The 1,153,433-nt window shown below is 41.0% G+C and overlaps 2 protein-coding genes and 2 pseudogenes across 2 annotated transcripts; all 4 read right to left on the bottom strand.

Annotated features, from left to right (window-relative positions):
* Nucleotides 1–245,126: 245,126 nt before the first annotated feature.
* Nucleotides 245,127–710,675, bottom strand: AFF2 (ALF transcription elongation factor 2). The gene is made up of 20 exons (XM_059157826.1): nt 710,091–710,675; nt 556,803–556,923; nt 545,851–546,711; nt 422,273–422,317; nt 387,116–387,152; nt 386,746–386,779; nt 349,973–350,069; nt 336,205–336,242; nt 287,968–288,127; nt 285,287–286,291; nt 284,034–284,155; nt 280,048–280,270; nt 274,959–275,254; nt 274,149–274,212; nt 271,159–271,295; nt 266,932–267,003; nt 266,509–266,602; nt 264,084–264,136; nt 258,736–258,926; nt 245,127–254,815 (listed from the first exon to the last, which is right to left on the bottom strand). The coding sequence occupies exons 1-20, from the start codon at nt 710,603–710,605 to the stop codon at nt 254,694–254,696; spliced, it is 4,287 nt and encodes a 1,428-aa protein (XP_059013809.1). The 5' UTR covers nt 710,606–710,675; the 3' UTR covers nt 245,127–254,693.
* A 276,084-nt stretch (nt 710,676–986,759) lies between these two features.
* LOC131822007 (large ribosomal subunit protein eL31-like) lies at nt 986,760–987,334 on the bottom strand (annotated as a pseudogene).
* A 94,033-nt stretch (nt 987,335–1,081,367) lies between these two features.
* LOC131822393 (small nucleolar RNA SNORA70) lies at nt 1,081,368–1,081,476 on the bottom strand (annotated as a pseudogene).
* A 27,210-nt stretch (nt 1,081,477–1,108,686) lies between these two features.
* FMR1NB (FMR1 neighbor) lies at nt 1,108,687–1,134,365 on the bottom strand. The gene is made up of 6 exons (XM_059158418.1): nt 1,133,993–1,134,365; nt 1,126,170–1,126,289; nt 1,122,267–1,122,407; nt 1,120,586–1,120,682; nt 1,110,332–1,110,483; nt 1,108,687–1,108,817 (listed from the first exon to the last, which is right to left on the bottom strand). The coding sequence occupies exons 1-6, from the start codon at nt 1,134,309–1,134,311 to the stop codon at nt 1,108,801–1,108,803; spliced, it is 846 nt and encodes a 281-aa protein (XP_059014401.1). The 5' UTR covers nt 1,134,312–1,134,365; the 3' UTR covers nt 1,108,687–1,108,800.
* Nucleotides 1,134,366–1,153,433: the final 19,068 nt, after the last annotated feature.

The raw sequence follows: 1,153,433 nt of genomic DNA, 5'->3' as shown, positions 1-1,153,433 counted from the left end.
TTGTATAAATGAGTGTGTATCTTTTATATGTGCCTTATATTTTATAGTTTAGAAGGTAGGTTGACGTATTATTTAGTTTGATTCTCAGAGCAACCATTTCAATCAAGGCTCCTTGTCTCTGTGTTATGAATAAGGAAATGTATAGGCTCACCTTGGTTAAGATGCTTGCTCAGGCTTACCTAGTGAGTTGCAAAATGTACGCCCAGAACTTCCGATAGCGAGTTCAAGGTTCTTCCCCCAAACTGTCACTGCTGTCATCTCTCAGTGTGAGCTGTAACAGGGAACCATAACTGGGATATTCTTTGCAACATATTAATATGTTACAGAAATATGACTACAGGAACATCTGAAGTTTAGAATTGTGCTTTGTGCTTAAAGCCTCAGGACAGAAGCGTAATAAAGCCATTCATTAAAATATTTAGATGAACTGACAGCCACAATAATTAAAAACTCATAGCAGCATGAAGCTGTGTTTCAGATTAATCTTCTGAGTGGACAGGGTTTTTTAGAGAAATTTGTCCTCACTGTTTTAGTAATAAGGGCTTCTGCTGAGATGGTCATTGAGGTTGGGGGCCAAAGTGGTGGAAGGACATTGAAGGTCTATTAGTTTAGGTTTTTCATGTCCCTGAGGACCAAAAGGTAGGAGATCCTAGGAGACAGATCTTTCCAGTGGTGGCATCTTCCTCGCACCCAGGAGTGGTCAGATCTGAGAGGACCTCCACCTTTCCTACTCCTTCTCCACTTCTTCATTTCTCATGGCTTGACCTTTTTTTTTTTTTTTTTTTTTTTTTTTTTTTTTTAAGAAAAATATAGCACATTTGTCACCTGAGTGGCTAAGTTTGTTGAGTGTCTGATTCTTGATCTCATCTCAGGTCTTGATCTAAAGGTTGTGAGTTCAAGCCACATATTGGGTTCCATGCTGCGTGTGGAGCCTACTGAAAGTATATATATGAATTACAAATCTACAAAGTTGAGAGGATAGTTTGGTAAACCATCACATACCGATTATCCAGCTTTAATATTGGTCAGCTAAGAGCCAGTTCGGTTACAGCTCGGGCTCCATTACTTCAGCCCTCCCGTGTTACTTTAAAGCAAATCCTAGCCTTTGTAGCACATCATCCATAAATCTTTCAGTATGTATCTCTAAAAGATGTGAAATATTTTTATAATATAGCCCCGATACTGTTATCAAATATAAACAGGATGATGATCTCTTCATGTAAGCAAATATCTGTTCAGTGTTCAAATTTCCAATCACACACACACACACACACACACACACACACACACACACACAGTTCATTTGATTCAGCGAATCAAAAAAAAGTCCATATATTACAATTGGTGAATATGTTTTTCAGGACTTTTAAAAATTATAGGAATCCTTTCCATCTTTTTTTTCTCTCATAATTTATTTGCTGAATAAGTCGATATGTTTTCTTTTATTTTTAAGGCTTTATTTATTTGTTTGAGAGAGAGAACAAATGGGGTAGAGGGAGAGGGAGAAGCAGACTCCCTGCTGAGCAGGGAGCTGGCCATGGGACTGGACCATGGGACCCGGAGATCATGACCTGAGCTGAAGGCAGACACTTAACTGACTGAGCCACCCAGGTGCCCCAAATTAAGATGTTCTCATGTAGAGTTTCTCACAATCTGAATTTCACTGATGGTTAGGTCAAGATATTCCTCTGTCCTTTGTATTCCTTATGAATTGATAGCTGTATTCAGAGGCTTGATGTGATTTCGATTTAATTTGGGAGGAAGCAGGAGTAATATGTCATCAGTGGTGTTGGTTACTTCATTCAGAAGGCACATCCTGTCTAGGTCTATCCTTTTTCTGTGATGATAGCAATCATTGAGCAATCATTATTGCTCAATGCCTGCATCCATCACTTTTTTAGTGATTGCATGGTGGCAATATTTTAACTTGAACTATTTCTCCATTTGTTCAATATATTCTTTTTTTATTCATTTGTACTCATTTATTCAATATATTCTTTATTTAGTTAATACATGTATTTTTTCATTTATATAGTACTTCCATAAAGAGAAATTTCCCTCATCTACTATTTGGTTGTCCAGTAATGTAGTCCACATAGAAACCCAGGATTAATACCCGATTCTTTCCTTTTGATTATAAATTTCCAAAGTGATAAATTGATTCTCTATCATTGTGCTAAAGTACGTAATTAGATTTTCGTGTAATGAAGTTATGGATTTAAACATAATTTATGTGTTTAATCCACTGCAGTCATTTTTTTGATACTCAAGTCGTCTTATCTTTGGTCAGGTTGTTTCCTTCTTCAGGTTGGCTCCTGAGTCCTTTTGCCATGACCCCAGTAGTCTTTGGTAGTTTCCTTGCTCTCTGGTAGGACAATATGCTCCAGGCTCCTCTTGTACATTTCCTGCCCCAGACCTAGAATCTGCCATTTCTCCAGGAAGCTCTTGTTTCTTCTCGTGGTGAATGATATTTCAAGACAGTCTGCATTTTAAGAGTGCTTACTGCTACTGGGTCTATCATTGTTTCTAGAGCTTTTCAGTGGGAGAGCTAGGAAATGTATTTTTTAAGAGAAAATATATCATGAATTCATGCTGATATTTCCAACTCAGATTCAGGCTGTAGGGTGTTCATGTAACATCTTCTGTTGTATATCCATATCTCCTGACTCTTACACTAAGAATCCCAGTTTTCAAGGCCACTGGGTGTAATAGAATTAAAATGTCACACAATTACTTATTCAATTTATCTCATCATACAAATAGAACTGGCTCAGAATACCAATACTGAGGCTACCACCACAATATGACTACTGTAAATAGTTAACAATTTTTTGGTAGTTCTTGTACTTAAAGCAAATCTCACTGGGGATATACTATCAAATTACTGTGTTTAAAAGAACAGTTTCTCTCTGCCACCAACTACATAAACAATTAGATTCATTTATTTCATTTTGCTTTCAATTTGGGGGAATTGCTCTTTTAGTGTTCTTAGTGTTCTTTTATGATTGTGTAATATGGCTATGTGGTTCCAGAGTCAAACCTATAAGCCAAATTATAGTCAGATAAATCTAGCCTTCTATCTTTGTCCTCTCCACTCTGTTTCTTCATCACCTTAGAGGCAACCATTTCAAAATTGATTAGAGTTCACCCTTCCATTTTTTAACCTTCTAAGTATGAGAATATTCATATATATGTATATATATATATATATATAATCCCTCTTAGATAAATCATAATATAATATACACATTTTTCTATGTCCCCCTTTTTAAAAAAATTTTATTTATTTGACAGAGAGGAGAGAGAGAGAGAGCATGTACACAAGCAGGGGGAGGGGCAGAGGGAGAGGGAGACACAGTCTCCCTCTTGAGCAGGGAGCCTGACTCGGGGCTTGATCCCAGGACCCTGGGAACATGACCTGAGCAGAAGGCAGATGCTGAACTGACTGAGCCACCCAGGTGCCCCTATACCCTGTTTTTTTTTTTTTTTTTCCCACTTAATGTATTCTGGAAATCAATTTATAGTAGTACATGGAAATCTTTCTCATTTATTTAACAAGTGCATAACACTCCACTGTGTGGATGCCCCACAGTTTGTTCAGCTGATTCCCTCTTAATAAACATTTGGGCTGTTGCCAGTCTTTTGCTTTTATGAATAGTTCTGCAACAAATAGCTCTGTGTATATGTATATTCATGTTTTTGCCAGCATATCAATGGGATAGATTCCTAGAATTGAATGGATTCCTAGAACTGCCTAGAGAAGGTAAATACACACATAGTTTTGCTAAATATTGCCAAGTTTCTCTCTCTAGATGGGCTACCATTTTATACTCCCAGAGCAGCAAGGTTGAGAGCATTTCCATCCTGTTCAGTGACTGCGTTCAGCCTTCCATGCTTGGTCTGTGGCCAGAACACTGACAATGAATGTTGATGGGGAGAGGCAGGAGAGGGGGTGGGCAGATACGCAGTCCTGGGGTTGGGCTGCCTGTAGCCCCAACATTGCTCTGACCCTTAGTAGCTGTATGTTCTTAAGCAAATGACAACATCTCTGTGTTTGGGTTTTCTTAATTATAAAGTGAGGATAATGAGAAAAACTTCTCAAGAGGTTGTTCTGGTTATGACATGGGTTAAGCGAGCAAGTGAGACATTTCATGCTACACCTGGCACCTAGTAGACTCAGAGTAAATGCTAGCACAACTAGTGTTATTTTAGTAAATCCTTATCGGAACCCTGTGAGCTGCATATTACTGGCTCCGGTGTATAAATGAGAAAACCCAGGCACAGAGCAATGACATCCTTTGTCCTGGGTCACATGGTTAGAAGGGTTTTGCTGAGGCTTTGAGCTGTCTGCCTCCAAAGTGGAGATGTTACAGGCAGGCTTCCTCTCTAGAGCCAGTGTGGGATGAGTTGGTGCTCCGGCGGTAAGGATAGTCTAGGTTCCAATCCCCTTCTCTTAACCTGTTGGGTACCATGGCCTTCTAGGCCTGGTGTGCTCCCTGCCCCTCCCTCTGAGGCCAGTTGGCCACATTTCTGCTCTCCCTGCAGATCCGTTGGGCTCTTGTGAGCAGGGACAAATAAAGAGTGAATACTGAACTTGGGTTTCTTGGCCAGATTTGATCTCATTGCTCTGTCTTTTGGACACTCTTGCCTGGCTTGATCCCAAGGTGACCTGAAGCCTTACATGCTCAGTAAATATTTTTTTGCTTTGAATCCACGTGCAAGAGGGTGTGTGTGTGTGTGTGTGTGTGTGTGTGTGTGTTGGGGGGGTTGAAATTCTTTCTGTGTGTAATTGAAAAACTGTGCTCTGAGTGATGGGGCATTTGTTGCTCCCAGAGGAGATGATTATTTCCTCCTTGGTGATGGCCCTTCAGGGCTGAGGGCTATGCTGTTCAACTTTTCTGGATTGGCTTATCAAGCAAGCCTTTCCCCAGGTGTGGGTAACTGAGACAAGACAGGAATTTAGTCCATAACCCATTTTTTTATTGTTAAAAATGATTTTTAAAGTACCTACCCAAATCATGAATACATCTAAAAATCTCGACTATCTTTGGTCTCCTGCCGGAAGCAGTTCCAGATTTGTGGGGCCTGAAGCATACCAGCTTTATGCGACCTTCTTTAAGAAAAGAAACCAAAATAACAAGTTCATAATTAGGTACAAAAGTCAGTATTTATTTAGGAAGGGGAAATAAAGCACAGAAATCACAAATTTGGAAAGGCAACAACTACCATGGATACCATAAAATCCAGAAAATAACACAAGATTTTAATTAAGTAACTACCTGACATGTTCTTTAATCACTTCTACATTATGACAATTTTACAATATTTTCTGTGGAGAGAGTCAGAAGATAATTTTTTCCCTCTCTCCCATTGTTGGTTGAATTTTGTTTATATTGGTGATAGTTTAGAAAAACTTTTTTTTCCAGCTTCATAGCTCTTTGTTGGAAATTCATCCAAATTGTTGGTATTGTTTTCTGATTCAGGAAAACATTTTTCTCTTTTGAAATCTGTATATAAGATCTGAAAGAGTTTTCCACAGACCAGTTTCTAATTTGGCACACGTGAGCCTTGTCTGTTGTCTTCCACTCTCTGTACACTTTTGGTACCAGCTGCTATGGGATGTGTGTGCGAGCAATGTGACTTCCTGGTCTTTATGTCATGGCTCCAGGTGGGTCAGCCGAGTGGGTGGTAGGAGTGTAGGAAGCCATTCCTAGAGCAAGATGCTTAGGAATAATTTAATCATGGAAGTAACTGCAAAGCCCATAAATATATCTTGCTAAACTCAGAATGACTCTATCTCACATCACCTTGCCTTAACCCTTACCCCACAATGCCTGTGACCATTGCAATACCACCTGACAGGAGGGGAAATGGGGTTGGAGGGCAAGTTAGAGTTGAAAGGGGCAGGACAGTAGGCTTAACTGGGTGTACTTAACACATCTTACTTTTGCAAATTTTACAAAACAGAGGGCCTTGTGAACACATTGTTGGGGACCTTGTGTACACCTATCCCCTCCCCAGCCCATTAATCTCTGGGTCCCCAGAATCTCATACACAGCCTGTTGAATTGTTGAGTGAATGTTCTGTAAGCCTCACCAAGGATATCTTGTGGACCAAGATTCAAGGAAAATAAAAAGCTCTCTTCTCTCAATGTTTTTTCTAACTTGAAATCTTTGGACTTTGTCAGAGATAAATATTAGCCTTCTGCCTCAGGGCTGGGATTGGGATGTGGCAAGTGAAGCACTTCGGATATATAATTCAAGGAGGCTCTAGATACCTCACTTGCCTCACCCCTAGCCTCAGCCTGGTCCCTGGCTTTGCCTGTTCTAGGAGGCTCCTTCAGGGAGTGAAAACATTTACTTAATATTGAAAATGGAATGTGGGTTCTTACCGAGTAACAAAATGGCTACCTCTTTGCTAAGAGAGTCTATAGGAATGTAGTGTTCTTTTTAATCTAAGGCACATCATTCAAGATACGGGTTCCCTGAATCTATAGCACACAGAGCTAACACCGCCAACAGCCAAGATCCTAGCTCCAATAGCAGAGTGAAGAGCATATCTAATAATCTCAGTACAAATGCAACAATGAGCTGCTCAACTTCGGAGTTCAGAGTTCATCTAGATAGCTGAGAAAAGAGGGTGAGCACGCAGAGGGAGGCTGTTCCACCTTTCCTTCCTGGCTCCAGAGATGATGTGATTACCCAGGAGGAGTCACAACCAAAGCTCCCTTTGTAACTTCTGACCATCACGTCACTGGAAAGACAGAAACGTTCTCTAAAGGATTCTTGCCTTTCTTTTGGGTTCCTGGAATTTCTCTTAAAATCCAAGTATCTTAGCACCAAACCAAAATGTATTTTAACTACTTTTTCTTACTAAAAAGTAATACATGTGTGTTGTATAAAGTGTGTTCAGCAAAGGTAAGTATGAAGAAGGAAGAAGCATTACTCAGGATCTCATCACTCATAGAGAGCCACAGTTGATATTATAGTGCATTTTCTTCGAGAAGGTTTTGTACACATAGGCACATGCACACACAGGGCTCAGATAGGTTTGTGTCCTGCCTCTTTGACTTCATGTATCATGAGATACCCTTTGAAAGTGTGGCTTTAGGCAGGGATGTACTATTCTCATGTATTGAACTGCCATAATTTAATCTTCTGTTGTTGAGGGTATAGGCTAGTTTCAAATTTTTAGGAAAATTGTCACAATGAACCTTCTCGCACATGGGTATTTGATGATCTAATAAACTTTTTAGACTAGATTCCTAGAAGTCAGGTTGTTAGGTAGGTCAAAGGGCAAGAGCATTTTTCGGGTATTGATACTTCACTGTTAAATTAGTTTCCGAAAAGATTGTGCCAGCTTGCGTTCTACCCAGCAGTATAGGTGAGTGTCTCCAGAGATGTCTCTCAGTGTAAAATATTATAATTAAAGTGTGCTTTTAATTTGATAGGTGAAAAATATTTCCTGTTATTTTAATCTCTAGCTTTTTAACTACAAATATGATTGAACACTTAGTGTTCATTGGACATTTGTATTTCTCATTTTGTGAATTGTTTATAAGTTCTATTTTTCTTTTGAAGTTATGATGTTCTTAATGGTTTGGAGTAGTAGTTGTGACAAGAAAAAGATGATAGGTAACATTCACTGAATATGTACAGTGTGGTGGTCTTGGCTCTAAGCACTTTATATTAAACTATTTAATCCTTTAAAATAGGTACTATTATTACTTCCATTTTACTGATGAGGAAAACAGGAACAGAGCAGTTTGATAACTTGTTCCAGGTCACATAGCTGGTAAATGGGAGAGCTAGGATTCAGGTAGAAATAGTCTGACACCATGGCAGCCACCTCAGCGTCAAGAGACTATTAGCTCTGTTTTATAGTGGCCATAGGTATTTTCCTACTCTGTCATTTGTGTCTCAGATTTTGCTTATGGTGTTTTTAAGTGGAGATTTTAATTACATATCTGTAGTCAGATTTACCAGTGGTTTTGTTTTATGCTTCAGTTTTTGGCATGTTTAGAAAATCTTTCCCCATTCCATGATCTGATCAATATTTGCTTATATATTGATGTGCTGTTTAATAGCTTCATTTTAAAACTTAACTCTTTAATTCACTGCCATTTATTTGAATGGGAAGTGTGGGGTGAAAAAGTTTTTTCTTCTAAGTAGTTATTTGACATTCTGCCACTGTTATCAAATGCTGAGAATAGAATGGAGATCACAATGGCCTCTACCTCATAGGCTCATTGTAAGGATTAAATAAGCTAAAAAAAGAAGTTAAACACACACACAAAGTGGATAGCCAACAGGAATTAATTTTGTTTCTCCAAGTCAGCAGGCCTTACTTGGGAAGTGTTTCTATGGCAATCATATATTTATGTGACTTTCCTCTCTACTTGCTTCCTGGTCTACTTAGACAAGAGGGGTCCTTCTCCAGGTTTGAAGCCCTTAGAATTTTATGTTCTCCCCTTGAAGCAGTTTGTGAACACTTTGAAACAATTTGAAAAAATCTGACTTCTATGAAAGAAGTTGTATACTTCAGAAATGAGGGTGTACTTTTGCTGTTTTGTCTGAGGAATGATATTTAAACAATTGATTCATTAATGATTATGAATCATTACACTGTTAAGGAAATCAGTGTGGGGGTATCTGGGTGGCTCAGTCAGTTAAGGATCTGACTCTTAACTTCGACTCAAGGCATGATCTCAGGGTTGTGGGATTGAGCCCTGTGTCGGACTCCCTGCTCAGCTCAGGATCTGCTTATCCCTTCTCTCTTCTCCTCTCCCCCCTCCACTTGCATAGATGCGCTCTCTCTAAAATAGGTAAAATCTTTATTAAAAAAGGAAATCAGTGTGTTCCAGTTGGTTATACCAATTGTTCTGATGGGAAAAATGATTTTGTGTTTACCTGTTTCTGCCCTCTGATGAGTATTATACTGTGGAATGATCACAATTGTAATCAGCATATGACTTTAATAATCACAAATGGGATGATCATAAACGAGGTGGCAGGCTCAATTCTTCCCTCTCTCACTCCTCGCGTTCAACTCATCTGCAAGTTCTGTTGGCTCTACCTCCATAATAGAGTGCATCTTCATCTGTTTCTCTCCAACCCCATTGTTCCTACCCTGGTCAGGCCACTGTCGTCTCCCCTGGACCATAGCCATTGACTCGCTGGTTCCCTGCTTCCAGACCTGCTGCTTAGCAGTCCATGCTCCATGCAGCAACTAGGGCTTCCAGTCATAGAAGTGGTAGCTCATCACCTAGGGCACATCCTATATGTTAGAAGTAAGTTCTAGGTACTACCACACCCAGGGCAAGGATATTATACACATGTGGACACTGGGTGGTGAGAATCACAGGGGGTTGCCACAGAGTTGGCCTGCCACACCCTTGGCCTAGCATTGCTACTGGCCCAGCAGCTGCTTCAGAGAAGTTCTGGCCCCAGCAGCAGCAGCAGCAGCACAATCTTCAGTCGTCCCAGCCTGAGCCATTGACCCTTCACGCCCTAAGACTTCTGCTGGGATGTGGAGTTACTATGGGGTCTGGTTCCTTGGGCACATCTGGGTCTAGCTAGTTGAATTGGTTACAGCATGGTGCCACAGGCCCTGCCTCCCTGGGGCACATTAACCTGAGTGGTGTCAGTAGCTTCCAACATGCATGACTTGTGACAAAAGTGACTGGGGGGAGTCTGTGTGTGGGCAGTTTCATGTATAGGGTATGTCTCTGTCCTCCACTGGTTAACGTAGTGCTGGGTTCAAGGGCCACTGCTGGGGTTACTCAGATCTTGTTCTTGGGTGTGGCCCAACTAGAGGCGTTCTCAGAAGCTGAAGATTGTGGGGGAAACCTGGCTTCTGAATTCATGGAGGAACACAAAGCTTACAAAAGCATTCACAATTGAGCACCAAGTAGGAAACCCAATCCAGAAAGTGGGAGAAGGTAGCACAAAAACCTGCCCATGTGAGGCCCCAAGGCACACAGTGAGAGCTGGGCTGCAGGGCCTAGCACAGAGTAGGCTCAGGAAGTCTTGGGGTGATGGCATGACCTGTAAAATGCGGAATGACCTCCCCATTGCTCAGACACAAGGACTCCTTTGAACATTTAATTAAAAAAATTATTTTATTTTTCCAGTGTCTGATAAAATCTCTGTGGAATAAATGTGTCTCCTGTACTTAGACATACTGTATATATAGGAGTTTGATGTGCTCTACAATCTATGCTTGGGGTCAATAAATCAATAAGTGCTGAATAAAAAGAGTGCTAAAGGCAAATGATCTTGCTTTATGGGAGCAAATACCTCTTTGAAGGGCCAACCTGCTACCATTCTGTTCAGGCACAGATTGCTCAGCTTGTTCTTTCTTGATAGATCCATCTCGTAGTCACTGGGCTGTTAAACATTGAGCTTGGCACAGTCCAGTCCTTGCAAGCTCCTCTGTCTTCTCCTCTGTGGGCCTCCAGATGGGTTGGCCATTAGCCAGATCAGTTACAGAGGGTAGATATTCTAAAATGCCTCTATTCACTTGAAGGTTTCAAAGGTCTTTAAAAAAATCATTGAACAGACTGTGTGAGGCTCAGACAAACACTTGGGCCCATCAGTGGTGGTTTTTCTGCAGTTTCTATTCACTGAGCGCCAGGGGAGTGGGGGTGGGGGGCAAGTCCGGGAACCCTGGTGTTGACACCATGGAGAGCCCCAACAGGTTTGGGCTGCTTACTGATGGGGACAGAGACATCTCTGACAGAGATGTCTCTGGGACACAGTTAGCATCATTTGTAAACCAAAGCCTCTTGGTCTGTAACCTAAATGGGTGTCAGTCCTCTCCTGTTCTGCCTTGAGAATTTCCATTGACCAGATACTTTCCTGAATTTGAATATTTCACCTCTAAAGCTGGTGCAAATTGCCAGGCCAAGGATGGATTGCTGAAAGGGATTGCCTGCTGGGATGTAGAGTCACCAGAAGCCATGGAGGCAGAATGTTCTCTGTACTGTTCCAGGCCCTGTCTCCGTGGAGAGCACCTCTCTCCATTCAGTTGCTCAATCCAGAATCTCCCCACACTCCACAATCCAGAAGTCCCCCCACACTCCCTTCTCCCTGACTTCCTGCAGCCAATCTGCTGACTAGCCCTGTCCATTCCATCTGCCATCTCTCTCCTCTTCTCCCCCTTTCTTTACCCTCCCTGCCATCCCACTTCCCCACCATGTCACCCAGCTTCTCCCCTTACCCACTTCCAACCTCTTATCCACTCACTATCAAAATGAGCACTAGTTACGCTGATCCTATCAGGACTCTTCACTTAAAACCTTTCACTATCTTTCCATTATTTCTAGGCGAAATCCCCATATCCTGACCAATAGCTTCGTGGTCCCTTAGGCCTGTTGCAGTTTTGGCTTGGGCCCCTCTCAACCCCACTCCAATTGGTCCTTCAAAGTGTTACTCAAATGTCACTTTGGCAAGGAATCTTCTGTGACCCTCATCCAAGATAAGGTTATTTCCTTCTGTTGCTTGTTCTCTTAGGACGTGGGCTACTGCTCTGTGACCCTTACCACCAGCGCAGCCATGTCATTAATTGGTTATTGACTGTTTAATGACAGCCTCCTCCTCTAGATCACTGGCTCTAGGAGGGCAGAGAGCCTGTGGCAAAACCCAGCACCAAGAATAGGGCCTGGTGGGTTGGGGCCTCACACTGGATAGTTGTGAGATGGATGAATGCGTGCATGGTAGGTAGGTGCCTTTCTACCAGTTACCAGCTGTGTGCTCTTAGGCAAATCGTTTAACTTTTCTGAGGTTCCTTGCTTATAAAATGGGTTCCCAGTGAGAACACAGGTTAAATGATAATTAGCACATGGTAGATTCTCAACAAATACTCGTCTTGTCTCAGAATGGAGAGTCAGAATTCTAGAAATTGGTCACTGGAAATTCTATCAACCTGGTCAAGCATTTTCAGAATCCATCCTGCTAACAAAATGCAGTCTCCTTTGGACAGACCGATATCACTCAGAGGACAGGATTAGGAGCCCATCCATTGGGCCCTGCAAAACTGAGTGATGCCTGCCTTTGCCCATTCCTTTCCATAACAAATGTGGTTGAGCACCTGCTGTGAGCTAGGTGCTGGGACGATAACAGTGACCAAAATTGTCTCTGACCTCCTGCAGCTTGTAGTTTGTTCCCTTCAATTATCTACTTTTCACACCACCGGATTAATAGCTTGACTCTTCAGGTTTGGCTTTAGCCAGCCCCAGCTGTGGCCTGTGGCATGGCGGGGAGGAAGACTTAGCTCTCTTGACCCTGTTAAGGCCATTTGTCTCTCCAGACAAACTTGCACTGGGATTTTTTAAATGGCCATCAGCAGCATGTCTTCTTAATTTAATGTCTTTATATTCTGCTCTCTACCCTCATCTTCCCCTGAACTGCACCTGAAATCACATCCTTTCTCATGACGTGAATGCCAATGGGATATTTGCCCTCGTCCCCAGAATGGCAGTTATCTGCAAAGTGCCGGGGGAGAAAAGGTATCAGGCCAGTGGAAAATGCCCTCACAGTACATTGAAAATTATTCCATTTGTTTTTATTCTGTACTGTGTGCCCAAGCTGGCAGTGTGGTCTTGGTCCTGAAGTCTGCACGTCTTGGTGACTGTAGCCCACTAAAGACACCTATCGAAACATAAGAGAAACCCATAACCATGAGGAACCAGAGCCCCCCTCCCTCTGTGATTTGCAAAGACACTGATTCATGACCCTCCACATGGTTGGGGATGCCCTGGTTAGGAGCCATCATGAGCCAGGCTACTGACTGGGACCTGTGTGAGCTGCTGGGGGCCCCTCCCAGCAGGAAAGGAAGACAGCCTCAGAGCCGAGAGGCTCTTGAGATGGTAACACAGGAGGGCTGGCCAAATCTGGTATCTCCAGGTCATGTGAAGTGTTATCTGAAGCAGGGAGAGGAAGAAACTTGTCAGAACCCCGCGTATTTATTTTGGAAAAAGGTGACAGAGTGCCCATGTGTATCTCTGGGGTTGAGCTCACTGGCTTTGAGCAGGGAACCTATTCTCATGGGAAAGATCCCCAGTCTTCCTCTTTCTAGAAACACAGGGGCCGCTCCTGTGACAGAGCGAGTTCCACAGCTTCGCCTTTAATGGAGTGAGCAGATTGCAGGAAGAATGCGATGCTGCTCAGTAAATTTAATGACTTTATGAAGATAAATGTTTCCCTTCCGAGGCTCCTTCTTGTCAGAATACATTTAATACCGCCATTCCTTTGAGAACGAAATTCCTGTAGCACTTTGCAGCATATTAACATGTTTCTCTCACCACATGAAATTGCACTTCAAGCAAGAAATAATAATGTTTCTGCCTCCCCTTGTACATTTTTATTACTGCCAATGAATAGGAGTAAATTAACTATTATGGCTAACATTATTCATGGGGACAAATTCCTAACTCATTTTACAGAGAATAATAAATAACTGAATGAATAAGATGCCTTTAATTTCACATGTGAATTATCAAAGATTCCTCAGAGTAACGGGAGAGAGGCCGTCATGTTTATACACAAAATACAAATATATAGCCAGTGTTTAGCATCACGAACTACGTCATCCAGTCACCCAGCCACTTTGGGTCCCAGAGACCACAGAACCCTGTTCCCATTCAGCGGTCAGCCTCAGCTAGCCAGCGCGTGCTCTAATTTTATACTGGGAGGACGGTATTTAGCTTGCAACAAAATCTACTTACAGTTTCTGTCCAGGCATTTATCACTTCATTCCATAGGCAACCTCAGGACTAGGCAGATCTTGTTTCCATTAATGACATTACAAGGCAAATTCCACTTTAATGGAAACCACCAAAGTCCTGGCCAGTGGCTCTTTCATTTGGAGTCGCCTTCAACAACCCAAATTCCAGCACAGTGATGTAATTCCAACACCTTCTTGTAGCCTGTTCTAATGGGATTTTTGTTGCGCCATAAATTCTTGAGGACCTGAAAGGTACAAGCAAGCAAGATAATAGGGAACAGAGCAGCATATACACCCTTCTGGAGTATTATTCTACTTAATGACCTTCCCAGATCTCTGTGGCTGCACTGCCACGTCTGTGACCTCCCTGCCAGACGTTTTGGAACAGGGCCTTTGCCAGGATACAGGATACACATTTGAGGGGGAGGGGTTTCCAGACTCTGAGAGACTGTACCCTGCCTGGTATCCTTGGCTAGTTGCCTAAAGGGGGCCACGGGCTGAAACTGTAGGGTGGGATAGGCCTTTAGGGAAAGAGAATCAGTTCAATGAAGAGATTCTAGCAGGCAATCTCAGAGACCCTTGGAACTCCAGGGATCTATATTTCTGTCAGAAGATCTATGGGCCCCAGACCTCTACTAGGCTAAGAATAGCCCTGATTCATTGGCCATAAAATTCATGAAACTGATTCACAAATGCTCAAGGGAATTTTGTATACTTTGCAACTCTTGGCTCTATGACATGCTTGCCAGTGAGGAGGGGCTAGGAGGTACAGGAGCAAGCCTCCTTATTCGCTGGCCTTGATTCCTAATTAAAATCCCTTCTGGGGCTCCTGGGTGGCTCAGTCAGTGAAGTGTCTGCCTTTGGCCTAAGGTTGTGATCCTAGGGTCCTGGGATCAAGTCCCATATCGGACTCCCTGGGTAACTGCTTTTCCCTCTGCCTGCTGCTCCCCCTGCTTGTGCTCTCTCTCTCTCTCTTACTGACAAATAAGTAAGTAAAATCTTTAAAAATAAAATAAAATAAAATAAAATCCCCTCTGTAACACAGTGTGCAAGTACCACCTCACAGGCCCCTTCTACTCAACATGTCTGAACTGAACTCAGCTTGTTCTCTGGTCCCAGAGCTAGTCCTTCTAGAATGACATCCTGGCTCCCCCTCCTAGCATTTCTCAGGGTTTGTTATTGTGCATAGCTTGGTGATATTATTCGCTTGATGTCTGTCTCCTTCTGGGACTTCTAAGATGGCTAAGATGGGCTAAAAATCCCATTGAAGAGGTGAAAATTGGGCCCTCAGTATAATTATGCATTTTGATTCTGCTACAGAATGCTCTACGCCATTGCACTTATTGGGCTGGTTAGTTATCTATCTCTTGCCAAAGACTATGAGCTCCTTAAGGACAGGGCATGCTATGGACTGAATTATATCCTCCCACAAAACTTGTATGTCAAGATCATAGGCCTTAATGTGATGGTATTTAGAAATGGAGATAATTAGGTTTAGATGAGGTCTTGAGGGTGAGACCTTTATAAGAGTGTCCTTAAGAAGAAGAGACACCAGAAGGCTCACTATCTTGCTCTGTCCACTGTGTGCACACTAAGGAAAGGTCATGTGAGCACATGGTGAGATGGTGGCCCTCATCAAAACCACCATCTGGCACCCTGATCTTGGACTTCCAACCTCTAGAACAGTGAGGAAATAAAATTCTGTTGTCTAGCCCCCCCCCCCCCCCCAGGCTATGGCATTTTGTTATGGCTACCTGAGCTAAGACAGGGAAGATCATTATTACCTTTGGTCCCCTGGTTTCTACCACAAAATGGCTACTCCGTATTTTTTGAGCTGGCATAAAGCAGTCTCCCAGTAAAAAGTAGATGGCTGAAGGAAAGACTGTCTAGCTGAGAAGCCCAGCTGTTCCTCAGGCTTGAGCCTATATCGCAATCCCTTCCATAAACATCATATCTATCATTTAGGCTGCTAAGAAAGTTTGACTCCGGGTTCCCACTGTATAAAGGATTGAAAACGCCTCCTCCATGTGGAAGTTACCATAAAGCAAAATCAACAACAAAAGTATCAAATTCCATTAGGCCTCATACAAGCTTGCCGGACACCATCCTCTCCTATCGGAAGATCTATCTGAGCTGTCCAGGAGAGAGCCAAGAACTCAAGAAGAAGACACTACGAGGAAAGATGGTTCCCTGGCTTTGGATGGTCCCCAAACTATGTCCATAGCTTGCTAACTATCCAACTCTGGTGAGGAAAGAAGCCTCTTCCCTTAGCTCCTTGTGGCAAAGCTGAGGCAGCCTCCAAGAGAATGGAGCACCTAAAGAGCCTGGCTGGGAAGCCTTGCTAGATGGGCCAGGAATTCTAGTTCCGTGGCTTCCCCTTAGCCACGTGCAGGCTCAGGCTCAAAATGGCTGCTTCTCCTTTGACCATCTGGCCTGTGCACTTTAGCTCCAGCTGTCATCACAGTGCCAACAGGATTCAGACCGCTGTGTGGTGGCTGTCCCAACAAAGATGCCCTGTTATTCCCCAGCTTGGAGGTTCTGATTTCTTGGAGTGGGGAATGTCACCCAGAACCTGTGGGCCAGATGAACTCTTTGCTGATAGGGGGTCACTACTGCTTGCTACTTCCAGTGGAGAGAGATAGGAAGCACTGATGTATGCACATGACCCCTCATCTCATTTTATTTTTTTTTATTTTTATTTTTTTAAAGATTTTTATTTTTATTTATTTGACATATAGAGATCACAAGTAGGCAGAGAGGCAGACAAGAGAGAGAGCGGTGAGCAGGCTCCCCGCTGAGCAGAGAGCCCGATGTGAGGCTCGATCCCAGGACCCTGGGATCATGACCTGAGCTGAAGGCAGAGCCTTTAACCCCCTGAGCCACCCAGGGGCCCCCTCATTTCATTTTAAATCGCAACCTTGGTACTGATACTTTGAATCCCAACCCAAGGTTCTTTCTCCCTTCTCTCAGTTTCATAACTGCATGTCTTTTCTCCCACAGTGAGAAGTTTAGTTTTCAACAACATCCGTTTATGTACTTGTTTGCTCCATACACCAAAAGTAGTTTGGGATTCGTCATGCCAACACCGTTACCAACAAGCCTACTGAATCCGGTTCAGCTGGACTGGGAATGGGGTCCTGCCTCGTTACTGCTAGCTGAGGATGGAATGCTGAGTCTACCACTGGGACTTTGTGGACACCCAGGCTGGGGCCTCTTGTCACTGCTGGGTAGGGGTGGAAGTTCAGGCCTCCAGAGAAAGAAGGACCCCATCACTGCTCTCCACCCAGCCTCTGCTGACATGGCATAGAGGGAAAAGCTGATCACTCTCTGGAGGGGGTGAGTTCTCACTCTCCACTTGGCCATCCAAGAGCTCCACCGAACATGGAGTGGGAAGAGCTCCTCATGACTGCTGGCTCCCTCTGTGTTCTCCACTGACACCTTGTGAGGGTAGTCTAGTCTGTCAGTCAGGGCTCACCAGAGAAACAGAACTAATAGGATGTGTGCGTGTGTGTGTGTGGAGAGAGAGAGAGAGAGAGAGAGAGAGAGAGAGAGAGAGACTGTAAAGGACTGGCTTCTGTGATCCTGGAGGCTGGTAATTCCAAATCTGTAGAGTGGGCTGGCCAGCTGGAGCCCTGGGAGGGCCCATAGTGCAGATGGAGTCCAAACACCATTTGCAGCCCTCTTTCCTAAGACAACTTTGGGGGAGTCCTCACCCCTTTACCTCGTTTGTGCACCTTGCCAGGAGTGAACAAAGCCAGGTACTTGAATACTGAGGCTGGGGCTGAGGGAGGTGACAGGGAGGGCCTCTGTGCTATGTGCTCTCAAACAAAAGCCAGAAAATAATAAATCGAGAAGCTGCTGAGACCAAAGGTAGGGATTGTTTGGGACTGAGAGAATGACGGTGGAGCTTCACAGGCAGTATCTTCCGACTTTATGAAGAAGGCAGGGTACATTTAAATTCAGGATCTGTCATCATATCTAAAGGTTTTAACAGAAAATACTGGAGCCGGTGTTAAGACTAAATTGCACTCAGGTGTGGTAGACATAGCCTCCACCATCAGAGAACCCCACAAATGTTCTTCAGTGTCTTCAGCCTCACTTTGCCACCCTTGGTCTGAGTCTGAAACCCCAGATCCTGGCTCAGTGGTCTTCAGTCATTTTTCTATCAGTCCCCAGTGACTCTCATTTAGAGTTGAGAAGCACTAACTACAGGATCACTAGCATTCCAGCCAGTAGGAAACATCCTACTTCAAAAACTTGCCAGGCTCTGGATCTTATCGCCCATGACCTCCTATGCCCAGAATGTCCCTGCCTCCCTCCTGATGGTTCTCAACAGCCTCTTCTAGGGGACCATTCACCCCTACAGTGGAGCCCCTTGGAGTCCCATGCAGACTTTCCCCCAGTTTTTCCTCTATTTTGTTCTTTCATAGCTCTCAGGGAAGTGTTCCTTGAGGGCAAGGATTATGACTGATTTGTCTTTAAAGCTCTAGGTCCTGGAACGAGGTGTGATGAGGTGGCAGACCTGGGAAGGAAAACAAAAGGACTCAAATCGTGCATTACCACTGTTGTTGGTAGTTTCCATCAATGTCATTTTCATTTGCTAAGTATACTGTCAGACTCTAAGCAGTCAATGGCTAAATGTCACTTGAATCAGCAGGATTGACCCACCATGAGCAGGACTGGTTGGTTTTCCTGTTTTTCGGAGAAATCTTTCTGGGAATAGCTACTTGGGAGACTTAGTCATTTCCTCAATGGGTCAATATGTGGCTGATTTTATTCCACAGAGCAATGTCAGGGACTTTGAAAGAGCTTTCAGTATTGTTATCAGATCCTTCCAGGCCAGGTTTCTTCTTTTCTTTTCTCTTTATTCTTTCCTTTCACTTTTCTTTTCTTTTCCTTTCCTTTCCTTTCTTTTATTTCTTCTTTTCCTTTCTCTTTCTTTGCTTTTTTTAGTACTACCATTCTTGGTCTTACATTTAAGGCAACCATACCTTCTTTCCTCTTATATTTTGTTTCTTTGCTTCCTGGATTAGTACCAGAGAATTATATTAGAGGTTTGAATTGAAAAACAGCAACAACAACAACACAACTCTTTGGGGTGCCTGTGTGGTTCAGTTGGTTGAGCGTCTGATTCTTGGTTTTAGCTCAGATCATGATCTCAGGGTCATGAGATTGAGTCCAGTGTCTAGCTCAGTGGAAAGTCTGCTCAAGACTCTTTCTCTCTCCCTTTGTTCCTCCCCCCAGTAGATAAATAACTGAATAAGAATTTAAAACATTTTAAAAGACCCCACAACTCTTTGAAAGGCTATATCAGCCAAACATGACCAAGGTCTTTTGATCTGGGAGATCCGGTGTTCTTTATCAGACCTGATCTTTCTGCCATTTGACTTTGGCCTTCCTTTGGCCTGTATGCATCCAATTCTTCCTTCTCCTGAGGTCTCTTTCATACCATAACTACACTGTCACTTTTGGACCAGATAGGACTCCTTCAAATTGCCCTGGCATGCAGGAAAAAGTTCTGCACATGGATGCAGGCTCAGTGGCTGTGGCTGCCTTGCCCAAACTGTACCCCAGGAGGACTATTATTCAAAGGATCTTTACAGACCACCTGACTTCTTCCTTTCCTTATTTTAACAAGCACTGTTTCTGCCTGACTTATATTTCTACCCAGAGCAATATCCTCTTTTTTACTTAGACGTAGATGGCCAATAAGTCATTTGCTCATTCTTACATATTTCTTGAGTACCTATTATGTGCTGGACTCTGTGTGAAGTGTTAGGTTATGAGCTCAGAGTTTTTTAATGCAGATATTCCTAGATGTTAATAGAATGGGTAACAAGATCTTAGGAGCTTTGGGAATCCAAAGGGGGGAAGTGAAGGTGGAATATTCCATATCTTTAAAAAATTTTTCATGTACATTTATTTCTTTATGGAGAAATAGTTGACAGCTTCGTGAAGCTATAATTGACATACACCATTGTGTGAGTTGAAAGTGTACAACCGTGTTGATTTGATACACTTACATATTGCAAAATAATAACCACCTTATGGTTAGCTAACACCTTCATCACATCACATAATTACCACTTCTTTTGTGGTGAGAACATTTAAGATCTACTTACTCAGCAACTTTCGAGTATGTAATACAGCATTAGCTAATGTTCCATATTTTTACCACAACACTTCCTCTGTTGGAGAATTCTGACTTCTCCCCCTTTTCCATGGTAAACTCCTTATCCCTCAGGTTTCAATCTGCTGTCACGTTTTCCCTAAATCATCTCTTAACCTTCTCATTCTGGCTTCAGTGTCCTTTGTGCTTCCATTTGTCATCCTCTTCTAATACCAATCAGCTGTCTTTTTAATTGTGCTAGGAACACTTGATGTGAGGTCCTCCCTCTTACTAGAATTTCAGTGCATAGTGCTGTGCTGTGAACTCCAGGCACGGGGTGGAACAGTAGATCTGTCGAACTCATTCAGCTTACAGAATCAATGCTTTGTGGTCATTGAGTAGATCTGCTGTGTTGAAATACTAGATGACTTCCCTGTGTCACCTTTCATAGATCTTGAGCTTCTTGAGGACAGGGACTGTGACCTCAGTACCCTGAAGTTTGGTACTGTGTGGTTGTTATCTGGGAGGAGTCCAAACAGAGAAGCAGAAGCAACAGTGAGAGGATTGTGTGTGTCTCATTACTCCACTATTGTATACTGTGGGGGGGTGTGTATGTTTACAGGGAATTGGCTAATGAAATGTGGGGTCTGGTGTAGCAAGCCTGAAGTCTATAGAGCAGGAATTTGAGAAGGGAAGATGACAAGCAGGCAGGAGTCACAGCTGAAGCTTGTTATCCTCAGGTAGCTGTCAGGGGAGGGTATGATGGGCAGGTTGATACCCTATGGGCAGGAATTGTCTGGAGTCTTTCTGCCTCAGGAAAGGCCTAAACCTGCCTTTAAATGGCTCTCCTGATTAGGCAGGCCTACTAGGATAACCCTGCCTCTGATTAATTTAAGTCCACAGATTAGGAAACTAAATTACATCTGCCAAACCCTTCTCACCCCTTCATTGTGGCACCTATATTACTGTTTGAATAGCTGGGGACTGCTGTTGAGCCTAACCAAATTGACCTATCAAAAAGCTATCAATCGATGATTATGGAAGGAAAGAAAGACTGGCTAGCTGAAGGAAAAGGATAGGTTATTGTAGACTGAGGCCAGACTGAATGTGTCTGGTCCTGCTTTGCAGTGGGACAGGGACACGGGAAGGCTCTGGAGTCACTGACTCCAGCAGAAGAAAATACTAGCATGTGGAGTTATTTCTACAGCTCTGCACTGAGAACTGACTTAAGGCCAGGTTCCTTTGCCTGATCTTCCTGGTTTCCGGGGAGAGGCCCCTTTCCACCAGCTTGCTTGTGCACTGCCTCTGCCACAGCTGGGCCTGACTCGGAGGTTTCTGAACTGGGCCCACTTCCACCTCTGCTACTTTGCTTCTGTCTGCTGTTGTTTTTGCCTCTTGTCTCTGCCAACCCACACGCTTGCTCCCTTTTGGTCCTTTAAGCTCTTCCTTTAGAACAATCTTGACTTCTTCCCAATTAGATGAGACTGCTGTCCCCAAGGGAATGTGGCCTAGGGCAGGAGGCCTGGAGCTATAACAGCTCCCAAGCAAACCCTGTCTCTTGCTTATTTGTGGCCTTGTCTTCTCACCCATACTGGACCTCAAGCTCTGGGCAGGCGGGCTCGATGCCCTTTCCTTCTCTGTGTTCCCCGCAGAGAGCCTGCCCTGTGCAGCTGCTCGGCGGCCCCCGGAAGTTTTGAATTAAAGCGAAGCATTTCAAATCAACCAGCCTTATTTCTTAAGCTGCTGGATTCTGTCTCACATGTTCAAATGCAAGATAATTTGTCTTCTAATTAGGTTTTAACAAATTTCACTTGACCTTTGAGCTCTATTTTCAACCTTGAGAGTAGGCAGGGAATGTATACATTCTCAGGCTTGATTTAATAATAAAAATCACTTCTGTTTGTGGAGCGCTTTATGGTCTTCAAATGACATTGCCTCCTCTTGTCTTGCATGAGCTTGTGGGGGAGGGGGATATCCACCCCATATCACAGATGAGGACCAGAGACTGAGAACCAGAGAGGTCAAGGCCTCTGCCCCAAATCACTCAGCTTGTAGGAGGTCATCTAGCTGAGATGTCCTAATGCCTGGTCCGGTGGGCTTACTCTGAAGAGAATAGTGAGCTCACCAGTGGGAAGGCTGAGCTGGACAGGACTCATTAAATGTTGTGTGGTTTTCAGATACGGGCCTCTCTGGGGAATGGACAGGAACTTCTGTCCCTGCTCTTTGCCCTTTCTATCCCCCAAAGCTTACAGCATAAGCAGGGTCTCCTTGGGGGGCTCACACCACTTGCTGGGATGCTTTGAGATGTTCCTCAGTATTTGCCCAAGCCGGTGTGCCTGTGTTTTCTGACAGCAGTGGCCCTCTTGTGCCTGTGGCAACTTTTCCTTTCAGTTCTTGGCTCTTGCCATAAATAATTTGATATGTTTTCTTACAAAATAGTGAGACTGGGATATAGAGAAACTGGAACAGTAAGAGACAGAAATGATGGCTTTGGTCCCCAGACCACTGACATTGCTTTAGGATCTGGCAGCCCTGTTGGACTGTTCATTTTCTTTCCAGCACTGGGCGTTTGATAACCTGCTCTCAACTCTGAGTGACCCTGGAGTAAATAAAGTGGGAAGGACTGTTGTCTTGGTCATAGAGACAGCCACAGCTGGGTGGTTATCAAGGGACAGATTTGTCTCTTTGGTGTGCACTAAGCTTTGGGAGTCTGGGAAGCTCCCTTTATTTTCTTTCTTACCTAGTGAAATCCTTGCCAAGCTTGCAGGTCACAGTCCCCTTCCTGGGAGGCCTGTTCAGAATTGCTGAGGCCACAGGGACACCACTGTTCCTGGGTGCAGCGTTTCATAGTGGATGGAGCCCCCTCCTCTGTCTGCATAATCTCCCCTGCCCCGAGTCTGGCTACACTTCCAGGAGATGGGTGGGGCTGTCCCTTTCCTAACCATTTTACAATCAAGGAGCCTGAGGCCCAGAGAGGTTATGTGCTGCTACACACAGGTGGTGTAAATGGTCTGTTTTCTGTAGCTCCTCCTCAGCTCCGATCGCAGCCCATGTCATGCCTATCATATGAGAGGACCAGTGAGTGCTCATTGCCTATGTCCCTGGCGCCTACCTTAGGGGCAGTGTCTGATGGTGGGGTACCTGCTTAGGAAGTACTTTTTCACAGGCTCTGTATTTTCTGAATCCTTTTCCAGAGCACTTTCCATGTCACTCCCATAGCCCTCAAAGAGTCCACTGAGAGCATTTCACACTTCGGGTGGACTTGGGGCTGGCAGATCCATCGGAACTTAAGTACAACCCCTTCCTGTGCCCAGGACAAACTGAGACCCAGAGTAGAAATATGAATTTCCAAGGGTCACACAGCCAGACTGGGATGTGAGCCCAGATTCTGGCACTTTTCACAAAACCATATGGCCTCATAATTAGTGATTGTCTTCTTCTAATTGCCGTATGCATGCAAGAGAAGTAAAGGTAACGACTGTTTGCTTTTAAAAGACAGGGTCCAGATCATAATTTCACACTGGAAAATTACTAGGCATATAGTTGCCATTTTAGTTATCTATTGCTGGGCAACAAAGTGCCCCACAACTTAGTTGTATGCATTATTTCTCACAAAGCTGTGGGTTGGCTGGGTGATTCTCTTGCAGGCCTTCCTCGGGCTCCCTTGTGGCTGCATTTAACTATTGGATTTGCTGGGGGCTGGGCTCACCTGGGATGCTGGAGTGAGTGTTCACCTCCTATTGATGGGAGGAGTGGCATGTGTTTACAGGAATGAGAGAACTCAGCTGCCATTTTTGCAGACAATCTGCCATGGTACTCAATTCATGCTCGTGAACCCTTTCAGTAGAGATGAGGGTGGAAGTCAAAGGAAGAGAATGAATGAATTCATTGATGGGTAAACAGAGGGTGATATGACTTGGCACATGGAAACAGGAGAGTTGAGTCAGGAGAGGTAGGTTGGGCCTGATCAGGTGGGCCTTGTGGGCCCCACTCAAGAGCTAAGCCTTGATTCTGAAGATGGTGGAGGGCCGATGAAAAACTTGAAGCCGTGCAGGGACACGGTAAAGTGTGCATTTTATTTTGGAGACATTTGTGTTTTACCAAGATCTCCCTAGTGGTAGAATTAGAAGGAGAGTGACAGGGCAGCAAGAAGGAGATATTATTATGGCCACTGAAGAGAGTACAGGCCACTGAATATCTTGCCTGCATCTCAGGTCCGGTCTGCCCTAGTGTTCAGAAAGCAAACACCTGGCTGTACGTCTGGAAGATATTCTACTTCCTGTTTAACAGAGTTCTTCATTGGCTTCTGGTAAATGAAAAAAGTGGATTTTACAGGAGTGGTGGGCAAGAGTGACTCAATGCTTGTCCCTCCTTGAGGCTGTGGCCCTGAGAGCCAGGAGTCGCAGTCCTACCATCCAGGCTTGTGTCCATGCTGGCAGCACAAGAGGGGACACTGGGAGCCACCTTGTCCAGTCCATTCATTTTGAGGTGGGTGTATGGGGGAGGAGGTTGAATGGGAAACCGAGGCAAGAGAGTTGTATGGGAAATTCATGCAGACCCCAGAGCCAGAACTGACTGGGGTGTCCTGTGTTTGTGGGCAACCCCCAAATAAGAATGACTATGAGAAACAGCAGAAGGTACTCAGGGCCCCGAGGCCAGGCAAGGAATCCGTGGCTCCCGAAGGGATGAAAAGTTGGTCCCCTTCCCTGCACACCACTCCAAGTCCACAGTCCAGAGTGTTCAGACATTTGTAGAATTGTCGAATGAGTGAAGGCTTCTGGGGGAAAAGCCTCCTGTCCGTACAGATGGGCTCTTGGGGTCACCTGGTCTTACTATGCCTCTCACTCTAGAGAACAGGTTTCTGGGGCTGTGGCACAAGCTTTGATGATTGGTGGAAGGAAAGCAGGAGAGTAGGCAAGAAAAATATTGGCATCTGCTACATTTGTCCCACAAATCATGGGGCTTTTATGTCTAAAGGGAGATCAGAACCATGTTTACAGAATGACTGTCAAGGAATAGAATGATTTAAGCACATAGGCATCTGGTTTATTTTATGTTTGGTGTTTTCTTGTAAGATTTGTAGTCATTGGGAATGACGGGCACACCAAGGCTGGAAAAGAAAGAGAAAGCCCCCGGATCTCCAGAGAATACAGAAGGAATGATGGAAAGCCAGTCGTCAGGGGTTGAGGGGTGCAGGCTCCATCCGGAGTTAGTGGGGGTGATGGTGATGCTAGTCCTCACTGCCCTGAGCTGAGCACTGTCCATATGTAATCTTGGTTTTCTGTACTGCGCAGTGAAGAAGCCAGGTCAGTTTCCCCTTCTGATGCATAAAGAAAACTGAGGTAACGTGGGGTTAAATCATTTCCCCCAGGACACGTGAGTGGTAAGAGACAGACAGAGCTGGGATTCCAAATCCTGCATAAGAAAGGGGTTGGGCACTTCTGTCCTCCTGGGCAAAACGTCACTAACCTGATTCCCTTGGCAGCGTGGAGAAGTGGGAACCTGAGACCTACTTCTGCTAAAGAGAAGCTGTGTGATATTCGGCAAGTGGCTTAACTTCTCTGTGTCTCAGGCTCTTCACCTATGAAACCAGAGTTTAAAAGTCCTGCCCTTCCCTTTTACAGGATGAGCATTAGGGTATAATGAAACAAATTAAAGGCATTTGGAATAGGCCAAGTACAACACATATGGCAGGTAGAAGAGTTGATTATAGACTTAGGGTCCCATGAAACCCTCAGGAGCTTCGGTGCATGGGGCTGGTGTAGATCAGGGTGTCAGATGCAGGAGGGGGTCCTCAGAAACCACGTGGTCTCACCTGGCATTGCACAGATTGGATCATCCTGATGAGGCCAACAAGGGCCCAGGAAGAGGAAGGGCCTTGTTCAAGGTCAACCAGCAGGCACTGTTTCATTTACCTTTCTCCAGTACAAAGTATTTCATTTCACCATGACATTGCACAGTTCCCGTCTCACTGAACTGCATGCTTGCATCTTGCATGATAATCAGTTCTGAAAAATTTTGCAGTACAACTGAAAGATAAATGGTCATGACATTTGTTAATACTGTAAACACCATTTATTGGCAAATGATAAGCTTTATTGATACCCCTAATGTATGTATTAGCAAGAACAATGCACCACAAAATGTTAACATCTGCCAACGCAGTGCAAACAGTTACAAGTAACTTTCGTGTAATGCAGAAATTATGCAATAACAAAAGGTATGGCTTCCAATTAATGCGACACAGAGCCAGCTTTATGCATTTTAGAGGCATAAACACTAATTTCCTACAGAAAACAAGCAAAAGTTCTTTTAAGCATCTCTTTGTCAAAAATGACTCTCTGACACCAAATACAGAGAAAAGTCAGGGAATTGAGATGGTTATTAAATCTGACCTTGATCAGATTTTTATTATGTCAGAAAAAAAATGGTTCTTAAGAGAGAGAGTTGTCATGGGATTAGAGTCCATCTACAGTGAGACGTTTCCATGGCAACAAATCAAACACCATTTCCTCTGACTGCAGTCTCCTGCTTGAGAAGTATGAACTTAGCTTTAAATAATTAGAGCGAGACACAGTAATGTTGTGTAGAGACAAAAAAATACAGAATAATCAATCTGGAGGCAGTGAATTATTTTAAAATGGCAATTAACCCCATCAACGTGACTGTCTGCTACTCACACTGGCCAGGACTGGTCCCATGTAGGTATTTGGTTTTACAAATTGAAAGCATAATTTTTTGGTCACATGCCACCTTTTAAAAAAAAAAAAAAGCCAAAGCCAAAGCACAATTCTCCCCAAATTAATGAAGTCTGAAAGTTATGGATAAGGCTGTAATCGAAATTCAGAGCTGTGTCTGAGTCTGCAGTAGGTAACAACATACGATGCTCTACCTGAATTCTCCTCATGTTTGAGGGATCTGCAAACATACTTGATACTGGTGCGTGGTTAGTGTCCCACAACCAATGAGCTATCTAAATTCATAGGCTCCAATGTCACACTCCTAAAATCTTGGTGGAAAGTTAAACTGGTACACACAAAGCCACTTCAAACTTAGGGAGATGCCTATGTCTTTTTGCTCCTTGCTTCCTCACGGCCCTGTGGTCTAATTGCATGAAAGGTGTATTGTCCTTCCTCAGAAAATGGATACCAGGAGCTAATCTGGTGGATGGCATCTGAGGTTCACCACCAGGATGTGTGTTTTTTTTTTTTCTTTTTCTCCAACTGTTTTCCATTTCTTTCAGAAATGTCTCCTACCCTCAGGGAGAGAAGAGAATCCAAGATCCGAGCTGGAGCTTTAGGAGAACATGTTGTCCACCTGTGTCCATTTTTGTAGAGGATCTCAGGGCTGGGGGCCCTGGGTGCTCCTGGAGACACACTTGGATTCCTTCCCAAAGCTTTTTCATCCTCTTTGGGCCTCATTCAGCTTGCTGTCAGAGGCCTCTCCCCGCATAACCCTTCGTCTCCCTACTGCTCTTTCTTAGCTGCATGGAGGCTGGGGCCATTTTTAATGTAGATCTCTCTCTCTCTCTCTCTCTTTTTTTTTTAATCTGGAGGAACGACTTTGTGCAATTAGATATCTAGAGAGCCCTGAACTCTGAGAGAAATGGGAAAAAAAAAACCTTATTGGTAAACTGGGGCCCTAGATTCAGAGGCAAAGCTGGGGTTGTCTTAATGTGAAGTTTCTCAAATTTTCCTTCTTTCCCTCTATTTCCAGGACTCCTTTGTCCTCACCTCTCTGGTGCACAAATCCATGCCACTGGGCTGGACAGCGTGAGAGAGCCCTAGAACCTTCTGTACAAAATAGGAAGCAAGAGGAATCCATGAGCCCCCCTCATCCATTCATTTTTTTCTTTCTTTTCTTTTTTTTTTTTTTTTGGTTCTCTCATGTATTTATTCATTCAATAAATACATATCATGTGCTCTCAGGTATGAAGCACCCCAAGATGTTAATCCAGAGAGGAGGATGAGTCATAGAGCCAGGCTACCCAGACAGGGCATGGTGGGCCCCCATTTGGGGGTGATACAGACTAATTTTCATTAAGTTGATATTCCCACCCGTTATGTCTCATTCGTTGGATGAAAGTGTTGGGCTGGCTTCTCAATGAGACTAGATGGGAGGTGATGTTGGAGAGGCCTTTCCTGCTTTATATGGCCGTGAAGACCAGTCAGTCCCTCATCTACACAGAGGGAAAGCACCCTGGCCAAGTGATTCCCCAGGGCAGTCTGTGCAGAGTCACAGGGCTACTATTGGTTGATTTGGGGACAGAGAGTAGCCCACAAGAGCACAGGCATTGGTTCAAGTTCTGGCTCCATCTCTCACCAACTGTGTGACCTGGGGCTTATCACTTCCTTTCTCTGGGCCTCAGCTGCCCCTATTGCAAGCTGGTGTTAATATTTGCTTCACTGGGTCATTGCTCAGAGCACAGGAGCTAAAATACAAGGTACCCAGTGTGGGGCCTGCCATACCAGCTTGACACATGTTAATAGGATGCCGATGAATGGGTTGTTAACTCCATTTTCTGGTTCAACCTTAACATAAGGATGACCCTGAGGAATTTCTGATGATGGATCTAGGAGAGGTATTATTGAAAAGTCCGTGTAAATGGGTAGCTTATAAAAATGCATTGTGCTAGTGTGACATTTTAGTACTCTCGTACATTTTGTGGCTTAGCAAGGTAAGATAAACATTATGCCCACCTTCATTTTTCAATTCACTTTTACTGCATGAAATCTCTTACATGCAAATTGTTAGATACTTTAAAGAATGGAACAGCCACTCTCTTAGGTGCTTGACCTCATACATTTGAATGGTCTCACGATTTCTTTTATTCCAGGACAACTTAAAAGCCATCTCTATGTTAATGGTGAAATAGTTACTCTAGGTCTATTCTAATGCCTTTAATAATAGTTGGCAGTTAGAAAGGTGACAAATGCAAGTGTCCCGAGACAAATTGTGTGTCGTGGGTCTTGCTGAGGAGACATTTACAAGGGCCACCTTTTAGTCAAATTGCTACGTGACAAACCTCTTGGCACGGGAGGCATTGACTCCCTCAGAGAAGAGGACATCCTTCTGGAGTGCAAACTGTCTCTTAGGACTGTCAGTGAGGGCCCAGTGTCTCCTGGGGAGCCCTCAGTGGCTGGCACTCCTGCTGTGCCCTCAGCTCTCAGCACCTGTGAGGCTTGGAAAATGCCCTCTATAGACCCTTCCTTGCTCACCTTCTAGGCTCCCAAGCTCAGCTACCCTGCCACCTGTTGAGTGCCCACTGAAAGACCAGACAAAGGCCAACACCCCCATTCCTGCCCCTCCATCCTAGCGGCTGGAGTGTCCGCCACAGGGTCCTTGCACTAGTCCATTAGGGCCACCTCCTAAGCCCCCACATTGTAGTCTTCGCTTGATGCTCCTGTCCTTCTGTACCTACCAGCAAAGCAGAAGCAGCCCTGAGATGTCAGGTGACACATTTCCAAGGGCAGGCTGCCTGAGAGTAGGAAGCAGCAGTTGTCTCCATGGGGAAGACGGGGCATACGACTTGCACAAAACTTGGACTTCCACCCAGCACTGGGAATGCACCCTCTTCCCGTGCCCATGACTAGGAATCCCTTCTTTGGTGCAAGGAGGTATTTCTAGGCGGCCCCTGTAGACAGTTCCCAGGGCCTGCAGAAGGTGGAAGGGAAGTGGTAAAAGGACACTAGGCTTGGTCATCCCCCTGATCTGGGAGTTCTTGTAAGATGCTAGAGACTGAGGAGTGAGATCTTGGTCTGTCGAACTGGCTGTGTGACCTTGGGTGAGTCCCTTCTGCCTGAGCCACAACTTCTCCATTTAGGATCACATAACCTCTGCCACCAGGTTTGAGAATCTATGGAAGGTGAGAGCGGCAAGGACTTTCTGAAGCTTTGTGTCTTTCGTGCCTCAGTAACTCTAGTCAGCTGTGCTTTCCTGTCAGAGAAACACGAGCCTTACTGTCTTTGCCCCCAACAACCCAGACGGAGGCAGGGTCACCATCCCTACCCTCTTTCCGGCACCCCATTCTCTGCCCTCCTTCGGAAAGCCTTTTAGGCTCTTGTGACCTCCCTGCTCATTGCTGATCTCTGTCCTCTGACTACAATTTGCCATTATGGGTTGAATTGTGTTCACCCTAAATTCCTATGTTGGAGTCCTAACTCCCACTGCTTCGGAGTGTGGCCTTGTTTGGAAAGGGAGTTTTTGCAGCGGGTTTAGCTGAGTTCACAAGGGTGGGCCCTAACCTGGCATGACTGCTGTCCTTATAAAAAGGCACAATTCAGAAATGGAGATGGTCTGTAAACAGGGAGAACGCCATGTGAGCCTGAAGGCAGAGATCGGGATGATGCTTCTGCAAGTCAAGAAACCCAGCCTACCAACACCTGGAGCTGGGATTTCTAGCCTCCGGAGGTGATACAGTACACTTATTTAAGCCACCTCATTTGTGGTACCTTGTCATGACAGCCCCAGGAAGCCTTCTCCTCCCTCTGCTCCTCAAGAAGTCATGAGGGAACACATGCTTCAGCAGAGCTCTGAAGGGATGGGATAGACCTGTGTGCATTTGCTTGGAAATTATGGTTCAGGAATGATGCTCAAGCTGACCTCAAAGCCTCAGGGCCTTGCAAGTAAAAATGAGATCAGTCTTCAGGCACTGCCCGGCAGAGATTTGCACTCCCCAAGGAAGTTGTGACATTCCCTGTGGGAGGAAGACCTTGGGCTCTGGAGTTGGACATCCTCCACCCCCCAGGTTGCCCATTTGTTGACTCAAGGGCTTCTGTCCTGAGAGCTGGTGCTGGCTAACCCCTATGAAAGGCTCTAGGGGTTCTGAAAAGTGGAGAGTGGGGCCTGATCACAAAAAGCGGATCAAGGGGAGAGGCCCAATGAATTGTCCTGAGATGTTGGCTGTTCCCTATTATGTGTGTGGTGTGTATGTGTTGGGGGGTCATGTGCAAAGTCCAGTGGGGTGTGGAGGAGTGTCTGGCACACAGTAGGTATTTAGTCTATGACAGCTGTTAGCAATCCCACCCCAACCCTCCACAGGTTTTGAAATCTTCATCTCTCTGGGGAAGGCATATTCCTACAGGGTCCAGATGATGCCTCAGAGTCCTTAACACAACATTCCAGGCAGACACTCCCAATCATTCCGGACTGGAAAGTGATATGGATCCCATTTGTCATTCCCCATGTAGGTAGATCACTAGGTGCCCTTTAGACTCGACAAGGTAGAACTCCTTGTTGGTGATGTCCCAGGATGTCAGGCCGCCGAGCCCCCAGCCCTTGCTCAGCCATCTGAGGCCTCCAGGGGCCCTCTTCCTAACCTGCAGGGGTGGGGGGGCTTGTGGGGTGTGCAGTGGAGAAGCAAACATAGGAGAGAGTGTGATGAGGCAGGCTGCTCCCCACTGCCCACCCCTCTTGCCTGAAGACCCAACCAGAAAGATCATCTCATCAAATAAAAGAGAAAAATGATCCCTACATTACTCTTAAACGGGTGTTTATGTGATTTTGGGTAATGAGAGCAATAATGATTATATGACTCAAATAATAAAAATTGAGGACTGCTGCACATCTGAGCTGACCATATGGGAAGCATCAGGCCTGGAAGCAGGGGCACTGAGCCGGCCACCGCCGCATGGCGAGAGCAGCCGTGTGGAGGAGCCTCTTGTTCCTTGGGGGCCACACCGCTTCCTCACTCCCTTGGGAGACCTTGCTGTTTTGCTCAGATTTTCTTAGAGCCCAGAAAATGAGACAGAGGCTCTTGATTCCTACGCTGCTGTGTGCATCTGTCTCGGCACAGCTCTGGGACTGCCCTGAGAGGGTGACAGCGTCAGGGGCAGGAGGTCCTGGTCAACAGCTGACCTGATCCCTGGGCCAAGCCTCAAACGGGACCTGTTCCTTTCCCAGCTGCAGTGGACTCCAGCTGAGCCGGAGACCCTGCATCCTTCTGGGCCTCCTGTACTCCAGGGGCGTCCTTCTGGGCCTCCCGTGCCCCAGACTATGCTCTTCACTGCTGTCTGCCCTACCTCATGCTTTCCTGCCTGCAGATCCTTGGCTCATGCTGTGCATTCTGACAGGACCTCTGCCTCACTGCCTGCCCCCGCTCTTATTGCTTTCTTGCTTTCTGTCAAAATCTAACTTGTTTCAGACTTGTCACAAGTGACATTTCCTCAGGCACCATCTCCCCCCACCTCCCCACCCTGCCGAAATCCATTTCTCCCTGTATTTTTTTGAACCCTCTTTAAGAGCTCAGTAATTCTATTTGGAGATTTGAAACTAGGCCGTGAGCCCATTGCCTCCCCTGGATTGTGAGCTGCAGGGGGACAAACTCTCAGCCAGCCCTGTCCCTGGAGTTCTTCAGGGACGGGCCTGGCCTGGCTCAAAGTGGAGCTTCGAAAGTGAGCTGGGTTGTATTTTGGGCTTGGTGGCCTGGTGGCAGGCCTGCTGAGCAGGGGTGAGGTGTGGTCCTTGATGGTGTTGTACTCCTCGGCCTCCCGCCTGGCAGGTAGGCGTGCGTGGTTTTGCGGGCAAACCGCAGAGTCTGACTATCTTTAGACCAGGCCTGTGCTTGCCAGCTGTTCCCTGGAGAATGATTATCTCCTTTGCTCCCTAATTTGTGGGTGACAGTGGGCTGTTCTGTGGCCTCCGCCGTCTTCTTTCTTGCATACATGGCTGAAAACGCAGGCCCTTTCTTAAGGTCTCACCTTTGCAGTGTTTGGTCTAGGAAGGGGAAGCCCCAGAACCTCCTTAGGTCTAGTGATCTTGGCAAAGTCCAAGACTGTCTGATCTAATAAAACTAATAGAACTCTGGTTTTAGAAGGGCCTCGGAAAGGAAGTAAGCCCTTCAGTTTAGAAGGGAACAGAGAGGGCACGTGACTTATCCAGGGCCACAGTGCAAATTCATGGTAGGAATAGGAAGAAAAGCCAGGTCCTCTGACTCCAGGTCAGCTGTTGGTTCAGTGCATCCTCCTACCTGTTCGCTGATCACTCAGTCAGCCGGCATTGGCCAGAAATGCATGTGGATGGGACATCGGTGTGCCCACTAGAGGGGCTTGGTGGTTTCTGGATTTCACATGTATAATTTTTAGAAAGCAATTTATCACAACTTTTAATTGATTAACGTAGAATGCCCTTTCAATATGTGGAGTGAAATTGCTATAAATAATTCACTAGAGTCTACATTTGACTGAGTATATAAATTGTGAAAGCAGTTGGAACTCAGACATTCCAGAGCAGAATGTCAAAAACCTCCTGGCCAAAATTCTCTTGAATACTGGTTGTCAGTGTTGATGAGAGGGTGGTAAGACTGGCACACCAGAATATTCCAGGGATTGTGTAAATCCCCTGGGGTTCGCTCTGCCTGTCACTCGCTGACCAACAGACTCACTCATTCATTCTCTTGCCCATTTATTCATCCACTATGCATCTGCTGTGCCCTGGCTCAAGGTCAGGCCACCCTGCCCTCTGAAATCCTGCCTCCCGTAAGCCAGGCCATGGCCTGGGACTTGGTCACGGCAGTTCTCCCTAAATAACCCCGGGAGAGACAAAGTTCTATACTCAAAAGTAGCCATTACAGCATTATTATGAAAGTGGCCCTAGACGGGGCTGCTGAAATCACTCAGGGCCCTTCTGCTATATGATGTAGCTGTTCAAACAGCGGGCTATGAGGACAGTGTGGAAGCATGTAAAATGCTTATGATCTGTGAAAAAAAAATGAAATGCCTTCTATGACACAAGACTGTCTAGAACACCATTATGTCCATGCAAAACTGTGGGTGCCTGTGAACAGGACCTAGAAGGTGTTCCTCAAAACGGAAGTGATGGCTTTGTTGGAGGAGTGGTGCTCCTGAGTCCTTCTCGTACTTTCCTAACCCCGGATGCTGTTGCTTGCTTGATTTTATTTATTGGCTTAGAGGAAAACAAAGCCTAACGTCTGTGGCCCAGGCCATGTGGTGCAGTTCTGGTCTCCTGCCAGCAGGTGGGGATGCCCTGCTTTCGGTTTCCCAGCGGTCACACAACCACCAGCTGCAGGAGAGCCTTGGTTTCAACCTGAAGGTCCTGCACATTCTGTACGTTTTCATTTAAATATCTAACCATGACTGTTCTAGTACCCCTGGAAGTGATTTCTGATCAAGCTATTTGGCTTCCAAGGAGCAGATCCAGATTGCACAGAACCTGAAGCTTATATAATTTGGGGTACCTCTTTGAGAAAAAGAATTCAAAATTATAAATACAAAACTGAGTGCAGAAATTTGGAAGGGGTTCCTGCCAGTAAGGACCACTTGGCTGAATCTTTATTACCTTCCCAACCAATTGACCTGAGACTGCTGCTTTCTACTGTCTGGCCTGGGGAGTGAGTGGCTTGCCCAGGGAAACAATGAGCTCCTGGAGGGAAGGGCCGGGTCTTCATTCTCATCAGGCATTGGTAAAGAGTCATTGTCTTTCCTGCCCTTATTAGTATGATCTTTCGTGTCTGATACAAATGTTTCGGGTCTTATTATTGTAACCACCAGCAACTGGATGTTAAATGAATGAAGCAGAAGCTGTGGCTAGAAGGAGGTCTAGATCTCAAATTCTTTCGTAGGGAAGGGGAAGCTTGAAAGTGATGCTTCTTTATTTAGGTCTTCAGAGGGCAGTGGCCAGAATGGCTGCTCTATGATCTAGTCTCTTTCCTGCCTGTCAACTACATGGTCTATTTCAATCTGGGTCCCAGAAAGTCTGGACAATGCAGCCTTATTTAAGGGTAGAAACTTTAACAGCTAGAAGACCCCTTCAGCATGAAATAGGTATAGGAAGTTTTTCCTTTAAATTCTCTTATGGGCAAAGGGTTATGCCCTTGATTCACCTTGATTGCCCTGTCCTATTTCCTTCCTATATTTAATATACAGGTAGGCTCCCATCCTCCTTAATGTAAGGATTCTAGTGGTTGGCTACTTAGCTCTTACTTTTCTGTCCATAGCAATGGTCAGTCTCCCTCTCATAACTATGGCACCTCTTTCTGGCATCATATTACTGTTTATTCTGGTTAATGTTGGGTCAACTAGCATTGGTGTTTGATCCTTATAATTTTTATAATCATCTCTAAGGATAAATATACACTGAACAGCCTTCCCTGTTGTCTTGACTCCATTCATATATTGTTTAGGTTAGGTTAGGCTGCACTAATAAACAAACCCACACTTGTAATGGTTGAACAGAATTGAAGTTTAATTCTTCCTTGTGTAATGATCCAAGATGGGGGTACTTGGGTGGCTCAGTGGATTAAATGACCAACTCTTGATTTTGGCAGAGGTCATGCTCTCAGGGTCCCAAGATTGAGCCCCACATTGGACTGTATGCTTAGCAGGGAATCTGCTTGAGGATTCTCTCTTCCTCCACCCTTCTTCCCACTTACAGTCTCTCTCTCTCTCTCTTTCTCTCGAATAAGTAAAACTTGAAAAAAAAAAGGCAAAACAATCCATGGGAGTCTCAGACTGACCGAAGGCTTTGTTTCTCTATTCCACAGAGTCATTCAGGGGTGCAGGCTGAAGGAGGCTCTGCCTTCTATAGTATATGGCTACCATGTCACTGTGACTATCTCCAACTTAATTAGGCAAAAGGGGGAAATTGTAGAAGAATGCATGTTGGAGTTTTTAATGGGCCAGGCTTAGAACTGGCACACCTTGCTTCTACCTAAATTCCATTGGCCAAATCTTAATCATGTGGCCCCAAATAACTGCAAAGGTAGCCAGGAAATAGAGTCTTGTATAATCAAGAAGAGGAAATACATTCTTATGAACAGGTAGCAGTCTCTGCCAGGTTATGTACAGCACAACATATCTAAATGAGCAGTCTAGGTTCCTTCTAGACATTAGTTTTAAGATACTGGGTAAAAATGTATTTTCTTTGAAACTGAATTAGAAAAAAAAAAAGAAAGAGAAACAAAGACAGATACTCTAATTTTTTTGAAACCAGGAAATACCTATAATCATGAACTACAAAAATTAGAGGGGATGTCACATGCAGTGAACATTGGACTGGAGTGATGGGGACTTCAGTAGTGGATGAATGTCTTTCCAAATCTTGGGGATAGCTGGCAAAGCACAAAATTCTCCAAATTAGTTGGTCCATCCTGAGGGCAAAACCAATAGTTCTTTATTTGGAACAGTAAGATCTGGGTGCAATTTTGATTGCAGGAGCCTTCCAACCCCTTTTAGATACTGTAAAATGGCAGAGTAGATAGAAATGAATGAGAAAACTCACAGATACTCCATCTTTGTAAATGTACAACATGTGAAGGAACACTTATGGGTGTTAAGCAGCTCTGCGGTAGCCGTTCTTTGTGTACTAAGAGGAAAGAAAGTTTAAGCTGCCTCTTCACCACTCTCTGTCACACACAAAACACATCCATAAAACACACCCCACCATCTTCTCCCACAGGACCATGAATTGTAAAGAACTTTACTAGAAGTCAGGGGATTTTCTGCTAACCCAGAATGTTGTTGTGGTCCCTCTTCCACACTATTCCTTTCCAATACCTGGTCTAGGAAGACTTCTGCTCACTTAAGGATGACTAATAATGCAAGGGGAATTGGGAGATTTGTACAAATATATCACAAAATGGTGAAAAATAATAGGAGAAAAAGGGAAAACTAAGCCTATATAGTATGAACATTTTGATGTGGATCTGATGAATATTATGATTAAATATTTATCTTAGAATTCAAAGAACTAAAAAGAAATCATGTATGAATTAAAAGTTCAATGCAGAGCCATAAGGAATCAAGAAAGGCAACAGAAGGAGATTAAAATTAAGCTGGCTATGTCTAGGACACAAAGTAGAAGAGAAAGCTAAAAGCACAGAAATTATGACTACTTTGGAAATTGTACTAACTGATGACACAGTATCATCATACTACTAACTGATGTAATAGTAAACCCGATGACAACAGAAATTTGGATGGAAAACTTGAGACATTTTGGTAAAATAAAATGGAAATTTAAAAAATAATAACAGAAAAATTGTAGATATGGAAGACAGGCAAAGGAAAGAGAGACAACATAAGCAAAAATGTTTTCTTCTTGAAGAAAAAATTAAAAATTAGAAAATATTCAAAGATAAAATTTTAAAAACTTTTTTATATTAAATAAGATTTGCATCTAAAGATTGAAGGGGGGGGGGTGCCTGAGTGGCTCAGTCAGTTAAGCAGCTGCCTTCAGCTCAAGTCATGATCTCAGGATCCTGGGATTAAACCCCATGTTGGGCTCCCTACTCAGAAGGAGTCTGCTTCTTCCTCTCCCTCTGTGCTCTCTCTCCCCATGCCCTCTTTTCAAATAAATAAATAAAATCTTAAAAAAGAAAAGGTTGACAGGGCACAGTATGTCTTAAGAACAAAAAGATTAATTGGCAAAGAACCATAGTTTAGTAAAGTTGCCTGAATTAGAAGATAAAGGAAAAAATTCTATAGGAAACCAGGCAAAAATGATCCAACCATCAACAACAATAAAATAAACACAAATTGGCTGAAGACCCATCCATGTTCAACACTAAAAGACAGTGGAGGAATGCTTCCTGAGTCTTCAGGAAAAGACTGTGTAGGCCAATAATTTTTACCTTCCTAAATTGCCTTTCTGGTATAATGGCAACAGACCAATATTTCCAAATATGCAAGAATTCAAGGAGCATAATTCTTATGAACACTTTACAGAAGGTATTAGCAGATGAAGTTGAACCAAAAAATGAATGGGAAAGCCTATGACAAAAATAAATGTAAAATTATGGTTAAAGGTTAAAATAATTGTGGGAATGAACATTAAAAAATGTAAATGTAGTCAACAATGACAGTGGAGAAATATTAAAATAAACAACAAAAGTTAGGGGTGAGAAGGGGAGAGAAAGTGAAATTGTGCAGCTGATTTTCTTATTTTTCATAATAAATGGAGGCAGACAAGTGATATTTTTAAGGATAGCCATTAAATTTTAAAAGGCATAAATATATATAAATGTATAAAGTTAACCAATAAAAAAACTAGAAAAACTAGGACTAATGGCTACCCCACAAAATTAAGAGGTAGAGGGAAGAAGTTAGAAGTAGGGGTATATTTATTTAGTTTATTACTATTAATAAATCAAACTAAATAGGTAGAGGATTAAGTATAGTATCTACAATTATTCTCATAAAGACATCCATTAGAATTGAGAAACAATACACCTTCCAAAGTAACAGAAGGAAACACTCTACAAAACAAAGCAGAAGATCAAATTTTTTTAAAAAATTATAATATTCATGATAAATGCATCTACCACATCAATGCACAGAAAAAAAAGAATCTGATATTGAATTGACAAAGCAAATTGCAATTGAATACTGACTATATGATACTTACCTAAAATGAAATGACTTGGAAAAACTGAAAGTAAAAGAATGGGCAAATACATATAAGACACATGGAAATAAAGGAGACATCTGAAAATTGCTATTAGATAAAGTTGAATTCAAGAAAAAAATGAGACAAAGAAGAGCAGGGTATAATACATAATAAAGGTCTAACAGCAATGGATATCTATGCACCAAGTAACATGCCATCAAAATTTATAAAGGAGAATTTAGAGGAATACAAAGAGAAACACATATGAAGTAGGATTTTTCAATTTAGCTCTACTATTCCTTAACAAATAGTCAAAAATAATTTTAAGGATTATAAGCAACCAAACTAATAAGGTATATTATTAAACATAATTTTAAAAATCTACCTTATTAACACCTAACCAATAAAGTAGATTGATTCTGTATGCTGAAATCAGAGAATACGTCCTTTTTTCATGGGCCCATGGAATAATCACAAAAACAGATTATATATTAAGAGCATAAAGAAAGCATTGGTACCAAAGCTTTAAAAAGCTGTTAGATTGTCTGTTGTCAACTTGGCATCATACCCATTTCTTGGAGAAACCAGGGACTGTATTTTCCAGAATCACCTCCCTTGTACATGTTCTGGGTTAGAGGTGGTCAAGTGAGAGGAGCTCTCATGACATTTAGGAGGCAGAGGGAAGTAGAAGTCATTTGTCTCTGAGATCTAGTGCAATCAGACATAAGGACAGATGAGAGATTCACAATGACTTCTTGTCAGTAGCTTGAGAACCACTTCTTTGTTGCTGCGGAATGGAAGCTTTCTCAGAGGTTGTTGAGAATTCCAACAGTTTCATGGTAAGACTTTGAGTATCCTTCACCTTCGTGCTTCACACTTGGATCTTCAGTGTCTGCTTCCCAGACCTTCCAACTGCAACTTTCCTGATCTTCTGCAGTGATTCTGCTGACTTGCTCCACTAGCTTTACCAAAATTTAGTCTCCATGTATTTGGGTTCTTTCCAAACTTCCTTTTGTGGTTGAGTTCTAGCTTTAGAGCATTGTGGTCTGAAAATATGCAGGGAATGATCCCAATCTTTTGATACCGGTTGAGTCCTGATTTAGGACCGAGGATGTGATCTATTCTGGAGAATGTTCCATGTGCACTAGAGAAGAATGTGTATTCTGTTGCTTTGGGATGAAATGCTCTGAATATATCTGTGATGTCCATCTGGTCCAGTGTGTCGTTTAAGGCCTTTATTTCCTTGCTGATCTTTTGCTTGGATGACCTGTCTATTTCAGTGAGGGGAGTGTTAAAGTCCCCTACTATTATTGTATTATTGTTGATGTGTTTCTTTGATTTTGTTATTAATTGGTTTATATAGTTGGCTGCTCCCACATTGGGGGCATAGATATTTAAAATTGTTAAATCTTCTTGTTGGACAGACCCTTTGAGTATGATATAGTGTCCTTCCTCATCTCTTATTATAGTCTTTGGCTTAAAATCTAATTGATCTGATATAAGGATTGCCACTCCTGCTTTCTTCTGATGTCCATTAGCATGGTAAATTCTTTTCCACCCCCTCACTTTAAATCTGGAGGTGTCTTCGGGCTTAAAATGTGTTTCTTGGAGGCAACATATAGATGGGTTTTGTTTTTTAATCCATTCTGATACCCTGTGTCTTTTGACAGGGGCATTTAGCCCATTCACATTCAGGGTAAGTATTGAGAGATATGAATTTAGTGCCATTGTATTGCCTGTAAGGTGACTGTTACTGTATATGGTCTCTGTTCCTTTCTGATCTACCACTTGTAGGCTCTCTCTTTGCTTAGAGGAACCCTTTCAATATTTCCTGTAGAGCTGGTTTGGTATTTGCAAATTCTTTCAGTTGTTGTTTGTCCTGGAAGCTTTTAATCTCTCCTTCTATTTTCAATGATAGCCTAGCTGGATATAGTATTCTTGGCTGCATGTTTTTCTCGTTTAGTGCTCTGAAAATATCATGCCAGCTCTTTCTGGCCTGCCAGGTCTCTGTGGATAAGTCAGCTGCCAATCTAATATTTTTACCATTGTATGTTACAGACTTCTTTTCCCGGGCTGCTTTCAGGATTTTCTCTTTGTCACTGAGACTTGTAAATTTTACTATTAGGTGACGGGGTGTGGGCCTATTCTTATTGATTTTGAGGGGCGTTCTCTGAACCTCCTGAATTTTGATGCTCGTTCCCTTTGCCATATTGGGGAAATTCTCCCCAATAATTCTCTCCAGTATACCTTCTGCTCCCCTCTCTCTTTCTTCTTCTTCTGGAATCCCAATTATTCTAATGTTGTTTCGTCTTATGGTGTCACTTATCTCTCGAATTCTCCCCTCGTGGTCCAGTAGCTGTTTGTCCCTCTTTTGCTCAGCTTCTTTATTCTCTGTCATTTGGTCTTCCATATCACTAATTCTTTCTTCTGCCTCATTTATCCTAGCATTTAGAGCCTCCATTTTTGATTGCACCTCATTAATAGCTTTTTTGATTTCACCTTGGTTAGATTTTAGTTCTTTTATTTCTTTTTTTTTTTTTTTAAAGATTTATTTATTTATTTATTTGACAGAGAGAAATCACAAGTAGGCAGAGAGGCAGGCAGAGAGAGAGAGAGGAGGAAGCAGGCTCCCTGCTGAGCAGAGAGCCCGATGCGGGACTCGATCCCAGGACCCTGAGATCATGACCTGAGCCGAAGGCAGTGGCTTAACCACTGAGCCACCCAGGCGCCCTTTTTTTTTTTTTTTTTAAAGATTTATTTATTTATTTATTTGACAGAGAGAAATCACAAGTAGGCAGAGAGGCAGGCAGAGAGAGAGAGAGGAGGAAGTTCTTTTATTTCTCCAGAAAGGGCTTTTATATCTCTCGAGAGGGTTTCTCTAATATCTTCCATGCCTTTTTCGAGCCCGGCTAGAACCTTGAGAATTGTCATTCTGAACTCTAGATCTGACATATTACCGATGTCTGTATTGATTAGGTCCCTAGCCTTCGGTACTGCCTCTTGTTCTTTTTTTTGTGTTGAATTTTTATGTCTTGTCATTTTGTCCAGATAAGAGTAAATGAAGGGGCAAGTAAAATGCTAAAAGGGTGGCAACAACCCCAGGAAAATATGCTTTAACCAAATTAGAAGAGATCCAAAATCGTGAGTGGGGAGAAAGGGGATAAAAAGAGGTTCAAAAAGGAAGAAAGAAAAAAAAAAAAAACAAAAAGAAAAGAAAAGAAAAGAAAAGAATTTAAAAAAAAAGAAAACACCTAAGAAAAATGTAAAAAAGAAAAAATATATATATTAGATAAACTAGTAAAAAATCGTTAAAAAAGAAAAAGGTAACAGTTAAAAAAAAAATTTTACCCGAAGGCGAGAAAAAAAAAAAATGAAAAAGAAAAAATTAAATTAACTGCAAGACTAAAAAACATCACAGGAAAAAAGCCATGAGTTCCGTGTTTGGCTTTCTCCTCCTCTGGAATTCTGCTGCTCTCCTTGGTATTGAAACCGCACTCCTTGGTAGGTGAACTTGGTCTTGGCTGGATTTCTTGTTGATCTTCTGGGGGAGGGGCCTGGTGTAGTGATTCTCAAGTGTCTTTGCCCCAGGCGGAATTACACCGCCCTTACCCAGGGCCGGGGTGAGTAATCGGCTCGGGTTTGCTTTCAGGAGCTTTTGTTCCCTGAGCGCTTTCCGTAGAGTTCCAGAGGACGGGAATACAAATGGCGGCCTCCTGGTCTCCGGCCCGGAGGAGCCGAGAGCCCAGGGCCGCACTCCTCAGTGCACCCTCAGAGAACAGCGCCCAGTTACTCCCGTCTGCCTGACCTCCGGCCGTGCCCCGAGCTCACCGAGCCTGCGACCGGTTCAAGGTAACACGGAGCTGCGAGCTTACTGTCGGCTCTGCCTCTGTAGCCGGCTTTCCCGTTCCAATACCCGCAAGCTCTGCGACACTCAGACACCCCCGATCCTTCTGTGACCCTGCGGGACCTGAGGCCACGCTGACCCCGCGTGGGCTTCGCCCCGGTTTAGCCTCTGGAGCGATGTCCCTCAGCGGAACAGACTTTTAAAAGTCCTGATTTTGTGCACGGTTGCTCCGCTGCTTGCCGGGAGCCGGCCCCTCCCCCCGGGGTCTATCTTCCCGTCGCTTTGGATTCACTTCTCCGCCGGTCCTACCTTTCAGAAAGTGGTTGTTTTTCTGTTTCCAGAATTGCTGTTCTTCTTCTCTTCGATCTGCCGATGGATTTTCAGGTGTTTGCAATCTTTAGATAAGCTATCTAGCTGATCTCCGGCTAGCTGAAGCAGTCTCAGCTTGCTACTTCTCCGCCATCTTGACTCAGTACCGCTTTACCAAAATTTAAATAGGCCTGGATTTCTATGTTAATTCAAAAACTTCAAATTAATCTTTAGTCATGTTTATCAATCTTTTGCATAATAAACAGTTGTTGTTTGCCTATTCAGAATTAAATTTTGGTTCATCCAGTAATAGGCCTCAGTTTTCATTTGAAATCCACCAAATTATTACAGTAATAATTATTACAGTCATAATTCAAATAATTTGGAGAATTCAAAGAATTCAAAATTAAAATAAACCCAGATTTTCATAATAACTCTTCTGGGATAGTTAAGGATTAAGTACAGTAGTAGTAAACACTGACTATATGTGTTTACTACCTGTGGCTCTGTTTTTCTGAGTGAAACTATGTTGATAAACACAAAAAGGAAGTTAAAACCAATTTCTCATTGTGAATATAAATATAAAAATTCTAAAGGAAAATTAGCAAAATAGAATTATCGGTATTTGCAGATGTTGGTCGAGGAGTCAAGATGGCAGAGAAGTAGCAGGCTGAGATGACATCAGGTAGTAGGAGATCAGCTAGACAGCTTATCAAACCATTGCAAACACCTACAAATCCAACAGGAGATTGAAGAGAAGAAGAACAGCAATTCTAGAAACAGAAAATTGACCACTTTCTGAAAGGTAGGACCAGTGGAGAAGTGAATCCAAAGCGATGGGAAGATAGGCCACGGGGGGAGGGGCCAGCTCCTGGCAAGCAGTTGAGCAATGGAGCACAAAATCAGGATTTTTAAGTCTGCTCCACTGAGGGACATTGCTTCAGAGGCTAAACTGGGGTGAAGCCCATATGGGGTCAGCGTGGCCCCAGGTCCTGTGGGGTCACAGAAGGACTGGGGGTGTCTGAGTGTTTCAGAGCTTGCAGGGATTAGAGTGGGGAAGCCGGCTACAGAGAAAGAGCCGAGGAGTGAGCTCTCAACTCAGGGTTACCTTGAACTGGTCGCAGGCTGGGTGAGCTCAGAGCGCAGCCGGAGGCCAAGGAGATGGGAGTTATTGAGCGCTTTCCTCTGCAAATGGTGGCCTCCCAATCTCCGGCCCCAAGCTCTCCGCTCCTCAGGGCCGGAGATTGGGAGGCCGCCATTTTCATTCCTGTCCTCCAGAACTCTACGGAAAGCGTTCAGCGAACAAAAGCTCCTGAAAGCGAACCCGAGCAGATTACTTAGCCTGGCCCCTGGTAAGGGCAGGGCAATTCTGCCTCGGGGGAAGACACTTGAGAATCACTACAACAGGCCCCTCCCCCAGAAGATCAACAAGAAATCCAGCCAAGACTAAGTTCACTTATCAAGGAGAGCCACGGAATTCCCAAGGAGGAAAAAGCAAAGCATGGAACTCATGGTTTTCTCCCCATGTTTCTTTAGCCTTGCAGTTAATTTAATTTTTTTAAACTTCTTTTTAACTTTTACCTTTTTCTTTTTTAACGTTTTTAACTAGTTTATCTTAACAATACATTTCATAAAAAATAATAATCTTTTTGAATCTTCATTATTATAATCATATTTTATCCTTCATTGTATCTAACTATTTTTTGTATACACATGGGGTTTTTTTCTTCTAAAAATTTGGGGTACAACTTCTAATAGATCAACCAACTGAGCAAATTCTCTCCACTTTCTTTTTCTTTATTCCCCCAACCAACTTACTTTATCAAATTCTTTTTTAGAAACTAAAAAAATTTTTTTTTCATCTTTATAAGCATATTCCATCCCTTCATTGTGTTTACCCTTATATACGTTTTTCATTCTTTAAAATTTTGGGAGGTAGTTTCTTCTAAGAGACCAAAATACTCCCAAAATTAAGTCAGTGAGCCTGTTCTAGTCACCAGTCTAATATATATATATATTTCTTTTTTGTATTTTTTCTTTGTTCTTTTAAAATTTTTTTTTCCTGAACTTCTTTTGATCCCCTTCCCCTCCCCCCACGATTTGGGGTCTCTTCTGATTTGGTTAAATTGGATTTTCCTGGGGTATTTGCCACCCTTTTAGTATTTTATTTGCTCCTTCATATACTCTTATCTGGACAAAATGACAAGGTGGAAAAACTCACCACAAAAAAAAAAAAAAAAGAGCAAGAGGCAGTACCAAATGCTAGGGACCTAATCAACACAGACATTGGTAATATGTCAGATCTATTGTTCAGAATGACGATTCTCAACATTTTAGCCGGGCTCGAAAAAGGCATGGGAGAAACCCTCTCTGGAGATATGAAAGCCCTTTCTGGAGAAATAAAAGAACTAAAATCTAGCCAAGATGAAATCAAAAAAGGTATTAATGAGGTGCAATGAAAAATGGAAGCTCTTACTGCTAGGATAAATGAGGCAGAAGAAAGAATTAGTGACATAGAAGACCAAATGACAGAGAATAAAGAAGCTGAGCAAAAGAGAGACAAACAGCTACTGGACCACGAGGGGAGAATTTGAGAGATAATTGACACCATAAGATGAAACAACATCAGAATAATTGGGATTCCAGAAGAAGAAGAAAGAGAGAGGGGAGCAGAAGGTATATTGGAGAGAATTATTGTAGAGAATTTCCCTAAAAGGGAAAAGGGAGAAAGCATCAAAATCCAGGAGGTGCAGAGAACCCCCCTCAAAATCAATAAGAATAGGTCCACACCTCATCACCTGATAGTAAAATTTACAAGTCTTAGCAACAAAGAGAAAATCCTGAAAGCAGCCCGGGAAAAGAAGATTGTAACATACAAGGGTAAAAACATTAGATTGGCAGCGGACCTATCCACAGAGACCTGGCAGGCCAGAAAGAACTGGCATGATATATTCAGAGCACTAAACGAGAAAAACATGCAGCCAAGAATACTATATCCAGCTAGGCTATCATTGAAAATAGAAGGAGAGATAAAAAGCTTCCAGGACAAACAAAAACTGAAAGAATTTGCAAACACCAAACCAGCCCTACAGGAAATATTGAAAGGGGTCCTCTAATCAAAGAGAGACCCTAAAAGTAGTAGATCAGAAAGAAACAGAGACAACATACAGTAACAATCACCTTACAAGCAATACAATGGCATTGAATTCATATCTCTCAATAGTTACCCTGAATGTTAATGGGTTAAATGCCCCAATCAAAAGACACAGGGTATCAGAATGGATAAAAAAACAAAACCCATCAATATGTTGCCTACAAGAACCTCATTTTAGACCCGAAGACACCTCCAGATTTAGTGAGTGGGTGGAATACAATTTAACATGCTAATGGACATCAGAAGAAAGCTAGGGTGGAAATACTTATATCAGATCAATTAGATTTTAAGCCAAAGATTGTAATAAGAGATGAGGAAGGACACTATATCATACTTAAAGGGTCTGTCCAACAAGAAGATCTAACAATTTTAAATATCTATGCCCCTAACGTGGGAACAGCCAACTCTATAAACCAATTAATAGCAAAATCAAAGAAACACAACAATAATACAATAATAGTAGGGGACTTTAACACTCCCCTCACTGAAATGGACAGATAATCCAAGCAAAAGATCAACAAGGAAATAAAGGCCTTAAATGACACACTGGACCAGATGGACATCACAGATATATTCAAAACATTTCATCCCAAAGCAACAGAATGCACATTCTTCTCTAGTGCACATGAAACATTCTCCAGAATAGATCACATCCTGGGTCGTAAATCAGGTCTCAACCGGTATCAAAAGACTGGGATCGAGTTTCATTCTTCTACATATAGCTGTCCAGTTTCCCCAGCACCATTTATTGAAGAGACTGTCTTTTTTCCACTGTATATTTTTTCCCATTTTGTTGAAGATTATTTGACCGTAGAGTTGAGGGTCTGTATCTGGGTTCTCTACTCTGTTCCACTGGTCTATGTGTCTGAACTGCTCTATGTGTCTGTTTTTATGCCAGTACCATGCTGTCTTGGTGATAACAGCTTTGTAGTAAAGCTTGAAATCAGGTAGCATGATGCCCCCTGTTTTATTTTTGTTTTTCAACATTTCCTTAGCGATTCGGGGTCTCTTCTGATTCCATACAAATTTTTGGATTATTTGCTCCAGGTCTTTGAAAAATACCAGTGGAATTTTGATCAGAATGGCATTAAAAGTATAGATTGCTCTAGGCAGTATAGACATTTTAGCAATGTTTATTCTACTGATCCAAGAGCATGGAATGGTCTTCCATATTTTTGTGTCTTCTTCAGTTTCTTTCATGAGTGTTCTGTAGTTCCTTGAGTACAGATCCTTAACCTCTTTGGTTAGGTTTATTCCCAGGTATCTTATGGTTCTTGGTGCTATCGTAAATGGAATCGATTCTCTAATTTCCCTTTCTGTATTTTCATTGTTAGTGTATAAGAAAGCCACTGATTTCTGTACATTGACTTTGTATCCTGCCACGTTGCTGAATTGCTGTATGAGTTCTAGTAGATTGGGGGTGGAGTCTTTTGGGTTTTCCGTATATAGAATCATGTCATCTGCGAAGAGAGAGAGTTTGACTTCTTCATTGCCAATTTGGATACATTTTATTTCCCTTTGTTGTCTGATTGCTGTTGCTAGGACTTCTAATACTATGTTGAACAAGAATGGTGAGAGTGGGCATCCTTGTCGTGTTCCTGACATTGGAAAAGATTATGCTGAGTGAAATAAGTCAAGTAGAGAGAGTCAATTATCATATGGTTTCACTTATTTGTGGAGCATAACAAATAGCATGGAGGACATGGGGAGTTAGAGAGGAGAAGGGAGTTCAGGGATATTGGAAGGGGAGGTGAACCATGAGAGACTATGGACTCTGAAAAAACAATCTGAGGGTTTTGAAGGTGCAGGGGGTAGGAGGTTGGGATACCAGGTGGTGGGTATTATAGAGGGCATGGATTTCATGGAGCACTGGGTGTGGTGCAAAAATAATGAATACTGTTATGCTGAAAATAAATAAAAAGTAAATTAAAAAAAAAGATTGGGATCATTCCCTGCATATTTTCAGACCACAATGCTCTGAAGTTAGAACTCAATCAGATGATGAAGTTTGGAAAGAACCCAAATACATGGAGACTAAACAGCATCCTTCTAAAGAATGAATGGGTCAACCAGGAAATTAAAGAGGAATTGAAAAAATTCATGGAAACAAATGATAATGAAAACACAATGGTTCTAAATCTGTGGGACACAGCAAAAGCAGTCCTGAGAGGAAAATATATAGTGGTACAAGCCTTTCTCAAGAAACAAGAAAGGTCTCAAATACACAATCTAACCCTACACCTAAAGGAGCTGGAGAAAGAACAAGAAAGAAAGCCTAAACCCAGCAGGAGAAGAGAAATCATAAAGATCAGAGCATAAATCAATGAAATAGAAACAAACAAAAAAAGAACAAATCAATGAAACTAGGAGCTGGTTCTTTGAAAGAATTAATAAGATTGATAATCCCCTGGACAGACTTATCAAAAAGAAAAGAGAAAGGACCCAAATTAATAAAATCATGAACGAAAGAGGAGAGATCACAACCAACACCAAAGAAATACAAGCAATTATAAGAACATACTATGACCAATTCTACGCCAACAAATGTGACAATCTGGAAGATATGGATGCATTTGTAGAGACATATAAACTACCACAACTGAACCAGGAAGAAATAGAAAACCTGAACAGACCCATAACCAGTAAGGAGATTGAAACAGTCATCAAAATTCCCCAAACAAACAAAAGCCCAGGGCCAGACGGCTTCCCAGGGGAATTCCACCAAATATTTAAAGAAGAATTAATTCCTATTCTCCTGAAACTGTTCCAAAAAATAGAAATGGAAGGAAAACTTCCAAACTCATTTTACGAGGCCAGCCTCACCTTGATCCCCAAACCAGACAAGGATCCCACCAAAAAGGAGAATTACAGACCAATATCCTTGATGAACACAGATGTGAAAATTCTCACCAAAATATTAGCCAATAGGATTCAACAGTATATTAAAAGGATTATTCACTATGACTAAGTGGGATTTATTCCTGGGCTGCAAGGTTGGTTCAACATCTGCAAATCAATCAATGTGATACAATACATTAATAAAAGAAAGGACAAGAACCATATGATACTCTCAATAGATGCTGAAAAAGCATTTGACAAAGTACAGCATCCCTTCCTGATCAAAACTCTTCAAAGTGTAGGGATAGAGGGCACATACCTCAATATTATCAAAGCCATCTATGAAAAACCCACCACAAATATCATTCTCAATGGAGAAAAACTGAAAGCTTTTCCGCTAAGGTCAGGAACATGCCAGGGATGTCCATTATCACCACTGCTATTCAACATAGTACTATAAGTCCTAGCCTCAGCAATCAGACAACAAAAAGAAATTAAAGGCATCCAAATTGGCAAAGAAGAAGTCAAACTATCACTCTTCACAGATGATATGATACTATATGTGGAAAACCCAAAAGACTCCACTCCAAAACTGCTAGAACTTGTACAGGAATTTAGTAAAGTGTCAGGATATAGAGTCAATGCACAAAGATCAGTTGCATTTCTCTACACTAACAAGACAGAAGAAAGAGAAATAAAGGAGTCAATCCCATTTACAATTGCACCAAAACCCATAAGATACCTAGGAATAAACCTAACCAAAGAGGCAAAGAATCTATACTCAGAAAACTATAAAGTACTCATGAAAGAAATTGAAGAAGACACAAAGAAATGGAAAAATGTTCCATTCTCCTGGATTGAAAGAACAAATATTGTGAAAATGTCTATGCTACCTAAATCAATCTACACATTTAATGCAATCACTATCAAAATCCCACCCATTTTTTTTCAAAGAAATTGAACAAATAATCCTAAAATTTATATGGAACCAGAAAAGACCTCGAGTAGCCAAAGGAATATTGAAAAAGAAAGCCAAAGTCGGTGGCATCATAATTCCGGACTTCAAGCTCTATTACAAAGCTGTCATTATCAAGACAGTATGGTACTGGCACAAAAACAGACACATAGATCAATGGAACAGAATAGAGAGCCCAGAAATAGACCCTCAACTCTATGATCAACTCATCTTCAACAAAGCAGGAAAGAATGTCCAATGGAAAAAAGACAGCCTCTTCAACAAATGGTGTTGGGAAAATTGGACAGCCACATGCAGAAAAATGAAATTGAATCATTTCCTTACACCACATATGAAAATAGACTCAAAATGGATGAAGGACCTCAATGTGTGAAAGGAATCCATCAAAATCCTTGAAGAGAACACAGGCAGCAACTTTTTGAGCTCAGCTGCAGCAACTTTTTCCTAGGAACATCGCCAAAGGCAAGGGAAGCAAGGGCAAAAATGAACTATTGGAAATCCATCAATATCAAAAGCTTTTGGACAGCAAAGTAAACAGTTAACAAAACCAAAAGACAACTGACAGAATGGGATAAGATATTTTCAAATGACATATTAGATAAAGGGCTAGTGTCCAAAATCTATAAAGAGCTTAGCAAACTCAACACCCAATGAACAAATAGTCCAATCAAGAAATGGGCAGAGGATATGAACAGACATTTCTGCAAAGAAGACATCCAGATGGCCAATAGACACATGAAAAAGTGCTCCACATCACTCCGCATCAGGGAAATGCAAATCAAAACCACAATGAGATATCACCTCATACCAGTCAGAATGGCTAAAATTAACAAGACAGGAAGAGACAGATGCTGGCAAGGATGCAGAGAAAGGGGAACCCTCCTACTCTGTTGGTGGGAATGGAAGCTGGTGCAACCACTCTGGAAAACAGCATGGAGGTTCCTCAAAAAGTTGAAAATAGAGCTACGTTATGACCCAGCAATTGCACTACTGGGTGTTTACCCTAAAGATGCAAACGTAGTGATCCAAAGGGGCACGTGCACCTGAATGTTTATAGCAGCAATGTCTATAATAGCCAAACTATGGAAAGAACCTAGATGTCCATCAACAGATGAATGGATAAAGAAGAAGTGGTATATATACACAATGGAATACTATGCAGTCATCAAAAGAAATGAAATCTTGCCATTTGTGATGACGTGGATGGAACTAGAGCGTATCATGCTTAGTGAAATAAGTCAATAGGAGAAAGACAACTACCATATGATCTCCCTGATGAGGAAGTGGAGAGGCAACGTGGGGGATTTGGGGGGTAGGAAAAGAATAAATGAAACAAGATGGGATTGAGAGGGAGACAAACCATAAGTGACTCTTAATCTCACAAAACAAACTCAGGGTTGCTGGGGGTCGGGGGGTTGGGAGAGGGGGGTGGGGTTATGGACATTGGGGAGGGTATGTGCTATGGTGAGTGCTGTGAAGTGTGTAAACCTGGCAGTTCACAGACCTGTACCCCTGCGGATAAAAATACATTATATGTTTATAAAAAAATAAAAATAAAAAAAATTTACAAAAATTATAAAAGTATTTGCAGATGTTATACCTAGAAAACCTAAGATAAATGCTATAAAACTATTAAAAAAAGGTACACTTTTAACAAGGTAGTTGGGTGTACAATTAATATGTAGGTATTAATAGCCTTCTTTTATTCAACAAGCAGATCAAAAACATAGAGCAGAGATGGACAAACTTGTGTAAGAGGCCAGATAGTAAATATTTTTGGCTTTGTAGGCCACAAGGTCTCTGTTGTGACTACTCAGTTCTGCCCCTGTGGGACAAAAGCAGCCATGGATGACATGCACAGGACCGGGTATGGCCTTTTAAACTGTATTACAAAACTTTATTTACAAAAATAGCCAGTGGGCGGGGCTTAACCCATAGGCCATAGTTTGCCTATTCGTGATGTAGAATAAATAGAGAAGAGGCCACATTGAAAATAATTTTTAGAAAGGATATTTAAAAAACAAGAATAAACTTTAAAAATGCAACATTTATATGAAGAAAACTGTTGAGGGACTTAAGAGAAGAGTGGAACATATGGAAAGACATATCCTGCCTTTGGATAGGATGTCAACCTTATACCAATGTCAAATCACCCTACATTAACATATAGATTCAATGCAACTTTTGATCCATAAAAAAATTCAAATAAACAATGCCTCTAATATTTAATTGTGTTTTAGAAAAAAAGTAAACACAGCAAAAAGTAATGTAAAAAAGTGGGTCTCTTCCAAAAAGCAAAACCAAAAATACAAAGACAATGGAAATAAAAAATCAGATTGGTTAAGCACCAACAGACAATGTCTAATTTCTCACAAGACTGTAGAAATGTAATGCATTTTCACACAATTGAAGGAAAAGCAGCTCTATTAGGATTGTCATCAAAGAAGGACTGCTCAGGCACTTAAAAATCACTGAAGACACTAAACCGCTCCCCAAATGAAAATGACATAATTGAAGAAACTAGAAGCATCAGCCTAAACATGGTCTTGGAAGAGGAGACAAGGTAGGTCCACCCTAAGGAAGCACTTGTTTGATGCAGGCCCCTGATGGTTTAGATATAATAACTGATTTAACGCCTCCTAACTCTATGAGGTAGTTATTATTATTATTTTTTATAGTACTTTTATAGCTTTCTTTTCTACATTTGAAGCAATGTAATAAACTTGGAAAACAAGGAAGGACAATGGGAATAAGAAAAATCACTGCCAATCCACGACCTAAAGATAACTGCTATAAACATTTAGGGTATGTCTCTTCACATGGTTTTACAATGATGCAAGATCAGCAGCTGAGAGGTAGTTATTATTTTTATACACTGGGTGGGGAAACAGTTATTGGGAGCCAATAAAAGTATTAAAGGAAAGAGGTATGTATATTTTGTATGTATACGCACAGTTCAGTCTGAAGGCTTGAGAACGTTCTGGGTACTGCTGACTTTTCCCTTTTCCCTCTGATTTGAGTTGAAATAATATAGATAATAGATCACGAGGTTGCTTATTTCTATTCATATATGAAAGAGTTATGGAGTGGAGAGAGGCAGAATCTGAGTCCCCCAGACCTTGCAAACAGATGGGCTCAGGGTAATTTAGGCAGCCTGCTATGGAGTTTGATCTCCTGTTCAGAAGAGGATGAGGAACTGGAAGCCAATAGCTGGGTTCTGGGATGAGCTGAAGTTTCACGTCTGTGTTAAACCAGTAACTGTTGACTGAGGAAAGCATGTGCCAGGGAATGCAGTATTTGACATTGCCAGGCCTGATTATTTCCAATAGACGTCAGGCTCCTAAAACCATTCATATTACAAGGAAGGAGGAGTGGGGAGAAGGATGGATTCCAAATGAAAATTGTGGCCTATTACTGGATGAAGCAAAAATTCATTCTGGGTAGGCCAATAACTACTATCCATTAAGAAAAAAAAATTGATAAATTTGACTAAGTCAAGATTAACAAGTTTTATGTAAAGAAACATTATAAGCAAAGTTGAAACATAAGGTAAATGGGGGAGTAATAAATATCAAAACATATGGCAGATGAAGTAATCTCCTTAATATTTAAAGAACACCTGCAAATTAACAAGATAAACCTGTCTCTCTTCTGATGAACCCTCCTCATCACTCCTCATTCTCACTCAGAGTCAAAGCCAAAGTCCTCATAGTAACCTACAAAGCCTATGTGATCTGTTGTCTGTCCCCACTTATCTCCTATTGCTCCCCTCCACTTGCTCATTCTTCTCCAGTGACACTGGAGACTTCATTCTCCTCCAACAGAGCTCACCTCAGGGTCTTGATGTTCCCACAGCCTATAATGCTTGTCCCCCAGATGTCTGCATGGCTTATTCCTTCACCTCCTTTAAGTCTTCACTTAAATGCCACCTTCTTGTAAAAGGCCCCCATGACCATCCTATTTAAAATTGTAAACCTCCAATCCCATACACCCGCCCTTTCTTACTCTGCTTTATTTTTCTCTATTGCTTTTATTATCATCAGAATTAATGTGTTTGTAATTTTTTGTTTATTGTCTGTTTTTCCCTACCAGACATCACTGCTGTGTCCTCAGTGCCTAGAACAGTGCTTGGTACACAGTAGGAACTCAATGAATATTTATTGAATGAAAAAATGAATGAACAGTTCACAGAAAAGGAAATACAAATGAATTTTACTTCTAAATGCATTTGTAGAGCAGTTTCTTTGTTTGTAAATGTGCCATGAATTTCCACTGAATAGTTGTGCTGAAGTTTATTTAACTGGTCCTCTATTAATGAACATTTATGTTTTCAATAGTGTGCTGTTACTGCTGCATTCATAGAGAAAAGGTAACCTTTCCAACAAGTGGTGTTGGAACAACTGGATATTCAAATGCCAAAAAACAAACAAAAAAAAACCCCAAAAATCTGAACCTTTATTATTACCTCACCTTAATCAGAAATTAACTTGGAATGGATTACAGACCAAAATGTCAAACCTAAAACTAAAACTTCTAGAAGAAAACATAGGAGAAGAAAATCCATGCAGCCTTGGCTTAGGTAGACTTTTTAGATATGACACCCAAAGCACAAACCATAAAAGAACTGCATGGTAAACTAGACTTCATCAAAGTATAGTAATTCAGTTCTTCAAAGCTCACAATTAAAAGAATGAAAAGACAAGGCACAAAAAATATTTGCAAATTTTTCACTCTCAGAAGTATAGAGTAAAACAGAATAAACAGCCTTCTTCAGGCAACCTAGGAGTACCTCATGGGGCTGTGGCTTGTGTTTTCCCAGAGACCTAAAGCAACAAGTTATGTCATTCATTCATGCAACAAATATTTGTTGAGTATCTACTCAGGGCCAGACTTTATTTGGGCATGGGGATACAGTGGTACACAAAACAATCATGGGGCATTCATTCCTGTGGGAGGAGATGCACAAAAACAAATGAACAGATTGTTATATAGTAGTAATCTACACAGACTGAAGTCTCCCAGATAATTCACTTCTTTAATGCTTCCTGTGGCCCACTAAGAAGGGACAAGAGCCTCAGTAACATGAGATGTTCTTTCAAATTGGTAGATATCCATAGGCATATGAAGGCAGTCTTTCCTCCATTGTCATTTATCAGAGATATTTGATAATACATACCTCTTGAGTATGGTCCTCAGAACCAGTGGCTGCCAAGCAAAGCAAATTCAAGCCCCTTGAACTTAAGATATGACACATGAATCTACTTTAATGTGTTTAAAAATCATATGTGTAAAATGACCTAATTCAACCATATGTTTTGCTATATTCTACACAACACAATCAAGGATGAATAGCTGGCCACAGGATTTGGGGTTTCAGTCCTTAATTTGGAAAGTTTTAATGAACCCTTACATGTACTTGATGTAGGATCACTCTCAAAAAAATCAAGGTTCATTCAACTTGAGGTTCTTTTACTTAACTTGAGTCTAACCTATGTTTCGTTGATGGAAGTAGAAACCTCATTTCCAATCCTACTACTATTCAGGAGCCAGGAGATCCCCATGGGGAAGCCACTACTCCAGGGGAAAGATAGATGGTGATGGTCCATGTGTTTCTGTAGGCACTGGCATGTAGTACTGGGCTAAGAAAGCCAGTTGGGTGTTCACAGTCTGTAGTTCCAACAGCACTCAGCTAGCACTTTTGAAGGATAGAAGTTATTCCAGTCATTACTAACACTATGTGTATACCTCCTGAATCTGGGTACCAATTTAGTGGGAATCTCTACCTTCCTACTGACTTCCACTGCCACCTTGGGAATATCCAGGCTAAGTCTCCATGCTTAAGTTAAGTCACCTGGGCCTAACCCCATCTAATCCCTGCAATGGATGATGTTTTGATCATCCCAGGGAAGACTGGAAATGGAGATACAAAAAGAACATTTTGGGGAGTCTCTGGTAGTCAGTGATTACGTATCCTCTCCATGGGGCCAGGGGATCTGTATGGTGTATGAAACTACCTCATTGGACTTCTGCACCTGTTTAAGGAACACTGTCATTGGACTGCCATGTCTCTGTGATACATGGGAAGTATCTGGTTTTAAAATAGCATTTGCTCTAATCACGTCTGTCACCTTACCCTCCTCTATTTTTCTTCACAGCACTTTCCAATTCCTGAAATACTGTTTTTTTTTTGTTAATTTCTTTTTTTCTTTAAGATTTTATTTATTTATTTGAAAGAGAGAAATCACAAGTAGATGGAGAGGCAGGCAGAGAGAGAGGGAAGCAGGCTCCCCGCTGAGCAGAGAGCCCGATGTGGGACTCGATCCCAGGACTCTGGGATCATGACCTGAGCCGAAGGCAGCGGCTTAACCCACTGAGCCACCCAGGCGCCCCTTGTTAATTTCTTTATAAATATCCCCTACCTCACTTGGAGCTCAGCTCCTTAGGGGCAGCGACTTTTATTTGTTCACGAATGTCCTTCCATTATTTAGTACAGTGCCTGGTACATAGTAAGTGCTCAGTAAATATTCTTGAAAGAAGAAAAGGTGGTAGGAAGGGAGAGAGAAAGGAGGAAGGGATGGAGAAAGGGAAGGAAAGGATTCTGTTAAATAAGAGCTCTCTCACCTTTTCACTTCTGACTGACCAGGATTGGTGGACCAAAGGTGGGAATTTGGCCAAAGGTCAAATCCCTGCTAGAACCATGTGCATTTCCCTCTCTCTGAAGTTCCTCCCTTTGGGTGCCAGATGGCTCCAAGGTATTGCTGCTCCATTGTTTAGTGAAGAAAAGCATACATGTCATAAAAGAGCATCTCACTCCTTCTGAGGTTTCTGTGAGTGACTCCCCTGTGGCTGTGAAGCCAGAAATGCCCATATTTCTAGAAAACTCTTTCTTTCCCATGCTGCTCTTCTTCCCTTCCTAACTCTCCAATGTTATGAGCTGGGGCTTCCCCCACTGTGAGTTCTCTGAAGATGTTGACTGACTAGCTAAATTATGCTACTGATGTGGCTTAATTAATACTAATGACTTATCATGAGAATTACAGATATGTATCGTGTCTAGAAGGTATCAGTGGAAAGAGAATTAAGGTGTCAGTTCTCATAAAACATGAGCAAAAAAACTCCTCAGGGTAATTGGAGACAGTTACCTTCTCTCCCAGCAAAAATGCCCTTGAATTATATCAGCACATGCTTGTGAATCTTGAATCTCTAGTCTTCTTAGGTTTGGAATGAGCATGGTGCTGTTTTCAGTAAGGATAACGAGAACGATGCAGATCAAGCTGTTAAGAGTGCCTGTGTTCAGGAGTGTGTTGAGTGGTGCTGCAACATGGTTGGCAGTATAGTATACCCAGGCATCCACGGGTAATATATATCCAGGCAGATGAATGTATAGATTAGCATCATGGGGTTACTTTCACTCTGCAGATAATTAACATGTCCTTATTTTAGAAATAAATGCTTCTGCAGTTAAAATAAATGTATTTAATTAGTAGAGACATTTAGTTCTGAGGTGGGAAGTGAAGATACTAATGGAATAAATGCTTGTGTAAACATTTTATAATCCAAACTTAAGTTAAATGCATCTCCTCCAAGCCATACATAAGGGAAGTAGATCTTAAGTTGGGAGAACTCATCGCTGTCAGGCTTCACGGCATGCACCTTTTGCCAAGTTGAAGGCCATGATTGCCCAATCTGTCTGAGCCTCTGTTCTGGGTCAGTGATGTTGTTCCAGCCCAGCTTGAGGATTGAGTCATCTCATGTGGTCAATGTCATGTTGTTCTCTCCTGTGCTGACCTCATTCCAACTGCCTGAGAGGCATTTGTACTCAGCCGACCACTGAGACCTCCAGTTCCAACTGGTCAAGACAGTGTCTCCAAATCCCTCTACCCACACAAACATCCCCCTGCAGCTCCTCTTCTGTTCATCATTTCTGTTCCTGGCTCTTAGCAAAGCCATGGCACCTCTGACTGGACTCTTGCTTCCCACAGTCCAGACTTCCTTCAAATCCAGCCCATCTTCCATAGCTTCCCATCATCTCCTTGACATCTAGGCTGACATTCCAACCCCTCATCACTGCCCCCACTCTACTGAGTCTGTCTCCTAAACATCTCCTCGATCTCACCCTCTTCCAGTCTGTTTTCCACACCGCTACCAGAGTGTTCTTTATGGGCCCAACCAATCACACCACAGCCCTGCCTAAACCTTTTCCTAGCCCACTCTCACCTCCCGCTCACATAACACTCAGGATGGAGCCCCCCCACCTTACCACACTTCTTACACCTGCCCATCATGTACTTCCAGAAAAACTAAGCTCCTCATGATACCTGTGGAGACTTTTACATTCTTCAATGCCAGTGCCTTTGCTGAGGCCACTGCTTTGTCTTAGGATGATGATTCCTTGGGTCAGTAAAGAGAGTATGTGACTTATAGATGGGGCCATTGGCAAGTGTGGCTATGGATCCCAAGATGGACTTGCTCTTCCCTGCCCCCTTTTTTTTTTTTTTTTTTTTTTTTTGGCCCTTTGTGAGTCATGTTCAACCTTTGGCAACCTCTCCTTTGGATGGGGCTATGAGCATGGTGTTGTCTCTTCTTCCTGAAGCTCTCTCAGGGGCCTGAATCTCTTCTATACCTATTCCCAGACCCAGTGTTCCTAAAGGCACCACATTAAATATGTCCCAGATACATCTACTTTCTGAGTTTGCTTTGGGTTCAAGGTTTCCTGCCAGTCTGGACTCTGGCCTAGTGGTGAAAGGAGACTGAGGCAGCTCTGCCCATTCTTAACCTCCCCCCCCCCAATCAGCAGCACAGAAACTTTGGTTTCCTCTAGTGCTCCGAGGAGAGCCCTTGGGCTCAGCCTCCTCATCCTCTGCGTGGTAGAAACATTCTGATTTTCCCTGCTAGGATCCTGCATCACACTCACACATGCCATTTGCACACTTAGATCTGCACATGTGTATGTAGGCGCACACACTCACAGCCATTCCTCAGCCCCAGCCTGGGCTGGAGATAGCTGGGGCAAGCTGAGGTGCAGGGTACCAGAAGGTTTTGAGGAGGAATTGTCCTGTCCCTTGATTTGGACAGCTCAGGTGGGCAAGCAGATGGCAGAAGTCTTTGTGGGCCCACAGGGTCAAGAGGCTTGGCCTGCTGAAGAGCACTTTCCTCAGGGTTAGGGGCAAGGCCCAAGCCAGAGACCCTGGATACAGTGTAATTCATTTCTTTTATAAATATTTAGGGAGTACCAACTACGTACCAGGCACTGTTTAATCCAGGCCATAGGGAGGGAAATACGAATAAGACAGATATGATCTTCCCTGGTGCTTATGTTATTATGGAAATGAAGAAACATTCAGGTCAGTTGCCAAGTCCTGGCAGTTAGTTCGACCTCATAAATGGCCCTGATGCCTGCCAGCACTGCTCCCCTCCACTGCTGGTCCTCTGGTTCAGGCTCTTGTTCATCCCATTTGTTCATTCACAGTATCAGCAAATATTTATTTGATAACTGTAGAGGGCTAGTTGTATACAAAGCAGACAAGTATGTTTTCCTGGAACATAGAGCCTTGTTGGGGGAGCCTTGTTGGGGGAGGCAGGCATCAGCATGTGACTTCACTAATATTTTACATGTCCTCAGATAAAAGTCTGTTCAGAGGCCCTTGAGGACACAGGAGAGTAAGGTCAATTTTTCAGGGTTAGTTGATGGTCAAGAAAATCTTGCCATGAGCTGAGTCTCAACAGATGAGTAGATGTCTTCTAGGCAGACATAGAAGTGGACTTTCCAGGCCAGGGAGTGGGAGGGGAAAATGCACAGGGGCAGGACCCAACCTGGGGTAATTGGGGAACTGCTAGTACTTCAGCATGGCTAAAAGACAAGGTAGATGATGAATATGAACACAGCCATGAAGAAGACTGAGCTGGAACTTTGCCTGTTGCCCTAGAGGGATTGTCTGGGAAGGACAGCTGAGTAAGGAAAGCAAAGTACAGGAAAGTGTACACAATATGATCTCAGCTCTGTAAAATAATGACCAACCTCCCCAAATGTGTGTGTATGTATGTATGTATGTGTGTGTGGACACGTGTGTGTGCATGTATCCAAATCTGATATGAGCACATAGAAACATATGGAAGGATGCCATCAGCTCAGTGCCATGTGTCATAGGGGATGAGGCAGAAGTGAGAAGGGTGTGAAAGGACAGGGAGGGAGGGAGGCAAAAGAGACAGAGTTCTTAAGTGAATGGATGGCGCCATGGATTTCCTTGTGAATGAAAGAGCAAGTGGAGCAGAGATTATAATGGTAGGCATTGATGTGACTCTGGCTTCGTGAGTTCAGTGGATCTGGTTGAGTTCAGCCTAGCAGCAGGAGTGGGCTGGCATGAGTCATCTAGCCATGAACATGCAGGGCCTTACCAGAACTGAGGATACTGGAATTTGGGGTAAGCTGAGGCTTCTTTCAGGAGCCTGTATAATACCCAGACTTATACACCCTTACTGCTCATGGACAGGAGTGGATACTACGTAACAGCTCACATGGATCTGATTCAGGGTTTTTGGGGCTAGAAGCTGTGCTTTGCCCCTTATCAGTTGGGTGACTTTGGGCACCTCAACACCTGCTTCCATTGCTTCATTTGCAAAATGGAGGTGAAAACAGCACCTCCCTGGTGTACTGTTGTGATGCTGGACTGAGTAAATGTGTGTGGAGCACTTGGGGCCATTCCTGGCATGCAGCTGGCCCTCCATTTGCACCTAGTGAATAAGAACAGTAATAACTAGTTCAGAGTGGAGCATACCAACTCTGAAGAATCATCAGAACTTGACTTTGTCATTAGACTTGGGAGAAAGAACAATAACATTTGCCCAATGCCAAACACATGTTGGGTAGTAGCAATACTTCTGCTCATAGAAATTTCATGGCAATTCTAGAGATATTATGTCCCTTGTGCAGGTGTTCACCCTGAGGCTCAGCAAAGGGAAGTAAGTGGGTTGAGGTTTCACAGCCAGCAAGTGGCTGTGCTGTGAATGTGTCCCTCAGTGTATCTGCTTTTAAGGCCCTCTGTCAAGTGACTTAAGACATATGCAACTCTCTTTGAGGTCCTAGATTCAAATTAAAACTAGAGCTGCGTTCTCCAGAAAACTCTGCCCAGGCACATGCATACAACATTGCGTGGACTGTTTCAGGGTTCAGTAGCTCTCTTGAAGCCTGCCCGTGGACCCTAGTTAACGAGTTGCTGTGACAGGAGAAAGGAAAGTCTTATGAATTTAGAGACCTTCCACCCCATTGCCTTGCTGCTTTCTTTTTTCTACTTCACCTGCCAGCAACTCAGTGTTTTGGAGAGGGAGACTTGGGAAACCAGTCCCATTAAGTTATGGGAGAAGAAACTGAGGTCTGGGGAGGGTAGTTCCTTCCCCTGGTGCCACAGCTCTGCCACCATGTGGGAAAAGTGTGCTGAGCACTGTCATCCATGGAGCCCTGCCTGGTGGCCTGCTGACTCTTCTCACTTAATCCTCATTGGAACCTGGATTCCAACCTGGCTCTGCCAAATGACTACCTATGTGAGTAAATTACCTAATATTCCCAAGCCTCGGTTTTTTTTTTTTTTTTTTTTTTTGATCATAAGTTGAGGATAATTCCCAGGGCCATTGAGGACTGAGATACTATGCCTGTGCCTGGGGCTTGTGGGGGTCTAGGGATATGATTTCCAGGCCTGTTCCTCACTGTCCCCTGTCGTAGAAGTATATGTGGCCACTAACAGAGTGAACACATCCTGGCTGGCACTGGAGGGGGCTCTGAGTATTGGGGTTTTGTTCAGCATATTTCTGGGCACATATTTCTGGGCACACACGATTTCCAGGACTGTGGGTGAGGTGTAGGCAGGATGCCCAGACTCTGTACTCTGAAGCAATATCCCAATGGAGGAACCTACAGCAGTAGTAACACAGAGGGCACAGAGGGTGCAAGTGGTAGGAAAACACAGGGCAAGGGCTATGGGACCCTACATGATGGAGCTAGGCAGAGAAGGCCAGAGTACTTTGGAAATCAGGTTTTAGGCAATCGTTACAGGCAGCAGAGTGCATGATGGGAAAATCCCAGCAGAATTAGCAGCTCTGTGCTCCAGCTAGTAAAACTGATGGTTCCATTTTTCCTTAGGCCCAGCCACTGTCAAGTGAGAACACTAGGAGCCCAGGACATGAGGTCAGCTGGTGGTTGGGGCAGAGCTGTCCGCAGCCACCCTGACACCATGGTCCCCACATAGTGCCCTGCCTCCCCAGCCTTCTCCTCTCACCTCTCGCACCCAAGTAAAAGCTCCTTGGCAAATGAAGCTCCAAGTTAGAGGCAGTCATTCTCAAATCACTGGCATAAGTTCTTGGAAGACATTGTGGTCACGGAGTATAAAGGAGGAGCTGAGGTCTGTGGTGGGCTTGGGACTTGAAAAGCACCTGCCAGCATTCGGCATCTGAGATGACCGGGCAACATAGAGGGTGATGGCAGAGATTGGCAGCCATCACAATGCCAATCTGTGTGAGGGGTACATTAACTGCAGCAACAAGGGGACCCCAGGTCAGATATGTTGGCCTCCCAGCAAGGTTTCCCCCATGCCAGGCTGGAGTTTCTGTGTCACCTGTGCCTTAACGCTGAATGCAGCTGCCCTGGCAGGGTTGCAGTCCCACAATGAGCCTGGCTTCCATAACCTTTTTTCCTTCCTCAGCATCCTCCCAGGACATGAGCAGCACTCACCAACAGAGATCTTCCAGGACCAGGCGGGAGTGGGGAGCATTGAGAAGACCCCTCATGTAATTGTACTTTCTACGCTGGTCTCTCCCTCCCCACCATGTGGGAAGTGCGGCCCTGGTCAAAGGTATGCTGTGGCCTATGGTTTGTTCATGTGTGGCTGTGGCCAAGCTACTGGCTGTTCCTATCCCTTGTTTCCTCATTTGCAGGATGATGGCTTCCGCAGTCCCTTTTCGCTCTGAATCTCTGTGATTCCCAGAGTTTTGCTCTGGACTTGTCTGCCTTAGCAATCACCTGGGGTTGGAAACACGTGGATTCCCGATCCCTCCTCACATGCTGAACCAGAGCCTCAGCCAGAGGGGCTTGGGGGCCCTCCTGCCCAGCCAACTGCCCAGGTTATCGGTAAGCACATGTTCCTCATGTCACTGATGCGGTGGTTTACAGCCTTCTGGGAAATATAGTCTTTGCAACAAAAACAGCTGAGAAGATACCCCTTCCCCACACAGGTGAGTTCTTACAGGGCGGGGAGGAGGGGCAGCCAGGAGAGAGTGGTGCAAGTGAAGACTGAGGGCTCCTGATGGGGAGGGCTTCTTCTGACTGACTTTTCGCTTGTGCCTCGCCCAAAGTTTTTGTTGAACGAGTGACTGCAGATCTCTTTGCAACCAGCACCTACCGGTAACACAGAGTGTTGGGCCCTTATTAAATGGTCGCATGAACCAGGGCACAGAATGGAATCTCCAGTGTGTCAAGCGGAGGAATGAAGGGCAAGAACCAGATACCAGTTTCAGATAAAGGCCCACTGTCCCTCACAACCCCCGAGTCCCACACCTGCATTTTTGTTGCTCAGCGCTTTGTTTCTTAGCGGGTTGTCTGGGTTGGAATGGTCCACAGACAACCCAGATTCTCGGACCTGCTGGAGGCAAGCTGTGCCCGAATCCATCAGTGCCTGATAATGCTGTTTGGTCCACTCTTTGGACTTGTGGCAGTTGCAGGCCAGTGTCCTTGGAAGGAAGGAGAACCAGGATACACAGCTCTCCTCAGACCTTCCTCTGCACCCCCTTTTCCCTTGCTAGGAATCCATAAATACAACTCCCGTTAGCCCAACAAACTACTTGCAGAGTCTGCTGCTGATAATCAAAATTGTAACAGTATCTATGTGACACCTGACATTTATTGAATGAGTTGGTTAGGTACCACACTCTGTGTGAAGCATTTTCACAATTCCTCTCACACTCACACCCTCTACACACCCAGGGTTGTATACAACCCACACAGATATCTGCTCATAGACACACAAAACGTATACAGACCACCCTCAGCCCTATGCTGTCTCTCACATACTTACACATCCAGTGAAGTTACTTAACACTACACACATAAATACACAGCCCACTCAACCATATCCTCACAAACACACCTATGCATACAGCTTGCTAGTACACACACACACACATACAGATACACGTACAGATACATATAAAGTCCACTCAAACATACATATACACAAATACACCCCCTTTCTCTCTCTCTCTCTTTCTCACACACACACACACACCACCTCATGTGTATACTGACACACAGGTACATATACACTCATGTCACCTATATAGCTCCAAGTTCACACATGTACACATAGCCGCCCTTATCCACACTGGAGCTATTAACCCCTGACATACCATGCACTTCCATAAACTGCACACACACACTCAAGCACATATGTAGAAACCCCTTATCCATATCCTCATGCACAGACATGCAAAAATCAGTTGTCCATATGCTGACATGTATATGCGCCCCTACCCTGTGCACTTTCACACATGAAGTATGTGACCCATCACACATAAGTGCCCAAATATATATACTTCACTTTGTGCACTCCTAAACATCCATATACACATACACACAAGCCCTCAACCATGCAGACATACTCATACACACAGATTTGACCCATCTACACCACTAGAAGACAAATACACAATGACATGTAAACTCCCTCACCCTATCACCAAAGCATGGACAGACATACGCACCCCTTCACCTGTGTATTCAAACATACATATGTAGAATGTAGAAACTCACTATTCACACTCTTACTTTTGCCTGCACCCATAAACACACATACACACATGTGTAGGTATATGCACAAACATGTGTAAAAATAAATACATGTGTCCATATATCCAACCATACATTCACATACATTCACAAGTACATATAACCTCCTCCATCCATACATTCACACACAGGACATAATCATATAATCCCTAAGGTATACACTCACACACACTTAAATACATATCCCTCACCCAGAGTTATAAACACACACACACACACACACCTCTTGACATAGACTCACACAGTGACAGGAACACTCTCTCCACAGTCACACACTTTAACATACACACATGTACAAAAATATGTCACCTAAACACACACACATATCTCTTTATCCATCCACTAATGCACACAGATACATATAGATCCCACTTGGACTCATGCACATACCTGGACTCCTCCTCCATACATTTATGCACATATATATACCCCCTCACACACATACATTTATACTCAGTCTCTCATCATCACATGTATGTACACATACATATAAACCTACCTGTGCCATCATCTCACTCACACATGTATGTACATCTCAAACCCATAATCTCATAATGTGCACCCACATATTTAATCCTATTATATTTACACTCACATACACAGACCCATGGACTTACAACTTCAACTATGTTGCACATGCACATACTTTTACTATCCCCTCAACTGTCCACTAATGCATATACACATGTGAATCTGAACTTTCTACCCTATACACTCAAATGCATACACATACACACACACACACACTGGCCTCATCCATGCTCTCTCACAAGTACACGCTTGTAGACCTGCCTCATGTATAAACACACATACACACCTATGCCTCTACACACCCTTCACAAACACACTCACACACATTCACATGCATCTATAGCTCACTCATAAAGTTAGACACCAACAGAAGTACATATACAACCATTTATCCATTCATGCACACCCTCTGCAATGGTAAACTCACATCCATATCCTTGTGCATTCCATTCACACACACACACACATAGTCCACGTTTACCCATACATTCTCACACTCAGATTGTGGCTATATCCTTCACCAGTATACACATGGCCACCACCAACACACCTACACACCTGTACACACCCCACTTTATAATATGCTGACCATGGACACACATGTGCACACACATACATATACCCCACCCTCACCCATTCTCTCACGGGCATACACACATGTACCTCCTCACCTGGATGTTCTCTCGCAGACATGTACATATGCTCATTTAACCCATGCCCTTCACATATGCATACATATCATTCCATACACATTCCTCCGTGCATCCCCAAACTTGCCCTCATGTGCACACCACCCCCTAATCATATGTTGTCACATCCACATTCATATATACACTCTCACTTGTACATAAACTCATCCACATTATCTACAGCCTCCTCACAAACACCCAGACAGCTCCATGTATGTATACACCTCACAGACATATTCACAAACACCAACACAGCACTATGCCCCGCCCCCATACACTAGTGCACTCAAGGACACATACATATATGTTTCCTTCACTCATATGCAAACAGACATGTCCATAAAGCCCCTCATTGCTCCTTACATACAGCATCACACATGTACACACCAACTCACCTCACTAAGACACTCTAACACACATTTATATTTGGCACACATTTATATCCAGATCTTCCCACCTACACACTCACATACACATATAGATGCCCTCCTTTACCTATGCATTGCTCTTCCACACACATATACCTTTGTGCTGCCCATGTGCTCACATATACATGTATCCACCCCTTCATCTGTACAGGTATCCACTCCTGCACATACCTAGCTGCTCTCCTCATCTCTCATACACCCACATTCATGAATATACAGCCCTCCCCCCAACTCATACATTTACATAACAGCCACACAGACACACATCCGTACATATCCTCCCCTTTGTGCATTCTCTCTCACACCCATGTGTCCCTGTACAGATATCTATGTACTCTACTCCCTCCTTCTCTCTTCACACACACGTACCTGCAGGTCATCCTCATACACACAAGTACATATATGCCCTCATTCATTTTCTCTCACACCCCTGACTACCTGTGTAACACATATGCATACATGAACACAGAGGTACAAAGATACTCCCTCACCCATTCTCTGTCACACCCACAGAGATAGCTATATGTCATCATCACCCACACTCCCCCACACACTTTTTCATATACTGGGGCAGCCCCATGCTGAGCCACTGGGGACTGCAGGCGTGGGGGCAAGCCTTTGCCAAGTGAGGTAGGGGGGGACTGCCCCTTGTGCTCTCACCCTGCTCTTTCCTCCCACCTTCTCCCCTTCATTCAAGTTTCCCCTTCCATGCCTCAGGACACCTGAAGAAAGTGAGTGACTTTCCTGTTCTTCTCTTTCTATTTTTAATTACAACTAACTGGGGACCAGAGTGAAACATTTTAGCAATTTAATCTTAGTGTAAAATGGTGTATTTTCACTTCATTAACTAAGAGGGAAATCAAATGGCTTATCAAAGGTTGAGCTTCACATTTGCATATGGGTCTGGGATTCATGAAGCAGAATTTTAACAGCTATAAAAGCCCCTTGACTGTTTCTGGGGACTGCTGGCTCTAGCATTTTGACTGCAGCATTACAAAATGACATTTGGACATGAAATAGGAGGGATGTGCTTGCACCTTTGCCAGCTGGCTAGCTCCCAAAGCCAGTGGCATCACTTCTCTTGAGGCAGAAGCATGCAAAGGCTTCAGCTGTGTATTAGTTATCTATTGCTGCATAACAAAACCATTCCACAATTTAGTGGCTTAAAACAACAATTATGAGCACATGGTTTTCCTGGCTCAGGAATCTGGGTGAAACTTTGCTAGGGGTCTTGAACTTGAGGTCTCCTATGAAGTTGCTGTCATCTCAAGGCTTGACTAAGATGGGGGATCCTTTTCCCAGCTCACTTGTGTGGACCTCTCCAAATGACTGTGTCATGCCTTGACAGCTGGCTTCCCCCAGGGTGAGAGAGTATGCATAAGTGAAAGAGACCAAGATAGAAGTTGGACTCTTTCAATAACCCAATCTCAGAAGTGAAAGCCCATCACTTCTGCCATGTTCCATTTCATTACAAATGAATCAAAAAGTCCCATCCAAATTTTAGGAGGAAGGCATTATACAAGGGCATGAATATCAGGAGGTGGGACCACTGGGGTCAACTGAGAGGCCATCTTAGAGACTACTTCCTGCAAGTTGCAGGGGCCATTAGAAGAGAAAGTATCATCAAAGATGGAGGATCAATACAGGGTCCTGAACCCCTCTTTAGTCCTTCCTTTAAAGTCTCTTCTTTTCTTTTCTTCAGGACTTACCTCTTCACCTCCAGAAGGCCTTTACAAGGTATCTCATTGTTTGATGGTGGGAACAAACAATTCACTTTTTAAATTTTGGCCTCTTTAGAGACTAGGATGTGCAGGCAGTGCCTGGGATGCAGTCATGGGGATACTTTGTTGTGTGCTGTAATATGTTTTTCCTCTTTGCTCCTCCCTATTCACTCCAACTTCTCATGGGTCATTTGTCAAAGTCCTGCTTTACTCCTCAAAGCATTCTGGAATTGGGTGTGTGATCCCTTTGCAGAGACACTGGTCTGAGATTGGCCTCAAGGTAACTCAGTTTCATTCCACTTGCAGGTTGCGCTGTTATCATGGGATCCCCTGAGGACAAGACTGATCTTAGTCATTGCTCTAGCTCCATGGTCTGGCCCAGTCCTGGTATAGATAGATGTCATAGAGTAGAGAATGTTTGCGGGGTCAAGCTATTCTCTTATATCCAGTCATTCCTGTGGAACACTTCATATGTGCCAAAAACTATCTAGGCCATGTGGAGGGAAAGCAAATTTCACAAAATAGCTCTGGTCCTCCAGAGATATAAGATGGTGGAAGGAGAAGCTAAGACATGTGCCATAATAAAAAGAAAACAGGCATAATATGGCATGTACCAAAAGGGGTAGGAAGTGCTGTGGATTTTGCCAGAAGCAAGATCACTCTCAGCCGTGGGAGTGGAAGTAGTGGTGGTAGGGATGGAGTTTGGGATGTCAAAGGAGTGGTATTCAAGGCCAGTGGAGACACAGATGGAAGCAAAAAGTATTGTGGAAAACTGGGGTCCTCAGCGTGGCTCAGGCTTAGGGTTTACACTCAACTATGGGAGACCAGAGAGGTGGTGACATCATCATGTTGGAACTTGACCTGGAAAGCTTTGAAGGCTGCATTAAGGAGCTTAAGGAGTATTTGGAGGGTTTAGAATAGGAGAATGCCTTGTAGTTTGGTCAAGAAAAAGTCTGGAAGTCCTCTGTTGAGTGAGGTGAGTAGAAATTTGGTCATGATCTAGGTGAGAGGGAATAAATAGGCTTTTGGCTCAGGGTGGCAGTTGAGAAGTAGAGAAGAACAGCTGGATGGGAGAACCAAAGCAGATGCTAACACTCTGGGGCTTGGTGATATATCGGACAGGTGAATTCTCGAGAAGGGCTCCAACCAGGAACAGTAGAAGAAAGTGACATTATATAAGCAAGGGAAGTACTGGGGCAGAGCTAATCAGAAGGCCTGGTGGCTGGCCAGCTCTGTTAGGATAGTGCTGAGGATGGTGTGGGCTGATCTAGCAAACACAAAGCCAGATGGATTTGAATTTCAGATAAACACTGAGTATAAGTTTAGTATGTATAAGTATGACCCATGCAATAGTTGAGATAGGTATAACTTTGGGACACACTGTGCTAAGAATTTATTCTTCATTCATTTGAAATTCAAATTTAACTAGGCCTCCTGTGTTTTTTTCCCTGCAATCTTAGGGGGATAACTATCATCCAGGCATCTTGGGTCTGGCCCCCTGACATTGACACAGTCATGCCTCTTTCCAGGGAGGCAGTAGATAAGCAGTGGTTAACTGCATGGGTCTGATGCTAGACCAGCTGAGTTCAAATCCAGGTTCCATAGCTTATTAGTTGCATGACCTTGGGAAAGTGACTCAACCTCCCTGAAAACTCATTGAGGAAGTGAGGAGAATGGCTCCTGTCTTGACCTCCTACCAGGGTGATTGTGGGGGCCAAATGAAGCAAGTAGCATGCAGTATTACTTTGAAAACCATGGGGCATCATGAGGCATTATAATGGTCCCTGTGTGGGTTGGATATGGATTGGAGAAGTAGGCTGAAGAAGATGAATACATTGGCCTCATTAAGAAACCTGCTGGCTGGTGTGGGATTTGGGGCTCTAATTAATTCTAAATATCAAATGCTAAGCTGCAGCTTTTTCTTTCTTCTTTCTGGAAAGTGGGGGATGGGAGGAGGGGGAAGGAGACAGTGTCCACACACTCCCATCTCTGAGATTTCATAATGTCCTATGGAGAATTATTCTCCAAACAGCTTGCACTTCATTTCCCTGAAGCTGTCACTCAGCCAAGACCAGAGCTTCGGGTCCTCCCAGATACCTGTGTAATTGTCACATTGGCATTCCCCAAATCCATTTCTGCTCAACAGCTGCTGACTGCTGGCTGGGGGAGGAGTGGATAGAGAGCTCTGTGCACATCTCTCTGAAGGGGCAGGGCCTCTTACACAGGCAGGGTTGTCATTGAACACAGGGACAAGACAGGCACCAGAACTGATCACAGCCTGGCGTTTGAATAAAATTCTAGGGAAAGGGCATATTTATCAGAAAACAAATAGAGGGGTGGCAGGTATCAGCACTGAAAGGGTGTGTATAATTGTGATTTTCCTTGAAAGCTTGACAACCAAGTCAGGGCATTGTGAAAGACAGAGAGAAGGCAAATGATTGCAATCCAAATCCCTTTTATTCCTTGAGATTACAGCAGCCATGGCAAAACCAACTACAAAACAATGCCACAAAGCACAGAACTTCTCCAGGGCTGGTAGGCTGCTGCAAAGGTTCCCTAAATCAAAATGCTCTGAATCTAAACCTGCCAAGACCTGGATTGATAGGTGTGTGTGTGTGTGTGTGTGTGTGTGTGTGTGTGTGTGTGAGTAGGAAGGGGCAATATGTTTCTTGCAATAAATTCAGTGGGGGAATTTTTTGTCTTTTGGCAGCACTGTGGTTATCCCTGCTCTTATGATTACCTCTGGGGTTTGTTGTGGGCTGAATTATGTGTTCCATCCCCCAAATTCATATATTGAAGTCTTAACTCCTGGGACATCAGGATGTGAGTGTATTTGGAGACAGGGCCTTTAAAGAGGTGAGTAAGACAGAAAACGGTCACATAGGGGGGCCTTAATCTAATCTGATGGCTGTCCTTATAATAAGAGGAGATGAGGACACAGGTGTGTACATACACAGAGAGGTGGCTGTGTGAGAACACAGAACGAAGGCAGTTGTCTGCAAGTCCAGAGGAGAGGCCTCAAGAGAAACCCACACTGCTGACATGCTGATCTTGAACTACTAGCCTTCAGAGCTGTGAGAAACTTACTTTCTTTTGTGTAAGCCACCCACCAACCTGTGGAATTTTGTTATGGCAGCCCAAGGAAACTAATATAGGGCCCTGGAAGGTAAGGGGCATCTCTGCCAGGCTTTTTCCAGTGGAGTAAGTTTACCACACAGTTAGTCAGGGCTTACAGGGCTTTGGGGCTCAAACCTTTGCACTTATGCCAAGCAGCATCTAAAACCATTGGATAAAGGCAGGGCATCTTCTTGGAATAATAACTGTATTTAGAGATTCCAAGGGAAACATTCTAAATTTAAACACCCATGAGTGTATCTTGGATATATGCCAAATGTCAAAAATTTCACATGAATATTTAAGATGAAGCAAATTACCTTAAAAAAATTTGCTTACTTCTGGGGGGAGCCTGGGTGGCTCAGTGGGTGAAAGCCTCTACCTTTGGCTCATGGTCTCAGGGTCCTGGGATCGAGCTCCGCATCAGGCTTCCTGCTCAGTGGGGAGTCTGCTTCCCCCTCTCTCTCTGCCTACTTCTCTGCCTACCCGTGATCTCTGTCAAATAAATAAATAAATTCTTAAAAAAAAAAACCAAAGTTGCTTACTTCTAGAGATGTATTAAAACTTAGATCGGAGGAATAAACATTGTTAAAATGTCTATACTGCCTAGAGCAATCTATATTTTTAATGCTATTCCGATCAAAATTCCACCGGTATTCTTCAAAGAGCTGGAGCAAATAATCCTAAAATTCGTATGGAATCAGAAGAGACCCCAAATCGCTAAGGAAATGTTGAAAAACAAAAATAAAACTGGGGGCATCACGTTACCTGATTTTAAGCTTTACTACTAAGCTGTGATCACCAAGACAGCATGGTACTGGCATAAAAACAGACACATAGACCAGAGGAACAGAGTAGAGAGTCCAGATATGGACCCTCAACTCTATGGTCAAATAATCTTCGACAAAGAAGGAAAAAATATACGGTGGAAAAAAGACAGTCTCTTCAATAAATGGTGCTGGGAAAACTGGGCAGCTACATGTAGAAGAGTGAAACTCGACCATTCTCTTACACCGTACACAAAGATAAACTCAAAATGGATAAAAGACCTTCAACGTGAGACAGGAATCCATCAGAATCCTACAGGAGAACATAGGCAGTAATCTCTTTGATATCAGCCACAGCAATTTTTTCCAAGATATGTCTCCAAAGGCAAAGGAAACAAAAGCGAAAATGAACTTTTGGGACTTCATCAAAATCAAAAGCTTCTGCACAGCCAAGGAAACAGTCAAGAAAACAAAGAGGCAACCCACAGAATGGGAGAAGATATTTGCAAATGACAGTACAGACAAAAGGTTGATATCCAGGATCTATAATGAACTCCTCCAACTCAACACACACAAAACAGACAATCATCAAAAAATGGGCAGAAGATATGGACAGACACTTCTCCAATAAAGACATACAAATGGCTATCAGACACATGAAAAAATGTTCATCATCACTAGCCATCAGGGAGATTCAAATTAAAACTACATTGTGATATCACCTCACACCAGTTAGAATGGCCAAAATTAGCAAGACAGGAAACAACATGTGTTGGAGAGGATGTGGAGAAAGGGGAACCCTCTTACACTGTTGGTGGGAATGCAAGCTGGTGCAGCCTCTTTGAAGAACAGTGTGGAGATTCCTCAAGAAATTAAAAATAGAACTTCCCTATAACCCTGCCATTGCACTTTTGGGTATTTACTCCAAAGATACAGATGTCGTGAAAAGAAGGGCCATATGTACCCCAATATTTATAGCAGCAATGGCCACGGTCGCCAAACTATGGAAAGAACCAAGATGCCCTTCAATGGACGAATGGGTAAGGAAGATGTGGTCCATATACACTATGGAGTATTATGCCTCCATCAGAAATGACGGATACCCAACTTTTGTAGCAACATGGATGGGACTGGAAGAGATTATGCTGAGTGAAATAAGTCAAGCAGAGAGAGTCAATTGTCATATGGTTTCACTTATTTGTGGAGCATAAGGAATAACACGGAGGACATGGGGAGTTAGAGAGGAGAAGGGAGTTGGGGGAAATTGGAAGGGGAGGTGAACCATGAGAGACTATGGACTCTGAAAAACAATCTGAGGGTTTTGAAGGGGCGGGGGTTGGAAGGTCGGGGTACCAGGTGGTGGGTATTAGAGAGGGCACGGATTGCATGGAGCACTGGGTGTGGTGCAAAAATAATGAATACTGTTATGCTGAAAATAAAAAATAAATTAAAAAAAGACTTATATCATGGGAAACCTTGTAAGCCAGTGTGATAGGTAATGGGGAACAGGTAAAATGTTTTGATCAGGGAATCTGACCTGGATTATGTTGTGCATGTCTTTAGGCATCTACCTGATTCTTATCCAAGATACCAGTAACTTAAAACCCCTAACTCCTATTTGAGATCAGGAATGGTAAAAGTAGGGTATTTGTTTGATTAGATTTCCCATTGGTACCTGTAATGGTTAACTTTGTGTGTCAACTTGACTGGGCCAAGGAATTCTGATAGCTAGTGAAGCATTTCTGAGTGTGTCTAGAAGGGTGTCTCTGGAATAAATTAGCATATGAATCAGTAGACTGAGAAAAAAATCCAGTCTTTTGAGGGCCTGCATAGAAAGAAAAGGTGGAGGAAGAGTAAGTTTACTCTTCTGCTTAAACTGAGACATCCATGTTCTTCTGCCTTCAGACATTGGTGCTCCTGGTTCTCAGGCTTTTGGACTTAGGCCAGGACTTACTGCATTGGTTTCCCCATTCTTAGGGCTTTGGACTTGGACTGAATGACGTCATCGGTTTTCCTCATTCTCCAGCTTACAAATGGCAGATCTTGGCCTCCATGACCATGTGAGCCAACTCTTATAATAAATCTGTCTATCTATCTATCTGTCTGTCTGTCCATCCTATTTTGTTTCTCTGAGGAGCTGTAATATAGTAGCCATAGTTGTAGAAGATGGTCAGTTATAGCAGAGAGTATGGCACAGATGGACCAGATACTTGCCAGTCTTGTTTTTTCTCCTAGGACACACGAGATGACTACATATCCCAGCTACCCTTGTGGTTATGTTGGGGCATGGGACTAGATTCTGGTCAACAGAATGTGAGCAGAAGTCACAGTGTGTCTATTATAAATCTGGCCATAAAATCCCCTGCATGACTATCCATGTTCTCTCTTCAACTTCTTTGGAGACTATGAGGTTATATGTTGAAGATGGCAGAGTCACTAGATGGAAGAAATCTGGATGCCTGGATCATCACATGGAAAGGACCCTCCAGTGAGAACTACCTAGTCCACCTTAGACCGCAATGTGAGTGAGAAAGGAATCTTTAGTTGTATTAAGCCACTGACATTTCGGGGTTGTATGTTATAGCAACTAGTGCTACTTGTCCTGACCAATACAGGAACATAGAGCTTGATGACTCATCAAATGATTGTTGAATGTCCATTATATTCCAAGTACCATACTAGGTGCTAGGGATATAGTGATGAACAAATCAGAAATAGTCCCTGCACTCAGAACTTCCAGTTCCATGATTGTACAAATATAAATAAAATTTCAACGGTGACAAGTTTTAAAACAGAAAGGTACATGGTGTGGTAAGAATGTATAACAAGGTGCTTTGACCTATTCTGTGGGGAAAGGGATTAAGGATGGCAATGACAGCTATCCTAAGATCTGAAAGATGGCATTAGAAAGTAGGCATTAGATAGGTAGGGAGCAGGCAAGGGGAAGAGCTTTCCAGAAGAAGAAGCAAATAGCACGTACGTCAAACTGAAAGGAAGCCAGAGAATTTGATTCTTCGGTAATTTTTAGCTATAGTAACCTGCTCATTAGTTGGAAATTTGCCCATTTGCTTCTTTTAATAGCTTCCTTCCTCATCAATAGGGCCAAGCTGCAGGAATGACTTCATCCACATTTGTTATTTACCAGTGATTATAAGACAGAAAGAAGCACAAATGTGGTGAGAGGGAACTTTCTGAAGGTATCCCCAGGCATAATCAGAGTTCCATCTTAATGATAAACAGGAACTTCTCATTGGGAGTGATTATAGTTTATCATATCAGAGTCTACCCCAGGATATACCGACACTAAAAGACTCAACAATGTGTCACAGTCTATTTGGGGACTCCTTAATCCATGGGACATTGATACCATCAACCATAATGACTTCTTCAGTGGGAAAATAAAATAATTGCATGATATTGTCTCAGCACAATAAAAATGGGAGTTGTAAACTTCACATTGTGAAATAGTTAATTTCTTTTTTATACAACAGATGTTGTTTGACCTAGAAGAAGGAATAATATTTTAGAAATTGTGATCTGTCTGAAAGAAAAAAAGATATCTAAAAATAAAATACAAATAGCAGCTGCTTAAATTATCTTCCTAATATATCAAAGTTGACAGCTTTTAATTTTTTAATTTGAGTTGGGATTTGCAAGGAGGCATTTGGATGAGCAGATTGGTTCAGGAGGGCATCCACCTCCTGAACTGGAGGGCACATGGCCCTTCTTGGCCTCATAATCTCAGGAGATTTCTGCAGGTTTGGTTTTAAACCCTGGGACCAAAAGCCATATCAGTTCTGTGACTCAGGGCCTCTCAAGAGCCCACATCTCTTGCCTTGGCATACCTTGTCTTCTTTTGTCTGTCTTCCCTCATGACCACTGACTTTGAAGACATGCTGACATGCAGATTTCCATTTTTGCACATGGTCCCTATTCTCTACCGCAACCTTATTTCTTCTTTAGTAGAGGATCTCAGTGAAAACTGTAAAGAGGCAGAAAACATAATCATAAAATCAAAACCATAAAACTGTTCAAAATATCAAGAACAGAACATGCCACACAATTGGGTGGTATAAACTAGTGGAAAGCTACAATTTTGAGAACTATGGAGAGACCTTCCAGTTCATGGTTTTCTTTAACTGAATTTTGCCATTAGTTATGGGGAAATAACAGTTATTTGTGTACCCACACAATGTTGAAATATTGCCTTGCCTTTGTCTCCTGCAACTGAATCTACTGAAGCTTATCAACTCCTGTCCCTGAGATTATCTTTATTGGAACAGACAACATGGAAGAAGTGTGGTGTAATCTGGAGTCCTGTTCCTTAGCCTGAAAGAGCTAGCTGTTCCTTGAGAACACAGTTCTTGACATCCTCGACCTCCTGTCAGCCAGATCCTGCTCCACAGTGGTTATTCAGATCACAACTTCCCTGGTTCCAACTGTGGCCGATTCCTGTTGCTAGCTTTTGCCTACATGCACCTCTTGATAGCAACCATCTGCTGATCAATGTCCAAACTTGTTTTCTTTTCTAGACATTGCCTCCAACCTCTCACTTCAGCCCTGGAGAATGGGAATACCAGTCCTTTGTCTTTTCCTTCACTCCACATGTCTTGCTGAATATAGCTCCTGAAGCACCTCTTGAATCTGTCTACTTTTTCCCCATTCCCCACTGTCTCCATTTAAGTTCAGGCCACCATCATCTCCTTCATCTCTCCTCCTCTACTCTGCAGCCAAAGGGATACTTCAAGGGTGCAAATATAACCAGCTACTTCCTTGATCAAAACCTTTCATAACAAATAGCATGGAGGACATGGGGAGATAGAGAGGAGAAGAAAGTTGGGGGAAATTGGAAGGGGAGGTGAACCATGAGAGACTATGGACTCTGAAAAACAATCTGAAATGTTTGAAGGGGTGGGGGTGGGAGGTAAGGGTACCAGGTGGTGGGTATTATAGAGGGCACGGATTGCATGGAGTACTGGGTGTGGTACAAAAATAATGAATACTGTTATGCTGAAAATAAAAAATAAATAAAAACACCTTTCAACAGTTTCCCATTTCTGCAATGATAATTCACACTTCTTAATATGGTTTGTGATCAGGGTCTGGTCTGTTTCTCCAGCCTCATCTCTTACATCCTCCTGATCAGTCAGACTAAACTTGGCTCTCCAGCCAGACTAAATTTCCTTGGGTTCTCATAACATGCCTTGCTCTTTTTCATCTCCAAGCCCTTGACCATGTACTTCCATTTGCCTTGCAGCTGGCACACCTTATGTGCTCTCTGCTCTGATCCTATATGCCACTGCACTCAGGAAGCCTCCCACCATCTCTTGAGACCAAGTGCTATGCCTACCTCTAGCACCACACTGGTCATAATGAATTTTAATTGGATTATAGATCTCTCCCTGCAATGCTGTTTTCATGGTCCTTCACAGCAAGAACAAGACATGATTTCTCCCCACAAGCAGATCAGTGTTGTCTGCCATTGTAGGTGCATTAAATGTTTGTAACATAAATGGAGAAATCAGAGGAGGAGCAATTTCAAGGCATGATAATTGATGCTCCACTCTTGCCCCTCTCCAGGGCCCAGGTGCTTCTTTTCCTTTTCTGGAGGCGATGATATTGGACTGTAGACAAGCCCTGCATTGCAGAAATAATTGCCTTGCTATTAGCCAAAGGTGTGGGGATCCTTTTGGAAGTTAATTCACTTAGGCTTATATTTTCACTAAAAATTCCTGATAAGCAGTCTGTACTCTGAGGAAGATCAGTAAGACATTTTTAGATGCCAGGCCAGCTGAAATTCCAATTGTTACAGAACATATACCATCCATTCTTATTTTTATACAAATGTGCTGAACTTTATTCCTTTCTCTGGGTTGCCCTGTCACAGGGGATTCATGATGTTCACTGGCCATTTTTTGTCTCTGGCCTTGCTGTTCACAGAGGGAGGCATGTCCTTTGGATTGATGGTACAATTGCTGCAAAGGGTACTATTTTCAAGTAATATCAGGAAACCTATGTATTCTGTGGTTCAGTTAAACCACAGAGATGCAGCTTTGGTCTGAGGGGAAGGAAGCTTTGGTGATTGCTAAGTAGACCCCCAGGAAATTCTGCTGCTTCCTGCTAAGATGGAAATGAGCTGGATGGCAGCTCCCTTTGTCAGAGGCTGACCATCTTGATGCCACAGGTATTTCCTGAATACCTGATAAGGTATTCAGCACAACTAGAGGTGAGGTCTCCAGTATACTCTCTGTTCTCAGGGAGTCCCTTAGTCTTTACAATATGTCTCTTCAACCCATATCTTTCTTTTCCCCAAAGGGAATGCCTATTTCCTCTTCTCTGTGCCTCAAGGGAACTGGAAACCAGAAGACTTTCTGAGGACTATACAATTTAGGCCAATCACAATAGACTCCTTAGGGTACCTGGATCCCAGGGAAGTTAATGGAAAGGTGGCACTGCCAGGTGCCTGGGAACTTATTGAGGAATTGCAGTGCACTGATCCTTTTCACAGCTGCTGGACATCACAAGCTCCCTCCCACAGCCAGGCGGGGTTCATTTGAGGACTCTGTATGGGCTTCTTGGCAGAAGCTTTCAGCTGCTTTTGCCCAAATAAAATTGCTTGCTGGCTTGTGCCTATGTCTTTGAGTGGGAGGGAATCCTAGCAATTCTTCATTCAGGCAACACTCTTTTTCTTAAAGGGTTCCCCTCAAATTGTATAAGGTACAGGCAGAACAAAACATGGAACCACTCCTGGAAAAATAGTTTGATTGTTTTTTTTCTGTCTGTTTTTATTACTTTCTGTCTTGTTTGTTTTTACCAATACTCAGTATTTTAAATCTTTTAGTCTTTTAAAATGAACTTAACCAGACTGTATCAAAGAAGGAAGTTGAGTTGCTTGTTATTCATCCCTGCATTCATTCATTCAAAAATATTTGTTGAATCCTTTCTATGTGTCAGGCACTGGCACAGAGGTGAAAAGAGAGTCAAGGTCTCTGCCCTTAAGGAGGTTTCATTCTGGTAGGGGAAATAGATAATCAATTGTCACACCAATAAATGTAAAATTGCAACAATGATAAGTGCTCCAAGTGAAAGGTCTGTAGACTCTCACTAGTCTCTAAATAAGGGATTTGTCCTGATCTGAGGATTGGGAAGAGCTTTAGAAGAAAGCACTCTCTTCATCACAACTTCTAGGCCCTCAAAGATCTTCCTCTAGGCAGTCAGAGATGCTAGGCCTGGCCTCAAAGACAATTCCACAGAGACAGATGTCAGTTTTATAAAAAATATCACTGTCTTTGGCAAGCAAGGGGGATGGCCATATATCAAGAACATGAAGCAGTCTACAGCAGGCATTAGCTTCCAATTATGCATGCATTCTCCATCTAATATTCTATCTGATAACAACTTGAACCAAACTTGTGGGAATATTCATTTTCTGTGAGAATGTGGGCCCATCTATGGTACTCACTTATAGCCTCAACTAGTAACTACCCTTCTAAATCTTGATTTTGATTTAGTAGACTTTCATCTTGATCTTACCATGGAGGTAACCTGGTATGGTGGGAAGGAAATATTCTCTTCAGTTAGACAGGACTGAAGTCAGATTATTGTTCTGCAATTTCCAAGTATGATCTTGAGCAAGTTATTTAATGTCTCCAAGAAATTTTAAGTGTACCATTCACAGGTTTATTGTAAGTTTGCAGTGTTACACAACCATCAGTATAATTCAGTTTTAGAATATTTTCATTAATTTCCCCATCTATTAAAGAAGAATAACCATATTAAAAGGGTCTTAGCAGGATAAAATGAAATCTTTATAAAGACAGATATTTCTGTGCTTGTAACACACAGAAAATGTTTAAAGATGGTATGAAAGTTGACATCAGCAAAATGTCAGAATGAGGAATTTTAAGATTCTGCCCCTCCAGAAAAGCAATTTAAAAATAGCAGTAACTGTCATAATGAACTTTTTTTGAACTCTGGGAGTTAAATAAAGGTTTGCTGCAACCCGGGGGTGGGGGGCAATTATTTTTAAAATTACACAACTGAATCTCAGTAAGAACAGCAAACTTTATGATATTTTCATTTACCCTAGTCCTATCCCCCACTACCCAGCTCAGAGGTAGTCTTGAAAATAACAGCCTACATTCCTGATTCTGGAGAGAACAGAACAGATTTTGTTTGCCAAGAATTGTCATTATTTCATCTGTCTGATAGCTTCCTGGAAGACCTACTCAAAAGTCTTCTCTTTATTTCACCTGACTCAAAAGTCACCCAGTCCTGAAGTTGCTGCCCTGGGGGTATATGTCAAAAACATTTACAGGAAAGTATTTTAGTATTTGTTGCTTGTGGCAATAGATAATGATTGGGACAAAGAATAGACTAACCACAAAAGTTTAGAAAGCTGTAGAATAAGATGTCTGTAAGGCTGTATAAAGCTAAAAAAATTGAGATTGTTTGGTTTTGGGACAATAAAGAAAAATGAAGGAAGGAAAATGAGCAGGGCCTCAGAGACCTGTGGGATACCATCAAGTCTACCTACCAACATATGCATAGAGGAAGTCCCAGAAGGAGACGGTAGACAAAGGAGCAAAAAGAATATTGGAAGAAACAATAGCTGAGAATTTGCCCAATGTTAGGAAAAACATTAATCTGTACATTAAAGAAATGCAATAAACCCCAAGTAGGATGAACCTCAGTAGATCCATACCTGGATACTTCATAATAAAACTGTTGAAAGACAAAGACAAATATAAATTCTTGAAAGCAGCAAGAGAGAAATAATTCATCACACAGAAGAGAGTTTCCATGAAATTAACAGGTTATTTCTCATCAGAAACTAAGTAGACCAGAAGATAGTATGATTACATATTAAAGGTACAGAAAGAAAAAAAAAAACCTTCAACCAAGAATTCTGTATCTAGGAAAACTATCCTTCAAAAATAAGGGAGAAATTAAAACATTCCAAGATAAACAAATCCCGAGTCCATTGCTAGAAGATCTGCCCACAAGAAATTCTTAAGTCCTATAGGTTTAAATGGAAGGACACTGGACAGTGGTAACTTATAACCACATGGGAAAAAAGAGCACCAGAGGGTTAAAATAACTACATAGGTAAATAAAAAAGACAGTCTAAATGTATATTTTATTTATAAGTCCCTATTTTATACCTGTTTGATTTAAAAGACAACTGCATAAAGCAATAATTATAAATTTGTGCTGGTGGGCACACAGCATATAAAGGAGTAATTTGTGACAATAACAGCATAATGTGGATGTTTGGAGCTATATAGGTACAAAGCTTTTGCATGGTCTTGAAGCAAAGTTGGTATTAATCCAGACAAGTTCTTCCTAAATTAAGGTTAATTTTTAACTAGATTAAAATGAACCAAAATGGTACACTAAAGAATATCACAAAAGAAGATAGTAATAGAGGAAATTAGGAGCAAAAAATATAAGACGTATAGAATCCAAGCATTTTTTCATTTGCAGTTACATTAAATATAAATTTATTAAACTCTCCAATTAAAAGGCAGATATTGGCATAATAATTTTTTTAAAAAGTAATCCAACTACAGTAGTTTTCCATTATCCATGGTTTCGCTTGCCATAGTTTCAGTTACCTGTGGTCAACTGCAGTCCTGGAAGCAGATGATCCTCTTTTTGACATAATGTCAAAAGGTCATTAATAGCCTACTGCTACATCACAATGCTTACATCATTTACCTCATTTCATCTCATCTTGTAGGCATTTTATCATCTCACATCACAAAAAAAAGGAAAGGATGAGTACAGTACAATAGGATATATTGAGAGAGAAAGGAACTATATTCATATAACTATTATAGTATATTATATGTTATTATTATCTATCATTGTCAGTTTCTTAGTATACCTCATTTATAAATTAAAGTTCATCATAGGTATGTATAGGAAAAAACAGAATATATAAATATATATTCTATATATTCTATATATATATAGAATATAAACTTTATATACATATATTTGATGTAATATATATATGCATATATACATATATACATATATTTATATATATGTATTATTTATATATATTTATATATATGTATGTATGTATATATATATATATATATGAGGTTCAGTACTATCTGCTGCTTCAGGCATCCACTAGGGTCTTGGAATATATTCCTTAGGTGAGGGGAACTACTGTATATACTTTCTATGAGAGACTATATTCAAAAACACAAATAGTTTTAAAATAAAATGATGGAAAAATAAGCTATGCAAATGATAAACAAAAGAGAGCCAGGGTGGCTATACTAATATCATATAAAATAGACCTTAAGAAAAAAGTTACCAGAGACGAAGGACTTAAAATTTTTTTTTAAAATATTGTATTTGCTTATTTAAGAGGGAAGGAGAGAACACAAGTGGGGAGTTGGGAGGGGTAGAGGAAGAGGGAGAATCAGACACCCCACTGAGTGGGGATCCCAATGCAGGACTTTATCCCAGGACCCTGGGATCATGACCTGAGCCAAAAGCAGATGCTTAACTGGCTGAGCCACCCAGGCAACCCAAGAAGGACATTTTATAATGATAATGGATCAATCCCACCAAGCAGCTGTTGGCAATGTATGTGTGCAAATTAAGTACCCTAGTAAAATGAACAAATTCTAGAAAGATACAAATTACCAAAACTGATTCAAGAAGAAACAAAGAATCTAAACATAGCCAGGGCAAATAGGTAGGATGAAGAAATAAAAAGCTTTCCAGATTAGAAAGGAAATAGGAAAATATACCTATTTGGCAATGACATTATCTCATATAGAAAATCCTAAGGAATTCACACAAAAATATTCAAACTAATAAATGAGTTTAGAAAAGTTGCAGAATACAGGATCTGTTTACAGAAATCTGTTGTCTTTTTACACACTGCTGCTGAACTATCTGAATATGAAATTAAAACAATTCCATTTACAATAGCATCACAAAGAATAAAATGCTTAAGAACAAATTATACCAAAGAAATACAAGACTTGTTCTGAAAACTATAAAACAGGCTGAGAGAAATTTAAGAAGTGTTGAATAAATGGAAAGACAGCCACGTTCTTGGACAGGAAGACTTTATATGGTTAAGATGGCAACACTCCCCATATCGATGTATAGATTCAATACAATCCCCATTAAATGTGCATCTTTTGCAGAAATGGACAAACAGATCATAAAATTCATATGAAAATGTCCAGGAACATCAGCAGCCAGAACTATCTTGTAAAAGAAGAATAAAGTTGCAGGACTCACATTTCCTGATTTCAAAACTTAACTACAAAGCATCAGTGATCAAGACAATGTGGTACTAGCATAAGGATAGAAATAGATCAGTGGAGTAGAATTGACAGTCAAGAAATAAAAACTTACATATATAGTCAATTGATATTTGAAAAGGGTGGCAAGAAAATTCAATGGTGAAAAAGTAGCCTTTTCAAGAAGTGGGAAAACTGGATATCCATGGGGAGGTGGGGGAATGCATGTGTACTCTTACTTTACACTGTATACAGATATTAATTCAAAATTGATCAAAGATCTAAATGTAAGACCTAAATCTATAAAACTTTAGAAGAAAATATAGGCATGAGTGTTCGTGACTTTGCACTAGACAATGATATCATAGATATGACACCAAAAGCATGAGCAACCAAATAAAAACATAAATTAGACTTCATCACAAACAAAACTTTTCTTTATCTAAGTAAACTATGAATAAAGTGAAAAGACAACCTACAGAATGAAATAAAATATTTGTGAACCATATATTAATATAGGATTTTTAATCCAGAATAGAGCTCAAAAATAAAAAGACAACCTCATCAATAAATGGGCATATGAATATTAATAAGCATTTCTTTAAAAAAATACACAAATGACCATGGAACACGGGAAAAGATGCTTAGCATCATTAGCCAGTGGGGAAATGCAAATGAAAACCATAATTAGACACCACTTAACACTCTCTAGGAAGGCTATAATTTTTTTAAAAAGGAAAATACAAGTATTGGCAAGGATGTAGAGCAATTGGAACCCTCATACACTACCAATGGGAATTAGTAGTGGTGTACCTGCTGTGGAAATCAATTTGCAATTCTTCAGAAAGTTAAACATAGAGTTACCTTGTGAGCCAGCAATTCCACTTTTAAGTATACATCCAAAAAAAATGAAAAGGTGTCTTCACAAAACTCATATGCAAATATTTATAGTAGCATTATTGATAAAAGATAAAAAGTAGCAACTACTCAAATGTTCATGCAGTGGATTATTATTATTTTGTTAAAGATTATCTTTTAGAGAGAAAGAGAGAGTGTGCATGAGTTGGGGAGAGGCAAAGGGAGAAAAAGAATGAGAATCCTTACTTAAGTAGATTCCATGCTGAGCACAGAGCCCTATGCAGGGCTTGATCCCAGGACCCTGAGATCACGACCTGAGCCAAAATCAAGAGTCCAGCTGCTTAATCGACTGAACTATCCAGGTGCCCCACAGACAATGGATTATTATTCAGCAACAAAAAGGAATGAAATACTGATCCATGCTACACCATGGGTGAACCTTGAAAACATTGTAATAGTAAAAGAAGCCAGTCATAAAAGTCCACATATTGTATGATTTCATTTACATTAAATATCCGCAATAAGCAAATCCATAAAGACAGAAGGTAGATTAGTGATTGCCAGGGGCTGGAGGTGGGGAGAGGGAAATAGGAAGTGACTGTTAACAAATAAGATGTCTTTTTGAAAAGAGGTAAAGAAAATATTCTAGAATTATATAGTGGTGATACTTGCACAACAACTGTACATACTAAAGTACACTGAATTGTGTGTTTTTAAATGGTGAGTTTTGTGAATTTTTACATACTTTAATTTTTTGAGAAATTGTTGATTCATGGCAAGATTAAGCAGAGGTACAGAGATTTCCCATTAATCCCCTGACTGCCCCCTGCCCCCAACACACACAACCTCCTCCACTATCAGCATCCCCCACCAGAGTGGTACATTTGTTACCATTGATGAACCTACATTGACACATCATAATCACCCAAAGTCTATGGTTTATATTAGGGTTCTTTCTTGTGTACTCTATGGGTTTAGACAAATGTATGATGACATGTATGCACCATTATAGTACTATACAGAGTAGTTACACTTCCCTAAGTATCCTCCATGCTCTGCTGGTTCATCTCTCCTTTCTAATCCCTGGCTATCACCAATCCTTTCATTGTCTCTATAGTTTTGCCTTTTCCAGAATGTTGTGTAGTTGGAACCATATAGTATATAGCTTTTTCAGATTGGCTTTTTTCATTTAGTCCTATGCAGTTTATCTCAATAAAAAGTTGCAAAAAATGATGGGAAAATTATAGTGATTTCATGGTGTTGGTGGTTACTAGTAATAAAACTCCTGGAAATACTTTTTTTTAATTTTTTAAAAAGATTTTATTTATTTATTTGACAGACAGAGACCACACGTAGGCAGAGAGGCAGGCAGAGAGAAAGGGAAGCAGGCTCCCCGCTGAGCAGAGAGCCTGATGTGGGGCTCGATCCCAGGACCCTGGGATCATGACCTGAGCCGAAGGCAGAGGCCTTAACCCACTGAGCCACCCAGGTGCCCCAAACTCCTGGAAATATTTTTTAATTCAACATTTTTTGACCAACCACAATATGCATGGAATAATGCATTGTAAGTATAAATAAGACAAGGTAGCTCAAGGTGCTTATAGTTTAGTAGGGAAAACAGACAGAAACAGAAAATTAAAATATCAGTCATTCTTCAAATATTTCTTGGGTGGCTCCTAAAAGCCAAGCATGTACAATGTGGCAAGTGTGGTGATCCCATAGGGCATTATGGGAGCACAGTGTGGGGGAAGAGGCAGAGAACCTTGATAAGATTCACTCAGTGGTGGGGTCAGTCCTGGACAGGACACTCTGGGATGGTTAGGGACATACTGGAGCATGTCTGAAGCAGAGGGTCCAGGATGGAGAATTTACATGAGGTCATGAGCTAACAAAGAATATTGAAGTATTTGAGGATATTTAGTCCAGTAAAGAGAAGACTCAGTGAGATTTAGTTGTTTTTCACTAGTTATACTATTCCCAGTGGGGAGACTGAACAAAGAGCAATCCCAAGGGGCCTGGTCCACAAGGCCAAGGTAAAGTTTGGCACAGGGGGCACTGGGAATGGGTGTGATGAGCGGTCCTGGGTAAGGACGTGAAAGGCAATTCTGAAAGGAGAAGGCAAAGGCCAAAGCAGAAAACAAGTCCAAAACAAGGCAATAAGCTTTAGGGCAAGGTGGGAAATGGGAGCCAAGGTACAAAGCCAAACAGGAGTTAAATCCAGGGAAGGTGAGGGGGAGGATTTATGAGTGAAGGGAGCAAAGTGATTAAGCCTGCATGATGTGGACACAAATTGCCTGCATTTGAATTTTGGCTCTGCCACTTGCTAGCTTAATGACCATGAGCAAGTTACTTAACTCTTTTGTCCTTTCCTCATCTGTAAAATGGAAATAGCAATAGTATCTGCTGAGTAGGGTGTTGTAAAGATTACATCAATCAGTATACATAAAGTATTTGATACTTGGCAACATGTAAATGTTAGCTATTATTATGGCTCATGTTTCTCATGCTCCTAAGGTTATGTTTGTGTTAGCAAGCCGAGGTCATTTAAAAAGACTGAGACAAAATATCAACTCACTTCTCAGCCTGGAGGGGTTTATGATACTGGACTTGTTCTATGAGGTTCCCCAAGGATACCAATTTAACTCCACAGCTTGGAGGAAAACTTCCATGCTCTTGCCACGCTTTCTGCCAAGCACACTGAGCCTGTGTTATCACTGAGAGCTTCCCAAACACCTGGAGTGAAAGAGCTGTGCCAAAGAGGGACTCAGGGCTTGAAGGACTTACCTCAAGGACAGCCTTAGGGCTGACATTGGACTGCAAATTTCTTTTTTCCTCCCAGCAAAAGTTCTACCAGTAGAGATTTCTTTGGAAGGCTAAGCTCCTCCCAAATTATAAATCCATTCCTACCAAGTCCGAATCTGAAATTCCAAATGACATTGGGGTTGGAGCAGGGGTCATGGTGATAGAGTAGGAACATCCATTACTGTGGTCAATCCAGAGGTACACTCTTCAAGCATTCCAAACTGCTACCATGAGAATACTTGAAGAATTTTACTAAGTGAATGCTGTAACTCACCCCTAGAGAGTCAGAGTTAATCCTGTTCTGGTGTGGATTCTGGCCATGGGGGTGTTTTAAAAACTCCCCACGTGATTCTAATGTGCAACCAGGATTAAGGACCAATGCACTAGAGATATTGGCCAAGCAAGAGCAGGTGACCTAGACCAAATTGACAAATAACCTGGGAGCTTCAATAGTCTCCATTTGTTTCAGTACACCACTCTTATCATGTGGCATGCATGACCCCATCCCAGAATAGTTACCCAGCTGCCTGGATGCATGGGCAAGCAGACACCACTAAGCTTCAGACACCCATGAGTCTCTGACCACAGACTGGAACATTGATATGTGCTTCCATGGAGACTGTGGCTGGTAGGAGTAGTTATCTCAATAGGTAAATAATAAATTTATAATGTTAATTTGCAAAAGGATTTATTTAGCTGAATTTTCATTTATTTTGTGTGATTTGCCTTAAGAGTGTTTGGATGTGTTTATGACAGACAAGACTAGCAAAAAGGCCTCATTTAATTTATTAGGCATATAATTGGTTTGGATGGTCAAATGAAGTTTGATTGTCTGATATGGCATCATATGGCCATAATCTGATTATCACAATCTTCAAAAATGCTGATGTGATATATGTAGGACCATCAGCTACCAATCTTATAAATATGAGCAAATGGACAACTGCAGAATTCTGGCCTCCAATCTACAAAACCATAAAGAATACCAACTTTCTAAGCCAAGAAAAAAAAAAAACAACCCACGACTTGCCAAGATTCACAAAATTGACACTCTGTGACTTCTACAACATTATGCTAAGGATTTGGACCCAAATCATCAGAATCTGAGATGATAGAAGACCCATCTGAAACTTGCCATTGGCAGCTCTTTTAAAAATGTTTGCAATTTGGTTGAGGGTGCCTTGCCAAAGTACCACAAATTTCCCAGTCGAGAAGGCAGATGAGCAAATGAAAGTCCCCTCAACCGGCTCAGCAAGAGATTAGTTTATCAAGATTCAGAATTACTTAGTGAGACCACTTCTGTGATGGGATTATCCCTGAGTTCGGCTATTGTGCACAGCAATTAAAATATGGGGAGTTGAGAGAATGCTTAATCTTCTTTCAGGAAGATGTGCTGAAACAGTTGCTATTTCTGGGTATTGATAGCTGGACATGTGTGGGTGTGAAGGGCCATGACCTGGTTTCTATTTCTCAAGCAGCCCACTTGTGTCTTGTGTGAATTTAGAAGCCATCCTTCTTCCATCCAGGAACTTATAAGGGGTGTGTACTCTGGCAAAGTGTTGGAGGTTCAAATGTGATATGGCCATTGCCCTTGAAAGACTCCTAGTCCAGTGGCAAGAATAGGCACATAGATTAGTGTAACAGAGTAGAGTGTCTAGAACTTAATACCATTATACACTGTTCTTCACCACTAATGCTTTACCTTTTGGAGAGTGTCATATAAACCAACCATACCTTTAAGATTCATCCAAGTTGGTATCTGTATCAACAGTTGATTCCTTTTCATTGCTGAATAGTATTCCACAACATGGATGTACCATGATTTGTTTTTCTGTTTGCCCACGAAGGGATATTTGGATTGCCTTCAATTTGTTCTTATAATAAAACTATTTTAAGCATAGATATACATGTTTTTGTATGAACATAAGTTCTAATTTCTCTGGGAAAAATGCCCAAGAATGCAGCTGGTGGGTCATATGGCTAGTACATGCTTAACTTTATATTTAAAAAGTGCCAAACAGTTTTCCAGAGGAGCTGTAGCATTTTGAATTCCATACAACATGCCCAGCATGCTCACCAATACTTTATCAGTATGTTTTATCATAGACAACCCTGATAAGTGTGTAGTGATATCTCATTGTGGTTTTAATTTGGATTTACCTCATGGCTAGTGATGCTTAACATGTTCCCATGTGCATATTTTGTCATCTATATATTCCCTTTGGTGAATTGTCTGTTGATATCTTTTGTTCATTCTCTAATTAGGTTGCTTGTTTTCTTATTTTTGAGTTTTTGTTGAGCTTCTTTATGTGTTCTCAATAGAAGTCCTTTATTAGATATGTGATTTTAAAAGTATTTTTCCCAGTCTCTAGATGGTCTTTTGATTTCCTTATAGTAAGTTTTCATTTTTGATAAAGTCCAGCGTGTCAATTTGTCCTTTATGGATCAACCTACTGGTATCATGTCTAAGAACTAACTGCCTAATCCAGATTACTAAAATTTTCTTCTGTTTTCTTATAAATGTTTTATAGTATTATATTTTACATGGTTGATGATACATTTAACATTTTCTAATAAAGCATGAGGTTAGGGAGAGTGAGATTTTTAGATATTTTGGTGTGTTTTTTTTCCCTATACATGTCCAAATTTTTCAACACTATGTGTTGAAAAGACTATTTTTCTCTTGTCAAAAATAAATTGGATGTATTTGTGAGGGTCATTCTCTGGACTCTTCAGGTCCATTGATCTATGTTTCTATCTCTCTGCCAATACCATGCTGTCTTGATTACTGTAGCTATATAATAAGTTATATAATTGGGTAGTGTGAGTCCTCCAACTACTTGACTATTCTAGTTTCTTTTCCTTTTCATATAAATTCTAGAATCAGTTTGTCTATATATACAAAATATCCTGCCAGGCTTTTTATTAGAATTTCATTAAATCTGTAAAACAATCTTGGAAGAATTGACACTGTCAGTGTGCTGAGCTTTCCAATCCATAAATACAGTTTGTCTATTTAGATTGCCCTTTATTTTTTTCATCAGTGTTTTGTAATTTTCAGCATACTCATTCTGTACATGATCTGTACATGAATGTACATATCATTCTGTAGATTTGTACCTAAGTATTTCAGAATTTTGAGCTATTGGAAATGGCATGTTTTAAACATTTTGGTTTCCAACTCTTTATTGCTAGTGTACAGGGGTATAGTGGATTTTTTTTGTGTTGATCTTGTATCCTGTGACTTTGATGAACTCACTTATTAGTTCCAGGGTTTTTTTTTGTAGATTCCTTGGAATTTTCTATATAAGCAGTCATGTCATATGCAAATAGGGACAATTTTATTTCTCCCTTTCTAATCTGTATGCTTTTTAGTTCTTTTTCTTTCTTTATTGCACTAAAGATTTCAGTATGATGTTGAATAGTAGTGAAAGTGGACTTTCTTGTTTTATTTCCAGTCTTAAGGGGAAAGCATCTAATCTTCCACCATCATGTGATGTTAGGTGCAGGTTTTATGTAGATGCCCTTTTTTAGTTGACAAGATTTTACCATGAGTGTATATTGGAGCTTATCACATGGTTGTTCACCCATTGAAAAAAATTGTGTTTTTTTAAATTTATGCTTTTAATATTCTGGATTATAGCTATTGATTACTGAATACTGATCCAACCTTGCAATTCCAAGATAAATCCCACTTGGTTGTGAAATAATTATTTTCTCATATTGCAGAACTTGATTTGCTAATATTTTGTTGAGAAACTTTGTATTTGTGAGGAATATTGGTCTGTACTTTTCTTGTAATTACGTTGTCCGGTTTTGGTATTGATGGTAATGATGGCCTCATAAAATGAGTTAGGAGATATTGCCTCTTCTTATTTTGGGGAAGAGGTTATGTTAAATGGGTTATAATTTCTATAAATATTTGGTAGAATTCACCAACAAATCCATCTGGGAGTACTAATTTAATTTCTTTTTTGGAAGTCTTAAAAATATAGATTCAATTTTTTTTATTGTAAGACTTTTAAATTATCATATGGTTTCACTTATTTGTGGAGCATAACAAAAAGCATGGAGGACATGGGGAGTTAGAGAGAAGGGAGTTGGGGGAAATTGGAAGGGGAGGTGAATCATGAGAGACTATGGACTCTGAAAAACAATCTGAGGGGTTTGAAGGGCCAGGGGGGTGGGAGGTTGGGGTACCAGGTGGTGGGATTAGAGAGGGCACGGATTGCATGGAGCACTGGGTGTGCAAAAACAATGAATACTGTTACGCTGATAATAAATAAAAAAATTTTAAAAAAGACTATGTTATGTGTTTCGTGTTTGGTGCATTTTGTTAGTCTGTGATTTTCAAGAAATTGGTCCATTTTATCTAAGTTTGTTGAATATATGTAAATGGAGTTTTTTTATATGATGTCCTTATTTTCTTTGTAATATCTACAGGTCTGTAAGGATATTCCTTGATTTAATTCCTGATATCAGTATGTATCTTTTCTCTTTTTCCTTTGTAAGTCTTACTGAGAGGTTATCAATTTTATGGGTCTTTTCAATAAACTTTGGGTTTCATTGAGTTTTTTTTCTGTTATTTTAAATTTCATTGATTTTTGTTCATATCTTTATTATGTTTTTCTTTGGTTTGATTTTTAAAATCATCATGAAACAGAAGCTTAGATTATTGATTGGAGAGCTTTATTCTTTTCTGAATAAGTGGTTAGTGCTATACATTTTCCCCTATGCACTCTTTTAGCAGTATGCTGCAGATTTTGATATGTTGTATTTTTATTCAGTTAAATACATATAATATATATTATGTCTATTTACTTTACTGAGACTTCTTTTTTGACTCATGGATCATTTTAAATTTTGTTATCTTATTTCCAAAAGTTTAAGGATTTTCCAGTTATTATTGTTATTGATTTATTTCTTGTTTAGTTCCTCATTCCTTGGAACAAAAGCTCTTCCAAGTACAGAAGAAAGTCTATCTCATAGGCAATTATTAAACCCTACTTTCTACTTTCGACTTACTTGAAAGTATGCTGAGTGAAATCAGTCAAGCAGAGACAGTCAATTATCATATGGTTTCACTTATTTGTGGAGCATAACAAATAGCATGGAGGACATGGGGAGTTAGAGAGGAGAAGGGAGTTGGGGGAAATTGGAAGGGGGGTGAACCATGAGAGACTATGGACTCTGAAAAACAATCTGAGGGGTTTGAAGCCTTGGGGGGTGGGAGGTTGGGGGAACCAGGTGGTGGGTATTAGAGAGGGCACGGATTGCATGGAGCACTGGGTGTGGTGCAAAAACAATGAATACTGTTATGCTAAAAAAAAAAGAAAAGAAAGTTCTACTTTCAAGTATATCCAGAATCTCAACCCTTCTCACCCTCTGCATTGATACAACTCTGGTCCAAGCTGTCATCATCTCTGGTTCCCCTGACTGCAATAGCTTCCTGAATGGACTCCCTCCTTCTGCTTCCATTCTTACCCCTACCCCCTTAAGTCTAGTCTCAGCATAGCAGGCAGAGTGGACCTTTTAAAGCAAATCATAAGGGAAATAAACTGAGTGTTTCTAAAGAGGAGGAGAGTGGGGGGATGGGGTAAGTGGGTGATGGGCATTAAGGAGGGCACTTAAAGTAATGGGCATTGGGTGTTATATGCAGCTGATGAGTCACTAATAAAACACTATGTGTTAATTGAATTTAAACTAAAAAATTTAAAAATAACAGATCATGTTTCTTCTGTCATTGAAACTTTCCATCTACTAAAACTAAAAGTTAAAGTCCTTACCAGGATCTATAAGGACCTCCATGGTCTGGTCCCTTGTTGTCTGTCTGACTTCATCTACTACCACTTTGCTAATTCCCTGCACTTCAGCCATACTGACCTCTGTTGCTCCTCAAACAAGTTAGCCATGTTCTGCTTTAAGGCCTTAACAGTTGCTTTTTACCTTGCCTAGAATTCTCTTTCTTTAGATACACACTTGATTTCCTCTTATCCTTCTTATGTTTTCACTCAAATGTCACCTTCTCGGGGAGACCTCCCCTCTCTTAAACTCCTTATTTTCCTTCTCTGCTTTATTCTTCCCAGCAGCACTTTCCCCCAAGTAGCATATGATGTGATGATTTATTTACTACATTTATGAGCTTCCCAAACCCTCACTGGAAAATAAACTCCCATGAGGGCAAGGATCTTCATTTTGATTGTTACTCTATTCCCAGCATCTATCACAATGCCTGACATTTGGGAGATGCTCAAAAAATATCTGTTGAATTATTAATGGGTGAATGAATTCTTCTTACTACTCCTTGATGCCTCAGCAAAAACACTAATTATCCCTAATAAAAGCGACTATTTATTGAGGGTCTGCCACTCAGGTAGTATATGTGCTTGATCTCATTTAATCATCCAAACTTCCCATAAAATGGGCTGTATTTTACAGAAAAAGGAGATTGCTAATAGATAAAATACAAGATGAAGGGGAGGATAGTTATGACAACCATTTATTGAACGTCTACTACCAAGTGCCAGGTATTATCCCAAAAGCTTACTTTGCTCTCATTTAATCCTCTTAAAACTCTGTAAAAATAAGTGTTATTATTTGCACTTTGCAAATGTGAAAACTGACTCAGATATTTTTGAATGACTTGTCCAAGATCACACAACTGATCAAAAGTGGTCTTGGGGTTAAAACCCTGGCAATGAACTTCAAGGGCCAGGCTCTTCTCCCCTTATGTTCTACCATCATCTCAAAGAGTAGGAATCAAGGGTAAGGACTCCCAGCTTTCTGGCTTGAGCAGTTGGGAAGATGTTCATGCCGTATACTGAGATGGACAAAACTGGGAGAGGAAAAAATTTGGAGAAAGAAAAAAAAAATCAAATTTTAGTTTTGGCTATGTAAGATTCAAGGTGTTTTTGAGACATCCAAGGGGAGATGTAAAGAGAACAGTTGACTCTGCAACTCAGTAGCTCAGGTAAGAGGTCTAGACTGGAGATAGCAATTTGGAAGTCATGAGCATAAAGTTGGTATTTAAAGCCATTGGAATGGATGTGATCACAACCCCTTGTATGTCTGTGGTGTGCACAGACATATGTTGTAGCTAAAGGCTGGCTGGGGAAAGAGAGATTACATCCCAAATGTATAATGAAATGCCCTTTGAGATGAACATGGACCCAGCCTGCAGTTGATATTCTGGTTGCTGAGCTGGATATGGATTCTCTTTCTGTCAACATTGAAGAGCACCTCCTGTTTTTTCCAGCCATCTTTCAATACCTCTAGTTTGAATTATCTGCATTACGGCTCCTGTCAAAAACCCAAAGAAAGCTGTTGATATTCAAGGATGCCAGTTTTAGGGAATTCTTCCAAATTTTCAAAGCTTTATCCCTGAATCATACCAGAACTACAGGAAGCTTCAGACCTGGTCTCTATCACTCTGTTCCCCAGCGGATTAGCCTTCACAGAACTCCAGCTTAACGTTATGCTTTTGGATTTTCCTTAGCGTCTACATAATAGACATCATATGTGGTGTATCAGGACACTTTTTGGGTAAAACTTTTGTCAAGTATACCATTCACTATGTTGTACAAGTTTCCTTAAGCAGAGAGCTAGGCAACAGGTTTTTCTTAGAGTTGTGAAATAAGAAACAGGTTATCTTTCTTGAACTGATCTAGTTGCTTTCTAGCACTGCTGAAGAGACTGTAGCTACCCAGCTTTGCTTTGTCTTCCAGGAATCTCAGGGCCAAATTGTTGCTCATTTTTAAACTTCTCTTCATATGGGTCAGGAGTCAGAAAAGAGGGGGCGAAATGTTGACTGTTGATGAGTTATGTTTTGTTAGCCTTGTGTTTAAAAATAATCACGTGGCTTCTGGATACACACACACACACACACACACACACACACACACAGTATGCATGTATATACATAAGAATGTCATACACTCTATACATTCTACTGTTTGTCTTAAGTCTGACCCAATCCCCACATTTATGCTACCTGACTGGTCCCTATAATCATCTGAGTTTGTGACATTTGATCTAGATCTTCCTCCCCTCAATTCCTTTTTATTACTTGATCCTTGTATTTTTTACTCTCCTTATATTTTTACTCTCATTTAACAATTTTGGTTTCATGGGATTTCCTCTAAAATATTGTATATGAAACCAAAAACTTCTGGAAAAGTAGGTGGGGTATGAAGATATAAAAACATTGCTTGTACCTCCATGCACATTTGTTCCCAGGCTAGTGATTTAAGTGTTCTTTTTGATCACAGTGCCAAATGAAATTGTATTTAAATTCACATTGAGACTGAGTCAGCAAGCACATTTAAAGCTCAAAGGTAAGGTTGGCTAGCGATCAGATGGCAATGTGGGGACCCAATTCCTCGGGAGGATGAGAGGTAAGTGAGGTAGTGGTAGTTTAGAATAAAGAGCACCCTTCTTAAAGATCCTATTATAAAGCGTGAGGGTGAAGAGTAAGATTTATTAGGAGCGCCTGGGTGGTTCAGTCGTTAAGTATCTGCCTTCGGCTCAGGTCATGATCTCAGAGTCCCGGGATCGAGGCCTGCATCAGGCTCCCTGCTCAGTGAGGAGCCTGCTTCTCTCTCTCCCATTCTCCCTGCTTGTCTTCCCTTTCTCACTGTCCCTCTATCAAATAAATAAAAATCTTAAAAAAAAAAAGACTAAGATTTATTAGCTAGAGTAAGACCTGTGCCTTTTGGAAAATGGTCAATTGGTGAAAATATCAATAGGTCCCATGTCTCACTTTATCCCCCTGGACCTTTTGCAACTGTTTTCAATGCTAAACTGCATATCCAGGTTGGACCACCTGTCCCTCTTTTCCTCTATGGACATTTTTCTACTTGCCTCAAAGGGCAAGAAAACAGAAGGCTGCTGTCAAATTAGTGAACTTTGTGAAGTGGGTAGTAAATAACCTCTGGATTAGGAGGCTAAAGGAAGGATTTAGAATGATTTGTGAGTCATTGATCTTGCCTCTTTCTAGTTACTGGGGATCAATCCGGGATTTATTTACAACATGTGCCCCACCCACTTCACACGTGCTTTTGAGGTGGCCAAGTCCAAACAGCTCGGTGCTGGTAGGGACATAAGTGGTTATGTGGTCTGACTTGTACCTAATGTCTGAATACTTGACGATTTTCCTCCAGCTTCTGCTTGAATGTCTCAAATACTAGAGAATTCAGTACCTCATGAAACCTAGATTCCACTGTAGCACACTATAAATGCTGAGTGTTTCTTATATAAGATTAAAATCAATGTGAAATAATGGAGAGAGCATTGGCTATGGGACAGGACAGAACTGAAGTCAAGATCCAGTCTCGCCTCACTTGACTCTTGGCAAGTCACTTTTTCTCTCTGAGCCTCAGTTCTATCAACTTAAAAAAAAAAAAAAAAAAGCATGGGGAGAGGGGAGGGTAATACCTTCTTTTGCAGCTCTGATACTTCATGGGATGATTTGGAGGAGTAAGTGAGACCATGTATGAAAAGTGTATGTCCATTGTGGGTGACAAGAAATGACTTAGACAGTTCTTGGTTTTAAATGCTTTCAATGTAGTTTTCGCTCTTCCTCTGGGAATCTGATGACTCTTTTCTACCCCTTCTCCATGTGATGTCCCCACTAAAATAACCACAAATGCTGACTGTACCGATCTGGAGCCATTGCCTCCTCAGCTAAAACCCTGGCCATCATACTTCAAGGCTCTTCCAGGTTGGTAGTTCAGACCCTTCATTTCTCTGATTGAGCTCCTGCGAATGTGCTCTATTTTGCGAGACCAATGCCAATAGTGGGGCCCAGCCAGGGTCCCTGTGCACCATGCAGAAAATCCTACCCATTCACTGGTATCCCTCAGCTGTAGTTGCGGCCCTCACTTAGGAGACAACCCCTCTATAGAACCCCCATTGACTTGTTGAAAGGCTCTTCAGTCATATTATGGCCTGATAGCAAAGAAGATGGCCTGGATCCTCAAGGGATAGACCACTTGCCAGCATATCTTTAATTTTAATACTTCAATTATCCTCTAGTGCCTCTTTATGGTCACCATCACTTTCTGCTAATTTCTTGATTATTCTGCCCAGGCAGTAGTAGAAGCCAATCTTCTTTCAAGCTCCTAATTTTCATATTCCTTAACTGTAATTAGCTGTTATCAGACTCCAGATACTTCTCATCAGAACCTAGTCTCTAAATTGCAAACCTACTGGAAAATAAGGGGCTGTGGTTCTAAGCAGCCCAGGATTCGGAGGCCCTGTGGAAATATGCTATTCATCAGTGACAACCTGGCTGATTTTGAGGCAATCATGGTACATGGCTTGTAGAAAAACCTGAAAACTAGGGTCTAGGCCACTTTCCTCTGCCCTTGACAGGTTGGGTAGCCTTAGGTCGAAACCTCTCTCTATGCAAGTGAAGGTAACATCTGCCTTACCTGTCTGAGATTTTCTGTGAAGGCAAAAATGAATTCATCAATGAAGAAATGCTTTGATAAGCCCAAGCTCTATATTTATGCCAGGCTTGCATTATCATCAACGATCACCATTCTGGCCCCCGATGGGCTGGTTGTGAGTGTGACTAGAATCTTTGTGCATAAAAATGGACCATTATTTGTATAATTAAATAGGCCTCAGAGACTTGGATGATCTGAATCTGCCATTATTGCTGTGGATTTAGAATTATAGGCTCATATTCCTTGATAAGAGTCAGCCCATTCAGCTTTCACCTTACCAGGCCTGCCTCACTGGGGTGTTTGAGCTAATGGCCTGAGCTCTGATCCTTTCTGTACAAACCATTATTAACCACTGGTAATTCCACCCAAGACAGAGCCACTTCTGCTGTGTCCAGAGCCTGAGCTCCAGATATACCCTTTCTGTGGCCAGAAACCCATTTCTCTGGCTGATCCATCAATGGTCAAAACCTTCTCTCTGATTTCTTCATGTTCTGGTCCATCCTGTATCCAACATACATCTCCAGCTCCATGATACACCCAGACACACCCAGAAATAATGTTTAACCAGATATCTGAACGCCCCATGGCCCAGTCAAGTTGGCACATAGAATCATCCATCAAAAGTTCATCTCTTGTCAACTTGGTACCCATACACATCTCTGTAAACCATACTTGATCTTCAAGTAAAGACATAACAAGATCATAATTCCATCAGGATAGTACAACTATCCTGTGTACAACCTAAAGCACATGACCCCCTTCCCCAAAAGAGAAAGTCAAGTCCTTGACTGATGTTTACTCTATTCTTCACATCTTGTAACTTAAATACTATGATGTCAAATTAAAACTATGGTATCCTCTGCAATTGTGGGGCTTCCACATGACATCTGTATACTGTGTAGTATGGACCTTCCTTTACTTATGGTAGTGTTTAGTCCAGATTAATTTGTAAGTTGAAAATATCATTAAGTTGAAAATGCATTTAACTCACCTAACTTATTGAATGTCGTAGCTTAGCCTGGCCTACCACAAATGTGCTTGGAACACATACATGAGTTTATAGTTGGGCAATATCATCTAACACAAAGCACATTTGATAATAAATGTTGACGCATACAATGTATTAAATACTGTACTGAAAGTGAAAAGCGGGATGGCTGTGCAGGGACAGAATGGCTGTCAGTGTACAGGTGGTTGACCTTCATGACTGTGTTCTGACTGAGAGCTGTGGCTCACGGCTGCTGCCCAGCATCATGAGGGAGGATCAGGCCATGTATTGCTAGTCCAGGAAAAGATCCAAACTCAAAATTCCAAGTACAGTTTCTACTGAATGTGTATCATTTTCACACCATCATAAAGTGGAAAAATCTTAAGTCGAACTATCGTAAGTCAGGGACCATCTGCACTCTATGCTCTACCAAGTGTTTGCACTTACGTTATTTCAACTATGAAACAACATCTAATACTTTTCAGAATTAGCCAGAAGGCTAACTTCTAGAGAAGGCTTTCAGTAATGCAAATGTCAAACTCTCCTTGCCTTTTGATAAGCTGGGCAGATCCCCTTTGAAGGTTCCCGTAACACCAACAGATGCTGCACTGAAGATTTTGCAAGACAGAACCACAGTGCCCCCGGAGATGTTCATTATAGTAGCCTCAAATCAAATGATAACAAACGGAATGGATCATAATGACTGACTCAGGGCCTCTGGGTTTCAGAAGGCTTGTCTGGCTGTTCACACAACGGGAGCTAGACCAGCAAAGAGCTGCAACACACAGGTCTATGATACCCTTTTTCCTCCTCTTTGTTTTAGTATCATTGGTAACTGGTTTTGCTGTTGTCAAGTTCTGTTTTTTTTTTTTTTTTTTTTTTTTGTTGTTGTTGTTGTTTTGTTTTTTTGTTTGGTCACAAACCTAGTTATTGTAAAATTCTCTGAAGTCAAAAAAGTGCAAAATAATAAAACCTTAAGGGGAAAATGGGCTACTGGCTCAGAAAATGGATTTGTGGAGGGCATCCTAGGGTCTTGGCTTTTGTGGGGGTGGACATCATCTTCCACATAAGTTCCCACTCAGGATGTGGCTTGCTTCCTAATGTACAGTCTGGTTTGGGGAAGGTCACAGGCCTGGGACGTCCGTGCCTCAGCTGAGAATTTGGAGGCTTGTGTCAGGGTCCCATGGCAGCACCTTGAGCTTGCCGAGTTAATAAGCCAGATTTGCAGTGCTGAAGCCTTTGCCTCCACCCAGAAAGTCATAAGGCCCAGTGGAGTTTTCAGGTCTCCAAGTAACTCAGCCTTCTCTGATACTAAAAGGTAACACAGTTACATATTCTTGCCCAGAATCCATTATTTATGCAAATTGAAATTCTTGGTACAGCAGAAGGATCATTAGCATACAATGAGATTTTTTCTGTGGCCCTTTTGTGTCTGGTAGGAGAGAAAATTTCTCCTTTAGCCCAGATTCAAACTCTAACTTAATTCACACATTACTGAAAACATTACAAAGCATAAATCAGTTCATGTTTTAAAGTTCCTGTATGATATTTTGAGAGCAGCTGAACTCCCCTGCTTGTCTGGACTCTTTCCCGCTGCCTGCCATATCTTGTGGCAGGCTACATAACTGGGGAGAAAAAGCAGGTTTTTGGCTGCGGCTCACATTACTCTGTCACCCTTCCTGCATGGCAGACAGACCTCTGCTGACATGGAGAATGAAGACAAGAAAATTACTTCATCATAATGTGTCCTGATCAATTACAAACCTCTAGGAGCTGGGTCTGTCCATCTGAGGCTCTGCTCCAGGTGTGGACATAGCCCTGGGTTATGAAAACAAAGAGTGTGTTACCGTACCCCCCTGAAAGTAGCAAGTGAGAGGTTTTCAGATCCCAGTCAGGGTTATTCTGCAATAGGTACCTGTTGGAGTCCATGAGTTCAAGCTGGACAGTCTTCCGAAATGGTTTAATTTCCCCCTTCATATTCCAAAGGTCCAGAGAAGGCAAGTGGCTTGCTCAAGTTCACAGTGTAAGTTCAGAGTACAGCCAAGTCTGGATCCCAAAAATATGTCAGATCTTAAGCATTGTAGCCCCAAGTGATGGCAGTGATGTTTAGTTTGGCAAAGAAATGCTTCCCTTCAGTCTTTCCTAGTGCTCATCTTTTTAACCACTGTGTTGTAAGTGTCTGCTCTCCCTTATCTGAAGCCCTTGGAGCCAGGTGTCATTTACAGCTTTTAAACATTCCAAAATTTGAAAAGGAAATATGTTGCATATATCATATATTTCATAATACTTGGTCAGCACCCTATCATCAAATGGTGTTTCTGCAGGGGAATTTATGAATATTCACAAACACCACTACCTCCCTACCCCCAACCTTGCCACCTCCAGCTCGAGTCAGGATTTTCCACAGTTAACAAGAAATATTCCATACTGTTCTCAGCATGCCTTTCATATTGCTCCTCTACTATTTGTCCCCACAGCTGGCTGTCCAAGTCAGGGCCACCATCATCTCTTGCCTAGGTGTCGCAGTAACCTGTCGGGGACAACAAAGCTAACAATGAGGGGGCTTCTTGAAAATAGGTGACTGGCTGGCATTGCCAGGTGCTTTCCAGCCTATAGCTGTGTTGAGTTAGTCACTTATATCCAGTTTACTCGAATGCCATGCTTTATCTTTAGAGAATCATTCTTCCTGTTTTCTAGAGTGTCAGTTGCCAAGCATGTGTTTTATCACTGGACGAAAAAGAAGCTATCAACTTAGCCACTCTCTGATTCAGTTTGTTCTCGAGCCACTGAATCACATTCACTTGCTTCAATGAGGTGCATCTGTACCCCAAGCAGCTATAGGACAAACAAACTAGGTCAAGTTCATTTGGCTTGGTAAATCATCAATTATGTCCAAAGCCCCTGTGTCTGTGCCAGAGAACCCTTCGCAGAACTCAGCCCCTGGAATCTGAGAGGGGTGTGCACCACCCTGCTTTTAGCAGCATGGTAGTGTGTGTCTTCTTTCTGAAGCTGGAAGTTTGATGCTTCCTGTCAACAGTAGGGGTAGCACGAGGAAACATGAGTGTTCATGTGTGGATGGCACTGCCTGGAGCAAAGACAGTCCCTGTGTGGCTGTATGTGATTCCCACAACATACAGCCCCTGGCAACCTCACTGCAGCTCAGCTGGCTGGCTGGCTCTGGGATGCACTCAGAAATAATGTATTATTTATAGAAGACAAAAATGAAACTGTCCTGGCTAACTTCTGACATTCTCAGTGGATACATTGGTAGTTTATCAGTAAAATTTGTTTTGAAAGGAGACCTAGTAGACTCCGTAAATTCAGGGCGTGATTGAACAAGTTATATTTTGTAATGGTAGAAGAAGTGGTCTGGCTATTAAAAGATTACTAATAGAGGGGCCCTTGGGTGGCTCAGCTGGTTAAGCATCTAACTCTTGATTTCAGTTTAGGTCATGGTCTCAAGGTTGTGAGATCAAGCCCTGCATTGGGCTCTGCACTGGACATGTAGCCTGCTTGTTCCTCTCCCTCTACTCCTCCCCTGGCTCACTAATTCTCTCTCTCAAATAAATAAATAAATAAATAAATAAAACATTCAAAGGAAGATTACTAATAGATCTAAAAATATTATTATCGGGATGACAAAAAAACACAGATATTTGTAAATGGATGAAAAGAAATGTACGTAAGTAAAATGCTTCTAGGTTATCTAAACCAGAGGGAGAACTAAGGAAAAGCTAAACACTAAGAGGACAACTACAAAGTGTTCCTGAGCAGGGTCCACATGAAACAGTGGAAATCTATGACAAAGAAATGTATACAGAAAGGTAACTGACCAGATGAAGCAGGTATAGAAAAGCCTCGTAACATTTAAAGTGCTCTTATATACTCAAAATAAGAGTATAGCTTAAATAAGTGCATTTTGTTGTATATCAATTCTACCCCAATTACAACGCATGAGAAGAAAATTCTAGAGACATCCAGAGATGCTCTTTGTGGGCACTTGGGTGAAAGGGCCCTATACGAGTAGAAGCAGTGAACACGTGCCACACTCGCCTTTGAGGCAGCGCTAGAGGTCCTCACACATAAACCACAGGCCACTTATAGATGGCATTCCCTATAACCCATTACATTTTAGCTCTCAGGAAAATTTTTCCAAGGGTATAGTAGTTCAAGGCTGAAATAGTTATTTTTACAAGGTCCATATCCCATGTCTTGCACATATTTGCAACTGGTCAGTAGCCAGATTTGGCCCTTCTATTCTCCTCCCAAATAAGACATCTGGGAGGTGACGAGGTGACTTCTCCAAGGTCTCAAGGCCAGCCAAGGGTTAGCACTTGCTTGCCTCTGTTTATTCTGCTTCTAACAAAGCAACAGCCCTGTGAGGTATAAGACAGACAATATTATTCCCATGCTACAGATCAGGATATTGAGACCTAGCAGGGTTGAGGCTTTTATCCAAGATCCACCCAGTCAATCTCTAGTGTGAGCAGTGGACTAAAGCCCTTTGCACTCCATCATACTGCTTTGATTTGCAGTTTTGGATGCAAGTCTCTCATCTGTGAGGGCAGAGCTGGACTACAGCAGTCTCTGAGGGGCATGAACCTACCACAGTGTCTTCCTTACATACTTCAGGTCCTCAATAACGATCTTTCCTTTCTTTTTTCTTTTTCCTTATGCTTGGAAGGGGAGTTGAAATGTTTCATTGCTCGCTCATTAAAGCCATCCATCTTTTACTTCATTAAAAAAAAACAAAAACCCACCCCAACAGGGTTGCATCTTTCTTGCCTTTAGGGTTAATCATGTAACTGGAACATTTTTAAAAATAATTTCTTCCCAATCACTTCACAGTGGTGTCAGCCCTTCAGAATGTTGTCATTGTCTTTTCAAGCTGACACCTCCAAGTTTATCCTTTATACCATCCAGCTGTCATTTGCTTTTGATGAAAGGACTTGACTACATGAATTTAAAAAAAAAAGACGGATACACATTTTGACTGAAACCAAAGAAATGGATTCCTTTGGTGAGCAGAGATCTACTGTTACTGATGCATCCATTCATGAGTGGAGGCTTGCTGGGAACCCTAGATTCTGTGCAGACTTCTTCTGCCTGCTAATGACTAGTTCCAGAAGTTTGAGCAGCTGAACCATGACAGAAAATACCACAACCCAACCAGGGAGAGGAACATCTAGCTCCTGCTCCTCTGTGGGGTCTGTCACCAGGGCTGCCTCTTTGCTCTTCCTCTGCACAGCAGTGTGGAAAGGGCTGAATGAGCAGACGTTGGTACAAAACGGATTTGGGTTCAGATCCTTGTCCCTCCATTTACTAATCGTGTATCTGAATTGAGTTACTAAATCTCTACGAGTCTTAGTTTCCACATGAGTATAATGCGTTAATAGCAGTAAATGGAAGAAGGATGAGTGGAGAACGTAGCCCAGCTCCCCTTGCTAATGGTGGGTGCTCTTAGCTGTGCTGTGAGCAGAGTCACGTTGAATTTGTCTAGTCAGATTTTATGGCCAATGGCTAGGGCTAGAACGTGCAACGCTCTGCTTGGGTGGTATTATGGCCAAGTTAATTTCTGTCAGCGTGAAACCACTGGGTCAAGTTTAAAATTGCCATAGATAGTACCAAATTGATTCCTAGAAAGACGGCATGTATTTACACTCTCACTAACACTCTAGGAGAGGTCTGTTTTCCCTCCCATTTGTCAGCTCCGGGTATAATAGAGCTTTGTGTTTTGATGATCTGCTAAGCAGAAAATGGTATTGCATTGTTTTGATGTACATTTCTGTCCTTAGGAGGGAGACTGAGCACATTTTCTTATGCCCATTTGAAGAGAACAGTCCCTTTGGGTATGGTGGTTGTGGGTTGGGTCGCATTGAGATGATACCCTCAGGGTTAAGTGTTGGGGATGCCAGACACAGGTGGCCTTGGAACATTGCATTCCTTGGCGCATAGGGACCTCAAAAGACAGAGAGGGCTGTTTCCCACCTGGGATGTCCTGAGAATGCTGTGATCCGGTCACAGTGAGTGACAGCTCTCCCGTCTCGTCCTAGGTAGAAGTTGAGGAGGCAGAGGAGCATTTAAAATCACTCTGCTAAGAAGTCACAGAAATGATCTGAATTACCAACTGTGCCATTTTCTTACCATGTGACTGCGGGCAAGTCACCCATGCTTTCTTAACCAAGCCATATCATTCTTTTTGTGGCAGGGGCAAGAAGGTGTTAGGACTTCTCACTTTGGAGTCCCACCATACTTCAGGTTGTCAGCCTAAAATACAGGATGCCCAGTTAAATAGAATTTCATATAAAGAGTGAGTCCATTTTTAGTACAAGTGTGTTCCATGCAATATGGTTTCTTTCTTTTTTCTTTCTGTCTTTCTTTTTCTTTTCTTTCTTTCTTTCTTTTTTTTTTTCTAAATTTGAAAACTCCAGCTACAGTGCCAGCTCTGTATATACATTTTCCCTTCTCATATCAGCCCCTGTGAGCCTCAGTCCCCTCCTCTGGAAAACAGGACTGATAGCATCAGCCCTGAAACCCTCCCAAGACCCATCATGGGGAGCAAAAGGGGTTTTGCAGATGACAACATTCGGCAAATCACAAAATGCTTTTCAGATATTAGCTGAGAGTGTCAATATTTCTACATGAAGAACTGGCATTACAGAGGTACTCCTCAAGTGGGAACCACCCCCCTTTCTCCTCTGCCTCTACCCAAAAGCATGTCAGGAGGTGGTGGGGAGAGCACAAATCACATCTCAGGGACTGTAGTGTTCTAACATGCATCACCATTATCCTCTCCAACACAAACATAACAACATTTCATATGTTGCAGTAAATAAGCACTTGGGTTTAAATATAACTTTCTGTTAAATCGATATTTAAAAAAAAAATGTCTGCATGGGGTAATTATTTTCCCAAAAGAGCACCAGGAATACATTGCAGCCTCCTTCCTGCTTAACAGTGTGTAGTAATAAAAGGTCTATCACCCTCAGAATGCTTATTACGGTGACAAATCACTAGGAGAAGGGAGAAATGATTTAGTACCTGCTCAATTCCGTTTATTCAGATCCTGCACATTCCACACCAGAGGCATGCAGCCCCATGTGGAGGGCGTGCGGGAAGCAGTGTGATTTGGGAGAATGGTACTAGGTCAGTTTTCCACCTGGATATCGTTTTCAAATTGTAGCTGAGCAATTAAATTTTTTATTACTGAAGTTCGATCACCTCCCTCCCACCACCACCTCTCCCCAAATAACAATTCTCTTGTCTTCTCATCGAAGTGAGCCCTGCTATAACTTTAAGAGCATGAAAGCGAATGTGGGAAGGAGGTCAGTGTGTGGGGCACCCAGCAGGTTTGATGTGTCAGTGGATAAATGATGGGATCACATCTGGAACAGTTTGGTGAATAAATAAAATGTGAAACCTCATATATCACTGCCCACCTTCCAATCTGTAAGGGAAAGAACAAATAAATTCTCTAATGACCTTGTAAAGCACATAAAAGATATTGAGTCAACTCTAGAAATTTTGTGGCTAAAAGTGTCCCATATTAAATAACAAATTTAAGAGTGGGAAAATGCTTGAAATATAGGATGGGTCTTCCCCATAAATTGCTGTTTTATTTTATGTGTTATTTATTAGTCTGTACTTATACAGCTCTGAATAATGCAATTTAGATTTTAGCTCCATGTTATAAAAACACTCTTCCTTCAGATATGTTCCCAAAGGAGTTTTATATTTACACCTAGGGAAGCTTGTTCTCGATTTTTATGGCTTTGCCTGCCCTGAGATCCTGCCATCGACAGCCATCATTGACTTATGCATATTTCCAGTGCGGTTAACTTTAGGAAGTCTTTGTGACAACATGGGTACAGGAAATTCCATCTGCCAAATATTAATCAGGATTGAGGTGCGGCCGAGGGCTCCTCAGGACAAGTTTGGAAGAGGGAGGAGGGCAGAAGTGGCCTGTCTTGCGTCATCTCTGTGCATTGCAGAGACCTGGGTTCTAGTCTCACTTGTGCCCCTGACTTTCCGTGCAACCTCAGACAAGCCTCTTCTCCCTACCTCTCCTTCCTCCTCTGCAAAATAAATAATGGGGTGGGGGTGGCAGTAGTGAAGTCTGGTATGCTGGCCAAGGGTTCTCCCAGATCTGGTATTTCTCAATTCTCTGATTTGTCAGGTTGAACAGGCAGCAGCTGCCTGACCAACAGGTAAGTTTGATCATGGTACTGAGAGAGACAAAGGCCAGTGAAAGCCCTTCTGCAGTTCTTCTCTTGACTATAAAAGGGGAGAGGAGATTATTTGAACCAAATCTTAAGTTTTGCCATCATTGTCAACTATCACACGTTTCTAGGCAGCTCTGGGGGTAGATCCAGCCATTTATAGCAACAGCCATGCTGCAGAGCCAGAGGATCTGACCCAACTTTACATGTGTTCAACCAGTATTGTCTTTGGGACAGGTCCAAGGATGTGGAGAACCAGGGCCCTCCCTCCATCCTTCCCCAACCAATGCCCTGAAGCCACGTCTCTTGCAGTAAGTGAGGCTGGTGGAGCCCACTCCAGAAGCCTGGATTGGGCCATTGGAGAAGAACAGGGCTTGCCCCCTTTCTCTCTCATTCTGTTCCTCCCTGTCCCACTAGGATGGCTGAACTGGGGCAAAACCGCTGACTTGTGGGTCTTCTCTGGTTGCTGTGGAAGGATTTGATAATGTGATAATGAGGCCCTTGGTCAAGGCTCTGAGTGGCTGCCTTTTTTGCATGTACTGAACACATCTGCAAATACTCAGTTAAGGATGTAATTAGGCAGTTGTTTCCCCAAATGACAGATGGTCATCTAACTGCTGTAATTGCCCCAGCAGCTGAGTATTTACAGGTGTATTCTGGACATCTCCAGCATCAGACTGTTGTGGGAACCATGACTGCACCCAGAGAGAAAGTTTGCCAGGGAGCTTTCAATGCTATGTCCCTTAATTACTCTGTCACTCATTTTCTGTGCTTCCACGTGGGGTATTCTTAGACTCCTGTCTAGTTGGCTTTGCCCTCTGATGTTCCAGTGATTATGTGTCCCATGGGTCTTGGAAATGGGAACATGCACCGTGTTGCTGTTGTGTCCACTCACTGCCTTTTGAAAGGATTTGTAGCTGGGACAATTTGTTTCCTCATCTCTCAGCCTTCATTAGCACTTTAGGATCCTCCATTCATGTTCAGCCAGGAAAGGGAAACAGGGTAAAGCCAAAATGCAGTTGCAGGAAGAGTTGAATTTTAGGTCTAGTTTTGGGCATGTTACTATGCATACATTTGGGGATTTGGAAGAAAATGTCATCCATTGGTCAGACAGGACCTTGTTTCCTTGTCTATCTAAAGTGGAGATAATACTAGGGCCACTTCTTTATTGCACAGGGACTGCTGCTGTGTCCTGACCCTGCGGTCTCTTCTGTCAGCAGGAAATGACCATGTTTTCTGGCTAGATGAGGAAATTGTGTCTACAAAATTGCGCATATAAGAATCCATGGGCTAAATTAATGCATGAACAAAACATTATTCCTTGGATCAAAATAAGTTGTTTAACACGGGTTGAGATCAGATAGAATGCACATATGTCACAGCTTTGAGTTCGTCCCAAGACACTGGCTACATGTGTGGCATCTCGGCTGGTGTGACCCACCACAGAGTACACAGACTCAGCAAAGGGGAAGGGAGGAGGCAGTAAGGGACAGGGTGATGGCGCCAGTGAGGAATGGTCTTTGGATATCCAGAGTTAGCTGCACCTTTCCCCCAACACCCCGATGCCAGTGTTGGTACGAAGGTTTCACGGGATGTAGCTTGACATGTATTTGCACAAAGCCAGGGCTGACCACCTCTTCCAAGAATGAAGAATCAAAACTCACTTTGTACTTTCCCACTGAGGGCCAGTGACACCACAGCAGCAAACAGTCTGTGGGATGACTAAAAAGGGACCGAACTTTTGGCTGAAGTTTGGTGTTGATGGATGACACAATTCCTGCTCCTTCAGCCCCACTTTTTGCCCTTCCTTTAGCTGAACGGGGGAGAGTCTGGCTGTTTCAGGATACCTCTGAATTGCACTTTTGTGGCCATGAGGTTGTGTGAAACTGTTCACCGTTGGAGGTCATCCCTGCTTGACAAGAGGATGCTATATATGGTCAGGTAGGAGGTCTTAACCTGGATTGTGCCCTGGCCCCCTTGGTGGTCTGCTGAAGCCCATTGGCCCGTATCAGAAAAGCCTTTAAAGGCATAAGCTAAAGTACATGAGATGACAAAGGTAACCAAACTATTGAGATAGAGTTGGAAAATATTTTACAGACAAATTGGTACTACAAGTGACATATGTACTTCTTTTTTGAGGAGTTCTGAACAACCACCGTCATTTCAGAGCAGTGAGTATAAACAGCTCAAGCGTGATTTGCAAATATCTCTAATATCTCTTGGGAACATGCTACAACTGTGACTTATTACCTGCATTAATTGGTAGGGGTGATTCTAAATTCCACTTGGAAGGTGGTGAAATTAACAGTTAATTTTTGTCCAATCCAGGTTCTGTGTTCCCAGGTCAAGAACCCCTGCCAGAGGAGGGCCAGCCCTGGGCCAGAGCACGCCTCCCCTCCTCTCTCTCTTCTGAGCCGTGGCCTTTGGAAGGAGGGACAGCTTCCTTGGGAGGGTCCCTCCTGGGCCTGCCAACTTTTATTCTCATTCCAGCTCTGCCAATCATTTTCTGTGTGGCCTAGGTGAAACCACTTACCCGATTTAAACTTCAGCATTCTCATTTGTGAAAAGAAACGGATGGATTAGATCATCTCTTGTGATAGCTTCCTGTTGTGATATTTCAAAGATTTAATGATGTCATGAACAGTTTCATTCATACCAATTCTGGGGAAAGTGGATTATAGAAAAGAACACGAAGTCTGGCATCTACTGTCCTGGGTTGGAGGCACAGATTTCCTAGTTATTAACTGCGTAATCCTGGGCAAATGACTTCACCTGCCTCAGCCTTATTTCCTTATCCATGAAGTGGGAACAATCATAGTATCTACTTTGTAGGGTTAATATGAAGCATTGATCAGAGAATGTTTTCGTTTACTTCTCAGCTGGTTCCAGAAAGGACTTGAGAGGGCTTCATAATGAATACCCAATTCAGCATGTAATGTGTACCAGGTCCTGGGAAACTGGCTATACAATGATGTCTCATTTGTTGCCTCAAATTACTCTTTTTTTTTTATTTTTTTATTTGACAGACGGAGATCACAAGCAGACAGAGAGGGAGGCAGAGAGAGAGAGGGAAGCAGGCTCCCCGCTGAGCAGAGAGCCTGATGTGGGGCTCGATCCCAGGACCCTGGAATCCTGACTTGAGCCGAAGGCAGAGGCTTTAACCCACTGAGCCACCCAGGTGCCCCCAAATTACTCTTTAAATAGTGTTGTAGATCAGGCTGCATATGGGTATGAGCACCACACATAGGCTATACTCTGCACCAGCGCCTATTTCCACAGCATCAATTTGCAACAGAAGCAACTGAGACCCTGAGTCTCAAGGACTCCTCTCTCTCATTCTCTCTCTCCCTCCCCATCCATCTCTCTCTGTCTCCGTCTCTCTCTCTCTCTCTCTCTCTCTCTGGCTCTAACTAAAATGGGCACGTTGACATTTTCCTTCAATTTCTTAACTTTGTGATAAAATGCTAATGTTAATTTTGTTCTCTTCATTTCCATTAAAGGCATTATAAAGAATTAATCTTTTCTTTAAAAAAAAAAAAAAGGCACACAGTGGGGTTGGGGCTGGGGTGGGGAGCAGTCTCCCTTTGCTATCTCCCACAGTCCTGGAAGGAAACGGTGAAATTTCAAGCTGCCTCCTGGGTTCCTTTCTTGGGGAAAAGGTGATGGTCTGATTTGTGAGGTTGCTTTCGAAGACATCACAAAAGATTTAGTGATTAATTTTCAAAAATTAACGAGAATGCCCTCTCAGATCATGACAGTTAATGAATTGCCTTATTTCCAGATCTTGGCGTCAGGGGTAGTCATCAGTTTAAAAAAGCATACAAAGTGATAAAAATACAAATACCTTACAAGGAACTTCGGATTCAGCCACTATAATGCTGACCTAAGAAGAGGAACCAAGAACGTTTTGCTGTTCAGGTCTCGTTGGCACTTGGGAGGCTCGGGAGGCCCCTGTACTTCTAGCACTCTGTCCACTACAATCCACACTGTCTATATTTCCAGATGGATCACCCAGGCTCATGGCTCATAGGTCCTCCCAACCCCCTCAACCTAGGAGAAAGTCCCCTCTGGCCTTAGCACAACCATCACCATCACCATCACTGAATTGCCACTGAATCATAAACTATGGCTCCTCTCGTTTTTAGGGCCAACCCCATACTAGGTCCCTCTTTCTCCTAGCAGTTCGTGGGTTTCCTATCCGGCAATAAATAAATAAATAAATAAATAAATGGCATCTCCTAGGGCACACTCACATTTCTTACAGCATTGGGGAATTGACGGTAATATGTGTAATCATAATCAAGCCTCCTTTGCTCTTATAAAATGTATGGCTGGGGAAGGAGAAGGATAGTGCTCTTGAGAAGCACCTCTGTTTTGTTCTATTATAGTTGAAACATTGTGCAAGTTAGGGACTTCTTTCTAAAACATTCCTGGGACTTTAAATCTGAAAACCAAAAAGAAGCAAAAGAAAGTTTCCTATTAGATTCTGCCAAGGCAAACACATGGCCAGTCCCTCAGAAACCAGAAATCACAGGATCATGCAGATAGTCCCAAGGGGGTCATCACAGGCCCTAAATGGAAAATGACTGCTCATGCAGAATGTAAGAATATGGAAAGCAAATGTGGAACCTTCCCCCAGTGCCTCTCGACCTCCTTGATAAGGACAATTTATTAAATCACCAGATAGGGAAGAACAAAATTACCTTTAGGGACCAGCTCATTTCATGTTTTAGTTGCTGGTAAATAAGTCAGTCCCAGATAAATGCACCTATCACATGCTGTTGAAGGTTTCATTTGTGGAGGAAGAAACACCAGTTCTTTAAAATATTCAGGAGACTTCCATGTCAAGTCCACTGTTGTTCTCTGTGTCTGAGGAGTCTGAGGTGTCTGAGGTGGTGTCCAGTCCTTTGGAATGACTTCAGGAAAAACCTCCTCAACTACTTACCATCATCCACAAAGGACGACTATAGCAATGAGGCCATTCAACTAAACCTTGTGCTCCCTGCCCCAGACCCCACATTCAAACATAGCTTCTGGCTAGAGTTATCTTGGAGAATATCATGCGAAGAAGAGATCGCTGCAGGACAGCCACCATCACTCAGTTGACGGCAGCCATTCTGGGTCTTGCCTATTGACAGGCTCTTCTAATTTACTTTGCTCACCTCAAAAGCCATGCCCTTCCTTATAAGATAGGCCTCACTGGACCAGACTGATGACAATTCCAGCCCCTGTTTTCTGCCATGAGTGCCATGAGGGTCCAGGGCTACTGGGTAATTTTGTGTACGTTGTACATTTTACCACCCTGGGGATGTGTTCTTCCCTTAGTAAACAGCGAAGATTTATATATTTCTTAAACCAGTTTCCCAATTTATGTAAATAAAGTGACTAGTGGAAGGGGGCTTTGTTTTCTTATTTGCACAAAAACTAGCAGTATCCTTGGGATGGGCCATCCCCCAAAACTCTACTGTGGACACCAAGATGCCCATCAAACCATATGACATGGGATCAGAAAGGGCTTAGCAGGGGAAACAGAGGCCTAGAGGAGAGAAGGGAGTTGCCCAAAGTTGCACAGCAGAACTGGATCTGGAGCCCTCACTCACCTGTCTTCCTTCTCACGTGTGCCTCTGCTGTGGGAGGTGTGTGTCACAGCTTTGACCCCAAAGCAGTCCCTCTTGTCTGAGGATTCTGGGATCAGCCAATATCCTTTCTACATCCTCTGTAATTTGATAAGAATTTATACAATTTTATACTATGGAGCATAATGTTTTCCCTTGAATGTTTTCTCTCTCTTCTCAGGTGCTCACAGAGCAAGGCATCCCAACCAGGTGAGCTATTGTCTTCCAGCAGGCTGTCCACCAACCAAAGTGGAGGGCTTCTCATATTCCCCACTGACTATGAGATAAATGCTATTATCTTCCACATGGCAAATATGGTCCTCGGTGATCTGGCTGCTGCTTACTTTCCATCTTCCCCTCATTCAGCCAAAGTACGCATCTTTGACAGTGGCCACCCAGCCTACTTGCTATCCCTGGAACATCTGCCATTATTTTCTGATCCCATGACTTTGCTGTCTCTACCCAGTCTGCCAGAAACGTCCTTCCTCCCTCTTCCTTGCCTGCTAAGGGATTCCCAGACCTCTGAGGCTGTTCTGATCCTTTCATCTCCATGGAGCCTTCCCCTTACTTTCTCTTCAGCACGTGCCCCCCCCCAACTACCAAGAGCATTCTGGGTCCCTTCTGGAGAGCTTGTTATACCAGGATTCTTGATGTGGCTGTCTGTGCCCTCACTAGACAAGGTGATAGGCTCAAGTAGGGACAGGGACCATGCCCATCCTGATCACCACTCTTAGAACAAACATGCCACAGATCAGGCAATCAATAAGTGGTAACTAGACCAAAAGAAATCAATCAATGGGCTTTCATCGATTCACTATTTTATTCAAAATATTTATTGAGTGTGTATTCTGGGCCAGGCACTAGGGAACCAATGGTGAACAAGAAAGATGTGGTGTCTACCCCATCTGAGTTCACACATGATGAGAGGGTACCAATTACCAAAGAATTTGACAAGCCTCTCTAGAGAGTTTGTACGGTGTGCCAAGGAGTGCACAGACCTATGCTTCCTGGAGGAAGTGGCATTTCTGTTGATCTGAATGATGAGTAGGAACTAGCCAGGTGAGGAATGTGGGAAAAGAATGTGTTGAGAGCAGAAGGAATAGCATATAAGAAGGATTGAAAGGAAGAGTGGGCATGACTCACACAAGGACCCGCAAGGAGGAGCTCTGAGCCCAAACCCTGGAGAGGAGGTGAAGACAAGAACCTAGAAAGGTAGGCAGGACATCTTAGGCCATGGAGTGGAGGCAGAATTTGTTCTACGAACAAAGGGGAGGCTTTGAAGGGTTTCTGCAGGGAAGTGACACTCAGATGAACATGAGACTGCTTCTGCCCCCATCACCTCTTCGATGGGGCACAGAGGAAGGACAGTCTGGACACTTCTTAGGTTTATTTGAAGGTCTGCACCTATATCTGCTAGGTCTACTTCCTGTTCCCGAAGCCAGCCACCACCTGCATTTCTTGCCATTACCAGGAGATCCTGCTTTCCTCCTCTCAAACTATTATCTCCTGATGAAGCAGCTTGGAGAAGCCTCCTCCCCTGTGGCTGGGTCCTGATTCCTCTCACTGTACCTCACTGCCTCTGCTCTCCTGGGCTTTCCTTCTCCCAAGTGGTGCTTGGCTCTGGCCTCCTTTCCTACTGACTACTCCTCAGACTTTGGCCTACCCCCTTCCCTGCCCTCCACAACTGTGTCCTGGCCAAACCTCCTATGGTACCAATTCTATCCTCAGACTTCTTGGGTTGTCAGCCTTGGCCCCTTTGTTTTTTGTTCCCATATCCAATTAGAATGTTTTGAATTGTAACACCTTTGGGCAAGTGTTTTGGTTTTGGTATTTGAAAGTTGTGCTTCCATTTATTCTGATCTCTAAATGAGTGCTCCCAGCTAAATGTATAGCAACTCCCACAGTTACATTGAAAACACACTGCCCAGGACCTCCTCTGTCTTTGTTTCCTGTCTTTGCTGGGGCACAGAGCACAATGAGTGGGTCCTGAGGCACTGTCTTCATAATGGTGGGACTGACAGCAGGCCTGACTTTGGCCAGTTATGATCTCAGAAGAGCATCCTTAGGCCTCATACGCCTCAAGTTTAAAGTGCCCTGTTGCTGTTCAAAAGAATGCAAACCCTTAAAGGGCTTTGTTATCTATGTCACAAAGCTTCAGGAATAGATATACCAACCAATAGTGCAAAGATGGCTTGATGCTTTGTGTCACATTCACGTAGGAGAGCACACAACCTTAAAAAAAAAATGGTGGTAAGGAAGATAGAGTAACTGGCCAGCAAGTCCATGCTCAAAGCAAGGAGCAAGCAATGAATTTCTGTGTACAACTATCAGCTGGGAAAAGTTATGTGCTTGTGGACAGGAGCTGGAAGAGAATACACAAGGCAAAACTAATTATAACCAGAGTACCCAGTAAATGACAGTTAGGTGGTACTTCATGCACATTATTTCATCTAATGGTCACGACAAGCCAGGGAGGTTGGCACTGTCATCTTGATCACTTGTGGAGGGGCTGCAGATTGCATTTCCAAGGAGTGGCAGATTCAGGACCCAAAAGCTGGTTGTCCTTCCCCCATGACATTCTGTTTGATTTATGGAGCTGGTGGAATCACAGGTGAATTCTTTTGCTTTGCATTTCTATAATGTTATTGGCAGCAGTATCAGAATCACAAGGGTTTGGTTTTGAATCCCAGAATTTCCCTTCATGAGCTGTGCAACGAGCTACATCCATAAAACCTCCAGCTTCTTCTGCTACTAAGTGAAGGAAAGGATAGTTTCTAACTTGTTGGTGTTGTGAGGATTCATGAGATAATGTGCACAAAGCATTTAATCTAGTGCCTGGCACACAGTGAATATTAAATGCATTGAAGCTGCTGGTATTATGTTGACTTACACAACAAAATTTTAGCCCTCACTCATGGCAGAAGCAAAGGATTAAGAAGGCTGGGGTCATGAATCATGCTCAGTGCCTCTCCAGGTTGATCAGAGGCTGTGGATATTTCCAGCAATGGGTCCCTCCTTACCTCGGACGACCTTTATTTGCCTTACACTCCGTGGTGGGGGAGGTGTTTCCCATGCCTCCTCCCTATGATAGAGCCTTAACCAGGCTTTGCTTTGCATGGGGTAAAAGCAAGGCCTACTATGCTGATCTTGGCCTTGTTTAACCCTTCCTTAACTTCTTCTTTTTTTTTTTTCTCCCCAGGCTTCATTGTGATACTCTCACCTCTTTCTTTGCCTCTTTACCTCCCTTTTCTTTCCCCTTCCTCTGCTGCCACTTGCCCCCAGCTTTCCCCCAAATCATTGCCAATAGGAATAACTTCTGATTCATGTGTACTGGAACTAAAATTAATGCTGATGCTAAAAAAGCCAAAGTGAGTTTGCATTGCCTAGACTGGTATGTGAAGTGTCATAGTTGGGAGAGGTGTGCTATATTCAAAGCTAGATGAACTAAGTCCTCAAAAGTGGTTCAAGCAAAGTGTCACAAGAGCTCAAAAAGAATGTATGGCATGGGTATTCATGGAGGCAACGTAGAGAAAGCAGTCATTGGACAATATGGTGGGTGCCTCAGTTTCTTTTATCTACAAAATGGGGACAGTAAGTACCTGCTTCATGAAATTGCTATGAAAATGAGACTTGATGAAACATTATTCTACCTTCTTATCTTCTGATGTGGTCATTCTGTTGATATTACTACCAGGAAAACAGAGTTAGGAGAGTCCATGACTGGAGTAGTTGGAGACCTTGGACTGCTTACAAGTACAATTTCCATCTTCATAGGATTACTCTGGAAAGTTCTCAGTCAATGGTGAGGGACTCTCCTGGAGCATTTTCACCCTAGGGCTATGGGGGATGTTAAAGTGCTTGGGATGTCCTGCTGGCTGGTTAGGTAGGGCTCTAGCCTGCACACACCTAAGTCTGTGGAGATGAAGGCATGTCTTCTGATGGAGCTGCCCAGCCAACATACCTCCTCAAATCTCTAACTCTGGAAGGAAAACATTAACATGTGAAACACTTTAAAAATACCTTTACGGCTCTTTAATAATAGCAAAGCATGTGCCTGACTTATTTTGTGTTTCTTTCTCAGTAAGACTAATTGGGGCTTGAAGGGGGCATTGGGCAGCATGCTTGTCTCATCTGCTGTGGCAATCTCTGCTCTCTGGGGAATACGTTCACTGGGTGTGAAGAAGAGAAATATGGAAACCATCATTAGCGACTGCTTATTGTTTCTTCTCCCCAACTCAAGTTTAGCACGCCACCCTAGGAAAGCATATGCTGAAAGTCATTAGTGTTAGTTTTTAAAAAGAACTAGCAAGAAGTTTGTTTTAAATTGTTATGACCTGGGGCTTCCAGTCCTTTTCAAATATTGTGAAATATATCATGCATATGAAATAATAACAATTTAAGAGACCCAGCACGCATTGTATGAAATAGAATCTTACTCGTAACTTAGAGGCCCCCTGTGTGCCCCGTCCTTCCATCCCCACCCACTGGGGACCTTTCTCCTAAATTTTGGATTGATTATTTTCTCTTCTCTTTCACTTTTGTCCTCATACATACATCTTTGACCAGTGTATCGTTAGTTTTGCCTCTTTTTATACTTTAAATGAAATCTGACTCTAGGGAATTTTCTGTTATTTGCTTCTTTTACTCACTTTGCCATTTTTGAGATTTTTTCCCATGCTATTACATCTTCGTCTATGTGAATATCCCCTTCCCCAATGTTCTGTTATACACAGCCCACGAATCAATATACACACAGCAGCCCAGTCTGCAATATATCCATGTGGGAATAAACCACAATTCATTAACCCATTCTACCACTGACCAATGATTGCACTGTTATTCAATTTTTGGCTATTTGGTACAATGCTGCTCTAAACATTTGTGTTTGTGCCTCAAGGTACAACTTTTTCTAGGGAACATAGAAAAGTAAAATTGTGGGATCATAGAATATGCCATGTTCAACTTTACCAGATAATGTCAAGATATTTTGCAAAGTGGTGTGTCCTGCTCTTGGAAGAAGCAGGATTACCAAAAAGGAATCAGATGTGCAAAGGGTGTGCCCTGAAGGATAAAGAGGAGAGTGCAGGTCTAAACAGTGGGAGCCTTCAAACCTTACTATATGTCTGGCCCCCATAGGAAGAATCTCAGGCTGCAGCACAGTTCTAAGAAGGTCTCTGCCAGGCTGCTGAGGTGTTCCTGTGCCAAATTCTCCTGGGAGAGGAATCCTGACTGTATCCCATAGGGAATACATACATAGGGAATCCTGACTGTATCCCATAGGGAATGGTGACTGCTCCATCACCAGCTGGGAGCACCCAAAGAGGAAGTGTGCTTTTGGGATAAATAAGTTCACAGATCTAGAATGGGGCAGTCAGTCAGTCATGTTTTCTGCGCCAAGATCTCTTAAAGGGAAACTGAGTAGCACATTTCTATGGATGTTTTGGTGTTTGTGCCAATTTACACTCCTAGCAGAAGCAGATGAGAGTTCTTGTTTTTGTACATCCTTGCTGACACTTAATATTGTTAAATTTTCTAATATAGGCCAATGTTTGGTGTGTGAAATGATCTGCCATCGTGGTTTCAATTGGCATTTCTCTGATTGTTAGTGACCATAAGCATCTATCCATAGGTGTATGAGTCATTTGTGTATTCCTCTTCTTGGAAATGCCTATTTAGTTCTTTTGTCTGTTGTTGTCACTGTGAGTTATGTGTGTTTTTTTCTGATTGATTTGTAAGTCTTAAATATTCAGATACTAATTACTTAGGTAATAGGTATTGCAAATTTATTCACTTAGTCTGTGGCTTGCTTTTCTATCTCCTTCATTGTGTCTTGATGAACAAAAGTTTTACATTTTTATGTACCTATTAGTTACTTCCTTTATAATTTGGGCCTTTTGTAACCTGTTTTAAAACTTCCCTACTCTGAAGTCATAAAGGTACCTACCAATATTGTCTTTTAAAAGTTTGAGTAGTTTTTACATCAAAATCAAAACTTCTGCACAGCAAAGTAAACACTCAATAAAACTAAAAGGCAGCCTACAGAATGGGAGAAGATATTTTCAAATGACATATCCAATAAAGGATTAGTATCCAAAATATATAAAGAACTGATACAACTCACTACCCCCCAAACAAATAATCCAATAAAAAAGTAGGCAGAAGACATGAACAGACATTTTTCCAAAGAAGACATCCATACAGTCAGCAGACACATGAAAAGATGCTCAGAATCACTCATCATCAGGGAAATTCAAATCAAAACTACAATGAGATATCACCTCACACATGTCAGAATGGCTAAAATAAAAAATACAAGAAAAAACAGGTGTTGGTGAGGATGTGGAGAAAAGGAACCCTCGTGAATTGTTGGTGGGAATGCAAACTGGTGCAGCCACTGTGGAAAACAATATGGAGGTTTCTCAAAAATTAAAAATAGAACTACCCTATGACCCAGTAATCACACTACTGGGTATTTACCCAAAGAATACAAAAACACTAATTCGAAAGGATACAGGCATCCCAATGTTCATGCAACATTCATTATCTCCAATAGTCAAGATATGAAAGCAACCTAAGTACCCATCAGCTGATGAATGGATAAAGAAGATGTGGGCTGTGTGTGTGTGTGTGTGTGTGTGTGTGTGTGTGTGTGTGTAATATATTCAGCCATTAAGAAGAATGAAACCTTGCCATTTGCAACAATGTGGAAGAACTAGAGAGTATTATGCTGGGCAAAATAAGTCAGTCAGAGAAAGACAAATACCATATGACTTCACTTATGTGGAATTTAAGAAATAAAACAAGCAAACAAGGGGGGGAAAATAAGAAAGACAAACCAAGAAGCAGACTCTTTTTTTTTTAAAAGATTTTATTTATTTATTTGACAGAGAGAGATCACAAGTAGGCAGAGAGGCATGCAGAGAGAGAGAGAGGGAAGCAGGCTCTCCGCTGAGCAGAGAGCCCGATGTGGGGCTTGATCCCAGGACCCTGAGATCATGACCTGAGCTGAAGGCAGAGGCTTAACCCACTGAGCCACCCAGGCGCCCCAAAAAACAGACTCTTAACTCTAGAGAGCAAACTGATGGTCAGCAGAGAGAAGGGGTGTGGGGGGGATGGGGGATTTAGGGGATGGGGATTAAAGGGTACACTTATAAAAACTTTTTAATAGCTTTACAGTTTATATTCAAGTCTTTACTCCACTTGGAATTAACTTTTTAGTATGCTGTGAGATAGGAATCCAATTTTACATTTTTCTTTGAGTAACCAGTTGTCTCAGTACTGTTTATGAGATGGTATTTCTCTCATTCTGCAGTGCCAGTTCTGCCATGTATCATTTCTGTATATGTGTGGGGGTAGATTCTGGGATCTCTACTTCATTCTACTAATATATCTATTTGTTTATCCAAGTGCTAGTCCTACAATGTCTTATAAAGGGTAACTTAAAATTGTATCTTGATATCAAGTGAGGGTAAATCTCCCTACTTTGTTCTTTTTGTTCTTTTTTAAAAGAGTATATTCATTTTAAGATATTTATTATATTATATAAAATCTAGAATTCATCATTTCCCCTGGGAAAACATAGGGATTTTTTTTATTAGAATTTCTTTGAATCTGTAGATCAATTTAGGAGAATTATATCTTCACAGTATTAAATTTTGTGATACAAGAAAAATCATCAATTTCTTCATTAGTTTAGTTTGTTTTAATGTCTTTAAATAAAATTTTGTAGTTTCTCCACAAAGTGTTTACACATCTTTTGTCAGAGCAGTATTTTTTAAAAGTTGTAGATTTAGGGACTTTCTGCACTCTTAAAAATTATTGAAGACCCCAAGGAGATTTTGTTTATATGGTTTATAATTATCAGTATTTACCATATGTAAAATTAAAACTAATTCAATTTTAACATATTTGTTTATTTTACAATAACAATAACATACTGTTATAGTGAAAACATTATTTTATGAAAATTAATTATTTTCCAAGACAAAACACATGTGGTAAGAATTGAGTTGTTTTAAGTTCTTTCAAATCTCTTTATTTTTTTTCTTTCAAATCTCTTTAATGTCTAGTTTAATAAGAGATAGTTGGTTTGTCATAAATGCTTTTGTATTCAATCGGTGACATTATATTGGCTTAGCTAAAGTGTATAAATGATATCTTTCCTCACACAGATACATAGTTGGAAAAGTGAAGTATTTCTAATAGTCTTTCAAAATAACAGTGTTCTTCTTTGATATTACACTAAACCCAATAAGTGGTAGTCTCTTAACATTTAAAATGTGCATTCTGAAATCATATCAATGAATCTATCATACTAGATTACATGAAAATCCATTGATCTCACACTTTGAATGGATTTTTTAACTCATGAATGTGTTTGTAATGCTGTACATTAGGGATTTCTTTCGGTATATTACCGGTTTACTGAATTCTGTAGATCTTCCAAATGTTGATGCATTTCATTATATAATATCAGAAATTCGTATTCATTGATATTACTGCCTGTTTCATTAGAAAAATCCTCAAGCACTTGGCAGCTGTCAAATTGAAAGTGGCAGATTCAAGTTTTTCAAATTCTAATTTCCACTTTAAAGCTGGAATTTTGTCATGGGCAATGAATACCATCAGTTCTTTCTTTCTTTCTTTCTTTCTTTCTTTCTTTCTTTCTTTCTTTCTTTCTTTCTTTGACAGAGATCACAAATAGGCAGAGAGGCAGGCAGAGAGAGAAGGGAAAGGAGGCTCCCTGCTTGAGCAGAGAGCCTGATGTGGGGCTTGATCCCAGAACCCTGGGATCATGATCTGAGCTGAAGGCAGAGACTTTAACCCACAAAGCCACCCAGGTGCCCCAGTTTTTTTTTTCATTTATTTCTTTTTCTTTTTAATTTTTTAAATTTAAATTCAATTTAGTTAACATATAGCATATTATTTTTTTTTTAAAATTTAAAATTTATTTTCCTTGTAACAGTATTCATGGAGAGGAGAAGGGAGTTGAGGGAAATTGGAAGGGGAAGTGAACCATATAGCGTATTATTAGTTTCAGGGGTAGAATTCACTGATTCATCAATTGCATATAACACACAATGCTATTTACATCAAGTGCCCTCCTTAATGCCCATCACCCAGTTACCCCATCCCCCCACCCAACTCCCCTCCAGCAACTCTGTTCCCTAGAGTTAAGAGTCTCTTATGGTTTGCCTCTTTCTGTTTTTTTTTTTATCTTATTTTATTTTTCCCTCCCTTCCCTTATGTGCATCTGTTTTGTTTCTTAAATTCCACATATGAGTGAAAGCATATGGCATTTGTCTTTCTTTGACTGACTTATTTCACTTAACGTAATACCTTTGAATTCCATTCATATCATTGTAAATGCCAAGATTTCATTCTTTTTGATGGCTGATATACCACATCTTCTGTAACCATTCATCTGTTGATGGACATCTGGGCTCTGTCCCGCAATAGTTTGGCTATTGTGGACATTGCTGCTATAAACATTGGGGGTGCTTGTGCCCTTTCAAATCAGTATATTTATATACTTTGGGTAAATACCTAGTAGCACAATTGCTGGATCCTAGGATAGCTCTATTTTAGCTTTTTGAGAAACCACCATACTGTTTTGCAGAGTACCTGCACCAGCTTGTATTCCCACCAACTGTGTAAACATGCTCCCCTTTCTCCTCATCCTCACCAACATCTGTCATTTCCTGACTTGTTACTTTTAGCCATTCTGACTGGTGTGAGGTGGTATCTCATTGTAGCTTTGACTTGTATTTCCCTGATGCTGAGTGCTGTTGAGCATTTTTTCATGTGTCTGTTGGTCATTTGTATGTCCTCTTTGGAGAAATCTCTGTTTGTGTCTTCTGTCCATTTCTTTTTTTTTTTGCTTGCTAGGCTTTATTATTTTTTTTAATTTAATTTTATTTTTTCAGTGTTCCAAGATTCATTGTTTATGTAGCACACCCAGTGCTCCATGCAATACATGCCCTCCTTAATACCCACCACCAGGGTCTTCTGTCCATCTCTTGACTGGATTTTTTATTTTTGGGGTGTTGACTTTGATAAGTTCTTCATAGGTTTTGGATACTAGTCCTTATTTAATAAGTCATTTGCAAATGTCTTCTCCCATTCCATAGGCTGCCTTTCAGTTTTGTTGACTGTTTCCTTTGCTGTGCAAAAGCTTTTTACCCTGATGAATTCCCACTAGTTCATTTTTGCTTTTGTTTCCTTGTCTTTGGAGATGTGTCTAGCAAAAAGTTGCTGCAGTTGAGGTTGAAGAGATTGCTGCCTCTGTTCTCTAGGATTTTGATGGATTCCTGTCTCACATTTAGGTCTTTCATCCATTTTGAGTTTATTTTTGTGTATGGTGTGATAAAGTGGTCCAGTTTCATTTTTCTTCATGTGACTGTCCAATTTCCCCAATACCATTTGTTGAAGAGACCGTCTCTTTTCCATTGGATATTCTTTCCTGCTTTGTCGAGGATTAATTGAACATAGAGTTGAGGGTCCATTTCTGGGCTCTCTATTCAGTTCCATTGATCTATGTGTCTGTTTTTGTGCCAGTACCATACTGTCTTGATGATGACAGCTTTGTAATACAGCTTGAAGTCTGGAATTATGATGCTTCCAGGTTTGGTTTTCATTTACAACATTCTTTTGGCTACTTGGGGGTCTTTTGTGGTTCCATAAAAATTTTGGGTTTGTTTGTTCCAGCTCTGAGAAAAATGATGATGGCATTTTAATTGGTATTGCATTGAGTATGTAGATTGTTTTGGGTAGCATAGACATTTTCACAATATTTGTTCTTCCAATCCATGGGTATGGAATATTTTACCACTTTTTTGTGTCTTCTTCAATATCTTTCATAAGTGTTCTACAGTTCTGGAGTACCAATCCTTTACCTCTTTGGTTAGGTTTACTCCTAGGTATCTTATGGTTTTTGGTGGAATTGTAAATGCAAAGGATTCCTTGATTTCTCTTTCTTCTGCTCCATTGTTAGTGTAAGAAGTGCAACTGACTTCTGTTCATTGATTTTATCTTCTGTGACTTTGCTGAATTCCTGTTCCAGTTCTAGCAATTTTTTGGTGGAGTCTTTTGGGTTTTCCACGTGGAGTATCATATTTTCTGTGAAGAGTGAAAATTTGACTTCTTCTTTGCCAATTTGGATACCTTCTATTTCTTTTTGTTGTCTGACTGTTGAGGCTAGGACTTCCAGTACTATGTTGAACAACCATGGTAAGAATGGACATCCCTGTATGTTCCTGACATTAGAAGGGAAGTTATCAGATTTCCCTTGGTGAGGATGATATTTGTTGTAGGTCTTTTGTATATGGTTTTTATGATTTGAGTTAGTTGTTTTTCTTGAACTGATAGGCTCGCTTTATTCATTTTCAAGGAAACTTCTCCTAAATACCCAAATCTAAATAAACACAGTTTATCTCTGATCCATTCTTTTAAGAAAAAAATGCTATTCTATGAGAAAATATCTAGTTCAGCTCACAATTCAAAATTGGGGAATTCATTGGACAAGTACTTCTATAAGTACTTCTCATTTTGTCACAGAATATTAAAAAGACAAAGATCAAGATTTAATGCAATTAATAATTTTTAATGATTTATCAAGGAAATTCATATGCAAAATTGGTGTTTTTTTGTTTTTGTATTTTTTTGTTTTTTTGCTGAGAGTATGTGATGTTGAAGAATACAATAGTTATTATCACAGTTTTGTGCCACTGTCTTTATTCACTAAAATCACACTAAATAAATTGCTATAAAATGATATTTCAAAATTATAATTTTAGGCAAAGACATCCTTGTGAATGTAGTCAATATAACAGTTTTGGTCTAAAAATATGATGTGGAACAAAGTTGAACTGTGGGTTAAGTTTAAATGAACCCAAAACATTTACTTGGCATACATATACCAAGTAAGGGATGAGGAGGTAGCTTTTTCTAACTACTAAGTTAGTGCACATGATCTATTCCACTGTTAAAAGACAAACTAAGGCACATTAAATTTTTTAAGAGTTTATCTGAGCAAAAATTGTTTTTTTCTGGCAGCATACAATCTAGTAGGTAGAAAGGAGCTCTGAGGAGCTATACAAAATAAAAGACTTTTATATACAGAAGTGTAACAGAAAGAAGGAAGTTATACTAGGCAAAAAAGTGGGTTGGTTATTACAAGGTTATTTTCTTTAAGGGATACTAAGGGTCCATCAGGCAGATTGACCTAACTAGTGCTATCAGGCAGTTCCTGATGGACTAGTTGAAGATTCCATTTCTTGGAGAGCCTAAACTGTAATTAGGTTAAATCTCAGTTTGGTGATGTGGGGCTTGGCATAAGCAACTGCATTTGGGGTCTGTTGTCTTGTTTTTAACACCATGTATTTCAACGTGTTAATATTTTGCCTTTATTTTCTTCTAAAGGTGATTTTTCTGTTCTATACCATTATTCTTAGGTACAGTGTCAAATAAGATGATCTTAAGTCCTCCCCATCCCAAATATTAAAAAATGAGTCAAGAAAATGATGTACAAAGAAAAAAAATAATGAGTGTAATAAAACTTTAATAATCTATACTGTATGTTCAAACTGCATTTATTTTCACATTTTTATTTGTTACTTATATATACACTTATTTTTATCATTCAGTTATTCAATTTCATGTGACGACTATTCTTGCATTAGGATGAATACATAATAATTTTTCCCATTAAAATTAATGGAAAAGATTTTTCATGTAGCAGCTTTTCACTTAATGGTAGGACTTTCAGGAACAAATTAAAGTCATTAAGTTAGGGACAGATGTGTGATATCCAGTGTTTTAGTATATTTGTCAGAAGTGTTGTCCAGGTTATCTAATGGACAATACTGCTAGAAACTGAAGTTCCTTGAATTCTTCTTTAAACAAAAGTAATCAACATATTCATCAATGTTGAGTATTTTTATTTCTGACTATAAGATCTCATTCTTATCTAATAATCAATTTGTACTGCCAGGTACATGCATCTTTATTGATTTATATCCTTATACTTTATGAAAACTTTTGTAGGAGCTTATTATGATGTATTCAAGGCTCCTAGAACATTATCTGGAAAAGAGTAAGAACTCAGTAAATACTTGTTGTTATTGTCCTTATAAAAGATACACATTGAAATCATTAGGGTAAAACTGGAAAGTCAAATATATACAAATGAGAATAGAAAACAAACTAACATTGAGGTTAAGAGTTACAGTGATTGAGCATTAAACTTGATTCTGAGTTTCCAGGCAACCAGAGAAAACATGCTATATAGAATTATTCTCTGATAGAAGGAAGCCTACCAATTCTTCAAGAAATGAAATTTTTCCTTGGTGATATAGTATTTATCCTGGGGACACTGAAAAACATAATGGACAATATTTTGCATGATGGTTTTGTAGCAAAGGCAGCAGTCAATCATTTTGTCTTTCTATCCATTCATTTAAATATTTTGGCATTCTGTTTGTGTAGTATCCTTGGTAAAAGCCAAGGACATAACAATAAAGCACAACTTGCTGAAGGTGTTTCTACAGCAAAATAAACAAATGAGGCCAAGCATAGACTTTTCCAGAAGTCTAAAATAATAAAGGTTAGAATTTTCAGTACCTGGGGGTGTATGAAGAGCTTGGCTTACATACTACCTTCTTGAATTTTCATACTTCTCTGCTAGAGTTTTACTAGATTCATGGCATACAGTTCAAGACTGTGGCTCTCTTTAGTATCTCTGATACTCTATTTAGTCAATTAGGTAAGACTGATACAACGTAACTAACAGATAATTTGGTGATGCTCTCAAAGTTGACTTTACTGACCAATATTTTTACCCAGGTAAAAGTTTACCCTGTAGGCAGAATTTCTCTCACAGTGCAGCTCTGTGTCATTTTAAGTATTAATTTCTATTTTACAGACTTTAAGTATTTACTATGTACCTGGGACTACTTTAAGTGCTTTAGAAATATTAACTTGCTTAATCCTCATACTATGGGGTAAGTACTACAACCCCTTCCCATTTTGCAGATGAAATTAATGCACAGTTTCCTTAAATAACCCACTTAAAGTAACACAGCTGGTAAGTAACGGAATCAAGAACTGAATTCAGGCAGTCTGGCTATGGGGTCTATGCTGTAACGATGATGCCTTTTGGACAGGAGCTTCATTGAGATCCTGGAGTTCCACAGCCTAGGGCACAGGAGAAATTATCTTGGCCTATAAGAATTTCAAAATGAGTGTTACTACCTTCAGCAATAGAAAGCACTCATTCATGCTCCTCAAAAGGTCTGATTCTCAAGTTGGCTGCCAAATGCGCCCTGGAGTAACTGACCATGTTGACCTGCTAAGTGGCGTTATTTATATTTTGGCAACTGTTTACAAGGTCCACAAAAACAATTTCAGTTTTGATGAAAGCCAGTTACCTCTGAAGGCCTCTCAAATTAAGAAGAGGGTCTAAGATACAGCCCTATAGTCTGTCTCTGAAAATTATGACCTGTTACATGAGACCATTTCTGCCTCTCCTGCCTGATTCTTTTAGTGGCATAACACACACACATTTTGCAGAAGCATTTAGAGTGAGGAATCTATATTAAGCTTATATAGTTAATTCTATTGATAGTTTCTGTCTGTATAACTGAAGGCAGTAAAGAAATAATAAGGCTAATGTTTTTACCTTTTTCCTACATTTGAACCCTACCCAATTTCTCAAATACTGTACAGTGATGACAATATTTTTCTCTCAGCTGTCTCATGTCTTTCTCCTATCCTAGTCCTGACCAGGTACCACCCCATCTCATCTGCCTCTACCACTTACTGAAATATTTTTTTCCAAGTAACCAATGATCTGGAATACTGAGGACCAAAGATAGACATAGAGATTAGCTTTACCTATGTGTGAAGCTCGAGCTGCATGGTCTTGGTAGTCACTGAGTTCTCCTAAATTCTGGTTGCTCAAAACTGAATACCTTGCCCTTATAAGTTGTCCCTGCTTTTGTGCAAACCATCTCAACAAATGCCATGTTTTATCCACCTAGTTAACCAAGAGAAGTAGTCACTTCAAGGTGATGTTTTCAGTTGTAATGTGATGTGTTAAATTTGAGCCATTCAGGATGAAGAGTCTAGATTTGTTCCAATATATATTTATAGTCACCAGCCTCAAATGGTCCATCAGTAAAGGCTTGGCCATCCTATATTTCTCTGGTTGAGTAATTTTCCCCTTTGCAGCATCTTTTCTCAAACCACCACATCCCCTCAAAGCCTCTAACCTCCACCACAACCTCCATTCTCAGCAAATATTTCTGCCTTTTATTTCACGGAAAAGTCGAGTCCATAAAGTGGGAAATACTGACACATTTACACCCATCTCTCTTCTACCTCTTCTGTTGTAATAGAGGAGCTGCTCTTTCTATCATATAGATCTAGCTGTTCCACTTATATTATAAATCTCTTCAATAATTGCCTTCTCAATAACTGAGCACTGTTGATTATATTATTTTTTAAATATTAAATCACCTCCTCTCAATGAAAACCTTCCTCTTTGATTCTAAACATACTCAGTTACTCCTATTAAACTGTGGAGGACTCCTTCTCAATAAGATAGACCAGGGTCTGGGTTTACTTTACACCTGAAATAACAGCCAAGAAAAGACAAATTAAATAAAACAATGATTCTCAAGACACTGGACATTAAGCAATGAAGAAGAGTGATCCCAGAGAGATGGAAAACAAATGGGGTAGGGTCTGCAATTGGTTCAGCTTGATATTTGGAGAACATTTCCAGGCTGGAGAGCAGGGAGGGTGGTTTCCCTAAGTGAATGGAGTTGAGAATCCAGGAAGACCATGGCAGCTGGAGTTTAAAGGTAAAATACCTGAGAGGAGACAGCTACTCAGAGAAAACTCTGGAGGTCTTCAGAATCCCCCTTGATTGTTTAAGTGCATGTGAGGAAGTACCAAGGGTCAGGGGAAGAACCACTACAAAAGGAATGGAAGAAGCTATCCTCAGGGTCCACACAGGTCCTGAAATAGTGCCGGTTCCTGAGTCTGAGTGGAAAATATTTTATTTCCTGGGACACTGGGTAGAATGTCAGATGGGGATTGCCTGAGTCATAGGGGAAAATTAATCCTAAACTTTATAAATGCTGCTCTGGTCTCACCTAACAAAAATGGAAAGAGAGACCTGAAAGGATCAAATCATTTTCAAGTAATATAACAATATAGCTATATAACTATATAACTATATATATATATATATATATATGCATATATATAAAGAATATTTATTGGAATACAAATATATCTAACACCCATCAAGTTAAAATATATAATGTTCAGCATCCGATAAAAAAAAATCAAGAAACATTCAGAGAAGCCTGGAAATACAAAACATGAAGAGGAGAAAAATCCATCAATCAAAACTGACTTAAGGATATAGATGATATAATTAATAGACATTAATATTAAAGAATTATTTTAACTGTATCTCACGTTTTCAAGAAACCAGATGAAATATTGAACATGTTAGGAAGAGACATGGAATATATGGCAAAACAACCCCAATCTATCTTTTAGAGATAGAAACCATAATATCTGACATGAACAGTTCAGTGGATGTGACTAACAGCACATCAAATATTGCAGAAGAAAGGACTGGAGGACTTGAAGACTAAGAACAGAAATATCCAAAAGAAAAACAGAAAGCTAATAAAGACTGAAAAAAAAAATGAACAAAGCATCAGTGAACTGTGCAACAATTTCAAGCAGCCTAATTGATTTGTAATTGAAGTCCTTGAAGGAAAGGAGTTGAATTGGAGGGGAGATGGAGTGGAAAATATATCTGAAATAATAATGGATGGAAAAACTCCATATTTCATGGAAACTATAAATATACAGATTCCTGAAATTTAAGGAAACCCAAGAAACATAAATAACTACATCAAGGCACATCACAATCAAACTGCTGAAAACTAGTGATAAAAAGAAAATCTTAAAAGCAGCCAAAGGTGGGGAGCCTGGGTGTCTCAGTGGGTTAAAGCCTCTGCCTTCAGCTCAGGTCATGATTCCAGTGTAACTGGGATCAAGCCCTGCCTCAGGCTTTCTGCTCAGCAGGGAGCCTGCTTCCCTTCCTCTCTCTCTGCCTGGCTCTCTGCCTACTTGTGATCTCTGTCAAATAAATAAACAAAATCTTTAAAAAAAAAACTTAAAAAAAAGCAGCCAAAGGAAAAAAAAAAAGAGATTATTAGCATTAAGAATCCTATATCAGCAGAGAGCAAAGGTTTCGAAACTCAGTGACATCAGTACTTACGTTCAAAAACTAAATGAAAAACAAAACAAGCATAAATTAAGCAAAAAGAAGAAAATAATGAAAATCAGAGAAGTTGATGAAGTAAAACATGTCTTTAATCTTTTTAATTTTTAATCTTTTTAAGACATGAAGTAAAACATGTCTTATTTTGGTAAGAGTCTTAATATAATATCCACTCTTTTTATAGGTTTTCAATTGAACAAATATTAACTATAGGCACAACGTCGTGCAGATTTCTAGAATTTTTTCGTCTTGCATTACTGAAACTTTATACCTATTGATTAGCAACTCCCAATTTCCCCTCCCCACTTGTTCCTGGTAACCACTCTTCTGCTCTATGCGTTTAGAAGTTTGACTATTCTAGATACCTCAGGTAAGTAGACTCATGCAGTATTTTTTTTCTTCTGTGACTGGCTTATTTCACTTAGTATAATGTCCTCAAGGTTTATCCATATTGTTGTATATGGCAGGATTTCCTCCTTTTTTAAAGTGTGAATGATATTTCACGGTATTTATTTACCAATGTTTTCTTTATCGATTCATCCATAAATGGGCATTTATGTTGTTTCTACCTTTTGGCAATTGTGACTAATGCTGCAGTGAATGTAGGAGTGCTGATATCTCTTCGGGATCCTGATTTCAATTCTTTTGAATAAATACCCAGAAATTGGATTTGCTGGATCATTTGATAGTTCTGTTTTTCATTTTTGAGGGGTATCTGTACCACTTTCCATAATAGCTGCACCATTTTACATTCCCACCAATAGTGTACAAGGAATCCAATTTTTCCACATCCTTGCCAACACTTGTTATCTTTTGTTATTGTAGTTTTGTTTTTGATTAGCCATCCTAATTGGTGTAAGAGGTTATCACAATGTGGTTTTGATTTGTATTTCCCTGTGATTAGTGATATTGAGCATCTTTTCATATGCTTGTTGGCTATTTGTATATCTTCTTTGGAGAAATGTCTATTCAGGTCCTTAGACTATTTTTTAAAACAGGTTATTAGGGTTTTTTCTTTGCTATTGAGTTGTAGGAGTTACTTATAATCTGAATATTAACCCCTTATCTGATATATGGTTTGAAATTTTATCTTCCATTCTGTAGGTTCTCTTTTCACTCTGTTGATTGTTTCTTTTCTTGTACAGAGCATTTAAATTGATGTAGTCCCACTTTTCTATTTTTGCTTTTGTTGTCTACAGTTTTGGTGTCATATTCATGAATTCATTGCCAAGACCAATGTCAGGAAGCTGTCCATTATGTTTTTTTCTAAGAGTGTTAACAGTTTGGGGTCTTTATCTTTAGGTCTTTAACCCGTTTTGACTTGATTTTTGTGTATACTGTAAGGTAGACATCTAATTTCTTTTCTTTTCTTTTTTTTTGGGCATATAATGATGTTCTAAAAAGTCAACTGTTGGGGCGCCTGGTGGCTCAGTCAGTTGACCATTTGCCTTCAGCTCAAGTCATAATTCCAGGGCCCTGGGATCAAGCCCCATGTTGGGGTCCCTGCTCAGTGAGAAGTCTGCTTCTCCTTCTCCCTCTGTCCCTCCCCCCACTTGTGTGCTCACTCTCTCTTTCTTTCTCAAATGAATGAATGAATGAATGAATGAATCTATCTTTTTAAAAAGTCGATTGTTGTTCTTGGACAAAAACTCCTGAGTATATTTAGGGAATCACTTTAATTTTTTTTATTTTACATAACATACTAATTTCCTTGACAGAAACAGAGGTCTGTTATAGTCTATTTACAGAACAGTACACAAATAGGCAAAGCTTGAGTTTCTTTTTATTTTTTAAATCAAATCAATTTTTCCATTTTGGTATTTGACATATTTTACATCTTTTTATTGAAACATCATACACAGTAAGGGCACAGGTCTTAGGGGTACAGTTTGATACATTTTCAGAAATCAAACATGCCTATATGACCAGAACCCAGATCAATAACAGAATATAACAGCATCTCAGATTTCTCCTTATGACCCCTTATAGTCATTTCCTCCATCCTCAAGGTAATCACTCTCCTGAAATGTTATCAGCATAAATAAGTTTTGCTTGTTTTTCTAATTTATATTAATGCAATCCAATACCATGTACTCTCTTAGGTCTGACTTTTTAAAACTAACACTTGTATTTATGATTTTCATCAATGGGGTTACACAAAGTTATAACTTGTTCATTTTCATTGTTGTATAGTATTGCTTTATGTAAGTACACTGTAATTGGCTCATTCTACAGTTGATGGGCATTTGAGTAATCCTCAGTTTGAGTTTATTAGAAACAGTGCTGTTATGAACACTCCAGTACTTGTCTTTTGATCAACATATATAAATGTTTTCATTAGGCATATACCTAGTAGTTAAGTTGCTAGGTCATAGGTTATGTATATGATTAACTTTAGTAAATAATGTCAGAGAATTTTCTAGAGTGGTTTTATCAATTTATACTCCCAAGACAGTATGAGAGATCTGATTGCTCCATAACCTTACTGATACTTAGTATTTTCCATCTTTTTCATTGTAACCATTCTGGAGGGTGTGTGAGATTATCTTGTGATATAAATTTGTGTTTGTCTTATGATTAGTAAAGTTAGGAACCTTTTGATTTTTTATGGTCACTTTAATATCTCTTTTATGAGGAATCTGTTCATGCTTTTACCTAATTATTGATTATCGGTCTTTTTCTTGATGGCTTATAAAGGGTTTACCAATAAGTATCTAAATAATAGAGTTATTATTGGGTTGATGCCTCATACTATATATATATATATATATATCCCAAATAAACAAAACAAATATGTATAATTATATATTTTTATACATATATATACATATATATACACCAAATCAACAAAACAATATATATAAATGCATATTTTTTATGTAAACCAAATCATCAACAAAATGAATACATATAAAAATATGTATTTTAGAAAATAAACCTTTGTCTAGTACATGTATTGTGAGTATCTTCTTCCACTTTGTGATGCCTTTTAAACTATCTTAACAATGTATTTTGACAAACAGAAGTTCTTAATTCTAAAATAATACAATTTATCAAAATTTATTTCTTTTATGCTCAACATCATTGATTATCAGGGAAAGGCAAATCAAAACTACAATAAGATATTACTTCATACCTGTCAGAATGGCTAAAATTAACAACACAGGAAACAAAAGATGTTGACAAGGAAGCAAAGAAAGGGGAACACTCTTACACTCTTGGTGGGAATGTAAGCTGGTACAAACACTCTGGAAAACAGTATGGAGGTTCCTCAAAACGTTAAAAATGGAACTACCTTATGAGCCAGCAATGACACTACTTGGTATTTACCCAAAGAATACAAAAGTACTAATTCAAAGGGATACATGCACCCTGATCTTTATAGCAGCATTATCTACACTACACTATCTAAACTATGGAAATAGCCCCAGTGTCCATCAAATGACAAATGGATAGGAAAATGTGGTATATATGCACAATAGAATATTCTTCAGTCATAAGAAGAATAAAATCTTGCCATTTTCAGTGACATGGATGGAGTTAGAGGGTATCATGCTAAATGAAGTAAGTCAGAGAAAGACAAATACTATATGACTTCGCTTGTGTGGAATTTAAGAAACAAACAAATGGGCAAAGGGAAAAAACGAGAGAGACAAACCAAGAAACAGACTCTTTATAGAGGATATACTGTTGGCTATCAGAGGGAAGGTGCGTGGGGGGATGGGTGACGCAGGTGATAGGGATAAAGGAGTGCATTTTTGTGATAAGACCAGATGATGTATGGAAGTTTTGAACCACTATATATTGCACCTGAAACTCATATTACAGTGCATGTTAATTAACTGCAATTGACATAAACATTTTGAAAAAATTAAAAAACAAAAATAATTATTTCCTTTATGCCTTTCAAATCTTATTTAGGATTTTCTTACCTATTCCACGGTCAAAACGGTTTTCATTTTATCTAAATGTTTTATTTTTTAGTGCCTTTCACATATTTGCAATCTATCTCTAATTGCCTGAAAAAACCATACAGTTTTTAAAAAATTTTTTAAATTTATTTTCAGCATAACAATATTCATTATTTTTGCACCACACCCAGTGCTCCATGCAATCCGTGCCCTCTATAATACCCACCACCTGGTACCCCAACCTCCCAACCCCCACCCCTTCAAAACCCTCAGATTATTTTTCAGAGTCCATAGTCTCTCATGGTTCACCTCCCCTTCCAATTTCCCTCAACTTCCTTCTCCTATCTCCCCACGTCCTCCATGCTATTTGTTATGCTCCACAAATAAGTGAAACTATATGATAATTGACTCTCTCTGCTTGACTTATTTCACTCAGCATAATCTCTTCCAGTCCCGTCCATGTTGCTACAAAAGTTGGGTATTCATCCTTTCTGATGGAGGCATAATACTCCATAGTGTATATGGACCACATCTTCCTTATCCATTTGTCCGTTGAAGGGCATCTTGGTTCTTTCCATAGTTTGGCGACCGTGGCCATTGCTGCTATAAACATTGGGGTACAGATGGCCCTTCTTTTCACTGCATCTGTATCTTTGGGGGTAAATACCCAGGAGTGCAATTGCAGGGTCATAGGGAAGTTCTCTTTTTAATTTCTTGAAGAATCTCCACACTGTTCTTCAAAGAGGCTGCACCAACTTGCATTCCCACCAACAGTGTAAGAGGGTTCCCCTTCTTCCACATCCCCTCCAACACATGTTGTTTCCTGTCTTGTTAATTTTGGCCATTCTAACTGGTGTATTGTGATATCTCAATGTGGTTTTAATTTGAATCTCCCTGATGGCTATTGATGATGAACATTTTTTCATGTGTCTGATAGCCATTTGTATGTCTTGATTGGAGAAGTGTCTGTTCATATCTTCTGCCCATTTTTTGATATGATTGTGTTTTGTGTGTGTTGAGTTTGAGGAGTTCATTATAGATCCTGGATATCAACCTTTTGTCTGTACTGTCATTTGCAAATATCTTCTCCCATTCTGTGGGTTGCCTCTTTGTTTTCTTGACTGTGTAAAACACAAAAATATAAAAATTCTAAGAAAATAACGTAAGAAAAAACCTAGATGAACTTGGGTGTGACAGTGACTTTTTAGATAAAATGCCAAAGGCATAATCCATGAAAGAAATAATTGATAAACTGAACTTCATTAAAATTTAAAACCTTTGTTTTGTAAAAGACAATGTCAACAGAATAAGAATACAAACCTCAGATTGGGAGAAAATGTTTTCAAAAGACACATCTGATAAAAGACTGTGTTATCTGGAATATACAAAGAACTCTAAAAACTCAGCAATAAGAAAATGGGGTGTTGGGGTGGGTTAATTGGTTAATTGGTGATGGGCATCAAGGAGGGCACTTGATGAAATGAGCATTGGGGGTTATATGTAACTGATAAATCACTAAATTCTACCCCTGAAACTAATAATACACTACATGTTAACCAAGTTGAATTTAAGTTAAAAAATTAAAAATAAGTAAAATGGGCCAAGACCTTAATCAACACCTCACCAAAGAAGATATGTGGATGGCAAATAGCATATGTGAAAATGTTCCACATCATATGTCGTTAGGGAATCACAAATTAAAACAACAATGGGATACCACTATTACACCCATTCCAATGATCAAGATCTATAACACTGCAATACCAAATACTACATAGAATGTGGAGGAATAGGAACTCTTATTCATTGCTGAGAGAAATGCAAAATGGTATGGGCCTTTAAAAGACAGTATGACAGTTTCTTACCAAACTAAATCTAATCTTCCCATACAATCCAGAAACCATGTTCCTTGGTGCACCAATGAGTTGAAATTTTATGTCCACACAGAAATCTGCATATTAATATTTGTAGAAGCTTTATTCATAATTACCATGACTTGGAAGCAACCAAGATGCCCTTCAGTAAGCACATGGATAAATAAACTGTACTACATCCAGACAATAGAATATTTTTCATGACTAAAAGGAAATGAGCTATGAGGTCATCAATAGATGCTGAGTAGTCTTAAATGCATTTATGGAAACTGTACTGGCTCCTGGCAGAAAAACCGAGCAGCATTCGGAGGCTCTGGAGGATTGGAGGTTTATTTAACATTGGTGGGCTCAGATGAGATTGTTCTCCAAAGGTCTGAGCCCCGAGCACAAGCAGGGAGGGGGATTTATACCCTTCTACTTCTGCATACCTGGTATATTTGGCACGCATGGGAAATGAGGTAGGAAAGAAAAACCCAGAAAGGCTTTGAGACAGGGACTGGAATTCCCTTGCTGGTTTGGTAAACCATCTTAGAGTACAGTTTTGCCCTATCATTTCCCTTTTTGATGCCCCTTTAAACACCTAATTTAGAGGGCAACGTTATCATCTATTATGATGGCCCTGCTAGGCTAGTATTTGAACAGTGAGTGGTTCGCCTGGTAATAGTGTTTTCTTTGAACTTAGCAATCAGTCTTAAGTTTCCTAAGGCTGCCTAAAAAGCAATAACAATAGCAAGTTTCTGGGAGAAAGTCCAGTCAGAAGGGGGAGCAATATAAAGTCCAACTCCTGATGTAAGGGTGTCAGTGTTGTGCCAGCAAAAGCCAGGGACCATGGTGAACAGAAGTCCATCAGTCAGTGGGGTCTCACTGAAGGTGGAGCTGGAGCAGGTCCATAGGATCTGGTTGGGCTTTCCACTGGTGTGATTCATCCAACTGGTGAGAGCCTTCTTTACTCTAGAAGGGTGGACTCATTCGGTGGCACCTAAGACCCTGAGGGCTATAGGGGTAGTTATAACAACAGTGGCAGGCCCTGTCCACCATGGTTTGAGGGGGTCCTTTCTAAAGCATCTCAGGAGATATGCCTTCAAGCTTTTCCCAGGGCTTGGAGGTGTTGGGACACCTCTAAATTTTCAATCTGTTCGAGGTCTCCTCTAAGCCTACTTACCACAGGGGGTGGCCTGGCATAGAGCTTTTGAGGTGAATTATAGCTGTGGTTATCTTTTAAATCCAGTTGACTATAATAAACAATATCAATGACCTCCAGCAGTTATGCTCTACAGAAGTGTGACATTCAGGTCCAGGCAGGGTAGCTGGATTTTAAAGTCTGACAGGTTTTAGGTATTATTTCAGGCATCTCTATCAGTGTGTCCTGGTATTTAATAAGTTGGCCTCCCTCATCCATCAGTGGCCTTTGGTTTCTAAGACAAATCAGCACCTGATGTGAAGTCATTACACTCAGGGACTGTCCCATAGTAAGCTTTGTGGCTCCTTTTATGAGGGCTGTTCTATGCTTAGCTAAGCCTTTGTTTGTAATTGTACCTCAATAGAGGTGGCTTCTAGGATAAATATGACTAAGGGATGAAGCCATTAAGAAGCCCTTTTCCTGAGTGATCCAGCCTTGATATCCTAATTATAATGGATCACTGGAAAGTGGGAGAAAACTTGTCAAGAGATAGGGGGAGTCCCACATGCATCAGCCAATCCAATCATAAAGTATGGTCATCTATTATCTCTACAAGTCCATAGTTAATCCTTTTTAAAAAAAAAAAGATTTTATTTGTTTATTTGACAGACAGAGATTACAAGTAGGCAGAAAGGCAGGCAGAGAGAGGAAGGGAAGAAGGTTCCCTGTTGAGCAGAGAGCCCGATGTGGGGCTCAATCCCAGGACCCTGGGATCATGACCCAAGCTGAAGGCAGAGGCCTAACCCCCTGAGCCACCCAGGAACCCCTCCATAGTTAATCCTATGGGGTGGGGTATGCTTCTGGCTTTTAGGCAGTTTTAGTATTCCAGCCACACAGAACTGGTTAAGGTGATAATTAAGTTATATAATTGTTGGGGAATCAATCCCATTTTCCAGTTGTACCATGGGGTCCTGTTATTATCCCCCACAGAATAAAAAGCAAGAAGATCGTCCAAACGAGTTATTGTGTAACTTCTCCGTAGTTTACCTCAAGGTGTCTAGGTTAGGTAAACATTAAAAGACAATCAAATCTAGAATCTGCAAGGTGTGTAATTAAAACATAATTTTTCTCTCTAAAATAACCCTCATTTCCAGAGATGGCCAAATTAGGACTAATTTATCTGAAAAGTCCAGTTTAAACAGATTTGGCCTAATTATTTTCATAGCTCAGCAAGAACACTGAGTGACCATATAGATCTTTTAGAATATGCTTTGCTGGAACTTCTTATAAGAAATCTCTAGGTTGAACTTTCAGTAGCCCTCCAGGCCAGAAGCCAAGCCAAGTACTTGCCATCAGACATGCCTGCAATACCTGCCTATTTGGGCAAATTCTTCTTCCAGAGGACCCCAAAGTATCCTAATATTCCTGCACCTGCTGGGAAGTGGCATTCTTTACTCACCTGGTGAGGCTGCTTGGAACTCTGTAAGCAAGGTACCAGGTCAACAGTTCCAAAGGGCTTTATGGCTCCAGGTTTTATAAAAGCTGTTTTATAAAACAGTTTTTATAAAGCTGTTCCTTAAAGCTGTTTGGTCATATTTGAGTCTATGCATGTCTTTCTCAAATATGACATTCCAGTCAAGGCCTTGGTAAAATAACCAATGTTTCCAATGGTGTCCTGTTACAAGGAGAACAGATTCTTATTGAACTTATGCAAATGACTGATTGCCGTGGAAGAAGGAATACTTACTGAGACCTTTTGGTTTCAGAAGGTTCAGATAGAGAGAAAAGTTGAATGCTTTGATTTGTTTAAAAATGAATATTTTTCCATTTCTGTAAGTCACAGATAAGTAAAATTTTCCTTAGTGTGTAAGAGTAAACATAACACTATAATATTTTAGTTCATTTGGTCCATTGTTACTAATTCTGGCTTAGTTTGAATGCAGCTTTAGTTAGTTGTGGAAATTCTTGCTAATTTCAGTTCTGATCTTAAAGATATTGAATACCTGTGTTGTCCTGAAAGTCTTTTTTATGAATCTCCTTTAAGGTGAAACTCATTTTATAAGAGAATTAAAATAATTATAAATGATAAAAATTCAGAATAGATATGGTTAAAAAGCTAATGAGATAAGAGTTTGCAATTTACCTGGCAAGGAAATCAGGTTATTTCTGTGACACATAACACTTCAATAATTAAATATCAAGTGATGACCTTATCAAAACATTAAAACTTTAGGAAATATATAGAACCTCTAGAATTGTTATAGCATTTACCCAAATGTAACCCAAGGTTTATCATTTGTTTAGTAATACTTCCTGAGTAACTTAGCACACCAAGGAAAAGCCTAATGAGTTAAAGAGATTTCATTTACAATTTAAATCTTGTCAACATTTGCTAAAATCTTAGAAAATTTTAAAGCACATGCCTAAATATAATTAAGGATGTTAAACACCTGATACAGGCAAATGTTGAAAATGGTTTTTCTGGACAGGCAAAGAGGAAACAACTGTTTATGTTTTCTTCTTAACAGCAGATCAATTAACTTAAGGAATCTTTGTCCTTTTGAACAGAGAGAAAACCAGTTTTTATACCGTGTCTTTTAAAAATTCATTTCAATCTTAGTCCATCGTGACTACACTTAAAATTCTTTTTCTGAAGATTTCCCTTCATAATCCTTCTACAACTTTCCTTTGCATTTGGGTTTTGTCCCAAGCCACTTCCTTCTAAACAACCATCTCATTTAGGACAAAATTACCTTCTTTTCCTTTAACAAAATGCATTCCCATTCTTTATATCTTTCTTACATATCTCCTAATTTTCCACATAGAGTTGTTTCCCTTATTTCCATTAGTCATAGTTACGGTAGCAAAATTTTGTACTCTTAGAAACACCTTAAAATCTAGTGATGGCTAAGTATTAACCATTTGTGAACTGTTACAACAGAAATATTTAGATGGCAAATTTATGAATCAGTTAAGCACAAGACATGTTTATCAACAGATTTAAATATTCTTAGTTTCTTTGCAGTAAGTCAAAAGTATAAACCTATGTCCAGTAATTAATGACTTAGCATTTTATCCTATCTGAAATGAATTTAATTCCATTGTCATTCAACCAAAACTTTATAAAGCTTCAGGTTACCAAAGACTTTGGAAGCTTTATTAACAATTACCCATGAAAACTTTGAGACAACCATCAGTTTAGTCATCACTTTGCTAACAAATTTCAACAGAGATAACGAGCTTATTTGACCTTCATAAACCTTAATAGAATAAAATTTTCATGCTACCACTGATAACTTCAAAGACACATCTGTCTGAACTAAATCAACAAACTTAGTTTAAATGCTGAAATATATTCCACTAGGATCTTCCCCATGGTCAATTTTCACCTGAGATACGTGGGAAAATCTGGAATGAGTGGTGTTAGGTCCTGGGGTGCTCTTCTTGCTCCTTGGCAGTGTTGCCTGAGGCACTGAGGATGGTCTAGAAGCAAGTAATGCAGGCTGCACCCAAGGTGATGCAGAAACAGGAAAAAGGGGGGTGGGGAGGCAGAAGAAACAAAATACTGCCAGAGGGCAGAGAAAGGGTTCCCAGTTCAGGCTATCATCAGCTCCAGAGGAGCAGATGCCATGTTTTCCCATCAACAAGCAGGGGTGGGAGGGTGGGGGGGGGGAGACAATCTATATTGGGCCAGAAAGGACAGGGAATTTACCTGAAACAAAGGAGTTTTGGCAGCAGCTTGGGAATATTCCTTAAAGTCCCCATCCTGAAGGACACATGGGATCATGACCTGAGAAGAAGGCAGATGCTTAACCAACTGAGCCACCCAGGCACTGACACCACCCCCACCCCCCACCACTTTCTCTTAAAGGTAAATATGAGCACTCCTGTTAATTTACATCCTGTTTCTGTCTGGATCAAGTTTCCTGTGGGCCATCAGAGCTGCTAAATTGGATATCTCCCCACACATGTCACTTACAAGAAGCAGGAGCACTGTCTTCCTGCAGCTCAGCTTTAGGCTCTGGGTCAGAGGACTGTGGTCCCCACACTTTCCGATGGGTTCATCCTTGTCCAGAGATCATTTGTGTTGCTGCTCCTGATGTCCCCTGGCCAGGGCCTCACTGATAGGCTTTGCTTCCTTACAGACTTTGGGCTCTTTTACTTGGGTTACAAATATCCTACTTTGGTCTTTACTATTAGCACAGAATCAGACCTGTGGGGGGGGGGCAGAGTTTGGGCTATCTGAAGCCAAGAAAAAATATATGGGAATTGTTCAGGTTTCCTTGGAGTCCTGACCATAATTTTATAAATGAACTGGACAGTGGGTAGGTCTTAGGGCCCCTCAGAGGGCCAGTTGACCCCAAAGGTGGTCCATTCTGATTCACAAAAATGTGCCTAATTTTCTAGATGTACCCCTGTGGCCTGGGATTTTGATAGTGGTGGGGGGTCAGGAAGGGTTGTGAGTGTACAGGGGTAGGGAGTTGATAAGAACTCCATGCCTTTCACTTGATTTTGCTGCAAACCTAAAACTGCTCTAAAAGTAAAGTAGACTTTTAAAAAGATTATAATGAAATAAATGAGAGAGCACGGAAAGAAATTCAAGAAACCGCTCCATGATCACACAGTAAGTGTTTATTAAGTTAATCTACTGGTAAAGAGAATACACAATTATTTGAGTAGTTGTGAGTAGTTCACACTGAAGCCAGAGCTCAGACCACCAGGCTAATAGTCTCTACGAATTAAGAGCATTTTATTCACAGAACACTCCTGTACTACTCAAGGCTGCTCAAATAATTGTGTAAAGATACATATTTTTTATTTTTCTGGACAGAATATCCCTGACTTGCCCCCAAACTCCCAATAGGTTAAGAATCACATTGAACTCATGATATTGGAAATTTCTCTATGGCTAAAGGCAGGAAGCCAACTTTGGAAACTATTTAGTGTTATCAGTTTGAGTGTAATGGTTATAACATGTTCCAACCTGTCTAGGTTAGGACTGTTTAGAAAAATGAAAGAAGCACATCATTCCTGTTTGTTACAGAGTTAAGACACCATACCACAGGAAATCCCAAAGGTTGATTTTCTCAGGCTAAACTATATTCTCTGAATATATAAGAGCCTCTTTTTTCCCTGCAGTATATATTTTTATAGTCAGAACTTATAAATTGTAATGACACGGTTTTTTTAAATTTTATCAGAATAATTTACATATAAATATATATATTCCATGTATTAATATGTTAAAAGGAGCATACATGTGGTCATTGGAGATGTGACTTTGAGGAATCCAAGTTAAGTTGGATTTTTGAACTCTCGTCACTAAAGGCTAAACTTGTTGAAGACCACCATTTCAGCTACATTATCTTTCTGCGCTGGTATGAGAAATATGTACACAGCTGAGAAAAACTATGGTTATGGTGCATGATGTTAGGGCAGAAAGGGACCTTACAATTCTGCTTCTCTCTGTACATAAAGGATATTGATTCTGAGAGAGGAAAGGAAGCTTGCCTCTTGCCTTGGATCACCCAGAGCAAGTTTTAGGAACTGAGTCAGAAAAGAACTGAGGTTTCTTGCTTTCCAGGACAATATCTGTTCAGAAGGATGATTCTCTAACTTTCTGACTCGTTGTCTCCAAATACTTACTGAATATCTCTACTTGGATGCTCTTCTCAGGCAGTTCAAACACAACAGACCTCAGACCAAACTCATGACTTCCCCTCTATTCCTCTCAAAAGATCCTCTATTACCTCCCATCTCCACTCTCCCTTCTCTTCACAAACCCTCAAGCTACTTCCGTAACTCCTCCTCTATTCCTGTTATCTACTGCTGCATGAAAAATATCTCAGGATAATAGCTTAACACACTTTTGTGCTTATGAATATGCAACTTGAATATGGCTCTTCTACTTGACCTCAACTGATTGTCTTGAAAATTGGGGAATGACTCTCTCACATGCCTTGTAGTTACCTACAAGTAGCCTTTCCATGTAGCCTCAGCTTTCTCACATGATGGTGCCTGGGTTCCAAAGTCAAGCATCCTAAGAGAAGAATGGAATGGGCAGGTGGAAGTTTTATTGTCTTTTTTGACCTTGCCTCACAGGGTTACTTCTGCTACATTGTGAAGTCATTTACAAAAGCCCGAGTAGGTTCAAAGAGAAGATGAATACACTCCACCTCTGACAGGGGAATAGCAGTGTTGTGCAAGAGCATATAGTCCAGAAATCTTGCTAAGACATCTTGAGATCATTCATCATGGCACTGATCACTGGGAACTACTTCTTATTTTGGGATTTGGAGGTTACTTGTCTACTTTTCTGTAACTCTAAAAAAAAAAAAAAAAACAAAAACAAAAAACTGTGTGGTGTTAATATTAACAGGGCTAATCTTACTTCTTAATTTTCCTCCATAATCTCTAAAAATATGCCAATTAAAGTGCCAAGGAGAAGGACCTTGAAAATTCTTTCTCCATAAGCAGAGTTGCATTCATTAAGGACCTACATCTAAATCTACTGTCAATGTCTGTGGGTTTTATACTATTATGACATGTTCTGTAGACTCATAAGGTAATGTTTAATACAGTGTTCACAAATGTTTCAAATAAGTTAATGACTTCCACTATAAAAGAGAACATTTTCATTTGGGGATTTCACTCACTCACTCACTCACTCATTCTCTCACTCTTTTACTCACCTATATTCTGATTGATTTATTTAAAATCATAATACTTCAATGAATCCTACAAAATATTCTATCAGATGTGTTCTTCCTAAAGGGACCATTAACTGACTGCAACACGATAATGGAAATGGGAACTTCATAATTGAGATGGTTAATTGAAGAGTATTATGACTAAAACATGTTAGCAAAGTGTCCATACCAAAAAGTTAATGGAATCGCATGTGACATAAAGTAGAATTTTCAGAAATTGATGAGGAGTCTGGTCTACTGTGTATAGATCAGATAATACATGGAACCAGGCCTGATAGACACCATGTCAAATATAAAGAGATGACCACTGGTATGTATCTGCTGACTATCAACCTTACCTGGAGTATTATATAGCCATAGGCCCAGGACATCATCAGAGGCATAAGGAGAAAAAAGATCATTCTCAGAGGAGAGTTCTCATGATGGGGAGGGGTCTCAGAACTATGTTGTGTGATGAATAGTTGAAAAACCTAGGGGTAGTGTGGTAAACTAATATGTTGCACCCAGTTCTTTATCCTCTGTAATTCTGTAATACATCCACATCTTCATCATAGTCTTGTGGTGAGTGCGGTACATTTTCCTGACCCTTGACTTTGGTCTTACTCAATATGATATCAGTACATGTGATGCAAACAGAGCTCGAGGTTTGGTTATTCTCCTGCACTCCTACATTTTACCATAAGAACATGCCCATGTAGCTCCTGGTCTAAGGAGAATGAGAGACCTGTAAAGCAGAACTTCATCCAACCCACAGCTTAGAGCCAAGCCCAGCTGAGCCCAACCTAGACCACATATACCCCAGCTAATTCTCAGATGCATGAATGCAAACCAACTGCCTACTATGACATTGTACTGAATTTTGGGAGGAGGGTTTATTATATACCATTATTGTGGTAATGGCTAACTAATACAGATGGTGAGCACTTAGAACTTACATAGCACCAGTGCTGTATTATAATCAAGTACCACACAGAGTAGAGTAGAAAGAAAATGTGACTATATGTCCATCTAAGAACTCTTGTACCCCTTATACTTTACAGTTTCAAGGAGGGATATGAAAAGTTTTCTGAAGTGAGCAAATGTCTTTGATTTATAAATTTTTACAATTCAAATTCAATCAGAAAAAACACTCCACTGAGTTAAATGAGTTAAAGTCAATATCAATCTTATTCTACTGCCTCAAAATCTTTTAGATTTCTTACAGGTATGTAATGCTGTGGTTTTGGATCACCTTCCTCACCTCCAAAAGTTTGGTGAAGCTTCCCAAAGGCACTAACTGGCTCAAAGGCACTGGAGCTCTGCCTCAGTGAAGGTCAAGAGAATGAAGCTGGGCAAAGCAGCTTGGCTACCTCTGTAGGTCCCAGAGGGAAGTCATCCAATAGCCATACTTTCCTTAGCTTTAACATACACCAGGGAGATAGCCTTCCTTTAGCAGATTATATGCTACTCTAATAAATTCCCTAAATCCACAAGGGAAAAACAGTAGGTTGACAGTTATATTGATGTCCCTTTTTCATAAGAACTTTGGTCTTGGAATGCCAGTATGTTAGTGCTGCTAGAGATTTAAAAAATCTAGGGGGCCACTGGAATCTAAATTACATATATATATATAGCATCTTTCCAAATCTTTCTAAAAGTAGAGAAAAGTGGTAACTGGGTAGCAAAGATGACTTTGTAATCCACTATACCACTGACCAGCTCAAATTAATTTTCAGAGATATTAAAATATCTGCTAATGGGATTTATTTAAATAGGAATTAAATAGTATTGATTTTCTGCCTCCATTGTTTCTTGCCTCCTGTTACACCTGCACCACCACCCCAAAGAGATGTTAGAAGAGTTCTAACACCATACTGAAACTGATTGGTTGAGCCCTACAAATAAATATACAAACCACACTAGGGCTAACTTAAATAAGGAGATGTTGTTTCTCAAAGTGCAGATCTCAGACCACTAATGGATCCATGATAATCTATCAAGTGATTCCAATAGCATTCTGTAGTTTTAGGTAAAAAGCCAATGAAGTTAATTCATTCATGTAGATTCCATAGGTCTGAAGGGTAAGATCAGTTATGACTGTCACAGAAATTCCTTAACATTTCTAATAAGTAGTAAGGTCTTCAAGGATGGAATTTATCAGCTTGTCTTACCTAAAAATTCAGTTACCAGATGGTTCTTCACTTACATTTTTATGTCATATGTTGTTATTGTTTATGGGTATTATATTTTTATTGCTCCTATTGTTTATTGTGCTTGATTATATCTGCAATTCAAAACAATATATCCATGACTCACAATGGTTTAATGAGGTATAAAAGAACTCAAGAAAATGGTAACATAAATATAGTTCCAAATAATGCTGTAAACTTAGAGAGCAGAACTCAAGTATGACTACAGACTGTGTAGTCTAGGACAACTGAATGTGTGCTTGCAATGATTTCGCATAAGCAGCAAAAAAAAAAAAAAAAAAAAAAAGGAGAAAAATGTAGCTAGGAGATATGCTGATGACTGTGTAAAAAAAATAAAACTTTGTCAGAAGGTTGTATACAGGCATCACACTCCTGATGTCCTTTTCTAACAAAACACATGCATTATTTCCAATGCAATGTATAATAAGGATTTCTGGGAATAAATTAATTTTTTTTCACTAAAATCAAAGAATAAGCCAAAGCATAGGTTCTTTATTCAAGGATTTCTCCTTGTAGCAAAAATCAGGAAGTGACAGAGGCTGCTAGATGTCACCCATATCCATGTACCCCTTTTTGCATAAAAAAGAAACTCTGACTTTAGTTGGGCACATGCACATTCAGAATACATAGGAGATGGCTCATTTTTTTTGCAGTTACCCTATGGGTGGTCGTGTGACTAAATTTTAGCCAATGGGATGTGAGGACAAGTGACACGTACAACTTCTTGAGTGTGTCCTTAAAGGGAAAGAGTATGTGCCTTCCCCACTTCTTCCTCCATCTGCCACCTGGAATGTGGATGCGGCAGTGAGCAATCTTGGACCATACAGGTGAGGGCAACAGTTGAGAGAAGGTGTGGGAAAAAGCTACAAGGAGCCTAGATGTCTAGATGACTTCCTGGGGTGGAGCCTCTGTGCCAATTCTGAAGCTTCTAACTCCAGACTGACACGAGGTAGAAATCAACTTTTAGTTTTTTGAAGCCTCTGTTAATTTTGGTCTCTATTTCACACAGCTAAACATATATTCAGAATTCATAGCCAAGTTAAGCTAATTGATTGCCAAGAAGGTTGTGATAGCAGCTGCAAATTTATGACAAATACTCTGTTCAGAGAGAAAGACTATAAAGGTGTTAAATGAAACTGTTGGATGTTACAAAACATTAATGACAAACAAAAGGAAGAGCAATTACTATCATGTGTGCATGAAAGCAGATATCTTGCATTATAGTTAAATAAAACCACTGACATATAGAGTATAAATCAGCTCTTGGCGTATGTGTAGGGCACATATGATTGTTACATTCAACTACTTTTTATTATTGCTCTGTTTATCACTGAAAACCTGGAGTACAAGAAAACAGTTTATTTTCTTCATTTAGTTATTGATTATTTTGTGAGTGATGATTTTTTTTAAAGATTCCATTCATTTATTTGACAGAGAAAGATCACAAGTAGGCAGAGAGTCAGGCAGAGAGAGAGAGGGAAACAGGCTCTTGCTCAGCATGGATGTTGAGGCAGATGTGGGGCTCGATCCCAGGACCCTGAGACCACGACCCGAGCTGAAGGCACTGGCCTAATCCACTGAACCACCCCGGCGCCCCGTGAATGATGATTTTAACAGGGAAGAACAGTGTGTCTGGATTAGTACTGATAGAGAATCCATAATGTGCACAGCAAGGAAGGGTATTATAAAACAAAGAATTAGAGGTTGTGCCTGAATACTCCAAGCAGATTTGTTCATAGAAAACAACTGATGGTCAACAACTTGTCTCCTGATCAGGTCTCAGTTTTGAAAGGAATGGTGAAAATCATGAATATGATCAAAATATAGCCTCTGATTTTACTTATTTTCTGGCTGCTGCAAGAAGAGTCAAGCAGTGAATCCAAGATCACTTTTTTACAACAAAATATGCTGGCTATCAAGGGGCAAGATGCTACACGTGCTTTTGCAACCAAGGCTGAGATCTCCTCGAGACACTGAAACAATGTCAGCAACCATTCTGACTTTCAGAGAGTTGCTCAAGTGTTGCATCTCAGCAATAGGTTCTTTAACTAGAAGAGTCTGAATTGCCCCCATTCAGGCTTAAGCTGTAATGATGTTTTATAAGAAGGCTGAGATAGAGGAATTTCTTAAAAACAAATTGGTTCTAGCATCTTGATCTCTAAGAGTTGGACTCTTTCCCATCAGTTGCTCATTATTTTCACTTGTGGAAAAAGGCAACTGATGACATATCATTGGATGTGGTGGGATGACACATGAAATAACAATATCTCACGGATTTTCAGTCTCTACTATCCTTTTATTTGCCACATTATCCCTCCCTACTCAAGGTAGACTTTGGCCTTCAGAGCCTCAGGAAAGGAATGTCGCCAGTTGAATAAGAAAAAAAAGAAAGAACTTAATAGATTTTTTTTCTCTTTTTTTAGCCACTTTATTGAGGTATGACTGTATATAGTTGATGTGTACAAGTTGATGAGCTAAGAGGTAAGTATCCATCCAGGAAACCACCATCACAATCCGTGCCATAAATCTTGACTTCTGAGAGTCTAGCTGGTTTTACCCTAATATGGAAGGAAAGGAGGTACCAGGTTTCTAGGCAGAAAGGTCCAGGTGAGAGTTTGGAAAGGAAGCAGTGCAGTCCATTTTGTACAGGAGCCCTGAGGCTGCCCCCATTACCTCCTCCACCAAGCCGAGTCCCAAGACAGGCACCACATGATTGCCTTCAAGCTTTGAGAGTAAGCCCTCTAGCACAAATGGAAGAGCATTGAGTCTAAGCATTAGAGGGCCAGGCTTGGTTCCTGTGACAGAATTGCAGAGAATGGAAACCATAAGTTCTTGTATCCATACACAGACCTCCAGAGAAGGCCCAAAACTTAAACTAGAGAGAATTACACCATCGCTTTTTTGCTTTCAATCAGCTCATTTGCATCAACAAAAATACCTGATATGTTCAACATGTGAACACAGCCCATCGTAAAGCCATGTCATAAAGCCATGTCATAAAGCCATGACTCTGCTGTGATCTGAATGTTTATGTTTCTCTAAAATTAATATGTTAAAATTCTAACTCCCAAGGGTGATGGTATTTGTAGGTGGGGATTTGGATGGTGATTATGTCCTGAGGGTGGAGCCCTCAGGAATGAGATTAGTGCTCTTTCAAATAAAATTCCATAGAACTCCCTAGCCCCTTCCACCCTGTGTGAGGATACAACCAGATGTCAGCAGTCATCTGACATCCAACCAGGCTGGCACCCTCGTCTAGGACTTCCAGACTCCAGAGTTGTGAGAAATCAGTGTCTGTTATTTATAAAGTCCCCAATCTCTGACATTCTGTTATAGCAGTCTTATCAGCCTAAGACATCCTCCTTGACCTTACGTGTCTGTCAAACTTCTGTCTCATTTCTCTGTTTCCCTTTATGGCAAAACTCAAAAGAGTTTTATCTACTCTTCCTTCAGGTAGCCTTCAGGCAGGCTTTGGCCTTACTCTTCCACTGAAGATGTTCTTTTCAAGCTCACACATGACCTCTATATTATCCTATCCAAGGTCTATCTCAGTCCTTAAATTACTTGCAATCATTCTTATAATAATATATAATAAATGTCAATTCCATTCTTCCAGTTGCTCTAGTCAGAAATTTTGGAGTCCTCTCTGACTCCTTTCTCTTTCCTACATCTAGTCCATTAACAAATCCAATGGGCTCTACCAGCATGATTTTTATTATTATTATTTTTTATTATGTTATATTAGTCACCATACAGTACACCATTAGTTTTTGATGTAGTGTTCTAAGATTCATTATCTACCAGCATAATATATCCAGAAACTTAGCACTTATCCCTGTCTTTAGGGCTACACCCCAGCACAACTTCCATCGTCTTTCACTTGTATTATTGCAAAGGTTTTCTGAGAATTTGCTTCTATTTTTGCTGCCTGTAACAGTCTATTTTCCATATATATATTATATACATACACATATATGCATGTGTGTATTTTTATGTCTATATGTATATGTGCATATATATATGTTATGCATATGCTTAAATATATGTATGTAAATATATATATATGTAAATATATATATGTAATTGTGATTAATATATTAAGACCATGAAATATGGGTATAGAAATAGATATATGGATGGATGGATGGAACAGAATATATATATACATACATATGTGTGTGTGTGTGTATACACTTGGGAACAACATAATCATGTTACATTAAAATGGTATTTTGATGTCAACTACATTAAATATATAAGTTAATTTGAGGAAAACTCACACCTTTACAACAGTAATTTTTCTGTTCTAGGAAAAGGATTATGACACATCACTCTTTAGTATTTTTTTAAAGATTTTATTTATTTATTTGACAGACAGAGATCACAAGTAGGCAGAGAGGCAGGCGGGAGTAGGGGGAAGCAGACTCCTAGCTAAGCAGAAAGCCCGATGCAGGCCTCCATTCCAGGTCCCTGAGATCATGACTTGAACCAAGGACAGAGGCTTAACCCATTGAGCCACCCAGGTGCCCTCTCTTTGGTTATTTTTGTGTAACTTTCTACATATAGGTATTTGGGTTTATTCCTGGACATTTTCTATTTTGTTTTTATTATTATTTTGCTTAATTATTTTGTTGGAGAATTGTTATTTGCTATTGTAGAAAGAATCTTCTTATCATTTACACATTCTAAATCATCACAGTCAATAGAAAAGAAAGTTCAGTGTTTTGTTTACTAACATTTTATCTGGCCACTTTAATGAATACCCTTACCTTTTTAGTATTTTTTTAGTTAAGGGTTTTATGTAGAGATAACATATTATCTTCAAAATATTATACTTTTGTCTTTTTCCTACCAGTATTTACATATCTTTATTTTTTTAACTCACCTTATTCCATTAGTAGGTATTCCTAGTGTACTTCAGGAGCCATCTTGGAATTCTGCCTCTCATACTCCTGATACCTTATTATTTATGTTATAGTTTTATGAGGGGCATATTTTATAAAGTAAAGAAGATACCTATAATTATTTTTTGTCAAAAAAGGGTATCAAATTTTATCAGCACTATTTTACCACCTATTGAGATAACCCTGGTGTTCATTTCCTTTAATATGTTAATGTAGTAGATTCTATCAATGCATTTCTTTTTTTTAAGATTTTATTTATTTGACACAGAGAGAAACACACAATGGGAACACAAGCAGGGAGAGTGGGAGATGGTGAAGCAGGCTTCCTGCCAAGTGGGGAGCCTGATGCAGGGCTCCATTACAGGACCCTGGGATCATGACCTGAGTAGAAAGCAGATGCTTAGTGACTGAGCCACCAGGTGCCTCTATTTCTTTTTTTCAAGATGTATTTATTAATTATTTGAGAAAGAGAAGGCATGGTGGGGGAGGGGTGAAGGGAGAGAGAAAGAGAGAATCTCAAGCAGGATCCCTGCTGAGCTCCGAGACTGATGTAGGGGCTCAGTCTCACAGCCCTGATATCATGACCTGAGCCGAAATCAAGAGTCAGACATCTAACCGACTAAGCCACCCAGACATTCCTATCAACACATTTCTTGATGTTTAAGTTTTTTTTCTCTGGCTCAATCCTATGTATCAATTAGGAGCTACTTTTGGCTGCTAATGATAAATGGAAGAGTGGCTTAAATTAGTTAGCAGTTGATTCTCTCATGTCAGGGTAGTCCAGAGCTGATCTGGAGACTGTACCCAGTTATCAAGAAGCCAGACTACTTTCTTTGGCCTCCCCATCCTTCACATGCAGTTCCATTCTTCACTTTGCCTCATTATCTGAGATGGTTGTGGGTACTCCAAATAACACATCTGTGCTCCAGGCAGGAGACATGACAAGTGCATCAGGCAGGGTCCTGGCAAGACCTGGAGTAATGGAGTGCATTTAATGATGGACTCTTCACAACAGTGTGGGCAGGGTGAAGGGAAATAAACAAGGAATGGTAAAGAACCCAGGGATTAGCAATAGCAGAAAGCCCTTACGAATTGTGATTTTGAAGGCAAGAGGGAGAGGAAATGGTTGCAGGAATACAGAGAGAGCTGCAGCAGTAGAGGGAAGCAGCCACTGTCAATGTATGGCCTGACAGGGAGGGAGCCCAGAGGAGAAATAGACTGATTTCTCTGCTCTTCCAGGCTCCACCTCCTGCTGGTGCCTCTCATTGGCCAAATGTAGCTAGAATCTAAAGGGTGAAGATACTTGCTGTTGGGTCCATCCAGGTCAGCCGCTTGCCAAGCCACAGAGCAGAGTGGGTTGAGTGGGACAGGGCTGAGAGTGGCTCTGCAGAATAGACAGCACAGAGGAGGGAAAGGATGAGAGAATCAGGCCAGCTGCCTGTCCCCACTGTAAGGGTTCTCATGGAATCCCTACTGAGAAATTTCACTAACATTGTCTTTGCCAGTGCTGAATTATATCATCCCATAAATCTGTAGGTGATATTGGGAAATGTAGGCAGTAATTGCTTCTTCATTTGCTTGTTTTCAGCTGGGCTCATTCCCCACCAAATAAAATTAAACTACTGTTACAAAGGAAGAAGAGAATGGATAATGAGTAGACAACTGACAGTCTTTGCTACAGCCTATTTGATCTGCTGCTCCAGTCAATTGCTAACATATTACTTAGGATTTGGGATCTATTTTCCAAGATAAGATTGCCTATAGTTTTTCCTTTGGTGCTTAACCTGTCGTTTGTGGAACTCAATGTAGTATAACCTTGTGGAACATGAAAGTAAACTCTCCATGCCATCATATGCTATGAAACTATTTGTATTACATAAAAACTTTCTTGCTTTTCAAAATTATTGGGCTATGCTTGTATATTCTCTTGTAAGGTATATTCTCTCATAAACTGTTCTCAGTAACTAGTTATATCCCCTTTCTTATATCTGATTTCTTTAGGTGTGTTTCCTCTCTTGGCACAGTTTAAAAGATTGGTCTCTGTTATTTATTTCTTTTAATTTTATTGATCAAGCCTAATTTTTATGTTTTATTAATGTGTGCTTTAGTAATTACTTTTATCACTTTTTTTGAGATTGCTGTGCTTTCTTTATCATCTTGTGTAAAAATTAGGCCATTTGTTCTGAATATTTCATGTTTTCTAGTATATGACATGACATCTTCCTATGAATTCTACACTGGATACATCTCACAGGTTTTGGTTGAGAGTGTTCTCATGGTTGGTTATTTCTAAACAGCTTAGAAATTTTGGTCATGAGTTTTTACTTTAACCCAATGATTAATTAGGAAAATATTAAAATATTTTTGTTCACTTTTTTTTTTTTAGATTTATTTATTTGACAGACAGAGATCACAAGTAGGCAGAGAGGCAGGCAGAGAGAGAGAAGGAAGCAGGCTCCCCGCTGAGCAGAGAGCCCGATGCGGGGCTCGATCCCAGGACCCTGGGATCACGACCCGAGCCGAAAGCAGAGGCCTTAACCCACTGAGCCACCCAGGCGCCCCTTTTGTTCACCTTTTTGTGGTCTATTTCAAATCCTATTGAATGAAGTTAAAGAATATGACCTGTGTGATCTCTGTTTTTGAGAATTTGTTGAGATTTTCTTTGTGGCTTCATAGAGGGTTAATTATATTTTTTTCCATTCAATCTATTGATTTCAGATGGTTAAGTTCAGGTCTCCCAACAGGAGTTGTGGACTATGAATTTTCAGTTTATCTTTCCATTTATAATAATTTTTAAATCATATATTTCCAAACTATGTTTCTAAATGTGTAAGAAACTCAATACAAAATGTCTATTTTGTCACTTTTATTGTTTCTCATAGCACCAAGAACAATTAGATACCTGGGAATAAACCTAACCAAAGAGGTAAAGGATCTGTACTCGAGGAACTACAGAACACTCATGAAAGAAATTGAAGAAGACACAAAAAGATGGAAGGCCATTCCATGCTCTTGGATTGGAAGAATAAACATTGTTAAAATGTCTATACTGCCTAGAGCAATCTATACTTTTAATGCCATTCTGATCAAAATTCCACCGGGATTCTTCAAAGAGCTGGATCAAATAATCCAAAAATTTGTATGGAATCAGAAGAGACCCCAAATCGCTAAGGAAATGTTGAAAAACAAAAATAAAACTGGGGGTATCACGTTACCTGATTTCAAGCTTTACTACAAAGCTGTGATCACCAAGACAGCATGGTACTGGCATAAAAACAGACACATAGACCAGTGGAACAGAGTAGAGAGCCCAGATATGGACCCTCAACTCTATGGTCAAATAATCTTCGACAAAGCAAGAAAAAATATACGGTGGAAAAAAGAGAGTCTCTTCAATAAATGGTGCTGGGAAAACTGGGCAGCTATATGTAGAAGAGTGAAACTCGACCATTCTCTTACCCCGTACACAAAGATAAACTCAAAATGGATAAAAGACCTCAACATGAGACAGGAATCCATCAGAATCCTAGAGGAGAACATAGGCAGTAATCTCTTCAATATCAGCCACAGCAACTTCTTTCAAGATATTACTGCAGTTCTCAAGAGTTAAAAATGTCCAGAAGAAGGCAACTTACAAAAGGTAAAGGAAAAATAAACTAACAGAAAAAATAAACTAGCAGAAAACCAGCAAGCAGCAAAGAAAAATCTAAATCGCATTCCACAGATATATGTATACTTCGCTGAAACATGGCAAAACGGAGCCAAAAATGGAATGTTTAAATTCAAATTCTACATTAATCCACTGGTTTAATATAATACCTCACTTCTTATAAATATGGTTAAAAGTTATGAGTGCAGCTCTGAAAAATGACACAGCCAAAAATGAATGCATAAGAGATGGGCTTTTGGGTTTAAGGCACTGGGTCTGTCAGGCAGGAAAGAAAAGTCTCCTTTGGGAGGAGAGAGACTGTTACATCATTTGTGCATTGGTCCTGCTCATTTTATGAGGTGTGTGATAGAGTTAAAATATAGTCTATGCACAAATGTGTGATCCATAAATTAATAGGTATAGGTATCATAAGTTCTAAAGGACAGTACAACATTGATTAAATGACTATTTCCTTACTAATAATATTAACATCAGAAATTGTTTCTATCCATTCCAGATTTTTATAAGGAGAATTTACAACCAGATTTACATAATATTTCATGCAAGACATCTTTGGTTGAGGGAACACTGCATTGGGCCAGAGTGCACTGACTCAGATCTGACTCAGTGTCTTGACTTTATGGAAGTGGCTAATAAAAGACCAGGTTGAACCTCTAAAGCCATGTCCCAAGAGACTCTGGAATCAGGTGAAGTGATCTGGACAAAGGCTTCAAGACATTTTTAAAAATAAAATGGGGAAAGACCAGCAAAAAAGGTCTAGCATAGAGGCAATATGTCATAGCAGTTTAGCAGGCAGAATTGTTGGGGAGGAAAATTTTTTCTTTATTTTTCAATATTCTTTTGGCTGGTATGAGAATTAAATTGATATGAGACAGATTAACAGAAGGAAATCAAACAAATGTTTAATAACACGTTTACCTCCTGTTTCATCTTAGGAATAGATATCTTAGGATTCATCTTAGGATGAAACATGGGAGAGATGCAAGAAAAGTGTGTCACTCTCCAATATAGCCAAAACCACCACCTTAAATACCATCCTCAGGTAAAGACACAAGAAGATTTTGGGGGATGCAGAGTCAATTATGAAAGGTGACCAGAAAATGGTAATAAGGGAGAGGTTGTTATTTGGATTTAAGTCACCCTCTTCTCCACTGGTAACAGTTTCTAGTGATTTGGAGTCCACTGCCCCCACATTCCCAGTACAGGGAGGAAGACACCCTTACAAATGGTGATTTCTCTTGTAAATGTAAATGTCTCTTATAAAAAGGTAACTTACACCTGGTTTTCAAAACCTCACGACATCTACTGTTTAAATTTTTTATTTTTTTATAAGCATATATTTTTATCCCCAGGGGTACAGGTCTGTGAATCGCCAGGTTTACACACTTCACAGCACTCACCAAAGCACGTACCTTCCCCAGTGTCCATAACCCCACCCCCCTTCCACATCTACTGTTTATAAAAAAGAAATAACCAGCTCAAAATAATCAGTATGCCAAAGAGGCATATTTTGGGTTGGTACATTCTGCTCCCCTTCAGAATCCAATTGCCTCAGGAAAAATCCTGGCTCTACTACCACAATTATGTGACCACAGTCAACTTAATGCCCCTGAGCTTCAGTGTGCTCATCTGTAAACTGGAGATAACTAAAGTGTCTATCAGTGGTTTGTTATAAAGATAAAATGAGATTACACATATAAAGCACCTAGAAGAGTGACATGGAATAAGCACCAAGTGAATATTAGCTCTTATTTTTTTGTTGTTGTTGTTAATGGATAGAGGAAGGATTCTGGATTACTGCTGAAAGAATTTACATATGTCTGCCTTTGAGATTGTATCCACAGGGGGCCATGGGTCAAAATCTCATTCTGGCATTCATATAGGAGCAGGAAAATCCAAGTATGACTGCATAACTGACACCTTCTCGCTGGACAACAAGTTCTTTTTTTCCATTCAGTTATTGAACAACAAATATGGCTTAGGCACAAGTAATAGAGCAATGAAACAGATATAGTCCCTTGATGAGTGAGTCTTATAGTCTACCTCTTCTTCCCACTTGTGGGCCTGAGGGACCTGAAATAATCTTTCACTATGGAGGAATCATCATATTTCTGCCCCAGACCCCTAATGGTTTAGGGCACAAGCCCCCAAAACTGTCTGCAAAATAACATATGACTGATAGCTTTCAGAGAGGCAGGGGTTTGTGGTAAATACTTGTATGAAAAGGAACAGGTGACATCTCAATAACTTCTATAATGTTTATTTATGTTTATGTATTTGTTATTTTTAACCTGCCTAGTTCTCCAAAGTTTGTGAGGCAACATAAATCATATACTGTAAAATAAGACAAAAATAAATGTAGAGACTTGGATCAAAATAGCAGATTAAGAACATATATCTTCAACCCCTCTGTCTAACATCATTAGAAAATACATAAAAATATGTTTTACAGGAAAGCAATAAATGTAAAGCAGTGCTGATAAACAAGAAAGATTGCCATCCGGAGGCCAGAAACGTTAAGGAATCTCTGGAAGATAGAAAACAGATCAGACTGAAACTAAGGCCAACATGCACACAAGAGATCACTTCAAACTCACAAACAATAGAAGCAAGTAGCTGGAGAGTCTCCAGGATACCTCTCATGGCAAGTAGCTGGAGAATTATTTCCAAAAAAAGTTCTAGGAAAAAAAGATGAAACAGATGATAGAGGGGATAGAATCCATAATAGAAGAAAATGTCCCAGAGCTAAAAAAAAAAAAAAAAAAAAAAATGACATTTGAAAGATGTAAATGCTACAGAGAATGAATGAAAAATATACTTATTTTTAGATATCATAGTAAAATCTCAGGACCCCAAAGATAAAAAAAAAAAAAAAATCCTAAGAGCTGTCAGAGATCACATACAAAAGAACAGAATCAGATTCACATCAGACTTCTCATCAATAATACCGGATGTGAGAAGAGGATAGGATGAGATGGTAAAAGTGAGAATTACTTTGAACCTTGAATCCTATTCTTAGCTAAACAAGGTATTGTGCAGAAAAGTAAAATAAGGTGATTTTCAGGCATACTTGAGCCCCCAAAGTTTATAATCCACACCTTTGAATTCCTTTCTTTTTTTTTTTATACCTTTGAATTTCTTTTTTTGTTTTTTTTTAAGATTTCATTTATTTATTTATTTATTTGGAAGAGAGAGAACAAAGCAAGAGAGAGAGAACAAGAGTGGGGGGTGAGGGACAGAGGGACAGGGACAAGCAGACTCCCTGCTGAGCAGGGAGTTCCAGGACCCTGAGATCATGACATAAGCCAAAGGCAGATACTTAACCAACTGAGCCCCCCAGTGCCCCTAAACCTTTGAATGTCTTGATGCTGTAGTCAGCAAAATGAAATAATAAACATAAGAACAAAAGATGACATGAAATGCACAAAAGGGAAGTGAACTGTAGAAGTTATAGTTCAGTCCAAAGAATAGTTGATGAATAATATTTTTAGAAAGAAAAAGGAGGGTAACAGTAAGAAATTAAATACCACATGATCTAAAAATGGAGGGCAATAGCAGTTAGAGAACACACACTAAAGTTCTTGTTAGAGTTCAAAGGCCATTGACCTGATTCTGTCACTGCAGAGAGGCTGGATCATGGTGGTGGTTTAGAACCTGGGCTGCAGGATCAATTGGCTGGGTCAAGTCCTATTTGATCACTGTATGACTTTGGAAAGTTTACTTACCTCTCCTTGCCTCAGATTTCTTCATCTGTAAAATGGAAATAATTAAAACCATCTTGCTGAAGTGCTGTGAAGCTGAAATTAATTAGTACTTGTACAGCACTTGGAACAGTGTCTGGCACTCCATAAATGTCAGCTATTACTATTAGTATTGTTAGTGTTAACTCTAGATGTTGACTTTACAAATATAAGATTAAATATGTGGACAGAATTTAAGGGTTCTTGCTATAGAAATAGAAGTAGGGATGTACAATTTGACAACCACTACAGGAAAAACACATAGACTAAGGAAAATGTGAGAGACGACAGAGACTGGACAGAAAAGCTAGAAAAACAATAACAAATTCTTATGTAAATAGAAAACAAATTAAGATAGCATGGATCAGTAACCATAATAATTGCAAATCAATCCCTTTATTAAAGACAGAAATGCCCAGACTGGGTGTAAAAAAATCCAATTACATACTATTTCTGAGAGATGCACCTAAAACAAAATGACACATGAAGGTAAAATACATGAAAGGATGGAAAAGATATTCCATGTGAATGTTCACAGAAGGAAAACATAGATAGCAGTATTAATACCAAACAAGATAGAATTCAAGATGAGTTCTTTATAGATCCTGGATATCAACCTTTTGTCTGTACTGTCATTTGCAAATATCTTCTCCCATTCCGTGGGTTGCCTCTTTGTTTTCTTGACTGTTTCCTTTGCTGTGCAGAAGCTTTTGATTTTGATGAAGTCCCAAAATTTATTTTCGCTTTTGTGTCCTTTGCCTTTGGAGACATATCTTGAAAGAAGTTGCTGTGGCTGATATTGAAGAGATTACTGCCTATGTTCTCCTCTAGGATTCTGATGGATTCCTGTCTCACGTTGAGGTCTTTTATCCATTTTGAGTTTATCTTTGTGTACGGGGTAAGAGAATGGTCGAGTTTCACTCTTCTACATATAGCTGCCCGGTTTTCCCAGCACCATTTATTGAAGAGACTCTCTTTTTTCCACTGTATATTTTTTCTTGCTTTGTCGAAGATTGTTTGACCATAGAGTTGAGGGTCCATATCTGGGCTCTCTACTCTGTTCCACTGGTCTATGTGTCTGTTTTTATGCCAGTACCATGCTGTCTTGGTGATCACAGCTTTGTAGTAAAGCTTGAAATCAGGTAACGTGATACCCCCAGTTTTATTTTTGTTTTTCAACATTTCCTTAGCGATTTGGGGTCTCTTCTGATTCCATACAAATTTTTGGATTATTTGATCCAGCTCTTTGAAGAATCCCGGTGGAATTTTGATCAGAATGGCATTAAAAGTATAGATTGCTCTAGGCAGTATAGACATTTTAACAATGTTTATTCTTCCGATCCAAGAGCATGGAATGGCCTTCCATCTTTTTGCGTCTTCTTCAATTTCTTTCATGAGTGTTCTGTAGTTCCTCGAGTACAGATCCTTTACCTCTTTGGTTAGGTTTATTCCCAGGTATCTTATGGTTCTTGGTGCTATAGTAAATGGAATTGATTCTCTAATTTCCCTTTCTGTATTTTCATTGTTAGTGTATAAGAAAGCCACTGATTTATGTACATTGACTTTGTATCCTGACACATTACTGAATTGCTGTACGAGTTCTAGTAGTTTGGGGGTGGAGTCTTTTCGGTTTTCCATATAAAGAATCATGTCATCTGCGAAGAGAGAGAGGTTGACTTTTTCATTGCCAATTTGGATACCTTTTATTTCTCTTTGTTGTCTAATTGCTGTTGCTAGGACTTCTAATACTATGTTGAACCCACGGAATGGGAGAAGATATTTGAAAATGACAGTACAGACAAAAGGTTGATATCCAGGATCTATAAAGAACTCCTCAAACTCAACACACACAAAACAGATAATCATATCAAAAAATGGGCAGAAGATATGAACAGACACTTCTCCAATCAAGACATACAAATGGCTATCAGACACATGAAAAAATGTTCATCATCAATAGCCATCAGGGAGATTCAAATTAAAACCACATTGAGATATCACCTTACACCAGTAAGAATGGCCAAAATTAGCAAGACAGGAAGCAACATGTATTGGAGGGGATGTGGAGAAAGGGGAACCCTCTTACACTGTTGTTGGGAATGCAAGTTGGTGCAGCCTCTTTGGAGAACAGTGTGGTTATTCCACAAGAAATTAAAAATAGAACTTCCCTGTGACCCTGCAATTGCACTCCTGGGTATTTTCCCCAAAGATACAGTAATTTAGTGAATAGAAGGGCCATTTGTACCCCAATGTTTATAGCAGCAATGGCCACGGTCACCAAACTGTGGAAAGAACCAGATGCCCTTCAACGGATGAATGGATAAGGAAGATGTCATCCATATACACTATGGAGTATGATGCCTCCATCAGAAAGGACGAATGCCCAACTTTTGTAGCAATATGGACGGGACTGGAAGAGATTATGCTGAGTGAAATAAGTCAAGCAGAGAGAGTCAATTATCATATGGTTTCACTTATTTGTGGAGCATAACAAATAGCATGGAGGACATGGGGAGTTAGAGAGGAGAAGGGAGTTGGGGGAAATTGGAAGGGGAGGTGAACCGTGAGAGACTGTGGACTCTGAAAAACAATCTGAGGGGTTTGAAGTGGCGGGGGGGGGGTAGGAAGTTGGGGGAACCAGGTGGTGGGTATTATAGAGGGCACGGACTGCATGGAGCACTGGGTGTGCTGCAAAAGTAATGAATACTGTTATGCTGAAAATAAATAAAAGTTACATTAAAAAAAACAGAGCCACCTCAAACTGGCTTGGATCTACATTTGTTAGACTAAATACATGGAGAATAACATCAGATATGACTCAAAGGAGAATTTTACATGTGGGCTCCTTGGGTGTGTGGCTTTCATCTATGCTGAAGTGACTAAAAACAATCCCTGTGGTAAATAGGTAGCAAATTTATTCTGCAGCATGGGGGAAGGGAGGACCTATTCTAACTGGAATCTACACATCCTTTGTGTGTGTGTGTGTGTGTGTGTGTGTATTTGGGGTTATGCGTACAGAAAGAGGATAGTGTGATTTGTATTAAATCTCTTGTAATCACGTTCAAGTTGACAAGATAACCTATCACTTAATAAGAAGCTAATTATACAGTGGATTGTCTGGGATCACTCTGTTGTTATCATCTTCCCTCTGAAAACTGTGTTTTAAAACCTTCCCACCAACACAAAGACTCCAATCTATAGAGCGTTCACTGCCATGTACAAAACTACTCTGGTTAAAAATTTCCTGAGGGACATCCCCTGTTACCCTCTGCCCCCACCCATACACATATACAACAGATATCATGATTACAGCCTCATGTTGCCAGCATCTGGAAGGCACATGGACATACTTTAAGATGAAACAAGCCTTGGGGTTTTGGTGCAATAAGTGAATTGCTTAGTGAGTTTGCCTGTTTCATCCAAGTAACTAAGATGTGGATGCAATAAATGTATTTGTCTGCCAAAGCAGACTCTGGTCTCTGATACCCACTCTCGGTGACTTCAGCGTGGCTATGTGTGTTCTTGAAAACAGAAATCTGTTCCCGTTTCTTATTTTTATTAATCTGCCTTCAGAAGTTTGAATTTCTGATTCAGAACCTAGAAGTCTTAACAAGGGAAATACAGAAGGCAGTGGAAATAAGAATGAGTGCTTCTGCTACACACAACAAAAGGATTCAGGTGAAAATGAGCAAAACTGGAATCCCATCTGAAAGTAGAATTTGCAACAGTAGGTAGCAGCTGCCTATGAAGGTCTGTGGGGAATTTATTTTTTTCCAAGTTACAAATTAAAAGGGCTTCTTTGGCTAAAGAAAGATTTTGGGGAAAAGAAACTCGAACTGCCATAAATCTGAGACAAAGATATTCAGAGTGGTAATGAGAGACATTTGGAAGCAATAGCATTGTATGCCTCCTGAGTGATTGCTTGATTTTAAGGAAGTGATCTTCTCCACCCCCCCAAAAAAAAACCAACAAACCTTTTGAACTTTCAGAACTCCATTTGTGTTGATCTAATTTTTCAAGGCTAAAAAGGCTGTCTGGGTGAAATTGACACTCATTTCTAGGCATGCATTACATGTCATAACCAGATTACTGTTTTCCTGATCCCTCTCCACTGTTTCTTCCTCACTGATGAGTCATTACATTGTGGGTTGCCACCTCAGGTCACCCAAGAAGGTCTCCATACATCATCACGGCTGGAATCTGTCACTTTTGACTGGCTCTTGTTTTGAAGCCTGCGATCTGGTGTTAGGGAAGTCGGTACCCATTGACCTTTCTGGTGTAACTCCTGGCATAGACTGCTTGTTTAGCTTTTAGAGCCTTTAGGTTGATTAGACAGAGTGATTAAATCTCCCGGATATGTTTACTTACATTGAATGTTCTTGGACATTAATTTTAATGCTCTCTAAGTGACTTGGCTTTATAAGGTGTTAAGTGACCTAAATGGATAGAAAACAGCTCAGGGACCTCAAAAAGGCTTCCCCCCAAATTGGGTGGGGGAATTTCTGAATGAGAGACCTTATGGGAAAAGTTATTCTTGGGAGGTTTTCCATCTCTTCTTACTTCTCACTATCAGGAGGCTCCTGGTTACTGGTTTGACAGGAAGGTTGTGAGTGAGGGATAGCACAATGAGGAAGGGCAAACAGCCCAAATGTTCAAGCTTCAATCAGTGTGCCTCCCTCAGAAATCCTTCAGAGAAACATTTCATTTCTGAAGATAAATCTGGTTTAACTACTAAAAAATGAAAGCAATTCCCCCCAAACAAAGCCATAGTCATAGCCATATATGGCTATTTCTTTCCATGGCTAGTCCCAAAGAAAGCTAGACAATTTTTAACCTCCAAAAGTGGCATGTTTCTGTAACTTGCAGTCCAGAATCAAGTATTTCTTATTCAGCTCGCATCTCTACCTGAAAATGACAACTCAACATGAAAATGTCAATTGACCCTTAATAATTGGCATTAGGGAAAAATGATTTCTAATCTGTGGTAACTCTGATGCCTATAGTCCTCATTAGAGGGTCATCAATACATATTAAAATGCATGTTAAAATCAAGATCATCAGAAAAATATTTTAATTATTATTTAATGACAGTTGAATCATTGTCACATATGATTAAGTAATGAGGGCTATGTGATTCAGCTAATGACATCTTTACTAATTTGAAAAATCTTACAAAAGAATTCCCAGTTAATTATGATTGAGCTGTTTTCTCTTGATAAATAAGGTTATTTTCAATAAAGTTAAAAGAGAAATCCTGTTTTAAAATCATAATCTTTTTGAACCTATTTGCATTTTAAGTTTTCTAAAATCTATATTAAAAGGACATTTAGAGGACCAATTATAGCTCTTTTTGGTTTAACCACCATTCATTGGGTACCCACTTGGGGAAGGTGCTAGAGATATCAATATGGTCAAGACAGAAGATTATGGAGACTAATGTGGTAGCAGGTGGGTATACAAATTATAGTGCATCTTACAACATACAAAGGATACATGCATTCAAGGAAGGGTATACAAAGTGTTATAGGAGGAGAGGGGAAGCAGCTCATTGCATGGTAGAGGTGATGTTAGAGGCTATTATGGACCTGAATAGGATGGCAGGGAGCCAAAAGGATAGGAAAGGAAGTTATAGGAGGGACCCACTTGAACAAAAGTATTATGGCATGAGACTGATGATAGATGTAATAGAAGGGGGGATAATCCAGTATAACTCAGATTTTAAGGGGGTTCTGTGATATGAGGCTGGACAAATGGTTTGTGAACTAGTTTTAAGTCAACTTTGAATGCCCAGTTGAAGCAAGAGTTGGATGCAATTCTTCAAGCCCCCAAAATATACAGTCAAATAGTCAAACCTCAAGTCGAGGAGTGTGATGGTCATGAGAATATCTATGAGGGGAGCAGGAAGGAAAGAGGGAAGGAAGGCTGGGCAGAGTGAGGGAGTCTGACAGAAGGGCTAGTTGGTTGCGGTTTTCCAGGTTTTTTTTTTTCTAAACACAATTTAGATATGTCGCTAAAACAAGCATCTACTTTAGGTTGAATGCAGGAAAGGTTGAAATTATTATTACTTTATTGTTACTTTGTGAGAAAAATTGGGACAGAAGAAACTGGCAACTAAATTTTTTTGTAGTGTGTGATCAGCATGAAGACTCATTCATCCATCTGAGGGATGAATGCTTTTTATGTGTCAGGCGCTGGGTTAAAAGCTAAAGCTACCGAGACAAACAATAAAATTACCTTCCTACTCTTCAAGGGGGTCACAGAGTGTGAGACCAAGAGATGAATAATCCTCCCCCATGCAAAGGAGTCAGTGCTAGACTCCAGGTCAGAAAAAGGTGGCAACAAGGTGGGAAGGATCAAGTTCTTGGATGGGTCTGGGAAAGCTTCCCAAAGGTATAAAAGTATAGTCTGGCCACTCATATATTCCTGATGGATATGAGGTAGTATCTCATTGTAATTCTGGATCTTGTCCTTATAAAGAGGAATGGTTTGCCAGAGATACCAGACTTTATAAAGAAGCCTCCAAGCTGCCTTACTGCAAAGCCCAGAGTGTCCGGTCCTGAAGGGTAAGGACCATAGGTAGTAGGGAGAGGATAGGGGCTAGTGCCAATAAGAGCCTTGAGGTGGAATGGGCTCAAAGACAAGATGAAATTGGCTGGGGGAAAGCCTGGGCATTGTAAAAAGGAAGCCAGAAAGCAAAGAACATATCTTTCTTCTGAGGGCAAGAAGCTTCCTACCAGATATTACTGATTGCTTTTGTTGAAGGTTTAGAGCAAGAGATCATGAAAGCCATGGTTATTTGTTTTTCTTTTTTAAAAATTGTGGTAAAATATAACTAACATAAAATTGACCATCTCAACTATTTTTAAGTGTACAGTCCAGTAACATTAAGTACATTCACAGTGTTGTGCAGTCAACTACCACTAGCCATCCCTGTAAGTCCTTTCATCTTGCAAAACTGAAAGTCTGTCCCCATTAAACACTAACTCTCCAGGCTTCCCTTTCCCCAGTCCCTGACAACCACCATTATTCTTTCTGTATTTATGATTTTGACTATTCAAAGTACCTTATATAAGTAGAACCATATAGTATTTGTCCTTTTGTGACTGCTTTATTTCACTTAGCATAATGTCTTTCATGTTCATTTTTGTAGCATATTGTGCAATTTTCTTCTTTTTAAAGGCTGAATAAAATTGCATTCTGTGTATGTTCCAAATTTCACTTATCCATTCATTGGTTGATGGACATTTGTGTTACCTCCCTGTTTTAGCTATTGTAAATAATGCTGCTATGAAATGGGGTATACAAATGCCTTTTCAAGACTCTGTTTTAAGTTATTTTGGGTATATACCCAGAAGTAGGATTGCTGGGTCATATGATAATTACATTTTTTAATTTTGGGGAACCTTCATACTGTTTTCCATAGCAGCTATACCATGTTATAGTTCCACCAACAGTGCACAAAAGGTTCCAATTCCTCCACATCTGTGCCAACATTTATTGTTTTCTGCTTTTTTGATAGTAGCCATCCTACTATGGCTATGAGGGATATATGGATATGAAGTGGTATCTCATTGTACTTTTGATCTGCATTTTTCTAATGAATTAAGCATCTTTTCATGTTACTAGTTATTTGTATATCTATTTTTGGAGAAATGTCTATTCTAATCTTTTGCCCATTGTTGAATGAGGTTGTTTGGGTTTTTGTGGTTGAGTTTTAGGAGCTCTCTATGTACTCTAGATATTAATTTTTTATCATATATATGACTTGCAAATATTCTCTCCCATTCTGTGGGTTGCTCTTTTACTCTACAGATAGTGTCTTTTGATGCACAAAATTAAAAGAGTTTCATGGGGCACCTGGGTGGCTCAGTGGGTTAAGCCTCTGCCTTCGGCTCAGGTCATGATCTCAGGGTCCTGGGATGGAGCCCTGCATCAGGCTCTCTGCTCAGCAGGGAGCCTGCTTCCCCATCTCTCTGCCTGTCTCTCTGCCTACTTGTGTTCTCTCTCTCTGTCAAATAAGTAAATAAAATCTTCAAAAAAATAAAAGAGTTTCATGACTCTTTTAGACTATTTAGACTATTATTTAGACTAGTTACCTGTGCCTTTGGTAGTATAGCCAAGAAATCATTGCATTATCTAATGTTGCAAAGCTTTTGTCCTGTGTTTTCTTCTAAGAGTTCTATTGTTTGAGGTCTTACACTGATACATTTTGAATTAATTTTTGTGTACAGTGTTAGGTAATGGTCTAACTTCATTCTTTGGCATGTGGATAGTCAGTTTTCCCTGCACCATTTATTGAAAAAGGAAGCCAAGATTATTGGTATTAACTTTAAAAATGGGTTTAAACCAATCACTACCCCACCTGCTTCTAAGTGTTCTTTAGAAGAACAGAAAAGATAACCCATTTCTCAACCCATCATAATACATATGACTAAAAAGAGATGACCATAACAAGATCTGAGTAACTCATGAAAAATGGTATAAAAAGGACATTCTGAACATGATACCCTACTCTTTTTTAGTTCATTCATCACAGCCCTTGGACCCTCTGTATTCTATTTTCCCCACCCCGCTCCTGCCGCCCTTCCTACGGGGAACTGTCATTGGTTTCTGTTCAATGTTTGCCCACAGTCCTAATTGCAAGTGGCAGAGCTGAGATTGGGCCTTGATTGCTCAGAAACATGTTGGTTATTTGATAAGCAGGTAGAATTAACTCTTGGGCATCTGTAGCCTGGTCCTTAGGGATGTTTGTAGAAACTGGCCTTGTGTCTGTCGGTAAGGACAGCCACAAGGCTTCACCTCTTACAACCACTGCTACTGACATAGATTAAAGCTAGGATGGCAATTAAAGTGGCTTATAGCTCTAGTGAAAGGGACTTTCAGGGGTTAGACCTGAGGCCTGTTGAAATAAAGGGAGGTAATCTCTAAGATGTCAGATAAGCCCATGTGTCCAAGAAGGGCCATTGTGCTGTTTTTACAGGTGTCACCCTGAAGACACTTTCCTCAAATAATAATGTTCATGAAATACAATTTAAACTGGTTTTGGCAATTAATAAGGATAATTCCTTGCTAAATAAAATATACAAGCCAGTTGTTACAGTGCTGTGTCAACTTCTGAATTCAACTACTTCTACTCAATCAAAACACTTGATATGGTTTAAATAAACTAAAGAAATAGGTTTCTCACATAATATGCTTTTTGTAGTGAATAAAGGTAACTATAGCCAATCCCTTCAGGAGTGCATGTGCATTGAGTTTAGGATTATGCTGCATCATCTAAACTCACCAATAATAATGATGGCAAAACAGTAGCCCCTATTCACTGAGCACCTACTAAGTTTACATAATAAAATGTAAATGTGGGGCACCTGGGTGACTCAGTGGCTGAGTGTCCAGCTCTTGGTTTTGGCTCAGGTCATGATCTCATGAGCTGTGGGGTCAAGGCCCCCATCTGACTCCCTGCTTAGCATGGAATCTACTTAAAGATTCCCTTCCTCTCCCCCAACCCCAACTCATTCTTGCTCTGTCTCTCAAGTAAATAAATCTTTAAAAAAGGAAATGCATGATTTCACTTAATTATCACAATACCCTTTCAAAGTAGACATTATTTTTTTTTCCATTTTCCAGTGTGTCCAGTTTTCATTCTACTCTCCCAGGCTGCCATTTTACTTGTTCTCTTGTGGCTAGAAAGAGACTGGTCTAACAGTGAAGAATAATATGTTCACTTCATACCCACCACAGTGTGACTTGCCTCCCATTCTGATGGCCTTCTAGAAGTTTTGACCGTTCTTGATCTGTCCTTTGGCAAAATCAATTTTCCCTGGAGGAGATAGTAGTGGTTAGAAGGGGGCCTGAGGACGACTTTTGGGAACAAGTTAATATTCTGTTTCTTGACCTGGATGGAATTCCATGGGTGTGTTCACTTTAAAAATTCATTGTTTTTATAATTTTCTGTGTATATATACTATACTTAAAAAAAAAAAAAACTCCTATGCTATTTGGCCCTGATCTGTTACTATTTTTTATTCCAATTTGAATTAAGTTATTCAGTCTCCTGTTAAATGGCCAGGAACTGTCCTATGACAAAGTATCAGAAGGCTAGATGGAATTAAGAAGATAGCATGCTACATGGCCAAGCAGTCCATGTGTAATCAGTATGGAACCTTTGATCTGTTGAGCACTGTGTTCTCCACATGACTGAGTTAAGTTAACCAGTTAGCACAAAATGGTTCCATCACAAATTGTTTTTTTGCATAAATCCAAAAGATTTGTTCTTATGCCTGGGTGTACTCTGGTCAGACCTATGAGCAAAAGCTTTATCATTTGCATGAAGCTGCTTTTGAAAAACAAAATAGGCTCTTTGGGGTATTTTTGAGCCTGTCTCACTTAGAAAAGGCCAGAAAACAATCTACTCCATTGATTTACCCTGGGACAGAATTCAGATTAATTTTGGTAAAAGGGATGGGGTTATTTATCTCCTCACTATTCATCTGCCAAAGTGGATGGAAAACTATGATGAATCCCTCTGGCCCCAGGGAATGTCAAGAACACATTAAAAAAAAAAGAGAGAGTGGTATTGACTGATGTTTGTTGAATACTTCATGTGTGCTTAGTGAATATATTTTCCTCTTAATCCCAGTTTCCCAACCAGGATTACAGATCCATTTTACAGATTAGGAAAGTAAAGACCAGAGGGGGAAAGTGGTTTGCCAAGAATATATAAATTGGAGGTGGCAGAACACAGGTTAAAATGTATCCTTTCTACTATCCTACAATATGTGTACACCCAAATCACTTAGAGGGAGGAGGCAGGTAGATGAATTGAGTCAAATAACTCATTATCATTCAGAAAAAAACTTGTCTTTCTCTTTCAGTAGGAAATTTCAACCACTTTTTTTTTATGTATTGACAAGCAGGAGTTATAAAGACTTGGAACTGGAAGAACAAATCTGCGTTTGACTCCTGACTTTACCACAAACTGTGGGGCCGTGTCATTTATAACTCTAAGTCTTATTTCTTCTGTAAAATAGGGATAGCAAAGCCTCCAGGTGTCACAGGATTGTTAAGAAGATCACATGAAGTATAATATAGGACAATATTTGGAAATAAAAAAATGCTGTTACTGTATAAGGAGGAATTATCTGAATATAAGCTAAACAGTGACAAAGCACAAAAGAGGCAAAGAGCACATATTCTGTAAGTTCAGAGGGAAAGCTATCACTTCTGGCTGTGAAAACAGAGAAGACTGCCCAGGAGAGTTGACCTATGAATGGAATTTTGACAGATAAGTAAGATGTTGGGGCACCTGGGTGACTCAGTCAGTTAAGCATCTGACTCTTGATTTTTGGCTCAGGTCATGATCTTAGGGTCATGAGATGGAACCCTGCATGGGGCTCTGTGTTGAACATGCAGCCTGCTTGAGATTCTCTCTCTCTCCCTCTGTACCTTCACCTGCTCCCTCTCTCTCCATCCCCAAGAAAATTTAAATATATATATATATATATATATATATATATATATATATATATATGGCAAGAATATATACATATATATGTATATATATATACGGCAAGAATATATACATATATATATTGCAAGAATATATACATATATATACATATATATATATGTATATATAAAAGAAATATGAGTAAGATTTAGACATGTAGGCATGGGGTGGGGGTAGGATGTGAATGATGGAGGGAATAGTTTAACAAAGGCTTGGAAAATCTGTTGTATGGGCAACAGAAAGTAGTTTAGTTTGAATGGAAGAGAGGATACAGGAAGAGGAGTAGTAACAAAATATTGGTGTGGGAAGGTGGTACTGGTGAGTCTTCTGAACTCTCATAGAGGATGATTTTGAACGCCAGGGCAAGGAAGTAGGACTTCCTTCTGCAAGCAGATTGAAGGCTTTCAAGGTTTTGCAGTGTAAGTGGTGAGTAAAGAGGTATATGATAGGGCTGTTTCAGGATAGGTGCTCAGCCACAATGTGGTGGGTATATTGGCACAGGTATGTGCGTTGATGATAAATGTATGTGTAGACCCTCAGAGAGATCATTACAGTATCCTGTAGGGGCCAAAAGCAGGCCACCCCAAGTTGGGCCACTTGGCATGAACATTATTTTGAGTTAAAGTACTCAAAACCCATCAGATTCAGGAAAAGCTCTTTACCTCTCCCTCAAATGCATGCCTGTACCAGGAAGAATGCTGTTAACAGAGATTCCTCTTTACCTGAGAAACTTACTTGCTTAACAGGGTATCTTTGTTTTCCAAACATCCCTCTTACCTTCTTGCTTAATTGTCTTTCTCCTTTTTGTATCTGCAGACCCCTGCCCCTCTCCTGAGCCCATATAAGCATCACCTTGACCTTGATTACTGTCTTTGGAGTTCCATGTCTGTATGGATTCCCATACATATGTTATTAAATTTTATTTCTTCTTATTAATCTGCCTCATGTCAGTTTGATTCTTAGTCCAGCTTAATTGTCTTTCTCCTTTTTGTATCTGCAGACCCCTGCCCCTCTCCTGAGCCCATATAAGCATCACCTTGACCTTGATTACTGTCTTTGGAGTTCCATGTCTGTATGGATTCCCATACATATGTTATTAAATTTTATTTCTTCTTATTAATCTGCCTCATGTCAGTTTGATTCTTAGTCCAGCTAGAAGAGGAAATTCATCCTTCCCAACAGTCCCAATAAGATGTAGTAAGGTGGTGACTAGGGGAAGCTACAGGGAAGATGGAACAGAAAGAAGAATCCATAATACAGAGAAATAACAGGACAGACCCACTGACAAGGGACAGAAAATAAAGGGATATGAAGGAGTAAAAATGTCTCAAGGCCTAGGGCCAGAGGGACAGGCAGGGGGGTGATGGTGCAGTCTCTGATACACAAAAAACTGGAGCTCTGCTGTTAGTGTCTGGAGTGTTGAACCACTGAAGCCCGGGTACCTGGGTAAATCTGCCTCTACTCTGACAAATAGGCAGAAGGTCATTCAAGCTTGGGTTGAATAAAACCTCTGGCAAGAACAGCTTTTCCATTTTATTGTTGCTAATAATGTAGACTCAACTATATCTATATAGAGAGTTCCAATAATATATTTAACATCTTAAAAGTCCCTAGCTGTAGCACCAGTTAAATTGTAGTGCACATCATGGCCCACTGCTCTCTGGGGTTTAATATGCTGGAAACATGTTTCTGCATCTTTAAATGAACATAACACATTTATTCAGACCTCTGGCCTCGCCTTGGTCCCATTGTTAATATGATAGACCCAGTCAAATGCTATCAGAAAAGTATGATTTATACATCAAAGATATTGTCAGAAATGGTTGAGGAAAAAATGCATGAAGGAAAGGAACATTTCATTTGTCTTCATGTAACTCTTTAAAACCAGTGAGAGTAGCAAGATGACTGTATTCTTCAATAAACCTTTGATAAGGCATTAGGAAGCTGACATGGGATCTCTTGATGGGCCATTACTACCTGCTTTGGATGCCAAGTACTTTCATCCACTCCAGAGGTATATTAATGAGGCAGGAAAGGCATATCTGGGAAATGAAATCATCATCTAAGCATGGCTTTTCTTCTTTGTTAATCATCCCTTCTTTCTTTTTTCTCCTTTCCATTTCAAAAGTTGGTCTGGCCAGAGTGAAGCCTGCTGGAGTTTTAGGAATAAGAAACGCAGACTATCGCTCCCACTGGGTTTCTCTGACTTTTTTTTTTTTTTTTTTTTTTTAACACATGCAGGGTGCTGGCATTTTGATGTTTGCTCTTGGGTGGTTTTCTCAGGTCTTTCTTCCCTCTGACTTCTCCTTTTTGCTGGGCTTCAAAGGGGTAAATGAGGAGTCAGTGGCCACATTTAGCAGCTGAAGTAGAAACAATGGCTGTTCAAAGGGGTGCCACAGAGGTGGAGGTTTGGAAGGTGGCTCAAGTGGCATTTCTGGGAGCAAGGAGAGTTCAGCAGTGCATGTTAAGTTGCTTCGTTCAACAGAGCTTTACTAGCACCCAGGAGACTTTCAGCTCTAAGCTTCTGCATTTATTTTATTTGAAAGGGGGCAAGAAAAGAAATCAGGAGCATTCTTCAGATGCAAGTCACCAGGAACCCTGCCTGTCTTCTGCATGGAGGCCTGTGTTAATCCGTACAAAATCGATTTATGTCACTGTCAGTTATGTGCTCATGTGGAGACTAGAGCGGCCCCATTGAGATGAAGGACCACTCTTTGTGCTACCTTGGCATTTGTGTGAAGAACGTAGCCAACAGAATTGCCCTGGGTTCTCCCCCACTCGCTTATTCTGGGAGACTTTGGGTGTGTTAAGGGATAGTGTTTGCTTAATGATGCACTTAATGAAAGTCCTTGATCAATGATTATTTGTGGACCTTTAGTAGAAGAGGCTTGAAAAGCACAATCATTTTGCTAGTAACTATTTTCTCAGGCAAAAAGAGGGGAAATTGCTGCCACAAGTCTAGCAGCTGCAGGACTATGACAACGATATGGACAGATAAAAACTAGATAGACAAAAGCTACAGATGAGGCTGGGAGAAGGGGTATAAACCAAGATGATAATTGGTTAAGAGGGGATGTAAAACCATGACAGTGAGTGACATGTAAACAAATAGGTTAGGGGTGCCTGGGTGGCTCAGTGGGTTAAAGCCTCTGCCTTCAGCTCAGGTCATAATCCCAGGGTCCTGGGATTGAGCCCCATATCGGGCTCTCTGCTCAGCAGGGAGCCTGCTTCCCCCCCCTCTCTCTGCCTGCCTCTTGTGATCTCTGTCTGTCAAATAAATAAATAAATCTTAAAAAACAAACAAACAAACAAACAAACAAACAAAAAGAATCACAGGGAAGAATGGAAATGACTGAAGTGACCGGCACGGGAGGCTGGAGAGCGGAGCGCTGTCAGAATGCAGCAGCATTGGGGCGCCTGGGTGACTCAGTGGGTTAAAACCTCTGCCTTCAGCTCAGGTCATGATCTCAGGGTCCTGGGATCGAGCCCCGCATTGGGCTCTCTGCTCAGCAGGGAGCCTGCTTCCTCCTCTCTCTCTGCCTGCCTCTCTGCCTACTTGTGATCTCTGTCTGTCAAATAAATAAATAATATATTTTGAAAAAAACCAGATAGGTTAAATGAAATAAAAGATGAAATAAAGAGTGGATTGGGTAGCAAGGGCATCCTTGCTGAAACCAACAAAACATACACAATATGAAGATCCAAATCAGAATTAAATTGTTTATAAAGGAAGACAACAAAACAAGGTAAATGGTTGTTAACTAATCAGCCACTTGGCATACAGCAGGCAGTAAATCGATCAGTAATTCAATCAGGGAGGGGAACCCTTGCAGCAAGGAGAGAGCCCTAAAGTAGGACTCCCTCCCTGTAACAGGAACAGGACAGATGGGAACCTAGAGGAAGGAGAAGTGAGTCATATACAGCACACAACCTAGCAGGGGCTTCCTGGGTTAAAGGGATGGCTAAAGGGTCTGTGGTTCCTGGCCTAGCCTAGCCTGCCACTTCTGCAAGCCAAGTGGAGCATCCTGTTTCTTAAAACCCACAGACACTTTAGGTCAACAGATAATCCGCTTGTCTGCATCCTCCCCTATCGACTTTAACATTGATATCTGTTCTCACCAGTCCAGACTACTACATTTTCTAGTCGTATTACAGAAGGGCATGTCTTTTTCATGCCTACAGAGGGGGGCCTGGGTTTCAGTCTGGGAAGTCCCACCCAGGACACACACTCCGGAGCCGCCGCAACGATCAGAAATCACGCAAAGACGAAAGCAAACACTCCATGCGCCCAGAGGCTGCCACGGTCAGCTTGCAGAATTCCGCCTGCTGGTGTTGGAAGGATGGCCTGAGAGGCAGAACCAGAGGAAAGATCATTTTAAAAGCACAGAGAGTTCCCGAGAGCCTAACGCGTCAGACCGTGTCTGGACTACAAGTTGACAAACCGGGGCTGAGAGCAAACGGGTCTGAATCACCCAAGTCCCAGACAAGCACAGTGACACCCCGTTCCCACCACTAGAGCATCAGCCCTGGAGGCTCGGTGGGGACCGTGTCAACCGGCAGACGTGCTGCTGCAGCGGGAGGAGTTTGTGGGCCTGAAGGCGTGGAGCAGAAGTTCCTGGCATAGCCGAGAGGGGCAAGGGGTCAGGTGCCGAAGGCGACGCAGCCCCCATCCTGAGCCTCTAAGGCTTTTGCACCCCGTAAGCTGGGAGAGCTGAAGGCAGAAAGGCAGTGTGGCTCCTGGCCCCCGGTGACAGAAGAGCAGCCAGACCACCAGGCAGACGTAGGAGCTCGGGGACGGGGACAAGATATGCGGGGGCCCTGGCCTCTTCTAGTGCACACGCATCCTCAGTACCACTGCGAGCGGCAAGTGCTGAGCACAGACACAGCTCGTGGATGGAACTTCGTGCTGCTCCCCTGGGGGCTCGTTTAAGGTCCTACAGGAGATCAGCCCTTCGCTGCTAGCGACCTGCGTACCTGTAGAATGAGGGCAAGTGTTAACACTCAACTATCTGGACGTGCACGTAGACAACCACAAGCTTAGTAGTGCTTTTTAAAAAGATTTTATTTATTTGTGAGAGAGGAAGAGAGAGAGAACGTGAGCACTCAAGCAGAGGGAGAAATGGGCTTCCCGCCGAGTGGGGGGCCCGACGTGGGGCTCCGTCCCAGGACCCTAGGATCATGACCTGAGCCCAAGGCTGACACTTAACCGACTGAGCCACCCAGGTGCCCCAGTAGCATTTATCAACTCTAATAAATTTGCATGTTAATGTCATGCAGTGAAAGCAAACAAAATAAAATCTGAGGAGTTGACATTAAAAAAAAAATCGCATTCTGCAATTTTCAATATAAAATCAATGTTTCCTCCCTTTTTGAAATATTCCATTATAATTTGAACAGTGCCTTTTTGATTCATACACTCTGAGAATCTGACACTCTCTCACTTTGGGGAATGCATCCCACTCTCCCACTGACCAGTGTATCTTGGAATAAATAGTAAAAGCCAATCAACATGAATATTTAAAGGCAGATTCTTAGAACTATTAATACTCTTAGTCTAATACTTCTCTTTAAAGATGGAGCAACAGAGGTCCAGAGGTGGAAAGGATTTGTCTAAAGTCATACTTGGAGTTAAATGCTGAGTCAGATTTGATACATATTATCTCTTGAGCCTTGTTTAGCTGTTATTTCTGCTTGCTTTCATTAATTTCTAATTCAACTTGGGCTGGGCTGAAATATGCTTGGGCTTGATCTGGAAATAAAAAGAATTTTGTTGTGTCTACTATAAAGGAAGATGTCTCATCTGTCTGCTTCAGGAATTTGAGAAAAACACAGGAGCTGGTCCTAGCACCTAGCACAGAAACTGGCACATTCTAAGAGTGCAGGATGTATTTGTCTAGTAAATCAATGAATGAATAAATGAAAAATCAATCATGGGAAATCTGCCTAGTATAGGGTCCAAGGCCAGCCCTCCCCAAGATGGGCCACTTTAGCATGAAAATTATTTTGAGTTAAAAGCAATAAAAATCCAGCAGATTTAAAGAAACCTCTTTGCCTCCCCCTCAACTGTTGAAATTTATATTGGAAGGGAGAGACTGCACCAGGAAGACAGCCATTAACATATTCTTCTTTACCTAAGAAACTTATCTCCATAATGGAGTAACCTTTTTTTTCCTGAACATCTCCTCTCAATTTTCTGCTAATGGTCTTCCTCCTCCTTTGTATCCTCAGACCCTTACCTCCCTCCTTAGCTCAGGTTGTCATATAAGCCTTCTGTTGCCTAACTGTCTTTGAAATTTCAAGTCTGCAGGCATTCCCCATGCATAGGAAACCACATTTCACTTTCTCTTGTTAATCTGCCTCACATAGGAAACCAAATTTCATTTTCTCTTGTTAATCTGCCTTATGTTAATTTGATACTTAGTCCAGCTAGAAGGACTTTGAAGAACAAAGGAAATCTCTTCCTCCCCAACACTAGTTTATCACATAGCCCATAATGTCCCCTTTCTTCAGAAAGCCTCAGTTTCCTACTTTACATAAGAAGAGTATTTTTTTATTTATTTTTTTTATACTTTTTTTTATTTTTTATAAACATATATTTTTATCCCCAGGGGTACAGGTCTGTGAATCACCAGGTTTACACACTTCACAGCACTCACCAAATCACATGCCCTCCCCAATGTCCATAATCCCAACCCCTTCTCCCAAACCCCCTCCCCTCGGCAACCCTCAGTTTGTTTTGTGAGATTAAGAGTCACTTATGGTTTGTCTCCCTCCCAATCCCATCTTGTTTCATTTATTCTTCTTCTACCCACTTAAGCCTCCATGTTGCATCACCACTTCCTCATATCAGGGAGATCATATGATAGTTGTCTTTCTCTGCTTGACTTATTTCGCTAAGCATGATACGCTCTAGTTCCATCCATGTTGTTGCAAATGGCAAGATTTCATTTCTTTTGATGGCTGCATAGTATTCCATTGTGTATATATACCACATCTTCTTGATCCATTCATCTGTTGATGGACATCTAGGTTCTTTCCATAGTTTGGCTATTGTGGACATTGCTGCTATAAACATTCGGGTGCATGTGCTCCTTTGGATCACTACATTTGTATCTTTAGGGTAAATACCCAATAGTGCAATTGCTGGGTCATAGGGCAGTTCTATTTTCAACATTTTGAGGAACCTCCATGCTGTTTTCCAGAGTGGCTGCACCAGCTTGCATTCCCACCAACAGTGTAGGAGGGTTCCCCTTTCTCCGCATCCTCGCCAGCATCTGTCATTTCCTGACTTGTTGATTTTAGCCATTCTGACTGGTGTGAGGTGATATCTCATTGTGGTTTTGATTTGTATTTCCCTGATGCCGAGTGATATGGAGCACTTTTTCATGTGTCTGTTCGCCATCTGGATGTCTTCTTTGCAGAAATGTCTGTTCATGTCTTCTGCCCATTTCTTGATTGGATTATTTGTTCTTTGGGTGTTGAGTTTGCTAAGTTCTTTATAGATTCTGGACACTAGTCCTTTATCTGATATGTCGTTTGCAAATATCTTCTCCCATTCTGTCAGTTGTCTTTTGATTTTGTTAACTGTTTCCTTTGCTGTGCAAAAGCTTTTGATCTTGATGAAATCCCAGTAGTTCATTTTTTCCCTTGCTTCCCTTGCCTTTTGCGTTGTTCCTAGGAAGATGTTGCTGCGGCAGAGGTCGAAGAGGTTGCTGCCCGTGTTCTCCTCAAGGATTTTGATGGATTCCTTTCGTACATTGAGGTCCTTCATCCATTTTGAGTCTATTTTTGTGTGTGGTGTAAGGAAATGGTCCAATTTCATTTTTCTGCATGTGGCTGTCCAATTTTCCCAGCACCATTTATTGAAAAGGCTGTCTTTTTTCCATTGGACATTCTTTCCTGCTTTGTCGAAGATTAGTTGACCATAGATTTGAGGGTCTATTTCTGGGCTCTCTATTCTGTTCCATTGATCTATGTGTCTGTTTTTGTGCCAGTACCATGCTGTCTTGATGATGACAGCTTTGTAATAGAGCCTGAAGTCCGGAATTGTGATGCCACCAACGTTGGCTTTCTTTTTCAATATCCCTTTGGCTATTCGAGGTCTTTTCTGGTTCCATATAAATTTTAGCATTATTTGTTCCATTTCTTTGAAAAAGATGGATGGTACTTTGATAGGAATTGCATTAAATGTGTAAATTGCTTTAGGTAGCATAGACATTTTCACAATATTTATTCTTCCAATCCAGGAGCATGGCACATTTTTCCATTTCTTTGTGTCTTCCTCAATTTCTTTCATGAGTACTTTATAGTTTTCTGAGTATAGATTCTGTGTCTCTTTGGTTAGGTTTATTCCTAGGTATCTTATGGTTTTGGATGCAATTGTAAATGGGATTGACTCCTTAATATCTCTTTCTTCTGTCTTGCTGTTGGTGTAGAGAAATGCAACTGATTTCTGTGCATTGATTTTATATCCTGACACTTTACTGAATTCCTGTATAAGTTCTAGCAGTTTTGGAGTGGAGTCTTTTGGGTTTTCCACATATAGTATCATATCATCTGCGAAGAGTGATAATTTGACTTCTTCTTTGCCGATTTGGATGCCTTTAATTTCCTTTTGTTGTCTGATTGCTGAGGCTAGGACCTCTAGTACGATGTTGAATAGCAGTGGTGATAATGGACATCCCTGCCGTGTTCCTGACCTTAGTGGAAAAGCTTTCAATTTTTCTCCATTGAGAATGATATTTGCGGTGGGTTTTTCATAGATGGCTTTGATGATATTGAGGTATGCGCCCTCTATCCCTACACTTTGAAGAGTTTTGATCAGGAAGGGATGTTGTACTTTGTCAAATGCTTTTTCAGCATCTATTGAGAGTATCATATGGTTCTTGTTCTTTCTTTTATTGATGTGTTGTATCACATTGACTGATTTGCGGATGTTGAACCAACCTTGCAGCCCTGGAATAAATCCCACTTGGTCGTGGTGAATAATCCTTTTAATGTACTGTTGAATCCTATTGGCTAGTATTTTGTTGAGTATTTTCGCATCTGTGTTCATCAAGGATATCGGTCTATAGCTCTCTTTTTTGGTGGGATCCTTGTCTGGTTTTGGGATCAAGGTGATGCTGGCCTCATAAAATGAGTTTGGAAGTTTTCCTTCCATTTCTATTTTTTGGAACAGTTTCAGGAGAATAGGAATTAGTTCTTCTTTAAATGTTTGGTAGAATTCCCCCGGGAAGCCGTCTGGCCCTGGGCTTTTGTTTGTTTGGAGATTTTTAATGACTGTTTCAATCTCTTTACTGGTTATGGGTCTGTTCAGGCTTTCTATTTCTTCCTGGCTCAGTTGTGGTAGTTTATATGTTTCTAGGAATGCATCCATTTCTTCCAGATTGTCAAATTTATTGCCGTAGAGTTGCTCATAGTATGTTCTTATAATAGTTTGTATTTCTTTGGTGTTAGTTGTGATCTCTCCTCTTTCATTCATGATTTTATTTATTTGGGTCCTTTCTCTTTTCTTTTTGATAAGTCGGGCCAGGGGTTTATCAATTTTATTAATTCTTTCAAAGAACCAGCTCCTAGTTTCGTTGATTTGTTCTATTGTTTTTTTGGTTTCTATTTCATTGATTTCTGCTCTGATCTTTATGATTTCTCTTCTCCTGCTGGGCTTAGGGTTTCTTTCTTGTTCTTTCTCCAGCTCCTTTAGGTGTAGGGTTAGGTTGTGTACCTGAGACCTTTCTTGTTTCTTGAGAAAGGCTTGTACCGCTATATATTTTCCTCTCAGGACTGCCTTTGTTGTGTCCCACAGATTTTGAACCGTTGTATTTTCATTATCATTTGTTTCCATGATTTTTTTCAATTCTTCTTTAATTTCCCGGTTGACCCATTCATTCTTTAGAAGGATACTGTTTAGTCTCCATGTATTTGGGTTCTTTCCAAACTTCCTTTTGTGGTTGAGTTCTAGCTTTAGAGCATTGTGGTCTGAAAATATGCAGGGAATGATCCCAATCTTTTGATACCGGTTGAGTCCTGATTTAGGACCGAGGATGTGATCTATTCTGGAGAATGTTCCATGTGCACTAGAGAAGAATGTGTATTCTGTTGCTTTGGGATGAAATGTTCTGAATATATCTGTGATGTCCATCTGGTCCAGTGTGTCGTTTAAGGCCTTTATTTCCTTGCTGATCTTTTGCTTGGATGACCTGTCCATTTCAGTGAGGGGAGTGTTAAAGTCCCCTACTATTATTGTATTATTGTTGATGTGTTTCTTTGATTTTGTTATTAATTGGTTTATATAGTTGGCTGCTCCCACATTGGGGGCATAGATATTTAAAATTGTTAAATCTTCTTGTTGGACAGACCCTTTGAGTATGATATAGTGTCCTTCCTCATCTCTTATTATAGTCTTTGGCTTAAAATCTAATTGATCTGATATAAGGATTGCCACTCCTGCTTTCTTCTGATGTCCATTAGCATGGTAAATTCTTTTCCACCCCCTCACTTTAAATCTGGAGGTGTCTTCAGGCTTAAAATGTGTTTCTTGGAGGCAACATATAGATGGGCTTTGTTTTTTTATCCATTCTGATACCCTGTGTCTTTTGACAGGGGCATTTAGCCCATTCACATTCAGGGTAACTATTGAGAGATATGAATTTAGTGCCATTGTATTGCCTGTAAGGTGACTGTTACTGTATATGGTCTCTGTTCCTTTCTGATCTACCACTTGTAGGCTCTCTCTTTGCTTAGAGGACCCCTTTCAAGATTTCCTGTAGAGCTGGTTTGGTATTTGCAAATTCTTTCAGTTGTTGTTTGTCCTGGAAGCTTTTAATCTCTCCTTCTATTTTCAATGATAGCCTAGATGGATATAGTATTCTTGGCTGCATGTTTTTCTCGTTTAGTGCTCTGAAAATATCATGCCAGCTCTTTCTGGCCTGCCAGGTCTCTGTGGATAAGTCAGCTGCCAATCTAATATTTTTTCCATTGTATGTTACAGACTTCTTTTCCCGGGCTGCTTTCAGGATTTTCTCTTTGTCATTGAGACTTGTAAATTTTACTATTAGGTGACGGGGTGTGGGCCTATTCTTATTGATTTTGAGGGGCGTTCTCTGAACCTCCTGAATTTTGATGCTCGTTCCCTTTGCCATATTGGGGAAATTCTCCCCAATAATTCTCTCCAGTATACCTTCTGCTCCCCTCTCACTTTCTTCTTCTTCTGGAATCCCAATTATTCTAATGTTGTTTCGTCTTATGGTGTCACTTATCTCTCGAATTCTCCCCTCGTGGTCCAGTAGCTGTTTGTCCCTCTTTTGCTCAGCTTCTTTATTCTCTGTCATTTGGTCTTCTATATCACTAATTCTTTCTTCTGCCTCATTTATCCTAGCAGTTAGAGCCTCCATTTTTGATTGCACCTCATTAATAGCTTTTTTGATTTCACCTTGGTTAGATTTTAGTTCTTTTATTTCTCCAGAAAGGGCTTTTATATCTCTCGAGAGGGTTTCTCTAATATCTTCCATGCCTTTTTCGAGCCCGGCTAGAACCTTGAGAATTGTCATTCTGAACTCTAGATCTGACATATTACCGATGTCTGTATTGATTAGGTCCCTAGCCTTCGGTACTGCCTCTTGTTCTTTTTTTTGTGTTGAATTTTTATGTCTTGTCATTTTGTCCAGATAAGAGTAAATGAAGGGGCAAGTAAAATACTAAAAGGGTGGCAACAACCCCAGGAAAATATGCTTTAACCAAATTAGAAGAGATCCAAAATCGTGAGTGGGGAGAAAGGGGATAAAAAGAGGTTCAAAAAGGAAGAAAGAAAAAAAAAAAAAAGAAAAGCAAAAAAAAAGAAAAGAAAAGAAAAGAATTTTTAAAAAAAGAAAACACCTAAGAAAAATGTAAAAAAGAAAAATATATATATTAGATAAACTAGTAAAAAATCGTTAAAAAAGAAAAAGGTAACAGTTAAAAAAAAAATTTTACCCGAAGGCGAGAAAAAAAAAAAATGAAAAAGAAAAAATCAAATTAACTGCAAGACTAAAAAAAATCCCAGGAAAAAAGCCATGAGTTCCGTGTTTGGCTTTCTCCTCCTCTGGAATTCTGCTGCTCTCCTTGGTATTGAAACCGCACTCCTTGGTAGGTGAACTTGGTCTCGGCTGGATTTCTTGTTGATCTTCTGGGGGAGGGGCCTGGTGTAGTGATTTTCAAGTGTCTTTGCCCCAGGCGGAATTACACCGCCCTTACCCGGGGCCGGGGTGAGTAATCCGCTCGGGTTTGCTTTCAGGAGCTTTTGTTACCTGAGCGCTTTCCGTAGAGTTCCGGAGGACGGGAATACAAATGGCGGCCTCCTGGTCTCCGGCCCGGAGGAGCCGAGAGCCCAGGGCCCCACTCCTCAGTGCGCCCTCAGAGAACAGCGCCCAGTTACTCCCGTCTGCCTGACCTCCGGCCGCGCTCCGAGCTCACCGAGCCTGCGACCGGTTCAAGGTAACACGGAGCTGCGAGCTTACTGTCGGCTCTGTCTCTGTAGCCGGCTTTCCTGTTCCAATACCCGCAAGCTCTGCGACACTCAGACACCCCCGATCCTTCTGTGACCCTGCGGGACCTGAGGCCACGCTGACCCCGCGTGGGCTTCGCCCCGGTTTAGCCTCTGGAGCGATGTCCCTCAGCGGAACAGACTTTTAAAAGTCCTGATTTTGTGCGCGGTTGCTCCGCCGCTTGCCGGGAGCCGGCCCCTCTCCCCGGGGTCTATCTTCCCGTCGCTTTGGATTCACTTCTCCGCCGGTCCTACCTTTCAGAAAGTGGTTGTTTTTCTGTTTCCAGAATTGCTGTTCTTCTTCTCTTCGATCTGCCGATGGATTTTCAGGTGTTTGCAATCTTTAGATAAGCTATCTAGCTGATCTCCGGCTAGCTGAAGCAGTCTCAGCTTGCTACTTCTCCGCCATCTTGACTCCTCCCTCTACATAAGAAGAGTATTGATGCTCTCTGTCTCAAGCCGCCAAGATTTGTATGGATCAAATGCATAGAAAAGTGATTTGTAAACAGGAAACATAAATATTGTACTGAAAAGCTCTATGATTAATAAGAAACCTAGAGAACAGAGATAAATAAAACTCCCAACCCAAATGGAATTATACAACTCCTTTCCCCACTGTGAGTTCCCCTTAAGCAAAATTCTAGTGTAGATAACTTTGTCTCTGTATACTTGACCAGAAACAAATGTCCATATGAGAAAATGTGAGTCATTCCTGATGGGGGTAATTAAAGAGAGAGGGGACCCAGGTGGGAAGCAGGAAAATGGAGGGGGTATTCAAAAAGGAGTGGACACGTTGGGGTCGTAAAATGAAGCTGGAGATGAAAAGGAAACTGGAACACGAACATTAAAACTACAGCAAACATTTCTAAAATGCAAAGCAAAATTTTAAAGACAGATTTAAAAACCATGGTGCCTCCCTTCTTGATTATAGCATGCATGACACAATATTTACATAATAATTTTAAAAAGCCCAAAGTCAGTCTGCTTTAAAATAAAAAGGAAAAGGGGGAAAAAAGAGCCTTTGGGAAATTAGGCAAAATAAAAAGAACAAACAAACCTGATTACCTGTAACTAAATTGGAATAAGATTAGAACAGGTTATTTTTCTTCCTTTGGCTCAGACATATTTATTTCATTATACCCATACCTATATTAACACAGTGGTGTGTGGCATTTACGATTCATGCATACAATAATTATGGTTTGGTTCTCTATGAAAGAGGTGATAGATTTGCACATATAGAAACAAGGAACATTGGTAAAGATAAGAAAAGGATAAAGAAAGGTACAGAAGTTAACATGTGCTTTGTGGTGGGTGTCTGGGGGCTTGGGAGAGACCCAGGAGGAGTTAACCACAGGACTGCAATATAGGAAAGTTCTTGAATGGAAAAGCAGACATAAAAATAAAATCATCTTCACCATATCGTGTGTAACAAAGCAAAACAAATGTAGAACCCTCTCATTGACAATGCTGGGAGAGAGATCCAGGAAACTTCCTAGTTAGCAAAGGTTGGTATGTGTAAATGAATTGGACAGTTTTCATGTCTCTCATTTGTGATGCATAAACACTTTGAAATCTTTATTCAGTGATCTGTCTTTAGCTGCTTTATTTTTGTAAAAATAGAAAGTATTGTTAAGGGGTTTTAACTGCTACCTTTGTCCATAGACTATTTTGGGATAAGGCCTGTAAACAGTCAACCTCAAAACAAAAACAAAAACAAAAAACTCAAAAAACCCTATCATAATTATCTCTTGATCAAACAAAGGTAAATAAATCAATGCTAAAGCATGATTAGGATTGGACATAGTTTGTGCCATATTAATAGCTTGGAATTGGTAGACAGTGAAGTGAGGGTTTTGAAGTAAGCCTTGAAGAATAACAATCATATAAAAAAAACCCTTTGAATGACCTTTCATTTTGAGAAGAGGATCATTACTCTGATGAGAGTTAGTTGTCCTTTTGTTCAAAACAATGTATTTTCAGGAAGTCCTTGGCGGGGGGTGGGGAAGTTATATATAATTTCATCTTCCTGGATTAGAATTTCATGGAATGGCAAGATCTTGATCTTAACCCTATTAACCTGTGTGCCAAACTGGTGGTAACTTTACCATTTTTTCTCCTTCAGTATCTCTGTTCCTGAGCCCACGGTAGCTTGGGACCCAGAGAGAGGTCCAGGAGAAAACTTCTAGTTCTGGCTCAAGAAACAGTAATCAACTCTCTAACCCCATTTGGACTCACTACCTTATTACCAGCCAAATCTATGAAAGTGTGATAAGCCAACCAAGAAGCTGCCACCATGCTATTACTCAGGGAGTGCTTGACACTCACTGGAAATTGTTTAGGCCAGAAAGAAAATGTAAAACTTTTTTAAAGCATTGACAGGAAAAAAACCGTCAATCAAGAATTCTGGGTAGGGGGTATGATATCAGAAGGAAACTTGGAACATTAGGAATGAAAGCAGAGCAATGTAAATGGTAAATGTCTGGGTAATTATATGATAGATTATTCTTATCTTGAGTTCTTTTTTTTAAAAGATTTTATTTATTTGATAGAGAGATCACAAGTAGGTGAGTGGCAGGCAGAGAGAGAGGGGGAAGCAGGCTCCCTGCTGAGCAGAGAGCCCAATGAGGGGCTCCATCCCAGGACTCTGGGATCATGACCTGAGCGGAAGGCAGAGGCTTAACCCACTGAGCGACCAAGGCACCCCTCATCTTGAGTTCTTAAAGCATATTTAAAAGTTGAAATCAGAAGTTATTATCTGATTAGGTTTTACTGAACAAAGATAAAACACATAACACAAGTACAACATAAAGTGGGGAAGGTAAAGACTGGTAAGGTTTCTATATTCCTTTGAAGTGGTAATACACTGATTCTAACTAGACTGCTAAATATGTAACTGTAATTGGTAGAACAACAAATAATAAAAAAAAACTAGTCAAAGATATATAATACAAAACACAAGAGATAAATTAATATGCATTACTAATGTTCAAATAACCATAAAGAAGGCAGAAGAGTGGCAAAATATGAAAGAAAAATAGAGAAAACAAATAATAAATGGTAATTCCAAATTCAAATCTATCAGCAGTTACATTAGATGTACACTATTTAAACATATGAGTTAAAAGATAGAGATTGCCAGAATACATTTAAGAACCCACAGGACCTGGCTATAGACTGTACACAAGAAACTCATTTTAAACGTAATGGCTTAGCTAGATAAAAAGTAAAAGGATGTAGGAGTACATGGCTGGTTCAGTTGTTAAAGCAAGAGATTCTTCATCTTGGGGCCATAAGTTCAAGTCCCATGCTGGATGAAGAAGTTACTTAAGAAAAAAAAAGCAAAAGGATATGAAAAGATATATTGTCAATCATCAACACCCAATGTAATCTGGAGAGACAGATGAATTTCACACAAACTCCAATTCTGAACAAGAAAGATTATAGGGATAAAGAAGGTCATTACATAATGGCAAAGTGGTCAATTTATCAAGAAGAAATAATAATCCAAAATGTGTATTCACCAACAGCAGATATTTATAATATATGAAACAAAAACTGACAGGACTAAAAAGAAAGTTAGATGAATCCAGAAGTATAATTGGAGACTTCAACACTCTTCTCTCAGTGACTGAAAGAATTAATAAAAATAATTTAGAATATAGAAGAACTGAACATTACTATCAACCATGAGGAATTAGTCAACATTTATAGAATACTAATAAGAGCAGAAGAAAAATTCTTTTCAGAAGCATGTGAAACATTAACTGAAATAAGCTAAATCCTGGTTTGTTTGGCTGGAGATCAGAGAAGAAAGAAGAATGGTAGGAGTTAAGACTGGAGAGAATGGTAGGGGCCAGATCATTCTGGGTCTTACAAAGCCATGTTAAAGATTTTGTTTTATTTTAAGGTCCATAAGAAGTCACTGATATGTTTTTTTTTTTTTTTAAGATTTATTTATTTATTTAACAGAAAGAGGGAGAGAGAGAGAGAGAATATGAGCATGAGTCTGGGGAGGGGTAAAGGGAGACAGAGAATGTAAAGCAAACTCTGTGCCAAGCATAGAACCCCACTCAGGGTTGATCCCACGACCCTGAGCTGAAAGAAAGAGTTAGATGCTTAACTGAATGAGCCACCCAGGTACCCCTCATTGAAGTGTTTTAAATTAGGTTGTGGAGGCAAGATGAGTCACACAATAGGTTTGTTTAGAAAAACCCACTCTAGCTATAGTGTGAAGACTAAATTGGAGGAGGGTCAATGTGGATGCAAGGAGGTAAGTTAGGAGGCTTTTGGGCTGGATGGGTCCCTTTTGGGACTTCACAAAGCCACCTAGCATGGGTTAAGAAATGGTTCTTGTTAAAGAAAATACAAATTTATAGAAGCAGGATAGCCAGGAAAAAAGGCATAGACCTTCCATTTTCCTGTCCTCTGATGGAGAGGTGAGCCAAGGGCCAGAGTACTACTGGGTCTTAGCAAGGAGAACATACTTCCCTTGTAGTTTACCCTTTTATAGGACAAACATGAAGAGGATTCCTGACAATGGGGGATGATACAGGCTGCTGACCAACAGGCTGTTTGGATTTTGGGGTGCCAGTGCTTTACAGGAATTCTCTGTGAATGCCAGCTGCCCAAGGAATGTTACAATCTCCACTCTTGGAGTGAAGAAGGCACCAATATCAGGGGAATTTGAGCTTGGCTGCAACCTCTTCCATTCTAGGAAATGGGAGAACCCTTAGCCCCAGCTGGCTCATTGTTCAAGTAACCCAGAATGACCCGTCATGGTCATAGTCTGTTAGTTCTGCTCATGGCACTGCAGAAGATTTTGCAGTGGCCCAGACCAGGGTTTGGCAAACTTTTTTTGTTAACGGCCAAATAAGAGAGAGTTTGGGTGTCTGTCACAACTATGTAACTCTACTCTTGTAGCACAAAGCCAGCCACAGATAATATGTAAACAAAATATAAACAACATGGGTGTGTCTTTGTTCCAATAAAACTGAATAAAAAAATAGGTAGTGGGCTGGACTGGCCCATGGGCATGGTTTGCTAATTCCTGGTCTAGACAGAAGATGACAGCTCCAATTTACTTTTTGACAAAGGTAGAAAAACAATTCAATGGAGGAAGGATTGCCTATTCAACAAATGGAGCTAGACATTCATCTACAGGCAAAACAATAAAGTTTGACCTAAACTTCATACTTAAACAACAATTAACTGAAAATATATCATAGATCCAAAAGTAAAACCTAAAGCATCAAAACACTTTAAGATTTGTTTATTTATTACTTGAGAGAGAGAAAGATAGAGGGAGAGGGAGAGAGAGAAAGAGAAGGGGGAGAAGCAGAGGGAGAGGAGGGCATGTGATGTGATGAGCACTGGGAGATATACCCAACTAATGAATCATTGAACACTATATCAAAAACTAATGATGTACTATATGTGGGCTAATTGAATTTAAATTAAAAGAAATTGAAAAAGAGAGAATCCTGAAACAGACTTCCACTGAGGATGGAGTTGGGTATGGGGCTTAATCCCAGGACCCGAGATTATGAGCTGAGCCACTTAATCAACTGAGCCACTGAGGACACCAGGTGTCCCTAAGACAACAATTTTTTTTTTTAAAAAAGGAGGATTTTGACCTAAATTTAGGCAAAGAATTCTTAGATATGATACCAAAAACATAATGTATAAAAGAAAAACATGTTAATCAAACTTTATCAAAATTAGATAATTTCGCCCTGCCAAAGCCACTGTGAAGAGAGTAAAAAAGCAATCGCAGCTGGGGAGAAAATATTGATAAACCACCTATCTGACAAAGGATTTGTGTGTAGAATATGTATTTAATTCTCAAAACTCAACATTAAGGAAAACAAACAACCCAATTAAAAAAAAAAAGTGGGCAAGATACTTCAATAGACACATTATCAGTAGAAATATACAGATGGGAAATGAGACCACAAAAAGATGTTCAACATCATTAGACATTAGTGAAATATAAATGCAAACCACGATGGAATACCATTACAAACCCATTAAATGGCTAAAATAAAAAAATATATTGGCAATATGAAGTGCTGGCAAGAACACAGAGCAGCTGGAATTCCTACACATTGCTAGTATGAATGCAAAATGATAGAGCCGCGCTGAAAACAGGTAATGTCTTATAACTCATTATATGATTCAGTAATTACTCTAACCCTAGGGAAATGAAAAGTCATGGCCATGCAAAAAACTGCAGGTGAATGTCTATGGGTCTATTCATAATCACCTGAGTAATCAACTGGAAACATAAGCAAACTAGAAACAACTCAAATATGCTTTTGGTTGAACAAATTGTGGTACATTCGTACAATGGATTATCACAAAGCCATAAAAAGGGAAGATCTATCGATATACACAACAATCTGGATAAATCTTAAAGGCATGCTGAGTAAGAGAAGCCAATTTCATTTTTATTTTTTTTAATAATTTTTTGTATTTTTTATAGGTCGTATACTATATGATTCCATTTCTATGACAATCTTGAAAAGATAAAATTGTAGTGATGAAGAATAGATCAGTGGTTGCAGGCATAGGTGGGGGAAGTGTCCTTATAAAGGGATGGGGAGGTAGTTTTATGGGGTGATGGAATAGTTCCATATCACTGTTGTGGTGGCAGTTACTTGAATTTGTACATATGTCAAAATTCATAAAACATATACCCTCAAATGTCACTTCCACTTTGTGTGAATTTGAAAATAAAATTAAAAGGGGGAAACTGGGGGGCTCAGAGAGTTAAACTTACAACTCTTCACTGTGGCTCAGGTCATGATCTTGGGATGGTGAGATCGAGCCCTGTGTCAGACTCTACCCTGGACATGGAGCCATCTTGAGAGTGTCTCTCTCCCTCTTGACTTCTGCCTAACCCCATGCTTATGCTCTCTCTCTCTCTCTTAAAAAAAGAAAGAAAAGAAAGGAAGGAAGGAAAGAAAAGAAAAGAAAAGAAAAGAAAAGAAAAGAAAAGAAAAGAAAAGAAAAGAAAAAAGAAGAAAGGAAATGGTCCTATCAAAACTTGAAGGGAGAGCCATGACTCCACATGCCATTTTCCTTCCCCGCACTCTTACACGGCTATTTGTTGATACACCCTGTGGCACCAGTGTCCCCCTAGTAGCCATGAGGGCCACACACTTTCCCTGGGCAGGGACTGAGCCAACTGGGACATGGGTGCCAAGCTTTGCACCTGCAGAAGCCTGAGTCACCCTTCCCTTGAGAAACGCAGTCCCTTAGCCTCTGGTTACCCCCTACTCCTCGCCTTGAAAGTATCCCTCTGAGCTACCCGGGAAATGCACTTTTATGGTAGTGATTGCTTGCTGCTCAGAGGAGAAAAAAGAATCTCTTAGACCTAATTTTAGAGCCAATTAATAATATCAACAATAATAATTACTAATATGCATTGCTATTCTTTTAAGTCAAATTATATGTTGCTATAAACCAGACCTAAATTATGACTTTCTCTACTAGCGAAAGTCTTAATTAAAATGATGCATTTTAATATACTTTTGCTACATGATATAAATTATTTCTCAGCACCACCGTTTTTGTACTCTTCCCTTTAATAATCTTTGCTGTGCAGTGTTCAGGAAGAAGAAAATTGGTGATTAATAAAGGCGTGAACAGGTGGCTACACTGCTTCCAAAAGATCAGTAGTGTAATAATTTCTTAATTATTATTATACTCTGCAAAGGTTTTTAAATACATGATGATATATTTCCTTCCGCTTCTGGCACCCTGTAGCTCCTGGCATTACATTTCATCCCAAAGAATAATTAATGAGAAATGAGGTATCTGTATACATTTTATTCCTCCTGCTTCAGTCTCTTAAGTAACCATCCCACCCCATTTGCTCTGCATGTAATTGCAGCAATATGGGAGACCGCCTCCCACAATGCCTTGAAGCCTTGAAGTACTTTTTTTTCTTTTGAATTAACATTTTATTTCTGAAAGCAGAATTTTCCACATGCCTTTCAAAGAGGCAGATGAAAAAGCCGCATAATTGTTCTGTTTTCATCAAGGTGAACGAACCAATGAAATACTGAAAGTATCCGACAATGGAGGGACAAAATCAGCTTGTCTTTCCTGCCATCCCCTTAATAACCACCCACTTAGTCGGATAAGTGTCCTGCCCATCCAGATAAGGCATGTGTTTGATTAAGGGAAATCATTCAGTGTAAATGCTGGCCTATGTAGCCAATCAAAGGCAGAGTCAGCTTGTCTATTATGGCTCTGTCAATCCTGTCTGTGTGCTTATTAAAGTTTCTTTGGCAAATCCAGTGGCCTCCCTTTGGTATGCTAAGTAGTTCTAAACGTTGCTAACATCTTGGAGTGAAGTCACAGGCCTTTGAATGACTCTGGGAGAGTCTACAGGCTTCCCCAACCTACCAAAGCATTTTTGTTCCAAAAGTTTGTTTGTAAGTCAGTTGTTTGGAACTCGAGAAGCGGTTTTTCCCATGGAAACAATGTTACAAATGGTGAGAAGGTTCCCAGGCCAGTCCACAAAAGCCTATTTAACCCAGAATATGGCTGGACTATAAGGCCCTTAGCACTAGGGAGCCAGCTACCATTAGGATCATTGTTTCTATGGGAAAATGTGCTCCCAGGGCTAATTGTGGATGCCAGAAGCAATTCTCCAGCCCTTTCTAGCCTCTGGCAGCTAGAGCAGAAACTCCCCAGTTTCTCATTTCCTTGAGCCTTGTAAGGTGGAAGGTGGAGAGTCCTAGGGTACTCACTCGAAGAGAGGGGGTGTGGGAGGTTCAGGGGCCTGGGCAGGAGAGCTCTGCCTGGGGTAGTGTGGCCAGATGAGCAAATAAAGGTATTGGGAGCCCAAAGTTGACTTTCAGAAAAACAATGCATCATTATTAGTGTACGTCCTATGCAATATGTGGGGTAGTCTTATACTTTAAAAAGTCTTTGTTGTTTGTCTAAATTCTAATTTAACATGATTGCTGTATTTTATCTCACATCCCTGGGTAGGGGTCACAGGCTTAGTGGGTTGCCAGGACTGTGAGGATTCTGGAGCAGAAATCCAGGGGTTCAAGGAGGAAGGATGGAATATTCATAGGTCAGAGAAAGTCTTTGATTTGAGTTCTTGCAGTGGAAATCTTTCAAAGACATAGGACATGCTTCCTTGTCTTTTTAAAAGTGTGAATATAAGTTCTTCTTGATGATTTAGGAGGGACATTATGACCTTGGGAAAACTGTGTAACCTTTCTGTGACTCAGTTTTCTCATCTGTAAATGGGGCTGATAATATTATCTTCCTCATTGTTTTGTTGTGTAAGTTAAATCTGCTACTATGTGTAAAGGGTTTAGAATGGTGTGTTTTCTATTTTACCTACACTCTCAGGCACAGTGAGCTCTTTGGAATTTTTTTTACTCCAGCGCCACATGGGCCAGGGTGCCTGGCTGGCTCTGCCAAAAGAGCATCGGACTCTTGATCTTGGGGACATGAGTTTGAGTCCCACGTTAGGTGTAGGGATTACTAAAATATATAAATAAACTTCAAAAAAAGTCTTCTAGATAACATTTCCTTCTCTCTCTCTCTTTCTCTCAAGCTCTCCCCTCTCTTTATTTTACTTATTAGCTATTGTTTTTCTCTTTGTCTATATGCCTCAATGCTTCTAAGCTGGTGCCTTATTTTGTATAACTACATTAAAGCCTGAAGGTTGCTATGGTTTCTATGGCTTCCCACCGAAAACAGAACACAGATTTGGATATATATATATATATATATATATATATATATATAGAGAGAGAGAGAGAGAGAGAGAATAATTTCCCCAAAAATTTTATAATGAAAATGTTCATTTTACAGTGGACCCCCTGCAGGAGGTTGCCTTTATAGATGACACCCTCTGATTTCCTACCCCCACACTCCCACATCCTGGGATTGAGACCTTTGAGTAATCCCCTCTCCTTGAGAGTGGGCTGGACCTAATCGCTTGCTTCTAATGACTAGAATATGGCCAAAGTGATGAGGTGTTGCTCTCAAGATTAGTTACAGAAGACTGATTTCTGTCTTGCTAGCACTCTCTCTTTCTCTAACACCTTATCACTCCGACAGAAGCCAGCTGCCGTGTTGTGAGTCACCCTACAGAAAGGCCCACGTGATAAGAAAACCAGGGAGGTCTGTGGTCATCAGAATTTAAGGAACTGAATCCATCCAACAATGTCTTGAGCAAATTTGGTCCACCCCCGGTCCAGTCAACCTCATGAGAGACTGATCCAGAAGACCCAGCTAAGCCAAGCCCACATTTCTGATTACAGAAACTTTGAAATAATGAGTGGGTGCTGTTTTAAGATACTAACTTTTGGATTATAGCAATAGATATCATCCACCCCCACATATCTGTATCTTATCATTAACCTCTTACTACCCTTGCTTTATTACTACACCTGCTGTATCAATCTGTCCATCGATCCATCCTTCTGTTTACCCATTAGCCCATTTTATTTGTCTGTTTTTGTTTTATGGCTACAAATATTTTTCACTTCTAGATTGATGGCTATGTTCCAGATACCAGAGGATTTCAGAACATTGACCTTTGGATAATTAAAGTAATAGGGTATTTGATTCTTCCTAAATTATGGGTCAAATACTACTAATCACATAACGCAGGGATATTGTCCAATAATGGAACCTTGAAAATGAGACACTTGCTTCTAAGCCATCATTTCCAGTCTGCCTTGTGGGTCCTTTTGTAGTGTATTTACGTATTCATTCATCTTTCAACATTCCTTATTAAGATGTTGTCATCTTTTGGTGCTTTAGCACTGAAATTTTTCATTTTATCATTCTGTTCCAATTACTATTGTTGCATAGCAAATTATCCCAAACTACCCTGTGAAATACCAACCATTCATTTACTATGCTCAAGGAGTCTGTGTGTCAAGAATTTGAATACGGCACAGTGAGGCTTTTTCCTACCTTTTTGGGGGCCTCAGCTGGGAAGACTCCTAGAATCGGGGTTACTTAAGCAGTTGGGGACAGGAACTACCTGGAAGGGGTCCTCACTGACATCTGACACCTAGACTACAATGTCTTCAAGGGTCGGCTTAGCTGGGACTGTTGACTAGAGTACTTCCATGTGGCCAGTCACTATGACTTGGATCTCTTACGATATGACAGCTCTTTCCTAAGAAAGAACATCCTGAGATCAGCTTTCCAAGAAAGCAAATGTTTCAAGAGAGCGGGGCAGAATCTTCATAGACTCTTATGACCTCATCTTGGAACATAAAGTCACTTCTGCCATACCCTAATTGTCAATGATATCGCAAGCCTGCCCAGACTCAAAGAGTGGGGGCGTGAACCCAGAATCTCAGTTGGACGAGTGTCAAAGAATTTTCAGTCAACCACACATCTTAATTTCTCTTAACTGTTCTCTGTGCCTGCTGAAGAAGAATAAAGAAGAATAACTCAGAAGATACTGCCAAAATTGTTCACACACCACTTTCAGACAATCACTGGAAACAATAGTTGGCTCAGTAAACAATGTAATTTCCAAACTACAGCTGTTATATAATACTCGAGAAAAATTGACAGAAGTAACCGATGACTCATTTGCAAATTTGGGAATAAAAAGTTGTTGATGTTACAGAGCATGTTGCCATCTTTCACTCAACTGCCAAGAAAGCTGCAGCTGAAATGGAGAAAAATTCTCCCTTAAATCATATTTCTATGGGTCCTTAAAGTATATGTATGTAGGAATTTCACTATGCCCTTCATGTCTCTCTTTTCATGAGCAGTTATAAATCTGCTCATTGAATGGCTTGACCCATATCCTCTCATTCAAATAGCCTCTTCAAAAACATTTGTTGATTGAATAATTGAATAGATGAGCGAATGAAAAAAATAAATAACTGATCCTTTACACATCTGAAAAGACATCCAGCAAAAGAAAATTATTGAATTTGGAGTCTGAAAATGGAGACCTTTCTCCAGATATGAAGAGCAAATTCTGGATTAAGGATATGACTATGTTATTAGTTTAATCCCCAACCACCCAATCATCCATCCACCCATCCATCCATCCATTCATCCACCCATCTACCCATCCACATTTAATATATATTTGGAACTTAAGTGTAATTAGGCAGATGGCTGTGAACAAGTAAAATATTTGGTTTATATAATGAAATATACACTAAGTTCTATGAAGAAAAAACCAGGGTGTTCTAAGAGGTAATAACTTGAAGCCCTACTTAAATTAGACGGTCAAAGAAGGCTTCTCTGGGGAGGAGACATTAGGCTAAAATCTAAAGGATGGGAATGAAAGTTAGGTGAAGAATAGAGTAGAGACAGACAGAAAACAACGTGTGTGAAATCCCAGAGGTAGGAAAGGCATTTGGAGTATAGCTGGATTATAGTGGATGAAAAAGAGAGAGAGAGAGATACTAGACCAAATATGGGCTAGGGTGAGAAGGTAGGAAGGTTTTAAGCAAGGGAGTGATACAATCCAATTTCTAGGTTTCAGTAATGTTCTCGCTGCTATATTCATACTGGAGTAAAGGGGTAAGGTTGAGAGCTTTGCTTGCCCTTTCACACTTTTAATGAGATCTCTTAATAAAAGTAACACTAATATTTTCTTTTACTGTTTGGTGCTTTTTGTGTTCCATTTAAAATTACTTTAAAAAAATAAAAAAATAAATAAAATTACTTTTAATCTTCAGCTTTTGAAGACACTCTCCATATTAATTTCTAAAAGGCTTATTATTTTGCCATTCACATTTAGCTCTGCAACACATGAACTGGTTTTTCTCTATAAATGAGGGACAGACCCAATTTCATTTTCCCCCAAATATATATCTTGTTTATACAATACCATTTATTGGAAAGGCTATGCTTTCTCTAGTGCCCTATAGTGACCTTTTCCATAAAAGAAATGTCCATATATATGTGGGTCTATTTCTGGGCTTTCTATTTTGATCATTTTGTTTACTTCACTGTGTGTTTGTACCACACTATTTAATTAATGCATTTTTTCTTGCAAAGAAGTTTATTCATATTTTTAAGATTTAAAGATTTTTATTATTTAAAAAAAACTAAAAAAATAAGGATTTGCTATTGTTACCTTTTGGATATTATTTAAAATTTTATTAAAGCATAAATTTGGAATATTGGAGGCTTTTTTCTCATATTTTTATTACTTTACTTTACTTTAATTTAATTTAATTTCTTTTCAGTGTTCCAGAATTCATTGTTTATGCATCACACCCAGTGAATGTACTTATAAAAAATCTTAATATCCAACAAAGTAAATCCTCCCATATTATTCTTTTCAATGCATATTCTTGGTCCTGTGCATTTTTATATAAATTTTGGAAACAGCTTTGAGGTTCTGCACACACACACACACACACACACACACACACACACACACACACCTGTCGAGTAGAATTGTCATTGAATCTATAAACTGGTTTGGGGAGAATTAATATATTTGCAATATGAGGTCTTCCATTCCACGAACATGAAATATCTCTCCATTAATTTCCATATTCTTCAACTTCTCTTCATATTATTTTAAAATTATCTGCACAGATGACTTGCACATTTTTGTTCTAGTTAGTCCTAGGTTTTGTGTTAATTTAATGTTATCTTAAAGGATATCTGTTTAAAAGTTATATTTATCTAGAAATACAATCAATTTGTGAGTATTGTTTTTGAGTCTAGTAAACCTGGTAACTCTTATTAATTCAAATAATTTATCTCTAAATAATTTTGGATTTTTAATGTATGTAATTATATCATCTGTGAATGATAGTTTTGTTTCTTTAAAATGCTTATACTTTTCTTTTTTTCTTGCTTCACTGTGCTGACTAGGAACTCCAATACAATGTTGAAGTGGTGAGAAAAGACAGTCTTTGTCTTCTTTACCACAGTGAAAGATTTGAGTGTTTCATCATTGTGGTAGATTTTTTTGAAACAATACCAGACTTACGAAACTCTCTGCCATTTAAGAGGTTTTGATGCTTTATCCCAAATATATGTTGGGTTTTATCAAACATAATTGCCTCATCAGTTGATAAAATCATGTGATTTTTTCTCCTTTATATTAATTTAATAGTAATTCTCTCTATATTAATAATAAATTACATAAATTAATATTCTAATGTTGAACTTACTTTGCATTTTTGAGGTAAACCCAGCTTGATTATGATGTATTTTTTTTTTCACAAACTGATGGGTTTGGTAGGCTAGTCTTTGTTGAAGATTTTTACATCTGTGGCTATGAGTTAGATTGACATGTAATTCTTTTGTACTGTACTTGTCAGGTTTTATATCATATTTATGATATCTTCATGAAATAACTTTGATGTTGATCCTACTTTTTCCCCTTGAATGGTCTGTGTAACTTTGAAAAAATGCCTTTTTAAAAATTTATTTATTTATTTATTTATTTGAAAGGGAGAGAGAAAGAGCAAGTGGGAGCACAAGAGCAGAAGGGAGAAGCAGACTCCCCACTGAGAAGGGAGCCTGACACGGGACTCAATCCCAGGACCCTAGAATCATGACCTGAGTTGAAGGCAGACGTTTAACTGACTGAGCCACGCAGATGCCCCACTGAAATAATTTCTGAAAGGTAGAATTCTTCTGTGAATTCATCTGGATCTGAAAGACCCAGCTCATGGAAAGCAGCTCTGGCAGCTGTATAGCCACTTGACCTATGGTCAGGCACTTTATCTCCACCAGGGCCCAGTAGCATACCAGGGACTATCTTGCAAAATGTATATAATTCTCCACTATAGATGGCATGGCCTTGCTGTAGAACCCCAGAGGTCTTCGCTGTGATTCTCCTATGTGGGCTTGCCATAAACCCAACTGAAACAAGAGGCTTCCATTTGCCCTTCTCCACTGTGGTACCTCTTGTATCACTGGCCAAGAAACCAATGCGGGGCTCGTGCCAACTACCAAGTATGTCCATTTTAATTATACACTTGGAGACCAGGGAAATGATCATCACATGACTCTGGATCCAGTGGACACACTGTAAGCCAGACTTGGGCCAGGACTACATTTATTATCTAGACTTCATACGTCCCTACTTTAAGGATCACGATGATGCTTTCAAGTACCCAGGTATCCATTCCATGGATATCAATAGAAACTTGAATTCTGTGAAATGTATAGATATTCCTCTCTCATGAGTGTTCAGTTACCCACATTTACATTATCTGAGGAAAACCCCAGAGGAATAATTGCCATATATACATGCATGGTGCTGCAAGATTCTCCCTCCTAGGGACCCTTCATTCAAGTCTGAAAGGCAGCTCAGGTCTGGAAACTAGGCAAGGGATTTTTGACTTTTTTGTTGTTGACTGCCTACATTCTCTTGCACCCATCCTGATTTCCTCTGACTGTGCACATTGAATAATACCCTTCTTGCCTACCCCTCTATCTTATCTCTAGGTAGCCTGTGTTTTGTTGACTATGTCCATAGCTTTCTATGGGTCAGGACTTCCTGGCAACTCTGATATTGCTGCTCAATGCAGGGATTGCGTGCATGTGGTTTCTGATGCTAACATGTCACCCACCTGGCCTCTATTTATGTCAGCACTGCTGTCAGTGAATGCAGCTCTGTGATCACGTCTTTTACCATCTTCCCTGTACTATAAGGGAGATCTGCCACCGTGTGGTTCATTCTGCTTCATAGTGATTATTACCACCTGATATTATATGTTCATGTGTTTGTTATTTTTCTCTCCTCCTAGACTGAAAACCCCACGAGGGCAGGATCTTTGTCCAATTTGTTCACCCCCGTTCCAGGTGGGAGGATGCACAAGTAGCTTCTAGAAAGCTCAGGGCACATGTCACCTTGCTGCCTGCTGCAGTGAGGGGGTTACCATCATTACTGCAATGTTCTTTGTGCATATACTTGAATGTCCTGTCAACCACAGGGGTGAAATTACAAATGGGTTTTCTATGCCTGGGGTTAATTGATTTCCCTGGTATGCCTCCCTTCATCCTCCATCCTTTGGCCCAGCATTCAGAGCCCTTCTCCTCCTCTCTTTGGCCTTCAGACCCCACATGTTTACCTAAAAGGTATTGATATAGATCAGAGCTCTTTTAGGCGTTATATCTATAACTAAATGTTGACACCCAATCTGATTAAATTCCAAGCCATTGAGCATTTCCAGTCTAGGGTCTCTCCTCCCTGTGCCTGTGTGCTGGGCTTTTTCCCATAAAGGACAGCAGTAGCTCCTGGCTAAGATCTGATTTATAGGATCTAATTTTTGGAATCTGCCCAGCCCCTACTTGAAGAGGGCAGGGTACATTTCACCTCTTGTGACTACCATGGAACCATATATGATTTTTCATATTTAGGAGAGGAGGCAAGTCATATGGCCATTTTTCAAGGGCCATTTTGTGAGTTAGGAAAATAGTGACCATTTACTGAATGTCTTCTCTGTGCCAGGGACTATGCCAGAAGCTTTTCCAGATATTACTCCTCTAAAAATTATGTAATACTGATGATTCATGGACCAGTACCCTTGAAGCAAATAATACATTATATGTTAATAAAAAAATTAAAAAAAAAAAACCCTGAGAGTTAGATGTCCATTTCACATGTGAGGAAAATGAGGTGTAGGCTGGTTAAGGAATTTATGGTAACTTTCCCAGCTAAGAGGGAGAGTCTCATCTTGGCCTAGTATCACTGGGTTCCTAATAAACGTTTTTTGGAAGGCTGATAGAGCAGTGGGACTGGGATCTGAAGCTGGGCCCACCCAGTGCTGGATCTCAGACTTGGTTCAGCTAGACAAATGGCTGGAGAAACACCAAAGTCAAGGGACAATGCATTAAGGAAGTCTGTCATCCTTTATTTTGTACATCCAAATCATTCATGAGGTCTTCACTTGACAGTCATTACAATTTTTGGCATCGGTTGACTGAGAAAATACAGAATAAACTACCTCAGTTACATTTTATAATAAATTTATATTTCGTTTATTATGTCTAATATAGACATATATAATACATTAGAAAATTGTGATGTGTATGGAATAATGATCCAATATTTATATGCTTCACATATGTTAACTGTTTTGTGAATATTATTATTCATGTCTATTATATAGGTGAGGAAACAGACAAGGCAAAGTGAGAAACTGTTAGAACTGAGATTTGAACCCTGGCAATCTAGCTCCACAGTCCCTGCTCTTGACCACTATACCATGGCACTTCTATGAAGCTTCTGGACCATTTATTTAGTCTTGGGTCAAGGCCTGGTTTCCATGCTGAGCCCTCTGCATTAAGGTGGAAACCCCTCAAAGATGCATGGTTTTGGGGCGCCTGGGTGGCTCAGTGGGTTAAGCCGCTGCCTTCGGCTCAGGTCATGATCTCGGGGTCCTGGGATCGAACCCCGCGTCGGGCTCTTTGCTTAGCAGGGAGCCTGCTTCTCTCTCTCTGCCTACCTGTGATCTTTCTCTGTCAAATAAATAAATAAAATCTTAAAAAAAAAAAAAAAGATGCATGGTTTTGCCAGTTGTGAAACATTGGTCTAGCATGTAGGCCAATGAATCTTTTTTTCTTGGGTGCTTCTGGCCATCTTTCTCCACTGCTTCCTCTGTGCCCAGCACAGTGTCATGCAGGCAAATGGTATGCAAATGTGTGTGTGGGTTGACTGAGCAAGCGTGGGGGCAGGGCAGAGTCACGAGTGACAGATGAATGTCCTTAGTCAAGTACACTGTTCGGGCTCTATCTGGGTCTGTCCTGTCCTGGGCAAACATTAACGATTCCAGCATGAAGCCATCCTGAGAACTGCTGGCCTCAGTGTCAGCAGAACTATCAGCCCAGGAGGCCCACCGGTGATGCCCCAAGATTCTGGCCCTATACTTCATCCCCAGTCTTCTCTCTTGTTATAGCTTCTCCTCCTGATTTGTTGGGGTCCCTGCTGTGCTACAGCTGCGTTCAAAGGTGCAGGTGATACAAGTGGCCTTTCAAAGGGACAGTAGACATTCAATCTTACCTAGGTCATCTGAGACTAAGAGTGATATACCCTAATGAAGAATGAAAAATGAATGAACATGGCAGGGTATGGGACCTGTGCCTATAGTGGCCCTGGGTCTCCAAAATCCCCCAGCTGTTCTGGGCTGGGGGACATCCTCTAGGCCCATCACCAGCCCACTGTGGCCAGCTACTTGTAGCCTCTGCAGATGCTTCTGCAAATAAAGGGTTATCATATATATATGATGACCTTTATCATATATATATCATATATATATATGATATCTATCTATCTATCTATCTATCTGTCTGTCTATCTATCTATCTATTGTGCTAGAACACAGATAACATTAAAGCCACCTTCTCACACATTTGTAAGAATGAAACCCAGTCTTGTTAACTGTAGGCACGCCCCTGGCCTGCAGACCTCTAGGGCTCTTTCATCTTTCATGACTGTAACTGTAACCTTTGCACAGGATTTCCCCATCTCCTCTCCCCACACTTCCCGGCAACCCCCATTCTATTCTTTGCTTCTATGAATTTGACTATTTTAGATTCCTCCTATGACTGGGATCATGCAGTATTTGTCCTTATGTGGCTGGCTCATAGCATCATGGCATCCAGGTTTATCCATGTTGTCATACAGAACAGGATTTCCTTCTTTTTAAAGGCTGAATGATATGCCACTGTATGGCTAGACCATATATATATATTCTTTTGATCTGTTCATCCATTGTTTCTACCTCTTGTTTATTATGAATAATGTAGCAATGAACATGGGAGTGCAGCTAGCTATTGGAGATCCTGTTTTCAATTGTTTTGAATATATATCCAGTAGTATAATTGCTGGATCAAATGGTAGTTCCATTTTTAATATTAGGGGGAACATCCATACTGTGTGCCATAATGGCTGCTCTGATCTACATTCTTAGCCAACTGTGTACAAGGGTTCCAGGGTCCCTACATCTGTGCCAAAACTTGTTTTCTGAGATTTTCTATCTGGTTTTGGTTTTCTTAATAATGAGCATCATAACAGGTGTGAGCTGGGTAAATTTTTTTTGTTTGTTCGTTTTTTGCATGTTGCAGGAGTGTAGCAAGATCCTTAAAAGCAAGAGAGACAAAGCACCATCATGGACGCCACATGATTTAAGGCTTTGTTTGCCTTTGGAAGGGATTCCTGTTTGTTCTTCTGCTTTCTAAGTTTGGAGCATATTTATGGTAAGAAGAAATGGGTTTCCTTATTTCTGATCAGAATCTGTTGCACTCCAGAGAGTCCTACACTTATGGAAGCTGGTCTCTCCAATGAGAGAGAGCTGGCATGAGGGGTGGGGACAGCTACTGACCCAGCCTGCCTCCAGAGACCATTGTCTGATGACTGGTGTATGGTGGTCTTTTCAATTTCATGGGCCTGCTCCTACTGGTGAGCAGTGGTGAAGTCAGTGGTTCACAAACCAGGTAACTGACGAGTCATACCACAGAGGCCCTGAAGGGTTACAGCACCCAGAGGGAGCTCCTTCATTTTCTCACGTGGCAAGTCAGCCAGGGCTGCATGAGCCCAGCACGCCTAGGTCTCAGTGACCTGTGAAGAAATGTCTGGGCCAGTATGCAATAGATGAAGGGCTAGGAAGGCTGATTCATCTAGGACTCCCAGGAGTGCTGGAACAGGTCCAACTCGAAATGTCTGCCGCAGTGCCTATCCTGCCATTGCCAAGCCCACTGTCACGATGTTTTGGCTCTGACCACTAAGAGGGGACAAAATCCATCTCCTGCCAAAACTTCCGAAGTTCTTGCTTGAGCCATTAAAGACAATGCTGAAACGTAAGCTGACATGGAGACACCAGTCTGCTTTGGAGCTGTTGTGCCAGAGGCCACTGGAGAGGCAGAACTGTCATGCTCAGCCTCAGCCTTGGCAGAAGCTGAGAAGAGGAGGCAGGGCAGGAGGAAACTCCTTCAGGGTCAATGCCCAGCAGGTGCAGCAAGCCTGTGTCTGTTGTTGAGTGACTATGAAAGAAATAGACGATATGGTTTATGTTCCACAGGGCTGGTGAGAGCTCTGATGTTCAGCTAGTGAGTTAGAAAAGGGACAGTGTGAAAGCAGCAGCTTGAAGTGTCCTGAATGTACGATCCTCCAGAACATGTGGTCATCAGTCTTTGAAATCTGCCTTCTCAGATCTCAGTGGCTGTTGAGATGTATGGAAAGAAAACGGACAAGAGAGATTTCATCTGGGGTCCCCCACATCTTCCGCTGCTTTAGGAATCTGACCAGCATATTTTGCATCCTCTTACTCATGTTAGAATTGGTGAGAGCTTGGGACAACATTTCATCCACATGTTGCTGAGTCCTTCACAATTATAAAAAGGTTGTAAGGGCTTTTTGATGTCCTCACAATCTATAAAGCCTCTGCCGATCCCTTTCTTCTGACTCCAGCAGCTCACAGCCTCATTTCAGAACCTAGAAGTCAAGATTATTCAAAGATACCAACTCTGGCAGGCAGACCCTACTGCCTCCTTGCAAGGCCCCCCTGGGCTTCAGGGTATGGCTTCAGCTGGAAGGTGAATGGAGGAGTCTCAGATGCAGACAGGAGGTGCTAGCAAACAAGGTCCTGGTTCGGCATGTGTTGGCACCCTCGGGAGTCCCTGCAGGCTAGCACGGGGACCTGCTGGGAGGAGTTTCCCCGAGAACCACATGCTTGTTGGCTATCTGCTCAAGTGTGTCTACCTATGTCTTTATGTCTTTCCTGTATGAAATAGGATGATGGAGTCAGAGAATTGTCTGCAGCTGGGAAGCAGTACTGCCATGGGACCCAAGCCTTCTTACTTGGAAGTCTGGTGTTTACCACAGCAGTTCTGATCCCAGAGGCCAGAGGGAGTGGGAATGAGCCCAACGCCATACTTTGCAAGGCTGAGTGTAAAATGAAAATGCAGGCCCCTGTTCAAAAATTATTATAAATTTCAATGCTCCAATAGCAGAGCATCAAATTGAGTACACAGAGGCCTTCCAAACATGGCAGCCTGAGAAAATCCTCTGTCGGGCCCCCATTCAGCCAGTTCCGGCTATCAGAGGCTTCCAGCCTCTTCGAGGAGATACTGTGTGATCATGTCCTGTCTACATAGCTGCCTAGGTAGAGGCTTGTCCATTTGGGCTTACAGTCCTGACAGAAAGGCATGGTGGGCTTCTCCGCAGGCCTTATGTCCCTCAGTGGGTTGAGTCCCAGTGGGTTCAGCCAGCCTGGGCACACAACCTTTTGGCTTAGTGGGGCTTCTGGGGTTTCTTTTGAAACACTTCCTGGGGTCCACCTGTTGCTCACTCAACCAGGATACATCACACTGTTCAAAATTTTAAAAGACACACACATAAAAAACACACCATAAAATAAAAGATAACTAACAAACTGGAGAAAAGGGAACCCTCTTCCACTGTTGGTGGGAATGCAAGTTGGTGCAGCCTCTTTGGAGAACAGTGTGGGGATTCCTCAAGAAATTAAAAATAGAACTTCCCCATGACCCTGCAATTGCAAACTGGGGAAACATACTATAACTGAGATCTCTGTTGAGGACTAATATTAAGGCTAATATTCCTTATTTAAAGACTGAAAAATCATTAGATGAAGAACCCAAAACCTGATAGAAACATGTGAAAAATTATAGACAATTCACAAGAGGGATATAGAACTGACCCTTAACCATATTAAAAGCTGTTTCAGCAGAGCTTGTGTGGCTCAGTTAAGTGTCTGACTCTTGGTTTTGGGTCAGGTTATGATCTTAGGTTCCAGAGATCAAGCCCCATGTTCAGCTTGAGCTGAAAAAAGATTGGATCCTCAACCGATTGTGCCACCCAGGTGAGAAGGAAAGACTTCTGTCCTCTCCCCACTCACATGTGCAAGCTCTCTCTCTCTCAAATAAATAAGTCTTTAAAAATTAAAAAAAAATATAGCTGGGTGCACCTGGGTGGCACAATCGGTTGAGGATCCAATCTTTTTTCAGCTCAGGTCATGATTTTATGATTGTGGGATTGAGCCCTGCGTGGAGTTCTGTGCTCAGATCCAAGTCTGCATGGGATTCTCTCCCTCTCTCTTTCTGCCCCTCCCACTCATGCTCTCCCCCTCTCTCAAATGAATCAATAAATCCTTTTTTAAAAAGCTATTTTACCTCATTAAGGTAAGAAAAACACCAAAAAAAAAAAAGGTTCCCAAACAAAATTCCCTGTCCTGAGAATAGGAAACCAACTGAAAACTGACACAGATTCTAGAATTTGTGGATAGCAACGTGAAAATAGTTATTATAAATGTATTCTATATGTTCAGTTTGGTATAGTCATAGAGGATGTTAGGGTCCATGATCAAAGGAACAAGACTGACACAAAGCGAAAATCAAACAAAGCTTTATTTTGCGCTAAGCATCGAAAATCAAACTGACTGGTAGGGGCCATCTCTTATGAAGAGACAACGACGATGACCCTGACAAGGTCACTCCCAAGAAGGCCGCTCCGGATGAGGCCACTCCAGACGAGGCCGCTGCTGACGAGGTCGCTCCCTAGATAGGGCCACTCCCCAGAATGATGCCGCTCTGGCAAGGCTGCTTGCGGAGGTGCTGTGGCCTGGGGCAGCGAGGCCGCTTGCAGCGGGGCAACGGCCTGGGGTGGCAGGGCTGCTCATGGCTGGGCCGCGGCTCAGTGGTGGTGAGGCCTTTCGCTCTGGCACTGCTGCCTACAACTACGATGACCAGGACAACCACGACGCTCTGGATGACCATGATGACCACGACGTTCCGACTCTCCCGAAGACTACCCTAACGGCTATCCCAATGGCTATTCTAACAGCTATCCTAACAGCTATTCTAACTGCTATTCTAACTCCTCCTACTACTCCAATGGCTATTCTGACTCCTACTACTCACCCCAACCCCAGCCTCACAGACTAACATTTATAGAGGTGGTTGAGCCCGGTCCACACACAGGTGGCCAATGGGATTTCAACTCACCACAGTAAATATATGTGCGCCCCACTGATTGGATGTCTCCATCTGGCCTGGCCCGCCCCTATGTCGGGGTTTGCAACTAAGTTCCTATGGCTAACTAAGCCCTTACAGAGGACATGAAAAAGACCCAAATTAGATATATATAATGTAAATATATAATTTATATTAATTTATATTTTAATTAATATATATTATATATAACTATATAAATTAATATGTATCTCCTAAGATACATATCTTAGGAAGAAAGCGGCCTAAATAGTGTTGGGTTTACGGCCTCCAGAACTGTCATTACTTTGGTCCTTTGGACTAACTTTTAGTGGGGTGAGAAGTTCGGTTTTTTCGAGGGCTGTGAGTGGCTGACACAACAGGGTTCGGTATCACAAACCCCTCTGTGAAGTAGGTGACCTGTGGGCAGTGACTCTGTGTGCCTTTTTGGGGACTGACCCTGCTGTCCCACATATAACACCTCTCCTAGCCAAGTTCACACCCCTACACACACAAAGAAATGCCAGGTTCTTCCATGGGAAGCTCATTTTTGGTTCTCCCTCCTGAACCAGTCCTTATCCCCACTTTCTAGCTAACTGGCCCTTCTGGTCTAACCCCTCACCCCACAAGATCCCGCTCCCTCCCTTGCAAGCCTGCCTCTTCCTTTCCTTCCCCACTCTCCACCATCAGAAAACTCACAGAGACACACATAGTTTCATAATAAGTTGGTTTTATTTTAATTTTCATGAATGGTATACCTCATTGTGTAAAATTTGATGTCTACACAATTAGTCATTTCTCAGGGGCCAGACCTCAGGACTTGGCAGGTAGTTCTGAGGTCTCTGGCCTTGCTCTGGAGTTACTGGCTGCCCAGGTAGGCATGGGAAGTGGTGGGTTTCTCCACCCTCTCTTGGTCCCACCCTGGCTCTTGGCAAGTCAGCACTTCATTCAGTCTACGGTAGGGACCAAAGAGTTTTGACTCTCTGGATTTCTTCACTTTCCTTGAAGGGGTGGAAGGTTTTGAAGAGGCTTCTTTGGCCAAGGTCCTTTGAGAATGTCTTTTTACCCTCGTAGTTGTTTTGGTCACCTGGAAGGACAACAGAGTGATCACAGAGGGGGACTGGTTTGGAGGAACAGAGTGAGGGGGTGGATGGAAACAGGGGCACTCTGTTGGGAACAAGTACACTATGAAAAGAGGGTGCATGACAGGGAAGGGGAGGGGAGGAGTCTCGTGGGGGTGGTGACAACAGGAAGAGCTTGAGTGCGGTCATCTCACCTTGCCACTATCTCTGGACATGGGTGGACAGGATGTCTTCGCGTGTTTTCTCCCTTTGGTGCTTGAGGTCGGTTTCTGTGTAACTGTGGTAAGAGTCAGTGGAGTTTGTGCTTTCCTGGTCACCTTAGCCATTTTAAAGACTTCGGGTGGTATACCCCAGAGACCCTGAATCCCCCTATATATACTCCTCAGGGCAATGATGAGCGACACCCTTAAGCTTTGTGTGGTCAACAAGTCGCTCCCCCAGCCAATGATGGCTCTGGGGTGGGGGCAGACATCACAAAGCACCATCCTGACACCTTCATGGGTAGGAGGGAGTGCAGTGCAGGTGAAGCCGAGATGTTCTTATGGGAGAAAGGGGCCACATCTTTATCACGCCCTAAACAGCCTTCCAGACTCATCTGCCAACCTCCTCATCTCCACAAGTCAGTTCTACTGGGTCATTTGGCTGGGTCACCTGTCTCCTCCAGGCCTTTTTTCAGAGTAAACCTTTTCAGTGACTCATTCTGTTGTCACTCACCCACCATCACCTAGATTTGGTATGTCTAACTGAAAATCCCTGCATGGTAATGTGGTCACATTTAGCTTTCTGTGGAGGTGTGAATCATCTTACTTCCTGACTACGAATGACTCTTATGCACTGGGAAACTTTCCCATCTCACCTGCTTTTCCTGACATCCACGTAGCTCTGCTCCATTTTCCATTTTCCAGTCTGAAATCACTGCTTTCAGGTTGTCAGACTTTGGCAAATAGACCTGCCCCACTGAGCGTCCCAGTCTTGTTTCAAATCTGGGGGATCAGGCTTGTTTCTATAGGTATAGTTCCCATCTTGGGTGTTAACCCTGTAGAGGATAAGGCAGGTATCCACGTGCCACAAGCATTGGTTAATGGCATGCAGGAAAATACAACATAGGACTGACGAGTATTCCAGAGGGGTGGGGGTTGGAAGAGTCTTAGCTTAACCACAGGTGCGTGAGCCTCACGTGCACAGGTCTTCTCAACATGTGTCCTCAAAGACCACATTTCCCACCTGACTTTATCATTGGCACTGTTGGCACCCTATCTCCTTTGGAGTTTATGTCACAGCTGAGACATGGGTCAGGTTCATTTCTGTGAAGGAGCCCAACAAGCTTCCAACCACTTGAAGGAGACACCATGACATCAAATCTTGTCCGTATAGTTCCCTAGGTAGAAGGTCTTCCATGCAGGTCATTGGCCCTGGAGGAAAGGGGAAACAGGCCACAGGCCTCACTGCAGGCCCTATGTTCCTAACTGACAAGTGGATTCAACCAGTCTGAGGTGCTGACCCAGGCACACAGCCTTTAGACTTAGTGGGACTTCTGGGTTTTCTATGAAGCGCTCATTTTCCAGTGTCCACTGAGTGCTGACTCACCCAGGATGCATCATACTGCTTAAAATTAAAAGGCAGAACAAAGCACACCATACAAAAATTCAAAGGACAATGGGCAAAGTGTGGGGGAGGGAGTGCAACCTAGATCATTACTATCACTCATATATAAAGCCTCTTCCAACTTTTAGAACAAAGATCCAAAACCTGAGAGAAAAAAATTGTGAAAAAGATATGAGCAGACAATTTATGAGAAAGATGTAGCACTGGATTTTTGCCATACTGACAAGCTATTTAACCCCACTAAGGGAAGAAAAAATAAAAATGAGACTCCCTTGAGAAATCAAAACTTCCCTAGAATTGGCATAGATTTGAGAATTAGCAGACAAGGACATTAAAATAGTTGTAATAAAACTGGATGCAAACAAGACAGCCTTCAATCAGTAAATGGATCAACGAACTGGTCCATCCATAGAATGGAATATTAACCAGCAATAAAAAGGAATGAAATATGAAGGAGACAAGTCTGAAAAGGTGACATATTGTATGGTTCCATTTCTGTGACATTCGGAAAAGGACAAAACAGAGACAGAAAGAAGATCAGCAGTAGTCCAAAGGTTCCAGAAGGAGGTAGCACTGAATAGGTGAACCACAGGAAATTTCTTAGGATGGTGAAACTATTCTATGATACAGTGGTTGTGGATACACAAATATATGCATTTGTCAAAACCTATAAAACTTCACAACACAAAGTGTAAATCTTCATGAGTCCATTGGGTGATCATGAACCCCAATGGGCAGACCATGACAAAACAATATAACTATCATAGATGGATAACATCACTTCACTAAACAGAGTGGGGTACAAGGTTGTTGGCCTAAGTTACATTTGGAAATGAGTGACAATGTTAAATCTAAATACAGAAGGAACTGCACATAAGTACTGTATTCTAGCTGGTAAAGTTGTTTCTTATGGTCTGGGCTGACAATTTGGAAATCACTGTACATGTATGATGGGACTGAACAAAATAAGTAAATGGAAGGCAGAGGGTGAGAGACAGGTTGGTCAGTGTCGGAGTGAAAGACAGATCAGCAAGGAAGGCAGGCTAGAATGAGCCTTGTGGTCCTAGAGCAGAGTAGAGACAGCAGCGTGGACTCATGTTGAGCTTCATATAGATACAGATGGAGATACGGATGCAGATAGAGAAATAATTACAGATATGTGTATACACATGGGTTAGTATGCACAGACATATTTTATCTACCTCTTTCCACGGAGACAGACTGGAAGCAATGACATCCCCATAGCAACAAGCAGAGCTAGCATCCGAACTTGGTTTCTAATCCCATTATCTAAAGAAAGAGACCAGACTCCTTAAAGAAATAGAAGATTCCTTCTTGCCATTTGCGACAACATGGATGGAACTAGAGCGTATCATGCTTAGCGAAATAAATCAAGCAGAGAAAGACAACTATCATATGATCTCCCTGATATGAGGAAGTGGTGATGCAACATGGAGGCTTAAGTGGGTAGGAGAAGAATAAATGAAACAAGATGGGATTGGGAGGGAGACAAACCATAAGTGACTCTTGATCTCACAAAACAAACTGAGGGTTGCTGGGGGGAGGGGGTTTGGGAGAAGGGGGTGGGATTATGGACATTGGGGAGGGTATGTGCTTTGGTGAGTGCTGTGACGTGTGTAAACCTGGTGATTCACAGACCTATACCCCTGGGGATAAAAATATATGTTTATAAAAAATAAAAAATTATATTAAAAAAAAAAGAAATGGAAGATTCCAAGTCTGGGGAAGGAAATCTACAGGATCAGCCTGGAATATCTTGTAGGGCCAGAAAGTAAGGATGTGATCAAAAACACAAAAGGGTGGCACATCTCAAAGTGCCACAGGAGCCACTGGAGGAGTTCCACATGGTCACAGCTAGAACAAACTGAGCAACAAAACAAATAAAGGAATATTAAATTATATCTCAAGGCATTAAAGAACATTCAAGAGTCTATACTGACATAAATAAATGATAACATCAATACTTAAATGAAGGAGAACAAACAGATCTTCTGTACAAGAAGTCCAAGGAATTTACATATATACTACCTCCTCGAGGAGGCAGAGAATAACTCTCCAGCCTTTAAGGGTGGGCTGTGTATAGTGGTTTCCTTCTGAAGAGGACAATGCAAAGATGAGAAAGGAATAACTCTGCAGCATACAGACCTGACAAATACTGTGTTGGCCAGGTGATCAAGGTTGTCTTCAACAGTGATGAGTCATGCTGATAGCATGCTCCCTTGATACGAAGAAATGGGAGGGCATTTTGCCCCTGTGACTGGTCTTCCTGTCCAAAAGCCAGAGCCCCAGTCTAATCATCTGTCTAAATATCAGACAAATCCCAGCTGAGTGTCATTTGACAAAATACCTGACCCATACTCCTCAAAACTGTCAATGTCATCAAAAACAAGGAAATCCCGAGTGTCATAGTCAAGAGAAACCTAAGGAGACATGACAACTAAATCTAATCCTGGATGGGATCCTAGAACAGAAAAGGGACATTAGGCGAAAACCTAGAAAATCTGAATAAAATGTGAGCTTTAATAATAATAATGTATCAACATGGGTTCATTAGTTGTAACAAATGTCTCATGTCCATATTAGAAGTTGACAATAGGGAGGACTGATGGACACAAGAACTCTGTACTACCTAACAAATTTTCTGTAAATTTTAAATGGTTCTAAACTTAAACTTTCATTAAAAACACAAAACAATAGGCTATTATAGCTCTGTTCCCCATGTTCAGAAGTAGCTAGGACACCTATATAATCCTCACCTCCATTATAGAGAGAAGACAAGCAAGACTTCGAGAGGTAGACCAGGTAGCCCAACTTGACAGAGGTTCATACATGAAGAATTAAGACTTTGAACCACACCCTCCTGATTCCACAGCCCATGATTCTCCTGCCTCCATCTGAATGAAAGGAAGTCAGGTAATAGAGAAATGCCATGGTATTGCAAGCCACGCTTTGTCTGCAGGTTTGGCTTATGACATTGATGGTTGTACTTCTGGTTGATTTTTTTCTTTCTGGATTTCATATCCTGGAAAATCTCTGACAGAGCACTCAAAGAGACTGCACTAAATAAGAGATCTCTTTTGCACAGGGTAAAACTTGTATTCTTCTCCATCTGCCTGGGGGAGGATAACTGAATGGTGATGTGGGCACAGCTACAAATTGAGATCTCTTCTAGGCTGGCCCAGGACCAAGAAGTAGGACCCAGCAGTTACCCTCTGAGACCCAATGGGACCAGTTCCCATCCAGAAGGCACCCCCAGCTCCAAAATTTTCTACTTCTCACATCTTACCACTCAGTGTCATCTTTCCAAAAAGAAAGGGAATTCATAGCCCACAAACCTCTCTTTAATATAAGGACTGAATGGTTTCACTTATCCCACATCTGTAATTCCTTCTCCCAGAAGAGAGGAAGGAATATGAAAGGCAACTTGGCCTCTGCCAGAATTGTTTGCCATCGTGTGTCTTAGAGAGTTCTTATATCCTCAACCCCCCTCCCCTCCAGGCCCTCAACTGAGTGGCTTGAGATGGGATGGAGTGAGCAAAGGTGGAGAAAGGTGTAAGCAGAGATTCGTCAAGGTGGGTGACTCTAAAGTCACCACTGTCCATTTTCTTCTTCCCTCAGGAGATAGTGGAGGCCTTGGTACAACATTCACACTGTCATCGGGACTCACATTTCCTCATTTCCAAATGAGCAAACTGAGAAGTTCAGAGAGGTGAAATGACTTGCCCAAGGTCATACAACTAAGAAGAGGGACCGAATTCAGAATGGGCCTAGAAGACACTCTAGCAGATGGGCATAAGGCAGAAAGTGGAGGTAAAATCCACAAACCTTGGTCTCTATTTCCTCAGTGAAGTAGGAAGACAGGAAGAACACAGTAGGAATAGGTATTGTCATAAGGTTCGGGTGAGTGGGAGAGCCAGCTTACGGCCAGTGCCAGACAGACATCCACGAGTGTCCATGTCAGCATCTCCCACAGCTCAGGTCTGGGAGCACCTGAGGCCAAGTAAGTGGTGTAGGAGCAGACACTTCCAGGGGCCCACTTGCCTCTTCTCATCCATTCAGAAGGAATGGGGAGGGGGCGAGGAAGGAAAGAATTGAAACCAGTTGTTCACGAAAAGCCCACAGTCCATGATCCCATATTTTTCACTTTTCAGGTGATTTTATTGGCACTTGTTAGACAGCCCATGGCCAGGTTTCCGGGCCTGTAATTATACAGGCCACTAAGTCAGTGTTTTTCTTAATTACTCGGGAAATGAAAGAGAAGGAGATTATTTACTTTTTCAGCCAGAACTATATAGTCTGAGCTGCCCACATGCACAAGACTTTGCCAGTCCTCTGGAGTTGGCAGCGTGGATTTGTCTGCATGAGTTGTAGTGCCCCTGTGAGCTCCCACGCTGAGCCTTACTGGGAACTACTGCCTCCTCCCTCCCCCCTTCCCACTGGCCAGTTTGTATTGTGAAATATTTTATTACTTAGACACCTCGGGTGGGGGGGCAAATACATGAGTTCTGGGTGCTGAAAAAGGCAATTGATCTCCTGTTTAATGTCAGCCACCTATACTTGTTTTAACGGCCATGGAATCAGATTCAATGAAAGCCTCATAATTTGGCTTGAAAGGTGGTTATGGCCCCTCAGTTGAATTTGTGTTCCCTTACACTGCACAATTACATTGCTATACAGTAGGCTTTTAAATGGAAGAGGGTGTTTATCAAGTGAAGGCAAAAAAATGCTATGTGCTAATTTGGCAAAAGAAAATGTGGTTTTTATGTTAAATGTACACACACTTCATATATCTCTTAACAGACAACTTTCAATGCACAATTTTATGAAAGTTGAAAATGTCCATCTGTGCAGAAACAATTTCTGATCTCAGGAAAGAGGAGCTATTAAGAGGTCAGATTGTGTCATGGACTCCAAACACCGAAGGGACTAAGTGTGATAGCCCACCCATCACAGCTGACTAGGTAGGCTTCTTGCCTTGCTGCTAGGCTTTGGCCAATGAACATCTCAAAGTTTACCATGATGGCCAAGAGGCAAGTGGCTCTTCCTTGAGTTTCTTGGATGGAGTAAGCCCTGTTATTCTTTTCAGAACCATTGGAAGCAAGGAGGTTCTCTGGTATCACCACCACTAAGAAAAATAACAAAAAAGATGAGGATCTCCTGAAAGCAGAATACTGGCCCCTAAAGATATCTATGTCCTAAATCCAGAAACTGTGGATATGCTAACTTTTATGGCTAAAGGAACATGAGTTGTTAAAAGCTGAAAAACTTTCCTGATTGTAGTCAGAAGAAGATGTCATGATGAAAGAAGGGTCAGAGAGATACAGCATTGTTGACTTTGAAGATGGAAGAATGGACCATATGCCAAGGAATACGGATAGTTTCTAGAAGCCAGGAAAAAAGAAAGAAAGAAGAAAGAAAGAAAGAAAGAAAGAAAGAAAGAAAGAAAGAAAGAAAGAAAGAAAGAAAGAAAGAAAGAAAAACTGATTCTCTCCTAGAGCCTCTGGAAAGGAACTCAGCCCTGCTAACACCTTGATTTTTAGTACAGTGAGACCCAAGTTTGAATTTTGACCTCTGGCACTATAAGATAATAAATTTGTGGGAGCATCTGGGTGGCTCACTTGGTTAAGTGTCTGCCTTTGGCTCAGGTCATGATCCCACCAACATCCTGGAATTGAGTACCGTGTAGGGTTCCTTGCTTCTCCCTGCCCCACTCTTGTGCTCTCACTTGTTCTCTTGCTCTCTCTCTCTCTCCCTCTCTCCCTCTCCCCATCTCTCCCTCTCAAACAAATAAAAATCTAAAAACAAAATAAATTTGGGCTGTTTGAAGCCACTAAATTCTTGGAATTTGTTACAGCAGCAATACAAACGGACACAGATTCTGATGCTGATCAGTGAGTATGTGGTCAGGAAGGTTATTCTGTCCATTTGAGGACAATAGTACAGCATTGTCCATGCCACTCTAACCAGAAGAAATAAATTATAGAGTGAGTAAAGTGGGGTTCAGTCTAGCAACCAGGATTTTGCAGTTAGGATCATGCCTACAGAGTGCTGTGAATAAACAGGCCCACATTCAGTTGGTTGTTTTGGCATTGGACTGTTAGAACCAGCACAACTTTCCAAGGCTCCCTGGTTCCTTGCCCATGCAGTTTCTGAGGCGGATCCACGAACAAGAAAGGCAAATTGAGAGAGAGCAGGAGAGGGAGAGGAAGCAGAAGTAAGAGTGTGCTGCCAAATGTTTTTGGCTACATTCAGGATATTTGAGCTCGAAATCCCTTTTAAACATAAATTTTAGAGTTTTAATGGCTTAATCTTAAGGAATAGTCTTATATATCATTTATTCCTTCAAAATGTCTTCTAATGCCTTAGTTTCAAATTGTTGCCCAAAGCAGTTGATGTATATACATGTGTACATACACACACACAAACACATACACACCATGCACACATGCACACACACACACACACTCCCCCATGACAAACTGGGTAAAAGTGATCTTTAGCTTCGTTCTGAAAAGAACAGAATATGCATATAAGGAGACACCTAGAGTGTGGGCTTAATGGACTCTGTCATTTTCTCCAATTTTGTTCCTTTTTCAAAAACTCACATTAGAAGCCCTTTTGTAAGATGTTTGTATGTGTAGTTGGACTCTTCATTCTCTATTCAGAGAGTCATCCTAATCTAATATGTAACAAGAGTCTAAAAGCTGATCAATAATGGAACACAGCTCTGCCTATGGAAGTCCTCACACCTCCTTGGAGAGGAAGCTGCTCAAGAGAGCAGGCCTCCAAGGGCACTTTCAACTTTATATTTATTCCATGATGATTCAAGTCCATGTGTAATTCTTTGTATTGTCACTTCCAATTATTTTTGGAACAAAAACACCAGGGAAATGAGTTACTTATTTCAAAAAGCACATTCATATTTGATAAATAGCTTACAGATTAGAGGGAAGATGTTTACTGAAACCAGGATTCAAAGCTCTTTCCTGGGGATCAGACTAAAGTGCTAGATGAAGGATGGCAAATCTGCATTGCCCAGATCATCTGAAGCTAATAGTGCAGGGCTGGACCCAGTTCCCCACCAAGGCACTTCTCCGGGGAAACAGCATGAAGATGAGGCTTTCAGTGACGTTCTGACCAGATGCAAGACTCTGAGAGGCCTGTGTCCGTCTCCTTATTTCAGGAGCAGAGCGGGCAGGGGTCAATTCCGCCTTGAGAGGCAAGAGCCAACTTCCGGTGTCAATGACCTGTGCTGAAATGACATGGCTGCCCCCATGCATTGCGCCCCTCAGTTCCCGAGTTCTTGACTCTTCACTACTTTGCATTTCAGGGCCCAGAAGGGGTTTGGGAACCCAACAGAGTCAGGTGTCTGCATCCTGAGCTCTGAGTCCTGCAAAGTAGAAATGAAAATTATCTTCTTACCTCTCTGCTTTTCTTTGATTGTTTAGCTCTCAGATTGTCCATTCAGGCTGCTCACAAAATGCAACCGACTATGTGGCTTAGAAAGAGCAGAAATTGATTTCTCATGGTTCTGGAGGCTTGAAGTCCAAAATCAAGAAGCCAGCATGGTCATGTTCTGGTGAGAGTCAGCTTCTGAGCTAGAGACAACTGACTTTTTGTTGTATCCCCATAGGGTGGAAGGGGAGAGGGATCTCTGTGAAGCCCCTTTTGTAAGAACACTGCTCCTATTCATGATGGTTTCACCCGCATGACTGAATCACCTCCCAGAAGCCCCATCTCCTAATGCCTTTGCCCAGGGAGTTAGGATTTCAACAGAAGAATTTGGGGGAGGACACAAGTGTGCAGACAGTAGCAAGGGTCATTTAACCTAAATCTTTGCTGAAAAAAAATTAGTAGGCTTCATTCACTCATTCATTTATTAATCAGCTGATACATACTATCTCAGTATTAGATTGTATTTTGGGATGTACACCGGGTGCCAGGTTCGGATCTTGTACACATTTTTATTTCAAAAGTTAAGCTTCTTCTGTTTCTTTGTGCCCTAGCCCCACCTTCCCTCGGTGCACAAGCAGAGGGCGTGCTGTTTTGACTGCAAAGATGACTTCCTTGGTGGTGTTTGGTCTCTTGAAGAACTGAGCAGCTGGAGGCTCTGACATGTTTGAGCATCTACTTCATGGGGTTGTCTGTGAACATTAAGTAAGCACGTGCATGTAAAGGGCTTCGAAGCATGTCTGGCAAGCAATAATCACTTTTGGAATGAAAGCTAGGCATATAAGATTAGTATAAATAATGAAGAACTGGTTTCTGCCGGGGGCAGCCCAGAATCTGTGTTAGTCGGTGTAGGTGCTGGTTATCAACATCCTGCCTTTGTGACACTCAAACTACTGTCCAGCTGGTCTGGGGAAGCCCTCATAATCCTTTGCAGAGGGACTAATCTCTAACAGGTAAGGAAGGTGTCCCTTCTTTGGGGATTTAGCCATTTAAGGCTGACCAAGAAATACCTACACTGGGTCTAGGAGGGAGACCTTGGCTTTATGCTCTTTCTACCACTGGCTCCAAGCCAAGCCACTTGGTGAATGCGTGTTGTTGGTGGTGGTGAGGATGTGTAGTGGCTTGGGGGTTTTATCCAATGCAGCAGAGATCCCCATTCTGAGCCATGGGAGTGCTTGCTCAGACCTCTCTTTCCAGTAATTTACAGAGGCCTACTCAGTGCAGAGCAGCATGGCTAATGGCAGATGAAGGGGCAGGGGGCAGTCATGCTCCAGGGTGACACTGGGCTACAGCCCCCTGAGTCTGTGGGATCTGCTTGTTGACAGACTGAACTGCGTCTGAGTGTAGTGATTCCTGAAAATGTTCACTTTTCCCCTACCAGGAAATAGAATCTACAAAAATACTTCAGGAAGGCCATTGAGCATTCCCTTTTTTGAAACACCATCTTACAATGGCAATAACAATAGCAAGAATATATTAAGGATATAATGAGTGCTGGATACTGTGTTAAAAGTTTGACATGTACTAACCTATGCATTCATTCTCACGATTTTGGGAAGCCACTATAGTTATGCTCATATTTTACAAAGGAGGACATGGAAATTTAGAGGATGATGACTAATATTCAGAGGAAATTGACTTCCAATATCACATCATCCATAGGGGAAGGGCTGGCATTTGAATCCAGGGCTTAAGACTCCAGAAACCATACTCTCAAACGCTGTACATTACTGTCTTCCCCAACGGGACTGTGCCCTTGTGGAGAACAAGAGCTCCAGTGGAATTTCCTTCCAGACTACTTTGATGGATGCATGGTGACTTGACAAACTGGCCCTGTGAAAGGGTAATACGGAACCTGCCTCTGGTGAGTGCTGCAGGAACCTCCTCCAGTCCCACTCATCCCAAAGATTCCATGACTGGACACTAACTGGGATCAAGGTTTTCTGCAGCAAGCCCAGGGTGTGGGAGGGGTCCCCAGTCTTTACTCCATGAGTCCATTCTTTGCCTTTCAAAGTCTTTTCTTAACATGCAGCACTGATCATAGACTGTTCTTTTCAATTTAAATGGGAAGACAATAGCTTCCATGTTTGAGGCCTTTTACAAGACTCTGATGATCTTTATCTTGTGCAGAATAAATATCATTATGGTTATTGAACGCATGGACCATTATGCTATGGCTATGTCTTTCGCAATTAAGCAGTTGGCATGTTTGTTGCTAATAATGTGTTAATATGGGAAAAAATGTTTTAGAAACAAAAGGGCAAAGTGGGAGTCATTCATGGATTCCAGGTACATCTGGCTGCCATTTCATGTTATGCTTAGAAATCAAGGTAGCATCAGTATGAACAGAGATCCATTAAGAATCAGTGGACATCACTTAAAAACTGTGGTTTTTGTATTTTCATCAGGATGATAACACAATTGCCATAGTTTATACGTAGGCTTTTTAAAAATTGTGGTAAGAAACACATAACATAAAATGTACCATCTTAACCACTTCAAAGTATACAGTTCAACCCTGTTCATTATGTTCACATCCTTTGCAACTGATTTCCAGAGGTCTTTCACCTTGCAAAGCTGCAACTCTACTCCCGTTCCGTGTCACCCCCCAATTCCTCTTCCAACAGCCCCTGGCCACACCCTTCCTTCTGTCACCAGGAATCTGACTGTTCTAGGTGCCTCCTCTAAGTGGAAACATACAATATTGTTCTCTTATGACTGGCTTCTTTTACAGAGCATAATGTCCTCAAGATTCATCCAGATCATATCGTATGACACAATGTCCCTTTTTAAGGCTGAATAACATCACTCTGTATGTGCAGACCGGATTTCGTTTATCCATTCTTCTGCTGGTGCATTGTTGGAGGCCACGGCACGGTTGGAGTCGAGGACCAAACCAGGCCCTGACTTGTGTCTTCTTCAAAGTCCGGACACCTTGACAAGATTAAGGACAGGAAAGTTGAGTGCACTGAGAAAGGGTCTGTGCTATGTGTCGTGCGCTCACCTACGTGACTTCCCACACACTCTCCCTACAGTTAGAGAACAATGTGGCCAGAGTCCTGAGTTCTTAGTTAGTCCTTGGTGTTCTGTACTTCTCATAACCCACTCCCTGGTTGATTGTCTTGCTAATGGCTTTAGCTGAAACTACCTGGCATCACAAGGTTTGCTTGTAGTTAATGTAAACTTGTTATAGAAACTTGTGGTCATCTGACTATGTACTGATGTAATGCTCCTCCTATTCTGGTCTGCCTTATAGATGCTTGTAAGATATGGAATAAAATTGGCACTGTTGGACATCCTCCTCAGTGTCCCTCCTGCCCCCATCTCTTTGTCTCTTGACTTTTTTTCATCATCCTCTTAGCTCTCCCGGTTACCCTGGTCGATTCATCACACTGGCAGTGACAGTGCATGCTAGGCTAGTTTTTACCTCTGAGTGCTGTAAATAACACTGCTATGAACGTAGATAAGCAAATATCTCTTCAAGATCTTGATTCTGTTCTTTTGGAAATAAACCAAGACATGTAATTGCTGCATCATAGGGTAATTCTGTGTTTAATATTTTGAGTGATGGCCATACTGTTTTCCATGGCATCTGCTCTATATTCAGATACTAACAACAGAGATTCTAGTTTCTCCACATCCTCACCAACAACTGTTTTTTTTTTTTTTTTTCTGTCTGCAGTAATTTCTTGACATACCAAATGTCTTTTTTAAAACATATCGAATGTGGTCTACCTTGTAGAATTTCACTGGGCTGATGAAGAATAATGTACTCTCTGTACACACAGAAGCACAGGGATACTTGGTGTGCTTGCTTGGGAAGAAAGCCCTAACAAGTTTCTTTTTGTTTTTGTTTTTGTTTGAGTCTACCATCTAGGAAGTGCACATCTCTGAGGCACTACTCTGGGGTGCTTGCCAAGATTGCCCTCGTAGAGACTATAGGCAGTCAAGGAGCTGGGAGAGGGCAGGGCCAAGGCATTCTCTAGGGAGCAAAACAAAGTTTGCCAGACACTTATTTGGATTCCTAGGCTACCATGGTTAATTTTCCAGTTGTTATTCCGGAGTCCCAAGTAAAGTCCTGCAACGGCTTATTTAAATGCTCCAGCCATCCATCTTTTGTGTTATGAAGTGATTAAAGGGGCAGGTTCTATGTCCAACCTCTAGCCAGAATGATGGATAACAGGGTGGGCCCACTGCCGCAGTTGTCACTGTCACTCTCCACCCTCCACTCCCCCCACCATGCCCACTTGCCACCTCCAATATGGCCCCCGTGTGAGCCAAGTCAGGAATCAGTGAAGAGGCAGGATAGGTGATGAATGGGGCTTTTGGCTCAGGGTATATGATACAACTTGGAGAGTCCACCTTCTCACTTGAAGACCCTCCCTCAAGAAGGATGATTGTTTTAGCTCAGGTTGTTGTAACAAAAATATGGAACTGGATGGGCTTAAACAACAGACATTTATTTCTGGAAGCTGGAAGCTAGAACTCTAAGATCAGGGTACATGCATGGCTGGGGTGTGGTGAGAGCCTGCTTCTTGGTTCACAGATGGCTGCCATCTTGTATTTTCACAGGGAAAAGAGCATCTTTTAGCATCTCTACTTATAAGGGCACTAATCCCATCATGAGGGTTCTACCCTCATGTTCTAATTATCTCCCAAAGACTTCCTGTCTAAATACCATCTTGTTGAGGATTCAGGCTTGAACATATGAATGGAGGGGGATACAAACATTCAGTCCACACCAGGACTGCCAGCCTTGAAGAATATAAACTTCATTTTATATTAAGGAAGGTAGTAATTTCCTTAACATGGTCAGAGCCATTGATACAAGTTTATGGATAAAATTTTATTTGGGATTTTTTTTTAATTTTTAATTTTTTATAAACATATATTTTTATCCCCAGGGGTACAGGTCTGTGAATCACCAGGTTTACACACGTCACAGCACTCACCAAAGCACATACCCTCCCCAATGTCCATAATCCCACCCCCTTCTCCCAAACCCCCTCCCCCCAGCAACCCTCAGTTTGTTTTGTAAGATTAAGAGTCACTTATGGTTTGTCTCCCTCCCAATCCCATCTTGTTTCATTGATTCTTCTCCTACTCACTTAAGCCCCCATGTTGCATCACCACTTCCTCATATCAGGGAGATCATATGATAGTTGTCTTTCTCTGCTTGACTTATTTCACTAAGCATGATACGCTCTAGTTCCATCCATGTTGTTGCAAATGGCAAGATTTCATTTCTTTTGATGGCTGCATAGTATTCCATTGTGTATATATACCACATCTTCTTGATCCATTCATCTGTTGATGGACATCTAGGTTCTTTCCATAGTTTGGCTAGTGTGGATATTATTTAATCTTATGGGTGCAGGACTCGTCTGTAGGGCTCTCTGGCTGGTCTGTCCCTCATTTTCCAGCCAAAGAAACCCAGGGTGAGAGAAGAGAAGCTTTGCTCCTAGGGTAGAGCCAGGATGAGGACACAGGTCCCTCAGACGGTGCTGTGAGCTTTATGACACCTGCGACTGCCTCGTGTGACAGGACGGGACTTGGCACAGAGCATTTCAGTGTCACTTTACCTACCTTCTCTCTTGCTTGTCAGAGACAACGTGGTCTTGGGACTGAGGCTGAATGAGAAAACACCTCTCGGAATGCCTCAGTGAGCCTGCTGGTATGGTTGTGTCAGGAAATTCTTGCAGATGAGGGTAGGAAAGACATTTTTGTTCACTCTTTGGTGAGTAAGAGGAATGGTGGCCATCATTCAGGTCATACCAGGAAGATTTAGTACCCTATTCATTTTCAAAAGGCCTTTCATTTTTTTAAAATCTACTTCATTTCGGGGCCTTTTTCCCCACTGGCCCCTGCCTGCTGGCTCTGTAAGTGGAACAGAATCCACTCTTTGGCCTGCCCTCTTCAGGGAAGAGCAGGCCTGTGGCTTCCCCAACAGTGGCGACTTTGTGTTGGCCAGCAGAGGCAGGGGCTTCTGGGACCAGCAGGCCATTTGCAGTGACAGAGATGAAGAAGGCAGGAGCAGTTTACCCTTCACAAATATGGATAATTACACAGAACGCAAAGCTGTGGAGGGATTAAGAAAGTTCAGCAAGAGTCTCGGGAGCCTTCGCGAACTTTTGAGGATTTATCCAAAACGAACCTTTACCCTTTTTCAGTTCATCCTCAGCTAATAAAAATAAATCAATTGCAGTTATGATCCTGTCAAGCCGTCTAAGAAGGAAGCTATCAGAGAGGACAAATCTGGAGATGTGTTTGTCCTTGGAAAACTGGGTCTAATGACAGGAAAACACCCACTCGCCTTAAACGATACCTTTCTGGCAAGCTGCCTCCAAGCCTCCCAGTCTCACTGCGAGCAAACACGTGGCAAGGTCAGGTCGGAGACACTCTTCTGGTTTTAGACACAACGAGAAAACCGTGCAACTGTGGGCTTCAAAGCATGGTGTTCAGGCCGTCCTGCAAACTCCGGGTCAGCCGCAGAGACAGGACACACATCAGCTCAGGACATATTTCCCTGGACCAAGGCTGCTCCAAGCAAAGAACAGTGCTTTCTCTAAACCGTCCGCAGCAGCAAGGTGAGGCAGCCCATCATTTTCCGTCTGTGTCGCCTAACTTTCTAGGGGCCTGATAGCATCATCAGTATTAATAAAAGCCCCTCCTACACTGTTGGTGGGAATGCAAGCTGGTGCAGCCACTCTGGAAAACAGCATGGAGGTTCCTCAAAATGTTGAAAATAGAACTGCCCTATGACCCAGCAATTGCACTATTGGGTATTTACCCTAAAGATACAAATGTAGTGATCCAAAGGGACACATGCACCCGAATGTTTATAGCAGCAATGTCCACAATAGCCAAACTATGGAAAGAACCTAGATGTCCATCAACAGATGAATGGATCAAGAAGATGTGGTATATATACACAATGGAATACTATGCAGCCATCAAAAGAAATGAAATCTTGCCATTTGCAACAACGTGGATGGAACTAGAGCGTATCATGCTTAGCGAAATAAGTCAAGCAGAGAAAGACAACTATCATATGATCTCCCTGATATGAGGAAGTGGTGATGCAACATGGAGGCTTAAATGGGTAGAAGAATAAATGAAACAAGATGGGATTGGGAGGGAGACAAACCATAAGTGACTCTTAATCTCACAAAACAAACTGAGGGTTGCCGGGGGGAGGGGGTTGGGGAGAAGGGGGTGGGATTATGGACATTGGGGAGGGTATGTGATTTGGTGAGTGCTGTGAAGTGTGTAAACCTGGTGATTCACAGACCTGGGGATAAAAATATATGTTTATAAAAAATATATGTTTATAAAAAATAAAAAATTAAAAAAAAAAAAAAAGCCAAATAGTGAATATTAGTTGAATGCTTATTATGAGCTGGGCCCTCTTCTCAATCTGTTTCCCATGCTAGGTCATTGAAGCGTGCCCAGACTCCTATGAGGAAGGTGATATTAAGTTGAATCATACAAAATTAGAATATTTGACCATTCCTAACCCACAAAATGGCCATCTCATATTGTCAAACCCCAGACGGCCCAATTTACAGATAAGAAAAATGAGGCACATCAAAGCTAAGTAACTTGGTCATAAGTTACTTTCTCATAAGTAACTTGCTCATAGGTTACAGAGTTAATAAGGACAGGCTGGCTCTGTAATTCCTTAGAGTCAGTGCAAAATCAGAATGAGACCCCTGGTTCAAAAGTCAGGACAAGTCAGGGAAAGGACTCTCAGAGTTACAAAAATGGAAAAAAAAAATTTTTTTTTTCTTCTGCCATCTCTCTCAGGACCTATCCTGGTGATTTCGATTTGCTATTTAATGTCACCTTCACTTGAGCACAGAGATGCTTGCAGGGAAAGTATAGACTCTCACACGTACCCAGGGGGCCCCGTGAGGTCCACCAGCTGTCAGATGACCGCACAGGGCACTGCCTGAGGGCACAGGGGCAAGGAAATCAAGCCCGGCACTTCTCTTTCCCCAGCCCAACCCACAGCACACAGGAGACCCCCACTGCGGGAAGAACCCGGGTCAATAGGAGGCTCACCTCTTCCTAGTCACAGAATGTGTGGTGATGCTGCTAGCCTGGGGCAGGGACAGCCACTGCCATGTCCCACCCTGATGCTCCACAGCACATGCGTGCCTGACTCTGCCTAGACCCGGGCCCCAGCCAGGGACACAAAGCTGTGGAGGGTGAGGTGAGGCGGTGCCCAGGAGTAGCAAGATCCTGCCAGCAGGCCTCCTCTTGGTGGCCCACTGGAAGACGGCTGAGGCAGAGCCTCACAGAGGAGACACTGTGGAGGCTAGCTAGTTGATATAGCTCAAGCACTTTGAAGCTAAAATGTGCTACATTAATTCTACATTCCATTATTACTAATAAATGCTCAACCTTCGTGCATCCTAATATCCAGAAAAGGACATTTGATTCGTGATGAGTCAAGAGTGATTTAAAATGTTGACCCTAGCTCTAAGCACGGCCAGAGTGTTGTGCATCATATAATGCAATAATTACTATGGCAACCACTCATTTATATTAATTAGAGGAGTAAATAGAGTTCCATAATATATATTCCAGAATAATGCAGAGAGCATAAGTAAGATCTCCCCATTGAAAGATTTAATTGATGTATTTGCCGGTAGAAAAATTTGCTTTTTTTTTTTTTCCTTCATAGGTATATTTAGCCCGTTTAAAGCAATTTTCTTTTATTCTCCCTCTCCCTTCTGCCTTGCACTGCCTCTGGGATTCCAAGACAATTAGCCATTTGTGTGGAGGAAAAGGAGGCCTTGATGTGCAGGAATCGTGAGATTTTTTTTTCTCTCTGTGAACACTGAAGACATTTCGTGAGTAAATAATAGGAACAGGTCCTTCCAAAGCTCTGGTCATTATTGGAGCAAATCTTCTAAGCATAAAGGGTTGAAAGTTTAATAAGGCCGTCAGGTGATTTTAAGCCCATCACTGGAAAGACGTTAGGGGAGGCCTATCTTCTGCTCCACCCATTTGGTTCTAAATTTGTCAGCAGAAAAATGTAAAGCCCTAATAACAATAGGATATCAGCTGGACAGATCTCTCTAGAGGATTGCTGAATGGCTACAGTAACAAGCAACTCCCAAATCCAAGTGACACAATATAACACAAGTCTGGGGCTTTTTTGCACCTGCTACACATCCAGCAAGGGTCAGCAGAGGGACTGCTGGTCGCTGCGCTTCAGAGACTCAGGCCCTTGGAGGTCCCACCTTGGCATGCGATCTCCTCATTCCCTCCATTAAAGGAGGGCAACTGAGCAAACGAGACCCAGAAGTGACATGTGTCACTTGCCTCATCGTTCATGGGCAAATCAAGTCCACAACCGAGCATAACTTCAAAAAAGGATAGAGAAGTACAATGCTACCACATGTCCTAGAAGATAGAGGGCCAGAAACACTGGGTGGGCAGCTCTCATGACTCCCACGGGAAGATATATGCCATCTGGTACCCAAAACTGATGTGGGGTGGGGGAGATCAGTTCATACTATTTCCGTGTTACCATGTTCGGTAACTCTTCCCCCAACATACTATTACAAACCCTCAGGACACTGGGAAAATAAAGGGTGTTTTTGTAATTTAGTCTTCTTGCATTTTTGAAGAGACATCTTTTTTTATTATTATTACAAAAATGTGTATTATTCCCATAGAAACTGAAGAAAATACATAAAAAGAAAGAGAAAGTGAAGAAAAATCATCACTAATCACATTTCCCAGAGATAACCTTTGTAACCATTTGGAACAATATACTATTTTGTCTCATCTTGTTTTGCCCTGTTTTTCTTTTCCTAAATATAAAACTATGTCATCCTGACTGGGCATTCCTTAGGTTTTTCCCTCCTCTGGCCTCTTCACAGGCCTCTCTGAGTCTGAAAATATTGATGCCTTCTCCTTTTTCTCTTGATGGAGCTGGAAGGGAAGCCCATAGTGAAATATCAGTGGCCTCCAGCTCTTTCCTATGACGTCCCAGAGGCCCCTTCCAGGAAGGGAATGTGGAAGGGAGAAGGACTGCCCTGTGTCAGGTACAGGTCACGTGGTGATCTCTTCCTCTGCTAAGTTATAGTGGCAATTGCCATTTGATGTCAGATTTATGATGTTCCTTGGCCACAGTGAAGTCATCTTGTCATGACATCGCTTTTAGCTTCCTTTTCCCCCAATGGGACAGGTTTTACTGCTTCGTGTCATTTCTTGGATCACTCTTCTTCATGCCACTGAAGGATATCCCTCAGTAGTGGCGGTAAGCTCTCTTATTTTTTGCGTGGAAAAAACATGTTTTATCTTTTTTTCTTGAATACTGTACCAGTTTCTCTTGATACAGAATTCTAGCTAATTTGAATAATTTTGTTTACTCCAGAGCTATGGTCTTTTAAAAAAAAATAACTTTCTATTCACTTTTGAAGACGCATCTCTTTTATTATACCAAAGTGAGCCTGAAATAAAATTCAAGATTGGTGGCTATTTTCCTTCAGCATTTTGAAGATAGTCTTGCATTATCTTTTTGAATCCATTATTGCTTATGAAAAAGCTGCCAATCTAATTTTTTTTGTCAGTTATAGCCAGTGGTAGGTAACCTCTAACATGAATGGGGCTTCATGATCTCTACCTGCAGGTGTATGTCCCTTTTTGTAGTCCCCTGCCTTTCAGAGTGGACTGGGCCTGGTGAGTTTCTTCTAATGAATGAAACATAACAAAAGTAAGGAGATCTTACTTCAAAGACTGGGTTACAGAAAAGATCTGTCTTCCATATCAGATGGCTTCTGTTCCTCTCCTGCTTTCTTGCTCTGGTGAAGTTGGCTGCCAGCTTGTGATCCTCCCTACAGAGAGGCATCCATGGCAAGTCTCTGAGGAAGCTCCTCTGGCCAACATCCAAGAAAGAACTGGGTTCCCGTCCAATAACCAGTGAGAAACTAAATCCCGTAATGCTTCCATGAGTGAGTGCAAGAGGTTGGTCCTCCCTCGGCTGAGCTCTTGGATGACGCCTTGGCTTTGGGAGAGCTTCTGAGGCAGAGTCAGCCAGCTAAGCTGCACCTACATTCCTGATCCACTGAAACTGTGAGATAAGGCTTTTTTATTTTTAATGTTATATTAGTCATCATACAGTACCTCATTGGTTTTTTTTTTTTTTGCATTTTTTTTATTTTTTTATTTTTTATAAACATATATTTTTATCCCCAGGGGCACAGGTCTGTGAATCACCAGGCTTACACACTTCACAGCACTCACCAAAGCGCATACCCTCCCCAATGTCCATAATCCCACCCCCTTCTCCCAAACCCCCTCCCCCCAGCAACCCTCAGTTTGTTTTGTGAGATTAAGAGTCACTTATGGTTTGTCTCCCTCCCAATCCCATCTTGTTTCATTGATTCTTCTCCTACCCACTTAAGCCCCCATGTTGCATCACCACTTCCTCATATCAGGGAGATCATATGATAGTTGTCTTTCTCTGCTTGACTTATTTCGCTAAGCATGATACGCTCTAGTTCCATCCATGTTGTTGCAAATGGCAAGATTTCAGCAATGTCCACAATAGCCAAACTATGGAAAGAACCTAGATGTCCATCAACAGATGAATGGATCAAGAAGTTGTGGTATATATACACGATGGAATACTATGCAGCCATCAAAAGAAATGAAATCTTGCCATTTGTACCTCATTGGTTTTTGATGTGGTGTTCCAAGATTCATTGTTTGCATATAACTCCCAGTGCTCCATGCAATATGTGCCCTCCTTAATATCCAACTCACCCATTCCCCCACCCCCCACCCCTTTGAAGGAGTTAAAATGTTCTTCAGCAGACAAATGGATAAAGAACTTGGGGTCCATATACACAATGGAATATTATTCAGCCATCAGAAAGGATGAATACCTACCATTTGCATCAACATAGATGGAACATGAGGGGTTTATCCTGAGTGAAAAAAGTAAAGCAGAGAAAGTCAATTATCATACAGTTTCACTTACTTGTGGAGCATAAGGAATAATATGGAGGACATTAGGGGAAGGAGGGGAAAGGTGAAAGGGGGGGGGAATCAGAGGGAGAGACTAACCACGAGAGACTATGGATTCTGGGAAGACTTGTTTTAAGCCACTGAACTTGGGGTTGATTCATATACAGCAGTAGCTAATATACTGCCTGCATGGCAGTGTAGAAGATTTTCTTTTTTTCCTTCATGTCATAACATGAGAATTATTATGTGTATTGGTATACAGGTCAAGGATTTGGTTTCATTTATCCTGCTTGTCCTTTTAAACATACTTGAAAAATATTTTTTTTTCCTTTGAGTCTAGTTGACACATAATGTTACATTAGTTTCAGGGGTGCAACATAGTGATTCAACTTCTCTATAGGCTCTGCTGCACTCACCACAGGTACAGCTCCTGTCTGTCACCATACAACCCTATTGTAATATCATTGTCTATCTTCCCCATGCTGATTTTAAGCATACTTTAAAAAGCATATAGACTATTACACATCTAAAATGATAATTCCTTAATATCACCAAACATTCAGTCATGGGTCAAATTTATTTTCAAATTGTCTATTAATGTTTTATACTTGGTTTGTTCAAGTTGAAATCCAAACACATTGTGAAGTTCCACTAATACTTCCAATTCAAAATCAGGATTGTAGATTTCATAGTTAATTTCTACAATATTATGTTCCTGTTTCTTTTCTCTTGTGAAGGGAATCCACTTCCTTATTTGCTTTACACATATCTATCTATCTATAATTTAATCAATAGATTGATAGCAGATTCAGAACAATACCGTTTTTTAAATTACCAATATGATGACTGAATATAATTTAAGGATCATTTTTGCTTGTTTTGTTTTGTTGTTCTGAGGGTTTGTGTTTTGTTTGGTTGGTTTTGTTGTTTTTGGCTGGTTGGCTACTTTGCTTTTCTGTACAATTTTAAGTCCAGAGATGTGTGTGTGGAGTGTGACTACTTTTTTTTTGGGGGGGGGGAGTGTGACTATGTTTTTAAACAAAATTTCTCCCCACACTTCATTTCACATTGGTGTGGGTCTGCAGAATGGGGAGGGAAGGGAGAATGGAGAAAGGGTGATGTGATGGGGCTCAAAGTATGAATCTACAGTGCCTTTTTGAGCAGACATTTCCAATTTTTTCTTTGCAAAAAGATGTTTGCATAATTTTTTGTGTGACAGGGAGGCAGGGTTATATATCCTTTTTTTCTAATATGCTGTATCTTAAACATTTTTACATGCCATTAAATATTATTGGACAACAGTGTGCTTCTATTCAGTCTGCTCAAGCTAGATTGTGGCGACCTACATGTAGGTCTCCCCTGCTGTACCGTGAAATTGGAGGCTTAGGATCAGGCCTTGTTCATCTCTTCCTGTATCCCCAGGGCTTAGCACAGAGCAGACCTTAGGGAATATGTATTGAATGAACAAGTGAGTCTATGAATAAGTGATATTTGATTCCTACTATGTGCACATCATTGAGTTAGGCTTACTGTGTGATTTTGGGAGGTGTATACAAAGATGAGGAGCTGACAATACTCCAGTCCCAAGAGACTCGTGATATATTTAGAAGCTGACAACCCAGTTGATGATAAAGATGCTGCTTTTTACACTGTCTCTATCTCTCTGTCTCACTCATATAACTCCAACACTTAGCTGTTCAGTGTTTCTTGGGCTCTGATATCTGGGTAATGACAAAAGAAGCGATTGCACTTCCTAGAAACTCCCAGGGTTGGAGTAAAGCCAAGACATTTCCTATGGAGATGGGTTCCTGCATTAAAACAGCTAAGAATGAATTGTCCTTTCTCTTGTTTTCTAAGGCATGATTGCCATGGCTGGAAATCTCAGAGTTAATAATACCTGGGACCCTTTTGACAGCTACTCTCTGACTAAAACTTTACAGTTCTTAAAAGATTTCCAATTTAATTTAGAATTCTTAATGATCTTCATTGTCTTGTTTCTTATTATAAGCCTCATCCTGCAAATCTGGAAGCTGCTCAGCATGTATGCTGTCAACCACTAAAAATGTCAATATGTTTCAAATAATTACTGTTGCATCTCATAAAAATCTGTTCATACTGAAAATCCCCCATTAAATCAATATCATCCATTATTAGTGTTCTATATGCTTTATTTCACAGAAAACTTGAGACTATAAAGGGCCAGGAAATCATGTAGTCAAAGTTTTGCCTAATAAATCCAGGGAGTGCCAATCCACCTCAATACCTTTCTCTGTTTATTTCTTTGGCCCCAGAGTTCGCCATCATTGTCTTGCTTCCCCTGTTTCTAAGATGGCCCCTGGGGATTGGAGGAAATTGTGGAAAGCTTAGACTCAGTCGTCAGAGCCTAAAAGATCAGAGTCAGTTTTGTGGAGTATAGCTAGAAATGCCAACATGCTCAAAAGACAGACCTGTCCCTCTTGCATATCCTTCTTCCCTGGGCTATGACCTCTAGGCATTCGGTATCCTTACCTACCGCAGTCCCACTAAATCACAAGCTATGTCGGCCATAATGAGGTCACTGGTGACTGGAATGCTAGCAGAAGCATTTGGAGAGCATTAACACTATACATGCCCATTCTAAACAGAAGCCAGTGTACACTTGGGCCGTATAATTTGGTTGATGCTGGTTCTCTAACAAATAAACCTACCGAATGTCAGGAGCTGAACACACTCAAAGTGGGTTTCTCAATCAGGTAGCAATGCACTGTGGACATTGCTGGTTGGCAGTCTTTCTTCCACATGGTGACCCTGAGGCCCAGTCCTGCCATCCCATGGCTCTGCTACCACCAAGGCCTCAGAGAAGTCTGCTTCCAGCTGGAAGAAAGATCAACAAAGGCTGGCAAAGTCATATCTGCCCTTTTAGCTAGTTAGCTAAAAGAAGAAGCATGCTTCAATGCTATTCATTCCATTTGTAAGGACTAGTATTATAACTTCACCTGGATTTAAGGAGAGCTTGGAAGTCCAGTTTCTCACTGTGTTACTGCCCTCAGACATGAGCAAATATGCCACCTGTCCCTGTCCCAGTTCCCCTCCCTCAGGAGGTCCCCTAATTTGGAATGCCTTCCAAAATTTTCTAAGACCCCCTCTGGTGCTTATGACTAGTCAGGACCAGCAATGTCACCCAGGCATGGTGTCCCAGGGCTGGACTTGGGCCAGCTTGGGTCCTATTCACTACAAAAGCCTTCTTTGACATTCTGTAAGTCCCTAATGGTGGCAATTAGCCAGACTGGCCGTGCTAATTGAGTATGCCCTGAGCCTGGATAGAAACCCACACAGTTCCCAGTCTCCATTTCCCCTCTGAGTACTCTACAGTGATTTTCCTGTGGTGCCCTCACTCTCGATTGTGGGTTTAATGGGATGCCACAAGGAGCTCCAGGAGCCATACCCAAGGGTCGCTCCTAGTGTGTTGTGTGGCATTTCTTTCATGACACCTTGCAAGCCTGGCTGGCAAGAATATTGCTGACATGCAGATTTGACGTGGCTCTCATTCCTGAGTGATGCGGGGTGAGTCCAGGGCTCTGGGCTCCTGTCAGTCCACCACCAACCCTTGGGCTTGTGTTGCATTTGTGGATCCGTGCACGAGGTCTTGCCCATCTGGGTTCTGGCCACTCTACAGCACCTGAGGTTTGGAGGGTAGTGGCAGGAATACTTTAGCTGGTGTGTTCCCCAGAACACTATCCCTCCCATGGGTCTGTGCCACTTGTCAAGAAGTCATAGAATATGGAAGCAACTGTTGCCTCCTTCTTCCAAGGACCCTTCTGATAAATGTCCTCTTTTGCTTTCAATCATGTGGTAATGTCAGGTTCATTTCTTACATGAATGGGACCACTCTTCATTTTCACACCTTGCCAGTGGGCCTCTCACCCATACTCCCTTCCAGTGGCACTGCATGGAATGCAAGATTGACTTCAACATGGAAAGATATCCCATTTTAGGAATGCAGTGTTTATAGCCTGGGGAGCTCAAGAGAGGACATGGTAGGAAGATGTGCTGTTCTACATTTATGCTATAAAATGCCAACTAGTACATTGAATATGATCAGAAAACAACTTGTCATTCACATGTTCCTGCATATTTTGGGGGAAGGCTTGCATTTGTGGTCATCATCAATGAAACACTATAACGATGTCCGACAGTCAGTCGATAGTATGAAGTTCACTTTCTTCTCCATGGGGAGATATGGAAGTATCCATGCACATTTCATTGGACAGTAAGGAACATGGAAAGATAATTCCTGGACCTGAACAGGAATACATTGAACCTGAATCCTATAAGAACCTTCACGCACACTGATGAGGCAAGAAACAGACAGGGCAAACCCTTCTTTCTCCCTATCGTACTTCTTAGGCCACGAGTCCTGATCTGTCACATGGGTCCATGAATTTTGTCGCATAGGTTTTCATTGCCATTTATATAGACAGGGGTCCACTATTGGCCAGGCATTGTGCTAGGCCACAGCGAACGAGACAGAAGGGTCTCCCATCCAGCGGCTGTGACCTATGCCTTCGCTATGCATGCAGCTCACAGCAGAAGAAAACTTCCCTCTGGGTTGCCTTTTCTCCTGCACACTGTTCTTCCTTCTGTCATCTCTGTGAGCTATGTGTTAAATGTGAAATTTGTTTTCCAACGTGGCTCTCCTGTGTAAGGCTCTCTGTAGAGTGGCTTGGAAGGGCTGTTTGCCAAGGCTCATCCCAGGTAACTGCAACATGTCCATTAGGCACAGCCTTGTCTCCCTGGGGTCCTCCTGGTGCCACTTCTTGTCAGTCAGACATCATTCGGCCAGCGTCGTCAATACCTTAAAATGAAAAATCAAATGGCCTTTGCATGAAAAATAGTGTAATTCTCATTCCGGCCCCCCACCCACCCAAGTTCTCATTTAGGGAGCTCTCTTCTGATGGTAGCAAACACTCCCTGCAGAGGGCGCTCTGTTGATGTGGCCTCTCCCTGCCTCGGGCTGGAAGCCCCACCCTTCCTTGTTCAAGTCCACATCCTCAAGAGGTGTGGTCCACTCTTCCATATGCAGAAACTGGCACAGTGGAGAAGGATCTAGAGAGCCAGGTGGCCACCTCTAGTTGAACTTTTCATAGCTCCCTGTGTTCAGCTCCCCTCAGCAATTCATCCACCTGTTCCTCTGTCCAGTCAGCAAATAGCTCACGAGACGCTGGGCAACAGGGACACAGCAATGACCATAACCCTATCCTGACAAAGTCTGCACACAAAATGACTCATGTCCTATGGTCTACGGGTGGTGGTGGGAGGGGGGGGCTAGTCACCAATTTTAAAGGATATGGCATGCAAATGAAATGAAGCAGTGACTCCTGAAGTGTGGTCCATGGACCGCTAAGGAGTCCTGAGAAAAGTCTATGTCACATTTGCACCGAGAGTGGCTCAGAGTGCTGGCAACTGATCAGGAATCAAGCCAGTGGCCCAAACTGTGCTGGTAGTTTTTTATGTTCTTCACTGTTACTAACTTGCAGTTAGAATAAAGAAAGAATGAAAGAAAGAAAGGAAGGAAGGAATGCCAGTTTCATTTAAGAAAGTCTTTGATGAAGTAGAAAAACAAATACTAATTTTATTAAAGCTCAGACCTTGCCCATATATCTTTTTAACATTTGGTACAACGAAGTGGTTAACTATGTGTAAAGCATCTGGTCCTTCCCATGCACCACATTTGACTCAGAGAAAACCACTTGTGCAATTGGGCTGTGATCTGAACCCCATAGATCTGAACCCCATAATGGATTTCATAGAATCCCATTTTTACTTGAAAGAATGAGGGACAAACTATGGTTATTTAGAGTTGGACACTTAGTAGAGATTTTCTTGAAAATGAACAAAGTGAGCCCATCACTTCCAGGAAAACAACTAAACATCTCTTTTTTCCAGTGATGATAGTTGAGCTTTCTGGCAAAAACTACAATTTTGGAAAATCGGGATCCACCACTGTGAGCTTGACAGGTTCCCAGCCCTTGAAGACTTTTTCCCTCAAACAGGGTGATATGAAGAAATGCAGCTTTGGGGTATTGCATAATAAAAGGTGGTGTCATCGTTTGGAAGACTGACGTAACTCAGGACACCAATGTTTTCCAGGTAACTAATGCACAGGGTTGCCAAATCATGACTGCTTAAAAGATCCATTAGAAGAGCAAGAAAGATCAGTGGATTTTAATAGAGCAGAGTAGAAAATGTTCATTGATAAGGTTTTCTATCTTTATAACTAACATTTTAACAAACTAACTTTGGTTGAGATTTTCACATTGTATTGAAGAAGATTCACAATTCCCTGAAAAGTCTATTAAACTAGCTTTCCCTTTTCCAAATGCATGTCTATGTGCATTTTCTTCATGTGCCTTCAACTGTAACAACATATTGCAACAGGTTCAACCTTTCGTTAAGACGATATTAAAATTTTTGCAAATCTGTCAAGCAATGGGACTCTTGTAACTAACTAAATTGTTTTATTTTGAAAAATACAGTTACTTCTCTTTAACAATATGTTATTGATGTTACCAGGTACTGGGTTTATTTTATTTTAAAGTGAAGGAACAAATTTATATTGTCCAAAATTCCCAGTTTTCATTTCTAACATGGTAGATGAAGATAGACATGGCCCACATACACACACACAATCAGTTTTAGGAATATAAAAGTACTCCAAAACCAAAAAGCTTGAGATCTACTGATGTAGAGGATCTGTTCACATTAACAGCCACAGGTCACCAAGCACAAGTTTTGTATGTGTCTCTCATCTGTCTTCTCTTCAGAAAGAGAGCCTGTGGCATTCATTTTCATATTCTCCATGCCCATTGTGGTGCCTGACCCATGGCAGGTGTCTAGTGACTACTGAGCTTGTGAAGGCACGAGTGAATAAGACCCTGGAGCGATTCAGAGAAGATGGGGGTTGTGAAGTCAGGCAGAGCAGTTCAAGTCCACACGAAGCCAGACAGGGGTAGAAATAAACCATGAGATTGTACCTGAAGACCCAGTCCAGTTTGTTCCAAAGGAGGGCCAGCTGTCTGGGCTTTTGCCCTTGGCTTCTCTAAGTCAGCCAGCCTGAGCTATGGATCCCCTGAGGAAGGATTGTTATAGGATGAGAAACCTCAACTGCTGTGTTTTTCTTGGCTCTGTAGCAATGACCCAATTCAAAGGGAAATGTTTGTTGTCCCGGCTGCCACCACCATACCAGCTGGGCTCAGGAAAGTTTATGAAGCAGCCTGTGTGGACGCATGCCTATGAGTGGAACCCACTCGGGAACAGAAAGAGCTTTACCCTCTGCCAGCATGGTTCATTTCATCCTGTCTGGCCCAAAGTTACATGTGTCATGCACACTCTGCAATGGTCATTGTCAAGTGCAAATATGTTGGTCAGTCTCCTGCATAGACAAGCCAACGACCCTGGTCATTCTTTCCATACAGGTGCCCACAGGCCACTACAATGGAAAGATTTTTTAATGGTTCTACCAGGCCAGAACCTGGCACTCCAGACTACAGGAATTTTCTAATGAGAGAGACACAAATGTCTCAGTGGACTTTAAAATGTTAATGCAGAGCCATAAATGCTTTGGTGCATTTGGAATTCAGGCTGCTGTTTGATTGGACAGTGGCAAAAGTCTGCCTGACGCCCATAGGAATTTGATCAATTGAGAAATACACCCCCAGCTCTCTAGGCCAGAGAGCACTGCCAGATCTGCCCCACTCCTGCACGTTCTTCCAAATGACTGTTTCTAAATTAGTGCAAATGTGTGCTTTGTAATATCCTCCCCACTATGAACTTCCTGTTCTATAATCTTAATGTTTTCCATATGAGGGAAACCTTCATTTTCCCACCCCTACCCTTGGACTAACTGGGTCCTAACAAGCTCCTAGAAATCTTCGCTGGAGATCAGGTCTCTGCCTTGCCCTTCTGTGGTCCCCCAACCCCTCTCTTGTGAGCCGTTTATTGACCACTGATTTTTTTCCCTGGGGAAAGATCCCGGTTGCTCTTACAGGTCCCTCTGTAGTCATCTAGGAATGAGTAGAATGGACTAGAGATCCAGATGTGTGCCTTTGGGCTGGGCCCTCAACTCGCAGGATTTGTGGAGGGGAACAGACGGCAAAACTTGGAGGTTCCCATGTCTTCCCATGCCTCACACAGGACTCCCTCCAAGGGGCATTTGGGGAGGCCTTAAGATTTTGTGTTCAAATGGGACATGACAGCCTGTTGGCCTAAGTGACCTTCTGAGGGAAGCTTAGCTTTCTCCTTTGAAAGATGGCAGCCATGGTGTGGCTCTGGGAAGGGAAATGTGAACTAGGCAGAGGGGAGAGTAGAACAGTTCTCAGCTGACTGTCACTTTCAGAGTGCCAACTCCAGGCAATGCCTTGTACTAATTGCCAGGAAAAAGATGAGAGACACAAAAGCGAGTCTGATTTTGCCCAGCAGAGACTGAGGGTTAAATAGCACTTCAGGTCAAGAGAACCATGTGGGGGCACCTGGGTGGCTCAGTTGGTTAAGGCTCTGTCTTCGGCTCTGGTCATGTTCCCAGGGTCCTGGGATCGAGTCCTGCATTGGAATCCCTGCTCAGTGGGGAGCCTGCTTCTCCCTTTGCCTGCTACTCCTTCTGGTTGTGCGTGCACTCTCTCTCTCTGACAAATAAATAAAAATCTTTAAAAAAGAGAGAGAACCATGTGGGCAAAGGAAATCATGAGGCAATTCTGGAGCAATGGAACTTGGTCAGTATGGCTGGAGAGGAGTGCGTGTGGGCATGCATCAGAGGGACAGATGGGAAGTTGGGGTGGTCAGAGTGAAGAGGCACTAGAGACTCAGCTAGAACAAGATGTTCCTTGGATTAAGCATTTCTCCTCCAGGTTGCTTTTCCTGAACCGTGTTTCCCTGAACATAAGCATTTCGTTCTGAGGATTGTGTGCCCTTTGGACATGGTGGAAGGACCGTCTATACTTCAACCATCTTTTTGCCTTACTTTCACACTTATTGCCTATGTTCTGGATAGGTGAGTGTGTTGTGGGAACTGCCTATTTTCTTCTCTGGACTTCATGTTTTCAGTGATGTATTTTCAACACCTGGACAATTCACAGCGCTAAGTACCACCCAGCCACAAATCCTGCCTGAAGGAATGATGTGAATAGTTGTTCAGCAAAGGCATCGTCAAATATATTTAGGAACCTGAGAGTTAACCATAGTTAAACACCTCTCCCCTTCCAGAGATGTCTCAGTCTTGAATAGGTTAACTTGCAGGTGGGGGAATGATAGTGGCTTGGACCAGGGTGGAGGCAGAGGCAGTTGGGGGTGGGTGGGAGGAGAAGGTCTCTGGACTGTATTGGAGGTACTATTGATAGGGCGGCTTGATGGATTGGATATGGATGATTATGAAAAGGAAAAGATCAAGGACAAAATGTGTGTGTGTGTGTGTGTGTGTGAGAAAGAGAGAGAGAGAGAGAGTGAGAGAGAGAGAGAGATTTGAGCCCCTGGGTTGATTCACGATGATCAAGGGGGTTGTTGACTGGTTGAATGAACAGGGAGACGATATCTGGAGAGCAAGGCAGGGCCAGGTCATATAGACCTTATCAAGTCACACTAAGTATTTTGGATTTTATCCTGGGGAGCCTTGTAAGGATGCTAAGCTGTGGGACAGCGTGATCAGACCTGCCTGTAAAAAGATGCTCCTGGCAGCTGTACAGGTGGAGCACAGGGGACTGCGCTGGAGCAGGGGTGGGGACAAAAGGCAGGAGGCCACTCTGTAGGGCAAGGATGGAGTTCTCTAGGCATCACAGCTGGCCCAGCAGCTAGTCAGACCACTGAGCCCCGCACAGGTCAGATCCCTTCAACACCCACGGGGCCCCTTTTTTCACACTGTCTCCTGCAGAGGTCTCTGGGCACCCTGGATTCCTCACATGCTGATGTGGGACGTGGGAATGTGCACAAACACAGACCCTGGGCCCGGCGGCTAATCCCAGAGACCAGGCCTGAGAAGCATGGTCCCTGGCCAGCCCCGGTCCCCTTGGTCCATGTGACTCACTAATCCATTACACCCCAAGTCCCCTCTGCTGTCTCTTTAGCCATGGTCTAACTTTACTGTGTTGTGGCTCTGCCAGTCCCAGCCTAGGGACCAGGTACAGCCCACTCCTTTGGAAGAGAATACACTGCCACCAAACAGCAGGGCCACTGCAAGGTGTGGAGATCTAATTTGCTAGGTCTGGCAACTTGGGGCTGATTGGTTTGGTGGTGGTACTGTCCAAGTGGTGGGGTGACATGGGAAGCAGAAGAAGGGGAAGATGTGCTTGGAGGGTAGGGACATCTGTCTTTATACCTGTCTCTGCTCTTAGCTCCCCAGGCCTCAGTTTCTCCTTCTGAGCAATAGGGGCCTGGGGCCAGGATCCAAATACAGCACATAGCCCTTGGCTCCTCGGGTTGCTCTGAAAAGGCGGAAGCTGTCTCCCTTGCCCCGCCTCAGTGTCACCCCCTCTCCAGGCTGGGCAAGGATGACATTCCCTGGGGCAGTTTCAGACCAGCTCCTGCCCGCTCCTGCACCACTCAAAGAGCATCCTAGAAAGAGGCTAGGTCCCGGCTGTGGGAACTCATAAAGTTGGGGGTGGGGGCGGAATCCCAACCTGCTCCAAAGGTTTACACCTGAGCAAAAATAAAATTTTATCCAAACAGCAAACCTGCTAGGCTGCAAGTTTAGTAAGGTATTAAACGGCACCATCTGAAACCTGCAATCAAAGCAAAAACACTGTAAAATAAATCAAGAGAATTAAGAAAAGATTTTACATTGTTAAAAGTTTATGCTATTTATGACTTCCTGAATGTTACCATTAACCTGGGAGTTAATCAGACTTTTTCATTTACCCGTTGTTTGGAGCCATGAATGAGCACTTTAACAGGGTAAATAAAAAAATCTAAAGAAGCAATAAAAGTGAATGTCACAAGTGGCAATCATCTACCTTGTGAGGCTTGTGAGATACACAGCATTGCACAGCTGGAAACAAATGAATCCTCAGAACACTGTAAATAACCTTCAAGCCCACTCCTAATTAAAGTAGATCCTCACTTTCTCATGGGCATTGAATATATGAACCAATCAAGGAAATATCATTTCTTTCCTGAAAAGCCTCTGTTCTCTCCTCTCCTCTCCCTTTCCTTCCATCCTCTCCTCTCCTCCCTTTCTCACCCCCCTCTTTCCCTCTTCTCCCCTATTCTCCTCCCCTCTCCTCTGGCTCACTCTGTGTGCTTTCTCTCTCTAAAGAATTTCCACCGAAAAGCCGGCCCCCAACGTTCCTGAGCTGCAGTAATGAGACATCCCTGCTTTAAGCAAATTTTCCACCTGTAACCTGCAGAAATATAGCCGTAGCATTTGAAAAATTACCTCCATGCTGCACAGTGCCATGAAAATTTATCTTTGAGATGATTTTATTGCATGGTTACCCTAGGCAATTAAATCAATAAATCTTAACTGTCAGGAAGGTTGGCCCTGTGCCAGAAATAAATGAAATGCGTGAAATCAGTAAATAAAAGGTTCCTGACAACTCATTCCAGAAATTATTTAGCAGTTGGGGTTGTGGGGGGGGGGGGTTGTGTCTCACTCCCTAGCCTTTATTGACATCCTTTCGGAGAAATGTTTGTGCTAACAAACACAATGGCTCCACTACAAAGACAACAGAGTTGCAGAGCCATAAATTATAGCCCCCGAAAAGCAGGAAGCAAATTCAGCCAATGGCCAGAGGTGGTGGGCCGGAACCAGGCTGGGTTGGGGCCAGCTGTAGGGAGCAGCTCCCAGGTGCCCCACGGAGGGAGGGAGCCTGGTCCTGCTTCCTACCCTTGGCTACCACATCCTCACCCCACTGACCTCTGCCTTGATGGGAGGTGCCCTCTCCTCAGGGGCCCAATGTGTTTGACCAGCACCACCCGGGGTCTGCTGGGACTCCAAGGAGGTTTATGGTCTGCCCTTTTCCACTTCCAGAAACAATACCAGTACCGACTGGACCACGAGTGTGGTGGGGGAGGGGGCCAGGTTCACTCTGTTAATATGAACTGTACTTCTTGTGGAGTGTTTCACCTGTTGCATGCTTTAGGTTGGATCAACACTGAGAGGATAAAAAATTATCCTCATTTTACAGATGAGAAAATTGAGACTCAGGGGAAGTGACATGTTTGAGTTGACCTGTGGGCCATTCAAGCCAAGACCAACCTCCTCATGGCTCTGCCACACAACACCTCTGCTGTCTGGAGCATGAGTCTCACATGAGGACCCGGGGCGGGAGGCTGGGGATGGAAGCTGGTGCACACTAGTTCTTGCCTTAGCTCGCAGGCTTTTTTGTCATCCAAATTTTTTCTCCATCCCCTGTCAATGTGTACACCTCAGGAGGGTCAGTTTAGGTGCCCTCATACAGCTGGCAATGGCTAAATGGCTGTAAGCCTGATGGATGTTCAAGGGCCACCTGACAGTCTGAGCGGGGTCTGTGGCAAGTCCTACCACAGGGCCTTTGTACCAACTTTTCTTCCCGATCTGCCGTGTCCACTTTCATATTTCAGCTTAATCAGTACCTCCACGGTAAAGCCATCCTTGACTTGCCACTGAACCCCATTATAGGCTCTTACAGCAGCAGGCAGTTTTTCCCAGTTTCCACCTTGAAGTAATTTCACATGTGTTTGTATCATTATCTGCTGAATGATTTTCTCTCTCACTTGCCCAGTAGCTCCACAGGGGCAGGGCAGGATCTGGCTCTGCTCACCCTTGAGGCCCCATGACCTCGTACTATACAAATACGTAGTGACTATTTGCCTAAGGGATGGATGAGGCTAGGTATATTCCTGTCCTGAACCGTTGCTTGGGCTGCTCTAACAAATTATCACAGACTGGGTAGCTTGAAAAACAGAAGTGTACGGTCTCCCAGTTCTGGAGACTAGAAGTCCAAGTCCAAGGTTGTGCGTAAGGTCGGTCCCTTCTGTGAGGGAAGGATGTGTTCCAGATCTTTTGTCTTGGCTCAGAGATCGTCGCAGTCTTCATGTTCACATGAGGGTCTCCTTGTATGCATGTTTGTCCCCAGAAACCTCTTTTTATAAGGATACCCGTCATGTCGTTGGATTGGAGCCCACCTCACTGACCCCATGTTAATTTGATCATGTGTGTAAGGACCCTATCTCCAAAGAAGGTTATATTCTGGGATACTGGACACAGAACTCCAACATATGAAATTTAGGGAGATGTAATTCAATCCGTAAGTAGAAGCTGCTGACCTGGGGGCAGAAATTCCTTAGGTGCCTCAATGGCAAGCATTTAGAGTCATTTTCCAGGTCAGAGCTAAGGAGAATAACAGGTCTGTCCCGCAAGGCCACACATTCAAATCCCGTCTCCCTGTCCCTGGGAGGATTATGAAAGGGTCTCTTGCAGCTGGTGGAGGGCTGGAATAACCCAGAAGTGTGGAGCCAGATGTGAAGCCTCAGGCTTCGGTGTCTGTAGGTCAAGGTCTGGATGTGTGGCCTGCTGGGGCGATTGACCCATTAGCTTCCATGGTTAGGGCTTTCTGAAGGGGTAAAAGCTAAGTCAGTAGAACAGAGATCCCTCAAGACCAACATGAGGGGCCAGTGTTTGCACGGAAAGGGCCCAGGAGGGGATACACGGCATGATGGAAAGTGACAGAAGGGGGCAGAGACTCAATAGGGACACTGTGGGAGACAAGGCTTGGCCCGGCAAAGAGACAAATGCTGCCTGGGGAATCATGGTTCAGGTCTTTCAAGGAGAGCTTGGGAAGTGAAGACCAGGAAGGCGAGTTGCCCCTTAGGAATCCCAAATCTTCTTGGGGCAGCTGCAGCTGCCTTCAGAAGGAAAGAGCTGCTGGGCTGCACCTGGCCCACCAGGACACCAGGTCCCCCTAGGAGAGGTGGGAGATGCTGGCAGGCCATCCTCAAGAGGGAAGAGAGGCAGTGGTGGTGCGGGGATGTGCTCCTCCTGCTTCCTGATTCTTCCTGGTTCTTCTCTTTGAGCTTCAGCTAATGCGCATCTCTTTTTTATAATTCTTGCTGGCAATTTCCCAGGGCAGATATTTCCCCATCAGCACATCATGAGCACCAAGGTGGTCATTTTCAAATTAATGGTTTGAAACAAAATACGAGCATTGTTATTGAACTGGGGGCTGATAGATGGCAAAGGCACAGTGTCTAATAACCAAGATTTCAAAATAATAATAACTTGCATTTCGATAGCACTTTTCATCTGACTAATGAGTTTAACACGTTTGATTCATTAATTTATTATGCTCTTTGAGGCTACACAGAAGGAAGTGTTGCTTGAAGAATTTTTCTGCTTGGAGAAATGAAGGTAGGGAGAAAAGGACCATGTTGGTGGCAGGGCCACAATTCAGGAAGAGGTCCACTGCTCCAGACATCACGGAGAGGAGAGGGAAAAGTCTGCTAGGCAGGGGATGAATGAAGTCTTCTGGTGCTCAGAGGAATATGGTGGGCAGAATTCTAAGGTGGGCTCCAAGATTTCTCCCTCCACTCTTCATGCCCTGAGTAAGGTCCCTGAAGTATGGGCACGAACTGGGAAGAGGCTACATTATATGGAAAAGATGAAGGGATTTTGGGGAAATAACTGAGGTCCCTCAGAAGTTTGATTTGAGTTCATCAAAATGGAGACTACCCTGGGTGGTCCTGACTTAATCCGGCAAGTTCTTTTAAAAAGGGTCTAGAGGAGAGACTCCCTCCCCTGTTGGCCTTGACAGAGCAAGTTAACGTGAGTTCTACAGACACAAGGAAGTAAGTTTTGCCAACAGGCTGAGGGGGTCAGAGAGACTAGTTGGGAAGTTGTTGAGTTTGTCCACGTGGTGACGGTGATGAGAAGTTCAGCTGGTCATGAAGTGAAAGAGCGCTTCACAGTGCATTTGAACTAGAGAGGGCCTCAGGTGGTACCCAGTTCAAGACAACATGCTGAGAGTTTGTCGAGCCATGATGAAGCAAGGACAGTGGGCTGTCAATTTGGTCTTCAGAGTGGAAAAGCTAATTTTTATATTAAAACAAATACGGAATTTATGGAGACTATAGTGCAAACTATCCAAAAGTTTTAGGATGAAGCAGGGACCTAAAAGAAAGTGTCTACTTTTAGACATTCTCCTAGATGACGCCTCAGACTTTGAGGAAGGATGGTCAGAAGAGGAAGGTTCTATCCAGAGAAGAATCAGCCTAGGTCTCATATTAGTCCCTATGTCAGAGACTGCAAGCCAAGCCCTTGTCCCTGCTCCCACTGAGTATCAAGTAAAGGTGTTGTCATTATCACTGTTCCCAAAGGACACTGAGGCACAGAGAAGCAATGGTCACAGGGAGTTCATGCAGAGGTCAGATAGAATTCTGGGTTTCCTCTTTGCCCTCAGCTAAAGGTTATAGTCTTTTTTTTTTTTTTTTTAAAGATTGTATTTATTTATTTTAGAGAAAGAGAGAGTGTGTGCGCATGAGCGCGAGGAGCAGAGGGGTAGGGAGAAAAAATCTGAAGCAGACTCGGCTCTGAGTACAGAGTTCAGTGCGGGGCTTGATCCCACAACTATGAGATCATGACCTGAGCTGAAACCAAGTGTCAGATGCTCAACTGACTCTGCCACCCAGGTTCCCCTAAAAGCTATATCCTAAGAAAGAACTGGCATGTCTTAACTCATAAAGGGGTACAATTTGCCCTTGACAGTTGGTTAGAAATTATAATTGTTTTGTGGATTACTATTTCTGTTGGTAACAGATTCCCCAGGGATTTTAAGAATATTCTGGGATCCAAAGAGAACACTGTGCCATCTAAATGAGAGCTCCCAAAGCCAAATGTCTCCTGGCTTGCGAATGACCTTTGACACCTAGTCAGACACAGGCTATGAGCCAAGAAATTCAACTGTATGTAAGGATCCACTCTGCCAATGCCAGACACTGGGTTGGGGAGTTCTAGGAGATGGGGTACAGCCCCAGCCCAAGGAGCTTTGGTTGGAGAAATGATTCTTAATCCTGCCTGCAGATCTGAAGCAGCTGGAGAGTTTTAGAAACTATACTCTTGAGGGTTTGGGGGATGGGAAAGCAGTACCCAAACCAACTAAATCAGAATTTCTGGTAAGATATTAAGTTCAGCCAAGGTTGAGGTGCCCTTTGTCAGAGGGCAGGAGATGAGCCCAGCCCTAAGTGCAGAGCCAGAGTCGAGGCCCCCTATCTAGCCAGGAAGGCCAGAGCTGGGTCTGGGTGGCAACAGGACACTGGCGGTACCTGGGACCCCCCCTTGTAAGAGCTGGCTCTTTCTGGGGCAATGGTGGACATTGCTTAGGATGGGTCTAGTGCTTGTCACAGGACTGGTTCAGTGAGTTGAGGCCAAGACTTGTGCTTTGTCTTGTCCCAGCCTACTGTCCTGCCAATACTTTAGCCCAACTAAGTCTTGTGGGGATGGGGGGTGTCTTCTTTTAAAGATTTACTTATTTATTTGAGGGAGAGAGAGAGAGCTGAATGGGAGAGCAGGGGGACAGGAAGAGAGAAAAATCAAGCAGACCCTGAGCTGAGCTTGGACCCTGACGTAGGACTGGATCCCAGGACCCACAGTTCGTGACCTGACTGAAATCAAGAACCAGAAGCCTAACTGACTATGCCATCCAGGTGCCCCAAAGGGTGTCTAAAAGAACTTCTGTGAGGGAAGCTTCCTTCTTGGTCCCTCGGTTTTACTGTGTCCCCGGAGTCTGGAATTCTGGGAGAATCTCCCCTCACCACCACCAACCTCTGCCCGGGTCCAGCCCCGCCTTAGATGTTTCTAAAGAGGGGCAACAAGCCTTCTCTTGGGATTTCCCTCACTCTCGGGTCTGCTGCAAGGCCTGTTGTGTTTAGGAAATGACAAGAAATTCAAGTGAATTGTGGTTTGAACTAGGAAATTCCTGGAGAGTTATGTAAATGTGAAAGGGAATCCCTTCCCTGGTGGAAGCCTGCTCTGAGCTCAGATTCCTGTGGAATGTTTTTTCTGGAGCACTAGAAGTAACACTGGGGCCTGTTCCCTCTTGACTCTCCAAACCTTCCCTTCCCCCTTCTCAGGAAGGTGGGTAGGAGGCAGGACGGAGTCACAGAACTAGAAAAATGGGGAATGCAGGTCATTTCCTGGCCCCCACTTGCCTCAATTGACACACTAGGTCCTGTTACTTGTAGTTCCAGCACAGCCCCAGGTCATGATCTACTTGTCACTAATCACAGTTACACAAGATCCTGAGAACCTGTGTCCATGTCAAATGCATACACCTGAAATTTAAGGGCAAACTGCCCCCTCAACAAACACAGATCCCTTTTCTATCATAGCTAGAGGTTTGAGGATTGTATTTCCTTTTCTAAAAGAGGAGGAATAGGGGGACAAAATAACCTGCCCAAGCCCCAAAATGTGTTTTTTGGAGGACCTGACGACACTAAGCCCATTCTCTCTGCAAAGCATGAGGATCGGTGCCCTCCCAGCCCTCTGTGTGGCCCATGCTGCCAACTGCCTGCACACTGTGGACTTGCCCCCGCCAGCAGAGCAACCTCACCGAGACCATCAGAGCTGTACCACCCTTCGAGGACGCAGACCTCTGGCCTTAATAATGGTCCTGCGTCAGGGAGATTATCTGGGGGCAAAAGGTCCTGCAGAGTTGCCAAGAGGGGATGTCCAATGAGAAAAAACGGTCTTTATCACATCTTGCTCCTCTCTGGGAAGCAGCGAGAAGGCTGAGATTATGAAGCCCATTTTGCAGAGAAAGAAAGGGGGGCACAGAAGGGCTAAGCTCTAAAATCCTGCCTCAAAGCCCAGTGCAGCTGCTCCCCAGGATTACCCCACTTCCTTTCTGAACCTGGGCTCACAGGTCAGAGACCAGAGGAGGGGCACAACCACCCTGCCCAGGCTTGTGAGGGAACTGATATTAAGACTGACCCAATGCCTGACCAATTAGCATAATCCCAGCACTCTCACTTTGAAAAAATGTCATTCTGCCCCTTTCTTCCTGTTCTTCTCTGCACGTGGGTATAATTTAACCCAGGTATGATCCTAATTCATGGCATCAGGTTTTTGAGAGAAGTGGAAAACAACTTGGTTTGCTTGAGAATAAATTTATCATCCATTTAGCTCTATCAACTCAGATGAAAAGTCTTTCATTATCTCATAAGGAAAATGTTCATATTTACCGACACTGTAGGCATCACATTTTGGAAAGGATTTGGAATTCTGAAGGATGACATTACGGCCACCAGTTTTGATGAAACGTAGCTGTGTTGATGTCGGACTATCATTAGGCCATGTCAAAATATCCTACAAAGCTGAAAGCAGTTCATTTGTTCCTGAAAATTCCACCAATTTTTAATGCTGTGTTCACTCACAAGTGTCTGTGAGTGCCATATGATGTCTTAGCATTGGTCTTTTTCACTTTTTGTAGCCAAAGAAATTTCCAGATATTTGAGACCACCTCTTTCATGGCGTAGAAAATGTTTAACATTTTGAGGCAAATAATTCTAAAACATGCCGTGCTCTTCTGTCTTAGTAAAATGGGTATACTGAAGATAACTTAACCTTTTCCTGATGTATTCAGATCATATACTGAACTAAATTATGGGGTCTGCTGTACTCCCATCAACTGTACTTTAAAGTTTGTAGGCTAGTTTGAGAATTTCCTCTTCCCTTAGCACTTGCTACACTTATGACTTTCCACTTCATTACCTTTTTTTTTTTTTTTTTTTTTTTTTTTTTTTTTTTGGTGCTGTTTACCAGGGACCCAGACAACTAAACATTAGATGATTTTCTCTGAAATGGGCTTTGAACAATGGGCCAAGGGTATCTTTTATCAAATGAGTCAGCTTCGTGAGAGTTCTTTATGTTCCAGAACCTCAGTTTTAAAGCTGTTGAGGTAAGTAAGAGCATCGAATATGTATTATAATTCAAAAGGGGTGCGAACAAGGGACTCAAGGATGGAAAGTCTGTAAGCAGAATAATCTACATCTCTAAAATGAGATTTTCATAAAAATTTTATTTTGCATTTTTAAATAATTCAATGCATTGGCAGTATGGTTAATGCCTCTAGGAGAGAAACCAACACACCAGCTCAGCCAATATCATTTTTACAGAGACATCATGTTGGAAAACAACAAAATTACATTAGAATGTTTGTACACAGAGTTACTGTACTGAGAACAAAGCACCAACAGAATGCTTGTGCGCCACACATTTGAAATGCAAAGCCACACAGGCAGATAAAGTTTTATACATATGAAGCACATGAAACCAGTTTCAGCAACCAGATACCATTTCATTCCTTGCTTGATATTAAGGACAGTGACCTTGGTCTATACAGAACATCTGAATTCTGACAAGACGAGCATGCTTACGAACAGTGATAGTTCGTGCATCTGCAACGAGTGTGACTATCATTGGAGATCTGCACCCAAGAAAAAGTGGTTTAAAAGACTCATTAGATCATGGTAAAGCAAAGGGGGCACTTCATGAATTTTCCATGGCATTTCAATGGCTACCTGGACTGCCACCACTGTGGAAAAAGGTCTTCCACTAGGGGCAGGGCCTTTTCTTCTCAGGATCCAGGCCAGGCTATTTCTGATGGTTCTCCTTGTCCACTGACATGGAGGAAGCCCAGGCTAGGACACTGGCCCCAGGGATTTGAGCTGCAGCTTCGAGGCAAGTTCAGTACAATCCAGAGGGCTCAACTCAGCTGAGGTGGCCTCTATCTTCCCTCCCATGTGTCTTGTCCTATGGTTTTCTGTTGGAAACTCAGTTGGATTGGAACAGAGCCTCTTCCCTCACAAAGGCCAGTGAATCCATGTAGTGGAACCATAATGTTATGATAAAAGTTCCCAAAAGGAAAGGAGTTTTCATTTCAAACCACGGCCTTCCTACATAATAGTAGCCATGGCCTCCTGGAACTGCAAAATAATGTTTTTTCAAGAAGGAAAAGCTAAAATCCAGCGAGGGTCATGGCAAGCCAGACATGTTGCACATGTGCACACACATACAGAGATGACATGTTCTATTTGTGCAGTTATGGCTTGCCACAATGGTCCGGGTCATGGTGTTGGCCAGCAATCCCCCCCCCCCCAAAGCCCAACACACAATAAAGCTGATGATGACAATTCAATTCCCATTTGTATCCTGGTTACTCAATACATATTTTCTGTGACACTTAAATATACAAAGTTTCTGTTTACAATATGCATGAAAATGTCTTCTCTTTTGAAGAGTAAGGGAAAGGTTTATAGAGTCACATCTTCATTTACATCATGTTGGGATTATCTTTCTGGTTCTTATATACAGGCTAATGAGAATGCTAGGAAATACTTCACATGAGCACACAATACATGAATGTGTGTCCTAAATACAAAGCAGACACACACTGTAGACCAGGCAGACAACCCCAGCAACTCTCAGGGGTATTTTTCAAGTCTCAGTCAAGTGGCTGTTTTCCACCTGGAAAAACAGGTGGAGTCATTTGTTAAACTGCATCAGGTCTCAGAGGATATTATAAAAGTACCCTGCTGCAAGAAGTACCTCTGTCTTATCCTTTGTCAATTTGGGGCGTGGAAGGGCCCAATGAACATGGAGTGTTACTCTTTGAAATCCCATCAAAGTTTGTTTAGATCTTGATTTCATTCCTTGCTTACAGAGCAATCTAATGCAGATTTACCAAAGACTCCAGATTTCAATAGTTAAATGGAGAGAAAGACACAGAGAGAGAGGAGAGAGAGAAACAGAGAAGGAGGAGAACAGAGAAACAATACAATCAAAATATTTCTTCAGTCAATAATAATAAACAGCTTCAAAAAAAACTAAAAGAAAAGGAGAATTGAAAAAAGAAAAAAGATGAATATAAAAAAAATTCTTGATGGAAAGATTCTGAAAAATTTCTAGAACAGAAATGCGTTCTTCATTTTTATAATGGTTAGAACAACATCTGAAGATGTTTGCCTTTGCCAGGCCTCCAACTATATAGTTCATTGCAAATTCCTGAATGTAAACTGTCTCATCTGCCTGCAACCACTCCACTTGCTCCAAAATTACATCATAAAGGTCAAACCAGCGCTCCACAAAGTTCCAATTGGACAAATGGATTCAACAGACTAATATTTCTAATTTCATCATTTCACAATACAATGTGCCTTTCCAGGTGGTATGTTTTAAATTAGAACACATCTATTTTTATTAATCTGTTATGTCTTAAAAGCATGAAGAAGTACAATTCAAAAGCTCACGTTTAACTCAACTATTTATTTGTTTTGAGAACGAAAGAGCCCAAGCAGGAAAGCGACAGCCAGAGCCAAAGCAAGTGAGTAAGGGTGAGAGAGAGAGGGAGAGAAATAGGTCACAACCACAGCCACAACCACAACCACAAAACCAGAAATGAAACCAGACTTTTCTTTGGAGGATCTGAAGGGAATGTCCCTCAACTAACCAGTGTGTCAAGGGGAAGAGTTTTAGGGATCTACTGATCCCAAGGAACACTATGAGCATGGTATTGAAACTGGGCTCACTTATATATTAATTTTATCTGAAGACAACTTGATATCAGTCTCCAGAATAAATACAGCAATTTGTAGAACTGAATAATGTGAGGGATTTCATCTCAGACATTTCTCTTTATAGAATATCCAGAGTCTCGAATCATCCAGGAAGAAAACTATTTGACAAATTGTCTTGAGACAGAATCGATCTCATTTGTAATATTTGTGGGTGAATATGATTGTTTAAGGAGGATGGTTTTGAAATAGGCAATCACTGGATGATGATGAACGTCTTTCTCACTCTCTGTATCCATGCTAACTGGTCCATTGTCTACAGGGACTCCGAGTCCTTGTGTGAATGCAATGTCAATTAGACCAGCCCCAGATGTTACCATTCTTCAGTAGGACAAACATTGCCCAAATACCATGAAGGGACAGAAGACCCCCTGCCACCCTGTTAGTGTACTGGCCACAGAAGGAACCACAAGGGTAAAAGAGAGAAAGGCTAGAAAGAAAGAGTAGGATATGGGTTTCCTTCAGGTCTAACATTCAACCATGAGCGTGGGCTCAGGCAGAACATGGAAATGTTTAAAGAATAATAAGATCGTAGGACAAGTTCTTCAACCTTTACAGATACAGATCTCTTATTCACTGCAGAAGATGCACAGGACCAAGAGAATGGGTCCTTTGAGACTTTCTATTGTACTCTCAGGATTATTTACGACGAGGAGGCCTAGGAAAAGAAGTTGCGCATGTGTGCGCACGTGTGTGTGTGTGTGTGTGTGTTTAATGAAAACCTCACTCTCTTGAAAAAGTATACTGAGATTTATGCCTTCTTGTTAGTGACTCTGGTTTTCCTTATATTGAGTAGAAAAGGGAATTATTTTGGTTTGGATGATCAGTTCTGAGTATTAGTCATGTAATTGATACGGGAGACATTCTGGTTTGAATTCAGAGCTAGGACAGTAAGTAGATACTTTTAACTAAAAACACATGTTGAACACGTAACTTTGATCCCTAACAACTAAAGTAAAAATCTTCTGAACAGCAAGAAGGAGGTGGGAGAAGTACTGAGTTTCCATATCACAAGAAAACGCAATGAATTTTGGTTTGTTCTATTCTCCATAGAGGCCCTAATGTTTCCTAACTACACAGAGGTTGTCATCAGAAGGATGAAGAGTAAATAATTTATCCAAGTTACATTTATAAGTTAGAAATACCAGTTGGAAAAAAAATGCCAGTTGGACATTTACAAAATAATAATGATAAAAGAACACTCACCAATCCTATTTTCAACCAACTATGTGGGTTTTCTAAGAGCTGATCTCACTGCTGTTTTTCCTTTGAGATGTGTTGACCCCCCTACCCCCACTCCCATTTGTTTGTGCTTTGGTCTCAAGAGGCCATTCTTCTTAGCTCTCCTGCTTAAAATCCATACATCTTGCACTGAATCACAAACTACCTACATCATAGAGGATCAATTCACATTTGAAAGTGATGAAACAGCTTGTCACACAAGTGTATGCATGTGTGCACAGCTGTGTGCTTGCAAGTGTGTGTCACTGTGAAAATAAATGTGAAATCAGAACCCTCCTTGGATGGCTGCCTTTGGCAGTGTGTTGGAGTTGTCTTGCTTGGACTCCCAACTTTGTGTACATCTCTTCCCAACTCTGTGAACTGTGACATCATAGTCAGTGGCTTGACATCAGCCATGGTGGGGAGATTTACACTATGGAAATTGGCAAACCCTACACGTAAGTCAGGAGCTTTATATTCTTAGAGAGCTGGCTATTAAACATTTTACCAGTACCCCACTGGTTGCATGCCAGACTGACCAAAGGAGAAGCTCAATCCGGGCAATGCAGCACCAACTCAGCCTGTTTGGGGGTCTCTCCAATTCTGCCTCCTGCCTGGAGGTCTTCTGCCTCCGAGTTCACAGAAGGCTGAAGCACCTGGAGTGTATCGGGCTACCGCTGTCACTCCCGGGTTCTCCTCTTAGAGATACTTCTCCTATTTGGTAGCCCCATGAGGGGTGTGGGCCGAAACCAAGTCGGTAAAGCATTTATAGTTCTTATTAAGCTCTGAATATGGCAGCTGGCTTCCTGCTGCACAGGCTGGAGAATAATAAGTCCCTCAGTAAAAACAAGCTACCTCCGGCTGGAAGCATCCACTGTGGCATTCTTCGCAGGTTTCCCCCAGCTGGTCTGCACGCTGCCACCACTTACCAGCAAGTGCTGGCGGCCACTGGGTTCGCCACCGCAGCATGCTGCCAGGCGCCTGGGAGCAGGCTTCCTTTGCTTCCCCCTTCCCTCCTCAAAGTCTAAGACAAAGCAAAAAGGTCACTGGCAAAGAGTTTGAAATTTTGAATGATTTTTATTAAACACCATTAGTCTACACTGCACAGTTAATGAAACAGCAAAGCTCCAATCTCTTAGAAGAACGATGATTGATCATGGATTGGAAAAGCAGTTCAGTGTCCCCTAATCCAATGTGAGCCTGATGAATGATTCATTAACATCTCATGTCAGAAGCAGAATGGGGCAAGAACTGCAGCCTGGCTTGGAAGGACTTCCCTACCCTCCACCCCCCCCAACCACCCCATACCCCTCCGCCCTCCCCACAATGCAATTTTCTTTGAGTCGATGGATTACAGAGGAAAATGTGATGCTCTTGGTAAAGAGGGCTTCTAGATTTGCAAGGAGGAGAATGGAAAGGGAATTACTTTTTTTCCCCTGAAAATATCAGATGGTAGGATTAACGTCTGAGACCAGCCTATCCGATTAGCCTCCTGCCAGGGTAAATGCCAGTTATCAATACACAGATGCCATCTCTGCTGTTGGAGTTTGCTAACACCAAAGAGAAAATGAATCAGGGTTTAATTATGAGAATAAGGCTGTGCGGGTGGAAATGACAAACAACGACACAACAACAACAACAACAACAATAGCAACAACAACAACAATCATAACGACGAAGAGGAGTTTAGTTTGCCAGTTGCGTAACGGAGCAGTGACAACTGGCTCAACAGCTGACCCCCACAGAATTGATTTGGGGGGCACTTAATCAACCCATTCATTTGATATTGTGTAGCTACACTGTCTCGCCACACAGTTTCTCAATGGGGATAGTGATGCTTCTCTAAGCAAGCAGTTCATTTGCCTTAACTGAGTAGTCCTACCCAGTGATCCAGTTTGGTTCTTGCACCTGCCAGCTCACGCAGGTGAATGTTATCAAGTCTGTTGAGAAGTATGTGAAGGGGAAGCCCTCACAGCTCAATTGATTCTGCCTTCAAAAAAGCTTTCCAACTTCATACTCCAACTTCAACCTCCAGGATGCAAACTTGAATAAAATGAACTCCAAATCAGACAGCTTTGGGAAAGATATGACAGAGCAAGTATCTTTCCAATGCATTTAGCAGCGCAATATCCAAATGCAAATCCGTACGTTTGGAAACTCAACGAAACACATTTTAGCAATGGTTTCCAATTTAGCAACTTGGTTATTGACTGAAGATTTGAATTTTTTTATGTCAGCCTCAAGTCTTTTAAAAGTTAGCAGCAGCTAATCTGCTTTCCCAATTATGTCATCCAAATATAAAACTACAAGTATTTTCCCAATGAGATTATTAAGTAATTAACAGTCTACAGGCTGGCTAACAACATGCTTACGGCTAAATTATACCCCGAGGACCACACTAGTATACTCTTTTCAAATTAATTCTACCTACCAAACTCAGACAGTAATATGACAAAACCACTAAAAAATCCAAAGTTAATTAAAAATACAAAGCCCAGCCAACATCCTAACACGAACTTGTCAAACTCTCTGTGTTTGGAGCTTGGGTGACAAAGGAAGGCATAGTGGTGGCTGCCATCCTTCTGTGTACTTGCTCAGGTGGAGCTTCCCATTACTCTGTCCATTCCCCATCTCTGTGTGCTCATTGAGATGTGTCTCACCAAGCCTCCGTCAAGGTCTCCAGGCAGGATCTCTCACTGCCATCCACACATCCTCCCTCCCTCCCACAAACTGGTACACTGAAGAGATTTACTTGGCAAAATATCTCCATCCCTCACATAGGCACACACCTATGACACACATCACCATTCACAATGTGATAGATACAGTGCCTAGAAAATAGCAACAATCCTTAAGTGTGAAACCAAAGACTGTCTCATCTCCGGGGAAAGGAAGGCCATTCCTCCTCTATGTTTTATTGGCTTCTAGGCTGCTTTACAAATGAATCTGCTAAATAATCAGGTGATGATCCTGGATTCAATTGTCAGATGTGATCATCGTGCTGCTGATTTGGCACACACTGTATGGTCAGCCACTGGAGGTGACATCAGGTAGCAGGATTCTCTGATGCCTCCCTGTTGTATGTAAAGTAGATAAAAGGACTCACTGAAACTAGAGCTATGGGCCTTTCATTCACGAAGCAAGATGCTGGTTTCCTTTGGAAACTGCCCCTAACATGTAAGTGTCTAGTTTCTGGAGACTGAATTTCAAGAATCTACCCCTAAATCCTAAATCTAGGATCATGGTTTAGATTGAATTTACAAGTCAAGCCAGTGGGCTTCATTATGCAGTAATAGTCAGGTGCTCTACCTGGTAAGCCATGGAAATGTGAAGAGAGAACTTGAGTCACTACAAAGCCATCAGCTTCATTTTTATATGTGACACACACCTTAGGTGTTTGGAGTCTTTCATATTACCATTTTCCCCCTTTAAGAGGCTCAGAGAAGATTCTCTCCAGTTTGATTTGTCTGTATGCACATCTGCATGTGTGTGTGTTGTTGCAAAGACTGCGAATATAAAGCTCAACCACACCGGGAGCATAGATAGTGCTAGGTTCAGCTGCTGTGTCACCTGACCACATGGCCTCAGCTGTTGGAGTACAACTTCCACAACTTCATTATAAAACAAAGGGTCTTGAACTCAAAGATGACCAGAGTGGAGCTCGAGTCTGGCACTTTTGCAACTGGGAATGTATCTAACCTCAACAATGAGAGTGCAGGGTGATCCCTTGCTGTTCCTATCACAGAGTTGCATGACTGGCTTTGAGAATCACACAAGTTTGCACCTTTCATGTGCATATGTCTATTATTTGTCTGGTCATAACTCAGTGAACAGAATTCAATAAACTCAACAGAATCAAGGTGACATGGAATCATATACCAGCAGGTAATCATAAAGAACTAACGTATGACAAGTGTTGACTACAGGTGGGGGATTCTTCTGGTGAGATGGAACACCAAAGATGATATTTACATGGTGATGTTTGGGGACATAAAATGAATGTGGAGGATCAAAAAGGGTGACAATAGTTACAAATGATGTGGAAATATCTCCAAATTAGGTGAGCTGTTCCCAATCTTCAGGGCTCTTTCAAATCACCCTAGAGTGAAGTGTTACCTCAAGAATTATTTTTAGTTAAAGGGTTAGCCACTACTTAGAGAGCTTGGGGTTTTCCCTGGAATGTTCATGGAAATGATTCATGCTAATATAGACTGGAATAACATCACTGATTTCAGTATTCAGTCAAAAGTTAATGAGCCCCCCAAAAGGCAAAGAAATATCAAAGAAAAGAGAAAGAAGAAGAAGAAGGAGGAGAAGAAGAAGGAGGAGGAGGAGGAGGAGGAAGAAGAGGAGGAGAAGGAGGAGGGGAAGGAGGAGAAGAAATAGAAGAAGAAGAAGAAGAAGAAGAAGAAGAAGAAGAAGAAGAAGAAGAAGAAAAAGAAGAAGAAGAAGAAGAAAGAGGAAGTAGGATGATGATGATAATAATAATAATAAGAAGAAGAAGAAGAAGAGGAAGAAGAAGAAGAAGGGGAAGAAGAGGAGGGGGAGGGGAGGAGGAGGAGGAGGAGGAAGAAGTAGAAGGAGGAGGAGGAGAAGGAGAAGAAGAAGAAGAAGAGGGAGGAGGAGGAGGAGGAGGGTAGTAGTTGGAGGAGGAGGAGGGGGAGGAGGAGGAGGAGAAGGAGAAACACTGTGAACTAGAAAATGTGGATTATAATTAGAAGCAAACTGTATATTTTAACTCCTAGGTAGTGATAACTTGAATTTGTTTTCTGAGATTTGAGCAAAATACAATAAAAATATCCTTCCAGCAATGGACCTGCCTACCAGCTGCAAAAGAGGCAGAGGTATGAGTTCCTTGGACATTTCCAGACTTCTAATCTCTCATCTCTAAAACTGGAGTGCAGTATTTTGGCTCCTAGGGTGTACACCCATTTAACTGCCCCTCAGAAGGAGAGCTTTACACAAATAGAATCCCAGGTGAGGATTTGTGCTTCAGATCAGGGAGTTCAAAAATATTTAATGCCAGCTGATGCCTTAAAGTTGTCAAAATAAATGTTGCCACTTCATCTCATTAACATTTTAAAAATAGGGCATCAGAGAAGGGATGCCAGCAAGAAAGTCCTCTGGTTGTATGTAGTATTGGTTTGAGAGTGGCATTGCTATGCTTGTTTATTTTCTTAATACTCTTGATTTTATGATGTGGCTACAACATCTAACCAGTGGGTTGACAATGAAAATTCTCACCTGGATACTGGGTCTGTGGGAACCACAAAATTTTAACAATGGATTCTGAAATACATGTTTTTTTTCTGGACATAAGAGTACAGTTTGGGGAATAGCTATTGTGGAAAATTTGAATCTTTGTAGGTCCTTTGAATATATATATATATATATATATATATATATATATATGGCATTTCATTTCATTTCATTTCTCAGGAATGTGTTATCATCACAAGTACTTCTCATTTTTTGTTTTGGGTAGTGTGGGCTTACAACAATATTGTAGGGACTGTATCATTGTATCAAGCACAAAAGGATGGTGGGATCTGAGAAATGCATATAAAATACTGAAAAATGACTAAGTAATAAAACATACTGCTCTCAAGTTGTAGTGTCCACTTACAATAACTTCTGTTTTTCACAGATATCAAAAGAAGGGTAAAAACAAACATAAGCAAAGAGAACTTTCCCAAGTGAGTGGAGTTCCACCAGTGACCATTGGTGCTCTGGTAGAGGTAGAGTGAAGGGTGGTGATGCTGGAGATGGGGGCCCCCACTACAACAAATGGGCATCGATGCGCAGCCAACACAGTCCTTGGCGAACGTAGCGAACGAGGTTGGTCATGCTGCTGTGCTGGGTCAGGGGCCCCATCAGTGTGTCCAGATCGCCGAAGAATTCTGAAAATCAGAGCAGACCTTGGTCGGGCCTTTGAATATCATCACAGAAATACATGCCAGATTGCTTCAGCTGCCTTTACATGATAACACAACCACATGGACATTGGGAAAATTTTCATTATTTATTCTAGGGGACCAAATCTCCATATATATAGGAGGCATGATTATTTTAATCTTTACGTAGATCCAAAAATTCTGCAGCATAATTAATGTTTGTGTTACTGTGATTCACAAACCACAAATCAATTTAAATTTGTTGATTCATAGTAAGTTTTTGCAAATCACTATATATTCTTTCCAATAGTGGATTCTATAAGTATATTATAATCCTGTGGAGGTTTGTGAGGTCTGTGTGTGCATGCATGCACACACACATCACAACATTATATCTAAAAATGTATCATCTATGTTCATATAATAAAAAAGTATAACACATATATTTTAAAATATACACATAAATTACATACCTAAAATAAAATATATTTAAATATATTTTAACATTACATAGAGAATTTGTATTTTTAGATATTACAAATTAATATTTAGAAAGACTTTCAGATACACAAAATGGTAGGGAGCCATGGTCAATAGGACATTGGGCCATTTGCCATTGTATGTGTTACTGAATTGAAAGTATTCTCTTTTCCCTTTGTCTAAATGAACTGAGTTTACGGATTTTTCTTGGCATGTTGCAGACATAGCCAGTGAACCTGGACAGCAACTACAGCTATCAGCAGCTAATGCTAAATAAACATCTAGAAGACATCTGATTCAGTAAGTCTTATTACCAATTCCTTTAGGGAAGGGAAATGACCTGCAAATATCTGTCGTGAACAACTCCTTCCTTGCTGTGAAGGACATGGATGAAAAGGCTACTCAGGCTGATTCCCCTCTAGCTGATCTGGAGAAGGGGCAGTGCTGAGGCCACATTGCTAACCACTGGAGCTGGGGTTTGGGACAGTCTGCTTTGGATTGGGGAGGGGGTATGTGGAAAAGACTATGTGATGTCTAGAAAAGTATCTAGGCATCCCCTTTTCATATCTGCATTTATTTGTCCACAATTGTGTTGATCTTGGTTATGGGAGGACTCTTGGGTGTCCTCTTTGTCAGCTCTCAACAGAGGAGGGAGCCCTAACTGTGAGGACATCCCGCCTGTTCCAGTTTGTGGTGAGGAATCTGGCAGCAGTGGGGATGGTGTGTACTGAAGTCTACCTTAAAGGGGCTGGGATGTTCCATGTGCTTGATTGACCCGCAGATGGTATTGCCAGAAACAGTGCACTGATTCTTCACATTATGTATAACATATGGGCTCCTTCTCTAGGTATTGACTTCATTTGATTATGTGATACTTTTAAACCTGTACTATGCAATAAAAGTAATTTCTGCTGATAAAGGAGTAAATTATTTTTGGCACCTGAAATATTTTCTTATGTGACCCAATATTAAGGGGAATGCTAAAGGACCTAGGTGCTGCTGAATGAATGTGAGCCGCCCGTGAGCCAGGATGCCCCCCTGGGTGTTCTGTGCACAACCTGCTGTGGCATTCCTAACTAGATATCCAGGTCGCCATTTAAAAAAAAAAATATTTAAATTTTAAACATTTTTTATTTAATTTTTATTTGTCTAAAGATTTTATTAATTTATTTGAAAGAGAGAGCATAAGAGAGAGAGGGAGAAATCATAAGCGGGAAGGAGAGGCAGGGGGAGAAGCAGGCTCTTCACTGAGCAGGGAGTCCCATGTGGGACTCAATCCCAGGTCCCTGGAATCATGACCTGAGCTGAAGGCCAACGCCTAACGACTGAGCCACCCAGTCATCCCCAGATCACACTTCTAAAGAGTAGCTTTGAGTAAGAAGCTGGGGAGGTAGGGGATAAGGCTTCTAGACGAAAGGCCAGGGGGCAGCCTTACCCTCATTGGCTGACTTTAGGTCCAGAGTCCTCTGCCTGAAGCTGCACAGGTGTGCAGGTATGGAGCAGGGGGGGGGGAGTGCAAGGACATGGTTGTCCCCAGTCAGGAGGGAAGCTCTGCCGTTCCCAGCTCCAGGTGGACCAGACAGATGGGGAAGTCTCTCTGACTCTAAGCAGACTGCAGAGCTGTTCTGATTATCAGGGGAACTTAACAACTCCTGACACACCGTGCTAAAGATAAGATTAGCTCCTTTTCCCTTGGATATCAGCACAGCCAGCACATGGCTCCTGGAAAGTTCTGTGGTTAATTTTGAAGGAATTACCTTAACAGATTTTGAAAATGGATGCAATTATGATGGAAATCCATAAATATTGAACTGCCCTCCAGTTACCAATACAAAATAAAAGAGGAGAGTGGAGGCCCACAAGCTAGGCAAGTCTTAACATGCTTATGCTTTCACTTGCAATTCTAGAACTTTTGGATGGACCTGGCCATCTGGGCCAGTTGTCCTTGGATTTTCAGAAGCTTAGAGAAGTAGAGAAGGGAAGAATTGCCCATCACTCAGGTAACTGAGGGCAGGAGCTCAGTGAAGTTCTCTGAGGACCTCTTATGAATCTCGCTCTCTAAATGGGCAGTGTAGCTAGTGGTTTAGAGTTCTAGATTCAATTCCTGCTTCTAACATTAAGAGCTGTGATGTCAGAGGTTAGTTTCTTAATCTCACCTCACTTATCTACAAAACAGAGACAAATGAGGCAACATACATTACTATATCCATTACAGAAATGGAAGCTAGGAAGCGGCTCAGAGATTTAAGTAATTTGCTTGAGGTTGCCCAGCACTGCATGACCCAGACAGGATTCCAACTTAAATGATCAGGCTTCAAAATCAGCACCCTTCCCAGCTACCAGCAAATATTTATTTTCTTACTCCATATTATTACATATCTATATGATTCCAGGATTCTGTGGCTATCAGAGCACATTCCATCACCTGAGACTTCAACCCACAGCCTGGCTATAAACTTACACTGACCCCTGGGGTTATTTGCGCATATCAGTTACACTCGTAACTGGGAAGAAATCAGGCCACAATTTCTGCATGCCAGATACTGTACTATTTGCCCTATCATTTGCTGCCTCATCTATCCCTATCGTGGCCAGACAGTTCTGCTCCTCTAAACTGCTGGGCCCCTCTTTGCCAGAATCAGCCAAGCCGAATGAATGGCCAGGGCAAGACTGTAGTCTGTTCATGCATCCCTCCTTCATGAGCATAGTGAGGCTTCTCTGTGAACCCAGGCAATAGCCACGGTCACAAGATGGAGGCAGGAGTTGCCAGAGACCACTGACTCACTCTCTGATGAAGCAGGGTCCTCCCTGCATTGGTTCTGTAGCAAAGAACCATATGTTACCATGAACAGGACCCTGATCCTTCAGACCAGCTGTCAGTATGTGAAAAATACCTGCTGAGCTTTGGCCTTTGCTTCTGAATACAAGCTGTATTACCATGTGCTCATTGGAGCCGACAGTTGTAATGAAAGTGGTAGGCCCTCAGTTCAACTTCAACTCTCCAAAAAAAGAAAAAAACCAAAAACCAAAACCAAACCAAAACAAAAAACCCCCAAAATTAAATTTGACACACAGAGGCCAACGGGATCTTAATTAATTTGCAAATCATTCTTTTTTTCCTTCACCTCTGTTTCTCGTTGCCCATCCTTACCATGGATGGCAAATCTGAAATGGTTGTTTGCCAACATTCACAGCTCAGATTAGTTTAAGCTTTGAAGGAGAAAAAAAAAAAAATCCCAGGCTTTGTTCACTCTCTCAGAAAAAAAAAAAAAAAAAAAAAAAAAAAAAAACATTGGTTACTGTGTCCTCCCTGAGTTAACCTCTCTTTCCTCTACACCCTGGAAATCAGAGAGATGCGAAGATAAGGCACCATGGAAAACTCAAGTGCATCTTGCACCGTTAACCCTACTATGGCTAATGAGCGTGGGCGGAGGGGGTAAGCATACCTTTGTTCTCTCTTGTCAGTTTGTCGGCCATGTCCCAGTGTTCGTAGCCCCGTAACACATTGCTGGTGATGTTGACATGGCTGGCGGCCATGTGGTGAATGCGCTGGGGAATGGTGACCGGGCCGTTGTTACAGCTGCCCATTGCGTTAATGGGAGAGACATTGTTGAGAGACACCGGGGATGGAGTGTTCCTGGGGGAAGGGGAAGAGACAACCTGGTGAGGCTGGTCGCAAAGAGTGATCACAGCCTCGAGGACTCCCTCCTATGCTGAGACCTCAGGAGAAGGTCACTGGCACATGAGGTTTAGGGTGGTGAGCATATATGAAGCCCAGCTTCAGTGAAGCTTGCTTTCAGAGGACATTCTGTGGCTTCTGCCAACACGTTCGTTTTCTCTAGAAGCCCCAGAGTAGAAACAGCTTATTTATCACTGCATTCGGGCCTTGTCTGACCAACCCACACAGGACTACAGGGCCAAGCTCTAGAATGAGCCATGCTTCTCTTTTTCTAACTCAGTTGAACACCGATGTCTCACTGCCTCTGAAAACCCCAAGTGACTCCATCCACACTGATTCTTTTGTTTTAAGATAGCAGGGGGAGCTGGGTGAATCTTTTGCTGGCATTCATTCTCTCCACACATGTAGCTCTTATTTTGAATATATATAACAAGTGTTGTGATGTTTCAGAGAAAGACGCCACTCAGAGCTGTGATGATTTCTCTACCTGTTTCCAAAATGGCTACTGGCAGCAAGGAAAGGCCTGATGTGCAATACTGGGCCATTAACAAAGTGTTTTGTGGAAACCGCAATGACAATTTGCTCCAAATACAGTCACCACAATAAACAAAGTGCAATTCTTGAAAGCCCCCCAAGGAGGCTATTGGGGAGAAGGAGAAGTATTAGGGAAGCCGGAAAAACTAAGATTCTGAATATCTCTTCAAGATTCTCAAAGACATGCTCCAGAGATGGCTGTTAATTGCTGACCATACACCTGCGCACTGTTCATGAAGGGAAGTCTCTGCAGGTCCTACTTTGGGCAGATCCAATGTCTGGATATAGATTTTGGTTCAGTTCCTTAACATCAGCAACAAGGAGTCCCCCGCAGTCCACACAGAGCAGGGAAGGCCAGGGTGGCTTCCGATGGCTGTGAGCAAACTCTATGCCCCTCCCCCAGCCTTCCTATCCTCCTTCATGGAGACTTCCAAGGACTGCCCTGTGGTGTCCCGATGTACCACTTTGTTACAGTAGAACATTTGAAGGGGAGTGGAAGAAACGGGGAAATTTGTGTTTGGGACTCCTTTTCCTTCCTCCAGGCACAACGAGCAGATAGATCATCAAGGCATCTTCTCACTCTCCCTCACCATTCCTAGCTGTAGCTGCTGGCAACTCTAGGTTTCCCGGGTGGCTGTCTGTGTTCCTCGGAGCCGATCTGTGCTCACAGAGTGGACATGCACCCTGACAGGTACCATGCACACAGGATTTGAGGCAATGGTTGGCCTCAACCATTGCTGCTAACTCAAGTCAGGGGCAACTCAAACAGATATGCTTGGCTCAAGACTCATGCAAGTTGTGCCAGGCCCTGTGAGTGCTCTGGTCCATTTCTGGAAACAGAGCATATCTTCTGGTATATTATAGTATGAGGGGGAAAGGGGATCCTCAAACTCACTCTGCACTTGTCTGTGAGAGGGTGGGAAAGTTTGGTGCTCTATTTCTAATTTCTGAGACCTTCTGACACTTCTTGGTGGAAAGATTTATTCTCAGGGCAGGGGTGGAGTGGCTCCTTTCTAAGCTAAAGAGCCTAAGCACAAAAGGGTTAACTAATGATAAAAAAAAAAAAGCCACCCCAAAACACACACACACACACACACACACACACATACACACACACACACAGGGCAGGGAATGCTGGATTTCTTTGTTGTGGTTGCTTACAAATGCTATTTTCTTTTCTCTAAGTAGTGGTCATTAATTCTTCGATGCCAAATTAAGGCAAGAAGTGGGTATGTCTTCATTTGTAATCTCTGGAGAAAATTCACAAAGCTGTTAGGTGTCTCAAATGCTGAAAGGGGAAGCATGTCATTCTGGGAACAGAATGTACTGGAATCCCAGGATACTTGTATTCTAACCCTGGCTCTGCCCTGAATTTCTGTGTTCTCCAGGCATGTCCCTTCCTTCCCCTTGCTGAACCTTTCCTTGACTGAAAGAAAAGGGTGGATTTGATGATTTCCAATCATGTCCAGAAGTCACAAAGGGAAACACACCACCTCTTCTTACTTTGTACATCTTGAAAATGTCTTTTGAGCTTACAACATCAAAATGCTCATTGAAGGGTTTTCTTTGCCTCTTATTGCCTACTTTTTTGTAAACAATCAGTAGCAGATGCAAGGGAAGCTAGGGCACGAGTTTGCTTCTGGTCATGGTGGATCTTCCATGAGGCTCTAGGAGTGACTTCCTGATGAGTGTATCTGCAGGCCACATTGTACTGATGAAAGAATTCCAACCTGCCTAAGGAAGGCTGTGACTCTGGTTACAAGGGCACAATGCAACGCTCATCTCGGGGGGCCTCGAACTCCTACCTGGCTTTCCACACAGCTTGGAGTTCCTTGTCCTGTTTTCTTTCTGGGGTCTACTTGTAGATCTTGCCTTTCTTTTCAAACTTTCAGGACACATGCAAATGAGGGTGTACACACAGGCACACACTTCCCACGGCTTTCACCATTAGCACACTGGTCCAATCCATTTCTTAGCCACACTCACCCCCTTGCTGTTCATCAGACTCATTAGGCACACCCCACTTTGGAAGATGGTTGTTGTCCTGCTTGGAATGCACTTCTCCTAGGTATCTATATGGACTATTCTCCACCATCCTTCTCTAACATTCCAATTCAAGATGGGTGTCCTGCTCCCCACACAATCCCCAGACAACCTTTCTATCTCCCTTCCTGGTTTCCATTTGTTCTATGACCTTTACCACCATTTAGCAAAAAACATAGTTTTTTCTGTTTCTTCTAACAGAAGGTGACCTCAAGGAGGGCAGGGATTTTTGTCTATGTCTATGCCCAGAATCTAGAACAGTGCCTGGTGCACATACTATGTACTTAATGAATGTTAGTTAAATAAATGAATGAACTGGCTTCCAACCATCCCTCTGTCATTATTTAGTATCCACTACATAGAAGAGGCTCTGGAGAGGGTAGGAGCACAACATATAGCACAAGGATGGGGTGTCAAGTGCCTGTCAAGTGCCTGGCAGAGTGTCTCATCCATAGTACACACTCAGCAAATAGGTGGTAAATGAAATAATGAATAGCCCCTTATTAGGAAGAACAAATGGTCTAGTAGGGGAGAAGACCCTTAAGTTTCTGACAAGCTAGAATAAGTGCCCAAGGCGAAGTGTATGGGACAGTGTATGCTTTCCAGCTCAAATGGTAAAGTTACTATGTGCCAAACATGGTGCTCAGATATTACATCTAAGCCTCAGAAAAAGTCTGCCAATCCATGTTCAGTACTAAGCAGATTGTGCTTCTCCTTCTTCCAACTGCTTCTTTGCAATTTTCTCCCCCAGTCCTCATGGTCAGGAGTTGCTTCTTCTGGAAGGTGTTTGTTGGGGCCAGCCACACTCATGTGTTGGGGAAAGCAGGCTATGGTCTTGTTTGTATAGAAGATGCCCTCCGTGACCATCCAGGGAAGACCAAGCTTATTTTCTCTTGGGCTTCCATAGACCTTTGTACACATCTGTCACCTCCCTCCACTAGACTGTGTGCTTCTGGAGTACAGGGATCCCATCGGAGTCAGGTGTGCCTCTCATGTGGAAATGCATCTGAGGTGTTTGCTGAATGAATGGGATGCAACCCCTGGGTGACCCTCTGGAGTTACTTCATTCAAAATCTTTCTGGCCCACCAAAGGGAGTGAGCTTTCTTCACACAGAAGCTGCCTAAAACATCCTTTCAGGAGGCTTTTAATGTGACTTCACAAGCTTAGGATGCATTCTAGTTCTTTCGTTTCAGAATTAAAAGAAAAAAAAAAAATCCCAGAAATCCTTTAATGGCTGCTTATCTGAACTTGCCCTCACTCTACTCTGTGCTCAGAGAAATAGCTTTCCCTGGGCCTTTCAATGGTTATTTTTATTTTCTCAACTTCTAGCGAGAAGCATTCTTTTGCTTTAGTTCATCAATATAAAAGTAAGACTTAATCAACAATTTAAAGGGTACTTCCTTTCAATACAGTAATTGAGATAATGCAGAGTTTTTAATGGGTCTCTTCCCTCACTCTGAATGTTTTTATGATATCGAAGTAGAGTTCCTGTTCCACTGCTTGGAGAATTTGCTTTGTAGATATTTATAAAGTGGCAAAAGGAGACTATCATACTCTGGAAGAAAATGTATGGACCAGAGACGTAAGAATTTTGAAACAAGGAGAAATGGAAAAAGCAGCTCTTTGTCAAACCCTGGGTCCACAGTCACAGAGTTTCCCTTCCCAGTGGTGGTGGCAAGTGGGCCTGGGGTCAGGAGGGAGGGACTGGAATCAGAAGGAACACTGATGCTCAAGCACAGAAGGGCAGGCATTGTGCCAGGTCACTACAGGGACAGAACTGGTCTTCCAAATCTTCCTCTTAGCAGGAATGGCTCTTTGCAGGGGCCTCAGATACCAAGGAGTCCAGCTCTTTCCCTTTAGAGCTAGAGGAACACACTCGGTGTTGGGAAGGGACCCTTGTGCCCCACCCACCAGCCCTGCCCCTCCCTGAGTCCCCCTGGGAGCTTGGGACAGCCTCAAGAACCCAGTGGGTGCTCTTCCAACTCTGAGCAGAGGAGAAATTGGGGGATTCTGCTGAGCCTTAGATCAGCAGTAGAGTGGATGCTTTTATGTATTTTAGGTCAGGGTGTTTTAGTATTAACATAAAAATCACCATGAAGGCTCAGATAATTGGCTGACTAAGTGCCTTCACATTCTCAACACTATTATGCCTTTGGTTTTATTAAATGGCACTTAGTATGTATCAATGAATATTTCATTGGTCTTTCATTACCAAGTGAATCATTGAATAATCACTGCCATGGAGTTAACTTTACCCTGCCTCCCTTTAAATGTCACGGTGCTTGCCATCTCATTAACAGATATTTTTATGACCATAATTTGGCTTAAAGATCAAATAGTTGAAGAAATTTGGAATTACATCCCATTAAACTTTTCTGTCTTGCCCTTAGCTGAAACTGGACCAGAATTTCGTGTGCACAAAAATTACTCTAGTCTCAGGACTGACCTTCGCTCCTGAGTTGTTGATACAAAATATTTGGGGGGGGGTCTCTTAAATAGCTGAGTTTCTGAAAAAGCAATTTTCGTAAGATACTTACTTTCCATTGCCTACCCAGGGAGACGGTATCTGAGCGACTTTTGAGGCATTTTGCTAAAAAAGAGAGAGAGAGGGAAATAAGGACATCTATTTTGTGTTTTATTAATTCAGAAACAGATGGAAGTGTGATTTCGAGTACATTAATATTGATTGCAGCGTTTCGGGATGCCTCCTGTTCTGTTCTCAGAGCTGGGATGTTAAGTGCACGTCAGCACACCACGACGCACACTCGATGAAAATAGCTGGGTAGGATAATTAGCGGGCTCCAATCAGGACCATGCAAGTCACTTGATGAAAGATCTTATATACTAAAAGGCCCAGTGAAATCAGACTCAGTTCTCCAAGAAGTGGCTTAATTATCCTCATCTGAAATTTATTCTGCAAAACAAGCTCTTCAGAGTACTGGCAAGCCTTTCACCTTTAGCTCCCATGGCAAACTTTTTCCTGGGACGCAACGTGGGCTGTAATTTCTGACTTCCCAGGAATGGGCCAGGACTGAGCAGAGTGACAGGCAAATCCCTGTTTAGCAATGCCACTGATCCGGGGGTGCATTGTCATGGACCACCGAGGATCCTTTGTCCCTCTGAATGGAACTGGGCTGGTTTCAAAAATGGGCCTTCTGCATTTGAGGGGACCACATACCTTTAGAACATTCAGCACCGCCACATTAGGACAGTGGTCCAGCTCACCACAATGACATTACTGGGTCAGAGCCCAAATTGCACAGGACTAGCCCCCCAACCCCCAGCCTGACTCAGGCTGGCCTTCTCTGGCAAAGACCAATGTTATGTTCCTCCCTGCCTCTTGGGTTGCGGCCCAGCCCCATTTGCAAATGAGATGCTAGGGAGAGTCAGGCATTTTCAGGAGCCCAGACTGGCAACACTTCTCTGGAGCATGGAGGGAGACCTGCATCTAAGTTGTGTTCTGCAAACTCCAGTTTTTCATCTAAAAGCAGCTCAGCAGCTGCCAGAAGAGTGAGTTATTCAACATCTGTTTGGCACTTTTACCATGCCCTGAACATCACAAAGAACAGGCCAAAGAGGAGAGATACTAGAGCTGTGGCTCTCTAAGCATAAGCCCAAGACCAGCAGTGATAGCAGGATCCCCTAGGAACTCATTACACATGTCAGCTCTCCAGCCCTGTCCCAGACCTCCAGTAGCGGACTCTGAGAATGGGATCACGGACTCAGAGTTCATGAACTCCCCAGGGCCTCCAGATGCCCACTCAGGTTCGAGAGCCACCTTTCTGTGGCACAGGTGGAGAGCGGAAATGTAGTGGGGGCGATGGGCAGCTGCTGTATTTGATGCATCACCCCTATATGAGTACCAGCTTCATGGAATTGTGGCCACACCAGGGAGTAGCTGGTGGATGTGCTCTTTCCCCATGTCCAGTCGGCGTGCTCCTATAACCATGCCCTGTGCCACTTACTGCACTTGGGAGACCAATGTGAGGGTCATGGTTCAATTCATCTTGGACAACTGCTTTGGTGCAATTTAGCTAAGCAGTCTCATGCACATGGCAGAAATAATAATAATAATAATAATAATAATAATAAAAATAATCATCCTTTTCCTTTAAGACATGACGAACAGGAGCCTTGAGCCTTCTCAAATCTAAATCATGACCAGTTGGGGGGGGGGGTTGCTGCAAATGAAGCAGAAGCTTCAGAGACCATGAAGCCAGTCAGTGGCCAGTTTTTATCTGGGCTCAGTCCCAATTTTGGCATTATTTTGCAGTTAAAATTCCTTCTTTCCTTCCTTTTCTTTTTCTTTCTTTTTCCTTTCCTTCCCTTCCTTTTTTGCTTGTGAATTAAAATCTCCAGTTCCCTAGACCATGTGCTAGTTTATTTTGGTAACCAGAGCAATCAGTTGTTTTGTTTTTTTTATTATTTAATTAATCAATCAATTAATTAATTTTGATCAGTAGTTTTCAAGTGCAACCACTGCCCTCCAAGGCTACCCATGGCTAAAGGGCTCTTACGGGAATGGTTATCCCCCTAGAGCCCAGGGTGGCTGCAGCGACTTATCCCACTGTTAAGACATTTCTGGGCTGGCTGCTCACTTCACAGGAGACAGGCCATGACCATGGACACAACCTGTGTCCCCTGGTGTGTCCCTACCATGCAAGATGGGGTAGAAGGCAGCATCATTCCCCTGACTGCAACCAGGAAGATGTTAAGGGTCATTTGGCCAGTCCAGCAGGTAATCAAGGGATCACACTACTGCACCTTCTCTCCCAGGAATCAAATCAAACGTGAGCTCTCTGCTGAGCCCCGAGGGAGAGAGGCAGGAGGGCCATGGCTGGCTGGGATGACAGTGGCTAAGCCTGTTGCAGCAACAACCTTGACATTTAATCACATGCTTGCCATGTCTCATTAGTGATTATGTCCACCCGGTACTTATAAAATATACAAAATAAGGATTACCTTAAAATATTCCATCAGTGATCTGGAGTACTTCATAGCATGGTCCTTCTTCAGCTTGAACATCCGCAAGTAGAGAAGTGATAAACACCTGTAGCTGTGGCGAGGAGGAAAGGATTATGTTAATGCTACAAAAATGCTGATTCACAGGCTGTGCTCCCTCCCTTATAGTTACTGAGAGCCAGAAGTAAAAAAAAGGAAAATGCTTCAAAGAGAAGGGGTAAGCATTAAAATCCCATCTTGATAAGGGTATAAATTAGGAGAGTAAATGTTTAGTCAGCAACTGAAGAAATCCATTAGTTATCCTTTAATAGTTTAATGGAAAACAAGAATAATGATCTGAGGTAAGCAGCTTAAGTCTATTTGGAGTTTTCAAATCCTTCTGTGACATTTCAGTTGCTTTCCCGCAACCTCTGTGAGACTTACCATAATACCGCCAGCTTTTTGTCCCCATCCGAAGCCAAGGGGCTTGCAAAGTTCTTCAGTCTCATCGCATACCTTTGAAGAGAAAGGACAAGCTCAAGTGCCATCCGCATGACCCTTCAGAGAGTCTAGAGGTCATTGCCTGAACGCCTTAGTGCTACATTTGCTCGGGGTGTGAGGAAAATGTAGGCCAGGTGGGCAGGAACACGAGTTCCTGGAAACAAGTGTGACGTGATGATCCAAAGAGTGGTGCACAGAAGTCAGCTCTGGAGAGGTCAGCTAAATGTGGAGCCCACCTTCTAGGGCAGTGATGTGGAGCTACCATAGTGTGGCAAAATCCTCAAAAAGAATGAGTGCTCACCATCGGCGACAATGTGGCGGGAACTAGGGTGTGTCACGCTAAGTGAACTAGATCAGTCAGCGGAGGACAAATACCGCATGATCTCACTCATATGTGGAATTGAAAAAACAAAACAAACAAGCAAAGGCAGGAAAAAGGGAGACAGATTCAGAAACAGACTCAACTCTAGAGAACAAACTGATGGTGACTTGGGTGGGGGAGAGCAGAGGGAACCAGGTGATAGGGATTAAGGAGTGCACCTGTTGTGATGAGGACCGGGGGATGCATGGAGGTGCTGAATCACTGTATCAAACCTCTGATAGAACACTGTATGTTAACTAACTGAAATTTAAATAAAAACAAACAAACAAAAAACATGCTGGCCACAGACCGTCCTGAGGACCACTCTAGCTAACCAGCATGACTGGTCTGCGATGATAGGCGGCCACAGGTGTCCGTCTCAGTTGAGTTCATGACTGACAAGGTAAATAATACATGACTCCGTCTGACACAGGAATGGGGAGCCCACAATCACACAGTTAAAAAGGTCTTTTCTAATGGCTCATGTTTTGAAGATATGCCCATAGAAAGTGGTTTTATTTTTTTTTAAGAGGAAGGTCAATTTCATAGCATTTGCCGGTCTAAGAGCCTTTAATTTATGATGCTTATATATTTTGTCTTTCCATTCTCTTTAATTGTTACTGTTCCACATTGGGGTGGTCAAAGGTGGAACAGTTCTCATTTTTTTCTTCTAGCTGAGCACATCCTATTCTGGGCGTTTAGACTCTTGAAAATCAATTCATTGCATAAAATCATTGTCTGAGCTTTAATGCAATTTCACAGGTACCTGTGGAGGAATAAGTAATTGAGTTCAGCATTGCAAAAGGAAGCTGGAAGTGTGCGGGCAGCCTGGGGTCGTTCTTATTTATGAGAAGGTGATGGAGAGCCTGCACCATGGACTCCCCATTTTTAACAACCTCCCCAGAACACCAGGTGCCCCAGGGCTTTGCCCCCTAAGACCGGGCACCCTGTCTCCTGGTTATGGCTCCACTGCTATGAAAGAATATTTTCCAGCAAAAGGACTTGTGAACTGGGTGTGGGTCCCTTCTATTGCCATATTAAGTGAAAGGATTTTTATTATGTAATAAATCAAACTGTCTTTGACAGCTGGATCACTGAAATGTCAAGTCATTGTGATGTCCCACTTGTTTGCACAAATACATTTCTACTGCAGATTCCCAGGGCTCGGAGCTGCTATAATTGCTTGATGGAAGAAAACTGGGCTCTCTCTGTGGCCAGCATACTGCCGGAGAGTGATAAAAATCTCTCCACCACATATTATGCCACTAAAACCCATGTTCATATTAGTTAACCTCTAATTGCAACAACTTTTGAAGTGAGTGGCTCATGGAACTTCAGTTGCCTCAAGGGACCAGAAGACCTAAATTGTTTTTGCCCATTTTATTCCCAACTGAAATTTTCTTAAATATATATATATATATGTATATTTATATATACATATACATATGAATATATATATATACATATATATATATATATATATATATATACACTCCCATATATATACTCACACATGCTCTACAAAAAATGTGAAATCTGTAAATGTAAACAGAGGGCACAGGAAGGGGTGCATGTGAAACTCTGAAAGAAGTCCATGGATTTTGTCAATTTCACTGTCTTGTTTGTGATATTGTTGGGGGAAACTGGGCACAAGGCCAGAGGAACTTCCTTGATCATTTCTTACAACTGCTCAGGAATCAACAATTAAGATAAAGTTTCAAACTACTGACTCTAAAGTGAACGTCCATACATTCTCCCCTGTAAATAATAATGGAAAAAGAAGTGTTTTCTAATGGGAATAAATGTTATTCCAAGATTCGCACTGCATTTTTACCAGAAATGAAATACAATGCTCTGCTTTTGTATCTTTAAGAAAGCATATGTTTTCCTAAAAAAAAAAATGAAGAAGAAAGAAAAATATAGAGAGATGGGAAACACCCATCATTTCACCCTACTGCAGCTGGGATCTCATTTCCCTTCCCGCATGGTCTACAGGCAGAAACATGCTTTTCATGGCCAGAAATGTAGTGTGTATATAATTCTGCAGTTACATAGTCTCCATCATTGCTGATATTCACTGGCTACAAAGAATTCTGTTGAGTGTACTACAGTGTAATTACTTACTCTTCTGTGATTGATTATTTGGTTTGCTTCTAATTGTGTGCTATAATATATGCCAAACTTAACACCATACAGATAACTTGCTCTACTCTCACAGTTACTTTTTTCAGTACAGGAAATTCACATTTTCAGAAGTTGAATTACTGGCTGAAAATATATGAATGCTCATTTGTAAAGGTTTTCCTCCATAATGCCAAATTTCCCTCATTTTATAATGATCAGGTTCTATTCCCCCAGCAAAGGTGAGGCCTAGGTCACCATTATTTGGCGCATGTCTGCATGTGTGTATCTAAACACTAGGTATTAGTATTTTTTTAACTTTCTTACTAATTTAAAAAGTGCCTTAAAAAAAAGTTTGCATGTTGGATGGATAGAGAACATGAATTTTCTCTGTGTCTGTTCACTAATGCTGCCCCTTGGTTTTTAATTTTTGCCAGAAATTTCATCCTGTGCATCTTTGAAAATCACTGGTGGCCTCGAATACACTGAGAAATCAATTTCCTATTAAAAGCTACAGAATGGCAGTGGTGGCTTTCACAGAGCAGAAAGCAAGTCTGAGATATAGATGCCTTACATGCTTCTCTGAATAGAGGAAAGCCAAAGGTGGTTGCCTGGCAAGGTGAGGCTGCTTTCCTCATAAACCCCCTACTTTAGTGACTTGAACTTCCTTTTCTGATTCTATGGAAGCACAGTTGTTTTTTTTTTTTTTAAATAATACTTTGCATTCTTTTGATCTTTTGGAAGACTTTGCTGGATAAAAATGCATGCTCAGTGTGTCCAATGTTTGTCTGGAGGTTTAATTACAAGGGTCTCCGATTTGTAACAGTAAAAGCGAGGCCTGGCATTATCAATTAATCAAGCCAGATGTGACCCGAATAGAAAGGACTTATCAGGTGAGGAACTGCTCACTCAAACAAAAGCAATTATTTAGTCCATCCAGCAAATGATGGTGCTTTTCAATTATTTTACAAATATCTGCACATTGCTGGAAAATACAACAGTGGGCATTTCTTCTCTTTCCGCTTCTTCCAGGAATTTTTCTGATTACTCACAAATTCTATTCCACAAGATCAGGGGCAGGCCAGGAAATTTCATTTCAAATGCAAATGAGACCAATAATCTGTGCAGTTAATATATTGGTTCCTATTCCCATCTTCTGATTTTTATCCCTCCCCCTTCTACCACCTTGTCTGTTTCCTTGAAGTTACAGACACAGGGGAAGTTCATGCATACCTGCTGCCCTCAAGCCAACTTTGTGTAGGAACAGTGGCTCCTCCTTTTTAACAACCAATGCAGAAATTCTGAGAAAACTTGGTTTATAACAGAAATCTTGATAGCGCCACCTTCCTTGAATTATAAAACTGCACTTTGAAAAGGCAAGTGCCAATACCAAATGGTGAAATTATTATACTTCTACCCACTATGTTTCCATTTTAATTTTATGAATATTGTAAATTATAACACTCATGTTACAACCTCTGAAGGGGATAATTTATAAAAGTAGTGTCCATCAATTATAAATTTCCATGACATTAAAAAAATGGCAAGAACTAATTACGATGACTTCTAAGAAGAAGATGCATAAGACAAACCATTAGTAGGAGGAAATGATAGTTTTAAAAAAACATAGCAGCTTCTAATTACGACTGAGATGAGCTTAGGAAGATGGCTGCAGAAAGGCCATTAACCTGAGGAGCTCCACGGTCTCAGAGTACATGGTATAGGGAGACTTGGCTTCTAGAGGGTCACGCTCCATCGCATTGCCACATTCGGTGAAGGACAAGGCTGCGTCGGCGTAATTCACGGCTTTGCCAAATTTCTCAAACTAAAACAAGAAGATGACTTGTTAACAGCATATTGTCTCTTTTCTCCCCCAGGTAAAGGAGCAGATCTCAACCCCAGGGCCATTTTGCACCCCTCCCCCCAGGGAATTGACTAGACAGGGCCTTGGAGCATCCTATGGGCAGAGCTTGCCCTGAAACTCTTCTTTTCATGAGACTCATGGGCAACTTCCCTATACAGTCTATGCGATCACATCAACCCCATCCCCAGGGGAGGAGTAACAAATTGATGCTATTGTCATGAAAAGTGTGAAGCTTCCGGTGTGACTGTTGACAAGAATCATATCACTTTCATTGTAAATGATGGCCTGAAATAGTGTGTCAAAAAGCCAAAAAATATAGCACTACTAAATATTTTAGTTTAGTAAAATTTTATTGCAAAAGGTTTTAGCCCCGATAATGGTCATGATTAAACTGACTCAGACATACTGATTTCTTTTTTATGTATAATGAATACTATATATGACACTTTTATAGTGAGTATTTTATAACAGTATTTAATGTTTTCAATTTTTTGATAGTTGGATGTAAGAATTCCACTAATACGAGATTTTATGTAAAAAGAACCAATATAATGCAGATTTAGCTATTTTAATTTTCTTGTATACCTTTTATCAAAATATTTTCTTGCAGCTATGAAGGTTTCAATTCTCAAAATGGCAGAGTAGCTGTTTCTGGAAAAGGATTAAGTACAACTATAAAATGATGAGTTACAGGTCCTACAGAACCACTGTTGTAAATGACTCTTTTTACAATAAATGTTCTGCAGTTTCCTCACTGTGAGCTGTTATGGAAGAATATTGGTTTCAACCATGTTCAAAGCAATTTTATGAAAACCTATGTGTGTGTATGTAAACTATCTCCTCCTTCTCGTGCCTCACCTGATTATTTCCTTAGGTAATCTGGCTCTGACTGCCTTTCTTGTGAGGAAATTCTTCTTTACAACTTGATTTTTCAAAGTGATTTCTCATTCAAAAACCCACAGCAGGAAGGCTTCCTAAAGATCTTCTAGACCAAACCTCTCTTTTTCCAAAAGGAGAGACTGAAAAGTCCAGAGAGACGATTACGTGGTCATTGTGCCACTTTGTGGCCAGGTCCTACCCTGGTCCCAGGCCTCAGTTTCCCCATCCATAAACCAAGGGGTTCAAACAACAGGGGGCCTCTGGGTCTGGCACAGACATGAGCCTAGCAAAGATATATTCCTTTAAATGAATGTCTCTCAACCTCTGTTTCCATCATTACCACCTCTCCCCTGAACCCTGTGGGAGTTATTTGAGGTATTTTTTTCACACACCTCCACCGAAACATAAAGACCAAAAGTATGCCCAGCATCTCTTCGTGCCCTGTGGACTGGAGGGTCATGCACCATTCCAATGTCTGACTTTTTTACTTAACCCCAAAACTGGCTTTTGCCCCCAAGGGGGGTTGGAGTTGCCTCAAATGAAAATGCATTTTCTAAATGGCTTAGACAAAAAGTGATTTTAGGGGTACACATAAACATAGCCCTGGAAGGTACAGAGTGATGTTGGCTCTTAACTATCTCTCTCTATAGATAGATAGATAGATATAGATATAGATATAGATATCTATATCTATCTATCTATCTATAGATATCTATATCTATCTATCTATATATCTATATCTATCTATCTATCTATATCTATCTATCTATCTATCTATCTATCTATCTATATCTGTGGCTCTGATTTTTCTCAGTTCCTCCAAACCTTTCCTACATGGTCCCACGCCATGAGCCCATGAGTCTCTTCAGCATCACCAGTGGAGTGGGTAACCAGCCTGCCTTGTCATTTTTGTCTACAGAAGCAGGGGACAGTAGCTTTCAAAGGAGCGCTCCTGCCACAGAAAGGTTAGCCGTAGACAATACCTGAGCAATTTGGACCACAGTGGGAAAATGACTGTCCAACATTGTGAGCCAGCTAAGTCCTGGATAGACACACTGTTATGATGGAGGACAGTGGGCTTTTTTTTTTTTTTTAACATAATGGAGTTGAACTGAGGTGAGGACCCTGAACTGAAGCACTGCCCTTCTCTGGGGACAGTAGAGAGTATTAATATCTATGCCTGGGTCCTCATCTCAGAAATTCTGACTCCATCTATCTGGGGTGAGGCTTGGGCATTGGGTTTATTTAAAGTTTCCTGAGTAATTGTGACATGTGGCTGAGACCCCCAAGGTCTCAGGGACCTCTTGAGGGAGGGAGCTCCCTCAAGGCTCCCCCTTGAGGAGTAATCAAGGCAACTCAACATGCTGAGATCATCGTTGGTCTCAGTGGCCAAGACCCTTGGAGGAAACAGGGCCATATGTCCTCAGAACTCTGGATGACAGAACTTCATTTCTCTGTGTGGGGTCCTAGCCTGACTGTGGGCCTCACCTGGAAACATGTAATCAGTGCAGCATGGAGCTGCATTTTTTTTCTACACACCTGGGTTTCTCAAAGCCATTTTTTGAGGCCACCTGACCAGCTGTCAACCACTTTGTCTGTCTACACCAGTTTTGATTTACTGAAACCAAAGGGACTTCCCACTTTCTCCAGGGCAGTTTCAAAAGTCATCTCGAATTCACTCGAAAGCCTGCAACAGTATGTGGCATTTAAGTTGGGAAGTTGGGGCAAGGGAAAGAAGAGTGAGAACATGAATAAGGGCAGGGAAACATGCTGCCAAGAGCTCGGGAATTCTGGTGTAAGGAATGAATCAGCCCCAATCTGCCTATGTCAGCATAGCAATGAGACAGTTGGACTTATTGATAAGATGATTTCTTTGTTTCCCTTCAAAACATGATACTGGAATGGGAGGGAAGCAGCAAGAGGGGAAAAACCTACCAGTGCGTCAGCTTTGTGCTTCAGCTTCTTAGCCTCTTGCATGTAATAATCAGCATTGTGAACCCTGAAGAAACAAAACAGACTCCTTAAAGTTTCATCTTTTCCCCGAAAGACTGAAGAGCCACAAATAGTTTTGCTATAAATCCATGCCAATACAATGCCTTGGAGAAGGCAGGTGACCTCTAGCATTTGCAGAATAACCAACTTTGAAAGAAGCCCAGAAGTGGGATGTGAAGTGTGTAATGGCCCACTGGGATCCATTATTGGCCCCTGCAACCCAGTCATTCCACTGTACGAACATCCCATGGACCCCAATGAACCTAGCTGCTGCTGGCGCTCTGTTCAATCTGAGGACATGGATAAGAAAGGGAGCCAAGGGGCAGCTGGGTGGCTCAGTGGGTTAAGCCTCTGCCTTTGGGTCAGGTCATGATCTCAGAGTCCCGGGATTGAGCCCCGTATCAGGCTCTGTGCTTGCTGAGAAACCTGCTTCCCCCCATCTCTCTGCCTGCCTCTCTGCCTACTTGTGATCTCTCTCTCTCTGTGTCAAATAAATAAATAAAATACTAAAAAAAAGAAAGAAAGAAAGAAAGGGGGCCAAAGCAACCTAGAATTAAGCACCTGTCTTTGGAAATGGTACCAGAGCTCCATGATCAAAATGGGCCAAAGACATTTCTTGGTGCAGACAGAGGATGTGTGGGGATGAGGGGCCGCCGCTGAAGTCTTACTTTGGTGCTAGAAAAGCCATCCTGCATGCACCCATCCCCATGCACCACCCCCACACCATATCTGTGATGATCTGGGGAAACATACGAGTCGTCAAAAGTGAGCTTGGGTCTCCGGACATTGGCGGTGCTGCTGGACAGAAGAGGCAGGGCTGCCCAGGATGCCATCTCCAGGTGACTGCTATCCATGAGGCCCGTAGTGATTGTGGAGGTGATGGTGGAGATGGTTGTGGTAGTGGTTGTGGTAGTGGCTGTGGCCGTGGCAGTTGCAGTGGCCGTGACAGTGGCAGTGACAATGGCAGTAGCAGTGACAGTGGCAGTGGCAATAGCTGTGTTGGTAACCGTAATGGCAGCAGAGCTTGTCTTTTTTGGAGTGTCTCCATCCTGGGGAAAAGGACAGACAGTGGCCATAAGGTTCAGCCTCTTAGAACATCTTTTCCCATAGACTTTTAATGTCAAGCACAGTAGGAAACAAGGCAAAAGAAAGATAACAATGCACACAGCTTGAGAATAAACAGGTGACCCTGGTAGATCACCAGTGCTTGCTCTAGGATAATACCAATCCATGGAGCTAGTCAGTTGCTGTGATTACATCATTATCTCAACAAGATAGCCATTGGCAGATCTTATGGGAAATGTGGGTGGGGAAAGGAAGAAGGGGGTAGGGAGAGAAAGACAAGAAGGAGGAAGGAGAATGAAGACAGCAAGAGTGAGCATGGGTGGGGGGGATAGAGAAAGAGAGGTGACCCTGATATGAAATTTTTTTTTTTTAATTTTTTATTTTTTATAAACATATATTTTTATCCCCAGGGGTACAGGTCTGTGAATCACCAGGTTTACACACTTGACAGCACTCACCAAATCACATACCCTCCCCAATGTCCATAATCCCATCCCCTTCTCCCAAACCCCCTCCCCCCGGCAACCCTCAGTTTGTTTCGTGAGATTAATTTTTGATAAGGGAACAGCCCAAAAACTTCCATTAGGGTAAATAAGGTACTCCAGTCACTCTGCAATTCAGTGCAGCAAACCAGGACTTATACCCTGGAACCAAAGCTGAAGCTGCCCTTTTGTTCACTGAGGCCTTGACTGATGTCTGGCGAAGTGAATGTCACATGAATGCCTCCTCATTTTGAAGTCTTGAGATGGTGAAAACTTATTTTGAACAGATCAAAAACTAAATGGGCAAGAGACTTCTGGGTTTCATCCTGAACTGTCACTGCCATGGAAAGAGTGGAATCCAGCCGAAAAAATGTAGGTGGAAAGATTTGTGCTTCTGTGACAGTATATGTGAGACCACGGTACACTTGGCCCTCCCTACCCGGCAATTGTGGCGTGATCTTGACTGTTCTACCTCTGACCATGTTTGCCATGGGACCTCCTCCTTCTTCTGCTTGTCTGAGTTGCTATCTCTCTAAGGTTGATGTTTCCCAAGGTTCATTCCTCAGGTCTCTTCTTTCCTGAGCTTGACAGGATTTGCCAATCCCATTTGTGTTGGCATAGATTGGATAATATCTAGATCACTGCCAAATGGAAACCTCAATCTTACCCTCTCTCTAACGCTCCAGTTGTGTGGTGATCACCTCTGGCTCATTATCACCAAGATGGCCATTAGCCCATCAAATTGCCCTGAAACCAAATTGATAACAAAACCAGTTCCCTCTTTCTGTTAATGGCAGCAACGGTCTTCCCTTATCACCAAGACTGGATTTCTCCATGTCAGTAAGGGCACTGTGGTCATCCCTGGGCCAGAAGCATTGGAGCCAGTATACTCCCCACCTTGCCTTCCATCTGAGCTGCTCTGCTTTAATCAGCTTTATATGTTGAAGTGCTGTAAATTCTTCCATTTCAAAAAATGATAATGATCCTAAAACTCTTTTGAAAAGAGCTTAAAAAAAAAAAAAAGTGAATTTCCCTGCTCTATTTCATCTTTAATATCTTCCCCTCCATTACCCTTATCCAATCCATTATAGAGTCCTATTCATTGCATCTCCCCACCATTTCTCAAATCTGTCCCTTCCTGCTCTGAAGCCACCAAGTGCAGGCCCTCGTGGCTTCTGACCGAGACCATCAGCAACCCAGCTGGACCTCTGACCTCGGAGCCAGCTTTTCCAATCCATTTTCACTCTGCTGCCGGACCTTTTTCCACAAAGTTCCATGCATTTCACTGCCTTGAATCCAAATGCAAACCCAAGGCTGAGCTCCTTTGCTGGCCTGTGAGGTCCTCCCTAATCTGGCTTCTGCTTTCCTCTTGATCTCCTCCTCCTCATTCCTATAGACCTTCCCCCAGACTGGACACAACCTGCCTTCTTCAATTTCCTGCTTTGGTTCATGTGCAGTCTTAGAATTTAAAGAACCTTCCCTTCACTACTTTTCCTTTTTCACCTGGTGAAAATTTGCTCTAACTTTTAATTTAAAAAAAAAAAAAACTGTGGTAAAATACATACAACTGGCTTCTTTCACTCAGCGTCAAGTCCTCAAGGTCCAACCACATCATAGCACATGTCAGAATGGCCTTCCCTTTTAAGGCTGAAGAATATTTCATTGTATGTACAGATCACATTTTGTTTAACCACATCCCTTCATTCCTAAACTGTCCTCAACTTTTAAGACCCAGCTCAACAAATGCCTTCTCCTCCAGGAAAACCACCTATGTCTCCAGCCAGAGGGGTTTTAATCTTCCTTGCCCCTTCAGAGAACTGAAGTCTGTCTTACTCCCTCTCTATGACACCACCCACCAGACATTTTATATCGTAGTTCTTTGAGCACGTGTCTCATTGTTTACCTCACACTGAGAGCTTTCTGAACACTGGTGCCATCTCTGATTTCTGACATCGCTACCCCACCCCATCCCCCTGCCCTGCAGCCTCATGCTCCCAATAATTTGCTGACTGTGTGCACCATACCTGTCTGACTCAAGAGGGTCAGTTGCAAAATAGAAGCCAAATGTGAACATTCCTTATGTCCATGCAAGTCTATCTTTTCCACTCGACCCTGAATCTTCTGATTATCAAAACTTACAACCAAGAGCTCACTGAAAGAAATGTGGTGAGAGGCTACCCATGTAACAATTGTTGGGATGGATAGGGAGAAAATACTTGACAAATCATCATGGATTTTATTCAACCCAAACACAGAAAAACATTGAAGCCTTCTAAAACTCCAGGTTTCCACTGCCAAAGCCAGATGGCCTGGACCAGGCAGTGGAGTCAACCCAAGATGGTCCCACTTGTCTCTATGATCAAGCTATGTGACAAGGACCCCAAAGCACTGCATCCACTATGCACATGACACTGTTGTCAGTCCTGGCATAGATGTCAGTCCTGTGTTCAGTCATGATCATGCAAGTTACATGAATGTGTTCTCCATCCATTTTCAGCCATCTATTGAATCAATAAATGAGACTTCATGCCAAAGTAAAATACAGAAGACTCTGAGAGCACAGGATTGAAAATCCTTTGGGAGCTGGAAGAAGCCTTACAGATCATCTAATCAAATCCACTCGTTTTATGGACTCAGAGTGGTTTTTGTAATTTGCCCCAGGCCATAGAAAACCTGTTGAAGTTTTAACACCATGCACTAAGCCTCCTAACCTCCAGGCTAAGGCAAAAATGTATTTGTCTTCCAGGTTTCAAGTCATTTATGAAAAGAAGTGGCAATGGGTAGTCAGTCATTGGAGCCTCTCATGGGAGACTCCAATGAGTTCCTTAAGGAGGGCAATCCACTTCTAGGTGCTGATGGAACCATATTTATCGGGTTTCCCTAGTAGCTTTTAGTTCTTATAGATATGAATTTGCTGATGCTTGTAAGCATTACCATTGTCACAATCACAACTTTATTAGGCACCTAATTCTCTGTGCCAATACACCAGGCATTGTATGAAGAGAATTGCCTAGGTCTGGCTTATGTCCTCCTAAAGCTTGCAAGAGAAAAGAGCACCAGTTGGAGTTTACCATATTAATTACATTCAGTATGAAAAATGGGATTGATAGCATAATTACTGTTTAGAGTAGATGGTTTAATTTCTAACGAGGTCAGCATTTTTAAATGTGAATGCAAATATTGTGTGGGCGCATGCATGCACACACACACAATTTCATATGGAAAATGACTATTTTACAATAGACCAATTGCTCCATACCAGCGATGAAATTGGCCTAGATATGCGTGCCATGCCAGTCATCTCAGATGACGGAGGACTCTACCTTGGAGTCCTTCAAGCTCAGAGGCCTTGTTGCTTTTCATGGAGTGGTAAATGGGCATGTTTGGTCCAGGGTCCACCAGGCTGGCATCAAGACATTTGAAAGCTCATTGATTTTCCCATATTTGTTTTTTTTTAAATTTATTTATTTTCAGCATAACAGTATCATTATTTTTTCACCACACCCAGTGCTCCATGCAATCCGTATTTGCTTTTTTACATTACACTTAAAGGAGACTAGATGCATACAGATGCCACATCTGCACATACATACATTTACATGGAAAAGCAGATGCATTTGTCATTAATATTCACCGGTGACACTTTGCTTGTGGCTTTTGCGCTTTATGTACCTATACCTGAGACAGACGGAAAGACTGCACAGATGTGAAAAATGATGCAAAGTCTCAATTTTCTATGCTAACAGAGCAGTGGTGCTGAAAATCCAAAGGGCTGGATAATCCTTTAGTTGAGCTTAGAACCACAGCTGTGCAATTTTTACCAACAGATTCACCTATTAAATTCCATCCTTTTGGGTCACTATTTTAAAGACAATTCACACCTGCTGCACTGGGTGCTGGGAAGATGCAACTCTGAGTTCCAGCCCTATTCCAGTGATGTTGGGCAATCTCACCTCATCCACTGGTTCTTTCATTCACTAAATGATCAGTGCTGATGCCATGTGCCCGATCAGTACTTTGTGTGTCTCCACTGCCAAGATATGAAAGTATTAGACCAAAGGATGTCCAAAGCCCCGAGTCTCTGCATAATAATTTGTTGGGAGAAGTAAGACTGGAATGAAAAATTCATCCTACATTAGAACAATCGAGATTTGAAATAATGGAGAGTTTGTGTATTTCTATACACTGTTCTCTCTGCCTTTTCCTCCCATCCCCCCAGGTTTCACATCTGGTTAGACAAGCTGGGTCAACCTGTTTGTACCTGATGATTATAATACTTCTTCTGAGATGCTTACATTTACGGATATCCCTTTGAAAGTAGCACAGAATTTGCCTTCACTTCTCTTCGGTTTAGTAGAGGTGATCTGTCCGATCATAGGGATGTTCTTGTCTTGACCAAAGGGGCCATTGCTGCCACTGATGTTTCTGCGGCGTGGAGGGTCCTCTGGCAGTGGGGAAAGTGGAGGAGGAAACAGCTTTTCTTCCTTCCTTCTATTTGCTCTCCTGGATGAACTGTTCCTGTGTAAACAAAAAGCATAGAGTTTCACAAAGTTTTGTCTCTCTTCTGTGATTTTTCCCATGATGTGGATACTTTCAATTTAAGTATGATTTTAGTTGATCGTCCTTTAACTATGGTGAAGAAGAGTATATACAAAAATGCATGTAGACATAGATATCTATAAAGAGCTCTAGCTATAAATAAATGCAAATAGATGTATCTAAGAATAAACACATGTCTCTGAAGCAGAACTCCATGATAAATGTAACTGTCTAATGGAGGGTGCTATAGTATGACATTTGTAACATTTCAAGATTTCTCTCAATTTGATTTTTTATGGAAAATCCAATGCAGACTTTAATCCCATCATTTTTTAAGATGGTTCCTACTTATTTTGCCCTAGGACTTACCTGCATAATCACACAATAAATGGAACAATAAACAATTAGTAGGGGGATATTTTCTTAAGAAATATTATGCTGTACATTACTTAGCTATCAATAACACACTAAATACTTTCGTGACACACTGAAAACCATATGTTCAACATATTCTAGGCCCATACCAAGGTACAAGAAGCCCCTGACCTTACACTGTTATACTGGAGTACTGATGTGCTTCCTTTTATGGAACCCATTTGGAAACTATTTTGTCATATCGCCATAAGACATCTGTAGTCCTAGAAGTACTCCCATGCTTTCAGACTGATTTATCTGCCCATTAAATGGGCACCATCAAAGAAACAGAGACTTCAAATAAAACAGAACAGCTAAAACCTTATGCTAGCTGCTTAACATGGTAATTGGGTCATGGATTTTCATTTTAGTTACTGTCTTAGCCTAATCAATGAAGAGTACTTGAATTTTAATCTTTTCTTAGACAACTAATATGGCACTAAGCAGCCATTTACTTTCCATGATTATTGATACAGTTTTCAATAGCAAATGAAGTCAACAAGAATTTATGTTTTCCTCTTGGTCAATTTCAGTCAGTGTCTAGCAATATAGATTTACAATATGTCAAGGCAATAAATCAAAGATGAACAAGCATTCAAGTGGTCTGATTTCCCTGAGATAGTAGAAGTCAATGCAGTCTCCTTGTTCCCCTTCCACTGTGTTGCCCAAGTTAGCCAACTATAATAGCATTTGCTGTCCTCACCAACTTTTGTTTCATAAATGTGGCCCTCTGTCAAGTTTTGTGAAGCAGCAAAATATTTAAAAACAGTAACTGTTTTGCCATTACATTAATTAGTTAAGATTAATCAAAAAATATTTGCCAATGAAATTTAAAAATTGCTTTGACATGTAGAACCATTTTAAGATAGCTGTGATGCCCAATAAAAAAGATGGCAAACTGTTGAATTAGGACCCATGTCCATGAGGAAGCTATGCAGCTATCAGCTCGCATTAAGTATGATCATTACAGAAGCAGTGGACATCAGAGAGATGTCAAGCATTGCTGGAGTGTCTATGGGAGGTAAGTGGTTCATTAGCTACAGCCACTCCTCCACTACTTGAGCTGCGTCTGATTTTCCAATGACCACTACAGCTGTGCTTGGCCTTCCCATCGCCACTGTACACACAACACCACACACACTCCAGCACATTCTGTGTAGTGGGCACCGGTCCCCCGGTCCCTTTTCCATCTGTTTGGTAGTGAGCTGGAACCATGGGGCCTTCAATAACTTCCCTGGTGAAGGATAACCAGGGAGTATTTTCTAGAAATAACTTTATCACCATTATGGCTTCTTATTATAAGAACAGGTTTTGCCACTTGGACACCTCCTGTAGGTCAGAGGGGGACAGTGGACAAGATAAGTGTGTCACTACCACCACTCAGTGCTTCAGAGGCCCTGCTGATGCTTCAAGCTCCCAAGGAGGTGTGTGTTGGGAGACAGGGGTGGGACTCAGCAGGGCCCTCCTGTTAGATGATGGAGAACTGTGGCTGTCATAGTCGTGTGTGGCATTCTTTGTTGGGTTTAGAACATTCATTTAGAAAAGTGAATGTTTACAAATTTCTAAGAATTTGGTTTGGAAGGTCAACAAGGAACAAAGGAGCAGATGGAACTTGAGGAGGGGATTCCTGGGAGAAAAGCCTTGAGAGGCCAGTCCTGGCTTCATTCTCTCTGTCTGCTCTGGAGATCTTTTCCACAGATCTGGGTTTATTTGATGAGCTTAAGAATCTGGTCCAGGCCCTTCCTGAACGATGAATGCTACTAGGTAAACACTGCTTTTCTAATGACTACAAAAGCAGAAAGACTATAAAGATCATGAGTTAGCAACACCATTTTCTGAAGAACAAACTCAAATTACTAGACATTTACTTAATACTTGATTGTATCTCTTCCATGAGATGGGAGAAGTGGAGGGTCACTGGACTGCTTACAGAGACTAGTGTCAGAGACTAATGGTTGTGGCAACACCTCCTGCCCTTTCTTTGTGTCTTTGGGTTGCCTGAACGGGTCGAAGCCTGGAAACTGGGGAGCTATGGCCACAACAGCCATACCATTTCTGTCTGTCTTCCAGGGAGGGAGGAGGCCATGGAAGGACGATGCTTGATCCCCAGGTAAGGAGCTTGCTTCCCCACAGGGCTGGCTCACTTGGGAGTGAAGAGGTCAGCTTGCCCCACTGGAAGGGTCGTTGGGTCTGAGAACTCCAAGTATGTGAAGGGATGTCTCAGAGCAAAGTTATACCACATGCATTGTATGAAGAGCCACAGATTCTCAGGGAGAGGAGAAGCTTGGGGCCCCAATCTCCTTTTTATACCAAGTGGATAGAGAGGTAATTGGTCTTTTCCTACCTTTCATCTCCAAACAATATGGATCTCAACAACCACAAGCTGAAAACTTATTTCCGACATCTTATCTGTGGCAGATTGATACCATATCACTGATGTTAAACAGTAATCTGTGAAATCAATTGTTAGCAGCAGTTAGCCAGATTGCGCCTCTGTTCTGGGCTGCTAATAGGCTCCAAAACTGGTCTTTGATGGAAATAATCTCTAATGTTGAATGAATTTATGGTAATAATTATCCAGACGGAATGGTTCCAGTAGCTAACATGACTGTTAGTTAATTGATACTTCTAAGATGTAAGAACTTGGTCACAATGCTTGGTAGCAACAGATCTCAGGACTTCTCCAGGGAAGGCTGGGGCCATCTGAGTGAAGAGGAGAGGGGGGCCTCCCGCCTGACTCTGGCACTAATGGATGCATCCCCAGCTAGCTTTCCCTGACACACCATGGCCCCGGAGGGGTGGGGGGCAGCTCTCAGATGTCTCCTCTTTGTGGCATCCTCAAACATGTTACTCCCCTGACCTCTCAGGATGTCAGGATGGACCTACTAGCCCTCAAGCTGTCTTTAGGTCACGGAATGGCACCAAAGAGGAAGCAGGTGTTGGGTCATTGTGCAAAGGCTGCTTTCATCGCCATCAAAACTGGAAGTGGCCCAGAAGCAGGTGATCTGGATGCTCTCTTATTTTAATTCCTTCACTTCTTTTACTCTTCCCTTCAGGCTAAAAGGTCACTTTGTCCGAGTTTGGTCCTCACATGAGTTGGGCTAAAGAAAGATTGCTATAGAGCTCATGGAATATGCAAGATTTGGCAGTCTGCATTCCAGCTTTCATCCCACCCTTGGTAGAACAGCTGTCAGGACTGGCTGTTTCCTTATTTGCCATTCCTCTGAAAGAGGACTCTCCCACCCCACCCCGCCCCCAAAAGGCTTCCTTTGAGATTTCTGAGGGGTCCAAACAATCGAGGTGTCCTACCAAGACAGGGCAAACTCACTCTTTACTGTGCGGAGGTTTGTGGGGTGGCGCTGGTGAGATGCAAGGGGGCAGCAGGCAGATAGAGGGGGCCTCGTCCAGGCGTTGCTTCTTCTCAGGGATTTTCTCTGCGATCTCTGTTGGCTTTAATGGGAAGAAAAAGACAGAATTTGAAATACATGGCACATGCTGACACTGAAAAACCATGAGCAAGGTAGACAGTTTGCTTCCATTTTAACTTCTAGTTTTGCTCAGGGAGTTAAATGCACACCTCTGCTCAGACAGAAAACAATCAGCCAAGAAGCTGGCATTTGAGCAAGTTGAGCTGCACTGTGAACCTCTGATTAAAGATTGGGTGGCACAGGAATCTCTGACCAAAAGTAAAGAGAACTTATCGTTTTCAGACTCTTCTTCCATCAATAATGCCCTCACCAATGAGTAGCAGAGAAACTAACACTGCAACTCTAATATGGCATGAGGCTGTGCAAACAGTGTGGGGCTCATGTGTTACATATAAAGGTCACTTAGACAACCAATAACATGCCAAGCAATAAACCATGTGTAACACATGCCTGTGCATTGGCTGATTCTGAAGTTACGCCTGTCATCCCAAAGAAGGGTGAAGAGTGAGGGCCAGAGCTCGAACTCACGAGGCCGAGATTGATGGTTGCCCTTCTGGTGAGAGTTTGTAGCCCTGGAATTCAGTCCTAACCTCTTCCAGGTCAGGTTTCCATGAGTCAGGCCAACCACACAGCTCTGGGACCGAGTAGTCTGGGCAGACTGTGTGTCTGCTAGGAGCATCAAAGTATAACTAGGGTGTGGTGATGCTGATGTGTGTCTGGAGAGATTAACAGACCCGGGGGTGGGGCATGTTGAATGCTTGGGATCACCTGGGTGCCCTGCGGCTGCCAGGGTGGGGACTGTGGGGGTGACCCTGTGAGTCTATGAAAGCCGGGCAGCTTAAGGAGCCAATGCTAGGGACCGGGTACCCAGGGAAGGCAACTGTCTCCACAGCCTTCTTTTCTTCCCATCGTAATCTCCCATGTGCCATTTCGGATACTCTTCATATTGGCTGCCCAATGCTGACCATTCCTAATACTTCCTCCTAGGTCACATTGAATCCCACATTTCCCATGGAAAGCATCATTGCCCTTCAGAGACTGCACTCCATGGCTGTTAGCCTCTTTGCACATGAGGCTTAATATCAAGTTCGCCAACACAGAGCTGCTGCTCATGATCCCTCGGCCCACCATGGAGGACGGGAGGACAGCCTACCTTGTGTTTACGCTTGCCCTTCAGGATGGGTTTTTCAGCGGCTGCAGTGGTGGTCTGGCGCTTGGGCTTGGATGCAGGCTCCTTGGGGTCTGGCTTGGCTGGTGTCGCCTGCAGTGAGTGGTGGCCAGGTACTCTAGACAGCAGGTCAAGGTCAATCTTCACCCACAGATTTTTCAGGTTCTCATGATCTCGTAGTGGGGACAGCTCGGTTTGCATGACAGGGATGGGTGAAAATGCAGGCTCTTCACTAACGGTGGTTAGGCTGTTGTTGCTACTGTTGCTGACCAAAGAGCTGAGGGTCAAGCTGACACCACAGACTTCCTTGGATTTGGCGGTATTGCCTCCCGGAGCAATGCAAGGAGGCAGGACCTTGATCTGTAAGGTCTCTTCCTGATCGGTGTTGGAATCGGACGTGGACGAATCCGTTTCAATGAATTCCCGGGACTTGGGCACAATCTTCCCAGGCCCTCTGTACTTCTTTTTCTCAGCAGCCAGGGGAACGTTTGGCCTTGGTTCCTTCCTAGGGACTGGTTTGTGGGCAGTGACTTTGTTGCGGCTTCTTGGTGGGTCAGGAAGCTCCATGCTTTCTTTTTCTTTGGGGGTGCTGCTGATAATATTTGGTTTGGGCCAGGTAAACTCATCAATGCTGGTGTTCTTCTCGACTTTTTTGGGCTGTTTTTTTCCAATCGTCCTTTGAGAGGCTGTCTCAATAGTTGTCGACAACTTATGCTTCAAAGCCTTGGTTTCTGGAGTTTTCTGGGTCGGCCGTGGACGAACTTTCTCCCTAATAAGACTGAGGAGAGGCCTCTCTTTGGGTTCAGCCAGGATCTGGCTGGGGGTTGTTTTCACTTTGACCTGGACTTCCATTGGCTGGATGATAGGAGGAGGCACAGACACTGTCTCCATGGGTGTTTCATTTTGGCCACAAATAAATGACTTGTTCTGGGATGTCACTTTGTTAAGCCATTTATCCAGCTGCCACTTGTTGGTGGAGGGTGGCTCAGGCTGCAGATGAGAAACAACAGCAAGAGTGAATCTCACATCTTGGAAGAATCCAGAAGGACCCTTAGTACACTGAATGTTGATAAAAGCTGTGGATGTTAAGTGCCCATTCACACATTTAAAGACACACATGGAATCTAAATTCATCAAATTACCCAGAGAGACAAATACTCCACAAACCAGCCTTGATCTACTTATTGCAACAGGCTTCCACCCCTCTTCTGAAAGCAGTTGCCACTCCAGCCAGGAAGGAAAGAATTATTCACAGAGAGTTTTCCCAGAGGGTGGGCACGGAGGCCTGGCTGGGAAACCTGTTCCCAAAATCCTTTGGTTGGACTCATTGCTCATCCTCTCACCAGGAGGCAGAAGTAATGATCGTGGGTCCTGAAAAGCACTGTGAATGTGCCTCAAGTGTAATTCAACAGGAAAGATTTTCTATTCACCAAAGTCCCAGTGCCTTCTCTATGGTGCTGTAATTCACTGCAAAAAAGGACAAGCCTTTTCTCTTTTTACTGAAGGATGAAAAGATTTGACTTCCCCAAAACCACCACACTTTCCCAGTGTATGGGCAATAACCAGTTTTTGGGGACATGCATGCAGACATTAGTGTCTGCTGTTAAGCCACGGAAATGATGCGTACAACTCAGGTGCTTTATTCCCAACTCTGAATTCTGCCTGTTGAACTAAAAGAGCCATAATTTTTATTAGAGCTGCTCTTCTTTTGAAAGCCAATCAGCTGAGGCTTAATGGTACCAGCCAATAAAGGGTGACAGAATTAAAAACACTTGAGTAGCTGTGAGTCGACCGCACACAGGGCAATGGTAGACAAGGGTTGGGGGAAGTTCTCTCTTAACCACTCAGAACCTTATTCTTTAATTCATAAAATGGGAATAGTAACAGCAAGGACCCCAGAGAAGTGTTATGAGGATAACATAAAAAAGTGAAGGTCAAGAGCTTCTCAGCCCAGGGCCCATGTTCAAACAGTCCTGGCTATGACTAATGGTGGGGTTGGCACTACTGCATTCTCCAATATTTCTTTCTGATGATAATGAACAAGTGTGCATGGAGCCCTGGAGTGGATCTGTAAGGGGCACAGGCTTCAGACCACTGAGGGGTCTTTCTGGACTCAGCAAAGACAGGAGGGGAAGTGCTCGTTGTTTTTTATTTCAAAAGTGTAATTTGGATATTTTAGGGAGCTGTGTTCAATATTTTCATGAATTATCATCAAACACATTTGGAGGATGCAACCAAAATTTTCAAAAATCCATCCCATTTCTTTGGTCTTCTTTGCCAAGTGGCAACTCATCACTTTAACCTGGAGTCAGGGGTAGTATCCCTGGGGCCAGAAGTAGGTCTGGTTGACTGGTTCTCTCAAAAGAGGAGTTGCAAACCCGGTCATGACTCTTCCAGATTTACACATGAGAAGATGGGGGCTCGGAGGAGCTAAGTGAGTCATATAGGAAGGAATGTCCATCTTTTAGGGTTTGTGCACTTATATGTTTTAGAGGGAAAAAAAATGCTTTCAGATATCCAAGTACTTCACTGAAATATTTATTGTGTGTGTGTGTGTGTGTGTGTGTGTGTGTGCATGAACGCGCACATGCATGTGCACTGGGAGTGCCACGCAACCTGGTGACAGGTGAGAGGCAAATCGCACTCATAGCCCCCATACCGCTCACCTCTGGAGTGGCTGCACGAGGGGCCTCATTGGATTCACTGTCGGTGGTGCTACTCTCCGTGTCTGAGTCTGACTCAGAGCTGCTTTCAGAGTCACTGGAGCTGCCGGATCCCCCACTGGCTGGCACTGCGGGTGGCGGCTGAGGTGTGGCCAAGAGTAGGCTGAAAGAAAAATGACATTATTCATTGCCTTGCTTGTCTCCCATCATCAGGCCAAGGGCCTGCCCTCACACAGCATCGGGTCTGTGATCTGTCAGATGTGGGCCAACTGGAGTACACCGCCCTATTCTACAGATGGGAAATATGAGGCTCAGGAGGCCTGGTGAGTGGCTGAAGGTCAAACGTTTCATTAGAACAGGGCCTGAATGTGGCCAAGTTCTTTGGGTTCCACGACATTATCTTCCCTCTCAGAAAAGCCTAGCCTCCCGCATTTTATATAAACTCTTTAAGCCAAGAATGCATGCCTTCTGGACCCAGAGACAGATGCTACAGACTGACACACAGCCTAGATTCTTAATGATCCCATGCTTTTTGGGTTGAGATAAGTTTTCATTTCCTATGGCCATCTTGTTCAGAAACCCAGAGGTTTGTCACAGGGCTATGGTCTCAGCTATACACACGGTATAGTCCTCTCACAAAGGAGGGGTGAATTCAACCCCCATTTTAATTGGAGGAAACTAAGGTCCACAGGGGGCGAGGCTGGCCTCTGCCTCCCACTAGTTGGAAAAGTGAGATGGGAACTCCAAGGACAGGGATTGTGAAAAACATTTTCACTGCTGGTGCCCAGCACCCAGCACTGAGGGGGCCAGAGTCACATTTCTTGGCCTCCTCCACCTTAATTTTTATCAACTCTTTGTAAAAGTCTTAGAAGGAGATATGTTCATAAGGCACCAAGCAAGTTTAATGATTGATTTCAAATGTGTAATTTAATGATTGACCAAGCAAAGTATTTGGAAATTGACACCATTTGCCACTCTGCCTTCACTGATAATCAATAGTCTTCCTTACTAATCGTTTGCTCACTGTGCCCATAACAAATCAGCCTGCACTGTCTCTTGCCATGGTGGGTGATATCCTCACGCTGTCCTCAGGCTCACTGTGAGAAGTGTGGTTCCAGCCTCAAGGGGTGGGGAGGACTCTCCTCACCCCCACTCCCGTCTCAGCAGCCCGATCTCCCCCTTGGAAGTAAGTTCCCTGGTGGTGAGTATTGCTGCTGTGCCAGTGGCTGCCCACCTGCATTTGCTGGGCTCACTGCTGCTTATGCTCCCAGCTCCCAGCTCCCAGCTCCCAGCTAGGCTCGCTTCGTCCCTTCAACTCAGTCAGGAGAGTGCAGTCCTCATCTCAGGGGTACCTCATCCTGTGGTCCCACTTTCAAACTGGAGTGAGAGGGACCCCAAGGACCCCTCTCCTCAAGATTCTGGAGGCACAGAGCACTATTCCTTGCCTGCCCCCACCTGTCCAGTGCAGAGAGCATTTTCACTCCATGTGCCTTACCTCCCTAAAGGCTGCCTTTTTAATCTCCCAGTTAGGTATTTTCTTTCATAAAGCAAAGCTCATTTTAAAATGCTATCGGCTAAGTAAATGCTATCCGAAAGTACATTTCTCTGCCAAATACACCAAGAGATTAGGGGAAGCAGAAGAAATAGGGGACTGTATCCCCTGGGAAAATGCACGCACACACGCCTGCGTGCCTGTGTGTCCCCGACAGTGGGGGGTGGGGGGCGCAGGGTCCTCCGACTCAGAAGTCTCCTTCCCTTCATTCTTTTGCAGGTCTCTCCTTTATGGCAGTAAAGACTCCACATTTATGCAAAGTGCCTTCTAAATCTAATCTATTGTTTCTGTCTCTGGTTACTAAATAAAGACAGAGGGAACAGATTTAATGAGACCAATCCAGACATTATGCTAACTTGGCCTCAGTTCCTCCCAAGTATGTTTGAGGTCCAGCATGGAGCAGCCGCAGCCCTGAGCTGAGGGGCTGCTGGGCTGAGACACAATCAAGTGGTTTTCTAGTTTTGTTTCATATCTGTGCCTTCATGTCTGGTTTCTCTTAAGACTCCACTTATCCCAATATTACCAAACTCAAGTCTAGATTGACTTTGGAATATTTCTGGGTAGAGTTTCCATTTACTGGATTATTTTTGAGCCATTGCTGTAAGAAGCAAAACAGTCCCAGGGATTATTTCGCTAAAAACGAATGCACTGAGGTGAAACACATAAAGTTAGTCATCAGCTCCACCACAGTAAAGTTTCATGGACATAGATGGAAACTTGCATATGTGTGTGTTTGTACACACATGTTCCTTATCCAAAGCCTTCTGAAGGGGAAAAGAATTCTGATGTTCAGATTTTTTAATTTTAACAATGTGAAGATACCATTTTATATATATAATAGCTCAAGTGGGATCTGGGGAAGGATCCCTTTTTTAATTGCATTATGTTAGTCACCATAAAATACATCATTAGTTTTTGATGCAGTGTCCCTTAATAAAACTTACTAATATTGATACAATAACATTGATGCAGTGTCACTTAATAAAACTCACTAATATTGCTACAAGAACATTAACAGTAAGAGGTCGGGTTCTGTCATGAAATGAGTTTGTTCAAGTTCAGGAAGATGACAGCTCTCAGGACTTTTTAAATTTCAGAATTGTGATTAAGGGATCGTGGATGTGGGCAGAAACCATATATGAAAAGTGGACTATAACTAGATGTACAAGTAAATATAGATAGATATGGATATGAAATAAAGACTCTTTTAAACCTCAGAGTGACCTTGACTGAGACTCAACAGAATGAGACCTGTGATTATTTTCCCTAAGACTTCTTACGACTTTATCTATTGTGTTCTTACGAAGGACCCCATGGTGAGTCAGTATGGACAATGTCCCCTTGAGGGAGACTAGTGTAGAAAGAACAGGAAGAGGCTCACCAGGTTTTCATACCCACCCCAATGAACATGGATGCTTGGGGATGAGAGGGAAGGTGGGCTTGAATTCAGAGAGGGTAAAAGAGGATTACAGCTGGGGTGAAGCACTTGAGCACCTTAATGAGAAAGAACTGCTTTCTCTGGGCAGTTGGAAACAGGGAGGGAATAAGAGTTGTTTAAAATGGAAGCAAAATTGCTCTCCCCAGTACCTCCCTCTGCCTCTATTATCCATCTGCTCTTCCCAGGCTTGCTGGAGATTCTGGCTACACCCAGCGTATGGAGGAATGTAAGCCCCATATTTGAGCCTGTTTGATCCTCACTTCCTCTGGGCCCACCTTGCACCCAGCAATGCAAACATCAATATGAGAATGACTGGCCCAGGGCCACATTGTTGCCTAGAATCCACGGTGGAACTTCCGAGTGGGCAAATCATTAGAGTATTTCACTCACAGATTTTCACTGAGACCCGTTAGCTGTTCAGCTAGTTAAATCGCCCCTTCTGCTACATTTATTTTCATACATTGCCAATTTATTTTCTGCATATATATTAAAGTGGCTATGAGAGAAGCTAGATCATGCAATACTTGGTTCTGCCTAGGAGATTTAATACATTTAATACATTCTTCATTCACCAAACTGTATTAGAATTACTGTCCATGCACCATTTCCTCTTATATTTTAGTCATTTGTTTTTTTTAAAAAGAATGCTAGTGGTGACAACAAAGATAATGTATGATATTAAAAATCATTAACATTCATCATACTAAACCATCTATCCATAGTCTGTAAATATTACGGTGATACTCTATGACTTCACCCTTATGCAATAAAACTTCTCAAAGGACCCACATTTATACCAACTTCAAAGTCAGTGGCTCAACCTTTTCAGAGATCCGATTCCTCATGTTCCTCAGCATGAGCCATCTTCAGTGAGTAGTGAAACCTCATTTTAACCCCAACCCCAATTAGTAGGTCCTCATGGTCAGGGGCCAGACTAAGGACAAAGGACCTGGCTTAGTAAAGTCAAAGATCTTACCAGGGGAAATCCAGGGCTAGGGAAGGGGATCAAAGAGCAGGTCAGTGGGAGAGAAGTTTGGGAGGGATTTCCATTGCCTTGTCCAGGCAGGGTTGGCCCTGCTGTGGAAGGCTTGAGCATACCAGGGAGAAAGGTGGGTTTTGAGAGGTAGTTTAGGCACCTTAGTGTCTAGACATGACAGTGTCTCTATGTTTACACTGACTGGGCCTCTTCTGCAATAAAGAGGTTCAGTTTGTACCAGAAGATAGAGAGTTGGAAAGCTGAATGAAGGAACTGGAATGACTTTGTCTGGAGAAGATTCTGGGGCAGGGAGGAAGAGGTTCAGATGGTGACAGTCTTCAAAAACCCAGAAAGTCTGTCCTGTGTGAAAGGGGGTGGCTTGTTCTGAGGGCCTCCTAAAGTGAAACTGGGCCAACAAGCTAGAGATTTAGTTGGAAAGAGCTCACCTCAACATCAGGAAATACTTAAAAATCAACAGCTGGGGTGCCTGGGTGGCTTACTTAGTTAGGCGTCTGACCCTTGACTTCAGCTCAGGTCATGATCTCAGAGGGTGAGATCAAGCCCCACATGGGCTCTGTGCTGGGCGTGGGGACTGCCTAAGATTCTCTGTCTCCCTCCCCCCCAACCCCTCCCCCCTGTGCCCTCTCTCAAAAAATGTGTAAGAATGGCCCGAGAAGGAAGCCAAGGCTTTGTAGGCCAGTGAGCCAATGCCTTTAGTTGACCAGGTAGACAGCAACAGAGAATATGATAGATATATTCCTATCGTGGGTCCCAAGTGGGTTTGGATGATCTTTAAAATATTTTCCAGCTCAAAGATTCTGATCCTTATGAAAGTACACTGTATAAAGGATTGTGAGGGGGACTTTTTAGGATCCCAGAAGAAGCATGTGGGGACAGGTCTGCACAATCCAGTCTGCTCCCTAAGGCAGTTCTGCAGTGTTCTGCTCTTGGCAACACTTTATCAGTCACAGAGCTCTTGTGTAAGCCTCAGAGGATTAAGGCTGCATTCCTGTAGGGCTATTTTATAAATCAGACTTTTCACTAATTCAGATTAACAGCTTCCAGAAAGCCAAACATCTGCATCAGTGCTGATTCTAATCCTAATTTAACTGTAAATTCCTTTCTCAGGAGATAAACAGGAATGATGAATTGGCCATTCTGCTCAATCAAGCTGTGTGGGCATCAAAAATGAAAGGATCCCAAACGGATGGCAATTTTGTGGTGGGAGATGTACATGGGAAGGGTTTGACAAGCAAGGCCTGACGTATTGACTTTGGCAACATATTTGGCACATGACTGGGATATGCCAACGACATGTAGCAGGAGATGGTTGATGGGGAGTCCTGTATGAAACCCTTGTCTTTTGTTGAGACTCATATGAACTTCATCAACATGAACTTTTTCCAGTTTTATAGGAATGAAATGTCTGTCTACAAGATAATTTGAAATGCTTCCATATTTGAAGTCATCATTACGTTGTAAAGGGATGGCCCTGGGGCAAAGGAATAGAAATTTATTGCTGATCTTACCCCTCTTCCTCATTCTCCTTTCTGAACTCTGGGTTCTAGAATTAGAACAATCTGCCTCATCATGCTAGGCCACTAGAGGCAGATACTTTGAACCCTGAACCTATCCCAACCAGGGGGTAGGAAAATCCATGTTTGGTCCGAGTCAGTAGTTCTGACCTCCATCCCACCCCCTCCAGGAAATCCCTTCAGCCCCTTTATCCAGTAGAAAGCATATGCAGAAGCATGATACATAAAGCAGAGTTTTCCTGGTGGAAACAGGGATTGGGCAAAATGTGAGGAGAGTGTGTTGCCAGCAGCATCTTCCTCCCTGGGTGGTCCCCAAGCACAGTTTGAAAGTAAACTGCTTCATATCCCAATAGTATCACCAGCAACTCAGGATCAAGTGTCTTTGGTGTTAATGCACTAACACTGTGGATGAATGTTGATAAGCAAATCACTTCCAGCTGTAATTTGGGTTACACTGGAGATAATCTTTGTTCAACGTGTGCACACTGGGTATCTGCCTTCCCCCCCCCCCCTTTTCAATGATTTATTTTTATTTTATTTTATTTTATTTTATAAAGAGAGAGAGAGAGTGGGAGGGGTAGGGGCAAGGGAGAGAGAGAGAGAGAGAATCTCAAAGAGGCTCCATGCCCAGCATGAGCCAAACACAGGACTTGATCTCACTACCCTGAGCTCTTGACTTGAGCTGAAACCAAGAGTCAGACATTTAATGACTGAGCTACTCAGGGGACTTTTGGGGCCTGACCAGCCCTAGGCCCTTGTCTTCTTTTTCTGCCTGTGGCCTATCTCCATTTTTACTCTATTTAACACATCTAAATAGCTATGTTTCCTCTATTGCTTTTTTTTTAAATTTTAAAGATCTAATGGGTTTATAAGATTCATGAATCAGGCAGCAGCCCATCTAGTCAATAGAGGAGAGCTCCCTCTCCTACTGGTTTTAAAGAGGTAGTTTTAATCTAGTGGGAAGAACACGGGATTGGAAGTCAAAAGATCTTTTGAGTGTTACCTTGGATACTTAAGCACTTAACATACATAGGGTTTCTGATTCCTCATCTGTAAAATGGGTCTACTATATCACATAGGCTGTGAGAGGACCTAGTGAACATATTTAGGTGAGCCTTCTCAAATATTAGTATACACACAACTCAGCGGGAGACTCAGGGTTGAATTCGCTAGGCCTGGATGGAGCCTGAGTTCTGCGTTTTTAACCCACTGCTCAGTGAGGCTGATATTCCTGGTTGGTGTGCCATGGAGAGAGCAGTGAGGCTAAAACCTACATGGGCTATTTAGACATAAGCTGCTGGGGCAAAACCTAAGTTGGGGATTTTGAAACTGAGGAAAAAAACACACTTTTGAGATCAACTGTGGATTTTATGTTTCTATAATTATTCTGTCCTCCTTTACCAACAGGCAAATTGGACCGCCTTATGCCATTTTAAGTCAACTGGGCAATTGTGGCTGAAGAGGTTGTATCAGATTCTTTTTGAGAAGCTTACAACGTTACTGAGGCTACCTGCCTCTACCAGTGGTTGACCAAAGGCCAACCTTTGAATGAGGCCCATCGCTCCCTGCAAAGCTCAAAGGCAACTTGCCACTAGCCTGGCTGAGGCAAAGGTGGGACCCACTGTAGGAATGGCTGCAGCTGGGACACTCTTACTACTTCCAGAGCACTGAGACTTGGTACCAAACAATGTCAAGGTGAAAAATTTTTTTAAGGATACTAGAGGACAAAGTTCAATGTGCAGTTTCAAAGAAATTAAAAACAAAACAAAACAAAACAAACAAACAAACAAAACCAGAACAAAACAAAGCAACAACAACAAAAAACCAAACCCAACCCAAGGTACCTGGCTTCCACCTAGTACCCTCTGGGGCAAGACAGCACCATGGAGGTGCCAGCAGGCACCCGGTAAGGCTGGTCAGCACTGGCTAATGGGCCAGTGATGTCTTAAGAACACCACACTTTGCATTTGGGAGAACACACCACCATTTAATTTCTTCTGGAAATAATTAAAAGCCACACAGACTTTTCTGCTATCAGTCAGAGCTGCTTCCATCAAACAGCTAGACAAGTGGCAAAAAAAAATCATAGCCAGCAAGGTATTTTTGTCCTTTTTGCCTTTAAAGTGCTTTGACAAAAATGGGAGCAAGGGAGAGAATGAAGGCAGGTGAGTGACCCTGAATGCTGACTCCCATGAGCCCTGCTCTCTACCAAAGCAAAGAATGCAGACAAATGCCAGAATACGAATATGAATTGCCAGAAAGAATTTAATATGAATGCCAGAAAATCTCTAACAAGGTCCAACAAAGAATTCCATTAGTCACAAATCCAATGTGGAGCACACTAGATACTTTGGTGTTTTATACCCAGAAGAGAATCACTGTTCTGTAACTGGTTTGGAGGTGGGCACAAGAGTCTAGGCAACAGAAAGGCTGAAGATGATAGGAGAATACGAAGCAGACTGGAGATAGGCTCAGCGTGGCTCAGCAGAAGCCTCTGCCTTTTTCCTTGCTTGATGGCTTCTTTCTGTTGCCCATTATGCTTAGAGCTGCCTTGTGATTTGGGAAGCGGGAATCCCTCTTCCAACCTCTCCCTAGACTACATTTCTTCTTTGATGTCTCTCAATGCCACTCTTACCAGTATTGTCTGGTCCACTTCAGGTCTGATTTATTACCTGATGTATCACAGGCGCTTGATTTAGAGAATAAGCTTTGATGGCTGGAGGCTTTATCAACCACACACACACACACACACACACACACACACACACACACACACTCAAATGCTTTGTGCACCTAAGACACCCTAGAGTAAAGCCCTAAATGATTCTTCTCTATAGATCTCTGGGAAAAGGGTTCCTGGGTACCTCCACTGCCTACTGTCTATGTCTCTGTGGTCCCAAGAGGATACTGTCATCATTGAAGCAATGAGACCAAAATACTTTTTGCACTGCAGAGCACTTGATAATGTGCTGGCATTTTTACTCCCATGACTTCATTTGGTTGCCATAAGAACAGTGAGTGGGGTGTGGATACAACAGATATCCTTACCACCTTCATGGGTTACCCATGAATCTCCAGAACCTCTAAGCCAAAGTTGTGCAGCTGGGGTGTGAGGGGGGATTTCACCAGGCTCTGGTGACTCTTTTGGCAACACCAAGTTGGCGTAAGGAAATGAAAGCAATCGGGAATCCGTTACAAAACTCACCCTTGTCACCAAACTGAAAGGTAATGGGGACACAGAATTAATTCTGAATGTTTTCTTCAAGTGGCTGAATGAGAAAGTGCAAGAATGTGATGTTGAAAACATTGAAGACCATCAGTGCTCTATGTCAGCAAGACTGTGCTGCATTTGATTCAAATGACAAATGTCACTTGGTCCAGAGGAGACCTACAGCTCACAGCAGATAACTCTTCCACATACACAAATAGATTTTGAAGAGTAAGTAGGGAAAATTTACAGGTCCTCTATCTTTCTACCTTTTCAAAGCCTGTATTTGTTTTTTTTTTTTTTTTAATTTTTTATTTTTTATAAACATATATTTTTTATATACATATATTTTGTTTTTAAATAGGTGATAAACATGATACTGAATTCAAAAGATACTGAAAGGGACACAGGGAAAAGTAGACCTTCAGATCCTCTATAGTCCATCACCCCGTTTTCCAACATTTTTCATGGTTAATGTTTCTTATGCTTCTTCCAGTAATATCCCCATAGATTTATGAGTATTGATATGTGTGCTTTTAAAATCAAGGCTTTTTTAAATTATAAAAGTAATAGCTTAAAAAAAGTTTCTCTGTGTGGGATGGCAGGACATTAGATGAATGGCATTCAAAGTCACATCCATAATTTCTAATATAAAACTCATACAGCTTCCTTAATAAATGTGTCTTCCTAATAGTGCCTGAGATGTATTACAAACATCAGCATTAAAAGACTCAGGTGAATGACAAAAATACAACTCACAGCACTGCAGTGTGTCACCCTACCATGAGGGGGAGGCAGTGACGTAACACATACCATGAGGAATAGAAGACGCTCAGACAGCCCTGCTTGGTGGGACTAAGCTGCAGGTTCCAAATCAAGAAGCAGTCACTGAACTTCTTCCATCACAGACACTTCTTACAGATGCGGTCAATGCATGCTGGTTCTGCTTCCTCACCACTAGAAACTTCCATAGGCCCAGTAATCAGACTTTTTAACTCTTTGATCTACTGAGACTGCTTTCATTTGTGACGGCCCACCCCTGTCCTCCCCACTTCCCGTTGCAAGTCAGGTGTTCTTCCCTTACTCTCCTTGACCTTGCTCCCTGTTGGACTAAAAGCTTTGACTTCTTTTGTACTTGGTCCCAGTGACCATGTACAACATGAGATCTCTAGGTTTCAGAATTCACAATGACTCCCTCGTGGCCAGATGTGCTCTTCTCTACGGGATTTGCCCAAGATCTATCTCCATCGACACCCTACCTTAGTGCCAGTTTTGATTCCCCTCTTTTTCCAGCACATCTGAGACTTTTGTCTTCTACCTCTTCCTGCATGGTCTCCAAGCCTTTGCTTAGCCTGATTATTCTGTCTAGAATGACACTTTCCCCACTTCTGCTTGCTTAAATGATGATCTTTAAAGCTCAAATTCAAATAACATAAGGTCCTTCCCAATGATTTTAATTCTCCTTGATACCTCACTGTTCTGATTTCTTTGCACTACCTGCATCACCATTTATTACTTAATTATTTTCAAATTCTTTCATCAGGCTAACCTTTTGCCTATACAACTAAATTGTCCATTTTTTGATGGCAGGTGCCAGAGTTTACAGTCATTTTTTGTGTGCCCTAAGGTGCCCAGCATAATACTTGTATGTGATTTTCTTGTTATGAAAAAAGTATTCCAACTGGCCTTATAAGGTGGAGAAAATCCATTCACATGAGGTCACCTGGTAAAGAACAATACTTAACTCCAAAATGTCAATCTTTCAACCAGTTGGTTAAGTGTTAGTCCGTCATCACCTGCCTCTTTCTTCAGCTTCAGTTCCATGGCAAAAACGCAACTTCTTGGGATGGTCATTTTAATGTAATTGGTATTTACAGCAACAGTTGTTGGGTTGCAGAGTGCATGCCCACGCATGAACACGAGAAATAAATGGTGGCTCTTACGGAAACTGCGTGCTACACATACACACAGACCTTCTTATTTTTAATTAAGATGATGATTCCATTATTCCAAATCATGTGAAATGTGAGCTACTCTTGTCATATCATTTTGATACATTAACCAGCCCTGTCTACATTGTGCTTGATATTAACTCCCTTTCTACTTGATGGTTTTTCTAGTGGCGTAATTAATTTCCTCATGGAAGAAAAAATATTCAATCAATTTGGGATTAAATATGAGGTTGAAGGACTTTCACAAAAGATAGAACTAAATCTCCTAACCCACATGCCTTGCTAATTATGACACACTCACATTAAGAACAAGAAGGTGTTCCCTTCCCATGATAAATGGGCCTGAAAATCCTCCCCAGCATTTACTATAAATCACAAAGACCATTAATAAACAGGCAGGAAACAAAAAGACAGTTTCTACAAGAATTCGCTCCCATTTTTCGCCTAAGACTATCAATGTCATATTTAAAGCTGATACCGGAAGGTTTCTATACAGAAGCCCTCTAAGTAAAAAAGCTCAGCTATTTTAAACAGAGTTTCCCCATGCCTGTTATTTTGAATGACAACAAAGGAAACACTGGATCTTCTTAATCCTGCATTGCTCTCTGGCCCAAAATCTTCCCTTCCAGCTAACAGCCTCCCTTCTCATCAATGCTAAATTAAAGGAGGTCAAGTGTAAATGAGAGAAGAAGAGGGGCCACACTAGCCTCATCTCACATCCAGCCTGCTTTAGACAAAGGTCTGGTTGCAGCCACCAGGAATAAGGTAGCTGAGCACACTGACCCCTGTATATGGAATGGCAGGGCTTACACTTGAATCTAGATCAAAAGCAACAAGAATGGCAATCTTATATTATGAATGAACACAGAGCCACCTAAAAGATGAACTAGAAAGAAATGGAAACAAACTTGGGCATTTCTCCAAGAACTGGCATGATCTGTGATAATGACAAACAGGCTGGTAGTAATAAGGTCAGGGTGTTTGATTTTGCCGTTAAGAGGAATCTGTCATGTGGAGAAATTTATCATGCAGAGAACTTGGGAAATTTAGCAATTACAAAGACGATAGAATTCAGAATAAAAAAGACTTTAAAAACATACAATTAAAAATGCCTTGTGAAGCTAAGCAAATTACATTTGTGGCCAGCTGAAAAACTTGGGAATGTGCATGTCCTGAACATTACATACATAGTAAGTCACAATTATGTAGGCCCTTCCCCCAGATAAGGTCCTTAAACAAAGGTCCATCTTAGGGAGTTACAGTGAAGACAAAGTGTTCAGAACTTAGGGGCATTAAACACACAGAACAAGAAAGATATGCTCACTAGCAAAGCACATGACACATGCACTTTCAGTGAGATGTGACTATATTTTCTTGTCTGATGGTATCAATGGTATCTCCAATTTCATTGCAGTTTCCAAGAGTCTACAGTGCTCTAACTTTATCAGGACAAGATCAGGGTATGTTACTTTGCTAGTTGGAAATGTGGGCAAAAGAAAACAAAACACAAAAACAAAAACAAGAAAACTGTTGGGAGAAATGTTTTCCAGAAATGTTGTATATTAAAATGTTCCCTTTGACAATAATTATGTTTCAATATATATTGCAGACAACTATGCCCAAATTCAAGGTGTTTGAAAGATGTGTGTTTGTGCCCATGTTTAAGTGTGTGTATGTGTGTGAGTGTGTGTGCGTGCCTCATGAGTGACTGCTAGCTAAAATCCAAGATGGCTAATACTAAGAGAAGTAAAGTAGTTTTGGCATCAGTTAAGATGATTGGCTAAGAAGGACAGCAATATTGGGAGCAATATCATCCTTCAAGTGAGGTACATAATATTAATTTTAAAAATAATGTCATGATTTAGGACAGAAATGTTGACTTCTGTAGTACATACTGGGCATTCAACATTTAGCAGAGAACATATTGTGGCTGGCCAATGTTGGCATTAACCTCTATGTGGGTTCAAGTCATGTATTAAGAGGAGACACAAATGTACACTCACATGTATGAGGATTAACTATCAAGTCTTACCGTGTGTTAGTTTTATAAGTAATATATAAAGACAAAAAAGTCCAAAAGAACTAAAATGTGGTTATTTTTCTATCTGTTAGACAAGATTTATTAAGTAGACAAGGGAAATGTGAACTCTTTCAGTTAGCCATGAAACTCATGAACACTGACAGGCTTCCAATACAGGGAAACAACTTAAGTGTTTGCCAACAGATGAATGGATAAAGAAAATGCAGTCTATGTATTTAAAATGGAGAGTTATTCAGCCTTAAGAAAGAAATACTGCTGTTTGAGACAATGTGGGTGAACTTGGAGGACATTATGCTAAGTGAAATAAGGCAGACTCAAAGAAAAATACTGCATGGGCTCACTTGAATATGGAATCTAAAAAAAATTAAATTAAATTAAAAAAAAAGTCCAGCTCAGTAACATAGAGTAGAATGGTGCTTACCAGGGGCTGGGGTTTGGGAAGAAAAGGGACATGTTAGTCAAAGGGTACAAATTTTCAGTTGTAAGATAGATAAGTTGTGGGTATCTAACATACACCCCAGTGGCCATAGTTCATAATAAAGTATTGTGTACTTGAAATTTGCTAAGAGAGTAGATACCAAGTATTTTCACTGCAAACAGAGAAGGTGATCCTGTGAGGTGTCGGATGTGTTAGTTAGCTTGATTGTGGTAATCATCCCACAATGTATGTTTGTAAAAATGACACAGTGTACGTCTGAAATATATACAATTTTTCTTTGTCAATTCTGCCTCAATAAAGCTGGAAAAAACTGGTAGGTTTCCAGTTGGTGGTTGGACAATGATAAATTCCAGGTGTTGGTATGGCATATATAGAATTAACCCACTTCTCTAGAAGTACAGATGACCTAGTAGTAGTACAGATTTAGTACAATGATCTTTGATATTTTTAGTAATTTTTTTATCTTGTCAAGAAAAATAATTAAACACAGATTTTCTTTTCTTTCATTTTTCCTCTTCCTCTGCCTCATTCTGGTGTCTTGTAATAGTCTCATTATTCAACATAATATTGTCCATTTTTAATGGTCTTTTATTTCTGAATTATATTTTAAAATGATTTGAGAAAGTCTATTTTAGAAATGTTTCCAGTATATGTCTTTTTGAACTATTTGCGTCATTGGAAGAGGAGAATTTTTCCCCCCAAATCCCCCCTACATATCTTATATGCCTCTAATCTATGTAAAATAACAAGTCAAATACTTAAAAGTTTTTAATAGTTATATTTCAATAGGTCTTAGTTAACTCCATTTTGGAGTGAACAGGGAAAAAGAATACAACTTCTTAAAATTTGCATGTTATTAACATTGCCATAGAAGGGTAAGAAAAGGCACCACTTCAACTGGAACATAGAGAGATTTTAATCAAAGCTTCTCTTGCTGTGCTCTTTCTTTAGAGACTGCCTCTTCAGGAGCCCATCCTGTGTTAATTGTGTTTCCAAATTGTACACGGATCTGCAAGAGGAGACCAAAGCAACTTTTGCTTTGTGATTTTACTTTCCTTTAATACGATGGCTTATACTCTGTGGTTTATTCATTTATTGGTCTGATGGTTTTTATGAGTTGTGATTCAACATAGGTTCATTTCTAGTTCCGTGTTTTATAAAGATATGGAGAATGTAATATAAGTCTGAAACAATTATGGTTATGTGCCACGCAAGACAATACTGTAAATATGAGGAGAGTCTTGAAAAGCTGCTTAGCAAAATGATCTTAACGTACAAGGCAGTGTGAAAATATAAAAGGAATCTATAATGACGATGAAGATTAGCCATTTGCTCTCTAACCTTATTTACAGAAGCAATCAGAGGTATTCAGGTCGAGTTAATGACCCTGTCTCCAATTAATTCAATTGTCTACAAACAACACTGGTGCAGGGACTGTCTCAAAGTCTGCCACGCAGTCTCAGAGGAAATACATAAGACTCCATTAAAAGTGACAATAATAATGCATTTATTACTGAAACACTATTGTATTATAAATAAATTCCTCATGTTAAATTATGCTCCATGCTTTAACAGAAATTCAATTACTGAAATAATAAAAAGATGGTGTATTTGCCAAGTGCTTGGACTATAATTTGGCTGCTTAGTTACCAGTGGTTGGCTGTTTTGCAATTTTTCCTTCATAGACTATTTCTTTTGAATAAATGCCAGACTTTTTCATACAAATTTTATGAACAAGTTGCAAAATGAAATTTTGAGCTTTTGAATCCAATTATGAAAGACATAACTAAATCTATTATTGAAAAAAAATTCTAGTAAGCCCTTTCTGCCGTTGTTCAGAACTGTCTGGTAATTGAGGTAAGCACAGGTGCTGCTCATTATGGACCATTGTGCACCATCTGAATTCTGGGAACTGTGGAATTCAGATGGTTTAAACTCTGTTTGTGTGAATAACAAACAGGCCTGATTCTGCGCTTGTTTGTACAAGCTTGTACACAGCTCATTTGGGACTTCGAAGACACCTGCTTACCCTTTTGAAGCCAAAACAGTATCATTTATGTTCTGGCTATCCTTCCGATGACAATTTTGCAAAAGCAACAGATTTTGTGCTCTCTCCTCATTCCTACCATATCCTCCACCATGTAGTAACTTCAACACATCCTTGTCTTCAGTGATAGGAAAATTAGTTGAGTCAAGCTATGGCAATTATCCAATGATCCAAAGAAAAGAAGAATGAGCTCTTCCCGTGGATAGATGTCTCTGACGAACCAACTGGTGAAGGTGGACTGGGGACATGGTTTATTTGCATTTAGGACTAGATTTTTCCTCTTCATTCCCTTTCTTTTGCTCTGGTCTCTCACAATTTTCTTCTTAATGTCTAATGTCACTGTCTTTATTATGTTGCCTAGCTTTATCGAAATATAACTGACGTATCACATTGTGTGAGTTTAAGATGTACCATTTGATAATTTGATACACTTATATATCATGAAATGATTACCACAATAGGGCTAGTTAATCCCTCTGTACCTTGTATAATTATAATTTGTGTGTGCATGTGCATGCATGCACCTGTGTATGTGTGTGTGTGTGTGTGTGTGTGTGTGTGGTGAGAACATATAGGATCTTTCTGTCTTGTTGCCTTCATATAGCTCACCTGAAAGCAGAGAAGCTTATGATCACAGAGATTTGTTTCCTGCTTTCAGGATGCAAAGGAAAAGCTACTCTTCATTGTGGTCTCCTCTCCTATCCCACAGGGCCACAGGCCAGTGACTGCCATGATTCTGCTGGCTTGCCTGAGGAGGCTGGAATCTGCACTGCCGTCCTGAGTTTCCGACTAATGTCACATGCCAACCTGAATACTCTAGCCCTGCAGTAGTTTCTTGGCACTATGACTAACTTTAATTATTCAATGACTTTGAATTTTCTCTTGTTTTACTGAGGTCTTACCCACTATAAAGATAACACCCAGAAAACAAAGAGTAATGAAGCAGGAGTTCTGTTGCAGAGCAAGAAACAAATCTGGACTACTCCAACTCTGGGTCCCTCCAACTGCAGCTCCCTGACCCCAACCACAATGACTACTCATAAAAGATGACCTTCTAAAGGTGAGAGCTTGCTTTCCTATGAATACAGGAAATAGTTGAAGATGTAGGGAATGAAAAATAAAGAGAAGAAATTATAACTGCATGATTTAAAGCTTGCTGTCACAACCACTGTGGAAAAAAGTATGGAGTTTCCTCAGAAAGTTAAAAAGAGAACTATCTTACAATCCAGCAATCACACCACTGGGTATTTACCTAAAGAATACAAGAACACTAATTCATAGGGATACATGTTTATCCCTATGTTTATAGGAGCGTTACTTACCATAACCAAGATATGGAAGCAGTCCACATGCCCATAGGTTGATGAGTGGATAAAGATGGTGTGGTATATACACAATGGAATGTTACTCAGCCATAAAAAGGAATGAAATCTTACCATTTTCAATGACATAGATGGAGCTAGAGAATATAATGCTACATGAAATAAATCAGTCAGGGAAGGACATATACCATATGATTTCACTCATGTGTGGAGTTTAAGAAGCAAAACAAATGAGCAAAGGGGGAAAAGAGACTAACCAGACACAGACTCTTTCTTTTTTTAATGCTTATAGCATTTCTCTTCAGAATGGCCCCAAATTGGAAATCACCCAAATCTCCTTCAACAAGATAAATGGTGGTACACCCCAACTGGAATATTACTCAGCAGAAAACGAGGAACAAACTACAGATACATACAACAACATGGATGAAAGAACTCAGACTCAAAAGGGTACATACTGTACCATTTATATGACACTCTGACAGATAAAACTCCTGTGATGGAGAGTAGGTTGATGATTTCCAGAGGTTGGGATTTGTGGGGCATCTACTAATAAGGGGTTAACTATAAGGGATTTGGGGGCATGATGGACTGAAGAGACTCTTAACTCTAGAGAACCAACTGATGTTTACCAGAGGGGAGGGAGTGAGGGATGGGTGAGACACGTGATGGAGATTAAGGAGGGCACTTTTGATGAAAATCGGGTGATGTATGGAAGTGTTGAATCACAATATCATGCCCCTGAAACTAACTTAACACTGTATGTTAGTAATACTGGAATTAAAATTAAAAAATAAGAAATAAAAATAAGTAAATTTTAAAAAGATTTTAGGCTTGAAAGTTCTACTCCAAGACATTCCAATTCCCTCGACAGTGTTCATAGAATCTGGAATGTAACCCTTCCAATTTAGCAAGTACTTTCACTCCAAGCAAGGTTCTAGCAAAGTCTAAAGGTGAAACAGAATAGTCAACCTACACCCATATGCAAAAACACAATGGAATGTTAACCAAAGCACTGTTAACTTGACACTTTTTCACACACCTTGTCCTTGTCCCTTGTCCATCAGGCAAAGTTAAGATCATGACAATGCTTAATGAAGCCAATCAAAGTAGTGATCATCAGACATTAACTGACCTGACCATCAGACATTAACTATAACTAATGTAGTTTGATGGTGCTCCACAGAAGGCACACTGGAATCTTACCTTTCCTCTTATCATTATCACAGGAAGTACAAGGTAAATCTCTGCAGGAATATAAATAATTTGGAAACCCTCATAGACAATATTCTACTGTGTGTCTCATTTGCACTTAAAAACGCTGCCCTACAGACCTTATGTACTTTTAAGATTTATCTGAGAGATACATGAAGACGACTTCCAGCCAAAAAAAAAAATGTACATATTTAATGGAATTAGATCTCTAGGCAAGAAAATGTCAAAAGAAAAGGCAAAATATTAAAGCGAATGTGAGGTGCTCCTTTCCATAGCTTTCCCTCTTTGATAAATACCTTCTGGGATGTCATTTGCTAGAAAGTCATGATTTTACAAAACAAAACAAAACAAAAACCTGGAGTATAAAATATACTCTCTTTATTGCTGAAGTCAGTTGCTATTTTCTCATTTCTCTCTGAAATCTGCTTTTGTCAGCCAGAGGCCTTGATATTTGCCTTTGTATCTGCCTTTTTATCATTCTTATTGAACACATGGCAATTATTGTGAAATTGTCAAATTGCAGGCAAGCTTCATGATTACATGGCAGTGGCAGAGTGGTGTTCTGTGCTTGCACAAAGTTCTCATCTCCTTTTCAGCCTCTAGGGGGAGGTGAGTTCACCTGACACTAAAGATCACATGGTTGGTGGGGGCTGTGTCCTCACCAGAAACTGAAGATATATTTCACCATATATATATATATATATGGTTTCAAATGACAGAAAAAATCAGCTTATCGTTAGCCTATCAACAATCTGCAGCTTATAAATAGAAATTCTTATACAAATCTAATTTCAAAAGCAGTTCTTCTCTCCTCTGAGTTTGATACCTGGGTGTAAAATCTATAGAAGTCATTAGGAGGTGGAACATATCCGTTTCCTTTTGTTCAGCACTCTTCTATCAAAATCTTTTTTTTAATCACCACTACTACTCACATTGCATGTAGTCATGGCAATACTAATAATATTTAAAGTTATTGAGTGCTTTTTTAAAAGAAGATTTTATTTTGTTTATTTATTTATTTGAGAGAAAGAGAATGAGAGGGAGGGAATGTGAGTTGGGGGGAGGGGCAGGGAGAGAGACTCTCAAGCAGACTGTGTGCTGAGCGTGGAGCTCAAGTCAGGGCTTGATCTCATGATCCTGAGATCACGACTTGAGTGGAAACCAAGTCAGACTGACACTCAACCAAGTGCACCAGCCAGGTGCCCCTAAGGTTATTAACTTCTTAGTATGTAACTTGTCCGAGGCCTAACAGCCAGTGAATGGCTGGGAAGCAACAATCCCGCCTTTTGGTTGTTTTCCTGTTTGTTTTGTCGGCACACATTTTGAAAAGTTCTGCTCTATTTCTGCCAATCGTTCATCCATATGTGTATTTTCAGAAAGATCTATTGGAGAACAAGCACTAAAATCTTTAAACATATGCTTTCACAAGATTATTTGCAGCCTTCTGTAATGATAATTGAAAATGCATAATGCTTACAAATTATTCTTCAGTTAATATCAATGGTGACGATGATGATGATTATTTATTAGGCCCCTACAGTGTGCCAGGTCCTGTGCCAGGCAAACCCACTTAATACTATTTTACAGGTGAGAAAATGGAAGCTTAGGCAGTAAAGAAACTTGCTTAAAGATCTTGTTCCAGAGGCTGTGACCTCTTACCTTTCCTTGGAAAGGTAAGATTCCAATGTGTCTTCTGTGGAGCACTGTCAAACTACATTAGTCATAGTTAATGTCTGACAGGCAGGGACTTTCTTTGGTTGATTGCTATATGACTATGCTATCTTGCAGGGGTTGGGGATTAATCCCCATATGTAATTTATTTTTTTTATTTTTTTAAAGTATTTATCTGACAGGGAGAGAGAGATAACAAGTAGGCAGAGGCATGCAGAGGGAGAGGAGGAAGCAGGCTCCCCACCAAGTAGACAGCCCGGTGCAGGGTTTGATCCCAGTACCTTGAGACCATGACCCAAGACGAAGGCAGAGGCTTAACCCACTGAGCCACCCAGGTGCCCCATCCATTAATAATTTAAATAAAATATCCATCACTGTCAGTTAGGTTTCTGGTTTAGTAAATAACGCCGTTCTAATGGTCTTTTGTCTATTAACAGTTTCATAATGACAGAACAGAATCATAGTATCATAGAATCATGAAGCTATAGAGGACCCTGGGGATTTATGAATCCATCTCTCTCCATTGTGAGAAGAGGAACTGAGGTCAATCGGCAGTATGTTCAGTGAACTAAAGGTCACGTAAGTGAGTCAATCAACCTCCTAACCCCTCCTCCTTTGATAAGATCGGCTGTGGCCAATTTGCTCTGGTGGTGGACAGGAGCTGATGAGTACAGACACCCCAGAGAAAGAGATCATTTTATTGAAAACAATCAGCTATTTTATTGTAAGAGCTGGTTAGTGATGGGCCACAAACCAGGCATTGATGCATTCAATGGTGTAAAACCTAACAGTGACAACATGGCGTGGGTGCTCATACACATATGCTTAAAACAGAGAGTCTCAGGGTCATAGGTCTCAGGATGTGATCACTTATCTGAATTTCTTTTTTTTTAATATTTTATTTATTTGACAGAAAGAGACACAGCAAAAGAGGGGAACACAAGCAGGGGGAGTAGAAGAGGGAGAAGCAGGCTTCCCACCGAGCAGGGAGCCTGATGTGGAGCTCAATCCCAGGACCCTGGGTTCATGACCTGAGCTGAAGGCAGGCACTTAACGACTGAGACACCTAGGCGGCCCACTTATCTGAATTTTTTAATAAGCTTCATAGGTGATTCTGATGAACGTCCAAACTCAGAGCCGCTGGCTAAAGAGAAATGTCCTTTTGTATTCTGCACATTCCCCCTTCAATATTAGTAAATGACTAACATTCTCCTGGTGCACTTATTGGAAAAGATTATTCCGATATTTCCATATGATCTCATTGTTACCAGGTAACTGATAATAGTTATAATGAATTATGCAGCTAATAGCAATAGCAATTTTTTTCAAGTGTTCAGGTTAAAATTCTTGGAATCATTCTTCCGTATTTTTTTTTCCTATTTGCATTCAGTGAACCCATCAGCAAATGTTATCTGCATTCCCTTCAAAATACATCTCAAATCTATCCACCAACCACCCTCACCACCCCTACCATAATCCAAGCCATCACCATTCTCACCTGAATTATGGCAATAACCTTCTTACTGCTCTCTCTGCTTCTGCCCCTGTCCCCCACAGTCATTTCTCAATAACCATGGTGTGATCCTATTATGACATAAATCAGATCAGATCTCTCCTCTGCTCAAAATCTTCCAGTGGCTCCCAACTTAGAGTCATAGCCCAAGCCTTTCCATTGGCCCACCATCTCTTGTACAATGATTCCTAGTGAACACACAGACCTCCTCTGCTAACATTCTCACCCTTAACTCTGTTGCAACTGAGCTATCTTCTTTACTCTTTCTAGGCACACCAGGTACACAGGTACATGCCTGCCCCATGGCCTTTGCATGTGATATTCTTCTTCCTGGAGTGCTCTTCCCCCAAACTTCTGTAGGGCTCATGGCCTCACTTCCTTTGTTCTTTGCCCAGATGCCAGTTCTCATTGAGGCCTTCCCTGACCACTCTGTTTAAAATTGCAACTCCACCCCAACCCTCTCTAGTTCTCTTTCCTGATTTTTCACCATAACATGCATCATCTTGAAGCATTATTTTGTCATTACAGCCTTACGTTATTTACTGTCCATGAGGGTAGAGCTCTGGACTCTTTTTTTTTTTCTGCTTTGGCTCTAGTTCCTAAAACAGTGCCTGGCATCTGGAAGGTATTGGTTAAATATTTGATGCACAAATGAATGCAAATAAATGTAACAGTGTGTGTTTTATGAATTAGGTAAGATTGGTGGCTTCGATGACTGACAAAGTAAACTACTAATAAGTGATAATAGGAATAAGAGTGCTTGTTTATTGAGCAACTACTCTGTGCCAGGCTTGAGTACTTAACATAAATTACCTCGGTCCTTACAGCAATTCTCCAGAGAGATGAGGACAGTCCTAGAAGCCAGCTGGACTCAACTGGAGGGAGGGAATGTATGAGTTGGATGTTGGGGGTGGGCAAGGAAGGCTCCTCAGAGGGTGTGGCGCTGGACCAAGCTGCCCAGATGCTGAGGCTCAGGTAGGTGAAGTAGTTTGCCGAAGACCACACAGCTAGTAATCAGAGGAGCTAGTGAGCAAATCCAGGTCTACCGACACTAGGGCTCTTCCTACTATGCAGAAGGGAGAAATGAAGAGCCTGGTAGACGCCCTCAGCTCCTTCTTTCCAAACCTGAACAAGCAGAGGGGCCACTGAGCAGGCCTATGACTTATTGTAAAACCCCAAGAATTAAAAATTGACCCTCGTTCTTAATCTGAAAAATCCTCGGGAGATTAAGTGGCACCAGGCTATACCCAATCTTAAACCATGTGGTACCCTTGGTTCCATAAGATTCACCCCCAGAAGCAAATCCAAACTCCTAGCATTCCACATGGTAGTTTTCTAAGTGGGACTTGGAGTGTCTCATCCGTCCCTCTCACTTGATAGCAGAACAGACTGGGAGACCATAAAGAAAAGGGACATGTCAAGCTGGGGGCAGATTTAGGGGGAGAGTGCCAAGCTCTTGGTTCCCAGTGGAGTCTGCTACATATTTCCTATCCTGAGGCTGATATTGGCCCAAGTCACCTTTCCTAATATTAGCAGTAACAGCGACAACAGCAAACAAGAGAGGGAGAAAGCTCCCGTTACATGTTAATAACAAGGGAATGACACTCATGGATGGGTGTAAGGGTGAACGTGCTGTGACCACCACTCCTTTCCTTTTGTTGTGGGGTCCTCCTCACAGTGGTGTTTGGAGCTAATCCTCCAAGGGCTTGGCCAGTCAAAAAATTTGACTTCTTGATGCACTTCCAGAAAGAGAACCCCGCCCCACTCCAAGTGGATATAATACCTGGAGCAGAATGAAAACATGCATTTCCACCTTCATCTTACTAACAAACCCAAGGAAAAGCAAAATAATATATCTTTGTTTTTTGGAGTTGACATTAATAAAGTTATTTCAATGACATCAGTCATTACAGATGATAAAAGTGCTATAAGACATGCAGATTAGAAGATCTTAGCTCTTTGTGTTCATATAATGACTAAGGTTACCAATTAATTGGGGAAGTATTATTTATAACTGTACCACCCTGATAAATAGGTTATAAGGGCTATTATAACCTTCACATGTTTTTCTTTTCTCTCAAGAAGCAGATATTATTTAAATGACCAATGTACTGCAACAGGCAGACATAATTCAGTGTAAAATAACTCAGTGTTGGGAATGTACAGCACCAACATGGCTTATGAAGGAGTTCTTAAATGCTCCTCTTAGCACAACCACTTGTCCAATATTTGCAGTTTCTGATGACAAGGAAACCCATGACTCAGAGGTGTTTGCAGTTGACAGAAACACCCTTCATGCTGAATCCCTTCCTGAAGTCAGCCAGTAGTGGTTGTGGAATCAGCACTGTATTGGTGGGACCTGGGGCACTGTGCTCTTGAAGCCCCCATCAGCTGTAGGTACGTGATGAGCAACATGACAGACATTTCCCTGGTTCCAGTGGCTAGAGGCCTCAGATTCCTTGCTTTGTTTGTCATGCACGTAGTGGTTTGGGACCAATGCAATCGAAATCTGAACATGTGATGCCTGTGCTGAATGCGGATAGAGGACAGAGCTTTGGGACAGGGTGACTCATGGGCAGGGTACAGCTCTTAGTTGGCCCTGGCCTTCTGAGGTGAACCAGTTTCTAGGCTGGGGAAAGGAACACTGGGACAGCGGACTCCACACAGGCCACAGCAGTCCATGCTGACTCGGGGGCACAGAATGCTCCCCCTAGTCCTCCACTAGTTCTGTTCCACTGTGTGGGAATGACAAGTGCCCTGGATGACCCCAACCTTGCATGACCCCAGTCCCCACCAGGGCCTCCACTTCCGCTCTTTTTCCCCTTTGGCTGAGAGATGTGGATGTGGAGTGAGGTGAAAGGTTTTCCGGATGATTCCTAGGACACTTTCTCATGTCTTCTATAGGCCAGGACATGTTGAGGCTTGATGCTTTATCGACCCCTTTGACCAGTGTATGGGAAGGATAATCTCATGTTAGTTTATAGCTTCTTATAGTTTACACATCATTTGGACAAGAAAACATTCTCTCTCATTCCTTCAAGTCCCTTGAAGTTACCTTGTGAGGAGGCCAGCACAGAGATTGTGATCCCCGTTAACCAATGAAGAAACTGATGCCCCTGTAGGAAATGAGACAAGCTCAAGGCTAGCATGCAGCAGTGTAGGGATGGCCTGGGTTTGCCTGATGTCTGGCTTCTCACATCCTAGCTCTTCCTGAGGCTGTGATGTCCACACCCACTTCCTGCCCTGGGCATGACTCCTTGGGTCAGTTGGTTCAGAACTGGCTCGAGCCCTGTGAGGGAACCTCCAGGACTCTTTTGGGCTACATATGCATCCAGGTTTCTATTCGTCTTTGGTTTTTTAGATGAGGCAAGGGAATACACCTGGGTTCCCAGCTGGCCCCTAGCTTAGCGAAGACCAGCGAACCATCTGTAGAAAGAGCCCTTCAGTCATGGAGTCAGATGACTGGGGATTCTGCAACACACAGAAATAGACACCAGAAAGGCTACTCTAGATAGAGACCAGTGACAAGGGGGCCCAGAGGAATCTGTTGTGTTGCCACAGGAAGAAAGTACTTGGGCAGATCACAAGTGATGCAAAAAGACAGGGACTCTTGCCTCAGCTATACAACAGCCTAAAGGTAATTACGAGACGTCAGGTTTTCTAATGACATTTAAAGAGGCAGTATTACTTTTCATTTGTTTGGTGAAATCAGATTGAGTACAGCAGAGACAGCATTTCATTCCATGTATCTTCATTAATGGAGTGCTGCTCTTTAAAGAGAAATGTTAACTGAAGGGAAACCAGAAACTACTTTTATTGCTCAGATGGAAATAAAGACCTGGGTAGACTGGCTATGCATTAGCTTATAATCAACAGTGAATCATAAAGATTCATGCCAAAAGACTTGCAATTGTAATCTAATTAGTTTTCTTACTGTTTGGAGGGATTAATTTAGAGCTAGCACAAGTAATGCAGAATGGTACATGTCTAGGAGGTCTGTTAGTTCCTGCCTCCAGTCTGGGAGAATTTGAAGATTAAATCTCAGTGCAGTATTGCCAACAGCGACCCAAGGATAAAAATGTGTGATGTGTGTGCCTCCGGTCATCAACGGACTCATTAAGTGGAGGAGGAGCCTGATGTCCTGGAGAGATCCCAGGTGGGGAATCCAAACAACTCTGGGTCGAATTCTCAACTACTACTAAATAATTTTTGTAAGCCTTAGTTTTATTATATGCAGAAGGAGAAAGAGGCCTTGCAGAATTGCTCAAGCAAGTAGAGAAGATGCATGTAGGATGAGTGGTGCCCAGTAGTTGCTCAGTATGGATAGGAATTATTGCCGCAATCACTTTCAGAAGGCCGGCAGGTCTGCAGAGACTGTAACAATGGATAAAGCCATCTGATAGCAGGAAATGCCTCTGTGCGCCATCTTGGAATCATAGAGTCTTTACGGGCTCTCAAAGGCAGGCCCGTTCTTTTGTCTATTCTTGCCTCGCAACAATTCATCCAGCGTTTGTGAAGCTATTTTGAAAAATGTAAATGAAACATCCTGAGTTGTCTCCCAAATTTGTTACTGACAAATGATCTTGGGTGGCACCTTCCCATTCTGTGGCTAAATGAACCCAAGAAGCACTAATTGCTTTGAAGTTAATAAAGACTTTATTGGCTTCAAATAATTGGTGTTTGTTTGGCTGCTATGATTATAGTTATCACACACTCTTTACATAATGTAAGCTGGCAGAAGTTTCTACCTTTTACAAGTTTTAAATCCCAATAGAATTGACAGAAAAAGCTATAACCACAAATTGGTTTGCAATTTTCCTTTCTTCCTAGCAAGTCCTGTATGGTTATATTATGAACCTTGCTTCGCACAAACTGCTTGTGACTTTTATGGCCCTTTTGTGATCTAAATGGCTATCTCATAAGATATTCCATTGCAGCTTCTTTTTCAATTGCTTTTACTGTGAAATGCCCTTGTGGAGAGTTCTGGGGACCATTTCATACTCTTATGGTATTGATTTGCTAAACCTGATGATAGGTTTATATTTAAGATACCATGTTATATATAAACAGAGTGGGAAGCTTATGAAAAACAGAGACAAAACTTCCATTGAAGGGATTTTGGATACTATCTGAATGTTCTGGAGGACAAGGGGAACCCCTAATTATCTCTGCATTCATCTCATAAACTCAGCACATGGCAATACAACCTGAACACTGGCAAATTCTTACCCAATACCGTGATGCTCAGATGAAGTCCAAGTTAACAGTGGATACATAAAAGATGATAATATCATTTGTTCAACTTACTAAAGTAGGGAGTTTGGCAGTACTTTTGTCATTAATGTTTTTCATGACCCTCCACAAAAGAAGCCAACATCTGGCTGGGATGCAGAATGCACAGTATCTCTTTGCCCATGACTGAATTGCTGTTCAGTGTTCAAAATCATAACCAAATGCAAGACACTAGTTTGAGGCCCCTCACCTCAGATGCAGCCTTCACTTGGCTTTGCATGAATTCTGTGGGCTTCTATATAATGAGAACGAGGCTGAGCATGAGTCCTGGCAAGAAGGGAAAGAGAAGAGGGTTCCAGGAAAATCTGTAAGAGAGGGAGACAGGCACAGAGTGAAGAGGAAAGAGAAAATGTGATGAAAGAGACAAAGGTGAGAGAAAAAAGTAGAAAGAGAAGACTGATTTGCAGTAACAGAGTTAGCTTCCTGAAAGACAAAAATGATGGAACTTCTCGGTCTGGTTGCTGTAAGGTCTCTGCCAAGACATAGCTCCTGCCTTGAATCCAACTCTGGCTGTACTGCCTCTCATGCAAGAATTCCAGCTATAGCATTAGTAGCTATTACTGTATGTCTATGTTCAAGGTCCCAGTTTCTTTTCGTCCCAGAATCTAAAGGTTCTCTGGATAAACTGAAAAGTGTGAGCCTTGGGCATACTGTAAAAAAATCCTAACATTACTCAAAGTGGCACCAAAAGGTAAACCAATTATTAGAATTCATTAAAACAAAAACAAAAAAACCGGAAACACAATCACTAGAAGAAATGAAGCCTTAGGTCTCAGGGTTGGAGAATCTTAAATTATCAGGGAAGAAACAGAGCTGGGAGGAAGGCATCAACCAAATGCTTTCTAGACTTTTCAATTAGAACATTAGGAAAGAATTCATAAGCTGGGCTTTCCATGTGACACCAAGACTTTTATTCTAAGAGGTCGCCCAAATAGATCCACCAATAAGCTTCCATTTGAGTGACAAAAATCAATGAATACTAATTGAAGTGGGGTGGGCAAGGTTCAACTGTCAGGAAAATGCTAAGGGGGTCACTGCAATTTGGTGATGCTTTGATGTGGGAGAGAGTGGATTGCTGCAAACGCCAGCAAGATGGACTCAACCACAAATCCTCTATAATTATGAGCTATAAATTCCACTCCGCATTCTCCTTATGCTCCTTCTTGATTTAGAAATGATGGCATTATGGCTGCTTCCACCTCAGCTCTGCAATGAGTTGATATCCCCACAGATGCTCAACAAAAGTGACTCCCATGAACTCTGAAGATTTCCCTTTCTGCCTGGCGTAAGAAAGGTGATGTGATTTGGGGAGGGCGTCTTCCTCCTGAGCTATAAGCACCACTTGGACACTGTTAGTAGTGTGGAGCTCATGCAACCAGAGTGCTACAGAGGAGGGGAATTTCTATCCAGACTTCTCGTTTCAGAAGAGATGGAGTAAATAGAATTGTCAGGCTTTGATGAGGCGAGGCTGCTTTTGGCAGAAGACCCCAATGCATATTTTGTTATTTTCTTTTATGACACAATAAGCTTTGAACTCAAATGGAATTTACAGTACAGCCTTGATGCTTCCCCACCTCCCAACTTAGTCTTGGCATAGGGCGCAAAACATGGGAAGTGTGGAGCCACAAGATGAGGCAAGGAAAATATTAGAAATATTGGATCGACTGAACCATGGCTTGCTTTTGGGGCAATTGCTCTAAGAACCTGCATCCAGCAGACTCGGCAGATGTTTATCCAGCACTTGCCATATGCCAGGGATTTTTATACACATTACAGGAGGCATTAGCCCATTTTAGAAATAAGGAAACTAAGACTGAGAAAAGTTCAAGAACTTGCCCAAAGCCACAAAGCTATCTAGGTTTCCAATCCCAGTCTTCTGACACCACGTCCAGAGCCCTTGCCACTGAACCCAGCCAGCAGGCTTTCTGATGCAAGGACCAACATCAGAGCAGTTATGTGGACAGCTCGCTCTTCCAAGGGCCTTATGCATCATCAACACATTTATTCTCTGTCATGCCCTATGGAGCAGATTCTATCATGATCCACATTTTCCAGATGAGGAGTAGGAGGCAAAGAGAAGTGAAACAAATCTGTCCAAAGTGGGGAAGGGGCAGTCCTGGGATTTGAACTGTTGCTATAGCCTATGCTCCTCATTTCCTTACTCAGTGTCTTCTGTCACCAGCCTCTCTGGAAGCCCCTCGGAGAGGGTGTGGAGTCCTGAAGCCAGGGCCAACAGCCAGAGTTGTGCTGTGGAAGGGACCTTTAGCATCCCTTGGGACAAGTGTGCATGTGTGGTGCACTGCGGACTGCTGTACCAAAGGCTAAGGTCACCTTCACTATTTCTTGCATCCATTCATTGAAATAAATATTAAATGCCTACTGTGTGCTAGACACTGACTCTGTATAAGTTGGCTACAAAGTTCAAGTTATTTTTCCATTTTTTTTCTAGTTTTCTTTAAACACAGAGATGACAACAACATGTCATTATGAAGCTATCATTAAAAAAATTGCCCAGATGTCACCGTCAGTTAAGCATCCAACTCTTGATCTCCACTCAGATCTTGATCTCAGGGTTGTGAGTTCAAGCCCTGTGTTGGGCCCTAAAAAAATTGGAATAAAATAACTAGATATTCTCAGATTTCTCCATATGGCTGCTTAATGACAGGAAGTTGTACATTAACAGAACAGATTCATAGATTAGACAAGATCAGAGCTGCCTAGTGCCTCAGAGCTCATGCAGTTCCCACTTTGATTCGATTGAGGGGGCAATGGGGGCAAACTGGACAGCAGCTTTTAAAAACAAATTGTGAAAATGATTTGATCTAGTATCACACAGATCTACTTTTTATCACTGTCTGGGCAATGGTTAGATTTGGGGGCATGTGCATCCCTTCTGGAGTAGATCTGGTTGGGTTGTTTGCTGATATTCAGCCTATGAAGACCCTCTTGGTAACATCTGACACAGATGAAGAACATAGACCTTAGACCTCAGTGGAAGCTGCACAAGCCCACATTACTCAAAGGTGTGGCTTGATTCTAACATTAAAAAAAAATTACTCTGTATCACACTTAGGTTGGGATCTATCTTGAAGTGGAAGCATCTGAACACCAACCCCAAATCCCACCATTAAACTCTAATGCCCCTGTGTGCGGATGCTGGCGTCCCCACTTCGGCATCCCCTATGGTATCTCACATACTAGAAGCTCAACATACTTCCATTCAAGTGCATCAAATCCTACAGAATGCTTTCCCTGGGAGGGGGAGGAGCTGTGCAAATGATTCCATTTTCGCAACCCCATAAAAAATCAAGCACTGTTCGTCTACACGGAAGGCATGGCATACAGGTCAGAACTCTGAAGCTCAACAGGTTTGCCTTAAGTGACAGAAAGCCAATGTTTGCTAAAACTATACCTACAAAACATGGACATGCATACGTGGTAGTTTGTTGTGTTTTTGTTTTTTTCATTTACAACTCTCACTATTCTCTTTTCATTAGTCAGTGGGTTTAATCACGGTTGTTGGTCATCAGTTAAGTCCCTGAAGTAAATTAAAAATGCATGCAATAGAGTTTCAGTTTTGAATTCCCACAGTTGCCCTTCTACCTGAAGAGGATTTGAGGCTTAGACATCTGCAGAATGGTAAGACTCAATACACTTTCTATAGAGGACTCTAAAATACAGGGGTTGTTTCTAATGTTACTTGATCTACCGTCAAGAGAGCTGAAGTCTTAAATATAATTAGGCCCATTTGGCTGCTGGCGATTGCCAAAGGCTCCCTTTTGACATTGCCCAGTTTCTCCACCAAAGATAACCATCCCAGAAAATCATTCCTAACTTCCTTTTTCTGTAACAAATCCATGCAGACAGTCCTCCTCCTTCTAAGATCTAGATACTCACCAGCCTCATAAACACGTGCAGTCAGATAAGCTTTTGGTTGGCTTTAGAAGCTCACGCCATGGCTAGATACCCTGTGAGAGGTTTGGTACATGATAGATTCCCTGGCAGAGAATAAAACCCTTCTAGGCAGAGGCTATATGCATCCAACAAAGCAAATAATCATGTGTTTTCCTAGGAGCTGAAGTATATTTCGATTCCCTACACTCTATCTGCGGGACCCTGTTCAACTCCACTAATGCACACTGTGATTTTTCACATATGCCCATATTTGATCTGTCACACATGCTTTGTTTTTACTTACTAGTAAGTTAGACATGGTTTGCTGTGTTTCAGTTTCCAAATTTCAGCAAACAGAAGTAGAGTTTAATATTCATGCACTTAAATCTCACATCATAAAGCAGATCTTGGAAGTCATTTACTTACTGGGAAGCCACCTTTCAACAAGGTGCTTTTGGCAAATCAGGGACAAGACCCCTTGTGCCAGGCATATAGGCATTTAAGGTACAAAAGCAAACCATTTAATCCTCAAATCTATAAGGTCTGACAAAAGCAATCAATAATCGAATCAAACCATAATTTCATCTATTACGTATGGGTCGTCATGGTATGGATTTGGTTTTGAGGTGTCAACTCCCCAGAGTTGTTGGTATGTGAATGGTATGATTTGTTTCATTATCTTATAAATGTCTCTGTGCTTTATAAGGGGCACCTGTGTAACAATGAGCATGGTGAGGGCCAAAGGACATTAATGCATGAAGAGTGCCAGCCAATTGCTTTGCTCTGGCTTCAAAATCTGTCAGTGAAATCTGGCAGAGTCATGTGCTTTCCATAATAAACTTGTTCCTCTACCCGTGGCTGTTGGATCACCACAAACCAATGAGCTGTTCTGAGTTTGAAGCAAGAGACTGTACCTTGGCCAAGAGGAAACAGAGTAATGAATAATGAATGCCTTCTCCCTTTTGCTGGTGCGGAGGGAGAGGGGTGAAGGTGGTGCTTCTTTACAGATAACTGACTCTGAGTGGCAGGAAGAAGGTAGGAGAACAGAGATAGTAAGTAGGCAATGATTTAGAATCAAGTGTTGGTGGGGCACCTGGGGGCTCAGTCAGTTGAATGTCCAACTCTTGATTTTGGCTCAGGTCATAATCTCAGGGTCATGAGATAGAGCCACGTCAGGCTCCATGTTCAAGTGGGGAGCCTGCTTGAAAATTCTTTTTCTCTGGCTGCCTCTATCCCTCCCCACACTCTTTCTCTCAACCTCTCTCCAGTAAGTAAGTAAGTAAGTAAGTAAGTAAGTAAATAAATAAATATTTTTTTAAAAAAGGAATCAAGTATTGGTGTTTGGCTGGGAAAATCCTATTAACTGTGAAGAGAGTAAGGATGTCTGATTGTCCATTAATAGCACAGAGTTCTCTAAACCCCATTGACTGCCATTCCGATATCTGAAGAGACAAAAGGAGGGGGGAAAAAAGTCCTTGGATAAGAACTACTTTCCATTTTGTCTTCTTTGTCCAGAAAACACAAGACAATAAGATTAAGCAGGTTCACTAAATTCCCTAAAACCAAAACAATACTCCACAAGGACCAAATGGTGCAGCATTTGAATTATTCTTTAGCCACAAATTAGCACCTTTTAAGAACTTTATGGTTTTGAGCCATTGATTTTTGATAAAGCCTGATTGGCAAATGTGAGAACAGATGTAGGTGTGCCAGATGGTTTTTCCAGACTTACTCAGGTCTAACTGCCAGACTTTGGGCCAACTAAAGCTGAGAAAATTAAAGAAATAATTTATTCTCTTTCTCCTGACTCTGGGGACCGTTCCCTCTGTGCCTCTCAGTGCCTGCACTGGCACAAGCTGCTGTCCATTTGGGAGAGAATCACTCATTCAACATCCTGAAATATACCAAAAAAGGGAAAACAGCCAATAGTGTCAACAAATGAAAAGATGCTGGAAAATAGTAAAAATACCAATTATCGGTTATCCAAGATTTTATAAGAAAATGCTTGATCCCTTTGAACTAGTGTTTATAGTTGCAGCAATGAAAATTCTAATTTTGCACTCTAATGAACACAAAACAATCCATACTCAACCTTGGAAAAACTTATAATGACTGTGTAATTGAAGTGATTTTGTCATATTAAAATATTTCATAAAATTACAGGAAACTGCTAAGAAGTAAGAACACAGACTGGGAGGTCTTGACTATGGGGTACAACAGCCACACCACCCCCTGTTTTGTAAGTAGAATGAATCAGTTTATAGAATTGAAGAACACCATTCATACTTAACACCAGCTTACCAAACCATATGATGTGAGATGCTTTATCCACATGATCTAGTCATTTTATTCTAAGCATTACATAACCAGTCATAATTTACTTTTGTTGCAGTATCTCCAACATACTTAAAATGTTATTAAATTCTCCCTCAGTAGACATTTGGAATGGAAAATAAAGGAAAGCTTTCCTGTTTTCTGGGTGACATTCCTTGGGCAGAGTCAACTAGTGGGTCTTACCTACCATGGAGGCTGGGGAATCCCAGACTCCCGCATGGTTGTAAGAAAAATTGAAATCACAGCAATTCATGAGTGTAAATGCATGGATTTGGAGAGAACCTTGATTCCACCATGGTTCAGAGACCTTTGCATACATTTGAGGCTTAATTTCCAGTCCCGTTCTCTTGGGGTTCTTGAATTCAGAATTGGAAATACCCACTTCCATACTGAGTGAAGGCTTTTTGTCTTTGTGTCCCAAAGACAAAGTCCAAATACTGGCTCAAGGGCTGCCTTCTAAACTAAAAGTCAGCATCTGTACAAGTCAAGTGAGGCTAAAAAATGTGTAAATGGGACTCAGAATAGCCAAAGCAATCTTGGAAAGGAACAAAGTTGGAGAAATCACACTTCCCAATTTCAAAACCTACTACAAAGCTATAGTTATCAATACAGTGTGGTATTAAAATAAAGACAGATATATAAATCAGTGGAACAGAAATAGGAGCCCAGCAATAAACTCTCACATTTATGATCAACTGGTTTTTGACAAAGGCCTCAAGACATTTCAATAGGGAAAGAATAATAGTCTTTTCAGCAAATGATGCTGGGACAACTGGATTTCTACACACAAAAGAATTAAGGTGGACCTTCACTTCAGACCATACATAAAAATCTTCTCAAAATGGATCAAAAACTTAACAATAAGGCCTAAGAACTAAAACTCTTAGAAGGAATCATAGGCACAGACCTTCATGACATGACAACTAACGTACAAGGAACAAAAGAAAAACAATAGATACACTGGATTTCATCAAAATCAGAGACTCTCATGCCTCAAAATACATCATCAAGAAAGTAAAAAGGCAACCCACAGAATAGGAGAAAATTTTTATAATTTTTACAGATACTATGTCTGATAAGGGACTTGTAGCTGGCACATATAAAGAATTATTACAAATAAATAATAAAAAGACATAGGACCTGGATGGCTATCTCTCTAAAGGTATAAAGTTGGCCAATAAGCATGTGAAAAGATGCTTAACATCATTAGTCATCAGGTAAATGCAAATGAAAACCACAGTGGTTTCTCACTTCATACCTACTAGGATGGCAACAATCAGAAGACAGTTAATTACCAGTGTGGGTGATGTTGTCCAAAAATGGGAAGGCTCATATACCACTGGTGAGAATATGAAGGGATCAGCCAGTCTAGAACATAGTCTGACAGGTTCTCAAAAGGCTGAACGCAGTGTTACCATATGACCTAGCAACTCCACTACTATGTATATACCTAAAAGCGCTGGCCAACGTAGGTTTCCACAAAAACTTGTGCACCCATGCTCACAGAAGCATTGTTCACAATAGCCAAAAGAAAACAACCCAAATGTCTGTCAGTTGATGAATGGACAAACATGATGTGGTCTACTCATAAGATGCAATAGTATTGCTCATCCATCAAGGGGAGTGAAGTACTGATTCATGCCATGGCCTGGGTGAACCTTGAAACTATTATGCTAAGTGAGGGAAGCCAGACACTTAAGGGCACTCTCGTATGGAATGCCCAGAAGAGAAAAACCCATAGCTATAGGGTGATAAGGGTTGTGCAGGGTGAAGAATGGGGAGTGACGGCTCAGTGGGCTCAGGGTTTCCTTCTGGGGAGATGGAAATGTTCTCAAGTTGATTGTGGTGACTGTTGCACAAATTTGTGAATATATAAACCCACTGAACTGTACACCTGAAATCAGCAAACTGTATGGTATGTGAATCATATCTCAAAAATAGCTATCTTTAAAAATTATGCTATCCTCTCGAAACCCCCCTTTACACATCTGCAAAGAAGAAACTTTTAAGACAGGGGCAGACATATACAGGGGATGCTGATCTAGACAATATGGGTATTTGTATTTAGCTAATCCATTAGACCATAATTCCAATTTTCCAGCTCACGTTACCTGCTTATGGTGTGGCTGTGGCTTGAAGACTCTGCTCAGGACCACTGCCTGCTGATTCAGACTAGTGGTCCCTTTAGTGGCTCCCTTGGCAGCCTGGTGAACCTCCCAGGTTCTGCCCCAGGGGTTCCATATACCCAAAGTAGGTTAGCTAAAGAGACTTCTGTTTCTGGCTCAGGGAGCTGCCCTCAAATGAGAATTACTTTGCTTAACCCACTGATAAGTTGACATCATTAATGCAATCCAGTTTTATTTACTGCAGCATATCTCAAAGCAGATTCTGAGATTCTATTGACAAAAGCCTTCTGGGTCAAATGAGCTTGGGAAGTGCTGCAGCAAACTACATTTTCCCATTGTAGACATGCACACTGTACATTAGAATATTAAAGGTTCAGAGTTAACTTAGAAGAAAACATTTTTAACCTAGCATTTCCCTTATTTATTTGAACATTCTTTACCACACGCCCCCATCCTCGTACATTTGCCTGTTTTGTTTCCTTGATAGCACCTATTAACATCCTTCAAGACACTCTCCATGGACCACACTTTGGGAAAAGCTAACTTAGCCCATCCAATTAGCTGGAGGAAGAGAGAATCATGACCTTGAAGCTCAACCTTAAGAAAATGAACATGGAGGCACAACACCCAGATCCCTAGAATGATGTTTCCTGACCTTCTCCACATCATGGTCCAAATAGGAAAGGACTGAAATAGTAGGGTTTGCAGTCAGGAGACTCCAGGGCTCCTGGATCCTGCTATCCCAAGGTTCACAAGGATCAGCATATCTGCATTTCTGTCATCTACTCCTCTAAGAAGTTGCAGGGAAGTTCTTCTCTGGACAACCCATCACAAAATCACCATCATTCAATTATTTTCATGCTTGAGAGCATGCAAACTGTGGAGGCAATACCCAAATTCTCTGGACATGGGCATATTTGTACAGATGCTACCACCATGTTTTTCCCATCTGTGTAAAAGTGGCTATACTTTTCTTGAGGTCGGAGGAAGCAGGTGGAGCAATGGGGTGACTGAACATCAAATTGTTAAATCCAGGAGCAGAATCGGATACTTTGAGGAATCCAACTGGGCATGTTTACATCTAAGCATCTGAAACTTTTTCTCTACCTTGACTGAGATATAATTGACATATAAGGTTGTGCAAGTGAAAGGGTACAACACGGTGACTGGATGGGCTTTACTGCAAACTGAATACTACAGTAAGTTCAGTTACCACATCCATCGCCTCACATAGTTACCACTCGCCTGTGTGTGTGGTGAAAACTTTTAAGATCTACTTTTGGAGCAACTCAGATATACAATATGGTGGTATGAACCATAGTCACCGTGCTGGGCATTAGGTCCCCAGAACTTATTCACCTGATGAGTGGGAGTTTGTACCCTTTGACCACCTTCACCCATTTTCCCACATACCCTCCCCTGACAAGTACCAATCTACTTTGTTTCTAGAAGTTTGGGTTTTATTAGATTCCAAATATATGTGAGATCCCACGGTATTTGACTTTGTCTTATTTCACTTAGTATAATCCCCTCAAGGTTCATTCATTTGCCGCAAATGGCAGAATTTCCTTCTATTTTTTTGTGGTTGTGTAATAGTCCATCAAACATCACATTTTCTTTACTCATCCATCCCAGGTCTTGGCCATTTCCATTTCTCTGCTCTCATGAATAAGCTGCAATGACCATGGGGGGGTGGTGGTGCAGCTATCTCTCTGAGATGGTGATTTCACTTTCTTCAGATATATTACCAGAAGAGGGATTGCTGGGTCGTATGGTAGTTCCATTTTTAATTTTGGGGAGACCCTCCATACTGTTTTGCATAATGACCACACTGATGTACACTCCCAACAGCAATGCACAAGTTTTCCCTGTTCTCTACATCTTTTCTGACACTTGTTACCTTTATTTTTTTTTGGGGGGGGTTGTTTGTTATTTTGGTTTGTTTGTTTATTTAAATAAGAGAACACTATGAATGGCTCTCATCCTGCTATTGGCACAAGAATCTTGGTTATTCTGAACTTCTAGGTGCTTACTGTTGGTAACTGTGTGCTCCAGTTAGTGAATTGCTGATGACTGAGTCACAGAGGAAGGATTGTTTCTTGTCAAGGGTATTCACTCTCTCCTAATTCCTTGAAAATCATTCTCTCTCTGTTTGATAGGTCTGTTAACCAAATGAGTTTGATTAACCAGAGCATTTCTTTACCCAGTCCTGTCAAATATCAAAAGCAGAAATATAACTTTTTTTTTTTCAAACACAGAGATTTTGTTTTTATTGTTCATTGGCTGCATTATTCTCGTTTGGGGGAACTTGAGGTATATTTATGATTTTTGCGGCAGTAAAAATTATTTTAAAAATCAGATTTCAGAACGTTTCACCTGAAAGACAAATTCAATTTGACATGAAGTTTCATTACAAAGAAGCTGTTACATGTGATGACACTGGTTATTGAAAATTGAAATGAAGTGAGGGGAAGCTAACACCAACATGCATGAGACTCTGCTTTCCCTGAATGACACAAAAAACTCAATATATCTAATCATCTCTGTTATGCCCACTGGGGAACTGAGCTCCCGTAATATTGTACAAGGTTGCTTCTTGATTGCTGGAAACCCAAGTACTAAACTATATGCCACTGACATCAGTACTTAAAAATCTTTGTGTGCTGGCTGGATCATGGGAATCATTTTACTTTCCCTCTCTTGGTTAAAGTAAATAATAGTAATAATCTGGAGCACAAAACTCACAAAAGAAGGGTGCCAACCAATCAGCATAGATCAGCCATTGGGCTTTTATTCTTAGTGCCTGAATGATTTCAAACCCGGCAGTAGGCATTAGACACATCATCTCTGATCAAGTTTTCTTGTGCTCCAATGAGTGGCCTAAGCATTGAGACTTATAACAGAAGCATAACAGGGAGAATTGTCTCTCTCCTGCCTATTGTAGGTTTTGCCTAGGAAACAAAGGACTATTGCTTTTTAGCGAATAAACATCCCCTCTGCTCTGTTTCCCTCTCTCACACATTAAACTATTCTTTTTGGCTTCCCACACCCACCTTTTCTGTCTCCATGAATCAAATCTTCTTTCAAGGACCTTTTATCCAGCCTTCAGAATCAATGCCATCACAAGGTTTCCAGACTCCCCTGATGTTTTGCTTCCCTATCACTTTCCTCCTTCCCTTCCTCTATCTTAGAGGCTCAATATATTTTGTCTATAATAGTCCCAGTTTCCACTTGGGGGAGGAGTTTGAGAGTTGGGGTACATTTCTTAATCGGGGTCTTCTGGTTAGTTATGCTGCACCATGCCATGAGAATTCTAGACTCTTTATATACTTAACAAAGTCAACAAACAGGAAATGATTGATAGATGTGCTATGCCTACAAAGGTACTATGACAGCTTCAATATGCAATAACACTGTTCCCTCTCCTCTTATCCTACCCTCCATAATTCTGTCCTGTTGTCCACCAGGATCTTTGCAGACTTAAATCATTACACAAAGTGGTTTTGTGGTAAGCATCGAAAGTAAAAACTACAGGGAGTCTGGCCACGACTAGGAAAACATTTCATGTGCATGTTAAAACTAGAGTTTGATTACTGCCCTGTTACCTGGTAAGTCCCGAGCACAATTCAGAGTCAATTCCCCTAATATGTCCAGTTATTCTACCCTGCCTGAAGGATTGCTACTGAACATGCTGCCTGAAGGAGTGGAACGATTGGAAACTCGAACAGCATAGGCATGGCTAACATGCCCCTGGAACCAGAAAACAGTGTGTCCCATAGAAAGTCTCTTCTGAAGTATGTTCCTCCTCCAGAGGTGATTTTCCACTAAAATCCGCCTCAATTATTGCAAGCATAAGAGCAATCCTTGAGGGAGGAGATTGGGCAATTCAATTCTAGGAAATGCTGTATGAGGCAAAATTAACCTTGTAGTAGGATTATTTCCTGAAACCTGGTCTTGGGTTTTCAGTTTCTTTCATACACATTGATATAATGTGAGGGAAGTTGTTTCAACCCCATCACCGAGATGTGACCAAAGGAAATAATGACGGTACTTACTTATTCATGAAATTAACATGAAATTCAGGAAAGCTTGTTTAGTTCTCATTCTCGGAGTTACTGCCTACACGCCTGTGGCTGGAAATGTCTGTGAGTCTGTGTGTCAAGCCTGGCTGAAGGATCAGCAGAGCCAACCAACTCCTGGGATAATTGACCAGTGGGGCAAGTTACCAAAAGCATCTTCACACCATGACAGTGAAGTATGGTGGGAAGGATGAAGGGGAGATCGGGGCTTCTCAGACTCCCCAGCTCTGAGGAAGAGGGCAAGTGTAGGTGTTTGGGCACTGGCTGTGTGTCCCATCCTGCTAATCTCTGAGCATCAGGATGGCCTTTCAAAAACAGGAAGTAGCATGTGTTGTCAGCTGTTAACTTAATAACCTTTCTGTTTCCTTGTACCACAGTGACAAAAAGGTAATTTCTGTCATTCTTGAAAATGCTTAATGACATCTAATGCAATCACCTGTGCATAATCCCAACCCATAGGAAGACCAACATGTATATCCCTGTGCCTTCCCTTCAAAAGCAAGAGTGGGAAGATACTCTGAGTAGGAAGGTGGGTATAAGACCAGAAGAAGGAATCACCATCTGTGAGGTAAAATTCTAGTGCTATAAAGACAGTAAACCAAACTTTAAAATGCCTCAGAATTAAAGCAACATGGAATTCAGAATATTTTAAAAGAAAGCTTGGTTGGTCTCCAGGAAAAATAAGTAACTCACAGTAGGGCTAATAAGGTGTTCATTAATTGTCCAAAAGGCAGGGAAAAAAAAAAAAAAAAAAACAGGCTTACTCTAAGACTAAATTCATATTCATACTGAACTCAAAAGAATGGCTGAACTTCGAAGTTCCCCCAACTGCCCCCCAATGCCTGCACTCATTCATCTGACAAATATTGAGCTCCTACTCTATGGGTGCTATTTGAGGTGCTAGGGTTAAGTAGTGAATACAAAGTCCTCGCTCATATGGATTCTACATTCTTATGGGAAGTGAACCTCAAAACTCAGAGAGATGACAGCTCGAGAGATGGATCTGATAGACTGATACAGTGTGATAATTGTTAAAGTGGGGGAAAAGGAGGGTAAAGGGGATGGTGAGGGTACATGTGGGAGGAGTTGCTATTTTGCATGGGGCGGTTATCCAGTGCTGTCGTTCTTTGCAACAAAGCCTTCAAAATTCCTCTTGGAGACATTCGCTATTATTTTGAACAAATAGCCATGTTCATTTCCTTGACTGACCACTTTTTCAACACCCATGGCTCTGAGTCACCTCTTGGATGAGTTCTCAAAAGTTAAAGCTACATTCAAAGATTTAGCACCCATCACTAAGCACCAGCAGAAGAAGCTCACACATGTGCGATGGTATTCTGCACATTGATCTAGCAACAGGTTATGCCCAAAGGCATCCCTCTGTCACCGCAGGGGGGGCCCTCACTGAGGTGGATTAAAAAACACATCCTTTGAAAAAAAAAAAAAAAAGAAGAAAAACACATAGCTTTTTCCTAGTGGCGTCATCTATGTAAGCAGATATTTTTATAGTGTGAGGATCTTGTTTCATGACATCAAATCCATTTTTGGAAACAGGCGTGGGTTAATCTATATTTGAGCAGTGTACGTTCCTATATGTGTAGAGAGTGCATACACTCATCTGCACCTATTGTTAAAGTAGATTTGCAAGCAGGTCTAATCTGTTTAGTAAACTCTTGCATCAGGGTGTGAGGCAAGTGAAATTTAACACTTAACCAGCCCCAGCATTGGTAGTAATCTGCATCTCTAGTGAGCAGGAGAGAGATGAAGAAGGTGTGTCTAGCAGAGGTGCTATTATTAGCAGATTCCTGGCAACTTGCACTGCAGGGTCAGATGAGGCACAATAGGGAGTAGGAAGGAGCCCCCTGCCTGCCCTGGGCTTCCATGGAGGTGGACAGTCATATGTTTCCTAGAGCTGCTAAAAAAGGAGCAAAAGCCCCAAGGCTTTTCTGAAATATCTTCCCCAGCTAGGTGGAATAAATACACATGTAGGAATATGGTCTTGGGAGGAGGAGAAGAGTCAGATATTAGGGAGTGATGAGGACAGGGAGACAGAAAAAGAGAAAAGATTTCACAACTTCTATAGTTACAGCCTCTCTGCCTGCCCATCACCACTGCTTCTATATTGGATGTAAATTACCATGGAGCATGAGGGTGTATTAAGGCACCGAGTATATAAATGGGTGTGTATATAAAAATTTGGGTTGTGGGCGCCTGGGTGGCTCAGTGGGTTAAAGCCTCTGCCTTCGGCTCAGGTCATGATCTCAGGGTCCTGGGATCGAGCCCCGCATGGGGCTCTCTGCTCAGCAGGGAGCCTGTTTTCTTCTCTCTCTCTCTCTGCCGGCCTCTCTGCCTACTTGTGATCTCTCTCTGTCAAATAAATAAATAAAAATCTTAAAAAAAAATTTGGGTTGTAATGACATGTAATCTACCCTCATGCTGTAACTTCTACAAATGGAAGCACTTCCCTATGGGAGAATAGTTTACCTTTCTTTTTTTCTTTTTTCTTTTTTTAATTTTGGCTTTGTAGACAACTGCTGTTGGTTTCTGCAAAAGGTTTAATAAAGCAGAAAATCTTTACTTCCTGTTTCAGTTCCTGGCCAAAGGGAGTCATTTCCATTGTTTTCTGTTCCCCCTCGCACAACTAGTAGTCAACTAAATAATAACTTATGACCCCAGGCTCCTGATTATGAACATATTTTTTGGTCAATGGAGGGCTGATTTACTGGTTGAAGCCCCATGTGTGGTTATCATGGGGGCACACCTCATTTCCCTAGAAATCAAAATAGACCTACTGTGCTTATGTCTGTGGCTGATAAAAATAAATTCAGAAAGAATTTTTATGTCTATGCAATGAACTCAGAAAATGAAGCTAAAATAATAGTGTTATGTGTCATGCCTAAAATACTAGACATTTGAATAATGTGAAAGGAACCGTATGAGAGCAAAATGTTTAAAATTGTAAGAAACAATCAAGGGTGGATAAAGCCGCAAGGAAACAGCCGGAGGAACCCTCCCTGTGAGCTGAGATTTACATAAAAGTCCACTGAGAAGGACTAGCCAGATCTAATCAGGAAGGATTTGATATGTCTATTTCTCTGCAAACAGTTTAAAAAGGGTGGTTTGTAATCCCTCCCTAACTCTGACCTTTACCTTTCTAGAACAAAAGAATCCTTTTGAGCATTTTCTTAGCACCATCTACACTGCACTGCTCTCTTCTTAATGTCAAAAGTGGGTCTGAACCTCCGGCAGCGTCATGCTTGGGGTGATCCGGACACGTCACACACACAGTTACTCCTTCCCTTCTCTCTCCTGCAAGCCCCAAACGTGTTTCCTTGCACTGAAAAAAGAAGTGACCCCCCTCCTTGCCTTCCCATACCTACCGGACACAGCTCCCAACACAGTCTCTGCTTTCTTCCCTACCGGACACAGCTCCCAACACAGTCTCTGCTTTCTTCCCTTCAGGCCCTTGGCTAGTGTTGTTCTGCTCTCTTAAATGGCTTCATCGGCTCTATTCACCTGGGGACCCCTGTGGAGTGAGCGGGAGCTCACTCCAAGCAGATGTTCTTTCCTTTGTCTGTGCCTTGTGGAATGCTTTCCTCTGCATTATCTGCAGACCCTGTCTATTCTGTAGTGCAGTAAGGGCTGCATTTCCTTAGGACAGCGTGGGGACCTTCAGAGCAGACACTGTACCTTACTCATCTTCCCATCAACTGAGCCTGGAACAATTCATGTTTGTCAAAAGAACACATGCACATGGCTTGCTTGAATTTCCAGCAGATCAGCTATGTGATGGGTTGGACCATGTAAATGGATGAAACAATTGTCTGTTCTTGTCTAGGCAGCACATGATAAGAAGCATAGAGTTAGAAAGTAAGACAGTACTCTATGAAGGATGGGATAAAGAAGTATTTTATGAATGCTGTTGTTTAAAAAGTGACTTTACTTCCTTTAAAGTGGTTTGATCCCACATTTGCTGGCTTGTGTGAGGTCCCTTTGCTTCACCAATAGATGTGTGCTTTCTACTTTCATTTTATCATAAGAAAAGGCACTAATGCTTTTGCAAAGATCAATGATGCTAATGAGACAAACCAATGTGCTTGGGGTATTGAAGAAACTCTTCCTTATCAATATAAAGTTACCATAAGTGAAGTTGGCCTAACTGTCCAAGTGCCTGAAAGCTTCCCGATTTATTACTTCTGGAAACATTTTTTGTTTGTTTGTTTGTTTTGCCTTATTTATTATTATTTTTTATGATATTATGTTAGTCACCATATCATTAGTTTTTGATGTAGTGTCCCACGATTCAATGTTTACGTATAATACCCAGTGCTCTGTGCAATCTGTAAAATGTTTGATGTCATACTCCCAGAAAACAAGCTGTTATGCAAAGTTAGCTAAAATTACTTTAAAAACCAACCACAAGTCTGAAAGCGAATGTATGTGTCCTAAGAGGTGATGAGAAAGAGGCAGAGTATCCAAGGTGAAGAGAATTTTCTGGCACCTCTAAGTTCTGAGCAGTCTGCTCTCCGGGTCTTGGTTACCTTGTGTGGGACTGCCTAGATGATGCCACTCCAATTGCCAATGGAAATGGGAATGTCCAGAAATTTGTGCTGTGCAGCTGACTGTTGGAACCTTCCACATCTAAATATAGCTACTGGACAACATATTGCTATAATTCCTTTACCCTTAAAATGGCCAGAGTCCACTTAAGACAGCTTAGACTTTCAGTGTAGGGAGAGTATCAGGCTGGGCGCCTCAATGCCAGGAAACAGGTGGTCACAGATCTCACTCTGAGGGACATAACCCTAAAATGTCCATTATCGTCACTGAGGACTGCCCCTCAGCATAGTCCCAATCCATGAAAATCACTTAGTGTGAAACCATAAAAGGGACATGGGAGATACTCTATCATTTCAGACTTGGGAGATTTCTTTCCTTTCCATGGTTGACTTTGTAATTCAGCTGCTCATTTCAAATATTCTTATTAGGGATGGGATGCAAGGTATGAGGCCCTAGGGTTCTCAAACAACCAGGCTCCCGTGTGGTCATTGTGTTGCCCATGGAGCTGAACATCCAGTTCTGCATTCCATGAAGCCCTATGCCAGATAAGGCTATCCTCTGGCCAAACAGGACTTCTTTGAGCCTGCGTTATTCAAAGTGCATAGCAGCAGTCCAGGAAAGGGATGTGATAGCATACGCCAAACCCTGGGACTGGAGCCTTTTATTCCTAAAGGAGATGATCCCATAGGACGAGGGTTTGTCAGAACACAGTATAAAATCCTTCGCCTCCTTGGTTCTAGAAGATATGGTGATTCCAGTGATATCCTGCACAGCTCCAAGAGCATCACAGGAGACAGGGACTCCAATTGCAAAATGTCCCTCCCACCCCCACCTTCTCCAAGAGCGTTAACTGGAAGTGCTTTCTGTCCTTAGAGCTTCCTTCATACTTTATCTGTTTCCTACTTAACAAACATCTCTATCTTGTATTTAGTTCTTTACAAACTGATTTTATCTCTCCTACTGGACTCTAAACTCCTCGAGGGTAAGACCTGTGTCAGATTTATTTTTTAATTCCCTCAGCATCTATCACAGTTCCCGGAACACTGTAGCTTCTCCATAAATATTCATTGGATGAATAAATGAATAATGCACAAACACCAGTGTCAGGACAGTCTTCGTGGCTATTTGTCATTTTCAATCATGAAACCACCATATCTGTAAGATAGATTGGCTCCTAAATAAAGCTGTAATTTCCTAAGCAGAGCGGGTTCTGATCCTGATTTGCGAAAGACAACAACCATGTTGTTTAACTTTGTTAAAGTGTAAAGGCAAGAAAGAATGTTATGCTTGACAACCATTCTCTCGATTGCTCTCCCCTCCCCCCCCTCTTTTGGTAACAGATGTCAACCTTGGTTAGATTCCACTCAACTTATTAGTGCATGGCTTTTAGCCAAAAGCAATTCACATTTGCAGAAGTGTACTATCACATATGTCTTAATAACAGAAATGTGTTTTTTAAAAAAAATGTATGTGATAAGTCACATATGGTAGAAGAAATCTGTACATCTCTCAGGCCTTGTTGTCACAATGAAAGCTTGAAGATAATTGCTGCAGAACATTAACATACAAGTGAAAGTCTCTCTGACATGTTAAAGAGCCACAGTTTGAACAAACTAATCAAGATTGGATACCTGCACAGCTCCAGCAGACTTAGAAATACACCAGCATCTCTTGTCCTGATCACTGATCTTAAGAACATTCAATTTTGATTCTTACTCTCAGAGGTAATATTTAATGTTCCAAGGTAAAATCATTAGTGTATCCAGATACATTATGTGCTTACATTCACTAAGCATATATTTAATTTCTCCTTTATATGGCATGTAATTAATGTGTACCACAGTCTCCCTATTGTGATGAAAGAGGCTTACGACCATGAAGGTATTAAGAGTAAACTGAACAAGTGGCTGAGAAATAGGGAAGAGGAGGCAAACCTTTAGAGAGGAAAACAGGCAAACTAAATGGATATTGTGAATCATTTACCATAGCTCTAATGGAAAGTATGCTCAGCCTGAGTTAGATCTTGGGAAGTGACAGAATTTAAGAATGTGCATATGCCTTTTGGAAGCGATTCATCCACTCACAACTTGGAATACATCACTGAACTGTCAATGGATCTCATATCCAGAATGACTTCAAAGATAGTAAACTCAGAGCCATCTCTTTGCTCTGAATGAGAACTGGGTGGTATATCAGCCCCAGAAAGTCCAGAACACAGGAAAAGGGCTTGGTGAATGCCTGTTCTATGTTTAAAATGACAAAAGAGAGAGAGAGGGGTGATAGTTTAACCCTTACAGTCAGGGAAAAGCTCACCTCTGTGCCTTTTTCTTCCTGACCAACGAGAGTAGGAGCCAGCAAAGGCTTGCTGTAATGGGTCAGATAGTAAATAGTTTCACCTTTGTGATTTGTACAATCTCTGTCGCCACTAATCTCTGACACCATGGTACAAAAGGAGCCACAGACAATATGGAAACAAATGAGTGTCGCCATGTGTCAATATAACTTTTTTTAAAGACCCTGAAATTTGAATTTCATATAATTTTCACATGTCACAAACAATTCTTTTGATTTCTTTCTGCCGCCATTTGCCAAACTCTGCACCAGAGGATGACATCCAATCACACATATGATCATATGTGCCACTCTGTGTTCAGGCTTTAGTTGCAAATGCCTCCAGACCTCGACTTTTCCAGCAAGCCCGTACACATTTTTCGTTGTATGCACAATCAAATGTTAATTCTGACATACAAGAGCAAGCCGGTACCCATCAGAAGCAGAGCAGCGAGAATGAACCGGAGCAACATGGTGTGAGTCAAGAATAGGAGGAGAATGGATGACTTGATCAGTTACAACACATAGCCCCTTCCAATCTGACACTCTAGCGTGGGACCACCAGTCTCATTAAGCCTCTAGGCCAGTTCCTGGAAGGACTCCTCTCTGGGATGTGTCTAATTTGTTTACCTCATCATTCATTCAGGAAAGCATGTATTTGGGGTTTCAGTGCACCATGTGTAAGTGAAATTCTCGGTCAGACATCCAAAATAATAAAAGGACCACTATACATAAAACTTCAAAAAACCCTGCTTCTCCTTTGCTATCAGGCAGTGTTCATGAACTGTGTACTGGGATCTATGTCCCTGAGCTGAGGTCCTGAAGAGGTCTTCTTCTTCAAGTGCCCAGTGGTTGTGGCTGGGCAGGTGGTGTAGGTATCACGAGCCATGTCCAATAGGAAACCCAAATGCACACCGAGAAGGGCACCTTATTCAATTAGAAGGCAATTCTAAACACCTACCAGTTGATCACAACTGAGGCTTATTACTAAGCAGATTTTTAAGTCTATTTAAAAGTAAAAAGCTCCATATTCTATTACTAATCCTTTGTTTTTTCTAGTTTTCCTGTTTTCTCTTTATGCTATTCCTTAAAGCACTTGACATTAGAGTCTGCATTGTGAATTAACCAGAGCTTACAAAAAATATAATTACCTGTAGGGTCAAATCCTCACAAGGAACAGAGACAAAATTTGTCCCACTTCCAGGCCACAAGAGTCCGATTTTATGCAGCCCCACACACTACCAATGGGCTGTCTTGTGCATGCCAAGTTGGAGCCTGGGACTTACTTCCTATCAGGAGGGCTTGAACTTGGAGATGTTTGTCCCACTGAGGGCCTCCAGCCCTTTCCCCATCCCTTGTGACCTAGGGCAAACATTTGCACACGGGGGGACTAGAGGAAAGGGTGCAATTGGACTAGGGGAAAGAAGATCGCTAATGGCCCACCCAGGGACCAGCAGTCCTGGCCTTGGACTCATTAGCACCATCCTCTAATCCCACCACAGGTGTACAGTAGAGAAGCCTTCAGGGCACAAACAGAAAAGAAATCAGGCTGCAGGGGAGATTTCAACCCCAATCAAACAACCAGACAAAAACTCAGCAACCGGAAATACTCCCATAGGATGACTAGAGCACAATATATCTCCAGACTACAGATGCTTCTCCAGACACTACAAAAGTTGATACGGTATATTCTGCAGCCTATGAAAAATTAAATTTAAAAACAAAGTACACAGAACCTTTTGGAAAAATGAATTAGAGTTTGGATATAATGGTGGGCTAAACACTACTCTGGTGACTTGGAAAAGCAGCCTCCTTGTCACTGGTATTAGCTGATCCATTCTCTAAGAAACAATTAAAAACCAATGCACTCCCTACTTCTGCATTTGGTACCCACTACCATGGAAGTCGGCCATCATAGATTAACACGGAGTTTCTAGAGATGTGACATCGCAAGGCCTATGATAACCCAGCAAGGAGAGCAGGGCTTCCCTAGGCCACATGGCTGGTGGGCCCAGTCCGCATAACACTGCGATCAGATGTCACAAACCCAAACAATAAGACAAACATCCTTCTTAATTTGAAAGTCTCCTTTCTGGAAGAGTTGGGATATCTAAGATATACTATATTTAAAAGAGTGCTGTGTTGCTTGTTTATAATTTAAGAGTGTCCCATAAAATGCCTTGGAAACAGCTCTCTGTTAGTTAGAAAAGCCTTTGGTTAAATATATTTTTATGAGCTTTTCATTAACAGAGAAGCAAGGACTTGATGCCAAGGTGCCAAACCTCCCCACGTGGCTGGAAATCACTTGGCACATTTTCAGCCATTTCAGTCCCTGTCATAGGTCCAAGGTTTGCAATTAAAAATATAATCTTTTTCGCATGTGCAAGACCCAAAGGCTTGAAGTACCATGCACTGAATAGGATTATAATAGTATGTGGCAGCTCTTCACGGAGGGCACATATTAATTTATGTAAACTGGGCACAACCTGGGGCACTGCCTCATCAGGATCACAGGCAAAAATCAAATCAAAATAAAAGCTGATCCCTACTCAACTGGAGATTGGGGTTTTGTGTTTTGGTGGTCCCTCCTCCTTCTTTGTTTTGGTTTCTTGATCATCATAAATAGAGAGGAACTAAAAATTCAAGGTCTCTTTTGTGACATGTGCATGGAGTCCACTCAAATCAAAATTTCCAACTAATAAAAAAATAACTTACTTTACAGGATTATTCTTAGGTTTTGCCTTTTCAACAGCCTGTAAACAGAAGAAAAAAATGCAATTAGACAACATTAGCAGGCATAATCTTCACAACTAGTTACCAAAATAATAAGCAATATAAATTGCTCTTCCGAAACACAAGGAGCTAACGGAAGCAGGCTGCTTACGATAAGCAGACTGGAGACATGGAGCAATTTTCCTTTCCCGGGGCACATGGGTACCTGTCTAAGTGCAGCTTTCAGACACAGGCACTCATTCCTCTCTCCACCTTGCACTCAGATATTAGCCCCTGGGTGGGCCTGCTTGGATTGTTATGATGGGGGGGGGGGGAAGCAGGTACGTGGTGGGGGGGTTGTCATGGGCACATCCAGGACTTTCAGATTTGTGGTGGGGACCCATTTACCCTGAGCAACTCCTGACCCCTGGCTGCACCTGCATGGTGAGAGCAAGGCCAAAGTAGCCACTTCTAAAATGATTTTTATTAGTGTATACTACAAAAGGCCAAGGGATGACCGACCCCTCAGATCAATCTCCTCTGGTGGAACCTTTAAGAAAACACACACCAAATCACTGAAATGAGGAAACCTCTGGGCCTCTCGGCCTGTGTCACCTTAGACACGGAGCCTGGCTCCAGTTTATTGCTGAACCCATTGATCTGTGTACAGTCCATTTATCATTCATGAAAAGAGCTAGTGATCTTCACAGTATATTAGAAGAAACAACTCAGATCATCTGTCAACAGCCCTCTTATTTCTGTTTCCCTCTCCACAGGGATTGCATCTCCTTGGATTCTTCTGGAATTAAAATGTTGCTAAGCAACACAGCTGGGGGCACTGATGGCAGAATGGCTACATTCTATCAAACTGTTTAAGCACCTGGAGGGTTTTAGCGATGATTTTTTTCATACTTCTGTAGCATAATTATGTAATCAGGACCAAACTTGTACTCCCCTAGACTTTTGCAGACTATAGAAATAATGTGTAATATGGGGAGCATTTAAGCAGCAGCTTGGTACTCTCTGGGGTCTTCAGACCCTTTCAAGAAGCATCTGTTTGGAGACCTTTATATTTGTGAATCCTGCAGGTGGGCGATGGCAGCTCCTTGTAACACCAGACTTGGCATTCTGGGTAACCGGTGTGGAAGGAAGTATTCCGGACTTTCTACTCACAACAGCTCAAGACACTCTGGAGCCATTTTTTTAAATAAATGAAACACTTCTCAAGCTTAGAGATTAGCACTGGAAATTCAAGTCCTTCTCTATTAAATCTCAGGTTCTGTTGCTAGGTAAATATCCATTAATATTTGGGCACTTTCTTTGGCTCTCAGTGGCAAAAATCATCTTCTCACCATCTGTGCCTGAGGTTGAAGTTTGGCCAACGGTGGAGCAGCAAGGAAGCGAGAGCGGGAGGTAGCAGGTGAAAATGATAAAATAAGCAATATGTGTGTGGTCAGCCCAAGTCACATCTCACAGGTAGTCAGGATACAGAAGTGTGTCTCTGAGCAGATCTGGCCCTGGAACGGATGCGAGAAGGAACAGGTGGACGCTGGTGTGGAGGCGGGCTGGGCCCAGTCTGCCCAGCTGTGCACACCCACACTTGCCTTCTCTATCACCCTTTCTCCCCTACTCCTCGCTGTTTCGGAATGGCGTATGGTAGTGAGATGAAGACATGTCACTGTGGAAATCACAGGGACCCATGTTCCCTTGTTTGTTACAATCCAAACAGGTCTGTTCTTGGAAGACTTTGGTTATTGTAAAGGCACTAGCATGGTGTTCGAGGGGTTTCCTTTGAAAGCACACAGAATGTGATAGCCTGGGCATGCCACTGGCAGAAGACAGGGAGGGAGAAATCACAGTGACATTGCTTAACCTAGCTTTCATTCAGTGACATGGTTTTTGAAAATGTCTTCTCTTTTCTGTGCTTCAGGACTGTCAGTTAGACCCAGTTAGTTTTCTCTGATCAGGAGGAACATAATCATGTCCAAGGCCAGGTTTTTTTGAAACCTATGTCTTTTCATACAGCCATCATAGGAAAATAACTTCATTCAAATTAATGTTTTCTGGGCTGCTTGGCTATTGATTGAAAATGTCTCTGCTGAGAAGTTCTCTTTTCTTTGGAAATTAACTTGGGACCATTCCAGAGAGCCAATCGCTTTAGTCAGACGTGCTCACATCATCCTCCTGTGTGCTCATCACCTTTCATGTCTAAGCTAAATGGTTACAGGGAGTCGCCACCAGACCTGAGACAGAGCTCACAATGTGCGTTCTTTGTTCCTGCTTTAATGTGATACTGTGTTCCGCCTGCTATAATTATTCAATTCAGCGACTGTGAGAGAAAGTTAAGTGAATTATCTGTGGGAAAACTATATATGCCTTTAAGGTCTAAGAAGTAGTCTAAAAAAAATGCAAGAAGAACATTCCTCTTTTGAGATAATGGGACATGAAAACACCAGCCCAAGTTCCGAAACATGCAAAAGGAGGGGAATCAAAATGAAATGATCTCATGTAATTTGCCACACATTAAGAGGGTTGCATATTGGGATTACAGCTCATTTTGAGTTTAAAAACATACATTAAAGTAATTTAAACTGATTGGAAGATGGAGGCTAGATAGTTAACACCCATGCCGCTTTAATTTGCAACATCTATATGCTTTCTAAAAGCTATATTCTACTTATTTTGTGCCACATTTCCCTAACATGATACTTATCTTACCATTAAGGAAGCTCCAGTATAAGAAAGGATGATATGATAAATTAAAATGCTAGAAAACAGATTCCACTGTTTGTGGTGAAAGGCCGTGGGCTACAGTGGAAAGAGTGATGGGCGGGAAATTCAGAAACTTGGGTTCAGCTCCCAGCTTTGCCACTTACTATCATCAGGATGTTAGCAAGGCGGCTGACACTTCTGAGTCTGTTTCCTCATTTAAAAAATGAAGATAATCATTCCTGTCCCATCTATATCAAGTGTGGGTGGGAGCAGCCAACATCCACGGTGGCACCCTAGAAACCATCATGCGCCATGCAAATGCAGTGTGGACTGTGCCTGCTTTTGGGCTTTGGGGCACACATCTGCATGGCCAGAGAGTTTATGTGCTTGATGACTTCTGGGCAGGGTTATGTTATTGAACCCATACAGTTATTCCAACCAGGCTTCTGGGAGCCACTGTGTTCCTCTCTCCATGTCAGGAGCAGTTCTGGGCTAAATAGAATGCTTCTGTCTGGAAAGTCCTACTCGAGAGAGATCTGGGTATGTTTAGAGCCTGACCTGTCTGGGCCAGCAGGAGAGACCCCTGTACTTTTGCACAGGCCTCTGGCCTGAAACTTCTTCGGGTCTGGTGCTGGTGGCCAAGAGGCCAGGGCACCTGAGGTGTCATGGGGACACAAAGGCAGGTGCATATTCTCAAATCTCTCTGTCTCCCTCCTTCTCCCCCACCCCTCCTCCACAAGGAAGCCTAGGAAACCTCCATCCTTTCCAGTGATTTCTTCATCAGCGGTCCCCCCTTTCACATCTCACTCCAGGAGGATTGTGCTTTGCTTTTTCACTAACATTTGACCCTGCGGTTGAGAAGCCCTGAGGTGAGCCTCCTCTGTCATATGATATCTTGGAAAATTATATACCAAGGGAGAATGCACTTCTCTCATTCCAAGGAATGTGTATGAACGGATTCTTCTCTTATTACTAGCCTTGTACGATCCATGGTATCCTGCTAAGCAGCAAATTTATTTCCTCAGGAGGGATGATGTGGCTAAGGACATGCTCACAGTTGCTCACAGTTGCTCACTCATTAAAACTGTCTTCCTAAAAATAAGAAGGATCTTGTCTTTCTTCTATGCAGAGAAATTTCTGGTTCCACCAAGGTCCAAGCAATTCAGGGACAATACTGAATTATGTGAACCATAAAAACTGTAGAGCTGTCATAAGAAAATAGAAGGAAAGAAAGAAGGAAGAAAAGAAAATTGCTGTCTCTTGAGTCCCATCCTCCATGGCAAACATAACATCATGTGTTTTTAGGGAGAAAATGCTACATATACTTGTTTGACATCTTCTAAAAAAGGATCTAACTTTAAAAAAGTTCTTTGTTGATTCTGTCCCAGTGTTATTCTAATCCAACAAACATACATACTACATTTATTTTTTAAAATGAGAGACTCTTGGTCCACCTGGTGGCTCAGTCGGTTAAGTGTCTGACTCTTGATTTAGGCTCAGGTCATGATTTTGGGGTCCTGGGATAGAGCCTTGCATCTGGCCCTATGCTCAAGCTGGGAGTCTGCTTAAGATTCCTTCTCTTCCTCGCCTTCTGCTCCTCTCCTCCTCATGAGCTTTCTCTCCCTCTCTCTCTCAAATAAATAAATAAATCTTTAAAAAATTTAAAAATGAGAGGATCTTTTCGGGTTTTTAAGAAGCATGTCCTAAACCAAGATATCTGGACTTACCATAATACCTTCCCCTTGCTCCCAGATTGGCAGAAAACAGACCCAATACAATATGTTTCCTCTTTGTTGATACTGTAGAGGTGAGCACTTAGAGGGCCTAGACATATTGTAGTGGTGGAATCATTTGACAAGGCTATGTATTCAGGTGCTGCTTTTTTCCGTAGTCAGTAATCATGCTGTCAATCAAGCAAAAAATATGATTCTATGAGCATTGCTCTCTGTAGCTTTTACCTTGCCTGCTTCTAGGTTTTTTTTCCTGGTGTTCTGCTAGCAGATACACTCAAATTGGGTCTAATCAATACATTTCTTGATTAAAAAAAAAGAAGTCAATCACTCAGATAATTTTAAATAACTACGCATTGGGCATTATGGAAATGAGACAGAAGAACAATCAATTCCATTGCTTTTGAGTTTCTATGTTTTGTCTTTTTTTATCTTTTCACAGGACCGTTCTGTGAGACACAGCCATGCCTTAACCTAATGATAAGTATTGGTAAATTGTATTGGTCGCTTAAGTTCAGAAGGGAAAACTCTTCTATTAACAAATGAACTCATCATTAGGGTATTCAGATGGTCTAAAATCAATCTACAGAACTGGTTAAATCAATTAAAGAGACATACTGAGAACACTTGCCCAAATATAAAAATGAATTGCTTAATTACAGCATTTAAATAGATTTCACTGGAATAAGTAGAACAGCCAGAGGCTTATATTATCTCCTATAGGCTGGGGTTTCAGCTGGGAGCACACACATGCAGAGTCAGAATTGCAGATTAAGAGGAGAAAATGTGACTCAGTCTTTTCCAACACCTGGATGCCTGCCTGAATCTCGGACTACATAAATAGGGCCTGAAATCTTCAGGAAAACACCACCTATTGTATTTTCCCCTTTGGATAGAGACCCGGAAGGAAATGTGGAAATGTCAGGTGTTTTAACCCTGAACTTCCATGTTCCCTCTCCTTAGAGTATTGCGCTTCTCCCATTTTAATTTAATTTGCTGTGTTCCATGCATCTATGAAGTAGGCCTGACTGGCAGAGCTTGGAGGAAACTCATCCCAGGTGGAGGGCACCCCGTCTTGTACCTAATAGTCACTTAATAAACACTGACTAGATAAACAAGTGAGGAATGAGCATGGAGTCTGAGCAGTCTCAGCCCTGCTGTGGACGCAGGAGGCAAAGCTGAGCTCCAGGATGCATGTGTCTGGATTGGAGGTGCCACAAAGGCCCCTGAGACTCATCTTCACACCCAGAGAGGATGAGGAGTCCAGGGTGCCTAACTCCATCCTCATTACCACTCCCCTAGACATCAGACATCTGTAACTGCCCCTTCACCACACTGTCGGTCTTACGTTGATGCTCCACTTTCACCCTGACTTTCTCAGAGTCCTTTATGGTTTCCCACCACTCGCTGAATTCCTATTCAGCTTTACCCACCTAGGTTCAAGTCCCTGCCAGTGCTGGCCAAACAGCAGCCCCTGAGTGGGTCCTGCTTGGGCCCGTGAGTGGAGTTTGACAGGAGCCTGTCAAGTGTCTTTAGCAAGACCCATGTGTCAGCTGGCGATTTGGTTTCTAACTAAGGTTTTGATCTGTTGTAACTAAATGAAAAATGCACAGTCTTTGGGGGAAGATGCAAAGACTTATAAATAAAGACTTATTTATTCTCCCCATTACAAGGGTCAGTGTAAGAGGCACTCGGTTACTCTGTTCCCCCATGGTGTATGGGTTTGAAACTTGAATTTTCTTCCCCCCCCTTCCCTGACCAATCCAAGCCTTCTTGCCCCTGGTACTAGAGGCCCCCCCCCTTGCAAAAGGACCTGTATCTTGTGGTGGGAGATGATCAATACCTAATAGAGATGCTCTCCTTACCACATGTGACCAGGAAAATGGGAAGGATATTCTTAGTGCATAGTAGGTACCCAATGGTATAAAAGTATTCTACAACCTACATGGGAGTGAATACTGATGATGCATCCTTAGCATGAACATCCTAATGTATTCAGGCTTTCTGTCCCTTTAGAGCATGTTATACTCCAGGTAAGCACACCATAGCCATCGTTATCCATATACCTGTATTAGAAAACCCACTAGTCTCCCACCTGAGAATCTCCTTTCCTCTCACACTGCTACCACATTTGCAATACTTCTAACACCAGATGTGTGAGGGGCTGTCCCCACACCAAGCAGTTCTGTGTCACACTGGCAGGGCATCCTACAATTTCACTCATTTCTGACATGCTCTCCCTAGGGATGATGTCAGACTCTGGAGGCAAAGGGCTCCATCCCACAACACTGGCTCCAACTTCAGATACTCCTGGTAGGCCCAGGTTGTAACCTTTCATTCTAACCAATTAGCTATTAACCAGATATTCCCACGACTCCCTTCTCAGGTTCGACTAACTGGCTGGAGGGGCTGACAGAACTTGGGCCAACAGTTTACTCATGTCTACCACTTCATTGAAGGACATGGTTGAAGAGAGAGATGGACAGCCAGGTGAAGAGATACACAGGGTGAGTTCTGGATGGGTCCTAAGTGTCAGAGCTTCTATACTTGTGGACTCAGGGTTCATCACCCTCCTGGGATGTGGGTGTGTTCACCCACCTGGAAACTTTCCAAATCTACACTATTGGGATTTTATGGAGGCTTTGTCACATAAGTACAATTAATTATTAATTCAGTTTCTGGGCTCTCTCCCCTCTCCAGAGAAATGTGTGTGTGTGTGGCAGGGGTGAGTGGGAGAAGAGGGCTGAAAGTTACAAGCCTCTAGTCATGACTTGGTCTTTTTGGTGAGAAGCTCCCATCCAGGAGCCCATGCAGAATCACCTCCTCAGAACACTCCTATCACCCAGGAAATTCTAAGGGATTTCATGCCCTGTATCAGGAACTGGGGTCAAAGACCAAATGTCAGAACAAAAGATGCTCCTAGTGCTCTTATCAAATTAGGAAATGACAAGGGTCTTAAGAGTCCCATGACAGGAACCAGGCACAAAGACCAATATATCAATATACATTTTCTATTATCTCACAACACCAAATACCAACTGACTTCTCTGTGCCCCAGTGTACTTACTGGTAACATGAGGCAGCTGGAGCAAAGGCTCTCTATGGTCATTTTAAGGTCTGGTATTCTACATTCATATAAAGTACTGTAGTATCTCTATATACATATGACTCAGGGATAAATATGGAACCTGAGCCTACCTCCATTAGCAATAAACAAGATTTATTACCAAGTTCATAAATGTTTCTATCTGATGTTCCGGAGAGTCCTGTGTGGTACTCTGTGAAATATGGGTTATGCCATCCCATAGATTCTGGAAGTGTCTGCTGCTTTTTATCTGTCCATCTACTTGAATTCAGAATAGTTAATCTTAGGTTGGTAGCTAATCTCAAATTTGGATACCTCTTCTGTGTATTTACAATGCCTAAGCTCTTTGCTTTTACTAAATAAATAGGGAAAAATATATATGGCTGTTTAGGAATAAGATAGATTCTGTTTCCCATTCAGGACAATGTCATGGGTGTTTGTAGCCTGCCTGGTACCTTTTCCAACAGATGGTAGATATTTCGGGGACGAATAAAGCCTTCTTGGTCCCTAAATCAAAGCCCCAGTATATTTTGCAAAGCCAGCGCATGAATTTCAAAATCTCACATTTTCAGACGGGTGGTGTTTTATTACCCAGCTTTTACTGGAGATGTTCATATTGCTCTAGTATATGTTAGAACCCTGGTTAAATTCAAGACTTGGAAACTTCCAATAAACTTCCGGTACCTGTGGTACACTGTCTGGAGTTTATTGGAGAATGACTGAGCCAGGACCTCCAGGCTCCAAGCATGGATCTGGGACCCAAACTGGAGCAACGAAGGGGACTAAGAGAAAGAAAACGATTGGACCAACCCAGGGATAGTGACAAGGGTAACTTTAATTCAAGTCAACTTAGGGATCCTCCGCTTCCCAGAGGTGGCTGCTACCCCTGCCTCTGCCTTCGCAGATAGCTCCCTATTCTACATGAGGTTCACCTTTTCTGAAATAACAGGTCAGACCCATTTTTGCTTCTCGTTGGCTCTTAGGGTGTGCAGCATACCCTCACCCATGTCTGAGTTCAACTCTCTGTGGGAGTGTTCAGCTAAGCAAAGGGGCCAGTGGCTTGCAGTTGGAATGCTCAGAGATGGATACTTCATAAGCTGTAGTGGACATTATCCAGTATCTGGTCATCAACTGTGACAAGCACCACATGTAAAAACAAGGTGATTCTCTGCATGTCTGTGTGCTCTAAGCATTTTATTGAGATCACAATAAAAAGGCAATCTATGGAGATTACAAGTCAAAATATTTGGTACTAAAAGTAGAAGAGCTAATTACAATGAAAAAATCAGCACATGGGTTTCTAAACAGTCACAGACTTGCCTGGAGCATATTAAAAATCACATCATACAAGCCCTAAGCAGTTTCTTATTAATCTAGTCTCTATGCTAATACAGCCAAATGGGAAACACAATCTTGGGAATATGAAGGCCAATGTTATTCTATTAACCTTATGTTATCCTATTTACTTTCCTATCTTTAATGAATAAATTAAAATGTCTTCTCATTCTCTAATTGCTGCATAGAGTATGACGACGTACGGATTTTATTCAGCTATATTCCACAGCCTTAACTGCCCAAACTCTGTCATTTTGTGGGGGGTTTCAACGAAAGGCAATGAAAGATAAACTGTTTACATTACGAGACTCTATCAAAGTTATTTTGCACCTGGCTTCATCCTAATCCATCTGCTGTTTCTCTGGCTTTGACAGGCTGACCTCTCTTGCTGTGTATGCCATGTTGATGTCATTGCTGAAGGGGGCCTTCCCCAGCCTTTCTGCTGATAACAAAGTAAATGGAAATACAGAGAAACCCCGGGGAGGTAACAACTTGTTCAGCATGATGAGGGAGAACTGTAGCTAAAACAAGAGGACCGATTACAGCAGGGAAGAGTGTCTGTTGTCAAAACGAATGCCTTCGCGACAGCACATCAGCTTCCCAAGAGCCGTCTGAGAGCAGGAGCAAAATGCATTGCATTGTTTTCATTAGCAAACTTTAAACGTGAACATGGGCTTGAGTTTCAGCTGACTACTGTGTTTCGAAAGTGTAAGGGGCATCCCAGGTATAAGGAACACATCCCCCCAAAGCGGCCAGAATATTCGAGACTTCTGCTACCATAGAGTTCAGCTCATCTGCAATATGATCTGAGAACGACCTGGTCATGGAGCTGTCCCAACAATAATAAAAACAAACAAGTAAAACTGGATCAAATACAAAACCCAAATCAAGAACCTGGGTTAAAAACAAGCTATGTGTGTGTGAGGTAATGACAATCTTGAGCGAAAAAATACAATTAAGAAGTGGAGAGAAGACACAATTGTTCTGTATATGTTAACGTGTGTGAGGTGCAGAAAAAGAAAAAAAGATCCGGTTAAATAAAATGAGGAACAAGGGGGCTACTTGCAACAACATATCCAGACACAACTCATTAGAATGCCTTTGTGCTCAAAGCAAATCTGAATTGTTCTGCTGTTTTTAAAGCATCAATACCACTCTAAGCTCTGGCTGGGCTCAAGAGTTGAGCCTAGACCCTGACCCAACATTTCCCATCACAGTACTCACTTTCTATACTTCTTATGGAGCTAAATGAAGTCCTCTAACATTTCCATCTAATTCGCATTAATAACAAGATGGTATTAATAATTAAAATGCTCTGAAGGTGGTTTCGAACAATACCCATTTCTTTACAGCCTTTGTAATTCTAAAGTCTGCTGCTTCTGATCCCAGTCTGATATGGCCAGGGCCTGAGAGCCCAGGGCCCCTCAGACCATCCTGCTGGTGGAGTATGATGACGCACGGCCAGAGCTGCGCATATCCAACAACAAGATCATCAGTCAGTGAAATGTTAAGTGGACGTTTACCTGGTTCTGCGGATATATGTTGGAGGGAGCTCTGGAGTTTGGCCACCACACATTCTAGAAGTCTTTGGAATAGGTCAAATTGTGGACAGCTTAAAACTTTAAAGACAGCAATTTTAATAAACCTGTCAATACAATTTCTTTGTTAAGAAAACATTTGAGACTGATTAGGCTGCTTATATCGAAAGAGAAGTGCAAGGTCTCTATCTTTAGATCTTTCATTGAACTGCCAGCACAGCATGAATAACTGCTCCTTAGCTTTAAATGAAAATTGATTCCAGGTTTAACTCCTCATTTTCAGGGGTCCTCGAAGTCCCAAGAAGCACACAAAGACACATTTGACCCAAAGGAAAACTGGACCAGGTTTCATATCTGTGATGATCAGAGCGGCAATTGCGTTAGTGATAGCCAGCTTTGAAAAATGAAACACATTGCAACACGGATATTTATGCATATGCTAAGTACAGAACACTGTATCCCATTTGAACCCTGTTCTGAAACATTCCAGTGTCCAAGGTCAACTTCAAGGATTATTTCCCAAACTGGGGAAGGTCCAAGAGAAAGCCATGATGAGTATAGCATCACAGCATGTCCTGTCTTTCTCTAGGGCAGAGGGAGAGAAAGAAATATAATGAAAAGGTGATGACTCAGCTGTCCCCCTGTGTCAGTTTCTGAAGAGAAACTCTTGTTTAGAGTCACGTGATTTTCCTGGAAGAGACTTGGAGCATTGTCATTGGCAACCTGGCCTTTTCTTCCTGTGACTTCTGATTTGAAACTTGTCAGAGGTCAGAGGGGATGAAAGGTCATTCACATCCAGTGAAGGCCTTTGGATGGGGACAGTTAGGATGTTCAGTCCTGTTCCTAGCAGATCGCTATAGACACCAAAGCCAAAATGAAGGTCTAGGTACCAATGGCTCCTAAAGAGGGGACTTCCAATCAGTGTTTAAGAGGGCCACGAGGAAGGCTTATCTGTAAATGTTTATAAGCTCACAACTACTTCTTGCTTCCAGGGCCCAGCAAGAGGGAATAAGTTGTCATTCTTCCTTAACTTGGATCTCCCAGTTCAATCTCTGCTTCAGATGAGAAGCTCAGTTGATGAAAGCATGACTGGGCTAAGAGCGGTACACCATGGAGAGCAGCCAATGCACCAACCAGGATTATCTGATGGTCCCAAGACTGACACGGAGTTACTGAACACACATCCTAAAAACCCAGATGGCTGGGGCCAGTGGACCCACAAATGCCACTCCTTCAGGTAAACACAGAATAAAACAACTTGAGAAGCTGAAAAAACAGAGCGTGTTTATTTAATCACATAGAGAGGAATTCAATGTGCAAAATCTATTTTCAGTTATTGTTGATTATTGCTTTAAACATTTCCATTAAAAAGTAATGTCACATCTGTCAAAATCAATGATCTAGGGTTTTTTGGTTTTATTTACCAATGCTGTGCTTGTCCCTGGCATAGTAAATGCAGAAAGCAGGAATAACAGACCCTGGAATTTCAGTGTGTATTTTGCATCAGCTCTAAAGCCCATGGCTCACATAGGAGAGGGACTGCTTGCATCCAGGAAGGTACAGCAAGCCCCTGGGAGATGAAGGGTGATTGATCTTGACAAGGCCCCACCGTGCAAAAATGCAACTGTTACATATTAATAAAAACGCAAGTGGATAAAGGAGAAGAAAGTAAGAGGGAGTTAGGTGTTGGCCACATAACATTGCAAATGACCTCAATTTTATTGTATTGTAATTTTTTTTCAATTTTAAAATTATACCAAGTTTTGGGGCTTCCGATATGGTGAACAACTATGTATGAGAATGGAGTAGGTGAGCCCTGAGAGTTTTTCCTAAGCTTTTCTTTGTTGACTCTTCATAACACATTTAGTGAATTTGGAATTCTGTATTTTTTTTTAAGATTTTAAGTATTCATTTGAGAGAGGGGAGAGAGAGAGCACAAGTTCGGGGGTCGGGGGTGGTAAGGAGCAGAAGGAGAAGCAGAGTCCCCGCTGAGCAGGGAAAACAGGGAACCCAAAACAGAGCTCGATCCCAGGACCCTGAGTGGAAGGCAGACACTTAATGACTGAGCCACCCAGGCGCCCCTGGAATTCTGCATTTGATAATGATATTGGTATACCAGTGCATGAGCATTCCTTAAAACAGTCTGCTTTCAGTTTTCTAATGCAGTGGACTCCACTGTAAAAAGAACCTGGTCAAGTACCGACTTTTAATATAAGGCGCTCCTTGGGTACCTGAGTGGTTCAGTCCGTTAAGCAACTGCCTTTAGCTCAGGTCTGCATCTCCCCCTCTGACCTTCTTCCCTTTCATGCTCTCTCTCTCTCTCTCTCTCTCTTTCCCTCTCTCAAATAAATAAATAAAATCTTAAAAAAATTTAAAAGAAAAGGCGCTCCTTCTGTGATCCTCCCCCAAGGTTACAAACATATCCTTTAGGAGCCTACATGTGGGGGTGCCTGGGTGGCTCAGTGGGTTAAGCCTCTGCCTTCGGCTCAGGTCATGATCTCAAGGGTCCTGGGATCGAGCCCCGCATCGGGCTCTCTGCTCAGTGGAGAGCCTGCTTCCCTCTCTCTATCTCTCTGCCTGCCTCTCTGCCTCCTTGTGATCTCTCTCTGTCAAATAAATAAATAAAATCTTAAAAAAAAAAAAAAAAGGAGCCTACATGTGAAGTAGTTGTGTCACAGAGAAAGCGCACACACACCACCCAGAGCACGCACTACACTGCCATTCTCATGGTTCAGAAACCACCCCTTGGCCTTTTCCAACCAACAGGTCCAGTTTCACTAGAAATGCTGAAAACACATTTCTGCCATCTTTTTCATGGGAAGTGCTGGCAACACTGATAATGCAGAATAGAAGAAGAAGGTGCAGTGGCAAGTTTTGCCAACCGTCCTTGTGCCTGCAGTCCCGCGCATGCCACGGGATGCTGGGTGCCAGTTCTCGGCATGTGCTGTCGAGTGGTGCACCTGGGAGAGGGGAACGCAGCATCGCATTTATGCCCTAATTAATTAATGAACATGGGCTGTAAGCCTCGCACTGTTATCACTAAAGGAAAGTTACATTCACCTGAGACAATGCTTAGTCCAAGGGAGGGAAGGACACGCTCTTGCTTACTGACGACCCGTACGTGTGTTTGACAAGGGGGCGGAGGGAGGGGGTGAAAGCAACGTTTAAGAGCTCAGCCTCTCCTCACTGTGGCTTAAATGAAACTGTGAGCTGATTCCACCTGTCCCGGAATACTGTGCCTAACTTTGCTTCCTTTCCTCTCTCCGCAGCCCAGGGATGAAGCAGAGGGTAGGCTGGCGGATGGCAAAACCCTCCCGGCCCTTTATGTTCCCTCCCCTGAGGTCCCAAACCAAGAGTGAAGCTCTTCCTACCTGGTAGAGCTCAGTGGTGGTGCAGTGAGTGGCCAAGGTCTTTACAGGCTCAAGGTCATCTTCATCACTGCTCAGCTTCAGGTCGTCCTCAAGCATCCTACAAAAAAAGCAGGGTGATGTTCATGTTAGAAAGTGTCTTTTCTAAATCATCCTCAGATACATCTTGCAATGAGGATAAAATATTGGAGCTACAATCTGACAGCTGCAATTCTGTCAAAGGTGCAGAGGGAACCAAGATTCTTTCAGCTAATTAGATATTTGAGCACTTATATTTATGTCATACTCCGCACACATCTTCCCTCTCTATCTTCCCCTAAATCAAGGGGGGAAAAAGGACTATTTCAGCATCTCCAGAGATGACTAGAGTCTATATATTTTTACTACTGAAAGTGTAATAAATGTACTGATCAATCACTGTGGAGTGGAACGTGACACTAGATCTCTACAGGAAAACATGTTCTGCGTCTCCCATGAAAGAATTGGGCCAGGGTAACAGCCTCAAGCTCAAGAGGCTGTTGTTGTAGTCTGCTGGGGCTCTCTGGATGACAGAGGCAGAAGGCCCAGTGACCTTCTACTGCCTCACAGAGCCCTCTGCACCATGGCAGCTCTGTGGCCACAAAATACCTGAGTGAGAAATGGCTAGTTCTTAACCTTTTGATATATGACCAATTGCTTCCTGTAAAATTTGATCCAAGAGATGTAAGCCCTTGATGTGGATGAGAAATCTTTCTCTCCTAAGGCAAGACACTTGAAAAATACGTGTTTTCTACAGTGTCACCTGTTCTGTCCCCAAACTCAAGCCACACCAGGAAGAGTGACTTATTATCTTAAAATTCCAGATACACACAGCCTTCAAAGTCCAATCGGTATTAGTATTTCTATGTATTCAGTACAACTTTAGACCTTGTTCCCAGCCTTCAAACAGAAGGCAGTCCCAGTCTCCCTGGATGGATGACCATTTTCTGAGCGTGCTTTGCTCTTTCTTGCTTCCAGATGCTGAATCAGGCTCATCTCCCAGGCTAGAATTTCCTTTTCAACTCTGAAATTCCTATTTTGCTTCCATAGCTCAGCCAGATCCCACCTTCTCCACAAAAGCTTTCGAGAAAAAATCTCCACCTCCAAAAGTACACCTTTTCCTTCTTCCTCAGCCCCAGCTCCAGCTGGATCACAGCATGGCCTTCTCCACCGAGTGTCCCCACACCAGTCCCTCATCCGTGCATGGGCTGCAGTTGCCACTTATTCACTTCTGTCTTCCCAGAAATGATACAGTCCGCCACCCTCATTTTGCAGATAAGGGAAGAAAGATTCAGAGATGCCAAGTGCTTTGTGCCAGGTCACACAGATAGATGTATCTTTTCCAGAAGCGAAGCCAGAAGACAAAAGGCAACTTCTAATTTGATAAATTAGGGAATACATTATTTTAGAAGTTATGTTCAAATGTTGGAAAGAGGTTCAGTTCAGTATGGGTATCCACTCTTAAATCTCTGAAGAAGGCATGGCTCCCCCACTTTCATGCTCAGCCACCTAAGACCAGGATATGTTCCCTGAGGTCTGAGAACCAAAGACTGATATAAAGATTGATTGGTGGGAAGGGTAGGTGTTAGAGTTGGTTTCAGATGAACTAAACTTGCAGGATTTATGACTGTCCTTCATGAGACTAATGGATGTTTTGAAGATCTTAGAGAAGAAGACAAAATGTATCTTCCCATTTCTTTTGCAGTTATGGGCCAATGACTGTGAACAAATAATTCTTCATAACACATTGTGGAAAATGAAGACTGTATGATTCTCATAAGCTACAGAACTCAGATATTTTAAAACTACCTATGCTGGTCATAAAGGGTTTCATTTTCCATTTGTGTGTATGTGTGTGTGTCTCTGTGTATCTCAATACAGGTAGGCAATGCCTACAGTTAATTTCCATAGAAGTGATAGAAGTGTTAATCAAAACAGATTATCAACAATTCATTCCATTCAGAAGATCCATTTATGTGTCAGGAAAGTGCTAAGTATTTGACCAGAAGCTTGTAATTTGGACCCTATGAAGGAGGGACTATCATTAGCCCCATCTTCCAGACTGAAACACTGAGGCTTAGAGAGGCAAGGAACCTCTCATGATCACACAGTGAGGAAATCATGGAGGCCAACATGGAGCTTAGACCATCTCCAGCCAGAACTCCAGAGTATATAATGTCTTCCCAGAAGGTATAATTTACAAAGGATGGTATATTAAATACAATCCACAGCAACAACAAAAAACCCACAAAACATATTGACATGGAGTCAAGATACTTGGATTCAACTGCTGGCTAATCATAAACTGCTATCTTGCGAAAATCATTTACTATCTCTGAACCTCATCTGTGTCTCTCGTGTGTTAAATGGGATGGTAATTAAGCTCATTGATGGGGTGGTGCCCATAGTGGACATAATGTCAACTAAAGCAGGTGAAATATTTTATGAAAGTGCAGAATGAATGCAGGGTATCATAGGTTTGTAACTACGTCATCACAGTTAGAAATAATGTACACCATTAACACCACTAACAAGTAATCACAAGCAAAGCCTTTGTGAAACTTTGTTCTCATCTTCATTTGCTGAACAGTCTGAAGGTAAGCTTCATGGTAACCCATGCTGACTCAGGCAATGTCTCACAAAGTCTCAAAGCTGAACACAGAAATGGGTTTATGGTCTTCGGACTACTCTTCAGTTATTTCACCCTTCAACCAACTCTATGTGATTCTAGCATGGAAATGAAAGGCCTTCCAATGTAAAATTTTGGAAATAGGCAAACAATCTCCATAGCGATTGACATTAAACACCCCCCCCCCAAGCAACAAGCTGGGTATGGATTTGGTTATTAATAAAGGCCAATTTGATGCATATATTCAAGTCCCAGTAAACACAAGTCAAGAAGTAACTAGGAAGGCAAACCACCATTCGTTATCTCTGGAGGTGTTAGGCATTCGTTTCATTCTGCTCCTTCACTGACCTATTAAGCTTTATTCTTGAATATACATGTACTTGTTTGCCTTTCTCTCCATAGCTAATACTGAACATTACTCTAGGGAAAGAGGAGGATTATGAAAGATTTGGGATTTAATTATTATAACAGCACCATTCACACCCACTGCAGTTAAGGTAGTCTCAGCAGAAAAAAAATGGTAAGTTCTTTTCACGAGGTCACAGCTCCATAGACAAATTCATCACACACTGGGTAACCCACGATGTGAGAAAATCATGTTTACATGTATGCCTGTGTGTGTAATCTTAAAAAGTAACAATCATTCTTCTGCTTTTCAAAGAGATGAAAACTGAACAAAGCCTCCTTAGTGACTTTAGATATTTGTTAGGGATCTAGTAGTTCACGGTGCCTGTCTTTGCACGAAAATGCTCTGGTTTTTATTTTCACCACGACTTACAATTTCTATATTATTAAGAAGTAAAATGGCCCCCAAAACTATGTCAACAAAACCAAGTCCTTGTCCTGAAGAGATGACCCTATAGAAGCTCCAATAATGAAATTTGGGGCATATGAGAGAGAACGAGCAAAGAAAACACTGCAGGGGCCCTAGGGAAGGAAGGGAGAATTGTGCCCATGGTCATCTCTTTTCCCAACTCTCTGGGTCTTGAACTGAACCTGGTGACTTCAGAGGGCTCTTTTCACTGGGACAATGCAGGACACAATGCTGCAGCAGGCTCTATGTGAATTATAACCATAAAATCATATACTGGAACGCTCAGGTGATTATGAAGAGGGAAAAAACAGAAGGCTTGAAACATTACTATAGATGGTTCTATGGCAATGGAGCCTTCAGTTGGGTTTGTTCTCTTCAACTAGTTAGTCCAACTCTTCGAATCTCAATTTTCTCACGTATTAAATGAGCGACAATAATATGTTACTCTGGAGAGTTTGGGAATGATCAGAAAAAGCAAATTTTTACAGATTGCCTAGGAGTTAGCATACGTAGCTACTGTTGGCATCCTGGTCATTATTGCTGTTGCTGTCATTATTACTACCCAAGAAACAGTGCTTTACAGGTTGGAACAATAACACAAAAGGCTCTGTTGGTGACCCAAAGACTGGCAGAGGAACCAACGAGCAAGCATCACTGGATGCTCGATGAGGCATGGTTCAAAGATCCTTAAGGAGTTTGGAAAGTTTCAGTTCTCATTTATTTTTCAAAAATGTTCTAAACTCATCATGGCTGTTTTGAGTTTCCTGAGATCCTCCCAGAGTGCTTAAGATGCCCCAGAGATTTGAAAGCCCATCATAACATGAAACACACAGTTCCAAGTGAGAGTTTAAAAAAAACAAAACAAAACAAAACAAAAACGAGTGGTCCTGATACCTTTCTCCTTCTATCTGTGGGGTGACCTGCTGATCCAGAGAAATGAGCCAAAGATGGCCTGCACTGGAAGCTTTTCTTTGGGCTTGCCATTCTCAGGAGGCATTTCTAATATACACCTGTATCTAACCTTTATATAAAAAGCAGGGCTTCAGAGGCTGTTGGTTGATTTAGAATCCTTGCTCAGAAGCAACCTTCAGAGCCCTGAATGTGTATGTTGAAAGCCTATAGAGTGCCTTTTCACGATAACTACTTGAGTCTTATTTTGGGGAGTAATGCTGGCTTCATGGATACTGGATGGAATTTAGTTTGAGAACCTAAATTTTATTTATATAACCTCTCCAAACCTTGATTTACTTCCCTGTGCAATGGGAATGAAACAATATGTCTCTTGGAGATCTGAAAATGCCCACCAGTCACTTTGGGCAGAATGCTGAGTACTAAAAGGCAATAGTAGGAAAAAGAAAAGAATAAATATTCTTTTTCTAGATGTACCTGGGGTACATGTAGATTTATATCTATACTGTACACATAAGCCAAAGCTAATAGTATGAGCTTTAATATATATGACTATTGACTTGTAACAACTGTATCTCTTCAACATTGGACTTCTTAGAATTGATCACATAAATTCAGCACCATACCAATTTTCTGCTGCATGGTCATTATTTTGAATTTGATTTTCATTTTCTTGGTATATTTCTCTGGGTTATATAATTTTCCCAATGCGGGAACTCAAGTTATCATGCAAATGACAAATTGCCTAATAGAATTCAGATGGTTTTCAATAATGTCACGCACAGTATAACACCACTGTATCATTTTTCAGGGGTGTGTTTGTGTAAAAACATCTAACAGTAGATTGCCCCAGAGAAGACCATAGCCCAGTGAACCCATCTGGACCTGAAATCAAATGTTGAGATAATTTCAAAGGAGAAAAGAGAATCTTTTGCCTTTAAAAAATATCTCAAGCGTGGATCTTAATATTTGAAATTGCCCTCTTCAGTAGGACTATACAAGTCATCTTAGGCCACAGCTAAGGCCAAGGCCAGAGTGATTGAACTGGTGAAGACACAGTGATTTACTTGTTGATTCAGACCATTTCATACTCACGTAATGAGAGAGAGGAAGTCTTGCCAATGGTGCCAGCTTCACCTGATCCTTGTCCCCAACACCAGAAAAGACCACAGCAAAGCAGAAGATATCGTATGACAACAGAGGGAGTTGGGGGGTATTCTGTTATCGAGGAACAAATTCCAGGTTTCAGTGAAGGGGCTGTGTAGGCCGCGGGTCTGTTCTGGCAAGGGTGCAACAGAATATTCTCTACCTCATCAAAACTAGGAAGATGATGGGAAATGGTTTCATGACAACCTCCCCTAAGAGAAAGGGGGCAAGTGGCAGATGGACTTGAAGTATATCTCAGGAGCTTCTTGTCCTACCCTCTTTTGGAAGGATCACTGGGTGTTTTGCCAAGACTCTACTGAGCTGTGGTTTAAGCCTTGGCCTGCATGGCCCGTGTGGTCACCTGCACGGTGTCTGTGGTGCTGTGGGAGGGCTATTCCCCCCTGCTACAAAACACCCCAGTCAGTCAAGAATGACTCCTCCCAGGAGCTGCTTTTCAGATTCTGGTGCCAGGCCGAACATTCTCATTTACTGATGTTTCATGTCAAATGTGCTGCCACATTTAAGTTCTAGCAAAGGCTCATGGTATCATTATCATAAACACATAACAATGGCTAATGGACTTGTTTCTCTGCTCAGAGTGACGAATGTGAGCTAAGCTAGCCATAGCTTGAGTCCAAGGAAACACATCTACAGGAACTAGCCAATATTCAGAGTCCTGGGAGACCAGCAGCTTCCCTCTCTGCAAAGCCCTCTACTTGCATATGACTCTTGAGCACAGTGATGGGCTCAGTGTCATCATTGAATCTTCCCTACAGACAGGCCCAGGTCCAACCTTCCCCAGCTGTAGCTGTGTCATCTTTGACCAAATCCCTTGAACTTCTAAGTGCCTGGATGAATAATAGCACCATCTTCACGGATTCTGTAATAATTAAATGTAAGAACTCACGTCAAGTCTCTAGCACACAGAAATCGGCCAATCTTTATCATCTGTTCTGGTTACTGACTCAAGACAGTTAGCCTAGATTATCTGAGACATGTCAGGTGTCATTTTATTTGAAAACAAGAAAAACCAGAGAAACATGTCCTTGTATTACAGCAAAAGTTACTGGAAGGAACAGAACTGTACCTTCACCACAGATAGCTTTTGCAGGCTGTAAGTAGAACAATTTTGTGAGTACAGAGCTTTTATTAATATTGTCATATCGATATATTCAAATCTGGAATGTTCAAATCTACATAAAATGCAACTGGACCACATATCTATCCAAAATATTAATCTAACAGATTCCAGGAGTGCATTAACAGCTTGATATTGAGAAATGTATTAATATGCTACATCATGTCATCCAAAAATAAAATTATAAAAACCATATGGTCATTGTGAGTCCCAAAATATACTTGATAACACTTCATCCCCATTGCTGACCTGGGTCCTTTAAAACCGAGGTAGAGAAAGGGTACATCCTTTCTGGATAAGGAAATATGTAAAGGAAAAGTATCGATCTAGAGGTAGGTTTTAAGTAGGGAGGGAGGTTAGATCAATTTTTAAACATGTATTTTAAAGCAAAAATGGAATCACAGATGACTATGTTTCAAGTATTTCTAAAAGTCTATATTAATATCAATTCACTGGGTAGACAGAAGGAATACAAACAGACTAATATCATCCAATGACACCATTTGTTCTGATAATTACTCCAATTTAAGCAGTTCTGAGGCACCACATATGGTTTTCCACAAGGGATTCTTTCCATGTAAGTAAAAACAAAATTAGATAGTGACACAAAAAACCTCAGTTTCCACTTCCACATTTCATAAAGTATTAATCCTTTCAAAATACATCAGCAGTTTATTGACATTCACATCTGCCAGCAAGCCTTACAAATGTAGAGATGCTGGATAACAGGACTGAAAATCTGATCCTATTGTTTGAACAAAATGAGAATTGTCTTAGAAGGGGCTCCACAATGTCTGGGCATATATTTTCCCTAAGAAACATGCATATCCTCCAGGAATTCAACATTTATGTTGATGCACTTGGCTGCAGAGCCATCCAGCACTGGCTCTAATACAGAGGAATTTTCTGAACATTTTGAGTAATGGGACTGAAAGAATTCAATGGCTCCTTCTGTGCATGTTAAATGAGTTGCATGATATATTTAGCTTTTGTAGAAAACTTGTTTACACTATAAATTACAGCACACGGCACAATCACATTGATGCAGAAAGCCAGCCATGTTGAGTCATTTTGGCCATCTCTCTCCAAACTTTGACTTGGTGCAAATGAATTCATTGTGGCTCATCGACACACTGGGAGTGTTTCCTAACCATGGGACCCTGCTGAATATAGGTTAAGGCCCTCATCTGAGCACTGCCTTTGATCCAAAAAGCGGAGCTGTATTTCTAAGAAAGGAGGATTCTCAAAATAGGGGAGGGCCCACTGTTGACAACTGAGTGACATTGAACTCAGTTGTTATGTACTACCATTCCTTGATGGGTCAGAAGGGATTGGCTTTCTAATTAGAAACACAGAAACAAGCAAGATGCCTATTGATTCAGGGTACTGATAAATCCAATCACCTAAGAGGCAACATTATATAAAGGAAAGAGCAAAGACTTAGAAGTTGGATGGACTAGAGGTCCAGTCTGAGCTCTTGCGGTTACTAACTGTGCAAATCTAGACCAACCAATTGACCTCTCTGGGCCTCTGTTGTTTATCTCTAGAAGGAGACTGCTGATACGTACTTCACTTGGTTGTTGTGAACAGTAACTTAAATAACATGTGAAAAGAGTATGATGGTGAATGCTTAATAAATCCTACCACTTCTATTATTGATGATGTTTTAATAGAATCCTACTAAATAAATCCTACTACTTCTATTTTTAATAGAATCCTACTACCTCTACTACTTAATAAATCCTACTACTTCTATTATTGCTGATGTAAGTATGAATGGGAGACAAGTCTGAGAACAATACATTCAGAAGCAGCATTAAAGGAATCACCACAGCAGAGTGCCCGGGTGGTTCAATCTTGATTTCAGCTGAGGCCATGACCTCAGGGTCCTGAGATCAAGCACAGCGTTGGGCTCTTTGCTCAGTGGGGAGTCTGTTGAGGAGTCTTTCCCTCTCCCTCTGCCCCTTCCCCACTCTAAAATAAATAAATAAATCTTAAAAAAAAATAAAGAATCACCACAGAGGAAATCATCTGTCTTTGGTGGAAGAAAGTAGTTTAAGAACAACAGAGAGCCAGCAAAGTAGGTTTTACATACAGGAGGTGAACATTGTAGAAAATTTAAAATACATTCTTTGGTGATTTGGCTTTAGCTAAGAAAGTGCAGAGTCTGAATACCCTGCTCCAGTACTAGGCTATTTCTATCCTCTTATTCACAAACTCAGATTTGTGATAGATGGGTACCTAGCTGTCTAGATAGAGAAAAACAGAGAGAGAGAGAGCTATAAATACAGATATATGAAGAGTGGCAGATCCCCATACTGGCCAATAGTTATTACCTCATTTCTACGACTGTAAAATGTATTTGGAATAAAAATGTTATCAGTCCTCCCCCCCCAAAACTGCTCCAGTCATTGTAGGAATAACATGTTAGCCAAATCAAAGTACTTCGAACCTTTTACATAATACCTGTCAGAGGGGTCATTATGCCTTGAGAGCTCACATCTTGCCCCATCTCACAATGAATCTAAGTTAGCCAATGCTTACTCAGGGAAGCTTAAGGCATGCCAAACATTCACTTGCCCAAGTGCACCAATGGGCCACTCCATTGACTCTTTCCAAGAAATCTGGGAGGTTGTATTTGTATATATATTTTTTTGTTTTTAGGCAGGGAAACTCAGGCTCAGAGAAGTTAAGATGAGTGTCCAGAGGCTGGGAAGAAATTCTTGCAAGTAAGATATCTGATGAGGGTCTAGTAACCACAGTACGTAAAGCAGCCTAGAAACCCCAATGAGAACACAATAGGGAACCCAATTAAAGAACTGATAAGGGATCTGAATGGACATTTCTCCCAGGAAGATCTACAAATGGCCAGGAAGTAGATGAAAAGAAGCTTGGTATTGTCAGCCATCAGGAAATAGACATAAAGTGCAAGCCACCTAAATGCTCATGAAATGATGAATGGTTAAACATGATGAATTCAATCTGTGCTGGAATATTATTCAGCCATAAAGATGAGTGAAGTGCTAGTCCACGTTACAGTCAGACAAGAAAGGCCATGTATTAAATGATCGCATTTATGTGAACTGTCTCAAACAGGCAAATCTAGAGAGGCAGAAAGGAGACTACTAGTCACCAGGACCTGGGGTAAGGAGGAAGGGGGAGTGACCGCTAATGGCATAGGGATTCCTAGGGGGTGATGAAAGTATTCTGGAATCAGAGAGGGAAATGATGGGCGCACAATGCTGTGACTATGGAAAACTACTGAATCCCTCACTTTCATAGGGTGAATTTTATGGTATCTGAATCTCAATAAAGCTGTTATTTAAAAAAGTCACACAGCTGGCCAAGTGGGAGAGAGGGAGCTGGGATGAGAACCCACACCTGCCTGATGCCGAAGTCCGGGTCCCTAACCACCCCATAGGCTGCTCTGAATGACAGAGATTGGGAGAGGGTCTCATGTGCATTCCTTCTCACAACTACAGAGAAAAACGCTGAGAGAAAAAGAGCTATTTCCACCCCCCCACACACACACATAATCCCTCTTGCCTTCCATTTTTCCTACATTAAAACTGCCGTTGATAAAGCCAACAGAAGCTGCACCAAGGGAAAAGGGCTTTGTTTTTTCCAGGAGCGACAAAGCATTACATTAAAGAGACAGCCGTCTGGATGGGGCAGAGACCAAGCCAAGGAATTCTTCAGCAAAGATAGTTCTACCCCTCCTTGACTTCAGAATTTCCAAGCCTGAGGCTAGTAAAGAGAGGCATCCATCCACGCAGATGCTCCTCTCTCCTCCCCCTGCCCAAACCCCATGAAACCCAGAGGCAGGTCCATGTATAATGTGGGCTGACAATTTGGATGCGCTGATGTAAGGGGACATCAGGACTGATGGCAGGAGCCCTGCAGTTTAGCAGTTAAGAACGGAGAAGCCCCAACAAGGAGGCAGGAGTGGCCCTCAGCCAATCCTTTTACAGGTCAGGGAAAAGAGTTCCTTCTTGCTGGTCTGACAGCTGGCCACCTAGAGACGCAGCAGCGACCCCTCTGTTGAGCCAGAACCAGGCCTGGAATCGATTTTCCAGACCCTGACAAATAGGATGGGGGAGTGGGCTCCTACTGGGGCCAATGCTAGGGAGCTGCTCTCAGGTAATGTAAGATCACCACCCAATTTAAGTCAGGGATCCCTAGAACCCCTTGCAATTTGCCTTGAAAGTTGCAGAGGGCAAATTTCCCTTTGTCTTCTGGCTGTCTATGTCTAGCCTTCACAACCCCAGACAGGTTCACAACCACCCTCAGGCTGCAGTGTCAGCAGGAAGAACCAGACACACAACTCGCTTGCCCACCTGCCATCCCCCAAACCCCAGCCAGCCTGCCTGGTTGTCAGCTTCACCATAGCTACCTTCCCTTGGAAAGAAAACAAAAAACACAAAAACAAAACAACCCTGTGATTTGGTGGCGAGACAATGTGGGGCAACAGCCTGGTCTGTCTCTTGGTCTCCAGCCGGTTCTCCTGGCATCAAGTGGCAAAGCCAAGTCCGAGAATGAAGGATGGCAGGGAAGCAGCCTGGTTGGAGGCTCAGCTCGGTTCAGGATTTGAGGAAACACCATAGCAGCCCAGCTCACAAAGAACATGGGGGCTGCTTTCTACCAACACAGTCTGTCTCCACAGCAAAAAGAAAATCTGCTGGGAATTGCCCAAGTAGTGGTTGAGCAGGCTTTTCTGAACTTGGCAAAATCAGGAACCAGTACCTTATGGGTTGAAATCCAAATCATATAGAGTTCTAACTTCCACTACCTCAGAATGCAACCTGATTTGGAGACAGGGTCTTTACAGAGGTAATCAGGGTAGGCTTTAATCCAATGTGACTGGTGTCCTTATAAAAAGGGGGAGACATATAGAAGGAAGACAATGTGAAGACTCAGAGAGAAGATAGCCATCCACGAGCCAAGGAGAGAGGCCTGGAAGAGATCCTTCCCTCATAGTCCTCAAAAGGAACCAATCCTACCAACACCATGATCTTGGATTTCAGGTCTTCAGAAGTGGGAGACAATACATTTCTGTCATCCTAAGCCTCCCCAGTTTGTAGAACCCTGTTATGGCCACCCCAAAGAATGAACACAGGGCTCTACCCCACTTAAGATACATGGCTTGGGGGGAATGCATTCATTCACACTCCCAAATCGCTGCCTTTTTATATACTTGCCTCACCATCTAATGACCTAGGGAAAGAAACATTTAGGGGTGAGACAAAAATACGTTTGCTAAGAGAAAAGATCAACTAAGCTGATGGCAGGGAGTGTCCCAGGGACCAATTTTCTGAAGTAGGAAATAACTGAAACTTGGGTCATCCAAACCTCTTGAGTGAAAATATCTCCCGAGCTAAACTTAGTCAAACCCCGTCTCTCTCTTTACCCTATTTAAGATACTGATTATTTTTAAGAGAGATTATTGTCATTTTGTTTCGGTAAACCTCATTGATTTCATTTCTATTCTTGTGAGGGGCAAAGCTGAATTTTGCTTCCAGTTATTTCTGACAATGCCATTGGAAGGCAGATTCCAACTCTTTAAATATGTGAAATTTTAGAATGAAAACATTGCTATAGCATGTTTTTGTCCCCGTACAGAGATTAAAACCTCACCCTTTTGGCACATGCTGGACAGAAGACCTCAAAGCAAAAAGCGAGCCACATAGCATGAAAGGTCAGAGGCCAGAGAGTATGACATAAATGAAAAGGGCAGAATACAAGATAATTACTGATGCTGGAGGCATGGCCAGTAAAGGGGTTTATGTCTCCTAACATAAGGAGTTGAGAGAGAAAGGGGGTACAGACATGGCTCTCCCCCCATCTACCTGCTTGTAAATGGCACTCTTCCCCTTGATCTATTTGCTTTTCCATTCTTTCTGGGTGGCCTTATCCACTGCCCTGATCCCCTCATCTTTATCTTTAGTCTAGAACACTGTCATGAACTGTGGACTCAGATCCAGCTCTCCTCCTGGACAATCCACCACTACAATCCACAAATGCCTCGCGCCCAAGAAAACAAAACTGAACTCATCATCTCTAGCTTGTCCTCCCTCCTACTTTGTTTTATTTAACCATCTATCCATCTGTCCATCCATCCACCCATCTACCCACTTTATGATCTAGCCATTCAGCTATCCATGTATTATTGTGGTAAAATATGCATAAGGCTTACCATTTTAAAATGGGTCTCGTCCATGCTTTTTCTTTTCTAGTAAGATTTCATTTGTCAGAGAGAGATAAAGAGAGAGAGATAGAAAGAAACTGACATAAATAGTAGGAATGGCAGAGGGAGAAGAAGTGGGCTTCCTTTGTGGGGAGCCTGATGTTGGACTTGATCCCAGGACCTTCAAATCATTACCTGAGCCCAAGGCAGATGCTTAACTGACAGAGCCACCCAGGTGTCCCTAGTCCATGCTTTTGCATACATTTGCAATATTGTGCAGCAATCACCCATACCTAGTTCCAGGGCATTTTCATGGCTCCAAAAAGAAACTCTGTACTACTGAGCTATCGCTCCCTGATTCTTGCCCCTCTCCCAGCCCTAGGCAACCTCTAGTCTTCTTTTTGTCTCTCTGCATTGGCCTGCTCTGGACATTCTGTATAAAAGGGATCGTATAATATGTGGCCTTTGGTGTCTGGTTTCTTTCACTTCACAGGACATTTTCGAGGTCTATCCATGCTGTAGCATAGACCGGCACTTCATCCTTCTGCTTCCTATGTCTCTCGATAGCATCACCATCTACCTGAATTTCCAAGCAAGACCCCTTTGAGTAACTTTAAGATCTCTACCCCACCCTTCCCATCATCTTGTCAGCCATCCTCTCCTCTTGATGGGACACAGACCACCTTTCCAATTTGTCCTCTTGTCCCTAGCCTCACCTTATTTCTGGCCTTCAGCATCCCTCATCCAGACCACTGGGATTTTTCTGGAGCATAACTCTTGGCAAGCAGTGCTTTTGAGTGAGATCCCTTCAAGGGCAACAGAGGCCACAGTCTCTGAAAGTCATGGCTGGGCTGTCTAGAATCTGTGGAGCAGTGAGAAAAGTGACCTGGTAATGCCCACTTGCACACTCAGGGAGCAGAAATGTGCTGCGAGGGGCGCAAGGTTTGTGAAAGCCAGCAGGAGGGTGGGCCCTACACTCCAGGGTGTGGATGGGAACTCGGAGAAGATAGTTACATAGCATGTGCAGTGACTTCTTGCTGGGATGCTCCGGTGTTCTGGAAGGCCTCACCACTGTTTGTGGACAATCCTGGGAGAGGATTGTAAGACCAGGACTCAGTGGCAGTGCCACAGAAAGCACAGGAAACCCATAGGAGGATGGACAGCTATGAAGAAGAGCTCATTTGTAGGATTAACATCTCCTGTGTTTCCATAGCATGTAAACAAATAGGAACCCAAATGAGCACGTGTGTTGTCTTTTTGTACTCAAAATGAGGCTATTCACACTGAAGAAAATGTTGGTTAGCGCCTCTGGGCACTGACCACTGCTCTTCTGAAAGCTGCTCTGTAACCGAAAGGCAGGCTCTAGTTGAGACTGCCACCTTGCTTAGCTGTCTTCCCCTGTCCCATCCTGCTCTCTTCACTTCCTCAGAAGGTTTCTCTTCCTTCAAGTGCATTCTCAGGAAATGCCTAAGTCAGGCTCTGCCTCTAAGGAGCCTGACATCCGGTTGCCCCAACCCCACATAGGATTTTGCACAACTGTGGGTCTTGTTAATGAGATGTCTCAGGTCTGTTCTGCTGGGCAAATCTAATCCCTTAGTCTTCCTGGGAGAAAATAAAGGCTTTATCTAGACATACTACCCTCTCTAGCTCTTCAGAAATGTATACCATCATGCTACAGCCTGAGAGAATCTGTCGTGTTACTAAAAATGGCTTTAATCCATTCTTTGAATTCCTTATTAGCACTAAATTAAATAAATGCAAAATAACTACTTTTGCATAATTCCCAAGCTTGCAATTATATAGAGTGAGGAGCATTGCAGAAACTTAAAGCAGATTTCCACATAGCTTTGCTTAAGATTTATTAGAATGCAGTCACAACCTTCTTCCTCACGTTTACTGTCCAAACTCCCTCATCCTCGCAATACTGGTGCCCTTTCACAAGGCTGCTGGCTCTTCCCATTTTACAGAGGGGAGGGTAAGAAGCAGAGCGGTGACAAGAGCTACACACAGCACGTTGCAGGGATCTGCGCTAGTACAAAACATCACCTATGTTCTATATGAATGTGAGCATCTAGAATGTGCCAAGATTGTTGTTCTCATCCTTAATACACCTTCTTCTGTTTTTTATTTTTATTTTTTTGTGTGTGTTTGTGCATTTTTGTTGTTGTTGTTGTTTTTCCTTTTCACTTCTGCTTCTTTAAGCAAGGGCAAACAGACCAACAAAAAAAGTGCCTGTCACTCTACTGTATTGATCGTTTCCTACTAATTACACTTTATTTAATTAAAAATAAAAGCCAATGTATATCTTAGACAACGAATCTCCCTAAGTTGACAGCTTAGAAATATGAAGCCTCTCTTTGTTTGGGGGCACAAGTAATCCTTGAAGGCTAAGAGCAGGAGTTTATTTACATTGCCCTCCCCTTGTCCTGGAAAAAACAGTTCTGGGAGTCAGCAGGGGAAAGGGTGCCATAGAAATCACCTTGTCACTCCCTCCCTGCCAAGGAGGGTGCTAATTCGTGCCAATTAAGACCCTCGTTTTTTTGTCTGTGGAACATCTGTCCATAGGCATTGAACTCAAATCTCCCCAACTCATTTTATCAAGGCCAGAAATATCAGACAGCAGTTCATTTTTGGTCCCAGTTAATGCAGTTTAGTTTTAAACTCGTGACAAGTTCTGAGTCCTGTTCTTAGTAGGCTTAGCTACTGAGTTCCTGCATAGCCTAGTCACCATTCACATTTACCATATCTTGATAAACATACAGCTTCGTGAAGTCTAAGATGTGTACTGGTTGAGAAGAGAAGTGGCAAAGAGGAAAACCATGGGAGACCCATGCTCTTGCTCACCCTATATTCTGCACTCGGGCTCATTTTTTTTTTTTTTTAATGTATTGTTACATAGATAAATGGTCTTTGTTTTGTCGTCTTCTTCTTCTTCTTCTTCTTCTTCTTCTTCTTTTTTAAATTCTGGCAGGTTAAAGGCCAGTGTAAAATAGCTTCTTTTTAAATTGAACCTATTCTGTGTACACAGTGTGTCCATAAAAGCTCCTCCATCATTAGCGTTTGGTGATGCAAATGAAGGTGCCCTGCTGTTTCTTTCTCCTTTTATAAAGTGCCCTTTCCATCAATGTTTGGAACAGGACAAGACCCATGGGACTTGCAGCTTGTTTTATTCTGTGTGGCCATGAGAGGACTTGCACGCATTCCCGGGGTAGCTTTATAATGATGTGTTATCACAGACAGCACCTAGGATATTTCTTCCTACTGCAAAGTACTTGCTGTATTTTCCAAATTCGTTGCAGACTGGGAAAGCTGTTTATTTCATCTGGCAAAGATTTCTTTAATTCAGGCGTTTCTCCAGATTCCATTAGGAAGCCGTTGTCCTTTCACTTCAAAGTAAACAAACACACTCATTGCTCTTCAGAGAACCATCAAATTTTACTGTAAAATGCATTATTGCCCTATCATTGTCTTCGGTTCCCTAATAATGTTACTTCCAGATACTCCATTTGCAACTTGCATAGTGCAGTGAAATGTCATGAGCCTTCCCACAATGAGTTAGAGTCTCACCAGAAGCAGAAAAATAAATTTTATTTAAAATAAGATGGAGTTCTGGCTACTAACACATTATAAATTGCTCTATTTTAAATTCCAAACTGGGCACCCTTAAAATAAAGGGCATATTTCATTAGCATTTATGCAATTTTTCAGGCGACTTTCCCCCAATGTTTCACTCATCATCAGATGAGAGCGAGCTTGTCAGGAAAAATTGCAGTTAATGGTAGTTAATGGTGGCTAAATTCAATGGGCTTATTTCTATTTTGTTTCACTCTTGTTGGAAATAATGAAAGTATTACATGAACAACCCTTAACGTTGCTTGCAAAAATGCGTCCAGTTTCAATGGTAGGTAACACAAAGCCTTATCTGATTTATAAAACAATCTGTGTAAACCAATTTTTATGTTTCATTTGATTCTAGCCATTAGCCTGAGCTAGGAAGTAACTCTAAAATATATCTCACAGCAGCAATTTGCTGTACTATGCTAAATTAATTTGCACAAATCTATACCTGTTTCTAGGACACTGGAATGCATGTTCATGAAAAAGAAACACATTCAGACTATTGTTTTTGTCAAATCTGGGGGAAAGTCAAACCATTGGGCTTCACTTCAAATAGAAAGATTCCTTTCCCCAGAGGCAACGCCCTTTGTCCAGATTAACCACATCAACAAGACTCCCAGTTCTCGACTGCTAAGTCAGTTACAGACACAGAGAATCCTTTCCACCCTTTCCGGCTGATGTGAAGTCACTGAGTTGGATCCCCAACCAGCTGGAGTTGGCCATCCTTTTGAAAAACTGCACCGGTTACCCAGCGGAAGCCAATCCACTCTGGACTTTCAAGGTAGGCCACTGGCAGAGTCCAATTCAATCAGTTCTCTGCCTGCTTCTCTTCGAGTTAAAGATCTCTCTTTAAAGAGTTAAAGAACTAATTTAACAATGCACCAAATGATGAAGATGTGCTCAGAGGGTGGTGGACCTTAACAAAGGACACAGTGCAGCATCAGCGTATCTCGGAGGCCTTGTTTTATTCTTTTCACCTTGTCTCTTGGCTTTCATCAGAACTCAGCTGCAGTGAGAGAAACGAAAAATAAGGATCCTTCCACCCCAACGCCAGGTCCACCTGCAGCTGGTTTGCTGGCAAAACTTTATTTGATGGCAGACATAAGAGTCTTCTGACTGCTAAGAATCTAATTTCTACTTCTCTTCGTAGATGAAAATACACATGCCTTCTCACTCTGCTGCCTGTTTTCCCAGAACCATTCTCCCCCTCATTCTCCCCATGGACAAAGGAAAATACAAGGACAGCAAGAGAAGGCTCGACTCAGAGTAAGAAGCATACCTTTCATAGGATGACTTTGTGACTTGACAAAATAAGCTGGGCTTCTGTATCTACTCCAGGTATTTCCTCAAAGAATAATCATGAATATAGATAGGAAGTCTACTGGGGTGCCTTTCAAAAATTCCCTCAGAAAGGTAACCTGTTATCACCTGGATGATGTTTCAATCCGAGATTCCCAAACCTCAACGAATAAGACACTCACTCAACCAGCTTTTGTAAACACTACACGCAGTTGGATGGCAACTTCCTGGTCCAGGGAACCAAGATAGTGCAAAGAAGAGCTTTGCTGTGCACAGATCACCATGTGTGACCATCAGCTGTCCTGCCTCACAACTTCTGACTGCACTTTTGGACCAGCCTCTTGGCAATCTGTATTTTTATATTTGTTATTTGTGTTTGTGTGTGTTTCATTCTTCTACTGCCAAATTTTCTAATTTAACCCTATCAATTTGCTGAGAAACATGATATTTGCAAAAATGGGTCCCTGACACAGAGGCATAAAATCAGTAGTGATAAAAAGCATGAGAAAACCTAAAGGCAAAAAGTTAGTCCCAGGAATAAAAACTGTCAATATTTGAGTTCTTCCATGGTATAAGATAGGTGCCATAATATAGTCCAAATGCCACCACCAAACCATCTCAGTTTCTACCAATTTTACAAGATGCATGTTACCAATAATGAGTATACATCAGGAATAAATACAAATAACAACATGTAATTGGTGAAGGCAACTAGTCAGAGCTCATCTCTGCTTCCCATCAATATGTCGGGTGCTTTCATACCCAATCAACTAATTATCTACTATCATGCCTCAGATAATGTGAATGACATAAGACATAATGAAAATTATACATGGCTTGCATGTTACAGTTATTGTTGTAAAATGTGTACAAAACTGATGCTTTGGTCAATAAAGTCATTCAAAATGATAATTAAATGGCAGACTTTATACACAGAAACACCCTCATTTTAAGCATGTAGATTCAGAAGACCAGAATACCAGCTTCATTACCTGGTAACTCTCTTGTCATAGGAGATCTGTTCTAAAGAAAGTGCTTAAATAAAGGACCCATTCTTGGCCTTGTTGAAAACACAGTTTGGCTCTTCAGGAAGGACTATATCAGCTCTGGATTACTGGATTGTGTGAGATGCAACCTCCTTCTCAAAATTAAAAAAAAAATCTTAATTGTATTTTTTTTCCTCAATCTAACATTATGCAAGGTCGCATTTCAAAAACACACCCCCACAAAAGAGTGCGTGTGTGCAGGGAGACCACCCAGAGCTGTCAGCTCGGGAAGGCACAGTTTGAAGTGGACAATCCACATGCTTAGATTTGAGAGTTGACTTCATTACTGCATTTTCAATAATACCAGCATTCAGAATGGTCTCAAAAGTCACCAGGATAATAGGACTATTATCTCTCTCGGCAATAGCTAATAGAAATCTCTTAAGCACATCCAGTCCCTGGTTTTCTAAAACATGGAAGCAAATTATCTGCCAAGAATGTTCAGTGAGTGTGTAGCGATTCTTTCTCTATTCAGCCAGCTTTTTTCCCCACAGGGAGGGAAGGTGATGGGAGGATTGGAGTCAACCACTCAGGAGAAAACTCACAGTTGCAGGTGGTCTGGGAGGAAAAACCAAAACCAGACAAAAGGTGCCTCACAAAGGAAACCTTCACAGTGACAGTTGGTGGGATTTTGGAACACCTTCCATGTCACGGATGCAAAAATAAAGTCTCCACGATTTCCAAATACACACTGTAATTTCACCAAGCTGCTTAAAAGGGCCATTAGATTTAACATATAACTTCTGATGGGGGGATAATTAGAGGGAAGCCAAGTAGGAGTGGCAAGGTCCACAAACGGGGCATCTCCACTCCAGGAGGCTAAGGAAGAGAGGCTACATCTGCATGGACCTTGGTTGGTATTCTGGGGGAAAAATTCTATGGCCCACCTAGTTTGGGAAACACTTCATATTCTATACCCCTCCTGTAGAAACACAGTGAACATTAGCATATTAAAGGCTCAAAGGATTTCTACAATGAAAAGACTTGTTAGTTTTTTGGTTTTTTTTTTAACCCACTGGCTCCCAAAAATGTTGGATCATAAAAGCCTTTTTTTTTTCCCCCTGAAAAACAATTACTATTCCGTGGTGATGGTTGATGGTAAATGATAGAGGGAGAGTGAAGCTAGATATTTCATATCTAAAATAATTCTGCCTTAACATGCCCACATCGCGGACAGAAAGGCGAGGTTATTTTCTTTCCTGCTGAATAGATTTGCCTCAAATGTTTACATCGTTTGTGTGACATAAGTTTAAGACCATATAGCCAAAGCTTCCTTGATTCTCTGGCCAACCTTCCCAGTGCTCACAACTGGGTGCAGAAACGGACCTTTTTGTTTTACAGTTAAGAAGCTCATGTGATCTCAGAAATTATCTGAGACAAACTATATTTGAAAAAAGCAGTCTGAAGAGGTGCCTGGGTAGCGCAGGTGGCTAAGCATCTGACTCTCTAATTTCTGCTCAAATCTTGATCTCAGGGTCTTGAGATCAAGCCCTGTGTCTGTTTGAGATACTCTTTCTCCCTCTGCCCCTCCTCTCTCTCTCTCTCTCTCTCTCTTTCTAATAAATAAATGACTCCTTAAAAAAAAAAAAAAAAAGAAAGAAAAACAAAGTCTGAAACCAGTGTCCCATAAATAAAAGACCCAGGATTAACCCTGTATAACCAGTACTGAAAAAAACCTTTGGCAAAACTGCTCAAGCTAAATTCCATATGGAAGTTCAAAACCGTGTTTAGCCAAGTTATTGGATGAGGGTTTTCAAATACTTGCATCTATTTCTGGGGCTCTTTGCTTTAAAATTTTTTTAAATATTTTATTTATTTGAAAGGGAGAGCAAGCATGAGTGAGGTGGTGGGTGGAGGGACAAGCAGACTCCCTGCTGAGCAGGATGCCTGATGCGAAACTTGATCCCAGGACCCTGGGATCATGACCTGAACCAAAGGCAGAAACTTCACCAACTGAGCCACCCAGGCTCCCCTGGGGCTGTTTATTTTCATGCAAAGTAATATGAGTTTCCCAAAGAAAGCATCTTAGAAGAGAAAATCCATATAGTGCATATCTCTATATTGCTGTAAGTGTTCCTGCATGGTTTGACCCTCTTGCCAACAAAGACTGAACACATTGAAGAGCCAAACGATCCAGCACCTGGATGAACATATCCTAGGGCACGTGGGGAGGTGTGTCTTCTGTAACCTGGATGTGCTCACAGACATCATATGGCACCCTGCTCTGTTCAAAATGATGATCCGAGGGAAACTTTCCACACGGGCTGCCAGGATGCTTTAGAGAATTCACATTCCAAGAGATGCTATGCCCCATCTCCAAGTCCTATCTGTCTACTTAGCAGTGACTGTGAATATTCTGCCCATCAAGGATTGCATTCCACCCCAGATGTTAGTAATGAAAACTGCCCTAATTTTCTCACTAATTTATTGTTTGGTGTTCAGCTCATGGAATGTGTCCATGGGCCAGGCAAAGTGAAGGGGGAAGAAGGGACTCCAGGATTAGATTCCCATGAGAACAAAAACAAGGTCGCGTCTGATTGGCTGCTGCTGAAATACGACATTTTGCCAATTCTGAATGAGCATTATGGAATTACCTCTCAAGTAGCCTGTGACATCTTCATCTCTACTTGAGTTAGCAAAAGATACTAGACTATAAATCATTAATATTAATGATGAGCATACTCTATAAACCATGGACCCCAATTTTCAAAAAAAGAAATTTTTACTTTTTGATGCTATACAAGTAAGCACCACTTTGCACAATAGATTTGTTTCTGGATAGTGCATGTAAATTGATGTTTTGAAAATCAAACCATATTGTAAATGCATGAGATGAGCATACTATTTAGAGGAAACCTGCAGTGAATCATTTTCAAAGTGAAGGATTCTTTTTAAGGATGAAAAATTACCTTTTAATCTGTTTGGAAATATATGCTAGAATTTTGGTGACAGGTTTGCTTCAAGTGGGAAAACATCTCTATATGTCTGTCTTTCTTCTCTCCCACATAAAATGTGAGTTATAATCACTTGGTGATAACCATCATGCAGCCAAATGACACGGTACTCGAGCGAATTCGTGGGTGAATATTCTCTCAGTGTTTTCATTATGAGAGACTGTCATGATTTGCCTCCTTTCTGCTTTGCCTTCTTTTGAGAAGGAGGGACTGCTGAACTGCTATTTATGAGAAACAGTTCTTTGAAATCTTTTACTGGAATTCAATTAAGAAAAGAGTTTTATGCCACGCCTTCAAGTGTGGGAGATTATGTAATGGCTTTAAACTGGAAATGGCTTGACACACTCCAATGTGTATAATGAACTCTCTCATATCTCATCAAACTTTTTTTTTATGTGGAATTAAAAGACAACAAACCTTAATTGTGGTATGATTTTAAAAGCCAACTTACTTCACAGTTCAGAGCTAAATGTTTAGCAAGGGCAATAGCAGGACATATGCTTAGGAAAACCTACTAGTCTATCACTTGGGGACAGGGCTTCTAAGAGTTTAAAACAAGATTCTATGCCAAGAATGGTTTTTGAGAGGGTTCCCCTTCCACAGAGGTAGTCGTCTGACCAGCAGAATTTATGCTGTCCAGAGAAAGATCAATTTCCAGAACATGGAAATTCATTTCCTTGTACTGATATGTTTATTTTACTCACAGAATTCAAGATCTTATGCTAATAAAGGTGCCAGTAGTAAATGCAATACTAAATACTAATAGTGTGAAAGGCATTTCTTTGCTCAGAAATGCTATCTTCAAAAAAGTGTTTTTGACCTTCGCTTAATACACCACTCAACTAAACTCCTTACAGTGTACTTTTCCTAGCAAGGGAAGAAAAAAAAGATTAGTCTATTGGGTCCAAAAGAGATATTAAAAAAATGCACAAATATTTTTAAACAGTGCATATCTTCTTTATGGCAATGCTCTCTTAACTCAGTGCTTAGGGGTAAGGGAAACAGCACCTCAGTGGATTATTTTTCATAGTTCACTCAGCAATGTGTTTACTAAGTCACTGTTACAACTATGGGCTTATATATTTTGATATACTGCATGTTCTACAATAGTACGTCTTCTGAGAATTCTTTCTTATTTTTAAAACCTATTTAAATGTTATTTTACCTTCCCTCCCAGCAAAAACAAGTTTATTTCTCAAGGGATTCATAGTCAAGCCTGATCATAATTAAAGGCAGAGTCTGCAATGTCTTTTCAGACCAAGGAAATAGAAGCAGAGATGCAACTCAGGAATGATTTGTCCAGGCAAGGGAATAAAGTGTTTATTTCACAGAATGGTGGGGGCTAGCCCATGAAATTTCATTCCTCTGTTTTCTGATTCAGATGAATCCTCTTATGCATTCAAAAGAAGAGGGGAGGATTCAAGAAAGGATTCTGTTCTACCTGATTATTCAACTGCCAACATGCTTATTATAATATTTCAGAAGTGGTTATTCATATGTATGTGAACCAAGTAGTCCACAATTATGACTCAGGATATTACTCCAGTGGCAATTTTATAAAAGGTGAAAGGGGATCCTGGGCATCAGGGGCAAAGAATGTCTTTGGTCAAGTTCTGGTCTTCTGTTGTTCTCTCTGTTACGTCTGAGGAAGGAGGTACTGCCATAGTCCCAAACAACCAAGTTCAGGTGGACTCTGGGACTGATCATTCCATGAGTAGTTAAGAAGGCCAGGGTTCGGGGGTCTCTTCCTGGACTCAGCCAGACATAGGTCCAAGACACGAACCCATCATCATTGGCTATGAGAACGTCTCTTCAATTCATGAACCTCAGTTCCTCCCAAGTAAAACGTGGATAAGAGCAGTGCCTACATCTTATTGGGTTAGGACAATTCAGTTACCTTGGGGATAGAAACAACTGTGAGTAATGCCTGGCACTGAAGAAGTCCCAGCTTTTATTTTTAAAAACTAGCACAGAATTAAAAGTACAATTGTGGCTGTGATAAGATGCTGTAATGTACTCCGAGAAGAAGAATGTGCCTAGTACCCAAGGGGTATGCATTCCAGATATTTTAGCCTTTCATCATTTTTATCCTCGGGGGCTGGAGGGGGTAGGTCAACAGAGGAAATGTTCAATGTAGTCTGGGTTTCTTAGCCCTGGAGAGGTCTTGCTCTAATTGGGAACCTCCAGGACAGTTCAGGGAATTGAGTGAAAGGCTCCTGTAGTGGCCAAAGATGGAACACAATGCAAATGACAGTGGCTTGGAGCACTCAGTAATAACGACAGTACTAATTATGAGCATAATTAATCACCATAATTAATGTCTACCGAGAACTTTCTATGTACCAATTGCTGCAATAAGCACTTCAGTCACTTAATCCTATGATGTAGGTGCTATTACCATCCCCATTTTACAGATGAGGAAAACTGAGTAATAGAGAGGTTGAGCAACTTGCCCAAGATCACATGACTAAAGATGATGGAGCTGGGATTTGGACCTAGGCAATTTGCCTCCAGGGCATATCCACTTCGATCTCTACACTATATGGCTTTCCACCATATTCAGACACACCGACATGTGTCTCTATATTTCTTCTTATGATACTACCTCTTCAATGTGGATTGATGAATAGAAGAATAAAATATATCAAAATGTAAATATTCATTTAAAAGAACTGAGACCTTCTGGATCATTCTTGCTTTCTGGATATTTTACTTGCCAGTTGCTCAATAGTGTTTGCTGTCTACCTCCTGTGTAGTTGGTCTTGTATCAGCTGTGAGAACATTCAGGCAAATCTATAGCACCCCTTTCCCTAAGCAGCTTGTGGACTTGTGGGCCTATTTTGTTCAAGATGCTATCTGGGGGATCCACAGTTCTTATGAGTGGAAGGGATTACCGGCTGGGCTTTCCCGGAAAGTTCCTTGGGTTTGGAGGAATATCACAGTCTAGTCAGCGCTATCTCAATCTCCTCAGCACACAGACTGACCAGACCAGAAGGAACAGGCTCTCAAGTGTCCCCACTTCCCCGCCCCTGCCCCCAAGTGCCTTTAGACCAAGCTACCCCTCAGTCTTCTGCTATTCCACATCCCTCATGCCCAGTTACCTGATACCATCTAACAGGTTTAATGTTTGATATTGGCTGTGTGGGAATGAGTATGCCCAATTCTCAGAGTGAGAGCATCACCTGTGTCAGAAATTGGTCCTTTCAGAGCATTCGAGGGAGAGATTTTCCACATGTTGTGTAGGAAAGACATGTTGAAATCCTATTATGAACATGTCAAAAAGTAAATTTTAAAGGCCCAGTTGTATAAAAAAAATCCTGTTATGGAACCACAGACAGAGCCCTCCCCCCCAGCTAATTATAAAGTCAGACCCACTGTGACATGTTTGTCTTGGGGAAAAATTGAAAAGGAAGGGCAGTCAGAGAATCCCTGAAATTTCAAATGCCTCAATGCCTCATCTTCTTCACGAGCGAGATAACCTGGATTGCTTTTTTCATTTCCCTGTCCTGGGGCTGTTGGACATCTCCTTATAGTGCTGAGCCCTGGGTCCCACAATATCTGTTTGGCAAGTGGCTGCCATTTGGAACCCCAGGGCCATGAGGGTTTGTCTGGGATGGATCCCCAAAAGTAGATTTTCTGTGCCTCTATGTCTTTACCGTGCATCTTGGCTTCCTGCCATCCTGAATATCACAGTTCTTTCTGAATAGTATAAATCAAGCTGAAGTCGATTTAAATTTCATGTGGAAAACAGCTTTGCTTCAAAGCACAACCATTTTTTATGCTAAAAAAAAACCTGTCAAGATATAATCTTTTTGCATCCCCCCAAACTCTTTCTAGCAGAGGGCAAGGCAGATTATTTCTATTAAGCGATTGTCGCTGACAATGGTAAGCAATGTTTTTTCAAAGTTCATGGCAGCAGTGCACTTTCAAATTTTGTAGTGACTGTCGAGATCTAATTTTCAAGGTATAGTTACCACAACAGCAAACTGGAATTTTAATCTGATAGTAAAGGTCAAGACAGATCACAGCTTCAGGTCCTCTTCAATCTCAAAGTTAGAGAGCACCCCCCAAAAAGCATGAAGATGAAGGGCTGACCTAACCCCAAATTGCATGCTCTAAGACAGTGAAACTGTAACACATATGCGTTTGGGTGGAACGTTTTCAAATTTGTCCACAAATGTACAAACTATCACTAAACCAGATAAACAGAACCTTGGGTGTGCGGAGGTTGGAAAATGCACTCAGTCTTATGAATGTGGTGAAATGGCCAGAAACGTTCTGGGTACGGCTGGTCTAACTAGGAAAGGAGTGGCACAGACAGTGATTCATTTTAAGTCAAGGGCTCTGTCAGCGCCAGGGGGTCTATCTTTGATTCAAAGCACATCAATGCAATGGCAGATATTAGCAAAAAGAGCACCTCACTCAACCCCTGCAAGTGTGACTTGCCTGATTTCTACCACGGGGAGAGAAGGGATGTGAATAACTGCCTGCAGTTCCATTCATGAGCTCCTCTGAGAGCAGCACACTTTACTAAGGAACCCAAGTGATATCGAGGCTCCATTTTATATATGATGCAGTAAAGTCCCGGGGAAGCACTAAGTGATGTCATGAAGTCACATGGCAAGGAGTGAGGAAGCTGGGATCTGAGCTGCCCCACTTTCTGGCTCCCAGGACTGGGGAGAGACTGGTTAAAACAGTATGTGTAGAAACAGAAAGCCTCATGGGATTAGAAAGCATGATTATTATTAGCAGTGTTCTTTTCCTTCATACTTAATGATTAATGATTATTCAACTGAAATGTGATGCCAGTGTGGCAGTTATAGTAGAAGAGCTAAAAGTGAGGTGTTTTTTTTTTTTTGTTTTTTTTTTTTTTAGATTTTATTTATTTATTTGACAGAGAGAGATCACAAGTAGGCAGCAAGGCAGGTAGAGAGAGAGGAGGAAGCAAGCTCCCTGCTGAGCAGAGAGCCCGATGCGGGGATCCCAGGACTCTGAGACCATGACCTGAGCCGAAGGCAGAGGCTTAACCCACTGAGCCACCCAGGTGCCCTAAAAGTCTGAGTTTTGAAATCCAAGAATCCTAGAGTGAAATTTTAGCTCTTTCACTAACTAGGTGTGTGATCCTGAGCAGGTCATTCAACTGCTAAGAGGAAAACTCCTCTGCAAGGTTGGTTTACTGTTATGAAGCACTGTAGGATGAAGGTGAACAGGGCAGGCCAGGTCCCCAGGATTGGGACTAGTGGTGGCTGTGCGAATGTGGCTGTTTGGGGTGAGAGCCTGGCAGGGACAAGCCTGGGAGTAGTAGAAAGGGCATACAGAAGGTGGCTGGAAGTGATGGCTGGAATGACCCAAGTTCACATATAGTCTCTGTGCTTCCTTTCTCACCGTACTACAGGTTACACAAAACTGATTTTGGAGACACCTAGAATAACCTTTTCAATTTCCACATATCCTAGAGAATTTCTAGATATGAGTATGAGGGACTTTGGGAAGATTTTTCTCTTGAAAATCTAGAAGTAACTTCACATTATTACAATACTGAGATCCCAGTCTGGAATTTTAAGAAGTGGCCAACCTATGCAGAAATGGGGTTGGTCCTGAAGCTGGGGAATGGAGGTGGCAGAACTACAGGCTGACTTCTGGGTAAATCATTACCTTCCCCCCACCACCCCCTTCCTAGATTCCCCTTTTCCTGAGCTAAGGACCAGACGGTGTATTAAGGGCTGCACTGGTGGATACTGGGTGCCAAGATCCCAGGGGGTTGCAAAGAAATGATATTGTGCTCATTTGGATTTACAAGGTATACCATCCCTCTGTCCCTCTGGGTCCCCATCTTGGCAGCATATTTGGAGATGTCCATCGAATAGCTTTGAGACCTTCTCCTGTTCAGGCCCTCTTTATGGACATGGATGGATGGGTCACAAAGAAAAGCATTGGTCAGATTTTTCAACTGACTCTTCAGCTGGAATTGTGCAAGCATCTGCAGTATTCTACCAATACTGTTCCCCACTTGTCAGTAGAATGGAAGGGCTTTTAGCAGCTCTGGGAAGGTGTCAAGAGCAGACCATTTAAACATAGTGCTCCTGACAACGTAATTGTGGCAGATGAGCTGGCTGTTTGTGAAATGCTTGATAAGATGGAAAAGAAGAATGAATAGTTTAGAAGCAGGGCAGATACTCCTTCACAGCCACTCCAGCCTCTGCTGGGTTGGTTTGCTTGTTTCTTTTTAATTTCTGGGAATGATCTAGAGGCTTGTCTATACTGTGGCTATTGTTTCTTTTCCTGGAAGACTAGTCGGTACTCTGGTTGATGTGCTCCCGTCCTGTGGCCATCGGGGGGATCTGGGGACAAGGCACTATGCTCTAATGGGCATGCAGAACTTGGGCTTCTAGCTCCAGCTCCCTCATCCCTAGCTCGGGGACATTGGGTGAGGATTTCCCCCAAACCCAACCTGGTTTCTTTTCACCTGGGGCTAACGGGATTGCTGTGATACCAAGGTAGGGCCAACATATTTTGTGAGGGTCTTTAGGACAATGAAAGACAGGGGTGCCTGGGTGGCACAGTTGGTTGAACATCTGACTCTTGATTTCAGCTCAGGTCATAATTTCAGGGTCATGAGATTGAGCCCCACATTGGGCTCCCCACTCAGGGGGGGAGTCTCCTTGGGGATTCTCTTTCTCTCTCTCTCTCTCTCTCTCTCTCTGTCTCCCTCTATCCTTCCACCCACTTGTGCTCATTCTCTCTCTCTCTCTCAAATAAATAAAAAAAAAATCTTAAAAATCACAGTGCATAGGAAAGTAGCCTTGGTTGTAGCTACATTCAATTATACAAGTGGAATTATTTTAATTCTGGTGTTTTCCACCTGTGTTACTTCCTTCACTCCCAGTTATTGTTCAAAACATCAAAGAGAAGTTGGGGTTGGTTGATCACATTGGGAATAGTTTTTAACATTATTTCACAATGAAGACATAGAAAAACATTTTGATTATCAACCAAGTTGGTAAGCATGAAAGGCCATGGATGAGCTTCTCATAAAAATAGACCTAAGTATCAGCTGGCTTATGTTGGCTTAAATATGGCAAAATGGAGCTTTCTGGAAACAGAGAGAGAGAGAGAGAGAGAGAGAGAGAGAGAGAGATGCTATTCCTACCACAGGTCACAGAAATCGGCCTCCCAGGGATTTGACATGGTGGTGTAATTCCCCTCAGAGTCACAGATCCTTCTACCTCTCTGAAGAACTCATTCTATAGGCATGATGACACAACTGAGCTGTTGGCCCTGAGTTGAGGACAGACCCATGCTCACCTACACAGTGTCCATGTCCACACATGCAGTATTAAGATCTAATACTTTCTCTGATCTAAACTAAACTGACAGCTACCATTCTGGTCTGCAGCTATGGTCAGTCCACTTTAGCATAATGCCTGGGCAAGATCACAACTGAATGGAAATCAGTAGGGCCATCTCCAAAGTGTCCATGGAATGGCTTTAGTATAGGTTAAGGGCATGTGCTCTGAAGTCTGTCTTATTCTGGCTTTGTACTGTAGCTCTTTGGGCAACTCACTCAATGTCTCCAAGGTTTGGTACTGCCCCTGTGGCAAAAAAACAAGGTGACTCCCACAGGCTTGTTATCAAGAGACAAACTGCCTGGCATATAGTGGACACTCAGTTGATATGGCTTAGTGGAGGTACTGGTGTCATCAGTGTGAGTGTAACCTTCACTGGGAGCTCCTGGAAGGAAAGACGTGTGAATTTACCACAAGACTTCACCCCAAGCTTTACAAACCAGTGGCTTCATGCATTTTTGTGGAAAGGAAAGAAAGCCTGAATGAATGAATAAAAATGGATGCAAATCAGGTGGAAAAAAAGAGATACTTGACTGTTCCCTGAGAGAAAGAGAGGGAGACATTGGCTTCTAATTACAGATTCTCACAATCCACCAGAAACAGATGAATCTTGGGCACGTGAACAACACAGAAATCAAATCTGATCTTTCAAGATTTATGCTCACTGCACAAGACATCCCTGTTTTGAGCTTCTGTCAGGAAAGTGGAAGCCCACTCCTCCCGCTGAAGAAGCCTCACTTTTCAGTCTTGGCGCCTGTCAAGTACCAGCAGCTTCAGCACTTCCTGACATGAACATTCCAAATGCCAATATTGCTTGTTGTCCCATTAGCCAATATACAATCCTCAAAATAAAATCCTCTCGATGTCTGATTACTCTTCTTAAGGACCTCATGCTGATTCATTTCAAACTGTGAATTACCTTTAATTCACAGCTTGAACAGGCTGCCAAATTTTGTTTTCTCTGCTCCCAGGTGGCTGTCCCTGATGTGGTGGAGAACATCCAGAAAAATATTAAGTCCTTAGGAAAAGCTGGCAAGCTCTAAGATGCAGAGCCTACAAGACAGGCTCAAAGCAAGAGTTGGCAGGCATCTTGGCCTGAAAACTGGAATGGCTACAACTAGTAAAAGCCATCAAGATAACCGGCCAGGTCGTCAGGGCGGTTGAGTTGGGTGTTGGTAAGCTTCACACTCCTCAATAGCCGATCCAAATTCCAAGTGCCAAATCACGGATTCTGATTAAGAATTCATCTGATTAAGAAAATCACAGCCTCCATCCCCTTGCCTCATGACATAGTAGCTTTGCTACCAGAGGTGTAGCTAAAAAGCAGACCAAACATCTACTTATGGAAGAGTATATAAAATTGCTGGAGACGTGGGCTAGTGTTCCACAAGAGTCCCTGGTGGTCCTTGAATCTCAAATCAGACTTTTTCAATGAGGAAATTTTAGATAGGATGGTGAGGATTGTAATGAACACGAGGGTTTTTTTTGTTTGGTTTTGTTTTGTTTTTTGAGGGGGTTAAAAAAATCCAGAATTCACCTGAGAAATAATATAATGCTTGTTATTGGTTATAGTAAAGTGAAAACATTCTAATAGTCCTTGTAGTCTTCCTACCACATAGAGAAGAGTTTAGAAACCATGCTTTATTTAAGGCAATTTTGAGCAGGTTTGGCTATAACTAACTTCAGCCATCCAAGTCTTCCATGTTCAACATGCCGAATGGGTTGTTCTGAATCCCTGAACTCATGAACGCCCACGAGAAAGGGTGCTGTGGTTGGGGGGAAAGAGGCCTACCTTCAGGCTTGCCTGCCAAGGAGCAGTATACTCACTTTGCCCTTCTGGGCCCTCATAGACAAAATGTTTCCTTTTCCTCCTAACTAGCACTACCTTCAAGTATCCATTCATATAGTGTACATACCCATCTCCTGCCGGGGAATGGAGACTGGCTACAACTAGTCTGTCGCTGTGAGGCCTTCCATCAAGTCTCTGGGTTCATGGCTGGAATGTTTAAAAACCTGTGGCTAAGACTGAAAGTGAAAGAACTGTTTTTATGGCAAGAAAGGCATTATGGCTACATCTGCCTACATATTGGGCTTTTATGGAAACCATCCAGACGTTTGAGAGAGCAGGGTTTAAAACACAGGAGTGGCTTGATTAAAAGGGGGTCTGGAGGGTTTCCAACTGGACAGGGTCCAGACGCTAACAACCAAGTATAACGAAGGCGGTGGATGTTTGGAGCTTATATCTTCTCAACAGTGCTCACAAAATTAGCTGACGTCAAGGACCAAGTACACAGATACACTTGAGTACATGGATGCTGTCTGAAAATGCTTCTCAGGGATACTGAATGTATCTTATCTGTTCCTATTTAGGATGGCTTGTAAAAGACCAACAAGCTCATGAATTTTTGTAAAGCCACTGTACTGACAAAGAATTGACAAGATATTATAAACCAGATGAAGCAATCCAACTCGACAAAGACAATCCAAGTTCTTTGGGTTTGGTTTCAGTTTTCTCCTCCATCAGTCCTCAATGGCTTCATTAAGAAACTAGAAAGTAACACAATGTCTGGTGTGTACATTCAGACCCTGAATCTCGTAATGGAAATAAATGGATCTTTCAGAGGCAGAATGGACATGATATTACCACACAAATATATGAGTCTAGAGTCCTGAAAAATACAGTTTGACCTTCAGATGCCCATGACCTACCCTCTTTTGGGAGAGGGACCTTTTTTAAGAGACTAGAAACTCCGCTGGATTTAGAAGCCCTGGGTAAGGCCTGTTCTAAGACTCATAGAGGGGGAGAGAAACAAAAACCATCGGGTCTTCTTCCCTCTAGAACTTATTAAGGGTTAAAGGTTTTATGTTGTTAAGTCTAATTACTAAAGAGTATAACTTTTTTTTTGGAGTGTAACTGTTTACTTTTGATTTTTTTTTAGGATATATTTACTGTTTATTTACTAATTTCCAAATCCAACCTCTTCTATTTTTTTTAATTAATTTCTTTTCAGCATAACAGAATTCATTGTTTATGCACCACACCCAGTGCTCCATGCCATATGTGCCCTCCATAATACCCACCACCAGGCTCCCCCAACCTCCCACCCCCTCCCCCTTCAAAACCCTCACGTTGTTATTCAGAGTCCATAGACTCTCATGGTTCATCCCCCTTCCAATATCCTCAACTCCCTTCTCCTCTCCATCTCCCTATGTCCTCCATGTTATTTGCTATGCTCCACAAATAAATGAAACCATATGATACTTGACTCTCTCTGCTGGACTAATTTCACTCAGCACAATCTCTTCCAGTCCTGTCCATGTTGCTACAAAAGTTGGATATTCATCCTTTCTAATGGAGGCATAATTCTCCATAGTGTATATGGACCACATCTTCCTTATCCATTCGTCTGTTGAAGGGCATCTTGGTTCTTTCCACAGTTTGGCGACCGTGGCCATTGCTGCTATAAACATTGGGGTCCAGATGGCCCTTCTTTTCACTACATCTGTACCTTTGGGGTAAATACCCAGTAGTGCATTGACAGGGTCATAGGGAAGCTCTATTTTTAATTTCTTGAGGAATCTCCATACTGTTTTCCAAAGTGGCTGCACCAACTTGCATTCCCACCAACAGTGGAAGAGGGTTCCCCTTTCTCTACATCCCCTACAACACATGTTGTTTCCTGTCTTGCTAATTTTGGCCATTCTAACTGGTGTAAGGTGGTATCTCAATGTGGTTTTAATTTGAATCTCCCTGGTGGCTAGTGATGATGAACATTTTTTCATGTGTCTGATAGCCATTTGTATGTCTTCATTGGAGAAGTGTCTGTTCATATCTTCTGCCCATTTTTTGATAGGATTGTCTGTTTTGTGTGTGTTGAGTTTGAGGAGTTCTTTATAGATCCTGGATATCAACCTTTTGTCTGTACTGTCATTTGCAAATATCTTCTCCCATTCCGTGGGTTGCCTCTTTGTTTTCTTGACTGTTTCCTTTGCTGTGCAGAAGCTTTTGATCTTGATGAAGTCCTAAAAGTTAATTTTCACTTTTGTTTCCTTTGCCTTTGGAAACATAGCTTGAAAGAAGTTTTTGTGGCTGATATCGAAGAGGTTACTGCCTATGTTCTCCTCTAGGATTCTGATGGATTCCTGTCTCACGTTGAGGTCTTTTATCCATTTTGAGTTTATCTTTGTGTACGGTGTAAGAGAATGGTCCAGTTTCATTCTTCTACATATAGCTGTCCAGTTTCCCCAGCACCATTTATTGAAGAGACTGTCTTTTTCCCACTGTATACTTTTTCCTGTTTTGTCGAAGATTATTTGCCTGTAGAGTTGAGGTCCATATCTGGGTTCTCTACTCTGTTCCACTGGCCTATGTGTCTGTTTTTATGCCAGTACCATGCTGTCTTGGTGATCACAGCTTTGTAGTAAAGCTTGAAATCAGGTAATGTGATGCCCCCAGTTTTATTTTTGTTTTTCAACATTTCCTTAGCGATTCAGGGTCTCTTCTGATTCCATTCAAATTTTAGGATTATTTGCTCCAGCTCTTTGAAAAATACCAGTGGAATTTTGATCAGAATGGCATTGAAAATATAGATTGCTTTAGGCAGTATTGACATTTTAACAATGTTTATTCTTCCTATCCAAGTGCATGGAATGGACTTCCATCTTTTTGTGTCTTCTTTAATTTCTTACAGATGGCCCTTCTTTTCACTACATCTGTATCTTTGTGGTAAATACCCAGTGCAATTGCAGGGTCATAGGGAAGTTCTATTTTTGAATTCTGACAAGTGTTTGTGTGTATACCTTTATGTGTATACACATAGCTCATTAATTTTCTGAATTTCCCCTAGGGGGCTGTATCTGTATATTTTGAAATTAAAAGTTCCCCCATAATTTACACTCATATTATCTAAATCCTGTTATCTGAATCAATGCTTTCCCCCTCAATACTGTAACTACCATTGCAGAGAGAAGCAAACTCAGATCTTGGAACTCCCTTTGTCTAATGCTCTTGCCTAATAGGCGGTGAGAATTCTAAACAGAGCGGGTAGGACAGCACCTCATGGATGGACATCCCATAAAAAACATGGTATGGCAGTGAAATCTACAGAGCAAGGAAAGACCCAGTTCTCCAAAAGCCAGTCAGACTTCTGGGGTCAGGCCCAGAGAAAGCGTGGCTGTCAGGAACACAGAGGGAGCCTGGCGGGTTCCCAGTTTGGATTTGGACATACTTAGATTAGTGCTTTTGAACCTGCTACCCATGCATGCAGTCCTTACAAACAATCCAGGCCCAAATGGAAGGTCTGGATTTCATCAGCTGGGGAAGATAAGCAAATACGTGGAAAACTAATAATGTCTCCCAGTAATTAAGGGATTCTGCTTTGCAAGAATCTCTACTCTCTTCCTGCCAGTCTCAGGAAGGTGTCTCTCCTGCAGCAAGGGCCAACTTCGGGGCTGTTTCCCACCCAACTCAGGCCACCAATGGCCATCTACACAGGGAAAGTTCTTAGTTGCCTGGAGGATTACCCTGCCACATGGAAAATCCTAGAAGCTGGCTTGAAAAGCACACAGTAGTAAAATAGGGGAGAGTAATAGAAATGGCTAAGCAGATAATAGTTTGGAAGCTAAAAGCAAAAATAATAAATCCACACCCTACACTAAAGAAGGGAACTTATTCCAGCTCAAATCTGATGGACAACACTTGGCCCTTAAATCCAGTAGCTAAAAAAGAGAGCAGCTCATTCATAAAGTGGACTCAGCACCTTCCAGTTTTATTGACTCTTCCCATAGAGAACCTCAGTCCTACTGAATTACGCAATATACCCCTGTGCTATGAAATGCTGTTTTCTGGAAATGCAGCTTCTAACTATAAATCACAATTGACGAGTTTATTTCTGTTAGTTACAAACTATTGAAATATTGAATTTTATGTTCTATATGGAAATCAGCATATTTCACAGCAGGAGACTAATACTCTTGCTTTAGGAGTAAGATCATTTTCCAATGGGAAAAATACTGTTATATTTTTTCAACTCTGGAAACCTGTGTTGATTTCCTAAATACTCAAGTGTGTGTGCGTGTGTGTGTGTGTGTGTGTGTGTGTGTGTATGTGTATTAATTTTATTGACATTTTAATGGGAGGAGGGCAAAGTATGAGAATAAAACCTATTGTTTACTAGAATCACAGAATCACAAGGGGAAGGGCAATTTAAGATGCAATGAATGGGGGCTTAAGTGGGTAGGAGAAGAATCAATGAAACAAGATGGGATTGGGAGGGAGACAAACCATAAGTGACTCTTAATCTCACAAAACAAACTGAGGGTTGCTGGGGGGAGGGGGTTTGGGAGAAGGGGGTGGGATTATGGACATTGGGGAGGGTATGTGCTTTGGTGAGTGCTGTGAAGTGTGTAAACCTGGTGATTCACAGACCTGTACCCCTGGGGATAAAAATATATGTTTATAAAAAATAAAAAGTTAAAAAAAAAAGATGCAATGAATGGAAAAGCTGAAATGAACAATATTAAAGACGATTTGGATTTCCATGTTTCCACATAATTTGGTCCTTAATTCAGGGTTAGGGCTTTATTTCCCCCCTTTCTTACTTTTTTCTCACCTCTTTAAATGAGAGTTCTTGGTTGCTGAAATTGAACTTGGAATGAGAAAGCACAGATCAGGCCAGAAAACCAAACAATAAAACTGATGATGGGGCCAGGGCTCTGGGGGCTTTGCTGTTCAATGGAACTACGAACACAGAAATGCCATTGCCTTTCTTAGAACCATGGTCTATTTGGGAGTCATTCCCAGTTGTTTTAGATAATTATTTGCGATCTTCCAAAAGGTAAGTGATTTACTTCAAATGTGCCCTTAGACCACTTGAATGTCATAAATTATTCCATTTCAAACATTTTCAAGTTATGTGACTATTACTCACATAGAAAAGCTGACTTTCATTTTCCATTACTAGGAATGGAAGAAGTTGTGAGAGAAATACTCCCTTGATATATTCTCGGACAAATGGATATTACAAAATCTACAGTAGTTAATCTGAGAAAATCGGTTTCTCCTTACCCCTCCTTTAGTTAGCATTAATAACAAATGAAGACAGTGCTGAGATAATCACAGGGCCTTGGCTTCTGAACTTTAACCCAGCACCATGTAATCTCTTATTCCACCTCTTCCTGGATCTACTTGCTTGTCTGTAATATACAGTCACCAGATGACATGCAAAGAGCAAGGTCTCAAGCTGACTGGCCATAACAATCCACTCAACACTTCATGTCCCAACATGGCTGCTGAGATGTATCCTTACTTCATCCTAGCTGGTCATGTCTGAATATCATGTATGATGAGGTCTGTGGTGGATGTTACATAATGTTCAGACAACTAGTCAAGAATCACAGGTGTTTTCATATTCCAGGTATTATTAATCCAGCCTGTATTTACCTCACTAGAGAGTCTAATGGTGACCTCATTCATTTTTACTGTTACTCGTTTATTGTGGGAGATCTCGTTCCCCTCTCTAATCGAACTCCATATTACTATGAGCCAAGTGTCCTATTTTCGAGGAGCAGGAGAGAGAACAAGATTCACTCAGCACTGAGGCAATGTTTCCTTTCCAAATGCCCCTGAAGAAGCCTGCTTTGGAAACCCAATACTCACGCCTCCAGTGATACTAACTTCGTAGAAGCTCTGCTGGTTGGGTCACTCCACTCTGAAAAGAAAGGGCACATTCAATTATTACCCACATTTCCTACTGTCAAATGATCACTCTGAATGAGATCGGTCTTCAAACATGCAGCCCTTCCAGTTATACACACAGACGCACGCACACACGCACACACACACACACACACACACACACACACATTTTTAGCATTCTGTCATAAATCACAGATGAAAAAGTAAAGGAACCAATTGGATATATCACAATATGACTTTTTACCACTGTCAATTCATGTTTTCATGATATCAGGTAGGAAAGAGAAGAAAGTAGGGGAGGAGATGACATGAATGTTTGGACTAAGTATAATTTTTTAAAAACACCTACTTTGTAAGGTGAATCCTGGAGTCAGGTGTTGGGATTCCTATAAGGAGGAACACATGAGACAAATATTAGTGAAATACTACAGAGGGAACAAAAGGTGTATTTGTTATTGTTGAAGGCAGAACTTGCCTAGTGTTCGCCAGAAAGAAGCCACTCTTAACAATTCCATTAAGTCGGCTTCTATCCCTAGGTCTATTTGAAGGATAAACATTTGCTAGTCACACCTGCCATAACATGACCATAACTGCCATTCCATCAGACTGATGAAACGTGTGCAACATGGGAACGAATGACCCACATGTGTGAAATTCAAGTGTTTAATTTCTCACTTAGCTAGCAATGATATCTCTAGGGAAGGAAAGGGGCTCTGGTTCAAACTAACAAATGATCCTGGTTTTTGTTGAAGTGTAAACAAGACCAAAATTAATAGATGTGCTCAGATGCTCCCTTTTATAGGAACAACTCCAATTTTCTACTTTAACTGTGATACATACACGATAGATGGATCTCGTTTTCACAAGACAAGTGTTCTTAAAACTTCATTACAAATTTGGTGACGTACAGGAAGCCATTTGAAATATGCGAGTGGAGCACATTATTTAAAGGGATTTAGATTTGATTTTAAAGTTATCCTGCACACAACTCATTCACTGATTTTGAGAAATACAGATTTCTACACATGGTGCTTTCTGGGAGCATGGCACACCTGTGCGGATCCTGCCCAAACTCGCAGGCAGAAGCACTATGACAATGGACAGAGCACGCATGGCACCATAGGGATAGAAGGGAAAGAACTGACTACAAGACAAGAACTTCAAAAGGGAGACAACGAATTCAAGGGAATACAAGAATTGGTTATGTCCACTGCTGCTGTAAGTAATCTAGCTTTGAAGCCAAATCGTGCCACCCTATATAAGGAAAAACAAAGTCACAGCATCATTTGTCTTTAAGAGAAGTAATCAAGAACAATAATGCCGTGCTTTCATGGCAAGTGAATGTTTTGATCTATTTAGCATGATTTTGTTGCTAAGGAGACTTCACTTCCAGCAAGATTACCACTCCAGAAGACTACCATAAACTCCACATGAGATGGAAAAGGCTTCTCAAAGGCTTCTCTACCCTCACTTGATAGAGAACTGACTTTTGACAGAAAACTCTAACATGGATGGCCATTTGATTTCCAATCCTTAGCAAATTATAGATGGCGAGGAAGGGGAAACTGTCCTAGAGGCACAGCCACTGGGAACACTGAAACATGAAAACCAATAGCAAAGGAGGCCAAAAAAGATAACACAGCCAAGTTAGAACTTAACAAAGCACGGGAATCTATGGCTATTTAATATAGAGGCAGGTATTCCTATGCATCTTAATAGCTCCTGAGGGCATAATTATAGCATAGTCCAATAACTGGTGCTCACCATAATGTCTAAGTTATCAAGAAAGACAAAAGCATGTTTAGTAGAATATTTATAAGAAGTCAGAAAAATATTAATTATATCTCAAAATGATTTGTATTACATGATTCCTATGGAAGGATGGACCTTTGGTTATCCAAGAATTTTGATTGCCCAGAACACCTCCTTTCTTTCCCAGGATGCCAAATAAATGGGGGATTAACCATTTGTATGACCTTCACTATATACAATATTTCTACCCATTATTTTTTACAAGGGATTTCATTACAATCATATGGGGCAAATTTGGGCTCTTATACCACTGGGAATCAAAGACAAGTTCAGAAGTCAAATAAACCAAAGACTTGGTTAGAGAGTGACACATGCAGCTAGCCAGTCCCTGTACTGGTCCCAGGAAGGTGGCCCGAAGTTTTAATCTTCATCCAAGTATTCTGGACTTTAGGCCTGAACAGTCAGTTGTTCAAGGCATTGGGGCAGTGATTTACGAAATGAATTTGAGGATTGCAATATTTAATGTATTAGGGTTACTGGAGTTATACATTCTTGAACTTTTTTTTTTTTTAAAGTAGTCTCCACACCCAACGTGGAACTTGAACTCACAACTCTAAGATCAAGAGCCAGATGCTCTATTGAGTGAGCCACCCAGGTGCCCCTTTATTACTATTGAGTGAGCCACCCAGGTGCCCCTTTATTACTGTTTTTAATGTTAAGCTGCATAAGACTTTTTAAAACCAGAATTCCAAACAAATGAAACACCTTTGGATAACACCCAATTTACCATACAAACACACCCAATCCCAACTGGAAATAGCTTGGCTGTGTGAAAAATCTTCATTGTTCATGCCATAATTATTGATGCTCATAATATAATTTTTTCCTTTTATTTATTTATTTATTTTCAGCATAACAGTATCATTAGTTTTTCACCACACCCAGTGCTCCATGCAATCCATGCCCTCTATAATACCCACCACCTGGTACCCCGACCTCCCACCCCCCCGCCACTTCAAACCCCTCAGATTGTTTTTCAGAGTCCACAGTCTCTCATGATTCACCTCCCCTTCCAATTTACCCCAACCCCCTTCTCTCTAACTCCCCATGTCCTCCATGCTTTTTGTTATGCTCCACAAATAAGTGAAACCATAATATAATTTTTTTAAAAAGAGGCCTGACTTTGGTCTGTGTGTTTCTTTCAGTCTACGGCCATACCACCCTGAACGCGCCCGATCTCGTCTGTTTCTTTCATAGGCATGTCATGTAAGTGACTTTAGTAACAGAATATGATATCCAATTGTTTCACAAGCTTAAGTGAGAATATTTTCAGTAATAACTGTGATGATAAGCCCACAATCAGACATTCCCACAGGATTTTGGTCCAGAGCAGTGACTGGCAAACTTTTCCTGTAAAGGGCAGGATACTTAAGATTTTAAGCTTTGGGGTGGATTGGGCATATAGTCTCTGTCACAAGTACTCAACTCTGTCACTGCCCTGCAAGAGCAGTCACAGCTGATATGTAAATGAATCAGTGTGGCTGGATTCCAAGAAAGCTTGAGTTACAGACACCAGAGTTGGATCACCTCTGTGAAGCCTTTACTGAACTTCCCCTGGGGACACTATCAGTTCCCTCACTTCTACTCAGCAGTGTACTCTCTTCCTTGTGGGTCCTTTTATTCCTTCTGAGAAAAGGGCATTTTCAATTTGGAATGTGAGCATAAATTTCAGTATGTTGGGAATTTTCAACTGTGTCTGTTTTTGTAAGTCTGCAGACTCACTGCTTCTCTGAGCTGAAAACCCCATGGGGATTACATGGTACGCACAGACATGTGTGCGCAGATACATGCACAGATAGCACAGATGGGGAAACTGAGGCTCATAAGAACTAAAGCTGGACCATCTGGCTAGTGATTGGCAGAGCCAGGATTAAAAGCAGCCGGGTCTGCAGCCCCCAAGGTGATTCTCCGGCTCTAACACGGATGCTTTCTGAGAGGATGGTGACACCTGGGTCCGGAAAGAGTGCTGAGGGAAGGGGGGAACCTAGACAAGTGTATTTACTGTACATGGCCATGTTTTGGAAAATGAACTTTGAACCAAGGCATCTGTAAACCTGTGTGATAAATACATCGTCATAACACCTGAATCAAAATGCTGGTTCGCTGATTTATTAGCTGGGTGATTCAGAGAACATTATTTTACTCTGTGCCTCAGTTTCCTCATCTGTGAGTTAGGGAGAGTTGGATTACCAATCTCTTTGGGTTTCAATGAGGATTGAATTATTTACTAGATACGCTGTGCTTAGAATGAGGCAATGCACATCACAGCATTACAGTGTTGATATACTTTTCTTTCAAACCAACATTTTGGCAGGAACCAAGTAAAACAAAAGAGTGGGTATATATCCATCCTGGTTTCACCATTTCATGCCAGTTGCCTCTACCTTTATCATGGGGTCGATGGGAGCACAGATAATTGGCAGAAAATGCAACTCGTGCTTGATTCCAAATTGTGCACTTAGGCCCATTTAAACAACCAGTTCTATTGGTCAAAATTGCAACTTGCACAAATTATCTACAAAATTGGAGAACACAGCTGAAAACACTGCAATTGCTGAACCAGAGATGGATTCAACTCCTGAAATGTCTGGATGGATCCCTTGGCAGGGATGTTAAGGATGATGGGGTTCCTTCTACAAATAGTCTAAATTCCTTGACTGGTACTCAAGGTCTTCTACAGAGATGCACTCATTTGCCTCGGGTTCAGATCTCTCTCTGCTTCTCATTACATGAATTCTGAACCAGCCACTTGAGACCGTATCAGTATGGATCATGCCATGATCCTACATCTTCTTGTGCCTTAGCCCATCTTGTTCTGCAGTGGAGTGTTCTTCTTTCCAGTCCTTCACCTGTCAAACTTGTAGGCATCCTACAAATTATGCCACCTCTCTGAGCAGTTCCTCAACACCCAGGGACTGTTAGATACTTCTCTGAACCTCCAGTTCTCTGTGAAGACACTTCCTGCACTGTTTTGTCATTTGGCTAAAAACCCATGGAGGGGTTTTCTTCATCCCTAACTTTAAGTCTTATTATATGACCTCAGAAAGTGGTTTCTGGATAAACAGATGGATGGATGGATGGATAGATGAATGGGTGGTTAATTGGATGGAAGGAAAGAAGGGAGAAAAACATTACTTTTTTTTTTTTTTTAAGTGTGTTATTAGAATAGCCATGGTGATTTCAGCATTTTAAAAACTGATGGTGAGAAAAAAATCTTACTGGGAGAAGGTGAGGAAAACAAACATTTGAAGTCAGGGAGCTGGGGTGGCTCAGTGGTTTAAGCCTCTGACTTTGGCTCAGGTCATGATCCCAGGGTTCTGGGATTGAGCCCCACATTCGGGCTCTCTGCTCAGCAGGGAGCCTGCTTCCTCCTCTCTCTCTCTCTCTGCCTGTGTCTCTGCCTACTTGTGATCTCTGTCTGTCAAATAAATAAATAAAGTCTTTAAAAAATTTGAAGCTCCATCAATATGATGTGCTGGCATGTAAAGATCTGTGTGCTTATGAGCAAGGAATGGAAGGTGATAAACAAAATTGAAAATCGACCCATTAGGGTGAAGAGTATAGGTTTTTTAATTTAAAAAAATCTTGGATGTTGTTGTTACATCAACAAGTTGGTCTTCTTAAATGGATGAGCTCATTATTGTAATTCATCAGTTCTGGACACAGTAACTTGGACAGTGACAGGGCTCTAGGTAGTACAATATACAGGCCAACATCTGAGTATATATGCTTTTTTTAATGTATTTATTTGACAGAGAGAGATCACAAGCAGGCAGGCAGAGAGAGAGAGAGAGGAGGAAGCAGGCTCCCCGCCGAGCAGGGAGCCTGCTTCTCCTTCTCCCTCTGCTTGTGTTTTCTCTCTCTCCCTCTCACTTGCACTCTCTCTCTCTCTCTCTCTCAAATAAATAAATAAAATCTTCTAAAAAAGACTCTGCTTCAGGAAAAAGGAGATTTATATTATCTTGAGGGGCAAGAGGAGGTCTGGATTTTTGTAAAGATTTTATTTATTTATTTTAGAGAGAGAGGGTAAACAGGAAAAGGAGAAGATGGGGAGGAAGAGGGAGGGAGAAAGACTCTCAAGCAGACTTTGTGCTGAGCATGGAGCCCAATGCAGGGCTTGATCTCATGACCCTGAGACCATGACCTGAGCTGAAACCAGGAGTTGGATGCTCAACTGACTGAGCTACACCGGCACCCTGAGGAAGTCTAGATTTTATAGCACTAGAACATCCCGGCCATCAGTATTTTTAAGACTCCAATTGGAAGACTGGTACAACTGAAATATGATAAAGGAAAATGGAGGTAGCAAGAGAATTGACCTGTCCTGGGAGGCAAAGTGAGTTCTTCTCGGAGTTTCCGGAAGTATGCATGACAGTGAGAGGAGCAGGCCAGGAATGGGTCATCTCCTGGTGAGGAAAAACAAAGAAACTTTATTTTGGGGCACTTAGCAAATGAAATACTTTCTTGGCACTAAATATAGTAGGGTTCTTTATAAATACTTAAGGACTCAGCTGGCCTTAATTGTTTTCAGGAGAACTTAAATCAATTCCATCTGCTCCCCTGCCCCATTGTAGTTCTGGAAGCCTATCTATGACACAAGGGGCCATCTGACATCCACTCCCACAGAGCCAGGAACAGGGAGCTCACTAAGTCTTGAAGCAGCCTGTCCCACATTGAGACAGTCTGATCTCACTATTCCTCCTGGTTGTGAGCTAAACACCTGTCTCCCAGGAGTCACTCTCTAAGGATCACACTTTGGAACCGCACAGAATATATCTCATCTCCTCTTTCTTCGCATGGCAAGCCTTCAGCTGGTGGAAGACAGCAATCCTATCCCCTGGTGCTGCCTTTCTCTAGTCTGAGACATTTGTAGCTTCTTTATTCATTCATTGGGAACCTTTAACTTTTCTTCTAATGCTTGGGTTCTGCATTCTGTCAACTCTCCTAGGTGCTTCCAGGAGGGCCTTCTGATGACCTGGGGCTCTTCCAGCTCCTGGTATCCTGTCTCCCATGTGATCTGCCCAGCTCAGCGGGGGGTGGAGGGGGAAAGCAGTACATTCACTACCTTTGCTCCCTCAGTCTGGATACTCTGATACTCCTTTCCCTTGGCGGAGCCTCACAGTGACAAGTTTGGACATGTGTCGTTGATTTCTCCATGCAAAGACAAGGCCGCTGAGGAGAATTTGTTCTCATTCACAGAGAAGGTTACTATGAGATTGGTAGTGCCATTCCGCCCAGCCAGACACAGGGTGCTCCTGTGAGTTCGAGGCTCAACATAGGAAGGAGAGGTCCCTGCAGCTCCCACTCCCCATTATCAACAGGGGCACCTTCTTGATTCAAACTCCCAGTTTGAAAAGAGCTGCTGTTCAAACCTTGCTTGAGTCTTAGGTTCGTGGCCAACATGATTTACTCGGGGAAGAAGGGTGACTAAATCATAGGCCCAAGGTCCCAGCACCAGGGATGACACAGTTTGTGAAGCAGGAGCAGACCAGCCTGTGTTGCACTCATCAGACATTCTGGTGTAGAAACACTCAACATAAAAACCAGGGCAATAATGGACAAAAAGGAGAGCTTTGGGGAGGAGTGGAGAGGATCAAAGTTTATGAAAGGTCTTTTTATTTATTTATTTATTTATTTTTAATGAGCCAGTTACATAACACTTTCTCCCCATCTTTACAGGTAACATAATTAGTCATTTCAAAGGTTATATTAATAAGAACTCTCAGGTAGCATTAAAACATGTTTTCCCCCCTTCTATAATTACCCAGTTCAAAAAGAGCCTTTGATGTATGAAGAGGTACTTCATGGATTCATTCACAGCAGCAGTGCTGAAGCAGAATTCGTAAGTATGATTCAGACAAGGGCTGACACAGATTGGAGTCTACCTAGCACTATTTAAAAGGAGGTGCTAAGGACATTAAAAATGCATATGAGATTTAGAGGGGATGCTTAACCTACTTAAGAGAGAGACTATTTTCAAGTGTTTTTGAGTTGTGCATTTGTATGCAGTTGATAACATTCCTATGCTACTTCTGCATTCATCAACACTGGCCCAAAGTAACTCCCGGCGACAAGAGTTGGAAGCCTAATTCTAATTACTGAAGGATTTATGTTACATTTTAGGTGTTTCCTTTTATTGATGAAGGTTGGTCTTCTCCAAAATCTGTCTCAGGTAAAACATACAGGTCTTATTTAGCCAAGGGGCAGGAAGGCCCTCATTGGGATCAGGGAGAGTTGACTCTTATCAGCAACTAGGCACTGCCCCTGGGTTTTTGAAAAGGTGTTTCAGGGGCACCTGGGTGGTTCAGTGGATTAAGCCTCTGCCTTCGGCTCAGATCATGATCTCAGGGTCCTGGGATCGAGCCTCTCATCAGGCTCTCTTCTCAGCTGGGAGCCTGCTTCTCCCTCTCTCTCTGCCTGCCTCTCTGCCTACTTGTGATCTCTCTCTCTATGTCAAATAAATAAATAAAAATCTTTAAAAAAAAAAAAAAGAAAATGTATTTCAGACACCTGAAAGGATGAACCCACTCCTCAGAGGTGTATCCCTCTCCCTCAGGTCATCTGAATTTACTCTGTGGCAGAATGGGGTTATCTCAAATCACTGTCCAAGCATGCCACATTGCTAGCCAGGCCATATGGAACCATGACTGTGTTTGCATTTTCAGCAACTGATTCTCTATTGGAAATGTGAGATTTCAGGAAATGGCAAGCCAATTCTGTGTTACCACTGATGCATTTGATTAAAGCACAGAAGGTGTAGTTGAAAGGAATATAATTTCCTGAAAGGCTATCTTCAGCAAGAAACTTTGGTGCAAGTTCTTTCACTTATCAAAATGAGCTAGCCCTGTAAAGTATGAAAGGCTCACAGCAGATTTTCCATTGTCATCCTTTTCAATCACACTTGAAGGATATTAATCTGTTTTTATGTTCTGCTATTCTCAAGATAAGAACACCCATGCATCCCGATCTAACTATACTAAGTCTGCCTGTTCATCAGGTAGGGATGAGCACCTGCTGCAGAGTATTGCCAAAGCTTCTACAACAGGCTCCAGGGCTGAGCACCCGTACTGAACACCAAGCACCAGTCCCATTAACAACACAGATGGAGGCATCCATGCACATGAAATGGGTCTGAAGCTCCTTCATCTCCAGCCTCCTTCAATACTCCCCAAGAAAGAACTAAAGCAGGGGCTCATCTTGCCACTGGACAGTGGCAAGTGAATGCTGGGGACCAGTTCCAAAGCACACATTCTTTCCTCTACCCCAGATAGGTCGACTATTATTGTAGAGTTGACTACCACGGTTAATGGAGAAAGAACGAAGGAAGAAATGATGTATTATCTTTCAGCATTTGACAAAGAATAGGTTTCACAAGCGACAGAGAGTTCTATGTGATCTCTACCATGGTGTGGATGCTTAAATTAGTGTGAACTGAAGACTTCAATGTCAAACCCAGAAAAATCAGAAAAGGCCCAATTTTCTTTTTCTTTTTTAAAAGATTTTATTTGTTTGTTTGTTTACTTGTTTAGAGCACTAATTGGGGGAGGAGCAGAGGGTGGCATTGAATCTCAAACAGACCCCATGCTGACCACAGAGCCCAGTGCAGGGTTTGATCCCATGGTCTTGAGATCATGACCTAAGCTGAAACCAAGAGTCAGACACTCAACTGACTGAGCCACCCAGGCATCCCTCTCTTTCTTTCTTTCTTTTTTTTTTTTTTAAGATTTTTTAAATCTACTTGAGAGGGGTGGTATGGAGGGGCCCAGAGAGAGAATCTCAAGCAGACTCCTGCTGAGCACAGGGCCCAACAGGGGGATCAATCTCCGGACCCTGAGATCATGACCCGAGCCAAAAATCGAGAGTTGGATGCTCAACTAATTGAGCCATTCCAATGGCCCAGATAAGGCCCAGTTTTCCACGAGTGATTACTTCTATACCATATTATCCGTATCATAGTTCATGGCTAGAACTCTGGTGAATCTAAAACAACTTGTCGGGACAATCACTTTATTGGACTTAGACACACAAGCTGGGTGCACCACTGGCTGAGGAGCAGAAGAAAGTCTGGGTTCCAGGCTCCCCTAACACAGAGCTGCCTGGCTAGCTGTTCTTTGTAGTAACTAGGATGTTGTCCCAGCCTTGTCTTCCTCAACTTTGTATCTCCAGTGCCTAGTATATAGTGACTAGTTAATATGAGATATTATTATTATTAGTGTCTGAAGTTTCTGTGTTTGAATTAATAATAAGAATCATAGCAAGATTCACCAAGCACTTAGAGTGTGCCAAGCACTCAGTTTCCACACTCAGTCTTTGTATGCTACAAAATAAAGAGGCAGGAGTTACCATCATAACTCCTTTGGAAACACAAGAGATCAAGTGACCTATCCAAGGTCACACAATTAGTAAATGGCTGGGTCTGTTTTGTTCTACTAACTTCTACCAAATATTCATTATGTATAAGATCCTGGGATCTAGAAAGGATATGAAGTCAAGCTCCTCCTCGAGAAGAACTCACTCTGCTTAACATGTTAACCACCTCCCAAGGGGAATATGCCCAGGTTCTGGAAGGAATCTATTGTGTGAAGCTTTTGGGAAAGGCTTCATAGTGAAGGTGAGAGGAGCCGAGTGTGTGCACATACATGTGTGCATGTGTGTGTCTGCATGTGTATTCCTTTCAGAGGAACATTCTATGTGGTAGATGTTCAAGTGGTGTATGTTTGGGTTAAACAGCGGTAACATAAATATTAAGGTCCTTACCATGAAGATTTAACTAAAGAGATGATTAATTTTTCATATAACTATATTCATGAATGAAATGGTGCGATCTTACATATTTCATTATTGTTGTTAGAGCCAGAATGATCCCCCAAAGATCCCTGGACTAAAAGTAAGGAGAACTTAACTCATGTCTCAGATTGGCAGAGAGCTACCTGAGTGACCCTGGCCAAGCTGCTTGCCCTCTCTGAGCCTCAGTGTTCCTACCTGCAGCACATGGGCTTTGGCTGAGATGGCCTCCAGGGGTTCTCGCAGCTGTCCCCACTCTTAACCTCTGCCGCCACGTCTTCAGGCCTGCCGCAAGGGAAAGGGAGCTACTGCATGGCTCAAGGGTCTGGACAACACGGCGTTGGATATGCATAAGACCCGCCAGGATGAGCCCTGCAAGCAGACCTTGAGCACTGCCCGCATGAGCTTAGCAGACAAGCAGCTCAGGCTCCCGTCCAGGGCTCCAGCTGAGAGGGGCTCCATACACCTTGCCCCTCCCCTCTATTGAAATGCAAAGACCAAAACAGCTGCAATTTGGGAAGTACAAATTCTTGTGATGAAGAATAACAGTGGGAGCAACTGAGTGGTTTTAAAACACAAATATGATTGAACAGACGAAGCCCACAAAATTAGGTTGGAGTTTATTTTCAGAGACTTAGACTTAAGTGACCTTGGACTCCAACTGCCATTGGGGGAGAGGATAGCTTTCTTCCTGTTTTTAGTGCCAGGAAGCATAATAGGAAAGTAAAATCAGACACGGCATAGTCTGGGTTGCCACAGGGCCTAAGGACACAGAACATCGGCACCTTCCTTACTCCAGAACTGATGAAAACCTGAAACTAGGAACTCCAGTCCATGGGTCCCAGCTCTGCATGTGGGTGTGTTCACTAGGGTCCAGGCTGCTTCTTCAAAGGGCCTTTCCTCCTCCAGAGCAAAACCTCATATATTTCGGGGGTGGGTGGGTAGGAGGCTGTCAATAACTTACCGGAAAATTTAATTTGCTTGAATAAATGATTTAGAAACTTTGTACTCATGGGCCCTGATGGTTCTCTGAAGAGCCAGCAATGGGGAGTGAGGTGGAGTGAGGCATAAAGATTGCTAGGCAGAAAGAGGCAAAGGCCCTTGGTGTTCCCAGCAGGGTCGGCACTGGGGAATTGGGCATCAGGACAATTCTTCAGTCCACAATCCACTATCAATTGCTAACAGGCCTGCAGGAGGTTCTGCTTCTCCCAGGCAGGGGTTTTAGCACTGTTCTCTGCAGCAGCAGTGAGGCCAGCTGTTCAATAGGAAATGAACCATGGGTGCTGGAGCAGGCCTTGGCCTGGGTCCCCCATAGGGAGTCGAGCTGGCAGCTGGGAGAGAACCCACAGGGTGACCGTAGTCTGCACAGCCTGTCAATCCCAGTGCGGGCAGTGAGCACGGGACCCCTGCAGAAACATGCACCTGCCTGCTTCCCTTGGCAGGCTCCACTTCCTAGCAGGTCCTGGGAAGACAAGGGCTGGAGGATGGAGCCCTTTGGCCAGGGTCATAAAAGTTCCCATGAAAGGAAGCAGGGCACATGGGAAGAGCTATTGGTCAGTCTCTCTCTTTTCCTTTCTCCTCTGGGCCCTCCCAAGATAGACATTGTATTTCCCAAAATGTTTTGTCCTAAAGATGCTCATATAAAATGGGCTACTTACTTAAGATTCGAGAGCCTTTTTAAGTCTAGTCAGGCCACAGTCTTGATCATGGACAGCACTTGGGAAATGAGATCCTAATTTGGAGACTGGAAGTGGCCACAGCACATCTTGGCATCAGGAAGGCATCCATCAAACCTCACACAGAACTCCTACAGCTAAGGGTGGGGCTATGTTGTGTTATTGTGTGCTAAGGGGGATTTACGGAGCAGCAGAATAAGCTCACACAAACTGTTGAGTACATAAAGTCAAGCTAGAAGGCTGCCTTTAGAGATATTCCATGGGGCTCTGTCATTTGGGGTCCTTCCCTGTTTACCAGTTTTTTTTTTTTTTTAAAGATTTTTTCTTTATTTATCTGACAGAGATCACAAGTAGGCAGAGAGGCAGGCAGAGAGAGAGGAGGAAGCAGGCTACCTGCAGAGCAGAAAGCCCGATGTGGGGCTCGATCCCAGGACCCTGGGATCATGACCTGAGCCAAAGGCAGAGGCTTAACCCACTGAGCCACCCAGGTGCCCCTGTTTACCCGTTTTAATGATAATAATGCCTTACTTTTTACTACGCTTTTTTTTAAAAGACTTTATTTATTTATTTGACAGAGAGAGATCACAAGTAGGCAGAGAGGCAGGCAGAGAGAGAGAGAGAGGAGGAAGCAGGCTCCCTGCTGAACAGAGAGCCCGATGCGGGACTCGATCCCAGGACCCTGAGATCATGACCTGAGCCGAAGGCAGCGGCTTAACCCACTGAGCCACCCAGGCGCCCCTTTACTATACTTTTTGATTGAAAGAAATAATTGTCAGAAACACTATCTCATTTAATCAATAGCTTCAGAAAATACAGAATGTCTTCTTAACCAAATTGTAGGTGAGACTACATGGCGAATAATTGAAATTCAGAAAGATCTTACAAACCTGGCCTGAAACCAGGAAGATGAAATTTTAGCAGAGGTAAACGAAAATCACAGATATGTTCCACAAACCAAGCATAAACACGCAGAATGAGGAAGCCCAGCTGACTTGGCTATGATTCCTGGGCTAAAACCCCAAGGATTTGAGTTTGGCAGGGAGGTTAGCAGCCAAAAGAACCGATACCAACACAGGTGATAGGAAGGTAAGTGTGACGCCCACAATGTGGTTGTCAGTAGTTGATCGCACACACTAGTATCCTATATGGGAGAGACCACATTGGAAAGCGAATGCCAATCTCGATGGCCCATTTCAGCAAGGACATCAGAATAATGCACTCTCTACTGGGGACAACTATGAGGACCACAAGAGCTTAGAAAACTCATCACATGTATAAGTGCACTTTAAAAGAGAACATTTAGTCTACAGAAGAGGGAGATAGAGGGAAGGTCTAAGAGGCGACTTCAAATACCGTAAGGGTTCTCATGTGGAAGAGATCTGGGATCTGCTTTGTGGACTAAGAGGTTAAGATCCATCCTATGCGTAAAAGTTAGCAGGAAACCCATTTTAGCTCAAACTATAAAACATTTTCCATTCCTGTGGGCTTTCCAATCACGGAGCCTATTTCTTTAGAAGGTAATGCAGGCCCATCTCTAAAGGCAGAAGGATTTAAGGGATTCTTAGAAAGGCGGCACCAACTGTACTGCCTTCTATGAGCCTATGATCATATTCTTCATCGCAGTAAAATTGAGGATATTTATGATGCAAAACCAAATCTGAAACAGCATTTGTTGTTTGTTTGTTTGTTTGTTTACATGACATACAAACATGGCTGACCAAATTGGCTAAGGAAATTCATCATTCTCCCAGGGACAGTGGGGGAGAAGTCCTAGGGAGGGCCCTCTATCTTACAGTGAGATGGATAGCAGCCCCATTTGTCTGACTATTTGCTCAGCTCTTGGAAAATCCAAAAACAGTAGAACTATAGACTTTTCTGGGCTTGATCACTAATACTCCCGCCAAGCATCTCTAGTGGTCACAATGCTTGCTGTTCTCTGAAATTGAATGAATATTATTCTCTTTGTAATGGTCTTAAGACAGTCTCCTGAGACTGCATCTCTGATTTCTATGCAAGTGCTGGTAGGGAAGACATATAAAATCAACTGTCCTATTAAACACAACTTCCCAACAATGAGCCAACACAAAATGCAATCCACCAGGGGGGAAAAATGGCTAATTCTTTTAAAAGTTTCTAACACTAAGTTATGATTTCACTGACATGGTATAAAAATCCTGGTGCTTTTTCTTTCTTTCAAATAAATAATTGACTGCTTTATGCAAAAGTCTTCAGTCCCAGTGGATGTTTCAGGGAATCTCAAAATTTTCTCCATCAGCCACAGGGCTGTACATGTATTGTTCTACTTTTAAAGGGCCTAATTCTAATTTGCAGTTGGGGACCATGGTGATCGATGACCCTGTGGCTTCATCATGTTTTCATTCAGACAATCAGTCCACACTCTTGTCATTGCCAGATGCAATGAATTCCACTTCATTCATTAAATATAATGGGGATGTGTATGGTCATGGGCCAGGACTCAGATGCTCCATATTCAAAGTCCACCAAGAAACCTCTTCAAAGGCAGCAACAGATAGACAAACCACCATGGTGACATACTGGGCAGAATTCAATCACACCCTTGGAGCTCTACACATGTTTTTGGCAGTGGCAACCTAAGGCCACAGCCCCCCTAATTAACGAGATGATTGCCTTGTAAATCTGGATCCTTCTCGGGACATTTGTCTCCATTAGTTGAACTAATCAGTACAGAAGACTGGCCACCCCATTAGGAAATGTTGCAAGATTGATTCCAATCTAAATTGCCTTCTTCGGTAAAGGCTTCTGCTCGATGGTCCAGTCCAGGCATCAGAGGAGTCTGAGGTTTCCTGAAGGCCATTTCTTCCCTAACTTGGGAATTTGTTTTCTTCATCCAGAAGCTAATTTTGACAACTATTATTCACTTTCAAAAGTGACTTCTAAACTTTATTGTTCAGTTTCTAGCTTTTGTGTTTCAAATTTTTTTTGCCATCGCCAACATCCAAATGACCATCATTTAAAATATGATATAATAGTACAGCCATTTTTTCCCCAGAGCAACTTCCCTGGAAGGAACGCCACACCATACCCTCATAACATGAAAGAATTCTTTCTGGTTAACCTCTAATTTGTTCCTTTAGATGCACGTCAGCCAAAGCGATCTGATAAAATTCACACACCTTCATTGGCCACTCCCCCAGCACCATCTTTATTGATCTACATTTGGTTCCATTCACCAAACAGAAAAAAACATTTTCTTGGGTGTCTACTATCTGCAAGGTATCTAAGAGCTGAGTAGCTGGACCAGATCCAGGCACAGGATGTAGCTGAGCTCTATCTACATAACTAGAGTATTTGTAACTGGAATAGGTATAGGATAATAATTACTAGCTATTGTTCAAAAGTAGAACTAAAATAAACCCATCAGAACTGGATTAAAAAAAAAAAAGAGTCACATTCAATTTGTTATTATGTTCCAGAAACCACCAAAGAGATGTGCTGATCTCACGCTGTAGGACAGACAGATCGGGACTGCAAGTGCAGAGACTCGGATTCTACGGTAAGTGAAAGACAAGTCCAGGCAAAGGGAGGCAGGAGGAGACATTTCGTGCAATCCCCAGGCTGAGCCTTTTTAAAGACACACAATGCATCTGTATTCCTTTCTAAGGGCTGCTGTAGCTTTTCAAACGTGATAGCTTTCTGGTAGTTTACACTTATCACATTAAGAAAAATGGTAATGAGGAGTTCACGATAACTGCCTTTAGATCGAACAAAGGCTCAATTGCTGAGGAAAAAAGAATATCTATTTTCATGGAAAGATCCTCCAGTGAACAACTTGGCCATAGCTTTTTTCTCTCATTATTTCTGAGCTTAGTAATAATAAGGCATCAGGCCACCAATACAGCTCAAACTCCAGCCAATATGACTTGTATGGAATTGTCCTTCCTCTTAGAATGACAGAATCACAGCGCCAGGGAGATGAAAAGGAAACGATTTGCCCCATTCACATGAAATTAACAAATAGATCATAAGGTGTTGGTCTAGCTATTGAACACCAGGCCCTCATCCCCCATCAACACACACCACCGATAAAAGTAAAAATAAGCCAGGGGAGCCTGGGTGGCTCAGTCAGTTAAGCATCTGCTTTTGGCTCAGGTCATGACTTCAGGGTCCTGGGATCAAGGCCCACTTTAGGTTCCCCACTTAGTGGTGAGTTTCCTTGTCTCTCTCCTTCTCCCCCTGTCCCTCTCCCTGCTTGTGCTCCTTCTCTGAAACAAATAAATAAATAAAATCATTTTAAAAATTAAAAAAAATAAGCAAAAATAAGCCAACAGAGGCATCAAAGTCTTTGCAATCGCCTGAATTTAATAACATTACCAGCATGACTAAGGCTTAGTGAAATTGATCTAGAGAGCCCCCTCAGAATATTCCCAGACCATAACAAGTTGAGTATTTTTCAATGCCTGGACAGTCACTCCTCTCTCCAGATCAGTTTCTTTTGGCAATTACTTCAAATAATGGGAAATAAATAGCTTCTTTATTCCATATTAAGACTGGCAAAGTAGCAGGGCAAGTGAGAGCCATATCTTCTTCTAAAGGGATGCCTGACTAATGGAGAAGGAGAACATTCTGAACTCAATATGAACACTTTAGGGACCAGGCAGTGTGGACATAAAACCTTGCCCCATAAGCATGCTACAAAGCTTCAATCCTATGTTATAATCAGGAAGGCTGGCCCCTCTCTACCTCGGTGAAAACATCCACCTGTCAGACAGCATAAGCTAGAAGTAGCCACTGACATGATACTTCCTTATACTAAGTATTTACTAAACAAAAATCCAATCTAATTCTTACATCACCACTTAGTCATGTTTGTTTTTTAATGAAAAGGTAACAATTATAGAGTCTTTTTATTAAGAATTTCCTGTTGACATCTTCAAGGCCCCTAAAGCATTTACACGCCATGGGAAAGGGACACCTTCCAGCTCCTCTCCCCATCCCGCCCACCCTGCCAAGGTTTTTTTGTTTGTTTGTTTTGTTTGTTTTTGTTTTTTAATGACCTTGTGAGAATCCACTGTCCATAGATGTCTCTAAATCCTCTCTTTAAACATCTGTTTTCAGCCCATACCATCTCTTGGGGGTAACCAGATCCATACGTTTCCTCCCTGCTACACATTTAGGAAAACACCAAAGAGAAGATCCAAAGAGAACACCAAAAGAGAACTTTTCCAGGGAAAAGTTCTTTCAAGCAAAGGTCACTTTGGGCTTGAGGTAAATAAATGAACATGGAGGACTCTCCCCTGGGCTTCAGACAAATACAAATTGTGTGATCAGTTTATATCTCTCATCCAAACGCCAGTTGTCCACTGGTGGTTTTCTACTGGGTTCTAGTCACATGCTTCTCCCCAGTGTGACAGCACCCCACCTTCTCCTGCCACTCCTTCCTGCTCAACTAGTTTGTCCTTCATTTGCTTTCAAAAAGAAAAGAAATGTGCAAAATCATTAAAAACAAACCCGGACAGGGATTTGCAAGCTACCCACAGAGACTGTTAGACAGCTGACAGCAATCGATGTGCCAGGGTGTCTGGGCTAATTAAACAAATGTGACAATTTGAAAAGCTGCAAAGTGCCTTATGAACCAAAAAGAAAGAAAAATGCCCTGTATTAAAAGACATGAAAGGAGTTTATATATTTAATAAATAGGAAAAACCATTGTGGGGTAATTTATACTCCTCAGCAAAGGCAGCTTGGGAGCCTATGAAGGGTTGAAATGCCGAATTCAAAGTCACACTTTGGGAATCTTCGGAATTGATGAACCATTCAGAAAAGTCACAATTAAATCCAATAAAAGTTTGCATGTATTTAGTGGTTAGAAGTCCCTGGATGTTTGGATGTTTCGTTTCTGTTACTGTGTTCCATCCACTCAAGAATCCAGGCAAGCAGTTCTCCTTGTTGTCATCTCAGAGCAGATTCCCAAGTCCCAGTGAAGACCCACCTCCGGGACAGAGTCACACAGCCAGCATGTGGCAGATGCAGGACCTCCATGCAGGTGGCGGCTTTGCCTTCCAGGCTTTTGCCACCACTGAGCTCCATAAGGATGGGCTCTCTATAAGGGAACATTGTCAAAGAGCAGGAAGCAGGCATTGTTACCTTCCTGTAGGCCAATGAGATTTGGGGGTGGTTAGGAGCTCCTTTATACTTGTTTAGAAACCACTGCCCTTACTCACACTACTTTCTCAATTCATTGTCACATGTGTGCATCACACAACCTAGATGGCAAATCAAAGCCAATTAAGTCCACCTGTAAGGAGGAGCCTTGGATTTTTAAATGAGCCTTGCCATGGATGTAAAGTCCTAGTGGCTATTGCTAGGATTTAGGCCATATTGAGGTTAATAATCCAGATCTAGGTCCCTGTGATAGTATGGATCATGGTGTAGGTGAGCAACTTTCCCCCTTGAAGTAACGGGTCATCTAAAGTCTCCAGAACTGTCCAAATGTTGCCTGTGGTCCTTCTTTTCATGAGATACCTTAGGTGAATATCTCACAAGACGAAGAAACTGGAGAGGGTAGGAAAAAGGAGGAGTGAAAGAGAGGAAGGAGAAGGAAGGAGGGGTACATATGAACCAGGTGCCAGGTTTTTAATAGTACCATTTTTCCAGAAGGGGCCCTGCCAAGGTCTTACATATCCTTTGCTTCCCAGAGCCTGGGGATGAAGGCATTATCACTCCTGTGAAACACAGGGGAAAGAATTTGTCTGAGGCCTGGCACTTTCCCTGTGCTGCCTTCAATTTCTCTCCTCTTCTCTGTTTTATGGGGCCATTAACTTTATCTCTTTCTACTTACTTAGTCTGATTTTTGGTCCTTTTTTATATAGTAGGAGTACTGTTTAGAACTAGAGTAGAATTTGACTAATGGATTCTACATAAGCCTCAGATGGAAATTAATTATTCAGATAGACTCTAAACATGGCTAAGGGTACATAGTCAAAAAGTAAAACTAGATTTGGTTTTATTTAATGATCACACTCAGAAAGAAGACCCAGAGGAGATCTTAAGAGATAAGTTAGGGGCAGTTCTCTTCCCTAGAATTTCCAGCCATGATGGAAATGCTGTTATTTTGTACTGTCCAATGATAGTCACTGGCCACATGGGGCTCTTGAGTGCTTATGATGTGCCTCATGGACTGAGGAACTGACTTTTATTATAATTTAACACACTTAAACTTCACTATCCAGCCACATGTGGCTACCATTACTGTACTGGACAGAGCAGACTAGTCGACACTTTGATTTTACAAATAGAAAACCCAAAGCCAATAATGCTTCAGAGACAAGCCAAGGGTTGAAAAGCAGGTTGTGGATGTGTCAGGCCTTGCTCTGAGGTTTCCTGATGCCCAGTCCAGTGCCTTCTTCTGAATCCCAGTTCTTCCAAAGGCAGGGGATTTGTGGTCTTGGCTGGGGAACACAGACCACCATTTACTTTGGTATCAAAAGTGCTGGGTATGTGAGGTTGTGCCCTATAGAGGGCTGTTGGGTTGAAGAGCGGGAAAGAGGCTGCAAAATTTGAGGGTGGACAAGCTCCTTGGGTTTTCTCCAGTCCCATCAGGTCCTGAGAAGTTGGAAGGTACTGAAGAGAAAACCACCAGAGGTCCAGACTGTTTGTTTGTTTGTTTGTTTTAAGCAGGCTCCCCGTGTAGCAGAGAGCCTGATGTGGGGTTCAATCCCAGGGCCCTGGGATCATGACCTGAGCTGAAGGCAGAGACTTTAACCCACTGAGCCACCCAGGCACCCCTACTGAGGTGGTTTTGTCTGTCTTAACTTTCGATGGGCCTGCATTCTATATTTTGTGATCTGACAATTTCTAATTAACATGTTGGCAAGGGGAAGTGGGATGAGCTGGTTTGTATTAGTGCTCTTATCCCAGGAATGGGCGTACTGAGCGGTAGGGGGATGCTCTGTTTTGACACAACCTTTGTTGTAAGGTTGAGTATGTCTAATAGAAGCAAAACACAGTTTTTTTAGCCATTAAAAAAAAGTCTGAAAACTCCCTTTGGAGAGAAAAAAAAAATCCACATGTCATGGAAGCATCATTCTTATAACCACAGTGATAATAAGCACAGTGAATGGTACCAAACCAGCCCCTTCAACATTATTTAAGAGATTTGAATCAGCTCTCTGCAGTTATAGTAGCATATGGGGCCTCTACCTCTGCTTTTAATCAGTGTCTTATTTAAAGCGATAATGCCAACATTATTGTACTTTGAGGAGCAATATTAAAAATAGGTTAGAGCAAAGGTATTAAATAATGCTTGGCAATGGAAAAACCTAGCACAAAAAGTAGCACTAAATATATTAACTGAAGAAATAAGAAATGGAGTCATTATAATGCCTAGTGTTTGTATAACTCTTCTACTTACTAAACATTATCATCTTCTTATTAACTTACAATAGCTCCATGGAAAACATATTACTTTACCAAGGGCAGACATGACACTGTGAGGCCATTTTCTCTAACCATTTCTCTACAAATTTCAGTCACCCAATAAACAGCTACTCTGTACTTCTTATACACCTACTCTTGTCACCTTTGTGTACATATGGGGGGGGTGGATAGAGGGGCTTCTGGGCTAAGCTAAGGGGACAGAGAGATGAGTGTGACACAGACTCTGATCTAAGGAATGTGACATCATGCCACGAGAGGCAAACCACCCCACTGCATGAAAGTGACAAGTGGGGAGTGGAAAAGGTGGTGGGGGGACCCAAAAGAAAGAGGGATTCATTTCATTTGTACAGTTAAGGCTTCAGAGAGGAAGCAGTCCTGGTGTTGGCTCTTGCATGGTGGGAACGGGAGTCTACCAGGCACACCTAATATTTTCCTGGCATTCCAAGCACATTCTAGGGGCATAACATACATTAGCTCATTTGATTCTCCCATTAATCCTGAAAATTAGGTCATAGTATTCCAGTTTTGTGAGTGAGATCGAGGATCTTTATCTCCTTGTAACTGCCCCTCAGGGGTTGGGTTCCACCATTTGAGTCCTCCTAGCCTAAATCCGGACTCAAGCCTCACTCCAACACTGCAAGTCCCTCAGGCAGCAGTGGCCTGCTCCCTCTTCTGATTTAATCTTCTCTTGGCTAGCCTCTCCCGCCATTCCCTTTGTGGATCCACTCACTATATCCTACTTTACTTCTTGCTAAATGCATTTTTCAGTTCAGCAGATACCTCTTAAAATTTGTTATAAAACTAATAAAAATTTTAGAAATTGAGAAAATTTAGAAAAAGAAAAAAATCTCACCCATAATTCTGTCACTCTAACAAAATAAGAACTATTATTTCAGGGTATTTTCCTTTAGTTTCTTTTTAGTCATATCTTTACCTGGCTATCAAAAGTAAGTGCAGAAAATGTTATAGTCTGGTTATTTCCCTTCACAGTATATTGTAAGGTTGTTTTTTTCCCCATGTTGCTACATCATCCTCAAAACCATCTTTCTAATGGCCAATTATTTTTTGAATGTATAAATCAGAATTTTATTAACTATTCCCCTATTGTTGGACATATAGTAGCATATTTGTTATTACAAATAATATTGTAATGAATAACTTTGTTCATGCAGTTTTTCTAGGGCTTTGGATTTTCCTTACAGCATCATTCCCCCAAAATGGAATGATAGATTATCAATGTCCTTCTAAAAATGGTGTGGGCATCCTGAATAAATACAGAGGCACACCATGTTCATGAAATAAAAAGGCACAAGTAAATTCATCTATTGATATAATGCAATACTAGCAGGATATTTTATAAATACAGACAACAGACAACATGTTTCTAAAATTCATATGGAAAGGAAAGGCAACTAGAACAGTCAAACCACTTTGGAAAAAAGAACAAAGTTGGAAGATTCACATTATCCTGACTTTAAGACTTGCTATAAAGCTACAGTATTGAAGACATTATGGTATTGGTGAAAGACCAGGGGCATGAACCAATGGATGAGACTAAAGAATCCAGAAATTGAACCACATATATAAGGTCAATCTACTTTTTATAAAAATGCAAATTCAATCCAATAGAGAAAGACAGTCTCTTCAACAAATGGTGCTGAAACACAATGAACAATGAGTTTCAACCTATACCTCACAATAGATACCAAAATTAATTGAAAGCAGGTTAAAGTTCTAAATTTAGAAATATAAAACTATAAAATTCTTAGAACAAAACACAGGAGAAAATTTTTATGACCTTGGGTTAGATGACAAGTTCTCAGACTTGACACCAAAATCATAATCCATGAAAAAAAGCCTGATAAATTCAACTTCACCAAAGAACTTTTGCTCTTAGAAGGGCACTGTCAAGGAAATGAAAGAAAGAAAATGTTTCCAAAGCACATATCTGACCAGAAACCTCTATCCAACACATATATAGAACTTTGAAAATTCAACACTAAGGTAACAAACAATCTGGTTTTTGAAGTGGGCAATGGATTTGAATGCACAATTCACCAAAGAAGACACACAAAAATGAAAACAAACATATGAAAAGATGTTCAACATCATTAGCCATTTGGGATGGCTATTTAAAACCACAATTTGGGATTGCAATTTAAAAACCACAATGACATACCACTACTTACTTACTAAAAAGGTTTAAATAAAAAATAATAATAAGATCAAGTGCCATCAAGGATGTGAGTTAAGTTTTTCATAATTTGCTGATGTGAATGCAAAATGGTATAGCCACTCTGAAAAATGTTCAGCACTTTTTAAAAATAAGGTTAAACATACATTTGACCCCCAGCGCCCCTTCTGCCACAGGCTAGCTTTTGAACTTGGAAAGTTACTTAGGCTCAAATTACTTCAATTTCATTATCTGCAGTGGTGGGGCTGATAATAACACTTGCTACCAAAGAATGGCTATGCAACTATTTGATATTATTATTAGGGTCTACATTAAATTCAGGCTGACCTGAGTTCCAATCCTGTTTCGTTCCCTTAGTAGCTATATAATTATGTGCTTTGAGATAATTTATTTAATCTCTCTGAGGCCTCCAGACTGCCCTCAACCCATCAGTCAGTGGTTTCTGGGTAATGAGCTAAGCCTTCCAGGAAAAAAAATCACACAGTCTTGGGTCACCTAGGTGGCTCAGTTGGTTAAGTGTTTGCCTTTAGCTCAGATCATGCTCCCAGGGTCCTGGGACCGAGCCCTTCCTTGGGTTCCCTGCTTAGTGGGGAGCTTTCTTCTCCCTTTCCCTCTGTGTCCTCCCTGCTCATTCTCTCTCTCTCAAATGAATAAATAAAATCTTTAAAATCATACAATCTACAGGTTAGAACCTTGACATTGCCTCATAATCTTACTAAAAGTATTCCTTGGGTAGCCACCTCTCTCCCTGTCAGTGACTACTTCTAACTTTTTCCAATTTCCTCAAAACTCTAAACTTTCTTCTGACTACCACCAACTCCATTGGCTCATCAGGAGACTTGGGCTGGAAATAAAGAATTCTGAAATGTTCCCACATTTACTTCTAATATTTTACATTTTTAATCTTTAATGTACCTAGAAATAATAGTATTATGTGGTGTGAGGTAAGAATCCAAGATCAACTGGAGGAGAACAGAAATGTTAGCCATATCATCCTTCCTATCCAAAAATAATAATAGACCTTTCCATTTTTTAAAAATGTTCTTTGATGTATCTCGTAGTGACTTAGTGTGTTCATATAGCTTCTGGCACATTTCTTGTTAAATGAATTCATAAGATATAAATGGAGCCTGTTGGCCCATTTTATCTTACAATTGGTTGCTTACATGTAAATACTGTTTCAATATATTTATTCTGCACACTGAAATAGTGCTGAAGTGTTGTATCATTTGTAATAGTGCTTTTGGTTAATTCTTTTGGGGATTTCAGGAAAACATTATACACACACATATATAATCTACAAATAATAATCATATTACACATTCTCTCCTATTTTAATACCTATTATTTATTTAGCATATTTAATTGCCTTGGCTCACCTCCAGGACAATATTAAATAATAATGGTGATAAAGAACATTTAGTCTGATTTCTCAGCTACAATGGGAACGCTTTTAGAATTCCTCTGTGAAATGTTATACTAGCTTTTGGGTTGAAATGGATACATTTTACCACATTTAGGGTGTTTCCATCTATTTCTACTTTATCTAGAGTAAGTGTTGAGTATTGTCAAGTATAATTTAGCATCGATGAAGATGATCATGTAGTTTTTTCTTTCTTATCCTATCCATAAAAAGCATTATATACCTGGATTTCTTAATATTGAACCAGCTTTACTTTCCTGGAATAAAACCCACGTGGTCATGGTGCATATCCTTTAAAGTTCTGTCTGATTCCATTAGCATTTCATTGAGGAAATTTGCATCAATATTCACAAGTGATGTTACTCTGTAATTTTCTGTTTTGTATGCTGTTTTTGTCAGATGTTGGCATCAATATTATGTGCTAATTTGACTCTTCTAAAAAAATACTTTGCAATATTTCCTTCTCGTTCCATGTTCTGAAACCATTGAGCTGTATTATTCCTCCATGGTTTGGTTTAAATTCCCTATGAAACCCTGCCTAGGACTGATGATTTCATGAATGAGTGGGATTCCTCTTCATTGCATTGATGGTGAAAAGTCTGTTTAGATTTTCTATCTTCTGGAGACAGTCTGAGTCAATTATATTTCACCGGAAAAATTGTCGGTCTCATCTAGGTTCTCATATTTATTTGTGCCTAGGTGAGTAAATTGTCACTAACAGTTATTTGTATTTCTTCTGTATCTGAAAAGTTATTACTCTTTATTATTCCTTCCTTTATGTATTTGTGCTTTTTCCTTTTTTCCTCCCTTGCTGAGGTTAACAAATGATTGATTGCTATTACTCATTTATCTTGGAAAGTAAAAACAGATCTTAAACGTGCTAATTCTAATGATTTTCTGTCTGTAATTCATTTCCTTGCAGCCCTTGATTTATCTACTTTTAATAAAATAGTATCTTTAGGCTCTTGTATCACTGCCTGGGCTCTTGGGGTTTTTTTTTATCCTTTTAGATAAAATTGCTTCATTTTTTTTTTTTTTATTAATATTTTAATTTAATTTTTTAAAATTTCTTTTCAGCATGAGTATTCATTGTTTTTGCACTACACCCAGTGCTCCATGCAATATGTTCCCTTCCTAATACCCACCACCTGGTTCCCCCAACCTCCCACCCACGCCCCTTCAAACCCCTCAGATTGTTTTTTAAGAGTCCATAGTCTATCATGGTTCACCTCCCCTTCCAATTTCCCTCAACTCCCTTCTTCTCTCCATCTCCCCTTGTCCTCCATGTTACTTGTTATGCTCCACAAATAAGTGAAACCATATGATAATTGACTCTCTCTGCTTGACTTAGTTCACTCAGCATAATCTCTTCCAGTCCCGTTCATGTTGCTACAAAAGTTGGGTATTCATCCTTTCTGATGGAGGCATCATACTCCATAGTGTATATGGACCATATCTTCCTTATCCATTCGTCCGTTGAAGGGGCATCTTGGTTCTTTCCACAGTTTGGCGACCGTGGCCATTGCTGCTATAAACATTGGGGTCCAGATGGCCCTTCTTTTCACTACATCTGTACCTTTGGGGTAAATACCCAGGAGTGCAATTTCAGGGTCATAGGGAAGTTCTATTTTTAATTTCTTGAGGAATCTCCACACTGTTCTCCAAAGAGGCTACACCAACTTGCATTCCCACCAACAGTGTTAGAGGGTTCCCCTTTCTCCACATCCCCTCCAACACATGTTGTTTCCTGTCTTGCTAATTTTGGCCATTCTAACTGGTGTAAGATGATATCTCAATGTGGTTTTAATTTGAATCTCCCTGGTGGCTAGTGATGATGAACACTTTTTTATGTGTATGTCTTCATTGGAGAAGTGTCTGTTCATATCTTCTTCCCATTTTTTGATAGGATTGTCTGTTTTGTGTGTGTTGAGTTTGAGGAGTTCTTTATAGATCCTGGATATCAACCCTTTGTCTGTACTGTCATTTGCAAATATCTTCTCCCATTCTGTGGATTGCCTCTTTGTTTTGTTAACTGTTTCCTTTGCTGAGCAGAAGCTTTTGATCTTGATGAAAATTGCTTCATTTTTTAATAATTCCTGCTACTGTGATGGTCATAGTTTTGATTTGTTCCCTAACAACATTTTTATACATTTTTTTCCTTTTCTTCTTTGTTTTTCTCTTGGTATTTTTGCATAGCTCTTGAGTGGTTCTTTTTTTATTATTACTACTTTTTCTAGTGACAGAAGTTCTTCCTAGACAAGAGTTGTTTGTAGGATCTTTCTGTGGTAGTGGAGGCTGTGGTTCCGTCCCAGACAAGCAAGAGCTCTCTTCTCAACACCCATGTGTACGTTCAAAGCCTTTGGCCTTTATTTATGTCTTATCAAGAGACATCAGGCCTACAGGCTGCTCATAAGGTAGCATCTCAATCTGCCACGTTGCCTCAGTAGCAAAGTGCTTTCCACAAATGTGGATTAATTATGTCACTTCTCATTCAATACTGCCTTTCCCACTTCTTAGGATCTGTATGTTCCAGACTAAGTCCAAAGAAGCTCCAGTTACAAAACTTCATGCTCAGCCCCCCTTATTTCCATATTGGTTTTGCTTTTTATGGTATGTCACTTACTCTTTTTTTAAAAGATTTATTTATTTATCTCAGGGCAAGAGAACACAGCAAGGGGAGAGGCAGAGGGAGAGGGAGACAAGCAGACTCTCTACTGAGCAGGGAGCCCAATGTGGGTCTCCATCCCAGGACCCTGAGATCATGATCTGAGCCAAAGTCAAGTGTTGGATGCTTAACCTACTGAGCCTCCCAGGTGCCCCTGTGTTACTTATCCTAAAAGCAGTGAATCATCAGCTGTGCTCTAGAGCCATGACCATGGGAACCATCCTTTGGATTCTTTCCTGTCTGACCTTCACAGAATAAATTATGACTTAGGCTTATGTATGTCTTCTGGTTAGACCAGTTGTGGGGTTCACATTTTTTTCCTCATTCCCCATGATGCTTTTTTCAATTAACAGGAGAAGGTGTGAGCTTTGTTCTATTCTTTCATTTCAAAACTGAAGATGCCTACCAAATGGAATCTGGGAGGCTTCACTCTCAATGTATTTTCCAGAGACACTTATCTTACATCTATACAGATGCAAGTGCAACGGCCAACTTCCTGGCATTACGTTTTTTTTTTTTTTTTTTTTTTTTTCCAATCCAATCCCACTAGCACAGCTGGGACAATGAGGTTGGTTCTCAAACAACAGTTGGAAGCTATTAGTTCTTTCAGATAAGCCTAGCCTGCTTTTTGGCAAACCAATACACTATTTCATTACCCTCTCTGTACACCCAAGATACAGAAAGCAGGTGTAAATTCTACACATGGCTTAAATTCTCACCTGCTTTCATTCAGTTCAATAGAAAATAATAAATCACCATATTCACAGAAGGAAACAGGTTGTCAGAAAACAGACTTCTTTTTATATAGCACACCTACAAAATTCAGGGACTCATATATTGACTTGGTGACTTTAAAGGGGCTACTCTTGTTCACTCCCTGGACAGCTAAATGCTGAGTTGCTAAGTTGCTGGTATTTGACATCATCTCTTCCCTGACATGTCCCACATTTGACAGGTTCCCATGAATCACTGGGCCAGTCACCTCATTACTCACGTTACTCATTCTCCCAATGACGTCTGTATAACCATTTAAAATTCACATCAGACACTGGCTGCAAACCCCTAGATTCCACATGAAAATATTTAAACTGCTTGACAGGCTCTAAGTGCATTTGGAAGCATACTGGATGGCTTACATACACTGTTCACATAATAGTTGTTATAATTAAATTTAGCATCTTTCTTCTGGGTTGGTTTGTGTTTGAGAAAAGAGAGAATGATTACTGGGAGGCAAATAATGGCTAATATCTCTTATGGGCTAATTTTCTCCCATGAATTGCTCACCTCACATATGCATGCTACGTATTAAGTCCATTAGTGCTTTGAATTAGCTTCAGAAAAGGTAATACTCCACATAATTTACCCAGTCAAGGACATTTTCACCTGCTGACAAATTTACATATTCCCCAATGTCATTAGGTAAGAGCTAGTCATCAGAATAGCAGAGGGTGCAATCAGTAGTTAGTTCATTTATTTGACTCCATCAGTGTTAACATTAATTATAGTCTAAATTATATTTAGCAATTGTTGTCTTTCTTGGATGGAACACTACATTACTATTTCAAGAAACTATAATTTTAAAAGTCCACACCAGAATAGGATAGATGCTTTTTGAAACATTCTGGAAGGACTAGTATTTAAGACTGCTATACAGAAAATCGTTTGCATGATTCCAATTTGAACATTATTTATACATTAATTTGACAGGATATAAAATCAATTGCCTAATTATTGGTTAAATTTATCAAAGAAATTCAACTGAAAGGTGCTTGATTATGGTGCATAGTTATGATAATATAATCAAATTTCCTTTCAGAGATAATTGACCAATTTTGTTCTCTGATCCATTTTTTTTTTCATTCTTAAGATGGGCTTCTTCATTTGTTTCCCCTTTTAAAAGTAAAAAAAAAAAATAGCAAGTACTGTGCACAGTCGTCCTGTAATTATTTGGTAAGATCTCTCCATGCTAAAACTGTACACCCAAACACAGACCTAATATGTGGAATTGCCCTAATTTAGAATGCTGTAAACACAGATCATGCCGTCATCCAAAAGAGGTACCCATGTCGATGTTTACCAACCTGATCCATATGGCAGGGAGAGATCTGTAAGATTATACAGTTTATCAAATCAAGTTCCGTAAATCTTAGCAAATTCAGCATTCCCCATAAACAGTGAATTACGCTTACAGATGTTAGACTATGAAACTATCAACTACTGAAGGTACTTTGCTAGGAAACACAATCTGTTCAGTGTCAGGGCTAAGAAACATGCTCTATCTGCATTTTTGACTCAAGAAAGGACTTAATTGATAGTTTGTTGATATTTTTAAGTAAATTCTTGCGAGGAACAAATAAATCATACCACTGCCAAGCAAATAATCACTGAACATCCATCCTCAGCTACTGGCATTTAGTGCATGCAGCTCTCCTTGGCTGAACTCTTCCAGAAATGATTACTTGAGGACCCATCAAACCCCGCGGAGCTCAGGAGAGAAGCTGCTGCAGCCCATATTATTACATATGAGCAGCTTCAGAGTCCCTTATCTGATAGATGAATTGTAACTGCAGAACACCACCAGAGTTATTGTTAGTTTTCATTTCTGTTTGGACTTGAGGGTAGCTTGAGTTGAAAGAGCAAATGGTGCACTGACCAAAGCAGGTGCACAGTCTGGGACCATCGTCACCTTGATGTTTATCTTTTTTTTTTTTAAGATTTTATTTATTATTTGACAGAATGAGAGAGAGAGAGAGAGAGAGAGAGAGAGAGAGAGAGGAGATCACAAACAGGCAGAGAGGCAGGCAGAGAAAGAGGGGGAAGCTCTTGCAGGACTTGATCCCAGGACCGTGAGATCATGAACTGAGCTGAAGGCAGAGGCTTAACTCACTGAACCACCCAGGAACCCACCTTGATGTTTCTGATTTGCAAAATGTTAGACTAGGGCAACAATGTACTTGACAAGTAGTGAAGACAAGTGGATCTACACAGCATGTTTTATGGCAGAAGGGCAGTTGGAGGAGAGGTGCTGTGGGTTGGTGGTTTCTGGTCTGTTTGAAAAATGACTTGAAATTGTTTTGGCATAACTGGATTTGTACGAATCAGGGAAACAACGGCAGCTGGAAGGAATGGGTAGCTGATGCCATCATGATACTAGTCATAAAGGAGACCACAGTTGGGGAAGGCAGAATGGACTAGAGTGCTTCAACAAGGGCCAAATGCATAGCGAGGTATTTGTTTTGCAAAATGGGACTCAAGATGCAGAGTTTTGGAACTGTAGCAAGGTGTACGCGACCTAGTGTACATAAGGAACAGGCAGCTGTGGTCCCCAGGTGGAGCACGCCAGTGGATTTCTCAACAGTTGCCCACCCTCCACTCCAACCCTTAGGCCCCAGGAAAGATGACAGAGGGATTCCTGAGCTCTTCCAAAAGTAGCATAGAGGGGCACCTGCATGCCTCAGTCAGTTGGGCATCTGCCTCTTGGTTTCATCTCATGTTGTGTTCTCAGCGTCATGAGTTCAAGCCCCATGTCAGGCTCTGTGCTCAGCCTGAGTGGGCTTGAAATTCTCCCTCTCCCTTTCTGCCTCCCCTTTCTCGTGTTCTCTCTGTCTCTTTCTAAAATAAATAGATCTTTTTGTAAAAATTGGCCAGTATATCCCCAATTCGGATACTTTCATCTATGATCAGAGTATCATCTTGTGGGTAACAACACTCACAGGCTGAAAATGCGGCATGCATACCCCCAACAGGTAAAATTGCTGGCCAGGTGAACTTGACAATAAACAACTCTGTCCTCTTTATTTTTCCTTGGGCTGCGCTATCACAGACTCAAGATGCAGAGTTTTAGGACTGTCGCAAGATGTACGCAACCTAGTGTTCTCAAGTGTTCTGCCTGGAAATGGCACATTGCTCTTATTTTTTTATCAGTGGCAGTTATGTGCCATTGTTATTATTTTATTATTTGACGTGATATTCGAATATATTCAGAATGTTAGGAAGAAAGAATTAACTCCTGATGCCTGCTCAAATTCCATTGCTTTGGTGGGATTCTTAGAGTGGTTAGGACTAAGTCAGCCAGCATCTGGGGCAGTTTTTTTTTTTTTGTTTGTTTTGTTTTGTTTCTTTTTAATCCAGAGGGTTGTGAGAGGGTGGTGGCTGGTTTGGCATAGTAAAATGCAGACCAAGTTCCTTTTCTGCTTCCACCGCAACCTAGCTTCACCCACGTTGCAGGTCATTTATAACCTCTCTGGGCCTTACTTTCCTGAAAAAAAATAGGGACTACCCCATGTTTCCTCTTATCAAAATAACGTAATGTGGTTCAAGTGTTTTCTTTTTTTTTTTTTTTTAAAGATTTTATTTATTTATTTGTCATAGAGAGAGAAGCGAGAGAAAGCACAGGCAGACAGAGTGGCAGGCAGAGGCAGAGGGAGAAGCAGGCTCCCCACCAAGCAAGGAGCCCGATGTGGGACTCGATCCCAGGACGCTGGGATCATGACCTGAGCTGAAGGCAGCCGCTTAACCAACTGAGCCACCCAGGCGTCCCGGTTCAAGTGTTTTCAAAGGCAGTCATGTGCCACAGAAAAATATGGTCACCCTATCAGTCAAGTTAGCCCTGGAAGACCAGAGGAGGTGGGTTAAGATGCTATGAGAAGCAGGAGCACAAAGAAAGCCAACCAGTTTGAATTGGAACAGCATTTTGGAAAAGGAGGCAAAAATAAAATGCATTAGGGAAAAGTATTTCCATTGCCTGGGGACTGAGGGACTGAGAGAGGGGTGAGACCAGTTCTGTTGTAGTTGGTTTATAAAAGAAGTCTGTCCCCAGGGGAGATGAAGTGGGTTTGCATGCTTAGCCTGCTGGGCTGTGGAGGGCAAAAAGGGGGGAGATCAGTGAGGTGGGGAAGTTGAGAGAGCAAACAGACGGAGCTCTCCATGTTCCCCGCGCAAACCGTGCTCACACTTTAATGATTCTCTCACTGCAGTTGGGTCGTATGGTGGGAGGGTGAGTTATTAACCCCTGTTTGCTGCACGAAGAGATCGAGAAGCCACATAGTTAGAAAGTGAGGGACCCAGGGCTTCCTACTCCAGGGCCAGAACCCCTTCCTCCCCACAGCTACGCTTTAATGAGGCAGAATGTGCCCTTGCTCTTGGCTGATCTGAAAAACGCTGATGGTGTCAGAGAGAGGTGGAGGGGAAAAGGAAGGGAAAAGCCCCCCCCCCATACCCACCAGGGAGGAGGCAGTTGGGGAGCACGGCCACACAGAGAGCTGTGGAACTATCCGCTGGGCTCCACAGCCCTCAAACAAACATGACCACGAACCTGTTGTGCCACACAATGTGGGCTATACAAATTTAAGAATTACTCATAAAATTTAGGACATAAACTTTGGAATGCTTATTTTTATTCTAAGCATGAGACATGTCAGTCATTCTTCAATGAAGGAAAGCCAACTCATTAATGATGCTGTTGAAAAATACCCGGGATTCTATACAATCTACAGCCCTTCAAAAAAAAAAAAAGACATTTCCCTAGATTCTCTTTCAAGAACAGAAGGACTTTTGTTACCTCCTCAAAGGGTGCTAGCTTTTACGAGCTTATTAAGGCAACCTGCTTCTTTTCTTTCCTGTTTAAGTGACATTCTGTTGTTTCTCTAAGTGGCTCCTCTAGCAGACAGGGGCTCCCAGCCTCCGCCAGGTGCTCACCAGGCTCTCCTCACTTGGGCAGTGGGGCAGCGTGGGAGCCCCATATACCCCAGGGCCAGGCCACTCTTAAGAAGAGATTCCAATTGCGACCAATTAGGTGAAAGTTTTGAAATGGGAACCACATTCTTTGGGAATTAAGAAAAGACCACTGATTTCATTTGGGAGAGAGGAAGAGATTTCTTGCCGTGTTACCTTTCTTTCAGGAATGCAGCCAACACACACATGAGCAAGCATTTTGTGTCTCTTGTTGATCTGACCATCTCCACACAATGGAAGGAACAGGCAGCTGTGGTCCCCAGGTGGAGCACGCCAGTGGATTTTTCAACAGTTGCCCACCCTCCACTCCAACCCTTAGGCCCCAGGAAAGATGACAGAGGGATTCCTGAGCGCTTCCAAAAGTAGCATAGAGGGGCACCTGCATGCCTCAGTTAGTTGGGTGTCTGCTTCTTGGTTTCAGCTCATGTTGTGTTCTCAGGGTCATGAGTTCAAGCTCCATGTCAGGCTCTGTGCTCAGCCTGAGTGGGCTTGAAATTCTCCCTCTCCCTTTCTGCCTCCCCTTTCTCGTGTTCTCTCTGTCTCTTTCTAAAATAAATAGATCTTTTTGTAAAAATTGGCCAGTATATCCCCAATTCGGATACTTTCATCTATGATCAGAGTATCATCTTGTGGGTAACAATGCTCATAGGCTGAAAGTGCGGCACGCATATCCCCGACAGGTAAAACTGGAGGCCAGGTGAACTTGACAATAAACAACTCTGTCCTCTTTATTTTTCCTTGGGCTGTGCTGTCACAGAAGGTAACACAGCACGGGGAGTCTCAGGAAGAAGTGGGGAGAGTTCCTCACATTGGTAAGTGTGGGGATGGGGGGCAGACTTCTCAATGGCACACAGATTATTCTTTTCCCTAGTGGGCAAGACTGTGTGCTTTTTTCATGGCCACACTGATCATCATTTATCATAATAATGAGCATCTCTACCTCTTGGTGGTTTCAAAGGGAATTAGAACAGGTATTATCATCCTGTTTCACAGACAAGGAATGGAGATTCTGAAAGATGGAGTTCTCTGTCCAAACTGCAGAGTGACAAACAGCAGGGCTGGCCCTGGGACTCAGTGCCATGACTCCCGTTCTTCACGTGCCACATTGCCTTGCCTTATGGTGCTAACAGCTAGAGATGGGAGACCCATTTTCCAGGCTAGGCTCTGGTATTGCCTTTGGTTTAAGCACTGCTCTTGGAGAGGTCACTGCCACCTCTTGTCACTCTTACGTACACATTCCCTCCCGTTGGGAACAGGTCATACAGCTTACCTTCTCTCAAGTCTCTCCTTCTCACTGCCCTCCACCCTCCCACATCTTGTCCCCTCATCCTTGTGCAAGGATGAAACAAGTCTGCAACCCCCACAACCTTCTTCAACCCGTGTTGGCAAGGGAGGCAGCAGTGAAGTTGAGGCTTGAGATTCCAGAGAGCAGAAAGCCCAAGATTTAGGGTAGGCTGCTTGAAGAGGGGGAGAATACTAACAAAAGAGGGGAGTCTCAAAAGAACTTCATCAAAATCAAAAGCTTCTGCACAGCAAAGGAAACAGTCAAGAAAACAAAGATGCAACCCATGGAATGGGAGAAGATATTTGCAAATGACAGTACAGTCAAAAGGTTGATATCCAGGATCTATAAAGAACTCCTCAAACTCAACACACACAAAACAGACAATCCTATCAAAAAATGGGAAGAAGATATGAACAGACACTTCTCCAATGAAGACATACAAATGGCTATCAGCCACATGAAAAAGTATTCATCATCACTAGCTACCAGGGAGATTCAAATTAAAACCACATTGAGATACCACCTTACACCAGTTAGAATGGCCAAAATTAGCAAGACAGGAAACAACATGTGTTGGAGGGGATGTGGAGAAAGGGGAACCCTCTAACACTGTTGGTGGGAATGCAAGTTGGTGCAGCCTCTTTGGAGAACAGTGTGGAGATTCCTCAAGAAATTAAAAATAGAACTTCCCTATGACCCTTCAAGTGCACTCCTGGGTATTTACCCCAAAGGTACAGATGTAGTGAAAAGAAGGGCCATCTGGACCCCAATGTTTATAGCAGCAATGGCCACGGTCGCCAAACTGTGAAAAGAACCAAGATGCCCTTCAACGGACGATTGGATAAGGAAGATGAGGTCCATATACACTATGGAGTATTCTGCCTCCATCAGAAAGGATGAATACCCAACTTTTGTAGCAACATGGACAGGACTGGAAGAGATTATGCTGAGTGAAATAAGTCAAGCAGAGAGAGTCAATTATCATATGGTTTCACTTATTTGTGGAGCATAACAAATAGCATGGAGGACATGGGGAGTTAGAGAGGAGAAGGGAGTTGGGGGAAATTGGAAGGGGAGGTGAACCATGAGAGACTATGGACTCTGAAAAACAATCTGAGGGGTTTGAAGTGGTGGGGGGGTGGGAGATTGGGGTACCAGGTGGTGGGTATTAGAGAGGGCACGGATTGCATGGAGCACTGGGTGTGGTGCAAAAATAATGGATACTGTTATGCTGAAAATAAATAAAAAATAAATTTAAAAAAAAATCAAAAGAAAGACCAGGAAAGGTGCAAGGATGAAAGAAAAGCTTGGGGAGATGACAAGACTAGCTTGGCCAGGGATGGGGAGAGGATAAGTGAGAAATGAGCCAGGAGGTATAAGCAGAAGGGTCTTGAAGTGGAATGAGAGGATTCCCCACCAGGATACTCCCAGAAACAGCACAGTAATTACTTGAAACAGCTGAAGCAGATAGATTGCTTCATTATTAAAAGGCACAGGAATAAAGGTTTAAACTCACCCGCAAGATTTCTTCAACACAGCTTGGATCACTGGGAAGGCTTACCTAAAATAAAATAAACAAACAGAAATTAAGCATCATTTAGCTACTCTCAGAGAAGCTTGTTCTATCATAGTTTACACGGTAGGAAAAACTGTAAAGAAAGGAAATAGAGCTTTCCCCTGTTAAGTACAAAGCTGAAAGTATCTGCTAGTGGCCAATTTTGTTTTGCCTTAATGAAGCAGGAAGACCATAGTGCAAGGTGCAGAAAGAGAGTAGCTTGTTCCGACACCGATTTTCTGTGGGATGCTGGGCTGTTTCCCCCCACCCTCCCCATCACCCAGGCTTTACTTTGCTCATCTATCCAAAGAAGGAGCTCGACTTCCTCATCTTGAAGGCCCATTTGGCCCTTTGCCACAGTTTAATATATTATTCATAATCATAGATTTTAAAAACATGAGGCCTATAGGACATACTTCTATGATTGAATTAAGTTCTTTTTAAATTTAGGAGTCTAACCAGTTGCCTGCAATTTTTATCTGAAACACCAAGTTTCAGACTCCTGTGTAAATTGCAGGCATGCCTTGGCACTGAGAGAGCATCTCACAAACATACAAAGTGAATCCCATGAGCTGTCTTTCCCAGCGTGACATCTTCCTGATCAATCAAAATTCAAGCAACTCGAAGAAATGTCCCAAGGACTCACTGCAGGTCTGGCACATGGATTTATCCTCCAGGGACTCTATAATCAGTGAAAGCCAGAAGCCGGCACCAAACTAAGGCACCAGTCTGAAGGCAGTGACTGGCGGGGGATGTGGGCATGGGACAACCACTCGAAGAAAGGTCTGCCGGGTGTGACATCACCTGTGTGAGTTGCAGGCATCCCCCAAATCTCTCTCTCTCCTTCATACCCTCCCCCTCTCCAGGACTGCAATTTGTCACTTCTGCTTCCCTCCAGTTCTGGCAAGGAGAACATTTGGTCTCCTTAAATCACTGCCTCAGAAGGTGAAATGTCAGTCCTCTAAAGACAGCACAGTCACAGAGACTATACATCCCAAATATCTCGCAGGGGCAATTAGGTGATGAGCCCCTAGTACTCCAATAGACTGAAGGATGAACATAACTCTACTTGGGGAAATGGAAAATAGAATATGGCCCCAGTCTCCCTCAAATTTGCAAGAAAACCTGATATAACCATCAGCAAATCTTAATTCAGCATTAAAGTCACTGCTGTAGTGGTATTAATTTCACCTTGCATTTTTTTTCAGTACCTTCTTTATGTAAAAGTCCCTGATTCAGAAGCATAATATCCTTTGTGGGGGAGGCAGGCTGAGAAAGAGTCCCCCATAAAGGAGGGACTATCCAGTACTCGGTACACTTCCGGTTTACACCTGTTATCCTGGAGTCATTATTGACAGTATCTCCTTTTTCCCCTCACAGATCCCCCTCACAAATGTCCCAGTTTGGATGATACATCATATAGTCACTCTTTCCCAGCACAGTAACATTCTAATACTGGGTAGAAAGAACAGTAGAAGGAAAGGCAGGAAAAGAGGGCCAGGTGTTACTTTCCAGAGGACCTTAAATGCAGGTCCGCAATAGGGAACTATGGGTATGCTTTGGCCTAGCACAGTACATTCGTTCATTCAACAACTTTTCTGAGGGCCGGGGACTATGCCTCCAGCCTTATGCTAGGCGCGGGTACCATGAAAAGCAAAAGGAGACACAGCTTTCTCCCTCATGGAGTCTGTACACTCAAGAGAAAGGTAAATAGGAGGAATCACATAGTTCATGTAGGACTGAAACTGTGTGTACCGCTCCCTAAGACCATCTCACAGGCACTAGTTGTGCAAAATTAAAGAATCCCTGTCCAGATAGGTGTGGGAACTACTGCCATCCAACCCCTATGTGGAAATCCATGGTGCGAATTAAAGGCTCCAAGACATCTATCTAACTGTTTAACACATGTTCCCAACTTTCTTGACCGCTGAATTCTGGGCTTTTTAGTTTTTGTGATTTATGTTTGTTTGTTTCCCAATCATCAAATACCACCATTCCATGCAGAATGAGTGTTTGTGGAACATGCACCGGCAGATGTCTAACGCCCTGCAGTATTGCAGAACTCAACGGATTAGTTTTAACCACAGATACAATCTCATCCCATTGCTCAATGCTCTAGTAACTGTATTTTCCAAGACAGTCCTTGAACTTCTAAGAAATAACCTTTGCCAAAGGTCAAAATGATTCTAGCAGAATTAAATCTTCAATATCATTGTTGCATTCTGTCTGTGTGGGCCTCCTGGGCTAAAAATGTATGTCCCGCTCTCAGAAAAAGGCCCTTGCTCTTTTTGTTCCCACACAAAAAACATAATGTTAATTTTCCAACCACAGAGAAAAACATACAAGCAATGTGCAGACACCACAAGAACACTTGCTTCTGGGTGTATAAGGAACTAGGTGGGAGTTCCAGCCCTACCACTTGGGAACAGGACTTGGTAACTTTACCCCTGTGAGTTCCAGTTTTCCCAACTGTAAAATAAAGTAGAATAAAATAAAATCGCCATCATACTAATACCCACTCTTTTCAAATCTCACAGGGTTTCTGTGAGCAGCATATAAGTAATGTAAACGTGCTTTGTACCCCTTGTCCTGTTGTTCTCCTCACTGCTTTATTACTAAGTTGAGTTTTCTCATCTTTTCCAGGAAAGAACTGACTTACTCTCTCCCCCTGCAAATATCATCCCTACACCTGATATTATAAAGTATCTATTTCCTTATGGGGGAACTGCTGTCAAAATAGAAAGAGTTGTCAACTCTGGGGTTTTGCAGCAAATCTAATAACGACTTCTTGGTGTCAGTAGCACTCAGGTTTGGGAAGGACTGCTGACAAGGGCAGTCAAATAAGTCTGTGTCCACACCGAGTGTTCAGATTTTTTTTCTTTTTAAGAAATCCCGGAATCCAGCATTGGCATGAAGTCACTAGTCCTGCAAACTTCTCTAGCCCTGCCCCACAGCTTTTTCCATTGCAAGACAGCTACATTTGAGCAGCAAATGCTTCTCCCCCTGCAAGTGCTTTTGAATTAAGCAGTGGAGCATTTCCTCTGCGCCTAGAATAGTGTTAGGCATTGCAGGGGGGCAGTGATACAAACAGCTCTGAGACTTGGCCTCTTTCTCTGGGAGTTAAATGTCTGGATGGGATGGCAAAACAAACAATTAGAGACCCACCAGGACAGACATTGTAAGGTAGTCATGACAAGGGTAATAGGATCATTATTTACCACCCAACTGCCTATTCATCAGTTCTCCCATTTATTTCTTTAGACAACAAATCCTGATTGAGCTCACACTGTGCTCAGGATGGTGCCAAGGGGGAGGGTCTGAAGACACTGAAGACAACATAATTTCTGGCTTTGAGACTCCATGCAAACTGAGAAGACAAACATTTACACGGGAAATAGACAATACAGAACAGGAGGTCTGATCAGGTGGCAGGGAGAGGGTACCTACCGGGTTCACGGACAGAGTCATGTCCGACAGAAGCTCCCAGCTGCCGAGGTCCCCACTGTAGTCCTCACTCCACATGGGAGTGAGAGACCAAGGATCTGTCATGGCTGAAAAGTGGTGGAGCCACCTGAGGCCACTCCAGTCTCTGAGATCCCCTGCGGAGCTGCACTCCAGGTTTGGGGGAAGTCACTCTGCACACTGAAGACAGCTGCACTGAGGCAGGGGCTCAGCCCTGGAATTTTGCCCAGTGGCACTCCCCCTCCTCTCTCTCTCTCTCTCTCACACACACACACACACATGCACACACTCCTCTCGCAGTACTTCTGGAGTCACTCGGACAGGTGGGAAAGGAGACTAAGAGAACTAGTGGTGACACGGGGATTAGAACTGCTGCCCGCTGAGTTGCCGAGCTGCTGCTTAATTCCCGAGCCACCTTCTCCTCTCTTTCAATCCACCCTTGAGCATTCAGATAGTCCGCAAAGCGCAAGTTAACCACTCAGAGCTGCAGCGGCCTTTCCATCCCCCTCTCTGCCCCCTCCTCCCAGAGCAGAGAGCAGGCTGCGCATGGCAGAGGCAAGCCTGTGCTCTCCCGCCTGGCCCCAGATGACCCTCTCGTGCTGGGCACAGATGTGGTCCTCTGAGGGCCAGGGAAGGCAGGCACACGGCGGGCAGGTGGGGGCGTTGATGGAGAGCCCTTCCAAGTGCCTACCCTCTTGGCATGTGACAGCGCAGTCTGCCACCCCATGTACCCACAGAAAGACCACGCACAGATCATCTGCCTGGTGATAAATACATATCTTTGGAAATAATGAGGGTACCTTTAAATCATCAAATATTCAATTAACTGCAGCAACAATAAATGAATTGCATAGGATGTTTTAATCATTCCAGAATTAATCAGTTTGGAGCATACTTCTTGGCGATTAGGGTAATACAAGATATCAAAAATACCCTGATTGTGGCATTGAGAGACATAAGCAGCAGCTAGCACTAATAGAAAACATGGAGATTAATGTAAAACATTAAAAGAATAATGATCATCACATGGTTAACCAGGGTTGGGGCCAGGGAGAGCTCAGTGCCTGCCTGTCAGTGTATTTATTATTAAGGGACTGCAAGAGAAGGGTCATTCTTTTTTTTTTTTTTCTTTTCCCCTAAAAGCACCCGGAGGTTGTCCCACAATATCTGGCAATCAAAGCTCATGATTCCAGGCATATTCCACCTTGACAAAGACTTCGTGAAGCAAAACTCAAAAGTCACAGGTTTAATTGCCAGCGAATGCTTGCATTCCCCTAACAAGTGCAAGTGACACAGAGTGTCAAACACCATGCCAACGGCCCAGTCAAACAATATGCATGACTGACATCCATGGCAGCTTCTGAAGTAATTCCGTTTGTATTTTCATTAACAAATTGCCGCATTTATCCCCATGATTGATTTACGGGACACGGAGTTCCCCTGATGTGGCATTACTAATAGAACGAAAAGTCAGGTTATGATATTGCATTACCAAATGAGTTGCCGGCTTTTTAAAATTTTTAATCCCCACGGTCTGTCATTTGTAAAAACAAGGGGGAGGAGCCTCTGCAGTTCTGATCCCTTGATCTCCCCACCCGACCTAGGGAATCCCGGGTCTCCAATTTGGAAAAGTACAAACCCAGTTCCCATTAGGATCTGTCAGTCCCTTGCTTCCTGCCTCACCTTAATCTATCCCTATTCTAGTTGGTATTCATGAGGCCCTGATTAAACAGGAACAGTTAATATTACATAAGCTGCCAACAGAAGTCCTCAGGTAATAGGACTTTTTAATCAAAACAAAAAAGATTTCACAACTGTCACATGGTACAGCTAAACAGCTCATCTTCCAGTTTCTTTTTAATACAGCTGAAATCCTGGGTGCCCACAGATTTGTGGAGTTTACTTTCAAATACTGCTTCCCGTCCATTTTTAAGAGAGTCACATGGTCCAAATACCCCATGTAAAATAAGTTAGTAGTCATGGTTCCCTCTAAGACAGAAGAAACAAAAGTAGAGCATAAAGATCAAAGGAATTTAATGTCCTTGCCATTTCAGGCCGGCTTAAAAAAAAAAAAAAATGACCTTTTATGTAGACTCTTCCATGGCATCAAAACTAAAAAGGCAGTGAGTGCAATTACATTTTATTTATTTGAGCAAATAAATGAGATAATTTACTATATTTTCTGGGGGCATCAAGAGGTAGTGAAAAGAATACACTCTTTGAAGCTGGGCCGACTTGGATTTTAATCCCAGCTTTGATACTTAATTTGTTTTGTGGTACTTGAACTTCTCTGCATTTGTTTCCCTGCCTGGCTTTCTGTTTCAGTGTCTATAGGAGGGGAATACAAGGTACACTCTTACAGTGGTTATGGGGCTGAGATGTACATCGTAAGCTCCCTCCCCGACTTCTATCCCAAGTCGCCTCTAAGGCTTGTGGCGAGGCATCACCACATTGAGACTTAGAGCCCCTTGTAAACTGGCCCCCAAGACATCCCGTGCAGGTAACTAATTATGAAAAGCCTATCCAGGGGCCCAATGTATAACAAGTCTCGGGCTGCTGCTCCATCTGGTGGCTCTCCCTGAAGACGACAAAGGAGGCTGGAGAGGGAACTTGAGGGGGTAAGACAACAGAGAGACAAGGGGGAGTAAGGGTGGAAGGAGTGGGGGAAGGGCGGGTGATGTGCTTCATTATGAGGACATCTTGTCCCTGATTACATTAGGCATGGGCAAGGGCGGGATGCATATGCAGAAAGGCCCATCATCAGCTGAGAGGACCTAATGGCAGATGGAATTTCAAGTGAAGAGTACTTAATTCAGTGAGCTCTGAATAGCCATTAGCTCACTGTTCATTTATCTGGTGTAATAACTAGTTCTATAGAAGAGTGAGCTATAAATGGGGAGCAGGGTTATGGTCTTAAAGAAAAATCAGGTACACATCTAGCAAGATTGCCCTAAGAAACCAAGAGCCTATCTGGAAGTGCCTGGCCGCCCACCCCTCATTCCTCTGGTCACCCAAGCTGGACAGTGAGGTCATTCCAACTGCTGCTACTGTGTTTCCACCACCCAGGTGCCCTGGGGCCTTACCTCCTGCATACACATTCTCAAGGCTTTGTGCATAGATTCCTTAAATGTGCTGCTACTTTCCACCTTGTTTGCCTCTTCCTGCTTGTGCTTCTAGCCTTCTGCCGGCTCTTGGTGCTTGCCCTAAAACCCATGAATCTTCTAGCCATGTCCCTTCCTTTTGACATTTCTAGGCCTGCAACAAACCCCTCAGGGCCTGCAGGATACCCACTGTTGTCTTGTCTGGGGTGTTAGGGCACTGCAACCAAGAACTGTTTAAAATTAAGATCTCGATCCCACTAAATCCCTTCTTGCTGTACTGCCTGCCATTCATGCTAATGGCTGAATTGTGTCCCAGGCCTAAATCTCTTATGGTAAAAGAGGAAACTGTTAAACTACAGATGGACAAACTGGAGTGATGTCAGGCAGCTTCTGAACTCTGTCAACGGCTGCTGTTAAAGCTGTTAAGGCCAACATGCATGATCTAAGCATGTCAAGAAGGATTGCCGAGAAGCAAATTCACTTCTGAATTTTATCATTTAAAGAAGAAATTTAGAGTTTTTAGAGTGTCCAGATACTCCTACCCACTCCACAATCACAGCATATTCTCACAATGTACAGCAGCTAAGCCACCGCAAGGCAGCCATCTCGCTTTCAGCTAACTATGATTTAATAAAGTAGCAGAAGAAAGACATACTGACAGGAAAGAGTTTAAGTGCCCAAGTTCTACTACTAATTAGCTGTTTGGTTTGGGACAATTCACTTCCTCATTCTCCAGCCTCCACGACAAATGCAAGAGGATATATCACAAGTTCCTAATGTTTTGTACCTCACATAGCTTTATAAAAATAATCAGAGATCTACATAAGATAACCAACTTTTTCATTTGCCATGAAGGCCATAATGAAAACAATATCCAAAAGGTAGGAAGTGTACAATCTCCAAATACATGACAGATTCTTCAAGGTCTATGACAGCAAACTTATACCAACATCAAACATACTCACACATACCACTGTTCTTACAGTTTCCATTTTGCCACAGAAAAACCTTCATCTCAGACACGTTGCCAGGTGAGATAATCTCTTGGGCATCTTTTAGATTTTGTAATTTTATTCACCTTCTATTTTATTCTGTTATACTAAATACATTTTATTCTATGTTGCAGTAGACTTCTCAACATTCAATTCTCTATCTCCTATCCATGGACTATTCTCTCCATGGAGTACGAATGATCATTGTCAAATCCCAGATAGACTTTATCTTTTCCTGCTGATGCTTTTGAAATGCATGGGAGAGGCAAATTAATTTTTAGACCAATCAATGCCAGAATAATTAAGAAGGCAACTCTTAACACAACGAGTCACACAGAACACACAGCACGCACACCCTGTGGGCCTTACCTGTGAAACTGATCTCCCACCTTAGTCATCCCAAGATGAACCTGAAGACCATTGACAAAAAAACATCTGCAGTGTCTTTTGCTAAGAGTCCACCTTCCTTATAGCATAGCATGTGATCTATCATATGCCATGGATTCCAAAGGCAAACATAAGTTCTTAGGAGGGACTGGGAGGGGGGGCGGGAGGAATATCAGGTAGCACAGTGTCCAGAAGACTGGAGAAGAAAGCGCTTCAAAGAGAAAGTGACCATTAAGTAAGATAAGGATGCAGACTTGGCGGTTGAGTTTGGCAAGGTCTAGGTCATGGGCAACCTTGGTCAGAGCTGTTTCAGTGACACGCTGTGAGCATGAAGCTGACTGGAGTGTGTTGAGGAGGGAGTGGGAGGATGGGAGTAGAGAATGGATAATCGATTTCTCCTGTGAAAGGGAAAGGACAAATGGGGGGAGAGGAAGTAGTGATGTGGGCCAGGTCAAGGTTTTTTCCTTTTTGTTTTTTTGTTTTTTGTTTCTAAGAGGGATGATATTGGGGCGCCTGGGTGGCTCAGTGGGTTAAGCCGCTGCCTTCGGCTCAGGTCATGATCTCGGGGTCCTGGGATGGAGTCCCGCATCGGGCTCTCTGCTCAGCAGGGAGCCTGCTTCCCTCTCTCTCTCTGCTGCCTCTCTGCCTGCTTGTGATCTCTCTCTGTCAAATAAATAAAATCTTTAAAAAAAAAAAAGAGGGATGATATTAAGGCATTTTATATACCAGTGGGTGGAGGAGAAAAAAGTGTTGCAAAAGAGAGAGTGGATGGTTATAAAAGCAAAGTCCTTGAGAAGGAGAGAGCGCATTGGGACTCAATTGGAGAGGACAGCCTAAAATAGGAGCATGGACACTTCCATTGTAAGAAGAGGGAAGGCAGAGTGTTTAGATACATAAGCAGTTGGGTTGGAGCAATCAAAGACGGGAAGATGCAGCAGTTGTATAGATTGTATAGATACAGTCTGATTGTATCTATACTGCTCCTTGCAGTGGGTGGCAAGGTCATCAGCTAAGAATGCGGGGTGCCTGTTGGGAATGCAAAGGGAAAGGAAAGGCAGGAAACAGTTGTCTTGGAGGACAGGAACGTGGATTTGCTAGGAAAGTCTAACAGAGCTATCTGGCAATTGTCAAAGGGAAAGAGAGAAAGAGCTAGCTAGCTACACGGGAAACACAGGAGACAGTGTGCATATCTTGAGTATAGAGATAAAGGAAGGAGGTGGGGGAAAGGGGAGAGCTGCAAGCCAAGTAGCTCCAGTGATTTAGGAGGAGGTGACACTCTGCTCCCCACTATTAGCACTGCCCTTTCCAACACTGATTAGCTAATTACCCACAGTTCACAGTTCTCCAACTGCTCTAATCTGCGAGAGGCTTCATTCTGCATGAAACAAGCCGAGAGCCCAGGAGCAGGAGTAATGATTTTCTGGGACCCCACAGTGGCGAAGCCCATAATATTACTCAGAAGGCCAGATGAAATTAAGCCCAGGGCCAAATATGGCCACAGTGCTTGAGGATCTCCTCTCGGGGGCTAAATGAATTCAACTCTGTCTGTAGGGAAGCAGAGAACCCGATTAACCCATACCCTCCTGAGAGAGATCATTCTTAGACAACACTGGAAGGGCAAGTTTCCAAATTGTGTAAAGATGGGCTGTTTTAAATATTTTGCGTTTAAGCAAATATTTATCACATGATGCTTAGTATGAAATATTTCAAAATGCAATTATCTTTCATAACATACCTGGGACTGACACGTTCTTCAAAAGCATTTATGGTTTTTAAAGATACAAGGACTTCCTCACTGGGGCAAAAAAAATGAAGGAGGAGCTCAGGTTTTTCTGGTAGCTTCTGAAGACATTGCCACAGGCTGTCTTATCGGTTCTTCAATTAAGTGCTGTAACCCCATTTATAAAAGAACCTTTTAAATACCTATCTTTGTCTCATAGAGCCTGACAAACTTGTGCAAAATGAAGGTCTTTCCTTGACATTCACAATCCCTCACCCTAAAGGAGCCACTTCAGTCTTCTAAATACATAGCTAATGATTTAAATGTCTGCTTCAAAACGAGAAACCCAGATTTCAGTTGGATTTTCTTCTAGCTAAATTTGCCTTAAAGCCATGTAAGCGGAACAGGCTTTGTAAGTTTGTAAGTGGCCCCACTTTCAGACTAACCTCTAATGAACTTGGCGCCTTCTTGACTCTATAAACCCTGCACTTAGGATCATCTTAATTGTCAGTGGATGACACGGTGGTTCCACAGATAAAGTTACAGTTGCTCTTCTCCCACAGTGATGAGCCCAAAGAACAAGCCGTGTGCATGGGGACTGAATCCTCTCCAGATCTCCTATTATTTATAACTCTAATTAAAACAATTTTATCTATTAATGCCAAGTGACACTGCTAAATATATTCAAGGAAATTCACATCTTTTTCTATACTTCTGAAATCTCTTAGATCTGTGCTCACTTACATGTGGTTTCTTTGCTTGCTAAAATGAAACGATAGCTAAGAATAAATTCCATTAGATTTATAAATCTCATTAATTAATTCTACTTCTCCAATGGTATAGAGACCAAACTCAAATGCAAGATCTAATTAAAGAGAAGTAAAAAAAAAAAATGTTAAGAAACAACACTGAGATTGAAACACAGAAGTAACTGTTTAGCCCCAAATTAACGAGGCACTATGCTAAGCAAGCATGTCCATTAATCCCTAATGAGGATTTTAAACACATTAAAACTTCCTAATACAAAATGTTTGCCTTCCTTTTATCCAATAACAAATAAGCCAATAATTTTCTGGCTCTAAATGACACTATTAACTGTCACGGCATGTTTTATTTGACAAGCCCTCCATTCAAATACTGTAAAACCAATTAATTTGCCTGCTGTGAAATGTGTTTTTTGATGGCTTTCATGCGACTTTTTTTCTCCTCAAAGAAATGTAAATAGGAGGTCAATGTAGGTGCCTGAATTTGCTTTAAAATATATGCCAATGGCAGCTATAGGTTGTCTACCTGGTTTGCAATTCAAATGAATTGAAAGGCAACCTCCATTTTCTGGTCACAATTACAAATTGGTCTTCTGATAAGTAAACTGTGTCAGAATAATAGTTTGATTACCAGAAAGATGGTCTCATATTTGAGAACAGAGAGTTGGCAAAATTACCCTTTCGTTTGATTATAAATAACGACTTGCAATCCTGGCCCTTATCCTTCCTGCTTTGTTAGGTGAACTGGCACTGGGGCCTGTCTCTGGCTCCATCCAGTCTTCCTCCAAGTGCACCTGCACGTGTGCCCAGGAAACTGCTCCTAAATGCGGACTTAAGTCCTGATGCTTTTATTTGAAAACACCACAACTGGTCACACTATTTTGTTGGCAGAAAAATCAATAGAACAAATACAAGAAGTTCCTGTTTCTTAAACTTCCCCTGGGCCTTACTTAGTTAAATCTCTAGTTAGCTTGAGAGTTGGTCCCAAGGCACCATCTTCCCAGCATTTATGGGACACTCTGAAACATTTGGCTCATGGAAGGGCGTAATGCTTTTCCAGAATATTAGTCTGCAAACACAGACACTTGATATAGCATCATAAAGAAGGGGTCTGTGGCATTAAGCGTGGGCCTGCTCCGTGGTGCATCTTGAGCCCATTGCATCATACCCTGAAGACCAAAGAGGGAGTGATGTTGGACAACCATGGCTTATGGAGCCTAGTGTTTTATACCAATCAACGTGGACAGTGTATGCATGACACCAATGATCTTTGCTTGCCTCACATCTGCATGAAAACCCAGGATTGGTTACTTTTCAGCTGTGAAAATCTGCAAGATAAACGGCACCTGGCCGGTGTTTATAATTCCACATACAATTACAACACATTACTGATACAAATAAAATACACTCGGTGAGATAACCACACTTACTCCCGAATCAGTGCATTGGAGTACTTCCCAACTTGGGAGTTTAGAAAAACTCTGTTTGCATTAAGAAAACCATCCTGAATGGAAAATATACATTGCATCCCCACTCTGCACAGTGCACTACAAGAAGCATTATGGGAAATTCAGTAAAATGCAGCAGATGATAAAAGACTAAATGTCCACAGGAAACATCTACTCCAGATGAGCATACAGAACCTGCGTACCTAAAACAGTGACGACAAAGCCTGTATTTTCAGATCCCTGAATCAGGCACTTGGGAGGAGGATTTTTCTTTGAGTGAGTATGAGGATGAGTATGAGGATGGCGTGCGTTGGATGACCAGATATGTGGATTTCCAGAATATCTGATAAGGGAAGAATGAAAGTGATTATTTCACGTCAAAACTATCTTAGAAATCTAGACTTCATGGCAATCCTGCTTAAAAAAAACAAAACAAAAAACAAAACAAAACAAAACAAAACAAAACAGATGTGGGATGCCTGGCTGGCTCAGTCGGTGGAGCCTGCGACTCTTGATCTCGGGGTTGTGAGTTCAAGCCCCATGATGGGAGTAGAGATTATGTAGAAATAAAATCTTAAAAATATAAAATAAAAAAAAAAGACATATGGTTGGCTTTGACAATAGTTGTAACAAAAGTCACAGAAGGCAGAACTGTCTGCAGATCCAGGAAAAGTCAGGAAAGGAAGGGACACTTGACCTTAACTTTCAATATGGGAACAGAGTTGGACAGGTAGCAACTACAGCACAGTATGCCTTTTGGCAAGTCACAGTTTCTCCAGATATAAAGCAAAGGAGCTGGCCTAGAACCCAGTCTCAAAAGTGACTCCCATCTATTAAAAACAAGTCTATTAGTCTGTAGTCCAAAGCAGATTAATTTCAAAACTTCAACCTGTATTCATCAGATGATGTCTCATTAATAGAAGTCTCCAATCTAGGGACACCTGGTTTGCTCAGCCAGAAGAGCATGTGACTCTTGATCTCAGGGTTGTGAGTTTGAGCCCCATACTGGGTGTAGATACTACTTAAAGTAAATAATTTTTTAAAAATAGTATCAGAAAAAAGAAGTCTTCGATCTAAAATGAAGAATCTCAATGGTGTAGTGTCCACATGATCTACAGAAGTAAAAATGTCAAGCCATTCCAGCAAATACTCTCAAAATGGAAACAGACAGACATTATGCTTTAGAACTTCAGTGGAAGCATTTAAAATATGAACAGTTTGACTTTCATTATCAGGGAGACCACAATAACAATTAGATGTCATTTTCAAAAATAACATGTTGACCCCAAAGTCAAAGAGTCTCAATCATGGGAAATTTCATTGAGTTAGAGGTTATTGCTAAATGTTAGTGAAAATACAATCTAGACTTGGCTAAGTCAACAAACTTGAAGCCAAAACATGTAGAAGTGGTTCTGTTTAAAAAGATTATTTTGAAAAATTCCATAGTAGTTCCTAAATCTTCCCTTTTTAATCAAGATTTGGGACTGTACTGAGACCACCGGACTTCAAGTGTGCTTGCGACCTTTTCGACTGTCAGACCAGACAGATTTTTATCTTATGCGAATCAACCCCGAGCCTCCAAGGTGCAATGCCAGAGCACGAATCCATTTCACTAGACAGTCATTGAAATTATAATTCAAAGTTCAACTTACTTTCACATTTTCTACTGCAATACTTTTGGCAGCCCAGGGCAGAAAGTCGAAACCTGGTTTCCAATGGAGACCACTTCTAGTGGTTTCTAAATGTTGGCAGCAAGAACTCCTTCTTGTCAAAGAGATCAGCAGTCACTGTCTTTCATTAATTTACTTTCAATGACTGCTGCTCACTCTGAGGAAGTCTTTCTTTACCTAAGGATGTTGACCTGCTGTTGGACCCCATCAGAAACAGACACGAAGAGACACTGATATATGAGGAGATTGGGAAATCCCCTCCAGTGGCCTTTCCAGACTCCACAACTTCCATTTATTCTCACTGAAGCCATGAGCACAAAAAACAAGATTTGTGGAGAAGACACATAGCTGGAATCTATAAAAGCTCCTGACTCGAGATAAATAAACTCACTGATATATATTACACTATTAAGTATTATTTGACAATCTTTAGAATCCGTTTAAGGGCATTCTTCATTCGAATGGATTATCATAAAGAAGAGGGACTTCTAAAATCACAAGCAATGTGCCAACTTAAATGATGTAATTACCAGTACTTAGTGCGCATTTAGTTGGGTACCCAAAAGGCCCTGGGCTGAGGGCATATTGGAAATAAAAATTTATTGTGATCACACCAGTCCGAAATTATCTGGCCTTGCACACAGATATCTATACAACATATTTTATTAATTTCTAACTGTTTTTGCCTTTGTTTTTGGAACTGTTCTCCAAAGGCAAACATGACACCTTATCAGGATACTCCTAGGTCTTTAGCAGCATCAAACATCTATTTTGTAATGAAACGCTTTCAAATTAGCATTCTCAAGATTCTCAGTTTCTTTTCTGTGAATGATAATCCAACTGCAAGTGAGATCTCCTAAATCCTTAATGTGAAGATCTTAACCCCTTTATGCAAAACTCTAAGAACAGCTCCCCAGTGACATCATTTCCTGCTGCTGGTCTATAAACATAGACTCTACAGAGTTCCCATGAAAGCCACAGGAATTCAGGAGCCAAGTTCATGGACTGCAATGAAGATCCCCATGGGATGAAAGGATACTTGTGACAGAGAAAATAATGTCCTCACAAATTCAAAACCATCAACAGAAATGGGAAGAAGACCACTGACAGCATAAAGAGAGACCTACGAAATGGCATTTTGAAAACCTGAGAGAGGAAGAAGAGCATCTTGAAGGTTAATCACCTGTACAATCATGAATCAGAGTCCATGCTTTGAAGAGCACCTGCTGTCATGACCAGTAGACCAACCTTTAGGTTCAACCAGGACCCCCAAGTTGCTAAGCATTGAGGTCTTAGGTTCAACACTGAGGTCAGTGCCTTGCTACTCTACTTCACTCTTCCTCTGGCTTCTGTGTTTCCACCATTTACATCCAGATGAAAGAAATCCCTACAGGTGCATGGGCTCTCCAAATATGCCATGAAAACTGTCTTCCCATGAACAGTCATGGTCAAGCTTGATTTGAGAAGTCCTGAGTATGTGGTGAGATAAGCTTACTGGTGCCAGGCCAAGGCTGGAATGAAGGAAGACACTTGATCACTCAACACAACATACCCTTCCCCTTTAATCATTCCATTCAAGGAATGGGGAAAGAGACAAATAGTGCTGGCAGGGGCAACCTTTCCATCTTTAGAAATTTGGTCCCTTAGAGTAAGATAGGCATTCTGAAAAAGAACCTCCTGTGATAGCCATTCTAGGTATGGTGGAAGCCTTTGGTCCAAACTGTTCAAGTTCTAACCATGATCTACTAAATCTGCTGGAGGGCACGGAGGAGAAGGACCAGGTAATAAATGAAACAACTCTCTAATGATATATGTGCCATCTGTCATCTGTGAGCTTATTGTCAATGGACTACTTCTCAATTGCTTGTCCAGTAATGGATATTTTCATCTCACAATATATTCTTGTCAGAAAAAGGACCTGGGGGTTATATACTCCAACCTTCTAACATGTGGCCTATTTTAAAGCTAAGAACCAATGAGGTGCAGAGAGGTAAAAGAATTGGCCCAAGGTCACACAGCCAGGTGAATGGAAGGACTGGGACTAACCTCTGGTCCATTGGACAGAAAATGTCAAGTTTTTGTCGTCATATGATACAACCACTAACTTACATAATCCTCATGATGGATGACTCATTAGCTCATGATTCCATTTGATTTGCCTCAAGTCACTTCAGTTCCATTAAACTACTAAAGCAGCTCTACTCAAGCTTCTTCTGGAAGATCTAATTGCTCTATTTACACAGTCTCCTCTGTATTCTGTTGGGAACTGGTGGGGCAGTGGGGGGCAGTAGGGAGAGAAGTGACTGCCTTACCCCTGAAAATGGCATCTAAATGGAGTGTCTCTTCAAAAAATTTTTTTATTTATTTTCAGCATAACAGTATTCATTGGTTTTGTGCCACACGCAGTGCTCCATGCAATCCGTGCCCTCTCTAATACCCACCACCTGGTTCACCCAACCTCCTGCTCCCCGCCCCTTCAACACCCCCAGGTTGTTTTTCAGAGCCCATAGTCTCTCATGGTTCACCTCCCCCTCCAATTTCCCTCAACTCCCTTCTCCTCTTCATCTCCCCTTGTCCTCCATGCTATTTGTTATGCTCCACAAATAAGTGAAACCATATGATAAGTGACTCTCTCTGCTTGACTGATTTCACTCAGCATAATCTCTTCCAGTCCCGTCCATGTTGCTACAAAAGTTGGGTATTCATCCTTTCTGATGGAGGCATAACACTCCACAGTGTATATGGACCACATCTTCCTTATCCATTCATCCATTGAAGGGCATCTTGGTTCTTTCCACAGTTTGGCGAGCATGGCTACAGATGTAGTGAAAAGAAGGGCCATCTGTACCCCAATGTTTATAGCAGCAATGGCCATGGTCTTCAAATTTTTTTTAAAAAAGAATAAATGATACAAGATGGGATTGGGAGGGAGATAAACCATAAGTGACTCTTAATCTCACAAAACAAACCGAGAGTTGCTGGGGGGAGGGGAGTTGGGAGAAGGGGGGTGGGGTTATGGACATTGGGGAGGGTATGTGCTTTGGTGAGTGCTGTGAAGTGTGTAAACCTGGCGATTCACAGACCTGTACCCCTGGGGATAAAAATATATGTTTGTAAAAAATAAAAAATAAAATTAAATTAAAAAAATTTTAAATAGTGTGATGCTGTGGCAATTGTTAAGACTGTGATGAAAGACCTCTGGTAAAGCCGTTTCTGGCGACCTCCCCCACCAGCACCACCAGAGGCTGGATCATTGGAAAGTCAGAGTACAGCTCAGTCTGGAGCCGAGTATGCTGGGCAGTAGGCCAGAGCTCCTGCTTAGATTCTTTGGCTGGAGGGGCATAGTATTCATGATCATTGCCTTGGCCTCGATAGCACCATGTTCAGTCTAAACACCTGAGCCAATCAAAGCAAAAAGACAGGAAAAGGGAAGTATTGAGAAGAGAAGTTAGATGAATAAACTCATTTTGTAAATTTTGACTAAGGTGCAGAAAATAATAGTATCTGTTAATTTCTGGAGCAACATGTTTTGGAGCAGCTATACATGTCCCACATCTGTAAATGATCCTTCATATGCCTATGTCCTCTTATGGTCATGGAGATTAAGTAAGCTCAAGGATGAGCCTGGCCTAATACAAGTGCCCCACAAGCATTTCTGTGAACAATAGGCATCTAAATGACCATTTTAACACAAAATCGATAACCAAACTATGGCCTGATATCAAGGTCCAGGCCTCATCCGTCTAGACTCTAGAGTGAACACTTGGTGACTGTTGCCCCCAAGGCACACTGAGCACTATATGCAGACCATCCCAACAACAGCAATTTGCATAATGATTTTCACAACGGATTGCTTAACAGTATACTAAGTTAATGGTTAGTTTCAAAAACGCAAACTATAATGTCGTCAAAGCCTAGGATATATATTATTATCCCCATTTTTAAATGATGAAAGTGAGGTTCAGAGAGGTTAAGTGATTTGCCCAAGGTCACACAGTTAACGTGATAGATCCAAGACAGAAAACCATGTCGGTATGACTTCAAACCTGTGTTTTCAACCATTGTATGAGGGAAAAAAAAGTTACTAAAAAAAGGTATGCAGTAGCCCTTATTAAAGTTGTGTTAATTATTTTCACTTTGCAGAACTCCTCTGTTGTACCAATATAACAGAATGTAGTGAACATACAAGTTGCAGTTCAATAAGCCCAATTTTTCCATTGTTCTGATGAGCATAAGATTATATATGCCCAGCTCTGTAGGATAAACAAGATATCATGATTATGTCTTTGCATTCACAACTACTACGACCAATACAAGCACTTCAGATTAATCTATACAAAGTGCAATGTGTAGCTTAATGGGCTATTTCAAATGATCTTAAAGAGAAGCTGATTAAAATGGCCATGAGAGGACTTGGTGGCATTTTTATTTTGTACATAACAAATTAAATCAAACCAGAAGGTAAGATTATGTGAAGCCTGTTGAATGAAGACAACTGATTCAGAAGTGAAAGTTTTTTAAAAGAAAACTTGAATTAGCCTGCTATGGAATTCTGAATTTGAAACCTCAGTGTTTCTCTCTACAGATGTGAAATACGTGTGTGAATGTACATAAAATAGATAGATACTGGCCCACAACTGAGAATCTAATGGCAAAATGGGTCCCCCTTGAGGGATTTTCAAAGCCAAATTTTTCAAAGGCTGCATTTCTCACAAATTCCCTCTAATGGTTTGAGTACTCATTTGTTTATTCTATCTGGCTCTAATCAGAGGAAACCTACTCTTTCTGGTATTATCATGAAAAACTTTGTGGTTCAGCCATGTTTGAAATGCTCCTTTGACCTTGATCATGGCCAATTCAACATATCAGTATCCTTTTATTCCCATCTCCCTGTTTCCAGACCCCCTGGTTGGACAATAAATACACCTCATAATAAGCCTGCCTAATTCAACCAACAGTAGAGAAGGAATTTTTAAAATGTATGGTTTACTGAGGGAGGACAGGGTAGCCAATGGGAAAATCTTGCAGCTGAGGTCAGAAGAGCCTGGGTTCTACTCTTCTCTCTGGGTCTCTCACCCAGGAAATGAAGAAACTGGAGGAGCACATATCCCAGATTTTACGGAGCTCCCCAAAATAATACCATGACTGGTGATCAAGTGAATTGGTCATACTGAAACCACTAAGACTGAAAGGAAGTCATTTTATAATGACCTACAAGCAATGATTCCTTTGAAGAAGGTAAATTATACTTTAACCCAGAGTGCTCAGTAAGGGTTGGACTCTCAGACAGTCTTCGTAACATTTGAGAGCTTCAAACTACATCACCTGAAGCATCCCTCACTATTTATTCTGATAGTTTGGGTCCATTTTTCATCAAGTATGTGTCTTTGGTGAATCACCTCTGTTCTGTTGGTCAAAGCCTCCTTGCTATGAAATGAAGGGGTCTGAGGCTTTCTATGATCTATACAGTCTATGAGCCTCCATCCATATCCCTGTGATCCCCTGGACCTCTTGCAATGTTAGGATGAAATAATCACTTCTGGTGATAACCAGTATTTCCATCCCAACTCATGGGACACAGATCCCACTGGGACAGTAGAAAATGCAATCCACTGTCCACTCCCAGCTTCAAGCTACCACTCATTTCTGGGGTCCTGATGAGGACGGCAGAACTAGATTCTTCATTGGCTGAGATAAGGCATGGGCATCTTTGCATCTCTGTAAAGGCAGTGTGTTCTTAGGACACAATTTAAAGTGATTTACAACCAAATAAGCATTTTGAGAGATGACAGACAATAATATTCTTCAGTCATTCTGGTGGGAAATATCTCATCCCGGCTCCTAACTTCACAAAGAAATTAATGCCTTCCAGGTATATCATTTCTCCCTAGAACACATCTAAGGGGGCATCACATAGTTCAGCCTCTGTAGTAAGTATGCAATAAGTTGTACACAGGAGCACGGTAATCTGTTCTAGTGCATTAAAGAAAAAAAAAAAAAACGGAGTACACATAACAGCTTCAAACCTGAAACTGATGTAAATTCAGTTTTTTAAAAACCCTACTGAGCCCTAGGTGAGTCGCTAGCTTCGAGAGACCCCGTGAGGTTCTCTGGCTCTGCAGTGCTAGCCCTCAGACTGTGGACTGGGTACGGATGGCAGCTCCTGGGAGTAGGGCGGCAGCTGAAACAAAGAGGGCCTCATTACCATGCAAGGCACAACAGCCTTCAGATGTGATGAGAAACGTGACTGCATGACAAACCGAGCCTGGGGAAATTTCAGAATCTGACCACCCAAGCATGCAGAAGAGGGTGGTGTGAACAGCGTCAGGCCAGCGGGAAGGTGGGTTGGCCCTGCTCCGGGCACGCCAGTGGAGGCCCCCCGGCTCTCAACAGCCAGGGCCCCTTGGACCCGCAATTACACAGCTTTTGTAGGACTAGGGAGCCCCCCAGACCTGGTTCTTGATATGTGGCTGTGTGGAACTGCTGGAAACAGAAAAGCTAATGGAAGGACATGCTTCATTTTTATTGCATTAGGCCATTTAGTATGCATTTTACACACGATTCTATACCACTCTGGAGTGAGCATGAAACCAGCAGCCGCCTGTGGATAATTCTGAGGAAGATAAACAATCGCTAAAGTCCTTCTCTCTGCCACAAATGATTTCTCCATGAGGTCTAAACCCGTCAGAATATGCTGCCAAATGCACTTAGTGGGGAGAGATACATCAGCTCTCAGATCACACAAATGACTAAGCAGGCTCACATTAGAACCTGGAAGCTGAAATGGAACAAAGTATCCTTAACTAAAATATGGACTTTCGTCTTCCACCAAATGTGGAAGGTAAAGGTATCTGCTACAGTTCTAGAAGGATGAGATTAACTGACAGAGAGTTTGCAAATTCCTCCACTCAGATCAATACAATTCTCCAGCTCTGGAGTTTCTATATTGATGACAATCTCTTTCATTATAGTGATTAGAGATTCAGCACCTTTTAATCACCTTCAACATGACAGCTGCACATATCTATAGCTCTGTGATTTATGGCAATTGACACAGTGTTAAAAATTGGTGATTATGAGGTTGGCTTTTTGGTGTTACTGATTTTCCGATCTATTTCAACCAAAGTGCAAATAATGCCCATTAAGCCATTGTTGCAATGTTGACACAAGCAGGCAAAAGGAAATCTGAGTTTGATTTTGACACTTCGGTGCTAACAAACTGAAAATATAATGAAGAACAATGTCAACATGAACTTTCAATTTTCCTAGTCTCATAACGAGTGCCTGTCTTCTGCTTCCTAACTACTGGAGGTTGAGGCCAATCATCTATAATACGTTGTTGTTTTGGGAGGTTTGGAGTTTTTTACATAATGACAGATTTTTTTTCTGATTTTTTATTTTTTTTTTATTAACATATAATGTATTATTAGCCCCAGGGGTACAGGTCTGTGAATCACCAGGTTTATACTTCACCATACTCACCATAGCACATACCTTCCCCAAATGACAGATATTTTTGAAATGCAGTAGACATATTTCAGTTTGGAGTAATAATGAAATAGCTTTGCCTATTTACAAATTAAACAGCACATCTCAAAGAGGCAGCTTGGACTACTTTTGTTCTCTCTCTCTCTCTCTCACACACACACACACACACACTGATAGTTGTTCAAAAAACTGATTCAGAAAGTTGACTAACTTCACACCACTATATATTGATGCACAAATGACTTTCCATTACATAGGACTGGGTCAAAAATCATGAAATGCAATGAAAGAGATACCATCTTAACAAAGAAGTAAAAAACTTAACTCTGGCCAACAGTTGTGATTAGAAACCTAGGTTTTTAATTAATTCATGCATTCATTCAGTAAACATTTGTGACTAATAACCACCCTTTACTGAGTGTCTATTATGTGCTGGTGCTTGGCATATATATAAACTGTAATACTCATAATGCCTATGAAGTAGTCATCAGAACCTTTCATTAAACAGGGGGCAGGCTTGCTGAATGTGCCCGGTGTCTTCACACATGCATACCCTGAGATACTGTGGTTCACAATACAGTAAGTATCATAGTAAAGCGAGTCAAATGAGTTTTTGGGTTTCACAGTGCACATAAAAGTTATGTTTACTCTACACTGTAATCTATAAAGTGTACAATAGAATTATGTCCAAAAAAACCACAATGTACATACCTTAAATAAAAACACTTTATTGCTGGAAAATTCTAAGCATCATTTGGACTTTCAGTGAGTCATAATCACTGATCACACATCACTATAACAAATACAATAATAATGAAAAAGCTTGAGATATTGTGAAAATTACCAAAATGTGACATAGACAATGCTGTTGGAAAAGTGGCACCAATAGACTTGCTCAACATAGTGTTGCTACCAACCTTCAATTTGTAAGAACAAAAACAAAACAAAAACAGAAAAAAAGCACAGTATCTTCAAAGTCCAATAAAGCAAGGGTAATAAAATGAGGCATGATCATAAAGGTAAAATCTGGACAAAGACATGCAGAGGGGAAAGAGACAGTGAAGACACAGGGATAAGACAGCCATCTCTAAGCCAAGGAGAAGCCTGGAACTGTCCTCCCTCACATGCCTTCTAGAAGAAATCAACCCTGCTAATACCGTGATCTCAGATTTTGAGACCATACATTTCTGTTGTTTAAACCACCTTGTTTGTAGTACTTTGCTCCAGCATCCTTAGCAAATTAATTCAGTCATACAGCCTAGTTGGTGGGATAAGACAAACACAGGAATGCCTATGCTACAAGGCAGACAAAAGAAAATGACCTAAGGTGGGATGCAACTGACTGAGCCAGGTGAGCATTGGACTCTCGATTCTGGCACAGGTCATGATCTCAGGGTCTTGGGATCAAGCCCTGGCCTGGGCGTGGAACCTACTTGGGATTCTCTCTTTCCCTCTGTCCTTTCCCCCACCCCCACTCTCTCCCTCATGAAAGAAAGAAAGAAAGAAAGAAAGAAAGAAAGAAAGAAAGAAAGAAAGAAATAGAGAAAGAAAGCAAATGACAAAAGGAGGTAGGAACAACATTCAGTGGTGGGGATGGATAGTGTTAATCACTGGAGGAGGGGGAGAAGACAATAGTACTGTGGGGTAATTCCCCATATTCATAGAGTAACAACAATAGAAATAAGAACTGTAATAAGAATAATGATTAATAATGATACAAACTCTAGCCACAGTTACTGAGTACTTAATATGTGCTGGGCACTGTGCTAAATCCCCCACAAGGATTATCTAATGTAATCCTCAAAGCAATCCTGAGAGGTAAGTTCAAGAATTATCCTTGTGTTCCACTGGACACCTGCTGGGCCACAAACGTGGATATGAAGCTGGTAAATTCCATCCCCCCATGCAGCAATGATGCAGACTGCATCTCTTCTACCAGATCAAGCCTACACTCAGGTGGCTCCCTGGGCCCCTATCTTCAATGTTCCCTAAAAAGTTTCTCTCATATTGCTCACAAACTGATTTGTCTCACATGTAGTCCATTTTCCTTTTGACATTGGGCTCACGAGCCAGTGCCAAATAATGTTTTCCTACAGACCTGTCTTCCTTATAGCAGGCAGGGTATGTAAAGATTCTCATAAGAAAGCCAATTCCTTAGAGCTAGGCTTACAGAGCATGGGATCAACACAGTCAGTAGACCCTACAGGGCCTGAGGTAGAATGCGCAGCCTGGGATTCCCACACTCTGTGTCCAAATGGGTCTATGGTGACACAAGCCCTTATGTGTCTACACCACCCCCCACCCTAACTCATGTTCCCCTCCTTTCCTGAGCACAAAAGCTCCAAATCATCAAATGCATATTTGGTGGTGGACACTCACTCAATTTTAAATTTATCAGCTGCACTATGAAACTGACAGATGGTCATGACAATAACAGAAACCTACAGCTAATGCTGACCATATCCTTCCAAACAAAAAAATAGAAACGATCATCTCACAGGTGTGTGTGTGTGTGAGAGAGAGAGAAAGAGAGAGAGAGAAGAGACTTGAGTATATTTGGACTGTAATTCTTACCAACTTCATTTAGTTATCATATATCCGAAAGCAGACTTCCATAATATAATGTATTTAATTCAATCAAGGCTCTTTGATGAACTGGGTGACTCACTTGGTGTTAAAACAGGAAGGATTGGTGGAATGGGTTCTTAACCTGGGATCCACGAAGGGGGTCTCGGGGGATCTGAAATCATGTGAAAAATTTCATGTGCATGCCTATGGGCATTTTCTGGCAAGAGGTTCCACCATTTTGATTGAACTCTCAAAATACACTGTGATCCATCAAAGGGTAAAAGACTTAAGGCTTATGGGGATGATTGGGCAGAATATCTGATATTCAAGGGGAGAGTCTTGAAACATTGAGGCATATCTATAGTGTATCTCCTGCAGCATGAAGGGTGCACACAGCTCATCTAATAGCTGGCAGGACTTGCACCCATACCCAACACCAAGACTGAAGAGGGTGAAGAGATGAGAGAGAAGATGAAGAATGCGAATCGCTAAGGAAATGTTGAAAAACAAAAAATAAAGCTGGGGGCATCACGTTACCTGATTTCAAGCTTTATTACAAAGCTGTGATCACCAAGACAGCATGGTACTGGCATAAAAACAGACACATAGACCAGTGGAACAGAGTAGAGAGCCCAGATATGGACCCTCAACTCTATGGTCAATTAATATTTGACAAAACAGGGAAAAATATACAGTGGAAAAAAGACAGTCTCTTCAATAAATGGTGCTGGGAAAACTGGGCAGCTACATGTAGAAGAATCAAACTTGACCATTCTCTTACACTGTACACAAAGATCAACTCAAAATGGATAAAAGACCTCAGTGTGAGATAGGAATCCATCAGAATCCTAGAGGAGAACATAGGCAGTAACCTCTTCGATATCAGCCACAGCAACTTCTTTCAAGATATGTCTCCAAAGACAAAGGAAACAAAAGCGAAAATAAACTTTTGGGACTTCATCAAAATCAAGAGCTTCTGCACAGCAAAGGAAACAGTCAAGAAAACAAAGAGGCAACCCACGGAATGGGAGATGATATTCACAAATGACAGTACAGACAAAAGGTTGATATCCAGGATCTATAATAAACTCCTCAAACTCAACACACACGAAACAGGCAAACACATCAAAAAATGGGCAGAAGATATGAACAGACACTTCTCCAATAAAGACATACAAATGGCTATCAGACACATGAAAAAATGTTCATCATCACTAGCCCTCAGGGAGATTCATATTAAAACCACATTGAGATATCACCTTACACCAGTTAGAATGGCCAAAATTAACAAGACAGGAAACAACATGTGTTGGAGAGGATGCGGAGAAAGGGGAACCCTCTTACACTGTTGGTGGGAATGCAAGTTGGTGCCGCCTCTTTGGAGAACAATGTGGAGATTCCTCAAGGAACTAAAAATAGAACTCCCCTATGACCCTGCCATTGCTTTACTGGGTATTTACCCCAAAGATACAGATGTCGTGAAAAGAAGGGCCATCTGGACTCCAATGTTTATAGCAGCAATGGCCACGGTCGCCAAACTGTGGAAAGAACCAAGATGCCCTTCAACAGACGAATGGATAAGGAAGATGTGGTCCATATACACTATGGAGTATTATGCCTCCTTCAGAAAGGATGAATACCCAACTTTTGTAGCAACATGGACAGGGCTGGAAGAGATTATGCTGAGTGAAATCAGTCAAGCAGAGAGAGTTAATTATCATATGGTTTCACTTATTTGTGGAGCATAACAAATAGCATGGAGGACATGGGAAGTTAGAGAGGAGAAGGGAGTTGGGGTAAATTGGAAGAGGAGGTGAATCATGAGAGACTGTGGACTCTGAAAAACAATCTGAGGGGTTTGAAGTGGCAGGGGAATGGGAGTTTGGGGTTCCAGGTGGTGAGTATTATAGAGGGCACGGATTGCATGGAGCACTGGGTGTGGTGAAAAAATAACGAATACTGTTTTTCTGAAAATAAATAAATTAATTTAATAAAAAAAGAAAGAATGAACATGGCAGGAGTCCTTGTTTTGGTCCCACAGACATAAAGCACTAGGGGGTCCCAGAAACTCCTGAAATTTCACCTCCCAGGATGTAGCTTACCCTGAAAGTGGCGTAATTATCCTGACACTGGGTTCAAATGAATGAGAGTCCTGGAACCATATGGGTGACCAGGAAAGAGAGTAATAGAACCCCTGACTAAAGGCTCATCTCACCAGGCCAGGAAACCATTACGGAAAAGATGAGCAGAGCCAGCTCCCCAAACTGGTCTGTGTGTGACTGTGGGACCGGGTCTGAGCATGTAACTATGCATGCACCCCCTGCCTCTCTCTGCTAATGTGGGGGGCGGAGGAGGGGGTGCAGGAGAAGCAAATGCATAAACAGCTGAATTTAGTCAAAGGCCTAATTGTTTCCCAGACGTATATGCTGTGGCTCCCAAGTGGAAGCCTCACCAGATTGACCCCCACTGATGGCCTGTGGCTTTGTGTGTGTCACCCACTTATTCCTGCCTCTGAGAGAGACGGCTCATGCATGGAGACAGTGGGCTGTTTGGGAGCTGCTTCTGCGTGTGTAATTAGTCACGGTGCACCTGTACCTAACTGCATTAACAATTAACACAATTACACACACAATTGTGGAATTGCCCCCACTATTTGAATAATTAGTGAGCTAACAACATGATTTGCAGGTGCAATTGAGCAATTATGTACAGTTCCAAAGTGGAATATGCATATTTAGAGGCTTGGATGAGGTCCATTACTAAATCTTGTTCCAAATGGTCAAATTAATTTTATTATTAGAAGGACTGGTACTCAGCGAGAGCGAGCTAAACCTTGAGCATGGTAGCATGAGGTACCAGGCACTGGTTCAGCTCATCAAGGTATTCAGCTCAGGGGTTCAGCAAGCAGAGGCACCCCTGCCAGAGTCCCAACTTGTTCTTGACTTGCCTTTAGAAACCCGCTTCAAATTCATTGGCTTCCTGCACTTTGTCTCAGCACAGCTCCACTGTGCCCCAAGTCCTGGGTCTGCAAACTGAGAGCTCAGCACTAGGCACTGAACAAAAACATCACCTCAGCTGTGTCCTACAAGAAAGATACCCAGAAACTCGGTGCCAGGAATGGGGTACTACCCATAGCCAGGCCCCAGTGGGCAGGGCAAAGGCGGGAGTGACCACACACTCAGATGCAGACAGCCAGGGCTGGTGCACCTTGCAAGTTCTCTGGCATTTTTTTTTTTAAGATTTTATTTATTTATTTGACAGAGAGAAATCACAAGTAGTCGGAGAGGCAGGCAGAGAGAGAGAGAGAGAAGCAGGCTCCCTGATGAGCAGAGAGCCCGATGCGGGACTCGATCCCAGGAACCTGAGATCATGACCTGAGCCGAAGGCAGCGGCTTAACCCACTGAGCCACCCAGGCGCCCCAAGTTCTCTGGCATTTAATAAGTTTTCTTCAGTTCACTCCCAGGCTAAGTGAGTGTTTCTTTGCCACTGAAAAGAACATTCGCTAAAGGCTCAAGCTTCAGATGTACATGATGACCAAGCCAACTGGGCTGTAAGCCATTTGCCCCCATTACTGTGGAAAGCCCAGGAGGAAACGCAGAAGCTAGATTGTGCTGAAACCCAGGGAGTGTGCCCACATTCAGTTTACAAGGCACCCAGGGCTTGACTTTCCTGTGATCTTGTGGACCCTGGTAGAAAAAGCTGGAGGTTTCTGTTCAATCTGTGTATCATTCAGCAGCTCTGCCCCGAGTTTGAGCTATCCAAAAAGAAGCAGCAGAAAAAGCCACCTGTGGGTCTAATGGCAATTCTGTAGATCTCACAGGGACCAAGGTAATGCTTTCTTCTAGAGAGACAAGGCACAAGTCACACCTGAAGATTGTTCTTATATTCTAGAATGAGCCCCAGTCATATTGAGGCATCCACTGAGTCATCTATGGGTGATACGTAATACGCATCATTTAAGGGCAGAGGTAAAAGGAAACAGGAGGTATGACCTGGATACCGTGCAGCAGGGGGCATGCCAATGCACCGCCTGCATCTGCTCTTCATCCTTTAAGCACCATGCACTGCTGAGATGGTTTGCAGTGATGTTCTAGTTCTGTCCCTATGTCTTCTGAATATCAAGTGCTTTTTTCCATATAAAGAAGGGAAATGTCAATAAATTATGACTAGCCAATTAGATTTGAATAGGAAAGCCTGTAGATCAAAGATGGGAGACCACCCCCCACCACAATGTTATTTGCTCCATAACACTGTGAATCAGAAATGGAAGGCTGGAACAAGGATCATTTGTAAAGATTCTCGTATGCTGGAAAGAATCAATCCCCTTTTCCTCATTTGTACTTTGCCTAACTTTTAGAGATCCGGAAAATGAGATGAGACTGAAGATAAACTCTGTGTGCTGACTTCTTTCCAACAGGACTCTAGGAAAATTCTTATTTTGGAATATTGCATTTTTTAGCCATCTCAATGTCATCTGTTTTTACTGTTCAGCTGCATGAAAAATTACCTATCTTGTTGAAATAGATTTCTTGACCCACGTATAGCTACATTAAATGGTGTAATTTAATGCAATCTAACTAAATTAGCACCAATTAGACAGGCTAAATTAAAGGGCATATCACTAATAAATTTTATGCTAAACATATTAATGATAATAAGCTCACTAAAATGCATAATGATATAAAATATTTTTTTAGTGTAGTTTAGTCTAAATAATATCCCGAAGTCTTCAGTGTGAAATACACCAAGGAAAACCCTTACTCCCTTATAGAGAAATGGCAAGACAACATTCTGCCTGTATCAACTGTGGGTGTGATTTGTTATTATGTTTGTCATTCTGATTTCTTAACAGTATTTCCAAGGGGCTCCTGAGGTGCTCAGTCAGTTGAACATCAGACTCTTGATTTCGGGTCCTGTCATGATCTCCGAGTCATGAGATCCAGCCCTGCATCAGGCTCCATGCTCAGCAGAGTCACCTCCAGGATTCTCTCTCCCTCTCCTGTTGCCCTCTCCCCCTTCAAATAAATAAAAAAGAAATCTTTCGTAATATCTCCAAAACATTTCTCCTTAAGAGGACTCTAAAAGGTCATCTCCACATTTATTCTGGAGCAGAGAGCAGGCATAATTTAAGATGGTATTAGAAAGAAAATAAGCTTTGGTATCAAGATACCCAGATTTTGATCAGTCTCAGGTCTGCCACTTATTGGTTTGAATAACCTTTGTGGAAGACCAAAAAATGATTTCGAGAAAGAAATGTCCATGTTCAATCCCTGGAATCTGTAAATGTTAGCTTCTATGACAAAAGGTGTGATTAATTTAAGTGTCTTCAGAGGTGTTAATTTGTCCTGGATCATACAGTCACATGTATCCTCATGTAAGGAAGAGTTTTGAGATAGACATAGAATAGCAGAAGACACATCAACACAGAGAGAAGCTGATGTGAAGACAGAGGCAGAGACTGGAGAATATGGAAAAGCTGAAAGAGGCAAGGGAGTCTTCTCCCCAAGGGCTTCCAAAAAGTCCCACATACACCTTCAAGTTGGACTTCTAGCCCCTAGAACTATTGGAGAACCAATTTTGGTTGCTTTAGGCCACCCAGTTTGCATTAACTCATTACAGCAGACAGAAGAAATGAATACCACCCAGGCTCTCACTTTGCTTGGGTGTAACATGAGGCCAGCAAAGTCTACCTCACAGATGCAATGTGACAAACTTAAGAGTAAGTAGTTAACCCTTGAACATTGTAGGTTTGAACTGCAATGGCCCACTTATACATGGATTTTCTTGAATAAATATTTTCTCTTCCATATGATTTCTTAACATTTTCTTTTCTCTAGCTTACTTTATTGTAAGAAGATGATATTGAATGCACATAACATACAAAAGATGTGTTGACCGTTGATGTTCTTGGCAAGGCTTTCTGGTCAACAACAGGTTATTAGTAGTTAAGTTCCAGTGAAGTCAAAAGTTATCCGCAGGGGCACCTGGGTGGCCCATTGGGTTAAAGCCTCTGCCTTTGGCTCGGGTCATGATCCCAGGGTCCTGGGATCAAGCCCCACATCAGGTTCTCTGCTCGGCTAGGAGCCTGCTTCCTCCTCTGTCTATCTCTCTCTGCCTGCCTCTCTGTCTACTTGTGATCTCTGTCAAATAAATAAATAAAATCTTAAAAAAAAAAAAAGTTATCCACAGATCTTCAACTGCATGGGGGATTGGCACCCTTAACCGCCATGTTTGTGCTATTGTGGAAGGCCAAGTGCACTCCAGCGCTGACACCAACCATGTAAAAATGAATGGAGAAGGTTACACTATGCTTTTCACTAAGGGCAGATAAGGATGTACTGATCGTGCATAATTACAAAGAATCAAGCAAAAGAGCTAAACTACCCAATCCATAAAAATTGATCTTCAGGTTCCAGTCCAATAAAGTCCAACCAGCTCTTCTGATCATGAATAGGCCCCCAAAGTTCATTATGTGAGGAAACCCTTAACAGATTTTTAATTTTTTCTGCCATGTGGCCTACAAACAAGGGAATAGCACTGGGCAATCCCTCTGCAGAGACTGGTCTGTCTATCTAGTTGTGGACCTCACTCCCTACCTACTGGTCTTGAGGCCAAAGGAATGCAATTTCCCCCCAAGCAAAACCTAAGTTCCCATAAACATGAGGGAGAAGGAAGGGACCATGAGGATTATAGCCATGGTAGCCAACTCTATAGCAGAGAGATCTCAATTTGGCAGGAGACACAAGAAAGGCTGATGAATGAGGGAGAGAGGTAGGATATGAAGTCAGCAAAGTGGGAAGGAAGAAGGAAAAGGAGGGGAAGAGATAAGATGGTGAAAGAGCTTGTCATTAAGTGCAGAAGAATGGTCTGCGTCAATAAGGGGATAGGCACCTGTCTCCAGACTCTTCTGTTCCCTTCTGTGTTGGTCTGTGCTCCTACATGGAGAAGAAGACATCTATCTCATGCTAAAAAGGTAATTATCAGAGCTAAAATAAGTGCTCACTTGTGGATGATGATTGTATGGAAGGTTTCTGGTATGCCTCCTCCTTATTCTCCTAAATAGTGCCTTAATCACTTTTAAACATTATTTGAATTATGTTTGCCAATATTCATTTTCAATTTTTGATGGCCTTGATTCATTTTGGGGGCGATCTGGGCGATAAACCAATAATGGTGAGTGAGTTATCTGCTAGGATAGAGGCAGCCATCTCTGCCTTGCCATTTCCGACCAGTATGTGCTGCTGGTTGTAGCTGCAATAAGGGAAGACTGAATCCTACATCTTCATTCGAAGAGGAAACTCTCGGAAATGGAGGTTTTCTCCCAAAAGCTCAAGACAGTGTGCGTGAAATAACTGATTGGAGCCTGGTGGTCACACATCTCTCATATTTTAACTCCTTGCAAAATGAACGACTGCTCCCTCTGATTTCCTGGGAGACACCTACTTTCCTGTACATTTGAGGGCATCTTCATCCTTGTTCTGTCTATACTTCTAATACTGAAGGACTCTCCAAAGCCAGTGTACCTGGCTGAGATGGTTTCCATCCAGGACAAAAAGAAAAACTACCTTCTGTCCTATTTTCCCCCATAAAATCTTCCTACTTTAAGGGCTCCTGCAGTGCAAGCTAATTTTACCAGACCTTTGACAATGTTTTTTTCCAACAGCAGCTTTTCATCTCTATAGCATACTCATCATTTGCATTTGTCATTCTGAATAATTCTCTCCCCAGTTTTGCATATTTTGAGGATGAATCTCATTTACTACTCAGGAGGCTACCCTCTTCACCCAGTGCTTGTAAAATTGCCCTGGCCTTCATTCAATCTGGTTACAAGAGGCTGGTTAATAAGAGCTAGAAACAGCCTATATTGGAGGGGCACTTTCTCCTCTTAAAGATCTGGGATGGGGGGAAATTAACTGCATTCAAATGTATAGTTATTATTATTTTCATAGCACCCCAAACTAATTACTTCTTTTTAAAAGATACATACTGTTTTAAGGATTTTATTTATTTATTTCTTTAAGAGCTAGGGCAGGAGCAGAGAGAGGAGCACCGGGAGAAGCCAACTCCTTGCTGAGCAGGGAACCTGATGCCAGACTTGATCCCAGGACTCCAGGATCATGAACTGAGCCAAAGTCAGACACAACCCATTGAGCCATCCAGGAGCCCCCAAAGATATGTAATTTTATCTTACAACCAAAAATGGCATGGTATCTAAATAAAATTTAGGCAATAGAGTTATTGAAAAAGACTCTATAGACTCACCCCACCTAGAAATTACTAGAGAGAACATCTCAGTGCATGGTCTTCTAGTGTTCTGTCATTTTTACACACATAAGCTTCTTGAAGAAAGAAAATATATTATACCATACATAACCAGTTGCTTCTTGATCAGTAGATGGATGATTTGTTATCATTATATTTTGTCTTCTTACGCTGGTTTGTTTCCATAGTAGTATAACTACATGACAAATTAAAAAATGTAAAATAAAATATATAAGGCATCAGTTTTCTCACTCCCACTTCTAAGCCCAAATATCCCTTATTTCTTCATTGCTTTCAATTATCTGGAGATTCCTAATAAAGACATCTTTACACAGCTTTCATTAGAAGATAAAACAATTACATTCCAAACAGACTTTTGGAATTGGTTTTTGAGAGAAATTTTAACACCACCAAATAGTACACCTGAAATTCATAGGGGTAGAAAAAAAAATTAAACCAAACCTTTGTAAGTGTAAACCACTCTTCTATAATCATCACATGGTATTTTATATATCTCATGTTAAACTCATAAAAAGCATCATTTTGCCATTCTTTCCTCTTGGATTCCAAATTTCAAACATTGGAGCTCCTTTCAAATGCCTCTATAATCCTTTCTTCATGGCTACACACTGAGATGCATAAAGGATGAGAAATCAAAGTTGTCAGCCATCTGAGAATTTTTAATGTATCAAACATCGCCTTCTAAATACATTTCTATTTCATTTCAAAAACAAAACATGAGTGATTTAGTTTTTAAAAAGTCAGTCTGGTTCATTAACCTATAACTGTACCAAAGCAAGAGTCAATTACATTGCCACATCAGATGTGTGTTGAGATAATTACCCTGAAAAGAAGATGTAAGGATGCCCATAAAGGCAGTGAAATGTGACCTATTAAATCAGGCTGTAACCTATTATGGGTCAAAAAACACATTTGTGGGGCTAACGGTCTCCTGCCTACATCCAGTCTTGCATGAATTCTGCAGGTATCTTTTGCAAGTAAACTTTCGATCTGTCCTTGCATTTCAAATTGGGGTCCTGTCTTCCTACCTTGGCTATCTGGGATGCATGTATGCACTTCACAGAACTAATTGCCTACTTAAAATTATGTCTCTTGAAATCTATTGGCAAAACCCAACATAACAACAGGCCAAGATCATGCTATATTAAATAAGCAGGGAGCCATTTGGGTTCACTTTCCTCTAAGTCCTCCTCCTGTTAATACTTTGTAACATTGATTTCCATCTCCAAATGCAACATCTGTTACAGCAAGGGAGCAAATGAGTCAGCAATCAGATCGACTGAGGATCACCTGGTGTGAGAGGAGAAAAAATATTTACTACTGTCTTTACTTGAATTACTGCCAGTCACAACACAGACAAGATGGTGATGGGCTAAGAAGTGGTTTCTATTCTGGGAATGAAATCGGGTGGAAGGAATGTTCATTACCAGGTAGTACAATATGGAAATCAGGGGCCACCTTTTTGCAATGACAGATGGAAAAGAGAAGGAGGAGACGGTGATAAGGACCAAACACAGGTCTCAGGTCTGTTTGTGGCAACTGCTGCATCTGAAAATGGATGGTCTCTTCTCTTAGATGACACAGAAAAGCCATTTAGTCCTAGGTACACCGTAGTCCTCTTCTGTGGTATTCAGAGAACTCCTGGGAGTCAGTCAGCGTATAGTTAGAGTCATCGCTAAGGTTGCCCACAGTGAAAAGACACATGACAACACCATAAGGGAAAAATGTTTCCTCATGTTCCCTCCCTGCCTTGAAGGGCCACACAGAGTTTACTGTCGAAAGAGTGTGTTCTGCCCCAACAGTGAATGTGCAGTCACATGCATGTGATGCTTCTGTCCAGGGAAGCCTGTTATAGACTTAGCACACAAGGTCTGCAGCCAAGGCTGGCCACGTGGGAACTTTCTACCTAGCACGTACTCCAAATCCAGACTCTCAGAAAGAAGGCAGGTGTTCAGCACATAGCACGTTGCTTGTAGGAACAGTCTAGGCACAGTGAGCCAGCTTTTATAGTTAGGGAATATTTCTGAAGTCAAGTTCCCAAACACCAGCCAAGGGCCAACCTTGCAAGCAGACTTTTCTAAAGATTATGGTATTGGTACTGCATAGATACACTTATAGTGAAATGCACATATACTATATGGTTCATCTTAAGCAGATAGGGGGAGGCACTGCATTAAAATATGTTCTCCAATCAGTCCTCATAAAGGATTGAGAGGCTTTCCCCATTCAAGTTCTTCAGAGGCCATGGTCATCCCTTTAATGTCTCAAAGGATCAGGGACTCCCTGGCAGTATCACTTATTACGCAATTTAAATTAGCATGAGATCTTACCCCTTTGTTGTGTCTTTATTGGGCTTCCTCCACTTGTTCCGCCTCCTGCCCTTGAAACCATACACTTGCCCCCCAACTCCACAATTACAATCCCACTGAAATTTCAAAGTTCAGGCCAAATGCCATCTCCTGCTTCTGAAGCCTTCCCGGGCAACCCTGGCAGGACTGTCTCTACCTCTCATAGTAGTTTCTACCTTGAGTCATGGTTATTCACGCGCATATACTGTCCTGACTTACCCTTCTAGCCGCAAGCTGCATGAAGGCAGGGGCTAATTTCTAACAGTACTCACAGCTAGTGGGCACCAAACAAATGTATGTCAGCTGGGTGGATGATGGAATAATCTGGAAAGGTTTTGAACTGGCCCATATGAATTTTGCTGATAACTGAACTTATAAAGAAGGCATGTGTTCACAAAGAAAGCTCTGCCTGTGGCAGCAGGAATCACAATGCTATAGAACTGTTTTTACTTGAATGCAGAATGTACTTCTTTGAAATGAATTTCCCATTTGGACAGCTGGAAATCTGCAGATCTTTCCTGGGAAACAGCCCAAAATTTAATATCAGGGCAATGAGAAGGGGTCTGGGTTTGGAATCTGTTCAATTAATTTTGAGTCCTGAGTCTGAGGAGCGGCATTTTCCACATCACTCTAACAACTCTGGCTTGCTCCCAAATCACTTGGAATGTCTGTTCTAGACTCCCAGTGAAACTACAGCCCCGAGAGGAAGACAGGAGCCAAGTCCAACTTGGAGGGGCAGGGCCGAAGTCTTTGTCCCCTACATACCCAGAAATGGCTCTATAATTCTGACCAAGGTAGCCAGGAACACACTTGGACACGAAGCACAATCCATTTAAAAAATGTTTAACAGTTTCCCAACAGGGACCAAAAATACATTCTCATCAGCCCTGCCTGCTATCTGGTCACCTTAGTTTCTTCGGCTACAAGTTTGTATTCTTGCCATTAGGGGAAACCGCTCATGCTTCCTGCTTGCTCGCAGCCTTCATGCCACTCTAACTGCCTTTTCTCCGGTGTATTCGAAATAGCCCCTTCAGAAGGATGGTGCACCTGCCTTTCCAGAAAGCAAGTCCAATGGTAAAGATTTTTCTAGTAAGCCTTATTTTACAGTAAAAATTTGCATTTGTCTATTTTGTAATGTGGTTTTTTTTCACCTATCAAGTTCCTCCCAAGCAGGGTCCCCACTCCGTGTCGCTGGGTGAAATGAGAAGCAGCAGTTTCTGCAGACACATGCCAGGCACCTGGGCCTCTCTGAATCTCCACCTTCTCATCCAGAAATGGGAGCGAACAGATCCTATTTCCAAGGGCTACGGAGGGGAATTTAATGGCAAAGGCTGGGATTGTAAAAAAGAAGAAGAAGAAGGAGGAGGAGGAGGAGGAAGAAGTGAGAGAATACAAGCTCTGATTCCCTCACAGACAGGTTGTACAGCGAACAAATCAACACATAAAACTGTACCCTGTAATTTTCTGCCAAACTGAGCATATTTTGGCCAGTGAACCCAAAATGCTGCTTCCCTCCCCCTGTAATCTCTACCCAAGGAAGGAACTTCTCTTTTGAATGTATTCTCTACATGTTGTCTGTGGGAAGGCCTCATCTGTAACCTAGCCAGTTAGTGCCCCCAAACTGAAGGGTCCTACAAAACACTGGGGCTTACCAACACGTGTGTGTGTGCAGGCACATTTTTGTTCCATTTGGAAAGGGAATCCCAAAGACACTCTATAACACTGTACAGTAATCCCTTCTCTACAGAAGACTCAGAAGGAAAACAATCTACAACTGATTTCAGTGAGATCCACAAACGTAAAACAGCTGTGTACTATGGCTCATTAAAAAAACATTAAATATCCTTCACCTACACTACAAGCCCAGTTGTGAAAATAATGCTGTCTTATTTCATTAGGAATAACTAAGTGAGGGGTGCCTGGGTGGCTCAGTGGGTTGAGCCACTGCCTTCAGCTCAGGTCATGATCTTAGGGTCCTGGGATCAAGCCCCACATCGGGCTCTCTGCTCAGTGAGGAGCCTGCTTCTCTCTCTGCCTCTGCCTGCCTCTCTGCCTGCTTGTGATCTCTCTCTCTGTCAAATAAATAAATAAATAAATAAAAATCTTAAAAAAAAAAAAAAAAGAATAACCAAGTGAGTCAGTAATGCCAATAATCACCCTCTATCAACATGGCCGTAATTTGTCTGTCAGCCCTTTTAAGTTCTTAGCAAATTAGTTCATTCAGCAAATGGTTGAAAGGATACTCTGAGAAGAAGAGTTTTCAACTGAGAGATGGAGACATACAGGCTGACTGAAGGCAGGGTCCATTAGGGTGCGGGAGAGGCCTGTGTTAGTGGACCTTGCCTTCAGTTGGCCCGTACGTCTCTTTCTGCTTGCTTCTTAACAGAACTCTTTCTGGGGTGGTCTGTCTCATTGATGCCATTTGTTGCTTCACATTTACACTTACTTCAATGATGTCATTTCCTCAAATAAAGGCCTTTCATTCAGGGGCCCCTGAGTGGCTCAGTCAGTTAAGCATCTGCCTTCAGCTCAGGTCATGGTCTCAGGCTCCCTGCTCAGCATGGAATCTGTGTCTCCCTCTCTCACTCCTCCTGCTCATGCTCTCTCTCTCTCTGTCAAATAAATAACATCTTTTAAAAAAGACCTTTCAGTTAAGAAGTTATTCATGAGAGAACACTAAGCCAAGACAAAAAGTAAAACCATCCTTGCCAGATCAGAATCCTTGCTTATATAGACCTTCTTAGGAAGGAAATCTACAATGTCACTTAGATGGCGAGGCATTCAATGTTGCCCTACATAGAAATCCCATATGCTACACAGAAAGGGGTTCTATAGACCCTGATCCATCTGCTTGCAGAAAGCATCTAAGCTATACCTTATTTATTCATAGTTAAAACTCTAACCGCAGTCAAGAAGTAAGGGGTTTTAAAATCAAACTCCACTGGTATGTTTCGGTCTGTCTCTCTCACCAAGAACCCATACGTTACTGATAAAGATGGCATTAGGAATTTCCCAATATCTAGTAAGTAATGTGCATCACCATATGATATACGGGGTCTAATGGGAAAGAATGCAATCATACCCAAGGGTCCCTGGTGGCTTAGTTAGACAGCTCAGCCCACTGTTGCTACTGAAGAAACCAGAAGATTCACCTAAGAAGAAGGAAAAAGAAAGAAGTAAAGAGAAACAGGGCAAGAGATCAGGAAAAGCTGAGAATACAGAGTGGTAAATCATGTCCCACAGAGTAATGGGGGTCCTTCCTGGGGTCCCATTTGAAGCCCCAGAATGTGTGCCAACACCTTACCCTGCCTCTCTCAACTGCCAGGATCACTGCACATGTCCCCCAGCCAAAGACATTGATTCTAGTGAGGAATTCAGGAACAAGTGTTTCAAAAGGATCTGTCAATGAGAAGCAAATTTTCCCTTTGAGTGCAATCATTCAGAACTAGCAAATTTCAGCTTGAAGATGAAATAACGGGATTGTATCACAAAATCATTCGAAATCTGCATTTGTGAAATATCACAAAGAGTTTCATGTCACAAACTTGTGCATGCCAAGTGAACAAGTGGGTCTTCTGTTTTTATAAGGCACATGTATATGTAGGTATACATGCAAAAAGAGGCTTTGCAAAAGGAAAAAAAGGCAGATTTTAAGTTGTTTTTTTTTTTTTAAGATTTTATTTATTTATTTGACAGGCAGAATCACGAGTAGGTGGAGAGGCAGAGAGAGAGAGGAGGAAGCAGGCTCCCTGCTGAGCAGAGAGCCTGATGTGGGGCTCTATCCCAGGACCCTGGGATCATGACCCAAGCCAAAGGCAGAGGCTTTAACCCACTGAGCCACCCAGGTGCCCCAAAGGTTTTAAGGTTTTAATCAGATTCTCAAAACCAAATAAAACGAAGCCAACAAAATTACAATACGCCATTGACAAAAGAAATTAACATAAGTCACATTGCTGTTACTATTAAAGTTGTATTCTTAAACTAGTTTCCTGTTCTGATCTTGAACAAACAGGGCAATAAATTTGCATGTCCATAGTCCAATTATTTAAACAACTTACTCTATAGCAAAACCCAGAATTCATCAAAACTGGCATCTTTTAATGCTAATTCTAATTAGAACAAGCATTGCATTTTGTATGCTTTCCAATTATGCATGAGAAAAGTCAGTATAAGTGTCCTCTCTTATCATAATTATCTGTTTCTAATTTCAATTTTGGCTATGACTTTGCACTCAATGATGTAAATGTAACTGTTCCTGTCAGATGAAGATTAATTTGATTTAAGCCCTCTTTGTTCTAATTATATATTCTATTTCTGCTCACTATGCAAGTCCCTTTCTAAGCACATTTGTATTTTATCACAACAATGGGGAATTTCTTTGGTATTTAAAAGGCGACTATATGATTTCTTTTTGGCACCAATAGGACAATTCTCATTAAGCTTGTGCCAAAGCATTTAAAATTTCAGCTGACTAATCTACAGATTAATATAATTATTATTTGAACATTAAAGCATGAGCTTTTCTGAAATCAAGTCTCTAAAAGTTATTGTCTAATTATTCCCTCTGCTCCCAGGAAAACCCTATGGTGTTAGTTGATTTCCCTGAGCAAATTCCTTTATTGGGTGACACTTTTTGCATGCTATGTTGCCAATCAGAAACACTATAAAGACTGGTAAAGATAAAAAATGGTCACTTGGGATTCCCGTTGTCTATCTGGAGGTCCAGAACTTGAGCACCCCTGTGTTCATCCTCGATTTCTCTTACTAAGTTCCTACCTTGATTTTCACAAAAAATAATCAGGTGACAAGACGTGAAAAATAGCTAATCAACCCTGTAGTGAGTGTCTGGGGTATGGCGTCATCAAATACAGATTCCAGAATCCAGCACTAAAAGCCAGGCTGCAGTTTAACACCTATCTTACGGACCAAGATTTCGGGTTTGGGTTTTTATTCCTTAGGTCAAATGTGCAGCAGAATTCAATTCAGCAAATATGTTTTGAGTGTCCAGCACCAGGCCAAGTGCTAGAAAAGTTTTTACCAGGAGCATACGGTCTAGACATCTTTAGCCTATAAAATGCTTTGAGGTTCTCAATCCTAAAAAGGAGTCTTTGTTTTGTTTTGGTTCGTTTTTTTAAAGTCAGTGTTTGTGGTTCTGCAAAGGACCATGATGCATTTAAAAATATAAAGTAACTCAACACAACACACCCAGAGTTCCAGAAGTGAGTAACCCAGAAAAAGCCTCATCAGCCTAGCCTGTGAAGGTCAGTGGCCTTGTACTCCCCCATACACTTCAATTTTATCCTCTCCAAGTTCAATACTGGCTGGTCACAAAACAGGTGGGCTGTGGAAATAACCCTAATACAATGACAGAAAAGTGCAAGGAATGAAAAGAGTGGGATTAGGGCAGGATTTAGTAGCCCAAATGCTTTCTATGAAATCCTGGATACTTACTACAGGGTAAGTAAGTAGTAAGGAGGAGCCGGTTCCTGGCAGCCGGATCCGACGGGGTCTCTGAGAGCTTAGGAGAGGGAGAGGGGACACAAAATTAGAAGGGCCCCCGTAGATGCTAAGGAAGAGCCCTCTCCTTGGATAGAGATCTGAGACAACTCGGTCTTCCAGATATTCCTAATAAGATACTAAATGACACAATGGGCCGTGCCCAAGCAGCATCCTGATATTGTAAGTCCTATGGTGTGAGTCATAATCGGCAGAGAAAGGTGCTTAGAGCTAACAAAGTCCCAAACTACAGAAAACCGTAGCACTCACTTTCAATAAAAGTCTGCAGTCTGCAGAGCCTTGTGAGTTGGAGGGAGTTGACCTAAAGGTCAGGGCTGGAACTGGACAAGAAGTCGCGATAGACTGGACAGTGGATGCTTTCAGATGAATGCTATGCTATACCAGTCGTTCCCTTTCTCTATCATTCTGTGATTTGATGTCTCCCTTCCCCCAACATACACACACAGGACTAAGCTCTAAGTACAATGACTGGTCCTCAAACTGCAAAATATCTAAAAATACTTTAAAAGAATAGGTGAAAATGATTTAAAAAATACTATGATCGCTGAAAGTCTCCAAATAGCTGAATATTTTAACTGTAGCTAGAGCTCTAACTCCCAGCCCTTTGGCCTGACCAACATGCAATCACTCCTAATTGCCCCCACAAACCCACCAAGTGGTTGGAAGACATAAGGCTCACTTTATATGTAAAGACACTGAGGCCAGAACACCTAGGAAGAGTGTTACTACAATTTAAGACTATGTTTTCCATTTTCCTCCTAACGCTACACATGGACACATGTGGTAACACAGAAAGAGCCAGAAACAGACGAGTTCCACTTCAATCCTCAACCAGCAAATCAAGGTGCTGAGGTGTTATCATTGCAGGCTTGGGACTGAAAGTCAGGCTAATACAGGCATATTTTAAATCCTGCATGTTTATGTTTTGAAGAAATGACTTCAAACTTTCCTAAGAGTTGCAGAGGTCTTTATTTGACTCTACTGACAAGCCCTCCAACCAACAATGCCTTGCTAAAGGCACTTTAAAAATGTTCTAAGTGTTCCAGAAGATGAAAGATATAAAGTCTAGGTGTGCAAAAGTATGTTTCAGAGTGTTTCACTCTTTTACACACAGAAAAGTCCCTATTTATTTTCAGTGATTTCGCTGCTTCTCAGCAACAAACAGCTGGCCCTTCCATTATCCATGGAGTCACCTCAGGTGCGAACATGGCCTCTCTCCCTGAAGAGATTCTCCATAAGGCTTGAGGGCTATCTCTCTTCCTGAGGAGCCACAGAGACACCACTGAAAGTCTGAGGACATTTTTGTGAATTCTGTCAGAAAGGAAGAAAGGGGACATCTCTCATTTGTCCTTTATGCTGCTTTCTGTAACTGGGTAGTACAAGCAGGAACTTGTACCACATCAATACTTTAAAAGAAGACCCATAGAAAATTCCACTTGGGGTTTTTACACAGCTCAGGTCAATGATGCCTCACAGATGCAAAGAGCTATGCCACTGTTTCCATTTTAAATCCTTGTTTGGCTAGGTCAGGGGCTCTGGTTAGTAAACCTGACATACCAGGCCTGAGCTTGGGAGGGAGCTGTACTTCCAATCCAGTCAAAAGTCCAACTATGATACATTGGAACAAAAAAATAACAAAGAGCTTCATTACAGTGTTTTGTTTTTAACTTTAAAATGCTATTTATTATTATGAAAAGAATAAAATGGGCTTTGTGGCAGCTGAAGTTCCTAGAAAAATGAGTACGCTCATTCAGGAGAGTTTTCCCCTCTATTTTCTCCACCTGTGGCTCAAAACACAAGTTTCAAGAAAAGCTCTTCACAGGTTTTTTTTTTTTTTTCCCTCCCCCTACAATGTGCCTAGGAAGTTGATGAAATTACTGGATTCGCTTGGCGGGACAGTGATTCTCATCCCAGCCTGAGTGCAGCTTGGGTTTCTCACACATTCTCCTAATCGAGGTACCCAGGTGAAGTGCAGTGGGAGACGAGATCAGTGTCCTTGAAGCTATCAGAGTCTATTTATGATGGATATAGAGGAGATTGGAGGCATTCGCATTAACAAAACTACCCCTGGGATAACATGATGACCCCTTCCATCCTCAACAGATAATGAAAAATGTCTCCACCCTCTACTTCCACTACTGTGGTTTGGAATCAACACCATCTACACACAGCACTTTCTGTAGTTACCATAATGTCAGTCGAGAACTATGTCAGAAAATGTCATTTTCAGAACCACTTTGCTTCTCTGAATACATTGTGCCCTCATTGTCACGCTGCATTCAGACCTTCTTATCTCAGTAACAATCCTTGAACTCATTTCACAATATTTCTTGAGGAGCAAAGCCCTTCATTCTTTCTGGTTTGGGTTTAAATGTGTTTCCCCCACCCCCCCCCCCCATAGTTCAAAAGAAATAACATATGTCCCAGAACCCGTAAAGTCACGCAAATAATTAAGTCCAGTTCTTGAACTTTTCAAAACTTCAAAAGCAGAATGGCTTACAATTTTGTAAATATCTTAAAGGATCATGCGAACCGAAGGAAAGACTCACAGAAACGTAGCTTTCTGTATGGACTCCCTCACATTTGAAATCCCCTGTCTAACATTTCCAGGATTCAATTCTATGTCCAGGTGACACCAAGCAGAACAGAGTGAGTTCAGAGTCTAATGGTATTGGATTGCCCAGTTAAGCACCAAGAGTGCAGGATGGGCAAGGGGGAGTGCACACCTGGGGAGCTCAGTCAGTTAAGCATCTAACTTTTGATTTCAGCTTAGCTCATGATCTCTGGGTGGTGAGATCGAGCCCTGAGTTGGGCTCAGTGTTGAGCATGGAGTCTGCTTAATATTATCTTTTTCCCTCTCCCTCTGCCCTTTCCCTGCTGCTTGTGTGCTCGCTCTCCCTCTCTCTCAAAGGAAAAAAAGAAAAAAAGAAGTGCAGGATTGTTGATCTTTCTACCTAGAACATAGTCTTTCCCTGGCAGCAAGATCTGAATCATTATGGGGGCCTGGGCTCAGAACTAAGAGAGATATGATGTGCCTACTTTGGGAAACACCTTTTCCCACAAAGCCTCCTGAACAGCAAAGACTCAGCCTTAACTGTCAGAACATCTCTAAATGCCTGAACAATAGCCAATGGAGAAGGAAAGGAAGATATTTCATTAACATACATTTCAAAACAATACATGTAAGCTTTTGAAACAGCAAAACTTTCAAAGTGATGCCACCTACCTATGTTAGTCAAGGGCAGGTAGGGGATACTGGCATTCTCTCGTCCCTCTAGAGGACACTCAGCAAAAAAATATCAACAGCCTTAAAAATGTTCATACCTCTGATCCAATAATTCCGCTTCTAGGATTTTCTCCTAAGGGAAAAACGCCTGACATGCATGAAATGACTCATGCATAATACTATTTATTGGAGTTCTATTTACTGTGCCAAAGAAAGGAAAGTCTAACTGTTCGATGAAGGGGGAAGGGTTAAATCAAGTACGATGTGATCATGTAATCATGTTCCATAATATTATATTATCAGCCTCTAAAATAAAGTTCTAAAAATTAATGATAAGAGAGAATGCTCAAAAAAGCATGACAGTAAATTGCATACACAGTATGATTGTGTTTGGCAGAGATAAATAACTGAATGAATGTCTCTAGTGGTCATTATTAGTTGTTAAGTTTATAGGCAATTTTCATTCTATTCTTTACACTTTCCTGCAGTTTCCCACTTTTCCACAATCAACTCCTATTATTTTTATTAAAGCAAGTTATTAGGAATTTCTGCCAAAGAATCACCCCCAAAACCAAACAAAACCACAAAAACATCTATCAAATATATGAGGAGTACCCCTATTCCTTAAGAATCTATGAATAAGTTTCATTTATTGGGCACCTAAGGCAACCAACAAAAGTAATCACAGACAAGAGTGAAGAAATGGGAATGCTTGTGTGTTGATAAAATTTTATTTGCAAAAACAGGTGCCTGTAATTTGTAAACCCCTACCCTATACCAAATGAATGTGATATACTACTGGTCACAACTGGAAAGTTAGACCCTGAGGCAATACTGTTAGAGAACAACATTTCCTAAATATATCAGAACGAAACTTAATCAGACAGGCTTTTACAGCTCAACTTCCTCACATGATTTCCCTGTTTGGAGGACAAGAATTCAAGACTTCTGACCCTGTCATTGATTCCATGTGCTTATGATCGTGTGACATGAACCCCAAACCCCCAGTCAGTACAGTGTGTGACTCTTGACCTCAGAGTTGTGAGCTCAATCCCCATGTTGGGTATAGAGATTACTTAAAAATAAATTCATTCTATCTATCTATCTATCTATCTATCTAATCATCCAGAGAATGAGGAAGTTTTCACAGCAAAGCATCGGTTTTATTTATTTTATATTTAAAATTCAAAGCTATACTTTTGGTGATCGTGCCTGGGCAGGTTCAGTACTGTTCAGACACAGTGAGTGAAGACTCTGATTTACCAAGATTGAGATAACATAGAGAAATCAGTCAATTCTTGAACTGCCTTTCTTCTATCAAATAAATAAGTTGATTGTTTATAAATTACAAAGGATGCGAATAGCCACTATCAAATGAAATGTTCACAACTCAAAGGCATAAAATTCAGAATTCTCATCTTTCACCAGCAAAGAAGAAAGCATAGATCTCTCACATATAAGATCGTATCAGTTCAAGGTCTGCAAAGCACCTGCATTACTGTATTCAGCTGTTAACTGTTCTTGCCTTCCGCCAACCCTAGCCAGCCCTGTTCTTCCACCAAGACCACTCTATTTAAATGTGAGTGCATATATGACATACTTTGCTGGTCGAGTTCAGTCCGTCAAACTTTTAAATAATCACTAATCACAAACACTAAAACCTGCCAATGTTTTAACATCAGCTGTTCTGCTTCAGTGATTTTTTTTTTTTTTTTTTTTTTTTTTTTTTTTTTTTTGAAGGAACAAAAGGCTCAGATGAGAGACAACACGTTTGTCTCAGAGAACGTATTCAGGAGTACTGAGCAAAATTTGGGAAATGTCTCCTAAGATGGCATGGTAGACAGAAGTGGACAGTTATGTACAAAAGCATTGCATCTTTATTAAATATACATATGTATATATTTAATAATATATGACACACACAAATATAAATATATGCATAGGTATTTTATTGTAGAATAGCTTTAATGATGTTTGGGTATTTGCAGTTTTGCTGTTGGAAAATTCAATATGTTTCTCTTACCTAAAGAATAAGGTGCTGTCACTGTGGTGCTGTGACCTCATTTCAGACTATGTGCACATGGGCAGTGACCGCCTGTATCTTTTTGTCTGTGTCAAAATTTGGCCCATAGAGGCAAAAATCACTCAGGGGATTCTACCTTACTGCGGAACCGGTCACTACTCATTCGTTTAGGATTTAGTGTAACTGGAGCAGGAACCCCTCTGCTATTTTGTTGCAGAGCAAATACAACATGATCCAGAGCTGGGAGGTCAAGACCAAAGGCTCTGATTAAGGTAGTCTGGAAAAAAATGGAAACATTTTCCTGTAACTAAATATCATAATTAAGCACAGACAAAGCACTTAACTGCTTCAGCATCACCATGATTTGAAAACAAAAGTGGCAAAAGCAGTTTCAGTCATGATCAATATAGGGCCCAAAATACAATATGGGAAGAACTGACTGAACATGGGAGTTTCTGGTTTGAACGTAGGTAAAGCATAACCTGATGCTGAGATGGAAAACAATCAGGAAGTTTCAAATACTTATCTATCCCCTTAACTCCCAAACTCCCTCTGACACTTGTAAAAACATAATTGCCAGTACAACTGACATGAAAATCATCATCTATGAGACAGTGAACAATATTAGCCTGTTTATGCCATCATCTGATTTGTACACAGCCCAGAAAGATGCTGTTACAGATGTCATTACACTTTTCTGTATATTTCTAGTCCTCCTAATAGATGATGAGCTTCTGGAGGGCAGGGAATGCATTATATTCCATATTATTTCTTAACGGTGCATTTAAATGGAACAATCTCTCAACAGGAAGGAAGAATCATCACATTTCAGCACTTGATACACTCCCCATCAACAGTGGCCAACTGTCCCTCCAGCAATGCAGAATCCATACCCAAAGGCTGAATGGATTCTCTAGCAGGGCTCTCTGTCTTGTCCTGGAAAGGAAATGGGGGGGGGGGGGGGCAAAGCAAGAAGAAGGGGTCAATGGTGGCTAATTTCATTAGTGGCATTAAGGTCAGATGTTTGCGTCCATACTGGGAGCCCATAAACAGCCCTTGTATCCTCAGGGCAAAAAAATAAATCTTCCGGTTTCATACCTTCTTCAGCCACCACTCTGTGACATTTTGTGATTTCTGGGTGCTTCAGAGATACACTTGGTGTTTTGTTTTGTTTTGTTTTGTATTTTTGAGAGAGAGAGAGAGGTGTTTGTTTGTTTTGCAGAGAGGCACAAAACTGAGACGAAAAGAGAACCAAGAGGATTCTGGTCCCCAGGCTTTTATCATGGAATTCCTTGTGAGTCCTCTAGAGGTTTCAGTCCATCAGTGGCTATTTCTGGAGCCCGGATACACACATGACAGGGGTTCTAAGGTCAAAGCATTGGTAATGATGGTCTTTCCTAGGGAAATTCATTCAAGAGGCAAAACAGCTATCAGCTCACATTTCCCAGAAAAAGACTTTTAAGGGATCTGAAAAAGCAAATCAGTTGCCAAAATTTCCTTAGAATTCTAGGAAACCAAATACAATTATTGGTAATTAAATGTTGAATTAATGCTTATTAGATTTAGCTTATTAGATTAATAGAGATTAAAAGTCTTAATAGTACAGTTGCTCAAGTGTGTTGCATATAATATATGGCATAATGAGGTCTCTTGTAAAATCAATGTGTGATGTACATTAGTGCTCTTTTAATAGGATTTGGAACATAATTTTGTTAGGTTCTGTGATTTTTGGAGGCTTCCAGTTGTGCTTTCTGCTTTCCTGGTCTACTCTTGATAGTAGCTCTGATGAACTGGGCGGGTAGTTCTTGATCAGAAACAAAGGTCTGCCATCACATTGTCCCTTCTTGGCAACAGAAGAGCTTGCTTCAATCTAGGGATATTGTGAAATTTATTACATACATCTTAGCTAGACGCCTGCAGGAGGATTGGGAGGTAAGATTTATCCAGAAGGAGTGGGAGCGAGGTTTGAAAGGCTGAGTGGCAGACGAGGGAGTGGTGGATGCCCTAGAATGGGGAGCATATGTGGGAACAACACAGACTCCACGTGGCCTCTTCCTATCAGTGGTCTTTGGGAAACTGTCAGTTCAGGACACTGGCTAGAATTTCCGTGTCCACAAGTTGTCCTGGTCCTAAGCAGCAAGGACATGTAGCTTTTCTGCTACTCCATAAAATATCGGGCACACATGAGAGCTCTCAGGAGACCCAGGCAGAGCTGGTAGTATCTTTCCTCAAAAGATGTAATGTTGCTGTTTTGCCAACCACAGAAATCAGAAAAGGTATTACATGAAAAACGGGTCAGAATCGATTTAATGAGATATATGAAAGTGTGCTAAAGTGCGTGGGACCAGATGCACATGTCACAAAATCGGCTAAGTCCATTTATGTTCTTGCCTCAAAAGTTTCCTCCAGCCATATATAATTGCACACAAAATTCACCCCAGAGTGTATAATTTTCTGAGCAAAAAACCCAAACTTAAAAATAGCCGCAGAACTATCAGAGCAGTTACAATTCATGGATTCTTTTGAAGAATTTAAACTAGCATTATCAACACCCAGGGGCAGCTATTTTTGTAAAACAAGAAATAAAGAACATCTTTCATGACTTCCAGGAAGAAAAAAAAAGCAGATTATGCATACTATAAAAATGTGGAGTTGAGTGATTCTGGTATGGTTTCATTTCATTTAATCCTATTTCCTCCCTGACAAACAGCTATATCCTCACAACATCCCCAAGGTCTCAGAGCTGAAAAAGGAGAAGGGAGCCTTACAAATGTTCAGGTTCCCCTGACTTTGGCCTTGGCATTCAGGCGGCAACATGATTCTAGGAGGAAAGAAGAGATTTTAATGTTGTTCAAATGTACAGTTTTAAGAAGTGGAGTCGATGTCTAAAAATCCTGTGCTCAATGAAGAAATCACTGAGCACTTCTTGGCAGAATGTCAAACACTGCATTTAAGAAGACAATTAAAACAGTATAATGCAAAAGCTATAATTAGAAACCTATCTGCACAAGTAATATACTATTTTTCTTCTATGCAGTTAAAAGAAAAACATGAATTTCTGCCAATGTTCATTAGGGTCTTCACCAGATAATACCACTTTATTGAGGAGATGGTTTCAACTGCCTCAAAGGTTAAATCAAAAAACAGCGAATGTCCCCAAAGGGGTATGTTCTTACATCACTACTTAGATTTTCACATAACATAATTAAATCACGAGCGTGCTCTGGCTCGTTCAATACTAATGTGACCATGACATTCTCACTTAGAATCCAATTTTTTTTTTAATTGGGATGCTATTCAGGAATAAAACTAGATGCACAAACTCCATAGTCAGATTATTAATGAGTTGCTGGATTCCCCGGTAGTTTGACTAAGTTGTCCCCTTCTGCTTCTCTTCCACTCCTTCTATCTCCCTCTTCCACTCTCTTCCTTCCTTCCATCTGTAAACATTCAGAGAGCTCATCCTAGGTTCAAGGCAATGTGTTGAATACCAGACACACAAGGGTAAGTGTACAGCCTGGCATCAGAAAACACAAGGACTCCCAAAGTTCACATAGTCACTTGGCTCCGTTGTATTTGGAGAGTGGGGATGGTTATCAATTAGCAGAGAAGAGGGAGGATGGCATTCTTAACAGTGGGAAGGGCACATTTAAAGGAATGGAGGACCGGGGTACCTGGCCAGCTCAGTTTGTTGAGCATCCCACTCTTGATTACAGCTCAGGTCATGATCCCAGGGTCATAAGATCAAACCCTGCATCCTCCTCTGTGCAGGGTGTGAAGCCTGCTTGAGGTTCTCTCCCTCCCTCTCCTTCTGCCCTACCCCCCTGAAAATATCATTAAGTAAAATAAAGTTTTTTAAAAGGCATGGAAGACAGGAGTGTCTGGCTGGCTCCATCAGAAGAACATGTGACTCTTGGCCTCGGGGTTGTGGGTTTGAGCCCCAGACTGGATACAGAGATTACTTAAAAAAATAAATATTAAAAAAAAAAAAAAGGCATGGAGGACAGATAAACAAGTCATGTCAGGTAAAGGAGCAGAATCCATGAGGACAAGTTAAGGGTGACAGGTATCCATACTATAGTAATTTAAACACCTGTCATTGGGCCGGCCAAGGTAAGATAGATTCAGAATTCATAAGCTCCCGGCCTCTACTATTGTATACACACACACACACACACACACACACACACACACACACACACACTACTTTATGAATCTAGGAATTCCGAAATGCTCCAGAAGTCCCATACCCCCCTCATTCCCAAGGCAACTCCCTCTTTCGGAGAGCAGCACAATACACGGAGTGTATTTAGTCTGCCGCACATCAGACTGAGGCTAATGAACTCATTGCGGAACACTGCTGGTCCTCTCCTGCTGTCTACAGAGGTTCTAATCCAGCACTGTCACTGGGCTGCAGCTGGACAAACCAAGTCAGTAACTTCATCATAAATGTTGGTGAAATTAGCATTTTTTTTTTCTCAAACTGGCTCTTTCCTTAAAATATTAGACAATATTGTTAGCACAGAATTATTAGCTCTGTGTTCTAACCATGGCATCTTTATGTGGTTTCAATTACAGTCTGTAAACACTGGAGAATTTGGAAATAAGCACAAATTGTTCTACTCAGCTCACAGAATGTAAATGAACTACTGTAAATGCTGGCCACGGAAACAAGAGTCAAGGGTTTGCCTTTTTATTGAGCTACACGGATCGATACCTATAGTTTCAAGGTGCTGGTGGTCTCTCTGGGAAGCAAGACGCAGCCATTAAAAATGACACTGTAAGGCAGGCTATGATAGGTGACCAAGGACTGATACCAGTAACAACAGCTCCCATTGGCTAAGGGCGTGTCACGTGCTGGGCACTGTGCTCAGTCCTCTACCTTCCTTACTTTGGTTTTAATCCTGGCAAAACTCTGTGGGGGCACTGACTCTTCCCAGATGACAAATGAGAAAACTAGGCTTACAAATGTTCATTGATTTTCTGGAGGTTAAAGGTCAAGCACCTTGGTGGATTTAGATTTAAATCTGAATCTGATGCAGGCAGCAGCCAGCCAGGAGCATGGGAAGGGACTCTTGGGAGAGGAAGCACAGGTAGGAGTGTGTGGCGGACAGCCAGCAGCGCTGGGAATGAATAAATCTAATGACCGAGTTTTCTCAAGATCAAAACACGGACATAACCCCCAGGCTGGAGCACAGAAGGGAGAGACGTTGGATGATAGATTTAGGGGGGGTGGATTGGAGGTGCTGAGAACCAATAGAACACAATCACAGGGAGAGTTTTTGAGAGAAGATGGGGAACTGTGGTACATACTCGCTCCTTCACAAACTAAACTCAAGAAAGATGAGGTCTGTGGAAGGGTGGCTGTTTAGGAGACTCTGGATGAGAATCAGGGCTATAGGCCTTTAGCCTCACGGTGGAGATTTTATCTGTGGCACAAGGAGGGCTGGAAGAAGGGCCACAGGGAAGAAATGGAGAGATCTTGACTCAAATTACACATCAGCCACGTGTGCTCTTGATAACTTCGCCTTCCCCAGCCTCAGCCTCTTTGTCTGTAAAATGGGCTTCAGGCCAGTTCCTTGGAAGAGCAGTGAAGATTTGAAGGAGAAAAGCATGGGGCCTTGAGCAGCAGCATTTTGGATCTGGGGTCAGCCCATGCAGGGCTGCAACGCGGGGCTTTTTGACTTTGAGCTCTGGCTAGAATGGCCATGGGCCATTCCTCAGGGGCCCCAGCACTGACCTCAGATTACTGTGACCAGCAATCTAAAGTGACCCGCCTGGTGTGTCAGGGTGGCATCTGCCTTTGGCTGGGGTCCCGCATTGGGTCCCTGCTCAGTAGAGAGTTTTGCCTCTCTCTTTGCCTCTCTTCTGCCCCTCCCCAACTTGTGCCCTCTCTCTCTCAAATAAATAAAATGTCTAAAAATAAATAAATAAAGTGACTGGCCTGGCCCAATGTAAGTGCTCAATATGTAGCAGATGTAAGTATTAGTATTAACAAAATTCAGAATCAGGCAATTAAACTAAAGTCTGCTCTTAAAAAAGGTCAACAAAACATGCAATTTAAAAAAAGACTACCTAGCTGGGCAACATAAATTGCACTAGGTTGAGTAATTTTCAAGCAGCAAAATGACTACATTGTGTGTCATTTCAAACACAGAGAGCCAGTACACATGCAATTCTATTTAGGGTAACAGGGAAACGAAGATGTATTTGGATCTGAGCTATGTACTAGGGTTTCCCCTGTTAAAATTCTGTGAAGCACAGCTTTTACAGTTCCTCTAAAATCAGAACAAAAACGGGAAAAACTTTTCCCAAGCCTACAGGATATTATTCTTGGCAATAAAGAACCATGAAATTAATGAGCTGTCTACTAAAGATCTACCATTAAAAATGTATATGAGAAAACCAGTCTATGCAAACCCCATTCCCTCAATCCATAAACGCTATCCTGGGAGTTAACTCAGCATTTGCGGGAAAGTTCCATTAACTCCTGTAAACCACCACCACCTAAGTCAGGAATTTGTTCCACCCCTATCCCCATGGAAGCCTCCAGAAGGGAACACGCTTTTCCAGGAAAGCCCACCATGGTTCCCAAACCACAGCAGGGACCCCAGTGCTCCCATATGGCAACTGGGGTGCTCCCTGAGCCCCCCTCCCCTACACTGGCAGGCCCCTCCCTCCAAGAGGCACAGCACATGTCCTCTGCAGAGGCTGGATGAGGGCCCAAGATTTGGCCTCACCAACGGCTTACATTGGAAAATGAGGGAATGCTAATGAAATTGCCTCTATGGGCTGACATTCATGGATAGCAGAAAGGGACATGAGAAAATGAGTACAGTATTTGCTCTTTGAGAATGTTCTAGCACCCGGCCAGAACTCAGTGGCAAAATGCACATGTGCCCCACCCCTGAGGCGTGGAAAAGGTCACCAAGCACTTGTTAACCTTGAAGGGGAAGGAAAAACCTCTGTATTTTCCCCCAACAACACTCCCAGCCTCTTGTAAATCATATTCATATTCATACACTTAAGCATTAATTTACATACTTAATTTCTGACAGGCTGACAACCACAGCCCTTCTCCCCTCTCTGCGTAAAGTGAGAAGTCAATTGTTATTCAGTGTATCGGTTACAGTGGTAGTGCCACTAACTGTATTTTATATAATGTGCTATCTGCAGAAAGGCAGATAAGAATTTGATTTAACATCCAATTAAAAGCCGTCATTGAAAAATTACTTCAAATAAGCCTTTTATTTTCTTTAATCAGTCTTCAATTCAAGCCTTCCTTGGACCTACTGAACCAAGCATCAGGACTCATGAATTTTGATTAAAAAATTTGAGCCCATTTCTAACTTAAGCAGATTTTTTTTGTTGCACTGTTTGATAGAAATTTAATAAATCTATGAATCCTAGCCAGCATCATTTATCATCTTTTTTTCCGCAAGACTGGCCTATTATACCTAGGCAGTAAATTATGAGGGAACCAGCAAACCAAAACTTTTCAGCCCGTTACTGAAGAAGAGATATAATCACTTGCATTGAACCATATAATTATAGTAGAATATGAAGCTCTGAAACATTAGGTCCTGTTTTGAATATGTAATACCCATGCTTTGAGAGCCTAAAAGATTTCTAGCTGATCTAATACAGCTCAGTTTAGCATCCCATTGAAGTATTTGTTGTTGGTGAAAATCACAGCAAGGGGAAAAAAAAAGAAACTTTTAGACCACAAAACAGTCCCAAGCAGGACTACCTGGGAAGTAACCTCGGGAAACCAAACACCTTCTACTGGGTGCCTTAGAGTTGTTTCTTGCAAGGAAGCCTCAAACTGAATTACCTCCATGTGCTTTTAAGGCCAAAAGGTTTTTTCTTGTTTGCATATACACTCCCGGCTGTGCCTGTGTCCTTCACAGAATGTTAGTGGGCTTCATGCAGATTTTTTTGTACATTCAGTACTTGCTTATTGAGCTCCTCCTAGGGACTGGGTACTACTGCTGGGCTCTGAGACACAGCAGTGAGCCAAACACAGAGAGGCCAGACTGGGGCAGAAGACAGGCCATTTTAAAAAGGAATACCTGTCACATGTGATAAGTGCTACATGAGCATACCAGTAGGCAGAGATCAAGAGGGGCTTCCTTGCACAGGAGCCCTTCCAACTGGGTCTTCAAGGGGGAGTAGGAGTTTGTGATGGTCTATGTGACTGCCAACAATAACTTTGACTTATACCTGTGTCTCTGCATGAGTGAGTCAGGAAAGTTCCATGAAGAAAGTCAGAAGGTCACAGTGAAACATGTACTTGAATAAGATTTGTATTTTTTCTGAGAGAAGTAATCAAAGGTCTACTGCTTCTGTTGTGTTGGGGAACCTTGTCCCCAGACCATCTGTGTCTCTGCCACCAAGCCAATGGCTCCACAGGCCGAAATTTCAAAGGCAGCCTGGACCGCTCTCACACGGCTGGGCTTCGCTACAGTCTATTTCTACCTGCTGGGATTACGTTCCCAACCAATTTCTCCCAATGAATTGGCCCTCAGATTTCAGATTAAATCCAGTCTGAACAACCTTCGCCGATGGCACAGGGTCCCTCCTTGTTCGACTTCCCAGCACCCTGAGCGCTTCTCTACAAAGGGCATGGTATGGCGGCCACTGCTCATTTGCTTTGTCTCCTGCACAAGACAGAAGGTGGCGGATAATGGGGAATGAATGAATGAATGAGTCAATCCATAAAATGCCTTTAACCTCTTACTCTGCTGATTTGTATGGCTGTGGCAATTCCTTTCTAGAAGGGAAAACACTAGCCTAAATCCTTTAGTCGGGGGTTTAATGTGCTCCAACAGATAAACGGCATTGATCCCTTTAGAGAAACCAACACTCTGATTGATACGATAAAAGTAAGAGGGATTCTGCCCGGCTTTGCAACCTGTGTTCGTTTCTTTGGAGTTTCCCAAACACTCTGGTTATAAAAGAAGGTAAATGATGCTATGAAATAATTCATTTTCTAAAGGCTTCAGCCAGAAAAGGTTAGGCTATAGCTACGAGAAAGCTAAGTAACCTTTTACAAACAAGGGCCAATATCCAAAGGCTGAAAGCATAATTTTCAATGAAAAGCCTACCAGGGATTCAAGATTAATTAAGAATAGACAGATGTAAGGGCACCTGGCTGGCTTAGTTGGTGGAGTGTGCGACTCTTGATCTCGGGGTTATGAGTTTGAGCCCCATACTGGGTGTGGAGATTACTTAAGAATAAAATCTCTTAAAATAAAAAAAAAATACACATAAGTAGAAGACTATTGTTCCTTGTCTGCCTATAGCATCACCACACACTACTAATAAAGGAGCCATTTCAACTGATATTTCCTCGTTTTAGCTTTGGCTATGATTTTTTTTTTTTAAGTTGACAAGCTACATGGTGCATGTTTCCAATAATACAGTCTGACTGTCCGTTTACACCCACTGGCTCCTAAGTGCACATATAATCGTCATGGACACTGGAGGCTTCGGGATTTAAAGAAAAAGGAACAATAATCATCACATTCATAGAAAGGCATAGGCACAGGAAGTCTGGGTTATGTTTCCAAATACTTTTAAAAACATTTGCCAAAGTCCTTCTTGTTTGTTTCATTTTGAAACCAATGGATATTTCAAGGAAAATAGAGTCCATATGTTGCTGATCCATCTTAAATTAACACAGCAAAACATTGTTTTGTTAAGAAGCCAAGAAGCACTTGCCTTCTAAAAGAAATCCTGAAGTGGGGATATGTGGGGGAAGGGATTAATTGAAATTAGAAAATGTATGTCTTCCACCACCCCCACCTCCCGTCCCTGCCTGTGGAGCTGCACAAGAGGGCTCCTGCTTGGTCAGCTGCTCACGGTCCAGATGAAAATCACATACCAAGTCTAGAACTTGTAGGCATGTGGAGATTAGTTAGTACAATCTTCTGAGAGTCCAATATTTTAAAGATGAAGACACAGAGAGGAAATGGCTGGCTAGGGGCCATACAGCATTTAGAAAAAGAAAACAGGGAACCCTAGCAGTGCTAATAACCAGTTGATTCACAAAAGGATATTGACAAGGGGATATTTACAAGAGCAACAATCCCCTAAGGGCTCCCTCTAGGTAAGGAAAGCAGGGAGTCAGGCGCAAAGGTCGCCACCCACCACACCATGGTAGAGACATGACAAATTGTAGAGACCTTGAGACTTGTGTCTCATTGTAGAGACATTGAGAAATCTCAGCCTATCTTTTATTTCCTTAGCCACAGTCTTACATGTTAAGGGATCCCGAATCTTCACTGAATCCTCCCCACACTGGGAAGGGGCATGCCTACTTTATAGATAAGAAACAAAAGAGGAAAAAAAAAAAAAGAAACAAAAGAGGGATTACGACAACCAGAGGGGTATAAAGGGAAGCAAGGTCAGCTTAAAAACCTGACAGGTAGCTACAGAGTCCCCACTCAACACTCAACATGCTGTCCCTCTTTGGAACTGACACAAAACAAAACAAACAAGAAACAGAGACAAAAACAAAACAAAACACTAACATGATGCTTCCACACAACAATGCCATCATAAATATTCGAAGGCTCTTAGAACATCAGCATGTGTCCTGTTTCCCTTTTGGGCACTGTCACCTTGAAAAGGGGCAGCGTAAGTCAGGTGAAAGGCCCTAAGAGTTGAAAATTTCAATCGTGCATACTATGTAATGATGTGGGGAAATGTTCATGATGTTATATTAAAAGGAGTAAAACAAGGTGCAAAACTCTGTCATGATGGTCTGAATTCTTGTCGTCTATGTGCACACCTAAACCAATAGAGCTGATATTTCCGGGTGATGATATCATGCCTTGACTTTGTTTTCTTCTTTATACTTTTACATACATGCACAATTCTCACCATTATCCAACAATAAAATTTGATCATGAAAAACAGACAACACACTTGGTTTTAAGTCCAGTTGGAGTCCCAGCCCCGCCACTTACTGGCAGGGTACTCCAGGGCAGATGGCGACTTAACCTTGCTGAACCCCAAATTAATTATCCTCATAGGGGCTCCTCATAACACACAGCTGTTTTGGGCACTGAAAGACAGGAAGGAGAAGGTAGAAATTTAAAAAGTGTAAGGTGATCTTCTGGGGTTCTTAGCACCTTGGCTTACTTCTTTCTTTGGACACATAAGATATGAATGCTTAGGAATAGAATTCTTGCTGTTTCTATACAGAAATCCCAATATAATATAAGCACACAGTTACACATTTCTTTCTATGCTTTTCTTTTTTAAAAGATTTATTTATTTGAGAGCAAGAATGAGCACATGCACATAAACACGAGTGAGGGGAGGGGCAGAGGGAGAAACAGACTCCCCGCTAAGCGGGGAACCAGACAGGGAACTCCATCCCAGGACACTGAGGTCATGACCTGAGCCGAAGTCAGAAGCTTAACTGACTGAGCCACCCAAGTGCCCCTCTATATATTTCTTATAAGTGCATTTATTTATGCTTCTAACCCCTCTTATAAAAGCCATTCAAAGAAATCCATTCTGTGGTTGACAGTTTTTTTCCACTCTTTGCCAGTATGCTATACCCCGTAATCATGTAGGTATTTATTTATGACAGAAACCATTAAGGACTTCATTTTTAACCAAATAACTAGTAGGCCTTATTCTGATGCTGAAAAAGAGTCCTTTTTATAGATAACATGAGAGCTCTAGCCTTTTCTCTTTCATGTACGTCCTCAATCAATGTTTGTTGTTGGGTGAGTAGTCATGGTTAAGAGAATAAAGAATTCAGGGTCCTCCAGTAAAATGAAAATAGTAGAAAGGGGTAGAAAACAGAGCTATCTCCTGTACACCAATGCTCCCCCCACAACTTTCAACCTATAGACACAGGTACACACTGACAAATATACCAAATATACTCACTCCTCACCCAGAATTCAAAGGTTTGTTACTGAGCAGTCAGTTTTTATTGATTAGCAAGACATGAAGAACAAAATATACATACACAGGAAGAGTAATTGTGTGTCTGTGTGTTTCTACAAAGGAATTCCTTTGTTCTATTTAAACACTTGCAACAACTGCTATTCTCGGATTCATTAAAAAAACATACAAACTTAGATCAGTAAAATCTTCACTTGCATCTACTCTTACTATGGAAGGACACCAAATGCCTTCTATTATTCAAAATGGAGTAACACATACTTGAGAAATACTGTTATTCACTGAGAAACACCTCATCCACACAATAGTTGATTGCATTATATCATCACCATACCATGCCATTATAACTCAGGTTCACAAGGCAGTAGTATCACAAAAGCTTTATGGGAAAAATCAACTGTAAACTGAAAAGAAAATGAAAATCTTTTTTTTTTTTTTAAAGATTTTATTTATTTATTTGACAGAGAGAAATCACAAGTAGATGGAGAGGCAGGCAGAGAGAGAGAGAGAGAGAGAGAGAGGGAAGCAGGCTCCCTGCTGAGCAGAGAGCCCGATGCGGGACTCGATCCCAGGACCCTGAGATCATGACCTGAGCCGAAGGCAGCGGCCCAACGCACTGAGCCACCCAGGCGCCCAAGAAAATGAAAATCTTAAGGCCAGATTAGAGAAAGCGATTGTGAGAGTGGGAGGAGGCAGCTGAAAATGAAGTTGTAAACAAACAGTATGTGGTTTACCTCTGCCAATAAACATACAATAGAAGCAAATCAATAAAAGAAGAGAAAAGTAACAGTATAAAAAGAAGTAAATTTTGGATAAATCAAGACAATATAGGCTATAACAGTATTCAAACAAAATCTCTGAGGCAGTAAGTCTAGAGAACTTGCAGACTTCTTGAGTCCTGGCAGGAAGATGGAGTGATACAAGTTCATGAAGGAAATGGTAAGTCCAGAACAGAAAACATGAACCACTAGTATTTAGTGGCAAAATTAATAAAAGCAAGCCTCATTCAAAATGGTGTTAGAAGGCCAGTGGAGGGAATCTCCAAGGCCCTACTAGTCGAAAATAGTAGACCAGGGGCGCCTGGGTGGCTCAGTGGGGTAAAGCCTCTGCGTTTGGCTCAGGTCATGATCCCAGAGTCCTGGGATCGAGCCCCACATCATGCTCTCTGCACTGTGGGGAGCCTGCTCCCCTCCCCCCTCCTGTCTCTCTGCCTACTTGTGATCTAGGTCTGTCAAATAAATAAATAAAATCTTTAAAAAAAAAAAGGAAAAGAAAAGAAAATAGTAGACCAGACAGGAAGAGCTCTACCTTGCAAGTCTATAATACTTCAGCTACTACCTGACTACTCTAGCAGGAAGAAGATTTTCTCCTCACCCAGCAAGACCACGGTCAAAGGGAGATTGTCACAACTCAGCCAATTAGAAGCTACTATATCAGCTTTCAGCTTACTCCAATGGACATTTTGTTTATTAAACCCTCACAACTCTCCTTCTACCTCCATTGAAGAGCTTTCCCCTCCTTCGTTCTCAGAACTTGCCCATGGTTTGCCATAGCTTACATGTCCCAAATTGCAATTATCTGCTATTCCTATATAAACCCATTTTTGCTGGTAAAATAACAGACTTATTTATTTATTTATTTGAGATGGGGGAGGGGAAAGGGGAGGAATAAGAGGGAATATCTTTTTTAAAAGAATATTTCATGTATTTTTTTGTCAGAGAGAAGGGGAGAGAGAAACAGGCAGGCAGAGAGAGAAGCAGACTCCCCACTGAGCAAGGAAAATGGTATTTAGAAAATAAGACGTGGGGGTTAGGTATGCTTTTTTTTTTAAGATTTTATTTATTTGAGAGAGAGCATGAGCATGAGTTGGGGGAAGGAGCAGAGGAGAGGGAGAAGCAGACTCCTTCTGAGCAGGCAGCCCAATGCCAATTCAGGACTTGATTCCAGAAATTCCAGAACATCAGGATCATGACCTGAGCCTCAGGCAGATGCTTAATAGACTGAACCACCCAGGCATCCCAGAGAGAGTGTCTAAAGCAGGCTCCACACCCAGCATGGAGCTGAACACAGGGCTTGATATCATGACCCCTGAGACCATGACCTGAGCCAAAATCAAGGGTTGGATGCTTAACTGATTAAGCCATCCAGGTGCCCCCAGGCAATTCTATTTTGAAGACTAACATTATGATCCAATCATCCTATTCATGTAGTAAGATCATACTCAAAACAATCATAGTCAAAACACATTTTGTTTTACAACAGAGTTCTTAATTTCCCTACCTGCAAAGTAGATGCAAGTTTACCAACCACATGATGTCAGCATTTTAGGCACCTTAAAGATAATTTGAGTTCCATTTTTACTTTAAAGACAGAAAAACAGATGTCCAATGCATTCTGACTCTGATGCAGTAACTCCACTATCACATGCTATAGGTCTCAGCAAACGGAAAATGAAAAGTTTACATTAACTTTGGCGCTTTTAATTATACTTTTTAAACTCAAAACTGGTCATTTCTAGCACTTCCTAAAAAATGGAGTTCCACTTCATATAAAATGGAGTTATTAAACCAAGAATTTCACTTACTCCTTCCCCATTATGAAAACATTAAGTCCAAGTTTTGAGGGGACATGGTGAATCAAGTACAATTTTTATCCAGAAACTAACATGGATGTGTTGCAGAAAGCTGCCTAGTAAACTTGGACATTAATTTGTATTTTGATCTGTAAAAGACTTGAAACAGAGTCTTAAAGGTAATAGACTGAAATGTACAGAGCTACCATCTTGATTTTTAACTCATGTGCATCTAGAGAAATTTATTTGCTCTGCTCAATCAAAGAGACTACACTAACTTGCACTCATTTCTTTAAATAAGCAGGAAAAAGGTGAAGGTACTGGAAAGGTAAATTTTAATATTCTAATATGTATGAATATGTTGACTTGTTTTAAAAATTATGAACTATATGGTAGAGGCACTTTTCAGCCATATTCTACCTCCAATGCAGTCTTTAATGTGCTCTAACAAAATGCAAAACAAAACAAAAAACACAGGCTATGTTTAAATTCCGAAGAGCTAAATATAGGACGGAAAGAATAAGTAGAGAAAGAGTGGGTAGGTATATAACTGTACACAGATCTTCAAAGAGAAACATTTGAGATAGTGTTTTTGTACCCATTCTCCAATGAATAATGATTTTACTAGGTCTCCGATGTTTCTATCATCAAAGATAAAGTGCTGTCTCTTGCTTTAATGCCTAAAATGTATGTGATCTCCATGCAAGCCACTTGTACATACCTGTCAAGCCACTGCAAAGTCCAAGAGTCTATTCTTATCTTAACAGCTGCCTAATGAGTTTGGGTGATCTAACTTATAGCTATAGGCACATAGTGACAGTTTCTTCAGGGTTACATTTTACTGCTGCCACTTGCTTGCTGTGTGATTTTGCAAGTAAGAAGAGTCTCCTCTGGATTCAAATTTAGTCATCTGTCAAACAGGCTAGATGATCGTGAAAGGTACTTTCAGTTCTCACACCTGATTAAACTGATTAAAAGCACATGAAAAACACAAAGGCACAAAATATAAGGAAAACCAGGGATATAATAGACTATTTTTGTGGATGGGTTTCACTGCCCCCATTATTTTATGGAAGTGGTGGGAAGGGGGGCCTCTCCCTTTTGATGGGGAAATCTGGAGCTAGATTTTTTAATCTTTTAAAGTCCTAAAGTGGTTTCAGTGAACATTTTCAAAACGATGGTATTGGTCAACTTAAGCCACCCAAGAAAATAGCCTGTCTTCAATGGCTATCATCTGTCATATCCAGGTTCAATGTGGACAGATAGAGAGGGAGTCGGTGTGGTATAGGGAAAAGAGCATAACATGGGGAGTCTACATGAACTTGGGTTTGAATCCTGACTCCATACATCCTACATGGCTTTGGAAAGGCTGGCTGGTCACTAGTGGGAATACAATACTAGCTCCTACTCTCAAGGACATTGAGACGTTCAAATAAGATGACATCTGTACAGGCCCAGCAGAGTCCCAAGCACACAGTCTGTATCTAATAACTTTAATCTTTACTATTCCTTTTTCCATGGGTAGTCGCCATAGCACTGCCACCCCTGCGGTCCCCTCCTCCAAACTTGGACCAAACTCTTGAACTGAGATCAGATAAGACCTCAAGGTCAAGAGCCAAAAAGGGCCTCTTATGGGAAAAGAATCCATAAACCAGAACTGGAGGCAGAGAATATACAGAGCAAATGCTTCTCCATCACCCTTCCTGTGTGAGGTTAATATGGTCCTGGAGGTCTCCCCTGGGTGGGCGGGGGGCACAGAGCCAGGGCAAACATGTTCTGTCTCCAGGCTTCTGGCTCTACACCATTATACTTACATAAGATGATGCCTTGTGAGGATATTTAATAGTGTTACTGAGAATGATACTATTTCTGCAAGTGAGGCCATCATGTGGAAATAGCTGAGTAGGTTTTGATCTCCTTCTGTTTAGATTCCAGACCATATACACACAGTTACATAACTGGTTAGTTTTCTTTTTTCTCCCCAATCAGCATTTGGGTGAACCCACTGTCAAATGGAGACATTTTCCTGTGCTTGGTAAGACTGAAAGCTACAATTTCCAAGCATTAACGATATATGTTGGTGACTTGTGCACCGACTGATATGGGAACCCAATGATAGCACTCCAAAGGAGAAAAAAATAAAAAAACCTTAGAAGCAGAAAAAAAATAAATCATGGAGTTTAAGGAAGTGTGGCTTTTGGTTTAATAAAATTATAGTTTTTCTCATCAGCTGTGTTTTAATTTTTTCATTTTCATAAAAATCAATTTAGAGACTCTTCCATGTCAGGGATCATATAATAAGTCTACTAAACCCCACCTCTGGAGTACTAGCAGAGTCTAATAGAAAAAATTAGGATTCATTTTGAAATTTCTCAAGTAGATGAATGAACACACAAAAGACAGAAAAGTATGGTAGGCTTTAGAGACAAAATGGTTTACAGAAAAAAATAAATAAATAAAATAACCCTACATTATTTAGTACCTAGACATATGAGTTACCAATATTTTAATGAATAAATGAACGACAATATCACTCATCCATAATCAAATGTCCTTATGAGATAACCTAAAATCTGTGGGCAGTATGTTGCATGAGTGGCCAAAATAAACTAATATTTGATTGCTTTATTCTCACCAGTTCATCGATGGGGTAAATGAGTTAATCCCACCTCCAGCCAAAACCTTACAGGGAAAAAAAATTATTATAATTGTTTGAGGTCAACCACAGCCATTGATGGAAAGTTAACTGCATTTCTAAATCAGAGTCAGTGATAACCTCTTGACCAAAGATCAACTCACTTCTAAGCTAGTGTTATTTATATACAAGGAAAAAGGAACCCACAAACATGTCATTCACTATTGTTTGAATATGAGTGGTCTGCTGGGTTATTGGATTCTTCCTGCCTCTACTGACAGGTAATTAATGTGGACAATCACAGGCTATATGCTCATAACACATTTCTCACCCCAAACAACCCTTGATTGTCTCCAAAGAATGAGAATAGGAAACATCTTCTTTGGCCCTCTAACCAATGCTGAGAGACTAGTGGAGTTGGTACTAGACATTCCCCTTTTATATGAGAAGAGACAGATGGTAACTTACCCCAAATCACAGTAATAAAACCATCAGTAGAATTTCTCCTTGCAACTCAGGCCTTTTAAATCTGTATCCAACGTTTTTTTAAACTCTTCCTTTCTAAAAATAAACAGGGTTCTCTATCTAGTTCAAAAGTAAACACTCTGTCCCAAATGTTCCCTTTCCTGTTACTTATTTTTTTAAGACTTTATTTATTTTGTTAGAGAGAGGGGGAACACAAGCAAGGGGATCAGCAGGCAGAGGCAGAGGGAGAAGCAGGCTCCCCACCGAGCAGGGAGCCCAATGCTGGGCTCCATCCCGGGAACCTGGGATCATGACCTGAGCCGAAGGTAGATGCTTAACCCACTGAGCCACCTGGGTATCCCTCCCCTGTTATCTCTAAGACAGGGCAAAGGTTGCAATCTGAAGGAAAATGCTTCCACTGAGCTGTTTGGAGTGTGGTACAGAAGTGAGTCAGTAGTCTCCTATCAAGTCAGGGCCAGCCCTACCATCCTGCAGGCGAAATCTTCCCATTCCTATTAAAGCAACCCATTCAGATGCATTCAAATGTTGCCACCTCAGATGCAGTTCACTGCAGCTGGTCCCTCACCAAAACCAGCTAGGGAAGGCCATGTAGCTTGGCTCTATACTGCCACGTCCCGAGGAGTGTACATGAAAAGGTCTGCTTCTCTAGAAGCTGGTCTAAGACATCTGGAGCAGCACAGAGATAAATCTTTCGGAAATGAGAACATTACTCAAAGGAAACGTCATTTCAAATGGAGTCAGGAAGCTAATAGGGGAAAGCTCTCATGCCCTACCAAAGGCAGACCCCATCAGAAACAGGCACACCTTGCAATCCCATCAGGAAGAAGCTACTACTTTATGACCCCAGGAGAAGGAAAGATTTTATCCCGCTTGACAACAGTCCAGCCAATGAGAGACTGCTGAAACTCAGCCAATGAGAAGCCACTACACTTCAAAACCTCAGTTTACTCTAGTGGGCTTTTTATTTGCCCCAGCCCCTCCCAACTCTCTCTGTCCTCTATGAAAGAGCCTTCCTTTCCTTTGTTCTCCAGATTGTTTGCTGTAGCTTGTGTGTCCCAAATTGCAATTCTTTGCTATTCCCAAATAAACACATTTTTGCTGGTACAATAGCTGATAGTTTTATTTTTAAGGTTAGCAGGGTCTAAGGTTAAGGTCAACAGAGGAGGAAGAGGAGCAATAGGGGGATTTAGGCCACTTAAGAAACTGGATGCCCTTCCTTGAAGCCGTTGTCTCACTGAAATGACATGCCAGTGCGAGCTGATCTCTGAGAGTGGTGTCTGGGATCTTGCCCGGTGCTTAGAGTCCTCTCAGTTGCTAAGCTTCTCATCCAGGAGTAAGGTGCTTCCACATCACATGGGTTGTTAATAGCTGAAACGAAGCTTCCTCTCTTCCATAGCTTGGCCATGGCACCATCAGAAAGTCACACTTCACCGCAATGGGGAGCTCAGCTGTCACTTGCCTGTGTTTCCTGGTAAACTGGTTTTACGCCCTGGGAATAGTTTCACTATTTGTTTGCTGGTGGTAGAACTGACATGCGTTGTTGGCTTTGGGTGTTTTTATTTTGTGTTTTATTTTGTTTTGTTTTAAGCACTGCTAATCCTGGCCAACCAACCCCGGACATTTTGAAAAATGTAATTCTTGCCATGTCAATGCATCACAACAGAACTGTGCATCTCATTAATGTACATTTTTGTCTTGCATGTGTTGGGACGATGGGGAGGCTGGATTCCTGAAAGAAAACGCCAACGAAATCCACCCCCCCCCTTAATTCAGCCCATTTATTTCCTTAACACTCTACAATAGCCTGAGATCAATTAGCAAAGGCATTTGTTTTTTCCCTTAAAGTTGTCATCACCGTTTTGAAAACTAAAAAAGCATCATTCAATCACTGGGCCCTAGGACCACAAGCAAAGGACTCTGCCCAACTCTGAGACAACCACTGAATTTCAACTGTCACCCACAGACAGGCAACCTCTAGGAGTTTGGGGCATCTTTTGAGCTGGTGGAAGGGAGCCTCCAATTCATGGAGAAAATCCTAGAAATTTTCTCCAGACAACACTGGATGTTGCATTTGTTTTATAAAATGAAGTTCTGTGAATTAAGTGAAAATGGATCAGAGAGGATTTGCGAATGAAGGGGAAACCATCAGGAATTATTGCTTAATGAGATGGTGTCACCCTTTTATTACTCCTGAATGTTTCCTCGTATTTAAAATATTTAGTATTTTGGGATGTTGACTTTTCATAAGATCTCGAAGCACAGTAGCAGAAGTATTAGAAATGTTATTAATGATCATTTCATGCCAAGAATATGCTAGCTCTCACACAAATGCGTAGAGCATTCCTATGAGGCCATTACCACTGGTGGCAAGAATTTTTATCCCTATTTTACAGCTGGCAAAAAGGAAACCTAGAGATACCAAGCAATTTGTCCAAACTATACAATGATTCTGACAAGGCAAAGCAAAGTGGAGTGTTGAGACAATTATCTGGCCAAGTCAAGTCAACAAAAACAAGTGATTGAGATTAAAGTGCCTCCTCTACCCACCCTCCCACTCCCAGATTAGCCAGATCTAATTAAATTCACTAGATAATTGTTTTAATGCCCCTCTCAAGCTCTCATCAACCCTCCCCTGAACTATTACAACAGCTGCTAACTGGTCAGCCTCCCCAACCTCTTTCCTGTCCCACAGATCCATTCTCCAGTGGAATTAAAACAAAGTCCAAGTATGTGAGTTCCCTTCTCACAAAACTTCTGCAGAAAAGAGAACCTCTGTGCTATAACATTTAGACCTTCCATCATCTGCTCCCTCCAGCCTCACCTCCTTCTACAGTGTCCCTTAGAGACCATGCCCTTGTGCTCCTCTGTGCCTCTATGATTGTTCCTTCCATGAGAAATGGCCTTTTTCCATAGTCCATTTAACAATAACATTTTAGTCCTTTAAGGCTTCACTCAAATAGTCCCTCTTCTCTCATGCTCTCCTTTGGTCCATTTGGTCAGAATGTGCTCCAGGCTCTGGGCTTGCTCAAGACTCCCCTTAAACCTTCATTTTACACCCACATCAGTCTCACTTGTTTATATATCTGTTCTCACCCAACTTCTGATCCACCTCCATGGGCCTGTAAATTCCTGGCAGGCAAAGACAGTGTCTAATTCAGTTGAGTGTTTCATACACATCCCTATGGCTAGGATGCAGCCTAGAACCCAGGAAACACACCAGAATAAGTTTCCCCAATAATGAAACCCAACACCAAGTATACCCAACATAACCCAAACCTTCCCGAGTCATCAGATCCCACTTCCTTCTAAAAGCTTTAAACTGCTAAATGGATGAAATCTGTATTTATTCTGTCAGTCTTAGCTCAAAGGGAAAACATGCTCCAGGTTATATGTTGAATTTTACAACATTTGCCCAGTCCCCAAATCACTGATTTATACAACTAGTGGATATTTTCCCCATTTATCAGATTTGTAGACCTGCATGGAACTAGGGCTTCAAGGCACATTGGAATAAAGTGCTTATAAGTTACTGTCAAAAAAGATTTCACAACTGAATCTGCATTTGTAAGCACACTATTAAAATATGCTTTAACGTGACCAGAACATTTTCAAACAGCTGGCATATTCATCTGAAAGAAATAATTAGTTTTCAATAAAAGTTGCTTTTTATTACTTAGGAAAAGTTCTCTGGTGACTTTTAAGGATCTGCCAAGTGGAATTCCACAAGGAAAATAGAGTCTCCCCACTGGCCAGTGGCCAAGTGGAAGGAAATGCAAACACACTCATTCGTGCCAAGTCCTAACCGAGCTGCACCGAGGCAAAGTGGGTAAGTGCCCGCTTGGGTTTAATGTTACATAAACCCGCCCATCGTCCTCTCCAGTTCTGCAGAGAACTGTCCACTTGGGGCCTATGGCCTACGGATTGTGCCAGATTTACCCCTTCTTTTCTTGCTGGCAGGAAATGAAAATGGGTTCAGAAGCCGGCAGAGAGTCCTTTAGTGAGCAGCCAGGCCCAGGGAAGGCAACTTGCTCCAAGCTTCCACCCTCAACTCTGCTCTGCACAAACCACTGTAGAGTGTTAATTCTGATGACTCAGCTCCACAGCAGCAGGTCTGGCTAGGAAGGCCAATAGGCCCCGGAGCCTGGCAGGTCTCCTCTGTTGGCAGGACTGTTAACCAGCCAAAGCTTCTCTGGCCCCCATGATACTCAGAAGGGACGTCGTATGTGATATTTGGTAAGTCCGCAGGTTTATGTCTCCCGATATCTTCCCTCGTTCGAAGGACCTTCTGTAGCTCTCATCTGCCCCAAACATCAAAACACACAAAATGCACCTTCTATTGGGACTCTATGAATCCCTGAATGGAAAAAGTGAGGAGTGTCTGCAAGAGAAACATCAGGCTTGAGGTGCTAGGAGGCTACGGAGAATGTTTTCTCTACTGTAAAAGCCATTTCCTGGCTGAAGCTGGATGAGGCCCGATGATGGTTCCGAGCCTCATGGTGACAGTGAAGGGCAGAGAGGTTGGCGGGAGGAGGGCAGGATGACCATGTTTGGATCTCTGTTTCGCTATCTGTTCACAGTGATTTTCAGCATGTGCCCACTTCCATTTTTCTTGACCTCTAAAGTGGGAACAAAAATGCCAACCACGGAGGGTAATTGTGAGAATCGCTGGGATGATTTTGTAAACTATAAAACCCTTATTGACCCCTGTGTCATGCTCTCCGTTCACCTTTACTTCTAAATGTTGTAACGCGAAAGCCGCTTTCCCCCTTAAAAGACAGTGATTTAGCTATTCATAGTCATTTGGAGCAGAAGCCACCAATTCTCCAAAGTGTTATGGTTGGAAATAGAATGTACGCAACTGGCAAAAAAACCAAACAAATAACAACAAAAAAAAAACTTATCTGGAACCTCTGACCTGATTTCCAGGTGCTTAGAGGGTCGTTTTTATAGGGCCATTTGTTTACTAATATATTTCTACTGTTAACTGGATCCTGAAATCTATGAAATGTTTGTGTTTGAGGTTGAGGGCAAAATAGCTCAATTCCTATATGTCACATTTAATAAAATGAGGACAAAATGCTTTTTTCTCCATCACAATTTATAAACTATTAGCAGTTAGGTAATTCCAGCCCAATAATTCCATGGAGAAAGAAAGCAGATCTCCATGTTATTATGCTTAAATTGCTCAATCAGTAGATCATTACTAATTTTAAATAAATAAGTAAATAGAACAGCAAACATCTAAATTGGACTGGAAAGCATGACTTCTATCTTTTAGACCCACCATGGCCTCTTGCAGTGGAAGGTCAGTCACACTGGGGGCTCTGTTAGCCCGCAGAGCCTGGGGCTCCTCAGGTGTGTGTGCCCTATCAGGACAGCACCTTGATCCTGGAAGCTTTTCAGGTCAGCTCCAACTTGCTATCAGGTCCAAATGTTTATGAGGAGACATTAGAAGCTTTTCAGGTCAGCTCCAACTTGCTATCAGGTCCAAATGTTTATGAGGAGACATTAGAAGCCACCAGGCCTCTCTAAGACACACTGATAGAGAACTTTCCCTAAGTGTAAGGCTATTTTACCTGCCGGGGCACTGATGACCCTCAGATTCTGGGAATGTGAAAATTTGGTAGTAACTAGGCAGAGTGGGCCTATGTGACCAGATCCCAGTCTTGGACACTAAGTCTCAAAGGGGATACCCTGGGCAGAAACATGTCACACATGTTGCAACATTTTTGCTGCTGGGGATAGAGCATTCAGTGTGGCCCCTGGTGGGAGAGAGACAATATTAGAAGCCCCCACGAGGGTTTCACCAGACTCTTCCTGATGGATCATTTCCCGTATTGATCCAGCTATATATCCTTGCTGTTGTGTCTATAATAAATCTGAGCCGTGAGTAAGACTGTACCTTCAGTCCTATGAGCCCTTCTAGGAAACCAGGGGACCCTTGATGATCTTAAGAACCCCTGAAATGATCACCACGTGGCCATTACTGAGGACAACTTGACTGTCACCACTATATTAGTTTTACATAAAATCCCTCCAAAAATACATTTGCTCAACACAGTCTAGAGGATACTCTTGGCTACCTAGAAAAGCAGAAGGAAAACGAAAATGACCCAGATATTTTGTCCAAAAATGTTACAATATTCCAAATAAAGTAAGTGTGAGTTGCCTAAGTTCTTAGAACAAATTGTCTTTCGGGGGAAAAATCAATTAGAGATCACAGATGTCTAGATCCATTCCATTAAATATCACAAAGAGACAGAAAAGTAGAAGTGCAGTCAATGGTAATTTGTGTTGAATCAGGAAAAAAAAAATTATAAAGGAACAAAGTAGGAAAGGGAGAAATGTCCTGAAAGTTTACCAAAGATGAGAGTTATGTCAGAAAAGCAGAGTGATTTAAAGGTACCAGCTGCCTCTTGGTGAGCCAAGTTTCCTTAGGACCTCAGCTCCATCTCTAACTTCTCGCAGACTCAGAGGGAATGTCTTCTAAGACCATGTATTAAGTCTTTGAGGCTTTCCCAGAGGTCACTGAAGCCTGATTTTGTTTCATGTTTTATCAAAGGGGGAAGAGTCTTCTAATGCACCAGACAATATCCCAGACCCAGGACCTATACTCACAAATCTGGAGACGAGAACTCCAGCAGAGAGCCATCACACCCCTACCTCCAGGGAAACCACACTGTGTGTGGAGGACCACATCCGTGTGGACAGGGCTGGGGTGTGTGGGGGTTAAGACTAGGCCATGGGGGTGTGACACTGCCCCTGGGCTAGCTCAGTGCTTTGCAGCCACCTTTTCCACTCCTCACTCTGCATCTATGAGGCTCCCAAGGGATGATGGAACTACTGATGAGTGTGGCTGGAGGAGCTTTGTTCGGGTATTCTGGAAGAATCCAATGCCACTCCAAGGCTCAGCAACTAGAATAGGGTGGTATTTCCTCTTGACTCGAGCTATTGGGTGCCAGCTGTCCGTATCACCTTACTTGCTTCAGGGAAACACATCCTGGTGCCTAACTGTTATCTAAGGCCAGAACTGTTAAGATTTAGCAGTGACTCACTGGAGAGAAAATGTGGCTACCAATAACAGCAAAAATGTAAATGATGTACTCATTACATTTGTCTCCGTGCCCCATTGCTATTCCACTCCTACTCCCTAGCTCTCCGTCTGAACCATTACTGCTCCAGCCAACACTGATCCACCCCTTCATTCTTCAACTATTTGGAATGGAAACCCTTAGTCTTCTTTTCTGTTCTTGGCCATACGTATTCTTAAGAGTTGGAGAATTGTACTCAAATCCATTTGGCATTGTTCAGTAATTTTGAGCCCTCTAGAAAGTCATTCAGTCTCTCTGTTGCCGAGTCCCTTCATTTTTGAGTGGCATAATATCTCACAGGCAAGGTTGTTGGGAAGATTAAGAATAATGTAGCTAAAGTGCATCAGGAGCTCTCATCCAGCAAGAGTGGCTGCCATGGACCGTGGGGTCATTCGTTAACCATGATCTGAGCATGGACATAGGCACAACAATTCTAGCAAGGGCACACCGAATTGAACAGTGCACTAAGAGCTGCTGCTGTGTCCAAAGTCCCACAGAAAAGATAAGTATGTGGGCTATTATCATTTGCTTTTGTCTGTAATCCAGGATGATTTATAGTTAGTCTTTCGTTTGCTGGATATGGGGTGGGAAGAAGTCACCCACCTTGCTAGTGATTTGCCCCACCCTTCTTAGGTATATTGTCTGCAATTAGCGCAGCTGTGTAATTAACATGAGGCACGCTGTCCCCCTCCATGCTCAAGAAGTGCCTCCCCCACCACCATCGCCAAAAAGTCTTTACACCTGAATACAATTTTGGTTGCAGAACAATAGAGGACAGGTGACAGGCCCAGCTGGAAGGCCTCTTTTTCATTTTCCTGTGGCCACAAATCAGACATCTTGGGTTCACAGCAGGGCAGGCGCCACTGGCAGTAATTGGCACCATCTGTAGCTGTCAGAGCACTGGCTGGCATTCCGGCATTCCATCTTTCCAGTCAAGGCATTCATCACTCGTCCAAAACTCAGCCAGCTGACACTGAAAGATTAACTTGCATTGATTTGCTCAGCTAAACTCGCCTGAGCTTCAGTTGGTACTGAGCGTTCCTGTATAATAGCTATCCCCATCACAAGATGTTTACAAGGTGATTGTCTACTGAAGTTTTTTCCTCACTCCCCATCTTCTGCCTAATGTTCTCTCAATAATTAGACTTTGGGAAATGGTAGATTAAGACAGAGAAAAGTGAGTGCTTCATATGGTCCCTGCCAAATGACAGGGGCCCGTGGGCTGTATAATTAGAAAGTTTCTCCCCTTCTCTCTCCGTTGCATTAAAATCCTCTTCAGGTACAGGGTTTATAGGGGTTAGAGAGGATGATTCTACCTGCATTTTTGCCAGAAGACATTAGCAGGTCAATCATCTCAGGGGTAACTCTTAGGCCATGACGTTAGCCTGCCTCTGCTCTTCCAGTCTCCAGCTGTGAACCTCTCCTGGCAGTCTTCCCTGGGCCAGGCCCCATGATAGGCATGGGGGCTAAAGAGGCACATGAGATACAGGCCCTTCTCAAGCCCTTGCTATGTAGTAGAGTGGAAAGCCAAGGTCATCAGTGCCCGTAGTACACTGTGCCATGAGACCGGGCACAGAAGTGACAACAGCTCTATATTTGGGAAGCATGAGAAGGAGGAGCACCTGTCAAAGACCAGAAAGGGAATCAAGAAAGGCTTCCTGGGGGAGATAATACTTGAGTATTGAAGGCTGAGAAGGAACTAACAAGACCATGAACAAAGGCACTCCTCAGGGCAAAGTGATATAAAGAAGGCATTGCACATGACACCACATGGGATGGTTGAGGCACTCTGGGTAGGGGTTCAGTGTGATGGGAATGAAGAGTCCTTATGGGGAAATGGAGTCCAACCATGAAGAGGCAGGTACATTCACGCCTTTGTCCTATAGCAAGGAGCCTGACTTTCATTGTATTGGTGTTGGAGAACCACTGAAGGGGCTTGGGGTGATAAGCTCTACAGCAGTATGTTAAATAAATTAGACAGAAGACCTGGTGGCAGAGGAACAAGTCAGAAAGAGAAGCATAGCCATGTCCCAGGCAGTAAAGCTATAGGAAGAAGTCAGCCTGACAGCCTATAGTGACTGAACAAAGAGGGGCATGTGGAAGTGGGGAGAGGTTGGAAGTCTAGGACCTCTTGCAGGTTCACTTCTTGTAAGACCAAGTGGAGGTAAGGGCCAGTCCCCAAGTTGGGCAACAAGGCCAAAGGGACCAGTATGATTCCAAATGTCATAAGGCCTGGACATACATGACATGGCCCACCTTCACTGCAACATCTTCGCCACACTCATGGGGAAATGACTGCTTGGACAAGCATATCAGCATGTTATTTCCTGGACAAAACTGTGCTTTTCTTCTCCAGAACCTCAAGTCACATGATGTCCCTCGCTTATAAGTCCTCCTTCACTCTGCCCTGCCTGCCTGTCCTTCTGAATTAATACCAGCACCCAGCATGGATCAGAATCTTAGTTTAGACCTTTTGTTAGAGGCTGAGCTACATGCTTCCAAAAAGATAGGTTGAACTGCTGCAACACCACCACCACCCCCAACCAGTACCTGTGACTATGATGGATCTTGTTTGGGAACAGAGTGTTTCAGCTGTAATTCATGAGGTTAAGAGCAGTCATACAACAGGAAGTTGGGCCTTTAATCCAAAATGACTGGTGTCTTCATAGGACGTGAGAAATCTGGACAGAGAGGTATACACAGAGCAGACCATGTGATGAAGGAGGTAGAGATTGAAGTACATGGCCAAGGAACACTTGGGGCCACCAGAAGCTGGGAGATATAAGGAAGAATCCTCCCCTGGAGGCTTCACAGTGACCATGGCTCTGCCATCAACTTGATTTTGGATTTCTAGCCTTCAGAACTGTGTGACAATACATTTCTTATACACTTGTGAAGCAAAACGAATAAAATCATGACTCCTCCATGAAGCTTACCCTGTCTCCTCAAGCATGAAATGATCTGTCCCTAACAGAGAACAATCATTAGTCCACAATCCTTCCATGGCCCCCACTGATGGCCCTGGGTGCATGGCGCTATAATAATGAGCGGGGATCCATCTGCTCCAACAATAATAGCTGCTCTCGTCTATTAAGTGATTCCACATGATCACCACTTGATAAACCTTATCTCGTGGTATCCTCACAAGTGATTTTCAATGCATCTGTTTTATTTGAGACTAACGATGATGCCCCAGGCAGGGTCTATTATCCACATTTTACAGGAGAGCAAACTGACCCCAAAAGACTTTCTCCAATGTCACAAAGCAAATAAGTGGTTGAGCCATGTGCCCTTCACTTCCATGTTCAAGTTTCCCTCTATCCACATGTAAGTTTCTTCTAGCCTTGCCCAATTTTGTTCAGATTCATGTTGACTCTTGTGATTAAAAAATCCCTTCACACTGTGGATGGTCTTGCTTTGATTAGGAATTATACACTCAAAAGAAAGTTGCTCCACCAAGTGAGATGAATTCTCCATGTGTATGTTTTAAGCCTGGAATGCCAAGGGGCAGTGAGACATATAAACCCCAATGGACTGGAATCATCTCAGCCTCTCAAGGCAGGAAATTTATCCCAGGATGTAAAGGAAGGGTTGATATAGATATGAATAAAAATATGCAGATACAGATATCTGTTTTTCCCTTGTGAGCATAACAGAAAACACACATTTTGAAAGAATGATCACAGATCCATTTCAAGGGGAGGGGTAGGAGGTGGTGGGGAACAACTTCCAGGATCTGCCTTGGAAAGCAAAGCAAGTGATAAATTGCAAGTCTCAGTTAAACTGCCACCCTCTTACTTGAAAATGTAAATAAAATGTTCTTCCATGAATGAAGATGTAGGAGTCAGAATAGCATGACAAATATGTTTATATAGTTACTATCAAAATATTACTAGCAAATTGCTCCCACCATCTTTTGGGGAGTAACTAATGGCAACATTTAGGTTTCAGAAGCACCAAGGCAGAGCCCATGTGTTGCTCTTTCCACCACCATTATGACTGTGACTTACAATGAATGGTTGTGGAGCAATGGCTATGGATAGTTATTAAGCCCTGGGAGGGGGACAAGAGATAATGGACAGGACTTGCAGACAAAAGATTAAGTGTATGTTCATGTACAAGGATGGAGAGAGGACTGATCGAAGGGAGGGAGGGAGAGAGAGCAAAAGAGAGAGCAAAAGAGCAAAAGCACACAGGTTGCTTTAAATTTTGGTTCTCAGTAACCTTGTGTTGGGGCTGTGGTCTCTATGGGTTCCCTGTGACGATGCCGTATAAACAGTGTTGCACAGAACAGGCATTCCAGTGGAATCCATCTAATAGAACTGAACTAAACCGGTGGTATTTTTCAAACTTGATTGTGCCAAAGCAACGAAACTAAACATACTGACCACACCAGAGATCAGACTTGAGTGTCAGATGTTTCTACCAGAAAAAAAAAAATAAACATCACAGACTAAACCCACAAAGCCGACGTGCAAATATTAGTCTAAGGGAGAGTGTTTTAAATAATTAGGGAGTAATTACACATAAAGATATACGCTCGGAATCTTACTGGAAAAAAAAAAAACGAGGTGTCTGTATATTTTATCTTCCTAGGCCCACAGTAATTAATAAAAGTTTCCATATTTCTTCACTCCAGATACAACATGTCAACAAGTGCAGTTAAATGCATCATAGAAATGGAACGCTCCTGCAAAAGGTTTCATTAAGTCTAACATGATTTACAGGACTTAAGACACATCGCTGTGAGATTTCTATATCACATCAGCAAGTACTCCAGGGATGTCTTGACCCACTTGAAATTGTTTTAGCTCTACTATTACCTGGGTCACAACTGATGTCAGCATAGATCAATTACATTGTAGTCATTTAAAACCTGTTTCCATGTATCTGGTCATCCAGAGATTCACTTTGCATTTTCATCCCCTGAAAGAGCCATTGGAATGGAACTAACTTCTTGAGCAGACTAAGATTAACTCATTTAACTTCATCGGGCCCCTCCAACACAGGCTGCTAGGAAGTATGCCACCCCCCTCCCCCCAGCCCCAAGATGGCAAACATCTTCTTCCTGCATTTCTGAAGAGGCTAATTTTTCAAGCCTCTTCCTACATTCTCCTCAGCCTCTTCTATTTGAGAACTGACTACCTCACATTGATTTTGGCACACAAGTCAATAACTGGGCAGACTTTTCAAGTTTATTTCTACCAATGGAGAGAGGGGATGGTTCAGATGCCTGTAATTAGGCTGACTGCTTGTGGTTTGGGAATGGAATTTATTGTCGGAAATTCTGCCTGTTGGATGGAACAGAAACCTCTGGAAATTCTATACTAGAGGCATTTCCTGTGAAATCTATTGCTCATTATTTAAGATCAGGGCAGACTGGGCATCCTTCAGTGCAAGGCTGGTCTTCCCCTGCCCTGAAGGTGTTGGTCCTCAAAGGTATAGGTTATACCACATCCTCTTACCAAAGCTTATGTCAAAGCTTATGTCACATACTAAGGAAAATCAACTAAATTTGATGTATTTGTTTTAATTGACCAACATGCCATGCAAGTGTGCCTAGCTCACACTGCTCAAAAGCCTCTGTGCTTATTACAGGAAAATCCAGGACCCTTACAAATGGCCTGCTAGATGCTCCCTAACCTGTTGTCTACTCCTACCTTTCTCCCTCTCATGTGCTCTGATCCTGCCTCAATGGAATGCTTTATATTTCTCAGACACACTCTTGCATTTGCTATCATTGTCTGGAAGGCTCTCCCCCACCCCCAGAACCCCATGGCTCGTTCCCTCACCCCCTTTAAGTCTGTTCCCAAATGTCATCTTCTCAATGGGGACTCTTAACCACTCTTCTAAAAACTGAGCTGCCGTGTATTTTCTGTCCCCCGTCTCCCACCCCTCTGAGGAACAGGAGGTGAATGAAGGCAGGGGCTTGGCTTTATTACTATGTCCCCAATGCCTAAGAAAGTGACAGGTTCATAGTAGTATACAGTAGACACTGTTGAATAAATGGACAGCTACAAATGTGCAACAGTTCCTCTCTCCAAATGAGACAAATAATTAGATCTTGAATTTCAGATTCTACTCATTAAAACACCATATTTGATAGCCCATTTTCTTTCTTTTTTGGTTTTCTGAGCAGGGTTGCCCATTCCATTCTGATCATTGTTTGTCTTTCAGGGAAGAATTCCAAATCAGAGTGGCTGTCTAGACAGAGGAACCTATACTATGTGATCTTTTAACTTCTGTGTTGTCCTTGTCCCCAGGAAACATCATCTTGTGGAAGCATGAACTCCAGATTTTTTTTTAAGTGGGGGATACTGTTTAAAAACTATTCAAATGCAGTATTAGAGTGTGCTTTCAAAATCAGAGTTATTTAGGTAAACTTAATCTTCAAGTGTAATCCCACAGGTTTGGCCTGAGCAACATTCCCACATCACAGGGATTCCTGATCTTCATGATAAACACAAATTCTATTCTTCCAATTCCTAGGATTACCACTTACTTCTGCCAGTCAGAAAGAATGAAAACTAGAGTAAAATCCCAGGTGGAGTAATCTGATCCCACTTTTATAGGTGAGAATGGGGGCAGATGAGACCCAGAGCTCACAACCCCTGCTTTAATCACCTCTCTTGATGGGACATGGATCAAGGTAGAGCAATGCCCCTCAGCAAGGCCCATAGAGGCTCATTCAATGTAGAGTTCAGTCACCACCACCACCACCACCACCACAAGTATCCACAGGTGTAGACAGGGCACAGTGGGGAGAAAGGCAGGTTAGAATACCAAAAGGGAGAGGGTTTTTTAACGACTACCACTCAAGACATTCAGAAGGCAAAAAAGAGAGCATTTGTCTAGCAAAAGGCATGTGTGAAATGACATAAAATGGGCCTAGCACACGCTACATTTTAAACTGTGGTAGTAGCTCAGCACAATTGATGAAGTGCTTCCATTTCAAGTTATTAATTGTGATAATGGTTTGAACTCAATAAAAGGGCTATATTGGATCAAAAGGAAAGCTGAACAATATTGTTTTCATTAACATAAAATCTTTCAGGTTCCCCACTACACTTTCCAAGAGGAATGGAGAGATCCCTCAATTTTAACCAAATTTTTATGGTTTTACAGCAGCCATGGTTATGCATGAATTTCAGAATACATTTACTTGAAAATTCATTATATGAAACATTTATCCCATGAATAAATTAGAGATTCTGAAATACAGTGCAATAAAACTTTTGCTGCTAGAAGAATTTTTATGGGTGAAATAATGTGAAAATTAGTAACATCAAATATGATTCCCCTTAACCCAGACTAGTCCCACACACAATTATTTTGACATGGTCTGTCATACATAATAATGTAGATTTTCAAATAATGCTACAGAAAAGACTTGTAACAATTTTTATCAGAATTTAGAAATACATGATGAATCACTGGGTATGGAAAATGTCAGTTTATCCATTTTACAAAAAGATTTTTTTTCCCAGAGCCAAATTGGATTGAAGACTTTGTTCTCTCTTAGAAAATTTTAGACTATGATATATACAAGCAAGGGGAAAACTACTGTACATGGAGCTATCGCCTTCATCCCCTGTTCCCTCAGCTGCTCTTGACAATGAAGTCTAAACTTGCTACATTAAGCATTTTCATGATTATGTTTGACTACAGTTGGTACATTTAAACACATGGTAATGCTAATAACTTCATTAGGTACAATTCATTATTACAGAAAGAGGTTTCTAAATAATTAAATAAAAACAGCAATCAGGATGAAGAATACTAAAATTAGCCATGTCATTATTTTCAAGAGAGATATAATTATAGGTCAGCCAGCCAATTGACCTAATACCAATGTCTCCTCCCATCTTATGGAACTGTTAGGATTTCACAGATGCAAAATCATGAAGATTGCCTCAGAGGAGTATGGCACAGGCTCAGAAGATAAAACCAATTGTTTAAATTAAATTGAACAGGAGAAAAGTGCATGAAACAAACCCACTTATCTACATGGAGATAATGCACCATCCCAACACCATTTTCCAAAAATCAAGTTCTAGTTCATTTTCCAAAATGCTCTATGTCTGTTCTGGATAATGAAAGTTCTGGCAATGGATTGTGGCACTGGTTAGACATCATTGCAAATGTACTTAATATCATGGAACTGTACAGCCAAAAAAAAAAAAAAAAAAAAAAAGAGGGGGTTAAAATGGTGAACCTGGTGTTCTATATATTCCACCACAATAAAATAATTTAAATGCTATGTTATTTATAAAGTCATAGAACTTAAATGTTTCCATTTGTCTATGCAGGAAGATGGAACAGAACCCTAGAAAAACTTATAAATGTTGCTCGCGGATCTATATTGCCTAGATGATGGATGGGCACCACTATCAACAGAGGAAGGGGACAGGGAATCATCCATTTTCAAAGAGATCCATTTTATCACTGCATATGTTTTAAGAGCCTTATTTGTCTTCTGTTCTGTTGTGCCATTTTTTTCATCCAAGTCAGTGATGCAATAAAAATAACTTGATCAAGCTCATCACCAACTGAACACCTAATTTCTAATCAAGAATCTTCCCCTTAGTGACAGTGACCGGCCTTGGCAAATTTACGTCACTCAACTGGGACTCTATTTTCAAATCTGTTGCCTGAAGAATTCTTTCAGTTCAAATAATCTGTCACCATTTCAGAGTCTCTGATCATCATCACAATAACAATTTTCAGATTAAGTATTTATAAATCATAAATCTATTCTCATATCAGGCTTTCATAATTTATGTTAAGATGATCATTGGCTTGTGGCCATTAAATATCATAGAAAAACCCTCGAGAGAGGATTTGTCTTCATAGAAGTTCAAGTATTATAATTCCCATTTTACAGGCATGACAAATGAAGCAAGATATTTAATGATGCTTTCTTGGGGTCAGAGGACATGCAAATTATGGAACAAGTTTCAGAAACCAGTGCTCTTGGCCACCAGGATGTTGCCCTTTCTAGTATGCCACACCGTGTGTGTGTGTGTGTGTGTGTGTGTGTGTGTGTGTAGGTGCATGTGTGTGTCTCAAACTTAGTTCCAACAGCAAAGTCACTGTAGGAAGCCATTACTATCTAATTTATACTCTAATATTTATTAAGTGATTACAATATGCCACATACTAGTCAAGGGACTTCACATGATTATATAATTTTATCCTTATACCAACCCTATGAGATAATAGTAATTATAATTTTATAGAGGTGGTACATAGTACATTGTGTTTTCCCCCCAAGGGTTCACATTAAAGATGCTAATTCATACACTTAAAAACCACATTTATTAAGTGCCCACCATTTATTGGGTGACAGCCACTAGTCTTAGTGTTAAGAACACACAAAGACATGTTTTGAAAATTGCCATTGTACTCATTCTAATGTTATCATTTTTTGTTTATTTTTTATTATGATCAGTTAGCCAGCTCAGTTCAGTTAGTACATCATTAGTTTTTGATGTTGTGTTCAATGATTCAGTAGCTGTGTATAACACCCTGTGCTCTAATGCTATCTTTTCACATTCAAGTTAACAGTAGGTCAAGAAGCAATGAAAAGACTCCAGCACATCTGGCTGATACTCAATCTATTCTAGAATTTGATTAGCCTACAATTTTACTGTAAAAGTTGACCCATGAAATGTTGGTCTGAAGTGGTCCATTTTGTATCATATTTCCCTATTTCTAGACTTCTTCTTGTGACTGAAGGAGATGAAAGGCAAAGAGTTAACCTGCTGGAGATTTCTCTATTGCTTTTGTGTTTCCAACTGAGTTGAGTTGATCAAAGAATATAAGAACAAAGTTATTACATGTAAAACTCACTTTTCACCTAGACTACAATGGTACATGTGAGTAGTTATCTTTAATAGAGTGACATGAGATAGCATTAATCTTCAATTTAACATTAATCTTCAATTTAACTCCTTTTTTATTCCATGGCATGAATTCCTAGGATGCTGTAAATATCTCTATGTGGTCATTAAGACATGCAGTTCAGGCTCTAACACATGCAAATTTACAGACAAGCTCATCTATAATATAATGAAGATTTTTTTAAAGATATAATTATCAGAGCATTTTGGAACAAAAATTGAGCAGGCATTAAAAAAATAAGAAGAAATAAAGAAATGGTAACAATGACAAGGCAACAAATGCAACAATAACTTAATGGAGCTTAAAAGATGCCTGTGGCGGAGGGGTGCTGCACAATAATTCTGACAACAAGGCTTATCCTTTCTATTTTATGAATTTATTTTATACTTTCAACCACTAGAAATCTCAGCTCCCTGACATCACCAACACTAAAATTTGAGAGACCAGCCTTCCTGCATCTCTCTTTTTTTTTTAATTAATAGTACTTTTTTAAAAATTTATTTTATAGACAGAGATTACAAGTAGGCAGAGAGGCAGGCAGAGAGAGAGGAGGAAGCAGGCTCCCAGATGAGCAGAGAGCCTGACGCGGGGCTCGATCCCAGGACCCTGGGATCATGACCTGAGCTGAAGGCAGAGGCTTTAACCCACTGAGCCACCCAGGTGCCCCCCTGCATCTCTTTCTATCTGTGCCATTCTTGGAATAAATGACAGGCATTACAAAGTTCTAATGGTGACACGCACAGGATCAACATTAAAACAGCTGCTAACATCAAACACCATACCGGAGCAATTGGGTGGCTCAGTCAGTTAAGTGGCTGGCTCTTGACTTTGGCTCAGGTCATGATCTCAAGGTTATGAGATCGAGCCTCATGCCAGGCTCCACACTGAGCATGGAGTCTGCTTGGGATTCTCTCTCTCCCTCTCCCTCTGCCCCTCCATGCTTCTGATAAAAAAATTAAAAAAAAAAAAACCCACACACCTTACCACAGCGCCAAAGTCCAACTGAATGGGTATATTGTAGTATAAAGAAACATCAGTTTTGAAACTGGAGAGATTTGGGTTCAACACCTGTATGCTGTGCCCTCGGGCCAGATACTTGAATCCCTCACAGCTGCAGTTTCAAACTTCATAGAATTGGGATGATGATAGCTCCTGCTTCAAGGAATTGTAGAAATGAAATTAAATCCTGCATACCAAAACCAATCACATTTTTGGGGCATATACAAGATACTCTCTAAATGCAACTTCTACTCCTCTCCCCAAATGACCAAAAAGAAATAGAAAAAACACATAGTATTTTAAATTCTGTAACAGGGTACACTTTTTATAAAGCAATAAGTCTGCCTAATTCTGGGACAGAATTTCCAAACACAGAAGTGCCAAAGAGACCCTATTTTGGATAATTAAAACAGATGAATATGTTAAGGATTACAATGCACAGATTCCAGTCTCTACAATGAGTGGATCAAACTTTAATAAAAGATATCCTTGTACAAATACAGCAAGCAGAGCATATCAACTCAAAAAGGGGTAATTGAGAGGAATGTCAGCGGTCACCTTATTATTATCCCTAGAAATGAGAATTAAATTGTTTCTCTGTATATTCATATTGTTTTTTGAGATTTCTTCTACAGTCTAGGTTCTTCCAACTTGAGCATTGGACCCACTGTTAGGGAAAAAAACCCCAAAATTAAAAGCTAGAACAGATCAAAACTTTCCAAATTAAACTAATACCATTTACTCCAGCAAATGGCTCCAAAGCCACTAGTATGGGTGCAGGTGGCCCTGACAGGCTCTGCAAACACTAAAAAAGACAAGACATAATCTCTGCCCTCAAGGAGATGACAGACCACTGAGAGAGGTGGCTTGGTTCTAAAACCAGATGGAAGAAAGAATGTTCTCTCTCCGAAAATAAGAATCTTCTGTTTAAGTGGGCATCAGACAACACATTTGTAGACAGTGTTCAAAATGGCCGATGATTTGTTTTTTCCCACTACATTCAAAAGTAAGCTTCACTCATAGAGTATGGAATAACCTTGTAAATGGTCAGTGAGACAGCCATTGAAATACAGATAGCCATATTCTTTGCAAAAGAACTCTCCCATTTCATTTTCTATGCCTTAAAGAAAGAGCATCCTTGGGCTCCAAGCTAGATAGGACATCAACACACCCCATGGTCCTAACCTGAACATTCTTGATCTGGAAAATGGAGCACGTGGAGACAACTCAAAGTACAGGCATTACAGTATTGGGTGTTCTTCTCATCTTGTGAATACCATTAACATGTGGGTTTTCTCAAATTTTCCAATAGCTGAGCTTACGTGACATGTGTCCTTTATGCTAAAAGTACTGCTGGCGGGTTTGACGGTGGGAGATCCTTTACAGAAACCATGAACAGTTCCTTCTAGGTACAATCCTGCTGCTCTATATGCCAAGGTTAAGCACTTGTTTCCCTGCTGGAGGGACAGTGTCCTAAACAGTATCCTGACCATATGGCTTCCTAGGAAGAACTATAGTTAGCATGGCCACAAGAACCCTCACCTCTGAAACTGCAAATGCACTACAAGGTTCTGAGAAACAAGGTTTCAGACTTAACTGGACAGCACATGTGCTTCTGGCACTGAGATTAGGAAGGTTACATCAGAAGCCAGATAAATAGGGAAGCCTGGGTGGCCCAGTTGGTTAAGCATCTGCCCACAGCTTGGGTCATGATCCCAGGGTCCTGGGATTAAGCCCTGCATTGGGCTTCCTGCTCAACAGAGAGCCTGCTTCTCCCTCTGCCTCTGCTGCTCCCCCTTGCAGTGCTATCTTGCTCCCTCTCTCTGTGAAATAAATAAATATAATCTCTTTAAAAAAGGAAAGAAGCTAGATAAATAAACCAGTTAAGGGGCTCAAGAAACCTAGCTGCTTGATAAAGCATTAAAATGTCCATGGACAACTTCAGTTCATACCCATTACACAGAATGCAAGGAGAGCCCTCCCAAATGTACAAAACTGTAGGACTGTAGGGCCAGAAAGGTCTTTAAGTTGTGGTCATCTAGCTCAAATCCTCAACCAATACTTGACTCTCCTGTGCAGCGTCTCCTCATGTACCTTCTCCAACAGGGACCTCACACCTCCTCTGCCCCAGGATGATGCATACATCACTCAACATTCAGCCAGAACTGGCCTGCCTGACTGACTGGGATTCCATCTCTTAGAACCACATAGAACAAGCTTAATTTGGCTTTCCTTCCATTTGACAGATTGTGAGATGTATATCCTGTTCCCTTAAGTTCACTGCCTCTGCTTCCTATGAGAAGCAGAGAATTCATAGCTTCCTATGAGAAGCTATGGGAGCTTGGAACCCCCCCTTCCCCCTTCTCATCCATTCCAGTTTATGGTCCTTTCAGCTATGGCACTCAGCCATCAGTGAAACTCACATGTCATAGTCTTGAAAGTTCCAAGTCAACTACAATGATCACTGACCTTTTGTGAAACGCTAGACTTCCTCCTGACCAACTAAGTGTCTATTTGCTGTTTTGATCACAATAAAAAATGAAGCCCAAGCAAGCAGTAGAAAGCATAGGGCTCCTGCCATGAAGTCATGCCTGTGGATCCCATTTGATTCCAGTAAATTTAATTAACATTTGTAAAGTACCCACTCCGTTTGAATTTGAGGATGTTGAATACTCTGTTTGAAATTGAGGATGCCATGATGAATACAACAAGAAGCCTACTCAGGAAACATAAATTCTAGAGGAAAAGGCAGAGGTGGTCTAATAAAAAAAAATTAAAGTGTGAGATATATTATGATTAAAATATTCAAAAAGGTCCAAAGAGGAAAGCATCATCAATTTTGCTTCGGAGATATGGGAGCACTAAAAATGCCCCAGAAAGAGGAACTTTTGTGGATGACTTTAAAGGATGAATAGGATTTTGAAAGGAAGGGAGATTATTCCAACCCAAACCATTCCGTGCCAAAGCACAGAGGTGGGAAATCATCCTTCATCACAGGTGGGAGCACAAGGCTCAAGGGGCAGATGGAACTCTGAAGAAATATGGGAGAAGGGCTTGGGCCTGAGGGTTAGGATGAGTTTGGATTTCACTCTTCAGGAAACATCATATCACTCAGCTTTTTGAGCACAGAAATAAATGCTGAGAAAGGTTTTTGTTTTTTGAATAATCCGACAATGAAAGAATATGGAAAGTGAGTTAGATGGAAGAGAAAGCAGAAATTGATAGCAGAACCAATAGTAGTTGTAGTTGGAGAAGCTCTTGCAATAATCCCAACAGGAGATGAAAAGAAGGTGGTGACAGGCAAAGCCATGGTGGTAAATGGATGGGGCAGCAAATGATGGGATGTGAGGGGCATGGTTTGAGCCTGGGCGCCTGTGTGAATGGTGGTCTTTTAGCAGGCAAAAATGAAAAATACTATGTTGTAAAAGAATATAGAGCTCAATCTTTGAGTTTTATATGTTTTTATTAATAAACATAACTCATTAATTTAAGTGTAACACTTAAGAATAAAATAGTTGGTTTTTTTGTATGTGCAAAGCATCTAGGTAAAAATGTCCTGTGCATTTGGAAATGTGATTGTGGACAGGAGGTGTACGTTCAGTATCATCAGCATGAGTGGCAGGGCAAGAGTGCAAACAAGGCTGAGAACCTTAAGGTAAAGCCTCTGAAATTCCTTTACCTTAGAATCAACCACTGACATATTGCTTGTCCCACTGGATCAGTCATTACAAAGCAAGGGCTTTACCCTCAAAGCCAACAAAACAAAAACTAAATTTCAAAACCCATGAGCCACCTACAATAAACCCACTGTTTTACTTTTCCAAGTTGATGTGCTTTGGGGGCCACATTCAAGTCATGAGACCCACTCTCTCTGGGAGACGTGTCCAGCCACAATATGGGAACCAGATATGAATTTAAAGGAAGCATTTGGCATGAGACATGGTTTCTGTTCATGAATGGGAGGAGTAGTTCATATTTAGTGATAAATGAGGGCCAGAAAAAAAAAAAAAACAAGTATCTTGTAGAGGCTGAGTAGTCCTTTGTCTTCATGGCCCTAGGAGAGGGAAAGAACTTTGGTATGAAATTTGCTCCTGAATTAGAAGACTGTGGTAGATCCTAAAGTAGAAAAATGGCACATTGTTAAAGCAAGAAATCCAGGCAGTAGGATCGAGAGGACTAAACACCTTTACACCACACCGTGATTAAATACTTTTATATGTACTTTTGTTTGTTCTGTCCCCTCAAAGTCTTTTTCTCCCCCTGACTGGTTTTACTAGAAGATAAAACAACAGAATCAATTACTGTATATAAATATTGGCAGCTTTCAGCCTCGCTTTTCATCCTGAGCCTAATAGGCAAAGAGCTTCAGTGAGTTTGCTGGCTTTTCCAAGAGAGTCTAGAGGGGCTTTTTACCCTAGATTGAATCTTGGGCAAACAGTTCACTATTGCTCTACAAACAAGCTAAAATTATGACCTTATGCTATTGATGCAGACTGTCTGCTCTTTCTAATATAATGGGATATGAAGCCACTTTTGCTTTAAATACTCTAGGAAGATTCACTGTTAATCATATGGGTTTGGGCTGCAATGTTAGGTAATTCTACTCTTCAAGGTTTCACTAAGCATCAAAGTGAGTTACAAGAACCCTCTGGAGGGGAATGACATATCAGCACTTTGGGCTTTCATATGACACTCCTGACAGTGCTAAATATTCCTTTACCAGGTGAAGTGTCCCTCCTGATGCACACACAAGGGACAGAAAAAGTACTAAGATTGGGTGGCGGGACAGTGAGAACAAAGGATGGATTGATAAGGCACCATTTAACAGAAAAAAAAATCAAATACAGAAAAAAGCCACTTAGAGATGGTGTTTTTCTCTCACCACCACTAACCTGTAACATCATTTTATTTATTTATTTATTTATCTGTTTATTTGAGAGAAAGAAAGAGATACTGAGAGCATGCAAGCGAGGGGGCAAGGAGCGGAGGGAGAGAGAGAGAGAATCTTAAGCAAGCTCCATGCCCAGTCCTGATTCCCACACTGGGCTCGATCTTATAATGCTGAGATCACGACCTGAGCCAAAATCAAGAGTCAGGCACTTAATGGATTGTGCCACCCAGGTGACCTTCCCATTTCTGTTTATACTGCTCTGTTCCTAGTTGTCAACAATGCACACTGTTCTAATGGAGCTGCTTTACCCCATAGTTCTGAGAAGGACCAAGTAAACTTTGCTGTTTCTAAGGCATATAGCTCCCAATCCCATCTTGTTTCATTTATTCTTCTTCTACCCACTTAAGCCTCCATGTTGCATATATGCTAAGGCATATAGCTCAATAGCTTTACGTACAAGAAAATTTAGTTGGGAGGTCTGGATTTTTAAAAATGACTATAGTTATGATAAAGTCCATTAACCAATTCTGAATTAAAGTGAAATTGAGATAAAATTATAGTAGAACATGTATAAAAGAACATGTGACATCCACATGGATACGAAATGAATCCATTATATTAAGTACTTTTCCAGTAATAGCAAATGAATTCATAACGATGGCATACTTAAGATCAAATGAAACCTAAATATATAAATGTCAAAATATGTGTACATGGTTCACTCTCACAATTTACGTTTTCATTGCACACCAAATACAAAGTCAAAATGCTCCATGTTGAGGATTGTCGCCAGACACTTTTCACTTGTGAATTGGGTTTGATGATTATAAATGGAGTTTTATGTAAATCAGAAAGACAGATGACAAATTTCATGGGTTGGTCATGGCAAAGATGGCAAATTTCACAGTAAGTCCCAGACTGATGTACAGACACAAAACCGCAAATGAAATCAATTTAACTGCTAAGTAGATTACCCTTCAGGGTTAAAAATGAGAGCAGGGGTATGCCACAAGATAGGTCCATAAGATGCACTGAAAACTACATTCTAAAGCAATGAGTCTAGAAAAATCCGTACTCAGGAAAACAGTGTTCTTCTGAATGAGTATTCAAATAATTTCAAAACTTTCTCGTTTTTGAAAACCCAAAATCATGGATAATCATTGCAAATGGTCAATGTGTTGTATTTTAAATGGTCAAGGTGTTGAATCCCTCTGGATTCATTTTCATCATTTGGACTTTATATGAATTCCCTCAAAGTTTTGTTATTTATCATGACAACCAAAACCAGAATTTTTATATCCATGAAGGAGTGGAAATCAGAAGAGATAGAGGGCCCTATCCAGTTTTTAAACATCTCATGAAAAAAAAAAAAAAAAAGATCACGTTCAGTGTTAAAACTGGCCAGTGTCTGACCAGGTATTGAGAGACAGGTCAGACGTTTTTCTCACAAAAGCTCATGCTCATCAAAATGCTTACAAGCACATCACTTAGAACATGATTTTGTCTGCTGATTCAAACATCATGTCATACTCAATCTGGGAGGTCTATTTCAATATTATGGACATGACATAATTGCTCCTACCAGCATTGCATATTTTTGCACAGCTGAGTGGAATCCACCAAGACAATGTACCATAATGGTGTGGGCACATGCGCACATGGGCAAAACACACACAGAGATGCACATGCATGCACACACACATACACACACACTCACACACACACACACTCCTTATTATTATACCTATGAAAGAAAGGTTTTCACAGAATACAAAAGACAAAAGCCCTATGTGACAAACAAAAATTTTATTAGGAGGATTCTAGTTAATTTTGAGCCTTACAACCTCTAAGAGCTAGAAAGATCTCCAGCCCCAGAAAGTATTCTGACAGGACATTTGCTTGCCAATTCAATCCTCAAGAGTACAGCAACAGACTAGGGCTAAATACAGATAATGTAATTTGGCCTGTTTTTTGCACAGCAGTAAATTCAAATCTTGAAATATAACGTCTACAGATGTTCTTTCTAAACAACGATGATGATGACGTCAATTTTTAATGCTTTTCTGTAGCTATATTCCAAAACATCCCTTATGAACTGCTTCTTCCTGAAAGCATCAGCAACAGGCCAAGGTCAGAATAGCTTCCTGGGAAGAACGCATTAGGGGAGGGGAGCATGTGGAGGCTGAGCAGGCTGAAGTGTCAAGACCGTGGCTTTATTCAGCACAAGGTGGGCACTGAAAATCGAACCTCCTCACGCCAACATCATACGTTTCTTTGGTTCAATATGGGGCTCAAGTACGCCCGTGGGTAACTCCATCACGTTGGGTGTCTGGTACATTTAATTAAGCTAAGTAGAAGGAGATCCTACCCTGGGAGTCAGCCTGCGCGCCTGGCCCTGTGGCACACAAGGCTGGTTTGAAGAGAGCATCAGCAAGTAGAGATTTGGCTATTTTTCAGGTCATCTGTTCAATAAAAGTGGCCAAGGTAGATTATTTTTTGTCTGAATTATCAAGTTTGGCTGTCTCTGTTGATGAAATGACCCAGATAATTGCCAAATCTCCATTTCACCAGTCTCCACAACCCAAATATGTCAGCAATCTTTGCAGGATCACATTACTTACCCTGACAGCTTCCCCATTTGTTAAATAAGATGAACAGTACCTGACATCACATCTCGTTAAGAAAGCAATATGTAACCTTCCAGTGAAATGCATAAATTACTGTGTATTTAAGCTTTAACAGAAAATACACAATGACAAACACCAATACAAATGCAATTTGCTAGGAAAATCTTGAGATTATATTGGATATGTTGAGTCTTTATTTTGTCCTTCCTCAGAATTACTGTCTGATTTTTAAGCCCTTTAAGTGAATCTGCTCCTTTCCAAGGGAAGCATATGGCAAGGGAAAATTCAAAAGCAGAGACCCACCAGTTTTCTCTCTATAGCGTCTATTCTGGCAACTTGTCTGAGGACACATTGTGGCTTTCACTGTGCTGCATTTCTAGAAACTGATTTTTCCCCCCTGAAAGACCCAAACACAGACCCAGTATGAAAGTTCATTATTATTCACCAAGAGTTGTGATGTCCCTGATCACTTGGACTTCCTTCTGACTTTATTATGACAGCATTTGGCCTCTAGATAGGTTCATCCCCAGCCCTTCCAAGTATCAGCACCACCCAGATGGCATTATGGATGCCTTTTTCAAATCCCACCTCTACATTTTCCTCGACTGCTCTACACACTACTAATTACTGTGGCAGCTTCCTCTAAGTCAAAGGATATAAATATGTCTGGAATCTGACTGGCAGGGGTATCATAAAACAGTGCAGACTGAATGTGTGTGTGTGTTTGTGTGTGTGTGTGTGTGTTTGTGTTCATGTGCATGCACCTGCATGCACACACCTAAACACCTGCATGCACATGCATACTCATATATGCATGTGTATACACACACACTGCATATACACAAACACACTAGCTTGCTTTGTAACCCTCTCAGGGGAAGGACAAATATATTTTTCTCATGATAAAAAGCTAGGACTGATTCCCATTGATCAAGCCCAGTCTTTCACTTGCATCCATCTCCATCTGTGGGATAGCCAGTAACTAACTATACAAGGAACCAGTCGGTCAACTCCAAAATGTCTCTTCATGTCATGGTATGGCTACTCTGTCAGCATCAGGATCATGACATTGATTCAAATAGTGGCATATCCAAAGGTGAGACCCTTATAATATTACACATTTGAAAACAACCTGGGCATGAGGTTTTTTTGCTCTCATCAATTGCTGCCAATCGATCTCTCCAACTACCAAACAGACAGCAAGACTCCACGAAACACACATCTGTTTACCTTGGTAGTAACACAGTTCAGTCCTAGACCAAGTACAGAATCTAAGCTGATGTATTACATGGAAGAAATACTAGAACTCAGAGGACATTCACTGCTTCAGCAGCACACTTCATTTTATTTATACCCTATGAGGGAGAACACATCTGTAAACATTTTCAAAGTTGAAAGCACAATGCAGAGGGACTGCCTTCGTTATTATCTATGCAGAGCACGCAGTTTAACATTTGTTTATGCAAACCATATAATTGGAAACTCTGTCCATTTTCTGCTTGTGCTAAGTATTCTGTGTATAAATACTTTTTCATAGTAGATAAATAGGGTTTTTATTTAGGTCTTATCACCTTCATATTACATATTCATTGATTTCTAAACTGCCTTAAACAGCTCTGTAGCTGGGAAACATTATGAATTCAGCTTTGGCACCTTGGTATTAAATTTGCATAGCAGGTCACGCGTCGCTTGACATACATGCAAAATTGCACTGCGGCTATTTTATTACAAGCCACAAAAGATATTCAGAAACTGCATACAGCATCAAAAATAAATTAAAATGGATCAAAGACCCAATAGGAAGTCACATTTTTTTTATTGTTTTGTGATGCCTAAAGCCATTTAGATGTTCTAGTCAATAAACAAAAGTTAGACTAACAATTTTTAGTCTTCCTGATTTTATATTCTAATTACCAAAGGTTAACACAATTTTTCTTTATCACATCAGGACTAACTTTGGTTGTAGTTAAGAGTTAAATATTAAATCCCCTATACTAGGAGGACTGCAATTACATGTATTCTCCAGACACACATGTGTATGTTTGCCACGGTAATAAAATTAGGTTTTGCTGTGATATGTTCAGCATTTGTAGTTCTGAGGATATTTGGTTTTTATTAAAAGTGTGTGGGCATCCCATTACCAATGAACTGTCCTGGTATTTTTATGTTCAAATACCTTAGCAAAACATTTTTTTCCCTAGGCTAAACCTATAACACATACTAGAAGTCAGCTATAGTCCCATTATTTCTAGATGCTCCATAATAGTTTCCAGTAGACAAGACATCCAGAGATGCACATATCCAACACCCCTACCAGGTCCTTGCAGACCCAATGACCTCAGATACTCAGGTATAGAGACTATTCATCAAATTGGCAAAGTTCAGAGTTGCAAATTTACCTAAATTGGCTCTTTTTAAAGGAGAACCAGAGATAAGATATATGTCTCCTGTTGGCCAGGAAGAGGGGTGACCAGAAAAAAAAGAGGAGAGGGAAGGGCTCTGCAAGCAAGAGAAAATGATATGAACAACGGCACGGAGAGAAATGTGCATGAGGAGTTGGGAGGTCAGTGATTGGCCCACTCTGCCCATGGAAGAAGATGTAGTGGCAAGACCTCAACACTAGAACCCTAATTCCCAACTTTCTTTATTCATCTGAGACAGTAACTCAGCCTAGAAATACACTCTAGAGTTAAAGAAGCTTTTTCAACTGGACTTGAGTACAACCTGTAGTTGGGTCATTGAATCAAAAGATTGTTCCAGAGGGTATCACAACATTTGATACATTAAAAACTATAGAATTTTACCCATAAAATTGTTAACTCATACATAAATCTTTTCATCCAATGTCAAAGTCTCTGAGTACAGATCACAGATTGGATTTCTACAGCATACTTCTCACATGAAGCAAACCTCTAGGGCATCCTCCAGGATAGGCCATTTGAGATTCTTGCAAGTGGACTAGGAACTTAAGACATTAAAGAAGCAATCTGAGTCCAGGATATTTTAGGTTTTTATAGCTGTTTCCTTCACCTTTAATTGTTGTCTCATCAATACTTCTCTTTCTTAAGGTTTTATTTATTTGACAGAGAGAGATCACAAGTAGGCAGAGAGATAAGCAGAGAGAGAGAGAGAAGGAAGCAGGTTCCCCACTGAGAAGAGAGCTCAATTTGGGGCTCGATCCCAGGACCCTGAGATCATGACCTGAGCTGAAGGCAGAGGCTCAACCCACTGAGCCACCCAGGTGCCCTCTTCAATACTTCTTTAATCAACTGAAATTTATGGATGAAACAGGTTGAGACCTTGTGGGTATGTTGGGATCAGGTGTATATATTTTGCATGTGGAATGGACATAAATTTGGGGGGCCCAGAGATTGGACTATGGTAGAGGAAAGAATGCCTCTCCCAAAGATGACCATAGCCCAATCCCCAGGGCCTTTGAATATGTTAGCTTCCAAGGCCAAAATGATTTTGTAGCTGTGATTAAGTTAAGGGTCTTGAGATAGTGAGATTACCTTGGACTATCCCAGGCCAACAAAATTACAAGAGTCCTCAAAGGTGGAAGAGGGAAGCTGTAGAGTCAGGGTGATGTGACAGTGAAAGCAGGGACAGAACAGGCTACATGAGGATGGGAGTGGAAGTCACAGAGAGAAGGATTTGAAGGTGGTGCATTGCTGGCTTTGAAGATGGAGGAAGTGATTATAAGCTAAGGAATGCAGGTAGCCTCTATAAACTAAAGAAGCCAAGGACCAAATTTTTCCCTAAAACCTCCATAAGGAACACAGGCACATTGACTTTTGCCTATGATTCCCAGTTCAGAATTCTAATTTCTAGAAGCAAAAGAGAATAAATTTGTTTTCAGCCACTAAATCAGTGGTGATTTGTTATGGGAATAGTAGGAAACTAACAGAACTAATTTTGTTCAAATATCATGTCATAGAAGAAACAACTTCCTTTTCTTCACACTTGTTTTTCTTTGGCTTACACAATGCTGAGTTAAATTACATAATTATAATACTAAATACAAATGTCAATAACAGTTTTGGGAACAAATGTTACCCTCGCAAGTCATACGCTTGAAAAAGTGGGAGCTGAAGCAGCAGGTGTGTCTGAAAGTTGCCTCTGGCCATCAGTACATAGGTCCTAGGCAGCCAGGAGACTGCCCACAGGGCTTAGAGAGCACTGACAAAACTTCCAGGTTCACAGCTGGGGGTAGGTAAATTAAGGAAGCCACTATGGTATTTAATGTTAGAGCAAAGGTTCTCTCCGTTCCCACAACTTGTACTGTTCTTAAAAACACATTGCCATATGACCATTATCCTTTGAACACTAAAATGAATTTTTAAAACTATATTTTGTTTTCATTTCCATTCAGATCATTGGAAATGCCTGGTGGTATCACAGGAAAAATAAGAAAAATGAGAAATTCAGATGGATTCTCTGGCCTGGTTGCATATTACTTCCAGAATGCTGTACCTTTTGGGTGTTCATGGATCTGTGCATATGAAAATATACAAGGATGCAGGTTAAAAGCTCATTTGAAATATTACAAGTCCCAGTGTCTAGGTCCCTGGGGAGAAACAGAGGTCAGCATCATTCCATATTCCAAAATAATGTGGATATTTTCCAGAGTTCGTTCTTATGAAAGGTCATTCAAGATTTGATTCCTAACCTGAACTACTTTCTCTGGAGCACACATTTTAAGAAGGAACAAATGAGTTCAAACCATTATTACAGACTGTCGTGTGAAATTCCCACAATCTTAGCAGTTTGAAAAATGCTTAATTTATGTTTATGTATTCTTATTCAAAATGTTAGTTAACAGCCTGTAGGGACCCAGTAATAGGACCTTTTTTTCTTTTTTATGTTTATTAGCTACATTAATGACTGTTTCTGCAATTCCACTGCAAAGACTTTCGTTAATGAATGCCAATTAATTCTGAAATGATTTTAAACAAAGGGTGATGAGAATAACCAATCAACCATGACAGTGTAAAGAGCAAGCAAGCTGCTGTGGCCTAAATTTCCCGTGTTGATTATTTGCTGTCAGATGGTATTGTTATTCATCAGGCGGTCTTCTGATTCTCTATACATGCGTTAGACTACAGTGTCATTATCTCAGACAGAGTTGGGGCACTGTCTCCAATGGCTCTGATTCCATTGTGACCGGACATCAGCACCATCCAAATGCATAGCCTCGCTACCTGTCACCAGATGGGGTCTTATCAGATGAATACCGCTTTCTACTTTATAGGTGCTCAGTTGATATTTGGGAAGTGAAATGGGGCTAGAAATAAAACTTGGCTCACACAAATGGTAACTAACAGGGCACAGTGTATGGTGGTTAAGATATTACCTGCTTTCCTCTATCCCATGCATAGTTTGAAACAGACATTCTATTTTCAAATTTAAAAACAACACAGAATCTCAAAAACCCTTACTGGAAATTGTTAACCAAATAATTCTCCTAAACTCATTCATTATAATTAAATGACAATTGCACCATGAATTAGAATTTTCTGTGACTGTATCTCTCCTGAGTTAGAGCACCAAAAGATTAAAACAAACCCCAGGTAATTTAAGCCCAATGAAGCCAGGGTTTTAAGTTATGAAAATACTCAAGAGTGTTGCTCAAGGGCAGCTTGGGAACTTGATGAGCTTCACTGCCCCTCTTCTACCCCCTCCTGGCAAGGTGTATGGACACTAGATTGTATGCAATTGTCCCTTTAAGCTTAACAAGAGTCATGCCCTAGAGCACATGCCTGTGAATTAACAATCTTATCCAGGGAACAGTTTCACCAATAATGCACCAGCAGTAGGCTGGTCCTAGCCAATAACACAGCTTTCTGTCCTTAAGTATTTCATTCTTAAATGGGACTCTGATTTTTACTTTCATTTTGAAGGGGTGGCATGAGTTAAGGGACATGAAGTCAATGTACGTGTATACTAAATGACAGCTTACTGGCAGGTTGAGACCAGAAACTCTCATAGGATTGAAACAATGACTTCCTCTCCTTTGGCAAGCACAACCAATGGGCTTGGGCACTCACAGGCATACAAAAGAAAGAATTATGTCAGTATATAGCGAATGATAGCCTTTCAGCAACAGGCGTGGTCCAAGGGGCCAGAAACAAGTATCAGGTTACATCAACTGGAGACAGTTTAAGGAAATATACATACATCAGGGCACTCCAGAGACGAACAGTGAAAGAACTAAAAATAGGCAGGAAAAGCCTAAGCTAAGCATCTATTAAGTGCACCATCATCTATGGAAAGCCCACTTTCCATCAGATGCAAAGAATATGCAGATTTGTGTAAATGCATGGATCCATGTAGTATCCCCGGTGTCCCAGACCCCTGTCCCTATTCCAGAGAGAAGCACCCATTCCTCCAGCAGTTCAGAGATTTGGCTGCTGGCTACCCTCAACTGAGTTACCTTCCCAGGCATTGCCCTTAGTTGAAGAGAACTCCTCACCCAAAATCGTACCCCTCTCCAGGGACAGTAACTGGATGATGCAGGGGTTTAAAGGCCTGGAACCTAGTTTCAATTCAGGACAACTCTGAAAGGTTATTTCAGTTTCTTTACTCCCTCATAGGTGTTGACCTTAAAATCATTCCCCAAAAAGCCCTCCATGTACAGATCTCCTTCTCAGAATTGGCTTTCTGGAGAAACTAATCTGTGAGAGCCTCAATAGATGTTGATAACATCCATTATCTCTGCACACATAACACAAGAAAGTAAATAGAATGTGCAACTGTATCTTAAATTTTGTATGTATATATGTCTAGTGTTAAAACAGATGTGACTTCATCTTGCCAGAAATTAGTAACCCATGATTCTTAAAAATTATACAAAATTCACCAAAATCAGAAGTGACCATTTAACCTTAATTTACCTTAACAGCAACCTCTTCCATGGTGAACAAAAACACAAGTATTAAAACAGCACACTGAAAATAAAGTCAAGTTTTCCAGAATGTTATGTGCAGTCCATGGACCCTTGTGATACAAACTGGTTAATACTGACCAATATACTGTGTTCTAAAAGACTACCTTATTATAGGTAATCTCAGGTGTTTTGTTTTGCTTGGATTTGTGAAAAAAAATAATTTGTCCATAAGAGAAAGCAAAAATACTAAGATGAATCATTCTTTGAACTTTCTAATGCTGATTAGAAAGTTCAGCTAATTCAGGCCAAGATACCCATGGCTATGGTATGATGATGTTACTTGAACATTCTGTTGTACTTTATGAACCTTATATACCTTATAAGTATATACCTTATACTTTCAGATGACCATGTGGGGACAGTTCTATCTTTTATTTTATTCAGGAAACCCTTATAAACCCAAATTGTTGCCTCTCGTTTAAATTTAGTTCTTTTGAGGAATTTTTCTATCACACCTACAAATCAGGCAAGGAAGAACATTTAGAAAACTAAAAACTTGGATGGCTTCAAACTATGACCCCAAGACTAGTTGTTTTTAGGAAAGACAAATATTTCTGACTTCATTTTGTTTGTTGATAACTGCCACTGCCTACAGCTAGGCTACTGGCCATCTCCAGGTGATGAGTAGCTATGGCTGTGTAGAGACAGAGTTGGAAGCTTCATTCAGACTCACTAGGAGTAAGTGCAGCTATCAGTAATTCTGACCATTATGCATACCAACTCCACCTTACAGAGTATAAGCCTGACCTCCTAAAATGGCATAGAACCTTCAATCTCAGCACTCTGGTCAGCACATGAGATGGTCCAGCAACAGCAAACTATGATGGGTCCACTCATGACCTGTTCTTCCAGATTCCCTAGACTTTATGGATATTATACCCTCATTTGGCTCTGGCCAATTCATAGTCATAGTTCATGATTACGGTCTTCACTCATATCCACTGGGAAATTTTGCAGGCTCCTTTAGGCTGAATTAGGGCTTCTGAGTTAGTGGCCCCCTTCTCATGTCTATCATTTCATGTGATTCTAATCCTGTATCTCCCCTGTACAATACGAGTTTCTTGAGGGGAGAGATGACAATTACTGCAATGTAAGATACACGAAATAAACATTTGTTTAGTAAATGAATGAAAGTAGAAAAATGTATGTACATTTCCAAAAGTCTCTATTTCATACATCCCATCCACCAGGGTGCTAGGCCCAAAAGTAATTTCTAGTGCTAGTCAACTGATCAAGAAAGAAGGTTCTATTAAATAATGCCCCAGGAGAACCATAATTCTATCTTTTGTTACTTATTTTTTACCCTCGGGGGACATTATCTAGGACTGTCTCTTTAAACATAATATGTTCCTGGCTCTCAGAAGCCTCTGTATGAAGGTTTGGTGTGTTTCAAATTATACTGATCCATTTGGTACAGTCCAATTTAACAAAGTACTTTAGATCTGGTCTTGGTTTGTGAATTAAAGATCATTTGGAAATGAGGAATGTATACTGTTGCTGTGTTTATATGGTCAACAATAAGACAGCCTCAAAACTATTCTGAACCTAACTTTCCAGAACATTAGGCAAGGCTTCATGAGGGCTTACCACATACAACATACTTGTCTAAGTACTCTAGGGGAGCCAACTCATTGAATTCCTACACCTTGGAGTAGGACCTATCATCATTCCTAGGTTGTAGATCAGGTAACCAAGACCTAGAGTCATGGTTATGGGCTGAATTGTGTCTGCACAAAATTTGTATGTTAATGTTCTAAGCCCCAATATCTCAAATGGACTGTATTTGGAAATAAAGCCTTTTAAGAAGTAATTAAGGAAAAATGAGGTCACTGTGGTGGGCCCTAATCCAATATGACCAGTGTCCTTGTAAGAAGAGGGGTTGAGGACACAGACATGTAGAGAGGGATGGCCAGGTGAGGACACCAGGAAAACACTGCCATCTGCAAGCCAAGGAGGCCTCAGAAGAAAACAACCCTGCCAACACCTTGATCTTAAACTTCCAGCCTCCAGAACTGTAAGGAAATAACTCTGTGAGTTGAGCCATCTAGGCTGGGAAATTTTTTATGGCAGCCATAGCGCACTAATACAAACAGAACACATTGTTGAAGGTCAGAGAGCTCATATGAGATCCTGACTCAGGCACTTTGGTTCTGGAATGCAAGCTCTAAACCACTAAGCTCTACTGCCCTCCACTGACTGAGCTGGTTGGTCACGGTCCCTCAAAATGGTGAGCTCTAATCACCTCTGCATATTAAGGAAAGAAGGCTGGACTGAGCGTCAGATCTAAATCCTGGTTCCTGCCCTCTTGCTGGCATGATACATTGACCCAAGCAACATGTTCCCTCTCATCACTGGGCCTCATTTTCCCCCAGTGTCTAAGCAGTTTAGACTAGATGATCTCTATGCGTCCTTCCTTCATGCCCTGTAGTTCAACAAGTCTTTGATCCACATGGCCAAAGAACTGGTGGTAACAGCTGATCCAGTGGAAAACAAAAAGCTTTCTGCCACATGACGGAGTGATCTTTGACTTGCCATTGAATGATTATAGAGTTGACCCTTCAACAGCACAAGTTCAAACTACACAGGTCCACATATACACAGATTTTTATTTTAGAAACATGGGACAGCACTATAAATATATTTCCTCTTGTAATTTTCTTAATAACATGTTCTTTTCTCTAGTTTATTTTATTGTTAAAAATACAGTATATGAGGTGCCTCGGTGTCTGTCACTGAAGCCCCTACCTTCGGCTCAGGTTATGATCCTAACATGAGGATTGAGTCCCACATTGTGTTCCCTGCTTGGCAGGGAGTCTGCTTCTCCCTCTGCCCCTCAACCTGCTCATGCTTGCTCTCTCTCACTCTATCCCTCAAATAAATAAATAAAATTAAAAAAAAGAATACAGTACATGATACATATAACGTACATAGTATGTGTCTACTGTTTATGTTATCAGTAAGGCTTCTGGTAAACTAAGTAGAATATTGATAGTTAAGTTTTGGGGAGTCAAAAGTTAGACATGGATTTTTGACTGCACAGGGGTTGGCCCCTTAACCCCAACACTGTTCAAGGGTCAACTGTATATGCTGACCGTTTGAGGCATTCTCTTCCTCAAATATGCTATGGTTAAATTGATCAAGTTCTCTCTTGCTGATGATCCCACACTGCAAACTGCAGTCTGTGTAGGCAAGCAGCACTATTCCTTTGGAAGATCTATGATCCTAGATACTTCTTCTCCTCTGAATAGAGCAGTCTGGGTCTGACGACATCAGGGGTCCATTGATTCAAACAGGCCTCCCATCAGATGAACTGTGAGGCCTGGGTGAGAAAGCCTGAGTCTTTCAATAACATTTTAATTTCATATTTCAACTGCATGTGAGTCTGGAATTTTGTACACAAAGAATACTTTAGAGGCTGCAAACAATGCTTGTCAATCAAATATACCAGGGATAGAATAGGCTATTGATAATTTGTCTGTCTGAACCAACCAATAGCTAATAGATTCCATTCATCTTAGAAGGGGACAAAATGCACCAAGGTTAACCTTGGTAACTGCTCTCTGAGTACCCAAGTTCACTCTGTGGCAGCAAATCAACTCAGAGGAGCTAAGGATAAAGTTTTTCAAATAGGCTTGCTGAAAGCAAATGATTAGATCTGATCACATCAGCATGGCCTTATGCTGGGGGAAAGCCCTTGGGATCCAGTGGTAGAGCCAGCATTATCAAAGGGCATCCATTCATCCCTGCCCTAAAGAACAGACCATTGGCAGTGCCACTGAAGTAATCAGGTCAACGGAAGCCACGGACTACAAGAAGATATGCACTATGCCCAGGAGCAGTCTTGGGGGCACACATGCTTAAAACTCGGGGACTCCCCAACACCCCAGGAACCCACTGTGAAAATCATACTCTTTTTTTTTTAATGATTTATTTATTTATTTATTTATTTATTGACAGAGAGAGATCACAAGTAGACAGAGAGGCAGACAGAGAGAGAGAGGGAAGCAGGCTCCCTGCTGAGCAGAAAGCCTGATGTGGGGCTCGATCTCAGGACCCTGAGATCAGAACCTGAGTCGAAGGTGCGGCTTAACCCACTGAGCCACCCAGGCACCCCTGAAAATCATACTCTTGACATGTTTCCACATCTAGTAGATAGGTCTTCAGCAGGTATGCGTTCCTGGACTGCCGGGATCACAAAACCAAGTGTTACAGGCTAAGCTGTCCCCTCCAAACTTGTATACTGAAGCCTTAAGGTCCAGTCCCTCAGAGTATAACTGTGTTTGGAGGCAGGGCCTTTAAAAAGTGAAGTAAGTTAAAATGAGGTCATTTGCGCCTAATCTGATGAATAGTGCCCTAATAAGAAGAAGAGAGTAGAACACAAAGACACACAGAAGACCATGTGAAGACATAGGGAGGAGAGGACATCTACAGGCAAGAGAGAGAAGCCCCAAAAGAAATCACTGCTGTGGACATTTTGAACTTGGACTCTTGGCCTCAAGAAGTGCCAAAACAAACAAACAAACAAAACAAAACAAAAACTAAGTGTCTTGTTTAAGACACCCCTGGCAAGTACAGCAAGGTCGGGTCAAAGGGTGATTCCAAAGGCTTCATCTCTGTCTTTAGGCAATTGGAGACACTCGCAGGTCAGCCTGGCTGCAAGTTAGAGAAGGCACTGGAGCAGGTGGGGGTGAGGGGAAGGAGGACAAGAAAAGCAGGTATAGCAATCAGGTGAGATGTGACGATCACCTGGCATAAGGTGATGGCCAAAGGGCTGGAGCTATAGTTTCAAAGTAAAGGAAGGTAGGGCTTCATGACTGATAGGCAACAGAGCAAGAGGGAGTGGGAAGGGATCTTCGGTGATTACATAGTAGCACCATCAACTGTTCCATGTTAGTGAAGTATGGGGCACCTGAGGGAGTACCCAAGTCCAGATGTCTAAAAGGCATCTATGTATGGGCATCTGATTTCTAGCCAGAGCAGGTATTCAGAATGGAAGAAAGGAGAGGAGGAGGAGAAAAGTAGAAGGCAATGAGGTTTATTTATCATATGTAAGTCCAAATTGTTTATCCAGCTGGATTTCTCTAACACCTTCAACTGTTTAAATACCAGTGTCCATTCAACTTTTTTTTAAATTTTATTTATTTATTTGACAGATCACAAGTAGGCAGAGAGAAAGAGAGGGAGAAGAAGGCTCCCCACTGAGCAGAGAGCCCTATGCGTGGCTCCATCCCAGGACCCTGAGATCATGACCTGAGCCGAAGGCAGAGGCTTAACCCACTGAGCCCCTCAGGTGCTCCTCCATTCAACATTTTGATACACTTCGCTATGCCTGGGGTTGTGTGGCAAAAGAAAAGAAAAAACACTATATAGAAGGAGACCAGGAAGTTACAGACACAAGCTTTCGGTTTCACAGCAGGATCAAGCAGAGGGAAATCAAAGTCTCAAGATAATGAGCTCTTATCTAAGTACCAATATCATCTTAAGGAGCAAACTAAATATGTAGAAAACTCTAAATCTCATCAACTAAATGACATTTGAAAATATGCCTTTCAACATTTTTCTACTATGAAAGGCACTACTGAATTTTTTGCTGCTACCAAATCAACACGTTGATATGCACCTAATTGACTTTAATTAAAAATAAAGAAACAAAGCTACCACCATGAGAAAACTTCCAATTTTTGTAATCTCTGTAAGTTATTTTTAAACATCTAAGAAAAAACCCTCAAACTCATCCCAAAATGGACAAAATTACAAGTTTTAAGGCAAGTTCTTGGCAATATTTTTTTTTGAATAGTTGAAAATGAAACTTGATCATTAGTTCTTTTTTTAATTAATTAATTAATTTAAAAAAAATTTATGAACATATAATATATTTTTATCCCCAGGGGTACAGGTCTGTGAATTGCCAGGTTTACACACTTCACAGCACTCACCATAGCACATACCCTCCCCAATGTCCATAACCCCACCCCCCTTCTCCCAACCCTCCACCCCCCAGCAACCCTCTGTTTGTTTTGTGAGATTAAGAGTCACTTATGGTTTGTCTCCTTCCCAATCCCATCTTGTTTCATTTATTCTTCTCCTACCCCCTTAACCCCCCATGTTGTGTCTCTACTTCCTCATATCAGGGAGATCATATGATAGTTGTCTTTCTCTGCTTGACTTATTTCGCTAAGTATGATACTCTCTAGTTCCATCCATGTCCTCGCACATGGCAAGATTTCATTTCTTTTGATGGCTTCATAGTATTCCATTGTGTATATATACCACATCTTTTTTATCCATTCATCTGTTGATGGAAATCTAGGTTCTTTCCATAGTTTGGCTATTGTAGACATTGCTGCTATAAACATTTGGGTGCACGTGCCCCTTCGGATCACTACATATGTATCTTTAGGGTAAATACCCAGTAGTGCAATTGCTGGGTCATAGGGTAGTTTATTTTCAACATTCAAAGAAATGAAACAAATAATCTTAAAATTTATATGGAACCAGAAAAGACCTCGAATAGCCAAAGGAATATTGAAAAAGAAAGCCAACGTTTGTGTCATCACAATTCCGGACTTCAAGCTCTATTACAAAGCTGTCATAATCAATCAAGACAGCATGGTACTGGCACAAAAACAGACACATAGATCAATGGAACAGAATAGAGAGCCCAGAAATAGACCCTCAACTCTATGGTCTACTAATCTTTGACAAAGCGGGAAAGAATGTCCAATGGAAAAAGGACAGCCTCTTCAATAAATGGTGCTGGGAAAATTGAACAGCCACATGCAGAAAAATGAAATTGAGCCATTTCCTTACACCACACACAAAAATGGAATCAAAATGGATGAAGAAACTCAATGTAAGAAAGGAATCCATCAAAACCCTTGAGAAGAACACAGGCAGCAACCTCTTCGACCTCAGCCACAGCAACATCTTCCTAGGAACATCGCCAAAGGCAAAGGAAGCAAGGGCAAAAATGAACTATTGGGATTTTATCAAGATCAAAAGCTTTTGCACAGCAAAGGAAACAGTTAACAAAACCAAAAGACAACTGACAGAATGGGAGAAGATATTTGCAAACGACATATCAGATAAAGGACTAGTGTCCAAAATTTATAAAGAACTTAGCAAACTCAACACCAAAAGAACAAATAATCCAATCAAGAAATGGGCAGAAGACATGAACAGACATTTCTGCAAAGACATCAGATGGCCAACAGACATGAAAAAGTGCTCCACATCACTCAGCATCAGGGAAATACAAATCAAAACCACAATGAGATATCACCTCACACCAGTCAGAATGGCTAAAATTAACAAGTCAGGAAATGACAGATTCTGGCAAGGATGAAGAGAAAGGGGAACCCTCCTACACTGTTGGTGGGAATGCAAGCTGGTGCAGCCACTCTGGTAAACAGCATGGAGGTTCCTCAAAATGTTCTTCTTTTTTTTTTTTTTTTTAAATAAAACCCTTGTCATATACATATGACCATTTCTTCACTTTCACCCCATTCCAATTAAAATGCAATATGTGTTTTATGAAATCTAAACTGATGATTCCAATATCAGAATTTAGTTGGGAAAATTCCCTTGGTCATAGCCACTGCTGGAGCACGAGGCCACAAGAGCTCTTTAATTTCCCCCAAGTTCTTATGTATTCATTCCATGCAGGCATGCTTTATTTTACCTGCCTCTCTATACCCACATTGTTTTCAAAAATATTTCTCTTAAATGAGTGTTTTTCATCAGTAACTTATCAATTAATTAATGGTTTCTTGGAAAATGCAGAGATAAATAAGGCACACACAGCTCTCCAATGAATTACGCTCCAAATAGCATTAGAAGATGTGTGTGCATGCTACACACCCCTACAGAAGAAAGTGTGTGCTCAGGGCCATTAAGTATTAGACAAAAATGCTTGGGATTCCAGTGATGGGAACATTTCCAGTGAAGAGGAAGAAATTAATGCTTTGGGGGGACTTAATGTGTGAACCAGGCACCGTTAGGCACCATGCACACACTACCTGTGGGTGGGTGATTCTCTTCCACAGTTGAGACGAGAGAAGCTTAGAGAGGCTAGTAAGTCACTTGTCTACAGGTCTGTCACCTGGGGTCGACTGCCTGAGCACTGGTTCATGTCTCTTTTAACTTCCAAAGTATCCCACTCAGAATAACTCATATTGTCATTTGGGTCACATGTTGTCACAGTATCCAGCACAGAGTAGGTGCTCAGCCACCATGAGCTGTCTGGACAAATGAAGAACAGAAGAGAAGGGGTCACTGCTGCTGTGTACATTCATGTGAGGGTCTGATGACCTGCTGGTGGAAGGTGTGGTATCTCTCTCTGCCTGGGCCTCTTATTCATCATGTGTGAAATGAGGTCAATGATTTCACTTCTTTCCTCAGTTTCCGAATGGCGCATATATATATATATATATATATATATATATATATATATATATGAAATTGTCAGGAATTTGTCAGAAGGGAAAACATTATAGAAATGCAACAGTTTATTATCATTTTTATTAGTTAGGCCGGATTCATGTAGATTTTGCTAAAAATCACAGACTTGATAATTTCCACTGCCAATAGGCTACTGGATTCCATGTCGGCAATTTTTGAAATTACAAAGTACATAGGCCTTTGGACTTCAAATATTCTGAGAAGAAAATGAAAGCACATATCAGAGTGGGGGGTAAGGAGGGAGGGAGTATAGGAGAAGATGAGGAAGAGAGAGGGAGGGAGGAGGGAGGGAGTGTAGGATTAAAATGTGGGGGAAGGAGGAAGGAGGAAAGAGGGAGGGACAGAGGGAAAGAAAGAGAGACAGAAAAGAGAATGATATGGATGAAATAAATGAATGAAAGTGATATACTAGAGTTTTGAAATTTTACAAGAGTTAAATAGACTGGCAATTTTTTTAAAAATGAAGGTAAAGTAATGTTTTGGTAGGGGATGGGGAAGGAGCTCTTCAGAAAAAGGGAGACCTGTGGCAATTTGGAGCATTAAATTTCAAAGCCCTTAGGTGTTCATGAACATGACCTCTGAAATGGCTCCTCTCTACAGTGGTATTTCACTGGAATAGCTGTTCGTCCAAAAGGATTCTATTGTCCATTCTAGAGTTCAGACATTTCATTTAGGTCTTCATAATTCCAAATACCTTACCACTATTAAAAAAAAACTGAACTCATAGGAAAATCAAGTGACCCCCTGTGCTAATTTGCATTAAACAAGAATGAAACCTTAAAATTTCTATGCCAATGCTTTAGGTGACCCAGGGTGTTCCTTTGGCATCCTCCAATAACCTTTGCTATGGGACAGGCATAACTAACTAGGTTGAAAATGTTCCTGGTTTTGTTTAAATAATGCAAGAACTAATGAGTATGCCAAACTAATTATTGCATTACTTCTAGCCACTGGTCACTATTCATCCAACTGCCCTTCCCTCTTTCCAGGCCCTCCTCCATAGAGTCAATGCCAAGAGCCCAACCAAGCCGTGATCTAGCACTTCCCTTGTCATTGTCCAGGACCGTGGCTTAGACTAAACTGGCTCACATCAGATTGATTCTAATTTGGGTTTTAATGTATTTAATTTGAACTTAAGCACCTACAGAAATATCTTTAGTTGGAAATGTCCAACATGGATCCCGTCCCAAGTTATACTATTCAAATCAGAAAAGCAATGTTCCCTCCTTGTATACTAGAAAAGCTTTTTAACAAGTACACATTTACTTCCGCTTAAGCTGTTGGATCCTCGGAACAGCTTCGGTGTCTAAACATATGTAATATAGATAATGTCTATGGAAAAATAGGTGCTAACACACCTGAGGTTAAAAAAAATCAAGACATTTCCCTTTTGATTTTATGGCACAACCACCAACGTGCAACTCCAATGACCTGATTTCCGCTTTGCCAGATAATTACAATTGCATTTCTCAATTTAGCAACTGGGGTACTCATTCTGTAAATTGATACTTGCTTACTGAGGTTCACTTTTAAAGTCTGGAGCTCTGCTCTGACATTCAGTAAATCAAATAGGTCTGTAGGTGGCCAGGTATATATTTGTTCTGAGTGCCTAAGTTCCATTTTGAGCAGTTACAGGAATCTATGCTTTGAAGAGAGGGCCCAGGTTAGGGAATCAGACTCTGCCTCATTAATGATGTACTTACAGGTGATCCCTTTATCAGATTTGGTATATTGCCTTCTAAAAATATTTTGTTGAAATGAATTGCATTTCTCAGGAAATGCTATTTAGGTTCACACACCACACTGCTGAAAGAGATTGCATTTGAAGCTAAATGTCCAAAGTTAAAGAGCAACCAAAAGCCTCCTTCAAAATCAAAGCTGTTGGGCATTGCTGAATTGAAAGAAGTCAGAATTCTAAGGGCTGACTCTAATTTGAAAGGTTTCCGATTAGGGAGGTCCAATTATATTCATTAATCATTTTCTAACAATAATGATCCCACTCAGATTAAGAAGAGCCTCCCCATCACTTCCTCTCTGATGACAATGCTTTTAAATTTTTTAATGCCTTTCAGATCGACATTGTGCATTAGTTTATCTTCATTTAAAATGTTTGCATAGGCTTTCACACAGGGTAACTTTGGGGGCAATTAGGTATGGGTAAAATTAATGTGAGGCAGGCACAAATTCATTCTAATGATGTAAAGTCAACAGAAAGCAAGTTTCTATCGGGCAATGCTGCCTCATAAAAAGAAATGTTCTAAATAGTTTCCCAAATCTCAAAAGCCAACAAAGTCAGCAATCCCAGAAAGTGGACTTCTGAGAGACAAGAAGACAACTACAAGTTTAGCTCGGCCCTAAACCTTCACCAGGAATAGGCAAGTCACCTGGGGCTCATCTTTTGTCACAAGAAAGGCTGAGTGGAATGAGGCATGGCCAGGTTTGGAAAGCTGACAAAAACTGCAGTTACAACTCAGCAAAGGAGAAGGGAGAACAGGCCCTGGATGTAAACTCTGCGCTTAGAAATACCCCAGACCAACATGTAAAGTGTACATTAATTAATTAATTAGCTAATTAATTAATTAATGTAGCAATGCTCCAGGAACCCTCCAGACCCTCCCCTTATCCCAAGAAAGTGAAGTAGAAAAGGCAACTCTACGTGGGCAACTCCTGAGTTTCACAAATACGTAAAACAAGAGCTCAAAACATGGCATTTTCACCTCAACAATCAATCCATTCAGCTGCTGACTACTACACAGAGAGATATACTCCAGCTCATAATCACAGCAATAAAGGACATATGTGTGGTATTAAGTGGGTAGAGAAAAGGATCTGGGACACTCTCATCTTACATGCATAAGGCATTTCACCGTGTATACATCACCTGCATGCCCATCACCTTGGTATATTTTTGTGTAGCCTTTGAAGGAAAGGAAAGCAGGGGTTACTTCTCCCTCTGACAGAGCCAAGAAATACATGGCTCAAAGAAGAGATGTGACTTGCTGGATACAAAAAGACCCAAGACCACAAGTTAGACCAGCTGTTGCTGGTCAAGTTCTTGTCTGATCTCTGCACCCTGCTCACCTCATGCAAGGGTGTGGTGTAGCCAAATGCATATCCACTCTTCCAGCTCCAGAACAACTATATTTCTGATAATAATAACATCAAGAGAGTAATATATGCCATTTCCTGAGCACCACAATATCTATGATACATTCCACCAACACCTGAGTTTTAGGAATTTGTACCTACTCAAATCATCAATTTATTGGAGTTTCTCCATACCAAGGGGAAGAAAGGCAAATAATACAGGTTAAGATCATTTTATGGAAGTGGTTGATCAGAGAAATACAGAGTGTTCACTATTGTAAACCAAATCCCAAGGATCTTGTTTTGAAAATTTTCCTTTTTTACATAAGGAGTAACCATGCCTTGATCTATTCTGAAGATTCCAATCTTGCTACACCACTAGGCTAGCTCAAAATGCCCACCATCCTCCAGCCAAACAGCCACCCATTCGTCCATTCATCCATCCATCCACCCACCATCATCCACCCATCCACTAATACACATGTATGAAATACCTACTCAGCGCCTAGTCTCACACAAGACCGCATTGCTCTTCTTTAGACTTTCCATTCTGCATCCTTCTAAGCCTTTTCCTTCCCATGTAACCTGTGAGACTCAGATTCACATGACACTTGGCTGTGGCCCATCTTGGCAGGGGATCTTTGGCACTTCCATTCAAAGACTATGGCTGTCAGGAACAAGGCTTGCCCCCAAGGCGTGTGTGCTAAAAGTACTTTCAAATAATTACCCATATTATTTGGGAGAAAATAACTGCAGAGCAATGAAAAGCTGAATGGAAGGGCTTTTGTTTGCTCAATGAGCATTTATTCTACCAGTTTTCTTAAAATTAGGATCACATACATTTAAGCCCTGCAATCAAAATACTCACAGGACACAAAGCCAACGAGAGTCACCTAGATGATGACCAGCTGAGTAACTTTTGATTTTAAACCCAACCACCCATTTCCACTCTCCTTTTTTTTTTATTGTACTTAGTACTCTGTAATTTTTTAAAAATTTTTTATAAACATATAATATATTTTTATTCCCAGGGGTACAGGTCTGTGAATCGCCAGGTTTACACACTTCACAGCACTCACCAAAGCACATACCCTCCCCAATGTCCATAACCCCACCACCCTCTCCCAAACCCCCTCCCCCCAGCAACCCTCAGTTTGTTTTGTGAGATTAAGAGTCGCTTATGGTTTGTCTCCCTCCCAATTCCATCTTGTTTCATTGATTCTTCTTCTACCCCCTTGACCCCCATCATTGCATCTCCACTTCCTCATATCAGGGAGATCATATGATAGTTGTCTTTCTTCGCTTGACTTATTTTACTAAGCATGATACACTCTAGTTCCATCCATGTTGTCGCAAATGGCAAGATTTCATTTCTTTTGATGGCTGCATAGTATTCCATTGTGTATATATACCACATCTTTTTTATCCATTCATCTGTTGATGGACATCTAGGCTCTTTCCATAGTTTGGCTATTGTGGACATTGCTGCTATCAACATTCGGGTGCACGTGCCCCTTCAGATCACTACGTTTGTGTCTTTAGGGTAAATACCCAGTATGCCACCCTCCTTTTACTTCTTCTCTAAATATCATGTTTGTAAAGCTACGTTATGAGTTTGTACAACTACAGTATGTATTTGTCACCTGCTACTTTTGTTCTGTTGTTATAAAGGTGTGTGTGTGTGTGTGTGTGTGTGTATACTTTTGTATTTGTGTGAGTGTTTCTGTGTGAATATGGATGTCCTACCCAAATATCGAGGCACCCACCAGTAAATCAAAACAGACCATGGGGAAATATGGTAATATGGTTTCAGAAAGCCCTCTGGAGGGAAGGGTAAAACAAAGAGACCACAAATACCCATTATTCACACAAATACACAGAAATATGCATGCACACACACCCATAGCCATGACTCTTCCAGCACACTGTGATGGACAACATCAATAGAGAACACTTGCCTCATTTTCTAATTTGCTTTTCCTAGGAATCCAGTATAGGATATTTCCCAGTTAATTTTGCCCCATATGCTCATTCCCTGTTATATACTGGGGATTATTGTAAAACAAATAACTTGTTGGTGGGAATGGATAGAAGAAAGACCACACATTAAAAAACAAAACGAAACAAAAACAAAAACAAAACAACAACCTAGCTCTGCAGCCAATCCCCCTGCTTGTGTTTGGCACCTGGCAACATAACCTCGTGACTTCTTCTGACTAGTTTTATGTCTTGCTACTCTGAAATGGGTATTACTGTCCTTGTTTCATAGACAAAAAAGCCAAGACTGAGGGCTTGAGAAACTTGCCCAATTCACATAGCTAGAGGTGACAGGGTTGAAATTTGAATGTGGCTTTACCATTTTCCAAAACCATTTTTTTCCTGCTATGCCAGAGGTCTCAGTTTGGGGTAAAGGGACTCCCTATAGGCTGTACAGGTAGTCTTCAAGAAATCTAAGCAATCATATATATACGTGTTTGGACTTGTTCAATCGGGGAAAGGAACTGGAGGTTTCATCAGCTTCTCAGAAAGGTCTAAGGCTCCTGGAGATAATGAACCCCAGCGCTTCATAGAACTTGGTGTAGATGGTGACAATTCCCCAGAACTATCCTCGATCTGCAAGCCAGCTTGCCCCTCTCCATTCTCTGGGCTCCTGGAACCCTGGTATTTGGTCTCCTTCTGTGGTTATTTGTGTGAATATCTTAGTTGCCCTGCTAGAGTTAAGTTTTTTTAATGTAGTGTGCAATCTTGTCCAACTCTGTCTCCCCCAAAGCCCCAGCACCATACTCTGCACATCAGGGGTATTAGACAAGGTCAAACAGGGCTGCTTCAGTGACTGGCTGCTCCTTACCCAAACTCTTTTTACTTCTACTCTTCATCTTTGGTCATCTAATTCCCCTCACCTAGAGGGCTCCCCTCCTCAAGCCCTAGCCTTCTTGGCTGGTCAATCTTAGGGTCTTCATCTTCAAGAAAGGCCTGTTCCTAAAATACCCTCTGTTTGTCCCTTGTTACCCCACCAGAGAAGATGTGTTTTCTTGTGACTATTTTCTGCTTGCCACGGACACACTATGGACTCTTTACTTCTTCCATGGATCCATTTACTTATTCAGCACATGTTTAATGAGCACCTATTCTGTGCCAAGCATCTGACTGGAATTGGCAAAAACCCAGTCATCTCCTCTAACATTTTTGAGTCCTCCATAAAGACTGAAACTACATTATGCATGGAGATGTGCTCACTACATAATGAATGATTGAATAACAATCAATGTTACCTGGAGATTTCTTTTGTTCTTCATAATGGCTCAGAGCAGGCTAGTTCTAGGCCTCCCATCTTTAGAAACATTGATTTTCTTTGAAACCAGTATGCTTATTCAGAATTATAGGGTTTATTAAGCTTAAAAAGTACTTTCTAATTAACTTATATAGTTGAGAAAATAATTGCTTTCATATTTATATTTGAAATCAAGAGTCACATAAATGGCACTAAGAGGCTTCAAATAAACTAAAGTAAGTGCCTCCTTGCCTGGGGAATGGAGAGTTCAAAGCTTATAATTCAGAAAGCTACAACCTTGCGATTTTACATACCTGGAAAGGGAGGGGAACAGGGATGATGATAGAGACTTTTTCTAAGGAGAACCAAACAGCATAAGAAAAAGCAGCATGGGCTGATCTAAATGAAGGGTATTTAGATCAGCAAGGCACACAGGTAGGGGCACTTCAATTTGGCGTGACTAAGGTCTCAGCTGTCCTGGATGTTACTCAACCAACTGAGGAAATGAAGCCATGTATCTGGGATGTCATTCTGTCAGTGGCCTCCCAGTTTCCAAGATTTTTTTCTAAATACTACATAAATGAATAATTAAAGAGGCAATTGAAAATAAATATTGAGAGTTTTCCTAAACCATGTTCTCAAGGCATTTTTATCCCATTTAAATTTTAAAGGTAATTATATTGCCTACTGCCAAGAAAGTTAACACTAATTATTGGAATAAATAATGTTGTACAGATTAAATAGGACTGCAAAGACAAAAATGCCTAATGGCATATTCAAAACAGGACTCACAACACTGTTATTTCTAGCTCTAAGTACTATATCCTCTTGATTTATGAAGACGCAATTTTTAAGCTTCTGTTAGTGAAATCTTTTTTTCCCCATGCCACTTTGACTTTACTATCAGATTGCCACTAAAAAAATTATAGTAATCTTTTCTCAGCAGTGACGAAGTATAATTTTTGCTTATTTTATTATATGGCTTTTATGTGTTATATTGTTATATAACAATTTGAAAAGAAATATATTTATGTCTATCTATAGAAATCACATAATAAATTATGTTGCAATTAAAATCCACAAACTAAGTGTAACATTTCATTGGTAATTTCTTCCCAACTCATTATACATTTTGCTGTCTCAAAGCTTTAATAAAGAACACATGGACATTTTGAATAGGATTAGGACTAACTCTATTTAAGGGCTAAACAGTGCTGAAGAGTATTTGTTTGGTTTTGTTTGGTTTTGGTTTTGGTTTTGGTTTTGGTTTTGGTTTTTTGTGTGCGTGTGTGTGTGTGTGTGTGTGTGTGTGTAGAAGGCATTGGCTTTCAATCTTTCAAACTTCCCAAACTCTACAGGCAAATTCCAAGAAGATTCAATAACACACTGTAACTGCAATTTCCTTTCTTTTCCTCCCAGAAGGTAAAAAGAACATATTTATGTGGTAGGGATGCTTTTTCCTTCATAAGTCAAAATAAGGAAACTAGATGTTATTTTTTTCACATAGTAATATATTTGCTGCAACACCCTATGAAGGAAATTTAATCTGTATCTTTGAATAGTGGAGACTAGCCAAGTTCCATGTTGCACGTGATTATTTTTGGTGCAATTACTCTTCGATGAAGGTTTCACTTATGGCTTACAAGGACTTGCCTATTCTTGAGCAAGGAACTTGAAGCCTAATAGCAGACTGATGCATCTTTTTGAAACCAGTGGAACTGGTTGGCTTTGCAGAGTTCTTCCATCATGAAGGTTCTCTAATTCTAGAAACCATACCATTGCTCTTTAGGCTACTGACGACTTTTTCCTTTAACTTAATGTCCAGAGCTATGAGATGAGTCTAGAGTTCAAGGCTCAGCCCTGTAACTGGATACAGTGAGGCCTTTGATGAGAACTTTTCCCACCTGGCTTCTATGTTTGCCACTGCCAAAAAATGAGGCTCTCAGCTCCTGAAGTCTGAGTATAGTAGAATTTTCAAATAAGGAAATAAGTAGGAGTTACAGAGAGAAGGTAAAACAGTTGAGGACAGAAGAAGAGTAGATAAGTAAAATATAGTAAATACATTATGATCTTTTCCTATATTTGAAAAACACATTTCAATCCTGGTAACCATGGAGCACAAACATGTTGTAAACTCAATTCTGCTCCTTTCTCCTGCTTCCACCAGAAATTCATGACCTTAACTGAAAAGGCAATGACCATGTCCACCAAATAAAGGTAAGGAAGCAAAGCTTAACAGTTTCTAAGGTAACAATTTATCTAAATAGCCAGTTGCAATAACCGTACTCCAGCTTCACCAAAGTCAAAGGATGCAATTTCTTCCTGAAGATTTTATCATGGCTGGAAAGTTACACCAACACTCCATGGTAAGCACATTCCCTGTGGAGACAGCGTGAGTCTAAAGGGAAAAAAATCAGGAAGGATCATAGCAGAGTCCACAGTAATCATTACAAGAGAAATTCAATGAAATGTGTTCGTTTAATTTTCAAAAATTATAGCATACAAAACAATGTGGTCTTTCATATACTCCGTGACTTACAGAAAATTGTCACTTTCAATTCTGTGATTTCTATGAAAGTATTCAGCATAGTTTCCCATGTTCCCTGAAGTACTAGCATTTTTCTGAGATAAGATATTAATTTTTAAGTGAAGAACCAAAAAAGTCATTTATAGGAAATAAATCCTTCATCAAAGCATGAGAAAATAATCATGATTTTTTGTACAAAGACTTGCACAAAAAGCACTGGGCAAACATTAATCAAATATCATGACATTCAAAGCCTATAATATCATGACAACATAACAATAAAAGAGATAGAAGAAACTTACTTGCTTTGTGAGGATTTGGGTATCAAAGTAAAGAATCTTGGGTAATGGTGTCCCTAACCACTGACTGCCCAAGCTAGAAACCTCAAAGTCATTTTAGAACCTCTCTGCCAGCTTTCTCTCAATGATCCCTGAATCTCATCAAATCAACCTTAAAAATCAACAAAACGGCCCTAATTCAAATTTATGGCATTTCTGGCCTGGAACATTTTAATAGCTTGCTCAGTGCTCTTTTCTGCCTAAAATCTCACCAGCCCTATCATGCCTGCTACTCCCTTCCTGCAATCCTGGCCAATCCCTCCTCTGGCATGACTTATCTAAAACACCATCTGCAATGCTTAGAGCATTAAAAGGCTCTTCAAAACCTAGGGCTGACACTAAGACCCCAATCCTCCCAACCAATCTTCTACCCAAACTCCCCAAACAGAGTGGATTATTTGGCCTCTCAGGAATCGCCAGTCCCATTTACAGCCTGATGTAGGCTGACATTGTAGTAAATGTTCTTACCACCACTTCACCAAGACAACTTCCAATCATGCTTCAAGAGCCAGCACACCAGTTTCAACCTTCTTGAAGAGGCTTTCCTGAGTACTTCAGACAGTCTTAACCATTCTCTCCACTCCCAAAGAACACTCAACAAGCATCTATTATATTTCACTGTGATTTTTCTGTTTTTGTGTCCACATCCCCCTGACTTAAACTACTTAAGATCAGGCAACATGTCTTCACCATCTCGGCCTTCAAGGTCCTGGCATAGCGCCCAGCACACAATGGGTACTCAATAAAAGTCTGTGGAATCATTGAATGAATAAAACAAACATAAAATAAAATATCTTATAGATAATCTAACAGACCTTTCCAATGATGTAGATGACAATATTTTCAGATTTAACATATCACAGTTCATAATATCAGACTCAATGTGAACAACTCAAAATATTACACTTTTTTTTAATGTCCTTCTTGAGCCAAATGTGCTCACATATCCAACAAGACCATTTCCTTTGAGATTTATAATAGGTGGATTGTGGATTCAAATTGAATTCTCTAACATGGATCCTCTTTACCCATTAATCTTGCCTGGGAGGATGTTAGATTTATTCATCATCCCGAAGATCTGAAGATCACATTTGTTCAAGCAAATCAAGCAGAGCTGCAGAGAGACTCTGTGTGGGTATGCTCGGTGAGACCCTAGTCAGCATAAGCATCCTGGTCTGCATCTCCAGTGAGTCCCTGGGAGGGCATTTCTGGGTATCCCAGAGGAGGCCAGCTTCACTGGTAAGTTTGCCTGAAGATCTGGATGAATTAGATGCTGATAGGAAAGGGAGGTCCAACAGCAGGTTTGCTCTAAAGCCAGCACCATTTCCTTAAAAACAGCTTCAGGAGTCATTGTTCACCTGTGTAGTCTATGTGAATGGTGACTCCCGAGACTGTACAAGATGGCAGCTGCCTTGGCCACCCCCGACCTCATTAATAAAATTATGACACAGATGTAACAATTCTTCTATGGTACATACTTCAAGCAGAGAGCTATTGTGGCATCCCTCCATCACAGGAGCATGGCCCTTGAAACTCCACCAACTTCTAAGGCTTTATTTCAGTTCGTTTGATCTGGCTAAGATCTCTCTCCCTTCTTTCCATCAACCCACATATATTAATTTTTTGAAGCCTTAGCTCAATTTCATTTCATCTTTAAAGCCTGGAGGAGACAGATCCTTTCTCCTAGCAGCTCTTCAGAGCCTAGATACTACCCTAGAAGTCCACTGGCTTCTCAGGCCTCCCAGGGAGATACGTGTACAAATGCCCCACCCCCACATATCAGCTCCAAAGAGCCCATGCAGACTTCCACAGAACATTGGTCCTTTTGTCCCATTGAAGACAAAGTCTCAGACTGTGCAGGATGACTTGCTTTTCCTGGGATCTAAAACAAAATAAAACAAAACAAAAACAAAAAAACAACCCTATAACCTCACACCCAAGTCAAATCCATACTTCAGTGCCCCAGGAACACAGGCACTCCCATTCTAAGACAGCAAAAGACAAATCATCATTACCTCATGAGTTACCAAGGAAAAAGAACCCTCCTGAATGCCGATGGGATTTGTAGTGTGAAAGGTATTTCTGATTCTGCATGCAGAGCCTTCTTATCCACCTGTATAAGACCTAATGAAGCCTCTACTCCAGGGGCCAGCTCTACCTTGACTACTGACATCTCTCCTGTCTCTAGGATCCTGCCCTCTACCTGCTGAAGGGCCGACCTTTCTCCCTTCTCTGCTCAAAGCCATCTTCCTGTTGATGACACACAAAGGATACCAAATGTATCTTACTTTCTGAGGCTTTGTCTAGATCTGGTCCAGGGGTCAGCATACTACGTTCTCTAAGTTGGATCCAGCCCACTGCTTGGTTTTGTATGGGTCATAAGCTAATGTATGGCTCATATGCTCCAAGATGGTTGAAAGAAAACAAAAGAACATCTCACGACCCATGGGAATACATGGTATTGGAGTTTTGGTATTCAAATGTAAGTTTACTGGCACACAACCATGCCCATTCATTCAGGTACCATCTCTGGCTGTTCTCGTATGACAGTGGCAGAGTGGAGTACCTGCCACTGGCTGGATGGCCCACACAATGGAAAATATTTATTTCACAGAATAAGCCTGGCCACCTAAGCTCTCCTTCATAATTGAGTCCATTGCATCGACAAATTCTTTCTTCTCTATTACTTAATCAGAAAAAAATACACCTTTATTCTTACTATTCTAAAATATTTTTTAAAAATCACTTTTCCACAGTTGTACTTTAATCATTTATCCACAAAAACGATCTCGCTAATAGGCACAGTCAAGGTGAAGAGCTTAGAGAACTAGGCTCCGAACCTGCAGTGGTTTCTGAGATGGGGTAGTTCTCAGCTTCCACTGTACCAGCTTGGGTTTTTCACAATGAACACTGCCTGGCCTCCCTCTATTCCTGGTCTGGGAAGGGAAGGAATGACCCCTCTCATAGTGGGTTGAGTAGTGGCCTCCAAAACTCATGTCTACCCAGAACCTCAGAGTGTGGCTGTTTGGAAATCTGGTCTTTGCAGACATGAAATTGTCTTGGATATTGAGTGGGCCCTAAATCTGATGACCCATGTCCTTATAAGAAGAGGAGAAGAGGAGAGGACACAGAGAGACCTACAAAGGAGAAGATGGGTGATTGGAAAGACAGTGATGGTAGTGATGCTGCTATAAGCCAAGGGTCACCTGGAAGCTAGAAGAGGCAAGGAAAGATTTGCCTGTAGAGCAAGTGGAGGCGGTTCAGCCCTGCCTTCACCTTTGTGGATCTCTAGCCTCCATAACCATGAGAGAACATACTTCTGTTATTTTAAGCCATCCAGTTTATGATACTTTGTTAGGGCATCTACAGAAAGCTAATATATCATCCATTTCCAGAGTCTTATACATTTTTCAAAGACCTTTCAGAGCTATGTAGCTCGCTTAAGCTCACAGTGACTTTCTGCGCAGGCATCCATGGCTGACCTGCATTCTTAGGCAGACATCCAGGGAGACTCACCCTCTTAGTACCTACAAATACAAGCCAGGGATCCTGTCTGTCCTTTGTTAACTACTCTTGCAATTTGATGATCTGTAAACTTTTTCCATCAGTCTACTTGGTGCGGGTGGGGGAGGGTAGTCAAACACTTGAGAGAAGTCTTACTGTACCTTCTACAGCAATCATGTTCATGCCTGCTTTTTACTGACCTCTCATTCACATGTCAGGTTTAGTTCCACAGTGGTTGAGTTTCAGTCCCAGAAATCCAAATTTGAGCTATGCTGTCTGAGTGCTCTGTTAAAGTCTGCTAAAGTCATCTTACCAACTAGGCAAAAACTCAGAAAATTTATGAACCAAGAAAAGATCCTCTAACAAGTTGTGTCATATGTTACTCATTTAGGGATATTGCAAAAACACTACTTCTCACCATATTTGCAAATGAAAAACACATGACTATAACCTGTAATACCACAAGAAAAATTGCTCTTTTGGTATGCTTGGCCTCAGACTTTTGAAATACGAATCCAGCAAGAGAATTTCAGCTTAAGCTAGATTCAGCTCGTTATTCTCTTGCCCCTTACATGCCAGCAGAGAAGCTACTTTGAGAAAATTAAGCCATACATATACAGTAGCATCCTGGGCACCAAATGCCATCAAGGAAATGGCACCGAAGACCTGGCTTCTAGTCCCTGGAGAGTCCCTTGCTCGCTGTGTGACTTTATACAAAAAACTCTAAGTCTCTCTCAGACTACACTTCTGATCTATGAAAAGGGAATAATGATAATCCTGGACTCTGATAGAATAGTATCCAAATAAGATGGCTACAGGGAGGGGAAAAGGAGAAGATGTTGGTCAAGCAGTACAAAGTTCCAGTTACACAAGATAACTAAGTTCTAGAGATCTATGGTACAGCATGGTGACTATGGTTAGCAATACTGTATTGTATACTTGAAATTGGCAAAGAGAGTAAACCTTAAGTGTTCTCACCACACACTCCCAAAACAGCAGCTATATGAGGTGATGGATATGTTAATTTGTTTGATCATAGAAATGATTTCACAATTTTCATGTATATCAAAACATCTTGAATACCTCAAACATACACAATTATTACTTGTCAATCACACCTCAATACAGGTGGGGGAAAATAAGATGATGTATGTGAAAGCATTTGTAAATTATAAAGTAGAAAAAGGAGAGGTTTTTATTATAGTCACTTATATTATAAACTCCATTTGGTAATCAAAGCATGGTACTTCTTAAAAAGATAGTTAATTAAAGATTATTTGTTTTCACATCAATTAAAAAAATACTAAAGAGACTTACAAGAGCCATAATGAGTTTATAACTCCTCTCTAAAGCCCTTTGCATTCACTATTTGGGTTGAATCAATATGGTTATCTACTTGCCAATTTTTCTTATTCTTTAACATAGAATGTGAGCAGCCTGTTTTTATGACTGGCTCAGAATGTACTAAGCTAATCGATATATCCAGTGATAACAGGATGATTTGGAACACACGTAACAAAAGCTTATCACTTTACTGCGTGCTGAATCTGTCAAAATATTTTCTGAGAATTAATGTGAAAATAGAAGTTCTCCATCTTTCATGATGTGAGTGGGTAGCGACAAAGGGATTAGCAGGCTATTTCCTGAGTTCACAGCTTGGTGTTTTCCAGTGAAGTATAGCAGATAACTGTTTATCTTTTTTTTTTTTTTTTTTTGAATGAGTTGAATCTGGGCCGAACTAGTATCTAATCCCCAAAGAGGATCCAATTCTAGTTTCCCCTTAGTTACCTAGTCTTAAAATTCCCCCAGCTGTTCTGAGGGATGACAGTAAGGGGATGGTGCCGGCAGAGATCACATCCCTCCACGCTGTCCCCAGATTCCTGGTAGGGTCTGGATGACAAGGGGACGGCTGCAGTCACTTCACAAACAAGGCAGGTTTGGGCCCATCACAAAGGATTAGCTCACCCTCAGGGATGGACCGCTGGAAGAAACCACATTTGTGAGCTAGTGTGAAGTCCCCACAAAACAAGAGCCAAAATCACTCTCAAGTTCACAGAGCAAGTAAAGGCCAGATTTGGAAACCACAGCTCAGTAGGACCTCATCTAAACCCTGTTTGCTACTATAGCACGTGCTTCTTCACATAAAATTGGCTTTCAGCTCTCTTCTAAAGATGCACCGAAATGATGAATACATACTGATGTTTTAAAATGTGTGATTTATAAAAGAGGACTAAAATTTGTATGGTGTAGGAATTAAAGGGTTTTAGTTTTTCCTTGTGGAATAAAAATAAGTCAATTTTTTGGCTTCTTTCCAACCAAAAGAATGCTCAAAGTGACAAGGGATTTAAAATCACAGAACACCAAGAAATAGCAGATATTGTTCCAGAATGCCAAGGGCAAGAATCACTCACATAAAGCCTTAGAAAAGAAAATACAGATGCTACAGAACAGAACTTGAGGAAATGAGAAGGAAAAAAAAAAAACCCAAAACAAAACATAACTGGGGATCTTCAAGATTTTTCCTAAGCCCAAGCTGAGCTCTAGACCTCAGTTGGCCTAGTGCTGATGAGCAAATGGAGGGCAAGGGACAGCGTGGAGTGGGGGCACCAAGGAAGGAAAACATGGCTGAGAACCATAAAGAGCCTTGGGAAAGCATGGAGAGGAAAAGCTGATGTCTCCAGAGCAAGACACCCTTACTAATCATGCAGCACCTCTGACCTCACCATCACAAACAACACAAGGCTCCATGATCTATCTGCATTCCCGGCTTCCCTTCTCAGAGGAAATATGTGCTAAGGTCAAGGCCTCTGGGGCACCCTGAAAGGGGGAGGAATTCCAGAGGTATATTCATTCATTTTGTGGTGAGAATAAGACCTGTCCTAGCTTCGGACTGGATACTAGTTCACTTCTGTAAGAATGAGCCAAAAAATTAAACTCATGAGGTACATCAAGTGGAAAATGATCATCCCGGTTGCACATAGCAGCTGGTGATCCACCATTTTTTGAAGGAGCTGCCTGGGCATACTCAGCACACAAATGCTAAGTTCCCAGCATTTTCCGCAGTTCTCATGCAAGGGACTTGAGCTTCCTATCTACCTCATAATAAATAAAGCTAATTATACCCATGGTGTTCACTGCATAGGATACAAACCAAAACAGGCACAGTCACAAATGTGGGCCATAACTTTAGCTGGTTGACAAAGCCAGCCACTAAAATTAGCTAAAGCCAGATCCCATCATTCGTATCAGTTCCATTAAACTCTTCTAAGAGCCTCCTAATGTTGAGGCATTCAGAGCCTTGGAATAGCCTTAGGTCACAGCCAAGAGCAACTTGTAAGGCAAATAATCCTTTATGGTGATAGCATTCTACACATTAGTACTGTACTTATGAAAGCTTATTGACCTAGGATGGAAATACTACCTGTCATCAATCCTTTCATTTCCATGCAATTATTTACTTCCCAAACCAGGCTACCGATGAATTGCACCCAAAAGCAAAGCTAGCCACACCAAAAGATTTTATCCTAATGAGAAATGTAAGCAAAAACATACATCGCGAAATCACATATAAATCTGCATTTATTAGCAAATTCATTTCCTAATAAAATACCATCTGCAAGCTACCCCCAGTTTCCATTTGATGTATGTCAATCTTTTACTGTTCTCAGATGCAGTTCCTAGAAAATTCTCCTAAGTTCAACTGCAGAACATATCAGTCTTTTTTGGTGGGTTGGGAATGGGGAGTTGCCTGGAATGTTAGTAAATTCTGTAAAACTAAGTCTTTAAACAAATTATTTTGTTCCAAAATCATGCTTCAATTGAAATGCTGACCTTCTGCAATAAAGTTGTTTAGACTCCTAGAATCTTTATCATTGATAGAGAAATCCTAAGAGCCAAGGGACTATTACAAGGATGGGCTGAAATTAAAATTTCCCCACTATATACACGACCATAGACATACAAGCAAACGTACACACACACAGGCTCATTCCATTTCAGTAGTAGTTTTTGTCCCTCAACTCACAAGTATATTCCTATCTGTTTATTTGTACATCGTAGAATGCTGTGTTTTCTTGTGTTCAAACCCCCACCTACCCCACTTTGCCCCTCTGCTCCCAAAAGCACTTCACTAATACATGGAACAGCCTCTTTCCCTAGATCCAGGGTCAGAGTGGGGAATACTCACAGAGACCCTGTGACTGCTCTCTGGACAAACCCTTTTAGCAGTAACTCCAAGGAATAATGCTACCACTCATCATTGATGGCTACTTTGACTGGACACCCAGATCCCAATGCCTGAACCTCTTGACACCAAAGACTGGGGCTGAATTCTCAAGCTGAGTGCTTTTGAAAAGTGCATCCAGCCACATAAACTCTATTAGGTACAAAGCTCCATAATGTTCAACCCTGTCTATATTTATGCCCATGTTTGAATTTACACCCTTGTAAGCTCCCGGGCAGGCTGTTGGACCTCTTTTCTTTCGTCCTATCCTGAGTTTTCCCACTACTCTTGAAGCCAGTATGTCCTCCTGACCTTAGGGCCCTAAGCCTCTGTCTCACCCCTTTTTCAAATACTTCCTTGAGACCTAGGTTTTAAAATAGGTATCTTCTCCACTGATCTCTCATCATTACTTTATTGGACCTGACCCATTTTTCATACAAGGCTCTACCAAAATCTATTTGTACCATCACCAAAGGCTGAGTGCACATAGCAGCTCCTTGGATCATCATCTCCAGAGCTGAAGACAGCTCAGACTCTCTTTGGAAATGCCCCTCTCATTGGTGTGCCAAAGCACTAAGGGAAAAAAAAAAAAAGCATGAAGTCATTTCTGAGTCTGGGTCAGCCATGTTGTGAATGTACAAGAGATACAAGAGAGAGGATTATAATGGAGTGAATCTCACTGGGTCTGTGACCTGTCACTTGGCTAACGAGGTATGGATGCAAGCTGATGGACCTCTTGATGTGCCAATGCCATTCCCAGACCAGCCCTGAGTGATGGCACTGCCGTAGATAGCAGGGCAAGAAAAGGGACAAGAAGCCTCTCATTATACTCCTCTCTTGAGGAAGGCTTCTATTTGGATTTTTAGCATTATGATCCCATATGAAGTCATCCCCTAGAAATTAGGATGAGGATTTCCAAACAACTGTGTAGTAGCAGAGCAGAGTAAGACATAGGCAGACAGGGTACCATTCAAGAGATAAAACTGATGATGGATTTGCTAGTATTTGCTTCCCTTGGTTCGTGTTAGTTGATTAATGCCATGGCTTAGAAAATGTACTTGAGTAACCATTTCTGAAATTCATTCATTCAACAAACATTTATTAAGTATCTACTATGTGCCAGGCATTTGCTAGGCGCTCGGGATACAGAGAGGAAGGAGACAACCCTTGCTCTCCAGGAGTTCACAGTCTAATAGAGGAGATAGACACATGAAATGAGTGACTACAGTACATGAAGTAAAGTGCTAGTCAAGGTGTACGTAAAGTGTTAGAGGAGCCCAGAGGAAGCAGTCTACAGTAAGCCTGTGGAGTCAAGGAAGCTTTCACAGAGAAAGAACAATCAAGCAGATTTGAAGAAGGAACAGGATTTCACCAGAAAACAAGGGAGGGTAGGGAAAGACATTCTAGGCTGAGAGAACGGCAGGCACAAAAGCAAGGAAGTGTGATGACACATGATGTGACAGGGAACCACAGGTAGCTCCACGATGCTGAGACTTTGCATGTAAAGACATGGTAAAATGGGAAGTCAGAGAAGGAGTGTGGAATCAGAGTGAAGAGCTTTGTATGCGGAACTAAGAAATCTGGACCTTGTCCTGGAAGCAATGAGAAGGCTCAAAAGAATCAAAAGCAGGGAGTGACATGGCTGGATGTGCCCATCAAGTCAGCCCACATGGAGGACGGTTTGGAAGAGAGGTGAGACCAGAGGGAAGGAGAGCAGCGAGGAGGGGCAGTCACAGGGGCCCATGGGGACTCTGAAGGTAGGGAGGGTAAAGAGGTGACAGGCTGGAGAGATACTTAGGAGGAAGCTTGATAAGACTTGATGAATGATGATACAAGAAGCAAAACCGCCTCAGGGTTGAAACAATATGGAAAGCATGCATTCCAAAAATATAATCCACAGCCCCACTCCTCCTTCCCACTTCACGGTCCCATTGTCCTCTGCAATCACCGCGTGTGCTGAATACGAGTACTGAATAACGGCGCAAGAGCCAGAGGTGCACATGGTCAGACTTCTCTAATTCAGACCCCACTAACTTGGAATCTGCAACAATTCACATCGACTGTCTGGGCCTCCTATTGAGCAAAAGTTTCAACCTACTTTCTTCCTCTACATCTTTTCAAGCCTTCAGGCACCAGTAACAGGAATCCAATCTAAAAGAAGTAGCTTCTTCCAATCAAGTGCTGGAGGTACTGTAGGCAGCCGCTTACATGGTGGCATCTGAGGGGCACCCAGTACATGTCCCCCACCCAGCAGCCACAAGGTCTGGGATCCAATCATTAGTGATTCATTCCTTTGGGAGAGGCTTGGGTCCCTCCAACTTCTCTTTTATAAGGCAATGATTCCAGAGATGGGTAGGACATTTAGTCATTCTAAACCCAGGGGGATTGTGGTTGAGCACAATGCCTTTGGCTTTGACAGAAGGGATCAAGGTAGTGTAAGAAGGCTATGGAGGTACATGTGGAAGACAGTGGTGCAGAAGGGAAGACTGAGGGACATGGAAGATAACGTTAAGATCTTGCCAAGGAATGGCCCCATAAGCACTCAAGAAACCAAGATTCTTAAAGAATGTCTTCCACTTCTGATGCCAGCAAATCACACTTTTACATTCTTGTACCTTAAGGAGCTTCTGTGTTTTATGCTTATGAAATGCTATTTGCTAGTGAAGGCCTATGGTGACTCCCAATCTTTTCGTGGACCTCACACTGCTTACGACCGATTACAATATCCAGTGTTATTAATTTGTACATATAACTACAAGTGCGCTCTCTGAAACTCTTTTGTAAGTGCAACTTTTCACTCACTCAGACTGACCTTGTCTTTGGCCATTCCACATTATGGAGATTTAACTGTATTTGCAGAATGGTAATCACTCAAGTCATAAGCGACAGAAGATTGGGACACGGACAGACCTTGAAGAGTCTCATTTCTGGCTCAAGAAGGTAAATAAGAGCTGCTTGTCAATACTTGACCATAGAAGTTAGAGCAGTGAACTAAAAAAAAGGGGGGGGGGTGGAGAAAGAAACAACAGAAACAAAACTTTAAAAATTACTTACTTCACTTGTTTGGAGAATCGTGAACTTTGGCAGTTTAGGCTTTGAACTGGCTGCACTGGGTTTTCCGTCCAAGAGTGATCCAAATGACAGATTCCCAAAGCTGTTCTCAAATTCAATTGAAGGTTTCAGTGTTGGAGGGACGTCTGGTGCCTGATCCTGGCCATCCATGGGTCTGACATATGCAGTTGGCTTTTGCTGCCCCATGTTTGTTTTGCAGTAAAGCCCTGGTGGAAAGTTCTGAACTGAAAGGCCACTGCTGGGAGCTAACAAAGAGGAGGCAACTAGGGGAGACCCAGGAGCTTGCACTGTAAATTCAGATTCTTCTGATGAGATGGACTGAAAGATTTCTTTGAACGTATCCCCTGCACTGGACTTGAGACTACTGTCTTCCTTTGCAGACACGTTTGACTCTTCAGTGGCTCCAACCTGGGGTTGTTCAGCTGGGTAGACAAAGAAGTCTTCCAGTCGGGCTAGGGGTTGGTCCTGTGTAGACGGCGGCAGCTTGTTTGGCTGACCACTGGCCTGGTTGGCTGGGACAATGTTAGCGTTATGACTATCACGTGACCAGTCAGCTTTTGATTTCCTGTTGCTGTGTATGAGAGTGGAATTCAGTATCACGACGGAAGGTGGAGGCATTGGTGCTGAGGGATGAGTGCTATCCTGGTGAGGTGGGAGCATTCGGTTCTTTTGTTCTGGGAAAAAGCTCGGTTCATTTTTGTTGATGGGAGTCTGGGGCACAGAATTCTTTGGGATCCCCACTAGATGATTCTGATTAGAATGGTTAGTTAGCAAATCCTTCATTTCATCATAGTTTCCCAGCGTGTTCTGGACTCGGTTGGCAAGTGCATCCCCTTTGTTTGTCTAAAATAACAAAAAGATGGGGGTGGGAGGAGAGAGAATGAATAGGTTTGTGTTTCCTAATGTTAATGTTTCAAACAGATGTCCTAAGTAGACTAGCATATAGGGTGCTTTAAAATTCTCATGCTGCTATATAATTTCATACTTTTCATGTGCTATGTAAGAAAAAAAAATCAGTAACACTATTGAAAGAGCCTCTTGGAATGAGCTGTGTGCTTAATGTCTGTATGCTCCCTGGCCTGTCTTTAAATATGTTCATTGGGAGAAAGTTTTAAATTACATCACTTATAAATTTTATTAGCAATGTAACTTATTTTAGGTCAGATAAGCTGAATGGTTACATTCCATATTGTGATGAACAACTTCAGCTTAGTGATCACCGGAATTGTAATGGAATGTTCAACATATATTTGTTCTTGACATGTCAGCCCTTTGTGCCACATTATACCATGAAAAAGGCTTAGCCCATTGGATCAGGAAGTCAGTGAAATTGTGCGATCATGAATATATTGGTTTAGAAAAGCTCAACATCTAATTGAGCTAACATGACTAAAGCAAATCTAATTCCTTTTAATCAAAGGACTGTATAAATTACTAGTGTCTGCCCACATATTCTGGGGCAACTGTGTTTATGTATTGATGACTCATACTTGTTTACTTTGAAGTGGTGCAATTGTTCATCAGCACTGACTCAAGCTCTCCTGTGTTTTTTCAATGATTTAGAAAAATTATTCAAGAATTTTAAGCTATTGCTTACGTAAATGAAAACAAAGCCAGATTTCCAAAGTGATGTTGGCAACTAAATCATTATATGGACAATCAACAGATCCGGCTATATCATCCCCCATAGGAAATACTAAGCTTGTTAAAAATGGCTGTGCTTGTTCTTCCAATAATTAAGTTGCTGCATGGGTTTCTGTAATACATAAAGCACAGCTTTCATAACTAGAAAATGGTAGATACCTATATACTTAGAAGAAATGACTTGGATGAAAGCTCAGCTGTTCATCTTTAAAAGTGACTTTATATTATTATACCCTGTACCTGCCAAAGGTGTTTTCAAAACAAGCTGTTGGATTCAGAAGGGCAAAGGACTTCTTTGTGCTTAGGCTGTACTACTCTAGCCCAAGATGTTGCAGTGAGACAAGGTTATTGGCTTCCATGGAGACATGTGGTAGCAGGACCACTGTATGGGTTAGACACCCACCCTATGTAGCCTCTAGGTCTCTGGGACCATAGGCATGCCCTCCATTCGCAGGAAGGGGTGACAACTTCCCCAATGACACCGCATCCACTGAAGATAGATGTTTAACTTCTCAGAACTCTTACATGCCCTTAACCCAGCCCAAGCTCCTGACATGGATGGGGAGTGTGCCTATCCAAGGCTGGGATCTCAGTCTAGACCTAGGCTGTCTGGCTGTGTGCTGTTCTCTGTATGTGAAGATGGAAGTGTGCATATGAATGAAGGGTGAAGTGCTGGAAATGGATGAAATCACCCAGAGAAAGAAAATACAGAATGAGAAGATCAAGCTCAGGAGGAACCCTGGGGAACATTAACCTTTAAGCGATCGAGAGAAGAAGAGGAGCCGACAAAGGATACCAAGAAGGAGCAACCAGAGAGGGAATCAAACTGGTGACCTTGGCCTTGTTGTTAACATGATCTCCATGTATTGTAAGCAGTATCCAACTCATGGCATGTGTGAAATCGTATAAGACATTTCCAAAGAAATAAGGGCTGTGAGGGAAATAGGATTCCAGAGATTACAAAAAAGTACATTCAATATTTGCTACGAGGGTCCTGTTGGGGGTGGAGAATTTGGAAATCCAATAAATGTCTGTTTCAGTTTTCTTATCCACAAGAACATCTGATATTGCATCACATGCAACCTTAGTGCTAAAGCAGTGATTAAACAATTAACATTCCATATAAACCTCAGCTGAATAATTGCTCCATTTTCAGAAGTACATTTGAAAGGCCTATTTAATAGATAGAGACAGGTAGAGATCACTTCTATTCCCTGAAAATCCCTAGGTTTGTCCATTTTAATGGCACAAATTACTCTTCAGCCAAGACCAGAATGCACTCTGGGTAGAGTGGTCTCCTTTGATAAATGGTGCATGACCAACAATTTGGGTAGCAGCCAAACCCAGTCTCCCTCCTATTCAGTCCCTTAATTCAAAACAAAGTGATTTTATAATGCTGAGGGCCCAGTAAGAATTTAATGCAAGCTCCAGGGGAACCTGGGTGGCTCAGTCATTAAGCGTCTGCCTTCAATTTGGGTCATAATCACAGGGTCCTGGGACAGAGCCCCACATTGGGCTCTCTGCTCAGGGAGGAGCCTCCTTCTCCCTCTTCCTCTGCCTGCTACTCTGCCTAATTGTGATCCCTCTCTCTCTGTCAAATAAAATATTTTATAAAAAAAGGATTTAGTGCAAGCTTTAAATACTTACAGAGTTGCTCTGGCCCCTCAAACAGTTTACCTCTTGGGTCACATGATGGCTTAACAGACACCAATACCTGGCTATCCTTAAGGATCTGACCCAGCAAAGCGGGAGACAACACCATGTTGTTTCTCATGTTAAATGCCTTTGTTTTACACTGACTCATTTAATGAATTTGGATGTTGCTTCCTTCCTTCACACAAGAAGAATTCTATAGAACTTTTCTCTTTTTGCCTTAGCTAGCAGAAAGCTCCAAGTTCAACTGACTGAACTTTCTTTGGGAGTTTACTGGACTTCTATTGAAAGCTCATTGAACTTCCATTGAAACTAAGCTCTACAGCATCAGAACCTTGCCTTGAGATGTCAGAGAGACCAGGACAATACCTCAGATTCTTGAAAAGTAATTCACTCTCTCCAGGTCAACATAATCAAGACTCAAGAATCTTAAGACTCATTTGCTTGCAAGCAAGCTAGTCACATTCCTGTTCCTGTTCAACAGTAAATAAAAGGGATGTGCTTATCTTTTCTTCAATGGAGAGAACCTTGGTTAAGTTTGAATATCTCTTCATTTACTTCTACTGTTATAATGATCTGGCTTTCCAATGCATGCTGAGGTTTTTTTCCCCCATCTCTAGGTTTTAAAATATGTTTAAAATTAGAACTTATAAACCAGCCAATGTGTAAAATTATGTCTACTTAAACAAAATTAGAAGAAAACTAAAGTTCTCTGAATAGATCTAGGAAATCAACCTCCCACCATGTAGGGTTTACTATAGCAATGATTTCTTTTTCTGCATAAAACTATAAACTCTTAAAGGTCAGAGACCACCTTTCATTCACCTCAGTTCAGGACTGAGCACCAGGTCAGGTGCATATCAGGTACTCAAAAAATTGTTGCTGACACAAATTGAATCCAATTATAAGTCATATCCTACCTATATCAAAATAAAGGCTTTGCAATAGCTTGGAGTAAATAAACAAACAGAAAATCAAAAGTCAGGCTGACTTGGTTACTATGATTGAACATTAAATTGAACTTTGAACTTCCTGGTAGCTAAGGCAAAAAAGAAAAACTCACAGCTTACTGAATTCTGTTTGTCTGATGAAAGGAGGCATATCTTAATTTATTAAATAAGACAAATGGTTGCCAGATACTAAAATGTAAAAAAGAATTCTTCTCTTTGGTTCAGTTATAAGAACCTTTGAACATGGGGTAACTGGGTGGCACAGTCAGTTAAGCATCTGTCTCTTGATTTTGACTCAGGTCATGATCTCATGGGTCATGAGCTCAAGGCCTGTGTGGGGCTCCTCGCTCAGTGTGAAGTCTCCTTGAGACTGTCTCCCTCTCACTCTGTCCCTCCTTCTGCTCCTCCCCCTGCTCTCTCTCTCTCTCCTGCTCTCTCAAATAAATAAACCTTTTAAAAGAAACCTTTTAACAAGAAAACAAATTTTTTAGCACCAACTTCACAGAAGATGCAAAGATGTTCTTCATGTGGCTTATTCTTATGATGACTAAAAAAAGAGCACTGCATTAAAGTCTAACTCAGTGAAGGCATATCTCTATGTGGAGTTGGGGGGCTAAACTAAGAGCTCCAGGTGTGGGGTTTTCCTGTGCACAGACGACACAGGGCCAGAGCTGGGATACCTTGGAGGAATGAAAGGGTGTCAACTCCCTTAGACTAGCTTCCTCACAGAGCAACGGTCTCACAGGGACTTGTGATCAGAACTGCGAAGCAGACAGTTCAAGGTTGAGTTCACTGGCGACACTTTCTGAGTTTCTGATTGAAGGAAGATCCATATGCTTTGCAAAACAGACGTGCTGTGGCTACAAGTAGGAATTACCATGGCCATGCTTAAGACACATACTGGTAAATTCAAAACAGTCACGAGAAGGGTTAGGCACAGAGGACACACAGACACATAGCCTCAAAAAGTCCACCATTTAACAATCTCCAAATAATAATTAGCAGGACAGTCCAGGTCACCTGATTCACCTCTCTGCCTTTCCACCACCAGTGCTGGGTAACTGTCAACCAGTTTTTTAAATTACTCTAGATGTAGATAGAAGAGCCACTGGATAAAAAACCCAGTGGGGGAACGCCTGGGTGGCTCAGTTGGTTAAGCAGCTGCCTTCAGCTCAGGTCATGATCCCAGCGTCCTGAGATCGAGTCCCACATCGGGCTCCTTGCTCCACAAGGAGCCTGCTTCTCCCTCTGACTCTGCCTTCCACTCTGTCTGCCTATGCTTGCTCTCGCTCGCTCTCTCTCTGACAAATAAATTAAAAAAAAAAAAAATCTTTAAAAAAAAAAAAAACAAAAACCCCAGTGGGGCCTGAAATACATTTCTATGCCCCTACACAATGGGGATGACTATAGACCCCAGAGACTTGATTTGCACTGAATGTTCTTTTGCACTCTCTGGATTCTTAGTACTCCTATTAAGGAGCAAGGTATTCTTGACAGTTTTGATTGGACATTATAAAAATGGCAAAAATGAAAGTTGGCCATTTCATTCAATTATAGGCTTCTTTCCATTGGCCAGTTCTTTACTTCCCATTCTAGATGATTGGTTGATTCTTAAAGGTAACCTCTGCAGTTCTTATTTTCTAAATAATCACAATTTCTCCATCATCAAGGAAATTAATTTTCCAAGTATTTTCAGGCATAAATTATATGTCTGGTTTGTGGCCCATGACTAACAGCACTCCTTCATATTGAAGCTTTTTGCCTCTCATTATTCTAAGAAATGCAAAGTTGCCTCAGTTTGCTTCTAATGCTATCTACAAATCAGTAGTAGAGGTTCATTGAAAATTAACGTACTAGGAGGCAATTGTACCATAGTATTTATTTTAATAAAAAGTAGCAAAATAATTTAAGTTTTGAGGCTCATTTCCCCCCTTTATTTCAGTGTGGCTCTTGTATATGATTTAGTAATTCCTTTTTTCCTAATTGTAATATTTTTTTTTTTTTTTTTATTTTTTATTTTTTATAAACATATATTTTTTATATACATATATTTTTATCCCCAGGTCTGTGAATTGTAATATTTTTATAGTTAATCTCTCTAAGCTGTAAGTTGCTATTTCTTTCTTTAATTATAATAACATTAACATGCTGAACTTGTATAGCACTTTGCAGATTTCAAAGCAAGGTCCCCGGTTCATTTGATTTGATCCTTACAACAACCACATGAGTCAGGAGAGCAGCTCTGATCTCAGTCTGGCTTCTACCTCCCCAATAAAAATGACCTTGGATAAGCCACTTAATCTCTCTGTGACTCACTTTCCTCATTCTCATAGAGTGGAAAGAGCTATACAATGTCAGTTGTGGTTGTTGCTTATTATTATTATCAGGGATTACTTCATATCAGGTATTATTATTCACTTCAGAGAGGAGGAGACTATAAGTCAGAGAAATAAACTTTCTTCACCAAAGTCACACAGGAGGTAGGTAAGCTTATCAGGTCTTCTCACCCCCTGTGGAAAGATCAGCAGCTTCCTGTTACAGGTAATGAACCACATAACTGGGTTCTAGATTCACTGCTGGCACAGATATAAGCTGTAGAGAAGCCACTTCTCCTCTCTGAGTCTCAGATTCCTTGTGGGCCACATGAGGAAAACGAGTACTCCAGATGTTGGAAGGACTAAATAGGCCCATATAAAGCCCTAGCATGTGTCTGGCAGATAGCAGCCACTTGCTACACACCATTTCCTCAGCCTTCCCAGTATTTCCACACTGGCTTAGACACGTCAAATAGCTTCAGGTTCTTCAAGCACTTTTGAAGGCATCCTTCTCAACACCATAGCACAAAGTCAGATTTGAAAGTTATACGCAATAGAAGCAGTCCCATGGAGCCCCATTCACCAACTGAATATAAGGGTGGTCAACCTTCTTTCCATTCTGGGAATGGTAGGGGTGAAGCAGAGAAAGGAAAGAAATCATCCAGGATGATGAGAGATAACCATTTATTCTAACTGCTGAGAAAGGCAGTGGGTCTTAGGGACTGATGCTTATTGGCTACTTCACAAACCACCAACACTACTAGATAACTTAATAGGCCATGTTTTAGGTTTTAGGGTGGCAAGAAATTTCCTGAAAGTCCTGATCCACCACCAGGAGTTTTGATTTTTAATTTGATAAGTATTCCTACCACAACCCTAAGGAAGGGTCTACCAATGGACCATGGACCAGCTCTAACACTTCCACTGCTACTGGCATGTCCAGATACCCCAAGGGTGTCCATACCAGTCCAGGTATAGAGAGCTGATGGAGGGGAACATCAGTTCTAGTATCATCATCTGGGGGAGGGGGAAGGGAAAGCAAACCCTCTAGTGATTTCTCAGGGAATCCTGAACACGGACACAGTATAAGATGGTAGCTAATCATCAAAGCAATGGTGAAAGAAACAGAATCACTAGGTCACCAACTGTTAGCTCAATTCCTCTCCTATACAGTCTCAACTGAATCACAACCTCTATCACCTGTTGAGAAATAGAAAGGCAACAGGCTACTAATCACACAACAGGCCTGGCCCTGAGCTAGATGAATGTTCCCTCCTAGCATCTCTACCTGATGCACTCTTGTCATAGCAAGACAGATGACTTCTGAAAATGTCTGGCAATGTTGATCACAGGTTTTTTTTTTTTTTTTAAACTGCCTACTCAAAAACACACTGCTGACATCTAAAAATAAATATGTATCTATATTACAGACCTTTTTAATAAGAGATAGCATTTACCTTAAAGGTATAAGACCATTAATTCAACATGATTTAAGTTATAAAGAGGGGATAAACCAAGGGCTCTACACCTCATCATATTAATAACATTGAACATGGAATAGACTTTAAACTTTAAGAATGACTCTGAGTAAACCTCCTTTTTCTAACTCATCCAAAGTTAAGACATAAAACTCATCTGGTTATTCCTTTCTTAAGAATGGATAAGGCACCTATCATCCTTTGACCTCTCTTCCATTTTCTGGAAAAAATGAAGGCCACAATGTCTTGCCATGGCTAGTCACTCTTCACACACTCTTGACTTTGTGTCTGCTCATCTCCTCTGGGACCCTGCTCCACTTGTCGTCACCTTTTCCTCCTGTCCCTTTACCCTCTCCCTTTTGACTGACATCTGGTCTTTCCCATCAATCTCTAAACATGTTCACATTTTTCCCATTATGAAAAAAGGAGCCTCTTTCCATAAAATTTCTCCCTTCAGGTTCTAACCTACTTTCCTTTCTTCCTCCCTCCACACAAAAAGTTACTGTATTTCTTTGTTTTACTACTTCCCATTTACTCCCTGAGCCCAGGCAGTTTACTTCCCACAATGAGCACCACCATCAACAGAATAAAACAACTCTTCCTAAGGTCATTGATCCCCCCATCCCCCAACTACCAAATCCAACAGCCACTTTCCAGGGGTGACCTTTCCTGCTCTCCCAGACACAAATAACTAACAAATCCCTCCTCCATAAAACCCTATATCCCTTTGATTTCTATTAAATGATTCTCCTAGTTCTCTTCCTACCTCTGTGATCATTCACTCTTTTTTAGTTACCTTTCCTGGTGTCTACGTTGCCACCTCTTTTACTCCTTAAATGCTGCTCCTCCCCAAGACTCTCTCTTTGTCCTCCTTATTCAGTCATCTGACTGCTTCCATGACCACCTCCCTGCTCACATCTAACTCTCTTGAGCACTCTCATTATCTCCAGATCCCTACACCCAATGCCTACCAGTAGGCCTCTCTTCATATCCCACCAGCATCTCAAACCAACTGTGCTCAAAACAGAATTAATTTTCTTTTCCTTTGCAAGCACCAATGCTGTTTCCTCCTGAACAACCCATTAATGAGACTGCCATCTTCTCAAGTCAGAAATATGAGAATCATTTACTCCTCACATTTTCCACAGCCAGTCAGACATCCAATCTCATCATGTCACTGTCCCTCTGCTGTCTTAAATCCTCTCTGCCATGAATTCCCCTTAGCTAACTACAAAATCTTCTTTATCTGCCTTCTCGTTTGCCTCACCTCCAACCAACTCACCACACTGCCAACAGCATCTTCAAAATGCTCTGTCTGTCCTGCCATGCCCTTACTTGAAACTGTGCAGTAACTTCTCTTCATGTACAGAATTGTGTCCAGTCTCCTTGGCATGAGGTACCAAGTCTCCACTAACCTCTTGCTTGCCTACCTCTGTGGCAGCTGCTCTGTACGCTTCCCTTCCATCGCTCATGATGTCTTACTCTTCTTTGTGCATTTGTCTAAGATGTGACTAGCATGTAGTGGGCCTTCAACAAATGTTCACTAAACTCATCATATCCTTAAATACACATGTTCACGGGCGCCTGGGTGGCTCAGTGGGTTAAGCTTCTGTCTTCAGCTCAGGTTATGATCTCAGCGTCCTGGGATCGAGCCCTGCATTGGACTCTGCTCAGCAGGGAGCCTGTTTCCCCCTTACTCTCTCTGATTGCCTCTCTGCCTACTTGTGATCTCTCTCTGTCTGTCAAATAAATAAATAAAATATTTTAAAAATGCACATGTTCAAAGGCAGTATGTAAATTAAATCAATTGAGATAGGAGAAATGCTTTTTTAAGGATTATACTATTATTGACAAATTGGAAAGTAGCAGTTTAGGTAACCTAACTCTCTCTGTCAGACTTCCTGAACTCGGAAGGCACCTGAGTCTCATTCAAGAGATGCTCACTTATCGTGAACAAGGCAGCAAGACTCTGCTCTCAGTGGTCACTGAGCCCAACAGCGTACTCTATACCACTCTATACCCCAACGTGGTACTTGTGCCAATGCAGTCCTTTCCTTTCCCAGAAGTCATTGTCCCCTAATTGGTGCCCGTCTAAAAGCATGACTCTCAGAAATTTCTCTCTATTGTTGTTTTAACTCTTACATCATTTTGTTTCATTATGGGAAATTACACTGCTACTAAATTTCAATAAACACCAACCAGCTGCCAGCTATTCCACCAGATTCTTCCCCCAAGCCCCACCCTGAATAGAAAGTTCAGAGGCAGTCATCATGAAATCAGTAGTTATAGAGAGAGCAGCAGGAGTGTTAGTGGCTATGCTAGGCAATCCACCTGGCTATGCTACCCCCTTGACCACCCCCCCCATCCTCATCCAGGATGATTAACCACCAGGAGGAAATGATCAGCTTTTCCCTTCATCCTAGAACAAGGATTTTCAAAGAGCACTCAAACCACTCCACAGCTACTAACAACCTAACACGGAAAAGGAAAACAGTGGCCTTGCTTGCAACAGATGGCACTGATTGGGAGGAGAAAGACACAGCCATTGACTTTCTGATGAAGTCTTCAGGGGCTGCCTTGCCAATAGCCAAGGTGGGGAAAAGCATCAAGGGAGCACTGCTTGCTGTAGGAAGTGCTGGGTGAGACAGAACTTCTCGGAAACAGGAAGACTCACTAGTCCCATTGAAATCCGAGGACAGAATTTGCCTCTGAAGACTTCTTCAGAAAGCTGCAGTTGCCCCAAATACAATGTGTTTATAGATTTTATTTGTCAAATATATTCTCCTGGAAATGATTTGGGTGCTTTAATAATAGATGAAATGTTGATTAGTATGTTCAAAAACTTAACAAGCAACCATTTTCCAGAAAGACAAATTACATACATATGCAGCTACCTTGTAGGGCTCCCCAAATAGATCAAAGCCTGAAGAAAAGAGATCATCTTCTTGCTGGACTTCTTGATTCCTCCGCTCCCACTCCCTTTTTTTAAGTGCACTACGGTCTTGTTCATAGTGACTGATAGGAAAAGAAAAAGACAAAAGAAGAAAAATATTAATTAGTCATGTCATTCAGATCTCTCTTGTTATCAATAAGAAGAAAAACAACACAATCCAAGGCTACCCAAATGGATATACTGCATGGGGAGTGGAGAAACATTTTCTTGACTCCCAAGGGGTTTAAGATCATGACTAGTTCTTTGGAATATAGAAGAACATGGAAACATGCTTATTAGCAACCATACTCATGCCCATGTAAGTGTTCCAGAATCTTCTTCTCTTGTCCCTACTTGAGTACCACAGGCAATTAGATGCTCCCTGAAAGTTAGTCCACTTGCAAAAAAAGTGCTGAATTCAAGTTGCTTTGTGTTACCAACTGCTTAAGGCTCAGAATTCACAGACGTCATAAAGTCCTAAGGGAAAGGAATTAACCAAGATGTCACAGGCCACCTATAATTCTGTCCTGAGCCCATAGCCAAAGTTAGCCTGTTGTAATGAAATCATAGGGGAGTTTACGAGCATTTTTGGAAGTCTACAAAACACTGAACCACTAATTTGCTCACACTCCTTTTTTGTGGTGGGCGTGTCTTTTCTCTCCTCATAGTTGTGTCATAGGAGACTGACAGCCTCTTTAGGAAACTCTTCACAAAGAAAGTGTCTGGCTTGAATGGCAAACAGCTAACAACAAAAGGTATTAAAAGCCTTGAATGACCTCAAGGCACACATGTTTTATAAATGCTGTATAGCTCTGTGACTCTTCATGTTTCAGGCTTTCCCATTGGAGAATCAGTACAGAAGCTTCCAGACAATATCTAAGATATACTCCAGGCCCTGGGATTTTCTAGTATGAAATGCTTCCCAATGAAGAATTAGGCAAGAATATACTTATTACCCCATAACCTGTATGTCTCAAAAGTGGTGGATTTATTTTGTCCATTGGGTTTTCTCTTCCCCTGCCTTTGATCAAAATCTTACCTGAAGTGAACACATATAAGTGGAGCCAATCTAAGTCATACGAACATATATAAAATGCCTAGCAGGTGGTGTACAAATGTTGCTTTCCTTCCCCATGTTAATACTGCCATGTTAAGACTTAATTAGATAATTGGCATGCAAATGAACATAATAGCTAAAGGAATTACAAGAGATAAATGATAGAAGAGTAGAGTCGACAGGTTTTGAATACATCCCAGACCTTAGTGCCTACCCTTGGTCTTCTAGTTTGCTCATGAGTATCATAACTTTTAATTTATAAAACAAGAGCCCGGAGCATGAAATAGCCATGCTTAACTAGATATTTATATACATGGAGTATGAGTTTACACTTAATCACTCCCTTTCTCCACAGGAATCCTTGAACTGACAGATTCAAAGTGACTTTGATAGCCTTATCTTCTGAATCAACAACACTTCATTCCTCTGATTTTCAAAAGTGGCCACATTTAAAGAATGCTCAGACGTACGTTATACTTTCACAATACAAACAATGCCAGACACAGAGGAGCTTGCTAGGCCAGGCATGAGGGGGCTCAATGAATGTTATCACCATCTGGAGAAAACAAGGGAGATTGACAGCACTACACCATGCCCAGACCCCACATATGGGCCCGTCTGGTCGAGAAAGATGACAAATCCAGATCCTGGAAGGCAGTCTGTCCTTCAGAGTCTCAGACACCATCCACAGAGGTGACACTTGCTGGCATCATCTCTCCTCACTGGTCATGAGTTGAGATCGGAACCCCACACGGTTGCCATGGGTCGCAGTGTCTTTGTGTTGGAGGCTGAGGTGTGATCAAGCAGACAGAGTTACATCTTCAGAACGTGCACATGGAGCATGAGATCAGACTTGAGCACGATGCACGGGCCGTGCATCTCCCAAGCCCATCATTAGTGTGTCCAAATATAAGAAAGAGAGGTGGAGCATCAGAGGTGGAGGTGCACCAAGTTAAAGCAATATTTAGTGGGGGGGAGGCAAGCCGGGAAGTTCTGTTGCAAAGGAAGACACTTCATTTCTTTGCCTGCCACAGCAGTTGGCTCTTCACACAAAAACAAGAGCCCAAATCTCGTGCTTCCAAAAAATGTGAGCAAGATGTCAGCTTTCTAGCTATCTGTTCATTCAGTGCATCTGATAGCCAGGAATGACAGGCCCATAGATCACACATTCAGTTCTTCCATGAAGAGAACTGAGGTGCTCTGGTCTCTTGGCTGTGCAAACTACTTTCCTTCTTCTCTGAGGGAAAGATATAATGAAAACCCTGAAGGAAGAGAAGGATGAGGAGAAGAAAAGGAAACGTATTTCCACTTGTGCAATACTGAGCGGCCAGCAGCCAGGGCACTCTGGGCGCTTTCAACCTGGGTTTGATTTGTGAGGGAGGCTCCTGGCTCCATTTTGCATCAGTTCATTAGCTACCAAATTCCAGACAAAATGTGAATAGCAGATTGAGTGTGCACATGGGTGTTATCTGTTGCAAGCAAAGTGCCTGCTGCGTTTTTTAACACCTATACCAAAGAATAGTTAATTCTCCTATCTCTGGCGAGAATGAATTGAATCTCCATGGAGTATCACCGCTTTTGGAAGGCAACCAAATCGTTCCAACTTCTTCCTCCTTTGCTCAGCATGGTGTTGTATTGAAAGCTTCACAGGGCGAGGTGTAATGGGGAATGAACTCCACAGTGATAAGGCTTTCACAGTGCAGAACATCACCTATTTCTGACTGAAACCAAAATAACTAATTTGAAGCACCGGCTAATTAAAACCACAGCTATGTATTTAGCCTCTTGTTATACCTACTGCAGTTTATAATTATGGAGACCTCTTTATCTACTCAATTAAAGTTCTTATGATTCAGGCAGGTTGCATTTGAACCTGTTTGCCCCGTGGGGACCAGAGAAAAGCATATGGCTGTCCCCCAATGATGTGATGTACCATGTACACTGTGGGCTTGTTGTCCAGAGCAAGGAAGTGCTCCATGGCCCCCAAAGAAATGCTCAGGCCAGAAATGTGAATTAATCACCATATGATTGGGCTAAACAGTTCAAATTTATTCACACTGAGGAGGACTGGGGGAATTGGTCCTATGAGTGTGAAAACCTATTTCCCTGTTGGGAGGTGGAGCCAAAAATCTCAACCAGAGGACTTTTTCCTTCGTAGCAAGTCAGGACATTCTTCCAGCTTTTTCCCCCCAAGACGGAACACAGTTCATCACATTATGGTGCCATCAAAACCACTGACCCACCACTCATAACTCACTTTACTCTCAATTAACCAAAAACCTCTGATCGATCTCTCTCTCTCTCTCTCTCTCTCTCTGCATCTTATGTCTTAGGATTCCAGTTTTCCTGACCACCCCACTAGCTGATAGGAAAAGGACAGAAATAACGAGTTACTTGTTACTCTGTCACTCACTCCAATGTAAGGTGTGATGGTGAGAAGCTTCTCTCTGGAATGGGGCTTTTCTGTTAGCTCTGATTTCTTCACCCATCTGTCCATTCCCCTCGCCTCTGCCTGAAAAACTGCCCTTGTTAACACAGGAGGAAACTAAGGTGCTCCAGAGAAGAGGGGAGTTGGGTTAAACCCTCAACAAGAGAAAAGCAAAAGAAGCTGTGAATCTGGGTCTATTCCACCTCGGAGGTCAAGTGATTTCTCCTCCTCATCTTCTCCTTCTCTCAGATACTCTCCTAATCTTGCACTTAAACCGATCATGTACATAGGTAACTCCAATTTTCACCACTAGAAGCCACAGGTGCATCACTAGGATGATAAAATCCAGAGCACATGTAGATTCATGGAGATTGAGAAAGTTCAATTAGGTCATCTTCATTAGCTCCTGGTAGTAGCATGCTTGAGCTAATGATGCAGGCTCATCTTTTAGAACAAAGACTATTAGAGCAGGAAGATATGTTGGCAGTCAGGCTGTTCTGGTCTCTTCATTTTCCAGATGAGGAAATTGAGCTCAGAAAGGTAATGGGCTTTGCATCATGTTTGTAGCAGCACTGGGAACCAAGAACCCAATTTTTCCAGTGCCCCACCTCGTCTCTACCTAACACCCCCATGGTCTGTGCCTTCTGCAGCCCATGCTCCCATTGCACTCAAGAATAAATATCGGTTCTGTTGGCACTCTGTTGGTCAACTTTCCTTAGGATTGCATTTGATTAGAGATTGCCAGTAGGAAAAAAATATATAGGAATTAAATTTGGATTCTAGTATAGAATAAACATTAGTTTCTTTACACCGAACATACACACCCTAAAGGGATCATAAAAATTAACTACATCTGCAAGAGGCTGAGCGGGGGAGAGTAAAAACCAGTTGAAGTCCATTTGTTCTGTGTATTTCATGAAGTTTAATAATCATTGTTGGGTGCCTGGGTGGCTCAGTGGGTTAAACCGCTGCCTTCAGCTCAGGTCATGATCTCAGGGTCCTGGGATGGAGGCCCGCATCGGGCTCTCTGCTCAGCAGGGAGCCTGCTTCCCTCTCTCTCTCTCTGCCTGCCTCTCCGTCTACTTGCGATTTCTGTCTGTCAAATAAATAAATAAAATCTTAAAAAATAATAATAATAATCATTGTTTACCTAATTTGGTGATTTTACAAAGCTAGGTGAGGAAATATTTTAAAAACACTGTTATCTTAAAATGACAAGTTTGTTTAAAAATATTAATATAGGATTTACTGTAGTAACAACATATATGAAAGTAGATAATTCAATCTCATTATCTAATCCAACTGGCACTAAAATTTCTTTATTTTGGCTAATATCTTTGTAAAAGCATAAAAAATACATATTTAATTCACCCAAGGGACAAACATAAGCTATAACTCACTCCTTATGACTCTCCTGAATGAATTTCTGCCTTCTATAAAATTTGTATTTATACTTATTACATGTTCCAGTGTTCTAAGTGCTACCCTTTTTTTGTCAATAGCTAGTCCTGTTTTCAATTTGACATTGACCTAATCTTTACACAGCTTCTATTAGTTAAAAAAAAAATCTCTGCTATTGAATACCCTCAAAATTACCCCCCAAGTTATGTACTTATTTTATCTGTTAATATCCATCAGCACTTCAATGTAAAGTGTTAGGGGCCCCTGGGTGGCTCAGTTGGTTAAGCACCTGCCTTCAGCTCAGGTCATGATCTTGGGGTCATAGAATGGAGCCCCATGTTGGGCTTCCTGCTCAGCGGGGAATCTGCTTCTCTCTCTCTGCTCCCCCACTCATGCATATGTGTGCACTCTCTCTCTCAAAATCTTAAAAAAATGTAAAGTACTAAATTCAAAACTATTAAATAAAGTTAAAAGCAAGCCATAATTATTTTACACATATAGGGGAGATGCATGAGAACCGTGGATCTGAAGATATGAACACAGCCTTGAAAGGGAGTTTCTAAAATCAGTGGAACCTCTAAGTCATGTTTAGACTGTAGGACTTATTGGGACCTCTGCATAGAACCACTCTCTTCACCAAACGGACTCTTTCCTCATGGACACTGGCTCTCATTAAAAAAAAAAAAAAAATCAGTTCTTCACTCCTTGTATACCTAATACTTCACTGTATACTCCTGGTACTATGTTATACCATGCTTATTAAGGGGGTTCACTGTTATGAGCTTATAATGATTTCACCGGGGTCCTCTATGTCTCCCATTAGACTTTACTCCTTAAAGGAAACGTTTGTCTTTTCTAAGTCACTGACACCACACTACAGGTGACCACAGCAAAGCTTCTTGAACATAAATAAGCCAGGTCAAATACAGACATACAAACACAGATATTTAAAAAAAAACATCTGCCTTAGGCTTAGAATAAAATTATTTACACCAGCCTATCAAATTCCGCAAATGTTGTAGTACTTCTAACAAATACACAATACTTAAGTGGCAAAGGCAATTGATTACATCTAGGAATGGCCAAAACCTAGTAAAAACCAAACCCAAGATCAACCGACAGGTTATGGAGTTTCTCAAGAATTCTGCAGGTGTCCAGAAATGATGGTCACCATTCTCAGAAGACCTGAGCTGGGGCTCCACCTCTTTCACTTCCAAGTCACTTGATCATTTATAAAGCACTTTCTATTTCTAAGCCTCAGTTTCATTATTTGTAAAATGGGAATAATCTTTCTCTTCCCTCTTCCTGCAGGTGGTATCAAGGTTAAATATGAAGGTGGATAAGAAAGGCTCTTGAAACTACTAATGACTGGGATCACTGGCACCCCAACCGGTCTTGACCTTCAGCCCTGTGAACTTCACTGCACATTAATCATGTGTGCCCCAGCCACACCCAGCAAATTAGCAGGGCAGCAAATATCATTTCCATGTAAGGATGGGAAATGGAGGGTCAGAAGATTGTTCCAGACTATGAGAGCTATGTCCAGGACACCACTGACCTGATTCCTAATTCAGAGCTCTTGTAAAAAGTCTGAGACATGTAGTTTGCACAAGTTCCCTTCATGCCACAAAAATTAGAGCCACCTTTTTTTTTTTACTGTTGAGGTCTAAAGCCTTTCTAGTAACAGCTTAGGGCAAAGAATATGTCATCAGCTACCCTCTGAGACATTTTCTCCATAGACTCAAAAATGATCTTTGTGATAGAGGCATTATATATAGGGAATTCAGTCAAAAACTAATACTGACATGAGGTTTAAAGTCATAACTTTTTAATCTAAAATATTTCCAAATATTACCAATCTTCTATCATCTCAGTACTGGCTGTACATGGAAATCACCCAGGGAAGATCATATAAATCCTCATGCCCTGGTCACAAGCCAGGCCAAAAGCATCAGAAGGTCCCAGAGTGGATCTCAGGCATTGGATAGGAAACAACTTTTGGTCTTCACATACGATAGGATCATTTGTATATAAACTTCTTTATTGGACCCATTTCGGTGTGCTTAAATCTGATGGACTTAACATGAAGGTAAATCAAGAACCAGGCCTCTGTGGGGAACAGATGTATTCTATTATGCGGAAATCGACATTGCTAATACATGTCGGCACAGATGTCTGGAAGGTGAAAAGCAGCTACCGCAAGAATGGCACAGGCACAGGACAAATGATCCAGGAGGAATTTCTAAAACTTGAACTCCCTGCACAATATCCTGGCTTAGCAGGGGCTCTTAAAGCTTCTTCTCAGAACAGCAAGCACAGGTAGACACTCAAATGAATATTGATTATTGACAATATTCTAAGAGTGCACTAAAAGTCCATTTTTTTTTTTCCAGAGGATTCCATTTTAATGGAAATGAAACTTTTATACTGAATGGCCATGAGTCCAGCACGCAAATGTTCTCATCTGCCTGCAGTGGCACTCAACTTCTCAATAACTTTCTAGAAGCCTGTTAAAATGTACTTTAAAAGCAGTCTTTGTGGAGAAATTAAATTCTTTTGTCCTCATGTACTCTAACCGTCAGTTAAGAGACATAGTCCAATATCTGCGACTGCTGGAGAGAGGGCTCTGTGTCCTCAGCAAGTGTCATCTCCCTCCTCTTCTCAGCAGCTCAGAATATGTGAGCCTGTGTCTCCTTCATCTTCATGTCAAGCAGCCCCACCTCTTCCACACTCAGGAACCCCACTACAAGAAGACGGCATTGCACAAGACATATATAGACATCCCTGAGTTTTCTCTGCGGCTTTTGTATCATTTTCTTAGGTTAAGTGTCTGATTTCCAATTTTATTGAAAATCACTTAAAAATAACTCTACTTCTGATCCACCCATTAAAAATGAGAATTCACTATCACTTTTTCTGGCTCATTGACCCATGGCTCACACAAACTGGTGTCTTACAAGTACCTCGCATTCAGTATAGCCAAAGCAAGAGAGCTGCAAACAACTCCATGATTCAGAAGCTTCCCAAAGCAGTTTTCTTTCTAGCAAGGGCCTGAAGTGGACACTACCACCAAGAGTACTGGCAATGAGAGAGCAAATATAGTGAATGTATTTACTTATATGACGCTTGAACTGGTCCAAAAACTGAAACCATATAAAAATCAAAATGCCATAGAACATTCTCTTTCCCTCTCTCGTCGGTACCTACCCTGTTCACCACTGCCAATCACACATAATCAGTTTTATTCTGTTCTTGTTTATTTGTCCAATGTTTCTTCATGCCCGCTTTTATGTTGACTTGAAATTATCTCATTTATAGGTCTTTCTTTAATCAGAGTGGAGGCTAATGCTGAGCTTTAAAGAGCTTCGAGAGCTGAACCTGGAGCTACTGGAAGGAAATGTGAGTGCGCTTTGTGTTGTCAGACATGAATGCATGGATCCACACATAAGACAGCGGTGGTGACAAGCTTTGTGTGCCCCTGATGGTTCAAAAGGTCTCTGGCCTGGGCTGGCCAGGGCTTGGCTTAAGTCTCTGCTCTTGACAATCTCTTGTCCAGCCAAGGCAGATCCTGGCACTGTCCCACATGCCACATCCCCAGCTCCATACCTGCTGCCTCTATGCCCGTTAAATATTGGGAATTCTTTTCCAAGTCAAAGCCCTAACAGAACCTGGCTTCTCAAAAATGACACTTTTTAGAAGGTGTTTTATTTTTTGTTACCAATAAGCAAGACAATTTTAAAAACTACTTAAAACCATATTTTCTCAGAAATCATATTCTTAATTACTTGCCAACTAAGGAAATTAATGTCCTTAACAAACAGCTGATAATGGACAGTTTGAGGTGGACTCTCTTTTCATGTCTCACTAAACCCTTTGATTGGCGTGGACTGGCTGATTTTTATCTAGGCAAAATTTACCTCCTAAGAGCTCACCCTTTGGGCTTCTGCCTCTCCATGGCAAGCAGCCCCAGAGCTCTGGCTGCTCTTCTGATCCTCTGCTTGCTCTCACGGCCCACGCCTGTTTCCTCATGTGTCACATGGACCTAGCATGGTGACTTTCTCCTGGGTCCCTCTTCTCCCTCTTGCCTTGATGAGATGCCTGACCAGGCACCCCACATCATTAGGGGTGGAAGTGTGTTCCCCTCAAAATTCATATGAACTCCTGACCCTCATACCTCAGAATGTGATCTTCCTTGGAAATGGGGTCATTATGGATGAAATTAGGTCAGTTATGATGGGGTCATCCTGGAGGAGGATGGGCCCCTAATCCAATATGCCTGGTGACACTGTAAGAAGGGGACATTTGAATGGGGAGAATGCCAGACACATGAAGATGAAGGCAGAAATGGGAGTGATACTGCTACAAGACAAGGAGAACCAAAGATGTCCGCCAAGCCACAGCAAGCCAGGGAAAGAGGCTTGAAACACAGCACCCCCCGCCAACTTCACAGCCCATGCCTGGATCTCAGACTTCTAGCTCTCAGACTGTAAGACAGACCATCCATTTCTATTGCTTAAAACCTGCCTCTGTGGTACTTTGATATGGCAGCCCTAGCCTACTCACATGCCCTCAGAACACACCTCTGAGCTAGTCCCTGGGGAAAATGTCACGTCACATCACAGTGGGCACAGGGGATGGAGACCTCAGTATTCCCTTGTTTACTTCCAATTACATGCCACCCATTCCTCTCCTTTCTACTCTGGCACCACTCTCTGTTTTCCCCTCTTTCCTGATCTGTCTGAGACAACTGTGGGTATTCAATGAAACTGTCACCAGGAGGAACGAATGTATTTTTGCTTCCCATTTATCTGGAAAAGTACCAAACTCAGTGTTCAGTTCTCAATAAATATTTTTTTTGACTGAATGAACAAATGACAGGCAAACACATTTTTTCTACCCAAGTTCGTGACAAATGTTGACAAAGATCTATTAATTAATATATTCATGAATTTGTTTATTTAATCCACAAACCTTTCCTAGGTGCCTACGTCACATCAGGCACCATGTTTGGTGCTTGGAAAAAAATAAAGCACAGTGCGAGTCTTGGAGAAAGTCACAGCCCAGAAGAGGAGGCAAATCTATTCCAAAATAATCCTAGTACAGGGTGAGGCATGCTGTGCTTATAGGAATAAAGTACTGTGGGAGCATTCTCAGGTTGGGGTGGGGTGGGAAGCAAAATCAGGAAGCTGTGTTCCAGCTGGGCCTTGCACGATGAAAGGGTTCACACCCTGCACATTGGCTAGTTCAAGTACATGCTAACCAAAGATGATCCCATGAGACAAACATGGACAAGTGAACAAAAGATGAAAGAGGCAGCCAAACCCAGTCCCTAGGCTTGGCCATGTCTGGCGAAATTGGTCTATGACTGTGGCAGTGGGAGGGTAAGGTTTTCTGCTCTTTAGGGAAGCAGGAAAATCAGACTTTGGTCTTTGCAGATGCTCATACTCAAGGGTAAAACCCTAATTGCACTTCTGATACCGAGAGGAAGTGCCATATGGAAAGAAATGGATGCCTGAGATAAGCATGTGAATGGTGAGCTCCTAAAGGATAGATGAGATTTCAAAGGGAAGCATTTATTGTTTCCTGTATTATAGCACATTGTCTCTCGATATGATTAGTTATCAGTCTCAGTTATCCAAAACTGGTATGAAATAAAGCGTTTACCCAGTTATGCTTCATTGATGTCAGCTAGGGGAGCATGAAAATCTCCATGAAGGTGGGTAATTGATGTGTAAATCAGAGCTCAATCACTCTGTAATAGAAATGGTCCCACTGAAAATATGCTTGTTGAACACAATCACCCAGAAGCCAGGGGGAGGGAGGGAGGAAGCAAGGCAGGAAGATAGAAGAGGCTTATTTATTAAAAATGATAATAACTAGCAATTTTTGCAATTTTCCCTTCAACAGAGGGCTGCTGTCAGAAATGCTTGCAAGCTAGTTGTGACCAATATATCCAGATAGTTTCCTTCTGTTCTAATGAACTATTTCTGTTTTATTTAAATGCTTAGAGAGACTGTTGTGGATATTTAAAAATCAAATTAAAACAACATGTTCATCTTTGGAAACATGACACATGTTAATGACATCAGTTAACAATGCTTATCCTAGGTGTGCTTGCTATTGATGGTAAAATCCTTCTGTCACTTTGCATTTGCTCTCTGAAGAGCAGTGAATAAAAATGGACAATGCCTTGCAATTTAGTGTTTTACTATTTCACACTGAAACAAAACTAACATGCTCTTGTTGATCAAACAGCAGGTCTGTATCTGTCATCATTATAATCATTACCTGATTGTCGCTCAAGGTGCCATGGCAATGTCTGGCAGCATAGTTTTTCTTCCCTTCCACCATCCTCACTGAATAAAGAGAAAATTCTCTACAGCAAATACTGTCACAGAAGGCTTAATGGCCAATATTCCTGCCAATTAATACGGAAAATAAAGTGCTAGCTTTTCTTGTTTTTCTAGATCTTGTGAAAAGAAAAGAGTCTGCAAGGAGAGGCAGGTGGAGGGCCTTTTGCTTACCTGCAGTAAGCCTGTCATTCCAAAGTGTGCACGTGCTGACTGCTTGTTCAGTATCTAGTGAGGGGCCCAAACCCCAATGTCCCCACCTTGACAAAAGTTCTGTATACGTGGACTCGCAGCAGATGGCTGGGGGGATGGAGAAGAAATCGGGGGTTGACTGAGGAGGACTTAGCAGATTCACTTATTATCAACATCATTATAAAATAAATACAGAAATGAATCTGCTACACGCCAGGAGTCTAGATTTTTGCTTCTCTTTTGAAAAGCAACAGACTCTTACATTTGCAGGCTACTTCTCACTGTGCAAAGGACTTTATACAGGTATGATCTCATATGAGATTTGCAACAACCCTGCCAGCCAGGAGGGACAGGTGCTCATTCTGACCTCCTGACCTCCCACTGCACAGAAGACACTGAGACCCATATGAGCTAACTGCCTAATGCTCAACTGTTAGCTGTTTACTAATTCTGTTCTTCTAGAACATGGGAAAAATTGCTAAGTATGAGAGTGAAGGGATGTTATTTTAAGGTTTTATTGAAAATGGTCTTCAAAAAAAAAAAAAAAAGCAAAAGAAGAAGAAGGAGGAGGAGGAGGAGGAGGAGGAGGAGAAAATAGACTTCTAGGGGTTATCATTATTAGTAGTCCATAACTAATAGTCAGCTAATAGCCCATAAAATGGAGGGACATATATAAAACGAACTTTTGGAAGGAAGACGCTATGCAGTGGAAAGACCTCAGAGAGTGAGGCTTTCACTTAAAGCCATGTGCCCTTAAGTAAGTCCCAGGATCCCTCTTGGCCTGCCTTTGTAGTCAGCACATTCAGCCTCATGGTCAAGTTTTCAAAAGAACCACTTGTCCAAAGGAATACACAATATAGGGGGAGAAAAATTGTAATGGGATCATCTCTAACTGCACTGTCAGATTTCAAAGACTTGACATGAAAACAGTTTTAAATACAGAATTTATAATTTGATAATGACAGCATGTTGAAATGCTATGTGTCGTACATGAAGTCAAAGTTTATTAAATTAATTTCACCTGTTTCATTTTCCCTTTTTTAATGTGGCTACTAGAAAACCTAAAATCATTCTATGTGGCTTGTGTTTGTGGCTCTGTTATTTTTCTGTTGGACGGCACAGGCCTAAAAAGAGCAACGTTCTAGGTCTAGGCAATACCCCACTTACCCTGAATGAGACTGGGTTCAGAGCTCTACCTCAGGGCCATAGGAGACTTCAAACCTTTGGGTTCATTGTAACAGTCTAACCCAGCGGTCCCCTTATCTATTCTCAGTTGCTCCCTCAATCTCATTTTCATTTAGGCCTTGGGCACATATGCCAGTGTTTCTTTTCATGACTGTGGTATTGTCTAATTGGCGCATTGTTGATCAATTGTATGTGAGTTCTTGAGCTCTGTTTGTGTAATATGTTTAATATGCTTCTACACAGTGCACCATACGGAGACACTGCACTGTATTTTATGGGCGTATTAATGCTATGACTCAACTGAGTATCACTGGTGCGTAGTAAACTAGTAAACCAAAATCATACTAAGCAGTTGCTGAACATTGTGATCCCTAATATTTTTAATGAGCATGGCAAGCACCCTGCTCACGTGGGGATGCCCAATGCAGGCCCATCTCTGAAATATCAGAGCCTAAGCACTCTTCTAGGCTAATGTCAATTTCATTTTATAAGAGAAAGGCATTTGTTCAGATATAGAAATCCATTCATATCTATAGAGTGGGACTTAACCTATCAGTAGCTGTGCCTTTAAATCTAAACCCTGTGTGGTTTCAGGGGCTTCTAATGCTTATTTTCTTTCCACGATGATTGTAATAGCTAGGAATAATGTTGATTAGCATAAACCACTAGCAGTTTCTTTCTACCTGTTTCACATACATTTAACACATTACTTTTGAAACTCCTAAGTTTACTGATATTTTCTTGGAAAAACGCCAGCCAATCTGTAGCAAAATTAAACTGTGCCTTTTAATATAAAACAATCATTGATTAACACATACTGTGTGAGCCAGATGAATCAGCAGCCTGTAAGGATGAAGCATTTGATCACAGTAACACACCACCCGAATGCTCTGATAGCTGCATTCATTTGCTGATGGGCACCTCAACACATAAGAGCACAGGCCCCCTCTCTGCAGCACTTCACACTCTTGTTCCTCAGCAGTGTGCTCAAAAACAAGAATGTAGTCAAATGAACAATTTGCTATGATTAGTTTAGTTTCATTTGTTAATTACAGATTCAACAAGAACAGAATGCTGAAGCTTTTCAAGTATCAGATACCCATTGATCCATAGTCACCAACATGCTCAAGTCATACTTGGAAGTCTAATATAATTTATCATTACTTAGAGCACTGATTGGCTAGAAGAATTATACTCCAATAAATGATGGCACTGTCATTGAATCCGCCTGTAATTGCCTCCATTCATCGTAGTGTATGCTCTAACGCAAACTGGAAAGAAAGGAGATGATCAACTTCAAGCTTCAGCTGTTTCAAATTCCACAGTGTGTCCCTAAGTTAATGGATGTTGAATATTGTGCTGATATATATGCTTTGTTGTGCGAGATGGATCGTCAGAGTCAGAGATAGGCACACTCATATATATTTCATGTATGTAGATTTCACGCAGATCCCTAATCGATGGCTGCTTAGTGGGCTTGCTTGCCTCCATGGAAGCAGATGGAATGACTCTGCCAAGACTGGGACAGAGCACATATTCCTCAGGAACAGTGGATCCTCTACTGCTCAGTCCCTACTCTTCAGGACAAGTGGAATCCTCAGGCTCTTCATTTTGCTTGAGAGAGATCCAGATGTTTGTGACCCATCTTCCTTGTCACCTGATGCTGCACCCTCCATCCAGGCCAGGAGCCATCTTCAAAGCCAGCAGTGTAGCATCTCTCTCTTACACACCCTCCCAGGGCCCACCGGTTCAATCCAAGACAACCTCCCCAGCTTGAGGATCTTAATGTTTTTTTTTTTTTTTAGTTAATGAGAGAAAATATTTGTAAATAATATATCTTTTAAGTTCCTATCTGAAATATATAATTAACTTATACAGCTCAACACCATAAAAAAGCAAAGAATCCAATGAAATTATGGGCATTAAATCTGAGTAGACATTTTCCCACAGATACGCAGGTAACCAATATACATGACTAGGTGCTCAACATCACTTATCGTCAGGAAGATGATCTTAATTTAATGATACCAGGAAAGTCCCTCCTGCCTTGTAAGTAACATACTCACAAGTTGGGGGGAATTAGGACATAGATGTCTTTTGGGGGAACCTTATTTCGTCTACCACAGATACAATTCTCATCCTCCCAGTGTCTCAGGCCATTACATGGCATTAGTAGGGTTTCAATATTAGCAGAGGCAAGGGAATGGATGCATGAGAATGACCCATTAAAGCTTTCAAAGGCCTCTTCTGAAAAATATCTCACACAGAAAGAGTGTCCAATGGGCGAGATAGGGCAAAGCTTGAAGCCCCGTGTTCTTTGTTCTTTAACACCTGCTCTATCATGTAAAGCTACCTCAGCCCTCCAAGGCTTGACTTTTCTCACTAGTAATTTTCTCTAGGTATTGCTGTGACCCTCAAATATGATCACATGTATGAAAACATCTGTGAAGATAACTTGCTTTGTCCATGTTACTTAATCTTATCCTTGTTATCACTAAGAGAAGACAAAGCAGACCTTTGGGAGAGAGAAGAGGGAATAGGTTCCACTTCCACAAAGATGTAAGGTATTATTACTCAGTAAACCTCAGTAAGAAGAACCAGCTGAAAGTGACCCAAAACTGTGTTTTCTATTCATATGCAAGTAGCTTGAGAGACTGACACAAGACATTTAAATTACTTCAAATGACTATATGCTCAATTGCTCAAGATAAGTGAGGCCACACTTGCCTTCTTACGTTGTAGTCGAATACAACAGTCAAAGATGGGTTCGCCCTGTTTACATATTACATCTTCAGAGTCAGATGTTGTTTCTCATTTATCAAACCCCACATATGAAACCATCAATTTTATTGATTAATAAGATGGTTCCATGACATTACAATAGAGATGACAATACATTTTCTAATAGGAGCAAAATTAACCCAAAAGGCACCACACACCTGCAAAACAATTTATTGTAGTACAAATTGAGGTTGCGAAAATGGGAGAAAATTGAGCATGAAAACAACTTTCAATCAAATGGTCTTGAGAGGGTATTAAGATCAAAGCTGTCACTTCCCATTATGGGGCAGATCAAGCATAAAGAGGGAAACTGGGTGGCCCAGTGTCATCTATGACTTGGGCAAGAGCCCAAGTCCTGACTCTTAATTTAGTGCTCTCTTCTCTGTGCTGCTCTTCAGGTGCCCTGACCCCTACTCAGGGCTCCCAGCTCACTGCTCTGGGAGAGAAAGGCCAGGCAACAGAGGAAGTGAAAGGGGCATTCTTCCGCTCCAGGGGTTTGTAAACAGGAGGTTGAGCCAATAAAATGTGTTTGGGAAATTTGCTTTCAAATGCTCATGGATCACTAAAAACTAAACAGGCCTTAGTGTCTACAGGCAACAAACTCCATGTGAAAAGGCTGTCATATTCCAGACTGTGTGGGATTACTATAAGAGAAAAGTAACTTGGAAGCTCTCCAAGGAAAGCCCATGGTTTGGCACAAAGCAGAGAGAGTTATTAAATAAAATAAGAGGGGCCGACTAATGGCCAAGTGAGTGACAAAATGTGTTTTTTGTAACTGGTTGCCTCAATGTTGTCTTGTATACACAACATGAGGCTCTTAACCCAATGGTCTGGCTGAATGGTGGGCCACAGTGAAAGTTAAGGGCATGAGTGTGGGCACACAGGCGCATCCACAACTCAGGGGTGAGGAAGATTTCTACCAGAGCATCTCGGAATAGAAAAGACCAGGGTGCCTGGGTGACTCAGAGAGTAAAAGCTTCTGCCTTCAGCTCAGGTCATGATCCCACAGGTCCTGGGATCCTGCATTGGGCTCTCTGTTCAGCAGAGAGCCTGCTTCTTCCTCTCTCTGCCTGCCTCTCTGCCTATTTGTGATCTCTGTCTGTCAAATAAATAAATAAATAAATAAATAAATGGATCGATCTTAAAAAAAAAAAAAAAAAGAATAGAAAAGACCACAGAAGTCATTGGGGTCAACTGTCCAACCCTCCACTCAGTAACAAAACACTCTCATGGGTTAGCCTGACAATCCATTCATGCATGGCTGTGACTGGGGAGAAAGGGTTGCTGAATCCTTCCCCTCTTGGCTTTGGACCTGAGCTCTTTTCTCACAGCTCCCCTAGAAGCCTGACTGGGAGGGTTTGAAATGTGGCTCAGTCGATTAAGCAGCTAACTCTTGATTTTGGTGTGAGTCATGATCTCAGGGTAGTGAGATGGAGTCTCACATTGGACTCTGCACTCAGTGGGGAGTCTACTTGAGATTGTCTCCCTCCCTCTCCCTCTGCCCCTCCCCCTGCTCTCTACTGCAAACAAAGAAAGAAGAAAGGAACAAATGTATCATCCAATTGCCCTCCTCCCACTGACCCTGGAACACACTTTACAGCAACAAATACATAACCTTCAGGCAGTGCATGAGGGTTTCCTGCTGGGAGTGGTACAGCTACCCGGGTAGAAGTCTGGAGACTGGGGTTTCCATCTCAGAGTTACAACTAACTAGCTTGGTGACCTCAAGCAAATTATGTCACTCTTTGAGGCCTCAGTTTACTCACAAGTAAAACACAGTGTTTGCAGGGGTTCATTTCCAGAGTCCTTCTGTGATCCTATTCACCTCTTGGTTACTCCCTCTACACTGGTGTGGTGGACAAGTATCTCAATGAGACAGAAATCAATGAACAGCCAGTATACAAAGTACACAGTGCCATGAAACCCAACACACGAGTACAAGCGAGAACTGCACACTTAGCAGCATTTACCTTTAAAACTGTTTGCTCCAGCTGCCCCAGTCTGGGCATTAGATAATCCCCAGGTTCTGGGGGGTAATGGTTACCGTGCTGGAATTCCAAGGCAAAGTGTATCCTATTTTGAATTCCATAGTCCCAATCTGTTACCTAGTATAAATATTATACTATGTAATGTGTAAATACTAAAATTTAACTTTAACAAGTTGAGTCACAGTCATTGGAATTTGGCCAAGACTCTAACACTTTTTCATTATTTCCAAAGAAAGAGCAATTTAAGAAATGCAAACCAGTTCCAATTCACTTCAAAATTTGGCTTGACGTCAAAGAAATTTTAATGAAATTCTGCCTAAGCATTAAACATGAAGGTATTTATATGATTATTAAGTTAGCATTCAAGTTAAAGAGAAATTAGTTTTCGGTCTTTCACTACTGGGTTCATAGGCCACTGAAACTCAAAATGATGGCTGCATTTCAATGGAATCCCTCATCTTACACAGGCAGGCTTGAAAACAGACACAAAGACATGACATTATTATCTGTGCTATATCTGGTCCTTTACTGCTGCACGGAAGCAGAGGCCTGAACCACAGCAGGTCTGAGCCTTGGCAGAATGCCTTGTGCTCCTCATGAACACAAGAGGCTGCAAGGCCGGCTCCTACCTGCCTCCTCAGCTCCTTCCCTGGAAGCCCATCAAGATAGAGTTTCTCATCAACACCTGGGTTCGAGCCAATCCCTATCCATCCTGCATCTTGGAACTCTTCAGCAGAAGGGTCCCCACAGCTCATCCGGCCCCTCTTCCTTCCCAGTTCTCCTTTATATTGAGTTCACTCAGCAGGAGGGGACCTCAATCTGAAACTGTCTTGCTGTAGTATCTTTTCCAGTCAGATCCGTCAGGCTTTGGCCTTGGCTTTGTCTTGCTTGTGTGTGCCTGACAGCCATACATATCTTTTTTGCTTTCTTTGAAAACTTCCCCAAAGCAATCTTAGCAAAACCAGGACTTTGTGTCTTTGTTCCTTCCTGGGTTTAAGCATGAACATGTTCTCAGATGGAGAAGGGGCTGATTCGCATTCAGGCTGCAGCTTCTCTGGGGGTGAGTCTTCAGGCAAATATAACCTCCACGGCCCTCAACACTGACATAAAGAGGAGAGAAAGCTCCAGTGTACCAAGACTGAGGGGTGAATGGGGGAGAGGGCAGGACTCTTCTCCTAAGGCAGAAAGTGACAAGTGCTGGAGAGATGCGGTGACAAGATGAGTCCAACTGCTCAGAGCTAGGAGACGGGAGGGCAAGGCTCACAGAGAAAGGAAAGCTTTGGAATGGCAGCCATGAAGAAGATGTCAGGCCGAACCAGAGACCTGCTGAACAGTGAGGAGAGCGGACCAATGAAGGTTAGCCAGGAGCTGCCCAGGGGATAGGACTGGGCAGAGGAGGAGCAAGAGAGGTCATATGTCTGCCAGACCTATTCACGGCTCCCAGGCTCCCGCAGGAATGGGAACAGTGGGAAGTGGAGGGAAGTCCCAGAGACAGTTTCTACACCTGGGCCTACAGCGGGGCAACGGGGCGGGGGGCCGGACAGAAGGGCCGGCTGGCAACAGCATGGAAAACAGCTTGGACAGTGCCCCCAGGTCACCTGTGGGTTTCCCACCTGCAAGAATGAGGGAAGGCTTTGAGGACAACGAAGCAGAGAAATACTTCCCCCCAACAAAAGACAAAAACAAACAAACAAACCAGAAATACAGTATAAAGGCAAGTGCAAATGTATCTGGTATCGCCTGACCACTGCTCCCAGTCATTTACCCAGAAAATGGGAACCAAAATGCACCATAGGGTCCTCCATGCATTTCAAAGCCCAGTGAGGGACTTATGCCTGCTGGGAAATGCCTACTTAGGGATGTTTTCAGGAAACACCTGCCCCCTCATCAAGGAGTCTCCCAGGCCTGCACAAAGACCTTGAAGGAAAAAGTCTAATTGGTCACCCTGACTCCCCACAGGGAACATTTCTATGGGCTAGTGCTCAGCAAAATGGAATGTGCTCAACTTCCAGGGAAGCAGAGGGGGCTCTGGCACAAGCTTGTGGACCCTGACTGAAAGGGCTGGGATGTTTTGCTTAAGAAAGACAAGGCTCCAGGCACGCTAGGGGCTCTGGTTTTCAATTTCTGAAGGGCAGTCGTGGGGCAGAAGGAGCAGCCTTCTGAGGGGCCGACAGGGGGACAGGGGAACATAGGGGAAGGTCTGGCTTCACCCAAAGGCACTCAAACACAACTGCTGATTCAAACAACCAGAAGAGAGCCTGATGATCTCGAAAAGCCTCCGCATCTCTGAAATGCTGATTTTTCAAATTCATGGAGGGCAGCGTGAACCATACTGGTCAGTGCACCACACTCGTGAAAACTCTTGCTTTCCCACTGTTCTAAGAGGGTCTGGTTGCTTGGCCCGGCTCTCCCTCTGCAAAGAGCTTGGTAAGAGAGCATCATTCTTGCAGCTGAGCTGATTTCTTAGCATTTGCTATGTTTCACTCATCAAACTATGTATCAATGTGCCTTTTGTGTTAAGAAAATACAGAGGGATTTTAATTCAATTACAAATTTACATATTACAAACTGGAAATTAATTTAATAAACAATTTGTTTCAATCAACTAATAGGAATAGGTTAATTGTGCAATTAATCTCATATTTGACTTTTCAAAGTTTTGACTCATTAAACTAACAACTTGCCACTTGAAAGCACATAAGGCTTTATCTCAAACTTTTAGGCATGCCTGTTGCTGTTCTAGTCACAATAGTAGGGGCTTATACTATTTATACTTGAAAGTACTCTCAGAGGTCAGCTGGTCCTGTGCCCTCATTGACAGACGAGAAAACTCATTCCAGCCACCCCCTGCCATGTACACACATACACTCACACTCACACACTCACTCACCACAGACTCGTGACTAACGTGAGAGTAATTAGTACTCTGTAAGAGGTTTCGATGCCCTTGGATAATTGTTTTAAAACAGGACATAGTTTAGGAAATGCGTCTTTCATTTCAGTTTATCAACTGGGACGATGATAATTCTCAAAAACTACATTTATGTCTGCTGCACAGGCTAATCCTTATGGGCAATGCCAGCCAACACATCCAAGAAAAGTTAGAGCAAAACTAACAGCTTAGCATTCCAAGAGGTGCCTGCTAGAGACCGCCACAGTTCATCTGCCGAGGAAAAGTTCGTTTTCCACTACAATGCAGGTGTTACATCAATCCGGAGAAGGCGGCAAAGTCTTGAAGAAACTGTCACTGGATCTTTACAGCAATTAGCATATCATTATCTATAAGCATTGTGACTGCACTCCTAAAGGAATATCTCATAGCTACCTTCTCTTGCTCTGATGTTTAAGCATGGACATGACCACTTTGGCTCTAAGGAGCCCACGCATTTGCAGCGCCGTGAATCTTTTTATAATGCCAAGCTAAGATATGCACCAGAGGAAGCAACCCACTAATGCAACTATGTTTATCCAAATGGCCAAATGAAGTAGAATGACTGCGGGCAAATACATGACTTTTCCAATTGTGGTTCTCTCGGGGCGACTATTTTAAAAGCAGTTCGCTTCCTCTTTCTGATTCTTCCCCCTTGTTATCTATACAGATAGAATTTGCTCCCTGTCATGTGTTGAACAGTGACCTCCCAAAGATATGTCCAGCCAGAACCTGTGAATGTATCCTTAGTTGGACAAAGGATTTTTGTAGTGTATATGCCACCCATTAAGGATCTCCAGATGACTTGAGGTCCTTATGAAAGAAAGGTAGAAAGGGATCAGAGACACACAGCGGCCATGCGAAGACAGAGGTAGAGACCTTAGTGATGTACCTACGAGCCAAGTAACACCAGGGAACACCGGAAGCAGGAAGAGGCAAAGGATTGCCGCCTCAAGGCTTCAAAGGGAGTGCGGCCCTCCGACACCTCAATTTTAGACTTTTGGCTTCCAGAAGTACGAGAGGAAAAATATCTGTTGTTGAAGACCCCAAGTCTGTGGTAATTTGTCACAGCAGTCTGAGGAAACTAGTGAATCCCTCCATCTCAGAATCCTAGCAGCTAATCTACTTTTCCTTTATATCGATCTATATGTATTTTTGGCATCTGCCCCATCTTGGTAAACTACATCTGGCGCACAGAGGTCCATACTTTTGAAGGTAGGGGAGAGGGCAGGAAGGATGGAGAGACAGAGCTGACCCTGCTCCCATAGTGGGCAGAGACTTGGCGGCAGGCTAGAAAGCAGAAGGCCTGTCTGGCTTCCAATTCCTCCTCCCTACTCTGAGCACAAGTAACACACTGAAAGGAAATGGTCCAGAGAGGCCACTCTAGGACTATACAGCCTGAAGTCAGTGTCTCTGCAGTCCATGCCATCTGGGATCAGGAACTGAGCACAGAACAGGGGAGGGAGTCCACTGAACTTGTGGGCCACATTTCCAAAAGAATATTTCCTTGAAAACCAAATAAGGAAACTCACATTTCTAAGTCCATCTACTTATTTTTGGACTAACATTATAAAATAAAATGATCAGAGCTCATTAATGTAATTCATGTGCCTCTGGTTTTTTTTTTTTTTTCAGATTATAACAGCAATAATTACCTCTGAATGGGTTTTCCCTGGGAATTAAATGACTGATGGGGGTTAATGGCCCTTTGGTTTTGCTGTGGGTCATCAGCTCCCCTGAGTCTGTCATTAATCCCCATGATACGCCCTGCTGAAACAGGTCATTGGTGATAACGGTCTTTCGTGCTTAAATTGAACTAATGCATTTTACTTCTCCTTCGAAGTCAGACAGGCTGAAGGATCCTCTATCTTTAGGAACAAAGACATTTCTCCAATGGTGGAAAGAAATTGTGATTTTTTTTTTTTTACAGCACATTAATAAGACTAGGGAAATGAAAGAACTGAATCCTTTGATGTCCAGTCCAGAGGAGGAAGAGACAGGCAGCACCACATCATGAAATGAAATGCAGTTTGATTAAGTGCAAGGCAAAATGTGACGGATAATGAGGCTGATTACAGTATGTGTTCTTTTGGGCCTGCCAGGGGTGACCAAACTCTCCTGTTCTTTGAAGTTTCCTTTTGCTCCTTTGGCCTTTTTAGGGGGAGAAGGGGGTCAAGAGTCAGCACCACTAAGCACATCTGTCACTGACAAGATAACAATTCCACAAGTCACACTGGCCACAGAGGCATCTGTCTTGCAGCTCAATGCCTAGAGGTCTGTATTCATGGCTAACCTTACCGGCTCTGGCTGCTGGGTGGGGATCTTCAAGTTAGATCTCCCTTTTTTGGAGTATCTAATACCCGTGGACAAGCAAAGGCCACACAGAAAGCACATTGCAAGGACAGAGTTGGTGAGAAGTGGCAGGTCCCTCCTACTCCCAAGCAAACTGCTCTGATGCCTGCCAGATGGATACAGCATGAAGGCCACTATGTCTGATCAGCACGCAAAGGGTGAAGCCAATGGATAAAATGGAGCTCATACACAGAGACTTGAATGTTGCCGCAGGTTTCTCATGTTCACTTGTACTGTGCTATTGGCTAAACACAAACCAAATTTCAGACGTCCTCCGGGAGTTTGCAGAAATCCATTCTTAGGGCATCGATGTTTCCGAATACAGTTTTAAGATATAGATAATTTCCAAATGGAAAAAGGACCAACATCATGGGGAAAGAGTGGAGATAGGATTGGATTTGTGACAGAGATTTTAATCCCCACCTGGATTTCAGATGCCCTACCATCTGTCTTTGGACAATGGTAATTTGTCTTACATTGAATGTAACAGTGAATGTTATTTGACATTATAAATTCTATTGATGTGTGAGCAAAAAGAAATGTAAAAAGAAGTGAATACTAGATACATTTATTTGGAATAATCTAGTCTTATTTTCCCTCTGGTCATTATTGTTCTATAAAAAAGTGTATGTATACATGGGGTGCCTGGGTGGCTCAATGGGTTAAGCCTCTGCCTTCAGTTCAGGTCATGATCTCAGCGTCCTGGGATCGAGCCCCTCATGGCGCTCTGCTCGGCGGGGACCCTGCTTCCTCCTCTCTCTCTACCTGCCTCTCTGCCTACTTGTGATCTCTGTCTGTCAAAAAAATAAATAAAATATTTTTTAAAAATGTATGTATACATAAAGGGGAAAATGTAAAAATGAGTTCTAACTCATCCCTTTATGAACAGCAACTTAACTGTGTCTTACATAGGCGATATAAGGTATACTGACACAGGTACAGAATGTAAAATCATGCTGGTAATATGGCTACATAACTTTCAAAGGCAGGAGGCAACTTCAATGCTGCACTGAAAAAGAAAGCAAAGCCTTTAAAAAAAAAATGCCGGGGGGCCCCTGGGTGGCTCAGTCAGTTGAGCATCTGACTCTTGATTTGGACTCAGGTTACGAACTCAAGGTCATGTGATCAAGCCCCAGGTCAGGCTCCTTGTTCAGCACAGAGCTCTTTGAGATTCTCTCCCTCCTCCACTGCTCCTACCCTCTCTGCCGACACTCTTTCTCTCTTAAGTAAATAAAATCTTAAAATAAAATTAAATTAAAATGTCACATTGTCATCAAATACAAATAGAGCTAGGCCATTATAATTTTGTGTGCACAAGATTTTTCTTTTTTTATACATTGGCAGTAAAGGAGAGAATCCCCAAAGAGAGTGGCTGGTGACAAGTTTAAGAGCAGTGACGGGGGAAGGCTGAGGGTTGTAACACCTCTGTGGATTCAAAAAAGCTTAACTTTAGAAGATGCATTTCTCAACACTTCAAAATTGCCCAATAAATCAGAAATTGTAAAGATTTGGCTCCAAAAAAAAAAAAAAAAAAAAAAAAAAAAAAAAAAAAACAAACTATGCTATGGTATTTATCACTAGCTTTCAATGTCTAGAGTTACTTGTTTAGAAACAGCTTAAGAACTAAATTAAATGTGTGACATTTGTCAAATTGCACTTACAAAATTACTATCTGAATATAAAACTGTCAGCTTATCACAGCCCTTCCACTGACCCTGTAGGCTTTAAAGGGCACACGTGCTTGCTGACTTAGGAAACCCCTTGTGAAAAGAGCAGAGCTCCCAAAGGAGCTGGGTGGGAGAAGAGCAGCTTCTGCTGCAGACTGTGGGTCTAGTGTGTCCCCTGAAGCCTCGAAGACACCTTGAAAGGTGCAGTTTCTTTTCTGTTAAGGACTAACATCTCACCAAGTCTTCCCAGTGGGGGTCATCTGTTTATTTGTATTATTTTACTTACTTATCTAGTTATAACTCTCCATGTTCCACAAATTATTTGAGGTGGTTTTAAACAAGTGATCATTCATTCCAGACCAAGTGAAAAAGGACATCTTTATTCAAATGTTTGCACAGGACATATATGTATGAACTACCCAATAGAATTGATACACTTCTGTAAATCATAAGGACTCAAAGAAACTTCCCAATACTTCTGTTCTTCCTGTAGTCAGTTTCTGCAAATATCTCCCCCATGCCAGGCACTAAGTTAGCCACTATGGACTCAAACATGTAAAGACATCATTTCATTTTTTTCAAGACACGCCCATTCATACAGATCTTAAGAAAAAGAATTTTTTGAGTAGGCTCCATGTCCAATGTCAGGCTTGAACTCATGACCCTGAGATCAAGAGTCATGTGCTTTACCAACTGAGCCAGCCGGGTGCCCTGAAAAACATTTTTTTTTTCAAGCTCTAAGCCTCTCAAATGTTTCAAAAACCAAGTCTGTGGTGTGGTTCTCTCCATATTAATTACAACACATGATCTACTTCATGAGAGTCAGACAAAATCACTGGCAGTTAGTTATAAGAACACTTTATGTGGCCACTTTCTTTTACATGTGAGGAAAGCGAGGGCAAGAGAAGGGTAGTGATTCACTAAGAGAGAGTGCTGATCTCCTGAGACGTATTATTCCATATATTAGATGTTGTTATATTATATATAATACGTTTTAAAAGACCACCAAAAATTAGTAAATAAATATATTTTATACATGGGGCACCTGGGTGGTACAGTCGGTTAAGCATCCAACTCTTGGTTTCAATTCAGGTTGTGATCTCGGGGTGGTAAGATCAAGCCCCATGTCAAGCCCTGTTTGGGGCTCCATGCTGAGCGTGGAGTCTGCTTGAGACTCTCTCTCCCTCTGCGCCTCCCCCAACTCTCTCTAAAATAAATAAATAAATCTCATATATCTATATATCTGTATCTATCTATCTATATGTGTGTGTGTGTGTATAAAATGCATGTTAAAAAAAGTAGAATGTTTTATATATTATAGTTTTTCAATACTTCCCTGTTCTGACTTTCAAATTAGTGAACCAACCACTGGGCCCAATCTCATCCAAAAGGCTTCTGCTCTAATATAAGTACCAAAATTCAAAAAATGTCAGCCCTTAGTTTCTACAACACTTCTATAGCAGCCAGGCCAAGACAGCTCCCAGAGATCACCTCTTCTGAATTCATACACTTGTTTGGTTTGTAAGCTTTTAATGCCTGGGACAGCTCTTCCTTGAGAGTGCTTTCCATCATTATTTTGCACTCTGACAGAGTCATTAAGTGTGTGAATACTCACTAATACTACCAATGGAGGGCAGACTAGGAAAAAGAAGAGATTGTCCATCAATCCTTTATGGTATGAGTTGGCACTTCTGATAAAAGGTTTTCATGAAACGAGTGGTTATGACAGTTGGCTAAAATTTGGAGACTAGACAGGCATGGCTTTCCTTTGGGGAAAGCAGAATTCTGAAACCTCCTAGAGAGGGGAAAAAAAAGAGCCCCACTAGGGACTGAGTAGCTAAGACTCAGTAGAGATGTGTTAGCCGATTTGCTCAAAGTCACAAATCATTATCAGAATGTCAGAGAGACTAGAATCCAGCTCTTCCAATCTGGACATCTTTTCAGAGTAAGGCCAATCTAATTTACAACCAAAAAGAGATGATATGGCTATTTTCTGTGTTGAAACCTGGGGATGTTGAATGATTCTGAAATTAATCAGATAAGATGAAATGCACCAATTTATAATTCCAGTGAACAAATTAAGATAGTGTTTTCTTTTTTTTTTTTTTTGTTTTGTTTTGTTTACGATCCTGGCCTTATATTTTGAGGAGTTCTAAGGTATAGCTTATGAACAAGAATGGTATGACAAAGGGTTGTTCTTGAAAACAGGAAAACAATTTTTATTACAAACCCGACTCTTCTGCCACCTCGCTCATTCCCTTCACATTTGCCAGCCACAAACCACCATGTATGGATTTCCTAAGAAAAATCACATGCTAGGTCACTGAGTAGGAATGACAGACAAGCCTTATTTTATACAACTGATGGCCCAAGGCATTATTCCCTAAGAAAAAACGAATGCTTTTGACTCCTGTCTTGGTGACAACTCTGCCCAGCCCAAATTCCAGGGTTTGATGATGTTAACTACATCTGTATGCTCATCTTAGTGGTATGTGGAGGACTTAGTCCTCCCAAACAAAGCACAAAAGGGCTTGCATCGAGATGGTAATTACCGTCACTCTCTCAAATGATGAACTTCTAATCACACTGAGAAAAATGCTTTGTCAGGACAATAAACCCAATTAAGAATTTCTGTGCAAAACTGCTAGAGCAAACAAAAATGTGCTGGTAGATAAGACAGAACTCAGAAAACCACCTATCCCTAATGTGAAATAGCATCTGAAAGTCACCCATAGAGGCAAGGTGACAAAAACAAATGTTATATATTTATGCATGTATCATCCCCTTGACCTCTCTATGTAACTCAGACACACAAAATACAACAAGGCACCCCCACATGGTTGTTTCCAGAATGTGTATGTGGAGTATGTGGTTATAAGCAATACAGAAAAGTTTCACATCGATGCGACAGCTCCTCTTCCATTGACCCCCTTCTCTTCTAGCCACCCTACAGCCTCATAGAAGATCAGCAGCAGGAGTAAAAGGTGAAACTCGTGTTTCTCAAACTGGTCATTAACAGCTCTGCTAAAATGTCGGTATACCAAACACATTGGAGCTATGTGGGACAAGAAGTCGAAGGGGGCAGTCAGAGGATTGTTTGTATAACGCAAGCTCAGGGCTCAGCCATATATTTGGTCAGAAGTCCCTGTTCTGGTCCTGCCTCAATAGTAAGGCCACACCCCACATACATGGCACCCACCATTCCTGGCATCGCTTTGCCACCATTAGCTCCTGAGCCGTTTGCAAGGAAGTCTGCAGCCCGAGGATAAGAGAGGTCAGAAGGGGCTCTTGCAGGACATATTATAGGGCCTTTCTGAAAGCCAGAGGGCTTGTATGTAGGGCTATTTGGAGAATCCTCTCAAAGCCCCAGCTTGAGGGATTCTTAGAGGAATAACAGGCCTTAGTGAAGAATAACGGAATACAAGCAGCCAGAGAAGAGATAGGAAAAAACAATGTTCACCTCAATTCCCCCAGAGTCCTTGAGTGTTCCCACACAGGTTTTGTCCTCTGAACACATAAACTGCCTCAGGTGCCTGGGTGGTTCTTTCCTCCTGATGGGCTGGCCAACAGTGCCTGGGCCTATGGCCTGCAGTGAGACACAGGGCGCAACAAACTGGGTTAGTTCCAGAAGTGTTGCTCAGTAGGTGTCCATCTCGGCTAGAAATCTCTTCCAGTGTAGGACTCACCCATGTCTTCCAGTAGCAGAATTTGTTTATTTTCTTCATCAAGAAAATTATAACCATGACTAAATAAACCCATCTAAAATGAGATCCTCTTGTCAATTCTACCTTGTACCAATTTCTGCTGATGACATCAGACAGGGAACGTTTCATAAAGGAATGAGATGGTATGATTTTTTAATTAGATTCATTCAATCTCAAAGGTTATAAGCTTCGATTGTCCCCTAGGTAAGAAAATGAATTTTGTTTAATGACTCAAACAGATATTTAGAATTTTTGTAAGACTTAGTTACAGGAGGGATAGAATTCAGGTTATAAATATCTTTCAGCTTCTTCTAATAATCTGTCTCTCTCTCTCTCTCTATATATATATATATATATAGAGAGAGAGAGAGCTTAGAGAGAGAGAGAGAGAACAAGGGAGCATGAATAAAGAAGGTTCACTATATATACTTTATATATTCTCACTAGATGTCACTTCAGTTTAAAGGCTTATCAAGTTCTCCCTGCTGTAAGATACCTTTTAACATAAAGCAACATTTTGAAATTCAAAGCTTTGTATCATAATTCAGAGAAACTATTGAATCTCTTCTGGAAGCTAATCTTTCTAGTAACCAAATATTATGGTATCTTGGGGATAGATATTTTGTATGAGATTCTTACATGTCAAGTTTATTGAAAAGGTATATATTTTTATTTACGTTAAATTTGAAATATATATATATATATATATATAATGAAAGATTTTATAAGAAGTAAATGTGAGGTGACTGTGAGTAACATCAACATAAATAAAATGGAATTGTCTTTTAAAATGTCTTTTTATTAAAAAAAAATTTCAAGAACCATAATTTCAGTTATTGTGTACTCTAACAATTTCCCCACAAGATGACAAAATAACTTCAAAACCAGTAGAGATACCAAAAGACACACAGGCACAGTAATATCCATCAGCAGTTAATATCTATATACTGGGTAGAACAAAAGGAATTCCTAGAACTTTGGGTTACAATGGAGTCTTGGCATTTACAGGGTCCTTGTTCAACCCTGTACTCTTGTTTTCCATGTTAGAGAAGCCAGATCCCAAGAGAAGTTCAATGAGTCTCCAAAGATCTAGAACCTTCCAAACTTGGCTAAATGTGGTTTGTCTAGTGACTTGGCATAACCAGTTGCAGACACAAAATAGAATTTCAGTAAGACACCTCCAAACACAATGACCCTACCCCCATATCAGTGGGGAGGAGCAGAGGAGGCAGAAGCAGATGAGCAAGAGAAGAACAAGGGAAGTGTGTCCCTTTCCATCTGTGCATTGGAGTAGCCACGAATGAGTTAACACAGAGAGAGAGAGAGAGAGAGAGAAAGAGAGAGAGAAGCCTCCTAGTCTGGGTCTCTACAATGCCAGACATCTGGATAAAAACTGAAACTCTTAGTTTAAATCCGAGATATTTACAAACACATGTTTTCATCTAAATATTGGATTGTGCATAGACAGACCCTTAATGTAGGTAAGTGGAAAACAGAAAATCGCAAATCTCCATGATTGGGTGAATTATTGCCATCGGTTGGGGAAGGGGGGGCAGGGCTGTAAGTTCAGTATGCATGAAACATTTTGAGACGTTTGCTGCGATGGATATTTTTAAACTCTTTCTAGCCATACATAGAATCCAGAAATTAACACAAGAATGTCTTAATTGGGCCTATTTTATATACAAAAGAATAATGGGCTAAATGGGTTGGAATGAATGCCATATTTATCCTTCAAGGGAGGAAAAGACAGGATGATTCACAGGCGGCGAGGCCAAGAGCATCGAGCCTTCTCAGGAGTAGAACAAATATATCTCTTTTCATAATGTTCTGCCTCCTAGTCCTTGAAGGCCCCCTAAAGGCACAAATAGAACAGAGATGGGAAAATCAAGAACAATTCGTTTTAATTTCACATACAGTAATTTTCTTTTAGGGATTATGATGTGGAGCCACAGTAATAGCAGACAACTCTCTCCAAACTTTAAAATGCCCAGAATGACACTGTTAAAGGAAAGTTCCTTCATAACTCTTCCCAACTTATCATACGCCTTCTGTGTCTAAGGTAGCTAGTTGCAAAGAGACTCCACAATGGCGCATGAGCTAAGAAGAGTCTTATCTTTGGCCGCTGAGAGCATTCTGGCATTTCACGCTTCTGTTTACTCTCTTCACCAAAAAAAAAAAAACGACTTGAACTCCCTTGCTTTGGAAATGACAGGAAGAAAAGGCAGGCAAGTGTGCGGAGTGTCCAAGGTCATATAAACTCATGGCAGACATGCAGGACCTGATGAAAAAAAAATCACTGGAGCTAAGAAAAAATTATTCTGGTTAACAGAAATGGACTTCTGTTTGGGGAACAAAAAATAAAAGAGAAAGCAAGGATGGGACAGCAATGCATAGGATCTCTCGCACAGAATCATTCATTCAGGGAAAATGATCAGTCCTTTTTCTTTGCCCAGAAAGAAAAGTAAAGAGTGAACATCAATAGCCAACAAAAGACAGCCGTGCAAGAAGTCACCTGCTACAGAAATTTGGATTTGGCTGAGTTTGGTTTCCACAAGTCCAGCTGGCTGGGATGAGGCATGCCAAGCAGGGATCACTGCTTAGAGGGGCTGGCAACAGGAATACTGGATCTCATTCGTTCCCTCAGACCCCTAACATTAGATGCACAAGTGCCATTAACAGATGCTGCTCTCCCTCCAAGGGACAATGCTGTTTCCCATCAAATTCGACAATAATGTCGGATATTTCAGAAAGGCATAACCACCTAAAAAACAGAACACAGCTTGGAGGTGTCACAGGGCTATGTGACACTGTTCTTGCAAAGGGGCATGCCAATTTAAGTACCATCAGTCAGTGAGCCACTTTCTCATTGACTGTAGTTTTAAAAATGGTTTGTCTTCTTCCAATTGATCACCAATTGATAGTTTATCCTAACAATTCAGCTCTTTGTCTCAGATGGCCCCCAGCCTCTCCATTAAGTCGTTAATGAGCTCTCAACTCTTCATATATCTTATTTAAAGAAATGTGCTCAGATTTTCTTACGCCAAGTTTTTCCTAAGCTGGATACATGGTTGTTATTAATTTAATGAATTGGTGCCAAAACACTGGGCTAGGTTTTATAGGAATACACAGATGAATGAGACATAAATCACTCTAATTCAGGCCTAAGTACCAAAAAGAAAAAAAAAAAAAAAAAGAGATACAAGGTGCTGCAGGATCTGGACAAGTTTGTCAGAAGAGATGAGGATCTGAAGAAGTAGTTTTTGACAGATTGGCCAAAGGGCATAGAGCAGGGAAAGGCATTTCAGAAAGAGGGAAGCACCTGGGTGGGGAAAAATAGGAAACTAGAGAACAGGGTTCAGGAGCCATAGGGTGGGGGTTGGGGGTCGATGGGAGGCAAAGTTGGGGGACAAATTGGGCCGGGGTTTATAAGCCAAGCCCAAACATCAGGCCTTGATTTTAAGGGATGGAGAGGGGTAGAAAGCTGCACAGCTACTGAGCTCTCACAGGCAGATGGAAACACTATGGTGCGCCTCTAATGGCCTCCCTTTCCAGTTTGTCCTGGCCATTTCTATTGTGAAGGGCTTATAGTAAAGGTCAACCCTCAGACAAGCAATGTCAAGTTCACTTTCACTGGCTTTGACAATTCTTTCCTGGAATGGCATCTGTCTCCATTTACGATTCTTTATACCTACCCTTCACAAATCCCATACCCCAGTGCATAATGAGAGATCTACTTCTTAAGATGATTCCCGGGCGCCTGGGTGGCTCAGTGGGTTAGGCCGCTGCCTTCGGCTCAGGTCATGATCTCAGGGTCCTGGGATCGAGTCCCGCATCGGGCTCTCTGCTCAGCGGGGAGCCTGCTTCCTCCTCTCTCTCTCTGCCTGCCTCTCTGCCTACTTGTGATTTCTCTCTGTCAAATAAATAAATAAAATCTTAAAAAAAAAAAAAAAAAAAAAAAAGATGATTCCCACCAAGACCTCTCAATCGATGCCTTCAAGATTTTGCACCTGCAATTGGCTAATTGCCAGCACAGTAGGCCACTTGAGCCTTCAAAATTAAGGATTTTAATGCTAAGTGGGGAACTGCAATGACAAATGAAAGGCTGAATTCATACATCTGAGTTCTATGGCCTTGTACATTAGGGGGTACAAAATGGAGGCATGCCATAATGAAAGCTAAAGACCATCCTTATGGTTACCATTGAGTGTCCTGGAAAGAGCCTCTCCAATTTAGAAACTGGAGTGAAAGACTGTCTTAAAATTTGTGATGTGATCATTATTATAGCCTCAAAAGACAGCTTTGACACAAATATGGTGATTATTTTGTAATGTCTATGGACGATCAAGCCCTCGTCTTTCCCTCCCCTTCCTTTTAAAGGATCAAATTAAAAAAAAAAATACAGGATCAGGAAGGCCATTTTCTGAGGCCTCAAATCACTTGAAATTTTCACCATTAAGCTCATAAATATTTGCACATTTTGGTTATTTTCTCTTCTTCCTAACCAGAAAATTCTGTTGCACTAAATGTCCAGGGCTGGCTTTCTCCTGCGACCAGTCAGCCCCAAGGCAAATTATCAACTCACAAATCCACCTCTTATGGAACCCACAAACCTGGGACAGGTCTAAAGATCATGTCTTCTCATCACTTTGAAAGCCCCTAGAGACATTTTCCTACACATACAATATCTGTATTCCTTTGCTAATACGGCTGCATATACTTTTCAGTTTGGCAGCAGCAAGGGTGGTGGCAGGTAGAAGCTTTCATAGAGAGTCTACTGCCTCATATTGGGGGCATCTTTGGAGGAAATTAAAAAGATGATGCCTTACTTGGGGTGCCTGGGTAGCTCAGTCGGCTAAACATCCAACTCCTGATCTCAGCTCAGGTCCTGATCTCCGGGGTCATGAGACTGAGCCTCACATTGGGCTCTGTGCTGGGTGTGGAGACTGGTTAAGATTCCCTCTCTCTTTCCCTCTGCCACCAGCCCCACTCATGCTTTCTCTCTCTCTCCAAAAAAAAAAAAAAAAAAAAAAAAAAAAAACAACCAAAAAACAGATGATTCCTTACAAAAACAGAGCACAGGGAGAGAGTACCTATCAAGCAGGGAGAAAATATCCAGAGACAAGAGAGCTCTTTAGATGGGCTTGGTCAGATATATGGAGGGAAGCTGAAGAAAAGTCCCTATTGTCAGAACTAAAAAATGTTGCCTGTGTAGCTTACTACAGAATTACATGAGCTTTCATATAGTTTCATAGTCACAAAAATGAACCAGTACATAATTTTCTATAGCAGACAGAGGAGGCTTCCATATGTAAGTTAAGAAATTAAATGTCCATATATTTAAATGGCCTGAAGTGCCTGATTAATAGCACAGGAAAATAAATCCCAGAACAAAAGGTCTGAAAAGCTAATCTCTATTCACACACACTGTTATCAAGAAACAAGTATTTAAGGCTTACTGGGTGCTAAATGCTGTGTGGAGAGCTGGCCAGTGTGAAAGGTATGGCCCTTAATCTTGAGAGGATAACTGTTTGGAGAAATAAGACCTATTGACACGTAAAGATAATTGACCAAATGAGATACTCCCTAACAGTGGCCAAAATGAGTGATATAGATTATAACTAGCAGAGGGCTCATAGAAGGGAAACCCTTGAAGGCTGGAGTGGACAAGCAAGGCTTTATCGATGAGTTGAAACCAGAGGTTTGCCACATGGGGAGGCTACCCAAGGAGGCCTAGGGAATGAGGGTGACATGAGATACAGGGCTGGGAGTTTACACAGCCCACTCAGGGTACAGTGAGTGTCTGAGTCTGTCTGAAGAAAGAGGACACTTTGGGAATCAAAGGAAGGCAAGTATGCGGAAGTAGTTTGGGGGCACCATGGAAGGTATGGGAGGGAGGCTCCCTCAAATGGCTCAGGGAAGGAGATATCAAATGGGTTAAGGGCTAAGTGGCTATAAGCAGGAGAATAACTATAGTCACATTTGGTCAGTGAAAACGTGGTGGGAGATACCAAGTAATACAGGGAAGGGCAGGTAAGAACCCAAGAAAATGCTGAGTTTCATGTTTCAGATTTCAACTAGCACATCATTTTAACCACTTTTATTCATATCAAAACTGGTTCCCAAGGTGCTTAAAGCACTTCGGGGAAACCCCTCACTAAATTTCAAAGAGTAGAAAGGATCATGGGGAGGTGGGAGGTGTTTTGGTCCATTCTTTACAAATGAGGAAACTGAGGCACAAAGTTAATCATATGTGTGGTCAGTAGAATAATGTCCCCCAAAGAGGCCCACATCCAAATCCCTGGACCCTGGGACTATGTTGTCTTACATGGCAAAACAGACTGCAGAGGTGACTGAGTTATGGGTGCTACTATGGGAAAATTATCCTGGATTATATAAGCAGGAACAATGTTATCGCAGAGGTTCTTCGAGGAAGAACGCAGAATCAGAGAAGGAGAAAGGGGTAGAAATGGTAGAATCATAGGTCAGGGTGACAGAACCAACAGCCAAGAAAAGTAAGCAGCCTCTGGGAACTGGAGGAGATGAGAAAAGAAAATCTCCCCTAGAGCATCTAGAACGAGTGCAGCCCTATCGACCCATTCCAGCTTTTTGACTTCCAGAACTGTCAGAGAATAAATGTTTGTTATTTTAAAACACCAAGTATATGGTGATTTATTGCAGTGGCCAAAGAAAACTAATACTGCATATGTATACACAAATATATTTCTAATTTCCACAGACTCACGTTAACCACCAAACGTACTACCTTAAATTTGTATTTCATTTCAACAAATTGTAGACATAACAGCAAGACATTGAGAACCATCCAGAAGCAGGAGGCAACAAGCCATCCTCTCCCAAGAGATTACCTTCAAAAATTCAAATGCCTCCCTAGAAGTGTTACCTTCCAAAGTACAGAATTCTCAAAATTACAACAGTTCCAGAGCATTAGCTGTTGTTAACTTTAATAAATTAGAAAGCTACATCTCAAGAATGCACCATGGAAGGCACAAAAATAAATACATGGATCAATAGAACAGAATAGAGAACCCAGAAATAAACCCATGATTATATGGTCAATTAATCTTTGACAAAGAAGGCAAGAGTATGCAATGCAAAAAAGTCTCTTCAACAAACAGCATTAGGAGAACTGGACAACTATATGCAAAAGAGTGAAACTGGATCACTTTGTTACACCACACACAAAAATAAACTCAATGGATCAAAGGCCTAAATGTAAGACTTGAAACCATAAAAATCCTAGAGAAATCCTAGGCAGTAATTTCTTTGACATCAGCCATAGAAACATATTTTCTAGTTATATCTCCTCAGGCAAGAGAAACAAAAGCAAAAATAAACTATTGGGACTTCCATCAAAATAAAAAGCTTCTACACAGTGAAGGAAATAATCAACAAAACTAAAAGACAACCAACAGAATGGGAGAAGATATTTGCAAATGACATATCCACTAAACGGTTAGTATGCAAAGTATATAAAGAACTTCTATGGGTTGCCTTGGAGGCTCAGTCAGTTAAATATCTGCCATCAGCTCAGGTCATGATCTCTGGCTCCCTCAACAGGGTCTGGCATCCAGCTCCCTGCTCAGCAGGGGGTCTCGCTTCTCCCTCTCCCTTTCTCTATGCCCCTCCCCTCCACTCATGATCTCTCTCTCTCAAACTAATAAAACCTTTCAAATATATAACTTCTATAACTCTAACACCCAAACCCCCCCCCCAAATAATCCAGTTTAAAATGGACAGAAGACATGAACACCCATTTCTCCAAAGACATACAGATGGTAAATAGACACGTGAAAAGATTATAAACATCACTGATCATCAGAGAAATGCAAATCAAAACCACACAAGATACCACCTTACACCGGTCAGGATGGCTAAAATCAACAACACAGGAAACAACAGGTGTTGGTGAGGATTTGGAGAAAGGGGAACCCTCCTGCACTGTTGGTGGGAATTCAAACTGGTGCAGACACTCTGGGAAATAGTACTGAGGTTCCTCAAAAAGTCAAATCTAGAACAACCCTAGAATCCAGCAATCACACTGCTGAGTATTTACAAACATTAATTCAAAGTGATACATGAATTCCTATGTTTATAGCAGAATCATGACATGAGCAGAAACCAAGAGTTAGACCCTTAACCCACTGTGCCACCCAGGCACCCCTCAAACATTTTTAATAAACCACTCTTCTTGGAATTTGCAATGCAACTCTTTCAAGGTATTCTTTCTTCCTTAGCTGTATTTACCATTTAATAAGGTCCCTGACTTACCTTTTTAGGGGAATTTATTTATATGGAGAAATGGAATTTATGAAAAACAGATTTTATCCTAACTCTTAACACCATGGACTTTGCAAAGGCTGACGGAACCAGCTGAAGCCAGTGTCACCCTGTGCGGAGATAACCTGATGCCACTTCCAAAATGCCAGGTTGTGCCCGCACCTGGTGTGTCAGTCACATCAGCACGTCAGTCCACAAGACTCTCCTGGCAAGTTACCCACTAGAGATGCAGTTGGAATGTCAGAAATTCACTTGGAGGAATAGATCCCCAGCTGACTCCATGAATCACTAATCTGGTAGACTACAAAAGAGGCGGCTACACACCTTTCACACATACTCTTATGGCTCCCTCAAAATGCAAGGGGGAAGCAGAGAAGAGAAGTACAACTAGATCTGCCCTCACTAGAGGTTCATACATGTGAAAACCTTAGTTTTCTCTTTTGTTTTGTTTTGTTGTATTGTTTGGAAAGGAAATGCATAACAGCAGACACAGCACTTGCCAAGAAATATAGAGAGGGCAGGAAGCCCATCAAGTAGGATAAACCCTAAACTAGGAGTCAGATACCCCAGATTCTCCTTGTGGGTGGGCCATTAATCCAAGTGACCAAATGGCCAGTGCACAGACCATTTTTACCACCTGTGACTTAATACCAAGTCATTTCCAATCAGGATTATCCACAGCAGGGAAGGAAAAACAGCAGTGATCATGCTGTACCCATACTGTATACCAGGAGCTTGCCTGCCCTCCTTCCCTCACTCTGTGTGTGAGTGTAATAATTATTAAAACAATCCTAGTTTACAGATAAGAGAAATGAGGTTCAGCGATGTTCCAATTACTCAGCAGCAGAGCTGGGCAAGTGCTTCACACTTCCCCTACTTCCTAAGGACAAGCTGGATGCAGGAAGAGCAAAAGGCAGGCCACTGATCTCAGAGAAAATTCTCCTCTCAGGACTGCAGGTGGTCTTTCCTCCTGCCTTTCCACAGAAGCGGGGAAGGATTGGATTTGGCAGTTCTGCTTTGACAAAAATTTAAAAGTGTGTAAAAGGAGGACTGCTGCAATAAAATTCCCAAAACTGAGCCTTGGTTTTGGATCAAGAGCTAAGAAAATAGTGAGAACCCCTTGTAATCCAACCAGTCATTATATACACAAGTTCACATGGAACACCACTCAAATGGTATCCCAGAAACACACCCATGTATGTTCAGAGCTTAATATAACCCAACTAGCATATAAGGCAGGTGTTAATACTATTATCCAAAACACATTCCCATGGCATTTCAAATATTTATAGCTTGTTGTAAATTATAGTAAGGCCACATATCAAAGAACGAAAGTCACCCATATTAAATTAATCGGAGATTTTAGAAAATTATACATTGCACATGGTTGAATAAAATCCATTTAATGTTCTAATGTCATGAAATATTTGCTTTATAAATAAAATATGAAGGTGATTAAGATCTCACAGACCCTTAGGAATATCACAAATCTATATGAGACACTTGCCCCCCACAAGCCCTGGATTTGTATCTCTAGATTTGGGTTAGTGAATAAAAATTTTAAAAATCACAACTGAACTAGTTGGTGATGCTCCAGAGGAAAGTCAATGTCAGCAGGGGGAAAAGTGAAATTCTATATCCCAGCTTCTAAAACTCTGATTTCCTACAGCAGAATTCAAATTTTACCCTCAGCTCTGCGAGCTCAGTTGCGACTCCCCTTTAATGGAAACTTAAGTGCACATCGAAGGCAGGATTTGGCTCAAAGACTTTCTACACTGCACTAAACATTCCTATTGTTAAAAGCACCTTTACACACAGATGCCATTACAAAATAAGATTGAATTTCAGGACAAGAATTTAAAATGCAGACTTTAGATATGCCCACAGAACAGTTTGGAATATTTTGCCAACTCCTCTGCCAATCAAACAAACCGACGAACAAACAAAAAAACAAACAAATATCTTTGCCTCCTGCAGAACCAGGCACCTTCCCCAAAGTCACCAGGCAATCCGAATTTCCCATGGATTCTGTGTTCCTCGGACTTCATGACACCCCATATCCCATTCCTTATAGAAAAGTACTGTCTGATATATATACAGATATAGATATAGATAAAGATACAGATATGTAGAGAGATATTTATTTTAAATAAAACTAAAATTAATTTTTATTGGACAACCTTTTGTTAGCTTTGCATCTGGACAAGTGCATCAACATGCTGGGGCATGTAGAACTCAGGGCTGTTAGCTCTGGAACAAGACTTGCCAGACCATAGACTCCAATAACCCACCATGACTTTGTTGTCAACTTCTCTAATCAAATACCAGATAGAGAGCAAGGCCAGTGCCAACAGAGGACCCTACTCTCAGGGGTCATCTTGACTCCTAGACCTCAGGAAAAGCAATAGGGCTAGATTCTGGCTGTATGGTGAGCTCCCAGTACACAAAATACAAATGCCTCTTTATAAGATACTTTAAATACGCTCTTCTAGCAGGAGTTCTAAAGATGGTGAGGCAGCAACCACTTCTTACAAGGCTCGTCTTATTCTATTTCTAAACTGCACATGACTGGTAGGAATCATCCCGAGTCCAAACCCTTCTCTAGGTCTGATCAAACAGCAAGGGCCTACCGGAAACCTTATCCGCATGTAGCTTAAGAGAAAAGAAAACAGCTTTAGAATGATTCCAAAGAGTTTTCTTCTCTTATGATGAAATACAAAATAAGTTTTTATGCCATAAACTTACTGATCTAAATCTTCAGACAATGAAAGTAAGTTTGTATTAGGTCACATATCGGTGACGTACAGGGCCTTCCTGCAAGATCTGTAAAGAGTGGTGTGTACATAGTATGGGTACATACCGTTGTGATGTTGTTTCCCAAGTCTAGACTGACTGTGTCCTCAAGTGACTTCATACCCCCATTCTAGAAACGATGGGGGATAATGCAAAGAACTTTGGTTGTGGAATCCAGGAGATCTGGGTGAAAGGGTCATTTGCAAGCTGAGTGAGCATGGGGGCCATTTAGTGCTCCTCTCAGAGAGTCTGTATCCTCATCTTGAAATACTGAGCACATAGCAGGACCTCAACGTTCTTATTCACATCTAAATGCGCAGGACCCTACATATGGTGCTTGGCACACCAGGCCAAATTCTCCTCTGTGCCTTGGGACAATAGAGCTGTGTAATGCCCAGAAACAAGGTCAACTGCCCTCAGAGTTCATGCTTTTAAAAAAGAGAGAGAACAAGTGATTTATTTCATTCTCATGAACTCGGATCTCCATCTGGGGAAAAACTCCTTTTCATGGCATTGTATCAACCAGAATCCTCTGTTAACTGGCACTTCCGTGCATGTCTCTTACATTGTACAAGGAGAACTAGATGTTCATAATCATGACCCAGAGGTAATGCAAACTCTGGAAGTGTTTCTTACATCCAGTATAGTTTTAGTATTACATGAACAAAGACTGGTAGTCCTTGCATAGTACAGAAACCGTGAGAAATGTGGTGTAGAGCTTTCACATGTCTCTTAGTTTGCTCAGACTACCACACACTGGGGGGCTTAACAAACTTAAAAGGGCACTAACCCCATTCATGAGGCTCCACCCTCACTACCTCATCTAATCCGAATCACTTCCCAAAGGCCTCACCTCCAAATACCACCACATGGGGAGGCAGGGTTTCAACATATGAACTTTAGGGAAGATCCAAGCGTTCCATTCATAACAATATACTACGGCCTTTATAAGACGTGGGAACATAGTGAAAAATATGAGGGCTGATAGGAAGTGGGCTGTCATTAGAAAGTGTTATGAATCTTTTTGTAAGACTGACTTAATTTTTCTAATTTGGGGAAAAAATTTTAGACTTTATAGAAAAGTTGCAAGTCTAGTACAAAGAACATGTCCATCCTCTGCCCAGGCTTCCACAACGTTAACCAATGTAACTATAATCCAATTATTACAAAACAGGGAATTGACATTAAAAAAACACTAAATCTCATCGTTTTCCTCCTAATCTCCTTTTCTCCATTACAGGATCCCATTCCAGATTCTACACTATATTTAATTGTGTCTCTTCTGTCTCCAGTTTGTGACTATTCCATACTTTTCTCTCAAGGTCAAAGTTTCATGATCTTGACACTTTCAATGAATACTGGTCAACTGTTTTGTACATGGTCTCTCAATTTGAGAAGGTCAAGTGTTTTATCACGGTTATATGTAAGTAAGGCATATGGGCAAGATTTCCACATAATTGACATTAAAGTCATCTTACTCTGCTCATCACATCACCTCAGGAAGTTCATCAGGTCCATCTATCTTATTACTGGTGATGCGAAGGAACCTTCATCGTTTAGTTTAAGAGATATCTGCTACATTGCTAGTTTTTTTTTTTTTCATTTTATTTTTCCCTTTGCCACTGATCAAAATTTGTTGGAGAGATTTTGAGGTCATGCTAACATCTTGTTTCCCTTAAAATGTTCATCTACAGATTTTAGTATCCATTGGTGATCTTGCCTGTCATGATAACACCATGCATGGTCTCTCTTAAATGGGGCCTTGGTATTTCAATCATTCATTCATTTATTCCTTTTTAGCAGCAAGAGCTCATGGAGATTTATTTTAGTCTATGAATTATACTGCATTACTACCATTATTTATTCTATTGTTCAAATTGTCTGAGATTTGACCATTATGTGCTTTTTCATGCTGGCTCCTGTGTCCTTCTGACACGCCTCAACAACTTTTTGCACTTCCTTACTTCTGACGCAAGATATTCCAGACTTGGGGCGTCTAGGTGGCTCAGTCATTAAGCGTCTGCCTTTGGTTCAGGTCAAGGCACCAGGGTCCTGGGATCAAGCCCCACATCTGGCTCCTTGCTTGGCAGGAGGCCTGCTTCTCCCTCTCCCACTCCCTCTGCTGTGCTCCCTTTCTCTCTGTGTCTCTGTCAAATAAATAAATAAAATCTTTAAAAAAAAAAAAAAAAAAGGACACCCCAGACATATTTTTCCTTGTCCTAGTGCTGGAATCAATGTATTCACCAAGTGCTCATAGTTTCCTATGTTGGAATATGGTATTTAAAAAACAAAATCTAGATGCTAGGTATGCTCATTGCTATGAGGATGCCATTATTTTTAGGCGATCCTTGCAGCTCCAGCCAGGAAATGTGTATCTGTATCCATACTCTTGTCACTTATCTATCTGAAATACAGTAGTTCATTAGATACATATTGATTGCATCTAATTGCATTAGATACAAATGAAATCCAACACCAAAAGTTCATTCCAGGGGCACCTGGGTGGCTCAGTGGGTTAAAGCCTCTGCTTTCGGCTCAGGTCATGGTCTTAGGTTCCTGGGATTGAGCCCCCATCAGGCTCTCTGCTCAGCAGGGAGCCTGCTTCCTCCTCTCTCTCTCTGCCTGCTTCTCTGCCTACTTGTAATCTCTGTCTGTCAAATAAAATAAATAAAATCTTTAAAAAAATAAGTTCATTCCACCCTCCTCCCTTTGCTTATTTTTAGCTCCTTCTTCCAAGAGTGAGAAACCTACACTCATTATCTACAACATAATCACAAGTTTGGCCAACCCTAAGGTAAGATAGTTTCAGAACTATGAAACCATCTGGTCTTTTGTGAGGTAGTTCGTTAATAACTTTCTCCATTGCTTTCATAGGTGCTGATAAATTTAAGCTTTCTAAATCAAATTGCCTAAGTTCTGCAGCCTGTATTTTTCTAGGGAATTGTCAATTCTATTTAGTTTTCAACTCTCCCTAGATGTCTGTAGTCTCTTGTGATCTTTTAAAAATTTCTTCTTTTCAAATAGATACTTCCTCCTATCTACTATTTGGTAAAGTTTTGCCTTCCCCTTATTTTTCTTTATTTAGTCAGTGGTTTCTCTATTTTAGTAATTTTTTTTTAAAGACACAGGATTTTGATTTGATTAGATCTATTCTTTCTTCTGTTCCCTAGCTCATTATTTTCCATTTTTATCTTTATTATTTCTCTCCTTGCACTTTCTCTTGATGTATTTTGTTGTTCTTTTTCCAGTTTTTTAAATCTATTTTCCCATTTATTTCCATCTTCTATTTTTATTGGTTAAAGTGTTCACTGTGATGAATTTTCCTCTCATCATTGTTTGAAATGCATCCCATGGATTCTTACGTGTGATGTTTTCATTTGTATCTTTGAACCTATAGTTTCAGTGTGTATTTCCTCTTTCATGAAGGAGTTAACTGGAGCTTTCAAAATTTCTAGGTAAAAGTTACATTCTACTTTTTATTTTGTTAGTGCTTTTAAGTTTTATTATACAATGATTACAGAATGTCATTTGCACTATTTCTACCTTATGGACATTACTGATGTTTGCATTGTGACCTAATATATGATCACTTTTTGTGAAGCTGTCATTGCATAGGAAGTGAAAATTTATACTCAACAACTGTGTGAATTCCCTTTCCAAGAAACCATTTTGAAGAACAAGAAAAGTATTGCCCTAACACTGTAAAGAGACAGACTAAAAAGAACATTCTCAAAAGATCTGAAGATATGAAAAACCACCTTGAGTCAGAAATTAAAACTAAAAATAACTTAAACTAAATAACTAAAATTAAAAATGTACAAGAAAATACAGAAAGGAATGAGAACCGAGTTCATGAAATAGAGGAACAAAATGGAGAAGACAAAACTATCTGGAAAATAAGAAATTACAAGGCAAAATAGTTTCAAATGAAAATTTAAGAAGAGACCTTAAAGAAAGTAAAACAACCAAGAGAGATTGCCAATGACACAGAAACAAAAGGGAAAAAGAGAGAAAGTAGTGCAAATGGAAGGAAGACAAGAAGGAGTAAAACTCATATTACTGGAGCCCCTGGAAAGGAAAAACAAGACTGGAACAGTTCATGTTTAAAATTATAATATAAGAAAATATTCCCCAAACATAAAGCAAGGGCTGAATAAACTCACTGAAAGTGGCTCAATGCATACCTAGGAAAATTATCCAGAAGACCAACTCAAAGACAAAAGGTGGTAGAACCATTCAATTAGAAAGATAAATACAACGCTCTCAAAACCTCCTGACAAAAACCTTCAAGTAACTCACAAAAGCAACAGAGTTAAGACTGACATCAGAGCTTACAAAACGAAAGAAACAATGGAGCAGCTCTAAAAAAAAAATTCAATCCAATGAAAGAGCGTCACTAGATTTTGTATATAGCTGTTTCATCAAGGCTATAGAAAAAAAGAAAAAAATGTTTCAACATACAAGAACTCAGGGAATTCCACTCACGAGCTCTTTTTGAAGTTTTTCTCAGATTCCCTTTGGTCTCCACAAAGCCTTTCGTCAGAGCAGGAGACTGAGCTGTAGAATAAGATCAGGCACTGCGATTTGGTCATTTCTCCCTTTTTACTCACAGTTATTTCACACTTTTTGGCATTCTTGATCTTCAAATTACACTGAGCATTAGGTTTTGTGTAGAATTTACTTTTCCAATGCTGTTCTTTCTTATGATTCCAGTTTGGGGCAGGGGAGGGGTGCATGGGAATCTTTCAAGATTGTCAACTATGCTACTGACATTACTCTCAGCTAACTGGAATTTCTGACTTGACTTTTTAACCCATTGGATTGGAAAGTTCACATTGTGTGTGTGTGGGGGGGGGGTGTCCCTAATCGGTAATTTAATAAAAATTTACACAAATTTCCAAAGTTGTTCATCTCTTAACATCCCTTTGTAATGATCTTCAGAGCACTTATTAGGATTCACTGTGCTAATGAGCCTTTGACTGGCTTTAGTTCTTATACGTTCCATTAAAAAACAAAACAAAACAAAAAACAAACAAACAACAACAACAACAACAACAACAAAAACCTGTGCAGTAGCTATTATTCACTTTCTACATATGGGGAAGTCAGATCTACAGAAGTGAACTAATTCGCCCTAGGATCAAAATCAAGGAAGGGACCCCATTCCAATGTGTGAACTCCTAACAATGACGCTACATTGCGCCCCTCTTCCTTAATCCTCTGTCTACCTCCAAGATGTATTCCCTTCCTTCCATCTCTAATAAGTCCATACTCTGCTCTAAGCCAGAACCAACTCCCACTTGGACAATTGCCATAATAACCTCCTGCTTCCACCCTCGCCCCCTCCAATCCATTCTCCACTCAGAAGTCAAAGCAACATCTTATTAATGAAACATAAATCAAATCTGGTCACTGCCTGAGTCAAATCCACCAGTGGCTTCCTACCTCACTCACTCATTGCCTTCTTTTCTCTCTGAATGTATCTCATGTTCCTGTCCAACTTAATCACTCTCTTCATGTCAATACCGGCCTCCTTTCTCTCCCTCGCATCTCAGAGCCTTTGTAAATGCTGTACAGTTAGCACAGAATAATCTTCTCCTTGCGCTTCCTTCATGTCTCTGCTCAAATATCACCTCCACTGAAAGACATTTCCTGAGCACACTATCAAAGGGAGTGCCTCACTCCACCGTTTCAACCCATCCTTCCCTAGCAACATCAGCCAATGCTATTTTGTTCAGAGTAGGCATCGCCTTTTGCTTTCTCATGATGTTTCTAACCTCAAGTAACTAGAATGTGTAGCACATATTAGTCACTCAATAGTAATTTATCCAATGAGGAATGAATCATCAGTGTACTGGCCGTATTTTGTGTATCACTGATGAGGACAAGGACATAGGGTAAAACCAAACACTTTTATGCTGCTTGCTGAGACAGCCTTCTAGAGTTTGTGGATACGATGCTGAGATATTGAAATTTTTAAGGCATTGTGATTTATGAGACTTAGATAAAATCTTTTAAAACGAACTGTTCATGAAAATTCACAATATATAATTTCCAGTGACAAAGTCACTGCCTTATGAATTCTCCCACTGGAGGGGGAGAAAGTCACCTGTAACATGTGTGCGCACTTGAGCACACACATGTAATTTATGCCAAATGCCAAGCGAGGACCCCGGAAGTAGAATGCCAAGGGAGCTTAAGGAGCTGAGGAATCCTAAAGGTAAATGCATTGAAAATTGATTTTGAAAGATGGGAAGAGCTTAGAAAGCTTTTGGATCGGATTTGTGTTTCTTTTTTTTTTTTTTTTTCAATTTTATTTTATTTATTTATTTATTTATTTTTTAATTTTTTATTTTTTATAAACATATATTTTTATCCCCAGGGGTACAGGTCTGTGAATCACCAGGTTTACACACTTCACAGCACTCACCAAATCACATACCCTCCCCAATGTCCATAATCCCACCCCCTTCTCCCAAACCCCCTCCCCCCGGCAACCCTCAGTTTGTTTCATGAGATTAAGAGTCACTTATGGTTTGTCTCCCTCCCAATCCCATCTTGTTTCATTTATTCTTCTTCTACCCACTTAAGCCTCCATGTTGTATCACCACTTCCTCATATCAGGGAGATCATATGATAGTTGTCTTTCTCTGCTTGACTTATTTCGCTAAGCATGATACGCTCTAGTTCCATCCATGTTGTTGCAAATGGCAAGATTTCATTTCTTTTGATGGCTGCATAGTATTCCATTGTGTATATATACCACATCTTCTTGATCCATTCATCTGTTGATGGACATCTAGGTTCTTTCCATAGTTTGGCTATTGTGGACATTGCTGCTATAAACATTCGGGTGCATGTGCCCCTTTGGATCACTACATTTGTATCTTTAGGGTAAATACCCAATAGTGCAATTGCTGGGTCATAGGGCAGTTCTATTTTCAACATTTTGAGGAACCTCCATGCTGTTTTCCAGAGTGGCTGCACCAGCTTGCATTCCCACCAACAGTGGAGGAGGGTTCCCCTTTCTCCGCATCCTCGCCAGCATCTGTCATTTCCTGATTTGTTGATTTTAGCCATTCTGACTGGTGTGAGGTGATATCTCATTGTGGTTTTGATTTGTATTTCCCTGATGCCGAGTGATATGGAGCACTTTTTCATGTGTCTGTTCGCCATCTGGATGTCTTCTTTGCAGAAATGTCTGTTCATGTCTTCTGCCCATTTCTTGATTGGATTATTTGTTCTTTGGGTGTTGAGTTTGCTAAGTTCTTTATAGATTCTGGACACTAGTCCTTTATCTGATATGTCGTTTGCAAATATCTTCTCCCATTCTGTCAGTTGTCTTTTGATTAAAGGTGCATTTGGGGTAAACCCACTGAAGATTTACATATATGTCGGATTCTTCTAAAGTGTCAACTCTCCTCTAACTTTGAGATATTTGAGGAAACCAAGAAGGTTTTGCCCTCACTGGGGCACGATTTCAAAACAAAAAGCAGATAACTTGTTAAATAGGACCCCCACTGGTCCCATGGAGCATTAAGGGCTTCTTAAGAGCCCTCATTCCCCAAGCTAGGCATAGCTTCACAATTCTGAGAACAAAATTCATTAGCAACATACGTGCTACATCTATAATTACAATTAGTACTTCAGTAGCAAGATCTTCCCATGGAGGCTAAGAATGACCAAAAAGAAGAAGAAAGATAAAATAGTTCTAAAATCTTCTTTTTGGTCATTGTTAGCCTGCATGGGGGGCGATGGGTGGAGAGGGCAAGAGGGTGATTTCCCCCCGGAATGGTGGTTGAGAAACGCAGAAGAGTCTGGTGCGTCATGATGGGAGAAATGGTGAATTGTCAACAAACATTTCCTACACCTGATAGCTCTGGTCTGGCAAGCTGCACATTTAATAAAGAAGCAGCTGCCACTGCTGGACAATTAATCAATACTGGTAAGCTGACATCCGAAGAACTGCTGAACTGAAGCTTTTCTCTGCCCTCCCCCCAACCAGCCCGCATTTACAAATAAAGTGCTCACTATTTGACTAAAGCCTGTCGACTTGACTGGAAAATATCAGAGTCCTATTTAAATGACATCTGCAGAGAATGAGATTTTCTTCTGGCCACTGCTCCTTATCGCTAATAATAACATCAGATTAGTGGATTTAGGCCAGTGGAGGAGCAATGCCTTTTCTCATCCCTTCTTAAAGGAGCCCTTTCCATCTGTCTTGCGAAGCCAGTCCCCACTTCTTTGGGTCATTGAGCAGGTCCTTGATGGCACTTCATTGATATCATGTGGGCTGTCTCGCTAAAGACGTGATCAGGTCTGCTGAGCCTGGGAAGATCAAAAACACCTGTAATGTGTTGGAAGGTGCAGACTCCTCTGTTCAGCCTCCAACAAATGTACACGAGCAGCAGAGATTCAAACCAAAAAGAAAGAAAGAAAAATTAACTCAGTCCCACTGATAGAGTTTTCCAAATGACCTTTATTCATCCACGAAGATTCACCTGTCATCATTTTAACTCATCAGCTACCATGATGTTTCACATCATAGAGACGGCTAAAGTCATGAGGGTTGGCTGCTTGGGGGAAGGGGAAGGAACACTCACGGCCAAACACGTCTATGGCACATGTGGATGATTATTCTGGAAGATGCCTGCATTATTATTTGGACATGAATTGTGCAAGTTTGAAGAGTGCACACAGTTTCAAATCTAACTGCCAGGTCTCCCAAGAACAAATTGAAGTATTTCTAAAGCTCCATCATAAATAACTACATTTAATTTCCTTTTTCAGCCTCTGGCACTTTAAAAGCCCTTTTACAATTCGTACCTATTCTACTTAAGTTAATAACTGACATTTCCTCTTCGTAATGCATAATGTGAGCCTGAGTACCGCTGCGAATCTGAGATAAGCCGGGAGACCAGTGCACTCCGTAGGAAGCCAATGTTTCCAGATCATACTGATCGCCTATCTCTTGTGCCTATTTTGTTTTTCAATAAAATCTTGCTTATTCTTAACCCTGACCAAAATGGGCTTCTGAGGGGAGAGAGCCCCATGCCAAGCTGAGCTGCATGGAACCAAATGGTTTGACCTGATCAAGCAATATGGCTTGAATTGAATACTTATCAAGGTTAAAGTGAGACTGTTCTTTTCAAAACCAGCACTTACCGACACTTGAAGGCAAAACCCTGGGTCTAGTGTCCAACTGTTTTACCTTTGGATCTTTTCAAAGCATTGCACTGTTAACAAAGTTACATTAAAAACACAATATAAGCAATGGAAGGATGCATTTATGGAAGGGATGCACTCAATTGTCAATTCATGCATGTCATAAAGTCGATAATGTATCCTGCACGTGACACAATTTATCTTCATTGTGCAGGGTCACAATAAGTACACTACTACATTTCCTTCAGGAAGCCCACAGATGCTAAACTGGGCATCCTCAATTTGAAACAAACCTGGGCCAATTTGGATGAATGTGTTCACCAATCAACAGTCATTCAAGTTCTTTGTGATTGCTCCATAGTTAAAATAGAAACAAACAAACAAACAAACAAACAGAAAACCGCTCTGGAAAAAGCCCTAAATTTTTTAGCCAAAAGGAGGGGGAGAGAGGTAATATGAAATGAAATAGATCTGCTCACTAAATATAATTCAAATATAGTGATTTTTACTAAAAAAAAAAAAAAAGGAAGATCAATTGGTCAAAATAAAGCTTATGGGCTATCTCTTTACAGTTAGCAAGAGGGAAATAGTTCTGCACAGTAAATGCAACTAGCACACTGTGAGCCACCTTGCCCAGACGGAAGTTTGTCAGCCATGAGGCGTTAAACTTCACTCTTTGTTGCTTAGACCAATTGCTGGTACAATTGGTGGCATTTCTGTTCTTATTTTTTTTTTTTAAGATTTTATTTATTTATTTGACAGACAGAGATCACAAGCAGGCAGAGAGGCAGGCAGAGAGAGAGAGGGGGCGGGGGGAAAGCAGGCTTCCTGCAGAGCAGGGAGCCCGACGCGGGGCTCGATCCCAGGACCCTGAGATCATGACCCGAGCCAAAGGCAGCAGCCTAAACCACTGAGCCACCCAGGTGCCCCGGCATTTCTGTTCTTATTTTGCTTTCCTTTCGCATGACCCTGCCCTAACCTCATTATTGTTGCTAAATGAAGAAATAAGTCAGTCTGGGGTTGGGGGTGAACTCACCTTTCCCACACCATGGAGTGCACAGGTGAGGAACACAGAGAAGCTAATGCCACAGACCCAAGAGAGCAGAACCTTCTACCTTGCCGGCAAGCCCCGGGCACAGGAAGGATACTGGTCATTTTGCTTGCTCTTCTTTGTGTGTGATCTTTATCGTTCCTCTTTTCTTTGGAAGAAGGGAAGGGAACCATGTCCTAGAAAGAGTCTGAATTATCCTAAGTTGTTGTGCCTTCCCACTGTTCAGTCTGGAGCTGGAAGCGATGGAGGAGATCACTGCTGAAATCCAACAGATGTATTTTGTTCTTAGACTTCGTAAGTTGCCCGACTATTCTTTGTTGATTTCATCAAAAAAATATTTGGTACCATGAATGCAAGAACTTTCCCATTTGATAAAAAATTACTAGACGTATGAGCATTTGGAGGTTCCATTGTACACACCCAAACCACCAAATGTGGGCATTCTCCAAAGTGTAAACAATAAATTTAAAATAAGCTCCAACACCCATGGATAACATGAGAACAGTATGATTGATTATTTAACTTTCTAAAGCACTTATTAATGTTATCCCTATTAATAGATGAAATCTTTATACTGTAGTGAACCATTTCCTATGATCAAAGTCATTTTTCCTCAATTTATTTCTGTGTAAAACAGAGAAAGTTTCCGATTAGCAGTAAGGTGCCGACGGGGTATGTGGTTATCTGAAGGTAATCACAGCCCTGTGGGAGCAGAGGTACTCAACTGTACCTTTTGCTTTGTGACTCCTCAGGGGGGTGATTATCTCATGATAATCATATCCCCCCACCCCATTGTGCCTTATTGCTTAATTAGCTACTGCATGAAATGTAGTTCTGTTTGCATCAACTTTATGTCTACTATAATTGCCCTGAGTTGCAGTTCCAAGATGAAAAAAGTGGATCAAATAACTACATATATTTTGTTTGATTAATCATGAAAAAATCATTAAGGGATTAAAGTGAAACCATTTTACTCCTGCTGATCATGTTCAGCAATTTGAAATTATTTTATGATCCTGATCAATGTAATTAATGAGAATGGCTGTTAATTAGTTACACTAGCAGGTGGGCCATGAAAAATGTATTCACTTAATAATACCATAGAACAACATGCAATTAAGGGTTCCTGTGTGGATTTTACCTGGTGCACAGAAAGAAAGTCCCTGGCCAGCCCACTGTGCTCTTTGAGATTACTGCACTCCCTTCTTTGCCCACCTTTGATCCCCACCCCCTTCTAGGGTCTTTCTTAAGGCAACTCAAAAAAACAGCAGGGCTGGAGATTTTAAATGCCATTAAATACTTTCCAGTTTAAAAGCTCTCCTCTTTGTTGCAAAGCCCTACAAACAGAGGGTCCTGGAAAACTCCAAGGCACAATCCATTTCAAATGAACTAACTGGAGCTGCACCCCAGAAAACACAGTAGTTTGGACAACCTCATCCTCTTCTGCCCCATCTGATGTTGCTAGTCCTTTCTCTGCAGAGTCCAGCCACAGGAACCCCTTGGTCACTACCTGGTGACAGGAAGTGTTGACACAGCACCTTTATGGAGTCATTCATTAAGAACAGTGAGAGTTTCACTCAGCATAATTTCTTCCAGTTTATCAGGGAGTTTTCACAGTGTCAAGATATATCGTGTTCTCTGAGGACTTAGTCAATATATATCACCACTGTCACATCTTTATTATGCAGAAAGACAAAAGGAAATGAAAACAGTAACAAATATTTCCCATATTCTCCTGGCTAAACGACTGAGTCGCATCAATTATGTAAATGTCTACAAATGTCTGTTAATATGATTTTCCTGTGCGCTGAGCTCTTGGATTTCATTAAACCTTGCTAACTGGTATTTAGGATCTGTCCCAGTGTTCAACATGTTGCTATTTAGCCTCATTCAGAGAGCTTAAATACTAAAGAGTGATGCTAATGGCAAAGTTAGGGACAGTGGTGATCCCTAGACAAGGAGATTAGAACATAGGAATCCTACTTTCTGCTCCTTTCAGAGGTCATCCTGAAAGTGCCCATAGTCTTTGTGTTAGGACCACCAGATTTTTAGGCAAGGAGAGAAGACACCTGGCTCCATGAAGGGGTCCTTGTGCTGTTTTCCTGGCCCCTTAACTGGGCAGTCATGCCAGTGCGCAAGTGACCATCACTGGTGGGGGCAGGCTCATGTTCCTCTGGAGGGACAAAGCCCATTTCCTTGCTATTAAATTGCTTCTATTATTTTGTTCATTTTCTCTCTCAAGGTATTTATTATCCACTGGGTATTTGCAAAAATGAGAAGATGCTTGGGATTTTATCAATTTTATATATGCCCACCATCCTAAAGAGTCCACTAGGTCCAAATGATTTGTTACAACAAACAGTGGTCTCCAGCTCTGCCCTTAACCCCCCTCCCCCTCCCCCTCCTCAAGAGGCAAGCATTACTTTTCTTGAGTTCATCCTTTCCACACACAGCTCCATTTCTCTACATGACACAACTGTATGGCTATTTCTTGATTTTCCAATTTCAGATATTTACCATTTATGTCCCTCAGTGAAAGATGAGTGCTTCACCTTCCTTCTTTCTCCCAACTGAAGTCCTTCCCATCCCTCCATCTTCCTGACATATCTTAGAAAAAGTTTGGTTACATCAAAAATTATTTTAAGATTTATATATTTTAGAGAGAGAGTACATGTATGCACATGAGCAGGGGAGGGGGTAGAGAGAATCCTAAGCAGACTTTCCACTGAACACAGAGCCTGATGTGGCCTCAATCTCACAATCCATGAGATCATGACATGAGCTGAAACCAAGAGTCAGATGCCTAACCAACTGAGCCACCCAGGTGTCCCCTCAATATTTATTTTAACATTCTTATGATTACATATGCTATTCAACACTAAGCCATCTAGTAAACTCCGATCTTCCTTTCCTGCACAATGCTTTGGAGTTAATCCTCATCTTTTATTTTTCTATGTAATTAATACTAATGCCAACCCAAACTCCCTACTTGTGGAAATACCATCAATTGATCTTCGATAAATTTGATAAATTTCATTCAGAGCTTCCTGACCTCGCCCAACCTAGACTGGTCCCCTTTACGTGTGGGATTCATTTCACCATCATCCTGCAGAAGCCTGCCCTTCCCTGTCTCCTATGTTGGTGCTCCTGTGTTCCCTTCCTTGATATATTCTCTTCCTTGATATATTCCCTTACTTCACTGAAAAAACAAATCCTCCAGTAGCTTACTGGCGGCAAATTTTTCCGAGATCTTGAATGTCTGAAACTGTCTTCATTCTACCCTCCCACTTGACCAATAAAGTGGCTAGGTAGAAACCTTAGGGAAGAAGTAATTTTCCTTGAAAATTTTCTTCTAGCTTCCAATGTTGCTATGAAGTTCATATCCATTCTTATTTCTGTCATGTTGTATGATACCTGCTTGTTCCTCTTCCTCTCCTCCCCTCCCCTCCCCTCCTCCAGCTTTCTGTTTGAAAACCTTGTGAACTTTTCTCTTCACCTCCTTTTTTTTTTTTTTTTCTGGAATATCACAACAAATCCTGGTAGCTAGCATTGTGGGAAGCAGCCTGGCAGTCCGCGAATTTGGTTGGTGGTGCATGTATATTTACTTAATGTCCCCATTTCCAGGCAAGTAACCCAGTACAAGCTTCTGTTTTATGCTCTCAGAAAATAAACCTCCCATGTTCTGCAGAGGTTGGAGAATAGAAGAGTAAGGGAGGAGAATGAGGGGTCTAACATCTTCTTACACAGTTCTCAACCAATCCTCTATATTTCAGACTCTATTTGCTCCCACTTCCAGGGAACAATACCTGGGCTTCCTGAAGGTTCTGTGACATGAACTGGACTGATTCTCAGCTTTTCCAACTGCCTGCTTAGGACTTCTATTTTAGATCTGCTAAATCAGTTACTATGTCTTCGAATGTTTTCTAGCTTCCCAAATTTGATTTCTGCCCCCATCTCCCCCCATGTCCTTGGGAGTTTATCCCTTTAAAAAGTCCCTTCACTGTAGTTTTGGTACAGCTTTGAAAGAGAGTGAAATTGGATGCATGTGATCAATCTAGCACTGAAAAATGTCAAAGCAGTTAATTCAAATACACTATTACATCTCTCTTTTTTTAAAACTACTGTAGTTTTGTTCCTGATGATACATAGTTAGCTCAGTACACTGAGAAAGAACCTGAAATTTAGCAGACATAAACATAAGGTAAAAAGAGGTCCTGAGGAAAGTGTCCCAGATGTATTTCTGAATCGATTCCAGACCTCGGTAAAGCCTGGCTGGCTCAGCATAAGCAGTTCCAAAGGTCCAATGTCTCATAAACTGAAATTTCCTGCCCAGTCTTCTTATGACTATGACCACTATTAATAAACAACCTCCACATGCATATCCACATGCAGTTTAAAGACTATTCAAACAGACAAAAACTCTGCAAAGAAACTACCATGAACTTGGTGATCCATATTTTTTAGAATAATGGTGAAAAGCTTGGGACTCTGGAGTCAATGTCACCTGGGTTTAGAGTCTTGGTTCTGCGTTTTGTATTTGTATGACCCTGGACAAACGATCCCAACTCCCTGAGCCTCAGTGTCTGCATCCGAATAATGGAGGTAACCATAGTATTCCTATGTTCTGAAGTGTTTGTGAAGATTCAAGAAGACCCCACGGGTAATGCAGCGGACACCTGGCTGGTACACAGGAAACTGACAGATGGTACCCATTTGAGGCAGACCCTCATGCTTCTTCCACCACACATGTGGTTTTCCTCCCTAGGAAGCTATGACAATAGACCCACACCAGGGCACTTCCTGGAGGTTTGGACATAACTGTTAGGGATGGGTTCTGGACCTGGACCTGTCTTCCAAGCTCCCTAGGTGAGTCTGATGCTAAGCCAGAGTTGCAAACTTATGCTCTTTACCAAACTTCCTCTTTAGGCCCCAGGGGGCCTTCAATTCTGTGTTTTATGTACACCAGGTCCTTATTCACACCCAGGTTCTAGACCCTTTGTCATTACAGAGAAATGTAACCATGAGACACTATTGATACAAAGGGTTAAACAAATATGAAAATTGTTCCCCACCCACCCACTGTTTGAACACCCTAGGGCCTTCTTGGTCTAGAGAATGAAAAGCTGGTCAGAAATGACTAGAAAGTAGCATGTCAAGTTCTGACTACAGTCTCCCCCGAGTTCCCCTGAATATGTGGGGAGCTCATTCTGTACAGTCAGCCTGCACTGCCGTACAGGGTCTCTAGAATGCTCTATTTCAAACACCATTAGGGCACCCTGAGGTTCTGAATGAAATTGTTTTAAAGCCAAGCTTCTGGTTTTTTAAGCCAGAAAGGATATGAACGGAGGTTGGACCCAGGGACGAAGAGAGAAATGCCACGTGGCTGTACTTTCAGATGAATGGCAGGATGGGAGGAGCCAGGCAATAAGACTGCCGTCAGGAACAGGTCGTCCTGTTCCTGAGCTTTGGTGGATGCGTGTGGCACTGATGAGACCAAGGTCACAGAGTCATGCTGCCCAAGGCACCTCTCCACACTATCCAGAGACCATGACCAGTAGCCCCTAACCCCATGCAGCTGGCTCTGGAGTGTGGGTGGGGTGCGGATTTGCTTGGGAATCCGGAGCCCCATCACAGGCAGAGTGTTCCACCAGCCAGGTTGGCCAGGAGCAGTTCCAGAAGCTCCAAACCTCATGGAGCATCTTTACCTTCAGCCATGGAGGAAGCTGTCATCACACATTCAGGAAAACTTTGTAAAGATACAGCTGAAATAAGATGCTCCCTAAGAACCAGTGTTTACCTGCATTTTTTTTTTTTTAGATCTTATTTATTTATTTGACAGAGAGAGATCACAAGTAGGCAGAGAGGCAGGCAGAGAGGGGTAAGTAGGTTCCCCGCTGAGCAGAGAGCCTGATGCAGGGCTCCATCCCAGGACCCAGAGACCATGACTTGAGCCAAAGTCAAATGCTTAATCCCCTGAGCCACCCAGGCTCCCCTACCTGCATTTTTTAAAGTACATTTAGAAAAACATATTCTCTATTCAGCAGGCCACTGTTTAATCTTTTTTTTTTTTTTTCCCGTAGCCCTGGGAATAACGAACTCATCTATTGGACAAGAAATCAAAATGAAACTCCTTCCATCATGACCCCAAATTCATTCGCACAGCTCATACCTAATGCCAACAGATTCAGATGCCTCTCAGCTGCTCATCCTAGAACACAATCCAATGGTCACAGAACTGCATGCTCTAGGCAGTGTGTGTACCAGCATCTTCAGATAAAAGACAACTGGCAGCGTCAGGCTCCTGAGCACATTTTCATAATCAGCCCGATCGTGGGTGCACGGCAGCTGCTCGATTGATGGTGTTAGACAGGGAATAAAGAGAGATGCCAGGAGTGCCCTCAGATCTGACATAACGAGGCAAACATCAGTCATTTGGCTAAAAGGCTCATAAAAGCTCCATGAGCTGTGACACAGGAGCCTGTCTTAGGCAAAGCTAATGAGGAAATGTGGTGGTAAGCATTTTCCTGAGACAGGAACAAGTTGTGGGTGAGCTGCTTTTCTTCATGAAAAAAAGAATTCCTGTTGAAAACGGTGTGTAGCTTTACTCTAAACAGACAGGAGAAGTCTGTGTTTTGAAACAATTATCTGAATGAAAAGATGGTTTTTTCAAAAGTGTTCCAGCTCATTTGCCAAATGCTCAAGAGCACATAAAATTAGTACTTGAAAGTGGTCACTTCTAGGGAAGGCAACATAACACAGAATCTAACCTCAGGCTTCTCAGCAAAAGAATTTTCTTCGCTAATGATCGAGGCTGGAAGCTATCAAAGAAGGAACACAGATAATAATATACAATGCACAAAAATAATCACTCTTTGGTATTTAAAGCACTTGTTTTGTATTTTGTTTGATCTTTAGTGACAGAAGCAAGGTAGGCATGATAGCCAGCTCGATCCCAGAGAGAGAGAGAGAGAGACTGAAGTTCTCACAGGTGAACTAACCTAGCCATAACTCAGCTCAAATCCAGAGCTCTGGAATGCTCTGCCCTAGCATGGAGCCAGCAGACCAACTTGCAGACAAACTTCCACACACATTGAGCATTCTTTTGATTCCAGGACTGCCCGAGAACTTTGCCATCAGCTGATTATGATGACCTATGTGTCCCCTACTCCCTGTGGCTCTTGTCTGTGGACGGACATTATGTCTGATATTATCTTGTGATGACGCACCCAGGAACCACAGCAAAGCAAGAATGAGAAGCTCAAGAGGATGAAAAAGCAGACCTAACATACATTTGAATAAGGACTGCCAATGTTTCGGTACACACACAAGCTCATCACTTATACAGGTGTGTCTGGGATACCCAGGTGGCGGCAAGAGTAAGTCAGAGGAAAACAAAAACAACCATCTCATGCTTTTAAGGGAAACTGGAAACAGGGGTGACACAGTAGACTGCACCCCAGCCTGCCCCTACTGCTTGGATATGTACAAGTGTTTTCTTAATGAAAAAATCACAAGAGGAGACATATGGCTTCTGGAGTTATGCTCCAATCATTTGGTACATATGGATCTTCCCCTGTCTGCCTTTACCCAGCTATGAGATCATAATGAAAAGTGACCATTTTACTGAATCTTGGGTGTAGGAAACATTTCCTAAAGAAAAGAAATAAAATACATGTGGGAACCTTTCCTTTTGAATATTGAGCTCCACTCCACCTTGCCCTCATGAGGTTCATCTGGTTCTTCTAGAAGGATGCCACTGAGAACATTCCCACACTCTGACACCCTGGGACCATGAATGATGCGACACTGTGTTTACTTCCACTTCCTAGCAGACAATCTGGGGAGACAGGAATGCATTCCCTGGAGAATTGCCAATGTGTCAGGAGCTCTAGAGATGAAAGAAAGAAAAGAAAAAAGAAGGTAGGGAGGGAGGGAGAGAGAGAAAGGTCTAAAAACATGCCGAGTGTGGCTATGAGAGCTCTTAGTGGATCATCAGAAGCAAGGTTGGGGTATATGGCCATTCACCAGGCAGGGAAAGTTGGTAGAGAGCACACAGATATGGTAACAGGGGTGTGCCTGTCTAGGTCCCCTTGAGCAATATGATCTTTAGACAAAAGGGAAGAGTTAATTACATATTGATGGATTTGCTTCTTTCTTTTTCTTAACAGCCAATGGCTGCCTTTGCTCCTCAGGCAGCCAGCAAATCCAAGAAGAGCTCTGTATTCATGCTGCTGGTTCTGCTCTCTATGGAAGGTAGTATATTTTCATGTCTATCCAACTGTGTGTTTTCTGGTAATGATTAGCAGATGTCTTTACTAAAACACTTGTGTTCTGGAAAGGTCTTGACATGGAGAGTTACTCTGTGATCAGCTTTGGTGCCTAATCCATTGAACAAGAGGGCTATAGTCTGGCTGAAAGATAGCATTTTTACAGGTTAACTGATTCCATTTCTAGGTGGGTTTCCCCCATAATACAGCCTCAGAGCTGCACTATTTATATGGGTATTTTTTGCAGTTGACTTTCTGCAATTTATTTGTGGTAACAAGACCGTTCTTCAGTATAATACATCAGCATTGTGGAAGAGTGCCTAGTTTGCAAGGACAGGGTGAAATTTTCCTGAAAGGGAAATGCACACCCAAGAGCCACTCAGGCGACATACATCGAGAGCCAGCATGAGGTGGGGCATACACAGCAGGTGGTTAGAACTGTATTGCAAAACTCAGACCATTCCAGCAGGCAAAGAAATACGTTCTCCTTTTCTGGATGTCACCAGACGGGGTGATTTCCAGGCAGGCGCTACAGTATTTTCCCGAAACTGTCTCCCTCACTTCATATTAATGCAGTGAAATGTCTCTCACCGCCTCTGTGTCTCCCCCAGTATGCTGGAAGAGGAAAGTTCTCGAAGTCTATCAAGTTGATTGTCTTGTTACCACACTGAGAGACCCACCAGACTAGGTGTGACCTGGGCAATTATCCAACTCCCCTTCTGGGAGTGCCAACCTTGCTTGGTTCTCCACTGGCTACACATGGCATGGTCTCTGTCTCTTTCAGTCAACACCCTACAGCGACTCCTCTGATCTCCGTGGCAAGTATGTCATTGTGGCCGGACAAACTCTGCTGACAGACAGACCACGGGTGCCTGGGACTCACTTTAATCTAACCTCATCTACTATCAGAAAGTGACAGCAGTGTGCTGGGGACCAAACACACCCGCCTTGCCCAGGGGAGCTACTGTAAATTGCATAATGCTTTGGTATTTCCACCTTGACTTCAAGCACAACTTTCCATGCTGGAAAGAAAGTGTACTGATCAGTTTACACCTGGGTTTTGATTTTTTTTTTTTAAATGAGAATTGGAAATTACCAGTCTAGAGGAAAAATCGCATTTAATTTCTGCGACTTGAATCGCTGACCAACTCCAATGACTCAGTGCATTCTTTATTGGAATCCAGAAGTCATAGGCCAACCACTCTCTGACCTACAGAAATAGCTTGTCTCTAGTTTGATCTTGGGGTACAAAGTGGCAAATTCAAAAATCAGGAGGGTTCACTAAGGGGGGACCTGATGAGGTGACAACAGTGAAAATTGCACAGCCTGGGCCACATCTACGGCCTCTGCCCACTTCATGAATGAAACCCTTAAAGCACCAGCTCTTGCTGCCATTCTGTAATTTCAAAGAGTGACTCTGGCTGGCTCATATCACTGCATTAGAAACGTTAGAAACATTTGGGGCACCTGGGTAGCTCAGCCAGTGAAGCATCCAGCTTCAGGTCATGATCCCAGGCTCCTGGGATTGAATCCCACATCAGGTTCCTTGCTTGGCAGGGAGTCTGCTTCTCCCTCTCCCTCTGCCTGCTGCTCCCTCTGCCTGTTCTCTCTCTCAGACAAGTAAATAAATAAAATCTTAAAAAAAAAAAAAAGAAATATCAACATTTTTCCCATATGAGCAAATGTTGCTGCTCCTGGATCAACATTGACATTTCACATGAGTGCACAGGCTGCCTTACAGCCTGTGCCCAACAGAGCACCGGAGCCTGCCATGTTCTGGCTGTTCAAAGTCCACCAAGAGCATCAAAGGAGCCATTCTCCAGACTAGGCAAGGCACCACAGCTAAAGCACACTGGAGATCCCTGAAGACAACCTTGGGGGACTGCCGTTTGGGGGAAGCAGAAACCCTTCACAACAGGGCATCAACAAGCCTTCCTCTGTGCAAAGCCCATGCCAGGAACCAGGAAACTGTGGGGCATAAACTAACATATCTCGAGATCTACACGTCTGCTTTTCTGACAGGAACCAGCATGCCCCTGGATTCCATCTGTCCCATTTGCAAAAGTACTTAGGGCCAGGCTATGCAGATCAGCCACTCTTCCCCATGCAGCTTCTTTACCGTGGCCATGAAATAAAGGTATCTTTAGTGTGATGTTTCCTTTTAAGGACTCAACTCTGACCTTGAACTAATGCTCAAGCAGTTATGCATGGAGTTATTAGTTATTACTAATTAGTTATTAGTTTAAAAACAAATAAAACTCTTTTCAGGAGTTATTAGGCCCCTCAAAGCCATGTTTTTGTAATCACCTTTCTTTTTTCAATTATGATGTTTATCACATTCTTCATGTGGCATATTACAAAATTCTGGAGCTATTCACAGGTACTTTGCTCAATAAAATATTCATACACTAAAAGGCATGCTTTTTCATCATGAGTGATAGGTTTAAAAGTAATTTCCCACTGGCCATCTAATTTTGGAGTGGTTGGCATTTCTGGCTTTGGAAACACTGTCAGAATCAGGATAAACAGAATCACCCCTTCCTGTACCTATGCCCCAAAATATGCAAAATGCTTTATACGTGCTTTTGTTTAAGGCAGAGACTACCTTCCCCTCTAGATGGTCTTGGTCAGTGAATCCTTAGGGGAATAACAGAGTAGGGTGTGTGCTCCAATCCAGAAGGAAGGCATTTAAGAATGTAGACTGGGGCTGTGAGAGCAGGGAGAATTACCGCCTCATTCACTGCTGGGTCCCCGGTATTCACAGTGGTCTGGTACCTAAAAGCTACCCGGTACATAAATGTTTGTTGGAAGAAAAGCAAGAAGCAGGGAAGGAGAGGGAAGGGAGGGAAGAGATAGAAGGGGCTAGAAGGGGCAGGGGAAGAAGGAAGGAAGGGAGGGGAAGAAAGATGGCCGGCAAGAAGGCAGACGGTCCGAATTCTGTGAGTTGAACCACCCACTGGTGTCAATGCTAATATAAACGATTTTAAAAGCACTCTCAGCTTGCCAATGAATCACGAGAAAGTATTCAGAAGAGCACCCCTTATTAGTCCAATATCGGCCCCATTCTCCAAACACCGGAGAATTCTTTGTTTCAAATATTTAAACTGCACTGGAAAGATGAACTGGGCATATATTTGCTTAATTTGTAGACTGACAGGGCTCAGATTCCAAAGTGTTTCCACAGATTTACTAAAATACTTGTCACCACTCTAGTTCAACAATTTGAGTATTATCCTCCTGTAATAATGTATACTCAGGAGAGGAAAGAAAGCTAGTGTCACCTAAAATGAACATGTGTGGAATATTAATCTCTTGAATCTCTAAAAGCCTAAAAAGTATTTTTATCAAACTGTGGCTGAGATTATCTTTTGCTAAGTCCAGCACTCCACCACTAACTCCCCTGCTTCCCAAATTAATAGCTCCCGGAAGTGACATAATGACTTCTCTCCCAAGTATCCACAAACCCTCTAACTCAAGGCTAGTACTTATATTACAACCTATAAGAGTATTTGTGCAACCTCACATTCAGTATTTGTGAGTCCAGTGAAAAAACTGAGAAAAAAATCTTTTGAGAGAGAGAGAGGTGGAGGAAGGGGAAGAGGGGGGAGAGAAAGAGAGAGAATCTCAAGCAGGACACACCCAACACGGGGCTCCATCTCATGACCCTGAGATCATGATCTGAGCCAAAATCAAGAGTCAGTCGCTTAACCGACTGTGCCATCAGATGTCTTAATTTAGAAACCTTTGAGAAGAAAATCATATTTTCTCAAGTTTGAAAAAAATTCCAAAATCATACACTTCATCTACATGAACACCAATCAAAATTCTTACTGCCCACACAGTTGTACTGTTCCAGTGAGATGCCTTCTCCATTACACAGCATTATACCTACTGAAAGACGTAGCTCAAAGTGAAGAGCCATCATTCGTTCACTGGCTTAGCGGTCGATAGTGCTCTCTCCCTCCCTGCCTTCCTCTCTTCTTCCCTCCTTCTCTTTCTCTCTCCCCTTCTTTCTCGCTTCATCTAATATCAGAGGCAGGTTGAATAGTGAAAGCAAGCAAGTTCATGGAAGTAACTGTCCTCACACCTACACATACAATTAAAGACCCCCAACAGCTCCCCAGTGTCTCCAGAAAAAAATTCAGACTCTTTGATCTGACACCTAGGATCCTCCACTCAGGGGGAGTGTGAACTTGGGCAAGTTACTTAATACCTCTGTGCCTCAATTTGCCTTCATCTGCAAATTAGGGAGTCTAGTAATCTAGTAACCTAGTAATCCCTAGCTCCTAACTTTGGTGAGAAGAGTGGACAGACTGGTATACATAGCACAGAGTACCCACAGTAAGCACACAGCAAGCCCCACATAATAAATATTAGCTACTACACTTGAATATCCCTCCAATCAGACTGCTTTATTCGCTCTTCCTAAATGACATCCCCCACTTTCCCATGTTTGTGTTTTCACACAAAAGTGGCAAATATTTATTGAGAGCACATGATGATATGATAGGTATTGTTATCCCTCCATTTTATAGATGAAGGTAACTGGCAGGCAGTCTGGCTCTGGCATTGGCCTCAAAACCACTGGCTATACCATCTCTATTTGCACCTGCTAGCCGATCCACATCCTGCAATGGCTTCCCTGCTCCCTATACAGAGCCATGTGCTCTCCCATCTCAATTGCCAGTTTTCAGGCATCTCCTAACCAGACCAGACCGGGCCAGCACTCTGAACCCTCAGAGCAGTCAGGACCTTCTTGGAAGCTGTCAACGATCCATTTGTTAAATAATTATCTACTATCCTGGAAAAGTGTCTCATCTGCAATATTAATTTTTTGTTTATGCATGTTTGGCTTCTTTCTCCAATTAGATCTGAAGCTCTTTAAGGTCAGGGACTATATCTTGCATTTCTTCGATATCCAAATGGTACATGGCACAAAGCAGATACTCAGTAAAAAAAAAAAAAAAAAAAAAAATTAAAAAAAAATTAAAAAGTGACGATTTGATTTATCCCCAGGGACACATAACTAGGTCATGTTGACCTTGGTGATTCACTTTAACAGCTGGTAAGCAGACAAAATAAAGTTCAGTTTTTCAATCTCTTCCTTGATTATTTGATTATTACAACAGCCATTTTCCTAGTTCTTACTCTTGGATTGTTAACAATTTCCTGTATATTCTCTGCCATCTTTTAAAATAGTCACAGGCATTTAAAAATCAGTTTCAAAATAAAAGATTAAGTGACCTTTCTTGTAAAGAAGCAATAAATTATTTGAGATTCCTTTACCAGAGATTTAATTATAATAAGCTCAAAAATGAGGAAGAGCTCTATGAACTGCTATGGAGTGAACTCCAGGACATAATTTTAAGTGAAAACCTCTAACATTTGAAAACATGTTAATGTTTCACAATGATTTCAAAAGAAAGAAAATAAATAGCTGAAGATTGGGAAACAAAACCCCCCAAAGAAACAAATGAACTGAACTATCTTTCAAATGAAGAACATAAACCACACTCCAGGCAGGGACTGGTAGGGTGAGATGAAGAAGGAACCAGGGTAACTTTTGAAACCAGTCTTTCAACAATACACCTTCAGGCTAAAGACAAACATAAATCTACAAATGAATACTGCACACTAGTTAGTAGGCATCTTTTCCTAGTGTCGTGGGTTAGCAGTTTTGAAACTTTCTGTGTATTCTAGAATTGAGCAAATAAGTTAGGGTACAGTGAGTAAAGGGAGCCAGGTTTCTCAACATCAGATAAAGGAACTATAAATACGGAAAGGAAAAAAGAATAGAATGAAACCCAGTGTTGGATTGGAATGGGAGACATAAGTGCAAGCAAATTCATGGTTTCATTTGTGTGGGTTTGTGTGCAAGTATGTGTGTATGTGTGTGTGTGGTGTATAAAGTGTAGGTATTTTATATACACATATATTGAAGCCTGTATCTTTATATATATTGAAGTCTATATGACATATAGATAACTCTAGAAACATGTAATTAATGTTTATACATGTGTGTATGCATGTATGTATAGACACACATTTCTATGCACCTGAATTTTCTAGCTCTGTCTGCTAAGAGGGCTTGGATTTTATTGCATCCCAGTAGTAATAAACACATGGAGTGCCCAGATCTTGCTTTTCAAATGCCATTTCCACTGATGGTATTCCTTGGAAAACAGCTGATTCCAGAGCTGGAACAGAGAAAATATAGCATGAACCAGGATTATTTTTTAATGTATAAAGTAACAACAGGCTTAAAGAATGATGAATGTGTGACAAAAAGACACCAGGACCAGCCTCACAGGGCTCTCGCTGGTCAAACGAGGAACAATTTGAGTACCAGAACACATAAGGATGGTAAAGGTTTACAGCCAATTGAAAAACAGAAGAATCCACACTGAAAGCACAAGAAAGGAAGAAAGAGGAAGAGAGGTAAGTCTGTATTCACTATAGAAAGCCAACATAAATGTCACAGGAGTGGCAGTATATTAAAAATCACCACTTAGCACCCGCCATAATAATTGATTCAATGGAATCACCAATGAATCATCAACAAATGTCGATTTGTGGCTTTTAGTATATCCATAAGCATGTGTGACCATCACCACCAACTGCAGAACACTCTTGATTACCCCAAAGGAAATACTGCACCCATTAAATAGTTGCTCCCCATTTCCTCACCCTTTAGCCACTGACAACCACAAATGTACTGTCTCTCTGGATCAGTCTATTCTGGACATTTCATGTAAACAGAATCATACAATATGTAGTCTTTTGGGACTGGCTTCTTTCACTCAGTGTGGTGTTTTCAAGGGTCAGCCATGTTTAGTATCTATCAGAATTCCATTTCTTTTTAAGGTTAAATAATACTCCATTTTATGGAGACATCACATGTTGTTTATCCATTCATCAGTTGATAGACATTTAGCTGACTACTATAAGTGATGCTTCTATGAACACTCGCATACAAGTGCTTGTGTAGATACCTGTTTTCAGGTCACATGGTAACTCTATGCTTAACTTTCTGAGGAACTTCCAAACTTCTTTCCACATCAGCTAAGCCATTTTATATTCCCACCTAGCAATGTCTGAGGATTCCAATTTCTCTGCTTCCTCAACAATGTCCACTTCCTCAACAATCACTTATCATTCTGTGTATTTTTCATTACAGTCATCCCAGGGGGTATGAAGTATGATCTCACTGTGGTTTTTATTTGTATCACCCTGATGGCCAAGGATGCTGACTGTCATTGCTTTTGCAAACACTCTTTGATGAAATGTCTACTTACATGCTCTTGTCCATTTTCCAATTGGGTTGTGGGTGAAACTGAGATGAGGAGACACAGCCTCCAAGTATCTCCCCAGAGGATGCTTATTAATTATAAAGAGAAAAATACAAATTTACAGGGGAGGAAGCTGACCGATAACACCCTAACCTAGTGATCCAAGAACATTACCAGTAATTGGACAAACCAACACTGTGATAGTCCTGCCAAGAGTCTGTAATCTGAATCTCCCCACAAGAAAATATCAGACAAACCAAACACAAGGTACACCTGTGAAATAAATGGTCTATAACCTTCAAAAATATCAAGGTCATGAAATAACAAGGACTGACCAAATTTTCCAGATTAAAGGAGACTAAAGAAGACATAAAGGCTGAATGTTAGGACAATTGGCAAACTTGGAATATCTCCAGATCTGATGACAGTATTGCACCAAGGGCAATTTCACATAAGAGAATGTGTCTGTGTTTAGGAAATATATATTAAACTATTTAGGGGTAAAGGAGTACCATGTTGATGACTGATTCTCCAATAATTCAGAAAAAAAGTGCATAGAGAGATCATTATATAGAGAAAGGAAGGAAAAAACCATGTGGTAAAGTGATGACATTGGGGGAATCCAGGTGACATGGATACGTGAACCCTTTGTGTGATTCCTGCGACTCTTCTGTATGTCTAAAAGCTTATTAAAAGTTAAAAACTAAGCCATAAGAATAGTATAAAGTTGACTTTTCTTATTATTTACACTAAGAAGTAGTTTCACTTCAACCACTGGTCTGAGTTTGTTTTAAATAGAACTGTCAGAAGCTTAATTCCTTCAACAAAGTGTCTAACTTCAAAGAGTTTCCCTCGAAACCCTGGTTGAACTGCACCATTATTTTCAATAATGGGCCAAATTTATTTTTTATCTTACTTTAACTATTTTACCTTAAAAGAAATATGCAACGACCTGGAGTTTTTCTGGGGCGGGGGATCCTTTTTCAGAAGGTGGACCGGCTCATTCCAAGGATAAGCCAAGCCCCTCAAAAGCTGAGACTCCTAGATGCTGAGTTCAATTTGAGAAGCACAAGCCTCACTGATTCATAACCAGCAGCAGCCAACTGGCAAATAGGATATGAATGGACAAGCGCAGCCAGGCAAATCCGGCTCTGTAGCGGCACCTTGGTTCTAAGTAGCAGAGCATGGAAAATTTTTAAAAAATTAAAAATTAAAATTAAAAAGTCACATGGTATCCCTAAAGTCAAAACTGGCTGCTCCCTCCATCCCTGCCCACGAACCAGATCTGGTCACTCCTCCTGGCCACTCCCAGCACCCCCATTATTGCTCTTTTTTTATTTAGCCTGGTTTCCAGTTAGGTCTCTGAGCATCAAAAGATTCTTGCTGTCCTATTATATTCAATAAAACAGGAAAACAGCATTAATATTGGGGGCATAAATGACTAACAGCATCATTTAAATATATTACTACAGACAACTCTCTTTTCACTCTGGCAAATGACAACAATCACTTTATTTTTCAAAACACATATGGCCATGATATACATGTTACTGATAAAAGCCTGTTATTCACTGAACTAAATTGTGCTTGGCCTTGCACTGAACTCAGAGAAAACTGTGAGTGTGCATCTCAGGTGAAATTTAGCTCCATACAGACATGTGTCCCACTCCCACATTATTTACAGACAAAATATATTGGAGACAATCTGGTAACAAATACGGAGGTTATATTCAGCCATTTCAGCCATCAGTTATAGACCTAGTTGGGTTTTCAGTTCAGCATATGGAGACTAACAATGATGCTTAATTGTCACAACAAAACATTTCTATTTCAAATTACTATCTGATTTTATCTGCTGCTGTATTCCTGATCATAGACACATTCCCCATAAGTTCACAAGCGCCCTTAACATCTCATGCTTCAAAACAGCTTAGTGACCATGCTGACACAGGTGTGGCTCAGGCAGGTGTAGCGGACTCCAGCCCAGGAAGAAAATCTGCTACTAAGGTAATTCCCAAGCACAGCCTCTGGGAAAAGGTGTCCTTCTTAGGGTAACTCCTGGAGTCCCTCTCCAGGGGAGAGTTTTTATCTGTGGTTAATTAAGGTGACAGTGGTGATTTTGAGAGGAGGGTGGGGAGTACCATTTCAAACATTTGCCAAAGAGGCCAGATTCTAACATTCATATCACATTCATATTCACACTCCACATTTTTGGGGTACTTTTTCTTCAATGTATGTGGATACTGAATTGAGACATTTCAAAATAATTTGATATTTTAAACCAGTATGTTTTGGGATTGTTGAGTGGTTCGGCCAGTTAAGCATCTGCCCTCAGCTCAGATAATGATCCCAGGGTCCCTGGGATGGAGTGGTGGGAAGCCTGCTTCTCGCTCTGGCTGCTGCTCCCCCCGGCTTGTGCGCTTGTTCTCTCTCTCTCTCTCTCTCTCTCTCTCTCTCTGACAAATGAATAAATAAAATATTTAAAATAAATAAATAAATCAGTGTGTTTCACAGTCTGTATTTGACTATCTTGGTCCTGCAGAGTGCTAGCTAGGTGACGAGGTGTCTCAGAGTGTCCTGTGATGTGTCTGTTTTTTCCCAAATGGAGCACATCTAGAGGTAGCTCAAATCATCTGAGGTTAAAAGAAAGAAAGAAACAAACATAACAAGGCAGTTTGATAATCTTTCCATAGTTTGAAATGGAACCAACATTGCCAGGGGCATTTATTGGGCATCTCCTATGTGTTGGACACTGTATTAAGGGCTGGGATAGATGACCACGACAGGGTGCTTGTCCTGAAGACCCTCATGGTTCCTGGATTGTAGGGGCAATCATAAGGGGTGATTTGCCCCACACACCTGCCAGTGCTCTGGTGGGGTCTACACACAGGGCACTTAGTTCCGTCTGGGAGCATCAGATATCATGAAAGGGGAAGAGGTGACCCAGAAGTGGAACCTGAAAGAGGAGTAAGAAGAAGCCAAATAAAGCAATGGCAGAGAGGGAAAAGGCTGAAAAGCCATGGCAAATAACCTTAAGAAACAATGAAGAGAAGAAAGGACTGGGAGAACATCAAAGTGACAGCCCTGGGGGAAGCAGGGACATAGGGGAATAAGTCAACAAGTCCTTGCAAGCAGGTAGACTCCAGAAACATAGACTGTGAACTTCAAAGAAGGAAGAGCACCTCCAATCAGAGGTATTTAGAATTTTTTGACTGGATCTGTTCATAGGAAAATTTAAAGGCCAAGAGCTCCAGTAAGTCCAACACATGACAAAAAAAAAAAAAAAAAAAAAAAAAAAAGAAAGCAAAAAACAAAAACAAAAGCAAAACAAAAAACAAAACAAAACAAAACAAAAACAGTAATGGGGTGCCTGGGTAACTCAGTTTGCTAAGCATCTGACTCTTAGTTTCAGCTCACGTCTGATCTCAGGGTCATGAGATTGAGTCCCGCATCATTGTAGGGCTCAGGGCTCAGAAGGGAGTCTGCTTGAGCTTCTCTCTCTCTCTCTCTCTGCTGCCCCCCTAAAATAAATAAATAAATCTAAAAAAATGCACCCACTGGGGGACCAAAGAAAGAACTAGAGGACTTCTGTGGAAGCATCAGTACAGTGCTTGGACTGGTAATTCCAAAAAGAATCACAGAGGAGCTGCAACTTATCAACAGATAGATGGCACCCAGGCCAGCAATGTCACCAGAATCCTAATGCAAGTCCAAGCTTGCACTGAGGGGCGACAAGCAGGTGGGGCCTCCTGCAAGTGAGGCACCGTGGTGCTGCGGTAACATTTGAGGAAGAAGGGAGAACACCACAGAACTCAGGAGAAGAACTGGGGGTTCCAAGGAGGACCTCACAGCTCGGGGGTCCTTGGCAAGTTGGGAGGCCACACAATGGAACAGCCCAGACCTGCATAGGCTTCTCTGAGATGACACACTGTTATGAGTCAAAGTTTCAATAGCACACAAAAAACCCGTGGTAGCGACGAAATGAGGTCTTTGCTTTCCTTTATCATCTTCACTGTTTCTTTGTTAAAGGTTTTGCTAATCACTTCCTTCATCACTTCTAGGAAAGCAGAGGCTCAGGAGCATGAGACACTACAGTTGTTGTGGAATCGACCTGACCAAATAACAGCACAACATGCTTTATGAAACCAGAAGGTTTACACTCTATAAATAACTTCCATTTATTCTTATTCTTTACACGTACACTCTTACTGAAGACTGGATGATAGCTTTTTGCTATTGCCTGGTTGACTTCTTACACACACACACACACACACACACACACACACCCCAAGGTAATGACGGCGATATTGATTCTGAAGAGACACTTTTTGAGACAAATAAAAGAGCTATAGAACTGGTCTAACAGAACAGGTCTAGAAACTTCATGGAAACACTGTAGCCCTTTTGTATAGAGCAACTGTCTCTAACCCTCCATCCTAATATCATCAGAGGTTTGGGGCAGTAGGAGAAGACATGTGATACCTTTGAGATACTCAAGACAGCAAGTGGTCTATGCTATTTTATTGTAAACTTAGTTCTACATTTTCTCTTTAATAGAAAAGTAATAACCTGTGACCATGAACAGCACTAGATAAAGTATGAAAGCAGAAGCTTGAAATGTGAAAACATCTCAATTAAACAGGGAATCCAAATATAGAGCAAAGGAAACCAATTAAGCAATCCAAACACCAAAGTATAAAAATGGTTTTATTCTGAAGCATGGAGTAGGCTCACATACACCCCAAAAACAAAAAAACAAGCAAACCTGGATTCATTTCACTGAGCTAGGAGAATTGGGAAAAATATTTTTGACTCTGAGGGACAGCCACCTCTTTGGGTTCAATGTAATATTCAAAATGTGCCTAATTCTTATAATCCAAATATGTGACACTGCTTGCGTTTCCATGACTACTGCTCTGAAAACCATATTAATTATTCAAGAGGTCCATGCCATTCTCCCTGTATGCCCTAAGGAATGCTGGGAACCGCAACACGCCATTATAAAGGGAATAGCTCTTAAACAGACTGCATGACCAAATCTAAATAGGAAAGTTATTCCCTTGAAGTACTGACGTCGTCCTGATAGCATTAAGCAGTATTATTTAAACTCCTCGGGACAAAATGAAATGAGGGAATGAAAGAGTTTGGCTTCCATATGTAATATCCTAACAATCTTTGTAAGACCATATAATTGTAGCCACTGCCCTTTCTTCTGATGGGATCTCATTTTTAAGCAAGTCGGTTGTCTGGCCTAGAACATTGCTAATCCAGGGAAACTCTACCCGCAAGGGCTACCACTTCAACATTGCAGAACTTGGAGGAAATCAGGTAATCAAGTTAATAAGACAAATTGTGACCAGACATCTGGGTGCCGTATCTACCGACGCCTGAATACCACAATAACCATAATCTGTGCAGCCTGTGATCTCGCCTTCATCATAAATAACATTATCAAAGCAGAGGCAGGGAGGTCTGAATGTACTCAAGCAACACACTCACCGTTACTGATTTCCTGTCACCGCTAAACTCGCAGTGTCAATCCTGCAGCAGGACAATGAAAGGCATCATCGGCCCAATTACTCAAAGAGGGGGAGAGGAGACCAGACACCACCGCCGCTACTATGCTCTCGAGCTCCCTCAGGGGTCAGAGACGCTTGGACATAACATCTGCATTTACTGTCATTCATATTTATTATAACACCATTAGATATTATGGTATCGTTCATGATTACACATGACTGCATTACATGTATTGCTTTGTATTGTTGTTTACATTGATATTTTATTTGCATTTATTAGTAAAGGAGACAGATTTCCCAAGAGATAGCTATCACAAAGGGAAACAAGTAGAAGTTCCCAAGTCCAAGTTCTGAGGTCTCTGATTTGGGGCATTTAGAGAGATCTGCACAATTATCAGGGTTCATTAATACTGAATTGTTATGTATCAGGCATATACAGGGAAGAGAAAAAGAAGTGCAAATTTTCTGGAAGCAAAGAATGTGAGCAAATTCAGGGTGATTGGAATACACTGAATTCTGTACGGCATCATCTTGCAATCAAATTTCAAAATAATGTGATAAAAAATTATACCCTGTGGAAATGTAATCACCTGCCACAAATGATAAAGAAATAAAATCAAATGATATGTAACAATTATCTAAAACATAATGAACAGTCTATTTGCTAATTAAAGGGAAAACATATCATATATTGTAATTACTATTCAATATTTAGTAATATGATTTCTCTGTAGTTAACTTATAAGCCTTTTCGTGAATTAAATGCTGATGGAAAGGAGTGAAAACTAGGATAAATGCTTACCCTACAAATAAACAACCTTTATTATTAATTATTCTTTCCATCAACCAATTACCAAACAAATTGTCAGAAAGCTAATTACACAAGGAAAGCCAACTTACAAAATCTAGTTAGCAAGATTTTAATTCAATTCGCCTACTATCTCTTGAACCTCTTAGGCACTGGCAAAATACTCAGGGAGGTGCAAGACAAAAGAAGTATGGCTTTCATTTCCTGAGGGTTTCTCATGTCCTTTTCATGTTCCAGTCACACGCACGTGTATACACACACACGTGTACACACATGTGCACATCAGTCCACCAGCAGGGGCTTCTCAGACTCTCAGTTTCATCATTGTCTTTAAAACTGAAAGAATAATGTGTACCCCTTAACTTTTTGCTGAAGAGTAAGTGACAAAGTGCGTAAAGGGCACGGTCCAGTACCAGTTAACTGCAATCGTCACTGTCACACCTTAGAAAGTGGGTATGAGGCCACTAAGGCCAAAACCACCTGGTAGCAAATTAATCAGTTGTCTTCCTGAAGCACAGAGACAAGAGAAAGCACCACTGATTCATCCCACCAGCCCCGCACATCTCCTTCCATGAACAGTTTGACCCACATAGGAGCTCCTATTATTAAGAGAGATTTCCAGGTCACTGGCTGGGATCAAAGCAACCAGACCCAGAGCCATGGTTAGGGCTCAGTCTGTTGTGTTTCTGCCTACGAGAGGCCATGAATCATAATGAAGAGTCCACTAACTTTGGCTTTGTCAACACCAAACCTTATAGAGCTCTTCAATCAGATCCATTCACAAAGCCCCAACCTTCCCCTTTGTCACGAGGGCATGAGAGCCACGAGTAATCTACATATCAGAAAATCAGTTCATAGATTGGTAAGAACAGATGAGATGCTGTCGACTTTGAACAAGCTAATGCAGATCACTGAATAGTTTCATGAACCATGGGTACACTGAGAGACATAAGTTACCAATTTTCAGGACTCAGACAATGATAAAATCCAGTTGTTACTAAATCCTTACTGAACACTATTTATTCTTTCTTTGGGTGATTCAGGTCATCATAAACCCTGCTGCTGCTGTGAGAAATATAGATTGGGCTAAATCTCCACTATCCTTCTGACATAACTTCTATATTATTCTCTTAAAAGATTGGTGGCTTATCCTTTGTCTCCTCCTTATTAAGGCAGAGTACATGAAGTGAAGGAGGAGAAAATCCAGCTCTAAGCTTTTCAGTTTGGAGCTTCAGAAATGCACATTTGCCACACAATCTTAGTTTCAGTGGTTAGATCAGAACACAAGAGCTAATACTAATTTTATTGCTAAATGATGCTTTTTCTTTCTCCCCAAATATACAGAATATTCCATTTCCCCACCTTTTATTTTTGTAGTTTAAATTTATCTTAAGTTACATAAAATATATAATAATTGCCCATTTTTGCACAAATGCTATAAACAATAAACAAAAAGGATAATTTAAAATGTCTTTATAAGTAGTTTTGATTAAAGAAAGAATCAAAATGTACATGAGAAACATGTCGTGTTCCACCTTTTAGCTTCTCTTTCCAGAGGATAAAATTGCAAATCCCTATATTATTTAACTTCAACTAAAGCTCTCCATGTGTAGAAATAAGAGCAATGTTAACCTTAAATGTGCTGTTGGTTTCTAACAGTTGTTCACATCAAAGTTAGCCTTCCTCCACACATGCTATTTTTTTATTTTAAATATAATTCAAAATAACCCCAATGTTCAACTGAAACAGACTCTAATTTCAATGCCTCTTCTATGCTATTCCTGAGGACAAAAAATTTTGTCTTGATCACCATTTTAAATAGTGCAAGGTTAGTATCGACTTGCATTTGACAGGCACACACCAGAAACTGTAGGCTAGCCCAGACTTTCTAGTATCCCTGATCTGGTTTGCTCCCCCTCTAGTGGAGGTGCTGGGGATCAGGGTCCTGGAGGCTTGAAGGACACTAAATCTTCCAACTGGAATGCCAGCAAGCCACTGCTCCCGGCCTGACACTGAAAATTCTTTGTGTATCTTTTTCCAGCAGCTTGGTGATTCTTACCTAACTAGGGTGATTAATGTATTCCAGTGTAACTTCCCTAACAATTTGTAAGGCTGCCTGCTATTTATTATCACCGTGCAGCAGCGATTCTAAATGCCAGTGCTAAAATACTCCTCCCTGATAGAAATATTGCTGACCAGGAAAGGGGGGTGGGGTTATGGACATTGGGGAGGGTATGTGCTGACGTGAGTGCTATGAAGTGTGTAAACCTGGCGATTCACAGACCTGTACCCCTGGGGCTAAAAATACATTATATGTTTATTAAAAAATTTAAAAAAAAAAGAAATTTTGCTGGGCTAAGGTGTAAACAGTGGATCTAGTTACCATTTCAACGAATCATCAATGAATGTGAAAGCCAGGGACTGACACTTTTTTCTAACAGCCTAACAGAGATAGAATTCATACAAATCCAGTTCACCATTTTGAAGGATCTACTCCATTGGTACTTGTATACACACGGAAATGTGTTGGTACCTCATGCCTTTTTGTGGCTAATAGCATTGTATGGATAAAGCAGTTCTCTTGGAGATACACTTGGGAGTGGAAGTGTTGCACCCTATAGTAACTCTATGTTCAACTTTTTGAGGAACCACCGAACTGTTCTCCATCGTGGCTGCATCATTTTACCTTCCCATATATTAATGGGAAAAGGATTCTAACTTCTCTACATCCTTACCAACACTTCTTGTCTATCCTTTTGAGTATAGTCATCCCAGAGGGTACAAAGTGGTATCTCACTGTGGTATTGATTTGCATCAATGGCTAAGGATGTTGAATGTCTTCTCACGTGTTTATGGATCTTTTATCTTCTTCAGAAAAATGTGTATTCAGAGCTTTCACTCATTTTTAATTTGGTCGTTTGTTTTTTGATTATTGAGTTCTATCAGTTCTTTATATATTCTTAGATACCTGACTTGCAAATGCTTTCCCCCATTCTGTGGAATGTCTTTTCAATTCCTTGATAGTGTACTTTGAAAGTCCCTATTAATTTTTAATCAATATAACTACTAATGCCCCAGCATATTTTTTTTTCATAATTTCTAGAAAGTGCTTCCTATACGTAGATGGACCTTGAAATATTAGTCCTACAACCACTGGCCCTCTGACCCTAAGCTGATATTAGATTGGGCCATAAATACTTTATCAGGTGTCCATCTGTCCTTAGGACAAGGAACTTTCTCAAACCTCCCAAAAAGGTTTAGTAGTATTTAAAATGATAATGCTGCATTGTAAATGCCTGTTTCTGAACAAATGCGCTTTCTTTCTTTCTTTTTTTTTTTTTTCTAAGTGAGCATTATTTACCTAGGAGGATTTCTTTTAGCAGCTTCTCCCACTGGTACACAGTGTAGCTGCAAAACTTTTAGAAATCCTTTCTTTAATCAATACTACCTTGTACTTTACAATCCAAGACAGCTTTGCCATCTGGTTTCCCATTTAAATTTAATTTGTCTCAAAGTTTAAATTTTCTTTATGTCATTCAGATCCAGTTAAACTCACCAACTTGGACTAACTGTGGGTTGGGGGAAGGGGGGCAGAGGGCAAGCCAGGCTGAATTTGTGACACATTCATGACAAGTTCCAGAATATTTGGAAAGCAATGCTGCATGGCCTTAGGTCAGGTGGCCTAACAGTGGGGACTCAGCAACAATTAAGTAGCCCACAGGTTTGTCCAGCAAGGAGGTCCAGAAATTGGAGTTGCTTTTTTGGGGCTAAAGCTCCCCCTGGGCCCCAAGTGTTAGAGGCACAGCTAAAAATCACCAGCTTTTGGGATGACAGGTCATTGTGGGTTCAATTGTGTCTCGCCCCAAAAAAGGCATGCCAGGGTCCTAACACCCACTACCTCAGAATTGGGCATTGTTTGGAAACAAGACTTTTACAGAGGCCATCAGGCAAGATAACATCCTTAGGGTGCACCTGAACCCATTGTGAAGACACAGAAAGAAGGCGGTCATGTGAAAGAGGATCGGAGTGATGCATCTAGGAACTGAAGTACCCTGAGGCTACTAGAAGCCTTTCCCTAGTGCCTTCGGAGGAGGCACAGCCATACCAACAACTTGACTTTGAACTTTTACCTTCCAGAAAGGAGAGACAATACATTTTTGTTGTTTTAAGCAACACGGCTTGTGGTATTTTATTTTCCCATCACTAGCACCAGCTTTGACATGAAAAGGAACAACACAGTATACATTCCACATTTCTTCTCCAAAGACGCACATTTTCACTTCCCTAAATACTATGAGATGTTGGGTCTTGTTCTGGTCATGTGTATGGTGTGTAATAAAGGAAGAACAATGGCCATCTGGGTCAAATTGATGAGTTTGTGAGCTGAGTAAGTCAAGAAATCAGGGACGTATTATTTATGTAGATATTGTGATGCAATGTAACGAGTGGGGTTCAAACTAGGTTAAAAGATGGTGGTAATGACTGATGGGGATTACAGATCATCACAAGGAAATGCTAGTTGTTTTGGGTTGGTGAAATTACAAACAGCCTGCACCCTGATCCAGTCAAAATTAAGTCAAATACTAATATGATCAGTCATGTTGGTAAGAGACATCGTATGTACCAATAAGGACAGTGACAGAGAAATCTGGGTTCTTTCCATTTTACCTATAGTCACCCCTTCATCATATATGGCATATAGGCTAAAAAGACACATGATTGTGTGGGAGGAAAAAAAAATAATTGCAACAGATTTAGTGAGGTGTATCTGATAAGCATTACACTTTCAATTTCATCCCATAATACCATCATTTATTCACCCAACAAGTAGTTACTGGGCTCCTACTATATGCGTACTAAGCAACCAAGGTTTATCCAGAAATAGGAAGAGCTTCTGAGAACTAATGGCAGATGAGGCTGATATCTGACTTCAGTCCCAGAAGTCAAACACACACAATTCTCCAGAAAACCTCTGGGTCCCAAGGTTTTCTCATCTGCAATCTATAGAAGGATTTGATAGATTGTATACTTGAACTCTACTCCCAGGACAAAGGGAACCGAAATAAAATGTGTCTAGCAAACACTGGTATTTCTCATGCCATGTAAGCTTCTGACTTAGGGAAGTTTGTTTACTCTTCTGCCAATGTATCTTTTAACAGTGGAGAGATGAAAGCTAAACACGTGGTACAAGAGAAATGCTCACTACTAATGTGGTTACTTTTAGAGATACAGAAACTGAAGTTCGGAGAGGGGAAGTGACTTACCTGAGGTCACACAGCCAGTGGGAAGTCACTTCCTGCCCTCCACAGTGCAGCTTCAGGGAAGTTAAACTAAATGCAATATTCTATGCTCGTCCCAGTATTTTATTAATGACAGTGGATGTTTATAACCTGTGCACTACTAATGGCATTCCTTTTATTTCATAATCCACTCCTCTTAAGTCTTTTGTTTTCTCATGATATATTTTAGATGTGAGGAAGTTTATATATCAAAATGATTCATTTGGCTCTGCCAACTGCAAGGCAACACTGCAATAAATGTTCTCCTGTTGATCAAGAGTGTGGTTTTGAGAGCAGAAAGACAGACTATCGAAATTCACTTCATGTTTTGGACCACAACCAACTAATACACTGACATGCCAATATACTGGATTGTTTACATACAAAGTAAATGTCATGCAAAGGGAAAGCCCTTTTGTCAGTCACTAGATATTCCTTTTACCTTCTGGGACATGTCAGATTGAAGCAAAACACGCCTGTTTCATCCTGTCATTACATTTGACCTAAACTTCATTTTAAAGCTGTAGTATTGATTAGGCTTTAGAAAAGCATTTGCCTGGGAATCTGATTTAAGTCATGCCCACCATTCACTTGTCAAGAATGTAACAGCTTCACAAATGAAACTAAAAGGGACATATTTAATTCTAATTTCATTAAGCAGAAGATGTTATGGAAGTAGACAAGTTGGCAGGGCAACAAATTGTCTGAACTGTCCGATGGCTCAAATGCTTATTCAAGCCAGGCTATCAGGGGCCTAGACAGGATGCGCCCAGGACATTTTGTGCTCACTGGTAAGGAGCAGTTTAAAGGCCTGTTGACAGCTGATAGTAAAGCTTTCTTTCTGTTTATCTTTTTCTTCCTCTTTCAACAAGAGATTCCTGTTAAGAGACTTTCTGGATCTGGGAGGCTGAGCGGCTGTGGACCGCAGCCCTTCTCCACCTGCAAGGAAGCAGGAATTTGCAGCGAGTTGTAACCCACTCCCAATGAGATCAAAGGGACACACACACAGGCACTCCCCTTACTCCCATGTACACTTGAAAGAACACCTTGCTCCTCCTGATCGCTACTGGTTTCTATAGAAACAAGAAAGAATCTTTTACTAAAATTTTCCCCTAAAGCTTTTTCTAGCACCATATAAAACATTTATTTTTTGCTATCACAGTCCTCCATTTAGAGCATCATTTAACCAGTCAAAGAACAATAGGCTGGGTAGAGATGAATATGTGCTCTGTTTCCGGAAACCGAATCCTCTGTGGTCAGGGAGTCGAGGTCAGTTCATCGCTCCTGGGTCCCTTTAGGACTCAGGCAGTTTAGAGTAAATCCTGGAAACAATGGTATATCATAGAGTGGGAAGGGGTCAGCAAGGTGTCTGTTCAACCACAAGCTGACTTTTGCACTTCATCAAGATCAAAAGCTTCTGCACAGCAAAGGAAACAGTCAACAAAACAAAGAGGCAGCCCATGGAATGAGAGAAGATATTTGCAAATGGCACTACAAAGGGTTGATATCCAGGATCTATGAAGAACTCCTCAAACTCAACACACACAAAACAGATAATCACATCAAAAAATGGGCAGAAGACACGAACAGACACTTCTCCAAAGAAGACATTCAAATGGCTAACACACATATGAAAAAATGTTCATCATCATTAGCCATCAGGGAGATTCAAATCAAAACTACATTGAGATACCACCCTACACCAGTTAGAATGGCCAAAATTAGCAAGACAGGAAACAACATGTGTTGGAGAGGATATGGAGAAAGGGGAACCCTCTTACACTGTTGGTGGGAATGCAAGTTGGTGCAGCCACTTTGGAAAACAGTGTGGAGATTCCTGAAGAAATTAAAAACAGAGCTTCCCTATGATCCTGCAATTGCACTCCTGGGTATTCATCCCAAAGATACAGACGTAGTGAAAAGAAGGGCCATCTATACCCAATGTTCATAGCAGCAATGGCCACAAAAGCCAAACTGTGGAAAGAACCAAGATGCCCTTCAATGGGCAAATGGAGAAAGAAGATATGGTCCAAATATACTATGGAGTCTTACATCTCCATCAGAAAGGATGAATATCCAACTTTTGTATCATCTTGGACGGGACTGGAGCAGATTATCCTGAGTGAAATAAGTAAAGCAGAGAGAGTCATTTATCATATGGTTTCACTTACTTGTGGAGCATAAGGAATAACACGGAAGACATTGGGAGATGGGGAGAAGTGAGTGGGAGGAATTCAGAGAAGTGAGTGGGGGGAAATTGGAGGGGGAGATAAACTATGAGAGACTGTGGACTCTGAGAAACAGACTGAGGGTTTTGGCGAGGAGGAGGGTCAGGGGTTGGGTGAGCCTGGTGGTGGGTATTGTAGAGGACATGTATTGCATGGAGCACTGGGTGTGGTACATAAACAATGAATTCTAGAACACTGAAAAAAAATTAAATTAAATTAAAAAAATAAATATTTGCTAAAGTAAAAAAAAAAAAATACTTGAGCTGTCACTGTATTTAAATGAACTCTGTCTCATCAGTGTCACCATAAATTATCCTTGAGAACTCCAGAGCCCCCAACCACAGAATTGTGAGTCATGGCCTTGAAGCCTGTAGAGCTTGGCTTTGAGATAACGGCCGGGTTTTCCTGCTTTATTATTGTGTGCCCTTCTCCAGGGACTGCATTTGCTCAGGAGTTGCTAAGGCTAGTAAATATTGTATCTGTCTCTTGTAATCACCGAACAGTCTTGCCCTCCATCACATAAAACCCCCAAAGCTGTTAGGCCATGAAAGAAGTATTGAACCAAGGCTATGCTTAAAAACTAAGAATGGGGATCTCTGTGGCATCCATCAAGATGAAATCTGTGTCATGGTGCTGTGTGTCTCATCTTCCATCAGATTCCATTCATTTAGTCCTGGCTCGATTAATATTCACTGAGTGCCAGTCATGGGGGTCTTCAGTGCTTCAGGTGAGGTGCAGCCCCCAGCAAGACACAGTCCCCATTTCCCTGGAGGTCATGATTAAGCATGGGAGACAGGCATTAAACAAATAATGACACCAACAGTGAACCACAATTATAAGAAATGTTATGAAGCCAGAACCACCTACTGCCTAAGAGGGGTAAAAGGTAGTCTACAGGGCTGCAGGTAAAATCAACTTGAAACTTTTGTGTGTTTTGCAAAATCATTAACACTGTCTGAGATCTTGAGAGGTTGATGGCTCAGTGCTTCCTGAACTCTTCCAGGTGGAGTTTCTTAAGGATGGGGGCCTCATGGACTACCGTGGTGGCTCATCTGCTGTTTCAACACATAAGTCTGAAAGTTCCTCCTTTGCTACCATGATGATAGCTAAAGGACCACACCGTGAAGTAATTCAGTCAGGTGGTCTTTGGCTGGAAGGGGTGGGGGAGGGAATGCAGCAGTCACTGAAATGCAACAAATCAGGACCAAGCACCAGAGTCTGAGGGCTGACTCTTTATTCCCAACGCATGTCTTGAGTAAACAAATAGACACCTCAGTATTCATAGTCATGCAACCAATTTCATACTTTTCATTCTTTTCTCTTTTATTCTGAATCTGAATGAGTACGGGCAAAGAACATGAGTTTGGAATCACACACATTGGGTTTGAACCATGACTGTACCACCTTTTAGCAAATAAACTTGAGCAAATTGCATAGTATGACTGAGTCTTGGTTTTCTTATCTGTGAAATGGGGACAATAATAACTCATGGAGTTGTCACAAAGATTAAGTGAGATGCTGTGTGTCAACTCTTTGGCACAGTGCTTAGCAGAGAGGAAATGTTCTGTAAACAAGGGCTTAGCATATGCACATACCTGACAATGTACTTCTGACGTATACTTTCATATGTTCTTTATATACACACATGTATGTGTGTGGATACCTACCTACCTTATTGTTATATATATACAGCCTATCTTATTATATATATACATATATATATATGTTATATATATACCTATCTTGTTATATATATACAGCTATCTATACAATACATCCATATCTACTTATCCATCCTTCTGACAGCCTTAGTGACCTTTTTGTCCCCAGGGTTGAACTGAGAATCCAACACATAGTTGTTATGCAACAAATGGTTGCTGAAAGGAGAAAAAGAAGAATAAAGATAGAGATTTTAGAGTTTAAAGTTATGAAGGTTCTGTATTAACATGCTACCTCAAAAGTCAGGTTAACTGGGTTGACAAATACCTTTGGACTTAATCCTTCTGTTGACCAGTGGACAATTCTAGTGAAATAGAACTAATTGTAATCAAATGTTCTCAGGGCCATAAACCTAGGAGCAGGCAGATGAATTACTACATTATACTTGTATTCCTAAGGTTTGTTAAACACCTTAGGATAAAAAAGCTAATAAATATGGGATTTATTTTTATCATTATTAACTTAAAATGGAAAAAAACTAAAGATAGCACAGAACCTAAAAGCTAAAACTAACATACTCAAATGACTATGTATTTAAAATTATTATGGCTAATGACCTTAAAATTTTTGTAGCTCTGTTTCCTAGGAATAAAAACCAAATCATCTCTAATAAAAAAATATCCATAAATTTTTTGCTGTGGATGCCTTTGGGGGAATATTGAATAAAGTGGTTGAAAAAAGTCAGTTTTTACAACCTAAGAAAATAAAATATGGGGGATACAGAATTTGTTCTTCTCATGTATATGAACTAGAGATGAATTACATAATGTTACTCCAAGCACTGAGAAAGACTCAACTATTTTCTGATACACACTGTGGCAAAATCTTAGGCTGTTGTCACAAGGCCAAGCACTGCCACTTTCCTGGGTTGAGACTAACAGGCCAGTCATTGGTATAATTTCTCCTGTTAAGTCAATGATCCCTACTGATGACAAGCATCAATGTTCTTACCTCTTCACTTTGACTGTATGCGATATATCAGAGCTTGCAACTGTTCTGACCTGTTGTAAAGAGCATGGCAGAGAGCAGCCAACTCTTCACATGCCCTCCTTCCAGTACAGAGGAAGAGGAGGAGAAGACTGAGTGTGGTATTATTGTAATCCCACTTAGTCATTCAATAATCTCTATTGAGCATTACTTTGTGGAATGCACTGTCTAGGGACTGTGGAAGATAGGGACAGTGTGGTTCTGTGAAACAATTAAAAAAATGAACATAACATAAGCCAGAGGAAACACACAGGAAGAATCTGGAAAGACTGCTTGGAAGAGGTTGCACTTCAGCTGAACCCTGAAGGATAATTAGGTGACTAGAGACAGAGAAAGTGAGGGAGGGGTCTTCCTGAACATTGGAAAACCAAAAGTAAAGGCACAGAAGAGAAATGAAGGAAAGAAGTAAGAATGTGAAATGGTGTCCAACAGCAGAGTAGAAAGTGAGTGTGAAAAGTCAGGTGAGGCCAATTTGAGATGCCTCCAATATAATGTGTTGAGTAATGTCAAAGCTTTTCTCTTTCATCAAATGCCTTGTAGAAAAACACCTTTCTTCCAGACAGGTCATTGCCCTGATTGCATCCACTGAATGAGGCAGCTCTTCTATACTTCCCTGGCCATTTGGACTTTCCTTTCTTAGTAATCGCTTTATTAGTCACTGAATATAGACTTCTGACAGTATACCTGTCATCCGCAGTGTCTCAGACATAAACCAAATGTATATTTAAAATGTATCTGGGACTGAATTCAAGCGATCAAGCAGAGGTGAAATTTAAGTCCTAACCATGATGATATCGCCAGACCAGTAAGTGCCACCGTAGATTTATTGAATCATTCCACAGTGCAGGAGAAATTATTTACAACATGTTTGTTGTTTTTGGTCACATTCTTCCCTTCCAGGTAAACTGAGGTTTCCTTCTCACTCTGCAGATAGTCCCTTCCTTCACTTCCGTTTGCATAGCACCTCCGTGCTCATGATAACCCCTGGGAATAAAAGGCAGACAAGCCCTAAAGAGTGGCAGGTGTCTTTCCTTCCTTCCTTCCAACAAGCCTTCACCAAGCCCCTGCCATGCACCAGACATTCACAATGACCACAGAAGCCCCAGGAGGAACAAGGCAGAGTACCTCATCTACCCTCACGTAGCTCTCTGAGCCAGGATGCTGGAGAGTCTAGAAATGAGCTTGTGGGTGGGGAGTAAGAGGTGAGCATTAGCATGCTGCAAACAGTTCTGCTTTATTTTATTCTTGTTGAACCAAAGATTAAATGTCAGTGATTAGTAGGCACTCTGTTTTGCACAAACCATGTCAGCAGACACTCTCGCCACACAAACACAAAGCAGGAAAAGTGACGGAGCCCCTACCTGGAGAAATTACTGAGCCACCACCCTGCCAGCACCAAATACAAGGCTGGAGAGGGCTCTTCCAATTCCTCCAACACCTTCCCACTGCAGGCAGAATAAAATTCAAATTGCTTATCTCAGCCTTTGAAGGACCACTGATCTGGTCCTTGCCTACCTCCCTGACCTCATCCACTGTGAGGTTACCATCCTTGACAAGGCTCCTTTTGTGCCTCGAACAAGCCAAGCACATCTCCGCCTCGGGGCCTTTTGGAATGGCACACAGCCGTCTCTTGCAGCAGCTTCTCAACATGCTCGCTTCCCCTCCACATTCAGGTCTCTGCTTAGACAGGACCTTCCGCTTCTGTAGCTGTACCACATCATCCTGTTTTAATTTTTCAGATCACTCACTGCAATTGAAAAGGACACCCTCTCTGTCTGTGTCGATTTCTGCATGTCGGCTCCCCGGGACTAGAAGGGAATCGCTGCAGAAATGGGCACCCAGTAGCCTCCCAAGGCCCTTGGCGCCTCGCACAGGTGCACAGCCCTTAGCTCCATGCCAGAGGTGGGGACAGGAGAGAAAGGACAGAGGAGGACAGGAGGACCAAGAGGGGATGGCTGGGAGGGAAGAAGAGAGACAAGTAGGGGTGTGTGTGTGTGTGTGTGTGTGTGTGTGTGTGTGTTTAGCCTCAGTTGCCATAAGGCTTGGGGAAGGGTAAGGAGCACAGCCGGGGAGATGTTTTCCTCGACGCCTTATAAGACGGGACAGGACTCTGTAGGTGAGGCGCTTTGGCACCTTTCTGAGATTGCTTGCAGGAGACAGGGTGCCAGGAGGCGATGGCAAAGGTGACACTTTCCTGAGCATCTTGGCAAGCTCTGAGCAGCAGAGTCTCTGCTTTGCCATGAGTTTGTATTCTAGTGTTGTAAGACTGCGTCCCCACTCGGCCACAGCTTCTTAACATGAAATCAAAATACAACTCCCAGGACAGCCCAGGTTGTGTCTACATGATGCCAGAGCAGCCTGCCAAGTGATTAGATGTGATTATTTGTCATTGGGTAGACAGAGCCACGCTAAAGAAGTAACAATGGTGAGGGCTGGCCAACTCCTCTCATTCCTTAACATTTTCCCATAAGGAGGCTCAATAATTTCCCAGTGTCCTACAGCTAGTGACACAGCACTCTTACTGATCCTGTCTGTATTTAACAATTAGAACTTCCATTCAGCATGGATTTTTTTACCTTAATTTTTTTTTAAACAAATACTACATTCAGTATCGTTTGCCTCAATTACCAAGTCTTTGGTGCCACCTGGGATGCGAGGTTCAAATGAGGGCCTCACCCAGCTCTCCCCCAACACGGCCTTCCCCAAGCCAAGCTATCCATGTGATGGTGAACTGGAAAAATCAGTCCCGTTTTCCATCCCCTCCACTAGTAAAGACCAACTCAAATTGCCAAACTACCTACCCCTACATAACTTACAAGATGACAGGAAGTGCCAACCTTGGGTGGGCCCTCATACTTTCCACAAGAACAGAAGCACACAGCATTTAAGAGGCAGCTCCCAGGCCTAAGGGCCTACCTGGGGCCTGAGACTCCTGCTGTCTGCTGATGGGCTTCCTCTAAGTGAGGTCTGTACTGCAGAACAAGGCCATACCCAGTAATCAGAAAGTTGAATGGCTTCCATTGCTGTTTTCTTCCCTTTGACTAAATCCACACTTTTGGCACTGGTATACAAGTTCCCCTCAGCTGAGGGAAGCTAAAGAGCCAGTGCCAGGGCCTGAGGGTGGGGGCGGGGAAGGATGGAGACACTTCCAAGAATTCCAAGCTATAACATTTACTTTACAATGTTATTACCGAGTGGTGGTTTTCCATTTCTTCTCTTATATGTTTGGTGACAGACATGAGAACATATGTGCTCTCTATTATTTCTTCTAAATATTCCTCCAGTTTCAAAGGGGAAGATGGGTATTGGGAACCCAGCTTGGTAACAGAGCAGCTATATATAGGTCTGTAAATGAGAGAGCTGTGTGTGGAACAGCACCCAAGCCTCTGGTTTCTGGCTTCAAATATGCAGCATGGTAAGCAGGGAAGAGTGCCTCTCACTCTCAGAGCTCAGAACCTCATTGATTTCAGTCCGCATTTATGGCATCATTTGTTCCTGAAAAGAGCTACTCCAAAAAGCCACTACGAAAAGGCAAGATAGAACCCAGCAGGACAAACTAGAAAGGGAAAAGAAAAATCAAACCAGGTCAGGAGTTTAAAAAATTCACCGCTTTTGCCCTGATTCTTTTGTTCATTTAATAGAACTTGCCTATACCGTCCGTATTTTGGCCGTCGTCCTCCAAGAGGATGGCTACAATGGCAGGAAGTCGTACACCCCAGTTCTGCCCATGGTGCACACACTCATCACAGGTGATCGCATCGGGGTAAATATCAGATTGGCCTTTTACAAGCTGATGTAATTGGCAGCCTTTGAAAAGATAGGTATTTAAGTTCTTGGAAAAAAAAAAAAAAATCACAGGCAGGGAGCCCGGCTGGCTCAGTGTGACTCTTGGTCTTGGGGTTGTGGTTGTGGGTTTGAGTGCCATGTTGTGTACAGAGATTACTTTAAAAAAAAATCAAATCTGAAAAAGAAAATCACAGGTGAATGAGTTAAAAGCACAGAAAACACACTGCCTGACTCATGGTAAGTAATATGCTAGCTATCATGACAAATATTTTGCAGAGTACTTACAGTCATTTGTAGAAGGATGTATTTGAGGAATTTTTTTAACACATATAACAGGCCAGAATGATTTTTAGTGCCATTGAAGTTAATCACTGAGTATTTTTAAGAAACCTCCTTTTACTGATATGATATAGGACCATAAAATAATGAAACTCTTCATAGAACAAACTAGCAGAATTTGACATTCAAATGAATACCAGCACCTTCGAAACAGCGCCAAGAGGAAACTACACACTGTTTTCAAGGAGATAGGCATTTCTCAACAGACTGTGGAATTCCTCAGAGGGAATTACCTTCAGCTGTAGTTATGAACCATGCATGAAAATGAAGCTCATTATTTGAGAGACGCAGCTCGTTTTTTAGTAAAATGTGTATTCGACCTTATCAACCTCCTCATTTACCAAATCTGCCTCCATATCACTTTTGGTTGTTTTAGAAAAGAATCACCAATGCTATCAAGAGATGAGAATCTGAGGCCCATAAGGATACTCCCAACAAATGAAACTGCCAACCATTTTCTTGTTCAGCAACCTTTGAATGGAGCCAAAGCCAGGTTGGATAGGTAAGTTCTGGATGTGGTGATTAAGTATCAGCCACTCTGTACTTTCTAGACAATGTTATAAAGCCTATGAAAGGCAGGCATGAGCCATTTATTAGCAAGTCAATTTCCTGTCTACACATTTTGATCATTTTCACTTTTTTTGAAAATTAATCTCTGGCTATTCTGAGATTCTACACAGAAACAGCAATCTTAAAATAATTCCTCTGAAATCCTATCTTTTTAAAGTTACCTTAAAAGTAGACAGGCCATTCAATTGTGATCCATCCCTATATTGGATGCAAATATTTTCCTGAGGAAAAAATAGACAGCCAGAAGATAAACCTCTTCCACAAAGGGTTAATAACAAAAACACTGTTACGACCTTAAGTGTGGTGGCGCCCGGAACCAGCACTGTAATTAATCTAAATGTACTGTAATTACACTAAATGTTACTTCTGTAGAATAGTTCCAAATCATGTGGCTTTTTTATGCTTAGATAACATGCAGTTTATTTCCAATCATGGATGTAGGCATGATTTGCTAAAGGAACATTAGGTCTGGAAGCAATATCTTAATCAAATCAGAACTTCTTCTGTAAAACAAATCTTTGGCTTTTGAAGAATTAGCAGCATCTAATGCCTTAGGGTAGAGATGTGAAACTGAGCTGAAATCTACAGGGCTTGATCTCTCCCTCTACCCTCTGGCTTCCGGTCATTTACCAGTATATTGGTGTGGCCTCCTACCTACAAACCTACATATACTTTCTCTGGTCTTAAACCTACTACAGCTACTTCTAAATTATACCCAGAAAGCTCCACACTGAAAATCAGTTCTAGGAAAGTTCATCTCATGCATTTTATTTATTTCTTCAGAACAGAAGCTGGTTGCTTTTGGGAAGGAACTCATTTAAACAAAACTTAATAGCAAGCATCCATAAACTAGAGGGTTATTGGTATGTGCCTGATTTGATGCAGCAAAACCAAACAGATATTCCAGATCTCTTACGGTGATTCTAGTTTTGTATGGAAGGGCTGGATGGGGTGGGACACCTCCAGTCATTGGCTGGTATCATCTTTCTAACAGTTCAGTAGCTGTTTGTCCACAATCCTCTCCCCAGTACTGTAAGCTCACATAGTAACCAGCCACAAAAAGCAATGCCAATCGTGCTGCCAGACACCTCTTCACAAATACAGATCTGGTGCCCAAATCAGGAAGCAGAACATATTAAAGATTGAAAAGGTCAAGACAGAAACTGCCTTGTGAGGGCAGAACTCAGACTCACTCTGGCATAGTGCTAACGGGTACTTCTAAGTGCAGATCGGAGGAGGCAGAACTCCTTTTTGTCACATAGAGCAATGATCAGGCACTCAGGGCATGGAAGATGACAAGACAGAACCAACAGAGACCAGAATCCCCTTGCTGCCCTTTTTCACTCCCATTTGTGGCCACAGTGGAATGAAACATCTTCACAGAAACACTCATTCATGTGCTCTGTCTTCCATGGGTGTGAATTCGGTTCACCAAAGTACAATGTGTGCATGCTAGGGGCTGGGAGCATGGAAAACACAAACCCTGGGAACCAGATGATCACAGAATGTGAAATGAGATCCCTGAGGTCATGGAGCTGAAACTCATTCTTTTGCAGGTTGGGTAACAGGCTCAGAGGAGTTAAATGACTTGTCCAAAGTCACAAAGCAAATGAATGAGAGCGACAGGGCTACAATGCATATGTCCTAGTTTGTATGCCCAGGCTCCTTTGGATCACAGTCTGGATGTGCACGGGTATCAGACCACCCATTTGCCCCTTTGGCTTCTTAACCCGCATCCATGGAGCAAACATTAGATGCCAGGTTTGGTGCCTGGGACTATGCCTTCAGTGCAGTCAACAGAAACCTAATCCGGGTAGCACTACGAAAGGACTTAGCAGGAGAATGGGGTGAACGATTGTGATGCAGCACAATCCCCCATCCCAGTGTGAAATCTGCATGGCAGATGCAAAATTTATATATATAAATTTTATATATATATTTATTTATATATATATATATATAAATTTTGCATCTGCCATGTAATATATGATGCAAATTATATATATATATATATATACATATATATATAAATTTGCATTTGCCATGTCATATATGACATGCAAATAACAGGAGCCACTTGGTATAATTTACATTTGCCATATCATATATGACATGTCATATGGCCAATGCAAATTATATATGACATGCCATATATAATATATAATATATAATATATATGACATGGCAAATGCAAATTATACCAAGTGGCTCCTGTTATCCCTACAATGGTTCAGTCTCTCCTGGTTTTACTAGACAAATAATCCTGAACATTGGTAAAAACTGAAGAAGATTCTCAAAATGTTTTCAACAGGAGGGAGACTGTGAGGTGGGCACCACTCTAGACCCCCAATTTTATCTCCCTTCACTAAGCCCTCCCTTCCTCAAGTCTGTCTCTTCTCTTGATAAAACAGCTACTGTAAATTACACCCCTCAGACATCAAGGTTTGGGATGATACACACCATGCTACAGTATTCCCAGAAACTAGCCCAGCACTCAGCATGCAGTAGAGGTCTTAAAGCACTTGCTGAATGAATCAATGAGTGAATGACCCAATCACTGCAACAGCTTCTTAAAAATCTTTTTCTGTTTGATTTTTTGACAGCTCTGGTCCAGAGGTCTCATTATCACTACTTTATAGATGATGGAAAAGAGGCCCAGAGATGTAAAGCAATTGGCTCAAGGTGACACAGCCTGTAAATGGTGGAGCAGGCCATCTGTCTAACAATTAATTCATGCTCTATTCATTCTCCGTGCCTGTTCCTTCTGCTTTGCCTCATCAATTTCTAACCATGCTTTAAAGTTTAGGCCTCATCTTCCAGAAGTCTCATCTAACCCAAGGGCTGTGTCTATTATTTGTCTATGATGGTGTGGGGGAAGTTTCTCATTCCACTGGGTTCTAAGCTGCTCCAGAGCCAGGACAATGTCCCTGGCTTTCCCTCACCAACAACTCTACAGATTCCCTGCACGTGGTAAGCACTCAGTCATGTAACCTAAGAGGAAGGAAGCTGGGGAGCAGAAATGGGAAGAGAAAAGGAGAGACTGAGGGCACAGCCTGAGGCTCAAGTATAAGTTCAGGTCTTCAGATTATGTCACAGAAAGAGGTCTGCCTTCTGTCCACAAGGATCCAGAATTCAGTGTCTCTGGGATGTGAGAAAAATGTCCCTTCAGAGACAACCATAGTAAACCTTGTGTTAGGTGTGATTCTCTACAATGTTCTTCAAAAAGCTAGTTGTGTTATATAGACCAAGTTTCAAAGGCTTGTTTTCAAAAAAGTGTTAGCATTTCTTGGTATCAATTCTGTATTAATTTTGGGTTGAAATCGTGAGGGTTTAAATACACTAGGTTAAACCACAGTATTAAAATTAGCACTGCCGGTTTCTTTTTACTTTTTTGAACATGGCTCTAGAAAACTGTAAACTATGTACAGGCCTGGCATCAATTGCTAATGAAGAGATCTCACCTGTATTTTGTTTCGTGTGGTGGTTGGTTACCTGGAGGTACGCAACTGACAAAACTCGTTGAACTAAACACCCAAGATCTGTGCTTTTTACGGTCTGTTCATTATAGTTCCATTAGAGAAATGACACATACACAAGACAGAAGGCCACAGAAGAGTCTCCTCTTTTTTAACCCTCAAAGGATATGTTCTGATGAAAAAGGGAGAACCAACTTGAGCACTTTTGGAATCCCACTAGATGTCAGATCTTTGGTGTAACTCCCTCTCTCTACCATCTGGAGTAAGCTATCAGGGAGAAACCACTCATTTCCTGTCTGTTTTTTCTCCCACAGAGCAGCAAATACTCAGAAGAGAGCTGGGCCCGGACTGGCTTAGGAATTATCACTACAGATGCAGTAAGTGAGGGATGTCCCTGATTTCCATATCTTGAGGAAAACAGACTTTGAACCAAACATGTTAGAGAAAGATCGAAGACCATTAAAGCCTTCCATTCTCCCAGATTTGACTTTTTCATTTACACAGAAGTATGTGTACGGTGAAGCTGAGAATCACTTTGTAATATTAAACTTGGTCCTTATACTCAAAAACAAAACAGCCAAGTGAGCAGACCAAGGAGCGTGGCAGGCCGTTCAGGAACACCACCCAGAACACATTGGGAACCAAATGCAATCAGACGTTCTGCTTGCTGGCAAAGGAAACTCTAGCAAATGCACCCACATGTCTAACACCACGTGTCTGACTCCATGAGGACGGGGGACAGAGCAGGAGCCTCCCTGGGTGGAGACAGGCCTGAGGCTACAAGGGTATAGATAGGGGCTCTTCACACCACAGTTCACCCCTAACCTTCCCACTCACTTGCTGTGAGTTAGAGGACCCTCCTTTGTGTAGGGGTCCCCAAGACCAAGCTCAGGTACAATGAATGACCAGAATGACTCATAGAACTCTTACAATAAGAGTATGTATAAAAAATAACACAGGGTCATTGTAAAACAAAACTGGACACTTTTAAGAAGCACAGAGAAGAAAAATTAATAATCATCTAGGATATGGATAAACCAAACTTAGGCAATTCTTCTGTGTTGAAAATTTGAACTGTTCCCCCTTTTTAGTCTCCCTTTATGATTTAATCTATATAAATAAACCCACGGAAATCAGTCTTTTCCATCTGCGAGGGGACTGGGGCATTTAAAAAATTATCTTCAACAAATGTATACCACAAAGGTCCTGATTCCTGATTTAACTTCATTTCACAAAATTCACACACAATGTCCCAAGTTAACATCCTATTTGTTCTCAGTTTTTACCATTTTGCAAACCCTGACACACTTTTCTTGACTAAATCTGAATTCTGTCAGCTCTCATTCTGACAAAAATCCAGTTTCGGAGATAAGAAGCAATCCACTGGGGGTAAACAATAGCAAAATCAATATTTTCCAGCTAAAGGACAATTTTAGAGCCACAGAATTATATGAGAGAGGAGAAATCTTTCTCCAGTTCTTGGAGGAAGCTATTTGAAAATGCTTAATAAACTATTAAGCATATCATTTTCAACAACCAAGAGGGAAACACAGTAGTCTCCTTTCCTGATGCAGTCTAATCACCACCGTGAGTTCTAGAAATAGCAGCTGGGAGAGGGAAGAGCAAAGAGTGCTCAAACCAGATTTTAAGAAAGTCATCACAAATCCAGCAAAACCTCTATTATTTTATGGTTTTCTTCATCCACTAATGAAGTCTGTGATTGCCCTATCATCCAGGTTTAGATACAAAATGTTCACTAATCCTCTGTAAACCTCACTTTGGCATACCCAGGCCTGAGACCCACAACAGAGAGGGGATTATGATGCACTCGGGGCTCAGAGAGTCACAGAGACTCTTCCAGGCCTGGGAAGATGAAACTCTGAGGAAAGGTAGATGAGGCTGCAATTATCCAGCTGGAGAAATACTGGACTGAGGGAAGAATTCATAACTTCCTTCAAATATAGAGGGGACGGTGAATAGACAAGGGACCTCACAGTCTGCAAACTGAATAAGAAAAATGGATTTTATCTGCAACAGGAGAAAATCACCTTAGCTCAGCTGGAAAATTTCCTAGCAGCTTGTCTGTCCATTCTCCAAGTAGGCGTCCACTCCACAAATATGTGTTCAGAACTTCCGTGCTAGCCAATAAAGTGTGTTTCCAATAAAGGCTCGTTCGTTAATTTGATAAGTATCTGTCAATCTTCTGGCTGAGAAAACTATTTCTCAGGACACCTTCGGAAGGCAACTACATTTCCATTAGCCTAGAATGTTAATCCCTATATGGTGAGGACAAATCCAATGATTTCCAGAAGTTCCCTACAGCTCTTTGATCCATACTTTTTAATTAAGGCAAACAAAAAAAAAATCATAAAAGCCAAAACCTTTATACCAATGTAGAATTATTTTCATGGTCGATCTTTTAATCTTTTAAAAATGACAAAAGATCTATCTAGGGGCACCTGGGCGACTCAGTTAGTTCAGTGTCTACCCTGGGTTTCAGCTCAGGTCAGGATCTCAGGGTCCGGAGATTAAGCCCCTCATCCAGCTCCAGGCTGGGTGTGGAGCCTGCTTAACATGATCTCTCTCCCTCTCCCTCTGTCCGGCCCCCTGCAAAAAGATAAAAGATCTATCTAGCCAATGAAGATCTATCTAGCCAATGTAAAGGCACACATATGTGAAAAGATGCCATTTTTATCCTTTTGATTCCAAGAGCTAATAGGTCAAGATCCATTCTGCTAAAGGTATTCCCCCACCTTATGGAGAGGTCTACACTGTGAGAATAGAATGTTGTGTTTTCAAGTAAACAGGAAATGGCTGCTTTCTGTAGCCACCTCTTCAGACGTGGATGGACATTTCAGTGGCAGCCAGCTCTGAAATGCAAATAGCAAGAACCCCATGTGTGCCAAAACCCTGGGAAATAGTGGCTAGAAAGGAAACATTTGGCCAATAGCCCAGTACAGAGTATCCAAGGGTAAAACCCACCTGGCACAGGACAGAACGAACTGATCTCATCCCTCCCACAGCACAGTGTCCCAAAGCATGACACAGGCAGAGCGCTAAGCTGGCCAAAAGTATTTGCTGCAGTGGGGAGATGGCTGAGTCACAGTGGCCACACAGTGCGGCCCTGTCCTGTTTTGCACGAGGCCTCTGTCAAGTCATGAGTAAGTGTCCAGTGATGAAATCCTGGCAGGACAAGCAGGGGAGAGTGACAGATGCCAGAGGAAGAGGAGATGTGACCTTGATCTCGTACACACCCAGAGAGACAGGAAGCCCAAAAGAGAAGAGGGCACCTCCAGCTCAATCTAGGTCTTCAAGGAAGGGCTTTTTCCTTCTTTGATTTTGATTAAACCTGGATGCTTGGGAAGTCAACACTTCTTTCTTGAAGCGTCTTATTATAGAGAGGCCTTGGGACCAGATAAAACTCATGGAAACTGCTTTTGCTCTGCCACAGAGAAATGCTGAGGACAAAATCAGAGAGGGCCAGAGGATCCCCACCATAGTCACCGGCCCATACCAGGCAGGTGGCTGGTGGGCAAAGGACACTGGAAAGGATGGTCCCAGGGTTTCAGGGGTTCACCAGCCTTTTTCTTTGCCTTTTTTCTCCTGTATCTGTCCTTTCTCATCTCCTCATGTACAAAGCCAATCTCAAAGCCACTCTTTACCCCTCACCGTGGAAAGGGAGCAATCCTTCCTCTGAATTTCCACTAGGCTCTCTCTTTACTCCTAACTCTGTCTACTTGTCATGGTGTTTGTGGGCACGTATAATCTCCCCAACAATACTGCAAATGACATGAGGGAAAAGTCAGTGTCTTGATCACATGTTTATTTCTCATGGCTCCTTGCACTTACTAGCCCCTTGATAAATACAAACTACTACCGAGATCTAGTCAGGGCTAAATTTTTGCATGTGACCGCAGCAAACATGAAACCGTGTCACACCATTCAACACTGTTTTCCATCAAGACTCTTAAATATACCTGGCCTACCAAGAAGGAAAAGTTGAGGCACAAGACTTCAGGATTTGTTGTATTATTGATACTAGGATTAGAACGAAGGTGAGGTACCCATCCAAAGGATCTTCTCCCTTGGAGACAGAGAGGAATGTAATTTATGTGTACCATCTTGCTGAAACATTCAACAGTAATAAAGTGTCAAGGAGACAACAATGTGGAAACACAGCATGATACAATGATACTTACTGGGTCTCAAATTTAGTTCTACAAGGGGAGCAAGGCAGAACATGTGCAGCAGCCATTGACAAGCTGGAGATGCCAGCATGGAACACTGGCTTTACTAAGAAATAGCGAAAGGAATGATTGCTACCAAGTTTGTTGTCATCATAATAGTCAGTAATATGTGTGCATGAACACACCTATCTTTTGTTCTTCCTTTATATGAAGGGCCAGGGCACGAGATCACTTTGTGCTAAGTGTACCAGATAAAAAGGTCATGGACCCGGGCCATCTAGGGAGCAGGTGTCAACTCCGTCCCCAAAGCCACTGCTATACAAAGATGGTATGCTGCCTCTCCTTAGCAGTTCTGTTTCTCTTTAAATAAAAACTAGCTATAGAGTCACTGCAAAATGGAAAATGTGTAGGGGAGAAAAAGCATTAGCAAGATTTATAAGCTATGTTCAAATCAGAAGCTGCTGCATCCACCACCATTTGGGACTATTAATGGTACTTGATAATATCGATGTCACTTTTTTATGTACAGCAATATAATTAGGAATGCCATTACTATTATCTCGCCTGTGTCACTAACTACATCTCTATAAACATAATTTACTAGATGGGAAAGGTGAAAAATATATTAAAGGAATGTATCCCATGGCATTGTGCCATGGGATACGTGGTATAAAAGATTACTTCCTATTAGCAAACATTAATAGTAAACCACAAGTGAAAATTTTCGTGATGTTACCATACTAATGACATGGTATGTCCCTGATTCTGAAGGTGAAGAGTCCCACCATTGTTGTTTGCATCTTAGCTCTAAAATCAGTGCACAGTATAGAGAAAACCGGTTGGTAATTCTGGTCAACAGGGTATGGGTGGAGGCCAAGCCAAATAATTAGCCCTAGAAAGCAAGACTATTTCCAACCCCAAGCAAGAGCCTAGATACCCAATGACAATGCCATCAGCTTGAACTCTTCTCACCAGGTGGTATGAGGATAAGCCACGTTCAATGACGGAGTCTAATGCGAACTTCAACCTGGGTGAGAACAGAGTCCAAAGGCTAGGTTCTTACTGGAAAATGTACATGGCTAGAGTGATTGGCTTATGGAATACTTTTCCTAGTGGTGTTATGAAAGACAGACGTCCCTATTACTATTCAAACTATGAACCACTAAGGAAACATGATTTTACTAAACTATTTGAGGGATAGGTTGTTCTAATTAAGTACACTTTGTGGTTAAGTAAAGGGTTCATTGAAAATCTCTTATTCCATCTCTTATTGCTAAAATTCCTTTGAAAATGTGCCATATCCCTTCATGTTTCTGCCCTTAGTAAGTACAGTAATAAGGTACTTCTCCTTCTGGACCCTGTAGAGATTCAAGGTCATTTCTGAACACTATTATGTCTAGTAGATGCATATATAACTCAGAAATGGAATCCAGTCCAACCTAACAAGTAGATATGTGTGTGCCCATACTGGGAGTGGGGAGCAACTGTTTCCTTACCTCTTGAATTTAAATAAAAATGAAGGGTAGGAAATGCTGATTTAGGCTCATGGTTGGTGTCCAATCAACTGAATGATTACTACACTTGTTGAACAGATGAGGAAAAAAATGATTTGATAAGGTACTGGAAGCTCCATACAACCTTTTTCTCAGAGTCCAACAGATAGACCTCGTGCCCACTCACAGAGCACCCTATACCCCTCATTGCAGGGTCTCGTCCCTCTGCATCTGCCTCATGGACTCTGTGCTCCCACCAGACTACATCTTACCTCCAGCAGCCAGCACGGTGCCTGTCACGCCTTGGACACGCTTCAACCGTTCACTCACCTGGGAGTGTCTGTCCAATGCTTAGGACGGTTGTTCTCCAATGGGGTCCCCGAAAGGCAGGACTGGCATCACATTAGAGTTTGCCATAAATGCCCATTTGCAGGCCCCGCCCCAAACCCAATGAATGAGAAACTGTAGGGGAGGGGCACTGAAGTCTGTGGTTTAACAAGCCCCCCAGGTGATTCTGATGGGGAGCAAAAAATTGAAAACCAGTGGCGTGGGGCAATCGTATAACTGATCAGCCAAATCTCTATGCTTTGGAGGGAGAAAAAGGACACTATGGACAATTACACCTGGAAAATAGGTACAAATTGGGACTGTCCCAGGCGAACGAGTATGCTAAACACTTTAAAGGTAAAATGTATCCATCTTATTTTAGATCCCAATCTCTAGTGGATTGTGCTGACACCTGGGTGGCTCATTAAGCGTCTGCCTTTGACTCAGGTCATGAATCAAGAGTTCTGGGATCAAATCCTACACCAGGCTCCCTGCTCAGCAGGGAGTCTGCTCCTCCCTCTGCTTGCCATAGCCCTTGCTTGTGCACACTCCTGCTCTCTGTCTCACAAATAAATAAATAAAATCTTTAAAAAAAAAAAAAGATAAGCAAAATGTACAGCAGGATGAGAGTATGCACCTACATATTTTCCACAATGCTTTCTAGAATGGCACAATATAATGCAGAAGCCTGAACCTGGAGTTCAAAAAGAGATTTATGTTCTAACACCAATGTGGTCCCCGAAGTCATGGTATGACCTGGGACAGGGCATCCCCCTCTCCAGCCCATCTTCCGATCTGAAATGAAGGAGTTGCAGTAGCTAAAGCTGAAACAATTTGAGTAAGAAAATAAGTAACAATGGTATGAGATTATAACCCATAGAATAAAATAAAAACCCATGAGTTCCTACTAATATAAATAAATGACTGAATAAAGATATAAAGGTGGAAAAGGATAGCTCTTCTTTACAGAAGAATTCCAATTAATCAAAGTAGAAGAAAGGAAGGAAATGAAAATCCTTCTTAGAACACCACAGTAAGAATTTCTGCAGGCAACGTCCACCAATGGATTCTAAGTTTGTGGGACACCATGCTTGAGATATTTGCACAGACTCAAAGTATCTCCTCCCAACTTGACTCATGACTGTGGTGACTGTCACACGGGAACACCCGTTCTGCCAATGACTGGCCTGGCAACCCACAAGAGCTGAGCTAATGGACCCAAAACCTCATTTCTTTCTCACTAAAGGCTTTTTGAGAAGGCCCCTTCTTAAAACTCATGAGCCTGAGAGCATGGCAGTTGACAAAGCCTCAAAATAAGAATAAGGCAATAGCCTGTTCATACAGAATTGTATGAACAAATGCAGGAGAAAGGGCTGCCTGGGTGGCTCAGTCACTTAAGTGTCCAACTCGTGATCGCAGCTCAGGACTTGATCTCAGGTTTGTGAGTTGAAGACCCACACTGGGCTCCACGTTGTGCATGAAGTCTACTTTAAAAAAAAAAATTAAATGCAGGAGAAAATATTAAAATTAGTAATAAACATGTAGGCAAACCTGCCCACTACAATGTTGCCCAATCTAAAACATTGACGAATCAAGAGCCAAGCATGCACCCTCATACACACATACACATACACACATGCTGTTCGTCCAGGTGGAAGAAACAAACAAACAAACAAACAAACAAAAAAGAGGCAGAAACATGCTTGTTTTTTAAGGCATCCAATCATTTCCCACCTGGGATGCTTTCAAGAAACTGTCCTTAATGTAAGAAGTCATGTGGGTATTTCAAATAGTGAATCCCAAAATCTTTTGTAAAAAGTAATTAAGGCAAGTGTTAGTTTGTATTTAAACCTGGTGAGTACCTTGTTCAGGGAAAAGGTAACCACAGAATGAACCAGGGCTGGCTGTGCAAGACCTCATGAAACACCATGCCTCTTGCAGATGGTGGCCCTGGGAGGGTCCCCTGCTCAGTGACCATCCTTGTTCAAAAAGGATCACCTCACCTCAGCCAGTGGCAATCACCGGCTTTCAATGAACTGACCTTGTGGAGGTTTTCTGTCTTTCCAGCTCCCTCCCGTGGGAGATAATTACACGTTTTGGCTTAAAAGACTTCTGTCTTCATGGAATGTGGAGGGACAAAAATAAAGAAGTGACAGGGACAGTGGCAGCCAAGGGTCTGAACATCTGCTTTAACCCTGTTACTAAAAAGTGGAAGGTAAGACATGCAGATAATGGAGCACTTGACAAAAGCAACTAAACTTAAAGCACTGACAGCCCATTGTTATTTTTCCCCAAATAACAATTACTGCATGTTTATTGAGCGATGTTAAGTTCCTCTGGAGGCGCCTGAAGGCCTCAGCAATGCCACCTCTGCCGGCTCTCCCCTCTCTCGCTGGCCTCAGAAGGCTTTGGAGCCCCACAAACCTGAGGCCTCGGGGTATTATGGTCTTGATTTCCTAGTTTATTCCATGCAGAAGGTAGTGCTCATGTCACAGCATGGTCAGGCAGGCCGAACAAGCATAGCTCTAACACACCAAGCACATTCAGTGGGACCTCAGTCAAGGTCAGGTCCCTTCCTTTTCTGCAAATGTAAAGCAAGACATTATCTTTGCTCGTTCAGTGTAAAATTCATATTTTGGTGTGGGTCAAGCTTTAGCAACACCTCACTCCAGGGCAGGGCTTCTGCGCCCTTACCTTGCATCTGCATCCCCTATGGACCAGGGGACAATGCGGGCGGGACCCCGAGACTGGGCGTTTCTAACAGGCTCCAGCAAGCGAGACCTCGTTCGGTCATCCAGAGTAGGAAACCATCTGCTAACTCACACAGCAATGTCCAAGGCCAAGAAGCCAGGATCAGGCCAGGGAGGCATCTAAAACAGATTTCACTCCCCTTCTACCCCTGGCGACCCGATCTGGGATGTGGACGACCAAGCACCACTTCTGTGCACGGCCTCACTGGTAAATAATAATAATAATAATCTGTACTGAGCTTCCACTCAGGGCTGGGCTCCAGCCCATCTAGAAAAACATACACACATGTGACAAGAAATAGTCTTTGTTCATGTCCCATCCCGCTTCCTTTGTCCTGTGACTGCCCTTCAGCCCGGGAGCACAGACAGGTGTGGATGGATGCCGACCAAAGTGGGTTGCCAGAGATCTGCTCACTCCTCTTCAGGAGATCTAGGGACCCACACCCTAGTGCAGCAGACTTTAATTTGTAGCTCTTACCCATTTGGGCCCTGAAGTGTATAATCACAATTGTATATGCACCACACCTGTACGGGTGGGTGGCCAAGTTCCTTAGCATAGCAAGGATCAGGTGTGGAAATTGACCTCACCATACCTTTAAAGGATAAACTCTTCTAGTGACTGCTTGGAGCACAGTGATCTCCTGAGGGCCATAGACCCAGGCCTGTGTCTTTAAGAGCCCTGTGCTTTGCCAGAAAGTAGACCTTAATCAATTTGAGTGAGCAGAACGTTGATGTTGATTTTTTTTTTCCCCGTCAACTAAAACCACCCACAGGGCAAGCTTCCTGGTGCTGCAGAAGACACAGATGACTTGCCCATACAGCATTTGACTTTCCTCCCCATAAATACAGAAGTAGCAGAGAAACTATCACAATGCCATTGTTTAACAAACTCTTCAAAGCCCTGGTTAGCTATGACTCAAGAGGGACTGAGAGATTCTCAGCACATGCTTTGTACAGCTTCCCAACACAAGAGGTTCCTTTTCAAGAGATGTGTGCTGACGAGGGTTTAGTCTCACTTTTCCAGCAAGGGATTTACATGGGAGAAGTACAAGTCTTGATAGGGGGAAAAAAAAAGAGGTTCAAGGAGAATGTGAGTATGAAACCTGATAGTCACTCCTCAGGTGATTTAGGCTGGCTGAGCTTCAGTTCAGTCACCTGTGAAATAGGGGTACATACTGCCTGTCCTGTGTACCTACTGAGCATGAAAGGGCTCCGTGAACTCTGAAGCACTCTACAGTTGGAAGCTCTTTCTGTTACACATGGAACAGAACAACATCTGCTGCAATGTGTGGTTTGTTTAAAATTAACCTGATGAGGTCTAGCGATGAATACAGACACCAGTGTAATGGTAATAATATGATACGCTGGACTGATTAAAATTTCAACTATGCCATCCACCCCCATCTCCTTGGAAAGTTAATGAATTAATGAATCTTTAAAGGACAGTCAGGGAGGCCTTAAAAAGAAGATGCCTTTTTGAGCAAGGAGAGAAAGTGGTGGATTACTACTTAATGGCTTCAGAATAATGGTAATTTCCCTATTTTCTTCACTGCCTTAGCTCAGCTAATGGTTTCATTAACGGCCACACTCCCCAGCGAATAATAGAGGGTTAGATTCACATCCATCGTAGTCATGTCACAATAAAACCAGCTCCCTGTCTCATGCCAGTCAGCACAACGAATCAGAAGTAGGCAAACAACTCATATGAAAGCTTCTATGTCCAATTCCTTTTGACAACGGGCATGCAACAGGCTACGGGTGGGGACACGTTAATTGTATTGTGTGTGCCACACTGTGCAGAGACCAATGGCAACAATCAAAAAGCCATGAGGATGAGCCACTCTATTCCAAGTTGAACCACGATGTCTTTTTATTTCTTTTTTTTCTGGTTTGATCAAAGTAGCATATTTTCTCCCAATTAGCACAGTCATGTCAAATCTGCAATGTCATATCATAATCTAAATGTCACTTCATAAATTCAGGCTGTTTGAATGACTGAGCTCTTTCTTTTCAAAAGTGTCTGGCGGAGCTGAGCGCTCCTTCATTTGTAGACCTTGTTTTCCCACCCATCGTTGCTATGGAGAGGGCAAGTCACCACGAGAAGGCAGCTCTTCTCTTGTGAAGGAGGTCAATGATTTTTACCCACCAAGGTGATCAAATGTGGCTGTGTTTCAGCTTTACACTGGGTGTAATGGGATTTTGGAAGTTTCAGAAGCATCCCATGGCATGGATTTTGCCTGGTTTACAATGCAGCAGGTTCTCCTTGTGCACTAGCTACTCCCATAAATTATGATCTCATGGAAGCTGCCTTCATTCCTTTTGGAGCCACTAGGGCACCATGAAGTGACCTGAAGCAATAACTGAAGTGAATGGGACCCTGGTGGCCTGAGAGCCACCTGGGGGAGCAGCTACCAAGAAGGATTCATTTACTCCCGGGAAATGGTGTCTGCTCCTGAAGGAAGCAGAGTTGATATGAATTCTACCACAGGATAATCTCAGCTCTGGGGAGTATAAACTTCGCTTCTGTGACTATATTGGCTTTTCCTTGTTATATTTGGGTCCTAATATCATAATGCAATTTCATGGAATTCATTCTTAGATTCTGAAAAACTGGGGTGGTGGGGATGGGAGTCAATCTTTAGCGGGTCAGTGACAGTCTGTTCCCACTGATCCTGCAGATAACGATTTGTCCCTTTAATTTTAAGAATGCACAAGGTGGTGTGCACTTGCACTGTTTCCTTCTGGCAATGTAAATATGAACCAGCTGGACCTGGTAAGGTTTTAGATATTCTGTTTTAGTCCTCATCGTGAAATACTGTTTATATTTAACATTCCTCTTTATTAGCAAATGTAATATATAAACCTCTTTTCCATTCTCTTGAGTAACCCCAGATTAACAAAAGTACACATATTTTCAGCAGATGCCTTTCAGTTCTTTCTAATTGGAACAAGCTGGTGTTTAGGGCTACAATAAAAGAAATGACATCTTGATCTGGCAACTCAGATCAGGTCCTTCTAAGCCCACAGTTCAGACATAATCTAACACTGAAACTTTCCAAGTGACATGGGGGCACTGACCTTAATTAAAGGGAAGTGAATGGTACTCTCTGAAACTGTAAGGGTGGTAGCAAAAGCCACAAACTGGAAGATATAGAAGTCCAAACTGGAGGCTAGACAAGGTATATTTCAATTCCAGAGAATCTTGGGTTAAGGAGCACCAAGGGCTTCCAATCCATGTTGGGCCTCATCAGAATAATCCAACTAACACCAGCTCCCCTGTACTGAACACCTCATCAATACCAAGTACTGGGATCTGCCTGAGTAATGGGTCTTATTCTCCCCATTTCACAGATGAGGAACGAGAGGCAGCAGGACCTAAGGGAAAGAACTGGCTTCTGGGCACAAATCAGTTTCTCTAGCTGTGTAATGTTGAGCAAGGCAGGAAAGATAGTTAGAAAAGGAAAACAGATATTAAAGTTAAAAGATACATAATAAGACCTAATAAATTACATTGTTTTGTCTGCCCATAACTCTCATAAGACTAAATTTAAAGGTTACCCAGAGTTTAAGGAAAAGTACAACTCTGTAATCCATCACACGCTTATTGGAGGATTGCAGAAATTTCCAGTCAGTAGAGCTGGTTTGCTTATCTATGTGGAGCCATAAACATTCTGTTAGCAGAGAACACATCATAGGACATGTACTTTAGGTATCAAATGGAAGTCTTCAGGGGATTACTGAGTGGTCTTGAAAAGAAACAGTGTAGCAGGAAGGAGAAGTCTATGACTCTAAAGTCAGTCACAGCTAGGGTTCCAGGCTGGAGACGGCCATGAACTTAGCTGTTGGGACTCAAGCAATCTGAGGCTCAGCTCTTTCATCTGTAAAATGGGGATCATCTCCACTCAGTAAGTTCTGGTTGGGACTAAATGAGAGAAGGCACGCAGAGCACTTAGCCCAACCATGCTGCACATGGCAAGAATTCATAAATGGTAGCTATTTGGGAATCCAAGCCTTATTTTCTTTGTAAATGCTGTTCTTGGAAGGATCAAATTCTTCTGGTGAGTTCATCAATAGGTTTTTCTCAGAGTCAGGTAGACTCGACAGGTGCCCCTCTCTATCTACTGAGCTGCAATGTGCATTTCAACACATTCAAGTGTGAGAAGCACAGATCCAGTAAAAAGGTATCTTTCAACTTGGCTATTCCAAGGGTGGTCCCGGGACCAGCAGCACAGGTGTAAGCTAGAAGCTTGTAAAAAGGCAGCTTCTGGGTCCCATGCTGGACCCATTTATTGGAATCTCTGGGGCTGAGCCTGACAATCTGCATCTTTCTCACCATGCAGTGACTATTAGGTACGGTAAGCATTCAATACAAGTCCCCACGACATCTGTTTGAATTAATTTCTAGATAAACAGCTACTACATTAGAAGAGATAGATTTTCTTGGATTTACTCAAGTATCAGTCAGCATTTCTGTTTAAGACATTGAGAGTGTGGGGTGGGAGGAAGCGGTTGGTCTAATCACACTGGAGGCCACCTTTGTGGAGAGGAGAAGTATGGCCCATGTCTGGGTCTGTTTCTTAACTTGCTTCATTACAAACCACCTCCACCCCCACACGTCCTGTGTGGCACCACAAGGACACAGCTATTGGAGTTTGCCCTGCTGAAAATGCCTCATTTCCTACCATCAGATGGGAGAGCTGTTTAACCTTGATGCTACTGATGGGGCCACTTCCGCTTCTATCTGAACTGCTGCTTTTCCCTCCCTTCTGCTCTGAGAACTTCATCTCAGGACAGAGGGACACCCTCATCATCCTCACCTCCCCAAACCAGCCAAGCTCTACCTGCAGCTATTAGCTAAGCACTGGGAAAAAGAAGCAAGGCATGCCACCAGGGCATAAACAGGAAATGGACCTCAGTGAAAGCTCCTGAAGATTAACAAAAACCTGCCTTATCTCTGATTTTGTGTTGCCCAGCACATGGGAGAAGCTCATTCGGTGTTTGTGCCTGTTGATATGTACCTCTCACCTAATAGGTGTCTACCCCAGGCCTTGATCCAAGCTTGCCAAACCTCTCCTTTGACCTCTTTTGCCATTTCTGCTGAACTTGCTTACAGGATATTAAGAAGTCTTTTCAGTTCCATGCTTATCTTTAGAGAAACTTAAGCATCCCATGACTCAGAATATTCTTGGATTGAGGTGAAATTAACGCATCACTATGGTCAATCTGAAAGTTGGGAAATGAGTTCAAAACCTGGACCATGATATACTCACAGCTGCACTAAGAATTGTGACAAATCAAGAGGTCTACTTTGTATTTCAACAGGATGAGGAACTTCCTCCTAATGTTTGATTCACCGTAGTTGCACTTTACAGGAAATTTGCTTACAGGTCTTACTAAAGTATTTTTTTAAATGCTATGGTCCTTAATGAAGCTGTGTGTCCACGCTGACCAACTACTGATGGGGTGATAGATTAAGAGTCTATTTAGTAAAAATACTTAGTTTCAGTACCATCAAGTTTATTTCGCATGGTCATAATGGACATAAATATATTAAAATATTTCTATGAAGACAGTTTATGTATTTCTTTTGACTATCTGCTTTAGCAGAGGCTATCCAAAGTTGGCTGGGAGACATTTTCGAATAGGTTAGCAAGACAGACACATATGCCATTTTACTATTTAAATGGCACCAAACACAGAACTCCCAAAGTGTATATCATCTCTGAATGAGAGCTGTAGCAAGTGTACTATCTGCCCAAACTTGCCTTTTATGAACAAAGTTTCCAGTTTAATTAAATTTTTCCTTAATTAAAATGCAAATGTTCTAGGACTTTAACAATAAATTGTTTACACCAGACTGAGTAACAGCCCTCAGAGGGTTTGGGGAAAAAAATAGTTTCAATTGCAAACTATAGATTCAGATTTCGCTGCTCACTGAGATGGGTAAAGATCTTTTATTTTCCTTTTGGTTTAACCCGGTATTAAACCAAAGGCACGATATCATAATGGGGGTCTAGGATTCACACACAAAGACAATTCCCAAAGTTTGTAACTGCGAAGTATACAATTAGACCAGTCAATGTCTCCTCTTTTGGTTTTTGAAATAACTTCCATGGATCTTGAGGTAGCAAGGTAACACTAGAAATCAAAACCTAATATTCATGTATCCTACGAAGACTATTACCCTCTTTACAACGTTTGAATATGGGGTGTGGGGTGCCTGAGGACTCAGTCAGTTAAGCATCCAACTCTTGATTTTGGCTCAGGTCAGGATCCCAGGATTGTCAGGATCCCAGCTCCACATTGCATCAGGCTCCATGCTCAATCGGGAGTCTGCCTGAGATTCTCTCTCTCCCTCTCTTCCTGACCCCTTCTCAAATCAATAAATAAATCTTAAAAAAAAAAAAAAAAAAAACTCAAGGGGAGAGTCAAGATGGCAGAGGAGTAGCAGACTGAGATGACATCAGGTCGCAGGAGATCAGCTAGATAGTTTATCAAACCATTCCAAACACCTACTAACCCAACAGGAGATAGAAGAGAAGAACACCAATCCTAGAAACAGAAAATCGACCATTTTCTGAAAGGTAGGACCTGTGGAGAAGTGAATCCAAAGCGAAAGGAAGATAGACCACAGCAGGAGGGGCCAGCTCCTGGCAAGTGGGGGAGCAATGGAGCACAAAATCAGAACTTTTAGAAGTCTGCTCCACTAAGAGACATCACACCAGAGGCTAACCTGGGGAGAAGCCCTCGCAGGGACAGCCTGGTCTCAGGTCCCATGGGGTCACAGAAGGATCGGAGGTGTCTGAGTGTCACAGAGCTTGCAGGTATTAGAGCAAGGCAGCTGGCTACAGGGACAGAGCCAAAGAGTGAGCTCTCAACTTGGGGTTACCTTAAACTGTGATCCATGGCACAGTCAGACCACTACTCTTTGAGCAGGGACTCCACAAGTGGCAGATCTGAGGAGAACCCCCTGGAAGAGCAGCTGGTTTTGGGTGATCTGCTGGGTTTGGAGACTCCAGTCAGGCTCCAGATGGGCCAGAGACAGAGATGCCCAGTCACAGGCCGGGTGAGCTTGGTTTGCAGCCAGAGGACAGGGAGACGGGAGTGATTGAGAGCTTTTCTCTGAGGGTGCACTGAGGAGTGGGGCCCCCAAGCTCTCCACTCCTCCGGACCAGAGATTGGGAGGCCGCCATTTTCATTTCCATCCTCCAGAGCTCTACAGAAAGCGATCAGAGAACAAAAGCCCCTGAGAGTGAACCAGAGGAGATTACTTAGCCTGGCTCCTGGCAAAGGAGGTGCAATTCCACCTCGGGCAAAGACAGTTGAGACTCATTACAACAGGTCCCTTCCCCCAGAAGATCAACAAGAACATCCAGCCAAGACCAAGTTCACTTACCAAGGGGAACCACAGAATTCCAGAGGAGGAGAAAGCAAAGCATGGAATTCATGGCTTTCTCCCCGTGATTCTTTAGTCTTGCAATGTTAATTAATTTTTTAACCTTATTTTTTTCTTATTCTAATTTTTTTTAACTTTTACTCTTTGCTCTTTTAACGTTTTTTATCTAGTTTATCTTAACAATACCTTCATAAAAGAATATTTTTGAAACTTCATTATTATAGTCATATTTTAATCTTCATTGTATCTAACTTTATTTTTTTGTATACACATAGTGTTTTTTCTTCTAAAAAATTTGGGATACAACTTCCTCTAATAGATCAAAATATACCCTAAATCTAACACAGGGCTTTGTTCTAGTCTCCAGCCCGAGAAAATTCTCTCCACTTTCTTTTCCTTTCTTTTCCCAACCAACTTATCTTATCAAATCCTTTTTAAGAACTTTTTTAAAATTTTTTATCTTTACATTCATAGTCAGTCCATCCTTTCATCATGTTTACCCTGATTTTGTTGTGTGTGTGTGTGTATATTCTGTGTGTGTGTGTATACACACACACACACACAAACACACACACACACACATTTTTCTTTCTTTAAAATTTTGGGAGGTAGTTTCTTCTAAGAGACCAAAGTACTCCCAAAATTAAGTGGGTGGCTCTGTTCTATTCAACAGTCTAATATCTATATTTTCTTTTTCCTTTTTTTCTTTATTTTTAATTTTTTTCCCTGAACTTCTTTTTATCCCCTTTTTTCCCCCCACAATTTGGGGTCTCTTCTGATTTGGTTAACACACATTTTTCTGGGGTCTTTGACACTCTTTTAGTATTTTTATTCTCTCCTTCATATATTCTTATCTGGATAAAATGACAAGGTGGGAAAAACTCACCCCCCCACACACAAACACACACACACACACACACACACACACACACACACGCCAAGAGGCAATACCGGAGGCTACGGACCTAATCAATACGGACATTGGTAATATGTCAGATCTAGAATTCAGAATGACGATTCTCAAGGTGCTAGCTGAGCTCATAAAAGGCATGGAAGATATTAGAGAAACCCTATCTGGAGAAATAAAAGCCCTTTCTGGAGAAATAAAAGAACTAAAATCTAACCAACTGAAATCAATAAAGCTATTAAGGAGGTGCAATAAAAAATGGAGGCTCTGCTAGGATAAATGAGGCAGAACAGAGAATTAGTGATATAGAAGACCAAACAATGGAGAATAAAGAAGCTGAGCAAAAGAGAGACAAACAACTACTGGACCACAAGGGAAGAATTTGAGAGATAAGCGATACCATAAGACAAAACAACATTAGAATAACTGGGATTCCAGAAAAGAAGAACAAGGGAGGGGAGCAGAAGGTATATTGGAGCGAATCATTGTAGAGAATTTTCCTAATATGGCAAAGGGAACAAGATCCAGGAGGTGAAGAGAATCCCCCTCAAAATCAATAAAAATAGCTCCAAACCCCATCATCTAATAGTAAAACTTACAGGTCTTAGTGACAAAGAGAAAACCCTGAAAGCAGTCTGGGACAAGAAGTATGTAACATACAATGGTAAAAATATTAGATTGATAGCAGACTTCTCTACAGAGACCTGGCAGGCCAGAAAGAACTGGCATGATATATTCAGAGCACTAAATGAGAAAAACATGCAGCCAAGAATACTATATCCAGCTAGGCTATCACTGAAAATAGAAGGAGAGATTAAAAGCTTCCAGGACAAACAAAAACTAAAGGAATTTGTAAACACCAAACCAGCTCTACAGGAAATATTGAAAGGGGTCCTCTAAGCAAAGAGAGAGCCTAAAAATAGTAGACCAGAAAAGAACAGAGACAATATACAGTAACAGTCACCTTACAGGCAACACAATGGAACTAAATTCATATCTCTCAATAGCTACCCTGAATTTAAAAGGGCTAAATGCCCCAATCAAAAGACACAGGGTATCAGAATGGATAAAAAACCAAAACCCAGTGGCACCTTGGTGTCTCAGTGAGTTAAGCCTCTGCCTTTAGTTCAAGTCATGATCTCAGGGTCCTGGGATCGAGCCCCACATCGGGCTCTCTGCTCAGCAGGGGGCCTGCTTCCCACTCCCCTCTGCCTGCCTTTCTGCCTACTTGTGATCTCTCTCTGTCAAATAAATAAATAAAACCTTTAAAAAAAATCCATCAATATGCTGTCTGCAAAAAACTCATTTTAGATCCAAAGACACCTCCAGATTGAAAGTAAGGGAGGGGGGAAACAATTTACCATGCTAATGGACATATGGAATATATATATTCCATTCCATACATATATGGAATGGAATACTATGCAGCCATCAAAAGAAATGAATCTCACCATTTGCAACAATGTGGATGGAACTAGGAGGTATTATGCTTAGCAAAATAAGTCAATCAGAGAAAGACAATTATCATATGATCTCCCTGATATGAGGAAGTTGAGGCAATGCAGGGGGTTTGGGGGTAGGGAAGGAAAAAAATGAAACAAGATGAGATCAGGAGGGAGCCAAACCATAAGAGATTCTTAATCTCACAAAACAAACTGAAGGTTGCTTGGGGAGGGCGTAGGGAGAGGGGGGTGGGCTTATGGCCATTGGGGAAGGTATGTGCTATGATGAGTGCTGTGAAGTGTAAACTTGGGGATTCACAGACCTGTATCTCTGGGGCTAATAATATATGTTAATAAAATAATTGAAAAATTGAAAAAACAAAGTTTCAATACAGGTAGTTAAAAATTCTTTTAGTTTGGGATAAAATGATCACAAAATGTCCACATTAATTCTTCAGGAAAACATACTGAGAGTAGTTATGCCAAGTTTCTGTCTCTAGTAGGCTTATGGTAGGTTAGGGCCTCTACACATATGGTCAGTTCCGCTCAACAGCCAACGATGCACCTCAGTGATGCCACTAGGGGAAGGGACAGTGACTCCCAGCTGGCACCACAACCCTCCAGGCTTCTGACATCATAAGAGAAGTAGCCAGGCATAAGAAGGCTGCCCCCTGATGGAAGGCGGGTGAGGATGAGTGTCCGGGGAAGATGACTTAAGGGACAGGATTTAGGGTCTTCACGGATAGTAGAACTTTTAAAGAGAGAGATGTGGGCATAAGGATGGGGGGGGGGCACTCCAGGTAGAAGGAAGAGCTTGCAGCAGGGGCTCAGCAATTATTCACCACCCTGCCACGAAGCAGCAGGAGAGCTTATGCAACACTAGAGAAGCAGATGCTACTGTCCAGAGTGGAGGATTGCAGGGAGAGCTAGTGGGTGGGAGGGTCAGTGAATGGGGTTGGCCCCTGCAGCGAGGAGCCACAAGGAAAGTGGGCAGGCTGTCTTATCTATATAGTGCCCATTTGTGGAGCAAGAATAAAGACATATTAACCAAGAAATGAAGGAAAAGAATAAAAATATTTCTTGCTATAATCACACGCTCAGGGGTCTGAGCAACTCTTAAGTAGAGACTTAGGAAGTAGGGAGGCTCTCTCTTCCTAGAGGCCTTTCTCCCCTTGGAGGAAGGGAAGGAAGTGAGAAGGGGAGAAGCACACACAGGAGGAAGGCTGGCAGATTTGGCATGTGAGAACAGGATGCCAGGTTAAATTTGAATTTTATGTAAATAATGACTTATTATTCAGTATAATTATGTCCCATGCAATATTTGGGACATACTTATTCTTTACGTTTTCAACATGTGAAGGAAGAATGGAGGGAGACCATATTATAGAGCTTTTAAATGCCAGTCTTGGGGATCACAGAAATGAAAGTTACAGCATGAAGAATATAGTCAGTGGTATGGCAAGAACGTTGTATGCTGACTGAGGGTAACCACAGTCCTGAGCACAGCATAACATATAGGGTTCTTGAATCACTATGTTCCACACCTGAAATTAATGTAACAGTGTGCATTAACCATACTTCAATCAATCAATGCCAGTCTCAGGAATTTGGACTTAATTCTTAACAATCAAAACAACAATACATTTGGAAGAATAACCACAATGATAGCAGTAGCAGCAAAGATTAGTAAGTATTATGGGCCAAGTCCTTGTGTGGAAAACCTCATAATCAGGTTCCCTATGACTCAGCTATTGTGAGTATCTCTGTTCTACAAATGAAAAAACTGGGGCACTAAGAAATTAACTTTCCAAGGTCACTCAGCTAGTATGTGAAAAGGTCAGCATCTGAATCCATGTCCCTCTGTCCACAAAACTACACTTCTTTATCATTTCCCTGCATGACATCTCAGGATGTCATTTGTGGGGCCATCCTGTTCTACTGAGTAAGCAGGTCACGAGATTTGATTCAAGCTGTAGAAACAAAATGGCACCATGTTGGCAAATTAGAATTCAACAGGTTTTTTTTTTAAGATTTTATTTATTTGAGAGAGAGAGAGAGCGCATGAAAGGGGCGAGGGGCAGAGGGAGAAGCCGGCTCCCTGATGAGCAGAGGGCCTGATGTGGGACTTGATCCTGGGACTCCAGGATCATGACCTGAGCCAAAGGCAGCTGCTTAACCAACTGAGCTACCCAGGTGCCCAAGAATTCAACAGTTTTAAGCATCTAAACTTCCATAAGGAGACGATGAACACAAAAAGAAATAAAACTATCAGAGAGCTTCTAGTACTGCGAAATGAGCAATGCTTCTATTTGGTCAACAGCAATACAATGGGTCCTGAGAGTAATAGCTAACCTTTACTAAGTGCCTTATTATGTGCCAGACATGAATCTGTTTAATCCTTGTAACAATCTCATGAGGTAGATGATCTGTTATTTTCACCATTTCACAGATATGGAAACTGAGGCCTGTCTGGTATCATGGAATGAGCTTCAGTCGACACATGATGCCGACTTTTCAATACCTTGCTCTATTCACAAGTGAAAACCCTGCCATTTATACGTCCTTTCAGATTTCTGAAGAACTTTCCCATATATGTATTATTTGATCTTCATGGAAGCCACAGATGAGGACACTCAGACACAGAATTTGAATATGCATAAAGTTATGAAGCTGGTCCCAAATAGAGGTCTTGGGACTCTTGGCTCAGTGCCGGCCCACCACCACTCCCAAACAAAATTTTGACTCTGATGGTAATGCATAGATTTACCTCTTTTGCTGGAAGTAGAGTTCTATTCAAATCCTTGGGCTCTAAATGATTTAGTGAGCTAGCATGAATGACATTTTCATAGTAGAGGACTTGCTCTAAAACCTTGCTTCCCCCGAGGGGTTTAGCCAGGGAAACAGAAAATCTGGCAAAAGTAACAGGAATTATAATTAAGTATGGTTTGTAAAGGAAAACCAAAGGATTTAGTGAGCTGTATTTCAAGCCATAAAATTAAAAATGAAAAAAGTCTGCAGGAGATTTGTCATTCATTATTAAAATACTACACACCCAAAACTGAAGTTAATGATTAACTCAATGAATTTTTCAGAATTCTGATATATTTCAAGCCAAGGAAATCCAATGAAAATCAGTTTGGAGGTTATGGAAAACACATTCACGGAGTCAGTAAAACTAATCAATTTCTAGATTTGTCTCCATACAGTTCTTATTAGAATCATGACATAAATATGACCTCCGTAGACATTCTATAACATCTTCTCACTATTTTGGTCAAACTCTCAGGAAGATCAATTACTATGAATCTAGAAGTCCCTCAAATCCATCGCCAATTAGAGAAACTAAAATGAAATAAATTCCCAAAGTCTGGCATGTTCTGCTCATCACCACAATGCCATGTTTCAACATTAAAGCCATTACTGCCCTTGCAAATCATAATTTACACACTCCTTCCCCACAATAATTTTGGAAGAAAGGAAGGATTTATCTTCCTCTCACAATTATCATACCAACACACTTAACCTTTGCATCTGAAAAACCCAACCTGACTCCCAAAGACTGAAAGGTGGTTGGTGTGGAGCTCTGTTCAGTGGGAATAGAAGACTACAAATTCCTGTCTTCCAGAAAAACGGGTTGAGATGATCTCTTGCAGAGTTAGTTGAAAATTGGCTAAGGCTCTCCCAAGATGCTGACCCTTAATAATGTAACTAATGTTTGGTTGCGTATGAAGATGGTGTGCCACCAACTGCTGAAAACACACATGTGTGCGTGCACACCCTCACGCGCCCCCAGGCACACTAGTCAGGTAGGGTGCTTGTGCATGGCTCTGTGATTTGGGAGAAAGCACTGTGTTTCAGAGCAAAGCACATGCAACTGCCTTGACCAAATCAGGGCTGAATTTCTCATCCATATGCCAAGAAGGCATCTAAAATTACAATTATTCCCCAGTATTCTGCTCAAAAGACTGAGCAAGATGCTTTGACCTCCTGCTGCAGGCTATTTCTTTCAAATATTCTTAACTCCATCTCTCCAAGTGCTTTCCCTTTATCTTATTTTCATCTTTCTAAAATAACGTTCACAAGGACTGTCTACGTTAATGGACAGAAGCTCTATTTTTTTTTCTGAATGGACTGGCATAAAGCCGTTCCTTGACCATGCTTCCTGTGTGTGTGCTAAATAAATCTTACTGAAATGCACAATAGTGTCATCTATAACCAATTACCATCAGCAATTGCTTTGTAAACACTCAACAATAAAACAATTTATTTTAGTGAACAGAATCTATGTCAGTCCAACATTAAGTTAAAAAATAGCATGGAATCTACCTCAACCAGAGTAGTGCTTAATTGCTACTCAATTTGCATAATTTATACAAATTAATGTAGACTCAATAATTAGCATTTTCATATGGTTTATTGGAATCTAAAAGGCATAACAGTATGGTCTGTTAGCAATCTGAACATGTTTAAACAATATGTTTTGTGAGTCATTGGCATCTTAAGTTAGCTTTGCACAAAATGAGAATCAGGAAAATGTACAAATGTCAATTTGTGTGATCTGCCTTAGCTGTGTTACTAAATCTAGATTTCAATGATGTACTTTTTGGTGATGATGATGAACTGATTAAACACCACCCCTGAAGAGTGTTAACAACACTTGAACAAATAAGACAGGCAGATGCTAGTCCAATATTTTGTTTTTTTAAAAGGGCAATTCATGATCTCTTGTAAATACACAAAAGTACACAGCTGTTATAAAAAATAAAAATAAAAGTTTAGTTAAATCAGCTGACTTGCATGCCTTTTGAAGCAGCCAAATATCTGATCCCCTCATAATAAGAATACAAATATTTCCAGCTTATTATGTGGACAGACTTGCCGTATGGCTATAACATCTCCAAATTTAAAACTAACAATGGAAAAGAGCTAACCCCTTAACCAACCCCCACATTTGCATAGTGCTCAACAGTTTACAAGTGCTTTCCCCTATACTGCCTCCTAGGAGTTTCACAACAGTCCCATCACAGATGGAAAGACTGAGTCTCTTAGAGGTCCCACTCTTCTCGCTCTATATCATGTTTCACCTATAGGAAGTGCTCATGCGTGAATGAATACATATTTGCATTCCTCTTGTTCCAATGACATGCACAGTAGCATTCCTGAATATGCTGATATATAACAGATTTTCTATTTAAAGTACAAAGTAGGGGGAGCCTCGGTAGCTCAGGCTCTAAGCTCTATGCTCAGTGGGAAGTCTGCTTGGGATTCTCTACCTCTCCCTCTGCTCCTCTCTCTATATAAAATAAATACACCTTTTAAAAAAATAAATGCAAGGTCAAAGACAGGTTGGAAAAATGTGACTTATATATCATTGCCACAAGGAAGATACAGCAGGAAAATATTCAGAGTTCTGGAACATGAGAATTCATTTTATGTAGATCAGTATGAAGTTAAATTAGCTTCTTTTGTGAGGTTGAGTTTTAGTCCTCCTCATAAAGTCAGTGTTTTGTGAAGACTAATTGCAAAGGGCAGTGGGATGCGGTACTGTGCCATCGAGGCTCACCTCCACTTCATCATCTCAAAAATGCATTTGAATGTTCTGTTCAGATTTTTACTATATTTTTTAAGATTTTATTTATTTATTTGACAAGGAGAGAGAGCATTTGTGCACAAGGTAGGGGGAGGGACAGGCAGAGAGAAAAGCAGGTTCCCCGTTGAGTAGGGAGTCTGACCTAGGGCTTAGACCCAGGATCCTGGGATCATGACCTGAGCCAAAGGCAGATGCTTCACTGACTGAGCCACCCAGATACCCCTTTAACTATATATTAATTTTATTTTTTTGCTTTAATCTTTCTGATACACATTTAATAAAGAAAGTATGTTTTAATGACAGAGCTTCTATTTTTTTTAAACAAACTACCATTAAAGCCATTTTTCCTGTGTGTGTGCCTATAAAAAAAGAAAAGCCCAAGGTGAAGTTAATGTATGTTTTCTACTTTGTTTTCCACTAATGTATGTTTTCTACTCTGGTCATCAGTTCTAAAGTACTCACTCAGCTGAGTGTCTTGCAGACAGTAGGCACTCAAATATTTACAAAGGGATTGAACAAACAAGAGCAGGAGGCTTTAAGATTGAAGTTCTCTGACAAAAACAGTGAGGGGACCACACCTATTGGCATTACTTGCCGTGGACTGATTCATTGTACGTAAGTTCCAATGTCCCCATTCACTAAGTACAGCCCAAATTTATTTCCCTGATTTCCCAGCTTCCAGTCTTAAAAATGAGACTGAGACACATCAAGTGTTAGTCATCAGCACCTGCTGGTGACAGAAAGACATGCAGCTTTACTATACTAGACATTTGCCAGCAGGCTAAAAAGAGGAGGTAATTTACAAGAATTACCAGAGCAAGGAGATCTCAGTGCATCCAGTTAATTCTCATGGACAGTTGAGGACATGTGAGGGGACAAAACTTACTGGAATTGTGAACAATCTGCAAATTGCCCTAAGGGAACACCTGCCAAATCATTGACCTTAGAAAATGTTTTCAGCTCAACCAAATTGGAGATTTCTTGGCCTTTTCATAGTGTAATAATAAATAACTATAACAGTAATGATAACTAATATTTATTGAGCACCTATTATGTGCCAGACCAAAGATCATTGAATAATAGCTACTGTATTTGGAGCATCTACTCTTCAAATGAAGTGAGTAGCAAACCTACCCCCAGATGACCTGAGAATAATAATTATAACAGGAACTGTTCTAGATCCTTTATAATGTATATTAGATGTATCAACTCATCTAATGCTCCCCAGAGCCCTGTGAGGTAGGCCTTGCTATTTATTATAGGCCAGACCCACTTCTCAGCCCGTTTGTTGACACATTAACCTGTCTAATAGCCACAACCGCCCTGAGAGATAGGCAGCTAACATGCTGAGGAAGCAGCAAGCTGTTCCAAGAGAGACACTTACATCTCTTCATTTTCAACAACAGAAGCAAAGAAAAATATTCCAATTCCATTTAAAGCATCTTTATGAACACTGGGCAATCCATAGGAAAATCTGGGTGGCTTTGCAAGACATCTCATTCTTTGGTTTGAAACCTGGTCGTGAGGGTGCTAGAAACTTCAAAGCTCGATTCCTTGACCCTCACTGGAGGATCTGTACATATCCAAAGGTGGTTCAAAAATCATTTCACATCAGAGACAAGAGAATCAACACACACCCAAGTTATCACTTTTTAAGCTCGGTTTTGATAGGCTAGCAGCCATCAATTAAAAATACTAATGATTAGGTTGAGAACAGAAATGTCCATTCAGCCAGTAGAGTCACTTACTGATCTGACCGTTGCCATGGCTGTGTTCACCTGTACCTTGGGTGTGCGTATCAAGGCGCCATTTCTTAGGAACAGAGGAGGTGCCTGAGAAAGGTGCCTGAAAGATTCTCTCTGGTCCTTCTCAAGAAGCTGAAGCCCAGAGCCAGGAGGTGGCAGAGCTTCTCCTGCCTCCTACTCCACTTCTCATTCAATGACAACACACTGCCCCATGCCATCTTTAGTGAAGGAGGACACAGGATTGAAGGAAAGCTCCAGTGAGATGGCAAAGATCGTCATAATAGGATCACTCTCTCAACCCACCAAGGCCAGCCCTGGGATAACACAGATTCTCTCACTAAGAGGCAGACAATGGGTCTACTTCTTTTCAGTGCTTTGTGTGGAAATCTTGATGTTTCATGAAATTTCAAGATGTGGAATCTGGGACACATTTTGGATCAATATAATCTGGCGTTATGATTTTCAACTTCATTAGCAGAAAAAGAGAACTAAAGAAGTTTCTAAGGAAAAGTCTTCAAAAGAATTTTTCAGTATTTGGGACGTTTCACTTTCAACATTTGATGGTATTTGTATGGATGTTCTTATGTATCCACTACCTGCCCATCCTCCCCACCCCTGAAAAGTCTTATTGTTCAAAAGAAAAAAAAAAAAAAGGAACCACTGCACTTAATATGCTGAAGTTGAAAGAAAATAACATCTATGTGGCTTTTTGAACACACTGTTTTAAGTGACTTGAGGCCCAATGGTTTCTTTTAGCAGTATCCATCATTTTAAACTATTGCAGCTACTTAGGAAAAACAACAAAAACAACAACAAGGAACTGAAATGAATCCAGAATGCTGTTGGGAAGGCACTGCCCTCCCTCCCCAGTTCTAGAATCTTTTTTGATCCAGCTGATTCCCATATAACATTATGCCCAGCACCAATTTCCACTCTCTGCCTTTTAAGACCTTGTGACCAGGATTCTGTCTGAGGTCTAGGCTGGACACCAAGAACATCATAAGGATTTCCGTAACAGATACATATATTTTGAAGTAAAAGACAGAAGAACACAGAAAATATTTACTTGGTCAAAAGAAAGAAGGAATGACTTATTTTACAAAGGAATTTATCTCAATTCCCCTTTATTAATATTTTATTTTTAAGTAATCTGTACACCCAATGTGGGGTTTGATCTCAAAACCCTGAATTTAAGAGCCACACCTTCCCCCAACTGAACCAAGCAGGCATCCCTCAATTCCTCTTTAAATGGGAAGCCCATCATGATACATAAAAATACCATAGACTTCACAAATGTACTAATGATTTCCCAAAGTAGACAGAATACATAAAGTGAGGTCTACCTATGATGATAAATATCAAATAAATAAATTAATGAATATCATCTCCAATTCTGTGGGTTGTCTCTTTGTTTTATTGACTGTTTCCTTTGCTACACAGAATCTTTTTATCTTGATTAAGTCCCAAAAGTTTATTTTCGCTTTTGGTTCCCTTGCCTTTGGAGATACAACTAAAAAAAGATGTGGTCCATATACACAACGGACTATTACTCATAGTTTTATGACTAATAGTCCATATACACAATGGACTATTACTTATTAATCAGAAAGGATGAATACCCAACTTTTGCATCAACTTGGATGGGACTGGAGGAGGTTATGTTAAGTGAAATAAGTCAAAGAGAAAGTCAATTATCATATGGTTTCACTAATTTGAGTAACATACGGAATATCATGGAGGGCATTAGGAGAAGGAAAGGAAAAATGAAGGGGAAGAAATCGGAATGGGAGACAAACCATGACAGACTATGGACTCTGGGAAACAAATGGAGGGTTTTAGAAAGGAGAGGGGTGGAGGGATGGGTGAGCCTGGTTATGGGTATTAAGGAGGGCATAGATTGCATGGAACGATGGGTGTTATTTGCAAACAATGAATCATGGAACACTGAATCAAAAATTAATGATGTACTAACATAACATAATTAAATGTTATGTACTAACATAACATAATTTTAAAAGGGGGGGCACCGGATGGCTCAGTGGGTTAAGCCTCTGCCTTCAGCTTAGGTCATGATCCCAGAGTCCTGGGATCGAGTACCACATCGGGCTCCCTGCTCTGCGGGAAGCCTGCTTCCTCCTCTCTCTGCTTGCCTCTCTGCCTCCTTGTGATCTCTGTCTGTCAAATAAATACAATCTTAAAAGAAAGCCCATATACAAAATTAATCAATTATTTAATTAAGTAACAAATCCTCAACTTTTTACTGGTCCTCTTGCTCTTCCTTTTCCAGAGATGAATTTAAGAAACAAAATGAATTACAATTGTCTTTGCTCTTCCCCTACCAAATTGTTATTTGTCATAAGCTACTTTGGGCATATCAGGGAAGTTGAAATCTGCAATTAAGGACACTGCCTATAGTTCATTGAATCATCACTTTCTCAGGCTAGCTAGACACAAATGGTCGCTGGAGAGCTCGTGAGGAGAGGTGAGCAAAGGGACAATATGTACACTGTCCTGAAAATGTTTCTCTGTGGTCAGAAGAATGAAACTTCCAGGAACAATGGAATATAGAGGCAGGCTCATCAGAGCTGAACTAGATAAGATGGCACCAGGTGGCTTAGAAGGGACACTATGACTATTCCAGGAAATGATAGTGGTACACAAGTAGTCCCTTACTTATCTCTTTTTAAAAACACTTTTAGTCTGAAAACAATTCAATCTTCCAGACAAGACCTAAATGTTGATTCTCTATCATTAGGTGTAATCTACCAACTTTATTTCAAGTTTGCCAATTGCCTCAAAACTATACTTTATAGAAAAATAAAAACAGACTCGGGAGCCAATCTAGGTTCATGCCTTACACATAGTTGTCATGTGCCTTTAGTCTCTTTAACCTGAAATAGTTATTCCATTCTTCTGCTTTTCATGACCCCTTCAGTTTGGGTTTGTTGTCTGATGTTTCCTCAGGATTAGATTCAAGCTCCATATTTTCATCAAGAACAACATAGAAGTGATGTTGTTTCCTCTCCAATACCTCATACCAGTAGGTATAGGAAGTCCACGTGTCCTACTATCAGAGATAGCATCCCTGAGCACTTGGTTAAGGTGGGATCCCCCAGGTTTCTCCACTGCCAAGGTACTATTCCTCTTGCAACATTTTGTGGACTGATACCTAGAAACTGTATAAATATCTCACTCCTCCTCAAGCTTCTATTCACTACTTTCAGAATCTATCAGTGATTCTTGCCTGAATCAATTTTTCATAATGGTGTGGGTTAGTATGGTAGGATTGAGCCAAATAAAAACGTGTGTTGTGTATCAAGAGAGCTAGGTTTCTAAACTTTAGAGAAGGGAGTTAGCAGTTAGCAAAGAGGGGAGACAGGAATGAGGTGGTCTTTGACTGGAACAGGTGGTATAAGTACAACCTCGTGGTATGCTAACATATATGGATGGACAGACATAGATATAGATATGCATATACGCATGTACCTGCAGATATGCAGAGATGAATATCTCTTGACAGCATACTCTTATATGGCATAGAAATAATGGAATTCTGGTAAAAAAACATACCTAGGGGTGCCTGGGTGGCTCAGTCAGGTAAATATCTGCTTTCAGCTCAGGTCATGATCCCAGGGTCCTAGAATCAAGTCCCTCATCAGGATCCCTGCTCAGAAGAGAGTCTACCTCTCATCTGCCTCTGCCTCTTCCCCCTGTTCATGCTTACATTCTCTCTCAAGTAAATAAAATCTTAAAAAAAAAAAAAGCAGGGTTGGGGGAGAGAGCAAGATGGTGGAGGAGTAGGAGACCTGAATTTTGTCTGGTTCCAGGAGTTCAGCTAGATAGTTATCAAACCATTCTGAACACCTACAAGTTCAACAGGAAATCGAAGAAAAGAAGAGCGGCTATTCTAGGAAGAGAAAAGCAACCACTTTCTGGAAGGTAGGTCGTGCAAAGAAGTAACTCTCTGGTGATATACGGGAAGAGAGACCATGGGGGTAGGGGCCGGCTCCTGGCAAGCAGTGCAGCAGGGGAGCACAAAATTGGAACTTTTACAGTCTGCTCCACTGATGGATGTCACTCCAGAGTCTAAGTGGGTGGTGGAGTCCTCATGGGGACAGTGTGGTCTCAGAATCTGTAGGGTCACAGAAAGACCAGGGATGTCTGAGTGCAGCAGAGCTCCCAGGTATTGGATAAGGGAAGCTGCTGCAGAGACAGAGCCATGGAGGGAACTCTCAGCTCAGGGTTACCTTAAACCATGATCCAAGGCAGTTAGACCACTGCTTTTCGAGCAGGGACCCCACAAGTGGCAGATCTAGGGAGACTCACCTTATCCCCCAGGAGGAGTGGCACAGGAGTACATGGAAGGAATCTGCTGGGTTTGGGGACTCCAAACAGGACCATGCACCAGAGATAGAAACATTCACAGGTAGGGTGAGCATGGAGTGTGGCTGGAGACCAGGGAGACAGGAGGGATTGACTGCTTTTCTCTGAGGGTGCACTGAGGAGGGGGGCCCCAAGCTCTTGGCTTCTTCAGGCCAGAGACTGGGAGGCCGCCATCTTCTTTCCCATCCTCCAAAGCTCTATGGAAAATGTTCAGGGAACAAAAACTCCCAAAAGTGAACCCAAGCAGATTACTTAGCCTGGTCCCTGACAAGGGCAGTGCAATTCCACCTCGGGGAAAGACATTTGACGCTCACTGCAAGAGGTCCCTTCCCCAGAAGATTAGCAAGACCAGCCAAGACCAAGTTCACCGATCAACAAGAACTGCAAAACTTCAGAGCTACAGGAATATAGCACAGAGAATTCATGGCTTTTTTCCTATGATTCCTTAGTCTTTCAAAGTTAAATTTTTTAATTTAATTTTATTCTTATTCTATTTAAAAACTTTTTCCTCTTTCCTATCTTAACATTTTATAACTAATTTATCTTATCAATACCTTTTAAAAACCTTGTTAAATTTTCATTGTTATAGTCATATTTTATCCCTTCATTGTATTTAACCTTATTACTTGTATACATATAAGGTTTTCCTTCCCTTAAAATTTTGAGATACAGTTTCTTCTAATAGATCAAAATATATCCTAAATCTAGCACATGACTTCGTTCCAGTCTCCAGCCTAATCACATTCTTTCCTCTTTGTTTTTCTTCTTTTTTTTTCTTTTCAGCCAACTTCTTATCAATTCCTTTATAATTTTTTTTAATTTTCATCTTTACATTCATAGTCCATCCCTTCATTGTGTTTACCCTTATTTTCATCTATCTATCTATCTATCTATCTATCTATATATGTTTTTCTTTCTTTAAAAATTTGGGAGGCAGTCTCTTAGACCAAAATACATGCATGCAAAATCAAGTGTTTGGCTCCATTCCACTCACGAGGCTAATATATATATATATATATATATATATATATATATATATATATATATATATATGGAATATATATATATACTCCTCCTTTCTTATCCTGCTGGTTTCAAGTCTCTTCCAATTTGTTTAGTGTATATTTTTCTGGGGTCATTGATACCCTTATAGTATTTTTTTCTCTCATTCATCTATTCTTATCTAGAAAAATGACAAGGTGGTAAAACTCACCTAAAAAAAAAAAAAGAAGAAGAGGCAGTACCAATGGCTAGGGACTTAATCAATACAGACATTAGTAAGATGTCAGAAATAGAGTTCAGGGGGCACCTGGGTGGCTCAGTGGGTTAAGCATCTGCCTCCAGCTCAGGTCATGATCTCAGGGTCCTGGGATCGAGCCCCACATCAGGCTCTCTGCTCAACAGGGAGCCTACTTTCCCCTCTCTCTCTGTCTACTGCTCTGCCTACTTGTGACTTCTCTCTCTGTCAAATAAATAAATAAAATCTTAAAAAAAAAAGAAACAGAGTTCAGAATAACAATTGTCAAGGTACTAACTGGGCTCGAAAAAGCATGGAAGATACTAGGGAATACCTTTTTGGAGAAATAAAAACACTTTCTGGATAAACAAAAGGACTAAATCTAACCAAGTTGAAAAAAAAAAGTTATGAATGAGGTACAATAAAAAAATAGAAATTCTTACAGCTAGACTAAATGAGGGAGAAGAGAGAATTAGTGATAAAGAAGACCAAATGATGGAGAATAAAGAAGCTGAGAAAAAGAGATATAAATAGCTACTGGACCAGGAGGGGAGAATTCAGGAGATAAGTGATACCATAAGATGAAACAATATTAGAATAATTGGGATCCCAAAAGAGGAAGAAGAAGGGGTAGCAGAAGTTACACTGGAGCAAATTATAACAGAGAATCTCCTTAATTTGGCAAAGGGAACAAAAATCAAAATCCAGGAGGCACAGAGAACCCCCCTCAAAATCAATAAGAATAGGTCCACACCCCACCATCTAATAGTAAAACTTACAAGTCTTAGTGACAAAGAGAAAATCCTGAAAGCAGCTCAGGACAAGAAGTCTGTAACATACAATGGTAGAAATATTAGATTGGCAGCAGACCTATCCACAGAGACCTGGAAGGCCAGAAAGAACTGGAATGATATACTTGCAGCACTAAATGAGAAAACTATGCACCCAAGAATAATATATCCAGCTAGGCTATCATTGAAAATAGAAGGAGAGATTAAAAAGTTTCCAGGACAAACAAAAACTAAAAGAATTTGCACACAACAAACCAGCCCTACAGGAAATATTGAAAGGGGTCCTTTAAGCAAAGAGAGAGCCTAAAAGTAACAGACCAGAAAGGAACAGAGACAATATACAGAAACAGTCACCTTACAGGCAATATAAGGACACTGAATTCATATCTTTCAATAGTTACCTTGAATATAAATGGGTTAAGTGCCCCAATCAAAAGACACAGGGAATCAGAATGGATAAAACAAATTAACAAACAAACAATACTCATCAATATGCTGCCTTCAAGAAACTCATTTTAGACTCAAAGACACCTCCAGGTTTAAAGTGAGAAGGTAGAAAACAATTTACCATGCTTATGGACAGTAAAAGAAAGCTGGGGTGGCAATCCTTATATCACATAAATTAGATTTTAAGCCAAAAACTATAATAAGAGATGAGGAAGGACACTATGTCATACTTAAAGGGTCTATCCAACAAGAAGATCTAAAAATTTTAAATATCTATGCCCCTAACATGGGAGCAGCCAATTATAAAAACCAATTAATAACAAAATTAAAGAAACACATAGACATAACACAATAATAGTAGGGGACTTTAACACCTCCCTAACTGAAAGGGACAGAGAATCTAAACAAAAGATCAACAAGGAAATAAAGGCCTTAAATGACACACTGGACCAGATGGACATCACAGATATATTCAGAACATTCCATCCCAAAGAACAGACTACATATTCTTCTCTAGTGCATGTGGAACATTCTTCAGAATAGATCACATCCTGGGTCATTAATCAGGTCTCAACCAGTACCAAAACACTGGGATCATTCCCTGCATATTTTCAGACCACAATGCTCTGAAGCTAGAACTCAACCACAAGAGGAAATTTGGAAAGATCCCAAATACATGGAGACTAAACAGCATCCTTCTAAAGAATGAATGGGTCAACCAGGAAATTGAAGGAGAATTGGGAAAAAAAAATCATGGAAACAAATGAAAATGAATACACAATGGTTCAAAATCTGTGGGACACAGCAAAGGCAGTCCTGAGAGGAAAATATATAGTGATACAAGCCTTTCTCAAGAAACAAGAAAGGTCTCAAACACACAACCTAACTCTACACCTAAAGGAGCTGGAGAGAGAACAACAAAGAAAGCCTAAACCTGGCAGAAGAGGAGAAATAATAAAGATCAGAGCAGAAATCAATGAAATAGAAACCAAAAAACAAAACAAAACAAAACAAAAACAAAAAACAACAATAGAACAAATCAATGAAACTAGGAGCTGGTTCTTTGAAAGAAGTAATAAGATTGATAAGCCCCTGGCCAGATTTATCAAAAAGAAAAGAGAAAGAACCCAAATTAATAAAATCATGAATGAAAGAGGAGAGATCACAACCAACACCAAAGAAGTACAAACAACTATAAGAACATATTATGAGCAACTCTATGCCAACAAATCTGACAATCTGGAAGAAATGGATGCATTCCTAGAGACATATAAACTACCAAAACCGAATGAGGAAGAAATGGAAAACCTGAACAGACCCATAACAAGTAAGGAGATTGAAACAGTCATCAAAAATCTCCAAAAAAACAAAAGCCCAGGGCCAGATGGCTTCCCAGGGGAATTCTACAAAACATTTAAATAAGAATTAATTGCTATTCTCCTGAAACTGTTCCAAAAAATAGAAATGGAAGGAAAACTTCCAAACTCATTTTATGAGGCCAGCATCACCTTGATCCCAAAACCAGACAAGGATCCCATCAAAAAAGAGAATTACAGACCAATATCCTTGATGAACACAGATGTGAAAATTCTCACCAAAATACTAGCCAATAGGATCCAACAGTACATTTAAAGGATTATTCACCTCGACCAAGTGGGAATTATTATAGGGCTGCAAGGTTGGTTCAACAGCTGCAAATCAATCAATGTAATACAATACATTAATAAAAGAAAGAACAAGAACCATATGATACTCTCAATAGATGCTGAAAAAGCATTTGACAAAGTACAGCATCCCTTCCTGATCAAAACTCTTCAAAGTGTAGGGATAGAGGGCACATATCTCAATAGTATCAAAGCTATCTATGAAAACCCCACTGCAAATATTCCCAATGGAGAAAAAACTGAGAGCTTTTCTGCTAAGGTCAGGAACATGGCAGGGATATCCATTATCACCAATGCTATTCAACACAGTACTAGAAGTCCTAGCCTCAGCAATCAGACGACAAAAAGAAATTAAAGGCATCCAAATCAGCAAAGAAGTCAAACTATGACTCTTTGCAGATGATAAGATACTATATGTGGGAAACCGGACAGACTCTACTCCAAATCTGCTAGAACTTGTACAGGAATTCAGTAAAGTGTCAGGATATAAAATCAATGCACAGAAATCAGTTGCATTTCTTTACACCAACAGCAAGACAGAAGAAAGAGAAATCAAGGAGTCCATCCCATTTACAATTGCAGCTAAAACCATAAGATGCCTAGGAATAAACCTAACCAAAGAGGCTAAGAATCTATACTCAGAAAACTATAAAGTACTCATGAAAGAAATTGAGGAAGACACAAAGAAATGGAAATCCCATCCATTTTTTTCAAAGAAATGGAACAAATAATCCTAAAATTTATATGGAACAAGAAAAGACCTCGAATAGCCAAAGGAATATTTAAAAAGAAAGGCAAAGTCAGTGGCATCACAATTCCAGACTTCAAGCTCTATTACAAAGCTGTCATCATCAAGACAGTATGGCACTGGCACAAAAACAGACACATAGAATAGAGAGTCCAGAAACAGACCCTCAACTCTATGACCAACTAATTTTTGACAAAGCAGGAAAGAATGTCCAATGGAAAAAAGACAGTTTCTTCAACAAATGGTGGTGAAAAAATTGGACAGCCACATGCAGAAAAATGAAATTGGACCATTTCCTTACACCACACATGAAAATAGACTCAAAATGGATGAAGGACCTCAATGTGAAAAAGGAATCCATCAAAATCCTTTAGGAGAGGGGCGCCTGGGTGGCTCAGTGGATTAAGCCGCTGCCTTCGGCTCAGGTCATGATCTCAGTGTCCTGGGATCGAGCCCCGCATCGGGCTCTTTGCTCGGCGGGAGCCTGCTTCCTCCTCTCTCTCTGCCTGACTCTCCGCCTACTTGTGATCTTTCTCTCTGTCAAATAAATTAATAAAATCTTAAAAAAAAAAATCCTTTAGGAGAACATAGGCAGCAACCTCTTGGACCTCAGCTGTGCAAGTTCTTCCTAGGAACATCACCAAAGGCAAGGGAAGCAAGGTCAAAATGAACAACTGGGACTTCATCAAGATCAAAAGCTTTTGCACAGCAAAGGAAACAGTCCACAAAACCAAAAGACAATGGACAGAATAGGAGAAGATATTTGCAAATGACATATCAGATAAGGGCTAGTGTCCAAAATCTATAAAGAACTTAGCAGACTCAACACTCAAAGAACTAACAATCCAATCAAGAAATGGGCAGAGGACATGAACAGACATTTCTGCAAAAACAGACATCCAGATGGCCAACAGACACATGAAAAAGTGCTCCACATCACTCAGCATCTGGGAAATACAAATCAAAACCACAATGAGATACACCTCACACCGGTCAGAATGGCTAAAATTAACAAGTGAGGAAATGACAGATGCTGGAGAGGATGCGGAGAAAGGGGAACCTTCCTACACTGTTGGTGGAAATGCAAGCTGGTGCAACCACTCTGGAAACAGTGTGGAGGTTCCTCAAAAAGTTGAAAATAGAGCTACCCCATGACCCAGCAATTGCACTACTGGGTATTTACCTTAAAGATACAAATGTAGTGATCTGAAGGGGTATGTGCACCTGAATGTTGATGTCCGTCAACAGATAAATGGTTAAAGAAGATGTGGTATATATATACAATGAAATAATATGTAGCCATCAAAAGAAAATGAAATTTTGCCATTTGCAATGAAGTGGATGGAACTAAAAGGTATTATGCTAAGTGAAGTAAGTCAATCAGAGAAAGACAATTATCATCTGATCTCACTGATACGAGGAATTTGAGAGGCAGGGTGTGGGGTTGTGAGGATTAAGGAGGGAAAAAAAAAACTAAACAAGATGGGACCAGGGAGGGAGACAAACCATAAGAGACTCTTACTCTCAGGAAACAATCCGAGGGTTGCTGGAGGGCATGGGGGAGGGATAGGGTGGCAGGGTTATGGACATTTGGGTGGGTATGTGCAATGGTGAGTGCTATGAAATGTGTAAGACTGATAATTCACACACCTGTACCCCTGGGGCAAACTATACATTATACATTAATAAAATAAAATTAAATTAAATTTTTAAAAAGCACACCTAATCCCCACGTCTTGTTCTCTAAGTACCATTTTCCAATAAAAGGAATCAAAGCTCTTCAGGGCTGAAGCCAGGAAGAACAAGATAAACCAGAACATCTCACTGTACTAGAAGTTAAGAACATGCTCAAAGATCAAAAGAACACAGGGATCAACCTGAAGGGTCTCCCACTTGTGAAGTCTGGGAAAATGTGCTTCAAAATAATGACAGTAATGCTGTACTATAAGTTTTGTAAGCTATTCAAGTGGAAAACTGGATAAGGGTACAGAGGATCTCTGTGTATTATTTCTTGCAACTGTGTGTGAATTGGTAGTTATCTTGCATTTTGGAGATAAATTTCAGTGACAGTAATGTATTTTTTCAAAGGTATTTTTAAAAATTGTCTTAGTACTGTTTATCAATGGGGAGATGCCAGAAGCCATGGGGGTGAGGGGAATGCACACTTAGTTAGCAACCCATACAGGATGGAGTACTTATACAGAAATAATAATCTCTGGGGCATCTGGGTGGCTCAGTCAGTTAAGTGTCGGCCTTTGGCTCAGGTCATGATCCCCTGGTCCAAGTCAGGTGCTCTGCTCAGCAGGGGGTCTGCTTCTCTCCCACCCCTCCCTCTGCTTGTGCAATCTCTTTTTCTCTATCAAATAAATGTATAAAATCTTTAAAAATGAAATAATAATCTCTAAAACAAAGGACACTGGAATAAAATAAGAATAAACTGATGAAGTATTTAAACCCCTCAATAGGGGAGAAGGGAAAGTTCTTAGAGTAGAACACCAAGGGTTTTGCCCATATTTCCTAAGCCATTTCTACCAAAGTTTTCTTGCTCTCCAATGATACTACATGGAATCAAAATGACTACTGTAATTGCTCTCAGAAACCTCTACAGATGTCACTACGTCTAAGGGTCTGTCTCTTTGAGCTGTGCCTGGGCAACTGCAGAGTCCCAGGAGTCCTTAACTTGGCCAGTCATCAAGACCTCCAGCTCTGTGGAGGTTCTGAGTCTTCAGGGCACTCACTTGGGACTTCTAGATTTCTTGGACATCATTAGAGCCGACTGACGCCCTAGGACCCCACCATGAGATGAATTATATATATAAGTATGTGCTTGTGTATACACACACACACACACACACACACACGCACATACACACACAGAATAACCTTTGTTGCTTCCTTCATTCATCTCCAAACTGGCTTAACTATTCAGAGCACTCTTCCGGTCTTTCTCTGTGAATTGGACAATTCAGTTGTTTTTCTAGCATTTAAACTCTTTCCAACTATGGCTTGGGTGTGATCCCTTTCAGTGATACTACAAAATATTTAAGTGATAACTTACTACATTTAACATCCATCTCTTTGTAGCTATATCTACAGCTAGATAGTGTTGAAATCTATAGTCAAAATCCTAATGTATATTTATGAAGGCTTCTATTCTGATTATTTAAGTATGAGTTATTTATCTGTAATATAGATGAGGTAAAATGACCAAATCTGAGTAATAGCTCCATTAGACTTGAATAGTGGTAGTTTAGTGATAAGTGTCACAATTTTATTTGTTCTTTATAAGCTTTAACATTAGCCAGGCCTTTTTGATTAAAGTCAATATTAGCTATATAATATTGACATTGGCTGTAGTTTAGATTTTAAATGTTATGTCAAGGCTCTTTTAGTGTCTTGTGTTTGGTTACAGAAAGGAAGAAGAGGAAACCAGTGACTCACCTCTGTCTCTCTATCTCTTTCGGTCTCTGTCTCTGTCTATCTGTCTCTCATACACACACACACACACACACACACACACACACAAATGAAATGTACTCACTTGCTTTTTATAGAGTTATCAAGGTCAATATAGCAGAAAAATATTACCCAAACTATTTCTTCCTAATAGAATTCTGACTACTCTGTTTTTCACTTTTAACAAGCTACAATTACAACTGCAGTTGAAGCTTTGTGTAGGGGTAATTTGCATTCCAAAAATACTAGAAAATTCAACTGACCTGATTTCTTAAAACTTGCAGGGAGGGGTGTCTGCACCAGTTGTCGACAAGGAGACAGAGAACATTCTAAGCTGTAGCTCCAAATGTTGATGTGGCAGCCACAGCCCCTGAGTCCAGGGAAAGAGAAGCCCAGTGTCCCAGGACACACATGAGGCCTGTCGCCTGTTCTTTGGAAGGCATCAGCAGTCCAGATAGAAAATGTCTCTGAGTATAGGTAGGAAAATAGCCCTGAGAATGGAAAAGTGCTCTTTACGCTAGGCATCTCAGATTATTCAAAGTTTCTCAGTTCAGACTTTGCCTCTACACTCCCTTTATGATGGGAATATTCTGGAAAATCCTACACAAATAAATGTTTACAGAAATTAAGTATCTGGGGATCCTTTGTCAGTCCCTCTGTATCTTCATTTATGAAAATGTTTTAAATTGGGGAGGGGGTGATGCTAGGAAAAAAACTCAAGTCTATAGCCAAATTCATGAGTGAGACTGACACTTGGAAAATAATTTCCTTTGGGAATTCCATATGGTACATTTGGAAAGGCAAATTTTAATACTAAGTTTCTGGGGAAGTACTTATCTGAAAGGCAATGAAGAAATGAGAAGTAAACTGAATGATTAGCCTACAAAAATAGAATATTTCTGGAAAGTATAAAGTTATACAAACCCTACAGGTACAGTATTTAGAATGGGCAAATTAAAAGTGGAAAGGCAAAAATATATTACCACCTCTTCTCTCTAGGGGCATATATTTATTTTTACCTTCGTCCGTCACATTAAAAGTCTAGGTTACAGTCTGCAGGAGGGAGACTCATGCTTCTCAAATCACGACAACCACGAGGACCACATGCACGCATGCGTGTGCATGTACACACACACACACACACACACACCCCACAGGCTTTAACATAAGTTGTATATCAGTGCTGACATACTCAGAGTAACTTTAAGTGGCAAGAAAGAAGGGTCCTTTGAATGAAAATATGAGGGTGGGGTGGTTGCCTTTATATGTCAAGACATAAAAAAGAATTCTCTCCCTTTGACCATCCTCTTTATCCCTGTGTACATGATTACAATGAGCAGTGTGTCATTTCTTTCTCAATCTAGAGGAGCTGCATCCAAGGGCTTTCTTGAGAGGTGATAGGGTTGAAATATCTGCTATGAATTACACAAAAGAGAAGAAAAACATTAATTTTAAACTTGCACAATTTTAAAACCGCCCAAGGAACAGAGATTAATATTCAGAGATTATTTTAGGCACAGGAGATCCAGTTTTTTTGTGCATGAAATCAAACAAATCGGGCTTTGACTTTGATTCGAATTTCAAAACACTTCTTATAAATGGTTGCTAACATCTCTATTTGGGCTGCAAGAGAGCTATTTTCACTTGAACTACATGGTATATAATTGAAGTCAGAGTTGTAAATGACTTGGCCATCTGTCCTTAAGCTGTCACAAATCATACATGGAAGAGCATATGTATAATAAAAATAGACTGACAAACTTTTTAGAGTTTACATGCTTCTGAGTTAATTAATCCTCTGTCCTACACATTTCCGAGATTCTCCAACAATATGTTTGATGAATCGGTTTAATTACATGAATGGGGTGTATGTGCATGCGTATGTTTCACAATGTCTCTATTACAAATCCAGAGGAAACCATGCAATTGACTTAACATTTTCACTTAAAATGAAAATAAATAATTTTAATCACATTCAGAACCAAGATCTATTGGCCTCATTTTATTCATCTGGTTATTAATGTTGAAAATAGATATTAACATTAACAGTTATGATAATATCTCACATTAATCTTAATGAAGATTTATGTGCATATACATCACCCTTGCATTCCACAAAGATGCTGCAGGGAGCAAATGCTTTAGCGACTGCGGCTGAATGCCAATTTCAGAGATGATTTCTCAATGCTAACACCAACATAAAATCTGACCTCAGGAAAGGTACATGATTTCTCTGTGCCTCGGTTTCCCTTTTTATGTAAGTGTGTTCTTGTGTGTACACTGAAGTATTGGAATGGCTTATAAATGAGGATGTGCCAAAAGGCTGAAGTTGCAATAAATGAGAATATAAGCATGATGGGGTGCCTGGGTGGTTCGGGCAGTTAAGCCACTGCCTTCAGCTCAGAGCATGATCTCCAGGGTCCTGGGGTCGAGCCCTGCACTGGGCTCTGTGCTCAGTGGGGAACGTGTTTCTCCATCTCTTCCTACCCCCTGCCCATGCTCTCTGTCTCTCAAATAAATACACAAAATCTTTTTTTTCCTATTGTTTTTAATATGGCTTTTAAAAAACATTTTTAATTAATTTATTTATTTTCAGCATAACAGTATTCATTATTTTTTCACCACACCCAGTGCTCCATGCAATCCATGCCCTCTATAATACCCACAACCTGGTACCCCAACCTCCCATCCCCCCGCCACAAAATCTTTTTTAAAAAAATAAGCATGATCATATCAACAAGATAGGTATATCTTAAAACCTCCCCCAAAAGTTTATTAAGGTTCTTGAGGGATTTTTTGCCAGCACTGGGAACGGGCTAGTGATGCTATTTCTGCCTGGCTGGAGTCTGTGGAAATCAAGTGTGGTGCAACTGTGTACTACAAGTATTTTCAAGGATGTAATGTGCATTTAAAATTTAAGTCCCACTCAATGGAGCCCCAGAACAAATAGTAAGACAGTGACTACAAAACCCCAAAAGGTCCCTATAGCATCGCAGCCCCTGCAGGAAGGAACTAAAGTTTCCCTTCAAAGCTTTTTTTTTTTTTTTTTCCCCCCAGATTCTTTGTAGATGCACCATGTGCCTGTTTCAATAAACAACCAAGTACGTGCTCAGGAAGCCCGCTCTCACCTCTTAATACAAAAAGCTCCCAAAATACGCATAATGTGAAACTATCCTTATCACCAGATGGACCAGAGACAAGAGCTGGTCATCCAGCCCACACAAATGACTACATAGCCGTGTCAACTGCCTCAGCGTGAGCCCACAAAGTTAAATATAAAGTGTTGTGCACCTGCCACCCTTGGAGAAGTGAAGACTCTAGGTCGGGACAGGTGGCCAGCAAATAACAGCCATGGTTTGACTATTTTGCATTGGAACCTTTTGGGGGAGGTTTTTGAGAGCCCAAAGGCAAGCCAGAACCCGCTGGGACCTGGGGAGACCAGCTGTGTGAACTCTGGCAGCCACAAGCACAAAGGGAAAGGCTCTGGCTCACAGGCCATGTGGGGACAGATGCTCACATTTGGGCAAAGGTTTCACTGGCAGCTCTCTGCCCCTGCTCACTGCCCCAAGCTGACAGGGACAGGAGCTCCACAGAAAGCTGCCCCACCATAACAGGGGAGAGCAGGGGGTTGTCCGTGGAGGGAGCAAGGTCCTGTTCCACCCCTGCAGTGCCTTTTCAACTTACGGTAGGACTCCCAGACACAACTTGTTTGACCTCTCCCCTTTCACCCTGAAGCCACATGCTCACAAGCTATAAAAGTATGAATTTATGATGAGATCGAATCTGACCTGAGAGAGTCACGTGAATTTCACATGGCCCTGACTGAGAACCTAGGTAGTCATATAGCTACAGGGTTCCACATTGAGACAAGCCCAAGGATTGGCATTATCAGGTTTAGAAATCCCTGGAGATTACTTAAACACACCCACCCACACACACACACACACACACACACACAAGGATATATATTGTTTGGTTCTAAGACTTCTTGATATTTGTGATAGAAGGAAATTATCTCTTGAAAACCCAAATGATCTCATATGATATGTTTCAGTGTTAATTCCTGGAAGTAGACATATTATTTTTTAAGAGAACTTCTTGGGGTGCCTCGGTGGCTCAGTCAGTTCAGCATCCAGTTCTTGATTTCAGCTCAGATTGTGATCTCAGGGTACTGGGATGCAGTCCCGAGTCAGCTCCATGCTCCTCGGAGAGTCTGCTTGAGGAATTTCTCCCTCAGACCCTCCCCACCTCACTTGCATGCACACCTCCTCTCTCATGCTCTCTCTCTTAAATAAATGAATACATCTTTTTTTTTTTTTTAAGATTTTATTTATTTATTTATTTGACAGAGAGAGACACTGAGAGAAGATATACAAGCAGTGGGAGTGGGAGAGGGACAAGCAGGCGCCCTGCAGAGCAGGGAGCCCGATGCGGGACTCGATCCTAGGACCCTGGGATCATGACCTGAGCCGAAAGCAGAGGCCCAGTGACTGTGCCACCCGGTGCCCAAATGAATACATCTTTATACGCAAACAATGAATCTTGGAACACCACATCAAAACCTAATGACATACTCTATGGTGATTAACATAACATAATAAAAATAAACAAAATAAAGTTTTAACAAATTTTAAAAAGAGAGAGTGAGAGAGAGAACTTCTTAGCAAGAAGAAGACAAAAGTTTCTTTTCCAGGCTGTGGAACGACTATGAGTTTTATCTGAACCTTGAGATCAAGTAATCACTAGAGGCTGTACTGGGTTTGCCATTAGTCCTCTGTGTTGTTCCAGGGTGCATGAAAGGTGACAGTGGCACCATCAGAGGCTTCCCTGGAATTGTACATGCTTCCATCAGGCCAAATTTCATTTTCGGGCCATGGAAGGCAGAGTACCACTAAGTGACCACCACGGCCTTCGTAACATGTGCCGTCTTTACTCTCCACTACACTGACCTCCATGCACACTTCTTCTCAGGGACACTGTCTGCCACCAGCAGCAATCAAAGATATTTCTGATTGTTTTATATCACATTGCTTAGTAAGTAGGGAAAAAAAAATTAACTGCAGGGGAAGTGAATGCGATTTTTTCAAAAGCTGAAATGCGTAAAGTAAAAAGCACATTACAGTTGAGGTATGGAGTGATTTCCACTTTCTGACATTTTATTTCAGATGACAAATTGGGACAAACGCCTTTCTTCTCTGAAGAGCTGAATGAAATTTTCAGTTAAGGGGAGTCCATTCCCTGTTCAGTGTAAATGTATTCAGAAATCCCTTCTACTGCATCCAAAACAGAGCCAGAAGATTTATGTGACCTGACGAGCCCATCAACCCCACAGAAAACCGTGGGAGCCCTGCGCCTGCCCCTGGAGCCCCCAGGCACGCTGTGACTGAGAACTTCAGAACTGTGGGCCATTCCAGTTTGTTGACCTTCAGCAAAACATGCCCTTCTTTTTTTTTTTTTTTTAAAGATTTTATTTATTTATTTGACAGACAGAGATCACAAGCAGGCAGAGAGGCAGGCAGAGAGAGAGAGAGGAGGAAGCAGGCTCGCTGCTGAGCAGAGAGCCCGATGCGGGACTCGATCCCAGGACCCTGGGATCATGACCTGAGCCGAAGGCAGAGGCTTAACCCTCTGAGCCACCCAGGCGCCCAAAACATGCCCTTCTTGAGGAGACGTGGGGGTGGTGGGGAAGCTTCTTGAACATCCAATGGCTCTTACAAAACAACATTTTGATGAGTTGAATGTAAATGAATTAGAAACATATGGATTACATTTCCCTTAAAATACACAGGGGTCTCGGAACTAAAGAGGGGCCAAGGCCATGGGGCAACATGAATTTGGGCTTTCCCTGGATCCAAAAACAATTTGAAAATAGTTCTTGACAAGCAGCAGACCCAGAATACGGCCTGGCCATGAAGAGACTTTATACATTTGAAGCATCTCAGATGTAAGCTGGTTTTATATCATTTTTTTTCCTTTAAATGCATAAGTGTGGGGGGCAGCTGGCATTGATTATTTTACTGTTTTTAAAATAAAGAGTGTTTAAAAGAAAATAATGACATAAGTTGTTTAGACAAAACAGTCCTCAACCAAACAAAAAGTCTAACCCAGTAAGAAGGGTTGTTTGTATAGACTGGGGAGGGAAGTGGAAGAGAGTATCAGGACCACCTAGCTTAAGAGTTTAAGTTTCACAAGAGCCTAGAATCTTCAACTAATTTATGTATGCACACATCTGTACATATATTTACACAGACATGTATACACGATATACGTGCACAGGTGAACATTATTATTAACTTCCTCATGTCTCTGAAGAGCCCATCCTAATATCATTAACTGATGCCACATGCAGGGGCACAAGGGACTGTTCAAATCCCTCCCCGAGTTTTTAAGCTCTCTTTTTCTCATTTACTTTTTTTGGTTCATTTTGTAGTTCCTTTTGCTTTGTATTATGCTCATGTCTACACGAGTCAAAACATTTCCTACAAACCAAACTGATTTCATTAAGAATGTGTTTTCAAGACTGTAGTATTTATTCCATGGTATTATAAAACAAAGAAGAGTAAGATGCCTGAGTTTGATTTGGAAAACACACAGAAAGTGAGTGGGTAAGAGGGAGATGAATATACCTTCTCCATTGTGAGGATGTTAGCATCTCCCTCCTGACCCAGAGAAGAGCTAAGCCACTTCTGTAACAGGCATGTCAATAACCAAATGGAGTGTGGTCCCAGCACCGAGCAGGAGTGCACGAACGAAGAGGTTTGGGAGTACAACGACCAGCTTCGTCGTGTCTAGTTAGATAAAGGCACCATTTAAATGTCAATGCACGGAAACCGTAATTAATAGGCTCCATTTGTTGAGCTCACAAATGAGGCAAGAATGTATTGGACACTATATGTGTTGGTGGATCCCCATCGTTTAATTTTTTTTTTTTTTTTGAAGTTTGGGGCATCGATGCTGTTTTTGTTGTCTGCCGCACTTGACATTACAGTAACCTTCCTAGTCTCCCTCTCACCATAGTCCTTCCCCCCAAATCAGGCAAAATATCGTGAGCCATACATTTCTAAACTGTAAAGTAAATATAGTATAATCTGACTGGGGCTTTATTTTCTCCCAATGCCAAGCCCGAGATTCGCCGCCAGTGCCCTATACCACAGCTTTTCTCCTATGGGATTTTAAAGTATCATAAAAACTCAGCAGTTGAAACAACCTTAAAGGTCATCTAGTTCAACTTTTATCTACTGCAGGGATCCCCTCTACAACCTTCCTGATAAGGGTCAGCCAGTCTTAAGTTAAACACAAGACATACACACTCCCCTACCTGAAACTCCACAAAGTAACCTCCACTCGAGTAGAAAGTGACCAAGCACCACCTGCTACTCCTTCCTGTCCCCATCAAAGGTCGGTCACCTGTGGGGTCAGTGCTGAGGGCAGAGCACAGAGGACAGTGGCTTAGAAAGGTTTCGGCCCATAGTTATGTGTAACTTTCTTGCGGAAGAGGTCGACCAGTTAAACATGATGGACTTCATAACACAAGGGCCATTATCTATCACCCACACTGGTAGTCAAGGTGACTCTCTAGAGAAACAGCTGGCAGTGTTCGGTCTTGTTAGCAAAATTCATTCTCCAGGGCCAAGACTCGACCAAAACAAAATGGAATCGCAAGTCTCCTTACTAGGCTAAGCCCCCAGGTGGAGTCTCTGGTCTGGATTCTAAACTAAATATTTATTTAAAAGAGCCCTGGGTAGCAAGAAATTATTCCCCTTAGGATGCCCCACTAATAGCAGTGACAATAAGGTGTGAAAAAGTTATTTTGTAAGTTAGATTCCTTTTGGCACGAAGAATTCAGGGCTTTATGGTAAATCCATCAATTGTGCAGCCTGGGATGTGGTTTGATGAACACTGACTGAAAGAAAGTCTGCGGTAATCAACAATGTAGTGCCGTGTCACAAGGTCTAGGTTGTGATTTAAGATCCCTCTGGTGCAACAGGTGGGAATGAGTACTAGACACCGAAGAAAATATTCGAGGTAGCAATGGGTCAGCCTAGCCTCCTGACAACCACAAAGAAAGCCAGATGCCCCATGTCGTATGTTTCAACAAATGACTGATGACTCAAGCCCTTTCAGAATGGTGTCTTTGGAAATGTGGTTCCGGCCAGATCCTGTTTCTCATGCTTGCCCCCTTCACATAAATCTCCAGCGTGGATCAACCAGAGCAGGGATACCAAAGGGTAGACTGAGCAGGACTGGTAAAGGGGTATCTGTTTTTGCCATCTGAAAGAGGGCCATAATCCCTGCAGCTGGAAGGATCTTCAGAGGGAACGTCTGCCCAACTCTCCTCCTGCTTCAAGCATTTCATGGTCGGACTCCAGGGGCCATCTCTACAATGGCCACCACGAGATCCCCAGTGCCTGGCCAATGAGAGACACTTACAACATGTTTAACAATTGAAGGAATGAGTGAACGTCCTACTCCACAATTCAGAAGACGAAACACTTAGGATTCATTCATTCATACTTAGGACTCATTCATTCTTGTGAGACAAAGTGAAGATCCCAGCAAGAAGAAGAGGGGCTTTTCCCACCATCCAAGTAGTGGTTTGCTCAGAGGTGACCAGTATGGAGTAACACCTCAAGACTTGTCTCTGAGGAACTGTGTTATTACAGTGCAGTGTCACAGGACCCGGGTTCGAATCGGCCTCGACGCCTACCTATGTGATCTGGAGCAGACGGCTTAGCCTCTCTGGGCCTCAATCTCCCCACTGTAAAAATGTCAGTAATAAACATGTCTACTACCTCACAGGGTTACTGGAAGGTTTAGCAAAGTTCACGCTCAGAAAGCGGTCAGAGGGTTGTCTGATGTGCAGTTGCTGCTCTATACATGGGGGCCACTGCCTCTGCTAAGTGTGGGTCAGTATGGCCATGGTGAGAGAGACACACAGTTTCCCCGGAGGCACCCACGTTCAACATTAGTTATTTGATTCCTTCTGGAAAAGTTCCTGTTAGTCTTCCGATCTGTTCAGATTCCCATATTGTGGCAATTAAAGGAGAAGCTATCCAGAGGGAAGTTTGTGTGTACAAGGCAGAGGGCCTCCCCCTGTTCTGTCCACCCTAGAAACAGACCGAGAGCCTTTGGGGCATAGCCATCTCCCACCTGCGTTTCAAGGCAGGGTGGCTATGAATCTCTCAAAGCAATCGTCCCCAGGCTGGGGCATTCACCCTGAGAAATGAGAACACAGTGAACACAGGAGGGCTGTCCTCAGACCCAGGAAGGGCTCAGGCAAACCGAAGAGATTACATTTATTCCGCATAATCTCCAGGGCAGAAATATAACCCATGTAGGATGGAATTAGCTGCCTCAAGAGGTATTTTCATTCTCCTCCAGTTTTTTGAGACTGGCAGACGCTGGGTACCCACTGGCAGGGATATTGAGAAAAGGGCTCTTTTCTCTGAAGTTCCAAGACCGCAACTGCTCTTGCCAATCTCGCATTTCTCGAGAATCAAGCCACAGCTGCCTTTATCATGGTGCCCGCACACCACTAAGAGGAGCTCAAATTGATTCATGACAATTGATCATATTTCTTTATATATTTTTATAGCTTTTATGATTTTTACATTTCAGTTTTTAAGTGGGAAGTATCATTATTAGGGGAAAAAGAGAAAAGAAAAGAAACGTGGCTCACAGAGAGCTTGAATTCTCCTGTCAATAAACAAGGAAGGGCGGCAGAGTATCAGGACTGATGCTAGGAAGCCTCCCTCATCCATTATCTGTTGATGGAAATTCAGCCTCACTATTAGACACCAGAGATAGAAACAAGTGTGGCTTAAGTGGCCGAAGCAAAAATGCCTGGCATTTCCCGCATCTTTCCATTTTCTTAAAGAAGAAGATCGAATAATTTGAGAACTTAAATACAAGAGGATTTCTCTGATTCTTCAAGTTGGTGGGGCATAAATCTCTATCAGCTGCAACAGTTTGTGACCTGCAATTTGGAATTCACTGAAACACTTTGCAAGATGTCATTTCTGCCCTTTCTCTTTTTTTTCCTCAGAGAGGAAACGGAATGGTTTCTTCAACACTGTTTCAAAATAAACTTATGAAGGGCAGAAATTATTTTATTCCCTTTAAAAAATATTTTATGGGGCGCCTGGGTGGCTCAGTGGGTTAAAGCCTCTGCCTTCAGCTCAGGTCATGATCTCAGGGTCCTGGGATGGAGCCCCGCATCCGGCTCTCTGCTCAGCAGGGAGCCTGCTTCCTCCCCTCTCTCTCTCTTTGCCTGCCTCTCTGCCTATTTGTGATCTGTCTGTCAAATAAATAAATAAAATCTTTTTAAAAATGTTTATTTTGGGGCGCCTGGGTGGCTCAGTGGGTTAAAGCCTCTGCCTTCGGCTCAGGTCATGATCCCAAGGTCCTGGGATCAAGCCCCGCATCGGGCTCTCTGCTCAGCGGGGAGCCTGCTTCCCCCTCTCTCTCTCTGCCTCCCTTTCTGCCTATTTGTGATCTCTGTCAAATAAATAAATAAAATCTTAAAAAAATGTTTATTTTGTCTAATCTCCTCAGTCTTCCAGGTAGCTGCCTCATTCACTACAACCTTTTAAACATTTCTCTGGTAAAATGCACAAACAGTCCTTAGGAGAAATTAGTTAAATGACTCTCAGGAAGCAGCATTGTTTTTCCCCTTTTGAAACACTGCTCTAAGTATCCCAGCTCACTAATAAAGGGCAAACAAGTCTGAAAATTGTTCAGATGTAACAGATATGATTAAAAAGAAGATAATGAAAAGGACAGCGATGCTCATGCTGTCTTTTTCTAAATGCTATTAGACCTACCCAAGGAAGTCAAGAAAACTGAAACAATTAAGCTGTTTGAGGAATAAATGTCAACAATTTGAAAGATGGTGACAACAAGGTAAGGGAAAGAGGACAGAAGGTTGTATAATTCATTTTTTTTTTAAGTAATCTCTACACCCAGCGTGGGACTCAAACTCACGACCCTGAGATTGAGAGTCATGAACTCTATGGATGGAGCCAGCCTGGTGCCCTCTCTGCACCCCACCCCTGAGGGCTGTGCAGTTCAAAGCAACATCAGGCTTTTCTTGAAGGCTGCTAAGCTCTGGGCATCCAAAGAGAGGGGCCAGAATTCCCAGAGGAGGCAGGGGCACATTCAAGGGTCATCAATACACAAGCCAATTCAACTTGAACGTTTCCAACCCCCAATCCTCCCACCACCACCACTACCAAGAGGCTGCATCAGGGCTGGAATAAACACCCATCTCTTGATGATAAAATAACATCACAATTACATTCAGGAAATCCAATGAACTCACACATGTTGGTTGCATGACCTTCCAGCTCCCCAACATCACTCATCTACACAAGTGAAACTGTGGTCATTTCCAATCTTGTACAGCACACAGGGAATGAAAGGAAAAATGAGACAGAAGAAAACACCTGGAAAGATGGCTGTAACTTTAGGATTGCACTTTCCCTTCTTTTTGTGTCTCTGTCCGTTTGACTTTTCATTACTGGTATTCTGGTTGTTGCTGGTTTTTTTTTTTTTTTAAAAGAAAAATGGGTGCTTGGGGCACCTGGGTGTCTCAGTGGGTTAAAGCCTCTGCTTTGGCTCAGGTCATGATCTCTGGGTCCTGGGATCGAGTCCCGAATCTGGCTCTCTGCTCAGCAGGGAGCCTGCTTCCCCTCTCTCTCTGCCTGCCTCTCTGTCTATAAATAAATAAAAATCTTTTAAAAAATGGGTGCTTATGAAATAAAGAGAATCACATTAACCCCAAGAACCTGGACCATTTTTGTGTCGTCAGATGGTCACTTTCATTCAGTTAGGTCTCCCCCTCTCTAATTCTTATGAACAATATGAAAGAAATAACTTAATGAAAGCTCAGTGAAGATTTATGAGTAGACTCTCTTCCCAACTTCTCCCCCTGTAGCTGGGTGAGGCCGCTTACGTAAAACATCTCTGAGAAATGCCATGAGCCATGAAGTTTCTGACTTGCATATCATTTATGATACCCCCTGGGGAGCAGGCACAGAACCTCATAAGGTTCTCATTACAAACAGGAATGTGCCAGGGCCAGATGCACTGGGGGCTGTCAAGCTCTGCAAACTCTCCCCCTGTGAAAAACTCATAAATTTTTCAGAATATATTGCTTTTCCCCTGAATTTTTATGATTACGTTTAATTTAGAGAAACTTAGCCCATATTTCATCATATACCTGTTTTTAGGAGTTATTTGATGTCCGTGAAGTTCTATGAACTTTCTACTAATCGTGTTTTTTACATCTTAAAAATATAAGCCCACATATTTCCGGTCAGCCATGAATGTGAAATCCTTCCTTTCCTCAAATTTTGGTAAGCGACTGCAGACCAAATAGATTTCAAAGCTTTTCTGTTGCACAAACTCACCTCTCCACCTTCCATTAAGGCAATGAACCTAACGAAAGATTCCAGTAACAGTGATCGGAGTAGAAAATGTTGTCAGGTCTTGGCACAACAATTGAATGTGGGATCACGTTGTAAGGATCAGATGGATGTACCTCCTGGAACAACCACTACCCCAATTCATGGTCCAAGGGAAAGACACCCTAACCCCAGGGTCAAGAGTAAAGGCATGACCACAAGTTGGGCTGGAATGAGGCACCTACGTGAAGTTTAGTGGTCTCTCACATTTTTACTTTATAATAATGTATATTCCAGGTCTGAAAATTTAACCAATCTCTAATTGGTTACCAACCAAAACTGAAATGTGTTGGCTCCTCATGCATTAACAGGGGTGTTGTCTATAAATCTCTCCATCTGCTTCACTGTAGCTGTGATAGTTCTTTTTTTTTTTTTTTAAGATTTTATTTATCTATTTGAGAGAGAAAAAGAGCATGCAAATGAGCTGGGGGAGGGGCAGAGGGAGAGGGAGAAGCCATCTGCAGGGGAGCCGGAGACGTTGGGCTTGATCCCAGGACCCTAAGATCACAACTGGAGTCAAAGGCAGATGCTTAACTGACTGAGCCACCCAGGTGCCCTAGCTGTAGTATTTCTTAATACTACACCCGAATCAGAAAGACTTGCTCACACACAGGAGGCAGGGTAAGGATGATACGGTCTGGTCTCATCTGATGAGATATGAAGCAGGAGACGTAAGGATCCCACTCTCCCTCCAAACATTTAGGAGAGAAATAAACTACAGAGTCAGATGTAATCCTGTGCTAAATCAGATTATGAGAAGCAGACAAAATCACAACTTTATTCAATGTGTCATTTATCCCGGGTGACTAATGCGTTATTTGTATGAAGTTAAAACTGAGCATTGAGAAACTACAAAATAAATCAAATGCCTGACTTTATGTAATTTTAACAGACAGATCCCATTAGGATTCTACTATGCATAGCTGTTGGTTAAAATCATTGACCAGTATCCTTATAAATTAATCAACTGAGGTAATACTGGCTTGGCTGTCATCATTTGGTAGTAATCAACATTTAGAACTCACTTCAACTTTTCAAGCCCCTTGAAACAGGTTCATCAAATTTCTATTTTTTGCTCAAAATATATAAATAACTGTGATTATTCACAAAAGCCTGAATAGTAGACATGTGCCGCTTCTGTCAATTTTCAATGACATTAGAGTGTGCACTGGCATTTCATGTAATTTCTGGGAAAAATCCTAATGAAAATCCAAAAATAATGGTCTTCATCATTCTAGATGGGAACTTCTACCACTTGTGGTCTGAATACATGTGCACTATTACAGAACTTCAAAACCAACTGACCAAAATGACTTAACTATAGGAAAAGGGACCTAGTTTATATATGATAGTTAACTCTTTAAAAAGTTCATCGTGGGGCATGCCTGGGTGTTACCCTCAGTTTGTTACCCTCAGTTTGGGCTCAGGTTGTGATCTCAAGGTTGTGGGATCGAGCCCTGCATCCTTCTCAGCGCTCAGCAGGGAGTCTCCTTGAGTCTCTCCCTCTGCCCCTCCTCCCTGCACTCTCTCTCTAAAATACATAAATAGATCTTTTTGAAAAAGGTCCACTGTGGCTCGTGCCCTTTTCCTGGATCTTTAATATCCAGGCACTTTTCATTTCTGATTATGAGACCTAATTTATTAAAGACTCATAAGTACCTACTGTCTCTCTTCCTAGTATGTATCTTAGTATCTGATTAATTGAACTACTTGGGGGTTTTATCTGCACTTAAATGTCTCAGATTTTCTCAACACCATTTATCTCTTCCTTAATGTGTATTTTGTCACCTTTAATTTTACACAGAGAAAACAATAAAAAAAAATTAAAGGGTTTTTTTCCCCAAGACTATTTTTTTTTAAAGATTTTATTTATGTATTTGACAGAGAGAAATCACAAGTAGATGGAGAGGCAGGCAGAGAGAGAGAGAAAGAGGGAAGCAGGCTCCCTGCCGAGCAGAGAGCCCGATGCGGGACTCGATCCCAGGACCCTGAGATCATGACCTGAGCCGAAGGCAGCGGCTTAACCCACTGAGCCACCCAGGCGCTCTCCCAAGACTATTTTTAATGCTTTAAAGTTGCCCATCAAACTATTTTTTAAAAGCTTTTAATTTTAATGCCAGTGAGTTACATACAGGGCTACATGAGTTTCAGGTGTACAATATGGTGATTCAACACTTCCATACCTTACTCAGTGCTCGTCATAATAAGTGTGTTCTTTAATCCCCATCCCCCACCTTCTCCCCTCTGGTAACCCTCCGTTTGTTCTCTATAGTTAAGAGTCTGTTTCTTAATTTCTCTCTCTCTCTCTCCCTCTCTCTCTTTTTCTCCTTTTTCTCCCTCTGCTTGTTTAGTCTCTTAAATACCACATATGAATGAAATCATGACATTTGTGTTCCTCTGACTGACCATTTCACTTAGCACTGTATTCCCAAGCTCCATCCATGTCATTGCAAATGGCAAGATTTCATTCTTTTGATGGCTGAGTAATATTCTGTCTTCTTTATCTACTCATGAATCGATGGACACTTGCAAATGACCTATCTGATAAAGGGTTAGTATCTAAAATATATGAACAACTCATCAAACTCAACACCTAAAATACAAAAAATCGAATGAAAAAAGTGGGCAGAAGACACAGACAGACATTTCTCCAAAGAAGACACACAGATGGCCAACAGACACAAAATGTTCCCCATCATCCATCAAACTCAGACATAGGTGATCCCAATTCTGTGAAGGCAGGGGTAAAAACAAACACCTATCTTTTGGGGTTGCTTGTTCAATAGAGATCATGTGCGTAAGGCACATGACATGACACTCTGTAAATGCTGGTTCTCCTACCTTGACTATCGAACCATCTTACAGAACATATGGAAACTTCTCTGCACATCCTTGGGATGAAATTGAAATCTGAATTCTCCAGAGGCTTAAATAGAAAATGTGCTCAGTCTAAAAATATATGTTAGGAAAACCCAAATCCTAGGTTAGCCTGCAAAGCAGAAACTATTTTTTTTTAAAGAATAAGAAAGATAAAATAAACAAAGCATCTGGCTCACAAAAGTTGAAGGTGTGTGCTTCCCCCCTACTAGACAAAAGCCTCATCCAATCATGGTAATAAATCAAGACATCTTTTTTTTTTTTTTTTAAGTCAGCATAATTACTCTTACAGCATTACTATAGATACTAAATGTAGGCATAACTTATGGGAAAAAATGCTATATGTAAAAATCTAAAATTGCAAACTTCATAAGTTTAGGGCTATTTGGGAGGGATTATTCACATCAGTAAAGAATTCCCCCACAGGATTCTTGGCAAGCAAGGTGCACATATAGAGTGTTTAATTTATAAAACATTAATAAGCATGCTATTTCAAAAATATATCTGTTGAAGGTAAGGCAACTTACCTCCCTGTACCTACCACTCTGCCTGACCTCTGTGATTTTAGTTCTTCTTTTAGACCTCATTCTTGCAGCTCTAAACTATCTCTGTACACATTTGACCCCAGAATGCATTAAGCAGGTTCTTGTAGATCAACCCATTTATTTATTCAGCAAAAGTCACTAAGCACCTACTGTGCACTAGACAAGGTTCTAAGCAGTGCAGACACACTAGTGAATACAACAAACAAAATCCACACCCTCCTTGAGCTCCTGTTCTTGTCAAGTTTGATTTAAATCCAACTTTACAGATCAGTACAGTTCCCTGCCAAACACCTAATCTGTTGCTTACATCCAAGAGGAGCAGAATCTTTCAGTCTCTTGCTGTCCATATCACATCAGTTACATGTTCCATTTGGTTATGGTCTCAAACCCAACCTGATTTGTAAATACCAAAGTTGCAATGACAAAGATCTCACCACGCAGGGCTTGCCACTTCTCTAGCCTCTCTCAGGGTATCATCACTGGTTAGCAGAGAAGCCAAAGATTCATGTGGCCTGATTTCATTTCAGCTGTGTGACCTTGGGCAAGTCAGTGAACTCCTATATCCCAATCTCCCCACCCTGTAAAACTGGGAAATCAGATAACACAAACCAGAGCCTGTTACACAGGAAATGTTAGCTCTGCTTATTACTTTCACTTGAATTTTGATTACTATGGCTTCCCACCTACACTTAAAATGTTGAGACCTAGAACAGTGCCTGAATGAATCGAACAGATGAACGATGGTGCACCCCAAATGGATCAGACACTAGGAATACAGAGATAAAAGCCATTCTCCCATCCCTCAAATCAATTTCAGTATGTCACAAATTTGTTCAGGGTGTTACGGCAGCACTGAGTGGGGAGGCTAACTCGACAAGGCTGGAGGGAGTTCAGTGGGCAGAGGAAGTGGGAGGATGACAACTAGTGGCTCCCCAGAGACACAGCTGAGATTTGAGGGATGAGACAGTCAGAAAAAGAATTATTTGGTGTTGAAACGACTAATCATAAACAGAGCTATAAACCCCAATTAGATGGCACCAACTCACACTTTAGAGGAAGGAAATGCAGAAATCAAAATATTGGTACCTACTTTCCTGAAAAATGAGAGCATTATTTGTTTAAAATGGAGAAAGAACAAAAGAAGGGATCTATTTGGGTGCATCTCGAGAGCCAGAATACATGCTTCTTTTGAAAACAGAGATGTTGTTAGCATTTGGGCCAATTTACAAACATTAGTTTCAATGGATTCGAGAAAACAATTTTCATTTGGTGTTTATTTGAAGAATGTTCGCATGAATATTTCCATAATTCAGAGAGTCAAAATACTTGTCAAGAGTTCTGTGCTTAAGGCGCCTGGGTGGCTCAGTGGGTTAAGCCGCTGCCTTCAGCTCAGGTCATGATCTCAGGGTCCTGGGATCGAGTCCTGCATCGGGCTCTCTGCTCAGCAGGGAGCCTGCTTCCCTCTCTCTCTCTGCCTGCCTCTCCATCTACTTGTGATCTCTCTCTGTCAAATAAATAAATAAAATCCTAAAAAAAAAAAAAAAAAAAAAAAAGAGTTCTGTGCTTGTCCCCTTCCCCCAGCAAATGGTGGTCAGAATACACATGGCAAAACATAACTTCAGTAATCATGTGATGAACGTGAGCTACTGTCAAACCAGAGAACTCAGGGTCCAAAGTTATTGTTTAATACTAAGTGTTGGCTACTCCTGGTCCTCCAAACAATCCAAATTTCTGGCTTTCAATTTGGATTGTGCTAATGGTACTCCAGAGAGTTTCATGGATCTCCGGGCTCCCTGCTCCCTCTACTGCTCCCCCTGCTTGTGCTCTCTCTCTCTGTCAAGTAAATAAATAAAGTCTTAAAAACAAAAACAAACAAACAAAAGGGGGTTCCTGGGTGGCTCAGGGAGTTAAGTGTCTGCCTTCAGCTCAGGTTAAGATCCCAGGGTCCTGGGATCAAGACCCACATCATTGGGCTCCCTGCTCAGTGAGGATTCTGCTTCTCCCTCTCCCTCTACTGCTCCCACTGCTTTTGCGTGTGCTCTCTCTCTCTCTTCCTGTCAAGTAAATAAAATCTTTTTTTAAAAAAAGTTTCATAGGCCTCAGTGAAGAACACGTTTTTTTTTCCTCTAGCTCACATTCTCGCTATCTCTGAATTCTTATTTTATTTCTATCCATAATATACTATCTCCCCGAATCTAGTTCTATGTTCCACGGTCAACTCAGCAGAACCAGAAGGTCATTTTTACATCCCTTTCAACTCCCCTAAAAGGGACTGCCTCACAAAGCACTGGGCACAGAGTAGGTACACAGTGGAAACAGTTCTCAGTAGAGTTGACCAACACGGGACCATGGCATGAGGCCTCCCAACCCAGCCGTATCACTTGCCCAGTGTATGTCCTTGAGCAAGCCATTTTTCCCCATCCTCTGCCTCAGTCTCCTCATCCATCCCATGAGGAGGCAGGTTTGAGGGACTGATTCATTTCTACATCCAGAAGCCAAGACATTTTGCCAGCAAATAAATAATGGCAAATTGATGAGACCTCGCCATGATTCCATGGCACGTAATCAGAAACATCCATCATCCCGAAATTTAATTTAGTTACTATGGCCATGCCGACCTGGCATGCAAACCCCACCAGTCAGTTCCTTTGGAAAATTAATGTATTTTAAAAAATTAGTTGACTGTCATCCTGAAAGGAGAAGTAAAGCTTCTGTGAATGCATTTTTCATCAGTCACTAGATAGCCAGGTCATTATGTACATATTACCACAGTCAGAAGGTTAAACTGAGTCTGTAACATGCTCCTTCTGGCAGGTTGGTTTGATCAAACCATGCTAAGAGATCCAAAGACCAGGGATACATCGGACTCCTCAGAAACTTCTTCCTCCAATGACTGTTAAAACAGACACTGCAGCGGCAGTGTTACGATAAGACAAGTAGGTTTTTACCTTTTGATTTATATTAAAAAATTCAATGCTCTTTCCAGAAGATATGTCGCCTATAGAACCCAAAATTCGGACTCCAGTCATAGAGTTTAATCAAGGCCACCAAGCGAACCAGTATCTGCTACTGAGATCTGGTTTCCACTGATGGAAGATGACAGACAGTACAGAAAATTCTTATTTGGAAATGCAATGAAACGAATCATTCTTCATAGGATGAAAGTAATGTGGCTTTTTTTTTTTCTTTTCCTTTTTTCCCCAGCAAGAGGAACATTAGAAAAATAAACAGATGAGTGATTTTGAGTTTGTAATGAAAGCCAAACCTGTTTCCTTAGCTTATTTCCCAATGTGTGGCTTTTATACCTTCATCTACGAGCACAGGCCTATTGAAGAACCAAATCAAGGATTACTTTAAATCACTGGCTGATTTTCTTTTCAAATGAAGCAAAATGCACAGGTATATAAAAAAATAGCATTCCATAAACCAAGCAATCCATAATCAAAATCAGATTCTAGCTGTAGTGTTATTGTCAGCTCTGCTTAAATCATGCCATTTTATTTAAGCCCTCAGATAATTTTTCTCAGCTCAGTAAGTAGGTGGATGTTAGCAGCTAAGGTCATCGAAAAGATTTACTTTAAAATAAATTCAACAATTCAGAGGATTGGCCTCTCCACAGTGTAAAGTGTGCCTTGCTTTGAACATGCATATAAAATTTCATTAAAGTGCAACATAAAAGTTTTACATTAGAGGAACCTAGTGCTGGACCTTTGTTTAACAGTCATGATAATTTATGGCATGGATCTGCTACAGTTAAGTAGAAAAACAGCCTTCTCGTGATGAAATACAAGTCATGAAGGCTGAAACTCAAGGAAAGCTGGAGGAATCCCAACCTCTGACCATTCAGTTCCTTCAGATTTTTGTCACACATTCTTCTTTAACGTTCTCCGTACGGAGAGTGTGGATTTCTGACCAAGCTCTACTACTAACCAGGTTGTGTGAACTTAAGTGAGTCAAGCAACCTCTCTAGAGCTGTTGGCTCATCTGTAAAATGGAAATGACAGCTGCACACCCTAATTTATAAGGACCAAATGAAGTGACACACAAGAAAGTATTCCACATGTTGAAAAGGCTCAGACAAAATGTCAGTTGTCAACGGTATGTATGGACTCTGGGGTCAACTCCATCTCAAGTAGAACTTGGCCAGCATCACCAATGCTAGTGATTCCATTACTTCATCTGTAAAATAGAGATCGTAACAGGTCCTGTCTCATAAAGATGTCTGAAGGATAAAGTGAGATTGACTATTCAAAGCACTCACTGATGCCCGGGGCACAGACTAAACACACAAATAATAGTAGCAGCAGTGGTGATGTATTCTAGAATACACAGGTGAAACACACACACACATGCATACACACACACTGGTCAAAAGGCTTGCTCAAGTTGTGGTCTCAGGTTCTTTAATCAGCAACACATTCCTTCCCGCTATCAGTAAACAAGTTCTTAAAATCTCTCTTTCTTTATCCCACAACAATCAGAAAAAGAAAGACAAAATTAAAAGTAAAAAATGTTATCACTGGAACAATGTTTTGTCTACATGGCTACAGGCTAATCAAGGATATGGCAGTTTCACTTTCCGAGGTATGAGCTACAAGCTCATAAGGCTACAGCTTCTAGATGATTCCAGAGATGGCCATTTTATTGGACCTTTACGATTTTGAAATTACATGAAACGTATACAAATTTTGCAAGCAAGAAATAGTCTTAGCTAAGAATAATGGGCATAAAATAAAGGTTCAGCACATTAAAGCCATTTCTATTCAACAATAATTAGCATGTTTAAATACAATATAATTTTTATCCATCTACAAAATGCTTAAATGTTTGGAATCTCGTTTATGTCTATAATGACAGATTCATTTTTAAGGCAGTCATTTTCAATTTTGATTTGTAGATTTTAAAGTTATTAAATGCTTGACTGAATCATTAGCAAAACAATTCATGTATCATTAAACTGATTTCGAACATGAGATCATTTTCTTTCTTGTCCAATAGATGTGCCTTTCTAAGATGTACAGAGATAGCTTTTATTCTTTGGGGATGTTTGCAAGGGGCAGGGGGCGGGGAGGTGGCTGTAGAGGAGACCTTTCTTATCACGCTAGCTAACTTCACTGCCTCCCATCTAGCCTCCCCAGACACTCCCTTAAAAGACTCAAACCCACAGGCTTCCCTGAATGAATGCATGGAAGGCAAAGAGAGGGGAACCAGGAGAGAGAAATGGATGCAGGTAGAGAATGAGAAATCCTGGCAACCTGTAGTCCTTAGTCAAAACAGGACCCTGCCAGGGGGCCTCCACGTTCCTGCTACCCCACCAGTCCCAAGGCTGGCGCAGGTTGTGTACCGCCCCCCACCTGCCAGACACCTTCCCATCCATAACCAGGTCTGGGCCACTCTTGCACACAACTACAGCTACACAGGCCTTGCTGGCGGCCAGGCTGCATCTGAAACAGTTCACTTTTGTCTGGAGACCTGGGTCTCCCCCTCCCCCGCAAAGTCCAGGCCAACAGGGAAAAGCAGGGGCTGCTGGGGCAGGCCCCCAGGGGCTCCTTCCCCCTCTGCCCCACACCCTTCCCCCAGGAGAAGAAGCCTGGCCTGCACATGGCCCCTTCGCAGCCTTGACAGCCCCACGCAGACCTTTGAACTTTCTATTTATATAACAGTTTAGTGAGTTTAAGTCTCTTCCTGTATAACTGCCCGTGTGCAAGCTGGCCTCTAATGAGGCTACTTGTGAGCCATCGCTTAGAAACTACAAACGATCCTTCGCAGCCAGGATGCAGCCACCCTCCCCTCGGCTTTGCCACCATCTTCATGAGACTTTTTCCACAGTCTGATTTTGCTGTTGTGGTGGTTTGCTTCTCATTTTTGGTGTGGAACTCTGTGGTTCCTTTCCGTACCTGTCTGTCCTTTCTTGTGGTTTGTTGTTGGTGTTTAATAATGAAAAGAAGATAAACTTCCCCCAAAAGGACCTTGGCCTGTCACAAAGCGATACCTAATCAATATGGGGCAGGATGGGCAGGGAAGCTCCCAGGACTGACAGGCTGCACACTAGGTAGGTCCTCTGATTTTGCTTTTATGCCCTCCTAAATGGGGATTAATGACATCCCCCCGGTAGTAAACAAGCCTAAACCTAGCTACGGGATCTCCGGACACCTCAAGAATTCATTTACTGGCTAACCACAGGCAAACCTATAGGATCACATAAACAAACACATTTCATTTTTGTCTTCATCTTTTTTCATTTTCTTTTAAGAGCAATGGTGTCTTTGGTGCACACAGACAGACATGTGCACACAGGCAGACATGTGCACACAGGCAGACATCTGCACCTTCCTCTTCTTTCACAGAATGGTTCATATTAAATTCATATTCAGGCAAACAGCGCTCCTTCATTCAACAATCTTAAAGAACTTGTGCTTTCGCCCTTCAGTCGAGTCCAGAATACAACGTATTAAGATACTCGTGCAGTTTGTGAAATCCAGGGCTATGTTCCTTTGGGCTTGGAGTGCTCCCAGACCCAGCGCGGGAGCACACTGCAGTGTCATTCATGCCCCATCCTTCCCATTTGCATCCATCCCGACAAATGTGTGTTTATAAATGAGCATGTACTTTTTTGTTTACTGTAGTCGAGTGTTTGCAAATAACACATATGCCTGTGTATGTAAATTCTTCCTTCATTAAGTCTAGGTAAATGAGTTTATCTTTTAGCTAGCTTGATCCATTTGTTGTCAGACATCTAGGGTTGCAGTAGACAGAGCTCAGAGTTTGCTGTTCCACAAGTGAATGTTGAGAAAAGATCCAATGTAAATGAGACCCTTAACTTGGCTGGCGCCTGTTTCCTCCTTGGACCTCTTGCGAGGCAGGAGCAGAAAGGATGCCAGCTCTCTAAGCAGCTACTTACTCCCCAGGAGGGGAAGTGAACATATAATGAACATGTAATTGGCATGCTCTAGATGTCCTCAGAGTTTGGAAAGGTACAGATTTCCATTCAAGACACTATCAAGTTTTTTAGTTCATCCGCCATTGTCACATTTATGTTCCCTTTTTACCGGTGGTTGTGGGGGGTGGTCAAAACAGATGCACAATCCTCATTACAAATGTTTACACACAGATTCATAAGGAAGTTTGCCCCTCACAATCACACAGTAAGAAGGAGAAATTTTCCTGGTGCATGGGCACAGAGGGAAAAGGCTGGCTTATTTATGCAGATGTGTTACATTAATTCACCCGTATTTCACATCATATCTGCAGACTGTCCAAGTCTGCGTGTTTCCTAACTGATGTGGCATAGTTACAGAACTGGAGGGAAAAAGGTTTTGGATTTTCCTTAATAAAAGAAAAAAAAAAGTCCCCAGATTGGGGGGAATGTGTCTTTCTGAAAAAAGAAATCACAAGTGTCCATCCTCTTTAAATATACAACTGCATGTTTTCGTGTTTTAAACTGAAGTTAAATAATATAATAAACGTTTTTTTTAAAAAGCCTAATACCTTGGAAATGTTTAACATTTGAACTACACCCACGAAATCAATTATAACAACGTCTGTTAAATTAATGATGTTACCCACACCATATATTAGGCAAATTGTATGCAAATAGTAATGCGTTGGTTATCAGCTGTCTGCAAAATAAATTAGCGAAGCAGAGTAAAGGCTGTTTGCAGGAGCGTAATATTTAATTGAGGACTAATTTTATTGTGATCTTCACTTTTAAATAACAGCATGGTTATTAAAAATTGTAATATCGTGTTTTTCTGCAGGGCTGATAAAACCCTGCATGGTATAAAAAAAATGCCTTACAGATTAATACTGATACAGCGTAATTTGGTGGCTTCAAGGATTTATCCAGAATTGCTGTAAAAAAAAAAATGTATTTAAGTTCTGATGATCTTGGATTTGCAACTAAAGGAGTCACGATTGGCATAATGAAGCTATTGGCTAAGAGTATGACCCTTTTCTAAAGAAGGAAATTGCCTAAAATATCACATCAGCAAGGGAAATCCTTGTAAAAATACACAGCAGTCATAGTCAACGGCTGCCAGCAGTTTAACATTGCAGAAGATTTCACACAATCGGTGGGTATGGTAGATTATCTTAACTACATTTAAAAAGGCAATAAGCAAAGATGCAATTCTAAATTGCTGCAGTCGCATCCTGTCCCCACCACCATTCCATGGGCTGTGTGTGGGGGGAGGGGGGACAATTGATATGTTAAAATGTTGTGACGGATTAACAATAATAACGCATGTGGCAGAAGATGGAGTTTTTACAAAAGTTAATAGATATGTATATCGCTATTTATGCACACGCGCGCTCACAGCATGCAGTGAGTAACAACTTTCAGGCTCTCCAGTCACCTTTGCACCATCTTTCAAAACCTCTGAGCGGCAAGTTTACGGTATTTTGGGAAAAGCTGACTAGTCCGAGCTGGACACAAACCTGCGGCTGCCTCCCAGTGGGGGCGGCGGACAGGGGTCCAGCCGGTCATTACACGTGCGTACACGTTGGGGCAGCGGACTTCGGGGGCCAACTTCAAAAACCCTCAGTCTTGAAAGCTAATGCTGAAATCGGCCCGGACCCGGGGTCCTCCGCTTGCTGGCCCCCTAAGCCACCAGGCGCCCGAGAGCGGGTAATTTGGGCTGAGCGAGTGGAAGGAAAGGTGTGCGCGCGGCGCGGGGAAGGAGGTGGCGGCGGCGGCGGCGGCGGCGGCGGCGGCGAGGGAGGTGGCCGCAGAGGAAGCCGAGGGAGGCCGGCGGCACCTGGCCGCCGTCCGTCCCTGCTGCCGGCCGCCGGCGCTGGTCACCTGGAAAGTTGAAGCATTTGGGGCAGGCAGGATCCGGTGCGCCGGGAGGCCGGCGGGGCCCGCGGAGCGCAGAGAAAATCCCCGCGGAGGTCGTGCGGCTCACCCGCAGGCGGCACGGGCTCCGATTTGGGCCAAAGGCAACTCTTTGCACTTGAGGTGCCAAGCGACGCTTTCGGGACCCTCATCCCACCCCCGGGCCGCACCTCCCCCCCTCCCCACCCGGGCACCCCACCGAGGAGTCGTGGCGGCGGGGCCAGCGGTGGCTGAGATCAAGTGGGAGGGCGTCTGGGGCGCCCCCACCACAGCCCCGGCTCCTCTTAACAAAGGCGAAAAGCCCAGCCCCAGCCGGGGGACCTGCGTACCGAAGAGAAGGCAAAATTCAACACCTACCACTGCTGCTCCAAGTCCCAGTCCCTGAAAAAGTCGAATAGATCCATAGCGGCCGGGCGGCAGCGGCGGCGGCGGCGGGCGGGCGTCCGTCCCTGCTCGCGGCGGGTTGGCGCGGCTCTCGGCGCGGCTCGCTCGCGGCTCTCGGCGGCCCGGCTCTCCGGCCCTCCCGCCCGGCTAAAAGTGCCCAGGCCGCATCGGCGGCGGCGGCGGACGCCGGAGGTGCCGGGTCCTGCGCTCCGGAGCGGCGGCAGCGGTGGCACCCGGCGGGCGAGTGCCCGGTCGCCCGCTCGGGTCCGCTCGCTCCGCGGCTGCCCGCGCACCCAGCGCCCCGACGCTGCGGCGGCAGGCGCAGGGGGCTCGGGCCGGAGGGGCCGCCCGCCTGGCGGGCTGCTGGCCGGCGGCGGGGGCGGGATCGGCGGCGGCGGGGGCGACCCGGGCAGCGGCGGCAGCCGAGGCGGCAGCGGCGGCGGCGGCGGCGGCGGCGGCTGCACAGGCGGCGGCGGCCGCGGCAGCATCACACACTTACACACTCACAGGGGGCGGAGCCTGGGCAGCCCGAAGCCGCGACATGGAGCCGGCACGTTATCGGCCCCGGATCTGGCAAGGGCTCGCTGTGCCCGCCTGCGCCGCCCGGGACCCCCCTCTGTCAAAATCAGCTGGTGGGAGCGGCCGCAGAGCCGGGGCCCCGGGCCCGAGCCCGGGGGACAGCTGTAGGGATGCGGGCGGGGAATTGGGACCCGGGCTCCGAGAAGGGGACTCCCCCTGGGCACCCCCACCTACTCCCACTACGGGAGTTACTGTTTGGAACCAGAAAAAGAGCGCACTAACTGCTACGGGGAACGGGGTCGACCCCCACACAGCTCAGGTACTCTCCTCCAGCTCCCCAGCGCCGGAGCAAACTTTGGCGGGCCCGAGCATCCCTCGGGCCCGCAGCGCAGGACACGCGCGGCCGGAAAGGAGAAGACGGTCACCTTCACCGTCCCCGCGGCGTCGCGTGTCTGCACCCAGGCCGGCCGGGCATGCCGCAGTGGCGGGCCCGGCTGCGGGACGCGGCGTGCACCTAGTAGGTGCGCGAGCTCTGGGCCCCGGATTCCGTGGGCGCGAGGAGAGGCATTAGCGACTGCGACTGTGTGAACCGTGGCTTCGGGATTAGGACGCTGGGAAAGTCGGCGGCACGATCACCTTCCCCGCACAACCGCCACGTGCCTGGGGCAAACGACTTCTGCTCTTTCCTCCTCTGGGAAACAAGAAAGCCGTGGGGTATGTGCCCACTGGCCCACCCACCGGCTGCCTGTCTCCCTTCTGGCCGGAGAATCTGTCTCCCTCCACGTGCAGCTTCTTCCTGTCCTACAGCCTCCAGTGGTGGTCCAGGACAGGGTGCACCCCGTTAGCCAACACCCTCACGGAAGGCTTCCTGGCCTCCAAAGGGAGAAGGGGTGTAGGAAAGGGTAGGGCTTGATTCCAGCATTCAGGAGCAATAGTACTCTGTAGTCCCAGAATTCTCATTTACCTTCTTCATGTTATTATACAGAGGGAATCGTCTTGGCACATTACTGAAATCCTAAGGCTAGGACTCTTAGGAATAGCAGTAGACAGCTTTTTGACAGAGCAGGGTGCCAGTTCTGATCCTATCTGTGTGACTCTGAGCAAAGTCTCTTCTCTGGGGCTCATTTTCTTCATCCTGTTCTCTAATACTATCTCATATTCTCAAAATCGTCCAAATAGCTCTGCTTTACTTCCCCCTCCCCTGAGGAGAAACGGAGGCACGGAGACTGGGTACTTTGCTCAAGATGTGACATTTCTCCTTGAGGAGAAACTAGACAGGAACCTAGAATCCGGGAAGCACGTTTGCGGCTTTAATGAAGTAGAAGGTGCTACAAGAAGCGGCTGCCTTCAGAGTCTGACCCTGAAGGGGCCCAGAGTTTCACCTCTTCTGTAATCTCAGTCTGAGAAAGGAGCACAGCGCTAACATACAGAAACAAGGGGCTAAGATACAGCTCCTCCAGTACCCAGGGGGGCCTTGTTCACATGTTTATTTATTTTGCATAAAACCAGGTTCTTAACCAAATACAGGTTGACAGCCTTATCAGTCTGACTTCTTGTAAACTCCTCTGGTCAAAGCCTCCACCGTCGAAGAACTATGGGCAAAAGTGGTACAGGGAATTTTCAAATGATCCCTGTGGCTTGTTGATTCGTGGGCATTCCAGTCTTAAACCTTCCACTGGGAGCCCTTGAGGTGTCGGGGACTGACTGCCCTCAACCTCCGTGCCCTCGGTAAATGATTCTCAAATTGGATTTGATTGCTAATAATGATTGTTTCCAGGACTAGAACTTGATCTACTAGAAAATCCTTAGAGGAAACTCAGAATATCCACAATTAACATTTAAATGTGGTGATTATGGTCACTTTATATTCACTTTTCTCAGCAGATTATATTGATTATGGAAAGACAAACAATAAATAATAATAATGTGCTGGGTAAATAAAATTCCAACAGTAATAAAGCTGCTTCTTTAAGATTTCCAGACCCCCATCACTGCACTGGTGCGCTTTCTTCCCAGTCAGCAGGAGGACCAAGCAGAAGCAGAAGGAGCCAGCAAGAGGCAGCACTTGGAACAGAAGTGCCTGCGGGAAGGAGAGAAGAGACAAGTGGTGCCTGCTGCTGCTTCGGAAAAGGGGCAGGGGCTTTCTCTTCCTGAGATCAAAACCAGGAGGGAAGGCTGGGCTGGGCAGAAGGAGCCCTTACTCCCAGCCACCCTCCTGAAACGGAGAGGATGCTGAGAGAGACAGCGTGGTAGGGGCTGGCCAGCCTGTCCAGGCCCAGCACTGGCCCCCAGTCGACACCAGCTGCCAGGCAGTGGAGCAGCCTTGCCTTCTCCCTTCCTCCTCCTTCTCCTCCTGCGCATCTCGGGCTCTGATGGGTCCCTAGAGCCTTAGAACTGAGCTCTTGAGTGGACCTTCAGATGTGCCTCTGAGCCAAGCTTCCTGCAGCAAGCCAGTGGAGGAAAGGGAAGGCAGGTTGCAGGGAGGGCAGGAGCTATAGGAAGCACAAAATCAGAGCCAAGGAACCGCTGCTGTCCTCCTGGTGGCTCAGCCATCGAGTCCCTCCAGTCCCATTGCGTTCCTCCCATTCCACTCCCTGGGGCACCTCAGGAAAGTGGAAGATTCCTCTGGGCCAGGCTGTTGTCCCTCTCTGATATGGCAACACAGCTCCAAGCTGGGAGTTTGGCCCAACTTCCAGAAGTCACAGCCTCTCCCCTGGGGCCTTCCCCTGTCGGGTAGGCTTCTCCCATTCTCTCTGACTGGGCCCCCTCTACACCTCACCAATATCCCAGATTCACAAACCCTGATGCAAAGAACCTCCTGCGAGGACCACTGGCCCAGGAGAACAGAATCAAAACCGAAGACTTCATGACTCAAGGAGACTGGATGGGTCTTTATCTCTTGGGGATAAAACCAGAAATCATTTAAGAGGCTGGATTGTATAGAAATGCTGATTCTCTGGCTTTCTAAAGTGAGATTTTTGTCTTGAATTACTTCTAAAGGAGTTTAATTTGGAGTCTCCAGGTACTAATCTTCATTTCAAAGAACTTGAAATCTTCCATTCTTAGAGCTGCAGTAAAGGCTAGATCACAGGGGCTCTGGTAGATAGTGTCTACAATTAAGATTAATTTAAGAAAGTTTCACCGTGAATGTCCGTTCTGAGAAATGAACAAATCAACAGCGTGTGATACATGTGTCATCCTGTCACACCTCAGATTTCCACTTAAAACATTAAGCATTTCTTTCTGACCTGGCTAAGTTACTCTCTGGAAGGAAAATCTGGCCCAGATAACAGCTCATCTGAGGAAGCATGGACTCCATTTTGGGAAGCATCACCTTCCACTCCTGTGGCTGGTACAACCCTTCTTAACTTCAGAATCTCTGTGCCTGTTCCACAGCAGAGCCATGCGTGGCAGAGCCCCCCACCCCACCAAAACTGTAAGCCTCATGACAGGAGGTCCTCCTCCATGTCATCAAAGCCGAGCACAGGATCCGAGAGGTAGCAAGTCCCTGCAGGGTCAAGCCCACCAGTCTCCCTAAAGGTGGTGATCCCAGGAGGTGATCTGAAATTAGATCAGGACAATTCTCTGAACTTCTGGTTCTACTCTTTGGTCTTGTGGATCTCAATCTGGTGTCAAAATTGCAAGTCCCTGCTCTTGGGCTTTCTGATGATCATAGACAATGACCCCATTTCAGAGATTCTCCTCTGTTCCCGGCTCTCGGTTCCTACTGGGTCTTAAATATCAAATACCACATAACTTTACATCAATCACTGCTTAATTAGGTATACAGTACTGAAGAAGATGCTGTTATGATTTTCTGTGGGATATTCCTGTGACTCCTCATACATATTTAACCTAAGAATAAAGAGATGTCAACTGAGCCTTTATTAAGCACCAGGAGCTGTGCTGAGCATTTTATGTTATTTTGTTTACTCCTGCATCATGATTCTCTGAGGTAGGCACTGCTATTATCTACTACACATCTGGTGAAAGGAAACTGAGGCTCTCAGAGCCTGGGGACTTGCCCAGAGTCACAGAGCTCATAAGTACCACAGTCAGGATTTGTCCCCACGTTTCTTTGCTATTAATGCTCAGATCCTCACCCATGCTTACCACATTACTATTTACAGTCCTGTGGCCCCTCCCAGCAACTCTGACACCCTGGGACTTTGGGACTGCAGTGGCATCAGTTAACTGTTGGATTAAAAAAAAAAATTCGCATGATGCAATTTCCCTCATCTCAACTGTGGCTGAATGGGGGAAAGGCAGTTTGCTGAGCCATGCCCTCATATGAAAGAAAGTCAGTCAGGCAAGAGGAAGAAAGAAGACGGTGGAGCAATTCTTGCTTCATCACTTAAGGAGACTCACATGGGTCTTTTTCCTGGAGATTAGAAATCTAGGTTCAAGATAATATTTAGGCTGACTGGGGTAGGGGAGAGTGTCGGGTGGCTGGCTCTGAGATGTCCCTGGGGAATCAACTTCTGCATCTGAGGGCTCCATTCCCTTGTCTATAAATTAAGGGGATTGAAACCCTCTAGCTCTGACATTCTAGGGCTCCTTGATTTGAAGTCCCTTTGTACAACACCCACCCCCCAACCTCCATCCATGGCCAAGTGCAGATTGGTAATTTATAATGATGAGAGAGGTAAAATGAAGAGTCACCGAGATCAATCATCTCCATTCCTGGTCTGGTGATTGAGAAATCTGCTTCCTGGAGCTCCAAGCCCTGTCTCTGGGCTGCTCTCAAAAACCCATTGAGCAGCATGGCTGTCAAGAGTCTTTTCCCGGAGCTCACTCTGCAAGGCTGAAGGGCTGAATTCCAGAGGGAAGTTAAAGCATTTTCCCAGTGGCCAGAGAGAGGGAACCTAATGTCTATGAAAGTGTTTCGTAAATGGTCAAAAGACCCATATAAACACTTCTCCATCAGGTGGGAATCAGCAGCACTGCGTGGACTGGCTGTGTTTGTAGGGATTTCCTTTGTGTTTGTGTTTTTGTTTCTGTTTTCCTTTGGTAAAAGGACACACATGCTGTGGGGGCCAGCGTCTGGTTAATAAGCTATAAGTTTTGATGCTGTCAAAATAATATTAAGAAGTAGAAGCTTCTTTTTATTGAGTAATCATTTTTTGGGAATATTTTTTGGAAAGGATTCAGGTTATAGATTTTCACTTTGAAACATTTAAGAGTTTTAAATCAATGTGTTTGTTTCAAGCTTCCTGGTTCTTAGCATCATGTGAAACCTTTATTTTACTATTAAGTTGCTAACAATCAAATCCTTTAGGAATGGCATTAGGAGAAATGAAATGACTGCCTACAGTAGACTTTAAGCTGCTCTGCCTTTCTATTTTCAGGGAGTGGAATGCACTGGTAAGTCCCTTATGCTTTGAAGTAATCTTTTCTTTCTTTCAGATTTAATGAGGTGTCATTGAGAAATAAAAATTATATAGATTTAAGGTATACAAAGGGATGGTTTGAAATTTGTATAAATGGTGAAATGATCCAAATCAAACTAACATACCCATCACTTCATATAGTAACCGTGTATGTGTGTGTGTGTGTGTGTGTGTGTGTGTGTGGTGAGAGTACTTAAGATTTACTCTCTTAGCAAATTTCAAGTATATAGTATGGTTTCATTAACTACAGTTACCATTAGCTCTGTACCCTAGATTCTTATACATCAGCCGAATATTAGATCCCCAGAAATCATTCATCCTTTAACTGAAAATTTCAAGGATGGGCATCAGAGATACAATTAGTCCAGCTGCTCCATGGTGGGGGAGGGAGAACAGAGGTATCAGCACTGGGAAATTTTGCCTCATCACCTGATGTCCTGGAAATTATTGCCCCAAAGAGGCCATGCTGCCCAGTCAACTTGGTGGTTGCCTCTTGCTCTTTCCACAGCACTTGGATCAGCTTGCGATGATGGAAGAGAGACTCAGAGTCGGCAGCATGGAAGTAGATGCACAGCCGAGAAGCTTTCCACCAGTTACCCAATGGCCAAGCTTAGGCTCTTCCTTTCTTAAACCTACAACCACCTCCATGAATCAGAGCCCTCTGGATCTACAGCCAGCGATAACGGGATCAACTGGGAGGCCAGTAGGTCCTGTCCATCTCCACCCAATGGTCTACTTGGCTTTGCTATGAGGAATCCAATTAAAAGGTCTCCTCCAGTCCCAAACTCCTTGACTATAGGCAAGAAGAGGGCCACATCCCTCCCCTAGCCCAACAGGGGCCCAGATTGTTCACCAAGATCACACAGCTAGTTCTATATGAATTGGCAACATAACCATGTCTTCCAAGTCTCAGCTGAATGCCAAAATTCTGCAGTCCTGAAATCTCAAACCATTGCATCTTATACCATTTTTAACTACATGATAAAATACTTGTTATTTAAACTGTTAATTAAGGAAACTCCTTTCTTTGGGAGAAAAATGCAAATTCCATCCAAGAGTCTGTAAGAGAATATTGAGGTGGCTGTTTGTTCTGAGGATTGATAGTCTCTAGTCAACAAGTGTTCATTGAGCTCCAGAAGGTCCTAAGTTAGGTAGACACTTTGCCCCGTAGCACTGCTTAAAGAGAGAAAATGCAGGCTCTACTTAGAAAACACGTGCAATTTACCTTATTTAAAGCAGACCCTCTTGGAATGAGTTATGCCAACTCTCTGTACTGTAATGGACCAAAGTAGTTCTCAATTAAAGAATAAAACCAAAACAAAACCATTAATCTCACAAAGAATGTGTGTTTTCTCCAACATGATAGCCTTTACATAGTATATGTGGGTTATGAAAATCCTGCCAATGTAGGACTTATATGCTTCCCATTTCCCAAAATCCCTCTATTGATTTTTATCAGGACAGAATTCTTCCTTCCCCATGCTGATTTGCTGGGCTGTGTTTGAGCAAATCTTTCACTTAGACCCAACAGCAACCATATTCTTTCCCTGAAGCAGGCAAAAACTTTGCTTACTTTGCTTATCCATCTCAAATGCATCAGAGACAAATGTGGTGTATGTGAAGAAAATCTGGTTTTGAAAAAAAAAAAAATCTTTTGATCCCATGGTCAAGATTTAGTGAAGGCCCAACATGTGACCTAGTATTTCCCTTCCATTTTCACGTGCCACAGTTTTGGTTAGAGTATCTCCATTTGACCTAAAGCACATTTTTAATGAGCAATTGGTGTTTTTTTTTTTTCCCCTGAACAATTTAGCCTGTGTTAATAAGCTTCCACGTAGCTGGTTAGAACCTATGCATAGAACTCATCAAAGTGTAGTTTCTCAAAGTTCACTGACAGCAGCATAAGGACAAAAACTTGCTGCAAGAATTCTGTTTACAGTTAACATTTTCTAAGGTTGAAGAGGCATTAGGACAGTTCGCAATCTCAGTGAGACCTGAAGATAACCATAAAATAAGGAACAAACTTCTCACGGTAAGTCCATTAATAAGGACTTAGTATTCCTCTTGGAATGTGCTTAAGACCATGCAAGCTACTGTAATGTATAAACAGGGGCTTTCTATACTAAACAGGGGATAATATATAAGACTTTAATTTTTTTTTTTTAGAGTTACCAGGTGCCAAAGAGTGTGCCTCCTGGCAAAACGAGACTGTGTGAGTGCCATTACCTGACATTCTAAACCACATAAATATGTCCTATATAAACTTCAAGGTATCAACATGTAAATATCAGTGTCAACATTGATACATGGACATACAGAATTTTAAAATTGCTGAAAAATTTCGCAAAAGTCTTTAACTAAAATTAATATTCTTCTCCTACAATGTTAGAGCTTGAAGGACTCTTGGGGATCGTGGATCGATGATGGCATTTTGCAGCTAAGAAAAAAGATCAGAGAGGGAAAATGAGCAGAACCCAGTCTAAAAGCTTTGTAAGGAACACAGTCCAACTTCTAAGCCATGTCTCTGGTGTTAAGCCCAGGGCCCGTTCCTCTCCATCACAAGCTTCTCCACAAAGCCGGCCAATAATTGGCATCATTTATAAGAACAAGTCAGTCCTCCAAATGAAATAGCCCGAGCTTGGGGAGGTATCTAGGCCATAGGCACATGAGGAAACATTATTTGATCACTCTAGTTATATTTACAAAAGATTTGTATTAGCCCCCCAAAAAGCTGCGTTTGGAATGTAAAAGGTATGTTACACCATTATATAAACAGTATGGCTCCCAACTACACAAAACAGGTGCATAGGAACTGTTAGCAAATGCACCAACAAGTAAATAGTAGTCTCTGGGAGAAGGTGATGGGGTGAGATTTGGATGGTTTTTTCCTTTACTTTTCTGTGCTTTTCAGAAATTTTTGTAATTATCCTGTATTACCTTATAATTATAAAAATTAAACTTTCATATAAAAAAATTTGTGCACAGATTGAACTTAGAAGCCCCAGGGCCAACCCCCACCCAATCCCGGGGACCAAGACCCTGCCTTCTTTTCTCTAAGAGATGTCCGTTAGTAGGAATTCCCTCAGGGAGATGTATTCCTGGGAAGGCATGAGAAGGACAAGTAATTTTGAGAGGATTCCATCAAACGAAATAGAAAGGAATGAGGAAAGATGACAGCCAGGTCCTCATCACACCTGATTCAAATTGTTTAAGGCTCCATGTATTCATACTAACACCCAAAACTCAGCAAGGATTCCTAAAAGAACCACGACAGCAACTCAAGACAGCAAAGAGACACTATGAAAGTGCAGGAATTTAAGTCCCTTTTCCCCCCTGTGATGTCTTAAAGTTGTGTGTCACTCCAGATTATCAATATATTTCCTGGGAAGATAGGTTCCATTTTTTCAAAACGTATTGTTGTTTATGCTTTCTTTTCTGTTCTCTCCATCAGAATGGCAGCTTCAGAAGGGGACGTGTATTTGTCTGTCTTTTTCTTTTTTTACTTTTTGTTTACAAATGATTATAGACACACAGAACAGTTGCAAAAGCAGTACAGAGAGCTATCGCATACTCTTTGCCCAGCTTCCCCTATTGTTAACAACTTGCAGAGCCGTCCTTAAAGGATCAAAACTGGGAAGTTAAAATTGATACAATATGAGTAACTGAACTACAGAAATCATTTACTTGTCACCATTCCCCCCCAATCTCATTGTTTTTCTGTTCCAGAATCCAATCTGGAATCCCACATTGCACATGTCATCTTCGTTTCCTCTGATCTGTGATGACAGTTTCTCAGTCTTTCCTTAATGTTAATGACCTTAATACTTTCGAAGAGCACTGGCTGCTTATTTTGAGAATGTCCTTGTATTTGTCTGATGTTTTCTCATGATTAGGGTGAGGTCATGCAATTCTGGTAAGAATATCAAAGAAGTGATATTGTACCCTCCTCAGTGTATTTTATCACAGAGGTCAAGGTGCTAACGTTATCACTGGTGATAATAACCTTGATCACCTGGTTAAAGTGTCCACTGGGTTTCTCCACTGTAAAGTAATGACTTTTCCCCTTATAATTAATAAAGACCTTGGGGAAGAGCCTTTAGACTGTAGAAATAATCTGTTTCTCCACAAAATTTTGCCCATCTCTTTTAACATCCATTAAGGGATGTTACTACAACAATTATTGTGATGTTTTAATGGTGATTTTTTATTTCCCTCTTTCTTCTTCTATCAACTGTCATCATTCTCTAAGAACAACCCTGATGTATTGAATTATTTATATCACCACAGACTCATGTATACTTATTATCTTTCATAAGTTATAAACTAATACTTTTATTATTTCTTTTGTTTCTCAGATTATACCATATTTGGCCATTGAGAGCTGGTTTAGTTTGAGACCTGATTTCCTATTGACACCCATTCATTTGAGCAATTCTTTATTCTTAGTAACAACATGTTCCATGCTCTTCTTGCATTTGCTTTGTCCCGGCTCTGGAATCAACCAATTCCTTGAGGGTCCCCAATTGGTTTTATGGGAGCAAGGTATTTAGAAAACAAAATCTGGGCATTAGGTGTATTCATTGCTACTGGGGTATCATTGCTCCTACATCTTTCAGCACACAGAGCTGGGAAATGGGCTCTGTGTGTGTGTGTCTGCATGTCCATGTGTTCATGTGTGTGAATTGTCTATTCTTATCTTTTACCCATTTATTACATTAGGTTATTTCTATTTGTCCCTTAACTTCTAAGAGTTCTTTGTATAGGAAAGATAGAAGCCTTTTTGTCTGTGGTATATGTTGCATATTTGTCTCCCAGTTTGTCAGTTGTCTTTGACTTTGTTTATAGTGTTCTTTGCCATGTATTTTTTAATTGTATATAGTCAAATTAATTGAGCTTTTCTTTTGTTGGCTCTGGATTTTGAGACATAATTAGAAAGGCACTCCTTACATCAAAGTTAAGAGGAATTCACCCAAAATTCTTCCAGTACTTGTACAGTTTCATTTTTGACATCTGGATCCCAATCTATTTGGAGTCTATCCATGTCTTTTATGTGAACAAAAAAAGGACTTTTTTTTTTTTAAATGACTTCCTGGTTTTCCCAGAAATTCTTATGGAAAAGTCCATCTTTATACTAGCTTGACCCCAGTGATTTGAGATAACACTTTCATCACATATTAAATTACTCTTTTTTTCAATGTTTTCTTCATGAATGAATAATAAATTTGGTCAAAAGTTTTTTTAGTATCCATGGAGATAATTATATGACTTGTTTCCTTAAATCTATTAGTACACTGTATAAATGAATATCCTATTATTAAACCAACCTTATATGCCTGGAATGAATCTCACAAGGTCATGGTGTATTGTTTTCATAATATGGTATTGGATTCTGTTTGCTAATATTTTATCTGGTATCTTTGCATTGATATTCATGGGTGATGCTGTTCTCTAGTTTTGTTTCTTAATATCACCTTCATCTAATTTAGGTATCTATGTTATACTTGCTCTGTAAAAGGAACTAGAAGATTTTCCTTTCTTTCCATTGCTCAGGAAGAATTTACAGCACATTGGGCAAACTGTTATTTGAAGATTTGGTAGAATTCCCCTGTAAAATCACCTGAGCCTGGTGTTTCTTTTGGTATGGGTGTAAAACCTTTAAGCTTTCTGTACTCTTTTGATGGAAATTGGTCTGCTGAGCTTTCTAAAAAAAAAAAAAATTAAAAAGCTCATCTTCAGTAATCTAGATTTTCATTTTCATAAGAAATCATCCTTATTAAGATTTTCACCTTATGTAGGTGATCACCTTATTAAGATTTTCAAATATTTTTACATACAGATATGGAAAGTAATATCTTAAGTTTTATTTAAATTTCTTCCCTCTTATCTTTGAATGTTTTGTACAATTTTACTTTACCCTTTTTTCTTTAGTTACTGTTTGAGTATTTTGATAATTTTCAAGAAACAGTCTCCAATGATTTTGATTTATTAATTATGTCTACATTTTCTATCCTCTGCTTCATTAGTTCCTGTTTTTAACTTTATTATTTTCTTCCTTGTTCATTTTTTGCTTACTCTGATTTTTTTTCTCCTAGGTTTTTTTGAGCTAAATATTTCATTTAGTTTCAGTTTTCATTTTTATTGAGAGAAGTGAATAGTGCACTGAATTATTCTCTGATCACTGCTTTGAACCACTGCTATGCCACAGATTCTGATATATAGTGTTTTCAGTGTAATTATTTTGTAAATTCTATAGTGTCAATTTACATTTTCTATTTTATTGAAAAGTTTAATACAAGGTTTTCTTAATTTCAACTTGAAAAGCATTTTCTATTTTTTGTTTTGGTAACAATGTCTACTTTTATTACATTGTGATTAGAGAGTATAATTTATAATATTTTTGTTTAATGGAAGTCACTGATATTTTCCTTATGCTCTAGTATCAATCAATATTGTGCCTGTGCCATGGTTTATTGAGAGAATGTGCATTTGCTCTTATATGGGAATTCAATACATATCCATAAAATCCACCCAACTGACTGTGTTGTTTAGCTTTTCTCTCTCCCTACTTAATTACTGTTCACTTGATTTTGTTTATGCTGAGAGTCGTTTATTAATCTCTCCATTATTAGTGCTATCTCCTGTAGATTTTGCTTCTTAAAGGTGGTTGATGTCTTATTTGGTATATAAATATTCATAAATGATATATCCTTACTGTAAATCATAGCTTTTAGCCCTAATATGTATCCTTATATCTACAAGAAACCCACTTTAAATAGAAATAAATAGATTTAAAATAAAAGATGAAGAAATATATAACCAACAACCAGTAACTGAAAAACTATATTAATTTCAGACAAAGTAGACATTGGAATACCATCAGGGATAAAATGGGACATTACATAACGATGAGGTCAATTCCTCAGGAAGACATAACAATCTTTAAGGTTAGGTTTATTGTTGGGTTTATATACCTAACAACAGAACTTTGAAATACATGAAGCAAAAAGACAGATCAGTTTAAAAGGACAGACAAATCTGTTCTTCTAATTGGAAATTTCAAGATTCTTTTCTTAGTAATTGATAAAACAAGTAGGCAGTACCTCAGAAAGTATGCCAATAACCTGAACACTATTGACCACCTTTACCTAACTGTTATTAATAGAATGTTCCACCTGGCTACAATATATACATATACCTTCTTTCTAAGGGTACATGGATTATTCAACATGATAGGTCTTAATGTGAACCATAAAATAAAAGTTAAATTTAAAAGAAGAGAAGAAATAAAATTATGTTCTTAGACTATTACAGTTTTGATACAGAAGTCAATAACAAAATGAAATCTGGAAAATGCCCACATACTTGGAAATTAAACAACATATTGCTTCTAAATAACCCATAGGTGAATGAGCCATCCTCTAGGGAAATTAAAAAGTATTTTGAACTGAATGAAAATAAGAATTCAGCTTATCAAAATTGGTGGACACAGTTAATACAATGCCAAAGGGAAATGTATAACTTAAGGGCATAAGTTAGAAAAAAAAAAAAAGGAGAAGGATCTAAAATGAGTAACCTAAGTTCCTACCTTAAATAGACAAAGAACAGCATATAGACAAAGAACACCCAAAACAAGGAAAAGGAAGTAAAAAAACGAAGATGAGAAGAGAGATCAATTCCATTGAAAATAAACACAATGTAGAAAATCAGTGAAACCAAAAGATGGTTATTTTAAAGATAAACAAAATTGATAAAATTCTAGCCAAGAAAAAATCGTCAATAAAAAACATTTTCTACTATGTCACAGTTAATGCTCTGTGGCTTGAAACCTGCTTTGTCTGGTATCAGTATCACATGTCTTTTGGTTTCCATTTGTCAGTTATTTCTTCATTCATCCCTTAGTTTGTAGTCTTGCCACATCAAGTTGTTTCAGGTCCAGCTTTGTATATGGCTTATAGTTGGATCCTCTGTTATGAGCCAACTAAGGTATTAATTAAGAATTAATTGATGGGAGTACCTGTGTGGCTCAGTCGGTTAAACCTCCAAATCTTGATTTCAGCTCAGGTCATGATCTCGGGGTCCAGAGATTAATCCCTACATTGGGCTCTACACTGGGTATGGTGCCTGCCTAAGATTCTCTTGATCTTCCTCTCTCTCTCTGTACCCCTCTCCACTCCCACGCATGTGTGTGAGTATGCTGTATGCCCTCTCTCTCTCTCAAAAAAAAAAATTAATTGATGAGTTTAGCTTATCAGCATCTGTTTTCTCTCAAATGTGCCATAATATTATATCATTATGCTTATTTTCTCTATTTTCCATGCATTTCTCTAAAGATACAAATAATTTTCTTTTTGTTTATAATTTTTCTGTTATTTAGGAAGGTCTTTTTATTTATTTAGGAAGGTCCTAGCATTCTCTATTGTGGTTATACTTTTTTGTTTCTTAACATACTTGACTTTCTTTTTTAAACTTTTACTGCTTGGGGGGCACCTGGGTGGCTCAGTGGGTTAAAGCCTCTGCCTTCGGCACAGGTCATGATCCCAGGGTCTTGGGATCGAGCCCCACTTCAGGCTCTCTGCTCAGTGGGGAGCCTGCTTCCTCCTCTCTCTCTCTGCCTGCTTCTCTGCCTGCTTGTGATTTCTGTCTGTCAAATAAATAAATAAAATCTTTTAAAAAATAAAAAATAAATAAACTTTTACTGTTCGGTTTACCTGTGTGTTCTTCTCAGTTCCTGTAACATACACCTATCACCTTTCCTATGTTGTCTTTCAGTCTCCTTCCTCCTCCTAATGGTAACTGAATTATTTGTACTGCCACAATATGTAGTTTTGTGCATTAATATCCCACCACAATTCTTAATTTCTGTCTAATATGTATTTAATATGCTCGCTGTCAGTCCTTTTGTAGAAGTTCCCCAGTCATAACAATTGGATGAAGGTCACCCCCTATGATAGTCCTCAAAATGAGCTAAGGAATTCAGAATTCCCTGAGTTCTTGTATGTTGCACACTGGTTGCCTATAGTCTGGTTGGATATATCATCCTTGCTTCACACTATCTTTCATTGTTGTTATTTTTTTTTTAATGCTGTGGGGTTCCATTGTTGCCCTAATTTGTATGTTGGTTTTGAGAAGTCTATGTCAGTCTAATTGTTTTGTAAGCTAATTGATCTTTTTGCCTGGAGGCCTTAGAGATTTTATTTTTCTTTTTGAAATCTAATACTTTTACCAGGTCATGTCTTGGAGCTGATCATTCTCTGTTAATTTCCCTAGGTGCCGTGGGTCAATCCAGGTCTTCTTCTATTTCTGGAAGGTTTTCTTACTGTATAATTTTAAATCTTAGCTCCGTTTCAGTGTTTTGCCATTTATTCTCCAGGGACTCCAATAATACAAATATTATTCCTTCTTTATCTCTCTTCCCTTTCTACCTCCTTCTCCATGACCATTTTTACTTATTTTTTATGGCATTTTTATTCTATTGGTTTTATCTCCCTATCTTTTTTCATTTCAACCTGTTCTCCCTCCCTTGGGCCCCTTGTAATGTATTCTTCTTTTATGAGATAATTTTGCCTTTTTCTTCCATATATTTCCAAAGTCCCTCAAGGCTCTTATTTCTCCTTGTTTTCATTCCATTCCTACTTTTGGTTTCTGAATTTCTGATTCAAGGTGGTTTTTTATAGCCTTAAGAGCTGGTTTCAGTACACCTAATTATGCTTGGTAGTTCCCATATTTTTTATTTTATTTTTTTTTTCTAGACGTCATGTTTTGTCTTGGTTTGGGGGGGGGTATTACCCTCAGTTCATATGTATTTCTTATTTCCTGATTTTTCTGCCATAGCTTTCTTTTATTTTGTTCATTTTTATGTTATTAGGGCATTTTATAGGACTTTTAAGTTAACAACACTGCTATGAACTGAACTGCATCCACTCAATTCATTGATTCGAATTGAGTGCATTGAAGCCTTAACCTCCAATGTGACTGCATGTGGAAATAGGGCCTCTGAAGAGGTAAGTAAGTGTAGGGCTCTTATCCTTTAGGACTGGTGACCTTATAAGAAGAAGAGATGTCTCTCTCTCTCTCTCTTCATGCATGCACAGAAGAATGGCCATGGAGGGACGCAATGAGAAGGTGACTGACTTCAAGCTAGGAAGAGACCCATCACAAGAAGTTGAGCCCTGTAATACATTGTATGTTTATAAAAACAATAAAAAACAGAAGCTGAACCCTGCCAGACCTTGACCTTGGACTTCCCAGCCTCCAGAACTGCAAGAAAATAAGTATCTATTGTTTAAGCCACCTGTCTATGATATCTGTTATGGCAATCAAGCTGATTTAATATAGGTAGCTGCTTCTGTCAGTATATAGCAAAGTTCAGGTAATTCTGTAGAGGTTGGGGAGGTTGAAAGTTTTTAGGGTTTGTGGCTCTCTTCTGTCTCACAGGGTCCTGAATTTCTCCCCTTTTCTTTTGTATTCCTCTTGACTGTCCTATTGCCAAAAGATTCTTTTCTCCTCCTTTTCTGTGTTCCCCCCCCAAAAGCTATGTGTTTTGAAAGCTGTTCCTTTATACTCTGTCTGTCCTTTTACCTCATGCATGCCTGTTGAACTAGGCCTTGACCATATATATCACTTCAATAATGTATAATTTCAAGTTCCTTCCTTGTGGTTTATGCTCTGCTCTTCCTAGAAAGTTTTCCTTTTAATACTTTCAAACTCAGTGTTGACTTAGTCTTTCTGAAAGTAGATTTAAAACAAACTTAGGACTTTTTGTTAACTTCCCTGTTCCATCTTCCCATAAGTTTGTCTTCATCTGCCTCTGCTTGCCACAGAGCCTTCGCAGGGCAGACATGGGTTAAGACCATGAGAGATCACGTTCTGGGAACCGGTAAATTTTGCCTTTTCACTTATAGTTATTTGAAGTTTGGACATTGTCTTCAAGTTATGCTAAGGGCATGGTTTTCATATAGACTCCCTCTTTCCTTCTGTTTTAAAAAATCTGTCTGGAGGACTATTTGTCAGCTACTTGATGTTAATTTGTATTTATTTATTTCTTATTATTTAGGATGCTTTTTATTCAGCTTACAAAAAATTAACTTTACTTCCTTTGTGGAAGGGAGTAATGAAAATAGCAATATTGCTATGACTCTATGGAGAAGTCTGAGCATTTACATTTCCGGTGGGAGGATTGCCCATTAGCAATCAATAATCCAAACTGTAGATATAAAATGATGTCTAATGAAATCATTCTACTGTCAGATGCCTCCTTCAACTATATAAAGCTTTGTTGGCAAACAAAGGGATAGAAGTCCTATGTATTTATAAGGAAAAATGCCTCCATCTTTATTTTTTGAAAGTGTCATGCACTGGGAATGCTTTTGGCTAAAAGTAACTAATACCTGCAGAAGAGTCATTGAAACTGTAAGAACATTCATGTTTACCTAACAGAAGGTATAAAATAAGGCAGTCTCAGAGTTGGGCAGAGAGCTCAATAATGTTCTCAAGGACTTAGGCTCTTTTCATCTCTACTTTGCTACACTCAAAGTTTGGGCTTTGTGTGTATATGCGTATGGTAGTGAGGTCTTATCACCTCATGGTCAGGAGAAGGCAGTTGCAGCTTCAGACATTGTGTCTACATTTTAGTGGGAAGAATGAAATGCGGGAAGCACCTGGCAGGCTCGGTTGGAGGAGAGTGTGACTCTTGATCTCAGGGTGGTGAGTTTGAGCGCCATGTTAGGTGTAGAGATTACTTAAATAAATAAACTTAAAAAAATGAATAAAAAGGGGGAGCCACACATACCCTGTTATCAGGAAACCACAAGCATTCCCCAGGTCCTACAACAGATTTTCCCTCATGTCTTATGGTCCTGCACTGAACCACACTGCCAAACCTAGCTACAGATACCTCACTTCCTGGTATCCACAGGGAGCTGAAAATGGCTGTTGAACTTGCCAACCAACAATGTCTGCTAATGATTCTAGAATAGTTGCCCCTAGCAGTTCTGGAAAAGACTTCCAAGGCTACCTTCAGCCTAAGTGCTTCCAAAATAGCAGTCATTGTCACTAACACCTTAGGACTTCCTGTCACCAAGGTATGACGTTTCCAAGGTTTTCTTATTCTGACCAGCCTGTTGTACTTATGCCTCATGGGACTTCAGGAAGGAATATAAAGTCACACCAACACATGGGGCTGATTGAAAAGGTGGCACAAGGGGGCGCCTGGGTGGCTCAGTGGGTTAAGCCGCTGCCTTTGGCTCCGGTCATGATCTCAGGGTCCTGGGATTGAGTCCCACATCGGGCTCTCTGCTCAGCAGGGAGCCTGTTCCCGCTCTCTCTCTCTGCCTGCCTCTCCATCTACTTGTGATTTCTCTCTGTCAAATAAATAAATAAAATATTAAAAAAGAAAAGAAAGAAAAAAAAGGTGGCACAGGGTGTTCAGTGGAAGTGTGGAGAGTTTGCATACAAGGCACAGTGATTAGAGTCAGTGACGTTCATTGTCTAACCTGAGTGACTAAGAGAACTGAGAATGTCACTATGACATTGTGTCACTGAAAAAAAACAATCCAGGAAATGACTGAGTTCCTTCTTGAGTATCTGCAGATGATAGTACCCAGAGAACACCGCATGTTCTAGGAACTGAATTATAAAGGCTGTTAATGGCTTATTGGCTTTCCAAATGAGGGAATTTGGATTGGGGCACAACAGCGTATCCAAATAGAATTTAGAAGCTCACAGAAACCAAAACACATCTCATAAACTGCTAACTGAAAAATCGGGTATGGAAACTGATTAAGACATAACTATTAACATAGAACTCTTAAGAACACTCCCACTATTCCTTCCAATATGATCCATCTCCTTCTTTATCTATTTTGACTTCAGTGTAAACTCTGCCAGCTGGCATCCTAGTGGAATATAAACATTCTATAGTTATTAAACAACAACAAATCACATATTACATATGACATAAAGATAAATAACCAACAGTCTCTTTGTTCTCTTAGAGAATAGCAATCCCCTTTCTCAATAATAAGAATCCAGTACAAACCTCTGGTATTTTATGGCTTGGAAAACTCTTCCACGCCATCTTCACAAGAACACAGTGAGTATATTATTGCTCTGACTTTGCAGAGGATAAATATCATCTCAGGAAGGGCAAGTGACTAGTCCAAAGCCCCCCAGTTTTCCTGAGCCCTCATCTTACTGTCCTTTCCCTCCTTTCAGTCTATTTCCTAGACTACCTCCTGGTTCAGGCTTTTGAAATGATGTGCTTCTGACTATTTTACTTCCTCTGTCATGCTAAATAAACTTGAAGTCTTACCCCAGCAGGGCACCTGGGACTAAATTTCAAAGAAATTAATCCAACATTAAATGACTTGGTCCACAGGTACTGTCAGTAAAGACATTTTGTCATTCATGTACAGGCTCCTCTCATTCTTTTCCAGTTGGACATGAACTTGACAGGTCACTTGCAACATGATCACAGCAATCATAATATGATTTACCTAGAAAAGCAAGATCCACGGATAATGCACAAAAGGAAAACACTGGTATTTCCATCACGTAGCCACGTAATGCCAGATGAAACTGAGATAGGAAAAAATAAATACAGCCTCCACTGTTAGACTTTCTTCTTTATCCCCCTATTTAATAATAGCAAGGTGAAACCAAAAGCATCAAGAAAAACTGTGAAATTAGCATGAGGCAATGAGAGCATCCAAATGAGATTCTGCTTAAAGGTGCTTTACCGAGAATGATTTTTATGAACTACTCACAAAGACCCAGAGGAAAGAAGGAAGAATGAATCTAACCAAAGTTTACAACCAACACCGATTTCCAAGTTCCTTTTGGATGAACATGGCCTCACTGCATTTTATGTCTGTATAATTTTACAAAACCTAATGTTCAGTCTCCAAGAAGAATCCTTTGAAAAGTCTTAACTATTTACTTGGATAATACATACCATCTCCTTATCAGTATTTTTCTCATACACACAGATCACTTTTCTATTTGAAAAGGAGTCTGAGAAAAGGCTTTCACAGCTATCTGAAGAATGGTTTGCTAGGTTCACTACAGTCCACTCACAGTTTGTTTGGTTCACTGTGACCAATTATTCAGAGAGAGGAGAACGTGAGTGCACATGCCCGCAGAACACAGCTTTTAATGAATTTCACCCAAAGCTCTATTTCTGACAGCCATTTTTATTTGAAAAATAGAATAATGAGTAGCATAGGAAAAATAAGTAAATGGAGGTCAACTCTTCTGTCCCCTGGTATTTTATCTTCACATTACTTTACTGTTCCAGCAAGACTGGCCTCTTCATTTCACTGTTTAAACCCTAGCTGGATAATTTCTGTAACAGCTCCATATGGAAGATGTACAGGCTCCCTGGCTTAGGTCTGCTCACATGTGCATGATTCAACACCAAATGGTAATTGTAGCCAACTCCTGGTAAGCCATAAAGGGGAGAGGAATTGTAGTACAGATAACTCAAGCTGTCCAAAAAGCCCAAAGTTGTTGCTATTTTGTTTTGAAAGTGTACTGTCTTAGCTTAGAATATTTTGTCTTTTACTTAACCCTGCATTCCTTATTCTGTTTTACATCTTTAACTTTGGTCACTACTCCCAGCAAATGAGAATATAAATTGTGCCCATCAATGGGTAGAGTTGGACTGGGAGAAGGTTGAATGGGGGTGTGGGAAGTTTATATAGACATTAAAAAAATTAATGCAAACTACTCACAAATAGGATAAGGTCTATGTGGATAATCAAGATTTGACTCTATTATACTATATTCAGAAGGCCAGAGGTGTGCCTGCTCTGTCTTGTGCCTTCATACCTATAGGGAGAGTTTTATTATCTATGGAAAGCACACAGTAATATTTCTCTGTGGCTCTAAATCCCTCATTGCATTATTTTGCCTGTGATCATTTATACCTAAAAATGCCATCACCTAGTAGGAAGCAAAATGAAACCAAAAGCATCAAGAAAAACTGTACTATTAGCATTAGGCAATGAAAGCATTCAGACGAGATACTGCTTAAAGGTAAGTCAGTGAAGATTTAAATAAGCTCAGCCAGAATTCCAAACATAGAAAGAAAATAAGATTCAATATTCTTTGCATAAGTAGGGGAGATTTTTACAAATAAAAGCACAACAGGTATTATGTGTGCACGCCCCTACAAAGTGTTTAAATTCTGTGGCTTGTGTGACTGTGTAGAGCTTGATGAGAATAAGGTAGACTCAACTCAGATAATGGCTCTCTACCAGGGGCCTCTACAAGGCCAAGGCCAGACAACCAAAACCCAGTGCAGCTAAGCCCTCCAATGCTGATACTCCACTGTCCCCATTCCGTTCCAGCATGGCCTTGAATTATCGAGGTAGAGGCTCAACCCAGGATTTCTCATGTGTCCAGATTGATGTGTTAGCTTGGAATTTCTTCTGTCCAATTCACTCATGCCTTAAGACGTCAGATTATAGGAGCTATAGTCAAGAAGGCACAACATTTCAGGTGAAACAGAGGCCTGGTAAAATAGCCTATAGATATCTAAATCAATTAGAGGAACTGTCTGTTTGAGTCAGAAGGCAGCATGGGGCTTGGCTGCCAAAACAATTCTAGGCTTAAAGGTTTATGGTATCTTTGTTCCAATGACACCTCAATCTGTGGATTAAGCCTTTCCTCAGAAACAGTCTCTAAGATGTTCTTGGAGATTTCTTGTCACTGCAGGTCTGATGCCTGACATATTTATTTCATAGAGTAAGAAATAACACCATGTGAAAATAGCTCGAATGAGTGTTATCTGGTTCTTTTCCTGGCAATGAAGTGACCCTGCCTTGTTTTGTTCTGGGAAACCTGCCAGGTGAGCTCTGAAAGGCTAGCAGGGCTGAGGTGAGCACCCTGGCTGGAAGCTTCAATCTGACACATAAAATGGACCTGGTCAAGTCCTGGGCAGGGAAGAAGGCCCAGCAGAAGGTACAGAGCATGCTTTCTATAATCTGAGGAAGCCCGACTGAGTCCTGCTTTATTGAGCTCTGGATGTGCACACTCCCTCCAGGCCTTCAGCCCCAGAAACAGGGTTGGGATCCTAGCTCTGTCCCTCCATAGCCCTGTGACCTTGAGTGAGTTACATAATCTTCCTCTGCTTCCCGTTCCTCATCTGTAAAGTGACATTAACAGTAAGTAGCACATAGCAGAGTTGCCCCTTTTTCTGCTCTCCATTTTGCCCGGTGGCAGACATGTGTCAGTCAGGTCAGGGGCTCTGTCTTCTCAGGTACCACTGGGGTTCCAGGGACAAGTGCGCACTGTCCTCACCTGCTGACACCCACACAAGCTGCCACTGTTGCGTCCCGCACTCCCCACTGCTGGCCTTCCCCCAACCCTGGCTCCCCCTCAGCTCTGGAAGTCCTGTCAGCTTCTCTTGCTTTCTTGTTTGCACCTCTTCAGCTGAGGAAGACTGGGAGCCTGTCTCTGTGTCCTTGGCCTGGGGAAATCCCCATCATTTCTAATCTTGTGCTCCTGAGCCGTGCTGGGCTTGCAGGGAAATCACTCTGAGTCTTGCTACTGCCCAAGTCACATCTGTTCTCAGAATCCCAGAACCTGCCTGCAGTGTCCACATCCTCCTGTCCTCAACCTCCAAGCCAAGAGTGGTCTTTGTCTCAGGGACTTACCCTCTTGCTTCACCCCACTCAGTGCCTTCTCCCCCCACCACCCACCACCAACTACATTTACACAGTGATTGCTATTATGATAGGCTTCCATCTGTTCTAAACACTTTACAAACTTAGTCCTCAGAATAACCCGGTGAGACAGGGACAATAGTGATCATCACCATTTTACAGATGGGGAAACTGAGGCATTGAGACATTAAGGGTCTGGCCCGAGGTCATGCAGCTAGAAGGTGGCAGGGCTGGGATTTGAACTCACATGGCCTGTCTCCAACAATCACGTTTTGCCTCTCAGAAAGTACTGACCCAGAGAGAGGGTAGTAGCATCCTTTCCCTGTGGTATTGAAGAGGGCAGCCTAGGCGCACAGTCCAGCATGGTGTGTGTGCCTTTAGAGAGGGATGGGGGGAGGTGGTACACTATTCTTTGCACCTTTTCAAGCACAGATACAGAGTATCTCAGTAACTGCTATCACCCGTCCCTTCTTTAAATGCTCTGTCATGGACTTTACCCTCAGAACAGAAACTCACTCTACATAAAACTAACTCCATTCTACCTAAAATGATTTCACATTAATATTTGATGTTTTACTAAAAGATTCTGCTGGCCTTATGAAAACATTGAGCTCATGTCCCCATTACCACCCCTTCACACTTCGTCAAAGGCCTAGAAAATTCTGGAGAAAGGAGGGTGACTTATATCCAAGGCCATTATGTGGTCTTTTCTGAGTCTAGTCAGTTGGGCAAATCACCACAGACATAAAAATGAGGGTCTACGCAGAGTAGGCCCTCGAAAATACATGTTCACTGGTCGTGAGATACCAAAACAGAGGAAAGACACCCAATAAGGACAGTCTACTTGCTATATGCCTGACTGGACAGTCATGTGGACCATGCATGTTTATTCTATTCTCCATATGTGTGTTCCACTGGCCCTGTATAGCATTTGTGACCTCTAAGGGCCCCGGGTCCATGTCTTCCTCTTTGAAGGCTTAGGTTTGATGTCCTTCTCTTCCTGCAGATGTTTTTGATGGATACAGTGTTAGGTTTTTATTACACATAACAGCTGAGTGGTTGATAGGCTGCGACCCCAAATTTTACAACACTCCATTTTGGTGATTTCATTAAAACACTGCAGATGACTGATGAGTGTGTTCTCGGGTACCAGATGAATTGACAATGGTAAAATATTGGCATCTCAGCGAGTCCAGCTGTATTCTCACAGCTCAAGAGAAGTGAGAACTTCTAATGCTTCAAAGAGGAATAGAATGCTACCACCAGCTAGAAATGCAGATACACACCTCTGCCAACTCCCCATTACCATTCTCTGTCTCTCAAGTGGAGATTAAATGCAGTAACAAAATTTGTCATCAGATGTTGCATTTCTGTAATGTGGACAAATGTCAACAAAATTCACATGGAGGCTCAAAATTCTAACTACTTATTAGTTAAACTTAAGTTTTACCACAGGTGGAAGACTTCATTGCTAAAACTGGATTCACTGGGCTGTTATCAAAACAGCAGTGCTTCCTTCCTGCAATCACCTGTGAAAAAGGAGAAAGTGCCCTCCTCGAGAATCCACTGGGCATAGCAGGCCCTGCGCAAGGGGCTGTGGTCATGCTATCTCAGCGAGCGCCTATGTCAGAGTGGACAGAAGGGGAATGTGATGATTTCAGACTATCTACACAGCGGGCCATCATTTTAATCAATCTTGCAAATCCACTCACAGTTTTGGCAGGCACGAACAACCTATAATTCGTCTGCAAGATGCACTTGTGCCTCACCATGTTAGCCTGGATCATTCTCTATCCCTCCTGATCTGCACAACTTCCCCCTCAGGACCTTTATACCCTTCACCAGGAAGCAGAGGAAACCCAAATCTGCCTGTATTCAGCCTGCTTCAAATTGGACTGTTATTACTCCACTGGGTAGGATGCCAGTAACCATTATATATTCCAAATTCCTGCTGATTGGCTATCTGATGCTAATGATTTACATTCACATTTTAATATGAAATTGCACCCCATCTGCATGTGTGTACAGTAGTTTCAATTAAGTGAATTAGGTACAATAGGTGCAGTATTTAATTGATTTCACTGTCAATGGCTGCCTCTCCAATAGATCGGCTGTACAGATATCACCGCTTCTCCACAGGAAGAATTTGGCTAGATGGGTGAAATAACCACTCTTGGGAAGTTGTTTACAGAAACCAAACTTGCAGTAGCATGAGATGATTATAGCTTGGAACCTGTATGACCAACGTTTTGCCCCAAGTATCTAGCTCTGCAGGAGACTGTCAGATATCTGGGGTCAATCTTTGGGGTCACTTGGCACAGAGAAATATTGCAAACTCAATAGCACCATACATTTCATCATTAGTACTACATCAGGTATTGATCACAAATCTTATTTTCATCTTTGAAGGATTCCCTATTATGTTCACAATGCCAATTCCAGCATTTTCTCAAACTGCCCACTCTACACACCCTGTTTGGTCAATGACCTCACACCGTAACTGACTGACATGAGCTTCCTGAACTCTCATCATATTCACCCTGGACTTTCTCTCTGCCTTACTCATCTTTTCTGCCATCTCTCCCCTTATTTAAAGTCCTTCTTTCTCTCCAACTTCACTCCCTCACTGCCAACGTAAGCCTCAACTGCCTTTGTAGAGTTTTGTATCCTCAGCATGCTACTACAATTTTTTCTGCACATTGCCCTTGACTTTGACTGACCAGTGTATTTTCCCTCATTGACTTATGATAATGTTGACGTATGTGGTCCCCCAGAAACTCTTTTTTCCCTTGATGCAGGCAATCCTATATTGAAATGTTTAGACTCTTCCTACCTGAGGGCTACTTATTGGTCTTTACTGCTTCATCTTCAAAGGCTTTGTACTTCTACCTCTTCACTTTTCCTCTCCAGAAGGAAGTTTCCAAACCTCTGAATAAATGGACAGGCTCCAGAGATTTCCAGGAAACCTCTGTACGTTTATGCCAGATGGTGTTTGCACTTGCCTGTGTGTGTTCATTTGGGTGAAAGCATCCACAACTTTCATCAGATTTCAAAGGGGTCCATGATCCCGCAGGGAACATTAAGAGCTCCTCTTCTAGACTCCCTTCTTGGACAGTGTCAGCATCCCCCAAGGCTGAAATGATTGCCTTCCTCCCAATCTTCAGTCCCTTAAGTCTAGCTGAGCCTTGATATTTCTCTTTGGTTACAGGAGTACTGAGCATTAGCAAATATACCCTCTGTGGAAGCCCAAACCAGCCAGACACTCACCTTACCAGCCTTCCTTCCTAGGTACTTATCTGGAGCTCTGTACTAAATGGGGAAACCATCCCCTCCAGGCAGGCCCAGTGAAGTGGGTACATGTGTTAATAATACGATAGTACTTTTCTGTTTCTTGTTGACTTCAACTCCCATCATGCCAAGCTTGTATACAAGCTGATACCCAGGCATCTTTGTCTCACTACCAAGGCCCTCCATGATGTCATCCTGACCTTATGCTTTTAGCATCATAACCCACTAATCCCCTCCACAATGCCTATATGCCAGCCAGACCAGTCTGCTTGTTGTTGCCTGGAGACACCTTATGGATTCCTTCCTCTGCACCTTTGTTCACCATATTTTACCTTCCTAGAGTCTCTGCCTCTTCACACAGGTTTGATTGAGTCCTCTACCCTTCCACATCCTAGGTGTAGCTCTGCTTCTCCTCTGAAATATTCTCTAACCACTCCAGGGATCATTGACCTCAACTTATAAAATCCAGTCCATATCATACTGTTGACCATTAGCACGCCATGGTCTTTGACTCCTAATGCACTGCCCTAGGACCTTGCTACTCAAAATGCAGTCTACACACCAATAGCATGCATGTCACTTGGGAGCTGGTTAGAAATGCAGATTGCATTCCCCACACTGGACCTACCAAAGAAAGAAATCTGCATTTTAATAAGACTTTCACATTTCTTAAAAATGATAGAGTTTGGGAAGCACTGCCTTTTACATTGCTTTCATAGTTGTTAAAATATCTTTGTTTCAGTCTCTGAATGTCCCTTATCTTTCATGATTTTTTTCTTTCTAATCATGCCTTCTCTGTCCACTCTTGGTTCTCAGAAACCCATATGTCCTCTGAAGCTTTTCCTATATTCCCCTCTGAAAGTAAGATATTTCTTCTCCGAATTACTTCGGAATTTTCCTGCTATTACTCATTTTCTACATGTATGTTGCATCATTGGGTATTTTTTTTCAGAAGTATTAAATCCTCTCCTAGACTATAAGCTTTAAGAGGACAGGAAATAATTTTGTTCATCTCTGTAACCTTGACAGTTTGCAGCATAGCTCCTGTCACTAGTAGTTAACAATCATAAAAAAAAAAAACAACTTGTTGAATGAATGAATGAATGAATGAGTGAATGAATGGCTAATTTCATAATGTATCCATTTGAATTATGGGGTTTACTTGAAAAAAATGGGATACATAATTGACCATGGGTCATGCTGTTCATAATTGCAATGTTTTTATTTTTTAAGCCAAATATTAATTATCTAAGCTAGTCATGCTGTTTCTTAATGACTTTTAAACCTGTACCACCACAAATACAAAATTGCATGAATTTTTAACAATCTCCAAGTAGTTCATAATTAAACACCAAGTGATTCAACTCACTGAGTCAATCAATGCCTTTGTTTATAGCTTGATTTTCAGCTTTGAAGAGACAAGAAAAAAAAAAAAAACACTAACCAAACCACAGCAAACTAAGTCCGAGGATCAAAAAACATGAAACAGTATCTTGCTACAAATTTTGGATCTGGATGATTAGTAATGAAAGGGGAAAATGTCATAGCCACTCAAGTTAATCAATACACTGACTCATCTACTCAAAAAATTCTAGATGAATCAGAGGATTTTTAGTTTCAAAATTTATGACTCATGTTTCTTCATCTCTGTGGACTTAATCACAGAAACTAAATATCGTGGGGAGAACAAAATGATCCAAATCCAATCTTTTAGAAATGCAAGAAGAAAAAAAAACTTTTGAAATTAGAAGTCACCTTCTTTTAGAGGTTTAGTAATTTAAAACTTTATTTGTGGGATGCCTGGTGGCTTAGTTGGTTGGACAACTGCCTTCGGCTCAGGTCATGATACTGGAGTTCTGGGATCAAGTCCCGCATCGGACTCCCAGTTCCAAGGGGAGTCTGCTTCTCCCTCTGACCTTCTTCTTGCTCATGCTCTCTCTCACTGTCTCTCTCTCAAATAAATAAATAAAATCTTTTAAAAAATAACATTTAGCTTAAAACTATTTGTCAGTTACAAATGACCGAGACCATCCATAGAAGAGATCAGCTTGTGACCACTTACTTTTTGAGATGAAAATGAGGTTGCCTTAAATTAGAAAGTAAATTCTCTTTGTTAAGGTGTTTTGAAAGCATTTTGTTTACTGACTATCCCAATGTAGGAAGATGATTTATCTGTAAAATTGACTTCTGAGAAGAGAACCAGAATACTTAGTTATCCAAACATGAAAGGCCCCTCTGGTATACCCCATGGGCCCAGTGTTCTGGATTCTCCATTGACAATACACTCAAAGTCCACTAACTAAGTTATTAAAGAGAAAAACCAATGTATCAGGAGGTATCTTTGGTAAGACCTAGATTCATGAACTATGGGGAGGCAGTAGGGCATCGTGGCTAAACACCTGATGGTGAATTTAGACTTATAAGGATACAAATTCCAACTTGCTTTCTTACTGTTTGGTTAACAATGGCTAAGTTCCTTGGCTGCGAAGCAGGGACACTAACCATGCCTGTAGGATTAAGTGAGGAAATGTATAAAGTGCTAATCAAAGTACCTAGTACTTAGGGAGTTCCCTAACTGCAGGCTTTCCTGGTTGGTATCATAGCTGTCTGCAAGGCTACACCTCTGACCCTGCCTTTCTCATGCTCAATGCCAGACTGTCCTTCTGTGCCATCTTCCCCAACCACGTGTTTTTTTTTAAGACTTTATTTATTTGACACAGAGAGAGATCACAAGCAGTCAAAGAGGCAGGCAGAGAGAGAGGGGGGGAGAAGTAGGCTCCCTGCTGAGCAGAGAGCCCAACGTGGGGCTCTATTCCAGGACCCCAAGATCATGACTTGAGCTGAAGACAGAGGCCCAACCCATTAAGCCACCCAGGCACCCCCCCAACCACGTGTCTTAGAGATTCATTTGGCTGTTCATCATCTGTAGCTTTCTCTAGGTGCCTGCCTTTCTCTTCCTATTGATGTTCACACTGTGCTTATACCAACAGCCTGTCTTTGTCTTACTCCTTTACGTACCCCCCAGCTACCACACTCCCCAACTTGGCTGATCTTGCTGATAAGTGGTCTTCAGTCTAACCGTAATCTTCCTCAAGACCTCTACCTAACTTCCTTAACCACATCTCTAACCAGAGTTCTTAACCCCAGGAAGATGCAAAAAGGTACATCAAGAGAAGCAGCACAGGGTGTCTAGTGCAATGCTCTCCAAAGTGTGTTATGCACAATACAAATCCTGTGATTCTTATGCACAAAAAGATAGGTTTTCCTGTTCAAGTAATTTTGGAAAGTTTCATATACTATTTACACCTATTCATCTCTGGAGCTTCACAGTGCATCTTAGCATTTAGAGACTCGGACAAACCAAGTTAAACAGAACACTGTTTAAAAACACTGTTTAAAAGAGAACACTGTTTAACTCTGTTTGCTAGAAGACATTTTTGCCTTCTGGAAACACCAGTGTAGTAGAAAGTGGTTTGGGTGAGGAGACTTGCATTATAGTCCAGTTTATATATATTACTGAAAGCAGCACTCAGGGTGTCTACGATAAATTTACAGCCCCCAAATCCCAATAGATCATGCTATTATTAGCCATTGTCACAAATATTGCCAATCACTGTGGCGAGGGGAAAAGAGTACTCTGGAGGGTATGATATTGATAACTAAGTTATCAGCCTAGAAGTGATGTGTGTCTCTTCCACCAGCCATTCATTGGTGAGTACCACTCATCTGGCCTCACATAACCATAAAGAAGCCAGGAAGTACCATTCTAGCATCTGCATGGGAAGGGAGGAGAAGTGCAAACAGTTGGTGAACAGTACTAATGACTCCCACTCTGAACTTCAATGTTCCTATCTGTAAAATGGGGGAGAAAAAGCACCTCTTGTGAAGATAAAAAGAAATATAAATTAAAAGTCTTTGTAAAGTGAAAAGTGCTCTACACATCTAAAGGACCATTATCAAGGTAGCTCATGGGGTCTTTGCTTTGAGGTCAAGATGAGAACATGAGCCACAAATGAACTGTGTGGAAGGGTAGGTAGCTAGAATGTCAAAAAGCAGAGCAGAATTTAGGATGGGGGCCTAATAAGACAAAGTTACAGATAATAGCCAAATGTAAAGAAGAAACCTGTGAGACAAAAGTAAGCTTCAGTCCACTGCGAAAATGAGTATATCTGAATTAATAATGTTTTCCCATAATTGCTCATTAAATTAAGCCACAAGGGAAATCCCATTTTTATTCAGAAATATGATCTTCATAGACAATTTGTCCTCAGGCAGACTCTTGGTGCTGTTTCCATTTACAAAAACTATTAACTGTCATCTATCTTTCTTTTTTCCACACATAGAAATCATACAACAAAAGCCTTTCAAGAGGGAATATACTTGTGCCACCTAATTTTTTACACTATATTTCAATAGACTGGATTCAGGAAATGCTATGGTTCCATTCATCTGTCATCATGCAGTCCTCCCTTAGCAAACAAGATCTGCATCTACTTGAAAATTACATATATTTAAGGTGCAACTCTTACTAAATATATTTATTAAGATATAGTGTAGATGCATCAGAAGCAAATAGGGTAAATTTTAAGAAATTTGGAAAATCCTGCTTATAATTATATTCTTTGGATTAACCTATCCACATCTACTTTTTATTTGTTCAGTGATGCCTTAAATGTTCCAATTGAAAAGGATATGGAGTTTGAATCTGGGCAGGCACTTAGCCATGCTCATTAACAGCCAGAGGCTAGGACCACACACAGCTACAAGGACAGTGGGGGGAATAGCTGTATAGGGAAGAAGTAAAGGTGGGAAGGAGATGAATAAATTAGTGGCAATGGCAGTATAAAATCCCCTCAAAATGCAAAAAGTGACAAAGGAGCCCTATAAGTGAGAATTTTAGTTCAAAGGCAACTTCACAGGGAAGTTTCTAGATAGTTGTTTCTGTCAAAGGAATAAACGCCACAGTAACACTGATTATCTAATAGAAAAAGTTGAGGGTACCATAAAGAAGGCCACAGATTTGGCCCCTTCAAAAAGTGGAAATGTGGTCATGACAAAGCTCAACAATATAGAGAATTAAAAATGACATGGCACCCTATGAAGAAAAAAAAAAATCAGAAAGTCAGGCATCCCATCGAAAATTATCAAACATGCAAAGAAGAAAAGTAATACCTATAATGAGGATAAAAGCCAATCAGTTAAATTGGACCTGGAATTCATACAGATGATAGAATTAGGAGATAAGAACAGTAAACTCTCCTTCATATATTTCGGAAGCTACCAGAAACACTGAACATTCCATAGAGACATGGAAGACATACAAAAAAGATCCAAAATGAACTTCCAGGGATGAAAATAATGATGTCTGAAATGAAATATATCCTGGATTAAGATTAGCAACAGATTCAACAATGCATGAGAGAAGGTTAATACATCTGCTAGACATAGAAATAGAAATCATCCAAAATGAAACAAAGTGAAAAAGGAATCCTGCCACAAAATTAAACAAGAGCCTTTATGAGCAGTAAGTCAGCTTCAAGCTGCCTGAAATATGCGTAACTGGAGTCCCCAAAGGAGAAGAGAGGGGGAAGAAAAAATACTTGATGAATTAATACTAAGAAAATTTCTAATTCTGAGAAAAATTATAAGCCCTCAGATCCAAGAAAAAAACTCCTACTGAGTAATCGAATTTATTGGTGCAAATCAGGGTAATGGTAGAGGACGTAGTTAGAATTGGTCCCATTCTGGACATGTTTTGATGGTGGAGCCAATAAGATTCCCCAATGGTTGGAATATGAAGTGTGAAAGGATTCAAGGATCACTCCAAGGCTTTTGTCCAGAGGACCTGGAAGACAGAAATATGGCAAATGACTTTCATTTGAAAGGGGCCCAGTTGGAATGGGAACAATCAACTCAGACCTGAGCTTTATTTGGAAATGTATTTCTGTTTTAGTTTTTACTTACAGCCTTTGGTGTCCAAAACAACAATAATAAATAGTTAAGATGAAAATTATTCACACTGTCACTTTCAGGGATAGGCCAAACTAACTTCCAAAATGGTTCTCGAATGGGAATCTCTTGACTCTTTTCATCTAACTGGATTCCCAGCCCACATTCAGACAGCATGGATGCTCATCAAAGATACAGTTATCTAAGCATCCAAACGTTGTGGTTTGCCCTTTCATAATTATAACTCCTTTCTTAGAAACAGAGAGGACAAGATAATGCTGTACACATCTCATTTGCCAGCAGCTTACCAGAACGCAGTGGCCAGAGCTCCTTTTTCTTTGTTCTCTTAATTGGCTGTGGCAGAATGGCTTTGCAGCATCATTTACAATTCTGGAACATTTTACACCTCCAGGTCCTGCCTAGATGTGTTCAGGAAGGTATGTGTCACTTGCCAGACTGGCAGATACAGGAGTGGCAGGGGCCATTTCTTTTTTAGGTGAATTAACATCAGGAATAGGATTCAGGTATGACAGAGGGTAGGAAAATTAGATATCATGATATTTCACTGGTGGTATATTTATAAATGGATGGCATGACTGCCATATTTCTCATCAGGTAAAGAAGGAAAAATAACTCATTTTTTTAACTCATTACATGAAAGGAAAATTTTGAGGGGAAAAGGCATAATTTTGCACCTTGGAAGCCTCCCTACAGTGTTGGACTCAGGACCTGTGCTTTGGGAATACTTCTTAGAACCGTCCAGAAGAGTGAGGTCCCAGATGACCCCTTGGTACATTGCATTCAACTCTATAGCAAATACAGGTTGGTCTGTAGTGAGAGGTCAGCATACTAACATGAATATAAGCAACTTTTTGATTCAGTAAATTCCATGAAGGCCTGTAATGCACTGTGCCAGAAGCAAGAGGTGGATCGGGGAGTTGGAGTGGGGTGGGAGTGGTAAAGGGAGGTTGGAAGAGGAGAATACAGAAGATGGATTAGAGTCCTTGCTTCCAGATGCTCACATTCTAGTGGAGAAAATAAGTACCCAAACAACCGTATTATGAGATAAACTGACTGAATTTGGTTCAGCTCACAGAGTGTTGGCTCAGAAGTCTGTGAGTCAACCTTGACTTTTTGACATTTTAGGATGGAGGCAATGGAAAGCAGAGGCCCATCTCTACCTGGGAGTTTCCACAGCTTAACCTTGCTAGAATTGCCCACCTCTGTCTCTAGGAGGCCAGTAGGTCATTTTAGCCAAGAAGAGAACAATCAGAAATAGCCATGGATCTGCTAGCTTACATGAAAGGAAACCAGTCCGACTCCCATCCAAGCTGACATACAGTCTAAAGTGAAAGTTTTCTTGGGTCTAAAAAAGTTTCATAACTCTCCTCAGGATGTGTTTCATTTTTGTGCCCTGTTTGCATGCTTCATGGCTTCCTAGTTCTACTAAAAGCAGAAGTGCCAAAATATTTTAATAAAGTTTCTTCTTATGGCACAGAAAGGCCAGGTGTTAACAGTCAACAGCATGGCAGGAAGAGGATGCAGACATTCCCAAGGGACTAAACCTTCCCTCCAGGAGCAGCCACATGATCCGGCCACGACCTTTGTGTCTGCCTTTTCTCTATGGTATGCTTTGAATTTATGGAGCAGACCCATTTGGGATCCTGAAGCACTCTGCAGGTAAGGACACAGATTGATTTTCCATTTATAGTTTAAGAAAATTGAAATGCAGAGATATGCCCTGTCCCCAGCAGAGCCACAGGGACAACATTCTTGGTCCCTCATTGATTTACAAAATAGGGGCGGTTCTCTTGAAGGACAGGGCTGCTATTACTTACCTCTCCCTCTGCAGAAATTGCTGTGTTGATTCATCAAAATATTACATATTTATCTGAAATTAATTTGAAGATGAGGTTGCTAAATCAGGAGCTACAAGTGTCTGGGATACTATAAGACCACTGGAATGCTCTTTCAATTGTTAATGACATTGTCTTTAATAAATAGCAACATCTTCTCACCCACCACCTCCCCTTGAAAAGATTTAAAGAAGTCTTTAGGCTTTGGTTTATGCCAATGTGGGCAAATTCAACTTTAGCTTGTATTCACCAGTAGTGACCAATGGAAACAGGAATAAGGATTGGAGTTTCTAGGAAAGAGTCTGGCACATTAAGGAACCACAACTCTGGCTGGACTACATGGGGGGCACTGGGGTTGGACAGCAGTTGAAACAGAAGATATATACCAGATCCAGATCACAAATGGCCTTACAGCTCATGTAAAGAGTCTGGACTTCTCCCAAGAGCACAGGGGGAACCGCTAAAAGGTTTTAAATAGAGAGTTAAGTGGTTGTGTTTGGGGGATTATTTTTTTTTTTACTGTGGTGGGGGATTAATTAAATGTAGCATCTTATTTATCTTGACACATCTGATACCAGCTAGAATAGTGGCAAGGATATTTTATGTGCTCAGCAAGTATTAACTGGGAGATTATATATCATGCTGTTATAAGAATTAATGAAATAATCTGGTAAAGGGCCAGAAAATAAGTTCATGGTATACAAGGCACTGTGCATGCTCAAGTCATTTTTGGATTGTTTGTTCCCCCATTCCACCTTACAGAGTTCAATGATTCCTATACAAAAGGGGCCATTTTAAACCTCTGTGAATCTTCCTCTGTTACACAGTGCTTAAAGCAGGAGCACACTCCCCACTTACTGCGTGTCATGATCATAATTTTACAGTCATTTGTGTTTATTTGAGTGTCACCTCTTTTTCACTCTAAAGTTTTGAAATCCTTGAGAGGAGGCACCATATCCATTTTTGCTTACTCCTGTACTCCCAACAACTAGCACAGAGTATGGCACATAATGACGCTTAATAAATACTTATGAAATGAATCAATAAATGAAGAGATGGATAAAGTGTTACTGGAAAAGACCAATAATACCAACTGGAAAAGATATGCAAAAACTTCCTGGTCATTTGAGCTGGGCCTCGGAAAGGAGGAGGTTCTTCCAAAGTAGGATTGTGGTATGGGTTGGGTGGGGGGGAGGACCGGGAAATTCTTGGAAGAAAGACAAGAATAGACATAATGCCCCCAAGGACAAAAACTGCACAGAAATTTCAGAGAACAGTGAGTGGTTGGCTGTGGCTGGCACACAGGATGTGTGCAGGCTGGGGGTAGGCAATGAAAATTGAGAAGGAGAGAACCAGAGACAGCGGGACATGAAAGCAATGACAGTAATGCCCATTTATGCATGGTGTAGCAGGGAAGCTCTGGACATGCATCATTTCTGGTCCTCACAAGAACCTGTAATAGTGGCATGGCAAGTGTGGTCCTAGGACTAGTAGCACTAGCGTCAATATCATCTAGGAACTTGCTAGAAATGCAACTCCTTAAGTCCATCCCAGACCTACAGAGTCAGTAGCTCTGAGGATAGGTCCCAGCACTCTGTATTTGAACAAGTCTTCCAGGGAATTCTAACACACACTCATGCATGAGAACCACTGCCCTATAAGTTAAGCATTCTTATCCAATATTTTACAGGTATAGAAATTAAAATTCTTCTAAAAAGGTGGGAGGTACTTGGGTGTCTCAGTTGTTTAAGCATCTACCTTCAGCTCAGGTCATGATCCCAGGGTCCTGGGATGGAGCCCCATATTGGGCTGTCTGCTCAGTGGAGAGCCTGCTTCTCCCTCTCCCTTTGCCTGCCACTCTGCTTGCTTGTGAACTCTCTCTCTTTGTCAAATAAATAAGTTTTTTTTTAAAAGAAATTAAGTTCAGAGAGGTATAGTAAGTTACATAAGGTCAAATAACCAATTAATGATCAGGTTGATTTGTCTAACCCCCAAACCCCTGATCTTCTTCTAATATCATTCTGCCTTGCTACTGGCAGGATTTTTTTTTTTCTGATCACACTAGTGAGTCACACAACATTTTTAATGAAGAGAATGAGTTGATAACATTTATATTTTAGAAATATCATCCTGGTGACATAGAAGATAGATTGTAGGGGAATTCTCAGGGAAGGGGATTGATTGGGTGGCTGTTGATATAAACCAGCAAGAGATAATGAGGGCCATATGATCATCATTTCATATCTGAGAAGATTGAGACAAAACATATTTTTGTTGCCCCATTTACTCTGAAATCATTGAAGGATAGTATCTTCTGAGACAGATCAGAAATGATCATTCTGACTTGTGTATCATTTATCTCCAGAATTAAAACATAAAAACCTTGGTGGAGTAAGGATGAGTTGGAGTTCCAGAAAATGAGAAAGGATAAACTCCTGACCTCCTGTAGGGAACCAACATCTGTGTGCATCTTGCATGGAGTCTCAGAGCATGGCAAACATGCTACTTACCCAATGAATTCATTCATTCACCTCTGTCAACCTCTGAATGCCTGTGCTCATCAGTCTGGCAGAAACTGCTTTCTCCATCTTATATTTCCTTTTGATTTGGGTTTCTGGAGGATTAGGTTTTATTAGTCCTCCAATCACGGCCCATTATCTTGGGTCTGCACAAAGGTCTTCTCTTGTTTTATTTATGTATTTACTCCCTTTCATCACCACCTCCCAATCTCATTTCCCGTGGACTTGTGGGTAATCATTCTAATGTAGTCCATGTGTATCCTTTTGTTTGTATGTGTTCTTATAAAATACAGAGTCATTTTGTATGCACATATTTTAACTTCTGCAAAGGTACTGCATTATATGTGCTATGCTGTTTTGCATTATTTACTCAACATCAGTTAGATCCATCTGATCTGTTACTTACTGTTACATAATATCCCATGATGTACTTACTCATACCACACCCTGCCAATCCATTCCCACAGAGGTAGACACAAAGATAATCTCCAGCTCCCCACAACAATTATAATTGTCAGTGCTGCCATGAACATCCTTGCTAGTGTCCCCCATTGACCCTTTGAGCTGCACACTCAGGGATTGAATCCCTATGACATGGAGTATGTACTGAATGTGATCATGTGCTAACCAGATTGCCACCCAGAATGGCTGCTCCAGTCTCCACTTCTGCCAGTACTATATGAGGGCTCCTTGATCCCACATCCTCATCCATATTTGCCATTTTCCACTTTTCAGACTTTGTCTTTCTACTGGGTGATCCCATTGTAGTTTTAATTTATATTTCTCAGGTGTCTAGTGAGTTTAAGCATCTCTTCAAATACTTTCTAGCTTTTTGGTTTCTCTCTTCTCTCTCCGCATTCTCTGCCCAAATGTAAATTTTTAGCCCTGACCCTTTGCTGCCTTCCATATGCACATAACCAGATATACTCTTACATTTCTCATAAAACATCTCAACTATAACATATCTAATTTAGACCTTTTATCTCCCACCATATATTGGCCAAATATCATAGACTGTCATTTCCAGGAGGGCTACACCATATCTGTCCTAGTTACCACTGTGTCTCTGGGACCTAGCATAGCACATGGTATTCATTAAATATTTGCTGAATAAGTGATTTCTTTCATTTTGACTCAACTGCCTAGGAAGCTGAGCATCCAAATACCAATCAGAATGTGAAGATACAGATCATGTGTAAGAACTGATTGAATATTTTTTTAACCCCATATTGCCTAGTATAGTATCCAGGATGTAAAACATGCACAATAAATAGTACTGGACTTAAAGCAAATATACAGTATTTTGAATATGTTGAAAAGAGTTTTTGTGTGAGCACGACTTTGTATATACACAGAACTTCCCCCTTTCCTTGGTGGGATTGTTGCCTACACCATGATCCATATTCATTTAAAATATTATGTTATGGCCCAAATTATGAAAACTCCTGGAAGACCACATCCCTGAAGGCACCTGGGTTCCAAAATTAGTGGAAAACAGTTAAAGAAAAGGACAATAGAAGAACTATGTAAAGGACAGTTTTCATTTGCCACTGAGTTCAGTCCTTGGTAGGCAGATCTGCTTTGCATATCAGCAAGAGCTGACTTCACAGATTAGAAACAGCCATTAGAGAGAGGAAGTAGTCTGCTCTGTGTGGCTGAAGGAAGATGAGGCAAAGTGGAGACACTAAGGGTCAAGATAGACCTTATAACAGCAGTCACCAAAGTATTAGAAATAAGGCTCTTAAACACCGGTATGCTTCAGAAACACTGGGGGTAAATATGTTAAGAAGCAGTTTCTCAGACCCCATCACAGATATTATTTTGAAGGTCTAGGATTGGGTTCAGGAATCTACATTTTACCAAGCACACTATGGGACTGAATCACATACTGAGAAAACTCACACTAGAGAGACTGACCCAAACAATAGTCTAGAACAAAGACTGAAGAGGCCTTTGTAATGGATAGTCTGTCTTTGACAGTGAATAGAAACTCAGCTCCCAACAAACAGAAAAAGACAAAGAGTAGTTTGGGGACAAGGATAGGGTTCCTCAAGCCAAGAACCATAGAATCATCCGGATCCAGGGACAAAGGAAGTGATTATGAGGTCAGAGAATGTCATGAAGCTTGGGTGATTAGGTCTTTGAGGCTTACCTCTTCTAAATCTAATCAGAAGCTTCTCCTTCCAAAACTTATTTATCCGTTCATGAATGTAAAAAGTACTTGATACATTGTTTTGCACAGAGCAGGGATGCTACAAATACTATAAATTATTGGATTAAGCATGGGGCATTATCAAAGAATATATAGAAGGTCCTTATATAGCCCTTTGCTTGAAATGATGGTAATCTACTGGACGAGAAAAACATATAGGTAAAACACTAGAATCGTTTCCAAATGATAGACAATGAGTTCTGATAATGGGGAACAAAGTAACATCTAAAGTTCTAAGGAGGCAGTCATGAAACTATCAGATAGGTATCAGAGTGGGAAAGATTTCTTAGAATACATAAATCTGAAGCAATGGGAACCAGAATCTCATACGACATGAGTGTACTCTCGTATTACCTGTGTAATATAAAAGATGTAATGGGATATGACTAACAAAGTGAAGGAAGGAAAGACAGGAGCAAAAGCAAAGCACAGGTCTAAGGATGAGACCTTCCTTCTTATTTATGTTTGGAGATGGACACGGGTTTGGGCTCGAATATAAGAAAGACTTTTTGTATTATCTTTGTAATATTCTCTTTAAACCTTCTGAATTCCACTTCTGATGTCCTACACTACTGGAATATAAGCTGTACAAACTCAGTCATCTATAGGGACTCTACCACTTGTGATGAAACAAAAATCCCCGAGACTTAGGTCACACCAAAGCATTGAGCAGGACTCTAGTACACCATGCTAACATTTCATGGGACAAAAGTCATTATGGTCCTTGCCAGCAAGTGGTCCAAAGCATACTTCTGATTTCTGACCTGTGTGAATCTCGGAGGCAATGAATGGCCACACCAGAGAAGCTACCTAAAACCTGGGCACCAGTAGGAAATAGAGAGAAGAAGATTACATTATACCTATCTAGATCCCTGTCTCTATGTACATCTATATACCTACATGCACATGTGCAGATATATATATTCATATTCTTGCTTCTTTCCAAATTAAAACAATGAAATTCCTGGTCATAGATTTAGTGGGGTCCTCCAAGTATTGTCCAGGAGCTCTTTAAAATCTTCAGGAGGCAAGTTGCATTTATAAAATACAACGTTGACCACATTCATTCACTCATATTTTATATTTATACGGTGACTTTTGTACCAGAAATTCAAATGCGGGTGCCTGGGTGGCTCAGTGGGTTAAGCCACTGCCTTCGGCTCAGGTCATGATCTCAGGGTCCTGGGATCCAGTCTTGCATCGGGCTCTCTGCTCATCAGGGAGCCTGCTTCCCCCTCTCTCTCTGCCTGCCTCTCCATCTACTTGTGATCTCTCTCTCTGTCAAATAAATAAATAAAATCTTTAAAAAAAAGAAGTAGATATTCAAATGCATTTCATTATGCTTTATGACTGTAGTTTGCATACCGAAATAATATTTGAACTGAGGCACTTGGGAGTAATTTATAATGTTTTCAGCAGTTCCTATGCTTTCAAATGAAGGTGATAGAGATCCATACAATAGAACTTGAACTGCCAGGTTTGTCTCACTCAAACTCTGCCTAAGCCTTTCATAAAAATGATGGGCTGATACTAATACAAAGATGGTAGCAGCCTGGTCACAATTCTGATTGGGGTGAGGTCAGGCCTCCCCAGCTATACCTGTTATAGTTGGGATGGGCACTTGTCTCCCTCCCTTGGTCTAGGTTTAAGGCCCACCTAGATCCCTATGGCCTGGGTCTCTGGGCTTCCACTGAGACCAGTGGTGCAAGGTAAGCCCATGAGTCCTGAGTTGAAGATTCAGTCACCCTCTCTACAAGCTGAGACCAAACCTGTTGCAAGACATGGAGAAGGGAAAGTGTTTGAGCTGCTTTCTAGACTCAAAAGCATTTTCCATAAAGTGAGGTGGCCTAGGATTTGGTCAGGGGGCCTTTCAGGGGCAGAACTCACTGGGGGTCCACCCAGCTTTCAACTCAGCTCTCCAAAGTGAAGCCCCTATTTGCAGGCTTACTGTAGTAGGATTCCTCGGGGGATTACATTTGAGAAAGGGCTTCAGTTACTAAAAGAAAAAGAAAAGAATTTGAAAACCAATGTACTACATGGTGTATCAATTTCTATTTACCTTGGCATGTCGTCTTAAAGCCTTTAAAAGAGGTAACTAAGGGGGGCGCCTGGGTGGTTCAGTGGGTTAAGCCGCTGCCTTCAGCTCGGGTCATGGTCTCGGGGTCCTGGGATCGAGTCCCGCATCGGTCTCTCTGCTCAGCAGGGAGCCTGCTTCCCTCTCTCTCTCTCTGCCTGCCACTCCATCTACTTGTGATTTCTCTCTGTCAAATAAATACATGAAATCTTAAAAAAAAAAAAAAGAGGTAACTAAGGTTAAAGGAGTTCATAAGGAAAGGGCCCTGATCTAATAGGGCAGGGGTCCTTATGAGAAGAGGAAGAGATACCAGGGCTGTACACAACACAGAGTCAAGGCCATGTGAACACACAGTGAGAAGGTGGGCACCTGCAAGCCAAGGAGAGAGGCCTCAGGAGAAACCAAGCCTGCTGACACCTTGACCTTGTACTTCCAGCCTCCAGAAGTATGAGAACATAGATTTACGGTGCTTAAGACACCCAGTCTGTGGCATTTTGTTATATCAGTCCTAAAAGACTCATAAAAGCCCCAAATGATTCAACATTTAACTTGTTATTTATTGAGCACCTACTATGTATGAGGCATGTTTCAGCCCTAGAGATATAATGGGAAATAAAACAGACACAAATCTCTCTATTTTTAGGTCACCTCACAAGAGGCAGTCTCAGGAGCTAAACTGCCCAGGTTCTGCTACCTACTAGTGGTGTGACCTTGGGCTAGCTACTTAAACTTTCCATGCCTTGGTTTCTACATCTACAAAGTTAGTAAAATAAGAGTAACATTAGAGCTGAAAAATTGAAAAAAATATTATATGAAAAGCACTTCAAATAGTACCTGGAAGAGAGCAAGCATTAGCTTTTATGTTTACATTGTAGTCCACACGGACAGAATATGTATATATATATATATATATATATATATATATGGACAAAATATATGGACAAATGGACTATATATAATATATATATATATATTCTGTCCGTGTGGACTACAATGTAAACATAATAATAGCTAATGCTTGCTCTCTTCCAGGTACTATTTGAAGTGCTTTGCATATATATATATATATATAGATAGATAGATAGATAGATAGATATATCTATATATATATAACCTAATCCCAGGTAGTAGTAACTGCTATGAAGAATAATAAAGCAGGTAGGGGATTGAGAAGGATGGGGATGGGAAAGACCTCCTCTTACAGCATCTTTTAAGCATAGTCCTTAATATTTATTAGCTCTGAATAAAGTGAATTAAACTGCATAAACTCAATTATTGTCCTGAGTAAACTGAGCCACCAGTCATGGAGAAAACATTCTTAGCAGAGAGAATATCAAATTGCAAAGGCCCTGGGGTTGGAGGATGTTTGGCATGTTATCTGAACCATAAAAAATGCAGTGTAGTGAACCTCAAAATTTCTTACCATGAGAAACAAAATTTTGCTGTAAGTATGTATGGTGGTGGATGCTAATTGGACTTACTGTGGTGATACTTTGGCAATATATATACAAATATTAAATCACTACATTGTATACCTGAAACTAATATAATGTTATGTTGATAAACTTCAAGAAAAAAAGAAAAGAAAAGAAAAACAAATCAAATACCAATGAGGCAGAGCAATATGAATAAGGTAGAGAATGAACTAAGTTAAGTCAGGGTGGTGAGGAAGACCAACTAATAGGTTTGATTAGGTGAGACCTCCTCCAACTTCCTGATACATAGCAATCACCTTGCATTAAATATACCAATTGCCAGGGCTTTTCTTGCAGAAATTCTGATCTCATAGTCTCAACGTTTACTTCATGGAAGAAGGTACTGTTTTGAGCAATAAGGACACCTCGATGGAAAAAGCACACAGACAAAAAATTCTCAGTGGGGCATATTTTAACAAGAGAAGAAAGAAACATTTTTAAGAATCATTTAGCATGTTCAATATTGCTACAATTTGTGTGGATAAAACATAACCTACAAAATGGAAGTAGCAACTAGTGCATTATGTCATGCTGGATGAACAAGTCTGGGTTGGAGATATAAAATGGGAGTTGTTAATGTGTAGATGGTATTTAAAGTTATGAGACTCACTGAGATCACCATGGAAAAGAGTGTAGACACTGACTCAAGGCAACTCCAGTGTTTAGACACTGGGGAGGTGAGATGGCATCTGCCAAGGAGATTGAAGTGGAACAGGTAGCAAGAGAAGAAAAGCAAGAGTTGGGGCATCCTGACTGTTGAGAAAGCATTTCCAGGAGAAGAGATACTCAACTGTGTCAATAAGCTGCTGCTAAGTCAAGTATGAAGAGAACTAAAACTTGACCATTCTATTTAGTACAGTTCATCAGTTTAACAGGAGGGAAAACAGACAGATAGTTGTCATGGTGGGAGCCTGAGGAAACTGTTCTGATTGCTTCTATTCCTTAGTCAAGAAGAAACGTGGTTATCTGCTGAAATGAAGATGAACAGGAGGAGGTGGACATTTGAGGAGTCAAGAGAAGGTAAAAAATAGTTATCTTGGACAGTAGGAAAGTGTAAGGACCTGACAAATAGTGTGTGGTTGCTAAGCCACATGAAGGATCTATGTCAGGGTCATGGTTGTAAATTTAGAGTCAAACCAGGGAGAATCTTTGTGGGTTTTTTTCTCACTCGTGAGCAGTTGTGCAAGTACAGTTATAAAGTAGGTTGTAGTGTTGCTATACACAGTGAAAGGGGAGCAAAGGAGTTGAGGATATATACAGGAGGAGAGAAAGGACATCAGGTGGAAGAAAGACAGTGAAAAGTATGGAGGATCAGAAGACTCCAGCATCTTCTACAGCTAAAGGGGCAGTTGGAAACCAGGTATTAGACGGAGTCACCCAAACGACAGGGAGTAGCAGAAGGAGACTAGGATGTGTGAAACTATAGTAGTGAGGGTTGCAATTACTGGCAGTGACAAGAGCCCAGGTATGGCCCTGGGGGTGCCTGGTGATGGGGGGAAAATGAGTCTACTGGACAAAGGGAAGAGGTCAAGGACCTGAGAAGCCAGGGTATTGGGAGGACCATCTATATTGGCACTGGAATCACCAGGAATTAATACAGGAGTAGCACTGGAAACAGTGACTGTGAACGAGAGCTAAAAATCATCAAAGAAAAAGGAAACTAGGGAAATTACTTCAAGGACTGGTAGCAAAGAATAACAGTGTGATACGGGGAAGATATTGTCTTCTGACATGAGATTGAAAACTTTTAACAAAAACTCTGCGTGGGATACCTGGGTGACTCAGTCGGTTAAGCATCAGACTCTTGATTTTGGCTCAGATCGTGATCTCAGGGTTCTGGGATGTAGCTCTGCATCGGGCTCCTCAGCAGGGAGTCAGCTTATCTCTCTGTCTCTCTGCACCCCCCCACCCATGCTCTTTATCTCTCTTTCTCTCTTTCTCTCTCTCTCTCTCTCTCTCAAATAAATAAATAAAATCTTAAGAAAAAAGAATATAAGGCCATTCACTGTATGGCAAATCAAGTTACTGCTCTGTGGGAACTAGTCATCTTGGAGGAAATAAATGGAAACATGAACTTGTCATTTTTCCTGGCAGATCATTGCAGAAGTCATTAACATGGTCATGCACTCATTCACAAAATAATTGGTAACTGCCTTCTATGTACAGTCACTGTTATAGGCATTTAAAAGATATAACAGGGAAGAACCCAGACAGAGGCCCTGATCTGACAGGAGAGAGACTGAATCTAAGGAGTGAGACTGAAAATAAGCAAGTAAGTACATATAAAAGGTGACTTCTGGAAGGGCCAAGTGCCTTAAAGATAATAACACGGAAACTGAGAGGGCTTCTTCTATACCAAACATTTTTCTAAGTGGCTTTATTTGTGTAGCCTACATAAACATAATAATCTTATAAATCTGGTACTATTATTATCACATTTTACAGATGAAGAAACTGAGACCCAGGGAGATTAAATAATTTATGAACATGGGTGAGTTATTTAACTTCTTTGTGTTCTAGTTTCTTCCTCTATTAAAATAGGAATAGGGTTGCTTTGATGCCTAAGGGAGTTAGCTATATGTGTAAGGCACTCAGAATAATCCCCAGCACAGAGTAAGTGATAGCTATTATTCCCATCTTATAGGTGAGGGTGTTACCCAAGTTCACACACTGAATGAGTTAAAAATGGCAGCTCTGTCTTCCTCTAAAACCTGCATCCTTTGCAACATAGCATCTGTGTGCATGGGCAATCAGGAGTTAATGATGGGCTAAAAATACATTTTACTTCAGCTCCATTCTCCACGCCTAGAGATACTCGGCAAACTGTATTGCAGAATTAGGACATGTGCGGTGTTAAACGATGGCACAGAATCACAAGGAAACAACTAGAGGAGAGAAGGGCATTTGGTAACATGAGAAAAAAGTGAGAAATAAGCAATATGTCTCTGTTTTTCTCATCATCGGATAACTTGCAATATCTCATGACTGTATTTCCATTTCTATAGATTTTAGAGTTTAAAGAGCGTATAAAATAGCATATATAACAGGCAATGCTTGGTGAACTGACAATAGACATCAAGGGCCTATTTAACAGTCACAATTCAGGAAGAAAGCATGCCAGGGTTGGTCCAGCTCTAATTTTCCCAGTTCTGTGCAATCAAGGATTCCATCAGAGACCAGTCAAACAAATATTAATCAGTGTGAACTCCAGGTCACCCTTGAGGGAAGCTCTCAGGCGCAGGTGCGGTACAGTGGCCCCATGTGAGTAACCGAGCTCCCCAGCACTTTTATTAATATCCGAAAAGCACAGAAGACAGGAGACTCCCGGCCTTAATTCTAGCTTGTCACATAGAACAGTCTACAGCCTGAGTATTTAGTAGTCAGAGAGAGGCATTCTTATTCTGTGATTTTTAGTAGGCACATTTCCATCCTGAAAATGTGTATCACACAACCATCTGGGAACCCAGAAGTCCCCAGCAATCTGGAAGGGGTCTTGTATTTTCAAAGCATTTCCTCCAAGGAAGGAAATGGTTGTCCTTAGTTTCTGGTGCTCCAGGTATTTGAGGCAGTCTTTCTATTATGAACAAACAAAAGACTACCCTGTTCCCTGTTCAAACAAAAGACTACCCTGTTTCCTGTTCTTTACACTTAACAAACTTTCTCTCCTCCTCCACCAATGGCATTTACTTTGAAGTATTGATTACATCTCCTGCAAGCAATGCCTCCTAGGATGTTTGCTATGGCCAAGTGGCAAGAAGGAGAAAGACATAACCATGAGTCCCCAGTGGAAACCAGCAAGTCAGCTTCTTTTGCATCTCACATTCCTGGCAAGGCTCATACCAGCAGTGTATGGTGCATGCAGGGCCAGGCTCCTGTCCAAGCATCTGACAGCAAGTGTCATCTTGCCTCGTATTCACTTGTTGGCTGTCCATGTCTTCCTACATCCTGGGAGCTCCCAAGGCTAACTCATCCTTGGTTTCTTAGAATGTTCATAAGGGCCCAAGGGAGAGTGGACAAGAGGTGGAGAAAGAGAAGAGAGGAAGGAGAAGGGAATGGAGCGGACAAATAAGTGTGGGTCCCTGTGGTAGCCAGCAAGATGGAGGGAAGTCACACCATGGGGCTTCCATTTCCAGTTTGCCCTGCCTAGTTCACTCAAGAGGCAGAGGGACTGGAAGCTTCATGAGTTTTCCAGCATTCTACGTTTTTCTTTTCTTTCTTTCTTTCTTTCTTTTTTTTTTTTTTTTTTTAAAAAAAAAAAAAAAAAAGGACGGTCTTTGATTGCTCTATCCAGAGCAGCAATGGCCATGCAGAGGCCTCCTTAAAGATCCTTGGAACTCCCCAGATGAAGAGAAAATGGACAGCAGCAGAATTAGCAAAGGATTCTGAAACTGTGAATTCTTTTAGTGTACCTCCTTCCCTTCTTAAGCTTTCTGCTATGATTTCTTTTTCCTCAGTTTAATTCTTAAAAACTTACTAGGTGAAAAGACCCAGGGGCACCTGAGTGGCTCAGTTAGTTAGGCATCTGACTCTTGATGTCAGCTCAGGTCATGATCTCGGGGTCCTGGGATTGAGCCCAGAGTCAGGCTCCATGCTCAGCAGGGAGTCGGCTTGAAGATTTTCTCTCTCCCTTTCCCTCTGCCCCTCCCTCTCATTGCATGTTCTCTCTCTCTCTCTCTCTCTCTCTCTCTCTCTCAAATAAATAAATAAATCTAAAAAAAAAGAAAATATCCATTTTTCTATTGCATTCAGAAACACAAGCATCATTTCAGACAATTTGTCTCTAAACCTTCAGCAATCATTAATGCATCAATCTCACAGTTGTGTAGAAGTTTCAGTCTTTTACAAGATCAACTTCAGAATTTTCAAGGCTTTGTGACAGCAACAAATAGTGTAAGAAGTGGCTCTCTCCAAGTGCCAAGAGAGGCATCTGCTGTGAGGCCCCCTCCCACTGATCAGTTAGGAAGGCCACCCTACACCCCAAACTTTGGCTCTATTCAGCCATCTATATTGCCATGGACCAAAGCTCCCTCAGAAACAATATCTCAGTGTGGAGTCTTCCATATTATCGCACTCCTCTGAAAAACCATCCATCAAGTGTCTCAGTTATTAATTTAACCAAAGGGACTGTGGAAGTTGGCTGTGGACTCTGCAGGATGAGACTGAAGGAGGATGATTTGGTCCAAAGCCAAATATCTTGATTTTTCTTTTCCACCTAAAAAAGATTTTATTGGGTAGATGTTCTGGGCCTTCTCTTTAGATTGGTTGCTGTTTAATAGAAGGTGAATCAGAATTTAAAAGGCATTTAGAACCATCGCCTGTACCCAAAGTACAACAAGTGAGTTCCTCTGGGACAAGGACCATTTATACCACCCATCTACCCATCTCTGTCTCCCCATTGCACAGTCCAGGGCACATGAACTAATGAATGAATAACATGAAGAGCAAAGAACTCTTAGGGGAGCCATTACAGCAGCAGTGTTCTATAAATTTCCCTAACAATTAGAGTTACATGTCCACTTGTTAAAAATATGGATTACCCAGCACCCACCCCTGACTTCCTTATTGTCAGATCTATAAGGGAGGGGACTGGAATCCATATATTAAACAAGCCACTCTGGTGATTCTTTAAAAGTGTACAATTCACTGGCTTTTAGCATATTCTCAGAGTTGTGCAACCACCACCTCCATTCAATTCTAGAACATGCTCGTCATTCTCAGGAGGAAACCTTATACCCATTAAGCAGTTGCTTCCCTTTCCCACTCCTCCATGTCCTGATAATTGCTAATCTAGTTTTTAGCATGACGTATACAAATTTCATCTATTGTGTTATGTGTTATGTGTTATTGTGTTATGTGTCTCAGGGTGCCATTCCTCTTCAGGGCTAAGTAGTATTCCATTGTGCGGACAGACTGTATTTTGTTTAACCATTCGCCAGTTGATGGACATGTGGGTTGTTTCGATTTGGGGACTATTATAAATAATGCTACTATGAGAAATCATTGTGAGGACACCTGTTTTCAATTCTCTTGCAGTGTGTTGGCAATGATCAGCATCCCTTCCTCCACAGTGGTCATTCTAGTCAGAAATCTGTGTGAACCTTTTTTTTTTTTCAAGTTAACTTTTTTTTTTTTTTTAGTTGTCTATACAACCAACGTGGAGCTCAAACTCGTGACCCCAAGATTAAGCATTGCATGCTCTTCTGACTGAGCCATCCAGGTGCCCCTTGTGTGAACCTTTTCAAACTATTTTTTTTCCCCAGGGGTTTGAAGGAGTGTATAGGTTGAGCTGCCATATCTGAACAATCCATAATTGGTGAGGTCCTGTCAGGCACTGGGTTGAGTAACTGCTTCTCCCAAACAGTTACAACCCATTGAAAGAGAATGGATTGCTTCTTGGGGATCCTCACTCAGTTAGCATGAGTTGAAGAGTGGATAATATAACCATTGACTCATCTACCTGGAGGAAGTTAAAGTCACGTCCATTTCTCTGTTGGATACCCTAGAGTAGCATTGAGTGCTCTTTTTCTTGGAAACACTCTCCACTCTGCCGACTGCTATCATTGTTGAACTTGAACATTTGAAGGAGAAACAGTCTGCAAACAGGCACCAACTTTTCAGTGCAGCATGACTTGTAGGGGCAAATGTCCACTGGGGACTTATTTTCTAGGCACCAAATACTGATTGAAGGTGTAGTTAACTATGTATGAAATTTTAGCTCCCTCAATTAATTGGGGGCACTAAATTATGGCTGCTCCAAAGAGCAGAAAGACTTTATGAAAATTGAACCCATTAAAGGGAATTCTCCCAGGTTAGGAGCAATAAACTCGAGCAGCCTGCAATAATGATGACCTTTAGCAAGAACAGCTAACTTCCCTGTCAGTGGAACAGGTATCAGAGGGCTGCATTTGAGGCTGGGCAGAAAGAGCTGGCAAAAGGCCAATCCGTTAGGCTAGACCAACTATTAGTCCTAAAATAAAATTGGACTAAGTATGGTTGCTTACTCAGCATTCACAATATTAATTGCTTTCCTCTTTTATTCTTTTTTTTTAAAGATCTCAGACAATAAATATATTTTCTATATTGGCCAGTGGCTTCTCCTTCTGAAAGCAATGACTCTGTAGATTAAACAAGTCCCTAGTACAGATGAGGGACTCAACAGGTGTTTTGAATGAATGAATTGATGACAACAGGGTTTACCAAGGAAATAGACCTTGTCTTTAAAAGCTTACAATAGCCATAAATGAAATTCTAGAAAGTTTTCATTGTTACAAAATTGAGGTCATAATAATGGGACACAGAACAAAACAAAACAAACAGCAACAAAATAGTATCAGAAGCTCCAAGGAGATGAAAAAAAAAAAAAAAAAAACCAAGTTCCAAAGAAATACATTAAAACATCAGAATGGGGTCAGGGTCAGAAAGACTTCTTAGAACATACTGGACTTCAGAGAACTAATAGTAACATCAGAATCTTATATAAATCGGGGTGCCTGGGTGGCTCAGTGGGTTAAGCCTCTACCTTCAGCTCAGGTCATGATCTCAGGGTCCTGGGATCGAGCCCCATGTCGGGCTCTCTGCTCAGCGGGGAGCCTGCTTTCCCCCTCCCCCACTCTCTGCCTGCCTCTCTTCCTACTTGTGATCTCTCTCTGTCAAATAAATAAAATCTTAAAAAAAGAATTTTATATAAATGAATACAAAAAGTATTTGTATATTACCTATTTAATAACAATAATTAATAATAAAAGTAATAGAATGAAATTGACAGAAGGAAAAAGAAGAGCAAAACCAAAGGAACATGAAGAAGAGTGACGAGACCATGCCCAGGAGGTCAGGATGATTCAGGTACCATTTTCCTCCCATCATTCTCTGCTTTCAGGAGCTGCCTGCTTCCCTCAGTTTGTAAATTTTCCCACAACCAAGTCAGTCTGCACTTGGCAGTTCCATCCTGCCAACACTTGGAACCTAGTTCTGGCCTCTGACAAGATGCTTTGCAGTAATGTAGACTCAAATTTTGTTGTTAGTTCAGGGCCTGCTGCTCAGACCCAATACTTCTATGCTTAGGATCCGCATTCCAGGTGCATGAATTGGCAACTTCTGTTGATGAGTCCACCTAGGATTATAGATTCACTTCCTGCTACCCAGCTGTCCCGCACTAAGGTTCCAGTTGCCAGTATCCAGCTTCTTGTATTATCCACTGTTCCTCTCCCCAGCCAAGGGTGCTTGCTCAGGCATCTGGAACTCATCCATTTCCCCCTGCATTTGCCTACTTCCGGGAAAAGTTGTCACTCCATGATGCTGGTTTCTGTGTTCCAGTCCTGGGCCTCTAGACTTGACCTCCCCATCTGGGCCAGTGGTAACTAGCGATACAAATCCTATACTGATTTCCCTCCTAGATAAATGCATTTACTCCTTAACACCAATTGAACTTAGCCAGACTCTTTTCTGCTCCTCTTGAATCTTCCACTACCCTCATCACTTGTCTCTAAAAGTATAATGACCTACTCATATTTCCAGAAGATCCATTCACTGACCAAATAGTCATTAAGCACTTACTATGGGCCAGGCAATAGGATATGCAATCAAACATGGAGAATCCAGTCTGAGGTGAAGATAGACACTAAATAATAATTTAAATCATAGGTAACCACAAGGGCAGCACGTTAGTGTCCCATCACCATCTCTAGCCCAGACAGTAACTTTGACTAAAGGATACAAGAGCCTCATTTTGGAGCCCCTTCTGGCCCACTGAGATTACAGCTGAGCACCCTGCTCAGCAAAGTTACCATATTCCAAAAAGCAAGACATTGGTGTAGTGACATTTGTTGATTTTTGCTTTTGCTGTGACATCAAACTCAAAAGCTTCTGCACAGCAAAAGAAGCAACAAAATGAAATGACAACCTACAGAATGGGAGAAAGTTTTTGTATACCACGTGTCAGATAAGGGGTAATATCCAAGATGTATGAGAAACTAACACAACTCAACAACAACAACAAAACCCCAACAATCTGGTTAAAAAATGGGCAGAAGAACTGAACAGACATTTCTCCAAAGAGAACATCAAAATGCTCAATAGGCACATGAAAAGATGCTCAACAGCACACATCTTTAGGGTTGCACAAATCCAAACCACAGTGAGCTATCACTTCACACCCATCAGGATGACTATTGCCAAGAAGACAAGAGACAACAAGTGCTGGCAAGGAGGTGAAAAGGGAACACATAACACCACTGATGAGCATATACATTAGTCCAACTGCTATGGCAAACAATATGGCAATTCCTCAAAAAAGTCAAAGTAGATCTTCTATACAAGATAGCAATTCCAGTTCTGGGTTTATACCCAAAGGAAATGAAACAGAATTTTGATGAGATATATGTCTACCCACATTCATTGTAGCATTATTCACAATAGCCAAGATATGGATACATATCTTTAAAAGGATATATATATATATATATATAGACACACACACACACTATACATATACATATATATGTATATATATACACAGTGTGTGTGTGTCTCTCTATATATATCCTTTTAAAGATATGTATATGTATATATGATATATGTATATATATGTATATATACACAGTGTGTGTGTATATACATATATATGTATATGTATATATATACAGTGTGTGTGTATAAAAGTATATGTATACATACACACACACACATATATATACACATATATATTTATATAGGAATATTATTGAGCCATGAGAAAGGAGGATAGCTTGTCATTGGGTAAACACAGATGGACCTTGAGCATGTTATCCCTAGTGAGCTGAGTCAGAGAAAAACAAGTGATGAAGTTCTAGAACCTAGGTGAGGTTTGGTGGGCTGAGGTCCGGAGCCGATGACCAAGAAAGAATTCTTGAGACATCTTTGGTGCAAAATGGTGGTTTATTAAAGCACGGGGACAGGACCCGTGGGCAGGAAGAGCTGCTGCTCTGGGTTGTGAAGGTGGGCATGTTATATACCCCACGGTTGGGGGGAGGTGGTGAAGGAATGGGAGGTTTCAACAGAGTTCTCACATGCTAGGGAGGGCCTACAAGGTGCCCCGGGGGGGGGGTGGGGGGGGAGTCTTTGCCCTTATGGCCTGATCAATGTCGTCTTTAGGTCAGGCATTAACATCAAGATAATTGGGAGATTCTTGGTGGGGCTATCATTTACATTTACATTCCCTTCTACCCCAGTCTCCTCCAGTTTATGGTGGGAGGGGGACATTAGGGCTTCAGGAACCAAGAGTTATTTGCCTCTGGAAATTTGTGCTATTGATAAGGTAACCTCCCTGTTTAGGTCTCTAGGACATCTTGTAGGACAAGGGATATTCCTGTTCTGCAGGATTGCGATCCCTGCAAGTTAACTATTTATCGTTTTATGGAAGTCAGGGGTGCCTGAGGAATGCTACACATATGGAGGGGAGTGGGTGAAGAGGGGGTGCAAGGCGCCAGCTTTTGCTTTGTCCTCAGCCAGCCTCCTGCTCCCTCATCATTCCCCCCTGAACAATTTTGACCCTTAAATCTTTAAGGTGGTTGAAGGTGGAAGGTCTCATCTTCTGTAACTTCTTCGTGCTGAATAGGGGCGTAGAGCTGTCCCTACCTGCTCGGGTCAATATTGATCAGGGTAGGAACGTATAGGGGAGTTACGAAAGGTGGAGGCAGCTGAATCCAGCGCTGACAGTGAAGAGGCATCCTCGCGCGCGACAAGGATGGTCTGCTGTGGTGTAGTCATTGTAGCAATGGAGTCTCGGCACCAAGTAGAGAAACATGGAACAAAGCAACATATTAAGATTAATAAGGCGATAAGAATAAGAAGCCCGAAAAGGAAATTTTGCCATAGCCCTCCTCCAAGCCAGGAACTTAACCAATCACTAAAAGAGAAAGAAGGATCTTGTAGGGCCTTAATCTGGGTGTTCATATCTTTTATTAGTCCTGTGACATTTTTGCAATAGTCTGGGATGTACACGCAACATTCTGTTTTGATGATTGCACATGTGCCACCCTGGGCTGCTGTCAGGACTTCTAAGGCCATCCTATTTTGTAGGACTGCCTTGCGTATTTGTGAGACTTTGGTATTAAGGAGGGAGATGCTATTTAGTGAATCATTGAGTGCCTTTGTAGTATATTTATTAAGGGCTTCTACATGCCACATGACATCCTCTAGTCCCGTAGATGGAACAAAAATGGATGCTAAATTATCATACCATTTAAAAACAGATCGTGTCCATCTTTGTTTCAAGTTGGGGAGATTAGCTGGAGTTGTAATGGTTTTAGTAATACGCCCATGAATCCAGGCAAATCCTAAAGTACAGCGTCCTATCCACCCTGGAGAAAGCCAGGGCCACAGGTTGGTTCCACATATCCAGTGGGTTCCGTTTGGAGCTGGCCATCTAGTGCCAGGTCACCTTACCCAATCAGTAGCAAAACATTCAGTAGCCTGGGGTACTATTATTTGGGAACACATTTTTAATGATAGCCATCCTCGATACTGTGTGTTATTTGTCCAAGTATCCTACGTATGATTCTTTTGTTCCCAGCATAAAACTGCCTTTTAACTGAGCTGTCCAATCGTGGGTGTGAACCACAAATATGTATCTCAGATTTGATATATGCCATCCTTAGTATAGCGATAAGGAGGGTTTTGGAACTTAGGCCCATATTGGATTGGGGAGTTATGGCTTGATAGCAATCCCCTTTCCTTCCAAATAGCTCCATGGGCATGTAGTACCAGGAAAGCATATTTGGAGTCAGTATAAATGTTAATTCTTAGGCTTTGGCAATTGCAAAGTGCTAGTGAGCACTATGGCATACCTAGCTTATCTTTATTTTTTTTCCTATGAAAACTACTGTCATCAGAAAACCAACTGTCATTCATATTTTTAACAGGGGCATCTTAAATCTGGCCAGATAGAGTAAGCAAGATCAATAACCTTTTTGCTCTATAGAGAAAGTACAGTGGTCAGGTTCAGGCATACAGGTAACTAGGTTTAAAGTTTGACAAGTTTTAAGTATTATTTCTGGCATATCTGTAAGTATAGTCCAATATTTAATTAGTTGGCCTACATCATCCATTGGTGGCCTTTGGCTTCTAAGACAAATCTGGACCTGATGTGACATCATTACAGTCAAGGACTGTCCCATAGTGAGCTTTGAGGCTCTTTTTATGAGGAGGGCTGTTCTAAGTTTCGCTAAAGCATCTGTTTGCAATTGCACCTCAACAGAGGTGACTTCTAAGATAAATATGACTAAGGGATAAAACCAGTAAGACCTTTGAGTGGTCCAGCCTTAACAATATCCTGATTACAGAGGATCATTGCCAAGTGGGAGAAAACTTGTCAAGAGATAAGGGGAGCCCCCCATGAATCATCCAATCCACTCATAAAGAAAGTGGGGTCATCCATTATCTCCACAAGTCCATAGTTAATCCTATGGAGTGTGATAGGTTGGCTTTTAGGCAATTTCATTATCCCAGCCACACATAAGGTGTTAGTTAAGTTATACCATTGCAGGGGAATCAATCCCATTTTTCCAGTTGTTTAATCATGTGCCGTGGGGTCTGCTAATATCCCCACAAAATAAAAAAGCAAGAAGATCATCTAAATGAGCTATTGTGTAACTTCTCTGAAGTTTACCTCAAATTGTTTAGCTTAGGTAAACAAGCATTTAAAGACAATCAAATCTAGAATTTAACATCCATAAAGGCGTGTTACTAAAACATAATTTTTCTCTCTAAAATAACCCTCATTTACAGAGATAGCCAAATCAGGACTAATTCACTTGTGACACAGGTCCAGTTTTAACAAACTTGGCCCATTATTTACATAAGCTCAGCAAGAACAGTGAGTGGGATCAAATAGATCTTTTAGAATCTGCTTTGCTGGGACTTTGTATAAGGAATCTCTAGGTTGAACTTTTAGTAGCCTCTCCGGGCCAGAAGCCACACCACATACTTGCCATCAGGCAAGCCTGCAATACCTGTTAATTTGGGCGAATGCCTCTTCTGAGTCTCCGCACCTACCAAAGAGTGACATTCTTTACTCACCTGGTGAGGTTGCTGGGAACTCTGTAAGCAAGGTATCAGGCCAACAGTCCCAAGGGGCTTTATGGCTCCAGGTTTCACAAAGTCAACCTTAGTTCCTTAAAGCTGTCTGGTCATATCTGAGTCTTTTCAAATATGACATCCCAGTCAAAGCCTTGGTAAAATAACCCGTGTTTCCAATTCTTTCCTGTTACAAGGAGAACAGATTCTTATTGAACTTATGCAAATGACTGATTGCCATGGAAGAAAGAATACTTACTGAGACCTTTTGGTTTCAGAGGGTTCAGATAGAGAGAAAATTTGAATGCTTTGATTTGTTTGCAAATCAATACTTTTACATCTCTGTAAGTTACAGATAACTTAAGGAAAAAGTATCCCTAGTCTGGAAGAGCAAACAGTAGAAAGAACCAGCAATATCTAAAGTAAGACAAAACATTAAGAGACACAACACTATAATCTTTTAGTTCATTTAGTCCCATATTACTAATTCTGGTGAATGCGGCTTTAGTCCGTTTTGGAAATTCTTACCCATTTCAGTTTTAGGATTTTCAAGTATATCAAATATCTGTATTTGTCCTGAAAGTCCTTTATAGGAATCTCCTTGAAGATAAAACTCATTTTACAAGAGAATTAAAACAATTATAAATGACAAAACTCAGAATGGATATGGTTAGAGCTAAAGAGACACGGGAGTTTACAATTTAGCTGCAAGGAAATCAGGTTATTTCTGTGATACATAACACTTCCATAATTACAGTATCAAGCGGTGATCTCTCAAAACGTTAAAACTTTAGGAAGTGTGTAGAATCTCTAGAATAGTTATAGTATTTTCCCAAATGTAATCCAAGGTTTATCATTGGTTCAGTAGTACTTCATGAACAACTTTACATACCAAGGAAAAGCCTGAGTTAAAGAGATTTACAATTTAAATCCTGTCAACGTTTGCTAAAATTTTAGAAAGTTTTAAAGCACATGTCTAAATATAATTAGGGATGTTAAACACCTGATAAAACAAAACATAGAAACTGGTTTTTCTGGGCAGGCAAAGAGAAAACCATTTACATTTTCTTAACAGCAGATCAATTGATCTAAGAAAACACTGTCCTTTTGAACAGAGAATTTCAGTCTTGTACCAATGTACCTTTAAAACCCATTCATTTCAATCTTAATCCATTCTTGACCATAGCTAAAATTCCTTTTCTGAAGATTTCCCTTCACAAACCTTCTACAACTTTCCTTTGCATTCAGGTTTTGTCCCAAGCCATTTCCTTCTAAACAACCATCTCATTTAGGACAAAATTACCTTCCGTTACCTTCAACAAAATGTATTCCCATTCCTTAAATCTTTCTTACATATCTCCTACTTTCCTACATACAGTTTCCCTTTATTTCCATCAGTCTTAGTTACACTAAGCAGAACTTTGTATTCTTAGAAACACCTTTAGTTATTAACCAATTGTGAACTGTTACAACAGAATTCTTCAGGTGGCAATTTATGAATCAGTTAAGTGGCAAACAAGTTTACCAACAGATTTAAATACTCTTAGTTTCTTTGCAGTAAGAAGTCAAAAGCACAAACCTACATTCAGTAATTAACGACTTAGCATTTTATCCTGTTTGGTTAAGACCTAGATGTCCACAATTTAATTCCATTTGTCATCCAAGCAAAACTTAAAAAACTTTCATGTTACCAAAGACTTTGAAAGTTACTTCAGCAATTACCCATTAGAACTTTGAGACAGACAATTAACCATCAGTTTAGTTATTTCTTTGCTAACAAATTTTAACAAGTAACACAAGCTTATCTGATCTTCAGTAAACTTTGATAGAATAAAAGTTTCACATTTACTGCTGTAACTTCAAAGACACGTCTTATCTTAATTAAACCAACAAACTTAGTTCCAATAGTGATTTATGTTCCACCTGGGCCCACTCCACTTTGAATGTTTACCTGAGACATGCGTGGGAAGATCTGGAGTGGGGAGTGTTAGGTCCAGGGGTGCTCTTCTTGCTCCTTTACAGTGGAGAGAGAAGGAGCCGTGGTGCATGATCTAGAGGCCAGTCATGCAGGCTGCACACACGTTGGTACAGAAACACGTAAGGGGGAAACAGAAGAAACAAAGTGCTGCCAGGAGGCAGAGAAAAGATTCCCGGTTTTAGAGCTCATAAGCCCCAACAGAGGAGCAGACGCCATGCTTTCCCACCAGCAAGGGGGAAGGGTTTAGGCAGTCCAAGTCAGGCCAGAGAACACAGGGAAACTTCCCTGAAACAAAGAGAGTTTCGGCAGCTGCTTGGGAATATTCCTTATGGTCTCTGTCTCGAGTTAGACCAACCCCAGTTGGCTCCAGTTATAGCCATTAACACAGGATGTGAGTGAGGGAGAAGCCCCCACATCTATTAGGAGTAACAGAGAGAAATAAAGCCAGAATCCCCTTTGCTAGGGATGGCCCAGCAACCTGGGTTTACTAGAAGAAGGCTTATTTACGTAATTATCATCGAATATGTCAGAGAAAGTTTACTAGATGACTCATTTGGGCAAACACATTCCGCAAAAGCCCCTTAGTCTGGGGTCCTGGTGCAGAGCAATGAAGGCCTAGGTATGAGCAATGCAGGCACCCTAGGTCCATTTGCCCTGCTTCCTGCAGAGGAGATCTAACTGATAGATCCCACTGAGGCCATGCAGTGTTACAGGAGCTCGGTCCTTTCCTAAGTTTTGCAATCCAAATTATTTCCAGTGGGTTAAAAAGCACCCCAAGGTAGAGTCCTTGGGAACTGAAGAAGTCTACTGAGGCCATGCTTCCAGAAAAGTAATGAAGGTCCATTACCAAATCCCCCCTGACTCCTGGGTAGCGTCCCACGCAGGATATGTCAGAGGTTCCTGTGTGTCAAAAGCGACCAGAGGCGTCCCTCAAGATATCGCTATTGATCACCGTCATGCCTTAAAAGGCCCTGGAGGGGTGCCGGCGTCCCTCCACTTCCCCATCGCATCCTAGGCTGCCAATGGGTGCCTGGTGAATGGACTAGGAAATTGTGCCATGCCAAGCCATTGTCTATCCTGAAGACTGCATACTGTTTTGCCATATTAACCCACAAAAACGCTAGAGAAGTTTGGCAAGGGGAAATTACCTAATTTCATAGCTTTAGGCGATTTGCAGAAGACACTGATGAGAAACAGTAAAGATTGAAATCCATCATGGTCTATGCGACATTCCAACACATGTGGTCCTTACAGCCAACTTCCCTAGGAAACGGTCCCCGGTTGCGTTTTAATTCAATCGGGTGCTGGTTTCGGCCGGCTCCCAGTGGAGGTCCCGCGGCCAGAAGTGGCTAGACCGGGCATGTGGAGGGGATCACATTAGATCATTCAGGAGGAAACCTCACACGGGAGTCTTAAGATTGGCAGCCGTCCTGGTGACTTAGTTGGCTGTCCCGTGCCCAAGAGAGACAACTTTCTATAAGAACAGGAATAGAGTGAGGCCATCAAGTTTCTGGGTCTTATTGCCATTCCGGCCAGGGTACTAGCTTACAGCCAAAAGGCAGACGCTCTCCTCCCCATAGAGTAGCCACGGGCTAGAGGATTACAGCCTGAGCAATTGACATGCAAGTGTTCCAATAAGACCATACTCCTTGAAAAGCCCCTGAAATCAGAGTAAATGGAAAGAAAGTACTCACCAATTTTGCACCGAAGCTCAGAGTCCAAATGTAAAGACTCACAGCCCCACGCTGGGCGCCATATGATGAAGTTCTAGAACCTAGGTGAGGTTTGGTGGGCTGAGGTCCGGAGCCGATGACCAAGAAAGAATTCTTGAGACATCTTTGGTGCAAAATGGTGGTTTATTAAAGCACGGGGACAGGACCCGTGGGCAGGAAGAGCTGCTGCTCTGGGTTGTGAAGGTGGGCATGTTATATACCCCACGGTTGGGGGGAGGTGGTGAAGGAATGGGAGGTTTCAACAGAGTTCTCACATGCTAGGGAGGGCCTACAAGGTGCCCCGGGGGGGGTGGGGGGGGAGTCTTTGCCCTTATGGCCTGATCAATGTCGTCTTTAGGTCAGGCATTAACATCAAGATAATTGGGAGATTCTTGGTGGGGCTATCATTTACATTTACATTCCCTTCTACCCCAGTCTCCTCCAGTTTATGGTGGGAGGGGGACATTAGGGCTTCAGGAACCAAGAGTTATTTGCCTCTGGAAATTTGTGCTATTGATAAGGTAACCTCCCTGTTTAGGTCTCTAGGACATCTTGTAGGACAAGGGATATTCCTGTTCTGCAGGATTGCGATCCCTGCAAGTTAACTATTTATCGTTTTATGGAAGTCAGGGGTGCCTGAGGAATGCTACACATATGGAGGGGAGTGGGTGAAGAGGGGGTGCAAGGCGCCAGCTTTTGCTTTGTCCTCAGCCAGCCTCCTGCTCCCTCATCACAAGGACTGCAGGATATCACTTACACATGGAATCTAAAATTCAAACCAGTTTTTAAAAACCCACAAAAATCAGAAAGTAAAATGGTGGTTACTAGAGGATTGCAGGTAGTGGGGAATAAGACTGATGGTGTTTGAGGGTATAAACCTGTAAGGAGTAGTAAATAAGCCATAGAGATATAATGTACATTGTAATGAATATAGACACTAATATTATACTAGAATGATGTGATGTGATAAATTTGCTTCGAAGGCAATCATGTTACAATATATAAATATATCAAAGTAACACGCCGTATGCCTTAAATTTACAAAATGTAATATGTCAAATTTATGAAATTAAAAAAAAAAAGCCAAGACAAAGGAAACCCTTTCATTTCAAAGCTTCTGCCAGGTGTTTGTGTAGTTAAGTGGTGGCCATTAAGAGGTAAGCAGCCCAGTAATGGCTTCCATTTCTTATGTACCTACAGGCCCTCAGGCACAATCTAGAAAGAACTAAAGTGAATAAAGAGGGCTTGGCACTGCTCCGCATAACAGAGTAAAATGTTACTACCTCCAGAGCAGTCCTGGGTCAGCTGGAGTCAGATAATGTTGCTCTTCCATAGTAAGAGTTCAGACAGCCATGTTTGGCAAATCTTGATGTGTCCTTTGGGCATGTGGATTAGGTCACCTGGAAGGAGGAGGTATTTAAGTGAGCTCCCCTCTGCATTGAAGGGACTAGGATAGGAGTGTTGAAGCCTATCTGTAGGTCCCACTGAAGCCCCCACCCTCTGCTCCAGGAGTTGTCACTCTAACCTAGACCCCAGTTTGGGACATGGGCTGTGGGAAATCACTGTGGCCCGGCAGAGAAAGAACCACCCTGGTTCCAGTCACTGTCCTCTCTCTTTTGGACCTTGCCATAGTCTCTCAGGCTCCTCCCACTCTCCCAGCTTCTTCTCTCACCCTGCTGGGGATTATTACCAACATAGCAGCCAGAACAATCTTTAAAAAATATACATCAGATCATGTTACACTGCTTCTCTAACCTCTTCAAAGTCTTCCCAGGATGCTCTGATTATAACACCATTCCTTAGAGAGCTAAGCAGTCCCTTCATGACCTGACCCTGCCAGCTTCTCCAAGCTCAGTGCTGATCACTCTGCCCTCAGCTCACACACCCCGTCAGCCACACATGCATTCTGGCTCCATCATACCCCGTCAGCCACATGCACATTCTGGCTCTTACTAGGACATGTCATACTCACTCTTGCTGCAGAGCCATCATATTTGCTCTTCTTTCTGCCTGGAACACTCTCCCTCCGAGATATTCTCATGAATTGCTCTCACATTTCATCCAGGTCTCTGTTCAAATAACCTCTTCAGATCATCCTAGCAGATCCCTGATCATCCTGGCAAGAATGTCCCTCCATACCACTCTTTAATCCATTTATCTCATTTTGTCTCCTAATATTCATCATCACCTCAGATTATATTGTGATTTCTTTACCCTAGTTTGCCTCCACCAGAATACAGAGGGCAGGGGCTCCGTTGTGTTCAATAACTGCCCATAATGGGGTTGGGAATATAGTAGGCACTCATTAACTATTTGATAAATGTATAACTACTTTTTCTTTGACATCTGCTTTTTTATTTATTCCCAAACTTCCCTCAATTTCTGGGGATTGGCTTCCTGCTGCCCACCCCACCATTCATCATTAACTTGGTTGACAGACACTCTGGACACAGTGAATTAATCAGGGACCTAGCACATGCCCTGGGCTGGACAACATACTTCCTTTCTCAGCATTTGGGACACAGGACTGAGGAAAAGAGAACTTGGCAACCAAGGTACTGGCAGTGGTCATGTTCTGCCGTGATGACTGGGGGGAGAAGCATTCAGGGAGAAAGAACCAGAAAAAAATCACGAAGTAGACACACATACAGGGAGGAATAAAGTGGTAGATGGACAGTCTTCCCTAGGTTCTAGCTTCCATGGCTCCAGTTCATTCTTAGCAGACAGATAGATCAGACTTTAGAGTTCTCAAGACAATCTAATATTCTTGCAAATGAATTATTTTATCCCCATAAATAATCTGAGTTAGATTTCTATCACTTACAAATGAGAGTCCCGACTTAAACAGGTTTGGATGGTAACTAAAGTCATGGGAGGATCTAGAACAGAGCTTTAAGCATACCAATAGCTAAAGTTTGGGTAGAGGAGGATTGGGTGGTAAAGACTGTATAGGATCTGCCAGATGGTAGGAAGAGAATTAAGATGTAGGGGTCCTGAAATCAAGGGCAGTGAAGTGTTACAATCTGAGGGCATGCCAGAAAACATAGAAATTCTGCTGAAAGGTTAAATAAGATGAGAACAGAAGAGTATCTGGCAGATCCTGCAACATTTCAGTTATTGGTGACCTTGACAAGATTGGAAAGATTTGAAGACTGAATGGGAAGGGTAAAACTGAATACAACATGCACAGAATATTTGTTCATTCGTTGTATTGCAGAAAATAAATGAAGCAATAGTTGGAGGAGATTGTGGGATACACAACAGCTTTTTTTTTTCCTTTTTTTAATAGAATTGAGAATATTTAAGTGCTGACAGAAAGACTCAAGAAGTAATAGATAACACACATACCAGGCACTGGCTGAGCACTTTTCACTCATGATCTCATTAAAGGCTCACATCAACCCAAGAAGATGGCCCTTACTCACAGCAAAGGATAGTTCACAGTTGAGGACCTGGTGATGCTGAAAGGTGAAGAGACTTGCTCATGGCTGGTAAGAGACAAAGCCAGCATGGGAATCCAAGCAGTTAAGAGCCCTGCATTTACTTGCTGTGCTCTAGAAATGAAGAGGTGGAAGAGACACGTGATGGGTTGACCCCAAGTTTCCTAAAGATTCAGAGTAGGCAGGGAGTGGTGCCATCTAGGGTCCTAGTCTTTGGTATAGCACACATCTGCATGGTAGCAGGTGAGCAGAAGACAATGGGGCAGGCATAAACATGTGAGCTGGGTGGCTCAAATGTTGACAGGGTTTCTGATGGCATCTATTTTCTCTGTTATGCAAGAGGCTAGGTCATATACTGAGAGTGAAAAGTGGAGTGAGGCAAGGTGCTTGGGGAAGGTGGAAAAGATTTATACCAGCAGGTACAGCAAGTGAAAGAGTAAGCTGTGTTAAGGACCCACTTGAGGTGGGTAAACATCAATTTAAAGTGGAACCAACTCACCTGTTTGTGTGAAATTCTCCAGCAGTGAGCAGCTGTGGATAGAACAATAGCAGCTAACTTAATTGAATACTTCGCATGTGTCAGGCATTGTGCTAACCACTTTACACATGTTACCTCATTAAATGTGCTCAATAACTGTGAAGCAGGTTCAAGCACTGGTTTGAAGAAGTCCGCTAACTCATATTATTTCAGCTGGAGCTAGACTTCAGTGTTCTTTCTCCCTCACACCCCTATATCATCAGGCAACAAGTGCTGTTGATTTTTTCCTTACCATTTCTTATCCTTGAATCTTCTCCTCTTCATTCCCAGTGGACTCTTCTGGCCAGGACTTTCTGACTTCAAACCTTTTTTTTTTTTTTTTTTTTTTTTTAAGATTTTATTTTACCTATTTGTCAGACAGAGATCACAAGTAGGCAGAGAGACAGGCAGAGAGAGAGGAGGAAGCAGGCTCCCCGCTGAGCAGAGAGCCCGACGCGGGGCTCGATCCCAGGACCCTGGGATCATGACCTGAGCTTAAGGCAGAGGCTTCAACCCACTGAGCCACCCAGGCGCCCCTCTGACTTCAAACCTGAGTGACTGCACCTGGCCTCCTAGCTGGTCTTTCCCATGCCAGCCATGGCCTGCCCCTGTGCATCCTTCACATGACTACAAGAACAATCTATTTTAAGGAGGATTTTTATTAGGTTCCTCCCAGGTTCAAGAACCCATAATAGCTTTCAACTACATGTTGAATCAATCCCCAACTCTTCAGATGAAGATTTAAGGCCCTTTATCAACAGATTCCACTATTTTCCACCAATGTTATTCATTACTTCACTATTTTCTGGTTTCTAAAAGCAAAGATCATTCATATTTTGAATCTTATGGGCTCCATCCTTTTATCTTATTTTATGGCCATCATGTACAATTAGCATAAAATAGCCACTAATTTGAAAAGGGCAGTCTGGATCTCTTTCCCAAGGTTTAGTCTGATCTATCTCAGTGTGTTTAGGCACGTGTAACTCAGAGTGTCCAAATCTGACCTCATCCTCTCCCTAAAACCCTTATGCCTGCCCCAGCCTTCTACAATGATATTCTTCAACTCCATCCACTACCATCCACCCAGTTCCTCAAATTAGAAATCTAAAAATACTTGACTCCTATTTCATTATTTATAAAGTATTACACATGTATAGTAAAGTACAAACAACTTGAGTACAAAGTTCAGTGAATATTTATATATGTATATACCTTTGTAACCCCCACTTATAACAAGATACGGAATATTTTTAGTACCTAGAAGTCTCCTGAGTGCCCTTTCTGGTCAGTACCAACATCCAAAGATAACCAGTATTTTGACATCCATCAGCTTTGATTTGTTTTGTCTGCCCATGTAAATAGGTTCATATTGTAGGTACTCTTTTGATTTTCCCAAATATTATATCTGTAAGATTCACCCATGTCACTATATGTATTAATAGTTTGCTCTTTTTTATTATTGTGTAATACTCAATTGTATGAATATACAACAATTCATTTATCCATTCTGTGATGGATGTTTGGGTTGTTTCCAGTTGGGGCTCTTATGAATAACAATGATAACATTTTTTGTACTTGTTTTTGGTAGGCACAGCCATTTGCTTATCTCAGGTATATACCCAGAAGTGGGATTGTTGAGTCACAGAATAGGTATATTTAACTTAAGCTGTGGGATTGTTGAGTCACAGAATAGGTATATTTAACTTAAGCAGATGCTGCTAAACAATTTTCTCAAATGGTCGTACCAATTTACATGCCCTACCAGCAGTATATAGGGGCTAATTATTGTACATCCTTGTCAGCACTTGATATCACCAGACTTAAATTTCAGCCATTCTGGTGGGTGTATAGTGGTATGTTATTGTGGTTTTAATGTGTATTTCCCTAATGAGTAATGATGTTGAGCACCTTTTTCATGTGCTTATTGGCCCTATGGAAGTCCTCTTATAAAATGGCTATTTAAGTTTTTACTCAGACATTAAACTGGGTTGCCTTTTTATTCTTGATGGGTAGAATTTCTTTATATTTTCTAGACATGAGTTCTCTGAGAGATATATGTAAATAACTATCTTCTCCTAGTCTGTGGCTTGCCTTTTCACTTTCAAAAGAAAGGTGTCTTTTGATAAACAGAAGTTGTTAATTTCAATGAGGTCAATATATCAATCTTTCATTTTTGTGTGTTTTTTTTAAAATGTGTATCCTGTTTAAGAAATCCTTGCCTATCCCCATCATTATTTTGACTTCTCCCTCTCCTTCAAATTCCCAATAACTGATTAATCACCAATTCCTGTAAACCATACCTTCATATATTCCACATATGTTCAGTGTTTTCCACAATCACTGCTAACATCCACATCAAGCTACCATTGTCTCTCACCTAAGCTACTACAACAGCCTCTTAATTGATCTCCCTAATGTGAGAATCTTCTCCAATCCATTTTCTACCCTGAAGCTATAGTGACATTTCTGAAATGTAAATCTGACCATGTCTTTTTTTTTTTTTTTTTTCTGAAACCCATCAATGCCTAAACATTTCTTTTGGAGTCTTCCATGTTATGGCTCTTTCTTATTTGTTTTATTTTATCTAATGCCACTCTATCAACCAAACTGCCTTGAATGTGTTATGTACCTTTTTGCTTTTAAACCTTTGTGCATGCTTTTCCCCACCCCTGGAATATCTTCCATCAATAGTCTACACAAACTGAACTAACTCATATTCATCAATTATAGATGACCACAGGATTCACCTCTTCTATGCATTCCTTGAGTTACTAGGAGTGGGCTTGGTGTCCCTTTCAAAGGCTCTTATACTAAATGCATATCCTCACCACACTGCACAATAAACATCAGCTTATGTCTGTCTCCTCAACTACACAGTGAGCACCCTGAGACAAGAACTGTGTATTATTCTTTCCTGTATGCCCAGGTTTGACCATAGTGTCTCAGTGCCTGGCACATCATAAGTGAGAGAGAGAAAGAGTAAGAGAGAAGAAAGAAGGAAGGAGGGAGAGAAAGAGAAAGGAAAAAAGAAAGAAAATATTTGTACCTAGGCAGTATTCTTTAATTTGCAGAATTGTCCTGTCTCTGCCTTGCTAATCCTCTAATTGGAATTGCATGGTGTCACTAGCACTAATTCTACATGTCCCCAGTCATTGTCTCCAGGGAATCCAATAACTTTTCCTTAAAACTGTGAGGAAACTAATGTGGCCTTACCCCCTAAGACTCCAGGGAGCCACTAAAGACTCTTTGGCAGAAAGCAATTATGAATGTAGAGAATTAAGGATGAAACTGGTCAGAGATAGAGAATGGGTTGGTGAAGAACATTTGTGAAAGTGCTGAGGGCACTAGATAACTCCAAGAAGGAGCCAACTCAGGGAATAAAGAGAAGAGGGCAAACACAGATGATGTTCTGTTTGGGGAAATGTCAGAACATGATGACAGATGGAATATGAGGAACAAAGCAGACTGAGGAGCCAAAAGTTACTCTCCAAAGAAAATTCCTTTCTTTTCCCCACCAAGAGGTCTAGCTTTTTAAACTGCTAAAGAGCCCATAATCTAGTACTCATATGGAAACAAGACAATGCAACCATTGTGCTTACATATCAATTTCCCAGACTGACCTTGTCAACAGGTTAAAACAAGTGACCACTTACCTTGAGAGGGACAGAGAAACATCTACAATTGCAGTGCCTCAGCACAGCAAACTCAAAATAGCAAGAGAATATTTTTACTGAAATGAGCTTCTTTCCGTGAGGGTGCATAGCTGGGAGTGTAAAGCATAATCAAAGCGAAGACTCAGGGCACCTGGGTGGCTCAATTGGCTATGCCTCTGCCTTCAGCTCAGGTCATGATCCCAGGGTCCTGGGATCAAGCCCCACATTAGGATCTCTGCTTAGCAGGGAGCCTGCTTCCCCCTCTCTCTATGCCTGCCTCTCCGCCTATTTGTGATCTCTGTCTGTCAAATAAATAAACAAATCTTTAAAAAAAAAAAAAAAAGTGAAGACTCATTGCCGGCCTCATTCACAGTCAATGCCATACTTCATTCATTTGTCCAATACAACAGATATTTATTGAACATCTACTATGAACTGCGCACTGTTCTGGGTTTTGTAGCTATCATGTTGGACAAGAGAAAGTCTTGTGGAACTTACATTTAGATACCCCCCCCCAAAAAAGAGTAAACTCCAAAGGTAATTTTAGGGAAAATAAATGCTTAGAAGAAAAGAAACAATGGGAATAAGGATGCTTTCTGCTATGTGTAGTAGAATCTCCAACTCAAAATGGTTTAAAGAGTAAGGTAATTTATTATCTTGTGTAACAGGAAGTCTAGAAGTAAGTAGGTTCCAGGGTTGGTTATCAATGGCTCAACAGTATCACCAAGGATCCAATTAGTATCCTTCTCCACACTGCCATCTTAAAATTGGCTCTATCCTAGGATGGGGAGCAAGATGCTGCAGCAATTCTAAGTATCACTGAAAAAGACTACAACTTCCAGAAGAGCAAGAGAGACATTCTTGAGGGTGGGGGTCTCAAGAACAGAGAAAGGCTAATCGATGCTAATAAAGCTCAATTAAGCCTGGGGTCCTTTTCTTATGCAAACTCTGGGGACAGCCTAGCAATCACATGGCCATAGGTTTTTGTAAAACTTGCAAACATAAGGTATTTTAAGTACTTTCATTTAGGCCTCTGTCTCTTTCCACTCTGGCCTCTGCTGTCACACTTCCTCTTATGTCAGAGGGCACTAGAATGACCATGGGAATTTTAGGGATCCAGCCAAGGGAGACTTCAGTTGTAGATACATTTAGTATGAATCTAGTAATATATTTTTATATCTTTCTCAGTTACTTCTACGCAAACTTAAGTTCTCACCAGCCATTCCAGACTAGCAATGGCTTTCAGGAATACTTCCAATGCCCATTGTGGGGACTCGCCTTGAATCATGAAATGAAGGGGCTGGGCACAAATTTTAATATGTATCCTACCATCAAACATGTAAAACCATAAGGAGAAAATTTGGTTTTCATTCAAACCTACCAAAATGGAAGTTCTCACTAATTAAAAATGTCCAATGAAAAGCTTTGAATTGTTTCTAAATTATATAAAAGTATTGTTGTAAGTTACCAATGATAAAATATAAATTTTTAAACATTAGAGAAAGGACTAGTTTATCTTTCTATAGAAATATTACACAATCATGCTTTTAAAAGGGGTAATCAAATAGTATTCTGCCAAAAATTCAGGGAGGGAAAAGCATTCTAGTGGTTTGTCAGGCAGTTAATAAAAATAATGTGCTGTTTTGCTGAACTTGTGAGGTCAGATTTCTAAAAGTCACAACCCATCATGTATTTTCTCATTCTATACATTAAGTTTTATAAATAATTTTATATTTGCAATTTTGTATCATTTTTCTCAAACTATAAAGGCTGCAGTTCCCACACAACCTGGATCTACGCCTACTCAAATGAGAGGAAATTTTCCCCAGAAATTCTGTAGTAGGCTTCTTCTCTATCTCATTGTAGCCATCTTCTCTCATACTCACTCTCTACCTGTTTAGCTGAATGTTCCAGGAGAAAACCATACAGCCATAACAACTGGTCTCACTTGGAGATTAATGGTCACTACCTTTGGAGAACTCAATACTGCATTGGGATCATATTTTCCTACTCCATTTTCTCTTCCTCTGCCGTGGAAAACTCTGATATTTTCCTTTCTTTTGCCATACCTCCAATACTTCTTCTACTGCCCTCCAGCTGGTGACCTTGCTTCCCATTTCAATGAGAAAACAGAAGAGAACTCCCACAAACGCCCACCTACTTATATTTACACCCACAGTACTCTGCCCAGATACGATGGATGAATTGTGCAGTAGACTCCATGCCCTCTCACTGAACCAAGAACTTTGTTCCAATCAATTTCCCATCTCTTCTCCATCTCAAGTTTTTCTTCTCTCATGGATCATTTGCATGAGCATAAAAATATGTCATTCTTTCTTTGGTCTTGATAGAAATTTGAAAAAAAAAAAAAAAACCCAAATCTTCTTTTGACTGATTTTCCATCTAGGTTCTACCCAAATTTCTCTCCTTCCTTTCTCAGCAAAATTCCTGAAAGAATAGCCTATGAACCCAGTCTTTGATTTTTTTTTTTTTCTGTAAGTTCCGTCCATACCAATCAGGCTCAACCTATCTGTAACCCAACTATTCTTGTTCAGGTCAACAAGGACTGCCATATGACTAAACTCAATGGTTATTTCTCTATTTTCACTTTACTTGACCTTTAGATATCCTGTGACACAATTGATCAATCACTTATTTTGTCTGTCCTGAAACTTTTCTTTACTTGACTTGCATGAAACCACAAATTTACCATTCTTTTCTGCCTCCTTTGCTGGTTTTTCTCATTTGCCACACATCTGAGCTTAAGGACTCATTTCTTATCCCTTATCTCTTCCATTACACTCAGTCTTGTGGTTATATCATCCACTCTCAAGACTTAAATCATCATCTATATGCTTATGACCCTCAAATTTATATCTCCAATCAGGACATCTCCTTTGAATCATGATAACCAACTGACTATTTGATATATCTACCTGTATGTCTAATAGGCATCTCCAACTTAATGGTCCCAAACTGAATTCCTGACTGCCATCTCCCACCCTTCTCCCTAAATCCAGCTTATCCTGCTCTCTGAGTCTGTTCAGGCTGCTAGACAAAAACAACATAAACTGGGGGCTTATAAGCAATGAATATTTACTTTTCACAATTCTAGAGGCTAGGAAGTACAAGATCATGACACTGGTAGTTTTGGTGTCTGGCAAGACCTGCTTCCTCATAGATGACTGTCTTTTCATTAAACCTCATGTGGCAGAAGGGACAAGTTAGCTCTCCAGGGTCTCTTTTATAAGGGTCCTAATACCAGTCATGACCTAATTACCTCCTAAAGGCCCCGCCTCCTAATGCCATCACCTTGAAGGTTAGGATTTCAACATACAAAATTGGGGGGGGTGCGTGGGGGAGACAAACATTCAGATCATAGCACCTACCATCTGCTCATCTAGTGGACAGCAACTCCATTCTTTAGTTTCTTAGGAAAATAATGTAGGTATCACTCTTGATTACTCTCTTTTCAATATATCAGAAAATTCTATCAACTATACCTTAAAAACATATCCAGAATCTACAACTTTGCACTCCTTCACTGTCACTGCATTCACCATCACAGGCCTGGATTATTGCAATAATCTTTTAGCTGCTCTGCATGTTTTTGCCCTAGCTCTTTGCCTGTTTGCCTACCAGAATGCAAGCCTCATGAAAGAAAACATTTTCTTTGTTTTGTTCCTTGCAGCATCCTCAGGACATAGAACAGTGTGCAGAACATTTCTGTTTTGTTGAATAAATTTTCCAGAATTGGATCCTATGCCCATTCCTCAACCTGTACTGGCAAGTGAGCTACAGTAATCTATAGACCAAGCATGTCCATTCCTGGACCTGCAGCACCATCAGCTTACCTTAAGACTCAGGGTTGAATGGGGAAGGAATGAAGACGAGAACTAAATGAGTTTTCTGTTAGGAGAGAAGTGGGAAGGGTTGGAGGATTCCTGCTGGCCAGGCAATCAGCAATGTCCAGTGTGTAGGATGAGGAGATAGGGCAATAGGGAGGATACTTCAGATAAGGTGGTGAGGTAAAGCCCTCTGTGAGAGTGGATGACATTTTATCTGAAATCTGACAGATTAGGATAATAAGATCTGGGAAAAGCTCTCCAAGTAGAGGGAATAGCCAGTGCAAAGGTTTTAAAGCAGATAGGAGCTTTGCGTTTCAAGTCCTAAAAAGAAAGCAGTTTGGCTGGAGAGCAGAAAGTGAAAGGGATGGATGAGAGAAATGGGAAGAATTTGAAGAAGGAGGCTGGGCTATTCCCAAGCCTTGGACACAAAGGTCATCTGTATTAAGAGACAATAAGAAGACACTCACAGGCAGCAAGCAGCAGGTGACATGATTTGACTTAACACTTTAAACCACTGAATTTAGCTGCTGGATGGGGAATGGGTTGTAGCAGGGCAGACAAGGAGTGGGGAGACCGTGTTACTGGCTCGACTGGAAATGGTGGCATTTCCCTCCAAACGGACCCTTGTGATGAATAGCCTCTGGCTTCACTCCCTCCACACTCTCCCCCTTCCACTCTTCTTTGTTTTGCTGCCAGGGCAATATTTCTGAAGTTCCTGCTCTTCCTGTTATCATCAGAGCTCTGTCCCCAACCCCACTGGCAGACTCAGATGGAGACTTCCATGTGCCATTTGCCAGGCTGCACATACCTAGAGAAAGCAGTTAATTGGCAGAATAGAATGAGCTAGTGGCAGATCTCTCCTTGCTCTACCTTCTGAGTTTAATTCATCATCCGAGTTGCTCAGGCAGCCTTTCCTCCTGGAGGCAGAAACCCACATATCACAAGGTCTGTGAATAAGGGCCCTCCAAGTTGTGCCAGGTTGAGGCTCTGCCTGAGGCCCCAGGCTGTGTGAGGTGCCCCAGTTCTGTCCATCTATAGTCTGAACCCATTAAATTAGGAAAGCCTCGTAATTGCCTTCCCTAGTGCACTAGAAATGGAGCACTTTCTGTGAACTTGTCCCTTCCTCTTCCTTCTCTCTCCACATCCTTCACATTAGCAGGTGAGTTCCTGAATCATAGTAGGTTGCCAGTATTTTTTAATTAAACAACTTGGCTAGATTTCCCATATGGTAAGAAGCCTGGTTGACTCCTTTCTGTTTCCACCACAGTAAACAGCCTTGTACAGATGAATGGCTCAATAAATGTCCATTTCATTGAATCTCCATGATTTATTTAGAGGCCTTCTGCAAGACCTGTGGTCATGAAGAAAATGGAGGTTTGCACTACAAAACACTGATCCAGGCTGTCCCTCAAAGCTAAACTTACACTCCTGCCCAAATTGGAAGGAAATACCTTCTGATGACTCCTCTCTAATGATAAAATCCCTCCAAACACCTCTCAAAGCAGCTGCTCATGAGAATCGCACTTAAACATGAATTCAATTCCAGCTCTTGTGGTACCCAGAACACATTATGAAAGATGCAAATAAATGCCTAAAGACATTTTTCAAAAATTTATGACTTTAGTAACCTTCCTTCCCCTTGGGAACTAAAAGGTTTTGGTCTTCCTCAAAGAAGAAAGGTCAGTTATGGGAGAAAACATGCCCAGATGCCCAGAAAGCGATAACCTCCTGGCCTTTTGTAGTAGATTCCAATAACCAAACAACATACCAGGATTAAGTTATTTGTGTGTGTGTGCTTTTGTCAGTGTCTACAAAAAAAGTGTCCTTTAATTCTTTTTTTAAATTTTTAAATTTCTTTTCAGCATAACAGTATTCATTTTTTTTGCACTGCACCCAGTGCTCCATGCAATCCGTGCTCTAATACCCACCACCTGGTTCCCCCAACCTCCCACCTCCCGCCCCTTCAAAACCCTCAGATTGTTTTTCAGAGTCCATAGTCTTTCATGGTTCACCTCCCCTTCCAATTTCCCTCAACTCCCTTCTCCTCTCCTTCTCCCCATGTCCTCCATGCTATTTGTTATGCTCCACAAATAAGTGAAACCATATGATAACTGACTCTCTCTGCTTGACTTATTTCACTCAGCATAATCTCTTCCAGTCCTATCCATGTTGCTACGAAGGTTGGGTATTCATCCTTTCTGATGGAGGCATCATACTCCATAGTGTTTATGGACCACATCTTCCTTATCCATTCATCTGTTGAAGAGCATCTTAGTTCTTTCCACAGTTTGGCGACTGTGGCCATTGCTGCTATAAACATTGGGGTACAGATGGCCCTTCTTTTCACGATATCTGTATCTTTGGGGTAAATACCCAGTATTTACCAATTGCAGGGTCATAGGGAAGCTCTATTTTTAATTTCTTGAGGAATCTCCACACTGTTTTCCAAAGTGGCTGCACCAACTTGCATTCCCACCAACAGTGTAAGAGGGCTCCCCTTTCTCCACATCCTCTCCAACACATGTTGTTTCCTGTCTTGCTAATTTTGGCCCTTCTAACTGTTGTAAGGTGGTATCTCAATGTGGTTTTCATTTGAATCTCCCTGAGGACTAGTGATGATGAACATTTTTTCATGTGTCTGATAGCCATTTGTATGTCTTCATTGGAGAAGTATCTGTTCATATCTTCTGCCTATTTTTTTATATGATTGTCTGTTTTGTGTGTGTTGAGTTTGAGGAGTCTTTATAGATCCTGGAAATCAACCTTTTGTCTGTACTGTCATTTGCAAGTATCTTCTCCCATTCCGTGGGTTGCCTCTTCGTTTTCTTGACTGTTTCCTTTGTTGTGTAGAAGCTTTTCATCTTGATGAAGTCCCAAAAATTCATTTTCACTTTTGTTTCCTTTGCCTTTGGAGACATATCTTGAAAGAAGTTGCTGTGGCTGATATCGAAGAGATTACTGCCTATGTTCTCCTCTAGGATTCTGATGGATTCCTGTCTCATGTTGAGGTCTTTTATCCATTTTGAGTTTATCTTTGTGTACGGTGTAAGAGAATGGACCAGTTTCATTCTTCTACATATAGTTGCCTAGTGTTCCCAGCACCATTTATTGAAGAGACTGTCTTTTTTCCACTGTATATTTTTTCCTGTTTTGTCAAAGATTATTTGACTGTAGAGTTGAGGGTCCATATCTGGGCTCTCTACTCTGTTTCACTGTCCTTTAATTCTTGGTGTGATCCTATTGTATGGCCTTTAGCATAATTTATGAAATTATACTGCAAAAAAAAGAGAGCCATAAAAAAAAAGAAGAAGAAGAGAGCCATCATTCATTCATGTTATGGGCTGAATTGTGTCTCCCCAAAAGATTGAAGTTCAAGTCCTAATGCTTAGGACCTCAGAATGTGAACTGACTTCGAAATGGCATTATTACACATTCAATTAGTTAAGATGGGGTCATACTGAAGTAGGGTGGGTCCTCATTCAATATCATTGGTGTCCTTAAAAGAAGGAAATCTGGACACAGATACAGAGGCACACAGTAAGACACACAGTGAGAAGGCCAGGTGACAACGGAGGCAGAGACTGGAGTGATATAGCTACAAGCTAAGGGATACCAAGGATCGCCAAATCTAGGAAGAAGAAAGAAAGTATATACCCCTAGGGCTTTCAGAGGAAGCACGGCCCTGCTGAAGCCTTGATTTTGGACTTCTGGCTTCAAGAACTATGAGAAAATAAAGTTTTATTGTAAGCCATCAAGTTTGTGGACTCTGTTACAGCAGCTGCAGGAAACTGGTACGGTTCCCCACACCATTTTAAAAGAATGGAAAGGAAACAAAGAGAGATCAAGGTGAAGGGTAGTACATTGATTTGGCAGTCAGATGACCTGAGTTTGAGTCTGGCTCTGTGGCTGATGTGTAATCCTGTATGATCTTAACTGGTGGAAAACTCAGTTTTCTCACCTATAAAACAAGAAAATACTGACTGGCCAGCTTACCTTTCAAGACTTATCTGCTATCTAGTGTAAGAATCCAATGAAATAGTATATGAAAGTCACTTGAAATCTGTAAAATTAATTCAAATATGAGGTATATTATAACTACCGTTAGATCTAGTCATTTATTTGATTTAAATAAATCCCCAAATAATATCACTGAACTTGGCTTGTTAAAAATAACATTTAAAAAAAAACCCTCAAAATTGGGGAATGTAGGTCTACCATGAAATAAAGCCTGAGCATTCTGATTAAGATGAAGGAAAAATATTTAATTGGTCCCAGGTGTGTGTCCATGCCTACCTACTGAAATATTTTGTTATTGTTCTTTTGTTAATAATTCAAGACTTGACAAATTAAATCCATATTTTTAAAAAAATATCTGAAATAATTCTTTCACCACCTTGGCATTGTTAGAGGAGAAGGAATTATTACAACCTATAATAGAGTTTCTTTTTTAAAAAAAAAAAAGCTTTCTTTCTCCAATTTTAAGTGACACCCTCACAAAGCTCTTTGATTTTTAGTGAGTTTTAGTCACTACCACTATTACGAAAACCTGTGTGTATGTGTGTGTGTATAAAATCCCATTTGTATGAGTTTTCAAGTCTAAGAATATAACACAAAAACAGAAAATGAGTCATAATTGGATGAAGATGACCCTTAGAAACTCCCCAATGGAAACCTGAATCATTTTCTTAAATGACAAAGAGGGAAAAGATCTGGCACATTTCCACGCTCTAGCCAGTCTCCTTGAACACCCCCACTCATCACACATGCACACAAAAGAGGGAAAAAGCTCTTTAATGTGAGGACTAGAAATAGATAACTGCTGCTTCAGGACACGGAGCTACTACCTGATCCCTGCCATGCTGGGAGGGTTCACAATTTGGAGGATGAAGAACTTCAGGGACTCTGTAGACAATATGTTGTCCTGTGTTCTGATAGGGGATGACTAGACATAAGCCAAACCACCATATAGCTTTCATTTTCATTATTTGAGATTATTCAACACTTAATCACCCAGTGGGGTAACAAACATTTGCTGCTGCTATTGACACCAAAACCGGAAAAGCAAGTATATTTAGTATACCTTCCCCAAATTATCATCTCCCTGCTTGGGTCACCTTTCATAAAACAAAGAGGAGGAGGAGGAGGAGGAGAAAGATGATGACCACAGTAAGAGCTGACAATTACTAAGGGCCTGCTACTTTTCAGAAACTGCACTAGGCATTTTATGCATGCATTATGTTGACTTCAATTCGATTTAAGAAGTTTAATACTTAGAACATCACCGAGGTTCTGAAATGTGATGTGACTTTCTTAGCAACACACGGACCAGGATTCCAGCCCAGATCTGGGTGCAGCCTGAGTCCACAGTGCCCTCGACCAGACAATTTCCAGGCCGGTTTTTGCTTTGTGAAAAATTTCTTTCTAAGTTCATGAAAAAAAGTTCACAGTTTCTTTGTATGTTTATTTGCTAGTGCTCATGCTCATGCAATGATATCTTCATTTTACATATGGACAGACTGAAGCATGGAAACATTAAATAACCAGGCCCACACCACAGCCCTAAAAAGTGTGAAGGTGGGCCTATACCTACATCTGTTGGTCTCCAACATCTGCGTTTGGACTGACTTATCTCTTCAAACAAAAGACACAGTGAATTGCTTTCACCCCTCCCTCCCTCCCTTGCTTTCTCTGTCTCTGTCTCGTTCACTCACTCTCACTCTTGTTCTCATCTCTTTCCTTACCAAAGCAAAGATTTGAGCTACACAAACAAAAGCAAAATTATTGACAAGGAAATGGTCAACTCCAATCCAGGCCTGCCTAGGTTCTAGACTTCAGAGCATCAGGGTTTACATTCCACCAAAATTAAGATATCAGCCAAAATCTCAGAAAGGCCTTCCCAGGCAGAGGATGCCTAAGGGCCAGAGACCATAACAGAAGATAATGGTGTTCTTGTCCCACCATCATGGCATCGCAGCTGCTACAGATTATCCCAAGAGAAAGGGGTACAAAGTAATTAGAGTGCCTCTTGTTACTGGAGTTGGAAATAAGGTTATCAGATAGAGGGCTGGGGAAATCATATTGTGAGGCAGGGCTTTGGGATTTGTTTTCTGGACTTGACTCAGAAGGAAGGCGCAGGCAGTTTTTGGCCTCAGGATTGTCAGAACCCTGAGCAGCTGGTAAAGTAAGACTCTCGTCACTCCCAACCTGACTAGCATGTGCGGTGGCTCCACATCTGGACTCTGTTCCCAGACTTACTGCTATGATTCCATTTTTATCTCAAGCTATTAGGCCAACTTTGTGTACAACTGGTGTAGGAGGAGTGAGGGTCCCAGGTGGTGATGTTGCACAACATCACGTGCAACTCCCGGTGGAAACCTTAAACTCTTCTCCTTCCGCTGCTTCCATTGCCTTAACTAAAACTCGAATCTCCTTTAAGATGTCATCATCTAGCAATACCCTTCCATGGAGGGTGCTCATTTTCCTGTAGCCCTCATACATAATGGCCCAGAGATAAGCTATCCCCTTCCCTGCTCTCAATTTTCCTTAGCAACACCTCTGTCCCTGAAGACCACACCTACTGATTAGTCTCCCCTCTTCTCATCTTCTACACTGTTAATTTAAAGAAATACTGAGCATCTACCATGCACCCAGCCCTGGGCTATCTACTTTGCACACACTGTCCTAAGTAATCCTCACAGATGCCCTGCGGAGTGTTTATTCTCATTTACAAGGGGCAATATGCCCTTGCCAAGGTCACACAAATGGCAAGTGGTTGTATTGAGTATAAACCCAGGTCTGTCTAGTTCTAAAATCCATTTCAACCACAAACTGGTGTAGAGGAACAACGACACTCCTGTGTGGCAACTGTGATAATGGGAGTATATACATGGTGTGGGGTGGGGACAAAAAGAAAGGCATGGGAAAGCTGCCTAGGACACTCAAGGAAGACTTCAGGGAAGAGTCAAGGAGCTAAGACCTGAAAGGCAGTTCCCCAGGCGAAAGTGGAGTTGGAAAGAAAACATCCAGAGTGCAATATGTGGCAAGGCCTGAGCGTTCATATCGTGCTATGAGAAATATGAATGGTTGGTCTGGCTCCAATGTTGAATCCACGTGGGTGAGTAGCAGAAGACATTATCAGAGAGGTAGGTGGAACAGACCAAGGCAGGCTATAGGAAGGCTTGGGTACCTTATTAGGAGGCATACATATCTCCTAAAGGGATAGGGATGGATTGACCTAAGGGTTTACAGCAAGGTGCATGGGATTGGTACTTTTGAAAGTTCACTGTGACAACAGCATGGAGGACAAATTTTAGGGGGGCAAGCCAGGAAGCAATGAGGCCAGCTAGAAAGGTGGTCATCCAGCTGAGAAGATGGTGGCTTTGTGACAGAGAGGAAGGAAGAGATAATTAGAGAAAAATCCTATAACATGGATAACTACAAAAGTAATGTACCAAAAATCAATAGCTTTTCCGTATATAAGTAATCAACATTTAGATCATATAATGGAAGAAAAAAATCCTATCACATTAGTAACACAAAAGTTTAAAGCCCAAAAGATAACCTTCAGTCAATCCTTGGAATTATCATTTTGAATATCCTATAATAAATTTATAAAACTACATAAAGGGGATAAAGAATACATGAATTAATGGAGAAACATATCTTGCTTTTAGATAGGAGGACTCTATTAATTGTGCATGTACTAATCTATACTTAAGGCAATCCCAATTAAAATTCCACCAGCATTTTTTTTTTTTGAGGAACTTGTTTTTAAAAGTTATCTAGAAGAAGAAGAATGCAAGGCAATATCATGCTGTGGTTGAGATCATAGGTTTTTGAGTCAGAAAGTCCATGTTTTTTTTTTTTTGTTTTTGTTTGTTTGTTTTAAAGATTTTATTTATTTATTTGACAGAGAGATCACAAGTAGGTAGAGAGGCAGGCAGAGAGAGGGGGGGAAGCAGGCTCCCCACTGAGCAGGGAGTCCGATGTAGGGCTCGATCCCAGGACCCTGGGATCATGACCTGAGCTGAAGGCAGAGGCTTTAACATACTGAGCCACCCAGGCGCCCCAGAAAGTCCATGGTTTGCTCCCAATAGGCCTCCCAAACATGTCTATCAACTAGCTTCATGAATTATAGCAAGTTACTTAACCCCTCTGTCCCTCAGATTCCTTATCTTAAAATGGAGTTGTGAATGCATACCTCCTGGAGTAGTTATAAGAATTAAATGAAGTAATGTATGTGAGTAAAGCACAGTGCCTGGCAATATTAAGTACAAAATATATATCAGTTGTTACTATGACTAATGGAATGAATATATGAGGCTGAACCATCTGAAATTGCCATTTTTATAAGTCATACATGGCCAAATATTGGCAAATTCATGAAATATAAATTAATATATAAAAAAAGACCTGATGTTCCTTATGTATAAATCAGTCTACAATAATGAAAAAAATTCTAATAAGGAAATTAGTGAATGATACAAACAGGCAGAACTTATTTTATATGGTCAATAAATACATGAAACTGTTCGATCTTATAAACAATAAAAATATAGAAATTAAAATAGTTATGAGGTACTTTTTTGTATTTACATCAGTAATAGTTTTTGACAATACATGAAGATTTTTCAAGGCCCTGGGGTTACAGGCACTCTCATGTCCTTTTGGTGACTTAGTGTAGTGATTAAAAAGCTCAAGTTTCAAGAACCAAAGTGGATTCTAGTGTCAAGTTTCCTACAACACTATCTGTGCGAATTTGGACAGATCACCATACTTTCCTTTACCTCAGTTTTTTCGTGTTTTATAGTGGGGATGATCAGAAGTTCTACCACATAAAGGCTGCTGTAAGAATTAAACAAGTCCATCTATGGACTGCACTTAGAACAGGGCCTGCCTCATTATAACTGCAATGCCAGTTTTGTATTTTTTTTTAATTTTTTAAAGAATTTATTCATTTATTTGAGAGAGAGAGAGAGTGCACAAGCTGGAGGGGGATAGGGAAAAGGTCAGAGAGAATCCCAAGCAGATTCTGTGCTGAGTGCGGAGCCCAATGTGAGGCTAGATCTCATAATGCCCTGACCACAACCTGAACTGAAACTGAGAGTCTGATGCTTAACTGACTGCACCACCCAGACACCCCAAGTTTTGTGTTTTTTTAAAAATCATCTTTGTTATTATTGGTGGAAGGGAGCCATTGACTCAGTTCCCAAGATCCGAAACCTGAAAGTCATCCTTGATAGGTTTCTTCATCACCCCCACATCCAAATGATTGAATTCTCCCTCTTCAGTGTAAAATTGCTGAAAGAATTGCACTCATGTTTGTATTTTCATTATCACTGCCCTTTAGGCACTCAGAATCTCATCATCAATGTCATAATAACCTCATGATTACATCCAATTTTTCCTGTATCTCCCTTGTCCACTAATTCATCCTTTCATGCTGCCACCTAAGGTTTCTTTCTTAAACCCTAGACAAATCACATCTGTCTCCTGCTCAAAAACCCACAATGTTTCCGTACTGCTTACAGAATAAAGTGTGAAATTCAAGACCATCAATATCTTGATATGTATATCCATGCCTCTGTGACGTTCCACATGCTGTTTTTTTTCTCAGCCTGGCATGATCTTTCTTCCATTCTGTCTCCTGCAGCCATGCCCTTCCTTAAGTCATCATTCCAGTGGCTGCTCCCTGTATGAAACCTTCCTTCATTACCTGATCATCAAGCCCACTCTTTATCACCTCCCCAAGCCCCCATCCTCACCAAGTGAGATTTACTTTATTCTTTACTCTGGGTTTCCATAACCCATGCCTGGTTCATATTTTCATGTATTTCTCCCTCCATCCTATGTGGAGTATAACTATGATTTGCTTGTCTTCCTTACTTGGATCAAAGCTCCTTCAGAATGGAACCATCCCTTTCTTCATCCCTCTTCTTGCCCATGCTTAGCACAGAACTTTCTGTCTTTGAGAGCATGTTTATGGAATCAAACTTAACAAGATTCTTTGAAACCATATATCCTGAAAGTCCCTACCAAGTAATAAAAAGGAGTAACTTACATTTTTTCTACTTTTGAGATAGAATTACCCTATAGAACCCCAGCCAAAAGTCCATCTAGGTGTTTTTTCTAGCTACATCTGCAATCCCCGGGGCTCTGTCAGAAGGTATGGATGATAGGTCACATATTAATCAGAGTCTCTACCTCAGACTTTGTGTGGAAAACAGAAGTTGCAAGAGGTTCAGAAGCAGATCTTGGCTCGTCTTGCAGGAGGAGCAAGTCTCTTTGAAATTTATTGAGTTCTGAGTAATTTTAAGCTCTAACTATAGGGAAATGTTTATAAATATCAACTTCTATTCAGGAGGTTATTTACTTTCTAAAAAGGTTATTCTCCCACAATATGGTAGCATAGTCTGCTCGACCTTGAAAGTCAGCAAATCAAGGTAATGATTGGTCATTTGGAAAAAAAAAATTCTAAACAAACAACTGAATCAACTGTTGGGACTATCACATTAATTAGTAAGACCCAGATCAATGTTTACCTCAGATATAGAAAAAGCCAATATAGATGTGTGATAGTAAAAAAGAAGATAGAGTTCTAGAGCAAAGAGCCTTGAGTTTGTTCTAGTTCCACCACTTCTAGCTGTATGACCTTGGATAGTCACTTAGGTCTTGAGCCCTCGTCCTTTCCTCATTGGTAAAATGGAGAAAGACAAATGCCCACTTAGTAGGCTTGTAATGATGAGCAAATGGGATGGGGTTCATTTTTTCAAAAGATTTTATTTATTTGACAGAGAGAGAAACAGTGAGAGAGGGAACACAAGAAAAGGGAGTACGAGAGGGAGAAGCATGCTCCTTGCAGAGCAGGGAGCTCGATGTGGGCCTCAATTCTAAGACCTTGGGATCTTGACATAAGCTGAAGGCAGACCCTTAATGACTGAGCCACCAAGGTGCCCCTGGAATGGGTTTCATAAATGTGGTTCATAAAGACTTCCACCAAATGTAGCCACAATTATTTTTGAAGCAGGAAGACATTCATTCAGAGATGATTTAGTATAACACCCTCTTTTCACCAATGAAGAGACAGGCTTAGTGCTAGAGCTGGGTCTAGAACCCAGTTCTTCTGTTCTCTAGGCTCGCTTCCTCCCAGACAATGGAAGCAAAGTAGCTGGATGTTTCACAGAAGTCTGAACAAAATGGGTTATATGCTTTGGGGCACTGACTCAGTCCCTTATCCTGTAAAGAGAAATAGTTTTCTTGGTACATACTCTTCTTCCTTAAGATCACTTCTGGAGACTTCCCAGAGAACACATTCATTCTACTGAGTCATTCTTGCCTTGAAGCTCAGTGAGTCAGAATCTTATCTATCCCCATCAGAAGTTCAATTTGTTGTCAGGAACAAGATGAAATAAAAAAAGAGACACAGATGCACAGAGAGGCCATCACTTGCTTATCCTTGGGGCATAAAGCAATTTGAATAAAGGAGCACTAAAGAAGGACACAATCATTAATTTTACTGCAGTATTGGTGCCTGCTGTGGAAATAAAATGGTAAAACAAACATACAGAGTATCATCTGTGGGGCAGAGTGGCCAAGGGCTGGTATTTGTGAGGTGTAGTGGAGAGAGTTAGGGTACTGACAGGAAGATAGATGACCCAGACTCTTGAATCCATACTGCTAAGTACTGTGACCTTAGACATGTCCTTTAAGCTCAAGGAAACTGAGGTCTTATCTATAAAATGAAGAATGACACTAGTGCTGCGAGCCTCCCAGAACTGGGTCAGGTTCAAGTGCAACATAGGTATGATGTGGGCATTCAAGGAGATTAGACATCTAAGCCCCCAGTCAGTGCCAGATAGTCAGCTGAGCCCAGTAAATACTAACAATTACTGTTATTACAGTTGTAGCAATGTTTTTCAGCGGTCAGCACTTCTTTCTTACATGACTACTCCTCCACAGTAACTAGCCACAGAGCTTTTGTACAGAAGGGGATAGCAGGTGAGTAAGAGAGTGGGTACAACATGCAGGAAGGACAAGCAAGACTCAGAGGCCACACAGCATGGTGTCCAAGAGTATGGGTTCTGGGTCACTTGGATTGGGGTGAGAAGCCATGCCTTGGTCTGCTCATTTACAAACTGCGATCCCGGACCCTATGGCCTGCAAGCGTCATCACGAGGGCTAAATGAGATGTCTCACGGAGTGCAGCAAGTGTCTGGTGCCGAAACTTGTTAAAGTAAGACGATATACATCAAAGCACATTCGTAAACCCTAAAGTGATATAAACATGTAAGAAATTATTATAACAAGGACAAAATTCTATGCAAAACACCAATGCTTAGCTAATTGCTTAAGTGTTATGGGAAAATTCATTATACTGTCCAAATGTAAAACATGCTCATTTACGGCAGTTTCCCCTCCAGCTGTGCCAGTGATGAGGTGGGGAATACTCAAAGGTTTCTTTTAAACACAGCTGCTTTATGTATTATTGTCAATTTTCTCCATTCTTTTCAATTTGATCATTTGGACTTCATCTTTTAAGCTTCTAAAATGGTTAGAATAGCAGGCATTTGGTGAAGGTAACTTGCAAATGTGTAAGCAAGCACATTAAAGTGAGTTAGAATCCACGTGAGTTCCTTTTCTCCAAAAGCCCATGGTGTGCTCCAGATAGATGCTTTGAAATCATTAGTGTTAATATATGGGATATTGCAGAAAAGAAACTTAATTTGTCTTTAGAATGTATTTTGGGAATATTTTTAGAAACAACTACTGTTGTAAGGAAAGATACGAAATGTATTTTAGCATTATTAATATGTTGGAGGAAACAGAGGGATCTAGATAAACAAGTATCTTTTTCTCTTTAAAAAGATTTTATTTTGGGGGCGCCTGGGTAGCTCAGTGGATTGGGCCACTGCCTTCGGCTCGGGTCATGATCTCAGAGTCCTGAGATCGAGCCCCACATCGGGCTCTCCGCTCAGCAGTGAACCTGCTTCCTCCTCTCTCTCTGCCTGCCTCTCTGCCTGCTTGTGATCTCTCTCTGTCAAATGGATAAATAAATAAAATCTTAAAAAAAAAAGATTTTATTTTTAAGTAATCTCTACACCCAACCTGGGGCTTGAACTAGCAGCCCTGGGATCAAGAACCATGTGTTTTACTGACTAGATAAACAAGTGTTTTAATAGTTGTCATGTCATTCCACAGAAATCTCAGTGAAATTTGCACAGATACATACATAGATGAATGATTTCAAGATCACTTTGGTTCAACCTTATTGTAGATCTTGTAATGAAAGAATTTATCATTAAATGCACCTAGAAGATACCATTAGTCTAAACTATCCAAACTAGAAACTCTTTCTACAGCCTTTCAAGTTGATGCTCTCTCTTACTTACAGTGCCTTCTAGGGACGAAGCAGCCAGTTCCAGCTCCATTATTGGAAATGATTGCTTTAAGCAGAGTGGTCAGAAGTGACTCTAGCATTTCTTTTTTTTTTTTTTTAAGATTTTGATTATTTATTGGACAAAGAGAGAGAGAGCATGTGAGCACAAGCAGGGGGAGTGGCAGGGAGAGGTAGAGGGAGAAGCAGGTTTCCCACTGAGCAGGGAGCCTGATGCGTAACTCGATCCCACGATCCCAGGATCATGACCTGAACCAAAGGCAGATGCTTAAGGGATGGAGCCACCCAGGCACCCCTCGTTTTTAAGATTTATTTATTTATTTGTTTGGGGGAGTTGCAGAGGGAGAATGAGAGAGAGTCTTAAGCAGACTCCATACTGAGTGGGGAAACTGACTGGGGCTCAACATCACATCCCTGAGATTGTGACCTAAGCCAAAAACAAGAGTCAACACTTAATTGACTGAGCCACTCAGGTTCCCCTATGCTGGTATTTTTTACGGAAGTGTGTGTTTATTTTACATAGTTTGGGAGTGGGAAAATGTTAGGAAGATCAAAGGAGACTAAACCATGCATTAATATCTCTAATGCTCCCAGAAACTTCCATCTCCTCAGTTCCGCCCTTGGCTGCATGCTACACATGTTTGATTTGTAGAGAGTCATAGTAAAATGCCAGTGGCAGGGGATTTTTTTTTTTTTTATTTTAAAACTAGGTTATACAAAAAAAAAAAAAAAGCATTTGCTAAATCATCATGATTTCAATACATCAACTGTGCTGAGGAGATTCCAAAGAGGGGGGAGGGTAAACTCAAGTAGCAAGAGATATTGTCAATCAAAATTAATTAAGAAACTATATATCAATCAATAATCTTCTAAAAAGTCTTGTAATGACCTCTGTTACTCTGTTTAAACATAAATAAGATAATCAACCATGTTACCTATCTGGAGATTAGATCTTTTCCAATTAACTTGACTTAATTAACTCTCTAAGGTGTTGAACTTTCGATGCCTCAGACACTGTACTTGCAGATTATTACAGTTAGAGTACTCACTGAATTTACTCTTGTTTTTATCATCACCATTATATATACTCATTAGACAAATAGAATTAAAAACTTAAATTCATGTGTGTGTGAGGGGGATAAAAATTTTTAAGGTGAAAAACTGGGACCTTAATTTAGACAATTGAAATAAATAAAATTGTAAGACTCCTGAGACCAGTCTTTGTTCCCTCATTAAAAATTATTGGAAAAGATGTCAGCTAGCTTCTGGGAACCACGCAGGGCCATTTCAAGTGACCAATCTTAATCATTTCTCTATGTATTGCCCTTTCATCACATCTCATAGAGGCAATCCCAATAGATGGGAATGTTCACAGCTTCCTGCCCTGGCGTCCTTTCCTCCTGCCTCCCAAATGAATGAAGGAATGGTTCTGTCTTTTATTTAAGGCCCATCCCTTTGCTTTGGCTCCCATCACCATCTCCTCTGCAGGGACCTTGCTCCATTAGACAGTCAGCATTTCCCTGTATCCTCAACCTTACTTTCTTCAGTGACTCCTCCTCCTCATCCTCCTCCTCAGCTAATACAAAGGCTCAGGTCTCCCTCATCTAACAATGAATGAATGACACCCTCCTTTAACTCTCCCAGTTTAACCCTGTTTTTCAACTTCTTGAAACTTTTCTCTATATTCCCTGCATTCCCCTTCTTCAGCAGTCAGTCATGCCTCCACTGATGGGAATTTGGCTTCTGGTCACATGACCACTAGTCAGGCCTAATTGCATTCTTTCAATTGAGGTAAAATTCACATTAACATAAAGTTAACCATTTCAGACTGTACAATCTGGTGGCATTTATTACCTTCACATGTACAACTATCACCTCTAGTTCCAGAACATTTCCATTACCCTAAAAAGAGATCATATACCTATTAATCAGTCACTGTTCTTTCCTCCGCAGCCCCTGGAAACCACTAACCTGTTTTCTGTCTCTATAGATTTGTTTATTCTAGACACCCCACATAAACAGGATCATATACTACGTGGTCTTTAAATTGACTGGCTTCTTTCATTTAGAATGACATTGTCAAGGTTCATCTACACTGTAGCACAAATCAGTGCTTTGTTATTTTGAAGATTAAATAATATTCCACTGCATGGATATACAACTTTTTGTTTATCTATTCATAAGTTGATGGGTATTTAGGTGGATCCAAACTTATGGCTAATCTTATTTGACCTTTTGGAGACATGTGATGCTGCTTACCTCCATCATAAGTCCTTTCTTTCCTTGACTACTGAAATGAACCACTCTCCCAGCTTTTCTGAGTGTTCTCTTCATGCCCTCTCTCTAACAGGCCCCTTCAATGAAGAGGTTCCCATGAGACTGGACTTGGTCCTCTTTCTTCATTCTCTGTGCTCCTCTCTGTGGGTACTATACCCACAGTACCAGCTACCAATGGCTCCTGTGAAAACGTCATCCTTTTCTAGTACAGATGAAGGGATACTATTCTCAGGATGCAAAAAAAAAAAAAAAAAAAAGTGGAACAGGAGTACTGGGGACACCAATATGCACACTGTCTTTGGGATAGATATGTGTTAGGATAGCTGTAGAACAGCTTATGCTGACTGCCAAGCTCCTACTACCCAAGAAAAGCCAAATGCTTCTCATGATACCCTCCCTGCCACTGGCCCAGTTTCAAGCCTTCAAACCACGTATATGCGATATCATTTCAGTGGGGAAAGAAGTCAAAGAATACATGTCATGCAGACAGAACAACTGGTCGACTCAATTTTTCATTTTTCAATCTATTGCTTTGTTGTCAGACACAGCTTCAGTGCAAAGTTTTAGCAGCAGGAGGAAAGTTCCATTTCAGCTACTCACGCTTCTGTTATTTTCTCTTTTCCCCACCTCAAACTGACTCACCTTTGGCTAAAAGAAATATAAAATCAGCAAATATTGACACAAAAGACTATGCAATTTACATCTTAATTCAGAGTAATAAGTCTTTTTATAGTTCTCTTGGGAGCTACGTAGCCTGGCATATTTTTGTTTTTGGCTTTCAGTTTAACACCATTTTCACTTTGCGATTTTAGCAAGTAACAAGGATTGGTGCTTTAGGTTTTGCAGGGTAGAGCTGGACAGTGTTCTATCAACAGGGCCTCTTTTAGCTTCAGGACTTCCCCAGGGGCTCAAAAGGACAAGAGTCATTAGGAGGCTGACAGTGTTTCAAGAAAAGTATTTCTGTTATTAATAAAACTAACCAGAAATCATTCATTGAACATTTACCAAGCATTTACTGAAGGTCTATTGTGTGTTCCCATAGCCTTCTTGGCATGTATCCCTAGTATTGAAATTAACACATTGAATAGAAATTCTGTTAACCTTTCTATTTCTTCTCTTTACACTGTGAGCGTCTCCGGGTAAGAGCCATATCTTGTTGATTACTCTATCTCCTGCACCTGGTTAAAAAGCGTTCATTCATTCATCCATTCATTCATTCCAAGAAATCAAAAACTAGTTACTGAGTGCCTACCATGTGCCTGACATTGTTCTATACACTGGAGATTCAGCGATGAATTAAACAGATTAAAGAAAAAAGCCCTGACTCTTCTGGTGTTTATATTCTCAGTGTCGGGGGGGCAGTAGAAAATGAGCAAGAAAGTAAAATATACAGCATGTTAAATTATGGCAAGAGCTATGGATAAAAATTAAGGGGGTAGGGAGTATGGGGCAGAGAAGGTTTCAGGTTTTTTTGTTTATTTATTTAAGATTTATTTATTTATTTGAGAGGGGAGGAGGGGCAGAGGAAGAGCTCCCGCTGAGTGCAGAGCCCGATGTAGGGCTTTATCCTGGATCCTGAGATAATGACCTGAGCCTAAATCAAGAGTTGGATGCTTAACCAACTGAGCCACCCAGGCACCCCCAGGTCGTACTTTTCAATAGGGTTATCAGGAAAGGTATTACTGAGAAGGTGATGTTTGAGAAAAGGCCAGAAAGAAGGACAAGAGGAAACCATGGATGAGGGAACAAGCATAGAAAGTCTTATAAGTGATTATAGAAACTTGATTTACTCTAAAGGAGACAGGAAGCCACTGGAGGGGGGTAAAGTATCAGGAGGTCAATTTGGGTTATGCAGAGTTTGAGGTCTACTAGACACCCTAGTGGGAATATCGAGCAGGCAGGTGAATGTGTGAGCCCAGATTTCAGGAGAGATTTCTAGCATGGAGAGAGATGTTTAGAAGTGGTTGGTATACAGCTGGTCTTTAACGCCATGAGATTTAGGGCATCTGGGTGGCTCAGTCAGTTAAGCATCTGCTTTGGGGTCAAGTCATGATCCCAGGGTCCTGGGATGGAGCCCCATATTGGGCTTCCTGATCAGGGGAGAACCTTCTTCTACCTCTTCCTCTGCTCCCAGCCCCTTACTTGTGCTCATTCTCTCTGTCAAATAAGTAAGTAAATAAATAAATAAAAATCTTTAATAAAAAACAAATAAAGCCATGAGACTTGATGACAGCAGCAAGGGGGGAGGAGTACCGGTGGAGTAAAGATACAGGATGGAGGGAAGAGGTGAACCAGCCCAGAAGACTAAGAAGGAATGGGGCTAGTCAGGAAAGAGGAAAGTCAGGAGACTAGCAGTTGATCATTGGGTTATACAAAGTGAAGGTTATTGGTGACCTTGACAAAAACATTTACAGTGGAAGGGAGCAGCTGACATGAGTGGAGAAAATGAAAGGAGAGAAAGTAGACAGGTATGTACACACAACGTTTTTTTAAGGAGTTTTTACTGTATAGAGGGGCAAAGAAAGCAGGTGGTTGCTAGAGAGAAACAGTTTTTCCTTAATTGGGAGAAATCATGAAGTGTCTGTAGGCTGATAGAAATGATCTCACAGAAAAAAGAAAACCAACGATACAGGAGGGAGAGAGGAGAATAACTACCTTAGGTCCTTGACTAGTAGGTGAGAAGGGAAAAATGTAGTGCATGAATTAATAACTCTCACCGGCAGTCCCCAAAAAACTTCCAATACTAGTTGTTTGCATGCCTAAAATGGGAGTAGTGGAACTCTAAAGTGTCAGCTCCACGAGGACTGAAGCATTCATGTGGTTTGTCCTCTGCTGTGTTCCCAGAGCCTAGAACAGGGCCTGGCATGCATGGTAAGAACATCACAGATACTTGTTGAAGGAATTACTAACTTGCTTCTAATTATTGAATGATAAAAGGACTCAGTGCTTCAAGATGGGGAAAAGACTACTCCAGACTTTTGACAATTAGGTGGAATGCATCCTAACATCAGAAGTTGGATCTTCAGGAACATACATTATTTTCTAAATATATGTTGTTACTTTTATACATAATCTAAAAGGTCCAGGCAAGCAGATGTGTGGGAGACCCATAAGGCAGCACCAATACTGTCATAAATGTGCCTTCAGTCTATATTCAAGACCTAGAAAATGACTGCTTTGGAGGCCACGGCCATTGCTGTGGAGTGGTTAAGGAAGTGTTCCATACACATGTGTAAAATCAAAGTTGCAGCTTGAAGCTGTTGGGAAAATGTGGATGTTTCATTCTTTGAGTAAAGTGGAAAATCACCTCCTTCTAATTAAAGACAACTGGTGATGGAGAGTTTTCGATTCTTAGCACATGATGTGTTATTATGGCTTTTTTTCTTTAATTAATTCTTGAAGCCAGTGGCTGAAATAGGAGAGGATTACCGGCTCCTAAAATTACCTTGGGAAGGTCCTAAAAACAAGTTCCTTGGAGAAGGAGGCTTCAAAACATAAAAGAAACATTCCAAACAAAATGTATATTAGATTCAATGGACAATTTTCTCCTAAACCATCTTTCTACATTTTGATATTTTGTGCTAGGCACAGTGACACATACATGAATGAGGTGGAGGTCTCCTCCCTGAAGGAGTTCCTGGTCCAATAGTGGGGACTATCCAGGAACCAGGTGATTCGGAGAGTGGTTAAGGGAGAACAGAAAGGTGTTGTTAAGGAATATCTAGGAAAAACACCTAATCCACTTGGGGAGGGAGGTTTGCTTTTCATGGAAAATGTTAAACATATTGAAAAGTAAACAGAAATGCACACTAAGCCACTGTATACTCATAGCCTAATTAATTCCACATAACAGTTGCCAACCTTCTTTCCTTCATTCCCTTCCTCTCATTTTCTTCCTGTAGTATTTCAAATCATATTATAGACATTCTATCATTTCACCTATAATTACTTTATTATGCTTCTGTAACTTACTATAAGGACTTTAAAACAAAACATAACTGCTGTCACAGTTAACACAATTAACAATAAGGAAGACTTCTTAAGGAAGCTGACTTCTGAATGCCTAGAGGATGTGTACGTGGATGCCAGGAGAATGAAAAGGGCACAGCTGGGCCAAGGGGACTAGAAGGGCTTGAAAGAGCCAAGAGAGAGCCTAACCTGGCTTTGTGGAAAACCACAGGTAGTTCAGTGACGGGAGCATGGCATGACCTTGGTCCTGGGCCAATCAAGCCTCTCATTTGTACTAGCTTGCTTAATCTTCACAACAATGAAACTAAAATAGGTACGTATAATTAACTCCAGACAAGAGAAGGAGGTTTTGAGATGTTAAATAATTGGCTTACCAATGATGATCCTGTGGCTCAACAAATAAAAGAGTGGATTGTGAAACCAGGTCCTTCAGAATCCCTGGGTACATAACCACTTCGCCATCCAACCTACACCAATGTTTATGATTTTCTACATCTTCAAGTGTTTGCCCCTTTGATTTCGTTCTATACAATGATCAACTTTACCCATTGATGGTTAGCTGATTTGATTTTTAAAACAGTTAAAAGGAGGTGTTTTTCTAGCAGGAAGGGGGAAGAGACAGGGTTTCCTTGGGTTTAAAGTAGTGGAAACTCACAGCAAGACTCATGCTTATAATATATGAATCTTTTGTAGTTCAAGCAATGAATTTAACTGAGTCATTTGCTGTCGCTGGATAGTAGCATACCCTAATTTCAAGAAAAGCATCCAGAAGGAAAAAACAGTCTCCTGAGTGCTGAACTTGCAAAGCTACAGTGACAAAGCCAGGGTAAGCATCACAGAAGTAAGAAGCCCCTTATTTCCCTTCTTGAGAAAATCCAGTATTTGGTGATGCAGATATCCTTAGGTAAGAAAAGGCTAATTATGATGTTTTTATGAGAACTGAATTTTGTATTTAATTAACAGATTAAGCTATTCCCGTTGCTAACAGGCTGTGTTCTCAATGAAACCAAATATTATGACAATTGCCAAGTTTATCAGATAGTTCATTGTATGAACGCTAAAAGTCTACTTTACTGAGTACCCTGCCTCCTCCCACCCCTGCCCTGTTGGTTTCTGCCTCAAGCCCAGGCTTTAGGTATTACAATTTACCTGCCATTTTAGTTTCCCAGTTTAGTAACTCTCAAGGTATGCCTTTACTTTCAGGTTTGTGCTTTAAAGAGTGACACTCCAAAGCATGGAAGCCTACCACTGGTGGCTGCATTCAGAGAATTTTCCCCACACTTCAGCTATTTATTTCTTTTAAGACTGATTTATTTAAGAGAGAGAGAGAGAGTTCATGAGAGTGGGAACAGGGGTGGAGGGTAAGGGGAGAGGGAAAGGGAGAGAGAAAAATCTCAAGCAGACTCCCCGTTGAGCATGGACCCCAATGTACAGCTTGATCCCAGGACCCCGACATCATGACCTGTGCTGAAATCAGTAGTTGGATGCTTAACCAACTAAGCCACCCTGGTGCCTCCCGATACTTCAATTATTGTAGCAACAGAACCAAGAGAGTGAGGGCAGAGCATAGTTGAGCCCCTTCCTCTCTCTACCATGCCCCAGCAGGATGTAATGGCTGAGGACATGGGTTCTTGGTCCAGCCCCACCACTTCCCGAACATAGCCCTGTGGGAAAGCACGTGGGAATATTTCATGGTTATTGCATGTCAATCCCTTTGTCCCAACTCCCTGTGTTTGACACCGAGTTCAACTCCTTCTTAGGCAGACATGCTATATAAACATGCTATATAAAGGCAGACATGCTATTGAAGGCATGCCTCAACTTCCTTAGCTGCAGGATAGGACTGATAATCACAGCATCTACCCTATGGAGTTGTGACCAGGGGCCACAGAGCATGTGGCAAATACATGTTGGCTTCTGTTCATTTCCAAGGTCCCACATCAGAGCAGAGAGAGTATTTTGTGACTGTTGAAAACCTAAAAGGCTACAAAAATCTGCTCTACAAATAAAACAAATCAGAACGCTACTTGCTCAGTGGAGAGGGAGGATTGCAAATTCTTCACAGTAGTGGCCCGAACAAGGCTGTGACAGCCAGCTCATGGAGACACCCATCGGAAGAATGTCTCAGTGGCTCCTGAGATGGATAGGCCCCTAGAGCTTCCAGACCAATAACTGTACTTGTTCAGTTAGAGGATCTTGCTTTCAGAGAGGAGTCCCATACAATCAGCTCTCTCTCCAGCCCTGGGAAACTCCCTGAAGTCTGGGGGTGAGGGAGAGGGCTTGAGGATAGGGAGACTATGGAGGGCAGACCTGACATCAGCAGCCTCATGAAGGGACCCCCCAAGTCCTAGATTGAAAACGAGTTTACTGCAGTATCTTTCAGATGCCTCTGCCTCCTCTAGTGGTATGAAAAGCCCTCCCCAAATATATAGTAAAACTTGTTTGAAATAAGAAGTGTTCTTTGTTTACAGAACAGAGGTTGACAGCCTCATTAGAGCCAAATGCCACTTGCACACTGAGCAGAGCCCAAAAGGAATTTACCTGTTCCTAATTTGGGCCAGGGGGGAAGAGAAGAGGGATCAGCAAAAAGAAAGAGAAAAGGCAAAATAATGAGAAAGGGAAGGAGCAGAGTGGGGGAATACAGCTGGCTCTGAAGCAGGGTGGGGAAGATCCTCACCACATAGATAGGTCCAAGAAGCCAGCTGTGGAGTGTTGTGAAGCATGTCAGCTTCTGACCAAGAAAAGCCCCTTAGATCTCAAATAGTCCAACCTAACCATGTCCAAGAGGGGAACACTGAGGCCTGCCTACTCAGGGCCACATGGGGAGTCGGGGTGAGAGCTGGGATGGGAACCCTGGCCACTGTCTTCTTACCCAGAGCTCTGGAAAATTTTTCCCATTCCTGGGTACAAATTTTGTTTGGAAACGGGAACTATTTTCCTCCTAGAATATCTACAATAAGCTGCAGGTACATTCATGCCACTTCCCACCCTAAAGGTCAAGCCTTCATTGCATGTTGTGCTTTATAAGTGAAATAGAATTCCCTGGGTGTGGATTGGGTTCTTTGGGAGGCCAGGAGGTGGAGGAGGGCTCAACTGAAGGCCTGGAAATAATAGTCAAGGACCTCTACTGACCTGAGAGCAGCAAAGAAAGCCCCAAATCTTCTGCAACTTTATCAGAACACATTAAAAATGAAAATTGTGATTTCTTCTGAGAAAATATTGCTGTTTTCTAGTTTTATTAAAGGACAACTTGCTCTTTTCTGCTCCACATGCTGGTACCATGGAGTGATGATTTGTCCCACTAATAGTCAGTGACCTGGGAGGAGAAAAAGATAAAGTTCCTTTCAGAGTGGCCTGGAAGGATTCCCTTGAGATGCAGATGGAAGCCAGTGATTCTCAAAATTGTTCAGAATAATTTCACAATGTAGGCAAAAGCAAATATACCCTGAAGCTTGCTATAAATAATCATGCCTTCATTGCACCCACAAAGACGTTTCTCCAACGGGCCTACTGACCACCCATCTTGTATCCAAATTTCCTTCCTCTGCTAATGAGCAACCAAGCCCCACACAGAGACACCCTCTACATCTGGTCCAGGCCTTTGGCTCTGCAGCTTTAGTTCATCTTTATGAATTTCAGTACTATCTTACAGTACAAACAAGATCACTATCAATTTGTTTGATGTCCCCTGCAAGCAGCCATAGGACATTATTAATTCTCTCCCAAGACCTTTCCCCTCTCACTCTAAGGGATATAAACAGAGTTATTCTAAACCATTTGCTGTGTTTTGACATTCTTTTCAGAATAATTACCCAAATGCAACCATGAGAGTAAAGGAAGACATAAAAGATAAGACTGCCGGGGTTTAAGTCAAAGATCAGTTAAAATGCCCAGCACTTGTCAAAAATAATATTTAGAAAAAAAAGAACTCCCAGAAAATATTTTTGTGCTCATTTCCACCAGACTGTAAAGGTCAATGGGCCAGACCCCACGTTGAGTTGTAGGTTCAGAATAGAGAGCTAGGCGTTCAGTTGTATACGAATAAAAGAATGGAATGCATCAAGAAGTGTATTTTTCTTTTGATGAAACCATAAAAAAATAAAGTGTACCAAAGATAATAGAGTTGGAGCAGTGAGTTTGACACCATAGGATAGAAGTCATGAAACAACTTCACTGTAAGAAACTCAATTAAAGGAATTGTGCCAGCCCCTCCAATTTGCCTGGTAGTTGGTACTGAGGGACACACAGTTCAGAAGAAGGGCACCCCATGCTCTTAACCAGGGATAATGTGAGAAATGGCTATCAAAACTTAGGGCTGGGGTGTGCAGTCCCTCAGAAGACACTAAGGTACCCTGGGCAGCAGAGGTGGTGGGTGGGCAGAGGTTATGTCAGGGTTAGGGTTTAGGAGAGAGTTTTCCAGTTCTTGTTTCGGCCCTTTGTTAGTTTCTCATTCAAGTTTCCAAAGTCCAGTCTTGCAGAGATTCTGCCCTTGAAGTACAGTTGTTTGGCATTGCTTTCGTGAATAAAGAAATTTTCAAAAATAGGATAGATTGTACTGGCTACTCCTGTAGATTGAGCTGTGTCTCCCAGAAAGGCAGGTGAAGTCCTAACCCCTCACACGTAAGAAGGTGACTTGATTTGGAAACAGAGTCTCTGTGGACATAACCAATAGAAGATGGGTCCCTATTGGATTCGTGTGGCCCCTGATCAGTGTCCTTTATAAGAAGAAGGGAGTGTAGATTCAAAGAGACAGTTCACAAAAGAGAAGGCCATGTGAAGGTGAAGACAGAGGTTGGTGCAGTGTATCTGCAAACCAAGGATGCTGGCAACACCGGAAGCTGGAAGAGGCAGGTGTTTTTCTTCCCCTAGCACTTTCAGAGGAGCTCAGCCCTGACAACACCTTGATTTCAGAATTCTCACCTCTAGAACCAGGAGACAATACATTTCTGTTGTGGCAGTTTGATACAACAACCCTGAGAAACGAATCTGGACACTATTGCTTTGGCTTGCCTTAAGGAACAAAGTGAGTCTCCCATTGAACAAAATTATTTTGGCTCTTTTGCTTATTTTAAGAATGGAATGCTAATACTAAACTACTCTGAATGGGGACCCCAAATGGGGAACTATACCACTTTTCTTTTAAAAGGTTTATTTATTTATCTGAGAGACAGAGACAGTACACACGAGTGCCAAGAGGGGCAGAGGGAGAGAATCTCAAGCAGACTCCCTGCTGAGTATAGACTCAGATGAAGGGCTCCATCCCACAACCTTGATATCATGACCCAAGCCAAAAGCACCAGTTAGATGTTTAACCAACTGAGCCACCCAGGTGCCCCAACTATACCATTTTCCAAGACCACTAGGGTGAAGCTTTAATTATGCTATACTATTTATTCGTAATAAACTCTAGATAACCATGGTGCAGACTGGACATTCAAATGAAAGCATTTGTTGTTTGCTAAATGAATTCCACATACCTCACTTGATTTATCATTTTTTAAAAGATTTATTTATTAATTTGACAGACAGAAATCACAAGGAGGCAGAGAGGCAGGCAGAGAGAGAAGAGGAAGCAGGCTCTCTGCTGAGCAGAGAGCCCAATGCAGGGCTCGATCCCAGGACCCTGGGATCATGACCCGAGCCAAAGGCAGAGGCTTTAACCCACTGAGCCCCCCAGGTGCCCCTGATTTATCATTTTTATATTACTCTGCTTCTTTAGATTTCTAGTTTCTACATTCCCCTCTCTGCTCACTTTGGAAAAACATGAGAACAACTGCTGGAAGACAGTTACCCACATGGAATCAATTACAAAAAACAACCTCTAACTTCTGAAACAGATCTTTAGTGATAAAGAGTCCCAAACACCTATTATTTCCTTTAAAAAATTTCCCTCTTCATTAATATCAAATAGTTCACATCACTGTTCTAATAGATTTGCATTTCCTATTGCTGTTGACAAAAGGATGTGCTTATCTATTTCACATGTTACAACTAAAAATTGGAAAGCAATATTTAGTATATCACTTTATGGCCAATAAGCCCTAGAATTTTGTGATTGTAATCTGGCTATTATTTGAAATATATTTAAATACACATGCATCACCTTATCTTTTATTTTTTCAGCCAAGAATGTAGCTTTATTATTCAATATAACTTTTTGTGTTAAGAAACTGAAGAACCCGGTTGATCTGGTTAAGTGGCTTGATCAGTGGTTTTTCCACAGATGAAAATATTGCTCAAATTCTGTACATGAAGCATATGTTCTTTAAAAAAAAAAAAAGATTTTGTTTATTTTAGAGGGAAGGGAGGGAGAGAATCTCAAGCAGACTCCCCACTGAGTGCAGAGCCCAACTTTGTACTCAGGGCTCCGGGCTTGATCACACCACCCTGAAATGATGACCTGTGACAAAATCAAGAGCCAGATATGCAACTGATTAAATCCACCCAGGCACCCCAAGAAGTGTATGTTCTTATGCAAAATATATGTGATATAAGAATTTTTAACTGAAGGCTTTCATCAGGTTTCTGTAGAATTAACTCTACACAAAGCTGTACTCAATGAAGGCTCCCAAGGTCATATCTGATCCAATGTATCTCCTCCACCAGCATGCTCAGGAGTTTCCGTGACCTGAAACCCCAGCATTTTAATCAGTGTTCAAGGTTAAATATCTAACACAGAGGTGTGCATCCAGAAATCTCCCATTAAATAAGAGCATGTTACCAGAGAGGATAAGGAAGATGCTGAGTCCTATGTGTTCTCTCCTTCCCTTGTTCACATATTAGGATGAATTTTTTTACCCTATCATATAGTTCACATTTCAGAATCCAGAGATAACTTTTTCGGTGAAGGATAAGATCCAGGAATGAGTCGTGGGAGTGGAAAGTCCTGGACAATGATGCTGAGGGGAAAAATAGAGGAATAGTTAGTAATAAACTGACAATATCTCTGCTAGAATGGTCCAGCATTCAGTTTACTCACCAAAATGCCACTGCCACCTTTGCCACAGACTTGCCTGATGTGCCTTAAATCTGATGTTACAGCTATAGATATGTAGTCCCTAGACCACTACAGAATGATGCGAAGATCAAGCCCTTGGGCTTTTGAAGTGAGACTGATTGAGATTTTAATTCTGTCTCTGTTATTTATTGGCTGTGTGACCCAGGGAAATTTACTTGACCCCTCTGAACATTCAGGTTTTAATCTGTAAAATGTAGATGATGAAACTTCCCTAATAAAATTGAGGATTAAATAATCTAATGCTTAACACATTGTCTTGCCCATACTAAGCCATAAATCAATATTAGCTATTATTAATAAACCCAAATCAAGCAAATTAGCATTTGTTTCTCAGGCTTAGTCACCGAATGGTGGTTCAAACAGTTGATTAATTGATCCAGTTCAGCATCTGAGAAGTCTGAGATAATATTACCCTAGCTTTCTGTGGGCCACTTCTATCCCCTTATTAACCAAATAGGACATTTAGTTGCCTAATTCACTACTCTGAAATTTAACTGCTAGCAATTAGCTACAGGATGGGGAGACAGAATGTATGGCAAGGTTTCAGAAAATTTGAGCAAATACATTTGTGTGATTGTACCTGGGGAGGAGTGTTATATCTGTGTAAAGGAACCCAAAGATTTAACTGTATTTACATTCTTTGGTACCCTATACACACTTGAAGAGTAGCTTGCATGACTCTGAGTTGGGTTGGCTTCCAGGAGATAGGATTCCTTCCCCTTCTAGCCCATGCAGACCTAGAAATATTATGGATATATTTTTTTCTTATTAAGGTAAATGACCTTCTAAGACAGAACCCTCGGGAAGCTCCAGGAAAGGCCTAACAGAGATACCAAAGGGTTTGATATTCAAAGCTAAGGATGTCAATACTGAGGTATAAACTAACATACATACATCCAGAGGAAGGCTATCAGCTTGGGGAAAGGTCTAGAGGTCAGGGACAGTGGGCTTCATGTGTCTGAAGGGTTCTCAAGTAGAAGTGAGGAGACCAGCTCTGATTTAATCCAGTGGAGCCAGTAGACAGAGGGGTTTGGGAGACAGATTTGATGAGACTAGGTTGTTCCAATATGTAGTGAGCTCCTTGATGAAGATGTACAAGCAGAGGCTTGATGACCAGATCTTAGGGAACCTGGAGAAATAATTTTTTCCTTTGGAAGAGATGGGTCTAGATAATGGCTAAGCATCCTTCTACCTCTAAGATGACATTACCCAGTGATTCTATAAAAAGCTAGAGAATTCATATTTATTATTTCATTATTTCAGGAGGCTTCCACTAGGTTTTATTTTTAATTTTTAAATTTTTAAAAATTTCTTTTCAGTGTACCAGAATTCAATCTTCCACTAAGTTTTAAGTCACCTTATGGATAACTCTCCCCCACTTCAGAAAATGATGAAGTAATCACAGGGATAAGTTCAAAATATTTTATATATATTAAGATACAGTTATTCATTCAAGTCTAAATTAATTCTTAAAACAAGTAAATAGTCTATAACTAGTACTGGGATTATACAAAGGGTATAAGATATTTGCAGATTTGTGCAGTTGGAGGAAGAAAAATATGCCTTAATAAAATTACAGCTCATAAGTTTCAACATTAAAAACCCTGATTTAATTTTATAATCCATCCTTATGAAGTCACTGAAGATTTGTAAGCCTTTGCCTAATGAGGATCTATGGTATAACGGCCATAGTACTCTGAGGATGGAGGGGCAATGTACCTCGAAAAACATTTCAAAATCCATTTAATTATATCAGGCCCAGTGACAAGCATTTATGAATGCACACATCAAAAACTGGAGGTGTGATTTGGGGTCACATATCATCAGCTGAGTAGCAGAAACAAAGCTGAGTAAATTTCTGCTTGGCTTCTCAAATTAACAGGATTGACTCAGTTTAATTCAAGTTTTGGTTTTCTCAAGGAGTAAACCTATGGTGCAGTATGATTTCAGCTGAATTAATTGCCAATTTCTAATACTGAGTCCTTACAATTTTTTCAAAGCTAGTAGATATGCCATACATATTTCTGTGGTGACCCATTGCAGACAATAGAGACTCGGCCATTCGTCCAAGCAAAGAGGAGGGGTCCGACAGCATCCTACACTTCCCACACACTGCTGTTTGCACCTTAAGTGTTATAAACTGAATACTAATCAGGTTTTAACACTTGCAATTAGATGGTTATTCATGCTGTTGTAATGTACTTTTCCTTTCCAAACTTGGTTTCATAGTTGTCACTTTCCAGCTCATTATCTGAGTTTTGGTGGCATTATTGACGACTCCCTACAGCCTTCATCATTGGTCAATGCTCATTTATTGAATGAACCAAATCTTCAGAACCCAACCACTTCTGGTTTACTGCCCAAGCCTCCTAAAGTGGTCCCACTTCTTCCATCCTGGATCACTTACAGTCTGCTCTCAACACACCTACCACAAAGGTCCTCTTAAAACCGAAGTTGGCTCATGGTCTTCCTCTGCCCAGATCCCTCTAGTAGCTCAGCAAGTCACTCAGCATAAAAGCCAGTCTTGTGTAAGGCCCAGACTAGAAGGCTCTGTACAGCCTTATCCCTCCATTCTTCTCTGGCTGCTTCTCCCACCACTCTCCCCTTCATTTGCCCTACCCTACCCATCAACTAGCCTCCTACTCTTGTCATGACTAGAATACCCCCCACCTTTCAGCTTTTGCACTGGCAAGTTTTTTACTACCAGGAATGATGTTCTCCCAGATACTGGCATGACTTACACCCTCATGTCCTTTCTCAAATATTACCTTGATTAACCTACTTGAAATTACAACCCCCACCTTCATTACCCTGGTCTTTTTTTTTTTTCCTTTTCTTTTCTTTTTTTATGATGTTATATTAGTCACCATACAGTACATTAGCTTTTGATGTAGTGTTCCATGATTCATTGTTTTTATATAACACCCAGTGCCCGTTACAACACACGCCCTCCTTAATGCCCACCACCAGGATACCTCATCCATCCACTCCCTCCCCTCTGAAACCCTCAGATTGTTTCCTGGAGTCAGAGTCTCTCAAGGTTCATCTCAACCTCCCATTTCCCCCTTTCAGTTTTCTCTTCATTCCCTTAATGTCCTCTGCACTATTCCTTATGTTCCATATATGAGTGAAACCCTGGTCTTTTTTATACTTACATATAAATCCAATAAAAAATGCACTAAATATTTTTAGAACTACCAAATGTTAATAAAAGAAATTTAAAAACCTAAATAAATGGAGAGACACACTATGTTCATGGAGTAGAAAACGCTACATAGTAAAGATGTCAGTGCTCCCTAAAATGATATAAGGTTTAATACAATGCCTACCAAAATCCTAGCAAGATCATTTTGTAGATTATAGACAAAATGATTTTAAAATACATATGGAAAGGTAAAGGCTAAAATAGCCAAAACAATTTTTAATAAAGAATAATACAGTAGAGGAATCATTCTACCTGATTTGAAGACTTATCATAATGCTACAATACTCAAGACAGTATGGTACTGGCAGAGAAATAAATACATAGTTAATGGAACAGAATAGAGAACCCAGAAATAGACATACAGAAGAATGACCAACTGACTTTTAACAAAGAAACATAAGTATTCAATGGCAGAAGGATAGTCTTTGCAACAAATGATGCTGACACAATTGGACATGCACAGGCAACAAAATCAAATCTAAATTTAAACTTCATATCTCATTGTTCTCAAATGGATAATAAATTTAAACATAATATTAAGACCATGAAACTTTTAGCAGATAACATTGGAGAAAATTGTCATGATGGAGTTAGGAAATTAGTTATCAGACATGACAAACGTTGGTAGAACATGACTCTTAAGCTCAGGGTCATGAGTTCAAGCCTCATGTTGGGTGTGGAGCTTATGTATTAATTAATTAATTAAATGCCTGTTTAAAAAATAAAATTATTTCAAAACAAAAAGTTTTCTAAAACCTACTGAAAATACCAAGTGCTGGCAAATCACTCACACATTGCTGGTAAGAATTTAAAATATTACTGACCCTCTAGAAATTAGTTTGACAGTTTCTCATGAAATTAAATATACATTAAATATACAGTCTAGTAATCACAGTCATGGGCATTCAGCCCAGAGAAAAGAAAATGTATATCCACATGAAAACCTGTATATGGATGTTTATAGAAATTTTATTAAAAACAGCCCAAACTGGAAACAAAACCCTATGCTTTCCAATAAGTAATGATTAAACAAACTCGGGTACATCCATATCATGGAATATTATTCCAAAATAAAAAAAGAATGAAGTGTTGATACACACGCTAATTTAGATAGATCTGGAGGAATTTATGCTGAATTATGAAAGCCAATCTATAAAGGTTACAGTCCACATGTATGTATTTTTATACTCTAATGATGTTCTTTTTTTTTTTTTTTTTTTTCCTAATGATGGTTTTGAAAAGATAAAACTAAAACTGTAAAAATGGAGACTGGATCAGGGTTTTCCAGAGGTTAAAGGTAGGGTGATGGAATAATTCTGCATTTTGATCATGGTGATAGTTATATGAATTTACAAATGGTATAAAATTTACAGACTTCTATACCAAAGAGTCGATTTTACTGTATGTTAATTCTAAAAATAAAAAAAAGTAAAGCCAGATACCAAAGTTTAGTATACTTTATACATTACTGTATCCATCTTGTAACTCAGTGGAAAATGAAGAAATTAAGAAGAATTAAGACTTGTGCCATATTTTTATGTCTACATTTTCGATTAAAGGTAAGAGATAAGGGGAGGAAGCCTGGCTCAGTTGGTAGAGTGTGTGACTCCTGATCTCAGAATCATGAGTTTGAGACCCATATTGGCGCAAAGTCTACTTTAAAAAAATGATAAAGTTAAGTGATGAAAAATATAAAAGCCAAATACATGGGACAATGTTAGCTGTATTTTTCCCATTGATTTCTGCTTATTTCAGTGAGCTGATTCCAATACTTTGAAATATGTTTAGACTTGCTGTTGGCCCAAGGTGTTGTTGAAGTTTTAAAATGTTCCAGATGTGCCTGAAAAGAATGTGTGTAGTATAGTTGTGGATTTTAATATTTTCTACATAATCTATCAGGTCAAATTTATTTGATGTATTGTCCAAATGTTTCACTATTTTTCTTTAAACTGAGGTGGGGTGTATGTATCATTGTTGTAGAATTATTTGTGGGCATTTTTTTAGACTGAACATGAAGGTAGTTTCTTCCAGAAGGATCTGCATTTGCTTCTGCCAGGTGCTTGGGGCCATTACCAGTCCAAGACCACCTTCAGTATACTTCACAGCTTGATATTTCTTTGACAACCCATTAATGCCAGTGCAGACAATGCCAATACAGGCTCCAATCTCCTCTGAGGACAGACCAGAGCCACAACTCTCAGTGACAAGCTTCTCTTCTTTTATTTCTTTTATTTCCACTCCTCTTGTTAACCCTGAAGGAGAATACCTTTGGTTCCTACTTTCTACCAGAGTATAATCCTCTGGGGTCTAAGTTTAATATGGGAGAGAGTCTTTTATTAGTCTCTTTCTCTAGGGCAGGCCTTGGGCTTTCACTTCAGCCCCCTCACCCGGTGAGGTCACAACTGAAAACAAAGTTTGCCTGGATTGGCAAAACACTTCAGTCCCATTTCCCTGAGTTTTTGACCTGCTGATACTTTAATAGCCTGTTATTTCTTTCTTGCTTTTGGGAAGTTTGAGCACACTGGTCCTACTCAGTGTTTTAAATTTTCATGGGGGGAGGTGTCCTGACTAAGCTTAAGTGGAAGTTCCCACCTCTGCTACAGTTTCCCTCTTTAGCTCCTTCCCTCTCCCTCTAGACCACAAGTTCCTTTGTGTTCCTTGCCTCTTGTTCAGTACCTGATCATTATAAATAATTATAAATCATTATAAATAATTATAAATTATTGTAAATAAATACCTTATACGTTCTAGGACAACAAGTTGCCCAAATATCTGGAATCTGAAATTATGAGACCAGGCCTCCCAACTGGAGGCCCGATGCTCTTGTCACTGAAGCATGCTGTTTGTTCAGCTCAACGCTGCCCATTCTGGCAATAGTCCCTGCACTGCTGGAAGAGGAAGGGGAACCTCTGGCTAAAGCAGACCTCAGCCTCTGACTCACATTCACAGCTAAGCATTTTGATCACTGGCACTTTCAGCTTAACCTAGCTCACTTATCAGTCCACCCTGACTCCTGATACTTTCATGTCCACTTAGCCTGTACGTTGTTCACCCAGATTTCCCACCTCCTGGCCACTCCCCAGTGCCCAATGCCAGACCTGTGTATGGAAAGCCCAGCTCTTCTGCTACCCAAGGGGCAACCATTTTTCTGGACAAGATGGGTATGTGATGGCTTTGCTCCTCAAGCACTGAGTCATGGAAGCAGAAGGATATACAAATCCTAACTGACTGCTACAATTCTCTGCCTCAGCTGACAGGATCACAACATCAATGACTGGACTTTTGTATTAATTGCCTGGGGCCACCATAACAAAGTACCAGAGACCAGAAGGCCTAACCAACAGAAGTCATTTCCTCACAGTTCTGGAGACTGGAAGGCTAAGACTGAATTAAGACCCACATCAATGACCTCATTGGAACTCAATTACCTCTTCAAGACCCTGTCTCCAAATACAACCACATTCTGACATATTGACAAATGTGAAGTTAGGGGGAACACAATTCAGACCTAATCATAAGCTTATACCAAAACCAAAGATTTCTGTGACCTGCTCATGTTACCACACCAACCTTACCAACACAAATGAACTGGACTCTGTGCTACCCAGGTTTTGGCAATAGACAACCTTACCTTGCATAAGCACACTGTGCCATCTGCTTCCTAAGGCAGATCTTGTCTGTTTTGAGAGAATTGGCAAACATCAGTGTAAAAGTTTGAGTTACAAATATTAAATATTTAAATATTAATTTGTTCTTTGAAATGCTTATCAAAGTTATCAGTATGTTCATTACAAGCCTCCTAATTATATTTAATTTTCACTAATGAAATCAACAGGGTAGGTTTCTACCCTCAGCTCTTATTTCCCTTTTTTCTCCAAGTAGTTCAGTAAATGATACAAGACTGTAAATATTATATTGGGTGATATGCTTAATTGACAAAATATGGAAAAAATGTTTCTGCCAGTAGCTATAAATGACATGAAATACTCTGGAGGAAAGATGTTTCAGTGGGAAATGATGTAGCAATAATAAAACACACCCACTGCATTGAAAACAGAAGGCATTGGGCTAAGAGAAAAAAAATTCTCTCATGGCACAGAACTTTTGATGAAGAAACTGACTTTAAGTAGGCTTAATGTAGAGGGTGTGTGTGTGTGTGTGTGTGACCACTAACAATTGGCATTTCTGTATTTTTATTTCACACTATTCACGACTTCAAAATAAATATTTCCTATTTCTTCCCACATCACAGCAAATAATCAGTATAAACTTCTCAGGCTCCCCAAGGAAATAATGGCTAACACTTTCAGAGCACATGTCTGCCACATACCGACAGCATCAGCTCATTTCACCAGCGGCTGTGTCCTTGAGGCAGGTGCCATTATTTTCTTGACATTATCAATGAGAAAGCTGAGGACAGAGTTGGGGTAATTCTCCCACTGTTGCTCCACTCCTACTCTCCAAACCCCAATTTCTTAACCTCTATATTTAACTTCTTCTTGCCCCCACATTTCCTCAAGTGCACAATGCATAGGATATAAACACACCCCTTGGCAATGTGGAGGAAATACACTACCTGGAATTATTAGAGACCTGGGGCACCTCAGTTAAACATCTGACTCTTGATTTCAGCTTAGGTCACAATCTCAGGGTCCTAGGATTGAGCCCTACATCAGGTTCCACACTGGATGTGGAGCCTGCTTAGGATTCTCTCTCTCCTTCTGTACCCCCTACACTTATAGGTGGTAAACATGTTCTCTCTTTCTCTCTCTCAATAAAAAATTAATATTAGAAAACTACTACAGCTCTGTGCAAATAGGTCTAAAAGCTAACCTGCCATGTCCAGGAAGAAAGGGGTTTTGTTGTTTAAGTTCCTCATGGACTGGCAAAGCTGCAAGAAAAATAGTTAATTGTTTGGTAACTTCAGTGGCCTAATTTGCTGAGTATTAGTTAAAAGGTAGTACAGAGTGGTTAAATCTGGCAGTTGTTAGTAATGGAAAGCTTTAAACAAAAGGTATCATATAATAGATAATACTTGTTCTTTAGATGCAGATCGAGAAGCAGTTTCAACTGTTTCCAATGTGACCTCAAGTCATAACCACTGGAACAAAGGCAAAAGAACAAGGTACTGTCTGCAGACATGTTTAAATGACTTCATGGGAACATGGAAGTGTATAGGACTTTTTCTCTTCCTTTCTTCGGGAGGAAGGAGGCCCAATAATTGACTATGAACTAAAGATGTGCCAACATGCATAATATGTAAGGAGATTCTGGATGGGTGTTCACTGGCCCAAATCCAGCTGTTTCCATGAAAATAGCTGTAATACACAGGAGTGTGTTGCAATAAATGTTTCAGATTCCAAATATGGGACAACTCATTGGGCAAGTGATTCAGGAAACCTGGCTTCTAGAGCCAGTCTTGCTGTACATCAAAGAGGCTTCTGTTAGCCACCTTTCGGACTTCAGTTGCTCTTCTGGAAATACAGATGGTTAGATAAAACCATCTCCCTGAGCACGAGGACCCTATGGGTAGATTCTTTCTAGGGATGGGCTTTTGGGGACTATTGAAGATCTTCCCAGTGCCCAGATGTGACAGACAGCAAGGCAAAAGGAAGTGCCTTCTCTTGGCCACCGGCACCAAGGAGCTCCCCATGAGGAAGGAGCATATTATTTGACTGCTTGATGGTGTCACGAACACAAGCTTCCACAAAGAAGAGCGTTCTCTCACCCTATGAAAACAACCCCTTATTGCTGAGAGAGACGGCATGTTATCAGCATCAGCAGTTTATTCTGGTATCAGCATTGGCCACTCAAGCTGAGCTTAACTGACTCTCCTTGCAATTCCCTATCTTGTCTGATTTTCACCTTCTGGTTTCCTACCCTCCCATTGTTCTTTCACACAGTGAGGGAGCTGCTTCTGATTCTGTTTGTTGCCATAGGAATTGACTTTCATACAGATATGCAAGTGCCACTGACTCACCTGCTGCTCTGTCCCAAGACACCAGGGGTCAGGGTGTCATCATAATCTGTGGGGAAATCAGGGCTTGGTGGTCCAGTCACTCCCCTGTGGAAGCAAAAGCTAGCACTCAAGATTTGCCCAGTAATTTCACTTTTCAACATGTGGGCCATGTATGTTTTCCCCATTGCCTTGAAAACATGTTTTCCAGAGAGATAGATCTCACAGTAATTCTCATTTTTTCATAAAAAGGAAAACTAGGAGTGCCAGGGTGGCTCAGTCAGTGAAGTGTGTGCCTTTGACTCAGATTATGATCCCAGGGTCCTGGGACTGAGCCACACATCAGGCTCACTGCTCTGCAGGGAGTCTGCTTCTCCCTCTCCCTCGGCCCCTCCCCTCTGCTCATGCTCTGTCTCTCTGTCTCTGTCTTTCTCTCTCTCTCTCTAATAAATAAATAAATAACATCTTTAAAAAAATAGGAAAACTAAGGGAAAAAGGCAGTACAGAATTCCCCCCAGTTCCCACAGAATGTAGTGTCATGATTCAGGGGCCAAACCCCAAATTCTTAGTTCTCTTTCCTTCCAAAAGATCAGGCTCTTGTCTCAGGGCATGTAATTGTAAGACCAAGTATTAAAGCCTTATTTAGAGGTCAGCATACTATAGCCAAACCCAGCCCACTGCCTATCTTTTAAATAAAGTTTTATTGGCACAGCCATGCCCATTCATTTACATATCATCTAGGCTGCCTTTGGAGGAGGGCAGAGTTCAGTCATTGTGGCAGAGAGAACGTGGTCTGTAAGTCTGAAATATTTGCTATCTGGCCCTTTACAGAAAAGGTTGCAGTCCCTTGCCCTAGTGGGTACAACAGGGACTCAGAATTCACACTCATCAGAAATTCTGTTCCTATGAACTTGTGTCACCTCAGAACTTACTGAAACTTCCTGAGTCTCTGTTTCCCCACACATAAAATGGGGCATAAGTATGCCTGCCACATAGGGTTGTCACTGGTCACTCAGTAAAATTAAATGAGATCATGTCCACGTAGAATAGCATCTGGCATATGGTAAGCTGTCATTAATTGTCATTAATGGCAATTATTGCTACTTCTGAGGAAAGTAAAGCATCTTTTGCTGGTGTTTTTCTCCTAACTAGCTGTGATGCCCTCATCTGGACTGGCAGGAAGCACAAGATTTCCCTAGGTCTGGGGCAAAACCTAAAAGCCAGGGGCTGCCTGCACCCCCCTTGCCATTCCTACCCCCACTGCCATGCCGGCTACAACTGAACCCACTCTGATTTGGCTCCTGAGCTTGATTATTGCACTCAGGCCTTTCCTGTGCTAGTCAGGGACATTTGACTGCTGCTTCTGCTTGGACACCGTTGCTACGCTTGGGATTTCTAACCCCAATGGATCTGAGCATTCAAGCAAAGTGTAGCCTGCGACAGGGAGGAGACTAGGAGGTGAGAGTGCTACATTTTAGCATCAGAGTGGGGCTCGAGCCACAGATTGCTCATGTACATGTGTAGAGTTTGTGCATATTTGTGGATTTGTGAGTTATTTTTGTGGTATGGGAAGACTGATCTATTGTGTTCTGTGCTTTTGCCAAAGAAGTAGGTTACTCCAGTGACTCAGTCAGCTCAGAAACCACTCTCCTTGAGGTGGCCCCAAAGGTTAGGGTTTATTCTAAACTTCCCTGACTTCTCTAATAGCCCAGCATTAGGCCCTCAGGATGTGAAGTAAGCCGAAAACAGCCCTACCAGTCATCACCATTTTTTTAGGTTTTCCCCACCAGGAACGACACATCTTGAAACATTCTGACATATCAAACTGCATTTATTTATTTGAATAATCTTCTCTAACCAATAGCACATATGAGGTAATAATTAAACTTTCCTTTCCACCCCCCCCCCCCAAAAAAAAAAAGTGAATGAAAAGGATCAGGTGATTCCAGTTTCTTTTAAGTGTGAACCAGCCTCCAGTTCCTCACCTGTAAAATGTAGGTGAGACTAGCCACCACCTCAGGACCATTGTGACAACAGAATGAGGTAGGAGAGTGGTTGATATTGATGAACTATAATGTTTGTGACGATGAGGCTAAGTCACCAGTCCAAAGCCAGAAGTGATATTCCACAGAATCCCAGCCCAAGGTCAAAGCACTTGGGGCCTTGGCTGCCTGCACAGTCCTGAGGAGAACATAGATCTATTCTCTGTCACGTTGCGAGCATTTTTGTTTGTTTGGCCAGGAGGATAGCAAAACCCCCATTTCTACCTTACAGACCTCCAGGTATCTAAGGAACCCCTCACAACCATTCTCAGGCCAATCTTTGCAGGCTCTGCAATTTGAGGTTAAAAAAAAAAGTAGAACTTTTGTTCTCCCCTCCCCTCCGTTTGTTCTAAAGTGCCTCCTTCCAGTTTCAGGATGTGTTCAAGTCATGCAGGGAAGGAAGTTGTTCTTTCATTTTAGCATCCTGGGATTTAATGAGTAAGTCCAGGATGGTCTATTTATATACTTTCAGGGGGAGAGATGGCATGTGGGGTAAGCAGGGGCATAAGCTTTGAGTCAGGCAGACCTGGCTTCTCTCCCTGGCCCTGTTGCTCACTGGCTCTGCAGCTTTAGGTAAGTAAGTCCCTTTGGCTCTCTGAGCCTGTTTCCTCATATGCTGGATGTAAGAAGGAAAAGAGACAGGGCATATCCAGCAGTGAGAGTGGCCTTGGTGCAGAGGATGGGGACACATGGCAGGGGGAGGTGTCAGGAACCCCACCCTGTTTCCTACTCTCCTCAGGCTTTGTATTCCCAAGTCAAGTCCAGCTCTTCATGAGGGCCAAGGGCAGCCCCCCCCCCCCAAGATGCACCCCTTTGGCATGAACATCATTTTGACTTAAAAGTAATCCAAACCCAGCAGATTCCGGAAAAGCTTGCTGGTAACAGGAAGAGAGCTAAAGCAGACTCCTCCTTACCTGAGAAACTTACGTGCATAATAGGGCAACCTTCGCTTTCCAAACACCTCCTCTCACCTTCCTGCTAATGGTCTTTCTCCCCTTTGTATCCTCCGACCCCTGACCCTCTCCTGACCTCATATAAGCATCATGCTGCCTCACTGTCTTTGGGATTTCCATGGCTGTGTGGATTCCCTGTATGTATGCTATTAAATTGATATTCTCCTGTTCATCTGTCTCATGTCAGTTTGATTCTTAATCCATCTAGAAAGACCTGGAAGGGCAGAGGAAATTCTTCCTCCCAGATCCCTCTCAATGTACCTAGTCAAGATGCCAGTGAACTTTGTCCTTGGGGACCATCAAATTTACACAACTATTACAGTTATCTGTTGAAGATGACGCTGTTTCATGATCCTATACCCCTTTGTAGGGGTACTAGTGGATAATAACATCCATCAGCCATAGCATCAGGAATCCACACACAAACCTTCTCCGTGTCTTTGCAAACTGTTTTCATGTAAATTCTGGTCCAGTTTCATACCGGATATACATGATGCTCAAATCCCTCTGGGCACATGAGAGCCAGAGATAAAAACCTCACAGCCTGTAAGGTCTCACAGAGTGTCACATTTTCTACCTTCTTCCTTGAAGCTCACTTGCAGGAACAGATGAATTCAACTCCAGGGCCAAGCCACTCCCAGGGGGCCTACTCTCTCCCAGTTCCACATGGCTTCCTTCCTATTGGAGCCCCTGTATCATATCAACATTATGCTTGTGTGTTAGTTTGCTACGGCTTTTTAACCAAGTAGAATAGTCTGGAGGGCTTACATGACAGAAATGTATGGCCTCATAGTTCTGGAGGTGGCAAGCTGGAGATCAAGATGCTGGTGGGGTTTGTTTCTTCTGAGGCCCCTTCTGCTTGGCCTTATCTCCGACCTGTATCTTCACTTGTTTTCTCCCCTTGCTATCTTTGAGCCTTAACCTCCTCTTGTAAGATAAAAGTCATATTGGATTAGGGCCCACTTTGTTGACCTCATTTTAACATAATTACCTCATTAAAGACCCTGTCTCTCAATATAATCATATTCTGCAGGACCCAGGGCAAGGCCTTCGACATACACATTTGGGGGGACACAAGCCTGCCCATAATGGCTTGCATGCTGACACATGGTGAGCCAGGGTCTTTGGCTCCAGGCCCCAGCCCATGCTAGGCTACTACCTCCCCTTGGAAATACTAGTTTCTTCTTTTCCTCACCCCTCCCCACCCCCACCAAATGGAGACCATGTTCTCTGTTCTTAAATCTTCTGTTACAAGTGTCCTTCACTCCTCCCAGATGCTGAAGATACACAACCAAAGGGCTCTCGGGTTACCCAGTCATGACCTCCTTCTAACATTTCCCCTCTGAAGAACAGGCCCATGCTGCCATGCTTTAGGGTCTTACAGACTTGAGCCCAGCTTCAAGTCCCCTAGTACTTTGTTAAAAAGCATGTCAACATTGAGCACAGTTTACCGCCGAGGGACATTTGAGCTTTTCCAAGACAGCCCAGATTTTTAAAAATCCAATCTCCTTGTCAGACCACGTTTCTGATTATACTTCTCAGTTTCAGATTTAGGAAGTGTGGTCACTGTAGGTAAGCACCATACCTCTTTACAGGCATATGCATAATTATGTATAATAATGTACCTCCCAAAGGTGCATAATGAATGATAACTAAGATATTTACATTATGCACATGTGCTTTCAGCCCCAGGACTCCAATTCCAAATGCCAATGTCCCTTCACATAAAATGAGATTCATGACAAACCTTAGAACTTTATCACAAATGTTTTCCTTCAGCCTTTGGGAGTACAAAGACAGAGATGGGAACCAGAGCATGGGATAGAGTACATATCCTGCATTTTCCAGGCAGTACCAATTTCAAATTATGTGTTCCCATTTTGGGATTGGAAAATACAATCCTCGCAGTTGCCATAGTCATTTGATGAGAGTCAATTAGTACCCTTTGGAGATAGTCAATTCACATTTTTAAAGAACCTCCTTAGCATATTGCATCATGAACACCATCACCTTTTCAATTTAACTGTCTACTGTTCTCCCCTTCCCTTCTCACTCACACCCATCTCTGAGAAGGAAAATCTCAGGTCCCCTCTGGCAACCTGGGTGTTAATAATGAGTGAGATCTGTCATTATTGTCTTTCCTATTTCACGTCTGAGTCAGTGTGTTTGAGAATCTGTTAGCGTAGGTAGTTCTGATCATCTTATTGTCATCCCTTTATATGAGGAGAGAGCAATGCCTATTGTTCACATTGGAAGAGCAAAGGACATTCTAGAATATGTAACTTACAAGGTAGTGAAGTAGATCTGGGATGTTCTGATCCTGTATCTGCTGCCTGTGTCTAAAGTCTGAGGTAGGGAGAGATGGTAGTGTCATAGGAGTAAACAATTTATTAGAAAAATTAAAGAACTTTAAAGTTAAGAGCATTCAAGTGTTTTTGAAGTATAAAAACATTAGTCTCATTTCATTTTCCCTGGAACACTCTGACCAGGTCGGCTTGGGCAGAGGCATTTTGTTCTCTGTTCTCTGAACAGGATGTATCTAAATGGGACATTCCTTTGTAATCTTGAAGTAATTGTATGTCTTTTCTCTGTAAATGAAGGTAAATACAGTATGTTTCTAAAAAGTCCCAAAGATCTCTGCTGCTTAAAGACCACTCCTTTGCTACCTTCTCCGCTGTCTGCCCCCATCGGAGCCCATTCCCTTGTGCATCCCTCCTCCCATTCCAACCCTAAGGCCAATCATTTGGGAACATGAAAATCTAGACTACAAGGCATATTTAGTTGCTATCTACCAAAGACAGTTTAATGAAGCTGGAAGAATGTTTTGCAAGCAAATGTCACAGAGAACATCAAGCAATCTGAGGTAACCTTGTTAGACAGAGAAATATCTGTCCTCCCTTTTATTTGGCTCCTGATTTCTGTCAAGCATGAATAAATCACAACACAAGGCTGTTTCACTCCTTCCTGCTGCGAACGCAAGACAGATTCCTAAAATTATAAAACACAGGTGGTAAAATGTACTTGGGTGAGACCAGAGTCCATATCAATCCATGACCACCCAAATGAGTCAGAACTCTGGAGGATATAAAAGCTACTCCCCAAAATATTCATTTTAAAACGTTTATGCATTTTGAACAAGTCCTAGCTATGCATCTGAATTGGAAAATATGTGTGTATTAATTATAACATTTATAATACTGAAGGTAATCATACCTTGTGGATTCTAGGCTCTTTAATTCAAAGACTTCAATGAATTTAGAAGCATCAATTAGTTCTTTCAACTCCCCCATGAAGCAGATATGGCCAGGATATCCATTTATATTTATTAAGTAGTACTCTACAAACTTTTTATTTTGGTTCTACAATTTACCTCAGCTATAAAGCGTCTAGAATGCATAGGAAAATACCTTGTATATGTATATAACACTTTGCTTCCAAGAGCTCAGCATACTCAATAGTTATGGTCACCAAAGCCTCTGAGGTAGCTAGGAGGAAAGACTATTGCTGTGAATCATATCCTCTGTAAGTAAAATTACAAACACAAGAATCAGTCATGACTTTCCTAATTGTGAGCCAGACCTTAGCTGGGAAAAATCTAATTTTCTCATTCTAAGAAACAGTACTTAAAACAAAATAAATCTTCATTCAACTACTGTAGAAATATCAAGACAAGTTGTATGTGGTCCCAGATCTCAAGGATCTCCTCCAATATCTTCTGAAAGATGAATGCTTTTTTGATAGGATATGCTTCATGTCATTATGTGAAGGTGAAGGTAATGTGGCCAAGAGCCCTTTCACTTTAAGTAAAGAAAATCAGCAGAACATGACTCTTCTTCAGGCCCTAGAACGAATGAACAGGATTAAAAGATTCCCTCTCAAGCCCTACATAGGTCACAATCCCCTTCCCTCCATTGCCACATTTGGTGAAGATGGACTCAGGATTACCCAACAAAAGGAAGATGGCAAGTGTTGCACAGTGTTGTGTACCTTCAGTCAGAAATTCTGCAAGACTTAAATCCCTACATATTTCTTATTATTTGTAATGCACTGAATACCTCTGGGATGATTTGAAATAAAATGTTTATTTGACTCTCATCCAATTCTAGACAGAGTAGGTACTCCTCATTAAGACCTAAGATAAAATGTAAACACTTCTATTAAATATTTCTTTATCTGTATGCTAAAGTTAAAAATCTTTTCTTATACTGAGCCAGAACCATAAAACTAGATGACACATTAGGGATCAATTCCAACCCCTATCATTTTACAAGTGAGAAAATTGAGGCTCACTCAAAGGAAAGGATTTGTCAAGGGTCAAACAAAGTCAATAGCAGGTTTTTTTATTCTTTCCAAGTTCTGTGCTCTTTTCCACTTAACCACAATACTTAAAAGGAAAAAGAATAAAATCTTATTAAAAGACACAAAATTTTAACATTTTGCACATACACTCACTCACATAAATCCCTCCCTGCTCTTCTTCCCTTCTCAACCCTATCACCTCAGTGTCAGTGGGTGGCCTTGATTCCTTTTTCACAGAGAAAATAGAGACAAGTAAGTGTCCTCAAGCTTCACCCAAAACACCTGCATAAATACCTATTCTTACCAGTCATACCCCAACCTCTTCCTGGCCATGGGGAATAATTCCTCTGGATTGAGCCCCATAAGACCTTGCCTCATCACTTATACCTTCCCCTAAGCCTATGAAAATATTCAAGTCTCACTCACCTAGTGTTTTTTTGTTTTTTTTTTTTTGCTTCAAGTTTTTATTAAATTCTACTTAGTTAACATATGGTATAATATTGGTTTCAGGAGTAGAATTTAGTGATTCCTCACTGACATACAACAAGTGCCCTTCTTAGTACCCATGACCCATTTAGGAATCTACTCACCTCCCCTCTATCAACCCTCAGTTTGCTCTCTATAGTGAAGAGTCTCTTACAGTTTGCCTCTCTTTCTTTTCTTTTCTTCCTTCCCTTGTGTTCATCTGTTTCCTTTCTTAAATTCCTCATATTCACTCACCTAGTTTTGAAAAACTCTTCCTTAATCCTAATCCCCCCACCTCTAGCATCAACCTTTAACATTCAGCGACCTGCTTCTCTGCATGTAAATGTCTCAAGGACATCACAAATTCAACTTATCCAAGATTTAACTCATTACTTCCATATTCACACTGGCTTGCTCCCATCTTCCCTTACCAGAAAGTAGCCTCACTGGGCTGCTCAAGTCAGAAACCAGGAATCATCCTTGATTTTTTCATCTCCTTCATGCCCCTCATCTGACCCCTCAGCTTTAATGAAATAATGTCTTTCTATGTTCTAGGTGACATATGGCACTGGGCTTTTAGGCATCACTTAGAAACTTGTTTGGTTTTTATGCCAGTACCATGCTGTCTTGGTGATCACAGCTTTGTAGTAAAGCTTGAAATCAGGTAACGTGCCCCCATTTTACTTTTGTTTTTCAACATTTCCTTAGCGATTTGGGGTCTCTTCTGATTCCATACAAATTTTAGGATTATTTGCTCCAGCTCTTTGAAGAATACTGGTGGAATTTTGATCGGAATAGCATTAAAAGTACAGATTACTCTAGGCAGTATAGACATTTTAACAATGGTTATTCTTCCAATCCAAGAGCATGGAATGGTCTTCCATCTTTTTGTGTCTTCTTCAATTTCTTTCATGAGTGTTCTGTAGTTCCTCGAATACAGATCCTTTACCTCTTTGGTTAGGTTTATTCCAAGGTATCTTATGGTTCTGGGTGCTATAGTAAATGGAATCGATTCTCTAATTTCCCTTTCTGTATTTTTATTGTTAGTATATAAGAAAGCCACTGATTTCTGTACATTGACTTTGTATGCTGCCACGTTGCTGAATTGCTCTATGAGTTCTAGTAGTTTGGGGGTGGAGTCTTTTGGATTTTCCATATAAAGAATCATGTCATCTGCGAAGAGAGAGAGTTTGACTTCTTCATTGCCAATTTGGATACCTTTTATTTCTCTTTGTTGTCTGATTGCTGTTGCTAGGACTTCTAATACTATGTTGAACAAGAGTGGTGAGAGTGGGCATCCTTGTCGTGTTAATGAAACTTGACCATTCTCTTACACCTTACACAAAGATAAACTCAAAATGGATAAAAGACCTCAATGTGAGACAGGAATCCATCAGAATCCTAGAGGAGAACATAGGCAGTAATCTCTTCGATATCAGCCACAGCAACTTCTTTCAAGATATGTCTCCAAAGGCAAAGGAAACAAAAGCGAAGATGAACTTTTGGGACTTCATCAAAATCAAAAGCTTCTGCACAGCAAAGGAAATAGTCAAGAAATCAAAGAGACAACACACAGAATGGAAGAAGATATTTTCAAATGACAGTACAGACAAAAGGTTGATATCCAGGATCTATAATGAACTCCTCAAACTCAACACACACAAAACAGACAATCATATCAAAAAATGGGCAGAAGATGTGGACAGACACTTCTCCAATGAAGACATACAAATGGCTATCAGACATATGAAAAAATGTTCATCATCACTAGCCATCAGGGGGATTCAAATTAAAACCACACTGAGATACCACCTCACACCAGTTAGAATGGCCAAAATTAGCAAGACAGGAAACAACATGTGTTGGAGAGGATGTGGAGAAAGGGGAACCCTCTTCCACTGTTGGTGGGAATGCAAGTTGGTGCAGCCTCTTTGGAGAACAGTGTGGAGATTCCTCAAGAAATTAAAAGTAGAACTTCCCTATGACCCTGCCATTGCACTCCTGGGTATTGACCCCAAGGATAAGGATGTAGAGAAAAGAAGGGCCATCTGGACCCCAATGTTTATAGCAGCAATGGCCACAGTCGCCAAACTGTGGAAAGAACCAAGATGCCCTTCAACAGACGAATGGATAAGGAAGATGTGGTCCATATACACTATGGAGTATTATGCCTCCATCAGAAAGGACGAATACCCAACTTTTGTAGCAACATGGACAGGACTGGAAGAGATTATGCTGAGTGAAATCAGTCAAGCAGAGAGAGTCAATTATCATATGGTTTCACTTATTTGTGGAGCATAACAAATAGCATGGAGGACATGGGGAGATAGAGAGGAGAAGGGAGTTGGGGTAAATTGGAAGGGGAGGTGAACCATGAGAGACTATGGACTCTGAAAAACAATCTGAGGGGTTTGAAGGGACAGGGGGTGGGAGGTTGGGGTACCAGGTGGTGGGTATTATAGAGGGAATGGATTGCATGGAGCCCTGGGTGTGGTGAAAAAATAATGAATACTGTTATGCTGAAAATAAAAAATAAATTAAAAAAAAAGAAACTTGTTTGAAAAGGAGAATGACAGACCCCATCCCAGGCCTGTTGGATCAGAATCCATTAATGCATAATAAAGTTTTGGAAGCATTGCTTTAGGCAGTGTTTGTGAAGTACACAACTACCTCCATATTAGACCAGTCTTATCAGGATCTCATTCTCCTGCCACACTAGCTTTCCATTGGGTCTTCTGATTCCCCAAGCTCCCTTCCTTCACAGGGCCCACTTAGTGCTATTCTAGAACACTCTTCTCACTTGGTTGCCTGGATAACTCATATTGACCTTTCTAACCACAACTCAAATATCATTTACTCCTTGATCTCTTAGCCAGCGATCAACAGATTTTCTTACCGAGGGCCAGATAGTAAATATTGTCAGGTTTGCAAGGTGCATAGTTTCTGTGGCAACAGTTCAATTCTACCATTTTAGTGCAAGAGCAACCTTAGACGAATGATACCAAGAGATGGGCATGGCTAACTTCTAATAAAACTTTATATGGCTAAAAGAGGTCCCAGGTTGAATGCAATCCCTCAGGTTAAAGTTTACAGAACTCTGTTCTAGAGTGAGGTGAGAACCCCTCGTACATGATCTTACAATATTGTGATCTTTTCTTCAGAGCACTGATTAGAGTTTGCATTATACATTCATTAGAGTAACCTTGGAGTCATTGTGTATATTTAAAAATTTTAAAGTCTTCAAGCCAGAAGACATCACCTAGGAAGTGAACATAGTAGAAAGGAGAAGGCTGCCAAGGACTAAACCCAGGCGAACTCCATTGTTTAGAAGTCAAGAAGAGGAGGAACCAGCAATGAAGACTGAAAAGTTAGCAGCTAATAAGTGAAAAGTAAAACCCAAAGAGTGTGATGTCTTGATAGCCAAGGGAAAAACATGAGTTTGAGCCCTGCATTGGGTGTAGAGATTACTTGAAAATAAAATCTTAAAAAAAAAAAATAAAAGGTTTCAGTTCTTCTTTGATCTCCTGGTTGATCCAAACATTCTTAAGCAAGGTGGTCTTTAGCTTCCAGGTGTTTGAGTTCCTTCTGAACTTTTCCTTGTGATTGAGCTCCAGTTTCAAAGCATTGTGATCTGAGAATATGCAGGGAATAATCTCAGTCTTTTGGTATCAGTTGAGTCCTGATTTGTGACCCAGTATATGGTCTATTCTGGAGAAGGTTCCATGTGCACTTGAGAAGAATGAGCATTCTGTTGTTTTAGGGTGGAATGTTCTGTATATATCTATGAGGGCCTATGACCCTGCAATTGCACTCCTGGGTATTTACCCCAAAGATACAGATGTCGTGAAAAGAAGGGCCATCTGGACCCCAATGTTTATAGCAGCAATGGCCACAGTCGCCAAACTGTGGAAAGAACCAAGATGCCCTTCAACAGACGAATGGATAAGGAAGATGTGGTCCATATACACTATGGAGTATTATGCCTCCATCAGAAAGGACGAATACCCAACTTTTGTAGCAACATGGACAGGACTGGAAGAGATTATGCTGAGTGAAATCAGTCAAGCAGAGAGAGTCAATTATCATATGGTTTCACTTATTTGTGGAGCATAACAAATAGCATGGAGGACATGGGGAGATAGAGAGGAGAAGGGAGTTGGGGTAAATTGGAAGGGGAGGTGAACCATGAGAGACTATGGACTCTGAAAAACAATCTGAGGGGTTTGAAGGGACAGGGGGTGGGAGGTTGGGGTACCAGGTGGTGGGTATTATAGAGGGAATGGATTGCATGGAGCCCTGGGTGTGGTGAAAAAATAATGAATACTGTTATGCTGAAAATAAAAAATAAATTAAAAAAAAAGAAACTTGTTTGAAAAGGAGAATGACAGACCCCATCCCAGGCCTGTTGGATCAGAATCCATTAATGCATAATAAAGTTTTGGAAGCATTGCTTTAGGCAGTGTTTGTGAAGTACACAACTACCTCCATATTAGACCAGTCTTATCAGGATCTCATTCTCCTGCCACACTAGCTTTCCATTGGGTCTTCTGATTCCCCAAGCTCCCTTCCTTCACAGGGCCCACTTAGTGCTATTCTAGAACACTCTTCTCACTTGGTTGCCTGGATAACTCATATTGACCTTTCTAACCACAACTCAAATATCATTTACTCCTTGATCTCTTAGCCAGCGATCAACAGATTTTCTTACCGAGGGCCAGATAGTAAATATTGTCAGGTTTGCAAGGTGCATAGTTTCTGTGGCAACAGTTCAATTCTACCATTTTAGTGCAAGAGCAACCTTAGACGAATGATACCAAGAGATGGGCATGGCTAACTTCTAATAAAACTTTATATGGCTAAAAGAGGTCCCAGGTTGAATGCAATCCCTCAGGTTAAAGTTTACAGAACTCTGTTCTAGAGTGAGGTGAGAACCCCTCGTACATGATCTTACAATATTGTGATCTTTTCTTCAGAGCACTGATTAGAGTTTGCATTATACATTCATTAGAGTAACCTTGGAGTCATTGTGTATATTTAAAAATTTTAAAGTCTTCAAGCCAGAAGACATCACCTAGGAAGTGAACATAGTAGAAAGGAGAAGGCTGCCAAGGACTAAACCCAGGCGAACTCCATTGTTTAGAAGTCAAGAAGAGGAGGAACCAGCAATGAAGACTGAAAAGTTAGCAGCTAATAAGTGAAAAGTAAAACCCAAAGAGTGTGATGTCTTGATAGCCAAGGGAAAAACATGAGTTTGAGCCCTGCATTGGGTGTAGAGATTACTTGAAAATAAAATCTTAAAAAAAAAAAAAAAAAGGTTTCAGTTCTTCTTTGATCTCCTGGTTGATCCAAGCATTCTTAAGCAAGGTGGTCTTTAGCTTCCAGGTGTTTGAGTTCCTTCTGAACTTTTCCTTGTGATTGAGCTCCAGTTTCAAAGCATTGTGATCTGAGAATATGCAGGGAATAATCTCAGTCTTTTGGTATCAGTTGAGTCCTGATTTGTGACCCAGTATGTGGTCTATTCTGGAGAAGGTTCCATGTGCACTTGAGAAGAATGAGCATTCTGTTGTTTTAGGGTGGAATGTTCTGTATATATCTATGAGGGCCTATGACCCTGCAATTGCACTCCTGGGTATTTACCCCAAAGATACAGATGTCGTGAAAAGAAGGGCCATCTGGACCCCAATGTTTATAGCAGCAATGGCCACAGTCGCCAAACTGTGGAAAGAACCAAGATGCCCTTCAACAGACGAATGGATAAGGAAGATGTGGTCCATATACACTATGGAGTATTATGCCTCCATCAGAAAGGACGAATACCCAACTTTTGTAGCAACATGGACAGGACTGGAAGAGATTATGCTGAGTGAAATCAGTCAAGCAGAGAGAGTCAATTATCATATGGTTTCACTTATTTGTGGAGCATAACAAATAGCATGGAGGACATGGGGAGATAGAGAGGAGAAGGGAGTTGGGGTAAATTGGAAGGGGAGGTGAACCATGAGAGACTATGGACTCTGAAAAACAATCTGAGGGGTTTGAAGGGACAGGGGGTGGGAGGTTGGGGTACCAGGTGGTGGGTATTAGAGAGGGCACAGATTGCATGGAGCACTGGGTGTGGTGAAAAAATAATGAATACAGTTTTTCTGAAAATAAATAAATAAATTTAATTAAAAAGGGGGGGACACCTGAGTGGCTAATTGGTTAACCACCTAACTCTTGATCTCAGCTCAGGTCTTGATCTCAGGGTTGAGTTCAAGCCCCACATTGGGCTCTGTGCTGGGCATGGGGCTTACTCAAAAATAAATAAAAAAATAATAATATGAAAAAGAAATGCAAATTCTTGAGTCCAACCCTAGGCCTTAATGAATGAGAAGCTGTGGAACTTGGGTCCAGCAATTTATGCCTTAACAAGCTTTCCTGGAGGTTCTGACTTCTACACAAGTTAAGGAACCACCCATTGGTAAATACGACTTACCTGGTTTGTTCTTGTAGGGTTAGGTCTGACACATTAAATCTCTGTTCATCAGGAGCTCCATGAATTTTGGGTCAATGCTATGCCCATATGAAGGAAGGAAAGACTTGAGTCTCCCTAAGTCATGGATTAGGAACCATTGAAGAGGCCACCAGTCCATTTTCCTTTCTCTCTTCAATGACCTCTGTCCCTATAAATGCTTCATTGGCCTGCAGGAGTCATGCTAATTATAGCCACTTATAGAAACCACTTGATATTTTGATACATTTATCATGCAAACCGTTAGACATGTCTCATTTTAACTTTGTTACAAGTTTTATTTGATTATAAATACTCATGTTTTCTTATATGCTCAATTTTCATAGTTTATTAGTCATGTAACAGGGCCATCTGCTCCCTACAAAAAGAATTAGAGACCCTATGAAAATATTGACCCAATCAGCTTGAACACATGAAAGCAGCAATTATTGGTTCCCTAGGCTCACATACAAATAGATTTTAGTTTAAGCAAATTTAATATACAAAACCACAAACTTATAAAATCAGTGGTTATATTCATATTATAAAAAGATGCTTTGCTTTATAACTGTTGTTATATACTGTTGTTCTGCAACAGTGATCATAATATGTTAATTTAAGCTTCATTATATATGTATATGTTTGTGTAATTTACTCACTAATTTTCAGAAGGACACCTCTTCCATAAATGGGGCATACCAGCAACAGCCTCTGGCTCTTACTGGGAATGAATTGAGAAGTTCAAGAGCACCACTTGGATTCTAGATTATTCTGAGGCAGTCCTGTCACAGATCCAATCTGCTCCTGGAGATTTCCTACTGATGCCAAGGACAGCTTCCTTTCCTTTCTAACCTTCCAAGTTAGAAACCCTGGCAAGGTGAGAATTATAACACAGTATCTCATGTCTTGTGGATGGTTCTTGGGAGCACTGAAGCCTAAGTGCCATCCACCCAACTAGGTGCGAATAAATTCCTAGCAGTTCAGTGAAAGAGGAAACTTATCATGATTCTGTGTTCCACTCCAAAATGTTATTTTAAAGAAATATTTATATTGTTAATGAAGACAGGGGTTGTATCAATCTTATGTGCTGAATTATCATGTAACGAAGCCATTGCTCAGAATTCTGATTAACCCACCAGCTCAGCTCAGTCAATTCCTCCTGCCCACTTTATAATGATAAATAGCCCATGAAGTATTCCATCTGGCAATGGCCTCCCTCATTTATAGTGTCATACACAATCAAAGGGGAAATCCCCTGTCTTGTGTGTGAACTTGATCCTCAATTATGTGGTCAGCCCGAGCCCTCCTGTCTGTGCCTCTTTACTTAAGTGGTCTTCTTCCCATATGCCAGTGCAGGACTCAAGTGCTGAGTAAAAAGAGAGAGAGAGACAGAGAAAGAGAGAGAGAGAGAGAGAGAGAGAGAGAGAGAGAGACATAGAGAGAGAGAGATAGAGAGAAGGAAAAAAGATTATATAAAGATGAAGTAGGACATAGGAAGAAACCTGAGGGGTGCCTGGGTGGCTCAGTGGGTTTAGCCTCTGCCTTCAGCTCAGGTCATGGTCTCAGGGTCCTGGGATAGAGCCCCACATTGGGTTCTCTGCTTGGCAGGGATCCTGCTTCCCCCTCTCCCTCTGCCTACCTGTGATCTCTCTCTCTCTCTCTCTCTCTCTCTCTCTCTCTGTCAAATAAATAAATTAAATATTTAAAAAAATTAATATTGTTTAAAATAAAAAAAGAAGGCTGAGTCACTGCCATTGTCAGAAACTCAAAGCTTCATGAACAATTCTTCCAGCTCGGTGGTTCTTAACCTTTATGGATTACGGACCTTCTCTAAGACTTTGATGAAACACTGGAGCTCCTCTCCTTAGAAATATGTTCATGTGCAGGTATATGCAAAACATCACATATAATCTTAGTGAGTTTATAAACCTCATACAGTGCCCCCATAGGCCAAGGTCAAAAGGCATCAATAATCCCCCCTGTCATGAGATCCAATCATACCATCTGTGATTCACATGGCACTGACTTGAGAATCATTTTAGTAAAATATCGGACATATCTTACCATTGGCCGATTTGCTAGGTTCTGCCTGGGACCTTCTCCTATCCCCACTCTTTCTCTGTGAGCTTACTTTCTCCTTAGTCAGTATTCACTTGTGCCCTCTTTATCAGTAGCTAACCATTCTTCTCTGCCCTCTCTTTGAAACTCAAGAAACACGCAAATAAGCATATATGTCCTTGATGTGACACTTGACCTTCAGGGCACACACATGCATGCGAAGTCCCTCCATGGACCCAAGACTAAGTCTCTGGCTTAGAGGAAACTACATCTCCTTGTACTAGGCGGATTCAGGCATTTGGGGCTTGATTCTGTTCCAGTGATTCATAGAAACCACCTTTTAGTTTTCAAAGAGGTACATAATGCAGTTTTATAATATAATCCAAATCTTCCTTGCCTCTGACTTCATTACAAAAATCCTGATCAAACTCCCAATGCTAAAAATGCAGGTGTCTCCCATGCAGCTCTGCAGAGCCCAGTCTGGGCCCCCAGACCCTGCCACAGCCCTCCAGGGTACTGTGAGTGAGCAATCAGGCAGGCCTTTGCCCACTGTGCTCATCTGGGGACTAAATCAACTTGTTTCATTGCCCTATTAAACTCCAAGTCTTTTATTTTGGTGCTATTTACAAGATAATAAGATCCAGCAAAACCTAGTCATGAAAAAGATCTATTGCTTGTAATGAATTCTAATTTTGCAAGCAGCTCCATCTCATATCAATAGCTAAACATAATATTACTGATTTGCCTTTACTTTGTTTGTCGGTAAATTTGATGCATTTCTACTCTTAACAATAAATATTCATAAACTAAGCTAAATGGGTTTTAGAAATGCAGCCCCTTCATGTGTAAAGTAGAATGCTAAAATAGAAAAAATATGAGCTTTGGAGTCAAGAAGAAAGGGGTCTAAGTCACAGCTCTGTTATTTCCTTGCTGTGTCTTGCATTCAATCACCTAAGCTTTCTGAGTCTCAGTTTCATGATCTGTAAAATGGAGTTAATAATGCCCTCTTTGCAAGATCATTTTAAGGATTCACATGAAATGATGGCTCATGAAAGGACTTTGCAAATTTGAAGAACTATATGTTTGAAGTTACTGTTTCCTGTGTAGGTATTTAAATAATTTTTGAAAGAATGAATGACTAAAGTGGCTGACCACCACTACCTCTATACAAGTATTAGAGGGAATTCATGTGGATCCCTTCTGTAGGATTTGCATTAACTAAAGCTTTAAGGGTAAAAACACAGCATTTCATAGATTCTGTAGGGACTGAGTAATGACCACTGTTGCCATTCCTGATGATCCATGTAAAGTCGATATGGTTTTGGGACACCTGGATGGCTCGTTGGGTTAAGCGTCTCTCTTGACTCAGGTCATGATCCCAGAGTTCTGGGATCAAGTCCCACCCCTCATCTGTCCATGCTCATGGGAGAGTCCTCCTCTCCCTCTCCTTCTGCCCCTCCTCTCTGCTCACGTTCTCGCTCACATGCACGCGCTGTCTCTCTCTCTTTCTCTCAAATAAATAATTAAATATTTTAAAGAAATAAAGTCAATATGGTTTAGACAAGGTAAAAAAAATCCACAGGCTAAGGGGGGGATGCTACTTGTCATCTTAGCTCTGCCAGTGATGTGTGGCTCTATGACATGACCAGGTCACCTCACCCCTTCATCCTTGTTTCCTCATCTGCCAGCAGAGCTAATACCACTGGCTCAATTCATCCAACAGGTTTAAACTGACTTCAATAACCAGAAGGGAAAAGAGAGAAATCTGAAAAATGGCAGCGGGGTGGAGGGAGGTGAGAGAATGGGGAACAGGAAGCAGGAAGTGACCAAAAAGTGAATAATGTAGGCAGCAGCTGCACTTGGCCATCCATGAAAGCTGCAGGCAGAGAGGAAGCCAGAGTATGAGAGAAGAGGAGAGAGGCTTCTGCAATGGGGCAAGAAAGCAAGTGGGGACAGTCCACCAAGGAGAGGATGGGTGTGTGGAACAGCTTCAAAAGTTGCATGGTGATCATGTGCTGATTTACTAATCCAATTGGCACTAGCCCTAAGGACATATTCATCATAATTAAATCCCAGGAAGTAAAGGGGTTTGCTAGAAGCTTCAGATCAGCAGAAAAAATTGGATTTCTTTTGGAGAGTGCACTAGGAGAAAAAGCAAAAGGATTTTTTTTTTTTTTGGAAGAAGGATTCTGTGCAGTAGGTTCAGATAATGTCTTTGATTTGAGAAATCAAATCATAGATGCAGGGGAGTTTTCAGCCTGAAGAAGAAAATGTTGTGACTTAGGAAGGAAGGAAATTTCAGGTTTGAGGTCTGGACTGTGGAAGCTATTGTGGAAAGGAGAGTTTGCTTCAGTTCAGTTCAAGTATGTTTTTGCCTTGAGCACTTGCTGTGCTCCAGGCATCAGGCTGGATGTTGGTGATGCCAACTTTCAGGCATTTGACAAACATTCAATCTGTTATCTACTGGATGTTAAAGCATATCGCGTAGAATATACTGCACCAGGCTGTCCGCACTCCTGCTACTGGAGGGCCACAGACATGTTGTCACAATTGGAGTAAAGAAGGAAGAAGCTGCGTATCAGCTGCCAGGGGACAAGAAACAAAGAAAGATGCTAGACAGGAAGAAGAGGGGTCAGGAAAAGAGAGGTGGGAACATGAATGGAAGGTTCAACCTTGCTTCAGTCAGAAGACATGGTTTGCCAGTTTCCACAGAGAAGGGCAGCAGAGTACAGGGAGAGAAGGTAGGCCTCCAAGAAGCCAATGGAGAATAAGACAAAAGAGATGAGTCAATATAGATGGGCCCAGTTGGAACAAGAGGAGACAAAGCAAAAGGCAGGAGTAGCAGCTACTGGGGGGAGGCAGCAGAGGTGAGGAGAGAGACGAGGAAGGTCAAAGGAAACCAAGAAGGACTCACTAAAATCACACCAATGGGGAAAGTGAATTTCAGAACAGGTAATACAAATAATTTCAGAACATAGAGCATAGAATACAAATAATTTCAGAACAACATAGAGCCTGTGAGACTTTGAGAGCAAAGACACAAGATTTCATTTTAATTTCAGAAACAAGGCTGCATACAAAGGAAGACATGTATTATACATGAAAGACTATGGCTTCCAAGCTCTTCACAGTGGTCAACAAGGGTAAGAAGTCATACAAGAGAGAAAGTTGCTTGGCTCATATCATGAAAACTCATCCTCTGTCTTCAGATATGTGTACAACACATGGCATTCTTTATGGCTATAATAAAGTGGGTTTTGCCCTACAGGGGACAAATGGTTATGATTGTGGGGGTTGCTACTGGCATCTAGTGGGAAGAGGCTAGAGGGTATGGATGCTGCTAAATTTTACACTGTCAATGATGCCAAGGACAGGAAACCCCAATACAAGTTCTCATATGCAGCTGAAATCTCTATTCTCATGGATGGCAGTGGTGAACGATATCTTAAAATCTCCTGGAAACTCAGTTCTCTGTCCATTGAACAGTTCCTTCTGGCTTAATTTAGTAATTTTGGGTAAATTCTCAGTGTTTCAGACTTTCCCCACCCAGCCCTATTTCAAATTCCACAAAATGGCATTACCGGCCTCTGTAGTAATGCTCCTAGATACTCCCCCCCAATCATTTACCCCCTTCCTGGCATCCAAGGATGAGGCCCAGGACTTGCAAAATGCACAGTCTGTTCTCTCAGCCCAGTCCAGGCCTGATAGCATGTAATACCTTGCCAACCAGGCCCTGCCTCAGCCTACAACTGTCTTGTCATGTCCTCAGAGTCTCAGCCACATCCTCCATACAGTTCCTGGATTAGGCTGTCCACCTGCAGCCTCTGCCATAGGGCCACCATGCCCTTCACTGCAGTGGCCCCATGGCAGGCCTGCTAGCTCCCAAAATTCAGCAGCCTACATTTCCTCCACTAGGAGCACATGGAAACTTCTGGATCCCTCTAAGCCAGATAGGAGCTGAGAAAGAAGTGGCCCATCCTTTTGCATTGATTTCTGCTCTGTTCTGATTATACTTTGTTAAGGAGGGGCTCTCTGAATGGTGGTCTCCCAGAGTCCCAAAGAGCAAATATGGCTTGGGGCACCTGGGTGGCTCAGTGGGTTAAAGCCTCTGCCTTTGGCTTAGGTCATGGTCTCAGGGTCCTGGGATCAAGCACCGCATTGGGCTCTCTTTGCAGCGGGGAGTCTTCTTCCTCCTGACTCTCTGCCTACTTGTGATCTCTGTCTGTCAAATAAATAAAATCTTTGAAAAAAAAAAGAGCAAAGATGGCTTAAATACACTGCTGTCAATTTCTCCTCACACTTGGTAGGGATGCTTTTGACAAACCTCCACTCCCCTACAGGTTCTACGTTTATTAATATGGATAAGTGGGAGAGATGGAACACTGGTATCTAGCTTCTTCCTAATACTTCCCTCTTTCCCTCTCTCTACCACCTCTCAGCATGCACCACTTTTGTTCCTAAAGAGTTGACACTTTGTTTGCATCATATTTTGAGTTTGTTTGTTTGTTTGTTTTTACATATTTTGAGTTTTACCAGTTCATGGCTAGAGTCCCAGTTGACCAGAATTGTCCCTTCCTCTCCCACTCTCTTATTTTCTTACAGCTTTATTGAGATGTATTTCACTTACCACAAAACTCATCATTTAAAGTATACAATTCAGTGTTTTTTGTATATTCACAATTATACAACAACCATTACCACTATCTAAATTTACAGCAATTTCATCAACCCCCCAAAGAAACCCCAAATCCTTTGAAGGTCCTTTTTCCCTCCCTCCCCTCAATCCCAGGCAATCACTAATCTACTTTCTCTCTTTATGGATTTACCTACTTGGGACATTTCATATAAACAGAATCATACAATATGTGTATGTTTGTGACTGGCTTCTCTCACTTAGCATGTCATTTCAAGAATCATCCATATTATAGTATGTACCAGACTCCATTCATTTTTAAGGCTGAATAATAATTCATTGTGTGGAGAGACCACATTTTGCTAATCCATTCACTAGTTGGTAGAAATAGGGGTTGTTCCCACCTTTTGGTTGTTCTAAATATTGCTTCTCTGAACATTCATGTACAAGCTTTTGTTTGAACATAGGTTTTCCTTTCCCTTGGGCATATGTTCAGGACATGAATTGCTAACTCTATGTTTTTTGAAGAACTGTGAGGATGTTTTCCAAAGTGGCTATACCACTTTACCTTCCCACCAGCAGCACACTTGTAGTCCTGCCTCTTTGCCAGCACTTTTATTGTCAATTTTTATTCCATCCATCCAAGTTCATGGGACAGTTTTGACCTTTGATATATACAAAGAATTTTGGCAATTTAGAGAATCCTGACTCTGAAAGCCACTGTTTCTGTGAGGATTTAAATACATCCAATTTGGGGTACCTGGCTGCCTCAGTCGGTAGAGCATATGACTCCTGATCTCAGATTCATGAATTCAAGCCCCACGTTGGGTATGGAACCTACTTAAAAATATTAAATACCTCTAATTTTATGATGAAAGCCCAATAATAGCTATTTAAAATATGGACTGCCCTTACTTGAAGCACTGAAAACCACTCATTTAATGGCAGAGGCTAAGAGATGGTGTCATAGGGCATTAGGACCTAAGAAGAATGAAAATTATAGGGGTGCTTGGGTGGTTCAGCTGGTTAAATGACTGCCTTCAGCTCAGTTCATGATCCTGGAGTCCCAGGATGGAGTCCTGCATTGGGCTCCCTGCTCAGCAGGGAGTCTGCTTCTCCTTCTCACCCTCCCCCTTCTCATGTTCTCTTTCTCTTTCTCTTTTTCTCTTTCTCTCTCTCTCATTCTTTCCCTCTATCAAATAAATAAATAAATAAAATCTTTAAAAAAAAGAAAATTATATTGGTTGGGTACCTGATACACATGTACAAGCACACTTGAATATGAGAGTGGAAAAGATCAATGTTGGGAATGGATGTGACCTTCTGACCCCTAAACTGTATAGGAAAGGGAAAATATCAAAGGTCATTTGACTGAAGGGTAAGGATGGAAAACAATATCAACTATATCAACAAAAAAGTTGACAATGTTGAAAGTAGCAATAACATGCCAGACATTTAGAACTGGTATGGAAGAAACTTAAAATGGAGGCTACTTATGAATATCTTCCAGGAAAAATAAAGGTTATGAAAAAGAAGTAGGTTAGCAGAATTGCTAAGAAGTGAATGCTAGAATAGGTGCTATGTAATCAAAAGGGAAATATACTAACTTTTCTGATTATACTCTGGTAATAACTAGAATTAATTTATCAAAAGACAGAACACTTGACATACATCTATAGGGAGGATATGTAAATTCCTATAGAACAAAGCAAAATTTAAATTATGGGAATAGAAAGGATCAAAGAATGTAAAGCTTCTCTGCATCCTAAGATGCTAGGGAGTGGTAGGACCAGCTACAAAAGACAAAGTTGTCAAGGTCTCAAGAGATGATCCTTCAAGTTTAAACTCTATGAGATTCTATTTTGGGGAAACTGATCTATCTAAGGAGACCTGTAGCCTGCTGTGGTGAAAAGAGGAGTTTTTGACTTAGGTACAGTTTTAAAGTCTAAGTTTATAACTGTAGGCAAGGTATTTATCCTCCTGGAATTCAATGTGCTCATCCATAGAGTGGGGATAATAATAATATTTACCCCAGAGGTTAATTGGTTGGCTAATCTTTGGGTGATTAAATAATACGACATTAGTAATGTGTCTAGCACATGGCAGCCACTCATTAGGTGATAGCTCTTAGTATTACTATATAGTATGACAATAAAGCTTGTAAAAGAGAGATGCAGGATGTTAGAAACTAGATCCATGGACATTAGTGAATATGTGCAACATTAAGATAAGCAACAAATTTATACCCATGATAGGCAAGACTGGCAGGGGGTTTTATCCAGATATCAGTGGTAGGGTTGGACTTGAGCCATGGTAGAAAATGCCCATGAAGAGTGTTTCTTATGGGTGAATGAAGGAAAATCCATTTTATCCTCAACAAATCTTGACTTTTTATTCAAGCAATGGCATGGTGAGGTACATGATAGGAAGCTCTGATTCCCTGTGCCCTACAGCTCCCTGCATGACACCAGGCCCTATTCCTCTACAGCTACCTTGGCATCCTTGCTGTTCCTCCAACACTCTAAGCTTGCTTCCACCTCACGGCATGTTCACCTGTTATCCTCTCCACCTGAAACTGTCTTCCCTAGGATTTCTGGATGCCTTGTGCTCTCACTTCTTTCAGGGCTTTCCTCAAATGGCACTTCTTAGTCATGTTTTCCCTAACCATCCCATTGAACATGACTCCCTAGCATGTCCTAGCACCCTTTCCTGCCTGTGTCATTTCCCTCATTGCTCTGCACAATACTCTAATGTCAGCTGCACAAAGGAAAGGTTTCACCTCTACTGTTCACTGCTCTATGCTAAGTTCTTAGAATTTTACCTGGTACATAGTAGATGCTTAAAGAGATTTCTTAAATACTACATGATTTATTCAATCAATCAATCAATGAATAAATGATTTGTTCAATGTCATTACAATCACATGCCATCAACAACCAGGAAAGTTAGAAGAAGGAGATAGGGAGAAGAAATGAAAATGAAGCAAGGAGGGAAGCAAAGCTTCCCACAGTGCCCCTTCCTCTATGTGTTGATTGTGAACTCACTGATAAGGTCTACAGCAGATCACTGGAGATATAAAAACAGAACACTTGATAGTAGTTGCATGAGACCAAACCAGAAAGTCTGATGTGGGTTCAAGGTCACTTTGATTTAATCTCAAAGGATGCATGAGTGGGCTTGGCGGCCCAGGTCTCCCTTGCATCTCTCAGAGGCATGATGTAAGTTCATACTATTAGAAGTTCTACAGTGTTGGAAGTTCATAGATGAAGTCATGAGGGCTCTACCCTCACAATGGGAATAGTGTCAAATACCAGAGAGTTTGTTCTCCCTATCTCCAAGCATTCAGAGGAAAGGTCATGTGAGCATAGAATGAAAAGTGGCCATTTGCTAGCTACAGAGCCCTCACTAGAACACAACTAAGCTAGCACTCTGATATCAGACTTCCCACCTCTGGAAGTGTGAGAAATACATTTCTGTTGTTCAAGCTACCCAGTCTGTGGTATTTTGTTATGGCAGCTTGAGCTGGCTGGGACATTTAGTATTCAACATCCAGGGACAAGTTATACTATACAGAGTATAATATTCAGAAAATCATATCATTTAGACCCAATATCTGTGTTTTTTTTAAATTTTATTTTTATTTTTTAGAGAGATGGAGCATGTGAGTACAGGGGCAGAGGCAGAGGGAGAGAGAGAATCCCAAGCAGGCTCCTTTCTCAGCATGGAGCTTGTTGCGGGGGCTCGATCCCAGGACCTGGGATCATGACCTCAGCTGAAATCAAAAGTCAGACGCTTAACTGACTGAGCCACCCAGGCTCCCCTGTGCTTTTTTTAAACTTGAAATTCTTGCTTTGCTAAATTTGGCAAGCTAAATCTCCACTTTTCTGAACCTGTACTGTTTTCCATTTTGGTCCACATTAGGGCCTCCTTTAGCCAACCACACTAGTCAGAACTGATTAAGCTGATGTGTTACATCACATAGGCAAGAACAGCAAAAGAAAGGCAGCATGGATTCAAAATATCTAGATCAAGCTTCAGAATCAGTAGGCAAACTTGGTGAGACAAAACATAAAGCTATAAACAGGAGACTTAAGGAAAAGTATTAGTGTATAAGACTTGTAGGTAGATGAAGGGCTTAGCAGAATCCTTCCCAATCATTTGTAGGGGAACATGATGCTGAAAGAAACTGGCGAAATTATGGGACTGATCAAGAACATTCTGGTACCAGTTCTTTGTTCATTGCATAACTCCCTTCAAAATGTATTCTGGGGGCACCTGGGTGGCTCAGTGGGTTAAGCCTCTGCCTTTGGCACAGGTCATGATCTCAGGGACCTGGGACTGAGCCCCACATCGGGCTCTCTGCTCGGCAGGGATCCTGCTTCCTCCTCTCTCTCTGCCTGCCTCTCTGCTTACTTGTGATCTCTGTCAAATAAATAAATAAAATATTTTAAAAAATGTATTTTGGATTTGTAGTGAGAAGGCAGCTTGTCACTAAAGAAGGGAGTACTAAACATGATGAAGAATTATGTTAGTGTTCCAAGGTTAAGAAGGCAGGAGAAAGTCATGGGGGCTATCTCCAACACACCAGTCCATGTAGCAACATAGGCTCAGAACATGCCACACCAAGAGTCTTTTGGCTAAGATTAGGTGAGAAAAAGAATAAGAAAAAAGTTAATGACCATAAAGATAGTTTATAGGACCCATTCAAACAAAGCAAAGGGATGAGGCTCAAGAGCAAAGGATTATAATCTGGGGAATGAAAAAATGATGATGACCTGAATGGGTAACACAAGGTAGAAATCATCTAGTTGATGAGGAAAACAGCAAGTACTAGAGAGCAAAGACTTAATAAGGAATTGCTTAATAGAGCCTATAAGTTCATTATTCGATTTACAGGTGGAAAACACCAAAGTATAAATATGGGTAATATGCAGATACATTTTATAATAATAAAGGATAATGAGGATAAAATAACATGTACAAAACTGAAGATGTTACAGAGATTCACAAATGCAAGGTTGTGGGAATGTTGTATTAGTTAATATCTCAATTTTGTGGCATATTTATTGAATAAATGAATAACTGTTCGTGAGGTTATTCTATACAAATGAGGGCTCCAACTCTAACCAGAAAGAACTTGAAATGTCTTCCATTGTAAAATGTTAAAACAAAAAAATTCTTTCCATAATATAGTCTTTTATCTTCTACCTGGATATAATACCCAGAATTAAAGATGATTTTCTTGATAAGACAGCCCTTGACTTTGATTATTGTCCGGTGCCCATAAAGAGTACTGAGGTTTACACTAAATGGCTTCAAGTTACTAAACTATTCTATGGGCATTTCTTGGTTTAACGGAAGGAATGCCCATTTAGTATCAGAAGGAGTTGGATTTCAGTCCTGACTCTTATCACCTTCTTCACCTACCATAGTGCAGGTTTGGGAAAATCACTTAACTTCTTGGAACTTCAGTGTACTCATTTATAAAATGGGCAAGACAATATCTGACCAGTCTGTCTTCTAAGATTATATGAGGAACAACAATTAAAAAAGTAGTAGGGGAGAGAGAGAAACAACCCAAGAATCAGGCTCTAAACTACAGACAACACACTGGTTGTTTCTAGAGGGGAGGTGGATGAGGGGATAGAAGAATAGAAGATAGATAGAAGATAGAAGGTGACAGAAGAAGATAGAAGAAGGTGAAGGGGATGAAGAGTACACTTATCATGATGAGCACTGAGAAACGTACAGAATTGTTGAATCACTATATTATACACCTGAGACTAACATAACATTGTATGTTAACTAAATTGGATTTTTTGTCATTATTTTTGTCATTAGTGCTACTGTTCCTTCCTGGTCTTCTCTACTGCAGGGTTCCTCCAAGTGTGGGCTGGGGACCATTTGCATCTGGGTGAGACCATGTAGAAATCCACATTCTAGCCCCAGCCTAGGCTTGCTGAACTGAATTCTGGTGGGGAGAGAGATCTGTGTTCCCAGTAATACCTGGTCCTGCTAATGAGCCCCTGATGAACCCATAAATGTTTGGAGGTGCTGATCTATTACCTATTGAGTCTGTGAATTTCTCTACATTTCTGTAGCTCACCATCTCTGCTGCATTTTCTCTGTTCTTTTTTTATCTTATTCTTTCTTACCATCTTTCCTGACTGTTCTGCTTTACTCTTGTGGACTTTCCATAGTCATCACCAGTGAATGAGAAAGTTCTTGTCTCCTATATTTGTATTCTAAATGCTGAAGTAACTGGAGGTAGAGAACAGTAGAACATTAGTAGTGTCCCAAGATGGGAAGGATTTGTAGTTGATAACTTGGTAATTCAGCTTGATCATGTAAATTTCAGGCTGTGGAACATGAAGCCATACCTCTAACTTACTGAATGTCCTAATTCTCTCCTTGACTGACTTGTTTTCTATTGCAAAAATAATCATAATCAAAGGGTCTATCCTTTGGGAAAGGACAGCCATTATGTTCTTAGATACTCCTGGTATGGCCTTGTCTAGGGCTGCCTATGTGCCAGAGACTTTTCTAGGAACTTTGGTTATGGTTGTAGGGACAGAACAGAGAATTTTCATGTGTTCACTGGACTATAAGTCTCGTTGGGGAATCTGATCATAAACAAGTAAAACACTTAACAAGATAATTGCAAATGGTATTAATTGTTAAAAACATTTGCACTGAATAATGAGAAGGACAGGGGCAGGGGAGTGGGAGAAGAGGGCTGGCTGCCTTAGACATGTGGGCAGGGAGCATCCAGGCCCTCAGACTGACTTCATATGTAGGAACCAGCCCTAAGTCCAAGTGCCAAATGGAATGTAGAAAGTACAGAGAAAATTGTTAGTCAACAATTAAAAGTAATGAAAATAATTCTTTTTTTTTTCCGTCTTCATTATTATTTTTTTTAATTTTTTATTTTTTATAAACATATATTTTTATCCCCAGGGGTACAGGTCTGTGAATCACCAGGTTTACACACTTCATAGCACTCACCAAATCACATACCCTCCCCAATGTCCATAATCCCACCCCCTTCTCCCAAACCCCCTCCCTCCGGCAACCCTCAGTTTGTTTTGTGAGATTAAGAGTCACTTATGGTTTGTCTCCCTCCCAATCCCATCTTGTTTCATTTATTCTTCTTCTACCCACTTAAGCCTCCATGTTGCATCACCACTTCCTCATATCAGGGAGATCATATGATAGTTGTCTTTCTCTGCTTGACTTATTTCGCTAAGCATGATACGCTCTAGTTCCATCCATGTTGTTGCAAATGGCAAGATTTCATTTCTTTTGATGGCTGCATAGTATTCCATTGTGTATATATACCACATCTTCTTAATCCATTCATCTGTTGATGGACATCTAGGTTCTTTCCATAGTTTGGCTATTGTGGACATTGCTGCTATAAACATTCGGGTGCACGTGTCCCTTTGGATCACTACATTTGTATCTTTAGGGTAAATACCCAATAGTGCAATTGCTGGGTCATAGGGCAGTTCTATTTTCAACATTTTGAGGAACCTCCATGCTGTTTTCCAGAGTGGCTGCACCAGCTTGCATTCCCACCAACAGTGTAGGAGGGTTCCCCTTTCTGCGCATCCTCGCCAGCATCTGTCATTTCCTGACTTGTTGATTTTAGCCATTCTGACTGGTGTGAGGTGATATCTCATTGTGGTTTTGATTTGTATTTCCCTGATGCCGAGTGATATGGAGCACTTTTTCATGTGTCTGTTGGCCATCTGGATGTCTTCTTTGCAGAAATGTCTGTTCATGTCTTCTGCCCATTTCTTGATTGGATTATTTGTTCTTTGGGTGTTGAGTTTGCTAAGATCTGTAATGAAAATAATTCTTAAAATGCTCTTTTCTACCACAGTTTAATGTGGAGAGAGAAAGTTTGTCTAGGAATCCAAGCCAGTTGTATTCTGAGGGGAGTTACTGCCATGGGCAATAGAGAGCCCACACATGATGCCCCCTTAAGCCTAATGGCCACAACAAGATCAATATAGGAGAGAAACTGCATTCCCACAGAGTCCAGGGGAAGGAACCACCCAAGTGTCAAAGACTGCATGATTCCTGCATTCGTGTCCTAGAATCTTACTTGTTGCCTACCTGTACCAGGTGTGACATATCCTTCTTCTCACTTAATCAAGAATTTTGTGCTACCGTTTATCCCCTCCTTTCCTTTATTCTCAACTTTTCCTGGTGTGCCAGCTTTGTCATTTCACTGGACTCTAGTCTCTCCCATTCTGATAAACTACCAGAACCCTGCATGCCTCTTCCATATCATTGGGATTTTCAGCATGAGATAAAAGATACAGAAGCAAGATTAATAGAGTTAAGCAAAAAATCTTGTGGCCCTGAATCTGAATGTAAGGATACAAAGTTCTTGTTCTCTGAACTCAAGAAAAGATTGCCTGTCTCTTAGTCATAGTTCAAGCAGTGAACAGGAACCACTGGAAATGGTTTTAATCTACTGATCCCAATGAAAACAGTGCCCAAGTTAGGAAGTGGAGTTGGTTACATTTGTATTGTCCTTGCTTTCCTCTGTATTTTCCCATGAGTCAGTGGTGCTGAAAGCAGGTCCTTCCTAAGTCAGTCTCCAAGTGCCTCTATGTGAAGGAGATCTTGATGTAATGCCAAACCCAGTTTGGTAAGGGGAAAGATGTACTTAACTAAGGAAACAACATTTTGAAAAAGAGATATTGATTTGTGATCATAGGACATCAAAGACTATCCTTTTTTTTATAATAATTAGGATATTGACATTCATAGTAGGAGAATCCTATGGAAGAGTCACAACCTTACTATGTCTTAGTTAAAGGCAAGGATACTAGAGATGAAGATTCAGTCCCCCTGAAAAAAAAATTGTCTTTCAATTCTTCAAAGACATTTTGGAAAAATCCCTAGGTATGTGGTATCCAAAATGTAACCATAATACTGAAAAGAAGAAAAATATTATGACAGGGTGAAGCTAAATATTAAATTGTTTTCATTTTACTCAAATAGAAGGCTTCTTAATGACTATAATTTTCTTGCTAGCCTTTATATTAAGCTCAATATCCCCTCCTAAAATTTGAAGTCTCCTTTGTTATTTTAAAAAGCAAATATTTCCTATATTGGCAGGAATATAACCTCCTGTAAGGAACATAATAGACTCTAATATGTGTATACATTTTCCCTCTGTGGGCCCCAAACCTTAATTTATTAATATATCAAGTCATTAAAAACATGACTGATTGGCTTAAACAATTAAGAAAGTACAGGAGGGAACAATTTTGCATTGGTAGAGAATAGACTAAAAAGTTCAATAAGTCATTTCCATTTCTAAGTCTATGATATATTTATAAATGGCATTACTAACATTTGTAGTAATAAATAAACTATGACTAAATAAATTATGAATATTTAAACGTTTATTTATAACTGTTGTCAGCTCCACATTTCTTAGGAAAATCCTTAATCACCCATGTTACAAATTGCCAACCCATCTGATTTCTGCACGGAGAGCCATTGTTCACTGAAGAAAATATGAAAGGGAAAATGTCAAGCAATCAAATTGTAATGCCCCAATGATGCCTTTCTTCCTCAAAGCAAACAAAACCTTCATATTACATGACAACAAATCAGCTTTCCATTGGATGCTAATGCTATTAGCTACTACTTCAAAACCCAAAAGAAACCTGCAAATTGCCAGGACTAAGACTTCTTCATCTTGGGATGCAACACAGGGCCTGGCACAGAGTAGACCCTACGTAATTGGCTATCTGTTAGTGCCAAATGATGTCTCTGTCTCTCCCCATTGTCCCTATGATGAATAACTTCCACATATCAGGGACTGCTCATGGCAGATAAAATCTACCAAGTTAGCAAAATGTTGTCACAGGCATAGTAACTTGGAGTACAAAACCATAGCAAGTTCTGGCAACTACTACCCAAGGATATTGGTCAACTTTTTTGTTGTTTTATTCTCTCAGCTTGACACACAGGACAACCTATATATCAGAATCACTTGGCCCAATCAATTAATACTGAAATATAGATGGCTGCAAAGAGCCTGTATCACAAAATTTAGGCTGCAGCCTATTGGACTTAGAGATCACTGTTGTCTGTACACATTTAACAGGCAGTATTAACTTGCTTAATAATCCACTTAGTCAAGAAAGCCACCAACACAGATTCACATAAAACCACAACATAGTCCCCTTTGTTGTACTTTTGTCAATGGAGATGTGCAGCTAAGTATATATAATGTGATCTCATTGATTCAACTTTCACTGTATATTTAATGTTTTTACTATCTGAAAGGAACACTATAATAGTCATATAGCTTCTAAATCCCATACATTAAATCATGCAATTTAAAGATAAAAACATTGAACCTTTCTGAATCTATTCATCATTCCAATAATAGTGACATTAAAGGCTATTTTGTTTAATAGTGACATTAAAGACATTTTAAAAGGCTTTGAAAGGCTCCATGTAAATTCTATCAGTCTATCTCTCCAGGATGTTCAAAGAACAACAACCAAAATGAAAGCAACATTAATTTACATTTGCTTGGCATAAATATGTACTCATCTTGTTGGAGTTCCTTACTGGAGGGCAATTCTATAGCATTTTAGTCTTTGGGTCTCAAAACAATTCCCAAGGTAACATACTTTCTGTTCCTGTCCTTTGATAGATGGCGTTCTAGCCTATGTCAAAGTCAGCCCACTCCATGGCCAAACAGTGATATTTTTCAAGGGAGCACATGAACAAAGTGTTTTATTTTCATATGCTTTCTTGAACAATACCTCCTCTGTGCTGGAAGCTAGGTTTCAAAGATAAGGTATGCAAGTTTTCTGTTTTGAGGGCCAACCCCTAGCCCAATTCCTATCATTACCCTAACTCTATCTTACTCTTGGTCAGTTATGTTAAGAATGAGCTTTAAAAAAACAGCAAGGAGAATAATCTATGATACCACAACTTGTCAACATTAGTCAAGATGGCAATCTAAAAGTTTGGTCTAGGGGAGGAGTCAAGATGGCGGAGAAGTAGCAAGCTGAGACTGCTTCAGCTAGCCGGAGATCAGCTAGATAGCTTATCTAAAGATTGCAAACACCTGAAAATCCATCGGCAGATTGAAGAGAAGAAGAACAGCAATTCTGGAAACAGAAAAACAACCACTTTCTGAAAGGTAGGACCGGCGGAGAAGTGAATCCAAAGCGACGGGAAGATAGACCCCGGGGGGAGGGGCCGGCTCCCGGCAAGCGGCGGAGCAACCGCGCACAAAATCAGGACTTTTAAAAGTCTGTTCCGCTGAGGGACATCGCTCCAGAGGCTAAACCGGGGCGAAGCCCACGCGGGGTCAGCGTGGCCTCAGGTCCCGCAGGGTCACAGAAGGATCGGGGGTGTCTGAGTGTCGCAGAGCTTGCGGGTATTGGAACGGGAAAGCCGGCTACAGAGACAGAGCCGACAGTAAGCTCGCAGCTCCGTGTTACCTTGAACCGGTCGCAGGCTCGGTGAGCTCGGAGCGCGGCCGGAGGTCAGGCAGACGGGAGTAACTGGGCGCTGTTCTCTGAGGGCGCACTGAGGAGTGGGGCCCTGGGCTCTCAGCTCCTCCGGGCCCGAGACCAGGAGGCCGCCATTTGTATTCCCGTCCTCTGGAACTCTACGGAAAGCGCTCAGGGAACAAAAGCTCCTGAAAGCAAACCCGAGCGGATTACTCACCCCGGCCCCGGGTAAGGGCGGTGTAATTCCGCCTGGGGCAAAGACACTTGAGAATCACTACAACAGGCCCCTCCCCCAGAAGATCAACAAGAAATCCAGCCGAGACCAAGTTCACCTACCAAGGAGTGCGGTTTCAATACCAAGGAGAGCAGCAGAATTCCAGAGGAGGAGAAAGCCAAGCACGGAACTCATGGCTTTTTTCCTGTGATTTTTTTTAGTCTTGCAGTTAATTTAATTTTTTCTTTTTCCTTTTTCATTTTTTTTTTTTTTTTCTCGCCTTCGGGTAAAATTTTTTTTTTTTAACTGTTACCTTTTTCTTTTTTAACGATTTTTTACTAGTTTATCTAATATATATATATATATTTTTACATTTTTCTTAGGTGTTTTCTTTTTTAAAAAAAATTCTTTTCTTTTCTTTTCTTTTCTTTTTTTTTTTTTTTTCTTTTTTCTTTCTTCCTTTTTGAACCTCTTTTTATCCCCTTTCTCCCCACTCACGATTTTGGATCTCTTCTAATTTGGCTAAAGCATATTTTCCTGGGGTTGTTGCCACCCTTTTAGTATTTTACTTGCCCCTTCATTTACTCTTATCTGGACAAAATGACAAGACGTAAAAATTCACCACAAAAAAAAGAACAAGAGGCAGTACCGAAGGCTAGGGACCTAATCAATACAGACATCGGTAATATGTCAGATCTAGAGTTCAGAATGACAATTCTCAAGGTTCTAGCCGGGCTCGAAAAAGGCATGGAAGATATTAGAGAAACCCTCTCGAGAGATATAAAAGCCCTTTCTGGAGAAATAAAAGAACTAAAATCTAACCAAGTTGAAATCAAAAAAGCTATTAATGAGGTGCAATCAAAAATGGAGGCTCTCACTGCTAGGATAAATGAGGCAGAAGAAAGAATTAGTGATATAGAAGACCAAACGACAGAGAATAAAGAAGCTGATCAAAAGAGGGACAAACAGCTACTGGACCACGAGGGGAGAATTCGAGAGATAAGTGACACCATAAGACGAAACAACATTAGAATAATTGGGATTCCAGAAGAAGAAGAAAGTGAGAGGGGAGCAGAAGGTATACTGGAGAGAATTATTGGGGAGAATTTCCCCAATATGGCAAAGGGAACGAGCATCAAAATTCAGGAGGTTCAGAGAATGCCCCTCAAAATCAATAAGAATAGGCCCACACCCCGTCACCTAATAGTAAAATTTACAAGTCTCAATGACAAAGAGAAAATCCTGAAAGCAGCCCGGGAAAAGAAGTCTGTAACATACAATGGTAAAAATATTAGATTGGCAGCTGACTTATCCACAGAGACCTGGCAGGCCAGAAAGAGCTGGCATGATATTTTCAGAGCACTAAACGAGAAAAACATGCAGCCAAGAATACTATATCCAGCTAGGCTATCATTGAAAATAGAAGGAGAGATTAAAAGCTTCCAGGACAAACAAAAACTGAAAGAATTTGCAAATACCAAACCAGCTCTACAGGAAATATTGAAAGGGGTCCTCTAAGCAAAGAGAGAGCCTACAAGTGGTAGATCAGAAAGGAACAGAGACCATATACAGTAACAGTCACCTTACAGGCAATACAATGGCACTAAATTCATATCTCTCAATAGTTACCCTGAATGTGAATGGGCTAAATGCCCCTGTCAAAAGACACAGGGTATCAGAATGGATAAAAAAACAAAACCCATCTATATGTTGCCTCCAAGAAACACATTTTAAGCCCGAAGACACCTCCAGATTTAAAGTGAGGGGGTGGAAAAGAATTTACCATGCTAATGGACATCAGAAGAAAGCAGGAGTGGCAATCCTTATATCAGATCAATTAGATTTTAAGCCAAAGACTATAATAAGAGATGAGGAAGGACACTATATCATACTCAAAGGGTCTGTCCAACAAGAAGATTTAACAATTTTAAATATCTATGCCCCCAATGTGGGAGCAGCCAACTATATAAACCAATTAATAACAAAATCAAAGAAACACATCAACAATAATACAATAATAGTAGGGGACTTTAACACTCCCCTCACTGAAATGGACAGGTCATCCAAGCAAAAGATCAGCAAGGAAATAAAGGCCTTAAACGACACACTGGACCAGATGGACATCACAGATATATTCAGAACATTTCATCCCAAAGCAACAGAATACACATTCTTCTCTAGTGCACATGGAACATTCTCCAGAATAGATCACATCCTCGGTCCTAAATCAGGACTCAACCGGTATCAAAAGATTGGGATCATTCCCTGCATATTTTCAGACCACAATGCTCTAAAGCTAGAACTCAACCACAAAAGGAAGTTTGGAAAGAACCCAAATACATGGAGACTAAACAGTATCCTTCTAAAGAATGAATGGGTCAACCGGGAAATTAAAGAAGAATTGAAAAAAATCATGGAAACAAATGATAATGAAAATACAACGGTTCAAAATCTGTGGGACACAACAAAGGCAGTCCTGAGAGGAAAATATATAGCGGTACAAGCCTTTCTCAAGAAACAAGAAAGGTCTCAGGTACACAACCTAACCCTACACCTAAAGGAGCTGGAGAAAGAACAAGAAAGAAACCCTAAGCCCAGCAGGAGAAGAGAAATCATAAAGATCAGAGCAGAAATCAATGAAATAGAAACCAAAAAAACAATAGAACAAATCAACGAAACTAGGAGCTGGTTCTTTGAAAGAATTAATAAAATTGATAAACCCCTGGCCCGACTTATCAAAAAGAAAAGAGAAAGGACCCAAATAAATAAAATCATGAATGAAAGAGGAGAGATCACAACTAACACCAAAGAAATACAAACTATTATAAGAACATACTATGAGCAACTCTACGGCAATAAATTTGACAATCTGGAAGAAATGGATGCATTCCTAGAAACATATAAACTACCACAACTGAACCATGAAGAAATAGAAAGCCTGAACAGACCCATAACCAGTAAGGAGATTGAAACAGTCATTAAAAATCTCCAAACAAACAAAAGCCCAGGGCCAGACGGCTTCCCGGGGGAATTCTACCAAACATTTAAAGAAGAACTAATTCCTATTCTCCTGAAACTGTTCCAAAAAATAGAAATGGAAGGAAAACTTCCAAACTCATTTTATGAGGCCAGCATCACCTTGATCCCAAAACCAGACAAGGATCCCACCAAAAAAGAGAGCTATAGACCGATATCCTTGATGAACACAGATGCGAAAATACTCAACAAAATACTAGCCAATAGGATTCAACAGTACATTAAAAAGATTATCCACCACGACCAAGTGGGATTTATTCCAGGGCTGCAAGGTTGGTTCAACATCCGCAAATCAGTCAATGTGATACAACACATCAATAAAAGTAAGAACAAGAACCATATGATACTCTCAATAGATGCTGAAAAAGCATTTGACAAAGTACAACATCCCTTCCTGATCAAAACTCTTCAAAGTGTAGGGATAGAGGGCACATACCTCAATATCATCAAAGCCATCTATGAAAAACCCACCGCAAATATCATTCTCAATGGAGAAAAACTGAAAGCTTTTCCGCTAAGGTCAGGAACACGGCAGGGATGTCCATTATCACCACTGCTATTCAACATCGTACTAGAGGTCCTAGCCTCAGCAATCAGACAACAAAAGGAAATTAAAGGCATCCAAATCGGCAAAGAAGAAGTCAAATTATCACTCTTCGCAGATGATATGATACTATATGTGGAAAACCCAAAAGACTCCACTCCAAAACTGCTAGAACTTATACAGGAATTCAGTAAAGTGTCAGGATATAAAATCAATGCACAGAAATCAGTTGCATTTCTCTACACCAACAGCAAGACAGAAGAAAGAGATATTAAGGAGTCAATCCCATTTACAATTGCATCCAAAACCATAAGATACCTAGGAATAAACCTAACCAAAGAGACACAGAATCTATACTCAGAAAACTATAAAGTACTCATGAAAGAAATTGAGGAAGACACAAAGAAATGGAAAAATGTTCCATGCTCCTGGATTGGAAGAATAAATATTGTGAAAATGTCTATGCTACCTAAAGCAATCTACACATTTAATGCAATTCCTATCAAAGTACCATCCATCTTTTTCAAAGAAATGGAACAAATAATTCTAAAATTTATATGGAACCAGAAAAGACCTCGAATAGCCAAAGGGATATTGAAAAAGAAAGCCAACGTTGGTGGCATCACAATTCCGGACTTCAAGCTCTATTACAAAGCTGTCATCATCAAGACAGCATGGTACTGGCACAAAAACAGACACATAGATCAATGGAACAGAATAGAGAGCCCAGAAATAGACCCTCAACTCTATGGTCAACTAATCTTCGACAAAGCAGGAAAGAATGTCCAATGGAAAAAAGACAGCCTTTTCAATAAATGGTGCTGGGAAAATTGGACAGCCACATGCAGAAAAATGAAATTGGACCATTTCCTTACACCACACACAAAAATAGACTCAAAATGGATGAAGGACCTCAATGTACGAAAGGAATCCATCAAAATCCTTGAGGAGAACACGGGCAGCAACCTCTTCGACCTCTGCCGCAGCAACATCTTCCTAGGAACAACGCAAAAGGCAAGGGAAGCAAGGGAAAAAATGAACTACTGGGATTTCATCAAGATCAAAAGCTTTTGCACAGCAAAGGAAACAGTTAACAAAATCAAAAGACAACTGACAGAATGGGAGAAGATATTTGCAAACGACATATCAGATAAAGGACTAGTGTCCAGAATCTATAAAGAACTTAGCAAACTCAACACCCAAAGAACAAATAATCCAATCAAGAAATGGGCAGAAGACATGAACAGACATTTCTGCAAAGAAGACATCCAGATGGCGAACAGACACATGAAAAAGTGCTCCATATCACTCGGCATCAGGGAAATACAAATCAAAACCACAATGAGATATCACCTCACACCAGTCAGAATGGCTAAAATCAACAAGTCAGGAAATGACAGATGCTGGCGAGGATGCGGAGAAAGGGGAACCCTCCTACACTGTTGGTGGGAATGCAAGCTGGTGCAGCCACTCTGGAAAACAGCATGGAGGTTCCTCAAAATGTTGAAAATAGAACTGCCCTATGACCCAGCAATTGCACTATTGGGTATTTACCCTAAAGATACAAATGTAGTGATCCAAAGGGACACATGCACCCGAATGTTTATAGCAGCAATGTCCACAATAGCCAAACTATGGAAAGAACCTAGATGTCCATCAACAGATGAATGGATCAAGAAGATGTGGTATATATACACAATGGAATACTATGCAGCCATCAAAAGAAATGAAATCTTGCCATTTGCAACAACATGGATGGAACTAGAGCGTATCATGCTTAGTGAAATAAGTCAAGCAGAGAAAGACAACTATCATATGATCTCCCTGATATGAGGAAGTGGTGATGCAACATGGAGGCTTAAGTGGGTAGAAGAAGAATAAATGAAACAAGATGGGATTGGGAGGGAGACAAACCATAAGTGACTCTTAATCTCACAAAACAAACTGAGGGTTGCCGGGGGGAGGGGGTTTGGGAGAAGGGGTTGGGATTATGGACATTGGGGAGGGCATGTGATTTGGTGAGTGCTGTGAAGTGTGTAAACCTGGTGATTCACAGACCTGTACCCCTGGGGATAAAAATATATGTTTATAAAAAATAAAAAAATTAAAAAAAAAAAATAAAAAAAAAAAAATAAAAGTTTGGTCTAAAAAATATTAGAAAATACTGAATTCTGACAGCATTACCTTTGTTCTTCTCTCTAAGACATAGCATGTAAAAATAATATGAATAATTCTTTATAATAATCTTAATTATTTTCTATAGCAAATCTTTTAAATAATAATAATCTTAAATTCTAGTTTGCTACTATGTGGGGGTTAAGAACATGGATTAGGGATTACGCTGACTGGGTTCAAATCCTAGCTCTCAAATTAACTAGCTGTATGGCCCTGGTCAAGTTCCTTAACCCCATGATACCTCTGTCTGTCTTTGGAAAGATGATGACAAACACATATATACCTCAGAGGGTTATATGAGAATGAGATGAGTTAATGTGTGTAAAGCAATTTAACACAGCAGCAGGCATGGAGTAAATGGGACATAGAGTTGCAGTATCTTTTATCATCCTTAAGAATACAGTCTCCCTCTCTCCTTCTCATTTTGATCTTAAGTTAATAATTACCCCTGTTGCTCATGGGTTCATTCATCATTGCTTCACATACTCCATAAACATTTTCCTCAACACTCAGCATTCCCTAATAACTGTGCTAGAAGATAGGGTTTCAAAGATGAAGCCTATAAGGTCCCTGTCTCTAATCATTGCCCTAAAACCTTGACTCACTCTGATACAAAAATCAGTAAATTACCATGGAACGGGGCAAGTGCTATGATATCAGTGTGAGTGGGAAATGACTCGGTGCCCTTAACTTACTTCCCTCTTTCTACATCCAACAAATATTCATTCAACAAGATGTCTCACGCCACTCCTTTCTGGCAAACACTATTTTTAAACATTTGAGATATACTAGTAAGCAAAAGAGAAAAAAAATAAATCCCTGTCCGTGGATCTTATTCTTGAATAGGAAGTGGAAGGCATACAGTAAGTTAACCAGTTAATTCCCTACATGAGAATGTTGGAAGTTCTCAGGGGAAAAGAAAGCATAATAAGAGGCCCACTTGAATGTGTATCACATTACAAATGGGGTGGGGGGGTAAGGACTGAGGGGGAGTAGGGAGGGAAGAAAACTTGGTAAATAAATGAAGTGTGAGATGATGAGGTGTGAGCAGAGTTAGAGGAGGAGCGGAGGCTCTGATGACACTTGGGTGAAGAGTATAAGGCCCAGGCCCTGAGGTAGGAGCATGCCTGCTGTGTTCTGGGAACAGCCAGGTGGGCAGTGTAGTGTAAGGAACAAGAGTAGCCAAGAGAAGAGTAGGAGAGTAGGTCTGAGAGGTAATAGTGTGCCTGGCCTCAGTGGCCACTGTGGTGACTTCTACCCTAAGTGAGTTGGGAGATCCCAGGACGATATTCAGCAGAGTAGGCTTGTGCTCTGATCTACATTTTGTCAAGATCTCTCTGGCCTGTGGGAGGAATAAGGCATAGGGGGGTGAGGGCAGAAACATTAGGACCAGTGAGGAAGTTACCACAGCAACACAGGGAAGAGGTGATAGAGGCTCAGACCAGGCTGGAAGATGTGGTAGGTGCTGAAATGATTAGATTGGGGGAACATGTTTTGAAAGTACAGCCAAGTAGGACCTGCTGATGGCCTGGATGTGGGATGTGAGCACTGAGGTATCAAAGGTGACCACAGGGATTCTGGCCTGAGCAACTGGAAGAATGGCCTACTGGGGACAGCGGGGGGTGTGCAGAAGATCAGGATTACAGTTTGCAACCCACAAAATTTGAAACATCTCTTAGCAATCCCAATGCAGATGCCAAGGAGTTGGTTGTATAGATGAATCAAGAGTTCTAGAAGTGTCCACACTGGAGGATCCATCAGTACATAGATGGTATTTAAAGCCATGAGATAATAATGAACTAAGTGTAGACAGAGAACACTTTGATCTCTGACTGTTTTTCTCACATGCATTATGAAGGAAAATTCCTATTTCAAATCTGTGGACATACCGAGCAATAAGGTAGGGGTACAATGAAAAAACAATGAATTAATGATGAAGAAAGATGGTCTCAGGAACTTGACTCTTGTGTCCAAAAGCAAATCCCTTCAACTCTGGGTCTCGGTTTATATATCTATAAAAATGGGCACAGTAACACCTGACCTACTTCACACACTGGTGGAAGGCTGGAATGAGATCATGGAGAGTAAAATGTTTGTAAACTTAGAAGTACTACTCAGAAGTACAGAATAACCTCACCTTGGCTGTGGTCCTCTGTCATTGGGCCCCTTGAAACAGCTTGCCCTCCTCCAAAGGCTAATTTCTCAGGGTCTCTGCAAGGTCACAGGAGACCTGTGTTCTTGGCCAAAGACTTTGTGTGTGCCAAAGAATTATCATGGATTTGGGGAGAAGTTGACCAATCAGCTCTGTCTTCTCACCTGCTAGTTCCCCCCTTCCCATTATCTGGATATCATACTCAAGGAGAGTCAGGATGGGAAATGGACTCACCCCCAAACCAGAGGCCCTTAACCAGAGCCAACAAAGGCCAACATGAGTAGAAATAAAAGAAGTGCCATCTCCCTCCTTTACCAGGGAGGACACTGTGGCTCATAGGGCTGAAGAGACTTGCTTGTGGTCATAAGATAGTTAAATGGCAAAGCCTTAAAGTTTGCTTTCCATCTGACAGATAAAGGACTTGCAATTTTTGCACAGAAGGAACACCTGATACCCTTTAATCTGGGTGACAACCGTCCATGTATCTCTGAGAATTTGCCAGAAAATACAAACAAGTCTGCAGGATGCTTATGCCCTGGCAAGAAATGGTAAGGTTTTTCAGTCTTAAAAATAAAAAAAATAGGGGCACTTGGGTGGCTCAGTGGGTTAAAGCCTCTGCCTTCAGCTCAAGTCATGGTCCCAGAGTCCTGGGATCAAGCCCCATATCAGGCTTTCTGCTCAGCAGGGAGCCTACTTCTCCCCCCACCCCCACCTGCCCCTCTACCTACTTGTGATCTGTCTGTCAAATAAATAAATTAATCTTTAAAATAAATAGTTAGGTCTGTGCTCCAGGGTTTCACTCTTCTTCTTTGGTTGTTGGGTGGGGAGCAGACTGGGGGTGGGGGGCACCATGGCTACCCAACCCACAGAAAGAAGCTTCTGAGATAGGATGTTGCCTATCTCTCGAACAGAGACCAACAGAAGTAACTGCCTTCAGGGCCGAGATGTCATACTGAGATTTCAGATGAAAGCACAGGCCAGGAAGTGGCTTCTGAAGCAATAGAAACTCTATAAAGACAGCTTGCAGTCTTTCCTGTATGTGTGTGTGTGTATGCAATGCATGAGTGTGCTTGTGTTTATACAAGGGGACACACATGTTTTGGAGAGCAGGGAAGAAGTAGAAAGGTAATATGAAGTTAAATGGATCTATTAGTACATTTGTCTAACCTAGAAGTAGAAGGTTTAAGTCACCACAGCATTTTCAGCTTGATATGATCTTAAAGATTATAGCAGCACCACTTTCTTTTAAGTTGAACTTCCAAGATGCAGTGGGCACATGGTAGAGTCCTTAAAAAGTCACAGCAAATTTCATGAGTGTATGATCCACTGTGGATGCTATCTTAATAGCAGGCTTGAAAGGCCATATAAACTTTGCTTGGCTTTTTTTTTTCTTTTAATGTCATTTTTGAGGTGAGACACTATACACAACCAAGTGCAAGAGATGGCCTCCAGCATAAACTAACCAACAGGGTTTTTATTCTTGCCAAGGGAGGCATCTGGTGAAACTGGACCCAATTTTCCAGCCTGAGACCTTACACTCATAATGTTATTTTGGAACACTCAAACTTAAAAGTTGAACATAAAGCCATGGAACAGTAGACATTTTCAAAAAGTATCAAAAAAGATAGATAATAATGAGTTGCAGAGTTGAGGCAGTTTTATTTTTCTTTAACTGAAATCCTTTAGGATTATGGGAGGAAAGGTAGCATTGTGGAATTAGAGACCTAAGCTTGACTCCTGATTCTGCCCTTTACTTGCTGAGTGACCCTAATCAAGTAACTTAACCTCTCTGAATTTTAGTTTCCTTCTCTGAAAATGGCAGTGGCCTACTTGGTAAGGTTGTGGTGAGGAGTCAATGAGATAACACCATGTGGAGCCACTATCCATGTGCCTGGAACAAAGTAGGTCCTCAGTGGTAGCTGTTGATATTATCCTTATTGCTGAATCTTTGGACAGAGTTCAACCTGGTAACCCTAGCAATGTAAATGCTTACCATATCACAAGATATTCTAAAGCAAATATTCCCAACCTCCTGACTGGTGTCTCTGTTCTAAGGTTTCTAAAGTCCTCCTCACTCTGACTCCCCTGCCATGGCATCTGCAACCTTACCTCCTGCTACTCTCTTCTCTCTCCTTCCTAAAGTCTGCTCCTGGCTGTTCTCCAAATAGACCCCCTTCAGCCTTTATACTTGTTATTCCCTCTGCCTGCACTTGTCTCTTCTCAGATAGGTACTTAGTGTGCTTTCCTGTTTCTCTGAGGCCGCTGCTCAGGCACCACATCATCTGTGAGGCCTTTGCTAGCTATCTACAGAGAGGAGCCTCTCCCTCCCCAGATTTCTCTCCCCTCCTGCCTGGATTGACTCATCTCCACTGTAACTCATCAATGGACCCATTTGCTCCTTGCCTTCTCCCCTCCCCAAAAGCATATAGACTTTTAATAAGAGATTTTACTTGGGATCAGAATCGTTGTTCCTATAATACACATAAAGTATTTGACAACCAGAGGATGCAAATGATCAATGTCACAATCTTTTCCATGAATTTGTTCTTTCCTTCCCACCTTTCCTAGGGGACCACCAGTGGGTCCTCACCACCCTCCCCCCGCCTCTGCCTTTTGCCCCAAAAAAGCACTGATTCATGGGATCAGGCATTCTGCTAGGCTGGCCTTCTCTAGAGAGTCTCCCACCTTCTCCTTTCCCCTCTGCATCTGATGACCTCCCTCCAACTTAGCTTCTTTCCTACTATTATTTCCTCTGGATGCCTTCCCTAACTTCAGGTTCATGGGCTTGTCAAAGGCGCTACAATCCCACCTTCTTAAACCTATCTTTCCTTCAGTAGAAATTAAATCTGTGGTGTCTCCTGGAATGAAGTGATGGCAAGTCTACTGGCATGATCCTATCAGATCACTTGATGTGTTACTGTGCGCATGAGCATGTGTGTGTAAATTAGTACCCAAGGGAGAATGAGTGTACATGAGCATGATTAGGGATGTGTGTATGAGAGCATGTTTGTATGTGTGTGGGTTTTAGATTAACAGGAATGCTTTCTAGTAAGCCAAAATACTGTACAAAACAGATAAAATAGGTGGCCCCTATTCGCTTTACAGAAGGATTCCTCATTTGGACCCAACACTTCATATAATAGCACTTAGTCAACTGAGGGTATTGAAAATATGATTCAACTGACCCATGATATTTCAGGAATGGGAATATCACATAGCATTGGGTTTATAGAATATGTACATATATAAAAACACAGAAACACACACACACATACCCCTAAAATGAGGTGACCCTTGCCTTGCCTAACTAATTTGGGTGGTTGTCATAAGGCAGGGACAACAAACTTTTTCTGTAAAGGGCCAGGTACTAAATGTGTTCTGCAGTCATTGCATGAAAACAGGCTTGACAATATGTAAATAAATGGGGATGCCCATGTGCCAATGAAACTTTATTTACAAAAATAGGCGGGGGGGGTGCAAATCAAGATGGCGGAGAAGTGGCAGGCTGAGACAACGTCAGGTAGCAGGAGATCAGCTAGATAGCTTATCTAACCATTGCGAACACCTACAAATCCAACAGGAAATCGAAGAGAAGAGATCAACAATTCTAGAAACAGAAAATCGATCACTTTCTGAAAGGAAGGACCTGCAGAGAAGTGAATCCAAAGTGATGGGAAGATAGACCACAGGGGGAGGGGGGCTCCCGGCAAGCAGCGGAGCAACAGAGCACAAAATCGGGACTTTTAAAAGTTTGCTCCACTGAGGTACATCGCTCCAGAGGCTAAATGGGGGGGAGGGGAGCCCACGCGGGGGCAGTGTAACCCCAGGTCCCACAGGGTCACAGATGGTCTGGGGGTGTCTGAGTGTCGCAGAGCTCGCAGGTATTAGAGCAGGGAAGCCAGCAACAGCGACAAAGCTGAGGAGTAAGCTCTCAACTTGGGCTTACCTTGAACCAGTCGCAGGCTGGGTGAGCTCAGAGTGCAGCCGGGGGCCACAGAAACAGAAGTGACTGGGCGCTTTTCTCCAAGTGCTAGCAATTGAGCACTTTCCCCCAAGCGCAGCCAGAGGCCAGGGAGACAGGAGTTATTGGGCACTTTTCTCTGAGGGTGCACTGAGGAGCAGGACCCCGAGCTCTCGGCTCCTCTGGGCCAGAGACTGGGAGGCCACCACCTTCATTCCCATCCTCCGGAACTCTACAGAAAGCACTCAGGGAACAAAACCTCCTGAAAGCAAACCCAAGCTGATTACTCAGCCCAGACCCTGCTAAGGGTGGGGCAATTACGCCTCAGGAAAAGACACTTGAGAATCACTACAACAGGCCCCTCCCCCAGAAGATCAACAAGAAACCCAGCCAAGACCAACTTCACTTACCAAGGAAAACAGCGGCATTCCAGAGGAGGAGAAAGCAAAACTTATCTGGACAAAATGACAAGGTGGAAAAACTCACCACAAAAAAAGAGCAATAGGCAGTACTGAAGGCTAGGGACCTAATCAAGGCTTGAAGAAGGCATGGAAGATATTAGAGAAATGCTCTCTGGAGAGATAAAAGCCCTTTCTGGAGAAATAAAAGAACTAAAATCTAACCAAGTTGAAATCAAAAAAGCTATTAAAGAGGTGCAATAAAAAATGGAAGCTCTTACTGCTAGGATAAATGAGGCAGAAGAAAGAATTAGTGAAATAGAAGACCAAATGACAGAGAATAAAGAAGCTGAGCAAAAGAGAAACGAACAAATACTGGACCATGAGGAGAGAATTCAAGAGATAAGGGACACCATAAGACGACACAACATTAGAATAATTGGGATTCCAGAGGAAGAAGAAAGAGAGAGGGGAGCAGAAGGTATATTGGAGAGAATTATTGTAGAGAATTTCCCTAATATGGCAAAGGGAACAAACATCATAATCCAGGAGATGCTAAGGAAGCCCCTCAAAATCAATAAAAATAGGTCTACACCTCGTCACCTGATAGTGAAATTTACAAGTCTTAGCGACAAAGAGAAAATCCTGAAAGTAGCCCGGGAAAAGAAGACTAAAATATATAAGGGTAAAAGCATTAGATTGGCAACAGACCTATCCACAGAGACCTGGCAGGCCAGAAAGAACTGGCATGATATATTCAGAGCACTAAATGAGATAAACATGCAGCCAAGAATACTATAATCAGCTAGGCTATCATTGAAAATAGAAGGAGAGATAAAAAGCTTCCAGGACAAACAAAAACTGAAAGAATTTGCAAACACCAAACCAGCTCTACAGGAAATATTGAAAGGGGTCCTCTAAGCAAAGAGAGACCCTAAAAGTAGTAGATCAGAAAGAAACAGAGACAATATACAGTAACAGTCACCTTACAAGCAATACAATGGCATTGAATTCATATCTCTCAATAGTTACCGTGAATGTTAATGGGCTAAATGCCCCAATCAAAAGACACAGGGTATCAGAATGGATAAAAGAACAAAACCCATCAATATGCTGCCTACAAGAAACTCATTTTAGACCCGAAGACATCTCCAGATTTAAAGTGAAGGGGTGGAAAACAACTTACCATGCTAATGAACATCAAAAGAAAGCTGGGTGGCAATCCTTATATCAGTTCAATTAGATTTTAAGCCAAAGACTATAATCAGAGATGAGAAAGGACACTATATCATACTCAAAGGGTCTGTCCAACAAGAAGACCTAATAATTTTAAATATCTATCCCCCTAACATGGGAGCAGCCAACTATATAAACCAATTAATAACAAAATCAAAGAAACACATTGACAATAAAAGGACAGATCATCTAAGCAAAAGATCAACAAGGAAATAAAGGCCTTAAATGACACACTGGACCAGATGAACATCACAGATATATTCAGAACATTCCATCCCAAAGCAACAGAATATACATTTTTCTCTAGCACATGGAACATTCTCCAGAATAGACCCCATTCTGGGTCATAAATCATGTCTCAACTGGTACCAAAAGATTGGGATCATTCCCTGCATATTTTCAGACCACAATGCTCTGAATCTAGAACTCAATCACAAGTGGAAATTTGGAAAGAACCCAAATACATGGAGACTAAACAGCATCATTCTGAAAAATGAATGGGTCAACCAGGAAATTAAAGAATTGAAAAAAATTCATGGAAACAAATGATAATGAAAACACAAAAATTTGTGGTTCAAAATCTGTGGGACACAACAAAGGCAGTCCTGAGAGGAAAATATATAGCGCTACAAGCCTTTCTCAAGGAACAAAAAAGGTCTCAAATACACAACCTAACCCTACACCTAAAGGAGCTGGAGAAAGAACAACAAAGAAAGCATAAACCCAGCAGGAGAAGAGAAATCATAAAGATCAGAGCAGAAATCAATGAAATAGAAACTAAGAAAACAATAGAACAAATCAACGAAACTAGGACCTGGTTCTTTGAAAGAAGATTGACAACCCCCTGGCCAGATTTATCAAAAAGAAAAGAGAAAGGACCCAAATAAATAAAATCATGAATGAAAGGGGAGAGATCACAACCAACACCAAAGAAATACAAAAAATTATAAGAACATACTAAGAGCAACTTTACACCAACAAATTCAACAATCTGGAAGAAATGGATACATTTCTAGAGACATATAAACTACCACAACTGAAGCAGGAAGAAATAGAAAACCTGAACAGACCCATAACAAGTAACGAGATTGAAACAGTCATCAAAAATCTCCAAACAAACAAAAGTCCAGGGCCAGACAGCTTCCCAGGGGAATTCTACCAAATATTTAAAAAAGAACTAATTCCTATTCTCCTGAAACTGTTCCAAAAAACAGAAATGGAAGGAAAACTTCCAAACTCATTTTATGAGGCCAGCATCACCTTGATCCCAAAACCAGACAAGGACCCCATCAAAAAAGAGAATTACAGACTAATATCTTTGATGAACACAGATGCGAAAATTCTCACCAAAATACTGGCCAATAGGATCCAACAGCACATTAAAAGGATTATTCACCATGACCAAGTGGGATTTATTCCAGGGCTGCAAGGTTGGTTCAACATCTGCAAATCAATCAATGTGATACAATACATTAATAAAAGAACAAGAACCATATGATACTCTCAATAGATGCTGAAAAAGCATTTGACAAAGTGCAGCATCCCTTCTTGATTAAAACTCTTCAAAGTATGGGGATAGAGGGCACATACCTGAATATTATCAAAGCCATCTATGAAAAACCCACTGCAAATATCATTCTCAATGGAGAAAAACTGAAACTTTTCCACTAAGGTCAGGAACAAGGCAAGGATGTCTGTTATCACCACTGCTGTTCAACATAGTACTAGAAGTCCTAGCCTCAGCAATCAGACAACAAAAAGAAATTAAAGGTATCCAAATTGGCAAAGAAGAAGTCAAACTATCACTCTTTGCAGATGATCTGATACTATATGTGGAAAAGCCAAAAGGCTTCACTCCAAAACTGCTAGAACTTGTACAGGAATACAGTAAAGTGTCAGGATATAAAGTCAATGCACAGATATCAGTTGCATTTCTTTACACTAACAACAAGACAGAAGGAAGAGAAATGAAGGATTCAGTCCCATTTACAATTGCACCAAAAACCATAAGATATCTAGGAATAAACCTAACCAAAGAGGCAAAGAATCTATACTCGGAAAACTATAAAGTACTCATGAAAGTAATTGATGAAGACATGAAGAAATGGAAAAATGTTCCATGCTCCTGGATTGGAAGAGCAAATATTGTGAAAATGTCTATTCTACCTAAAGCAATCTACACATTTAGTACAATCCCTATCAAAATCCCATCTTTTTTTCTCAAAAAAATAGAATAAACAATCCTAAAATTTATATGGAACCAGAAAAGACCTCAAATAGCCAAAGGAATACTGAAAAAGAAAGCCAAAGTTGGTGGCATCACAATTCCAGACTTCAAGCTCTATTACAAAGCTGTCATCATCAAGACAGTATGGAACTGGCACAAAAACAGACACATAGATCAATGGAACAGAATAGAGAGCCCAGAAATAGACCCTCAACTGTATGGTCAACTAATCTTCGACAAAGCAGGAAGGAATATCCAATGGAAAAAAGACAGTCTCTTCAAGAAATGGTGCTGGGAAAATTGGACAGCCACATGCAGAAAAATGAAATTGGACCATTTCCTTACACCACACATGAAAATAGACTCAAAATGGATGAAGGACCTCAATGTGAAAAAGCAATCCATCAAAATCCTTTAGGAGAACAGAGGCAGCAACCTCTTGGACCTCAGCTGTGCAAGTTCTTCCTAGGAACATCACCAAAGGCAAGGGAAGCAAGGGCAAAATGAACAACTGGGACTTCATCAAGATCAAAAGCTTTTGCACAGCAAAGGAAACAGTCCACAAAACCAAAAGACAATGGACAAAATGGGAGAAGATATTAGCAAATGACATATCAGATAAAGGGCCAGTATCCAAAATCTATAAAGAAATTAGCAAATGCAACACTCAAAGAACGAATAATCCAATCAAGAAATGGGCAGAGGACATGAACAGACATTTCTGCAAAGAAGACATCCAGATGGTCAACAGACACATGCAAAAATGCTCCACATCACTCGTCATCAGGGAAATACAAATCAAAACCACAATGAGATACCATCTCACACCAGTCAGAATGGCTAAAATGAACAAGTCAAGAAATGACAGATGCTGGCGAGGATGCATAGAGAAGGGAACCCTCCTACACTGTTGGTGGGAATGCAAGCTGGTACAACCACTCTGGAAAACAGTGTGGAGCTTCCTCAAAAAAATGAAAATAGAGCTACCCTATGACCCAGCAATTGCACTACTGGGTATATATCCTAAAGATACAAACATGGTGCTCTGAAGGGGCACTTGCACCCGGATGTTTATAGCAGCAATAGCCAAACTATGGAAAGAACCTAGATGTCCATCAACAGATGAATGGATAAAGAAGATGTGGTACTTATTATTAAAAAAAAAAAGAAGATGTGGTATATATACACAATGGAATATTATTGTATCAAAAGAAATGAAATATTGCCATTTGCAATGACGTGGATGGAACTAGAGGGTATCATGCTTAGTGAAATAAGTCAATCAGAGAAAGACAACTATCATATGATCTCCCTGATATGAGGAAGTAGAGATGCAGTGTGGGGGGTTTGGGGGGTAGGAAAAGAAAAAATAAAAAATAAAAGAAGATGGGATTGGGAGGGAGACAAACCATAAAAGACTCAATCTCAAAAAACAAACTGAGGGTTGCTGGGGGGAGGGGGGACAGGCGAGGGTGGTGGGGATATGGACATTGGGGAGGGTATATGCTATGATGAGTGCTGTGAAATGTGTAAACCTGGCGATTCACAGACCTGTACCCCTGGGGATAAAAATATATGTTTATAAAAAATAAAAAATTTAAAATAATAATAATAATAATAAATAAATAAAATAAGCAGTGGGCCAGATTTGGCTGGTGGGCTGTAATTTATTGACCCCGACATAAGGATATGTGTATGGGGATACAAAGCCATCCAAATGACAAAAAGCAAGTATAAAACTCTTGGCATTGAATTCCCCCTGTTTTGTAATACATACTCCCCTACCCCTAAACACACAGAGCAAGGTATATAGGAAATAGACACGGAATGGTCACCAGACATAGCTACCTCCAGTGGTGTGGCATTGTGGGGGACAGTCACAGTCTGTGTTGTATGTTACTGGTGTCCTGATAATCTTTTAAAAGACCAAGCACATCTGCATAACCAGAAAAATACAGCATTTAAAAGAGTATGCATGTTTTCCTCCTATTCCACTTTCCCTCCCTTCTCTTATGATTTTATTTCTTATATTCCACATATGGATGAAACCATATGTTACTTGTCTTTCTCTGATTGACTTATGTATATGCAACTGATGAATCACTGAATTCTACCCCTGAAACTAATGATTTACTATATGATGGCTAATTGAATTTAAATAATTTTTTTTAAAAAATAGAAGAGTATGCATGCTATTTTGAAAACTGTAAATCCTTCTGTACATGCTATAATTGTTATCATTATTATATACTTTGAAGAAAACCAGTGCTTTGAAACATAACCTATTTCACTTGATGCTATGTTTTGTGAGGACATGGATAGCATGCACACATGCATGCACATGCACATACACACACACAGAGACACACGGAAAGAGTGAAGAGTAGATGGCTCAGAAACGTGCATACGGTGTGGACTATTGGTGCATAAATGACCTCTGAGTCAGTGTTGAGCAGTAGAATTTGTTTTCAGAAACAGCAAGAAGGTCCTAACTTCATATACAAAGGCCAGGTAATAAGCCCCACATCACTGGGTGTTTATTAGAAATGTCAGATTGTAATACAAAGGTGCCTGCTCTTGGCCAAGTTATATTTTTGTCATATCTGATTTAAAAATAACCTTTCAGCAAGTTGGCATGAAAAATTATATGTGACATAGATCTAGATTGTTTAAGATAGAAATATAAGAGAGACAGAAACATGTCATTTATTTCTAAACCATGGTTGGTCTGTGTCCCTTTACTTTCACCAACCCACCTGGCATGACAGTCCATCCCCTGGGCTCCTCAGTGACTCATTTTAAAAAGTGACCCGTGATTTGTAGTTTTCCAGCCCAAGGAGAACTTTTGATTTTCATTTTCTATACCTTTTCCTCAGGTGAGAGGCCATATTAAGAGCAATAATACCATGCCCCAATCATCCTTTCATAGGGGATACATGGGATAGTATTCCCAGAACATTATACATTAGGTTGAGTAGGAAGAGCACTGGACTGGGAATCAAGAGACCTAGATTTCAGTTCTGTCTCAGATCCTTGGCTGTGGCAGCTTGAGTAAGTTATGGCCCCTCTCTAGTTTATAATATCATAATCACTTACTAGCTGTGTGTCCTTGGGGATGTAGGATCCTGGAATAATTGTCTAGCCTCCCTGTGCCTCAGTTTTCCCATCTATAAAATGGGGATAACAATAGCCTTTTCTTTATAGTGGTTATGCAGATTGAATGTGCTGACACTCAGTGAGTTCTCGAAGAATGTCAGCCATTACTATCACATGCTCTATTTTTTTATAGTACTTTTCAGTTCACAGAAAGCTTTGATGATCAAAATCTCATTTATCCAAACATTCCTCTGGGAAGTGGTGGTTGCACTATGATCACCATTCCCTTAGAGAAAGGAGACAAATCCTGCAAATGGTTCATTTGACTGGCCCAAGGCCACACAGCCTATGTACAAGCCCTGAGCCTAAAACATGAGCTTCTCCCTCATATCCTCTCTGCTTCTTGGATTTAATCAATAGGAATTTCCTGGGCCCCTGCTCTTTGTTGGGATAAGAGGATCAGCATCAGTCCTTACCCTGGAGAAAATCATAGCTAGGTTGGATAGAGAGAATGTTATAGTGCTGTATCCTTGACTGATTACCACACAGTGAAATAAGTAATACCTGAAGGTGTGCTCAAGATCCTGTGGGAAGATTAGAAGGAGAGCAGAGTTGGCATAGCCAATCTTGAAAGCCTTACCCACACAGGTTAATCTTTCATGCTACAAAATGAAAATGTTTAAAATTTAAAATTTTTTTTTCAGAAATATCTTTAGAAGGAAGAAATAAGATAGATAATTTAGCTTCTGGAAGATCTTCCTTCCTGTTCTACAAGTGGGCTGTGTCATGTTCCCATCACTGTATTCTCCCACAGAAAGGAAATTACATTGGTGGGTTTATAACACATGCCTTACATGCACAAAGAAAGTACCATAGCAAAAAAAAAAAAAAAAAAGTGCTGAGACAAACGTCCTAGGGGGTTCCCCAAATAGTCGGATCCTATGTTATGATGGGGGGGGGAGGCCATATAGGTCAGGAGACCTCATTTTGCGTTTTGGCTCTATTAATCAGCTCAGTGCACAGCCGTATGTGAGTCATTTCCCTCCTCTAGTGGCTCTGTTGGTTGGTTTCAAAGGGCTTTTCCAACATTAATGTTCTAGGGCACAGTGCTACTCAGGAATATCTCAAACATCTGCTATTTAATAATGGACCTTTTATTGGAAAACATCATTGCTAAACTGCATCTTGAAAATTTTCTTGGGGTGCCTGGGTGGCTCAGTTGGTTAAGCATCCAACTCCTGATTTTGGTTCAGGTCATGATCTTGGGGTTGTGAGGTCAAGCCCCGTGCTGGGCTCTGCACTGGGCATAAAGCTGCTTGAGATTCTCTCTCTCCCTCCCTTTCCCTTGGCCTCACCCCTTATTTTAAAAAAATCTTCTTGGGAAGATAAAGGAGTTAGAACAGGAACCATTAGGCAATAAGATGTTTTCTCATAAGCTCTTTACAGGGGTCCTGGCTCTTTAGCTTACTCTTTGTACTTTAGACTGAGTTAAGGATGTCAGTTCTATCTTTCCCCAAACAATGCCATACACAGTAGATGAAGTTTCATCCTTGCAATTCACTGTGTAAAAACACCTACAGATTAAAACTCATGCTCTCTTGGGCATATGATTGAATTGAGTATACATCTGTGTGAGCATTTACATATAAGCACCAATATCTTTTTTCTTCTCTTTCTCTACCTCCTTTCCATCCTCCCTACTCCCCTATTCCATGCCCATTGTCATTTAAGAAGCTATCTTCCTTCTCGTTAAATGCCAGCAACATTCTCAAACAGCCTATGCCATGATTAATAAAATAGTAATGCAATAACTCCATGGCCTCTCAGCTCAAGGGGTTGAGTTATCAGATACTTTCCATCACTTTCCAAGAACCATGCTTGCCTCCTTTTGTGGCTTCCCTCAGAGAATCATTCAGCTGCCTTCTCTGATCAACACAATCCTGAATAGCATCTCTTACAAGTAGAAATCTGGTTCCAGGGGTTCCCATGGCCACCAGGTCAGATCCCTCCAACACAGTGGGTTTTGGGGAAACTTCTCTGCCCATTCTGGGTCTAAAGACTAGCTGGGTAGGCAGGGGAATAGTTTTGTGAAGAATGGCTATCCATGCATTAATTTGATTCCGCTTTACCCTCCTCCCTCTCGGGAGGCTTCCCAGAATGCTCTTTGCTCCTGATTCTAACAACGATGTAGCCTTCTCCCATCGTCCTCACTGTAAGCACCTTTTCATTTTCTGCTCTCTTTCTCCTTGTTCAACTTTCCTTCTCTTGAATCTTTTATCCTTTTCATTTCTATGATTTTGGCAATCTGAACATCTCAAGACAGCCCTATTTCTCATTTTTCTGTGTATGCCCAAGTTGTTGTCACCGTCACTAGTACCATCACCATAGCTCACATTCACTGAGCACTCGTTACATACCAAGTACCACACTAAGTTTTCATTTCCATGACCCTGCATTTACCGCACAAAACCCATGTCAGGAAATGTACTATTAGTAGCCCAGGTCTATAAATGAATAAACTGAGACATAGTATACATGTCTTGCTCAAGGTTATATAGCTAATAAGTGACAGAACCAGGATTCAGAACCAGATCTGTCTAGATGTCAAAGCCCATGCACTTAAACACTACAATATATGGCCTCAATTACTGTCAAATCATGTGGCTTAGAAAATATGGGCCCTAATATTCTGAATTATATTTATCAGTGTGGGCTGTATGGAGATTTTCAGTCATACCAGAGAAGTCTTCTGAATGAAATAAAAAATGCCTAGGAGTAATTTTAATCAGAACCATATGAGATCTACAAAAAGAGAACTATAAAATTTCACTGAGAACTATATTAAAAAGACTTGAATATGTAGGAGGACATACGGTGTTCCTGAATTGGAAAGCTGAATGTGATAGAGAGAAATCAATTTGCTCTCAAATTATTTATAATTTTAGTTGAATTCCAATAAAAACACTAACAGGATTCTTTTGGGAACTTGACAAAATAATCCCAAGATTTAGTAGGAAAAACAGATGAAAGAAAATTGCATAGAAAACTTCATAAGAGAGGAATAATGAAGAGGAATTCACCCCATCAGATATTAGTTTTTATTTATAGTCCATTGCATTCAAAATACATGTTATAAATCTATAATTATTAAAGCATTAGGATACTGGAACAAATTTAGGGATATCAATGAAACCATATATATCCTCCATGTTGATCCCACTATGTTTATGAAAGTAGTATATGATAAAGGAGGAATCTCAAATCAAGAAGAAGAAAAAGGTTATTAATAAATGGTACTGGGACAAGTTTTTAACTACCTGGGGAAAAATAAGTGAAGTTCTTAGTATAGAACATGAATTAATTCTTAGATGGATTATTAAGTTAAATGGTAAAAAAAATTTTTTCAGAACAAAAAACTAGAAGCAAACAGAAATAAATATTTATCAAGCCTCTAATGGGAATAAGAATTTAGAAATTATGTAAGAATTTAGAAATAATGTGAGAAATAATTTAGAAGATTAACAAATTTGACTTTATGTATTTTAAAAACTCCTCCAAAACAATCAAAGCATTCAAATTTAAAAGGCATTTACAAACTGATAAAAATATTCACAATAAATAAAGCAAAGGATTCTTAGCTTTAATATATAAGTCACTATTATAAATCTATAAGGAAAATACTATATCTCAAATAACTGGACAAAGTACTGAACAAAGTGTGTTCATTGGACACACTCTATTTCAAGAAATGTGCTAGGCACTAAGGAACATTTAATTTATAACAACTAATCTGCCTCTTAGAATACTTGAAATCTATGGGGAGACAAATGAAAAAAAAAAGGGTGCATAACTAAGTGCTATAGCTGCTAAGACAGAAGTCTGAATGAGGTAGAGGTGGAATTCAAGGAAGGTAGTGGTCAGTTTTACCAAGGTTGAGGGAATAAAGTTTCATGGAAAAAATGACACTTGACCTACTTTTGAAAGATTAGTGGATGTTCCCCAGCTGGATAGGAGATGCAGTATAAGCGTTTTCCAGAAAGCACAGCTTAAGTAGACCCAGAGATATGATACGTATGCTGTACATGCATGTGGGTGATGTTGGATTGGGGTGAGGCTTTTAGCTGGAGCCATTGAAGTTAGGCTTATAGGTTATACAATGGCATACCTTATTCTTTATCTTCTAGGCAGCGGAGAGCCCTATAGTGGTAGGCAAGCAGTGCCTTGAACAAATATGCATTTTAGGAAAGGTACTCTGGCTTCAGGAGAAAGGGCAGCAAGATCAGAGATCCTGAGACCACTAGAGAGGCTGTTAAAGCAACTCAGGCTAAAAATAGTAAGACCCTGACTTCAGACAGTAGCGCTGGGGAAGGAGAGTATGTAATTCAAAAGATGATGAGGACAGTCCATAAAAAAGAAATCCAATTAGCTAATCTGGAAAATGTGTAAAACTGTATCAGTAATTAAAGAAATACAAATTAAAAATTTTAAATATACATCTTTTCAAGCTATTAAATCAACCAAAATGTTTTAAATACGACCATAAGAGATATGAACAATGTCGAGGTTAAACCTACTTTTATACGTTATTTCAATAACCACCTACGTGTCAAATCATATGAAATGGTTAATGTTAACAGTGGAATATTCACTGTATGGGATATTATATAAGTTATTATAAGGATACTGCTGAAAAAAATGTAATGATGTGGGTAAATGCTTATGCATCTACAAGCATGCATTCAGTCAACAAAGATGCATGGATCACCTACTGTGCACCAAGCACTGGGTACAGGCTGTTGTACAGCAGTGAAAATTATATAAATGGTTCCCATCCTCACAAAGTTTAATCTCTTGTAGATAAACAACAAAATAAATTATTTATTTAAACTAACAGTAAAAGATCTTGAGCAGTGCTAGGAAGGAAGAGACCGTGGTGCCATGATTGAGAGTAAAAGGTAGGATGGGGGTGAACATCCCAAGGTGAAGAAGCCAAAGAAGGTATCTCTGAGATGACATTTTAACAGAGATTTATGGATGAAAAGGAGATAGCCACGGGAAGACCAGGAGGAATGGCAAGCAACAGAAAAGCAAAAGACAACACAAATGCATCAAGGAGGAAAAACTCAGGGTCTATTTGATTAACTGAAAGATCATTTGGTGGCTAACAGACACATGAAAAAATGTTCATTATCATTAGCCACCAGGGATATTCAAATCAAAATCACATTGAGATACCACCTTACACCAGTTAGAATGGCAAAAAATCAACAAGACAGTAAACAAAGAGTGTTGGAGAGGATGTGGAGAAAGGGGAACCCTCTTACACTGTTGGTGGGAATGCAAGTTGGTGCAGCCACTTTGGAAAACAGTGTGAGGATTCCTCAAAAAATTAAAAATAGAGCTACCCTAAGACCCTGCAATTTCACTACTGAGTATTTACCCCCAATATATAGATGTAGTGAACAGAATGGCCATCTGTATTCCAATGTTCATAGCAGAAATGGCCACAGTCGCCAAACTACAGAAAGAGCCAAGATGCCCTTCAACGGACAAATGGATAAAGAAGATGTGGCCCATATACACTATGGAGTATTATTCATCCATCAAAAAGGATGAATACCTGACTTTTGTATCAACATAGACAGGACTGGAGGAGATTATGCTGAGTGAAATAAGTCAAGCAGAGAGAGTCAATTATCATATGGTTTAACTCATACATGGAATATAAGGAATAGAATGGAGGACATTAGGAGAAAGAAAGGTAAAGTGAATTGCGGGATACAAAGCATGAGAGACTGTGGACTCTGAGACATAAACTGAGGGTTTTGGAGGGGAGGGGGGTGGTGGGTTGGGTGAGCCCAGTGGTGGGTATTAAGGAAGGCATGTATTGCATGGAGTACTGGGTGTGGTGCATAAACAATGAATTTTGGATTACTGAAAAAAGTTTTAAATTTAATTTAATTTAAAAAACAAAGAAAGATCATTTGGATTTGGAATTAGTGAAAGAATGATGGGAATGGTAGAAGGTAAAAGTGGAGAAGTGGCCAGAGGCTTGACAAGGCAGCGGCTTATAGGCCATGGCACCGAATATTATTAGTCCTATTCTAATTGCAGTGGGAAGATATGTCCATTTTTAGCTTTTGAATAGGGAATACATCCACTTGGTTCAAAAGTCCAAACAATATAAAAAAGGTTTACTGTGATGAGTCTTGCTCTCACCCCATATTATCCACTGGGTATTTCCCCCTACTCATCTACAAATAATAATTTTCATAAGTTTCTTAGGAATCCTTTTAGTTTTGATGCAGATACAAATATACATTGTTAATCTATCTCTATGTTATATGCCAAAATTTATATGCATATTATTTTATGCATTGTGTTTTTTTTCACTGGATAATATCTTGGAGCTCTTTCCATTTCATTGTATGGTTGCCTTCCACATTCATTTTTATAGTTATATAGTATTTCATCATATGGTTGTACCACAATTCATTTAACCAGTTGATGGTTAACCAATTAAAGATTTTTCTTTATCACATAATATGATTTATCTTTTGGAAAGATAATTATGGATGCTATCTAAAGAATGGGTTGAAAGGGGCAGGACTTAGAGACTACTTTTATAGCCAAGTAAAAGAGGATATTTGTTAAGCCTAAGGAATAGAAAGGGAGATATATAAAAGTGGGTCAATTCAAGATATAATGTAGGGTAGAACAGACCAGACCTGGTGATGGCGAGGTAAGGGAAAGGGAGGCATGAAGGATGCCTCCTTAGTTTTGAGACTGAGCTGCTGGTTGAGAGCAGTACCATTTGGTGAAATAGGCAAGACTGAAGGAGGCAAATATAGGAAGGGAAAGTCAAGAACCCTGTGTAGACCTGTTGGGTTTGAGATGCTTATGAAATATTCAGGTTGAAAAGTCAAATAGATAACTCAATTTGTGAACCTGGATTTTTTAAAGATTTTATTTATTTATTTGACACAGAGAGAGAGATCACAAGCAGGCAGAGGGGGGGGGGAAGCAGGCTCCCCACTGAGCAGAGAGCCCGATGCAGGGCTCAATCCCAGGACCCTGAGACCGTGACCCAAGCCGAAGGCAGAGGCTTAACCCACTGAGCCACCCAGGCGCCCTGTGAACCTGGATCTTAAAGAAGTTTGTGCTAGAGATATAAATGTGGGAGACATTGCAGGGTTAGTATCAAAAATACATAAAGAACATATATAATTCAACACTCAAAAAACAAATAACCCAATTTAAAAATGAGCAGAAGACATGAACAGACATTTCTCCAAAGAAGATATCCAGATGGCCGACAGACACATGAAAAGATGCTCAACATCACTCATCATCAGGGAAATGCAAATCAAAACTACAATATCACTTCATACCAGTCAGAAAGGCTAAAATCAACAACACAAGAACAGCAGGTGTTGGCAAAGATGTGGAAAAGGGCGAACCGTCTTGCACTGTTAGTGGGAATTCAAACTGGTGCAGCCACTCTGGAAAACAGTATGGAGGTTCCTCAAAAAGTTAAACATGGAACTATCCTATGATCTAATAATCACACTACTGGGTATATTCTCCCAAAATATAAAAACACTAATTCAAAGTGATACGTGTACCCCTATGTTTATAGCAACATTATCTACAATAGCCAAATTAGGGAAGCAGCCCAAATATCCATCAACAGATGAATGGATGAAGAAGATATGGTAAAAATATATAAGGGAATATTATTCGGTCATAAAAAGGAATGTAATCTTGCCATTTGCAATGACATGGATGGAGCTAGAGAATAAAATGTTGAATGAAATAGGTCAGTCAGAGAAAGACAAGTACCATATGATTTCACCTATATGTGGAATTAAGAAACAAAACAGATGAGCAAAGAGGATAAAAGATAAACAAAGCAAGAAACAGACATTTAGCTCTAGAGAGCAAACTGATGGTTACCAGAGGGGAGGTTGGTGGAGGGCTGGGTGAATGAGGTGATGGGGAGTAAGGAGTGCACTAGTTGTGATGAGCACGTGGTAATGTATGGAAATCCTGAGCCACTACACTGTATACCTGAAACTCACATTATGCTGTATGTTAAGCATACTGGAATTAAATCAACAAAAAGAAATGTGGGAGACATCTGCATGTCATTTTTACTTAAAGTCATGGCAATGGGTAAAATAACCAAAAATGTGAATGCAAAGTAAAAGAGGGGGAAGGCATTAACTCTGTAGAATCCCAGTATGTGATGGTCAGATAAAAAAAATCTATGTTGTCAAAGGATACTAGGAACAAGTGGGAAGTAAATTAGAGGAAAACTAGGAGAATGTGCTAATAGAGAAGCCAGGCAAGTGAGTATCTCAAGGAGGAAGTGGTTGACTATGTGGGCTGATGCTGATGTCAAAACAGGTGAGAAAAAAGAATAGTGAATAAAAAAAAAATCAAAGTACAAAATTTTAAACACCCTTAATTGTATATGTGTGTTCATATACTGTATAGACACACACATATATGTGTATAGATACATGCAAACATATACCTACATACACACACTTATATACATGTATGTATATATATGTGTACATATACGATGATGTATTGAAAAAGCACTATCACAGGCAATAACTGAAAGGAACTATGTTATGATATTATCAATAATGAATAACGAATAATGCAGAAGTAAGGTTATATGATTCCTTCACTTCATTTTTCTGAATTTCCTCAGTTTTCTATAATGAATATTTACTACTTTTTTTTAAAAGATTTATTTATTTATTTGAGGGGGGAAGGAGCAGAGGGAGAGGGAAAAGCAGATTCCCCACTGAGCCAGGAGCCTGACATGGGGCTTGATCCCATAACCCTGAGATCACAACCTGAGCTAAAATCAAGAGTCACACTCAAGCCATTGAGCCACCCAGGTGTCCCAAATATTTATTACTTTTATAATAGAAAACTGCTTCTTTTTGGGAATGGAACTTGGGTCTTCTTAGAGCAGGGGAGGGGAGGGGAAATGTGAGCTGGGGGAACCTGGCCCTTCTGCAAACTCTTAAGCCTTCTATTTCTTTTTCTGCTCTACTAATTTAATCAAGAGTCATACTGCTGTGGCTCTTATCTTGAAACAAATTCTAAGACAAATTCTCCTCCATGCAAGCAAGGTGAGCTTGGGAAATTTCAACTTGAGTGGCTGCTTACTAGGAGCTGCCTCTAAAATTTGCATTAAACTGATCCCCTCCATGGCCATTGTGGCCCTGGGTAATTTGCTGAACTGCCAAGTCCCAAGGATGCCACCCAGAAGGCAACAGCCCTGATTTACTCACAGATTTCAATCTTGCCCCTCATACAGACACCACAGTGGTCACTGTCTTGACTAGTCCCATAGTCCCCTGAGCACATGCGGAAGCTTGGCTAGTCCTCTCTCCAGGGGGCTGGAACAAGCATCTGGCTAGCAGATCATGGAGGTAGAGCATTTCTAGGCAGTCTCCTGCTTTAATTTCCCAGAGCAGCCAGACCTGATCACTGCCCAGTCTACTTTGGCAACCCAAAAGGTCATACAGACCACCCCCCCCACTCAAAGCTGAGCCACAGCCAACATCCCAAACACCTCCTATATGAAGACTCAGTGGCAAGACAAGCACTGCCAGTCAGCGGGGATGGTGGCCTCCCTCCTGCCCCCTCATCCTTCCACTGGCCTTGTCTCACAGAGGACCTGCTCATTTTAGTGCCTCCTCCCCTGCAATGTCTGGGACCTAATCCCTGGAACCTGTGGTGGTATTACCTTGCATGGGAAAAAAAGGGGCATTTTCATTCATCATGGATTTTTTTTTTTTTTTGGCAGTAGCTTTGATTTTTTTAAAATACTGCATTAAAATATTGTTTACCATCATGGGAAAAAAAATAAGTCATCAATAGTGAGTTTCGAAGCTTCCTTAAATTGTGCACCCTAGGCAAGTACCTCACCTTTGTTCCAACTTTGTGTAGATGAACAGAAGTAATCACACTATTCTTTAATTACTCATTTCTAAATCTGTCTACTCCTTAGACTGTTATCCCCCTAAGAGTTGAAGGGAAAGAGCAGTTTCACCTCTGTATCCCTAGCACCTAGCAAAGGGCCTGCCATTGAAGGAGGTGCTCAGGAAATTTTTCATGAAAACATGAGAACCAGTGAAAGGTGTTATTTGTGTGAATTAAAATCTATAAATGAGGAGTTCTGATGAAAAGTACAGGATACACACACATATGTGCATATATGAGCATACACATTTACATGCATGCACTATGTATATAAATAAATTTCTGTAACCATTAATAAATCCTTAAAGGAGACTAAATACCAGTTGCACTTGGCTATGGAGTTGTAGCTGTCTATAGGTTTTCTTCAGAGTATTCCAATTCTGCAGAAGGTGTCCATGGGTGTAGGCCCTAAAAATCCTTGCATTATATTCCAGCCAACCTGAGTGAATCAGAGCCTTCCACTAGTATCCCCTTGTCTAGCTGTAGAATGCAGATCAACCCTCCTTGCAGGAGGATGGAACTAAGTTGACTTTGGAAGGCATCCCCGGGGCCACACTGATCATATGTAGGGGAGGAAAATGGCAAGCCTGCAAGCACTAGGCCCAGGCAGAAGGACAGTTCTGGATCTTGAGGATGAAGTTGGATCCAGAGGCAGCTTAGGGGCCCAGACTGGCCACCAGGGCTGCAGATGTCCAAGCCAGCAGGAGGGTAGTGGGAGGGTTTGCATTGGAATAAACTGCCATGAGGTAGGAATCAAGCTGGATGCAGGTTGCCCAGACTGAAATTTTCATATGCTAGCTGTGGTAGGTTGAATAATAAGCCCCAGGAAAGAGATCCACGTCCTAGTGTATCCCTGTAACCCATGAATGTTACCTTATACAACAAAACCGGACTTTGTGCAGATGTGATTAAGTTAAGGCTCTTCCATGAGGAGATTACACTGGCTTATCCCAGTGATCCCTAAAGGCAACCACATGCAGGCTTCTTAGAAAGAGGTGGAGGCAGATTTGACACACAAAGAAGAGGAGTGGACAGTGTGTCCATGGAAGCAGAGATTGAAACTATGTGGCCACAATCGAAGGACTGTTGGCATCTGTTGGAAGCTGAAAGGGGCAAGGAATGAATTCTCCCCTAAAGTCTCCAAAGGTGGTGGACCCTGCCGATGCCTTGATTTCAGTTTCATGAAACTCATTTGGGGCTTCTGGCCTCCAGAACTGTGAGTGAATACTCTTTTGTTCAATACCACCCAAATTGTGTTATGGGGGCTGGAGTGTAAACCTCAGTCCAAAGATCTGCGCTTGAATCCTTGTTCTGCTAATTAGGGTATCATTTCACACACAACTGATTCCCCTCACCCCTTTGCCTCAATTTCTCAATCTGTAAATTAGAAATAATCCTGTCTTATTGGCCACTAATGTTTGCCAGGGTTTACCCCTTGACAGAGGCAGCACTGGGCACTTGGTGTGGGTTTCCTTCTTATGTTTCACAACTATCTTTGCAGGTAGGTGTTGTAATCCCCTTTGGATAAGTGAAGAAATGGGACCTCAGCCAGATTCTACGATTCCGCCAGAGCTACCCAGCTACCACTCAGAGACAGGCCTCATGCCCAGGTCTCTGCTGCATGGCTCTCCCACCCCTCAGATTCTGCCTGAGTGGCCTTAAATCACTGATGGGAGATTAAAAGGCTTTGTAAACTGTAAGATACTGTAGAATGCAAGACTGGTTGGGTGGATGTTTGGACTGTTCACTCCAATCCTAAATTTGGACAACGAAACACAGAATTGAGAGCCATTAAGAAATGGTCTTCTGAAAACTGAAATGGATGTAAGGGAAAATGGTTGACCTTCACCTGTCCCTTCCAAAGTGTCCTGGGTGATTGATCCCAAGTGAAAGAGCAGAGAAGAATGGCATGTCTCTATATACACAAACTTGAGCTACCCCAATTAGGGGGCAAGTTGTAGTTTGTACTTTAAGGCCGCACATGCTCCATTGAACACATTCCCCAATCCAGTGATGATTTCAATTTCCTTACATTAGCTGTGGCTCTTGTTTTCTGGGCTTGCTGAAAAACCCTTCCATGGTATGTTCATTCATGGGAATCCAATACCTCGAGGAGCCAGCAACACCTGTACTACACTATATTTATATAAACATCATTCCTTTATCTCTCTGTTCTCTTTCTAGACTACCTGTAATACGTGCCAAGACAGGAGATAGGGAGCTTGTTGGATCCACACATGCCTTTAATTAAATAAGAAGATCACTTCAGGGTAGTTCAAAGGCTGGGGTGGAACACTAAGTCCTAACTTGTAAATTCTGAATCTTTGCTGCATTGACACCACTTTCTAATAACTGCAAGACAGGCTGCACCTGAGCAGCGTCTCTGGTTGGCTTAATGAAGTTTAGGGAAATAGGCTCATTAATGAAGCTTTAGTAGGAACTTCCATTTTCTACATCACAAGACATGATCTTTACCATCTTTCAGCACTCACATTAAAATCTTTGAGATTCTACCAAGATGCCAAGTCATAGAGTGTGTGGAAATCCAGAAGTTCCTCTAATTGCTTCTAAAATGCAATCGCCATCTTATCCTTTCTCAGTGTGGGACGGAAAACAGCATCTCCCTCACTGTGAGTGGGAGCTGGGCACTGGGCTTCCCTCTGTTTTGTGTTTTAAGTAAATGGTAATTAAGAAAAGAAAGAAAGGGTGGAAAGTTGAATCAAATGCTCCCTGTATGACTTAGAGAGAGAAGGGGAAAAAAGTCAAATTAGTGTAAATCTTTAGTGATTCAAAGAACTCAATAGACTTGCTTAAAATGTCAGTATGACCAGGCAGTCATTATTGGGAACAAATGATAATAGTTATACAGTCATATTTTACATTTATGACACATTTAAGATCTTTTGAAAGCACTTTTATATGTCTTACTCATTTAAAGTGATAAAAAGCAAAACAACAATCCTGAGGATGTTTCTTGCCCTTTTTTCAAATTCTAAGAAACTGTTTTGACAGGATTCGACCCTGCCCTTGCATGGCTCATCTCTTTCACCTCCCCCAAATCCCAGTCCTGTCACATCCTGTCTTGATATAACATTCTGGCATTTTATTCATCATGGAATATTTTTTATCATGACTTTAAAAAAAAAGATTTATTTATTTATTTGAAAAGGAGAGAGACAGGCAGGAGGGGGGGCAGAGGTAGAGGAGAGAAGAATCTCAAGCAAACTCCACGTTGAACATCGAGCCCAATGTGATACTTGACCTCACGACCCTGAGATCAGAACCTGAGCCAAAATCAAGAGTGCAATGCTCAACCAACTACACCACCCAGGCACTCCACATTCATTGCGATTTTTAAAAAATCATTGTATTGAAATGGTAATCATCTTTATTATTAAGGGGCAGGGGTTTGCCCCTCTTCAGTTCTGTGCCCAAGGAAAGTACCTCACCTACCTCCTCCTCGCCTTCCTTGACCTTGACTCTGAGTTTTGTCTAAAAGCACCATGAACCGAAGAAGTATTCATAAGGTGACATTGCACATAGGCAAGGACATTGTATTTGAGTTCTGCAGTCTCTCAAAACATGGGAAAATTCATTGAAGGAGGGGAAAAAGTGGGGTGGGAAAGTGAGTCAGAGGGCTGGAAGCACCCTCACCAGGACCCAAACACACATTTTTGCAGCAGCTAGGAGTGGATGCCTTTGTAACTGTCATGTGTGTCCCTGGGTTCTGTGTGTCCTTGCATGTGTAACTGAGATGCTCTGGTAGCAGTAAGTAGAAAAGGGGCTGCAAAATGAAAAGAAAAAGTGACCGGCTTCCCCTCCCCAGCCTCGCCATTGTGGCCCTGATTTGGGGTTCTATCCTGTTGCAGTCAACCTGCTCTTTTGAGTTGACAACACACTTGTCTTGATCTATTCAGACCTTTGCTTCTGTGTTACAGTCCCACCTCCACCCCTGAGCAAGTGCCTGCAGGGCTTAGCTGTTCAGAACTGGACAGCAACACTCAGCTGCTTTTAACATGGCCACTCTTTTGTTCTATAAAAGCTGCCTGTTGGGGGAAAAATGAGCCATTACCTGAAATGCAAACTCAGGCCATGCACACTCAAAATTATTAACAACCACCACCCCCTTCACAATTTACTAGTTATGACTTAAGCTTATGATAGAAATAATGGGCCCACGGTATCAGCCTCTCCACTGAGAACAATTTCATGAAATTTGAAAAGTAATGCATATTTCAAAGACAAAGAAAATAGATGAGTAAAATACCAAGAAATTTAGATGATTACCAATTAAAACCTATAACTAACAATGTTTTTCACACATAGCATGCTGAAATTCTCATGCCAGTGAAGATTACAGTTAAGTTGGCCTTAATTCTTTCCTATCATAGAGGACAATGGCAAAGAGATAGAGGGATATTGATGTGAAAGTCCACAGGACTGAAGTAAAATAGATTTGGATCCCAGTCCAAGGTCAGACACCAACAATACAACACTGGGCGAGTTCCTATGTTCTTTGAGCCTCTGTTTTCTCATCTATAAAATGGGGATTTTATCCACCTCATAAGACTGTTAAGAATATTAAATGAATACCCTATGTAGAGTATAGGCCCACACTGGTCCTCCACCCCTCCTTAGCCTCCATTTCCAACCATCGACCAAAGGATGCAAAGGCGAGCCTGTTGTAGGATCCATATCTGAAGGCTACAGACAGTATATGAAAAAGAATGTAATATCCCTAACTCTTTGATATAGTAAACATTTTATTAAATAAGTTGGAAAGTCAGCAAAGTACTGCAGTTAAAATTGGAAAATAGTCTCAGCATTTCTAGTTCAAGATGACTGCCTGATCACGTGTGTTACTTCTTTGTCCTACAAGTCTCCAATCAAATCACAGGAAATACATACCAGGAAGCAGCATAGTGCATTGGTTAGAACCAAAGTCCCTAGTGTCATCCAAACTATATATGGAAGAAAGCTCAAAGGAGGGGGAGGATGCTTTCTCTGGTAGAGCTCCCACGAAGCTCCAAGCTCAGAGTCAATTAAGTACTAAGAGCAAACACGGACTATGGGACAGCAATCAGAGTGGACACATTAGAGGACTGTCAATGGGTGACAGAGGCAGTTAACCTCTCCTCTTCCTCCATGTACACAAAGTAGCGGCAGTATTTGGTCCTAGCTGGAGTACTGTTTCCTAAGCAGAGTAAAAGATTCACCTGGAGAAGGCAGGGTACAGGGTAGGATGACACTCTGCCTCATCTGGAAGGGAAACACACAAGGAAGGACAGTCTCTCCGAGGAATGAAATGCATTAAAGTCTACTACTTTGAGAATAAAGCCTGAAATACTTTGAAAGACTTCAAAGGGAAGACGCCCTCACTTTAGGACTTCTGTGGAGGAGCACTCTCAATCCAGACAGTAGCCCATCAGTACAACTCTGAAAGAAACTCATGCCAGCTACTGTTCTAATCAATGTAGTTCTTCATTCATAAATCATGGATAACCAGATGTTTGTGCAAAACCAACAGTATAAAAGAGAAGGACCTACATGAATAAACAAAACAAATGATCCCAGAGGAAATAGATTATGCTGAGAACAGAAGTCAAGAATGAGCTCCTATGAAAAAAGAAGCAATAACAGAATAGGAAAGTACTTAGAAAATTTTTAAAAGACTCCAGATTTTTCAAGTACAAGGACTAAATAACAAAAAAAAAAATTATAGTCTAAGATAACAAGATGGCAAATATGAACAGAAAAGGTAAAAAATATTAAACATAGATCCAAAGGGTCTAATATTTATTTAAAAGGAGCTCTAGAATGAAACAAACATTAGTCATTAGAACATAATAGAGGGGAAAAATTCATAGAGGAAACACACAAGTCTTTAGATGAAAAGGGCCCTTAAAATGCCAAATATAAAGATGTAAAGATGGCCCATACCTATTCATGTGGAGATTTTAGTTTATTAAGGATAAATAGAAAATCACTTGGCTTCCAGAATACTTCCTTCACAGTAGATTTCCTTCCTACGTCCCTAGCCATTTCTTCCCAGCCTTGTTTGCTGGCTATTCACCTCCACAAATTCTAAACATTAAAATCCAGGATTTAGTTCCTGTTTCTCTTTTTTCTATCTCCTCCTACTTCTTAGGGAAAATCATCTAGTATCATGAATTTAAGGGCCATTTATAGGCTGATCCCTATCTATATCTCCATCCTGTATTTCTCTTCTGAATCCAGACTAATATATTCAGCTGCCTATTGGTATTTCAAAAATCAATATCTGAAAATGAACTTCTGATATCCCATTCACCCCACCCTCAAGGAAACATCCTCCTTCAATTTTTCTCACATGTATTAGCAACCCCATATTCTCTATTTCTCAGGGAAAATTCCTTGGATTCATCCTTTAGTCATCTCTTTCTTCATTACCTTATATCCAGAAACTCTTGTTGGCTCCACTTTCAAATATATCTTGAATCTGGCCATTCCTTACTACCTCTACTGTCACTACCCTGATCCAAGCCAACATTATCTCTTAGCTGGAATACTGAATTAACCTCTTAATTCTAATACTGAATTAACCTCCTCATTTGTCCCTCTGCTTCTGTTCTTGTCCACATTTAATCTATTCTCAATCCAGCAACCAAAGTGAGCCTTTGTTCAGAACCATACAACGGTTTCATATCTCACTCAGAGTTCAAGCTAAAGTCTTTATTCTAACCTATCAGGTCTTCCATGACATGTCTATAACCTCTGTGACCTCATCTCCTACTACACTTTCATTCACCCACTCTTGTCAAACTAACCTCCTTTCTGTTCCTGAAATGCACCAGACAGGCATACATATCACAGAATGATAGGATGTAATTGGCTCAATCTGAACAGGAAGTTAGAAGGATGTTTGAAAAATACGTTCAAGAAGGGAAAAAAATGTTACCACATAAACAACATGTGTTAAAACTTTAAGTTTTTTACTGATGAAATGAAAGAAAATTCCTCTTCTTACAGAATGGAAGGGTGGGAGGAAGAAGGAAGGGAAGTAGGGAGATGGAGAGGGGATAGGCAAGAGAGTAAGAGAGAGACTAAAAAACTGTGTTTTCCTTTTGTTTGTTTTATTTTGGTTTTTAATCCACACAAAACAAGTATGGTCTGAGCACCTGGGTGGCTCAGTCAGTTAAGTGTCTCCCTTGGGTTCAGGTCTTAATCCCAGGGTCCTGGGATAGAGCCCTGCACTGAGCTCCTCCTCAGCAGGGAGCCTGTTTCTCCTCCTCCCTCTGCCTCTCTACCTTGCTCATGCTCTCTCTCTCTCTCAAATAAATAAATAAAATCTTTAAAACAAAAAAAGCATGATCCAAATATGAAGCAAAATAAAATAGGGCACCTTTTGAATAATTGACAGTATAAAAAAACATAATCCATTGATCTTGAGGCTTCTCAATGATTTAGGATTACATTCCTTCTCAGTGAAGTATATTCTTAAACAAATATTTGTTGAGTACTTATGTTATACTGGACAGTGAAGTATATATATATATATATATATATATTTTTTTTTAGTGAAGTATATTCTTAAACAATTATTTGTTGAGTACTTATGTTATACTGGACAGGGCTCAATCCAAAACCCTCTCCTGGCGACACCGGGGTTGGGGAGTGCTGCCCTGGCCCCGTGGAGGAATCCACTCCAATTTGTAAACAGAAACATAAATAAAACGGGGGAATCTGGGAAAAAGAAGGACCAGGACCCCAAACCGTCGTGCTGGGGAGCTTCAACAGAAGAAGAACGCCCCACAGGGTCAGGGGAATGGGCTGGAGCCAGCCCCTCGGTAGAAGTTATACTAGGTGCTCAGGGGATATATGATTGTAAAAAAGAAACATAAAATAATTTTTCTATCTTTATGGAGTAAACATTCAAAGGCTGGAAGATAGATTATAAAAAATAAGCATGGGGTACCTGGCTCGCTTTCTCAATAGAGCATGCAACTCTTGGAGTCATGAGTTAAAACCCTACATTGGCCACAGAGTTTATTTAAAAAAAAAAAAAATATATATATATATATATATGCAGATGAACAAATACGAAACTCTCAGTGTGCTTTAATCATTCTCAAGGAAATAAAACTGGATGGGTGACTAGTGTTGATATGGTATGTACTATTTAAGACTGGGTGGTCAGGTAAGAAGGTGGTATTTGAACTGAGACCTGAGTGACAAAAATCAGCCACCCATGGAAAGATCTGGAAACAGGGTGTTGTGGGCAGAGGAAATGGCACATTGTAAAGCCTTAAGATAGGAAGCATCATGGTATGTGGCAGAAACAGTGTAAGTCCATGGCAACTGGAAGGCAATAAATGATGAATCAGCGATGGGAAATATGATCAGAGAGGATTAAGCAAAGCCTTATGAGTCATGCACAAGATGTTTTGTTTCATCTTGTGTATAAAAAGATACAATTAGAAGGTTGTTTGTTTGTTTTTAAGTGAACTCTACGCCCAACATGGAGCTAGAACTACTGACCATGAGATCAAGTGTTGCATGCTTTAGCAACTAAGCCAGCCGGGCACCCCACAATTGGAAGGTTTTAAGCAGTGGAGGGAAATGATCTGATTTCTGCTCTAAAATCACTCTGACTACTCTCTGGAGAATGGATGGTAGAATGGACTGTCCGGATGAGAACAAGAATAGAAATAGGGAAACCAGTTAGGTGACTGTCACTAGGATGTGACACACAGGTATCAAGTACATATTTAGATAGAAGTCTCCACTTCAGGGGAGAGGTTGGAACTGGAAATTTATAGCTGGGAATCATTAAACAGTATTTAAAATCATGAGGCCAGTGACACTGCTTTGTTCCATCATGAAACTCATACATATAATATTATGAATACTTATTGGCTTTCGGTGTTTAGAATCAAGCTATAGATAAGCACAAAGAGTATAATTATATTAGATCAAACCACAGGAAATTGCTGATACTGGGCTATTTTGACATACAAAATGATAATTTAATATGGTTGAACTCAGTAGTTACAGAATAAATTGTAAATGTTACAAACCTTGACAACATAAAATTAATGACATAGGAGAAAACAGGAGGCAGAAGGGGAAAGAGAGATGGTGGTAAGTGGGTATGTGCTTTGTTTGTTTACAATGTAGGGAGCAAATAGTGTCGACATTTGATGAAACAAGAAATACAACAGAATATACAGTGCTTAAAGTTTATAAATAAAATCACTGGAAGAAATTTAAAAGTAATATAACTAACCTAATAAAGAAGCTGAAGGGAGATGAAACGTGGAAAACAGCATAGTTTGCTAAATTCCTCATCTGTCATAGCAACAGAAAATGCAGTCGATATGTCTAAAATATATCTAAATTAGACTATATATATATATATATATATAATAGACAAATCTAAAATAGACAAATCGAGAAACTGTGCTATACTGTTCAGCATTGTGGTATCTTCCAGAACCTTTTTAAAAAAGATTTTATTTATTTATTTTAGAGAGAGAAAGAGAGCACAAGCAGGCAGATAAGCAGGCAGAAGGAAAGGGAGAAGCAGGCTCTGAACAAAGAGCCCGATGTGGAGCTTAATCCCAGGACCCTGTGATCATGACCTGAGCCCAGGGCAGAGGCTTCACTGACTGACCATGCAGGTGCCCCTTCGAGAATCTTTAATAGTTACAAGTGGCATCTCTGAGAAATGAAACTAGAAAAGAACAAAGGTGGGAGAGACTTTTATTTTTTATCCTGTATCACTGCATAGAATGCTGCTTTTGTGCATTCTTTTATAGCAAAAACAAATGATGGTGATGACAATGAAGGTGACAGTGGTGATAAAAATACAAGAACAGCTTCCACTGGCTATATTCACCTTCCTTTCATCCTTTGCAAAATCAGATTGTGGGTCCCTGACTGTGCTCCCTTGGGCTGTTTACACTAATAATCAACCAATGCCACAGAGTATTTATTTTGTCCATTCAGGAACACAAAATCACCAATGTGATTTCTCATATGGATGCTATTATTTAATGATCTGGACCACGAAATTCCTCCAAAACAAAGATGTCTCTCCCACCACAAGGACAGATAAGAATTTAAAGTTCCCTATGGGACTTATAGGCCTCACCTCAAACCAGATGGCTACGGTGTTGGAAGAGCTGTGGTAAAAGGTGAAATTGGTAAAAACCCAAAGGAAGTTTGTCCTCATGATTTCTAAACATACTTATTACAAATTTGAAAGTTACCAACACTTTAAACCAAATTTAACGGAAGAGTTAGTTTGGTTTCCCAATATTGGTTTTGTGACATCTCTGAGTGCCTCCAATTATTTTAAGGAATGTTGTGAAATTATATTCTCCCACCCTAAAATTAATTTATTTTCAACTTAATCTAAGATATAACAACTCTATTCCATTCACTACTTTTACTCAGAGGAATGGGGCTGGCATGGAAGTGTATTAAAATAACAAACATCTCAACTATGGTAGAGTTGGGAATCCCCAGTTCATATCCTGGATTTTATTTATATGAACAAGTAAGTGTTCAGACCATCCAGGAAACTGTTTATTTGTGCTATCAGCTCCTCTCTCCTATTAAGAGTCTCATTAGACTTTGACTCATTTGTTTCTCTCGGGAGCCACTTGAATAAATTATGTAAGTTCCCAACTTATTGTATACATATATGATTATATTATGTGTTAAATATGTTAACATAAATTAATAGTATATTAATCTATAACAATATATGCACATATGTGGAATATAATCTTTCCCTTCATGTTGAATCTTACCCTTGGCTGGAAATTAAATAGAGGCATCCAGACTCTTTGAGAGGTTCTCAGATTTTTTTCTTTTTATATATTCCATCTCATGAAGAAAATGAACATTGGACTTCCTTCTCTGCATAGTGAATAAGGATCACTGATCCCTCTTAACCACATGGCACCTGCCTTGATGCTTCCTGTCTGTCCTTAAGCAAAGACAGAAAATCCCATGGCAAAATAGAAAGTCTGGTTACAATCAACATCTCACTCTAAGGAGAGTCAGCCTCTGAAGGATTAAAGATGAATCACCACGTTCCAACTCTGCCTTCTGGCTTTTCCAGACCAACATCTCAGTTGTAATATTACCATCTGGTCCATTGTCCTTGATGAGAAAATTTCCCTATTATCCTGGCACTGAGATGTTTTCAGGTGGAACAAAATCACAGTGAATGAAGTGATAGTAAATTTGCCTCGTTCCAAGCAGGTAGCCCTGTTTCCCCCAACTCCTTATTTTTTCAATCCAACAATATTCTAAACCTCATTTTAATAGTTTCCCAAGGCTGTGGTTTCTAGCTCCCAGAACACTAGGAAAGACTGGATAGAAACCAAAGGAAGGAGGCATTATACCCATTTGGTCTGAAACCCGATTTGATCCTCCTGCCCTTTCTTGGCATCACGTGTGTGTCTGGTTGGTACGTAATGTTTCCAATTTTATAGGGAACAGTTTTGATAACTCATCTCTGTGGTTTTCAGTAGTGAGCCTTAAGTCTGAACACTGTGATAACCAAATCCATCCACAGGGCCCACGTTGGGGGTAATCCATCTGAAGTCTTAATCACAACAATAAGGCTCCTCTGGGTCAGTCAGGTTTTAGACCCAGTGAGCCTGAGGTGGGAGCAGGCTTTTAACCAGTGCCTCCTGTTAGAAAGGGAACCAAGCCAGTGCATTAGTGAGCATGAATTCCAGGCCCCTGGTGAGATGCTGAGCTCTGAAGACACAGTGTCACTGTGTAAATGACTTTAAAAATACATGTTTGGAAAAGCCCCAAAATGTTTTAGTCAAATGCTTGCCTGATTATGGAATTTTATGGCCTTAATAGAGGAAAGAAGCAGCAAGACACAAGCAGAAGTCCACCAAGGACAGAGAAGCAAGCAGAAAGCAAACAATGCTATTAGGTGCCAGGAGCTTTCCCATGACGCCATTATTACCCCAGCTTTTCACAACATTTCATCCCATTGTCCTGAGCCCCAGACTATTTTTTTTCCAAGTCTATTCCCCCAATTAAATGCTTATGCCATTTACCATTTTGCCTGTTAAAGACGGTTTTTGGCATCTACATGAGAAATGACCTCCCAGACCCCAAGAGATTTAGAGAGATGTCTAGACAGAAAATGACATCTTATAGGGAAGGCTGCAGCATCCCCTTAAGGGTGAGAATGGGAGAAGAGATAGAAGCAAAGTGTGGGGCTCTATTTTGTCCCTTCCCAGGATAGAATTTCAGTCCCCTGTATGTTCTTTAACTACAACTTTCAACAAGGACGAACTATCCTTCGGGGTTTAGTAACATACAATCACAGCAGTCAACAGCAAGAAAAATCAACCTCCTGAAATTTGAACACACACACACACACACACACACACAGACACACACACACGGCACTGGAGACTTAGCCATTATCTGAGCTCAACATTTCAATCTAAATTAAATCCAATTAGAGGTAATCATAGTGGATCATATTAAACCAATTCTCAGACAGGGAAGATTATAATTTTAAATGGTTCCATAAAGCACTAATGAAAAAAGATCATTTATTTCAATTATGTAGGCCTATAACCAATACCTAAAGGTCAGCAAAGAACTGCCAGGGTAGCTATTTCTCAGCTCCTGAACCTCAGCTGAGCTGTATGAGCCCAGGCTTCTGCAGTGAGATCTGCCGATGATGGGATTGAGCTCGAAGCCGTCTATCATGCTAGACTGAGCGATCACAGAGCTCAGTAATGGCAGGAGCGATTACCTCTCTGGATGGATGCAACACTACATTTCAGGACTTAGGTGCATAACTAGTTTTGACTAGTTTCTCCCTTTTGTACTCAATGTATTCTAGTCAATGGTGGTGTCACTTCTCAAGCAACTTCAGCTTCTCAAGAAGCCTTCCTAATGACTGTGCATAATCTCCTCTTTTCCTCCATGGAATTGAGAGCTACCAAGCACTAGACAAAAGCAGTTTTGCTTTTTACTCCCAAACCATCTATGAAATGAAACAGAAATTAATGCAGTCTTCTGTTAATTATGTATGTCAATTCTTTCTGAAAGTTGCCATGAAGTGAGAGCTGGAGAAGCCTGGGAACCTAAGCCACCTTCTCCCCATCCAGCAGATGACTGTTGTCCTTTCACTGTAGCCCATTTTAGAAGAAAAGTGGCTTCTAGTGCTAAATACTGCCCCAGCTTCATGGGTTTGTATGACCTTGGCCAAGTCATTTCACCACACTGAGTCTCAGTTTTACCATCTGTGAAACTGGTGTGTTTTTGAAGCAAATGTGCTGTTCTAGGGCTCCTTGTAGGTGTCCTAGGGGTGGCTGCTAGAGTTGAAGGGCCAGCAGGTGGGTCCATCTCCCTTCCCTCTTTCCCAAAGAAAGCATCCCTGCTTTCATACATAGCTATAACAGGCATTCACCTAAGATCCCATCTTATAAGGAATCCTGCTGCTAAGATTTTTAAAGCACTGGCCTCAAAGTTCTAACAATCTAACAATCAATCCATAAATCTTTAACTTCAATTCCAAGAGATTAATCATACCAGATAAATCTAGAGAACATATCCACTTAGAAAAGGCCACCCATATTCTCCAGAGGAAATGTAATATTCGGATAACGACAGTCTGATTTTTTTCTCTAGAAAAAAAAAATGGCTAAGTGACTTTTAGTTGAGTCAAGTATACAATGAGGATACTTTTCACTGAAGAAGTGGAAGCTGTACTTTCTCATGAAATATCTTCAGTCTTTCATCAACCAGTCTACTATTCTCGGCTTTTGTTAATGCACCCCTTTTGTGAAGAGGCCATATGGCTTACAAGGTAGTAAAGGTAGATATTTGAGGATACCAGTGGCAATTGTAATCCATATGGTGCTGAGAAAGAGCTTGAAGGAGAAAGCTTCCATTTGACCAAGCAATTTCAAATGAGTCATTAAATTACATGGAGATCATCCATTAAATCTGAGGGAAAACTAAAGTGAGTTCATCTTCAAAAAGTCTACTTTAATAGCATCTTATATTGTAAAAGAAACAAAGATACTCACAAAATTTCTGTTATTTTACTCATCTCTCCAAATTCAAACATAAATATTCGGAGATGTACACATGCTTACTTCCTCTGTATATCATTCCTTTAAATCACCTAATATGCTCTTGTACAAAAAGGATTGATTAAGGGGTTTCCTTTTTAGTGCAACTGTTAAATCAGCAGCTCATCCAATGATCTGATGGAGAATGTAACAAGTTCCTGATAGAGTTGTGTTCCCTTCAAGAACAAGTGTTTTTCATCACCCTCTTAGTCACCTAATTTGACTGAAATCTAAGATCTTAATGCATCAGTCTTGTTAATTCTCTTGCCAGTACGTAGGAAATTGAAGCAATAAACCACAACTTGTTTGTAGTGTTGTTAACATTATTAAGTACTCAGCTAGCTGACAAGAGCCCCATTTTTCCATTAAACTTCAATAGCAGTTTCATGCATATTTAGCTCTCTGGCACTTTTCTTATTTTTCCCTGATGACTTGTTTGAAAAGTTGACCTCAAATTCACTACACTCCACTTCACTTTTTGCATAATCAAAGTTATGACATATTGCCTTAGCAAATTGCTATTGTCTTTTTATTACTATTTTTTTAAACACTACTCAAATGCTTGTTCTCTGTAAGGACATACATAGCATTTTTCTCTCATTATGCTAGTTAATGGAACTGGACCTTGAAATCATAGTACTGAATTTCAAAGGATGGCATTTCAATGGTTAGGCATTTAAAATATCCTGTGTAATTTATTATTATTATTATTATTATAGTTGCTGTGGGTGTTCCTTGTGCTTTCATCTGATTAGTTAGCTTCACATTTAAAAACATCAATCTTGGGGGCGCCTGGGTGGCTCAGTGGATTGAGCCGCTGCCTTCGGCTCGGGTCATGATCTCAGGGTCCTGGGATCGAGTCCCACATCGGGCTCTCTGCTCAACGGGGAGCCTGCTTCCTCCTCTCTCTCTGCCTGCCTCTCTGCCTACTTGTGATCTCTGTCTGTCAAATAAATAAATAAAATCTTTAAAAAAATAAATAAAAAATAAAAACATCAATCTTGGAAGGCACAGTGGCCTTTCTGCCTACTGCTGTGTGTGTGTGTGCGCGTGTGGCCTTGGCATCAGGCCACTACCATAACTGGTGGCTTGGACATTACCACTATGTGATATGGAAATAGACAAGTTACCTGTAATCGCCATGCTTCATGACTAGTATACTGGATGTTAGTTGAAAACACTATGCCTTTACATTTTCTCTCCAAATTAGCTTCCTCTAGGCTCCCCATTTCTGCTAGCGGTCCTTTTTTCTTACCCTCTCAAAACCTTAGAATAATTCTTGCTTCCTCTATTTCTCTTTTTTCACCAACCTATCCAGTCATGAAGTACTAGCCGTTTCTTTCTTGCAATCACTTCTTCATTCTATTTCCAACAACCCTGCTGAAGTCCAGGTCTTCATTACTTTACTTAAGGCAGCCAGTCTGGTTTTCCCAGTTCTAATCTGTCACCCAACACATGCTATTAACAACAGCCAGCATTGTCAAAGAAACATTTTGTATATAGGCAGTTGGTCAAGAAATATTTATCGAGAACTTACTATGTGCTAAGGACTGTGTTTGTCTCTGGCCTAGTGATGCTATGTAAGGGAGGAGCAGCTACTTGATTCTTTGAGCTTGTATTTAGCAGGGAAGCTAAACATTCATGTTCATGTTCAGAGCATCAAAGACCTTTAGTGGCCGCACTAGCTAATACATTGACTTCCGCATAAGAACTCCTAGCATAACATTCAGGGAACTCTACAATTTGGCCTTAAACTTCCTCTTCAACTCTTTATTTACTGCTATCACCCTATAAGAATCCCATATATTAACTTTATCCGTTATTCCTTAAACATGGGAATACTCCTTCTCACCAACTCAATCTTAAGCAACTTGAAGTCATATATAACTCTTGGATACTCAGAGCTCAGCATGGAATTCTCCTTATGATAGAAACTCAGCCAATGGTTGTCATTGATAAGAATACAGTTTGCATTCTAGTTTATCATTCTACGTGAATTGTCCCTACTCTGTGCTTCAATGCAACCATAGAGCCATCTTTGCCCTTATACTTATTACATTGTATTGTAACTATCTGTAATCACCACTAGAGGATTATTGACTAAGAGAAATCAAAGCCTCTTCTCCCCCATTCTGTCTTTGTTTGCCTAGAAGCTAGTACAGTGTCTGGACAATAATAGGTTCTCAATAAATTACTAGAAGGAATGAATGAGTATAGAAACAATGTTCCCATGGTGAATTTCATTCTCTCTGGAAATGATGGACAATCAGGTACATAGAGGTATACATTTACATTAAAAATAAAATTGTAGAGGCGCTTGGGTGGCTCAATGGGTTAAGCCTCTATCTTCGGCTCAGGTCATGATCTCAGGGTCCTGGGATCAAACCCCGCATCAGACTCTCTGTTCAGCAGGGTGCCTGCTCCATCCCCCCTTTCTCTCTGCCTGCCTCTCTGCCTACTTGTGATCTCTCTCTCTCTGTGTCAAATAAATAAATAAATAAATAAAGTCTTTAAAAAATAAAAATTAAAGTGTAATAAAAAGGGCTTCATCAGTCACTTGGCTGTTGCTAAGATATCACTTAACTGGTCAAAGGGAAGTCTCTATTTTTTGAAAATGTGCTTTATTTATATATGTAGTTCACATTTACACCTACAACTGTACCTGTGTACATACACACTTATATCTGAAAGGACTTATTAATCGCCCAACTAATTGCTGCTGCAAACAATATTCCTTTAGAGAAGGACATGAAAGCTGTTCTTTAAAGTAAAGGAATATGAACAAAACCCATAAGCTTTACAAAGTCCCAAAGGGAATTACAAGGTTGGAGCCGGATGCTATTACCAGCCACTATATATCATTCAAATACAGCTTTTAAGGAGGAAACCATAACCCATTGGGATCAAGTAGAGGAATTTGCAATTCATCATCTGTATTTTGGAGTCTGGAACTCCAGTCTGTCCAACCCTATTAAATGCTCCCTCTTTCATAAACATGCAGGCATCTCAACTAGTTAGAAACTGGTATAGCATCTGAGTTTTAAACAGATAGCTGAACTACATACTTCTTGAGCATTACATAACCATGTTTTCTAAGTATTTAGCAGTTTCTGAGAGTTATCAAGCAAAACATTTTCCTACTCACGCTAGGAGCATAAACATTATCTTAAGGATTTCATAAAATGAAGGAAAAGAAGAATTTCATTAAATGAATACAAATAGTGCCTACACTGCCTAAATACTTCTTTCCTAGGCAATGTAACAGTTCCATTAATACTTCCCCAAAAGTCAAAACATCAATCATCCACATCACTTATCCCTTCTATGAACTTCTTTTTTTTTTTTTTTTTTTAGACAAGTAACCTACTTCTATATTGTTTGAGTGTTTCTATTAGGAGTATGCATTGCTTTTTTTTTTTCTTTTTGGATCAGAAAAGCATTGAAGTTATTTTCATTTTGTAGAAAAAGTTAAATAAGTAATCAAATTTCATTTAGTGTTCTAATTGAGCTATTAGCAGAACTGCATGTGGTGCTAAATTCACTAAGAGATATGAGAAGGAGACATGGAAAGAACACCAAAATAAAAGAGGAACATAGAGAAGAAAAATGAGTTTTAGTTATATATTTACTGTCCAAAGACAATCAACATAAAGTACTAAAACTTACAGGGAAGAACTAGCAACATAGTTACAAAATACACAAGCCCTATCCAGGTTATGGCTAATGCAGCAAATACATGCTGGTGCTTTTAGAATATGCTAACCAAATTCCCAGAATTAAGCATTTATATTGTGTATAAATATGTCAACATTTATACATCTGTCTTCCAGGAAGACAGAGAAATGAGTGAGTTCACCTGAAAATCTCTCTCCCCAAATCAGGCTTAATACAGCTATAAAGCAACCAGAAAGAAAGATCCTTCTCTGTTAAGTAAAGATTTTTAAAATAGCATATTTTGTACTCAATGACAGATTTACACAATTTTCTACACCAGGTTCCTGTGATGCAACCAAACAAATAAATGCGATGGTCAAGATGGAAGAATGAATCAAAAGGAGAAAATAGACTTGATAGCACATAATGCTGAATCATGGAAGCAGACAAATAAATGGAAAAATATTCCCAAAGTACTTTTTAGAGAATAGAGAAAAAATAGTCAATGTGGAAGGTAGGTCTCATAGCCTACCTACCAGTATCAGGTGTTTCTGAGGAAGTAAATGGAAGTAATGGATTAGAAACAAAAATCAAAGCTAGAATAGAAGAAAATGTTTCAGATTAGGTATTACAGAGAATCACCAAGTTTCATGTCATAAACAAAATTACCAAAGATCAATATATATCCAGATTTGTCCTGTTTTATGTCCAGAAATAATTTAACATTCCCATTAGCACTCAAGGAACAAATACTCAAATCAAAATTATCATGATTTGTTCTTTTTAACAAAGTCAACCAAAAGACAAAGGAGCAATGACTATAGGGTTCTGAAGGGCAGCATGAGATCTGCAAGGTTTTGGATGACGAACCAGCCCAATAGAGTTGGCTCAGATTACTAGACATGAAAATCAGGAGATGGGGCAAGAGATGATACCAGAAAGGTAGTTTTGACTTTATCTTTTGGGTAATAGGGAACTATTGAAGGGTTTTCAATGGTAGGGGACTAAAGTAATGGGAAGGGAGACCAGTGGTTACGATACAGAGGAGGGAGGCTACTGGACAGGAATAAGGATACTGAGCTGGTAGTCTCTTTTGTTTGCGTTTTGTTGTTTGGTAAAAATTCATTTGGAGACATGTGTAATGAATCAGGTGGGCAATAAGGCTGATAGAAAGGATTTGGCAAGAAAAACAAAGTATTAAATGAAATGGTTTTCTTATGACAACCACAACTGTCTGAGGGGATTGCCATGAGACTAGGCTAAAAACTCCAGATGTCAGAGGCTGGGCCTCGTCCTCCACTCTGTCTCCAGGACCTATCACAGTGGCTGGTATAAAGCAGGCAAGAGAGGAACTCCAAAAATGGTTATACCAATTGCAACATCACTGGAATGAATGTCCTTCTACCAAGAGACTAGTCTGAAGGAGGATGCTCATTTAGAATGAGAAAAATTCTGGCCCATTTGTTTAAAAAGAGAAAAAGAAAAAAAAAAGTACTTTCATTTTGTAGTAACAATTTGGAGTTGATAATTTTAGAACTAATACACCAAGGGCACCTGGGTGGCTTAGTTGTTAAGCATCTGCCTTTGGCTCAGGTCATGATCTCAGGGTCATGGGAGTGAGTCCCGCATTGGGCTCCCTGCTCTATAAGAAGCCTGCCTCTCCCTGTTTCTGTTCCCTCTCTCACTGTGTCTCTGTCTGTCAAATAAATAAAACCTTTAAAGAAAAAGAATTAATATACCAAATGTCAAATATTAGCCACAGCAGGAAAAAAATGATCAAATAATTCATTGTGTTTAATTAATTCACTGTGATTATGAATATATCTGTGGTCCAAAAGCTAACCATTGTTTAATTAGGTCCTCTCACTTTATGAAATGTCTTAAACCAAAGAAGAATAGAATGAGCCTGGCTGTATTATGATAATCACACTTACCTAGCAAATGAAGCAGATTTCATTGACTAAGAGGCAGTCCTTAGCACACTCTCACTTGTATAAAAGAAATTTACTATGTTGGTAGTTATTCTTCCTTTATTCTGTCTTTAGACAAGATGCAAATTCTTCTAAAATCCGAAGTGTTCCAAATCCTAATATATAACACCAGATTTCATTGTATAATAGTGCCATTTGTTCTATTAAGACTTAATGAGTACCCCTATATATACCATCCTTGCTGAGGAACACACATTACAGTGTGTGTTTCACAACTGTTTCATAAATGCCTGCCTGGGTCAGGCAAATCATCTGCCCAGTCTGGTGTTATAGCATCCCATAGTAATTTCTTCAAAAATATGATGTTTCATTGAAACCTTGTACTACATGGAGCCTTTGATTTCAGCTGTAGGCTGCATCAGAAAATGTTCTTTCAAAAAAATTAGTCAAAACTGACAATATCTAATCAAGTTTAAATTTTGAGGGGCCACCAAATGTGGTCTTGAGACACCTTTGTGGCCCATCTCTTTATCAAAAAACAGCATCCTTTTGCTTCTGGGCAACTTGAATGTCCAGAGACCTAAGAATACCAACATGTTTTCCATAGAGTGGCTACTGTCCCACAGGTTGAGTCCCTGAAGTGATGCAAAACTGAACTTGTATAACTGACTTCTCCCAATTTTGTGTCTGCTCTTTGCCCTACCCAGTGACATGGATTTTACAGAAAAGCTCAGTCTGTACTGTCATTTTGATGTGCAGAAGCTGAGCATTTCCATAATTCCCTTCCACTATTATAAGTTAGGTTCAGATTTTGTGAAGGGATTTCCCCTGCTATTATTTAGCACCCAGTGATCATATCTATACAGGTCATTATTACTATATCATAAGCACATTGTGAATTCAAGAGAACAAGGTGACACAGCTCCATTCATGGAAGAGCTAAGTATCTAGATCCAAAGGTCCCAGAAACATCTAATTTGGAGCCATTGACCTTGATCTGAAAGCCAAAAAATTGTAGGTCTTCTATAGGCTCAGTTCCTGAGCTTGAAAACTAAAGACAGAAGGAAAAAAAAAAAACCTGCAGAAACCTGTCTTTGGGAGTACTGAGAATAAACATTGGGATCAAATATTTCCCACAGATGATTAGCAAGTTGCAAAATCAAGTGTGGTATGCATATGGGACTGTGGAAGAAAGAGAGCAAGGAGGGAAGGGAAATGCAAACATGTATTTTCATCAAGAGGAATTGCTACTGGCATTGAAAAAGTTAAAGAGATTCAGGGCAAATTAATGAACTGAAAACTAAATTAGTTAATGAAGTAAGCACCACAAAATTAATGAAGCAGGTACTGGTAGAGCTCATTTTCAAAGAGTAGCTCTCTGAACATGCAGATTTGGACCCTAGCCTCCATATATTTTGAGAACCTGGCTACCATTACCCGAGACAGAACTGGATAATGTATTATCAATGACACTTTCTTTCAAATAATGTCAATAAGCAACATATCTTTAGATCTCTAAGCCATGGCTTCAGCTTCATCCTGTTGGAAATGCTGACATCAGATCAAATCAGAACAAAAGACAAATGAATAGTAAGAGAGGGAGTAGATGAGGGAAACACTGATTGAGACAATGACAGTGTCTCTTTAAAGGGCCCGCTTCACATGGCTTACCTACCTGTGAGCCTTTCAACACATGTAGTCATATATGTAACCATCTGTATCTATATTCAGCTAAACAGTGTCTTCAACTCCAATCCCCTTGCTTATCTCAACTCCCAGTCCAACAATGAGACTCCTGGTCCTGACCACCTGCCATCCATTGACTCAGCTGTTCCATCCCAGTGTATATGCCTAGCCGTATCAGAATCCATCTGTACCAGCAGAGGAAACAACTTTATGGATCAGAGTCCAGCATTTATGTGAAGATTATTTTGTCTTTTGTCTTAGCAACCCTCTCATTTCCAAAGTTACTTAGGCCAGTCCCTTCCCTACCCAATCTCATTCAGTAAGGTGGCTTCAGGTATTTGTAATGCAGTTAGGTTCTTCTATCACAGTCTGCATCCAACCTGGGATTCTCCCATTTCCAAAATATTTTTTTTTAATTTGTGTCCATTCAGATTGACTCTTTATGCTATAAAGCTCTGTGGGTCTTGACAATGTGTAAGGTCAAATACACCTATATAATATCATATACAATAGTTCCACCACCCTCAAAAAAATCTCCTGTGCTTCACCTAGTCAACCTTCCCCACTCCCCAAGTCCTTGGAAACCACAGATTGATGTCCTATTTCTGCAGTTTTGCCTTTTCCAGAATATCACATAGATGGAACTATGCCTTTACAGACAGGTTACTTTCTCTTAGCAACATGCATGTAAGATTCATTCATATTGTTGAGTGTATCAGCAGTTCATCCCTTTTGACCACTAAATAGCATATCCCTGTCTGGATGTACCCACAGTTTGTTTATCCATTCACCTACTGAAGAACATCTTGACTGCCTCAAGTTTGGGGTAATTATGAATGAAACTACTATAAACATTCATGGGCTGAGGACATAAGTTTTCAATTCACTTGGATGAAAACCTAGGAGTGTGATTGCTAGGTCATATTTTAACTTGATAATAAACTGTTAAACTGCCTTCCAAAGTGGCTAAACCATTTCATATTCTCAGCAACAATGAAGGAGAGTTCCTGTTGCTCCACATCCTCGAAGCATTTGGTGCTGTCAGGGTTTGGGATTTTAGCTATTCTGATAGGTGTGTGGTAGTATGTACTTGTTGTTTTAATTTGCATGTGCTTATTGGCCATCTGTACGTCTTTTTTGCTGAGGTGTCTGCTCGGGTATTTTGCACTTCTTAAAAACTGGTTCATTTGTTTTCTTACTGTTGAGTTTCCTCGTATGATTTTGGCACAAGTCCTGTATCAGATATGTGACTTGCAAATATTTTCTTAGTCTTGGCTTGTCTTTTCATTCTCTTAACAGTGTCTTTTATAGAGCAACTTAAATTTTTTCTCACAAAGCCTCTGCTTTTAACCACAGTTCTCTATGTCTCTTTATTTTGACTGTCTGTCACAATTGAATTCCAGAGTCCTCCATCTCTCACCAGCTCAGGACCTTGGGTGGTGCCAATTACAGCAAAGGAAAATAACATCAGCCAAAGGTTTTCTCTGCTTGGCAGCACTTCCCTCTCCCTGAATAATGCCTGGAGACCATATCACACTGGCCCCCTTCCTGTTCCTCACACTTGCCAGGAAGGTTTCTGTCTCAGGGCCTTTGCACTTATTTCTTTCTCAACCTAGAATGTTCTTTCATAGATATCCTCTTGTCTTACTTCTTTACTACCTATAGATGTTTTCTCAAATGTCAGTTTCTCAATGAGGCCTACTTTCCAGAACTCTGCAGACCATTGTCATCCTAGAAGCCAGTCAAAACTATTTTAGAGTGAGTCTATACACTTTCTGTTACACCCAGGAGGGATGAGCAACTCTGGACCTGTAGGCAAATGGTGGGCCTACACTGGTGCTATGGTCTGCTTGCCCATCTCAACAGAAAAGATGAAAAGTCTGCCTCCCAGTGAGCTATTTCTCTAATGTGTCCAGATATTAACCACAGTGACTAAAAAGCAGTGCTAAGTTTCTCATCAGTGTTCTTCAATAAAGTAGGTAAGCTAAGTTTTAAGCATTTTTATGTTTTTGACATAAACTGCATACAGCAATTTCCATCTTGAATGGGGAAACATGAGCCCAGGGAATATTTTTATTTCCTAAAATTATTTCCCATGAACAAAAGTTTGTTCCCTACTGGAGGAAAGCATGTACTTGCCCAGAACAAGATACAGTTGATTACGGTCAGTGGTCACGGTTGGAAACGTAATTGGTTCCCCCATGCACATGACAAGGAAAGCAAATACACAGCCAGATGCGAGTGCTAGCTCCCCACGCCTACCACACAAAAATTTTCCCAGGCCCACCCACTCACTTACCTCTCACACCCATTGGCCTCTGACCCTCTACTCCCCAGCTCCATTCCTCTCTGTCTCCAGAGCAGCATCTCAACCTTTCTCTTCCTCTGATGACCTGTTTATTCCCTTCTTTGGTATTCTGATCTCAGTCATGCCCACCTCCCTCATGATGCATCCCTCCTTGATTTTCCTGACCCCAGATTCTCTGGGCAAAATGCACCTCCTCCATAAGCCTCAGCTTTGTACAGTACCCCCACCCCCTTAGCTGCAGCCAGGTTAGGCTCTCTCCTCCATGACAGGACATATGCATATTATAAGAGAGAATTTCTTTTTTTTAAATTTATTTTTAAGAATTTCAATTCCAGTACAGTTTAACATACAATGTTATGTGAGTTTCAGGTGTACAATGTATCAATTCAACCATTCTATACATTACTCAGTGCTTATCAAGATAAACATACTCTTCATCTTCTTCACCTGTTTCGCCCATCCTCCCACCATCTCCACAAGTTTGTTTTCTATGGTTAACAGTGTGTTTTCTGGTTTGTCTCTTTTTTCCTTTGCTCATTTGTTTTGTTTCTTAAATCCCACGTGAAAGAAATCAGGTGATATTCATCTTTCTCTGACTGACTTATTTCACTTAGCACTGTATCTGTATCCTGAAAGAGGACTTCTTATTCATGGCAATAAGGCTCTTGGCTTAGGGATGCACAAGACCAGGAGGAAGAGGAATCCGTGAGGAGAGCTTTTACAACAAATGGATTGGAACAACTCGCTTTTGCAAGGATTTGAATTTTGGTTTCTCTGACCCTCAGAATCCTGACAGCAGCTATCTAGCAGTTTTCCCTTTAAGTGCACACTTTCTCACTCATGAGGGACATTGATTTCTCTAGTGCAGACAGGCAGAATGCAAATGATGGTACCCCTAAAATTAACAGTGGTAAAGCAAGGGATGGTTCCAAATGTGCTGATGAGGAAAGTAAAATTCAACCCACTCTCAGAATAAATGATGTCATTTGTCAGTCTCCTCTGGTCAAGAGTGAGAGTTTTAAAAGATTAAGTTCCTAGAAATCTTAACTACTTTGGCAATGTCATCTGACAGTTGATAAGAGATGAAGAAAATGAAGAATCCTTTTTTAAAAGATTTTATTTACTTGTCAGAGAGAGAGAGAGAGAGTGCAGGGGGCAGTGGGCTGAGGGAGAAGCAGGCTCTCTGCTGAGCAAGAAACCCAATGTGGGGCTCAATCCCAGGACCCTGGGATCATGACCTGAACCAAGGCAGATGCTTAAACAACTGAGCCACCTAGGCATCCTGAAAACAAGGGATCCTAATCAAGGTTTTAAGAAATGTGCACTGTAGGCTACCATCACGGGCTGCCTGAACTTGATGGTATTCTGTGTTTTCCATTCCACTGTAAATGAACACAACCTAACAATTGATATCATCTCTTTCTGTAAGACTTACAGTGGTTTAAAAAAAAAAAAAAACACTAGCAGAGGAATAAGGCAAAAGAAAATCCTATCTCTAAGTGAAATTCAAACAAATGAGATAAAAATATTTATAGAAATCTAAAAGGGAATTCAAAGCCAATAAGAATAATTTGGGACGCCTGGGTGGCTCAGTTGGTTAAGCGGCTGCCTTCGGCTCAGGTCATGATCCCAGCGTCCTGGGATCGAGTCCCACATCGGGCTCCTTGCTCGGCAGGGAGCCTGCTTCTCCCTCTGCCTGTGCCTGCCATTCTGTCTGCCTGTGCTTGCTCGCTCTCCCTCTCTCTCTCTCTCTGACAAATAAATAAATAAAATCTTAAAAAAAAAAAAGAATAACTGTTTGCTGAGCACAAACACCTGAGTGCCAGAAATCAGGGCTTCTAAAGTTTTCCCATAGTTGAGGGATAGTGGCTTTAGCAGGTATTTGTTTGCCTTATTGGAAAATTGTGCAGTCAGCCCCAATGTTTATAGCAGCAATGTCCACAATAGCCAAACTGTGGAAGGATCTGAGATGTCTTTCAACAGTCAAATGGATAAAGAAGATGTGATATATATATATATATATATATATATATATATATAATATTAAAATGAAATCTTGCTATTTACAACAACATGCATAGAACTAGAAGTTATTATGCTAAGTGAAACAGGTCAATCAGAAAAAGGCAATTATCATATAATTTCACTGATACAAAGAATTTGAGAAACAAGTCAGAGGATCATAGGGGAAGGCAGGAAAAATGAAACAAGACAAAACCAGAGAGGGAAACAAACTATAAGAGACTCTTAATCTCAGGAAACAGACTGAGGGTTGCTGGAGGGGAGGAGGGTGGGAGGGATGGGGCGGCTGGGGGATGGACACTGGGGAGGGGATGTGCTATGGTGAGTGCTGTGAATTGTGTAAGCCTGACGATTCACCGACCTGTATCCCTGAAACAAATTATACATTGAATGTTAGGGAAAAAAAAAAAAAAAGATGTGGTGAGAAAACAGCCAACATATCCCATTTTTGGAGGAAACTTCTTCAAAGAGGAAATCCATAATTTATGGGAAAGCCTCTGGGAAGGGCACAAGGCCTTCTGTAATGCAGTGTTGCTGCTGCCGCTGATCTGATGTCACACCCATTTCCACTGAGCCTGCTAGGTGGCCCAGCCTCCCTCAGCGTCTCTCAGGAGAGTAGTGTCCACCACATCAACTGCACTTCTACCTACAGCCTGAAGGACTGGTTTGGCTGAAAAGGCCAGGCAAGATTTACTACATGAAGAGGCCTATGACAGGTCACTCAAGCAACCAACCAAAAATCCCCATTCAAAGATTTGGGGAAAGACAAAAATGGAAGATATAAGGAACATCTTCGGGAGATGATCCTAGCATTTTTAATGTTTATCCAAAGACAATAGTATTTTATCTTTAAGCTGCTCTCTGAAAGGCACTCCCAAACAGAGAGTCAACTGTTTATCTACTCTACCTTGGAAGAATATGGGTGAACTAGGTGAAGGGGATTAAGAGTACATTTATCTGGGGTGCCTGGGTAGCTCAGTCCATTAAGCATCTGTCTCTCAATCTCAGTGCAGGTCTTGATCTGGGTTGTGAGTTCAAGCCCCATGTTGGGCTACAAAAAATAGTACATTTGTCCTGATGAGCATTGAGTAATGTATACACTTGTTGAATCACAATATTGTATACCTGAAACTCATGTAACACTCTATGATAATTCTACTGGAAACAAATAAACTTCCATCACGGTTTATGGGCCTAAGCTATATACGTAAACCAGCCCCTCCAACAAAGGGATGAAGGATCACTGTGAATGGATAAACAGATTATTTCCTAAAATAAATTTGAGTGCTTTCACCTAACTATTCAGGCTTCACCGTGTTTAGAAATAGAAAATGGGGGAATGGGCCATGAAGCCAAAATAAATGCTGATGTGCCAGGGCTGTGAGGAAGCAATCACTGAAAAGTCACCAGGCAAATGAATAGAACATGGGTGGCCAGAGAACAAGGCCAAGGACAGCAGCCAAGCATTGCCCATTCCCCATCTTCTGTGGCTAGGGGTCCCAGGGAATCAACAATTCAAGGTTTATGATGGGAACAACTGTAAAATAATGGTGCTGAACAGTTTATACATCATTTCCTCCTCTATTATTTCACTGGATCATTGCAACAATGTATTAATCATATTTGTATTCATATTCATTTACCTATTCATTTTCAACAAATATGTTGAACACCCACTATGTGTCAGGCACCATTCTAGATGTGAGAAAGACGAGGGGGAAATAATTCAGATAAGGCACCTGTTCTCATAGAGTTTATGGTCTGAGTAGAAACCAGCAATAAACACACACACATACAAAAAAAAAAACCCACACACAAATATGTACAAAGGATGATGAGTACTATGAAAAACAATAATGGAGTGATGGCACAGAGGGGGCTAAGAGCAAGGTGTTCCTTTCAACAGAGTGGACAAGGAAGAGGGTTACACTGGAATTAAGACCTGGAGGATGAGAAGGAGTTATCCTGCAAGGATTGGAGGTGGATTGGAGGGCAGAGGTATAAGAGAGCCCCAAGTAGAGGGAACAGTCAGGCCAATGCCATGATACAGGGAGGAGTCCTTTGTATTTTTGCAACTGGAGGGCTGCTGGAGGGGTGGCTGGAATGTATCAAGGCAGATAGAAGAGTGCAGAAGATGGATCCAAAGAGACAGGCAGGGACTGATCAGTGAAGACCTCAAAACCAATAGGAAGGACTATTCCAAGGGCAATGGCAAGCCACTGGAAGCTTGTGACTGATTTGCATTTTCAGAAGGTTCTTTCAGTGACTAGACTGAAGGAGCACAAGAGTGTATGCGGGGAGAACAGTTACAGTGAGTAGTAGTGAGAAATAGCCAGACACTGGCTAGTGTTGCTGGAGGAGTTGGTTGGAAGTAGGAAAATGTGAAATAGGCTTCGGACATGGAACTTGCAGGACAAGTGGATGTACCAGACCTCGGTGGAGGAAAGGGCATGAGTCAAAGATGACTCCTGGGTTTGTGGACTGAGTAACTGATTGGACAGTGGTGTCAATTTTTGAGATGGAGAGAACTGAAGGAAGACCAAATTTGGAGTGGGATGAGGGTATTTAGAATCCCATGAGGAGGCAACATATAGATGGGTTTTGTTTTTTTATCCATTCTGATACCCTGTGTCTTTTGACAGGGGCATTTAGCCCATTCACATTCAGGGTAACTATTGAGAGATATGAATTTAGTGCCATTGTATTGCCTGTAAGGTGACTGTTACTGTATATGGTCTCTGTTCCTTTCTGATCTACCACTTGTAGGCTCTCTCTTTGCTTAGAGGACCCCTTTCAATATTTCCTGTAGAGCTGGTTTGGTATTTGAATCCCATGAGGAAGTGTTATAGCTTTGTTTTACAGATTATGGAAAAAAAAAAAAAAAGCAACTGAGTCTCAGGGTCACATAACCAGGATTCCAAGCCTGGTCTTGGCCTACCCAGTTCCCTAGTCTCTAGAGTGTCCAGGATCAAGAAGCAAGCATCTCTGCAGAGTGCTCCCTTCTTCTGGCACAATCTCAACTTTTAGTTCTCCTTCTCCTATTCCCAACATCAGGAGGTCTGGGAACCAGAATGAAATGTGTGGTACTGGTCCCAGAACTCTTTTTAGAGTTTTGTTCCCAACTTTTCCTGCTAAGAAAAAAAAATTCTCCACTAATATCTCTTGCTGCTGAGCCAAGCCTTGGAAATAAAGAATACAGGTGACTAGGTAATTATCTCCACATTCTAACACAATGCTGGAAAAGACAAACTTTCATACAGTAATTATCAATTGAGGGACAGAAATTGAGAACCTTCCTAACACTCTGCTCCCCTAAGAAACATGCTCAAGTATAGTGGGGGACCAAAGCTGGCTCAACACCAGCTCTCTTTACATTGGATTTGGTTGTAACAGAGTCCAAAGATGGTCCAAGCACTCTTGTTGTCCTGGGATGTCATGCTAGTGATCATACTGACCACTCACTAGCTGGAACAACTTCACCATTGACTAAGCCTGGGGATTCTGTCACAGAGAGATGGGCCCCAGAATGGGAGTTTTATTCTGGGAACTAGAGTGTGAGATCTGCACCTTGAATTACAGTGATAACTGGCCTGGATCTTTCCTCATGGGGAAGAAAACACTGCCAGTGGATTACCTTTGAAAGCAAGGGGGAAAGAGGTTTTCTTGAATCATTCTTGAAGGGGAGCAGAGAGCCCCCAAAGCCAGCCCTAGATGCAGATAGAAGAGAAGGTGTTTAATGCTGGAATTTCCTCTAATCCAACCTCTCCTTTCTGCTGCAGCTGAGGATTTCTGGGCTCCTCTGGTGGTGGAGTGGGGCAGCCCCAAGGAGGTCAGGTCAGGAGGTTAGGAAATAATGTGGAGAGAGGGCTTGGGGTCAGCTTTGGAAAAAGCAATCACAGAAAGGAACAGGTTGGTGCCCATTCCAGAAGGTACTGCCATTTGGAAACACACCTGCTCCCAGAGTCCTGGGAAAAACGGGGTTTGAAGCTGAGACTCACAGATCACGACTGTAGCACCCGAAGATACTCCACTGTGGTGCTGTGGTTCTGAGCTTTGGGTCTTCAGTTGACCCTCCCTGGCAAAAAATAAACTGTATCAGATGCCCCTTTTCTAAAATTTCCTTAAGTTTCCCTTCCCCTGAGGTCCATTAACATCTTTCATCATGACTGCTTTTCACTTTGGTGTCTTCATCTCCAACATCAACCCCAAAGCAAGACCCATGTCATCTGTCACCAGGAGGCCCCCAACTGTCCTCCCTGCACGCACTCTTATCCTCTGCTTCAAGCTGCTCTATCACAGTAACATACTCAGGCTGACTGAAACAACAGAGTCCCAGAGGCTCAGAGCTCGAGATCAGGGTAGCCCCACTGCTGCATTCTGCTCAAGGCCCTCCTCTGGGCTGCAGACTGCTGACTTTCCATCATATCTTCTCTTTCCTGTTTTGATGGGGATGCTGAGGATTTAGTCTCTTCTCTTTCCTGCACATTATATGGCACTGTTAGCTGTAGTCACCATGCTGTGCAGAACATGCCTCAAACTTATTAGCTTATAACTGAAGCTTAGACCTTTTCATCGGCTTCATCTAACTCACCCCCACCCCGGCCTCTGGTGGCCACAAATCTGATCTCGCTTTCTATGACATTTTTTTTTCTTCAAGATTTCACATGTAAATGAAATCATATGGTATTTGTCTTTCTCTGTGTGACTAATTCAAGGTCCATCACCTGTTGTTGTGACACATTATATCTTCATGCAGAAAAATGCAACATAGCTCTCTGGCCTCTTAAGGACGTTAACCCTATTCAAGGTGACTCCACCTTTGTGACCCAATTATATCCCCAAAACCCTACCTTTAAACACCATCACACTGGAATTAGGGGTTCAACATATGAATGGGGGGACACAAACATTGAGTGCATTGCCTCCTTCTCTAATCAATTTCTCATACAAATGTTCTATAAACAGCCTGCTGTGTAAGAAAACCATGCCCAGGATGCCAGGTCCCTGGACTTAAGTCTCAGACAGAACATTAGGGCCAGCAGTTCTCTCTCAGACTCTTTCCCCAGCATCATCTCCACAGAGTTACCCACAAGCAATAAAGCAAATATCCAACTGCCCTCTGGGTAGTACCCATGTCAACCCAATACCTCTCACCATACCACAACACATTAGCAGCCACAATGTACTTCATCAAACCCATTCTCCTCCAGTCCTTGCCCTGTTACACCTCTGGAACATCCACTCCAATCTTCCCCCATAGTCTCTTCTGGATACCTGCAGCCATACCTGCCCCCACCCTCCACCATTTCCAAGAACCCCCTCAAACTCACATGATGGACCACCACACACTGCTCTCACTCAACAGAAATGTAAATTCCACTTTCAAATCTCTTCAGCGAGTTTAAGCACAAGCATGTTAATAAAATTGGTGCCAGCAGAAATCTTATCTCTATTATATTTCAAGATGGGGGGGCGGATACAGGGCACTACCTTTGCTGAGAGATCTAAAGCAAGGCAGTAAACTGGGTCTTCTTGAGGGTGGGTTACCTGATGGGCCAGCTGACCACAAATTTTTCAAAACACCACTTTGGAAAACTTTCAGGCACCTTTTTTTTTTTTTTGAGGTTTTTTTAAATTAATTTATTTATTTTCAGCATAACAGTATTCATTATTTTTTCACCACACCCAGTGCTCCATGCAATCCATGCCCTCTATAATACCCACCACCTGGTACCCCAACCTCCCACCCCCCCCACCACTTCAAACCCCTCAGATTGTTTTTCAGAGTCCATAGTCTCTCGTGATTCACCTCCCCTTCCAATTTACCCCAACTCCCTTCTCCTCTCTAACATCCCTTGTCCTCCATGCTATTTGTTATGCTCCACAAATAAGGGAAACCATATGATAATTGACTCTCTCTGCTTGACTTATTTCACTCAGCATAATCTCTTCCAGTTCCATCCATGTTGCTACAAAAATTGGGTATTCGTCCTTTCTGAAGGAGGCATAATACTCCATAGTGTATATGGACCACATCTTCCTTATCCATTCGTCCATTGAAGGGCATTTTGGTTCTTTCCACAGTTTGGCGACTGTGGCCATTGCTGTTATCAACATTGGGGTACAGATGGCCCTTCTTTTCACTACATCTGTATCTTTGGGGTAAATACCCAGGAGTGCAATTGCAGGGTCATAGGAAGTTCTATTTTTAATTTCTTGAGGAATTTCCACACTGTTCTCCAAAGAGGCTGCACCAACTTGCATTCCCACCAACAGTGGAAGAGGGTTCCCCTATCTCCACATCCCCTCCAACATGTGTTGTTTCCTGTCTTGTTAATTTTGGCCATTCTAACTGGTGTAAGGTGATATCTCAATGTGGTTTTAATTTGAATCTCCCTGAGGGCTAGTGATGATGAACATTTTTTCATGTGTCTGATAGCCATTCATATGTCTTCATTGGAGAAGTGTCTGTCCACATCTTCTGCTCATTTTTTGATATGATTGTCTGTTTTGTGTGTGTTGAGTTTGAGGAGTTCTTTATAGATCCTGGATATCAACCTTTTGTCTGTACTGTCATTTGCAAATATCTTCTCCCATTCCGTGGATTGCCTCTTTGTTTTGTTGACTGTTTCCTTTGCTGTGCAGAAGCTTTTGATTTTGATGAAGTCCCAAAAGTTTATTTTTGCTTTTGTTTCCTTTGCCTTTGGAGACATATCTTGAAAGAATTTGCTGTGGCTGATATCGAAGAGGTTACTGCCTATGTTCTCCTCTAGGATTCTGATGGATTCCTGTCTCACACTGAGGTCTTTTATCCATTTTGAGTTTATCTTTGTGTACAGTGTAAGAGAATGGTCGAGTTTGATTCTTCTACATATAGCTGCCCAGTTTTCCCAGCACCATTTATTGAAGAGACTATCTTTTTTCCACTGTATATTTTTTCCTGTTTTGTCAAAGATTAATTGACCACAGAGTTGAGGGTCCATATCTGTGCTCTCTACTCTGTTCCACTGCTCTATGTGTCTGCTTTTATGCCTGTACCATGCTGTCTTGGTGATCACAGCTTTGTAGTAAAGCTTGAAATCAGGTAACGTGATGCCCCCAGTTTTATTTTTGTATTTCAACATTTCCTTAGCTATTCGGGGTCTCTTCTGATTCCATACAATTTTTTGGATTATTTGCTCCAGCTCTTTGAAGAATACCGGTGGAATTTTCCACACATAAGAAGGGAAATCATCAATATTAGAGCTGAGATCAATGAGGTAGAAACCAGAGATACAGTAGAACGTATCAATGAAACTAGAAGCTGGTTTTTTGAAAGAATCAATAAGATCGATTAACCATTGGCCACACTAATGCAAAAGAAAAGAGAGAAAGCCCAAATTCATAAAATTATGAATGAAAAGGGAGAGATCACAACTAACACCAAGGAAGTAGAAACAATCATCAGAAGTTATTATCAACAGTTATATGCCAATAAGCTAAGCAACCTAAATGAAATGGATGCATTCCTGGAAAAGTATAAACTCCCAAAATTGAACCAGGAAGAAATCGACAACCTGAATAGACCAATATCTAGTAACGAGATTGAAGCAATGATCAAAAACCTCCCAAAAAACAAGAGCCCAGGACCTGACGGATTCCCTGGGGAATTCTACCAAACTTTCAAAGAAGAAATAACACCTATTATCCTGAAGCTGCTTCAAAAAATTGAAGCAGAAGGAAAACTTCCAGACTCTTTCTATGAAGCCTGCATTACCCTGATCCCCAAACCAGGCAAAGACCCTACCAAAAAGGAGAATTTCAGACCAATATCACTGATGAATATGGATGCTAAGATTCTCAACAAGATCCTAGCCAACAGGATCCAACAGCACATTAAAAAGATTATCCACCATGACCAGGTGGGATTCATCCCTGGGCTACAAGGATGGTTCAACATTTGCAAATCAATCAATGTGATACAACAAATTAATATGAGAAGGGAGAAGAACCACATGGTCCTCTCAATTGATGCAGAAAAAGCATTTGACAAAATCCAGCATCTGTTCCTGATTAAAATCCTTCAAAGTTTAGGGATAGAGGGAAAATTCCTGAACCTCATCAAATCTATCTATGAAGGACCCACAGCAAATATCATCCTCAATGGGAAAAAGCTTGCAGCCTTCCCGCTGAGATCAGAACAAGACAAGGATGCCCACTCTCCCCACTCTTGTTCAACATAGTATTAGAAGTCCTAGCAACAACAATCAGACAACAAAGAGAAATAAAAGGTATCCAAATTGGCAATGAAGAAGTCAAACTCTCTCTATTCACAGATGACATGATTCTTTATATGGAAAACCCAAAAGACTCTACCCGCAAAATACTAGAACTCATACAGCAATTCAGCAACGTGGCAGGATACAAAGTCAATGTACAGAAATCAGGCACCTTTTGATACAACTGAGAATCCTGAGTTGTCAACAGAGGAAGAAAGATGGAAAGGGGAAAAAAAAGAAAGACCTCGCACACAATACTACTTAGAAGGAAACTTCTGATACTTGATTCAATTCCCCCTCTCAGGGTGTGGTGAGAATACCCAAACACTTCTCCCAGGATCCCATGGCTCCACAGCCAGATTTCATGGATATTGCAAAAGAAAAAATAATATTGATTTAATTTCTGGAGAAAAATAAAGAGGGGATAGTGAGAGGGAGGGAGAGAAAGACACACACACACACACACACACACACACACACACAGATGGTTTCTTCCAAGACTCACATTAACGTGTTACCATATTAATTTTCTACAGGTCAAGCTGTAGAACCATGACTGTGGGAGCTGCCTTATTACACTGACTCCTAGAACTAGTTTAGCCATATGAAACATTTTAAATCTTGTTATCCATCCTCCTGAGCTCATGTTAAAGTTATTAGGCCCATTTCCTTTCAGGGAGTTGAATCAAAACATGACCAGCAAAGCACTCAACAATAGTTACCATTAAAAGCATGTATTTTATCTGCTTACATATTTTTTCTCTTATCACATGGTCAGGACACCAGATAACAATGAAGCTTGTATAATTGCTGTCATCATGAATACTGTAACCAAAACTTGTGAAAAATCTATATTAAAAATGTATCTTTTATCAGGACCCTCCTCCTTTCTCCTTCCTGAGCCAGCACCCCCAGTTCAGGTCCTTATTACCACCACAGCACTGAAGCAATTACTTTTCTAACTAGGCAAGGACCTCTTGCTTCTGGCCCTATTGCATATACCTGGTAGACTAAACCTTCAAAGGCATGGCTCTCAAGATGTCATGTTTCTGCTCAAAAATCTCCTGTGGTTCCCCTTTTCCCCCTGACTTTTATATGAGTTCCTCACTGTGACTTTTAAACCCTCCACAGTTAGGCTTCAATTGGCTTTCTCATCCTTATCTTCACCACCAATTTACATTGGCATTGTATGTCAGCCACATACATTCCTAACTGTTCCCCAGGTATGTCCAATAGCTTCTCCCTACCATGACCTTACTCATTTTTCCCTCTGTCAAGGTTACCATACCTATCAATCTCTGCCTGATAAAATCTGATCCATTTCACAAGGTCTTTCTCAAATACCCTCACCTCCCTGAAGCATTTTCCCTAATCCCAGCAGAAAACTTGCTCTGAACTCCTGTAATGGAATTTCTCTAACTCATTCTCTGCCCAACCTAGTGGCACACTTTGATATGTCTAACAACAGACTGAAAAAATTCCCAATTTACATACAACATTGGCCGATTTCTGTGATATAAATACTCCCACCACAGTCAAGTTCGAGCTACCAATCTGATGTCACTGAATATGGAGCTGTGAAGAGATACTTTACAGTAAAGAATTATGTAGTATTCCTACCATACATACACAACAGATGTAAATGATCTCAAGAGCATAGACAATAATATAGTAAAACAACTAAAAAATTTAATGATTTATGTCTGCTTTTTATCAAACTCATTGTAGGTTTTATCTAATTCAATTTTCAGTAATGCTTGTGTTTAACAACCAACCATCAAAATTCCTGCAACTTTAATGCTCAGCACTTGTGAGCTGGTTGAAACCAGTTCCAGCACACCATTGCCCCCACTCCCTACTGTATAAGCTCCTTGAAAGACGATGTTGTGTCTTTCATCATCTCTGTGCACCGAGCTCAGTACTGTGAACAAGAGCAGTACTGGATAAAATGTTAGAATACTGTAGGCCATATACATGGAACTTAATTAACCCCAATATTGACACCTGAATTCATATCCTAGATGGAAGCACTAGAAGGAGCTGTCCATCAAGATCTAGAACACTGACGTCCTGTTACTGGCAGAAGGAAGGAAAAGGTCAGCTCTTCCAGGCAGATAGATCCATAGTAAATTCAGTGCCAGGAGAACAGAGGGCCACTTGGTCTTGGAGTCCTGGTCTTGGTCTTAACTGCCTCCCAGGGATTCTTTGGCTTAGTTTTGTCTCATTTGTTGGAATGCCCCCAAGTCTAAACCAAGCAATGGATGAGGCAAGACTGTGGAAGGAAACTCTTTTGATTTTAATGGGACAAACTTGCTACTTTCCCCTATAGGACAATAAAAGGATTATTGGAAAAATGTAAATGCATTGATCTCCTTATATAAAGTACATTAGGGATGATTAAAACCAATTTGGAATATCGAAAGTCTAGAAGCAGGGTAAGCTGGGTTAAGGGTGGGGCCTAAAGTTCTGATTTATAAAACCTCCTCCAGATAATCCGAATGTCCAGAAAGGTTTGTGTACCCCAAGGGTATAAGGCATTAGACAGGAGATAGGTATGTAAACTTGTTGCTAAGGGAAATGGACAAGGCTGCTAATGGGGAACCAGGGAAGGACTACCAGGCCCCAGGTGATATTGGAGACTATGATGTCACTGTAGTTCACATTCACAGAGGACTGTGATGTTCCCTGGCTATCCTCATTGCTCTGAGTGAGTGTGGAACAAAAAGGCTAGAGAACTAGACTGAATCAGGGTTTTATAGGATAAATGCCACATAAGAATAAAAAGAAAGAGACGTGTCAATAGGCAAAAAGGATTTTAGAAAGCTGGATCATTTCTGGACAGGAAAGGTAATTAAACCAGGAGGGAGGCTAACTGGACCAGAGATAAAATTGAGATCCAAAATCAGGAATGAGTACATATATTTAAGTTGTCCCAAACATATGTAAAAGTTGCCCAATAACTGAACTGGTTATAAATTTTGAAATTAAAGTTAATTAAAATTAAAAGCATAGTCCCTCAGGTGTACTAGCCAGTCCCAATTCAAACCAGATCAAGTATTTCTAATGACCATCTTGTGTTAAATTGAGACCTGCAGTAAGTATAAAATATACTCTTGTGTAGGATTTTACATAAAGAAAAAGATACAAAATCTCTTGTTAATACTCTTATAAACTGATTATAAGTTGAAATATTTAAATATACTTGGTTAAATATTGTTAAAGTTGTTTTTGTTTTTGTTTTTGTTTTAAGCAGGACTACAGAAGGAAGGATGTAGGAAAGATGGATGGATCAGCCAGAGAGTGAGATACAAGGGTTCCAGGTCTCAAGGGGACATGGACAATAAAGATGAGGAAGCTCTTAGAGAACTGTGAGATCAGGGAGTTCAGTGGGCTGTTGGCATGAGGGCTTGAAACCACCCAGGACACGGCAGGCCTTTAGATGGAGAGGAAGCCTTGCTCCAGTAAGGACCTATGAGGCTATGCCCAGAACACCCCACGCGACTGACGGAGCAGGTGCCTCCAGGCGAAGGTGATAGCATCCACCTAGAATGTGTGAATGTTGATTTATTTGTAAAAAGGGATTTTACAGATAGGATTAAATTAAGGATTCGGAGATGAGAAGATTATCCTGGAATATCCAGCAAGCCCTACATGACATTGCAAGTGCCTTTATAGGAGAGAAGCAGAGGGAGATACCCAGAGGCACTGAAGAGGAGGCCAAGGGCTGATGGGCTGGTGGCGGCAGATGGGAGTGACACGACCCCAAGCCAAAAAGTGCCAGCAGCCACCAGAAGCTGGAAGAGGCAAGGAACAGATTCTACGCTAGAGCTTCCTAGACCTTCTGACAACTTGAGCTCATCCCAGTGAAATGCTTTTCACACTTTTGGCCTCCAAAACCATGAGGGAACACAATTTGGTGGTTCTAAGCCCCTAAGTTTGTGTCCCCCTTGTTAAAGCAGCCAGGGAAGAAGGTGTGATGGAGGGCTGAGGAAAGAGCTCCTGGCCCCGTAGGGAATGGGTGGCACACACTGGAGCTAGCTTTCACTAGAGGAGACAGGAATGGGAGAACATTCCATGAAGAGATGATTTCCATAAGGAAAACAGTTAAGATAGGACAGGGCTTCTAAAGGGCCTGGCAGAGAAACACTGGACAGAAGGCAGGTCAGTTTAGCGTAGAGAAAAGATAGAGAAAGGAATCATAGCAGTGGGAGCAGCCATTTTCACACCGTTCTGGTCCTCTCTCCTAGCTTCCATGAGTTGCCAGCACTCCTTGGCATTGCCTGGTGAATAGATGTACAGTTCCAGTCTGTGCCTCCATCTTCATATGGCCTTCTTCTCTGTCCTCTCCTTAGGTCTTCTCCCCTTCTGTGAACACCAGTCATCAGATATGGGGTCCACCCCAAGTCTAGGGGGATTGCACCTCAACATCCTTAACTATTTACCTCTGTACAAACTCTATCTCTCAATAAGGTCACATTCTGATATTCTGGGTGGACCTGAATTTCAATGCACTACAAAGAGAATTTACTTTGTGCCAAGTATGTTTGAAAGCATTTTACCTGCATTAAATCTTTTTATCATCCACCTTTCCTAGGAGTAGATACTATAATGAGTATCCCCACTTCAGAGAAGGGGGAAACCAAGGTCCAGCGAGGCTAAGGAATTTGTCTATAGTCACACATAGAGTAAATTTCAGCACTGAATTCCAACCCAGACATTCTGGCTCCAAAGGTCATATTCTAAATCACTGTCACAATCTGCTGTGAATAACCATTTAACAAGTAAAGTCGATTTCCAGTTGTCATGCTTTACGCTTCTTAGTAGAAAACCTGACTCAGCTGATACCACTTACACTCACACTTGTGATTAGGCAAAACCTTATTTGTAAACTATTAGTGTGTTTACTGGAGCACAAATAGAAGACAAAATCACCAATTTACTAATTGATCTTCCCTGTTGGAGATGCCAACTGTGTAATCCTGAGCAGGGCAATCATTTGCTCTGGATCAGCTTATCAGTTACTGTTTATTGAGCACCTACTATGTGCCAGGTAACAGACGAAGTAGGTATTGAGGATGTGGTGAAGCCCAAGACAGACAGAATCCCCTGCCATGCTGGACTTTAAATGCTAATGAGCAAAACTAAGCAAAGAATCACTCAGATATTTTAATAATGATGGGTCTGCAAAGGATTGGAAATGAACGTGGGGGATGGGCTTTCTGGAAACAGATAGAAAGAAGGCCTCACCCCATCTCAGGGAAAAGGGAAGAGATCTGTCGAAAGAGTCATTGAAACCAAGACTTGAAGGATCACTGAAAGAAGGGAAAAGCCTTCCAGGCCACAAAAGTAAGCATGATCATCACAAGTTAAGCATTATAACATAAACAGGATCGTGCAACCACAAACAGCAGTAAGGAAGATTAATGGAGCTAGCACGGGATGAAAATGCCTTGTACAGTGCCAGGTACAGAGAAGGTACTAAATCAACATCACCTGAATCTGAATTCATGGAGAATTTCTCTTGAACCTTCACCTGAGAAAAATGCAATAACCTTAAATTCTCAGGTGTCATCCTGCGGGCTTGCTGAAGCTGACATTCATAACCAAACAGACGAAACTCGCAGAACAGATGATATGAACTTGTCATTTTACCATGTTACCTGACAACGTCATCTTAATGAAACAAAGAAACTCACCCATATATTAATTTCAACAGTTTTGGCCGTGTCTCGTTCATAGGCATACTGTTTTTCTAAAGCCCACACTGCATACATCAGTCACATTAAAACCATTGATCCCGCTAAACAACGATTCATAATCACTGTAACTACTGTATGAAGGACAGACTCAATCTCAGGATAGAAAAAGTGAGCCTACTCCACATTTGATTTTTTTTTTTTTTGGTAGCATACTTAAATTTAAATTACACCATAGGCACTTTTCAGCATAACATGTACTGTATATCTTTGTATTTCAAAAAACCCATTTCCCCCCTACATATAACACTTGGTAACTCAGGGAAATGTATCTTAGCAGCTCCCAACTGCCACTTCCTCAAGTTGGCTCCTGGTTAGTACTTTTTCTATTTTCTTGGGTTAAGCGCAAACTACAAGCTCTCTGGGAGCAAGAGTAAACCTGATTATCTTTGAGAAAAAAGGAATACCTTTAGTTTCCCTCCCCTTCTCTCAAAATCATATCATGTGCAATGGAAACATCAGCTGTATTTATCAATAATAAAGTGACCACGGGAGGAAACCAAGTGAATAGCTTCAGTGAAAATTGTCATACGTAGTTAGCTTTATATGATACCAGTGAGATATCTTTCTGCACATCTCATTCTACCCTAGAGCAAGGAGAAAAGATCATTACAAATACAAGCTCTACTGACAAAAGGAGCTGGGTTCAAAGGCTTGTTCTGTGGCAAAGTAATGCTGTGTGACCTCTGCCTATGTGTTGGTGTCCCTAAGACTGTCATGTGAGGAAGCCCATGCCACATGAGGAGGCCAGGGGAAAGTGCTCTGGGTGCAGTCCTGATCTGCAAGTCATCCCTACCCAGCTACTGGCTATGGAAATAACATCACCGTGAATTCTCCAGACCAGTCCAGATATCAGCTGAAGGTCACTGAGTAACAGGAGTTGATGCCACAAGTTGCAAAGGAATCACCTCAATTCTTTGACTCTGAAGTCTGTGATCCTAAGAAAACAGTTGTTATTTTAAGTTGCTAAGCTTTGGGGCCATTTGTCAAAAAACATTAACAATAACAAAAACAAGTCACATCCACATAAGGTTAGCTCATTGGGCCAACAAGTGCCTGGAAATACCCTTGGCTACACGTCAACAGGATAGTAGTGAGAACAGGGACAGCAGCAACAATCGGCCTGTATATATAGGATGTACTCTGCACAGGGCACTGTTCTAGTGATTTATGTCTATGAACTCATTGAGTCCTCACAGCAGACCTGTGGGGTAAGTGCTATTATTATCCCTATTTCACAGGTATGGAAATTGTGGCACAGAGATGTCAAGTGACCTGCCCAAGCTCCCACAGTGAGGTAGTACGATGTGGATGTAGGCAGTCTAGGACCAGAGTCCTCACCTACAGTCTGCATGCTGTATAACCTCACTAGTGTCAAGTATGTACAAGAAAGCTTACCGACATGTCTAGACTTTCTAAAAACTTCACAGAGCCATCTCCCTGGTCCCGATCAGCAAGTCCATCCAGAGTGGCGTTCCCAACAGCTCAGTGAGCTCTTCTACCCCCAGTCAGTCTCCAAACTGTGGGGTCACTTACTCAAGTTCCTGCAATTCAAAAAGACCATTTTCCTTTGGAAGATTCCCACCCTGTCCTGGCACTTGGTGACAACTCAAACATCACCGATCTCTTGTGTTAATGTTATCTTGAGCTAGGCTTTATCAGTCCTGTCATAGGTGCTGCCGAAGAAGCTAATAATAATAAGAGCTAAAAGCTACTGAGCATTGGGTGCCAGGCAAGTCTTACTCTCAGCACTTCACATGTGATATTTTCTTCAACCCTCACAATGACAGTGACCCATGAGGCAACTACTATTGCTTTCCCTGCCATTCCACAGAAAAGGAAACTGAAGCTCATGGAGATTAACTGACTTGCCCAAGGTCACACAGTGAGGAAGTGGGACAGGATTTGAAACCACATCAGTATAACTCTAAAGCCAGTATAGTGTGCTCAATGGGGTCAGTGAGACTCAATGAAATGCTTTTCTGGTGAAAGAGACATATGACCTCATGGGGAAAAAGCCAGTATGGGCTCCTTCCCAACTCCTCCTGGATTAAATCCCAAATGTACCCCTTTTGCTCTCAATGGTTCATATATCTCTGCTGTATAATAAGGATTAATGAAAATACTTCCACCCCTAGGTCTAGATCCAGAAGAAATTAGAACCTATAGCTACAAAAAACTCACACCAGAGTGTATATGGCAATGGTATTGACAATAGACCCAAACTGGAAACAACCCAAATGCCCTTCGATAGATGAATAGAGCAACAAATTGAGGTCTATCCCCACAATGGAATATTATTCAGCCATAAAAGGGATGAAATACTGATCCATGCTACGGCATGAGGATGACACCTGAACAATTATCTGAGGTAAAAGGTGCCAAGAACAAAAAGCCACATATTAAATGATTCTAATTACATGGAATATCCAAAATAGGGAAATCTACAGACAGAAAACACATTAGTTAGTTTCCAGGGACTGGAGGGAGACTAGGGAGTGACTATATGGAATTTCATTAGGGTATGATAAATTGTTCTAAAATTGATTGTGGCGATTATCACACTTATGTGTAAATATACTAAAAGCCATCGAACTGTGGTATGGCATGTGAATTAAACCTCAATAAAGAAGTCTAAAAACACAATTAATAGGCCTAAAAAACACTACCTTACCATGTGAGAGGCTGTTGTTTGGCATAAATGAGTTATATGCCAAGAACTGTGCCTGGTACATAGCTCTAAATACAAGTTCGCTGTTTCTGTGTTGAAAAAAAAAAATCAAAACAATGTGCCAGAATGGATTTGGGAGCTTGGTTCTTGTTCATAAGAAATCACATTCAATTCTCATTCTGATTTCACCATGTTTTCCTGAAAGTAGTTAAGTGCCCTCCAGCCTGTCACCTGAAACACACAGTGAGAAGTTCCTGGGAGGGGAAAAAAAAGAGAAAAACAAAAGCAAAATAAAACTAGTATTTTGGTGGCAAATACCAACTATAGTGAGAAAGCACGTCATCCTGTTTGTGTTTGGGGGACAGATGAATCCTCAGGGAGACATCCTGCCTGTGTCTTTCCTGCGCTGTGCCTCCTCTATGTCTGGTCCTCCTTCTCCCTGCAAAAGCTTAACTACTTCTCCCCTCAAAAGCTTAGCTACTTCTCTCCACTTACCTGGAGAAGGACAAAGCAGAAGTCTATATATAGGACAGCAGCGGTCGGGCCACAGCAACCTATACCAGCAACTGTTCCTGGCGCCTGCTCCAAGGTGAAGAGTTTGAGGCATCCCCAGAGCCAGCCTAGACACAGGTGTAGCTGTGGGATAAACCATGGCCCAGTGGCTGCCTCTCTTTCCTCAAGGCTTAGCTTCTACCCCAATCAGAGCTGCCAAAGTGAAAGGGAACCGGAAACATGTTCCAAGGAGTTGGGGAATGAAATCACATTTCCAACCCTCCCAAATGGCCCATTTACCTTTAATTATGGAAATTAGATTGTGTTGTTTGCAGCTGTTTCCAAGTTAAGTTCCTTGTCCTTAACCTTAATGCTCGTAGGAGCTTTCCCCACATAACCCCAGCTCACAAGAGAGGGCAGAACTTGCATGATTTGTCTTCCTCGAATTTTATAGGCAGGGAGGCAAATTTAGAGAAGGGGTTTGTTTCAAAGGTCCATTCATGAGTCAGTCCCTTATATGGTAAGCTTACCAGTCCAGCTCACAAATGGTTAATTGATCCACATCTAGCATAGCCTATATAGGGAGAGATTCCCCAAAATACGGATATTTTCAACAGCAGGCTCATGATTCTTCACCTGAAACACTTGGAGCCTAATGTTTCAGAAAGCAGGATTACTTGGATTTCAGAAACCGGAACCCAATGTATATACTGCAAATAATGTAAGGCTCCCATTGGGGTCAGAGCAATACTCTATAATCAAGACAATAACTTTTCTGAGGCAAAGCCGATGAATACTCAGATGAAGTAGGAAAAAGAAAGATTGTAAATAGCCTCCCGGTAACTCAAGAGCAACCTTTGACACCAAACCAGCAAACTTAAAAAAATATTCAGTTTCCCCATCTGTAGAGGATTTCAGAATTACAGGTAAGGGATTATGAACCTATATGTTCATATACACATTACCAGTTGTGTACTCCTGGGCAATTTCCTAACCTGACCGACCTTGTTTTCCTCATTTTTAAAATGGAATCAACAGCAGTTACCTCATATTAAAAGAACGAATACAAGTAAAGCTTCTGGTGGTGCCTGACATGAAGAACTCAAGAAATGTTATCTCAATTAAGTGTCTATTCATTGATGAATGGATAAAAAAGATGTGGTATAGATATATAAGCAATGGAATATTATTCAGCCATTAAAAATGTGGGAAGGAATCTTGTCATTTGAAAGGGCATGGATGGATTTTCTTTTTTTTTGGCATAGATGGATCTTGAGGACATTTTGCTAAGGGAGATAAATCAGACAGAGAAAGATAAATATTGTATGATATCACTTGTATACAGAATCTTTTAAAAAATAAGGAAAAAAAAAGAAAACTCAGGGTACCTATATGGCTCAGTCAGTCAAACATCTGATCTTGATTTTAGCTCAGATCATGATCTCAGGGTCCTGAGTTTGAGCCCTGCACTGGGCTCCACGCTGGGTGTGGAGTCTGCCTAAGATTCTCTCTTCCTTCCTCTGCTCCCCCCTCCCTCCCCTGCTTACCCTTGCTCTCATGCACCCGCTCTCATTTTCTAGAAAAATAATAAAATTAAATTAAAAGGAAGAAAGAAAACTCACAGAAAGATTGGATTTGTGGTTATCAGAGGCAGAAGGTTGGGGGGGAGGGTTGGGAAAAGGTACAAAGTTCCAGTTGTAAGATAAATAAGCACTGGGGATGTCACTATAGTCACACGTGACTATAGTTACCACTGCTGTGTGATAAAAAAAAAAAAAAAAATTAGGAGAGTACATCCTAAGAGTTCTCATCACAAGGAGACACATTTTTCTTTTATTTTTAAATTTCACTGTATTGATTTACATGAGATGATGAATGTTAACTTATTGTGTTAATTGCTTCTCAATGAAAGTCCAACCTTTATCTGTATTCCTAAAACCCACACGGTGATGTATGGCAAGTATAGCTCAAAGCTGGGGTGGGGTCGGGGGAAGGAATGCCATGTCCACGGTTATTGCTGCTGACGTCATCATTAGCATCATTTAATGCCCTCCACAACAGTAGGAACTAGAAGGATTTGGGTGGTGGCACAAAATCCCAGATACTGGGATTTGTTCATTATCCATTTCTGTTACCAAAAAAGGCATGCCTTTAGACAGAGCCCTTCTCAGGTGTTCTCAATCAGCAAACAAAGAACAGCTGTCACTTGGGGGTCAGCTACCATTCAGTAGTACCCACGACTCATGTATATGTATGAGGCGCCTTCAAGTCAGGAGTTTATAAATCATATTGTCAGCATAGCAGTGAGGGTTGTGCCCTGTGTGGAGCCCCAAAATGAGCCAAGCACTGTACTGGGTACTTAACAGGTGTTATCCTGGTGATCATGGCCACGGCCCTGCAAAGACAGTATTAGTGTGAGGACTTGGAGGGGTTAAAGCAATTTGCCTAAAGTCTTGGGACAGCTGAGGAATGGCAGCTCCAGTATTCCCCCTATTTCCCTCTACCCCCAAGCCTGGTCTTTTTCTTCTATGCAACCTCAGTGAAGAGGTCTGAGATTTGCCCACTTGCTCAACACAAAACATCAGGGTATCTAACAGGTATAAACACAATCACCCACAATGCCCAGAACAATATCTCGTGTAGAAGGAACAAATGACCTACACCAATTCTTCTGATTATGAGAAATATCACACATAGTGGTGGGCATGTGTATGTGATCTTTGGGAGTGAGGGTAGGGAGGCTGACTATTCTTAAGAAATTTCATTACGGTTTAATTATTTTTTTTATGAGATAAGCCCAGAAGGCCTTTGTTTCATATATTATTTCTAATTATTCATGGCTTATGAATGCAATCACAAATAAGGGTGAGAAGGTAGGTTTATTATTTAATCAACTGCATAAAAATAATGTCCTACTCAAATTTAAAAGGAAAGAAAGTTATCTCATAATTAAAGCCCTAGTCGGGTAATGAGGTCTCTTCAGCTCTATCTATTCTCCAGTTGCTAAAACTTTTTAAGAGTACAGTAACTGCTGGAGTCACAACCTGGCATTGTTAGGGCAGGTGGTGGGGTCCAATTAGGGGTTTCCACAAGCCCTTCCCCCCAGGAGGGAAATTAGAAGTCAGGTAAGTCCAAATTCCTCTCCTTTGCACTGAGCCCTTCTGAAACCCTGCCAACAGACCACACTTGGATTGATGAGGAGCTCACAACCCCAAGAGGTGGCTCATTCATCTCACAGACAGCCCAGTGGGTCAGAAAGTGGCAACCTGTGCCAAACTCAGGTGCTGAGATCAAGTTAGTCTGAGCTTTCATCCTGCAGCCCAGGCTTTATCCTCTGCAACCTAAGATCCACTGTCATAGTCTCAGCGCCCTGCAGTACCAGAAGAATGTTTTAAAGGGAAGGTTTTAATTTCAATCAAGAGACCTAAAAAATTAATACCAGCCATAAGCATTTTAGAAAACATCTGGGTGACTACCTATAGCTGGACACTGCCTTGTAATTTCAGCTCCCATGTGGGCTTTGTGTTTATAGCCACACTGGTGCCAATTAGAAGTATTTTAAGAGTCTCAGGCTAATGAGAATATAGCAGAGACCAGTCTAGGATGCAGAGCCAAGATTAAATCCACATCTGTGACTCTGCAGCCTTTGCTTTTTTCTTTCTTTCTTTCTTTCCTTCTTTCTTCTTTCTTTTTCTTCCTTCCTTCCTTCCTTCCTTTCTTTCTTCCTTTCCTTCCTTGCTTATTTATTTATTTATTTATTTCCTTCCTTCTTTGGCAGCCTGTTCTCTTAAAACAAGGTTTCACACCAGACACTGTGCTGAAAGACTTGTAATCTACCATCACCTTTTCATCTTCACATTCTCTCTCAAGATCCAGCTTGGACACTAGAATGGTGCCTGTTGAACCATGTTGCCTTTGCTCCATTAAAGTTGCTTCCAAAGAGTCCATGAAGACAGGAGAAAGAATTAGATGACACCCTGGTTTGTTTTGGCGGTGCCCACCATGGATAACCATGAGAGAAACTTAAGATTCCTTGCCATGAAATACTTTGTTGCCCTTGAGAGAAACAGTAGTATGTTTCATTGGAAACATATCAATTGTGTAACTCCATGATTCTCCAAAATCAAATGACAAATTCTTCACAATCTTGGAGTTTTAGAAGAAATATTTAGTTTTTTATTTTCATTTGTTATTATAATGTGAAAGAATAACTTTCATTCGGTGGCCACCTTGTAGCCAAGTACTAGAACATATGTTCAGAACTCACACTTGCATTTTTGTACAAGAGCTTTAGTACTGAGTGAAAGCCAAATGCCATTATGGAAGACAGAGAAGAGAGTAGTTCAAAGAGGGGTGAGATGTAGGAGACTGAGCTATCTACCAAGTTGTTATATTTTTGGCAGTTTAAATATGCAAACTTATGACATTTTTATATTTTAGTGTTTTATTTCAGGATATTAAATTTACTGTCTCCTCAAATGAATTAATGATTACCAAAAATCTAGTTCTCTGTTAAAACGGGAAAATAATTAATGATTGGGACCCAAATGACAGTCTGCCATGCCAGAAAGAAAAGGAAGGAAGGAAGGAAGGAAGGGAGAGAGGGAGAAGAGGGAAGGAGGAAGGAAATGAAAGGAATGAAGAAATTGGAATATTAAACTACTAAACTCAACAACAAATACTGAATTTTTGCACAAATCACCTACCACATCACAGTTGAGACTATCAGCTCTTGACAAATCCTCTCTTGAAATTCCTGTCAAACACTGAAGAAAGGGTGAAACACTAGGTTGATGGCAAGTCTATTGCCAAACTCACAGGGGAATCTCTACCAACTACAATGGCAAAGTCATTGACACCAGACTGGACAACACATTACATGGCCCAGCAGCCTATGCTACACAAATGGACACAGAACTCGCCTCCCCTCTCTCACTGGCTTGGCCACGGCAAGCTCCCCTAATGAGAAAACTGGGTCATTGTCCCTCTGCTCATGGGGAAAATTTCACAAACTGCCAAAATGCTCTTCTTCTCCCAGCCCATTTTCTTGCTGAAAGAGCGCAGTCCCCCAGAAATGCGTGGACAGGAGGTGTACATGTGTGTTGGTGGGTCAAAAGCAGATGGTGCCCTGTGTCTCGAGAAGATCATGCTTCACTAGATGGTGCTTTAGGTCAGTTTTTCACCTTGTGGGCTGGACCCATTACTGAGATGTGAGATTAGTTTCGTGGGCATGTGTACTCTTTAAAAAAATAAAATCAGAAAGGAAGAGATCAGAATATATCTCACATAGTAAAACCAAGGGTACACTGTTAAATAAACCTTGTATTGGGGTGATTGTGTGTGTGTGTGTGTGTGTGTGTGTGCACATGAGTATATGTGTGTGCACACACATGCACATGTGTGTTCCAGAACACAGTGTAAATATGCCTCTTATAGGAGCCCTGCTTCTGTCGGCTAACACATTATCATTTTACTCCAGTGTTGTTTGATCTAAAAATTTGGTGAAGGTGTCAGAGTTCCATGTTGAGAGTGTGATATGATGATGGTTACAAGGAGGGACTCTGGACCCAGGCAACCATGCTGCCAGCCTTATGACCTTGATGGAGTGATTGTAAAATCAGTGCTTACTCATAAATCTGCCATAAGAATTAAATAAGTGGATACATGTGAAGCAATTGGAGTTGTGCTTGGCTTGCACTAAGTGCTATTAAAGTATTAGTGATTATCCATATATCCATGATTATTAGCCCCAGTCAAACCCACGTTTGCATTGATCCACTAATCCTCATTTTGCATGTAGTGACTCCACTATTCAGGAGTTCATTTAACTTAACTTTCAGCCAGTATTCATTTCTCCATCTTCAAGATGCTATAATGGGCCCTGGAAGTCCACTCCACTTCAGTAAATCCCAAGGTCCCTACCATGCCTGAGCATTGCCTGCCCACGGTTCCCATCCTCTGCCCATCACTGCCTTCCTCTCCCTGCACTGTCTGGGCTCCATCAGCTCCAGTCATCCCCTCCATCCACTCACCTTTGCACTTGCTCTTCCCTCTACATGGGATCCTCTGTTCAGACAGGCATGTGACTTCCTTCCTTCCTTCAGGTTTCTGCTTACAGTCATCTTACTAAAGGGGCCTGCCCTTGTCATCCTAGATGACATAATATCCCCCGCCCTATCTCAGACCCCCCTGGCCTCCCCAGCCCCTAGAATGTAACATCAGCAGAAATACTCCATTAGTTATTTAGCCAGTTGTTTTCCCTCTTTGCCACTAGAATGTCAGCTCCAAGAAACCAGATATTTTTCCTTTTTTGAAAACGGTTTTGTCCCCTACTGTGTCACCAGTGCCTAAAAGACTACCTGCCACAGGGTAGCAAATACTTGTCATTTGGTAAATAGTTGTTGAATGAATAAATGTCAAACACTGCAGAAAATCAAATGTACTACATATATAATATGTTCCTGACCTAAGAGGCTAGTAAAAGACTTTCAAAACTCTTTTAAATAGATGTTTAAGGCATTAAATTTAGTTTAGCATGACTTCCTCTCAGTGCACATAGAATTTTAGATGTAATAAAACAAACTATCTTTTTCTGTAATAGAGTATATGAAGCCCTATGAAACGCTATTCTGCAGTCTTTGGTTCTGTCACAGGAAACCAGCTCTGGCCCAGTGGTCTTGCCCCATCATTGACAGCCGTCTCTTAGTTCTGCTTCAGCAGGTTCTCACCAACATCCCTGATGCAATAAAGGTGTAAGAATTTCCAGTTCTTTGACCAAGGGGTGAAGCAAGGGCATATCTTAGTCCCGTTTCTATTCAACCTTCACCTTAATGACATACTTAATCTTGAAATCAGATTACACGGTATTTCATTACCGCCATACGAATTTTAAATCACTGTTGTGTGCAAGTAATAAACTTTATGTTTTTGGCTTGCTTCTATTATTCAGTTTATTTACTGTAGTGGCTGTTCCTGGGGCCTTTTCTTCTGCTACTCTCAGGGTCATGAGATCAAGCTCCAGGTGGGGCTCTATCCTTAGCACAGTCTGCTTAAGACCATCTCTACCTCTCCCTCTGCCCCTTGCTCCTCTCTTTCTCTCTCTCTATCTCTCCCTCCTGCTCAAATAAATAAATCTTTTTTTAAAAGACCCTCTTATGGCTTATTTCTTTCTCTCCCTTTTTCTTTCTCCCTTCCCATATGTCCATCTGGGTTTTTTTTTCCTGAAATTCCATATGACTGAAATCATATGGAATTTGTCTTTCTCTGACTTATTTTGCTTAGCTTGATATCCTCTAGTTCCACCCACATCATTGCAAATAGCAAGATTTCATTCTTTTTGAAGGCTGAGTAATATTCCCGTGTGTGTGTTTGTGTGTGTACATGTGTGCACCACTTCTTTATCCATTGATCAGTCAGTGGACATTTGGGCTCTCTCCATAGCTTGGCTATTGTTGATAATGCTGCTATAATCATAGGGGTGCATGTACCTCTTCAAATATGTATTTTATACCCTTTGGATAAATACCAAGTAGAGCAAATGATGGACTGAAGGGTATGTCGCAGGTTAATAATCTAATCATGAGAGACTGTGGACTCTGAGAAACAAACTGAGGGTTTTGGAAGAGAGAGGGGTGGGGGGTTGGGTGAGCCTGGTGGTGGGTATTAAGAAGGGCACATACTGCATGGAGCACTGGGTATGGTGCATAAACAATGAATCTTGAAACACTGAAAAAACAAAAATAAATTTTAAAAATCTAATACCAAATTGTCAAAAGCTGCCTTGTCCAGAACTTTTCCTCCCTCAACTGGCCCTCAAACCTCTATCCTTGTATTTGCCAGTGTTTTATAAAGCTTGTAACATTTATAAATCTGGAATTTTAATGTATACTTTTATCCTCTTAGAAGTTCCCTCAAGTCCTTTGTGAAATGAGGTGTAGTGTAAATATATCCAAAAACACTCACTTAGGAATATATATATATATATATATATATATATATATATATATCTCCAAATGGTAGGATTGTTAAAGAAACATTATTAAATATTAATTATCCAAAAAATGACGATTGGGAGAGGGGCAGACTGGCAATTTGATTGACTCTATATTAGCAGTCTCTTGATTGATACTAGGTATTGGTATTTATTTTAATTAAGCACTTTCTGGGAAATGACACACTAAGACATTAAAGGCCACAGTCACTATAGCCATTGGAGCCAGACTGAAATTCTCCCACACCATAGGAAGCCACTTAACCAATCATACTCTAAAACTCTTCCATAGTGCAATTAAGTGACTCAGATTCTTTCTGAACAAAAGAATGGGGCTGGGACAATAAACAGTGCAAACCTGGAAACATTGCAAAAGGACCTCCTAAAACCCCTTGTATTTACCAACATCACCACCTCTCCTGTACCTTGGAAGCATCAATTAAGTCACTTTGGATTCACATCAGAATCTATATTCATGGGGCACCTGGCTGGCTCAGTCAGTAGAGAGCTCAGCTCTTGATCTCAATGCTATAAGTTCGAGCCTCACATTGGGTGTAGAGATGACTTAAAAATAAAAACTTTAAAAAAAGAATCTATATTTATGAGACCATAATAAAATACCTGAAGAACCTGCCATTTTCTCTCAAGAAGTAGATATCAAATTTATATTGGTCCCAGACTTACAATAGGAGGAACAAATTTTATAAATAATTTGTATTGTGTCAATTCTAGTATTTTTGATTTACGGGTCAAGGTGGACACTAGCCTATTAGCTGAATCAATTTATTGAATCTCTACAATGCGCAGAACAGTTACCTATGCATTAGGAACACAAGATGAATATGACATGGGCTCTGTCCAAAGAAATCACAGTCTGGTTGGGGTGGAAAAAGGTGAAGAGACACTTATACATTTTTTAATTGGTCTGCAATATGATCGTGCTAAAACAGAGGTGAGCAATATGCTTTGGAGGATCCAGAAAATGAATCTTGATGTATTAATGCTGGACAGAGAAGAAGGTAAAGGTGCTTGAGGAGAGGAATCAGCTAGAGCAAACTCAGAGGCATGTGAACCCATACAGCAGAGTGCAAAATAGAAGTGGTGAGGAAGGGAACATGAAATTTGGCTGGGACCCAATCTCCAAGGACCATCAACACCTTTCCAAAGATTTGGGACTTTCCCATAAAAGTCATGAGGAGAAATTGAAGGGTCTAGCTGGGAACGTCTTAAGATTATGTCAGACAGTAACAGAATAGACTTGTTGGAGTCAAGGGAGCTGCTAAGAGAAGTTTATAAGACTCAGAGATCCTCAACCCTGGCCACATATTAGAAAGCAAGAAGTTTTTAAAAACATACCTGACTGCTGACCCATCCCAAAGCTTCTGAAGCCAGTGAAGGTGATCTCAGACATCAAGACACTTTGAAAGTTCACCCAGATAACTCTAATAAACATCTACAATTGTGATCAACAAGTTGTGGCCAATAGGGGAGGATAGGTACCTATATTAAAGCAGTAATAATGAGGATGATGAAGAAGAAAGGAGGAGAGGAAGGAGAAGACAGATTAAATTGACGTTCTTGAAGTCAACTTAAAAAGGCTGTGGCTGAATGACGGCAGAGTTGAGGGAGGGGAAGGGAGGAGTTAGATGATTCTTGACTGATGGTGTGTCTCACTGTAAGTAGAGAGAACTGAGGAAGAAAAATGGGTTTTGAGGTGGATAATCATGAATTCAGGCTCAAGCACATGGTATATGAGATCCTCACAGGACATGTAAGACGGTGTTCCTTGGACAGCTGGATGTATGGAATTGGGGTTGAGGAAGTCGGAAGCGGAGGCAAAAAAAATCTATGTGAACAGATCTTTGATCAGATATTCTGTTTGATGGGCTGTCTCTTTTGGAGGGACTGAACGCACATGGATTGAGTACTTATTATGTGCCTAGATCTGTTGTCATTCCACATATCGTTTTCCAGGTAGTCATGGATAATGAAAAGGAATCACTTGGGAAAAGTTACCTTTCAGAGACAAGTTTTCACAGTGTGTTTTTTTTTTTTTCAGCATAACAGTATTCATTATTTTTGCACCGCACCCAGTGCTCCATGCAATCTGTGCCCTCTCTAATACCCACCACCTGGTTCCCCCAACCTCCCACCCCCTGCCACTTCAAACCCCTCAGATTGTATTTCAGAGTCCATAGTCTCTCATGATTCACTTCCACTTCCAACTTCCCCAACTCCCTTCTCCTCTCTAGCTCCCCAGGTCCTCCATGCTATTTGTTATGCTCCACAAATAAGTAATACCATATGATAATTGACTCTCTCTGCTTGACTTAGTTCACTCAGCATAATCTCCTCCAGTCCCGTCCATGTTGCTACAAAAGTTGGGTATTCATCCTTTCTGATGGAGGCATCATACTCAATAGTGTATATGGACCAGATCTTCCTTATCCATTTGTCCGTTGAAGGGCATCTTGGTTCTTTCCACAGTTTGAAGACCGTGGCCATTGCTGCTATAAACATTGGGGTCCAGATGGCCCTTCTTTTCTCTACATCCTTATCCTTGGGGTCAATACCCAGGAGTGCAATGGCAGGGTCATAGGGAAGCTCTATTTTTAATTTCTTGAGGAATCTCCACACTGTTCTCCAAAAAGGCTGCACCAACTTGCATTCCCACCAACAGTGTAAGAGGGTTTCCCTTTCTCCACATCCCCTCCAACACATGTTGTTTCCTGTCTTGCTAATTTTGGCCATTCTAACTGGTGTAAGGTGATATCTCAATGTGGTTTTAATTTGAATCTCCCTGATGATGAACATTTCTTCATGTGTCTGATAGCCATTTGTATGTCTTCATTGTAGAAGTGTCTGTTCATATCTTCTGCCCATTTTTTTGATATGATTATCTGTTTTGTGTGTGTTGAGTTTGAGGAGTTCTTCATAGATCCTGGATATTGTCTGTACTGTCATTTAAAAATATCTTCTAATCCAAAAGAAAAGAGAGAAAGCCCAAATTAATAAAATTATGAATGAAAAGGGAGAGATCACAACTAACACCAAGGAAGTAGAAACAATCATCAGAAGTTATTATCAACAGTTATATGCCAATAAGCTAAGCAACCTAAATGAAATGGATGCATTCCTGGAAAAGTATAAACTCCCAAAATTGAACCAGGAAGAAATCGACAACCTGAATAGACCAATATCTAGTAACGAGATTGAAGCAATGATCAAAAACCTCCCAAAAAACAAGAGCCCAGGACCTGACGGATTCCCTGGGGAATTCTACCAAACTTTCAAAGAAGAAATAACACCTATTATCCTGAAGCTGTTTCAAAAAATTGAAGCAGAAGGAAAACTTCCAGACTCTTTCTATGAAGCCTGCATTACCCTGATCCCCAAACCAAGCAAAGACCCTACCAAAAAGGAGAATTTCAGACCAATATCAATGATGAATATGGATGCTAAGATTCTCAACAAGATCCTAGCCAACAGGATCCAATAGCACATTAAAAAGATTATCCACCATGACCAGGTGGGATTCATCCCTGGGCTACAAAGGTGGTTCAACATTCGCAAATCAATCAATGTGATACAACAAATTAATATGAGAAGGGAGAAGAACCACATGGTCCTCTCAATTGGTGCAGAAAAAGCATTTGACAAAATCCAGCATACGTTCCTGATTAAAACGCTTCAAAGTATAGGGATAGAGGGAACATTCCTGAACTTCATCAAATCTATGAAAAACCACAGCAAATATCATCCTCGATAAGAAAAAGCTGACAGCCTTCCTGTTGAGATCAGGAACACAACAAGGATGCCCACTCTCACCACTTTTGTTCAACATAGTATTAGAAGTCCTAGCAACAGCAATCAGACAACAAAGAGAAATAAAAGGTATCCAAATTGGCAATGAAGAAGTCAAACTCTCTCTATTCACAGATGACATGATTCTTTATATGGAAAACACAAAAGACTCCACCCCCAAACTACTAGAACTCAAACAGCAATTCAGTAACATGGCAGGACACAAAGTCAATGTACAGAAATCAGTAGCTTTCTTATACACTAACAATGAAAATACAGAAAGGGAAATTAGAGAATCAATTCCATTGACTATAGCACCAAGAACCATAAGATACCTGGGAATAAACCTAACCAAAGAGGTAAAGGATCTGTATTCGAGGAACTACAGAACACTCATGAAGGAAATTGAAGAAGACACAAAAAGATGGAAGACCATTCCATGCTCTTGGATCGGAAGAATAAACATTGTTAAAATGTCTATACTGTCTAGAGCAATCTATACTTTTAATGCCATTCTGATCAAAATTCCTCCGATATTCTTCAAAGAGCTGGAGCAAATAATCCTAAAATTTGTATGGAATCAGAAGAGACCCTGAATCGCTAAGGAAATGTTGAAAAACAAAAATAAAACTGGGGACATCACAGTGTGGTTCTTAATTTTAGGTGCTCATTGGAATTACCTGCAGGACTTCAAAATACCAACCTCCCCACTGCTGTCCCCCATGCCCAGGACACATGCCAGACCAGTTAAGTCAGAATTCCAGGTAGTGAGACCCGGGCAACAGTGTTTTCTAAAGCTCCCCAAGTGCTTCAAATGTGCAGTCAAGGTGAAGGACCACTGCTCTACAAAACTCTATTTACAAAGCACAGCTGCTTCCATGATTGAAGGCAGAACCCACCAGAATCTCCTAGCTGGAGAAACCTGTATGTGTGGGTGAAGCCCACAGTTGTGCACAAAGTCAGCTGTTACTGGAAATAACCCAAACGTCTGAGGGCTAATTTTAACCACTTACTACATTTTGCAGGTGTATATGTCGAGTGTCTATTTGTATTGGAGTCTTCAATTACCAAATTACCGAAGCATGAGCTATTGTAGACCCTCGTTAATGCAGCAGAGGATGATGGGATCCCTTTTATGAAAACAATGCCAAAATGTTGCCAGCTTTTATACTCAGAGATACACTTGAACTTAGTTCTATTTTGATCTTTATAATTTCTTTTAAAAATCACATTGTATCTACCCTTTGTTCTATAAGTCTTGCACTGGCCTTTAGCCAAAAGCAATAAAGTTCTGACCTGAAGATATATAATAAAGAATCCTCTGCTGTTCTTTCCCCAGCAACCTAATAAGAAACCATAGCACTGTAAGCAAAAGTCTTTATACTCTTTTTATGATGCCAAATCAGTGACATTTCCCCAGGTTGACACCAGTGGTTTTTAAAACCTAGAAAAACAAGCAACGACAGAGAATTTTCCTCTACGTGCATTTTCCCTTAGAATGAAACTGTGCCTAAGCCCTCTTACGTTTGCAGAAAGAAGGTATCTTTGAGACCCTCTATAAGCCTTCACCAAGTCATTCACCCATTGCATAGCCATTAAGCCAGTAATGCTGAATCCCATGGGCCTGTGTCACACCTGTTACAATTAACACTGGCTAAGCCCTCTGAAGAGGGGTAAAACTGAAATGGCCTTTTGAGATAATCAGGTCTCATCCTGCCCTTCCTCACGTGTCCAAATGAGGTCCAGAGAGGGGCAAGGCCTTGCCCAAAGTCACGCATGATTGGAACCCAGACTTCCAATGCTTCACCCCTCTTCTTTCTCTTTGGCTGTAGGTGAATGCCTGACTCCAGAGATCATGGAGCCCTAGCTCTAGACAAGCACTCATTCTCAAAATCTGAAATATCTTCCATTCCAATGATGAAGATGATGGTGGTGTTGGCTACTGCTAAATATGAAGCAAAGGATCCTGGGAAGGTGCTGAGGCTACCATTCTAGTGTTCTCCCTTTAAAGCTATAACCCCCTCACCTCCACTGGACAGAAACTCAGGACTCAACATGTGAAAAGACCCACACCCTGGGTGGACCAAAGCTGATGCTCAGGCCCACTCACTCTACTGTTCTCATTACTTAATGGCCTGGGGATGCCAGCAGATGGGAGGGAGCTAGGGACTGTAGCACACATGTGCTGTGTGATCTTGGGCGAGTCACTACCTCTCACACGTTCAGCTGCCTCATCTGTAAAATAGGGACAATAATAGCACCAGCCACATAGGATTGGAGGATCACACTAGAGCAGTAGTTCATCAACTGGGGATGAATTTGCTCACCCACGCACCCTACTCAGGGGATATTTGATCATGTCTGAAGATGTATTTCATTGTTATGATGGGGCATAAGGGGTGCTACTGGCCAGAGATACTGCTAAATATCCTACAAGGCACAGGACAGCCCCACAACAAAAAGTCATCTGACTCTAGATGTCAATAGAGCCCAAGTTGGAAAGCCCCATGCTAGACAGATGTGTAAGCACTATCAAGCTCAGCTGTTGTGCACGGTGACAAGTAGATGAAGCACAGTCCTTTTCCTTGGTGACTTCAGATAAGCTCTTGGTATTCGGAGGGCTTGCTTATAGAAACCAAACTCCCGGTTTGCTCTGTAGGAATTCTGTTTCCCAATATCCACAGGTGAATGCTCAGATGGGGTTTCCAAAGGATTACAGAACATGGTGATCTAATATGTGTCCTAAAGTGCCATGTTGCCCCATACAGAACCCAGTTTATGTACAAACACCTCTAAATAGTTTGCAATCCATGATTTTCCTTGATTTGTCATTCAATTTCTCTGCATGGACATGGGTTTTTACTCCAGAATTAGACACAAGCCTCTGAAAACCTGGCTCTGATAGAAGATGATCCAGAAACTGGTGGGAGATAGAGAAAATCTTTTTCTAGATAAAACACACTTGAAGACAGATACCATAGAGCTTTTCTGTGTGAAGTCTTTGCTGCACCATCTCAGATTAAATATGCAGTTAAAGCTAGAAACGTCTGTTTTACTTGTCTTGAGCCATAGCTATCAGTTTTTACTAATGTTTTCAAGGTGTGAGTGTGTGCGTGCGCACGTGTGTTTGTGTGTGTGTGTGTGTTTGCCAAAAGCAACAGGTCTTAACAGATCTAGTGTGAAGCCTATTGTTTAGAACTGACAAGCAGGGCTCATCTTTGCTTTCCACAGCAGTGGGGAATTTTTCCAGGTATGTGGGAGGCAGGCTGCTTGGAGCCATTATAATGCTTGTTCCCGGCATGATCTCCTTCATTAAATAATCTTTTAATGCAACATTAATAGTAATTACAAGATTACAGTTCAAAATATTTGATAACAACACACTATGAAGCTGAAATGTTACTGTTCTTTTCTCTAAAGAAGTCAGTGGGAAACAGGCCTCCTGCACGGTGCCACCAGTATAGTACCCAGATGCAGAGTGAGGCAAACCATTTGTTATTCCTCTTGGAAAACACAACACACACATACACACACACACACAGACATGTGGACACATAGACGTAAGTAATTCTTTCTTTCCCTTTCCATTTCTCCATGCTCACCCTTGCTAACTCCAACCTTGTCATTTAAAAATAAATCAACCCATAATAGTTTTAAATTTATTAAAGGAAACTCTTTCATGCCATCACACGGTCTCCACAGTGATTATTTTCTCTTTCAAAGCACTCTTTTTGGGGAAATTAACATAACTCAGGACATATGTATTGTGCTCCAGCTCTTTTTTCTTAGTGGTGTGCACATATGTGAGAAAAATTAAATTAGCAGTTGGTTATTTAATTTTGCTGAAAATGAACTGGAATGGGGGAGTACCTCCCAACACTACCCGGTGCTTAATTTATCCTCCTCCTTGCTCTGTTGTGCTGAAGGCCCTGGGCTGCACCCATGGCTTGCCAACCCCATGGAGTTGCCAGCTGCTTGTGTGGCCTCTGCCAGAACTTCATCCTCCATGATGGAATCCCTCTACCTCATCCTCAGTTCCATTTCTGAAAGGACAACGGTATATCCTTTTGTTTCCTGCTGGCCAATGCTTGTCCAAAGACATTTTCTCATCCTAGAGCTCACTAGAATCCTGGGATCATCATGCTAGGAGCTGGAAATGAATCTTTCCTCAGGTATCAGATGGATGGGAATGCAGTGGTCCTGCCCACATTAAGCGAGGAATCAGGAAGGCACAGAATCTGGCACTCAAAAAGTGTGCTACTCTGTTGAAAAGTGACAGGGAACTTGCTCTTCAGCAATGACTGGCTCTGGCAGAGCTGGGTAGGAAAACCAAATACTGTGCCAACCTTCATTTTGCCAGACTCTAACAAAACTCCATCAGCACCTCCCTTTTTGGAGAGATCCAAGTCCACTGAGGGAAGCCCGAGTGAACAGTCTCCTGAACTCTACACGTGATCTATTCGAGTTTCCCTGTCAGAGGGTAGAACCTTCATTTCACACTGTCAACATGAGCCACATGGTGTCGGAAAGATGCCTGAACTCTGTGACTGGGTACTGTTTCCCAGATACATTGACATGAACAAATCTGAACTCCACCCAAGTATAATTAATCAACTGCACCATTTTAATGCTCCCTCCATATCTTAAGATTTCTTACAAATGAAGATACAATTTCCCAGATGAGGGCTCATTATACTGAGCAGTCCAAACCTCACAAACAAAAGCAATCCATACCGGGCTTTATTCATTTTAGTAAACTGTGTTCAAAGAAACAGTATGCTTATCAGGCTCTTTAACCTTCTTCATCCTCCTTGATGTTCACAGGTTGATCCTTCCTTAATACCAGGTTTCAGTAAGGAGGTGTCATAGACATGAACACTCTGCATCCAAGAAGGACTGCAACCCCTTAAAAGACTCCTTAATACTGTGACTGAAGTGTGTGTGTGTGTGTGTGTGTGTGTGTGTGTGTGTGTGTGTGATTACTCCCACTACACTCAGATGTACAAAAAGGTACCTGGTTTCTCAACAGTTTATCAAAACTTCCCCATGATCCTAACCATCCTCACACTCCCAAATATTAGGAAAAAACTTCTTGCAGTTGAGTAAACTCAGTCCAATCCAGTCTTCTGATGTTAATGGGTAACCTCTCTTTCTAAACACCCTCTCTTTCATATTCTTTCCACCTCTCTTTCTCTTCAAGATGATGTGTAGGTATAAGGGGCCCAAAAGTTATGTATCCTTCTGTATAATTGTTTTCTATGCTATGTAACAAATTACCACAGTCTTAGTGACTTAAGAGAATGCACATTCATTATTTCACTGTTTCTGTGGGTCAGATGTCTGGGCACAGCTCTACTGGGTCCTCTGCTCAAGATCACATAGGCTACAATTCAGGTGTTGACCAAAGCTGATTTCTCATCTGGAGGCTTAATTTGGAAAGGATCCACTTCCAAGATCACTCATATTGTTGGCAGAATTCATTTCTCTGTGGCAGTGGGATTAGTGACAGCTTGTTTCTTCAAATTCAGCAACAGAGAGCAAGAGATTCTAGAGATTGTCTGCTAGTAAGACAGAACGTAAGAAACATCACAGGAGTGACATACCTTCATTTTTGACATATAATCATGGAAATGGCATCCCATTACCATCTCATTGGTGAGGAACAGGTTACAGGTCCTACAGGTTACAGGTCCTACCCACAGTCAAGTGGAAGGTATTACACAAGGTTGTGAATACCAGGAGCTGGTACCATACCCGTTGTAGTAATGGTAGACATGCAAGTGTCCATGGGTCCACATGGTATCCCTTACATCTTAACTGGTGTCTACAGCAGAGCCCTCTGTTATGCTCCTTGGAATGGTGATGTTTAAGGTACAGTGGGTTCCATTTTACCTTTTGGGGCAACGAGCTCACATCCAGCACCAGGGTCCATAGTCTTAACCATTTTCCTTCAGACTGCGAGTCCTCGTTCACAGAGTCAATTGTGTTCTAACTCTAGCATTCTCAGCCTTCCTCCTTCCATCACTAGGACACAGGAATCTTCCAGCCTATGCAGTCCATGAGGATCCTCAAGTACTGCCTTCCATTTTCTAGTGCTGCAACATGCTGGACGTGGACTTAGGCAGGGCTTCTGCAACAGGTCTGAGATGTCCCAACGCTATGACAAAAGAACCATATCCCTCTGCCTCCCAATGTTTTCAGACTCCTTTACACCCAGCTGGAAACTTCTAAATAACCTCCTTAATCTAACATTCTCAAAGAAAAGGAAAATGAAGACCCCAGCATCTGAACTCCTTTCTCTCTCTCCTTCACGTCTCTTCTTTCTCCCACCCACCAGGAACAGAAAAAAAAGAGGATTTGTACTTCTTTTCTCAGGTCCTGACTTCTATTTTAAGAATATAGTAAACATCCATGATCTAGTCGACTATGCCTAGTTTGTCATATGCTGAATGAGCGCTAAAGGGATTTAGGAAATCACTTTCTCAACAATCAGGCTTTCAAAACAATGGTCTTTCTATGGCCTCAAAATAGTGAATTTTGAGACTTAAAGCTGATCAACAACCTCTTTGTCTTGGGCAGGTTTTGCCCTCTTCTTCTTTGGGGCAATGGGCCTCATGACTCGGTCTTAGAAGTAGAAGGTTGTAAGAAAAGTGATTTAAGGGAAAAATAAAAATGTATTCACATATACATACACTATCCAGGAGGTTAAACAGAAAAATATGATTGCCAGAATAATTCTTTTGAAATTGATTTCAAAATGAAGTGATAGAACCCCATTTTGTTGAAAAGCTGCAGATCAGAACTCATGCAACTAGTGGTTATAGGGCTGTTAATGATCCCTACAGTCTTCATAATGGTTGAGTGAGACCTGGGATAGCCAGAGCCCCTGGATCTACCTCTTCCAATCATGTACAGTCTCTTCTAGTTACCCAAGGAGGCAGAAGAGACATCACTTTCTAGTTGTTCTATAGCATGAAGAAGTTTGGGAAACAGCTCTAGAATGTCATCACTAGGACAGAATGCTAAAAAAATAAAGAATATTAAACAGGGTAAAATCCATTTGTTCTTTTACATTTTATTTTATTGAGGATAGGTTTTAATTATGCAGAATCTGCTGCTGTGTTTTATTTGTAGTTGTTAGTAGTGGACTACATTCTGCCTTTTCCACTTTGTCTTGATTTTCTTAGTTGGTTATAGTAGCAGTAAGGGTGTATAAGAACTATTTTTCCTCCACACACCCCCAAGTAGACCATATGATAACATCACCCAAGATGCTGGCCTCATTACTACTAGGTTTTTATCAAACATGCTGATTTGTCCAAATAGGCAGACTTGAAGATCCAGATCATCTAGAGGAGGTCAGGAATGCTGCCATCAGGGGTGGCGGGCTCACACTACCAGTGTCCTATTGTTTTCCATGGGAACCTCCACTATCTTCTCCCTCCACCTCCAAAATTTTGCTCTATTCTGTCTGTATACTTTTCCCTGTATCCCTGACTACTCTTGGCCTGCTATAGGGCTACTGAGTCCCTGTCTAGCCAAGCAGACCTATGGGGAAGGAGTACTGTTATCTCAGCAATAGCAATGAACACTTCTATAATGACAGTACAATGACTCTCATTTGGGGCGATAGAACCTCATAAGCCTAGTTTTTGGCAGAATGCAGTCCACACTGCAAACACTCCCTTGTATGCCATTTTTAGCCAGGATCTGGGGTATTCAGCACAAGGCAGCATTCAAGGGGATAACCAGTTATTGATTCTGCATGTAGAACCATGCATGAAAACATAAAAACATTGGCAACTCCTACCCCCAACACAAATGTGCATACATACGCAGGATGGGATTTGGGGCAGAAACATGAAGGAGTCATGCTCATTTTTAAGAGGGTTAAATTTAAAAAGTACAAATGTACAGGAACATGAAGAGGCCTATAACTTGACTCATTTATGACACCCATAGCCCATCCCCCTGTTCATGGCATGGCACTTAATGCTGTCTGGAAATCTCTTCATAATCTCATACCCCCTAAATATAATGAAAAACAAGACAGGGCTTTGATGAAAAGAAAAAAAAATCCAAATCAACGAAATCCAGCTGCCCAGATCCCAGGGAGCTCATAATGATAGTCTTTCCTATAGGAAGCATTAGTCAGAAATTTAAAAAAAAAAAAAAACCCTGATAATTTATTTGGTATATACATACCACTGTGGATGAGGAATTCTTTCTGCATGAAAACCCAGCAAGTGGCACCTCATTAAACAGGACCTAGACTTAATCTAACTTGGAATAGATAAAAAAGAAAAGATTCATATGAAGCTCTCCAGCCTGGGGGCTTAATCTCAGAGCTTCAGAGTATAATGAATGAATTAAGTAGGGCAAGTGATTAACAACAAAGAAAGGATCACTTATTATTTTTTTTCAACTGAAATATTATTGGACTTAAAGTAACATATTCATTGTTTATGGACAGGGTCAGACTGTGATTTTTTTTTTTTTGTGAGAGAAAGAGAGAGAGAGAATATCACAGATGGAAGCTAACTCTAAAAAGATAACAAGCAATTTCCAATCTTTTTTGAGTACAGTACCTTATCTTGTTGTTATTTTATTTGATGCCCTACTTATCTCTACTCTCAAAAATGCTATGTGCTTATTTAAGAAACAGAAATTTCATTCTGTAGCATGAAAATGGCATAAAAAAACCTATCACAATGGTCCATGAATTAATTGGAGATACTTGGGGGATATTAGGCAATGAAAGCTGGATATGTGTCTTCTAATACTGTGGTAAAAAGCCACAACATTTGGGAAAACAGTGAAGGGAATGACGTAAAAAGTAAAAATAAATATAGAAACCCAATGAAGTTTATTTTAGTGACTCTATGAGGCCAGTATCTCAATGGAAGAAGATCGGCAATTTGTATATAAAATTGTAGTTGTTTGCTTATCAAATAACTAGTTAACTTTTTTTTCACTATTCTAACTGGCCATATTGATAACAAAGAGCACATTTCTAATATTCAAAACTTACTTGTTCACAGTTATTCATCCTTGCAGCCCCAGTAATTGGGTACTTAATACGTTTTGTTAAGGACATGGATGAGTAGAGAGAGAAACAAGTAAATGAAGGAAGGAAGAAATATGACTTCCAAGGGGTTGCTTTGTTCACGAAACACAACTATCTCACTATGTCTTCAATTTCCCCCACTAAAGAGCCTCTGACTGTATTTTCCTCTGACTACACTGGTAACAAATATGAACTGCCTAGAAGTATCATATTTTGGCTTAAATTTCCACGCAAAGTATTTAGTAGTTATTTATTGAGTGCCTCATATATAGTAGGCACTGACCCAGGTACCAAGAGTGCATCAGTAAGCGAAATGGGCACAATCCCTGCCCTCTTGTAGATAACATTCCAGAACCAAGAAAGACAACAAAGAATCATAAACTCAATATAAAATGCCAACTGTATAAGAGCTATGGAGAAGAGGGGCATTGTTCCAAAAGAGTTCCAACAGAGAGATCTGAACCACTCAGGAAAATTAGGGCAGTCATTGATGAGAAAATGACCTTGACCTGACACTTGACCTAGGATGAGTATGAATTGACTAAAGTGGATGGGGGAAGAGCATTTTGACTAAAGGTAACATGGAATGTGCAAGAACCCTGAGGCACGCAAAAGCTCTTTAAGAAAATGACAGAAGGCCAATATAACTGGAGCAGAGTAAAGAAGGGTGAAAGCGAGAGAGTGAAAGAAGAAAAATTCTGGTTTACATAAGTAAAATGAAATTTTTGGAAGGATATTGGGGATTAACAGGGTTGGTGAAAAGACTTCCAAATAGGGAGGATTCAGGAAACTCCAAAGGGCTCCAGAACAAGAAGTCCTGGAAGAGTCTTGTAATTGGAACAGACAGGCCTGTGTGCTGTCCCTTGAATGAATCAAATTTAATCAACTTTCACCTCTTTGTTCCCTAGCTCACATTCTCAGAGTATCTATTGGCTCCTGATTTTAAGATATGCTTGCAAAAAAGAAACTATGTTTGACCAATACCTAGAGGAGGGGAAGGCACTCGACTGCTGGTTCTACCAGACCATATGTGAAAGAGGTGAAAGAGGTGATTTCCTTCAAGGAAACCAACATGCAATTAGGAAGTACAAATGGGTACTGGGTACTTTAAAATCAACAATGGCCACTACAGGTTGTCAGCACCAGACCACAAAATTCCTAGTGGGCTGTATTTGAGGACATTGACTTTTATCCTAAGTGCAATAGGAAACTTGTAGAGGCTGTTAAGCAGGACAGATGGGGGAAAGCCATGATTTACAGGATCAGGCTTCTATTTCTGTTCTCTTCTTTTAAGACTTTATTTATTTATTTGACAGAGAGAGAAACATCACAAGTAGGCAGAGAGGCAGGCGGGAGTGGGGGGAAGCAGGCTCCCTGCTGAGCAGAGAGCTCAATGCGGGCTCAATCCCAGGACCCTGGGATCATGACCTGAGCTGAAGGCAGAGGCTTAACCCACTGAGCACCCACACACCCCACAGGCTTCTATTTTTAAAGAATCCTTTAGCTGCTGTGAGAAGGATGGATGAGAATGAGGGACAATGATGGAGGTGGGAAAGAAGCTAGGCCAGAGAGAATGTTGGTTTGGACTATACTACAGCAGTGGATTTGAGAAATGGTTGGATGGATTCAAAATGCATTGGAGAATATGTTTTTCTGTCTATGTATTAGTATTACTCCTTTGATAGTGTTAATTTTTTAAAAATTTTGATTTCTAGTTTCCTCACATACAATCCATATATTTATGTTGTAAAGTGCCTAAAATCCTTCACAGAATGAAGTAGCAAATAAATGTTTTAAAAATAATTATTAATTAAGCGACCATTTTATTTCGTCCAGTGAAGCCAGGAACAGAGTATGTACACAGACTGTTCCATCAAGTATGACTCTAGAAAATATCTGACAGAAATCTTGATTCATTGACTCGATGTGTGAAACTTTATGGCAGTCCCTGACACTGAGGTGACTAGCAGTACTAAACAATATTCCATCAGACCAATGTCTCTTTCCTAGGATTATAAATAAAAATTCAAAAGTTTCAGGACAGGTGCTCAAAACTCCAAAAATAGAGAAAGAAACCTTTGGGAATTGAGATATCCTTATTGCACTGTGGCTCCCACAGGTGATGGGGGCTTTGTCCACTTTGTAACCTGGTTATGAAGTCATCCCAAACACAGATTATCTTATTGGCCTGTCTGGTCTGCTGAGTTGGATTACAAATTCTTCCAGACAAGGGCTCCTACTTTCTGATACTCAGTGCACTTCAGCCTGTGTTTTGACTCAATCTTAAGGCATCCTATTGTTTATTGCAAAGAAGATTCAGGAAGCAATTGGATGAGCAGCATCCCTGGGGCAGGTGGGAAAAAGCATCGATCTATTTTGCCATACGTTCTATTCTAGGTACTGGAAGTCAAAAAATATTTAACACATACTTCTCAAGCTTTAATGTGCAGATGAATCACTGCAGATCCTTTAAATGCAGATTCTGATTCAATAGTTCTGGGGTGGAATCTGAGATTTTACATCCCCAATGACAACATAGGTAATGGCAGGGCTGCTGAAACTTGTGTCTCACTATGAGTAGCAAGGCTATAGGCTATCAAAAGAGAAACACAAAGCATTTCTTGCCTTCAAGGCATGTATAATTTAGTTGCATAGGCTGGGGAAGGGTTCCACATTAAGACATAAAGTATAATATGAGGCAGGACATGCTGCACAGCCTGTGGATAGTACAAAGATTCAGGGGAAATTTGTGACACTGAATGAATGAGCAAGTGAGTGAGTGAATGAGTGTGTATGTACTGGGAATTGGGGAATAAGGGAAGGAAACACCACTGAGAAAAGTATATGAGATAAACCTTGAAGGACAGATGGAATTTTAACATGTAAATACATGAGAATAAGAGCATCAACCAGGATAAAAATGGGAGCAAATACATGAGGGCAAGCAAGTACCTGGATGTGTTTAAAGAAGAGTCAATAGTTCCATTTGTTTGGTGCAGAAACATAACAAGAAACATGGTAGGATAGGCATCTAGGAACAGATAGTGAAAGGTTTTGAAGGCCATGATGAGTGGTTTGTTCTGATTTTGATAGATCAAAGGGAGCCATTAAAGGTTTTTGCAGAGTAGTGATATCATGAGATTTCTTGTTTAAGAAAATTTTGACTATAGAATCTGAACGGTAGTCCCTGGTCCAGCAGCAGCAGCAGCAGCATCACCTGAGAGCTCATTAGAAATGCAGGCCTGCTGCATACTCACTGAATTGGAAAATCTGGGGGGAAAGCCCAGCAGTGTGTTTGAATAAGCCCTCCAGGAGTTTCTGATACACTCCAAAGTGTGAGAACCCCAGATTAGAGCAATAGATCACAATCTTGCCTGCATATTAGAATCACCAAGAGAGCTATTTTAAAAAACCTGATGCACAAACCCCCCCACCATACCCATTAACTCAGAAGTCTGGGGGTGATATTAGGGTATTAACATTTTCTAAAGCACCTCAGGTGATTCTAATGAAAAACCAAGGCTGCCAACCACTGATTGAAGAAGCACCTTTGGCAAAGCTGGACCTAGGGACAGACACTGAGCAGAGAGTGTTGCAACAATTCAGTCAAGAGATGATGAGGTCCTAGTTGGGCTGTGTCTTGGGACAGAAATACTGGATATGAAATTTGTTGCAGAGGAAGGCCTATGGTATAGGACTGTGCAACTACCTGTATGTAAAGTGAGAGAGTAATCCAAGGATTTCAAGGCTTCAAGGAAGGGGCCTGACTGGTGTCAAAGAGTGCTGCCTGCTACTGACACATTCAAGTGTGAGTAGAAAAAGGCAATGGGATTTAGTCATTTGGAGGTCATTAGTAATCCTCAAGATAGCATTTTAGCAACAAGATAAGTGAACCAGTGGTGAGGAAGAATAAACATAAAGAGAGGGTAAGACACTGTTGATGTAAGTTTGTCATTTCTTTGGGGATGCCTTTTCTGACCCCCCAAATAGATTATACCCCTCTTTTATATCCTCTCCTATCACCCTGAACATCCTCTTTGTTTAATTGTTCACCACATGCTCCATGAGAGTGAGGATCATGTTTCATCTTGGAGGGGCCAAGGGTAGGATGCCCTAAGATGAGCCACCTTGAGTTAAAAGATTATTTTGAGTTAAAAGAGCACTGGGTGTTATACGTAAACAATGAATCATGGAACACTACATCAAAAACTAATGATGTACTGTATGACTAACATAACACAGTTAAAAAAAAAAAAGAAATGAAAACCCAGCTCATTCAGAAAAAGCTCTTCACCGTCCCCTCAACCATCTGCCAGTACCAGGAAAAGACCTAAGGGACTTACCTGCATAATAGAGCAACCTTTGTCTTCTGATCATCTCCTCTCACTGCCCTGCTGATGGTCTTCCTCTCCTTTATATTATCAAACCCCAGCCCCTCTCCTTAGCTCAGAATGTCAGTAAGTCTCAAGTTGCCTGAATGTCTTTGGAATTTCATGTTTGTTTGGATTACCCATATGTACACTATTAAATTTGATTTCCTACTATTAATCTGTCTTGTGTCAATATGATTCTTAGTCCAACTAGAAGGATCTTGAAGGGCAGAGGAAAACTATTCCTCTCAGACAATCTTTTCTTACTTTTCTTTCCTATCAAATCACAATCCCTAGCAGATTACCTGGTACACAGTAAATATCCATTAAATCTTTGCTCCTTTAATTAAAATACATCCCTGACCACTCTGAAAAATATGAGGTAAGTTGTAGAAGAAAGATTTTAAACCTCAGAGTGAGACAAGCCTGAGTTCCAGTTCTGGAAGGGGCCTTCACTGTCATATTTGATAGCACCTAAACCCCAGCAGAGTTCCTGGGACATAGCAAGTTTCTAATAATAATATTTATTTGATTAATTAGTTAAAAATGAGAGATAATAGTAGGATGAAAGGTACCAGGGCTGTGGGAAGATTTTCTTGGGAGCGAGGAAACCCAAGAGTATTTGAACACAGAAAGCAAGAAAGATTGAAGGCGAAATAGACTTATGAGATACATTCTAGAAACAGGTTTAGGAGAAGGTAGGCAGAGATAAAATCAAGAACACAAGAAGAGGTGCTGACTTGCAAGAAGAAAGGCACTATAGTTTGAGAGTTAGAAATTTAGAGAATGGTAGATTTCTGTTTAGGCAATATTGTGACTAGGACATTGTAAATAGCCCTCCTACTTCAAAACTCCTCAATGCTGGATGAATTATAACAATATGTTTTTACACGCATTGTTAAGCTCAGAAGAAACTAAGAGAAATCCAAGGTGGTGGAGAAGTGGAAGGAAAAGGAGAGGGGGAAGTCAGAGAGGTAGGGAAAGGAGAGAGGTGGGGGAGGGTAAGAGAAGGGTGAGTGAGATGGAAGAGCAAGCTGAAACCACAGCAGACTGTAAGCAAACTTAAAAGCAAGGAAGGATCAAGAATAAAAATAGTCATACCAGTAACCCAGATTTTTGGGAGCTAAAAATGAAGTCTCAGTCCCTGGGTTTAGGCAAATGGAGAATTTGTACCTGAGACCCTTACTTAAATCTGGCCCTCTTGAAAGTGCTACATCATCAGTGAAAGATAGGCCAGAAACAATATCTGTTAGCCATCAGAGCAAGCCCACAAGGAAACTTCTCTTCTCCACCTTATGAATGGAAATTAATAATAATAGTAAGAGCAGTAGCAGTTCCTACCACACCCATCTCAAGAATTTGTTTCCATAGTTCTGTTTTTAAAAGGGGTTGAGGTTTAAATTGATTCATCCAGCATGACTGGGAAACATGAAGCCTAGAAGTTATTCTAATATAGCAGTACTCCTGTTGACCAGCAAAAGCATATGGATCCTCTATAATTAAAGGATCATCAACCCAGAGCTACAAAAGTCCCCACAGATTAGCTTCACCCCAAATTGAGGTATACAGTAATAGTCACTAAACACACAAGGAAACAAGTTACCATGAACAAGACATGGAAGAAACAAGAAAGAACAGTTAAACCATTAAGTATTATAGGTATTACTGATAAGAAATAGAATATATAATAATGTGGAAGTTAAAAAATGAAAGATCAAAGCCAAAAATGAGCAGAAAATAAAAGACTATCAACAATGAACACAAAGATTTGAAAATTAAAAACACAACTATGATATTAAATCTTAATGCATGGTTTCAGCAACAGATCAAATATAGCTGAAGACAGAAATGGCAAACTAAAATGCAGATTTGAAGAAACTACTCAGAATAGAGCACAGAGAAAATACGAAAGAGAAGCTAAGAGATATAAACTACAGTATACAAAGGCCTAAGTCTATTCGGACTCCCAGAGGGAAAAACTGGAGACAATGGAGGAGAGGAAACATTTAAAACAGAATGGCTGAGAATTTTCCAGAACAAACTAAAAACCCTAATCCACAGATTTCCAGAAGCTCAATGACTCCTAAGTAGGAAAAAAACAAATGGAAATCTATGCCCAGATACATCACAGGGCAAAAAGAAATCCTTTAAAGGAGCTGGAGAAATACCAACAATAGAAGCCAGAGAAGAGTAGAACATCAATGTGCTAAAAAAAAAAAGTTCTATACCCAGAAAAAATATATTTCAAAAATGAAGGGGAAATAAAGACATTTAAAAATAAACCCAAACAGAATTTACCACCAGCAGAGCCTCGCTAAAGGAAATTCTACAAGATATACTTTGAGCAGAAGGATAGTGATCACAGATGGAAGGTCTGAGCTGCAAGGAGTATTAAAAAAAGAAATAGTAAAAAAAAGAAAAAGAAAAAAGAAATAGTAAATGTACAGGCAAATGGAATGAGCACTGACTGTATAAAACTGTAGTAATGACATCTAATGGGCTTAGAAAACAAGATAGAAATAAGATTTTTAATAGTAATATAAGTTGGGAGGGGAATAAATGGAGTAAAAATGTCTGAAGTTCTTTGCACTCTCCAGGAGAAGGGTGAAGTTATTCATTACCATTAGGCTTTAATAAGTTAAGCATGCCTATTATAAACCAAAATAATAGAAATAAAATATGCATATTATAATCAGACTAAAAATATAGGGTATATGACTTCTAAACAAGTAGAGTTGGGAGACACAATGAACATACAACCACCCATTCTGAAAAGGCATTGATTAATGCAAGGAAAATTAAATAGAACAGCAAGACTAATCGAAAGTGTAAAAACAGTAGATTTGAACACTACATCAAAAACTAATGATGTACTATATATTGGCTAACTGAACATAATAATACCAAAAAAATTTTAAAAAGGTAAATTTGAACTCAATATGTTATTAATTACATTAAGTGTCAATGAACTAAATGCTCTAATTATAAGATAAAGACTGTTGTCTGAATTTTTAAAAATCTATCTAGTTACAACAGACATATCTAAAACATAGGGTAACAGAGAGGGAGAAGCTACATTGTGCTGAGAGTAACTCAAAGAAAGCTGGAATTGATCATTACTATCAGATAAAATCAACTTTAAGGCAAATGGTGTTAGTAAGATAAGGAGACTCATTTCAAATAAGCCAGTAGAAGAGCAAACAAAAGACTTAACAGGCATTTCACTGAATAATAAACATGAATGGCCAATAAACACAAGATGCCCATGCCCATTAGTAATAAGGGAAACAAAAGGTTGACTCACCACAAGGGACAGTTTTCTAGCACCAGGTTGGCAACTTTTAATGTCTGACAATATTCGATAGACATACATACGTTTATATTCATTTGTGTGTGTTGAATATCTCATAACACAAAACAGAGAATGTGTAATTATGCAGACAAAGACAGATGTTCCTGGTGAGGGGCACTCTGATGGGATTAGATGTGAGGGGAGAAAGATGAGAATTTAGGAGAGCCACCGTGGAGAACGTGATAGGAAATCCACCCCAGCTTTCCAAAACAATTCTGAGGAAATGCCCACTGGGCCCTCTCAGGTCCTATGCTGACATAATGAAGCCAATCCTTTGCCACCTTTTCCCTTCCTTGACAGTATACCCTAATAATAATAATAACAACCCTAATATTAACAACTATCCTTCAGATCCTGCCAACCATATGCCAGGTACCTTACATATTGTCTTTGTTTTACAGATGAAAAAACTGAGGACCAGAGAATCTCAATGCCTTGCCCAATGACACAGAGCTGGTAGTAGCAGTTAGTAGCATTAAGAGGAGCATTATTAATTAGTAAAGCCAGGATTCGAACCCAGGTTTCTATGACTCCAGAGCCTGCGTGCTTACCATTCTACTCTTGTCCTCTTTCCCCCACCATCCACAGCCCTTCATGCTGTTTCTGCAAATTCTGATTTCTGCTTATGGTAGGGAGACTAAAGGAAAGTAGGGAGAGAAGAAAAATATGTCATGCAAGCTAGCAACAACAAGAAGTTGGGCATATTTCAAATTTCTGTGAATTCTTTTATGTGACAAGCTATAATATTATTAACTTTCCAAGAATTTATCTGTAATCTGGGTACACAAACATTTGGGAGAGAGAAAAGTGGCTGACGTGACCTTTTAAATTCCACCCCATAATTAAAAGACAGTTCTCACCTCCTACCACTTACCACAGTGTCTATCATATGACAGGAAAGACCCCAACCCCAACACTGCCTCTGCTCCTAAATCTCCAAAGTCTTTGTTTCAAACTCTTTCTGTCTTAGTATATGACATAGATAGCTGCATTTCCCTCATGCCTCATGTACCTAACTTAGAATGGAGTTTGAAACACACAAAGATGTAATAACACTTCTGGAATCAAACCATGCACTGCATCCCAGACCTGAATGAGAACACTGGATAATGAATGACTTATTATGGTCTGTTTAATTTTGGTTGAAAATTCTTCTTCAATAAAGAAATAACAGAGAATACCTAAGATACAGATTTAACTAGAATCACACTCTCTAGTTCCAGCAGATAAATTCTTGAAATTTTCCTGATAATAAGACATTAAGTTGGTTGGTTGTTTCCTAAATGTTATCTTTAATAACAGAGAGCTTCATAAGCTAAGGTTATGTACCTTCTAGTTTTCACAGAATTCGGAACAAAGTTTGGGACTGCAGAAGACAGACATTAGAGGAAGACATGAGCAATCTTGATTGTTTTTCTGGCTGAGGACTAGTTTTTCCCCTGATTTGCTGTATTCCAGTCCAGAATCGTAATGAATAAAGAAAGAGAAAAAGAAAGCCTTAATTGACAATATAATGCCCACAAGCATCAACAGATGTGATCCCTTGTAATGAAGCATGTGGGTCTAATTTGGCATCACTAACCACTTGGAGGATCTCCTTGCTGAGTTCTTGCAGGCTAGCCTTCTAAGCCCATGTTTGGCTGGCACCTGTGCCCTGTTGAAACTGGCATACCATCCTATGGGTGGGCACAGTGCCACCCGAACAGATGGCCATGAGAGTCATCATGCCAGAGAACTACTATTGTTTCTAGCAAGTTTAACTTAACAGCAATTGGCATCTCACTGAAGAATGACAAAATGGTGGTCTACCTTTCTGTGGAAGATAAACCATGAACTATAAATGACATACCAAAAATGGGTATTTCGGAGTTATTTCCCATGCTAAATGAAGAGTTCTAGGGGAAGAAATGGCACTGCAACACTGGCATATCTGTCCCAAGGTGCAAGCAAAAGGAGGTTAACAACACATTTTAAGTTTCCGCAATAAATTCAACATTCCAGTCACCTAGAGCTAATAAATGATTCAAGTCCAGGGGCTCCTGGCAGCCTCAGTCAGTAGAGTATGCAACTCTTGATCTCGGGGTTGTGAGTTTGAGCCCCACGCTGGGCATAGAGATACTTAAAAATAAAATCTTTAAAAATAATTCAAGTTTGGGATCCTTATAAGTGATATTTTAAAACATTGTCCCTAGAATGAACTTTCAACTTGGTTCACCTACCTAGGTCTCTTCCCACTGAGAAAACACATTGTTCCATTAACAACACCTATGTGACTTGGGAATATTTGATTTTTTTAAGGAAAAATACTTGATTTTAAAACTCACATATTTAGAAATAGTGGCTGGAAATGGTAAAAGTGAAGCTGAATAAATGTTTGAGTCGATTCAAAAATTATCAGGTTGGGTAACCAAAATCACTTTGAAAAGTATAACTAATGTCCTGGGGTTGGAAACCATAAAGATAAGAGGGAGTGTGGGAGATTATTGGTAGTTGAAGGAAAAGGCTATATTTAGGGTACAACAATAATGCATAATATGGAAATTGGATGACATGGTGCAGGCCATATATTCACAGATTTCTGTCCAAACTTGCTTGTAGGAAGCAAAGTTGGTCTTATGAAACAATCCAGTATCATTTCCTTTCCTCAAATAATGAACTTGGTAACTAACCCCAATCAACACTAAAGTTTGTGTAGCACTATTTAGATCCATTTGAAGGAAAAAGAAGAGAAAAAGGGATTTATCTTTCACAAGCACCTACTATGTGCCAAACATAGTAGTATATAATTTACAGGCAGTCCTCACTTTACACAATTCTGATATGCACAAATCATAGTTTACCTAAAGAACAATCCCCCAGCAACACAGTTCAAATTTGTTATCAGAGTATATGAATTGAGTATAAGCTTCACTGTTAGCTTGTCAGCCCATAAGTTACTATATATATAACAGGTGTGCATCAGGATTAGTGATCAATTATGTCACTTCTTTCAAAATCTGTCTGTGACTGGTCACTGAGCATCTATTTTTCAGTTCAAATACACTAAGTAAAGTGTGTCATTGCGTTGCTTCCTTGTGTCCCAGTGAAAAACCCCTGTGATATTTTGCCCAAAACATGGATAATTGAAAGAGAAAATTGTCCAACGAAGTAAAGAAACAAAAAGTGCTAACAATGGAAGTAAAAATCAAATCAAACACAAATGGAGTTAGAGGAGAAATTACTGACCATGGGACTGATGACCCTGCCACCATTCAAGAGATCCTAGGTATGGAGCCAGAGAACCCCAGTGAAGGTGAACAAATCAACATAAATAAGCAATGTGAGAAAATTGTGAGAAAAGGATGATGAGGTCCCAAAGGAAGTGACACCAGCAAAAATCTCCATATTAAAGGGATTCTTGGAGATATTTCACAATTTTGAAAGTATAAATGTTAAAATATTGGAAACTGATTCAAATCTGGAAGAGTATGACAACTCACCAAGGCATAAAAATGATGGTCACTCCATATCTTAAGTTATACAACAAGAAGGCAAACACTGTTTAAACTACTCCTGATACATATAAAAACTTTTTGTTTTCAAGGTTTCTAGTGTTTTAAATTATAATGTACTAAATAAATAATAATTTTATTTCATCTCTCTGTACATTTGTAACTGACAGTAAAGGTTTTTAGTGTTTTTTTAAAGATTTTATTTTTTCATTTGACAGAGAGAAAGAGAGAGAGAGCACAAGCAGGGGAGCAGCAGAGGGAGAGGGAGAAGCAGGCTCCCCATGGATTAGGAGCCCAACGTGGGGGTCAATCCCAGGACCTTGAGATCATGATTTTAGCCAAAAGCAGAGGTTTCACCGAATGAGCCACCGAGGTGCCCCAAGAGTTTGTAGCGTTTTGACAAAAAATATAAAGGTCACAAAACACAATGTAATTTTTCCCATCAGTGGGACCACTTCGCATAGCTTTAACCTGCATGGTCATTTTTACGATTCTGCACTATTGTACAAAGCAGGAACAGCCTTACACTATTTCTTTTGAGATGCACAAAAACCTTAGGGCCTACCTTATATGGTCCAAATGTCTCAGGTGAAGATCGGAGTAGTTAGGTACTTAACTAAAGGTCATACAGTTATAAATGATAGATTCGGAAATGAAGTACCTTCAAATAGTGGGCGCTCAGAAGACGTAAGTTCTCTTCAAAATGATCTAAACACCTAAGTATGACTGGCTTCAAAAGTACACTCTTCATAATAAGTAAATCTGAGTATTTCATTAAATATTGTCTAGAAATAGAACTCATTATATGTGGTAATTTTACCATATATACCTATATGATAAATCATTCAGGAAAAGATAAATTATTATTTAATAAATGGTATTTGGTCAAATAGATAGCAATTGGCAGAAAAATCAAGATTAAAAAAAACAACCCCACTACCCCAACTAACATTAAATTTCGTGTATCAGATGAAATAAAAAATTGCTTTACTAGTTGAAATTCTACCTGATTCTTTATATCAAATTCAATTTTGATAGATTGAAGATACAGTAATAAAAAGCAATAGTTTATAAAAGATAACTTGGTTGGGTTTTTTCTAAAATATTGGGGCTAGAAATGCCTAACATGACATAAGAACCCAGAAACCATAACTTAAAAGTCTGGAAAATTTGAATATATAAAAACTAGAAAATAAAAACTTACAAATAGTAAAACAACAAACACCTCAAACAAAGTTTTAAAAAAATGACAAACTGGAGGAAGTATTTTCAACCACATATGACAAGATAAAGGAGCATATCCCAATATACAGAGAGCTCTTGCAAACCAAAAACCTTAAAAGAAAAAAGTATTAAAACAAAAACACATGGCAAAGGGCACCTTATAGAATAAGAAAAACAAAACAATGGCAAGCATATGAAAGTATCTTCAACTTCAGTAATCATTTAAACAACAAGAAGAACTATAGTGAGATATCATCACTCACTCACCATGTTAGCAAAGTTGAAAAAGGTCAACCCAAAGAAGTCAATCAAAAAATACAAAATCCCAGTATTCATAAGAATGTTATTGGAGCACTGTTCGTAATGGTGAAAAACTGGAAAAAAAAAAATCCAAGTGTGCCTCAACAGGATACAAGTTTATTTATTTACCATGAGTCAACAAACAAAAAACACTCTGATATTTGGGGGGTGGGGACATGGATATATGTCTGCAACCAGTTTATCTTTTCTTTCAGTTCTTTGAATGATGAAAATAGATTACAGAATTAAACATACAGTGTGCTACCATTTATGCCAAATATGTCTACACTCTATGGTGTTCCACTGATTTCCACAAATTGTACAGATTTCTGTGACTTGGTATTTGTAATAGAAATCTACAGATTTCGTGAAAAGAAGGGCCATCTGTACCCCAATGTTTACAGCAGCAATGGCCACGGTTGCCAAACTGTGGGAAGAACCAAGATGCCCTTCAACGGACAAATGGATAAGGAAGATGTGGTCCATATACACTATGGAGTATTATGCCCCTATCAGAAAGGACAAATACCCAACTTTTGTAGCAACATGGATGGGACTGGAAGAGATTATGCTGAGTGAAATAAGTCAAGCAGAGAGAGTCAATTATCATATGGTTTCCCTTATTTGTGGAGCATAACAAATAGCATGGAGGACAAGGGATGTTAGAGAGGATAAGGGAGTTGGGGTAAATTGGAAGGGGAGGTGAATCATGAGAGACTATGGACTCTGAAAAACAATCTGAGGGGTTTGAAGTGGCGGGGGTGTGGGAGGTTGGGGTACCAGGTGGTGGGTATTATAGAGGGCACGGATTGCATGGAGCACTGGGTGTGGTGAAAAAATAATGAATACTGTTTTTATGAAAATAAATAAATTGAAAAAATTTTTAAAAAAGAACTTGATCTTATTATTAAAATTTTCTACAGCTATTATGTCAGGCGGTGAATAAATATTTTGAATATTAAAAAAAGAAATCTACAGATTTGTATAATTTTGTTATTGTTGGAAATACTTTTAATATCTTTGCCCCAAAACTAACAGACCAATTTGTTTCAATGGACACCAACAAAAAAATACCACAAAAGAGAGGAGTTAACATAGTGAAAAGGTAAAAAAAGCTATGGTGGGTTCAAGAAAAAAATTCAAAAATCTCTCTAAAGTCAACAGTATGCAAATGAGTCAACTGAATTTTAGTCTAAAATGGTGATCTAAGTCATAAAAATTATTTTAATACTGCCCATGAGTCAGTATTAAGACACGGGGATTTTGAGGGAGAGTGACATGAAGCAAGGCTGGTTGTGACCTCTCACTTATATACAGCCTGGGTTACCTCAACTCTCTCCTGAAAAAAGATGCATCTTAACGTTGGGATCATTGTTTTATATCATCTTTATTGAGTTATAATTAACATATAAAATTAAAAGATATTTAAAGTATACATCATGGTTACTTGATATAAATATACACTGTGAAGGGATTCCCCCAATCTAGTTAAAATTAAGACATCCATCACCTTGCACGCTTTTGGGAGTGGGTAAGAACATTTAAGTTCTACTGTCTTATCAAATTCCAGTTATACAATGGTGTTATCAATTCTAGTCACCATGTTTCATATTAGATCCTCAGACCTTATTCAATTTACAGTTAAAAGTTTGTACCATTAAGGGATACCATGCAGTATTTGTCTTTCTCTGTCTAGTTTATTTCACTTAGCATAATGCCCTCAAGATCCATTCCTGTTGGTGCAAATAGCAGGATATTCTTTCTTTCTCATGGCTGAATGATATTGCTGTGTGTGTGTGTGTGTGTGCGCACACACACACAACATCATCTTTATCCATGTATTTGTTGATAGACACTAAAGTTGTTCCCATATCTTGGCTTTCATGAATATGCTGCAATCAACATGGGGGAGCGGGCATCTCTTTGAGATCTCTTATCTCATAAGAAACAGTGCATGTGTGTTCACCCTGAAAGAGTACAGTCTGCCCTCTTCCCACCAAGAAGCAACTTCTCTCACAAATTGTCCTTTGATTTCTTATTTTTAATTAGCATATTTTACTTAAGAAGTGGAACAATGGCAAAAGTCATTCTAAAGGTGAGTCCCTGAGCAATAGCAATTGTCTACCTGGACACAGAAGAATCATCATGGTTCCCAGTTGTGCACTCACATATGGGCAGCTATAACAGAAAAACAACTTACTTTCCTATCTTAGATTAAGATAATCAATTAGAGTAAAAGTAGAAAAAAGAGAAATGACGCTTATTTGCTAATAACATGAAAAGTCATAGAGGAGAAAGAGCTTTAGTCTAAAAGTGGTCTAAACTCTTCCCTCCCTGCTTCCACCCTGGGCCCTGTGGTCAGTGTTGGATCTCAATGGAGTGGCCAGATGGGGAGCACATTTTAGGGAGCCCAAAGCAGAGAAAGGCTTTAGTATGGGCCCAACCCTTGAGGGAATGGCAGAGCCAGGAATTAGAAGACTAAAACAAAAGAGATCCACAATGCAAAAGCAGAAACTTAAAGGGGAGACAGAGTCAAAAACAGGCTCCAGTCCCAAATCCATGATTAACTGACTAAACATGTTAGTCAACTCTTAACTTTTCTGAGCTTCAATATTTTTTTTTTTCATTTCTACCAAGGGGCAACTAGATCTGGTCTGCTGATATCATGGAATATATTTGGAAAGAGATTCAAATGTAAGGTCCTGCTTTTTATTAAATACAAATATTTTGTCACTATAATTCCCTTATTTTTGAAATTCTAGGATAGAGAGATGACCCATGGAAATCAAACATGTGTTTTTCTTTTTGCCAGTGTGAGAGATGCAGGAAAGATCATCTTGAAATCTTTGGATAATGCCAATTTTTTTCTTTTTTTAAGATTTTATTTATTTGAGAGAAAGAAAGTACTATACAGAGCATGAGCAGACTGGTGTTATCAATTCTAGTCGGCGAGGGAGAAGTAGACTCTCCACTGAGCAGGAAGCCTGATGCAGTACTCCATCCCTGGACCCTGGGATCATGAACTGAGCTAAAGGCTGATGCTTAACTGACTAAGCCACCCAGGCTTCCTAAACATTGCCAATTTTCAAAAGCATCCCTCTATGGCAATAGTAAGGGTGAACTTGGATTTCAGTTTCCCCTTTATTTAGGTATAGAAACCAGAGGCCCATCTTCACTGAATTGTGGGAACTCCTAGAGTTCCTAGCCATTTGAAGGGGATGGAGAAGGGTATCAAGAAGGAGATATTGCAGGGGCACCTGGGTTTCTCAGTCAGTTAAGTACCAGACTCTTGATTTCAGCTCATGTCATGATCTCACGGTTGTGGGAGGAGCTCCTTGTTAAGCTCCACACCCACCACCTAGCTCGGAGTCTGCTTCTCCCTCTCCCTACCCCCAGACCCACTTGCACTTTCTCGCTCGCTCTCTCTCTCTCTCTCAAATAAATAAATAAACAAAATCTAAAAAAAATAGTGTCTGACACTTGTTTTCAGCTCAGATCATGATCTCAGGTTTGTGAGATCCAGCCCCACATAAGGCCTCAGTGCTGGGTGCCTCAGTGCTGGGTGCTTAAGCCTGCTTAAGATACTCTCTCTACTTACATTCCAGCTAGTTGAACATAAATAATAAAAAAATAAAAAATAAAATATATATATAAATTAATTTTTTGAAGATTTATTTATTTGACAGACAGAGACCACAAGTACATAGAGAAGCAGACAGAAAGAGGGGGGAAGCAGGCTTGCCGCAGGGCAGAGGCTTTAACCCACTGAGCCACCCAGGTGCCCCTATATAAATTAATTTTAGAAATAAAAATTTAAAAAAAAAGATTCTCTACCTATGTCTCTCTCTGTCTCCCTTCATCTCACTCAAAGAAGAAGAAGAAGAAGAAGGAGAGGAAGATACTAAGTTTTCTGCTAATGAGCAGGTGCGAGCCTGAGGAATTAATTGGAAAAAGTGAGAAGAATACACATATTTGCACCCTGAGTTTCCAGGATAGCTCACATGAGTTATTATAGGATACCTATTTGGCAAATTCAAGAATTTCAGGACAAGAATATGTCGGGAGCCAGTACAGGAGGCTACTGTAAGAGCTGTAAGGGACTGAATATGATTGGCTGTTCATTTAGGTCCACTCATGCAGGAGGTGCATGAGCACTGCGGTGATTGGCTAGGCGGGCTAAGCTGCGGGTGTATATATGCTTGAATGTACTTGTAGAGGGACGGGCCCGCCGGGAGCCAGGCCGCGCTGCGCCCCGCTGGCCGGAGGGGGCCGCAGCCCGGACCATGGCGGCAGCTGCGGCGGCGGCGGGCGCCGAGGGGCGGCGCGAGGCCCTGGAGGCGGCGGCGGCGCCCGAGCGGGGCAGCGGGAGCTGCGTGCTGTGCCAGAGGGGGAAGAAGATAAAAAGAAGCCATTAAAGAAGTTTGCCTCCATGCGTGTCTCCGTGTCGTTCTTGTGGGCCGAGAGCGACAAGTGGTGCCGAAACCCGGGAACTCGTGCAGAAGAGACGCGCAGAGTTAGGCAACAATCAGGTAAAGAGTGCACTTATTTCTGTCTAGTGACAGGGAAAGTTCCTCAAGTCGAGGACGAGCGTAGAAAGCTTTCCGGGATGGGAAACGAGATGGCTGCAAAGTTCCTAGGATAAGGACGAGAGTAAAGCTTTCTGGTATGGGAAAGGAGATGGCCACATATAAAATGCTGGGGCCGCTTTCTGATATCCTTAAAGCAATTGGTACTCCTTTAAAAAATAAAACAGCTTGCTTGTTTTTGAGAGAAGTGGGACAAACGGCTCCCTGGCTTTTGGAAAGGAGCAGAGGAGGGAAATCTCCCAAAAGCCAAAAGGTGAGCAAGATGCAAAAGGAGCTTGCAAAAAAGGAGGAAAAGCTAAAGAAGGCTATGGCGCAGTTCAAAATGCAGGGGGAAGTTATGGCACAGCTGAAATTAAAAGCGAAAGAAGGAGCTATGGCGCAGTTACAAACAAAGACGGAAGTGGTAGATAACTTAGATCCTGTGCCCACGCGCCCAGCCCCAACAGTGCCACCTTAGGAGGGGCCTCCTCCGTATAAACCTTGCTGCACCAAGGCCTGCTATTGTGCGAGCTGCACCGCACGAGTGGCTGCCATAGTAGCCTCTCAGGAGTTTGGATGGGAACAGGATTCTCATTCAGTCCTAAAATCCCCACTTACTCTAACTCCACCTTTTTTGGCTATAATTATACCTACCAAGACCCGGCGCAAGGTGCGTCAGCTCACCTTCTAGATAGGTGGCTGCTCTGCAATGCTGCACAGGCATGTACAGGCTTGGAAAGCCTTCACTTTATTAATGGGTCTACATGGCGTAACTGTACGTACAACTATCACGTAGGCTCTCGATTTGAAACAAATGTTACTTGCAATTGCACCTCAGCTAAGCACATAAGTTACTCACCAATGCCCGTCTGTGTTAGAGCTCCCTTTCTCTTCATAGTTTTTAATGCTTCTACTATTAACAAGTCATCTAGTCTCTCTTGTGAGTCCCAGAATTGTCTGCTATCAGAATGTTGGAACGCCACGGTGGGAGACTCGGCAGTAATAGCCAAGATACCGACATACATCCCTATGCCAGTGCAAGTGAACTCCGATAACTTGCCTGTGTTGCTACGGCATAAAAGAGATTTTGGGATAACAGCGGCCATCACTGTGGCTATTGCAGCATCTGCCGCCGCTGCTACTGCTGCCGCAGTAGCGTTGACAACGTCAGTACAGACAGCAGCTGTGCTCAACAACGTCACAGGAATGGTCGCTGAAGCATTGGCTACGCAAGAACAAATTAATGGACATTTGCATGCTGGGATCCTTATTGTAAATCAAAGGGTTGATCTTGTACAGGAACAACTTGATATCCTAGAGTCAATTGTGTCGATAGGATGCATACATAATATGGCCGGACTTTGTATCACCCCTATAGCTCATAACAACTTATCCTTAGCAGCTAACCTCTCTAGACAATTAGGAAATATGCTTAATGGTAACTGGAACCGTCAATTTCAAAATTTAACTAGGCAATTACGAGCTCAAATTATATCCATATATTCTACCAAAGTAACTATTGCACGTGTTTAGTGAGTGGAAAAAAATGTTACAGCAATCTGTTTCGTTCCTCAAACAGTGGGCCGGACTTGGTGCCATGGCTGTTCTCTTAATCACAGCTAACGTACTAATGTTACGTTGGGTGTGTGGCCGTGTCCGTCGCAATCAACGACAATAACATCTCATGGTTCAAGCCATGATGGCTCTTGAAGCTGGTACCTCCCCCCAGATATGGCTAAGTATGCTAGATCGGTAGTCAAAGACGGGTAAGACTGATCCCACACCATAGCAACCTAAGACAGGGGCTCTTCGACCAGGGAGAGTACCTGATGACGGGTAAGCATGTGTGCTGAGGATTGGCAACCTAAGACAGGCACTATCTCAGCCATTATAAATAAATAAAAAAGGGGGAGATGTCGGGAGCCAGTACAGGAGGCCTACTGTAAGAGCCGTAAGGGACTGAATATGATTGGCTGTTCATTTGGGTCCACTCACGCGGGAGGTGCATGAGCACTGTGGTGATTGGCTAGGCGGGCTAAGCTGCCGGTGTATATATGCTTGAATGTACTTGTAGAGGGGTGGGCTCGCCGGGAGCCAGGCCGCGCTGCGCCCCGCTGGCCCTCCGGCCACAGCCCAGACCATGGCGGCGGCGGCGGCGGCGGCCGCTGAGGGGCGGCGCGCGGCCCTGGAGGCGGCGGTGGCGCCCGAGCGGGGCGGTGGGAGCTGCGTGCTGTGCTGCGGCAGAGGGGGAAGAAGATAAAAAGAAGCCATTAAAGAAGTTTGCCTCCACGCGTGTCTCCGTGTCGTTCTTGCGGGCCGAGAGCGACAAGAATACACATGTCATGTCTGATAGGGAAACTAAAGGAGGCAACAGAGCATGGGGAATGGAGAAGGAAATTTACTCAGAGGCTACCAAGGTGAGGAAACATGAAGAAACCTTCAGATGACTTGGGTTTTAAAGTTGGAGTTCATTGTGTGATGTGTGGGTGTGGGGTAGGGAGGGGTGGTAGGACTCAGGGCTCACTAAGATGGTAGGGGCAGCTGTGAAAGGCCTTGCATGCCATACAAAGGCACTTCTCCTCTAGGATGAGATTCTCATCTGGGCCTTTGAATGTTTCTACACTAGCAAGTGACCCTCTTGGATCCAGGGGAAGCAGAAGGAAATTCTCTGCTGTATGACAGTTAAAACTAAACTAAACTTTTTTGCAGTGCAATCTAAATATTTAAAAAAAAAACAAATTTAAATAGTTTAAAAGTTCCAGAACCCTACTATCTTGGACATGCCTTTCATAACACTACATATATCTCATAATTATTTATGATATACTCAAGGTTTAAAAGATACAGGTGAACCATGAGAGACTATGGACTCTGAAAAACAACCTGAGGGTTTTGAAGGGGCGGGGGGTGGGAGGTCGGGGTACCAGGTGGTGAGTATTAGAGAGGGCACAGATAGCATGGAGCACTGGGTGTGGTGCAAAAACAATGAATACTGTTATGCTGAAAATAAAAAATAAATTAAAATATAAAGGTGGCTTACTTAATAAAAAAATAAATAAATAAAAGATACAAAATTCAGTCCTCTCTAAATGTAAAAAAAAAAAATGTGTAATGAAAGAGCTCTGAGAAAATAGGCAATATAAGGACAACAGCCCAGCAAGATTGTGTTTAGATAGATGAAAGTACACTGGAATGGGTTGTTTTTCTTCTTTTAGCTTAGATATGTTTATTTAATTATGCACATATCCCTTTTTACACACTAGTGTGTCACTATATCATAATATTTCCAATTCAAACTGAGAATCAAAACCATGCTACCACCTTCACCATAACCTTAAGACTGCAACACCACAATCTGCTAGGAAATAGAACAATCCAAACAAAGATCTCAAAGGGAAGTAATAAAGAGGAGAGCCAGCAACGAAACCACATGTTTACCAAGAGCTGGTGAGTTGTTGGGAGACAGAAACACTTGTCCATGAGTACTGTTCACTTAAGAGGTATGGCCCAAGAATGGTCCTAACAGCCCCTGGAATAAGAAATATTCTTGTATGTAATTGGACTATCTTCCCATCTGTAAACTCGATGCTGTAACATTTTCCCTACCACATGTAACCTTTTATTAACATTCAGCAACCTTTGAAAATAATTGCCTTCTTCCAATAAGGAATCTGTTATAAGGCAATCAGGTGATATAACTATTTCCCATTCTGCCGAAACCCTGAGCAATTTTCCTTCACATAATGCACACGTCACAGCAGCTGGGTTCTGAGCGAGTTACTTTCTAACACTGAGTCATGCTAACACCACCTTACATAGCACTCAGGTCAGAAAGGCATTCTGTACACTTAAAAACACATTTTTCATCATATGTAAAGATCTTAAGTCATCTGAATCTGAAACAATTGCTTTTTTGAGGAAATATCAACTATTTAACTGTAGACAGAAGACTCTAGGGGGTAAATCTGATTTGTTTTTAAATTTCTTAAAATTTATTTTAAGGTAGCAAAAAACATAAGGCTGGCTCGATGAAAAAGAGGGTGCAAAATAAATGGAGTTGCTTCTTCCCGTAGCCCATACCAAAAACTCGATATTAGATCATGAACATTAACACTGGTTTCTCATTCCCTGTTTCAAATTAACATGATGTTCTTTTATTAGGCTAGAAAGTGCCAACATAAATCAAACAAGAATATCATCTTTCCCTAAATAATAAGTAAAGAAACATGATAGAGTAGGAAAGTACCAAATTAGCTACAAATTTTCCATCTCATTGTTTTCTGTAAAATAAAATTTTATAACTAACATGCTCTATACAAGCTGTGCCGGTAGGTCTCGCTTCCAAAATCCCTCACAGAGCAGTAATAAAAACCAAGCATGAACTCTAGGACATCTGCTATGGCATTGTTATCAAATGCAATCATTTTGGTCACAAATCTAGACTTGCTTCAACTTTTTTGTTGAAATATTAGTTTGTCTGCAGCATCTCCAATCTGGCACACGAGGACTGACAGATGCTCTGGTCTTACCTCAGCTTCAACTTACACGGCTTCTCATTATACTAGCTGTAGCTCGGCAAACTAGTCCTCTGTTCTGGAAAGCGGACAAAATGCCATCTGTCTCCGCATGGTTATCAAAACGAATACTGCAGTGTGAAGAAACTCTGCTCCAAATGGAAGAATGAGGAGGAGTTGCATCCCATCCATATCCTATTAGAAATTATATATATATATACACATATATATGTGTATATATATATATATATATACACACACACATATATATATGTATCTGTATATGTATGTATATGTGTGTCTAGATACATGTGTACATGCCATATACACATTTATATGTATATACATGTGCAAGGGATCATCATTCAAGCTTTCCAATGATTCCATAATGTGAACATTTTCAACCAAAAGGCATGTCTCACCTTTCCGAGCTCTATTTGTAACCTGTGCGGTTTACATCATCTGACACTAATTACTAGCTAGAAGGCAAGAGAGCGGTACTCCCTCAGCAAAAGATTCCAAGGTCATTCTGCAATTGAAAGCAGGTGGGAGCCTTACTTTAAAATTCAGACTAGATTCAGAGACAATGGAGAGAAAGAAAGGGGGCAAAGCCTTTACGGAAATGGAAGGACACATGAATTTCCACTACAGTATCCATGCCTGCAAGTCAAGGGGGAGGAGAGGCCGATGCCAAGGACAGGAACAAGAGTGAGGAAGAGGGCAAGACACCCCCGAGAACATAAAAATGGCACTGACTGCTTTGGTAGCCCTAAGAGGAAGAGTGTGGCTAGAAAAGTACCAGATCCCTTCCCTGCAGCAAAATGTGGAACTTGAACATTCCGTGTGACAGCATGTTTAACTTTGATTCCTATATTTCCATACATTTGAAGCACAGCAATGGAAAAGAACTTTCAACCTGAAGAGGCATTTCATACTTCAAGAAATCCAAGGAGCTCTTTAAAGCCAGTATTTTCTTCCACAGAGGTGCTGGAGATCAAAATCAATCGTATTGAGGATCTTCAGATTTGGAGACCCTGACTTAGGGGATATTCAGCCCTTTTCTCCCAAACCTCTTGACATTTTAAGTTGCCTGCTCAGGGCCAACAGTATATTCTCACTAGCCAGCAATTGATAGGTACTCAAGTCCTCCCGGAGTCCATGTGAGGGCCTTGTTATTTTCAAACTAAGTCCTTGTCTGAACCCCTAACCCCAGGCATCTGTCTAAAAGACTGATGAGGATTAGAAATCAGAATGAATGCTGGTTTTTACTCCAAAGTCAATTGGTTGGATCTGTTTACATAACCTTTTGTTTAATTCTATAGTTTATGAGAAATGAGATTCTGAAAGCTTTATATGAAAGCTCTCAGTCCAATTCCCACATGGGTCAGTTCACTTCACTCTGTCACATATCACAGACACATGCTGTCCCCTCACCCCATTGAACCATCTGGCAAATGGTGCTGCTGGTAACAACGGGAGCTAAGAAGTAAATGTGGCCAGACCAGTGCAAACCCATCCTTGGAGGGAGGGGGCAGGAATGATCAGAAGTCCAGAGGGCCATGTTGAAATGCACAGGACAGCCTATTTCATTTTGCTGCCTCTTCCGCTCCCATAATTAATTTCATTTATAAGCATCCTCACTATCAAATTTGTGTGGGGTTCCAGCACTTCCACTTGACTAACCTGTAACAGTAAACCTCACTGATTTATAATGCTGTTAGTCTATGTTATTATCATCAAGACAACAGAAACCCTTTTGAGAGAAGCATCTCAAAGAAAACAAAGCACCTGTGCAGGGTGGGAAGTCAGTTCTGTGCTCGTGGGGTCTCAGAAAGGGAAGCCCACTCAGGTCAGCCAGGCTATCTATAAAAGTCCTTGGGACATCTTGTACCCATTCCTCTCAGGGCTCCTGACACCTGTCTGCCCCTTCCCTCAACCCTGCTTTTCTCCTGGACTTTGAAGATCTGAACTCCGCCCCCCCCCCCGAAATGCTAACAACAGCAGGCCATGAAGCAAATTCACTAACCTCTCCATACACATGCCTTCTCCTTTTTCAGAGGGAGAAAATTACACTGACCTTGCCTCTTTCATAGCTAGAAAAATGTGCCTGGCCCAGAACAGGCACTCAATCAATATTTGTTAGCATATTGAAAGATTAGAAAGTTACAGTGTCATCTAAGTGTATGGTGATATTAAACCATTATCACCATAGTGATTAATTTTAAATCTCTTATACTTCTCAATATTTGCATCAAACTAAGATGGCAGCAACTGCTGATTGATAAAGTCACAGACATATGGAGGCAATAACACAAGCTATTATTTACTGAGCACATACTAAGTACCAGGCAATATTCTAAACTGATTACATGGATTAACCCATGTAATCCTCCCAAGAACCCTACAGTATAAAAACTTATTACCTTGATTTTACTTATGAGGAATGCAAGGCTCTGAGAGGTTAAGTGACATGTCTCAAGTCACCCACACAGTGGGTAAATGAGAGCGATGGGTCTGAGTTGAGAGTTATCACGGGCTCAAGACCTGTGTGCATTTCTATGACGCTATTCTACAACCAAAGATCAAAGGAAAACAGGCAGCAGTAAATTTAAAGTAGCTAATCACAAACCAGACTTATGTTGATGTCATAGACCCCAATAACTACACGGCAGACAGAAAGCAATAACACCTGAAGTTCGTCAACACAAGATCAATAAAACCAGAGCCATGATCCATCATGACCTTAGTGACAATGTGGCCCTTTATAAATCAAACACTCGTTTTTGCTATCAGTCCATGCTCAGATATATTTAGGACATCATTTGCTTTGCATCATGTTCAGTTGGCAGTACCTCAGTCACATTGTTCCTTCATTCAGTAAGGCAGCAGTGGGAAGGTAGGAGGAGCGGTTGACTTGGAGTCAAAAGAGCAAGGTTTTGGTCCTGACTGGCACTAACTACCCTTTGTTCTCTTGTTGGTACATTAAGGAGGTTGGAATAGATTCCATATTGACTTTCTGCAGGGGCCACAGCGGCATGCTATTGCAATGATGAAGTTCATGTTTATCCCCTGAATCTAAATGGACTGAGGGAAGACCTGGAAGGAGGGAGGTGGGGAGGCGGTGGGGGGGATTCAATTGCTAAAACACCAGAGAAGGCATTGAAAAATCCATAGACCCTCAGTTAGCCCCAACTTCTTGAAATTTCTCATGGCAGTAATGGGATTTTGACGATGGTGGTGGTGTTGGTGATGGTGGTGGTGATGAAGGTGATGACGGTCTACTGCTATCATTTACTGAGTACCCACAATAAACCTAGTATTTTACATACATTGTTTCCTTTAACCTCCTCAGAATATTGCAAGGCAGGTCTTCTTATACCCACTTTACAGATGAGCAAACTGAAGCTGAGAGAGATGAAATGGCTTTCTGAAGTCACACAGCTGACAAGTGGTAGAGCCAATATTCTGATCTTCAAGGTCTCACAGAGGAGATCACAGCACCTTATTTGGCACTGTGCATCCAGTCCCTATCCCAGGACCTAGCACTCCCTGAACGCCTGATTCAACCAGTGCTTACTGCTCCCACCCTTCCCTATGCTGTCTTTTTCTCTGTTTCACTCAAGATAGTATGTTAGGCACTTTACATATTTTAGCTCACACAGTTCGTCTTGTGATACTTTGAGAAAAATAAAATTATTCCCATTTTAGAATCGAGGTAAGGGGCACTTACCCAAATCTGCAAACAAAAATAGCTAGAAGTGGGAGTATCTGGCTAGTTCCAAATACTGACCTTCTTCAAGATTTTCAAATGATCTGTCAATTATGAATCATTATTTAAGAAAAAGATAAGTGATCTTCGTGGAATTTCACTTTAAGTGATGGACTTGTGTTTCTTGAGTTTTTCTTGCTTTTTTTTTTTCCTGTGAGACAGAAGGAGAGTGGGGGGAGGGGCAGAGGCAGAGAGAATCTCAAGCAGACTCCCCACTGAACGTCGAGCCTGACGAGGGGGTGGACCCACAATCCTGAGACCACGATCTAAGCTGAAATCAAGAGTTGGATGCTTAATAGACTGTGCCATCAAGGCGTCGCTTGAGTTTGTTTTCAACTTTGCTGCCATCCTTTTCCCCTGTAAATATATACACATATACCGAAGCCATTGGCCTCTTGGGTTTCAGGTTTGGTGCCATTTGAAATGCACACTCTGAACACCCAGCCTGGCACACAAGTGACTTGTGTGTTCTTCTGGTTCTTCCCTCAATCTCATATATTTCACTTTCATATGAAAGCAGACACATTCATGCTAAAAGACATTTAGTATTAAAAGTTCAAATGGACAACTTCTGTTGGCCTTCACTTGGTAAGAAATGAAGACAAATAAAACATATCTTTTATTTCCCACATATCCCAATTTTGTGAAACTGTCAATGTTAGTTATTTAGGACTGAGCACGTGCGAAATTTCAGCTGAAATGATGTGAAGAGCAAAAGCACCATTAGGAGTTTCATAGATTTCCACTGGTTAGCTTTATAGAAGAAAGTTCCAGATACGACACAACCTTCACAGGGGGCCCTCAGGCATTGGTGGCACCATGCCACTTCCACTGGCAGATAGCTCTTATAGAAGCAAAGAATGCAATCTATCATCTCAGAGTCTGATCGGGGTGCCTAGGTCTGAATGAGGTCACTCCTAGCACAACCCCAGTGCCACTCACAGTGCAAAATACCACCTAGTTCTGTCACCGGTCTTGTCCCTGTACTCATCCTGCACTCTCTCCTCTGCATGCCTCACACTACCCCAAACACCATGCCCTTTCCGGGCTTCATCCCTTCATATGTGCTGTTCACCTTCATTACAATGACTTTTCTGTTCCATCCTCACTGACAGAGAAGTGAGGACGTACACTTCTTTCATGACCTGGCTTGTCCTCTGGGAAAACTCTCCTCAGCTCAGGAGCAGAAGCATTCACACCCTTCCCTGTACCACTTAGCCAGCATGTCTATTTCTTCCACTAAAATGAAAGCTCCTCAAGACAGGCACTCTTCTGTGAGTCTCTGGGCCTCTGTGCCTAGGCTCTGGCACCTGGTAGGTGCTCTGTAGAAGTTCAGTGAATGAACACATGTGGACTCTCTATAGACATGGCTCATCCCTTCTAGTCTTCAAAGCAGAAAATTCAAAAGGGCATTTCAAAAGCATGCCTTTACTGCAGCTGCCTGGTTAAATCTGCTCACTTGCCATAGAAGGCCCTTTTTTTGCTTCAGTAAGGCACACATCTGACAACATGAGTTTATCTTTAAAGTGGAGTGTCTCCATTCTGAATGACAAAATGATATGGCCAGGAGGGGCAGAAAACTGCAAATCAAACTGCGATCCAAAATAAGTAAGGGTCAACTTCTTATATTCAATCATATGCAATGCTCCATTTATTTCTTGTAATTTGCGTTGTGTTTTCAAGCACAACAGTACGGGTAATCTCTTCTCAAACCATTCGTTCATTTGGGAGTTATTCCTTCTCCTTTTTACCTAGGCAGTTATATCTTAGCATTCTAAAGGTCCTTGTTCCTTTAGAATGGAATACTATGCAGCCATCAAAAGAAATGAAATCTTGCCATTTGCGACAACATGGATGGAACTAGAGCGTATCATGCTTAGCGAAATAAGTCAAGCACAGAAAGACAACTATCATATGATCTCCCTGATATGAGGAAGTGGTGATACAACATGGAGGCTTAAGTGGGTAGAAGAAGAATCAATGAAACAAGATGGGATTGGGAGGGAGACAAACCATAAGTGACTCTTAATCTCACAAAACAAACTGAGGGTTGCTGGGGGGAGGGGGTTTGGGAGAAGGGGGTGGGATTATGGACATTGGGGAGGGTATGTGATTTGGTGAGTGCTGTGAAGTGTGTAAACCTGGTGATTCACAGACCTGTACCCCTGGGGATAAAAATATATGTTTATAAAAAATAAAAAATTTAAAAAAAAAAATAAAGGTCCTTGTTCCCAATCTTCTTCCCTAAAGATATTAGAGTACAAATAGTATAGATCTTCTGCTCCTTGTGCTAGGCAAAATTTTAAGATGACCCTCAGTGACCCAGATCCATGCATAAATCTCTTTCTTTTGAGTATGGGTAAGTCCTATAACTTATTTCTAAGCAACAGAATATGGCAAAGGTGATAGGATATCAGACCTTTGATTACGTTACATCATATGGCAAAGGTTAAGGGATTTTGCAGATGCAACTAAGGTCCCTAATGAGTTGACATTTAGTTAATCAGAAGAGAGATAAGCTTGGGTGAACCTGACCTAATCAGATTAGCCTTTGAAAATACAGTCTAGAACCTCCTGGAAGTCAGAGACTCAAAGGAGCAGAGAATCTGTCTCTCTCCATTGCCAGCATAGAAGAAACAAGCTCCCCAAAATTCTACAGCCATAAGAAATTAATTTTGCCAACAATCAGAGAGAGCTTGGGAGTGGGTCCATCCCTAACTGAGCTGTCAGATGAGAGGGCAGCCCAGCTGACATCTTAACTACATAACCTTGTAAGACCATAGGCAACGCAAAGAAGCTAGCAGTGCTATGCCTGTGTATCTCAACTACAGAAACTGTGAGATAATAAATGAAAACTTTTTAAAGTCACTAAATCTGTGGTAATTTGTTATTCAGCAATAGCATCATGTGCACCTGGAGCCCAGTACTAGTACACATTTTCTTATATGTGTATCCCTCTAAACTTTGGACCTTAGTTACCTTATCTATGTGGTAAAGATCGTGTCATTTATCTTATGATCCTACTGTCAGAAGTAATGAGTTAATATATGTTAAGTATACTTAATACAAGTTAAGTCCTTGTACACGCTAGCTATCACTCAAAGGTAAAATATTAAGAAATGGAAATTTATTGAGTCCCACTCAGTGCCAGGCATCATTCTAGTTGCTGGGTTTTTAGAAATGAACAAGACAGGGTGCCTACGTGGCTCAGTCATTAAGCATCTGCCTTCAGCTCAAGTCATGATCCCAGGGTCCTGGGATTAAGCCCTGCATCTGGCTCCCTGCTTAGCAGGAGGTCTGTTTCTCTCTCTCCCACTCTCCTTTCTTGTGTTCTCTCTCTTGCTTGTCTCCCTCTTTGTCAAATAAATAATATCTTAAAAAAAAATGAAATGAACAAGCCAGACAAGGTGCCTTCTCTTACGGAATCCACATGCTAGTGATAAGGATATAGTAAATAGCTTCATATATGAATGAACAAGAACATATGATTAAAATAAGATAGAACAATGTGGTAGAGTGACTGGGAGACACATCCAATTGGGTGGCCACAGAAATCTCCAAAGAGGTGATATCTGACCTGAAATCTGAATGACAAAAAGGAATCAGCTGTGTGAAGATCCAGGGGCAGGGTATTTCACAAAGAAGAAAGACAGGGCTAAGCTTTCAAAGGAAAAAGAGTTTGGTGTTTCTGTAGAACAGCAAGAAGGCCATTAAGGCTGAAGCAGAGCAAGCAGGTGAGAGAGAGGGCTGAGATAAAGTGGAGAGGTAGGCAGGGGTCAAACCATATAGAGTCTCATATGCCATGATGAAGAATTTGCTGTTATCTGATTTCCCACCTGAGGGTTTTGACCTGGGTGAAAGGCATCTCCAACTGTTATACAGTGCTTGGATTGTAGGGGGCAAGAGTTGAAGCAAGGAGGGCAGTAGTACTGCTATGGTCCAGACAAAGATGGATGGTGACATGGATTGGGGCAGGAGAAGGAGAGGAGAGCCCTGCAGATGGTCCCTCAGTACAATAAATATTTTATCAATGGTTAAATACATAAACTCAGGCCTACATGAAGTGAAATGCCACATTTTTCCTGTTATTTTCATGCCCTTCCCCTTATTTTCTCATACCAGTAATCCAGTGTATGTATATGCCTAGCATCTGAATCAACCAGCAAAGCTAGAGCAAACAGGAGGTTTCTTTTTTAAAGATTCATTTATTTATTGGTGGGGGTGTGAGGAAGAGAGAGAATCTCAAGCAGACTCTAGGCTGAGCACAGAGTCTGGCTTTAGGCTCTATCCCATGACCTTGAGACCACGACCTGAGCCAAAACCGAGTCTCCAAGGCTCAATTGCATGAGCATCCAGGTGGCCCAAGATGCATTTATGTGTGTGCACACACATGTACATATGGATACTTGTATATATTAAAGTACATGTTTAAAAAACATAAGAAAACATCTTTATTCATTCATATCATGGGGCTTCATAAATTAAAACAAAAATACTAAGGGTCAAATACAAATTGACAAACATGAAGACTAAAAATAGAACTGGTTTCCCTGGGAAAATCTCTAAAAGAGAGTTTCAGCAAACTGAAAAGTATCATTAAATGTAGTTGTGTGTCTGATGTGTTTCCGTTTGCCAATGCACTCCATTAATTAAAGATACTGTCGTGATCTTATACCCAATGAGTAATTCCACCTTTAAATTAATCAAAAGCCAAAAATAGAAAGAAACCAATGAATTGTGACTTAAAACATCTCAGTAATACATCTGATATATCCAGCAGGTGAACAAAGAAAAGCCTTTGACAGCACAGAGTGCTGAAGAAATGCACAGTAATAGAGATAACATCTCTTCCAGAGGGCCAAGCCCAAATAACAGCTTCAGTCTTTTAAAGAAAAAGTAAGGCAATATCCAAGAACACTATCATTTTCAATAACATGGCCCCCCAATCACTCCATGATTCTTGTTATTTTTAGTTTACAATAAACTTTCCATCATTTAAAATGCACTGATAATCCTCAACTGACAGACATAGCTTAAGTGCATGGTCTGTGGGGACAATTTTCTTAGGCCTAAGAAAGGTTGTGTTAAGCTTTGCTACAAATTCTAGAAAAAAAAAATAAGTGAATGCAGGAATGATTTCAATTTCACTCTAGGACTTTATCAGCCTGTATTTATCTGTTTGTAGTTCTTTCTCACGAAGTCACTGCATTTGTGCATGATCTTTTCTTATTTCCCCAATCCACCCTCCTCCCACCCAAAACCAATTCCATATATTATTGATTTGCTTTTCATAGTTACAGACGAGCACAATCAGGGGCTACAAAGAAAAGTGCCCTAAATAAGTCAACGCAAAATCCACAGCCATGGATTGGCACATAAGAAGCCATCATTCTCTTGTGTTTATTCCTCATTGCAAAGTTTTATTGACTATTGAAAAGAAATTGGTGGGTCAAACCTGAGTTTAGAAATAAGAATTAAATTATCCAAGACCAGTTGAGTGAACTTCCACTTATATTTGATTTTAGCTCAGAAGTTATAAGTCATTTCTGGCTAGTAGTTTTTGATCTGATGAAAACATTTAATGGATGACCAAAGAAATTGGATTACTGACCACTCTGCTAAAGTTTAAAGATATGTACAGAATGGCATTTTTAAAGGTGAATGCAAAGAGCTATACTTGTGTGAGATATAAAATTGTTTACTTCTCTGTCTCTTCTTTTAGGCTGTGAACTCCATCAGGGCAAGAACTGTCTTTTATCTCAGCAGGTATGGTTCCCATCAGAGTAAGTGACTCATAGTAGGTTCAAAAGTAATGTTCAACTAAGGACTATAAGTTCATGGTCTGTGTCTTGAAGTCCTTATCATCTAATAGAGGAAATTGGGCACACATGTAAATTGCAAGAATACAAAGCAGTTTTACATAGAACAGATTAAATACAAAAAAAAAAAAAAATACATGGGATGAGTGGTAACTATAGGATGAGGCTTATATGCAAAGAAAGTTAAGGAGAAAACAGAATTAGCCAAATTTTTAAAGATGGGTAAATATGACTGAAAGAGGTATTCTCAACACTGGAAATGCCAGGAACAAAAGCAGGAAGGTAGGAAAACCCAGTGCTTGTTCATAAAATCATGAATACTCCAGATCCAATTAAACATGGTGCTGGGCATGTGGAAAAGAAAAGGCTGGAAAGCTGTCTTGAGGGTAAAGAGATCCCACATACCAGGGGAAGGAAGTTGAACATTATTTAGTAGTCAGTTTGGTAGAATTTCACTCAGCAGCCACTAAAGAATTGGACTGACGTTAATTAATCCAACAAACTGTGAGAGATATCAACAGAATTCAAAGTTATACTCCAAAGTTAAAGGAGATCTCCGATGAATCTACATGGGAACCATACAAATTATACATGTGAACAAATCAACATAGGAAAACATACAAGTTATATACATGGAATGGCAAAAATAGAGAGCATCCTCAGGTACAGTCAAATAATACCTGGGCATCAGAGCAGGTGACAATCAGATAGTAATAAATAAGAACGAACATCCTCTAGAAATGTTAGTGTGAATAACCAGGGGACATCAAATAAATACCACTATGAGACATTTAAGATTTTGTCAGACACATAAAGGCAGATCGAGTCTAACTTTTATGTCTGAGATGAAACATGCATGTCAAGATATTAAGTAAGTTAAGATACACATAGGAAGGGTGCCTGGGTGGCTCAGTTGGACTTCCACTCAAGTCCTGATCCCAGAGTCCTGGGATCAAGTCTTGCATCAGGATCTCAGCTCCATGGCAAGTCTGCTTCTCCCTCTGACCTTCTCCCCTCTCATGCTCTCCCTCACTGTCTCTCTCTCAAATAAATAAATAAAATCTTAAAAAAAAAAAAAAGATACACAAAGAAAGAATGTGATGCCATCTGAACCTGGACTTGAACCTTGGCTCCACCACTTATTAGCTTTGTGACATGGGGCAATTTGCTTAGCTCCTCTGAGTCTCAATTTCCTTATAGGCAAAATAGTGATTACAATAATACCCACCTATGGAGTTGGTGTATTAAAGAGAAAATGGAGGTAAAAAGAACTCTGTGAATTGGGAAAGCCAACCTCCTCTCTTCTCAGACATTGGCGTGTGTCTAGAAATCATCAGGGAGGTTGTTTCAAATGTATATATATCCCCAGACCTCTGCCTTATAAATTTGATTTAACAGGTTGGCAGTGGGATTCCAGGATCCTCATTTAAAAAAAATAATTATGTTTCAAAAGAAACACACATAACATATAATTTGCCTACTTAACTACTTTCAGTGCACAGTTTGGTAATGTTAAATATATTCACATTGCTGTGCAGTAGATCTCCAAAACTGTATCCACTGAACAACTCCCTCCCCCATTTGCCCCTCCTTCTAGCCCCTGGCTACCATTCTATTTGCTGTATAAATTTTACCACTTTAGATACATCATAAATGCAATTATACAGTATCTGTTTTTGTAGCTGGCTTATTTCACTTAGCATAATGTCCTCAAGGTCCATCCATGTGTATGTGTGACAATGTCTTTCATTTTTAAAGCTGAATAATATTCCACTGTGTGTGTGTGTATATGTGTGTATCTCACATTTTTTTTTCCATCCATTTACCCACTGATGGACCCCTGGGTTACTTCCACCTCCTCGAAATTGTGAATAATGCTGCTACAAACAAGATGTGCAAATATCTTTTCAAGATCTTGTTTTCAGTTCTTCTGAATACTGTATACCCAGATGTGAGATTGCTGGATCATATGGTAGTCTTATTTTTAATTTTGGGGGGAACCTCCATACTGTTTTCTATAGCAGCTACACAGTTTTTCATTCCCACCAACAGTGCACAAGGATTCTGATTTCTCCATATTTTCACCAACATTTATTATTTTCTAGTTTTTTTTTTTAATAACAACCATCCTAATGGGTGTGAGGTGGTATTTCTTTGTGGTTTTGATCTGCTTTTCTCTAGTGGGATCTGCATATTTAATAGGCTCCCAAGATGTTCCAACACTGCAACAAAGTCACACATTGAGGAAAAATTGCTCCAGGTCAACAGTGGTCATTTTTTTTCAGTAAGAAGAATGAGGATAATGAAGCTGGCCATTGCCATTTCAGCATGGATACCACAAAATAATCCAAAACTATACTTCCTACCACATTACCATTACAGTTGGAAGTTTAATTTCCTACACAACTTCTAACAACAATGAACACTGACTTTTTGCAATTACTTACTTGTTACAAAGCCTCTGACATAATGCAAATGCAAGTTCAAATCTCCTGTGAATGACAATTGTCATTGCCTGTTCATCTATGCTGTAGGCACTGGTATGTATAAAAAGCACCTTAAAGGATAAGATTTTTATTCATTAAATGCTTTTTATACTACCAATATTTCCCAACAAAGAGAATCTTGCCGACTCACTTCCTTTCTCTTGGTCACTACCATTATTTTTAACTCTCTGGTGCCCTGGCCCACACTCAATTTTAATTCTGCATAGTTTGCATGTGTACTCTAATTTTATCATTGATGTGGGAGTGCCAATTCTATCCATAATATACTCTATACCAAATGCATTCAGATTTTCTCCCTTTGGGTATAAGACCATTTGGTCTTTCCACAAAGGCTTATGCAAAAAAAAAAAAAAACAAAAAAAAACACCCTGAGAAAATTGGGGGGGTGGTTATCCTAGAATTTGAAGAGCAGCAATAAGAATATTCATTAGGGGTACCTGGGTGGCTCACAGTTAAGCGTCTGACTGTTGATCTCAGCTAAGGTCTTCATCACAGAGTCATGGGTTCAACCCCTACATTCTGCTCCATACCAGGTGTGGAAGCCTACTTTAAAAAAAGAAAAAAGATCTTCATTAAAAGCTGCATCTAGAAAATACTTATTGAGTACCTATTACATGCCACTCTTAGTCACAGATTCAATTATCAATATATTTCAGTCACCACTTGCTGTAGAAGGAATCCTACCAAACAAAAATACTTGCAAGATGGCTGTTAGAGTCATCGCCAGGGCTATGAATACATTGAGAGACTGATTCAGGGGCGCCTGGGTGGCTCAGTGGGTTAAAGCCTCTGCCTTCAGCTCAGGTCATGATCTCGGGGTCCTGGGATTGAGCCCCGCATCAGACTCTCTGCTCAGTGGGGAACCTGCTTCCCCTTCTCTCTGCCTGCCTCTCTGCCTACTTGTGGTCTCTCTCTGTGTCAAATAAATAAAATCTTAAAAAAAAAAGAAAGAAAGAAAGACTGATTCATTATTTCTTGGAATATTTACTGAGCCCCTATTATGTTCCAGGTACTGCAGTAGAGGCTGGAGATAGAATAGTGTTTCGATACTAAAAACTGAGGTTTCATCATTGAATAATGATGCTTCACCTAATAGGGGGATTATCTATCTTACACTTTTGCCTTCTTAATCTTGGCCCACCTCTTTGTTGTGCAGTGCTCACACAGACCTTCCTATTTGCCTTTAGCAGTAATATCCCTATGTTTAAGTACTGATACTCAATTAATAATTGTTTTTCTTTCTGTAGGATTGAAACCTATTCCATTCAAAATAGCCCATGGTATATTAAGGCAGTCCACCATATTTAAGTTAAAATAGTATGGGGAGTGCTTGATTTCAGGGATAGAAATACAAAAGCCAGCAAAGACTACAATATGAAATTGACTAAACTGGAGTAAGAGCCAAAGGAAGTTAATATGGATAAAGTTTTGAACAAAGACTATTCATTTAGGGTTCCAGACACAGCTCCCTACCACCCCACAGAAAGATTTAGCTCTTACAACAATGGATAGTTTCCCAGACAGGTGATCTTAAATGACACTATTTAGCTTTAAAATGTTCTAGCAGCATAGAAAGAAATATGTGTTTCTCTTTGGAGAAGTATGAGGATAGTCCTTTGGGGTCAAAGTTCCTAGGAATAAGGTAGGGAAAAAGTTCAGGCTACCGGTAACCACGCTGTGAAGAGAGTTCTAGGCCATGGTGTTGTCAAAAGATACTCCATAACTCAGTAACTAACTAACCCAATGTTAAAAGGCAAGAAATTATTCTGAAATAGGCAGAACCCTTATTTCCAACTGAAAAGAATACTTCATCATCAATTCCCTCTCTGGTATCCCAGCTCTCTGAAGAACCCACCACAGTGGCTGAGAATAAAGGTCTAGGATTTATTTTTGTTGGTGAAATCTTTGGTAATAGAGTAAACCCAGAGTGTGCCAGTTACTGCCATTTCACTTTAGTTAATACTTGGCACCCTGAGGTTTCAATGAGAAACCAAGAAGCATTATAATTTTGTAGCAGAAATTAAAAACTCAAGAAGCTAAGAAATGTGTTCAAATTTCACATTAATTCTCTGCTGAGGCTGGAAAAGCACATGACTAATGACTCTGTTTTCAGCTAAAGTGTTCTGACATAATCACTTTCATTATTAAAAAAATACATATATATCTGCTAATAGGCTCCTTTGATGTTTATCTTCCTTCCATATGTCCTTCTTTTCCAATTGAATAATAAGTCATTTAAATTAAGTTATTTCCTTTAAAACATCCTTAAAAAGTAGGTGTCCTTCTCTGATTAGGACCTCAAATGACATGGAAATCACTACCACCCCCATAGAGTAACCCAAAAGGGGCAACTATAATTTTCAACCCCATTGCAAACACCATGCACATACTCTTCCTTATATCAAACAAAATCTGTCTTCTGGCTTTCTCCAAAGATCCTAAAATTGGCTAAATATGTCTCCATGTGTGATGCCCAGAACTAACCTTGGCATTCAAACTCATTTGTTCATTTATTCATAAATATATTCATTTAACCAATATTTACTTAGTGTTAACTCTTTGGCATTGTAATATGCATAAAGGATACAGCAACATGAGAAAAAGACATGGTTCTGCCTGCAAAGAACTTATAAAGTGTGAGGAAATAAACATTTGACTATAATTATGCAAATAATTATTTAGTAGTATTATTAGTTACCTGTGTTGTGTAGCAAATTACCACCAACTTCAAGGCATAAAACACACACTTATCTCATACTTTCTTTGCATCAGGAATCAGGGAAAAGCTTGACCTGGGTCCTTTGCTCAAGATCTCAAGATTGCAACCAAGGTGCTGACCAGGACTGCGATCTCACCTGAAAGCTCTACTGGGGATGGATCCACTTTCAAGGTCCCTCAGGTTGGTGAAGGAATTGTTTTCTTTGTAGCTGGCCATAGGACAAATGGTATCTTGGTTCTTTTTTTCTTTTTTTAAGATTTTATTTATTTACTTGAGAACTTGAGAGAGGGAGAGAGAGAGAACATGAGAGGAGAGAGGGTCAGAGGGAGAAGTAGACCCCCTGCTGAGCAGGGATGCCCCCCCCCCATGCAGGACTTGATCCTGGAACTCCAGGATCATGCCCTGAACTGCAAGCAGTCACCTAACTGAGCCACCCAGGCACCCCAGTATTTTGGTTCTTAAGTCCAACAAGGGAGAGATTCTAGGAAGACAAACTAGATATACAATCACAGACATGTGATCATGTATAGCCTGTCAATTTTGCTATATATTCTACTGGTTATAAGCAAGTCACAAACTCTGCTCATGCTCAAGGAGAGAGGATTATAAAAAGATGTGATCACTAGGAGGTAGATCATGAGGACCACCTTAAAATTCTAATTACCATAGTGATAAAGTTAAATAGTGTTATTAATAAAAAGCTCAGAATGCTATGACAGTAAATAATCTATTTTAGTGAGGCGGGGAAGTCATTAAGTTTTGTGTATAGCTTGTTTCACCCTAACCAGATCACAAGGTGATGTTTTAGTCAGGACTGTGGAGCTAGCTGGGCAAATGCAGGGATTGTTGTGTATTAAGAGGAAAAAGTTTCAAAAACAGGACAACAGGAAAACAACAGATATGAAAGCCTAAGGTGGGAAGATACCTGATGCAGAAAGTAAATATAGAAGAATCCTAAGTAGGTGAGCACCAAAGTCAGGATCCAAGGCCAAGTTTGAGATAGGCACCATTTTATTCCCATCACACCCTCTGCAATATGTGAGGCTCACATAAGTAAGTTTTCTCCCTATGGTGACTCTTGCACAGAAAATTCTAAGTTGTAGAAATTAACAAACAACCAGAATGAAAATCTTCCAGGGCATTAAATTGCCCACCAAGCAGCCCAGCACATGGAAACCAATTCTAACCCTTCTTAGTTGGGGCATTGAGGCATGTCCTAAGTCAGTAAATATATTAGAAGGTGCCAAAGGATCTAATGAAGTAGAAAGTCCCTGGAGCATCATTAGAAAACTGTATACAAAATGCATTCCACAGGAGTCAACACTGGCAAGACAGTGTCATTATGCAGCCCTTCTGGTGCTTATGAGAACTCAAACTCCTTGCATATTCTGTTCTAATGAAGGATAATAAGACACTTGTGAACTCAAGCTCACAGGCTGATGCTTAGTGTTACTACCAATTATCAATACATTGTAAGTATCTGGGAAGGTTGTCCTCTTTGGCTGAGCCCAGATCAGTGAGGAAGAAAGGGGACAGCCTCCTCGTCAGCTAATGCAGCTGAATCAACTCTGGAGATAGAAGTCACAGCCCTCACATCTGAGCCTCTGTGAGTAGAATACTGCCTGGTATTTTGTTAACTCAAATAAATTAGAAGAGCAAGAATCTCATTTAATTTCCATTGAGACACAGCAAAGTCTTATGAGTCTCAGCTCTATACCTGTCCAGATATTGGAATAGGCTATCAGATGTTTTTATAGAATTTTCCACCCATAGTGAGAAATCATATATTATGGAGAATTTAGGAAGAGAACTTAAAAGCAGAGGCTGGGTTCAATGATCTCATGAAATTTCCTCTAGTTCTGGGATTATACAAAAATCAGTATACTTCAAGGTGGCTGTACAGTCAGGAAAGCCAATATTCCAGGTAAGGTTTCTCTGCCATTATCCCAGAGTTTTTAAAAAAGACTTTGAAAAGATAATGAAGCAATGACCAAATAAGATGAAGTCTTTAAAAATGATTGATCCCTTCCATTGTTTTAAATGAACCTTTCTTACTTGCAATGATCCCAGAATCAGCTTCAGACCTAAAGGTGACACACTTCAGACCCAAAAGTAGAAAGGGACAGATATTGGCTAGCAGCCAAATTAAGAAACCAAGGACAATGGTATTCGCTTAATGAGAGGTCACATAATCCAATCTCCTAACCAGAGTTAGTGTGAGCAGAGAAGAGCTCAGGGAGATCATAAAACATGTTAACACTGGAATAAATAATTGGAAAATTCCTAAGACCCTCTAGGGTCCAACTTCAAGGTTATATTCAAGGAGAATCAGTGTTCTCCATCTGCATTCTGCACTTCCTCAAAAATAGATAAGCAAAGAGCAAAATGCAACTGAATCCCAAGTTAAGACAGAAGAGAGTGAAATCAAGTCCCATTACCGGCTGCAGATAAAAGTATTGCAATATGTGAAGACAAAGGGGGCACAGAAGGGTTTTGTGATAGACTCACCAGGAAAATGAGAGTCTTTCAGTTTATAATTCAACCTCCTCATTCTTATTATATCCACTTGGCTCAACACAGGAAAGTACACTGGGATTAATTATAAGGTTGTTTTGTTTATAACACAGCAAAATTTAAAAAAAAAAACTGAATGACTATGGCTGTGGTCACAAGCAAATGACCATCATTTCCATCCATTTCGTGCATGAAAATGTAAATGGGGGGCACCTTGGTGGCTCAGCCAGTTGGGCATCCAACTTTTGATCTCAGCCCAGGTCTCAATCTCATAGTCATGAGTTCAGGCCCCACATTGGGCTCCATGCTGGGTGTGGACCCTACTTAAAAAGAAATAAAATAAAAAGTAAAATGTAAATGAGATAGTTTGTCTACAGTATTGAAAGTAATGCTGACTAGTTCCCCTTACAGGATTTCCCAGAATGGAACAAGTTCACATGTAACCTAGTTGCTCAATCTACTCAGGAATGCCCACTCTGATGCAGGGGGATGGGGAATGGGAAATAGTTCCCTCCAGGAGATGATGCCTCACCAGTGACGAAAGTTCTTTCCTCTCTTGGCTTTCATGGTTTCCCAACACAGCTTATTTCTTCCATTGCTTCCCCACAATAGTAGTAATGTTCTGAGTGTCTATACAGGGCTGAGAAATAAAATGACCTTCCCAAAGTCACACAGCTTGTGAGCATCAAGCCTGGGCATTAAAAACAGCTGTGACTCCAGAGTCGATGTTTCCATAATTAAACGCAGTGCCCTGAAATGGGTAGAGGTACATGAATACATGTCTGTGTAGGTACCCATATACAAGTAAGTGTAAGTACAAACACACACTTCTATTTCTCTTAGTGGTTTCCCTCAAGACACAAAATGAATTTCACTGTTTAGATAAAAAGAAAATGAATGTCAGGAGGTCATTTTAAGATATTTAAGAAGAATAATGTAGAAATGATATTCAAGAACAGAAGTGATACTGTAGAGATTATGCCATATGTAAATTAAGCCAATGGAGCATCAGGAAATTGTAGGTGGGTCCTTGTTCTTTTTCTCTGACTTTCAAAGTACTCTATGACAGAGTGTCCTCAAGTGGTAGCCATAGGAGACTTCTGGGAGGCCAAAGTTAGCCCAAAATATATGTGATATAAAGGTAGAAAGCAACTTGTCACAGGTCATCCATTACACCAAGGATCGTGATGGGTTGTAGAACCCAGTGTCTTAGAATCCAGTGGTCTTCCCACTGACTAGATTTTGAACATTCAAGAGGAGTCAGGAAAGAAAGAACATGAGTTACAGAAAAGTGTTTGGTGGAAAGTACATAGCCTAATAAGAAAAGGGAACCGTAAAACAGTGTGTGCTTGAGCATAGGAAAGATGAGCACACAAAAAGGATGAGCAGACGGGGAGGTGGACCTATGGGGAAAGAGGGCTGTGAGTGCCATTTCTGACATGATCTGACTCTCTGGAGTCAAGGGCTGGGAGGGTGAAGGGAAGAGACCATCTGCTCTACCCTCAAAACATCTGTTATAAAATAAGACTGATGGCATGTGTCATGTCAGGAGGATCTTGTGAAAGAAACTGCTGAGCCGTACATGATCTGAGCTAATGGAGAACTCCCCAAGGTTTGGAGACCTAGATTCTAATCCCAATTCAACTGCCAATTTACTGTGGAACACTGGGAAACTGCTTAACCCTATTCTGTCTCAAGTTCTCCATTGGTAATGGGGCAGTAAAAGAAAAGCTTTTGGGGGTACTCCAAAATCACTTTCCTCTATTCTTGGTAAGTACAACATAACTGAGAAGTCCTAATGTTGTCCCTCCCTTTCCAGTTCAAAGAGTCCCTCCATTTCTGCCCAAAGAAAAGAAGCAGAAATCTTTCATTATCTGTCAACTTTTGGAGAAAAATGCAACAGATCACTCTTCCATCCACAGAGAGAGTTTTAAGGAACTAAGAGAAAAATCACAAATGTAACTACATGGTTTTGCTTACACTGGGAAGAACAACATCCATTTTGTCATATCTGTGATCTCATATTGAATAGTCCCTAACAAAATATGTAGACAGAGTACATGCCAGAGGCTATACAGTTTTAACAGCTGTCCAGTTCTTCACGCCATAAGTCCCCTTAGAAAGAGCAAAAAATGGACCCAGAACCTGCCCCTGGTTTCTTCATGCTAACAGGTTGTTTACCACTGAGATTGGATGTATTTTATGGAATGCTCACAAAAAAATAAAGTTAAATAAATTGAACACCTATTTGGTATTTTCAATTCTAGGCAACCAAACATAAAGGAGCCAGTAGTCTTATTAAAGGGAAATTGCTCATCATTATCATTTCTAGAACAAAGGAAGAAATTAAAGGCATAATAATTTTTCACATCTTGCCTCTGAATGGCCATAAATATCCCCATTCATCAGTATGAAACAGACAAATTTATCTAAAGCGGAAGATCTTTTTTTCTGCCAATGGCTACTTATTCAGAAGGTGGGTAAAGGAAGAGAATCTTGGGCTTTTGTTTGTTTTGTTTGTAACTAGAAAACTGGATCACGAAGGTCCCGCTGGCAGAGTATCACTGGAGTTTAGAGGTCACAGTATGGAAAATGCCACCCTTAAATCCATCCCTTTGAGCTAACTGTCACTCCCTGCAGGCAATAAATTTTAAAATGCAGATATTCCTGAGAGGAATAACACATTGAACTAAGATCATTTTAGTGTGAATTACTCTATTGGATGGCTTTGTCACTCAAGTAAATAGCCTTGAGGAACATGATTTGAGAGCATCGGACAAGATCTGAGAGGAAAGGATGCATTTAAAAAGAGGGCTCTGAGAAAGTCCCAGATAAAGCTTCAGTTCTTGGCCATTTTGCTTGAAGTCAGCATTGAGAAGCTTGGCAAGGTGATGGTATCCTTGGGAATTTCAGTGGAATAAAGTAGAATTCCAAAGAGGAAGTTTTATACTAAATACACTTGCATTATATAGTGTTAGATGACCCTGGTGTTCTTCCAAAACAGCATGATCCAGTAGAAAGACGTGAGTCACAGAAGTCATTTTAAATTGTCCAGTAACCAGAAACAGGAGAAAATAATTTTAATATTGTTTTTTCTTTAACTCAGTATATCCAAAATATTATCATTTCAAATATAATTTATAGAAAAAATTAAAGAGAACATTTACATTCTTTTTTATACTAAGTCTCTGAAACCTGCTGTATATTTTATACTTACGATATACCTCCATTCAGATGTTAAAAGTTCTTTGGAATAGTTGATCTAAATTTAGATCTCATAACATTTACAGTTGGTAAAGTAGTTTCACATACCCAAATTGTTCTAAATACACTTAAAAGCTTTCCAGTACCTGAATTGAATATCAGTTTTAAAATATGAATTAATCACAACTAATTAAATAGAAATGAAAACAGGATCTCAAAGAAGTTTCTGTATTCCCATACTCATTGCAGCATTATTCACAATAGCCAAGACATGCAAATAACTTAAGCGTCCATTAATAGATGAATGGATGAAGAAGATGTGGTGTATATACACAATGGAATACTATTCAGCCAAGAGAAAAAAGGAAATCTTCCAATTTGCAACAGTATGGATGCACCTTGAGGGCATTGTGCTAAGTGAAATAAGTCAGACAGAGAAAGAAAATACCGCATGGTATCACAAAAATATTGAATCTAAACAAAAAGTCAAAGTCATAGAAGCAGAGTAGAGAATTGGTTGCTAGAGGCTATGGGAGTGGTGTGGAAAATGCGAAAGGTTGGTCAAAGGTTACAAACTTTTAGCTCTAAGATGAATAAGGTTTGAGGATCTAATAGATAACATGGTGACAACAGTTGATACCATTGTATTGCATGATTGAAATAATTTTTTTCATTCACTATAATTCCAAATCCAGTTCCTTGTTGCACTAACCACATTTCAAATCCTCCAAAACTACATGTGGCTACTGTATTGGACAGAGCTGGTCTAGGGTGTAAGAAATGGGGAGCCAAAGCCTTCATGTTTGAGTCACAGCTTCACAGTAAGTATTGCTAAGTTCATTTTGCCTTTTTCAGGGGCACAGACTACATTTGTATACCTGGCCAGCCACTGGACACATGTTCTCCACAACTCATGAGGCAGCCCAATCAGAAGATAATGTAGATGCCATAACATCAGCCCTACCTACTGCTTGTGAAAACAGCGCCTTGAGGGGCACCTGGGTGGCTCTGTTAGTTAAGGGTCTGACTCCTGATTTTGGCTCAGGTCATGATCTCAGGATCCTGGGATGGAGCCCTGTGTTGTCTGGCTCTGTGCTCAGCATGGAGTCTGCTTGTCCCTCTCTCTCTCTGCTCCTCCCTCTGCATGCATTCTCTCTCTCTCTCTCTCTCAAATAAATAAATCCATAAAAAGAAAAACCCCAACTCTTTGACGGTAGGAGCTAGCACCTGACAGGTGACCAATAGTTTCCTTTTGACATGCTTTCTGATGAGAACTTTATTCACACTAGGTATCCCTCATTTATTCAGATAACAGACTATGAACTCATGAAAACTGTGTTTAATAGCTGCTCATAGAGAACCTACTGTCTACTCCCTGTCTCCTAAAACTGTGCCCCCTAAATGATGTCGGAAATTTCCGAAGTCTAGTTGGCCTATTAAAATTAAGAACTCCCAGGGGCACCTGGGTGTCTCAGTTGGTTAAGTGTCTGCGTTCAGATCAGGTCATAATCTCAGGGTCTTGAGACCAAGCCCCACATTGGGCTCCCTGCTCGGCTGGTAACCTGCTTCTCCCTCTGCCTCTGCTTCTCCCTGCTTGTGCTTTCTCTCACCCTCCCAGTCTGTCAAATAAATAAATAAAATCTTAAAACCAAAATTAAATTAAGTTAAATTAAACACTCCCATTGGGACTGAGATGCTGTAAAATTCTCTTGATGTAAGTCAGACCTAGAGCAAGGCAGAAACTAAGCACCTGAAAAAAAAGGCTACAGAAGGGGCGCCTGTGGGGCTCAGTGGATTAAGCCGCTGCCTTCGGCTCTGGTCATGATCTCAGTGTCCTGGGATCGAGCCCCGCATCGGGCTCTTTGCTCAGCGGGAGCCTGCTTCTCTTTCTCTCTCTGCCTGACTCTCCGCCTACTTGTGATCTCTCTCTGTCAAATAAATAAATAAAATCTTAAAAAAAAAAAAAAAAGGAAAATCAACCTTTAAAAAAAAAAAAAAGAAAGAAAGAAAGGCTACAGAATGGGGATATAGAGGCACAAAGGCCAAATAGTGTTGGTGGTACAGAATGCCTCATGTGTACCCTGCACAATACTGCAGACTTCCAGAGTGGGGATTTGGGAGGACATTTAGAGTAAAAAAGAATTATACCCACTAGAATGGCTACAATTTGGAAAAGTGGAAAATAATACATGTGGGTGAAGATGTGGAGAAGGTGGAATCTTCATATACCACTGGTGGGAATGCAAAATGACTCAGCCACTGCAGAAACACGATGGTGTTTCAATAAGCTATTCACAGAATTACCACACCTGTGTATATGTTTAAGAGAATTGAAAACAGGCATTCACATTAAAACTTATACACAAATGTTCACAGCAGCAGTATTCACAATAACCTAAGTGTCTATCAATAGACAAGTGGATAAACAAAATGTGGGCTATCCACACAATGGAACATTCTTCAGCCATAAGAAGGAATGAAGTGCTGAGTACTGACACATGCTCCATGTGTTAATCTCAAAAATTTTATGCTACATGAAATAAATCAGGAGCTAAATGCCACATATTGTATGATTCTATTTATATCACAGATCCACAATAAGCAAATCTTCAGAGGATTTAGAGGAGAGGAAAGTGGAGAGTAACTCTTAATGGGTATGGGGTTTCCTTTGGGGTAATAAAAGTGATCTGGAACTAGAAAGTGGTGACTGATGTACAACATTGTGAGTGTACTAAATATTGCAGGATTGTACACTTTAAAATGGTTAAAATGGTAAATTCTGTTATATGCATTTTATCACAGTTTTTTAAATGTCAAAAAAAGTCTGAAGAATGACATTTTTGTCCAAAACAAGATGGAATTTTAATCAATAGGAGACTGAAACAGTTCTTTCTTTTCTTCCTTCTTCTTGGATTTTCTTCCCTTTCAGCTTCTTTTCCCCCTATATAGTATAACGCTATCTCTAAATTCATTTGTTTGCATTACACCTCATAAATGCCATACCTTTTTTTTCCTTTTATTTAAAGCAATTGAAACTATTGTTTTGTTTTGTTTTTTAAGTTTTAAACATTTATTTGACAATCAGGGGTTAGTTCTCATCCACATTAACTGTCTGTAGATTTTTTTAAAAGATATGATTTATTTATTTGAGAGAGAGATAGCATCTGTGTGCATGAGTAGGGGGAGGGGTAAAGGAAGAGGGATAAGCAGACTCCCTGCTGAGCTGGGAGCCCAGCTCAGGGGCTCTGTCCCAGGACACTGATCATGGCCTGAGCCAAAGGCAGAGGCTTAATTCACTGAGCCACCCAGGCACCCCTGTAGATTTTTTAAGTGGTGACAAGTACATATGGAAACAATGCATAGAGCTTGTTTGTGAATCTTCATCCTCGTTACATTTTCTGGACAGCCGCACATGGATACAGTAGGGAACGTTCTTTATCCCTTTGGTTCACACAGCTTTGTTGAGCCTGGTGCTAATGCACACATGTGGAGTTCCCATCTACTCTGTGCCACATTTCCAGATCTCTCTGAGTGTCTGGGGAACAGCCTTCTAGAAACCCACTCCATGATGTGCTTGTGAATGGTGATGGTGTTTTCTCTGGTCACCACCTCCCTGGTGGCAGAAGAGCCCTTCTTCTCATCACCCTTCTTTGTGGGAGTCATTGTGCCCAGCCTGACTGGAAAGGAAGAGCTTAACAAATTTTTATTCTAATAATGCCTGCCTAACAAGTGTCAAGAAGCATTCCAGGCATTTGGTAAACATTTTCCCAATTATTATAGGAGACAGAGGCTTTTAAATTAGAAACAGTAACAATATTGCCTGAGATCAGTCTTTGAAAGGAGAAATATAATGAGAGGTACCAAAGGTGAAAGACCAACAAAATGAATCTAATTTGGAAATCTTCATTTTCATCCTAAGAGATGCATTCATTCATTACTACAGTGAAAATTTACTGAGTATATACAATGTGGTCCTGCCTGATATGGCAAAATGATGTAACAGATTCTTCCTGAAGTCAGTTTTGAGGGAACATGAAGAGTCACAGAGTCATTGAAACAAATGTAATATTAGTCTACAGGTGTGAAGGATTAAACAGAGGAATGTCTTAAACCCCATTGGACGGTGGGTAGACAAGATCATTCCCTACATTTCCATACTTGTGTGTGTGTTTGTGTGTTTCTTTCTAATGTAATATATAGGAGTTCCACTCTCATACCATCCTTGGGGGATCAGAGCCAGAGAACTGCTTGGTTAGTGGTGAGACCATGATTCAGCAATATTTCTAGCACTGCCAGTAGTATACCACATTGGACCTGGTCCAAGGTAGGTAATGCCAAACTCTGTGCTATGTAGTGTATAGGGAGGATCCCATGATATTTGGAGACCCATATGTTGTGTTCTGACTCCAAATTTTCTACTTTTTTATTATTGTGAAATACAAGATCTTCCAGACAAGAAAAAAGTTGAGCTACCTCAAATCCATCCTATTACACCTGATGCTCATGACTTTTAGGTATATGTTAAGAAGAAACATACAGCACAAAAAGAATATTCTTTTTTTTTTTAAGATTGTATTTATTTATTTGACAGAGAGACACACAGCAAGAGAGGGAACACAACAGGAGGAGTGGGAGAGGGAGAAGCAGCAATGTGGGGCTCCATCCCAGGCCCCCAGGATCATGACCTGAGCCAAAGGCAGACGCTTAACGACTGAGCCACCCAGGTGTCCCCAAAAAGAATTTTCTTAAAGCACCCCCACACACACACATTACTGGAACCTGAATAAGGAAATGATGAGAAAAATAGCAATCACGAGTTCTCTGCACAACAAGGCAGGCCTGCACAGAGAGCAAAAAATAGATGAAAGACACAAAAGAACGAAACCCTAAATCTGAGAGCTTCGGCTCAGTGATGGAAGCTTCTGATAAGTTCCTCTGTTCATACTTCTAATTTATCATTGCGAAGCTCAATTATGAAAGCAAGACAATAAGTCAAATATAAGGCAAAAATGGGAAGCAATTGTTGAACAACTAAACAAGAAGAAACCTGAATTGGAAAGGGCTAGAAAGAGCAAGACCTCTGTAACCCACAGAAAACCTCGGGACACTTTGTAGATTTTTTTCTTCTCTTCACACAGGCTGAGTGGAAGTGCCTCAGTATTTGCAATTTTGGCTTATTAGCCCACACCTTCACCTCAGAGACATTCATGTATACATAAAATTGTCAGTCCCAAAGAATAGATTCAAAATATGTAAGATTTGAAACATTATTAGAAAAGTACTATCTTGCTATGGTGGGATTCTAGAATACATAAAGGGCATTCATATCCATTGTCTCACTGGATATTTAACCTAAATAATTTGAAATCTTTTCATCATATATTTTCTGGTATGTGTACGTTCATACTAATATTTTCTAGAGAACTGCATTCTGTATTTCATAGATGCTATCACTGTCCGTAAATTAACTTTCACAGTGGCCTTAAAATGCCAATCCTTATGTGAAATGCAAAATTAAAAACAACAACCCCGAATTGAAAACCCTATTGAAGGCTGTAAAAACCTTTGTTAATGGACTTGGTATTCAAGAGGAACAATGGGCACAGTGGTTCCCTATACTAGGTAAGTACAGATTGAGCCCCTCCAGGGAAATAAAACAATAGAACCTATATTTGGAGGACCCAATTATCATGCCAGTAGTTAGCTTCCTTGCACTTTTAAAAATGCAAAACCCTCACCCCCACTTTCGGTGCACCTAGTTGGCTAGCTAATCTCTCACTATGACCAGAAGTCTACCTTATGGCACCTGTATAAGCAGAAACCTGGTTGCAATTGTTTCCTGAATGGGGCTCATCCAACGTGAAGTATTACTACAGACATGCCCCTTCCTTATTCAGTCACACAAGTCACTAAGAACTTAGAGGAGAGAGTATTTTCGGCTCATTTTGCAACAGGGAGTGGGGGAGGGCCGTTCTTTTACTGCCGTGATAAAGGAGGGGTAAAGGGAGAGAGCCTTTTTCAATAAATATTCTACTTATAAGAAAACCCGGGTACTGAAACAAAATTGAAAAGGAAAGCACATTTATCGGGTGGGGGGGAGATTTATTCAAACATTAAAGCTCTCGTGTTACTTCTGTTTTCGTCTGAAATACTTGTACTTTAATACCTCTGTGTTCCAGCTTCTCCTTTTACTGGATATGAAGCTAAGTTTCTGCCCCATGCTCATGATTATGCTGTCAGCTAAATGATCAATCATGCTATCGCCAACTTCACATTGAGACTTCACGGCAGGGTGAAATCAGAGAACAAAATGGCTGTGGGGGAAGAATTTGTTTAAATACCGCTAGTTTGGGGAGCTGGCAAATTGGTAAAAAAAAAAAAATGATGGAAAACATATGAAGTGTAAATGCATCTATCTTTAAGGCAGATCCATTTTAAAGCTTTCCACAGCACAAAAGTCATTGTGTGATACATCTCAATGTTTAGACTAGTAAAATGCCATAATCGGGTTGCAACTAAATGCCAATATTTCAGTCCATCGACTGTGAGCACTGATTTGTATTTACTGCATGTCTTTTAACTATGTGAATACAATGACTACACTGAAGGCTACTCCTGAAATGAATCTTGATTTTATATTTATAACCAGAAAAATGTTTTGAGAATACCCTACAGGCGCAAATGCCAAGCAAGAGAAATAAAAGCAATCAGAATGAAGCCCTGTAATATTTTCGACGAACTGATGTGAGATCTTATTCTGTGTGTGTGAAGTCCCATTTGCAACAACAGGAGCTGGGAGAGGGAAGGAGCTCTATGTTACAAATACTCCAGCAGCAGTTTGGAAGCAAGATATTCAAGGAGAAAGCAGGCAAGCCTGGGTTCTGACTCAGAATTGAATCTCTTTCATTTCACTTCAGCAAGCAAGCAATGCCTACTTCTTTTAATATTGATATTATATTTAAATGCAAGTTTTGAATGACTGCTCTCCAAAGATTCAACTGATGGAAATGATCTGCTATTATAAGGGCAGATCATTCTTGCTTAAAATCAATCATTTTAACTCTGAATCAATCATTTTAACTTTGCCTTTGTAATACATTGATGGTATAAACAATCCTTTCTTCAAGGATTGTCTGCCATTAATTCTAATCTTATAGTGCTCTCTACTGGTGATAAATTATGGGAAAACTCATTAGATATCGGAGGGTCTAATTAACTTCTCATCTTGGGCTCAAATCACCATTCAAGTCCAGTGTGGCACCTCCTAGAGTTCACCACACTGGGCAGAATCCAAGGAGCATCAAGAAGCTCCCTCTTTGAGAGACAGAGTCACCTCCCTGTGCACCATGGCATCAGAGGCCCTCCACATGGGGGAAAGAGTCCCTGACTTCAAAACAAGGAACATTTAGACAGTGTAGCTGCAAGGCAGGTCGAGTAAAATTCACTAAGTGAGGAATCAAGGACTGGATTAATTAATTAATTAATTAATTAATCAAAATCCTGGCTTTGGGCTACAATAGCCCTGTGACTCTGAGTAAGTCATTTTACCTTTTCAAGCTCTAATTTTCTCATTGGTAAAATAGAAATGACAATTCCCATGCTACTTATTATACTGGGCTGTTGTAGCAAATGAGATCATAGGTAAGATCATACTCGGTAAAAAATGATAATTATTATCATTATCATTACAATAAAACAGACACTATTTTCATTAAATCAGTGAGCCTTAAAGCTTTTAAGGCTTTGATTGGTGAGATTTTTTAAAAATTTAATCTCACATGGAAGTTTAATATATCAAACTGATTTTGATAGATGTATTGTAGAAGTTCAAAAGTAAGACTACTTATTAATCAAGTCCTTGAACGACAAGCACAAAACTGGGATATATAGGAAGTTTCACATCCAGGGTTATGGTTGTCAACTGAACTGGCATTTGCCTCAACATCTAATTTGTTTCTGGACTTCCTTTGGTTGCCTAGTATGGAAAAAATGATAATTCATACAGCTAAGGATCTGTATACATGTGCTGAGTAGTGACCTCAGATGTGCCATTCTATGTGCAGGAACATGCCTCAGCTTGACATTTCAGCCTCTCTTAATCTCAAGTCTAGCTCCTGTTAATCAGCAACATATTCAGAAACTTTGAACCAATAAATCACACACATGCAGAACAGAGTTTGACCAAAAAGCGTGCACAAAAAGTGTTCTGCACAGAGAACAGGTGTCGCTGGGCTCCAATATGCCTCACTGCTTTCTCTCCTTGAACTACCCCCTTGTGTGCCTCAGGAGACCCCAAAGAAACAAATGGAAATATATGTAATATTTTAGCACCAGGGATGGATTAAAAGTCCTTTGTTGGTTTAGCAAGGCTAGGAGACATTATTTATAATTTGGCATCTTTATAAAATTACCACATATGGTATATTTACAGTTATGAAAACCCAGAAAAATAGAGAAATGATGGGGAAATACATTATCTGATAATAACATGATTCATCATCATTAGGCCCTTCCTCCTTTGTCTTTTATCCCCGGCACCCCCCCCCCCAGTCTGTTTCTAAAAACACCAAGTTATAGAGCATGAAATTTTTGATTTCAGGGTCATCAGTTTGAGCTCCATGTTGGCCATAGAGTTTACTTTAAAAAATTAAAAAATAAAGAAGACCGATTTACCCTTAGTGGCAGGGGTGTGGGAGGTTGTGGTACCAGGTGGTGGGTATTATAGAGGGCACAGATTGCATGGAGCACTGTGTGCGGTGAAAAAATAATGAATACTGTTTTTCTGAAAATAAATAAATTGAAAAAAAAAATTTAAATTTGGGTTTACATAAAACCAGTCTGTTTCCTACCTGTTCTAAATATGTGACAGATTTCATTTGGGGGTAGGAGAAGAATGAATGAAACAAGATAATATTGGGAGGAAGACAAACCCTAAGAGACTCTAAATCTCACAAAACAAACTGAGGGTTGGAGGGGTGGTAGGGAGAGGGGGGTGGGGTTATGGACATTGGGGAGGGTATGTGCTATGATGAGTGCTGTGAAGTCTGTAAACCTGGTGACTCACAGACCTGTACCCCTGGGGCAAATAATACATTATATGTTAATTTAAAAATTTAAAAATAAATAAATAAAATAAAATACATACCTCACTTTCACATATGTGTGACAACAATTGCTTATAAAAAACTGCAATAAGGTTTGTAACATATATACAAGGAAACACTGATACAAAATGACACTGCTAATGACCGAATCAGAGCCAGAACTAGGAATACATGAGACCAGTTATGAGTTGTTTAAAAAATGAAATTATATACAACTAGGTTATATATGACTAAAACACACTAAGATTACTAGTTACTTAACACTTCCATTCATTTCAACATTTCAAGGTATTCTAATCCCCAAATGCCTTTTTTGTCAAAGTATGAATTCTCAGATGTCAATTGCCATCAAACAGAAAATCTCAAGCAAATGACATGCTCTGACTTCTCAGTCTATTCAAGTGAAGGAGACAAAAGAAGATGGCAGTATACCCAACCAGGGTGAGTGGCACAGATCCAACTATACCGTATTTGTTAGAGCAGCAGACAGGCCAATGACCCAAGTTTAAAGGAACTCTTAAATGTAGGGCTTGGTGAAGTAAAGAGTCAGTATCTGAATATAAGAACAGAACCAAAGTGGGCAGGTATTGAAAACAAACTTAGTCCCAGTGGGAAACTCAAAACCAAACCATGAACTCAGGCACAGAAGCCCGGTGGACATGGTGGGAGTAGGAACATTGATATTTGGTAAGCATCTGAGAGAGCTAGGAAGACCACCAAGTAAGCACATTAGATGTCCAGGGCCAATGGAAATTAGGCTAATTCTAGAATCCAGCATTCACAAGGATCTTTTGGCTCAGCTCACATTGGAGGGGCTCAGAAAATGTACTGGACTGAACCTTCAAAACCCAAGAGCTCTCTCCAAATGATGATGTCCTGAGGGCATCAGGAGATTCACACTTGCAAGTAGAGACATCATGAGTGTGCCTATGGGCACACACATATATTCAGGTGCATGTGATTTGGAAACCTTTGAATCATTTTGTTTTACTCTTCAGACTGACTCCATGAATCAGACACTCAGAACACCTTCTTGCAAATGGAGACACCATCACCCCTGACCCACCCAGCTCAACTACTCTGTTAGCATTGCTCTAGTTGCTCCCTTGTCTTCTGAATAGCTCTTAAGAATCCTAAATTTGGGGGCATCTGGGTCGCTCAGTGGGTTAAGCCTCTGCCTTTGGCTTGGGTCATGATCTCAGGGTCCTGGGATCGAGCCCCACATTGGGCTTTCTGCTCATCAGGAAGCCTGCTTCCCTCTCTCTCTCTCTCTGCCTGCCTCTCTGCCTACTTGTGATCTCTCTCTCTCTCTCTCTGTCAAATAAATAAATAAAATATTTTTTAAAAAATCCAAAATTTGGGCCTGCTCTTGTTAGGTTGACATCGCTAGCAGCCAGAGAATGATTCTGATTTAAAATGGGCTATCTGTACCCCAATGTTTATAGCAGCAATGGCCACAGTCGCCAAACTGAGGAAAGAACCAAGATGCCCTTCAATGGAAGAATGGATAAGGAAGATGTGGTCCATATACACTACGGAGTATGATGCCTCCATCAGAAAGGACAAATACCCAACTTTTGTAGCAACATGGATGGGACTGGAAGAGATTATGCTGAGTGAAATAAGTCAAGCAGAGAGAGTCAATTATCATATGGTATTACTTATTTGTGGAGCATAACAAATAGCATGGAGGACATGGGGAGTTAGAGAGGAGAAGGGAGTTGGGGGAAATTGGAAGGGGAGGTGAACCATGAGAGACTATGGACTCTGAAAAACAATCTGAGGGGTTTGAAGTGGCGGGGGTGGGAGGTTGGGGGAACAGGTGGTGGGTATTATAGAGGGCACGGATTTCATGGAGCATTGGGTGTGGTGAAAAAATAATGAATACTGTTATGCTGAAAATTAAAAAAAAAAATGGGTGACTCAAACCTAATGAGCCTATATAGGAGAGCACAAGCACAGTTCCCTCACTGTCCTTGGTTCTCAGATTGGTACGCTGCCCTTGTTCAAAAGAATCTGAACTTCTTCCAATAGCTTTGGCACATCCCTGGTTGACAACATGAAAGCAGGCACTCAGCAGGATTTTCGTTTCACTTGACTTCTCAGCCATGCATCTCCTTGGCCTAGACCTAAGCTCAAAAAGCCCACACCTCAAAAAAATATATTCTCTTTGCAATCCAGACTTGCATTCAGCAGTTACATGGGATGATGAGAAGACTACATTGATACAAGGAGACATGGTGACTTCCAATTTCAGCCATGCCAGTCATTTGGCATCAAAATGTGCACCAGCTGTGAGAGTTTGGATCTTGATAAGTCAGAAGATACTGGAAAGCTGACAATATACTGCTGTGAAAATGGTTTCAACCCCTTAATGTCTGCTCTGCCCCCCTTTTTTTCATATTTTGTTCCCCATGTATGGGCATAATCTATAAAGAAATGAATGCAAAACCCCATGAGTCTGTGCACAGGTTAGCAATGTGCTTTTGCAAGGCCCTTCAGTAACTTCACCAGTGGACATGTCACCCTTAATCATCTGCCAACATGTTTTCTCTTAAATGGCTCTAGCAGTAATAAAACTGATCATCATAATATATGTACCATAAAAAGAGGAGAGAGAACTGAATGAACTTACAAGCAGGAGCTTCTATGACACTTGATCTTTTCCCCCAGAAGTTGGTGAATTCTCCACGGATTTCAACAGGCAATTGGCCTGCTGACAGGCTATGGGTGGTACAGCCTTAAATGGGGCTCGTGAGCTACAGTTCCAAGTCCAGGACCACTCTGCCTTGTTCATTTGTGCTTATGAGAAAATAAAATACTTCTTTTAATTTTGTTTTTATTGCATTTTTGTGAGATGAATAATTATTTTAAGTTTGTGGGAGATAAATACTTTTTCCTCTTTATTATTTATTCATATGCATATTAAATCTCATAAACTCAAGTTGCCAAATTCTAACCTGCTGATGAGGGTGAATCTTCATGCTTTCCATCTGTTCAACGGAGTCAAAAAGATGCTCAGGCCTTGGCCTGTATTTCTACAATCAAAAACCAGTGGGGGCTGCACAGACCAATTACCTATGGTGTACTTCCTTTTCTTCACACACCACGGGTGAAGGGAAAGAGGGTAAGGCTTCAGACACAACCAAGTAATAATCAGTACAAAAATTCTTCTTCCCCATTCAAATGGACCTTGTTATAGATCAGAACTGAGCCTTTTATCTAAACAAGAAATTGATTGATTGCTTTTAGTTCCAGCTGCCTCTTAATGTGATTTTACAGGAATTCCATGTTGGAAATGAAAGTTGGTAGAGACAAAGGTATTTTCTCAAGCGGTTTTCATAAGACTTGAGCCTCTCATCCAGAGCAGATTAATTGATTTATAGGCAGCATGATGCTGGTGATGCTAACAGGAAATAGAAAGAGAGGAACTTGCGTTATGTCTAGGGCTCAGGCAATTTGCATTAGGTAAAAAAAAAAAATCATTTCCAGAACTGTCTGTCAGCCAAAGCACAGTTTTTAAATCATAAAACCAAGCCACAGATGCAAAGGTCACCCAGCATAAAATTATGAGCATAACTACGGGAAAAAAGCCCTTTATGTGTCAAGAACAGGAAGTGATTTTGTATTTCTCTACAAAAATTTACAGTCAGCAGCTGAAGGCAGAAAAAGCAATAAATTATAACAATTAAATCCAAAGTAACTCGCTGTTTTCATTCAAGGTCATAAGGCTCGATGCAAAAGTCATGGCACAACATAAGACAGCAAATAATGTGCAGGGTAAACAATATACATACTTTTGATTTTTTATATTTATTGCTTATGTATGGGTCCTATTAATGTCACTTATGAGACAAGAAGGAAGGATTGAGAAAAGATCCATTGCTCCCCATCAGCTATCCACTGACAAAGGTGAATAGGTCTATAAACAAGCACATACTCTTCAGTTCAGTGAGTGTTCAAGAATAAACCCATTTCATGCACCCCCCATTTCTGATATCTCTCCTGATGGTACTGCTACTATTCATATAAGACAAACTCCAGTTTGTCAATCTCCTACTATTTTCTGGGCACTGAAGTGCCTTCCATAAGATATCTCAACCATCCTCACAAAAGCTTTGTGGGGTAGATATTCATACCCTCATTTTACAGATCAGACACACACACACACACACACACACACACACACAGAGCAGGTGGCCCTAGTCACTATTTGAACTCAGGTCTTTCTGAGCTCAGGCTCTTATTTCCAAGACTCTATTGGTCTTGAACAAAGTAAATGTAAATAGTGTGTCCTTTTCCTGGGTCCTAATTGACAGTTTAGAATAACTGAGCTTATAACTCATGGTTGGAATTATTTATCCCTACATCACTTATAATAGTCTCTTCCTTATCCATGGAGGATATGTTCCAAGACCCCCAGTGGATGCCTGAAATTGCAGATAGTACTGATACACACACACACACACACACATACATACATACACACATATATATAATTTTTTCTATACATAAATGCATACATACGTATGAGAAAACTGCATTTATTAATTAGGCACAGTAAGAAATTAACAATGATAACTAATAATAAAATAGGACACTTATAACAACATATTGTGATGAAAGGTATGTGAATATGGTCTCTTTCTCAAAATACTGTATTGTACTGTACTCACCCTTCTTGTGATGAAGTGAAATAATAAAATTCCTATGTGATGAGACGAAGTGAGGAGAATGACATAGGTGGGCATGTGATGTAGTGTTAGGCTACTTCAAACTTCTGACAATACATCAGAAGGAGGATCGTCTTCTGAATCACAGCGGACCATGGGTAACTGAAACCTTGAAAAGCAAAACCGCTGATAAAGGACAATTGTGTAATGTTGATTATATAAATTCTTTGATTTCTCCTCTAAAGAACAGGAGGGGCAAGGCTCACTAGCCATTTCTGTATTATTCCAATTACGTTATAAACTCTCTGAAAGCAGGCACTGTATTTTGGAAGAACTCTTCTCTTCTACTCCCCAAGTTCCTGTCTCAGTCAGGACATTCCTGTTATCTCTGGAGCTTATGAGAACTTTCCATTCTTTTCTCCAGCCCTCCCCTGGATCCTCCTCGAGGAAAGAAGAAAGGTTCAGAGGGCTGGAGAAAAGAATGGAAAGTTCTCATAAGCTCCAGAGATAACAGGAATGTCCTGACTGAGACAGGAACTTGGGGAGTAGAAGAGAAGAGTTCTTCCAAAATACAGTGCCTGCTTTCAGAGAATTTATAACCTTTCCTCCTCGAGGAAAAAAGAAATGTTCATCAGGTTGCGCAGTATGAGGAAGAAGTCACTGGGCAGGCAGGGAGATTCTCTTTCTCTCTGGCAGTAAACTGTCTCCAGCAAGTGACTAAATAGGGCTCTTTCCATGTTGATTGTTAGGAATAGGTGGAAGCCTGATCTTCAGCTGCTCTGCTCATGATAGGGAATATGATGGTTAATTTTATGTGTCAACTTGGTCAGACCACGGTACTCAGATATTTGGTCAAACATTTGATGTCTCCATTAAGGTATTTTTTAAAAATGAGATTAACATTTAAATCCATAGACTTTGAGTAAAGTAGAACACCCTCCATAAAGTTGGTGGGCCTCATCTAATCAGGCATTCAGAGAAAAAGACTGAATTCCCTGAAAGAACAAGGAATTCTTCCAGCAGACTTCCTTTGGACTTAAATTCCAATTCTTCCCTTTGTCTACAGCCTGACAGCCTACATTGTAGATTTTGGACTTGCCAAGCCTTCACAATGGCATGAGCTAATTCCTTAGATTAAATATCTTGATATATAGATAAAGATGGAGAATTTAAAAAGCTGAGGCTCCTCATGTAGGTTCTAATATTATTTTTTTTTTAAAAAGCAAGTGTAAGAAATCAGCAGCTATAAAATCCTCAATCATACTCAATCATATCCTGAATGATTTCATTTATCACTGAGTACTTTGTACATAGTGGACCTCCAATAAATATTACATGAATGACTTTGTGTTATAAACACTGCTAACTTCTATTTTCAATGTCTTGTGCCATGTGAAATCCTAAAAAGCTGATTTTACCTATGTTTTAAATAGGGGAGTTGAGATGACTGAATTTAAGAAAAACTTGGCCATATGGTTTCACTGCCATATAGAGAAGATTGCAGACAGAGCTGACTAAAAGTCAATCAACCTTTTCCCTGGTATGTTAATAAGATATACTTGTTTTTTATTGCTGTGTAACAAATTACCACACTTCGCGGTTTAAAATAACACCCATTTATTAGCTCACTGTTTGTAGATTGGAAGTGTGAGCAGGCTCATCTGAATTCCGTGCTTAGTTCTCATTAAGGCCAAAATCAAGGGATCAACATTTGAAAAAATCAACGTGAACTAGCCTGAGCTCTTCTCAAGAGACTCTAGGGGAGGATTCTACCTCCAATCTCATTCAAGTTGTTGACAGAATTCAGTTCTTCATTTCCTTGCAGCTATAGAGCTGAAGTCCTGTTTACTTGCTCGATGTAGAGCATGGACTACTGTCAGCTCCTAAAAGCCATTCTCAGTTCCCTTCCACCTAGATCCTCTATATTCAAATCAACAATGGTACATTAAATCCTTTCTCATTTTTAAAAAATATTTTATTTATTTATTTGACAGACAGAGATCACAAGTAGGCAGAGAGGCAGGCAGAGAGAGAGAGAGGAAGAAGCAGGCTCCGTGCTGAGCAGAGAGCCTGATGCAGGGCTCAATCCCAGGACCCTGGGATCATGACCTGAGCTGAAGGCAGAGGCTTTAACCCACTGGGTCACCCAGGTGCCTCTCCTTTCTCATTTTTTAATCTCCCTGACTTCTTCTTCACTACCATATGGGAAAACTCTGCTTTTAACAGGCTCACATGATTGGGAAAGGCCAGCCTCCACAATTTCCTTATCTTGCAGTCAATTACTTAGTAACCTTATTACACCTACAAAATTCCTTTTGCCATGTAACAAGATAACCATGGGAGTAACACCTGGGGTCTGGGGATCATGGTGAAGGTTATGGTTGCTATATTAGAATCCTGCCTACCACAAAGACTCGTGCAGAATGTCAAAGAGAAATTATTCTGGCACTTGTTAAAATGGTAAGGAAGAATTTATTTAAGATTACTGCAGTAAGGGAGAGACTATCACAATTAGGGAGAGAGACTGAACTCAGTTCCCAATATGGCCAAGACAGCTGGGGATTTGTAGCAAACAAGAAGAGTGAAGAGAACAGTGAAGGGAAATTACAAAGTGGAACTTCATTAGATATCAAGGGTAGAGACTATTACTAAACTGACTTAATAGGATTCTTGCAATGAGGAGCTTGATCACACATAAACAATAGGAAAAGAGGAGCTTGGTTCGATTCCAAGGGTGAGGGTATTCTCAATAAATTGGCTTAGCAAAACTCTGCTAAAATTGGGCTCAGCAAAGGTCAAGTCCTAATCGAGAAGACGACTCAGGAACCTGACTAAAGTTTGGTTAAGGAGAAAAACTTTGTCAACATCTGACTATCTTATAGATAGGTCTATTAAGGAAGGGCTCAACATATAAGTAGGCAGTATAAGTGGTTATCCATGTAATGATATTCAAGAGATTCTAGTAAATTCTTGCCAAACTATCCCCTCTTTCAAGATGACTATGTACTTCAAAGGGAAAAGAAAATACACGGACAAGGATATAGAAAGGGGAAGTGAGAAGGTATCACAGCCAAAACTTTCTCTTGGCCAGTATGCCTAGAGACAAGCCTGGTCATCTGCTATGATGAATCATCGTCATTGACATTTCATAACAGCTCCCTCTTCTAGGGCCTTATGTTCTTTCTTACTTCTAATCACCATGCTATTAAGAGGTCTTGTGCCAATCAGCACAACACCACACACATCACAGATACTTAAGAGCATTTTTATTACAAGCCATTCTTTAAATCAGAATAAGTAAATACAACAAAAAGAAAAAAAGTAGACAAGGCCCACGCCTTAGCACCTTTGTCAAAGTTAAAAACTATCAAAGAATTCAAACTAACATCTTAGAGCGGTGACATTGAGACAGAAAATGAGAACAGATTGAAATACCTAGTGATATCTTTCAGCTTGGAATACACCTCCTTCCTCTAAGGTTTAAACATTTCTAATTACCTACCTTTCAAACATAAACATGGAAACTAAAAACTTTAGTGTTGGAAGAGTCCTTAGTGATCTAGCTGCCCAAACCCCTTAATATTCAAATGAAAACACTTAGCTTAGTAGGAATCTAAATCCTTCCATGTGGGAAATGACAAATTTTCCAGCCTATTTGGGTTATTTTAGAGAAATCCAGCTGCTGAGAAGCTGTAAGGTGAGCTCAGATTAATCTAGTTAGGCATATGGAAGATGGCATTAATGTATAATGACTTCCCCACCCCCATGCTATCTTTAATCCTCACTGTTCTCTAAACAAACCACGACCTTTGATGCTTCCATGATCTTGCTCATGTGGTGACCAAGGTCTGGAGAGGTTGTCTCACCATTCAGACTCATTCTTTAAAACAAAGTTGAAATGTTATCTCCTTTCTATATCTTACCCGGACCTGTTCCTCCATCTCACCACTATTTCCAGGAAGAAAACATGGTTTCCTCTATTTTATCATTTATCACATAATAATATTTCTTTAAATGTCCATCTTTTCCTCAAGACCAGGGACTTTACCTTATTAAATTTTATACTGTCCTTACCTAGTAGATTATCTGGTTCAAAAAGCTTAAGAATTTGTGGAATTCAATTGATTTGTTGTTTACTTGCTTGCTTGATTGATTGGTATTCAGGTAAATTGGCTGCATGGTGGGTAGACTAGCTCACTGATTGGTAGATTTTCCTAGATGTAAATACATGATTCTTCAGTTCTCTCCAGGAGATATAACCAAGTAAGGCCATTCATTCATTGCTGACGATGGATAGAAAATATAATTGTGAGGTCTTAAGTAAGCTGATGAACATCAAAATCTGATGTCATCTCGCATGTACTCTTAAAAAAAACTGCAGCGTTGGCTGAGTAGCTAGAGGTCACAGACTTGGCTGGACTATCAGTAAATTTTATCATTCTTTTGAGGATCCAAATTCTGGCTATTATTTGTGGATAGTATTTAGGAACTGTCTCAGTGTGACAATGGACTTATAGACACAAATCATGTTTCATGGTATTCTGTAGACCTTGGAAGCCCTGCAAAATGGTATTACATTTAGAAGCACAGTTCCATTCACACTACTAGCAGGTGGTTACCCCTTGGATTGTTTGACTGCCCCAAACTTTTTCCTACTATATACTTAACCACAATCAGAACCCAAACTGTGTAGCCAGTCCCTATATAGGCTGAAAATAACTTTAGAATACTTTCAACTATGGGGCCTTCACTGTCTACGTGTATAATAAAAGGAAGATTCAGATTTTCGATTACAGCCAGTGCTCCAGGCTCCCATACCATTACACAAGTAGTCAATCTTAATACCTATCCTGTCAGAATTATTCTTTACCAACTTATTTAACTTCCCCCAGCAGTTCCTCACCTACACCAATTTGAAGCCAATTTAGGGATGCTTCTCAGTACTTTTCAGCTATGAACAAAAGTGTCACAACCAACTAATTGTCACATGCACAAAGCATTGCTCAGAGATGTTTATGGAGAATGGGGTAATGATTTTTGTGTTCCTATTTACAGCATGTAATGGAAATGGAAAGGCCCAGACATTGCTTGGCTTTTCTTTCATAGTCAGGACCAGAGAAAAAGACAGTAATATGCTTCTCTGCTTTTTCTGAGGCTGGTCTTTACATTTACCACTCAAGAGGAGGCTCTTTTCCCCTTTTCCCACCACAAAAAGGGGGGGAGTGGATTTCCTCCCCCTTAAAGGGACCTTAAATAACTCTTCTACCCCAGCACTTCTCAAAGTTTAAAGTGAGAACAAATCATCTGCTGAGTTTGTTAAAAGGCAGATGTAGAGTCAATAGATCTAGGATGGGGCCTGAGGTTGTACATTTTAATAAGCTCCCAGGTAAGGCCCATGTGGGCTGGTCTGTATATTACACTTGGAGTAGCAAGTCTACCCATTCCCCAAAATACCATACTTGTTCATACAAAGGAGCCCATCTTTATTACCACAGATGAACATGGCCTTTGCCACCTCATTCATTTACTCTTTTTTTTTTTTGCCATAGGTCAGCAGATTATTTCTTGTATTCTATTCCACATGCCTATTTATCTATTGTTGCCTCTTATTAATGTTGCTTGTGCTTTTTTATTATATTATTTGTAGTGAAGGACAGGAAATATGTATACCCCCAAAAGACTGGTTTTTCCCTTTGAGTCTATAGAATCCCATCCATTCCCAAAATGCAGCTGCCAACAAAGAGCAGGGGCAATCCAAAACTCTGCCCAAGAGAAAAATATTCTTAACCTCCTAGGCACGCAAAGAACTACAGCAAGAACTTCCCTGTCTTATCTCTAGGATCACACAATTCCTAGATTAGAAAGTCAATATCTGTATAAGCCCCCGACCTAGTGCATAGTGAGCAAATTTCCAATCCAGTTCAAAGTTCAAGGGATTTTTCTCTTTTTGATACACCAAAAATATTCCCCTAAATTCCAGTATTATGTTGCCAAAAGGCATTGCCTTTCATACCTAGATGCATTACAAACACCTTTTCTCATGTGCTATGACGTTTGTTTCAGAATATTTTTAAGAAGAGGAAGTGAAAATTTTCAGCCAAGAAGCCCCTCTGACTAACCCCTCCTCTTCCATTTCATTCTCTGGAAAACCTAGAACTTCACAAACATTTCTATAAAGACTCCTTTGAGGAAGACATGATAGAGATTCCTACCCTGAGTTACTGGATTCGCACTTAGGGGGACCTGTCTCTAGAATGTATTGAATGAAACTCCTCCTATATTCTTCAAGACAGGGATTCAAAAGGCTTTTCAAAGAATGATGTCTTTTTTTTTTTTTTTTTTTTTTTAAAGATTTTATTTATTTTATTTGACAGAGAGAGATCACAAGTAGGCAGAGAGGCAGGCAGAGACAGAGGGGGAAGCAGGCTCCCTGCTGAGCAGAGAGCCCGATGCGGGGCTCGATCCCAGGACTCTGAGATCATGACCTGAGCCGAAGGCAGCGGCTTAATCCACTGAGCCACCCAGGCGCCCCAAAGAATGATGTCTTTCCCAACTCATTTATCTCATCATGAACAAATCTACAAATCAGTGATGGTGATATAGTCATTATTACTTTCCATATTATGAAAAGAAAAAGTCAATAACCTAGCTCAACAACTAGGGCTCTCGGGCTTTTAGATCCATGAAAACCTGAGCTCCAGTTATGGAAGAGAACTTACCTCACTGAGGCCTCACTGTCCTCATTAACTGTTTTGAGGATTAGATGCATGTGAAAGAATTACTGAACACAGCCTTCCCACTGACATCAGGAATAAGACAAGGATGCCCACTTTCACCACTCTTGTTCAACATAGTAGTAGAAGTCCTAGCAACAGCAATCAGACAAAAAAGAGAAATAAAAGGTATCCAAATTGGCAATAAGAAGTCAAACTCTCTCTCTTCGCAGATGACATTATTCTTTATATGGAAAACCCAAAAGACTCCACCCCCAAACTACTAGAACTCATACAGCAATTCAGCAACATGGCAGGATACAAAATCAATGTACAAAATCAGTGGCTTTCATATACACTAACAATGAAAATACAGAAAGGGAAATGAGAGAATCGATTCCATTTACTATAGCACCAAGAACGATAAGATACCTGGGAATAAACCTAACCAAAGAGGTAGAGGATCTGTACTCGAAGAACTACAGAAAACTCATGGAAGAAGTTGAAGAAGACACAAAAAGATGGAAGACCATTCCATGCTCTTGGATCAGAAGAATAAACATTGTTAAAATGTCTATACTACCTAGAGCAATCTATACTTTTAATGCCGTTCCGATCAAAAATCCACCAGTATTCTTCAAAGAGCTGGAGCAAATAATCCAAAAATTTGTATGGAATCAGAAGAGACCCCGAATAGCTAAGGAACTGTTGAAAAACAAAAATAAAACTGGGGGCATCACGTTACCTTATTTCAAGCTTTATTACAAAGCTGTGATCACCAACACAGCATGGTACTAGCATAAAAACAGACACATAGACCAGTGGAACAGAGTAGAGAGTCCAGATATGGACCCTCAACTTACGGTCAATTAATCTTTGACAAAACAGGAAAAAAATATACAGTGGAAAAAAGACAGTCTCTTCAATAAATGGTGCTGGGAAAACTTGGCAGCTATATGTAGAAGAATGAAACTTGACCACTATCTTACACTGTACACAAAGATAAACTCAAAATGGATAAAAGACCTCAACGTGAGACAGGAATCCATCAGAATCCTAGAGGAGAACATAGGCAGTAATCTCTTCGATATCAGCCACAGCAACTTCTTTCAAGATATGTCTCCAAAGGCAAAGGAAACAAAAGCAAAAATAAACTTTTGGGACTTCATCAAAATCAAAAGCTTCTGCACAGCAAAGGAAACAGTCAACAAAACAAAGAGGCAACCCACAGAATGGGAGAGGATATTTGCAAATGACAGTACAGACAAAAGGTTGATATCCAGGATCTATAATGAACTCCTCAAACTCAACACACACAAAACAGACAATCATATCAAAAAATGGGCAGAAGGTATGAACAGACACTTCTCTAATGAAGACATACAAATGGCTATCAGACACATAAAAAAATGTTCATCATCACTAGCCCTCAGGGAGATTCAAATTAAAACCACATTGAGATATCACCTTATACCAGTTAGAATGGCCAAAATTAACAAGACAGGAAACAACATGTGTTGGAGGGGATGTGTGGAAAGGAGAACCCTCTTCCACTGTTGGTGGGAATCCAAGTTGGTGCAGCCTCTTTGGAGAACAGTGTGGAGATTCCTCAAGAAATTAAAAATAGAACCTCCTATGACCCTGCAATTGCACTCCTGGGTATTTACCCCAAAGATACAGATGTAGTGAAAAGAAGGGCCATCTGTACCCCAATGTTGATAACAGCAATGGCCATGGTCGCCAAACTGTGGAAAGAACCAAGATGCCCTTAAACGGACGAATGGATAAGGAAGATGTGGTCCATATACACTATGGAGTATGATGCCTCCATCAGAAAGGATGAATACCCAACTTTTGTAGCAACATGGACGGGACTGGAAGAGATTATGCTGAGTGAAATCAGTCAAGCAGAGAGAGTCAGTTATCATATGGTTTCACTTATTTGTGGAGCATAACAAATAGCATAGAGGACATGGGGAGTTAGAGAGGAGAAGGGAGTTGGGGTAAATTGGAAGGGGAGGTGAACCATGAGAGACTATGGACTCTGAAAAACAATCTGAGGGTTTTGAAGTGGTGGGGGGTGGGAGGTGCATGGATTGCATGGAGCACTGGGTGTGGTGAAAAAATAATGAATACTGTTATGCTGAATATAAATAAAAAATTTTAAAAAAAAAGAATTGGGACGCCTGGGTGGCTCAGTTGGTTAAGCAGCTGCCTTCAGCTCATGTCATGATCCCAGGGTTCTGGGATCGAGTCCCGCATCGGGCTCCTTGATCGCAGGGAGCCTGCTTCTCCCTCTGCCTCTGCCTGCCTCTCTGTCTGCATGTGCTCACTCGCTCTCTCTCCCTCTGTCTGTCTGACAAATAAATAAATAAAATCTTTAAAAAAAAAAAAGAATTACTGAGCCCAGAACCTGGCAAAGGGTAAGTGGTCAATATGGTTAGCTAGTATCCTCTCTGTATCTCTGTTTCTGTTTGTGAAAACAAGGAAGATAGGTAGTTCTGCTGAATAAGGTAAGATATATAGCCTCTACTTCACAAGATTAGATACCTTGATAGAGGTATGTTCAATATAATATATAGAACATTGCCTGATAAATAATAAGTGCTCTATTCCATTTTAAATATTGTTAATGATGGTAATAATAATAACAGAGCCCCTTGAGAACATGGTACAATAACACCTGACTGCATTAAGCTCCAGCTTCCCATTAAGGAGTTCTTGAGTATCTGGACCTTGTAGATCTAGCTGGTTCTGTCTATAGGGAAGTATATGCCCTTGTACAGTGGCTCCCAACCTGTCTGCTTCAGAATGAGCTGTTAAGATTTTTAAAAGTACAGCTGTCAGAAGACCCCTAGCAGACCTATTGAAGCAGAATCTTCAGGGTGGTCCAAAGCATCTTTATTAGTAATAAGAGCCATTGGTGCATCTGATGCACACCACATTTTGAGAAACACTGACTTAGACAATCTCTCGTGGGCCTTTCAAAACTTAGGAGACCATCATTCCATTATAAAAGGCACCCAGAGTGGCCCCTGGGTAGCACAGTGCATTGAGCATTGGACTTTTGGATTTGGCTCAGGTCATGGCCTCAGGGTCTTGAGATCAGGCCCCATGTTAGTCTCAGCACTCAGCATGGAGTCTGCTGAAGTTTCTCCCTCTTCCTCTGCCCCTCTCCTCCCTCGCTTGCTCTCTTTCTAAAATAAATCAATAAATCTTTTTTTAAAAAAGGGAGGGGCACCCAGAGTCATACTCATCAATGGGCAAAATAGTTCCTGATATGAGTTAGGGGCACCAGAAAGAGGTGATTAAGGTACAAGAAAATATGAACTACAATGAAAGGTTTAAAAGACCTGTAATTACTTTAACTTGAAGGGAGAAAGCCTAGGAGGGAACTTAATCTTGAAGTAGCAAATGAAGGAGGACTACATAGAAGTGAGAATGGCTATCTATTCTGGATAGAACAAGACACTTCATCAATCTGCAACTGAGACCTGCAAAATCTTTTATATATGTGTGTATGTGTGTGTGTGTTTGTGTGTGTGTATGCTAATACTCACATACCACTTACATGTGCCACACACTGTTTTAATCACCTTAAATATTAACTTTTAATGTTCTTAGCATCCAGTGATGCATGTAATACTATTATCATCATCATCTTGATTGTTACAGATGGGGAAACTAAAGCACATAGAAATTAAGCTACTTGTCAAATATCACACATCTTGGGGCACCTGGGTGGCTCAGTCGGTTAAGCCTCTGCTTTTGGCTCAGGTCATGATCTCAGGTTCCTGGAATTGAGCCCCACATTGGGTTCTCTGCTCAGCAGGGAGCCTGCTTCCCCCCTCTCTGTCTGCCTCTCTGCCTACTTGTGATCTCTGTCTCTCAAATAAATAAAATCTTTTAAAAAAAAGCACACAGCTAAGAAATGTTGGAGCCAAAAACCTGAACACAGACAGAGTCATGCTAGCAGCCTTCTCTTAACCAGTATGTTATACTGCATCTCATCCTACTAGATTTAGGCAAATGAAATGAAAAATAAAATGTCTTCAGGTTTCCTCCAAACCTTCACTACTATTGTCTGTTTATATTTCTATTACATCAATAACACTCAGTAGTGGCTTACAATCAGAAATGTAGAATTATATGCTACTTTATTTGTAAGATGTTGACAAACTTTTCTCTATGCCTTGATTTCAACACCTGTAAAATGGAGTCAACATCTTTTAACATTCGGCTAAATATTCATAGTGATGCATAAGGCTGGTTGGCATGTACAACCCAAGAGATTAATGAAGAATTCCATATAAGCTAGATCCATGAATGCACTTCAGACCTTATTTCTCTCCCAAAAATGTACATGTCCACATCATAATGAAATTGTTTTTGCTGCCTTCACTTTTTGCATTAACTGTGGCAAATATTACTATATGCACTATCTGTTTGATGTATATGGATTGCAAACTGTAAATTGGTCATGGAAGTTCTTCTGGCATTATCACAAGCTGTCACAGCCAAGATTAAGTGGTTGGTAATGATGATTATTCAGTAAATTGATTGATAGCAAAGTAACTCATCAACTTGGTCTATTATTAATACAGCACATTTTGTAAAATCTTGATTGCTGATAAAAGAACAATAAAAACCACTTTGGTAAAAAGAGTGCATTGAAAGTACTTGGACTGATAACTGTATCCTCTTCTTGCCTTGCTCTTTCAGAATTTGAAAGCATAGACAGTAATTGGTAAGATAGGAAAAATAAAGCTGTTAGGAGAGATTTTCCTCATAAGAAATCTGTCAAAAAGTTCTTGGTGTTCCAATGTCAACCGGTGGGCTCCAGGTAAAACAAGAAGTGAATTGCTAAAGTACCTGTATCAGACTGGGGTATGCCACCTCTGGATGGGCTTATACATGTAGAAATGGAGATAGATCCTAGTAGAAATTGTGATTCCCTCTTTTCTTTCCTGTTATTTATGGTGAAACAGATCGAGGTTGCCAAAGTGCAAGCTTTTATTTTATTGTCCTGGACCTATGCGTTAAACTGTACTTTAATTAATCAGAATAGTCAGAAAAGGATTTTGTGGGGTTAACTAAATACTTGAGAACACTGACAATATTTTGTTGTCAAGCATATAAGTTGTTTTTATACATTTGGTAAACCACAATTGTATTCCATACACCATTGGATCCTCAATTTTTGAAGTGAAAATGCAAAATTATATTATTAGAACTATACTAGATATAAATTCACTTTAATTTGATCATTTGTAAGATAAAACAAAATCTTATCTCTGGTAGACTGTTGTCTTTTCCTTATCCAGTGCTAGAAAAGTAGGTAAAGTAAGTAGAAAAGAAGTAGGAAGAGGAAAGGAACCCCTGTACTGAGTCCAGGAAAATCCCACAAAGTCTCTTGCTTACAAAAATCCCTGGAAGCTGCATTTCCAATAACTGACTACACATATCCCACCTTGATGTCCAAACAATACGTCCCACCAGTACCTCCCAGGTCAAAAATCTTCCCTCCCAAACCTGTTCCTCCTACTGCGTTCCCTCTCTGGGTTAATGAAAGGGAGGTGGTCTAATTGGATAATATGGGAAAAGGAGCAGTTGAATGAAAGTTGTATAATAATGGTCTGAAACAGCCATAGAAAACCAACAGAATGATAGTCACTCCTTGAGACCCATTACATGTGGGGGGCATGAGAGCATGGGTTCCACTTGAGAGGGTTACCAAAAAAAAAAAAGCCTACTCTCAGACATGAATCTTCAATTGAGGGAAGGCAACAGGTGGTTAGAGAAATAGTAAGGTTATAAGTGAGAGTTTCCAAAGACAAAGTAGAAGGGTTGAGAAGAGGGAAAGGAAGGAAAAGGTGAGCTAGGGTGAGACTACTGAAGAAAAGAGCTGACAGAAGAGGTTTGGGCTCCAGAAGGGGATTGCGACTTCTAGATCTTGAAGTCCCAGAGAGCAGGACTGTGTCTCATTTCCCAGAGTCTACACAATCACCCAATGGTAGGCACTCAGTGGGTGGGTTGAACCAATGGTGGCACCCAGTGGGTTGAACAAGTGATTCCCCAAGAGAGAAAAAAGTCCTGATGTGTAGTGTTTGCTGATTTCATGGCATAAATAGTCTTATGATGGCTGACTTTAGATTACTAATACTATGTCACTGAAGGCAGAGCTGGGAAGAGGTATGTGCAATCAGCTCTTGCTGGAAAGTATGAGCTGGCTCCAGCCTGACACTGGCATTCATTAAACATTTCTTCAATTCACATAATGACTTTAAATCTGGAATTGTAGGACAGGCAAAAGGAATGAATGTCATTTCCTCTAATTAATGATTGTTCATTTGTAAGATTGATCATGTTCACCAAACAAAAGCAGATCCTGGTTCTAGTTATGAAGCATGATAACTGAACTCAGAATGAATAAATATGATCATTTTCTCCCTCTATTCTCTTCCCTTTCTCATAGATTTTCTCTTCTTTCATGTAGAGAACGGCAGGACCCTACAGGCTGCAGGGACTTTTTCATGTACCCTTTGTGTTTTCATGGCTGGCCACTGACAGAGATGGTATACACACCATCCTCGATTTTACCTTTAAATAGATTGGAAGTTAATCTTGCAGTTTTTCCTATCTTGAGTTCTCTGGGTTCAAATGGCTCTTTCATGAGGCTGTGCAGCTACAGGTTATGACAGCTTTTGTATTCTACTTCAGGGTAGCCAACACAGCAGATCAGGTGTTGTTAGAAGAGTAGCAAAGAAAGGGGTGGCATGGGGCCAGGGCCAGCCATCCAAAAGAGGCTGGGAACCCAGGCATCTGAAAGCATAAAGCCAGGCAGAAGGATTATACACCAAGAGATCAAGGAACACCCAGCAGAAAGACTGGAGCTGAACAAGAAGTCAAAGGCCTTCTGAGACAGAGACACTTTATATATTTCCCGCCCAAGACTGGAATCTCAAATCTCAAAGAGGACACCCACCCCACAACCTGAGAAAGGAGATGAAGCCAGATCAGCACAGCACACCACCACTAAGGTAACAAGGAATGTTTTCATAGCTTCTCACAAAAAAGATATCAGGCGCTGGTGAACAGTAGTGTTTTATATCCCTTCATACTTCACTTGCAATTTCTTGTCTAGTCTTCTCACTAAACTGTGTAAAAACATCTGTATTCACAGAGTGAAGACCCCACTATGAGGATGAAAACCAAAGCTACAAATAGGGAGAAAATATCTGCAAACCCCATATCTGAAAATGTTATCACTGTAGTACTGGAGGACCCTGATCCCTTAGCCCTGTCTCTACATTTTATATTGTACTATAATATCAAAATCAGGAAATTGACATCAGTACAATGCTGTTAACTCAACTGCAGATCTCAAACAGAATATATTTCAAATTCTCAAAATTCAACAGTAAAAAGAAAACAATCTAATTAGAAACTGTGCAAAAGACAGATATTTCACCAAAGAGAAGACATGGATGACAGATAAGCACATGAAAAGATGTTCAAGATTAACCAGCAGGGAAATGGACATTAAAATGATGATGAGATATCACTACTTACCCATCAGAATGGCTAAAATAAAAATAGTGACAATATCAAATGCTGGATAGGATGTAGAGCCTGGATCATTCCTACATTGCTGGTGGGAAAATGTTACAGCCACTCTAGAAAAGAGTATGGCAATGTTTTACAAAACTATGTATCCATTTACCATAAAACCCATCAATTACACTCTTGAATATTTATCGCTGAGAAGTGAAAACTTCTGTCTACTCAAAAATATGTACATAAATGTTCATGTAGCTTTATTCTTAGTAGTTAAAAACTGGAAGCAATGATAATATCTCTAATACAAACTCTGATAATATACCCATGATGGAATACTACTTAGCAGTAAAAAGGAATAAAATAGTGATACATACATTAACTTGAATGGATCTCAAATGCATCATAGTGAGTGGAAAAAAAAGCCAATTTCTAAAGGTTACATACTGTATGATAGCATTTATATAAAATCTTTGAAATGACAAAACTATAAAGATGGAGAAAAGATTAATAATTGCCAGGGGACAGGGACTGGTACAGATGAGTGTGACTATAAAGGAGTAGCACAAAGGAGTTCCTTTGTGATGATAGAACAGTTCTTCATCCTGGCTGTGGTGGTGATTACACACATCTATATATGGATCCAATGGCCTAGAGCTACACACACACATACACACACACACACACACACACACACACACACAAGTACATAGAAAAACTGGTAAAATCTGAATAAAATTTGTAGTCTAGTATTTCAATATTGTACCACTATATGTCAGTTTCTTGGCTTTGATGTTGCACTGGAGTTAAGTAAAATGTCACCATTGGGAGACTCTGTGATGGGCTCAAGGGACTCTACTATTTACTACTTTCCAACTTCCTATTAGCCTATAATCATCAGACTAGACTATATTCTTTTCTAAATAAAGAATTACAGAAATACTGGCTAGAAAAGATAGCACAGCAGGCATGTTTGTATACTGTTGTGAAGGGTCAATTGTTGCAACAATTGGGCCATAGATATCAAGATGCCTACAATTATTTCTTCTTTTTACTCCTGCAGGATTCTATCTTTGGGAGTTAATCAGATATTTATTCAAAATGCATGTATAAGAATGTACAATACCAATGAGACAGAGCACAATACCAATGAGACAGAAACTATTTAACAATGGAGTTATGGCTAAGTAAATGAACCTTATCCATAGGGTACATTATCATGTGGCCATTAAAAACCATGATTTTGAAGAATATTTAGTACATGTGGAAATGTAAGGTAATAATCAGGACATGCAGTGATATGCATACTGTAATGCTAATTTTAAAAAATATAAATTAAGGAGTAAAATTGTAGAAAAGTATCACATTCTCAGAGACTATTTCTAGGTGGCTGGATTTTATGTGATTTTTATTTCTTTACACTTTATTAACATTTCCAGATATTATACAAAGAATATGCATTACTTTGCAAGAACAGTTTGTGTGTGTGTGTGTGTGTGTGTCTTTATAGGTATGCATTAAAGTATGATTTAACTTAGTATTTCTCACACTTCCATGTGCTCTTGCTAAAATTCAGATTCTAGTTTAGCAGGTCTGGAGGAGGGCCTAAGATTCTGCATTTCTAACAAGCTCCCACAGTATACCTATATTGCTCGTCCACTTTGGAGGAACAAGTGTCTAGCTGAGCTAAGTCCAAAATTATTAACAAATTTCTTTTTGGAATAGAAAACATATATTGTTCCATTTCAAATAATTTTTATTAAGATAGACTGCAGAGGGCGCCTGGGTGGCTCAGCGGGTTAAACCGCTGCCTTTGGCTCAGGTCATGATCTCAGGGTCCTGGGATCGAGGCCCGCATCGGGTTCTCTGCTCAGCAGGGAGCCTGCTTTCCCCCTCTCTCTCTGCCTGCCTCTCCATCTACTTGTAATTTCTCTCTGTCAAATAAATAAATAAAATCTTAAAAAAAAAAAAGATAGACTGCAGAAAATTTATATCATAAAGGTCTTGTCACAAACTTATATGCACACCAGATTCTGATGCATCAGCTCCCACAAACATCAAAGCAAAGTTTAGAAAAATTCTCTTTCTCAGAACTGACAAAAAAAAAAAAAGCTATGGGACTTTTCTACCAATCAAAAAAACATCAGTTCAATAAATTGTGTCTAGCAATTCAGGTAGGAGACCTATAGTATCATTCTAAAATGAATTCCACAGGGAGGGTGCCCGGTGCCTCAGCTGATTAAGCATCTTCCTTGGGCTCAGGTCATGACCCCAGGGTCCAGGGATCAAGTCCGACATCATGGTCCCTGCTTATTGGTGAGCCTGCTTGTCCCTCTCCCTCTGCCCCTCATTCCCATTCATGCTCTCTTTCTCTCTCTCTGCTCTCTCTCAAATAAATAAGTAATATCTTAAAAAAAAAAACAAATTCCACAGGGATTAAAGAGAAAAAGCTAAAACAAATTTTAAAAATGTGTATGTATATTATATATGCTAAAATAGATAAAATATGGATGGGTATTCTCTGGTAATTCCCATGGATAAATGCAGTAGAGGAATAATAACTAAGACTGAACACTTATCATGTGTCAGGTACTATGCTGATTTACTTTATAAATAGTAAATATTTTTTCAAGTTTTTAAATTTATTTTATTTGAGTATAGTTGACACAATGTTATATTAGTTTCAAGTGTACAACATAGTGATTTGACAAGTTTATACATTACGCTATGTTCACAAGTATAACTACCATCTGTCCTATTACATCGCTATTATGGTTCTTGAGGGGTGAGTGAGGGAAAACAAAACAAAACAAAAACAAAAACCAGTATCATTGACTGTATTCCTTATGCTCTTTTTGTTCCCATGGCTTACTCATTCCATAACTGTATCTCCCTCTCCCCTTCACCCATTTTGCTCAACTGCCCACCACCCTCCTCCTCTCTGGCAACCATCAGTTTGTTCTCTGTATTTATAGATCTGATCCTGCTTTTTGTTGCTTCATTCCTTTTTTTAGATTCCATTTATGAATAGAATCATATGGTATTTGTCTTTCTTAGTCTCACTTATTTCATTTGGCATATTACCCTCTAGGTCCATCCATGTTGTCTTAAATGGCACAATTACCATTCGTATGGCTGTGCATTTTCCTTATCCATTTATCTATCAATGGTTACTGTAAATAATTCTGCAGTAACCATAAGGGTGTGTATATCTTTTAAAGTTAGTGTATTCATTTTCCCTGAGCAAATATTCAGTAGTGGAATTGTTGGATCACATGGTATTTCCATTTTTGATTGTTTGAGAAAACTCCATACTGTTTTCCACTATACCAATTTATATTCCCACCAAAAGTATATGAAGGTTCCCTTTTCTCCTCCTCATCACCAACACTTGTTCTTTCTGGTCTTCTTGATTTTAACCATTCTGACAGGTGTGAGGTAGTATCCCATCATGGTTTTTTTTTTTTTTTTTTTTTTGACTTTAATTTTTTTTATTTTTTATAAACATATATTTTTATCCCCAGGGGTACAGGTCTGTGAATCACCAGGTTTACACACTTCACAGCACTCACCAAATCACATACCCTCCCCAATGTCCATAATCCCACCCCCTTCTCCCAAACCCCCTCCCCCCGGCAACCCTCAGTTTGTTTTGTGAGATTAAGAGTCACTTATGGCTTGTCTCCCTCCCAATCCCATCTTGTTTCATTTATTCTTCTTCTACCCACTTAAGCCTCCATGTTGTATCACCACTTCCTCATATCAGGGAGATCATATGATAGTTGTCTTTCTCTGCTTGACTTATTTCGCTAAGCATGATACGCTTGATTTATACTTCCCTGTTGATGAGTGATGTTGAGCATCTTTTCATGTGCCTGCTGACTATATGGATGTCTTCTTTGAAGAAATGTCTATTCAGGTCATCTGCCCATTTTTTAATTGGACTGTTTGGGTTTTTTGGTCTTGAGTCATATATATTTTATATGTTAACCCCTTATCAGAAATATCATTTGTGGGGTGTCTGGCTGGCTCAGTTGGTAGAGCATGTGACTCTTGATCTCAGGGTCATGAGTTCAAGCCCCACACTGGGGCTTGAGCTTACATTAAAAAAAAAAAAGATATATCATTTGCAAATGTCTTCTCCCATTCAGTAGGTTGGCTTTTAGTTTTGTTGGTTGTTTCCTTTGCTGTGCAAAAGCTTTTTATTTTGATGTGGTCCCAATAGTTTATTTTTGCCTTTGTTTCTTTGCCTTATGACATATATCTAGAATAATGTTGCTATGGTTGATGTCAGAGAAATGATTGCCTGTGCTCTCTTCTAGGATTTTTACTGTTTCAGATCTCACATTTAGGTCTTTCAACCATTTTCAGGTTATTTTTGTGTATGGTGTCAGGAAGTAGTCCAAGTTCATTCTTTTGCATGTAGCTGTCCAGTTTTCCCAGCATCATTATTGAAAAGACTGTCTTCTCCCCATTGTATATTCTTCCCCCCATTTCTCATAGATTAATTGACCATATAAATGTGTGTTTATATCTAGGGTCTCTATTCTTTTCCATTGATCTATGTGCTTATTTTTGTGCTAATACCATACTGCCTTGATTACTACAGCTTTGTGGTATATCTTAAAATCTAGAATTGTGATACTTCCAACTTTGTTCTTTTTTCTCAGGATTGCTTTGGTTTTTCAGAGTCTCTTGTGATTCCACACAAATTTTAGTATTATTTGTTCTAGTTTTGTGAAAAATGCTGTTGGTGCTTTGATAGGGATTGCATTGAATCTGTAGTTTGCTTTGAGCAATATGGACATTCTGACAATATCCTTCTAATCTGTGAGAATGGGATATCTTTTTCTTCATTTGTGCCACTTTCAATTTCTTTCAAAAGTGTTTTATAGTTTTCAGAGCACAGGGCTTTCACCTCTTTTGTTAAATTTATTCCTAGATAGTTCATTCTTTTTGGTGCATTTGTAAATGATACTGTTTTTAAAAATTTCTCTTTCTGCGACTTCATTGTTAGTGTATAGAAACAATACCATTTTCTGGGTATTAATTTGGATCCTGCAATTTTACGGAATCCCTTTATTACTTCTAGTAGTTTTTTGGTGGAGTCTCTAGGATATTCTATGTATAGTAACATGTCATCTACAAATAGTGACAGATTAACTTCTTCTTTACCATAATGGATGCCTCTTATTTCTTTTTCCTGTCTGATTATGGTGGCTGGACTTTGAGAACTATTTTGAATGAAAGTGGTGGGAGTGGACATCTTTATCTTGTTCCTGACCTTAGAGGGATAATTCTCAGTTTTTCATCATCAAGGACGATGTTAGCTGTGGTTTTTTCATAGATGGACATTATTATGTTGAGATATAATCCCTTCAACCCCATTTTGTTGGGAATTTTTATCATGAATGGATGTTGAATCTTGTCAAATGTTTTTTCTGCATCTATTGAGATGACCATGTGATTTTTATCCTTTGTTTTGATGTGGTGTATGATATTGATTGATTTGGAAATATTGAACCATCCTTGCATCCTAAGGATAAATCCCACCTGATTGTGGTGAGTAGCCTTTTTAATGTATTGTTGTATGCCTATTTGCTAGTATTTTGTTGAGGATTTTTTGCATCCATGTTCATCTGGCATATTAGCCTACAGTTTCCTTTTTTTGTGGTGTCTTTGTCTGGTTTTGGAATCAGGGTAATTCTGGCCTCATAGAATGTATTTGGGAATTTTTCTTTCTCTTCTTTTTTTGGAATAGTTTGAGTAGAATACATTTTAACTCTTCTTCAAATGTCTGGTAAAAGTCACTTTTGAATTGATCTAATGCTGGACTTTTATTTGGGGGGAGTTTTTTATTACCAACTCAATTTCATTGCTTGTAATCAATTTGTTTAGATTTTCTACTTCTCCCTCTTTCAGTTTTGAAAGATTACATGTTTCTGGGAATTTATCCATTTCTTCTATATTGTCCAATTTGGTGGCAGATACATAATTTTTCATACTATTCTCTTATATACTTTGTGTTTCTGTGGTATCCATTGTTATTTTACATCTCTCATTTCTGATTTTATTTATTTGAGTTCTTTCTCTTTTTTTCTTGATGAGTCTGGCTCAGGGCTTATCAATTTTGTTTATCTCTTCAAAGAACCAGCTCTTCATTTCATTGATTTTTTTCTATTGTTTTTTTAGTCTCTACATCATTTATTTCTCCTCTGCTCTTTATTATTTTCTTCTACTCAATTTGGGCTTTGTTTGTTCTTCTTTTCTAGTTTATTTAGGCATAAGTTAGATTTTTTTTATTTGAGGAATTTCAGGTGAAGGTAGGGAGAGTGTTCCCCCAGTTTCTCAGCCCTTTTAAAACCCATCTTTTTCTGTGCCCCAGTACAATGGAGGCTGGTACAGACTTGTGAACCCTGGGCTCACTGAAGTAGCAAGCTCATTTAGACAACTGAACCTAACGATTGTGGTGTCTGTACCCTGTTCTGCTCTAGGCTTTTAAGGTGGGGTGAGAACATAAACCAGGTAATTCTCCAGTCCTTCTGACCTGGAGAGTTTTCCCACAATTCCTGCACTGCTTGGCAGAGTCCTAGTTTTGTCTCTTCTATATGCTATTTGCTCTTTTAAACTGTGGCTTTTCTCTATGCCCAAGGACAAAGGAATCTGTTCCCAGTCCCTCAGTACTCTCCCTCCCCACTGCCATTCACAGTGTTGAAGGTGGTGGTCCTTTTTTTTTTTTTTTTAAACCACGTCTCATCTCTCTTGCTGTTGTCTCGCTGTTCTGTCTTTGGTTGTTCAGTAGCTGTTCAGTCAGCCCTCAGTTATTCTTTATGGGGAACTACTTATTAATAGGTGTAATTTGCTGTGTCCAGGGAAAAGGTGAGTTCAGGGTCTTCCTACATCACCATCTTCAACCAAAACCACTATGCTATGTTTTCACTTGCATTATTCTCATTTAGTCTTTACATCAAACTATAAAGAAAAGGCTATATTTTCCTGATGTTCTTAAGACTTTATTTCTAAACTTCATAAACTATAATTTAGGTATCACTGTTCACATTTTACAGCTAATAAAATTGAGTCATAGAGTATGAGGTTGCCTAGAGTCATACTGCTAATAGCAATTGGCAAAGTCCAGTTTCTAACTCAAAGCTATGCTCTTCACTGCACTGCCATTTTGAAAGAGCCACACATTGGCTACAGGCAAAAATATATTCCTGCAAGCCCAATATCATAAACAAAATTAAAATTCAAATAGTAGGGGCGCCTGGGTGGCTCAGTGGGTTAAGCCGCTGCCTTCAGCTCAGGTCATGATCTCAGGGTCCTGGGATCTAGTCCTGCATCAGGCTCTCTGCTCGGCAGGGAGCCTGCTTCCTCCTCTCTCTCTCTCTGCCTGCCTCTCTGCCTACTTGTGATCTCTCTCTGTCAAATAAATAAATAAAATCTTTAAAAAAAATAAAAAATAAAAAAAATAAAATGCAAATAGTAAACTAGGAATATAATATGTATGTAGCAAAGGGGAATTATCTTTAATATATAAAAAGCAATACAAATTGAAAGAAAAAGCTCTGTGACTCTAATGGAAAGAGGGATCAAGGACAGGTATACCAATTCACAAAAGTGTCTGTGTGTGTATGTGTGTGTATGCACATATGTAATACATAATTAGATGAATATTGGCCAAGCATTAATAAGTATCTTAGTGGTGAAATTATTAGGTTACTTATTCATGGCTTTATACTTTTTTGTGTTTTTCACATTATCTACAATGAGTATGTATTATTTTTATGATCCGAGAAAAATAAAAGCTACTCATGTTAGCTTCAGATAACTATGGTCTCATTGTAATTACTAAATTCATGATCCATTTTCCTCTGGAATTTCATGTCTACATTTGACAAGTTTCTCTGAGACATTTATTAATTTGTTTGTTCATTTGTTTGTTCATTCATCCTTCTAATATAATGTTTATTGAGCATCTACTAGTGTGTAGCCAGGCAATAATTAAGTAAAATATGCAGACATGGGCTTTGCATACAAAAAGCTACACTGGGAGATAAACTGTGTAAATTACATGATTAATTAATCATTAATGGTACTTAAGATATCCTAAGCTATTACAAATGGTTGCTTATACTCTGCTTATTCCTTTCATCTCTATATAGACTATCTATGGCAAATGATCCTAATTCATCGAATAATCTATCAGTCTTTAGGGGCACGTGGGTAGTTCAGTGGGTTAAGCCTCTGCCTTCCACTCAGGTCGTGATCTCCCGGTCCTGAGATCAAGCTCCGCATCGGGCTCTCTGCTCAGGGGGGGACCTGCTTCCCCCACTCTCTCTGCCTGCCTCTCTGCCTACTTGTGATCTCTCTCTCTGTCAAATAAATAAAATCTTTTAAAAAAATCTATCAGTTTTTAGTAAGAAGCTGATGTCTTATGAAACAAAAGAATAAGGCATTTAATACAGTTACTGTCTCCAACTACAATTGTAATTGAAATTTTTTATTGAGATAATTGCAGATTCACATGCAGTTGTTAAATATTATGAGTTTCCATGTACCTTTTGCTTAGTTCTCCCTGAGAGTAATGTTTTACAAAACTATAGTACAATATCACAACCAGGATATTGATATTGATAGAATCCACCCAACTTATCCAAATTTGTCTAGTTTTACTTATACTCATCTGTGTGTTTGCATGTTGTGTACACATGTATATTTAGTTCTATGTATATGTATTCAGTTCTATATTTAGTTCTATGTACATGTACACATGTATATTTAGTTCCATGTTGTGTACACATGTATATTTAGTTCTATGTCACCTTGAGACACTGCCAGTCAAGATATAGAAGAGTTTCATCACCACAAGAATCCCTATTCTTGAGTCTATTTATAAACATACCCACAATCCTCCACCCCTTGCCCCCCCAATTCCTAGCCCCTGGCAGCCACTAATCTTTTCTCCAGGAAATACAAATGGGCAAAGGATATGAAGAGACATTTCAAGGAAGAGGACATACAGATGATCAATAAGCACATAAAAATGTTCAACATCATTCGCCATTGGAGAAATTCAGATTATCAGAATAGCTAAAATTAAAAATAGTGACAACAGCAAATGCTGGCAAGGATGCAGAGAAACTGAGTCACTTATCAATTAATGGTATGAATGTATTATGATACAGCAGCTCTGAAAAAAGTTGGCAGTTTCTTATAAAGCTAAATGTGCCATTATCATATAGCCCAGCAATTGCACCCTTGGGAATTTATCCCAATTAAGTGAAAATTTAAGTTCACCCAAAAATCTGTACCAAATGTTCATAGCAGCTTCATTTGTAATATCCCCAAAGTGAAAACAAATCCGAATTATCTTTGAACAGATGAATAGTTAAACAAACTGTGGTACATCCATACCATGGAATACTATTCAGGTATATAGACAACATCTTGGATGAATTTCCAAGATATTATGCTTAGTTGAAAAAAGACAGTTCCAAAAGTTTATACATTATATTATTCCATTTACCTAACAGTTCTGAAATGCAATACATTTTAATTACTTCGGTTGTTTTTGTGTGTGTTTGTGGCTCCATTCTCTTCAGGATCTTTGACAAAACCATGCCTGTAAATATTTGAGATAATTTTGGCACTCTAGAACAAGGAGTGTATCATATTTGATTACTGAATCTAGCTTGCTGTGATCTATAGCCAATATAATTATATAAGAGAGTTTCAAGGGACACAGAAAATGTTTAACCACAAGATATAACTATCTCCACCCTATAGATGATGAACTGAGGTTCAGAGAGGTTAAATGTTTTGCCCAGAATTACACAGCAAGTTCCTAGTGTAGAATCAATATCAGTACCATAGAGATATCCACCCCAAGAATCCTCTACCCCTTCATTCCAACATTTCTGCCACTGTTTTCGCTGTTTTCCTCTTACAGCCAGAGACACTTCCTTACTTCTGGAAGAGACCTCTGCTGCTACCAATCAACCAATCAAGATACTTGCTGGAGATGCCAAATGAAAAAATATAGATAGATAGATAGATATGTGTGTGTGTGTATCTATATACACATATAGATATATTTTTGTATATCTATATACACATGTATGTATTATGCATATCTATATACTCATTATATATAATATTTAATATATATTTTTCACATTTAAAAATATATATATATTTACTTGACAACAGTGATGATGATGGTGACAAATGAAGAGAACAGTGATGGCTAATATGTAATGGGGTCTTATTATGTGTGAGGCACTCTTCTAACTCTTTAACATGTATTAACTCATTTTATCCTTACAAAAATTCATGAGGAGATTCCAGCTATTTCTTTTCCTTTTTGGTAGAACTATTTTGGTGTAAGGCAGGAGCATAGAACAGTGACTGAGAAACTCCGCTCTACCACTTCTGCATACAGGACCTAAGGCAAGGTACTTATTATGTCAGAGCCTCAGTTTCTCCATCTGTATAACAGGGATAATAATATTCACCTTGGAGGACTGAGGAGGGGATTATAAATGATGTAAATAATGTGCCTGACACAGTGAAGGTAGTCAATTAACTGTGGCTAGTATTAGTATGACCCTCTTTGTTTCCCTGGGAGCCACCCATGTACAGCCATTCATTTGTCAACAAAATCCGTTCCCTCTTTTCTTCAGTATAAGACACCTTACTGAAGAGCACTCTTCCTGAAGCACACTAACCCTGAAAGTCCAGAAGATCATTTTTAAAGAGCTGTGTTACTGTTCAATGATGTACTTGAAATGCACATTTACTAAGAAGGGGCATGGATGTTGAGTACTTTTTTTAAGTACTTCTTTTTGCTTTAAGTACATCATCTTTTCATGTTGTTTCTAATCTGCTTTAGACTGCTGTTGCTGTTGCTGGTTTTCAGCCCTTCTAGAAGGTGCTACAACTCCCTGTTCTTGATCTTAAACTCTAGCTTCTTCCACAATATCTTTCTGAAGGTTTTGCTACTGGTGTTTCTAAGCTCATTTAACTCTTCAGCATCAGTTGGTCCATTTCCTCTTCATACTGTTTCCTCAAATCCTCATTCTCCTTTTTAAGCACATTTAGCCTTGTTGCTAAGCCATTCAGCTTTTACTGAAGACCTACTTGTCCGCCAGATACTATTCCTAGATTACAGTGATGAACCATATGCAGAAAAGTCCAGCCCTCATGACACTTCAGTCAGAAAATCTACCAAATTTCTATTATGAATCTGGCTGAAATTTAAAGCAATTTTTACACTGTATATTATTTTGGAAATCTTCAACAATTGAAGAAAATATTCTCGTTTATAGGGCAATGCCAAAACTAAACTTGAGTCCCCAGTTTCAACAGTTCTGCTGCATGCCTTTAACTTGCACCTTATACCTGGAGCCAGCATCTTGAGAGCCAAAAAGGAAGAGCCAGGAGCACTCCCTTCTACTTCAAAATTTCCTTTCAATTTTCAGTGAGTTGCTCCTCACTTGCCTCTCTCATCCCTGCCTGGCCAGCCTCTTGCTCTGTTCTCTGACACATACACCATCAGTTAGGTTCTTGGCCCACCCCTTGCTCCCATTTATTAGACTTCATTATTTCAGCCCTTCCAACCCCTCCCATCCTCCACAGGCTGATTTGTCCTAATTTGAAACCTGTGTGACCCTGCAGTTCTCCAGTTTGGTGTGTAGAAAGCTCCTTCTTGGCACTGCTTCCCTGGCTCTCAACCCATGACCTTAAATCATAGGTACTACTTTTGTAGCAGAAAAATCCCTGGCTCCCTCCTAAGGACCATTCTTGTAGTAAAGAGCAGTCCTCTGTATATTCCTCTCAGTTACTAAACCTCTCTCTTGATTCAGGAATATTCACCATGGAACACCATCCTGGCCACACTGGACAACTGCCCCAAATTCAATCCCAACAGGCCTTCTCTAACTATTGAAATCACATTCTCTCTTTCTCCCTTATTTTCTCAAATCTCTCCCTCTCTTTCCACACGAAATTAATCTTCCTAAATGAATCTCCCACATTTACTTTCTTATCATACTTACTCCTGTATTAATCAGGGTTCTCCAGAGAAACAGATCAAAGGCCTTTGCAGGCAAGGACACTATGTGCACATCTTTCTGGAGTTCTAACTCCAGACCTCAAAGTATAGATTTGCCTGAGTTCACAACTTGAGAAAACTAGGCACACTGAACTGTAGTGGGGCTGTTCCTGACACTATTAGTGCTCATGTATTTCAGTTAAGTATATTTTTGAAATGATAGCATCTTTTTAAAAAATTTATGTTGCTTGTCAGGACCAAAACATTCAAATATCTGCTCTGCAACACACTAGTTATGGGACTTTGGCCAAGTTAACTAATCCCTGCAAAACCTGTACAATGAGAATAATAACAGTGTCTACCTCACAGGGTTATTGTGGGGATTAAGTGAGATAATGCACTTAAAGTGTATACCACTCATATATAATAGTTATCATCACTCTAAAGCAATATATTCCCACACTAGCACATGATTCTCATGAAGAATTTCTAGAAATAACACCGGGATTTTCAACGAACTATTGAAAATTTCAGATCATTAGAAGCCAGGATTTGGAGGTTAAGATCTATAACACTTTCCTTGTCTACCCACTACCTCCTTATTATCAAGAGCACTTTTGTCCATTATCTGTTGATGGTCATTTACATTGTTTCCACAGCATGGCTATTGTGAACAATACTTCAGTGAACATGGCAATGCTAATATCTCTTCAAGGTTTTTGATTCTTTTGGATAAATACCCAGAAGTGGGATTGCTAGACTATATGATAATTCTTTTCTAATTTTTTTAAGAACTTCCATACTGTTCTCCATAGTGGTCACATTATTTTGCATTCCCACCAACAGAGTGGAAGGGTTCCAACTCTTCCACATCCTAGTCAACACTTATTATGTTTGGCTTTTTGACAATGGAATACTATTCCGCCTTTAAAAATAAGGAAATTCTACAATAGGCGACAACATGGGTGAAATACTACATGATTTCACTCACATGAGGTACCTAAAATTGTCAACTTCATAGAATCACAGAAAGTGGAATGCTGGCTGTCAAGGAAGTGGGAAGTTATTAATCAGTTGACATAGTTTCAGCCAAGCAAATGAATAAGTTATAAATAAAATAAAATAGAATATTAAATAAATTAAAATGAAGTAAAATAAAATAAAAAATTAACTTTTATCAAAGGCACATCACACCCTCTTAGGTATTCTCTCAAATGAATATTTGACAGTGTATCTGCCATCTGAGAGAATGGACTATTGAGATGGACATGGGTAAGCCACAGCAACCCCCAAATTCTGCTATGAAAATACCATCTACTGAGTCTAGACTTGGGATCCACTACACAAAAGAGACTTACACTGCTTCAGTATCATCAACCCCTACCCTTCCCATCCTTACTCTATACTCACACTGGCCCACATTTCATTGCCTCCAAAGAGTCATGTTCTCTCTTACTAATAGGTCTTCACACACACACACACACACACACACACACACACACACACGGGGTGGAGGTGAAGGGCTGGCATACAATCAGCATTAAGAAAATGTTTCTTTGATGAGTAGATGAATTGAGTTCTGATTATATTGGGATGGGGGAGTCTGGGGTCCCCTCTGTGGTGGCTCTGAGAAGTATCCTCAGAGCACAATTGGATAAGCACCAGATTAGAAGTTCCCTAGGATCCTTCCCACATCTAGCAGGCTGTGATCCTTCAATAGATTTTTTAAAGGGATGAAAAGATAAAAAACAAAGTATCAATACTGGAGATTAGCAAAGGAGTCACAGTGCATTCTGTGTGCTGTCTCAGGGTCATTTTCATCTATTTATATTTTCTGAGCAGAGAATGTGACGGAGGTATGAGGGATGCATCTTGACCCCAAGACCTATCCTCTTTTCAGTTAGATCATTTGTGTTCTGCTAATTGACTTGCATTATGTGAAATTAGAGGACATTCCAATGAGATGTACCCTGCTCGGTCTCCTCACTTCTATTTGCCTATCGCCATGCTCATGCCCTGTTACTTGCCATCACATATCTAATCAGTACCCATTTGAAGATCACGGGGGGAAAATAAACCTATGGATGTGCAGAAGATTTTCAAGGGATTAGACTTGAGAGCAAGAGATCCTTATCAATTTAACCGTAGCCAAGAGAATGTTCTCTCTCTGGACATACAAAGAAGTAATGGTGATGAAATTGTGCCCTAACGACACCTAGAGTGAACCAGATTGGTTACTGGGTGGGTGTAGCCTGGTGAGAGGTTTACATGGTTAAAGAAATATATTTTGTGTTTTGGTCTCCAGGACTGATCCAGTAGCTGAAGATCAGATACTACAAGTGGACAGGCAGACATTATCTGCAGTTGAACTTTATATAACTGTGAATGCTAGAAAGGGCAAAGCAGATAATTAGTGCTAGTGAGGGTCTTAAAGATATTCCTTTATATCAAGATAACCTTCCCCTGAGAATTTCTTGGGGTCAATGACCAAAAAAAAAAAAAAAAAAAAAAACTCAAGGTTTTTTTTGTTTGTTTGTTTTGTTTTGTGGTGTGTGTGTGTGTGTGTGTGTGTGTTTGGTTTTTTTGTTTTTTGGGGGTTTTTTTGTTTTTTTTTTTTAAGCAGTATTCCTGGCTGCCCTCAAGAGCATTTTATAAATTGTTTTATATGTTCTGGAAATTAGAAGAGTTATAAGTAGGATTCTGAGTACAATGGCTAGCTATATTAAAAGCAATGATTGCTCCATCAAAAGGCCTCACTTATAAATATGCTCTGTTGACACTGCCCTCTAGGGAATCAAGGAATCAAGGCCTGTGTCCTTTAATTCCTAAGTAAATCAAGTTCTAGCAATGTAAAACCTTATCTCTCTTAGCACATCTCTGGCCACCAGTAGATATTTTGCAAGGCTTGCCTCTGGGTCACTGGCAATATAAGTCACTGAACCAGAAGCAGACAGTGAACAACTGATGGAGGTAAATGGTTTGTTACTGTGAATGGATTTTTGAATTGAGCAAAACTATCAGAACATTCTAGTATTTTTTAGAGAGATATGAAAGGAATTTTTCAAAAAAAATCCCTATAAATTCTTAGAGTTTTCATCTATATCTTCTAGATTTTCTATTGATACTCACTAAATACCTCCCCCTCCTCATCTATATCAGTGAAAGTTCAGTTGATACAAACAACAATATTTAGAACACCTTGTTTATCCAAATATATATATGTGTGTATATATATACATATATATTATACATATTTCACTAGAAATACAATAGATATATATTTATATATATAATATATTTATAATATGTACTGTAGGCCTTATAGCTTGAATATTTCCATTATACAATGTATCTTGAAATATATAAATAGCATATGTTTTTTACATAGCATATGTTTTTTAAACATATGCTATGTATATAAAAGATTTTATATTTTATATGTATATTAAATATTTTATTTATTTGAGAAAGAGTGACGTACATACAGAGAGCAGATGAGAGAGATCAAACATGAGCTAGAAGGAAAGGGGAGAGGGAGAAGGAGACAAGGAGACTCCTCACTGAGTGAGGAGCTGACTCTGGGTTCATGATCTGAGTCAAAGGCAGACACTTAACCAAGTGAGCCCCACAGATGCCCCACATATGCTTATTAATAGACATATGACTAAGTCTTATGTAATGAATAGAAATATGTAAGTCATAGGAGAAGAGAAATGGAGACTCGTTCTTTATATATGACTGTTTAAGCAGCAAAATCACCTCAATATTTCTACTTTGCTAAGATTAATATTATAATAAACAGTAATTTCTCATTTTTTCACTAAATTTTAAGAATATTTCTTTCTGACTCCGAGTCAAGATGGCAAAGGAGTAGCAGACTGAGATGACATCAGGTAGCAGGAGTACAGCTAGATAGTTATCAAACCATTCTAAACACCTACAAACCCAACAGAAGATCCAAGAGAAGAAGAGAAGCAATTCTAGAATAAGAAAATCGACCACCTTCTGAAAGGTAGATCATGCAGAGAAGTGAATCCAAAGTGACGCAAAGATAGACCACAGGGGAAGGGGCTGGGTCCTAGTAAGTGGTGGGGCAACAGAGCACAAAATCAGAACTTTCCAAAGTCTGCTCCACTAAGGGACATTGCTCTAGAGGTCAAGCATGGGTGGAGCCCTCACGGGGACAGTGTGGTCTCAGTCCTGCGGGGTCACAGAAGGATCGGGGCTGTCTGAGTGTAGCAGAGCTCCCAGGTGTTATAGCGGGGAAGCTGGCTACAGAGACAGAGCCAACAAGTGAGCTTTCAGCTTGGGGTTACCTTAAACTGTGATCCAAGGCACACTGAGGCCACTGCTCTTTGAGCAGGGACCCCACAAGTGGCAGATCTGGGGAAACCTACCTTCCTTCTCTGAAGGCAGGAATCTCCTGGGTTCAGAGACACCAAATGGGGCTGAGTGCCAGAGACAGAAATGACTGGTCATGGGCCGGGTGAGCTTGGAGTGCAGCCAGAGACCAGGGAGATGAGTGCTTCTCTCCAAAGGCACACTGAGGAGTGGGGCCCAGAGCTCTCGGCCCCTCTGTGCCAGAGATTGAGAGGCCACCATTTTCGTTCCTGTCCTCCAGGGCTCTGCAGAAAGTGTTCAGGGAACAAAAGCTCCCAAGAACGAACCCAAGCAGATTAATTAGCCCAGTCCCTGGCAAAGGCAGTGCCATACTGCCCCGGGCAAAGACATTTGAGAATCACCACAACAGGCTCCTCCCCAAGAAGATGAGCAAGAACATCGAGCTAAGAACAACCTCACTGATCAAGAGAACAGTGCAATTCTAGAGGAAGGGAAAGCAAAGCATGGAATTTATGGCGTTCTCCCCATGATTCTTTAGTCTTGCAAAGTTAATTAAACATTTTAAATTTTTTTCTTATTCTAATTTTTTTAACTTCTCCTCTTTCCTCTTTTAATATTTGTTAACTAGTTTATCTTAACAATACCTTTATTTAAAAAATCTTTTTAAACCTTCATTATTATAGTCGTATTTTATCCTTCATGGTATCTAACTTTATTTTTTGTACACATATAGGGTTTTTTCTTCTAAAAAATTTTTGGGAAACAATTTCTTCTAATAGAGCAAAATATACCCTAAATCTAGCACAGGACTTTGTTCTAGTCTCCAGCCTGAGCAAATTCTCTCCATTTTTCTTTCCCTTTTTCCAACCAACTTATCTTATCAATTCCTTTTTTAGAATTTTTTTTTTAATTTTTACCTTTACAGTCATATTCCATCCCTTCATTGTGTTTACCATTATTTTTGTTTGTATATATATATATATATATATATATATATATATATATACATATATTCTATATATATTCTTCTTTCTTTAAAATCAAGTGGGTGGCTCTGTTCTATTTGCCAGTCTAATATGTATATATTTTTTAATTTTCTTTCTTTTTTTTTTGTCAAAGATTAATTGACCATAGAGTTAAGGTCCATATCTGGGCTCTCTACTCTGTTCCACTGGTCTATGAGTCTGTTTTTATGCCAGTACCATGCTGTCTTGGTGATCACAGCTTTGTAGTAAAGCTTGAAATCAGGTAACGTGATGTCCCCTGTTTTATTTTTGTTTTTCAACAGTTCCTTAGCTATTCAGGGTCTCTTCTGATTCCATACAAATTTTTGGATTATTTGCTCCAGCTCTTTGAAGAATACTGGTGGAATTCTGATCGGAATGGCATTAAAAGTATAGACTGCTCTAGGAAGTATAGGCATTTTAACATGTTTATTCTTCCAATCCAAGAGCATGGAATGGTCTTCCGTCCTTTTGTGTCTTCTTCAGTTTCTTTCATGAGTGTTCTGTAGTTCCTCAAGTACAGATTCTTTGCCTCTTTGGTTAAGTTTATTCCCAGGTATCTTATAGTTCTTGGTGCTATAGTAAATGGAATTGATTCTCTAATTTCCCTTTCTGTATTTTCATTGTTAGTGTATAAGAAAGCCACTGATTTCTTTACATTGACTTTGTATCCTGTCATGTTGCTGAATTGCTGTATGAGTTCTAGTAGTTTGGGGGTGGAGTCTTTTGGGTTTTCCATATAAAGAATCATGTCACCTGCGAAGAGAGAGAGTTTGACTTCTTCACTGCCAATTTGGATATCTTTTATTTCTCTTTTTTGTCTGATTGCTGTTGCTAGGACTTCTAATACTATGTTGAACAAAAGTGGTGAGAGTGGGCATCCTTGTCATGTTTGTGATCTCAACGGGAAGGCTACAAGCTTTCTCCCATTGAGGATGATATTTGCTGTGGGTCTTTCATAGACAGATTTGATGAAGTTCAGGAATGTTCCCTCTATCCCTATACTTTGAAGCATTTTAATCAGGAACGGATGCTGGATTTTGTCAAATGCTTTTTCTACATCAATTGAGAGGACCATGTGGTTCTTCTCCCTTCTCATACTAATTTGTTGTATCACATTGATTGATTTGCGAATGTTGAACCATCCTTGTAGCCCAGGGATGAATCCCACCTGGTCATGGTGGATAATCTTTTTAATGTGCTGTTGGATCCTGTTGGCTAGGATCTTGTTGAGAATCTTAGCATCCATATTCATCATTGATATTGGTCTGAAATTCTTTTTGGTAGGGTCTTTGCCTGGCTTGGGGACCAGGGTAATGCTGGCTTCATAGAAAGAGTCTGGAAGTTTTCCTTCTGCTTCAATTTTGTGAAACAGCTTCAGGAGAATAGGTGTTATTTCTTCTTTGAAAGTTTGGTATAATTCCCCCAGGGAATCCGTCAGGTCCTGGGCTCTTGTTTTTTGGGAGGTTTTTGATCACTGCTTCAATCTTCTTACTAGATATTGGTCTATTCAGGTCGTTGATTTCTTCCTGGTTCAATTTTGGGAGTTTATAGCTTTCCAGGAATGCATCCATTTCATCTAGATTGCTATAACCTTATCAGCATATAACTGTTGATAATAACTTCTGATGATTGTTCATTTTCTTAAGCTTCTTTTTACACCTTTACTTCTCCCCACAGTTTCGAGTCTCTTCTGATTTGGTTAGCGTACATTCTTCTGGGGTCTTTACCACCTTTTTAATATTTTATTCTCTTGTTCATGTACTCTTATCTGGATAAAATGACAAGGCAGAAAAACACACCACAAAAAGGAAAAAAAAAAGAAAGAAAAGAACAACAGACAGTACTGAAGGCTAGGGACCTAAACAATACAGACATTGGTAATATGTCAGATCTAGAGTTCAGAATGATGATTCTCAAGGTGCTAGCTGGACTTGAAAAAGGCATGGAAGATATTAGAGAAATGCTGTCTGGAGAAATAAAAGCCCTTTCTGGAGAAATAAAAGAACTAAAATCTAAATAAGCTGAAATCAAAAAAGCTATTAATTTGGAACAATAAAAAATGGAGGCTCCTACTGCTAGGAAAAATGAGGGAGAAGAGAGAATTAGTGATATAGAAGACCAAATGACAGAGAATAAAGAAGTTGAGGGAAAGAGAGACAAACAACTACTAGACCAGGATGGGAGAATTTGAGAGATAAGTGATACCACAAGATGAAACAATATTACAATAATTGGGATCCCAGAGGAAGAAGAAAGAGACAGAGGGGAAGAAAGCATATTGGAGCAAACTATACCAGAGAATTTCCCTAATATGACAAAGGGAACAAGCATCAAAATCCAGAAGGCACAAAGAACACCCCTCAAAATCAATAACAATAAGTTCACATCCCATCATCTAAGAGTAAAACTAAAAAGTCTTAGTGACAAACAGAAAATCCTGAAAGTGGCTTGGGAAAAGAAGCCTATAACATACAATGGTAGAAATATTGGATTGGCAGCAGACTTATCCACAGAGACCTGGCAGGCCAGAAAGAATTAGCATGATATATTTTCAGAGCACTAAACTAGAAAAACATGCAACCAAGAATACAATATCCAACAAAGCTATCATTTAAAATAGAGGGAGAGATAAAAAGCATGCAGGACAAACAAAAATTAAAAGAATTTGCAAACACCAAACTAGCCCAACAGGAAATATTTAAAGGGGTCCTCTAAGCAAAGGGAGAACCTAAAAGTAGTAGACCAGAAAGGAACAGAGACAATACACAGTAACAGTTACCTTACAGGCAATACAGTGGCACTAAATTTGTATCTTTCAATACCTACTCTGAATGTAAATGGACTAAATGTCTTAATCAAAAGACACAGGGAATCAGAGCAGATAAAAAAGCAAAACCTGCTGGGGTGCCTGGGTGGCTCAGTGGGTTAAAGCCTCTGCCTTTGGCTCAGGTCATGGTCCCAGGGTCCTGGGATCAAGCCCCAAATCGGGCAGGCAGCAGGCCACTTGCTTCGCCTGCTCATTTTGCCTACCTCCCTGCTTACTTGTAATCTCTCTCTGTCAAAGAAATAAATAAAATCTTTAAAAAATAACATCAATATGCTGTCTGCAAGAAACAAATTTTAGATCCAAAGACACCTCCAGATTTAAAGTGAGGGGGTGGGAAACAATTAACCATGCTAATGGACATCAAAGGAAAGCTGGGGTGGCAATCCTTTCATCAGATCAATTAGATTTTTAAGCCAAATACTATAATAAGAGATGAGGAAGAGCACTATGTCATACTTAAAGGGTCTGTCCAACAAGAAGTTCTAAAAATTTTAAATATCCATGCCTCGGGGCACGTGGGTGGCTCAGTGGCTAAAGCTCCTGACTTCAGCCCAGGTCATGATCCCAGGGATCTGGGATCGAGCCCTAAATCAGGCTCTCTGCTTAGCTGGGAGCCTGCTTCCCTCCCTCTCCCTCTGTCTGCCTCTCTGCCTATTTGTGATTTCTGTCTGTCAAATAAATAAATAAATAAAAATATATCCATGCCTCGAACACGGAAGCAGCCAACTATATAAACTAATTAATAACAAAATCAAGGAACCACATCGACAATAATACAATAACAGTAGGGGATAGGGGACCTTAACACCCCCCCCCCTCACTGAAATGGAGAGATCATCCACGCAAAAGACCAACAGGGAAATAAAGGCCTTAAAGGACACACTGGACAAGATCGACATCACAGATATATTCAGAACAGTCCATCCCAAAGCAACAGAATACACATTCTTCTCTAGGGCACATGAAACATTCTCCAGGATAGTTCACATCCTGGGTCACAAATTGGGTCTCAACTGGTACCAAAGACTGGGATCATTCCCTGCATATTTTCAGACCTCGGTGCTCTGAAGCTTGAACTCAATCACAAAAAGAAAGTTGGAAAGAACTCAAATATATGGAGGCTAAAGAGCATCCTTCTAAAGAATGAATGTGTCAACCAGAGAATTAAAGAAGAATTAAAAAATTCATGGAAACAAATGAAAAATGAACACACAACTGTTCAAAATCTCTGGGACACAGCAAAGGCAGTCCTGAGAGGAAAGTATATAGCGATACAAACCTTTCTCAAGAAACAACAAAGGTCTCAAGTACACAACCTAACCCTATACATAAAGGAGATGGAGAAAGAACAGCAAGGAAAGCCTAAATCCAGCAGAAGAGAAACAATAAAGATCCAAGCAGAAATCAATGAAATAGAAACCAAAGAACAGTAGAACAAATCAGTGAAACTAGGAGGTGGTTCTTTCAGAGCATTAATAATATTGATAACCCCCTGGTCAGACTTATAAAAAAGAAAAGAGAAAGGACCCAAACAAATAAAGTTATGAATGAAAGAGGAGAGACTACAACCAACACCAAAGAAATACAAACAATTGTAAGAACATATTATGAGCAACTATACGCCAGCAAACTGGACAAATTTGGAAGAAATGGATGCACTCCTAGAGACATATAAACTACCAAAACTGAACCAGGAAGAAATAGAAAACCAGAACAGATCCATAACCAGTAAGGTGATTGAAGCAGTCATCAAAAATCTCCCAACAAACAAGAGCCCAGGGCCAGACGGCATACCAGGGGAATTCTACCAAACATTTAAAGAATACCTACTCTCCTGAAACTGTTCCAAAAAAATAGAAATGGAAGGGAAACTTCCAAACTCATTTCATGAGACCAGCATTACCTTGATCCCAAAACCAAAGACCCCACCAAAAAGGAGAATTACAGACCAATATCCCTGATGAACACAGATGCAAAAAATCTCACCAAAATGCTACCCAATAGGATCCAGCAGTACATTAAAAAGATTATTCACCACGACCGAGTGGGATTAATCCTTGGGCTGCAAGCATGGTTCAACAGCTGCAAATCAATCAATGTGATACAATACATTAATAAAAGAGAGAACAAGAACCATATGATACTCTCAATAGATGCTGAAAATGCATTTGACAACGTACAGCATCCTTTCTTGATCAAAACTCTTCAAGTGTAGGGATAGAGGGTACATACCTCAATATCATCAAAGCCGTCTATGAGAAACCTATAGAGAATATCATAAGGGGAAAAACTGAGAGCAAAAGACTCCATTTTAAAACTCCTAGAACTCATACAGGAATTCAGTAGAGTGTGAGGATATAAAATCAATGCACAGAAATCAGTTGCATTTTGGGGCGCCTGGGTGGCTCAGTGGGTTAAGCCACTGCCTTCGGCTCAGGTCATGATCTCAGGGTCCTGGGATCGAGTCCCGCATCGGGCTCTCTGCTCATCAGGGAGCCTGCTTCCCTCTCTCTCTCTCTGCCTGCCTCTCTGTCTACTTGTGATTTCTCACTGTCAAATAAATTAAAAAAAAAAAAAAGAAAAGAAATCAGTTGCATTTCTATACACCAACAACAAGACAGAAGAAAGAGAAACTAAGGAGTTGGTGTCATTTACAATTGCACCCCAAACCATAAGATACCTAGGAATAAACATAACCAAAGAGCAAAGAATCTACATTCAGAAAACTATAAAATACTCATGAAAGACATTGAGGAAGACACAAAGAAACAGAAAAGTCTTCCATGCTCATGGATTGGAAGGACAAATATTGTGAAAATGTCTACGCTACCTAAAGCAATCTACACATTTAAGGCAATCCCTATCAAAATCCCATCCATTTTTTTTCAAAGAAATGGAACAAATAAATCCTAAAATTTATATGGAACCAGAGAAGACCCCAAATAACCACAGGAATGTTGAAAAAGAAAGCCAAAGTCGGTGGCATCACAATTCCAGACTTTAAGCTCTATTGCAAATCATCAAGATAGTATGGTACTTGCACAAAAACAGACACATAGATCAATGGAACGGAATAGACAGCCCAGAAATGGACCCTCAACTCTATGGTCAACTAATCTTCGACAAAGCAGGGAAAATGTCCAGTGGAAAAAAGACAGTCTCTTCAACTAATGGTGTTGGGAAAATTGGACATCCACATGCAGAAAAACCAGACCATTTCCTTACACGACACACAAAAGTAGACTCAAAATGGTTGAAAGACCTCAGTGTGAGACAAGAATCCGTCAAAATCCTTGACGAGAACACAACCTCAACTGCAGCAACTTCTTCCTAGAAACATTGCAAAGGCAAGGGAAGCAAGGGCAAAAATGGACTATTGGGACTTCATCAAGATCAAAAGCTTTTGCACAGCAAAGGAAACAGTCAACAAAACCAAAAGACAACTGAAAGAATGAGAGAAGATATTCACAAATGACATATCAGATAAAGGGCTAGTATCCGAAATCTATAAAGAACGTGTCAAACTCAACACCCAAAGAACAAATAATCCAATCAAGAAATGGGCAGAGGACATGAACAGACATTTCTGAAAAGAAGACACCCAGATGGCCAACAGATGCCATCACTTGGCATCAGGGAAATACAAATCAAAACTACAGTGAGATACCACCTCACAACAGTCATAATGGTGAAAATTAACAAGTCAGGAAACAACAGATGTTGGAGAGGATGCAGAGAAAAGGGAACCTTCCCACACTGTTGATGGGAATGCAAGCTGGTGCAGCCACTCTGGAAAACAGCATGGAAGTTCCTCAAAAAGTTGAAAATAGATCTACCCTATGACCCAGCAATCGCACTACTGGGTATTTACCCTAAAGATACAAATGTAGTGATCCAAAGGGGCACATGCACCCAAATGTTTATAGCAGAATGTCCACAATAGCCAAACTATGGAAAGAGCCTAGATGTCCATCAACAGATGTATGGATAAAGAAGAAGTGGTGTATATATTCAATGGCATACTATGCAGCCATCAAAAGAAATGAACTCTTGCCATTTGTGATGATGTGGATGGAACTAGAGGGTATTGTGCTGAGCAAATTAAGTCAATCAGAGAAAGACAATCATCATATGACCTCCCTGATATGAGGAATTTGAGAGGCAGAGTAGGGGGTTTGGGGGTTAGAGAAGGAAAAAATGAAGCTGTAAAGTTTTTCCGGCGAGATAAACACAACACCAGGCAAAGTGGGTGCAAGGCAAGATTTATTAAAAGCACTCTCTGGTGAAGTTTCAGGGCTCAGGAGATGGGGAGCCGGGAAAGTTGTGCCGGGAGGAGGTGGGCACCCTCGGGTGAGGTTCCATGACTCTAAAAAGCAGAGTGGTAGAAGTCGCACCCAAGGCAGGGAGAAGGGGGCTTTTAAGGGGCCTTGAGGGGAGTTCAGGGGTCTTTTGGCAAGTTTCCCTTATTTGGATATTTCGCCTGCTTATCAGGGTCCCATTGGTCCACTGGAGCCCAGGGCAAGGGTCTCAGATTCCTGCTTGTCAGGGTCCCATTAGTCCACGGGAGCCCGGGGCAGGAGGGTTTTCAGATTCCTGCTTGGGTCTTTGTTTTCGTGTCTGAGCTCAGGTTTTGTGATGGGGACTTTCGCCATCTTAAGTAGCCATTTCTTTCTGCCAGCCCAACAGAAACAAGATAGGATCAGGAGGGAGACAAAACTATAAGAGACTTAACATAACAAACTGAGGGTTGCCATGGGACGGGGGGTTGGGAGAGGGTGGTTGGGTTATTGATATTGGGGAGGGTATGTGCTATGGTGAGTGCTGTGAAGTGTATAAGTCTGACGATTCACAGACCTGTACCCCTAGAGCTAATAATATATTATAGGTTAATTTTTTAAAAGTATTAAAAAGTCTGTAAAAAATGGAATAGCTCTTTCTTACATTCTTGTGAAATATAGCACATATAAAGAAAGTGAATTAATAAACACCTAAGTCAATTCAACTAAAAATATTCAGATTCCAATTCCTATTCATGGGGATATGGGTTCCCCCCACATACACCCACAACAAACACAATTTTCTAGACACTAACTGGGTGTCCTACACTACCACTCAATTTTGACACTTTCTACCCAGAGACATCATCAGATTCCACAAGTTAAGGGTTCAGTCCTAGAACACTGGCTCCTACCTTTCAGATGTCAGCTGCAAACCCAGGTTGTTCCTGTAGCTTCTGTCCAACTAGCTACAGATTGGAGATTCTGACAAACTCCTTTCCAAATCAGAATGCCAATCACAAGGCCATGTTACCACCTATACTTCTGACCAACTGGCTATAAATCACAGGTTCCCAGAACTCACTCCACAGGTCCAGTTAATTGGCTAGAACAGCTTATAGAATTCAAACAAACATGGTACTTACTAGATCACTGGTTGATTATAAAACAATTTAACTCAGGAACAGCCAGATGAAAGAGAAGCACAGGACAAGGTATAGACAGGGCACACAGCCTCCCTGCCCTCTCCAGGGTGCCACTCTCCCAGCGCCTCCATGTGTTCCACAACCAGGAAACCCTCCAAACCCCATCTTTTTGGGGTTTTATGGAGGCTTCATTATGTAGGCATAATTGATGAAATCATGGGCATTGGTGATTAACTTCAATCTCTAGCCCCTCTCCCCTCCCACTAGGTCTGAGGGTGGGGCTTAAAATTCCAACTCTTAATCACAAGGCTACTTCTCCTGGCAACCAGCCCCCAACTTAGGTTACCTAAGGGCTTTCCAAAAGGATCTCATTAACATAACAAAAGACAATAGTCTTGCTCCTTATCATAGGAAATTCAAAAGGTTTTAGGAGCTATGAGCCAGGAACCTTGGACAAAAACTAAATCAGTATGAGAAATTTATGTTGGTCGTTTGAATTACCAAGTATGTATTTCTTATAAATCACAATTTTGCTGTCTGCCCCCTGGCCTCGGAACACAGATCCCTTACAGCAAAACAATTATAAAGGTCAAACATGCTGGCACATTACTAGAATCTCATTCAGTCACTAAAACTTATCCAGTCCATAATCATATCTTATGAATATGTCTCCCAGGACAAGACCACTCAGGTTTGCAGGCTTCTATTCTATATGGTCAGGTTCCAAGAGCAGGAGTGGTATCAGCAATATACAGCTTCACCCTTTTGTGCATCTCGTATACCTGAACTAACACACAATATCTTCTCTCTCTGAGCCTCTTTTGTGGTGTTAATGCAATACTGTATTTCCCTCATTACATAATCCACTTATTCATTCCCTTCTCATCAGCTACTATTGTTTTTTCTCTCCATTTATACCCAAATTTCTGCTACCTTTATAAGAGATACTAGGTTTGGCCACTATGCTGTTCTAATTAGCAGGCAGTAATACTAGGCTACAGTCCACTTGTATTCAGAGAAGGTAAGGTTATGCAGGTGCAGAATTAGAGAGCTGTATGTACCGCCAGGCAATATAGCTTCATTCACTGTTAGCCCCAATTTCACCAGAGTGGGTAAAGACATACAGTGTCCTATCAAACCCCTAAGAATTGTGACATAAAGATTACAAACAGTTTCCTAGGACTCATTCCTGCTTCCAACTCTTCCTTGGTCCATTGCACCAAGTAGGAGGGGAAAAGTTGAGGTGATGTGGGAATACCACACCACCCCACACTTTCTTCCCCAGCTCTGCCAGGAAAACAGACAAATCTATCCAGTGGGGACATTCCTTTCATTGGCACTCATGCTCATGTCAAGTGTGAGCATTCACTTGTGGAGGTGTGTAAGCCAGCCCTTCATGCTTTCATCTCCCACTGCTTTAGACAACTGATGTTTTAACTGTGCATTCCAATTCTCTATCAAACTAGTAGTCTCAGGAGGATAGTGCTCTGCCCATCATTGGACATTACAGGCTCTAGCATGTATGTGTTCCTTGGTCTGAAGGAAGGACACTCAGCAGTCCAAATCAGTGCAGTATCTTCTGGGCCAGTTCTTCTATGGCACTTAGAGCATTTGCATCTACCACCAGGTGAGCAAAGGCCAGCCTAGGGTCAGTGTCTATCCCTGTCAAGACCTATTTGTAGCCAAATAGCCACTAGCATCAGTCTTCCTTGCCAGCTGTGCTCAGGGCCTTCCCACTAGGGAGTCTGCCGCCTAGCCATCTGCACTCTGTGCTCTCTTTTGCTGGTAGAAAGAACAGTGCTTATTGCTATTTGGTGCCTCAGAGGGTGCAAAAGGAGTAAGTGTATATTTAGTTCATCTCTACATTGCTGCAGACCCCCAGTGTCTGCCTATTTCATGGACCCACATAGCTACCTTAAGCAAGCACATGGGAATAGCTGCTTATCTATTCCAATCAATCACCTTCTAAGCCTAGAAGGGGTTCTTCTGATGGGCATCAAAATGGCATACTTTAATGCACCCCTCAAATTTCCATAGGGCTGTGCCCCACATGTGCATCCCTTTTGTAAGCCGGATTTCCATTGCTCTCCTCCCTGACCATATGGCCAGACCATTGGCCACTTCCCATAAGCCAGTAAAGAGCCAAACACAAGGGCTTTTCCTGCCGTTCAATTCTTCTAGCCCTGCTGAGAAAACAGCATGTGATTCAGCCTCCTCCGTTTTTTTCCTCCTATCAGAGTGGTGGCCTCCCAAAGAGGATGTTGTCCATTCACCCTGGAACTGCCATTCACAAACCAAGCAGCTCTTTGTCTGTTGAGAGCTGTTTATAGGGCACTGTCCCCATGATGATAGAATCTGGCCCTTCCTCACGTAGGTGCAGTCAATCCAAATGGAAAAGAGCCTCCCTGTTAGTGAGTATCCTTGCATTCCCTAGGCAGAATAATCCTGTATAAAACAATGTCCATTTTATTGTGGAACTCCTCTGGGCACTGCCATTTCCCAGTACAGTGCCCCTCTGACATCACCCAAGGCATTGTGGGCATTTCAGGTTTTCAGATCATTTTATGTTCTTCAGTCATAGGGACAGCCTCAATTAATAACATCCAACAGCAAGGTAGTAAATGCCATTCACGGAAATTCTCTAGTCCAAAATCCCATAGCTGTCACTAGGAGGGGCTCACAGGTTTTTGTCATCAGCCCATCTATACCCCTACATAAGGCTATCACAAAGAGAAACTGTTCCTACCAACACTCTGGCTTCTATTCTACACTGTGTGGGCTCAGGCAATCTGATTTCCATTTAGTATTCCCAATTAACATTGCTCCAGGGGTGGATTGACATGCCTTCTGTTTTACAATATCACATGGGGAGGTGTTCCCCAGTCAGATACAGTATCCATCCCCATAATACAATCAGGTAAAAGAGACACAAACACTTCACATAAAGCTTGTTCAAACATTCCAATTCTCCTACAAACATTTACCTTAATTCCATCGCCCCTTACATTCCTAACTGTAGCACCCATTAGGACTTCACCAACAGGTTTGGGTTTTATAATACTAGGTAAGGGAAATGCTCCACAGCCAGACATAATTTCCACTCCCATGAAACATTAAGGAAAAGTTGACACAACTTCTGTACATAATTCCTCCTTAAACATTCCAACTTTTATAATTCTGTCAACACTTACACTTTTACATTCTCTCCGTGTGATTGTAGCCCAAGTCAGGGCTTCACCACAGAGATTCGGTACTCTAGTTTGTAAGGTTCCTATTACCAAAGAGTACAGGAAAGTTTTATTCCCTACCCCCTGACCATTATTTTACCCACTCCTATGCCCTGTGCAGAAAGCTTGCGGTCCTCCGTGAGGGATCCATCCAAGAGACCCTTGTATCATCCTCCCCGCACCTTTTTTGTAATTGAGCCCCAACATGGGGCTCAAACTCACAGCTGCAAGATTGAGTTGCATGGTCTATGGACTGAGCCAGCCAGGTACTCCATCTTTTTACAATCTTTATCTTGATTAATTGACCTAACCATTGCCCCCAAGCAGTTGCTGCTCAGGTTTTTCACTTTAATTTTTATCTTCCAGCTTTTTAAAATTTCTCCAAACAGGTAAATAAGAGCAGACTTGTTTGCAGCCTATTACTGCTGGGGGTCTTGCAGGGGGTCTCATCAGCCCTCCCTACTTTTTGGTCGTGCTGTATTAAAACCTTTGTTTTGGGGCTCTTGGGTGGCTCTGTTGGTTAGGTGCTCGTCTTTGACTCGGGTCATGATTCCAGGGTCATGGGATTGGCCCTACATCTGGCTCCCTGCACAGAGGGGAGTCTGCTTCTCCCTCTGCCTGCCCCTCCCCCCCCAACTCATAAGCTATCTCTCTTACATTCTCTCAAATAAATAAATAAAGTCTAAAACATTTCTTAAAAGCCATCCAAAATCTCCACCTAGCTGGGATGAGGCCCGTGACTCCCTTTTCTGTTTCCTTTCTATTTCGCCCTTTATTTTTTAATGTTAGCTTTATTTACCATATTTCTTTTTTTAATGAATAATAATTAACATAAAATATATATTAGTTTCAGGTGTACAAGACAGTTATTCAATACTTTTATACATTGTGAAATGATCACTACAATAGGTCTAGTTACTATCAGTCACCATACAAAGTTATTACAGTATTTTTGACTATATTCCCTATGTTGTATATTACATCTCCATGACTTAATTATTTTATAACTCCTAATCCCCATCACCTATTTAATCTGACCCCCATTACCTCCCCTTTTTTCTTTTCCTTCCCCTTATTTCTTAACAATATTTGTGTTAGTTTCTAGTTTTTATTTAAATTTACTTAGATTTCAGCTAGTATAATATTAGTATATTATACAGTATAATATTAGTTTCAGGTGTAGGATTTTGTGATTCATCACTTATATATATATATATATATAACACCCTCAGCCCCTAGCATCTATTTCACCCACACCCCTGTCCACTTATCCTTCAGCAAAGAACCCTCAATTTGTTCTCTATAGTTAAGAGTCTGTTTCTTGATTTGCCTCTCTCTTTTCCCCCCATGTTCATCTGTTTTGTTTCTTAAGTTCCACATATGAGTGAAATCATATAATATTTGTCTTTCTCTGACTGACTTACTTCACTTAGCATAATACCCTCTAGCTCTATCCACGTCATTGCAAATGGCAAAATTTCATTCTCTTTTATAGCTGAGTAATATTCCATTATATGTAGATAGATCTCTGTAGTTTATAAGAAATATATATATATATATTACATATACACACACATACATATACATATGTATATATATATACAGATATGTACATCACAACTTCCCTTTTTAAGATTTATTTGAGAGAGAGAGAGAATGCACATGCATGTGAGAGTGGAGGAAGGGGCAGGGCAAGAGAATCCCAAGCAGACTCGTCTCTGAGGCAGAGCCCATCATGGGGCTCAATTTCAGGACCCATGAGATCATGACCTGACCTGAAACGAAGAGTTGGACACTCAATTGACTGAGCCATTCAGGTGCCCCTATATATCACAACTTCTTTATCCATTCCTTAGTTGACAGATGTTTGGACTCTTTCTATAATTTGGCTACTGTTGATAATGTTGCTATAAATATCAAGGTGCATGTATCCCTTTAAGTCAGTATTTTTGTATCCTTTGTGTAAATTGCTTTAAAAATTTCCACCTTGGTGGGGACACCTGGGTGGTTAAGCATCTGAGCCTTCAGCTCAGATCATGATCCCAGGGTCCTAGGATGAAGCCCCACCGAGCCCTATGAGCACCACTGAGCTCTCTGCTCAGTGGGGAGCCTGCTTCTCCTTCTCCCTCTGCTGTGTGTGCACTCTCTCTGACATGCTCTCTCTCTCTCTCTCTCAAATAAATAAAATATTTTTTGAAAAATGTCCTCCCTGGTGGGCAGAATCTCTTGATTCTCCCCTGGCCTTTTCAATTCACTTTTTAATTAACCTCGTGTTTTTATTAGCATCTGTAAGACCCAAGAGTTGAAGCTGAGACAGCAAATTTACTGAGGTTTCCAGATATATTTTTTTGGTTTTGCAACAATAAGGTTAAAGGGGGTGCCCAGGTGAAAGGGTGCCCAGAAGTTACCATAACCTGGATAATGGGTATATTCAGCGGGCAGATATATTGGTCATCACAAAGCCTATCTCATGTGGCTTGCCTACAAAGCATTTTAGCTGTGTCATCTGAGGAATTCCACTTGGCATTCATAGGGGGTGATAGAAAGTCCCCCTTCTCAGGGTAAACAGACCTTACAGTGGCTTTTATCCAGCTACCAGGCTGGCTGTTCCCACAGGAATAAACTGTTTTGTATCTGGATCATGCATAGTGTCAAAAACCATACTCTGCATACTGAATAAAACAAAGCAGAAAGATTTTATTGCAAGGTTTTCAACCTGCAAGCCTGGAAACGTAAGGCTATGAGAATAATGAGCTCCAATCTGCTCACAGACTAAGGGATTTTTATGGGTTAAATACAGAAGTTATTTGGCTTTTTCAGCTGATTGGTTAATTAGTGGTCTTCTTCCCTATTTGGCTCAGGGGGGCTATGTCAGAGAAACAAAGAAGTCCAGAGATGGTGTGAACAGAATTGACATTTGGAGATTAGCTGGTGTCCTCAGCTGAGAAGAGCTGTAAATTCTTGTAAGGTTACATTTCCTCTATGCACTTGTGTTGACCATCTCCATTTTGTCCTTGACATAAGTGACTCCTCTTTGGTTCTACAACAGTCCATCTGTGATTGTTCCATAAGCAACTATGTGAGAAATATATTTTGTTCATCTGAATGACCAAATATGTACTTCTTATAAATCACTGTTTCCATCAACCAAATTTAAAAAAAAGATTACTGCTACTGTGCAGAAAAAGATTACTGCTACTCTGTAGCCCGTCCATATCACCATAACCCCTTGAAAGATGTCATTGTCCTAAATTGTATATAACTTTCCTTGCTTGTCTTTATGTTTTAACTGTATATGTAGTTCCTTTCATATAGTTTTCCATAGTTTTGAATTTTCTATAAATGGAATCATTATTTGTTTCTTTGTGGTCTTGTTTTTGTTTTTGTTTTCACTCAGCATAATAGCTGTAAGATTCACCTATGCTGTGCTTGGCTGAAGTTAATTCATTTTTATCATTGTATATTATTCCACAATTTACTTACACATTCTACGGATGGTTATTTGGTTTGTTTCCAGTTTTTGGCAGCTTAAAATGATATTATCAAAACTATAAGCATGTATTGGTTTAGGAAATATACAAAGAAGTAGACTTTCTGAGTCATTGTTATACTTCATTTCCTACTTCATTAGAAAATGTCAAATTATTTTCCAAAGTATGTATATCAATTTTGACTCTCACCAAAAGTGATATCTCATTTGTTTGGTTTGAATTCAGGCTTTCTCAGCCTAGCACATGTGCCTGGACTTCTAAGATCTCCAGGAATATATAAGAGCTCTCAAAATTACCTATTGACCTACAGTTCCATATCTTCCATTTATATTTTTGTTCATGTTCTTATTCGCCCCAACTGGTGTCACAGCCTCATGTAGCTGTGAGGTGAAACCATCACTCCTGACTATTTTCAAGAAATGTCCTGGGGTTAGGGCTTTTCTTGAAAGGTAGACTCTGAATCTGGTCAAACATGACATCCCTGTGAATAGGTCTTTTCCAGGACCTTCCAGACAAGTAAACAGTGATAATTCTTGGGGGATCAGATTTTTTGAGGAGCTACAAAACTAGGGTGTACTTCCAGTGGCTGCAAAACTGATGTTTTTCACAACTTCCAGTGGTTGTAAGGCTGCTGGTTTCCAAGGCTATCATGGAACTGTGGACAAGTAAATTGGGATTGAGGTTTAAAAGCCACAAACCCTGTTGTATTTATCGAAATTCATCAATTTTTCTTGAATAAACACTCCAAAATTGTTGTAATCTTTTGGTTAATTTTCAGAGCTCTAGAAAAGTTGATTTTGACTTTTTTCCCCAGATTTTTTGTTGTTTTTACAGAAAGGCAAGATTTACAAAGGTCCTTACTCTGTCATTCTGGACATCTCCACTTCTACTGTAGAACTTTAATACCTTTCCTCAGATTAAAGTTTTTTATTGTATTCCTAGTTTGTTGAGAATTATCATGAAGAATGTTGAATTTTATCATAATTTATCTGCATCTCTTGAGGTGATCATATGATTTTTCTCCTTTAATTTGTTGATATGGTAAATTACATTGTTTGGCTTTCTAATGGTAATCTTGTATTCCTGGTATATATCCTATTTTTCATGATGATTTGTCTTATTTTTTATTGCTGAATTGTATCTGCTAATATTTCCTTAGTGTTTTTGCATCTATTAATATGACAGAGTTTGTCTCCTGTTTTTCTTTTCTCTAAATGTTTTATCTATTGGTATCAGGATTACTCTAGCCTCATGAAATAAGGCAGGGAATGTTCACTTATTTTTTGTGTTTTGTGCAAAGCTGGAATTTTTTCTTCCTGGAATATTTGGTGGAACTTGCCAGTGAAACCATCTGGGCCTGGAGTTTTCTTTGTGGGAAGGCTCCTGATTAGTGTTTCAATTTCTTGGTTTCTAGCTCTTGTCAAATGAGTTTTTATATGTTTATATTTTCTAGGAATTCATCCATTTTATCTAAATTTTGTAGTTTATAGACACACAGTTCTTCATAATCATTTCTTATAACTTCTTTATTAACTGAGGCACCTTTAGTGACAACTTTTTCATTTCTAATAATGGATATTTTCCTGGACAGGTATAAAGATACACGATATCTCTATTAGTAAAAAAAATACTTTTATTCTGATAAATAAAATATTTTAAAAAATTCAGTTATTTATTTGAGAGAGAGAGTGTGTGAGAGAGAGGATGAGCATGAGAAGTGCGAGGGTCAGAGGGAGAAGCAGACTCCCTGCCGAGCAGGGGGCCTGATGTGGGACTCGATCCCATGACTCCAGGATCATGACCTGAGCCAAAGGCAATCGCTTAACCCACTGAGCCACCCAGGTGTCCCGATAACTGAATTTTTTATAAATACAACTTACTTTTAAAATTCCTGATATTTGTTCCTACTCTAAAGGTAAATATTTCTGGAGTTACCTGAACTCAGTGCTTCTTCCCAAATAAGATAACCAGATGGAAAATTCTAACTAAATTATCACTGGTCTTTTAAGATTTCTTGGAATGTTTTTGAATTCATTATTTGCCAATAAATATTTTTCATGTAATTTTCTCAGTCTTCTTTTTAACCTTCCATTTCTATCTTACAAACCATACATTCTAGCTTTATTTCTATGGTACTGTCCCACAAACACATCACACTCACACACTTCTAGTCTTTGCTTCTGCCATTTCCTCTAGCTCTATGGCTTTTCCTCACCTATCTCCATCTGTCAGAGTCCTAACCATTTTCACACAGGCAAGTATTCCTCCTAAGATGATAGAATTTCACTCTCTTTCCTGCAGTCCCTTTATCATCCCCCAAAGGAACAGCTGATGTAATATTCTCTCTAACATGATTTCAGGGAGGCAGAGCTACATGGGGAGGTAGAATGGGAAGATCAAAATGAATACAAGGAACATGGAGATGTGGGAGATATTCCCAGTCTATAGTAGAAATAGAAAAGTTCTGTCTTCCCTGGTTTTTGTTCCTATGTGTTCTATACTGTGGGTATCTCAAGGCAATCTTCCTTTGGGAGAGCACCGTCTCCCTATGACACTGACATAAGGATTTGAAGGTACCAGTTATTTGTTTCTCATCCTACCTGAACATCTTGCTCTTTCAGAAAGTTTTGATGCACAAGCAATATCAACATCTGTTTCAAGGATCTCTGCTGGAAGTGCAGCTTCACACAGCCAAATTGCCTATGTCTCCATCAAGGAAATGGCTATTTATTTTATGCAGCCATCTGGGCTCTAACTAGGATGTTTTGTCATTTGTGGTCTTGTCTTCTGGCTTTTTCTTTAAAGAATAAAATTTTGATGACTTCATAAGCAATTTCTCTTGTCAATAATATATAGATAGATAGATATACATATCTATCTAGATAGATAGATATACATATCTATCTATCTAGATAGATAGATATTTAACTTATGAATAAATGTTCCCTAAGTTCTTCACAGTGTCACTGTGGTAATAAATATTTTGATCTAGGATTCTCTTTTCCTTTCCCTCGCTTAACTGCTGTCATTTGGATCTACAACATTTACACTTCAGTGAAAAACAAGTTAATAAACTTCACAGTTGCCTGAAGACTTTTTGCAGGACTCCATTTCCTTTGGAAAGGCAGGCTGTTTGGAGACTCAATATGCTGCCAAATGGGATTCTTCTCTACCTTCCTTCCTCCTAACAGTCTACCAAAGAAATACTTTCCCTTATCACTTTAATAAATACTTTTTATTATCTCAAACATTAGAAAGTTTCTGCATCTTTTATGGTGGCTTCTCAAGAGGAATATCACAAATGATTTGTGATCTAGGGTATAATTTCTATCCTCTACCATAGTAAAGGCTATTAGGGGGATTGATCTGAAAACAATTTGTTTTTTTTTTAATGCTACCCCCCATTTTTGAAGTAAATTTGTTCAGAATTATGAGTTTTATAAAATCTTTCAAGTATTCTTATTTGAAAAGAAAACACATGATACTCCCATTGACAACACACTTACTTTCTCATCTTTCTGGCAATCTCACTAACCTGGAATGCAGCCATATTTCATTTTCAAGGAAGAATCTTGAAAGACCTGTAAGCAGCCCAAATAGATGTTACAGAGTTCACACCCCAAAGCTTATAGACTTTATTCATAGAATAGTACTTCACCCACACTCTATTTACTCTTACATTACACACAATTATATCTAGTTTTCCAGCCCACTGCAGATTAGAATCAGCCAATTAGAATGAAGAGAGGAGCTGCCAAGGAAGAGTTATAAATGTTATCAATAGAAGACACAAAACTAAATATTCACAGCAGTTCTAGGGCATTTAAAATTGGGCAAAAAGCTCTTTACACCTCCATACCCATGAGAGCACTCTGTGTTACAACCCAGTGCAATCATCGATGTTTATAATGATAACCTGGAGTCATCAAGAGGTTGCATTATGTACCGGGTTCTCTCTGTAGGAGAGCAGAAAGTGTGTAATATATTTTAGGGAGATTTCCATCCAAAATGATTAACATTTTAAAAGGTAAGTTTCAGCAATATAAAATGGTTTACTGAAACCTGTATTATTGAAATCACCCCCTACCTGGTTTTCTGCCTCTAGTCTCTCCACCCAACCCCCAACTACCCACCTCCATCAAGTCATCTTTTAGGTTACCACAAGATTAATTTTCCTAAAAGCAATAGCTCTGATCAAATTTATTCCACATTTAGGAATCTCCAATGGTTCACTGACACCAATAAAACTAATAAAATAGGGGAGTGAGAGGCAAGATGGCAGAGTAGCAGCAGACTAAAATTGACATAAGATCCCAGGAGTTCAGCTATATATGTATCAAACCATTCTGAACACCTAAAAACTCAGCAGGATATAAAAGAGAAGAAGAGCAACAATTCTAGGAACAGAAAAGGGACCACTTTCTGAAAGGTGGGACGTGCAGAGAAGTGAATCCGAAGTGATGGGAAGACAGACTGTTGGGGGGAAGGGCCGGCTCCTGGCAAGTGGAAGAGCAGTGCAGCACAAAATCAGAGCTTTTAGAAGTCTGCTCCACTGAGGGACATCACTCCAGAGGCTAAGTGGGAGTGGACCCCTCATAGGGACAGTGTGGTCTCAGGACCCATGGGGGTCACTGAAAGACCGAGGGTGTTTGAGTGCGGCAGAGTTGCCAGGTTTTGGAGTGGAGAAGCTGACTACAGAGACAGAGTCAAAGAGTGAGCTTTCAGATCAGGGTTACCTTAAACCATGATCCAAGACACAGTCAGGTCACTGCTCTTTGAGCAGGAACCCCACAAGTGGCAGATCAAGGGAGACTCCCCTTCCTCCTCTGGGAGGAGCTGCACAGCAGGAATCTACTGGGTTTGGAGACTCCAAATGGGGCTGTGTGCCAGAGATAGAAACACTCTGTCACAGACAGAGTGAGCACAGAGCAGGACCAGAGACCAGGGAGATGGGAGGGATTGACTGATTTTCTCTGAAGGTGAACTGAGGAGTGGGGTCCCAATCTCTCAGCTCCTCCAGACCAGAGATTGGGAGGCCTCCATTTTCATTCCTGTCCTCCAAAGCGGTATGGAAAGCATTCAGGGAACAAAAGATCCAAGAGCAAACCAGAGCAGATTATTTAACCTGGTCCCTAGCAAGGGTGGGCATTCTGCCCTGGGCAAAGACACTTGAGAATCACTACAATAGGCCCCTCCCCAATAAGATCACCAAGAACATCCAGCCAAGACCAAGCTCATGGATCAAGGATAGCAGAACTCCAGAGCTAGGGGAAAGCAATGCATAGAATTCATGGCTTTTCCCCATGATCCCTTAGTCTTGTAAAGTTAAATTTTTTTAAATTTTATTTTTTATCTTATTGTATTTTTTAACTTTTCTTCTTTTCTCTTTTGATGTTTTTTAACTAGTTTATCTTAACAATACCTTTCTTTAAAAAAATCTTTTTAAACCTTCATTGTATTAGTCGTATTTTATCCCTTCATTGTATTTAACCTAATTTTTTGTATACATGTAGTTTTTTTTTCTAAAAAATTTTGGGATACAATTTCTTCTCATAGATCAAATTATGCCCTAATCTAGCACATGGCTTTGTTCTAGTCTCCAGACTGAGCACACACCCTCCTCTTTTTTTTTTCTTTTTCCAATAAACTTATCTTATCAATTCTTTCTTTAGAAATTTTTTTTTAATTTTCATCTTTACAGTCATATTCCATCCCTTCATCGTGTTTACCCTTATTTTTTGTATACATATAATTTTTCTTTCTTTAAAATGTTAGGAGGTAGTTTTTTCTAAGAGACCAAATTAAACCCAAAATCAAGTGGGTAGCTCTGTTCTATTCACCATAATATACATATATATATATATATATATATATATAATTTTTATTTATTATTTTTTCATTTTTATTTCTTTTTCCCCTTTTTTTCTCCCCCTGGTTTTGGATCTCTTCTGATTTGGTTAGCGTACATTTTTCTGGGGTCTTTGCCACCCTTTTAGTATTTTATTCTCTCATTCATATGTTCTTGGATAAAATGATAAAATGACAAGGCAGAAAAACTCACCACAAAATAAAGGTCAAGAGGCAGTACCAACAGCTAGGGACTGAATCAATACAGATATTGGTAATATGTCAGATCTAGAGTTCAGAACATTGATTCTCAAGGTGCTAGCTGAGCTCAAGAAAGGCATGGAAGATATTAGAGAAACCCTGTCTGGAGAAACAAAAGAACTAAAATCTAACCAATTTGAAATTTTAAAAAGCTATTAATGAGAAGCAATCTAAAATGGAGGCTCTTACTGCTAAGGTAAATGAGGCAAACGAGAGAATTAGTGATATAGAAGAACAAATGAATGGAGAATAAAGAAGCTGAGAGAAAGAGAGACAAACACTGGACCACAAGGGGAGAATTTGAGAGATAAGTGATACCATAAAATGAACCATATCAGAATAATTGGGATCCCAGAAGAAGAAAGAGACAGAGAGGCAGAAGGTATACTGGAGCAAACTATTCTAGAGAATTTCCTTAATATGGCAAAGGGAACAAGCATCAAAATCCAGGAGGCACAGAGAACGCTCCTCAAAATCAATAACAATAGGTTCACACCCCATCATCTAATAGTAAAACTAACAAGTCTTAGTGACAAGCAGAAGAAAATCCTTCATCACGATCAAAAGCTTCTGCACAGCAAAAGAAATAGTCAACAAAAAGGCAACCCATGGAATGGGAGGAGATATTCGCAAATGACAATACAGACAAAGGACTGATATCCAGGATCTATACAGAACTCCTCAAACTCAACACACACAAACAGATAATAATGTCAAAAAATGGGCAGAAGACATGAACAGACACATCTCCAATGAAGACATACAAATGGCTAAGAGACACATAAAAATATGTTCATCATCACTAGCCATCAGGGAAATTCAAATTAAAACCACATTGAGATACCACCTTACACCAGTTAGAATGGCCAAAATTAGCAAGACAGGAAACAACATGTGTTGGAGGGGATGTGGAGAAAGGGGAACCCTCTTCCACTGTTGGTGGGAATGCAAGTTGGTGCAGCCACTTTGGAAAACAGTATGGAGATTCCTCAAGAAATTAAAAATAGAGCTTCCCTATGACCCTGTCATTGCACTACTGGGTATTTACAACAAAGATACAGATGTAGTGAAAAGAAGGGCCTTTTTGTACCCCAATGTTTATAGCAGCAATGACCATGGTTGCCAAACTGTGGAAAGAACCAAGATGCCCTTCAATGGACGAATGGATAAAGAAGATACTCCATATACTATGGAGTATTATGCCTCCATCAGAAAGGATGAATACCCAGCTTTTGAATCAACATGCATGTGACTGGAGGAGATTATGTTGAGTGAAATAAGTCAAGAAAAGAGAGTCAATTATCATAAGTTTTCAGTTATTTGTGGAGCATAAGAAATAACACAGAGGACATGGGGAGATGGAGAGGAGAAGGGAGTTGGGGGAAATTGGAGGGGAGATGAACCATGGGAGACTATGGACTCTGAAAAATAATCTGAGGATTTTGGAGGGGAGGGGGGTGGGAGGTTGGGGGAGCCTGGTGGAGGGTATTATGGAGGGCACAAATTTCATGGAGAACTGGGTGTGATGCATAAACAATGAATTGGGGAACACTGAAAAGAAATTTTAAAAATGAATAAACATTTAAAAAATAACAATAAATTTTTTTTTAAAAAAAAGAAAACAGAAAATCCTGAAAGTGGCTTAGGAAGAGAAGTCTATAACATACAATGGTAGAAATATTAGATTGGCAGCAGACTTATCCACAGAGACCTGGAAGGCCAGAAAGAACTGGCATGATATATTCAGAGCACTAAACGAGAAAAACATCAGCCAAGAATACTATATGCAGTTAGGTTGTCATTGAAAATAGAGGGAGAGAGAAAAAGCATGTAGGACAAACAAAAATTAAAAGAATTTGCAAACACCAAAGCAGGCCTACAGGAAATATTTAAAGCGGTCCTCTAAGCAAAGAGAGAGCCTAAAAGAAACAGACCAGAAAGGAACAGAAACATATACAGTAACAGTCACCTTACACGCAAAACAATGGCCCTAATTCATATCTTTCAATAGTTACCCTAAATGTAAATAGGCTAGATGCCCCAATCAAAAGACACAGGGTATCAGAACAGATAAAAAAAAAAACAAAACAAATCAATATGCTGTCTACAAGAACCTATTTTAGACCCAAAGACACCTCCAGATTTAAAGTGAGGCAGTGAGAAACAATTTACCATGCTAATGGACATCAAAAGAAAGCTGGGTTGGCAATCCTTTCATCAGATCAATTAGATTTTTAAGCCAAACACTATAATAAGAGATGAGGAAGAGCACTATGTCATACTTAAAGGGTCTGTCCAACAAGAAGGTCTAACAATTTTAAATATCCATGCCTCTAACACGGAAGCAGACAACTATATAAACCAATTAATAACAAAATCAAGGAAACACATCAACAATAATGCAGTAACAGTAGGGGATAGGGGACCTTAACAACCCCCCTAACTGAAATGGAGAGATCATCCACGCAAAAGACCAACAGGGAAATAAAGGCCTTAAAGGACACACTGGACAAGATCGACGTCACAGATATATTCAGAACAGTCCATGCCAAAGCAACAGAATACACATTCTTCTCTAGGGCACATGAAACATTCTCCAGGATAGTTCACATCCTGGGTCACAAATTGGGTCTCAACTGGTACCAAAGACTGGGATCATTCCCTGCATATTTTCAGACCTCGGTGCTCTGAAGCTTGAACTCAATCACAAAAAGAAAGTTGGAAAGAACTCAAATATATGGAGGCTAAAGAGCATCCTTCTAAAGAATGAATGTGTCAACCAGAGAATTAAAGAAGATTAAAAAATTCATGGAAACAAATGAAAAATGAACACACAACTGTTCAAAATCTCTGGGACACAGCAAAGGCAGTCCTGAGAGGAAAGTATATAGCGATACAAACCTTTCTCAATAAACAACAAAGGTCTCAAGTACACAACCTAACCCTATACATAAAGGAGATGGAGAAAGAACAGCAAGGAAAGCCTAAACCCAGCAGGAGAAGAGAAACAATAAAGATCCAAGCAGAAATCAATGAAATAGAAACCAAAGAACAGTAGAACAAATCAATGAAACTAGGAGGTGGTTCTTTCAAAGCATTAATAATATTGATAAACCCCTGGTCAGACTTATAAAAAAGAAAAGAGAAAGGACCCAAACAAATAAAGTTATGAATGAAAGAGGAGAGACTACAACCAACACCAAAGAAATACAAATAATTGTAAGAACATATTATGAGCAACTATACGCCAGCAAACTGGACAAATTTGGAAGAAATGGATGCACTCCTAGAGACCTATAAACTACCAAAACTGAACCAGGAAGAAATAGAAAACCAGAACAGATCCATAACCAGTAAGGTGATTGAAGCAGTCATCAAAAATCTCCCAACAAACAAGAGCCCAGGGCCAGACGGCATCCCAGGGGAATTCTACCAAACATTTAAAGAATACCTACTCTCCTGAAACTGTTCCAAAAAAAATAGAAATGGAAGGGAAACTTCCAAACTCATTTCATGAGACTAGCATTACCTTGATCCCAAAACCAAAGACCCCACCAAAAAGGAGAATTACAGACCAATATCCCTGATGAACACAGATGCAAAAAATCTCACCAAAATGCTACCCAATAGGATCCAGCAGTACATTAAAAAGATTATTCACCACGACCGAGTGGGATTAATCCTTGGGCTGCAAGCTTGGTTCAACAGCTGCAAATCAATCAATGTGATACAATACATTAATAAAAGAGAGAACAAGAACCATATGATACTCTCAATAGATGCTGAAAATGCATTTGACAACGTACAGCATCCTTTCTTGATCAAAACTCTTCAAGTGTAGGGATAGAGGGTACATACCTCAATATCATCAAAGCCGTCTATGAGAAACCTATAGAGAATATCATTCTCAAGGGGAAAAACTGAGAGCAAAAGACTCCATTTTAAAACTCCTAGAACTCCTACAGGAATTCAGTAGAGTGTGAGGATATAAAATCAGTGCACAGAAATCAGTTGCATTTCGGGGCGCCTGGGTGGCTTAGTGGGTTAAGCCACTGCCTTTGGCTCAGGTCATTATCTCAGGGTCCTGGGATCGAGTCCCGCATCGGGCTCTCTGCTCATCAGGGAGCCTGCTTCCCTCTCTCTCTCTCTCTCTGCCTGCCTCTCCGTCTACTTGTGATTTCTCACTGTCAAATAAATTAAAAAAAATTTTTTTTAAAGAAATCAGTTGCATTTCTATACACCAACAACAAGACAGAAGAAAGAGAAACTAAGGAGTCGGTGCCATTTACAATTGCACCCCAAACCATAAGATACCTAGGAATAAACCTAACCAAAGAGGCAAAGAATCTGCACTCAGAAAACTATAAAATACTCATGAAAGAAATTGAGGAAGACACAAAGAAACGGAAAAGTCTTCCATGCTCATGGATTGGAAGGACAAATATTGTGAAAATGTCTATGCTACCTAAAGCAATCTACACATTTAAGGCAATTCTTATCAAAAACCCATCCTTTTTTTTTTTTTCAAAGAAATGGAACAAATAAATCTTAAAATTTATATGGAACCATAGAAGACCCCAAATAACCACAGGAATGTTGAAAAAGAAAGCCAAAGTCGGTGGCATCACAATTCCAGACTTTAAGCTCTATTGCAAATCATCAAGATAGTATGGTACTTGCACAAAAACAGACACATAGATCAATGGAACGGAATAGACAGCCCAGAAATGGACCCTCAACTCTATGGTCAACTAATCTTCGACAAAGCAGGGAAAATGTCCAGTGGAAAAAAGACAGTCTCTTCAACTAATGGTGTTGGGAAAATTGGACATCCACATGCAGAAAAACCAGACCATTTCCTTACATGACACACAAAAGTAGACTCAAAATGGTTGAAAGACCTCAGTGTGAGACAAGAATCCGTCAAAATCCTTGACGAGAACACAACCTCAACTGCAGCAACTTCTTCCTAGAAACATTGCAAAGGCAAGGGAAGCAAGGGCAAAAATGGACTATTGGGACTTCATCAAGATCAAAAGCTTTTGCACAGCAAAGGAAACAGTCAACAAAACCAAAAGACAACTGAAAGAATGAGAGAAGATATTCACAAATGACATATCAGATAAAGGGCTAGTATCCAAAATCTATAAAGAACGTGTCAAACTCAACACCCAAAGAACAAATAATCCAATCAAGAAATGGGCAGAGGACATGAACAGACATTTCTGAAAAGAAGACACCCAGATGGCCAACAGATGCCATCACTTGGCATCAGGGAAATACAAATCAAAACTACAGTGAGATACCACCTCACAACAGTCATAATGGTGAAAATTAACAAGTCAGGAAACAACAGATGTTGGAAAAGGGAACCTTCCCACACTGTTGATGGGAATGCAAGCTGGTGCAGCCACTCTGGAAAACAGCATGGAAGTTCCTCAAAAAGTTGAAAATAGATCTACCCTATGACCCAGCAATCGCACTACTGGGTATTTACCCTAAAGATACAAATGTAGTGATCCAAAGGGGCACATGCACCCAAATGTTTATAGCAGAATGTCCACAATAGCCAAACTATGGAAAGAGCCTAGATGTCCATCAACAGACGTATGGATAAAGAAGAAGTGGTCTATATAGTCAATGGAATACTATGCAGCCATTAAAAGAAATGAACTCTTGCCATTTGCGATGATGTGAATGGAACTAGAGGGTATTGTGCTGAGCAAATTAAGTCAATCAGAGAAAGACAATCATCATATGACCTCCCTGATATGAGTAATTTGAGAGGCAGAGTAGGGGGTTTGGGGGTTAGAGAAGGAATAAATGAAACAAGATGGGATTGGGAGGGAGACAAACCATAAGAGACTCTTAATCTCACAAAACAAAGTGAGGGTTGCTGGGGGAAGGTGATGTCGAGATGATGGTTGGGTTATTGATATTGGGGAGGATATGTGCTATGGTGCGTGCTGTGAATTGTATAAGCCTGACAATTCACAAACCTGAACCCCTGGGGCAAATAATACATTATATGTTATTAAAAATAATTAATTTTAAAAAGTGATAGAATAAAATATTCAACTTAGAATTTAGAGACCATCCACACTACGGCCCCAACCTATCTTGTCTATATTTCCAGCTTTATCTACCACAATTCCTTCCAAATATACTGTTCTCCAGCCTAGTGGTTCTCACAGTATGGTTTCTGGACCAACAGCACCAGCATTACCTGGGAACTTGTTAGAAATACATAGTATTGGAACCCACCACAGAATTATTGAACTAAAAACTACAGGAGTGGGGCCTAGCAATCTGGATATCTTTAAAATTAGTTACTTATTTATTTTTAGAGAGAGAGTGAGAGAGAGAGAGGCAGAGAGAGAGAGAGAAAATCCTAAGCAGGCTCCACACTCAATGCAGAGCCCAACACGGGTCTTGACCTCATGACCCTGAGATCACGATCTGTGCTGAAATCAGGAGTCAGGTACTTAACCAAATGAGCCACCCAGGTTCCCCCAATCTGAGTTTTAATAAGCCTTCCAGGTGATCCTGATGTACTTAATGTTTGGAAAAACCACCAATCTAAACAATTTGAACTGGCCATTGTGTAGTTATACTTTACCTCTCCTGCCTCTGAGGCTTAATTATGATGTTTCCTTTGTCTGGAATTCCTTTTGTATTTTCACCCTTGTAAAATATTACAATATTCTTTTTTAAAATAATTTTTAAGTTTTATTTATTTTAGTTTAGAGAGAGAGAGAGAGGAGGAGGAGGAGGAGGAGGAGGAGGAGTGGGAGAGAGAATCCCAAGCAGACTCCATGTTCAATGTAGAGCCCAACTTGAGGTTCAATGCCATAACCCTGAAATCATAACCTAAGCCAAAATAAAGAGTCAGTCTCTTAACCAGCTCAGCCACCCAGGTGCCCCTAAAATCTTACACATTTTGAAAAATATCTCTAATAATATATGCTTTAGAGAATACCCTATATTCTACCTAATGGGATACAAATTCTTTCCCTTATAAATCTTCAAAATATTTAATTGCAATTCATTCATTTTTTTGTTCAACCAATATACTTTTTGAAGATTTTATTTTTAAATAATCTCTACACCCAACACTGGGCTTGAACTTATAACCCCAAGATCAAGAGTTGCATGCTCTCCTGACTGAGCCAGCCGGGCATCCCTCTGTTCAACTAATATTCACTGAAGTTGGCTATGTGCCAGGCACAGGGCATTAGGGATAGACAAGTAAACAGGAAATTATACCACAGTATTCCATGCAGGTAACTGTGAGAGCAGAGAAAATGTACACCTCTCGCAGACATGGAAGCTTTGACAACATTTGTTATAGAAAATGTCATCTGAACTGGGTATAAAAAAGATGAGTAGAGATCTACTCATCAGAGTACAGATCAGCATGGAGAATTTTTTAAAGATTTTATTTATTTGAGTGAGAGAGAGAAGGAGCATGGTGAGAGGCAGAGGGAGAATCAGATTCCCTGTTCAGCAGGGTGTGGGGCTGGATCCCAGGACCCAACATCATGACCTGAGCTGAAGGCAGATGCTTGATCAACTGAGCCACCCAGGTGCCTCCATCAAGGACTATTTTATGTAAAAAATCATACCTGACATAAAAGTAGAGATTTAAATTTAGTGGTATAAGCAAATACTCTTACCAGAATGTCAAGGTCTCCTCAGGGAGCCTTTTCTTCCTTCCAACAACTACTGTTAACACAAAGATACTAGCCAATTGAATTATCTCCAAAGTATGTCAGCCACATTCTTGGCATCTCAGAGAGTCTCTTTCCCGAAATCTCTGACGATTAACTCACATGTGGTCTATTTCTAAATTTTGCAGTCAGATTTCCTGCCTTAAACCAGCAAAAACTATTGCTGGAACCACTATATTCTCATTGCTATTTTGACCACGTAAGACCCCAAGTAGATCCTCACTAACCTATTAAATTTTGACTCTCTTATCAGGAGTATCAAGGCTACCCAAGAATTTACCTTCGTTCTAATGTTACACCAGGCAATTGATCTTCACCCACAGAGTCCCAAAAACCTAAGATGATCTCCTCTTGTAAATTAAGCAAACTACAGTCTTGACTTACTGCAAGTCAGATGATGCCCCCAGTCAAGGGTCTGAGACCTCTGAGAGCTGATATTTGAAGTGTCTCCTGAGAGGAAGAAAGTTATTTCCCAATTCACTGGAGGATCTCCTCAGAGTGGGCTGAAAGTCATGAACAATGGATCTCAAACTGCGTAGTCTGCTCAGAGAGCCTGTGTTTCTCCCCCTGAAATAGCTATAGATTAGGTCCAGCTGACATACTAATCCACAGACAGGTGTCTGACACCAAATCTAAATGGTAGCCTCTAACCAAACACACTTGTGTCAAAGAGTTGTAGATGAAAAATAATTTCTCTGGGACTTTGCTGGTGCTGGAAAAAGAACACTAAACTCAGAGTCAGAGAAACCAGACTATTGTCTCTTCTCTGCCAGCTATAATCATCAGCCTTGTGACTTCTGAGCCTCAACCTCCCCAGTCACAACTTGAGGTAATCAGGTGTAACTATACAGCTGTGGCAGTGATTTCTCAGCGTTTAACTCAATATCCATTCTTCCCTTTAGCCTTAGTCATAGAACCACCAGGTTGGAATGCTAAACTAGCTACATTATAAGCACAGCTGACTAGGTTGGAGTCATGCCCAATGTTCAAAGGTTGGCCAATTGCGTGAGTCTCCCGTTTCCTATGGTTTCAACAAATGGCAACAGATACCTATCCAGATCTAAAGTTCAGATCTACCTCAGGGGTCAGGTGCTCAGACCAGTTCATAATTCAACATGCTATCATTGTCCAGTATTTTACTTCACAAATTTTTTACATCACAAATTAGACATTATCTTTATTAATACCACGAGTGTTTCTTCAGATTTACACAAATATAAACTAACATCTGCACTCACATTCCTTATTATCTTCCGGGCTTTCTCTCTGGGATGATTTTCTTCCTCTTTGAAGGGTAACTTTAAAAATTCCTTGCCGGGGGGAGGGGGTTTGGGAGAAGGGGGAGGGATTATGGACATTGGGGAGGGTATGTGGTTTGGTGAGTGCTGTGAAGTGTGTAAACCTGGTGATTCACAGACCTGTACCCCTGGGGATAAAAATATATGTTTATAAAAAATAAAAAATTAAAAAAAAAAAATTCCCATTAGTGGGGTGCCTGGGTGGCTCAGTGGGTTAAGCGTCTGCCTTCAGCTCAGGTCATATCTCAGGGTCCTGGGATCAAGCCCCGCATTCAGGCTCTCTGCTCAACAGAGAGCCTGCTCCCCCCTCCCCCGCCCTCTCTCTCTCTGCCCGCCTCTCTGCCTACTTGTGATCTCTGTCTGTCAAATAAATAAATAAAATCTTAAAAAAAAAAAAACTTCCCATTAGTGACTTTCATGATAATAAAAGCCCAACTTTTGTCTTTCTGAAAATATCTTTAATTGCCTTATTTTTGAAAAATGTTTTTGGTGTGTGTACAACCTATATGGATGATTGTTTCCTCTCAGCCTACTGAAGATTTGGTTCCACTGCCCTCTCACTTCGATTATTGCTGTTGAAATGGCATTCATTGTTGATATTCCTGGTTTTTGTTTTTTTTTTTTAAGGTTTTATTTATTTATTTGACAGACAGAGATCACAAGTAGGCAGAGAGAGAGAGAGCAAGAGAGGAGGAAGCAGGCTCCCGCTGAGCAGAGAGCCCGATGCAGGGCTCGATCCCAGAATCCTGGGATCATGACCGGAGCCGAAGGCAGAAGCCTTAACCCGCTGAGCCACCCAGGCGCCCCGGTATTCCTGTTTTGATGACCTATCTTTTCACTCTGCCTGCTTCTAAGATATCCTCTTTTTCTTACATGTTCTTTTGAGGGTTCACTTCAATGTCTCTAAATGAGGGTTTTGTTTTGTTTTCTGCTTTGGATTCATTTTGGTTCCCTGGACCTGAGATTTGATTCCTTCAGCAATACTAAAAAATTAAAAAGTTAATTCTTTAATATTGTCATTTCTTTTATTGTCTCCAACAAGTCACTAATTACAACAAACCTCTCACTCAATCTGCCTTGATTTTTGGTCTTGCTTTCACATTTCCCATCTCTTTGTCTTTCTGCACTATATTCTGGAGAAATGCTTCTAGTCTGTCTTCCAATTCATGAATTTTTTTCCAGCTATGTTTAATCTTCTGACTAAGACAGTCATTGAATTTTGAATTTCACTTGTTTTAAGGTGATTTTCTAACTTTCTTTCGTACTTGTTTGTATTGCATAAGTTCTTTATAATTAGAATTTGCCATTTATACCAAAACAATTCAGTTTGTTTTAAATTTTTAAACACTGAGTGAGGAAGTAACTTTGAGGCCTATCCAGTATAAATATTTCATTTTATGTGTAAGAAAATGAGACCCCAATCAGATGATACCACTTCAAGTTTGCACAGTAAATTAGGTCAAAGCCAAACTTGAATCCAACCCTTCTGACCCCCAATTCCAGGTTCACGCCACTGCACTCCAATTCTGAAACAATACTCAGGTTCATTAACACAAAGAAAAGGTACTGCCAAAAAAAACCTGTACTTTTTTCCTTTTTCTTCTCCCTAGGCTTTAGAATAGTCTGATTTCTCTTAGTGTCAGCTCAATCTCTTTAAGCCTTGAGTTCAAAGGCCCCCTTTTAACTGATTTCCTTTTTACATTCAAATTATCTTGTCCAAGATAACATGGAATCTACCTCAGAAAAGAGATCAGTTAAAATTCCCTACATGTAATTACTTAGACCAAGAATTTCTACGTAACCCATCAAATTAATCATTCTAAAGTTCGTTCCAATCTTGTAGCCATGCCACACTTCACAGGGTACAAAACATCCTCACATCTATTATCTCTGGGCTTCTTACCAATGCTGAAGCAGATATGCAGAGGTTGTTATTACCCCCCAAACGGATCAGCTGGAAAAAAATAAACCAAATATCCTCTCTTACACTCAATTTTGTTTTTGTAATTTTTATATTACTTTTCTTTAAGAGGGGCCCCCCAAGCAGTATGAGCTTTGGGCCCCACAAAACCTGGATCTGATCCTGATAAACCCCATTTTACAGACGGCAACTGAAACTAAGTGAAATTAAGCAACTTCTCTAAGATTTAATGGCCATTAAATTATGCATATACAGCATGACCTAGTTAATTACCCTGAAGTCAGTATTTTTTCACATGTGGTCATGCCAAACTTCCCAAATTCTAATGTGTTTCCAGGCAGTTGATAACTGAGTTAAGATGACTCAGTGGTAAAATATTCTGAAATATTCATTGATGTTTTCCCACACTAGCATGCCCTCACACCACTCAAACCCAAACAGCTAGAGAATGCCACATACATTGCCTTCATGTTAGGATTGTCACTGCAGAGATGTAGAAAAGAAAAACATATGAATGTTACCATTTTGAATTTCAGCTTTTGAAGCCCGTGTCAGAAACAATGAATGTCAGGTGGTAGGAGTTCCCTGCACCACCACAGAATGGGAGCAGCACAGATAACTTCTGGAAATGCTAGGAGCAAAACTAGACCCTGAGACAGCCCCAGATGGTGTGGGAAAGAGAGAGAGCATGATGAGATCCCCTTACTCCTAAGAGAAAGTATGAGTTGGTGGGCCCAGAAGAGTTATGTGGTTGTGAGGAGGGGACAATGTTCATTAAAGTGGTATGGGCCATATGTTGGGGGACAGAAGGAGATGGAACTGTCTCAGAGATTGCTCCATGGAGGTGACAGTGGACAAGAACCATAGGGGATGGTGTACATCACAGCAGCAGCTAGCACCCCCTTCCCTTTTCCCATGCCATAAAGTTTTATAAACCTCCTATAGCCTGGAAGGCAGTTGGGGAAGACAATGAAGAGCATGATGCTGAAATGAGCTAAGACGGGCTGAAATTCCACTTTGTGCTATCTGGTAGATTCAGGACCTAATAAAGAAGCTAAATTCAGTCCTAGAAATAGTGAGCTAACTTGTGCAAGTGAGTTGTATGGACTATAAAATCTGTATCCACTATATAATCATTTTTAAATCCAACATTACTACATGGGCTAAAGAAGATATGATTTAGGAGAAAAGACTTCTACTTAGAAACTCTATCTTCAAGTCCCAGCCATGCTATTTACTAGCACTGTGATCTTGAGCATGTAATTTAACTTTTTGGAAACTCAGTTTTCTCATCCACGTGATGGGATCCCTATTCTGTCTTTATTTTAATGCCATCATGAAAATAAAGTGAAATCATATAGGAGAAAGCATTTTTCAAAATGTCAAGTTCTCTATACTTATTAGGTGTTATTATCAATTACACAAATCATTCATCTTGTACTATCCTTTCACTTTTCATATTTTTAGATATTATTGTCACTGTCTGGAGAAATATCTGCTTTGTAAATACATTTTATTCCTTTTCATAGAATATACTCACAGAAATGTGAGTGAAATCATGCAGGTCCTCATTCTAACCCTGGTGTCCAAGAAAGCAGCTGGGGGCTGAGGGCTGGATGCTTGCCAGAGGCAAGGCTGCCAGGTTTTCCAGTGTATTCATCACTTATGGCTGCTGTAACAAATTACCACAAACTCAGTGCTTTAAAGCCATACAAATGTATTATCTCATACTATCTCAGAAGTCCAAAATGGATCTCATGGGTCTTGGTGGGCTCAAACCAAGTTATTGTCAGGGTTGTGTTTTATCTTGAGGCTATAGAGGAGGCCCCATTTCTTTGCCTTTTCCAGCTTCTAGGAGTCACCCATATTCCTTTGCCTATGGCACCTTCCTCCATCTTCAAAGGCAGCAGCAGAACATCATTAAATCTCTCTGCTTCTGACCCTCCTGCCTCCCTCCTACAAGGACCCTTGTGATTATATTGGGCCCACCCCAATAAATCAAGAAGATCTCCCCATCTCAAGGTTTGTACTCTTTAAAGAAAAAAAAAAGATTTTATGTATTTATTTATTTGAGAGAGAGAAAGAGAATATGAGAAGGGGAGGGGGAGAGGGAAAAGCAGACTCCCCTCTGAGCAGGGAGCCTGATGTGAGGCTTGATCCCAGGGCCCTGGAATCATGACCTGAGCCAAAGGCAGACGCTTAGCCACCTGAGCCACTCAGGTGCCCCTTCAAGGTTTGTACTCTTAATCACAGCAACAAAGTCCCTTTTCCACATGATATTAGTTGGGGGGGGGCTGTCACAACAAAGCACCACAAACTTGGTGGCTTCAAACAATAGAAATGTATTTTCTCCCAGTTTGGAGGCTGGGAGACTGAAATCAAGTGGTCCTCAGGTACATTCTCTCCAAAGGCTCCAGAGGAAGATCCTTCCTTGCCTCTTCCCACTTCTGGTAGTCCTAGGTGTTCCTTGGGTCACAGCTGCAGCACTTCAATCTCCGTCTCCATGGTCACATGGCATTCTCTGTTTTGTATATCCCTGTGTCCACATTTCCCTCCTTATAGAAGGACACCAGTCATCTTGGGTTAAGGGCCTTCCTTGCTCCAATATGACTTCATCTTTGGTACATCTACAATGACCCTATTCCCAAATAAGGTCACATTCTGAAGTATTTAGGATGAGGATATCAACATATCTTCTTGGGGTTGGGGGGCATGATTTGGTCCTTAACACCAAGTAAGATACCATATTCACAGCTGCTGGGGGTTAGAACATGGACACCTGTGGGGTCATTGTTCTCCAGATTCTCCAGACAGCTTTGCTTATGCATGCTGTGAAGACCTACAGGCCTTGCAGGAGAGACATAGGCTAGGGAGCAAGGACTGGTGTGGTGACATGAAAAGAATCCTTTCCTTGTTGAACTGAGTTCAGATTGGTCTCTACTCCTTGGAGATGCACAAAGTGAGAGCAAACCCTCTTACCCCTCTGAGGCTCAGTTACATCATGTGAAAACAGGTCTAATAATCTCTAGTTCCCAAGGGTAGATGTCATAATTCCATGAGGCCAGTCTGTAAAGCACCTGGCACATCAAAAGCACACATGAAATGGGAGCTGTGATCATGTGTCCCCACACCCCAATTTTTGAGAAAAAAAAAAAAAAAAACTTGGTTTCACATAATTACTCTCACTGACACTTCTATTCTACTTTGAAACAGCAGATTTTTCTGTGTGGAAAGCTGGCCCTGCCAAGGCAGAGTAAAAGTTAAATGAAGAGGCCACAGGCCAGGTGGGGCAGGGCCTACCAAGTCCCACCCTGGCTTCCCCCTTTTGTCTGGCCACCATCCCTGGACTTGGGCCCGAATGCTGCAGAGGACTTCAACCCCAGGGGAGAGCCTGAAGCCAAGAGCTAGGGTAGTTCTTAGCACACCAAAGACCCTAGCTTTCAGATTTTTGAAGAAAGAAAATTGAGAAACTGTCAACAGTTCCCACCAATACCCTTTCAGTCATCTGCTCATATCTCTTAACAAGCACAACTTCACTGGAAATTAAGGTTTTCAGGAAGGAGAGCTAAAAGAAGAGGGGCCAGGAGCCAGAGATCCCAAGTAATTTTGCCACTGTTGACCACAAACATGAAAGGCTCGTTGGATTTGAGTTTCTCATGGACTTATGCTGGTTGTCACGGAAAGAAGAAAAATGCTTACGCTGTGGTTTTTGAGGGATCCCCCCCCAAGTTTTTTTTTTTTTTTTTTTTTCGATTCCAGCTAGTTAAATACAGTGCAACAGTAGTTTCAGGTTTAGAATTCAGTGAATCATCACTTTCATACAACACCCAACACCCAATGAATTCATGACAAGTGCCCTCCTTAATCTCCATCACTTGTTTAACCCATTCTCCCCACCCACCTCCCTCCATCAACCCTGAGTTTGTTCTCTTTGGTTAGGAGTCTGTTTTCTGGTTTGCCTCTCTCTTTCCCCCACCACTATGTTCAACTGTTTTGTTTCTTAAATTCCACATATGAGTGAAAACATATGGTATTTGTCTTTCTCTGACTGACTTATTTCACTTAGTATAATACCCTTGCAAGTTTTGTTTCTGAGTGAAATAACTGGAGAGGAAGATGCAGGAGAGGGATAAAGGAGAGGATCAGACACACTGCAAGGAAACAGATGTAGGCCCGGAGAGAGCTAGCAGGCCTCTGACATCCGACCTGGAAACATCGTCCCTGCAATGCAACTTCATTAAGAGGCCAACCTCAGCAGGGACACTGTATGTGTGTGTATGGGTTTGTGTACCACAAATCAGGTGGCTTAAATAAGAGAAATTTATTGTGTCATGTTCTGGAGGCTAGAAATCCAAGATCAAGAGGTCAGCCGGGCACTTTTTCTTAGCATGTCTTTCTCTTAACTTCGGATGTTGCTGGCAGTCCTTGTGTTCACCCCAGTCTGCCTCCACCTTCACATGCCCTTCTCCCTGTGTGCATCTCTGTCTTCTTATGAGGACATTAGTCATGGATCAGGGCCCACCCTACACCAATAGGACCTCTTCTTAACAATCTGCATCTGCAGAACCCTATTTCCAAATAAGGCCACACACTGAAGTCCGGAGGGTTAGGATTTAAGCATCTCTTTTGGGGAGAGACACAATTCAACTCATAATAGAAGAGAACTAGGCCACATGTAGTTCACCAAAATCCATAAAGCAGAGGGCTGAAGAGGTCACCATGTGTTATACCAGTGGTTCTCAAGCCCACCCACCCAGGGGGACACTTGGCAATGTCTGGAGACATTTTTGTTGTCTGATCTGATGGAGTGAGGGGGAAGTGCTATTGGCATCTAGTGGGGAAGGCCCAGGGATGCTGCTAAACACACCACAGAGCACAGGACAGCCCCCTCCCTCGCAACAAAGAAATATCTGGTCCATGGTGCCAAGTTGAGACCCCTTGCGCTACAGTGACAAAACATTGTCTGCCTCCCACACTCTCCTCTTCAGAAAAGTGTCCCTCTATACCCAACTGGCTCCCAAAGCTTGCTCTCTCTCACTCTCGCTCTCGCTCTCCTCTCTCTCGGAGAAGCCATCACGGGCTCTTTGACTTTGAGTCCCATTTACTACCTTCCGCTTTTGACTTGCCAATTCAAGGCAGGGTCTTCAGATTGATGAGTTCTAAGGTTCCTCCCTTAGCCATGCTGCTTGGCTCGTGCGTGCCTGCTGGGCCAACAGATGAAGTTGTGAGGGCTGCTGGCTTCCCTTCATCGAATCCCAAGGCTCAGCAACAGCAGGGAAGGTGGCAAATGTTCAGTAGCAGTTGCTGGTGATGAAGGCCAGCAGCAGCCAGCCAGCCCCAGGGAAACCACCGTATGTCCAAAAGCCACTTTAGCACATTTCTCCTCTGTGGTCAGATTTGCAACTGGGACATAGCCCTCCGCTGTGTATGGGGTCTGGGGAAAGGAAAACATAGAACTTCTTCTGAATTCTAGGCTGGTTAAGGAGTTTGGATGACTGGCTGGGATCTCTCTTTTTAATTTCACTTCTGTTATTAATATTGGTAGATTAATCTGATCCACAAAATGCAATGGGGGATGAATTTATGTGGCAGTTAAATAGAAAGCAGACAATTTCCACATGAATGTGGTTTTATCTAAACTAAAATGGCTTCTGCATTGATTAGGCTCTGGTCAGCAAACCATAATAACCTACACTCTGGTTTGCTAGATTACATTAATTAATGAATGATTGCTGATTAATATTGAATAACCTTCTGATTAGGTGCCAATATGATTTTTGTTCCTGGCTTATAGAGTTTTGGGGTTTCTAGTCTTGTCTCTTAACATTATTGTGTTTCTTAATCAAATATCTATGTGCCAGAATTCAGTAATTCACCCTACAAACTCCTGGCCAGTAATGTCAATAGTGACCTAGCCTTGTATTTAATTGGGGAGGAAAAATGTCTTTTCTCAAAATGTAGCATTTAGGCCCTAGTTACCTATTGTTTTGAACTGGTTTGCATTTGGGATTGAGGCATTGAGGCGTTGATAAAATATTCCTATTGCCCCTTGATTTTCAGATCAGCAGCACAATTGTAAGAGAGACTTCCCTCTTGCTAGGAAAGCAAGCGGCCTAAGAAAGGTAGCTAGGGCTTTCAGACAGGGCCTGCTGTCTGTTTCTAGGGCAAAACATCTTTCCTCACTGAGCTCCCTCTTCTGGTTCCCTTGGCCCAGAGCTCCCCCGTGTGATTTGTCACTAAAATTGTTACTGCCAATGGAAAAATCCAGCCCTTTCAACTGTGGAAATGGCATGCCTCCATTTTAAACCACTCATCTCAGAAGATCTTTGGCTGGATGTTCATCTCCATCACGGGGCATGAAATGTGACTGAACAGGGATTTGTTTAGGAATTCTCTGCACACATTTTTTAAAATTTTTGGAATATTTTGCTTCAGTTTGAACAAGTGTCCCCCTGTTTCTGGAAGTCGGGCAGGTTGGGAAGTGACAGTGCTGGGCTAAAAGTAAAGAGAATTTTATATTCTTCCATTTTTATCAGAATGTGAGGTAGTGGTCAGATACAGAGGATGATGTCCTGAATTCCTGCAACAGACCGTTTTAGTTTTTTAACTTCGTATTTTTTCATTGTCATTTCTGAACTATTCATATTATCCAAAAAGAAACATCATTCATGTACTCTCCACTCAGATTTAACAGTTGTTTAACATTCTGTCATATATGCATCTGAATTTTCTGTTTAAGATATAAAATGTAGCTCAAGCTCCAAACCCCTCACATATCTTCCTTCCTTTTCCTTTTCCAGAGTAACCCCTCTCTTGAAGTTGGTGTGTATATTTCCCATGAAGTTTCTTTTTTTTCTTAGTTCATATTTTTTATTAACCCATATAAAATTACTTGTCTTCAGTTTGTTGAAGTAATAGGTCAGATGGTAAGTATCCTCATGAATGTTCTTATTCTGGTCTCTATATGTATGCATTCATAAGCAATATATAATATTGTTCTGGGTGATTTTTAATTTGCTAACATCAAACTGACCATTTCTAGGTTTCAATGCTGGGAAAACCTACATACAAGGAGACATGCACACATACAAGGAGACATGTATATTACAGAATAGTCATTGTAGTTTGCAATAGCGAAAAAGAAAGTGAAAACAATGTAATTGTCCATCAGTAAGGGAACAGATGAGTAAAACTGTGTTTTATGCATACAATGAAAAACTAGACTACAGTTGAAATTAATAGATTAGATCTACATGTATTGACACAAATAAATCTCAAAAACAAGGTTGAGTGAATAAAGCAAGTTACAAAAACATTTGTGCTAGACGATACCATCTACTTACCTGTTTAACTTCACTTATAACTTAAATTTTTCTGTTGTCTATTCCTTCACATTTAAAACACAGATCTCAAAATAGTCTTCCACAGTTATTTCATGTAAATATGTTTTCCAGTTTGCAAAGCACTTTCATATACACAACCTCATTAATAAAGACAAACAGGAAGATGAAAGTGGAAATGTTAAAAAGTGTGCTTCTTCAGCTTTTGGAATCCCAAGAGTTTTTAGCAAAGACTTGTTTAGCTTGAGAAAGCTAGTTGGATGGGTTGTATTCTTCTCTGGAGCACTATCCTGCCCAACATGCGAAACCCAGTAATGAACATAAGCCTCTGACCTTGGAAAAATTGCCCACATTAGATGTAGAGATTCCACTGCGCGGGGGGGGGGGGGGGGAGGTCTGCCTTCAAGTCGCAAATTTACCACTTCCTGAGTCACAGATCTGCAACAGACCTTGGGTTGGGGTTGTGTGGTTATTTGCCAGATTCGGCAAATAAAAACTCCAGGGCACTCAGTTAAATTTAGGGAATGTACTTATATAAAAAATTATTCATTGGGTATCTGAAATTAACATTTAGCTTAGCATCCTGTATTTTATCCGGTGTTTCCACTTTGAACAAACGAATTCTCTGTGATTCAAACACTTTTCCCTGGAGAAATATTCCACAGAAAACCTGCATTCCCTCTTCCAAGTCACACCATGGAGGAGGCAGAGCCCTGGCCCCAGGATGGGGTCAGGGCTCCTTGGCCCTTAGTGCCCTAAAGTCAGAGACCCTAAACGACCTACTTACAGCCTTCCCAATGAAGAATAGACCCTCACAAACTACACATGGTGCCTTATTTGAGAAACAGTATACCAGATGCCTGTGGGATAAGGGCACCTGTATCTGTTTATTACTGAGCTGGGTATTTTTTATTATTATTAAATTAATTTATTTATTTTCAGAAAAAACAGTATTCATTATTTTTTCACCACACCCAGTGCTCCATGCAATCCGTGCCCTCTATAATACCCACCACCTGGTTCCCCAACCTCCCACCCCCCCCGCCACTTCTTATTTTAAGATTTTATTTATTTATTTGAGAGAGAGCAAAAGTGATCACAGAGGGAGAGGGATCACAGAGGCAGAAGGAGAACCAGACTGCTGCTGAGTGGAGAGCCCAGTTTGGGGTTTGATCCCAGGATCCTGAGATCACAATCTTTGAGTTGAAGGTAGATCCTGAGCTGGGTATTTTATATTGGATAGAAATTGTTGTCTGCCTCCTCACTTTGACTGTATAGGTCCTGTGCCACACACAAAAGTGGAATGGTAAAATTATGGGATAGCAAGTTAAAGAATAAGAGAAAGCACTTCAACTAGGTTGCCATCATTCCAAAGACAAGCAAAAAATTCCCATTACTCAATACTCATAGTTTTTTGAGAGAAACTTCTTCTTTTTTTCAGACAAGACAATGGACAAATGTATGTTATTTCTCTACCTTCTTATTATTGTGTTATATATATATATATATATATATATATATAGAGAGAGAGAGAGAGAGAGAGAGAGAAAGAGAGAGAGAGAGAGAGAACTATAGCCTTGCAGCATTGTATGCTGCAAATAGCATGAAAAGAGGAAAAATAAGAGGATTCTTGTCTTGTGTCTGCTCTGGAACCATTGATTATTCCATAAACAGAATAAAAACCACGTACTTTTGGTACCTGCCTGAATCTTTGGTGGGTATCTTATTAGCTCATACTAAAAATGTTCCCTTCCCCTCCTAAATGCATTATCAACCTCAATATTGCAGCTCTGAGTCTGGTTATACATTGGGCCAACATAGAGGGACAAAGGATAATAAGAGTAAAATAGAATGTCATATAAGGCAGTGATGCTTTGACATCAGACACCTGAGTTCAAATTCTGGCTCTATCATTTACCAGCTCTGTCACCTTGGAAAGTTATTTAACCTCTTTGTGCCTGTTACCTCATTTGTAAAATGAGGGTAGTAACACATACCTCGAGGAGTTACAAGGATCAGGGAAATAATGTTATGCAGAGAACAAGTGCTCAATAAGTATTTGTTGTAATAATAAATACAGTGATCCTCTCAGAGAAGTGTCCCTTCTTATTTTTTTTAAGATTTCATTTATTTATTTGACAGGGAGAAATGCAGTGAGAGAGGGAACACAAGCAGGGGGAGTGGGAAAGGGAGAAGCAGTCTCCCTGCCGAGGAGGGAGCCCAAGGCAGGACTCAATCCCAGGACCCTGAGATCATGACCTGAGCCGAAGGCAGATGCTTAACCAACTGAGCCACCCAGGCGCCCCCGAGAGGTATCCCTTCTGATACCAAGCCAACGCAAACACAGACCGACTAAGGTCAGCCTTGGATAACCCATGTCTGTGTAATTGGGGGAATTTCCAGCCTATCTTCTAGCTCAGTAGAACCTTCCAGAAAGTACACGGGTGCACACACACACGCACACCCACACCTACTCACACACCAAGCAAAATAATGGGAAGGCAGTTCACATATAACTCAGATTCAATCACATACATTCTTAAAGAAAATGTTTTTCATAAACAACTTATTATTTGGGGGAAAATGTGATTCACAAATTTTCAGTTGAAGATATTTGGCTCAGATGCCAGTGCCAATAAAAAATGCCATTTCGGGGACGCCTGGGTGGCTCAGTTGGTTAAGCAGCTGCCTTCGGCTCAGGTCATGATCCCAGCGTCCTGGGATCGAGTCCCACATCGGGCTCCTTGCTCCGCAGGGAGCCTGCTTCTCCCTCTGACTCTGCCTGCCTCTCTGTCTGCCTGTGCTCGCTCTCGCTCGCTGTCTGACAAATAAAAAAAAAAAAATGCCATTTCGGGGACAGAGTCTAATATAGAATGTCTTCCATAAAAAGGAAAAAATTAATTCCATTTTAGCCCGTGTCTAGAAAGACTATCTCACTCAGCTTTACAAGCGGACGGCAGTATCTCCATTTCTGTGACTCTCAGGCCCTTCCCTAGCCAGTTAGATCCTGCTGGTTAGCACTTTTGACTCATGATTGTGTTTGACAGCATCCCTTGATTGGTTCCATTCCTGCCTTCTTCCATGTACCTGCCAATAAACCACAGGGATGGAAAAACGAGAAAGTCCATTTCCCAGGCTCTCTTACAGCTACGATTACAGCTACAATTCTGGATGTGAATTCCACACAGCCAACGAGATGTACTTGCACCTTCCAATTCTTGGAAGGTGCAAGTGTGACAAAGGCCATCTTCCTGCTGCTGTTTGCTGGTCGAGGGTCAGTGAGAGAGCGAGGAGGCAGCAGCTCTATTGGCGGGGGTTGGAGACAGCTTCCAACTGTCTGGGTCCCAGTTACAGAGCTGCCTCCTGATCCCCAAGCTTCTAGTCCTTCCAAGGATTTTATAAGCACTGAACCCTGACTGATAAAATTCCCTAGATGCTTTAAAAGCTGTTCCATCAAAGACTTGAATAGTAGTGAGGCATGAACTCTATCTCCTCAGGGTCTGGAAATAGAGCCCCAAATGAACCCTTTCAGACATTAAATGTCTAAGGCTCATGTTTTATTTCAGAAATTAATGCAAATCTTGAATTCTGATTCATAATTCATCTGTTTGTTTTAATGGGAAAAATGTTTTTAATTTTTTGCCTGCAAACAAAATATATGTTAGAGGAAAACATGCTACGCTTATTATGTATCATAGATCAATGGTTCCTAAACCAGGATCAGCACCAGACCTTCAGAATTAGAATCTGAATTAGAATCTCTGAAGATGCATGGTAGACCATGGAATCTGAATTTCTAAAAACTCCTTAGTTGGTTTGAAAATGATTGGTTAGGATCATCAGGAAAATATGTTTCTGGACTTGGTTCCCTCAGTTTCCCCAAAGACATTTTTTCAGTGATTGAGTTGGGATCTGATATTTTGTCTGCATTTCTACAGAGGGTAAATGGAGAAAATATGCAAAGATTTCTGTGTCTTCTCTATACAATATGATAAAAAAAACATTGTCCAATATGTCACTCAGTGTTGCTTATACAAGATATAATATATAATTTTTTTTTAATATTCCTCCTTTAATATAAATACAAACACAAGTACAAACAACAGAGTTGACCTACTTGTCTTTTTTGTTAGGAACCAGAAAGCTCAGAGCTGAACTCTGCTCTCTGCAGTAGAGAAGTCATCCAATATTCCTGGTACAGTTATCTCAATCCTTCTAAATGGTTATCTCATTTCTTCCAAACAATTTGTCTTTTTCAATTTATACATTTATTTTTATTGTTCCATTTCAGGTCTTTTAATATTGCAAACAGCTTTGAATGTAGAAAGGATATAATTTATAATTTAATTAATTGGCATTCTTTGGTTTTAGTCTGTTCAAGATGAACGACAGAACTGATTATACTGAACAACAATTACATTCCGCATATGAAGGTCTCGGAGGATTGTGCCAACATATGCTCCCCTTGTATCATTATTTATTCAGACTACATTCTCATAAAAAAAATCCTTGAAGATGCAGGGGGAGAAGTTAAGAGTTCCTTTCTAAAGACATGCCTATTTTACTGTTTAGTCTCTCACCTGTAGTCATATTGCTAACTACTGGTAGCTCATTATCCTCAATAAGGAATTCTCCAACACTAATGTTTAGAAATCAAAAAAAGAAAAAAATGGTAAGAATTCAGTAAATGATACTTTAAACCAACTACAAACTGCTCACGCATCGTAAATGAACATTTTATTCTCCCTTGGTTGATTCTAATATGTGAGCCTTTAAAAAAAAATAATCCATACCACACCGATAGCCAGATCAAGGCACTTAGCAGGGATTTTCTTTTGCAACCAAGTCAATATACAAGTTTTTAAGACACCTGTCTTCCAGGTTGTTTTCAGTTCCTCAGAAAACAAAGCCTGCTCTTTGGTTAGTGAATCAAGAAGAGAGGAGTGTTAAGTGGTTTGGCTCTCAATTTGCAATATGAACAGCTTGCAGGAAGACTGGGAGGAAACCAACAGGCACAGGTGACATGCACAACACAGTAGAAGCTTTCTGAAATCACAAGAAGCTTGGCTTGTGTCACCATAAAAAACTTGAACTCTTTGGATAAATATTAATAAAGAGAAAGCTTTATATGGCCAGCATCCCCATTGACCAATAAACTGTTTTTCTTTGGGAAGGGAAACAATAAACAGATGCAAACAACTGATTCTGCTTGGTAGGGAATTGCTTTATGTGACCACAAATATTTTCCTAAATACATTTGATCTCGGTGTGTGGGTTTGGGGAGTAAGGTAGGGAGGAGAGACACGTTATGCCCCAGTCATACCCTTCCATCTACATCCATCCATTCCTACATCAATCCACTTACCAAATACTCATTGCCAGGGCACTGTACTAAACTCACTTTCAGAGAACTTATTAAAGGAAAATGGTTTAAACTATTACTGACCCTGATGTTAAGACATTGACCTAGTTCCACTTTCTTGAACCCCTCAACCTTCTCATTTGGGGGGTTATAACTGACTACTTTGAGACATGGTGAAAGTTGTGGATATTCTCACCAGAAAAATTGCCCCCACACACAATGTTTTAGATAGAGTTTAAGAGTTTTTTGGACCAAATTTGACAAAATGGTACTTCAATCAAAGCAATCCATAGAATGAGACAGCCAAACAGCATTTTGTGCTCATACTTTTGTATAACTTTTCATATAAATGTATTCACAAAGCAAAAACAAGCCTTTTGTTGGATTTCACATACTGCTTCCGAAATCAGAAAATAAGGTCACCTTACAGAAGGCTGCAGAGAAACACATTCTAAGAGTGTTCCTCTTCTGCCATCTTGTGGATTTTTGTTGAAAAATATAGTAAAAAGCTGCAAGGGTATTTTTTCCTTCTCTTTTTCAACACCCAAATACCCCTCACCTATGTTCACCAACTGTTAACATCTAGCTGCAACCAGTCCATATGGCTACACACCCACAAGCCCACTCTTCCTTTTTTTCCAAATCATAGAAAAGTAGGCTACTTTCATCGTGACACTTCGCCATGAAATGTTTCAGTATCTATGTCCCAATAAGATCCCCCTATTTAACTACATTAGCACACTCTGTAGAAAAATCATCATAAATTCAATATCCAGCATCCAGTCTATACTACAGTTTCTTCTATTGTCCCCAAAATGCCCTTCGTGACTTCTGTTTTTCCAATCCATTCAAGACTCAGAGCATTTGGCTGTGTCTGTTTAGGGTCCTGCAATCCAGAGCAATCCCAACTCCTTCTGTCCTTCACAACATCAAATCCTTTGAACTGTCCAGGTCAGTTGTCCTTCATCGTTCCTCACATTATAGAATTGCCTGTTTCCTCATGATGAAATTCAGGTAAAACATTTCCAGCAAGAACCTCACATTGTTCTCATTACATAAATGTCACGCTGGATCTTAGTGGATGGAGGCACTCAGTCAAATCACTACAGGCATTTGCAGGCTTGACCACTTGGTTAAGCTGGTGGCCACTAGACTTTCCCATTGTAAGAGCACATTTACCCCCTTTATTAAAAGTAATCTGTGAAGTGATCATTTGAGACTCGTTCCCAAGAACATTTTACTCAGTCATATTTGCATCAACTGAAGATCCTTACCTCAACCAATTATTCCTTCAAGGATTACAAGACAGGAACTTTCTAACTAAACTATTCCTTTTATATTTAATAGCTGGCATTCTTCTGTAAAAATAAAAACAAAAACAGAGCTTTTCTCTTTTACTCTCTTCTCCTTTAATTTTAAATGTCACCATGGATTTCTGGATTTTACATAGGTCAATGTATTACACACTATAACCAACAGTGTTTTTTAAGTTTATTTATTTAAGTAATCTCTACCACCAGTGTGGGGCTCAAACCCATGGTCCCCGAGACCAAGAGTCACATGATCTACTGACTGAGATGGTCAGGAGCCCCTACCATTAATATTATTATTTTTTAAGCTATCTTAATTTTTTCTTCAAATTTTTATTTAAATTCTAGTTAGTTAATATATAGTGTAATATTGATTTCTAGAGTAAAATTCAGTGGTTCATCACTTACATAAAACACCCAGTGTTCATCACAAGTGCTCTCCTTAATAGCCATCATCCATCTAACCCATCCCCCACCTACCTACCCTCCAGCAACCCTCAGTTTGTGCTCTATCTTTGAGAGATTTGTTTCTCTCTCTCTCTTTTTTGCCTTCCCGTATGTTCATGTTTTGTTTCTTAAATTCCACATATGAGTGAAATCATATGGTATTTGTCTTTCTCTGATTGACTTATTTCACTTAGCATAATATACTCTAGCTCTATCCACATCATTGCAAATAGCAAGATTTCATTTTTTTTTCCCATAGGAAAACTATTATTTTTAACTCATTCCCGCTATTCTGGTTCATTTTTTTTAATATAAATAATTTTTTTATTAAATTGATTTATTTATTTTCAGAAAAACAGTATTCATTATTTTTTCACCACACACAGTGCTCCATGCAATCCGTGCCCTCTATAATACCCCCCACCTGGTACTCCAACCTCCTACCCCCCCGCCACTTCAAACCCCTCAGATTGTTTTTCAGAGTCCATAGTCTCTCATGGTTCACCTCCCCTTCCAATTTCCTCCAACTCCTTTCTCCTCTGCTTTTTGTTATGCTCCACAAATAAGTGAAACCATATGATAATTGACTCTCTTTGCTTGACTTATTTCACTCAGCATAATCTCTTCCAGTCCCGTCCATGTTGCTACAAAAGTTGGGTATTCGTCCTTTCTGATGGAGGCATAATACTCCATAATGTATATGGACCACATCTTCCTTATCCATTCGTCTGTTGAAGGGCATCTTGGTTCTTTCCACAGTTTGGCGACTGTGGCCATGATTTCAAGCTTTATTACAAAGAGTTCGTTCTTTTTGATGGCTGAATAACATTCCATTGTATATATATATACCACATCCTTTTTATCCATTCATCAGTCAATGGACATCTGGGCTCTCTCCATAATTAAGCTATTTATAATGCTGCTATAAACATCAGGGTACTTGTGCCCCCTTAAATCTGTATTCTTGTACTTTTGGGTAAATATGTAGTACTGTAATTGCTGGATTGTAAGGTAATTCTTTGTTTAACTTTTTTTTATGATGAATAGCATTTACCTAGATTTACCAAATTAAAAGCATTATTAGTATTGCCAAATTTATGTGTTCTCTTTCTGTCATTCACAATTCTGAAAATTTGAGAAGATATTGCAGACATGATGTGGTTTCACAAATAAATATTTTAAGGTGCAGCAAAACACAAGGACATCTAAAATACAATCATCAGGGGCACCTGGGTGGCTTTTTTGAGGAACCTCTGTACTGTTTTCCAGAGAGTCTACACCAGTTTGCATTCCCATAAGAAATACAAGAGAGTTCCCCTTCTCTACATCCTCACCAACACCTGTTGATTCTTGTATTGTTAATTTTAGCCATTCTGACAGGTGCAAGATGGTATCTTATCATGGTTTTGATTTGTATTTCTCTAATGATGAGTAATATTGAACATCTTCCCATGTGTCTGTTGGCCATCTGAACATCTTTTTTGGAAAAATATCTATTCCTGTATTCTGCCCATTTTTAATTGGATTATTTGGGTTTGGGGTGTTGAATTTAATAAGGTTTTGTAGATTTTGGATACTAACTCTTTATCAGATATATCATTTATAAATATCTTCACCCATTCTGTAGGCTGCCTTTTAGTTTTGGTGATTGTTTTCTTTGCTCTGTGGAAGCTTTTTATCCTGATGAAGTCCAAATACTTCATTTTTTATTTTGTTTCCCCATCGTTAGTATTTTTTTTAAGATTTTTATTTATTTATTTGTCAGAGAGAGAGCGAGTGAGAGCGAGCACAGGCAGACAGAGTGGAAGGCAGAGTCAGAGGGAGAAGCAGGCTCCCTGCGGAGCAAGGAGCCTGATGTGGGATTCGATCCCAGGACGCCGGGATCATGACCTGAGCTGAAGGCAGCTGCTTAACCAACTGAGCCACCCAGGCTTCCCCCGTTAGTATTTTTGATGTTCAAATTATTCCAGACTTAGCCAGTGGGTGTCCCTTCAGTTTGGCTTCTGTGTCTTTATGACATGTTCCCATCACTCTCTGATCTTTTTCTTAATTTGTGATCCAGCAAGACACTCAGGCTCATCTTGTACTTTCCTTAAAATCAGCTACTTCTTTAAGGAAACCTGATTCATCTTCATGGGAAATGGTGTATAGAAACAAAGATCTGAGTGCTAGGCATGTTCACTGCTACTGGAGAGTTTTTCTTCTTATATTCTTTTGATCAATGTACAGAGATAAGGGGAAATATATGCCTAAACATACACATACATTTTAATCATGAGTTCAGAAGACTTCTGTGATAGAGTAGCCTTCTAGCAGACCAATATTCTAACAAGAAAACTAGAAAAGTCAGGTTTTAAAAAATATCTTTTGTGAAGCAATCAAAGGACCACTGAGGCAGCCAAGATTTGAGAGAGCAAATCCAGAAAGAAGAGAAGCTCATTAAGGTAAGCCTTACTTTCTGCATACTATTTTCCCCTCAGGTTCTTTTTGGCATAGGGCACAAGACAAGCCAGCAGATCAGCTTTAGGTTGCCTCATGGGGCTCAGAAGCATAAAACAGTAAAGTCTGGAGTTGTCAAGGTAGCTAACAGTTGAAGGACCAAGATCCTAGAGAGAAACGGAGGACACAAAATAGAACATAATACATGGAACCAGTTTTCTTCTAGAGGTATTTACGGTTTAAGCTGCACTGAAAATAAGGGCAGAAAGCATCAGCAAAGCAGAGCAGGTTTGTGACAGGCTTACAGTGCTGAGAGAGCAAAAGAGGTTATAAAGTGCTACATAGAAGCCCTATCAAACAATCCTGATTTTTATTTGGAACTCCTAGAGGACTACCCCCTAGAAATGGGGGTGAACCAAAGGCAAACCTGGACATTTAAAGACTGCAAACTACCCTAGAGTCAGCAAAGTCTATAGTTGAAATAAGGTGATCAGAATCTCTGCTTCCTGACAGAAGGGAGGGGTAAACCTCTCTGGAGGAAGATAACATGATCTGGAGCCCTTATAATTTTCACACACAATGCTGGGCATTCAATCAAAATTTACTGGCATACAAATGAACAAGACCAAGAGCAATAGAGAGAGGATAGAAACAGAAACATAGGTGATACTGAAGTTATCAGACACAGACTCTGGAATAATTGTGATGAATAGGTTCAAGAAAATAGATGGCAAGAGAGAAATTTTCACCAGAGAACTGGAAACTATAATAAAATGCCAAATGGAAAATCTGGAACAGAAAATAAAATAACTAAAACTAAGACCTCAACAGATGGATTTAACAGTAAATTGAGCCAAGTTGAAAACGTGATTTGTGAACTAAAAGATCAATAGATAATATCTAGAAAGAAGAATGGGGAGCAAAAGGGATGGAAATGAGACATATGAGAGACATATGAGATATGGTAAAGAGTGCATTTGGGAGATCCAGAAAAGTGAGAGAATGGGTCAGAAGCAGCCCTTGAAAAAGCAGACAAATTCCTTAAGAAACACAATTCAATAAAACTGACACAAGAAGAAAAGAGTCTTATATGAGTGTTAGAAATGAAACTTGTTATTAAAAAGTTAAACTGCAGACCTAAATGGCTTCACTGGTAAGTTCTTTCAAACACTTAAAGAAGAAATAACATTGATCGTTAACAAACACTTCCAAAGCTCAGACAAAAGGGGATATTTGTTATCTTATTTTATGAAGCCAGCATAACCAAAACCTGAAAGAAATTATAAGAAATGAAAATCACATAATAATAATAATAAAAGGGGCAAGAAGGAAATTTGGGAGGTGATGGATATGTCTTTGGTCTTGATGGTAGTGATTGTTTCAGAGGTATATATATATCCCCAAACTCATCAAATTATATTCATTAAATATGTACAGCTTTTAACATGTAAGCTATAACTTTAAAAAGTAGCTTAAAAAGAAATGAAAATTATAAATAATGATATATATGTTTGAATCTAATCCAGCGATATTTAACAATGATTAATACATCTTAACAAAGTGGGTTTATGAGAAGATCAATTAGTGTAATTAGGCATATTAATAAGAAAAGCTAGAAAATTATAGATGCAGAAAATGCATTTAATAAATTGTACTCCTACGTGATGTTAAAAAAAATACTCATAGCCAAAAACAAACAAACAAACAAACAAAAACAAAACAAAAAAAACAAACTCATAGATAACTGGGAAGCAAAGGCAACTTTCTTAGTCTGAGTAAATAGTGGCTGCAAAAAAAATCATGAATTTTTTTTAAATCATTATTTTTTTATTTCCCCTGAGATCATGAATAAGACAAGGATATCAGCTAGCAATGCATCTATTTAATGCTGTCCTGGAGGTCCTAGACAGTGTAATCTAGCAAGGAAAACATAGAAAAGGCAAAAGGAGTAAAAACGAAGAAAGAAAAACTATCATTTACACAAGATATGATTATACATAAGAAATCCAAAAGAACCTACAAATAATGTGAACTAATAACTGTACTTAATAATATTGATATAAAGTTAAAATGTAAAAATCAATTTATATAGATCAGGACGAGTAAGAAAAATTTTTAATTTATAATACTACCTGGTGTAAGGTGATATCTCAATGTAGTTTTAATTTGAATCTCCCTGATGGCTAGTGATGGTGAACATCTGTACCCCAATGTTTATAGCAGCAATGGCCACGGTCACCAAACTGTGGAAAGAACCAAGATGCCCTTAAACAGACGAATGGATAAGGAAGATGTGGTCCATATACACTATGGAGTATTATGCCTCCATCAGAAAGGATGAATACCCAACTTTTGTAGCAACATGGACGGGACTGGAAGAGATTATGCTGAGTGAAATAAGTCAAGCAGAGAGAGTCAATTATCATATGGTTTCACTTATTTGTGGAGCATAACAAATAGCATAGAGGACATGGGGAGTTAGAGAGGAGAAGGGAGTTGGGGTAAATCGGAAGGGGAGGTGAACCATGAGAGACTATGGACTCTGAAAAACAATCTGAGGATTTTGAAGGGGCGGGGGGTTGGAGGTTGGGGTACCAGGTGGTGGGTATTATAGAGGGCACACGGATTGCATGGAGTACTGGGTGTGGTGAAAAAATAATGAATACTGTTATGCTGAAAATAAAAAATAAATTTAAAAAAAAAGAAAGAAAGCATTTAGAAAAAAAATTATAATACTACCTAAAAGACACCAAATACTTAAGAAAAATTTTAACAAAAGATCTGTAAGATCTTCACACTGAAAACTAGAAAATGTTATTGAGAGAAATTAAAGGAAACCTAAATAAATATAGGGATATACCATGTTCATAGGCTATAGTCTCACTATTGTTAATACTGGTTTTTTTTTTTTTTATAGGAAGTAGGATTTATTGGTGGGCATGAATAGGGAGAGGGCAGTGCCAAAATTCTCAAGAGTGCAGTACCCGCCATTTGTCCAAGGGGACATGATTTGACCCCATAACCATCTTGGATGAACCAATTTTTTGCCACCATATCTTCAAATTCATCCACATCAAACTTAGTAAAGCCTTAATTCCTGGAAGTGTGGATATTTTGGTGGCCAGGGAATTTGAACTTGGTCCTGCTTAGGGCCTCAATCACATGCTCTTTGTTCTGTAGCTTGGTACTGATGGACATGATGACTTGGCCAATATGGACCCTGGCCACTGTACCTTGGGCTTTGCAAAGGTATACTGCATACCTCTCTGGAGCCTAGTTTGGAGATAGCATGCATAAGGTCAGACATCAATGTCCACTGGAAAGGGCTATCTCCAAGGTCTCTTAGGGCAACCCATACAATCAACAGGCTGCATACACGATCAAGGAGGGTAGTGGTTGCTGCCATTGTACACTGGGACCCCATTTGGTACACTGATAATATGCCAATTCCTCCGTGATTTATGGAGTCAATGAAATCCAAATAAAAACTGTAACTGGTTTGTTATGAAAACTGACAAGCCAATATTGAAATTTATATGGATACACAAAAGGTCAAGAATAGCCAAGGCAATTTTAAAGAATAAAGCTGAAGGAATTATACAGCCAGGTATCAAGACCTACTATACAACTTTAACAAGACAGTGTGCTTTTGGGGTCAGCATAGATAAATACATCAGTGAAACAAAATAAAAAGTATAGGAACAAACCACAATGATATAATCTCCTGATATTTACATCTTTTTTTTTTTGACAGACAGAGATCACAAGTAGGCAGAGAGGCAGGCAGAGAGAGAGAGGAGGAAGCAGGCTCTCCGCCGAGCAGAGAGCCTGATTCGGGACTCGATCCCAGGACCCCGGGACCATGACCTGAGCTGAAGGCAAACGCTTTAACCCACTGAGCCATCCAGGTGCCCCAGATTTTTACATCTTTTTAAAACAGATTTTATTTATTTATTTGGTAGAGAGAGGGGGGGGGCACAAGCAGGGGGAGCAGCAGGCAGAGGAAGAGGGAGAGGGAGAAGCAGGCTCCCCACTAAGTGGGGAGTCCAATGTGAGGCTTGGTCCCAGGACCGTGGGATCATGACCTGAGCCAAAGGCAGACACTTAACCAACTGAGCCACCCAGGTGCCCCTGATTTTTGTATATTCAGGTCATATCCTACTGAGATTATTCAGATTCAAAATTTACTTGAATTCTTTCATCTATGATTAAGTTATCAATCTGATACACAAGATCATTTGTTTTTGTCTTTCTTCTGTGATCAAGTTATCAATCTGATACACAAGATCACTTGTTTTTGTATGCATTCAACTTAAGATTTGCTTTTCTTAAATCTTTTTTGGATATGTCAGATATGTACATGATTCAAAAGTCAAAATTATATTAAAAGAGTAGAAATTATTATTTTTTAAAGATTTTATTTATTTTAGAGTGAGATAGAGAGTATGAGTTGAAGGAGGGGCAGAGGGAGAGAGAGAATTCCAAGAAAACTCCATGCTGAGTGCAGAATCTGATGTGGGACTCAATCCCAGGACCTTGAGACCATGATCTGAACTGAAATCAAGAGTCAGATGCTTAACTAACTGAGCCACCAGGTACCCCAAAAGAGTAGAAATTAAACAACACACTACTTCATAACCATAAGGTCAAAGAAGACATCACAAAGAAAATTGTAAAATAGTTTGAGATGAATAAAAATGTAAATACAACATACCAAACTTATATGGTACAACTAAAACAGTATTTAGTTAAAAATTTATAGCTGTGAAGACTTATATTAAAAGAAAAAGATCTCAAATCAGTAATCTAAACAATAAAAGGAAGAGCAAACTAAACCTAAAGCAAGCTGAAGGGAGGAAATAGTAGATATTAGAACAGAAATAAATAATAGAAAGTTGAAAAATAAAGACAATGACACAAAAGGTAGGTTCTTTGAATAGGTCAACAGAATTGACAAATTTTAAACTATATAAACCAAGCAAAGAAGAGAGAAGATTCAAATTATTAAAATGAGAAATGAAAGAGGGAACCTTATTATCAACCTTACAAAAATAAAAAAGGATACAGAAATAAAACGGATACTATGAACAATTATATGCCAATAACGTTGACAACTTAGATGAAGGCATAAATTCCTAGAAAGGTACAGATTACTGAAATTCAAGAAGATTCAATTAGTAAATTAAAAACTATCCTCACACAAAAGCCCAGGTCCAGATAGCTTCACTGGATTTCATAAACTCCTTCAGATAATAGAAGAAATACTTCTCAACTCATTCTATGAGGCCATTATTACCTTCATATCAAAACCATATAGGTCTTTTCTGAAGACGGTACTGAAGGCAGAGAAAGAAGCCCCTGTCCCTCCCAAAGCTGAAGCCAAAGCAAAAGCTTTGAAGACCAAGAAAGCAGTGCTGAAAAGGGTCCACAGTCACACACACAAAAAAATGACACGTGTGACCTACCTTCCAATGGCCTAAGACACTGCTTCTCTGAAGGAAGCCCAAATATCCTCAGTAGAACACCCCCAGGAGAAGCAAGTTTGATCACTATGCCATCATCAAGTTCCCCTTGACTACTGAATTAGGCATGAAGAAAAGGGAAGACAATAACACACCTATGTTCATTGTGGATGTCAAGGCCAACAAGCACCAGACCAAACAGACTGTGAGGAAGCTCTATGGCATTGAGGTGGCCAAGGTCAGCACCCTGATCAGGCCCAAAGGAGAAAAGAAGGTATAGGTTTGACTAGTTCCTAACTATGATGCTCTGGATGTTGCCAATAAAATTGGTACCATCTAAATGAGTCCAGCTGGCTAAAGCTAAATCTAACTTTTTTTCACCTTAAAAAAAAGATATAGGGGTGCCTGGGAAGTTCAGTTGGTTAGGTGTCTGACTTCAGTTCGGGTAATGATCTCAGAGTCCTGAGACTGAGCCCCTTGTCAGGCTCCACACTCAGTGGGGTGTCTGCTTGTCCTTCTCCCTCTCTCCCTCCACTCATGTTCCCTCTCTCTCTCTAAAATATATAAATTCTTTTAAAAAAGACATAGACATCACAGACTAATATCCATAAGAAAAGCACAGACCAATATCCTTTATGAACATAGGCACAAAATTCCTCAACAAAGTACCCAATCCAGCAATATATAAAAAATTTATACATCATCACCAAATGGGACCTTGAGAATTAGGTTGGCACAACATATGAAAATCAATCAATGCAACATGCCATATCAATAAAATAAAGTAAAAATCCAAATAATCTTGATAGACACAGAAAAAGCACTTGACAACCTCTAACATCCCATCAACAGCAAACTAGGAATAAATGTGGAATAAAAGTAATCTTCTTCAACCTGATAAAGGACAACTATGAAAACTGTACATTGTACTCAATGATGAAAGACTGGATGTTTCACCTAAAGATCAGGAACAATACAAGGCTGTCCACTCTTATCACTTCTGATCAATGTTATACTCGAGGTTCTAGAAAGGGTAATTAGCCAAAAAAGAAATAAAAGGCATTCATATCAGAAAGGAAGAAGTAAAACTGTATTTTCCATCTCCATCTATACATAGAAGATGTTATCTTTTATAAACAAAGTTCTAAGTAATCTGCTAAAAAAAAACTATTAGAACTAATAAATGAGGGGCAACTGGGTGGCTCAGTCAGTTAAGCTTGTGACTCTATTTTTTTTTTTTTGCTTCTTTTTTTTTAAATTTTTTATTTTTTATAAACATATATTTTTATCCCCAGGGGTACAGGTCTGTGAATCACCAGGCTTACACACTTCACAGCACTCACCAAAGCACATACCCTCCCCAATGTCCATAATCCCACCCCCTTCTCCCAAAACCCCTCCCCCCAGCAACCCTCAATTTGTTTTGTGAGATTAAGAGTCACTTATGGTTTGTCTCCCTCCCAATCCCATCTTGTTTCATTGATTCTTCTCCTACCCACTTAAGCCCCCATGTTGCATCACCACTTCTTCATATCAGGGAGATCATATGATAGTTGTCTTTCTCTGCTTGACTTATTTCGCTAAGCATGATACGCTTTAGTTCCATCCATGTTGTCGCAAATGGCAAGATTTCATTTCTTTTGATGGCTGCATAGTATTCTATTGTGTATATATACCACCTCTTCTTGATCCATTCATCTGTTGATGGACATCTAGGTTCTTTCCATAGTTTGGCTATTGTGGACATTGGTGCAATAAACATTCGGGTGCACGTGCCCCTTTGGATCACTACATTTGTATCTTTAGGGTAAATACCCAGTAGTGCAATTGCTGGGTCATAGGGCAGTTCTATTTTCAACATTTTGAGGAACCTCCCTCCATGCTGTTTTCCAGAGTGGTTGCTCCAGCTTGCATTCCCACCAACAGTGTAGGAGGGTTGCCCTTTCTCCGCATCCTCGCCAGCATCTGTCATTTCCTGACTTGTTGATTTTAGCCATTCTGACTGGTGTGAGGTGATATCTCTTTGTGGTTTTGATTTGTATTTCCCTAACGCTGAGTGATATGGAGCACTTTTTCATGTGTCTGTTGGCCATCTGGATGTCTTCTTTGCAGAAATATCTGTTCATGTCCTCTGCCCATTTCTTGATTGGATTATTTGTTCTTTGGGTGCTGAGTTTGCTAAGTTCTTTATAGATTCTGGACACTAGTCCTTTATCTGATATGTCGTTTGCAAATATCTTCTCCCATTCTGTCAGTTGTCTTTTGATTTTGTTAACTGTTTCCTTGGCTGTGCAAAAGCTTTTGATCTTGATGAAATCCCAATAGTTCATTTTTGCCCTTGCTTCCCTTGCCTTTGGCGTTGTTCCTAAGAAGATGTTGCTGCGGCTGAGGTCGAAGAGGTTGCTGCCTGTGTTCTCCTCAAGGATTTTGATGGGTTCCTTTCACACATTGAGGTCCTTCATCCATTTTGAGTCTATTTTTGTGTGTGGTGTAAGGAAATGGTCCAATTTCATTTTTCTGCATGTGGCTGTCCAATTTTCCCAGCACCATTTATTGAAGAGGCTGTCTTTTTTCCATTGGACATTCTTTCCTGCTTTGTCGAAGATTAGTTGACTGTAGAGTTGAGGGTCTATTTCTGGGCTCTCTATTCTGTTCCATTGGTCTATGTGTCTGTTTTTGTGCCAGTACCATGCTGTCTTGATGATGACAGCCTTGTAATAGAGCTTGAAGTCTGGAATTGTGATGCCAACAACGTTGGCTTTCTTTTTCAATATCCCTTTGGCTATTCGAGGTCTTTTCTGGTTCCATATAAATTTTAGAATTATTTGTTCCATTTCTTTGAAAAAGATGGATGGTACTTTGATAGGAATTGCATTAAATGTGTAGATTGCTTTAGGTAGCATAGACATTTTCACAATATTTATTCTTCCAATCCAGGAGCATGGAACATTTTTCCATTTCTTTGTGTCTTCCTCAATTTCTTTCATGAGTACTTTATAGTTTTCTGAGTATAGATTCTGTGTCTCTTTGGTTAGGTTTATTCCTAGGTATCTTATGGTTTGGGGCGCAATTGTAAATGGGATTGACTCCTTGATTTCTCTTTCTTCTGTCTTGTTGTTGGTGTAGAGAAATGCAACTGATTTCTGTGCATTGATTTTATATCCTGACACTTTACTGAATTCCTGTATAAGTTCTAGCAGTTTTGGAGTGGAGTCTTTTGGGTTTTCCACATATAGTATCATATCATCTGCGAAGAGTGATAATTTGACTTCTTCTTTGCCGATTTGGACGCCTTTAATTTCCTTTTGTTGTCTGATTGCTGAGGCTAGGACCTCTAGTACTATGTTGAATAGCAGTGGTGATAATGGATATCCCTGCCGTGTTCCTGACCTTAGTGGAAAAGCTTTCAGTTTTTCTCCATTGAGAATGATATTTGCGGTGGGTTTTTCATAGATGGCTTTGATGATATTGAGGTATGTGCCCTCTATCCCTACACTTTGAAGAGTTTTGATCAGGAAGGGATGCTGTACTTTGTCAAATGCTTTTTCAGCATCTATTGAGAGTATCATATGGTTCTTGTTCTTTCTTTTATTGATGTGTTGTATCACATTGACTGATTTGCGGATGTTGAACCAACCTTGCAGCCCTGGAATAAATCCCACTTGGTCGTGGTGAATAATCCTTTTAATGTACTGTTGAATCCTATTGGCTAGTATTTTGTTGCGTATTTTCACATCTGTGTTCATCAAGGATATTGGTCTATAGCTCTCTTTTTTGATGGGATCCTTGTCTGGTTTTGGGATCAAGGTGATGCTGGCCTCATAAAATGAGTTTGGAAGTTTTCTTTCCATTTCTATTTTTTGGAATAGTTTCAGGAGAATAGGAATTAGTTCTTCTTTAAATGTTTGGTAGAATTCCCCCGGGAAGCTGTCTGGCCCTGGGCTTTTGTTTGTTTGGAGATTTTTAATGACTGTTTCAATCTCCTTACTGGTTATGGGTCTGTTCAGGCTTTCTATTTCTTCATGGTTCAGTTGTGGTAGTTTATATGTTTCTAGGAATGCATCCATTTCTTCCAGATTGTCAAATTTATTGGCGTAGAGTTGCTCATAGTATGTTCTTATAATAGTTTATATTTCTTTGGTGTTAGTTGTGATCTCTCCTCTTTCATTCATGATTTTATTTATTTGGGTCCTTTCTCTTTTCTTTTTGATAAGTCGGGCCAGGGGTTTATCAATTTTATTAATTCTTTCAAAGAACCAGCTCCTACTTTCGTTGATTTGTTCTATTGTTTTTTTTTTTTTTTTGGTTTCTATTTCATTGATTTCTGCTCTGATCTTTATGATTTCTCTTCTCCTGCTGGGCTTAGGGTTTCTTTCTTGTTCTTTCCCCAGCTCTTTTAGGTGTAGGGTTAGGTTGTGTACCTGAGACCTTTCTTGTTTCTTGAGAAAGGCTTGTACTGCTATATATTTTCCTCTCAGAACTGCCTTTGTTGTGTCCCACAGATTTTGAACCGTTGTATTTTCATTATCATTTGTTTCCATGATTTTTTTCAATTCTTCTTTAATTTCCCGGTTGACCCATTCATTCTTTAGAAGGATGCTGTTTAGTCTCCATGTATTTGGGTTCTTTTCAAACTTCCTTTTGTGGTTGAGTTCTAGCTTTAGAGCATTGTGGTCTGAAAATATGCAGGGAATGATCCCAATCTTTTGATACCCGTTGAGTCCTGATTTAGGACCGAGGATATGATCTATTCTGGAGAATGTTCCGTGTGCACTAGAGAAGAATGTGTATTCTGTTGCTTTGGGATGAAATGTTCTGAATATATCTGTGATGTCATCTGGTCCAGTGTGTCGTTTAAGGCCTTTATTTCCTTGCTGATCTTTTGCTTGGATGATCTGTCCATTTCAGTGAGGGGAGTGTTAAAGTCCCCTACTATTATTGTATTATTGTTGATCTGTTTCTTTGATTTTGTTATTAATTGGTTTATATAGTTGGCTGCTCGCACATTGGGGGCATAGATATTTAAAATTGTTAAATCTTCTTGTTGGACAGACCCTTTGAGTATGATATAGTGTCCTTCCTCATCTCTTATTATAGTCTTTGGCTTAAAATCTAAGTGATCTGATATAAGGATTGCCACTCCTGCTTTCTTCTGATGTCCATTAGCATGGTAAATTCTTTTCCACCCCCTCACTTTAAATCTGGAGGTGTCTTCGAGCTTAAAATGAGTTTCTTGGAGGCAACATATAGATGGGTTTTGTTTTTTTATCCATTCTGATACCCTGTGTCTTTTGACAGGGGCATTTAGCCCATTAACATTCAGAGTAACTATTGAGAGATATGAATTTAGTGCCATTGTATTGCCTGTAAGGTGACTGTTACTGTATATGGTCTCTGTTCCTTTCTGATCTACCACTTGTAGGCTCTCTCTTTGCTTAGAGGACCCCTTTCAATATTTCCTGTAGAGCTGGTTTGGTGTTTGCAAATTCTTTCAGTTTTTGTTTGTCCTGGAAGCTTTTAATCTCTCCTTCTATTTTCAATGATAGCCTAGCTGGATATAGTATTCTTGGCTGCATGTTTTTCTCGTTTAGTGCTCTGAAAATATCATGCCAGCTCTTTCTGGCCTGCCAGGTCTCTGTGGATAAGTCAGCTGCCAATCTAATATTTTTACCATTGTATGTTACAGACTTCTTTTCCCGGGCTGCTTTCAGGATTTTCTCTTTGTCACTGAGACTTGTAAATTTTACTATTAGGTGACGGGGTGTGGGCCTATTCTTATTGATTTTGAGGGGCGTTCTCTGAACCTCCTGAATTTAATGCTCATTCCCTTTGCCATATTGGGGAAATTCTCCCCAATAATTCTCTCCGGTATACCTTCTGCTCCCCTCTCTCTTTCTTCTTCTTCTGGAATCCCAATTATTCTAATGTTGTTTCATCTTATGGTGTCACTTATCTCTCGAATTCTCCCCTCGTGATCCAGTAGCTGTTTGTCCCTCTTTTGCTCAGCTTCTTTATTCTCTGCCATTTGGTCTTCTATATCACTAATTCTTTCTTCTGCCTCATTTACCTAGCAGTGAGAGCCTCCATTTTTTATTGCACCTCATTAATAGCTTTTTTGATTTCAACTTGGTTAGATTTTAGTTCTTTTATTTCTCCAGAAAGGGCTTTTATATCTCTCGAGAGGGTTTCTCTAATATCTTCCATGCCTTTTTCGAGCCCAGCTAGAACCTTGAGAATTGTCATTCTGAACTCTAGATCTGACATATTACTGATGTCTGTATTGATTAGGTCCCTAGCCTTCAGTACTGCCTCTTGTTCTTTTTTTTGTGTTGAATTTTTACGTCTTGTCATTTTGTCCAGATAAGAGTAAATGAAGGGGCAAGTAAAATACTAAAAGGGTGGCAACAACCCCAGGAAAATATGCTTTAACCAAATTAGAAGAGATCCCAAATCGTGAGGGGGGAGAAAGGGGATAAAAAGAGGTTCAAAAAGGAAGAAAGAAAAGAAAAAAAAAAGAAAAGAATTTTTAAAAGAAGGAAATAAAACAAATAAGAAAAATATAAAAAAGAAAAAATATATATATTAGATAAACTAGTTAAAAAATGTTAAAAAAGAATAAGGTAAAAGTTAAAAAAAAAAATTTTACCAGAAGGCGAGAAAAAAAAAAAAAAAACAAAAAATGAAAAAGAAAAAAATTAAATTAACTGCAAGACTAAAAAAAATCACAGGGAAAAATCCATGAGTTCCGTGCTTTACTTTCTCCTCCTCTGGAATTCTGCTGCTCTCCTTGGTATTGAAACCGCACTCCTTGGTAGGTGAACTTGGTCTCGGCTGGATTTCTTGTTGATCTTCTGGGGGATGGGCCTGTTGTAGTGATTCTCAAGTGTCTTTGCCCCAGGCGGAATTGCACCGTCCTTACCAGGAGCCGGGGTGAGTAATCCGCTCGGGTTTGCTTCCAGGAGCTTTTGTTCCCTGAGCGCTTTCCGTAGAGTTCCGGAGGACGGGAATACAAATGGCGGCCTCCTGGTCTCCGGCCCGGAGGAGCCGAGAGCCGGGGGCCCCACTCCTCAGTGCGCCCTCGGAGAACAGCGCCAGTTACTCCCGTCTGCCTGACCTCCGGCCGCGTTCCGAGCTCACCGAGCCTGCGACCGGTTCAAGGTCACCCCGAGCTGCGAGCTCACTGTCGGCTCTGTCTCTGTAGCCGGCTTTCCCGTTCCAATACCCGCAAGCTCTGCGACACTCAGACACCCCCGATCCTTCTGTGACCCTGCGGGACCTGAGGCCACGCTGACCCCGCGTGGGCTTCGCCCCGGTTTAGCCTCTGGAGCGATGTCCCTCCGCGGAACAGACTTTTAAAAGTCCTGATTTTGTGCGCGGTTGCTCCGCCGCTTGCCGGGAGCCGGCCCCTCCCCCCGGGGTCTATCTTCCCGTCGCTTTGGATTCACTTCTCCGCCGGTCCTACCTTTCAGAAAGTGGTTGTTTTTCTGTTTCCAGAATTGCTGTTCTTCTTCTCTTCGATCTGCCGATGGATTTTCAGGTGTTCGCAATCTTTAGATAAGCTATCTAGCTGATCTCCGGCCAGCTGAAGTAGTCTCAGCCGGCTACTTCTCCGCCATCTTGACTCCTCCCACAAGCTTGTGACTCTTGATTTCAGCTCACATCATGATCTCAGATCATGAGATAAAGCCCCGCATCTGGCTCTACGCTCAGCCCAGTCTGCTTGAGATTCTGCCCCTCCCATTTGTGCTCTTCCTCTCAAATAAATAAATAAATCTTTTTAAAAATCTGGGCACAGGATCTGAATAGGCTTTTCTTGAAAGAGGATATGGAATTAACACAAACACATAAGAATAAACATAGAATAAACACATAAGACGCTCAACCTCAACAACCATTAGAGGAATGCAAATCAAAATCACACTGTAACATAACTTCACACCCACTAGAATGACTACTGTCAGAAACAGAGAATAACAAATGTTGGTGAGGATTTTGAGAAATTGGAACCCTCATACATTGCTAGTATGGCAGTTCTTCAACATGTTAAATACAGTCGTACCCTATGATCTAACAATTCCAGGTATATACTAGTATATGAAAAAAACAAAAAGTTGTACATGAGTGTTCATAATCTCATTATTTATAATAGCCAAGAATTAGAAGGAAGCAACTCAAATGTCCATGAAACTAATGAATTGATGAACAAAAGGTGGTATATCCATAGAATATTATTGAGCCATTAGGGGGCATGAAATACTGACACATGTTACAACCTGGATGAACCTTGACAACATGATACTAAGTGAAAGAAGCCAAGCACAAAATACCACATATCACATTACTGTACTTATAGGAAATACCCAGAATAGGCAAATTCATAGAGACAGAAAGTATATTAGTGGTTGCCGGCAGCTGGTGGAGGTAAGGCAATGGTGTGGGGTTTTTCTGACACTGATGATAACATTCTGGAATTGGATGGTGGTTATTGATGAAAAACTCTGAGAATATACTAAAAATAATTGAATTGTACACTTTGAAAGGGTGAAATTTATGTATTAAATTATATCTCAATAAGGCTGTTTAGGAATATTATGCTAAAAGATATTCAGAGAAGTCTTATTATAATTCCTGTTATCTGTACCCTATTTCTACTCACCTCTTCTATGTAATAATTTGTCTTAGCTTCTGGTTTATCCTTCTGTATCTTTTTGTAAAAATGAGTATATATTCTCATTCCCTTTTCTTTCTTACACAAAAAGTAGTATATTATATAAATTCTCTTGTAACTTGCATCTTTCACTTAATAATATAGCCAGGAAATCACTCTATGTCAGCTTGTAGAGATCTTCCTTATTATTTCTACAGATGCACAGTAGTCCATCAACCAGTCCCCTATGAATGGCCAGTTGGGTTATTTCCAATATATTGCTATTACAAACAATGCTTCCATAAATAACCTTGTATGTATGTTGTTTCATATTTGTGGAGGGACATCTCCAGGCAAAATTACTAGAAGTGAGATTGCTGTGTCAAAGGATAAAAATCTTGCTAAACCTTTCTCCATAGGAATCATTTTATAATTATTCCATACTCCCACTAGCAATGTTTGAGAGTGACTGTTTTTACAGAGTATTGCTCACAGAGTATGATGCCAAGCTTGACAAAACTCCTCCATCCTAGCTCTCAACTAATGATGTTGCTTCCTACTTAACTGAGAAAGCTGAAGCAATAGGAACCTCCACAGACTCCCAAGGCCACAGCTTTTGTTTGTGCCCACACTCTCTGCCTTCTTGCCTATTACCATAGGTGAGTTTTCCTTGCTCCTGTCTAATGCCAATTACATATCAGATCCCTCCATTCTCACCCATTGAAGCACATGATTCCAAAAAGTTTGCCTCTCTCTCCTGTATCATCAGTGTTTTATTCTGTACCAGGTCTTTCCCATCAGCATAAAAACATGCTGTTAGGGGTGCCTGAGTGGCTCAGTGGTTTAAAGCCTCCACTTTCAGTTCAGGTCTTGATCCCAGGGTCCTAGGATTGAGCCCCACATAGGGCTCTTTGCTCAGCAGGGAGCCTGTTTCCCTTCCTCTATCTCTCTGCCTACCTCTGCCTACTTGTGATCTCTCTCTGTCAAATAAATAAAATCTTAAAAAAACAGTTGTTATTTCTCCCATTAGAGATACAGAGACTCCTTTAGGATGAAGATACTTGAGCAACATAGAGATGGGAAGGGAGAGGGGGAAAAATACACCTTCTCCTCCTAATGAAGAAATGGAGATATTCTCTGTTGATTATTTTGAAGTACACTCACCTGATAATGGTGCTTTCACCAGCGGTTCTCAAATTTTGGTGTGCAGCAGAACCACCTGAGGGCTTGTCAAAGTAAAGATTTCTGATTCTGTAGGTCTTGGAGTTGTATGTAGGTGCTATGGTCTGCATTCTAACATATCCCCCAAGTGATACTAATCTTGTTGTCCCAGGAACTTCACTTTCAAAACTGCAGCTTGACTCCATCTTTTTCCATTTGATATTCCATGTCTTAACTTAACACAATCTGCATTAATTGTGCATTTGTCAGTAAACTTCAAATAGGAAAATGATCTCTTTCTTTTCCCATTATGAAATACACTATCTTAAGAAAACCACACTTCTCTCTATCTCAGTCCCCACCACCTACCAACTACTGCTTGATTTCTTTATTTCTCTCTGAAACAAAATCTCTCAAGTGTTGCATGTATCTGTCTCTAATTCCTCTACTTAGTCTTCCTTGAACTCATGTGAAACAGAATTTGACTCCATCCACTCCACCACACTGCTCTCATCAAAGTCTACAATGACCTCAGTATTGATAAGCCTTCAAGTGTAAGCTCTCATCTTATTGACCTATTGGCAGTGTTTAGCCATGGATAACATCTTCTTTTCCTCCAGATTTCCAGATCATACACTTTGCGTTTCCTTCCTACCTCACTTGACATTAGCTGTCTCCTTTGCTGCTTCTCTTTTTCCCTACATCAATTTTGGTATACCCCCAAAGATTACTCCTTGGTCTTCTTCTTTATCTTATTCATTCTATCCTGTAGTTTTCAATACCATCTATAGCTGACAATTCCCAAATCTTTTATCTTGCAGCCCTGGATTCCTGACCCCTATATCCAATGACAAAGTCAACATCTCCAATGAGCACCTAATAATCATGTCAAATTCAACATGGCTAATTCGTGTTCATTCCTTCAAATCTGCTCCTCCTGCAGCCTTCCCTAGATCAGTACTGAGAAAAACTCTATCTTTCCAGCTCTTCCTGGATTCCTCTCTTCCTTTTATACCTCACACCTAATCTGTTAAAATATCAAAATATCCACAGAATCAGACCTTCTATATTTTTAAGATTTATTTATTTATTTGACAGAGATCACAAGTAGGCAGAGAGCCAGGCAGGGGGTGGGGAGTAGGCTCCCCACTAAGCAGAAATCCCAATGCAGGGCTCAATCCCAGGACTTTGAGATCATGACCTAAGCCGACGGCAGAGAGGCTTAACCCACTGAGCCACCCAGGTGCCCCAGAATCAGACCTTCTTAACATCACTTCTCACCTGATTCCACTCTGGTTTGACCTACCTACATCGCTGCAACAGGCTCATCACTGATGTCCCTGCTCCTCCTCTTGCCATTCTAAAGTTTATTCTCAGCACAACGACCTAAGTGATTCTATTAAAACACAAGCCAGGTCCCACCTCTCTTCTGCTCAAAACCCCACACCAGCTCCCATCTCATACAGAGAAAGCCCAAGTCCTCACCATGGCCTAGAAGACCCTATCTATCCTCTGGCCCTGCCCACCCCTCTCACTCCTCACCTCCTACCCTTCCCCTTGCTGTCTGAATCAGCCACCCAGGCCTCTTTGCTGTTCCACAAACATGCCAGGCACATTATTATCTTATGACCTTTGTTGTAGCTGTCCCCTCTGCTGGAATGCATTTCCCATGGATATCAGCTCAGCTAATGCCTTCACATTTTTCCTGAAATTGTCCTTGCTTAATTAATTCTGTCTTGACTACTCAATAATGCAATCTCTTCAGAGCCACCCTGAACTGCTCTTCTTCTGCTCTACTTTTTAGTTTTTTCCATAGTATTTATGACATCCTAACATACCACATAATTCATTTATTGTGCCTATTGTTTCTTCTCTGTTTTATCCTTAACACATGCTACATTCCAAGGAGAAATAGAAAGAAAGCTCTTCTCTCCATAGGACTTGCCTGGTCTATGGGGCCAGTCACAAGAATAGGCACTCTGCTCACTCATCCATCACTAAGATTCTGCCCCTAGAAGCCAGACACAAACCTAACCAGGCCCCATGCCAGATGTAATGAACCTATGAAAATTGATGCCTAGTTATGTCTAAATCTTAGTTTTTACTCAGATATTAACTTCTACTACATATAAAAATGTTCCATGCTAATGGATTGGAAGAATAAATATTGTGAAAATGTCTATGCAACCTAAAGCAATCTACACATCTAATACAATCCTTATCAAAAATCCCATCCATTTTTTTCCAAAGAAATGGAACAAATAATCCTAAAATTTATATGGAACAAGAAAAGACCTCGAATAGCCAAAGGAATATTGAAAAAGAAAGCCAAAGTTGGTGGCATCACAATTCCGGACTTCAAGCTCTATTACAAAGCTGTCATCATCAAGACAGGATGGTACTGGCACAAAAACAGACACACATCAGTGGAACAGTAGAGAGCCCAGAAATAGACCCTCAACTCTATGGTCAACTAATCTTCAACAAAGCAGGAAAGAATGTCCAATGGAAAAAAGACAGTCTCTTCAACAAATGGTGTTGGGGAAATTGGACAGCCACATGCAGAAAAATGAAACCAGACCATTTCCTTACACGACACACAAAAATAGACTCAAAATGGATGAAGGACCTCAATGTGAGAAAGGAATCCATCACAATCCTTGAGGAGAACACAGGTAGCAACCTTTTCAACCTCAGCCACAGCAACTTCTTCCTAGGAACATTGCCAAAGCAAGGGAAGCAAGGGCAAAAATGGACTATTGGGACTTCATCAAGATCAAAAGCTTTTGTACAGCAAAGGAAACAGTCAACAAAACCAAAAAACAACTGACAGAATGAGAGAAGATATTCACAAATGACATACCAGATAAAGGGCTACTATCAAAAATCTATAAAGAGCTTAGCCAACTCAACACCCAATGAACAAACAATCCAATCAAGAAATGGGCAGAGGACATCAACAGACATTTCTGCAAAGAAGACATCCAGATGGCCAACAGACACATGAAAAGGTGTTCCATATCACTCGGCATCAGGGAAATACAAATCAAAACCACAGTTAAATACCACATCACACAGATCAGAATGGCTAAAATGAACAAGTCAGGAAATGACAGATGCCGGCAAGGATTCAGAGAAAGGGGAACCCTCCTACATTGTTGGTGGGAATGCAAGCTGGTGCAACCACTCTGGAAAATAGCATGGAGGTTCCTCAAAAAGTTGAAAATAGAGCTATCCTATGACCCAACAATTGCACTACTGGGTATTTACCCTAAAGATACAAACGTAGTGATCTGAAGGGGTACCCGAATGTTTATAGCAGCAATGTCCACAATAGCCAAACTATGGAAAGAACCTAGATGTCCATCAGCAGAAAAATGGATAAAGAAGAAGTGGTCTATATATACAATGGGATACTATGCAGCCATCAAAAGAAATGAACTCTTGCCATTTGCGACAACGTGGATGGAACTAGAGGTTATTATGCTTAGAGAAATAAGTCAATCAGAGAAAGACAACTATCATATGGTCTCCCTGATATGAGAAAGTGGAGATGCAACGTGGGGGGTTTTGGGGGTAGGAAGGGAGGGAAACCATAAGAGACTCTTAATCTCATACAAAAAAACTGAGGATTGCCAGGGGTAGGGGGGTAGGGAGAAGGTAGTTGGGTTATGGACATTGGGGAGAGTGTGTGCTATTCTGTAAGCTATTTTATCATGAACATGCATCCCATGTCTGTCTATACTTGAATGAAGGACTTAACATTCTGATTGATCAATCATTCAGTTCATTAGGTGATTTTTTTCACCCTCCAGTGAATCAACTGGTCATTTGACTAAATAGTCTAAATAAACCAAATGTGGAAGAATGTTTTGGAAGGTCATCTCTCTAACTGCAGCAAGACACTGTGGCCTACATAAAAGTGAAAATGAACAAGTATTTTCAGGCTATATTTACCTACCCATTGTCTAACACATTACTTGGCAAGGCACACAAATGTCAATCAGCCCAAAACTCTTCTCCCAGCCTTGGTGCTCAACTAAAACAAAGTAGACCGAATAATTGGGGGTTACATTGCTTTCCCTAGGTGATGCTAGTCTACATTACCTAATTTTTGGTGTTATTTTTTAAAAAACTTTTATTTTTAAATAATTATAGATTCATAGGAAGTTGTAAAAATAGAACAGAGGGGTCCTACATATCCATCACCTAGTTTTACCCAATGGTTACATCTCATATAGCCATAGTTCAATATCAAAACCAGGAAATTCACATCAGTACAATGTATGTGCATAGTTCTGTCATTTTATCACATGTGTAGGTTCACTGTTACCATTACAGCAGTCCAGATACAGAACTACTACTCCCTCACCCCAAAGATCTCTTAGTACTACTCCTTTATAGTTATACTCGCCCCCTCCTCTCTACATTACCTGTGTTCAATTCTTGAAAAAATAAACTGCCCCAGGGGCACCCAAGTGGCTCAGTCGGTTAAGGTTAAGTGTCCGCCTTCAGCTCAGGTCATGATCCTGAGGTCCTGAGATGGAGACCTGTGTCAGACTCCTTGGTCAGCAAGGGGTTTCCTTCTCCCTCTCCCTCTGCTCCTCCTCTCTGCTTGTGCTCTCTCTCACACACATGTTCTCTCTTTCTCTCAAATAAATAAATAAAATCTTAAAAAAAAAAAAAGAAGAAGAAACTGCTGCAGATGGAAGTTCCCTACTGTGACACATATATCTCTAAAAATTCCAAGAACAGATCTCCTTCATTTTCATAACCAAGAAACCCCTGACAACTCATCAAAGCTGCTTTGAACCGGAGCTCACAGCTATCAATCTGTTTTATTGCCATTTAAAAAACAAACAACAACAACAACAAAAAAAAAACCAACCCTGAGATGTATCAGAGCCTTTCTAGGAATATTTAACATTCAAATATATCTTAATTAACTTATTATATTCTTGTTCTGGTTGAAGCATGGATTTTACAAAATCCCCTTAGTAAGTGATTGTTTAAAATGCCTGCTCCAATGACCTAGTTACATGCTCAATAAGACAATGCAATCTGGATCCAGGGCTCTGAGAAATAACATTTGATCCCTTTCTCTCTCCAATGTGAAAGAAGAGTCATACAGTGTAAAAAAAAGAGAAAGAGCTATGGGTCATAAGTATCTAAAATACAAACCATCTCATTAGAATGAGAACATTCCCTCTGTGTTACATCTCCCAATCTCCACCAGTTTTCTTCTCTTCCCCTACTCTACATCCTTCCACTTTTCCAACCTATCAGATTTCTTTTCTCCCTTACCCACAATAATCTACCCCCCTAAAGACACTAAAATCAATTCTATCCACAGAAATTCTATTATCTATCTCAAACATTTCAAAGATATGCATATATTATATTTATTTATAATAAAAATGGTACTCAAGTGTACATAGAGTTATATTGTCTTTTTCACTCTACATGTGAATATTTTCCCATGTCATTAAACATTTCATTATTCTTAAAGATTTAATATGGAAAAAAATCTGTCAAAAGAGTAGATTGAGCTGAAGTAGAGCCATGCCTTATGCTAAAAATATATAGGAATATTGGATAAAATACAATACTCAAATTTTAATACATAGATTAGCTTGAAAGGAAAGTAAATTTCCAAGGGAAGAAAGAAATCAGAGCCAAAGTTAGGGTGACTGCTTGGGTTTAGCAATTCCTGCATCCAAGAAAACCCCTCTGTTCCGGGCAACCAGGACAGTGATTTTCCTTGTCTAGAGCAGTAAAGTTAAGGGAAGCTGATATACAATAGACTTGTTATAGACTCTAAGTGCTGGATATAACACTCTTAACTGTCTTATTAGTCCCAATTGTTTGTTAATTCCCTTGTATTTTCTATGCAAATGAAAATATTGTTTGCAAATGAGAGATTTCCTTTTTTAGTCTTCAAAGGATATTTGTTTCTCTTAAATGATTTCCTTGGCTAGGTGCTCCAGTATTATGTTAAACAGCTGTGGGAATGACTGGTTGGCTCAGTTGATGGAGCATGCTACTCTTGATCTTGGGGTCTTGGGTTTGAGCCCCACATTGGGGATAGAGTTTAGTTAAACAAAACAAAACAAAAAATATATACTAGCTGCTATACCAGCCTTCATTTCCCTGTTCCGGACCTTAAAGGGAACACTTTTAAGTTGTCTTCATTAATACTTTTTATTTTCTTTGAAAAGGTTAAGGGAGTTTCTGTCTATTTCTAGTTTGCTAAGATTTCTTTAAATCATAAATTGGTGACAGGCATCTGGGTGGCTCAGTGTATTAAGCATCTGCCTTCAACTCCTCTGTCTTCAGCTCAGGTCATGATCCCAGGGGTCTTGAGATGGAGCCCCAGGTTGGACTCCCTGCTCAGTCTGCTTCTCCCTCCCCCTCTGCCTGCCATTCATTACCCCCTGCTTGTTCTCTCCTTCTCTCTCTCTCTGTCAAATAAACAAATAAATAAATAAAATCATATATGGATATTGATATTTATCAATTGCTTTCTTCTGAAAATCATGTAATTGTTCTCCTTCAGTTCATTAATGTTATTATATTCTTATGCATTCCAGCATTGAAACATCCTTGTACTGCTAGAACAAAGCCTACTTAATACATAGTTGACTTCAGTACACACACACACACACACAAACACACATGTGTAGGATTTTTGTTTCTATGCCCTTAAGTTAAATTGGCTTCTAATATTCTCTAATATTCTTGCGTTATCTTCTGGTTGTGATCTCTATAGCACACCAGCCTCATAAAGATGGGCGGCTTTTCCTGTTATTCTACTTTCTGAAACAATTTGTGTAAGATTGGGATTATCTGTTCCTGAAATTTTGGTTATACTCACCTTTTGAAAATGGGGCCTGACTCTGGGGGCAATAAGGGGAAAGTAAAGAGTGCAACTAGAAACCCTTACCCTAACCATCTGCAGGCCCTGGCCAACGTCTGCATTTCCCTTCATGTATTAATCTTGTCCTAAGGCTTTTGAAGATTTTTAGTTGCTACATTTGACACTGAGTTCCATTAATTTCTCTATCACTTTGTTGGCATTGGCAGTGAATAAGGGACAGGGGGGACTAGGTTGGTAGAGATAGAGGGGCTATGTGATCACGCTCACAGAAATCCCAAAAATGCAGGGGTGTAAAGAAACCAGAGATAAGGGAACATACCAGACAACCTTGCCCCAGGTGTCTGAGAAGGGGAGTCTTATTTTTGATGGTCTCCTATGGTCAACAGAAAATAACCAGACCCTAAAAAAGAAGTAAGCCATCAAAAATGTTATCACTAGTGCTCAATCAATGGTGCAGCCAGTGGAGAAGTTAAAAAGATTTGAGTTCCCTGGTTAGTTTTCAATAAAAGACCAACACTACAAGTCCTCAGCGGCAACCCTGTTGGGACCCCTCTCACTCCTAACTTTTTCTGTATCCTTGCTTAATAAAATTCTATCATTTTATTCACTCCCTTTGGTCTGTGAGTTTCATTCTTCAACTCCATGAGACAGAACCTTGCTCTCCCTGCTTCATTTTGGAACCAAAACCAAGGATCACTCCCACTGAAGGGTGAGTAAAAGCAGCGTCTTTCCTCAAAAGAAGGAAATGTTGGCCTAACCCTACCCAGTTCTCTTTTCTGATCATTTGCTTTTCTTAAATGGCTCTCTCCCACCTCAGGGCCTTTGCCTATAGTAGGGCCCTTCCAACCTTTGAGGATCAGTATTCCCTTTTAATCAGGGATTCATTTCAGGATTTAGAATCACTTTTTATCCTCCACAGTTCCTTTTCAAAGCACCTGGGAATTTTGTGGCTTCAATAGGTCCTGCTGACTTTGTTATCTGGGAGAAGAATGTTGCCTAAGTAGATAAGACTTCTTCATTTAAAAGTGTCTTTGGGGGGCGCCTGGATGGCTCAGTGGGTAAAGCCGCTGCCTTCGGCTCAGGTCATGATCTCAGGGTCCGGGCATCAAGCCCCACGTCGGGCTCTCTGCTCGGCGGGGAGCCTGCTTCCTCCTCTCTCTCTGCCTGCCTCTCTGCCTGCCTCTCTGCCTGCCTCTCTGCCTACTTGTGATCGCTCTCTGTCAAATAGATTAATAAAATCTTTAAAAAAAAAAAGTGTCTTTGGCAAAACTTAGTTCAAGAGGAAAATCTTTTCCTCATTTATGTGGACTGGTAAGACATATGTTTTTCTGTTAGGAATAACTTAGGTTTAGTCACTACCAGGAATTATAACCCAAGTTATCATCAAACAGGGTAAGAGCTCTTTATCTGATCAATTGGAGTCGTCCCAATATTTCCTGGGCATTTACTCTCCTTGGAATACTTTGGGCATTAAGGAAGGAATTAGAAACCCCAGCCAATGTTTTGATTGGTTGTATTAGCAGCTGGGGCTTTAATGGGTCATATAGATGAGTTTTTCTTGTTTCAACAACAAAAATATCAAATTATGATGATGCTAAATCTCAGGGTCTGCACCCCTCAAACAGGGCCATGCTCACAAATGGGATCTCAGGTATAAGGACAGGAAAAGCCCTTGAGGGGTAAGGCAAGGACTCATAATTGAAATTGGCTTATAATTGGCCTGACTGCTGAGGTACCATCAAGTGAATTTATATGACCAAATAGTGAGAACTCAATCACAGAGCTCTTTTTTAAAATTTTTATTTACTTTTTAAATTTCTTTTCAGTGTTCTAAATGCACCACACCCAGTGGTTCATGCAATCCGTGCCCTCCATAATACCCACCACCAGGCTCACCCAACCTCCCACCCGCCTCCCCTCCAAAACCCTCAGTTTGTTTCTCAGAGTCCACAGTCTCTCATGCTGCATCTCTCCCTCCACAAAGCCTTTAAGAAAAAGTTCTTTAAAAGGATTCCCTGCTTTGTGTTAAGGTTCACTGGGGGGCAGGGGGTGGCGCACAAAAGGACTGGCATTCCAGCATTCTGAACCTGCTCTTTGGTTACCATTGGTGGCCTTGGGTGTCTCCGAGACACATAAAAGGATAGAGACCAGCTCTGGGGGGGGTGTCACACCCCAGGGAAGCCGCATCCATAAATAGCACATGCCTCCCACTGAGAGAACCTAGCTGTTTCATTCGCATTCTTAGCCTTCTAAAGAGATATTAAAGTTTAATCTCACGCCAAGCCCCTGGGTCGGAATCCTGAGGAGACAAGGAGGATCAGCTGACTGACCGGTAAGAGTGGCTATTCCCACTGGTCTGATCCCTCCTCAACCCAAGACGTTAGGCCAGTCTTTCACCTTGGGTAGGCAAACCAGGGGATGCCTTGGTTCACAGGGGAGAGCTAATATGTAGGGACACCTTCATAGTCACCTCTCTATAACAGGTACGGGGGACACCTACCGGGATCACAAGATGGGAAGCCATTCTACACAGGGATTCCTCTTTATTGGGTAGGGCAAAATTGGGTAATTTCCCCTTGTAAAATTTTCTAGTGTTTTCCAGGGATTAAATACCATGGGTTCTTCAAGGCAAGGTAAAATAAAGTGTGACCTCCATGGCAAGGCATGGTCTCTTCTTGAATTCCCAAAGACTCTCCATTGGGGTGTCTTTTAATCCACTGGAAACAATTTGGACTGCAAACTTTAGGATAGGACCAAGCTCCTATAACACTCACTGCATGGCCTGGGATCTATCAGATCTGTTCTGCAGGAAAACAGGGTCACTAGACGGAGGTAACCTAAGTCCACCCAGGCTTTCAGGGCTCTAAATCAGGACCCAGACCCAGGGGCCTCTTGCAGAACATGTTTGGTCATAACCAGACCAGTAAACTCCCTCCTGATGTATTGGATGATAATTACCTAAACAGGCCTTCTCTGAATAAACCCAGGTTGCTGGAGGAAACACAGGCTCTCCTTGGCAAAGGGGATGCCGACACTCTCTCACTGATCCTCCTAATACATGTGGGGGCTTTTCCCTCATCATTTTCCAGGTTAATGGCTATAATTGGAGCCAACTGTGATTAGTCTACCTCAGGATGGGGAATTTAAGGAATATTCCCGAGCAGTCATTTAAACTCTCTTTGTTTCAGGGAAGTTCCCTGTCTTCTCTGGCCTGACATGGACTGCCTAATCCCACTTCTTGGTGAAAAAAACATGGCTTTTGCTCATCTGCCCAAGTGGATGAGATTTAGAACCGGGAACACTTTTTCTCTGCCTTCTGGCTGCATTTTGCCTTCTCTGTCTCCCCCACCCCCTCCTGTTTCCGTGCCACCTTGGTTAAGGCCTGCATACACCACCCACCTCGGATTTCCCCATCAGTGTATCAGATAAAAATTGACAATGGGGAAAAAACTGACTTTTAAAAGTGGACCCAGGTGAAACATATTCAGTATTTAAATTAGTTTAAGTTTGTTGGTTTAATTACGATAGACTTGTCTTTAAAATTATCAGCATTAAATATAAAATTTTTATTCTATCAAGGTTTGCAAAAAGTCAAGTAAGCAATATCTGTTGCAATGTGTTAGCAAAAATAGGACTTAAAATAATGGTTAATTGGCTGTCTCAAAGTTCATGGTTAATTGTTAAGATAGCTTTCAAAGTCTTTAGTAACCTGAAACCTAAAAGTTCTGTTTGGATGATAAGTGGGATTAAAGTCACTGGACATCTAGGTCTTTTCCAAATAGGATAAAGTGCTAAAGTATTGACTGTTGAATATAGGTTTGTGCTTTTGACTTCTTTTTGCAGAGAAACTAAGGATATTTGAGTCTGTTGGTAAACATGCTTTCTACTTAACTGAATAAACTTGCCATCTAAAAATTCTGGTGTAATGCTCTGGTTTCTTTTCAGATTGCATAAATCTTTTGCCTTTTAAAAATTCTGGTGTGGGGCGCCTGGGTGGCTCAGTGGGTTAAAGCCTCTGCCTTCAGCTCAGGTCAAGATCCCAGGTTCCTAGAATCGAGCCCCACATAGGGCTCTCTGCTCCGCGGGGAGCCTGCTTTCTCCTCTCTCTCTCTGCCTGCCTCTGCCTACTTGTGGTATCTGTCTGTCAAATAAATAAATAAAATCTTTTTTTTTTTTTTTTAACTGTGGCATAACAGTTCACGATTGGTTACTACTTAGCCTTCTTCACTGAAGACTAAATTTTCGAAGAGTTAAAATTCTGGTAGATGAAATTAATACTGATGGAAATAAGCAACACTATAAGATCTAAGATCTTGTAAGACGTTGTAAGAAGATCTAAGGAGTGGAAATGACTTTTTGTTAAAGGTAAAAGGAAGTAACTTTGTCCTAAATAAGACTAACTGTTTGGAGAGACATGGCTTGGGACAAATCTTAATGTAAACAAAGTTATAGAAGGTTTGTATTAGGGAAATTTTTGGAAAGGAATTTTACATGTGGTCAGGACAGACTAAGATTAGAATGAAGGGATTTTAAAAGTACACGGATATAAGATTGAAAGTCTGCTTTCTCTCAGTCAAAAAGACAAAGTTTTCTTTTTTTTTTAAATTTATTTGACAGAGATCACAAGTAGGCAGAGAGGCAGGCAGAGAGAGAGGAAGGAAAGCAGGCTCCCTGCTGAGCAGAGAACCTGATGTGGGGCTCGATCCCAGGACCCTGGGATCATGACCTGAGCTGAAAGCACAGGCTTTAACCCACTGAGCCACCCAGGTGCCCCAAAAGACAAAGTTTTCTTAAATGGTTGGTCTGTTTGGTCTGCTCTTGATAAGAAAATGCAAACACTTGTTTTCTCTTTGCCCAAAAAACCCATTTTCTATGTTTTGCCTTCATCAGGTGTTTAATGATCCTAATCCTATTTAGGCATGTGCTTTAAAACATTCTTTTTTTTTTTAATTTTTATTGTGTTATGTTAGTCACCATAAAATACATCATTAGTTTTTGATGCAGTGTTCCAAGATTCATTCTTTATGTGTAACACCCAGTGCTCCTTACAATGCTTTCTAAGGTTTTCTTTAAATTATTATTATTTTATTATTTTTTATTAACATATCATGTATTATTTGTTTCAGGGGTACAGGTCTGTGATTCATCAGTGTTACACAATTCACAATGCTCAGCATAGCACAACCCTCCCCAATGTCCATCACCCAGCCACCCCTAAGGTTTTCACAGACTTCCCAAGATTTGAATTATAAACGAAGTCTCTTTGACTCACTAGGACTTTTATTTCCTATGGTGACTTACTTGGAAAGCACTGTCAAATAATGATAAGCCTTGGGTTATGTTTGGGTAAATGCTATTACATTTCTAGGTATACAATTCCTAAAGTTTTAGTATGTTTTAATATAAGGTCATCACTTGATATTTTGATTATTGAAGTGTTATGTGTCACAGAAATAACCAGATTTCCTTGCCAGCTATATTGTAACCTCTCATCAGATCGTTGGTCATGTCCATTTTTATGTCTTTTGTCATTTCTTTTTTTTTTAATTTTTTATTTTTTGTAAACATATATTTTTATCCCCAGGGGTACAGGTCTATGAATCACCAGGTTTACACACTTCACAGCACTCACCAAAGCACATACCCTCCCCAATGTCCATAATCCCACCCCCTTCTCCCAACCCCCCTCCCCCCAGCAACCCTCAGTTTGTGAGATTAAGAGTCACTTATGGTTTGTCTCCCTCCCAATCCCATCTAGTTTCATTGATTCTTCTTCTACCCACTTAAGCCCCCATGTTGCATCACCACTTCCTCATATCAGGGAGATCATATGATAGTTGTCTTTCTCTGCTTGACTTATTTCGCTAAGCATGATACGCTCTAGTTCCATCCACGTTGTCACAAATGGCAAGATTTCATTTCTTTTGATGGCTGCATAGTATTCCATTGTGTATATATACCACATCTTCTTGATCCATTCATCTGTTGATGGACATCTAGGTTCTTTCCATAGTTTGGCTATTGTGGACATTGCTGCTATAAACATTTGGGTGCATGTGCCCCTTTGGATCACTACGTTTGTATCTTTAGGGTAAATATCCAATAGTGCAATTGCTGGGTCATAGGGCAGTTCTATTTTCAACATTTTGAGGAACCTCCATGCTGTTTTCCAGAGTGCTTTGGTGAGTGCTGTGAAGTGTGTAAACCTGGTGATTCACAGACCTGTACCCCTGGGGATAAAAACTCATTAACTAAGATTAGAATGAAGGGATTTTAAAAGTACATGGATATAAGATTGAAAGTCTGCTTTCTCTCAGTCAAAAAGACAAAGTTTTCTTTTTTTTTTTTTAATTTATTTGACAGAGATCACAAGTAGGCAGAGAGGCAGGCAGAGAGAGAGGAAGGAAAGCAGGCTCCCTGCTGAGCAGATAGCCTGATGTGGGGCTCGATCCCAGGACCCTGGGATCATGAGCCGAAAGCACAGGCTTTAACCCACAGTTGGTTCATCACTCAGAAACCTGAAATTTATACTGTCCTTTCAACCTCCTCATTCCTTCCCCACACAAGCGAATAACCAAGTCCTATTAATGCTACATGCCAAACAGCTCTTAGATCTACTTACTTTTATCCACAGTCTCACTACCCTTGCCCAGGACACTGTATTTTCTCATCTGTGTTAATACAACAGCCTAAGGGATTCTCTTGACCCCAGTACTGTTCACTTCCAATTCTCCACACAATAGTTAGAGTGGCCTCTAAGGATATAGAGCTAAGCATACCCTTCTTGTGCTTAATGCTCATCATTGGTTCCCTTCTGTCTAAAAAATAAAGCCCATTTTTAAAATTTGGGTTATAACCAAAAAGAGGAAACCAACTAAAAACCAGACTCTTAACTATAGATAACTGGTGGTTATCAGAAGGGATGGGTGAAATAGGTAAAGGGGGTTAAGTGAACACTAACCTTTGGAGCACAGAGTAATATATAGAATTGTTAAATCACTATAAAAATTGTTAATATATAGAATTGTTAAATCACTATAAAACACCTGAAACTAAGTTAACATTGTACATTAACTATACTGGAATTAAAATTTTTAAAAGGACCTAAAAAATAAATAAATGTAGGTTATAAAGTTCTCATCAGAGCCACCTGGGTGACTCAGTCAGTTAAGCATCCTACTCTTGATTTCAGCTCGGGTCATGATCTCTGGCTCTGGACTCAGCATGGAGTCTACTTGTCCCTCTCCCAAAACTCCTCCCCTCACTTATGCTCTTTCTCTTTCTCTCTCAAATAAATAAATAAATCTTTAAAAAATAAAGTTCTTTTCATCTAACATCTAAACTGAAGTTGCTGCCATCCTGAACTATTTGCCATATTCCAAATATTCCATGTGCTTGGGCCTTCATATATGAAACGGTCCTCCCACCACACACTGACTGCATGGGAAACACCTGTTGGTCCTTCTTACCTTCCATTTTATGCCTCTTCCTGAAGTCTGGCTAAGTGACCCCTGCTAAATGCTCCCATAGAACTTGGTACGCCTTCTCTCAGAGCCTTGTCATTACTTCTTTACCTGGCTTCCTCTCTAGCAGGTTTGTGAGCTCAATGAAGGAAAGGCTAGCTTTATCTTGCTTGTGACTACATCCCTGGCACATAGAAAGTGCACTGCCCATAGCAGAGCCTTAATTAATGTTTGTTGAATGAATGAGCAACAAGCCAACGTAAACTTGAGCCCCATACATTTCAAAAAAGGAAAGTGAATAATAAAGACAACTTTTTAAAAAATCAGTTAATGGGGGCGCCTGCATGGCTCAGTGGGTTAAATCCTCTGCTTTTGGCTCAGGTCTTGATCCCAGAATCCTGGGATCGAGCCCCACCCACATCAGGCTCTCTGCTCAGCGGGGAGCTTGCTTCCTCCTATCTCTCTCTGCCTGCCTCCCTGCCTACTTTTGATCTCTGTCAAATAAATAAATAAAATTTTTAAAAAAAATAATAAAAAAATAAAAATCAGTTGATGTATGTCATAGAACATAGAACATAATTTAAAAAAAAACTAACAACAGTGTTCAGCTCTTGGTAGTAGGATTATGGATAATTTTTCCTTTCTTCAACATAACTTTATATACCAAATTTTCTATAATATGTGTGCCTTTTATGGTAGAAAAATAATGTTATATGTTATAAAATAAGAAGAAAAACCAATTACAAAATATTTTTATGTCTTTTCTTCAAAATAAAGACAGTATCAAATACAGTGAAATATGATCACTGGATCCCCCCATCTCCAACCCTTTGCTAGAAGGTGAATAACACCATGAAATCTCTGCCTTATTTCACCCAACAGAAGTATTATGCTGAAAACATAACCGAAGTTGCAAAAATCACATTAGTACCTAAGACCTGAATTGTCACCAGTGTTTTTCATATATATTTTTTAATTCTGTAAAAACTATTTTTAATAAGAAGAACTCAAATCCTGATTTGATGCACAGAAACATAACTATCAACTTTATTTTATATTCGGAAGTAAACATGACAAAAATAAGAACTCCATCAGATTTAGATGACTGGAACAGTCTCTCCTCTGCTCTGAATGGTTTGTGTTCTTTTCAGCGGGAAAATAATGCTACAGGAGAGAAGTAAAGTAGAGTAAAACAACTTGAAAGGACTAGTATACATACATCACACTTTGTTAGAAGAGGAAATGATTGCAACAAAGTTCTCAAACTCTGTATATTCAGTGCTATGTTTAACTTATCTATTTTCAGTTTGTCAGTGTATCATCTTATGTTACTGTGAGGCTAAGACAAAATATACTGTGGCAAATACAATGACAATTTCTGAATAACAAGGTGAACTTCCATGCCCCAGTAAATGGCCCACAGAAATCATATTGTTAGGACGTGTCTGTGTGTGCATGCATATACATATGTATATATTGCATTAAACTTATACAAAGCAATGATATATAGGTATGTATATACATGTATGATCATAATATATATTTATGTATTACCTTAGTTTTATATATATATATATATATATATATATATAAAATACCTTATATAAGAATTTTGTTTCTTCTGAGATAAGTCACATTTCTTATTCATCTAGTCCAAACTTCTTATTTTGCAGCTCGGTGAACTAAAGCCCAGGGAAGTTAAGGGAATTGCCCAAGTTCCCACTGTACATAGTGACAGAACTGACACTAAAGCCAGAGTCTCCTGACTCTAAGATCAATGGTCTGTTATTCCACTCCTCTGCTTCTCTGTAACTGAGGCTAGAACTTAACAATTTAAATGTGAGTACTGCACTGCAATTTTCAAAGCATTTTCACATACATTATATTGTTTAAGTGATAAAACAAAATTTCAGCTGATGGTATCAAGTTGTTGAAAGGTTAACTTGTCTGTGAAAATGCTATAAGATAATGGCCCGAGCCTCCTGACCACCCCCCAGTCCAATACTCTATTCCCTGATACCTCTCTTCTAACTGACCATTTTATTCTTAGTTGGCTCTTCCTAATTATTATAAGAGGAGGAATCTCCAAGCCTAGGAGATCTGTAAGCCTGAGGTCCAGGGAGTCCCTGCTGTATGATTCTGGGATCCCTCAACCACTCATAATACTAAATTATTTAAGTTTGGGGAGCAGGTAGTTGAAACTAACAGCTAGGATCCAGGATTGGGTTGCAGATCTGTCAGATTCCTGAAGCTACCCTCTTTCGCCTGCCTATCTGGCATGGTCAGTACATATGGGGAACTACAGCCATTACTATTTAGCGAAGGTGTCTTTCATGGAGCTGCAGAGTCAGAGCAGACAGATTCCACTTATTTCTTCTAAAGGGCTGAATTATGTTTACCAAACAGTGTGGTACCCAAACAACTTGGCACCTTTCTTGTCCACCTTCCTAGAACCCAAATATCCCCAGTGATAATACTGTTTCAGAAGCTCATATCCTGTGATCCAAACATTTGTGGGATAAAAACAAAAACAAAAACAAAAACAAAAACAACAAACAACAAACAAAAACAAACAAACAAAAAACCCAACTAACCAACAAAGTACATCAATTGAACCAAGATAGTGGTAAAAGAATCAAACATTAAATACTTCAATTTTATACCCTACTGCTAATTACCTTTGGTCTCCTGCTCTTTTTCATCACCTAAACCTTCCTCCTCTTCGGCCGCTGTCCGTAACATTTCAGCATCCCTCTTTATTTTCTTTCTTTGTTTCTTCAAACCCTTTAAAATTCTGTTGACTCTCCTTCGTAAAGGATTGGCCCACTTGCTGTAATGTTAAAAATTCAAAGTGAAACCTTATTTTTCAACAGTGATAGAACAATAACAATTAGGGTTATAAAAAAATGATGGGTTATAAGGAAAAGGCTATTTACCCACATAACTCTTTATACATTCCCACCTGATTATTTAACTCACCATATTTAACAAATTTGATAGAAAATATTGCACTTGGCTCATTCATATTTATCATTGTAACCATTATTATTACTGTACATAGTGTCCTTTTGACCACTTGATCCTCTTCCACAATGGTAATGCTGCCGTACCCCCCTCTGCTGACATCAATATGACTCACACTTCAAGACCCAGCGTATATATTATTTGCCTAGGAAACCTTCCCTTTTACTCCTAGTCTACAGAGATTCTTCTCTCCTATTAATTTAAAAACTAAATGGTAATAGTTCACATTACATTATCATCTATAATTTTACAAGCTTACGCTTTCCCTGACTATTGCTATCATCTGGAATTCAGGTGCCCCAAGATCTCTTACTTTCTAAAGATCTAAGCACAAGCCAAGGAGAAAAACTAGAAATGCTCAAAGCGAAAGTAAGGATGGAAACCCAAAAGAGAAAGGAAGATTTCCATATGATGTTCTGACAAAGTAATGACAGATACATAGTCCTAGCCTCAGCTCAAAGCGAGGTAGTATACAGAAGAGGACACCTGGCTCCTGACAGTGCTACTGAGCAACCGGATTCTTAGCATGTGGGGTCCAGAGATTGATAAGCCTGCCTTTGAAATGATGACTTTGAAGGTAATATTCACTTTTCTCCCCTCAAACTGCATTACTGAGTTGTCACTGAGCTCCACCAAGTAAGACATATATGGAGCAAATAAATACTTTTTCCTCAGTTAATCATAAAAAAGTCTCCAGGCATAAATGAAATAGTGGGTGAAGGCCAAAAATATATTTATGATTTACCTATGGCCTCTTTATGTTTTAGTGCTATTAACTTCAGTCTCAAAAAAATAATAACTGAAACAACTATATAGTTCTCAGTCTCTTGTGGCCAGATGTGGTCCAGAGTGCAGAATATTTTGGGTTTTAGAAAGGTAATATGACATGATATACTGAATATTACATGGCACTTCCATAAGGTCTGAAGCAACATCTCGTGATCAAACACAATAATATTTCTATGACAAAATATATGATTGTTCATTTTAAGCATTAACTGATGACTAGAAAATGTCTCAGTTCAGGTCAGCTCAGGTTTTGTTGCCAAATGAGTTTGAAAAAAGTTTTAGGTTTGTAGAACTTTTTGAACTTCAGAATTTTAGATAAGAAATTGGGGATTTATTATGCCTCCATCAGAAAAGATGAATACCCAACTTTTGTAGCAACACGGACAGGACTGGAAGAGATTATGCTGAGTGAAATCAGTCAAGCAGAGAGAGTCAATTATCATATGGTTTCACTTATTTGTGGAGCATAACAAATAGCATGGAGGACATGGGGAGTTAGAGAGGAGAAGGGAGTTGGGGGAAATTGGAAGGGGAGGTGAACCATGAGAGACTATGGACTCTGAAAAACAATCTGAGGGGTTTGAAGCGGTGGGGGTTGGGAGGTTGGGGGAACCAGGTGGTGGGTATTAGAGAGGACATGATTGCATGGAGCACTGGGTGTGGTGCAAAAAGAAGGAATACTGTTATGCTGAAAATAAAAAAAAAAAAGAAATTGGGGATTTATTCTGTTTTTCTAGTGTGACTTCAATATATTTTATTTTACGTAATTAAAATGACTATTTGTTTTATCCATAGATTTTACTTTAAATTTAATCGAGTACATTTCACCTTAGTTGACAAAGAAAAATGCAACATGGCCTTATTATTTTGAAATGCACAGCATTAGTGTAGTTTGCAGAGAACAATGTTTTAGATTCAGCCTTAACATTCATTACTGAGATCCAAAGTTAGATATTCTACCCAATATCTACTGAGAATGCCCAAGAGGAAAAGTAGGGGTGAAATGATTTGTCCAGAATCCTAGAGGTGATTTTCTTCTTTTTATGTAAAATGTCATATTGTGACCAGTATACTCGCACTTGAAACGTACAGATCAACTTATCTCATACTTATTTACTCGCTGACACATTTGCTCATTTATGAAATAAATACCATTCTAAATACTAGAGACATAAGATGAATAATATACATATCCTGTCCTCAAGAAGCTTAAAATTTAGAAGGGAAGACAGCTATATAAGCTGAATTATATCACATTGAGACAATCCAAACTGCAGTAAGCAGAGATTGGTAGGAGACAAAAAGGAAGAAGCCTGACCCAGTCTAGGTTGGTGGTCTGGGGTAAGCTTCCTAGAGGAGGTAACATCAAATTGAAGCCTGCATCCAGGGCAGGGAGAGCCAGATAAAGAAGAGTGGTGATGGTAAGATGCAAAAGAGCTTTTCAGTCAGTGGGTGGTACATTGTGTGAAAAGATCAGAGTGGCAAAGAAGTATGTTGTTTGTAAACACCAAGTAGAGTGCTGTGGCTGGAAACACTAATTGGATCACTGGGAATTTCTTGTTATACAGATCTATACAGTTGTGAGATTATTTTTCTCTAAGAAGTCCCAGGATGCTATAGATCTAGGAGCAGAGAAGTAGTGTGGATTCTATTTCAAAGAAACAAAGGAGCTGGAAAGAATGGACTCATGTATCAGACGATAGGATCCAGGTTAGATAAAGAAATCAGATAATATTAAAAGATAGAAAACAGAAGTAAGGTAAAACAGAGTTAAAGACCCTAGAGGTCCCAATGAGAATAGGTGTAGCAAGAGTAAAAAAAAGAAAAAGAAAAAGAAAAAGAAAAGACAAAACACCTATAGTCAAAGAGTAGTTTGAGGTTCGAAGTTTAAGATTTCAGAGACTCAGAGTTCAATTTGTGATGAATGACAAGATTTAGGATATGAGCATGAAACTGGGTGGCCAATAAAGAATACAGGAGAGATTCCTCAGAATTGAGTGCATCAGGGAACTCTGAAGCTATGGGCTTAGATGGCTCATAACATAGACAGTGAAGCTTCCCATGTAGATGACCAGATGGAGAAGAACAATACACATAGCAACTGCCCAGACCAAAGTAAGAGCTCGATAAATAAGAAATACAAATAAATAATAAATAAATAATAATAAAATAATAAATAAAAGATCTGGAATCCAGATATTCTTTTATTTTTAAGATTTGTATTTATTTATTTGACAGAGAGAAAGACAGAAAGAGAGGGAATACAAGCAGGGGAAGTAGGAGAGAGAGAAGCAGGCTTCTGCTAAGCAGGGAGCCTGATGCTGGACTTGATCCCAGGACCCTGGGATCATGACCTGAGCCCAAAGCAGATGCTTAACGACTGAGCCACCCAGGCACCCCTGGAATTCACATATTCTTGAATGCATTCGAAGATCTTGAATAATATAATAAAATGAAATAATACTATCTTTGGAAGATTAATCTGGCAGGACATTACAGGATGGAATAGAAGGAGCATAGATTAAGAATCCAGATATATGTCCAAGTGGGCTTGGTAAGCATCCTTAATAACTCCCTCCTTCTTAAGGGCACAGCCATATATTCCTATCAAAGTGCCAGGAACCTTCTCCAGGACTCAACTCCTAGCCATCTTCCAAACCCCACTTACAGTTCCAACCTAGTTATATTCTCTTGTGTATAAACTCTTTGGATTAAACACCTTATTCCAGTGCCCTCTGCAGTTCTCAATGTTTTCTTTGCCCTTGGATGCTAGCTAGCCTTTTGTTACAAGACTGAATGCTTGTGTCCTTAAAACCCATATATTAAGCCCTAACTTCCAGTATGGTTATATTTGCAGACTGGCGTCTCTAAGTAATTAAGTTTAAATGAGGTCATAAGGGTGGGGCCCCAATCAGTAAAATGAATATCATTATAAAAACTAATTTTTCAGTCATTTATTATTTATTTATTTATATTTTTTAAAGATTTTATTTATTTATTTGAGAAAGAGAGAGAGCACACAAGCAGGGGGAAGGGCAGAGGGTGAGGAAGAAGCAGACTCCCCACTGAGCAGGGAGCCAGCCCAGGGCTGGATCCCAGGACCATGAGATCACGACCTGAACCAAAGTCAGACACTTAACCAACTGAGCCACCCGGGTGCCACAACTTTTCATTTTTTTAAACTAAAAACCAGAGGTTTTGGTTTTTCCTCTCTCTTCCCCTTCTCTCATGCATCAAGGAAAGGCCATTTGATTACACAGTGAGAAGATGGCCATGTGCAGGAAGAGAGCCCTCACCAGAAATCAAATCCTCTGGCATCATGATCATGGACTTCTAGCCTGCAGAATTGTGAGAAAATAAATGTCTGTTGGTTAAATCCCCTGGTCTCTGGTGTTTTGTTATGGTAGCCCTAAAAGACTAATACAACTTGGCTCCTTTTTGCTCCTCTCCTGAAACCATGTAACCAGGACAGAAGTTGACAGAATACAAGACCTGGAACAAGCTGTAGAAACAGATAAATTTGAGAAGAGGCAAATCTCAGACTCATTCCAGAGGAAAGCAAAAAAAAAAAAAAAAAAAAAAAAAAAAAAAAAAAAAAGACAATGGATTAAGAGAATAGATTACATATTACAAATAAAGGAAAGTAGTCACAGATGACTCTAAGGTTTCTAGTCTGGGAGACTAAAGAAATTATTGATAGAAATATACAGATGTCAAGGGGAGATGATTTGAGAGAAAAAAAGAAAAGTTCAGTTTTCCACATGTTGCATTTAAGGTACTAACAGAACACCTAATTCATGAAGGGCAATTAGAAATTTGGAAGAGGTGGTAGAGGTAAGGATTTCAGGATTCAGATTTTTTTTTAAGATTTTATTTATTTATTTGACAGAGAGAGAGAGATCACAAGTAGGCAGAGAGGCAGGCAGAGAGATGGGGAAAGCAGGCTCCCCACTGAGCAGAGAGCCTGATGCACAGGGCTCGATCCCAGGACCCTAAGACCATGACCTAAGCCGAAGGCAGAGGCTTAACCCACTGAGCCACCCAGGTGCCCCAGGATTCAGATTAAAAAAAAAAAAAAAAAAGATTTATTTAATTGTTTATTTATTTGGGGGGGGGGAGCATGAGAAGGGGGAGGGGTAAAAGGAGAGGGGGAAGAAGACACCCCGCTGAGCAGGGAGCCAGATGTGGGGGCTTGATCCCAGGACCCTGGAATTAGGACCTGAGCCAAAGAAAGATGCTTAACTGATTGAACCACTCAGTCACCCTCCCCAGGATTCAGATTTAAAAGAGTTATTCACCCAGAGAAAATCAGAATATTACTATCAGAAAGGACCTCGGGAATTATCTAACTCAATTCTCTACTCTAACTTCAAGAGAAAACCAGTACCAAAAGAAGTTAAACTCACTATAAGACTGGTAGAAAAGACAGAACTAGAATACAGATCTTTTCAAATGTTCTTTCTGATACACACCTGTAATATTCTCTGGCAGATGAGAATAAGACTTTGGAAAACAACCATGGCTGGGAGAACAAAGAAAAGCAAACCGCGACGGATCAGAATGGAAGGGGAACAATGAAATCCAAGGAAGGAAATTTTCAAGAAAGGAGCAGTCAACAATGTACTACTATGTGACAAAAAGTTAAAGTTGGATGGGAATTGAGAAAAGGCCACTGCATTTTGCAATGAGGTTATTAGTTACTTGGCAACAAAATGTTCTTTTTAATAGTACCTACTATTCCAGAATTCTCTAAAATGCTGCCCTTGGAGTCTTTGCAATGGGAACACCTCAGACATATAATCCGCATATAATGAGATTCTCTTATTATTTCAGTAACTAAATTACTTTGAACAGAGTCCAAGAAGAACTGGCTTTATGTGAGTTTCAAATCTATAATGACTCATGTCAGAGCAGGGTTCCAGTTTGCTCACATTTTCATCTGATCATGTTTTATCAAAGTTCTTAGAGACTAGCCATACTTTTAAATTTTATAGACTTTATTTCCTTTCTCTGAATTCATATGTATATAATCCAGGAACGTCAAACCTTTCAGCAGTTGGTTAATTACTACATAAAGCTTTTCAAAATAACATTACTAATTATATTGTACAGTATAATGAAACACACAAACATGGGGATTCAAAAATGTAAATGCCTATTTTTAAAATTCAATGGGTGATGATTTTTAGGCAATTTTTGACACATTTATTCCCAATTCTTTACCTCCCTTTCTAAGAAACTAAGCGGTATTAAGACTATCTGCATAATGAAAACCACATTATAAATTCAGAGAATCACGCAGCAGGATTTGTCTAAATGTAGAAATTTTCAGTAACAGCCATCTGGCAAGAAGCAACATTGAAAGTGTATGGGGGATGTTCTATTTACATCATCTGTGTATCAGATGAGCTACAATCTTTAAAAAAATGGCTTTTTATTAGTTGAGAGAAAACATAGTTTTGTCATTTGCAGACCAAGTTCTGAATTTTTTCTTAATTCAAAGTTGCAAAGAAAAGAAAACAAGAAAATGCACTCCATCTGAGTTTAATGGGCATGGTATTATAATATTTGAATTTTCCACCTTACCAAAGCTATGTACATACTCAAGTATCATATCACTATATAATACACAGATGTTTAACTCACCTATGCATAGAGATTAAACTTTACCTAAAAACAGATAATGATTAGAGACTTAATTTGACACTTGAGACTACTATTATTGGCATTCTATTGCTGTAACAGGAACCATTCAGACACCGCTCTCCTCTCTCCATCCACTGGAGCCCTCCTCCCCTGCTTCCTGATCTTTCCCTTTCTTCATTTCTATAGAAGTCTTAAGCCAGCCAGTGACACTTAAACCCAATGAGGCTTCTGATCCCTATTAATGAGAATAAAAATAGATCTTACATAACCTTGAAGATGTAATGAATTTCAAAACTCATCTTATATGCAAGCTTAATAAGGCTATTAGTAGCAAATTCTTAGAAAGTGTTTCACTAATGCTTTCTGCTCCCTTTTGTATATGTGCAACCAGCTTAAGCGGTCTCGAGTTCTCTGTGTACCTGGCTCGTACCACACCTGAACTCAAGTCAAGTAGAAGCAAACTAGAGATTCCATTATAGATTACTCCAGGGGCAAATTTCAACCACCTCTGCTTACAAATGATGAGCAGTTAAGGGGGAGACTCCGTCTCTATGTACTGGATTCTGTGGAAGCATCCTTCAACCTAAATCTTGTCCTCCCTTCAAAACTCAGCTCAAATAGCACCTCCACTGCTCTCTCTCTGCTCTCTCCCACTTTTCCTGATCCCCACTGCCTCAGAACTTCAACAAGTTATTGCCAGCACTCTTTTAGTCCTTAATTATATTCCGTCTTGTACTGTTATTTAATATATCATGCTTGGGACTTATTTTAAGGTAGATTTAAAGTTCCTGAAAGTGGGGCCTATGTCTTGGACATTTCTATGTCCTCCCTAGCACAAGCAGTGACTAAATACGGTCAATTATGGAAAGCATGAATTAGGCACCAAAAGAATGAAATACATTTGGCTCTGGAAAGTGATTATCGTCTTCCCTTAAACTGTTTTCATTTCTCCCACCTGCTCATATTACTTCTTATTTTTACTTCCTCCAACTCTTGCCTGAGGCAATCGGTAAATAAGACTCACTGTCTAAATTGCAGGAGCTGGGGAATGTCAAGACATCACTTGTTGGCTTATAACTAAAGGCTGAGAGGGGAGAGGTACAACATCTGAAGGTGTGTATATTTAATGTATAGGACAGGATCCAGCAGGAGGAGGAGCTTAAGGGTATCTTTCAGTGTCTCAAGAGTTCTTCTAACAAATAGGTCCAGATCATGTTACTGCAGATCTGCTTTTGGCTTTTAGCCCCTCTGATTTAGACAAACTGTGTTTGGCTACTTTCTTTTCTTTTTAAAACCACTACATATTGATTTTACTGCTGCATCTACTTCCCTTTTATGTGATCATTTATTTTATCTACTGCAATATTTTATCTAACTCTTTATTCTTTGAAATGAACAGGAAGTGAGTTAAGGGGATAGTTCTAAAGAGATATCTTGACCCCCAAAAGGCAGAGGGATGGTTAGCAGGCTTTGGCTTCCATTTAAGCTCCTTGTTTGGTATCAAGGATAGGATCTTTATTCTATCACAATTACTACCTCTGCCTCTAACATCAGCTTACCAGGAAAAGCTTGACAGTGCCACATCCACCCTTGAACATCCATTGTTCCTGGAAATTAAGCTAAGCGGCAAGCTGCCCCCACAAAATCCAGGGTTGCAACAACCAACCCAGGACGTCTGAAGGAACATGCCACTCTTACACAAAATTGTAAAACAAATTTAAAAAATAAACAAATAAATAAATCATAGTAAACCAAAATCTTTGGTGTTCAATAAACATACTATTCACATTGTTCAAGTCCAAAGCAGTTTACACTATGTAGAAAGAAGAAAATATATTCTTATCAAGGTATAATTCTTTGAATTTCATTTTAAAGAAAAATCCAGTGTACCTGAATATCCCCACAAAACTCCTTGGCAGAGACACAATACAGAGGCTATAATTAAGTTATTGTACCAGGCCTGTTATACCAGGCTCCAGATTGCATGGCATAATCCTAGCCACAATTTTCTAGCAAATATTATTTCATTTTTATTCAGAGTTATCTTTTATCTGAAATCAAACTTTGAAGAAGCAAAGGTCAAAAATTCCACTGCTATTCCCAATCATCTGTGGAAAGAAGAAAATGAGAGAGGCCTAGGGATTACACACTCAGTAATGGAAACTAAGTAAAAATGGAAAGAACTGTCAGCAAACTGGAGGAGTTGAAATGCTGTGACTCCATGTGTCTTCAGAATGGTCTGAGAAAATGATATAAGTGATGAAAAACTTTAAATTACTGTAAGACTGCCTTCCAGGCTAGCCAATGCCAGCTACTGTATTTCTTTATTCATTCAACCACTCATTTATTCAACAAAAATATATTAAGCACCTTAATATATGAAGCACCCTGCTATGGAATGAAAATACAGTGTTGAATATGACATACTCATCAAACACAAGCAAAATGTACAAAAAAGAAAAAAAAAAGACTTAATGATCTTTATGGAAAATAAGGTAACTTGTGTATAGTATAGTGTCAATCTTCCAGTGAAATCTAAACAATTTTTTGGTACCTCAAATACCACTTTCTCATTAACTTGAATAAAAACATCGGAGAAGGGCGCCTGGGTGGCTCAGTGGGCTAAGCCGCTGCCTTCGGCTCAGGTCATGATCTCAGGGTCCTGGGATCGAGTCCCGCATCGGGCTCTCTGCTCAGCAGGGGGCCTGCTTCCTCCTCTCTCTCTGCCTGCCTCTCTGCCTGCTTGTGATCTCTGTCAAATAAATAAATAAAATCTGACCTGAGCCAGAATCAAGAGGCGGACAACCAGCCGAGCCACCCAGGCATCCCAGGTACCTTTTCTTTCTCTGAGAACTGAAGAAAATACCTACATGCATGGTCATGCTAGTGCCCTTATACAAACCTGAGAGTGAGTGCCTCCTTAAATTTTGTGCTCCAGCTGTCTCACTCGTCCTGGCCCTGCTCTTTATCTCCACATCCACTGTTCCAGTAGGTAGAGAGGTAATTTTTAAAACCTTAGAAACATCGTGCCAATAGGCCACTGGGATTTTTTATAAGATGGTAAGAAGAAATCTGATACAAATTGGCTTGAAGACAGACCAAGGCTTTTAAGACACAATAGTAGATGACCAGCTACTAGATGGAGACAACACTTCTGGGAACTCTTCTGACTTGCAGTTAATAACCACTTCCACTCACACACTCCCAGCTCACTGATGTATTTTTCCTTCCAATTGTCTGATGAGGGAAGGTACAGACTATGCAAGAGAATGTCTAAATTTATGGAAAAATAAATATATGCACTTAAGCATATTATGGGAACTCTATTTGGGGTTTTTCTTAAGCTACCTTCTTTTAAACAAAAGGGACCCAAACATAATCCTTGTGTTTCTAGTGCATACGAATAAATGTGTCTACACAGAAATATCCAAATACATTCAGCAATCCACAAATAAAAGTTTAGGTTTGCCTACCTCCTCCGGCAAAGAGTGCAGCAATAAATGGGCAGACATCCCAGGATGATCATGCTGATCACACCAAGTCCAAACATCCGGAACATCTGTGTAGGCTCTGTTGGTTTAATTATATCCTGTTACTTTTATGACTTAAGCAAGAGAAGAAAATCTGAGCTATTTCATAAACTTTTTATTTAAAAAACTACCAGTGAATAAAGCAAAATAAGGAGTTATTCTTATATGACAGGTAAACATCCTTGCTACTCTATCAGAAACAGGAGTTTATGAAATGTTCTTGAAATACAACTAAACACTACATTTGAAATACATGCTTCCCAAAGGAAGCCTTAGCAAAATGATCCTACTGTTTTTGCTAACACACTAGTAAGACTCATACTATATATTTCTTCCTATAGCTTAAGCGTGTTTTTTCCCTTGGCCACGTTATACATTCTCAAGCAGTCAAGGAATGAATTAATCTATGAATTGTTAATTTGTTAAAGGAATGGCTTCTTAAATGTTTACTTCAAATTATAAAACATTGAAAAAGAAATTAAGAATTTGCAGGTCAATAAGCATATTTTATTCATTTTCAAGATTTTATTTATTTGTTTATTTATTTGTTTTAGAGACAGACTAGAGGGAAGGACACAGGGAATGGGACAAGCAGACTCCATGCTGAATACAGAACCTGCTGAGAGCTTGATCTCGCACCACTGAGATTAGGACCTGAGCTGAAACCAAGAGTTGGACACTCAACCAACTGAGCCAGCTAGGTGCCCCAAGCATAGTTTATTCTTATATTCATTTGGATGCATTCTAATATGACTGGGGAATTATAAGTCACGGTTCAATTTTCCCCTCTATAAAGACCAAATGTCTCTTCACACATAATATAAAGACTAAACTGATGAATGAATTATAAACAACATGTGACAGTGTTGAAATTGTAATACTATATTCATGATCATGTTTCAGTCTCCATTATTAATACTAGATGTTCAACAAAGAACTGTAAATTGAATAGGGACTATATTAACCTAAGACATTGTTTTGCATGCATCCTTTTTGTAGTATTTTTTAGTGTTTAATCATATCTAATATGCCCTCAAGGGACCAACTGGTAATATGTCCCTACTGTCCAAATGCAGGAGCAAAAACAGATGGTCTAGTTCTTAAAACTTTGTAAAGAAAAAAAAAAAAAAACCTTAAGAACCTGATTCAAAAATAATAGAACAAAAAGAAACTAATAAACAAACCTTAACAAGGAACATTTGAGTCTATTGTTACATACTGAGATGTTGAAGAAAAGATAAATGGGAAGAATTCTACTCAAGTAGGAAGAGAAGTTAAGATGAGAAAAATAAGCTAAGGCATGCCTGATTGCTATCTTCTCCCAGGCACTGAGGGTCATGTATCATAAAGTCTGAAATCTTTTGAAGAAGACGGAGAGTAGCCAAAGCAAAAGAAAAGATAAGACTAATTCCGAACTGCCAAAGTCACATCCAAGGGCTAAGCAGAAACTGTTCATGAATAGATGCCTGACAACCTCAGGACTTTCACAGAGAGTGTTGTTCTAGGGCTGGGAGCCCCCTTTATGTGTGAAGCAGGGAGACTGAAATTTAAATTTGTGCCATTGTGACATATTTATTTGATTTTTTAAAAAAGAAATAAAATAAATGTAAGAGGATGAACTTACTGTCTTTTAATGGGGCAAAACAGCTGAAGTTACTGGTCCTGAAGGATGTATAACAGCATTTGTATCCCAAACATTCACTCTTGTTATAATCTTGCAGCTCATTGCAAGCCTTCACCACCTGATTCACCTTTGGAATGCACGCTTTCAGAAACAAAATCCAAGAAAAAGAATTCAGTATGGTTAATAAGCATTTTCCCTAATTAAATAATGACTGCAAAACAAAACAAAAAAAAACTCATTCAAACTGGTGCGTTTAAAGACTGAATAACATATACAAAGTGATGAATGCTGAAAAAAATAAGAGTTAAGTTAAAAATTATCACAAAGTTATTAACATCACATTTCAATTCTAAATGAACTGCAGAAAAATATAAATTGTTAACAGGTCATTGGTAAGGTAGTTTTAAAAGGACTATAGATCATAAACTGAGTAGTAGGATACATATATAAAACAGAAGGAGCTAAATAACAAGAAATATCAAATGTCTTTAAAACCGACACCTTGTTAAAATAATACCATTGATATCCTCTCACTCAATTTTTCTAAACTACAGAAATTCATTAAATATATCAATGAAGATAAATGTAAGCAAAATTCACAGCTTATTGCTAGAGTATAAGGTAAGTGGTACTACTGATATTGACCTACTTTCTGTGAACACTTACCATATTAGCACTACAGTATGTTTTAAGACTCTTCCTTTTGGCCTTAAATTATATCTCTATAATTTTGAATAAGCAATGATTTATAGCATGAACACCAAGGTTCATGCAACTGCAATAAATCCATACATATCTGAATCTATAAGATTTGCAAGCTCATGAATAGGTAAATAAATAAATAAATAAAGATGCACAAGCGCAAATACCTGATTTTTAAAAAATCCTGTTTTATAAGCAAATGATGTATAAACAAATGACAACCAAATAGACAGATATCATGTTTTATATTCGAAAAGAAAACTTCCACGGTATGGCTTAAGGCCAGCATAGATTCAGTTCACTCTCCAATACGATCAACAACTATAGACTTAGAAAAGTAATAACTGATATTTCATGATTGCTCCAAAGAACTTTAATGTCAACAAAGAACAATATCGTGGTTACAGGCATAATTTTTTATCTCTTAGTGTATATATATCTATATATGTGTGTGTGTGTGTGTGTATTCATTCTCCTTTTTAAAGATTGCCTATTCCTAAAACTAAAGTAAAAGTAATAATAGCTACCATTCACTAGGTATCTATTTGGGCCAGGTTCCTTGCTTTACACCCATTTCTAATTTTCACAACAAACTCTCAAAATGAGTTTCAAAACCCCCATTCTAGAAATGAAGATTCAAAGTAATCTGCAAGGCCATAAATTTAATGCATTTCTAGCTGACTTGGATATTCATTTCCCACACATTTTATACATGTGAGGGTTTGGTCTACTTGCTTTTTATCTGACAGAGAGAGAGAGAGAGAGAGAGAGAGAGAGTTCACAAGCAGGCAGAGAGGCAGGCACAGAGAGCGGAAGCAGGCTCCCCACTGAGCATAGAGTCCGATGTGGGGCTCGATCCCAGGACCCTGAGACCATGACATGAGCCGAAAGCAGAGGCTTAACCCACTGAGCCACCCAGGCGTCTGGTCTACTTTCTTGTTATATACACTGGGCAATCTATTCTCCAATTTTGCCAGCCCCACAGTGATTTCCTCTCCGAGGCTGGACTGCATTGGGAATACCATGTTCATTCCTAGGCACCACACACTCAAAAAAGGATGACTAGAGTTAGGGCCTGGTCAGAGATGGTATGAACTTACTGCGTGTTGAATTTACTATTGGCATTGCTCAAAGACCAATTTCCAGGAAGGGAAGTCAAAGAAGAGATTTTAAATCACAGAAGAGACTGGACTGTATGATCGCTAAGATCCCATCTAATGTTGAACTTCTGTTATTTTATACTGAAATTGCATCTGATGGACTTTATGCCAGATACTAAAATTAGCTTTCAGACTTAAATTACCAAGACACCTGTATTTTGAAGAATAAAAAGGGTAGACTAATATTTATCAGGTTTCTGTATATAATTTTGTCCAAAGAGAGAAGGATCATGTGACCTCTTGAGCTTCCCTGCCAGTCTGTCTCAAGATTATCGCTTTAATGAGCAAGAGATAAATCTTTGATGAACAACAGCCTGATGACAAAACGGCAAGCTTTTTTTTTTTTTTTTTTTAGTGCTTATGTGGGGAGAGTGTTCCTTTTCAATTATACCCGGGAGGAAATAAATTGGTTAAAAGTATTTCACATCTTATGAACCCATAGTTATTCTTTTCAAAGAGATAGCATATACATTTCATAAATATTTAATCCCTGTTTTTGAAAGATTTGAATCAACCTGGGCCCAAAGTTTCTTTTAAAATGAACAGTCTGATTTTGTTGGGCGTCTCATACAATTGATTTTGACTCAACTTACTGCACCAGGTTGAAGGAATATTTTGGAATGCAAATATTCATATTTAAGCTATTTTTAAAAGTGGCTTCAGTGTTTGTATAATGTTATTAGAGGTAATTATGGGACAGTGTATGTCTGTTATCTCCATAAGCTCTAAAGCTTAAGTCATCATCTGTTGTTGTTTATGACCAACTTTGGCACTCAGCAACCATTTCTTAAGTTTCACAATATACCTTCTCAAATTTCTTTCTTTTTTTTTTTAAAGTTTTTATTTCTATTTTTTTAAATATTTATTTATTTGTTTTAGAGAGAGTGTGTGTGAGCTGGGGTGCAGGGCAAAGGGAGAGGGAGAGAAGCAAACTCCCAGCTGAGTGTGGAGCCCCATGAAAGGCTCAATCTCATGACCCTGAGATCATAACCTGAGCTGAAATCAAGAATTGGATGCTTAACTGACTGAGTCGCCGAGGCACCCCAATTTTTATTTTTATTTTTTACAGTAAACTCTATGCCCAACATGGGGCTTAAACTTACAACCCCGAGATTGAGATGCTCTACCGACTGAGCCAGCCAGGCAACCCCTCAAATTTCTTTTTGTTCACTCAACTTGACCATGGCCGTTTTTAAAGTTTAAGGGCCTCATTTATTTTGTTATTCTCATTAGTAGTAGGTGTTATAATGCCTGTTTTGTACTGGAGGAAACCAATATAGAGAAATGTGAAGAGATTTATGCAAGATCACATAAAAATTAAGTGGTAGACCCTGAAATTAAACAATGGATACAATTTTGTGCTTATATATGTACATCAAATTTTGTTAGAATAAATTCTCATGATTTTTAACAAAAGCTTCATCCTTGTAATTCACATATCAATTTATTTGAAGACTCTCCTTGAAAGGGCACCACATGCTGTAGAAAATGAAACATGTTTATTTGTGGTTAATAATTCTCAGGGGTCATCATGTGCTTGATAAACACATTATATACAGAATCACAAAAATATGATGTGACTTGAAACCTGAACTTTTTATCATTAAAACAGATGGGAGAACATCTGGTATATTCCATAACATCAGAGCCACACAGTTCCCTGATTAATGCTAAAGAAGATATTGATTTCACAATATTGGGTCAGTGACTAAATTTCAGGCAATGCCATTAAGATAAACTATGAAAGGTTTAGATATTTGTGAAGGAGAAGCATTTCCATAAAGAGTTAACATTTATGGAATGTCTTAAAAGTACAGTTTCAGGTCATCCTCACAATTCTTTGTGGTAAATATTTTCATTTTAAAGATGAGGACACTGAAGTTCAGAGATGTTACCTCGCCTAAGACAAAGGGCAGAATCAGCATTAAAACTCAGGTCTGGCTCTCCCCCATGCCAATAACCCACACTGCCTCCTAAACATGTAATTACTCTTCAAAAGGAGAGCAGTGGGAGGAAACAAACAAACAAACAAAGAACTTACTTGTTGGAAAGAAAAAATTTAACAGAGCTTCCCAAATGGAAGTTTTTTCCAGAGACCGTCCATTAGCATTTTCACCGCTCCACAGAATACGTTCACTTGGAGACACAGAATTCGAGAACCCTTAAGAAAGAGTGAAATTATTAATCCCAAAGTATAAAGCATTGATCACTTTTTATGACCCTTTAGTAGTAATTACCTTTTGCTTAGTTAAATTAATTATGGAAAGTCTAAGGACTAACAGGTATTATACTTACATCTCATAACAGTTTAGGTACTATTAATCAGAATGTAATTCTGCTGAAAACTGAAAAACTAAGTATTAATATTTTAAAATTTTTTTAAATAAAAAATAATTAATTTTAAAATGCTTAAGCCATAGGCTAACACATCTTATTATTGTGCTATAAACTGAATTACAATACTGAATTTGCCTCTGACAAACAACATTAACATTCAGAGGCCCAACCAATTAAAAAGTTGGGAACAGTATGTATCCCAACTAAATCAGACCTCATCACAGAAACTCTTGGCCTATATTGATGGCTTCTTTATTTACTGATAAAAAATGAAGCCCTTAGACATTGTAAAACTCTCCTTATCCTTCTTCCTCAACACTTCAAACAGACTGTTGTTAGTTTTATTTGCATCATTCCCTCTTATACAAGAGGAAAGTATATCTGTCTTTGTTCCTGTAGCATGGATTTGTCCATATCATTCAATATTTTTCAAGACAATCTTTAATAATTTCACAGTATTCCATTATATGGCCCTATTACAACTAAGTTAACCAATCCCCCATAGAAAGACATTTAAGTTATTCACAAGATATTGATATTACAAAGAATACTGCATAGAACTCATAGATACAAAAGTAAAACAAAACTCATAGACAAAGAAGAGATTGGTGGTTGCCAGAGACAGGTGGTAGGGATAGGTGAAATGGGTTAAAGGAATCAAAAGGTACAAAATTCCAGGTATAAAATAAATAAGTTCCAGGGACATAATGTACAACACGGTGACTGTAGTTAATAATACTGCATTGCATATTTAAAGTTGCTAATAATACTGTATTGCATATTTAAAGTTGCTAAGAGAGTAGATCTCAAAAGTTTCCATCACAAGAAAAAATCATTTGTAACTATGTACGATAATAGATGTTCACTAGATTTATTGTGATCATTTTGCAATATATACAAATATCTAATCATTATGTTGTACACCTGAAACTAATGTAATGTTATATGTCAATTATACATAAGTAAGAAAAGAAAAAAAGAAAGAACACTGTAATGATAACCACTGGAACTGTATATTTGCCAATAGCTATGAAAAATACCTTAGGATGAATTAGTAATGAATTGCTCTTGATTTTGGTGACACTACCCTCCAGCAAGCCTGCCCCAAAGTACACTTCTACCAGTAGTGCAGGTAAATACCAGTTTTCTCGCACCCTAGACTTTTTGTTGCTGTTTGCCATTTTGATGGCGAAAATAATGGTATTTCTTTTGTTTTAATTGCACCTTCAGTCATCAGTGAGCTTACGTCTTTCATACATTTGTTGCATAATAGAGAACGTAAGCTTTAGTCTGTTACATATGTTACAAATATTTTTCAAGGTAGTCAGCTATCTTTATATTTTTTATGATGTTTTGGGAAATTCAATAGTTTCAAGTGTTTTATGTAATCGAATGTATCAATCTCTTCCTTTACTATTTCTGCCTTTTGGGTCATGTTTAGAAAGATATTCTAAATTCCAATATTTCCTTCTAACACTTTTTTTTTAAAAGATTTTATTTATTTGTTTGAAAGACAGAGAGTGAGTGAGAGAGAGCACAAGCCAGGGGAGGCACAGAGAGAGAGAGAGGAGCAGACTCCTCGCTGAGCAGGGAGCCAGATGTGGGACTCCATCCCAGGACCCTGGGATCATGACCTGAGCTAAAGGCAGGCACTTAACTGACTGAGCCACCCAAGTGCCCTCCTTCTAACACTTTTGAAATTCATATCTTTAATGCACAAGGAATATATTATGAAGTAGGGATGCTTTTTTTCTAGTTGTTCAAATAAATAAAGTCCATCCTTTCCTACTTATGATACTACCATCATATTCTCGGTCATTAAAGAGTTATAAATCTTATTCTTGAATTTTCTACTCTGTTCCATGACTCTATGTGTTCATGAACCAATAGCACCACTGTTATAATTTATCTTACACTGTTATATGTTTTAATAACTGATCTGGCAATCCTTTCATTAGTCTTCATTATCGAAATTGTATTCTTAACTCTGAAGAATGTTTTAGATGAAGCTTAGAATCATTTTATCAAGTCAAAAAAATTAATAATATTTTTATTGCAATTATGTTCACTTATTTAAATTTCATTAAAAATATTTATTATGTGTCTCATGTGCTTGGCATAAATCCAGTTATATGCCAGCTCATTTGGAATGAAGTGATAACTGTACAATATTTTTTCACCCAATAATAGGTTTGTTTTCTCCACTCATTCAACTCTCTTCTTCCCTCCCTGAGTAAGGTTTATTGTTAGATTCATGCAGGTCCCATGTCTTATTCTTACTATGTTTACTCCCTTATATCCTATATATTTTGCTATGTGAATATAATCTATCTCATTACATTTTTTAGCTGATTTACTGCTGGTATGTAAGAAAGCTATTGATTTGGGTTCATGTATATTCTGATTTACTACCTTATTTGACGCTCTTTAGCTCTCCACTGTTCTCCATTTTCATTCCAGATCTATACAATCATATTATCACTAAATATAGATGGTTTTGCCTCCTTCCTTTCCAATACTAACAGCTCATTTCTTTTTCTTCTCTCACTTCATTGCTAGAATTTCTGAAACTATGGTGAAAAACAGCTATGATAATGGGCATACTGATTGATCCTGACTCTAATGAGAATACACTAGTGTTTCAACATTAAGTATTACTGGCTGCTGACTTAATGTGTATATATACATATACAGATACATATACATAAATATATATTTATATATGTGTGTGTATGTATATATATATATATATATGATAGGATATCAAAATTACCAATGACACCAAAAAAAGTTGACATAACTCACCATACAGCAAACCTTTATAAAATCCCCCTTAACATCTCTGTTCTTTCGTTCCAGGGAGCACTTAAACTGTCCTTTCCTCTCTCCAAAATCTCCCATCATCCCTCATCTAAGTCTACTCAGATCTTCCTCTTCACCCTATTAGGCTCCAGACTCTTTCTCCTCTGGCATTGTTTTTCATAGGCAGAATAACTCCATCCTCTCTGCCTCTAATTTGCATGTGTACACTTATTATGCTCAGCAAACAAAAGATTAGGCACCAGCTTCCTTAAAAGGCAGGAAGAAATGGTAAAAAATATATATATATTTCCCCATCACAAAGAATTTTATTTTTTAATTTCCCTGTTACAAAAGAAGACTGAAAATCTAACTACATTTAAAAAAGAAAAAACAGACTCAAAGCTGCAGGATCCATGGGTATGAGACCTGTGCAATCTACAGTCTGGCTCTTAGAAGGACCCTACTCTTGGGGTCCTAGTTCTGCTATCATCTTGAAATGTGTAATAAATTTTGAACATGGGACCTTGTATTTTCATTATGCAAATTATGTTGCCAGCCCTACTCAGCAGGAAGGTCTCTCAGATGAGGAAGTGTATTAAAGAGTGAGGAGACAGAATGGGAGTAGTGGCTAATGGTATCACATTGGAGAAGATTCGGTTGGGACTTTCTAGGCTTTGCTCTCAAATAGACCTGAATTTGCATTCTGGCTCTGCTACATAATCATTGGTGATCTTCAAATCAGTAAACTTCTCTTTGCCTCAATTTATTCATCTGTAAAATGGAGATAATGTTTATTTTTAAGGATTATAAGGAGTAAATGAAGTAAAAAATAAAGTGCTTAGTACAATGTAAAACAGGTAAATATTTTGTCATACATCCTCCATTGTTTATTTTAATTTTATTGCTTATAATTTTAAATTTAATAACATTACTTTGTTTTCAGAATATTTATTTTTATAAATAATTGTCATAGTAGCAAATGTGACCAGTTTTCAATTTATAATTGTGCTACAGTTTCCTTTTAAAATAAATATATTTATGTAAAAAAGTGGAGCCGTTCAACAAAAGATGAAAAACTGGTAACATTAAGATAATCAAGAACTATGCAGATGTTATACAAATGACTGAGGCAGGAGAAACACTTATCTAGTGAAATCTCAATTTTTAAACAAGATAACAGAAACCTAAAGAGGTAAGGTGACTCATCAAAGGTCACACAGCATGTCAGTGGCAGAATCAAGATAACTTGGGTCTCCTAACTCCTAATTCAGAGCTCCTCCAAACACACCACATGCACAAATGGTTAAAACAAGAGCAAGCATGGTGCTTAATGAGGTACATGGCAAGTAGCCAGACCTTCTTTCTTTTTTTTTTTTTTTTTTAAAGATTTTGTTTATTTATTTGACAGGCAGAGATCACAAGTGGGCTGAGAGGCAGGCAGAGAGAGAGAGAGAGAGAAGGAAGCAGGCTCCCTGCAGAGCAGAGAGCCCAATGTGGGGCTCGATCCCAGGACCCTAGGATCATGACCTGAGCCGAAGGCAGAGGCTTTAACCCACTGAGCCACCCAGGTGCCCCACCAGACTTTCTTTCAATATGCACTGCCTCGTTCATTCCCCAAGGAGAGCAGGTAAGTGAAGAATTCTAATATAATAATACAGAAACTAGTCACATGGTTTTGTCAATGGAGCTGAAGCATTTTGAAAATACTACCTATTAGTAAATCTTTATTTCTTGTTTTATGTTTTAAATCTCCCTGAAAAAGATGCACAATGAAGACTGATTCAATAGGTTACAGAAAATTGGTAAAATAGGTGGGATCAAATTCTCAGTCCCCCAATCTGCTAGTCTCCTCATCCTGTATGTCACCAGTCTTTATGTCTTCTACATAAATACAACCTGAAAAGTAAAGTGGCTTGGGAACCCAAATGAAAATATGAAACTAGAAATATCCCGGAGCTACCTCAAGTCCTTCAACTTCAAATTCCATTGGTGACATTAAGTCTAAAAGAACTCAGAAGTGTCTGTCTAGGAAAGAGAAGCAGAAATTTAGCTCTAGGACCATGTGCTTGCTTTCACCATAATCCTCCAGGCCATGGCCGCACTATTTTACTCTTCATTGTGTATTAGTTTGCTAAGGTTGTTGAAACAAAGAACCATCAACTGGGTGACTTAAACAATAGAAACTGATTGTCTTACAATTCTGGAGGCTAGAAGTCCCCAAATCAAGATGTCAATAGGATTGGTTCCTCCTGATGGCTGGGAAGAAAAAACTCTCTCCTTGGCTTATATACAGCGGTCTTCTTCCTGTGTCTATTCATTTGGTCTATTCACTGAGTCTATTCACTCAATGAATGTCTAACTCTGTGTCCAAATTCCCCCTTTCTATAAGGACACCACCACTCCTGTTGGATTAGGGCTCACTTCATTTTAATTTGGTTACCTCTATAAAGACCTTTTCCCCAAATAAAGTCACATTCTGAGGTACTTTGGTTTAAAATTCCAACTTTTTTTCTGGAAGGGACACAATTCAACCCATAACACGCTGCATTTAGTTAAATTAATTAAGTAAAATCATTTAAAATGCAAAATGATACTTAATCCATCCAGTCACATATCACCTCCTGGGAATCTGGGAAATCTGACAATGTAAAGAATGAATCATGGATTATTTTAGGAGAAAACATGTTAAACCTATATTGGAAAAAGTCCCCAAGGAAATAAAGAAATCACACTGAATAACAGTATTCTTTTTTTGTAAGAGTTCCACTCAAAATAGAAATAGAAAATGAAGAAATCATGGACTAAGAAAAAATGATGTACAATTTATAGTTTTGGTTTTAACTTACTTTTTCAGAGAATGAAAAAGCTCTCAGTTTGTAAGGCTCTCAAATGTATTTGTAACTAACATTTACAAATACAGTAAAAGTAATTCAGAAATACTTTGGTATTTTAGATGAATAGAAGAAAAAATAAATATGAATAATTTGAAGTAATATGATTTGCAAGCAATCATTTAAAAAGTATCTTAAGATATTTGTGTAAAAGCAAAAATTATATTTTCCCAATTTATGGAAAATAGCTGATAAAAGAATGAACAGCATATACTTTATTTAACTTTGAATTTCATCCCCCACCAAAAGTTACAAACCCACAAAGTTATGACATAGTATACAGAGGTCTGTTTCCTTTACTTACAATGCCTCTGCTCAATTTTTGCCTCCTCCTTTGACTGTAGGAGGACCTTGGTTGGGGGGATGAAGGTCCTGGAGCAGGCAGGGAACGAGAAGTCCTTGAGCTTCGAGGTGGAGGGATCAGGTTGGAGCTTGAGCGAGGGAAAGACTGTGGGAAAGCCAAGGCCTTTATGCAGATGAGGAGACAGAATACCATTGAGAGGGAGCTATGAGGGGGGGCAGGGTAGGGGTTAAGGTAGGGAAGGTACTTTTGAGAAGGCCAGCTGGGAGCTAAGGAGAGAAGGCTGTGGGGAAAGAAGTATTTGAGTGAGGGACAAGCCATGTCTGAAGAAGGAAGTGGGAAAGACTTTGAGGAAAACGAGGCAGCAAGACCATAGAGTAGATGGAAAACCAGGTTCTGGGGCAGAAGGAGAGAGTACCTTTGAGCAGTGAAGGAGGAAAAACTTAAGGGTAGGGAGAAGGAGGCCTTTGGGGGGCTGAAAGAGGCCCCCAAAAGGGTAGTGAGCCAAGAAGGCCTGAAGGAGGGTCAATACGGAGGCAAGAAGGATTCGGAGCGAGGCGAGGGGGCACTTCGTGACAGTACGTCAGAGAGACGACGACGTGAAGTTAGTGAATGGAGGCCTGGAGTGAGGCCCTGGAGCGAGGGGAGTCAAGGGCTTCGTGAGATCACGAAGAAAGGCTTTTGAGGAAGGGGAGAGGAGGCTCGGAAGGTGAGCAAAGGAAAGCCATCCTGCGGAGGTGAAGAATGAAAAGACCTTGGCTGAAAGTTTGCGCGGTGAGGGAGGGAGTACATCTACCAGGTAAGGTGGCAGGAGAAGGCCTTCGGGAGTATAAGTCAGGAACACGTTTTCAAGAAAGGGAGGAAATCACAATTTTGCTCCTACGTATCTGCCCCAGAGGGCTGAAATCACATTGACACAAACACTGTACACAAGTATTCACTGCAATATTACTCATGATAACCGACCATCAGAAATAACCCAAACGCCCAGAACATAATCAATGGATACACAAAATGCAGGAATATTATTCAGCCATTAAGATGAAATGAAGTACTGACACGTGCTACAACAGGCGAATATCTCAAAAAACGTCATGCTAAGTAAAAGAAGCTGGATTTTCACTTGGGTGGATGAAAACATTTTGGAACCAGGGAACGGCAGTGGCTTTGCAACAGTGAAATAGACTAAATGCCACCGACTCATTCGCTATAAAACGGGCCATTTTCCGGGAGGGAAATTTACCTCCGTTTTTCCAAAAGAAAAAAAAAAAAAAAAAAAAAAAAAGGCAGGCGGCCGAGGGAGATTCGAATTCTAGAATTTTGTAGGGGGGAAGTCGGAGAAGCGAGGTCGCGATGAAAGGCCCCGGGAGGAAAGGGCTTCGGGAGCGGCTCTGAGGGGCGCGAAAGGGGAGAGATTGGGGAGAGGAGAAGCGGGGAGGTGGGGGGGTGGAAAAGCCGGGGACGGGGCGGAGCAGGGGCGGGAGGTAGAGACGCGACTGCGTGGCCAGGCAGAGGCTGGCCACGGCCACTCACCGGTGTTCAGGTAGTAGCACAGGAAAAGCAACATCCAGACGGTGAGCAAGAGCAGCCCGAAGCACTTGTGGGCCCACATCTTCAGCAGAGAATGGCGCGTCTCGGCCCGCAGGCCTCGCAGAGACGCTTGCCAGCCGGGCTGAGGCGTGGCTGCCATGAGGGCCTGGTGCCCGGGGCTGCTGCCCCCTGGGTACGACCCGATGGCTGCATTATCCGCACGACACCCCGCCTCACAACCTAGCAGCCTGGAGCGAGCCCCTCGCAGGACCCTGGGCTTTGACCTAGTCCTCCCCTGCATCAACCTCCCCTCGGAAGCCATGGCTCTGGGTCGCTGCCTCACCGAAGTGACGCATCAGTGCCACGGACCTGTGACTCAAAAGCCCCCGCGGTGATGACGCGGACGTGGCCCCCCTCAGTCTCACGTGCCAGGCCCCGCCTCTTTTTAACGGCCGTCCTCCTGTCTTGTGCCCCCTCCCCCACCCGAGGGCTGGCCCTTCTGAGGCTTTGCTTGCGAAATGCCCTTGACTGAATGACTGCAGCCTGGAGCCGGGTCCTGTGACGTGACTGCTTGTCATGGATCCACCAGATATTTCAAGGGCATTCAGACCCCAGCCTTGGCTGCTCATTCTTCCCCAGATCCAGCCCTGTGACGCGTGCCGTACTCTGCGGCCACTGCCGTTAAGTTAGTCCCCACAGTAGCCACTAGGCAAATACGGCGGTTGAAATGGCAATTTTAATTAATTAAAATGAAACAGAGTTAAGGAAGCAGTTCCTCGGTCACAACAGGCATGAATCAAGGGCTCAGTGGCCAGACATACCTCGCAGTGACCACATTGGTCGGTGCCAGTTGGGAGCGTTTCCATCATGGCGGAAAGCTGGACCGGGCAGCGCTGGCTTCATAGTAGATAACTTAGCACGTTGTTACCCCGTAGGAGGAGCTTTTAAGTAGAACGACATGCTATTTGCCTTCAGAGATTTTAAGCTTTAGTTACCAATAAATGAAACAGGACAACATGAGGACGAAGAATGTGTAAGGAACACTAAGAAGCGACTCAGAGCACTTAGATTTTATTACCGTCATTTGCCACCAACAAATGGGGGTAGCCCTAAGAGTCTTCCTACTTGGCCTCAGTGCGGCAATGTGTAAACAGAGAGTTAGCATCGTCTCTAAGCCCCCTTTTGACTCGAAAGTCTGACCCGTGGGCAAAATCCCAGTAGCTTGCATGGTTTGGGCGTGTCTGCAAAAGAAACATGTGGTTGAGGCTGGCTTACCTATAGCCTACCTCATGCGAGTTTTCAAAGGATGTGAAAACTACCCCTCACAACTGCATTTCCATCCTTGTTCTTATAGCATTTTACTCTGGCTTTCCAAATAGTTTTCTACTGATTTTATTCTATTGTTCTTATTGTTCTTTCCAGTGTTAATAGGCATTCCATAGGGGGAAGGACGGAGGAACGTTTCTATGCAAATAATTCTTTTTTTTTTTTTTAAGATTTTATTTATTTATTTGACAGAGAGAAATCACAAGTAGGCAGAGAGGCAGGCAGAGAGAGAGAGAGAGAGAGAGAGGGAAGCAGGCTCCCTGCTGAGCAGAGAGCCCGATGTGGGATTCGATCCCAGGACCCTGAGATCATGACCTGAGCCGAAGGCAGCGGCATAACCCACTAAACCACCCAGGCGCCCTCTATGCAAATAATTCTTGAGGCTTAGCCCACTAGACCCCACCCTCACACCCAGCAGCAACTCATAATGCTCTTTAGTTTCTTAAAGGATATGAGAAGAAAAGAACCTGCTTCCCTCTCTTTGTATTTTTTATAATTTTTTTTTTTTTGCCTCAACTTTTCCCAAACTAATTTAACCAGAGGACACCAGTCCCACTTAACAGCTTCTGAAGCCACTGCTTGCAACTCTGAAAAACTGAATTTACCTGACTTTACCCCACTTGTGAATAACAAGATAAGCTACTGCAGTTTCAAGGATGCTGGCAGAAGATGCAAGACAGCTGGAGCAGAGGCAAAAGATGAAAGCTCCCCTGAGACACGCAGAAACTTGAGAAACCCATGAACAATTGCCTACGAACAGCAACCTTGTTCATGTCATGGCACACATGGAAAATGATCCTCTGACCAGGCACCATGCAACCACCCTGAGGGCTCAGGGGATTAAGCTAGAGTACATGGGCTAGGCACTCAACTCTTGACCACTTCACAGTTTGTGCTCTCTGAGACTTAGTTTCCCCTTCTGCAAATTATGGGCTACGGGCAGCCTGATTATGAAGATCCCTCCTACTCTGCTTGCTGTGACTTGTCCTGGACAGTAGCATTTGGGGTTGCTGTAAACAGGCAAGGCATGGCAGTTCTCCAACAATGCGCTACTCCTAAGCAAGCCACATTCTGCCATTTGAAACCCAAATTACTAACTGGAACTCAGAGGGACAAAAATCCCTAAGATTATGCCTGAGCAATCCCTGGATTACATAACACTAATTCAAGATTGGAGACACAAAAAGCCATGTGAACTGTCCATTTTGAAGATTATCAGATGGTGATTTAAAATTCTGCACTGGCGTCCCTCTTTCATTCTATATTCTAGGGGTAGCTAAATTTAATACTAGACCCAGACCTAATTAGGGAGGAAAATCTGTTGTATGGGCATGAATACAAGAACTGCCTCGTGATATGGTACATACCACTGCTCAGAATGCCACTACTGTTCTTGTGGAAAATTGAGAATTGACACTATTTTTTAAATATTGCCATAAACAGAACGGAAAAGATGCTCAACCTCTGGTAATCAGGGGAATGCAAATTAATCAACAATGAGATCATTTTATGCTCATCAGGTTGGCAAAAATTAAATATTCATAAGAATTTGCAAAAATAGAAATTCAGTCATTGCTGGTGGAGATGTAAGTGGGTACAACCATGTTGGAGTGCAATTTACAACACTTTGTAAAGTTAAATATCCATATAGTTTGTGATGCAGATGCAGAAATTCTACTTTAGGGATCTATCCTGTCATCCATGTGTAAAAGGAGACATATACAAAGACATTCACTGTTTTAGTGAAAGCAGTGTAAAGGATGTCTCACAGTGTAGTTCCATCATATAATGTACTATACTACTAGTATATAGTATTTAATGGCAATCAAGATCGATCACCCTAGCCAACATAGTAATTCTCTCTCTCTCTCTCTCTCTCTCTCTCTCTCTCTCTTTTTTTTTTTTTTTTTGTTGTTGTTGCTTTGCCTAGTGGCATGAAGTGGCAGTTTCAGCTTCTAGTTTAGTGGAAGCATTGTTGTGTTCCCTGAAAGAAATTGTCCTCTCCTAGATAATAAACTTCCAAAAGAACAGAAGCCAGAGTTGTGAGAATGAGAAGAAAAGTGCAAAATTTTTACAAGTGGGTCATTAGGTATTTCTTACCACTACCCCTTCATTCTTAGCCTCCTGGGTCCTGTTATGGGAGAAACCACGATGTATGTTTATGGGCCCTAGTTCAGAGTGTTGAGAAACAGCACCTCAGATTCATGGAGTGCTTTCTCCTAGGTGGTGTCATACCAGGTTTTCAAGAGGTGATTTCATTGTTCTATTAGGCCAACCTCTTTTTGTCAGCTTTATTAAGGTATAATTGCTTTAAAAAAAGTGTAAAATATTTAAAATCTACACATAGTGATTTGATACATACACACTGTGAAAGGATCCCCTCTAGCTAGTTAATTAAGACAGCCATCACCTCACATATTTAGCTCTATATTTTGCTTTTGTTCTCTTTTCTTTTCTTTCTTTCTTCCTTTTTTGGTGAGAACACTTAAGTTCTCAGCAAATTTAAACGATATAATACAGTGTTATCAACTACGGTCACCATGTGTCACATTAGATCCTCAGACTTTATTCATCTTATAGCTGAAAGTCTATACCCTTTTTTACCAACCTCTCTCTATTTCCCCCACCTTCCAGCTCCTGACAATCACTTTCCTTTCTTTCTTCTTTCTTTTTTTAAAATTAACATATAATGTATCATTTACTTCAGAGGTGCAGGTCTGTGAATCATCAATCTTACACAATTCACAACCGTTACCATAGCACATACCCTCCCATTGTCCATCACCCAGCCATCCTATCCCGCCCCCCCCCCCCCCGCCAGCAGCTTTCAGTTTCTTTTATGAGATTTAGAGTCTCTGTGGTTTGTCTCCTTCCCTGGTCCCATCTTGTTTCATTTTTTTTCCCTCCCTACCCCCACAACCCCCCATCCTGCCTCTCAAATTCCCCATATCAGGGAGATCATATGATAATTGTCTTTGTCTGATTGACTTATTTCGCTTAGCATAATACCCTCTAGTTCCATCCATGTCATTGTAAATGGCAAGATTTGGGGTCATTTTTTGGTGGCTGCATAGTAGTCCATTGTATATCTATACCACATCTTCTTTATCCATCCATCTGTTAATGGACATCTAGGCTCTTTCCATATTTTGGCTATTGTGGACATTGCTGCTATAAACATTCAGGTGCACATCTGGCAATCACTTTTCTAATCTCTATTTCTATTTCTATGAGTGACTTTTCTAAAAAGTTAAGATTCCACATGCAAAAGATACTGCCTGGCTTATTTTCTGAAAAAAAAAAATTCACTGGATTCACAGCAAAAAATGGCTGTAACTACTGTTGAGTTGTAATAATACATATATAAGCTTCAATTCAGAACATTTTAATTGCATATTCTTTAATCCACACTGTATTTACATGGAAGTTAAGTTGGAATAATTCCAGTTTTAGAAAACTTCCAGTTGGTCAATGCCTAGCACCTGTTGGATCCAACAACATATGGTCATTTTTTTTTAAAGATTTGATTTGATTTGATTTCAGTGTTCCAAGATTCATTGTTTATGCACCACACCCAGTGCTCCATGCAATACGTGCCCTCCATAATACCCACCACCAGGCTCACCCCACCTCCCACCTCCTCCCCTCCAAAACCCTCAGTTTGTTTCTCAGAGTCCACGGTCTCTCATGCTTTGTCTCCCCCTCTGATTTACTCCCACTTACTTCTCCCCATCTCCTAATGTCTTCTTCCGTGTTATTCCTTATGCTCCACAAGTGAAACCATATGATACTTGACTCTGCTTGACTGATTTCACTCAGCATAATCTCCAGACCCGTCCATGTTGATCCAAATCTGGGTATTCATCCTTTCTGATGGAGGCATAATACTCCATTGTATATATGGACCATATCTTCTTTATCCATTCGTATAGACCGACTTTTGAATGACCTGTACTTTGAACTGTCTACTGCACATCTAAATCAGGCCAGCAATTTTAAACTATGCATCTAAAAATAAATTTGTACTTGATCAGATCCTGTTTTAAAAACCAGCTATAGAGAAGTCACTAGTTGTCAGTAAACACCTTAGATCCCTTTGCCTCGGGCCATAGTTTCACTGCCTGTGGTGGAGTCTTCTGTTTGGGAACTCACATTATCTGATTATACCATCTGTTTCATTTTTCTACATCCCAAGGGCCTACTACTACTAAATTCTATTCTCTACTTCTCTTCTACTTCTTCTTCTTTACATCTCAATTCTCAACCATTATCTTTGCAATGAAACTGGCTACATGGCTTTTTCACCTTCCAATTTTCAAATCAGAAGGGCACTGAAGTATTTATCCTCCTCAAACACTTTGCTGCATTTGAAACTGTTAATGTTCCTCCTTCTATGAGGGAAGCTGTGTCCCTACAGTGTGGTACATTCTATGGGAGCAGGGATCTTGCTTATTTATTGATGTATTTTTAGTGCCTACACAGTGAGTGGCACATAGTAGCCACTGCATAAATATATTTTAATGGTAATTGCTATGACAGAGCACAATTCTCACATCCTTCTAATCCCTAGCTCATTGGCTAAATGTAGGTATTCCTTGAGATTTAGCCCTCTGGTACCTATTTGTGCTGTCTTTTTTTTTTTTTTTTTCCTGAGTGACATACTTATTTTCTTTTCTTTGGTGGTCACTCTGTGTCAGCCACGCTGTCTTCTTTATATATCTAGCCTCAACCCTGTCCTGAGCTCCAAGCTGGAGATCAACAAAGCAAGTTCAATGATGTTGCTTCTGCGAGAAGCAGATGGAATAAGTCAGAGGCCCTGGGCTCTGGAAGTTGCACTCTAGTGTGGGAAGCAGGCATGTAAAATGCAATTATAACAGAGTATGATGAATGCTCTTAAAAACAAAGGTATGAACAGAGTGTTGTAGGAACACAGAGGAGAGGGCAAATAATTCAGCTTAGAGTTGTCAGTGAAAGCTACTGAAAAGTGACATTTAATTTAAGTTTTGAAGATTGAATAGAAAATGTTCAGGCCAACAAGATGGGAAAGATTTTTTTTTTTCATGGAGGAGGCCGAACAGAGCCCCAGAGGAATGGAAGGACATGATAGATATGGTATGTTTGAGAGTCAGGGATAAATATTCTGCCATACTTCAAAGTATGTACAAACCTGAGCTTTTGATCTTTTTCTCCCAAACCAATATCTGCTCCTGCCTTCTTTTTTTCCTGTGGATGTTCCCATCCTTCTGATCCTTTTGATTGACAACCTCATGTCCAATTAGATGCCTGTTGATTTTGCTTCAAAATACTCCTCAGTTCCATTCCTCCTTTCTAGTTCTACCTAAAGAGTCCTAGCTTAGACCTACATTACTTCTTCCCTTGACCAGCAAAGGTCTCCTGAGAGATCTCTACAAGTAGGGTCTCACAGTTCTAATGCACCCTACTCACTGCAGTCAAATCATTCTTCCTACTAAAATAACCTCTGCTGGATCCCTAAAGGCTACAGTATAAATGATAACAATAAATCTGCTCCCTCCTTCAGGAAGCAGTCTCTCTCATTTGTGCTGGGCTCGCTGTTAGGCCTTCTTCTCTTTGCTTCTTCACTCTGCCCTGTCCCTCCAAAGGATCATGTACACTCCTGCAGCTGACTTGCCATTATGTCCTGATTATTCACAAAACTGGAGTTCAGATCTCTCTCCTGAGCCCCACCGAAGCATCATTTCTGCTTGGCTGACTCATAGCACTTAAATCTGCTCACATCCCAAATTGAATGATTATCTACCACAAATCTGCCCTTCCTTGGCTGTTCACTATCTCAATTGGAGGTACTACCTTTTGTCCAGTGGCTTAAGTGGGAAATCTGGGAGTCCTCACTGAGTCCTCCATAGTTTTCAATCCCCATCAGTCAATCAACAAAAGCTCTCTATTCTAACTCTGAAATTAAGTGTGATGGTTAGTTTTCTGTGTGAACTCAGCCAGGCTATAGAACCTAGTCATTCCATCAAACACTAGTCTAGGTGTCACTGTGGAAGTATTTTATAGCTGTGGCTTAACATTTACAATCAGTTGACTTTAAGTAAGGGAAATTTCCCTTAGTAATCATGGCGGACCTTATCGAATTAGTTGAGAGACCCTAGAGCAAAATTGAAATGTCCCTGAAGAAGAAATTGTGCCTCAAGATGGCAGTATCAGTTTTGGCCTGCATTTTCAGCCTATCAGCCTGCTCTAGGAATTCTGAACTTGCTGGCTTCCACAGTTGCACAAGCCAGTTCCTCAAATTAAATCAATATCTATTCTGTAAATTTTGTGGGTTCTGATTCTCTGGAGAAACTTGACCGATACACAATGTCTCTATTCCGTCCACTGCTCTTGTTTCCAGGTCACTCTCCTTTTCTGTAAACCTCGAAGGCAGCTGGTTATGGCCCAGAGGCCTTTCCTTGGTTCCTGGCTCATGAGCACTCACCTGCTCTGCATTTGTCTTAACCCCCTGGCCTCAGCTCTTGTCCCTCTCTGTCATTCCTTGATGGCCGCACATGACTTGCCCAGACTCATGCTTGAATGTGAAAAACCGAATTCATAGTGAATTCAGAAAAAGAAAGATCTGCTCTGTATTTATCACCTCCTCCACTCATTTTTTTGTTGGGGTTTTTTGCAGGTCAGGATGACTTTTCTTTGTTTACACTTTGTTTACTGTTTACACTGAGTCTGAATTCCTCTGTTAAACACACATACTTCTAAATCTTCCATCCATTTTTTTATCACCCTGTCAACAAGGGGGGGGGAGACTGAAGAATGCCTATTTTCCCCAGCTGGAACTATTTTAGACACTTTGAGACACCAAAGTGTCTAAAAAAGTCTCCGATTCTTCAGGGTTTATAAGGGTGGGCTAAAGAAGATAAAATGCCAAAGTCTTAGTCCCTTAACACAATAAAAGTTTATCGTTTGCTCATGCTACATGCCCCACACAGGTGGGCAGGGACACTCTGCTCGTCGTTGTCCCTGTTACCCAGATCGATGGACGTGACGCTGTCTTATGATGCTGTCATCTCAACTTGATCTTCCAAATTGCCGTGTCCGGGTTAGAGAGTGTGGAGAATCACAGCATCCTGGCTTGTCATCTCATTGGCCCAGAAAGGTTGTGCTTCCTTTCTGCTTTCACCTCATTGGCTACGGGAAATTACAGGGCCAGGCTTCAGTCAAGGGAGGCATGTGCCTGGGAGGAAAGAAGAATCAGGAACTATGGTGAGCCCTAGAAATATGTAACATTAGCATGAATACAAACAGCAGTCCTTTGGGGGAGGATGAGCCATGTACAGCACAGTGTGCTAAGCACATTACATTGATCCTTCTAACAGGCCTGAGGCAAGTGTTAATATCTCCATATTTGGGGGGAAACTGAGGTTCAGGGAGATTGCGTGATTTGTTGGAGGCTGTGGGTGATATTTAAGCTGGGATCTGAACCTGCCAGCTGCTGCTCACTCCCGATGCCGTACCCTCATTCTTAATGCCCTTTCCAGAACTCTGTGCTTTTGCGCCCATGATGCCCTGGGCCTGACCAAAGGAGGAAAAGTGCATTCTTGGCAAACTCCTGTTTACCCCTGCTGAACCATTTCAAACCAGAAGTCCTCTGTGAAACTTCTCCTGACTTCCTCCTGCAGAGCTCATTGCCCCAGGCTCAGCCGCACTCAGCTCAAATCCTTAGCAGAACCCTCATCATATGGTTTTGTTATCATCTGTTAACCTGATTTTTTCCACTAGATGGTGGATCCTTGAACAAGGGAGCCATGTCCCATTTCTCTTTGTATTTCCAGGCCAAAGGCAGAAGAGCTGAAATCCAGCCAGCGCTGGTTAAGCAGACATGCCAGACACAGGTCTCCATGCTCTTTACACATGCCAGTTTCACTCTCATGCCATCTCGATGAGTTAGGTGCTGTTATTAGCATCCTCCATTTTACCAGTGAGGAAACTTACACTAAAGAATGTTTAAATAACTTGCCCAAAGCCTCACTGGTAGTAAATAACTGTGCTGGGATTAGAACTCTCGCAGTCTAACCCCAGAGCCAAAGCATGCTTAGCCACTCTGCTACTGCTAGAAAGTTCTTCCAGCTCATATCTTTGCCCTTTGCTCCTAAATACTTCATGTATTTCCTAAAATTGGGAATATTCTCATAGTACAGTTATCAAAAATGGGAAATTAGCATTATCTTATTATGTAATCTATAGACCATATTCATAGTCAAGTTTCCCAATAATGCCTACTGTAGTAGAAGACAACAATATATTCTGGTTCAGGATCCAGGGCAGGGCCACATGCTGTACTTAATTGTCATGCCTTTTTAGTATGCTTCAACTGGCAACAGTTCCTCGGTGTTACTTTGTCTTTTATGACCTCAATAATTGTGATGAATACAAGCCTTTAATTTTGTAAAATGTCCATCGATTTGAACTTGTCTGATGTTTCTGCATTATTAGATTAAGCTTATTAATTTTTCTAACAAGAACAGTGCTGAGTGAGCTGTGCCCTTCTCAGTGCATCATATGAAGAGCCATGATTATCTCTTTGTCCCTGTAATTATCTATTATCTTATGTTAATTTTTCTGTTTCCCAGTGTAATTTTCTTCTGCATCTCCACATCAAATACACTGACTCATGGTGTACTTTTTTAAGATTTTATTTATTTATTTGACACAGAGAGGGAGAAAGGGAACACAAGCAGGGGAAGTGGGAGAGGGAGAAGAACCTGAAACGGGACTCGATCCCAGGAACCTGGGTCATGACCTGAGTCAAAGGCAGATGCTTAACAACTGAGCTACCCAGGCACTACATGGTGTATGTTTAATAAACATTAGTTGTATGAATAAATCCTCATTCCTCTAAAAGAAAACTATTAGTCAAGCCCAAACTATGTGAATCATAACCCTAGTTTCTTTCCTTTCTCTGTACCCACAAAATAATCACCAAGTCCCACTGATTCTCTCTCCTCAATATCATAGTGAGCCCACCATCTCCATTCTTGATGCTATTGCATTGGCTTGTTATTCAAACAATCTGGCCTCCCTGCCTCTAGTCTTGTTCCCTTTAATGTATCTCTGGAAGGTGAGTGAAATAAAACACTAGTCCTGTATAATGGACACAAGAATAGGTTTAATTGTTAAGTGTTAGTAAGATGAGGCACACGGTCTCATGTTCTGTCATTATCCCACAGTGAAACCTGTCTTCTCATTGGGACCAGAAATTAATTGGATTTGTCAGTGGGATTTCTAGAAGTGGTAACAATGGCAAAGAAGGCATTATAAAATGAAGAGGGTCCCAAATGAGATACAAAGTTCATCATGAAAACTGTAGGGCTTCTGTAGGAGGTGGTTGAGAGCCATGAGGCTAGCTCCTATAGTTGATGTTAGATAATGCCACTTGCAGTGAGGTAGGTATTCAGGCAGAAACAGCAGGAGCTGTTGGCCACAGTGCATACTGCCTAGTCAGTAAATGAGCCAAAGCTATGCAGTTATCCAACAAAGCAGAGGCAGGGAATCAAGAATATCTTTGGTAGTGAGACCCTAACTATCTCATTGGTAATCTCGTGGAGTCAGCCTTAGAAACATCTCCTGAGGGGAGGAAAACCCATATAAAATGGTGATAAACTGTGTCCCTCATGCCCTCAGGTAGATCTTGCTAATGGGACCAGAATCTGGAGATATATAGTCTGTGCCCACTGGCTCTTTGGCTACGAAAGAGTTGTATGGCTGTTCTTAGGAAGTGGGTAAGGAGGCAGGGGAGACAAAGGAGGTGGCCCCACTACATAGAAAAACTATCCCTGGAAGTGGGTGAGAAGGGCACAAATGCTGCTTTGAATTGGGTCCAAGGTGAATCTCTGTACCCGTTTGGCATGGACATCACAGGTGATGGATACATGAATGTAGAAAATCAAGGCAGAGTGGTTGAGTCCCCTGCCTGGTAGAAGCAATATCAGAGGTCTTATATGATAGTGCAGTGCTGATAAGATTCCCCCATAGCCAAATCAATTGGGGGTGACAAAGCTAGCTTTCTGATAGTTAGTAGTATGGTCACTGCCCCAGACAAGTACAGTCTATCCATGTCTGGACTAGGAAAAGAGAGGTTATTTGCCTCTTGATCCTCCACTTGTTTCCCAGAGTTGGATCTGTCCAAGCCTAATCAGTTGTGGTCCATAAGCTCCCCTCAGTAATGAACCAGGCCATACTTTATATGCTGGAGTGAAAAGCTCCACAGAGACCAGGGGCTCACAATTCCATTACCAAAGGAAATCAGTACCTTGACATCAAGGAAGATGACTTCAGTGTAAAGGTGACTTACTGCATGGGCAAGAGTGTCCTCAACCTGCAGAGGAGGGGTATGAAAAACCCAGTGTCAGAGTTGTCTGCCTGGTGGGGAAGGACACGAGATGCCATTTTAAATTTGTGTTCATCCACATTTCTGTGTTCTATGTAGTAAAAATTTTCCAGTTACTCACTATGGTCAGTGCAGGTCCAAAGAGAGGGGGAAGTATTATTACAGTGTGGTGCCCGTGCAGCTATGCCCTGAGAGCCCCACTTGCTACCCTTCTGCAGCCAGGATTGTATTTGTGCCAAGGTCATGTTTCCTTTAGACCACTTCCAGCCCTTGATTGAGCAATAGTGGGGGTACAAATGTAGATCCATTCTTAGGAGGAGGAGAACCCCTGTAACAGCTAACTTTAGTTAAAGAACTCCCCATCAGCCTGGTTGAAACTTGCCTGGAATTGTAACATAGCCTGAGATCCTTCCTACCCCATCCTTCTTAAGGCCCGTGAAGTATGTTTGCCAGTATGAGCCAGTCCTATCTTCCGTAGTATGAAAAAGCTCACCCTGAATTACAGTTTAGGATGCTGCCTGTGAATGTAGCTTCTTTGTATGTCAAATGACAGCCCTTTATGCTGGTTTTGTCACTGTGCTGGGTCTGGACATAGATCTAGTAGGCCACCATGGATATGGATATGACTGATGTCTCACAGGCTCAGTTGACTTACCTCTTGCAGGTGCTTTGCTTTTCTGAGGATGTGGAGACAAATACATACGTGACTTATTAATTGAGCTTGGGGGTGAGTTGTATTTGTTTTCTTCATGTTACAACTTGACTAGTCTCGGCCTGGGTCGCTTAAAGGCCTGACTGGAGTGAGGCCACTTGCAGTAGCCCATGAGTCCATGAAAATGTGTATTTCATCCATTGAGGAGCAGAATGCTTTATTACCAAAAGCAGCACTTTTCAGGTCGCCCCATTGTGTAGAGCAACTAATGCCACGGGTTGTCAGCACTTACCATCTTCATAACAGATGGCCTGGTATTCTACGGAACTTGTTCACCCATCAGTAAAACAAGTTTCCTTGTATGGTACTGAGTCTCTAAATGGAGGCCCCTATTAAGCCAGTCACTCGGGGCAAGCAGCCAGTGGGGACATATCGGTTTCTGCTGAGTGGGTAGCCATCTATTCTTGCAGGTGGCTTAACCCCGGATTGGAGGTACTTCCATTTCACATTTTCTCAGTTTGTGGCACGTTGTCAATGATTAAGCAATTGTCTCTCAGTTCCAGACCATCCTTCCGTGTTCTTCTCTGCTCTGTCACCAGTGCTGCCTATTGGGTTCTGCCCCTAAGAGTCTCTAGAGGGAGACTGGAACACTGTGGTCCATGGTTCTTCACTCTGGCGGGAATGGTTTGCTCCCGTAGCAGCAGATGAATCCAATTTCTGATTTCCTTCCCCCTACTCTGCTGCCGGAGAATAAACATCATCATGTCTGCTAGGAGACACCAGCATCAACCAGTTAGCAGGTGCTCCCTCTCAGTGCTCTAAGTCTCAGCCCCATGGGGGTCTTCCCATGAGTTACCAAGGTACCAGTATCAACCAACAGCATCCCTTTCCTGGAGGTCTGGGTTTGAATTCTGTGGGTCTCTCCTTTGAGCCTTATCCCTTTGTTCTCGAAGGCCTCAGGATGGCGGATGCTTCCTGTGGACCCCAACCTCTGTGTTACCTTAATGTTCCTGTTCTGAATTTTCAATCCTTAAATGTATGTCTAGCCAATCTCTATATTAAATTCTCTGTTAAAAGCACTAGTGTGATTTTCAGTTTCCCAACAGGACCATTACTGATAACCCGATGTGATGGAATTTGGTTTTGTGACAACAACCCATCATAGGATGGGAATGTTGGGATTGAGAATCACACTTTTTTCCTATAGTGAGACAATGTGTCCCCACCAGGACAAATAACTGTCATTCAAAAGGCAAGTATCATTCAGTGGTGTAGCTAGTATTTGCAAGGCCAACAGTTTTTCCTGATTAGGCTGCGGAATAGCTCTTTGGGCAGTTGCTTATATAGCCAAGCCAGGCACCAGTGGCCTGATCCTGGTCTCTATCCTAATTCAAGGTCTTGCCACCTGTGCAGAGTTGAGGGCATGCATAGAGAGCTGTGAGGGCCACCAGAAAATTAACATCAAGAGAGGGGCACCTGGGTGGCTCAGTCAGATAAGTGTCTGACTCTTGATTTCGGCTCAGGTCTTGATCTCAGGGTGGTGAGTTCAAGCCCTTCATTAGGCTCCACCCTGGGCGCAGTCTACTTAAAAACAAAATATCATCAAATATAATGTAGTGGACTTGCCCAACTCATTACTGATACGTTGCAGTTATTAAGTATTGCTGGGGAGGTTCAAAATACCCGAGGCAGGACAATAAAGGTAAACTTCATGCTTTGTCAAGTGAAAACAAAATAATTTTTTTTCTTCCTAGAGAAATCTGGAGAAGACATGAGGAATGTCTAGGGCAGCTCTGTCTGAGAATAATAAAACGTAAGCCACATATGTAATTAAAAACTAAAAATTTTCGGGGCACCTGGGTGGCTCAGTCCATTAAGCATCTGCCTTCGGCTCAGGTCATGATCCCAGGGTCCTGGAATCAAGCCCCCCATCAGGCTTCCTGCTCAGCAGGGAGTCTGCTTCTCCCCCTCTCCCTCTGCATGTCTCCCCAGCTTGTGCTCTCTCTCTCTGAAATAAAGAAAATTTTTTAAAAATCTCCAAATTTTTTTTTTCTAGTAGACCAATTAAAAGAAAACAGTAAAAAGAGGCAGGTATAACTAATGTTAATGACATAGTTTAGCTAACCCAATAGATCCAAAATATTAACATTTAAACAGTATTTAAATGTAAAAAAAAAAAAACTAGTTAGATAATCTTCAAAATAAGTCTTCAGAATCTATTGTATATTCTGCACTTAACAGACTATCTCAGTTCAGATCAGCCATGTTTCAAGCGCTCAAAAGCCGCCACGAGTGGCTAGTGGTTGAAGAACTGGACGGTGCCACGCTAAGGCCACATACCAGATGCCAGGAACGGCTGCCATCAGTTCATTCACCTGCTGTGTATCAGATGCTCTGACTGTCATGGCAGCCACCACTAAAACCATAGTGATGTGCAATCAGGGGCGACAGGCACTGGATTTACTCACTGGCTAAAGAGGACTGGGAATTGGAAGACACTGTGACCTACCACTCCCTTCTGGCAATGGGATAAGCCTTGAATATATTCTTTCTCACCTACTGAGATATGTGATTCTGTTTCAACTGCCCAGTCGTGGCAGGCTTTGGCAATATAAGAGGCTCTGCATTTACTGGGAAAGATGGCAATAGCCACACCCACTCAGTAGGTCACTGTACCACGCTGGGTTAAGGGAGCCCAGCATGTCCATACCTATTATGTAGTAATTGTGCCAAGTCTCTTGGCTGTAAGTAAAACCCACCTCAAACCCTGCCAGGGAAATTCATTTACTGTGCACTTACTGGTCCAAGAACAACAGTGCCTCGGGCTCTAGTGTCTGGTAGGTCCAGGCCTGCTGAATCCTCCCTACACGTTCTAGGCTACAAGGACCAGGACAGAAAGTCAGCAATCCCCTTGCAGAGGGCAGAGGACTGGACCCTGGGCCAAGTTCACTTTTGAATGAACTCAAATCTGAATTGAAGGGCCAACTAATGGTTGGGCTAGAAAATCAGTCTCCTGGGTGGCACACAGGCCTGCTGGAGATGGGGTCTTCGACAGTCTCTTTCAGCAGTGTTAAGATATGGCTAACCACTTGGCTTCCTCCTCTGGAGTCTTCTCCAAGGAGGCTTTGCAGATTTGCTGGCCAGGCAGTAGGGAAAATGGCCTCCATCTCCAAAGGGAATTTGCCCCCATCCAGGACCTCCTGGCATCAGCTCTCTATAAGGGTGTGCTTGATGTAGAATCAGTTATTGATGGGGTGTTTAGGTGGTGCAGTCAGTTGAGTGCCCAACTCTTGATTTTGGCTCAGGTCATGATCTCAGATCATGGCATTGAGCCCGGTTTTGGTGGGGAGTGTGCAGGCGGGACTCTGCGCTCAGCAGGGAGTTTGCTTGCGATTCGCTCACCCTTCCCCTCTCCCCCCATTCCCCGCTGGCTTGCTTACTCTCTCTCTAGAATAAATAGATCTTTAAAGAGTAAGTTCTTGTTTCCTGGATACTTCCTTTTGTTCTCTCTGCAACCTCCTTATAGTGATCTGGGCTACTCAGCCCGACGACCTCACTCCTTGTCCCATTTCCTTACTTAGCCATCCCTTCGTTCAAGCCCCAGAACCGTAACATGCTGCCTGAGGGAGCCTCAGAAGAGATCTGAAGTGGTGCTTTGATGCCTTCCCACTTTTGCTGAGACCTGGGGCACCTTACAGGGCCTTTTATCTCTTCCCCCTTTGGATAGGGCCTAAGTCAGCCGCTGGAGGATTTTCCCATCCCTTACTCCCTGACAGAAGGAGTAAAATTCGGGCTGTCTTCCTCATGTAAGACGCCATCAGCCTTGTCAGCAGTCTCTGAATTAAAGTCATTTGCTCACAACTTATCTCAATGCCCAAGGTTTTCCTATAAGCATGGTAATCGTGGCAGGGTGCCTCAACGCCGCTAGGACCTCAGCAGGGATGTCTCACTGCATTCAGTGTCTCAGGAAGTCAGGCACATCTGCTCTCTCCTCATTGGTCAGGCTAGCTAATTCATTTGGCAAAAGGGAACCCTGTGGTAAACCCCAAATGCTGGTCACTCAGCGTCCCTCAACTCATGGGTGCAACTTCATCATGCAAGCAGTTCAAGCCTCAAGAGATCTGTGTGACTGTCAGTGTACCTCAACCCCACCCCTGACAGGCCCCTGGGTGGTACACTGCATAATGATCAGGGTTCAAATCCAAGAAGTTAGACTGAATCAACTATTCTAAGGGCACTTGGGACCAAGGGCTCTTTTCTCCTGATTTCTTTCTTCTTAGGGCTCACAGAGCTGGCTGGCCTGAGAGCGCTGAGGGATCCAATCATTTCAATCTGCCTTACGTGGAGGGGCTTAGATGTCCAGGGCCTTCGCAATAACATGTTCACCAGCGACTGCAGCTCGGCTAGGTTTCCTACTACCCTCAGTGGGTTGCTATCCATCCTGGTGTGGCTTAGTTGATCCCTTTTTCAGTTTCCCAAAGGCCGGAGCTGGAACGAGTGGCATTTGCCTCACGCTGGGCACCATCTGTGAAAGGGTGGGTGAAGGCGAACACCACACCACCATCCGGAGGGAAGAGGTTTTAATAAGGGAAAATTACCAGCAGACGAGGCACAGGCATGCCCATTTTCTCTTGCAGAGATGCAAAGGTCACAGGAGAAGGTTATTTCTTCTCTGGGGGTCTACCCTTCCACAGGGCAGGCCTGACAGCAACCTTGTATGCAGACAATCAAATCAGGGCTTAAAACTGCCGGCTGTCAGGGGAGCTGTCTGGGAACCCAGGCCACTGGCACCTGTGACCCTGTGGGAAGCTGGCTCTGCACTGTGGGGCAGAAGAGCCTCCTGAGAGTTGGATTTGGGCCCAGTCCCTCATGCCAGGTGGTTACAAGGTAACTTCACAGGGGCTCCCAGAGTCATGGGACAATCCTGTCTGAGCGCCACACTTTAAGTGGAAACCTGGTCATTTCAGACCCTTCCAAGGCACCCTGAGGTCCAACTCCTAACACAGCAGTATAGGCCTCCTTGACGGTACCTCGACTCACCTCTTTCCCTCAAATTCTGTGCCCTAGCCACATGGAACTCTTGGAAGCTTCCCAAATACAGATTTCCTCATGCGTAGATTATTGCCCTCAGCACCTGTACACCTGGCTAACTCCTCCAATCAGTTTTAAGACTCGCTTCACCTGGAAAGTAGTCCCTTCCTGGCTCCATACCATCCTGATCGCAGCGGGTCCCTCGGCATGCTCCCACCTTGCCCTGCGCATTTTAGCACTTACCGTGTACTGTATGCTGCACTGCCCATAGACTCAAGCTGTCCTGTTTGACAGTGAACTTCTTAAAGGTCTGAGATATTATCCCTGCATCCCTAAGAAACTTGTCACAGGCCTGCTATATAATAAATATTTATTGATGATTTAATGAGATGAAATCAAGGGGATGGTTCATTACCATGGACTCTCTGTAGCTTTCTCCACATAAAACATGAATACTTATAAATGAAACATGAATGCATATACAACTTTGGAATTGGGATACCTTAGCAATCATTCCTTTAACACATGAAAAACTGAAACACAGAGTTGAAATGACTTCTGCAATAACCACAGAGCCAGTCTATGCTCTGGAGAAGTGTGGAATCTACCCTGCAATTCCATTTTCTTTTTTTTTTTAAAGGTTTTTTTTTTTTTTAATTTATTTGACAGACAGAGATCACAAGTAGGCAGAGAGGCAGGCAGAGAGAGAGGGGGAGGCAGGCTCCCTGCTGAGCAGAGAGCCCGATGGATGCGGGGCTCGATCCCAGCACCCTGAGATCATGACCGGAGCTGAAGGCAGAGGCTTTAACCCACTGAGCCACCCAGGCGCCCCGCAATTCCATTTTCCACAGCAGAACTCTCTATGTGCCTTCCCGTCATGTAGTGGCTACAGTGCATTTGCAACTTTTAATGATACATATTCCTTGAGAACCAGTACTGTTTATTGACACAGTATCTTACAGGTTTTGATTTCAGGGGAAATCTGACAGAGATGCCTTAGTATTTATCAAAAGAACTTAATACTTGAAGAAATAACACTGGAATTTTTTTTTCCTTCCTGCATAAGCCATCCAGATTTTGACTGATGCTGAATCATTATCATAAACCCCAATTCCCAGGATTCTGTTTAACTGTCTCTTGTTGACACTCAGTCCTCCAATTTTCAACCTACCCATGTAATCAAATCTATGGTATACACAAATTGGTGGGAAAACCTTTAAGCACTTAATTTTTAAATTTACTCTTTAATCATTTAGCAAGTGCAACTTGCAGAGTTTTAATGCCTTTCCCACTAACATAAGACTCCTTCACACTAAAAAAAAAAAAAAAAAAAAAAAGGATTTCCCCATTTCTTCATGGCAAGAAAATTTCTTTTTAAAAACAGATTTATTGGGGATGCCTGGGTGGCTCAGTTGGTTAAGCAGCTGCCTTCGGCTCAGGTCATCATCCCAGCGTCCTGGGATCGAGTCCCACATCGGGCTCCTTGCTCCGCGGGGAGCCTGCTTCTCCCTCTGACTCTGCCTTCCACTCTGTCTGCCTATGCTCGCTCTCGCTCGCGCTCTCTCTGACAAATAAATAAATAAAATCTTTTTAAAAAAAATAGATTTATTGGGACGCCTGGGTGGCTCAGTCGGTTAAGTCGCTGCCTTCGGCTCAGGTCATGATCCCAGGGTCCTGGGACCAAGTCCCACATCGGGCTCCTTGCTTGGCAGGGAGCCTGCTTCTCTCTCCACCTCTGCCTGCTCGTGTGTGCTCTCTCTGACGAAGAAATAAAATCTTAAAACAAATTAAAAAATTAAAAAGAAATAGCTTGAGAGAGAGAACGAGCAAGAGGGGCAAAGGAAGAGAGAATCTGAAGCAGACTCTGAGTGCTGAGCCTGACTCGGGGCTCAATCTCACAACCCTGAGACCACCATCTGAGCCAAAACCAAGAGTCAAATGCTTCTAGGTGACGGTGCCACCCAGGCGCTGCATAAGAAAACTAAATAGCCCCAAATAAAAATTTTAAACAGCCTGAAATAAACATACAGTGGAAAAGATGCTCAAGATTTAAATAATGATACCTGTGGGGT

Source organism: Mustela lutreola, chromosome X (genome assembly GCF_030435805.1).
Source record: "Mustela lutreola isolate mMusLut2 chromosome X, mMusLut2.pri, whole genome shotgun sequence".
Lineage (NCBI taxonomy): Eukaryota > Metazoa > Chordata > Mammalia > Carnivora > Mustelidae > Mustela > Mustela lutreola.
Note: the sequence above shows the minus strand (reverse complement) of the source record. Positions and strands in the feature narration are given on the sequence as shown.

What these genes read in the sequence shown, in the direction of transcription:
- FMR1NB (XM_059158418.1), bottom strand. Translation starts at nt 1,134,311, where the DNA reads ATGGCTTCCGAGGGGAGGTTGATGCAGGGGAGGACTAGGTCAAAGCCC. An exon ending in GTGCTACTACCTGAACACCG is followed by an intron (nt 1,126,290 to 1,133,992) that starts GTGAGTGGCCGT and finishes CTCTTTCTTAAG; the next exon opens with GGTTCTCGAATTCTGTGTCT. An exon ending in TGCACTCTTTGCCGGAGGAG is followed by an intron (nt 1,110,484 to 1,120,585) that starts GTAGGCAAACCT and finishes TTAACATTACAG; the next exon opens with CAAGTGGGCCAATCCTTTAC.
- AFF2 (XM_059157826.1), bottom strand. Translation starts at nt 710,605, where the DNA reads ATGCTGCCGCGGCCGCCGCCGCCTGTGCAGCCGCCGCCGCCGCCGCCG. An exon ending in CCACCACTGAGCTCTACCAG is followed by an intron (nt 336,243 to 349,972) that starts GTAGGAAGAGCT and finishes TTCTGTTTACAG; the next exon opens with GCTGTTGAAAAGGCAAAACC. An exon ending in GAGACCGTGGAGCTCCTCAG is followed by an intron (nt 267,004 to 271,158) that starts GTTAATGGCCTT and finishes TTCTCTTCAAAG; the next exon opens with GTATGCGATGAGACTGAAGA.